This window comes from Prionailurus viverrinus, chromosome C1 (assembly GCF_022837055.1).
Source record: "Prionailurus viverrinus isolate Anna chromosome C1, UM_Priviv_1.0, whole genome shotgun sequence".
Taxonomy (NCBI): Eukaryota; Metazoa; Chordata; class Mammalia; order Carnivora; family Felidae; genus Prionailurus; species Prionailurus viverrinus.
The window spans coordinates 43,356,076-44,483,071 of record NC_062568.1 but is presented as its reverse complement, the minus strand read 5'-3'; the positions used below and the strand labels follow the sequence as shown (position 1 = coordinate 44,483,071).

Here is a 1,126,996-nt window from a genome sequence, read left to right as displayed (position 1 = left end):
CTTTATTTTTAAAGAGCTCTGCATGATTATTCACTCAAGTGCTTCTACATGTACTAAAGAATATAATTATTCAATAGAAAACCAGGGAACATCACACTCTTCCAATATGTACGTGCCCCGGTCCGTGCCACTTGGTGAGAAAGTCTATGTGATTCGTAGAGAAGTTTCACGTGACCATGTGCAAATGATAAAGGGTTATGGCAGTCCAGGAATGAATCCCAGCATCAGAGAGGACAACTGAGTTCTTCCAAAGGGAGAGCAACATTTATGCCATGCTGTACTGAGAAAATGCTAATTCCTATGTCTACTGTAGGAATGTGTTATCCTAAGTGATATTGAGCATAAAGGTATCTTCCCATAACAGAATCATCTGTATTGCATTTTATTTTAAGCAGAGTGGAGAAAAGAGAAGATCTAGGTCATTTACTTTCTTGAGTATTTGTCATAATAATCATTGATGTAAATGTTTTCCTGAAAAATGGTTGTGAGAGATTGCATATGCCATTTCATGATTGACAAATAAGAAAATAAAAATAGTAAGGGAAGCAATTCCATTTCAAATGTTCTGAGATAACATGTTCCAAAAATGGGAACTAAAATTGGAACGGATGATTTTTCCCCAAGCAAAATGTTTGAAACTATCTTTGAAGATAAAATAGATGGGAATATCTACTGGGGAATGCTGACCCAGTTCATTTTTAATCTGTCAGATCAGGATTGTTGTTTCTGCTGTTTAAAATCAAACCGAGTGTTCAGCTTTAAATATGCAGATTTTCTCTCTTCTTTTTGTCATCTCCTATATGCCCCTTGTACTTCTCTTACCTCTTGTTCTTATTCTTTAATTCCTTTTTCCTTTGATCTTTTCCCTCTCAATTTCATTGTGGACACCATTTGTGTATATGTGTGTCTCCCATTTTTCTTTCTCCATGTTAATTATTCCTTTTACTTTTTTTCTTCAATTCTGGTGCTCTCCTACATTTCTTTTTGTTAAATGACTTGGTTAAGCCTTCTTAACTATTTAGTTGTAACAGAATATACTTGATGACTTGCAATCAAGTTATTAGCTATGTGATAGAGATTTCTAGAAAGTTTGATGAAGGAAGTTCTCAGTTAAAACTACTGAAATTCAACTTGACAGATAAATTAATTGGTTCTCATGTACATCAAAGGCTGGAGAAGAAGTGAATGTTAGTTAAGCACACCAAAGCCATTCTGATTATAAATAATGAATTTAATATTCAGTATATTTGATAAGATATTGCTTACATAGTTGGAGCATCTGTTATACATCCAGGACTCAAAATGAATGTATGATGAGACACTTGTTACCTGTTCTGATAACACCAATCCCAGAATCAAGGGAATCAGGCTGATGGACTGAAGATCAACAATGAGCAAAGCAATCAGACAGGTTAAGTTAGGGTGGACTCAATAGTCAGTGGGGCTGTCAGAGGACCACCAGTCATGCTCATATTGTTGGCAGCAGGAATCAGGCCAATGTAACAGCCATACTCTGGAATTAGGTTTGGTCACTGGCTGATGGCTTGTTCATGGGTTCTGGAGCTGAAATCCGAGGCCTATACAGGTGCAAATTATTGTACATTCTATACAATTGGGAGGTTTAAACAATTCCAACACTATCTCTTACCCACCATCTCTAGTCTGCTAGTTACAAGCATTGCTATATTTGTTATTTTAAAGATGAATGATTTGGAATATAGAATAAATCTGAACATGGAAAGAAACTGCAGCCAGGTAACAAAAGGATTCACATTAGATGACAGAAAGGGAACTCATTCACAACTTCGACAACCATCGCTCTCTCTCTCTCTTTCATTAAGTCTAATTATATAGATACAGATATAGATGTATCTCCAAATTCTTTTATGAGTTGAACAGCATATCAAACTGCCCATAGGGCATCTCAACCTGAATATCTGCCAAGTGTTTTGAACTCAAAACTCAAAGTCAAGATCTTTCATTATTGGTCCCACTGAAACCTGGTCTTTGTCTTGTATTTCTAAGCTCTGTGAATGCCATTAAAAGAAGAAGAAAAAGAGAAGAAGAAGAAGAAGAAGAAGGAGAAAAAGAAGAAGAAGCAGCAGCAACAGCAGCAGCAAAACACAATCTTGTTATCTGAATCAGAAGCTAGAGTGTCATGCCCACATCAAATCAATCAATGAACCATTTTGGCTCTATTTCCTTAATTTTCTTTCTAAGTTTTTTTTTTCTGTCTGTTTGTACACTCTATATAGTTTGAGCCCTAGTAGTCCATAAGCTGAATTGCTGACTTGTTGTTATAAATTAATGTCTCTTTGCCCAATTTCCCGTTCCTCCTAGGCATTGTTTCCACTGCTGCCAGGAATACATTTTTAAAATGCAGACCGTTTAAGATGCTCCCTTATTTTAAAACCTGTTATGGAATCTCAATTATTCTCAGAATAAGCATGAAAGCCCTGAAAATGTCTTGGGAAATCTATGGTGAATTAGATGTCAGCCTTTCTACTCAGGACCATCCGGTCCGGCACTCCTCTGGACCATCCATTCTAATTGACTTAGTTACACTCATCTCTGAGTTTGTGTGATCATGTTTTGTTATCCTGAATGCTTTCTTCCTCGTATTTTTCTTTACTTGAATAACTAGTACCGTGTCACACTCCATTTGAGTGTCAGTTTCTTTGGTCCTTCTTTCCCAGATTCCCTTTGACCCCCCCAGATAAGTTAGCTTCTTATTCTCTAGGCTCACATAGCATGCTGTGCACAAATTTTGTTATAAACACTGTGTTGAATATATTATTGTGTTTTTCACACTCACAAGATTGAGTTCCTTGAGTCAATGTAGCATGTGACTCAATAAAATCTCAGTAAAAGTTTGTTGAATGAGGGAATAAAATGAGTTGGAAAAAATGTAATTAAGGCCCATACAGATTGCATTACAGAGTTCCAGAACTGTTATCCATTTTTACTCCAAACTGGTCCTACAACAGTTTAAATGAAAATGTATTTTTTTCCACAAACTAGAACTTCAAGACACCATTTAGCATGAATTAACTTCTTTTTAAAGGAATTACGAATCATTTCAAATAGAATTCCATAATCAATAATCAAAGTATGACTTGAACCTTTTTCCCCACCCCGAGAAGAAGGCGCAAGCTTCACTATATCTATCATCTATCTATCTATCATCATCTATCATCTATTTCTCATATTTATTTTAGTACTTGTCATCAAGCATTAACACATGATGTGTCAGACACTAAATTTGGGGGATAAAGAAACAAAAAGGACCCCTCATGTTACTCAGATGTTCAAGTCTGGAAAAAAAAAGAACAGACACACAAAATCTTATATTTAGCCATCCAGTTTGGTATGTTATTATTAGTCGATCAAAATGGATTGAATTTATATTCACTGATGCCCTTTTTTGCCCACTGTGTGTCAGTCTCCATTTCTCATTCTCGTCCCCCACCAACACACACACACACACACACACACGCTGCTTATTTGCCTACCTAAGCCACTGTCCTTGGGAGTGAAATTTGTTATCGGGGAAGCTTTCCAATAAGCTGTTTATTTTCTCTCACAAATAAAATTAGATAAAGGCTTAAGGCTCACTTATATCATCAGTTGAGGCCCAGGGTTTGCTTTAGAGTTAGTAAAAAGCTGTGCAATTTGTTCTGAGGTGTCAAATATGACTGAAATCTACCCCACCATCTGCCGGCTCTATGGATTGTGTCCCCCTCTCCCACCCAGCATCCTCTGCATTGGTACAGAGGAAAAGGTTTTTTTTTGTTTGTTTTTTCACACAAAGGCAACATTGCTCACTAAGCCAAATGCCTAGAGCAAGATCCTTTTATTTATTCATAGATGCGTCTTGTATACTAGCACCTGTCCTGAGCCTTCAATACTTGAGAACATGAGCTTGGAATCTACTTGAGCCTGGGAGCTCTGGGCAAAAACAAACACACAAACAAACAAACAAACAAACAAAAACTAATAATGTAACAGACTTTTCTCCTTTTTTAATCTCCTAAAATCTTACTTTTAATTGACCTAATTATTTTTATCAATTATATAATTTTGTGGTAATATTTTGAATATGTTGTTTACATATTTTACTAATATTTTCCTTTTTTGGATTCTGGTTTTCATGGCTGCATTTTATTTTTTATAAATTTCTTTCTAACATTTTTATGGAGTATATTTTCTATATCTTTAGTATCTTCACAGCATTTAAAATATATTTTAGATTTTAAAATACAGATCTCATCACATGCCATTGAACTAATCATAATTTCTGTTTAATATTGTTTCCATCTTTGTTGTACTGATTATCTCTAAGACTATTTTAATTCTCTCATTGAATACAAATTGTATTTTATTCTTCAATATGTTTATTGGTAATATAGGGAGAAAGTATAGGTTCTTTGAGAGGTATCTATATTGCGTGAAGGAGTTTTAAAGACAGGACTTATATTTAGCCTTCAGTCTTCTCCAAATAGGTTCTCCTAGTCTCTTCCATATTCAATTTCTATAACCAGCAACTACTCTCAGAACTGAACAGTCATCTAGGAAGTCAGATTCAGTGACCTAGAAGAAAGATTCTAATGTTCATGCATGAAAAAGCACATCCCCCTGCCTCACTGCCTTGGTTCAACAACGTGGACTTCTAACTGGCAAACCCTCTCAATGAATAAGCAAGCTCATTGGATACCCTACTTAGTCCATGATCCACTTTAAAAAAGACTAGCTCTTTGGCTCCTTCCAAGCTCCTGTCTGCACTTCCTGCTGCCTGGTGTTTATAGTGCTCCCAATCGTTTTGCTTTTGTATGGTTTCCTTTTGTATTGCTCCCAATTGATCCAACCTCTTTTCATTGCCTGAACTTGCTACCTAGACACTGTGTCTTATCCACCTAATTGTACTTGTTGAAGCTAACCTCTGTACCTAAGTTGATTATGTCAGCCCTAAATGCTTATTGACTTACATTGCCCATTACCCCCTTTTTAATAAATTCCCGTCATATCTCTTGAACTCACAGAGAGTGAGTTTTAAAAAACCCAACATTTTAGCTGCCTCAGTTTTGCAACCTATATTAAATTTATAACAATCTTTTGAAAACTAAGTTTCAAATTAATGCTTTCAGTTTCAAGTAATCTGCTTACATTTTCAGCATATTTTTTAATCGAAATTATTTTACAAGAGGCTATTACTTTAACTTATGTAAGTTGGTAAGACATTAATCTTCACATTAAAATGGTGAAAGCAAAACTGATTATAGGTTTTATTAAATGGCTTGCATCCCCAGAACAGTTGTACTAAAACAAAAATGATAGAGATATGTTCTACTGATATGAGAAATCTATTTTCTGTCCTGAAATGCAACTGTCCTGACCATGACCTTTATGAAGCCATACTATTTCTTAGGTAGAGTCAAACACAATGTAGTATTTTATATACATTTTAGATATTAGCGGTTTTAACTGCATTTTGTATACCCAAGGATTGCCAATGTACTTGCCTTTCCCCTGTGCTAATATATAATACTACTTTGACATTGTCTTTTTTAATTGCTAAACAAAGATTTATTTGTGAAATTGAGAATCAAAATGTTTCTCCAGTATTCATATAATATAATATTATTTTCTTATGTGGATAATTTTTGCCTAAACGTAACAGCATAGAAAGGACTCTATAGAAATTCATTTGCATATTGATAAATGTAGCGACAGTTGCAGGTAGCTATTAAGGCTCATTATAGTAAAACTGTCAAGTTGTTGGGAGTCCACATCTATGTCAAGAATAGCTTATGCATTTTTATTGGGAAATGGGTTTACTCATAGTAAAGATGTTTTTAAAAACAGCTTCAAATATAGACTTTTAGGTGGAATCAAAAAGTGAATTGTGTCTACATGAAAAATAACAAATTATAATATTTTTATATATAAACTTAAATTAAATTCACCTGTACACTGTGAGCTCAGAGCTTAGTGAGGGAAGTGTTTTTGTTGTGGTTTTAAATCTCCTGAGTAGTTATTTGGAAGCTTAGGAGCAACATGTTTTATGGGACCAGATGCTTTCTCCCTCCTCCCCCCGCCCCGCCCCCCCTCCCCCCACAGGGAACGAGTGCACATTTTACTGCATGCTAGTGACTGCCTGGGACTCCTGGACATGATTCTTGGACGATGCTTCTCTCTCTCCTTACAACTACAGTCAAGAGGTAGAGTGGAGCAAGCCACACTATGCCTGTGTCACACTGCCCCCAAGGACTTCCTAGAATACATACATAACTTTCCGAATTAAAGGTTTGGGACATTCTGAGGGTGTGGAGGGATTATAAAGTTAAAAGCAGGCACTGAATAGAACAGCCCTGGTAATAAACTCAGCTACCCATAGGGAGGTTATTGTTCTAGTAACCAACCAGTCTCACTTGCCCTCAAGTGCGCTGTTTTTCTCTCACCTTCACATCTTTATTCTAAGAGATACTAACTGCCATTCCTGCTTCAGCAAATACATTTTCCAAAATCCAAAGTCCAAATCATTCAGTTAACGTGAGCATCTACGGAGAGAACTGTTCTCAGAAGGTAGCCACTCCTAATTCCACAAGAGTGTAGAGCTCATGGCATTGGTATTCCAAATCCACAAAAAAGTTTTGGATTCTCCAGGCATACTTTGTGCAACACACACATACACACACACACACGCACACACACATCCTCCCAAGTCCTGCCTGTCTGATGGTCACTGTCTGGAATACCTAGATGTTGTCTTCTTAATAGGATGCTACTCTCTGTCTCTCCACAGTCACAATCAGGAGGTATGGAATATATTCTTAGATACATATAGTCTAAGATGGAAAAACATAGTTCCTGTTTGGAGAACTGTATGATGCCTTCCTTTTTCATGTCATCAATAATTCTCATCTCTCCTTAGTTCTTCCATGAAACATATCATGAAACTTTTCCAGTAAATTATTGAATAAATGTTTAGTCAAGGTTGTTTGTCCTCAGTTTTGATCAGCGATGAGAATATGGAATGAAGTATTTATGCCTAATAATAGAATTTCTGGCTATGACTATACTATTCTCTTCTTTGAGATACTCTTTTAATTTAGTACCTTATTTAGGCAAACTTATCTCTTATAATCATTTATATCTAATATGTTCCAGGGACCTTTAGGCTCTGGAGAGATAGAAAAAGAAGTAAGCCTATCAATAATGAGCTTAAAGTCAAAAGAAGGAAATAGATAACTAAATAAGCAATTTTAATAAGATGAGTTGTGGAATACAATAAATATAATAAATAGTATGTTATGAGAGACATTACAATAAAGAAACACGGAGTGAAAGGGAAATTTTGATAGGTAAGGGTGAAAAATAAAGCAGAGACATGATTAGGACTTTATACTTGGGATGATACTCCTTAACAGTTTTTAAACTCTTTTTATCAGAGTAGCAGATTAGAAATATCACCAGGATTACACAAGGAAGAATGAATTGGTATGTATGCATTTGTTAGGGAGTGTTTAGGATACTAGAAGAATAAAGGGAGTTTAAACATGCAGCAAGCAAATAGAAACGATGTTAGTTAGATAAAGTAGAGGTTAGATAATCTAGTGCTATTTAGGAGTTGACTTTAGAGGGGGAGTTTTGGAAGAAAGTGAGAGAAGTTTTAAAATGAAATTTAAACTTCTGTCCTGGGCAATTAGGTTGATGTGGTCATTCACAAAGTATGGAAAGACAGAAGACAGGAAGGGAAGAAAATTCACAAAAGTTGGAAGCATTCTTAGGGGAATGGAAGATGCTATGTTCAATTTTCAGACACATTATATTTGAAGCACCCAGAGTATATCCAGGTAGAGTTGCTTTACAAATACTTTAATATGTAGTTGAAATTCTCTTATCTGAAACTTCAGAACTGGTTTGTTGTCAGTTATTTGATTAAAGTGGGAAAGTACACATTAAGATATACATAAACACTGAGACAGTCTAAACATCATATATTAAGTCACATTATCTCACTGTATGTGAAATTCACCAATATTGTACTACAGGTCCAGGCCTATTTGTTTACCCACTGAAGTTATTGGTCATCTTTTCTTATGAAGTCTATACTTAAAATAAATTAACCACGACTTCCAGACTTGTTTATTTAATGTGCACTATAAACAAATCAAAATATCTTTTAACTCCTTATTTTCTTCAGTCTTACTCTGTTGCCATACTGGTACCATAGTTGACACAATTATTTAGCAACTCACCTTAATTTAGAATTTCTAAAGCATTAAACTTCATTGTTGCAGGAATAAACTCTCCTTGTACTCATATTTCTTTATCTTACATAAACTGGAATTAAATTATGTGGTGATAATAAATGCAACATGCACAAAGAGATTTGAGAACAAAATCTGAATCTTGGCAAGTAAATTATCAACTGCAAAGAAAATATAATGGCATCCCACAGAATAGCCTATTAGCTTCACATTCTGTGTTGGGATTCAGTTTTATAGAAAATATGAAATGAAGGGGTGCCTGGGTGACTGAGTTAAGCATCTGACTTCAGCTCAGGTCATGATCGTGCATGGTTTGTGAAATCTAGCCTTGTGTCGGGCTCTGTGCTGACAGCTCAGAGCCCAGAGCCTGCTTGGGATTCTCTCTCTCTCCCTCTCTCTGCCTTTCCCCCGCTCATATTCTGTCTCTCTCTCTTCCTAAAAAATAAACATTAAAAATTAAAAGGAAAAAAGAAAATATGAAATGAGGAATTTAATCACTCTGAGATAGAAACATGTGTAGGGGAAAAAAACTACTACACAGGTTTAAAGTTAAAAAGAGACATACACTAAAGACATTTACTTAGAAATCATCACCCTGATCATTTTAATTAAAGTGCTAGAAGGTTTAAGATTAGCCCCTGGGAAAATGTGTAAAGGGAGAAGTGGATTCTGGAAATAACAAACAACATTTAAAGCTTGAGAAGAGGAAAAAGAAACTAAGAAAAACACAAAGTGTCCATAGTGCTAGAATATAAACTAGAGAATTATAGTACCATGGAAATAATGTTAGAGAGTTTTAAGTGAAAGAATGAAAGAGTTGTCAATAGCGTTAAATGGTTAAGTAAATAGGAACTGCATTTTTCATTCAATGACCTAAGTCATTTTTGTTTGTCAATTTTGATACAGCAATGTCAAAATAGAATGGTGGATCTAGAGGCCATATTGCATTGAGTGTAAGACAGAAATTTAGCAAGAATATATAAGCAAAACTTTTTAGAATTTCTATGAAAGGACAATAAAAAAAAGATGGAATCATGGTTTAAAGACTATGAAAAATAGTTTTAAATTTTATAATGATGCCCAACTCTACTGTAAATACATGAAAATTTGACTAGGTAGGAAACCAAGTGTTAGTCAATTTATTATGGGTTACTTCTATTTCTCATATACCAAATTAGAAATTTGAATGTATTTGTAGGGCATCTGCTGGGATCAAATTCTATAAAGCAGTTTCATGTTGTGAATTGACATTATCCAGTTAAAGTGATGAGGTGGTGGTTTTCTGGTAAAACAAATATGATTTATTGAATCTTTTAGTATCATCATTTATGGCACAGTTGAATTTGAGCAGTGTGACAAAACATCACTATATAAGAAAATCTGAATAAGACTAACATACTATACCATATGAAAAATGATTGTGGGTACTCATAAGCCCAAAAGCCCAAAAACAATACAGGAAATAGGCATAAGGAAATCAGAGCTTTTTTTTAAAGGTCTCACTTTATATGAGATATCTGTTCTTTTATAATTCACAATGAATATAAATTTCAATGTACTGAATATATTTTACTTAGTATCATACTATGAGGATCAAATATTTCATATTCTTTATCACTTAACATGCTTCTACTAAGATGACATATTAAATTAAAATTATTCAAAATTTATCATTTTCATAAAGTCAATTTTTTAAAATTTTTGACTTTAAATTACATAACCTCAAATATTTAATAATATAATTTTTTTTAATTTTTTTTTCAACGTTTATTTATTTTTGGGACAGAGAGAGACAGAGCATGAATGGGGGAGGGGCAGAGAGAGAAGGAGACACAGAATCTGAAACAGGCTCCAGGCTCTGAGCCATCAGCCCAGAGCCCGACGCGGGGCTCGAACTCACGGACCGCGAGATCGTGACCTGGTTGAAGTTGGACGCTTAACCGACTGCACCACCCAGGCGCCCCTTTAATAATATAATTTTATGTTCCCTTTTATTTTTATTTATTTATTTATTTATTTATTATTTTTTTAATTTTTGGGACAGAGAGAGACAGAGCATGAACGGGGGAGGGGCAGAGAGAGAGGGAGACACAGAATCGGAAACTGGCTCCAGGCTCTGAGCCATCAGCCCAGAGCCTGACGCGGGGCTCGAACTCCCAGACTGCGAGATCGTGACCTGGCTGAAGTCGGACGCTTAACCGACTGCGCCACCCAGGTGCCCCTATTTTTTTTTTGACCAATCAAAATGATAGGATAAACCTCTGTGGAATAATTTCATATATTATTTCTTAGAAAAGAGTAAGACTTTAATTCTTTCCTGTGTCCTTGTTGCTACTTTGCTTTTTTTCTTTAATTAGTAAACTATAACTTAAGACATGTTTATAATTTATAAGGCCATTGTAATGGTTTTGTTTATTAAAAAGGATATTAATTTTAAATAAGTTGGTTTATAAGTGGCATTCAATCCAGCATTTCGAACTTTCTACCTGTCTGTAGAATGGGAGCATCAGGAGTGGATCGTAGGCTTTCTATTCCTTTTCTTATCCACACAGGTACCATAATCAAATAAAGGCAATCTTATATTGAGAGTAGGGGAAGGCTACAAGACTCATTCATTCAGGATTAATTCATTTCAATTAGTTGCTGATGATACAAAGATGACATCAAGAAATCTGTTTCTGTGTCAATCAGCCTGGTGAGTTAGAATTTAGCAAAATATCCAACTAGACACTTCTGGAGATATATATTCCCTTACAAAGCTTGTATTCTTGGACAATTTAGAGTGGCTCATCTCAGTTGCCTCTACTCCCTCTGTATGCAGAAAAACTGGGAACCTCAATATGAGTTTTCTAATATAATAGGTTACATAATCTAACATTTTCTAAAAATCAGCTCTCGTACCCCCAATTGAAGTTTATATATATTGAAAATAAGGTAAAAAGGAAAAAAAGACAATGAGAATATACAACAACAACAAAAAAGAAAATAATATTGGAATATTAAAAATGAATTTAGAGATATTTTCTAGTATATCACTCTTAGGATTAATTAATGTCTATGTTTTAAGTATTAATTGATTTTCTCATTCACCTCTTTTGACTTTCCGTAATTCAATTCCATAATGCAACTAAAGTTACCTGAGCTATATTACAGACTTGTTGAGTCAAAATCTCTAGGGCTGACACCAAATGGATGTGGATTTTCTATAACTAGACTCAGTAACTTCTACCTCGGTGGATGAAACAACTCTTCTATTTTTATTCACTCTATTATTTGAGGAACACTGATTACAAAGTTACTCTTAGATAGACTATGTGACTATGGAATAGAGTGACATCAGTAGCATCTGGGAAGCATTATCCACATAAATATGTCACTGCTAAAATATCTTCATGGGTTATTTTCTTCAACTGTTAACATTTTAACCAGAAGATTCATGAAAATATCTTCAGAGCTGCTCTTTTATTTCAAGAGTAAAGTTCAGAAGACTAAAAGTAGAACAGAATTTCCTAAACTCTGGTGAGGGAGGGAAGGGAGGAAGAGAAAGAGAGAGGGGGGTAGAGATTACCTTCCTCACAACTTATAGTATAATATTTAGAAACACAGTCTTTGGATGGAGATGGCTCCAGCATGGGGCTGTGCCACTTAATATCTATGGAATTTGGACAGCTTAGTTAACCTCTCTGGACCTCTGTTTCTCCTAAGACAGAATGATAATACCTATCTCATAGTGTTTGTCATAAGGATAAAATGCTGGCATATAGTAAGCACTCAACAGTGGCAGCTATCGTTTTTTTTCTTTTTATCTTTCTTGCCTTTCTTGGATAGTTACTGAGAAGCAGAATCTGAGATAAGAATTTTTGTGAAAAGGACTTATTTAAAAAGTGCTTCCAGGAGAAAGCAAGAAGGTAATAGGAAAAACAGAAAAGAAATATAAATCAATAAGTACGTTATTTCCAGAAAGTTCCATCAAGAGTAAATGCAGCCTGATGCCTCGGGAGAACTTGGAAGTGTAAGCTCCACTTCAGTGTTTGTCTTGATTAGAAGTGCAGTGAGTTTTCAATTCAATCACCAATCAATCATTGGCCAAGAGTAGCCCTCAGGAAACACAAACTCAGCCTCTTTCAACTCTCTGCAAGTGTAGGCAGAGTGGCACAAGTATTCCAAGGGAAGTTTTTCTGAAAAGAGTTGCTGGTACAGACCCTTAGACATACAATTACAGAGAAACCAGACAAGTGGCACACATAAGGAGTAAAAGAAATTCCAGTGTCTGCTAGACAAGCTTTATTTTCTATTTTTCTTTCATACTTCCCCTCATTAGGATCATATAACACTCCTTTGTTTTCAAATAGGGCTTATTTGACTTTTCTACTATCCATCTCTAAAAGTTTCCAAAAATTATTTTACCTTAGAGAGCCTAAAAAAATTATTAGATAAAAGATAATTCTCCTCTTGGCCCACACATTTTTACATGCTTTATAAGGGAGGCACTGACTGCTTTTAGTTTTGAATTATTTTCAGCAATGTTTGAATAGTGAACTAACTTGGAAAAGAATGATAGTTTCTCTGGAGAAAAGGGTAATCATGCCTACTGTCTGGTATTAAAAACATACACATCAGGTTCTCTAGACACAGAATTCCTCTTATTCAATGCAACCAACTGTGTGCAGATGTCATCTGGTTCTCTTTCACATTGACTGTTTGAAATTGGGGTTCAGAGTACTTGCATGAAAATGCTGACACTCAGGATCTTTCTGCAAATAATAAGTGTTGTCCTTCATCTCTAAACTTAGAGTGTCTTGTCTTCTACCAGAACCCAAAAAATGGTGGCAGGCTAACTTGTTATCTTTCAAGAAGGTTAAATCTCAAACCCTTCACAGCTTTTGATTGAAAGGGTTCCACATAATATTGTTTATATCATTTATTATTGGTAAAATTTATTCTTATTTTTTTATTTTAGTCATTTTCTCTGATAGACTTGACTCTCTTTATCATGAATAAATTACAATTAAAATAAAGGAAATGCTTAGCCTAAAAATATTAGAAGAAAAATTATTTCTATGTCTTAGAATACATTATTCACAACATAAAAAATATTACAAAAATAATTTTATCTGTTGAATGTAACTTTTTTATTTCATTGTTTTTGTATGTTTATAGATGATAAGCATAATAATTCCAGGGTGTCAAATGTTGAGACCACCGCAAAGGCATTGTCTCAGAGATATAAGTCTCTAGTGTCCAGTACTGTGGAGAGGACACCAGAAATATCAGAACATCTTGTGTACAGATCCCTTTCTATAAACATCACTTTTGAAACTTACTGGGGACCCCTCCTTTGCAAAATTCCAACAAAGACAATTAAAACAGAGATAGGCAGATAGAAAAGGAAAAAGGTGGGACACCTGGGTGGCTCAGTCAGTTAAGTGTCTGACTTCGGCTCAGGTCATGATCTCAAGATTTGTGGGTTTGAGCCCTGTGTCGGGCTCTGTGCTGGCAGCTCAGAGCCTGGAGCCTGTTTCAGATTCTGTGTCTCCCTCTCTGTCCCTCCCCCTATTTTTGCTCTGTCTTTCTCTCTCTCAAAATAATAAATAAACATTAAAAAAATTTAAAAAAAAAGAAAAGGAAATAGCACATAAAAATGATGAAACATATGGCTAAAGCCTTGTAAGAATTTTCTCAACCAATGAACAAAGACGGTTTAAATGTTTGGAAAATTCCCTTATAGGCCATAAACCAATATGTTTTCTGTATTCTTTTGGTGGTATGGTAGACTCTCCTCTTGTCGGGGGTGGTAGGGTATTAACCTGAAAATGGGTCAGAAACATAATTTTTATTTTATAGCTATTATAATAACGAGGGATATAATCTTTAATAAGGGAATCTTCCTGTGATTTAGGGATTTTCCCCCATTATAATTAGGGATCCAAATTAAATGATGCTTCGTGATTTGATGACCATATTTTGTAAGAAATTACATTATTTGTTCTAAATTACACCTTTATCTATCACTGGATCTATGTTCTGGCCCAGGAAACCTTAATAAGAAATTATAATAATTCTTAAATAGCACTCAATTTAAAATAATTGGCTCAAGTCTTTTAAAAGAGAACATATGTCTGGAATAGTAACTAGTATATAATACATATTGCATTCTGGTACCCTCTGGATTCAAAAGATAGGGTATCATAGTTGCTCTATAAACTACTCGCACAAGTAGATTTTAAGTGATTTTCTGTTGATCTTTATAACTTATAAATTTTAAAAATAGAAGTTAACAGTGGTTTTGTTCACCTGAAATATAGAAATATTTTCCAAAATTCTAATTTATTAACCTGAAGCAATTTTTATCCTGATAGTCTGGGCATAAAAATATATTGTGAATGAAGGGGAATAATAGCATTGATCATAGTCTTTAATAAAAGAAATGTTTATCAGAACAATGAGCAATGTAGACTTTACTCCTTTTGACTGCAGTCTCACGACACTCTTAGAAAAGTAGAATGGATTTAATAATCGTGTTATGCCTTTGCCATAAATCTCTGGCACTCCCAACTGAGATATACTGCAGAAATAACATGACTGAAAACCAGGTACAACTGTGTGTCAACAAAAACACTGTTCATTCTCTGGAGGCAAAAATAAATAAGGAGATTACTATAAAGAACATTATAGACATTGTAACTGTACAAATTTGTCAAGGAAGAGACAAATATATACTTATAATTGAGGTAGTTTTAAAACAAATTAGAGTGAAAAGGCTATATTTCACATAATGCCACAATAAAATATAAATTATTATTAGATATTTTTATTCAAGTGGCCACTCTTTATTCATATAACCCCTGATAGATAAAATATTAAATCTTCCTTGTTTTTATCTTATGAAATTGAACTTTTTATTTTTGGCAAATTTCGGTTGACTGAAATCCTCCTTGACAGAGTTAATAAGATACATAAGATGTATACATCTACCGATCCCTTCCTCCTTCCCCTGAACTGCTAACAATCACTGATCTTTTCACTTTCTCTACAGTTTCGCTTTTTCCAGAATGTCATACAGTTGGGATCATACAGTATGTGGCTTTTCATTATTGGCTTCTTCACATAACAATGTGCATTTAAGTTTTATTAGTGTATTTCCATGATTTGATAGCTCATTCTTTTAAACACTCTATTGTATGCCTTTACACAGATATATCATAGTTCATTCACATATTGAAGGGCATATTAGTGATTTCCAATTTTTGGTAATTGTGAATTGTAAACATCCATGTGTAGGTTTTTATGTTGTTTCTGGGTTCTTCTATTTTATTTCTGGGTTCTTTATTCTGTTCTACTGACCTATTTATCTCTTCTTTCAGCAGTACCACATTATCTTCATTACTATAGCTTTATAGTAAATCTTACAGTTGAATGTCGTCAGTATTCCAGCTCTTTTCTTCTTTAAGATTATGCTGGCTATGGGGCGCCTGGGTGGCGCAGTCGGTTGGGCGTCCGACTTCAGCCAGGTCACGATCTCGCGGTCCGTGAGTTCGAGTCCCGCGTCGGGCTCTGGCCTGATGGCTCGGAGCCTGGAGCCTGTTTCCGATTCTGTGTCTCTCTGCCCCTCCCCGTTCATGCTCTGTCTCTCTCTGTCCCAGAAATAAATAAACGTTGAAAAAAAAAATTAAAAAAAAAAAGATTATGCTGGCTATTCTTTCCATACAAATATGGAATCAGTTTCTCAATATTCACAAAATAATTTGCTGAGATTTTGACCGGAATGTGTTGAATCTATAGCTCAAATTGGGAAAATTAACATCTTTTGGGGGGTGGGGAAATTGACATCTTAATAATATTGTGTCTTTCTACTCATGAAAGTGAAATATTTCTCCACTTATTTAGACCATCTTTGATTTATTTCAATTGGGTTTTTATAATTTCCACCTATAAATCCTACATTTATCTACACATACTTCATTTTTTGTTGTCCTAATGTAAGTTGTTTTATAGACTAAACTGTATTCCCCCCCCCCCCCCCACGCCCAGACTCATAGGTTGAAGTCCTAACTCCCCGCATGACTGTATTTGGAGACAGGGCCTTTAAGAAGGTAACTAAGGCTAAATGCGGTTATAAGGATGTGGCCCTAATTCAATAGAACTAATGTCTTATCAAAAGATGAAGAAGTACCAGGACTGTGTACACTCAGAGAAAAGGTCTCGTGAAGACACAATGAGAAAACAGTGTGTGCAAACCACGGAGAGTCTTCTCACCAGAAACAAATCCTACTCGGCACTTTGATTTTGGACTTTCAGCTCCCCAAACTGTGAGAAAATAAAATTCTGTTGTTTAAGTTACTTTGTGGTATTTTGTTATGGTAGCCTGAGCAGTCTGATACAGTGGTGTTTTTAATTTCAGATTTGAATTATTCATTGCTGGCATTTAGAAAAGCAATTGACTTTTGTGTATTAACCTTGCGTACTGTGACCCTGTATGCATAATCACTTAGAGGGGCACCTGAGTAGCTTAGTAGGTTGAGCCGACTCTTGATTTCAGCTCAAGTCATGGTATCATGGTCATGGGATCGAGACCTCCATCTGGCTCTGCAATGAGCATGGAGCCTGCTTGGGATTCTCCCTCTCCATCTCTCTTCCCCTTCCCCTCTTATTCCTGCTCTCTCTCTCTCTCAAAAAAGAAATTAAAATAAATAAGTAAATAAAAATTTAAAAAATCACTTACAATCAGGAATGTTTTGGGGGCCTGGGTGGCTCAGTCGTTTAAGTGTCTGACTTCAGCTCAGATCATGATCTCACAGTTTGTGAGTTTGAGCCCCGCATCAGTGTCTGTGCTGACCACTCAGAGGCTGGAGCCTGCTTTGGGTTCTGTGTATCCCTATCTCTCTCTGCCTGTCCCCTGCTCATGCTCTGTCTCAAAAATAAATAAACATTGAAAAAATAATGTTTTGGTTGATAGTTTAGGATTTTCTACATAGGCAATAATGTCATCTACAAACAAAAAGTTTTATTTCTTCGTTTCCATTCTTCATATCTCAGTATATTATTTTCACATTGTATTAACTAGGACTTCCAGTACAATGTTGAATAAGAGGGGTATCTTTGCCTTTTTTCTGATCTTAGGGGAAAAATATATAAGTTCCTACCTTAAGTATGATACTACCCACAGGTTTTTAATGATTGTCCCATAGTTCTTGGATTTTTTCCTTCTTTTCTTCTTCTTAAACTTTTATCTGTTTGCATTCAGGTTGGAAATTTTCTATTGACGTGTTTCAAGCTCACTGATACTTTCTTTGTCCGTATCCATATCCTTCACTTCTGTTAGTCTTTGGTTTTTAGCATGTCCTTCTGAAACTTGCTTTGAGTTTACATCTCTCTGCTTACATTATGCATCTGTTCATACACGCTGCCTACATTTTGCATTAGCACCTTGAAGATATTAATTGTGGTGATTTTGAATTTCCTACCTAATTATTCTAAAATCTGATTTGTCTGTCAGCCTTGTTCTAATGCTTACTTTGCCTCTTAAGACCATGTTATTGCATGTCTTTTAGCATGTCTTGTATTTTGTTGTCATTGTTGAAAACTGGACATGCTATGTTGGGTAATAGAAACTGAAGTAATTAGGCATCTCATGTGAGGATTTATGTCAACTTGGCCAAGTGCCGGACTGTGTTTAATATTTGCTGTGGTTGTGGGTGCCAAAGGCTTTAGGGTCCTCACTGTCACTTTTTCCCTTTCTTGGCTGTGGATTTCCATAACAAGTTCTTAAACAGAGTCTGTGCCTTACAGCTCAGTTATAATCCACCATTATTTTTCTAGAACCTTGTTGATATGGTGTTAAGAATTTGGGAAGTAGAAACATTCTAAAATCCTAGAGTTAAATCTCAGTTTTTAGTTAGCTTGAATCACTGGGCTGTGGCTCAAAAGCACTTCAAACCTTCCCCCCACCGCCACCTTTTTTTCTCTCTTTACATAAGACAGAATGGATAGAGGGGTAAGGAGTTGTCTAACTGCCCTTCCGCAGGTCACATAATGCTCTGATAATATTGTCTCCCCTGGATGGTAAACTTTCATTATGGAGACAGCTCTGGGCATATTTCAAAATGGTTACTTATATTCTAAGTATATTTCAAAATGGGAACTTTTCTCCTCTGCCTGTACTAAATACTAGGGAGATATTTCTGCAACTCTCAGTGAGTACCTTGTAAGGTTACTAAAGATAAAACCCATGAAAATTTAGGACCACCACTAGGACTGGACCCCAGGAGTCTCTATCTGTCAAGCCAGTGCACATTCAGCCTGCAGAAATTCATCAAAATTACCGGTTAAGTGTTTCTACCAGTTACTGGCTCCAGCCACGTCAGCTCCCCATAAGTTATTCATGTCTGTGCTCATCTTTACTTGCCTGTCTCTCCAAATTTTTGAGGGGCTGTTGTCCTAGGGTCTCAGTTCTCTGGAGGATCTAAAAAAAGGCCAAAATTTTTGGTTTTCTCAATTTTATCTTCTTGTGAAGATGGGGATAATGAATTCCCAACTCTTTATATGATAACAGAGAAGTCTGCGAAAGGATTTTTTAACATCTGTTAAGTATGATTCTGAATAATGAAACTATATTCAATTGTTCATGAAGAAATTCCCTGTAAGGAATGAAAGTCTCTAAGTGAAACACTAGGAAAAAAATCTTAGACCTAAAATTTACTTTCTGTCTTCAGTACCATTTTTCCCTCTGTTTAGAAAATTGTTTTTGTACCAACTAAGAGTTCTTCAGGTACAAATGACAAATAGACGACTCAGTTTAGCTGGAGCCAAAGATTAATATTACTTGTATGAGTGGACGTCCCAAGGCCAAGTTTACATTCAGCTTGACTAGAGTCAGGGGCCCAAAAACCATATTCAGGGTTTTTTTGCTTTTATCCCAGTGAGGTAGGGGTGAAACATGATGTTTGGAACCCCAAAAGGACCACGTGTATATCAACTATCAATTTATTACCTCTCAACTCCAAATCCACTGTTTTCTTTCCTGTTCTGCAATAATGGATCTGGACTCTAACATTTCTCCTTTGTAGAGAGCAAGATGTTAATTTTTGTCAGTATAGGATGATGTAAGTACAGGCTTGGAGAAAAGGTCATCTCCTTCTGGTTCTAATGTACTTCTATTTTTTTATTTTTTTCTCCTCTTACTGTTGCCAGTATTATGTGTTGGTGTGGGACAGCCCAGCTATACATGCAGAGAAACTAGCCTCTCAATAAACTTACAGCTCTGGCTCAGTGACCACCTCAGTGAAGCCATTCCTACACCAATGCCACACATCTGAACTGTGCACTATCCAGCCAGCTCATGATTTCTCGATGCTTCTGTTTCTTTCTTACACCTGCCCTCCAACCTCGGCCTACCTCAGCCTGGATGGCTGTTTTCTCCTTGCCACTCTCACCATAATTTCCTGCCCCCCTTGCTCCCAGAAGTGTATGCTAGATCAGCCCACCTGTACCCTGAAAAGGTGTCTTCTATTTTCCAATTAGTTTCATGCCCACTGGCGTTAGCCCAACTGCACCCTAGAGAAATATTTCTTGCTTGCTTGATGACTGCACACCAGCTCTTACCAGGAGAAACTCAGAGAGCTTTTCTGTCTTCTAGTTAAACTGTGGTTAAAGCCACACTTCTCCAATAAGGTCTGAATCCTAGCCTTGGGAATAATGCCCTTCCAAGTTTGTTTCTTCCTTAAGTACTCTAGGGTATCTCCAGGCTATTCATTAGACCCCTATAGAAGCTCTATAGTTACACTCCCTTTTTGAATTACTTTGTGGTTTATATCTTGACTGTACCCTCATTGATACAATATATCATGTTGACAGAGTTGTTCCCAAAGGACAAGTTCAGGGAAAACATAATGTGATTATTGTGTATTTCACTGATTGAGAAGGCACCATCACATAGATTTATTAGATTATATATAAAGGAATATTATATTATTTATTTCATATATTGTTTTCCCACAAATTGCCATATTTTAACCATAATTCTTGTTTCTTAGTGGTAGGATCAAATGTTTTTAGCACCGTTGCCCTGTGTGGATAGTATGTTTAACATTGTTCCTTTCTACTGTATCCACAAGAAGAAAGAAAGAAAGAAAGAAAGAAAGAAAGAAAGATGCCCACAACATCTGATCAATATTTATTCATAGCTAGGCATAAACATTTATGAAGGGTAAGCATGAGAAGAAATATTGGAAAAACTCTAAATTTTTGAAAGATGGCATGTTGGTATACAAGCCTACATATGACAATTCTTTTGCGAATCATTTATTTCTTACCAATTTCCACAATTTTTTATTTCTTCTGATTAATAATTTTGTTAAATAGTTTTACAAATAAAAAAAATTTATTTATTTTTGAGAGAGACAGAGAGAGAGAGAGAGAGAGAGAGAGAGAGAGGGAGCACAAGCTAGGGAGGGACAGAGAGAGGGAGATACAGAATCCAAAGCAGACTCCAGGTTCTCACTGTCATCACAGGGCCCAACACCGGGTTCGAACCGACCATGGGATCATGACCTGAGCCGAAATCAGTTGCTTAACTGACTGAGCCCCACAAATTACCTTTCTTAATTCCTGGGAGAGTATGCAGACAATTTTTTATGCCGTTGCTAAATTTGCCATTTTTCTCTTTCATTTACACCAACTTTCTATTGTATGTTCAAGAAACATCTCTTGGAATTTCTGATCATCCCATTACTTTTTTATCACTTTAATAATTATATATTCTCTCGTGAGCATTTTATAATAAAAAGTTATTTTTTTCAAATAAATAGGTTTCATATGCCAAAATATTATGAAATATGTAATCGTTAATTATGAATTTAGCAAATACATATAATAACGAATTATAAACAAACATCCCGTAAAAAAATATGAGAAAATTATCTGCCTTGCCCATTCAAAGAAATGTTACTCTCCTTAACATTGAAGGTCTTTCTTCTCCATTCTACTACATTGTGAACTAATAGGTTTTTTGGTTATTAGTCATCTGGTCTTGACAAAAATAATCAAGAATCCAAGTTGTTGTTTCAGGAAATATTAGTAGAAATTGGTTATCATGATGTGTTTGTGTGCATGGGTGTGTGAGAGAGAAAGTGATTCTTTTTGTTTTTAACTTACAGCCACTCTCCTATTCCTATAGAATGTCTACTCCAAAATGTTTTTCACTGTAATCTAAATTCCAATAATTGACTTGCCAAGTGGCATAGGGATGATTTAGAATTTTGGTGGCTATTGTGGGAACCTTTTGGCACCTTAAGTATAATACATCTAACAGAAGCCATAGAAAAAAATTGAGGGGAAGTATTAAGCAATAATAGTTGGCCTTATTATTATTATTATCATTATTTATTATTATTATGCTTAGGCTTGTATGAAATTCAATCCAACATCTCCTCCCTCAGAGAAATTCTGGAAAGGCCAAAGGAAAGAAACAACTAGCCTTGAAATCATCTAAAATGTCTTTCCTCTGCTCCAAATCCTATACCGTACTTTAATCTTACCTCCTATTTATATAGCTTGCCTCCCCTTCCATGCTCTCCTAAATCTATATATGAACCACCCTTTTATTTAAGATTTTCTGCAGAGTGCTACCTAAATTTTAATGATTGGCTTGAAAATATTTTCAAAATATATTTTGAGGTATCCCTGACAGCTGATGTAAAAAAAATCACTGTTCTCTATTTTTATTAATGGACTAAGACCAGAAATAATATATTTAATTAAAAAAAACAAATTGGGATGGGAATTTTCAGTCCTGAACAACCTTTAATTTAAGGACAAATATTTTCAGAGGCTTTAGAAAACTGAAAAGCTAAGAACCAAAGCAAACATGGCTTTTCAGAAAAAAACTGGACTCTGAAATAGAAACAAACCAAAGGATCATAAATACAGAGACATTTATTGGCTAGGAAGGAGCAGAAAGTTTCTAAAACTACAGAGCTGTAGTTCATTACCTTGGTAGTGATTTGCCAGCTGAAGATGGCACATTAGCTAAGGAAAGATCATTGGCTATCCAAAATTATACAAAGCCAATAACAAAAAAAAAAAAAAAAAAAAAAAAAAAAAGAACTGGAGGAATTCCTAGATTATTGTAGACAATGACTGTAGACAGGACTGAAAATTCCCATCCCAATTTGTTTTTTTACATTAAATATATTATTTCTAGTCTTAGTCCATTAGGAAAAATAGAGAACAGTGATTCTTTTACATCAGCTGTCAGACAACGAGTGTTCATTTTTTCTGAAATAGTAAAATCCTTATATCATTCAACTAAATATTTTTTTATGCTCTACCCATTGAATTCTATTATCCAATGAGGACTGAAACCCTCCACATTAGAATAAAACCAGAAAAGAAGTGAATGGAATGGTGATGCTGGGCTTCCCAAAGACAGAATTTTATTACTTTTTTTTTTTAATAGGACAGTTAAAAGACAATTATCCAGCTGTTAACACCTGAATATTTTCCTTCCTTTCTTTTTTTTTTTCTTCCTCTCTGTAAGACATGAATCTTTCTGTCTAATCTACATCTTCTCTTGGCCTTAAATCCAACAGGTAATTTTTCTTACATTTGAAAGAGTTTTGAACAGGGGTATTTGTGGAATTTACTGTGATGAGCCACAGGTTTCTATAGCAAACATCATCATGATATTAGCCAGATCTATCGCTGAGAAAAATGACAGTTGGTTATTCAGAAATGGGGTTTCCTTTATTTAAGAAATAGTAGAATTCCTATATTTTTACTGTATACTTTTTCCTAAATTAAATTGTGTCATTGTGAAGATTTCTAATTTGTTTTAAATGTTTTTGCTAATGCTTCTCTATGTATAGTATAGGAACTATGTAACAATAAAAATGATGGTAATAATAATTAGAATAATGTCTCCAAGCATATAAATTGTAACTCAATTTATACTTACCTAATATAGCTGTAACTTTTCAGATTTATTTTTTGTTAATGTGGCTTTTTTATGAATTAAAAATTAAAAAGGTAAAGATTAGGGGCGCCTGGGTGGCGCAGTCGGTTAAGCGTCCGACTTCAGCCAGGTCACGATCTCGCGGCCCGTGAGTTCGAGCCCCGCGTCGGGCTCTGGGCTGATGGCTCAGAGCCTGGAGCCTGTTTCCGATTCTGTGTCTCCCTCTCTCTCTGCCCCTCCCCCGTTCATGCTCTGTCTCTCTCTGTCCCAAAAATAAATAAACGTTGAAAAAAAAAAAAAAATTTAAAAAAAAAAAAAAAAAAAAAAAAAAAAAAAGGTAAAGATTAAATTTAAAATACATTTTCCACTTAAAATACAAAGTTAAATATGATGGCCAATGATATCAAAACCTACCGCCTTAAAACAAAACAAAACAAAACAAAACAAAACAATACAAAACCTACAACCTTGTCAGGAATTTAAGATTATTTTTTATTGTGCTTCTGTCTATAAAATTATGCCTATACATCTCTGTGTCTGCACACACACATAAATATATACATTGTCTACATAAAAATGCATTTTTTTAATTTAATTTTTAATTTTTGAGAGAGAAAGAGTGAAAGCGGGGGAGAGCAGAGGGAGAGAGAAAAAGAGAGAGAGAGAGAGAGAGAGAGAGACACACACACAGAATCTGAAGGAGGCTCCAGGCTCTGAGATGTCAGCAGAGAGCCTGACACGGGGCTCAAACTCACAAACTGTGAGATCATGACTTGAGTCGAAGTCGGACACTCAACCGACTGACTCACCCAGGCACCCCCCAAAATACATTTTAATTAATAGTAGATTGAACTATAAATGTTTGTTTTTAATTTTATGACAAATATCCTTTCATACTCTGTAGATCAATCTTTTTTTTTAAGTTTATTTATTTATTTTGAGAGAGAGAGAGAAAGCACGAGTGGGGGAACGGCAGAAAGAGAAGGAGAGAATCCGAAGCAGGCTCTGCACTGTGATCTCAGAAACCCATGTGGGGCTCAAACTCATGAACTGTGAGATCATAACCTGAACCAAAGTCAGTCTCTCAACCCACAGAGCCACCCAGGTGTCCCAGTAGATCAATCTTTTTATAACTTATTATATTTTTAAATTTATTGACAAAATTTTCTCCTTTTATCCACTTGTAAATCTTTTATTTTTCTCAGTATGTTTAGTTTTATCCCATTCTCTATCCTAATGTAAATTCAGTTTCTCTCTCTCTCTTCTCTCTCTGTCTTTGTCTCTCTATCCTTTCTATTGGGCATGCTGTCCAAGGAGTAATTTTCAGTGTAATTTCTATTATCTTTCTATAACCAGCTTAGAGGATTGCTATATGTCTTTTTTGACATTTCTTCTATATACTGTAATTTGTTAGTTTTCCTTTTATATTATAGTTTCTTAACCTTTCATTTTTGTTCCTGTTTCCTTTATTTAAAATTTAATGAATTTATTTACATTTTCCTGTTTAATAATAAAAGCATAGCCTTCACAATACCCAGAAGTTGGATTTAATTCACTTTATTTTTCAAACTTTCATTTTGTATTTTTAATTTTGTTTTACTCATTCATCTAAGTATTTTAAACATTGATGTTAGTTTTTTCATATATCTTTAAGTCCAGCTTCACTTTCTTTTTTATTGCATTTTGATCAGCATGTGCTCTGCAATATGACTATTTAGAAATTACTAAATGTAGATTACTAAATGTAGAAATTACTAAATTGTAGACAATGACTGTAGACAGGACTGAAAATTCCCATCCCATAATGTGACAATGCATTATCTTTAAATTATAAGTTAAATATCAAATTCAAGACTTTTCGCACAGATGATCAGTTTCTCAAACTATGATGCACTCAGTGCCAGGCCAGGGCAGGGTAAACAGTGTTGTGAAAGCACAGCACACACAATGTGAAGCTCATAACTCACTTTCTATGTGGGCCAGCTAGAATTTTCCATGTAAGTATTGTCAATATGAGAGACAAGACATGATGTTTTAGAAACATTCAATCACTTTTGCGGGCTTAATATTTTCAGAAATCAGGTGGTATATCTAAAGTTGTGGCTGAAATATTCTCCAGTTGTGGCTGAAATATTAACCTTTTATCTTTTCTTCTCTTTTAAAATATGTGCTTTATCAGAGAAGGACTTACTACTAATACTAATTTTATAGATATAATCTGCCTTATTATTATTATTATTATTTTGGTGGATAAAAAAAGAGGTAACTAAGTTTAAGTTGTTCATCACCGGCTTTCTCAAGCACCCCATTATTGGTTAACCACTTAATGCTGGAGGATGGGAATTCCTGACACCGAGTAGCATCTCATTAGCATGAACAGCTGGAGGCTGAAAGGGAAGGCACCTTAGGGACTAATTACCTGAGAAGATTTAAATAGCAAACATCTACCTGAATCTTTTCCCCAGAAAGCAAAACTCTGTTAACCCATGTATAAAGGCTCTGTATGCCTGAGACTAATATTTATTTGAAATTTAAATGTTATAAAGTCCCTCCGTTGTCATGCTGCTCTGTGACAAAAATCTATCCAGGCCAGTTGCCTCATTCACTCTTATTCTGTGGTGTTATGAGTTTCACCTAGCTGGTGTATTTGACGTGGCTGATCTTGGGGATGTGTGTCAGTGGAGGCCTCAGAGAAGTACAAGCATTTTCTCATCACTGCTGTTGTGAGGCACAAGGAAGCCATTTGATTGTATTTGACTAGAAGATAAACATTTGTCAGCTGTGTTTGAACAAGAGCTCTGATCCCAGGATCCCTGGTTTCCAGAGGCTTTGTGAAGTCCCTGAAATTATAGGCTATATTTTCTGTGTGTGTGCATGTGTGCATTTTTTTTTCAGGAGTAGATTCTTTTGAAACCCTAAAGCATTACTGCCATGTACTCTCCCTTCCTCAAGTATTAAGGACCACTTACCTTGTTCTTATTCTTTCAAATTAAAGAAGAATTACTTGTATTTTCAAAAAGAAAAGAAAAAAAAATAGATGTGATATGTATCCTTAAGGGGAAGGGACAGGCTCATGTGACAGAAAGGAGGAGAGATAAAGCTTATTAGTCACATGAGGGGGGAATTTTTTAAATTTTATTTTTAATATGTATTTTTGAGAGAGCACAAGCAGGGGAGGGACTGAGAGAGAGGGAGACACAGAATCCGAAGCAGGCACCAGGCTCTGAGCTGTCAGCACAGAGCCTGACCTGGGGCTCCAACTCATGAGCCTTTAGATCATGACCTGAGATGAAGTGGGAGGTTCAACCAACAGAGCCACCCAGACTCCCCCTTCCCTCCAGTGGGGGAAATTTTCAGCCACCTATGATAAAATGCTGCTTTCATGATTCTCTCCTTGCCTCAGTGTTTTGTGAATTTGACTATGATATGCCTTGTTGATGGTCGGTTTTTGTTGAATCTAACGAGGGTCCTCTGTGCTTCCTGGATTTTGATGTCTGTCTTTCCCCAGGTTAGGAAAGTTTTCCACTATGATTTGCTCACATAACCCTTCTACCCCTATTTCTCTCCCTTCCTCTTCTGGGACCCCTATGATTCTGATGTTCCTTTTTAATGTGTCACTGATTTCTCTAATTCTTAAATTGTGCTCTTTTGCCTTAATCTCCCCCTTTTTTCTGCTTCATTATTCTCTATAAGTTTGTCCTCTATATCACCTATTCTCTGTTCTGCCTCGTCCATCCTTGCCGCTACTACATCCCTCCATGATTGCAGCTCAATTATAGCATCTTTTATTTCATTCTGGCTTTTTTTTACTTCTTTTATCTCTGCAGAAAGGGATTCTAATCTATTTTTGACTCCAGCTAATATTCTTATTATTGTGATTTTAAATTCTGGTTCAGACATCTTGCTTGTATCTGTGTTGTTTAAATCCCTGGTTGTCATTTCTTCGTGCTCTTTCTTTTGGGGTGAATTCCTTCATTTTGTCATTTTGAAGGGAGAAAAGGAATTAATGAGGTAGAAAAATTGAAATTAAAAAAATTAAAATAAAAAATGTTAAATTAAAAATTAAACACACACACACACACACACACAAATGGAATAGATGATGCTAGATCCTAGGTATGTTTTGGTCTGGGTGTTGAAAGTGGTTTGACAGATTAGACGAAAACAAAGGGAAGGGGGAAAGGAAAAAAAAGGAAATCGCTTGAGAATTTGAAAAAATGAATACACTGAAGTAGACTAAACTGAGATGATGGGGTAAAATTGAATTTTAAAAAATATACACAAAAGTAAATACTGTAGTAGAAAAAAAATTAAAGAAAAATATTTTTAATAAAAATTAAAAATATGATTTTTTTCTTTTTCTCCATTCAAGAAAAAAAGAAATGAAAGAGAAAAAAGATAAGAAAACAAAAAAAGGAAAAAAAGGAAATCGTTTTGAATATTTGAAAAAGTGAATACACTGTAGTAGACTAATATAAAATAATGGGAGTAAAATAGAATTTGACAAAATTTACATAAACCAAAAATATAGTTAAAAATTAAATAAAACTATTTTTAATGGAAATTGAAAGTAAAAATAATTTTTTTCTCTTTCTGCATTTAAGAAAAAGAAATGAAAAAGAGAAAAAAAGAAAAAGGAATTTTTTTGAAAATTTGAAAAGGTGAATACACTGAAGTTGACTAAAATAACATGATGGAAGTAAAATACAATTTGAAAAAAATTACACAAAAGTAAAAATATAGTAATGAAAAGTAAAGAAAATATTTTCAATAAAAATTGAAAATAAAAATGAATTTTTTCTCTTTCTGTATTCAAGAAAAAGAAGTGTAAAAGAGAAAAAGAAAAAAAAGAAAGAAAATTGAATACATGAACCTGTTAACAGATATAAATAGGACTGAAGTTACTTCATTTTCCCCTAGAAGTCAGTCGATGTAGTGCTTTATAGTCCATAAACTAAGGGGGGAGGGGTGAGACTTGTGTTCTTAAAGAGCGAAGTTGGCCCGGTTGGGCGGGGCTCATTGTAACAGCTCCACTCTCCACTAGATGGCGCTGACAGCCTACTGGGGTGTATTCTTGCAGCCCTCCTAGGTGCGCATGTGCAGGAACAGTGAAAATGGCGCCAGCCAGCTCCCCAATCTGTTTTCCTGGGATCAGCAATTGCTCACCTGTCCTCTGTCTTCAGCTTTCTGTCCACTCCCTGCTTTTTCACTCTCCGTGACCAGCCCCAGGCAGTACCTCTGTCCCGAGTTTTGTCTCAGATGTGGCTGTTTTCCCCGACCCGTTACTTCCGAAGGGCTGCGGCTTTGACCCGGTCCACCCCTCTGTGGGAGGGTCTCACCAAACAGTGGCCGAATGAGCAATGGCCGAATGTCGGCTGCACCCAGGAACGCTTCCTGGACCCTGCTGCTGCCAGTGCCCCAAGACTGTGGCCAGGTGCCAGCCTGCCCCAGAAAAAAATCACGAGATAGTGTAGCAGCAGCATTTCAGGGATTATGGAAAATCACAACACACATCTGGCACCAGGCTTCACCCTTAACAACCTTGCTCCAGCACCAGCGAATGTGGCCATTTTCTGGGGTCTGCTGGGACCAGGTGGCTTCAACAGGCTCTACCAAATGTCCTTGCAGCAGTGGAACCGCTTTTTCCCATGTGGCCTGAGAACCTCCCGGACCCCACTCTGTTCCTGGGGATTCGCCCTTCCCACCAGAGCACCACCAGGTAATGAGCTGCGGAGTTGCAGCCTTTGTGTTCCCCTTGTTTACAGTCTTAATGGAATTTAAACCCTCTCCTTTCTCCTTTCTCCCTTTTCAGTTTAGTCTCTGCGCTGTTTCCAATTTTCCACTTTCTCTCCAGCTGCTCTTGGGGAGGGGTGCTGTTCTCGTATTCTCCCCCCTCCCCAGTTTCCATCCTCTCTCTGCCCGCAAAGCGGTTCTCTACCTTCCGTGGCATCTTGCTCCCCAAATTCACCTCTCTGCGCCATGTACCTGCTGAATTCTGTGGTTCAGGTTGTGCAGATTGTTGTGTTAATCCTCCAATCAGTTTTCTAGGTGTGTAGGATGGTTTAGCGTTGGTCTGGCTGTATTTCATGGGTGCAAGACACACAAAAAAACTTTCATGCTTCCGGCATCTTGGCTCTTTCATCACAGTGTAGATTCTAATGGCATATGTTCCCTAGGCTTCCAGTGCAGAAACTTTCAAATAGTAGATGTTTATGTTTGGGGCATTTTCCGGAGAAGTGATAGAGAAGGCAGCAATGTCTTACCTGTGACATTACCTGTTACGTGCACATCCAGTATTGCCTGCTGTCTAACTCATGTAAATGGTATTTGCAAAATAACATCGTGCTGTCTGCAAGGTGTGACTGTGAACAGAGGGCCTTTGTCATTTTAAGGTTGTAAAAATGAACTTATTGGTATGTCTTATATTTTCCACTGTTTGAACAACAAATGTGTGTAGGTATCTATGATTGTAATATTTACCAATTAATCTACATAGTTCATACTTAAGTTATAAAGGGTTTCAGGTGGTGTTAAGTATTATGTACCAACATGGCTGAGACATATTGCCCAAATATTTGGCCAAACACTATTTTGGATAGCTGTGAAAGTGTTTTTTGAATGATATTAATATATACGCAGATGGACTTTGAATAAAGCAGATTATCCTCTGTAGTGTGAGTGGACCTCACCCAATCAGTTGAAGGCCTTAGCAGAACAAAGACTGACCTCTCCTAAGCAAAAGGGAATTCAGTTTGCAGACTCCTGGTCTCGTGACTGTCAGTGTACCCTGAAGATTTTTGACTTGTACCTCCACAATTGTGTGAGCCAATTCTTTAAAATCAATCTCTCTCTAAGTATACACACGTCCTGTTGGTTCTGTTTCTCTGGAGAGCCCGGACTAATACAGTGAGTATATCTTTAAGTCATTCTTGTTCAGACACCATTTAGCTTACCAGCATTTGTATTTCCCAATTTACACAGTGTTAAAGCGTATGGGGATTCTTATATTGTATCAAATGTGAACAGTTATAATTTCAAATTCTTTTATTTTTTTTAAAATTTTTTTTTTTTCAACGTTTATTTATTTTTGGGACAGAGAGAGACAGAGCATGAACGGGGGAGGGGCAGAGAGAGAGGGAGACACAGAATCAGAAACAAGATCCAGGCTCTGAGCCATCAGCCCAGAGCCCGACGCGGGGCTCGAACTCACAGACCGCGAGATCGTGACCTGGCTGAAGTCGGACGCTTAACCGACTGCGCCACCCAGGCGCCCCTCAAATTCTTTTAAATTTGCTGTACATTCACCTAATTAATGGGGTAGTCTGATTGTCTCTAAAAAGTGTCTGAACAGAACTTACTAAATTTGAGAAGATGATGATTAAAAATCAAATATAAAAAAATGGGAATCTTGAGATAAAAAAAACAGCTGTTGGTTGATCTATTACTAGTAGATAGGATTTATGTGGACTTAACAGAAGTGTGATTATTGAACGGCAGCAAAGATTAAAGCTAGTATCAATCCATATGAGGCCTTAGTTATGTGAAAGAAGCTGAGAAAAAGAAAAGAAAATCTAAAAAAAAGAAAAATTGTTAGATTCTAACAAAGTTTAAAAAAATTAAATTATAAAAGTGAAGAATGGCAATTACTGATGACTATTCTTGAGTATAGAAACTGAAAATAGTAAGACAGAAATTGATGCTAAAATTAAGTAGCAATAAAGAATTCTAGATGATTTGAGTAATCTGCTTACTTATTTTATAAAATAGTAAATATTATCTTTTGGAAAAATTTGAATCTTGAATTTTTCTCTCACCTTCCTGTGAATCTCTTTCCTCTTTACCCTGCCTATCCTTTGGAATAAGACATGAGGCTTAGTGCCACCAGAGATAATGCATATAACCTAGTAGCATATCTAGCTAAAGAGTAATCACACTTAATCCAAGATAGAACAGGGAAGAAACAGATCCTTTGGAGTGGAAGAGAGGAAAGAATTAAAAATTAATTTCTACTTTTCTCCTACAGCTCTTTTATCCTGGCATTGAACCTGTAGAATGTGACTCTTGTGAGGAAAAGAAAAAAGAAAAAAAGAAAAAGAAAAGCAAAAGAAGGAAGGATTTTGTTGCAGGTTTAATTTGGGGCACAGAGATTGGATGTGTGTCATGTTCAGACTTTAAAAAGACCTATGGGCTATCAAGAATTGCAGCAGGGTCTAATCAACCTGGGGGACGATGAAGACCCCTGGAAGCCTCATGGAGAGAATATGCCTTGAATTGTACCAGATAAAAAAATGGGGCAATGTAGGTTGTTGTATATAATACAGACACATATATATACACATATAAATATTACATATCTGTGTGTGTATATATATATATATATATATATGTGTGTGTGTGTGTGTGTGCGCACACAGATCTGAGCCATATTCCTTGCCTATTAATCACAAAGACATTTAAAATTTCTGCCCTACCCAGACACTTGTATCGTAAGGACAGTGGTGAAAGAAAAAGTAAACAGACCTGTAAAGTTGTTTTACATTATAGTGCATGGTGATAAATTGCTAGGAATTTTAAAGTTCTCAATCTACCCCTCCTTTCTTGCCCATCCTTGCAAGTCTCTAGGTTTTCAGTGGGACTTCAAAAAAAAAAAAAAGAAGAAATTTAGATTAATTACAGATGACAAAATAATGGTATACAATACTTTGTATAATTTAATTTCTAGTTTATAAAGGTATAGTTCAGTTCTTGGAAAACCTTGCCATACCCTGAGGAACGCAGTCTTTCTTCTTAGTACTTTTTCTAAGAATAGCATCTGCTATGTGTCAGATTCATGCATATGAGAAACATGGAGTCATCTAGGCAAATTTGACTAGTTTACAGCTCAGCGGCCAAATGTATCTCAAAGTCCTGATGATTGAAACTTACTGAAAATATCCCATGCTATATTTTCAAGTTATGTTTTTACTATCTGATAGCCAAGACAGGATAGGTACTGTTGACTTGAGAGAAGAGTGCTAGTTTATTTATTTTTAATGTTTATTTATTTTTGGGAGAGAGAGAAAGAGAGCACGCATGCACATAAGTGGAGGAGGGGCAGAAAGGGGGGGCACAGAGGATCCAAATGGGGCTTTTCACTGACAGCAGAGAGCCCGATGTGGGGCTCGACCTCGCAAATGACAAGATTATGACCTGAAGTTGGGTGCTTAATCGACTGAGCCACCCAGGTGCCCCAAGAGTGCTAGTTTAAATAGAATAATTGGGGAAGGCATCCTTTGGTCAGAGGCCAGCTGAAAGAGGTAATGGAGAAAACTGACTATTGGGAGAAGAATGTTCCAAGCCAGGTACAGGGTGTAAAGGCCCTGAAATAAGAGCATACTTTGTGCATTCAAATAATAACAAAGAGGCTCATTTTTGGAACAGACTGAAATAAATAGAAGAAGTAGGAGATATTGTCATAGAAAATGGAAAGGAAACAGTTTATACAAGACTTTGTGCAGAATTTTAAACACTTTTACTGTTAATAAAACGGGAGTGATTGAGGGTTTGAGCAGAGACGTTATGTGATCTAACTTTTTTCACTTTTTACTCTGAATATTTTCAAATAAGTCTTATATATTTTTATGAGCAACTTTTGAAAGTTTGTGGCTGTCAAAGGTTTAATTCACATAAATTGTCAAATTTAGTGGAATAAAGTCATTTATAATATTCCATTATTATCCATTTAATACCTGTATATCTGTAGTGAGAACCTTGTTTCATTACTCATATTGGTAATTTTATTTTATATCTTTCATTCTTTTTGGGAGCAAGAATTCCTGTCCCCTCAAAGGTCCTTCAGGCTAGACCAAGAATCGAACTGACATGAGACAGATTAACAGGAGAAAATCAAATTGGTACATATAGGGAATCCACATAGACATGGAAACTCCAAAGATAGTCAGGCAAAATGAAGTATATGTGTCATCCTGAACTAAGGAGAAGGGGTTGGGGGTCTGGGACTTCAGAGGAAAAAATGCAATTCACAGGGTGATAAAAGAGCAGATGTTTGGTAATTTGATGTTTGCCCTACCATATACTTGGGTCATTCAGATAAAATTTATCTCTGCAAATAACTCTATTCTGGAAAGACCCCCCCCAAATTTAGATTCTTCTGTGTAGTTAAGGGAGGGTCTCAAGTGCCTTCAGCTCAGCTCAAAATAATCCACATGCCCAAGTGGCACCTTCTGGGGAGGGGTACTATTCTGAACCCCTTCAATTCTCATCAGTGTGTGGTTGAGTGCCCTCCCTAAAGAATGTGGTGAGAAAGAAACCTCAAGATAAGAAAAGGCAACCTGGCTAAGTGCGTAGGTGACAGCTCACGACCCTGTAACATGAGACCACCAGATCAGAATGTACGTCTATACATTACCCCGTATATGGGAGACAAAACAGTAGAAAATATATAAAAGGCTACACCACGTGGTGTTTGGGGCTCAGTTTTTCAGTAAGAACCCAACTGAGCCCGCGCTGGCACGAATAAAGTTGCTTCCTGGAAAGAAAGGCCATTGCATCATGACTCTCTGTGTGAGAATTCTACTACAAGTGTAGCTAGAGGTTTATCAAATGTATCAATCTTTTCAAAGAATGAGCATTTGGTTTTATTGATATATTTGGTTCAGGATTTCATTTACCAATGATCTCATTTTTATTATTTTCTTTCTTTGGATTGTTTTGAGTTTCTCTCTTCTTTCTCTAAATAATTCTTTGGAGTCCTTTCTTCTTTTGTAAGATAAACATTTCGCCCTATAATTTCCCTTCTAAGCACTGTTTTAGTTGCATTCTATAAATATTGGTGGTATGTTTTCATTTTTATTAATTAAAATATTTTCTAATTTTCTTTGTGACTATTCATGGCTTGGTTAGTAAAATATTGTTTAGTTTCCAAATATCTGGAGATTTTCCAGATATCTTTCTATTCTTGATTTGCATTTTAATTTTGGTCAGAGAATACTTTGTATGATTTCCGTTCTTTAAATGTGTTCAGGTTTGTTTTATGTCTTGTGTAGGGTCTTTTTGGTGAATGTTTCATTTGTACCTGAAAGTGTGTTCTGCTGATCTTGAGTAGAATGTTTTGTCATTCAGTTCTTCTATAGCCTTAGCGGTATTCTGTTTCCTACTCTCAACTCATGAGGGACATGTGTTGAAGTCTTTAAGTACATTTTTAAATGTACGTTTTACTATTATTGAGGTATGGTGAGACCAATAGGTCAGGTGATGACTGACATTGAAAAGATAGTTTGTTCCTCACAGCTTCCAAGAGAGGGTATGCCAGGCCACACAGAACTACACAAGGAAACATCAGGGTTGGTCAGGAGGTCGAGGGAGCAAGGGGAAAATATGGACAAGGGTCTTAATTGTGGTTTCTGTGGGGAAAAAAAACAGGTGACATAGTATAAGCAGGTTTAAGAATTAGCTATTTTGAATAATTGCAGTGATCTCTAGGACATAGGAACTGTTGCTAGTTGCTGCTACCTAGCCCAGGTGGGTTATCAGTGGTCCTGACTGTAAGAGCCTGATAAAGAAGGCAGTTGGGGCATATGGGCTCTTGACTGATTAGTTTGCATATGAAAAGTGTGCACAAAGACAAATAATTTACCATCTGTAGGAACTGACTAGCCCTTAGGGCACAGTCTCTTCAGGGTTAACAAGACTTCCAATGTCAAGGCCACCAGAAATATAGAAAGTAAAAAAAGACAATTCAACACCATGGGTACATTTGTCTATTTCTCCTTTTACTCATTTTGATATTAGTTTCATTGCAAAGCTCTGTTATGTGCTTATACATTCAGCATCATTATATCTTCTTGGTGATTTATCATTCTTGTCATATGTAAAGTCCCTCTTTTTTCTCTGGCAATATTCCATGTGCTGAAGTCTACTTTCTCTGATATTAATATAGCTGTTCTACATTTCTTTTGATTAATTTTGGGGAATTACTTAATTGAAATTAATTTTTGATTTTGTATTACGTTTTTCATCTTGTAGCTTTTAACTTATATATGTCTTCATACATAAAGTGTATTTCTTATGGGGAGAATATAGTAGGGCCTTTTATAAAGTCAGCTGAATTGTCACTACTTTTAATTGAGATGTTGAGACAATTTACATTTAAGTGTTGCAATGATTGAATTTAATTTCCCACCCTGTGCTTATTTTCTAGTTGTTTTAATTACTCTTTGCTCCTTATTCCTCTGTTTTTGGACTGGATATATTTTATCATTACATCCATTACTGGCTTTCTGTTGTATCTATTTTTCTAAGTTTTAGAAGTTTCTCTAGATTTGGACTATCTTATTACAGTCTACTTTTAGATAATATATCAGTTCACATATAGTCTACGAATCTTAGTCAACAGACTTTCAATTCTCCTTCCTAGCCTTTGTCTTATTGCATCCCATATTTTAATGTGTTATATACCCCATACCTTGATACTTTTCTTTTTGGTCTTTAATAATAAATCACCTCTTACAGCAATTAAAAGTAAGCAAACTGACTTTTACATTTATCTTTATTTTTTACCAATTCCAGGGCACTTCATTTGTTTTTGTAGATGTGTGTTTCTCTCTGGTATTGTTCCTTGTGCTTGAAAACTTCTTTGAACATTTTTTGAAACCAGGTCTGCCAGAAATAAATTCTAGCAGCTATTATTTATTGGGAAAATCTATTTCACTTTTAGTTATAAACATATTCTCACTGAGTGTAAATGACAGGTTTTGTTTTCTTCCACTGCTTAAAAATATTACAGTATTGTCTTTGAGGTTGCGTTGTTTCTGGCAAGAAATCTTGCATATTTGTTTCTTTGCTCATCTATAGGTAATGTGTCTTTTTCTTTGGCTGCTTTCAAGATTTTTTTCTTATGTTTTGCCTTCATCAATTTAAACATGATGTATCTACTTATGTATGTATTGTATTAATTGTTAATAGTAAAAATATTTTTCTTCTATATCATCATGATTTGTTTACATGATTTTTTTCCCACTGATTGTTCTCAGTGTATTCATTTGAATGATTTCCACTAACCTATCTTTAAGGTCACTGATCATTTACTCAATTGTGCCAACATAACTCTCCATCTCTGGCATTATCACTTTCATTTCTAACATTATATTTGATTTAAAAGTTTTACCTCTCTACCGGGATTCTCCCACGTTCGCACATGTCCATGTTTTCTACTAGATTCCAAGCATATTGATTCTAAGCATATTCATTATTTTAAAATTCACACTGGAGGTAGATAGATAATATATAATATGGGGGCTCCATCAATTAAGCATCCGACTCTTGATCTCAGCTCAGGTCATGATCTTATGGTCTTGAGGTTGAGCCATGCATCAGCTGAGCGTGGGGCCTGCTTGTTATTCTTTCTCTTCCTTTCTCTCTGTCCCTCCACCACTTGCACTCTCTCTCCCTCTCTCTCAAAACAAATGAATAAACATTTAAAAAAGAAAAAAAATCACACTGTTAGTCACAATATCTGGATCATTTCTGAGTTTGATTCTGCCAATTGCTTTGTCTCTTGACCATGAGTTTGTTTCATTTCCTCTTATTTTGTTTGTGTGACTGTGTGTGTTTGAGTCAAATTTTTATTGGATACTAGGATTCATATGTAAAAGAGGAAAGATTGAGGTAAATAGTATTTATAACTGGAAATATGTTCTCCTCTTTCATGCAGTAGCATGGGGATACTGAATCAATCTTGTCAAAATTCAAACTTAAAATTAGTCTACTGGTGCCTTGTACTTAGGTGGGGTCTGGGATTCAGAGAGCAATTCTTTTCTTTTTTTCTTAAGTTTATTTATGTATTTTTGAGAGAGAGAGAGGAAGAGGGCATGAGTAGGGAAGAGGCAGAGAGAGAGAACCCCAGGCAGGCTCTGCACTGTCAGCACAGAGCCTGATGCAGAGCTCAAACTCACTAACTGCAAAATCATGACCTGAGCCAAAACCGAGCGTCAGTTGGCTTAACCAACTGAGCCACCCAGGTACTCCTCAGAGAGCACTTCTTAATGTTTGTGCTACAACCTCACTTTTCAACTATCCATGTGTGCTTGCACAACAGAAGAGCTCATTCTCTCTCTTAAAACATGTAACCTTTCCCCAGGGGTAGATTTCTGATGTTTGCAAATTTGTGTCTCGCTAGGATTCTGCTAGGGCCTGGGGCAGGAGGAAGACTGTTCCAGCCTCAATAGTGGGCCTCCAGTGTGGGATTTTCTCAGCATTTCTGTCATTTTCCCTATGGCAGACAGCCAGAATTCTGCCTTGTGTTTCTCTGGTTCTTGTTGGGGCGACCATTTTTGATATAACATCCCTGCCTTGGGAATTTTTCCTCAGCTTCCTCATGGGTAGAGATCTTTCTTCTATATCCTTCCCTTTGCTCTTGGGGTTTGCTGTCCCTCCCTTTGATGTGAAATGCTTTTCAGAGACAGTCCATTTTCTCTACAGGGGCCTGATCCTTTTCCCTATGCTTGCCACACAGAGGGGTAGCTCTAGGTGTTTTCCAGCCTTGTCCTCTGTTTTCTTATGACTGTACCATAAGGTTCCGAAAGAAAGAGATCGTGGATGGGGGCAAACTCCCTTTGCATCTCATTCTCGTGGGCTCCACACTGTCAAATCAGCTCACAGTTGGCCTTTAGATTTTTATTAATATTTTAGCTCACTTGATCCTCCTTGTTTATATGTTGGCCCTGCCTTTCTTTCTTGTTGCGAAGGTTTAGGCATGCAATTTCTTCTTAGGGGAAGGAGCTGTCCTATTTCAAACTACGTATGTGGCTCCCTGAAAGCTCAGCTTCCTTATGGGTTCAAGAAAATTTACAATTTTTTTTCTGGCTTACCTCTAGTTATTAGAGTAGAAATGATACTTTTTCAGCTAGCTACAAACAAGCAGAAGTGGAATTATCCTCTTATTTTCTTCAGACACATTCACTCAATTAATTCATTAAAATATTCGATAAATACATTCCAACAAACCCAACTGTGGACTCAAAATTAACTGATCAACTACAGAGTTACCCTCAAGAGCAACACATTTAGAAAAGAAATTTTGAGTCTGTGCTGCCTACAACTGATCCTATGTTCCATGGCTGTGTTAAAATTCTTAAAATTGGACTTTCATCATGTAATTAATGGCTTAGAAAGTCACAATTAATTCCTACCAACATCTAACCTACATTTATTTGCCTTATTTTCAACTACCACCCAATTAGTTTTCTTCCTTATGCTTCCACAATTAGAATGTTCTTCCCCATTTTTTTCCCCTTCCAGAGACTTACAGCCTCCAAGGTTTCTTTACCAACTACTTAGTTCTCATCCAATATTGGTGCCTCTCAGCGCTTTTATAACACTAACATTCTGAACCATACAACTTAGCACATAATAATAGAAATATATTTTTCTGTTTCTTTGTTTTTTTTTCTCTGGGTCTTGGCTTCATGGGAGGAAGGGAAGGAAAAGTAACTCCTCATAGTATTTTAATGTCTCCCATGTGGCCTAGCAAGTTCTGGTCTCCTGTATTTTTGTGACAAACTAGAATATTAAGTAAATAAATTTGCAATAAACTCAGGAACAGGTCAAAATATTCTTAAATGCTCTACTTGAATAAATATATGGAATGCACTTAAAACCCTGAGGGACAAATATGTACTTTCTGACAGCTGGATATCAGATTAATATAGTGTGCAAGTTTAAAGTTTCTAAAATGAGGGAAAATGACACAGTAAGATTAATGGTTTTCCTTGCAACTACATTAATTACTTTGGAGCTTGATACAGCAATCATGGTCACACATGTCATTTCAATATATATGTAGAATATAATGTAGGCAGATGTGCTCATTTTGATGATTTTAATCAAAGATCTATTTACGTGACACTTATCTCCATGTTATTTAAATGTTTGGATAATCTAATTACACTCATTTTAATTATCAGTGTGGAAAGGAGAAAGAATGAGATTGCTCTAATTTCTCTCTTTTCTAGAATGATAACTCTTTCCAAAGAGAGGAGTTTGAACATGTCTGTGATGGTGCTAATTCTTTACAAGTCCAGTCAGGGATAGACTTTCTAGAGAAATTATGTGTGTGTGTGTGTGTGTGTGTGTGTGTGTATACACAGAAATTATTTTTGTGTGCCCTGATAGAGAAGACATAGTATGAAACTCTTTCTACACATGTACGTTGGGAAATTTGCAAATAGAACCAATTCCCTGTGCCCTGATAGAGAAGACATAGTGTGAATTTCTGTGCCCTGATAGAGAAGACATAGTGTGAAACTCTTTCTACACATGTATGTTGGGAAATTTGCAAATAGAAACAATTCCTAATATAGCTCTTACCAAATGAGTCAGTAGTTGCAAGAGTAAGCAGTATTTTTTAAGTTATTTTTTTACTTATAAAGAAGTTGAAATGGATTGGTAATGACACAATTTGTGATTTAGAATATTCATCATTATGTCCATTACAGGAAAAGTGAGGGTGGACTGACAAGAGGTCAGAGGGTATAAGCTCTGTATAATTAGATACATTGGGTAAGTTGTCTGCTCTTAGACCCAATACATTACATTGGCTAAGGGTGACTTGATTTGTTAATGTATTATGAGAGATTTTACCGGGTGTTTTTCCTTTCCAAAGCCACTTAAATATTTATTGTCTGAGCAAGTTATAGTTTTCCTCAAGGTCAAAGATGCCTGCCTTTAAGTAAATCATTCTATTAGTCCCTGAGAATTCTTTCCTGTTCTTGTTTGAACATATAACTACATCCTTAAATTTCAGACTCTAATGCCCTTGCTTGTAACTATAAACTCCAATATTGGCTGTTTTTAGCAGATACTCAGAGTAATATTAAATCTCATTTACATATTACAAAATGATTCCCAGTACAAAAATGGGTGGTTGGGGATGATGGGGATGGTGAGCAAAGGGAGAATGAAATTATGTGGGGAAAATCGATCTTGGTACCCTTTGGCAATAAGAAATTATTCATTAGTCAACATAAACCACCTCATTTAAATGTCTCAGATATGCACACTGAGGAAGCAAAAGTCAGACATCTCTAAATCTTTTAACATGCATAAATATTGCATCAAGAGTATTAACAAATACATTTTCTTTGATTGAATATTTTGTATTTTAATTTTATAAACCAATTTCTATTTTATATCAATTATAAGTAATAGCATTTATTAATGATTCCTGGTGAACTAAAATTTTTGCAACAAGGATTTAGAAATGAATTCTCATTGATCAGCCCAATGTTTTCCTTATTTTAAAAGATCCCACCTTTCACCTACCTTTCTCTCTTTCTTCAGTACTTCAGCATTCAAAAGATGATATATACATCACTAAACAAATCAGTCAGGAAAATCAATTGTTCACATTATTTTTCTTGTTTCTACACAAAAGAATATCTTCCATAATGCCTAGTTCTTGTAGACAGTAATCACATCTTTTGACCCCCTTTAGGCTTTTCTAAAGAACTTCATAAAATTGCAATTGTCGTGCCATCTTTATTTTACTCTCATATACTGCCAATTTAAGTTTTTAATACTATAAATTGTATCGGTTATTCCTCTTAAAGTTTTTGCTGTGAAAGGAAACATACAGCATACCAAATCCTAGGATAAAAAAACTTCTAATTTAGAATGAACTCTGAGCCCAACCATGGAAGCAAAAAAGTTATTTATGTTCCTAGATGAAATAATTTATCTTGCTTTGAAAACACACTGATAAATATACACATATCAGATATACATAGAGATAGATTTAAATATAGGGCCGGATAAGATTATAGTTTTACTTCTTAGAATTTAAAAATAGTAATGCTCTACTGTTTTTAATTTCCAAAATGAAATAATAATAATTATAGGCTTTAAAAACATCTTTGTTATGAGTAGTTTTGGGGAGGGAAATTTATATATATGTATAAAATCCTTTCTTAATATACTACAGAATATCTTATATTGGTAATTATCAAAGTGTAGAGGAAGATTTAATGATAGTATATCATTTATTTTTGTGAATTTCTTTACAAAGACTTAAAAAAAATCTTTTTTAAATGTTTGTTTATTTTTGAGAGAGAGAGAGAGCAGGGGAGGGACAGAAAGAGAGAGGGACAGAGGATCTGAGTTAGGCCCTACGCTGATAGCAGAGAGCCTGATGTGGGTCTCAAACTCACGAACTGTGCTGTCATGACTTGAGCCAAAGCTGGACGCATAAACAACCGAGCCACCCAGGCGCCCTCTTATAAAGTCTTTTTATTTTTTTTATTTTTTTTTCAACGTTTATTTATTTTTGGGACAGAGAGAGACAGAGCATGAACGGGGGAGGGGCAGAGAGAGAGGGAGACACAGAATCGGAAACAGGCTCCAGGCTCTGAGCCATCAGCCCAGAGCCTGACGTGGGGCTCGAACTCACGGACCGCAAGATCGTGACCTGGCTGAAGTCGGACGCTCAACCGACTGCGCCACCCAGGCGCCCCATTACAAAGTCTTCTTAAACTAACTTTACCTGAGGTAGAGAAAATGGAACTTCTTTCTTGTCTTTGTCATTATTATTCATCTTGAATATCTTTAAGTAATCTAGCACATCTGGTACAGTAAACACAAAAACTAAAATAGGGATGTATGTCCATTTGTTTTCAGCTGTCCGGGAGCCTATCAGTTTTTGTGTTCAGATATAGTTGTTTGGGTTTTACATGAAAATGCTATTTTATTTGCTTGTTATTTGGTTTAGCTTATATTTTCACCTATAAATCTGCCTATAATAATTATAAATCTGCAACTTCTCAATTGGAAATATACGCTCCCAAATTACATTGTTACACCTCTGCAACAATTTTTCTTCTAACACTCGGTTGAAGGAAAATTAGACAAATACATTTTGCAGTAAAGTTGAATTGGCTTGTAAAAGAGGGTATTTATGAAGTGTATATATAAAGCTAGCATCTATAATACTTTAATGAAAGCATACACATACACCTATATGGTTAACTGATCAATAGGTCAACAGGAACACTTTAAAATTCTTGTCCAACCTCAGCTAACACTAGAGATTTGATAATGTGCTGAAGACATAATGATCTGGATAAATTATATATATTGTTCAGTACAACAGCCTTTAATGTTCTGATAGAATCCTAAATTCCCTCCTAAGGAAGTCTATTTAATGAAATAATGGAAAACTGATTAAAATAATGTTTGCCATTGATAACATTAATATGTGGAAATTAGGGACATCGTAGCCCCCTCCTTTGTTTTACTTTGCAATCCACAGTGGAGTGTGAAAGACTGGTGTGTCTCAGCATGTCTCTCTCCCTCAGCCAGTTGGTGGTGTTGGTGGCAATTCCTGTTAAGCATCTCCCCTTGTGCACATTACCAGATGTGAGTTCATGTGTACCCCACGAGCAGCTGGCACATTTTGTGAATGCTCCAACTTGCATCCAATGACAGGTCTCCACTGAATTCATGAACACATCACACCTCCTGTGATTTTCCATCAAGTTTGACAGCAAACAGCCTTGTCTCTCTCTCCTCCACTGGTTTCCAATCACATTTCCTTGATCTCACAACAGTTGATTCCTGAACTATCAGTCTTGACCCTTTGTGTATAAAGCATCACTGGCCAAGGACAATCCAGTGAACTCATGTGATATCCAGGGGCTGAAACCCTATTTTCTCTAATATGAATCCAATCCTTGGATGGGAATCCTTGGAGGATTCTTCTCTTCTCAATTTCTCCCACAATCCCTAAGTCATTCTTCAGTTTATATTTTAGCCAATATTCCATTTTTTTAAATTTTTTTTTCAACGTTTATTTATTTTTGGGACAGAGAGAGACAGAGCATGAACGGGGGAGGGGCAGAGAGGAGGGAGACACAGAGTCGGAAACAGGCTCCAGGCTCTGAGCCATCAGCCCAGAGCCCGACGCGGGGCTCGAACTCACAGACCGCGAGATCGTGACCTGGCTGAAGTCGGACGCTTAACTGACTGCACCACCCAGGCGCCCCTAGCCAATATTCCATTAATACAATCTCATATGAATAATTATTTTCACTAAAGTTTTCCTGTTTAGATGACTATGTGTGTTTCTGTCCTGTTCTTGGATTCACACTGTATGTAGAAATAGGAATCAAAAAATTGTGCTAAGAAGATGGGCAAATTTGCAGTCTGAATTATATGATGCAGTTATCAACAATTGAGATTCACTAATCTATATCAAACAGATGTGATAGGAAAAAGGGTAAAATAGAAATCATAGCCTTTCTACCTTACAGTGAGGAGAAATCTACCAATGTATTCTTTAGAAAACATTGCTATTTAAGTTCTTCATCTTAGATACAGGGAGAATGAGACCAAGAAAGTCTGTTTCAGTTCCACTCACTATTCAATATCCCTTGGCCTAATCTGACTTTTTAAATCACTTTTCTACTGCTTGGGATTCACAGACTATGGAGGATCTCTGGACTGTTTATATCAGGCATGTGGTTATAAGCACTATATGTCATACCTTGAAAGAATTTTTTAAAGTATAAGAGGTAGGATCTTTTGTCCCCATTATGAATGCTGAGAAAGAGAGAAAGAAAAAAAATGAAAAGTCTTTGTTTCAAGTTAAACATCCTAAAAAGTGTTTCATTGTGTTAAATATGGTGTTTTAAGTAATATATTAATAGTTGTAATGAAACAATCTTAATTTCAAATTTAGAAGATTATATATCAGTAAATGAAAAAAGAAAACAAATCATTTAAAATAATGTCTTGCTCAATAAAAACATTTACTGAAATGTTCAGCTAAAGTTTTAGTTACTGCATGAAAAAGCATTCTCTTTTCCCCTTATGTTCAGTCCTTGGTCACAGCCTCTCCTTCAATATTTTTTCCCTGTCTCTTCTTTTCTTTAGTTGAATCTCATTAACCTCCAAACCCAATTAATGGTGACACTCTGGATAATAGAGAGTTATTATAACTTCTTTGTATGGAATAGACATTTAAATCATCACTTTATATAAAATAATCTGAATATTAAAATTATGTTAAAGATTATATGATCTTTCTAAACTGGAGAATTTTCTTTGTGATTTGTCAGGGTCCTGAGTCTTCACTATGAACATGAAGTACTGATAATAGAGATAAGTGTAAACATTTACCAAAGTGTATTTTACTTATTATTACCTTTTTTTAAGGTTTATTTATTTTGAGAGAGATTGAGACAGTCTGAGTGGGGAAGGAGGAGAGAGAGAGAGGGGGGAAAGGATCCCAATCAGGTTCTGTGCTGTCAGTGCAGAGCCCGACATGGGGCTCAAACTCATGAAACCACAAGATCATGACTTGATCAGAGACCAAGAGTCAGATGCTTAACCAACTGAGCCACCTGAGCACCTCTTATTATTATCTCACCTTTATAACTGTGATCTGTAAGAACAGTACTGGTCTTATATTACTTGTCTTATTGTAATACCTGAAATGTAGTAAATGCTCAATAAGTATCTGAAAATTAATGGTAAACTAAAGAGTGGCAAAGTAGCAATACCTGTTTCACCAAATCACTATATCACTTTTTTCTATGAAATATTATGATATTGTGTTCTAGTAAAATGTTTATGCAGTTATTTGCAAATATTAACAGAAATTCAAGATACATTCCTAATATGATTTCAGCCATCCACCCCTCCTTTTTTCTGTCTTAAAATATAAGTATAGGGTACAATGGAAAAACAAACCACAGAATACTTTATTACTCGTGTTCTTGGTCTTATAATTCAATTCCAGAACTCTATTAACTACTCTGGGCCATTTGAAAAACAAAACAAAACAAAACCACAAAACAAAACGAACAAACACAACTTACTTAATTAGCTAACTGAATCAGTATAAATCTCCTAAAAATAAAAGTATTATAAATTTCATTTTATAGGTTTGTGAGTCCAAATGTGAGACTGGAAACTGTTTAATTCAGTGAAATGAAAGCACATCCATTAGTAAAGAAGCAATGGAATCAGAGAGAGCTAAAGGAAGAATGAGTGAGCAAGGTCGTTTTAATGCCTCCAAATGGATAGCTTAGATGTCAGCCTGAATCTTCACGTGCAGGCAGCCGGCACACACCAGTGGCCTCCTGAATGACACAGAATTTAAAGAGGGGAGTTGACTAGCCTGACCCAAACTCTTTTTATCCTGGGTACATAGAAGGAAGAGACCTAAGAAAGTCAACTTATTCATATATGCTGATTTTGTGACAAATTCAAGATTTCTACTTTTTAAAAAATTGGTTCAACCCATGGGTTTGAGTCAAATTAATCAAGGTTATGGCTTCACTTATTATTTTAAAATGGAGAGGCTTTGCCTTTGATCTTCACTGGCAATGAATTAAAGCAGAGGCAATTATGAGGAGTAGAGAAAGATGAAAGAGAAGAATTGAATGCTGTTTAAAAGCCAATCATGTATTTACTTGATCACATGCTGACTAGATGTCATTAGAACCTGTTATTTGTACTTCAGGATAAACTAGACTTGGTTTTTAGAAAGAAATACTCCTCAAATTGGTAGAAAAGCCTAATTCTAAACTTTTGTTATTGCATTTTTTATCATATGTAAAAATATTACCCTATTTTCATTCATAAGTATTATAATATTTGGATAGCTAATATTTTAATAATACCTCTGTCTTTAAATTTTCTTTTTAAATTTGAAAAAAATAAACTATTTTTCTTTTCACAACATAGCATTTTTGTTGTAGATATGAAAGCAACTATTGCTTTTATTGCGAATCTCAATGTCAATTTATATTTGTTTCTAGATAGCATGAGTCACAACATTTCAGATTTCTTTCATGCTTAAAAGTAATTAATTGTATTGTACAACTACAGTGGTAAGACAATTCCAAATCTTGGTCCAATAATTTGAGTTTCAATGTCATTTTAATTACTATTAACATCATTTTTAGTCATAAGTGAGGGATATCACTACAACCAGCTATGTAAGAGCTTGGAGCTTGAAAAAAAAAAAGAACTTGGAACTTATTCTCCTCAAAGTCTATATTTAATATCAGCTCTACCAATTTCTTATTTTATAATTACCTAGGCTTAATTTTAGAATGTTTTAAATATAGTTTTTCTTATAGTATGTTGCATAGAACTTTATTTTTTTATTCTAGGTGCTTTTTATTTATTAAACTTTTTTTTAATTTTTTCATTTTTAAGAGACAGAGAGATCATGAGCAGGGTAGAGGGACAGAGGGAGGGAGGGAGAGAGAAGAGAGAGAGAGAGAGAGAGAGAGAGAGAGAGAGAAAGATTGAGAATCTTAAGTAGGCTCTACGCTCAACATGAAGCCTGACCTGGGGCTCAATCGCACAACCCTGGGATCATGACTTGAAATGAAATCAAGAGTCAGATGCCCAACCTACTGAGCCACCCAGGCACCCCTGACGCTAGGTGCTTTTTAAAAATGCCTTTGTATTTCCCCTATAGTGTTAGAACTTTTAAAAATCAGTCATGTATAAATAATCAAAAAGTGCTTTTATATTCAATATGGCATATGAAATTCATTTTTAATATATATTTAAACTAATCTGTGTATTTCATTTGAGTTATTATTGATGATATTTACTTTAAAATAATTTGGAATAATAATTTTGTGTCATATGTTTTTTGGGCACTAATTTTTAATCCACAGTTGTTTATATTTGCTGTTTGAATAAAAATTATTTCAGTAAATTTTCTACGCTATTTTTCTACATTTTAGAGTTGTAACTCTAATGGATTTATATAGTTGTTTCCAAGTATTGGTGCTTCAGAAGATTCAGCCTTTTGACGATCATTTTCATATAGCTGTATTAAGTCATAGCTTAGAATTAGATAATCTAAATCATTTTAACTTAACGCTTTTCAAGAAACTCATCATTCACTAAGCATCTCAGTTACTTGTCATCTTGAGAGGATTAAGAAATGTGCTGACTTATTTAAACTGTTTCACAAATTAGATCAAATAAAAGATGATGTGTGAGAGAAAACTTAAAAGAAAAAAATTCCACAAGTGCAACAACAACAAAAACTTTTTTCAAAGAAATAAAACATTTATAGAGTACAGTGAAATGAAACCATATCCAATTTCTTAGTAAGTGTCTAATTACTTGATTTGTGGAAGTTTAATATATATATTTGTTTACTTATTTGTTTTTATGTCCAAACTTAAACCACCCCATACTCTGAACCAGGTACTCAGACAAACTGTATCTGCTACTTGGTCTTATCTCTCTTTAACTTAAAAGAGCTTCAGCTACAGTTACAAGTTTTTGAAAAATTATGGTAAAAACGATCTTCCCTAGCAGATCAGGAATGGTTTGTAAAGAATCTTTTTATTTTTATGAAGTTACTACAAACATGAACCACAGATCAGCAATTTTCTAAAAACCAGATTATAATGAAACACATTAAAACACAAAGACTTCACACAATAGTATTTTTATTATAGGCTATCTTATGCTGCTTCACAATTATTATTACTATGATGTAAATTATTGTTGATGTTCATACCATCACATACAAGGATTATATACATATTCTGGTTTCATATGCTGGGTGTAATGAAAGCATAATTAGTTTGTATAGCAGATATATAATCCCATCTTTAGGTATTAGAATCCCAGACAACCATACACACAAGTAGATATTACCATAAAGACTTTAGACCAGTAGTTCATACTTCATAGAAGTTTTAATTTTTGGTTTTCAATCCACTGAATATATAATATGTGTTTCATGTATCTAAGCACCTGTTAGATCTTTATTTAGCACCAAAAAATTTCACCAATTTAAAAAATGTGAAAACTAGGAAAGACCATCATTTAATTATGATTGGTGTTGCACATTAGAAATAGAATTTCTGGGGCTGGAAAACAAACAATACAGTGCTAGTCATAACTTCTGTATTTTTTTTTAAGGATAATTTTAATTTGGTAGCATCACTTTGCGATGTAATGCTTAAGCTGTAAAATAATCTGACTAATAAGGAATTATTCAAGGCAACTTTTCAGGCACAACTGTCAACTAAGAAAAAACAAAAAGCTATTACTACAAACAAGAGAGGTTAAATTTACATGAGCCAAAACCTAAGCGGTTAGTCAGTAATAGAACAAAAAATAGAGGGAAATGGAAATTAATGTAGTCATATTACAGTGAGAATCACTTAATCAAATATTCACTAGTATATCTGTACTAGTGTTTGATAACCATTATCGCTTCTGATTGCTTGGTGCCCATTTCACCGTGAAAAAAGACATTATTAAGCATGCAGAAGAGATTTCAAAGTTAAAAAAACTAAAAACAAGCCCAAACTACCAGGACTGTGTGGCATTACATGTATTAGCTTAGGTAAAGTAGAAAATTTCTTAGACAATGATAGAAAACTTGAACTTCTGTAGAATCACTAAAAAAATTAAGCCAGTACAAATGTTGCCACAAATAAACCAAATAAAATAGCATTTTCTGTTTGGTTGGTTCCTACAAATATTCAAAGATCGATAATCATAGTATTTCATAGTATATTTTCAGAGAACATAAAATAAGAAATATTCTAAATAATTTAGGAAATGAATGTAACCATAATATTGGAAAAATTTTTAGATAACCATGAACATAGAACCAGGAAAATAAAGTTTTATATGCACAAAAATAAATATATTATGAATATGTTGAATATTGTTTAAAGAATTTAAAGTTGGTTCAACATAAAATAAGTAATTCATAGTTATTGGATCAAAGTTTCCACATTTATTTGATGTAACAAGAAAGTTTAGTGGATGTGCTGAATATATAATCAAAATTAAAAATCCAATTTCTTTACCATATATCTATAACCAATAGTTGGAAATTGATTTAGAAAAATGCCTGTGGAGGATGTTGTGATATATTTACCATATTTCCTCTGCATGAATGAAACACTCCCTGAATAACCACCTGATGGGAGTTCTGCCTGCAGATAGTCTTGCTGTCACCTCCTTTCAGAGATGGCCTCAGCCACAGAAAGATACTTTCACCAAGTTCACACCTGTTCCCAGCCTTCCCACATACAGTGACTCTTAACTTTGATAGGTATGATATCATTGTTTTCTCTCTAATCAATGTTAAGCCTGGTCAGAGGAGGATGGACACTCCTTCCTGAAGGAGATCACTTTTTGTACTCTGCTCACGGGACTTACCTATGCTCCTTGATGGTGTATGGAAGGCTGCAGTGTGATTGATTATCACTGAAAGAGATCACATTCTAGAAATAGAGTAATTATGGCCCAAAGTATTCAAGAGAAAAAATGTTTAGGAGATGTGTTGTTCTGCAGCAATACTATACAATTCTGAATGGTAAATTTGACATGGCCAGAAAAGAAATTTTCATTAACATTTCCCTGCATATTTTTGGTAAGATGTCCATTTGTGGTCATCGCTAAGAAAACTGTAACAACTTTGAAGAGAATAATTAGAAACTAGTATTCATGATGGGGGATGCAGCACCTTGGGTAAGGATATAATCAGCATCAGAATGAAAAAATGCTGAAAGAAACTGAAAAGTCAAGATCTATATTACATTTTCAAAAGTTCTCAATTACCATGATGTTATAAATAATAACTGCATTGGTACCCTTTGTTCATGATGGCACACACACACACATTTAACAATAAAGAATATGAAGAGTTGTTTCCTGGATCTAAACAGTAAAAGATAGTTCCTACATGTTACAAAGAATCTTCACAGGCAAGACAGGACAATAAGCAAATACTTAAATATCTTTATCCATTATTCTAAATCTTCATCAAAAAAACATTCTACTTCACATGGATGCATAAATCTTGTAATACATTCTTGTAAGAATTGTTCAGACAAACAGGAGCCATGCAAAAATATTTTCCTCGGGACACCCTAGAATTGATCCTATATGGTGCTAGGAAATATATTAAAAATAAAAATAATTTCTACTTTACATCCTGTATAAAAATCTATTTTACATCAATTACATACTTTACATTTTTGTAGACAAAAACATGCCTTTATGAACCTGAGACAAGAAAGATTTAAAAAATAATACTAATGTGGTGATGGACCAGTTGAATGAGAATCACCCAGATGCTAATTCAATTGTTTGTATTAATTTTTAAAATTTTTAAAAAAGTCTTTTCTCACCCACCCATGTTCATATGGATATTTGTTTTGAAATGATAATGTAGCTGTTCCTGCCCCTCTAGTTCCTTTTAGAATTTATTCAATGCTGACGCTGCATACATCATTACTTATGGTGCTGCCTCATCTACTATAAGTAATGGTTCCCAATGACTCTCTCAAAATTGTTACTGTGCTTTCTTAATGATCACTGTAAATGTACATTTTGCCTTTCCAAGTAATCAACGGTTGACAGATTATGTTGAATATACACCATTAGTATTTAAGGTAAATGGGACAGATATTGGTGCTCTATCCATATCTACTAATTATTTACTGTGTTTTATTTTATTTTGAATATTGCAGGCCTGCTTGTCTACCTATTGTCAGCACCTGTGCCTCTTTGCATAAGACCTTTGTCTTGTCAAAGAAGAATGCACTACCTATGTGAATTATAAGCCGGATACTGGGGACATAGAAATGCTTCCCCATCAGCCCAACCAATGAGTGGCAGAAGCTGGTGCATAATCTGGCAGATCCATTATTCATTTGGCAGACTTATTCTGAGGTGTTTGTTCCTTACTACCTCCTAAATATTATAACATGATTGACAACTTACTCTGCTGATTTTTTTCCCTTTCTATATCAATTCTATCCAAATTCAAATCTATATACTATTCTCTCAATATTTCTATGATATTTTATTGCATAACTACCAGCACTTACCTTTTTGTCTCAGGCTCTGTTTGGGGGGAAACCATACATAAGATGATATCATTTGTGGTCCTAAGCAAAGCCTTAGGATTGAGTTCTGAAATGTGATCACTTTTCAAGCAGATTAAAAAAAAAGAAAGAAAGAAAGACACTGTTATCAGTAGTAAGGAGATAATGATATTCTCTGGCATGGTGATTTGAAACAGAATGCAGGTAAAAGAGGATATACTTTCTTATCTAGAACCTCTAACATTTGAGAGCTACAAGGGGAAATTAAATTATAAGAAATAAGTTTTTTGTTTTACTTTTTTATTTTTTGGCTAACTGCTATTGATTCCCTGAAAGAAACAACAAACAAACAAATAGGAACTGGTCAGCCATCTACGAATTCAGAGCACACTGTGAAAGTCATAAGCCTTCTGTAGCAGTGAAACTCTGATCTCCTGCAGTCAGAAGGCAGACTGTGCAGAAAACTGACGTATAATTTGGTTGTGAGTATTTGTTGGTCCCCAAATTGGGAGATTCCTGAGTGAAATCTGAAACTACAACTCTCTGCCACTCTGACACCTCCCCATATGTGGAAGACAAGGAGATCTAGGTTGGTAAGTAACCGCTTTAATCAGCAAGGGAACTTATATATGAGGTTTGTCTTGGGTGGCCACAAGATGAATAGAGCTCTGCACCTACCTGCCAGACTCTGAAAAAGTTTTTGTAGAAGCTTTAAATTGAGTTCAGTCATGTATTCAGTCCAGATGGTGTCAACAATACATTGCTCTCTCAAGGCTGTGTCTATAAAACAGCTCCCAGTGTGGGGATGGTGGGCAGAATGCATTCTAAGGACAGGAGAGGATGTGAGGAGCCTCCTATCACTCACGCTCAGCTTGCAGACCAACCAGCAGTCACATTTTCTTGCTGACCTCTTCCAACAAAATTAGCAGGAAAAACTTCATTTATTTAAAAGTAATGACACTGATAGGGAAGGAGTAATACCTGAAATAGGAACACCTCAGTGGATGCACTTGAGAATCTTGAAACCCCCAGATTTACGTGAACCCCCTAGGCTGCTGTAAGTGGCTTTCTTGCTCTTGCTAGAGGATATCAAATTACCTTTGATTGGAAACCATGAAAAAACAACTGAGGCATAGGACTTGTCCTTCTGAACTTCTGACCTCAATTCCCACTGCTATTATTTCTAGAGCAATTATGAGGGCCAAGTCAACCAGAACATGACAGGGACACCATAACCAGGGTCTCAGACCCCTGAGGGATAAAGATATGGGTCACCCTATGAGGCAGGCAACTAAAGCCGGCACCTAACTTAACAATGAGGGATATCTGGAATAGATGGTGGAAGAGGGAAGATGATAAATACCAGTTGCATCCCCAAGACCAAAACGGCAAGGTTACTATAGCTTATATAAACTAAACCTTTTAATGGAGATCTGTTTTTTAAAGAATGTCACTAGCAGTCACCTTGGGAAATCAGTGATAAGATGGAATGAATTTAACATGGGCTATGAATGTATCAGTGACCTGCCTATATCAACCTGACACATCATTTCCATGCACATCAGCTCAAGGTTCAATTGCCTGCAACTGTATCTCTGTATCTTTGGCAGAGAGCATATGAGTCAAGTTTCAACCAGAGAAGCAGAAGTAGAATCTCTCTCTCTCCTCTCTCTCCAAGCATTGGCCATTGGCTTGACTTACATGATTGCAAGAGTGGGCTAAGAACGTCTGAAATCCATAGGGCAGGCAGAATCAGGAAGGGGAAAACTCAGCAGGCTGGAACACATGAACAAGGGTCAAAGTTCTTGCTCACAGAATTTCTTCTCTCTTGCAGGAAGTCTCAGGGCCACATGTAAAGTCTTTCAACAGATTCCATCAGGACCAGCCAGATTATCCAGGATAATCTTTACTTAAAGTCAGTGGAGAGGAACTTTAATTACATCTGCAAAATCCCTTAACAGCAGTACCTAGAATTATGTTTGACTGAATAACTGGGGACTAGAGTCAAGTTGACATATCATAAAAGCCTTAACAGAGGCCTTTCTCTAACAGAAAGAGGACACTCTCCCCACTGGTGGGCCAGGCTGGCAGAGCCAGGGGTTTCACTGGCACCTCCCAAAGAGCCCTCATCCACAGATGAATGAGTGTTGGTGGGATGTAGCACAGCTCTCCAGCCCCTAGGGCAGACTTACTCTAGGCTCTGTATCCTACTCTGGCTCTCAGAGTTTCTGAGTGGGATTTAGTTCCATTTGCCTACAGGTATACTGGTTTGATAATCTACTCTTTTGTGACACTTCCTACTCCCCTACTGGTTTCTCATATGATCATCTTCCAAATAAACTACTTTCCCTGGAAACCTTCCCTCCAGGTTTACTCTGAGGGAAGGCAAACAAAGACAGTAATACATCACATTACTGTTAAAGCAGTCAAGAAAATATTGTTTATTTTAAATTTTCTTACATCATTATATTTAATTATTGCTACCTTTATGAAAAAAGGAATAGTTCATAGATTCAGAGATATCAATTGGAAATTTTTGAAAATATCTATCTCAGGACAATATATATGTTAATGCAAAAATATGCCTTGTTCTTTGTCCTTCCATGATTAAATTAATGATGTGAGTGTACACATGCTGATTTTCTGAGCTTCTATGCTCTGAGGAATATATTTGAGAGGAATATATTTATCAGAGAAAGAATGTTGACGGCTAAGCAGGACTCCTTACTACAAATGCCATATTTACATATTTACATAGCCAAGCCAATTTACAAAGTTCTGTCATATGTATTTGCATATTTTTGCTCTCTGAAATACTGAATTAGGCATGAAAGTAGAGTGAGAAGGATTGCATAGGAATGGGTACTTTGATTTGGCTGGCTAGTAAAAATTGGTTAATTTTCTATTAATAAGTAAGATATTTCTCTAAAAACTTACTAATAACTGATAATTTTCCTGATCTTCCAGTATATAATTTTAATCTGTAATGTGGATGTAATGTCAAGTGTACCTTTACTAAAACATCCTTAAATTGCTAAAGATCTCATTGCATTATAAAAACATTTTTGTTTCCTTAAACTTGAAATCCAGTCTACTTTCTCTGAAAATTATTCTATCCCCCTGCCCCAATCTACTGCCTGTGGTAAAATGTAAGTTATTGCTATGTATTAAATGAGGTTTATAGAAAAATTCAAGACATCTTTTTAGTTTGTTCTCATTATTGTGTGTGCTAAAGTAAAACTAAACCAGTATGACTACAGGTTAGAATATTAAAAAGTGCATGTTCAAGATTATTAAAGTATTTCTGGCAAAATGTAGCAATTTCCATGCATTTACCTTAGTGAATTATGGGTTATTTAATGGATTGTTTCACAGTAAGAAATGAAACTTATTTCTTGGAGCAATTTAATTTATTCAATCGATTAGTATTCTTCATGATATCATATTTAGAAAAAAGTATCTACTATAGTTAAAGATGACAAATCCAGTATTGTAGATAATTTTAAGACTTTTTAAAAGCAACTCTATAGGCTGTGGAACCCCATGCCATGATTCGCATGTTTATATACTTATATTTTCATTAGAACAACATCTGCTTTGTGAAAATAATACCCACGCTTGAAAATAATTCAATAGACACTGTGTCTGAGACTCTTAAGGACAAGTGTGAAATTGTTTTATCTTCATTTTCTGGAGCTCTGGACAGCTGATTGAGACAGTACAGAGAGCATCTGCTGGAGGGTAACTCCTGGGATACTTGTCAAATTGATTGTGTTCAGAAACAACTGAGACACAAAAGGAAGAGAGTTTCTAATCACATTGCATTTAGAATGCTGTTCAAATCAAGAAACTATGTAATTTAGAACTAAATAGCTTTGCTTGACATTTTAGAATTTTTAATTAACAGATTATTCTATTAGCTCATATATTTCTCTCCAGGTGACTGAAATGGATTTCCACCCAGGCTTTGATTCCATATGTCAAGAATTTTTTTGAATAAATAAATAACATATTGATATATTAATTCTGATTCCATAAGCAGACTCTTATACCAATGGCAGAATATAAAAGTCATTCCACTATGCTATGCCTTTTTTTTTAAGTACATTGCCAGTGATTTTGTTTTGTCTATATGATTACACCAATTTTCAGGGGCTAAAAATCATGCATACCTTTTAAGGTAGTTGACTTTTCAAATAATAAGACGAACGATTTAGGCATTATAAAATTCTTGATAAATTCAAACATATTCCATTTTTTCAAGTATATGTACATTTTGTCATCTTATATCATTGTCATTACTTTCTTCCATTGTGAGAACTCTTTCTTCACATAACTGAAAATAGAGGTTCATACACTATCAGAAGAAACCTAACAAGTGCTAAATTGAAACAGAATCTTGTTTTTGCTATTGCTAGATTTGTTGTTGACTAAATGTCTGGAAAGAAAAAGAATTCAATGTAAAAAGATTGTAATAAATTAAAGATGATTAATTAGCAGGTATGATAGGAATCCCTTCAGGAATAAAATAAATGTGAATGCCAAGTATCGCACATTGATGACAGCAAGAAGTACAATTAGCACTTTTGTCCCTCTATTCTTTCTTCACCTGGGACTTTTAATGAGAAGACAAAATGATGCAGAATTTACTACTATGCCATAAAGATTATTTTGATCTGAAGACACCTGAGAATCAACAGATTCTCAGCAGAAAGGCTTTGTCCGAACACTGCCCCAATTGTCTGCCTAAAAGTAGAGCCTTCCAAAAATAAAATTCAACTGCCATAACTCTCCCTTCAAGGAAATTGACTGCTATCACTGGAAACGAGAAGCCAGCACCTAGATGAGAAATCGCAAAAACAAACATGGTCACAAAGCTATCACACTTCCTATAGAAGCTCCTAAAGTTCCATTTGTCTTTACCTAAAAGTCATGATTTTTTTTAAGTGACCTTTCTTCCCCTGTCCTCCTCCTATTAGGATGGTATATAAACTCTAAATTTTAGCCACTTTTATAAGCCACTTCCCTTGTGAACTTCCATGAACCTATGAGAATAAACTTTGTCCTTTCTCCTGTTAATTTGTCTTTTATCAGTTTAATTTACGGACCACAGTGACCAGTCCTAAAGGAGTAGGGAAAAAATGTTTCCTCCCTGACAATAACAATGACAATGAAGTAATCTCCTGTTTCTGTGTCTTTATTTTTCTCTTCACCTTGTTGTCTTTCTAGTCCCCAGTTTAATATGCTTAAAAACTGAGCCTTTTTCCTATTTTTAAAATTTGTTTCTTATACTTTGCTTGCTTCCTCATCATCCTAATATCATTTTGTGACACCTGCTAAGAACTTGTGTTTCATTCACATCACCTGCGGTGGAATGAAGTACTTTGTAAGAGTGTGTTTCCATGGATTTCTGTGGGATCACAGTGGAAGGTAAAGGCAAAGCAATTCACATGTCTCCTTGAGGGCACATTCTCATCTCGACACAGATGTGAATGACTTACAAGTAGTTTATGATTACTTGAATCTGCATCCGTATTTTGTGTGAATATACACGGGGCGACGTATTCACTAAAGGGACCAGAGCTAAACAAGCGATTTCTAAACATTATTAAATATTTCTGAATAAACTCAATATTGAAAATATTATTCTCCATTACTTTAATAATGAACATGTATTTTTGATTATACTTAAGCACTAACACAAGTAAAGTAAGAAATAGACTACATTTGGCTTAATCACTCAGGTTTATCATAAAAATAATGTTTTCGCCAATGGCTAGATAATTCATACTTGCAATTCATCTGCAGTGATCGCTGCCACATCATTGGTGTTACGGCCCAGGATATGGTAACATCTTATATAAAGGACAATTAACTCAAATTTCCCTTGCAAATTCATGCTTCGTTTCTCTGGCTAAAGAAAATATACCAATTGCCAGTATGGTTATAGTTGTTGTACTTATTGCTTAAAGAGATCCTCTCTAGTTAGCATTTTCTGTGCAGCCAGGTATGAAATTAACTGGTGAGGCTATTTGGGGGGAATTTTTTTTCCAGTTGATATAATATGAGTGAAGGGAAAAGAGGACAAAGCAATGATCTTTAGTGTTCCATTTGCAGCATGTCTACAAAACATTTTCTCAGACAAGTCTGTTCAAACTCCTAATTAAAATTGTCTTAGACTGACAATTTTCAGAAATCACCTGAATGATCATAAATAGCCATATTTCACTTTCTTAAGTGCTAGTGTTCATGGTTATAGTATCATCTCAAAGGATTTGTATGCAGAAAGTTCAAATGTTTATTCATATATCCTTACATGTTTAATAAATATAAAATAAAAAATATTATCTTTCTATGAAAATGAGTGGAACAATTAAGATATCTGAGGACATTTCCATTTCATAGAACAGTATATCAACATCTTTTGAAAAGTTGTTACCTCGGGTTGGGAATAGCATAGGGCCGTGGTTCTCACATTTAAATGTTCTCACATTTAAATATGCATACAAGACAAATGTAATGCTTATTAAAATATAGATTCCTGAATCCACTCCTAGACATTCTGATTCAGCAGGACTGGGGTAAAGGCCTAAGAATTAACATTACCAACCAGTTCCCAAGTGATGTTGAGGTTACTAGCATGGCAACAACAATTTGAGAGCTATGGAATAGGGTGGAAAAACTTTTACAGATGATTCTTTTTCTATCAACACGCCCACAGTGGAAGTTAACTTAGATTGATAAAAAGCAATAAGAAATGAGACAAGATTATATGTATCTATGTCTATATAAATTTTTTAAACCCAGTTTGAAATGTTACATCCCAGAAACTTGTGGCCATTCTTAATATGTCCTGAAGCATTTGGAGAAATATGAATATAATTAGCTTTTTGTTATCATTTCTCTCACACGTGCACATATACTAAAGTTTTAGCACTGGTTATAAAAAGATCACTGAATGGCTTCATACTGGTCAAGCTGACGTTGAAATTAAATTTGTGAAGTGAGGGGCGCCTGGATGAATCATTCTGTTAAACATCTGACTCTTGATTTTGGCTTAGGTCTTGGTTTCACAGTTTATGAGTTCGAGCCCTGCGTTGGGCTCTGTGCTGACGGTGTGGAGTCTGCTTAGGATTCTCACTCTCCCTCTCTCTGGAACATCCCCTACTTTCACTCTCTCTCTCTCTCTCAAAATAAATAAATACGCTTTAAAAAATCAATCAAATAATAAATAAATAAATAAATAAATAAATAAATAAATAAATAAAATTGTGAAGTGATGTTATTTGAGGAGACTCTAAAAATAAGGCCATCTGCAAAGGAAAGATGCTTGTGTCTACTTGATGATGGCTTCACCGCAACAAAGATTATACTGATACCTCTTTAATGAAAACAATGAGCTAATTATATATTTTAAAGTGATTATCTAGGAAGAAAACATATTAGTATGTTTAATTAATATTGAATATATAAAACAAAAAAAAGGTAATTTAGATGTGTCTTCCAAATATTTGAATCACAACAAGCACTGAATTTTCTACAACCTGTTAGTAATTAACCACAATTCACTATACCTTTACTTAGCTGAATATTTGTAAATAAAATGAAAAAACAAAAAACAATAGTTGTGATGGCATAAGCATAGGGTAATATTATAAGCTGATTGTCACAGTTTCCTGTTAAAATTCTGGAATCATTAAATGTGAATTCTGATTAGTCACCAAATATGATAAAAAGTATGTTCTCAACATGCTGATGGATGTATTGGATATTCTTTTTCTCCTACAACAATAGGATGTCCTACTTACCTCAAAAAAAAAAAAAAATGACACTTCAGCATAGCCTAATATGGTGGTGATTTACCCATTGATAACTAGACTAATCAGAAAAATAAGCCAGAAGTGGTGAATTTAAATAAGTAATCCAAGTGACAATATTTTTTTTGTATTTTCCCAATTTTATTGAAGCACAACCGATAAAATTGTAATATATTTAAAAGGAGGAATGTGATGATTTCATACATGTATACATTGTGAAAGGATTCCCACAATCAATTAATCCATCACTTCACATAGTTAACTTTTGTGTGTGTGAGAACATTAATATATATGATCTTAGCAAATTTCAATTATACAATATAGTATTACCTACTATAGTCACCATGCTATGTATTAGATCTTCAGAATTTATTAATCTTATAACTGAAACTTTGTATCTTTTTACACTTTCCATTTCCCCCACACCATGCCCCTGACAGCCATGATTTTACTCTCTGTATGAGTTTGACTTTTCTTTTCTTTTCTTTTCTTTTTTTTTTTTTTTTGTTATTCCACATATATGAAATACCATGCAGGATCTGTCTTTCTCTGTTTGGCCCTCCGTATTCATCCATGTTATCACAAATGGCAGGATTTCCTTCTTTTTTAAGGCTGAATAATATTCCACTATATATACCACATTTTCTTTATCTACTGTCAATAGACACTTGGGTTGTTCCCATATCTTGCTATTTATTGTGAAAAATTATGCAACGAACATGGGACTACAGATATCTCTTTGAGGTAGTGATTTTGTTTCCTTGGGGTATATAAACAGAAGTGGGATTGCTTCTACTTCTAATCTCTTCAGGACCCTACAAACTATTTTTCATATGGGTTGTACCCATTTACATTCCTGCCAGCAATGCCCAAAAGTTCCTTTTCTCCACATTCTCTCTCAGTAACATTTTCTCTTGTCTTTTTGATAATAGATATCCTAACAGAAGTAGGTGATATCTATAGTGAATTTTGATAGGGGGTCAAGAGTTATATGCAGATTTTCAACTATGTGGTGAGGGGTTAGCACCCCTAATTCTCATGTTGTTCAAGGATCAACTGTATAGATCTTTCATCTCCTTGGTTAAATTTACTTTTATTTATGCTTATTATAAGTATATTTTTCTCTCTGATGCTATTGTAAGCCGTGTTGTTTTCTTAATTTCTCTTTCTGTATATCATTGTTACTATATAGAAACACAATTAATTTTTGTATATTGATTTCATATCATAAAATTTATTGAATGAATTCATGTATTATAACAGTTTTTTGATGGATTTTCTATGTGTAAGATTGGGCCATCTTCTAACAGAGACATGTTACTTTTTCTTTTCTGATTCAGATGCCTTTTTTTTTTTTCCTAACTAGTTGCTCTGTCTAGGCCTTCCAGTACTACATTGAATTGAAAGGGCAAGAGTGGGCATCCTTGACTTGTCCTGATTTTCCTCATCTTAGAAAACATTTTACCATTTAGTGTGATGTTACTATGGGTTTGTCATATACAGTCTTTGTTGTGGCTGACTTACATTCCACCCGCACCAAATTTGTTAACAGTTCTTGGCATGATAACATGTTGAATATTTTCAAATGCTTTTTTTTATATGAATTGAGGTGATTATATGATTTTTATCATTCTGTTAATGTGATATATCACATTTATTTATTTGTGTAGATTGGACTATCCTTGCATCCCAGATTAAATCCCGCTTGATTATGGTATATTATCTTTTTGATGTGCTAGTGATTCTTTGCTGTTGTTGTAATATTTTGTTGAGAATTTTTACACCTTTGTTAGTCAAGGATCTTGCCCTGTAGTTTTCTTTCTTTCTTTTTTTTTTTTTTTTAGTGTTCTTGTCTGATTTTGGTATCAGGGTAATGTTGGCTTGATAAAATGAGTTTAGAAATGTTCCCCCTCCCCCTACTTTGAGTTTCATGGAAGAATTTGAGAAGTATTGGTATTAATTTTTTTATATGTTTGATAGAATTTACCAGTACATTTATCTGTTCCTGGGCTTTTCTTTATTGAAAGGTTTTTGTCCTGCTTCAAACTCCTTATTCGATATTGGTCTATTCAGATTTTCTATTTGGAAATCATGAAATATCTTTTACAACCCTTCACATTCAGGCTATCTGTGTTCCTAAAGCTAGCTCTTATGGGCAATACAAGAGTTGGGTCTTTTGTTCTTTTAGAAAATTAAAAAAAAATGTAATGTTGATTTTTGAGAGAGAGAGAAACAGAGTGTGAGCAAGGGAGGGGCAGACGGAGAGGGGAACAGGCTCTGTTCCTGGAAGCAGGCTCCAGGCTCTGAGCCATCAGCACAGAGCCTGACGTGGGGCTCGAACCCATGACCTGTGAGATCATGACCTGAGCCAAGGTTGGAAGCCCAACCAACTGAGCCACCCAGGTGCCCCTGTGCTTTTAGAAAATTTTTAATCTGTACAGCCACTCTATGTCTTTTGTTTAGAAAATTTAGTCCATTTATTTTAATAGTAATTATTGGTAAATATGAGCCTGGATGGGAGACCTATGAGAAATGCTCACACATCTTTTCAGAAACAGCTTCTTTGTTTACAATGGTCCTATTGCTGAGCCCTTTTGCCTCTCAGAGCTGGGTGAGTTGGGGAAGTGCCCTTCAGGTATCAGCCTTAAAGTTGTGGTACTAGATGTGTGCTACAAACTCTTGAGTTTGGGATTCCCTCCTGATAGTAAGACACTGTGCTGGGAGGTGTGGCTTATGGCCAACACTGTGTCTCAGTCTTACCTGTTTTGATATGTTACCCGAAGTGTAGAAGTAACTCTATAGTTTCTGGATTACTTTCAGGATTGACTCATGTTTAGCTGTACATACCTGGTACATACATGGGAAGAGGGAAAGTCAGGAACCTACTATCCTGCCATCTTGGTGATATCTCTCAAGGTGACCATATTTTTATAATGCCAAAATATCTCTCATCAAAATATGTGGCTCTTGTTAAAAGACTTCATTATTTTACTTCATTTATTTTGCATTTGATTTATTTTGTTTATATTATTTAGTTAAAAGTCCCAATTTTAGGGATCCACACAGGTTCTAGTTTTTTGTGTTTTGTTTTGTTTTTAAATCTGATTTATCATGCTCTTGTCATTTGACACCCTATGCAACTTTAATATTTTTATGCATATTCATAATCTGTGTTCTGGCATCTAAATCATCTCCCAGATTACATCTTCCTTTTCCCTCAATTGTAAGGCATCATTTTCTTTAGAACCTGGAGATGTCATCAAATTTTTTTAAAATATGGCTTCGGTATCACAGAACATTTAGAGCCAGTTTCAAAATGTTACTCCCGGTGCTGTGCAAATTGCCAAAATATAAATTCATTTTATTTAATAATGAGTCAACTTAGCAGATGGTATTCATGTGTGGGCATCCAAAAGACCATACATGAGCATCAAGTTGGTATGTCTGAGAGTAGAACTTCAGGCCAAGAATGATGAGGCTGTTATCTTTTTTGAATATCTGCACCTCAGTGTCAATGACCTTGTGTAATCAGGAGCAGGAAAGAAGTGACGAAATCCTTCATAATAAGCAGCATAATATGGAAAATCTGCAAGTGATCTCATATTCTTCACCTACATACTTTTTTTAAAAACCTTTTTTAAAAAACATCTTGCTATAAATGGAATTTGTTCATATAAATGATTGTGTTGAAAAATAAATTGAATAACATTTCATATATGTCATATAAAGCTTGTAAGACAATTAAAAAAAATTGAAAATGTTGATTTTGTTGCCTGTGTATTTGTGAATTGTGGGTTTTTTTTTAAAACCCAGCAGAAAGAGCATGTATTGAGTATATGTTTTTATGAAAATACATATGACTTTATTGACCAATTTTAAGCTAGCTTGAAAATGGAGCTTTTCAACTTCTGCTTTTTATAAATGAGAAAATCTGAAGCACACAAATGCAAAGCAAATTTTTCAAAATTTTCTGTGAATTAGAGAAATCTTGAAGCTAATACTTGGTTTAGGATTCCCTAAGTAATATTTTTCCCATTATTACTTGAATAACTAAAAGATCTTTGTCGACCCCTACTTACAAGGTTTCTGCAGATAGCAGCTGGAAAAAACCCATGTCAATATAGGGAATTAAATGCAAGGTATAAATTAAGAGGCACAATTTCTCAATGGATTAAGAGTGATGATCATGGAGCCACAATGGTTTGGGCCATTTCACACCACTGCCACACAGCAGCTCTGTAATTTTCTGCAATTTATTTTGTTTGTATATACTTTCATTTCTTTATTTGTTCAATGGGGACTTTAGAAACAATTGCTTTATGGGAGCATTAAATAAGTATATGCATTGAAGCATATACTGCAGTGCCTGGAACAAAGCTACATTCACTAATAATATCCTTTATTATAATTTGCCAATGGGCTAAGCTTGAAATTATTATCTCCATTTCATAGGTAAGGAAAAAAGGATTGAAGTTAAATAATTTACCCAAGGTCACACAACTAGTAATTGCTGGGGCCATAATTTGAACAGAGAAATAACCATCTTCGAAGATTATGCTATACCATCTGCTCTACAAAGTACAGGATTAGTCCTCCCTCTAGTTCACCTCCAGCTATTTATTTTAATCCAGGGAAACCATCGAGCCCTAACTCACAAATTATTCTAAGCATGTTTGCCTGTTTCGTGTCTCAGATTGTGCCAGATGCACAAGTTCAAGGCCAGAAGGCACACAGAAATGGAGATGAACCTTTCTCATATCATGCTGCTTTTGTTTTCAGTTACATTAAGTCCATTCAGTTCTCTGCTCAAGTCTAGATTAACATGTAGTATAGAATGAAGTTGATAAAATGTAGAAAACTCTATGCAAAAAGCATGTGAGAGTATAAGAGAGTATAATAACCTGTTATAATTTCATAACCACAAAACTAAGATAATCAGGGTTGTTAAAGGTTTTTATCTTTCCTAATAGAAATTTCCATAACTGTTTAGAATATTTCAGAGAAGTATTAAGTCATAACTATTTTTGCCCAAGTAAATGTATAAATAACTTTGTTAATGTTTATATATTTATTTTGAGAGAGAGTGCACACGAGCCAGGGAGGAGAAGAGAGAGAGAGAACACTGTCAGCACAGAGACTGATGCAGGGCTCGAACTCCTATACCGTGAGATCATGACCTGAGCAGAAACCAAGAGTCAGATGCTTAACTGAGTGAGCCACCCAGGCACCCCAACCATAACTTTTATGACACACATTACATAAATCATTTTAAAAACTATAAAATTTTTCTGTAAAGAGATTGCATAGAGAAGAATTTATTGATTAATAAAACTGGATAATCTACAAAACTTTTATTGCAACCTTGTCTGTAGTGACAACTGCCCACCAATAAGAAAATGGATAAAGAAATATATTTATTATAATTATCTGTAATAGTGGACACAAATAACCTAGAGAAAAATATATCCATGTTAACAAATCAGCAGAAAATATTGAATAAAGAAAGCTAGTGATTGTTACACTATACTATTACACTACACTATTGTTACACTATTGTTACAAATAGCAAAAGTACGATGTATTTTATATATGTATGAATACATAAATAACAGATATAATATTATGCTTCAGAATAATACATAACAAATTTTAAAATACTTTCCTTTTCATCACTTTGGGGGAAGAAAGCTAAGTAGACAGAATGTGAAGTAGAAGAAAGTGAAGAAGACAATACCATGGGAAGTAAACTGTATTCATAGTATTGTACTCTTTAATATAAACTAATATGAAGCAAAAGTGACAATGTTAATATTGACTCCATCTTGATACTTTATAATTATATATTATTGTCTTATTTTTTGGTTTGATATACTTTTTTATAAGTTTATAATACTTAAAATAGTAAAAATATTACTTATAATCAGGTAAAATATATCTGCACTCAAATGTTTCAACATTTTCAGTGTTATTTTGGTTCAGTGATTTTTTTAAATGTGCCCTGACAAACTTTACTCATGAATTTTCCCTGATTTTCTGTATCTGAAAAAGGTAAGAGAAATTTTGTGTGAATCCCCTGAAGAAATCCTACATTTTCTTCACGAGCGAGAATTCCTTTTAGTTTGAATTCCCCAGATAATTTCCTCTGCACTTTATTTTGTGTTTCCTCTGTACCAGTCATTTTTATAGCAGCTGTATTCATTACATTGATCCCTGACCATGTTACAGAACAGGTTTTTTTTTTAAAGCAGTTGTGTTGGCATGCAGGCAAACAACAGAAGGGAATTCTCTTGGGCTTTTCTCTCTATTCCCTCACAGTACAAGAAAATAAAAATTTCCCACCTTTTTATAAATAGCTTTATTAGAACCCGGTGGAAGAGGTATTAGATTGTTTCCTTAACTCCAAATGGCAGAATTAGGGCCAATGGTTATAAGTTTTATACAAATACTACTTTGTTCATTATGAGAAATGACTGAGATTGTAACTGGTCTTCATTCCAAGCATTCAAGGCTCTATTATGAACAGATGGAATGACTGCCCCTCCCCCTCCCCCTAACCCCACACATTCACAAAGACCTGCTTCTGGGATGGTGTGCAAGTTACTCCTTCCTTGTGTCAGAGACTGGGCACAGGATTTCCAAGGTACCTCTAAGTATATCGTCTATTTTGCTAACACAAATATTAGACACCAATACAATTGTTCATTTCCAGCAATGTAAGAAAATAATACTAGGGGCGTTTTGTACTAATTAGATTTAATTTTAGAAAAATACACCATCTTTTTGTATTTCTGGAGACTACTTAATTTTTTCAATTTGGTAGATCTAAAAGACAATGTATATAATTACTGCCGGGGGAGCTTGGGGCAAGCTGAAGGCAAAACAGGCTGGCACATCCTGCCCCCAGGTGAAATAAGTGTGATATTCCTCGGACGCTCCTGGCTACCCAAGAACAAAGGAAAGGGGTTTAAGTGCTTGCCTTGGTAATGTGGGAAACTAAGGCAAAAGAAAAATTAAATTCCCTTACTGCCTACAGCCTGCTGACAAGTCCTTGAAACCAGCAGAGTGACCTCACTTTAGGAGCTCAGTTGCCTCGAAGATGACACTTTGCTAGAGGCAAAAGAGAACCTTGGCTTAACATTGTCCCAACGACCAGGATCCTGTCAGTCTACTCCCTTTATCTCAGTTGCCCCAAGATATATGCTGGCAGTCATACTCCAAGCTTATGGCCCCCTGGTATGCATCTAAAGGGTCTCATGACTGAGGTTTTATTAAACAGTGATAAATGGTGTTTCCCTAGCAACAGCTAGCCCCTCAAGGTCCTGGAAACCTTGCTTCCAAAATTCCTTAGAGACATAGGCTATCTCTGACCCCCTCTCAACCTGAGGGTATATAATAACTTACCTATCACAACCCCAGTGCAGCTTTTTCTGCCCATGGGTCCTGTCCCCATGCTTTAATAAAATCACTATTTTGCACCAAAGGTGTCTTCAAGAATTCTTTCTTGGCTCTTGGCTCTGGACCCCACAAAACCCCTATCACCCCAAAACTTCACTGATTACCACCTTGTTTTTCAAGAAAATAATTTTGATGTCTTTTGAGTAATTGACAACCTGTTGCTTAAACTAATTAGTATTTAAATGTTAATTTTTATTAACCAATTTTAAATCAGTTTGTAACAACAGGGAAGAAAAAGGGCAATGTTTTTTTTTTCCTTTTTTGCCTTCTCATATCATTTGACAGTCCATATTATCCTCAATGACCCTAGAATGTGTTTGTTTCCAGTTCACTTTTGTGAATAATGCCTTGTGTCATACTTTTATTTGTCAGGCTTTCATATTATTTTCACAAGTGAGGGATGAATTAATAAATGAGAAATAAACTAGATATTAGGAGCATAGAGACACAGGGCTGATTTCAAGGCCCAGATCTACCATTAGCTAGCTGGAATGTAGACACATTCTTAATGTTCTCTAATCCTCAGTGTCCTTAGCTAAACAGCATGAGTTCTTGTACTTAATTACAGAACTGTTGAGTCAATTAAATATGATTAATACATGGATGGCCACTGAGTAGGCTAGATATAAAGTTTGGGAAATAAAGTTTATGTCACTCAGCCACTGAGTAGGCTAGATATAAAGTTTGGGAAATAAAGTTTATGTCACTCTTTCTTGGCCATCCATATGGGGCCATTAAATAAAGGACATTGAAAATATAGGCTATAAAACAGAGTTTAATATACCAAGAGTGCATAGCACACAGGCAAAAGTAAAGGCAGCAAATGTGCACTCCACCTGTCTGTATCTCATGATCTTAACCTTGAATATGCTCCTACCTGCATATCCTGTCTCTAGATAGATGTAGTCAGTGATGTATACACACAATAGTGCTTCTCTGTGGATTTGGAACATAGATGGAACCATAGAGTCAAGCTGGGACTGAAAGCACCATCTGAGAGAGCAGGATGGTCATCAGATCATGCAACCATGGATCCGTCTGTATATAATGTTTGCTCTCCCTTATATCATTAGAAATTGAGACCTGTTCCACATAGGTTCTTCATTCTTTCATAATCATTTTATTTATAGTCAAGATTTCTCATTAGAAAGAGAAGAATGATTAAGAAGAGTATTTTTTTTGTTTATTTCTATGGTTTTCTTCTTGCATAAAACATGATCTAATATATTTAAAGAGGGATATTGCTTCTTTTTTATACAAACTTCTCACATCTTTGAAAATGCTGCATTCCAGGTTTCTAAATATTTTCAAAATCCTCATGATTTACACTTCTCTTCCCATTAAATATTAAGTAGTAATATTCTATTTATAAAGATTTAATACAAAAACAGCCAAAAAGAGGGGGCTAACAGTATAAACAAAACAAAAATTTATCCTATAGAAACTACTATACCATCTGTTAAATTGATGAATTTTACTACGTATATCAAAACCAAGATTTACCCTTGGGCTAGATCCAGGTGACCCAAAGTCCACATACAATGAGAACCTATAGCCATTATTTTATCAGACACAAATATGGTATTGATCTTTACTAATGGTCATGGATTTAACCTAGGCATCCTACGCCATCCTATCCAAATTCCATTATCTTCTCCAGTTTATCCAAATCTTACCTATATGCTCCCTCATCTAACACAGAATTTAGTAGTGGCCTTATAGGTCACTGATTCTTGGTCATTCAGGATCCTTCAGATTCAAAATTTGCTTTAATACAATTATAGAAATATGTACTCTTGGTGGAGCTGCCCTAAAAAAAATACCTACATAAGAGCTTTTTCTAATATGTCTCTCCCCAAACTTTCCAAGAGGCTTAATTCAGCCACTGTATCTTTAAGGACTACAAATTTCTATATATCTCAGCATCACACTTCCCTGGCTAAACCTTGATACCTTGAATCCTAGTCTTTGCTGTATCCTATGATATTTTTTAAAAATTTTAAATGTTTATTTATTTTTTGACAGAGAAGGAGAGCATGAGTGGGGGAGGGGCAGAGAGACAGGGAGACACAGAATCCAAAGTAGGCTCCAGGCTCTGAGATGTCAGCACAGAACCCAACGTGGGGCTCGAACTCACGAACAATGAGATCATGAGATCATGACCTGAGTTGAAGTCAGACGCTTAACTGGCTTAGCCACCCAGGCACCCCTGCTCTATCCTATGATATTAAGTTCAAATTCAAGCATACTGATGTTTGAGCCTGCAGTCTCATCATCACCAGCCTTGGATTAACACCCCATTGATCTCTGGATCTCCCCTTCTCCTGAATCTCAGGTGCCCTTTCTTTCCATGACTTTGTCACATATTCTCAACTTCACCTCATATGAATACATGTCACCTCATATGAATACATGTCACGTGAATACATATGAATACACCTCACAGAAATACATGTCCATGCCATGAAACAGCTATGTAGAGAGTCATTTTATAGCTACATCAATTATTGCATGTTCAATATTCTTTTCCTTGGATGGTTGCAGAGAAAACATATAGTTTAATTAATGCATGCCGTCAGAAAATAATTTTTCATATAGCTTATTGATACTTGAATACATATTATATGCAAACGTTATTACCTGTTAATTTGCTGAAAGAGAGTAAAAATCTTACTCTTTATTTTGTAGGACTTCATTATGCCATTAACCTCCTACTCTTTCAGGCCACTAGAAAAAATTTCCTTAGTTAATCACTCTTGTAATGCTCTAAAAATTAAAACAGTGATTTGTAATATGCCTCACCAGAAGTATACCAACAGTAAATTATTAACTAATGTTTGTGCTTTGCAAATGTTTGCATATATATGTCCTTGGAATATATAAATATACTGACTTTTACCTAGAGGATTTTTGCCTTCTGAATTGAAAACATTTAGGTAAACTGTATATAATATTTGAGTTTTAAAGTATTTCAGTACCTACTGTATTTTATCTATTATCTATAAATGCAAAAGACAAGAAACAAATTTTAAAAAGCTGATGCACTCAATATTTATCAATTAAAAACAGAAATCTAACTCTTTTAATTATTGTGACAGTTTTAAAAATAACATCTTTTATAATCCATGAAGTGGTTACCATGGTGAGCGATCCATTTACAGATATTATGTTGATATAATTATATATACACTATTTGTGGAAATTTAATTAAATCCTATTTCATTCTATTTCATTAAATGACTTTATTTTTAAGAATTAAATACAAAAATTTATGATGGTCATGATGATAATTTGAGGAATAACAATTAAGATCATGAATGACTTCCTTCAAACATTGAAGTATTCATGTCCTGTTTCACAGCTATGAATCTTACAGTGACGATATACAGAGTGAAAATATCTGTAAATCCTTGAATTAAATATTCTAAGTCCTATCAATGAAGAAAGATTAGACAGTTTAGTGATTTTAGGTTTCAAAAATGGTTTAACTGAAAAATTTTTGATCATTCATTTGAAAAAGTTCAACTCATTGTATCTTTAGAAATAATAAGTAGTTATTACACATTCTGCTTATTCTTGTCCCAATCATTTGTTTTATTACTTTTAGCCAAGAAGATAAAAGGAGAGCTACATTGGGAACTCTGTTATCATAGGAGCATGATTTTGGAAAGGAAAGTGATAAATATGGAGACTAAATTAAATGTAATACAGTTTTTCCAGAGTTTCACACTAATGCAGTTGAATCATACTAGTTTCTGAATTAAAAAAAAAAAATCAGGTTTGACACTAAACAAGTTAGTGGAATACAAAAGGCAAAAATATCTTCTTTTCAATGGCAATTATTTTTAAATGTCTTTCTGGTTTTTTTTCGACCACTCATACATTTTTTAAGTTGTTTTTTAATGTTTATTCATTTTTGAGAGACCACTTTGAGAGACCATTTTTGAGAGCACACGCGGGGGTGGGGCAGAGAGAGAGGGAGACCCAGAATCAGAAGCAGACTCCAGGCTCTGAGCTGTGAGCACAGAGCCCAACGCAGGGCTCGAACTCACGAATAGTGAGATCATGGCCTGAGCCAAAGTCAGACACCTAACTGACTGAGCCACCCAGGCACCCCTACCACTCATGTATTTTTAAGGCAAATGATATGATATTAAACATACTGTTTTTTAAGCACCCTTTTAAAACAATAACAATATAGAATAAAACCAAACATTTTTTTTATGGTAACAGATGTATAGTTATCTGTATTTGGCTGCACTTCAATTGCTTCACAATCCTTTCTTGGTTTTTAGGTTATTTTCCATTTATCTCTATTTTAAATAATGCTATAGTAAAAATTTATCTGCTTCTTTGTATACTTCTGCATTGATGTTCCAAAGATAAATTCCTGGATTTGGAAATGCTGGATGAAAGAGTTTTCAGACTTCTGGATTCAGCCCTGGCATATAAAGATCTTGCAAGTCATCACTCCCAATCTCAGAACAAGAGCAAAGCCTGAGCAAATTGAAAATGGACAACTTTCCCTGGATACCTCAGAGAAACATGGACACAGAGCAGAGCCCCACTCTGAAATCAGGAGATACACGTAAATCTAGAGTCATAGCTGATACATGTTTACCTGTAGCTGAAGCTGCTAAAGCCATAATCTGATAAAAACATTGCATGCTAAGGGTTCCTGGCTGGCTCAGATGGTGGAGCATGTGACTCTTGATCTCAGGGTTGTAAGTTTGAGCCCCATGTTAGATTACTTCTCCAAAGAAGACATCCAGATGGCCAACTGACACATGAAAAAAATGCTCAACACCACTCATCATCAGGGAAATACAAATCAAATAGGTCACTTCACACCTATCAGAATGGCTAACATGGCTAGCCATGTTAATGGCTAACATTAACAAGTCAGGCAACAACAGATGTTGGCGAGGATGTGTAGAAAGAGGATCTCTTTTGCACTGCTGGTGGAAATGCAAACTGGTGCAGCCACTCTGGAAAACAGTATGGAGGTTCCTCAAAAAACTAAAAATAGAACTACTCTGACCCAGCAATTGCACTACTAGGTATATATCCAAGGGATACAAGTATGCTGTGTTGAAGGGACACATGCACCCCAATGTTTATAGCAGCACTATCAACAATATCCAAAGTATGGAAAGAGCCCAAATGTCCATTGATGTATGAATGGATAAAGAAGAAGTGGTATATCTATACAATGGAGTATCACTCGGCAATCAAAAAGAATGAAATCTTGCCATTTGCAACTACATGGATGGAACTACAGGGTATTATGCTAAGTGAAATTAGAGAAAGACAAAAATCATATGACTTCACTCATACGAGGACTTTAAGACACAGAACAGATGAACACAAGGGAAGGGAAGCAAAAATAATATAAAAACAGGGAGTGGGACAAAACATAAGAGCCTCTTAAATATGGAGAACAGAGGGTTACTGGAGGGGTTGTGGAAGGAGAGATGGGCTAAATGGGTAAGGCATTAAGGAATCTACTCCCTAAATCATTGTTGCACTATATGCTAACTAATTTGGATGTAAATTCAAAAAATAAAATTAAAAAAGAAAAAAAAAGATTACCTAAAAAAATAAAATCTTAAAAAAAAATTGCATGTTAGTTATGACAAATTGCTGGAGGCTGAGTGTGGACTGGGAAACAGAGTGAGAAACTCCTGAGGCTGCAATCTTATGGCAGGAGAGGGTAGGAAGGAAATAGGTAATGTGGCACACCTCAATGGGTTTTATATTCAGGAACCACCCCAGATTCTCACTGTAAAGGGTCAAAAGATCCCCTCATAGTTGTGATGCATGATGAAGAAATGTAATTGAAATAGACCCAGAATATTCTCCATAAAGAAGCTAAAAAGAAAAACCGAAAAAAAAAACATTTACCCAGGCATTATCTCACCTGAAAGAAGAACATATTTCTACTCCAGCCCCCTCCAACATATTGTCTCATTTAAGGGGACGGGGAAAAAAAACCAAAAAACATAGCCAAAACAAAACAAACAAACAAACAAACACTGTGAAGTGTCTGTGAAGGTCACTGCTAAGAAACACAATGCATTTTTAAAGTATTGTTTAATCACAAGACTATAGGAGGCTCTCTTCCCCACTCCTTACTCACCCCAAAAAACAGCACACCACACATACACACACACACACACACACACACACACACTGGTGAGAACATGTCATTGGTGATGCCATTGTAATGGTTTAATTGACATTCTCTTTCTGTTTTCCACTGTGTGTCAGTTTTACCCTTCCCAAATCTATCACAAACTTATTCCAATAATTACAGGAAGAATGATTAAGGAATGTAGAGTGTTTTGGACAACTTCATTCCTTCCATTCAAGAAGGAATTATGGTCTCCATCAAGAATAGGTTAATAGCATCAAATTAAATGATGAATGGAAAACTATCATATTAAAATTGTTTTCAGGAAGTGAGTTTTCCACCTTCTCAATGCACAAAAGAGAATATTTTTGCTAAAAATGTATGAAGTTAGGAAATATTTAATAGAGGTTACTCTGTTCCTTATAAATTCTTAGTTTTATCTAGGGTTGTTTTTCCTACTTGATCCTGCTATCGCTTCTATGCACGTATATTTTTCTGATATTTCAGTTATTTTATGTGTGAAATGTTCCAATGCCTGTCATTCTGATGTTAAAATTAGTGTAATCATCAACCTTTATAAAAAATTTCTTTTCCTTGGCATTCTATTCAATAATTTCCAATGACTTCAATGTTTGACTGACAGTAGCTGTGTAGAACCATTTAGTTATGAGTCATAAGAAGCTTAATGTCAGAAATTAGTAAAATTCCAATGGTAGAAATTTGTCTTATAGATATATTTAAAAATATTTTTAGTATTTCACAACCAGAAAACTTACATGCAATTAGTTTTCTAATACTTCATGTCATTGATTAAAATGCATACCAGTGAAGCTTAAATTTTATATTCCAATTAACCAATTAGCATTTATAACTACACTCTTATAACTGGTTATTGGTAACAAGAATATACATCATGTGGCTATGTTACTGTATGGCAAAGTAAAAAAGTGCAACGTAAGAGTTTTAAAGAATTTCTTAATTTTTGTAATAACTTTCATTCAAACTGGACAACTTTCAAGAAATGTTATGAAATATTAAGTCTTCCAGGACCTTGGAATTTATTCACTTAAGCTTGTCATCTAGTATAAAACTCACAGTCACTCATAGACTTTCTCTTTAAACACCTTAATCAATGACAAACTCACTCCTTTACAGGATAGTCTGGCCCATGTATTGACACATTTTGATTTTAGGAAGATTGTTTTAGTTTCTTTTTTTTTTTTATAGTGAGCTTTCCATAGTTTTCTCCTCTTATTTTTTCTTTTCTTCCCCAGGATTAACGTTTTCCTTCCTTCCTTCCATCTTTCTTTTTCCCTCCTTCCTTTCCTTCATCCCACCTTCTCTCCCTTCCTCCCTCCCTCCCACTGTCCCCTCCTCTTCCTCCTTCTCTATCTCCCTTCATTTCTGTCTCCTTCCTTTCATCCTGTCTTCCTTAATTCTATCTTCTTCTGTCTTCCTCCCACAAATTTATGCCAAAATCTTCCTAGGTACTAGGCATCATAATAGGTGCTATGAATATGGTGATTAAAATAGAAACTTTCTTTCTAAAAACTTCAGTCCACTTGAGGAAAGAGACTCATGATAAATATAGTGCCTTTTACAGATTCCATGCTAGCACACCAGGAAGGCATATAACTCAGTTACAGAAAGGAAAACAGGAGAAATAGGCATTGTGTCTCTTCTAAAGCTTGAGGCTTACTCTGGAAGTATGTGGAAAAGAAGAAAAGCTATTTTAGAAACAGGGTGCATCATGTGCAAAGCCATTGAAGAAGGAGCCAAACATACCTCATAGATTTAATTTTAGCAATCAATATTGCATATTTCAGTTTTCAATAGTCATATATGGCTAATAGCTAATGTATTAGAGAGCATACATGTAGAGCACTTCCATCATCAAAGAAAGTCCTCTTCAACAATTTTAGTCTAAAATTTAACATTGTAATCTCTCTGTATTCTCAGTACAGATCAACTTTCCCAACAAGTTCTTGCTGTAGTATCCAAAAATCTTTCCATTTTATTGGGACCTACAATTCATTAATCTTGCTATTATATAATCTCCTACTTCCCTCGTGCTATCATTTTCTTTCTTTTGCAGTTTAAACATTATGGTCAATTATTCTCATATATTGAGTGTGCCCTCAACTTCCTTGTGACCATGTATTGCTTCTTTACTTTACATGCTTGCTCAATGAAACCAGTTTTAATTAACCAACTCTGCCCTTACCTACACTTGACTACATAGCTGACCAAGCTGAAGAAAACCATACAGTCATGCTAACTGTTCACACATTATTCTGTGATCACTAATTTCAGGTGACTTTTTTCATGATGACATACAACCATACTCTATTCCTCTAGTCCATTTACTTCCCCACTGTTTTGGGTAACTCTTACATATGTACTCTGAATTTCCTCAAACCTCTGCTCACATCCTGAGTTATTTCCCTCTGAAAATAAAAGTAATCTGAAAAGAACATTGCATAGCTTCCTTTACTAGGTCTACAAACCCCCCCCCCCGCCCCCACCACAGCCGCATCCATCTAAGTTTTGCTTTCTCTCCCATTATTATGGATGAAGTTTCTGTGCTTAAAACGAGTGCCAAAACTTTCACTTGCTTACTAGAGATCATTCGTTATCATTTACTCGAGGACTTGAGCAAAATTTTTATGATCTCTCTGTTGTCAATCTTTCCTTCTCCTCCAGAGCTTTGATGACTTTATGCAATAAACTCTCATACTTAAAATGAAAATCCACTTGGCTCCAGCTTCTATAATTACTACTCTATTTCTTAATTCTATTTATAGAAAAGACTCTTCAAAAGGTTTTCTGTATTCATACTTTTCAATTTATTTTCTATTTTCGCCTGAACTCACTCCAAATAACCATTCACACTCATGAAGCTGCTGAAATTATTCTTAATGTCATAAACAGTCTCCCTATTGCTAAACCCAATAATCAATTTTCATTACTCTAGTAAACCTCATAACAGCATTTGACACAGTTGATCAGTTTCTTCTTTCTCTCTCTCTTTCTCTCTGCCTTCAGAACAAAGCAATTTTTAATTTTTCTTTCTATTTAATTTTTCCTCAGTCTTCTTTGCTGGTTCTTCATCTTTCAGCTCTGCACTGCTTGGAGAATAAGTCGTCAGACCTCTTCTCTCTTCTCTCCCCACTTTATTTGTGAACTTGTCTGATTTCTTGGCAATGCATAACATTTATATGCTGACAGCTTCCACATTTACATCTCCACCCAAAACAATCCAACTGCCTATTTGATTTCTTCACCTGGATGTCTAATAGACAACTTGAACTCCCTAAAATCTACTCTATTCATTACCTTTTTGTTTTCTTATCCTAAGGCTCACCTCCTCATTTATTGTTTTTCTATCAGACTGGCCAGGTTGCTATTCTTTAAACATTCCCAGCATGTTCTTCTTACCTTCTGGCTGGAACACACTTTATGTATATTTACACTGTCTTGCTCTCCTGTTTGAGTCTAGGCCTCTATTCAGATGCCAATTTCTCAGTGAGAACTCCTCCCTAACATTCCAATATTTTTCCTTAGCATTTATCAAAATGTTATGCATTTTTACTTTTTTAAAAATTTGTTTTAAGTTTATTTATTTATTTTGAGAGAGAGAGAGAAAGCACACATGTGAACAGGGGGAGAAACAGAGAAAGAGGAAAGAGAGAATTCTAAGAAGGCTCCACATGCTGTCAGCACAGAGCCCAATGTGAGGCTCGAGCCCATGAACCGGGAGATCATGAATGACCTGAGCTGAAATAAGGAGTCTGATGCTTAACCAACTGGGCCACCCAGACATCCCCATTTTTACTTTTTAAAAATATTTTTCGTGAAGAAGGAAATGTAAATGTTAAAAGGCATACATACATTTCTCTATTTTGTCATCTGTTTGTGAGAAGAAGGGTATGTATAGATATTCCTGGCTACCAGTGAATGCTGCTGTTTGGTCCTTTCAACAATTTATTTTTTTGTTCTGGGGCTCATGGTTGCTAAGTAGTCTATATATTTTTTGCCTCCTCTCCATCTACACTTAACTTTTTGTTAGCTGGATACTGGATATGATAGCAACCCCTTTAACTATGCGAAGAGTAATACCCTATAAGCCTAGGTGTAAGTATATTAAGATTGAAAAAAGAAAGAGTGTCCAGAAAATAGAAGGAAACCCAAAAGAGTAATGCATCAAGAATTTAAAGAAAAATATTGCTTTAAGGTGAAGGAAGGTGACCAATTTCTTCAAATAAATAATTTTCAGGGGAAATAAAAAAGATAAGAAAAGAGAACTTATAGATTAATAAAGACGTAAGAGATAAATCAACAAATTGAAAATTATGTCCTTTTTTGGATTCTGATTCACAAAAGTTTAAGAATTTATGAGATAATAAAAAAATTTTGTAATTATATATATAAAAGGATTTTTTATGTTTTAGGTATACCTTGAATATATTTACTGATAAAATATTATGTCTGTAATTTGTTTTAAAATAAGACAGTGGAGAAAGATAGCATGTGAAGATATATATGAAACAAGATTGGCCATGAGTTGGAAATTGTTGAAACTGGGTAATAAAGGCATGAAGATTTATTATACTACTATATCTTCGTATATGTTGGAAATTTTCCATAATAAAAGTTGAAAAATACAGAGACAGTGATAAAAGTTCAAGTGAAATATATTTAAGGCACTGAAATGTATGCACTGTATTTCATGTCATTTTGTTGCAGTCATATAACAGAGCAATGGCTGCATTAAAGTTAATAAGATGTGAGTGATAAAGAAAACAAACAGAAATATGGAGTAGATAAATGAGGTGACATGGCACTTTAGAAATGTGCCTTAAATTGCCTTTATTCCTGCAACCAATATCCATGCAGAGTACAAGACGTATGTTCACCATTTGCATGGGGCGGGGTGTATAGTTGCTAAAAAAACAGAAAATAAAGATGTTAACATGTTGACTTTTGAGATGTAGTGTCAGTTGTTAATAAATTATGAGATAGATGGGGAGAGTGGATATCTTATGTTTAGCCAGAAAATGGATTTCATTTTTACCCCTATTACTACTTTCTGGCTGGGGGAAGCAGAACACCATTTTAATAAAAGATAAACAGAGAGTCAATTTGATTTTTTCCACACACCTGCTTTCCAATGTTTAAGATATATTAAAAAAAATAAGGAACTCCATGAGCACCACCATTTTTCAGGTTACAGTTAGAAAGTGTTGTGCACATAGCACATCAAGAGATGTAGGGACTACAGAGAGATATTGGCATGATATACTTAAGCATAAAAGGGCTCCAGTGCCAGGAGAGCAATTGAGAAGATACTTAGTTCTTCATTGACTGAGATCTTCTAGGTCAAAGGTTTTATAGCAGGGTTAGGGTGTAGGGAGAGAATGGTACACACATCTGTGAGATGGCCTAGTCCAGAGGTCTGCATGGGACTCTGACACTCTCCAGATTGCCTCAGAGCCTTTTCTTATTTGGAAGAGAGTGACATGGATTGTGGACTGCAGTGTATAACATGGGCCAAACATTTCCAGACGCTGTGCTGCTGTCTGCACGGGTTCATGACTTTCCTTCCCACCCTTTTCCCTCACTTCTGAATCTAAAACCTGGAACCTGAGGAAGAGAGCAAAAATGGAAAAATTTTACTAGTGACTAATTTATACATCTCAAATTGATTCATTAATCACTGGATTGGACTAAATTTAACTTAAAGCAGTTATCTGTCATTAGACAGACTAGGGACTCAGAGTCAAAAATTAGAAGTCAGCTCTAAAAATAGAGAATAGCCCATTTTCCAAATTTGAATTAGTGAATTAGTAAGCTATACCTTTTTGAGACAACTTGTTTTAATAGGAAACAAGAAGTAAATTGTGATATCCATAAGGTAGGTTGGGATTAAGAGTCTGATAAAGATCAATATATATTTTTTAATTCAGAAGATAATCATGTTTAAAAGCCGATGAGAAAGACCCAGTTGCAAGAGATCTTGAATATTCAAGAGGAATAAGAGTTAGTGTTAATTTAAGTTTTCCGAGAAGCCATTAAAAAAAATCACAGGAAATAGACGTGAAATTATTGTCATTACAGAAGATAGATGGGTTTAATATGGGCAGATTAGTATGTAGTCAATTAGGAGAGTTTCACATGTAGAGAAATTCTTTGATTTTGTGTTCATGCAAATCCATCTTAGGATACTAAAACTATTTTACTAATACATCTTCTGAACCAATTTTGCTGTTAATATTTTCCAGTCTTAAAAAGAAGGTTGAGGGAATGAATAATAGAAATATGATGTAGGGGCACCTGGGTGGCCTAGTCGGTCAAGCCTCTGAATCTTGATTTTGGCTTAGATCATGATCTCATGGTTTGTGGGTTTGAGTCCGCATTGGGCTCTGTCTGTGCTGACAGCACTGAGCCTGCCTGAGATTCTCTCTCTCTCCCTCTCTCTCTGCTCCTATCCCGCTTGTGTTCACGCTCTCTCTCTCTCTCAAAATAAGTAAATGAACATTAAAAAAAGAAACATTATGTAATTCAGTAAAGATATTTTAAGGCATATTTATTTTTCATATTTTATATTGCATCATGCATATGCAATATGTGTATAGTATATGAATTTTAGAAAGTTCTACAAATATAAGAAACAAATATTAATCCATCCTGTTTTTTAATTTGGGTAATGGTTAGAAATATTCGGTTTGCTACTTTATTAAGCTGAGTACTTATGATAAGTGCACATCTTAAAATATGTGTTACATATCAATAAAATGTTTAAACAATCAATACTAACTTCACAGCTCAGAGCAGTCACATATACCATAATTAATATTTGGCATTTATTCTATGAATTTTTTATAGTATAAATAGTAGTCTTTATCAGAGGCTAAATGGACTGAGGCCAAAAGTTACTGATTTTTTCTGTTAATATAAGTTTTATTGGAACACATTTATACCATTCATTTATGTATCATTTTTGGCTACTTTTGCCATACAGCAGCAGAAATGTAATTGTAAAATACACTTTATGTCCCACAAAGCATAAAATATTTACTATCTCACCCTTTACAGAAAACGGTATACATTGCCAACTCCTGGTATACATTCAATTCTTTCTTGTGTTTTTCTTTTTAAATTAATTGGGGTATGCCATGTGTATTTTAATAAATAGATTTAATTTGGTTTCATCATATTTTACCAAATATAGTTTAGTTAATTTCCTAAATTATGGAGTTGTTTTTAATTTTTATATTTTATTTTTTTACTCATGGGATTTTATCTAAATTTCATATTTTCCTAGGAATATATTCTGAGAAGGATAGACATTAAAACAAAGGTCACAACCAAATAAACCTTCTGAGTATATATTAGTAAATTGATTTCCATATATATTCCACCTGTGTGTTTGCCATTAGCAATCATACAAATATTCAGGAACCATTTACATTCTTTTCTGCAATGAGTATTATTATAATAAAAGCCCTCTTATTAAACATGATATGGTTTGTTAGTTAATTTAAAAGTAATTTAAACTAGAAAATCATAGAAATGTAATATTTACATCACATGTAATGTCTATTTTTGCAGAAATTGGAAAATCATGTATTATTCATGAATATTTTAACTTTGGTTCAGGTACTGACCTGGCCTTGATCATAATTTGCTTTGTTTGCTTTCCATAAAAATATCAAAAATATATTATCTACAAGTTTTAATTATATTTCCCCCAATTCGGTTAAAACCTGAATATATGTTTGAAGCAATCCCAGTTTAAGAATAATTTGCATATTTACAATTTTACCGTATACCCTTGACCAAACCTTATTTGAAACCATTAAAAAAATGAATGAGAAAACTTTGAGTCTTTCCAAAACATTCAACTCAGTTTTTATAGAAATAAACTTTCTTATCTCAGTCATAGATAATGGCTTATATAATAATCAATGTATGTAATTTTCATGTGTGTTTCAAATAAAATCTACCGACCACTGATAAGTATAGTGCTTAGTGGAACATTCTAGTGTTAACCATGATTATTCTTTCAGTGGGCATCACTGACTATATTTTACAATTGAGGTAGTAGACTCTATTTTGACTGATCTTTTATGTTGACTAAGTCATTTCTCCAAGACTTTAATGGGTTTTTAATAATACGAATGTGTGTGTATACTTATACTTTGTCATTATGTGTAATGCCAATCAAACTTTAGAATATATTTCCCCTTTAACCTACTCTTTCATTTTGAGATCAGCTAGAATTTTATTTCCAAATTATTACTCTTTTAAAAAAATGTCATCATTTAGTTAGGCTCAAAAACTTTTAGTTTATTTTTTCAACATCATTTCTTGTATCTCAGGTTGTTATTTAAATTCTCTAAAATGTATATTTTAGTCATTATGTTATGGTGAAAATATTATTAAACAGTGTCTTAATACATGAAAACAAATGAATCAGTTTTTTTCAGTAAAACTAATGATACTTTGGGGTTTGTGTATGAGTATAATGTGCTGTACATATATGTGTCTGTTTGCATACATTTAGCTATATTTTAAAATAATACAATGGTATATGCTTAAGGATAATAGTTAAATAACATTAACCCTCATAATACTTGTCAAATATGTTATGTTGAAATCCTTGACTATAGTACCTACTGAAATGTAATAAATTGCTGTTTAAATATATTTTAAAGCTCTTATAACTTCTCTAGATATATTTGAAGGGTTCGGCTTTCACCTAATGCATTAGGATATTATCATATATATTGTAGATTTATCTTAAAAACCTGAGTTATAGTTCCTTGATTATGAAAACATAACCAATGTTGACAAGGACTTAAACTGAATATATACCCACATTTAGTGTTATTTTTAACATGATGTTACATTAAGTCAAATATAGTACTATTGACCTTATTAAAGAATCATGATAGGGGCATCTGGGTGGCTCAGTCACGTGTGACTCTTGATTTTGGCTCAGGTCATGATTTTACAGATCATGAGGTTAGGCTCTGCGCTGACAGCTCAGAGTCTGCTTGGAATTCTCTCTCTCCCTCTCTCTCTCTCTCTCTGTGCCTCTTCCACACACTCTCTCTCAAAATAAATACATAAACTTTTTTTTAAAAAAGGCTCATTTTAAAACGCCTACCTCTGACAAATATTTGAAATGTGTTATTTTCATTTCCTTTTTTTCAGAGAAAATGTGAACCCATATTGAAAAAAAGCAATTTAGGGGCACCTGGGTGGCTCAGTTGGTTAAGCCTCTGACTCTTAAAATTTTTTTAAATGTTTATTTTTGAGAGACAAAGAGCCAGCAGGGGAGGGGCAGAGAGAGGAAGACAGAATCGAAAGCAGTCTCCAGAAGCGACCAAATCTTGATTTCAGCTCAGGTTATGATCATGTTGGGCTCCGTGCTGACAGTGTGAAGGCTGTTTGGGATTCTCCCTCGCCCTCTCTCTCAAAATAAATAAATAAGCTTAAAAGAAAACAATTTAAGGGGCACCTGGGTGGCTCGGTTAAGCCACTGACTTCGGCTCAGGTCATGATCTCGTGATTCAAGAGTTCCAGCCTGTGTCAGGCTCTGTGCTGATAGCTCAGAGCCTGGAGCCTGCTTCAGAGTCTGTGTCTTCCTCTCTCTCTGCCCCTCCCCCGCTCATACTCTGTCTTCTTCTCTCTCTCTCAAAAAAAAAAAAAAAATTAACTAAAACATTAAAAAGAACAATTTAAGTACAGTTTATTTTAAACTCCTCATAACTTTATTGAAAGTTAAGATATAACAGTTTTAAAACTGATGGTTATCAGAGGGGGGTAGGATGGGGGGAATGAATTAAATAGATGATGGGGATTCAGGAGTGCACTTATGATGAGCACCCAGTGCTGTATGGGACTGTTGAATAATTATACTGTACACCTGTAACTATTATTACACTGTATGTTAACTAACTGGAATTTAAATAAAAACTTAAAAAAATATGACCGTCTTAGTTTCAAAATCAAAAGCCCTCTCTTTTTTTGTACATGATTGTAAAGTTAATAACTCAGACAAGATACAATTTTTCCAAACATTATCTTTGTGAGAAAGAAAAAGAGTAAGGGAATATCGGTTCTGAGAATGGCTTTATTAAAAGGTAAATGACACAGGCAATAGAATCTCAATACTACTGCATTGGCAGCAGGATACATGTACCATTAGAAATGACTTACTTTAGAATGTTAGGAGCGTTCCACATACATAATGTGATAGGAGCAAGAGATATGTATGAAGTATGTGTAACTTTTGCTAGCGATGTCTCAGCGTGAACGAGAAATTTTAATCAGTATTTCTTCACTGCTGAAAATATGAATGAGGTCATATCCACAAAAGCACCAGAAACTTATACAAATTTTGACCAAGGCATAATGTGGTATACTAAACTAATTGAATAACACCTAAGAGTACATATAAATAGCCCAGGGATTCTTTTTCCTATCGGAGTTGTGGAACGTATCTAACCATATTCAGAACTACAGGAACTTTGGTTAATTGACTTCTTTACCATTCAATGACAATTTTGTTGGAGAGTTTTCAGAGTCAGAACCATGTTGCAAGCAGACAGCTTTACTTTGATGGTGGCACTTTGCTGGTAGAGATTTCAGATAAATTCTAAATCATGTTCTCAAAATTCACATTGAAACAGGAAGGCACTGATTATCCACTGGTGGTAATCAATCTTTTTGTGTTTTTGACACAATTTTGAATACAAGAATTTGAGTGGCATAAATGAAGAAATTAAAACATTCAAAAGCAACACAAAAGAAGTCATCATTAATTACAGTAAAATTAAGTGTTAAAAGTATAAAAATACTTCCACTGTCTATCAACACATCTAAGTTAATATACTATTATGTGCTTGGCTGTCCATCAACATTTTTATGTCACTGTTTGAATTAAACTATTAAATTGCCTCAATTCCTTAATGCAAAACTGGACCTCACACTGAGAAAGTTTTCCTTTCTTGATTAGGAGAATTTTTAAAAGATTTTAAACAAAGAAAAATAGTTAAAATCTAGTTGCAAATTTCTTCCTCATGGTTGCTTGAGCATTCTTCTGGAAATTAATATAAGTGTCAGTGCAGGTAACAGTACCAGTCTAAATAGGGTGATTTGAAATAAGTGATATATCCATCCAGAAACATGTCCCAACCTTGATTTTCTGAATTTCATTGATTCTTACTATTTTAGAATTATGAGAAAACTGTTACACCAAGTTTCAAAGTTTAGATAGAAAAAAAAACTGACACAGTTTTGAAGTGTCAAATCCAAGATACAGGATTTGATAGTTTTAGTTGAAGGGAGGTTAAAAAAGAATGCTTTGGTTTGAAATAATGCAAGAAAGCATAGAGGACCTATGGGCATCAGGGGAGAGAAGATGGTAAGAATTCATACATAGATACTGTATACAGTTGCCAGTTTAGGATTATGCAACTTGAGCGTACATAGTATATAGAAATTAAATTCTTGGTCTAAACTTGGAATTTCAAATTTGAGAGTCTTTTAAGAGGTCAACTTTAACAGTTATTGACTTTATTTCTTTTAAGTGGAGTATAGTGAAGTATTTCACATTATGAAAACACAGAACCACAATAAAAATCTCAAAATTAAATTTCAAAGCCGCATCATCAAGAGATGATTAATCTTAATATTTGAGTTTATGTTATTTTAAAAATATTTGTTTTTTCAGATGGTAATATATTTTTATGATTTAAGATTATTATGAAACCAGAATGCAGCAAAAAATTCTCTCCCTCTGTCCTTGTCTGTAATACCCATTAACTTTTTTCTGTGTCTTTTTTTCAAAAGGTTTAACCATATATATATAATTTTTCATATTTTGACATATAAATAATGGTATGATATATACACCACCTTTTATTTACTTTTTATCGATTAAAATATAGCTTAAAGATAATTTTTTTTGTAAGTGCATGAGTTTTTTTCCTTAAAAGAAACACTGAGATATGATTGACTTCTCTCCCTTAGTATAATGTCTTCTAGGTTTATTCATGTTATGACAAAAGGCAGAATTTCCCTCTTTTTAAAGGCTGAATGGTGTTCAGTTATATGCAAATACTACATTTTCTTCATTCATTCATTGATGGACAGTTGTGTTGCTTCCATATCTTGGCTATTATGAATCATATTACCATGAACATAGGAATGCAGATATGTCTTTGATACCCTGCTTTTAATTCTTTTGGATATATGTCTAGAAGTCGGGTTGCTTGATCACATGGTTGTCCTATTTTTAACTTTTTGAAGAAATTCCATACTTTTTAAATAGCTGCTGCACCATTACATTCCCACCAACAATGTCCAAATTGTCCTTTTCTCCACATCCTTGCCTATACTTGTAATGTTTTGGATTTTTGGGTTGTTTTTTTGTTTGTTTGTTTGGTAATAGTCATCCTTTTATTTTATTGAGATATAATTGCCATATAACACTGTAAATATAAGGTGTATAATATATAAATTAATACATTTATATATTTCAATATATAATGCCACTGTAGTGTTAGCTAATACTCTTAATGTCACATTATTATCTCTTCTTTTCGTAGTGGAGAGTACTTAAGATCTCATTTCTTAGCAACTTTGAATTTTATAATGCAGTATTGTTGCGTATACTCTGCATGGTGTTCATTAGATATCCAGGACTTACTTATCTGCTAGTTATAAGTCAGTACCCTTAAACAATATCTACCCAAGTTCTTCACCCCCTAGCCACACCATTCTATTTTTGGCTTTTATAAGTTCGACATTTTTAGTTTCCACATGTAAAGGGTATCATATAGTATTTGTTTTTCTCTGTTTGACTTATGTTGATCCATGTTGTCGCAAATGGCAGGATTTCTTTTCTTTCTCAAGTCTGAATAACCAATATATGTATATATACATATATATACGTATATCACATCTTCTTTAACTGTTTGATGAACACCATTTAGGTTGTTTCCATAGCCCAATAGCCATATCAATGAGGTATCATTGCAGTTTTGATTTGTATTTCCCTGATGATTAGTGGTGTTGAGCATTTTTTTTCATGTACCTGTTGGCTATTTGTATGTGTTCTTTAGAGAAATGTCAATTTGGGTCCTTTAACCATTGTTTAGTTGGGTTACTTTTTGGCTACTGAGTTGTAGGATTGCCCTATATAGTTTGGAAATTAACCCCTTATCAGCTTATTGTTTACAAACATTTTCTCCCATTCCATAGGCTACCTTTTGATTCTATTGACTGTTTCTTTTGATGTGCAGAGACTTTTTAGTTTTATGTATTTCCACTTGTTTATTTTTGCTTTTGTTTCTTCTTTTTGGTGCTATATCCAAGAAATCATTGTCAAGACCAATGTCAACAGATGTTCTTCTATGCTTTCTATTAGGAGTGTCATAGTTTTAAGTTTTACACTTAAGTCTTTAATACATTTTAAGTTAGTTTTGTGTATAGTATAAGAAGGAATCCAATTTCATGGTTTTCCATGTGAATATCCAGTTTCCAAACATTTTTGAAAAGCCTATCCTTTCTCTATTGTGTTTTCTTAGTGCCCTTGTCAAAGATCAATTAAATGTATACGTGTAGGTTTATTTCTGGATGTCTATTCATCTTTTTCTATATATTTCTATTCATCTTTTTCTATTTATTTAGCAGTTATGTTCTGAAATTTCATTTCTGTTTGTGACCTTTTATATATAAGATGATAATCTATTAAACATTTTGTATAAAATTTTATTGAAGTAGAATATACGTTCTGTAAAGTAAACTAATCTGAAGTTTATAGCTTGAGGAATGTTCATAAGTTGTATAGAAGCACCCTTATCATTTAGATATCTATTACTAGCACCAATTTTGTACCTCCATTCCCTCATAAACCAAAAGTCACCACTATTCTAACTTCAAATGCCATAGATTAATTTTGCTAAATATTATATAATTTCTACTTAGCAATGTGTTATATGATTATACTGCATTTTATTTAGACATTCTAATGTTGAAGGTCATTCAGTTTCCATTTTTTGGATATAACAAATAAATCTTCTATGAGTGTTTTGTACATGTCTTTTGATGAATACACTTATCTTCTCATTTTAGCCATCTGGCAGGTATATATAGTGTTACCTCAAATTTGTATTTTCATTCTGACTAATGATATTGACCACCTGTTCAGATGCATATTTAGGTATCTTCTTCTTCTGAGCACTTTTTTACATCTATTTGCTGATTTTCCTACTGTGCTGTATTTTGTAAATTGACTTGAAGAATTCTTTTATATATTCTGGAGCAATATCACCCTCTTGCAGATATTTTGCCACAGACATACTAAGCCCTCATGTGAGATGTTAGAGGTGGAGTAAGAGACTAGAGAAGGCCTCAATGGTGGTGCAGATTTGGGAAAACAGAGCAGCCTTCACCGTAGAAAAGTTGTTAAGGCCTGCCTGGATTCCTGTTCCTACTCTTCCAATGTCCGTGTAATCAAAAGTCTTATTTTCTCCTACATTGTCTGGGACATTCCTTTGAGAATAAAGATAAATATCAGTGGAGACCACAGTACCAGTCGAGAGTGAGTGAAGTGATGTATTGAGGATTCCTGGAAGATAAATCTTGGGCCTAGGCCCAATCCCACTCTTGGTTTTCTGATAATTTCATTGTTTTGTTTTGTTTTGTTTTGTTTTGTTTTGTTTTCTTTTGTTTTTATTCTTTAGGGTCAAAACATCAAATGCCATTCTAATATGCAATTTAGAAAGTGAATTGTGAGAAAAATCTTACAAAGTGAATATGAAAGTAAAATAAAACAAAAACCTAGGGATAGGAGACATGAATTAATAGTTTTGATCAACGTCAGATTTAAAAAACAAAGAAAGAAACAAGCGAAGAAAAGTCTTAGCCCCAAATAACATAAGGAATCACAGAGAACTTATCCTGGGAGAGGAGAGTAGAGATGATAATGATGCATACATTGTTACTTTCTGGTCCATTTTTTTCCCCCTGGTGCAGGGAGACTGATTAAAGCCCTAATATATTTTATGTTATACCTCATAAAAGGGAACAATATCTGGGGGGGGGAAGGAGAGGAAAGCCATGAAAAGATCCAGCACATTTCAACCTGATCCTCTTTTGTTAATTGATTTGTCTTCCCAACTCTTCACTTTCTTGGTTGTTCCCTAATGCCTTCAAATAGGAAGGGGGGTTTGCTTCCAAATTGCACTTATTTTTGTTGTTGTGTTATAGTTTATCTGTTATTGTTTTAGTAATTCATCAAGTGTTTTTGTTTGTTTGTTTTTGTTTTTGTTTTTTAAAGTTCTTTATGCAATAAAGTGAATCTGGTACCCACCAACAAATATGGAACTATAATTCCATTGATTATTTTTAATTTATAAGAAGCATTTGATCATAATATTCATATGATGGATAAATGTATTTCCCTTGGTAAATACTCTTTAGCTGTTAATACTCTTTGATGTTCTTTAGCTCACTTTCTTTTTATTGAATCTTGTCATTATGCTTATTCTGGTTCCTTTTATCATTACCTTTTACTGAATTCCTTGGACTTTTCTGAATCAGTTATTTGCTACAGTATCCCAGGTTGGGAAAGGAGTATCACAGAAAATCATGATTGGTTTTACAAAGCAAAGCGTCAATTATCAGCTTTTGCTGATTTTTGCAAATATGGTTTGTCTACGTTCTCGTGTAACCTTGTTTCCTGTAATAATTCAAATCTTATCAAGTCTGTGAAGCACTGGCACAGCCTTATTCATCTCCTTCCAAAAGCAACTGATGCAAAGAAGGTGTGTACCTTTCCAGCCTAGATAATGCAAATTTCATTTAGTAAGTATATTTCATGATGGTTGGCTGTTTTCTGAGATCCACCACTGCATGGTAATTTCATCCAGAAGATTATTCTCTGAGGCTACTTTTTTTCCCACCTCCTGTTGCATGGTTCCTTCTTGATCTTGCATTTTTTGGTAGGATTTGCAGGCTTTTTGCAATCTTAATTAATAGATACATTTAAGTTACATAATTATACCCTGAAACATTTTATAATAGAAAAAGTAATGGTAACATGATATTATGACAAATGAAGAGGAAATGTTAAGGACATTTTCAGAGATTTATTTTTGCAACTAAGAATTTTATCAATCTTAAATAACTGCTTGGAAACTGCTAATTCTAAACTTTAGCTCTTAATGTCCTTTTTTTTTTGGTCAGATATTTGAATTTCCCCTTTTATTTTTATTTTTTAATGTTTATTTTTGAGAGAGAGAGAAAATGTGCAGAGGAGGGGCAGAGAGAGAAGGAGACAGAGAATCTGAAGCACGCTCCACAAAGCCAGACATGGGGCTGGAACCCACACCATGGTTCCTGAGCTGAAGTCAAACGCTCAACAAACTGAGCCACCCAGGCACCCCTGAATTTTCCTTTATAAACCTTAGTATTAATTTTGATATATCTCTTATGAAACTCTTCATATTATTTATCTTTTACTTGTTTGAGTCTGGTTATAGTTTTAATTTGATATGTGCTTTGTCTCACAAAGTATATATTGAACTTCTTTTTTTTTTAAGTTTATTTATTTATTTTGAGAGTGAGAGAGACAGAATGTGGGGGGAGGAGCCGAGAGAGAGGGGGAGAGAGAGAATCCAAGCTGTCAGTGCAGAGTCCCATGCGGGCTCCAACTCACAAACTGTGAGATCATGACCTGACCCCCAATCAAGAGCTGTATGCTTAACTGACTGAACCACCCAGACACCCCTCTTATATTGAACTTGTAAAGAATAAGATTTCTTTTATCGTTTTCCTCTCACACTGGGTTCAGCACACAGCAATGATGTGGAAGTATCTGTGGATCATTAACCAACTAGCCATCTATCTTTATATTAGCAGCTTTTGCTGAAGAGCCTCAAGCTTGCTCAGATTGGCAGCTTGGCTTCTTGGAGAAGACTGCAGATTGTGGTTACTTAAATGGACTCTTGATTTATAACTGCTGCCTGTTGATGTGATTGTTCTAAAGATACAAGTCTGTAAATGCTAATAGCCCTACCATATGACTTCAAAATTTGCCAGTATTCAGTTCTCATTATTTAAGTCCCAAATGGCTTTGCAGGTGAGTCTGGAACTTAGATGAGATAATGTTTAGATAGAATAACATTCTCTGTAGCATAAAACAGCGATTGTCTCTAAATTCAGTACAATGTCACATGGCAAAAAGGTTTTTTTTTAATCCTTTGAGAAAACAGTTTTGTGCCCAATGCTATCACCCATGTCAAACATCAAAACAGTAATTTGTTTTGTTTTTTAGCAAAGTGGAACCCTTTCATATCAACATGGTCGATATAGGTCAGTGCCTATATGTACCAGTAACATAGTTAGACATTTAAATAAATATGACTTACTATAAATACTGTTTGATAATAGTATCAGTGTGTGATATATATGCTTTAGTCTCAACTAAAGATTGATCAGAAAGTAAATTTAGTAGTTCTGTTGATGTTTACTGTTGTAAACCTCTGGTTCTATTATATATGTCACAACTAAGAAAAACTATACTTATTTTAAAGTGTATTACACTTAGGATTTATTGTATATCAAAAGCAATATTACTAAAAAGTAATCTAATTTAGCTTGCTAAATTTTACACTCATAAAATATAAAATCAGAACAAATAACTATAGAGGGTATGATGCAGTTTTTATTTTTAAGGCAATAAACCTATTCATTTGGGTGTCATAGTCAGATTTGGCCAAATGGTATATAAGTCATGGAATAGAATTACATACTATGTTTGAGTTTATTACACTTTTAAGATAAAATATTGCTTTTTTGTTTGGAATGGGAAAACCAACTCTGAATTTTTCACTAAAATACTTCTTTTCATAATCACTCCTTACGGGAATGAAAAAAACTTGCATTAGAACATAATCCAATAAATAGTGGATTAGTGATGACACATCTTAAGAGACTGACAGACATTTGATTTTTTATATCTGAAAATCCTGTCAACATCGACATTTTTGGACTATACACTGTCTCTGGGCTGCAGTCAGGGCCATCTGTCTGAGTGGCAAACTGCCTATTCATAAATTAGTTGGACCATTTCATCAGGGCAAAAATGCCAAGGAATAATAACTACAAAAGAGCCGATTATATATTTCACCACCTGCTGCTTCATGTATAGAAAAACCCACATTCACTACTGCATCGTCACTGATACTGATGTCATCTAATCTTCCTGATGTGGATCCCTGAAAAGAAGCATGATAGAGACATTTTAGATTATCTAAAAAGTTAGAATAATTTACATATCAATCTTGAACTGAAAGCAACAGGAAAGAATAATTTGTGAAGCATACATCCAGATGAACAGTACAGGGAACATTAAAAATAAGGGTATATATGAATATGAATGTAATAACATTAAAGTGATGTTTGTCATTGTTATACAGTGGTGATACCTCTTCATGTGAGACAACTTCAGTAATTATAATAAATATTTTCATAGTGATAAAAGGAAAAGAAATTGTGTGCACATGTGTGTGCATTTCTTCAGGAAAATAGAGAGTTTGGGTTTTCATATCAATAACTTATTAGAAATAAATCACTTCATTTACTTTCATTTAGATTAGAAGTTATATATAAATATAATTTATGTACAATTTACCACTTATTTTGTAATTCTTTGAATGATTTCCTTGATTAATTTACTCAAAAGATGGTATATCATGTATCTTTATAGAAAACAGGAATTAGTTCATCTATTATCACAGTGAGTATGTATACCAATCTTCTTTTAGAACCATTCATTTCCTCTCCCAGGAATACATTTACTGTCACAAAAAATAAATGAAAAAATGTTCTATAAACTAACTGACTACTTTAAACATTTTGGTTCTTATTTTATAACCATCTCATGTTTTGATAGTAAAAATGGTCTAAACTTGGTAACTTCTCTATCGATTTCCATAAACAGAAAGCATATTAGTATTTTTCAAACCATCATAGCATCTAAAAACAAAGAGGATGTACCTAGTGTGATAACACAGATTTAGTAAAGTTGATTGTGAAAGAAGGCTAAGCAGTTTTCGCATATTCCAAAGATTCCTTCACTGTCGATTAAAAATGAAGTTTTTTATATGATGAATAATGGAATAGCATATGAATGCTAATGGAAAGGAGCTGAGAGAGTAGACCCAATTTCTAATATATTATGTGGAATCCTGGCAGTAGGCCATAATGAAAGTGCTCAACTTGTACCATTATGGGAGTTCCAATGTGCCTTCAATATCAATCCAATAGCCCACTATATCACCTTTCTTTTCCATTGGCTAGGATGTACTGTAAAGAAACAAAATATGTTAGCATTGCAGAATCAGCAAAACTTTGTGGGGCTATACCTTTTAAAAAATTAGATCCTTTTCTTACCTTGAATGACTCAGAAGTTTTAATTTAATGAAATCATTAGCCTACGACATAAAGCCAATACTTAGGAGGGAAGTGTATGATTCAATCTTTATACCTCTTCCATCTAATATTTTTATTGTTGGACATAAAATGTTCATTTTTGAATGATCATTTTAAGCTGTAAACTGTTGATACTGAGCTCTACATGCCTAACCTTCAAATATACATTACACATTGGGTTATATCAAAGGGTGGTTTTAATCTTTGAGTTTTTATTATAAAATATGCTCTGTGTACTTAAGGAATTTAAAAGTTTTTTTAATTATTTTTTTAATGTTTATTTATTTTTGATAGAGAGAGAGAAGGAGAGAGAGAAGTTAGGGTGGGGGGGACAGAAAGAGAGGGAAACACAGAATCCGAGGTAGCCTCCAGGCTCCGAACTGTCAGCACAAAGCCCGAGGTGGGGCTTGAACCCACAAACTGTGAGATCATGACCTGAGCAGAAGTCTGATGCTTAACCTTAACCTTGAGCCACCCAGGTGCTCTGATAATTTAAAAGTTTTAAAAGAACATTTAAAGACTTAAAATTTTAATAACCCATAGATAAAATGTATGCATACGTATCACAGAATAAAATGTGAAAATCAATCGGAATGAATAAATCATGTTCTATGGGATTCAGGAAAGGAAAAACAGATATTCCATTGAAGACAGAATAAAAGTTCTTCATGGAAAGATTTTGTATTTGAATTTGACCTTGGATAATTATTTGAACAGGGAACCAGAGCCTGAATAAAATGGAGCATTAAAATGGACAACAGAAAATCCAGCTATGTCTCACCAATAAATTATCAAGAAAAGTCACAAGCAATAGCACTCTGACCCATAGAGAGGGTCACAAGCATAAACAGAAACCCACTCTGGGATAAAGGTGTAAATGGAAGACTTAAGAAAAAGGTGAAGCAGGAACACTAAATTAAAAAAATATATATTTTTTACACCTAACTGTACAAGATAACTCTAAAAGAATTTTATGCCAGTGATGCATTGGAAGTAACTAGAGCAAAACAAAACAAAACAAAATCTTACCTCTGCATTACATTGACTAAATTCCCACAATATCCATCAAGCAGGAAAAAAATGTATACCCTTTTCCAGGAATGAATGCTTTAAGCCTCAATCTCTGCTATTGTACATCCAAAATTTTGTGACCAGCACTCAAACAAAATTTTAAGAAACAGACCAAAAAAAAAAAAAAGTCATCACACTTTCAAGAGACAAAGCAAGCAGTAAAACCAGACTCAAAGATGAATCCAGATGCTGGAATTACAATACAGAAAATTTTAAATAACTAATACATTGTATAATGTATGTAATGTGTGACATATACATTAAATTCTTTAGTAGGAAAAATAGAAAGTATGCATAATGATAGAGAATTTCAGAATGTAACTGAAATAAAAATCAAATAGAAATGCTAAAAATGGAAGCTATGGTAACAAACATGATTTATTTTTGAAAGCTCATGAGTGGATTCACCATAGTTGAGGGGCCTCAGGAAACTTAAAAATAGGTCATTAGAAATTATGCTAAACTACCTAGAGAAACAGAATTATAAGGAAAAAAATAGAAGACAGCATTCAAAATATGTACATGATTGCAATCTCAGAAGAAAAGACAAAGGAAATTAGGAAAAGAATAAATATTTAAAGACATAATGGCTAAAAATCTTCCAAAAAAATTCAGATTTCAGGTCTAAGAATCATAGTGGACTCCAAACAAGATGGATAACACATACACACACGCACACTCCACACCTAGAGATTTCATATTTAAACTACTGCAAATCAAAGATATAGGGAAAATATTGAAGGTGTTCAGACAAAAAGATCCATCACATACAAGGAAGCATGGATAGTAAACAGGCTTGCATTTTGAAACCATACAAACCAGAAGACAATGGAGTGACTTCTTCAAAATATGGAGAAAAAAATAACTCTCAAGCCAGATTTCTACACTGCACAAAAATATCTGGACAAATGAAAGAATAAAAGACTTTTATCCAAGCGAAAACCAAAAGAATTTATTGCTAGCAGATCTATGAGCAGGGGTGGGGGAGAGTAGATTTGATAATAAATTATTTGACTTTGACTAAATGCGAAAAATGCAGTGGGATGTGATGTTGATGCCCAAGGAAGCTGTCTGAATAAGGGTTATAAATTTTGGAGGCTAGACAGTTAGAGGAATGTAAAACCATGCCATCATTCAGAGACTGTTTGGAGATTGAGAAGGGCACTAGAATTATTGTATTGAAGTTGAGTCAAGATATGGAAACACTGGATAGGCATCATCAAAATAGTTTATGTGAGGGTTAACAAAAAATTGCTCTGGAAAGATGGCTAAGTAATCAAGAAAAATAATAGAGAAATACTTCAGCAATTGAATGTGCTTAACTTGATAAATCAGTTAATGCTTTTAAAGTTTATAATATAAATGAAATATCTCTAGAGAGTATGTTTATGATTATATATTTTGAACATTAAGTTAAGTAACCCAATATTAATATATATTAAATACTAAATATGCTTTTAAAAATAAACATATTATATTTTACAATTGTAAATGTTTAATGATCATGTTGTAAAATTTTATGCTACTAAATTTTTCCCACTTTGTGTCTTACACATTTGTATCTTTTCTTATAAAATACAAGTTATAGCAATTAGTACTTATATTAACTGCAAATCAAAGAGCTTTAAGTAGAAAAGCACTTTTCCCTTCAATAAGTTTAAATAGTTCTTCACAAACCCTAATGTACAAAATCTTTTTAAAATACAGATTATGATATTATATCCATGTGGAATCTGAGATAATGCAATTCTAAAATACACAGAGGCAGCATCCTTGCTACTGTCTGCCAATCATAGTTTGCATGGCAAAACAACATCAAAATACGTGGTAAGCAAACTCAAATTTTTACAGCAGTGTGATTAATGAGAAATTACCAAATGTGATTGACAAATGCTTATACATTAAACTTTGGTTTTTCTTGCCACTCTCAGAAACCAGAAATCATCAGGTTAAACACTGAGAGCTAGCATGACAGCTGAAGAAATGCCAATTAGAAGAGAACTGAGGTGCCTCATAAAATAGTCATCCAGCCAAACACCAAACGTACATGTAAGGTCATCCGGCACTAGCCAAAATACAAGCTGCCTACAAAGTAATGAGAGAGCATAGCAGAGGTCATTTAAATAGGTTGAGACAGAAAACTGCACAATCAAACCATGGAATTGTCAGCTATATAAATTGTGGTTTGAATGTATAAGCATTTGTATGGTTTGTTACACAAGAATAGCTGAATAGTAAACTTAAACACCAAAACATCCATGAGTTTTTCCAGAGTGTACAAATAGTGTCATATTAATAATATCAACGTAGATTCTTCCACTTGATTCATCAGCTTGCATATGACCTTAGAGTCTGTTAAAATCTTCCTTGCTTAGTATTTTTGAGTTCATAGAATATTCCTTTTTTCTTCTCCATTTCATTCATGTTCATGGCCTTAGTCTCCATCTTGTGGTTTCTTATGAGGTCATTTGAGTGGGGGCCCCAGTATTGTTGAAATATATAGTGTTCATTGTGTCAATGTCAATATCTCTGCTTGTGTTATCTCCCGAGTCTCCCTGAAACATGCCAAAGTGGTACTGATTTCTCAGGAATCCCAAGTGAGTTTCTCTCCAATATCATACCATTGCCTTCTCTCTTTTTATTTTTTATTTTTTTAATTTTTGTGCTCTGTCATATTTACAAGACTTTTTGTGCTCGATCATATTTACAAGTGGGAAACAAGCCACTACAAGTATTCCATGTATTTTCACATGGAATTGACTTATTGTCTGGTATCACTTGCTTTTAGCCTCAAGAATATTCTTTCCTTCTTCTTAAGTTGGGTCTTAGATTTTATTGATCTGGGATTATATCTATGTCATTTTAATTTTTAAATGTGTATTTATTTTTGAGAGAGAGAGACCGAGTGTGAGCATGGAGGGGCAGAGAGAGAGGGAGACACAGAATCTGAATCAGGCTCCAGGCTCTGAGCTGACAGCACAGAGCCTGACAAGGTGCTCAAAATCATGAACCATGAGATCATAACCTGAGCCGAAGTTGGACACCTAACCGGCTGAGCTACCCAAGTGCCCCATTATCTATTTCATTTCATTTGTGAAGGACTATTTAACATTTTGGTTTACTTAATTGTATCACACATTTCTCAGAAGCTGTGTTATTTATTTATGTTTTTTTCATTTTTCCCTTCTCTGCTTTTCAGGTTGAATGATCACTATCGACTATCTTTGAGTTCATTGATTCTTTCTTCTAACAGCTATTCTGTTAGAATAGCTAAATCTATTATTAAGTCCCCATCATAAATTTTCATTTTGATAGGTGTGCTCTTCAATCTTTTCCTTTTAATAATTTCCATCTATTTATTGATATTCTGTATTTGTTGGATCAGTGCCAACATACCTTCCTTGAGTTTTTTAAGCATGGTGTTCTTTTGTTCTTTGAACATTGTTATAAGAGCTATCTTAAAGTTCTTGCTTACAAAGTACAACATCTGAGGTTCTGTTGAGTGGTTTTTACTTGCATATGGGTCACACTTTCTATTTCTTTTCATATCTTAGAACATTTTGGTAAGAACTGAACATTTTATATATGTAGCAGCTGTGGATACAGATTCAATCCTCCTTTCAGGGACAACTGTGATGTTTTATTTCAAAATACATTCAAAAGTAATCTATTATTTTCTAAATATTAAATAGTATTTTATTAAACATAAGGGTTTTATTTATTTCAAGCCCCCTAAACCAAAAATTGACTTATCTTTCTAAGTGTCCTCAATAATGTTTTGGAAAGATTTAATCATTCAGTGACTTATTATTGAGTGAGTCAATATCAAATGTGAAATAATTGTGAAGTATAAGCACATTTATGAAGATTAGATAAACTACCATCAAATGAATAGTATTATCCCTGTTATATATTTATTTACAACATTTTAAAATTCATTATTTGGAAAATAACCTCAATTTGTTACTTTTATTGCGTATCTTCAGCCACTGCTAAGAAGAGAACAGATGAATCATTTCTATGCCAGAATGAAATTCTTTATATAAATTATAGATGAATACACAAAAAGTCATCGAGTGGGAGAAAACTGATATCTGTACCACTGTGTGATATTTTTTACTCTTCTACAAATTCTCATAAAAAGCTAAGAGTGGAAATATGATTGAGGAATATTTGCTAGGATTATTTTAATATGGTGAGAAATTTTATGACTTTTATGGTATGTTTTTAGAACTCAAGGAATTAGTCAAAGGGAAGTAGAGAACTTACCTACACAGTAAGCATACTCTAATGAAATTTAGTGGAAACTGGGTAATAAAATGTTTAAAACATAAAGTCACTTTGGCAAGATAAATTTGTGGGAGTAAATACACAGATGAATAAAACATACCATTTGTAAGTTTCAGTAAGAGTCTTAGTTCATGCTGTTCTGGTCTCTGTTAGTTATTTGTGTTAGTAATTTTATTTTAGTAAGATGATTTACATAATGGCTTAAAAATCATTAATTTCCTTATAGTTCTGGCCTTATGTAGAAGAATATTATTTGGCTGTCCACCTATATAATGGTTTGCATGATAGAAAATATATTCCCTTCTGCCAACTCTCCTCCCTCCTCACTATCTGCCAGAGAACTTTGATTACAACATAATTTTGAAAAGACCCATGAAAAGTTTCACAAAAATTACTTGATAGTGCCATAAATTACCAACACACATAAATATGTGATTAAAATGGATATTTAGACAATACTAATTATCTAAAACTTTTCTATGTCATTCTCTTTAGTCTTGATGATTGACTTTTGTTGCTCATGATCTTTACTATAATATCTCTAAATTTCTTGAAATGTTTCTCCTATCTTGATCTAATCTGCCTTTAGATCTTTGCAGCTTCTCTATAAGCTGACTCTGGCCTCATGTTTTTATGTCTAATCCATTATGCATCTCTGAAACCAGATTCTCTTTTTCAATTCTCCCTTTAATATTTCTGTTTAGGTATTTCATTGTCATAAGTAGTCTGTGTCCTAGTTTGTGGTATGTAGGTAGCTTCCTTAGGGAAAAAGGCATAAGTTTCCTACAGACTAGAACTAGAGGGCATACAAATGGTCTCATAACCCTATGATAATACCTCTTTTACCATTGGCCCATTTTTAGTTCCAATATATGTATACTTTCTTTTTCATAATGTAAAACTCAAAGAAATAAACTTGTTCTCCACTGATGCTTTTCACTATGTCTTGCACAAAATAAAGGACAATAAATTTAATGTTTATTTATTCTGCATCTATTCTGTTTCCACTCTACTTTGCTTTATTTGCTGAGTTTTCAAAGACTTTTATGTCTTCATTCAGATCACAGCCTAATAAGGAAATGGGTAAGTTCACTCATAAACTCAGTAGAGGGTAGCCCATGCTATGTTAATATGGTATCATGTGCTTTTCATATTCCGTACTGTCTGGAGAAACTCTAGGCTTCTTCTCTCATTCCTCCTACAATTAAAGCTCCTGTGTAGTTCAGGGAGTTAAGAAAATATTTTTAATGCTGATTAAAGAATTTTTTAAATATTTTATATGCAAGTTCTTGATCAGACATGTTATTATCAAATATCTTCCCCCAGATTTTTAATTGTGATTAGGTATAATTTATATATATTTTTTCCTTTTATTTGATCTTTCTTTTGGTATTGAGTATTCACCTTGCCCTAGATTCCTAAAATTTTCTATTTTTCTAGAAGTTTCATGTAAGTACAGATTCCTAGAAAATGGATTAGAACTAAAAATGGACTTACCAAATGACCCAGCAATTGCACTATTGGGCATCAGATAAATAAAGATCTATTTTTACACAAAAAAGTTGTACATGAATATTCATAAAAGCTTGATTTGTAATAACCCCAAACTGTCAATGCCCAAATATCCTTCAATGGGTATGGTTAAACAAACTGTGTGCATCTATAACAAAATACTACTAAGCTATTAAAAAGAATGAACTATATACATACACATAACAACTTCAAAGAATCTTGAGGAAATTATACTGAAGGCATGATTTCACTTGTCTAAAATTTGTGAAATAATTATAAAGAAGGAGAACAAATTAGTTATTGCAGAAGTTAGGGATTAAATGGAGGGTAGGAGGGGCGCCTGGGTGGCGCAGTCGGTTAAGCGTCCGACTTCAGCCAGGTCACGATCTCGCGGTCCGGGAGTTCGAGCCCCGCGTCAGGCTCTGGGCTGATGGCTCAGAGCCTGGAGCCTGTTTCCGATTCTGTGTCTCCCTCTCTCTCTGCCCCTTCCCCGTTCATGCTCTGTCTCTCTCTGTCCCCAAAATAAATAAACGTTGAAAAAAAAAATTTTTTTTAAATGGAGGGTAGGATATGGATATAAAAACCTAGCACAGGGGGTCTTGTGATGATGGTGCAGTTAAGAATCTTGACAGTGGTGGTGGTGAAGTGAAACTGCACTTGTGATAAAATAATAAACTTACATAGAGCTACACACACAAAGATACATGTATACAAATCAGTGCAGATAAAAGTTGTGAAATCTGAATAATCTCTATGGTTTATACCAATGTCAACTTCCCAGTTTTGGTATTACGTTAGAGTTATATCAGATGATAATATGGTGGGGGTGGGGAGGGTGGATGGGATCACCCTGCAGATATTTTTTATAATTTATTGTGAATTTATAATTAAGTCAAAATTTAAAAATACAATAAAAATCCCAATTACCAGATTTTAACTTTTAATAAGGGTGAGAATATGCTCCTACATACTTGTTTTGTAATTTCCCTTTGTACACTTGCTGTGATTAGTCAGCCTTGAATATCAAAAGCATGGTATTGTTGTTCTAGCGGAAACCGCTTTGAATGTTCAGTGTTGTCTAAATATAGCAGTTTTCAGCCTGTGACAAAAAGGGATCTTTAAAAAAATTTTCTCCACTTTTGCTGATTTTCCTTTGTTTCGTCTCCAAACCTACTCTAGCCAATCTAGGCAATGAAAATTTTCCTTGATCTTCCTTCCCCAAATTTATCATATCAAAGTTTATTATATGTACAATTAGCTTATTTGTTCCAAAAACCCACACAGAAAAGTGGGTTGTAATTATTATTGAAACTGCTTTATTTTGCTTAAAGATGCAAATTGAAGCCAGCATCATCTACCGTACTGTATGTTCATGTGAGCAAGCTTTATATGCCAGCTTAAGTGTTGTTTTTTAATAGCTCATGTTCTAATGAAAATCATCCTTAAATTGTAGATGTAAATATTTTTATCATGATGTTTTATTTACCTCTTCTCAAATTGAAATAAACATGATAGTATATATAAATTGTTCATATCAAAACAAAACTTCATATTCCAAGATGAGATGTTTATCCCCCAAATGTAGGGAGAATTCTATATGTAAGGATGCTAAAGACAAGACTAAGAAGTTCAGAACAGGTAAGGTTTTTTCTGCTTACTCTTGCAGAAAAAGCACTGAAGAGAGGGTGAAATTAACATTTTAATTAAAGGATACTTTGGTAGATAATAAACACAAATGTGTGCAAAGACCTTTCTAGATAAAGGAAAGGATCATGAATATAAGTAAAGGAAAACTATAAAATGTGATGTGCTACTGGGCTATGAGACAGAAATTTCCCTCAATAGGACATGTCTAGTAATCATCTAAGTGGGCAAGTCAACTAGTCATTTGGTTATAAAAGTCTAGTGTATATGGGAAGAGGATCTGGAGAACAGATAGGAATTTGGGCATCATCAACAAAGGGATGGTATTTAAAGTGTTGTGACTGGATGATACTACCAAAGATTTGAGAACAGACAGAGAAATGAAGAGACCAAGGACTAAAATCCAGAGAACTCCAAAATTAAGGATTCTCACAAAAGAGAATGAAACAGGTGTGAATAAAAAGGAGAGATCGATGATGTAAGAATGGCACCAAAAATGTATGAAGTCCTGCAGGTCAAGCTTAAACTCCAAGTAATTGTGAAAAATATTTTCAGCCATTCTATCCATATTTTATTGGATTAAAGCCAAGTGTATCTGGTGGAATTATCCATGTGGCCTAGTCTAGTTGGGAAAAATAATGGTACTATTTCCCTTCATTTGGGTTCAAGTCACGACTTGGCCTCCTGAAAGCATTTTAATATTTATTAATAACTAGCTTTAAGTTGATATATTACATACATAGCAATTTATAGAACCTCTCACTAGATCCAAGAGGCAGGATTTGTACCACAGCTCTTTGCTCTGAAACAGTCAGTTTCAAGATCAATGTGTTTTTTTTTCTTCATGTTATTTGTTAGAAGACTAAAAAAATGTTCACATTAGATTCTCAATAACTAAGAGGATTGAGACAAATTAATTCAATAATGAGAATAATCTGCATGCACTCTCCTGTCAGAATGTGTCCTCAAATACTTTATCTTTGAGGGGATTCCTGAAGAAGTGAGGAAAGGTAAAATAAATATTTTTCTTAGAAATTTCTAATGTATATTTGGAAAAGGTCTTAACACTGATAAATGAACTTAAGAACAATGATTTTTATATACCTTGATCTAGTCACAGGAGGAAAGCTTCTAATTGTGAGCATTTTATCCCAAAATAGTGGGAAACTCAAGGTGGCACAATTTCCCCAGTATTATTTTAAGTGATTAACACTTCAGTTAATAAGCTTCTCTTCTACCCTGATATTATAAAATAATTTAATAAAAACATGGAAACACAAGACCAGACATGCTTTTATCTTAATGAAAAAAGATTATAATTTACTGGCAATTGCTTTCTTTACTTAAATTGGATATTGACTACTGAATTGAAAAATATCACACTTTAATGACAACCTAAATAATTCATGCCCAGTAAAGGAAATAAATTCAAACCAAAGACTCTTAAGAAGACTTTTTAATTATTAACAAACAACATAAACAACTATAATCACCTATAGAAAATCTGAATATTAACCCCTCTCGATATTGTTTTTCAAAGGACAAAGAAGGAAGCGGAGGCTGGGGGACAATCGAAATAACTCTTCAAGTTTATCAGAGTTTCACATATTGGCATAAAAGAGCACCAAGGACTTGGAGAATCCATTTTAATATCATCTATCACCAAACAACACAATCCAAACCCTCAGTTCAGGAAAAACATAAGTTGGGTGAGTAGAGGGAAGTTGAATTGCTTGGGATCCTTGCTGTTGAGCTATGCTAAGTGATAGATTTTTATGACCTCTGCTCATTTTTACTGATCTTAAAATTTCAAGAATGTCTATGATTTCAATGTAGACCTTCTATGACATTTCAAACTCCTGACTATGCTCGTAATAACTATTCATTTTTGAGGGTATTGGAACCCCATAACAATGTGGTTTATCAATGGGCCAGAGGATAGTACCCAGGACAAAATTAAAGTGTTTTAAAATAGGAGTATAATTGAGATTAAGGATGTTAATTTGTAGTCTTTGGCTTGAAATTTGAATTATTAAGTACTTAGTTAAGTAAGATGAAATATGTTTGCTATTGTTATTACCGGTATTATTGACAATATCAGAATACTTCCTTCAAATTAAAACACAGAGGAAAACCCAATATATAAAACTGACAGAAGCAGATCTATTCTGTTTAAATTGGTAGATGTAGCTGTGCCTCCCCAGGCCTTACCCCTCACCATATCTCAGGGAAACCATTAAGCATACATGGAATTCAATTTGGAGCCTCTGTATAATGACACTTTATGTGAAAATTGTGTTGTAATAAAAAAAATAAAAATATTTTAGAAAATTAAGACCAGTGCTTGTGTTTGGCTCTCTTGGAAGAAAAATAATGCAAAAAAAATCAGTTACCTGACTATTGAGACAAAGTTTTTACTGGATAAATTGACATAAAAAGGAAAAATTAAGATGAAAAAATAATTGCAAAAACAAAAGAAAGAAAGAAGTTTGGTAATTGAGTAGATCTGTATCTGCATATGCTTCTATGATGGTAAGACTAAGGGCTGGTTATTGAGATTCATGTAGAATAGACATATACATGGACTTCACAGATTCCCAGATCTGATTTTTGTTAGCTATGTGATGGCAGGCAAATTACTACACTTGGTTAGCCTCAGATTCTTCATTTTTAACAATAACATCTTCCTCTTCATATCTTAATTTGTTTGTTTGGCAAATGCTTATTGACCAAATGCTATGGGACAGGCATATTATTTTGGATTTTCCCTTTAAAAAGGCAAATGCATGTCCAGAGCGTCTTTAATATGGAGCTTACAAATTTTAACTAGTATACGATGCCAAGTATTACATGATCACAACTGAGCCAATGGTTCTTCTCTCTCTGTCTCTCTCACTGTGGGATTGTGGGTGGTCGTCTCCCATGCTCAGATGCTTAGTCTCAGGCCATGGGGTTTGGCAGAAATCAGTGATTTTTCAGAACATTGGAAGGTGCCCACAACTGGCACTAGTGTGTTTTTTGTCACTTCCAAGCACCTATGGACAGTCCATTGCTTTTCCATACAAGAGTAAGCTTAGGAATGCTTTGCTTCATTCTAGGTCATTGGATAAAGTTGTACAAAAAGAAAAAGACTCCCTCGAGCCAATATACAGCATTGATTCCATTAGTGATAGTGAAAGTCATCCTACACAATAACCCTCCTCTCTCGTCTCCCTCACACTAACCAAGTTTTTCAAAGGTAAGTGCAAGTTAAGTTGTTTAATTTTCTTTATATTTTGTATTGCCCTTACTATTTTGTATTATATTACAGTATTTTAATCACTTTTATATGAATATTTTTGGGTTGTGGAGTGAATCATCTGAGTTTCCATTATTTCTTATGGGGAAATTCACTTTGATGTACAAGTACTTTGGATTACAAGCACGTTTCTAGAACTAATTATGCTGGCAAACCAAGGTTTTACTGTGTATACTTTTAAAGAGAAAAGGGAAATAGAGGATGCCATCATAGCATACAACAGGATCCTTGTGAGTATTAACATAAAAGATAACATAAGTAAAGTTTATGTTACAATTCCAGGCCCATTCAGAACTGTCAGTGGTTATTGTTCTTGCTTGTGCTTTGGAGATAAATATGACAGGATGTGTCTGAAAATGTCTGAGTGATTCCTAGTTGGATGTAACCACAGATACCAATTCAAATGATCCACAAAGGGAAAGTTCTCAAAGGATAAAACAAGCTCTGATTATTCATATTTATTTTTTTTGTTTGATTATTCATATTTAATTTGAGAATATAATTTCTAAAACTTTATGAAATGAGTGATATAAAACAAGAGAGAAAGTTCTGAGTTTAAGGGGAATATAAATCGCAGTCCTTATATATCAGTAGTAGAAATATTAAAAATAGCTGTAAAAGAATGCTATTGTAGTTCTTTGTTGCAAAGCAATGATTAAAAAGGAGGCAAAGATTTGATAAAGTTCATTTGGTTATATAATGAAGAGTGAAGTTGGTTTCTAGAGTTCACTTAAATTATCAAAATAAGACACTTAATAGAAGTTTTGATTAAGTGCAAAGGATTGTCAGAATCTAAGAATCAGATAACCATTGTTCAGTTTTTCAAATCAGAAACTCAATATTTCTTTTATTATATTTGCTTTCATACTGTGAAGACATGAGAATCTTTTTTTTTTTTTTTGCTTTATTGGGTAATTTGGGCTAGTCATGAAATTATTCCAGTTATATCTTTTCTTAAAAATGAATCTATTAAGGAAATAAAGAATGTATGAGAATAAACTATATTCAAGTAACTTTTTACTATATTGTATATTTTGTCATCTCCATTATTTTTTAGCCTACGTATAATTATTTTTACCAAAGCATATTGAGAAAATAGATACCATTTTCAGACATCTGTAATTAGACAATAGAAAAGGTAATAGTATTTAAACCAATGTAGGTATCACTTAGATTTGGATTCAAAATGAAATACAAGCCTCAAAATCATGTACATTTATAATTTGATTACTTCATACTTCCAGTTCATCATACCTCAAGATATCAAGACCTAAGATCAGGCACAAAATAAATGTGTAATTAAAAATTAACTATATATTTTTTTACTATAGAGAACCAATAAAATAGAAAGTTAGGATGTCTTATATTCTCTAAAGCTAAAATGTCTGCAAATCATTTGAACCAAATGTATATTTCTTGATTGCTTCCTTTCACACATGGGAAGATGACTTACATAGGATCTAGATTCCCTATAGGCAAAAAGTCACCACAGAATGAAGAGTCAATACGCAAAGTGTCTCAAAATTGTTTGTCACACCATTCAAGCCTTCTACATTTTGTCCTCACACAGTTTATTTTTAAACATCTGATCTCTTCCTTTTCAGAGTAGGGGAATCTTCTGTTTAATATGCACTGGGGCACCACATGGTTGCCCATCTGTGTGGGTCAGTTTTGAGTCACTGATCAGGGCTCAAATTGAGTTGAAAGTTAGCCAAATAGCCAGCAACAATGACCTTCAAACCTGTTGTAGCTGGCTGATGGGAAGCTCTAGGGAATTTAATTTTTTTTAGAGCTTATATCTCAGATTCATGTCTGATTTTTAAAATGAATTCATTTCTCTTATTGATCTTTGCTTTTCTGATATTTAAGTTCTGGAACAATTTTTTTTTTATGTTTCCAATAGCAGACTCATTTAATAATGTTTTCTGAAAATAATAACTGGAAAAATCAATAAATCAATAAAATAATTTATATATTTATGCAGTATTTGTAAGAGAAATACTATCTTCTATTTGTTTTCTAAGGTAAAGGAAATTAATCTCTGTCTCTTTCCTGTAATAATAGCTGACATACCCTAATTAATAGATAGGTATTTTTATCATCTAAGATAGACAAAAGCAAATAAAGAAAGTCAAATTATTTAAGTACTAGGATAGATGACCTTTGAAAAATGAATTGAATTTGGCAAAATATGTACATTTTTAAAGTAATCTAAGAGCTAACATTTTCATATCCTTTATTTGCTTTTTAATCTCCCATATTTGAGAAATAGATCTAGGAAATTTCGTAAGGCATAACAAAGCTAAGTGTCTTTTCATGTTCTGTAAAAACCATTTTTATTTTTTATAAAATTGAGAGGAACATTTCCATTTCCTAGATTTTCTGTGTATGCAGCCAGAATAAATTTTATGTTGTCAAATTAAGTACCAGATTATCTCTATAAGAGGAGAGATGATTCTAACACTTCCTTATGTAGATAGTCATCAGAATCATCAATAATCTTCACTTGCCATATCTCATTTTTCTTTTCTCAATTTAAGAAATCTAGGGGGGCGCCTGGGTGGCGCAGTCGGTTAAGCGTCCGACTTCAGGTCACGATCTCGCAGTCTGTGAGTTCGAGCCCCGCGTCAGGCTCTGGGCTGATGGCTCGGAACCTGGAGCCTGTTTCCGATTCTGTGTCTCCCTCTCTCTCTGCCCCTCCCCCGTTCATGCTCTCTCTCTGTCCCAAAAATAAATAAAAAACGTTGAAAAAAAAAAGAAATCTGGGATATGCTACTGACTCTTGTCAAGAGGTTCAGGAACAATAGCAATAAACTCAATAGATTCTCTTATAGGGTAAGATGTTGCTTCATATTTCCTCACCATGTGTTTTTATTCACAACCCAAGTTGAAAGTGTGGCTTCCATTTACAGGACATGATAGAAACATAAAGAATAAGAGTAGGACCCAAATCATGGAATTTTAAAACCTGTGCTTGGTTATGTCATATATAATGCTCACTCACCTTTGGTCAGGTCCAGAATAGGGTAGAAAAGTATATTCCTCTTATAAAGGACATAGAAATGGTTGGGAAAAAAATAGTTGGTATCAAATATAATCACCACAAGCTTCTATCTTGATTTCACATATTGGTTTCTCCTACATAAAACTCAGTATATCACCCATTCATGATAAAATTTCTTAGTAAACTAGGAATAGAGGAGAACATTCTCAACTTTATAAAGACTATCAACAGAGAACCTACAGTTAATATTATACTTAATAGAGAAACTTGAAGCTTTCCCCCTAAGATCAAATATAAGGAAAGGCTTTCCTCTCCAGCACTCCATTTTAACACTGAATTGGAAGTCCTTACTAATGCAATAATAAAAGAAAAGGAATTAAAAGTTATGAAAATTGGAAATAAAGAGAGAAAACTGTCTTTGTTCATATATGGCATGATTATCTACGTAGAAAATTCAAATGAATTAACAAAAAACATCTCCTGGACCTACTAAGCATTCATAGCAAGGTTATAAAATACAAAAATAATATACAAGATCAATTACTTTCCTACATACCAATAATAAATGAATGGGATTTGACATACCAATAAAAATTTAATACCATTCACACTAGCACCCAAGAAAAAGGAAATACTTAGGTGTAAATCTAATGAAATTTGTACAAGAACCATATGGGGAAAACTACAAAGATCTGATAAACAAAGTCAAAGAAAACCTGAAGAAATGGACATATATTTTATATTCATGGAAAGGAAGACTTGATATTATCAAATGTCAGTTATACCCATCTTGATCTATAGATTCAATGTAATCTCAATCAAAATCTAATCTATCCATTCCAAAATTTTATCTAGTATATTATTTTGTGGATAATGACAAACTTATATAAAGATTATATGTAAATGCAAGAGGCCTAGAATAATCAACACAATGTTGGAGAAGAACAGAGTTGGAAGACTGACACTGCCATACTATAAAACTATAGTAATCAAGACAACATAGTATTGGAGACAGAATAGATAAATTGATGAATGGAACAGAATATAATGTCCAGAAATCAACTCCCATAAATTAAATCAATAGAGCTTTGACAAAGGAGCAAAGGAACACAAAGATAGTTTCCTCAACAAATGGTGCTGGAATAACTGGACATCCACATGCAAAAAAAAAGGGGGGGGGAAATCTAACAACAGAACTTACACTCTTCATAAAAATGAACTCAAAATGGATTGTAGAACTAAATGTAAAACTCAAAACTATAAAACTTCTAGAAGATTACAGGAAAAAACCTAGATGACATCAGTATGGAGATGACTTTTTAAACACCCAAAACATGACCCATGTTAAAATAACTGATAAGCTGGGCTTTATTACAATTAAAAAAAAACCTAATGATCTGCAAAAGACAATTTCAAGAGGATGATAAGACAAGCCACAGACTGGGAGAACATATTTGTGAAACGTACATCTGATAAAGGACTGTTATCCAAAATATAAAAAGAGCTGTGTAAAACTCAGCAATAAGAAAACAAAGAATTGATGGAAAAAAGGTCCAAAGACCTTAAGAAATACCTTACCACGGAAGATATATAGATGGAAAATAAGCATATTCAAAGATACTCCACATCATATGTCTTCAGTCAAATGCAGATTAAAACAATAATAAGATACCACTTATTATTACCTGCCAAAATGCAGGACAGTGACAGCACCAAATACTGACAAGGATTTGGAGCAACAGAAACTGTCATGAATTGCTGGTGCAAATGCAAAATGGTACAGACACTATGGAAGATACTTTGGGAGTTTCTTAGAAAACTAAATACACTGTTACCATACTATCCAGCTATTGTGCTCCATGGAATTTACTCAAAGGAGCTGAAAATTTATGTCCACAAAGGAATCTGCATATGTATGTTTATAACATGTTTATTTATAAATTGCTAACACTTGGACACAATCAAGGTATCCTTTAGTAGGTGTTTGGATAAACTGCGGTACACCCAATGAAATATTATTCTCCACTAAAAAGAAATGAACTATCCAGCTATGAGAAGACACACAGGAAGCTTAAATGCATATTACTAAGTGAAAGAAACAATCTGAAAAGTCTACATACTGTATGATTCCAACTATATAACATTCTGGAAAAGACAAAAATATGGAGACAGAAAAAAGTCAGAGCTTATCAGAAGTTAGGGGTGAGGGCAAGAATAGTGGGGGATAGGAGATTTTTAAGGAAGTGAAAATACTCTGTATGATATTATAATTATGGATACATGTCATTATACATTTGTCCAAAACAAGGAAAGTGCAATACCAAGAGTGAACCTCAAGGTAATCTATGGACTTTGGGGAATTATAATGTGTCAACTTATTTTCAAGACTATGCATTTATGGAGGACAGGGAATATATCAGAAATCTTTTTACCTTCATCTCAATTTTGCTGTGAATCTAAAACTGCTCTAAAAAATGAAATCTTCAAAAAAAAAAAACCCACCTTAATATAAAATCCAAATGGAAACTCTTAGATTCTAATTATTGAGTGAATGTTTTGTTGCTTTCTCCAGAAGCAAAGTCTGTTAATAGTTTTGCATGTCTGCTTTTGGAAATTTAAGAATTTTCAACCCTACCTCTGTATATACCCCCACTTACATTTGATTTATTTTAATTTATTTTCATTTCAAAAAAAATTTACCAAGTTATGATCATTCTAAATCTGGGTACAACCCCCCCATCTTCTCTCTCCTGGAAAATTGTCATGACCTCCTACCTGATGTCCTACTTTCTGCTCTTGGTCCTACTGTGTATTCTCGATACACTAGCCATACAGTTATGTCAAAGTTAATTATATCATGACATTCTTCATCTCAAAACTCTTCAGTTATTGCTGCCTATTTAATGTATATTTATATATTAATGTAAAGTACCTACAATTTATAAGTGTCTTATTTAAAGATATAACTTATTCCCTTAATTTTTTAAATAAGCCATTTTATAAGCAGACCAATTTATCAGTATATAAATATTTCCCACATTATTTACTTTTCATTATTTTGGTCACCTTCATTTCACAAATATCTAGTTTTAGACAATAAATTATGCTGTCACCTTATTCTTAACAACTTGTGAAGTTGTAGAAGTCCTATTTTTATTTGGATTCCGATCTTATCTCTTGCTAAACTTCCTTTCTTTTACTCAGTCTGCTCTAGCCACATCCTTTTCCCATCTTCTGCACAGCTAGGCATGTGCATGCTTGCTTCATTGCATATGGACTTATTCTTTCCAGCAGCAGAAAAATCTTTTACTAGATATATCTACGGTCAACCTATTGTTTTTCAAGTATTTGCTCAAATTCCAACTTCTTGATGAAGTCTACCATGGACTCCTATTTAAATTGCAACCAAATGTACCACTACAGTTACCTGTATAAACTTCACAGGTTTTATTTATTTGGTAGCTTGGTAACTTTATTACTAGGTACAACTTGTTTTTGTTTTTACATAGAAAAATGCATAGAGATTTCTTATACCCATAAACAAAGATTTATGGACATTTACCAACGTAATAAATTTATTTACATTTATTTACAATTCTATGTGCATACAATTGTATGAAATGAATTTAAAGTAATTTGGGGCGCCTGTGTGGCTCAGTTAGTTAAGCAGCCCACTTCGGCTCAGGTCATGATCTTACCATTCGTGAGTTTGAGCCCCACATCAGGCCCTGTGCTGACAGCTTGGAGCCTGGAGCCTGGTTCAGATTCTGTGTCTCCCTCTCTCTCGGCCCCTTCCCTTCTCTCACTCTGGCTCTGTCTCTGTCTCTCTCTCTCTCTCAAAAATAAATAAAAATTAAAATAATAATAATTATGCAATATTACATTGATGAAAACTTGATTGTTTTCTACTTTATTTTTAGAAACCAGGATGCAACTAAAATCTTTGCTCATGAATCTTTGTATATTTTTGCATCTGTATAATAGATATTTAGAAGTATAATCACTGACTTAATAAACATATTTTTCATTTTGACAGATGTATTCCAAAAATTCTATACTTGTTCATACTTTGACATTGCAAAGAGGGTACTAATTTCTTTTTACCCATACCAACATTACATATTTTAAATCATTTAAGTTGTTCTATTCTTTATTATTTTTGTGTGAACTACCTGGTCATACTCTTTGTCTTCATCAGGACCATGATAAACCACTGAGTACCCTTGTTGAAGATAGAAAATAAAGTCTTCTTCCAAGTAGATACAACCTCATGCTGTTTGGTGAGTACAATGTAGACTGGCATTCAGTCCCCTTTGCCACTCAGTAAGCACACTTATACAAAATACAACCCAAGCAACCTTATATGATGACTCTTATTTTCTTAAATTTTGATGTAATTTACCTCATGATATGATAGATAGATAGATAGATAATAGATGATAGACAATGCATATTTATATATACATGTAAGTATGTATATATATGTATATATATATGTATACATATGTATATATATGTGTATATATATATATACATATGGCAAATTTTTTTGGTATGTTGCTTTTATTTTCATGTTATAATATTTTTTTTAAAGATTTTATTTGTAAGTAATTTCTACACCTAACATGGGGCTCAAACTCACAATCCCAAGATTAAGAGTTGCATGTTCTACTGACTGAGCCAGCCAGGCACCCCTCATGTTGTAATCTTGTGTATGAAAATTTAATAATCTAAGTCAAAAATGTTTTTTTCTTCTCTTATTTATTCATTAAAATATGGATGGATAAATATGGGTGAACATATATACTTTATAGATATTAATTCTTCATAATATCCATAATGCCATTAAACTATACTTTGTATCTACTAATTTAAGATAACTTCATTATGTATTAATGTACTATATATATAAATCTTTTTTGTGATACTATATTATTATTTTTTGTACTCTACCATTAATATTATCCTGGTTACTTATTATACTTCTATTATCAGATTTAGAGAACTGAAATCTTTAGGATACTCTGTCTTTCCATTCATTAGTATAGTATTTCTAAGCATGTTTTTAGAGTTTTTTTTTTCTTAAATAAACTGTCACCACTTCTTTCATAAAGATTTCACACATATCTTGGTAACCTTTTCACTAGGTGTAGTATTGTTTTTTGCTGTCTATGAACCAAGTATTTATCCACAAGACATGCTATCTCATTATTTCTGATAAATGGCAACTATTCATTTTGTATGTTGATTGTATAGCATGCTATCTTGCTGGGCTCCTATATTAATTCCATTAGCTGATTTTCTTTATCTCTTATATGTTCTGTCAGTCTGAACATCCTGCTTGTTAAAATCACATGTCATATTCAGACTCAACACTGTATTCTCCCTTTGAAGAAGCAAATGAAAGGGTGCCTGGGTAGCTCAGTCAGTTAAGTGTCCGACTCTGGTTTAGGCTCAGGTCATGACCTCACAGTTCATGAGATCAAGCCCCGGGTTGGGCTCTACACTGAGAGTACGGAGCCTTCTCAGGATTCTCTCTCCCCCTGTCTCTCTGCTCCTCCCCTGCTTGCTGTCTCTGTCTCAAAAATAAATAAAACAAGAAGTAAATGAAGAGAATTGTCAAGTAATCATCAGTTTATGAACTAAGAGGCATTTCATATTACCAGCCATCAGAGGAGCCTCCATCATCATACTGAATGTCTAGACCAAGAAATAACCTGCCCTGAGACAAAATGTGGGAGTTAAGGGAAAACGGCAATTTGTTATTATTACTTATGCCTTTGCCTGCTAGCAACAATCTAATAGGCCTTTAATTTGGTGTTTAGAATGTTCAACTGATCAGCTAATAAGGGCTAGAGAAGGAAAAGAATTCTGAAAAATCTACTCTTTCACTGGCTCCTTCTAACTCTGGTGCCAGCTAGAATTCATGTACTGGGAAAATAGCCATGTCATTTCTTGCATTCTAACATAAAATACTATAAATCTATTTAATTGAATAAACATATTCTGAAACAAATACACCCAACTGAAAATGTATCCATCACAAACAGAAACTGAAAACACCTAATACTAATATATCTCTAATTTTCCCATTCTTCTCACTTATTTTTTTACTCCAATTTACTGACAATTCTGTTTCAGATTTTCACTTTATTGTCTCAGATGTCTTAGCTTTCCATTGAGTAAGCTGGTTGTCTCTGAAATATATAAATATAATGTGTTCTATTTGGCATGCTTTCTTGTTCACTTTCCCAGATCTGTCCTTTACCAGAATAATATTCTAAGTTACTGAAGCAAATAAAAAATTATCTTATATTCACTCAAGCAGAAAAATCTTTTCTCTAAAGTTGCCTACCCTTTCCTTCACCTTTTTGTATTTTTAAATTTTTAAATTGATGTATAGTTGACGTAATGTAATAAATATAATTAATATAATATAACATAATATATAATATAAATGATTCAGGTATATAATGTAATGATTCACAATTCAATAATAATATACATTATCAATTACGCACCATGATAAGTAGTTACCACCTATCACCATACAAAGTTATTATATTATTGACTACACTCCCTATGCTGTATGTTTCATCTTTATGACTTATTTTATAAATGGAAGTTTGTACCTATTAATCCTTTTCATCTATTTTGCCTATTTCCTTCTGAAGCCACTGGTTTATTCTCTATATTTAGGAGTTTGTTTCTCTCTTTTTGTTGTTTTTGTTGTTGTTTTATCCTAAGTAAAATAAGTCAGATAAAGACAAATACCTTATGATTTCACTTATATGTGAAATATTTTCTTTAATTCTTCATCTTCTTAACCCAATATCATCATGTGGAATATCTTTTTTCTTTAGAGTTTCAGTTTAAGTTATTTCAGCGCTGTATCCCCACAAGGCATATCCTCTATGGGCTACTTGCATTTAAAGTGTGAAAGCATATATAATGCATTATGCAAAAACACACACACACACACACAATACAAAACTATGATAGCAGAATGGTGATATTATAGGTTTAGGAAAGTCATTTGAGGCATTTATGGTTTATTTTCAATAACAAGAGAAAAAAGAACCTAGTCATTCTCATAATAAACTATTATTCAAAAGTCAATTAATTGTACTATCATGTATTTTGGAATAAAGTAGGCATAATATGATCAAGGAGTAACAACACATTTCACACCCATCTGAAAAACATGTAATGATGAAATTCACGATATTTAGGAACATCAAAAAACACTAAGAGTTCTTTTTTATTAACAGTGTGGTACTGCCTTTTCATATGTGCTCTCCTTTCATAAAACAGTCCCTTCCTTCATGCCTTTCTCGGAGTACACTTCTCAGAACCCTCTATGATCTAAGAATCATCTTTTATACTTTGTTACAGTTTCCTGTAATGCACAACTATAATAATTTTTTAAATTGCACATTTTATTTGTTCATTTCCTTACCCTCTCCTCCTCTCCCAATAAAAAAAAAAGAAAGAAAGAAACAAATACCCTATGGGCAGAGACTCTAATGTTTCTACAGCTGTTAACAAAATGATAGGCACGTATTAGCAATAACTAAAATTTAGTGTACTGAAGAAAGAATTTATTCAGCTTCTTAAGAATGTATATGCTGGGGCGCCTGGGTGGCGCAGTCGGTTAAGCGTCCGACTTCCTGCGAGGTCACGATCTCGCGGTCCAGGAGTTCGAGCCCCGCGTCAGGCTCTGGGCTGATGGCTCAGAGCCTGGAGCCTGTTTCCGATTCTGTGTCTCCCTCTCTCTCTGCCCCTCCCCCGTTCATGCTCTGTCTCTCTCTGTCCCAAAAATAAATAAATGTTAAAAAAAAAAGAATGTATATGCTGCTAAGTTATTGAACATAATGTCATAGATCAGACCCTATTTGTTTGTACTATTCATTGTTACTATGTGTGAGTAGTCCTAAAATGTGAAAGCCATGTTCAGAATTATTTTTATCTTTTTTAGTCTTGACCAAGTACAAACAGTTTTCAAGTTTGAAATAAATGAATATGTCAAGCTCTTACACTCTTTCCTAGACAGGAACATTTTTTCCAATGGCAATTCAACTTCTTAAATCACCACTTCTGTAAATAGACAATTTTGTGAGCATCTAAAAAAGAATTAAAAAAAAAAACAGAATCCTATGAGTAATATGCCCAACAAGACTTCTTTTTATTAATATCTTATGTCACTACAAACTTTTAGATTTTCATTCTAATCCATATTCCTTGGAGTGTAATAAAACACAGACAACAATATAAGAAAGCTGTTCAAGGATTGTATTGTCTCTGTATGTGGGTAGGATAGCAACAATACTGAACTCTGCTCTAATAGATGGACATCAGAGGAAAGAACATCATGAGATTAAAATCCAAAGAGCTAGTGAAAACTGCCAAGACTATTCTTAGGAATGTGCATATTTATAAGATTTATAAAAAAGAAAAACCTATATATATGTGTGTGTATGTATATATATACACATATATATACATACACACGCACACACACATACACACACACACACACATACAGTTATTTAAAAGTTGAATGGATTGGTGTAACAAATAAGACCTGTTGGTAAAAAAAAAAAAATTATCATAATGTAAAAACAATCTAAGTTGTCATGCCACAAATTGAAAACCTATTTGTAATGGATTACCATCTTTCAAATGTACTTTGAAACACACTAAGAATAAGAAAATGTTGATGTCCACTTTATAGATATGATTGTTTGGGGCATAAAAAAACTCCTTGAGTTTTTTTCAGACTAGATGACCATACAATGATTATTTTTTTCTCCTACTGCATAATGAAAGAATTGCTTTGTCCTGTTCAAAATATGTCATCTCTTAGATGTGCAAACATTTTACTTTAATGTTAGTATACATAGTAGTAGCCATTAATACACACACACAGACACACACACACACACACAGACACACACACACAGACACAGACACACACACACACACACACACACACATATCCTTTACCTTTCTGTTGTCAAATGGTCTGGATTATTTTATTATTTTATTTTATTTTATTTTATTTTATTTTATTTTATTTTTAATGGTTTTTTAAAATTTATTTTTGAGAGACAGAGTGTGAGCAGGGGAGGGGCAGAGAGAGAGAGAAAGACACAGAATCTGAAAAGGTTTCAGGCTCTGAGCTGTCAGCACAGAGCCGGATGTGGGTCTGGAACTCATAAGCCCTGAGATCATGACCTGAGCCAAAGTCAGACGCTTAACTGACTGAGCCACCCAGGTGCCCCAAATGGTCTGGATTATTTTATAAACTAAAATATATTTTCCTGGTGGGTAGAAAGCTATTGCTTTGCATATGTAGAGCTAATACAAAGTAAAATTTTCTGAACCCTTTTTTTAGTTAGAAGTGTTTTTTATTGGGGATTAGTTCTATTGACTTTCTCTGTAAACAAACATACCATTTACAAATAAGAGCACTAGCTCTTGTTTTTCCCTAATTTATACTTCATTTCTTTTCTTATTACATTATCTGCAATATCTAATAAAATTTTTACAATTATTGTATATCCTTAATTTTGACTTTAATGGTATGTTTGCACATTGTTAATTTGAATTTCTTTTTCTATCAAATTTATGAAGATTTTTTATTTTTGAAAAATCAGTATATTTTCACTGCCTATATTAGTTCCATATTTAAGTACTCAAACATGTATCAAATGATTAAATAAATCAAGGAAAGTATGTTCATCCGGCAGAAGAAACAAGCAACACTTGGAGATCTTGGAAGGCAGGAGGTTTATTTTACACTGGTGGGCTCAGAGGAGATAAGTATCCAGAGGTCTGAGTCTGGAGCATACGCAGAGGGGACAATTTATAGTCTGTTATTTCCGCATTCCGCATTAGTAATAATTTGGTACCAGCAGCAAGCAGGGTGGGAAGAAAAACCTGGAAGGGGAGTCTTCCGGCAGAACTGGAATTCCCTACCCGTCCTGTTGGCCATTCTATAACAGATTTTTCCCTATTATATGAACTAAATGTTCTTTTTAAACAATGTTCATTTATTTTGAGAGAAAGTGCAAGAGCATGAATGGGGAAGGGGCACATAGAAAGGGAGAGAAAGAATCCCAATCAGGTTCCACACTCAGCTGGGAGCCTGATGCAGGTCTGGATTGCACTACCATGTGATAATGACCTGAGCCAAGATCATGACCTGAGCTGAAATCCAGAGTTAGATGCCTAACGGACTGAGCCACCCACATGCCCCTGCGCTAAATATTCTTAATGACAAATTTATTTAAGAGACATGTTGTCTGTGAAATTCTCTGTATGGAGTTAGTTTATCTAATTTTTTAATCTTAAAGATTTTTATTAATTGATAATTTTATCCATTCTGTTATGATTCATCCAAGTTCTTAATCTTTAAGGAGTCAGCAACACGAATACCAAATCTAAGTGATATAGAGGTGACTTCAAGTATATTTTGTAGTGATGCTCTTTTCTTCTTTTATCATTAATACAAAGTGATTCAGAAACTGACAAATTGTATCACTATGATGTCACTAATAAATTTGGTATTGATTTCCCACAACTTATTATTTTTAATTAATTGTTAATATAATAAAACACAGATAATAAATACAATGCAGTACTATGTTCTGCCTTGTAAATACCTCTTTAAAGACAGCAGCTCTGTCTTCATAAGAAAGTCATCAATCCTCTTCAAAATGACCATAGCAATAATCCTCAAAAGGAACATAGGTCAGGCTGCAGTGCATATAGTAGGCACCATCTGTGCATTATCTTAGTGCCTCCTGGCAATGAATTTTGGGGGAAATGATAAAAGCCAAGAGACACACATGAGTACAGTGACATGGTGACACAGTGACATAGTGCAGTTTTGATCTTACGTATGAAGAAATTAGTTATTTTCTCTAACCCAGTGCAAACAACAGAGGGCATTGAATGCCCCTTTTTGACAGCTTGCTTTCCCCTCAGAGGCAAAAGATAATTGGGCTCATGGAGATGTACATCTGTCCATCCTTTCCATTTTACAAACGAAGTTCATAGTCATTGGGCTTATGTTCATTGAATTGATGTGAAAAAATTGGATTGATGTAAAAGAATATATGCAAATTTACATAGAGAAAAATAAGCTATAATTTGCATTTTTGTCAGCCAGAATCAGTTGGATTTTGTTCACAAATATTTATAAAACCCATTCCCTTTGCCAGGCACTATGCTAAGTACTGCGAATAAGAAAGATTATGTACCTTTGAGTAACAAACATCTAAGTGGAAGTATCAGAAAGAGATAAAGTTTTCAAGACTATGGCAAACTATTACAGGTACGCACAAGGAACTATTAGAGAGGCTAAAGAGCTAAACAACCTAGCCTCAAGGCTGAGGGTTCTTAGAATGTGTACTTGTATACTCTTGAAAGATAGGTAAATGGTAATTAAACAGATGTTAGGAAAAAAGTAATGCCTACATTGTAATGTAAGCATTCCAGGTTGGTGAGATGTGAAATATGGTATAATATTCACATACATAATATGGTATATACCAAGGAACTACATGACTATCCATGTTACTAAACGATAAAGTACAAGTGGGGGATAGTAAAGATGAGAAACAGTGGGTAGGATGGGTTTAGATAAGGCAGAAGATTATAATTTTGGAGAAGTGTTGGCATTTCTGTCAAATATTTAAGCAAGTATGTGTGTCATGGTCAGATTTACATTTCAGTCAGATTCTATGGTGGTAGCATAGTGGAACATTGGTTTTAAGCTGGTCATGCAGGGAGACCAGTTAGGAGAGATTTTTTTTTTCCCTAAAATAAGACAGTATGGAATGGAATGGAATGGAATGCACTTCATTTCATTTTGGGTTCTGCACCCTGTTCTAATGTGTGGAGGTAGGTTTCTTCCACACTATCACCAAGCAAGCAAGTCTCTGGATGTTAGCTGGACATCCTAGAATTCGGTTAAATTCTGACACTATCACCTGGAGATAGCATCAGATTCCTCAGTTGCACAGACAGCTCTCCACTTCAGATGCCAGGCTCAGCCAGGCTTTTGCCTGTGCTTCTGATCAACTGGCTATAAACCAGAGGTTCCCCTAACCCAACCCCCTTCCTTGCATTGGATTCATTTTCTAGAACAGCTCACAGAAATCACTAGGTTACTAGCTTATGACAAAGGATATCAAAGGATACAAATCACCATCCAGATGAAGAGATAAAACATCTCTCTGAATCCCATGAGTTTGGTATTTTATTGAGGCTTTATCACATGGGCTAAACTGATTAAATCTTTGGCTATTGATGATTGACTCAACCTGCAGCCCCTCTCCTTTTCCCTGGGATCGGAGTGTGGTACTGAAAATTCCAAACCTCTATTCCTAGTCAATATGCCCTCAACCTTAGAGGGCTCATTAACACAAAAGTAAACCATTAACTTAACAAAAGACATCTTTATAGCTCTCATCACTTAGAAAATTCCAAGAGTTTTAGTAGCTCTGTGTTATATTTATTATAAACCACAAAATTGTAATCCTAATTTGAGAATGTTTAGCAATAAGATTGGTGACAATTTTTTATTAGATATCTGATGTGAAAAGGGAAAAAATAAAATATTTTTTACTTAAGGACCTCGGGGAATAGCTTTTCTAACCTCACAGATGGGGAACATCCTATATATCTAAGGGTAAGAAAGTTCTGAATAAAAAAGTGTAGAATGTGGAGAGGGTAGGACTTTCAGAATGGCAAAATAAGGAGCTTAGTTAATTATAAGCCTATTTCCCCAAAGCAGTGATAGTGATGAAGTTTTGGAGTGCTGGGGGTTCAGACTCAATGGCCAAGAAAGAATTCTTGAAGACATTTTGGTGCAAAAAGGTGATTTTATTAAAGCATAGGGACAGGACCAGTGGGCAGAAAGAGCTACACTAGGGTTGTGAAGAGTGACTGGCTATACACTATGGAGTTGGGGGAGATCAAAGTTTCTTAAAGGGTTTTCCATATACTAAAGAAGACTCACAGATTACCCTAGGCCTAGCTATTGTCAAACTAAGGTTGTTTTTCACTCTAGCAAAGCATTATCATTAATACCTTAGGGAGTTCTTGGAGATTAGGTTATTGATAAGATTACTTTTTCTTGTAACTTACTAAAATATTTGTAAACTGATGGAGACTCATATCCAGCATGACTATGATCTCCATCAGTTAACCACTGGTTTTCTTTTCCTTTCCTTTGCCTTTGGACAGCAAAGAGTGCCTGAGGAATATCACACATATTCCACCTGGTGTGGGGGTGGGGGGGGGGTAGGAGGAAAGGTGTTGTTAGCTTGTGCTTTGCCCTCAGCTTGCCTAATGCTACCTCATCAATAGGACTGAATAAAGTTGTCAGAATAACCACTTGAAGATTTAGCAAATGGAGAAGCATTATTTATTCAAGAGAACCCACTAAATCTTGGTAAGATTAGGAGTCTATGGCATTTCAGCTAGGGACTGCTTCCCTTCCCCCAACATGTAGGCCAGGCCTTAAAAACCAGCAGCCCTGCCTCACTGCCAGATGGGCTCATTTTATTTGGAGTGGAGTGTGGAAAAATCTATGCCCAGGGCACTGTCAAAAACAATAGAGATCTCAGTGGCAAATAATTAGAGAAGGCTAATATGAGCTAGCTTGAGGTCATAGTACTAGTTGGGGTAAGCATCACAAAGGCAGACCAGCCAGAAATTTAACAGGGAGATCCAGCAGAAGAGACAGCCAGAGGCCTTGCTGAAATCCCACTTATCTCTGGCGGTCTGGAAGATTGTGCACAGGCAGAAGGCTGAGCCTGCTCAGAAAAAAGCAGAAATGCCTCTGGTGAATTATTTCTACCTGGTTGAGTACAGAAAGTAAAAAATAGGGCCGAATTGCAAATTCCCTGAACATAAATAAAAGCAACCATTGAAGAAATAGAGACCATTGATTTTCTCTCAGCCTAACTAAACATTAGATAGACCCCCCTCCTGCCTCTAAGCCCCCAGACGTCTCCCTCACCCTGTCATGAAGATTGGAGAAAGTTTACTCTTATTTCCAGGTAAAGCCAATTAACAAGCACAGATAACCTGTTATCCCACCCACTGTAGCCCTTAAAAAAATATCTCCCATTCACTGTTTCATTGGAATTCAGTTCAGACTGCATTCTGATTTCTCTCATCTATTGTAATAGTCTTCCTTACTGGATTAACTTCATCTGGTGCAGTTTTTGCCTTGATATTGATGGGATTTGGGGGTGATGGTGGGGTTTGGAGCTGATGGCCAAGAAAGAATTCTTGAAGATGTCCTTGGTGCAAAAAGGTAATTTTATTAAAGCATGGGGACAGGACCCACGGGCAAAAAGAGCTGCCCTGGGGTTAGGAAGAGTGACCTATTATTACACCTTCAGGATGCAAGGTGGTTAGGGATAGCTTAAGTCTCTAAGGAGTTTTGGAAGCAAGGTTTTCAGGACCTTGAGGAGCTAGCTATTGTTAGCAAAACATCATTTATTACTGTTCAGTAAAACTCAGTCAGGACTCTTCAGATGTATATCAGGGGGCATACACTCGGAGTATAATTGCCAATATATACTTGGGGTTAAAGATAAAGGATGTTTACAAAGGATTTTTTTTGTGTGTTTAAGAAGACTCACAGGATCCTGGGGGGTCAGGATAATGGTAAGCCAAGATTACCTTTTGCCCCTAGCAAAGTGTCATCATGGAGGCAGCTGATCTCCTAGAGGAAGGTCACTCTGCCTGTTTCAAGGACTTGTCAATGGACTGCAAGCAGTAAGGGAATTTAATTTTTAATTTGCCTTTGTTTCCCACATCACGATAACAAGCACTTAAACCCCCTTACATCTTACTGGGTATGATATTAGGGCTCCAGGAAATGGAGTCTATAGGTTTCTGGAAATTAGGCTATGGATAAGATTGCCTTTTTCTTGTAGTTTACTAAGTTATCTGTAAACTGAAGGAGACTCCTGTCGGTTTAACCATTTGTTTTCTGTCCTTTCCTTTTTCTTAGGCCGTCAGAAATGCCTGAGGAATACCACATGTATCCCACCTGGAGGTGGGGTTTGTGTTAGCTTGTGCTTTGCCTTCAGCTTGGCTTATGCTCCCTCATCAATATCACTATTTTCAGAAATTTACATTCTTATCTATACATTTCCAATAAAATGGCAGGTGGAAAATCTTCCAATTATTTCTGTAAGTCTAGTATGATGTTCTGTCAAATATCTCTTATTTACTCCTCCATATTCATCCTCTATGCCTTAGTGAATGTTCTGTATGAATTATGTCATCTGGTTCCTTGCCTTCTGACTTGTGGTTGATTTCAGCCAACACTTAGTCCCAGAATGCGATTGAAGGGAGGGATCAGAGTAAAACCAAGATATTTCATCTTCTGAATTCATCCTTAGAGTATTCTTGATTAGCTATGTTATTTATAAAAGGGTGATCCTCTTTGGTTTTTGATAACCTCTCTTTCTTTAAATATCTTCAATTCCCAAATGGTAACAACTTGTGGTTCTTATATACATACACTCTGTGGTAGGAGGAGACTGAGGAATGGTCTTATTGTAGCTTTTCAAATATTTAATAAAATATAAGAATACTAAATCTAGAAATATTTTAAAGTTTAACTTTTTCATATATCATCCTATAAATTTATCCTTATAAATGTAGAGATATATGTTTATACATATATATTCATATGTATATATAAATATGTGCACACTTATACACAGATACAATTTATGATATAGAATATATGTTCTTAACATGATTTATAATCTCTTAAGAAATAACCTAAATGTATTTGGGTAAGTGCTTCCTACTTTTTCTCTTTAAAAGTACAAATTTTAAGAAAGGTGCAAAGAACAATATATCACTTGTTAAAATAATTTAAAATTATTGTAAAAAAAATATATTACCAAAAAGTAAGAATCAGCACTTTAATTCACCTACATTTTTAAAATTAATAAATTATAGCTCCCATTCTCCATTAGCCTTCTACTCTTTCTAGGAGAAAGGAAGCAGTTATTGTCCTGCTAGCCTTTTACTTAAATCCAGTGGGATAAAGATCTTTTAATAAGGATTTGAATTCAGAAAAGCTAGGTTAAGCTTGACTCATTTGTAAATCTTTCAAGTATATAATTTGTTTTACATTGCTTGATTAGTGTTTTTGCTAGTCATTATTAATTTGGTTATAATCAAGTAATGATATTGAAAAATTGCTTTATTATTTTTAGTTTGGCTCTTTGAATGCTCTTACCTATGTTGTTCTGTTAACTGCTCAACTTTAAAACTATAGGCAATCTTTGGATTTTCAGAGTCTCGTATTGAAAATATGTAGGTAATAATTACTTTCTTCATCTTGTTTGGTTGTTTGTTTTTTGAGGAGAGAAAGTATGAATGAATAAAAAGCCTTCTTTAATATGCATTATGCATATATTTTTCATTTACATGTTCATGTGGAATGACATAACTTCCTATGAATCTACTATATTAAGATATTTTAAAGATTTTACGGTTAACTATAGCAAAGGGTTTGATGCACTGGGCCACATTTCTTCAGCCCACATGGTGTAGGCACAGTTTGTATGGTAGACTTATTTCTAAGATGGACCACAATAATCGTCTTTCTAATATTCACATGCTTTATGTAATGTCTTCCACCTGAGTATGAGTTGGACCTGGTGATTCACTTTTAAGTATAAAAGAACAAAAGTGATAGGATGTCACTCCTGTGATTAGGCTACCAAAAGCCATTGACTTCCATCATGTTTGTAGACTTTTTACTACGTTCTTGGTTTGAATGATTTGATGAAACAGACTGCCATATTGGAGAAGTTGTCATGGCAAAAAACTAAGAAGCCTGTAGCCAACACTCAGACAGGAACTTTAGTTTAATAACTCACAAGGAATTGAATTCTACCAACAACCATGTGAGTCAGCTGGGAAGTGAATCTTTCTTGGTATAGACCTTGAGATAACTAACACCTTGGCTGACATCTTGATCACAGCCTTCTGAGAGACTCTTGAAGCAGAAGACCCAGGTAAGCTGTGTCACATGAGAAATTGTGAGAAGGTATACCTTATAGTCAGAGCTAGCTAACTTCAAAAATTCTATTGGAAAGGTATACTGATAATAAAAGTTGTCGCAATATTTGTCAACTAAGATGTGGAGAAAAATAAAAGATGTGTAACTATTTGTCCAGGGAAGCAAAATATTTTAAATTCCAAAAAAAGGCCAGAATCTTGGGGTGCCTGGGTGACTCATTTGGTTGAGCATCCAACTCTAGATTTTGGTTCAGGTCATGATCTCACAGTTGTGAAATCAAGCCCTACATCAGGCTCCATGCAGAGTGTGGCCCACTTGTGATTCTCTCTCTTCCTCTCTGCCCCTCCCCCCTCTCTCTCTTTCAAAAATAAATAAATAAATAGATAAACAGATAAATAAGTAAATATTTTCAAAAACAAAACAATAGGCCAGAGTCTTGATCTAGGGGAAAAAATTTAAATACCTTTGTTAGCTGAGATTTTTAAGCATAGAATATGTACTCTAAACTTGTGTTAATTATGGAAAGGCTAACATTTTCATCAATCCCTAAGAAATACTGAAAGTTATCAACTCCAAGTGGTTTTCTCTGAATTACTGTTTATAATAAATAGTTGTAATTCATACTTATATTCTTTTTCATAACTTTAAGATGCTCATAAAATCATCTTTGTAAAGAAGGAAACATAAAGAAATACTCAAAATAAATGTATTCCATCATATAATGAGACAGCCAGTTGTCCAATCAACATCTATTTTACCTGGCTTTTCCCAAGTTTTCTCTGGGAAGATGGTAGCCTACTGTAAATAGCGTGCTTAAGCATTGCCCATAGCTAGTTTTGGTCATGTGACCAAGTTCTGGCCAAAGGCTTATGATTGGAAATTACACCAACACACTTCACAATCTCTAGAAGAAAGCTATTAGATACCTCTTTTTTCCCCTCATGTGCTACATACTATGAAATATCCTAGAACTTATGCTTAAAACACAAAGATGAGTACTACATGCTGAAGATGGTTACCGGGTCATCTCTGAATTTATGACTTCTGGATTTTTTTTTTCTTGAGAGAGAGTGTGTGCTCAAGCAGGTGATGGGTAGAGGGAGAGAGAGAAACAATCTTAACCAAACTCCACCCACCACAGAGCCTGACTACAGACTTGGCCCTACCACCGTGAGATCATGATCTGAATGAAAATCGAGTTGGATACTTAACCAACCGAGCCACCCAGGAACCCCTGTCCTCTGGGTCTTATGCAAGAGAAAAATCTCTATTTCATTTCGGTCATATTTAAGATATCTTTGTTACAATTGTGTTGCCTTCATGTAACAATAAACCTAATATTGGAGGTACTAATACTGGAGGTAAAATCTCTTACAAATTGGACTTTTCGCATTGTGATATAAATATAGAAGTTGGAAGTCTGATGACCCCTGTTACACTATAGCAAATGTGATAAATTTCTTATCTTTAATCGCTTAGAAGGCAGATCATATGCTTGAAAAACCCAAAGATCTAACAAAAGAGATTAGAAAAACTCAGAACATATGTTTATCACAAAAGAGACAAAGAAAAAAGAAGAACCTTAGGAAGGAATTAATCAACTTGAGACTAGAGATAAGATGGAAGACAGCTGTGCTAATAGGGGCATTCTCTGGTTATGATCTGCAGTCAAAATTGACCAGGGGTCCAGTAATTTGGAGATTTGCAGGGTTAGAAAAACCAACTATTTTCAAACTCCAGATATCAAAAGTATGAGTGCCACTTCAAGTCTTTTTCATGATATTCTCATTAAATACATTTTATCTGGAAATTTCCAGTCTATGTTGAAATGTTTAATTTGTGACTCAATGAGTTCCTTAAAGTTAGGAGGAGGCAAATGTCCACGACTCAAACAAAGACAAAACTACAATGACTCCCATTTTACCAATCTAATTTCTGAGAAAGAGAAAGATGTCTGACAGAAACAAGAAATCAGCTTTATTATTTATGAAAAGCAATATTTAGGGAAAATCCCAATTCAGTGGATGGATTTGTTTAACAATATTTCCACCCGAATTAAATAGATTTGACCTTCAGTTGTAGGAAAAATAAGAAAATTAAAGCCCTCATTTTCTCTTCTGCAGCTACTTGTGGAACTGCTATTGGCAATATGAATTTTGGTTTCAAATGATATTACCACGAATCAGGAAATAATAAATTAACTCAAAAGTTTTTTATACTCGAGTCTATTCCATTTCTTGTCCCAAGTTTGGCTCAAGCATATATGTAGAATATAATTCATCATAGGGATTTTGATGAGATTGAATGACATTAGAATACACCAAGTTTTAACAGCACTGTCTCCCATTAAGAAGTTCCTAAGGAAATAATACAAATGAAATAAAAATTTCTTTGAAAGTTAAATTTCAAAATAAAGACCAAGGGAATTAATGTCAAAAGTAATTATCTTATGCATTAATTGCCCATGGCATAACCAAAATTCCTTCTCCTAAATTTCTTATTCTGCTTAGCCTCAACCAGGGGGAAGTCAGACTAATCACTGAGGTAGGTGAGATTCCTAAAACAGGTTAATAGGGTCGTTTCTTTTGTTGTCATTACTTCAGAACCTAAAAACTTAAGTTGATCTCTTATATATGATAAGACTAAAGGGGTTATGTAAGTTAGATTAATAAAATATCGGCTAAGAGGCACCTCGGTGGCTCAGTCAGTTAAAGTGTCTTGATTTTGGCTCAGGTCATGATCTCACAGTTGGTGAGTTCAAGCCCCATGTTAGGCACCATACTGACAGTGTAGAGCCCACTTGGGATTCTTTCTCTCCCTCTCTCTCTTCCCCTCCCCTGCTCAGGCTCTCTCTTTCTGTTTCTCAAAATAAATTTAAAAACTTAAACAAAATCTTTAAAAATAATAAAATACTGGCTGAAAACACAGCCAATTTAGAAAATATGTAAGTCACAGACTATTTTGCACACTTGAATGAGAAATATAGTCCAACAGAAAAACTTTGCTATTGAATTTTATCTGTTACATGCTGGCACTGAAAATTGAAAACTAATTTTTTACATTTATTTATTTTTTGAGAGACATAGAGAGACAGAGCACAAGTTGGGGAGGGGCAGAGAGAGAAGGAGACAGAATCCAAAGCAGGCTCCAGGCTCCAAGCTGTCAGCACAGAGCCCGATGAGGGGCTCAAACTCACAGACTGTGAGATCATGACCTGAGCCGAAGTCAGATGCTTAACTGACTGAACCACCCAGGTGCCCCAAAAACTAATTTTTCCACAGAGCCCCATTTTTTTTTCACATCCATGTATGCTTAGGTAAGAAATGTGCTTATATAATTTTTTTTTTAATTTTTTTTTCAACGTTTATTTATTTTTGGGACAGAGAGAGACAGAGCATGAACGGGGGAGGGGCAGAGAGAGAGGGAGACACAGAATCGGAAACAGGCTCCAGGCTCTGAGCCATCAGCCCAGAGCCGACGCGGGGCTCGAACTCACGGACCGCGAGATCGTGACCTGGCTGAAGTCGGACGCTTAACCGACTGCGCCACCCAGGCGCCCCTATATAATTTAGTATCAACTGCAGCATCCAACATTCTAAAACCCACAAAACTGGTATTCTTGTACCAAAATAGTCATTCAACTTTGCACTAAACTTCTGTAATTTACAGTTACATTTACATTTAATGTGTGTTATCTATAATTTTTTTACATTTATTTATTTTTGATAGAGACAGAGCACTAGTGGGGGTGGGGCAGAGAGAGAAGGAGACACAGAATCTAAAGCAAGCTCCAGGCTTCGAGCTGTCAGCACAGAGTCCGACGTGGGGCTCAAACTCACAAACCCTGAGATCATGACCTGAGCCGAAGTCCGACACTTAACAGACTGAGCCACCCAGGTGCCCCTACTGTGTGTTATCTATAGGCAAGAGAAGTGTAAAGACAAGAGAAGAAACTGAGTTGAGCATTTTAAGTTTTTTCTCTCAAACTCCTCAAACAAGTAAATCATTCTCTTTCCTTGGAGAGTAGTGAAGAAGGTCTAATGTAAAGTCAGGCATGGTTTTCTTAAAAGGTGATGGAACACTAAACCAAGGGGTAAGGATCCCCCACCATAGTCTCATCCCAACATTTGTGCAAAGTGCTAATTTGGACAACATCTATAAAATTATAGTATCGTTCTCAAAATATTTATAATACAGAATGAAGTATAGACATACGGAAATAATTAGAACATAGTCATTTAAGTGCTATAAATAGATGTGTAAAAGACTCTCACAGTAAACTGGAGAGATGGGAAATTAATTCTTCTTCAGTAGGGGAAATGGGAGACAACAGGGTAAGATTTATAGACAATGGTATTTAAACACACAAGACCATAACATGACAAAAGGAAATAGATCATTTTATAAATAAAAAAAATATCTCGGAGGTATTTTGTATTATTCTTCTGATCCTACATAAGCCACTCAAGTTGTAAAATGTTGACTATCTTCAATGATATGTATGAAGTTTGGTGAATCCACTAGGGAAAAAAAGAGTGCTGTTTCTCAGGATTTTTCATAATTCATGAGAAAATAAATATTGCCTTCTCTGTGAAATTATTGGGTTGCAAAATGAAAAAAAAATTCAACAACTATGGCCTACCACATATTAATTAGCACTGTGCCTGACACTAGAACCCTCTGAGCCTCAACATAATTATCTATAAAATAAAGTTAATGCCTCCTATAACTTAGTGTTCTTGCAGAAATTAAATGAAAGGAGATAAAATGCCTATAATACATTATAACACAATTTGATAAATACTAGGGTTTTAATAAATGGTAGCTGTGCTTATATATTTTCTCTTCTTAGTATTAAAAACATGACAGAGTTATACATTTTTATTTGATAATTTTTGAGTGCATGGTATGAAAAAGCTAATATCCCAATTTGTACGAGGGAAACTCATAAAAATATGATTAATCTCAGACCTTGAATTAATTCAAGTTCATGATCCAGTTAATATCTGCTACTGTGGAACTTTTCAATAAATTTTCAGGAAAATCGAACTTAACAAAGAAATATTCTGCTAAGACCCCAATACAGAAATATATGGTCCTAATCCTATGCATTAGTTTGGAACTTTTGATTTCTTGTGAATTATCAGACTGATAGGATCATTTGTCTATGTAAGATGAAGGCAATGAAACGTTCATGTAGTCAAGTGTATATAACAGTAAATACCTGGGGTCTTTTTTGTTTCCTTTCCTAATAAGCAAGACTTATGGAAGTTAAAGGAGGATATGCTGTAATCCACTCAAAAGAGTGGTAAATTAAAAACCAAGAAACAGTTTTGAATTTTTCTGATAATATGAGAATCTGACATCAATTCTACAGTATATAAAGTGATGTTTTGCTCATGAAGAACTCACTTATAATAGCATTATACTGCTACCAAAATGCATACTCTTCATGATTCAATTCAAGGAAAATATATATTTATGGTGAGCAGAATATTCAATATTATAAAGCCATCAAATTTGGGACGCAGGAGTTTACAAATAGTTGCATGATAAATAAATAGCTACAGTAAAAGGCAGATTTTTTTTTCATAGTGTGGTTTCATTAAGTTTTTTTCTCCAAATTTTTAAAGACAGATATTTATTTATTTATTTATTTATTTATTTATTTATTTAATGTTTATTTATTTTTGAGAGAGACAGAGACAGTGTGAGCTGGGGAGGCACAGAGAGGGAGACACAGAATCTGAAGCAGACTCCAGGCTCTGAGCTGTCAGCACAGAGCCTGATGTGGAGCTCAAACTTGTGAACCATGGATGATTAACTGACTGAGCCACCCAGGAGCCCCTAAAGACAGATTTTTAAAAGGCTGAAAATGAGAAGAAAAAAGGAAAGAGATATTCATTGAGAAGTGGAGTGAATATTTGTTTTACATATATAATAGGATAATAATCAGCTTGTAGAAAACTTAAATGATAAAACATATCTCAATATGTGAGTTATAAGTAATTTAAATTATATAAATTAGTAAATTATTGTGGGTATGTGCAAAATAACATTCATATATATGCTGTAGAGATAGATGATAGATATAGATATCTATATATCTATATCTGTATATATCTTTCTATATCATCTATATCTATATATATCACGTTACCCTCATTTTCACATTGCTTTCTCATTCAGAGTGTATACCACAACAACTCTTCAAAAGCCCTATATCCTTCCTCATCTCTATTTGTTAATACAAGATAATCACTTCCTGATTTATTTTTCCTTGAGTCACGCTTGAAGCCTAGGTGTCACTTTATCTGGAATTCCTTTCAGGCAAACATACGCATTTCTTCATGTTATTTCCATGTTAATCTATGACCACGCTGTAATTATCACATCAAAGCATATATAACACTAAATTATAAATGTCTTTTCACCAGTCTACCTTTCACTATAAATGCTTATTTGGAATACTGAATCTATCCATACTGCCTAAATTCTTTCTCTAGCTGAATATTCTTAGGCCTGTTATAAAAAACCTCTAAGGTACTGTATCCTTCATTTATACTTTGCAAGTAATGATATAAAAACCTACCTTTGGAAGTTAGAGTAAGCATTAAATAGGTTAGTACCTGTGACATACTCTGGACAGTATCCAGAATATGATATATAAGTAATTTTATTATTCAATATCATATCGCCAACACCCACGCGCTGGCATTCAGTACATTTAATATGTATTTCTTCAATGACTTAATATATCACTCTTCAGAGACAAAGTTTGAAAAAAATGTATATCAAATATTGAAAATCATTGTGTGTTTATGGTAGAAATTCAAGTAATATTCTATTTTATTTTATATTGAGTTTAGTTCAGTATTTCATTATAGAAGTTTGATACATTTTACATGTATTATTTCACAAGGAAAATTATGCCCATTTAAAATAAATGTATTCATTTAAAATATATTTGAGTTATTGTTGTGAGTTCTATATTATTCCTTTGGTATTCCAAAATTTAAAAATTGAATCTTATAAATAACTTTCAAAAAATATGTGCTGCATGAATGTTTAAATTGTTTGTTTACTTTATAGTCTGGTCAGTGTTTCTGACTTTGTCATTTATTGGCATGACTACAACAGAGGTACCAAACACCTTTGCCTATTCATTTTCTGTGCCATTTAAAAACTATTTTCTGGACTTCATATGCTAATCCATTTATCTCTTAGATAATTTGGTGCCCATATTAATATATGTAAATTTTTGTAGATATGCAATGAAAGATGCTATCAGCTATGGTAAGTTGTCTCAACTTCTCTTATTCTCTTGTTTATGTTTTTTTTTCCTCTTTTCATGTTGCTTTTACCTTCATTTCACCAGGAAGATGAAAATTCAAAATTTTTGTCTCTAATATTAAAAGTTCAAAATTATAAAGTCAAAACTGACAAAACTACAAAAACAAATTCATCTTTCATTAATTGATAAATGACCACAAACCATGAGGGAGCAGAGTGAATATTTGACTAATGCATGTAACAGATTTGAATTTATGTGCATATTTAAAATAATATACTCAACAGAACATTTCGCTCATGCAAAATGCACATCCTTTTCAAAAGCACATGGGATATATACAGCAGTTGGTCTTAGGCTGAATCAGAGCAAATTTCAAAGATTTGAAATTATATAGTTCTCTAACTACTTTGTATATTGTAAAAAATCTATATAAAAGATAACTGGAAAAATCTCGTATGTTGAAAATTAAGGCATGTGCCTCTAAGAAAGGTGAAAAGAGGATAACAAAAATTAGAGACACTTTTTAACTAATGGAAGTGTGAACTAATACTGTTATGGTAATTATTTTGCAATATATGTAAGTATCACCTTAACCTGTTTGCACCTTAAACTTGCACAATGTTATATGTCAGTTATATCTCAGTAGTTTTTAAATATAAAAATAATGAAAATACAACATATCAGAACTTAGGAGCTGTAATTAAATCAGTACTTGAAATGAATTTTATAGTAACATGTATGTATATGTTAGAAAAGAAAAAAAGTCTGAACATTAGTGACACATACAACTATGTCGAAAATGTAAAGACAGAACAAGAAGTTTGATCTAAATAAAGTTGAAAAAAATTATAAACTTTAGGAGTCAAATTATCAAAAGTATTTTTGAAACTTTTATCCAGTGATTTAAAATTTCTACACTAGGTTATTTAAGAGATCAATGAAGTGATACACCTCTGGAAATTGTTCAAAAAAATAAAAAAGGCACAAAAAACCAATATCAGAAATTTAAAATAATTACCATTGTAAAAACTCACAGACATTATGCAAATTATAAAATCATATTGATATAAAAATTAGGGTTATCAAAACAGCATGAAAAGAAAAAGCAATATCTTACACATATACCAAATTTTATCCTTGAGAGGATTAAGTATCTTTTTAAAAATATGAGTAAATAAACACAGCTTATAGACTGTCAGCTTTGTAAGTAACTAAAAAGTACAAAACTTAATTATTGAATATTATTTATTTACTTATTTATTAAAAATAATGTTTAATGTTTATTATTGAGAGAGACAAAGCATGAGCAGGAAAGGGGCAGAGAAAGAGGGAGACATAGAATCTGAAGCAGGCTTCAGGCTCTGAGCTGTCAGCACAGAGCCCGATGTGGGGCTTGAACTCAGGAACTGTGAGATCATGACCAGAGCTGAAGTCCAACACTCAACTGACTAAGCCACCCAGTTGCCCCTGAATATTATCTTCTATTTAAATAAAAATGTTAACCTCTTAATATAGATCAATTTGCAAAGCAAAAAAATGTAACAGCATGAGAGAGTTATTTCCCATCATTACAATAGTATTAAGTTAATCATTTCTTTGACCCCAAACCTCTACTTCTGGCAATTTCTCCAAAGAAAACAATGCAAAATGCTGCCCTCCATGTATGGTCAGATATTCAACCCTTCCTTATAATGACTCAAATAATCCAGCAATAATCCAGAAGTACATGAAAAAGGATGTAATATTAACATGCTTGCCTCTTCTGCAGGACACTGCAGCCTTTGCTGAAACATCTGCAAGGGAAGGATGGGTAGTGAATCCACTGAAAATTCAAAGACTAGGCACTGCTGCAAATTTTGCAAGTCATTTGCTCAGATAAGACACATGCTGTCCCCCAGACGATGATTGGTAATGTACAAGACTACCCAACACTGAAAAATGTGAAAGAGATGCAAGCCTCTTTAGTGATGTTAGGGTTTTGGAGGACTTTTATTCCCCACCTGGCACAATGCTTCTGTCCCTTATGCTGCCTGGTAAAGGAAGGGCATGTGTGGGACTGCAGATCAGGGAGGCAAGTTGCCTTTGCTACATCAAAAACACTACAAATAGTAAACACTACTAGATTAAATCTCTAGGCATCTCCCAAAAAGGGCTACCATTTGAGTTAGACAGGTCTGTGATTCCAGAAGGCATGGGTTGGACACTGTGGTAGAAACAAGAGGAGAAAGTACCCCTAGGATTTGGGTCCCAGCTCTGGAAGTGGGCAGAAATCTGAAATCCTCCCACAGAGCAACAGCTCCTAGATGTGTATACAGGGGTCCCCCAGGCACAGTCTCACAAAGGCACAGTATGTAAGAACATAGACCCACCTCTGCCATGGTTCAAACTCCCACTTTGACTAAGGGACATGCCTATTTCCAGCAGAGGACTTTCTTGTCCACCAGCCCACTGCAGATGGAATATGAATGCTATTAGGCCCTGTAGAATATGCAAATCCCCCAATGCCCTTGCCTCTATTTCTGTGGTGGCCTCCATGGCCTAGAAACAGAAAATGGGAGAAATTCCTGCTGATGCCTGGTATACAGATGGATCTAGTCAAGGAAATTCCATTCACATTCACATGGACTGTGGTTGCCAAGCAGCCCAATACTGACACTGTCTGGATAGAAACAGAAACAAACCACAGCAGCCAGTGGGCAGAATGCAGAGTGGTTTTTCTGGTGATCACTCACCAGTCCTGGCCATTAATCCTTTACATTGACAGTGAGGCTCTTCTAAAGGGATTAACTCTATGGCTTAGAAAATAAGAAGCCAGGGGCAGATCATGAATAGGCCCTTGTGAGATCAGGATATGTGGAAAGATATTTGGGTCCACCTGCAAGAGACTGAGACAGTCCTCACTCTTTTCCACATCCTGGCTCTTAAGGCACTGATGTTCCCTGGCAATCAGGAAGTTGATGCCTTAGATCAGGTATGAGTCCTAGCAACGGACCCTTCAGTAGATAAAGCAGACTGGATGATAGAAACAGTGGACAGTACAGTGCCCAGGGAGGATGGCTTATTGCCAAGGATGCTGGATTATCCTCAAAGTACAGTGATTTGGTTAATGCGGTAACAGCATGTCTTCTGTGTTCTAAACAATATCCGAGGCAACTGCCAAAGGATATCAGGTGGGGCCATCCACCTGATTTCCCAACCAGTAAGGAACTGATTTTACTGCCCCTGTCCCTGCAAGTGTGAGTTCTAAATATGCCTTGGTTTGTGGGAACATAGCATCTGGTTCCTAACAGTACACTATTGCACCCATGGGTGGCTATGCTCAGATTTGGGATGGGTTTATGTGGCTTACTCCAGATTATGAACACTAAGCACCTGAGCACCCCTATGTTGGGAACAGAAAAATGACTAAAAAAAATCAATCTAATTATATCAAGGATATGGTATGGATATCACTGGAACTGTGTAGTCATACTGCCATATTAGTGGATAGCAACTAGTTTGGCATTGACTGGTTGCTTCACCGGGTATTCACTGGGTGGCCCCAAATGGGACCCAGTGTTGTGTGGCATAAACCTTTGCTGTGGCTTCTACCTGGGCGGTTGGGTTGCTGTACCCTGGATTTCCCTGGGCAGAGGGGAAAATCTACTCCATTGGTACAACTGCCAACTTCCTTCCCCTCAAGGCTAGGTGAGCATTTTCTATTGTCTACTGATGCAGTCATTTGGCTGCAGTCTTTGTCAGCTTCAGCTTCGTTGTTCTGGAGGACATTATGACATACATAGAAGCTCTTATTAAGTTTACCTAGCAAACCTTAAATGATAGCCAACAGAGCCTATCCTTACTGAACACTAATGAGAAAAGCTGTCCTCCAAAATGAATAGCTTTGGACCATTATTACCGCTTCACAAAGATGCACTTGTGCCACTAACCAAACAGAATGTTCTGTGTTCATACCTGAAGAGTCTGCTAATGTATGAACTTTAGTAATTCACATGAGGGCACAAGTGAATGCCCTGAGCGATCTGACCCCCCAGCCTAGAGAACTTAATAAATCAATGGTTGGGATCATGTGGCTGTTGATAGAAAAAGTGGTCACTGATCTTGGGAATTGTCTTAACCTGTGTTTTCTCCTGTATGCACCTGTATTGTTACCGTGGCTTCTGCTTCCAATACAGCCAGATTACTGCCAGATGAGCTACCTCCATACTAGTGAAACACTTTCCTGACTACTGAGGTCACATTGAAGAAGAGGAGCATATGAGATTGGATCACAATGGGTGCAATATCAGAGGTTCATAAAAATGTCATGACTCCCAGTTGACTCACGAGTTAGACTCGGGTAGACCCCAACCCTTTCCTGTCCTTGGAATGTTGGTTTCATGTGCCTTCTATGCTCTCAGAAGCTGCTCCAGCCTTGGGACAGAGATGTGGTGTTAAAGCTATCTGGACTGGATATATGACTGATGCCAGTTGAGCCCCCAAATAGAAACTTCTAAGATTCCAAAAGGTGAATGCAGAAATCTACTCATCTCTCTGCCCAAGACAAGCCTCTCCAGTAAGTTCCCTTGCATATTAAACCTGCCAACCAATCTGGACTCATCTGCCTCTTTCTTTGGTCTCTCCCTGCCCTCCATGTATACAGGGGCTGGTTTCAAATTACACCCGGAAAGTTCCTAAGGAGGTTGTGAACCAACAGATGCATACACTAGAACATCATGCAGCCATAGTTAACATGAAGAATCTAATGGCAGAAAGATTCTTATATGTAGAGAAAACAAAGCAAGGTATAAATTATTCATACAGTGTTGCCTTATATACACAAGTATATACCTTTCCACTTCTGTGTTCATCTATTAATTTGTATGTTACATTTCATCCAACAACTATTGTAAAGGAAAACTTTAACACATATACTAGCAGTCTTTATGTGGTAAGACTATAAGTGGTTGTAATTTTATGTTTTCCTCCCTGTACTTTTTCTAATTAGCACATTTTTCTTTTTTTTTTTTTATCAGTAATAGATAAACATCAATGACCAGATGTAGCAAATCTGGGTATATAGACGCCATTAAGTAATATTGTTTCAAATAGACTTCTTTCACTTTGAGTTTGCTAAACATCACACACCATGGATTTAATTTATTGTTTGAAGCTTTAATAAAAAATAGTATTTTGTCAAACACAAAACTTTCAAAGACAACTAGTAATGAACACATGCAATTTGCATCTGCTCTTGTCCTGAAATACTCAGAGGTACCAAGGTTGTTTTTGGGTCAGAGACTTTTAGTAGACTGAATGTAGTGAATTCTAGGTACTAAGGTTGTGGGTGGTCATGAATGCTCAGAGAGGCCAATGCTATCTCTTAGGCAAGCATTAGTAACTCCCATGTAGCAAGAAATTTCACTGGTCAGTGGAAAAATGACTGCCATCAGCCAGTCACCTTAAATACACATTGCACAGTATTTAAAACTGGTGGGGTTTGCTCCACAGTCATTATCCAGCACAGCATCACTGACTGTAAAATTATTATGTAAAAAGTAGAAATAAGGCAGCATAGAAATATCCAGTAATCCAGATATTCTTAAAAATAGGACAGAGCTAAAATGTATTATGCTAAGTGGAATAAGTCAGTCAGAGAAAGACAAATACCATATGGTTTCACTCATATGTAGATTTTAATCAACAAAACAGATAAACATAGGGGAAAGAAAAACAAAAGAGAGGGAGGCAAACCATAAGAGAGACTCTTAACCATATAGAGAACAGAGGGTTACTGGAAGGAGGTGGGCAGGGGGATGGGCTAAATGGGTGATGGGTATTAATTAATGGTGGCACTTGTGATGGGCACTGGGTATGATATGTAAGTGATGAATCACTAAATTCTATTCCTTAAATTAATATTAAAGTGTGTGTTAACTAACTAGAATTTAAATAAAAACTTGAAACATGAAAAAACAAAAACAAAAGATAAAAAAGCAGTACCTTTTCCCAAAGCCCAGTTGACTCTGTTATAGGTTACAGGGTTTTAATAATACTCCTGACAAGATTAACTACAAATTTAGCTTCAGAAACTCAACAGTAAATCAGTTTCTTCTAGCTGCAAAATGTAACTCATTCATAAGACTGAGAACATCAGAGAGAAAATTTAAAGATAAAAAAAATGGAAAACAAAATATTAGAATAATTTTTTTTAATTTTATATTTTAAATTTAATCCAAATTAGCATATAGTGCAACAACGATTTCAGGAGTAGATTCCTTAGAGCCTCTTACCTATTAGGCCCATCCCTCTTCCCACACCCCCTCCAGTAACCCTCTGTTTATTCTCCATATTTGAGTCTCTTATGTTTTGTCACACTCCCTGTTTTTATATTATTTTTGCTTCCATTCCCTTATGTTCATCTGTTCTGTGTCTTAATATTCTCATATGAGTGAAGTCATATGATATTTGTCTTTCTCTAATTTCACTTAGCATAATACCCTCTAGTTCCATCCACGCAGTTGCAAATGGCAAGATTTCATACTTTTTTTTTTTTAATTTTTTTTTCAACGTTTTTTTATTTATTTTTGGGACAGAGACAGAGCATGAACAGGGGAGGGGCAGAGAGAGAGGGAGATACAGAATTGGAAACAGGCTCCAGGCTCCGAGCCATGAGCCCAGAGCCTGACGCGGGGCTCGAACTCACGGACCACGGGATCGTGACCTGGCTGAAGTCGGACGCTTAACCCACTGCGCCACCCAGGCGCCCCAAGATTTCGTACTTTTTGAGTGCCGAGTAATTCTCCATTGTATATAAATACCATATCTTTATCCATTCATCCATCGATGGACATTTGGGCTCTCTCCATACTTTGGCTACTGTTGATAGTGCTGCTATAAACATTGGGACACATGTAAGATCTTTAAAGTTTTTTCTTCTTTTTTAAACTGAGGTTAAGTCTTATTTTATTATAGCCATAAGCTTAAGAATGGGGGCACCTGTGTGACTCAGTCAGTTGAGTGACCAACTCTTGATTTCCACTTAGGTCATGATCCCAGGGTTGTGGGATTGAACACCATGTAGGGCTCTGAGCTGAGCATGGAGCCTGCTCAAGGTTCTCTCTCTCTCTGATCCCCTCCCTTGTTCATGGATGTGCTCTCTCTCAAAATAAAAATAAAAAGTTTAAGAATAAAATAATGTCTGCTGGCAAGGTAATCTTCATTACTTAAGTGCCAAAACAACTGATTTAAAATTATTGAGAGATTTAAAATGTAATTATACCAGATGATCTGTGAAGGCTGATTTTACAAAGCCAGTCCTGATCTTTACTATGGTATGTATCACACATGTATATTAAGTTTACTAACACTTACCATTTCAAAGAGTTTTCTTTTATCATATTAGAATACCAAGAGAAAATTTTAGTGAAAACTACATTAAGTGAAATTTTCAGTGTCAGGAAATTGTAATTCGATTTATCCCAATTTCCTTCTCCCCGGCTCCATGTAAGCCTTCAACAAGCAGCTTCACAACTACGGCAGCCATGGAAAGCAGTGGCCTAGCAGAAACCGGAGGAGACAGACTGAGTTTGGAGTTCCACAAAAGCCTTGTCCCAAGGGACTTAAAAGTTGAATATTATAAACAACTAAAACAATATAAAACTTCCTATAAAGAAAAGCCCAGGCCGGGTAACTATACTAGTAAATTATACCAAACATGTAAAGAAAAATTAACCTAATTTTTTAGAAACTTTTCCAAAAAACAGAAAATACCTCCTAACTCATTCTATGAGGTCAGTATTACCCTGATGCCAAAACTAAGAGCACCTCAATTAGATAATACCATAGGTTAATATTCCTTATGAATGTAGACATAAACATCTTTATCAAAATAACAAATTGAATATAGTACATATAAAAAGGACTATGCACCCTGATGAAGTGCCTTTTATCCCAAGTATATAAAGTTTTTTCGGTAGCTAAAAATAATTCAATTTAATGCAAGATATTAATAGATTAAGTAAAAAAAGAATATAATCGTTTTAATAGATCAGAAAAAACAATACCCCTTCATGATGAGAATACTCCACATACTAGAAATAGAAGGTAACTTTTCAACCTGATAAAAGGCATCTAAAAAAGTGGTGAGTAGATCAACCAAATATGTTATGTACATACAATGGAATATTAGGTGGCAGTAAAAAGGAATGGAATGTTAATACATGGCTACAACATAGGTGAATCTTCAAAACATTGTGCTAAGTTTGGGGTGCCTGGGTGGCTCAGTCGGTTAAGTGTCCAACTCAGCTCAGGTCTTGATCTCGCAGTTCTTGAGTTCATTCCCCATGTGGAGCTCTGTGCTGTCAGCTCAGAGCCTAGAGCCTGCTTTGGGTTCTCTGTTGCCCTCTCTCTCTGCCCCTCCCCCATTCTTGCTCCATCTCTCTTTCTCTCTCAAAAATAAATAAACATTAAAAAAAATTTTCCCCATCCCAATGAGCAGCTTAGTAAACTGACTTATTTTCCTGATTTCTGTTATTTAATTTTTCTATCCCTTCTCCACTAGACAATGAAAGCAGAGACCCTGTTAATTTGTCGATATGTTGCCACAACTGACAGTGTGCATAGACTGATCCTAAATTCTTAATAAATTTGCAGAATTAGGGGGAAATGCTTACAACAAAACTTACATAGTGTCAAAACGTATAAGAACCATATAAAATTTCAGAAAGTCATTTCATTAGCAGCATCGATACACCAATTTGCATTTCAAATGGATCCCAAAAACACACACAAATTAAATAATTTTTTAAAAAAGTAGTTTTGATGTACATAGAATTGTTCTAGGTGAATTAGAAGAAAATAAGAACAAAATAACCGGTCCTTAATAGCTGGGGTTGTATGTGTAAAATGGAATTTCACCAATATGCTATGTGTTTAATTAGTGCCATGTATTTGGAAAAGAAAAGATCCAGTGTGGACAAAAGACGTTAGTGGAATATTTATATAAAGGGGCTTGGGCAGGAATTTGAGGGAGAAAAGTCTTTTAAGAAGACATGGAAACAGGACTATGTACTAGAGGAAGTGAAAAATGTTAAAAGGGAGTGTGCCTGACATGTGCTGGATATGTTGATAGAATAATTCAGCTGAAGCAAAGCTTTTCTATAAAAGAGCAGAAGGTGGAAAGTAACTAGAATCAGGTTGTTAATGCCCTTGAAAAGCAAGTTTACAAGTCCAGACTTCAACTTGTTGAAAATCATTGAAATGATATGGAAAAAAGAATAAAAGTTCTAAAAACAGTTTCAGAATAATTTTGAGGAAAGGGTTATTAAATTTGAGCTGGGTGAAGAATTCTTTCGATTGCAAGTGTCAGAAAACCAGGCTCAAACTGGCTTATGGAGTAAGTGAATTTATCAGGTTATTGCAAATGGAAACTCTAGAAGCAGGGCTGTCTTCAGGCATGTTCAGTAAAGGAATTAACTCCAATTCTCTAATGTTCTATGCCCTATTATGGTGGCTTGACTTTTTAATTGTGTAGCTACATACATGGTTACAATTCTGCCATTAGCATTTGGAGCTATAAGGTTTCTTGTTTATATCTGAATATTGAACTTTACATTAATTGGTCTAACCTTAACCATATCTATGGGCATGAAAATCCCATGTGTTGATTGGCATAGGACTGGGTTATTATCTATATCTAAAACAACATTTTGGCAAAAGGAAGATTTCACTTATTGGCTTCTAGAAATCAAAGTCCCATTTCAAACAACAAAGCTTTACCCAAAAGCAAACCTGTATCCAATTATTAGGAAAGGCCTAGAAATGGTGTATATCTACATCTTCTGTAAGCAGTGGGAAAAGGATAAATTCTGATTTTTTTTCTGTATAGTGTTATTGTGCTGGTGATAACAGTTTAGCAGTTATAGGTTCATACTAAGTTGTTAAAATTCATAAGTATAAATATACTCATATCAATCTGTCAGTTTTGAAACGATATGTTTTTATGATAAAGATGACTAAAAATAAACAAAATTAATCTTAAAAATTTTTTTAACATTATTCTAAATAAAATAAGTCAGTCTCAAATTAGCACATATTGTATGATTTCATTATATGATATTTCCAGAATAGGCAAATCTTTAGAGATAAAAGTATATTAATGGGTGCCAGGCACTAAGGGAGGGGTAATGCTTATTGGGTTTCTTCAGGAAATGAATAAACTATTCTAAAATTAGATAGTGGCAAGAGTTACTTATCTATGTGAGTATCTAAAAGTGATTTTAATGGGGTGAATTGTATAGTATGCAAATTAAATTTAATAAAGCTGTTATTTTTTGAAAAGAGTAAAAAGGAGCAATTAGTACTTCTACATTGAAAAGTAATTGAAGGGGCGCCTGGGTGGCGCAGTCGGTTAAGCGTCCGACTTCAGCCAGGTCACGATCTCGCGGTCCGGGAGTTCGAGCCCCGCGTCGGGCTCTGGGCTGATGGCTCAGAGCCTGGAGCCTGTTTCCAATTCTGTGTCTCCCTCTCTCTCTGCCCCTCCCCCGTTCATGCTCTGTCTCTCTCTGTCCCAAAAATAAATAAACGTTGAAAAAAAAAAATTTAGATACTAGATTAGAATATTTTGGAGTGCAATACAGGAAAGGATTATGTCAAGAAATTTAATATGATGTTATTAAATCCTAAATGTATCACAATGAAAATGTTATATATAATTAATAAAACATCAGTTTTAACTCATAATTTACTTGTGTCTGTAGAAATCCTTCAATTAATTCATCAGAGAATGACAGACTGACCTGACAATTTCCAAATTGTCCACTCTCCACTTCACAGATACTAATTAAGGAGATTTTCTAGGGAATCTTACAACTTTAGCATGTGGTATACTTAACATGGATTTTGTTTGGTTGACTCAAATTTGTATTTTCAAAATTGTTATGAAATTCTGGAAAATTAACATGCCTTTACCTTAACACACAACCTATCTTTCACACTTTTTCAAGTTAAATTTAGATTACAAAATAATGTGTATAATGTATCTAATTAAAAATACAATTTCAAGGGGCGCCTGGGTGGCTCAGTCGGTTAAGCGGCCGACTTCGGCTCAGGTCATGATCTCGCGGTCCGTGAGTTCGAGCCCCACGTCAGGCTCTGTGCTGACAGCTCAGAGCCTGGAGCCTGTTTCCGATTCTGTGTCTCCCCCTCTCTGACCCTCCTCTGTTCATGCTCTGTCTCTCCCTGTCTCAAAAATAAATGTTAAAAAAATTTTAAAAATAAATAAATTAAAAAAATAAAAATACAATTTCAAGACAGGGAGAAGAATCAGTAGATTGAATTTAATGGCACACAGCTAGAAATGCTAATGTTGTAGACTAGTGTAAGAAAAGGAGTACTTGTTCTGGGAGTCAGGTTCCTGGGAGGTCTGGGTTCAAATCCTAGCTCTACAATTTGTTTTCATGATCGAGTCAACATCAAGTCCTCTTACTGTCCTCCAGTCTGTTAAGGGCTACACAGAGGTGTGGGCACAGTGATACACCCAGGACTAGCCCCAGTGGGATGTCAGTACGTCTCCCACCTGAAAGGTCAAAGAGAGGAAACCACAACCAGAACCAGCAAGGACTTTTGGGAGAGGGCCACTGGAGGAAGTCTGGCCTGGAGGGGAAGATTCAGCCCTGCCAAACCAAGGCCTGGAAAGCAAGGCATCAGAATAGGCTCACCGCCCCCTCTCCATCCTCCCTCCACTCTCCTGTCAGCCTTCCCATGGACTGAAACCACAGAGCAAGAGAAGCTGGATGGTAGATGACACAGGGGTCAGCTGGCAGGGCACAGAGCAAGCTGGAGAGAGGAGGGCAGCAGATCTGGAGAGGCAAATGAAGAATCATCAAGTCTGAGGACAGTCGGGCAGATAGCATTGCAAATGTAAAACCAGATCCAGAGACTGGAATATAGCTTCACTTGTCTGGGCCTCACTTTCCTCATCTGTAAAATGAGGGTTGGAACCCAGATAGCATAAGTTCCCTTCTTGAGTTTTCAGAATGTGAGGATGAAGCACTGCCCTTGACCATGTACAAGATGTACCTCATTAAAAGACAGTCACTGCAGGGGTGCCTGGGTGGCTCAGTCGGTTGAGCGTCCAACTCTAGATTTCCAATCAGGTCGTGATCTCACAGTTTGTGAGTTTGAGCCCTGCATTAGGCTGTGTACTAAGAGTGGGGAGCCTGCTCGAGATTCTCTTTCTCCCCCTTCTCTCTGCTCCTACCCTGCTGTTGCTCTCTCTCTCTCTCTCTCAAAATAAATAAACTTAAAAAAACTTTTTGAAGACAAAAAAAAAAAAATGAAGGGGATGAACGTCACAATCACTAAGACTGCTTCCAGGCCTAATTCTTATTTTTCACATTTCTAATTTGGAATTTTTATTGGTATTGTGTTAATACCACTGAACTTGGAGCACATCCATTAAAAACAAGTATGATGTTACATGTAAAACCTCCCAGAGCATCCTTGAATAAGAAATATGATTGCTTTTGAAAATAAATAAAAGTATTACTGCGTCATATCCATTTAAGAAAGAAACCTAAATATTTGTAACCAGACCAATTTAAGATTAAGGGGTAGGACGCATATGAATGCATGGATTTAGTAAACACATTCTAATATTTTTACTTAAAGCATTTTAGCATGCTATTTTAATCATTTTAAAGTTTATATGATTTGTCTAATGCACATATATTGTATTTCTTATTTAGATTTTGTGCAGTTTCTCCATTTTAGCTTTCTTCCATGGCAAAGACTCAAGAATATTTCAGTATACTTTAAAAATTTTTTTTAATGTTTATTCATTTTTAAGAGAGAGAGTGTGAGTGGGGAGGGGCAGAGAGAGAGGGAGACAGAATCTGAATCAGGCTCCAGGTTCTGAGCTGTCTGCACAGAGCCTGATGTGGAGCTCGAGCTCACCAACCTCAAGATCATGACCAGAGCTGAAGTCGGACGCTTAACCGACTGAGCCACTCAGGCACCCCTATATCAGTATATTTTTTATGCAAGTTTATAAGCCATTGCAGCATAGCCAGAGCTCTCAGAGAATATAATCTAGATAGTAAGTGGAAAGACTACTTAAATAAAAAACTATATGTATATTTAATAAAAATTTTCAAGACTTCATATGAATTGTGAATTCAAATTGTTTCAGTATGGCTGTTAACAGAAGAGAATTAGACAATTTACTTCTGCCAAATTAGATGTATAACAGCTTTTTAAATTGAAAATAAAACAGTTTTGGAAGAAAGGGAAGAGCATAAAATGTCCTTGATACTAAATATGGATCATGCAAAATATGAAAAATCTCCAGTGTAAACAATATAATTAGAACAATAAATTTTAATTCTGTATGCAAGTTGTTTAGTTGAGGATGAAACGATTCCCTGATTCACACTTTGCATTTCTATGTCTTTGATATGCTACTGTTCTATACCCCCTGGACAATGTTGCTGTAGCTGTGAAGGGTATTTCTGGCTCTTTACTTTGTTGCATTATTGGTGAAGAAAAATTGCACTTGTCAAACTTTTGTTAAAATAAGTTATAACCAATTTCTGACAATGCAAGTAAGCTCAAAGTATCCATAAAAATAGCTTTTGGAAAAATAGCCAGCAGCAACATAACCCGTGGGATAGTCCTGTTATAACACAATATAAGTCAGATAATAGTGCTTCAGAATTTAATTAAGTCTGAAGGATTAAGTAATGTAAAGAATTGATTTAAAACTGTTTTTATGGTAAAAAGAAAAGGATTAGAAGGAGGCACTAGTCAGCAACCGATTTCCAATGCACCGTAATTAAGAGAGATTTAAAGTAATAATGATGGTAGGGGCAAGTTTGACAATGGTTAGTAAAAATTTAGTTTGTAGTGAAAGTTAGATTGTTAATCTTAATAAACACTTTGATTTTTTCTGATTTCTAAAAACTGTAGTTTTTTTTCTGAAGCTGTGCTTATTTGGCACTCAAAATTATTTGGATGTTAGAATTCCATCTGGACGTTTTTCTACATATGAACATTTTCAACATTCTACAAATGTTTCTATATAACATTTGCAGTAGTTAATAGAAAGCATGAGTCATAACTTTTAGCATCTGTATTCCAAGATAATTGTTAGTATAAATACTACTGAAATACAAAAAAGAAATTCAGCCAAAAGAGAAAATATAAATTTTTTACCCCTTGAATGGGATTTGATTTAAGTTGAGGTATTATTCTTTTGTGTTTATTCAACCAAATGATACATGATGTTTTTCATGTTTACATCTGTTTTTATGCTTTTAATTAATTTGAAAGTATCCACCAAATAACTGTGCATTGTTTGAATATGCCATTTATATTAAGTTCACCCTGTCCTAGAATCTAAATGAATACATTTTCTACCATAATGAATGTCAACATGTAATAGTTCAGAGATACATCTGGTAAAAAGAAAATAAAACATATGTAATATAGGATACTATATTATTTTATAAAATATTAGAATTTTATTTTCTAGTATAATACAAAATATATGAAAATATTATGAATGCATTGTGATTCTTTAATTATTATTTTATAATAGTAGTTTTGTTTTAAACTGGCCATTATATTCATTATGATAGCAAAAAGCTTCTTCAAGGTGACTGAGAAAGATAGTTAGAATTGGAAGTAGATTAATTAAATATGCATTTTACAACATTTTTCCTGAAAATATATCAGTTTCCTGATAATTTTGGCAAATTGAACAGATCTTTTACAATCACACACACAAATAAATAGAACATTCATGATACAGAAGAATTTTGTACACTGTTTATTCTCTGAATAAAATTTTATTGATTTTCTCTTTTTTTGTGTAAATATATAAAAAGTATTTGGTATTTTTAAAAACATGCAATATAGTTTTTTATCTAGGTAGTTAATAAGATCACTTTATTAGAGAGAGAGAGAGAAGGGATAGAGAATATAAGAAAATGGGGAGGGAGCAGAAGAGAGGTAAGAACATATAAAGAGGATTATCTGACATGACCTGTGATTTTTAGTTGTGGGCACAGCCAGGCAACTGAGTCTGCATTGAGGGATGCTGGGTGATATATAATCAAATTCTCACCGTGTCCCATGATGTCATGCTAGTGCTTTCCATTGGGCAACCTACCAAAGCCGAAAGGAAAGGAGCTTTTGATGCAGCCCAAAGAAATCAACATTCCAAGATTCATAGGATGGAGCTTGGATCTGGAGGTGCACATGGAAGATAGAGCACCAACCATAAAGAAAAACTGAATCTCAGGTATTAAAAAAAATGCATCCTGAACTACCTTTATTATGTCAAGTCAGATGTGCCCTATTTTCTATGAAGTGGTGAATGCTAATCATAAAGCAGCATGTTATCTTGAATGTTTTATAAACTTTAAAGACACAGCTTAGTTGAGTACAGATGTTATCACAGTTAATATCAATAATGGAAAGGATAAATTATCCAGATAGTACATTAAGTACTTTTTTATATTTTCTGAGCATAAGCCTACACTTATGAAACATCTTAAGATTTTTTTCTCTACTCTGAATAAATAATGATGGTTAGTATAACAAAGTGTGTTAAGAATAATGCTTATATAGCAAGTAATCTTGTTCAGATGTTAAATAAGCAATACATGAAAAATATAAACATCAGTCTGGTCTATGCATTCGAGTATATTTAATTGAGGATTCAAAGAGCAACTTCTATTTTGTGAAGTTATTGGTTTTTGGTAATAAATAACTAGTGAAGTCAAGACAAATCATGTTTCTTACATTGTCCAATAAGAATAAAATATTCAATTTTATCTTATAAATAACAGAAGTTAATATTTGTGTATTTTGCTCCTAGGGTTTCTTTATGGGAATCTGTGTTTTAAATTAATTTATCCAAAGGAAATTTAAACAAGTGAACACAAAAGACAAGCAAATTCCAGATTTGTTTTCTTTCAGATATATTAATATCTACTAATTTCATAGAAAAACAATCCAAATAAAAAATTGGCAAAAGATCTGAAGAGATCCCACACCAGAGAAGGTATACAGGTGGTAAATAAGCATATAAACATTTGCTCAATATCATTTCTCATTAAAGAATTAAAAATTGGGGCACCAGGTTGTCCCAATCAGTTAAGTATCCAACTCTTGATTTTGGTTCAGGTCATGATCTCACAGCTCATGAATTTGAGCCCTCATTGGGCTCTGTGCTAACAGTGTGGAGCCTGTTTGAGATTCTCTCTCTCTCTCTCTCTCTCTGCTTCTCCCACATGCTTTCTCTCTCTCTCTCTCAAAATAAACTTAAAGAAGAATTACAAATTAAAACAACAATTAGATACCACTAAACACCAATTAGAATCGTTAATATAATAATAAAAAAAGATTGAAAATATCAACTGTCAGCAAGGATATAGGCACAGGAACTCTCATTCTCATTCATTGCTGGTGGGAATGAAGAATGCTTTTAATATATTAGAAGACAGTTTAACAATTGCTTATGAAACTAAACATATTGTTACTGTATAGTCCAGCAATTGCATATGCTTGGTATTTACTCAATCCAGTTCAAAATTTATGTCCACACAAAAATCTGTACATGAATATATATAGAAGCTTTATTGATAATCACCAAAAAATGGAAGCATCCACAATGTCCTTTATTAGGTTAGTGGGTAAACAAACTGGTACATTCATACATCAGAATACTCTTCAGTAGTAATAAAAAACAAGTTATCGAGACATGAAAAGACATGGAGAAATCTTAAATTCATATTGCTAGTGAAAGCAGCCAGTTTGAAAAAGCTACATAGCTTGTGATTCCAATTATATGACATTCTGAAAAAGGGAAAACTTTATAGACAATGAACAAGTCAGTGGTTACCAAGGGTCAGAGATGGGGAACAGTGTTGAAGAGCTGAAGAAAAAGATTTTTTGACTAAGACTACTCTGTTTGATACTCTGTGGATACATACCATTGCATTTATCAAAACATGCTGAAATTTACAGTACAAGCTGTAAAACTTAATATTTGTAAATAAATATATGTATGTATTTACATATATATGTGTGTGTACACACACACACACACATATATATATATATACATATATATATATATTTTTTTTTAGGACGTCAGAGTATCCTAGGATGGAATGTGTGTTGTGGCAAAATAAATGTATTGGAAGTGTATGAAACAAGCTAACGGAATATGGTGAAGGTATAAAGAATTAACCTAAGCAACTTTCAAAATAAGTGGCTGTCAATGCAAAAGGAACTGAACATAAGCACCGCATTCTGACAATGTGTTCCCTTGTCCCATCTTCCCATAGTAGTATGGGATAACAATTCTGAAATCACTGTATCTGTACAATGGAATTGAACTGCTAACTAAATGGGAATAAGTGTTAGCAGACAAGCTTCTCACTGTTGCAATAACAGGTTATGGATAATAAGCAAGGAAACGCTAGAACAATTCGTGTGGAAATGGATTAGAGTGGAATCATCAGTATGAACTTATGCTTAACTTGATATAGATATAGTTGGTTACATTTAAAAATTTATAGACATTTTTATGTGAGGGTAAGTTTACAATTGTATTCTCCTTGGAAAAATGGTTGATTCTAGCCCTAGAACAGGAAGCATGCAAGATGAGCCTGGAAAACTTGTGGTGCCAGAAAATGAGACAGTGTTCATATTAAGTAAATAAATACATACATACATAAAATAAAATGATAGAAGTATCATATCAAAGGGATATCGGAACTCTGAAAATCTCCCCAATGACCAAATGGGGAATGATTTGAACAACAAAATTTGTAAGTAGTATTGGATGATACCTCAATCTATACAATAAATGTCCATGAATCTGTAGTGATATAAATCAATTATAGCATAATAAACAAATAAGTGTGAATAAATAAATCTCCTGTGCAGATATCCAAATACTTTTTTGATATTCTGCCCTTAAGAAGTTAAATTATAACCCCCTACTTCTTAAGCCTGGGCTGCATATATAGACTTTATTCTCAGAAGTACCGAATGAGAAGGAAAAATAAGAAGTATAACTTTATAGTAAAGAAACCTGACAAAGACTATCTCAAGCCAGGTGATTTAGGTTCACATCACAGTGATAAGTCATATTGATAGAATATACACTTAAAAAGGATGTGATAAAATACACTGAACATCTATAGTCTTTCTCCCAAAATACCCTGGTCTAATCATGAGAAAAACATCATAGAAATCCCAATTGAGAGACATTCTATAAAACATCTGGCTAGTAAAACTCAAAACTGTCAAGGTCATCAAAAACAAGGAAAGTCTGAAAAACTCTCCGTATGAAAGAGTCTAGGAGACAAAACTGAATGTTGTGTGGTGATTTGAACTGGATCCTAGAACAGAAAAAATAAATTAGAAAAAAGAGGAAACTATAATAAAGTATGAACTTTAGTTAACAATAATGACTCATTAATTGTGACAAAATATATCATATTTATGTGAGATATTAATAATAGGAAAGCTGAGTGTGGACCATAAGGGAAATGTTTATACTAGCTTTACAAAAATTGTATGCATGTAGAACTGTTCTAAAATTTAAAAAGTTTAAATTTCCATATTATAACTGCTTTTCAAACCTTCTTATGTACTTGAATGTATTATTTATTATTGTGCAATTATTTTTCAATGTCCTTATTTTCTTCAAAAGTCTAGTAATCATTGTTGGTACGATATTATGTGTGGATAACAAATAAAATTGCACAATATGGTGATGGCAGAAAGAATTTCTTAACAACTGCATACGTCTCATTCCATGACCCTGATCCCTCCAACATGGAAAACCAAATGTAGGGTTCTGAATAAAAATGAGCAGGGAATTCTAATTAGCACACATTTCTTTAGAAATCATATGCAGATAGCAAGAAAATGAGTCCTGTAAAAAACTTTCATTCATAAGGAGACAAACTTTATTATTTTACTTATGGACAGAATGCATTTTATGTTTTATTCCATATCAATTTTGAAAAACGGAATTAAGCTTGGTTGTAGTTCCTTTTCACAGCCTTAAAAATTCTACTTCTCACCAACTCTTCTCTTTTTTCCTGTATTTTGTTGGCTTTAATTGGAAATCTGGTTTTAAAGGGTAGGCATAGGCAAGGAGTCTCTTTATCATCTCTTAATGATAAACTTAAAACAGGTTGTTTCTGAGATTCTTGACAACGAGTTTCTTTGGGGCTTTCCTGGCAAGAAGCGTCCTAGCTGGTTTTGATTAGAGTTTTTTTGGCCTAATTTTTTTCAATCAAATATCATCTGTTTGCTGTTTTTCAGAGGCTCCTTAAATGTTTTCCTCTATCAGTAACATACTGACTTATTTTATTTTTTGGTGCTGTCGTGTAAGTTTTTAATTTTCTTTCTCCATTCAAATAGAATTTTTACAAGGAAGTCAGATATACATGAGGGTTCTGCTTGAATTTTAAGGAAAAAATCTCTATGAGAATCACTTGTGAAATTGTTTGAAATATCATTTCCTTCTGTCTGTCATTATATGATCTCTATATAAAATTTCAATAAATTTGATTTAGAATGAGTTCTGCCAATCTGATGTGCTGAAGAACAGATCTGTCTCCAGAACAAATTAGTAGAGCTTGCAACAAAGCAAAACAAAAGAAAAACACATATTTTTATCTTAACTTGAGCATTACAGTTTGAAATTATGTGACTATAAGAATAATGCCATCAATAAACATATATCTATGAAGTGAAAGTATGAAAGTTATGGTGCTGTTTTATTCATTGAGACAGTTCGGTTACTTTTCTCCAGTACATGTTCTCTAGCAAAGCTTGAGCATGAATAAAACCTTTCCATAAAGGTGAGAACCTTTGGGTGGATGGTGTGGAAATGCTCATTAATGACTGATTTCAACCAACCAATCAGTTGGATATATAATTCATCCAATTATATTATATATAAGGTCACAAGACAACCAATTATATATATATAAGAATAAGGTCACAAGACATCCTCCCCTGGGGTGCCTGGGTGTTTCAGTTTTGCATCCAATTCTTGGTTTCAGGTCAGGTCATGATCTCATGGCTTCATGGATTCAAGCCCCACATTGGGCTGTGTGCTGGCAGGGCAAAGCCTGCTTGGTATACTCTCTCTCCCTCTCTAGCTTCCCTTCCCCAACTCGTGCTGTCTCTGTCTCTCTCAAAATAAATAAATAAACTTAAAAAATCCCCCCTTACTATTTGTTAGCCTATTTTATTTGTTTTTGCTATAAAATTCTCAATGGAAAGGTCAAGTTCACTGAGTAATGTACAAAACATACTTTAAAGGTAGAAACATCTTATTGCTCATCCAATATTGCTTTAAATTATTTTTATTGTAGTATTTCTTAATTATGCAGAAATATAAAACTATGATTGATTTACTTAGTATTAGCAAATGAAATAATAAACCAAAAAATCAAAGTAACATAAATATAATATGATTGAGGGTGTTTTGGCTCTGATGACATTTATTTGTACAGTATATAAGACCCTGATATCCACAATGCAGTTCTTTTCAATTTTCTATATCTATACTACTACTACTAGATGATGATTTCATTTTTTTTACTATTTTTATCCAACTCAAAACATTGTGAATCCAAAATGTTTGATTAAGAAAGCATGGCTCCCTTAGCCTTATAAATTTAGAATACATTATTTACATTAAGATTTTCTGCCCTTTTTCCACTTGTATGACCATATATATCTTACCGTGTACCCTAAAGTGGTACTAATAAGACCAATACAACTGTAAATGAAACAGACACTGCTTTGCAGAACTTGATTTAAATTGCTTATACAAATGATTCATAAAATGTTCTTGTGAGTTTTTTGTATAATTATGTAAGATAAAACTACATATTTTACACCCCCCCACACATATATACATATATTGTACATATATACATTATATATATTTCAAATATATGTTTTCCAAATACAACCTGTGAAACTTGAGAAATCTTTCTCATTTCTTCTCAAAGTCTTTGGAGAATTGTAGAATGGATTATTAAAAACACTTTCCCATCACCCTATTCCAGGGTAACTAGGAAAGTGTAGCATTTTCTAGAAGAATTTTTGTATAAAAGAATTTTTATCAGCAGTTATATCTATGGGCATGTAGCAAAAAGAATAATGAAATAATCTACAAAACATACTTGGCGAAGGATGTAGAGGTCACTATGCATAGTCACATATGTTGATAATTGAAATATAGTTCACATTTAAAAAGAAACCATCAGAGTTACTCCTTTTACTTTAAGGATGTCAGGCATTACATTAGAGTTGCCAAAGATCATTCATTCTGTCTTTAGCTGAATGTTATCAATTAAACGTGCCTCACCAGCATAAGATTTTGATTGGTTTGCGTTTCGGATGTGTACTGGGACAGCATTAATTTTATGTCATCCAGAGCTATCTATAGTGATAAAATTAGGGGCAATTTCATTTTCTTAATGAGATTCCTCCTAAGAGAGTTGGACAGAATGAGAGACAAGGTGGGAGATTTAACATGGTTATATTAAAAAAAAAATAATCCTGGGGGAAATGTTATTCCTTCAAAGTTATAAAATTAAAAATAAACAGTATCTCATCTCTGAAACTGGTGCCTCAAATATTGAAGGATGGCACTCCACTCCAATACATGGCACTTATTTTGAGCAAAAGGCATTTGAAAAACAGTAGGTGCAAGAAGAACGTGCTGACCTCTCCTTTTCTTCCTGAAAGCAAGAGATAAAACTCCCATGTGAAGGATTCATTTCCTATTTCAGGGGAGAAGAAACTCTCTTATCAAGAGAGGGGGAGTAGAGACCAAGAGAACTATACAAACAGGCCTCTTTAAAATAACTCTTATCTTCCTTTATTCTCCCCATACATTTTAGTGACTTTCCCACAGTTGCCTGTCTTTGTTCAACCTATGATAACGGTTAAACAGAGCCACTGCTTTGGGTCTTTATTTCTTTATGGAGGGCTCCCGTATACATGTAAAACTCTGTATGTTTTTCTCCTTTTAGTGAGTCTTATGTCAATTTACTTCTCAGGCCCAGTCAGAGACCCTAAGAGGACAGAGGTAGAGTTTTTCCTCCCCTACAATATTAAGACAATTTTAATACAATAAATCAATTACAATCATGGGGTTGATTTTCCTTTCATTAAGTGGGCACTGCGCCTGCACTGAGATGACAGTTACGCATTTTTATTTCACACTAACCAAAATAGTGACTGGTTTAAAACTATTCGTATGTGTTGGCATATTGTATGTACTGCTTACGTCTGTATTATTTGTTAATATTTTATTCTTATTAGTCCAGCTTCATACTCTCAGTGCCTTTTGAAAATTGCAATAAAACACAGTGAGAGCAATAAATCACAGAATACTCAAAAACATAACTGAAGTATTACGCCTATACTATCAAAACACTTATTTATTTGTGACCAAATGGACTTAAGGGATTTTTCATGTTAACTTTTAAAAATAATTCTGTCCATTAAGTTTAATATATAATTACATTAGAGATGATAGATGATTGATAAGTAGTTGGTAGGTGGGTAGATAGATAATAAATAAAACCATAAGTAGTTATATGATTGCAAGTAATGCTGAAGTTTGAAGCCAAAAGGAGTGATTTTTTTTCTAATTCTCCTGAATTTTTCCTACAGTTTCTTTGCAGTGTCGTTTTCCTCTTTTTTAGTCATTATAGAATTGTTCTTAGCTGTTTTATTGTAAACTATTTTTCCTTCTGCTCTAGCTTACTTATTTTTCATAGACGAAATCACCCATCCTGTTGGCTTCAATGATGTGCTCATCAAATTTCTCTCCTGAACTCCCATTGTGACTATCTACAGTCAGTTTAACTGGCATGTTTTGCAGGAACCTCAAAATTTAAATGGAAAACAACTGGAGCTTTTAACTTCTCTTCCATACTTGCTCATCCTTTAGTGTATAATCTCAGTGAGATAATCTACCGCTCAAGCCAGAAACCCGAGTGCTATGCACATAGTTCTCTTCTCTCTCATTGGGCCATCCCACAAATCCAATCTGTCACTAAGCTCCACAGTGTTTACCTTTTAAATCACTTTTTTTTTTTTTTAATTTAAATTCAAGTTAGTTAACATGCAGTGTAGTCGTGGTTTCAGGAGTAGAACCCAGTGATTCATCTCTTAAGTATGACAGTGCTCATCCCTAAAAGTGCCCTCCATAGTGCCCATCACACATTAAACCCACCCCCCACCTACCTCCCCTCCAGCAGCCCTCAGTTTGTTCTCTGTATTTAAGAATCTCTTAGGGTTTGCCTCCCTCTGTGTTTTTATCTTATTTTTCCTTCCGTTTTCCTATGTTCATCTGTTGTGTTTCTTAAATTCCACATATGAGTGAAATCATATGATACTTGCCTTTCTCTGACTGACGTATTCCACTTAGCATAGTACTATTTAGTTTCATCCACATTGTTGCAAATGGCAAGATTTCATTCTTTTTCATTGCCAAGTACTATTAGCATTCCAGTGTGTGTGTGTTTATATATACACACACATATATATACCACATGTTCTTTATTCATCATCCATCAGTCGATGGACATTTCGGCTCTTGTCATGATTTAGCGATTGTTGATAGCGTGGCTATAAACACTGGGGTGCATGTGCCCCTTCAAATCAGCATTTTTTATCCTTTGGATAAATATCTAGTCATACAATTGCTGGGTCATAGGGTAGCTCTGGTTTTTAAATTTTTGAGGAACTTCCATACTGTTTTCCAGTGTGGCTGCACCAGTTTGCATCCCCAGCAGCAAAATTCATCCACCTCTCCCTTATGGTGCCACTGGTGCTACCATTAAGCCACTGGGGAAATTTTTACATTCCAGCAGCTTCTAATTAGTTTATCAGCCTCTAGTCTTTCTTCTCCAGAATCCTTTGTTTGTTTGTTTGGTTGGTTGGTTTTTTTATTGAGAGTGAGGAAAAACATTTTCCAAAATTTTGACCTTGTCAGAGCTTAAAATCCTTCCGTGACATTTACTTAGATTAGTACCTAAAAACTCTTGAACTTAGTTTACAGGTTTACAGGTCCCAATTCTTTTTTTTTCTTTTATTATTTAAATGTTTATTTATTTTTGAGAGAGACAGAGCACGAGTGGGAGAGGGACAGAGAGAGAGGGAGACACAATCCAAAACAGGCTCCAGGCTCTAGGCTGTCAGCACAGACCTCAATGCAGGGCTCCAACTCATGAGCCGTGAGCTTATAACCTGAACCCAAGTCAGAATTTTAAGCAATTGAGCCACCCAGGCACCAACCGCACCCCCCCCCCGCCTTTTTTTAAATTCATAGGTCTCTATTCTTGCTGCCTCTTCTATTGACTACTTTCAACTTCCTCTGAACTTCATACTATAGCCGCATGACAGGATTTTATTATCTCTGATTCCCAGCCTTCATCCATTTATTTCCTGCTCCCACTCCAGATTCCCTTGGCCAACTTCCACATACTCTCCTGCCGTAACCTAATTATCGCTTTATCCAGGAGGAACTTCTAGATCACTAAACTCTAGTTACTGGCCTTCCTATGTCCTTGAAGTCTCAACAACACTATGCTGTGCAAATACTATTCTTGTTTCAGAAATAAGCAGATTGCCTCAGAGCAGGTTAATAACATGCCAAGGCAAAAATAGGTTTTAGGTTTTAAGCCCAGTGTATTAATCTAAAGTCTGCTTACTTCTAATATGTTGGCTCACTAATATAGGTATGTACAAAATAGGATTCATCCAGAGGGCTAAATTATGATTTGTATTTAACTTAATTTTCAAAACTACCAAGGTAAGAAACTCATTGGGTTACTTAAGAAAATAGAGATGATGGTCATTCAGGATTAATTAAGCATTTCTAATGAAAAAATTTTAAATTGACATGTGTTAAAAGGTTCTCCATTCACAAATATATTTAGCTTTATCCCTGGCCATCTGTCTGTCTGTGTGTGTCTATCTGTCTGTCTATCTATTATCTATCTGCCTATCTATTTACCTACCTATCTATCATCTATCATCATCATCATCTACCTCAGCTACTATCCTGGAAAACCATGAAAAAATCCAAATACATCAAATTTTCAAAAACAGCTCTAGACTTAGTACTCTCTACTATGGTAACACATAACATTAAAGTATCAGCAATATATGGGGCACCTGGGTGGTTCAGTCCGTTAAGCATCTGATTTTGGCTCAGGTCATGATCTCATAGTTTGTGAGTTTGAGCCTCGCATTGGAGTCTCTGCTGTCAGCATGGAACCTGCTTTGGATCCTCTGTCCCTTTCTCTCTCTGCCCCTCCCCGACTTGCATGCTCTCTCTCTCAAAAATAAACATAAAATGAAATATTAAAATAAAATAAAATAAAATAAAATAAAGTATCAGCAATATAGACTTACAAATGCTACATATCAGCTAGAGGTTACCCTGAATCAACTGTAGATCTTCTCCTTGTGTCTTATCTAGAAACTAGGAGCTCCTACTTTCCATATTATATTTTTAGCCCTGAATAAAAAGTTGGAGAACTGGTGGAACCATGCAATGACTCTTAAATTATCTGTTAAGATGTGGTTGATGTTATTTTTTCTCTCAGGCATGGATAGATCCAATGTCATCGGGGTGGAACTTCAAGTCATACAATAATGGGTTGAAATATGTTATATTCTTACTGGAGAAGATAATGAAACTTAGGAAAAGTTATTTCTGATAGCTATCTCTGTGATTAAGATTATTCTTAAATTTCTGACTTCCTTCTTGTAAATATTTACCTAATCCCACAAATTTTTGTGCTAATAAATAGCTGAGTAGAGGAAATATTGATGTAAATGTCATAAAGTATGCAGCAGATACTCTGCTATGTATTGAACTTCATTACAACATGGAACTTCAAAGATTATTCTATAAGGGAATTTTATTTCATTTTCCATATGCGTATATTACTTTTATGTATTCAATTTTCATTTTTGTCAGTTTTTTAGTGAGAATTATTTTTTCAAAAATTTTCTGTCCATCATTTCCTTGATGATTTTTATCTTCAGACTCCTCAGAGTCTCCTCTCTCCTTGCTTTTTTCCCCTTATACCCTGGAGGCAAAAGAATTGAAACTTTCTTATATTTCCTACTTTTATGACCTCTTTCCCAAGGAAAGACTTCTTTTCTTCATAGAGGACCCATTTGCTTTTGATTGGATTTTTAATTTATCCCTAATTATTTTAGTTTGAAAGTAGGAAGTACTGATGAAATAAGCCAATTGAATCTACTCCTAGAGTCATCTTTGCTTAAGAATGGAATGAGTTTGTATGGGGGTGGTAGTTCCCCAGTAGAATTGCCGATTTATTTCTAAAGAAGGAGAGCAAATAAAAATTGAGAATTGTAATCAATCATAAATCACTATTTTTCTCTTCGGCAATATCATTTGTTAATATAACATTTGTAATATAACATTACACTTCACTTAAAAAAAAGAATGGGTATGAGAAATAAGATAGAGATAGATGATAGACAAATAGATGATGGATAGACACTTAGACACAGAGATAGATGTTTATTTATCACAGAAATTCGTATAAACAAAGCTAATGATTTAGTGTTTCCTTAACTATATGTATGAAAAATTAAATTAGAGGGAAGGGGAAAAAAATCCAAATTTAATTTTTACTTTTAAAATAATAATTGTGTTCAGTTTTGTTGAAATATGCTTTCAGAAAATCACATATTGGCTTGTATATGTAATTCCAATTAGAAATCAGATTGCATATCACAGATATATTAGATATTGCTTACATTGTCTTTAAGAATCATCAACACTAAGAACACCTACAAGTTGTGAATGTAAGCTTAACATTACTTGTTGTCTGTCCATTATTGTGTTTATAATAATGAATAACGCATAAAATCTCAGAAGACTCAAAACATATATCTAATAAGTAAATAGCTTATGATTCAGTGTTTTAATATTCTCCTCAAGCACATAACATTTATTGGTTTTGTTTGATTTTTTTAAATTCCCTTTTATATATTCTTTTACACAATCTCTCATCTTAAAGTACACTTTTTGAAAACTAATATTACAAACACATATATGTCTTCTGACTGCACATGACTACAGTGGTAAACCTTCATTATAAAAACATTAGCACAATGTCAAAAGATGAATAATTATTTTCCAATGACATTAGCAAGAGTGAAGATGTTTTTTGCATGTGTTCTTCCAATTACTATACGATGCATATTCATCCATTTGCCTAATAAAATATTATTTATTGCCTACCATATGCCAAGCTTGTTTTACCACTGGAGATATGGTAATGTCAAAAGCAGATAATGTCCTTGATGTTTTAGATCTTATATTTTAGTGGGAGGAGACAACAAAATATGTAAACAAAAAGTACACCAACTTACTAACTTCAGAGAGTGAATAAGCAGTATGAAGGAACTTAATGAAATCAAGTGACTTGATGGGTGGAATACTATGGAATGTGGCCAGAGAAGGAATCTCTGAACATAATGTATATGAACCAAAAAAATACAAGGTCATATGAAAGCCCAAATTTACTCAGTGAGTAAATATTTGAAACCACGTAGCTCACAAAAGTTGTTTACATTTTTTCTCTAATTAGTAGTCTTTTTTTTTCAGAAAGTAACAAAATACATTTTTAAATGGTTGTTCTCAAAACCATGTGAAGACCTGACTAATTGCAGAAGTACAGAAGGGACAACAGAGGATGCAGTTAAGTGGCTATTGCAATAAATCTGTGTGACTTAGATCAAGAAAGTGGCAGTAGAAATGAAAAAAAGATGGGTTTGAACTATATTTTGGTAGAACTGAAAGGACTTGTGTTTGCACAGGACATGACGGTTCAGTGAAAAAATGGAATGAAGACATCATAGTTTTTGCTTCAGCCTCTGTGTTGATGGTGGGGCCATTTGTTAAGATAGAAAGAATTCAGGGAAAAACAGTTCTGAGGGAAGGACAATCAAGTTTTAGGTATGATGCATGCTAGTATTAAAAAAAAACAACAACAATGGGGCACCTGGGTGGTTCAGTTAAGTGTCTGACTCTTGATCTTGGCTCAGGCCATGATCTCACAGTTTGTGAGGTCAAGCCCCACACCGGGCTCTCCACAGCGTGGAGCCTACTTGGGATTCTCTCTCTCTCACCCCTCTCTTTCTCTGTGCCTCCTCTGCTTGCATGCACAGTCTTTCTCTCTCTAAAAATAAACAAATAAACATTAAAAAAACAATGGGAAATATTAAGAAAGTAGTTAGAAAAACTATTTTGAAACAGAGTGTAAGGCCTCATCAGACAAATATTTTGAGGACATATTAGTCTAGATGACTCTAAAATCATTAGGGGAAGGCAGGCCTAGAATTATATTCCGGGACACCCATCATTTAGATTTAGTTATTAGGGGGAGGGCACAGCAAAAATATTGAAATAAGTAAAATACTAAAAAAAATAAATAAGAGAAAATACTGTCAGATCAGCATACTATATCAAAAAAGAAATGTACTATAAGAGAGATAAATTTCTAAATGAAAAAAAAAATGATGCTAAGATTAAGAACTACGCCTAAAGAGGGACGGCTAGGAGGCTCAGTTAAGCCTCTGACTCTTGATTTCAGCTCAGGTCATGATCTCACAGATTTGTGGGTTCAAGCCCCATGTCAGGCTCCATGCTGTCAGTGCAGAGCCTGCATGGGATTCTCTCTCTCCCTCTCTCTCCCCACTCCCTCCTGCTCTTCTTCCCCTCTCTCTCAAAATAAATAAATAAACTTAACAAAATAAAAGAATGATGCCAAGAGAAAAAGACAAGATTTTATATCATGGAAACTGTTGAGTCTGATAAAATTGGTGTCATTAGAATGGTTGACAACCAAGTCAATTGAGGCCTGAGGAAATAGCAACAGAAATTTCATCAGCCCTACAAAATATATAATTTGTGTAAAACTATTTTATAAATGGAGAAGCAATAGTTGTACTTGAGGAGGAAGGAAATTATTAAAGATTCAGTCATAAAAATAAAATAATTTCAGGAGCAAAGTTCTTGAGAAAGTAAGGACAGATTTGATACAAAGCATGAGCATGGGTTTGGAATTGTGTGTTTGGCCATTATAGAGGCAGAAAAATTTATCCACTGTAACATTAAAGAAAGATTATACAAGTAGGAAGAGAAGAAGTTTTGTGGATTTGGCATTATGTAACAGAGGGAGTTTCTGCCTGATTGCTTCCATTTCATTAAAAGAGTTAATCTATGTAAAGCTCTTAGAACAGTGTCTGGCCCCAAGTAAGTATAAGTGTTAGCTATTAATATTTGTCGGTGAAGTATGAAGCAAAGTCATCAGCTCAGCATAATGGGGTATGCAGAAAGGTGTAAGAAAAAAACATATGTGAAGTAATCATTGTTAGGAAGCAATACTTCTTTACTCCTGAAGCCCCACCCTGCAACCCCTGCAATGTGTAAAGGATTTTACTATGTGACTGGTCTTTCTGGTACTTCTCTCATTATGCCTTGAAAGAGGTAGAAAACCATATCCTATTGATAAATTTTTAAATAATACACTGGGAATGCATAGTTTGGTTTCATCCTGGTTTCCTTGTGGAAACATCTTTGAAATGAGTGGACTATCTTCTTTGCTCCTCCTTGTCATGACATTAACTTATTTGGGTGGACCTGTCCTGGGCCAATCACAGCCCTACACACACAGCCCTTATTAACAGATCTAATTACTTGTAAACATAAGCAATGTCTTCCAACTTAGCTTTCATCATTAACAAAAGTGACGGCATAGCTTCTATGACTCCCTTGTCTTATTGGTCACTTGACCTAGAACAGAAGCAAGGAATAAAGGAGACATTTCACTGGTTTCCTTGGGGACTACTGCTATCTTCCTAGAGATTACCAGTTGTGTATATTTGGGCAAATTAATTAATATATCTTTAAATCAATTTTCACATCAATTAAATATGGATAATAAGAAACCTGATCTCGTGGGGGTAGTTTTGAACATTTATAATAATGATTAAAAGTATGTTCTTAAATTAGTGCATGTTTTACAATGTGCACTCTGTGTTTCAATGAAAGTCTATTATTAAGAATAATAGTTAACTGAGTGAAACCAAGGTTCAAGGGTAGAAAAATAATAGCATAGGAAATGGGTGGAAAAAGAGGAAGAGAGTATATTTAGAAAGAGGAAGAGAGTACATATTTAGAAAATCTCAACTAGTCCATGGACATCTTTAGACATAACTGGGAGATAATTCCTCAAAGGGTATATCAAAAATCAACAGCTATTCTCTACTTCATTTTGCAAGCTATTTATAGTGAAGGTGACAAGTTAAATGGGGAAGAACTATAAATAGATGTTCAATCCAAGTTGACAACATGATACCATGAAAATGACAAGATTGTCTGCAGGGATCCAAATTGGATTCTATTGTATTATTTGTTAAGCTTCGTGCTAAATATTCATAGATGTAAACATACAGGTTGTTGACTTGCTTGCTAAGGGAGAAAGATATAATTACAATAATGCCTAGCACAACTGTTGAATAGTGAGAAGGTGGCTACCAAAACCACATGAAGTAAAATTGTTTTGTTTTTGAGTTTTGTTTTTTTTTTCTTGCCTTACATCCCATGAAAAGAAACAGAAGGAGTTGAGATGAGAATATGGTATTTTCGGCATGGGGGAAAACATATGTAAATCTACAGAGATAAATGAGAAACATTTAGGAAACAGAATGTAACATATGCAGTAGCGTCAACAGGTAAAAGTTTACAAGCTGGGGATTCATTGTCCACAAAGAAGTTTGAATTTTATTCTTATGATGGAAAGCAGAATAAAGTTTCTAAGGGAAAAAGGGAGTGGTATGGAAAGATTCGTGTTTTGGAAATATACATATATATTGACCTGAAGGAAGCCTGATTGTGGTAAATTGTCTTATTCTGTGCTCTAGTCTCTAGTCACACCTCATTCTGTGCTCATATCCCTAGTCCCCATGTGGTTTTCTGTGATTCCCTATAGATAATGTATACTTCCCTCACCCACTGACTGGCCTGGCCAGGTGACTTGCACCCAGGAACTGTGAGCGAGGTAACAGACTGTCAGTTCCAGGGAAATGCTTTAAGAAGCAGTGGGCATATCTACCATTCACTCACTCATTTCCTTCTGCAATAAGGACAGTATGTCCCAAAGAGGGGCTGCTTCTTCAGCCTGGGGATGAGAATATGAAGATACATGGAGTACAAGCTGTAGTCGTCTACCAGCAATTGTTTACATCTAACATGAGAGAAAAGGAAATGTTATTGCTGGAGGCCACTGAAATTTTGAGTTTTTTTTATTAGCTACATAGTATATTGACAAGATATACTTACTTAATTTTTTACTGCTTATTTATTTTTTTGAGAGAGAGAGAGAGAGAGAGAGGGAGAGAGAACGAATGAGGGAGGGGAGAGACAGAGGGAGACACAGAATTCAAGGCAGGCTCCAGGCTCTGAACTGTCAGCACAGTGTCTGATGCCGGGCTCGAACCCACAAACTGTGAGATCATGACCTGAGCCGAAGTCGGAGGCTTAACCAACGACAGAGCCACCCAGGCTCCCAGACAAGATGTACTTACTTAGAACTGAATCAGTAAGAGTGAAGGAAGAGTGGATTAAAAGGAATGTAAGCAGGATACAAAGTAATGAATGGCCAAGAAAAGTCAAAGATGATTCTTAGTCACCTGGGTGGATAACTAACTACTATTGCAGTGCAGGCAGTGGATTCATTTTACCCTCAAAACAATGCTGGAGTATAAATATTGTATTTTCCCTTTAACAGATGAAAAACTTTATACTCAAAGTCTGTCCAAGGTCAAACCAGAGGTTAGTAGGGAAAACAAAGATGGTAACATCACACCCCATTATTAATGAAGAGGGAGGAATAAGTTTGTGGGTAACAGTGAGTGGTAACGATGTGATTTTCTCAGTTGCAAGAGATAGACCTCACTTTAAACATAATCAATTGGGGGCGCCTGGGTGGCGCAGTCGGTTGAGCGTCCGACTTCAGCCAGGTCACGATCTCGCGGTCTGTGAGTTCGAGCGCCGTGTCAGGCTCTGGGCTGATGGCTCAGAGCCTGGAGCCTGTTTCCGATTCTGTGTCTCCCTCTCTCTCTGCCCCTCCCCCGTTCATGCTCTGTCTCTCTCTGTCCCAAAAAAAATAAATAAATAAACGTTGTAAACATAATCAATTGATCCATTTCTCTGATATTTTCAAGACTTAATCAGACTATGGTCACTGCTAGAACTAATATCTTCAAGTTGCTATTTCTCCTTCTACATATCTTGGATCTGATTTATTTGCATAGCCTAATTCACAAACAGTTCCCAATAATGGATGACAATATGGCTGCCTGTAATTTGGAGATGATGATCACAGAGGAAGAAACCCCAATTAAAATAAACGTATCGAGGAGGATCTTACTGGGTCTCTTTGAGCCAGGTGTCTGTCTTCTGGACTAATTTCCGTGGACTGAGGAATGACTGACTAGGTCTATAGCTTAATGTGTGCAAAATAATGAGATAGATGATCCCTTGAGAACTAGTTAAAATTGTTAAAGGTTATTATGAGGAGTAAGCAGGGGCTATGTGTAATAAAGTATGAAAGATTTGTAGTTTCTTACAAATTTATTTTGAGCCTTACGTGGTATATCCAGTGACAGTGGATATATTGTTGGAACTCAGAAGAAAGAACTTCAGTGAAGCTACTGATTTTTAAATCATTGACAGATAGAGGTCAATTCAAGTCTTAAGACTTTCTGTTCTATTTCTATAATGTTTTCAGTGAATTTTACATTCATTTATTTTTCCAACTTATAGTATCCTTCCTAATTTAAAAATTAATTTCAATGGTACTTGCTTTGGCAGCACATATTCTAAAATTAAATGATTCAGAGATTAGCATAGCCTCTGTGCAAAGATGACACAAAAAAGTAATTTGAATAATCATTTATTAATACATTATAAACTCATATATATGTGCATACACACACACCATGTTTGCCTTGATGGAAGCATATTGTTTAAATTATTCCTTTTTTCACATTTTTATCACATTGCATTTCTTAAAGCATTGATCCATATCTTCAAAATGGAACATCAAGGGTCAGCAACATCATGTATAACCAGAGGTGTGCAGAAAGAATGAAATCATTTCAAGCAATCACGGTTAAATTGGTTGTATCTGGATCTTTGTTCAAATGCTCTTTTAAGCTATTGTGAAAAGAAAACTCAAGAACAACCACCTACTTATGGAATTGAGAGATTTAGTATACATTCTTTTAAAAAAAGATTTAAAAACCTGATGTTTTACATCCAAACAATTTGACATATGTTCTTACTGTAAGGTCTAGTACAGTAAATGTTTTCTTCTTTTGAAACTAAATGGCAAGGAGTTCCTTTTTTATAAGCATATGCTGTTTTAAAGGGAAGTTATGTAGTCTTGAGACATTCAGATACAATCAGAATTAGGGCAAATTAAGCTGATTAAAACAGGTTGGTGAATGGCAAAAAGAAAGAATAGAATTGTTTTAAGGCACTAAATAAAATAAGTGTCCTAGGAAAGACACATTTCAAAAGACAAAATATAGTATATATCAAGTTAGCAATTGCTCTAAATAGTCTGGATTAATGTTAATGAAAAATTCATTTTCCAAGTATGCTGCAAAAAATAAAAATATAAATATTAATTCAAAGTTGATACAAGAATTTTTTCCCCAAAGCCCTTTCAACACAAAACTTCCTGTGCAGTTTAGTAAAGCATAAATGTGCAATGCTGTGGCTTTGATACTGAGGATAAATACCCCTTTATTCCTGCACTTACATATCTCATTAATGCACTTATATATCTAGGTTTTTTTTTCCATCTGTTTTTTTTTTATTTTGGTTTACATTTGCTGATAGTTGTTGCCCTTGACCATTCTGTATATGACCATCAATTTATTTTTAAAAATTTTTTTAACATTTAGTTATTATTGAGGGACAGAGAAAGACAGAGCATGAACATGGGGGTGGGGGCAGGCAGAGAGAGGAGACACAGAATCCGAAACAGGCTCCAGGCTCTGAGCTGTCAGCACAGAGCCTGATGCGGGGCTCGAACTCACCATGAGATCATGACCTGAGCCGAAGTCAGACGCTTAACTGACTGAGCCACCCAAGCGCCCCCTTTTTTTTCATTTTTTATGACCATCAATTTAAAACAACTAAAAAGGGAGACATGACAAAAACAACATGAACAACCATATTCTTCTTTTACATCAAGGCACATATCTATTAATTATATACTATTAGGTAATAAGTACCATAAGCATTAACAAAACCAATATTTTCCACAGAGTAGAAGTTTTAATACTGTTTTCCCTAAGAGTTTGTGTAATATTAGTGTTATAATGGAAGTTTTGCTTTGTTGTTGCATTTGCCTTTTTTTTTTATTGGTGCAAGGGGAGACTGAAGCAAACATATGAGATGATTTCAATATTCACTAGCAAAAAAATTTCAAAAAAATGATTGAATTATAAAACTCAAAAAAATAAAACACTTTGAAAAAAACCACTTTGTAATACGGTATCTGATTGTGGAGAAAAATAGGCAGCTTAGAATGACTTCTTTCCATGCTGAGATGTAAGCAGGTTAACGAATGTTAAATGTAGAAAATAAATATTGAAATATCCTTGTTCAAACTAATATATATCATGTACATCACCCCCAACAATTATTACGATTTGAAGGTTTTTTTTTCCTTTAACTTCTGAATTTCTTTATAATTTTTTGGTGAATTATATGCTGTGATATTTCTATCAGAATTCATATAACTGAGACAATAGCAAAATCTCCTTTTTTGTGAATGTCACTAGCATTACTTTTTAATAGTTATAATTGAAATTCAAACATAATATTATTATTGAGATGATAATTTAAATGTTAAACAAATTTGATGCTGATTATATTATATATCAATGATGTTTTATTATACCACCAAGAGAAGCTGCATTAAATAACACAGGCATTAAAAATTGTTTAGGAAAGAGTAATTACCATTTTGGTGTATTACAATATATTGATAAAGAAATATATCTATCCCTAGGCTCTATTTGACATTGATAAACTCTATTATTTTTCCCTTAAAAAATATATGCAGATAGAGATTAAAAATTAAGTCAGTTATGTCCAATAGTAGGATTTAGATGTACATAGGCTTGATTGCCAAACTGATATATTGGCCCAAGAAAGTTGACATGACTACAAATGTGATATTTTCCAGGAGAGGACTCAGGCCAAGAAATAAGGACTTAGGCCCTATGAGTAAATCAGTAAGTTAGCAACAAAGTCTGCAGAAAGGAGTGTGTAAAAACACTTTAAAATATTTTTAAAAACCCACAAAATTATAAACCCTTATCCACAAAGAACATTATACTGGTACAGCCTAAGAAAAAGAAGAACAAAAAGGAAAGATGTGGTCTCTTATTTCACTGACAGGTAGCATACAAGCTGAATGCCATGATCCCATTGTCCTCTGTGGACAGTGATACAGCTGTAGAGACCGATGGGGGACTTAATTATTTATCAAGAAACAGCAGTGGAGTTTCTATTCCTGAAGGAAGAATGTAATGACAGGGAGGCAGAAGAGAGAGAAAAGAGGACAAGGAATGGAGGAGGCAGGGAGGAGAAAGAGGTGAGAAAGAGTGAGCATAATCCTCTAGAAAAGAATAGCAGTGATATTTAGAAGGAGACTATTGCACCTGTCAAGAGGAACTGTATCCATGGCCAGAGCCACATGCTCAGTGGGAGATAACAGAAGAATGGAAGCCCTCAACAGTGCATTGGAGTTATAAAGGAGAGTTACAGAAATGCTCAGGAGGAAATTCATTTTTTTGTGTGTAAGCAAAGTTCACCTGAACATTCCTAGATTTTATTTTATTTTCCTTATGGCTGAGGTGGGTTGTAGTGGACATTTTAGAGGCTGTATATTTCATATCAACATGTTTGGGCTAAAGACAGAGAACTTCAAGATAACAGGATACTCAACTTGTACACATACTCCAATTGTATGCATAAGAAATAAGTTTTGAGAAGTGTACATCATATTTAATTCCCAAAGATAAACAATATTTATTCTCTATCATTGAATATGGAATTGGGGCCCAATAGAGAAGGAGAATCCCTAAATATAGATTGGCATAACTTAAGAATGTTTGTAAAAGCTCCAAAACGATTGTCTTAAAAAGCAGTTATAATTGATGTTTTGGCTTAACTGATTGCACTAATAGTTTGCCTACAGGCAGCTGTCAGCAAAGACTCAAAATAGCATTTTTTTCTAACAGTACAATGAATGAAGCACATCTATAAAATTATGGTCACAATAGTTTCTTGAACTATTCTGTTTCCATATTTATATATATGACCCCGAGGCCTTACTTACAAAGATTATCATATTTTCAGCACAGAAAGTATATATAAGATTTTCACAAGATACCTTGAAATGGCTCCAAATTGTTTCTGGCAAAAGAAGTGCCCCAAATTATAAATTCTTCTCTCATGTATTTTAAGTTAAAATTACACAAAATACATGTAAAGATAACATATGGTGGGCAAAATGACTTGCTCTCACAACTAAGAGGAGCTGCTTTGCTTCATTTCGAGGCATCAGTAAGATTCTAAGAAACATACAAGCAATATGCCTGTCTTTTTTCCACCTTTGTGTTGCTCATAATGCCTAGCACAGTAACTTACATGAATTTTTCCTTCATCGATTTTTATAGATATGAATATAGATATCAAAAGATCAAACTTTTGTATGTTTTTTGAAACTATAAAAATTCCACAAATTTGAGCTTTACTGGGGAATTTGGGTGTGAATTTGGCTGAGTGCATTTTCAAGAATTCTATAAAGAACTTATGCCATAAGGAAGAATCATGGAATATTATCAAATATAATTCAGGAATCATATTGAAAGAAGGAAAAAAAAATAGAAAAATTGAAATAAGACAAAGGCCAGAAAGTTGTGGCTCATGAATTATATATAGCCAAACTGATTTTTTTTAAAAGGCCAAATGAAAAAATATTGTGAAATGGTAAAGACACAGAGACTTGAACTACTAATGACTATAATGCTACAAGTCTTTATTATATGTTTTAACTTCTCTTCACAAGCCATTCATCTATGATTGGGTTGATAAAGCAACTGCTACAGTGTTAGAGAAAGAAATGATTAAAAACCCTCTGATGGTGGTTTATGTTACAATCAGTAATTCCCAAGGAGCTCCCCATTGAATACTGGAGAATCTAGATCTATTTTTTTTTTATGTAGGATAAAGAAAGGAAATACATAGAGACAAATGTAGAACCCAAGAGAACAGGGATAGCTTATTTCCAGCGTCATAGCAAATCAAACTATGCGAGCCAAGCCATTTTTTTAATTGGAATTATGCCTTTTAATTGGAATCATGTTAAAAAGTGTACTTTGGGGACATTTAATATCTTAACTCTTTAATATGTAGTCTTCTTATTCACAAGCAAAAATGTTCTCATTTTAATGAATACTGTTTATCCCAGCACATACATTTTTATGTACTTTTATTTTATATTTTGGGCCTTATTAGTATATTTAATGTAATTTAAAACATGCTATATGCTTTCCAGTAGCATACCTTGCATATTTGACACTTATATAAAATCATTTTCTTAGCACTCCCTTTCAAGTTTAAAGAAATAAGTAATAGATTTTAGGAGTTGGTTATCTTACAATAATTTCATAAGTTTTTCACATTCAAAGAAAAAAATTTCAAATAAGGACAAAATTTGCAATGTTAAATCCAATGTCTAGGATAGCTCCACAATATGGGGAGACTGAAGCTGAGAAATCAAGAATGATTTTCCAAAAACCTAGTGAAGACTGTATGAATACTTGAAGTACCTATTTAATTGAAAATAGACATCTGTTTTAATAGGCATTTCTTGCCTTAAACCTATGGTACAACTATACATTATTTGTACATAAACTTTTGATTTTATGTACATGAATCTGGTTCTGAATTAACAATCAATTTCACCACTCAGTTTCACCATCTAAAAGTTATGCAGCTGATACTTGAGGAACTGAAGCTGTCATTGGTTTCTTGACCTGAGCAGGAATAATTGAGTTGATAGTCATGAGTTGAAACCAGAGAGGGTCTTTCTAAGTAGATTCATTCTGAAAAATCCTAGGGAAGGAAATACATCAGGCCAGATTTTGTGAAAAAGTATGCATAATCCCTAGTGTAACTCACAGGTTTATCACTGGATGAGGTAATTGTTGAGTTCAGGGGAACGGAGTAGTGTGATTATACCCCAACCAAAGTGGGCACAACAAGGTTGGAATGCCATCTGAGAAGATGGCTAAAATAACTGATAAAGGCTGAGAAGCCTATTTATATCTAACAAAATTAAGCCTCTGGTAAGAAGCAAAACACATCTATGAATCCTCAAGTTACCAGCATTTATTTCAAATGAATGCTTCTGGGAAAATCTGTAGTTATAGGCTATCTTTCAAAATTCTTCAGTCATTTAAAAGTATTTTTAAAAGTTCTCATTTCCCAAAGAATGTATGCTTGTGCCTTGGGATGATGGTGAAATCAAAGGAGAAAGACCACTCATTTTCCTATAATTCTTTTTCTTTTTAATTTTTTTTCAACGTTTATTTATTTTTGGGACAGAGAGAGACAGAGCATGAACGGGGGAGGCGCAGAGAGAGAGGGAGACACAGAATCGGAAACAGGCTCCAGGCTCTGAGCCATCAGCCCAGAGCCTGACGCGGGGCTCGAACTCCTGGACCGCGAGATCGTGACCTGGCTGAAGTCGGACGCTTAACCGACTGCGCCGCCCAGGCGCCCCTCATTTTCCTATAATTCTAATTCCACTCATCAGCTATGATGTAAGCATGATTTAAAACAATTTAACTAGGAAATTATTTAAAATATTTTATACACGTTTAGTTGCTTTCTAACATAAACAAAGAACCAGTTGAAAAGTCTTCAGTATAAATTTTGTTTATGACCACAAAATAAACACAACAGTATATCACCAACAGGCTTTATAAATATAGCAATATCATTTACTCCTCTATTGCAGTCACTAACCGCACTATGTATCATTTGAATCTATCACTTCACAATCAACATTTTGAGTTTTATCCATTAGGTAGTAGTTTATTATTATTATTATTATTATTATAGTATAGAATTCCATTGCATGAATAATCCACATATCGTTCTACTGTTGTTGGACATCTAGGTTCCTTGAAAATTTTGGCTGCAAAAATATGCTGCTTTCAAAGGTTCAATATTTTGTTGTAGGTAGGTAGATAGATACATACATACATACATACATACATACTTTTAGAGACTGAGATTTATGAATATTTTGGATACACACCTAAAAGTGAAATTACTGGGTTTTATGTTATATATATCTTCCTTTTGTAGATGCCACCAAAATGCTCTCCAAAGTGGATATACTAATTTATATTCCACTAACAGGGAATGAGAATTTTAGCTACTTGAAATCTTTGCTAACACTTTGTATTGTTGATTTTTAAAAATTTAACCATTTCTGTGGATATAAAAGATTCATATTGTGATTTTAATTTGCATTTCCATGGTGAATAATAAGTTTGAACATATTTCTTTATTTTTAAACATTTTTACATACTCCTTTGTGATGTGTCTATTAAAGTTTATTTACACATTTTTATATTCTGGTTTGTTTTATTATTGATGTTCAGAAATTCTTAATAAATACTACATGTAAGTTCTTTATAAGTATTTTTTAAGTATCTTCCCCCAATTTATGACTTTATTTTTCACTCTGTAAATAGATTGCAATAATTCCTGATCTTACTGTAGTATAATTGAGCAATCTTTTCCTTTCTTGTGTGTGAATTTTGTGTCTTGCTTGCAAAAAGAAAAATATGTTGCTACCTTAAGGTTATGAAGGCACGTTCCTATTTTTTGCTCCTGGAAGCCTTATTATTTTATTTTTCAAATTCACCATCATGATTCATTTTTAAATTATTTTTGTTTATGCCACAAAATTAAGGATAGTTGTTTCATTGTAGATAGCCAAAACTCCGATAAAACCTTTTTCCCTATTACATTTCACTGTCATTTTTGTAGCAAATTAAGTGTCTATTTATGTTTAGGACTATTTCCATTATGTTTTATTGATCTCCTTGTCTATCTTTTCACTAATATACACAGGTTTACACCACATCACTTTCAGTTAATCTTTATATCTGGTAGCCTAAGTCCTCAACTTTATATTAAAATGCCCCATTGAATATTTCCTCCTTTGCTCGCCTGTATTTTGTACGAACTTTTTAGGTGTCCCTGATAGGCTGGAGCCTCTTCGGCTTCTAGGTCTGTAGAGAAGGGAGTGGCAGCTGCAATAAGCTGGCTCTGGAACCACTAGAACGGTGTGGATTTTTGATGATGCTACACAGGCCAGGGAGCAGGACAAGCCATAACAGACATGGCTGTGAACTGTGGAGTGATACCTAAACAAATCTAGTACACACTCAGAGATGCTGTACCTGATGATGATATCCACATGTCATATCAGAACAAGGTAATTGTACTTCTTCCCCAAGAAGCGAGATGCAAGTCTAATTAATCTTTAAAGATTAGAGCTAGACTGGGTGTTATATATAAGTGATGAATAACTAAATTCTACAAGACACCAATTTTACCATACATGTTAACTAGCTAGAATTTAAATAAATCTTTAAAATAAATTGGCGCTAGTGTTTGAAAGTTCAGTGTAGTCCTCTGTGCTGCAATTCCATTGTGAGATCACACAATGGAATACATGAGTTCCAATCAAATAAATCCTCTTCAAGAAGAACTTTAAAGTTCTTCTTGGGCAAATTCATTGAGTAATTTTTAGCATGGACTGTGTCTTACCTGATATAAACATTTTATGAATTTTGTAAAGTATGATCATGGTACGATCATTTTTTAAAAACATAAATCCCTATGAGTTAGAGATACATTCTGAATGAAGTATTTATGGTTAAATGATATGATTTGGGAATGTTGCTTTGTAATACTCCGGTGAATGACAAACACAAAAAACAAATATATGGTAGAGAGATATATGAAACAATATTGACAAAGATATTGATATTTTGAAGCTAAGCAGTAGGTATCTGGGAATTTATTATGTTATTCTTTTTCCTTTTGTATATTTTTGAAAATTTCCATAGCAGAATAAAAATAAATGAATATGCTATTCCATTTGAAAGAAGAATATTTACATTAATGAACACATAAAAAAATCCTTAGATTGACCCCTTAAATGTAAACATGAAAAAAAGACCTTTTTACATGCATAAAAGTCATTCAATTGAACTGCTGACTTTTCCAGCAATAGGAAAATCTGTTAACATGTGTAGCTGTTAACCAATTACCACCCATTATAAAAGGAAATATAGGGGCGCCTGGGTGGCGCAGTCGGTTAAGCGTCCGACTTCAGCCAGGTCACGATCTCGCGGTCCGTGAGTTCAAGCCCCGAGTCGGGCTCTGGGCTGATGGCTCAGAGCCTGGAGCCTGTTTCCGATCCTGTGTCTCCCTCTCTCTCTGCCCCTCCCCCGTTCATGTTCTGTCTCTCTCTGTCCCAAAAATAAATAAACGTTGAAAAAAAAAAAATTTAAAAAAGGAAATATATTCACTAAAACATCTAAAATATGAAGTTGCTTTTTTGGCATCACTAGGCATTGGCCTTATAGAAGATTATAAACTAATATTATAAAAAGTTTTATTAAAACAAATCTATTTGAAATATTTTTAAATGTTTTCTTTCTGTTGTGTTTTTTTCAAAAATATTTAACTCATACAATGGTATTGTAATTTGAAATATTCAATATATTCTGATGTTGCTATTATAAAAAATTTTTACTTTCAAAATCATTTCTTATCTCTTAGAATTACTTCTCATCAGTTATTTATTTCATGATGAAGTACTCCTCATTATTATTATTATGGTAATGCATCCCTGGCTTAATTTGTCTATGATGAAAACATTCATCCTACCATTTTTTTTGTTTTTTTTTTTTAGTACAGAAGTGATTTTATTTTATTCCATTTGTGATTATGTTAGTGAAAATTTCTTGAGTCTAAAAAAGGAAAACTGCTCCCTTGTAAATAATTTATAATCATAAAAGTTGGGTTTGAGGTGGGATTGGGTACTAATATCATCACTCTGCTCTCCTCACTTCTGAGGTTTAGAAATAAAATATAAACGCAGGGGACAAAATACAAACAGAAACAAATGCTACTTTATTAATGGCTGGGTAGCACCCCGATAGATTTCGATAGAATTCATAGCTCAGTCCAAAATGCATTTCCAGAACCTCCAGTAGCCTTTCACTTGCAATTAGTTTTGCCAACTCTGTAGAACAGGCTGTGACTTGAAGTAACCACTAGTTCTCACACAGAGATGCTAAGAGCGACTGATAGGCTGTCTGAACCTTCCTTGGAGTGGCAAGTCTTGGAAATACCTATCATAGGAGGTACAAAAATCAAGCATATTACATATACCTCGGAAGTAGTTCTAAAGGCTAGAGAGTGAATTTATATCTTTAACACACAGTTAACCCAGCCACTTATTAAAATGTGCAGCTGATGAAATGACTTAGCTCCAAAAATGCTTTATTTGTCCCACTAGTTGATAACTGCACTTGAATCCACCTCTACATTTCTTCCCTCAGGGTAGCTAGATAGGTGGATATTACAGTAGACACTGAACGGGTGCCTGGGTGGCTCAGTCGGTTAAGTGCCTGATGTGGGCTCAGGTCATGATCTCATTGTTTGTGAGCTTGAGCCCCACATAGGACTCTGTGCTGAGGGCTCAGAGCCTAAGCCTGCTTTGAACTCTGTGTCTCCCTCTCTCTCTCTGCCCTTCCCCACTTGCACTCTCGCACTCCCTCTAAAAAATAAATAAACATTAAAGAAAATAAGGTAAGCACTATATATGATAAGCATCTGTCCTTTTTTAAATAAAATTCATAAATTATTGACATTAGTTCAGTCATTTGCTTATTAAAAACAAAAAAAAGCTGGTAACTCCATGTGTAGCTTACCATGGTAACTCCACACTAAAATATACGTGTCTTAAGGATGCATGTATTTTGCTTACCCTTTTGATTCCAGAACCTAACATGGTACTCATCATAGAGTAAGTGATTAATAAAGATTTCTCCAAGGAGTATTAAATAACATACTGCTAATAACATTAATCTCCTCATTACTAATATAGCATAAGCAATGAGTCCAATATATGGATAGATATAGATACAGATCACAATTCTATGAATTATGTATTTTAGTGCCATCTGTAAATTGTGAAATTCAGAGTAAGATCTCAACAATGACCCCTACAGGTGCTTGGGTGGCGTGCTCTGTTGGGTGTCCAACTCTTGATTTCGGCTCAGGTCATGATCTCACGGTTTGTGAGTTCAAGCTCTGCATTGGGCTCTGCACTGACAGTGTGGAGACTGGAAGTCTCTCTCTCTCTGCCCTTCCCCTGCATGTATGCCCACTATCTCTCTCTCTCTCTCTCAAAATAAATAAATAAATAAATAAATAAGCTTTAAACAAAATAAAAGAATGTTTAAAAAATGACCCCTAAATCATAAAATCTTTATTGATTAGGTAAAGGTTGAAACCAAGAACTCCAAATCCTGTGTGTTTTCTCACATTTTTCTGTCATCTTCTAAAACTTTTTTTTCCTTTTCAAGGGAATATATGGGGCTGTATTTATGCCAAAATTAGTAGAAAATTGAGCAAACATATCATGCGTAGTATTTCACAATATTGTTGGTGCTTGATTCCATGTCAAGGTATTGGCTTCTTAACTGTTCAGAAATTTGAAATGTGTGAGTTATCTGGGTCTGCCAAAAGATGCATGTCACCAAACCACCTGGAATCTCTTATAAATAATCAAGTCACCATTAAGCTGTATCAATTTCCTTAGGAACAGACCTATGGCTGACATTGACAAGCTAGGGACAAGCTGCTTCTTCTAAAAATGATGCTATATTCCATTGCTTTCAAAACTTTTTTGGCTCCCTTAGTGGCAAAGCTTTCCAAGACCTACTAGATACTGACAATTCATACTACTGTATCTTTCTAAAATAACACTTCACCTTATCCACCTAGTTCCTTCTATCAGATCACTGTGCTTCTCTTTTATAAATTAGTGTGTTTCCTTATGTTAAAATTGGACATGATTATTTTAAAGTATTTTATTTGTCTTTTCTAAAAAGCTAATAATGGAACAGTTGTTCACTATAGATGGATATGTCCTTATCATTGATGGTATGGCATCCTTTTTCCTATTAACAATAAAGACATTTAAAACTCCTACCTTGGGGCACCTGGCTGGCTCTGTCAGTTAAATGTCTGACTACTGACTTTAGCTCAGATCTCAGGGTTTCAAGTTCAAGCCCCGCATTGGGCTTTAAGCTGGGAGTGAAGCCTACTTAAAAAAAATTAATAAAACTCCTATTTCATAGCTTTCTTTTATTAAATTTTCAGCTCTACCATTACCTCACCTTTTCTTGCTTTTTACTTCATGAAGTTGTTGGATAATTTTAACACTTATGTCATTATTAACTATAAAGTTACTGCCATTATAAATGAAACATAGTTTGTTATTATTACTTTTTGTGTTGACCTTATTTAAATACCACAGTCCAAGTATTTTAACATATATGAGTCTCACAAGTCATATGTAATTCTGTAAAGATGTTTTAGGTATCTTTAGCTATCTATTTAAAATCAAGAGCATCCTAAAGCCTTTGTTCTCGTGATGTGTTTCAGAGGATGCTTTTTGATGACAATATTCATTTTTGGAGGAAAAGGTATTCTGAAGACGTTGCTTGAGAGCATGATGATTGAAGCGTCATAAAATGTGATGACCTTCTGTATCAAATGCTTGAAATGATTTATAAGTCTTCAGATTTGGATGAAAACTGATTTTGCTCCCAATATCATATAGGTGTTCAAACCTACTTTATTATGTGTAGATGTCTTTCTTTAGTGTCAGAGCACCTGCATTGGATACTTCCACATATTTTTAGCACTGACCTAAGGCAGACTAAGACAAAAGATGGCTACGAATCAGAAAACTGTGTTGTACTGTGAATACTTGGAAGGGATGTAGGTTTTCATCTGTGACAGTCACAGTCATCTGTACTTAACTTGTTTGTGTCTTAGATGACCGCAAGGAAAGGAGTGAGACATGAGCCTTGGCAAAAAACAAATTTTGGTGATAAGACCTTCTTACTTGGTTGCCCAGCTTGGGCATTATAATCTTCAATGCAACAGTTAGTCAGAGTCCAACTTGTCTAAGTAGCTCTTTGTAAGAAGGCCAAGAATTTAAAGCCAAATTCAGCAATTCTCAAGAGATGCTTAATTACTCACAGGTGATGTTGCTAGGCAACCACTTCACCTTCTAATTCTGCCGCTTCACCTAAGAGTGGTACTGTTTGTTCTATTGTTACTGAATGTTAAAAGAGATGGAGAAGTGCAGTCTGAAGAATTTATTTAAAACCAAGTGAAAATAGAAAGTTGGGGAAAGAAACTAAAATTCAATTCTGAATTGGAAGCTATGCAAATACAGTTTTCATTTCTTTCTTCCTGATTTGAGATGCATTTTAGGGAACAGAAATTTAAGATGGAATTTCAATAAGAATAGACAGATTATTCGAAGAAAAAGTGTTATACTTGCAGTCATAAATGGTTTAGAGCAGAGGTGCTGGACATCAGGAGTTATATGCCATTGGACAGACCCAGGGGTTCCCACAGTTGTAGGTCCTAGCTATTTCAATAGAGTTGCTAAGGGCAACTCCTAAAGATATTACCTCAAACTTTCTGAAACTGACTTACTGTTCCTACCTGTCTTTAATTTGCAGTTACCAGTTCTTGACCTTAGATTTAGAGTCTTGAAATTTCCCTAAGAATTTGTTATTTCTTGTTTGAACTATGAATAATTTTACCTATGGCCATGGTCCTGATTTTGCCTTATCGGGCACATAAAGATTCAATGCTTTTGTAAGCTGTTTCAGCATGCTTTCCATTTTCTCATGTCTTCAAGAGAGTTACAATTCACATCGATACTGTTCTTTGACATGGCTTGGATGGAAGGGGTAACCCCAAATATTTAACATCAAGTGGTAGGTCCATCTTCATGTTCCACTAGTTAATAAGTGCACTTAAATCCACCTCTAAGGTTTTTTATTCTCCCTTAGGATATCTAGATTGCTGAATATTAAAGTGGACATTGCTTATGATGAGCATCTATTCCTTGTGTTAATAAAACTCATAAATTATCAATATTCGTTCAATCATTTACTTATTCAGTGACCCAACAAAAATTAATTGCCTGCTGAGTGCCAACCACCATCATCATTCCATGCAGAGTTTCTTATCAGCTGAGTCCTAGTTTGCCTTTGGGCAGTATGTGCCTACCCTGGAAGGGAATGCACATCTGCACTACTTGCTGATCTTTAGATTCTTTTATCCTTAACCAAGATATAACATTATTTTCCTGTGCTAACCAATAAAAATGGTATACTACTGTGTAGGCAACTCTCCCCAAACTTCTAATTAATGCCCTTGCCAGATCACCCAATATCCCTTTTTTATTGTAAAATATTCTGTGCTATGTCCATTGTACACTAAAGGTTTATGGCAAGTAGATTTACTAGATGCACACTTACATACATCTACACCTACTCATGGAGATGTATGCTTACCAAAAATTACAATCTATCTTTATTCATGACCTGTTTATACCTATTGCATTTGGTAGTGAAATTACATAATAAGATAAAATGCTCTTAAGAAAATAAAGGCAAAATAAGTGGTTATCTTTTCCTATGGAAAAAATTATGATTTATGATACCATGAATTAAGAAAAATCCAAGAAAGAAACATATAATGTTTTTACGTTTAATTTTGCTTATAACTCAGCATTCCCCATAAACTTTGACCACGGTTCTTAATTTTACCTAGAAACAAATATCCCAAGAACTAGGGACTGTGAAACATAGTTTTAGAAGTACTTAGCTACCAATGCCTTTTGTGTGCATCTATAGGTTTTAGTGGTCTATTTGAGATTCATCCACATCACTGTAGATTACACGCACAAACTGTAAATGAAAATGTGTTACCGAAGTAATGATTTGAAAGGAGCCATACACTATTCAGAACAGTCTTCACAAAATGAAAATCTCAGAACATCCAAGATTTCTTTGAGTGAGTGCACACACTAAGCAAGTATAGCATGGGGGACATATTTTCTTAAAGACTAATTTAAAGTAGATGCTCTTATTCTATTCCTCAGATTTTGGGTTTAATGCCATATGATTTCACTCATATTTGGAATTTAAGAAACAAAGCAAATGAGCAAAGGGGCATACAAAGAGAGAAAAGGCAAACTAAGAAGCAGACTCCTAACAATGGGGGACAAAGTGATGGTTAGCAGAGGGGAGGGAGGTGCTGGGTGAAATAGTTGATGGGATTAAGGAGGACACTTATGGTAGACACCCGTGTTGTTTGGAAGGGTTGAATCACTATATTGCACAAATGAAACTAATATTACACTGTATGTTAACTAATTGGAATTTAAATAGAAACTTAACAACAACAACAACAACACAAAAAATGTATGATAAAAATAGTGGTAAGAATAAAGAAAATACATAAACCTTGTACTGGTACTACAAGGTTTAAATATGGTAAGAATTTATTTTTAAAAGGTGTGAAAATGGTTTTTTTTTCCAATAATTCAAAATGCTGTAGATAGGATTTAGAATATTAGTAGTAAATGTAGATGAGGCTTTACTGTATAAAGCAATAAGAGAAGTATGTGGAGCAGTGTGTTCAGACAGGGATCAACTGTATTCATCAATCTTTTCACCCTTCTCTGCATGCAAATGTAATTAATAAATGTAATGTGCACCAGAATAAAGGCATGCCTTTCACACTATAAATATTACATTATCAGTATTCAACAAAGAGAATATAAATATGCCTACTCTTATGTCAGGCAGATCCAGGTTGATGTAAAGTGCTTGCCAGAATATGCATCCACTTGAGCATAACTACAGCTGCTGTCACATAATTCATATTCTTAATGCAGGACTTGGCACAGGTAGATTTTTCGTTGAAGGAAGAGGGGGGTCAGGGCTTACATTCTAGGCAACAGCTTTTTGATGAATAGTGTAAAATGAACTACCCTTTGCATTATGGTGCATCATTTAAAAGTCCAGATATGGACAGGTACCATCATCAGCACATACCACACTGTAGACGTCTTTTTATTTATTTGGCAACAAGCCCAAATAATAGGAATAATTGATACACACATTTCAGATTCAAGTTAACTTTATGTATCCATATACTGTGGGTTCCTGTGTGTGCATATGTACATGCATATACATCCACGCGTATTTACATGACTGACACCTTTTGCCTCACATTTAAGATTATAGTTTGGGTAGAAATGTTACAAACCTTATTCTTAGTGGTCTTCCCACAGGCTCTCAGCACTGATAAATTTAATGAAATTTAACACAAGAAAAGCAATCTATATTATAAAACCACCTGTGTACAAGAAGCCAGGAAAGGTTGAAGAATCTCAGAGCTTTAGGAACAGAAAAGATGACCTGAATGCAAAGCATTTCTGAAGTCTCAGCAGAATATGTCTATGGATCGAAGCTTTAGTTTTCCAGCAGTACTATAAAAGATTTACTCTATCAGTGTCCTTCTCTTTCCGTTTTCCTAGCAGGTAAAAGATTCTCTCTACTTTTGTATCTTCTCGTTTTTCATAGGTACTAATTATTTTACTCTTAGCTTCTACTTTTTCATAACATCAACTTAAATCGCCACACAATGGTGTCTTCTAAGTTCATGTGTGCTTTCAATTTCAATTTCTGCTAATGTCTGATTAACTTTGTATTTCTCAATTCATCTTCTTGAGAATGAAAAGCTACTATATTCCAGCTATTTTTTCACAATACACAATATCACAATGACTAAATACCCTCATGCAGCTTGGGTCACCTGCCTTCCTGATGTCCAGTCATCTTTAAGAGTGGTATGGGGGGTCCTGAGGCTTGTATGGAAGACGCCGTATGAGGATGAGCAGGTGGGTGGGATCCCAGAGAACCCTTTATGGGTGTCAGGATCCAAGATTAGCTTATGAACTAATTCTGTTTTGCTATAATCATATCCTGAATTAATGGTTCCATTTGTCTATATTTACTAACTAAAATGTGGTAACTTGCATGCAAATGCACTTTGAATGTGCCTCCTATGAAATATAGATGCACAGAAAAAAAGAATGTCAAGTCCCTCTACATATTTTATTATGAGATACTCCCTTGTTGGCACGATAACATTTATGGTTCTTATATTAAATATCTGCTAGATGCAATAGAATATGATGTGTATATATGTATAAAAGAATTAAAAACAAGCAGTATCTGTTTCATACATTTTTGAGTTTGATATATTTGAATATATATTTGAGGGGTTTTTTTGTTTGTTTTAAGTATCCCCTTCCAATCTCTTGGCTCTTATGAGCCCTCCCTAATCTCATCTCCTCTCTTTCACCTAAGAGATGAGCAATATCCTGAGTCTTAATATTTAATATTTTTGGGGGTGCCTGGGTAGCTCAGTTGGTTGAGTGTCCAACTTCGGCTCAGGTCATGATCTTGTGGCCCGTGGGTTTGAGCCCTGTGTCAGGCTCTGTGCTGACAGCTCAGAGACTGGAGCCTGCTTCAGATTCTGTGTCTCCCTCTCTCTGTGCCCCTCCCCCACTCATTCCCTCTCTCTCTCTCTCTCTCTCAAAAATAAAGATTAAAAAAATTAATTTTTTCTACACATTTCTATCATATATGTTTCATATGCAGACATATTATATTATAGAATTTTGTTCTCCATAAATGTTCTTGAACCACACTATGTATATATTTTAATATCTTGCTTTTTGCACTTAACATTATGTGTCTGAGATATATTTACATTATTGCATGTAGTTGTAGTTTACACATTTTCACTGCTGGTACTCCATGAAATGAATAAACCAAAAACTTTATTCTCTTATTATTCTATTGTGTTGTCTTTTTCTCATTGATTTTACAAAGCTCCGTTTGAAATTTTAACTCATCTCACTAATGCCATGTTCATATCATTTTTACTCTTTATTCTCTGTGCTTTATATTGGATAGTTTCTAAGGCATGTTTTCAAATTCATTAATCTTTTTTTTTCAATAACAAATCTGCTCTCAATCTCATGCAGCAAATTTTTCATCCCATACAGTTCAACCTTCACTTTAGATATCTGGTATAGATCTTTTCTATATTATCCATGTCTGCACTTAATTTTTGAACATATGGAATAGAGTTATAATAACTATTTAATGTCTTTCTCTGTGAATTCTAACATCTGTGTCAGTTTGGGAGTGGTTTGAGATTGATTGATATTTATTCTCATTATGGGTCACATTTTCCAGCTTCTTTGCATGCTGCTTATTTTGTTGTTGTTAGATGCCAGACATTACAAATTTTACTTTATTTGGCTCTGGACATTTTTGTATTCCTAGTTAGTTGTTACTTGGAAACATGATGTTACTTTCATCATGTCAAGTAGTACTTTTTCTTTTCTTTTTTTCCTTTTCCTTCTTTTCTTTTTTTTTTCTTTTTGTTTTTTTAGTGGGGCCTAAGCAATGCTCAGTCTAAGACTAATTCTTCCCCATCTAGACAAGAACCATCTGTATACTCTATCTAACTATCCAGGAATTCTGAATCCCTCTGGTTTGTAGGGACAGGAACTATCTATGATCCTGTGTGTTTGGTACTATTGCATCTAATTCTTCTGTGTGGTCTTTCCCCCCCCCCACCCAGCTTCAAGTAGTTTCTTCTCATTTTTGTACTTATAAGTAACTCAGTTGAAAACTCCAAGGGCCTTCAAATGGCTGGTGCTTTTGCGCTGTGCTGTTTTCTCTATTCTGATAATCTGTCCTATGAACTCTACTCATCTTGGTTCTTGTATTCCATCACCTTATCTTGGTAGTTCTCTGAGCTCCATCTGAGTTACCCCCCTCTTATATTTCCCTGGAAATGGCCTCAAAGCTGTATAGTAAAGCAACTGTAGCATTCACATGGCTTTCTTGTTTCTGGTCTCTCAGGATTACTCTCCTTAGTTGCCTGCTATGGTTTGAATTGTGTCACCAGCAAAAGATGTGTAAGTCCCAACCCCTGGTGTCTGTGAATATGACCTTATTTTGGCAATAGTGTCACTGCAAATGATCAAGTTAAGATGAGGTTATTGGAATGGGCCTTAATCCAATATGACTGGTGTCCATATAAAAAGAAGAAATTTAGGCATAAATAAACCTGTACGGAGGGAAGACATGAAGACACAAGAGAGAATGCCATCTTTAAGCCAAGGAATATCTGAGGCTGCAAGAAGCTAGGAGAGAGGCAGGAAACAGATCTTTCCCTCACAGCCCTCTGAAAGAAACTGCCTGATGACACTTTGATCTTGAACTTCTAGCCTCTGGAACTATGAGAAAATAAAATTCTGTTGTTTGTCAGTTTGTGATGATTTGGTACAACAACCTCAGGAAGCTGATACATCGCCTTATATCCAACGTCTTGAAAATCACCCACGCATACTCAAACACACAGTCTTTTTGGTTTCTTTTCAAGCAGGATCATAAATCCAGTCCTCATTAATACATACTGACCAGAAGTGGAGTAATTTGTCCATAAAATTTTAATTTTATTCTCCTTCTGTTTGTCAGTTGTTTTAAACATACTAATCATAATTATTTTAAAGTTCGTGTCTGAATACTCTAATTCCTGAGCCTGTTATTGACTCTTTGCTTTAGGCTTTTTTGTGTATTTGCTGCGCACCTTTTTCTTTTCACTGTTCAAATTTTTTATTTTGTTACTTTTAAAATTAATATCCGGGGCGCCTGGGTGGCGCAGTCGGTTAAGCGTCTGACTTCATCCAGGTCACGATCTTGCGGTCCGTGAGTTCGAGCCCCGTGTCAGGCTCTGGGCTGATGGCTCGGAGCCTGGAGCCTGTTTCCGATTCTGTGTCTCCCTCTCTCTCTGCCCCTCCCCCGTTCATGCTTTGTCTCTCTCTGTCCCAAAAATAAATAAATGTTGAAAAAAAAATTAAAAAATAAAAATAATAAAAATAATAAAAAAATAAAATTAGTATCCACTTACCACTAAAATTACCCATCTTCTCTGTACTGTGTGCTACTGTTACTTTTACATTCATATATTTAATGTATATATTTTTAATTAAAAAGATTTTCGGTTTGTAGAAAAGTTGCAAAGATAGTATAGAGTTTCCATATGCCCTTCCTCCAATTTCTCCTACGGTTAACATCTTACATAACAAGGGTATTTGTCAAACTAATAAATTAATATTGGACTATTATTGCCCACTAAAAATACTAGATAATATTTAGAGAATACTAGCTCTGTTTCATGAATGTCCTTTTGTGTTCCCAGATCCAACTCAAAGTACGGTATTATTTTTAGCATATACATATTTTTAGTAGCTATTCTAAAGTTCGTCTCTGCATATTCCCATATCTGTGTTCATTTCTCAATCAATTTCTGTTGGCTCCTTTTTCTCCTGATGTTAGTTGTAAGGTCCTGTTCCTTCCTAAATCCAATATGTGTTTAAATCATAGCTTTCTGTTGCAGGTGCTACATTATAGAGTCTGGAATATGTTTCTTTTCTTTAAAGAATGTAGTTGAGTTTTCTTCTATAAAACCATGGATTTACTTGCCTCTCAACTTTGATCTATTCCATGCCTGGCTGTAGGCTTCTTTATTCTGGGTCTAGGGTAGACTTACTTTAGAGAATGTTCCTTATTTTAATGCATGGCATTACTGGTCTTTCAGCAGAAGTCCTCTGGTATTCAATGACACCTTTCTTTTTTTTTAATTTTTTTTAATGTTTATTTATTTTTGAGACAGAGAGAGACAGAGCATGAATGGGGGAGGGGCAGAGAGAGAGGGAGACACAGAATCGGAAGCAGGCTCCAGGCTCTGAGCCATCAGCCCAGAGCTTGACGCGGGGCTCGAACTCATGGACCACGAGATCGTGACCTGGCTGAAGTTGGCTGCTCAACCGGCTGAGCCACCCAGGCGCCCCATATATTTTGTCTTTTTAACAGTTATTTTCAAATTGAATTTTTAATTTTTTTTTTCAACGTTTATTTATTTTTGGGACAGAGAGAGACAGAGCATGAACGGGGGAGGGGCAGAGAGAGAGGGAGACACAGAATCGGAAGCAGGCTCCAGGCTCTGAGCCATCAGCCCAGAGCCTGACACAGGGCTCGAACTCACCAGCTGCGAGATCGTTACCTGAGCCGAAGTCGGACGCTCAACAGACTGAGCCATCCAGGCGCCCCTCAATGACACCTTTCTATTCTGGTGATTTGTAACGCTAAATTCTTAGTCTTGTATCCCAGCAGAATCTTTGTTTACATACAGATCTTTTCTTCCAGGCCCTGCAGATTCTTTCAAGCACATGCACAGTTTAGTATTTGATCAAAGGTCCTCCATCTTGCCTATTTCTCAAAGCTTCTTCTCTACTTAGCAACCTGCTGTTTGTTAACTTGCCTCACAAATTAAACTTATTTTACTAGCTGTCATCCCTTTTCCCACACCAGCAAGACCATTTCTTTATATTTGGGCTGAAATACTCTGTGCTGTAGTTTGGAAAATGTCTGTATAAAGAAAGCGTGGATGACTATGGACCTTACTTCATGGGCTTCCCTTTCTTCAGGGACCACAGCTCCACACTGCCAGATGTCTGATTTGTGAAAACTATTGCCTTACATAATTTGTCAACTTTTCAGTTGTTTATAACAGAGGATGATTATAACATCTAACACTTTGTTGTGGCCAAAAAGAGAAATACAATTTATAAATTTAAGATAAAATATTTCTTTGGGGAATTACAATTTTAAAATGCCTCAAAGCTAAAGCAAAATTTCTCATTTCCAATTTTTGTTGTGAATGTGTCTATAACTATATATTTAGTCTTGTAAAATGAGTATATTTTTAGATCCTGAGCTTTTTAACTGCAAAGATTTGTGATTATGACTTATTGAAAGTGTGATAGCTAATTCTCTCTCTCTGTCTTTAATATATCTTGAATTTTATTCGTTAATACATACATTCATCATTTCAAGCATTCAATAAATGTTCTTGGAATACACTGCATAAATTGTATCATGTACCAAGAATTCAATAATAAACCAGATCAATATGTTTTTTCCTTGTCTAGCTTATATTTCATCAAAAAAAGACAGGAATTGAACAGATATTTATGATAATAACTATGAGAGTACATGATATGAGAATATAATTTTAAATGCTGTTTTTAAATTAAAATGTGGTCAATCTTTTATTTTCCCTCATGCTTAGCATGATATTAGATAACATAGTAGTATTTTTATAATCATTTGCCTTGAATAAACTGAATTCATATTTGCCTGTTTGCTTTGCTGCCACAAAGGGCTTGGGTATATTTATGGACACCTGACTTGAAGGCATATATGAGAATTGGGTTTTTTTTAAGGTTTTGGTTTTGATTCATAAGTAATTGTTTCTTTCCCTTTAGAGAGAGAGAGAGAGAGAGAGAGAGAGAGAGAGAGTCCCAAGGAGGCTTCAGGCCCAGCGTGGAGTCCAATGTAGGGCTTGATACTATGACCCTGCCTGGAATAATGACCTGAGCCAACATCGAAGAGTCAGATGCTCAACTGACACAGCCACTCAGGCACCCCTCTTAAGTAATTCTCTTAGCAATAAATATTAATAGCTATTTTCACCTATATTATCAATTGAAATTTCTGTACAGGCAGATGAAATTAGAGGGAATATATTATACTAAGCTTCAAATTTTTCCATCCCAATAATCATAGAAAAGAAGGTAAAATGGAATTCCATTGATTATGCTCACATTTCACATACCTTTATTTTGCTACGCTGCTCCCATATGAGCTTAATCTTCCCCCATCTCAGTCTCATTTCATAGAAAGTAGGCTACAAATGACAGATAAATAGAATAAGAAATCAAGTACTTTCCATTTATCATTGTCATCACATCATCATCATCATCATTGTCTTCATTTTATGGCATCTAGTGTACATTCAGATTTTACCTATTTTCCTTTCCTTTTAAACATTAGCACAGCAGGGACAGTAGAGACTATTAATTGTACAGTATACAGTAGCCTAATTTATTGATGGATTGCTATGTTCCAGGAGAACTATTCTAAAAACTTTCTTTATATGTATTTTATAATTTCATCTTCTGAGCATTCATATGTGTGTAAAGGAACTGAGGTAGAAAGATATCAGTTAATTTGCCAAGGACACAGAGGTAATGAGAAGTGAAACTAGGATGTGAAACCAGGCAGTATGATCCAGGAAATACTTTTATCTACTTGCCTTTTCTGCACTGATTTTTTGGACACATGACCACTCTAACACATAAAAGTGCTTTGATGTTGGTTTACTGTTGTAAACCATATTATAGGCATATTATATAGACCTATTATTGAGGATGTAAGTAGTTAGCTATGAAATGATAGCAGTGATACTGTGTTTAATGCCAGATTATGAAATATTTCTCATTTAAGTAGAAGATGAGAAAATGAATCTGAAGGATACTTTTTTAAAACCACTGTATTCTAGGGGTGCCTGGGTGGCTCAGTCGGTTGAGCCTCCAACTTCAGCTCAGGTCATGATCTTTTGGTTTGTGAGTTCGAGCCCCATGTCCGACTCTGTGCTGACAGCTTGGATCCTGCTTCGGATTCTGTGTCTCCCTCTCTCTTTGCCCCTCCCATGCTCATGCTCTGTCTCTCTCTGTCTCTCAATAATAAATAAACATTAAAACAATTTTTAAAAAACCACTGTATGTCTCATAAATAATTGTTAGTTTTTATTTAAAAAATAAAATAAAAGGTCATTTCAGTTTACTAACCCAGTGTCTAATTCATTACTAGAGGCAAAGGGTTTATGAAGGTAGAAAATACAATGAAATCACACATGTCTAAGAAACAAAACACCTTATGATAAAAATTGTCACCAAATAAAGCTGAATAAACAAGCATAGCTGAATATCTTCCACTCCCACCTTCAATTTTATGAACAACCACCACAGAAAGAACCCACTGGTGACTTTAGTTACTATCAGTTACACCCTATCTTCTAGTTTCCCCAAATAATTAATTTTTAACTTAATATGATATACTTCCTTTTCCCTATTCATTCTACTCCATTCTACTCCATTGTACTCCATTTTAGTAGGAACCTGAAATATGCTGTCTTTTCCAAAAGCTTTCTGAATAATTATTGTACTCATATTTATGATTTTTCAAAAATCTTTCTCAAATCATTAGATAAAACCCTCCACACATATTTAAAATTCTAAAAACAATTAGTATTACTGCACGTTTGTGTATTAGCATCATGTTTATTTGCAAACTCTCTCAAAATTGAAAGCTTTCAAAATTCAATCCACATTAAAAGGCATGAATATGTAAGTTAAACATTTTGTAGTAAAATAAATAAAAACATTTACCTAATTTATATTATAAGATTGGTCCATTCAAGAAAATGTTAAAGAATCCTCACTTTTACTGTTACCTGGATCTCCCTTAACTCTCAGCCAAAATGTTGAAATCATACTTATCCTTTGAAGCTACAAGAATGGTACAAAATTCAATAATCTCTTTTCAAAACTTTCAGTTAAAAGGTATGTTTTCCATCTGTGATGCCACGCCACTATTTTGACTATTTTTTAATAAAAATGATTATATTCTTCTATATAGTTATTTATGCACATAGCTGCTTCTTCTAGGTAGACTATGGTTGATACGAATGTATTTTATGTATAGTGGTATCTATAATTATACTCAGACTCTTAGAAATACTTAACGAAAGGGGCGCCTGGGTGGCGCAGTCGGTTAAGCGTCCGACTTCAGCCAGGTCACGATCTCGGGGTCCGGGAGTTCGAGCCCTGCGTGGGCTCTGGGCTGATGGCTCAGAGCCTGGAGCCTGCTTCCGATTCTGTGTCTCCCTCTCTCTCTGCCCCTCCCCCGTTCATGCTCTGTCTCTCTCTGTCCCAAAAATAAATAAACGTTGAAAAAAAAATTTAAAAAAAAAAGAAATACTTAACGAAAGGCATTGAATATCATTAAGCATTGAGGTAAGATATATATTACAGCTTTGAATTACATACAGATATGATTTCATGGAAACTAGGTCAGAAGGAGTTTATGGAGCTTTTCCATGAAGTCAGTATTCAAAAGAAATCACTCACACTAGGTACAAAGTAGATAACAAAGAACTCTATTTTAAAACATGAAAAAGTAAGGCAAGCAAAACTTCCAAAACATGTATGTAATAAAAGTTTGGGTAAAGGAGAATTAATATGTATATATTCTGCCAAATACACAGATTTATATATGTTTATATATATTTAATATATTTCTATAATATATTCGATATAATTAATATACTTTAATAAGTAATTAAATAATCAATTTAATGTAATTTATAAATCTGATGTGTTTTAAGTGTATTTATTTATTTTGAGAGACAGAGAGAGCCTGCAGGGGAGGGACAGAGAGAGAGGAAGAGACGAAATCCCAAGCAGGCTCCACACTGCCAGCGTGAAGCCCAGCGCAGGATCTATCTCAGAAACCATGAGATCATGACCTGAGCTGAAATCAAGAAATGGATGCTTAACCAACTGAGCCTCCCAGGTGAGCCAGATTTGATACATTTAATATAATTAATAGTTAAATATATATTCTTTAAAACTTTTGGGGCGCCTAGGTGGCTCAGTCGGTTAAGCATCCGACTTCAGCCCGGGTCACGATCTCGCGGTCCGTGAGTTCGAGCCCCGCGTCAGGCTCTGGGCTGATGGCTCAGAGCCTGGAGCCTGCTTCCGATTCCGTGTCTCCCTCTCTCTCTCTTCCCTTCCCCCGTTCATGCTCTGTCTCTCTCTGTCCCAAAAATAAACGTTAAAAAAAAACTTTTTACTTTGTTTATTAGATAATATTGTGATTTCTTTTCCTCTTAAGTTTTCAATATCAAACAGAAAAGGTTAAAACAGACCAAAATAAACATGACTTTTTTTCTTCAGTCATTTTTATTGTTGGTGTATGTTTAATTGATTGATTTTTAACAAATATTGTTGCTCTTAAACATTTCTAATTTTAGCAAAATAACACACTCTATGCTTTTTTTTTTTTTTTCTTTTTGAGAACGAGAGAGTGAGAGTGAGAGAAAGGGGCAGAGGGAGAATTCCAAACAGGTTCCCTGCTCAGCATGGAGCCTCATGTGAGGCTCGATCTCAAGACTCTGAGATCACAACCTGAGGTGAAATCAGGAGTGGAATCCTCAACTGAGTGAGCCACCCTGATGCCCCCACTCCATGCATTTTGTACGTATAAATCACCACAAATTCCTCAATGATTTGTAGTAATATGTTGAAGAAAATACTTTATGTGTATAACAAATTGTTTTTTTTACTTCATTATGTTTAAGTTAATAAGAAAATAAAAATTATTCAAAATCTTAATTTTAAAAAGTTGAAAAATTGTTTAAAATCTGCAATATTCCTGATAAAATTTAATATCTATCTTTTATCCTACAGTACCAGGTAAAGAATCAGAAGTTTTATGTCAACCATTTATTATCTACATTACCACACTGTTCCTTATCTCTTCACCTATAATAATAAAATAAATAGAAATTACAAATATAGAAAGAAATAAAAAGATAAAATTTTCCTAACTTCCTAACTGCCTAATATAGATTTGAAAGAAATGTTGTATCTGAGAGCGATGATTAACCTATAAACAAAATGCACACATAAATTTTAGCTTTTAATTTTTTACTGCATTAAATGAGTGTATATAAAAAGCTACTTTCTATTTGTTGCCTTTGTTCATTGTTACAATTTTTCTTTCACTCTTGTTCTGCTTTTTGTGCTTAATTGGGCATTTATATATTTCCAGTTTGTCTCCTTTCTTAGAATATCCATTATATTTATTACTTAACCCCTTTTAGTGATTGCCTTAGAATATACACTTACAACTAATCTAAGTCCACTTTCAAATAACACTGACCCCCTTCATGAGTAGTGTGATGTACCTTTTAATGACAAAAGACTTCTAATTCTTCTCTCTGGTCCCCTAGAGCATTGCTATCATTCTGTTTCTTTATCAGCACACATAAGTGTACATATATATTTGAATACACTGTTACTATCATCTTGAACAAATTATCTGTTGGGTCAGCCAAGAAAAAGAAAAATAATTTTTCTTTCATTTTCATTTATGTCTTTTCTGATGCTCTTCCTTTATGTAGATTCAAGTTTCTGACCTATAAAAACTTATCTCTCTAAAGAATTTCTTTTAACGCTTCTTACAAGGCAGACTTACTGGTAACAAATTCCTTCAATTCTATTCTCTGAGAAAGTCTTTATTTTCTCTTCACAGATGAAGGATAAATTTACAAGGTTTCAGAATTCTAGGCAGTAGTTTTGTTTTTTTTCCCCTCTCTCAGTACTTTAAAATCTTCATTCCACTCTCTTGCTTGCATGATTTCTAAAGAGAAGTAAAATATAATTCTTATCTTTGCTCATAAGTAGCAGGCATTTTATTCTCCTTAAAGATTTTTTCTTTATCTTTAATTTTCTGAAGTGCAAATATGACATTTCTAGGTGTAATTGTGTGTGTGTGTGTGTGTGTGTGTTCATATGAGTGTGCATGTGTGTGTTTATCTAGTTTGGTGTTCTCTAATTTTCCTGGACCTACGGTTTGGTGTCTGACATTAATTTGGAGGAATTCTTTGGCATTACCATTTTAAATACTGCTTCTGTCCATTTCTCTCTTTTTCCTAGTTTTGATATCTCCATTACACGTATGTTCTACTTTTTGTTGTCCCACAGTTCTTGAATATTCTATTTTGTATTTTCAGTCTTTTTTTTTCTTTCCAGTTTTGGAAGTTTCTATTGTTATAGTCTCAAGTTCAAAGTTTATTTCCTCAGCCACATACAGTTTACTAATGAGCCATCAAGGGCATTCTTCAATCTGTTTCAGTGTTTTTGATCTCTAGTATTTTTTAAATCAGGATTTCTATCTCTCTGCTTGCATTATCTACTTATTCTTGCATGCTGTATACTTTTTTTCCATTAAAACCCTTAACATATTATTCATAGTTTTTTTTTTTAATTCTTGGTCTGATAATTCCAACATCTCTATGATAGTTGACTCTGGTGGTTTGGATACCTCTTCAGTCACTTCAAACTGCGTTTCTTAATTTTTAGTGTTTCCTGTATATTCTTGCTGAAAAGTAGACATTGTGTACTGAGTAAGTGGTAAATAGGCCTTTAGTAATGTAGTGGTAAAGTGTAGGAAGAGGGACACATTCTATTGTAAGGTTAGGTCTTAGTCTTTTGGTGAGCCTGTGCCCCAGGATTTAGTTTCTGGTGAGGACTCTCTTCATGGTTTGTGTATGATCACCTTTCGATGTGTCCTCACATGATCCTTGCATGCTTACAGAGAAAGAGCTCTCTCTCGAATCTTTTTTTATAAGGACACTAATCCTATTCAATTAGGACCTCATCATTATGACTTCCTTTAACCTTACCTCCTTTGAGGACCCCTTTCCAATTGCTGTCATATTGGAGGTTAGAGCTTCATTTCTGAATTTGGGGAGGACACATTCAATCCATAACACAAGGCATCCATGAATCTAAAGGGACACCCATATTGCTGAGCACTTACAAATATCATAGCTTCCTCCTCTTTCAAACATGTTAGTCTGTTCCTCTTGCAAAATTAGCAAACTGTGTATCCCTTTCTACATCTTACAAAGAAGTAGCTACTTTCATAAAAAGTCTTCTGTCCAAAATTAATGGCATATTTCTACCTTAACTTGAAGTCACATAGGTAAATCCTGGGAATTTCAGGCAAAATATTGTCATGGAGGAGAAAATAACGTTTGGCAAGATTTTCTCTAAGCCATACTTGGTAAGAAATAGCTTAATCCTCCTCAGTATGATATATACAATTTACTCTTACTACTATTTTGACTCTGTCTTGGTTTTTATACAACATAATATTTAAATCTTACAGACATATAGGTAAAATACTAATGTTATAATAATGCAATCACAAAAAAGAAAAAATGGCCTGAACAAAATTGAAAAAGCTATAGCCCTCATGAAATTTTAAATATATTCTTTGAGACTATACTTTGTTTTTATTTGTAGTTAAATTTTAAATATGCAGAACTAGTAATGCGCAACATCAAATTTTATAGATTTGTTTTACCCAACTTCACTATGATCTAATTACCAAAGGAGGCGTAACTACTGTAGAAGTATAACAAAGGGAAGGAATTCATAATATAGCAAATTACTTTCAAGACTGTGTAAATCAATCATGATTTTTCATGTACTATTTATTTTTCTCTTTTTTTGTGTGTGAAATGCTAATAAAATATTTTATGTCTGTAAATAAATGTTATTTTTGTATCCCTCTAGGTTTATATTGATCCATGCCAGGGACAAATTAAAATGCTACCATGACCTGACTAAATTTCATTGCATTTGCCTTCGATTTACATAGACTCACATAAGTTCAGCATTCAGTACACAATTCAAAATTACTTAAACCTAATATTTCATAATATATATTTTATTACCCCAAATCAAGAAAAAAAGAATTCTTTCTAGGCAGGCAAAGTGAACAGTAATCTATTTAAAACTTATGACTCATGTCTACTATATCCTTAGCAAATTTATAACATCTGTGCTTTTAGTATTTAGCAAAGTCCTCAGATGATTCCAATGCACCTAAATGTTGTAACCATTGGCATTTGTCTCATTTATTCCTATTCAAAAAATTTGTAGTTTTTTGAAGAAAATTAATCTTAGTAACAGACCATAATAAACTTAGCTTTTAAATAATTAAAATTTAATAGTAAAAATCTTGATGTAGAAACTGTTTATGTGATGGTTTTTCTTTTCCTTTACTTTTAGAAAAAGATTTATTTACACCAGAGCAAAACTGATACATTATTGTGAACTATATTATCAAAGAACAACTTGGCCATCTGGTTTTCTAGCAGATGGTAAATATTTAATAAGGGAATGCCCCATACAGTCTCTAGTTATTAAATATAAGCCATTAAAATTTTTTAATATCCTCCCTGCTTATTCTCAGTGTTAGTGTCTAGGCAGTGTGCTGTGACACAGACAAAAATTTTTAATACTATTATTTCCATGTAAAAATCGGGAAGATATATTCCAGAGTCAGATAATTTCATTAGCTAAACAAGATGTAAAATGCACAGTGACTTGACTGGGGAATTAGATTATTTTTCTTTGTATGTCAAAAACTTGTTCAAATGTGACCCATTAGTTAAAATGAACATGGCTAAATTCCAAATTATTTTTTTTCTCTACTGTCAGCTAATCTGCAACATGCTGACAATGGACTGACCCATTTTTAGAATGCCCTATCCTTGTGAATAATAAATCATTGTGAGATTTTTCTTAAGGAAAAAAAAAGATGTATTTCAGCATTTAAATCTCCAATTAAGATACCATGGTTTATCTTACTTTTAAGTTCCGTTAGGAACGCTATGGTTTATCTTAGTTCCATCCTAATAAAGAATTGATAAATGCTGATGAAACAAGACTTGACCACACTACCAATTGTGCTGGATCACCAGAAATAAGATTTTCCGAAGTGTAAAACATCCATAGCAGAGACAGATTTCCGTCTAGTCTCAAAGATTTAGTATGTATGCGAATTCAACATTATTAAAATATTCTTAACTACCAGGAGCACTGCAGGTGTGATAAACAATGGCCAATAAAAACAATGATAGGGTAACAAATTGGTTATTTCAAGTATATTGGACAAAAATATTAGAGATACATGACAAGATCCAGTTAAGAGTTAGCCTAATGACCAGCTGTGGCATCTTCATGAAACATTGCAAGTGAATGTTTCCTTAGGTAGAAAATAATAGCAAAATGAGATGACGTTTTTATGGCTTATTTCATTGATTCAACAAGTTTTTTTTTATTACCTTTCTATTTGTTGAAATATATTTGACTTACTGTGTAAACTTAAGATGTACAACATGCTGATTTGATACATTTATGTATTATAATATGATTGCCATTGTAGCAATAGCACCCCAATCATTTGAGATCATTATAATTTCTTTATTCAACAAGTATTTTTTAATTGGTTGTGTCTATCAGGAAGAAATATGGTGTTTGTAGTACAAATTTCCCTAGGAAAATGCTGTAAAATTGCTTTATCATAGCCAAAAAATAAGATTATTTTTTGCTGTAGATAGTAATTGGCTTTATGCTAATGTGCCTTGTAACGCTTCTTACCTAGGAAAAGTGTGTTCTTTAAAAAATTTAAGTTTATTTATTTATTTTGAAAGAGAGAAAGAGAGAGAGAGAGAGAGAGCAGGAGAGAGAGAGAATCCCAAACAGGTTCCACTCTGCCAGCCTAGAGGCCAACGCTGGGCTTTATCTTGTGAACTCTGAGGTTGTGACCTGAGCCCAAAACAAGAGTTAGATGCTTAACCTACCGAACCACCCTAGCACCCCTAAAAATATTTTTAATGCTTCTAATTCAGAGTTATAATCCATGGAAACTGTGGAGTTTTTCAGCACAAGACCTTCAGATTTTAATTTTCTTCAATAGGACATATCTGGAACTGTGCCTTAGCTCATATCTTCCATTCTCATCTTGTAACCTGGCAATTCTGGGCATGTATACACCATATCCATTTCCTTTTTAATTTAATAAATAGTGCTTAGGAAAGCATGCACCCAATGAAAGTGTTTACTTTTTATATAACTATAATTTATTTTAAGCAATTATGTTTAATAACATAGAATTAGTATTTTATGACTTTCGTTAGTATTTCAGAAGTGCCATTTCAAATGAATTAAATTCCCCTTTGCAAGTATAGACTTCTTTGACTTACTGTGGGGCTGTGTCCTGACAAACCCATTATAAGTTGAAAATACCGAAAATTGAAAATACGTTCAATACACTTAACTTGCCAAACATCTTAGCTTAGCCTTGCCTACCTTAAAAGTACTCAGAACTTCCAGTTGGATCAAATCCTCTAATAGAAAGCCTATTTTATATTAAAGTATTGAATATACCATAAAATGTATTGAATACCCTACTGAGAGTGAAAAACAGAATGGTTGTAGGGGAACAAAATGGTTGTCAGTGGATTGTTTACACTGGTGATTGTGTAGCTAACTGTGAGCCACGGTGCTGATGGTGCCCAGCATCACTAGAGAGTAAACTATCAACTCACTAGCCAGGGAAAAGATAAAAATTCAAAACTCAAAGTACTCAAAGTACAGTTTCTACTGAATGCATACTGCTTTTGCACCACTGTAAAGTCAAAAAATTGTGTGTTGAACCCTCATAAGTCAGGGACCATCTGTAATGGCATACTCATTTTAAACTCTTATAATGATGGATTGTTTGCATAGCACAGAGTGATCAATTAAACTAATTTTTTAGGTCTTAGGAATTGACATTTAAAACTTAGATTTATCATGTTTTCATAAGTTTTATTTATTGTGAGTAACAAGTAGAGTTCAGAGTCGAAGTACTTTTGAATTGGTGGGAATTTTATAAGAGTAACCCTTTATAGAAGACCATTCTTAGTTTTGCCTATCTCTCCATTAAAAATGAAGTCCCCAGTATCCTAAATTTTCAACATACCATAAGAAGTTAATTCACTATTTTCTTCTTTTAACTTCTCTTTTTTTTGTTATATAAATATGATGGCAAAGTAATATGTGAATAATAAGTAAAATATAACCTACAGGTAACCTGCTTTGAGCAATTCAACATCAACTCTCAAATCCTAGGTCCTCATTACATCAACAAACTGAATTTTATTTAAAAAAAATTTTTTTTCAACGTTTAATTTTTGGGACAGAGAGAGACAGAGCATGAACGGGGGAGGGGAAGAGAGAGAGGGAGACACAGAATCGGAAACAGGCTCCAGGCTCTGAGCCATCAGCCCAGAGCCTGACGTGGGGCTCGAACTCACGGACCGCGAGATCGTGACCTGGCTGAAGTCGGACGCTTAACCGACTGCGCCACCCAGGCGCCCCAACAAACTGAATTTTAAAACTTTCTTGTTCTGTTGGATTTTACTTAAAAAACAACAGCTTGAATTGGCAATTTTTAATATTTCAATAAAATTTAATGTTAACAATAAAATAAAACATTTTAAATATTTACAATAAAATAACTTACAAATAAAAGTGATATAAAGCTGTTGTAATAATTATGATAGTACACCAATATCACTGGGATTGAATATGATTTAGGAATTGCTTGTTGAAAAAACAAAAGGAACATCTTTGGATGCCTGGTATTTGAATTTGTTTCCTAGGACCACTTCTTTCCACCTTTTGTGTGCAGAAACAAACCCTCCAGCCTACTCCAGACTGGTTACTTAGTAACCAGACTAAGTACTCCAGACTGGTTACTTAGGTATGCAGCATCCATAGCTCATCTTCCATATCCATTTTCTTTGTATCCTGAAGAAAAACCTCATCAATTTTAACTTATTTGAGGGACCCCATGTTTGCATTGTTCTCTAACATTTATATATTTAAATTAGATAAAAGTCATGTTTTGTAAATTTACTTAAAAATATTATCTTTATCCAAATGATATTTCTAATAAGAAAGGGTGTTTAAGTTTAAAATATGTCCAAATACGAAACATCTGGAATCTATGCCAAAATTAATGACATTGACCCCAAAGAATATTTATTTGGGCCTAATAGATTTAACCATTTCAAAAGATAATGTAAGAGATTGGTATTTTATATGCTCAAATTCAAGGAGCAGTTGGTATTTTTCTAAGATCTCTAAAAAAGAATGAACAAGACAATTTGCCAGAATATCATGTAAAGTAGCAGTAAGTTTCAGCTTGTTGCAACCCTGTCTTTTTCGAAGCAGCAATGGGCCTTATTTCAGTACATTCGAAGAAGAGCACTGGGAATGACAAAAAAGCAGAAATGGTGTAAGAAATATAAAGCAAGATGTGGGGGAAGTTATCATTTTTCTGTTTTAGTAAAATATAAAAAGGTGATATTCACAGATTCTATATAGTTTGTTAATTGTACTGAGATAACAGAAAACGGAATGAAAATATACTAAAAAGCAAACTTATTGTCTCTTGATCTCTTTGGTTTATTTAATCTTGGAGTGTAAGAGATGGGTTGTCATGTAAATGAGTGTCAGAAAAATGACAAAGCAGCATATTTTTCACAAATACATGTTGGAAGAAGACCAGAGAATTTGTCTGTTTTCACATAATTTTAATGTTCATCTATATGTATCATTTTTAACCTACAGTGCATAAGTTATTATATAGAACAATTGAAAGCTATGGAGTAAACACAGAGGAGATGAATGAAAAGCTGTTAAAAGGGAATGTCTTGAATTACAAGGGGAGAGAAAGGCAAAAAGAAAAAATGGGAAAAGTAAAAAAAAAAAAAGCTTTGTAAGAAAATTCATTTTGCAAAAATTTTACAAACTGAAAGAGAAAGGATTGGAAATTTGATTAAGACTAGAAAGTTTTAGAGGAAAAAAAAAGAGCTCTTAAAAAATAATGTTGTTTAATGGTAAGTGAGGGATATGACATAGAACTAATGAATTAGACCACTGATTTTAGTACGGACTTCATTAAATATGTTTTGCATTGAGTTGTTATTGACAAGCTAGGAAATGAGAACTGATGTAAAGAGCTAATACTACAGCTAATAAAGAAGGGAGAAAATCTTTTCATCTATGAACAGGTAAAAAATGCCATAGAAAGATGCATTCATAGTTTTCCTACAAATTGTTTTAAAATGGTTTATAGTTTCTTAGGAAAAATGTGCTTTTGAGGTTATCCCCTAAAAAGAGCCCAACAAGATTTCCAAAAGCAATTCAAATATTAATATAAGAATTTGAAACATGGTTATAGTGGCTGCAGACTGATTTTCAAGGTGGTTGTCTTCTGTATAGGTGTGTTGGGGCTTTCTCTAATTCATTCATCATGGTAGATATATGGGAGCTTTTTATAAATAATCTTGGATCTGACCAACTATCAGTTCATGAGCTTAATATATAACAACTCGAGATCCATGGTTTTGTTAAATCAGTACATGTGCTCACATAAGAAAGAATAATTCCTAAGGCAACTTACCAAAAATCAGGAAGACAACACATATCCAGTTACTTCATGTAAATGGGTTATTTGATGCTATAAAGAATGTCAGCAAGCACTCAATTACATAAATATTACATTACATTACACACTCACATAAATATTAAAGCTGGTAAACATATGAACCAATATTATATGCAAAAAAATAATAAGTATTGTCATTGATAGATGAAATAGAAACACTTTTAAAATGGGAAAAATGAGGGGTGCCTGGGTGGCTCAGTCGGTTAAGCGTCCGACTTCGGCTCAGGTCATGATCTCAAGGTTCGTGAGTTTGAGTCCTGCATCGGGCTCTGTGCTAACAGCTCAGAGCCTGGAGCTTGTTTCAGATTCTGTGTCTCCTTCTCTCTCTGCCCCTGCTCTGCTCACACTCTGTCTCTGTCTTTCAAAAAAAAGTGAATAAACATTTAAAAAATAAAAAAATAAAATAAAATGGGAAAAATGATAAAAAATAAAAATTTTTACTCTTCATTTTAATATGAGCATGAGAAAGATCTTTTGGTCTATAACAATGATCATATTCATTCACTGACAGGTAAATGTTACACCAAAAAAATACCAGCATAGATTATTATTTTTGATACATAAAATAGATTCCTTTAATGTCCAAGCACAAGCACCATATGCACTAACTATGAATAAATAAATCAAGCTTAATACATACTCTGGAGCAATTTAATTCTACAACAGATACCAAATTAAAGAGGACTGTGGTATCAGAAAGACACAGCTATGACAAATCCTCTGTTGAAGCTTCAGGCTCAGTTCCTCGTTTCAATAACAGGCAAACCTCTTTTTATTGCCCTTTTCTTTATTGCACTTCACAGATATTGAGTTTTTAGAAATTGAAGGTTTGTGGCTACTTTACATTAGAGCAAGTCTTTTCCAACAGCATTTGCTCACTGCATGTCTCTTTGTCACAGTTTGGTAATTCTCACAGTATTTCAAACTTTTTCATTATTCTTATTGTATTGGTTATGGTGATCTGTGATAGTGATTCTGACTCACATAAAGCTCAGATGGTGATTAGTATTTTTTGACAATAAAATAATTTTTAAATTAAGGTATGTACATTTTAGACATGCTATTGCATATTTAATAGATGAGATAATAGTATAAACATACTTTTAAACAATTTTTTAATGTTTATTTATTTATTTGTTTATTATTTATTTATTTATTTATTTATTTATAATGCATATTTGAGCCTCAGATCATCTGGGGATTCTGGAACCTAAAGGTATAATAGTTAGTGCCATAGCAGTGCTCCAGGCAATGGTAAAAGGAAACGGAAATGTTCTCTAATTGGGAAATTTAAAAAAGCAAGCAAGCAAGAAAGAAAGAAAGAGGAAGGAAGGAGGGAAGGAGGGAAGGAAGGAAGGAAGGAAAGAAGGGAGGGAGGAAGAAGGAAAGAAAGGGAAAAACTTTAATCCTAGGCCAGGATTTTCAAGAACAATTCATGTTATGCAGATGAGAAGCACCTTAACAAAAAGGTGTAAAAATGACGTGTAAAAGCAAGGAGTAAAAACAGTGTACCGTATGTAAAAGCAAGCAGAATCAAAAGCTTATAAAGAACAAAATAATACTAGAAAGTAAAATAAAATAGAATCCCACAAAGATTCCAGATCTGAAATTATAAGGCATATATTATAAAAGCAATTTTAATTGTTAAAAAAAATTAAAGATAGGGACTCCTGGATGGCTTAGTTGTATAAGTGTCTGACTTCAGCTCAGGTTATAATCTCTTCATGATTTCAAGCCCTAAATCAGTCTCTCTATTATCAGTGCAGAGCCTGCTTCAGATCCTCTGTCTCCCTCTGTCTCTGCCGCTCCCCTGATAATTCTCTCTCTCTTTCTGTCTTTCAAAAATAAAGACCTACCAATAAAAAAAAATTAAAGATAAACTTTAAGATGTTTTTAGGTATCAGGTGCAATGAAATTTAACCTATCAGATTTGAAAACAAAACACATTTGAAAAAGCAGCAAATAAAATTTTTAAATAATAGAGGAACCTGAGCGGCTCTGGTGGTTAAGCATCCGACTATTCATTTCAGCTCAGGTCATGATCTCATTTTGTCAGTTTGAACCCTGCGTTGGACTCTGTGCTGACAGTGAGAAGCCACTTCGATTCTGTTTTCCTCTTTCTCTGCCCCTCTCCCATTCTCCCTCTCTCATTTCTCAAAAATAAATAAATAAACATTTTTAAAAAACTTTTCTTCTTGTTTTAATTTTGTCATTACTCTGTACCATTTAAAAAATTTTTCTTAAATTATAAGTATAGTACAGGCATACCTCAGAGATGCTGCAGATTCAGTTCCAGACTACTTCAATAAAGTGAATATTGATATAAAGAGAGCCAAATGAATTATTTTGATTTTTTAGTAAATACAAAAGTACGTAGGGGCTCCTGGGTGGTTCAGCTGGTTAAGCTCTGACTTCGGCTCAGGTCATGATCTCATGGTTCATGAGTCTGAGCCCTGTATCTGGCTCTGTGCTGACAGCTCAGACCTGGAACCTGCTTCTGATTCTGTGTCTCCCTCTCTCTCTGCCCCACCCCCAATTGTGCTCTGTCTCTCAGCATGGAGCCCGACATGGGGCTTGATCCCATGAACCAGGAGATCATGACCTGAGCTGAGATCAAGAGTCAGACACTTAACCAACTGAGCCATTCAGCCTCCTTACAATGAAATATTTTTATCTCTATTTCACATCTTAAACCTGAAGTTATTAGAATAATTCTCCCCTGCCATTATTTCTACCTTACTTTAGAAAGCCCATGGGGCACCTGGGTGGCTCAGTCGGTTAAGAGGCCGATTTCAGCTCAGGTCATGATCTCACAGTCCATGAGTTCAAGCCCCGTGTCGGGCTCTGTGCTGACAGCTCAGAGCCTGGAGCCTGTTTCAGATTCTGTGTCTCCCTCTCTCTGACCCTCCCCCGTTCATGCTCCGTCTCTCTGTCTCAAAAATAAATAAACGTTAAAAAAAAAAAGCCCATTTGACTATATTTTCATTTCTATCATTTGTACAGATATCAGTCTTAAATGATCCTAATCACTCTCTAAAGACATCACCTTCCTTATCCATAGCTACTAATTGGTTGCTGAAAGATGTACAGATTTTTTTTTATGCAAAGCCACAATTTACACCATAATTGTCTGATTCTATTTTCCATGATTCTACTATCCAAACTGTATAGATATGACCTGTTTGATTCCTAATTCTATGTCATTTTTGATATTTTTCTCCCATAATTTGATTACATATTTCTATTGATACAGTTACCTATTGTTAGACTGGAAATTTACTTTCTATATGCACCTTGAACTAATGATTCAACTCTCAGTGATTTGACCTTCCTCTGAAGTCATACTTTTTTAATTTAGATTTTAGTTAGTTAACATGCAGTGCAATATTGGTTTCGGGAGAGAAACTCAGATTCATCACTTAAATACAACACTCAATGCTCATCACAAGTGCCCTCCTTAGTAACCATCACCCACCTAGCCCATCTCCCACCCACCTCCCTCACCCTCTGTCAAACCATAGTCTGTTCTTTACCATTAAGAGGCTCTTGTGGTTTGTTTCCCTCTCTTCTCTCCCCCAACCCCCACTTCCCATAGGTTCATCTGTTTTGTTTCTCAAATTCCACATATGAGTGAAATCATATAGTATTTGTCTTTCTCTAATTGACTTAGTTTAGTATAATATATTCTAGCTCCATCCTTGTCATTTCAAATGGCAAGATTTCATTCTTTTTGATGGTGGGGTAATATTCCATTGTATGTATATACCACATATTCTTTATCCATTCATCAGTGGACATTTGACCTCTCTCCATAGTTTGGTTATTGTTGATAATGCTTCAATAAACACGGGGTGCATGTACGCCTTCAAATCTGTATTTTTGTATCCTTTGGGTAAATACCTAAAAGTACAGTTGCTGGATCATAAGGTAGTCCTAGTTTTAGTTTCTTGAAGAACCTCCACACTGTTTTCCAGAGTGGCTGCACCAGTTTCCATTCCCACCAACAGTGCAAGAGGATTCCCCTTTCTGGGTATCCTCACCAACATCTGATGTTTCTTGTGTTGTTAATTTTAACCATTCTGACGAATGTGAGGTAGTATCTTACTGCGGTTTTGATTCGGATTTCCCTGATGTGTGATGTTGAGCATCTTTTCATGTGTCTGTCAGCCATCTGGATGTTTTCTTTGGCAAAGTGTCTATTCATGTCTTCTACCCATTACTTAACTGGGATGTTTGTTTTTTGGGTGTTGAGTTTGACAAATTTTTTATAGATTTTTTTTAGATTTAAATTTTTTATAGATTTTGCATACTAACCCTTTATCAGACATATTGTTTGCAAATACCTTCCCTCATTCTGTAGGCTGCCTTTTAGTTTTGTTGATTGTTTCCTTCATTGTGTGCTTTTTATCTTGATGAAGTACCAATGGTTCATGTTTGCTTTTGTTTCCCTTGCCTTCAGAACATGTCTAGTAAGAAGTTGCTGTGGCTGAGGTCGAAGAGGTTACTGCCTGTGTTCTCCTATAGGATTTTGATGGTTTCCTGTCTCACATTTAGGTCTTTCATCCACTTTGAATTTATTTTTTTTGTGTATGGTACAAGAAAGCAGCCCAGTTTGATTCTTCTGCATGTCACCATCCATTTTTCCCAACACAATTTGTTGAGTAGACTCCCTTTTTCAAACTCAATATTCTTTCCTGCTTTGTTGAAGATGAGTTGACCATATAGCTGTGGGTTCATTTCTGGATTTTCTGTTCTGTTTCATTGATCTATGTGTGTGTTTTTGTTACAGTACCATACAGTCTTGATGACTACAGCTTTATTATATAGCTTAAAATCTAGAATCATGATGTCTCCAGCTTTGTTTTTTCTTTTTTTCGGAACTGCTGTGGCTATTTGGGGTTTTTTGCGGCTTCATAGACATTTTAGGATTGTTTATTCTAGACCTGGTGGTATTTTGATAGGGATTGCATTAAATATGTAGATTGCTTTGGGTAGTATAGACATTTTAACAATGTTTGTTCTTCTAATCCATGAGCATGGAATGTTTTTCATTTCTTTGTGTCCTTTTCAATTTCTTTCATAAGTGTTCTATAGTTTGCAGAGTATAGGTCTTTTACCTTTTTAGCTAAGTTTATTTCTATGTATCTAATTATTTTGGGTGAAATTGTAAATGGGATCATTTCACTGATTTCTTTTCCTGTTGCTTTGTTATTGGTATATAGGAATGCAAAAGATTGGTATATAGAAATGCAACTTTGCTGAATTCATGTATTAGTTCTTGCAATTTTTTGGTGGAGTCTGTCAGGTTTTCTACATAGAGAATTCTATCATCTGCAAATAGTGAAAGTTTGATTCTTCCTTGCCAATGTGGATGCATTTTATTTACTTTTGTTGTCTGATTGCTGAGGCTAACACTTCCAGTATTATGTTAAAGTAATGGTGAGAATGGGCATCCTTGTCTTATTCCTGACCATAGGGGAAAGGTTCTCAGTTTTTCCCCATTGAGGATAATATTCATTGTGGGTCTTTAGTATATGGCCTTTATGATGTTGAGGTATCTCTACTTTGTTGAGGGTTTTTAATCAAGAATGGATGCTATATTTTGTCAAATGATTTTTCTGCATCTATTGACAAGATCATAAGATTCTTAGCCTTTCTTTTATTACTGTGGTTATCACGTTGATTGATTTGCGACTATTGAACCAACCCTGCAGCCCAGGAATAAATCCCACTTGACCATGGTGAATAATTATTTTAATTTACTGTTGAATTCTGTTTGCTAATACCATGTTGAGAATTTTTGCATCTATGTTCATCAGGGATATTGGCCTGTAATTTTCCTTATAAGTCAGGTCTTTGTCTGGTTTTGGAATCAAGGTAATGCTAGCTTCATAGAATGAATTTGGAAGTTCTATTTAAATGTTTTTGGAAAAGTTTGGGAAGAATAGGTAATAAATCTTTAAACATCTGGTAGAACATCCCTGGGAAGCCATATGACCCAGGACTCTAGTTTTTGTATTACTGGTTCAATTTCTTCTCTTGTTATAGGTCTGCTCAAATTTTCTATTTCTTCTTGTTTCAGTTTTGGTAGCTGGTGAGTTTTTAGAAATTTGTCCATTTCTTCCAGATTGCACACTTTGTTGGCATATAATTTTTCATACTATTCTCTTATAATTGTTTGTATTTATGTGGTGTTGGTTATGATGTTTCCTCTTTCATTCATAATTTTATCTCTTTGGGTTCTTTCTCTTTTCTTTTTGATAAGTCTGGCTACAGTTGATTCTTTCAAAGAACCAGCTCTTAGTTTTGTTGATCTGTTCTGCTATTTTCTTGTTTGTTTGTTTGTTTGTTTCTATATCATTTATTTCTGCTCTAATATTCATTATTTCCCTTCTTCTGCTGGCTTTAGGGTTTATTTGTTGTTCCTTTTCTAGCTCCTTTAGGGTAAGGTTAGGTTCTGTATTTGGGAACTTTCTTGCTTCTTGAGATAGGCCTGACTTGCAATAAATACACTTCCCTCTTAGGACTGCCTTTGCTGCATCCAAAGGTTTTGGATTGCCGTGTTTTCATTTTTATTGGCTTCCATCTATTTTTTTAAATTTCTTCTTTAATTTCCTATTTAACCCATTCATTCTTTAGTAGGATGTTTGTTAACCTCCATGTATGAGGGCTTTCCAATTTTTTTTCTTGAGATTGACTTCAAGTTTCATAGCATTGTGATCTGAAAATATGTATGGTATGATCTCAATCTTTCTGTATGTGTTGGGTGATTTGAGACCCAGTATGTTATCTATTCCGGAGAATGTTCCATGTGCTCTTGAAGAGAATGTGTATTCCACTTCTTTAGATGAAACGTTCTTAAAATATCTGTTAAGTCCATCTGGTCCAATGTGTCATTCAAAGCCATTGTTTCCCTGATTTTTTGATGAGGTGATTTGTCCATTGGTGTAAGTGAGGTGTTAAAGTCCCCTACTCTTACTGTGCTGTTATCAGTGAGTTTCTTTATGTTTGTAATTAATTGATTTATATATTTGGGTTCTTCTAAGTTGGGGGCCTAAATATAATTGTTCTCTCTTGTTGATGGATAGACTCCTTAATTATGATATAATGTCTTTCTTCATCTCTTGTTACAGTCTTTGTTTTATTTTTATTTTTTTAAACATCTATTTTGGGAAAGAGAGAGGGAGCACAAACAAAGGTGGGGATGAGAGAGAGAATTCCAAGAAGATTGGCACTGTCAGTGAGGAGCCTGACATGGGGCTCAATCTCATGAACTGTGAGATCCTCACCTGATCCAAAATCAAGAGTCTGACACCCAACCTACTGAGCTACTCAAGGTGCCCTACAGTCTTTGTTTTAAAATCTAGTTTGGTAGTAGTATGGCTACTCCAGCTTTCTTTTGATGTCCATTAGCATGATAGATGGTTCTCCATTACCTCACTTTCAGTCTGCAGGTGTCTTTAGGTCTAAAATGAGTCTCTTGTAGGCAGCATATAGATGGATCTTGCTTTCTTATCCATTCTGACATCCTATGTCTTTTGATTGGAGCATTTAGTCCATTTACATTCAGAGTAATTATTGAAAGATATGAATTTAGTGCCATTGTGTTACCTATGGAGTTGGTGTTTCTGATGATGTTCATTGGTCCTTTCTAGTCTTTGTTTTTTTAGTCATTTTTCCCCCCTCAGAGTTCCCCTTAAAATTCTTGTAGGGCTGGTTTATTGGTCACAAACTCCTTTAGTTTTTGTTTGTCTGGGAAACTCTTTATCTCTCCTTCTATCTTGAATGACAGCCTTGTTGGATAGAGTATTCATGGCTGCAAATTTTCTCCATTCAGCAAGTTGAATATATCCTGACATTTCTCTCTGGCCTGGAAGTTTCTATAAACAGATCTGCTGTGAACCTGATCTGTCTTCCCTTGTAGATTAAGGATTTTTTTTTCCCTTGTTGCTTTCAGGATGCTTTACTTGTCTGTATATTTTGTAAACTTGAATATGATATGTCTTGGAGATGGCCAGCTTTTGGTGAACTTAATGGGAGTTCTCTGTGCTTCTTGGATTTTGATGTCTCTGTCCTTCCCCCGATTAGGGATGTTTTTGGCTATAATTTGCTCACATAAAACTTCTGTCTCTTTTTCTCTCTCTTTATCTTCTGGGACTCCTATGATAAGAATGTTATGTTTTAATAAGTCTCTGAGTTCCCCAAGTCTGCCTTCATTATTGTTTACCTTTGTTTCCTTCTTTTCAGCTTCATTATTTTCCATAATTTTATTTTCTATATCACTCATTCACTCCTCTGCCTTGTCCATCTGCATTTTTAGGCCTCCATTTGGGTTTGCATCTAGTTATAACATTTTTAATTTTCCTCTGACTAGCTTTTATTTCTTTTATATCTGCAGAAAGGGATTTTCTGGTGTCTTCTTTTTTTTTTTTAATTTTTTTTTCAACGTTTATTTATTTTTGGGGGGACAGAGAGAGACAGAGCATGAACGGGGGAGGGGCAGAGAGAGAGGGAGACACAGAATCGGAAACAGGCTCCAGGCTCTAAGCCATCAGCCCAGAGCCTAACGCGGGGCTCGAACTCATGGACCGCGAGATCGTGACCTGGCTGAAGTCGGACGCTTAACCAACTGCGCCACCCAGGCGCCCCTTTTCTGGTGTCTTCTATGATGTTTTTCAAGTCCAATTTGTATCCTTATAATTGTTGTTTTAAATTCTAATTCAGACATCTTATAGCTAGCTGCATTGACTAAATCCTTGGCTCTCATTTCTTCCTGTTCTTACTTTTGAGGTCAATTCTATTAATAGAATTAAATAGAAATTTTAAAAGTTTTAAGAAGTCAATTAAAGGGAGCTAGATTCTAGGTGTGTTTTGGTCTGCTTGTTAAGAGAAGCTTTATAGAAAAAAGAGAAAGGAGAAAAAAAGAGAAAAAAATAAAAAATAAATTTTTAAAAAAATAGGGACACTTGGGTGGCTCAGTTTATTAAGCCTCCAACTCTTGATTTTGACTCAGGTCATGATCTCACGGTTTGTGAGTCTGAGCCCCACATCGGGCTTTGCACTGACAGTGTGGAGTCTGGTTGAAATTCTCTGTCTCTCTCTTTCTCTCTGCCCCTCCCCGTTCACTCTCTCTCTCTCTCTCTCTCAAAATAAGCAAACATAAAATAAAATAAAATAAAATAAAATAAAATAAAAATACTAAAATAAAAAATAAAATAAAATAAAAAATTGCACGTTCTGTATCTTAGAACAAAAGAAAATAAAAACAACAATAAAAACAAAAACGGAAGCAAAAACAACAGCAATGAACAAATGAACAAACAAAAAACCCAGATGAAGCTAGATCCAGTTTCTTCTAGAGCTAAAACTTTGAAGCAGTCTGTAGTTAGTAGACTAAGGTTGTGGAAAGGATTTGTGCTGGTCTTTTGAGGGAGAAGCCTGCTGTTCTGATTCTCAGACCATCTTGCCTTGATGGAGATGTGCTTGGAGGACACAGGGGTTTGTGATTGGTGTAACAGCTCCGTTCTCTACCTGGTGGCTCACTGGGGTCGGTTAGTGATGGTGGGCTAATGGTGAAAAGGGCTTCACCCTCCTGCTCTCCAGTCTCCAGAGTGAGAAGTTTGAGTCCTTACAGATACATGGCCAGTCACCCCTCCTGTGTCCTTCCTTCCATCACTCCCCACCTTTCCCCTGTCTGTGTCCAAGCTGTCTTATCAGGTGACGCCTCTCTCCAGGGTTTTATCTCAGGTGCAGCTGTGTTTCAAAACCCCACACTTCAGAGACCCCCTGGTTTGGGCCCACAGTGATCTTCTGGAGGAGCATCTCGCCATGCTGTGTCCCACGCTGCCTTGTCCCAGGAAACAGTTGAACCACTGTGCTGCAGCAGCAGTGGCTCAGAGTTTATGGTAAATTGCAACATACAGCCTACTTCAGGGTTTGCTGTCCTCAGCCAGCGTCTTTGTTCTTACATGGGTGAACTTGGTAGTTGACAGTACCAGCCAGGTCTTTGTCCCTGCGAGAGGCCATATAATCTTTACCAAATGTACTCCAAGCAGGGGAACTGTTTCTCCCCTTGTGTCCCATGGGATCCCAGACCACCTTGCTTGCTGCTGGGGATCCATACTTCTTCCTCACCAGAGCACCGCCAGACTCTGTGTTCCACTGTTTATAAAAAACTGGCAGTATTGAAACTCTCTCCTTTTTCTCCCACTAGTGGTTTGGGGGAGCAGTTTTCTTCTGCAGTCTCCTGTGCATGTTTTCACTCTTTCTTTCTAACTGCTTTCAGGGGGAGGACTTTCTTGTGCAAACCCAATATGCTGCTCTTGCTCCTCTTCTGTCTTCTTCCTCTCCATGAAAATGGCTCCCTCCCCTCTGTGGCACCATGGCTCTTCTCTCCCCCAATTCACCTCTTCTGTACCAGGTACCCACCACATTCTCTCCCTCACATTATGCAGATTTTTCTCTTAATCCTCAGATCAATTTCCTAAGCATTCAAAATGGTTTGATGTTGCTCTGCTTGAGGGATGAGACAATCTCGGGATCCCCTTACTACTCCTCCATCTCAACTCCTCCTCTGAATTCAATCTTTTACTTAGTATTTAAATATTTAGTAGTTTTGCTTCCAAGTATTTTTTCATTTCCATGTTGTGTAAGCTCATGAAGTAGGAACATGATCTTATCTAACTTTATTCCTCATGATAGCTAAAAAATTTTCACACACATTAGCATGTGCAAATATACAAACACATATACACATGTATTGATTATAATAAGGAAGTTTTTTTGCAGCATGTTTATTTTTTTAACTACTAATGTCCACTATTTTTGAAGAGACACAAACTTTCTACACTTGTGTACTAATGTTGTTTGATCCGCATGGTACATAAAGGATTGCCTCTGTAATCTCACACAGACCAAATCAATCACATTACTATATCTTCAAGATCATAACAGATAAGTTCAATGCAATATATGTCCATCCATGCATAAATAAGTTTTTTGGGGGGTGCCTGGGTGGCTCAGTCAGTTAATTGTCCAACTTCGTCTCAGGTCATGATCTCAAAGTTTTTGGGTTCAAGCCCCACATCGGGCTCTATGCTGACAGCCCAGAGCCTGGAGACTGCTTCAGATTCTTTGTTTCCCTCTCTCTCAGCTCCTCCCCAGCTCATTCTCTGTCTCTCTCTCTCTCTCTTTCTCTCTAAACATTAATATTTTTTAAAAAATAAGTTTTTAATATAGCACTTTAGTCTAATTAATTTATGTGAATATTAATTTAATTACTAGTAAAAACATTTCCTAAATTGAGCCCTGTGGATATTTTAAAACAGTAATATTTTCTTGCTGGAAGAAAATAGTTAACAAATATTGCACAGAATTTCCTCCAGTCTTAGGAACACCTTGATCAAATCACCTTCAAAACACCAATACAGCATATCTAGGCATGTATGATACTAGAGAGAGATGAACACCAGTTGAGGATGATGTACACATCAAACAGTGGTATATAATTGTTGAAATTATTTATCAAGTCCTGAATAACTTGTAGTGGTAAGACACAACTTGGAAAGTGGAAACTAGTTATTCATCCTTGATCTGAAGGGACTATAGAGCTGACATCCTGCCTAAATTGAGGTTGTTTGCTTATGCTCAAATTATCTTCAACTTCATCTTCATGGTCTTCTGGAGTCATCACATCCTAGGTGTACAGGGACTCAGGGATATTTGGTTTTGGTCATGCATATTGTTTTGATGCCCATCCTGTGCCTCACTGAAAGGCTAAATAAATTTGATATTGAGAAAAGCCTATCATGTCTCTTGAAGTTTGATTATTAATCTGAATCTAAAATCGCTACAACTATTTGAGCAGTGTAATCATGGCATTTCATCAGATGTGTGCAACAATTATTGGGTATTAAAGATTTATTATTATTATTATTATTATTATTATATTTTTACTGTAGAAATTCTCAGACTTTAATTGAGGTATACAATGGGGGAAATATAGTATGCCATATTACTCCATGTTATTTGACACAATACACTTCATATAACACATTGTAGGAACTACACATTCAGAAATCTTTCCCTAGGCTATATAAGACCTGAGTATCTTCACTTTGGTAGTTGATTTAATGATTTGTAGATTAATATCTGACAGTTGCCTAAATTGTAGAAGAAAAAATATAATCTCCACATATCCTAAAATAGTTCTCCAAAACAAACAGTTAAAAATTTAAGAAATAGAGAACATGTGCCTATAATACATCATCATAATTATAAAGGAAATTTTTTTAAGTGCAAAATAATTTTAATCATAGTGTGTTATATTGGAGAAACAAGACTCATGGGATATAATCAGATGTCAACCGAATGTTTACTACCTTGTTGAAACCATTCTAGCTCAGGTCCCTTGATTCTCCCTGTCGTTTATTTATTTATTTATTTAAGCTTTTATTTAAATTCCAATTAGTTAACATACATTTTAATTTCTAGACTTTTCATTTTTCCTTTTTCATAGTTTCCATGTCTATTAAAATATCTCATTTGCCAAAACATGTTGCATTAGGCATTTTACCATAGTCATATTAAGATCTTTGTCTGATAAATCTTAACCATTTCAGAGTCTTCTTCTATTGGTATTTTTTATCTCTTGACCACAGTTCTCATTTTTTTTGCTTTTTCACATGTCCCTTAACCTATAATGCCAGATATTTTATACAAAAGAACAATGAAAGATGAAGCAATGTTTTGCTTTGTTTTGTTTTGTTTGTTTTGTTTTGTTTTGTTTTGTTTTGTTACACAAAAGCAGCATGTTCCTTTTGTTTTTGCGCCATTAGAGTAGACCTGAACTTGTCAATATGAACTTTGGCTCATGTGGGTTAGATCTTCGTTACAACTTTATTTTGATTCAGTTGACCACTAGCTGTAAATGTTTTCAGGGAAAAATCAGGATTTTTTTTCCATGGGTAAAAAGGGTAGCTCATCTGCTTTGCCGATTGCTTGAATCTTTGGGAAGTTCCCTTTGCTTTTCAGTCCTACATTAGTTCTCTGTGTAGTAATATACACTATGCATTAGTTTTCTGTGTAGTAATATACACTATAATTTCTAGATTGTCTTGGAAGATTGTTTCTTAGCTTTCTTGCCTACCAAGGCATTTCGTTGGTGAGCTACTAATACAATATTTGAAGGGATTTTGCCTTCCGACTCTGTCTCAATCTCTCTCTCTCTCTCTCTCATCTTCTTCCTCTCCCTCTCCTTTTCCCTCTCCCATTAGTTCATTTAAATAACATTGTGTCCTAAACCTATGGTGAGTTTACAAAAATTACTATGCTTTGAAGTTTACATGGCCTTTTGATGGATTTTCCCCTTTATGTAATGTGTCTTTTATTCTCTGGCAGCTTCAGAATTTACTATTAATTTTCCTTTTCAGCAATTTGACTATGTTATGTGTAAGGGGTACTTTTTTTATTTAGCCATGCTCTGAAATTAATGAGTTATCTGAATCATTGAATTTATGTCCTTTGGAAAAAATCCTGGAACTTGTCTTTCAAATATTTTCTCTGTCTCACTCTTGTTCTTCTTCTGAGAATAAAATTATATCCATGCTAGAATATTTCACACTGTTTCTCAAGATATAAGTAGTTTTCTAAGTTTTTTTTCTCTTTGTATTATGACTTGGATCACTTAGATTGACCTCCCTTCAAATATACTATTTTGTTCTTTTGCTGTTTTCAAGTTTTGGCTAAGCCCATAGATGAATTCATTTTGGTTAGTATATTTTTTCAGTTTTCCTGCTTAAATTTAGTACTTTTTATATCTTTTATTTCTCTGCTGAAATTCCCTTATGTTCTTACATTTCATCCATATTTTCTTCTAGAATTCATAACACTTATCAAAGCTATTTTTAAAAACTTATATGCTATTTCTAAACCCTCTGTAAAGGCTGATCCCTTTGCAGATTTATTTCTATTGACTGGCATATTCTTTTGATTCGTGGTCACAGTTTTAGTTGTTTGTTTTGCTTGTTTGTGTGCCTATTAATTTTTTAAAAATTATATTTCTAAAATTGTGTGGAGTTGGAGAAAAGAATGGACTAAAGATAGTAATATTTGCTGCCAGAGAAATGTGTATGCATTCCCTTTATCTATCTGTATGCTGGAATAGAGTACTGAATTAGTCTAATTATAGTTGAACTGGATGGAGGCTTGTAGAATCAGTTATGGGAATGTTCCTTACAATCAGTTCACCACTAGCTCCAAATACATTGTGGAGAATTAAGACTTTGTGTTCAATTGGCTAGTCTCCCAAGAACACTTAAAGCATTCATAGCCCCTCTGCTAATATTTTTAACTAGTCTATACTTCAGAGCTCAGTAGTCAGGTTTTTGTGTCACTTAGGAGTGTTTTGGCTCTACAGCCCACCATCACTCCCAGGTTTTTCATACCACACTGCTGACCTGACAAGATGTATTCAGTGTTGGCCCCGTGCAGCTTTGGGAGATAAAAATTAAAACTATAGGGACACCTGGTTGGCTCAATCAATTAAGCAACGAACTCTTGATTTCAATTCAGGTCATGATCTCAGGGTCATGAGATTGAGCCCTGTGTCAGGCTCTGCACTGAGCAAGCAGTCTGCTTGGGATTCTCTCTCCCTCTCTCTCTTTCTCTGCTCCTCCCTCACATTGCATCTTGTACACTTTTTCCTTCTCTCTCTCAAAAATATATTTAATAAATAAATAAATAAATAAATAAAACTTCTAAAATGAAACACACAAAAAAATGTAGCAGAACATTTTGAGATCTTGGATAGGCAAAATTCTTTTTTTTTTAATTTTTTTTTCAACATTTATTTATTTTTGGGACAGAGAGAGACAGAGCATGAACGGGGGAGGGGCAGAGAGAGAGGGAGACACAGAATCGGAAACAGGCTCCAGGCTCTGAGCCATCAGCCCAGAGCCTGACGCGGGGCTCGAACTCCCAGACCGCGAGATCGTGACCTGGCTGAAGTCGGACGCTTAACCGACTGCGCCACCCAGGCGCCCCTTGGATAGGCAAAATTCTTAGGTATGACATAAACATTGAAAAATAGGTGTTATAAATTAAACGTAATTGAAATAAAATGCATCTGTTCTTTGAACAACATAGTTAAGACAATAAAAATTAAACTTCAAACTGTAGAAAGATATTCTGCTGTGTGAGTGTTTGATTTGATATATATTTATCAATGTGTAATATTGTATTAGTTATATCAATATATAATCATTTTGATATATATGTTTATCAAAGATGTATCAAAAATATAAACTGAAACACTCAATGATACGAAAAAAATTCAATCAAAACTGGCAAAATATATGAAGTGATATTTCGCAAGAGAGGAGAGTGAATGACCAATTACTGTGTAAAAAGATACTCAGCCTAATTAGCGGTCAGAAAACACAAATTAAAATCCCATAAAATACCATTCCACACTTGACTGGCTGAGGAAAAAAAAAGACAATGCTAAGTTTTGGCTAAGCTGTGGCATGACTAGGACACTCAGACATCACTGTTAGAAATGTAAAATGGTACTACCACTTTGGAAAAATTTTTGAATTTCTTATACAACACAAACATGTGGAAAGGACCTAAATATTCAAGTAATAGTTATTTACCCAAGTAAACTATATCTATACATAGAAAAAATTCCTGTGCTCTAAATATATCTTAAACTTTATTATTCTTGTACACATCGCATTCTACTTTGAAAACATTGCTCCAGTGAACTATTTCTGAAATGTTAATTCTTCATGGGCACTACAAATATCTCTTCCTTCTTAAGTAATCCCAGTTTTAATAAGCTGAAATGTCATCATACTTCCTGTACTCCCATAACACTTGAGATATATCCAATAATATTCCTGTTATTTTACTAAGAATCTCTGAAACCATGGATGGGACTTACCAAGTGGAAGGATGTATGGTTTTGTGGTTAGATGGAGATTTGTGCATTTGAGGTGAGCTGTTCAAATGCCAGTATTTCAAAGCCTTCTTTAGGTACTCAAAGGACATTCCTTCAAATTACTTCATTTTTTTGCTTATCAACTTGAGTTCATCTCTCAGAATGAGAAGTATAAAGTCTACCAGATACTTTCATCCCTACTTTTTTTTGTTATTGTTAACTATAAATGTAAAAATCCCCAGTTACAGCTGTTGCATAAAATTAAACTCCTTTTATCTAACAGAGTGGAAGAGGGGTTAGTTCACTGAAAAATTTAAACCAATTCATGTTATTTTCAGATTCATACATGTTCTTATTTCTCACTCTTAAGTATGAAACTATGGTCAAATCATCATAGCCTTGACTATAACATGCATAGAAAGAAACAAAAACAATAAATTAGCCAATAAAGAAAAAGTAGGGTGAAAAGATTTTTTTAAAAAAACAGATTATCAACTATTTTTGATAACAGAATAAAAATATTTTCAGACATGAAAAGGCAAGAGAAGGGGTGCCTGGTGGCTTAGTCAGTTGGGCATCTGACTTCAGCTCAGGTCATAATCCCACAGTCCACGAGTTGAGCCCCTCATCGGGCTTGCTACTATCAGTGCAGAGACCGATTCGGATCCTCTGTCCCTCTCTCTCTCTGTCCTTATCCCGCTCTCTCTCTCTCAAAAATAAATAAGCATTTCAACTTACAAAAAAAGGGGCAATAGAAAATATGTTTCCCTTGCTTTCTTTGGGAAACCCACACAAATGTACTCTTGCATCAAGATCATCAACATCCGCATAACCACCACCACCACCACCACCAATAACAACAAGAAGAAAAGGGCAGGGGAAGACGACAGAAACCTGGACATTTTAGAGCCATCCTGAGTAAAAATTGGTTATCATCTCTGTAGCATTCTCAAAAAGTGACAGAACTTGGAGGAACAGAAATGTCTAAAAAGAAAAATAGTTATAAAACAGGAAGAGGGTTTAGAAAAATATAAAGCTTTGTGGTTATCAACACATGTAAGTGTGAAAATTAATAATGATGAATGGATGAAGAAATTTTGGTTTATATACACAATGGAATACTACATGGCATTAAGAAAGAATGAAATATGGCCTTTTGTAGCAACATGGATGGAACTGGAGAGTGCTATGCTAAGTGAAATAAGTCATACAGCGAAAGACAGATACCATATGTTTTCACTCTTATGTGGATCCTGAGAAACTTAACAGAAGAACGTGGGGGAGGGGAAGGAAAAAAAAAGAGAAGGAGGGAGCCAAACCATAGGAGACTCTTAAAAACTGAGAACAAACAGAGGATTGATGGGGGGTGAGAGGGAAGGGAGGGTGGGTGATGGGTATTGAGGAGCGCACCTCTTGGGATGAGCACTGGGTGTTGTATGGAAACCAATTTGACAATAAATTTCATATTAAAAAAATAAATTAATTTAAAAATTTTCATATTAAAAAAAGAAAATTAATAATGAGAAATCTGTCCAACATTATGCCTATATATAATACTGTTTCACACACTTAAATCTGTTAAGAGGATAGATCTTGTGCTAAGTATTCTTACCAACAACAAAATAAAATTTAAAAAAATGAATAGGAAACAAAGCAATGTGGAATTTTTACCACTGGAAAATGCTTGGCATGACATTGACTAATACATTCAAAGTCAAAATGGTATAAATTCTGATTATTAACTGAAAATTTGTGGTAAAACTATTGATACAGGATTTCGTGATAGACTTTACTTCTTGTCCTTGACTTGGTAATTGAGACTCAAACTGAGACTAAAACTAAGAACAGAGTGGTTTCAAGTAACAAATGTTTTAGGTCCAGGTGCCACTCTAGGATTTAGTAGGAATAAATTAATCCAAACAAATTTTAATACCAAGAAACATCAACACAGCTGTTCATCTTTGAAAACATAAGGCTCAAGAAAAAGTAGATTCTCAGTCTGGAATTATTCATCAAGGAAAAAGTGCAGCTGTGTTTTGTATCCTCCTCTCCAAGAAGAGGGAGTGGGTTTCTTCTTCCCAAAGCTAAGGAATATGGTGTCAAGATGTTCAATCCTAATTTTCACTAAAGGAAATTAATAGATGACATCTAAATTGAGAAAATATTATGAAGCATAAAATTTAAAAATGGTGAGAGAACCAGTTGCAAAAAGAAATGAAAAGATGTGTTTGCCTGATGTTGGGAGTATAGCACTGAAGGTTAGGACTGGCAGGAGGCAGCTGGTTAGAATACTTGTTTTTCATTTACATCATCAATAATATCTACCTATATGTATGTACTAATTCAACAAAAATATGTATGTGTGTGAGTGCATGTGTGTGTTTAAAAGGTGTGTATTTATGGAAAATATTAAAGAAAGCAAATGAGCCACTGACTAATGAAGCAGTATAATACTTGAGAACAATAATCCTTGAGAACAATTTTCTAAAATAGACTTACATAGAGGAGCTTTAAAAAGTACAACTTCTATTCCCAAGCTTTGTAATTACAGAAAATAGACTTTCTTAATATACCCACATTTTATCTGACTATAGAGGAATGTTTCTGGACACTAAGTTCATAAAACACAGCAATATATAAAATACCACATTCTCTTATTTAAAAAAATTAATAATAAGATGCCTAGGTGGCTCAATCAGTTGAACATCTGACTCTTGATTTTGGCTTAGGTCATGATCCCAGGGTCATGAGATTGAGCCCCACATCGTACTCCACACTGAATGTGGAACCTGCTTAACATTTTCTCTCTCCCTTCCTCCCTTTGCCTATCTCTCTCCCTCTCAAAAGGAAAAACCTATTAAAACATAAAATAAAATAAAAATTAAGAATATGATCATGTACTGTATTTGCAAAAAATAAAAATACATACCTAAATTCAGTATTTATTTTTGAAATAATTTTATGTCTACAAAATTTAAAAACACCGTCAAATGGTTTGAGGAAAAGACCACAGGCAACGTTTTGTGGATATAAGAGACCTACACATTCAATTGTCAACATTAGTCAACCGAGAAAGAGAAAGATGAACATAACATTCCTAAATTGTTGTCTCACCTTCCATCAGTCCAATAATACATGGATGAATCTTTTCCACTACATAAAATTCAGTTTCTGATCGGTACTTTGTCATTTTTTTCATCATTCTAAACAATGCCAATTTAAATTATGTGATGGTGGCAGTGTAAGTACCTGATGTGTCTAAATGATGAAACATTGCCAAAAATGATAAAGCAGTAGAGACTCAGTATCAGTTATGGAAGCCTCTGCAGTTCCTAGGTTACAACAACCTTTTCTTAGCTGAAAAATAGTATCAATTAAGTACAAGACCATTTACAGACCTGAAATCTTCTCATAATAATTTTAAAAATTATTATGTACGGCATAAAAATATAAAAGATGCAATTCTCATTACCAGTTTAAAATATTAGCAGTTTTATTTTATGTTAGGATTTTTATACTCTTGCAAAATGGCATTTATGAATACTTTGAATCTCTAAAAGAAGTGACAATTGCACTGTCTGCAAAAATACTATAAATTACATTAATAGACAAACAAATGTGTTTTATCACTGACTATCTGATGGATATCAAGCAGGAAGCCACCATCTGATGGAGTATATATATATCAAGATCGAATACTTTGGTTTCACGTTTGGCACTGGTAGATACTAGATTTCTATGCTTTGTGCCTACAATGAACAGGATTTGGTTTCAATTATTAGTCCTTAAAGTCACATTTTTAGTTCAGTTTCAATATTTCAAGCTAATACAGAAATACTGAATTTGTCTATTTTATCATGGTAAAATTAGAAATTAACATTTGAAAAAGGAATTGGAGAAATAATTGCTATTTATCTCACGTGGTATTGGGCAAAATAACGTGGCCTGAAAGTAGAACAAAGTATTATTTACATAAATGTATATGGATCTTTTCTTTTAGATACTTGTTATTTAGAGGAATTTGTAATTTATGTAAGCTATTTTCTATATGTATAAGCCTTGAAAATCTCGATCTTAAAGACACATAAAAGTATCTCTTACTATCTTTATATTACACAAATGTCAGTGAAAATACAATAAAAATGCTTTAATGTCGATAGTATTAACATATGGAGAAAATCAATGCTGCATTTTCTGCCAAGATTTAATGTAAAAGAACAAAATCCTGTAAAGTAACCTAAGACACTTGCCAATTTCACGTCTATTCAGAGCCCCTAGCATTCCACTATAGTACATAGATTACCTGGTTTTAAAAACTAAAGCTTTTTGTGCCCAAGTTTCCAGTTATAAAAATGATGCATTTGTTATTTGAAAAGCAATATATGAAAAAATATATAACTGAGGAGTTTCCAGTTTTGGGTAAGATGAGTAAGTGCACCCCCTTCTCTCCCACAGAACACACCTATAAAACCTTGACAGAATGCATGGCCCAGCAGCTTGAGAACTCCAAAATGTAAACAGCAACAGGCAGATTGAAATAAAACACTGAAAATCAGAGTGCCTCCAAACTGGTGATGAGTTTGCCATTTGCACATCCTTTCGTGTCTCCTGGCCTGAGTTTAACTTAGTTGGGAACTTTAGACCCAGTGCTGGGGGGCAACAACAGCAATGGCAAACAAACAAAAAGCAGTCCAGGAAAAGCTGTGCAGTTCTAGCTTGAGAAGTGGGCAAGGGAAGTAGAAAGTTCAGGGAAACAGAGGAAAAAACATTTTTGTTTCTCTTTTCTCTCTTTTGCTCATACCATAGAATCTAGGTAGCACTGCAGAGGTGCTGCGAGTGGTGACAGCATCAGTTGCAGTGCTGGGAGCCTGCAGGAGCCAACAGTCTAAGCAATGGGAACTTTTCTCTCTTCTCTCCGGGGCTATTGATTCAAAGCGTGCGGCCAAAGCCCAGCTGTCTACTCTCTCTATTTCTATATCCTCTCACCTTTTGCTCCTGGATGGCTCAATGGCAAAAGTAGTTGCTTTCTGTCTTTAATAACACAGTGGGAAAGAGAAGCACAAAGGAACAGACAAATGCTGGGGAGATTTGGGAGAGGAAGATTGGAAAATCAACTCCATAAAGTAGTGTAGGATTTATGGGCCCACTTGTGGCTTATGCATATAAGGATCTAACCCTAATTAACATGTAGAAGGCTCTAAGAACTGAGATAACAGGTGAGTCAGCCAGTTAAGCCTCTGACTTCACTCAGGTCATGATCTCCCAGCTCCCTAGTTCCAGTTCTGCATCAGGTTCCCTGCTGACAGCCCGGAGCCTGGAGCCTACTTTGGGTTCTGTGTCTCCCTCTCGCTCTACCCTTCCCCTGTTCACACTCTATCTCTCAAAAATCAATAAACATTAAAAAAAAATAAAAACTAAAGAACTGGGATAACAGATCTCTGCTCACATTTTTCACTAAACCCTGTGTGGCATACATGGAACAGAACTGTCTGTATACCACAATAGACTTGAAAAGTGGACTAATGTTGGAACCACAGCACGGAGAATGCAGGTTAGTCCTTGCAGCTTGAATGTAATCAGGCGAATTTCATACTAAAACATAAATTTTAACATTCCTCTTTGAATTTAAACAAGACCCAATGTCTCAAGATATGAAACTCGAAATCTCCAAATTTAGTCAAAATCATTCCAAAAATTGCTCTAAAGTTAAAATTCCTCAAAATGATCCAAAATTTCTCAGTGTACAATGAACCATGATAATATCAACCAGCTTGTAAAATCATTCAAAAGATGACAGGGAGATGTTGGAAGCAGTTGTAATAAAAATTGTAGTCAAACACTTGAAACAAATGTTAAAATATAGACAGAATATATATAAAATAGAGAAGAAACAAATGGTAACTTCAGAACTGAAAAACCCACTGAACAAACTCAGTACCAGAATTTTACTTACCAAAAATATATTTACTTACCAAAAAATACATCTACTTACCAAAAATACATTAGCATTTTTAGTCAGCCATTTGTTGTGTAATTTCAAAATAAAAATAAGTCACATATTGATCAAAATAAAAATCCATTACTTTTTTGATAAAAAAAAGACTTTTCCTTTTAGCTACCAGAATAATTAAATATATAATTTCAACTCTTTATTTGTTGATCACATGCATTTTTCCTTTTTTACATTATCCCCAAAATAACTAGAACTATGAATAAAATAAAAATGTGATTTCTAATATCTCTTATTCTACGCTAAACAAGTCTATGCCCATTGACCAAATTTGCTTATGTGCATGTACAAAATATTGCAATTCAATCCATTTGTGTCTAAATAAATGGATCATGTTAATGTATAATCTGATGTTATTACAGGAAACTTGAATTTTAATGAACCCTATTTGATTTGGATGAGTCAAGACAGGCATAACACAATTGAGTCAATTAGCAAGAATTTTGCAATCAATGTTGATTAAGAAAATGGGATGATGGTATGTGCATAATTTGGAGGCTTTCCCTGGCTTGAACATTAATATAATGAGATAAACATTGGCATTTTAAAGATATTGCACTGATCTGAAATGAAATGATGCATGTTTTTGATACATGTAAATATTAATCTGTATACTTTTTATTATACATGACTGAGAATCCATGCAAGGTAGATCTAAGAAAGGACAATACACTGTTCTGCTTTCATGTTCCAGTAAGCATAACCATTAAATCTCTTATGGCTAAACATGTAATGAAATAAATCTAGGATATGGCACAAAATTATTGTGATTAGATTTTTGTATGATACAACACTGATGAAAATATATTTTTGTTTTAGAATTTGGTTGGGGTTTTTTAATGTAATTTACACATTATATATGGATGCTGATCTGTCCCTACAGACATATTTTTCTTGTGGAGAAACCAGTGCACTTGATTGCCTTAGGTTTGCAAATAAAATGTGTATACATGTTTTCTATTAGTTCTTTACAGCGTCAGTAGCTTTTCTCTTTAATATATTTAACTTCACAGGTTGTATTGGGATAATTATATTTGTCTTCATTAGTGTTCTTTTAAATTATAATTTAGTTAGTCCATTTTCCTATGTCATTTATATTTTTTGTTAATGATTTTGAGATATTATATGATTTCATATGGCATATATTTGAATGTCGTATGTAAATTTTCTTTGATAACAAAGCCTTCAAAGTTCAATCATGGTGTTAAAATAGAACTCATGCCTTATAAGACAGCTATGGTTTATATTAAATCATATAAAACAAATATTTAATAAATTGAAATATGTCAGGATTATGATACTGAGAAAATGATTTAAAAATTAAGTATGTAAAACAAAATAATAGATCAGAATAATAAGCTATTTTGAGAGGATAATGAAGTTCTATTCCATAAATTTGTATCTGCCAAATATCAAATCGGTTCTTGAATAACTGTTCTTGATCTGATTCCATTTTTATATGTAATTTAGAGTCATCAACCAAAGTAACTGAAAAACCATTAGCATATTCTTTCTACTTATTATTTGAAATCATATTTTCTTTCACAAATATTATGAAATATCATGAACACAATTTTGAATATCATTATGCACATTCTCCATGTTAACTTCCAGAGATATACCAGTATTATGTTTCTTTTGTATAAAACTGAAATATTAATATATTTTCTCAGATTTTTACATAGTGATAATTTTTCTTTTCATTTATTTGTCATCATGTGAAAAGTTATAATTCATCCTGTTACATTTAAATGATTATTTTTGTAAAAAAGTTAATCAAGGAATAAATGTATCTTCAAAAAAACTGGGACTTATTCTTAGAAATTCTCGCTATATTATTGATTTTTTTGTATGAATTTTGTGAAAAACTATGATTTGTTTAAAGACACTGAGAATTTATACAAGACATTTGTTCATCTCTGTGAGAGGCAGTGGGATTATTTTAGGAAAGAGGCAAATATCATTTCTGATGTAGAGCAGAACATAGTATCTATTTGCAACATGCTGAATATTACAAAAAGTGAAGCACAGTGCTATTATGGAAATTTACAACAAGGAAATTTGATATAAGGATGCACTGAAGACCTCCCCCCAAAGTATCTTTTATAGATAGAATGTAGCTAGGTCTTGTTTTCTCATCCTGATAATAAATCTGACAATTTTTACATTTTAACTGATTTAGAGCTTTTTTTTTGAGAGAGAGAGAGTGCTAGTGGGGAAAGGGCAGAGGGAGAGGGAGAGAGAGATTGTCAAGCAGACTCCACATGCAGCACAGAACCTGACCTGGGGCTTGATCTCACAACCCTGAGATCATGACCTGAGCTGAAATCAAGTTGGACGCTTAAGCGACTGAACCACCCAGTGCCCTAGAGCATTTTTATTTATGGTGATTACTGATATGGTTGAATTAAAATTTGTCATTATCTATTTTCAGTTTGTTTCCTTCATTCTTTCTTTCTTTTGTCATTTTTCCTACCTTCCTTGGATTTAACAGAACATGTTTTGTTGTTCTCCTTTATCTCCACAATTATTCATATGTTTTAAACAAAATTTAAGGGTTTCTCTAGTTTTAATATTTTATATATATATATATACACACACATATATATGTTTAAATATAAATATGCATATATATAATGCTTAAATAATATATATAATATATTAATATATATTAATATATTAATATATATTAAATATTATATATTATTAGCAATTATATATAGCAATATATATAGCAATTATATATATAATTAATATATATAATACATATTAATATGTAATATATAATATAATATAATATATTAATATATATTTATAATATATATATTTATATATATTATATATAATATATATTTATATATAAATATGCATATATATATATATATATATATAATGCTTAAATAATCTGTGTTTGGCTTCAAGGACTATTATACCACTTCCCTTGTAGTGTGAAGGCCCTATAACGTAATTTTCAGTTCTTCCCTCTTATACCTTGTCATTTTTTACTTATACATATACTATAAAGACAAAATAATTGTTAATGTTTTTGCTCTAATCATTCAATTATCTTTTGGAGAAACTAAGCACCATGATGATCTCCTCTTCATTCCAAATGTTATTTAGCTCTTTGTTTAAATCTAGTTTCCTGTCGCTTGTATCTTTTTCCTTCTACCTGAAGAACTTCTTTCAACATTTCTTACAAGGTATGTCTGCTGACAATTTCCTCAGTTTATGTTCATCTGAGTAACTTTATATTTCTGTTTGACTTTTAAAGGATATTGTTATAGAATATTCTTCAAGATTCTGGTTGACTTTTTTCTTTTTCAACATTTTAATTATTTTTTCCTTCCTGTTTACTTGCATATGTGGTTTCTGAAGAGAAGTTTGCTGAATCTCTATCGTTGTTTGCTTGTGTTTAAGGAGTCTTTTTCTCTGCTTACTTTCAATATTTTCTCCACTTCTCTGTTTTTCAGCTATTTAAATATGATATATTTGGGGTTTTTTTTTGATATTTATCTGGCATTTTATTCTCCAAGTTTTTTAGATATGTGGTTTCATACCTGGTATCAATTTTGGAATTTTTTTGGCTATTATTTCTCCAAATATTTCTTGTGTCCCATTCTCTCTTCTGTGATAACTGGTTGTATGTATATCACACGATTTGACATTGTATTGTATTTCCCGTATACTGTTTTCTATTTTTCTTTTTCACTTTTTTTCTTTGCATTTCAGTTTGGGCAATGTCCATTAACCTACCTTCAAGTATATTGATTTGTTTTCTTCAACTCTGTCAAGTCTACTGAGGGCCTGATGAAGTCTTCTTCATTTCCATCACTGCGCTTTAATTTCTAGCATTTCTGTTTTCTTATTTATCATTTCCATTTCACTGTTGAATGTCTATTTGGTTGTCTAAATTTTGCATTACAGCTTTTAACATATTTGTCATAGTTATTTAACATTCCCTATCTGATTGTTTCAATACCTCTGTCAATATCTCTGCTTCTGTCCATGATGATTATTTTGTGTCTTCAATATGATTAGTCTTCCTTTTTTACATACCCTCATAAATTTTTGATTCAAAATGGACATGTTGTAAAATATAGATGATACTGAGGTGAATAAGTTTATGCTTGAAAATGAGCACACCTTTCCTTCTGTTAGGTATTTAGTATTAGATTTTACATTCATTTAGTCAGAAAGTTGACTTGGTATGATTTTTTTTATATATATTATAATGGTCACTCTCAATGCATCACAAGATTTAAATTCCTCCAGTGATTCTTGTGTTAGAGTATGGGCTATTTGCAATTTCTGTCCCACTGTTTGTTTAGTTATTTTCACTCTTGACTTTAGATGTTCCTTTTACTTTGTTCCCCGGGGAGAATTTATCTCTTGCAGCTCTCACAATTGTATTCCACTATTACTTTTACTCACTGCTTATTTGACAGACGGTATGGGGGTGCAAGGTGTTCTCTGGTGAGAACTCCAATTTTGATTAGGGACTCTGAAACCAAGTATCAGTGTCATGGCTCACAAGTTTCTGCCTCTCATCTGGAGGTAATGCTGAGTCTATCATGTATTACTATTGTTGATAAAAAAGCAGTGATGTTTATTCTGGTGTGTGTGTGTGTGTGTGTGTGTGTGTGTGTGTGTTATTGTTATTTTATTTACCTGTCTCCCTCCCTCAGCTATACTGCTTTTCTAGATTTTTCATAAGCCTACAAATATTGTTGCCCTTTCCTGGGTTGATTAAGAATTGTATTAATTTGTGGAGGGAAGTGACATGGGTCTAGGCGGTTCTGGCAGTGGCTGCTGTTCCCCTCATGCAGCCAACCCCATGATGGAAGGTATTCTTTGATTCTTCCTGAGAGTGAATAGTTACTGAACTATCTGCCAGAAAAGCCTGTGAAATATTACAGGCTCCCTATCCTATGTCTGTGGTTCCCAGCAAACTTCATACTGTCGCCCCAGTTTATTCTGACCTTTGGTAATTTGGTAAAAATGCCTGGCTCTTCCTACTAAATAATATGGCATCAGTGGCCTCTATTTCAGGTAAGCATATGTATGGACAGTGTTTCTACTTGCAAGTACCTGTCTCTCTCCAGATTTCAAACTAGCTGTTTGAATTATAAGTGATGCATTAAGATATGGATTTTTATTTTGTAGAATTGAATCATTGGAGACTTTATTTTAAAATAGAGAAAAGTACAGCCAGAAAAAAAATATTATTAAACTCTAATACATGAACAAATGATCATTGTAAATATTTAATCTTATTTTCTTCCTCAGCATTTAAAAACTTTTTTTTTAGTGTTTATTTATTTTTGAAACAGAGAGAGACAGAGCATGAGTGGGGGAGGGGCAGAAAGAGAGGGAGATACAGAATCCCAAGCAGGCTCTAGGCTCGGAGCCATCAGCACAGAGCCCTATGCGGGGCTCGAACTCATCAACCTTGAGATCATGACCTAAGCGACATTGGACGCTCAACCGACTGAGCCACCCAGACACCCCTACCTTTTTAAAATATAACAAATTAATTACTAATACATTAGAAGTTTCCTAGACCCAAAAAATAGTTCTATATTTCTGTATTATTTTCAATACTTAAAATTTTATATGTATTTCTATATTATTTTCAATACTTAAAATTTTATATGTAACTTATAGATCAACTAAAGTTTTTTTGTTTTGTTTTGTTTTGATTTGTTTTGCCTTTATGCTTTTGACACCTATCTTGATTGATGTCTAGCATTTGTTGATACTGTGAGCTTTGATATCTAAACCAATTTCTAAAGCTTCTATCCTGGCTCCTTGAGATTTTATACTCAGCATCCACCTGCCGTTTCTCCAACTTGGGCCCATTCTCTGTGTTAAGGATTTTATTTGTTCATTAATTCATCTCAGCTATGGCTTTTAAATTTAAACATAGCATATTTATTAGTTCAATATATTTGGAATGATATGCATGTGGAAGAGAGATTCTATAATCATTCTATCTTACTGCTTGGAATTGGGCACCATTTCAAAATATTTATTGTGGCACTATCTGGGATATTGAGTATAAAATGCATGGTTTTTTAACACTACAGGTGAAAATGTTATCTATGATGATATAAATTGTCTACATATATTATCTTTTGCAAAGAAATCAATTTTGTGCATCTGAAAAATATTCTATTAGGAAAATCTCTAGGGAAAATCAGAGGTGTTCTTAGGAGAAAGTGATGACTCAAACTCTGGAAATGAAAGAAATACAGTTTTCTTATATGTGTACATATGACACATCAAAATGGAATGCTACCTCCTTACTTTGCAATTTAAAAATATGGGGTGCCTGGGTGGCGCAGTCGGTTAAGCGTCCGACTTCAGCCAGGTCACGATCTCGCGATCCGTGAGTTCGAGCCCCGCGTCGGTCTCTGGGCTGATGGCTCAGAGCCTGGAGCCTGCTTCCGATTCTGTGTCTCCCTCTCTCTCTGCCCCTCGCCCGTTCATGCTCTGTCTCTCTCTGTCCCAAAAATAAATAAACGTTGGAAAAAAAATAAAAAAAAAATAAATAAAAATAGTAGAAAGCATTAACCTCTAAATATGGCATATTCAAAAATAAAAAGAATGAGGACTTCAACTAGTATGGTTAAAGATTCAATAATAAAAGTTTTAGTATTTTTATCAAAATATATTAAAAATAAACTGTAAAACATTGACAACATGATATTCACATATTTTAGAAATTGCTATGTAAGACAAAACCATGTTAGTTTTGTAATTCTAGAAATATTTTCTACATTGTCTGATTGATTCATAGTGTAGTAAGGTGATGTAGCTTCATTTTGCACTTGAAGTGAGGTAAACTGATGTATGGGCTTCCGTATTTTTAATCTGAGCTATATATAAACATATTAAATAATTATACTATACATGTATACTTTAATTTTAAATTCAAGGTGTGCATTCCCCATAAAATAACTGTTCATAAGTATAAGAAAGGGAAAGTGTACTGTATATTAACAACTTATACTTTTACTAGCACTAAAAAGAGGACAAATTTTGTTGCAACTCACCTAAGTGTAATTTTATTTCACATTTTTTGACTAACAGGAAGATTGAATAAACCTTCTCTTTCCTTTCTTGCTACCTTTCTAAGAAACTTTACATACTTCCAATTCTTGTGATTATATAGGGAAGTTATTTACTCTTTTGACTATATTCTACAAATACAAATGTTACCTGTGAGTTTGATAACCTAGCTGTATAATAAATTGTAGAGTTATAAAAGTTAAATATCAGTCAGATGTACTAAATAAATATACAATTCTTAATTCTGTTTCTTGCTTTGAAACAGTTCTCAAATATGTCAAGAATGTATTTTAGTAGATATTAATCACAAATTCTACACTACAGCATTGGGAAGGTGCCAAAATATTATGCAATTTGAATAAATATAAACACATAGCTGAAATGAGAGCTAATTTTACAGCTAGTTACCTTTCCTTTATGGTACCTTTTAATATCTCTATATCATTATATCATTGTATCCTTGTTTATTTATATATTTTAAAATAAAATTTGTATATATTTAAGGTGTACAAAATGATGATTTGATATACATATAGTGAAATGATAATTATAGTCAATTAACGTACCTACTGAGTTACCATTTGTGTGTGTGTGATGAATGTACCTGAAATCTATTTTTTAGCATGTTTCTCGTGTTCAATACAGTATTAGTAGTAGTAGTTCCTTTCATAGATTCATATTATCAATTATCCTTAAAACAATAACTAGATAACTGTAATTTTTATAAAGAGAAAGGTAAAAATAAAACAAAAACATGGGTCTGTATTTCAGCACAAATTGTATTATTTCACCATTCTATACACTCTATGGCAATATATTTTCTAAGAATTGCTACTAGATGTTTACTAATTATTAGCATAGAAAATGGCTATAATTTTTCAAGTTGTAATTAGTTATGGTGACTGAATCAGATCAAGCACTGGGCCGTCAGCTGTCTTAGATTATGAATGCAAGACATTACTTGCTCTCTTCCAGTCAAGGCAATTCATTAGTTTTGCTGTTTGAGAGCAGCTGTACCCTTTGAGATGTGATTTATTCAGATTCCCTCACTATTACTGCAGAAGCATGGGGAGATAAGTGATTTGATGAGGCTATGTATTTACTGTCAAATGCCATTATGTTTTAAATGTGCAGTGGCAGTGATAGGAAGTTTGTATTTTAAAAGCAAAGGATTAAGTCAAATGAAGAAAAGCACATAAAATCTAAATGTAAAAAATTGTATCTCCTATACTTCGGCATGCGTTTTTCTTTTTTTTTTCAGTTTTTATTTAAATTCCAAGTATTTAACATATAATATAATATTAGGAGGCATGCATTTCCCAAGAGATGTTATAGAAACCATTAAATTTTCACTTTGCCATTTCTACTTATTAATTGTGAAAAATAGTTACACTATTTAAAATATGAGCATAGAAAACACAATTGTTGAAAATATGAATTGTCAAATCTTCGTCCACTGAAAATAATTATAATTGTCCTATGTTCATTGCCACAACTTAATTTATGCATACATATTTCTCAAAAATAATAAATTAAAGAGGAATTTGACTTGAAATGAATTATGTATCCAGACAACTTGATTTTAAAACACTTTCCTGCAGGTGTGTGCTGTAGAATAAATAAATCAAATGTTTGCTTAAGTGTTTCTTCAACATCCATTTATAAGGTCATTAAACAAAATATTATTGGAAAATTTATACATATGATAGTGGCTAGAAAACTTGAAATAAAGTGTTTTAGTAATTTTTAAAATGTTTTGTCATTGGGGCACCTGGGTGGCTCAGTCAGTTAAGTGTGGACTCCTGATTTTGGCTGAGGTTATGATCTCACAGTTAAATGGGATGGAGCCCTGAATTGGGCTCTGCACTGACAGTGCAGGGCCTGCTTGGAATTGCCTCTCCCTTGCGCTCTGTCCCTCCCCCATTCATGCTCTGTCTTACATAAACATGTAAATTTTATTTATTTATTTATTTATTTATTTATTTATTTATTTATTTACAGAGTGGAGAAGGGGCAGACAGAGGGAGAGATAGAGAATCCCAAACAGGCTCTGCACTGTCAGCGTGGAGCCCAATGAAGGGCTCAAACCCACCATCCGTGAGATCATGACCTGAGCTGAAACTAAGAATCAGATTTTTAACAGACTGAGCCACCCAGGTGCCCCAATACACATTTAAAAAAAGTTTCATCTTTGTAACTTTTTCTTATCAATCTAGATTTCTAAGAATGTGCATATATACACTAGTAAATACAAGTAGAATTTACCTAGTTTGAAGGAGCTTCTGATGCCACATTCTGCTTTGCCTTCTCCCACCCAAGAGGCCCTGCCTAGTCTATTGATTAAGTCTCTATAAACCTTGTGTTTTAAAGCACTGATCTCATGCTGTACATTTCACAGAAGTGGAAAGCTACTTTCAGATTGCAAACATGAGGTATGTGACACAGCTAGGGCTTGAACCCAAGTCTTCTGTGTGCCCAGTCCTAATGGAATTCTACACAGGGTCCTTCATGGAGGAAATGTTCCAAAAACCATATTTCCCAAATCTCTTATTAAGGCATGCAGCCTGAGGGTTTAGTTATGGCTATAACCATACATTATAGCAGAACTATATAGAATATTTACAAAATTATATTTTCCCTATAGTTATTAAGTTTATGAATAAATGGTTTCCCTAGCATAGTTTAGATTCTTTTTTGTTTTTCTAGTAAAATAACCATCTGTAAGTTTCAAATGATCTGGAAATAAGTTATTTATTTCTTCTGAAGGGCAGAAGAAACAGGAAGGAAGAGAGAGAGGGGAAAAAAAGAATTGCTTAGGCTAAGATTAGAGTTTGGTAAACCACAACTATAATCACTGAAATCTAAAAATCTAAAGCAGGGGTCCCTGGGTGGCTCAGAGTATTGAGCTTCTGATTCTTGATTTAAGCTCAGATCATAATCCCAGGGTCATGGGATTAGGCCCTGTCGAATGTGGAGCCTGCTTAAGATTTTCTTTCACCCCACCCCACCCTCTAAAATAAAAACCTAAAGCAAACTTCTACAAACATTAATTATAGATTCTTCTAAGTTCAAGATGCTGAGCTAAGAAATCTGAATACAGCATAGTCCTCAAGGTACAGTTTCTAGAGGAGAAAACATACATAAATATTCACAATCAGTAAATTAGAAACATACAAGTTGATAAGAGATACAGAAAATGATAATTCAGCCTCAGGTTAGAAAATTGGAGTATTTGAACTAGCCCTTAAGAAGGAATAAACACTCAATAAAGAAAATTAGGATGAGGGAACAATGTAATGGTCCAGACAAAGGATACTTTTGCCATTAAAAACCTATCTTTTTAGGGGCACCTGGGTGGCCTAGTCGGTTAAACATCCGACTTCGACTCAGGTCATGATCTCACAGTTCATGGGTTCGAGCCCTGCATCAGGCTCTGTGCTGACAGCTCAGAGCCTGGAAGCCTGCCTTGAATTCTGTGTCTCCCTCTCTCTCTGCTCCTTCCCCACTCACGCTTTCTCTCTCTCTCAAAAATAAATAAACATTTTTAAAAAGCTTATCTTTTTAAAAGTAGTAATCATAATACTAGCTAACATACTATATATGTGGCCTGTGCCAGGTACATACATAACATTAAGTTATTTTTGAAACTCTGTTAACATATTATGTATTGACTAATTCATTACAATTTTATTAACTCATTTAACCTCTAAAGAACCTATGAATTTGGTGTGATTGTTACACCATATTATATGGGAGGAGACTGACCCAAAGCGTAATTAGGTAATTTTTCCAGGATCCACACAGCTAAGCAAATGGTATGGCCTGTATTCACATCTTGTCAATCTTACTTGAGAGCTAGCATTTTTTTTCAGCTTATTTATTTTGAGAGAGACAAAGAAAGCACAACTGAGGAAGAGCAGAGAGAGAGAGGGAGAGAGAGAATCCCAAGCGGGCTCCATGCACAATCAGCATGCAGAGCCTGATGCGGGGCTTGAACTCATGAAACGAAATCAAGTCAGTCGTTTAACTGAGCCACCCAGGTGCCTCTCAGAGCTAACATTTTTAAGAGCAGATTGCTGTGCTTCCTTTAGGGGAATACATAAAACCATTACTGTTACTGAAAATGAATTATCTATACTTCTCATTATTCAGTAGAGTAAAATTTATAACTTAGGTTGAAGATTTTTGAGCCATCATCAACATGCAGCCATTTACAATTAAAAGGCAAGAATTTCAAACAAGCCTTGTGAAAATAATGGAGTAAAGTATGTTATAATTAAATTGCTTCCAGTAGTTATTAACTTAAAATAGACATAAATATAAGGCATATTATGAAAATTTCATGGTAATCACAAAGTAAAAAACCTAGAATACATACACAAATGATAAAGAGAAGAGAATTAAAGCATACCACTATAAAAATCAAGAATTCACAAAATAAAACACCCAGCAGGAAAGAAAGGAACAAGAGAAGTATAAAACAATAAAAAACAATAAAATAACGATACTATGCTCTTACCTACATAGCCAAGGCCTGGGGAGAAGGGCGAACAGAGAAATGTAGGTCAGAGTATGAACTGAGCTATAAGATGAATAAATTCTGAGGATCTAATGTACAGCGTGATGACTGTAGCTAATAACCTGGTATTATATACTTGAAGGTTGTTGAGAGTAAATCTTAAGGGTTTTCACCATGCAAAAAAATAAATACATAAAGAGTTAACTATGTGAGGTGAAGGATGTGTTAATTATCTTGATCTTAATAATCATTTCACAATGTTTATGCATATCAAATCATTACACTGTATGCTTTAAATTTATACAATTATATTTCTCAATTATTCCTCAATAAAACTGTTCTTTTATTCAAAATGCAGTGTTTTACAACTTCTCATAAAATTAAGAGGGTCTTTAACCATCATTTAGATTAAATTAGTCAATTTATTTAAAGTTTTCAGGGACACTAATAGAGAATAAAGCCTCCTTATAAAAAAAATTTTTTTTTGAGCAGATAGCTTAGGGAAAAGTGAACATCCTCTCTATTGAAAGATCTTACAACTATACATAAAGAAAGTAAGCTTGAAAATTAGCAGTAACAACTCATAGAAAGAAACTCAATATCTTTAGTGACAGGCAATCAAATTTCTCCCATCTGTAGACTAGATATTAACACTATGCAAGAATATTAATTATATTTTAATCAGTTTAGGAATCTTGGTAAATGACAGTTAAGTTGGTGATTCTGTTTCTTTCATAATGGCTGTACATTCTAGAAGAAAAAAGATGATAAAATAAAATTTGTCTACTTAACTATGAAAAGAGCATAGGGATGATTCTTAGATTAGCACAAAAATCATAAAAGAAGCTTTGTTAAATTATATATAGAAGATATTTTCTCCTAACTGTACCCAGTATCCTTACCCCTCTTTTCCTGATATATTTTAACAAATGGAGATCTTAATTTCAGTTAAATTCAAGTTCATGTATATTATATATATAATATAACCAGGCACTATATGGTTGTGTATTCATTGATACTTAGATTTATGATTGATCTGGAATAAATTTTTGAGTATAGAGTAAGTTAAAGAGGAGAATACTTATACTTTTTCCAAAATGGATATCCAATCAATGCCGTACATTTTTTTGGAAAATAAATTCTTTATCCCACAATACTGAAGTGGGATTCTGTGATAAATCAAGTGACCAAATATGTATATGTGGTCTCTTATTGGCCATTATTTTGTTTCTAAATCTATTTTTCTATTCTTGTGACAATACCACCCTTTAAAAATTTCTAAAAGTATATAATAAATTTTGATTACTCCTAGTATGTTCTTCTCCAAAGTTTGTAATTGTCTGCATTGAAGTGTTTTGTAGCTTTTTTAATTTATTTTTTAAGTTTTAAGATTTTTCATGTTATTTTAAGCTAATTAAAAATGTACTATATTTATTGCTGCTCTATATAAGTACAATTAAATTTATTTAATAATGATATTGCATCTGGGGCATCTGGGTGGCTTCAGATTCTCTGCCTCCCTTTTGTTAAAAAATAATTTCTAGTATTTAAGACAAATGTCAAATGGAAAACTCATATTTCACTTGAAAATATGATAAAAATCGTAAATATATTTAAGAGTTAAAAATGGAAACTTTAACCTTTGACACAGGAAGATTTATTGGTTAAAAGCACTTGAGTTTGGAGTCAGACAATGGAGATCACTGGCTCTATGTAACTTTGGACAAGTTACCAAACCTTTCTGATCCTTAATTTTCTCATCTATAAAATAGGAATAGTGGCACCTGGTTGGCTCAGTCTGTTAAGCATCTAACTTCAGCTCAGGTCATGATCTCACGGTTCAAGAGTTCAAGCCCTCCATTGGGCTCTGTGCTGACAGCTCACAGCCGGGAGCCTGCTTCAGATTCTGTGTCTCCCTTTCTCTCTGCCCCTCCCCGGCTTGCGTTCTGTCTCTCTCTCTCTCAAAAATAAATAAACATTAAAAAAACTTTTTTAAAGGAATAAAAATGGTAGCCACTTCAGATAATCAAACATAATACAATTTATGAATGATTTAAATCACTTAGCATAGTTTTGGGCAACTATTACTTAGTTAATAAGCCTTAACTATTACTAGGATGAATTTTTATTAATGAAAAAAGTTTAAAAGTGAAATCAACTAACAAATGTATATTATATTACTACTTAAAATATATGGCTCAATTTGATTTAACATACAAAAACTATATAAATGGATCTTTTAATTTTTTTTTCAACGTTTATTTATTTTTGGGACAGAGAGAGACAGAGCATGAATGGGGGAGGGGCAGAGAGAGAGGGAGACACAGAATCGGAAACAGGCTCCAGGCTCTGAGCCATCAGCCCAGAGCCCGACGCCGGGCTCGAACTCCCGGACCGCGAGATCGTGACCTGGCTGAAGTCGGACGCTTAATCGACTGCGCCACCCAGGCGCCCCTAAATGGATCTTTTAGTATAGTAAAATATGAAGCATATTTTTAAGAGATTATATTTCTATATTATGTTCCATCTGAATCTGAACTTCTAGCTTCTCTTTTCTGGGTCTAAAAAATAACAGTTACATGCATTTTCTACAATATATAGATTAGACCAGTTGCCAAAAAGTTGTACATAAATCTAATTTTCTTATCAAAACCATTGAGCCTATTCATTTTCATATTATTTTGTTTACAAATATGTTTTCAGAAATGAGATTTAACTTTATTTTTAAATTATTTTATTTTTAAATGTTTTATTTATTAAACTTTACACCATTTATGTATAAAATTTTAGGATTATGAGGTTAGTTGTCAGCATTTCTGTAAGAAAGCTCTTAGAAATCATTCATGTAAAGCAAAGTCTTTAGATATAAAATTCTTATATACCTTAGTATATATTAAATCTATACCTATATATAAAAACCATCAAATATTTTATGCTACAATTATTATGTACATGCATTAAATCTCAAAGTGGAGGACACACTGTAAATTAGTTACAATGAGTGATGTATGTCATTGTTATATGCCATTTTTACATCACTGTAATAAGACCATTATATGACAATCATTTTACTTTCTTAAAACATACATTATTTTCTTTCTAATTAAATTTGAGAGACAAAATAGAGGTATTGAGGTAAACTAAGAGAAAAATCCTCTTGTTCCTCATAAATTGATAGCATATTTTGAGTGTTTTCTGTGTCCTGTTCTGGGTACTATTTTTAGAGCTCCAAGTGGATTGATGCATTTAATACTTACAACAAGCCTATGAGGTGAGTGATGCAATTATTACAATTATATGGATTAGATGGTACAATATAGGCACAAAGAGTTTAAAGTTATGTACCCTGACCAAGGCCCATGGGTAGCAAGTAAAAAAGTCAGAATTTAACTGTGGTTTTTCATGAAATAATCACATAACTGTCCTTTAGTATTACCTTTATCAAAGAGATAAAGAAGACACATGAGGGCTCCACATGAGAGGAGTGATAATGATCAGGTAAGATATCAGTGTTGAGGAAGTAAGGAGCAGAGATTTACCAATGCTAAAGTCATAAGTTACAAATTGTATTCAACTGAGAATAAGCAGGGAATCCTACAGTGAGAATAGTCAATGAATGTGAATGTTGTATCATTTATGAGCAAATTTTTTAACTTGTACTTGAATCTCTTTTAAATTGCTTTTGTTATATCATGTTCTAGTTTGTATAATTAAGATAATTATTACTATTATGGGTAAATCAATATGGAAATAAAATGTGTCAAAAGCTTTTATGAATACCTGGTACATAGTAAGCCTTCAATAATGTTAGCTAGAAAGATTATTATAATTTCCTAGGTTATCTTAACAGTACGCAACAATATAGTAACAACACTAACCAAAAATGGCATATCTGTGGTACTAGGAATTGGGAAGCCTTGTTCCTCCCAAGTATCGTCTCCTACTGGCTGCTCCATGTAAGCTCAGCCATGGTCAGTGTTGAGACTTTAGATGCTGTAGCAAGATTTTCTACAGACTAAGGGCCAGTGACTTGCATATCTTACCACCACCGCCATGATTATTTTCTCTCTATGAAATTCCATTGTGTTACTCTATCAAAAATGGTGTAGATGTTGCACTGAATCCTTTTGTTCTAAGCTGTGAGCCAAATATTCCCCCAGAAGTTCTCTCTTCTAAGGTAGTCATCATTATCACAATATTTGTCAAGTGTAGGTTAGTTGAGATATCCATAAAAACAACAAAAATATTAGTTGGCTTACTTAAAAAAAAACAGAATAACAAAACTGAATTTAGCGGAAGTATATTAGAAAAAGTATAGAATCGAAAGAAGCCTGGAGAAACAGCCTTTGTAAAAGCGGCAACAGAATATACAACCATTGTTGGGTGCCTGGGTGGCTCAGTCCATTAAGCGTCCAACTCTTGGTTTCAGCTCAGGTCATGACCTCATGGTTCATGGGTTTGAGCCCCACATCAGGCTCTGCACTGACAGTGAAGAGCCTGCTTCGGATTATGTCTCTCTTTCTCTCTCTGCCCCTCCCCTGTTCACTTGCTCGCTCTTCCTCTCAAAATGAATAAATAAAAATTTTTTAAAAAGAGAAAATACAACCATTATCAACCACAGGAATAATTTGTTAGGATGGCCTGCTACCACCTCTGCATGTTCATTGTGCTATTGTGGGGTAATAAACTTCACCTTTGCTCTGAGTTATAGCTGGCATTCCTGCTTTGTTTTTGTTTTTTGCTTTTGTTTTTGTTTTTGTTTTTTAAGTCACTTGTTCTAAATTCAAAGACCAAAGTCCAAACTGGCCAAGACTATTAAAAAATGTCCATGCCTTAACTTGTAAAAAGAAAGGGGAAGGAATGCTATAGTTCACTTCACTTTCAAAGTTGAAAAACAGTCCTTATCTTTCACAAACTTCACATGTATTAAATAAAGTCTCAAAAAAATTTCAATTGCTATTATTATCTTTATTTACAGGTTGGGAAACTGAACCACAGAGAACTTACATAGTTTGGCCAAGATTACCAATTTGGTAAGAAGTAGAGCTAGATTTGATTCCAGAAACCAGGAATCATCGATCACACACACAAACATATGTGTATAGATGTATACATGGAGAGAGAGAGTGAGAGAGAAAGAGATTGAAAGAGCCAAACACAATTATGTTTGTGACATTGTCAGGCTATAAAGTGCTTTTGAAATGAAGTGACAGTTCAGTATTGTCAAAGCCAAAATTGCTTTACAAAATGCCAAAACTAACTCTCTGAAGTAACCACTATGGAAAAGTTGACAGGACATTTCTGCTTGCCCCAGAACCTCAATGTTCAATTGTCGCACCTGAAAAATTTTTAATCAATAACACCAAACCAAAAAAAAATGGCAGCCTGACATCTTTTCAGTTTTACAACACTGAAGTACTTCACAAAATGAATTAGATTAGGGGAAACTGTTGTTATAGGAAATCATTGATGAACAGATTTTATACAAAGATGATTGGTTTGTCTGGCTTTTCTCTCAAGATGATTCATTGGTTGGCTGCACACATCAGGTATTTTAGAGTGGGGTGAAGTGTCATTAAGGGTTTTGTTTTGTTTTGTTTTTTGTTTTTTGTTTTTTGTGAAAGCAGAAATGATGGACACTTGGCAAACAGTTTGAATTTACTTTTGATCTTGCCACTAAAATTGTCTTTGGTACCTAGTTTTAAAAAATGGATGCAGTTGTTTCTTTGGGTATTGTCAATGTGTCGAGAGGTGTCTGGATAGGGTGACTGACCAACATTCAGGTTACATGACAATAGCAAACCCATATCTAATTTGTAATGCCTGTCATTCAAAAAAACTAAAAGAATAAGTTTGCTTAAATCAGGTTGTCTTACTGTTTTAAAGAACAAGGAATCAGCTTGCTAAATAGTATTTTGAAATATGAAAACCACACAGACAAGTACTTAGATGACATAAATCTAAACTATCATGATATATATTTTATAAAATATCTATTTGGTAGAAACATATAAATGTTGATTTTTTAAAAAATTTAAATTATAACTGATTTCCACTAGAGATAATGAGACTTAATATTATATATTTGTGTAAAAGAGGCTATGAATTTCTTCATAAATAAATCTTTGGGGCATCTGGGTGGCTCAGTCAGTTAAGCATCGACTTGCTGCTCAGCTCATGATCTCATGGTTTGTGAGTTCGAGCCCACCATTGGGCTCTGTGCTGACAGCTCGGAGCCTGGTGCCTGCTTCAGGTTCTGTGTCTCTCTCTTTCTCTGCCCCTTCCCTGCTCGTGCTCTGTCTGTCTCTCTCTCTCAAAAAATAAATAAACATTAAAAGAATTTAAAAATTTTATTTTAAGTCAGCAGATGATATTTTCATTGCATAATTAGGGACATAGCGTTATGTGATATTAACTTTTAATCTAATGAGCTGTCCATGACACATGATTTTGCTTAATATTGAATGTAAACTAACACTTTTAAGAAGCTAGAAACCAAAAATTTACTTATATTATCCTTAAATAAATAATTTACTTCATCCTAGATATTTAAATTCTGAATATATTACCGAGGCATTTGTTGTCTTTCTCACAGGGTTGGTTATAGCAGTATTAGACTTTATGTATGTCAAAAGTTGTTATGTGTACTAATTCAATATTTTATTTAAGTACTAACTGAGCGGTGGTGCCCATTAATGTATCAAAATCTAACAAGCTTGTTTACTCCAGATCTATATATTTTATATATAATGGCAAAATAAATAACAAGTAAATTCTATAACCCGGATATTTATGCTTTATACTTTTTCTAAAGGCTATCAGACTTTAAATAAAAATGAAAGTGTTTAAACAAAAGTTTGTCAGCAATTACATAACATCACGATTGAAGGAATAAATAAATGTATAAAAAATTATCCTCACTAGCTGATTTCTAGCTTGAAATCAGGCCATATAATTTCTTTATTAATATTTTATAAATTTAATATAAAAAGTACCTTTTTACCTGTCATAATTTTGAATATATATGGAAATATTTCAAAAAATATTAACAATTGGCTCTACTGGAATAAAAATAAGTCGCTGTGATTAAGCAGAGATAGTCTAGTGTGAAATGTTTTTCACTGATGAAAAAGCTGTTAATATAATTCAGCACAACCATAGTTTAAATAATGCAAAAAAAATACAATACGATCTACCAAACTGACTCCCCTAAAATATTCCGCATCAATTCTTCATTAATTCTTTTTCAGAAACCTAAGTGTATTTATTCAGGGTGTAAAACCTATTTGAATATTCCCCAAATATCAGTTTGCTTAAGACAAAAAGAATTATTTTTTTCTTTGATACGTTCAATTATTTCTTCTTTAATATGTTCAGTGGACCAAGTAGCGCCTCAGCTCCACAAAGACATTGGAAGAATCAGGGAGCTCTTTCCAACCCCAACTGGATTGTCTGCATTCAGATGACATTCAGGAAAGGGGAGAGAGAATGTTAAAAACACATCTGGTTTTAATCACCTTAGCTCTAGGCCAACTGCACTTAAATAACAGGTAGTTACATAGCCCCATCTAAAGCAAAAGGTCTGGGAAATGTAGTCTAGCAGTTCACCAAAGCAAAAAGAATGTGGATATTGAAAAACAGTTTAGCTAATTTCCACTGCACCAGAATTACGGGACATTATTTTAAAATAGTTAGGGGTATGTAAATCATTAGCATATATCTCATATTAGAGACATTCCCAGTAAATAAAAAAAGTTTGCTATCACAGTTGCTATTCAACTTTAAAAAAAAATTAGGAAACTTTTAAGCAATTGAGATAAAAAATAGCAATAAATATATTTATAAAGTTATCATTTATTCATGATACAATTATCTGGAAATATTCAGGAAAACACCAAGAAACTAACAAAAGTAATTTTAAAACAAAGTAAATTAGTCATTTAAAAATACATATTTACAAAGCAATAGTTCTCCTGTATACATAGCCCTTCAAAAATCCAGCTCAAAAGAATTTTAAAAAAGAAAATTTACTCTTTCAATTTAATAAAAATACATAAAATAAGTGGAAAACATATCTTATTTATGGATTGGAAGTTTCATTTGTGTGATAAGGTCAGACAATATTTTGTAAATTTTTACATATAAAAAGCAAAACTTAAGCACAATGAAAACATTTGGTGGGGTGTTAGGGATTTCATATAAATTATAAAATAATCTGGAAAAAAAACTAACTAAATGTGAGACGTGAGACAGAGCGGTCATGATGAAATATTTACTCCACAAATATAAAACTTGTGGAAAAAATGTAATTATACCAAAATATTTATGTCATCTTATAGAATAGAATTTCTCAAAGTTCTAAAAAAGGAAGAAAATACAAACAAAACAAGGAATAGTTGTGACTATTTTTATTTTGCTATTATATATAGAATATACACAAATGTAATATTGTTATTTAAATAAAACCAGAATAGCAAAACATTTGAAATTTTACCAAAATATATTCATATCTATAAGTATATTTGTACATATATGTTTTACAAATCAAAAAGAAAATATGAAGACAATTAAAATTAGATGACAGGTAATTATGACTTTAACCTGTTCGTACATTTGTCATGGAAGGAAATAATTTTCATTTTTGAGCAATCTTAATGCCATCTATTTCTATTGATGACTAAAGTTCTTGTTTTCTTTCTATTCTTACATCAATGATAGTTTATAATATCTGAGAGTGACATTTTAATAGAAAGTATCAAATTTTATTGATTGTGTAATGCTATCATTCTAACTTAGTTTAGAGGTTTAGAATATAAGAATTTTTGCTGTTCAATATTTTTAAATGTATTCAAAAGATACCCTCTACATGTCAAATAATTTTCAAAACCTTTCATGTTGGTCATGAATGTGGCAGGGTTATTTTAAGTTGCTCAAGCTCAGCATTTTCATACTCTCTCTCTCTTTTAGACAACACACGTAATTTGGATTTTAAATACCACAGGGGAAAAAAATTATGAAAACTAGAACGAACTAATATATACAGAAATGCATTGTTAATTTTATCTACAAACAGGCCACTCCATCTGTTCAAACATAATGCTCAAAACCAAGGAATATGTTCCAAACCAAAGAGCATGATATTTGACAGATGGAGAGGTCTGTAAGCCTGTCTGGAGCATGGAATACTATAGAGTTTTTAGCAGGGCCCAATTTTCCACACTAAATGAAATCTAATAGAAATTTCTCCCCAATAAACATCAAAATCAGCAACAATTTTACCAATTGCTATGCACCATAGATCAACTCATCTTAACTATTTTCTTTCTCAAACACAAGAAACCCATATCTACATTCTGAGTTAATTTTTAATTTTCATGGTTGTCCTCCTACATAAATAAGTACAAATGCCAAACATATTTCATATAAAATAAAAGTCACTAATGAGTCAAATGCAAGATGACTTATTCTTTAGCGTAAAAATATCATGAGTCCTATTTTTAGAAAAATTAATCATTTAAGGATTCTATTATAGTATACAAAATTTGGAAAAAGCTATGATAGGACTTTAATCAGTTTCTTCAATTTACAGAAACAAACAAAACAAGAAGCACAGAATATTTGTCTTGCCTAAGAGTATGCAGCTGGTGAGAAGCTAAATAAGATTTCTCTGCTCTTGTCCAGAGTTTTGTTCTAAAATCCAGCATTCTAGTGTGTACTGAAGAACACAGGAGATTGCCTTATCACTACTAAAATTTCAGTTTAATTAAACCAGAAAAGAACTTTGCAAAAATGTCAAAGTCATAGGTATTGCTAGGAACTGGGAACACCATTTCTACTTATATAAATTAAACATAGGCTTATCTAATAGAGCATGAGGGCATACAGTGAGAAATGTGTACATAAAATATATTGAGGGGCGCCTGGGTGGTGCAGTCGGTTAAGCGTCCGACTTCAGCCAGGTCATGATCTCACGGTCCGTGAGTTCGAGCCCCGTGTCAGGCTCTGGGCTGATGGCTCAGAGCCTGGAGCCTGTTTCCGATTCTGTGTCTCCCTCTCTCTCTGCCCCTCCCCCGTTCATCTGTCTCTCTCTGTCCCAAAAATAAATAAACGTTGAAAAAAAAATTAAAAAAAAATATATATTGATACAGTTGACCCTTGAACAACATGGAGGTTAGGGGCACTAACCTGCCACACAGTCGAAGATCCACATATAGATTTTGACTCTCTCAAAACTTAAACACTATTAGTCCACTGTTAACTGGAAGCCTTACCAATCACATAAAGTGTCAATTAACACATATTTTATATATTAAAGACTCCTTTTTAAATTTTTTATTTATTTTTGAGAGAGAGAGAGAGAGAGAGACAGAGTGTGAGTGAGGGAGGGGAAGAGAGAGAGAGGGAGACACAGAATCTGAAACAGGCTCTGGGCACTGAGCTGTCAGCACAGAACCTGACGCAGGGCTCCAACTCATGAGAGCCATGAGATCATAACCTGAGCCAAAGTCAGATGCTTAACTGACTGAGCCATCCAGGTGCCCCTTACATATTAAATGCATTATATATTGTATTTTTAAATTTTTTTTTAACGTTTATTCATTTTTGAGACAGAGAGAGACAGAGCATGAACGGGGGAGGGTCACAGAGAGAGGGAGACACAGAATCCGAAACAGGCTCCAGGCTCTGAGCTGTCAGCACAGAGCCCGACGCGGGGCTCGAACCCACGGACCGTGGGATCATGACCTGAGCCGAAGTCGGATGCTTAACCGACCGAGACACCCAGGCGCCCCTATATTGTATTTTTAAAATAAAGTAAGCTAGGTAAAAAGACATGCTATTAAGAAAATCATAAGGAAGATAAATCATATTTATGGTACTGTACTGTAAAAAATCCATGTATAAATGGATTCAAACCCGTGTTGTTCAGACGTGTGTTGTTTAAGGGTCAGCTGTACATTGATAAGTGTTACATAAGATCTTAATTCCTGAAACTGGAACATATTTCAATATCTGATTTCAACATTTTAAAATTCAGAGCTATTTAAGACTTTGCATCTCAGGAAACTTGGCATCATTTAAGCCAAACTTCTAGCTGTGCTCAGTTCCATACCTGGGTAGGTATGACTTCGCCTGCCCTGTCACCTGTGGTGGTACTTGGAACAGTCAAGACTAATTTATAACAGTCTCAGAAGACATTCAGGTTTAACAGGAATTTTCACAGGGAAACTCTAAAGGGAGTTCACTTTTATCTTCTTCAGAGGTACTATAATTACATATGAACTTGAAAGAGGGCAGAATTTGTCACCCCAAAATATGCCTCTTTGGCATTAGGATTATCTCTAGCTGGTTCTTTTTGTTTAAACTGCAGACACAGGAAAAACTCTGAAAACTCGTAGAAGTTACCCTTCTGTCAGAGAAAACTACATTTGTAATGGAAATTCCCAGTGACAGGGTATCTCTGTCTTTGTACCAGGAAGATGAGGATAGCTAAATCTCTAGAAAGTTATTAATGGAGAAGACATGGACTTCAATCTGCACAATTTTACCTTTGTTTACTCTACTTTGCTTGATAATCTCGCATAATTGGCTCTCCCACGCCCAACATCTTCTTTTGTCTTTAATCTAGAGATGGTATTTAAGGTAGTGATCATTTGGGGGATAGTTTTCCTGGGTATTTTCCACGTATATAGGCGGTATAGAAGTTATTAAACTTCTGTTCGTTTTTCCCCTGTTAATCTGCTTTTATTACAAAGGGGTTTCAGCCAAGAACCTAGAAGGGTAAAAAGAAAATTATTTTTTCTCTCCCGCAAAACTGCTTGTTCTGAAGATATTTCCTTTTCCTCCACCTGAAAGAAATTGAATATTCAAGCAACTTGACCATAAATTTGAAGACTGAAGTACTTATTCTTCATTTGTTGCATATAAAAAGCTTTATAATATTATGCAAAATTCACGTAAAATCAATATTTCATAGACATGCTTGAACTATCCCATCTACTTTTTCTCCAGTCATGAAATAAATTATTCTAGATTCTCACATCAGATATTCCACCACTGAGTGGTTATATTATTATTTTGATAGGCATTTATTTGGCCATGTCATTCCCACATGAAATACTTTGAATATTCTCTCTCTCAAATTTACTTGGTTCTATTAAATGCTACTTTGTGTTAACATGAACTGCCTAATGACATACTCTCAAATTTTGATTCTGAGCTTAATTCCCAATTATATGAATTTTTACTGGAGTTATATCTGTCCATACCAATAAAAATTAATTGAGAGGGTGTTTTCAGTGCCCAAGTAGCTCTTCAGATACATCTTTGAACATCAGAATAAATTCTTCTTATATTTTTAACTCCTGAATGTTAATATGTCACCACATCCTTTATTCCCACATTCTTCTATTTTCCTTATAATTTCTAACCTAGTATACATCTGGTAATTGCTGTTGCCAGGTTGTGTATGTTTATGTTGAATTTCAATTTTACCCATGTGTTAGAGAAAATAAAGCAGACTTAGGAAGAGAGAATAAATTTCCCTGGCCAGGAAAAAAGTTTTATTTTCATCCACACCCCCAGATTGCCCCTTTGCAGATATCTCCTCAATATTTCAGATTTATATATGCAGGTTCCTAGTCAATTCATCCACTTGCAAATCTACCAGTCACCTCAGTCTTAAGGCTAGGTTTAGGTGGAGCAATATATTAGAGTATTTGAAAAATATGAGAAAACAGGAACAATGGAATGTTACTGTTTCTTGAATGTTCCCTTCAAGAACAATGGAATTATGTGGCTATTGCTAAGATCAACAGATGCTCTAATAGAAGGAAAGGAGAGGTTAAGGACAATTAACAGGCCATTGAAAGTCAAGCGTGAAAAGCCAACACAGTGTCACTGGCAATGGAAAAAAAAAAAGAGATTCTCATCTCTTAATTTGGGACATGCTGAGAAGACTAAATTGAGAAAACTCAGCTAAATAATAACACCAATTACAACTGCTATGCCGAATGTCTTAGTCTTACTACCATACGTCTGTTTCATATGAAAGATCTAGAAATATGCTTTTATAAGGAATGGACATGTATTATAGGTATGGGTTTTATTTTCCTGTCTGCAAGGAAGTACTAGCATTACCACATGGCTTATAAAATGTCACAGGATCCAACATAACATTAAGTGAGATCATGGGACCCCTTTTAGAGGACAGGAAGTACAAAAGTGTGCTCATGAGTCTTAGATCCACTGACTGTATGGCATGTTCCACCAACTAGGAGATGCTAGCCAGACAGAAACATTTTACAGTCTGCAGAAGGCACAGCTGGAGCACCAGCGTGGAGACGATAAGTTTAAAAGGATGGTACAGATGAGCCATTAAACTCTATGCTGTGTATGAAGTATATATCTTAAATCAAAGATTTTTAACATGAAACTACATCCCCATGAGTCCTGACTATACTTACCATCACTCCCAGTGAGCTTCCTGGGGGATTTGTGTCTCCCATAACTACATCACTGCATTCCATAGCATTAGAGGCCTGAGTCATCAAAGGTAGAGCACTTCATCCAGCAGACACAGTAAGAACCCTAGTGAGCTACAACCTAAGTATGTTGCTGGAGCATGTTGTATTTCTTGTATCTGGGGACCAAAAGTTTAAAAATAATAATAATAATCACTATCTTGATAGGAATAATTAAACCTATCAGAAGGAACAAGGGTTGCTTTCACAATGGAGGCTAAGAGCAATATGTTTTGAACCCAGGTGATTTGCTTCATTGGCTCTTGGAACTTAACTCCCTTGAGCAATCGTGAGTATAAATGAACAGCTATAGCATCCCTGGCCTTTGCAGACCATGTTGACAGGAGACTCAGTCACTCAGGGATAAGGTTCTAGATAAGGCTAGTAGAGGTGATAGCTGAGGGTGAAGGGAACCCTCAACTATCAAACCCTCAACTAGAACAAATAGTTGACAAGAGAGGTAACAAGTGTCAGGTTATGTCCCCAAGACCAATTGCAGTGGTGGCAGCTACAGTACTTTGCAGTTATCTTCCTTTTCTTAGTGTCCCCCAGAAATAGAGATCCATCCGAATCCTGGAAAGTGCCAAAAGAGCTTCTTTACAAATGTATATAAAGAAGTTGAAATGAAAGAGGCACAGGGCTGGCAGTGAGGGACACAGAGCTCTGACACCCAGACCCGGCTCTAGTAAGGAATTGTCTCTCAAGCTGGGCATACCTTCAGAAGACTGACAGTCAAACACTGGGATTGCCTCAGCTGCAGAGTAACCTCCCCCAAGAACACATTTATCTTAGGGCAACTCAAATCCAATGACTAAAGAAGGTGGGGGGTGGGGGTATAAAAGTCTTGCCATTTTAGCCAAACAGTGAAACTCTGCACCACATTTAGCGCCAGACCTCTTTGTCCAGTCAGCATCTTTTCCCATTGTGCCATCTTGCTTTTTTACCTTCCTTTTTATATTTGTTGATCCCAAGAGCACTCCCGGCAAAACAACCCACACACTAAACTCTGTTTCAGAATCTACTTCTGAGATAATGCAATCAGAAACTCTGTATTAGTCCTAGCAATGAGGTAGATTTGCTGTTATCTATATAACAGGGAGTTAGTAATTATATTCTACTCTATCAGAGAAACAAGGTAGCTCTCGGGTTTCCGGGTTTCTTGATACACTCTTTTTGCATACATATCATTACAACTGATTCATCACACTTTTGCAGGCTATGTCTGTTTTGAGGTCTTAACCTGCCCTGTTTTCAATATTTAACTTGGCTTAGAATTCTGACTGCTTAATTTAGCTCTTTCTAGCCTAACACAGTGCTTGTTTGTTGTTGTTGTTGTCAATACTAAGCCTAAGAAGAGACCAATAGAAATAGGATAATAATATCTACAGGGAATGCTCAACTCCAACCGATAGGGAAAAATCTGTTAGAAGATGGCCGATAGGACTGATAGGGGAATTCCAGTCCCCTTCCGGATTCTTCTTCCCACCCTGCTTGCTGATTGCACCAAATTACTGCTAATGAATGGGTAATGCTGAAGTAACAGACTATAAATTGTCCCCTCTGTTGATGCTCTGGGCACAGACCTCTGGAGAATGATCTCCTCTGAGCCCACTGGTGTAAAATAAACCTCCTGCCTTCCAAGATCTCCGAGTGCCGCTTGGTTCTTCTGCCCAGTGCCAGGCCAGTTTCCACAACACAACAACAGTTTGGGAACCTCTGTAATCTGATTGGGTGCACCCCAAAATAGTTTTGACAGTAATTCAAATAAAGAAAAAAAAACATTCTACAGTAAACATTGAATTTCTACGACAACTAATTTTATGTATCGAAAACTCGGTGTGGATACTTCTTGGTGAGGAGGGAAATATATTGAGATATTTTTAACATTGTAATTTCTGATTCGTATGGGAATGGGTAAAATTCAGACCTCTGTCTACCCTCAGTTTAAAATTAAGAACTCTGTTTAGAATTGCTCAAAATGTAGAGGTATCGTACAACTGTTTTATTAAGAATTCAATTTAATGTGTCCTGAGAATGCCAGTGTTGCTATAGTTACTTTATTTTTTTTTTTAATTTTTGAACAGTATGTGCTTAGTTAGTAATCCAGTATCAGCCTGTTCTATTCTGTTTTAAGTACCTGTTTTAGGATTTGCTTAACTGGATTACTCTGCATAGTGGATTGATTCTAGCCTAAAAGTTTTTGTCTCAAAATTTTATTTTATATTTATTTCCAATTTATGCTTGAAATCCTTATCAATAATGCCTTCTGTATCTATTTTAAAATATCTTATAAAAGTTAAAAAGGAAAATATTTTTGAAAATGCTTTGAAACTATACATTATTTTAAATAAGGTATTAATAATATTTGAATGCTACTAAATAATTATTAGTCAATATTGAAAGTTATATCTTAAATAACTTATCTGTTTTGCACTAAGTTGTACTGAGGCTTTTGAAATATAATTGATTCTGTGCAAACACAAATGTATTTATTAGGGTTCCCAGAGAAAGAGAACCAATAGGATGTATATATTAGTAAATATATATATACATATATATTTATATATGATGTATATATTAATACATATATAAAGACACACACAACCTGTTGGTTCTATCTATTTATCTATCTATGGAGAAATAGGTTTATTTTAAGGAATTGGCTCACATGACCATGGAGGCTGGCAAGTCCAAAATCTGCAGAGGAGGCAAGCAGGCTGGAGATGTAGAAAAGATGATATTGAAGCATGAGTCTAAAGGCAGTCTTCTGGTAGAATGTCCTTTTCCTCAGGGAAGGTCAGTCTTTTCTCAAGGCCTTCAACTGATTGAAGAGGCCCACCCACATATGGAGATTACTCTTTGCTTTACTAACACTGCTCAAAGAATGTTAATCTCATCTAAAAATAACCTTCATGGCTACATCTAGGCAAGTTTGATCAGATATCTGGTTCATATGATTTAAACTATTTGACACATAAAATTAATCAATAATTCATACACATGCATACACAGTATAGGGGGAAAATGTGTCTAGGCTTACATTTTAAATCAGATAGGAATTAGAATTTATTTATAAAATGTCACTTTTAGTAGCAAAAGGCATATTATTCATATTAATTTTACAAAATAAAGGAAACTGATTTGACATTTTTCATATGTTGCACATATGTCAGCCTAGATGTAAATATATATCTAGTAGTAATCTGATCTGATTTTTTGTAGTCTCTTTGATATAATCAGCTACAACTAAAAGAATCTAAATTCCAGGCTTAGTAATAATACACTAAATATTAATATAAGTTATATTGTTTGGAACAAAACTGGTCACTCAAAAACTGCAAATAGAAATAAATATTAAAATTACTTACAGATACTAAAATAAATACTTTCCTGAGATCCTACTCATAGATTCTGATTTTGTAAGTTTGAAGTAGAACCCTGAATATGCATTAATAAGATTATATTACTTTGCATTACCAAATAAGGATCACTGAAACAGAGCATGCGATAGAAGATAAATAAAAATAACTTGCCTTTAGAATTAATAATAATCTGGAAATAAAAACACTCAGCTCATTTGGCAAGTGGATAAATTAGAATTTAAAAGGACATGGATCCTAAACACTACTACTGACTTAGGATAGATAGATAGGGCCTCAGGGCATGTGAAAAGTTATCCAGCCAAACAGGAAGTATACCTGGAAAGTATGGTCAATGAGGCATTAAGTTGGTAGACAAAACAGAAAATCTGTGTTCAACCAAATTAGCAGTTGTTATTTATGAACATATTTGACAAACATAAATTCTATCCATATCATAGGTTATCAAGATGATTTTAAAAGAAAGCATGAGTCTTGAGAGAAGTGCTTCTGAACTTTATAGATCAGGTAGAGTTAGAGTGAAATTTGGGACTGATGAGGGACAATGAGTAGTTTACTTAGCCTACATTTACATGAGAAAAGGGCCCATATAATGATTTTTTCCCTCCCTAATGTCCTATGTGATATTTCTTTGTTGATATTGTTGTTTGGTTGTTGGTTTGTGGAGGTATAATTTACATAAAGTAAATTCACCTTCTCAGGAGTACTGTTCTATGAATTTTGACAAATTGAAACTCATTTCACCATCATTATGATTAAGACATAGACTATTTCTACCACTCCTAAAAGTTCCCTCATAACTTTATAGCCAATTCCCTTACACCAACCAACAGTTTTTGGCGACTGTGGATCTGATTTCTGTCTCTATATTTTCTACAATTATAGTTTCAGTGTCATTTAAATGGAATCCTCTAGTCCATGGTCCTTCCAGGTGATGACTTACTTCACTCGACATAATGTCTCTGTGATTTATTTTTATTGTTGTATATGCATTTGTAGTTCATCTCACTGTCACACGCCATTTTGTGTATGAATGACAATTTTTAAACCATTCATCAGTTGATGAGCATTTTGGTTGTTTCTAACTTATGGTGATTATGAGTAAATCTCGCTATAAATGTTCACATACAGGTGTTGTTTGAACATGTCTTCATTTTCTTCAGTAAATATCTAAGAGTGGGAGTGTTAGGCCACATGGTAAGTCTGTCACTTTAATAGGAAATTGCCTTACCTTTTTCTGAAATGGATGTATCATTTTGTATGCACACCAGGAATATATGAAATTCCCAGTTCCACATTCCTGCTTTTAGTATTATCAAGTCTTCTATTTTAAATAATTCAATAGGTGTAAAGTAGTATCTTATTATGATTTTAATTTACATTTCCTGATTTGTGGCATTTCTTCTCATTGCCTTCACACTATGTTTGAAAGAACAGAAAATTTTAATTTCAATGAAGTGCAATTTATCGATTTTTTTTTACTTTTGTGTCATACATAATAAATTTCTGCCCAACCCAAAGTCATAAAGATTTATTTTCCTAGATATTTTGTAATTTTATGTCTGTGATCTATTTTGAGCTCTTTTTTGTATGTGATGCAGTTAAGGGTAGAGATGCATTATTTTTGCATGTTGTTGCTCTGTTTGCCCAGCTTCATTTACCGAAAAGACTATCTGTTTCTTTTGTTTGGGTTTGGTCTGGTTTGGTTTTGAGTATAGTTACACACAATTCTAATTAGTTTCAGGTGTACACTATAGTGATTCAACATCTCTATACATTATTCTATGCTCATCACAAATGTAGCTACCATCTGTCATCATACAATGTTATTACAATATCATTGACTATAGTTTCTATGGTGTATCTTGTATACCCATGACTTACTCATTTCATAACTGAAAGCCTGTATCCCCCATTCCGTTTCACCCACTTTGCCCATCCCTCCTTCCCTCTTACAACCATCATTTTGTTCTCTGTATGTATAAGTCTAATTCTGCTTTTCATTTGTTTAGTCATTTGTTCTGTTTTATAGATTCCACATATGAGTAAAATCATATGGTACGTGTCTTTCTCAAGACCATCTATTTTTAGTATAATTTCCTTGACAATTTTATTAAGTATCAAATGATCATATCTGCATGGGTCTATTTCTGCATTTTCTATTCTGTTTGATTAATCTCTTTGTTTATATTTTTGGCAGCATTACATTATCATGATCATTAGAGATTTGTAGTCATTCTTACAATCAGATAATGCAAATTTGCTCTTTCTTTTCAAAATTATTTTTTATATTCTATATCTCTTGTTTTCCATATATATTTTAGAATTAGCTTTTTAATTTCTACATTAAAATGTCTGCTGAAGTTTGGTTGAGATTACCTTGTGTCTATAGATAATTTGGGAGAATTGATATTTTGCCTATTTTTATCATTCAATCTATAAGCACATATCTCTCCATAAACTGGTCTTACTTGACTTCTCTCGCCAAAGGTCGTATGATTTTTAATTTAAAAATATTCCACATATTTTGGGGGAATAATCAATAAATATTTCAAGTCATTTGGTATTATTTTAAGTAGTTCTATTTAAAATTCCAATTTCCAATTGTTGATTGCCACTACATAGAAAAACAATTCATTTTTATTTATTGGCCCTGCATCCTGTGACCTCACTCAACACACTTGTTAGGGCTGATGGCTCATTTTGGATTCTGAAATTTTCTACATAGACAAGTAAGCCATCTGCAAACAGAGACATTTTATTTCTTCTTTTCCAAATGAATGCCTTTCAATTGAATTTTTCTCTGATTTTACTGGCAAGAATCTCCAGTACAATTTTAAATAGGAGTGATAAAAATAGACATCCTTGACTTGTTTCTGGTCTTGGGGGGGGGGCATTCAATCTTTGAGCATTTAATATAATATTAACTGTAGTTTTATATGAGACACTCTTTATCAATTTGAGGAAGTTATCCTTTTATTAGCTTGTACAGATATTTTTTATAATATACGGATCCTGAACTTTATCAATTGCATCGCTGCATGTGTCAAAATGAATCTATATTGTTTTTATTATTATTATTGGTTTTAGGTTACATTAATTAAGTTATATTATATTACATTAATTATTGGGAGTTGAACAACTCTCTAATGTCAATTCTACTTTGATAGGATTTATTTGATAGAAAGAGTAAGAGAGAGAGATAGAGGGATGATAATGATGATGACAATACTTTTTCTGTATCCATGAGGGCTTGGAAAGTTTGTTCTGGTTTTAGTATCTGCATAATGCAGACCCCTTGAAATGAATTAGAAAATACTTCCTCCTCTTCTATTTTCTGGAAATACGTGTGTGGAATTAGTGTTATTCATTCTGTTTGGTAGATTTCTCTAGTGAGGCCATCTGGGCCTGGGGCTTAGATTTGTTGGAAAGTTTTTAACTATGAATTCACTGTCTTTAATAGCTACAGGACTATTTAGAGTATCTATTTCTTCTTCTTTTTAAATTTTTAAATGCTTATTTTTGAGAGAGAGAGAGAGAGAGAGAGAGAGAGAGAGACAGAGTGTGAGTGGGTGAAGGGCAGAGAGAGAGGGAGACACAGAATGTGAAGCAGGCTCCAGGCTCTGAGTTTTCAGCACAGAGCCCAATGCAGGGCTCAAACTCTCAAACTGTGAGATCATGACCTGAGCCAAAGTCAGACACTTAACTGACTGAGATACCCAGGCACCCTGAGAGTACCTATATCCTCTTAAGATAGCTTCTTAGTTTTTATCTTTCAAGAAATGTATCAATTTCACATAACATATTAAACTGATTGGCATACAGTTGTTCATAACGTCCCTTTATTATTCTGTTAATGTCTATAAAATCTGTTGTGATTCCCACTCTTCCATTCCTGTGTTGATAAATTGTGCATTCTTTTTTTTTCCTGATCCATATCTGTAGAAGTTTATAAATTTTAATTTTTTTCCAAAATCAAGCTTTTGATTTCATAGATTTTTCTCTGTTGTTTTCTACTTACAATTTTATTTATCTTGCTTATAATTGTTCCTGTCTATGTTATTCTCTTTCTTTGTCTTAAACTTAGCTTAGTTGGCACTCATATTACAGGGTGTGATTGTGTGTGTGTGTGTGTGTGTGTGTGTGTGTGTGTGGCAAATGTTTCATATGATTTCTTTTTTGCTTATTTGGTTTTTTTGTTTGTTTGTTTGGTTTTGTTTCTCTAAGTGTTTGTTTAAATTCCAGTTGGTTAACATACTGTGTAATAATAGTTTCAGATGTAGAATTTGGTGATTCAAGACTTATATACAACATCCAGTGCTCATTACAAGTTCCCTCCTTAATCCCCATTAGCCATTTAACCTGTCACCCACCCACCTCCCCTCTGATAACCATCAGTTTGTTCTCTATTATTAAGAGTCTGTTTCTTGGTTTTTCTCTCTTCCCCCACCCAATGTTAGTTTTCTTTGTTTCTTAAATTCCACATATGAATGAAATCATATGGTATTTGTCTTTCTCTGACTGACTTATTTCGTTTAGCATGATACTCTTTAGCTCCACCCATGTTGTTGCAAATGGCAAGATTTTATTATTTTTATGGGTGAGTAATATTACACTAAACACACACACACACACACACACACCACATCTTCTTTATCCATTCATCAGTCAATGGACATTTGGGCTCTTTCCATAATTAGGTTATTGTAGATAACGCTCCTATAAATATCAGGTTGCATGTAACTATAAGTTGTGATTTTTTTTTTAATTTTAGAAATTAAGCAGAATTTCAGGTTTCAAAGCCTGGATATAGCTTCCAATAGGAATATATGAATTATATTTATGCTAATTATGGGAGCTAGTTTGTTTTTTTCCTAAATATTCTCAGACCAATTACTGCAAATTCACAGAAGGTATGCCAGGGAAGATGAAGTATTTCCACCTATGTATAGGGAACAGGGTGACATGCAATGCATTTTATACAAATAAACAAACACTGATTTATTAACCTAATAATTTTTCTCAAAGTAACTTGGGTAAAGGTATTTTATGTTGTCAAACTGTGTTATCCCCCATATAAAAAGCTAGAATATTTCATTTCCAGGAGTAGAGGTAATTATGTCTTACTCGAGGAAGGTAAAACAGTTAGGACTTAAAGAAACTTAGTCAATAAAAATCTTAGCAAACTCAAATGGTTTGAGAACCCAAGCCTTCATAAATGTGGTTTTGCACCCCACTTAATTCGTAGGTGTGTGCCTTCACTGCATGATGAATCATCGGACTGAACCTAATAAACAGCACACTGTCAGGTACTCAGAGATGGCATTTGAGCCATTTACACTTTGAACCTAATAGCATATGATATTTTCAATAAGTCTATAGAAACATAGTTTTACTCCAGGGCAAAAAAAAAAAAAAAATAGGTGTTTTTTCTATGTGAAATTAATTGGCTCACAGGGGACAGAACTGATGATTTTGCCTTGACTTATATCAAAGAAGCCAGGAGCCAATCTGCCTGCATCATATTTCCAATAAGTGAAATGTAGACTAAAAGATAGTGTCTCACTTTGCAATTGCTAATTGAGAAGAACATGCAAAAGACTGCCTATAAATTCTTTCTCAAGAGGGAAATTTTACATGCAGTGGATTTTAAACTTACAATTGCTATCCATTCAGAAACAAGATTCAAGTATATAAAATAATATATTTAAAAAGAGATCAAATTTGAAATTTCATGTAGGAAATATTGATATACTTGAAATAGATACTTTGAGATAGTTAAAAGAAGAAAAGAAAGACATTTTATTCATTTTTATTGAGATTAAAGACAAGTTATAATAACATATAGCTTGATTTCTAAAATAATATATCAGTTACTCTTTCTGAAAGTCAGTGCAACCAGTGCATTAAGATTTTGCCCTTAAATGTAAAATAAAAATTATGTCTTTATTCTGGAGACATTAAGTAACGACAGCTTGGAAATTGAAACAGATAATTGTTCTGTCCTGAAAATACATATTATATTAATTCCAACCATTACATTTCTCTCACTAAGACAGTAAATATGTATCTCTACTAATTTAGAAAAACTGAACCTTATAATCAGATATTATACTTTTAATGACAAGACTTAGGCTGATTATTGCATTACAGTAGAAAGTGTGAAATAATGTTTGAAGAATTATGTTTAATTTTTAATAGTTAAAAATTAAGAATATAAAAAATGGAAGGTTCAAATAAGTCTACAGCCTTACACTTGATCTTTACTGAATATTATTCTATTTATATTTAGATATGTCTAGACCTAAAACTACCCTTTGTATTTTCCTAATTGTCTACTAATATTAGAATATCATCTTTTTGCATTGCTTGTTATGAATTGTTTTGCTTTTCCTTTAAGAAAAAAAAGACAGTAATTATATAAAATTGTATGTTTTCAATTAAATTTGAATATACATGTGTATACATACACATATATATGCACAAACATAAATAATTATTTCTAAAAAGTTCTTTCTTAAAAACAGGCATACATTAAAAAGATTGGTATTAGTACAAATGCTTCCCTGAACATTTCCGATCTGAGTTCAGTATTTCTCCATCACTATCAAACATGTTTTGTAAATTCCTAATTTTAACATATAATTGAATGTGTATTTGCCAGCTATAGTAGTTAAATTTTTCTTTATTTGATCTATGCTTAATTTACTTCATTAGAGCAATAGAATATTTGGCAAATATATAAAAAAATAAATAAGAAAATATGAATTAACAAATCCCATATCAAAATAACCAATATTATCTCTCAGTTTGTTTTTTATTAACATATATAACTATTATATAAAACAATTCTATCTAAATTTAGCTAAAATAAAGTATATAATCACAAAGCAGGGTCTAGAATGCATCTTGGTGTCAGGTAGATGCAGTAATGAGATTGGAAATAGATCGGGACTCATTTTCTTATTCCTGCTGCTCTCTTCTTTCATCTTATTGCTATTACTTTCCTCTTTTGCTCTTTTTATTGCCCCTATTGCTATCTAGCAGGATATGGCCACTCAGCTATCTTATAATAGATTAACATATAGAAATTAACTAGCTCCGTTACTAAGTTCAGAATTCCAAAGAAAGCAAATCAGATTGGCACAGTCTAGACAAAGTTTCCATGGAGTTTGAATTAATTCTGTCACAGAGTCAGGGGCTAAGTTATGAAATTTGAATCAATTATGTCACAGAGTCAGGGACAGAGGTATGAAATTAGGCAGGTTATTTGTACCTGACAGTCTTCTTTCTGATGGATAAAATGGGAGTCGTAATCATTCCTCATACAATTGTTCAAAGACTATAAATCTCATAAATAAGATTATGCTTGTAAAGAATCTAACAAATGACCCAAAATAGGCATTTTTCAAAGAAGCCATACAAATTGTCAACAGGTACATGAAAAGGATGCTCAAATTCACTAATCATCAGGGAAATGCAAATCAAAAGCTACCCTTTGTATTTTACAATGAGATATCACCTCACACCTGTTAGAATAGCGATCATTAAATAAATAAATAAATAAATACAAGAAATAAATTGTGTTGGTAAGAATTCACAGAAAAGCAAATATTTGTATATTATTGGTGGCAATATAAACTGGTTCAGCCACTAAGGAAAATAATAAAGTGTTCCTCCAACAATTAAAAATAGAAGTACCACATCATCCAGCAACTATACTTCTGGGTATACATTCAAAGGAAATAAAACAGAATACGAAAAAGATATTTGAAATCCTATGTGTGTTGCAGCATTATTCACATAACCAAGATATGGACACAAACTACATGTCTTTCAACAGATGAGTGGATAAAGAAGATTTGATATATGTAATATATACATAGTATTATTCCATCATGAGACAGAGGAAACCCTGTTATTTACAACAACATGGATGGATCCAGATGGCATTATGTTAAGTGAAATAAACCGGGAACATAGAGAAAAACCAAAACAAAACATGATGTCACTTATATGTGGAATCTTTTTTAAAATGTCAAATACGTAGGGGCATCTGGGTGGCTCAGTCTGTTGAGTGTCGAATTTTTTATTTCATATCAGGTCATGATCTTATGGTCATCAGATTGAGCCCCACGATGGGCTCAGCTCGAGACCCAGAGTCTGCTTGGAATTCTCTCTTGCTCCCTCTCTCTTGGCCCCTTCCCCACCCATGTTCTCTCTCAAATAAATAAACTTTAAGACAAAGCCAAATACATAAAAGTGGAGAGTAGAACAATGGTTGTTAGAAGCAGGGAGTCAAGGAAATTAGATGTTAGTCAAAAGGCAAAAAGTTGCAGATATGTAAGATGAATAAATCTAGAGATTTAATGTACAACATGTTAACTAGGATTAGCAATACTGTATTGAATACTTGAAATTTGTTTAAAAAGTAAGTATCAGGTGTTCTCATCACATATAAAAAAAATTATAACTATGTGAGGAGATGCTATGTTAATTGGTTTGACTATAGTAACAATTTTAGTATGTATATGAAATCATCATATGGTACACCTTAAACATATACATTTTTTATTAAAAAGAATTTAATAGAAAGTAGATTAGTGGTAGCCTAAGGCTGGAAGAAATAATGGGGTTTGGGAGTAATTGCTAAAAGGTACAGTGTTTCTTTCTGAAGTAATGTGTTGGTTCTAAAATTATACTGATGTGTGCACAACTCCATGAATATAAACCATTAAATTGTACATTTTAATGCAATTTAAAAAAAAAATTTAATGTCTATTTATTTTTGAGAGAGAGAGAGAGAGAGAGAGAGAGAGAGAGAGAGAAAGAACATGAGCGGGGGAGGGGCAGAGAGAGAGGGAGACTTAGAATCTGAAGCAGGCCCCAGGCTCTGAGCTGTCAGCACAGACCCCAACGTGGGGCTTAAACTCATGAACTGTGAGATCATGACCTGAGCCGAAGTCAGACGCTTAACCGACTGAGCCACCCAGTTGTCCCAAATTGTGCATTTTAAATGGATGAATTGTATGACACATAAGTTAGATGTAAATAAAACTGTTACAAGAAAAAACATCTAGCACAATAATAGTATTATTAATTAATAATAGTATTTCATGGAATAACTTTTATTGTTTCTTAATTATGGTTTCTTCCTTTCTTCTTATGAAATAAACTGTTTTTGCACCCCATCTCCTTAAATTCAGAGGACCATGTGCCTTTATAACTTGCCAGAATGTTCTAGTAGGTTCAATCTCTAACTGACCGGATTCATAAGGCAGATGGTGACACAACTCAGTACTGCCACCTGTGGAACAAAGCACTGAGTGGCAGGTGCAGTAGGATAGGTGCTCAGTGTCTGTGGCCAGTCCTAATCCCTTGAGTCAGAGGGCACAAAGGAATGAACTATCTTTTTTCAGGCTCTCTTTTTCATGATGTGAAACTATAATTTGTTAACTCTGGTTAAGCCTTTCCAAATCCAGCTTTGATTGCTTTAAAAGTACTATCAATTCCAGCATAAGACTTTCTGCCAGTCTTGATTTTTAGCGTTCTGAGTCTTTTGTTTGTGTTTCATTATATTTTCCTCTGTTTTCATTTAGTAAGAAGTCGCAGGAGGAAACATCAAGGATTGCTATCCAAATTCCTTTTCAAAACAAAACATTTGAATCATTTTCAAAGTCACTATTTCTTCATTAGTGAGCTTAAAATAAGCCAATATTAATGATTATTAAAATTTAAAACCCTACCTAAAGATAAAACTCTACTTGAAAATGAATCAGTCAGCATATTTTGAATATAGTTTCAATTTAACTGGGTTTGTGTATCTGTCATCGACTACATAGCCCAAATGCCTTATAGAAAGAAATTTTTATTTAATGATAATTTAAAGAAAAAATGATCATCAATCTTAATGAAAAAAATTAAGTAATGTTTATTTGGGAAAATGTGTTTTTATTCATATTTAATATAGGGATCCAAAAAAAAAACCACAATGATGCATGGCCTAGGCTTATTTTTATTCACACAAAAAAATCCACAAATACCTGATAATTTTTTGTTGTGAGGATGTATTGGATGAAATGGGTCAAAGATGTGGAAGAGGACTAAGTGAGCCCCCCACGAAAGAAGGTATTATCTGATCTGTACACATGTCACATCCAGCAACATTCTGTGTGGCTGCTACTGAGCTTGCATCTGTCAGATCTCAACAGAAAGAACAAAGACTAGATTCTGGTAATTCAAGAACCATCCTTTTACTAGCTAGCAAGAGAAATAAAATTAGGAGGACCTGCTTTCTTCCTGTTATGTGTTACTGATACATATTCTACCTGGCCATATTACATTTTATACAAAATGCTTTCAACATTTCACTCTTATTTTCTTAAACGATCTTATTCTTCTAAACTTCTTCATATTAACTAATATATATTTCAAATATATGTAGAAATGTGCACTTTTATTTATTTAATAACTATGAGTCTTCAGTAAAATTGTTTTTAGTCATTAGAACAAATTTATTATTTGGTAGAGATACAGGGAAGTGCAGTATTGTTCCTCAATAGTGCTTCATGTAAAAGAAGAATAGGCTTTTAAGATATGAATTAAATTTAATATTTGCATATCCATCATACATGAAAAATAAAGCTATTCACTCTGAAAGTGCTATTAGAAGGAATTCAGAAAAATAGATATCTGGGAAATTAAGCTGAAAGAATTTCCTTCAATTCCAAGAAAATAAATGATAATGTGCCACAGGTATTCAAATTCTACATTTTATCTTCTAGTGTCACCTCATCCAACAAGTGAGCCAATAAGTAGTGTAGAAATCTTCTTCCTTTAATACTTTTTTTTTCCTGACAGCTAAAGTAGCATTGATTTATTCCTATATCTTAGATGAACACTTGAAATGTTTATACAATGCATACTTTATTCTAAGATTGAATATAGAAGAGATGTTTTGACATAAATGGAACTAAACCATAAAAAATTTTCACACAGAAAATTAATATACCTTTGAGTTATGGCCCATTGTGCTCTAAAAAGTGACTTGCTCCGATTGAATTACTCCTCTAAATATGAGACACCAAGAAGTTAATGTTTTATTCAGTAAGTATGAACAATTTGCTATGTCAGACACTGAGCCATATACTAGGACTGCAAAAAAAGTTAATAAATAAGAGAGAGATAGACTTTTTTTCCTCGAAGAGCTCAAAGTTAAGTAGAGATAAGATAAAAAAAAAAGCAAGCACAGATAAATTAAGTATAATGGACATGTTGCGGGGGAAAACATGTTACATGACTGTGGGAATAGTATTGGAGGAAGAAAAGATGTACTATCTAAGGATGAGAGTTTCCAGTTTGGTATCCTGGAAGAGGCAAATCTTTATCTACATCATGAACAATGATTATTAGCCAGGTAAAAGTTGAAAATGAGTTTTGAACAATACAAAAGTAAGTGTTTAATATCTACAAGCAACAGAGTCATGTGTTTAATATCTACAAGCAAATTGTGCTAGAGTAAAAACAAAAACAAAAAAAAATGAAGTGGGGAGTGGTAAAAACGGATTTGCTGCATCTTAGAGAAATCTGTGGAAGTCCTTGTATAACCTAGCATGAGGTTCAGAATTCACCTTGTATGTAATAGTAAGAGGGTTTGAAATAAAAAAGTAATGTGGGAATGGTAGCAGAGTCTGCCAATGCCTCATTGCCATGCCCTTAGCCCAAACTGGAGGTCACCTATGGTTTCAGTTAAGTTCCTATACCTAGTAATGGCTTCCTATATCAAGCACCTGCTTCTCTTTGTTGGACACTTGCCCTGGATATAAAACTTAGCCTTCCCAAGGGGCAGATGGAAGTGCCAGGAAGTTAACTCACCATAGAAGTGATCCTCAATGGTGAGTTATGGAAATTTGTGAATGAACTTCCAACTTTCTTAACCCTCAGTAGAGTAATTCTGAGGCATGATACACAATTCTTTTACAGGGCCTTCAAGGGGATTGAACCCCAGTTTCCCAATATGATAACTTGCTTTTTAATTTAAGGAAAGCTTGACTTTCCTCCATCTCCTGTCTCACTTCACTTCATAATGGTACTTCCAAGGATCACTTCTCATGTAAACTACTTGTACTCAAAACCTTGTTCCTGGTCTGCATCTGGTGAAAGTCCAAGACAGTTAGGTTTTTGTGTAAGATAAATCTTTCAAGCAGAGACATAGAAAAAACACATTAGCATCATGGAGCTAGAAACTTAGGAAAGAGTTATTGGGTGTTGTAGTAATTTAAGTAAGAAATGGTGAAGGTTTGAATGAGAGTAGTTGCAGTTGGAATGGATAAGTTAGGATAGGTGTGAGAAATGCATAAGAAAGAAACTCAGCAGGACTTGACAATTAATTGAACGTAGCTACAGAAACTGAATGTGTGTAGTGGAATTAAAAAAAGGAGTCAAGGATGACGTCTTCATTACTAGGTCATAACTAAATGATGACTAAAAAGAGAGAAATTATGATTTCAGTTTTGAATAATTAAGCTATAAGTATAAATTAACTGTTTACAAGAGGAAGTTGTATATGTGAGCCTGAAACCCACCAGTCTAAAATACAGATATTAATGGAGTTCAAGACCTTTATAGTAAATGGGTTTGTCAGGGGACAATTTGTGTTATCCCTTAGGGAGGGAATGAGAAGTCATGTAAAATACATTGTCTAAGTAGTCATAGGAGAAGAATCAAAGAAAATGCAGTGTCATATTTGAAGAAGTAATACTTATATCTAGGATGAGGTGTATAACTGTGATGATGATTGGGTGATATACAGGTAGGCAGTAACTGAAATATATTCTTTATTTTGGCTAATAAATAACTAGAATCTTAACCATGGCAGCTTTAGGACTTGAAAGAGCAATAACACAAGACTATAACAGATTGGGGACTGAACTGTGTCAAAGTGGATAAAACGACTATTTGATGAGTTTTTAAAAATAATTTTAACATAAACACAAACAGGAATATTAGACAATGACTAGCATGTTTGTAGGGCCAAAGAATTTTTTTCTTAATAAAAAGATATTTTCATAAGTTTAGGCTAAAAAAAAGTAAGAGAAAAGAGGGAGATACTGTATAACTAAGGGTAAAATATGGGGTTAATCCCAAGTAAGAATAACTCACTATCTGAGACCAGAGGAATGGTAGTAAGTAAATATTTGAACTTGGGCACAGCAAGTTGAGAAGAGCACCCATGATCACCTTAGTTTTTTAAGTTGTCTATTGAGAATGTTGGAGGCAGGACTTAAAGTAATGATTGTGGATTTGGAATGTTTATCATGTGACTGTTGACCATGAACAGTTACAGTGAAGACCCAGGTGAGATACATAAAGTTGTAAACATCTTTCTAGATAGTTCAGTCATTTTTCTCCAGCTTGCTGAGCTCCATGGAGTAGAGAACTTATTAAATTTCTGTGGATGATTGCTAAACAGACGTTAAGGAAGAACAGGGTTACAAAATGTGCAGACACTTGTCTGCCCTCCCCTCTGATCCCTCTCAGATCCATTTTACCCTCTCTATACATCCCTCCTCTGACTTCTATGTACTTTTGCTTTCAACAGCAGGCACCCATGACTATTTTGGAGGGCTGCCATCAGACTACTAGAACCATATGCTCCATACATATGCAGAATCAGAACTGCCTGGAAGTTTAATTCTGCACCTTACCATGTCCCACCCCCAGGGTCTTGTCTCTGTTGTTCTAATGCTTCCCCCTCAGCTTACATCTATGATCTCTTATGTGGTATCTTACAGATAATCAACAGAGAAGTGGGGTGGGGTGGGGGGCTAGGTTTATTGGATTAATTGGTTAATTCAAAATATTTTTGAGCCAAAAATCTGTTGCTGTTTCATGACATTCCCTCTCAAGCTATTTTGGAAAAAACGGTAGTAAAAGAAATACTCCTGGGACAAAGGTTTGGGTTATGTATCTAGCCATCCACCTATGTGAGAACACATGGTTTGAAGGAAGAGCATACAGGTAGACCCTTGGGTAGTAATGACTATTTTGGTCGGGACATGTATTGAGAGAGATTAGAAGTCCAGAGGTTTGAAAAATAGATATTGGAATGTACCAATAGGAGTAGGCATAAAATGTGAGGATCTCTCCAGCACCCATTCATACACCCAAGACAGCCTCTACCAGATGAGTAGCACTCAGTAACCAGGTGGTAAGGATGATGTGCAGTAGATATCAACTTAACCTCTTCCACTCATCACTCCAGTGGTTGCACATAAATGGAAAAGCCATGGCAACAGATAGAAAGACTGTGCATAGACCAAACTACAGGTATCTTTCTCAATAAAGCTGATCTAGCCACTAGAGGTGCTAAATATCCAATCTGGCAGCAGTGGACGCTAATGACTCTGAGGCCCCTGCATACCATGATCTGTCACAGAAGCCAACCAGCCATTTGATGTGGAGTTGATTCCTTAATACCCATCTCATCCTGGGAAGGACAATAATTCATCTTTATCATTAACATGTATTCTGAGTATGAATTGTCTTTCCTGCTAACAGAACTTGCATCAGCATCACTATTTGAGGGTTCACAGTATGTTTGATTTATTAACATGATATTCAACATGATATTGCCTCAAACTAATGAACTCATTTTATAATAAAGGAAATATAGCAGCAGGTATATAACCATGGGATTCACACCATTTGGGAATGGAAAATAAAAATGGCATAAACCTTGCTCTCAAAACACATGCACATGTAATTACATACATACATGTAATTAATTTCCCTTACTAAATATATATACATTTTACTTCAAATATGCCTTATATGCCATATATTGAGGTTACCATATAGAATGCAAAAACACTCAGTTAGGGGCGCCTGGGTGGCGCAGTCGGTTAAGCGTCCGACTTCAGCCAGGTCACGATCTCGCGGCCCGTGAGTTCGAGCCCCGCGTCAGGCTCTGGGCTGATGGCTCAGAGCCTGGAGCCTGTTTCCGATTCTGTGTCTCCCTCTCTCTCTGCCCCTCCCCCGTTCATGCTCTGTCTCTCTCTGTCCCAAAAATAAATAAATGTTGAAAAAAAAAAAATTAAAAAAAAAAAAACAAAAAAAAAACACTCAGTTAAATTTGAATTTCAGATAAACAGCAAATAATTATTTTAGTGTATGTATACCCCTAATATTGCACAGGGGTACTTATACTTTAAAAAATGCTTTTTATCCGAAACCCAACTTTAATTGCGTATTACGTATTTTATTTTATAATTCTGGCAACCTATGTATTCTATATACTAGGGAGGCAATAGCATATAATATTATTCCAATGATTTATCTGGTCCATAGCAAATGGGGCAGTGAAAATTTAATTAAATATTAAAATCATTAGGGAATGTCTCTATGCTCAGGAAGGCAATATATAGCATATGAATAGTGCAATGAAGTGAAATAGAATGTTTTTTTTAAATGGTATCAGGTGAAAAAATATGGGAGCATGTTTTTTGAAGAACAAAAAGGAAGCCAACTTTATCTCCCATCTCAAAGAATATGGTAGCTAGGGAATTTCTCAACGTCTATAATTCCTGTGAAGGAAGTTTGAAGTTCACTTATTCCTAGATTTTCTTTGAATGGTTTGATATCCTAGGTGACTATTAAGCTAAGGATTGCAGAGACCTCAGAGGAAAAATTTTGGAGGAGGCTAGTGGGGAACTTGAATTAGTTAAATAGTCTCCAAGTAGTATGCACATAAGAATAGGAGTGGGGGGGGTGCTTTTATTGTGGATTGTAACCAATCATGACAGGAATATTAGGCAAGATGTGATAAACAGACTTCAAAACTCCAAACAGAATTCTGCTGGAGTGGCACTGTTTATAATAATGTGAAGTGAAGTCAGAGAGTTACTCTCAGAGATCTGGCAAAACTAGATTTGTTGTTGTTGTTCTGATCTCTTGATGTTATAAATTAGCTCAGGCAGAGAATCACATGACTGTAGGCTTTGTCTGAAAATGCTGAGATTGGTGCATGGATAATTCTCAAGTTTGCAGAGGCTCTATCTGTAAATGCTGCAATCCAGCACTGCATCAGAATACAGCTTCATTAATTTGATGGTAAAATCAGTGTAACATGTACTAATGTGTTTACTGAATTATTTCCAGTACTCACATTGATTAATGAGCCATTAAAAAATATTGTTTTTCTGGTGTAACCTCTTTAACATTCTCCTTCCCTTGTCCTTTCAATATGCAAATGAGTATATTTTGGATACTCACTATAGAAACCATTCCCTGAGTCTACGGTGTCCTGATAATCTAGCATAACGAAAACGGAAAAAATGAGAGAAACTTAGAGAATATATCATAGCCTTTAAATTTCTAGATGAAGAAACGGAAACTCAAAAAATGAATAAATTATCCGGAGTCCAACAAATCCACTGGATATACTGATATCCTAAATGTTACTCACTGAATCCCCAAAATCTGCTTCCTTCTCCACCTTTCCAATTCTGTTCCTCATCCCTTACTTTGAACTAGATAGCAAAGAGATAGTTTATGAACTGCCATTTGCTATTGTGACTTACACTCTCTGCTGCAAGGCTATTGGGTTCAAATTCCAGTCACACTTAATAGATATACAACCTTAGATAAGTTACTTCAATCTTCTAAAAAAAAATGTCACACGAATGAAACATAATAAACCTACACAGATGCCATGAATTCTAAACAATGTGTAGAAGAAATACTAAATCTGATTAAGTCACAGAAAGTTTTACCTTACAAGTAATAATTTAACTGATACTTAAAGCATGGCTTAAAGCAGGAATTAAACTACTTATCTTTCAGTGGTTCACAAGCTAGGCCTGATTTTCACGTTAAAATGGTTGAAAAAACATTATTTCATAATATTTTGTAACATGTAAAAAATTATGATATTCAAATGGCATTGTCCGTAAAAAAGCTTTATTAGAACACAACCAACCATATTCACTTCCATATTGTCTATGGCTACTGTTATGCTATATGACAGAGTTGAGTATTTGTAGCAGAACCTATGGTGCCCAGGTCTAAAATGTTTATTATCTGGGCCTTTACAGAAAAATTTGATGAACCCTAGTTTTAATAAATACTATTCAAAGTGCCAGTCCGCAACAAGTTCAGAAGCTTGTGTCGGTATGTGAGTTAATGTATTACTTTCTATTTAGAAGTCTTCCTATTAAAAAAAAAAAAAGAGGGCCACCTGAATCATGTGTTTAGTCATGTGGTAGATTAAATTTCTGGCTCAAACTCCTAACCTTCTCCTTGACGGAGAGCTAATGGTTTGAGGACCTCTTCATGGAACACAGACATTTGGAGCACCACTGCTGGATGTAAGAGCAGTAGACACACCTTCCAGACAGAAGGCATCCAGCAACTTCACATTATTGGAGGAATGATGATAATTTACCATTTAAGTTTACATGTAAATGATTTGGTGGTGTTCAAAAGGTAAGAATAACTGCAGAATATTGAAAACTTTAGCATATGTAAATGTTGGAAGTTTATAAGAAGCAGGGCCAAATAGAGGAAAGTTTAGTAATTTAATAGGCAACATCATTAATTTGTCTGGATGTAGTGTCCTACAGGGTGCCAGTCAAAAAAAAAGTTAATTTTGGTTTTTTTAATATGAAATTTATTGTCAAATTGGTTTCCATACAACATCCAGTGCTCATCCCAACAGATGCCCTCCTCACTAATCATCACCAACCCTCCCCCCTCCCATCCCCCATCAACCCTCAGTTTGTTCTCAATTTTTAAGAGTCTCTTACGGTTTGGCTCCCTCCCTAACTTTTTTTTTCTCCTTCCCCTCCCCTGTGGATTTCTGTTAAGTTTCTTAGGATCCACATAAGACTGAAAACATACGGTATCTGTCTCTCTCTGTATGACTTATTTCACTTAGCATAACACTCTCCAGTTCCATCCATGTTGCTACAAAAGGCCAGATTTCATTCTTTCTCATTGCCAAGTAGTATCCCATTGTGTATATAAACCAAAATTTCTTTATTCATTCATCATTTGATGCACATTTAGGCTCTTTCCATAATTTGGCTATTGTTGCTACTATAAACATTGGGGTACAAATGCCCCTATGCATCAGTACTCCTGTATCCCTTGGGTAAATTCCTAGAAGTGCTATTGCTGGATCATAGGGTAGGTCTATTTTTAATTTTTTGAGGAACCTCCACACTGTTTTCCAGAGTGGCTGCACCAGTTTGCATTCCCACCAACTGTGCAAGAGAGTTCCCATTTCTCCACATCCTCTCCAGCATCTATAGTATCCTGATTTGTTCACTTTAGCCACTCTGACTGGCGTGAGGTGGTATCTCAGTGTGGTTTTGATTTGTATTTCCCTGATGAGGAGCGATGTTGAGCATCTTTTCATGTGCCTGTTGGCCTTCTGGATGTCTTCTTTAGAGAAGGGTCTATTCATGGTTTTTGCCCATTTCTTCACTGGATTATTTGTTTTTTGGGTGTGGAGTTTGGTGACTTTTTTATAGATTTTGGATACTAGCCCTTTGTCCAATATGTCATTTGCAAATATCTTTTCCCATTCTGTTGGTTGTCTTTTAGTTTTGTTGGTTGTTTCCTTTGCCATGTAGAAACATTTTATCTTCATGAGGTCCCAATAGTTCATTTTTGCTTTTAAGGTCATTTTTGCTGTCTGAGGTCAGAGAGGTTTTTTCCTGCTTTTTCCTCTAGGGTTTTGATGGTTTCTTGTCTCACATTCAGGTCCTTTATCCATTTTGAGTTTATTTTTGCGAATGGTGCAAGAAAGTGGTCTAGTTTCATTCTTCTGCATGTTGCTGTCCAGTTCTCCCAGCACCATTTGTTAAAGAGACTGTCTTTTTTCCATTGGATATTCTTTCCTGCTTTATCAGAGATTAGTTGGCCATACTTTTGTGGGTCCAATTCTGGAGTCTCTATTCTATTCCATTGGTCTATGTGTCTGTTTTTGTGCCAATACCATGCTCTCTTGATGATTACAACTTTGTAGTAGAAGTTAAAGTCTGGGATTGTGATGCCTCGTGCTTTGGTCTTCTTCTTAAAAATTATTTTGGCTATTCGGGGTCTTTTGTGGTTCCACACAAATTTTAGGATTGCTTGTTCTAGCTTCGAGAAGTATGCTGGGCAATTTCAATTGGGATTGCATTGAATATATAGATATCTTTGGGTAGTATTGACATTTGAACAATATTTATTCTTCCAATCCATGAGCACGGAATGTTTTTTCCATTTCTTTGTATTTTCTTCAATTTCCTGCATAAGCTTTCTATAGTTTTCAGCATGCATATCTTTTACATCTTTATCTAGGTGTTTTATGCTTCTTGGTGCAGTTGTGAATGGGATCAGTTTATTTGTCTTTCTGTTGCTTCATTATTAGTGTTTAAGAATGCAACTGATTTCTGTACAGTGATTTTATACCCTGCGACTTTGCTGAATTCATGTATCAGTTCTAGCAGACTTTTTGTGGAGTCTATCAGGTTTTCCATGTATAATATCATGTCTTCTGCAAAAAGTGAAAGCTTAACTTCATCTTTGCCAATTTTGATGCCTTTGATTTCCTTTTGTTGTCTGATTGCTGATGCTAGCACTTCCAACACTATGTTAAACAACAGCGGTGAGAGTGGACCGCCCTGTCATGTTCCTGATCTCAGGGGGAAAGCTCTCAGTTTTTCCCCATTGAGGATGATATTAGGTGTGGGATTTTCATAAATGGCTTTTATGATGTTTAAGTATGTTCCCGGCTTTCTCCAGGGTTTTTATTAAGAAAGGTTGCTGAATTTTGTCAAATGCTTTTTCTGCATCGATTGACAGGATGATATGGTTCTTATCTTTTCTTTTATTAATGTGAGGTATCACGTTGATTGATTTGCGATATTGAACCAGCCTTACAGGCCAGGAATGAACCTCACTTGATCATGGTGAATAATTCTCTTTATAAGCTGTTGAATTCAATTTGCTAGTATCTTATTGAGAATTTTTGCATCCATATTCATCAGGGATATTGGCCTGTAGTTCTCTTTTTTTGCTTGGTCTCTGTCTGGTTTGGGAATCAAAGTAATGCTGGCTTCATAGAATGAGTCTGGAAGTTTTCCTTCCCTTTCTATTTTGGAAAAGCTTGAGAAGGATAGGTATTATCCCTGCTTTAAACGTCTGGTAGAACTCCCCAGGGAAGCCATCTGGTCCTGGACTCTTATTTGTTGGGAGATTTTTGATACCTGATTCAATTTCCTCGCTGGTTATGGGTCTGTCCAATTTTTCTATTTCTTCCTGTTTGAGTTTTGGAAGTGTGTGGGTGTTTAGGAATTTATCCATTTCTTCCAGGTTGTCCAGTTTGTTGGCATATAATTTTTCATAGTATTCCCTGATAACTGTTTGTATGTCTGAGGGATTGGTTGTAATAAATCCATTTGCATTCATGATTTCATCTATTTGGGTCATCTCCCTTGTCGTTTTGAGAAGCCTGGCTAGAGGTTTATCAATTTTGTTTATTTTTTTCAAAAAATCAACTCTTGGCTTCATTGATCTGCTCTACAGTTTTTTTTATATTCTATATTGTTTATTTCTGCTCTGATCTTTATTATTTCTCTTCTTCTGCTGGGGTTAGGCGGTCTTTGCTGTTCTGCTTCTATTTCCTTTAGGTGTGCTGTTAGATTTTGTATTTGGGATTTTTCTTGTTTCTTGAGATAGGCCTGGATTGCAATGTATTTTCTCTAGGACTGACTTTGCTGCATCCCAAAGCATTGGGATTGTTGTATGTTCATTTTCATTTGTTTCCATATATTTTTAAATTTCTTCTCTAATTGCCTGGTTGACCCATTCATTCTTTAGTAGGGTGTTCTTTAACCTCCATGCTTTTGGAGGTTTTCCAGACTCTTTCCTGTGGTTGACTTCAAGTTTCATAGCAATGTGGTCTGAAAGTGTGCATGGTATGATCTCAATTCTTTTATACTTATGAAGGGCTGTTTTGTGACCCAGTATGTGATCTATCTTGGAGAATGTTCCATGTGCACTCGAGAAGAAAGTATATTCTGTTGCTTTGGAATGCAGAGTTCTAAATATATCTGTCAAGTCCATCTGATCCAATGTCTCATTCAGGGCCCTTGTTTCTTTATTGACCGTGTGTCTAGATGATCTATCCATTGTTGTAAGTGGAGTATTAAAGTCCCCTGCAATTACCACATTCTTATCTATAAGGTTGCTTACGCTTGTGATTAATTGTTTTATATATTTGGGGGCTCCCGCATTTGGCAAATAGACATTTATAATTGTTAGCATTTCCTGATGGATAGTCCCTGTAATTATTATATAATGCCGTTCTTCATCTCTTGTTACAGCCTTTAGTTTAAAGTCCAGTTTGTGTGATATAAGTATGGCTACTCCAGCTTTCTTTTTACTTCCAGTAGCATGATAGATAGTTCTCCATCCCCTCACTTTCAATCTGAAGATGTCTTCAGGTCTAAAATGAGTCTCTTGTAGACAGCAAATAGATGGGTCTTGTTTTTTTATCCATTCTGATACCCTATGTCTTTTGGTTGGAGCATTTAGTCCATTTACATTCAGTGTTATTATAGAAAGATATGGGTTTAGAGTCATTGCAATGTCTGTAGGTTTCACGCTTGTAGTGGTGTCTCTGGTACTTTGTGGTCCTTGCAACATTTCACTCACAGAATCCCCCTTAGGATCTCTTGTAGGACTGGTTTAGTGGTGATGAATTCCTTCAGTTTTTGTTTGTTTGGGGAGACTTTTATCTTTCCTTCTGTTCTGAATGACAGACTTACTGGATAAAGGATTCTCGGCTGCATATTTTTTTCTGTTCATCACATTGAAGATTTCCTGCCATTCCTTTCTGCCCTACCAAGTTTCAGTAGATAGGTCTGCCCCTAGTCTTATGGGTCTCCCTTTGTAGGTTAGAACCTGTTTATCCCTAGCTGTTTTCAGAATTCTCTCTTTATCCTTGTATTTTGCCAGTTTCACTATGATATGTTGTGTAGAAGATCGTTTCAAGTTACATCTGAAGGGAGTTCTCTGTGCCTCTTGGATTTCAATGCCTTTTCCCTTCCCCAGATCAGGGAAATTCTCAGCTATGATTTGTGCAAGTACACCTTCAGCCCCTTTCTCTCTCTCTTCCTCTTCTGGAGTTCCTATGATACGGATTGTTCCATTTGATTGCATCACTTAGTTCTCTAATTCTCCCCTCATACTCCTGGATTTTTTTTTTATCTTTTTCCCAGCTTCTGCTTTTTCCATAATTTTATCTTTTAATTCACCTATTCTCTCCTCTGCCTCTTCAATCCGAGCTGTGGTCGCCTCCATTTTATTTTACACATCATTTATAGCATTTTTCAGCTCCTCATGACTATTTTTTAGTCTCTTGATCTCTGTAGCAATAGATTCTCTGCTGTCCTCTATACTTTTTTCAAGCCTAGCGATTAATTTTACGACTATTATTCTAAATTCTTGTTCCGTTGTATTACTTAATTCATTTTTGATAAATTCATTAGCTGTTGCTACTTCCTGGAGTTTCTTTTGAGGAGAATTCTTCCGTTTTGTCATTTTGGGTATTCCCTGGGGGGCTCCAAATTGCAGGGCACTTCCCCTGTACTGTCCAGAGTAGCTTGTGTTGGTGGGTGGGGCCACAGTCAGACCTGATGTCTGCCCCCAGCCCACTGCTGGGGCTACAGTCAGACTGGGTGTACCTTATCTTCCCCTCTCCCAGGGGCAAGACTCACTGTGGAGTGGTATGTCCCCTGTCTGGCCTACTTGCACACTGCCAGGTTTGTGGTGCTGCTTTGATGGGATCTGGCATAATAGCCTAGATGGATCCGCAAGGTGCATAGGGGTGGGAGGGGCCGGTTAGCTCCCTTTGCCATAGGTGATCCCCTGTGGGAGGAGCCCTGCAGCACCAGGAGGGAGGCAGACCCGTCTGGGGGATGGATCCACAGAAGCACAGTGTTGCGTGTTTGCCTGGTGCAAGCAAGTTCAGTGATGGGAACTGGTTCCCTTTGGGATTTCGGCTGGGGATGGGAGAAGGAGATGGCGCTGGCCAGCGCCTTTGTTCCCTGCTGAGCTGAGCTCTGTCTTCCAGGGCTCAACACCTCTCCCTCCCAGTGTCCTCTTGCCCTCCCCGCTCTCCCAGAGCAGAGCTGTTCACTTTTAACATTCTAGATGTTAAGTCATGCTGGCTGTCAGAACTCACACAGTCTGGCGCCTCTGGTTTTGCAAGCCAGACTCGGGGGCTCTGCCTTGCTGGGCAAGCTGGCTGCCCCTCCACCACCCTAGCTCCCTTCCGCCAGTCTGTGTAGCATGCATTGCCTCTCCGCCCTTCCTACCCTCTTCTGTGCGCCTCTTGTCTACGCTTGGCTAAGGAGAGTCTGTTCTGCTAATCTTCTGGTGGTTTTCTGGGTTATTTAGGCAGATATGGGTGGAATCTAAGTGATCAGCAGGACAGGGTGAGCCCAGCGTCCTCCTACGCCACCATCTTCATAAAGCAAAAAATAGTTAATTTTGAAGATAAATTGTTTGAAAGGTGAAAGAACAAACTCTACAGGTTTCAGAACTTGTGTATAGAGCTTTGTATAATCAATTTCTTCAGGGATTTATCTGTGTGACCAGCAGCTTCAGCTTCTTCTAACATGTCTTTTTAAATCATCATCATGAAATTTTGAAACTCAAAGATTGGCTCAGCTTCAATTAGGACACCCAATCATTAATATTTTGAATCTCACAGCCTCAAAATTTATAGCAGCTCTAATATTATGAAAACAATAATCTCACTTTCACTTATTAATGTTACTTGCATTATCTTCTTATTTAGTGACAGAAGAAATAGATACAGAATCAGAAAACATTTGATGTTAACTGGACATATTGGTAAAAATGATTTAGTCAAATTAAAAAGTCATTGTTTCAAGAAATACCATTACTGTCTTTAGGGACCTCTGACTATGAACCCCAAACAGCCACTTAAAATGCCAATTTTTATATACTTCTTTCAGGTTCTCAAATAGTACTTTTTAAAAAACATCTCCATTGGGGCGCCTGGGTGGCGCAGTCGGTTAAGCGTCCGACTTCAGCCAGGTCACGATCTCGCGGTCCGGGAGTTCGAGCCCCGCGTCAGGCTCTGGGCTGATGGCTCAGAGCCTGGAGCCTGTTTCCGATTCTGTGTCTCCCTCTCTCTCTGCCCCTCCCCCATTCATGCTCTGTCTCTCTCTGTCCCAAAAATAAATAAAAAGTTGAAAAAAAAATAAATAAAAAACATCTCCATTAATTGTAATAAGCTCTCAAATTAAATTATAATTTTCCCCTTCAATATGTAAAAGCATTTTCAATGTTGTTATTTTCTTCTACTGTCTTCCTCCTTTATATGAAAAGTACAAAATTAATTAATTTTCCTAATTTTTGTCTTTTTTTTTTTTAGAATACAACTTATATCATTATATCCTTAAAAGCAAAACATTGCCTGAAATGTTTATTTGGCAACAGTAGGTACATTTCATTAGATGATATCCATGGACTTAAACTGCCAATCTGTGTGGAAGACTTGGTTCAAAGGGGTCAGAGGGCATGTGACCCAGAGAAAGCACTGTTGGCCTCAGGGGTACTTTCATCATGTAACTCCTCATAGACAGATACAAAACATGGCTTTGACTGATTTCTTTTTGCACACATTTTGTAAATCGTGCAACCTTTGAAATAATATGTTAAATGATATGTCTGTTGAACATAACACTGAGTGACAGAATTCAGACCCAGAAGAGCTCATACCATGTGACTCCATTGATCTGTGGCTATAGAATAGAAAATAACTAAACATGAAAAATATTTTTTTAAATAAATGATTGCCTCTTGAGTGAATTGATTAGGGAGCTTGAGGTACTTTCTGAGAATGTGAATATATATATTAATGGGGGTGTGGTTAAGTCAATATCTGTATTTGTCAAAACACATCAAATTGTATTCTTAAGATCTGTATATTTCCCTGTATGTAGATTTTACCTTAAAAAAAACCATACTGTAAATCTATATTGAATTCTAGCTAAAAGCTTTGATTTTCACAATGATATAGGGTAACAATTATTAAACTAATATCTAGAAATTCTAGATCTGAACAAATGAATAAGTAAGTGCATTGAGGATGATAAAAGTCCTATTTTGCACTGTTGTAGAAGGCAGCTAGAAATACAGAAAGCACAAAGTCTAGGCTGCAGCATATGATATTGGATCAAAATGGAGTAGAAGCAATGACAGACTATTGGCAGTGAGTTCATTGGAAGTATTATTCTCCATTAAATGAATCAGAGTGTTTTGGGGGAAAGACATTTCAGAGATGAGAAAGGGAGAAAAAATCTTAAATGGGGTATCAAAGTAGGCCTCAATTAAAGGCCAATTTTAAATCAGAAAAGTTAAAGAGGAGACTTCATGATCTAAGAATCTAATACGAATAACATTTGCCAAGGCCAAAGGCAATGGCATTCAGGCAACTCTGTTCCTGGGGACTTTCTCCATATAATATAAAGACCTCTATGGGATCCAGCTCTATTGAGCTAGGAGAGGAGTGTGGGAATTAATTCAGAATACAATTTGTATTTCAGTTAGAGCCCATTATGTAGTGAGTGGGATATTTTAGTATGTCTGTTCAAAGAAAAATGTTCTTTGTTTGGAGATGTATATTTTAATTGAATAAAAATAATACATCAAGGGGTACCCTAGTGGCTCAGTCAATTAAGTGTCTGACTTCAGCTCAGGTCATGATCTCACAGTTTGTGGGTTCAAGCCCTGTTTTGGGCTCTGTGCTGACAGCTCAGAGCCTAGATGCCCTTTGGATGCTGTGCCTCCCTCACTTTCTGCCTCTCCCCCACTCATGCTTGGTCTCTGGCTCACAAAGATAAACACACATTAATTTTTTTTTAAATAACACATCGATATCTATGTAATACTTACAACATGCCAATCACTTCCTTAGTACATTTTATATTAACCAATATTTGATTTTTTACCACAGCCCCATGAATCAGGCACGAGTATTACCCTCAATTTTTTTTATTAATCTCAATTTATAAAGGGGAATCTGAAGCACAGATAATTAGCTTGTTCATAGTCATTCAGTAAATGGTTGGTGTAGGATTACTCTAGTATAGAGTCTGTATTCCACACCAATTTACTCCACTGCTTCTCTGCCTTATGAATTTACTTCACAGTTATTTTTGTTGCTGTTGATGGGCAATTACAAAAAGAGGTTGCTAGACCATGGTCCTCATTTCTACAATTATCTGCTTTTTCTCCACAGATTGTGTACCTTCCCGTTAACTGGAACACCCAACCAGCACTGGCACCAACCAGCTCTGCTGAAATGATGCCTGCCATGAGGGAAAGTGTTGTAAAAGTGTGAGATTACATGGCACAGTTTCTTTGCCTGGCACAAAGCTCTGTGTCTGTACGACTATGAACATCTATTTTTTTGAAAATCAATAAATAGGAAACTCCAAAATGTAAACATATATGAAATATTTTTCTTGTAAAAATGAAACCACTTTCTAAATCATCTTTCTTGCCATCAGTACCTATCACAATGATAAGTAAGATGTCATACATTTTCTTAGTTTATCTTTCTAGTGTTTGCTGTTAGAATTTGTTTTTTAAAATGTGATCTTAAAAAAAAGTGATCTTAAAAATGTATGCTTATTCTAAATATATTTTTTTTATTTTTCCTTTAAAGTTTTAATATATTTTGAATACATATGGTTTATTTTGAGGAGAATGTTCTTTAGATCTTTCCATGAATATAATGTTGCAGCAACATGTCAATGTTAAGAAACTAATTTTTCAGTCTATTTCCCATATGCAGTTTTTTGGGGTGGTTAACTGATCACTTCTCAGCTGTAATTTTGAGCTCCACTGAACTGTTATGGATGTTCCATTTTAAAACTGAACATATGTGAACAGAACTCTTCCTGTTATGCTTGACTGATGCTCCTGATTGTGTTCTAAATTCACAACTATGCCTCTAGTAATGAACTAATAACTTTGATTATTTAGGTAAAGTCAGATCTTCAAGTTCAATCCTGTCTGTTTAATTGAAAAGCAACTAAAAATGCATCTGCCACTAAGAAACGTAGAGGTTTTTTTTCCTTTGATCTAGAGAGATCTCATAATTTAGGCCATATGAAATCATTGGCATTAACCTAAATTGTATTATACCCAGTCCGCATTGAAGTCAACAATTATTTACTGACACAAGAAAACATGAGGGTGTTCTCATGACAGGTGATATAGTTTGAGTCAACTTGATGATGTTTGGGAGTGGTTTTAGTGCAACTGGAGGATATCTTAAAGACAAAATCTTAAGTAAGAAAAATCAACCATTCAGTTTCTATTGTGCTTCCAAAAAAGCAAAAACTTCATATGGAAAAACATCTCATTATGAAAAATTATATAAAAGAAACAATTCTGGCTTTAGCTCAATAACCTATTTTGCCAGATATATTTGGCAATTAATTTCACTTTTTTATCTGGTTCCCACATTTATATATATATATATATATATATACACATATATATATATATATGTATATATATATATATACACACACACACATATATATATTAAATGTATAATATATAATAAATATATAAATATTTATAATGGATACTATATATATATGGATAATAACTTAAACCTAATACTTACATCACAGATTGTGTAAAGTTTAAATAAAACAACATTGTGAAAAATATTCCACAATGTGATGATACATATAAATGTTACTTTTTGCTACTTAATTCTGATAGAAGAATCTTGCTAAGATACATTTAGGGTATTAGCAGATATCAACCCTTAACAGTTCCCTAAGAATGTCTGATCATGAACTATCCCCAAAGTACCTGTATTTTGTTCATGATCCTAATCTCATGATTTTAACTCCCTCACAAGCAGCTTCTGCTTTTTGTAGTCACATGAGAATTTGTATTCTTGTTTTTTGTTAACTGTTCATTGACTGATACTCAGAGAGTAAGCATTTGCCTGAAGTTATATGTGCATCAGTTTTGCTTAAATTTCATTATCAGTCTAATTATTTATATATTTCTACCCAGAAATGAGAATTTGAAATAGTGACTATGAGCTTTTTGAATCTGTTCCTAGCTTCTTTTATGGATATACATTGAAGCATGAATTTACTTAATTCTAACAATGCATATGTAGCCTCCTCATTTGTTTTTAACAATACATAAGAAATCATTTTCACCTAAGAATATGCCTTGCAGGTGAATCAACAGCTTATATAACTCTTATTTTACATATGTGTAATTTATTCCTCCCTCTCATTATTATAATTTGCCATGAGTACTACATTCACCCTGTCTCTTCCATATATAAGATATTCTCTTCATCAAAGTCCCTATGTAAATTCTGTCTCTATGTTTACTATAATTCTTCTTTTTCTTTCTTAGCAAATTTCCCTTGTTAGACTTTTCCCTGTTATTTCTACAGCATATCTCCAAAGTAATATTTTTGTTAGATATAATGGCCTTTAGGGATCCTTTTACAATAGTAGGTCTCTATAGCTTATTCAGATCATTGTCTCAGGGTGCCTGGGCGGCTCAGTTGGTTAAGCATCCAACTTCGGCTCAGGTCATGATCTCATGGTTCATGAGTTTGAGCCCCACGTCAGGCTCTGTGCTAATAGCTCAGAGCCTGGAGCCTGCTTTGAGTTCTGTGTCTCCCTCTCTCTCTCTATCCCTCCTCTGCTCATGCTCTCTCTCTCTCTCTCTCTCTCTATATATATATATATATATATATATCAAAAATGAATAAACATTAAACAAAAAATTTAAATCCTTGTCTCTAATTTCATAGATATAATTTTAAGACCAATTTATCAATGAAATAACTTAATACTGCATTTCAAAATAGGCCACTCTTTAAACCCCTAGTTCCCATCTAAATAAAATGATATGGAACACTCAAATTAGAAACTGAGAGGAGGGTTTATTTACAAAGAGTCATTTGGAAAGATGTAACCACATGATTTAATAGAGCAACCCATGGCAAAAAGAAGCAAAGCTCTTTTCATCCATGGCCTGAAGGTATAAGTGGAGAGAATGATTATCAGAATAAGAGTGACTTTTATAGAATAAACCTCCTTGACAGAATCAGTGAACTTGTGTCAAAGGGCATGGTGAGTCCCTGCTGATCTCACAGGTAAATAACCAGGGGAATAGATTCCTGATCTTATATTCCTCCCTTCCTTTTATTTCTTACCCTTATTTCCCAATGGCCCTACTTAACTGGAAACCGGAAGACACAGGAGATATTTTTGTTACCTGTACAAGCCAGCCTCTTAAACTAGAAAGCAGGGGTAGGAAGGACAAATTAAAGATATCTGTCACAGTCCATTGGTATTCCCTTCACCCAGTTGTCCCAACACAATGACATTCCATCGTCCATCATATAAATGGACATAGAAGGCATATGAGGACATACAAAGACAGTCACTTATATACCTACCTAAAATATTTGCCATCACTGATGTTCTTCATATAATTTATAGAGGGAAAGAGGGAAAGCCGATTTCAAAGAAAGTTAAAGTACTGGTCTTAAGGCTTCAGAGAGTTATCATGGCCATCTTTTTATACTGCCCATTCATTGTTCTCTTCACCTCTGCCAGCGTCTCAGGTGCATGGGGATTTTTGTCCAAGTCTTAAATACTTCAGAATCTGAGTCCTTCAACCAAGTCTGGCTATGACAATTTACTATCCACAAGTACATCTTAAAAATAAAAGTACTCCAATTAATCCTCTTAATTCCAAATAGAGTACACTTTATCATCATTGTAGGGCAGCAACCCAATTTACCACTTGTAATTGAGATTTATCTTTCAAAACAATTTGGTGACCACTTTCCTCTCAAGTCTATTGGTTCAATGCCCTGAGGGACACAAAATGGCCCAGTGACAGATTGTGTTGCCTAGTAGATTCAACTTTGTTTTTTGGACACAGACAATGTATGTACAGCACTACAGAGCTGAATGAGGCATTCTATAAATTTATTAATTATGAAGCTGGCAGAGTATTCTAGCCAGGGAATGCAAATCCATATCTGAAATATATGGCCAACTCTAAGAGGACAGAGGTTTGTACAGTTCATTATAGGAGCAGTATAATAAAATTTATCTGCTACCAGGTAGTTTTCTGACTGATGAGGAAATAGTACCATATTAGTATTTATTGGAAAGAATGGCCAGATTAGCCTTGATCTGGGGAAAAACAGGTAGTTGAATCCATGCTACGCAACATCACTTTCACATGCCTACTTCATATATGTTTTCTGAATAAATACTGGGGTAGCTGTGAAAAGGACTAATCAGTATTTCTATCTAAATATTAAGAATGTTTTTCTTCATGGATGCTGTTTCGCAGACATTGAAGGAAGACATAAAAATCTTCATACTCTGCACATTGTGAAAGGCTCAGCCACATAATTTTGTCACCATTTACTTCCAATTTTGTTCTTCCTAAGCCCTGAGTAGCAAGCTAATCCCTTAGATACTACCACAAGTCATTTTAGAACCATACCCAGTCCCCATGAAGTAGACAAGGAGATGCATTGCCTCCAGACCACGCATAGAAAGTATTTCATTATATCAGTGTTTTGAAGGTCACTCTTAAATGAGGCTATAGTATAAAAGCCATTCATGTTGACAGTCTGTGGCATATCCTACCAATGCAAACATGACTGAACCTTCACTTTTTCCTTTATTAAACAATCACAGCAATTTCACCAAACAGCATTTGTTAGGGATTAAGAGAGAAGCACTAAAAGTGTAAGATCACATTTTATAAAGATTTTGAGCAACTTGACCTAGTCTGGAATAAACTATTTCCCTTTATGATGGAATGATTTTGTGAATGTCCAATATTATGTGTTAATGGTCACATGGTCAAGGTTTCAGTCTCTACCAGGGTCTAGCAGCAATCCCAGAACAACTTTTCAAAGATTTTTCATCAGATAATGGCAAAGATTTATCCAAAATCTTAGTAGTCTCAGTTGAGATTTCCCAGCTCATGGGGCTTCCTTGAGGATCCGTGCATCATCTCTGTCTGCAAGAGCCACTTCTGATTCCATCGGTCTGCTGGGTCATAAAGTCAAAGTTATAGGAAGAACAGCAACAGAGCCAGTGATGCAAGGCCATCTTTTTGCTCTAGATACCACTTGAAACTGGCAGCTCCAGGAGTTACCAATAAAAAGGTTAAAGCATATATGATATATGTTACCTCTGAAATCCAAAGAGGCCGCAGTGTATTTTTTATTCTGCTTTCATGGTGAGTAGTGTAATGTGCAGTATTTTGTCTCTCATTACAAAGGGGATAACTCTGCATGCCCCAAACCAGGCCCTTCAATGTTCACAAGATTTATCTTGCATTCTCTGGCACATATATGTCATATCAAGGAATATAGGGTGCTTCTACTCTCTGGTCAGTAGTATGAGTATAAGGTCAATAGTATAATAGATCAACATGATAGATCTGCACTATCTCAAGATGACAAATGTCTCTGGAGACAATATTAAGACAAAGTACAGAAGAGTTCACATAGCTCTGGACAAGAAAGTAAAAGTATCCCCTTCTTTTTGCCATATTAAAACAAACCGCTTCTGAATTTCCATACCAATTCCTAAGGACTCTTGGTCTCTCCAGGTAGAAACTTTTCCTATGTTGAACTGAATTATTCTTGAAAACAATCTGAAGGAAACAGACTGACAACTGCTGCAGGATTGCAACAGTATCTGCTTTAATTCCTGATGAGCTTGGTTCCAATGACAATGGTATAATGATTTCAGTGGAAGTATTTTGTGGTCTCAGGATCTATTTGTTTTGTTTTGTTTTGTTTTGTTTTTGTGTTTTTTTTGTGTTTTTCTTCAAGTGAGTGCATTTCAAATACACAATTTTGGTTCTATCTAAAGTTCTCCAAAGTGACTGCAGCCATTTTAAATTGTCCTTGGCACAGTCGTGCCCTTCAGATAAATACATGCAGGAAGGATAATACAGAAACAGGTGCCAAGAGGTAACAAATTTACCAGCAGACAACCCATTATAGGATGGCCGAGAGTCAAAAATAAAAGTATCTCTTGTGCATATCTTTGATCCTCAAACTTCAAGTCAAGTTGCTTCTGTCTGCTGACCTGAGAAATCTGCAGAATTCCCTGGCAGGTGGAATTTGTGGAGAGAAAATATCTTTAAAAGCCAGCTTTGCATACATAATAAACAAGACTCAGGAAAGTGTTGATATTGTGTTAATGACACAAGACAAAGTTTGTCCTAAAGAGACAATGTCTAATGAGAGCTTTTACTCTTCAAATTCAGTTGGAAAGACATTTTTCATACCAATAGTGGTCTTGAACAGCCTTTAATAAACCCTGCAGTACCAAAAACCAACCAACCAAACAAACAAACAGGATGGTTATTGGCTAATGATTTGTCAGTCTTTCATCAAGGAAAATGGGTATAAACAGATCAGATAAGCAAAAATTTCTGGGTCCTTCAATCTTGAGGAGGAAACAAAAAGAATCTTGAACAGGTCAGTGAAATACTTGGAGCACAGATTTCGCATTAACTTTCCTTACTAGTATGGGCAAATTTGCCTCTAGTAGGTTTAGAGACAAGGCAAGTACACTATTTCCAAGTTGTAGGTATTAATCTGTGGCAAAAAGAGCCTTAACAAAATCTCAGTAGAAGCTCCAAGATTGTCAAAGCTCAACAACAAGGACCATCAGAAGAAACTTTTACCGGGGTGCTTCAGTGGCTCAGTTTTCAGGTTAAGCATCTGACTTTGGCTTAGGTCATGATCTTGTGGTTTATGGGTTTGAGCCCCACATCTGGCTCTGGTGCCAACTGCTCAGAGCCTGGAGTCTGCTTCAGATTCTGGGATTCTGTGTCTCCCTCTCCTTCTGGTCCTCCTCCACTCCTTCTTTGTCTCTCTTGCTCTCTCAAAAATAAATAAACATTAAAATTTTTTTTAAAAAGAATAAACTTTTACCTAGATGAGAGAAAAAGTTAGATTTATTTATCATACTGAAGTAAAGGAGAAGGAACCTGAAGAGGTCTTTAAGAGCAATGTACTTAGAGGAACAAAAGGAATATTCTTAATTTGCAAATGATATACCGGATAAAGGGTTAGTATCCAAAATATATAGAGAAGTTAACAAAGTCAACACCCAAAAAACAAATAATCCAATTAAAAATGGGCAGAAGACATAAACAGACATTTCTCCAAAGAAGACATCCAGATGGCTAACAGACACATGAAAAGATGCTCAGCATCACTCACCATCAGGGAAATTCAAATAAAACAATGCAATATCACCCCATACCTGTCAGAATGGCTAAAATCAATAACACAAGTAATATATATACACCTCTCTCTCTCTCTCTATATATATATATATATATATATATATATATATATATCTTCTTTATCCATTCATCAATCGATTGACACTTGGGCTATTTACATAATTTGGCTATTGTAAATAATGCTGCTATAAACATATATATATATATGTGTGTGTGTGTGTGTGTGTGAAGTGATATATATATAGCACTTTGTTATATATATAAAATTGATATTATTTAGTCATAAAAATAATGAAATCTTGCCATTTGCAAGGACACTGATGGAGCTAAAGAGTATTATGTTAAGTGAAATAAGTCAGAGAAAGACAAATGCCATGATTTCACTCATATGTAGAATTTAGGAAACAAAACAGAGGAACATATGGAAAGGAAAAAAATAAAAGAGAGGGAAGCAAAGCATAAGAGACTCTTAATGATAGAGAACAAAGTGAAAGTTGATGGAGGGAGATGGATGGGGGAATGGGCTAAATGGGTAGTGGGTATTAAGGTAAACATTTGTTAGGATGAGCATTAGGTGTTATATCTAAGTGATAAATCATTAGATTGTACTCCTGAAACTAATATTAGACTACATGTTAACTAGCTAGAATTTACATAAAATTTTGGGAAAAGAAAACAAATAAAGGGAAAAAAATGGAGAGAGATTAACCAAGTAACAGATTCTTAACTATAGAGAACAAAGTGATGGTTACCAGAGGGGAGCTGGGCAGGAGGATGGGTGAAATAGGTGATGGGGATTAAGGAGTGCAGTTGTTGTGATGACCACTGGGTGCTGCATGGGAAGTGTTGAATTGTATACCCGAAACTAATGTAACAATCTGTTAACTACTGGAATTAAAATAAAAACTTTAAAATAAAAAAGAGGAATCTTCTTAAAAGATTTTGTTTCTACAGAAGGTTTTTGAAGGGAATAAAAAAATGGGAGTCAATTCTAGATTGGTTGCTATTAGGAACTAGGGACAATTTGGAGATTGGCTCTCTCAGTAATATAATATGATTCCTTATGCCTCAGTTATGTCCCCATGATTATCCCATTATGTCAGTGTATCCCCATGTTTGATTACAGCAAACTCCCATAAGGAAACATCATGTTATGTTTCTTTATTCACAAAGTAAATGAGGCTATCACTGAAATGAAATCAATATAATTTTCTATTAGATCTTAAAATACATGGCTTAAAATATAAATAAAAGTTCATATTATTGTCATTTTCTTTGCAAGCTATATTTATGCTGCATCAACATTGGGGCAAACCTTGAGGTAGCAAACCAGCAATAGACAGCAACTTTTGACGTACCCCCAAGCACCTGGGTTGGCTGATGGAGATTTCTGCACTCCATTTTCCCCCTGAAGCCAAAGACCCACCTGAAGGAGACATAGAGGCATGAAATAAGGCCAAGGATATGATACAGTGGGGAAAATATTTATGGGAGAGTCATTCCAAGTTATAAGGAAAGAAAAGAAGTGTGGTTTTTTTTCTGCCAATATAAATGTGGGTTGCTCAGAAAATATGGATATAGATAATCACATATAAATGGCTTCTGTAACACTGTGGAAGAAAGTACATCTACATATTAACATAATATATTCCACTTAAAAGTCATATTATATATGATATAGCAGTGTGTTTTGTTTTTAACACATGGGATTTATGGTGTTAGACCGTTATGGCTTTTTTTAAAAACTCACTTAATATATCACTGTGTCCATATATTTAAATATTTTATTTGAAGTTATTTAGGAATACTCAAAATGTAAAATTGAGAAAATAATCTGGTTAATTATGCCATTACAAGATTCTAATATGCTGCCAATGGTGGTTTGAGAGAACAAATAAAATTACCCACTGCATATGCTCAGCAATAAATTTTGATATTTAAAAGTACGAACAGATTTTAGAGGCACTTTTACTTCAATATACCAACATTAAAACCCAAACACTCACAAAATTGTGTTTTTTTTCCCCTAAACAGGTCCTATCTAGAGAATACTAAAAATCAACCAAAGCCATGAGGTTTCATTTTACTGATCACTAAATCAAAGTCAGACATACAAATTTAAATAATTTGTAAATAAAATATGCATAAAAACTTAGAGTCATGAGCCAAGTTTTAATCTGAAGCAACCTGAAATAGGCAAGATTACATTCTGAAAGTTTCCTGTAAATAAAATGTGGACAAATATATTACTCACAACCCAAGATAATATTTCACTGAAAGTTCTTAATAAGGATTTTCAAGTTATTGAGCATTAGAAGTTGAAGGAATACATGCACAATAAGAAATATTTACTAACAGAAATGTGATAGCATTGAAATGATTATTTTCCTTTTACTACCAAGGTCCAAACATTTTAAATAAATCTTATCTAGATCAAAATAGTTACTTTTTGGGCCGCCTGGGTAGCTGAGTTAGTTGAGCATCAGACTTTGGCTCAGGTCATGATCTCGCTGTGGTTCCGGCCCCACATCAGGCTCTGTGCTGACAGCTCAGAGCCTGGAACCTGCTTCAGATTCTGTGTATCCCTCTCTCTCTGTCCCTCCCCTGCTTGTGCTCTCTCTCTCTCAAAAATAAATAGACATTAAAAAAATTTTAATAAAATAAAATAAAACAATCACTTTCCATACCTTGTTATGTGATATTAAATATATTATGAAATATTAGATGCAGGTATATATAATGAACCATATGTAATCTCTCCTACATAGATCATGTCTGCTCCATGTTACTAGGGTGTTTATGGTCATCCAAAATATATAATGTGTCTGTTCTTAATGGAAAATAACACCTACCTTTATGATGTAACATGTGCCTAAATTACAGTATTTGTAGTTACTGGATATTAGAAATATGTAAATCTTTTTTTATTATGGAACAATTTTGTCATGAAAAATATATAAGCACACATTTGTATAACAATATACATTTCCATATTTACTTGGAGACAAAAATATTTTCACATTCCAAAAATACATAGAAGAGTTTCCCAAATCACCTGTGATTAAGCAGAAACCACAGACAAGAAAGTGAGAAGTAGTAGTCATAGAATATTGAAAGGGCCCATATCTGGCAGATCTCAACAAAGGCAACAGGAACTCAAAAGCAATACATTTGCCTTTTATTTACAACAATGGGATTGGGAACTGAGTTTAGAAGGGCTGACAGCTATAGCTCCCCTGCATCTTGCCTGGTTCAAAGAAGGGGACCTACATTTGCATGAACAAGTAAATCTTTATGTCAGTAGAGAAAAAGAGAATCTTTGAGTTGCAAAAATTAGATGGTCTGGAAAAGTAAGATGCTACTACCTTTACCAACTTGTGTTGGAAATTTCCTGCAAATACCATGCCCTGAAAACTCTAGCTTTTTAAAAAATAAATAAATAGAAAAAACTGCAATGTATTGGTATAGATTTTATAAATAAGTGAAGAAATAAACAGCAGCACCCCACTGATGAAGAAGAAAGTTTTACAAGAAAATTATTGCCACCAAATAGAAAAGAAAGTGTTTAAGCATTTTGTCAAGAATTAAACTATTTTTAAAAATGCCCATGTGTAGGAAAAAACACACGTATAAATCATGAGAATTCAGGAAAAATATGTGAAAACAAAATATGAGAAGCTACGATATAAACACAGGAATCAAGCAAAACACATAAAATTAAAAATAAAAATATGGGTTTCAATGGAGAACTGATTCTGTGGCAAACGTAGTGAGGACTATGGATGTACACAGCAATGAGAAAAGCTAAACTAAAAATTAAACATCAATTAAAAATAGCCCCCCAAATTTTTTTCGGAAAGAGACTTGCAGATTTAGATTGGAGATTTAGAAAGTTGGAAAGAATGTTTATACAATTAAATCAAGAAAAATCCTGAGCAAACTGTAAATTAATGATTGTCTTGACTCCGTTAGAGAGTAAGGTGTCAGGCCAAACAACTAACCTGAAATATGGAGAGAGAGGTGCTTAAAGGGAAAAATGTGGCACAACATTTGATTAACATGGTGGGAGGTGGATGGGGAGATAGAAGGAGACAGAGGAGGCTGACTCATCCATGTTAGCCAATAAGACCACTCACCAGCCAGTTTTAAGCAAGTCCTTCATCAGGACTGAGAATGTCAAGCCACTAGACTGCAGACATAAAGGGATTCACAGCCTTATGCAGGATTTTTCTCCAGGAACCTCACTGGACATCCAGAGAGAGAAAAATTACCCCCCTGAGGGTTGGTGGGGAAGAATGGCAGCCACTTGCCAATGCCATCAACAACTATTTCTCTCATTTCTTCTACTGAACAAAACTTTTGGTTTTGGGAAATGGTAACAGTGAATAGAATGAACTGGTGGAAAATGATTGCAGCTGAGAGGAGGGAATAGCGGTCACTGTAGGAAACCTACTCAAACTTGTCTCCCTTCTCTTTCCCACAAAACAGCCATCTCAATCTGCAGGTGGCAGAGCAATAAAGGCTATATCCTAAGAGAATTAGGGGAAAGCCACAATTAGAGACATCTTTCTTTGAAGGAGGAAGAAAAAAGAAAAGAAAAGAAAAGAAAAGAAAAGAAAAGAAAAGAAAAGAAAAGACAAGGGGAGGGAAAGGGGAAGGGGAAGGGAAAGGAGAAGGGGAAGGGAAAGGGAAGAGAAGGGAAGGGAAAGGAAAGAGAACTTCCTCATGGAGGAGGACTAGGAATACTGTTAGGCCCAGAGCTACATCTACAAGAGAGCAGAAGTACATGGGGAATCCAGACCCCAGGGATCCAGTCCTGGCCTAACACTGAGCCTTAATCAGGGTATCAGTGAATGCTGCTTTCCACCACCCCACATCACAATGCTGATAAACATCAGGTAAAAATAAATGGGAAAGATGCACCAGAGAATGCTGTAAGGCATAGATTCCTTCTGGCAAACTGTGCAAAGAGGCAAAGACAAATGGGAAGACCCGAAGGCAAGTGGGGAGGAGACACTGAGAAACACTCTGGTTAAGTAGCCCACACCATAAACACAAGCTGTCACTAGAGAAATTAGAAGCCTTGGTGTGAAGAAGAAAACCATAATAATAAGAAGCTTCAAACTCGGTCCAAACCTAACAAGATTAACATAAAACCCCACACCAAAGGCCCAGGAGAAGGAAAAGTGTGTTGTCCCCAAACATAAACGTTCTCAAATTAGTTTTTGCTGCACCAAACAATACATTTGGCTTTCAAATGCAACAACAAAAAATAAAGTATACAAAAAGGCAAGAGAAAACACACTTCAAACAAAATATATACCAGAATCAGATCTCCCCACCCCCATATATGAAAAAAGATGATGTAACTATCAGACTTGGAATTTAAAATGACTCTAATTAATATGCTAAAGGCTCTCATAGTAAAGGTAAACAATATGAAGGATCACAAAAGTAATGCTGAGAGATGAAGATCGAAAGAACAAGCGAAATAAAAATTGTATAAATAAAAGATAAATATTATATGATTTCATTCATATGTGGAATTTAAGAAACAAAACAGATGAACATATGGGAAGGGAAGGAAAATCAGATAAAAACAGAGAGGGAGGCAAACTATCAGAGACTGTTACATAGAGAGAACAAACTGAGGGTTGCTGGAGGGGTGTTGGATGGGGAATGGATGAAATGGGTGATGGGCATCAAGGAGGGCACTTGTTGGGATGAGCACTGGGTGTTATGTGTAAGTGATGAATTATTAAATTCTACTCCTGAAACCATTATTACACTATATATTAACTAACTTGGATTTAAATGAAACTAAAAAAAAATTAAAAAGAAAGAAAAATATGGTAACAGAGATCCAAGAATGACTTTGAAGGGCTCATCTGCAGAATCCCAGGGAAGAATCAGTGGATTTGAATATAAGTCAAAAGAAATTACCCAAACTGCATCCCGGAAAGAAAAATAATAAAGAAAACAGAACAGATCATACATGAGCTGAGGTACAACATCAATGGGCTCAATATAGACCGAGATGTAATTGGAATCTCAGAAGGAGAAGAAAGATAAAGTAGAACAGAAGAAATAATTTAATAAATATTTGTTGAGAATTTTCAAAAATTAGTGGTAGGCACCAGATCTCAGATACACGTCAAGCAGGATAAACGCTTCCATTACTCACTTCCCCTTCCACAAAAATATCTGGGCATAAAAGATTCAAACTTCTGAAAACAAAGGGAAAGAAAATATCTTGAAGGCAATCAGAGAATAGGGTTCACTTACAGAGGAACAAAGATGATAATCATAACACGTCTTATCCAAAAACACGCAGGCAAAAAGAATCTCGAAACCGATGAAAGAAGGAACGACAACAACTAAAAACTTTGCCAGCAAGAATTCTATACCAACTAAAAGTGCTTTTAAATGAAAAAGAAGTTAAGAGTTTCTCAGACAGAAAGTGAGGAGATACAATTCTAGCAATGCCAGGCTATACGAAAATGTAAAGGATGTTCTGCAAGCGGAGGAATATGATCTATCTAGTCATGATCTACACAAAAGAATAAAGGTGTTAAGATTAAATAAATAAGATGATGATTTTTCTTGTTTTAATTGGTCTAAAAGAGACCTGAGTGTTTAAAGCAAATTTATAATGTGTTTATAGCCTTATTGAAAATGAAATGCGTGGCTCAAGGAGTGAGGAATTGGTAATTTGCTGCTGTGCACTAAGATATTTAAAAACATATTTGTAATCACTAGAGCAACCACTGTTTTTCAATTTTAAGTCAGTACAGGAGATAAAATAGAATTATTTAAATGTCCAGTTAAACCCAGAGAAAGCAAAGAAAATAAAAGAATAAAAGAATAAGTAATCCATGGAAAATATAAAAAACAGCCAGCAAGGTGATAGATTTCAATCCTACTATATTAATAATCGCCTTAAATATGAATGGCCTAAAAGTACAAGTTAAGAGAAAGAGTCAGATTCAATAAGAAAGCATGACCTCAAATTTTTCATCTACAAGAACCTATTCTAAACATGATGACATAGACCAGTTAAAAGTAAAAGGAGAGACAAAGGCGTAGTTTGCAAACTCTAACCAAAAGAGAGCTGGAGAAGCTATAACTTCTGACAAGATAGGTTTCCGAACAAAAAATACTATCATGGATAAAGAGAGGCCTCGCGTAGTGACTAAAGGGTCAATTTTCCAAGGAGACATAACCATAACAACGATAAATACTTATGTGCCTAAAAAGAGAGCTGCAATATACATGAGACAAAAACTGACAAAGCTAAAAGTAGAAATGGGAAAATTTACAATTTTACGTGGAAATGTAACATGCTTTCCTCAGTAACAGAATTAAAAAAAACAGAGAATCAGTAAGATATAAATAACATGATCTGCACTGTCAACCCGGTTGACCTAATTGATGTTAGAAAACAGTCCACTCAACATCAAAATACAGATTATTCTTATGTGTGTCTAGAACAACCACCAAGATGAGCATGTACTGGTCTATAAAACAAATATTAGCACATTTACAATAATTTAAAATAAAACTATATAAAATAAATAAACTAGAAATCAATAATAGGAAGATAGATTGAAACCAATGCCTAATAATTAAGAAATTCAACAGTATATTAGTATGTAAACCATGAGTCACAGGAAGTTTTAAAGGAAATTATATCCTTTGAGCTAACTGAAATATGCATGTGTGTTTATGTGTGTATATAATATATACATATATAGTGAAGTACAGCTAAAGCAATGCTCAGAGGAAAATTTATAGCAAGAAATGTTTATATAAGAAAACAAAAAATATTGACAATAAGTAACCTGTGCTTTCCCTTAAGAAACTAGAGATGGAAGAGCCAATTAAATCCAAAGTAGAAGGAAGAAAATAATAAAGATCAGAATAAAATCAGTAATATTGAGAATATAAAAAAACAATTCAGAAAACCGAAAGTAGGTTTCAGAGCAAAGGGTATTACCAGTGATATAGAATGACATTTCGTAATAGCAAAGAAATAAATTCCTCAAGAGAATGCAATAATCCCAATATGTTTCCATCTAATAACATAACTTCAAAATAAATGGAGCAAAAGCTGATCTAAACCAAACATGAAAGTAAACAAATCCACAATTACATTCAGAGAGTTTAAGGTGCCTCTCTCAATAATTGATAGGATAAGTAGAAAAAAATCAGTAATGGTATAGAATATCTGAAAGACACAACTAACTTGACCCAAGTGACATATTAGGAAAAGGCAGCAAATAGTAGCAGAACACACACTCATTTCAAATGCACACAAAATATTTCCTAAAGTAGACCATATTCTTGTTCATAAAAATAATCTCTACAAATTTGGTAGGAATCAAATCATACAAATTAATTTCTATTTCTTTAATAACCCTTCATGTGTTTATCATTTTCCTATTTTCTTTGGTAAAATATGTGTTCAAAACCTTTACTAGTTTAAAAAAATATTGGATTTGATTACTTTTTATATATTCTGGATAAAAGACCTTTATCAGATATATACATTTCAAATATATTCTCTTCTCTATGGGTTGTCTTCTACTCTATTCTAGGTTTTCCTTATTCTGTAACAGAACTAACCACAGTGAGCATAATTAAAGGAATGTAGCTGCAAATAATCTACCAATTTGCTTACATGCATGTATTCCCTAAGATCAAGGTATGCACTTTATTATTACTATTGTACAAAGGCAAGTAGTGTGCACAGGCAAGGTAACACAATATTACATAAAAATATCACACTCCCTATCACCTTCAGAACATCAGTCCCATTGGTCTCATTGAAAATCAAACAGACAATTGAACACTTGCTATTTAAGTGGTGTAAAAGGCTTGACATGACTGCCTAAATTGACTAAATGAATGTTTTCACAAATGAGAGGCAGTATAGAAAGATTCCACTGGAAATGTTTTTAATATTTAGGAATGAGAGGGTAACAATGCTGCAGCCACACAACTTTATAACATTCCATCCTCAATTTTTTTTTCATCTCACCTGTTTCATTACTGTTAGAGAAAGAGAGGTACCCATACTACTGAATTTGATTGTATGTATGTATTTCTAGTGGATTATCAAAGTGCATTATAACTTCTCCATGTCATTAAATTTGAATATGGCCATTTTAAAGGTGCCTGGGTGACTCAGTTGGTTGAGGGTCCTACTTTGGCTCAGGTCATGTCTCGCAGTTTGTGAGTTCCAGCCCCTCGTAGGACTCTGTGCTGACGGCTCAGAGCCTGAGGCCTGCTTCACATTCTGTGTCTCCCTCTCTCTATGCTCCTCCCCTGCTCACACCCTCTCTCTCAAGAATAAATAAAGATTAAAAAAAATGAATATGGCCATGTTACTAAGTGGCAGGGTCAGATCTTTAATTATTTTCCTGTCACATCCCCCAGCATCTTCCTAAGATTAGGCTGAAGAGAAAGCCCTAATGAAATAGATGCACCTATTTTCTAAACCAGCAAATGCTGCTGGGGGAGGAAGGGTGTGAGTTAAAACAGGGACAAGGGAAGAGATTATAGTGAGAGGAAAGAGGGCACAAAAAGTAGGTTATAACCAGCTGGGTAATGAAAGGAATTCAGTACCTTATTTCCAATGAGAGTGTCCCAGAGCAAGAAAATAATACTCTTAGCTATTTCTGTCAATCTCTTGCTGGTAGACAGCTGGTGCTGATAGGAGGGAAAAAGGACTCCTGAAGATTTATGGACTGTCTAAAGACTGAATCTGGATAATTTGGAGAAAAGGTTTGACACAGAATCCCCTGATCATTCAACTGACAGGTACCAAGTTAGACCTACCATTTGGTTCAAAATTTCTGGGCTATATTTACTAATTTATTTCTTTTTCTGATAACCTGAGAGATTACCTTTGATTGGCACAGGATGGAAATTGCTGAACATTCAGTCACCTACAGCTTGGGTGACTATGAATCAAGATGACACATTGCTAAGACAGCTGTCTGTTTGTGAAGGGAGATGATTGGTACCACATACCTGAAATATCATTTGATTTGCTCTTTCATCTACACTGAGTATAAATTGGATGGAATACCTTTAAGGAAAGAGACAAGAGAACCTGGTTTGTTTGAGAGCCATGGACACAGGGATGATATGGTTTCTTCATCCCACCAATGCCTGTCCTTTAACACTTGTCAGAAGACTTATGGTACACCCGAATAAGGTCTTGTGTAGGATATCCCCAGTTAATGGTTTCAAGGAGCACACAATATTTTGGCTCCTATTGTATACCTAACTTGTACCTGTGCTGTGAATACCAAATGACATCAAAATATGAGGTAGCTTGAATAGCATTAGCTCTACCAGGCCAGATGTAACTTAGGAATTTTATGAATCAGTTTAAATTAGTTAAACAAATTATTATCAGTTTGAAAAATACTTGCTAACACTTACCGTGTTACTCTCTTGGAGATAATACCCTGAAAACCTGTTGTGCTGTTTTTACAAAGTACACCCTAAGCTTTGAAACAGTGAGTACTATATATGAGCCTCATTTTCCTGTAGCCAGAATACATAGGTCTGGGAATCAAGGTGTGAGAGTGGTCCTTATCACAAATAGACCTAAAGTCCCACTAAAATATTTTTTTACCCCTCTGTCTGAAACTTTAGTCTGGCTGAAAATCATGTTTCCACTGAAAGATGTAATATTCACATTGAATTGAAGGGGGAAATTTACTACTTAGCTATTGGTGGCATCTCATGCCAAAAAAATAGAACAGAAAAAGAAGTTGGTGTAATGGCTATGATGACTGATTCCTAGCACCAAGTGGGAAATTGGCTTTCAGCCTGCCACATAGTGAGGGCAGGAAGTATTAGTCTAGAATAAGAAAATTTCCGGGATATTTTTAGATAGCTAGTCACCATTGTCCTCAGTTTTGTTAGAGACCAGGTAATTATAAAAACGAGGCTGGAAATCTTGCAAAACTGGATATAGAAAATGAAAAAAAGAAAGAAAGAAAGAAAGAAAGAAAGAAAGAAAGAAAGAAAGGTAGAAGGAATCAATTGGCTTGTATTTCCACCCCCAGGATAATGAAGGTTAAAGCAGCGGGGACAGATTGTCAACATTTAACTGTAAATTTTGAGGCATAATTTGTCCATAGAACAGGAGCAATAATTTCAGTATAGGATAGTGTTAAAGGGTTTGGTTTTGGCATTAAACACAGATATCTCATATTTTCTACTATATATGATATTGGACCTGTTTCTTAAATTTTTTCCATGAACTATCTAATCTGTTTCATAGCTTATATGGTTGTTATCAAGATTAAATAGGATAATGCAAGGAGATTATCCCAGTATCCGACAGGTAAATATTTATAAAATAAAAGCTTTTATTCATATTACTACAACATATTATCAGATTAAAAATAATTTGGATATGGAATCTAGAATACTAGACATGGAAAGGGAATGTATAACAATTTTTTTTAAGCAAGGATCACAAATTTCAAAAATTTGATAAATGTATATACTTTTCATCATAAACCAGTTTGGCATGCAAAAATTAAAAATGAAATTATCTCTTTAACTTGAATCCATGAATCTGGAAAATAGTAATTGACTTGCTAGTTGGCATTATTACTTCAAATTAGGGGGATTCTAGGGGCCCTGGGTGGCTCAGTCAGTCAAATGTTTGACTTTGGAGGAGGTCATGATCTCCTGGTTGATGGGTTTGAGCCCCGCATTGGTCTCTGTGCTGTCAGTGCAGAGCCTAGAGCCTGCTTTGGATTTTCTGTTTCTGTCTCTCTCTTCCTCTCCCCTGCTCACACTCTGTCTCTGTCTCTCTTTCTCTCTCTTTCAAGAATGGATAAACATTAAAAATTTGTTTAATTCTAATTAAAGGAATTCTTAGGCAAATTTTATACATGCAGTAATCATAGATATAGTATCTATCAACGACTACTTTTAAATTATCTTTTTGTGGGGCGCCTGGGTGGCTCAGTTGGTTAAGCACCCGACTTTGTCTCAGGGCGTGATCTCACGGTTCGTGGGTTCGAGCACCACGTCAGGCTCTGTGCTGACAGCTCGGAGCCTGGAGCCTGCTTCGGATCCTGTGTCTCCCTCTCTCTGCAACTCCCCCTGTTCACGCTGTCTCTCTCTGTCTCTCAAAAATAAATAAATGTAAAAAAATACATTATCTTTTTGTAAACTTAAAAAATATTATAACTCTGTGTATGTTTGTGTGTGTGTGTGTGTGTGTTTGGATTCTTTATGAAAATGGGATGGAAAACTGCTTTAAAAAAAGTATTTTTAAAGAACATAATCATATAATCCCAAAATGTAAATTAAAAAAGGGGATCCTGTTTCTTTCTTGAGACAGCTTGTGTCACTGACATTTATATTGAACCCCTATGTCCTTCCTCCGTAATCCTATGATTAATCCCTAGCTGGCTGGAATGATTTATCATATTTAGAAACTAATGGAAGAATTAAGGGGAGAAATGTAATTTGAACTGAACAAGGGAAACAGTCCATGATTTAAAAAGGAATTCCAGACTCAGAAAAATGACAAAACCTAATCTCCTACTAGATTAACATTAAAATTAAACAATTAAAATTAATATAAATATAAGGTGGCCATTACAGGCACATGATACATTGCTTTTAGATAAAATAACCTTAAATATGGCACATACTTCACAAAACCTTGCTCAAGCTTAAAACATAAAACTTTAAAAGATCAAGACTCGTCAAAACTCAAGACAGATTTTTGTTTGATTTTTCTTGCCTCGAGGACTGTTTTATCCAGGAAGATATTCAAGCTTTTTGGCATATGAGTATTTGCTAGTATAATTCCTTTAAAAGGAAAATTGACTGCCTCAGCCTCTTCCCCTGGAAACACCTTCAAAATAAGCTGTGAGACCTAGATCTTAATTTAGTCTTTGTAATAGGAACTTTATTGGTGGTGGAGAAAGTCACAGGGTGATTTATTAAAGACCATCGAGTCTCTCTTGTTCTCTTATGAATTCTTTAGCCCTTCTGTTTGGGTTTGAAAGTTTAAGTATAATAGAACTCCTAATCCATGATTTTTGGTATTGGACTTCCTGAAATACACCTCTACTTCTCATTACCAGTTGGGGTATTGATCCTTTGAAGGGCATGTCTACATGACCTCTCCACTTGATTTCAAAAAGCCCAGAGCTGTTGCTCCTCTCTTGAAGTCAGACGAATCTTTGTCTAGGGAGGAGTCACAAGAAACCTTTACTTGCTATGTCTTGAATAAGATTTATCCTGCATTTTTGCTGACACTTCATTGCAGAACAATAGCATACAACATGTGCTTTTGAAAAGTCCTTTTCTCTAGTTTCCAAATGTAGATTTGTGTTGCCCCTACTACACATTGATAAAGTCCAAACTCAATTCTAAGTAGAAGCAATTTTCTGTGATAAAATGAGCAATATATTCCTGTGAAGGTTAATTTTTAAAATATTAATCACAATGTGAATTTTTCTATTGGCTTTTATTAAGAAGAGACCCTCTCACACCCAGCATTTCTTGAAGAAGGAGGCAGAAAGCAAACAGTTAGTTCTCAGTACTAAAGTCAGTCAAATCAAAGAATTCAAACAGTTAAATGTTTAGGATTTTTAAAGATTTCAAATTAGATTATATATTTCTGCAGTCTCCTACAATAAGGCAAGAAATAAATAAATCTTAATCAAACATCGGAGTGATGGGAAAGAAGATAGAGTTGAGCAATATTTAACAGACAGCCAAAACAGAAGGACTTGGTAAGTTTGGATGAATAATATTATGTATAAAAAAGGGGACAAATAAATGACGATGGTGAGGTTTCTAAGTCCTAACCATTAAAGTGATACCATGCATAGAGGTCACCATCATAGCACCAAGAAATGCAGGTTTAAAATAGAAACTATTGAGGAAAATTTACAACCAGGTAATAGTAGAGCACATGCAACCCTGCAAATATTCATTATTCTCCAGCTTAAGAAGGCATGCACCATGACATAAATTTTGTCTTTATTTCTGGAATTTCAAATACTTGGTTTTGGACACCTGAAGTGTTTCTCAAATTTCATTATCCTATCTCCATTACTTCTCACATAGTTTTCTCCTTTTTAATGGAATGTTTTCAATTTTATCTTCCAAAAATTTTATTACTTTAAAGCATTTTTCTGTTGTATATATTTAATTCAAACAACGTCTGTTTTATTCTCTGAGTACTTTTATTCACAGAATATATCTTTTTCATCTTTCTGAGGAAATTGTCTTTGGTCATCCAAGCTTATTTTTCCTGAAGATTTGTGTCAGAATCTGGTTTTTATGAATTTTCCTCAAATATTTGGGGAGTCGTGGCTATACATTCATGTTTAAGAGGGAGGCACTAAATTGAGCAGAAGCTTGGTGTATTTAGGCAAGGCTTATCAAGTAAAGCCTTCAAATCAATAATCTAAAAGCATCTTCAGAGATATAATTCAGGCTGGTTATAATACTCAGATAAAAATCTTCCCATTCCCTGTGAAAAGGATACAAGCCTGGCTGCCAATAAGGGAGGTCCAAAGATGATTCACTGGGGTGCTATCCATGTGCCATAGTGCTGACTGTCCCTCTACTGTAACATAGAGTTTCCATTATCATTCCACCAAGCTCCACTGTGAGGGTGAAAAGCCAAGTTACCTCCCCAAATAATAAATCTCTCTGTTTCTTTCAGTGGTGATGAATCCAACTCTTTTTTCCTTTAGAAATTAATCCTGTCCCATAGTATATGATTGTTCTATATCTGTTATTACTAAATCAGAATGTGCAGCCTCTAAAAAACCTAAATATTGGGTTTTCAACATATCTTATTGTTTTCACTACTGCATTCCTGAAGTTAGATGTTCTGGAGTGTTCCATACAGATACTCTGGAACACCCTCTTCAAAGACCAAATTTTCAGCTTTCTGCTATTGTAAAGGAAGACTCTGAAGATCTATTCATTTTTTGAAAAAAACCCAACAAGTCAACAAATCCTTTTGGTGGACAAGCTAACTCTGCCCCCATGTTTAGAGTTACCCATTTCTGAGGTTTTTATGGTTTCCACAGTGAAAATAAGTTACTTTTGGGTTTCTTATGCTATGACTCAAGTACTCTTTCTCAAATTTGCTAAATCAGTTTTCACTAATCCATACATTTCTCAACATCCAAAATTGTGCTCCTAAAGATCCCTCTTTTATTACTTTTTCCTGAAGCATGTATTATTTATTTAGGTGAACATTTACTGTCAATTTAGTAAATTTTTAGGGGGAAACATGGGCGAATACATATATTTAATTTGACATATTTAATAGGAAGTCAATCTAATTGTTTATTGGATTTTAAACCTCAACTTTTAAAGATATATATATATATATATATATATATATATATATATATATGTCAGCACTATGACAGTGTGACTTGTGCCTATTTTTTCTCCCCTTTGATTTATAATTAATCAGGCATCCATAGATAAAAGAAACAAAAGTGTTTCTGTACAGCATACTGAGACACCTGACAGATCTATCCATCTGTGCACCTCCTGCTAATGGAGGAGACAGAGTGAGGGAGGTGGCAGTAGAGGCTCAGTGCAGAGGTGGTGAGAGCAGAGAAGGCAGTGGCCAGCCAGGCAGTGAGTCAGAATGACTTTTCTGGTAAAGAAGGTGGAGGGTAAAAGCAATGAGGGTCTGCCAAGTCACATGTGCCACAGGTGGAGGGACCAGTTGCTTTCTCTGAAAATAGGCTGCAGAGACTAGAGGGAGGGAAAGGAAAGGGAAGTAGGCAGACAAAGAGAACTGAAGGATGGCGTCTCCTGCTGTCTACCTCAGGAGATGAGAGGACTGCCTAAAGACCTCTGGGATCTTCCCACTTGAGGACCCCCCCCTACCTGGATGTGGACACACTCAAATCTCTAAGTGCTATGTGTACACCTCCTCCTACTCAGCTGCCAATCTTTCCTTCTTATTTATTTATTTTTTTTTAATGCCAACCTTAGTGAGTCTGCTATGTTGAGAGAAACCAAAAACTTGTATTATAACACCACATTCTGGACATGTCCACTTCCGGACTTCAAGCTATATTATAAAGCCATGGTAATAAAAATAGTATGGTCCCAACACAAAAAAATAGACACATTGGTCAGTGGAACAGAATAGAGAGTCTAGAATTAAATCCAAGCATACCTGGTCAAATTATATTTGGCAAGGGAGCCAAGAATACTCAGTTGGGAAATGATAGTTTCTTCAATGAATGGTACTGAGAAAACTGAAGAAACATGCAGAAGAAATGAAATTGGAACACCTAGGTGGCTCAGTTGGTTAGCCTCTGATTCTCGATTTTGGCTTAGTTCATGATCTCATGGGTTGTCAGATCGAGCCCTACTTCAGGCTCCACGCTAACAGCACAGAGACTGCTTGAGCTTCTCTATCTCACCCTCTCTCTCTGCCCCTCCCCCACTCACACTTGTTCTCTCTCTCAAAATAAATAAACTTAAGAAAAAAACAACAATGAAATTGGACTCCTATCTCATGACATTCATAAAAATCAACTCAAAATGAATTAAAGACTTAAAAATAAGACCTGACCCCATAAAATTCCTAGAAGAAAATATATGGAAGATGTTCCTTGGTATTGGTCTTGATAATAATTTTGGGGGTATGTTGCCAAAAGCACAAACATCAAAAACAAACAAACAAACAAAATAAAAAAATGGGACTACATCAAACTCAAAAGTTTCTGCACAGTAAAATAAATAACTAACAAAATGAAAAAACAACCTACAGAATGGGAAAAAATTACAAACCACATATCAGATAAGGAGTTAATATCTAAAATACATAAATAACTCAGTCAACTCAGTAATAAAAAAACAGTTTGATTTAAAAAATAGCAGAAAAACTGAATGAAAATATGCTCAACATCACTAATGATCAGGGAAATGAAAATCAAAACCACAATGAGATATCACCTCATACCTGTTAGAATGGCTATTATCAAGAAGACAAGGAACAAGAGTTGCTAGCAAGAACATGGTAAAAGGGAAACCTTATACACTATTAGTGTGAATGTAAATCGGCCCAACTACTCTGAAAATTCAAAATAGATCTACCATACAATCTAACAACATCACTTCTGATTATATAATCAAAGGAAATGAAAACAAGCTTTGGATGAAATATATGTACTCCCATGTTTATTGCAGCATTATTCACAGTAGCCAAGATTGGAAACAACCCAAATGCCAGTCAAGAGATAAGTAAATAAAACAGATATATACATATACACAATGGAATATTATTCAGCCATGAGAAAGATATTCTTTCGTTTGCAACAACATGGATAAACCTTGAGTATGTTGTGCTAAATAAGATAAGTCAGAGAAAGATAAGTATTATATGACATCACTTAAATGTGAAGTCTAAAGAAGTTAAACCTTTTTAAAGGAAAGAGTAAAATGGTGGTAACCAGGTGATAACGTGAGGGGGATAAGAGAGATGGTGTTTAAGGGTAGAAACTTGTACCAAGTAGTAAATAAGCCATAGAGATCTAATGCACATTATAATGAATATAGACAATAATATTGTAGCATAATTATGTAATGTGATAAACACCAGGACTCATATTACAACATAGGAATATACCAAGGTAATACACACCTTAAATTTGTATATCACATGTCAGGATTTTTTATTTAATAAAAAACATATAATGCCAAAAAATGTTTAGATGGCTATCTGTTCTTTACGGGGGGAAGCCAATAGATCATCTCCCTGGAGACATGATAAATTTCAAAAATTGCAAGTGTGCAGTTAAAAAATCATTAATAGTACATGATACTTGTATGGCATTAGAAGGATTGGTTTCATATTCGATAACATTGTTTTCCATATCAGTAAATTGGGTTTATTCCTAACAAACTTAAATATGTTGTTTTCCATATCAGTAAATTGGGTTTATTTGTAACAAAATTAAATATGTTTAGTGACTTTAAATAAGCTACATTTGAACCATCAAAACAATTTCTTGGCATGGGATCAGAAAAGATACAATTCATTTATGTAAATCAAGTAGTTAAAGCCATCAGTCAATAATATCATGATGTAATCATACATCTCACAATGACATTCTCTTGAATCAATCAATACCTTAAAGTATATTGAAAGCAATTCCCTGAATATATTTCTACAATTAAAGATATCTTCATCAGAGGGGTTAGAAATAATAGAAACACTTTAAGATTTTCCTTCTCCTTAAGATAATTTAAAGAAAATGATCAAAGTTAATTTTTAAATACATATCCACGACAGATTGAAAGTTGCACTAATATTTGATATAAGATTTAAAAACCAAAATTTATAAACCTATAACCAATATTTTTACCAAGATGGAATATTTTCTCTTTTTTTATGACCTTATTTTTTAAAATGTAGAATCACCCTTTTCTTTTTCTTATGGAAACAATCCATGAATATCATGTTGCCATGTAGTTTTGTTCTATGTAATTGAGATTACATTTAAGTTATATATTCAGATAAACTCCATACACACTGCCGTCCTATCAAATAATTGTTGATCAAAGGCATACTAACTGGAATACATTTAGGTAATGTTTAGAGAAGATAGCATTTCTCACATCTATCAATATACAGATAAGTCGTTCACTTAGGGTGATCTTCAAATTCCTAGTATATAAAAATGGGCTAAAAATAAATCATTACACTTAGGTGATTCATATTTATTTGCAAAGATCTTTTCACAAAGTTTTTATAATAGCAATCTAGTTTTATTATTTATTTATTTATTTTCTTAACATTTTTATTTATTTTTGAGAGCTAGAGAGAGACAGAGCATGAGTGGGGGACAGGCAGAGACAGAGGGAGTCACAGAATCCGAAGCAGGTGCCAGGCTCAGAACTGTCAGCACAGAACCCAACGCTGGGGTCAAACTCACAAACCATGAGATCATGCCCACGCTGAAGTCGGACGCTTAACCCACTGAACCACCCAGGCGTCCCTAGCAATCTAATTTTAAATGTATTCAGTATAGATTTCAGAGTGCTTACTAGAAAATGCAGGTACATGAGAAAAATAAAACTAAAAAAGTTATACACAAAAATTTAAGAGTGGTTATTTGTATTATTATTGAAACTCCCTGCTTAAATGGTTGCTATGTAACTAAACTCTCTTAATTCTTATCATATTACCCTTAAGTGTTTTGTCTTTTTTTTTCCTGATATCTTTTTATTCCATTTCTTAAATGTGGGTAATTGGTCAAAGACAATTAAAAATATATATTCATTAGGGACTCCTGGGTGGCTCAGTTGGTTAAGCATCCCACTTTGGCTCAAGTCATGATCTTGTGGTTTGTGAGTTCAAGCCTCACAGCATTGGGTTCTGTGCCAACAGCTTGGAGGCTGGAGCCTGCTTTGTATTCTATGTCTCCCTCTCTCTCTGTCCCTCCCCTGCTCATGCTCTGTCTGTCTCTCTCTCAAAAATAAATAAATAAACATTTTTTAAAAATTTAAAAAATATTCATTATTTCCCAAATTCCACAGGATAAATATTTTTTTCCATCTAACAGAACATAAAATGCTCCTTGTGGTCTTTAATTTTTTAACGTTTATTCATTTTTTTTAAGAGAAAGAAACAAAGTGAGAGCAGGGGAGAAGCAGAGAGAGAGGGAGACACAGAATCTGAAGCAGGCTCCAGGCTCGGAGCTGTCAGCACAGAGCCTGACGCAGGGTGGGGGCTGGAACTCACAAACTTCAAGATCATGACCTGAACCAAAGTCCAAAGTCAGATGCTTAACCAACTGAGCCACCCAGGTGCTCCTGCCTCCTGCGATTTTACCTTTGCTTAGCATTCTAGGCTTATTTCTTTATTAACATTCATCTCCAGCACTTACAACGTTTATTGGGTTCCCTACCCAATTGTTGGGTTTATCAGAGTAGGGTTTTTCACCTTTCTGGCATTGCTCAAATGGTTTCCTTTCCCCAAAATTTTGTTTTCTAGTTTATCCAACTAACTGTACTATGAGGTAACTTTAACACAAAATTTTCTTCTCAAAACCAAGCTTTAGTACCATCTTCAGCAAATCCATATTACCATACCTTTACATGTTAAATCATTGCAAGTGTTTTATGTTTACCTGTTTTTATGTACTTTTGTCCTGTTAGACCAAGCTTGTTGCATCCATTAGCTTTGTCATTAACTGAAAACAACAGAATATCCAACTAAAATTCCTGAATGAAGGAAGATATTTAATTGTTTCTTGTGATATTTCAGGAAGTTGGACATTCAAAGTTGGTTTCAGGGAATTATTCAAATCACCACCACTGATATCATCCCAATCTACTGTTCTTGACAGTTTGGCATTAAATGTGTTGCCTCATGTTTCCAGTATTTACTGCATAAATGTAGAACATAATAAATGAACAACAATTTAGTTTAGCTTTGTAGACGAGCTTCATTGGACCACAAAATTATAGTGCATTTAATTGGCCATAATTTATAGTTAAATTAGTATATTGAAATATTGAATTTAATGTTTGAATTTAGGGTAGTAAAGTCTGAAAATGAGAAAAAAATCTTTTTTTTTATCACATTGTCTATGATGGACTAGTCACATCTAATTTAGGTCATTTTTGTCAATATTGCCTGCTCTATACATTAACTCTTGAAGCTAGAAAAGCTTTCACCAAACTGCACAGTTATATTATGAGTGAACTAAAAAAACAAAACAAAACAAAACAAAACAAAACAAAACACACTGTTTATTTGATAGCTTATCAAAAATAAGAATTTATAATTTAATTTCTAGGGCTTAAATATCCTAAATACCCAACTTATTAATGACTTATCATAAAAATGTATGCACAAACAGGTGTTGATAAACAGAAGTTGTTACCCACTAGAAACATTTTTTTCATGTTTACTAAGTTTTATGGTAAACAATGCAGTATATAATAGTGCTTAATTTTTGTGTTGCTAACAATGCTTTGGAACATGACTAACATATTCAATAGTGAGATGGCCCTGGACTTACTTATTTACACTTGTAATTTACCCATACCACGATGACTAACTCTCTCAATAACTTCAGCCTTGTGAGACCCTCCTCTTCCATTCTCCATATATCTGGATTGCCTTGTGCTCTGGCATTTCAGGCTCTCTTAAAGCTCCATATTGAGGCTGGCTACTATGTGGCACTCTCAGGAGATTAGGAAAAAAAAGAGAGAGAGAAAGGCCAGAATATTTATTCCCATGGTTTCTTTCTCTCTAAACCCTAGTTTTGCAATGGTGCTTTCTTAGTTTAACACTATGGTTTCTGTGGGTCAACCATATTCCCATGGGTACAGCGTCCAACACATACTGCTTTATGGCTGTCTTCCCTGGCTACTTTAGTCCTGGATGTGGAAAAGCCTTTCTAGTATTGCTAGTCCCTAACATGATTCCATAACCATGTCCACTCTTTTGTAATAGCCCATTTATCAATTTATTTTTAATCACATTTCTGAATGCATCATTTCTTTTTCCTGTCGGCATCCTGAGTAATATGTTCTGCTCTACTTTTTAACTTTTCTTGCATGTGTTACCTCCTTAAGTACTATACAGTTTACACATTTAACATGTGTAGTATTTATTGCCTGTTTCTCCCTACCAACATAAATGGCACATGAGCAGGGGAGTATGCCGTGTCCTAGAATAGATCTAGTATATCAACAGATATTTCAAAATATTTGCTGAATAAATCATTTGAAAGTTGCATTCAGAATTCCAATCTGATATACTAAGAACGCATCTTCTTTTATTGCTAACTTGATTGAAAAACCCTGTTAGTGTCAAACTATTGGAGCAGATTTTTTCTTATATCTGAAGCAACATTATCCGTTATTCAGCCTATAGAAGCAGCTCCAGCAGACCAGGGTGAGTTCACTAAGATTACGAAAGAATCCATTAAAGTTGTATTGAAAGGGACAGCAGAGCTTTGGGGCTTCCGGCTGGGGTACTTTCTCACGTTGGTCTCGGTGATACTTTGAAAAGGAAAAGGATTTCCTTCCCTTTTAATTACAACACCCTAGGTCCTTCATGTTTCACATTACAAATACACCTCTAATTTCTATCTCCACTACCAGGTACCCCAGTCACTTTAATAGAAGAACACTGAATTAAATTACCAATTGAATCAGAATTTCACATGGAAAAAAAAAAGTCAATACTTGGGGAAAATACTTTGATTAATTGCTTAACTTAGTAATAGTGCCACTACGTAATGTATTGAAGGTGAAAGAGGGCACGATTGTAAACAGAACTCCACTCAGCAAAGTGAGACATATGATGGAGGTAGTTTGAAGAAACCAAGTTACCAAATGTTAATTGTGTCAAGAGTTCAAAAGAGTAGAGTAGTGGTTATGTAGAATTCAATATTTATGGTCATAATATGGCCAGAGAAGAAACACACATTTGAAAGGAAAGAGAGAGGGAAAGAAAAAAGGTAGCCTAATAATGTGGATTTTTGTTTATAATCTTGATCTGGAATATTTTTTTATAAGTTGATTGCCAAAATCCATTAATAATGAAACTTTATCTTAGCTGACACAATGTTATTTATTTTTCTGACTTAGTTTGAATATTTATGAGTTTCCATGCCTGGACTCTGATTGCAATGTAATAAATAAAATATGTAGTATATGCAACTTGTTATCTCTCTAAATCATGACCCCCCTCAGTGTGAATTCCTAAACACATATGACCCCAGGACTCAGATTTGAGATTGTAGACCTATATTATTACATTATAGCTCCTCCTCTCCATTACTGGTTGTGATGGTAATTAAAAAATTTTTTTTACATTTATTTATTTTTGATAGAGACAGAGCACAAGTGGGGGAGGGGCAGAGAGAGAAGAAGACACAGAATCTGAAGCAGGCTCCAGGCTCTGAGCTGTCAGAACAGAGCCCAAAGTGGGCCTCAAACTCACAAACCTTACAAGATCATGACCTGAGCCAAAGTCGACACTTAACCGACTGAGCCACCCCCGCGCCCCTGTGTGGAGGTGTTTTTTAGAAGTAATTAATATTTAAATCAATAATCAACTGAGTAAAGAGATTACCTTACGTGAAGCACCTGGCTGACTCTGTTGTTGGAGCATGTGACTGTTGATCTCAGGGTCCTGAGTTCAAGCCCTACAGTGGGCATGCAGCTTACTGGAAAAAAAAAAAAAAAAGACATTACCCTCCATATGCGGGTGAGCTTTATCCAATTGGTTGAAGGCCTTAGAAAAAAAAAGAATGAGATCCTCTAGAGATTCTGCCTCCAGATTGCTTTAGACTCAAGGCTGAAACATCAATTCTTTTCTGGATCCATGCTCCCAGCTTGACCTGCAGAATTCAAACTTGCCAGCCCCCACAATTGTGTTGAACCAATTCCTTAAAATCTTTATTTACATATTTATCTATCAATACAGCTATATAATTGATTCTGTTTTCTCTACACTAGCTAATACACTAACTAAAAATATTACTTACAAGTACGCTTCACACCTGGTTTCTTTGTACTTCTCGATTCCCTGTATTGTGCTTCTTGTGTTACATGCTGTGGCCAGGTTGTTGTTTTCTTTCCATCTGCTAAATGTACTGTGCTCAGTCCTACCAACAGGTTTTCCCACAAGCTCCTATCTCTCTGAAGATCATGCTGCATCTTCCTGAATGGTGTTCCTGCTTTATTCAGCATACATATTTTAGCCTAATGAAAACGTTCTCAGTGAGGTGTCCCAATCGTCTATGATTAAGAATGGTTACTCCGTAGGAGGCTTCCATGGATTTTCTTTTTAATAGAATTTATTTATTAGAGCTGTTTTAGGTTCACAGTAAAATTGAGCAGAAGGTGCCCAGATTTCCCATATACCTTCTGGCCCCACACATGGATAGTTTGCCCTATTACTGACATCTCCTACCAGAGTGGTACAATTGTCACAATTGATGAAATTCCATTGACATCATTAGTTCAGAGTTTACAAGAAGGTTCACTCTCGGTGTTATACATTCTGTGGGTTTGGACAAATTTATGACATATACCCACCATTATAGTATCATACAGAATAGTTTCACTGCCCTAAAAATCTTCTCCATTAATTCTTAATATTTCCCTTATCTTTATTTATCACAGTTTGTCATTTGAAGAGGTTCTTACCAATCATGGGAAATTATTACTTGAGTAAGGCTACTTAAAGTAAATTCTTTGGCATAGGTCAAAATTATATTGTAAATATAAAGCAAACAATTAAATTAAATGAGATTAAAACCATTTCTGTAAATGTATATAAATAATACAATATTTCTTCAAATTGAGATTACATACTGAGTAAATGAACAAATAAACAAATGAGTGAGTAAAAATGAGTTAAGTTGATTTTGTGGATAATTTTTCAGACAAAATTATATAATTACAAAATAAATCATCTTTACAGGAGGCTCTCAAAACATGATCATGAAAGGGTCATTTACTTCAAACTATCTGAAGCTTTATCACTTTTTCCAAAGATCACTCTTAACCTTTTCATAAGATAATGATTTTCTTTAGAAGCATATCTACTATCAACATCTTTGTCCATTTTCTCCTTTTCAGTTGATCACTAGTCTACCTCTGCCAGGGTTCTTTTAAATAGTTTTATGGAAAATATTTATAGCTGGAATGACATGGAGCTGTAGCATCTGAGCAGATACTGAACCAGTTCATTTCAGCTGATTTTCAGCCCTGGATTTGCTATGAGAATATTTTCAAAACCACTGTAGTTAACTTTATGAAATGTTTCTTCTGCTGAAAAATAAACTATATCAGTTTGTAATTGATTTGCATTTTTGTTAGTTAACAGGATACTGATTTTTGAAACTCCCTAGAGAGACCAAAAAAGGGTACTGATATTAAAGAAGACCTGTGTTTGAATAGAAACTAGCTTATACTGTGGTCAGTTTATCAGTTAATACTTTTGTGTAATGGTAATTTTTGCTTCCCCCACTTGAACTTATTGGAAATAAATCTTAATAATGAAAATGGGGTTATGGTTGCCTACCACTTAACATCCTCTTTGTCACATTAAAAAGTACTCCCACCCAAAAGTAAGAAAGACAGAGAAGGCATATGAGCCATCCAGAATAAACATCAGGGATATGAATTTATAAAAGTTGGAATAAAATAATTGGCAAACAATGAATAGCATGTTAGAAGACTAGTAACTTGGAAAAAATACATGAAAGTGCTCTGATTTTCAACATATGTATTTGGAAGCTAATTTTATAATCTGAATACTGGGAGGGCTTTTAATTCCGTTAATTTGATTGTGAACATGATTATGCCCAATAAAATATTTATTAACATTTAGATGGTATGTTTCAATCACTGAATATGGTAATGTTTGAAGAATAAAATGGTTTAAATAGAAGAACTAAAGGGAAGACATAAATTATGTTATTCTAAAGCTAGATGTGATTATAACTTTATAAATGTGAAAATACATGAATTAGAAGCTAACACCATTCACCTATTGATTTTTGCATGTAGCCCTCATTATACTTCTTCAAGTGAGAACACTTGTGAGTGCATTGTTCTTCATTCAAAGATCAGTAAGAAGAAAAGAATAATAGTATTAAAAGAAGAGAGTGTGAAAAATACAACCTCGAATATCAAATTTAAGTAATATGTGTACATGTATGTTGACAATTATTCTCAGAAAAATGTAAGTGTACTTTTTAACAAAATTTCATACATAATATATTTTTAATATTAATTACCAATTATGTCTTTTCAGCCTATGTCCTTTCTTACATTCAAACATTTTGACATTCTCAAATTATTCCTCAGGAGGAGTTTGTGACACTCGAAAAAGAAAAATAGGAGCTACTTTCAACTTTTGAGTGTTAAATGGTTACTGTTGAAATCATGATTGGAGTTCATTCCGAGCATGAGCAGTAGGTATAAGCAAATACCTGATGAGTAAAAACAATGCTTCCTTTGCCGCCTATCCTAACTCCCATATTAAATAATACTGGTTCTTTGGTATGTTGGAGTAGGGAAAAGTTTCACAAGAGCTAAAGTGAGTAATTTTAAGGAGGGTTTTAGAAAAGAACTAGTGCTGTGTATACTGCAGACTAAGCTCTAAGGTGGAATGAAATAGTAAAGATTTGGGAATTCTGAATGCACAGAGCTCTTATCCAGGAGGAGTCCAGCAAGTCGGTGTGACTATAGTGTAAAAAGAACAACACTGTATCTAGGAAAATAGTGCCTATGAGGAGAATAACAACTAGAATTGTAGTGTATTAGCTTGCTACTGCTGCTTTACAATTACCACAAACAATGGTCACAAACATAATGGTTTAACATAACACAAATTATTACCCTTTACTTCTGGAAATTAGAAGTCTGAAATGGGTCTCATGGGTCTAAAATCAAGGTGTTGACAAGACTGCCTTGCTCTGTGACAGGCTCTGATGGAGAACCCATTTTTTTTTTTGCCTTTTCCAGCTTCCAGAGGGTACCCTCATTATTTGCCCTGTTGCCCCCTTCCATTGTCAATGCCAGCAATGGTCTGATGAGTCTTTCCCACATTGCATAATTCTGATTCCGAATCTTTGAGACTACATTGGGCCCATCCCAATTTTAATATCAATGCCTTATTTCAGAACTTGTTACAAAAATTTACCTGCCAGTGGGTTTCCTGTATTCAGGCCATTTTATTAATGGGGAATTTATTTATTTTGTTCTAAAAGATTTTTTTTTTGTTTTAGTCTTAGGTCTTTAACGCATCTTGCATTAATTTTTCAGTACATTCTGTTAAGAATCAAGGTTAGTTTTTCTATACATTTAATCAGTTGTTCAGAAAAAAAAATATGGAGTTTTACATTACTGTATGAAATTGGTATGAGGGACCCTTGTCAAAAATCAATTCACTATTTATGCTTAGACCTATTACTGGACTCTCTATTCAGTGTCACTGATCAATCTGTCTTTCCTGCTACCAATTTTATAACGAATTTTGAAGCCATTTGGTGCGAGTCTCCATTTCCCCCCCCTTTTTAAACAAGATTATATTGTTTCTTCTAGGTCCTTTGCATTGCTACATAAAATTTAGAATCATTTTTTTGTACTTCTACAAAAATCTATTACTATTTTGATTGAAATGCTTTTGAATCATATGTAGGGAAAATATTGAATCTCACTTTTGTGTAAAATGTCCTTCTAAAATAAGCCTTATAAATTAGTGTATTGCTTCATAGTTGTAGCCTATTGTTCACATGAACAAACTACTTGTATGTAATGGCTCATTTTTCTTTGATATAAGATTTTCTATTTATGTTGGTTTTTGCAGTGTTTGATTATGAAAGTTCTTTGTATCCATCTTCCTTGGGATTTGCTAGACTTCTGCAGGGTTGTTTTTTTTTTTTTATAGATTTAGAAAATTATCTGCCATTATTTTTTTACATACTTTTCTTCCCCATCATCTGTCTCTTCCTGTGGAGCTCTCATTGCACGATTCCTAGACTACTTGCTATTGTTGTCCTCCAGTCACTGAGGTTCTGTTTAAATCTCCCCACTCTCTGTTCTTCAGTTAGGATACAGTGTGTTGATCTGTCTTTAAGTCACTAAGCCTTTTTTTCTCACGTATCCTATTTTACTCTTAAGCCAGGCAATACAAGGCTTTTTGTTTGTTTCTGCTTTACAGTTTGGTTAAGTTATAACTGATGTATAATGAATTTTTCATATTTTAAAACTATAACTTAATGAGATTTTACATAAGTATAAATTGCATGATCATCACCACAATCAAGATAAACATATCTTTCTTCCATCCAAGTTTCTTCATGCCATTTTGTAATACATCTTTCTCTCCACTCTCATCCCCTGAAACCACTGATCTGCTTTACATCATTATAAATTAGTTTGCATTTTCTGGACTTTTGTACAAATAAAATGGTGCAGTAGGTGTTCTTTACTGTCTTGTTTCTTTTGCTCAACATAATAATTCTGAGAATGATATAAGCTGTTGTATGTATCTTGATTCCTGTTTTATTACTGAGGATTATTGTATCCTCAGCAATAGATACTGAAATAGCAAGATTTGTTTATTCATTCACCTGTTAATGGACATTAAAATTGTTTCTAGTTTGGGGCTATTTCAAATAAAATATCTATGAATATTTGTGTGCAAGTCTCTGTGTATAAATGCATTTTCATTACTCCTGGGTAAATATCTAGAAGTAGAATTGCTGGAAAATCTGTAGGTATATGATTAACTTTTCTTTCTTTTTTACTATTTTTGTAATGTTTATTTATTTTTGAGAGAGAGAGAGAGAGAGAGAGAGAGAGAGAAGAGAAAGACAGAGAGTGAGCACAAGTGGGCAGAGAGACAGAGAGACCCAGAATCTGAAGGAAGACACAGTCTCCAGGCTCCAAGCTGTCAGCATGGAGCCCAATGCGGGGCTCAAACTCATGAACTGAGATCATTACCTGAGTCGAAGCTGGACACTTAACTGACTGAGCCACTCAGGTGTCCCTGTGACTAATTACAAAAAAAAATTGGTTAAACCACTTTCCATAGTGGTGAACCAATGAACTTGTCTATAATGCATGAATATTTCAATTATTTCAAAACCTAGCTGACGCTAAAGCATTATATTTTTTTTTTCTTTTTTTTTTTTTTTTTTTACAACATTTTTTTAATTTATTTTTGGGACAGAGAGAGACAGAGCATGAACGGGGGAGGGGCAGAGAGAGAGGGAGACACAGAATCGGAAACAGGCTCCAGGCTCTGAGCCATCAGCCCAGAGCCCGACGCGGGGCTCGAACTCCCAGACCGTGAGATCGTGACCTGGCTGAAGTAGGACGCTTAACCGACCGAGCCACCCAGGCGCCCCTAAAGCATTATATTTTAATTTTAGCTATTATTCTTTCGTTCTTGCATTTCTATTTGATTTCTTTCTATAATTTCCATTTTTTGCAATGTTTTTCTTTACATTTGAGCATTCTTATAATACTTGTCCTAAGGCATTTATCTGGTATTGTAACATCTGGTTCTTTGTTACTGCTTTTATTGTGTGATTGATATTGTGAACAATTGCAAGGGGTTTGATGTTCTTATTTGATAAGTACTTACATTGCAGGGTTATCTTCTTGACTCCATCAGGCTTAGATTATCTGTCAAGGTTAGAATATTTTTGTCCTCTGTGGTAGACCATGAAACAGCTTAGGAAATACCTCACAAGGTGTGACCTTGTGAGATATACCAACTGAATGACTAAATTGTTCAATGAGGTCTCTCAAATCTGACTAGACCTCAACTCCAACACCTTCCAGCCATAACACCCTATGGCATCTCTGTTCAACTTGTAGCCCCAAAGAAGCCACTCTCTTCTGGACCCCTTGAATTTTGTCCTGTTAATTTTCTTCCTAATCCTTGGTCCACACATGCAAGACCTGCTATGCAGACTTATGGAGTCATGTTGCTTCACAGATGTCTCCTCTCCAGTGTCCTGATGAACCACTTAAACAACTGCAAGTTAGAGCTGAGACTCCACCTTCCTGCTCTGTTGTCCAGAAAGTGCCCACGTTTTGAATGAGGTGAATGTGGATTTTTTTTTCTCAAGGATCACTTTTCTGAGATGCCTGCATATAAATGTCTGAAAAAAGTTGCTTCATATATTTTATCTTGTGCTAAACTTATTTGTGTTAGGAGAACATGTTCAATACCAATTACTTCATTATGACAGACAACAGAAATCCCTCTGCCATTATCTTTCAAAGATTTCTCTGCCAAATATTTCTATTTTCTCTCTGTGGAACTCTTATTACATATTTGTTAGCTGTTTATACTCTACTTCTATGTCCTAAATGGACATCTATATTATACATAATATATGTGTGTATTATATGTATGTATGTAACATGTATTCTATATTAATATATTATATCACATATATACTGCAAATACGTATGTTTACAAATACATAATATATACCCAAATACAGTCACACATATGTATTCATATATATATTTAATATTTTATACACTTATATTGGATTGTGAGTGAATTCATCAAGTCTATTTTCAAATCTTTGATTCTATCTTCATCTGAGTGGAATCTACTACTTAACCCACTTATTAAAAGTAGGTTTCTGCTTTCTTTTATATTTCAATAGCTATATCTTCCATTTCTATAATTTCCATTTGACATGTGTCCAAAGAGGTCATAATTCCTTTTTCTCGCCTTAAAATCCTAATTTTCCTCTCTTGTTTTGGAACTTTTAAAACAATTTCTGGCCCACACATTTCAAATATCTCAAATCTCTTGAGCCCCTGGTTTTAAAGAATGAAGTCTGTGTTTACATATTTTTTGATGATGTCATACAACATCTACTTAGAGAGTTTCAATAAAAGTAGACATAAGATCATCACCCTTACCTTCAAAATTCCTGGTCTGTAGATGCATACTCAGTAATCATCTAACCATAAACAATAATTGTTATAAAAATAGATGAGATTGTCAAGGGATATATTTTATTTTTACTTTCAGGGTTTTTTTTTTTTAATATGAAGCCAAGATGGGGCTAAAATCAGACTCTAAAAATAGCATCATTTAAAGGATAGGCCAAGGAGGAGCCAAGATGGCAGAACAGCATGGAAGCTTTTTGTGTGTCTTGCGTCCATGAAATACAGCCAGACCAACACTAAACCATCCTACACACCTAGAAAACGGATTGGAAGATTAACACAACAATCTGCACAACCTGAACCACAGAATTCAGCAAGTACATGACACGAAGAGCTGAACATGGGGAGTGAGAAGCCGCAGAAGGTAGGGAACTGCTTTGGGGGGCAGAGAGAGGACAGAGACTGGGGAGAGGGGAGAATATGGGAAAAGCACCCCTCCCCAAAAGCAGCTGGAGAGAAAGTGGAAAATTGGAAACAGCCACAGGGACTAAACTAAAAAGGGAGAAAGGAGAGGGCTTAAATTCCATTAAGACTGTAAACAAGGGGAACACAAAGGCTGCAATTCCACAGCTCGATACCTGGTGGTGCTCTGGTGGGAAAGGTGAATCCCCAGGAACAGAGTGGGGTCCGGAAGGTTCTTGGGCCACACAGGGAAAAGCGGTTCCACTGCTGGAAGGACATTTGGTAGAGACTGTTGAAGCCACCTGGTCCCAGCAGACCCTGGAAGGCAGCCACATTCGCTGGTACTGGGGCAAGGTTGTTGAGGGTGAAGCCTGGTGCCAGATGTGGCTTCTGATTTTCCATAATCCCTGAAACGCTGCTGCTACACTGTCTCGCGAACTTTTTCTGGGGCGGGCTGGCACCTGGCTGCAGTCTCAGGGCACCGGCAGCAGCAGGGTCCAGCAAGTGTTCCTGGGTGCAGCCGACATTCAGCCATTGCTCATTCGGCCACTGCTCAGTGAGACCCTCCCGCAGAGGAGCAGAACGGGTCAAAGCCGCAGCCCTTCAAAACAGCCGGGAAAACAGAAGCATCTGAGGCAACACTCGGGAGAGAGGTACTGCCTGGGGCCTGGCCACGGAGAGTGGGAAAGCGGGGAGTGGACGAGAGCTGAAGACGGAGGACCAGTGCTCAATTGCTGATCTGGGAGAACAGACTGGATGGCTGGATGGTGCCATTTTTCACGGCTCCCACGGCGCATGCGCACCTACAAGCTCAGCAACAATCCACCCCAGTAGGCTAGCAGCGCCATCTAGTGGAGAGCAGAGCCATTACACTGAGCCCTGCGCAACTGGGCCAATTTCGCTCTTCAAGAACACAAACCTCACTGCCGGCTTAATTTATGGACTATAAAGAACTACATGGACTGACCTCTAGGGGTAAACGAAGCAATTTCAGTCCTACTTCAATCTGTTAGCAGGTTCATCTATTCAATTTTGTTGTCTCTTTTTCTTTTTTCTCTTTTACAATTCTTTTCTTTTTCTTGAATACAAAAAGAGAAAAAACTCATTTTTATATTCAATTTTTATTAAAAATATGTCTTTAATGTTTATTACTATATTTTGTACTTTTGTGTATTTTTTTTCAAATTCTACTTTACTTCCATCATTTTATTTTAGTCTACTTCCGTTTACTCACCTTTTCAAATTTTCAAACAATTTCCTTTTTTTTTCTTTTTTTCTCTTTTTCATTTCTTTTCTTTTCCTTGAATGCCAAAAGAGAAAAACTTCATTTTTACATTCAATTTCTTTTAAAAATATTTTTATTTAATTTTTATTACTATATTTTTTGTTTTATGTAATTTTTTTCAAATTATACCTTACTCCCATCATTTTATTTCAGTCTACCACATTGTATTCACTTTTTCAAATTCTCAAACGATTTTTTTTGTTTTTTTTTCTTTTTTTATTCTTTTTTCTTGTTTTCTTTTCTTTTCTTTTCTTTTCTTTTTCTTAAATACAGATTTCCTTTTTTTCTCTCCCCCCCTTTTTTAAAAATTTTTTTCTGTATTTTTCTTGTTTGTTTGTTTCTCTAATCTGTCAAACCACTTTCTACACCCAGACCAAAACACACCTAGGATCTAGCATCACCTATTCGATTTGTGTGTGTGTGTGTTGTTAATTTTTAATTTTAGTATTTTTTTAATTTTAAGTTTTTTAATTTCAATTTTTCTACCTCATTAATTCCTTTTCTTCCTTCAAAATGACAAAACGAAGGAATGCACCCCAAAAGAAAGAGCACAAAGAAATGACAGCCAAGGATTTAACCAACACAGACACAAGCAAGATGTCTGAACCAGAATTTAGAATCACGATAATAAGAATACAACTGGAATCTAAAATAGATTAGAATTCCTTTCTGCAGAGATAAAAGAAGTAAAAAATAGCCAGAATGAAATTAAAAATGCTATAACTGAGATGCAATCATGGATGGATGCAGCGGCAGCAAGGATGGACAAGGCAGAACAGAGAATCAGCGATATAGAGGACAAATTTACAGAGAATAATGAAGCAGAAAAAAAGAGGGACTAACGCAAAAGAGCACGATTTAAGAATTAGAGAAATCAGTGACTCATTAAAAAGGAATAACACCAGAATCATAGGGGTCTCAGAAGAGGAAGAGAGAGAAATAGGAGTAGAAGTGTTAAGTGAGCAAATCATAGCAGAAAATTTTCCTAACCTAAGAAAAGACATAGACATCAAAATCCAGGAAGCACAGAGGACCCCTATTAGATTCAACAAAAACCGACCATCAGCAAGGCATATCATAGTCAAATTCACAAAATACTGAGGCAAGGAGAGAATCATGAAAGCAGCAAGGGAAAAAAAGTCCCTAACCTACAAGGGAAGACAGATCAGGTTTGCAGCAGACCTATCCACAGAAACTTGGCAGGCCAGAAAGGAGTGGCAGGATATATTCAGTGTGCTGAATCAGAAAAATATGCAGCCAAGAATTCTTTATCCAACAAGGCTGTCATTCAAAATAGAATGAGAGACAAAAATTTTCCCAGACAAACAAAAATGAAAGGAGTTTGTGACCACAAACCAGGTTTACAAACCAGGGAGTTTGTAAACCAGCCCTGAAAGAAATTTTAAGGGGTACTCTCTGTAGGGAGAAAAGATGAAAAAATATATACATACATACATACATACATACCAGAAGCAACAAAAGATTAGAAAGGACCAGAGAACACCACCAGAAACTCCAACTCACAAGCATCATAATGGCAATAAATTCATATCTTTCAGTACTCACTGTAAACATCAATGGAGTCAATGCTCCAATCAAAAGACACAGGGTAACAGAATGGATAAGAAAACAAGATCCATCTATATGCTGTTTACAAGAGACCCACTTTAGACCTAAAGACACCTTCAGTTTGAAAATCAAGGGATGGAGAACCATCCATCATGCTAATGGTCAACAAAAGAAAGCTGGAGTAGCCATACTTATATCAAACAATCTAGACTTAAAATAAAGACTGTATTGGGGCACCCGGGTGGCTCAGTCAGTTAAGCATCTGACTTTAGCTCAGGTCGTGATATCATGGTTCGTGGGTTCAAGCCCCGCATCAGGCTCTGTGCTGACAGCTCAGAGCCTGGAGCCTGCTTCAGATTCTGTGTCTCCCTTTCTCTCTGCCCCTCCCCCATTCACGCTCTGTCTCCATCTCAAAAATAAACATTAAACAATATTTTTTTAAATAAAGACTATCAAGAGATGTAGAAGGGCATTATATCATAATCAAGGGGTCTAGAGACCAAGAAGACCTAACAATTGTAAACATTTATGTGCCAAATGTGGAGCACCCAAATATATAAATCAATTAATCACAAACATGAAGAAATTCATTGATGGTAATACCATAAAAGTAGGAGACTTCAACATCCCACTCACAACAATGTATAGATCATCTAATCAAAAAATCAACAAGGAAACAATGGCTTTGAATGACACATTGGACCAGATGGACTTAACAGATATATTCAGAACATTTCATCCCAAAGCAGCAGAATATGCATTCTTCTCCAGTGCACATGGAACGTTCTCCAGAATAGACTATATACTGGGACACAAATCAGCCCTAAGTAAGTACAAAAAGATCAAGATCATATCATGCATATTTTCAGACCACAACGCTATGAAACTCAAAATCAACCACAAGAAAAAATTTGGAAAGGTAACAAATACTTGGAGACTGAAGAACATCCTACTAAAGAATGAATGGGCTAACCAAGCAGTTAGAGAGGAAACTAAAAAGTATATGGAAGCCAATGAAAATGATAACACCACAACCCAAAACCTTTGGGATGCAGCAAAGGCGGTCATAAGAGGAAAGTATATAGCAATCTAGGCCTTCCTAAAGAAGGAAGAAAGATCTCAGATACACAACCTAACCTTACTCCTTAAGGAGCTGGAAAAAGAACAGCAAATAAAACCCCAAGCCAGCAGAAGACAGGAAATAATAAAGATTAGAGCAGAAATTAATGCTATTGAAACCAAAAAATCTGTAGAACAGATCAATGAAACCAAATGCTGGTTCTTTGAAGGAATTAACAAAATTGATAAACCACTAGCCAGTTTGACCAAAAAGAAAAAGTAAAGGACCCAAATAAATAAAATCAATAATGAAAGAGGCGAGATCACAACCAACACAGCAGAAATAAAAACAATAGTAAGAGAATATTATGAGCAATTATATGCCAATAAAATGGGTAATCTGGAAGAAATGGACAAATTCCTAGAAACATATACACTACCAAAATTGAAACAGGAAGAAATAAAAATTTGAACAGACCCATAACCAGTAAGGAAATTGAATTAGTATAAAAAATCTGCCAAAAAACAAGAGTCCAGGGCCAGATGGCTTTCCAGGGGAATTCTACCAAACATTTAAGGAAGAGTTAACACCTATTCTCTTGAAACTGTTCCAAAAATAGAAATGGAAGGAAAACTTCCAAACTCTTTGTATGAAGCCAGCATTACCCTGATTCCAAAACCAGACAGAGACCCCACAGAATAGGAGAATGATAGACCCATTTCCCTGATGAACATGGATGCAAAAATCCCCAACCAGATATTAGCCAACTGGCTCCAACAATACATTAAAAAAATTATTCACCACAACCAAGTGAGATTTATACCTGGGAAGCAGGGCTGGTTCAATATCTGCAAAACAATTAACGTGATTCATCACATCAATAAAAGAAAGAACAAGAACCATATGATCCTCTCAATAGACACAGAGAAAGCATTTGACAAAATACAGCATCCTTTCTTGATAAAAACCCTCAAGAAAGTAGGGATAGAAGGATCACACTTCGAGATGATAAAAGCCATATACAAGCGACCCGATGCTAATATCATCCTCAATGGGGAAAACTGAGAGCTTTCCCCCTAAGGTCAGGAACAAGACATGGATGTCCACTCTCCCCCACTGTTATTCAACATAGTATTGGAAGTCTTAGCCTCTACAATCAGACAACACAAAGAAATAAAAGGCATCCAAATCGGCCAGGAGGAGGTCAAACTTTCACTCTTCGCAGATGACATGATACTCTATATCGAAAACCCTAAAGATTCCACCAAAAAACTGCTAGAACTGATTCATGAATTCAAAAAGTTGCAGGATATAAAATCAATGCATAGAAATCTGTTCCATTCCTATAAATCAACAATGAAGCGATAGAAAGAGAAATCAAGGAATTGATCCCATTTAAAGTTGCACCAAAACCCATAAAATACCTAGGAATAAATCTAACCAAAGAGGTGAAAAATCTATACACTGAAAACTATAGAAATCTTATGAAAGAAATTGAAGAAGACACAAAGAAATGGAAAAATATTCCATGCTCTTGGATAGGAAGAACAAATATTGTTAAAATGTTGATACTAACCAAAGCAATCTACATATTCAATGCAATCCCTATGAAAGTAACACCAGCATTCTTCACAGAGCTAGAACAAATAATCCTAAAATTTGTATGGAACCAGAAAAGACCCCGAATAGCCAAAGCAATCTTGAAAAAGAAAACCAAAGCAGGAGGCATCACAATCCCAGAATTCAAGCTATACTACAAAGCTTTAATCATCAGGATAGTATGATACTGGCTCAAGAACAGACACTCAGATCAATGGAATAGAATAGAGAACCCAGAAATTGACCCACAAACGTATGGGCAACTAATCTTTGACAAAGAACGAAAGAATATCCAATGGAATAAAGACAGTCTCTTCAGCAAGTGGTGCTGGGAAAACTGGACAGCGACATGCAGAAGAATGAACCTGGACCACTTTCTTACACCATACACAAAAATAAACTCAAAGTGGATGAAAGACTTCAATGTAAGACAGAAAGCCATCAAAATCCTCGAGGCGAAAGCAGGCAAAAACCTCTTTGACTTGCCTGCAGCAATTTCTTACTCAACACATCTCCAGAGGCAAGGGAAACAAAAGCAAAAATGAACTACTGGGACCTCATCAAAATAAAAAGCTTCTGCACAGCAAAGGAAACAATCAGCAAAACTAAAAGGCAACCGACAGAATGGGAGAAGATATTTGCAAATGACATATCAGATAAAGGGTTAGTATCCAAAATCTACAAAGAACTTATCAAACTCACCCAAAAAACAAATAATCCAGTGAAGAAATGGGCAAAAGACATGAATAGACACTTCTCCAAAGAAGACATCCAGATGGCCAACCGACACATGAAAAAATGCTCAACATCACTCATCATCAGGGAAATACAAATCAAAACCACAAGGAGATACCACCTCACACCTGTCAGAATGGCTAACATTAAGAACTCAGGCAACAACAGATGTTGGTGAGGATGCAGAGAAAGAGGATCTCTTTTGCATTGTTGGTGGGAATGCAAGCTGGTGCAGCCACTCTGGAGAACATTATGGAGGTTCCTGACAAAACTAAAAATAGAACTACCCTACGACCCAGCAAGTGCACTACTAGGCATTTATCCATGGGATACAGGTGTGCTGTTTCGAAGGGACATATGCATCCCCATGTTTATAGCAGCACTATCAACAATGGCCAAAGTATGGAAAGAGCCCAAATGTCCATCAATGGATGAATGGATCAAGAAAATGTGGTATATATACACAATGGAATATTACTCGGCAATCAAAAAGAATGAAATCTTGCCATTTGCAACTACGTGGATGGAACTGGAGGGTATTATGCTAAGTGAAATGAGTTAGTCAGAGAAAGAAAAATCATATGACTTCACTCATATGAGGACTTTAAGAGACAAAATAGATGAACATAAGGGAAGGGAAACAAAAACAATATAAAAACAGGGAAGGGGGCAAAACAAAAGAGATTCATAAATATGGACAACAAACAGGGTTTCTGGAGGGGTTGTGGGAGGGGGGATGGGCTAAATGGGTAAGAGGCATTAAGGAATCTACTCCTGAAATCATTGCTTCACTATATACTAATTTTGATGTATATTTTAAAAAATAAAAAATAAAGTTATATTATATTATAATAAATAAATAAATAAAGGATACGCTGATGATAAGCAGTTTACAAAGAAATTGAACCAAATAATTCAGAAACAAAAATAGATTTCAGTGGGTTGGGGTGTAAAGGATGATAAATTTAGACAATTCATTCAGGAAGTTTGGCTATGAAATATGAAAGATATAGAGTGGTAAAAACACAAAAGTCCTGAAAAATAATCTTTTAAACTTAAGCTTTTTCATATACTTATTTAGTTACAGCCTCCCCAAAATTATATGAAGTAGGTATTTTTATATTCCTTTTACAGCCAAGGAGAAGAGTCATTAAAATATTAGGTGACTTGCTTGAGTTGACAGAGTTGATTTTCTGGAAAAGCCATTTGTAGATCTGTACTCAATTATTTTACAAATATGTATTAATGGTTTAGTAAGTTCCAGAGTGTATGTCTAAGTGCTTTTACAATTGAACATTCCAATACTTATAAAATTGGAACCAATCACTGAAAGGTTAAACAGTTTTGAACTGTGCTAAATTTATTTAAATAAATATGATGTAAATGACAGTGATAGAAAAGTAAAATTTATATAGCAAAATCAGTGGGGAGTAAAATGTTACATTGATTTTTTATTTAGAAATATGTTAAATTCATTTGAAATGAGATATTTAGTCTTAAGCAGAGGCTCTGTGACTATCTTTTAAATATCTGTTGGTTATATCTTTAATACAAGAAAGAGGAAACACTACATTATTTGAAAGACTTCTTCCAACTCACTTATTTGAATGTCATTTCTTTCTTCCTCTCTACTTTCATCTGAAAAAAAATTAGCAACTGTTATATATTAGAAATTATATTACAGGGGCGCCTGGGTGACGCAGTCGGTTAAGCGTCTGACTTCAGCCAGGTCACGATCTCACGGTCCGTGAGTTCGAGCCCCGCGTCGGGCTCTGGGCTGACAGCTCAGAGCCTGGAGCCTGTTTCCGATTCTGTGTCTCCCTCTCTCTCTGGCCCTCCCCCGTTCATGCTCTGTCTCTCTCTGTCCCAAAAATAAATAAATGTTGGAAAAAAAAAGAAATTATATTACATAACATGAATATAAAAATAGTTATTAATGAATAATCCCAGAGGTTATTAAATCTTGAAACTAACAAATATTACCTAATGTATATAGATAAATTTTCAAAATTAGAGACTAATAACTCATGTAATTTACCCCACCATATTCTAGAATATGGTTATTATTTCCATAGGTGTTTAGAAAAGGAAATAATGACAGATTAGCACAAATTCACTACGAAGAAAACACAAATAATGCTGTATATTTAAAATATGTTTCTACTCAACTGATACACTAAGTCAAACCCATGGATTTTCAAAATTGTTTTTAACAGTATCTTTTCAGATAAATTAATGGGGAAATACTTCAGAAAATAGTACAATCCAAACTGGTGAATTTTTGTGGCATGATAAACATACATGGTGTGACAACCTAGGAGAAGTTTCTTCTACTACTTTCAGAAATGTTAAAATTAATGGGGCACTCGGCTGTCTCAGCCGATAGAGCATATGACTCTTGATATCAGGGTCATGAGTTCAAGCCCCACATTGGGTGTGGAGTCTAGTTAAAATCAACATTTTTAAAAATTTTAAAATTAATAACTAAATGTCAATGAAGTTAATAGAGGTAAATGGAAAGTTTTATGCTTAAATTTAAATACACACAACATTATACACATAGATTATTGAATATAGATCTCAGCATTTGTTAACATGAAAAGAGATGATCTGGTTTGAAGTGATGATAAACTTAAGATAAAATTATGTGTCATTATGATAGAAAAGGCATATACTAAAGTGTCATCTAGCCTTCTGTAATGTTCAGCTGTTATATCTTATAAGGAGGGTTATGTTCAGGGAGACAGCCTTGTTTAAAATTGGATATTGATCCATGGGAATGTATCACAATATAAACCAGGAAACAGGAGGACAGAGAATTCATCTGCTGATATATCTGAGGTGGTAAAATAAGAAGACTGTGGAGAAGGTATGAGTTATAATCTCCATGTGAAGGAACAGATAATATGTAGTACCTAGATTATTGATGTAGTTGATACTAATTTGGGATTTTTATTTCTGTTTTTTGTTTTTATTCCTCCATGACTCTTCTCTCACATTTGTACAAATTCAATGTTTCTCATTACTTTAAAAAAAGTATGTAGCAGGGCAGAAAGCACAGGTAGATCTCGCTGTTTCTAGCTTTTTTTTTTTTTTGAAAAATCCTGAATCCGTGAATTACATTAGAGGGTCTATAAAAAAGATAAAAGAGAAGAGCAAAACAGTCTTGGAAAATCGCTTCCTTGTTCAGTGGTTTGAGGGAAATACAGGTGAGAGAGAGAAAAGTTTGTGAGTACTGGGGCAATGAAGACCTGTGCCCCATTGGTTGGCATCATTTCTGGGCAGTGGAGAGATTCCAGAGAAGATCATTTCATGTGCGAGACATTTGACATGGGATGACCCAACCAATGCTGCAGTTCCCATTTCACCAGCAGGCTAGAGAAGCAATTTCTGATTAATTAATAATGGTGTCATTCTTTCACCCTCCCTTGTCCAAACATATACCTTGGCCTGGCATAAGATTCCAGAATCTTGAGATGATGTCAGAGGAAAAGGGTCAACTTAAGAATCATTTAGCTTAAGTGTTTTCATACATTAGGCCAAATGGTGCTCAATGGTAAATATGAAACTACTCCAAGCAAAATTAAGGGTTACTTCTTACACACCTAACTTCAGGGATTGGATCAATAAATGGAAATTAAGAGAAGCATATTTTGCTCACTAAAAGTGTTCTATGACATATAGATTCATTGGATACATTCTCTGTTTTATAGGAATAATCTTTCTTTTTTCTTCCTTCCTCCCTTTCTTCCTTCTTTCCTTTTTTCATTTCTTCTTTCTGTATTCCTTCCTTCCTTCCTCTTTCTTTTTTTCTCTCTCTCTTTCTTTCTCTTTCTTTCTTTCTTTCTTTCTTTCTTTCTTTCTTTCTTTCTCTTTCTTTCTCTTTCTTTTCGATGGAAGGCTAAAAGAGAAATGAATTACCACTTGTTAGGAATGTTGTTTCCTTCATGAAATTGAAATGGTGACATCTGGGGTTCCCTTTATTCCTACTTTCTATGATGTTAATTTTATTATAACTTAATTCTCATTGTATCATTCCCTTCTAATTGTCTCTGAAATTTACAAAAGCCAATCAATCAAACAAATAACAAAAAAGTATTGTTGCTGTTTTCTAATATGTGTGAAACCCAACTGGAAAAGCTTGTGACTTTTCCAAAACATGACTGGACAAATATCCTATAAGTAAATATTATTGTGTTCTATGAAAGAATGAGAATTTAACAACTAGAGGCATTGAAGTATCAGGATAGCATACCTAATTTTATTTAAAAGGGCAACAAATAGTCCATTTCTCTTCCCTGTTTGGATAAATAATTTAAATTTGAAAAATCAGTGGTTTATTGACCATTTTACATGATCTTTTTAGATTGGTTATAACATTTTCAAACATCTCAGATTGGATAAATATTGCAAATAAAGCATAATAAGTATTAATTTTATTTTATTTTTATTTTTTCCCAGCCTTTATTAATTTATTTTATATTAATTTCAGTTTGGTTAACATGAGATATTTTTTATAAAGTGGTTATATATGAGTACATTCTCTAAAGAATCAAGAAGTCCATATTGTCATATTTCTGTATATATATATTGCCATAGAATTAAATATTTTACGTATAGAGGGAAATGCAGTAAAACAAATGTGCATAATTTGCATTGTCTCACTTTTCAAAATTAATTTTTCCAGACTTCCTTTTCATCCATTCATAATCTGAGTTAAGATTCCTGCTTTTAAGGGGCACCTGGTGGCTCAGTCAATTAAGCATACAACTGCAGCTTGGGTCATGATATGATGGTTCATGAGTTCGAGCCCCTCATTGGGCTCTATGCTGACAGCTCAGAACCTGAAGCCCACTTTGGATTCTACACCTTTCTCTCTCTCTCCCTCTCTCTCTCTCTCTTTCTCTCTCTCTCTCTCTGCACCTCCCCTGACACACTCTCTCTCAAAAATAAAAACACTAAAATTTTTGTTATAAAAAGATTCCTGCTTTTATTACTTTGATAAATTACCTTAAATAGACTATCTTTTCAAAGTTGTATAGCACATTACTTGACAGAAAGTACTTGACAGAAAGTACAGAATGGTCTTTTAAAAATTACATTTGCTATTTTGTTAACTACATTATAAAAACATAAATGAAAACATAATGATAAAAATGTCTTCATATACCATTTAGAAGTAATAAATAAAATTTTGTCAGAATTGTATCCCATGTCTTTATTTATAACAAATAAAATATAGAATTAAATCCTAATCCTGAATCATACTTCCCCCCTGTCTTACACAGAGGCAATCGTTTTATGAATGATATATATTATGTTTTGAGTAATTTTTCTTTGAATTTAATTTTGTCTGTGTTTTTAAATATAAATAATATTCTGCAATATTTTTTGTTTGTTTTTCCTGACCTGGGTGTGTACCAAAACAAAACAAAACCACAAAGCTTTCCAAGAACTATGTTTTTTAAATGAATAACAACCAAGTTTATTGTCTTTGGAAACTGTAATAACATAAAAGTGAGACTTTTGAAGTAAACTTACTCTTTCATATCTATTTCCCAGAGTTTAAAAAGAGTATATCATATAACAGGTATGATTGAGTGTAGACCTAGATCAAATTAACACATTTGATTAAAAATCTAATAAAGAGTGCTTCTGTGTAGACTGGTCCTGCTGTTCCCAACAAGATATTGATTCTTATTTCTTGCTTTTATTTATAGTCCACTTGGGGCTGACTACTAAAGCAGTTTATAAAGAAAAAAAAAAACTGAGAAGGGATTTTAAAAGTCTTTTGTAAGAAGGGTAAGTGACAGCTAGCCTGGTCCCAGGAAGAGGGTGGTACATTATGGAATAGACACAATGTTAAGAAAATAATAGAAAATCAGATAATTATGACACTAACCTGGAATGATTGGAGCAGCCAGACACTGAAAAATGAATCAAGAAAGGAAAGGAACAGAAAGGAAATTAAAAGAAAAGAGTGAATAGCAAGTTGTGCCTAGGCCATAACATTAGTCATCTCTTGAATATTGAATGCAATCTCTCTTTTCAGCCATTGTAACATGTTTTTCTAACCCTTTCTATTTTTAATTTGCCATATATTGTAAGGGGATAAAACTGAATTTAATTCTGCCAAGTTTCTCTGCAATTCAGTATCTATGTCAAGTTTCTCTGCAATTCAGTATCTATGGAAATCACAGTAAGTGTTCACCAAATATTCCAGTATCTGTTCTTGATTTCCCACACTGCATTTCAGTGAGGCTGAGCGTGTGGTTAGTTCTGATTAGTGACCTGAAATCTAAAACCTTCCAAAGTGATTCAGGAGAAGTCCACTTGTAGTTCCTCAGCTCCCTTCTCCTGCTACAAATATTAAGGAAGCCATATTTCCAATATGAAAATGTATTGACAACTTCAAAATGGGTGAGCCTATGTCACCTGGATCCCTAAGTGACTATATGTAACAAAACCCCTGCCAACCATAAAAAGGAATTCAACCTTTGATGTTAAGAAGTCAAAATGAGGGTTTATTATTATTATTTTTTGTATTATCTAGCCTACCCTGAATAGTATCACACCTATCCTAATCATACCTTCTCTTTAGCATAATTTCATAAATATTTATCTTTTCATTTATCCTACTCTAATTCCATATCCCACCATTTAAGTTATCCTTCTTTATCAAAGGCCATTGATTACTTCCTAGTTGTCTTCTCTGTTCTTTGAACCACTGATTACCCTTCTAGAAATCGTTTCTTTTTTATATCCGTAATGTTGTAATTTCTAGTTCTTCCTGACACATCAGAAATTTATTGAGTGCTGCAAACACTTTAAAGCCTCTTTGGGACTTCACAGTAAAGTGGGAGAAATAGACATGTATGAAGATATAATTGGTTTTCAACCTGAAATATTACTTTTGGGTTGCCTGGGTGGCTCAGTCAGTTGAATGTCTGAATCTTGATTTTTGCTCAGATCATGATCTCATGGTTTGTGGGTTCAAGCCTCTGTCGGGCTCCATGACGACAGTGAAGAGCCTGCTTGGTATTCTTTCTCCCCCACCCCCACCCCGCTCTCTGCCCCTCTCCTGATCATGCTCACTCTCTCTCTGTCTCTGTCTCTGTCTCAAAATAAATAAACTTAAAAAAAAAAAGAAATATTATTTCCTTTGGGTTATATTACTGTGAAAGAAAAATTGTCAACATTGACTTGAATATGATGGTAACAAACCGACAGATTTACATGTGTGTTCCTCCCCTCAAACTCACAAGCTCATGAAAAAGACTACATTCTAAATTTAGATTTGTTCTACATTTTGTGTACTTTACAAATTATTGTTTTATGTCAAGATGTTAATGACTTGGTTTGGAAAATGATACTGACTTTCATATGTGAGCCTTATTTACAAATTAATAAGGAGTTTATTTTGTAAGCATGGAAATTCTAAGCGCTTCACAATGCAAAAGGGCAGGTAACTACACATAGCATATATCTCTACACAAAGAGATCAGCATTTCACAAAGAGAACAGACTGAGGGAAGGGGCTTAGTTCTTAGATCAGTTTTAAGCATATTTAGTTTATAGTACCAAGTGACTTGCCTGTGAAGTTCAATATGGGTATACTTCCATCTTTGCTCAATGCAATTCCTAGGGATTCTGTATATTAGAAAACATGATTTTGGTCAAGCCCAAAATAACTGAAAAAAATAGAGGTATAACCTGTGATTAATTAGCACACAAGTGGTAATAATGTTTTTTTTTTTTTTCCTGTACAGCACTTACTCTGTATTACTTCTAAATACCTTATGGATGGGTTGTCTGGGGGACTCGGTTAAGCATCCGACTTTGGCTCAGGTCATGATCTTACAGTTTGTGAGTTTGACCCCCTGGCTTTGTGCTGACAGCTCAGAGCCTGGAGCCTGCTTTGGATTCTGTGTCTCCCTCTCTCCCTGTCCCTTCCCTGCTCACACTCTGTCTCTCTCTCTCTCAAAAGTGCATAAACATTGAAAAAAATTTAAATGACTTATGGGTGTTAATTCATTTAAATGAAAGGTTGTGAGAAAATTATCCAGATGTGGTTATTAGGTAAGAAATGAGGTACAACTCTTGCATAATTCAGGGAACACTAACACTTAGGGAAAAGGAAAAAGACTCAATAAAATTGTGACTGAAAAAGAGAAGCCAAAGAGGTTTGGCATAGCGCTTAGGAAAGAGAATATTGTGGGAGAATGTGGTTAACATAATCACTTCATTCCAGGAAGTCAAACAGAATAAGCACTGAAGTTTGTACCTTGTAGTTACTATAAGGAGCTATTGATTGGTGACTTTATAAAGCTGAGTAGGGCAGTAGGAGCTAAAGCCATAGTGTATGAGTTTCAAAAAAAAAAAATATAAAGGAAGGAAGACAGTGAGTTCATAATCTTTCAAGAAAGGTGGCTAAGAAACACCAGGTAGAGATAGGCTTATGCATGTGTTTGGGGAAGAGAAATGGGATGTTGTTTCTTTTTGTACTGAAGATGACTGGTTCTTAGTGATCTTTATAATAGTGTTGGATGTGAAGCAGAAGAGATAGGGCAGAGGAATACATAAGCAAGAGTGAGGCAAATGAGAGAAAGTCTCCTGAAGTCACTTTATATTTTCCTATTTTTTACCCCCTTATATATGCTTATTGAAATTTTTAGTCTTCAGTCTTAACCCTCCCCAGAGAATTCACTGAGCCCAGTGCTTAACAATCACCACTCTGAGGCTGATCCTAAAACCCACATCTCCAACTCTAATCTCTCTACTTTAAGTTTCAAGCCTGGATCTCTTAATTGCCTGCTGGGCATTTCTATTTCAAATGCAACACATCTAAAAGCTTGCTCTTCACTCTTCTGAAAAATCATTTCTGCCTCCTGATTTCTTTCTGTAACTCGTAGCCTGACACCTCTACTTCAACTATTCCCTCTTACTCATTCTCTTGTATTCAAACACTGTGTCTATCTTTAAATAACTGTGCAGTCTTCGATTAATCACTAAACCTCACAGATCTGTTTTCTTATCTGTTTGGATTATGTGACCTTTAAGTTCTTTCCCCAAACTAATTTTGCCTCAATCCAGAAGCTGACATAAATATAAAACTCACTTGAAACATTGCAATAAACAGTGTCTAATTTCACGGGTCTACTTTATAAATGTAAAAAAAAAAAAAGGTAATTAAACTGACAACTGCTCTCTCCCCACGGGAACTTAGAAGGGAATTTTCATTTCCTTTCTCGTTTAGTTCTTATGAATTAGTCATGTATGGTACATATGGATTATTTTTGATATTTGATATTACTAACATACAAATGTAAAGATTTTTGACCAAAAAAAAAAATCACTGATAATTTAACTGTGTTAGGTCAGAGAATACTCAGCAAATCATGCACAGAGAGTTCCCTCAAGGATGCATTTCCTTCTGAATTAATTCATTTGATAATGTATCCTAAAGCAATTAAATAGTGATATGTTGAAAATATGAAGTTAGTGGAGAGTATGACTAAAAATGCCTCAAGGCAATTTTCATGTAATTAAGGAAAGACAATATGTCTCAGTATGTTGATAATGGAGTAAAGGTGTGACCTAGAGTTTCCAATTCATTGTAAAGACCTACTGGTCAACTTATGGTAGACCTAGGACACAAGGCTGAATACTCAGTTGCCATCTGTTCTCATTAAATTATATAAACAAAGTAGTTAACGTGTTTTATGTTATAAGTGGGCACGTTTAACCCATACATATGAGTATACGAACATACACTAACCTAAAATCACCAAACTGGAGGAAAGGCATCGATAATCCTAAATAATAATATAAATATGACTCACAGGTCCTCCATTATGGCATTTAGCTAATGTTTACTATAAGCCAGCTTTAACAGCAATAAGTGATTCTAAATAGGGCTTGAGTCAACTATATGATTTATTTTACTGTTTAGGTCATTTAATATAAAAACTCACTTGTTCGCCTAATCCTTCAATGAACACAAACAGCAGTGTGGTAGGGTCCCCTCCCTAAGGAAAAACAAAACAAAACAAAGAAGCAAGCCTCGAAACAACCTGGCTATACATGCACATGACATCCCTCACGACCTTGTACCATGAGACCACTGAATCAGACTGTATGTTTGTGTGTGCTACCATATATGGGAGACAAATGAATAGAAAATGTGTAAAAAACTAAGCCACATACAAACCCAACTGATCAGTGCCGGTACCAATAAAGTTGCTTCCTGAAAGGAACACCCTCGGTGTCACACCTCTCTGTGTGAGAATCCTGATAGGCAGGGCAGAATCGTATCAATTTCTATATTCTCAAAATGTATTTTATTAAATTATATTGAACTGTGAATTACCAATATCCAACCATTTTTTTTAATTCATAAAAACAGCAAATTTATATACTTTGATCTAATAGCAGATACCTTAAATCCCCATTGGTTAGGGGCATCTGGGTGACTCAGTCAGTGGAGCTTCTGACTTCACCTGAGGTCATAATCTCATGGTTTATGAGTTCGAGCCCCTGAATTGGGCTCTGTGCTGTCAGGGCAGAGCCTGCTTCAGATGCTCTGTCTTCCTTTCTCTCTGCCCCTCCCACATGCTTTCTCTCTCTCAAAAATAAAATAAAAAGTATTAAAAACCACATCCATTGCTTGTGTACTGCATGAAGAGTATGCATAGCTACTGTTGATGACAATGCAGCTTTGTAAGGTCACACTTACCCCTATTTTATTTTATTTTATTTTTTAAATTTTTTTTAACATTTATTTATTTTTGAGACAGAGACAGAGCATGAACAGGGGAGGGGCAGAGAGAGAGGGAGACACAGAATCGGAAGCAGGCTCCAGGCTCTCAGCCATCAGCCCAGAGCCTGACGCGGGGCTTGAACTCACGGACTGCGAGATCGTGACCTGAGCCGAAGTCGGACGCTCAACCCACCGAGCCACCCAGGCGCCCCTACCCCTATTTTAGAAGAGACTTAAAACACCTCCAAAGTTATGTAGCTAATAAATAGCAAACTAAGATTCCCTGATTTGGGTCCAGGGTGCTTTGGATTATATGCCACACTACCTCTCCCCTGGTGCTTGTTATCCCCATCAATTATTGCAAGTTAAAAAAAAGAAGAAGAAGAAGAAGAAGAAGAAGAAGAAGAAGAAAGAAAACTTGCACTTTGAAATAAAATATAACATACATGCTTTTCATGAACTCAGAAGGAATCCTTTATAGAAACTGCAGTCAAAATTATTAGGCTGTATTCATTCTTGCATTCATCCACTCACATATGTACTTATCTAAATGTATACCAGATAGTCTGCTGTCCATAAAAATATTTAGGCAGCATCAGCATATTAGATCCAATAATCAATAATATGTTTTCTGAGTTTCCTTTGAGGGGCAAAACATATACAATGTTACCTTGAAAGCTTCAAAAGTAGAATATTAATTTACATGGCTCTATGCATATTTTGTATTTTTCAACTGATTTAATTAATTAAAAAAGTTTTATTGAATTTTTAATGTGCATTAGACATCTTTTAAGCATTAAAGACACAGTGATAAAATCTATTTCCTTGCCCTCACCCAGTTTTTATTCAGGTGAGAAAAGAAATAAATTATACATGTATGATATCAATAAATAATATATTACAATAAGTGAGGGGTACCTGGGTGCCTCAGTTGGTTAAGCATCTAACTCTTGATCTCAGCTCAGCTCATGCTCCCACGATAGTGGGATTGAGCCCCACATCAGGCTCCTGCCTGGGATTCTCTTTCTCCCTCTGTCTGTGACCCTCTCCCACTTGCACTCACTCTCATTTACTCTCTATCTCTCTTAAGAGTAAATAAATAAACTAAAGAAAAATAAGCGAAGTACTTTTTTACTTATCAACATGCAATATATAATAATTGCACATAATAGTCTTTGTAGACATGCATAATATTTTTATGCTATAGATAGCAATAAAAAGAAATAAAGAGGTAGAAAATATGGTGACTTTCTTCCAAAAGCAAAATCTATTCAGAAATATTCAAATTTCTAGCTAAAACAAGAAAAATGCAAGTTTGTCTCTCATTATAAAAACCATAGACAGATTGCTGTTTCCTTTATTTCAGAGGCTCAGTAAAGTCAAACCCAGAATTCTGAAAGCCTTAGGTTAGTTGAGCTATAAGGAAGGTGGGGAAATTGAATTTTTAGCTTTTAAAAACTGTTAGTAAAATCAAGAAAAGGAGAAGGAACTTGGAATTGGGTATTGTCCTAAATTGTGTTCCACAGAATCAGACCTGGAAGTTTTGTTTGCAAGTGACTTATTGGGACTTTATAAAGATAAAAAATCTTCTGCACAGTGAAGGAAACAATCAACAAAACTAAAAGGCAACTGACAGAATAGGAAAAGATTTTTGCAAACATATCTGATAAAAGGTTAGTCCAAAATCTATAAAGAACTTATCAAAATCACCACCGAAAAAATAAATAATCCAGTTAAGAAATGGGCAGAAGGGGCACCTGGGTGGCTCAGTCAGTTAAATGCCAGAGTTCAGCTCAGGTCATGATCTCACTGTTTGTGGGTTCGAGTCCATGTCAGGCTCTGTGCTGACAGCTCAGAGACTGGAGCCTGCTTGGGTTTCTGTGTCTCCCTCTTTCTCTGCCCTTCCCTGCTCATGCTCTGTCTCTTTCTCTCAAAAATAAATAAACATTAAAACAAAAGAAAAGAAACAGGCAGAAGACATGACGAGACATTTTTCTGAAGAGAACATAAAGACAGCTAACAGACATATGAAAAGATACTGAACATCAGTCATCATCAGGGAAATACAAATGAAAACTACAATAAGATATCACCTCACACCTGTCAGAATGGCTAAAACAACAACACAGGAAACAACAGATGTTGGCAAAGATGCAGAGGAAAGGGTAACCCTCTTACACTGTTGGTGGGAATGCAAACTAGTACAGCTGCTCTGGAAAATAGTAAGGAGGCTCCTCAAAAAATTAAAACTAGAACTACCCTATGATTGAACTGAAATTGCACTACTAGGTATTTACCCAAAGGATACAAAAATACTGATCTGAAATGGTACATGCATCCCAATGTTTATATCAGCAATATCAATGATAGTGAAATTCTGGAAAGACCCCAAATGTCCATCAATCAATCAATGAATCAATTTACATATTAAATATAATTATATATATGTATATACATATATATATAATATTTACATACATACTGGAATATTACTCATCCATCAAAAAGAATGAAATCTTGCCATTTGCAACAATGTGGATGGAGCTAGAGTGAAATAAGTCAGAGAAAGAAAAATACCATATGATTTCACTCATATGTGGAATTTGAGAAACAAAACAGATGATCATAGGGGAAGTAGGAAAAAAGAGAGGGAAGCAAACCGTAGGAGACTCTTAACTATAGAGAACAAACTGAAGGTTGCTGGAGTGGAGGTGGGTGGGGGATGGGCTAAATAGGTGATGGCATTAAGGAGGGTACTTGTTGGGATGAGCACCGGGCGTTATATGTAAGTGATAAATCACTAAATTCTACTCCTGAAACTAATATTACACTATATTCTAATTAACTAGATTTAATAAATAACCTAAATCAGCAACAACAAAAAAGTGATTTATTTACAGGACAATCTAATAGAGATAGCAGAGTGAAACGAAGAAGGGAAGAAAGCCAAGCAAAAGTACAACAACATCAAGTCTGGCACCCCAGTGCATGATTTTAACTCATTCCCACAAGGAAACTTTAGGATCAGTGGCAAGGTCACATTATTCTTCTGTTTGGGACAGGACAGCAGAAATATTTATATTTCCATACCCATAGGTCATTGGTTCAGGGCAGCTTCCTAGAGAGAGTAATTGCACAAGTAATTCCCTTGCTCTATATCTAAGTTCTGACAGTGTAGGGGAAACCATCTGAAAAATAGACACAAGTGCTGGCCATTGGAAATGTAAGTACCTGAAAATGGTACAGACATCCAAGGGGATACTGGCAGAGCACTGACATCATTTACTACAGGTGCTGACTCAGCTAACCGACATTTCGCTACAGGGAGTCAAAATTTGCAAACACAAAAAGTTAAGTAGTAGTAAAAGTAACAATACTAGTGATAACAATGTAGTTAAGAGTCAATACATTAATAAGTCATCTACATGGTAAAAAATTTCTGAGGATCACATTTGTTAGGTCGATTCTGATTTTATTCATTTATATTTGTACCCTGTCAGTTGTTAAATACATGATGTGGAATGTGGAAAAAAATAAGTATAATCATTCTGAGAAACAGTATTTTACCCAGGGCTCTGATAGGATTATATGAGCAGAATAAAAAGAAGATCTTGTTCTGGTTAACAAGTAGGATTGCTGTTTGGTCTTAAGAATGTGAATTGATTATTTTTAAATATGCCCAAATCTTTACATGTCTTTGATTTTATTCATGTTTTAGTGACTTTGGAAAATCCACTTAAGGAATTGGAAAACATATTTTGACTAAAAATTATTACCCTAAATTACATATCCTACCATTTGTTAAACTATAAGGAAAGTAAACTTGAAAATAAATCAGTAAGGAGATTGTAAATAACATATTTTCCCCATAAAAAGCTTAAGTTTTATAAAGCATTTTTTCTACTCTACCTTTAAAGATAATCACCAAAGATGTGTCTGATAAGTGAATGGATTCCATGTAAGAGGAGTGATTCTTATGATGGTAGAAATTAGCTACTTTATATAACCAGTTAATTTGTTCTCACTATTGACTTTTAAAGCCCTTTGAACAATTTTTAGTGTTGTCTTTCATCTTGTTAATCACGTTCACTTCAGATGAGAGAAGCAATCTAAAACAATCTATCCAAGCGGAAAATTGCTGTAGCACTCCTCTGAGCTGTGCTATATAACTCTGTAGACACTGGCTACCATTTTACTCTAAAGGAATATTTGCCAATGAAGATCTACGTCTAAAGCAAAATCCTTTACCTTTTGCATAGTTGCCTTTCATTGTGGACCTAATGTCAAATCACAAAATAAGTGACTGTTAACTCTGTTTTGTAAGTGAAAAGATGTATTATGTTTTTGCATCATTAGAAAATTAATATTGATTTTTGAATGAAACAAATATCCATCAGTCTAAACCCTCATATAGAAATACTAGTGCTTAGTAGATCCTTTGCTTCACTTTTTAAAAACACTGCTCCCATTACCTTCCAAGAAGCATTAAGCAACTTTACAAATAAGAGTGATATTTATATGTGTTTAAGTAAAATTTTATTTAGGAAGTTTTACTAGGTATTAGAGCTGCTTTCCTTTTTTTCTGCTCACCACTCACTAAATATGACACTTTCTCACTAACTTCACATAAATAACTAAACTAAATCCATTTTTTCTGTTATTTCTTTAAAAATTATAATTATGGCAATGTTTATGGAATAGGATCACTTAAAAAGAATATCTCACATAACAAGGTTTGAAGTATTTTATAAACAAATGTGAAAATGCAATTACATTTCCATGATGATTGTCTCCCAACCTTATTTATGTGTGTGCATTAGCAATATTTCACCTTGTGCCTTCCATCAATTGTTGGATATATTCAGAAATTATGACATAATGATTGGTGATTATGAGTTCTAATTTGAGCTCTGTTTGTTTGAAATAATTTAAACTTGGCAATCTAGCAATAACTCCAAACGACTGAATGTTTTATTTTGGTCATTGAAAAATATAATCAAATGTCATTTAAATAATTTCTGAGTATTTTTTTTTCTTTTACTTACCAGTTATCATTGAGATAAATGGTAAAGAGTCTGCTTAATTGCACTTTGAAAACTGTGTTAGAAAGTGGAGACACCTAGCTAGTGTTTCTGGAACATTGCAATAAAACTTACCATAAGCTTATTATGCTCCTACTGTTTTAGGTCCTTTATATTCATTAGGTCATATAATCTTAATAACAACTCAAGTAGTCATGAGAGTTGGCTTCAAACAAGCTGAGATATAGAGAGTTAAGAAGATCATGGCTAAGCGAAATTAGTCAGAGAAAGACAAATATCATATGACTTCACCGATATGTGGAATTTAAGATACAAAACAGATGAACATAAGGGAAAGGAAGCAAAAATAATATAAAAACAGGGAGGGGGACAAAACAAAAAAGACTCTTAAATACAGAGAAAAAACAGGTTTCTGGAGGGGTTGTGGGTAGGGGGATGGGTTAATGGGTAAGAGCATTAAGGAGGACACTTGTTGGGAGGAGCACTGGGTGTTATATGTAGGGGATGAATCACTGGATTTTACTCCTAAAATCATTATTGCACTCTACGCTAACTAACTTGGACATAAATTAAAAAAAATTTAAAAAGGCCATGGCTAGTACTGAATACCTACACAGACCCCGGCATTTAAATTATTTTACATAGTTACTTTTCTGCAGATCCTTCAAGTCTTATGTCTCTAAAGAGAAATAGAAATATATTTTAAAAAGCATGAACATGTTTGCTGGCAAAAAGTAAGGACTGGTCAACTCTGCTTCGGAAACCAGAACACTCCATAGAGGGTGTGGTACGTGAATTAACTTTGAACTGTCCATTGGTATTCAGTAGTAGCAAGTGGGTTGGGTCATTCCATGCAGGTGTAATAATAAGAGAAATTTCACAGAATTGATAGAATTAGACATTTTCAGTGAATTGTGAATAGTTCAGTAGAAAAGGAGCATGCTGTACAATTGGAAATACAAATAAAATAATACAAACAAGGCTGTAATATTCTGAGGAAACTCACACAACCAGAACCATCAATTATTTAGCTCAAATAAATTGCCAATGAGATTTCTCCTGAAAGTAAACAATATCTAAAATATTAATACTGTAGTCAATGCTGCTCTGATCTCTGGAGGGCTTTTTTCAGAGTGTACAAGAACTGATAATTTTCAACTCCAACATAAAATTTCCATGCATCTTACTCAATATAACAGTCAGCAAATGTTCTATGGACCAACAAAACTCAACATAGTTTTCAATGTTCAAAGAAGCATATTAACTTAGTTGAACTCATGATCATAATTTTCAGAACATTAACAATTATAAGATATTTATTAATTTTTATTATTTTCAAAATCATCAAGAACCAGGTACCACAAGTTTAAGTCAAACAGTTGCTAGGCCTCCTGGAAACAATGTATATTGTACTGATAGTGTAATAATATACTATTGCATGATAATGACGCCCAAAAGCGCTCACTTTAGAAAAGTTAAATCACCTAGGCATACTATTTCTGTTACTTATCAAGCTTTCCAGAAAGGCCACATTTTGGCATAATTCTATTGGTAATAACAATTGAACAATACTTAAAAATGTAAGTATTCTATAGTAGCCAAAAATTATCAAAGATTATGATTGTCTAATATTGAACATTATAGAACAAAACACAATTATATTGTTGACATAGGCAATGGAAATACTTTTGACAACATTGTTCCAATATTATTACTAAGCCAAGCATAGTTCTATATGTACTAGAATTTTCATTCATTGAATAAAATATGAATCCAGTGAAATGAAATATAATATTTGCTGTCAGTAAGGCCATATTTAGGCATTTAACTACAACAGTGTGTGTCTTATCAGCCTAACCTCTTCTGTAAGACTATAAAACTATACAAATTATAGAAAGAAACCTTTTTAACACATTGGAAAGCAAGTAGGACATGATTTTGATGCCTGAGAGAAGAACACAATGGAACAGCATCTTTAAAGTGTTGAAAGAAAAGTCTGTCAAATTTTAATTCATTATCAGGTGAAAATATTTGTTAATATTAGGACAAAACAAAGGTGTTAGAAGATAAAGAAGAACTCAGAGAATTTGACTGTTAGTTCTGGACTACACGAAATACAAAAAGATATCCTTCAAACAGAGATAAGATAACACCAAATAGAAACTAAAAACCACTAAAAAGAACAAAAAGTATTCTGGAAATGGTATATATGTAGATAGATAGAAAAGACAATATTCTATTATTTTTTTTTACTTCTTTAAAAGATCATTGAAAGATTAAAGCAAGGATAATCACAATGTATTCAGAGTTTTGTAAATTAAGCAGAAGTATCAGCAGCAAAAGCACAAAAATTTGCTTTCCCAGTCCTGATGCCCTCATTCTAGGTCTCTTTATCTGAGGTCTTGGACAGAGGTCTTTCTCAGGTACATTCACTGAGACTTATTGGGTACGAGAGGAAGAGGAGAAATCATGAAGATACTTTTCCCCACTCTGACTCAGTACCCAGTATTTTCCATGCCTAGCCTTTCCACGACAGCTCCATCCCAAAAATCCATCTAGTAGCTTCCAGAGTACCAGACTTTGTTCAGGCTCCCTCAACAGTGAGAAAATCCACAGGTCTGTGCTGAGCCACGTAGTTCCAGGGGAAGTTCTATAGGGGGACATGTAACAGGGAGAATCAGAGCACTTTTTAGTCTCTTGCTTACAGCATCACAGTAAGTGATTAAAGGCTTAACTCTTTCATTTTTGACTTGCTTTAATCGGCTACTCCAACACCTGGGAGCTCAGCAATTTCTCCCTCAACCCTGGTGAGCTCCTGATACTAGGTGCATAGCAGAAAGGCAAAGATGAAATTTATTAACAGCATCAATACCTGGTGAGGATTTGTAGCAATGTGAATTCTTATATGTTGCTGGTAGATTGCAAGATTGTATCACCAGTTTAGAAAATGGTTTACAAGTTTTTATAATGGTAAACATTTACCTGTGTTACTAGAGAACCAACAGGTTCAGAATTCACATTTGGCTGCTTGAGGCTCAAAAGTCAATACTCTGGGGGCGCCTGGGTGGCTCAGTGGGTGGAGCATCCAATTTCAGCCCAGGCCATGATCTGGTGGTTCACAAGTTTGAGCCCCCATGTTGGATTCTGTGCTGAAAGCTCGGAGCCTGGAGCCTGCTTCAGATTCTGTGCCTCCCTCTCTCTCTGCCTCTCCCCTGCTCACTCTCTGTCTCTCTCAAAAATAAATGAAAACATTAAAAAAATTTGAATACTCCATAAACAAGGGATGGTGGGAAAGGAAAGTACTTTATTTAGGAAGCTGGCAACCTGGGGAGATAGTGGACTAATGTCTCAAAGACTATCTTCCCTGTCCAAGGGAGGCCAAAGACTGCTTCCTGTCCAAAGGTAAAGGCGTGGCAAAAGGAAGGGGCTACATGTGGAAGAACCTGGTGCCCATGCAGTTGGTCATATGCCAGCACGACCCTGAACAGATTTGCTGGCATCTGCTAGCATCTGCGGCAATAGTTTTCAAATGCAGTCAGGCCTTATCTTGTGGAAAAGTTTGGTTCTTCACTCCTCAAAGCCAGTGGTCTGCAAATCTCAAAGAAAGTGAGTTAGTTCTGCTACAGATCAAGGGACTTGAGTCAGCAAGCAAGATGTGCATAAGCTTGAAGCAAGTTAATCCTTCAGACCTGCTGGGGTGTTGTTATAGCTATACTCTGATCTAAAGATTACGTACCTAGGTATTTGCCCAAGAGAACTGAAAACACAATAATAAAAACACTTGTACAAAAAGGTTTGTAGAAGCCTGAAACCAGGCAAAAAAAAAAAAAAAACCTTCAGATTTTTTTATTGCTTGTATAAATAAATTGTGGTATACATGTAATGGAATACTGTTCAGCAATAAAAAGAATAGACTATTAATAATATGCAACTTGGAAAATATTTTTAAAAATTATGCTGAGAAAAATTCAGACACCAAAGAATACATGATATGATATTTAATTGACGTGCAGTTGTGGATCTGGCAAACATCATCTTTGGTGAATGAAATTAGAACATCATTTGCCTATGGTAAGTGAGGTCCAGATTGACAGGAAAGGCACAGAAAAATTCTTTGGGATGATAAAAATATGCTTCATGTTCAGTTCCTGTGAATATATAAGGTCTGTGCAATTTATGTAAATTGAACTTTAATAACAAATAATTCCAGCTGTCAGTCACATCCCTTCACCTATGAAACTTTATAGACCCTGTTTCTAAAAGATTCAAAGTAATATCTAAATATTTTATTTTCATTATAAAGAGGAATAACAATCTCCAAAAATTATATTCTTCCCTATAAACTTCACAACTATTTGGCAATCTATTTAAACTTTTACATATGAGATACATTCTTAAGATAAATTTGTCTTAAAGATAAATTCCTCTGTGGAAATAATTTAGAAAACGAATTGTTCATGTAACTGTCAATTATAAAGGGAAACTACAGTATAAGGACTTTTCATGACCTTGACTGTTTTTAGATTTTTAATTTGCAACTGCTATTTTATAATATTTGGCGTATGTGCACCAAATTTTGTATTTTTTATTGGTAAAATCCTTAGTATTGGCTCTTACTAGTCAGATCCCATTAGACATAACCTGTATGTATCCTAAGCCTGAAGCATCAATGTTAGAAATATAGTCAATTAAGAACTAACTAAAAAGATTCAGAGATGCAAATTTCCTGATGACTGATTTATATTCCATTCAACAAAAACAAAGTAAAAATTTAAAGACAGGACGAAGGTATTTGCTAGCTATTAGGTAACACCAGCATTTTGATTATTCAGGGGGAATTTGTACTGGACTGCAAATTGGTCTTCTTTACTTCTGAAGTATAAACAATCATTCTCACATATAGTATCTACATGTTTAACCCTTGACATCTGCATCTGAGATATGTGTGTGCGTGTGTGTGTGTGTGTGTGTGTCTTTTTTGTGTATGGGATTTGGCACATAAGTTTAGCTAACTAAAAACTGTATTTAATTCCATTTCTATTGCACTAACAGATTGGTTGCAGCTGGCAGCAATCGCTTTTGAAAAGGACTCGAGAACATAGTATTTCAAATATAAATGTACACAAGGGAACAAGGAGTAAATAACTGCCTGACCCCACCCATACAGAAAGACTTTATTGTGAATATCAAAGAGAAATATGCTTTTTCTAAAATTCTCAGCATTACCTCTACTGTTCATTAATTTTTATAGCATCTGTAAATTAATTAATGTTAATACTTGTTTAAAGCTTCATGCCAATAGATAATGTGTATATAACTTCAGTAAAAAATAAACATAATTTTTTTCATTAAAACTAAAATTTCCAACTCCCTTCCCTGGCTTATTTTGCAGAAATTGGCAAGCCAAATCCACAATTTTTCTCCAAATATGAAGAAGCTAGAATAGACAGAATAAGTTTGAAAAAGAAGATAAAAGTTTAAGAATTCACACTAATTTACTTCAAGATTATTCTAAAGCCACTAATCGAGAAAAGGTAATATTAGTAAAAGATAAATAGGTAAATCAGCAGAATAAAATATAAATTTCAGGAATACTCCCAAAAATGGTCAATTGATTTTTTCTAATTAATAAAATTTTTCAAGATTGGCTCAACCTAAGAAAACCAATCAATGTAATACACCACATTAATAGAATGAGAGAAAAAAAACAAATTGATTGTCTCAGTTGATGCAAAAAAGTACTTGACAAAATCCAACACCTCTTCAGGATAAAAACACTAAAACTACACAAACTAGGAGTTATAGGGAACTTTTCAACCTGATAAAAGCATCTTTAAAAACTCATAGATACACTATCAATAGTCTTAAATATATCATAACTGTTGTTTCTAGTCATTGCTCTTAGGGAAAAGGATTATAAATACACAATTTTGATATAAAAATATTCACTATAGAATAAATTATAATAGCCAATAACTAGAAATACCTTTAATACATACCAATTGGAATTTCAGGAAAAATACATTAAAAATGGATTATAATAATCAATACAAATAATTTTCTCCAAAATATACATTATGTTTATAATTCTGAGGTTAAAAAAATCAGTTTATAAAACATTAGGAAAAGAATATTATTCTGTCAAAAGTACATATATATACATAAAACCTGAATATTTACTATGTTCTTTTGAAGAAAACCTTTCTTAAACCAGGGATTAGATGGTGAGTATGTAGTGGGAAAATGAAGGAAAAAGTAGAATAGTTTAGGAAGTCTCTATAAATATGTGTGGATTTACAAAATAATTAGACATCTGTATTTGTGAGCCTTGTAACAACAGAAGGCAGCAAATTTTTAAAAGAAGAATTCATTTATTACATTATAATACAAGTTTTTGGAATGTTAATGACTAATTTAAAATTTATAAACACAAAAGGATAAATTTCACAGTATATGTAAATGTATAGACAGCATTTATTTTTTGAACTAGTGCTATATTACAGAAATTGTGCTTAGAGAAGAAAATAGGACCTGCATCCCAATACATATTTAATATGTTGAAGGAATCAGTACTTTCCATTAATATTTACTCATAATTTGTAAATTTTGAAGATCTCCCAGGGACTCAATTACATATATGTGTATTTAAATATGAGGTTACTTCCCCTTAAAACCAATTTCATCTAATTTCAGATTTATTTTATTATCTTGTTTTATACAAATGACTAATTTCTTCTTACATGAAATAAAAATTACACACAGAAGTCTATGAGTAGGAATTATACACCTATATTCACAGTAAGACTTATTCCCTGAGAATTCCTCAGTAGCTGAGAAAGTTATGTATTTTGAATAATCTGGATCGTGGCTTCCAAAATCTCAGTGACACTTTCCTTCTATTGCTGTTAACTGCTAGTTCTTTTGAAAGTCAAGATAGGTGTGGTCTTAAGTAGGAAACACATTTATTTTAAATCTGCTCTGGCTCTGCCTTTCCAGATTGTTGAGAAAGAGAAAGTCCAGGAATCCAGGCTCTGAGCAAAGATCACCTGCTTTCTGTGCACACACAGGAAGCATGGCGGTGTCATGAGTTCTGGATTGGGGGGCAGAGAGCTTTGTCTTCTACCGGCTGATCACCATACAGATACTTGTAGCAATGTCTACACATTGTCTAATTTCTCAGGATCTTGTTTTCCTGATGTAAAATGAGATAACAGCAAATGATCCATCTCTTTCAAACTTATTTTTGAGTTGACCACAAGAATATAAGCTTTATGTCTAACATACTTCATAAACAGATCAGAGAATGCTGTTTTTGACACCATAGTATATGGCACATGTGATAATGTCACATAAAGAAGTTTATGCACATTGTTATCTTATAATTTCCAAAACAGTATTAAATGAGTTGTGAAGCACTGGTAGAAAGTTTTATAAGTATGAACGAAACAATTTTTAAAAGCAAATGGGGGGCGCCTGGGTGGCGCAGTCGGTTAAGCATCCGACTTCAGCCAGGTCACGATCTCGCAGTCCGTGAGTTCGAGCCCCGCGTCAGGCTCTGGGCTGATGGCTCGGAGCCCGGAGCCTGTTTCCGATTCTGTGTCTCCCTCTCTCTCTGCCCCTCCCCCATTCATGCTCTGTCTCTCTCTGTCCCCAAAATAAATAAAAACGTTAAAAAAAAAAATTAAAAAAAAAAATAAAAGCAAATGAATGCACTGTGACAGGATTGAAAGATAGGTTAACATATGTCAAAACAATGAACCTGAAAAATATAAATTTATTATTTTTAGACAAGAATAAAATTAGATGGACTTAATTAGGATTTTTTTTCTATATTCATCCATGAGAATATAACTTCACTGTAATTTCTTGGGTCTAATTAAAATGGAATATAACCATCCAGAATCCAAAGTAACAGTAATTTGAGCCAATTTTTTAAAGACATTTTTTCACACTATTTGTGACATTTAGAAGTCATGTCTTAGAATTTAAATTTAGAATATTAGCCATACAGGAGAAATAATAGATTAGTAATAGACTTCCAAATCATAAAATGGTGTTTAAAAAATACTGGGTTTTTTATTCAGATTTTTACCTTTCAGTAATAAACTTAGGATTAAAAGGGCAAACATTAGCTTTTACATTTTAGAAAATTTGCTGCTTATTAGTCAAGAGGGGAAATACTGGCATATGTATATTTTCTGTGCATTAAACTGTAACCTTGGGTCTTAATTGTATGTTTTATACTTAAGAACTGTACCATGGAACCTAAGATTTATCCACATAGTCCACATAGTGTTATATTTTCCTTTTCTTGTGTACCTTGATTTTAATTCCTTCTAGTGCCTGCTACATATCTGACCTGGAATAAAGACTTAACTAAATACCAACAGTTTGAACTGTTGACATATTTATTGTTTTTATTTGAAAATTTGAAAATGGATAAGAGAGTTCTCTTTCCAAAACAACATTTTCACTCAAATTTAAAGCCATGAAAAATGTTAAATTTAGACCAGCCCACTAGAGATGCAATGTTGTAAGTCCTATGAAAAATATGAATCTGATATTGCAATGTCACTAAGGAAATAATCTCATAAAAATAGTATCGGATGTGCTCACAAGGTCATTACTCTAAAAAGATGATGTGCCAGAGAACATTTTTAGTAGTTTCACTGTCTAAAGAAAAAAAAAAAAACACAGTCATATTGTGCCAGTAATTATTCAATAATTCAACTAGAAATATCTGTATATATGTATATATACATACATTATACCGTGCATTTTATTTTGTATTCATTATAACTCAGTAAAGCTGTAAAAAATCATTACATGGTATTACTGGAGAACTAACTGACAAAATTAAAAATGACGATGTATTAAAGTTTTAAAAAATTGCTATGTAGTATACACTTTGGAAGACTGTTATCAGGTAAAGATAATTTAAAAAGGAGTTTCAAAGACAGGAATCTTGAGCAAGACCTTGAAGCAAATAAAAGAGAGGATATATCTATGTGTGGGTGGGAAGTACCAAGAATAATGAAAATATTTACTTGTGTTTTTACTTTACTTGAAAAGGGGAAGTGAATCCACATGCTTGCTAGGTGCCATTAGCAGTTTCTAATAGAATGGAGTAGAGGTGGTGTCATAATCTCTGAAGAACCTTGCTGGACTTGGTGTAATGTAACGATTAAGAGCAAGATGTCTGAGGTCTGATGACTTGGTTTTAAATATTTTCCCCAAATTCCACTGCTCTGTGATTTTGGACAAATTATTTAATCTCACTAAGCATCAGGGTTTTTATCTGTAATATGGGAAAAACAGTAATGTCGTTTTGAGATTTTCAGTAAATATTTAATGACATAAAATACATAAACTACACTGACAGCTCAGAGCCCGGACCCTGCTTCAGATTCTGCATCTCCCTCTCTCTCTCTCTCTCTCTCTCGCTCTCTCTCTGACCCTCTCCTGCTCACACTCTGTCTCCCTGTCTCTTTCTCAAAAAGAAATAAACATTAAAAAAAAGTTTAATACATAAACTACTTAGCACTGGATTTGTTGAGAGTAAGGGTTCACATATTCTTTTTTTTTTTTAATTTATTTATTTTGGGAGAAAGAGAGAGCAAGTAGGAGAGGGGCAGGCAGAGAGAGAAAGAGAAAGAGAATCCTGAGCAGGCTGCACACTGTGAGCACAGAGGGCTCACATATTCTTAATGGAAATTAGACACAGTATTAGATTGGGAAAATGTTTACTAGTGGTCCGTGTAGTAACATGAGGAAACTGTATTTTTAAACAGTGCTTCACAACACTTTGTTATGTTAGTAAGTGATAAATGTAGCAGTGGGGAAAAGAAGGTAATTTCTCCATTTAGTAAAGTTCACATTAATAAAGAAGTAAATTTCAGTAGAAACTATAACATCTCTTGTGACATCTCGGAACTGCACGTGTGTTCAGTGATATGATAGCCACTTTCTTATTATGAATTATATCTAGGTCATGTTCATTGAACTCCCTCCATGTATTAACCCAGTCTGATAGAGTGAAAAAGGAATTTCAAACTGTCATGAAAAATAAAAATAATGGAGAAAATCTGAGCATCAAATACATTAGGTTTTGCTTAACGGGTGCCTAAAAAATAAGTTGATATCAACATTGACATGCAAGAAACATTGATATGTGAGAAAGACATTACATCAGACACAGGACTGCTATCTTTAAACAATATTTTGCTTAGAAAAATAAATAAAAGTTAAAATCCTTAAGAGGGAAATATCCAAAGCTTAAACTGATCATTCTTAGAAAAGGTCTACAAATAGTGCAAACAAAACCTATAGCAGATTGAGGTTTCTTAGATAGGAAAGCTTTTCAGATGCGCAGAAGTATCATCTTTAAAGTTAAGTAAGAAGGATAATCATTGCTTTAACTAAATGCATCTTCAAGTGAAATCTAGGCCAAAACAGAGCTATCCTTTTTATCAATTAAAGGGATATAGTTGTTATCATAGTGCTTGTGTTTCTTGTGAGTGTTTTCATGATTCTTCTCAAAAACAGATTGTTGAATATATTTGCTCATTAACAGAAGTCTCAATAAGTCAACTCCACAAAATAAATCCACAGAGAAAAAATAAAATAGTAAATTTGAGTTTGAATTTTTAATGACATGCATATCAAATTTAGGAGATAGTTAGCCATATGCCAAACAATCTGCGGTTTCTTGATATCATTAATAAAGCCACACTCAAATAGCATTATCTCATTGAAATTATGACTTAAGCTGTCTTTTCTTTGCATCATATGCTTCAGTGGCCACCAGGAACCACCTGGATCTATGTTCTATATTCATGGTGAACAGGTTATATGGCATTGGAAGCCCACATACTACATACCACCCTCCCTCTGCCCACCTTACAAATAGACCAGAGACTAAGCTGGTTCTGGCACATTAGTAGCTTCACAGAATATATCTAGGTTACTATGCAGGTGAACATGAGATCTAGAGACTATTCTGACAATGCAAAGCTTGTCTTTAAAGGCTTCTTCATCCAAGTCCTCTCTCATAATCTATTAATGAGACTTAAAAGAGGCTTTGATCAAAATATAGTGGTTGGATCACATCTTTAACAGTATGAAAGTAACTTTTCTTTTTTACATCTGCTAAACTGTCATATACACCTCCCCATGACTTTTACAAGCTTCACTACTATGCATGTATCAGACACTTCATGCTGCAAACATTGCTTCTTTTGCATGAGGCAGAGGTGTTCTGCTAGAAGCCCTAATCAATCATTTCATAAATGTGTCAGCCATGAGGAGGCCTAAGGCCTATGCCACTAAGTTCCAGTTATTCGTAAGGCACTATAGGCTCCAAATTATTTCTTGAGGATGTACACCTTTTATTTGTTTATTTATTTATTTATTTATTTAGAGACAGAGTATGAGCAGGGGAGGGGCAGAGAGCGAGAGGGAGACAGAATTCGAAGCAGGCTCCAGGCTCCGAGCTATCAGCCCAGAGCCCGAGGTGGGATTTGAACTCACAGATCATGAGATCGTGACCTGAACCCAAGTTGGACGCTTCACAGACTGAGCCACCCAGGTGTCAGGAAGATGTACATCTTTTCAATAGTATGGGTATATGTATCTCACCTGAATTAAATGAGTACCATTTATACTCATTGATCTTAGACATTTAGAGACAGGCGTATCAATAGAAGACCTCTTCATAAATGTCTGAGTAACAACTTCCCAGTACCTCTGTGGTGCACCACTATCCCATAGTTCTCTGAAATATCCTCATGCCCTGTATTTTCTTCCTGTAAGTTACTTTCTTCTATTTCAGTTGACAGTTACTTTCTTCTATTTCAGAGTTGACATAATCTATTTCTGTACTTGTTCTTGCTTTGCTGTCAGATATTAAGTGGCCTAAACCACATGACATCTTATTTGTGACTATTACTACACCCACCTTGTGACTATCTTATTTACTTGGACTAACAGTCTTGACACTAACAATTCCATCTGCTTTTATTTATCATCAAGGTCCACCTTTCGAATGTGGTTGCTTTTATTCATATTTTATGAGAATTATAATAGGTTATAATTCATGGGGAATATATATGTATGAAAAACAATGATCTAGCTAGCCTACTCTGGGGTATGATGGAGAGTAGGAAAGGTTAATTAAACACCATATGACATACCAAAAAGAGATAAATGATTTTAGGTTCACACTGCCTCTGAAGGAATGCTCTGTGAGCCACCAACATTGAGCATATCCACGGTCTTAATTACCAATGAATCAAGAGTTCCATTAAGAATGTCATTGGCTGGGGCGCCTGGGTGGTTCAGTGGGTTAAGCGTCGCACTTGGCTCAGGTCATGATCTCGTGAGTTCAAGCCCCTCGTGGGGCTCTGTGCTGACAGCTCAGAGCCTGGAGCCTGTTTCCGATTCTGTGTCTCCCTCTCTCTCTCTCTGACCCTACCCCGTTTATGCTCTGTCTCTCTCTGTCTCAAAAATAAACGTTAAAAAAAAAAAAAAGAATGTCATTGGCTGGGTGGCTCAATCGGTTAAGCATCTGACCCTTGATTTTGGCTCAGGCCATGATCTCATGGTTCATGGGTTTGAACCCCACACCAGGCTCTGCACTGACAGTGCAGAGCCTACATGAGATCCTCTCTCTCCCTCTCTCTCTGCCCCTGCTCTGCTTGTGCTCTCTCTCTCTCTCAAAATAGATAAATAATTAAAAAAAAAGAAGAATGCCAATGACACTTTTCACCAAAAAAGGAGCAAAATAGGTAGCATAAGCTGTCAATTTTTCACTCTGTCCCTTTGGTCTACACCTGAGGTAGTTTGCAGAGACGTCTTACACATGGCAACAACTGTATTCATCTCTGCTCTGGATATTTCTCTGGCTGTCACACGGGGCAAGCTTGAAGTACCTGAAAGTCAATGTGCTGGAATCCGCATAGTCCCAGGACTTGTAGATAATTTCTCCAGCTTTTAGTTGTAGAGCCAGGAGTTGTAGATAAATTCTTCAATTCTCTGCTATTCTGTGGTAATATTCTGTGGCATGTTTTGCACAGTCTTTCAGTGGCTTCTGATATTAAGCCCATTTCCAGTTGTGGAAACTTGCTCATTAACTTATCTTTACTGGATTTACTCGTTTCATTTTCTCACTTCCCTTCTCTCTCAACTGGTTTCAGGGATCTACTCACAAAGAAATTTCTTGTATCCAAATTCTTGTGTTGGTATCTATTTATGGCAAAACCCAATTACAATCAAACATAAGGTGCTCCCAGGATTGATTGTATTTATAGATATGTAGTCCAAGTTTGTTACTTATGCCCTTTATTGATTGATCCCTGCCTTAAGAGGTTAGAAAAGTAGGGATAAATTATTGGTTAATTAAAGGAAGTTATGAGTAAGATAGTAACTGCTATATTCACATTCTTTTTGATATTATGTTTTAAATGCTTTATGTTTTTATGTATTTTTTATGTATGTATGTTTTTATGTATGTATTTTTTATGTATGTATGTTTTTATGTATGTATTTTTTATGTATGTATGTTTTTATGTATGTATTTTTATGTATGTATTATGTATGTATGTTTTTATGTATGTATTATGATATTATGTTTTAAATGTCTTTAGTCTTAGAGAAATATATATGTTAGGCAGACATGATTTTGCCACTCCTTGGTTGTGTAATCTTGAACAAGTTACCTACTCCTTCTAAACTCAGTTTATATTTTGTAAACCTGAAATGAAAATAACTAGCTTATAATTAAATTTTAATTTTTGAGTCCTTTAAATCTCACTGTAGATGCTCAATATAGTTATAATAGTTCCTATTTTCTCTCCTTGGTGTCATCACCATAATTTCTAGTGTCTCCATTCTGTTGTTTCAATGTATGGTTGCTAGATTGTACACAGTTTTCTCAGTGTAGATACTTCATGTTTTGGTAAAAGTGTGTTCTTTTGTTTTTAGGAATAACGTTTTATAGTGCTTTACACTGAAATTGATGAATTCTTTGCACATTCTATTAAAAAAGTAGATTGTGAGGATTAGGTCAGCAAATTTAGATCTGAAGTGTGATTCACATTTAGGTACATATTAGAAAGATGCAAAGCAATATAAAACTTTCTTCATCTTAAGTGGAAACTAATACCCATATAGATATTTAATATTGGGAATAAAAAAGAAGTACTTTAATTATTGTGATAGATGGTATTAAATATAGACATGTTGACCCGTATTATGTACATTTAAAGTCTACAATGTCAGAAGAGGGATATCACTTTTTTTTAGGTTTATTTATTTATTTTGAGAGAGAGAGAGAGAAAGAGAGTGTGAGTGGGGGAGTGGCAGAGAAAGAGGAGAAAGAGAATCCCAAGCAGGCTCCGCGTTGTCAGCACAGAGCCCAACATGGGGCTCCAACGTTGAGAACATGACCTGAACCAAAATCAAGAATCAGACGCTTATCTGACTGAACACCCAGGCGCCCCAAGACATCAGTTTTTAATAAAAGTTAACTCTTGGAAAAGTGTCTAAATGGGATAATACAACTATTTCATATGTTTAATAAAAATTTTAACTTAAATTAAATTTTAGTCTATATACCATAGCATGAGTATGAGTATATAGTGTTTATATGATATGATAACAGTGTGACACAGAATTTTCACAAACACAATATTCTTGGATAGGAAAATAAAAAAACCATTAACAGGTTCCCAGAAGCCTCCCTTGGACCCATACCAGTCTCTTCCCATCCCATATTCCCCAGGGTTAGTCATTGTTCTTAATTCTAACAGTATTAAGCTCTTCTTTGACATTATAAATGAAGAATTTTTCATAAATATTCATTTTTGCCTGTCTTCTTTAACACAAGATTAAGTTTGTGAGGCCTCTCCATATTTTTTGCACGCAGTCACTATTCTCTTTGTGTAGATTTCTTTTTCCATGATCTTTGCATGCTTCACTCATTCTTATTATTCAGGTCTATCATGAAGAAACACAATCTGTTCAGAAGAGATATTTTTAATGTTCTTTCTTCTCCTTCCATTTAAATACTTTACAGCAGTTATCATTGTTGGAAATCACTATATGCTTACTTTTTGTAAATAACTTATTGAGGTATAATTACCATAATGTAAAAGTCACATTTATGGAGTATAATTTTGACATAAGTATATACTTATGAAAATACCAAAACGCCTTCGTGAAAACATCATCTTTGAGAGTTAATAGTGAAGGAGAGGAAACATGTGGGGCCTTTCCAAGATATGAGTAATATTCTGTTTCTTCATCTGAGTGTTGATTGTACAGTTGCCTTTGAGGATTTTCACCGAGGTCTAAACTGATGATTTGTACATTTTTTTCTGAATGTATGTTATATTTCAATCAAAAAAAAAAACAGTTCTGATTTGTATCAAATCCCTTGTGCTTTTCTCTACTTGAGTCTTAATGTCCTTTTGTGTAGTTTTTTCTGTACAAAAATATTTTTCACACATTTATGAATAAAGATTCAAATCTCCCAAGCATCGTAACAGTCTCACATTAGATGTTCAACTAAATCGAGGACTAGCTTTTAATATAAACGGTGATCTGCTGTTAACCTAATTTAAAGCTATATAACCATATGTGAGAGTATCAAGAGTTAAAAGGTTTTTGCCTGATTTATAATCTGAAGATTTCATGTAGTTAAAATTCACATAAAAATAATCTGAATCTCAGGCAGTTTTTCTTTAAAAGACATCTAATTAGATCTCTAAAAAAGAACAAAAATACTGGTTATATTTTCTTTAGAAAATTCCTTATGTCTTGTGAAGAAATAGCTTATGTTTCAGCATCCACTGAGTTCATAAACACCCCTCAATATTTTCACACTCTGTAGTTGTGTTATGTGGGAAAAGCAGTCCCTTTTCACCCTTAACTGTCTTCTAATGTATGTTTACCATATGGCAAGCTGCTGAGTATAACAAAACAGTGATGCTAATGCTCTTTTATTTTATAGAAATCTCATAGCAAATAAATCAATACTAATCTTAAACTGTTTTTTTAAGTAGTAGAGTGTCTCCTGAAAGACTACCCTCTCTAGAAAGATGACCAAAATAACCTGTTGATTAAGTAAAGATAGGTTTATTGGTACTGCAGTAAAGGAGTGAACTATTGACAGTCTTAGGAGTTTCTTGGAACTGGAAGGTCAAGGACAGGATATTTATAAGATATGGGGGGTCCAATTACATGTGGGTGTTTCAGTACGAGTGATTGTATTTAAAATCAGGTCAGATTTGTGGAATAATAATATATCAGTGGGAGACTCAGTGAGAGAGAGTTGTTGAAGTGAGCTTTGATGAGCACATCTGAGCGGGTGGTTATGAGATGAGAGTAGTATTTTGGGAATGCTGATTAAATACTCTACTACTTGAGTGTCCGGATTTTCATGAAGTTTCTGGAACAAACTTATTTGTAATTCTTTCTTCCTGGATAAGGGTTTCTTGGAAGAGTAAAATAATGTTTATGCAGAGTGTTGAACAGTATGGTTATGTTAATGAAGACAGTAAGGATTGTAAAGAAATTTATCCTGAGAAATGGCTTGATCAATTATTATAAATGCTTAAAGTTATCACTAGTAATACAGTTTAGTTCTTCCTAGAAATACCGCATGTCTGCAATGCTGCGAATATATAAAATAGTAACTTAGTCAATAACGTGGAAAACTTGAATAATTTAATAGTTAAAAGCATAAAAGCAGTACTAAGTAAATGTAATGGAAAAGCACAAAACTACTTTACTGAAATGTTTCTTGTAATGATTTTCATCATTTTCTCTTTCCACATTAAAAAAAATTTTTTTTCAACGTTTATTTATTTTTGGGACAGAGAAAGAGCATGAACGGGGGAGGGGCAGAGAGAGAGGGAGACACAGAATTGGAAACAGGCTCCAGGCTCCGAGCCATTAGCCCAGAGCCCGATGCGGGGCTCGAACTCACGGACCGCGAGATCGTGACCTGGCTGAAGTCGGACGCTTAACCGACTGCGCCACCCAGGCGCCCCTCTTTCCACATTTAAAAAATTTTGTGGCATTTATTTTTCTAAATATAGATTTTGTCTTCAGAAAGTCTTTTCCCAAGTTTACTTTTGTCTTTGTATTACTCTAGTTTATCACTTTTAGAGATAACACTTTTTTTCACATTTATTTTACTTACAATAGCAATGCATCTTACAAGTGATGATATTTTAAAACTACTGTCAATTTGATGACACATATAAAAACCTTCTATTTTGAGGGTGCCTGGGTGGCTCAACCAGTTAAATGTCCGACTCCAGATTTTGACTCGTCATGATCTTACGGTTTGTGGGATCGAACCCCATGTTGGGCTCCAAGCTGACAACACAGAGCATGCTTGGGATTGTCCCTCTCCCTCTCTCTTGTCCCCTCCCCCACTCATCCTTTCTCTCTCTCTCTTTCTCTCTCAATAAATAAATAAATAAACTTAAGAAAACAAATACAAATAAAACAAAAATAAAAACTTCTAATTTCAGCATCAGAATTAATAGAGTTAAATGTGTTGAAATTTTGGTATGTAGGTACATTTTAATATTAAATACTCAGTACTTCAATATACAATATTGTAGATAAATTAGGTTATCAATCAATGTTTATGAGATGAATAATTTCAAATGCAAGTTGCTAATTATAGTTCAAATAGCACAAACATATTCACTAAAGTAAAAATTATTTTAAGAAGTTATTTCTTAAAGTATTTTATTTGTTTATTCATTTATTTAATTATTCATTTAAGTAATCTATACCCAACATGAGGCTTAAACTCATGACCCCGAGATTAGGAGTCATGTGTTCTTCCCACCGAGCCAGTAAGGTGTCCCATGTTTTAAGAAGTTATTAATACCAATATTTTTATTCTAAATATATGGTTTCTGAATTGTGAGTTTGAGTTTATTAAGTTGGTCTGTGAATATAGAAAAAAATCTATTATTGGGCCTTATTAGATGGATCATGACCTTAAATTACTTTTCAATTCCCAGATTTGCGGCTTTTCTTAAACACACAATAATTTACATTAAACCTGCATTGATCCACGAAATCAAGTTTGCCTTTACTTGCTATCTTACATGGCTTCTTCCATGTGGCTTCTTCCAAGTATTAAATTTGGATGTTCAGAACCAGGCCTCATTGAAAATGAGACATTTGAATACAATACAAAAGAAAATGAGGATGTTAGCTACAGGGAGAGCTGGGACTCAGGTAGGGCAAAGGCCATGAGAAGGGAGCATGTCTGGAACATACAAGAAATGACATGCAATACAAAAGAATGAAATCTTGCTATTTATGATGACATGGATGGAGCTAAAGAGTATTACGCTAAGCAAAATAAGCTAGAGAAAGGCAAATACCATATGATTTCACTCATAGGTGGAATGGAAGAAACAAAACAGATGAATTTATGGGGAAAAAAGAGAGGGAGGCAAACCATAAGAGACTCTACTATAGAGAACAAACTGAAGGTTGCTGGAGGGGAGGTGGGCAGGGAGATGGAATAGTCAATGGGAATTAAGAAAGGCATTTGCGATGAGCACAGAATGTTGTATGTAAGTTATGAATCACTAAATTCTATGCCTGAAATTAATATTCCACTGCATGCTAACTAGCTGGAATTTAAATAAAAACTTAGGGAAAGAAAAGAAGGAAAGAAATGGCATGTAAGCCAGGGAGTCTGGAGTTGAGTTAGTTCACTAGGGCATTGTACAAAAGAGTGAAGTTACCTGAGTTATATACACAAATAATCATGAAGGCTGCTGAGTGATACTTTGGGGAAAGGGGAGCAGGAGAAACAGAAAGGGTATGAGAAGCTTGACATAATGAAGAAGTCCCCTCCTACTAAAAGAAGAAAGATACTTGGATAGAAGGTGGAAGACAAACAGTTGTGGTACTTTATATGTTTTGACAACAAAGCCAAAATTTCTTCTATGAAACATCCCAAAATTCTATTGACACAGTTATTGTACTTGTTTAATATTGCATTATAAAATATGACCCCTGTCTTATTTTTCCATATGTTTTTGTCGCAATGTTTAACTGTGTTTTACAAGGAAGGACAAGAAATATCTGATGACTTGTTGAATGCCTCTGAATTAGCTATTGGTTTTTGAAGAAAATATAACTATAGAATATCTTTAAAACAACTGAAATACGTACAATGAGAAATAAAATCATTGAGTAGTCCTTGGCACATAAGACTCTACTAAAAAAAATTACGTTTTTCCTATAATCAAGGAATTCAAATTATATTAGATATTTCTACTCACTTTTTCCCCCCCACATACAGGAGGACAATTATACTTTTCTTGAGCTTGACCTCTGTAATATTATGTCTGTAGCTGGTAGTCTCTGTTGGTTAGCAAACATTATATTGCTACCACTACAAATGTGTTTTTACTCTCTGGTCTTTTAAATTTAGTCTGAACGCTGTCAACAGTGCCATGAACATCAATCAATCAACTATCAACAGCAACCAAGTATGGACCAAAAGCTAAAAACTTTGAGATGAGCATGGGAGATCTGGATATGATCTTAATGTGACCTCAACCTATGGACATATCTATATAATATAAAAATGATGAAAATATGCAGTCCTTTTAGAATATTATGGAGTAGTCTAGAAAACTTCTGTCTATATACTGCCAATGGATTAAATGAAACCATCAGGGGCTAAACCTTCCCCTCCACAGAAACAGCTGCATCATTGGTAAGTTGTTGAGAATAAACCTTACAAAAATAGTATAATTTGGAAAAATACTGTAAGCCTAACAATGTATAACATTGTCACCAATTTTGTAGGTTGAATTAACAGCATATTAAAGTAGTAAGCTCCTAATAGTTCCTTGTAACAAATATAATCTATGAATAGTTGAGGATTGTTCCTGAGGAATGGGATGATAGCCCAAGAAGGAATCTGGGAACCATTGATCTTGTGGCTACCCTGGATTTCGGGGGGGGGGGGGGGGAAGGGAAGTAACTCAAATAAAGCATATCCCTCCTCTGTGGTTCTGTATATGCAATTGGCCCTGTGCTCCTCAGGCTCTTGAGTGGCTAAACTGTTAATGTCAATAATATGACCACCAGCACCACTCCCTGGTCCTCCATTTACAATATAAGAAGAGAATTCCAATAGAAATATGACTGACAATATGGGTCACATCAAACCACAATTATCGAAACAATTTATTTTCTAACATAAGGGTTGTTTACTTTTGAATATCACATGAAGTTCTTCCCAAACCAGTTCCTTTTGGAAAACTGTTGTGATTGGAAAGCCATGCATTTATCTCCTTCCTACAATTTGTGTGATCTCAGTTCCAAATTTTCTGTGAATGGAAATTGAAAAACAATATACATGCATACCCACACATCTTACTCTTATACATAACATGTACTAACACACAAAAAGTTTGGCTTCCAGCCTGAAATATGTTCACATGTTTTACTTTACAATTTAGATTATGAATCTAAATAATTTTCACTTTTTCACTTTTTAAAATTTTTCTTTTCTTTTCTTTTCTGAGGGAGAACATGCACAGGGGAGGAGCAGAGTGAAAGGAGGCAGAAAATCACAAGCAGTCTCCATGCTGGGCATGTGGGGCTCTATCTCAAGACCTAGAGATCATGACCTGAGTTAAAATCAAGAGTTGGATGCTCAACTGACTGAGCCACCCAAGCGTCCTGATAATTTACTTTTTGAATTAGTGATCACAATATGAGGTAAAATTAGGACACCCTACTACAAACATCACTTTTGATTGCTTACATCAAGAGTTCTTTTAGGAGAACTTGGACCCTTGTCACTCTATTTACAGCACACTTCATGTTGCAGGATGTACACAGTTGGAGTGAAAAATATTGACCAAAAATCCAATTATAGGGTTTTATTCTTATACAGCTCATCTTGATTCAAACTACTACTTTTCAAAATATCTGCCTTCCTCTTAAAGTTATCACAGTATTGTATTATAAAAGTAAATAAGAAAAAATCTGATTAACTTTCCTTCATGGTTGACAAAATATGTTTTACAACCATAGAACTTCTTTTTAAATGCAAGAAAAGTTATTCCTTTAAACCCCAGTGAACTCGGTGACTCAGCATACAGGAAGAGCTAAGCCAGAGAGAACTAAAATAACTAGAACAGAACAAATATTTAAAAATGCAATTTGACCAAAAAGGCCTAAATGTTTCCCTCAGTTTGACTAAACTTTAAATGGGCTTCTTCCTGACTCTAGACCCCTGACCTAAAGCCTTTACTTAGAGTATTTACTTTAGAAAATGTGTAATTTTAAATTCTTTCTCTGCCCTTTTGAGATGTAAATCTTTTTAAAAGCTTCTTGATGGTTTTATAACCTAAGAATGCCTTTTTCAATGACCCGGGAACCACAACCTTTGAAATGTAATAAAAAGGAAGATCCCTGTATCCTAATTTTATTGGGATTGTAGGAGCTTAATTTCCTCATGCACCTGTTCCAAGTTGTAAAACTACCTATTATCAAAACAATAGGAAGGCGGGTGCCTGGGTAACTCAGTCTGTTAAGCATCAAACTCTTGATCTGGCTCATAAGATTGAGCCCCACATTGGGTTCTGTGCTGGCAGTGTGGACCTGCTTGAGATTCTCTGTCTGCCTCCCTCTCTCTCAAAATAAATAAATAAACTTAAAAAAAAAAAAAGAAACATAGGAGGTTTAGTTTTCCTTAGAGGAAGTCAACTAGCAAATACAGGCATTCTTCTGTCCTCTCACACTATGCTAACTCTTAAAAACTCCCCACTGCTAACTTTCAGCTGAGTTGAGTTCCGATTCAGTTCTGTCTGGTCTTTTTTCTCTACCACAGTAGCCTTGACTGTTTAACTTTACCCAATGTAATTTTTACTTTGACAAATTCAAGAATATTTTCCTGAAATCAAATGAGATAAATTACATATGAAAAGAAAGTAGTACTCCAGGAAAAGCTGACCTAGAGCATACATATTTTAGTATGATTTTGAATTTTAAAGATAACAAATAGTATTTGGGGCAGCCAAGTATAAGGTCGAGCTGTTTCATTAGAAAAATAAAATCAAGCTATAGTAGAACTTATTGACTGCATTGAGGTAGACTTCAGTATTAGTCCAATTCTTCCTCTATCCTTGTATCCAAATTCTTTATCATATTATTTTGCAATTTCTAAAGATAAAACACTTCCTTCAGCACTGAAATTTGGATAAGTCACATTTCTTAATTTCGCCAAAGGAATGTTACTGGTGTGATGTGGCTAAAAGCTTCAAAAGTGTATCTATGATTGCACTTGCTTGCTCATGCACTTGCACCATGAACATGAAAAGGACATGACTTGACTAGCAGCCTGGTCTCTCCTGGGGCATGTAGAATGGAACTGCCCCATCTAAGCCCAACCTAGGTGACCTGAACCAGCCCTTATGTGTGAAAATTATCTCAAACAAAATCATCAGAGCTGCTTGCCTGAGCTCAGAATAAGTCAGTGGACCTCATCAACAAAAGTTTTAAAAAGAATAACTTTGGAGCACCTGTGTGTATCAGTTGGTTAAGCATCCAACTCTTGATTTTGGCTCAGGTCGTGATCTTGTGCTTCATGAGATCAAGCCCCGCATCACGTTCTGTGCTGATAGCATGGAGCTGTTATGCCCAGAATTCATGATTCCCCAAAGACCACTAGGGAGCCGAGTCCGATGCAAAAGCAAAGAGCCTTTATTCGAGCTAGCTCGAGCTCAATCCCCTACCTGCACCGACGCAGCGGTGTGATACCAGGGAAAGAGAGCGAGTTTCAAAAGCACAAAGGTTTTATAGGGGTCTAGGGGCAGCCGATTGGCTGGGGAAGTGGCGTGTTTTGATCAGGAAGCTTGAATGGGTGAGCGGGAGGTCACTCAAAGGGAGGAGGCGTGGTCTAGGTGAAGGACACAGAACAAGATGGAGTCGGCTGGCGTAGGCCCGCCCTTTCAGAGCCTGCTTGGGATTCTCTCTTTCCCTCTCTTTCCATCCCTCCCAGCTCACACTCTCTTTGTCTCTCTCAAAATAAATAAACACTTAAAAACAAAAAAGACAATTAGTGTTTCATGCCACTGAGATTTTGAAGTGATTTTTTGTGAAGCAAAGTTAATGGATTCAACAACATTTGATGACGAAGATTAGTGAAGGAACATTTTCCAACATTGTCATGGGAACAAAGATATTTATATCCAGGCAATAACTATAGACAAATCACTTGAACATGCAATAATATAGGAGATATTGTTAACATGAGCTATTCCAAGGGAAGGCAAGAGGAATATCTCCAACCATTCAAGTGAAACTGTGGAAATTTTAGTAAAAGAAATGGCACCGAATATTTAATATATTTAATTTAAAATTCTTGGTGGGGCACCAGAGTGGCTCAGTCAGTTAAGCATCTGACTTTGGCTCAGGTCATGATCTCACAGTCTGTGAGTTCAAGCCCTGCAGCATGCTCTGTGCTGACAACCCAGAACCTGGAACCTGCTTCAGATTCTGTGTCTCCCTCTCTCTCTGTCCCTCTCCTGCTCACGCTCTCTGTCTCTCAAAAATAAATAAATTTAAAAAAAATACAAATAAAAAATCCTTGGCTCTAAAGCCAAGATAAGGAAGAATGCATACCTCAGACACAATGACAACATAGAAATAATACATTTTTAAAAAGTGGGGAGGAAAACAAGGAAATATGTATGAAAAAATAAGAACGCTTAATGCATGGGGCTCAGTCAGTTAAATATCTGACTCTCGGTTTCAGCTCAGGTCATGATCTCATGGTTTGTGGGATTGAGCCCTGCGTTGGGCTCTGCACTGGCAGCATGGAGCCTGCTTGGGACACTCTCTCTCCCTGTCTCTCTCTCTTAAAATAAATTTTTAAGTGGGGCGCCTGGGTGGCTCAGTCTGTTGAGCGTCCGACTTCAGCTCAGGTCATGATCTCACGGTCCATGAGTTCGAGCCCCGCGTGGGGCTCTGTGTTGACAGCTCAGAGCCTGGAGCCTGCTTCGGATTCTGTGTCTCCCTCTCTCTCTGGCCCTCCCCCGTTCATGCTCTGTCTCTCTCTGTCTCAAAAATAAATTTTAAAAATTAAAAATAAATAAATAAATAAATAAATAAATAAATTTTTAAGAAAGGAAAAAAATAATGCTTAATGCATGTCTCATCTATAATAACTGTGACTCAAGACTGACAAAACAAGTAGAAGAAATCTAAGTGTATTCAAAAATATGAAAGTAAATTTTAACAAAGGTAACAACAGTAAAAAAAATTACGAGTCAAAGCAAATTCTATTGTTCATTTTTTAAAATGTTTACTAACTTATTTTAAGAGAGAGAGGGTGGGAGAGGCAGAGAGAAAGAATCCCAAGCAGGCTCCACACTGTCAGACAGAGCCTGACGCAGGGCTCAAACTCACAAATTGTGATCATAACATGAGCTGAAATCAAAAGTCAGACACTTAACCAGCTGAGCCACCCAGGTGCCCCAAACTTTATTGTTCTTATAACAACAATCTGATACTATAAATAAAAAAAGAAAATAGATATGTTATATAAAACCCTAAGTCTAAAGTCACGTAAGCCATTTCTTTTGCCCTGCCTCATAACTTCCAAGCCTACGTTTTACTCTAGCCATTGCTGGGACAATAGTAGTAGTAGTTTCGATGTGGAAATGTTGGGGTTCAGAGAAAATGGTCAAGAAAGAATTCTTGAGATGACTTCCGTGCCAAAGGTGGTTTTATTAAAGCACAGGGACAGGTCCTTGCTTTAATAAAACAAAGTCTCCAGGACCCTGAGGGGGCTAGCTATGGTTAGGAAAAGGTCATTTGTTACTGTTTAGTAAAACCTCAGTCATGAGACCCTTCAGATGTATATCAGGGGACCATATGCTTGGAGTAAGTTTGCCAACATACATCTTGTGAGATAGAGATAAAGGGAAGTTTCCAAAGGAATTTTATATGTTTAAAGTAAACTCACAGGACCCTGGGGGACTTGGATAATATTAAGCTAAGATTGCCTTTTGCCCTTAGCAAAGTGTCAACATCGAGGCAGCTGAGCTCCCAGAAGAAGGTCACTCTGCCTGCTTCAAGGACTTGTCAGTGGGTTCTAAGTAGCAAGGAAAGTTAATTTTTTCTTTTGCCTTTGTTTCCCACATCAGTTTCATGGAGCTATTACCAGATGGTGCATTTCCTCAGCTTCACAACTTATTTTTGCTTCCTGTTTCTCTGAGATCTATGGTTGTATTGTCATTTTTGTTAAACTAACATTTGTTATAGCCTTCGGGTGTTGGATAGTGCACCAGAAGAGTGCAAGAGAGTGTAATAGAGAAGTTGATTACTCACAGGTCCTGAAGGAGGTACATGGTGTGCCTTGAGGAGCCACACAGAGAATTCAACGTGGGATGCTGGCAGACAGCTAGCAGCAGGACTTGGGGCACATGCCTCCAGTAGGTTTGAATGCTTTGAGGTTCCCAGGGTAAGAGCAGATTGGTAATTCAAACAAAAATGGGTGGTGTTTTGGTAAACTCAGTGGGGTCTTATCCAAGGGGCCCACAAGGGGAAGGAGTTGGGAAGCAAGGTACATTGGGGAAGTCACATCAAATACTTATAACTACTTGTGACTTTGCTAGCTGTTTACGACATGTTATCTAGGGCATGTGGGAGAGGCTAGTGTCAGTTCAAAGTTCTTGAGGCCTCTTGACCACACAAAATAGATGCCAAGGCAGCAATATTATGGAGTAGGTTAGCTAAACTTTCAACATATTGGGACTCCTGACATAGTCACAGGACCGTGTCTCAGAATACCTGGTGGAAGTGTTCAGGAGTTAATGGTTAACACACCATGAATCAGCTCCTTGACCAATAGGCTAAGTGCTACTAGTTCTATGCCAGAAACACCAGTGTAGTTGGTCATCACTTCCCACAGCTGCATGCACCCTTCCCTTCATTTCTTGTTTCTCTCTCTCCAGCCCTACACTTTGCTTATTGGATCATTTCCCAAAACAAAACTGTATAGCAAGCCCTGTCTTTGGTGTCATTTTCTGATGAAAATTAGGTTAAAAGAATCAAAAGATAAGCACTAAGGCAAATTACCAATCTTTCACAATTTTTAAAGATCTATAGTAAAAAATATGAAAATATCAGTGACTGTACAGGAGAAAATTACAGTTACTGTTTATACTACTGTGGTTTGTTATCTACTTTCATCATAATTGAAGGAAATGCTAAATTTAAGTCAAAGTTAATGAAAACCAAAGATATGTTATCCCCATTCCATTTTAAGGACCCTTCTGAATTGCATCAGTGGACCCATAAGTTAGAGACTGATATAATAACTAGTAAAATAACTGATTTTCATAGAAAGCTCACTCATGAGTTGGTATAATCCTATTAAAGAACTAACATTATTCATTACAAAGCAGTTTGTTAAATGTAGGTACATTTTTAAAGGATTCTAGCCAACCTTTTTAATGTCATCAATCATATGTACCAAGTGCAGATATGTATTATCTTAATTATGTGCAATTTTAAAACTTCTATATGGCAGGTTTTGTTGTTTTTTATTTGCAGTGGAGGAAGAAATAAAAAATAAATTCAACTCTTGTTTCAACTGGCTCGACTAATAAATTCAGGAAGCTGGCATGGACACAGGTCAGCAGAAGGATTCCTTGTCCTAATGGGGTATAGTAGGCTATTGAGGTGACATATCCAGTAAGGTATCTCAGGTAATTCACTTAACCATATACACTCTTGGAAACTTATTTGAAAATTGAAAAGGATATAACCCTTTAACAAAATGTTTATCAGAGTGGTTTTATTTATGAAAGATTTTCTATGCAAGTATACAAAAAGCACAGAGGTGGAAGAAAAAGCATGGACACTGTTTTATAGAAATTATTTCATTGGTGAGATGAGAAACCTCTACATGAAGCAAATGGAGGACTGAGATCTATATAACAACTGAACGGGAAAGATGTGAATATATCATCAAATAGCTAGTTACAGTCAAATCTAGACAATGGAAACTCTCTCCACCTTTCCCAAAAGAATTACAGTAGCCTAAAGAATATCCTTGCTGGAGAAAGTTAGATAACATGCCTTCCAATTAAGAAACAGAACAGGAGGGGCGCCTGGGTGGCTCAGTTGGTTAAGCATCCTACTCTTGATTTCAACTCAGGTCATGATTTCACGGTTCATGAGTTCAAGCCCCACATAAAGCTCTGTGCTGATGGTGCAGGAACCTGCTTGGGATTCTCTGTCTCCCTCTCTCTGTCCCTCTCTCTCTTGCTCTCTCACTCTCTCAAAATAAAAAATACACATTAATTAAAAAAAAAGAAACAGAAGAGGAAAAGGGGTCTGATTAATACATGATGAATTATCCCCAGAATCTCTAACCAGCAAAGTTATTCCTTCTCTGAAAAAGACACCATGAATGGAACACTCTCCAAGGAGAAGGAAAATATAGGAGTGGGGAATACCTATGCCATGTATTAGAAGATGAGAATCTTTATGTCACTTTACACTTGTAAAGTGACATAATGAAAGCAAATGAAGCAAAGCATACTGATAACATATCAATTAGCAGATTGAAATAGTAAATGAGACTGAAGGAAAAGACTTGGTAGAATATGAGTATCATAAACCAAGATCAAAGCAAAATCTCAGTTCATGATGGCAATCCAATCATGGGCAGAAGAGGAAGGCAGGAAAGAATGAAACTAAAGAAGCAAATTTACAAAAAAAAAAGAATGAAATCTTGCCATTTGCAAGGATGTGCATGGAGCTAGAGAGTATTATAATAGCTAAGCAAAATAAGTCAGTCAGAGAAAGACAACTACCATATGATTTCACTTATAAGTGAAGAAATAAAACAGATGAATGTGGGGGGAAAAAGAGAGACAAAACATAAAACAAGATTCTCAACTAGAGAGAACAAACAGTGTTGCTGGAGGAGGTGGGGGGATGGACTAGATGGGAGATGGGGGGATTAAAAAGGGCACTTGTGATGAGCACTGGGTATTGTATGTAGGTGATGAATCACTAAATTCTATTCCAGGAACTAACATTACACTATATGTTAACTAACTGGAATTTAAATAAAAATTTTAAAAAGGAAAAAAAAAAGAAAAAGAGGTAAGTTTGATATGCAGAGGACTCACTGCTAGTGTGATGATGAATTCCTAAAACATAACAAAATAAATGTCTTAATGAAATAGTGATCTCATCATAGGCTGAGTTGGTGGGTGATGTTAGCATGCAAGAGAAATTAGAAAACATAGAATCTGAGCAGTGCAGTTGGTGGACTGGAAATTCAGACCCAAGACTACAAATGTCACGAACCCAGACTCTGAGAGTTTAAAACACAAGAGCCAGATGAGATGAACAGCAAAGCTGAGCTGATTCCGAGTCAGAGAAGTATAAAGGCTCCTCTCCAAGAGCTAGAATTTGAGCCAGATTTTTGCGGAGCTGGGTTTTGTGTAAGGATTAAATTGGTCCTTTGTAAGATAGGGGGAGTAGAAGAAAACAAGTGACTCTGACACTAAATAACACTACAGTTATATTTTAAAATCAAAGAACCTCAGGTTTGGAGTGTCTTTAAAGGGCATATTCAAGGCATATTTCTGCATTATGCAGGACTGACTCCAAGTTAAAAGAAGATCATTGTGAATTGAAGTCCAGAGGAAGGCAAGAAATGACTTTTTAAAAATAAAAACCTTCGACTACATTAAAATAGCTTTGGAGTTATTTTTAAATCCTGTCCTAGCCAAAGAATTTCCAACATCAATAAATATAAAGGACTCGGGTTATCATCTAACATTTTTATCAATTGAATATGTTAGATAAATTTCCTTTTGATAAAAAGTAAGACTTTTTTTTAGATTTTCTCCATTCTTCATAGAGTATAACTTACTAATCACTTAAATACCACAACATTCCCATCAACCCATGCCATTTTAAAAAATTAATTACATCAGTTGCTTTCTGTAAGAGGGACATTTCAGGTAAATGTGTGTGTGTGTGTATATATATATATATATATGTATATATATATATGTATACATATATATATATATATATATACACTTGATATGGAGGGAAACTCCATATATATATATATATATATATATGGAAAGTAAAATGAACAAGCTTCAACTATATTTCTATAATTCATATTCTTTAAAGTGGAGGATTATGAAATGAATACCTAATCATATAATATCATTTATGTTCTGTATTCAGAACACTAGAACAAAGACATAATAGCATTACAATGGTTGATTATTATAATTATTTGATATTTCATACAAGTACTATTCAAAAGCAGAGTATAAAGGAAAACTGGAATGGCTTGGGGTAATATATTATTCTTTATGATATAATAAAGAATATATGTGTTCTTTGTCCCTGGTTCTTTATACAGAGAGTTTCAAAATCCCTTGGATTTTCCTAAGTAACAGGAGTGTCTTTAGTTATTCCTAATGAGCCCCTTTAGATTATACTTGAGTTTATGTTAAGAGATGGTTCAAGATGGGTCTTTAAATAGTGTCAAGGGAGAGACTAGCCATGCCAGAAAGACCAACCACTTGATTAGAGGGTTGGAACTTTCAGCCCCATCCCTCAAACTCAGAGGAGGGTAATGGGACTGGAGATTAAGTTCGATCATATGTCAATGATTTCATCAATCATTCCTACTTAATGAAACCCAAATAAAATCTCTGTACACTGAAGCTCATTGGAGGTTCTGGGTTGCTGAACACACTGATGTCCTGGGAGGGTGGGATGCCTGGATTCTACAAGCAGAGAGGACAGAAGCCCTGCCCCACTCTCCTCCCTTGAGACGTGGCCTTATCAATCTCTTCCATTTGGCTGTTCCTGAGGTGTAACCATTATACTAAAATTGTAATAATTAAGTATAGCACTTTCAGTGAGTTCTGAGTTTTCCTAGCAAATTATATAAACTGAAAGGGTGTCATGAGAATTTATAGCCCAATTGGAGAAAAGTGGAAGTAGCCTGAAGAATCCAGTTGTGGCTGGAGTCTGGCATGAGAGCAGTCTTGTTGGAGTCCTCATCCTTTAACTTGTGGGATCACAATCAAATTGAATTGTAGCACATCCACTTGCTGCCAAAGAATTGGTGTCAGGATACATTCATAAATGTTAAATAGTAAGCTAATATCTTATTTTTTACAAACAGATATATCTTTGTAGGCATTCCAGCATTTAGTTTATTATGAAACTAAAATTGCATATGAAGAAATTAACCCTATACTTGGCATATGGTAAGAATACAGCAAATGTTACAATGGAGAGGCATACATCTCTCAGTTATTTGTTCAAATGACTTTAATTTTGTTCTTTAAATTAAGAAAGAAAGAAAGAAAGCTGAATCATATCCATGTTTTTGTTTGCTGACTAGTATTCATAACCATCATATGAGAAAGATTGCTGTTTTATAAATGTGAAAACTAGCTTCAAAACAATCCCCAGTGATCCTTACCTGTTGATATTTACTTTCTTGAATAGTTTCCCTCCATATCAAATCAAGGATTTTTTTTTCATGAAAATATTTTTCTTTAATGGCTTTTCATTTAGCAGCAGGGTCTTGAGAAACAAAATTAGGTAAGTGAAGACTGGGCAGATACTGCCTGCTTGATCTACACATGTGGACATGATATGCCCAGAGCTCCCAGAGGTGCACATGCAGACAAGATACGCAACTAATCACTATGTCCAGAGAGATGTGACCTCAACCGAATGTCAACTTTTTACTGATAACAAAGCAGCGATGTTGAAATATGTTTCCAAGACACCAAATGTAGGCTTGTCTTCATGCTGGTGCATGTGTGCCTGTGTGTGTATGGGTGTTTAACGGGGGAGTGACTTATGAAGCTGGGAGGGCCAACTCTACAGAGACAGGTGTGGGGAGACTCAGAGCCCCAGAAAGACTAGGTGCCGGACAAGAGTGTTCAGAGGCCACATTAAGCTCAGCTCTTAGGACAGGAGGTGCTTTGGGCTCAGGCAGTGGCTGGGGGCTACTGCCCCTGTTGTAGTGGGTTTCCAGGATGGGTTGCTGAAGGCATGGGTCATCCTCAGCTGGGTCCGGGTACCCATCCAAGCCCTCGGAATGAGGTGAAGCTGCTCCTGTCCTGTCCTACAGAGACTTCCGTGACCTATTCACTGGCCAGGTATAGCAGAAGGTGACTTAGAAGCCCAGGAAAGTGGCCAAGGAAGGATGCCCAGCCCCAGGACACAGAAGAACAGCAGCAGCACACTAAAGACCTCTGCAGGTGGCATCCAGCTCCACCACAAAGGTGCACATCCCTAGACTAGCACACAGCAAACTGACCAGGTTCAGCACTGTGCTGACATTCACCTTGCTGTGATGACCCAGGTGGCTGTTCTTGCAAGAAAGAACAGAACTCCACTCACCAGTGGGTGCCAGTAAGTGGTGGGAATGTGAGAGAAGTGATGAAGTATGGTTTATGCAACAGTATAGCTTCTGGCTTGGCCTCTTGGATTACTAATTCTGAGAAATAGCAACTTCTATATCATGAGCACATTGAACACATTTAAGAATCTGTGGAGAAGACCAGGTGGGAAGAACTCAGTCCTCATGCCAGTAATCTGTAGCAACTCAACAACCATATGAGTGAGTCAGTCAACTTGAAGGCAGATTCTCCAGATTCTCATTCAATCTTCAGATGATTCAACCTTTGTCAATACCTTGACTGCAGTCATAAAAAGTCATGGGCAGACCATCCATCTAAGCCAATTACTGTTTGAGGTAATTTATTATAGAACAAATGATAACTAACACAGAGTGTGGTATCAAAAGTAGTAGGCTTCCTCTTTCAAAAAAATTAAAACTGAAACTAGACATGTGGAAGTGGCTTTAGGACCAGTCTGTAGCTAGAATAGAAGCTGGAAAGACATTGAGGGATGTGTTCATCAGAGTTAGAGATCTTTGAGCATAATGCTGGCAGAAGCCTGGTGAAATCAAAGTGTTGACAGAGATACCTGAAGGAAAGCGAGGACAATTTAGTCAAAGGGATTCCTGTGATGTAGAGGCAGTGATACTTTCATTGAAATAACATGAAAAATAGAAAATGTAATTAATGAACTGGGTGATCAAGTTAGGGAGATTTCCAGGCAGCATTAATAGATGTGGCCCAGCGTCTTCTTGCTGCATACATTAAAATTAAAGAAGAATGAAAATCTAAAAGAAAAAGACAGGAGTGCCTGGGTGGCTTAGGTGGTTAAGCCTCCAACTTCAACTCAGGTCATGATCTCACCACTCCTGAGTTCAAGCCCCGCATTAGGCTCTGTGCTGACAGCTTGGAGCCTAGAGGCTGCTTCCAACTCTGTGTCTCCCTCTCTCTCTGCCCCTTTCCTACTCACGCTCTGTTTCTTTCTCTCAAAAATAAATAAACATTAAAAAAATTAAAAGAAACAAAACAAAACAAAAATAAAGATAAAGGAGCTAGAACATGCTTAGTTTGAGAATTTCAAGTTCTCCAGATAGCAAGTAAATCTAATATTGAGAAGTAGTTCTCAAAGATCAAGAGGCAACCGAGTGTGACAGTTTCTAAGTATTGTTGAGTTTTAACCTAAAAAAGAAATAAGAATAAATGAAGGCAAAGTGGTATTTGCAGAAATTCTTCATAGGTCCGAGGAAAGTACGAAGACTTCACATGAAAGAGTATGAAATGGTCTCAACAGGATACATAAGAAAAAAGAATAAAACTAGTATAAGAGGCAGAAACAGTGTTAATGGCTTCCAGGCATTGTTTTACACACATAGCTTTACATCAGGATCACCTAGGGAATTTTAGATACACTGCTTCAGAGGATGTGTTAAAAATCAGATGTATTAGACTCTTTATGGGTAAGGTTTAAACATATTTAAAAATGTCCTCTATAGTGATGATTCTAAAAATTCAAATTTGGGGGCACCTGGGTGGCGCAGTCGGTTAAGCGTCCGACTTCAGCCAGGTCACGATCTTGCGGTCCGTGAGTTTGAGCCCCACATCAGGCTCTGGGCTGATGGCTCAGAGCCTGGAGCCTGTTTCCGATTCTGTGTTTCCCTCTCTCTCTGCCCCTCCCCCGTTCATGCTCTGTCTCTCTCTGTCCCAAAAATAAATAAACGTTGAAAAAAAAAATTAAAAATTCAAATTTGAAAATAACTGTTAAAAAGACAAAATATATGGGGCGCCTGGGTGGCTCAGCCGGTTGAGCAGCCAACTTCGGCTCAGGTCATGATCTCACAGTCCGTGAGTTCAAGCCCTGCGTTGGGATCTGTGCTGACAGCTCAGAGCCTGGAGCCTGTTTCAGATTCTGTGTCTCCCTCTCTCTGACCCTCCCCCGTTCATGCTCTGTCTCTCTCTGTCTCAAAAATAAATAAACATTAAAAAAAATTTAAAAAAAAGACAAAATATATACACTATAAAATCAAGAATTATACTTTTTCAATCATCTATCTAAAATACTGTATGAAGATAATTATTATATAAGTCAAATGTTGGAGAAAAACAACTTTGAACATAAGTTTCCATAATAAATTTTATTTTAAACTGAATATATGCATATTTTTTGGGTGCATAAGACTCAAATACATCATCACTAGGAACATACTCTGAAAAAAAAACCCTAACAATTACTTTAACTGAAGTAAAATCAATCTCTGTATAATTTCCATTATACGGAAAACAAGACCAACAAAGGCTTTATTTAGGTTTTTCTAAATTGACAAAATGCATATTCAAACTTAAGACAAATTTCAGATTGGGTTCTAAAAAGTATTCAACAATGTGTTGCTTTGAACACATTGAGGAAAACAAGCTTAAAAGGAAATAAACACAGAATATGGCAAATATGGAGTAGATACCCCAACCGGGCAATTTCACTTCAGCTCAAATACAATTCAAGACTGAAAATAACCATAAAATATTAAGAGTGAATAGCTAAAAGAATAATTTACTAAGAATATATTGCACTTCTGATATAGTCTTGATACCTATATGTCAAAGTTTGTCAGAAATACAGAAAGAAATATATTATTCTAAAATTACAGTTTTGCATATATCTTGAGAACTGATAGATAAATGTGATTAGAATAATCAAGGTATTAAAGGTTTTATTAGAAAGTAAAGTAATAAAGAACAGTTTCCCTTACAGATAAATACTATATGCCATTGCTGTAGAATATTAACATTGACATTAAAAACAAAAACATTGTAAAAGAAACCAAATCTCAATAAGTGTCACAGAATCATTATAACCAATGATTACAAAGAAATTAAGCTCATAAACAGAAACATAATAGCTTATAAAATATGTCAATGTGCAAATATGTTAGTCATATTTTTAAATATCTCATGGCTTATACAGGAAAACATGACAAATTCTGAAACATTTATTCAAAATATATTAAAAGTAAATTCCAAATTTATGAACTAAATCCAAACTGGCCACTGAAGGATGTTGAGAAAAAGACAGTAAGAGAGAAACAGAAACTGGTTTTAATGTTTTCATCAGAAAAAAATGAAAATAAAGGCAGTAATAGTTCATATAAAAAATTAGAAAAAGATTAAAATAGTAATTCCAAATAAATAAGGTAAATAAAATAATAAAAGAAAAAACAGTAATTTAAAAAAATAAAATGTCTTAATGAATCATTTTTTTCTCTTTAAAATCAAATAAATCTTGGGGCGCCTGGGTAATACAGTTGGTTAAGTGTCTGACTTTGGCTCAGGTCATGATCTCATGATCCATGAGTTCAAGCCCCACATCAGGCTCTGTGCTGACAGCTCAGAGCCTGGAGCCTGCTTCGGGTTCTGTGTTTCCCTCTCTCTCTGCTCCTCCCCCACTCATGCTCTGTCTCTCTCAAAAATAAATAAACATCAAATATTTTTAAAAATATAAAAAAATAAAATAAATAAGTCTTTGGCAAGATTCACAATAAAAAAAGGAAATATTCATGTATCAGAGTTATTTTTTGTTTGTTGGTTTTTTTGTGGTTTGCAAGGATCAGAAATGAACAATGGATGAATTAAATGTAAAAAAAATTTAAACAGTAATAGAAGAGTTGATAGAATTTACTTTGAACTCAACGCTTGGAAATGGATGGTGTAAAGGAGTCTGAGCAGATATGTCCACAGACATAATAAGGATTCTGCTATCAATGTTTAATGTGGATAGCCAGGACTTGTACCATCGGGGCCACAGCTGCCAGTACTGGGCACAGCTGCTGAAGTCCTAATATTTTCAACCCTGCAATCTGGGGGATTAATCCTTTTCTGTCTCTACTTCTCTGCCTTTCTGGTTCCTCATTCAAAACCTGAAGTCAGTGATTTTGATTTGTGAGGCTTCATTTGATCATGTCCTCATGCATGAACGGCAAGCTGAACTGAAAAAAAAGGACCTGGAATTTTCAGTTTCAATAGTAAATGCAGAAGGTTCTGCCTCCACCTTACCAACCTCTTTCCCTCCCTAAATCTATATGTAATCTTCATTACTAACAGAAAGTATGTTTCCCAAAGAAATCAATTCAAAAGCTCCTCAGTTACTGTATCTAGAGACAAATCCTGGATTTTTAGCTAAAATAAAATCTTTTTGCCATTCTGGGATGTTTTCATCTGGGTTATCTGTAAACTGTAGCCATGTGATATTGTGCTTTAGAATTTTCAAGAGGAGGAAAGGTGTCTTTTATTACATTAATGAGTTGACTTTTCAGATTGGAGACTAGTTGCCTGGAGAACTAAACAGGTGATCAGTTCCAAACCTCTAGAGGGGAAAGGGACATTGAACAAATCAATGGAAAATGGCCAATGATTTTTAATCAATCATATCTATGTAATGAAGTCTCACATACACATAAATAAACCCAAAAGAACAGGGTTCAGAGAGCTTCCTGTTGGTGAACATGTGCTAATTTGGACAGAGGTGTACTTGTACAGGGAATGGAAGCTCTGTCCCTTCCCCCCATAACTCCCCCCACGCATGTCTTTTATTTGGCTGTTCCTATGTTACACAATTTTATAATAAACTGGTAATCTAGTAAGTAAAATGTTTCCCTGAGTTCTGAGAACTACTCTAGCAAATTAAATGAACTCAAGGAAGAGGTCATTGAGCCTTCAATCTATAGCTGATTGGTCAGGACCCCAGGTGACAGCCTGGGTAGGTGACTAGCATCTGACGGGCAGGGGACAGTTATGTGGTATTGAGCCCTTAACCTGTGGATTCTGATGTTATCTCTCTGTAGACAGTGTTAAAACTGTAGGACACCCAGCTGGCACTGAGGAATTACTTACTGGGGACTCCCCTCTTTCCACACGCCCCCACCCACTGGAATTGGGTGCAGAATTGATTGCCAAAACTGGCAATTTATATACCATGGACATATTTATATCAAACTGTGTATAAAAGAAAAAGAAAGAAAAATAAAATTTATTTTGAATGTATAAGTATATATTTATTTCACACTTTGGAAGGAAATACAGTAGAGATTACTGTCTTTGTTTTTATATATTTATTAAGAGGCTCTAATAGTTGGTTATGCTAATAATTATCCTCTAATTGTCTTTCAGATATGAGTGTAGTCATAATGCTGCCACACAGCTATACTTGTCCAGATCTGAAGTATGCCAGCATTTTTTACAGAATTCTCTGCAAATCAGGCTTGATTTTTTTTTTCTCCTCTAACAGCTATCCATAGGGGAAACGCCCCATGCAACTATAGATAAAATGCTGAAGTGATAACAGTGTAGCAGATACAAACATGCCAATAGCTCAGCCCCCTGTGTGTGCACCTTACCTAGGCCTGATTCTTTGTGATGATGGAATCTGCTTGTGTGTCCCACCTGGGGCTTGATGATAAGAAAGCCCTACCTTAAAATGGAAACTTGGAATATTAGTCACTAGAGTTCACATAATTATATCTTTTCTGCTTAACTGGAACCAGAAGCAAGAACATTCCTCAAAAGTAGAGCCATAAATTGTCAATCACCCATGAGCAATGATTTAGTCAATCATGTCTATGTAATGAACCTCCAAAGAAAACCAAAAGAATGGGGTTCTGATTGCTTCTGCATTAGTCAACACAGGGCATTGGGGAGACTGATACAATCAGAGAGCATGGAAGCTCTGCACCCCTTCCCACATACCTTGCCCTATGCATCTGTTCCATCTGGCTATTGATTTGTATTTTTTCATGTCCTTTATAATAAACTGGTAATATAATGAGTAAATGGTTTTCCTGAGCTCTGTCAGCTGTCCTAGTAAATTAGTATAACCCAAGGAGGGGGTCATGGGAACCTCTGATTTATAGTCAATCAGTCAGAAACACAGGAAATCAGAACTTGTGATTGGCAACTGAAGAGGTCTTGTTGGACTGAGTCCTTACTCTGTGGAATCTGATGCTACTTCCAGGTAAATAGTGTCTGAATTGACTTGAATTATAGGATAGTTGGCTATTGTTAGAGAACTGTTTGGTGGTGTGGGGAAAAACACACAAACACACTTTGGAATTGGAATCAGAATTGTTATATACTTAACCTAAGGCATGTCTTTCCACAGAAGCTAGTAACCATGCATTCATTATAATTTCTCATATACATTTTTTTCTTTCTCCATAAAAATAACAATAGCAACTGTCATAATAATTGAAACCTTAAGTTAGGGTACAATGTCAATCAATTTTCACCGTGTGAATACATTTGAGGACTCTTTAACTCCTTGATTCATCTCTTCATTTATACATTTGTCCAAACTGGTTTAAGGTAACAGGATATGCACTGTATATAAGAAAATCAATGCTGTAAAGTTAAATATGTATATAGTTTGAAATGACATCTTCTATATTGATATGACAGTATATATGGATTGTGTGTGTGTGTGCATAATTATATAGAAGTAGAATGTAAACCTGGAGGGGTAAATGGCTTATTCTTGATTCCATTGTATCTTGTCTTAAAGAATCTCTGTTATTGGGTCTGACTCCCTCCCGGTGCCTCAGGGCCCCTCCCAAAGAGGATCACGGAAGGATAAGGGATCTACGCCTGCCCCTCCCTCCCCTGTGCACCTTGCCAACCCACCCAAGCTAATACGCCAGATCCCCAGCACCACAAGCCTGGCAGTGTGCAAGTAGCCCAGACGGGCCACACCACCCCACAGTGAATCCCGACCCTAGAAGAGGAGAAGAGAAGGTACACACCAGTCTGACTGTGGCCCCAGCAGTGGGCTGGGGCAGACATCAGGTCTGACTGCGGCCCGCCCACCAACGCAAGTTATTCAAGACAGCATAGGGGAAGTGCCCTGCAGTTCTGCACCACTCCAGGGACTATCCAAAATGACTAAATGGAAGAATTCGCCTCAAAAGAATCTCCAGGAAATAATGACAGCTAACAAACTGATCAAAATGGATTTAAACAATATAACAGAAAGTGAATTTAGAATAATAGTCATAAAATTAATCGCTGGGCTTGAAAACAGTAGAGAGGACAGCAGAGAATCTATTGCTACAGAGATCAAGGGACTAAGGAACCACAGGAAAAAGTCTGGAAAACCTCTAAAAGCATGGAGGTTAAAGAACACCCTACTAAAGAATGAATGGGTCAACCAGGAAATTAGAGAAGAAATTAAAAATATATGGAAATAAATGAAAATGAAAATACAACAATCCCAATGCTTTGGGATGCAGCTAAGGTAGTCCTAGAGGAAAATACATTGCAATCCAGGCCTATCTCAAGAAACAAGAAAAATCCCAAATACAAAATCTAACAGCACACCTAAAGGAAAGAGAAGCAGAACAGCAAAGACAGCCTAAACCCAGCAGAAGAAGAGAAATGATAAAGATCAGAGCAGAAATAAACAATATAGAATCTAAAAAAACTGTACAGCAGATCAACGAAACCAAGAGTTGGTTTCTTGAGAAAATAAACAAAATTGAAAAACCTCTAGCCAGGCTTCTCAAAAAGAAAAGGGAGATGACCCAAATAGGTAAAATCATGAATGAAAATGAAATTATTACAACCAATCCCTCAGAGATACAAGCAATTATCAGGGAATACTATGAAAAATTATATGCCAACAAACTGGACAACCTGGAAGAAATGGACAAATTCCTAAACACCCACACACTTCCAAAACTCAAACAGGAGGAAATAGAAAGCTCGAACAGACCCATAACCAGTGAGGAAATTGAATCAGGTATCAAAAATCTCCCAACAAAGAAGAGTCCAGGACCAGATGGCTTCCCAGGGGAGTTCTACCAGACGTTTAAAGCAGAGATAATACCTCTGCTTCTCAAGCTATTCCAAAAAAATAGAAAGGAAAAGAAAACTTCCAGACTCATTCTATGAAGCCAGCATTACTTTGATTCCTAAACCAGACAGAGACCCAGCAAAAAAAGAGAATTACAGGCCAATATCCCTGATGAATATGGATGCAAAAATTCTCAATAAGATACTAGCAAATCGAATTCAACAGCATATAAAAAGAATTATTCACCATGATCAAGTGGGATTCATTCCTGGGATGCAGGGCTGGTTCAACATTCGCAAATCAATGAACGTGATACATCACATTAGTAAAAGAAAAGAGAACCATATGATCCTGTCAATCGATGCAGAAAAGGCATTTGACAAAATGCAGCATCCTTTCTTAATAAAAACCCTCGAGAGTGTCGGGATAGAAGGAACATACTTAAAGATCATCAAAGCCATTTATGAAAAGCCCACAGCTAACATCATCCTCAATGGGGAAAAACTGAGAGCTTTTTCCCTGAGATCAGGAACACGACAGGGATGTCCACTCTCACCGCTGTTGTTTAACATAGTGTTGGAAGTGCTAGCATCAGCAATCAGACAACAAAAGGAAATCAAAGGCATCAAAATTGGGAAAGATGAAGTCAAGCTTTCACTTTTTGCAGATGACATGATAGTATACATGGAAAATCTGACAGACTCCACCAAAAGTCTGTTAGAACTGATACATGAATTCAACAAAGTTGCAGGATATAAAATCAATGTACAGAAATCAGTTGCATTCTTAAACACTAATAATGAAGCAACAGAAAGACAAATAAAGAAACTGATCCCATTCACAATTGCACCAAGAAGCATAAAATACCTAGGGATAAATCTAACCAAAGATGTAAAAGATCTGTATGCTGAAACCTATACAAAGCATATGAAGGAAATTGAAGAAGATATAAAGAAATGGAAAAAACATTCTGTGCTCATGGATTGGAAGAATAAATACTGTCAAAATGTCAATACTACCCAAAGCTATCTACACGTTCAATGCAATCCCTATCAAAATTGCACCAGCATTCTTCTCGAAGCTAGAACAAGCAATCCTAAAATTCATATGGAACCACAAAAGGCTCCGAATAGCCAAAGGAATTTTGAAGAAGAAGACCAAGGCAGGAGGCATCGCAATCCCAGACTTTAGCCTCTACTACAAAGCTGTCATCATCAAGACAGCATGGTATTGGCACAAAAACAGACACATAGACCAATGGAATAGAATAGAAACCCCAGAACTAGACCCACAAACGTATGGCCAACTAATCTTTGACAAAGCAGGAAAGAACATCCAATGGAACAAAGACAGTCTCTTTAACAAATGGTGCTGGGAGAACTGGACAGCAACATGCAGAAGGTTGAAACTAGACCACTTTCTCACACCATTCACAAAAATAAACTCAAAATGGTTAAAGGACCTGAATATGAGACAGGAAACCATCAAAACCCTAGAGAAGAAAGCAGGAGAAAACCTCTCTGACCTCAGTTGTAGCAATTTCTTACTTGACACATCCCCAAAGGCAAGGGAATTAAAAGCAAAATTGAACTATTGGGACCTCATGAAGATAAAAAGCTTCTGCACAGCAAAGGAAATAACCAACAAAACTAAAAGCAACCAACGGAATGGGAAAAGATATTTGCAAATGACATATCAGACAAAGGGCTAGTATCCAAAATCTATAAAAAACTCATCAAACTCCACACCTGAAAAACAAATAACCCAGTGAAGAAATGGGCAAAAACCATGAATAGACCCTTCTCTAAAGAAGACATCCAGAAGGCCAACAGGCACATGAAAAGATGCTCAACGTCGCTCCTTATCAGGGAAATACAAATCAAAACCACACTCAGATATCACCTCACGCCAGTCAGAGTGGCCAAAATGAACAAATTGGATACTATAGATGCTGGAGAGGATGTGGAGAAACGGGAACCCTCTTGCACTGTTGGTGGGGATGCAAACTGGTGCAGCCACTCTGGAAAACAGTGTGGAGGTTCCTCAAAAAATTAAAAAAAGACCTACCCTATGACCCAGAAGTAGCACTGCTAGGAATTTACCCAAGGGATACAGGAGTAGTGATGCATAGGGGCACTTGTACCCCAATGTTCATAGCAGCACTCTCAACAATAGCCAAATTATGGAAAGAGCTGAAATGTCCATCAACTGATGAATGGATAAACAAATTGTGGTTTATATACACAATGGAGTACTATGTGGCAATGAGAAAGAATGAAATATGGCCCTTTGTAGCAACGTGGATGGAACTGGAGAGTGTTATGTTAAGTGAAATAAGCCATACAGAGAAAGACAGATACCATATGTTTTCACTCTTATGTGGATCCTGAGAAACTTAACAGAAACCCATGGGGGAGGGGAAGGAACAAAAAAAAGAGGTTAGAGTGGGAGAGAGCCAAAGCGTAAGAGACTCTTAAAAACTGAGAACAAACTGAGGGTTGATGCGGGGTGGGAGGGGGGAGGGTGGGTGATGGGCATTGAAGAGGGCACCTTTTGGGATGAGCACTGGGTGTTGCATGGAAACCAATTTGACAATAAATGTCATATATTGAAAAAAAAAGAATCTCTGCTATCAAAACTGATTGGAAATCCAATTAAGATGAAAATCTGATATTCAATGAATTTAATCAATGGCAAAGTCCCATTCATACATGCACATAGATACACATACATATCTCTTGCACATCTCCCATACGAGAGTTTATTGTAATCATTTTGTTGTGGTCAGTTGTGCTTTTAGTAGGACAAATCAATAAGATCTACAAAAACAAAACTTACAAACTGAAAAAGAAAAATGACAACTCTTAACAAACACTTACTAGTAGCCAGGCTCTATGCTAAATACAACATTAATGGTATTGTAAATATAATTGAGACAGTAAATGTGTCATTTATATTTAGGTTAAAGATGAGAAAATTGAAACTTTAAAAAGGTTAAGAAACCTTCCACAGATCATCCATTTAGGAGATGGTGGAACCAGGCTTACAATCCCCCAAAATACCTTCAGAGCCTCCACAACTGGTAGCAATATTATGTTGCCTCCCATAAAACAGCATAGTTGCAGATACTGGGAAAAAACCTAGAATGCCTTTAAGAACAGTGAGCAGTGAGCACTTAACAAAATGAAAAGGAGGCATTTTCAATGCTCTTTCCAATTGAATGAGTGCATACAACGATTTTCACAGTTCATTTGATAATACATCCTAGCTGATTTAATTATCTCCTCCTTGATCATTTTTTTTTCCATCATGTTTTCACTAGAAGAGAATATATTTTATCTTGGATGAATAAACCATTTGTCAATAGGATATACCAAAGACAAAAGGTTTAGTTGATCTAGAAGTAGTGTATTTATTAGGATGTTAACTTTTATCCAAGCTTGTCTTCAGTTAAATACATGAAAATTGGATCTGTAGACACTCTTTGTAATCATTTCATCTGTGAGTTAGTGAATCTATCAAAAACATTTACGCATTCAATATTTAGTGTTCACTGTTATGCATTCACTTAATTGTTTTATTTTACCCAATATGCCATGATCTAATAGAAGAAGCAAAATACATTAGCTTCTATTCTATACAGAAGAATTAGAAATGTTAATATATATTTATAATGTAGTGTGATGAGAGTTATAAAAGAATAAACAGAATGAAATGAATAACTAAATTCACCTGCTGGAGAATAGAATATAGATCAGTTATCTTTTCTCAAATAAATTGGCATCAGTTTTCAGTAAAATGTTATACACCTATCACCTCTCCTACTACCTCTCACTTGGCCAGGAATTCAACTGACAAAAATAAAATATCTGATAAATATGGGAAATGTTCAAGAACTACTGGACAAATATTAAAAGTATATAAAGATTGTATTTGTTATTAATTCTGACTTATTTTCTCTAACTCATTTATGAAGTTTCAGCAAAATGAGATATACTTAATTCTTTGTTCATGAAATCCAGGTAGAAAAGTGGATTGAAAAACAAAGTGCTCATTTTGAGTATTTGGGTGACTTTACTAATATAAGTGTCTTATCCTTTTTGGTGCACAACTTGGAAAAATATATGAATTTTTAAGTCTGACGGGAAAGAGTATTTCAAGTGGTTGGTAATTTTGGTTTCTCTAGAATGAAATAATCAAGACATTGTTTTTTGTTGAAGCTAAATAATGATTTGGTAGAAGCCAAGTAAGCAATTAGAGTAAATTCTCTTTAAACTAATGAAGTTATAGGATAATGGTCTTTTTGTGAAAGAAGTCCCTTGAGTGGTATCTGAAAGCATTTGATTGAAAATATGTACTATGTAATTTATCTATTTATGTTAATTTATTCAACATATATCAAACATAGAGGTTGTTTCTGATTGATTATAATTATTTTTGATTTGTATAGACTCTAGAAGATTTCATAAATAACTTTCTGATTAAACACTATGATATGTATGGAAATAAGCTGCAGTTCAAATTATTAATGCAATTTAAAATATAATAACACTCATAGGAGTATTAATAAATAAAAGCTTATTTGAAGATACATATATATATATTACACTCTTACTTTCCCCGATGTGTATCTTTTTTAAATATGATAATTTAAAGAATAAATCAGGGGGCACCTGGGTGGCACAGTCGGTTAAGCGACCGACTTCAGCCAGGTGACGATCTCGCGGTACGTGAGTTCGAGCCCCGCGTCAGGCTCTGGGCTGATGGCTCAGAGCCTGGAGCCTGTTTCCGATTCTGTGTTTCCCTCTCTCACTGCCCCTCCCCCGTTCATGCTCTGTCTCTCTCTGTCCCCCCAAAAAATAAATAAACGTTGAAAAAAAAATAAAGAATAAATCAGGGCACCTGCGTGACTCAGTTGGTTGAGCATCCAGCTTTGGCTCAGGTCATGATCTCACGGTTGACGAGTTCGAGCCCCACATAGGGCTCTGTGCTGACAGCTCAGAGCCTGGAGCCTGCTTTGTATTCTGTGTCTCTGTCTCTCTGCCCCTCCCCCGCTCATGCTCTGTCTCTCTCTGTCTCAAAAATAAAATAAACATTAAAAAAACTAAAACTTTTAAAAAATAAAGAATAAATCAATATTGGTTTTACTTTATAATTCTGATTGTTAGCAATGATAAAATATTTTTTCCTTTTTATTGGCCATTTGTTGTTCTTTAAAGAATTGTCTTTATATATTTTATAAATTATAAAATTTATTGGGGTAACGGGGGTATTTAATTAATTTACATACCTCCTAGGACATTTTTAATGATACTTTTTTAGTATTTGTTATAATATTCCAATATACTTTAGCATTTTACCACTTTTACCATTTTAACTATCTATATGATGCTTAATCTAGAGATGTTTGTACTTTATTTACATATTGAACCCATCAGATTATAGTTTGGAGTATATTTTAACCCTTAAAAAGGTAATTTCTTATTCTATAGTCTGTTAAATTCTCACTAATAGTATCTCTACTTTCAAAACTTAATTTTTAATTTCATATTAAATACCTAATTGATTATAATACTTTCAGTGTCCAGCATAGTGAGGATACCAACATGAGTGCTTTCAAGCTCTATCTTAAATTTTATTACCTTAAAAATGTTTCCTTTATTTATTACTCTAATCCACTGTCTCTACATTAGCTCTTTTTCATATCATTTCTCATTGTTAACGTGCTAACTGCTCTTTGCTGCTCTGTTTACACATGTGTTCATTTTTTACACTGTCAAGAGTGTCAGCTACTAAGAAAAGTATACCACATCACTTAACTCCTCAGCAAAAATGCAACACCATCATTGGCTCTCCATCAGCTACAGAATCAATATCTGAAGTGCAAAGCTCTTAACGTGGTTTGTAAGGTCCTTCACAATATGACCACTAGATTACTTCCCTGGAGAAAATTATTTATTTTTTGTACTCTTCATAACAATCATGACATATATAATAATACTCTAAAATATGCAATGCCATCTCACGTTTTCTGACATGGTCTTCCCTCTGCCTAAAATGTCTAATTTCCCTGATGTATAGCTTTGTCTTCTGCTTGAAAAAGGCTGCTCATCTTTCAAACCCAATAGCATATCACCCCTTTTGTTAAAACAAATAGCCACTTTTTTTCTAAATCCCTAAATAGTGCCTATTCCCATTTTAAGCTATTTAATATTTATTTGGCACACCATGTTATGTATCCAGCAATTTGTTAAAAGATATGGAAACCTGAAGATAATTATAATATACTGGCAATGGCATATATGAAGAATGCAAATTTCCAAAATCAGTCAGCCTTTATTTTTCTTATAAGGTATTCTTTTCAAAGTGTAAGTGAAACTAAAATATCTCTGGCCTCTATAAGTTGACATTTTTTTTTCTCTTGAATGCAGATACTGGCTAAGTTAACTGATTATATAGGTGAAAAAATGGATTAGTATTAGCCTCTATTTAAAACCTAAGTTTCTCAGAAACAAGGATTGCAATTTCTTACGAAAATTCTGTGCCTCAAGAATGTACTTGGGCCTATGTTCCCATACAATTTCTCTTTATATATTGATAGTCAGGCAACATCCTCATATGCTTGTTTTCCTCATAATGTGTTATTTCCCTGCATATTCTGAAGACACTGCAAATTCAACATACCCAAAACTGCATTCAGTAATTTTAAATCTCCAACTACTTCTCTTCTCTTTTATACTTGACCTCATGGATGACAACATCATTTACTATTAGACACTCAATCTTGAAACCTTGAAAATTAGTTATATTTGACCCATTTTCCCTCCCTCTCACCTTAAACATCACAGTTAATCAACAAATCTTGACATTTTCTCCAGCAGTACCCTCCTAATTGGTTTTCCTGCTTTCAATCCTGCACTGTTACATAACTTTCCTCTGAGTAAACCAGAATTGCTTTTCTAAATGATTTACACTATCAATTCTTGTTAATTCCGCAGTGGTTCTCAGGACCAGGTCTTTCCCACGTGGGTGGTCTCTGTGCCCACCACAACACCTGTCATATGGGAGTAGTTTGCAAGGGGCACTGGAGGTATATTTAGTTATCAGAAAAGTGCAGTTCAGGAGTGTAATTGGATGAGACAAACATTTTATGAAGACAAGAACTAGCATAAACTGTGGGCACCTCTGAAAAATTTTGGCTGTTAAAAAAAAACAAAACTCATTTAGGTAAGCAATCATCTAAAAAGTCTTCTCTCATTGTTATGTTTGGTAAGGATTTGGAATCACTTTCCCAATCAGTTGACAAAGCTACAGTAATTACATATTTTTGATCAAAGAAATGCTTTCTCTCTTTAAGTCTGGAACCACATTAATTTTTGTTTAGTGATGTTACCATCTCTTGCCAAATGTGGCATGACTGAAATACCTACTCTCCACTAAATTTTAGTGGTTTGCTAAAAGGATATAACAGTTTGTATGGAGGATTTTTAAAATATATAACTCAATAATTCTATACTACACAGCTTTTTATTGGAAAGAATATATTCTAAAATGTTGATGGTCTTTCATTTTCTTATATTGTATTTTATTTGTGCCAGTTAGCCATGTTCATAGGCCAATCACAGATAATATTAAGTTAAATTTGAAGTCTCCATGGGAAAAGCATTTTAAAGTGCTATTTGAGGGAATTAATTCAAATAACCTTTGTTTCTCTCTCTAGTTCTTTTATGTTTAAAAATATGATAATAGCTAATGGATGAAAATTGTAGCTTAGCTTATGATCCCAGACACTCATTGTGACCTTCTTCATCTCTCTTTGATCCTTAAGAATGGCAAATCTAGTTAAATTAAGCTCATTTCATTCTTTGACTTGGCCTTTCTTCTTTGATAGTTAGACCTTGTTTATATAGTTAAATATCTTCTTCAATTTGGACTCTTGTATTGCACTTTGATTGTAATTATGAATTCATGCAATTTAAAAATATGCATTATAAGTAAACATTACTTGAAAACTTTTCTCTAGTCTTATGTAAAGATTTTTATTTGCTTTCCCTTCAGATTTAATGGATTATTGTCCAGGAAACCATAAGCTTAGGAAAAAAAAAAGACTAAGCCAAAGTTCAGGGTTTATGATGAACTGTTTTTTTTTTTCTTTTTCTAAACTACACTATTTTGCTATGAAGATGTATCCATATGAAGCAAAGCCACCTTGTCAATGAGAAAATCCTTAATGGGCTGACCTTTGGCTTGCGGAGGGCCAAAACTGCAATTCAACAGGTTACTTTTAATTAGTTAAGATGTCATTTTAAAATAAAAATAGTGAAACAAAGTCATAATTCTGGTAGATGTTTTCTTCAATCAGGATTTGGAAAAGCTGGCAGGAGGCAATGCTGTCAAGCTTTAATGACTTCTTGAGCCTGAGTGACAACACATTTCATTATAAGTAGGTCAAGGTTAGTTTGTCACTCAGTGGCAGCACAAATACATGACACAATCCCTAGAACATATATCAGAATGAAATCAGAAAAGCTAAGGAGAAAGGATTAATGTTATAAATTCATTTCTGTTTCCTGTCAACAATTTATAAAATTGGCAGTAGTGTTATAAACTGAAAACTTATAAAAGCAAAATAATAAGATATTCACAATTTATGTATTTCTATAAATGCTATTTAAATGAATCCTTAAATTGACAAACTCAAATAATGTGCGCATTATTTTTGTTTCACAACTATGGAAAAGATCTTAATAAGTTCACAGGTTATCACTAAATTTGATTATTTTGTCAATGAATATATTTATTAACATTTTATGAAGGAAGAAAACTGTGGAACTTTTACCTGTTGATTAAAAAAAAACAGCTAGTTTGTTTTTATGGGTATAGTGGTTTTCTTGCTATGGTAGTTTTCATGGCAATATTGGATATGCTTTTCTTCCAGAACTCACTACCCACTTTTTTGTCCCTACTGTGTTTCTCTTTGACTGAAGAGCAAGAAGGAAATAATTAAATTTGTCTTTATCTTGCTGTTACTTGAAATTACCCCTCAAGTTCATCCTTGGTCAGTGTTGTTTTCTCCTAAGCAATTTTTTCCAGCAACTACAGGAAAATAATATCAACCAATGAAAATAAACAGTTGTAGAGAAACATATGCATACATAAAAATACACACACACACACACACATACACACACACACATTATATACACCTATATGTAATAGTCCAAGAAAGCCAAAATAGAAATGAAAGTAAATCAACATGGATTCCATTCAGTTTTTTATTTTGGAACTGTAGTGACATTGCTTTATTTCCAGCTTCTTTTTTTTTTTTAAATAAAAATAAATAAATAAATGTAATTTATAGTCTCTGAGGAAAACACAGAGTTATTGACAGAAAAGTAACCCTCCACAATCAAACCATTGTAAATATTTTGTTGTATTTCTTCCTAGTATTTCTCATACACTTTCATTGGAATCTTTGAAAATCCCTTTGGTGTCAGTTCTCCCAAACCTGTGTGGCAACTTTATGGGTAAATTCAGCTTTCAGTAATAATTTATAGAATTGAGTTTGTTTAGCCTTGTGGTGTACTACAGTCCAAACAAAATTTAAAAATGAAGTATTCAAATTGCATTGGTTTTAGATGTGTTCTAATAAATAGTGTATCCCCACTGATTTTATATCCAACTTCAGGACAACACCATCTGTGCTTAAGTTATAGGCATTCAGTGCATTATTTGGTATACTATCAAAGAGATGCTTACCCCAAATAAAATAGGTGTCTCCTAAGAGAATCCTAACTTCTGGCCATTCCTTTGCCAGTAGGAGGTTTACTTTCAATCCTAGCTTCAGGAGCTCAGTGATTCCTAAACTTCCCCATCATAGCTATATCTAATTTATGTTCATATTAAAAAAAATTGTTCCTTTATGCCAACACAGATGAGTGACCTACAGTTGAATGCAACATGCTCTTCTATTGCAAAAAATCTGGCGTAATAACAATAATAAATAATCTGGTTGATACACAATGTTACATTAGTTTCAGGTGTACAACATAATGATTTTTGTGGTAAATGTGTTTCTTTAAAGACAAACTACCATTCATTCTTCTAAGGCACCAATGTACTGTGAGCAGTTGTTAAGTGTTTTGTAAATATTGATTCATTTAATCTTCCTAAAAACACTGTGGTAATTATTATTATATTCATGAAATAAGAATATATACATATGCAATAAAAATGGAAACAATATGTTCTTGTGTTTATTGAACACTTTTCCATCCTTTCTCATTTTGGAATTGACTATCTAATCCCAGGACCACCCAAACATTAATATTGGCTATTAGAGAGAAAGAGAGGGAACCAGAGGAGTTTTTTATTATGCTTAATAGTAAAAAAAATGCAAGGAAAAACACATGGTGACACTGGCTTTTGAGATTTTATCTGAAACTCTTCACCTGATTCTTTGTATAAATTCAAAATACAGTCTTAATTTATCTGATATTCACTGAATAAATTTTTATTTCTTGTTTCATAAAACTGTTCATTTTTGTTTAGGGTATTTTAAAATTTCAAACCATATTTTATCCAGGTTATTAACTACAGAGGTACCAAATAGTGAATTTATATTAATTATCTAGAAAATAATGTAATTGTAACATGTCCCTATAATTTTTAAATATTGTTTCCCAATAATGATTAGTAAAAAGCACAAATAGACTTGATTTGCAGCCCATTCGAATTATTAATCTGTGATTTTCATTTCCTTTAGATAAGAAATGAAGATAGCTTCATTTTACATTTTATGAAAGTACATGATTGTTAAATAGAAAAATCGATTTAAAAAACAGAATTTACACACGATTTAACTCAATATTTTTTTATTTCAATGTGAAAAATAAAACAATGAAATCTCCAAACTAAAAACTGATTTATTGCATAGTAGTTTTGCACTATGCATGTGTATGATCTTTTACTTTTAAAATAATTTAATGACTTTTAAAACTACTTAATATAAGATTTCTATTAAAGTTCTGGAATTGGGCCACCTAGCTGAAGGCAGTGCCAGAGATCAGAATTTTATAGTCACACAAAAGGCATTTAATAGATTTTTAAAACTATTGTTTAAATATTTATTTTGGGAGAGAGAGAGAGAATCTCAAGCAGGCTCCTGCTGTCAGGAGAGAACCCGACATGGGGCTTGATCTCATGAAATGTGAAATAATGACAGGAACTGTGAGATCATGACCATAGCTGAAATCAAGAGTCAGACACTTAACCGACTGAGCCAGCCAGGTGCCCCTTAAGACTATTTTATACAAACTTCTTTTAGACAAGTGAGCATGACTATTCAGTCCTTCCTTTTCCTGCTGATGCTAAAAAGCTGCATCTCCAGACCAGAAGTTTTTAAAGACTTGAAAGTTTTACTATTTTTTTGTTGCTTTATTTTATAGTCTTCAAAAGTCTATTGACTATTAATTTAGGTAGCCTTAATATAATTATATGTTTCCCTTTATCTTTTGGTTAATCCTTATTACATTATATCAGTAAATTTTATTTTAATAATCTTTTCTAAGATAAATTTATAACAAATGAAGAAATATAATTATTAGCCAAGAATGTTTATTTTATGAAACCAATTTTATTTAAACATTAATTAATAAACATTTGATACGTTTGAAAAAACATCTTCATAGAACTTCTTATCTTCTTAAATTTCCACTTAGAAATAATTCACACATGCAAGCTGGCCAGGACACATATGTACACCTACATACATGTATATGCACACATAACAGTTTTCAAACAAAAAATTTACCACAGACTTATTTTTTTATCAGGTCAATCTTTTTTTCCCCTCTCTAATTAGGAGTTTGTTATTCTCTTAGCAGAGTCTTTCTAACCAAATAGTTTCTTTCTAAACTTTGAAACTTTGAATGCAAAGCTTTACCCATCAGTTTATTAAATACTTTAAAAATTACAGGGGCACCTGGGTGGCCCAGTCAGTTAAGCGTCCAACTTTAGCTTAGGTCATGATCTCACGGCTCATGAATTTTTGCCCCGTGTCAGGTTCTGTGCTGACAGCCTGCTTCAGATTCTGTGTCTCCCTCTCTCTCTGCCCTTCACCCACTAGCACTCTAAATAAATAAATAAATAAATAAATAAACATTTAAAAAAATTAAAAATTACAGTTACTATTTACCAAAATAATCGAATAGGAAAAAAAAAAATCTCTTTGCCTGCAAGAGAACACACACACACACACACACACACACACACATTTTAAAAATACAATTATTCATGTCCAAAATAGTAATCTGAGATCAGCACATTCACTCAACATTTAAAAATGTTTATACTTTATATGATTTTTCTTCCCAAAATTGGATTTAAGAATCTATGGATATTCAAAGTGACATGTGGAAGACTCTTGGTTCATTTGTCTCCTTCTTTGTCTTTTTTTTTAAAGTATAATTCAACAGGATTTATTTATAAAGAGATTATTTACAAAAACATGAGCAAGAGGCAAAGTAACTGGAAGGGATGGTACAGGGTGAGTAACACAGGAGGTGTCCAAACAGGAGAGTGATGAAGCCTGGCAAGGCTGACTTTTGCTCTCTCACCATGTAGGAGTCATGTGCTGGCCTGAAGCAAAGAAGCTAAACCTCACTCACTCTTTTCCCACCATTTGATCTCCTATCGGAGCCCTTCATTGACCAAACAGAAGCCAAAGGGCACATCAGCTTCCCCAGCAGAAAGCAGTGTGGAGAAGAACAGGGACTACATCTGGACAATCAAATGGAAGTGATCTGACACACATGGCTTCTTCAGATCATCAATTAAAATGTCCAAGGGGCGTCTGAGTGGCTCAGTCAGTTGAGCGTCCGACTTTGGCTCAGGTCATGATCTCAAGGTTCATGGGTTCTAGCCCCACATCGGGCTCTGTGCTTACAGCTCGGAGCCTGGAGCCTACTTCAGATTCTATGTCTCTCTCTCTCTCTCTCTCTCCCTGTCTCTCTGCCCTCCACCACTCATGCTCTCTCTCAAAAATAAAATAAACATTAAAAAAATTTTTAAATGTCCAATAATGCAGGGCCAGGAATGATATTCTTTGGCACAACACCAAAAACCATTCCAACTACACATTGATCTATTAAGCAGAAAGAGGTATTCAGTATAAGGCATATTATCCAGGGAAATTTCTCTATATTCTTAACACATTGATGCTTCCTTCTGGTACTGTTTTCAAAGATATTTTTACTTGATTTCCTGTACAATGCACTGAGTAAAAATGACATAGTTCTGGTTTCTCTTTCCTGAATCAAATTATGTAGGGTAATAGTAGCTATTATTACCTGAGCTTAGATAATTTACACATTTCAAAGCTAGTAAGGAGCTGTCCAAGTTTGTCTGAGCCCATGCTCCTTAAAACACTTCCTCATACTAGAGAATATGACTATGTTCTGAATATGATATATATATAACATATGTGCTGAATATGTTCTCCTCAGCTTCATGTTTGTTCCATTTTTTGCAAGAGGATAGTGAAATCTTTACCTCATTTTCCTAAAGTGAAACATCCTGCCCCACCTTTTCTAGAACTACTTGCATCTATAACCTCTCCAGAATGCACACAATACACTCATCGAAAATGTAAAACAACAATCTCATTTGAGACAGAATATTTGCAAAACTGATGCCACAATTAACGCTTGTCTCTAACAAAGCAGCAACTCTCCATTAGTGATGAGAGTCTAGAATTTGACATCCATGGGCAAATTGACATTCTTTGGAAGTAAAACCCACTTTATATTTTGCCTTCAAATCAAGTTAACAGTCCTCATAGTTAAAATAACCCAACTGTCATTTCAACCAAGCATAATAAGGTGGAGCAGAATACAACAAAGATAAGCTAGAACAGCATCTTAGTTCTTCTGCTCAATTTGACAATATTGTTATTAGATTTTAATGATATTTTGTGGTCCTGCAATTGATAAGACTTTCTAAGTCATTTCAGGCCAAGCCAGAGAGAGTCTAATATCATTCTAACATTACAGTTAGATGATGTGGCCGTGTGTGTATGTGGGGGGGGGGGGGGGAGTGCGTTAGCCTCTGGTGCTATAGTCTCTTGGTGCGGTGATATGCACAGACAAAAGGTATTCAAGAAACCTATGTTTTCATAACTTTCATATATTGAAAAAAATAAATCCTTGAATTTTGTAGCATATATAGATTCATTCACATAGTTTCAGAATTGATGGGCAACATCTCCAATACCTACACATGCGCGCACGTGCGCACACACACACACACACACACACACACAGATATGCTGTGTTATCTCCAAGAAAAGGAATTTAAGTATATACTCTCATATTGGAAACATGCTAGATAGGTATTGAATTCAGCAAATAAAATGTCTATGAATTGATATACAAAGTCTACCAGACTTTTACTAGAGTTCGGGACACATATGTTCAGTGCATAAATGTCATAAAACAACCACGATGGTTTAGAAAATTCATCAAAATAACTTTCACAGAAATTATTTCTTTTAGACTTGAGAATATAGGGCTATGAAGTTTAATAATGGTTTTATATTGTTAAAAAAACCCACATCTTTCTGAAGCATAATAGCAATAGATATTAACTGCCTTAGGCACTTCAAAACCTTCTTTTCCCACATGCTATTATTATTTTTTATTATCCCATATAGTTCAGTTTATTAAGTAACACTTTTTTAATTACACAAAAATCAAAATTCCTTCCATTCAGACAGCTCTCATCATAAAAACCTGACTATAACACTCAAAGTGGGTTTAGCCTCTGACTGCAAGGAATGACCTACTTATATTTAAACTTAAGGAACTGTCTTCTTTACTAGGTAACCAATCCAAAGACATGATACGCTGTAGCAGTAATGAGGGGTCTCTTTTCCTCAGGGAAATGGATTTTGCTTTCTGATGGCTAATTTTATGTGTCAACTTGGTTAGGCTATAGTGTCTCCCTCTTTTTTTTTTTTTTTTTTTTTTTTTTTTTTTTGTCAAACACCAACCTAGGTATTTCTGTGAAGGTATTTTTTGGATGTGATTAACATTTATATCAGTAGACTTCAGGTAAAACAGATTACCTTCCAAAATGTGGGTGGGGTGAGGGTCTTAAGAGAAAAGACTAAGGTCCCTGGAAGAAGAAGGAATCCCCCAGAGCAGCATTAAATTTACCCTGGGTCTCCAGTCTATCAGCTTCTGTGGGGATTTGGGGCCCTGCCAGCCCACACCATCACATGAGCCAATTCCTTAACATAAATATATATAAATATAAATATATATATAATATATATTATTAGTTATATATAAAAATAAATAAAATTGGTTATTTACATATATACACATATATATATGTATGTATACACATATATATGTGTATATATATATATATATATATATACACACACACATATATATATACACACACACATGATTGGTTCTATTTCTGTGAAGAACCCTAATACAATTTCTATGTTACTACAAAAATATTTGGGTGCTCAGATTCAGAACACAGGGTTGATACTTCTAATGGGACCTTCAAGAAATGTTTTCATGTGGTTGCCTAAATGATAGTTGAGCACATTTTTTTTTTTTTTGGTGCTACCAGGCTACATTCTGGCAAAAAGAAATTATGTAAAGCCCTTTAATTTCTCTGACCCCTAATTTTATCAAGCATAAAATAACTGAATTGAAATTATAGAAAATGAAATAAAGGGCAATGATCAAAATTCCTGTTTTCCCACTAACTGATAAATCAATAAAAATTATTTTACATTGTTTTATATAGAAATTAGTAGATACATAAATAATTTACAAAGATTTACTTATATTAACATAAAAATATAAGATTTTTCTTTTTGTCTGGTAAATATGATATCAGAAAACTTTTTGTAGCAAGGATGTGACAGAATAGCAGGTATTAAGTAGGGCTTAGACATTGAAATATTAAAAGTAAAAACACAGTTAAGGTATATATATGTGTTTCACAAAAACCAGCAGGGATGGAAACAACTAAAATGGACACTACTGATTTTAATGACACATGCATATCTATTTGTTTTTTAGGCACTGTTTTGTATGCCATTTTAGCTAGTAATTAAGTTTTGCTAGAACTATAATACAGAGATTTGACAGTGTCATATTCTTCAATAAGATAAATGGATAAATAAGATCTTCATGATCCTTTAGTTCTCAAGTCAAATGTATTTCAGATTTTGAAAAAAAATATGAAGGCTGGGGTTTGCATTCTCAAAAACTTTTATTCCTCTCTTCTACTTTGATCTTGCTGCTTAAGAGGTGCAGTTGTACAATCATGCAAGGATTCACTGAATCAATGACTGGATTTTTCTTTACAGAGTGGTAACAAACAAATTTTTAAAAAACATTAAAACTAAATCCCCAAATGTTTCTCTGGAGCATTTAATTTCCTCAATTTAATGTTGTGCAGTCATTTATTGAAAGCTGTGAATGACAATGAGAGATGGCTTGTCACAATCAGTTGTCTATTGCATCTGAAATATGAAATAAAATTAACTGAGAAGATTATATATAATGAAATTTTCAGGAAAAGGAAGATAGGTTTTATTAGTCATTTCTCAGTTGAGTTTTTTTGTATTAAGTTCATAGATTCTTGTGATTATGGGAATAAACAAAATTAAAATATAGCAACAAATGGACTTTCTAATTCTTTTCAGCATCATAGTAAGTTAGGCCGCTCTATTTGTACTTATGCTAGTTTTATATTATTTTTTAAACTTTTGATTAATTTTTATTTTGTTAGCTACATTAGGTTTTGAGCTCTTTTCCATATTAGTTCAAATTCTCCATATAATAATAAACTTTATGTTCACATATTTTATATACAATTTTGATAGGCTCAACTCATTTTTGTGTCTGAATATCATATGAATTTTTGTGTTTCAATTCCATCTAAAATCTTATCTGAAAATATGATCATCATTACCTATAAGGCTTCTCTGAATTACTGATAATACAAATAATAGGCTCCATGGTATATTTTTAAAGACAAGCTTTCATACAGGTTGTCATCAACTACTACCCTAGAACTTGTGTGGCTCAATTTTCATGTAGCCCATAAATTCCAAATTTTTCATGGATGGTCTTGATGAAAATTAAATACTATGTTTTTAACATTCCTTGCTCAGCGGGCATTTTGCCACAATAATTTCTTCTCAAAGAAACTATTATTATGTATTATTTTTTTCTTCATAATGTTTCCAAGGATTCCACATTATTATTTTTTATCAAGACCATATGTCCATGGTCATCTATGTGGCTCAGTAAGTTGAACGTCTGACTCTTGATTTCTGCTCAGGTCATGATCCCAGGATTGTGGGATTAAGCCCTGTGTTGGGGTCTGTGCTGGGCATGGAGCCTGCATGGGATTCTCTCTCATTCTCTCTCTCTCTCTCTCTCTCTCTCTCCTCTGCCACTCTCTCCCACTCACACACTCTTTCTCTAAAAAAAAATTAACTTAAAAAAATACCATCTGTCTAGAGTTCATAACATCATTTTTTCATGTCTGTAAATTTTGGAAGTATTTGGCCACTGTCATCTTCAAGCCTTATTCTTTTTTTGTTTTCAAAATTATACCATATTTTAAGTTTCACCCACAATTCTTACAAATAACAATCTTGCTCAAGGAATTAGAATTATTTAAAGAACTCAAGAGCTCCTGTTTCTATGTCCTTTCATATTCACACTCCAGTGAGAAATTACAAAATCAAGTATGCCACTGGAGTAAGAATTTAGAATGAATATTCCTTTTAGCTTGCTTGTGTCATCCTTATAGCCCAGTTTCCTCATCTGTCCCTCACAAATCATCATTCAAAAATTGACAATATTAAAATATTGCATAGGTACAATATCAACACTTAACTTTGGAAACTTGATTTTCATTAATTTTACATGTAAACAAAGATCTCCTAATTTCTTCACACCCGTTAGAGTAATCGACCTCTATTGTTTTACCTGTTTACTTCCAAGTCAAAAGTCTTTTGAGGGCAGAAACAATGACTCATTCACCTCATCATAAACCCAGTAGGGGAAAAAATAGTTGCTTTCACTTTGTTGTCTACTTATATTTTTGACTTTGTCATCCAAAGAAGCTGAATTATTTCTAAGTTAATAGCTTTCCTCTTTAAAAAGAAGTCTAAAATAAGATGTCATAAATTATAAAATTCAAACTCTAAAATTAACATTAAATTACCTGCCAGAACCAGCAGCCTAATAGCTTTATTTTTCTTAAAGTAATTTTTATAGTTGACACCATTTTTGAAAGTCAATGATAGTCTTTTTGTATATACTTTTTATGGTTACTTATTTCTCTTATAATTTTACACATGTATTTTTAAAATTCCAGAGCATTTGAGAATATACACATGGCTATATAAATTGTCCTAATATTTTCTTTCTTTTCTATATTATTGTAATTATTTGCAGTTCACAGGAAGTATGTACTATATTAGAGATTTTAACTGGCTCACTTAAAAGAAAGCAGCAAATTTTAAGTGGTTTAATAATGTTAGCATCTGTGGATATGGTATATTTAACTTTTGTAATTAAACTTCTTTGATATACTTATTCCGTTTATAATAAGAAATTTATTGGCTTAGTTGAATACATGTGATGTTAAAATACTGTGAAGTATTAATCAGTGATATCTACCACCTTTTTATTGATTCTGATATTAAGTGCTTACCACTGTAAGGGTCTTCAGGATTATTAGTGAAGAAATGTATACACAAAAGAAATCAGTGCTTGGCTTTTATTTTATTATTCATTTTTGCGATATACTTTATTAAGAAGGTAAATTAAATTTATAAAGTATTTTGGAAACTTTATAATATATATATGGAAAATTCGTACTAACGCTCATTTATTGGCTATCATTACCACATACCTTTTAGCTTGCTTACATTGTAATATCTATTTTTGTTTAGTAAAAATGTTGTCAAAAATTAATAATACTTTTGTTACATTAAAAAAAAACAAAATATATTTCAAAACAAAAAGTTTAGCGCCAATATATTTAATGAACTTGCGAAGTGCCCACTATTACTTCACTAATTTTGTTCGACTGCATAGAGTCAGAGGCATTCATTGACAAAAGAATACTGAGGCTGTTATGAGGACATAATAGTTTTTTTTTTTTTTTGCATTCTATGGGATTCACATTTTAAAACTTTTAATGTTATTTTTTAAGTGTATTTATTTATTTTGAAAAAGAAAGACAGCATGAGTGGGGAAGGAGCAGAAAATCCCAAGCAGGCTCTGTGCTGCCAGCGCAAAGCCTGATGCGGGGCTTGAATCCACGAAGTCATGAGATCATGACCTGAGCCAAAACCAAGAGTCAGATGTTTAACCAACTGAGCCACCCAGGTGCCCCTTTGGTTCAAAATGTTTTAATGATCTTGAAGCACACAGTTAACAGTTCATTGGGAGAAGGTCTTGTAATTTATCTGTACTGTTCCTGTTTTTTGTAAGTGTTTTGATTGAGAAAATGGGCAGTAAAATAATTAAAATATATTAAAATATTTTTTCTCTAGATAAAATCAAAATTGGAACAACTCTATATTTCAGGTTAAAAGAGAAACATACAAAAAAGCTAACAATGAAAGAAAATCAATGAATCTGACTTACATTAAATTTTAAAGATGTATTTGAAAGCTTTAATACATAGGATAATTTAATTAATTGGAAAAAATCTGTGAGCATTTGAAATACATTTTCTCCAGTAAAAAATGTAATATAATTTATTAAATATTTTTTTAATAATGTCAGTTATATCACTGGTTTATTTCATTCCATTTTATTTCTTTTAAAGAATAAATTTAATAACATGACTGATGTTTATTCTGATGCTTATTCTGTTTATTCTTATGCTTTATTCTGGCATACTATGCCTTCCTCATTCACACATTTGTTTGCTCATTAAAATTTACACTGTGGTTGAAGAGGAAGAAGAAAACATTTTTCTATTCATCATAAGTTAGTAGAAGACAAGTAAATGTAAGAATTCAGTACACAAATTTGGAAGAACAGTATAATCACTTGCATAAGTTGATAATTGCTGATTCCTTGCAGAAGGAGAAAGTAGGAGGAAAATTTGGAAAATTAGGCACCTGTTGGTAGTGAACAAATGTGAAAAAAAAAAGGAAAACCTATTGGAAATTATTTTCTCTTTGGGGAGCCTTAGAATATAGCTTATGTATACCATTTGTCTAAATCAAGTGCTCTAATAGAAACATTTTAGTATTAAACTAATTAAATTAATTTGGATTAAATGATTCCATAGATCCAAAGATAATTTATGTTTAAATGATAATAAACTATATATTATGGCAAGGGCAAGGGCAAGGTAAGTGTTTTAACTGAAATAACTAGATCATTGAAGCATCAGTCAGTTTTACTTGCGTCAGCCAAATAAATGCAATGGTGCTGCCTTTCATTCCGTGTGTGTTGTCCATTCATGTAGCTTTTTATGCATACATGTTTGTATATGTACATACTAACAGATTAAACAAACAATGAATCTCAAACCATCATGAACAAATATTAAATATAACTTAAGAATATTGATAAGAGGGGTGCCTGGGTGGCTCAGTCAGTTGAGCCTCCAACTTCGGCTCAGGTCACGATCTCACAGCTTGTGGGTTTGAGCCCCACATGGGGCTCTGTGCTGACCGCTTACTCAGAGCCTGGAGCCTGCTTCGGATTCTGTGTCTCCTTCTCTCTCTGCCCCTCCCCCACTCACGCTTTGTCTCACTCTGTTTCTCAAAAATAAATAAATGTAAAAAAGAAAATTAAAGAATAAACAAAATTCTGGCAACAAAACAAAACAAAAAACACTTACATTTTCCATTCCCACTCAGCAAGTCTGTGATGGAACTCAGGGATCTGAACTGTAAAACTAATGATCAGTGTTTAGATGGTCATCAAAACACATTTTGAGAAACACTTTTAAACAGTGAAAATGTCCCTGCCTTAGTGTTCATTTTAATTAAATGGTTGACTGAAAGTAGGGACATTTTTATTTTACCAAATGATTTTTATTTATTCTCGCTCTGTGTATTTTTTTTTGATCACCTTGAATACATTCATGCATTTTCTTCCGTGCATTTGTTCAGCATATGGCTATTGAGTGTTTAACCATGTTGAAATAACTGTGCAAAATATTGGGGATAAGATGGAAGATAACATAGATAATATACTTTAGTTATCTAATGTTTCTTTAAACATCCCTCCAAAACTTAGTGTCTTTAAAAAACAACAATTCTATTGTCTTTCACAATTGTGTGGGTTATCTGGATATAGCTGGGTAACTCCTCTGATTTGTGCAGTCTGCTGGAGATGTAGCCATCTGCTCTGTGGCTTCAGTGGGCTGGGGTAATAGTCAGCTAAGGCTGACATAACAAAATATCTTAGACTGGGTGGTTTAAACAATGGAAATTTATTTTCCATCAGTCTTTGAGGCAGGGAGTCTGTGGTCAGTGTTCCAGCATGGTCAGGATCTGGTAAGGACTCTCTTCCTGGATTACAGAGAGCTATTTCTTGCTCTGTCCTTGTAACAGCACTCCAACTGGTCTTAAGGGTTAATTTGTTTCAAGTTTATGCACTCCCTTGTTTGCCAACCTAAGTTCTGCAGCAGAACTAACCTATTTTTCTTGAGATTTGCAGACCAGGGGTCTTGAGGAGTGAAGGACCAGACTTCCCCATAAGATAAGGCCTGACAACATTTGAAAATAGCTGCCTGTTTAGGGTCTGTTTAGGGTCATGATGACATATGACTAACTGTCTGGGCACCAACTTCTCCTGCACATTGCACCCCCCAACTCCATTTCCCATGCCTTCCCCTTTAAAACCCTCCAGCTTTGCCTAGACAGGGAAAATAGTCTTTGGGATGTTAGTCCACCATCTTCCCAGGTTGCCAGCTTTCTGAATAAAGCAAACTTTCCTTTCCCACCATCACTTGTCTCTCGGGTATTGATTTTTGACTGGCCACCAGCCAAACTGGAGTTCATATTAGGTTCTCTATCTGGCAACATCCTCATATGACAAAGAAATAGAAAGAGCCATCTCTCTTCCTTTCCTTACAAGGCCAAGTCTGATAAGATTAGGCCCCCATTCTTATGACCTAATTTAACCTCAATTACCTCTCAAAGACCCTATCATCAGATACAGCCATATTGGGGGTTAAGTTTTCAAATACAAATTTGGTGGGGGACACAATTCAGTTCACAGCAGCAGGTATGTCTAAGATGGCTGATGTACATACCCAACATATTACTGAGTGAGAGTGACTGGGAGCCTGATTATCTGGAACACTGAGATGACTGAGCTTCTCTATTTCTCTATGTAGTCTCAGGACTTTTCCTTAGCCTACAGCATTTCCATGTGGTCTATCCAGCAGAGTAGAAGTTCCTATATATGTTAGGTCAGAGCTCCAAAAGTAAAAAAATAAACCACTATTAGGTCTTCTTAGCTCAAGACTGCAAGTGACACAGCATCCTTTCCACTTCATTTTATATTTTAAACTGATTTACAGGGCCAGTCAAGTTCAGTGTAGGAGAGAAATATACAAGGTCATAAACACCAAGAGGCAAGGTTAATTGGGGCCACAAAAATCACGTTTTTTAAATATATATTTTATACATTTTTAAATATACTGTACATAGTTAAATCAATTATGGCCTATCCTTACTGATTTGAAATAAAAATGGCAGTGTGATGACTAATGTAGGAAGAGTCCTGCTGAGGATAGTTGGATAGGGACAACTCTTAGAGGAAATACTGTTTAAACTAAGACACAAGGATAAAAAGGAACTAATCATATCAAGACCAGGCACGAGATTATTCCAGACAGAGGAATGAGTAAGCACAAGGTTCCTGTGGTGAGAAATAATTATTTGTCCAACACTGTAAGGCCGTGAACATCCAGTAGCAGACAAGAAAGACAAGCTTCTGAACTCATAGAGTTGAAGTCTAATGGTTGTAAGACATTAAACAATTAATTATACAATTAGTGTTTTACTAACATTTACAAGATAATTAAGTGCTATTAAAGCTCATATTTAGTAGTACCTGACTTAGTCTGAGGAATGTAATCAACAAGTGATGAGGTACATCAGCTGCAATTTCAAAAGCCTAAGAGTGCTGGATGAGAGAGTGTTCATGAAGTCCAAAGATTTTAGGCAATTCATTTGGCAACAACATTTTATCTGAAATGATGTGAAGCTATTTATAGCCTTTATCCATCTCAGCTAGTGTGAATATTTACACATATTACTGGAAAATTATCATTTTGAATATGTATATTGACTCAGACTCTGCTGGGAGTGTTACATAAATTAAAATCTAAAAGCTCCTAATTTCAAAAGAAACACATATAACCTTAAGGTTTTCAGATAATGAGATGTAAACTTATATTTGCAGGTTTTCCTAAGGGAACCATTTAATGATACACAAGGGCTGAACCAGGAGGAAAAGTATTACATATAAGAAACAATGAAAGAATGAGTAAAACAATCATGAAGAAGAAGAATAAAGTTGAAGGATTCACTCTTCTCCATTTCAAAATTACAACAAATATACAAGCATCAAGACAATATGGGACTGGCATAAGGTAGAAATATTGATCAAGGGGAGGGAATTGAGAATCCAAAGATGCATCATTTATAGTCAATTGCTTTTTGACAATGATTCCAAGAGAATTTTTTTAAGTTTATTTATTTATGAGAGACAGAGAGAGACAGAGTTTGAGCAGGGGAGGGGCAGAGAGAGAGAGAGAGAGAGAGAGAATCCCAAGCAGGTCTACACTGTTAGTGCTGAGCTGACACGGGGCTTGAACTCAAGAACTGTGAGATCATGACCTGAGCAGAAATCAAGAGTCAGATGCTCAACTGAATGAGGTACCCAGGTGCCCTCCAAGACAATTTAATGAGACTTTTCAACAAATGATGTTGGGACAAATGGAAATTAATATGAAAAGGAATGAAGTTGACCCTCCTTCCTACCATATATGGAAATTAATCTGGAACATAACGTAACATGAAAAAGGTGGAACATAAACCTAAATATAAGGACTAAAGCTATAAAGCTCATAGAAGAAAATATAGGAGTAAATATCTGTGACATCAATTAGGCAAGCCTTCTTAGATATGACACCAATAGCAAAAATAACAAAAGAAAAAAGATAAATTGAACTTAATCAAATTGAAAACTTTTGTGCTTCAAAGCACAAAATGGGAGAGACTATTTGCAAACAGATATGATGGGGGGCTTATATCTAGGATACATAAAGACCTCTTTCAACTCAATAAAAAAAATAAACTGCCTAATTTAAAAAATGGGCAAAGTATCTAAGTATACATTTCTCCATAGAAGATTTATGAATTGCCAATGAGCACAAGAAAAGATGCTCAACATGATTATCCATTAGAGGAATGCAAATCATAACTACAATTAGGAAATAATTTATTCCCATTAGAATGGCTATAATCAAAAAGACTAAATAAAAACAAGATCTGGCAAGGATGTGGAAAAATGGGAAACTCCTTCACTGCTGGTAGGAAAGTAAAATGGTGCAGCCACTTTGGAAAACAGTTTGGCAGCTCTTCAAAAAGTTAAATGTAGAATTATCACGTGACCTGGAAATTTCACTAGTATATGCATAAGGAAAAGAATTGAAAACAGAAACTCAAGCTAGTACAGGTATATGCATATTCACAATAGCACTATTCTCAATAGTCAAAAAGAGGAAAAAACCTAAATGGCAATCAGCAGATGAATAAATTAATGACATTCAGTCATAAAAAGGAATAAAGTATCTGTACATGCTACAACCTAAGTGAACCTTCAAAACATTATGCTAAGTGAAAGAAGTCATGTTGCAAAAGATTACATATTGAGTGATTCCATTTCTGTGAAATGTCCAGAATAGAAAGCCCATTGAGACAAAAAGTAGATTAGTTGTTGCCAAAGGACTGGGGAGATGGGAATGGGAAAGGACTGCTAATGAGTATGGGTATCTTTTTTGGGAGATAACATGTTCTAAAATTAGATACTGGTATGGTTGCATAATCCAGTAAAAATAGTAAAACTACTAAGTTGCACACTTAAAAGGGTGAATTTTATATATAGTATATTAATTGTATCTAAGTAAAGCTTCTTGAAAAGAAAGAAAACAACACAGGGAATGAAATTTAAAACTGTATATGTTGGTAATTCTAAATAAACAAATATTATCTGTAAAAAATTTTATCAATGACTAAATGGGGATATATAAAAGTGGGGAGGAGATTTGTCCCTTTAGCCTATCTATGTAGAGTTTGGAAATGGTCATCCCCATTTTAAAAAAAGAAAAAGCCCAAACAAACTGAAAATTGAAGACTTTTCTCAGGTTAACCAGAGAACTGAGGTCCCAGGAAAAACCACTACTCTAAAATCTGAAGAGACAAGCACATACAGAGACACACAGAAATTTAAGATATGCTTACTTGGAGTCAAAACCACTGAACCCAAAAATTGGCAAGAATACTTAAATGGTAATTTTGACAAATTGCTAGAGATGGAGTGTGGACTAGTGAGAGAAAATAACTCCTGGAAATTTTGAGGAGACTTTTTAGGATTATTCTTCAAGGAATTTCACTAAGTAAGGACTTGAGAAATCATCCCCCAGTCCTGATGGATGGAAGGGAAGAGCAACTATTGTGAAGCAAACCCAGATCCTTCTCCATAACAAAAGCCAACTATCTAGGGAATGGAGTTCCCTAGAGTTCAATTCTGAAACCTATTCCAGCTAGAGGAGAGGAGTTCCTCCCCTCTGTAGGCCCTCAGTCTTTGGAAACAATATTGTCAACAAGGACCAAGACCTCAAGAAAATCAACTGAGAGCAGTGCAGCCAGTGTAAGAATTAGGAGACATGAAGGGAAAAGCTATACTACCAGGGAAGAGCATTGCCCTGGGACACAGGCCCATAAAAAGAGACTTAGAAGATTATAGAAGATCCTCTCTTGCCCACATTCTATCATCATCACATCAACAAGGCTCCAATCTAGAAACGGGGTTACACCTGAAATTGCTGTAAGACAGGCTCTCTGTGAAGCAGTACATTAGAAAGCCCCAAAGCCAAGAAAGAGATAAAACCAAGGACACTAGAGGAATTTGGAGCCTCTGGTACATATGGCTATACCCTATTAACATAAATCATCACATTAAAGGCCTGTTTGCTTCAGTGTCTATTACCCATTACAAATGCTCGACTTTCAATAAAACATTACAGAATGTGCCAAAAGGCAAGAAGAAACATAGTCTGAAGAGACAAAGCAATCATCAGAACCAGACTCTGATCTGACACAGATGTTGGAATTATTATATTGGGGAATTTAAAATAATTCTGATTAGATGTTTAGGACTTTAATGGAAAAAGTAGACAACATAGAGATGGTTGGTGTAAGCGGAGAGGTGGGAGCTTAAAGAATTAATTTATCTAAAAGTTAACTATTTTTTAAAAATAAATAATAGTTACAATGCATTGGGTTACTATATAGTGTTGTAGATAAATGAAGTAAATTTTAAAATGTCCATAAAAAATATCATGAAGGGTAGGAGGGAGAAATTCAGAACAATGTTTTAAAATATCTGCAGAGGAGGCTGGGGGGCTCTGTCAGTTGATTGTCTGACAGCACAGGTTATTGATCTCACGATTCATGAGTTCGAGCCTTGTGTCAGGCTCCAGGCCTGCTTGGGATTCTCTCTCTCCCTCTCTCTCTGCCCTTCACCTGTGCTGGCTCTCTCTCTCTCTTTCTCTCTCTCTTTCAAAATAAACAAATAAACTTTAAAAAAAGAATAAAATAAAATATCTGCACTATATGTGAAGTGACATAATGATATCTGAAGGTGAATTTAGACTATTAAAAATGTATATTGTAAACTCTGGGACAATCTAAAAAAATTTAAAGAAGTATAAATGAAATATATGCTAGGAAAGAAAATCAAAACGAAACATAAAATGTTCAGTTAACCTAGAGAAAGAGAAAAAACAGAGGAGAAAGAAACAGAACAAATGCAGTAAACAGAAAACAGTAATAGATTTTATCCCAAGTATATCAGTAATCATTTTTACTTTGAAATGAGTGAATATATCAATTAATAGACAAAGGTTGTCAGAGTAGATAAAAAATCAAGACTCAGCTATACGTGTCCACAAAAAAACTCATTTTACTTTATTTTTTAATGTTTACTTATTGTTTGAGAGGTAAGACAAATAGAGTGTGAGCAGGGGAAGGGCAGAGAGAGAGGGAGGTACAGAATCTGAAGCAGGCTACATACGGGGTCTGAGCTGTCAGACGAAGAGATCATGACCTGAGCCAAAGTCAGACACTTAACTGACTAAGACACCCAGGTACCCCAAGACACTCATTTTAAATATAAATATTCAACATAAGTTAAAAGTAAAAAGGGGCGCCTGGGTGGCGCAGTCGGTTAAGCGTCCGACTTCAGCCAGGTCACGATCTCGCGGTCCGGGAGTTCGAGCCCCGCGTCAGGCTCTGGGCTGATGGCTCAGAGGCTGGAGCCTGTTTCCGATTCTGTGTCTCCCTCTCTCTCTGCCCCTCTCCCGTTCATGCTCTGTCTCTCTCTGTCCCAAAAATAAATAAACGTTGAAAAAAAATTAAAAAAAAAAAAAAAAAAAGTAAAAAGATGGGAACAGAAAAAACATACTAACACTAATCAAGATAAGGCTGGAGTGGCTATGTTTATTTTAGACAAAGCAGAAAAACTATCAGGACAATTAGCAGAGAGAAAGAGGGCTATTAAACAATCACAAAGAAGTCAATTTTCCAATAAGACATAACAATCCCGTGTATGCACCTAATAGCAGTGTGAAAATACAGGAGGCAAAAACTACTAGACCAGAAAGGAGAAACTCACAAATCTAATACTTGGAGACTTCAGTACTCTGGACAGTACTTATCAAAACTGTCAGGTCATCAAAAATAAGGACCATCTGAGAAAGTGTCACAATCAAAAGTTGACTAAGCAAATGTGATGACTAAATATAATGTGGAACACTGGATGTGATCCTGGAATAGAAAAAAGGCATTAGATAAAAACTAAAGAAGCTGAAATCGAGTGTGGGCTTTAATTAGTAACAATTTAGCAATATTAGTTCATTATTGGAGACAAATGTACTGTACTAATGTAAGATGTTAACAGTAGGAGAAACTGTATGGGAGATCTCTGTACAATTGTCTTAACTTTTCTGTAAATCTAAAACTATACTTTAAAAAAGAAGTTTATTAAGAAATAAACTGTGGACATAAAAATTTAGCGTATCTAAGAGGAAATGGGAAAGATCATCAGAGTTAAAGGTTCAAATATTCTTATATTATTAAGAAGGAAGCTAAAAGTAGAGATGATAATTAAATATATCCTTTGCCTAAGTAAATGCACTATATTCATCTTCATATTGGCCTGCTTTTCTACAAATGGAAGTGACATATTGCCAAAAAAAAAAAAAAAAAGCAATCTCAGCAGTTGTGTTCTGAAGCCACATGTTCCTATTTTCTCCCAGCTATCCCTAGTGATCTGACAGCACAGCCCTTTATTGTTAACCTAAACTTACTTTCTGTATTCGTGGGAAAGCATCATTCCCATTGCTGCTTCTAGTAATAAAGGAGCTGTGGTGAATATTTAGAAATGATATTCGCCTAGAAGCTCCTACCGCAATACCAAAGCTCTCAAACTGCTGGTTTTCCCTAGATCCCTTCTACTCTGGTAACCATCATTTTGTGACGCAGAACACACTTTGAAGTACTTTTACCTTCTGTGGTCATTCTCTTCCATTCCATGCTGGTATAACTTTGTTTCTTCAATCATGTCTCATCTCCTTCCTGTTTCATGGATTCCATACAGTTTCTGTTCCCTTAAGAACCATGCTTATTATTTTTAAGTGCTATTATCTGTCTCTCTCTCTCTCCCTTCCTCTCATGTCCCCACAACTATCTATCTACCTAGATAACTTCCATCTATCTGTTATACTGTTGACAATTTTCCTATGATTTTTGGCATTTGTTGTGGGAGGAAAAGGCTAGGTGTGGGCAGTGTTTGCATGCATCATTTAAAAACAGCAATACTTTCCACACAGTTTCATGTTTGAGTCATTCTCTCCAAGTAGCCCCTCTGGAGCTTCTGCCTATGGGGCATTTAGCTTAAATCAATATTTTTTACAAGATGTTTTACAGCTTAAGTTGCATGAGCTTTAAAAGGAAGATGGGAATTGGCAATTGGGCAATGTTAACATAATAATGAGCATTACTAGTGCTAAGTGACCCTGATCAGATTGCAATTTTGTTTCATGTCTTTTGATCTTGTAACAGTAAATGACCTAATAATGGATTGAAATTGGTCATAAGTGCAAAAGAACCTGATTAAACTATTTACAAAATAGGTAAACAATAGAAGTGATAGACAAATAACATATAAAAATGAGATGTACCATTTAGAAAGGTTTTTAAATGGCATATTTATTTTTCTATATTAGTAATGGTAAAAAGTGTATGTTTTCTTAATAAACTAGCAATAAAATTTGGAGTTAAAATACTGTCTCTTCTAAATTAAGAAATTAGACAAGCAAATTGCCCTTCTCTGGTAAATGTCTATATTTTTCAGAGCTACTAAAATGCTCTGAAATAATCAGTAGGATGATTTATTTCAATCTAGATATATATTTTTCCTTTGCTTTTATTAAACAGTGAATTCATATGGTCTATTCTTTATGAGATTACATTACTAGCTGGGAATGCAAATATTTATTTGTCAAATTCTCTGCTTACTAGGCAATCTCTTACTTTTTTCTTCTATATACTGGAAAACCTCACTATATATAAAAGAGTGTATATGATAGCATAATAAAATGTTGATAAAACTATTTCTTACTTGCCATGATACTTCTTTCCTTAAAATAATTCACAGCCTTTATATGTACCTGTTTTTTTTTTTTTTATAAGATTCTCGTCCAAATCAATCTAAAGTGCCTGGTTACTATGTTATTAATCTCTAGGAGATATACATTTCTCAATGATTAGCAATAGATAAAAACAATATCAATTTTTAATACTCTTCCTTAGTTCGAATATCACTATCATTTCAGTTTTCATACTTGAAGATTATAAAGATAAATGATCAAATAAAAATATAAATATTTATTATTACCTTAAAATACATAAAAATATATAAACCGAGGTGTGAAAATTCACATCAAATCTTATTTTTTTTTATGTAAAATGACCCAGTAATAATAAGCAGATTACTTGAATCAATGAGATAATAAGGTCAAGGGCAAAATTTGATTAGTAGATTAAATTCAGGAGCTATGTTTCTATGTAAAGCCACAGGCAATCATACCAACAAACAGCAATAAATAGTAAAGTCATTGATTATATATGCACATTGTTTTTAATAGCAGTCCATTCTCAGAAAAAAAGGTCTGGCAACATGTCAGTGATGATAGAAAGTGTTGGATATCAATGCAGATGCCTCACCTCCACAACAAAACAAACCCTCGCACGGTGTCCTCTCAAAATTGCAATGGCACACTTACATCTCCACATTTAAACTTTCATCCAATATTCTCTGTTCCTACAATCCTAATTCAAAAGATGAGTCTCTCTTACCTGGACCAACATAATTTACTTCCTAAACTACGCTCTCTTACTTCTATAATGTTTCTTTAAACTTTTTTTCTGAAAAGTCAGTATCTGAAAAACATATTACAACCAAAAATACCTTTTGAATCATGTTGGACTCTTCTTCAGAAGCTTTTAATAATGGCTCTTTGATGAAAGAAGTGGTTCCCCAATCTGGTTACACTTTAAAGCTGCCTGGGGGAAAAACAAAGCAAAACAAAACGGGGCACCTGGGTGGTTCACTAGGTTAAGCTTCCGACTTCGACTTCGGCTCAGGTGATAATCTCACAGTTTGTTAGTTCGCAGTTTGTTAGTTCGAGTACCCTGTCCGGCTATGTGCTGACAGCTCAGAGCCTGGAGCCTGCTTCGGATTCCGTGTCTCCCTCTCTCTCTGTTCATCCCCCACTTGCTCTCTGTCTTTCTCTCTCAAGGAAAATAAACATTAAAAAAAAAAAGCTGCCTGGAAAACAAACAAACAAACAAACAAAACCCAATAATGCCTTAGCCTAATCTCAGAACTTTGGTTTATTTGGTCTGTGGTAGGGTCCATGCAAAGTATTTTGTAAAATCCCCCATGTATCACTTTGATGACGGAACAGGGTTGAAAATGCTGGATTAGAGGTTAAAATTCAAAATCCTTAGAAATATAACGTTCTTTCTAACTATCTTTGCTGTTTAATTGCATATTATATACTATACACACTATCAACTACAATAGGCTGCTGCCAATCCATGAGTCTATTCTAGTCTTTTCTTTAGACTACTTGTTCTCTCCAATTCCTTCTAAAGACTTAAATCCATCTAAAGGACCAGTTTAAGACTCACCATGATGAAACATGATTGAATCACTTTTATCTGCTTCTTTTGAAAATCATTTATTATTAATTTTATATAGTTTTTTTTGTGTTTATATATTTCCTAATTAATTGTAAAATCTATTGTTGCTATCATAACAGCTTGACTTGTTAGGTGAAGTTCTATCAGTACTTTATTTTATGAAATTGAGTGGGCTTAGTACAAACCTATCAGTATTACAGAAATCTGATTAGCCTGGATTTTGTTAATTTCTCTCACACACACATATTGCCTTCTCAATGCATGCATTATATAAGCAACAAATGTAGTATGATTTATTTAATTTTTGCTTTATATTGATTCATCTTTTTACTTAAATATATTAATTTTAAAAGAAATGTAATCTAGCTATAAATATAAAACTAGTATTTCTGACAATAAAATAATCATAATGAGAAATGTTATTTAATTAGATACTGATATCATAGTTTTCTTTTTTTTTTAAGGAAAACATCAAGTTTTATAAAGTTGCTTTTGACCCAATCATTTTTCCTTGACTTAAATCAGTAAAATTAAGGGATTAAACAGGAAGTCATTCTTTCTCTTTAAAATGTGACTTAAAGGGGCGCCTGGGTGGCGCAGTCGGTTAAGCGTCCGACTTCAGCCAGGTCACGATCTTGCGGTCCGTGAGTTCGAGCCCCGCGTCGGGCTCTGGGCTGATGGCTCAGAGCCTGGAGCCTGTTTCCGATTCTGTGTCTCCCTCTCTCTCTGCCCCTCCCCGTTCATGCTCTGTCTCTCTCTGTCCCAAAAATAAATAAACGTTGAAAAAAAAATTTTAAAAAAATGTGACTTATACTTAATGTTATTTTATTTCTTATCAGTGTATTATCTAAAATCATTTGATGTATCACAAGGGTTGTTACATGTTTATAAATATAGCTTAAAAATGTTCAACTGACATTGAGTGACTCAATCACACATGGAATACAAATTTTAGCATGAAGTAATTTCAGATTTGGCTGTATTTTGAATATACATCTTTATATAAAACAACTGCCTCTTAAAAAGGAAAACTCAAGACTCCCTTTAGTAGTGCTGGATTATATGTTCAGTTTCCCACCTATTTCAGTGACTTATGCTTCCAGAGAGGAAAAAAAAAAGACGAAAATTTTAGACATGTGTTAGAGTGAAATATATTTTATATTTGTTAAGTGTTCTCCGGGCACCTATCAACTTAAAGAAAAGCTTTTCAAGGAAGGCATTTGTCTACAATTGTTGGGTAATAGCATTTTATAGGTCTCAGTAAAAATCAACCCAGTTTTTTTTAATGTTTTATTTTTGAGAGAGCACAAGTGGGGGAGCAGCAGAGAGAGACTGACAGAGGAGCTGAAGTGGGCTCTGGGCTGACAATGGTGAGCCCCACATGGGGTATGAACTCATGAACCATGAGATCATGACCTGAGCTAAAGTTGGACACTCAACCCACTGAGCCACCCAGGTGCCCCAAAATCAACCTAGTTTTTACAGTCAGTTAAGCCTCTGACTTTCGATTTAGGCTCAGGTCATGATCTCACAGTTCATGAGTTCTAGCTCAGCATCAGGCTCCTGCTGATGTTGTGGAGCCTACTTGAGATTCTTTCTCTCTCCCTCTCTCTCTGTCCCTCCCTGCTTCTCTCTTTCTCAAAATAAATAAATAAACATAAAAATATTTTAAATATGTATAAGATGTTGGAAAAGGATTGTCAATGCAATAGCTATAACCTCTCACATATAAATATTTTGGTTGTTGATTTGACATTTATTTTTATCAGTGGACTCATTGTGCAAAAAAAAGCTTCTTACTTGGTCTCCTTCATTGGGATAGCTAGCATTTTCTATTGGCTTCTTAGGAAAATAATATCAATATAATCTAGGCATCTAGATATACTATGAAAGCCCAAACTAGCTGAGTCTTTCCACAGAGAAATTCATATCATTATTTTCTGCTTCAAAAAAGTGGAAATTAAAAATTCTTTTCTCAGTGCAAACCTATAAAATCAGTACTTAGTAGATCAAAATAATGCTATGCAAGACAAAAGAGAATGTAAAGAATATTTGGCCATGTGACTTGAATGCAAATTGTTTGAAGTCATTATTATGTGTAAACATTGACTTTGACACTAACACAAGGTGTTTGCATAGATAAAAAGGATTTTAAAAGATATCTAAGAACCATATGTTGGCAATATTTTCTAGCTTTCACTGGATAGTGGAAAGGCATCCAACTCAAGAACCGAAATATTAGTTGACTGAGGCAAGCATATTCCTAAGATAAAAATAACTGTTGCAGGCTATTTTAGCTTCTAGAATTTAGCTCTTAAGATCATTCATTCAATTAAATTTCCTGATATATTTTTAGTGTGCAAACTAAACTGTAGTTAAAACATAGCTCTTAGTTTGTAGGTTATAATATGTCATTTAAAGAAAAATAATGTTTGAGTTCTTATTTTATATTCTGCCATACACTTGCAACTTTAAGGCAATGAGGTGCAATGAGTACTAAGTGGCTTCAAATTTAGCATAACATTTTTCTTCACTAAGTGCTACTTTTTGTCAGTTTGAAAATAATAGTCAAAGTCTTATCCAAGACCATGCTATTCTCTTTCTTTCTCTCTCTCCCTGTCTTTCTCTCTCTTTCTGAGTCCAGGACCCTTGAATATGGCACTATTCTAAAGGCTCTCTGAGTCAATGCTAATGATAATAGTGGGAATTGGATTAATAAATACTACTACTGAGAATAAAAATAAAACAAAAAATTAAATGATTAAAATTCAGCAAATGAAAACAAATTCTTCATGGGAATACTTATTGCAATATTACAGGACCAGATAATTAAAAGAACAAGACTGCACAGGACATACTCATGCAAGGCTTGAGTAAAGATAAAGGGTATGAGACAACAGGAAAAAGAAAGCACAAGTAACAGTAGAAAATCTAAAATTTCCAAACACAGTCCCCCAGGGTCCTTCTTCCATCGCACAGGTTATACTTTGGTTTTGGATTATGAATCACCTAGGAATGTATAATATTTCTCAGATCCAGAGGTGCCCATACTGGAGTTTACTGAGGGGTCTTTTATACTTCACTTGTCACTTGGCTAAAGCCAACCCCTGTATCTGTTAAGTGTGGTAAATTACCAATTTTAATTCCCTAAACAATGGAGACAAATTAGTACCATGTATTCCCAGGAAAGATCTGAATGTCAAACAGCTCAAATTATATATAACTGTGTATGTATAATTGTATATGTATAATTAGATATATGTATATGTATAATATACATATATTATATCTAATAAATTATTAGATAATACAGCCCATTCTTTTCTTGGCCAATGTTCAGTATCAGACTTCTAGGCTTTCCCAGAAATAGGCAATGAGGCTGCCTCTGTCCAGCTATAAGATAACTCTATTCTTTTGAACTCGGAAAACACTGGATGATCTGTACCTGGAACTTAACCTAAGCCTTAGCCTTAGTGTGCAAATTGTTTTGTAGGCCCTAGGATCCCTATCATGATCATGATAAGAGCACCTGAAGAAATCAAAGCTAGCCTTTATGCTGAGGTATAATATAACATAGCCAAGAAGTATTTATCTCAAAATTCAAGGGGCACATAGTATAACTAAACCTATTAAAATGTTGACAGTAAATTATTAATAAATAATACCTACAAACCACTCCAAAATTCCTCAGACCCATGGTTACAAAGCAACACTATTAAACAGTGTGTTCCATGCTTTAACTGAGGGTCAACATTATGGCACTATTTCAGCAACACAGCCCAGGACAATTCCACATTTACAGAAATTAACCTTCCAAGTACATGATCCGTGAGGTAAAGTGCTCAACAAATGCTTATCTTTCCTAGAATTTTATGCAAGTATTTTCATAGAGAATGTAGCCTTTTATGTCCAGCTGTTTCCCTATAGTATAATGTTTTTGAGATTCATCCATATAGTTGCATGTATCAGAAGTTCATTCAGTTGTACTATTGAGTAGTATTCATTTTAAAGATGGAAAAAAAATTATCTATTCATCACTTGATGGACATTTAGCTCATTTCCAGCTTCAGGCTATTATGTATAAACTTTTTGGTAAAAGTGTTTGCCTGGAGAACTTTTCATTTCATTGGGATAAATACTTAAGAGTGAAATTGTTGAGTTGTATGGTAGTTATAAGTATAAAAAATTAATTTTATAAGAAACTGCTAAATTGTTGTTAAAGTGAATGTACCACTTTGCATTCCTACTGGAAATGTATGAAATTTCCAGTTCTGTATCTGCACCAATACTTGGTATTGTCATTCTTTTTATTCTTAGCCATTTTGGTGAGTATGTAGTGCTCATCCTAGTTTAAATAAGAATAAATTTCCAATATAAGATCCTAGAAAGAGAATTTTAGACTTTATTTCATATTAATATGATTTTTAACATTATTTAATAGTAATATTTAATATTTGTATAAATATAATACATGTTTAATATTTGATATATTTAATATTATGACCCTGAGCCTATTAATTATTCCTACAAATGTTCTAGAGTAAAATACACAAAACTACCTGTATTAATTAAGATTCTCGAATTAAGTAATGAAAGTGAAGCTTTAATTTAAATCTTGGGCTTTGAAAGGAAAAATACTAAATTTGATATGTATGTGTTAAAGTTTCCCAGGACCTCCTTTGTGTGTGTCTCTGTGTGTTTGTGCTTGAGTGTGCATGTGTGTGATAGAGAATGTGAGAGAGAATAAATACCTGTATTGTTGCTATTTTAGAAACACTATCAAGAGATACTATGAAAGTCTGAGTAACAGCCAAATAAGAAGAAAATAACTTAAGCTTGAATTACTATTGGTTTGTCAAAAACAAAAGAAAGGATTAAACATAGAACATCAAAACAGTATTAATTCTCTATGATATTTTTGCTCTTTGATTCAATCTTATATTATGATCAGTGGATCTCATCTCCTGTATTTAGTACATTGCAATTTACAAAATTAGTTAAAAATAATTTTGCATTTGATATTTAAAAAACCCTTTCTTTAAATGTTTGAGGTTTTAGGAATCAGTGTTATAAGACTCATTTTAATTAAAAATATTTATTAAGGTATACTTTGGAAAGAGTCTTAATCACTTTGTGAAATAAAGCATGCACATTTCAAAATTAAAGAGTAAAAACAATTTTATTTAGCAATACATTAAAAACCTATTTAAAAAATAAAATTGGCAAGTTTTCCTCCAATAGTTATGTAACACATTCCTTGCTTACTGACCTAAGTCCCTTGCTCTCTAACAGAACTAATTTACTTTTTTTGAGATGTAGACCACTGGCCTTGGGGGATAAAGGACCAGAGCAGTCCCAGTCCACAGAGGTCAGCAATTCTCTTTGAAGCCACCTCAGCTTTCTGATTAGCCCAGCAATTTTTCAGCACAATGTTTTTTTCTTTTTTGAGGTCAATGACTTTCCTGACCTCCCTTTGTGCATCTTTGTCCTTTGCAGAAAGAACAGAGTAAACTTGCATAACCCCATGTTATCAAGGGACCTTCTTATACAACTACCTCCAGAAACCAAGGAACCAGGCCTTCTTGCACAACCCCACAACCCAGGCACCAAGGAACTAGAACTTCTAGCACAATCTCCGAGCTCCGAGAAAACCCTGGAGCTGGCATCATCAAGTCTGCTGGTAATCAAGACATATCACAGACCACTGAACTCCCTTAACTGATTAAACCCCTTTAAAAATCTTTGGGCCAGGCAGAAATCTGGGACTTGGCTTTTGGACAAGAGTCTGCCTTCTCCCCTGAATAATGCTCATATTCCTTTCTAGTTAAAACTAGTCTCTGGAGTATTTGCCTTCCTAATGACAGGCAGCTGCAATTGGGTTTCAGTAACATTTATAAGTTTCATTTACTTAAGTTGAGTGCTTGACCAAAATCATATGAGGTGACAAATTTTTATTCCATATTTATTAATCTGGAGATGTGGACTATTCAGCATCAGGTAACGACTTGGAAAGAAACCTCAGGTTCTTTTAAAAAGTTAAATTATATGTTTAAAAGCCGTTGAGCAGAAATTATACACTTGAAAAAAGTTTACCAGAATCTATATCCTATAATCTAATAAAACCAGTGATATTTGTGAAAATACTACTTAGAGGTAGGTCTATTTACAGAAGCAAAAGTGACACTTAAGAAACTAAAAAATAACTTTTGTTTACAACTGAGAAAATAGATGTCAGAACCTCATGTCTAGGATATTCTGTGTAGAGTATAACCAGTATAAACATGGCTACTGTCGATATAAATGTTGAAATATTACATTCAGTATCACTGTTAGGTAACATTTTTTTAATAGTAATCATGCTTTTTTTGATAATACTTGGATAAAGTATACTTAGAGTATAAACATAAAGAAATCATTTATTTTTTTAAAAAAATGAAGGGCGCCTGGATGGCTCATTCGGTTAAGTGTCTGATTCTGGTTTTGGCTCACGTCATGATCTCATGGTCCCTGCGATTGAGCTCTACACTAACAGTGTAGAGCCTGGTTAGGTTTCTCTCTCTCTTCCCTTCTCTCTGTACTCCTCCCCAACTTGTGCTATCTCTCTCTCAAAAATAAATAAATAAAACAAAAAAAAAATATTTCAGTCATTTTTCTATTCATCTAGGAATTAGCTAGTCATCCATCTGAATAGTCAGCTCTAATTTGCATAAATTTACATTGTGATTTTGGAAAAAGTTCAAAGAGATTTTGAAACATTAAGAATACTTATTATTGGGAAATACTCATGTGGAGAATGCTTTGTGAACATTGAAATCATGGACTGGTCTACTAGGGTACGTGAGCCAGCATACCTAAATAATAGGTTTTAAATAAAAACAGATTTTTTTCCACTATGCAACAACTATGTCAAGTAATGAATTGTTCTTTGCTTCATTTCATCTTATATTTATCATTTTATTTCCTTATGCTAGTCTTTTTGTGTGTATGTGACATTTAGGGTATATTTTATATAACTGATACATTTCATTTCATTTCATCTTCACAGGTCTACAAGGTAAATATCTTTATTATCTCCATTTCAAATATATGGAAGCTAAGGTACAAGAATAAGTAACTAGACCAAAGCAGTACAGTTAGAAAATGGTTGGGTCAGGGTTTAAACACAAGTAGTTGCCACTGGAGTTGATACACTGAAAATAACTATCCTTAAAATAGGTACAAACTATCTTACAAATTACACCCTCAGTGCCAAAGGAAACTACTCCTAAATGAACAAGGGAACAAAGAAAATAGCTTGAAAAAGAAAAAAAATACACATACTTAAAATTTTGGATTTCATTTTATAAATAGAACTTCTTTTAATCTCTCTGTCATAATCTTAATTTTACATTAGAGATTAATAGAAAAACAATGCTTTTCAATGCTCTTACAGTATTTTTTTTCTCTATTTTTTGGCTTGAATATGCCAGATGAGGGAAAAAATAAAACCATTTGCTGTTAATATGGCTTAGGAATCAATGTATATGAGAACACTGCCCAAGACCATCATCTACTTTTTCTAATGGTTCTTAATGCATTCCAGACCCACTTGAAAGAATGACAAGGAGAGTAAGATACTACATTGGTTGTTTAGCTTTGAGTCTACTGTGCCAATCAAGAAATCTGGTAAAATAGAATGAAGCATAACAATAATGGGACGTGTATCTTGCTTTGCACGCTTAAACTTGAATCATAGAATTTTACAACTGTTCAGTGAACCACAGATGGAGGAAACATCATTTGAAAAGAGGAAGCAGAATAATGTCATGACCAGCTATTTTCTGGGAGTGCCTGCAAATATTTCATAGTGTCCTAGAATATGATCAGTTGGATTAAAATAAAATTTTAAATGCCTGGAGGAAAATAAAATGAACCTAACCTAAAAAACAATTATCTCCCAGTCTTACAGCTTGGATGTGAGTTGGGAAGCCAGGCCACCTACAAGTCTGTGTTGGCTTTCATTACCTATGAGTTCAGAGCCTTAGAGGTATCTACAGGTGCAAGACAAGGGTCATCTCACATCTTTTCTGAGCATGCATCTGGTTCTGGGCATGCAGGTTGCACTCCATTTTCTCCTGTGTGTGTGGTAGTCCTTCTGAGTTCATTTACCCCAAGAAAATTATTCCTTAACTTCTCATTTCCTGGGATTTTGGATCTGTCTGCTGCTTGTCCTATATGCTGTCCCTTGCCTTAGACACTGGCAGTGTATGTTTTAATATTTCCACTGATTCCCACCAAGTCACTCCAACTTATAGAGGAGACAACAAAGTTTATCCTCTGAGTGAGATGATCAGACAAGGCAAAGCAAAACTGGTCATCCTCATCAACAACTGTCCAGTATTGAGGAAATCTGAAATAGATTACTATGTCATGTTGGCCAAAACTGGTGTCCAACACTACAGTGGCAATACTGTTGAAAGGGGAACAGCAAGTGGAAAATACATACGCTACACTCTGGCTATCATTGATCTGGGTGATTCTGATATCATTAGAAGCATGTTAGAACAGACTCGTAAACAGCAAATCACGCACATTTTAAAAATATAAAACTGGCCAGGGATTGTTAAAAACAAAAACAAAACCACAAACCTTCAGGGAACCACCAGGCAAGTAAAATGCATGACCACAGTATTCTAAGAACAAGTCCATAGTAAGTCAATGGCACCAACATGCCACAACAGGAATGTGGACTTTGTCCCCCTGGATGCTGTCACTAGACTAAGGAATGGAGATTGATAGACTGGAGGGTGAAAATGCTACAATGCTCTCTTACCAAAACTCACATGACCTCTTCTTCCTTAAGTAGTCCCTTGCTTTGTTGCTGTAAGTAGTTGGCTGATTCCAGAGCACTGAAAAAGTAATTTGGCCAGTCTGCCAGTTTATTTTTATTTCAGTGGAAGGACAGATTTTTGAGCCCTTTATTGGCCATTTTTTTTATGTTAGAGTCTATGGCCTATCTTTATTTCGTATAGCTACCTTATTGCCTTGGATATATAAGGTTTACTTTCCCTCTTTTTTTACTTTTCCCTTTTTTTTTTTGGTACAAAATAGGATCCATTTATCCATTTATAATATAGGCATACCTTATTTTATTGTGCGTCCCAGATATTGATTTTTTACAAATTGAAGGTTTGCAGCAACTCTGTCTCAGGTAAGTAAGTCTATCAGTGACATATTTCCAACAGCATTTCTTCATTTCATGTCTCTGTGTCACATTTTGTCATAATATTTCAAACTTTTAAATTATTATTATATTTGTTATGATGATTGTGATCAATGATCTTTGATGTTATATCATAATTGTTTTAGGGCTCCGCTAATCATGCCCACGTTAGTAAACTTAATTGATAAATGTTGTGTGTGTTCTGACTGCTCCCCCATCTCTCTCCCTCTCCTTTGGCCTTCTTATTCTTTGAGGCACAACAATATTGAAATTAAGCCAATTAACCACCTTAAAAATGGCCTGTTAGTGTTCAAGTAAAGGAAGAGTCACACACCTTTCACCATAAGTCAAAAGCTATAAATGATTACACTTAGTGAGAAAGATATGTCAAGATCCGAGATAGACCAAACGCTAGCACTCTTGTGTCAAACACTTAGCCAAGTTGTAAATGGAGAAGAAAAGTTCTCAAAACAAATTAAAAATGCTACTCCAGTGAACATATTATTGATAAGAAAGCAAAACAGCCTTATTGCTGATATTGAGAAAGTTTTAGTGGCCTGAATAGAGGATCAAACCAGCCACAACATTCTTTTAAGCCAAAGCCTAATCCAGAGCAAGGCCCTAAGTCTTGTAAATTCTATGAAGACTGAGAGAGGTGGGGAAGCTGCAGAAGAAATGTTTGGAGCTAGCAGAGGTTGGTTCATGAGCTTTAGGGAAAGAAGCCGTCTCTGTAACATGAAACTGTAAGGTAAAACAGCAAGTGCTGATGAAGAAGCTGCAGCAAACTCTCCAGAGGATTTAGTTAAAATAGCTGATGAAGGTGGCTACACTACACAGCAGATTTTCAGTGTAGATAAAACAGCTTTATGTTGGAAGAAGATGATATCTAGGACGTTCATAGCTCAAAAGGAGAGGTCAACACATGGCTTTAACTCTTCAAAGGACAGGCTGACTCTTTTGTCAGGGGCTAATGCAGCTGGTGACTTTAAATTGAAGCCAGTGCTCATTTACCATTCCAAAAATCCTAGGGTTTTAAAGAACTACGCTCAATCTACTCTGCCAGTGCTCTATCAATGGAACAACAAAGACTGGATGATGGCACATTTGTTTACAGCATGGTTTATTGAATATTTTAAACTCACCAGTGAGAACTACTGCCCAGAAAAAAGATTACTTTCAAAACATTACTGCTCATTGACAATTCACCTGGTCACCCAAGATGTACAAGATTAATGTTGCCTGCATGCCTGCTAACAACACAACATCTAATCTACAGCCCATGGATCAAGAAGTAATTTTGACTTTCGAGTCTTCTTACTTAAGAAATACATTCATACAGTTATAACTGCCATATACAGTGACTCCTCTAAGGGATCCTGGCAAAGTAAATTGAAACCTTCTAAAAAGAATTCATCATTCTAGATGTCATCAAGAACATTTGTGGTTTATGGGAAGAGGTCAAAATATAAACATTGATAGGAGTTTGGGAGAAGTTGATTCCTACCCTCATGGATGACCTTGAGGAGTTCAAGATTTCAGTGGAGGAAGTAACTATAGATGTGGTAGAAATAGCAAGAGAATTAGAATCAGAAGCAGAGCCTGAAGATATGACTGAACTGCTGCAATGTCAAGATCAGACTTGAATAGATGAGGAATTGTTTCTTATGGATGAGGAAAGAACATGGTTTCTTGAAATGGAATCTATTCCTGGTGAAGATGCTGTGAAGATTGTTGAAATGACAGCAAAATATTTAGAATATTACAGAAACTTAGTTGATAAAGTAGTGGCAGGGTTTAAGAGGATTGATTCCAGTTTGTCAAAAATTTTACTGTGAGTAAAATGCTATTAGGCAGGATCTCATGTTACAGAGAAGTTGTTTGTGAAAGGAGAGTCAACCAATGAGGCAAATTTCATTGTTGTCTTATATTAAGAAATTCCCATAGCCACCCCAACCTTCAGCAATTATCACCCTAATCAGTCAGCATCTGTCAACATCAAGGAAAAACCCTCTACCAGCAAAAACATTATGACTCACTAAAAGCTCATCTGATGGTTAGCATTTGTGCAGCAAAGTATTTTTAAATTAAGATATGTACATTATTGTTAGGTACATAAAGCTGTTGCACACTTAGACTACAGCATAGTGAAAACATTATTTTATATGCACTGGAAAACCAAAAAATTCACTTGATGCTTTATTATAATATTCAGTTTATTTATGTGGTCAAGAACTAAACCTGTAATGTCTCTGAGTTGTGCCCATAGTTGAATGAACAATCAAAATAGAATAATATTATGGGGCGCTTGGGTGGCTCAGTCGGTTGAGCATCCAACTTTGGCTCAGGTCATGATCTCATGGCTTGTGAGTCTAAGCCCCGCATCTGGCTCTGTGCTGACAGTGCAGAGCCTGGAGTCTGCTTTGGATTCTGTGTCCCTCTCTCACTCTGCTCCTCTCCTGCTCATGCTGTCTTTCTCTCTCTCTCAAGAATAAATAAAGTACTAAAAAAGGAAATTTAAAAGAATAGAAGAATATTATACATGGACATAAACCTCTGAAATGGAAACATAATATATATATATATATATATGTATATATATGTATATATATAATCAATATATAATATTGATTATTTTCATTAAGATTCAAAAAGATACTTTTCAAACTTTCATTGACAACACTGTTTGAACTAATCTGTTTAAACAAATTGTTTTTAATATAAACCTTGACATACAATTCAATGAATTACTTTCAATTTGTGTGTAATGTGCTTCTTTAAATTTTTGATTTAATTTCATTTTTGATAAATTATTTTATTTGTTCCTATCATTTAAATCAAAGCTTTGGGGAGAGGTTTGTTTCACTGTCTTTTCCAACTTCTAGTGGTCCACTGGCTCTTAGCCCCTTGTTCAAATTGCTTCAGTTCTGGCTTTTGTTATTTAATCTCCTACGGTCTCTTTTTAAATTATTGACTCCCTCTTATAATGACTTTTTGGATTACATCATTTAGAGCACATCAAGATAATCTAGATAATTTGCCCAACTCAAAATCCTTAACATGGTCACATCTGCAAAGACCCGTTATCTTCTTGTAAACTAATATTCACAGATTCTGGGAATTAGGATAAGGATATCTTTGGTAGCCATTATCAAGCCTACAACAAAAATAATTTTAAAGAGGGGCATCTGGGTGGCTCAGTCGGTTAAGCATCCAGCTCTTGACTTCAGCTCAGGTTATGATCTCACATTCATGAGTTTGAGATTCTCTTTCTCTCTCTTCTCCTCCCCAGCTTGTGCTGTTTCTCTCTCAAAATAAATAATTAAACTTTAAAAACAAAATTTAAAGAAAACAAAACCAAGAAAAGAAGTATCAATAACAATAAAATATATATCTTGCACAATTATAAACTATACTAGAAGTCATGGTGTTAAGATACAAATTAAGTACAAAATTTTTAAATTTAGATTCATTCAACTTCCTATACCAAAATATTTCATGATTACAATGTACATTGATAAACTCTCCAGATGAAAGCAAATGCCTGACTTTCCCTTCTGTGTTTTAATATCATGTGACTACATAATGACAGAATTGTTAGCACAGAAAACCTGAATGGCCCTAATATAGCAAAGTCTGCCAGTTACTTATAGTAAAATAATTTCTAAGTATTCCAGGCTAATTTATGTCAGGAAACCATGTGAAAAGGCCTCAGGCAGATCCATTTAGTGTTCTAATGGTTCTAATGGTTCTAACACAAAGGTGTTCTCTGACTAGAAGCCAAGTTCAATGTTGGTTCATCTGAGCCACTGATTTGTCTGCTGAGATGAAATTATAAAGTTATTATTGTATGTGGAATATTAAATAGGAATATGAATGTCCATGTATAGATGTCAAGGGAAACTAATACAGAGATGAGAAAGTTCCCCAATAACCTCACCATCTTAAATCACCTTTCTGATGTGTGCTGTTGAGGTTTTTCCTCTTCCTCTTTTCTTTATATCTCCCAGGTAGATTGTAGGCTGTATTAGAGCAGGACACTCATCAGTGTTCTTCTGTACTTTATCAGTGCCTGGTTGACACTAGATAATCAATAATTAAGGCTTTTATGTTACTTTTGTTAAATTTTAGTTTGTTTGAGTTGCCACAAACCTGTTCAAGAAAAAACTTATAAAAGCACCTAACAACAGATCATTCAACATGAGGCAAAAAACTGGTAAAACTGCAAAATGAAATGGATAAATCTACTATCATAATTGGAAATGCCAACACCCTTTTTTCCAAAATGGACAGATTCAGCAGGCAGAAAATCAGTAATGATGCAGTTGAACTCAACAACACCATCAATTAACTAGATATAATAGACGTCTACAAACTATTTCATCCAACAACAACAGAATACACATTTTTCTCAATTTCACATGGAAGAATAACCAAGATGGACCACTTTCTTGGCCACAAAACATACCTTAAGAAACATGAAAGAGTACAAATCCTACAATGGCTGATCTCAGACATAATGGAACTAAATGGAAACTCAATTACAAACAGATAACTGTAGAATCCTAAAATATGTGGAGTTTCAAAAATGTACTTTTATTTATTTTTAAGTTTATTTATTTATTTTGAGAGAGAGAGAGTACACACGTGTGTGTGCAAGTGAGGGAGGGGCAGAAAGAGAGGGAGAGAATTCCAAGCAGACTCCTCACTGTCAGCACAGAGCCTGATGTGGGGCTGGATCTCACAAACGGCAACATCATGACCGGTGCTGAAGTCAAGAGTCAGACACTTAACCAACTGAGCCACCCAGGCACCTCTCAAAAACACGCTTTTAAATAACACATGGGGGGGGCGCCTGGGTGGCGCAGTCGGTTAAGCATCCGACTTCAGCTCAGGTCATGATCTTGTGATCCGTGAGTTCCAGCCCCGCGTCGGGTTCTGGGCTGATGGCTCAGAGCCTGGAGCCTGTTTCCGATTCTGTGTCTCCCTCTCTCTCTGCCCCTCCCCCGTTCATGCTCTGTCTCTCTCTGTCCCAAAAATAAATAAACATTGAAAAAAAAATTAAAAAAAAAAAATAAATAACACATGGGGCAAGAAAGAAACCCGAAAAGAACCTTAATAATATTTTGAACTAAGTGAAAATAAAAACACAATGTATCAAAATTTGTGAGATGCAGTGAAACCAGTACTTAGCGGGATATTTATAGTATTGGATGCATATATTACAAAAGATTAAAAACTCTTAATAAATTAGGCATAGAAGGAATATATCTCAAAATAACAAAGGCAATAGATGACAAGCCCACAGCTAATATCATACCTAGTGGTGAAAGATTGAACTCATTTCCAATAAGGTCAGGAACAAGACATAGGTGTCCACTCTCACCACTCCTATTCAACATAGTACTAGAAGTCTTAGCTAAAGCAATCAGGCAAGAAAAAAAAGTATCAGAATTAGAAAGGAAGAAATAAAATTGTCTCTATATACAAATGACATGATTTTATATAAAGAAAATCCTAATGATTCAATAAAAATGTTATAGCTAATAAATCTAGTTAAGTTAGATACAATTTTTTTCATCAAAAGTTTACAAAAATACTAATTCAAAAGGGTACCTGCACTCCAATGTTTATAGAAGGATAAAAAATTAACATGCGAAAGTCAGTAACATTTCTATATACTAACAAATTTTCTGAGAAAAAAAAAGAAATTGTTCCCATTTACAATAGCATCAAAACAATAAAATGTAGGAATAAATTTAAATAAGAAGGCAAAATATCTCTATTCTGAAAAGTACAAGACATTAATGCAAGAAAGCAAACAAATAAATGAAATGTTACCCATGCTCATGGGCTGAAATAAATGCTAATACTATCAAAATGGCTTTAATGCCATCTCTATCAAGATTCCAATAGCAATAATTTATATACGAGCATAATTTAAAGAAGTACAAAAAACCTCTCCTAAAATTTATATGCAACCACAAAAGGTTCCAAATAGCCAAAGAAATCTGAGGGAGAACAAAGCAGGAGGTATCACACTTTCTGATTTCAAGCTATATTGTAAAAGCTATATTCTTCAACACAGTAGGGTACTGGAATAAAAATAAATAACTGGCACAGAATTGACAGCCCACAAATACACTCAAGCAACTTGATATGTAGATATACATACATGTATTTGACAAAGGAATCAATAACACTCAATAGAGAAAAGACAGTCTCTTACGTAAATGGTACTGGAATAACTGGATATTCACATGTAAACAATACAACTGGATCCATATGTTATACTGTTCACAAAAATATTTTCTTTACTTTTATATTTTGGATCTTAACCCCTTATTGGATATATATTTTGCAAATATTTTCTCATTCTGTAGGTTTATTTTTTCACTTTATTGGTGTTTTTTGTTGTTTTTTGTTTTTTGTTTTTTTCTGTGCAGAAGAGAAAAAAGGAGAGGGAGGCAAACCATAAAAGAGACTCTTAACTATAGAGAACAAACTAAAGATTATTGGAGAAGTGGGGGGGGGGAGGGTTGGGCTAAATGGATGATGAGCTTTTTTCAATTTCTTTTAATGTTTCTTTATTTTTGAGAGAGAAAGGGCTCATATGGGGAGGGGCAGAGAGAGAGGGAGACATAGGATCCAAACTAGGCTCCAGGTTCTGAGCTGTCAGCACAGAGCCTGATGTGGGACTCAAACCCATGAAACATAAGATCATTACCTGAGCCAAAGTTGGACACTCAACCAACTGAGCCACCCTGGTGTCCCTAAATGGATGATGAGTATTAAGGAAGTCACTTGTGCTGAGCACTGGGTATTATATGTAAGTGATGAATCACTAAATTGAACTCTTGAAACTAATATTATACTATTGTTAACTATAATTAAATAAAAACTTGAAACATACATACATAAATGCTAAGAAAAACACAACCCAATTAAAAATGAGCAAAGAATCTGAATAGAATTTCTCCAAAGAAAATATACAAAAGAGCAATAGGTACATGAAAAGATGCTCAATATCACTAGTCAATAGAAAATTTCAAATTAAAACCACAATGAGTTATCACTTCATGCCTATTAGTATGGACATCTTCAAAAAGATAAGATATAACAATTGCTGGCATGGATGTTAGAAAAGGGAACCCTACTTGTATACCTTTGGTGGGATTGTAAATCGGGATAGCTACTATGGAAAACAATATAAAGGATTATCAAAAAATTAAACATAGAACTACCATATGATCCAGCAATTACATGTCTGGAAATACAGCCAAAGTAAATGAAAACACTAATTTGAAAAGATATCTGCACCCCCATGTTCATAGTTGCATAGCCAAGACATGGAAACAACCTAAGTGTCCACTGATGAACTAATAGATGAAGAAGTTTACACACACACACACACACACACACACACACACACTGAAATGTCAATCAGCTACAAAAATGAAGAAATCCTCCCATTTGTGACAAGATGGATGGAATTTGAAGCCATTATACTAAGTGAAATAAGTCATACATAGAAAGATAAATCTTGTATGAGCTCCCTTTACTTATGGAATAGAAAAAAAAATCCATAGAAAAAGAGATTAGACTTGCAGTTACCAAAGGCAGAAGGTGAGAGAAAGGGGAATTACAGGAAGGTCGTTAAACAGACACCCAGTTATAAGATAAAACAAACAAACAACTATGAATATAATGTATGGCATGATAACTATAGCTAATACTGCTGTATTATATACCAAAAAATTAAGAAAGTAAATCCTAGGAGTTCTTATCACAAGGAGAGGTTTTTTTTTTCCATTCTTTTCTTTTTTATTATATCTATATGAAAAGATGAATGTTAGCTAAACCTGTTATGGTAATTATTTTACAGAATTTGTAAACCAAACCATCATGCTGTATGCCTTAAACGTATATAGTTATGTGTGTCAATTATTTCTCAATAAAACTGCAAAAAAATAAAAAGACTTCCAGATTGTGACATAGTCCTTGCTTATTGTTGTGTGTGTGTGTGTGTGTGTGTGTGTGTGTGTGTGACCAGCACTGGTATCAAAATACAGACATTTTATCAAATTATTACTAATAGATCTCTAAAAAAATTTTTTTTGGTCAGCAAAGTTCCCATTAAAATTTCTCACTCCTGCCTACTTTTCTTATACCTATATGCTGCCATTTGACATAATTCTGACCAATGTGGCATAACCAGAAATGTACTGATTGAGGATTCTGGAAAGTTATTTCCTTCAAGAAAAGGTCAGATACTAATGCCTTGCAAAGAAAGAAGAGTACTTACCAACACCTTCATTCCACATTAATTTAATTGCCTGATTTTGATCCATTTATTCATATCCATATGACATTTTATCTATTGACACTGAACCCAGAATTTCTACAAAGTTCTATTGGAATAAGTAGCTTCCAAATCATATGTTATTGGCTTTCGCTTCTTGCATGTTTCATCATATATTTTATTTCTCCAAGTAATGAATTCAAGTCTATTTTGCTGCTTATAGCAACCTTCTCCATACCCTGCTCTCTTCTCAATATTAAATCTTCATTCCTCTTAGAACATCCATATTTATACTTTAGTGCAACCTCCAGAACAATGAATGAAAAGTATATGTGTGCCAATTCCAATTATTTGAGATTAGAGTTTACTCTAATAATTCTTATTAATTTTTAACTGTTACATTAGCATTTAGGTTTTTTTTTTAATTTTTTTTTCAACGTTTATTTATTTTTTTGGGACAGAGACAGACAGAGCATGAACGGGGGAGGGGCAGAGAGAGAGGGAGACACAGAATCGGAAACTGGCTCCAGGCTCTGAGCCATCAGCCCAGAGCCTGACGCGGGGCTCGAACTCCAGGACCCCGAGATCGTGACCTGGCTGAAGTCGGACGCTTAACCGACTGCGCCACCCAGGCGCCCCTAGCATTTAGTTTTAACTCAATGAATAAAATGGAAAACTGCTTTTAAGTAATCTTTCATGTAAAAATACTACCTAACATTATAAAAGACAAGATTCCAGTTATATAACCATGAAATCAGAAGTATTAAAGAAAACACAAGAAAAGAAAATGCTAGGCCACTTAGCATGCAGCTCATACTCTAATTCATTTTCAGTGCCATCCCTCATTTCAGTCACAAAGTTTTCAGCAGGCATCCAGAGTTAACAATTAGATGACATTTAAGTAGTTCCTCAAGTATATGCACACACACACACCCATACACACACACACACACACACACACACACACACACACATTTTCTTTTTAAAAGAGAAAGTGAACTTTTAAACAGGGAATATTTAATTGTAACCACTCCACTTCTCATTGATCTCATGACATATCAACATTTGACAATTTTTGGCATTCTATCATAAAAACAAAACAAAACATTGTATTTTATATATTCTAAAATCAAATATTTAGGGAAAATTTAACATTAAAATAAAACATAATTATAGTATTAATGATATCCACATAAATATTCTGAGCTACAGTATATAATTACATATAAATATATATGTATAAAATATATAGAAGATATATATATACACTTTAATTTAGAGAGTGAATTCAAGAAATTGATTATTCAAGAAAAGCAGTACAGGTAGACTTAAATAAAATCTCATCTGCTTAAGGAGTCTATAAGGGTCAGCAAGTTATGTAATTTCCTTTATCTCCTTTTTTCTCACCCATATTTAGGGGAGTTATTCTATTGACTGAAAATGAGAGGAGAAAAATCTATGTATAAAGAAAAGTATTTAGAAAAATTTGGGTATAATTTTAAAGATATTTTCCATCCCTTCTCTTCACCCTTCTATTCTTCCTTAACCTGTTCTGCATCCTGGGAGGCTGACCTGTATGGATGACATAAAATTTCCTTGTTGTTTGGCTTTTAGTAAAGGTTAAGCAATGAGAGGTACCAGATAAAAATTGGAACATCAGAGAAGAAAAGATACTGATGTACTTTTTACACCAGTAAAAGTGTTTCCTCCTTCCCTGTGAGGTTATAAAGGGTTAACTGTATTATTCTACTGAAAGAGTCTGCTTCTCTCCAATAGCCATTCTCTCTATGAGTATGAGTATGAGTGTGAGCAGGAGTATGAGTATCCCATCTCTTTCCTGCCATCACCCTGACAAACATGGATAAGTATAAAAATATGAGTTATACTTACTTAGTAATTCTTCAGTGAATTACACATAAACATGATTATTTTAGCTTTTAATAAACATTATTAACAAGATGTACATCCAGATGTCATTGAGAAATGAAATCTGAATAAAGTTTTGTATTTAATTTGGTATTAAAATGATGAGAGCGCAAACTTGATTTGTTATTTAGTTCAGACCTAATTGCAGAATAGGATATGTACAAATTGCTTCATTTAGCTCATAAAACAACCTTGTCACAGCAGAGGATGCCTGATTGATGACAGTTTTAAAAATATTCTTATAGAGGCAGATATTCTAGTAGTATTTCTGATATTATTAAAATTTTCTATGTGATTTATGTTTTCATCAAGAAGTATAGAATAGTCTAAATAACCCATGACAATGTACCTGGTTTTATGTTAAGAGATTCAAAGATATTTATTTAAATCCTTACAATTCAGAAAAGCAGAATCAATAGACTCATTGATGTTTCCACATTAGTAATCCAGTTGTGAAAGGATTTGCCTAGGAAGAGCTAATAATATACTCTGTTCTAGTGCTTAGCAGAATCTAAGTCTGACATCAGCTTATTTTTACCAATAGTTTTTGCTGCTTTATGCTGCTTACTGTGGATTGGTTCCCTGAAATTTAATCTTTCCACATACCAGAAATTCATAAGCTATTAATTTTGTAAATAGAACCATTTAACTATATTAATGCATATATCTGTGTATTTTCTTCTATACTACACGTACTTTTGTAATTGGTTGAATTTTGCCCCCCCCTAAATGTTTGCTGGTTGCCTAACCCCCAGTACCTCAGAATGTTATCTTATTTGGACATATGGGTCTTTACAGAAATAATCAAGTTAAAATGAAGTCATTAGGGTAAGCCCTAGCCCAATATAACTGGTAAACTTGTTTAAAAAAAAAAACAAAAAACAAGGGTGGCAGGATTTAGACACAGAGATAGACTCACATAGACAGGGGATGAGGTGAAGAGATACAAGGAAAAGACCACCAACTGCAAGCCAAGGAGACAGGCCTGGAACGGACCCTTTTCCCACAGCCCTCAGAAGAAACCAGCCCTGCTGACACCTTGATCATGGACTTCTCCATAGCCTCCATAGCCTTCGGAATTGTGGGAATAAATTTCTATTATTTTAACAACTTAGTTTGTGGTACTTTGTTTCAGCAGTCCTAGGAAATTAATAAACTTCCAAAAGGGGGTCAAATATTTCCAAGGTCATTCTCTGAACTTTCAGGTAGTCAAGGCAAGGAAAAGAAGACAATGGATTTCATCTTTTGTTAAAATAAAGATAAAAATGCTACAGAGTTTTTTTCAGTCACTGTATTCTACCCTGTTCCTCATAGATCATATTAAAAATAAATGAGTTAATAATATATTGACAAAATATTGGGTGAATTGTAAGAATGTTCTTATATAAACACTTTATTAATATCAAAGGTTATTTTTCTGTATATGCTAACAGAAAAATAGTGTGTTGCTATTCCTGCTTGTTCTCATCAATATCACCTTAAAAATCCAGAACACATTCTAAATGAATTTTTTAAGACATTAAAGAGTTAACACAGAACTAAAGACTTCAGAAACAAAAACCTTATGTATAGGCAAACCTAAGCCTGGCTTGAGACATTTGCTAAATGTTAAGTGGCACAGGCAGAGTCTAACAAACAACTCAAACAGACAGAGGCAGAGGTCAGTATTTGGAAGACTAAAAAGTGAACTCCAGGGTCTACAAAAGAGAAGAGACCTTGGTAAACATTCCAAACTTGAAACTGGAATTCCAGAAGGGCTACATCCTAGACTGAGGTAAAGAAACAATCCATGGGAAACATTAAATCTTAAGTCAACACAATCCCAGACTAAATGCAAGTGACCTATCCTTATCTACTGCTCACCATAAAGTTAGAATTCATCCTCACTAAATGTGTTTTTAAAACAAAGCACCATACCCCAACAGCTTTCCAACTGAATTCAACCAAAATTTGAAAGACCAGATAATGTCATGCCATGTATTTTTTTCAGAGCACAGTAAATTTAGAAAATATTTCAAAATTTTAAAGTAGAAAATATATTAATAACTAAAATGATTAAAATACATAAAGTTAGAAAATGAAAAAAATCAACAATTGTAAAGGTATGTAAAAAATCTATATGAGGAAAACACTATGAAGTATACTAAAAGTCAGGGCACCTGGGTGGCTCAGTCAGTTAAGCATCCGACTTCAGCCTAGTTTATGATCTCATGGCTCCTGAGTTTGTGCCTCACGTGTGGCACTGTACTGACAGCTCAGAGCCTGGAGCCTGCTTCAGATTCTGTGTCCCTCTCTCACTCTGTCCCTCCCCACTCTCTCTCTCTCTCTCTCTCTCTCTTGCAAGAATGAATAAACAGGAGAGAAGAAAGAAAGAAAAGAAGAAAAGAAAGAAAGAAAGAAAGAAAGAAAGAAAGGTATACTAAAAGTCAACTGGAACAAAATAGAAAGAGAATTCTTATTTTTGGGTAAAATATCTGAACATTATTCAGGTCAACTTTTTCTAACTTTCTTAGTTGATATTTATCAATTTTACATGATCCTAGTAAAAATAAATATCAGGTTTTGTTTGTTCATTTGTATGAATTCAATGGAGCTAATCATGTCAATACTAAAGTTCATAATGAAAAATGAATATGCAAAATGAGCTATGAAATAACTGAAGGAGAAAGGTGATGAAAATGGATACTTCTTTAACGGGTACTAAAACATATATAAGCATAATTAAACCATAATTAAATGTGGTTCTACCTCCAAAATAGGTAAATAGAGCAATGCATAGCATAAAAAGCCAATAGGTAGACCTAAGTCCATAGGGGTTTCTAATATGTGACCACACTGGCATCTCAAATCACTAGGAAGTATAATAGCTTTTTTTTAAAAATAAAAGTGAAGGGATAACTGTATAGCCTTAAAAAAAAAGTGGATCCCTGTCATCACATGCAAGAATGAATTGCAACCAGATTGGAGATCTAAATGTAAAAAGTGAAAACATACAAATACTTGATGATAGCATAGGTATGTTTCTCCACATTATCATAAACAAAATCAACAGGTGAAAACTGAAAAAAAACTGCATTATAAATCATAGGTAAAAAGAAAAAATCCTTAATTTATAAGCACCTTTTAAAACTGGGAAACATGACACCAAAATCTGACAGAAAAAAGTCTCATAAAAAATATAAAAATTGCCTATAACATATAAAAAGGTTTTCATTTTCACTTAATATGAGAGAATAAAAGAAATGCAAAATAAAACTAGACAAAGATACAATATCTCAATCATCAGTTTGGCAAATTTAAAAAGCTTGACAATATATTTTTTTCACAAGGTTATCATAAAACAAACACTCTCATATATTGATATTGGGAATATGAGATTATAGAACCCCTACGGAGAATCATTAGTCAATAACTTTAAAAATTACATATGATGGAGCACCTGTGTGACTCAGTCGTTTGAGTGACTGACTCTTGATTTTGCCTGGGGTCATGATCCCAGGGTCATTGGATCAAGCCCTGCATAGGGCTCTGTGCTGGCTGTGGAGCCTGCTTAAGATTCTCTCTCTCTCTCTCTCTCTCTCTCTCTCTCTCTCTCTCCCTTTCTCTGTCCCTCTCCCCTGCTCACATGCGTGTGCTCTCTCTTGCTTCCTCTTAAATTAAAAAAATATATATATATGTGACTTTACCTTTTGACCCAGAAAATCTACTTTCTAAGAATGTACCCTGAAGGTACTTTTTCAACAATGTGAAAATACATCTGCTCTGGATTATTCACTTCAGCATTATTTATGGTCAAAGCAGTTTGGAAATTATTTAAATACTTTTGCAAAGGTTAGATAAACTATGGTCCATCCACACAATTGTGTACTAAGTAGCTATACTTTAAAAAATGGCTACATATGTAGTAATTAATTGGATATTTTGTAAGTAACAAAAGAGTGTCAATACTATGTTGTATCTTGTGTAAGAAGAAGAGTATAAGAAAATATGCAGGTATGTGTTAATTTTTGTAAAATAAAACCTTAGGAAGGACAAATGAGAAACTATGAAATTTGCTATCTAAAGAGGCAGGTAGGAAAGGGAAAATGATAGAGCAGGTAGGGAATGACAATTCTGAGTTGTCCCCTTGAATTGCAAGTCTTGCTAGGTCCAGGAAACAGCAACCTTCCTCAGGTCCTTCTTGGTCCATTAGGTCCAGGCATGTACTAATTATTATTAGCCCCAGTGACTTCATTTTTCTTGCTTGCATTTTTGCAAATAGTACCTTCATTAAATTTTCCTCAATCACCCCTTTGAGTAGGCCATCTGTTTAGTGGTAAAAACAAAATTGATATAAATGTATCATCAGCAAAAACAATTGATTAATGGATCACTCCTATATTTTTCCATCTTTGAAGGTCTGTATTTGTGGTCTTTCCACCATTCAATTTGCAGATTTGGTGGTATACTGAAGCCGATACCTAACTTCTTCCTCAACTTTAGGATATTCAATTAGTATATTGTTACCTTGATTAGGTTTTTTGTCCTGTGTTTTTGTCACTGGGTTAATGATATGTCAATGACATTATATTCTGCACATAGAGTTTGTTTTTTTTTAATTTAAAAGTTAGTAACTTAAAAATGCTAGAATACACAGAAAACATATGCATGGGTAAGAAATATTGTTAGGAACATTAAGAGCTCTGTAGTATCTAAATATATTATTGTTTTCTGATGAAACATCTTCAATTTATTTGTATCTATGCATTTGTATGGACTGTCTAATTTCCATACACAACCAATATAGTGTAAATTACTGCATTAATTAGAAAACAGTATTCAAATCTATTTGGATGCAAACCAATGTGGTAAAAAATATAAAATATCTTAACACATCCCCATTCATATCCTAATTTTTAACACACAAGTGGTATGATTATATATACAATATATATATATAGATTATATTACAATATCAGATTTTATAACAGATACCACCTTGAATCTGATTTTAAAATATGATTAAAAAACAGGTAGCATAACTTCAATTTTAGTCTCTCCAAAAGAATGGCAGGTTTCTAGTTTGTTCCGGAGGAGTTTGGCACCTCGGTAGGATAATATTATTAAAGCAGTCTTTGCAAACTGCCAGTACCCTCTAGTGTACATTATCAATAAAACCCTCAAATAAAATGAACAATATTGCCTTTCTCTTTAATGATTACCGTTTCTCCACACTCTCTTGGTTTGTTTTAATATTTCCAAGCATTCAATCAAGCAACGATTACCTGGGTGAAATGATGAAGTATGCTGATTATAAATAATTCTTAGCCACGGTGCAATCCATAGGAATTTATTCCTTGGTATAGAGCTGTAATTTCTATTCATTTTCATGTCAGTCAAAAAATTGTATTGATGGAAGAATTAGACTTCAAAGTGGTTCTTATTCTAAAATTCTGTCATGGTTATTGATTTAACTGACATTTAAACTATCATAGCATGTCACAAACATACACAAATCCTTACGTATCTTTGTCAAAGTGAATGAAAACGCAGGTACAGGGGCGCCTGGGTGGCGCAGTCGGTTAAGCGTCCGACTTCAGCCAGGTCACGATCTCGCGGTCCGTGAGTTGGAGTCCCGCGTCCGGCTCTGTGCTGACAGCTCAGAGCCTGGAGCCTGTTTCAGATTCTGTGTCTCCCTCTCTCTGACCCTCCCCCGTTCATCTCTGTCTCTCTCTGTCTCAAAAATAAATAAACGTTAAAAAAAAAAAAATTAAAAAAAAAAAAAAGAAAACGCAGGTACAGAAAGAAAAAAACTTAAAAAGTGTGGTGGGAATGTTACATTAAGTTGGTCGGTTTCAGGAATCATTTGAATTAACCAGAATTCCTATTATTTCTGGCATAAAGCCTGGAAGCCTAATTGTGCACATTGGGACATCCTCAATACCACCTAGACCCTACAGCTATTACATAATGAAATATTTTTCTACTTCAATATTAAGCCATTGCTCTTTTGAGTTAACACTGGCTCTCCCATATATATTAGCACAAGGAAAATCAAATATACTATAGTCGCACATTTGGGACCAGAAAATAGACAGACACAAAACAACAAGAAACTTCACTATCTTAATTTATTGTGAGAGTCAAAGAGCATTGGTCTTGAGATACTATTTTGGAAAACAAAATCCCAACAGTGTCAAAGTAGTTTACCAGTTAATATGCTAAGCTATTTGTACTTTACTGTAACAATTACATTTTGTGGTTATTATGTGGAGTAATATTTCAAAAGCAAATTGGTTGTCAGAGGAAATTAAGCATTCCTAAGAATACATATTTATCACCTGAAGGAAATGGATATTTATTTCTTGCATATAAACATATATACATATAATGGAGTGTTTTCATATGAGAAAGCCTATACCTACTTTTCATTTTTAGGTAAAAATGCATTTTTAAGTATTTTTTAAATGTTTTTTTTTATATTTGAGAGAGAGACAGAGACAGAGACAGAGAAAGAGACAGAGCATGGGCAGAGGAGGGACAGAGAGACAAAGAATCTGAAGCAGCCTCCAGGCTCTAAACCGTAAGCTGTCAACACAGAGCCCAATGGGGGGCTTGGACTTACCAGCAGTGAGATCGTGACCTTAGCCAAAGTTGGACACTTAACCAACTGAGCCACCCAGGTGCCTTGGTAAAGATGCATTAAAAAAAATTTTTTTTATGTTTATTTATTTTTGACAGAGAGAGACAGAGACAGAGACAGAGCATGAGTGGGGAGGGGGCATAGAGAGACGGAGATATAGAATCCAAAGCAGGCTCCAGACTCCAAGCTGTCAGAACAGAGCCCACTGAAGGGCTCGAACCCACAGATTGCGAGATCATGACCTGAGCCAAAGTCAGACACTCAACTGAGTAAGCCACCCAGATGCCCCTAAAAATGCATTTTTAAAAGAAAACCCATGTAAGTTAGAAGCCACTGAAGGCTCTGAGAATATAGAGTGGAGGAAAATAAGGAAATACTTTAATCATAAAACTACATTGGTGCAGATTCTGGCATATTTTTTAAACAGGATAAAAGCTAAATAAAATATTAAGATTGTATTATGGTTCTTAGTTAAGTAACTTTCAAATATAGCATGAAAATTTGGGGAAAATAAAATATTAAAAATTTTTAAAATGTTTATTTATTCATTCATTTATTATTTATTTATTTATTTATTTATTTATTTATAGGGAGTGGGGGAGGGGCATAAAGTGAGGGAGAGAGAGAATCTCAAGCAGACTCTACACAGTCAGCACAGAGTCCGATGCGGGGCTCAGTCTCACAAATGTGAGTCATGATCTGAGCCAAAATCAAGAGTCCAACACTCAACTAACTGAGTCACCTAGACACCCCAACAGAATATTAAATTTTAACAGCTGTTAGAAGATAAAACTGAAGTAAACACACTCATACACACACACATACAACTCAAGCTCTTAATCAATACTAGCTAGATAGGTGTAATGACTGACCAAGAATCAGAGAGACAACTGAAAAATAGAAAATCTTTAAATAGTTTTCTCTGTTTTCATGTCCCAGTGGCTCCTGTGAAGATGATGGGGAAAAATAAATTAAATTCATCTTTATGATTATATACATTTTTAGAGCTTACTAAACAAGTTAGAAAATTATTATATTCAGAATAGTCATATAATTATGTAATGAATGGATATTTTCATTTCAGTTTGCTTCTTTATATGATCTCTTTGAAATATTCTTAAAAATACATATCTCTCTAAAATTATTTTAAAGAAATAATATTATGCAGAATATTAAACATATAAAAGTGGATGCATAAGGATAAGTGTTTATTTCTGTCTGAAGTAATCAGTGATTTCCACATTTTTTAATGATCACAGAACCCTGTAAAATGATTTATTTGATGGTTTGAGAAAATTTTAATTGCTACCTCATGATGAAGAAATAGATCCAAGCAAGTTTTTTGGAAAAGAAAACAAAGTAATACCTTCAAGTAGTTAAATCTCAATATTGGGGAAGATATTTGAATTAATAACTTTTGTTGTTGTTTTTTTTTAATTTTTTTTTCAACGTTTATTTATTTTTGGGACAGAGAGAGACAGAGCATGAACGGGGGAGGGGCAGAGAGAGAGGGAAACACAGAATCGGAAACAGGCTCTGAGCCATCAGCCCAGAGCCTGATGCGGGGCTGGAACTCACGGACCGCGAGATCGTGACCTGGCTGAAGTCGGACGCTTAACCGACTGCGCCACCCAGGCGCCCCAATAACTTTTGTTTTTATGAACTTAAAATTATTCTTTTAAATATAAACTTTTTTTTAAGTTTTTTTTTTCAACGTTTTTTATTTATTTTTGGGACAGAGAGAGACAGAGCGTGAACGGGGGAGGGGCAGAGAGAGAGGGAGACACAGAATCGGAAACAGGAAACAGGCTCCAGGCTCCGAGCCATCAGCCCAGAGCCTGACGCGGGGCTCGAACTCACGGACCGCGAGATCGTGACCTGGCTAAAGTCGGACGCTTAACCGACTGCGCCACCCAGGCGCCCCTTAAAATTATTCTTTTAATTTTTGTTTTGATTTTACTATTTTTTGACTTAATTACTTTTAGGAAATGATTTAGGGCAGGATTTTTCTTTACAAACATTTTCTCAAAAAAATCCCCAAAATTCTAATTTCAATTTATAAAGGAATATATGAAGCTTAATTTTACTTATGTTGATTTGAACCCTATAAAGTTGTTAATGTTCAACATTTTTTACTCTAAAAAATAGCAATATTATATTGCATAATTTGACAGTATATTGTGTAAACATATAAAATGACTATGAAACTGTTTGGTCTATCTAGTGTTCTGATAATATATTTATCAACTAAATAAAAATCATAGTTATTTACTCTAGGAATTCTATATTTATTGCTAAAATAATCGTGTAGGGGGAAAATCATTCTTAGACCTTGTCTGATGGACCATAAGATTGCATGGACTCCTGTGGCTGCTTCAGCAGAGATCAGAACCTTTGCACCTTTCTTGACACAGGTCTTTACAACCACAACTTAGTCTGAACTGAATTGGCCTTTGGGAGTCAAGGAGAGAAGCCATATTTGGCTGGGAGAGTTCTTTCTTCCCAGTGTCAAGGAAGATGACAATTCAAGAGTAAAAAGATGATTTTCAAAGAAGTTAAGATATGTATTATTTACAGATATGTCCTTTATCTTCTATCTTTTTACAGTTCTTTTAAAATGGCTTGTAAAATCCTAGATCAAGTCTAAATGTATGTATTCAGTAAGGAAATATTTGTTCTTATTATTTTAAATTACACTTAACTGCTAAACATTCAAAATGATTGCAGATATGTTTTATCCTAAGAAAAGTTTATGAGAACTGTCAGAACCCTATGTGTTGCTTTTGACATATTTTAAATATTGTATAATTTATTTCTTCAAAGACATAGAAAGAATCAGCATTCTAGACAACACAGAAAAAACAGAATGAAAATGTAAGGTGAAGATTGTTAATATTGCTAAAATAAATAAAATGTGTTAAAAATAAAATTTGAGGGGCACCTGGGTAGCTCGGTTGGTTAAACATCCGACTTTGTTTCCAGTCATGATCTCACAGTTTGTGGGTTCAAGCCCTGCATGGGGCTCTGAGCTGACAGCTTAGAGCCTGGAGCCTGCTTTGGATTCTGTGTCTTCTCTCTCTGCCCCTCTGCTTCTCATGCTCTGTCTCTCTCAAAAATAAATAAGCATTAAAAAAATAGCAAAAACTAAGTTTAAAAAAATAAAATAAAATTTGGATGAATATATCTTAAAATCTGAACATAAAAGAATAGAAATACTATACATTTATATTTATAATACCAAAAGATATTAAAAATATTATTCATAGATTAAAATTTTTGCAATGATTATCATATTACTACTAATAAAAATATTGACTCCATGAATTACAAAACAAAAAATCAGATTATTTGCGTTTATTTGTATACGAAAATATTTCATCTCATAATTTCTTTTAAATATTTAATTCTTTACCTAACAAAGATCTGCATAACACCTAACCACAAATTAAAAATATTGGCAGACCAGTTCATGTAGGGTTTTCAATCAGCATGTGTAATACATTTTGTTATTTTCATTGATTTACTGATAATATTTTCAAATTTTATACATGTGACTACAGAAGTTAAAAATTTACTTATAGCAATATACACTTTAAGCCAGGGTAAATGATAAAAGATAAGCTATTCAAAACATTAGCAACATATAAAATAAGAAGTTAAGACAGCTTTAGGCAAAGAAAAAAAACCCTGTAAACAACTATTTTAGAGAAATATTTCATAGATACACAAAAGATATAAATAGCAGTATTTGTTGATTTCTTCTATAATGGCAAAAAGAGAAGGAAATAATATATAAAATATAATTTTATTGATATTATGCAGTATTATGCAGCCATTATAATGAATAGAGTAACTCAATGTGTGCTATTGTGAAAGAATATTTAATAATTAACGTCTCATGAAAAGAGCCTATAGCAAATAGTAGACATTTGTCCAATAGGTGTCCATTGCATCTATGTTATGTTCTAGATACTGCTCTAGAGTCCAGTGCTCCATTTATTTTGGAACAGAAACAAACAGAAAATCAAAATGCATGTTTTTAAATCTATTTATGCTCATATGTTTTACACAGACTGAAAATAATCTGGAAGGATACAAAGGGAAATTGCTTTTTTTTTAATGTTGATTTTTGAGAGGTGGGGAAGGAGCAGAGAGAGAGGGAGACAGAGGACTTGAGGCAGGCTCTGTGCTGACAGCTCAGAGTCTGATTCAGGGCTCAAACCCATGAACTGTGAGATCATGATCTGAGTTGAAGTGAGACGCTTAACTGACTGAGCCAACCAGGGCCCCAAGAGAAATTACCTTTGAGAAACACAGCGAGTGTGATTATAGTGAGAGATAGCAAATGAAATTGTATACTTATATTTTTTTACTTTTTTTAACTTTCAATTTTAAGATTTTCAGGGTTCAGTTACCATGTTTTAGTAAATAATAACAGCATCCCGACACCATAGTTCAATTTTAGTTATCTTGCTATGTTAAGTGTGAGTAGTAGCATAAAGTTCACTGCTAGCTCTTCAGTCCACAAATCATTATGTAAATAACGAATGCACATCATGATCAGGGACCAGTCACATCACTTCTTTCAAAGTCTGTTAATGGTTGGAGCCTGTGCATCTATTACAATCAGATAGCAAAGGCTGTAGTTGTTCTGACTCTTTCCCTCACAGTGAGAAACCCATGTGGCATTTACAGAAGTGGATAACAGAATGGGGCAACAGGCTAGCAAAAATTAAAATGCAACAAAGAAATGAAAAGTGATAATACTGAAAAAAAGGAAATCTGAATTGAATGGAAATGTAAGTATAGGGAAGAAGCATTAAGATGGTGGAGGAGTAGGAGGACACCATGCTTGCCTCATACCCTCGAACACAGCTAGATAATTATCAAATCATTCTTACCACCCAGGAAATTGATCAAAGGATTGAGAGAATCAGCTGCACAATTGGAGGGAGAAAAGAGGCCACGTTGGGGAAGGTAGGAGGTGTCGTGATGTAGCTTGGGACAAACAAATCATGGGTTCTGGGGAGGGGGGAATCCCTGATCATGGAGAGGGGAGAGAGAGAGAGAGAGAGAGGGGGAGAGATAAAGCAGCATGCAGGAGTTTGCCCAAGAAGAACACTTCCTTGAAACCATTGACTGGGAAAATAAGAAGGGCTGATCATTGCAAGTTTTTGCAAACAATGGAGCTGAAAGTTTGAAGTTCTGTAGATTGTTCACTCTTCCATGAGGACTTCCAGAACAGCATCAGGGATGAACTTACCTCTCCAGGGAAGAGGGTAGGACTATACCATTTTTCATCCCTCCCATCGGCAGCAGCACAGTGCACACAGTGGAGGCTTGTATCACTTACACTAAAACTTTCCCCTCTGGGCTCTGCAGGTGTCTTTTTTTTAATTATTAATTTTAAAAAAAATTATTTATTTTTGAGAGAGAGAGAGAGAGAGAGACAGAGCATGAGTAGGGGAGGGGTAGAGAGAAAGGGAGACACAGAATCCAAGATAGGCTATAGGCTCTGGGCTGTCAACATAGAGCCTGATGGGGGGTTCAAACTTGTGGTATGGACCACAAGATCATGACCTGAGCCAGAGTCAGACACTTAACCAACTGAGCCACCCAGGCACCCCCTCTTTTTTTTATAAGCCTCATGTTCTGCATGGGGCCCAATGACCCTGAAATCAAGACCTCATCTGAAATCAAGAGTCAGACGGTCAACCAACTTAACTACCCTGGTGTCCCAAGAGGTGTCTCTTTTAATATAACAAGTGTGATAGAAAGCTAGAGCAGCAGCACCTCCCCCAGAAGATCAGCATAAACCCCTCCACATGCACCAGGTCTACTGATCATAGAGTGCTGCAAGGCTTCAGCTCTAGTGGAAAAAGAACTGGGCACAGGCTTTCCTAACACAAAAAAGACAGAGACCTCAAAAAAATGCCAAGACAGAAGAATTCATCCCAAAAGAAATAACAAGAAGAAGTCACAGCATAAAAATAGATATAAGTAATACACCTGAACCAGAATATAAAACAGCAATGATAAGGATACTACCTGGGCTTGAAGAGAGCATAGAAGAAACCAGAAACCTTTACCACACATATAAAAGAACTAGAAACTAGTCAACACAAAATAAAAAATGCTATACCCGAGATACAAAACTGACTGGATCTAATGATCACAAGGATGGAAGATGCAGAGGAGTGAATAAGTGATATAGAAAACAAAATTGTGGGAAACAATGAAGGTGAAAAGAAGAGGGAAAGAAAAATATTGGATTATAAATGTAGACTTAGAGAAATCAGCAATTCCATAAAACATAAAACATTTGTATCATAGGAATTCTTTGAAGAAGAGAGGGAAAAGGAGGCAGAAGATTTTTTGAGCAAATTACAGTTGAAAAATTCTGTAATCTGGGTAAAGAAACAGACATCCAAATTCAGGAGGCACAGAGAACTCCATTCAAAATCAACAAAAGCTAGCCAACACCAAGACATGTTGTAATAAAATTTGGAAAATGCAGAAAGAAGGAAAGAATCCTAAAAGTATCAAGGGAAAAGAAATCCCTAACCTACAAGGAAAAATAAATCAGGCTAGCCATATCTCTTCACAGATACCTGGCATGACATATTGGGAAAAATATGCAGCCAAGAATACTTTATCCAGCAAGGCTATTATTTAGAATAGAAGGAGAGATACAGAGTTTCCCACACAAACAAAAACTAAAAGAATTTGTGACTACTAAATCAGATCTGTAAGAAATATTAAAGGGGACACTTTGAAGGGGAAAGAAAGACCAAAAGTGCCAACAATCAGAAAGGAACAGAGAAAATCTCCAGAAACAACTATACAGGTAATACAATAACATTAAATTTATATCTATCAATAATCACTCTGAATATAAATAGACTACATGCCCCAATCAAAAGACATAGGTATCAGAATGGATTTAAAAAACAAAAATGAAAACAAAAACCCAAAAAACAAAAAACACGCAATTATATGTTGCCAACAAGAGACTCATTTTAAAAAATTTAATGTTTAGTTATTTTTTTAACATTTATTGATTGTTGAGAGTGACAGAAAGAGCATGAGTGGGGGAGGGGCAGAGAGAGAGTGGGAGACACAGAATCAGACGCAGGCTCCAAGTCTGAGCTGTCACAGAGCCTGATGCGGGGCTTGAACTCACAGACCACGAGATTATGACCTGAGCTGAAGTCAGATGCTTAACCAACTGAGCCACCCAGGTGCCCCAACGTTTAATTATTTTGAGTGACAGAGAGAGACAGGGCATGAGCAGGGGAGGGGCAGAGAGAGAGGGAGATACAGAATCTGAAGCAGGCTCCAGGGTCTGAGCTGTCAGCACAGAGCCTGATTCGAGACTTGAACTCACAGACCGTGAGATCATGACCTGAGCAAAAGTTGGACACTTAACTGACTGTGCCACCTAGGTGCCCCAAGAGACTCATTTTAGACCTAAAGACAGCTGTAGATTGAAAGTGAGGGGATGTATAACCATTTATCATGCTAATGGATGTTAAAAGAAAGCTGGAGTGTCATACTTATATCAGACAAACTAGATTTTAAACCAAAGACTGTAATAAGAAATGAAGATGGGCACTATATCATAATAAAGGGGCCTATCTAATAAGAAAATCTAACAATTGTAAATATTTATGCCCCCAACATGAAAGAACCAAATATATAAATCAATTAATAAGAAATATAAAGAAACTCATTGATAATAATACAATAATACTAGGGCACTTTAATACTCCACTTACAACAATGGACAGATCACCTAACCAGAAAATCAATAAGAAAACAATGGCTTTGAATGACACACTGGACCAGATGGACTTAACAGATATACTCAGAATATTTTATCCTACAGCAGCAAAATACACATGATTTCAAGTGCACATAGGAAATTCTCTAGAATAGATCACATACTGGGACACAAACTAGGCCTAAAAAGGTACAAAAAGAATGCGATCATATCATGCATATTTTCAGACCACAATGCTATGAAACATGAAGTGAACCAAAAATAAAATTTGGAAAGACCACCAATACATGGAGGTTAAAGAATATCCTACTAAAGAATCAATGGGTTAACTAGGAAATTAAAGAAGAAATAGAAAAATACATGAAAGCAAATAAAAATAAAAAATTACAGTCCAGAACCTTTGGGATGCAGCAAAAGTGGACATAAGAGGGAAGTATATTGCAATACATGCCTTCCTAATGAAGGAAAAAAAGTCTCAAATACACAACCTAAGCTTACACCCAAAGGAGCTAGAAATGGAAAGGCAAATGAAGGCTCAAACCAGCATAAGACAAGAAATAATAAAGATTACAGCAGAAATACATGATATAGAAACAAACAAACAAACAAACAAAACAGTAGAACAGATCAATGAAACTTGGAGCTGGTTCTTTGGAAGAATTAAGAAAATTGATAACCCCCTAGCCAGACTTACCAAAAAGAAAAGAGAGGAGAGATCACAACAATGCAGAAATACTAATAATTATAAGATAATATTATGAAAAATTATATGCCAACAAATTGGGCTAACTGGAAGAAATGGATAAATTTCTAGAAATATAAAAACTAACAACACTGAAATGCGAAGAAACAGAAAATTTGAACAGACCTGTAGCCAGCAATGAGATTGAATCAGTAATAATAAAAAAATCTCCCAACAAACAAAAAGTCTAGGGCCAGACAGCTTCACAGAGATATTCTACCAGATACTTTTTTTTCTTTTTGTAAGTTCAGCATGGAGGCTAAATTGGGGCTTGAACACAGGATACCGAGATCTGGACCTGAGCTGAGATCAAGAGTCACATGCTTAACTGACTGAGCCACCCAGACACCCTTCTACCAGACATTTAAAGAAGAGTTATTACCTATTCTTCTCAAACTGTTTCAAAAAATAGAAATGGAAGGAAAACCCAAACTCATTCTATGAAGCCAGCATTACTTTTATTCTAAAACCAGAGTAAGACCCCACTAAAAAGAGAATCCAGTATCCCTAGAAACCAATATCCCTGATGAACACGGATGCAAAAATCCTCAAGAAGGTATTAGGAAATTTAATCCAACAACAACAGAATTATTCACCTCAATCAAGTGGGATTTATTCCTGGGCTCCAGAGATAGTTCAGTATTCACAAATCTATCAACATGATACACTACATTAATCAAAGAAAGGATAAGAGCCATATGATTCTCTTAACAGCTGCAGAAAAAGCATTTGACAAAATGCAGCATCCATTCTTGATAAAAATTCTCAACAAAGTAGGTATATATGGAACATACCTCAACATCATAAAGGCCATATATGAAAGAGCCACAGCTAATATCATACTCAACAGTAAAAAACAGAGATTTTCCTCTATGGTCAGGAACATGACAGAGATGCCCATCTCATCATTGCTATTTAATTTGTAAGTCCTAAACTGTACTGTAAGTCCTAACCTCAGTAGTAAGACAACAAAAAGAAATAAAAGGAATCCAAAGGAAGAAGTCAAACTTTCACTATTCACAGATGATATGATACTCTATGTAGAAAACCTGAAAGTCTCCACCAAACAACTGTTACACACAAATTCAGCAGAGTTGCAGGATATAAAGTCAGTGTACATAAATCTCTTGCATTTCTATACACCAATAATGAAGCAGCAGAAAGGGAAATCAAGGAATCAATCCCATTTACAACTGCACCAAAAACCATAAGATAACTAGGGATAAACTTAATCAAAAGATGAAATATCTGTACTCTGAAAACAACAGAACACTTATGAAAGAGATTAAAAATGACACAAATGGAAAAAATTCCATGCTCATGGATTAGAAGACCAAATATTATTAAAATGTCGATACTATTGAAAGCAATCTACACATTTAATGCAATCCTTATCAAAATAGCACCAGAATTATTCACTGAGCTAGAACAAACAATCTTAAAATTTGTATGGAACCAGAAAAGACCCTGAATAGCCAAAGGAATCTTTAAAAAGAAAAACAAAGCTGGAGGCATCACCATTCCAGACTTCAGGCTATATTATAAAGCAGTAGTCATCAAGACAGAATGGTCCTGGCAAACAAACAAGCATCAAACGAAAAACAAAACAAAACAAAAACCCAGACACAGAGATTGATGGAACATAATAGAAAATCCAGAGATGGACTCACAACTACATGGTCAACTAATCTTCAACAAAGCAGGAAAGACTATACAATGGAAAAAAGACAGTCTCTTCAACAAATGGTGTTGGGAACACTGAACAGCAACATGCAGAATACAATTGGAACACCTTCTACCACCACACACAAAAATAAATTCAAAATGAATGAAAGACTTTAATGTGAGACAAGAAACCTCAAAGAGGCAACAACCTCTTTGACATAGGCCATAGCAACTTCTTTCTAGATACATTTCTGGAGGCAAGGGAAACAAAAACAACAATGAACTATTGGGACCTCATGAATGTAAAAAGCGTCTTCATAGCAGAGGAAACAGTCAACAGAACTAAAAGACAATCTATGGAATGGGAGAAGATATTTTCAAATGACATATCTGATAAAGGCTTAGTATCCAAAATCTATAAAGAACTTATCAAACTCAATACCCAGTAAACAAATAACCCAGTTAAGAAATGGGCAGAAGACATGAACAGACAACTTTTCAAAGAAGACATCCAGAGGGTCAACAGACACATGAAAAGATGCTCAACGTCACCCATCATCAGAGCAATACAAATCAAAACCACCATGAGATACCACCTCGCAACAGTCAGAATGGCTAGAATTAACAACATAGGAAACAACAGATGTTGGGGAGAATGTGGAGAAAGAGGACCGTTCTTACACTGTTGGTGGGAATGCAAACTGGGAATGCATACTGTGGAAAACAGTATGGAACTCTTCAAAAAAGTTTAAACTAGAACTACCCTAGGACCCAGCAAATGACTACTAGGTATTCACCCAAATGTTACAAAAATACTAATTTGAAGGAGCACATACACCCTGATGTTTATAGCAACATTAGCAACAATAGTGAAATTAGGGAAAGAGACCAAATGCCCATTGACTGATGAGTGGATAAAGAAGAAGTGGTGTATATGTATACTATGGAATATTACTGATCTATCAGAAAGAATGAAATCTTGCCATTTGCAACAACATGGATGGAGCTGGAGTGAATTATGCAAAGTGAAATAAGTCAGTCAGAGAGATACCATATGATTTCACTCATGTGTGGAGTTTAAGAAACAAAACAGATGAACATAGGGGAAGGGGAGAAAAAGAGAGGGATGAAAACCAAAAGAGATCCCTTTTTATTTATTTTTATTTTTGAGAGAGAGAGAGTGTGTATGAGTGGTGGAGGGGGCAGAAGAAGAGAGAAATTTCAAGCAGGCTCCACACTCAATGTAGAGCCCAAATTCAGGGCTCAATCTCATGACCCTGAGACCATGACGCTGAGCCAAAATCAAGAGTCAGACATTCAACAGACTGAGCTACCCAGTTACCCCAACAGACTCTTATCTACATAGAATAAACCGAGGGTTGATAGTGGGGAGGTGGGCAGGGGATGGGCTAAATGGTTGATGGGTATCAGGAGGGCATCTGTTGCATTGAACACTAGTGTTACATGTAAGGGATGAATCACTGAATTCTACTCCTGAAATCAACATTGCACTATATGTTAATTAATTAGGATTTAAACAAAAATTGAAAACAAAAGAAATGGAAATATAGAAGAAATATGGAGATATTAATGCTGCTACCATTAATGAATACAAATGCAGCCAGATGATCTTGGTAAAGGGAAATTTAGAGATATAATGAGGAAAATCGTTACAATGAAAAAGATAAAGATGTCCCTGCACAAGTAACACCAGCAAAAACCTTCACATTAAAGCAACCCTTGAAAATATTTTACAATATTGAAAGAGCAATTTGGTTCTTGCTTTATTTTTGTATGACCTATGAGTCAAGAATTTTTTTATATACTTTTAAAGAATGGCAAAAAGAAGAGAGAGGAGGAGAATGCTTGTAGTCTGAAAATTCTAAAATATTTACTATCTCGACCTTTACAGAAAAAGTTTTCAGGCCCCTGCTTCAGAATATTGGACATCAATAGTAATGCAATAGGAAAAAGACTAGTTAATACGATTTGAGGATCATGTTGCTAAACAACTTGGATGGTAATATAAATAATTTGCATACTACTTAAGCAGCAAGGGACTATTGAATAACTTTTTGAAGGAAAATGTATGGAAGAAATGCATGACAGGTATGATAGGTCTGCTAGGTTTGCATGCTTATTATATCCACTCAGAACTCAAATATGTATGCCTACATTGTCCTTGCCATTCTTTTTCTTTAATTTTTTTAATTTATTTATTTTTTCAATTTTTTTAATATATGAAATTCATTGTCAAATTGGTTTCCATACAACATCCAGTGCTCATCGCAAAAGATGCCCTCTTCAATACCCATTACTCCCCTTCCCCTCCCTCACACCCCCCATCAGCCCTCAGTTTGTTCTCAGTTTTTAAGAGTCTCTTGTGTTATGTTATGCTCTCCCACTCTAACCTCTCTTTATTTTTTTCCTTCACTTCCCCCAAGGGTTCTTGTTAAGTTTCTCAGGATACACATAAGAGTGAAAACATATGGTATCTGTCTTTCTCTGTATGGCTTATTTCACTTAGCATAACACTCTCCAGTTCCATCCACGTTGCTACAAAGGGCCATATTTCATTCTTTCTCATTGCCACATAGTACTCCATTGTGTATATAAACCACAATTTCTTTATCCATTCATCAGTTGATGGACATTTAGGCTCTTTCCATAATTTGGCTATTGTTGAGAGTGCTGCTATGAACATTGGGGCACAAGTGCCCCTATGCATCACTACTCCTGTATCCCTTGGGTAAATTCCTAGCAGTGCTACTGCTGGGTCATAGGGTAGGTCTTTTTTTAATTTTTTGAGGAACCTCCACACTGATTTCCAGAGTGGCAGCACCAGTTAGCATTCCCACCAACAGTGCAAGAGGGTTCCCGTTTCTCCACATCCTCGCCAGCATCTATAGTCTCCTGATTTGTTCATTTTGGCCACTCTGACTGGCGTGAGGTGATATCTGAGTGTGGTTTTGATTTGTATTGGCCTGATGAGGAGAGACGTTGAGCATCTTTTCATGTGCCTGTTGGCCATCCGGAGGTCTTCTTTAGAGAAGTGTCTATTCATGTTTTCTGCCCATTTCTTCACTGGATTATTTGTTTTTCCGGTGTGGAGTTTGGTGAGCTCTTTATAGATTTTTGGATATTAGCCCTTTGTCCGATATGTCATTTGCAAATATCTTTTCCCATTCCTTTGGTTGCCTTTTAGTTTTGTTGATTGTTTCCTTTGCTGTGCAGAAGCTTTTTATCTTCATGAGGTCCCAGTAGTTCACTTTTGCTTTTAATTTCCTTGCCTTTGGGGATGTGTCAAGTAAGAAATTGCTACGGCTGAGGTCAGAGAGGTCTTTTGCTGCTTTCTCCTCTAGGGTTTTGATGGTTTCCTGTCTCACACTCAGGTCCTTTATCTATTTTGAGTTTATCTTTGTGAATGGTGTGAGAAAGTGGTCTAGTTTCAACCTTCTGGATGTTGCTGTCCAGTTCTCCCAGCACCATTTGTTAAAGAGACTGTCTTTTTTCCATTGGATGTTCATTCCTGCTTTGTCAAAGATTAGTTGGCCATACGTTTGTGGGTCCAGTTCTGGGGTTTCTATTCTATTCCATTGGTCTTTGTGTCTGTTTTTGTGCCAATACCATGCTGTCTTGATGATTACAGCTTTGTAGTAGAGGCTAAAGTCTGGGATTGTGATGCCTCCTACCTTGGTCTTCTTCAAAATTACTTTGGCTATTCAGGGCCTTTTGTGGTTCCATATGAATTTTAGGATTGCTTGTTCTAGCTTTGAGAAGACTGCTGGTGCAATTTTGATTGGGATTGCATTGAATGTGTAGATAGCTTTGGGTAGTATTGCCATTTTGATCATATTTATTCTTCCAACCCATGAGCATGGAATGTTTTCCCATTTCTTTATATCTTCTTTAATTTCCTTCATAAGCTTTCTACAGTTTTCAGCATACCGATCTTTTACATCTTAGGTTAGATTTATCCCTAGGTATTTTATGCTTCTTGGTGCAATTGTGAATGGGATCAGTTTCTTTATTTGTCTTTCTGTTGCTTCATTGTTAGTGTATAAGAATGCAACTGATTTCTGTACATTGATTTTGTATCCTGCAACTTTGCTGAATTCATGTATCAGTTCTAGCAGACTTTTGGTGGAGTCTATCAGACTTTCCATGTATAATATCATGTCATCTGCAAAAAGTGAAAGCTTAACTTCATCTTTGCCACTTTTGATGCCTTTGATTTCCTTTTGTTGTCTGATTGCTGATGCTAGAACTTCCAACACTATGTTAAACAACGCTGTGAGAGTGGACATCCCTGTCGTGATCCTGATTTCAAGGAAAAAGTTCTCAGGTTTTCCCCTTTGAGGATGATGTTAGCTGTGGGCTTTTGATAAATGGCTTTTATGATGTTTAAGTATGTTCCTTCAATCCTGACTTTCTCGAGGGTTTTTATTAAGAAAGGTTGCTGAATTTTGTCAAATGCTTTTTCTGCATCAATTGACAGGATCATATGGTTCTTATCTTTTCTTTTATTAATGTGATGTATCACGTTGATTGATTTGCGAATGTTGAACCAGCCCTGCAGCCCAGGAATGAATTCCACTTGATGGAAGAATGGTGTAGAATTCTTTTTATATGCTGTTGAATTCGATTTGCTAGTATCTTACTGAGAATTTTTGCATCCATATTCATCAGGGATATTGGCCTGTAGTTCTCTTTTTTTGCTGGGTCTCTGTCTGGTTTAGGAATCAAAGTAATGCTGGCATCATAGAATGAGTCTGGAAGTTTTCCTTCCCTTTCTATTTTTTGGAACAGTTTGAGAAGGATAGGTATTATCTCTGCTTTAAATGTCTGGTAGAATTCACCTGGGAAGCCATCTGGTCCTGGACTCTTATTTGTTGGGAGATTTTTGATATCTGATTCAATTTCTTCACTGGTTATGGGTCTGTTCAAGTTTTCTATTTCTACCTGTTTGAGTTTTGGAAGTGTGTGGGTGTTTAGGAATTTGTCCATTTCTTCCAGGTTGTCCAGTTTGTTGGCATATAATTTTTTATAGTATTCCCTGATAATTGCTTGTATTTCTGAGCGATTGGTTGTAATAATTCCATTTTCATTCATGATTTTACCTATTTGGGTCATCTCCCTTTTATTTTTGAGAAGCCTGGCTAGAGGTTTATCAACTTTATTTTTTTAAAAAAACCAACTCTTAGTTTCATTGATCTGCTCTACAGTTTTTTTAGATTCTAATTGTTTATTTCTGCTCTGATCTTTATTATTTCTCTTCTTCTGCTGGATTTAGGCTGTCTTTGCTGTTCTGCTTCTCTTTCCTTTAGGTGTGCTGTTAGATTTTGTATTTAGGAGTTTTCTTGTTTCTTGAGATAGGCCTGGATTGCAATGTAATTTCCTCTCAGAACTGCCTTTGCTGCATCCCAAAGCGTTTGGATTGTTGTATTTTCATTTTCGTTTGTTTCCATATATTTTTTAATTTCTTCTCTAATTTCCTGGTTGACCCACTCATTCGTTAGTAGGGTGTTCTTTAACCTCCATGCTTTTGGAGGTTTTCCAGACTTTTTCCTGTGGTTGATTTCAAGCTTCATAGCATTGTGGTCTGAAAGTATGCATGGTATAATTTCAATTCTTGTAAACTTATGAAGGGCTGTTTTGTGACCCAGTATGTGATCTATCTTGGAGAAGGTTCCATGTGCATTCGAGAAGAAAGTATATTTTGTTGCTTTGGGATGCAGAGTTCTAAATATATCTGTCAAGTCCATCTGATCCAATGTATCATTCAGGGCTCTTCTTTCTTTATTGACTGTGTGTCTAGATGATCTATCCATTGCTGTGAGTGGGATGTTAAAGTCCCCTGCAATTACCACATTCTTATCAATAAGGTTGCTTATGTTTGTGAGTAATTGTTTTATATATTTGGGGGCTCCCGTATTTGGCGCACAGACATTTATAATTGTTAGCTCTTCCTGATGGACAGACCCTGTAATTTTTATGTAATGCCCTTCTTCATCTCTTGTTACAGCCTTTAATTTAAAGTCTAGTTTGTCTGATATAAGTATAGCTACTCCAGCTCTCTTTTGACTTCTAGTAGGATGATAAATCCTTACTTTCAATCTGAACGTGTCCTCAGGTCTAAAATGAGTCTCTTGTAGACAGCAAATAGATGGGTCTTGTTTTTTTTTATCCATTCTGATACCCTATGTCTTTTGGTTGGCACATTTAGTCCATTTACATTCAGTGTTATTATAGAAAGATATGAGTTTAGAAACATTGTGATGTGTGTAGGTTTCATGCTTGTAGCGATGTCTCTGGTACTTTGTCTCACAGGATCCCCCTTAGGATCTCTTGTAGGGCTGGTTTAGTGGTGACGAATTCCTTCAGTTTTTGTTTGTTTGGGAAGACCATTATCTCTCCTTCTATTCTAAATGACAGATTTGCTGGATAAAGGATTCTCGGCTGCATATTTTTTCTGTTCATCACATTGAAGATCTCCTGCCATTCCTTTCTGGCCTGCCAAGTTTCAGTAGAGAGATCCGTCACGAGTCTTATCGGTCTCCCTTCATATGTTAGAGCACGTTTATTCCTAGTTGCTTTCAGAATTTTCTCTTTATCCTTGTACTTTGCCAGTTTCACTATGATATGTCATGCAGAAGATCGATTCAAGTTACGTCTGAAGGGAGTTCTCTGTGCCTCTTGGATTTCAATGCCTTTTTCCTTCCCCAGATCCAAGAAGTTCTCAGCTATTATTTCTTCTAGTACACCTTCAGCACCTTTCCCTCTCTCTTCCTCCTCTGGAATACCAATTATGCATAGATTATTTCTCTTTAGTGCATCACTTAGTTCTCTAATTTTCCCTTCATACTCCTGGATTTTTTTTATCTCTCTTTTTCTCAGCTTCTTCTTTTTCCATAATTTGATCTTCTAGTTCACCTATTCTCTCCTCTGCCTCTCCAATCCGAGCTGTGGTTGTCTCCATTTAATTTTGCAGCTCATTTATAGCATTTTTTAGCTCCTCCTGGCTGTTCCTTAGTCCCTTGATCTCTGTAGCAACAGATTCTCTGTTGTCCACTATACTGTTTTCAAGCCCAGCAATTAATTTTATGACTATTATTCGAAATTCACTTTCTGTTATATTGTTTAAATCCTTTTTGATCAGTTCGTTAGCTCTCGTTATTTCCTGGACATTTTTCTGAGAGGAATTCTTCCATTTCGTCATTTTGGATAGTCCCTGGAGTGGTGCAGAACTGCAGGGCACTTCCTCTGTGCTGTCTTGAATAACTTACATTGGTGGGCAGGGCTGCAGTCAGACCTGATGTCTGTCCCCAGCCCACTGTTGGGGTCACAGTCAGACTAGTGTGTACCTTCTCTTCCCTTCTCCTAAGTGGGATTCACTGTGGGGTGGCGTGGTCCCTCTGGGCTACTTGCACACTGCCAGGCTTGTGGTGCTGGGGATCTAGTATATTAGCTGGGGTGGATCGCAGGTGCACAGGGGCGGGAGGGGCAGGCTCAGCTTGCTTTTCCTTTGGTGATCTGCTTCGGGAGGGGCCCTGCTGCACCGTTGAGGGAGTCAGACCTGCCGCCGGAGAGATGGATCCACAGAAGCCCAGCATTGGGTGTTTGCGGGGTGCAAGCAAGTTCCCTGGCAGGAACTGGTTCCCTTTGGGATTTTGGCTGGGGGATGGGCGCGGGAGATGGCGCTGGTGAGCACCTTTGTTCCCCGCCAAGTTGCGCTCTGTCATCCGGGGCTCAACAACTCTCCCTCCCCTTGTCCTCCAGTCCTCCCGCTCTCCCAGCAGAGCTGTTAGCTTATAACCTGCCAGATGTTAAGACCCACTTGCTGTGGAACACACTCTGTCCAGCCCCTCCACTTTTGCAAGCCAGACTCGGGGGCTCTGCTTTGCTGGTAGTCTGTCCCTCTTCCCCGGCTCCCTCCCGCCAGTCCGTGTAGTGAGCACAGCCTCTCCGCCCTTCCTACCCTCTTCCATGGGCCTCTCCTCTATGCTTGGCTCTGGAGAATCTGTTCTGCTAGTCTTCTGGTGGTTTTCTGGGTTATTTAGACAGGTGTGGGTGGAATCTAAGTGATCAGCAGACACGGTGAGCCCAGTGCCCTCCTACACTGCCATCTCCCTCCCTCCTGTCCTTGACATTCTTAATGTTCCATGTGGTGGTCAGAAACATTAATCAAAAGTTGGGTTTCTCATATCTTTCTGCCTAAATCTAGGTATCTGTCTCAATTTAAAAATCCTTGATTTTATAGGTGAGCATATTGCTGAGGTGATATATTATTTTTAAGGATATGAACACTATATTAGGCAGAGGCATTGCCAAAGGTTCAGACACATAAAATCTGGGCTGGGAAATTGACACATCTCTAGGAGTATTCATAACCTCCAAAGATAACCAAGACAAAAATCTTAAGTGGACTACTGAATGACCCACACAGAAATGCATTATGTTCATAATATTTTATACGATTACTTTATTTTAAAAACAACTAGATTATATAAATTTTAAAGAAAGCCCTGAAGCTTAGCTGTCAGAACTAATATTGTAGATTTGGGGATATAGATTTTCAACATTCAGCCACTCATTGTAAGAGAAAATACAAAGTATTATAGGCACATTCTAAGTCATTAGCATCAGCATGTCAGTCTTAAGATAACTCACATGTTTTTTAAATGGATCTTCTCATGCTGTTATATTTAACCTGCTTCTATAAAAGTTAAAGAACTTAAAATTAAGAAGACTGTCTGATGTAGACAATAGAAAAATTTAAATCTTGTCCTAAGGGGTACAGTTTAAACACCGACCAACCACTGGTCTGCTTAATCTTGAGTATTACTCCCTTTTCATAAAACTAAATATGTAGAGTTTCATGTTTTTGAAGTGCCAAAATTCAACTTTTCTGAGACAAATAAATAAATGTTTGATTTGTTAATATTCCCTCATAAGCCTTTGGACAATATGACTGAGATTGTAACTCAAAATTTTAAACCAGCAAAAGATGAGAGGATGGAAAGGAAGGTTTTTGCAGGAGGCCAGACATTGGAGAGACAGAAGCCTAAGCAGCAATTATCTCAGACATATAAGGACCTAAGCTATTGTGATAACTTTGAAGATGAAGGGAGGATGTGAACATAAAAACAACAGTAACCATTCTGCCAGACATAGTTGGGATATTAAATAAATAGAGCTTTTAACCAACTGATGTGGTGCACACACACATGTGTATACACACACACACACACACACACACACGTGCATCTATATACACACCCAGAGAAGAAATATTTCTAAAAATCCAAATAATTGATATGATATTTTTGGTAAGAATATGGAATTATGTAGATAATGCCACATTATAAAAATTATGTTTCATGTCTAAGAGCATTATATAACTCACACTTAAAAAATTTTTTTTTGCAATTCTTTGAACTGAATTTGTTTACCTTGGAAACTTATTAGAGAGTATTTCCTTCCTTTTAATAGTCTAATCTTACATTATTAGACAGAATGTAGTAATACCTTTTAAGGATAAATATGACAGCAGTTTTTTATGCTTGTGATATTGCACCTGCACCAGCTATTTTTAAAAACTAGAAGTACTCCAATAATAAAAAGGTCACTTTTCAACCTTAAAGAGAATGGAAACGGAGGGCAAAATAGTATGGGTTCAAAAAGCAAATACCAGAGGACAATCAGTAAAATAACTGTTAAACTAAACAGAAAATAACTCATCTGGGATTTTTTATCCAACAAAAATTGACACAGACAGATATACTCTCAATAATGATCCTGTCATTCAAGGTTCAGATCAAAGCTGAGAACTAGAACTTTTTAGCTTGGTAGAAATTTTAAGATTCAATAGAGGCTCAGGTCTGACCTCTGACCTAAACTGGAATTTCAGGAGGTGTCCTGCCAAAGTCATGCAAAAGGATGAGAGCATTTTGAAATAAGTAAAAAGCATTTCTGAAAGGTGAGGCAAAACAAAAGAAAACATGCAATAGGCAGAAATGAAAGTCTGAGTCAAACTGTAAAGGGAGGGAAAAGACATAAAAAGATAAAAACATATGAGAATCTGGAGAGAAACAGTTTTAGTTGGGGAAAAAAATAATATCCTGTGATTAGAGCTAACAATATCTCCAAAATAAAATGGAATAAAAATCGTGAAAGGGAAGCTAGCTGTCCCCTCTCCTGGATTCATATATATGCTGCGTATGAAAAGATACATGCCATATACAGTACAGCCTGTTATATACTAGGAACCAGATGGCTATTTCTGTGATGGAATTAGTGTTACCCAGAAATGAATAGTTCATTTGAAATCAAATGGCCTCACTTCAGGCATCTCTTATATCCCATTTCAGCTAAGCAGCAAGTGACAAAGATCCCGACCAAAATATTTAATCAAATAAAGTGTTCTTGAATCATGTAATGAAAATTTCATGTAATGAAAGTAATGAAAATGAAAACTGCAGCTGATGCAGATGCCCAGACAATGTGGCTACTTGCATCTTGGCTCACAAAGTCTCTCAGAAAAATGCTTGCAAGAGTTCCATCCCTTATTTGCTCTCAAGTTCATATAGAATGGGTGAAAACATCTGACTCTGTTCCAGAAGCCCAAGACAAATCTCATAATTCTTAATTGAATCCAGTGGGAAATAGGCCCTGTATGGAATGTGGTACACAGATGGGCTTAGGCTTAGTCAAAAGCTTTTCTCCTGGGCCAAGATCTCTCAAATGAGATGCATTGACTTGGAGTTGAGTAGCCAAAGAGAAGTTCTCCAAATTAAACATACAGGTCTTTTCCCCATGAAATAGATTTTGTGTCAGAGAGGCAGACATCAAAAGGCCAAGGCTATATAGCTCACTAGTAAGTCTGGGAATGGGAAATTAATATCAACAGTAATTTTGCATCTCAACTTGGCTTTATCTCTAGTTATTAGACTTTACCTTGAGAAAAGTGTTGTATGACAGTTAATTACTAGAGCTAAACTCAAATACTACATCCCCCACTACATCCCCCACTTTCCAATGATTTGACTTTTAGCAAGTTATTAAATCAAGGTTCCCCTTCTGTAAAATGTTCCTATTCAGTGGGGTTTTGTGATAAATAAATGAAAAAAAATGTATAAAAGTGCCTCACACCGAAATTAGCTCATAGTTAGTATTTTATCAATAGGAGACTACATGTAGAAGGGATAATTTAAAGATAATAGCAAACCTTGGTAAGAGGTGAAAAAAAAGTATCAGTAGTTTTAAAAATCATATAAAATAAAAGCCTCAGATATGAAATTCTATTTCTAAATGTCATCACAGGATTAAAATAAAAAAAAAACACTAATGTCATGTTCATGTAAAAACAAACTAGTAGGGAGACAAATTTCTCAATAAAAACTTGGGTAACAAAAGAGTAAATTATTTTTTCTGTGTTTATTCTTAGCCCTACACTCTCATTCCATTCAATAGATGCAAATAAACTAGATTCTAGCCATTTCATGATTAACTCATCATTTCTGTGTTTCCTTGGTTATTTTGTGATTTTCTGAATCAAGTCAGGATTTAAACTTTATCTACTGAAGATTCAGTTCCTTCACCCTCAATTTCAGGAATGCCATCTATGTCCACTGGGAAAGATTGTTTGCACATGCCACATGGGCATCCAATGCTCACTTGTAATTTCTTTCACTGTGGTGCATGATTCCCATGGGTCTTCACTTGGCCTCAATCCCTAACAGTTGAGATACCAGCCCAGCTATTGCATCTTCTCAATGCATCTGCAAATCTTGAGGCCTTCCTGCAAGAAGTTCAAGGACCTTTTTGGTCCAACACCTTGAGTATTTAAAAACTTCCTTGGAATACTGGAAACCTTTGCAGATCTCTTCATACAACTCAGTGGTACCCAGGACTGTCAGTCTTCTCAGATTCCTCTTTTCCCATACACCCTGGTATCCACTGCTGCTCCATTGCTTTAGCGGCACCCTGGTTGTCAGTTTCTCCACCAGAAGTATAGTCTGTACTAAGTAATTTTAGTGAGTGGTTGGATTCTGACCCATTTCAAGAATCTTCCTACTACATTTAGGGTATTCTGAGAACAATGTCCAATGAAAACAAAAAACAGAGACAGATTTTATTCAAGCGCTTTTTGGCTTTTATGCTTTCTAGACTTATCCACACCTTTTCCCTGTCAATATTTTCCTAATTATACTATTACGTGATATAATTTAGTTCATTTAGCTCATGTGAACTCTGATTAAGTTGAGATAAACTGTTACAACTTCTTCAGGCAAGAGTATGTGGGGTACAAAACATATATTTTGGAATTTTGATTCTTTCTTGAATAACTTCAGTAAATATTTTTAGAGTCATCCCTCTGTCCTAAACCTTCAGAAATACTATAAAAATATAAGAAAGTAATACGATAATCTTGGAACCACAATTTAAAGCACAATGTGTGTGTGTGCGTGTGTGTGTGTGTCTGTATCAAACTCAAGTGGGAGAGAGATGCTACATTTTAAGATAAGATACTTATCACATGTAACAGATGTCCCAAATCTAACTAGCCTAATAGAATTCAGACCATTATGAAAAAAAGCTGCATCCTCCTGTTTATTGGAACTTAAACCACTTTAAATTTCTTCTAAATCATGTGGCTGTTCACCAGGGATTTACATCCTATCACCCACCAATTTTCTCTTTTCCTTCTCCAGTACACTTTGGTTAACTCTGGATGCATTAGAGCCTCAAAATTCAATGTTTGGTTTATGGACTAGCAGCATCTGTAATGTGTAGAAACATTTTTCAAATGCAGAATCTCAGTCCAACCTCTGATGTACTGAATTAGTATCTTCATTTTTAATAAGATCTTCAGGTGATTCATATGCATGTTAAAGTTTGCAAATAAATGGAATAGATGACTAAAGTGAAATCTATGTAGAAAAAAGATTAATATAATGTCACCAGGGCCAGTGCATGCCACTAGCAACACATGGGTTGGCTCCTATGCATGTGCATACCAAAGCTGCAGTATCAGTGTCAATAGTGCTGATGTGCGCTCGCTCCTAGGACATTGCCCTGTCCTCCCTAGAGCAATCATAGCACCAACTCCTATCACACAGCAGACACTCATTGCATCAACGGCATTGATGCTCTGTATTAAAGTCATGTTTGGGTTTGCTTGGTCTTGATCTCTTACTACTCTACTCTAGAACTGACAACCATGAGTCCAAAATGGCTAGTTAGAGCACAATCTGAGTGACAGAAATTGTATTTTATTTAGAATTATTTCTCTTCTCAAATATTGGACAATTTTGTCTAATCAAACTTAAATGTCCTCTATTCCACAGATGATTTATTTCTGTAGACATGAATAAAAACAAATTTTTATCCTACTGATGTACCCAGTCATACCTAAATTGAGACAATTTACTCAAACTCTAAGACTCTTAAATATCTTAAATATCTGAACCTTTTTGAAATAGGACTGAAGATATCAGGAGTCACTAAATTGGTTGTTTACTTTTTATTTCGTTTTAAGGAGAGAGGTTATTTTGACAGATTGGTGGAGCATTTTAAGTTTCAGAATGATAGTGCACAGTTTTCTACAATTTGAGTTAATGGTTTTTAAGAAAGTAATCTGCCACTGTTATAAAAGGTAAATTTAAACACAAATCTTAAAACTTATATTGGCAATTATACAAAAATAATAACTATTATATATCTGATGGCAAAAAGAAGCTTATTATATACTTTGTCTTTCAGGAAAAGAAGTTGAATAAGAATACATATTTAAGTTTTGAAAAGAATGATGTGCCTTATAATGACAGATAATGTGCTCAACAGTGACAGAAGTTTTGAATAAGAGGAAGTGATATAAATTAGAAGAGGAATATTGGTCAGTTTTTATAAAGTGGTTTTAGTGTCATTATAGGAAAATTGCTTTGAGTGCAAAGGAACTTTGCATGATTACTGTAGTGCTAGCCTTCTAAAGCCTTGGTTTATGAAAGCTTGTTTCTTCTCCATTGTCTCAGCCTGTTCAGATCTCCTCTTTGTTGACACACTGCCATAGCAACAATTAAGCATAGTTATTAAAATTTGTCCAAATTCTATACCAGCATATCTGGTATGGGAATATGATTTTGTAGGATTTTTAATAATTGAAGAGACATCAACTTTCTCGGGCTCTTGAGATAGTCTGGCTCAATTTCAAATGAAAAGTTACTTTCTGTCCATCTAGATTCCCTAGTATTTCCATGTGTTTGGCAGGCTCTTTAGACACAAAATTAAAAAATGAAATAAAAATAAAACATAAACTGCAAATTTGTAATATAATAGAAATGAACAGAATACTTTCTAATATTATCTTTGGCTCCACAATGGATATGTAAGCCTGTGCTGAATGAGTGCATCTTAAAGAAAGGTGGTTAAGGAGGTTACTTTGATGGTCTTGAAAACATTTCTTACTTCATGCAAATAGGAAAATTGAAATTCTAGGCATAAATTTATGAACAACTACACTTCTGTATTCTTCCACTAAGATTTGAGGGGGAGAAAAGACTCAGTGAATTAAACATTATACAACATCATTACTCCTCTATATACAAAACCTTGTCATTTAGATCTTGGAAGCATACCCCTTGCCACAAACATCATTCTTCCACCTCCCACCCTGTTCAGCTCATGTTGTGCATTTTAGAATCAGCTCTATGAACAGAAAGAAGAAAAGGTTACTTTTATTGAGAAAACATTGAGGTATAGTTTCTTTCTGATTCTTCGTCTCTTTTTATTTTTTTTCAAAGCAGGCAGTTTAGTTAAAAACTAGGATCACAGGCAAATTTAAAGTTTTAATTGGAGGAAAAGGAAGAAGAAAGAAAGAAAGAAAGAAAGAAAGAAAGAAAGAAAGACAGACATGAAGGGTGGAAGAAAGAAAGAAGAAAGAAAGAAAGAGAGAAAGAAAGGAAGAAAGAAGGAAAGAAAGAAAAACATTCTAGGTCTATATCAAGATGTCATAGAATTCAAATACACTCTTCTCCTGTGTTCATTCCTAATAAGAAATAATCTTCAATTATTAAGGACAAATATTAAGATTCCATGTATAGTCATAAATATGCAAAGGAATTAAATAAATCTAGCCTTATTTATGAAGGCTTCCATGATTTGGTAATTGATGAAGTATCAGCAAGATATTAAGGGTTATTTCAGAAACTTCAAGTCATGGTGAGGAAATACTGTTCTATTAGGAAATATTTGCTCTAATGGTGTGCACATCACGTGGAAAAAGCAGAAAGTGGATCTGCTTTTACTTTTTTGACAGTACAGCGTCTTTTCCATTGTATTTGAGGAATTATTTAAGAGATATTTCACCAAGCTGTGAGAAGTAAGCTATATTATCTCCCTGTTGAAAAGATGAGGGATAGTGAAATCGGAAGGTTAAATGGTTTGCTCACTATCTCATGCTAAGTTATTGGCAAAGGAAATATAGAAGAATAGCCTCTGGACTTTAAATCTGTTGCTTAGCTACTGATCCACAATAGCTCCCAATTGACGAACTACAGAGTAGAGAATTTGAAGATTCAAAAAAGATCATGCCTCCACTGAAATGAAAAGTGGAAAATCCTATCCTCAGATTGTTCTATACACAAACTCTTTGATCATGCTTATTAAATAGATTCTTGTATTTGTATATTCAGTTTATTTTTAAATTTTAATATTCTTATAGATAAATTCCTAGTTAATATTGTGTTGTAAATATTAATTAGAAAATAACTACTTTAGCTCATCTCAAATAACCTCTTTAAAATATATGTAGGTAGAGGAAATTTCTTAAAGTAGTCTCCATTATTTAACCTCAGTTGTAATAAGGAAAGCCATTGCAACTGTTACACAATACATGTTGCTAAGCACCCCACTCCACTATAAAGTAAAACTGAAGTAGAATCAATACTATTTTAACAATTCAAATCATTTAAGTATATGTTGATTTAAAATATACAACTCGTGTAAACTTTGGTTTTGATCATAACAGTTTGGCCAGAAAAATGTCTTGATTTCTAGTGTCCTACTACCAAAAAATAAAGATGGTTTTAACTGATTCATGGATATTTGCTTTTTTTATTTCATTGTCCACATACTAAAAGAAAATAAATGTGTCTGTCCCTACCTATCTTGTACTGATAACAGTTGGTGGCAGAGGGAAGAGCAGAGATCTCTTTCTTTTAATGTGTATATCTTGCTTATTCTGATATTTTGATCTCCACTATGACTTCTGCTGACCCCTATTCAGTTTTCCTGTGGAAATGCACAAACCTTTTGAGTTATGATATGGACAATAAAAGAACGATTGCTTGGCTCTAAGTCTGAGTTACACAGGGCACCAGAGAAGGGAGCTATACTCTTCTGAGATCTGGTTTCTTTTAGTCAGAGACAGCGCCCAGCAGAACATGTAAGATAACATGAGTATGCAACACTAAGATTTATTACTGACACTGAATTGAGTATAATCATGACTGAAGAAATCGTCAGTGCTTAACAGACTTCTGGATCTTGCAGACTCCAAGTAATATTTTTATACCTAAATCAAATGCTCTCCCCCATGATCTAAATCTTATTCTACATTAAAGAAAAACCTCCCAGTTTCCTTCCCATACTATTTCTAGGACCCAAATTGGCCATATGTGTACTTCATCTGCAAGTATGTTTCTCAGTATAATGTCAGTAGTGAGATATGAAAAGCCACATTTGTCTCCTTAAAAAGAATTTCCACTTTGGTCAAACTCCTCTTGAGTTTCTCCCATCTCACAGTGCTAAGTACAAATATGTAAATATTCTATAATTTCTCCTTTTTTATTTATCTCAATTTTTACTTATGTTTTTATTTATGTCATATATATATAACATGTGTCACACTCTTAAGATAAATATATATATATCTTATATGTCATATATATGTATATCTTAATATGTATATATATAAATATATATATATCTCATATGTCATATATAGGGCATATATGTCTTATATGTCATATATATATTTGACATAAAAAAAAACATAAATAAATCAGAAAGCCTGGGTGGCTCAGTCAGTTAAGCATCTGACCTCGGCTCAGGTCATGGGTGAATTTGAGCCCCCTGTAGCGCTCTGTGCTGACAGTGTGGAGCGTGGAGCCTGCTTTGGATTCTGTGTCTCCCTCTCTCTCTGTCCTTCCCCCACTTATGCTCTCTCTCTCTCAAAAATAAACATTAAAAATTAAAAACAAACAAACATAAATATATATATGACACTCATTTTTCCTTATTGCCCTATCAGTATACCCCAGGAGAATAAACAAACCAACTAGAAATAAGAGCCTAATATTACACTCATATACAAAGCAACCATAAGGAGAAAATTTTATGGTAAGCTTTTTCTTTTCGTATAGTTGACACACAAGTTACATTAGTTTCAGGTGTACAAATAAGTGATTTGACAAGTTTATACATTATGCTATGTTTACCACAAGTAGAGCTACCATCTGTCCTATTTCATTGCTATTGTAACATAATTGACTTTATTCCTTATGTTCTGCTTCTTATTCCCGTGATTTACTCATTTCATAGCTGGAGGCCTCTATCTTCCTTTTCTCTTCATCCATTTTGCCCAACCCCACACCAACCTCCCCTCTGACAACCATCAATTTGCTCTCTGTATTTATAGTTGTAATTCTGCTTGCTTATTTATTCATTTTTTAGATTCCATTTATGAGTGTAACCAAGTGGTATTTGTCTTTCTCAACCTGACCTATTTCACTTAGTATAATACCATCCAAATACGTTCTTATTGTCTCAAAAAGCATGATCTCATCCTTTTTAAAAAATGTTTATTTTTGAGAGACAAAGGGAGAGGGAGAGAGGCAGACAGAGAGGGAGACAGAGGATCCATAGCAGGCTCCACATTGTCAGCACAGAACTCCTTTTGGGGCTCAAACCCACAAACTGTGGGATCATGACATGAGTCGAAGTCAAACACTAAACGGACTGAGCCACCCAGGCACCCCTGATCTCATCCTTTTTTATGGTTGTGCAATATTTACCTATCCATCCATCTATATAGATACACTTACATTGCTCCCATAATTTGTCTATTGTAAATAGTGCTGCAATAAATAGAGATGCATATATCTTTTGAGTTAGTTTTTTCATTTTCCCTGGGTAAATACCCAGTAGTGGAATTATTGGATCATATTGTATTTCTTTTTTTTAAATTTTTTTGAGGAACTCCATACTGTTTTCCACAGTGGTTGTACCAATTTACATTCCCATCGACAATGCATGAAGGTTTCTATTTCTCCACATCCTCGCCAACATTTGTTATTACTTGTCATGATTTTAGCCATTCTAACAGGTGTGAGGTGATATTGTGGTCTTGATTTTCAGTTCCCTGATGGTTAGTGATGTTGAGCATCTTTCTGTGTGCCTTATGCACATGTGTATGTCTTTGGAAAAATGTCTATTCAGGTCCCCTGCCCATTTTTTAATCATATTAGTTTTTTCTTGGTGTTGATTTGTGTAAGTTATTTATATATTTTTGATATCAACTCCTTATCCAATATGCCATTTGCAAATATCTTCTCCTATTCAGTAGGTTGTCTTTTCATTTTCTTCATGGTTTTCCTCTATCATGCAGAAGATTTTTATTCTGATGTAGTCCCAATAGTTTATTTTTGCTTTTGTTTCCCTCACCTTAGGAATCCTATCTAGAAAAATACTGTTATGGCTGCCTGTGCTCTCTTCTAGGGTTTTTATCATTTCAGGTTTCATGTTTAGGTCTTTAATATATTTTGGGTTTATTTTGGTGTATGGTGTTTGAAAGTAGTCCAGTCTCATTCTTTTACATGTAGCTGTCCATGTTTCCTGGCATCATTTATTGAAAAGATCGTCTTTTCCACAATGTATATTCTTGCCTCCTTTGTCATAGATTAACTGGCCATATAAATGTGGGTTTATTTTGGGGATTCTATTCTGTTCCATTGATCTATGTGTCTATTGTTTATGCCAGAACCATACTGTTTTGGTTACTGTGGGTTTATAGTATATTTTGAAATCTGGAATTGTGATACTTCCAGCTCTGTTCTTTTTCAGGATTGCTTTGGCTATTCAGGGTCTTATGTTGTTCCATGAAATTTTTAGTATTTTTTTTGTTCTAGTTTTGTGAAAAATGCTGTCAATATTTTGATAAGGATTACACTGAATCTGTAGATAGCTTTGGGTAATATGGACATTTTGACAGTATTAATTCTTCCAATCCTTGAGCATGGAACATCTTTCCCTTTGTGTCATCTTCAATTTATTTTATCAGTGTTTTATAGTAATCAGAGTACAAGGTATTTCACCTCTTTGGTAGGTTTATTTCTGGGTATTTTATGCTTTTGGGTGTAATTGCAAATGGTGTTGTTTTTTTAATCTCTCTGCAACTTTATCGTTAAGTATATAGAAACACTGATTTCTGAGTATTAATTTCATACCTTGCCTCTTTATTGAATTCATTTATTACTCCTAATAGTTTCTGGTGATGTCTTTAGGATTTTCTATGTACAGTATCACTTTGTCTGCAAATAGTGACAGTTTAACATCTTCTTTACCAATATGGATACCTCTTATTTCTTTCCCTTGTCTGAGTGCTATGGCTAGGATTTCCAGTACTATGTTGAACAAAAGTGGCAAGAGTGGACACTCTTTACAATGAAAGAAAGATCCCAGGTTTTCATCATTGAAGATGATGCTAGCTGTGGGTTTTTCATATTTTTTGTACTATGTTGAGGCATGCTCCCTCTAACTCCATTTTGCTGAAAGTTTTTATCATGAATGGATGTTGAATCTTGTCAAATGTTTTTTTCTGCTTCTATTGAGATGATCACATGATTTGTATTCTTTGTTTGTTGATGTGGGGTATGACATTTATTATTTGTAAATATTGAAACCAACCTTCTATCCAAGGAATAAATCCCAACTGATGGTAGTGAATCATCTTTTTATTGTATTGTTGTATGTGATTTGTTAATATTTTGTTGAGGATTTTTGCATCTATGTTCATCAGGGATATTGGCCTGAAGTTTCCCTTTTTTGGGGGTCTCTTTGTCTGGTTCTAGTATCAGGGTAATGCTGACCTCATAGAATGAATTTGTAAGCTTTCCCTCCTGTCCTATTTCTTGGAATAGTTTGAGGAGAATAGATATTAACTCTTTAAATTTTTTAAGGTTTATTAACTTTTGAGAGACAGAGAGAGACAGAGCATGAGTGGGGGAGGGGCAGAGAGAGAGGGAGACAGAATTTGAAGCAGGTTCCAGGCTCTGAGCTGTCAGCACAGAACCCAACGTGGGGCTCAAACTCACAATGCAAGATCATGACCTGAGCCAAAGTCGGACACCCAACTGACTGAGCCACCCAGGTGTCCATATATTAACTCTTCTTTAAATGTCTGATAGAATTAATTTGTGAATCCATCTCGTTCTGAACTTTCATTTTTGATAGTTTATTTTTTTATTACTACAAATGCAGATTTGTTGCTTGTAATCATCTTGTTTAGATTTTCTATTTCTTTCTGGTTCAGTTTTGGAAGATTATATGTTTCTAGGAATTTATTCATTTGTTCTAGGTTGTCCAGTTTGTTGGCATATAACTATTCCCATTATTCTCTTACAATCCTTTGTATTTCTGTGGTGTTAGTCATTACTTCTCTCTCATTACTAAGTTTATTTATTTGGGCCCTTTCTCTTCTTTTTCCTGATGAATATGGCTAAGGAAATGTCAAGTTTGTTTAACTTTTCAAAGAACCAGGACTTAATTTCATTTTTTTCCTTTTTTTTTCTTTTTAATCTCAACATCATTTATTTCAGTTCATACCTTTATTATTTCCATTCTTCTAATCATCTCAGGCTTTTTTTGCTCTTTTTAAATTCCTTTATGCATAAGGTTAGATTGTTCATTTGACTTTTTCTTGTTTGGTGAGTTAGGCCTATATTGCTATATACTGCCCTCTTCGAATTGCTTTCACTGTGTCCCAGAGATTTTGGACGACTGTCTTTTCATTTTCATTTGTCTCTATGTATTTCTTTATTTCTTTTTTGATTACTTCATTGACCCATTGGTTGTTTAGTTTCATGGTATTTAGTTTCCATATGTTTTTATTTTTTCCAGTTTTTTCCTTGTGATTTCTCATTTCATATCATTGTGGTATGATTTCAATCTTGTTAAATTTATTGAGGCTTGTTTTAAAGTGTAATATGTGATCTATTCTGCAGAATATTTCATGTGCACTTAAAAAAATGTATACTGGGGCGCCTGGGTGGCTCAGTCGGTTGGGCAGCCGACTTCAGCTCACGTCATGATCTCGTGGTCTGTGAGTTCGAGCCCCACGTCCGGCTCTGTGCTGACAGCTCAGAGCCTGGAGCCTGTTTCAGATTCTGTGTCTCCCTCTCTCTGACCCTCCCCTGTTCATGCTCTGTCTCTCTTTGTCTCAAAAATAAAACGTTAAAAAAAATTTTAAAAAAATGTAAACTGAGGCCCCTGGGTGGCTCAGTTGATTAAGCATCCAACTTTAGCTCAGGTCATAACCTTACAGCTTGTGAATTTGAGCCCCACATCGGGCTCTGTGCTGACAGCTCAGAGCCTGGAGTCTATTTGGGATTCTGTGTCTCCCTCTCTCTCTTCCCCTCCCCCGCTCAATCTCTCTCTCTCAAAAATAAATAAACATTAAAAAAGTGTAATATCTCAGCATACTAGAGCATAAAAATTTAAAATCAAGGAAAAGAATGTGTATCTTTTGTTTGGGGATGGAATCTTCTGTATATATCTGTTACGTCCATCTAGTCCCATGTATCATTCAAAGACATCTTTTCCTAATTGATTTTCTTTATAGATGATTTATCCATGTAAGTGGAGTGTTGAAGGCCCCAACTATTATTGTATTACCATGAATTTCTCTCTTTATGCTCATTAATATTTGCTTTATGTACTTAAGTGCTCCAGTGTTGGATGCATAGATATTTACAATTGTTATTTCCTATTGTTGGATTGATTTCTTCATCGTTATGTAATGCCCTTCTTTGTCTCTTGTTAGAGTTATTTATTTTATTTATTTATTTTAGAGAGAGACAGAAAAGAGAGAGAGTGCACATACAAGTGTGAGAGAGGGGTAAAGGGAGAGAGAGAAAGAATCTTAAACAGGCTCCTCATCAGCATGGAGTTCAATGCAGGGTTTGAGCCCATGACCCTGCGCTGAAATCAAAAGTTGGACACTCAGCTGATGAGGAGCCCCAGCCTCTGTGTTTTAAGGTCTATTTTGTCTGATATAAGTATTGCTATCCCAGCTTTTTTTTTTTCACTTTCATTTGTATGGTGAATGTTTTCCCATCCCTACACTCTCAGTTTGTGTGCATCTTTAGATCTGAAGTGAATCTCTTGTAGGCAGCAGATAGACTGGTCTTTTTTTTTTTAATCTGTTATGCTTTCTATGCCATTTAATTGGAGCACTTGGTTGCATTTAAAGCAATTATTAATAGTTATATATTTATTGCCCTTTTTTAAAGTTTTTTTCTGGTTGTTTTTGTAGTTCTTTGTCTCTTTTCCTCTTGCTCTGCTCTTAGTGATCAGCATGATCAGCAAATATCTATAGTGGGTTGTGGTTTTTTTTTTGGCTTTCTTTCTTTGTAATTGTTTGTGTGTTTGTATTACACGTTTTGGGTTTGTGATTACCATGGTATATAACATCCTAAGTAAACAGGAGTCCATATTTTTTGATGGCCATATAAATTCAAACAGAAGAAGAAGAAGAAGAAGAAGAAAAAGGAATATTTCTTTTTCTTTTTCCCTTCTCTTCCCATTTTATTCCCTTCTTCACATTTTATGTATATGTTGTCATATTTTATATTTTTTAAAATTTACATTTTTCTATGTCTGATTATGGCCATTTCTTTTTGACTTGAAGAGGTCCCTTTAACATTTCTTGTAAGGCTGGTTTAGTAGTGATAAACTCCTTTATCTTTTGTTTGGGAAACTCTTTAACTTGCCTTCAAATCTGAATGGTAACTTTGCTGGGTAGAGCATTCTTAGTTGTAGGGTTTTTTTTTTTTTTTTTTCCTTTCAGCACTTTGAATATATCATGCCACTCCCTTCTGGATTACAAAATTTCTGTTTAAAAATCAGCTGACAGTCTTATAGTTTTTCCTTTTTAGATAACTTTTTGCTTCTCTTTTGCTACTTTTAAGATTCTCTCTTTATCTTTAACCTTTGACATTTTAGTTATTATGTGCCCTAGTGTGGACCTCCTGGGTTCATCTTACTTGAAACTCTCTGTGCTTCTTGGACTTGGATGCCTATTTCCCTCCCTAGGTTAAGGAATTTCAGTTATTATTTCTTCAAATAAGTGTCCTACACATTTTTCTCTCTTCTACTTCCAGAACCTCTATAATACAAATGTTTGTTCAAGAGAGCTCTTCATCTAGCCTCATTTTTAAAAATTCTACTCTTTTTCCTTTTCAGATTTTTTTCCATTTGTCTGTCTTCCAGGTCATTGTTACATTATTCTGCATCCTTTAATCTGTTGATTCCCTCTAGCGTGCTTTTTATTTCAGCTATTGTATTCTTCAACTTTGATTAGTTCTTTTTTAATATTTTCTATCTCTTTATTGAAGGTCTCACTGAGTTCTTCCAATCTTTTCTGTATCTAGTGAGTATCTTTATCAGGTATATTGCTTATCAGGTATAAGCTAGTGAGTATCTTTATCAGGCATATTGTTTATCTCTGTTTTATTTAGTTTGTTTTCTAAAGTTTTTTTCTTGCTCTTTATTTTGGAGTATATTCCTCTGTCTCTCTGTTTTGCTTAATGTTCAGTGTTTGTTTTTCTGGATTAGGTGAAATGGATACTTCTCCTAAAGTTTAAGGAGTGATCTTGTATATGGCATTCCTTATGCAGACTGTGTGTACTTGGTGTCTTTTGCTGGCTGGAGCTGGGGCTATATGTGTTAGTTACTTTTTTAAACTGTGGCATGTCTCCATCTCTTTTGCTGTTCTGTTGCCATTCTCTCAATCTTTGGGTTTTCAGTAGTTATTCAGTCAGCCCACAATTCTTCTTCAATTAATAGGTATAATTTGGTGTGTTGCAATAAGGATGTAGTTCAGAGTCTTTCTACATCGTCATGTTGACCCAGAACCTACGACAAGCATCTTGCATTTTGGGTACAGGAATTTAAGATTAAAGATAGTAGTGACTGGTGCCATTTCTATAATTTCTTATTTTACTACAACAAATTGTACTTTTTGTAAGTTTTAAAATTAAATGTGAATTGTTTCATTCAATGGAAACATAAATATGGTTTAGAATTATAACTTAAGGTAGCTACAAAAGCCATTCTATAATAAAGTAGACAAACATATCCATTTTAAAGTAACATAATGTTAATGTTTTTGTAAAATAATATGCTACTGAATTTTTTAATTTGAGTATAGTTGAGAGATAATGTTACATTAGTTCCAGGTGTACAATATAGTGATTCAACAACTTTATAGGTTATGCTATTTTAAGAATGCACTAAAAAAAGATTTGGTAGAATAATGACATTACATTTTTAATGTTTGGCAAAATAACACATTGCAAATTAACACACTAATAACTTGTAAGAATATGCTCAAAGTTCTAACAATACAGAATGACATAATTATGAAACTAGATTTATTTATGCAATCTCTGTGCACATTTACACTTTTTAACTTTCTTATAACTGGATGAAAACAGACTATTTTTATTTAAGCACTTAAATTTTTTTGTTTAATTAAAGCATAGTTGATCTATGCTGTTATATTAGTTTCAATTGCACAAAATAGTGATTTCACAATTATATATATTACTCAATGCTCACCATGGTAAGCTAAGTAACTATCAACATGTTTTTTCACATTTATTCAAATAGCATAAATATTTTAAAGAATGGGATAGTCAAGGCGGTTTGCCGAAATTATGATGGCACATGTAGGCTGCTAAAAACTCATTAAAACATGTCACCAGCTTGATGTTTTGTCAATCAAAAGGTGAAATAGAGAAAGGGAAAATTAAATATGTATGTATCACTTTTTAATGAAATCATTATATTCACTTGCACCAACAATGACAGAAAAATTCTCTTTATGTACCTCTATATCCTGTACTGTTTATTAAAACTAGAGTTGTTAGGTCTTTGTATAAAATGGAGACACTGTTCTATTTCATTTGGTTAGTTTTAATTCTGAGGAACTGACAGATGTCAATTTCTCTCCATTAACTATTTTTCTTTCATTTAACCTAGTCTTCTGTGTCCCAGAGCTTAGTCATTCTCTAATGCACTATAACTCCTGAAAATGAAATGGCCTAAAGACAAAGAGAAACAGTTTACTTCTTATAGAAGTTGAATTCTTGGTGTGCAGAATTAGATTCTAGAGAGATGAAAACAGTATAATTTATAAACTATACTATAAATGCAACTTATTAAAACTTGCATCTTTATGGGGCGCCTGGGTGGCGCAGTCGGTTAAGCGTCCGACTTCAGCCAGGTCACAATCTCGCAGTCCGTGAGTTCAAACCCCGCGTCAGGCTCTGGGCTGATGGCTCAGAGCCTGGAGCCTGTTTCCGATTCTGTGTCTCCCTCTCTCTCTGCCCCTCCCCCGTTCATGCTCTGTCTCTCTCTGTCCCAAAAATAAATTAAAAAAAACGTTGATAAAAAAATTGTTTAAAAAACTTGCATCTTTAATAGTCCACAAAATGTTCATAAAAATTATGAGTGTATGTGAAAATCATTTGTTCATAGACTTGGACTATTTCTAAAACTGGCATTAAAAAGAAAAGTTGAGGGGCACCTGGGTGGCTCAGTTGGTTGAGCAGCCAACCTCGGCTCAGATCATGATCTCGTAGTTTGTGGGTTCGAGCCCCTCATCGGGCTCTGTGCTGACAGATTGGAGCCTGGAGCCTGCTTCAGATTCTGTGTCACCTTCTCTCTCTGCCCCTCCCCACTCCTGCTCTGTCAGTCTCTCTCAAAATTAAATAAACATTAAAAAAAAGAAGAAAAAAAAGTTGAAACAATACCGATTGGGCTTAATTATCTTAATATATAAAATCACCAGTCATAGTATTTATTTTTTTCAAAAACTACCAATTTGTAAATGGAGCAGGAAGATGGTGGTGGAGTAGGAGGACCTTAGACTCTCCTTGTCCTGTGAACACAACTATATAACTATCAAATCATCTTAAATGCCCCAGGAGTAAACCTGAAGATGGACATAACAAATTTCACAACTAAAGAGAGAGAAGAAGCCACATCAAAGAAGATAGAAAATGTGGAGACTTGGTTTATGGGAGAAAACAGACCATGACTGTTGTGGAGGGGAGGGAGCTGTGTTCATGGAGAAGGGCAAAAGAGAGAAGAGCACACAGGGGAATACACAAGGAGAACATTTCCCTCAAAGCCATTGGCTTAGAAAAAGAAAGGGGCTGAATTTCATGAGTTTTGGCAACCAGAAGGGCTTAAAGCCTGGAGTTTTAAATGTCAGAAGGCTTGGCTGGTATAGAGCCTGGAGGGAACTGCATTGCTCCTGGAGAGAAGGCAGGCAAACAACCTGGGGGCAGACAGACATCTGAACAGTGCCTGGGACACACAGAGGGAGATTTTTCTCTCTTTCCAGAGTGAGTTCCTGAGAGGCAGAGTTCACAGAAACAACTCTCTGGGAACAAAGGAGCTAGTTGGCACCATTTCCCTCCCCTACTCCTCAGCATAAACACAGAGACACCTATGGGAAGCAGTGCAGCCCTGACACTGGCTACCTAACTTGCTTACAGCAAGACCCACCCCCTGTGCTCTGGCGAGACTGCCCTTCTCAATGAAGCTTGCTTCAGTCGTAGCATGGTGGGCCTCTTCCCCAAAGGACCAGCACAAACCCCTGCTCACAATGCACAAAAAGTGCTGTAGGGCCTCAGTTCTGGTGAAAGTGATGTCAGGTCTCATTTCACATGTAGACCAGAACATACCTAGTTAAAACACACCACATTCAGGCTAAGGAGGAAACATTGCCTACTGCAGGCAGGGAGGGCCTCTGCAGATGACTCGCCTGAAGGATAGAGCAGCCAGGACACAACAGCAGAGCACATGCAGTGCACACTGGAGACACTTCCTGCAGCGCCATGCCCTGGGAGGTACATGACCCATTTTTCATAAGGCCATTACTTTCAGGACCAGGGGACATAACTGGCTTTTCTAACACAGAGAAGAAGGCAAAGACTCAGACAAAATGCAAAGACAGAGGTTATCCGAAATGAAATAACAAGATAATTGGGGCACCTGGGTGGCTTAGTTGGTTAAGCATTTGACTTCGGCTCAGGTCATGATCTCATGGTTCATGAGTTCAAGCCGCACATCAGGCTCTGTGCTGACAGCTCAGAGCCTAAAGCCTGCTTCAGATTCTGTTTCTGACTCTCTCTCTCTGCCACTCCCTAACTCATATTCTGTGTCTCTATCTCTCAAAAATAAATAAACATTAAATTTTTTTTAATTAAAAAAAGAGAAACAAGATAAGGCCACAGGCAGAGATCTAAGCAAAAACAGATATAATTAACATGCCTGGTGGGGAATTTAAAGCAATAATCATAAGGTTACTCACTGGGCTTGAGAAAAGAAGAGATGACATCAGTGAGCCCCTTTCCACAGAGATAAAAGAGTTAAAAAAATCAGAGATGGAAGATGAGAAAACAAGATTGGAAGCTGACATGATGCAATGAACAGCAGGCTGGAAGACGCAGAGGAATGAATTACTGATCCAGAGGACAAAATAATGGAAAATAATGAAGCTGAACAAAAGAGAGACAGAAGAATTATACAACACAAGAATAGATTTAGGGAACTTGGTGATGCATCAAATGTAAAAACATTGGTATCATAGAAATCTCAGAAGAAGAAGAGAGAGGAAAGGGGGAAGAAAATTTACTTTAAGAAATAATAGCTGAACACTTATAGACATGCAGATCCAGGAGTCACAGGGAACTCCCATCAAAATCAAAAAAAGCTGGCCAACAAGACATACTGTAATTAAATTTGAAAAATATAGTGATAAAGAAAAAATCTTAAAAGCAGCAAGACAAAAGAAGTCTTTAAATTACAAGGGAATATCTATAAGGCTATCTGGATATTTCTCAATAGAAACTTGGTAAGCCAGAAAGGAGTGGCATGATATATTCAAAGTGCTGAACAGGAAAAATCTGTAGTCAGAATGCTCAATCCAGAAAGGCTATCATTCAGAAAATAAGGAGAGATAAAGAGTTTTCCAGACAAACAAAACCTAAAGGAGTACTTGACAAACCAGGTCTGTATCAATATTAAAGGAGACTCGTTGAGTGCAAAGAAGAGACCAAAAGTGACAAAGACAAAAGATCAGAGAAAATTTCCAGAAATAACAAAAAAAACAAGTAATAAGATCCAATGAATATATATCTAGAAATAATTACTTTGAATGTAAATGGACTAAACACTCCAATCAAAAGTCATAGGGTGTCAGGATGGTTAAAAAAACAAGACCCATATATACTGCCTACAAGAGATTCATTTTACACATAAAGGCACTTGAAGATTGAAAGTGAGTGGGTGGAGAAACATTTATCACACAAAGGGATATCAGAAGAAAGCCAGAATAGCAATACTTATACTGGGCAAACTAGACTTTAAAACAGAGATTGTAATGGGCAAACTAGACTTTAAAACAGAGATTGTAATGAGAGACAAAGAAGATCTAACAACTGAAATATTTATGCCCTCAATACTGAAATACCCAAATATATAACACAGTTAATAACAAAATAAAGGCACTCATTGACAATGATACAATAATAGTAGAGTACTTTGACACCCCACTTACATAAATGGAAAGATAATCTATACAGAAAATCAACAAGGAAATAATAGCTTTGAATGACACACTGGAGTTAACAGGCATAGTCAGAACATGCCATCCTAAAGCAGCAGAATACACATTCTATTCAAGTGCACATGGGACATTATCCCCAAAGATCACATATTAGTCCCCAAATCAGGCCTAAACAAATACAAAAACAGTGAAGTCATACCATGCACCTTTTCTGACCACACTGCTATTAATCTAGAAGTCTAACACAAGAAAAAATCTGGAAATCCCACAAATAAATGGAGGTTAAACAGCATGCTACTGAATAATGAATGAATAAACCAGGAAATAAAATAAGAAATTAAGAAAAAATACATGGAAACAAATGAAAATGAAAACAAAATGGTCCAAAAGCTTTAGGATGCAGAAAAAGTGTTCCTAGAGGGAAGTATATAGCAATCCAGATCTACCCCAAGAAGTAAGAAAAATCTCAAATAAACAACATAATCGTACAGCTAAAGGAACTAGAAAAAGAACAAATGAAGCCTAAAGCCAGCATAAGGAAGGAAATAATAAAGATTAGCATAGAATTAATGACCTAGAAACTACAAAAAAAAAAAAAAAGTCAATGAGACCAGGAGCTAATTCTATGAAAAGATTAAATAAATTGATAACCCTCCAGCCAGATTTATCAAAAGATAAGAAAGGACCCAAATAAATAAAATCACTAAAATCACATATGAGAAAGGAGAAATAACATCCAACACCACAGAAATACAAACAATTGTAAAAGAATATTATGAAAAACTGTATGCCAACAAATTGGACAACTTAGAAGTAATGAATAAATTACTAGAAACATAACCTACCAAAACTAAAACAGAAAAAAATAGAAAACTTGAAGAGACCAATAACCAGGAAAGAAATTGCATCAGTAATTTTAAAATCTCCAAACAAAAGTCAAGAACGAGACTACGTCACAGGCGAATTCTACCAAATACTTAAAGAACACTTAACACTGGGGAACCAGGGTGGCTCAGTGGGTTAAATGATCAACTTCAGCTCAGGTCATTATCTCACGATTCATGAGTTTGAGCTCCGTGTGGCACTCTGTGCTAACAGCTCAGAGACTGGAGCCCTCTTTGGATTTTATGTCTCCCTCTCTCTCTCTGCCCCTCCTCATTTTCATGTTCTCTCTCTGTCTCTGCCTCTCTCTGTCTCTGTCTCAAAAATAAATAAACACTAAGGAAGAGTTAATACCTATTTTTCTCAAACTCTTCCAAAAAATACAAAAGGAAAGAAAACTTCCAAATTAATTCTGTGAGGCCAGCATTACCCTAATACCAAAACCAGATAAAGACACCACAAAAAAAAGGGAACTACAGGCCAATGTTCTTGATGAACATTGATGTAAAAATTCTCAATAAAATAGTAGCAAGCTGAATCCAACAACACATTAAAAATATCATTCACCACAATCAAGTGGGATTTATTCTTGGGTAGCAAGTGTGGCTCAATATTTGAAAATCAACAAAATAAAGGATAAGAACCATTTAAATAGATGCAGAGAAAGCATTTGACAAAGTATGATATCAGTTCATGATAAAATAAACTCTCAACAAAGTAGTTTTAGAGGAAATATACCTCAACATAATAAAGGCCATATACAAAATACCCACAGCTAACATCATCTTAGTGGGGAAAAGCTGAGAGCTTTCCTCTATGGTCCAGGAAAGTCAGAGATGTCCACTCTCATCACTATTATTCAACATATTACTGGAAGTCCTGGCCACAGGAATCAGACAACTAAAAGAAATAAAAGGCATCCAAATTGGCAAGGAAGAAGTAACGCTTTCACTGTTTGCAGATGAAATGATACTATATATAGAAAAGATGTAAGACATCACTAAAAAACTGATAGAACTGATAAACAAGTTCAGTACAGTCACAGGATACAAAATCAACATACAGAAATCTGTTGCAGCCAAACGAAAAATTAAGGAATTGATCCCATTTACAATTGCACCAGAAAAATAAGCTACTTAGGAATAAACCTAACCAAAGAGATGAAGGATCTGTACACTAAAAACTATAAAACACTGGTGAAAGAAATTGGAAGAAGATACAAAGAAATGGAAGGACAGTCCATGCTCATGAATTCCAAGAACAAATGTTGTTAAAATGTCTATACAGCTCAAAGCAATCTATACATTTAATACAATCCCTATGAAAATACCAACAGCATTTTTCACTGAGCTGGAGCAAACCTAAAATTTGTATAGAACTCCAAAAACCCCTGAATAGCCAAAGAAACCTTGAAAAAGAAAAACAAAGCTGAAGGCATCACAATTCCAGACTTCAAGCTATATTATAATGCTATAGTCATCAAGACAGCATGGTACTCTCAAAGAGAGAGAGAGAGAGAGAGTGAGAGAGAGAGAATAGAAAACCCAGACATGGACCCACAGCTATATGGTCAATTAATCTCCAACAAAGCAGGAAACAATATCCAATGGAAAAAGAAGTCTCTCCAATAAGTGGTATTGGGAAAACTGGACAGCAACATGCAGAAGAATGAAACTGGAGCACTTTCTTCCACCACACACAAAAATAAATTCAAATGATGCAAGACCCAAATGTGAGACAAGGAAACCATCAAAATCCTAGAAGAGAACATAGGCAGCAACCTCTGTGACATAGGCTATAGCAACTTCTTACTAGCCACATCTCTGGAGGCAAGTGAAAAAAAGCAAACATGAACTTGGGACTTCATCCAGATAAAAAGTTTCTGCATATTGATGTAAACAGTTAACAGAACTAAAAGACAACCTATGGAATGGAAGAAGATATTTGCAAATGACATACAGGATAAAGGTTTAGTATCCAAAATCTATAAAGAACTTATGAAACCCAACACCAAATAAACAAAGAACCCAGTTAAGAAATGGGCAGAAGACATGAACAGACACTTTTCCAGAGAAGACACCTGGATGGCCAAAAGACAAATGAAAAGATGCCCAACATCACTCATCATCACAGAAATACAAACCAAGACCACCATGGGATACCACCTCATCTTACCTGTCAGAATGGCTAAAATCAACAGCACAGGAGATAACAGATGTTCAGGAGAATGTGGAGAAAGGGGAACCCTCTTACACTGTTGGTGGGAATGAAAACTGGTGCGACCACTCTGGAAAACAGTATGGAGGTTCCTCAGAAAGTTAAAACTAGAACTACCCTATTAGCCAGCAATTGCACTAGTAGGTATTTTTCCAAATGATACAAAAATACTGATTTGAAGGGGCACATGCACCCTGATGTTTATAGCAACATTATCAACAATAGCAAAATTAGGGAGAGAGCTCACATGTCCATTCACTGATGAATGGATAAAGAAGAAGTGGGGTGTGTGTGTGTGTGTGTGTGCATACACACACACACACACATAGTCTCAAATTCTCAAATACTATGGAATATTACTCAGCTATTAAAAAGAATGAAATCTTGTTGCCATTTGCAACAACATGAATGGAGCTAGAGTGTATTATGCTAAGCAGAATAAATGAGTCAGAGAAAGACAAATACCATATGATTTCACTCCTATGTTGAATTTAAGAAACAAAGAGGAACATAGGGGAAGGGGAGCAAAAGAGAGGGAAGCAAACCATAGGAGACTCTTTTTTATTTTTTAATTTTTTAGAGAGAGAGAGAGCATGAGTCGGGGAGAAGGGCAGATGGAGAGAGAAAGAGATTGAATCTCAAGCAAGCTCCATGCTCAGTGTAGAGCCCAATGTGGGGCTCATTCCCATGACCCTGGGTTCATGACCTGAGTCAAAACTGAGAGTTGGATGCTCAACTAACTAAACCACCCAGGTCCACAAAGAGACTCTTAACTATAGAGAACAAACTAGGTTGATGAAGTGGACATGGGTGGGGAATGGGCTAAATGAATGATGGGTATTGTGTTGAACACAACAGGATATTTTCAATTAAAGGGTTGTAGTTGTAAAGCTTTTAATTTATGGTTAATTCAAGGTTTTTGAAATAAAAAGTTAACTATTATGGAAGGGGGGCTCCCCCAAATAACATTTTCAATGGGAAATCTATGTTAGTTTTAATTAGTCAACCAACTTGGTAATTGATAATATTTTATTATAATGTACAGACAAATATTTATCACCTATATAAACCTGATTAATGTAATAAGACTGTTGGAGATACAGAAACATGAGAAAAATATCCTCACATTAGTTTGCAGAATGACTAGAGAAATATAACTGGCACAAATTCATTAAAAGTACAGTTGAGTGTCTACTAAATGCTAAGCTCTTTGCTAATTATATGATACCATTAGAGAATGATTTACTTGAATTAATATGATACTTGTTCAAAAATGTACTATCAACTTATAACAACTTGTATGAGAACAAGACCAATGGAGCATGGAAACTAGAGCTTCCTGGAGAAAGATTATTAGATTAGAAAAGAGCCTACCAGTAGGTGTGTGTGTGTGTGTGTGTGTGCGCGCGCATGCGTATGTGTCTATACACAAAGAATGGGCTTATGCAACTGTGGAGGCTGGCTAGGCAAATGTGAAATCCATAGGTCAGGAAGAGAACATTATGACTATGACCCCATAGGTACAAGCTAAATAGAGTCTCTGAATACAGAAAAGGTCTAAGTCATCTTCAGTAGAGCTCACCTGCTTAGATCAGGCTCACACAGGATAAAATCCTGATTAGGGAGTTTAATCACATTTGTAGAATTCTCCATAGTTGCACCTAAATTACTGTTTGGTTGAATGAGTGGGACCCTAGTGGAGTCTAGCCACACTAACATGCCATAGAGCTGTCACAGTATTATAGGTTTCCTTTGTCAGTTTAGGAATTTGGGGACTATTCCACAAAAATGTAGTTATTCTAAATTTTTTTAATGTTTATTTTTGAAAGGGAAAGAGTATGAGTGGCGGAAGGGCAGAGAGAGAGAGGGAGACACAGAATCCGAGGGAGGATGCAGGCTCCAAGCTGTCAGCATAGAGCCCCATGTGGGGCTCGAACACACAAACTACCAGATCATGACCTGAGCCAATGTCAGACACTTAACCGACTGAGCCATCCAGGTGCCCCCAATGTAGTTATTCTAAAGTAGAATGGGCATCTCAGAAAATGTGCTAGTTATTTTAAAGTTTCACTGGCAATCTTAAATGGTAGTCTTTATTAAATACTTAATATATGTTAGGCAATTTCTAAAGTATTTTACATATATCCATTATTTAAAACAAAAACAACTTTATGAGGTAATATTATTAATGTTTCCATTTGAAGAAATCAAGACTCAGAAAGGTTAAGTAAATTGTCTAAGTATCATAACCATGTTTTATAATAAATATCCTGTATAGTGACACATAGATGGGTAGACATGCAAAGAGAAAAAGATCTAGTCAAATAGCTTTAAGGCAGTGACATAAACAGAATTAAATAGAGGCATGAATATGAGAAAAATTACATTTGGATAAATATAATGGTCAAATGAGGGAAATTCATCAAAATCCACTTCAAAATAGAGAAATTGTGAAACTATGTAAACTGTGTTAGTATCAATATAAGTCAGAGATTTTCTAAGGAAGACTGTTAGGGATTGATGAAAGTTGACAGTTGAGACTTGAATCTTTCTAAAAAATAAATAATAAAAAGGCAACAAGGAGTATTGCTAATTGTTTACAATTTAAGAACAAAGGAGTGATGCAGAAAGACAAGTAAACAAGAGAAAGAAGGTAGGGAATTAGTAAGAAAAAATGCATAGTATAATGAATGAGGGATGATTAATCATGTTAAATAAATTTGAGAGTTTGAGTAGGATTTTCTTTGAATTTAGCTAGGAGAAAACCAGTTGTGATATTTAAGAGGAAGAACTCAACAGTGTAGGTTAGAATGCTAGCTACAGAAAACAAAGGGGCTGAAGATGAGAATATTAGATGAATTAATTATTCATATGGGGATTATTGCTGTAAGAACAGAGATATGACTGAGCTACATTCAGGGGACTAGCGGGTCAATTGTTCTGTCTGGAGTTAATTTAAAGACAGAAGAAGAAGGGGTTGATAAAGAGTATGTGTGATAAAAAGGTGTATAAGAGCAAACAACATATAATAGTAAACATATTCATGGATTATGTCTCCAGCATTTTTTTAAAGTAGGCTCCAAACCCAACATGGTGCTTGAATTTATGACCCCAAGATTAAGAGTTGCGCCCTCTATCCACTGATCCAGTCAGGCACTCCTTGGATTGTATCTCTAAACACTAGTCTGATATCAGACCCATATCAAGGTCTTAAGTATTAATTAATTCAGATATCATCAGATTTAATCTGGTACACTGAAATTTCACAATAAACTAAGAATGAAGAACATCTATGAAAATGATTTTGTGATACAACAGAGGAATTTAAAGAAAGGATTTAAAGAAAAGAAGTCATTTGGAGAAAGTCCCAGGGAAAATTTTAAAATTGCCAGTGTTTAAATTGCTTGAAGTTGGAGAAAGGATACAACCGTTTTTTATGACTGCAGATACAAAGGAAATGGATTTTCTAAATATGTACCTAATATGACTCTACTCTCTTCAAAGAGTTGAGTCATTAGAGTTTGCATACCAGTACTGAAATGGAGGGTTTGTGCTGTTAAAAATCATACTGAATGACTTTCTTTTTTTAATCAACTGCTAACTTTCAGCTTTGACCGCATTGCCATACCTTTTTATTTTCTTTCAGACCCTTGCAGTTCAGGTCCAATTATTCTTTAATAACAAAAGGACTGCAAAATAAATAATATATATTTTATGCACACTAAAGTCCTCAGACATTTAAATGCCTATAACTCGAATTTGCATTAAAAAATAATGTTCACATGGAAATAGGTTAGTTCATGATGGAAAAACCTCAAAAATGCATTTTTCAGAGACAGACCTATTATTTCCAGGACAGTACCTTACTATCTTCTCTAGCCTTGTATTCAGTGATATTTCTTTTGATTTAGTAACAAGTTATTTGTTAGACAGCTATATCTTTTAATCCAAATTACCTTAACATAGAATCCTTCTACATCAACAGACATCACTGAACATAAACCTACATCAAAGACAAAAATGGTGAAAATAGTATATAAAATAAAATAAGAAACAGGTAGTTGTAATATGATGAGACCATGTCAAGTTGTGGGACATCATGTATGATAGTGAGAGATGGAAAAAAATGATACAAGTAGTTTATTGGTGAGTAACATCTATAAATTTTAATATTGATTTGTCATTTGTTTTTGCAAAATGATGAAGTCATAGAAGATACTGTATTCAAAGACAAATCAGTGTTATTAGTTGCCACTGAAAATATCAATTCTTACAAGCTGGATTACTTACATTACTTAAATAGTAGAATGCTAATTAATCTTTTTTTCTTTAATGTGCTTTAGTCACTAAAGTGCTAATGTAATAATCTAGTGTTCAGATCTATCCTCCTGAAACTTAACTATGAATCATTTCACAGGCTGTGCATGTAGACAACTTTTTAAGAAACAAAAACAGCAAATGCATGAATGCATTTAGGATATTGAAAGCAACTTATGTGCAATGTAGCACACAACCCTATGAGCTAGAAGAGTGAGTTCTCAGCCTAAGTGTTTAGGAAGCAGAGATCTGGTGCTACCTTACGAATCGAATCACATAGAATTCCATCTATACATGTACAACTGCACCTGCCAACTGTTTTTATCTTATTGGAACTGAGGTCTACTGGCATGACAGAAATTGTCCTCTGGGCTTTCCTTTCTATGTTGTTAATAATCACTTGTACTTAGCTTTCTGTTCTTCTGCATTTCTTGTATTCCTCTGCAAAGTTACGTTAATTATTCCTATGCTATCAAAGGTAAAGATGTATCTGAATACTATCTGAAAACAAATCTTGCTTTTCTAGATTCATTATCACCAGAGTCTAATTGAAGAATAGAAAAGAATACAGCCAAAGTCCATCTCAGTGTAAATGGCTACCGGTAACTAAATTTTGTATTGGAGTAAAACTTTAGAGGCATCAATCATGTACCAATGTTATAAAAAAAGAGTGACAGCCATCCAATCCAGTCCTAACTGGATATTACTGTGGAGTTAATCTCACTTATTGATAATGTTCCCTCCTCTGGTTGCAGTTTATTTTTAATTCCTCATTAACCTCTCTATATACTCCAGTGTACTGTAGAAAAATCATATTTCCCAGGCTACATTGCATAATTTGATCTGAAACAAACCCATACCTGTCACACCAGGAAATAAATGACACTCCCAAACCTCAAACAACCAATACAGATTTAAAAAGTCTGCTCTATTAGAAATGTGCTTTCTCTCTCACCCTCACAAGAGCAATACCATGTAAACCCCATCTTTACTGCTTCCCTTTTATGTAGTCATCACATACATGTTTGTATACTGGCAGTCTTATCTAATATACTGTTTATAAAATTTGATTTTGGCTTTAATACTATGGAAAACTGATATCATAAGGGAAATCTTTTTTTGTGAGAATTAATTATGGAATCTCTCTTATTATGTCATTTCACTCACTTAGAAAATACAAGTAGGGGCGCCTGCGTGGCACAGTCGGTTAAGCGTCCGACTTCAGCCAGGTCACGATCTCGCGGTCTGTGAGTTCGAGCCCAGCGTCAGGCTCTGGGCTGATGGCTCAGAGCCTGGAGCCTGTTTCCGATTCTATGTCTCCCTCTCTCTCTGCCCCTCCCCCATTCATGCTCTGTCTCTCTCTGTCCCAAAAATAAATAAACGTTGAAAAAAAAATTAAAAAAAAAAAAAGAAAATACAAGTAAAAGCATGAAACCCACAGTGTCTTTGTATTAAAATCCTCTGAATAAGCTCTCTTGCCTTTTATGTATGTTAACCCTTCACTGACCGGCCAGTTTATAAATTGCATAATACTTCTATATTTTAATTTTTCTTTGTTATTACTTGTTGATTATAGGGGAAACAAGAAGCACAGAAAAGAGTATGTTAATAAAATTTAAAGCACTTAGTTTTGCTATTATAAGAAGAGTTGACATTAATATTTTAACACAAAAATTGGGATTTTCTAAGTGGATGCAACAATAGAAAAATTTTAACATAAAATGTTCTATATTCATAGAATATTATGCTATATAGAAATTAGCAATAATATAATTCACATTTATTGACACTGAAATTTATTAAAATTAAAACTATAGGTATGTTACAGAAAAAGTTTATATGTGCATGTATGTGTATTTTTAAATAGCAATTTACCAAAATATTGGTTTAAGGGATAATTTCCCTTATATCTTTTATATATTTTCTAAATTTCTAATATGAGTATCAGTTATTAGTGTAAAAGCAAAGCACAAAATTGAATTGACTAAAATATTTGTTAGTCTTTTGTAATGTGTATTGATTTTTGGCTTTTTTATTTAAAAAAAAATAATGTTTATTCATGTTTGAGAGACAGAGACAGAGCACCAGCGGGGGAAGGAGAGAGAGAGAGGGAGATCCAGAATCTGAAGCAAGCTCCAGGCTCTCAGCTGTCAGCACAGAGCCCCATGTGGGGCCTGAGCCCACAAGCCCTGAGCCGAAGTCGGAGGCCCAACCAACTGAGCCACCCAGGTGCCCCTGGCTTTTATCATTAACAATCTTAATATTTTGTCACAATTGATGTGACATTTATGACAGTGTGTATTTATTATATAGATTTATAATATAAATGTATTTTAGGATGCATAGCCATTTCTCAGGACTTCAAAATGCACATCCTGTTTCACTGCTGTCGAAACAAATACTAAGCAAGCTTTGGGCCACGGTAGAGACACTCATAGAAGGGAATGAGGCCCAAAACCAGCTGCATGGCTGTGACAATATATTATCCTCAAAATATGCTCACAGGCAATATTTATATGAGATCATACAAAGAGACAATGCTGCAGAGTGGGGAAAAGATATAAAAAATGATACCAATAGAAAGCGATAAGGCTGATATGGAGAGGAAGAAAAAGATAGTCATTTAGGAGATTTCAATATACGGAAATATTATCATCAAATTTTGGCATTTTGGAAGTCTATTTGTAAATGAACTAATCTTGCAAATAAAACCTGATACAAAGAACCAGACTCCACTTTTTGAATGGGATGTTTCATAAGAGTGAAACAAATATCAGAACCCTAACTAGAGGAATGCTCAGATGCAGAGATAGGATGGGTGTTAGAAAAGTGATTTGAAGTGTATTACAGAAGCAAGTGAAGTAAAGCCAGAGCAGAAGCAACTGCAGCAAAGTAAGTACAATATAATTCTTATATAGAGAAAGAAAAAAGTAAAAGAGTAATATCTGTTAATGTATTTTCCCAAAATATTAATGTATTTTGGGAAATATAGGTTAAAATTTATGCCTTATAATAGTCTGTTACAATAATGAAAAATTAAAATCTGAGGCTTCATTTCTAAAATTTGAAAAAATTTAACATAAACTAAAATTGATCACAAAGAAGAGCAAAGTTGAAGTAACACAGTGCTATTATTGTTAAATTCAAATTTACTGTTTAATAGCAGGAATACATAGTCCCACAGGGCTTGGAGAAACAAATTTAACCCAAATTACTGCTTAAATCATTCTAAATTGTTATGCATTTTCTTTTTAAATGAACATGTACAGCTGAGTAAATTTGTGCTTATTGTATAATTGGGAGTTTCCCAAATAACCTTCTGTGTAAAGTATAATGTTTACTAAAGAACAATTAATATTATTGTGCTAATTTGGTAGTTGTGCATATAGTAAAGCCTGTCTTCACTTTGCATAGTGTCTACACAGAAAAATAACTGTACACGTTGAAACTGTGCAAAGTGATTTTAATAATCAATGGGAAAATGTATCATTATTCTGTGCCAAAACGTTAAAGACTCAGTGTTGTTTTTAATGTATAGGGCAGTGAAAAATAGTAAAAATATTATTTAACTGTAATTTAGAACATTGAAATTAAAATATCGCATTTCCTAGTAAAAATACTTGCCGCCTTCTTATGTAAGTTATGATATAAAACAAGCAACTTTTCCATAGATTAAAGAATTATCATCTTGCATTCTGATTTTTTTAAGTTTATTTACTTATTTTGAGAGAGACAGCACGTGCTAGCAGAGGACAGGCTGAGAGAGAGGGGGAGAGAATTCCAATTAGGCAGAGGGAGAGGCAGAATCTCAAGCATGTTCCATGATGTCAGTACAGAGCCCAGCACAGGGCTTCATCTCACAAACTGTGAGATCATTACCTGAGCCAAGATCAAGAGTTGGACACTTAACCGACTGAGCCATTCAGGCACCCCCAGAATTTTAAACTATACTTTCTCCAGCTAGAGTGAATTATGTTGTTAAAACCTTACTTAAGAAATTGTTTATTTAATTTTTTCAAGGACCCTATTAAATTTATAATTGGCATGCTTATTATTGGATTGATTATTGCTTCAATGCTGTATCTATGTATTCTTTTTTTTTCTTAATTTTTTTCAACGTTTATTTATTTTTGGGACAGAGAGAGACAGAGCATGAACGGGGGAGGGGCAGAGAGAGAGGGAGACACAGAATCGGAAACTGGCTCCAGGCTCTGAGCCATCAGCCCAGAGCCTGACGCGGGGCTCGAACTCCCGGACCGCGAGATCGTGACCTGGCTGAAGTCGGACGCTTAACCGACTGTGCCACCCAGGCGCCCCTGTATTCTTTTTTACTTATACATTTTTCATATATATAACAAGTCTTTCCTATATTCTGAGAGGGAAAAAAAAATCTCAATTTAAAATGTCCAGTGTTCAAATGATCTTCCTTTTCTTTCCCTAGAAAAAGGTTTTTTAAAAATACAGTTTATTTATTTATTTTGAGAGAAAGAGAGAGAGAGAGAGAGAGCAGAGGAGGGGCAGAGAAAGGGAGAGACAGAATCCCAAGCAGGCTCTGCATTGTCAGCAAGTAGCCTGATGTGGCACTTGAACTCAGGAACGTGAGATCATGACCTGAGTTGAGATCAAGAGTCAGATGCTCAGTAGACAAACCTGTCCAGGTGCTCCCTTTCCCTAGAAAACTCTATAAATTGGCTCTCCTTCTTCCCCCAATAAGTTTATTTTCTCCTTGAGCAGAGGCTACCTGATGTCTCCTCATACTGCACAACTCTAAAACCTGGTTCATTCCTCACCCTATTCATGCCCTTACATTAAGATTTCTATCCTTGAATCTTAAACACTGAACAAATCTAAATATCACTTTCTCTGTCCCATAATTAAACCACTGCACATTTTGGATAATATCATCCAGATGGTTATAGTGACACTCCATGAAATTCACTGTTAGAAACCTCATCTGGTGACTAAACAATGCCCAGAAATCTTTTACTATTATCCCACTTAAGCATTTTACAATTTTCATAATGATCATTTAAAAATATTTTCCCTCTCTGAAAACTTTTACAAAACCCCAACACTCCCAAAGGTTTTTCACAAATGACTTTGCCTTTTAGTTCACAGAGAAAATGTGTCATCATATGTTCATGAAAATAACTTTCTGACATCAAATCGGAAAAAAATGGTATCTGCAATATGTGTATGTTTTATACACAGTTTATTCTTTCCTCTGTTTATAAGGACAATTCTATCACATCCTAAGTGCTGATCTTGTAGCCACATGCTCTATCTTAGCCTTTATTTCTTTTTCAAGGAAATTTCATTATCAGTTATCCTCCTTCTCTTTTATATCTTCAACTCCTCCCTCTCATATTACCTTTTAAGTACAGTCAAGTTTATTTCATATATCAAGACATTTTGTCCTACTCATCTTCCCCATTACCTACCTCCTTTTCCTCCTCCTCACAGCCCAATGCCATGCATGAGTTGTTTATACACATTCCTTATATTTCCCCATCTCCCCATTAATCCTTACACTACTGTAATCTGGGACTTGCCTGAATTAACTAATCAATACAAAGGACAAACAAATTACCTAATCTTATAAACCAATACCACATTTTTTGAAACCAATACCACATTTGGAACTGTTGACAACTACCTCTTCAAAGCATGAAATTGTCTTAAAATCTTTCATCATCACAGGTATTAAAGACATCTCCTCAGAAATAATATACGGAAAACAAATACAAAAATAATTAACAAATGCACACACATACACAGATTCAAAACTTGAGCAAACTAAGTAAAATAAATTCAAAGAAAACTACATTTAGCTACATCTTAGTCAAATTCCTGATTCTAAAAACAAACAAAATTCTTAAGAGTGTCCAGAGTAAAAAAACAAAAGACATATTTCTTTAAAAGTCTAGGAAATATTAAAGCTGGGAGCCGAGTTTTTAATTTTTTCAAAAAAGGATGATGAAAGTCAGAAGTCAACAGAATGACAAACTTTACCATGATGTAAGAAACAAACAGCAAACAAAAACAACTTTCAATCTAGAATTTATACACAGAAAAAATATCTGTCAAAAGCTAAGAGAAAATATATACATTTTCAGTCAATGAAAATGTAAGGGAGTGTGTCACCAAGGAGTCTTGCACTAAAAGAAACCCTAAAGGAAATTGTTGACGGAGAGGAAAAATATTCCTATTTCAAAACATAAGAATTAATGAAAGAATTACAAAAATACCTTAAAGGGAAAATATATGTGAAAGTACATGAACATTGACTGTAAGAATAATGAATTTTATGATCTTTTGGAGTTTAAAACATGTAAAACAAAATTGCATGCTAGCAATACTGAAAAAGAAGGAAGTTACTAATACTAATGATTTGTTAGAATCATTAAGACAAGGGCTCCTATTACAAACATAGAAATAATAGTAAAATCATGTATGATTAATAGTTATTATGAGAAAAGGAAAAAATATTAATACCTCAAATAAAGGAAAAGAGAAACATAACACCAGTGGGTCATATAAAACTCAAATAATTAGATGGCTGATTTAAAGTCATACATATTAATAATTATACTACATGTTAATGAATAAAATACTCAAAGTAAAATTATAGTATTTTGATTATGCTTAAAAAACAAACACAACCATTATTAGGAATGAAGAGGAATATTTCACAATGTAAGTATATAATCTACAGCAATGTATTATTCTCTTAAATCCTAAATCCAAACAATCTAGCTGTAAAATCTATAAATATTATAAAATATAAAATTATACAAATACACAAATCCATGATAACACATTCAGATAGGGCATTCAGCAAGACAGAAATAAAATCCCGCAGATATAAAAATATCAGTAAAAATAGAATCAAAACACACACACACACAGACACACACACACACACACACACACACACACACACAAACACAGGGGCGCCTGGATTGCTCAGTCAGTTCAGTGTCTGAGTCTTGATTTCAGCTCAGGTCATGATCCCAGTGTTGTGGGATGAAACCCAAGTTGGGCTTCACACTGAGCTTGGAGTCTACTTAAGATTCTCTCTCTCCTTCTGCCCATCTCAACCACTTGCTCCCTCTCTCTTTCTAAAATAAAATTTAAAAAATTAAAAAATCATAAATTCAGCCTAATTGATGTATATTGAATCCTGGACTTCAAAGAAGCCCAATGCATCCACTTTTTCAAATGCACTTAAATCATTTACCAAGATAGTTTGAGTCAGGGAGAAATCCCTTGTATAGGCATTCCTAGGAAAATATTGTGGATTCAATTCAGGACCACCATATTAAAGCAAATATCACAAAATAAAATAGATATTTTGGTTTCCCAGTGCATATAAAATTTATGTTTATAATATACTATATATATACATATATATACATATATATAGTATACTATATAGACTAGATAGACTATTAAGTGTGTAATAGCAATATGTCCACAAAAACAATTTACATACCTTAATTAAAAATACTTTATTGCTGAAAAATACTAACCATCATATGACCTTCCAGAGAGTTGTAATCACGGATCACAGACCACCATAACAAATACTATAAAGATAAAGTTAGAAATATTATTAGAATTACCAAAATGTGACTGAGACATGATGTGAGCAAATGCTGTAGGAAAAATAGTGCTGATAGGCTTGTTGAACACAAGACTGCCACAGTTTTTCAATTTGTAAAAAACATAATATTTGCGAAGCGCAATAAAGTAAAGCATAATAAAATGAGGTATGTCTATATTTCAAAAAGTTCAAATTATTCAGAATATACTTTGAAAAACAATGGAATTAGTCTACAGATCAACAAGAAAATCACCAACCTATTATTTGAGGATTACAATTCTAAATAATCCAAAATTGAAAGAAAAATTATCCAAAATGTGCAATAGAATATATTTTGACCCAGAAAGTAATAAAATATCCCCAGGTATAAAAAGCAAATACATCTGTGTTTAGGAGGAAATGTTTAGATGTAAATACATATATTAGAAAGAACAAGAAGTGTATATAAGTAATTTGTCCTCCCACTTAGAGAAACTAACATGAGAAAAAAAATCAAACTTAAAGATAATAGAGCAGAAATAATATAGATAACTGCAGAATTTAATACAACAGAAAACAAATGGAATAGAGAACAACAACAAAGTCAGATCTGGCTCTGCAACTGTGTATAAAACTAATAAACCTGTATCAAAATTAATCAATGAAAAGGAAAAAGCATGTATTTCTCGTTAGAAAATGAAAAAAGATATAAAGCTAGAAGATACAAAATCGTCATTATTAGCATATGACAAGATTACATAAAAATTCCAGAGACTTACAATCTATTCAATTAAATTATCATGGCAAGGCCTTAGAGGGAATATCTGTACACAGAACTCAATTGTATTTTGTACATTAGTTAAAAACAGGAAATAAACTTAAAAATCATATCAATTTCAATACCATCAATAAATTATAAAATTCCCATGAACAAACCTAAAAAGTTCTACTGAACTACTTCTACTTCCTACTGAAAACTACTTAAAAGTATTGAAATATTAAAAATTTAAATAAATTTAATATAAATATAGCAACTCTCCCCAAATTAAACTGTATATTTATGGTAATACCAATCAAAATCCTGGCATTATTCTTCAAAAATTAAAAGCCAATTTTGAAATTCAAATTCATAGGATTAGGCAGCTAGGTCAATGTTGGAGACAAGTAACAAAGTTGGAGGAACTATAGTCCTTGATCAGAAGCTATTCTATCTATCATCATTAGGATGATGTGTTACTTTTGGAAGGAAAATCAAATAAACCAATAGAGCAGAATGAAAGTCTGGAAAGAGACCCTCATACATACTGTCTCCTATGTTATAATAGAGGTGACATGCAATACAGTAAGGAAAAGAGTATATTCAATAAAAATTTCTTTGCAGCTCTTCCTGTTGAGGGTTTTATCTATTTCTCTATCCCTGAATCAGGTGGGCCTTATGACTTGCCTTACCAATAGAATGTGATAGACCTAGATCTCAATAGGCCTTGTATTCTCCCCCAGGTAGAAGCGCTCCGATGGTGGGAGCATTTGGAGACAACTATGCAAGAAAGCCAGTCAGGCTTGCTGTTGGATACAAAGCTAAGTGGAGAACCAGCACAACTACCACATATGTTAGGGAGGCCACCCGGGACCTTCCCACCAGCTGAATGATGCGGCATGAATAAGATCAGCTGAAAGCAGCCAAAAAGCTGCCCATAAAACCCACAGAAATAATAAAACCCATGAGAAATAATAAATGATTGTTATATTATACATAACTGTTGCAGTAACTTGTAATGCAGCAATAGATACTTGATGCAATTAGTAATAAGGGAAATGCAAGTAAAAATACACCAAAAGCAGAATGTTTAAAATTTAAGAAAAGATGGAACATATATAATAAATGTTGGCTGGCAGGAGTGTAAAAAATTACAATCACATTGTAAATGTCTTTGGCAGCATCTATTAAAGCTATCCATATGCATACACTGTGACCATCCATTCTGTTCTTAGGTATACACGTATCAGAAATGCATATATATGTTCACAAATATATATGTACTATAATAATATTCATATACCTCCCATAATTCTCAAAAATTGGAAATTACCCATCAGTGATAGAATAAATAACTGATGTATTACACAACAGAGTACAGTAATAAAAATGAAAGAGCTATAAGTGCATTAAACAGAACAAATGAATCAATATAATGTTAGTTAGTCACCAAAGAGTATATATTACATGTTACTATTCATCAGAAGTAGAAAACCAAAATTAATGCACACTGTTAGAAGTCAGAATAGTGGTTAACTTTGGGGTGGGGTGAATAAGAAATGGGTACAAAAAGGGATTCTAGGTTACAAGGCATTTTGTTTCTAGATACGATTACTTTCTTAAATTTTAAACAGCCTAATAAGTGTATGGTTTTAATTGACATTTTCATAATGACTATTTCAGTATTCAATCTGTATGAACTTGCCATAAGTCTCTTTAGGTCTACAAAGCCCATGCCCATTTTTAGTGGGTTATTTGATTTCTTATTATTGGTATTTAAAATGTCATTAAATATTCTGGATATATATGTCCTTTATCAGATAAAAGTTCTTCATTAAGTATTATTTTCCAACCATTTCCTTGATAGTGTCTTTCAAAGAGAAATTTTTGGGCACCTGCCTGGCTCAGTTGGTGGAGCATGTTACTCTTGATCTCAAGGTTGTGAGTTTGAGCCCCAAGTTGGGTGTAGAGATTGCTTTAAGAAAATTCAATCTTGGGGCGCCTGGGTGGCGCAGTTGGTTGGGCGTCCGACTTCAGCCAGGTCACGATCTCGCGGTCCGTGAGTTCGAGCCCCGCGTCAGGCTCTGGGCTGATGGCTCAGAGCCTGGAGCCTGTTTCCGATTCTGTGTCTCCCTCTCTCTCTGCCCCTCCCCCGTTCATGCTCTGTCTCTCTCTGTCCCAAAAATAAATAAACATTGAAAAAAAAAAAAAAGAAAATTCAATCTTAAAAAATAAAAATTAAAAAACAAAGAGAAGTTCTTAAGCCAGATTGCCACCTGTTTTCAGAAATAAGGCTTTGTTGGAGCACCTGGGTGGCTTAGTCCATTAAGCACCTGACTCTTGCTTTCAGCTCAAGTCATGTTCTCACTGTGAGTTCTAGCCCCACATGCGGCTCTGTGTTGACCATGCAGAACCTTCTTGGGATTCTTTCTCTCTCTGCCGCTCCCTGCTCCTGCTTTCTCCCTCATTCTCTCTCTCTCTATCAAAGTAAATTAATTAATTTTAAAAAAAAGAAAGAAAGAAAGAAACAGGCTTTGTTTTACTAGAACAAAGCCACATTCATGTTACATATTATCTATAGTTATCTTTTTGCTACATTGACAGAATTAAGCAGTTAAGGAGTTGCAATAGAGACCATATGCCTAAAATACTATCTGGCCTGTTAGAAATGAAAGTTTACAGGGCGCCTGCGTGGTTCAGCCAGATAAGCGGCTGACTTTGGCTCAGGTCATGATCTCGAGGTTCAGGAGATTGAGCCCTGTGTTGGGCTCTGTGCTGACAGCTCAGAGCCTAGAGCCTGCTTCGGATTCTGTGTCTCCCTCTCTCTCTGCCCCTCCCCTCACTCATGCTCTGTCTCTCTCTCTGTCAAAAATAAACATTAAAAATTTTTTTAAAAAAAGAAATAAAAGTTTTCAACTTCCTACCAAAATATACAGTTCATTAATATTGCTTTACACAGTTGTCTCTTAGATTAATTAAAAATTAAAAAAAGTTGATTTATTTCACTTATACCATTTTGAAATATTTTTATTATAATGTAAACATTCAAGATTTTTTATTAATATCATATCTCTTTTACCTGAAGAACTTCTTTAACACTGTGAATTAGGTCTGCTGGCAGTGTATTAATTTGTTTTTTTATTTTTAAAAATATTTTTATTTATTTTTGAGAGAGAGACAGAGCATGAGCTCGGGAGGGGCAGAGAGAGAGGGAGACACAGAATCTGAAGCAGGCTCCAAGCTCCGAGCTATCAAAACAGAACCTGACATGGGGCTGGAACTTGTTTGTGATGGTGAGATCAAGACCTGGGCTGAAGTTGGAGGCTCAACCGACTGAGCCACCTGGGTGCCCCTAGTTTGTTTTTGAATCTTTAATTCTCATCTACTTTTGAGGATGATTTCTATTGTCACTGATATCTCAGTTGACATTATTTTTCTTTCAGCCATTGAAAACTATAATCACTTTGTTCTTCTATTGTTTCTGAGAGAAAATCTACTTTAATTCTTATCCTTCATGTTTGGTAGATAATGTGTCATTTTCTTCTGGCTGAAGATTTTGTTTATGTCTTTGGTTTTAGCAATTTTTTTCTTAAATATTCTTTTATACTACATACTTTGATATGTGATATTTCTAATATTTAATTTTTGTTTAAAATTCAATTATTATTAATTACTGGACTCATAAGTCTTAAAACTGGAGAGTTTTAAAATTTCAAAATGAGTGAATATTTTATTTTTATTATCAATATCTAAATTAATATTGTATGGGATATATAACATCAATTATTTAAAATTTATTATAAAATTTCAAAATGCATAGTGGGAAATAAATGATATTATATTTCTGATGTGGAGGGCATAATTTCTTAAACTAGATCCAGAAGTACCATCTCTAAAAATTTTTGTTAATTTTGGATATATAAAAATTAAGATTTCTGTTTACCACACTAAAAAGGACAAAATATGGTGGGAAATCAACTAAAAGGGTGATGGGTATTAAGGAGGGCACTTGTGATGAATACTGGGTGTTGTATGTAAGCAATGAAGTGCTAAATTCTACACCCGAAACCAATTTTACCATCTTTATTAACTAAACAGAGTTTAGTTATTTATTTTCACTTTTTAATGTTTATTTTTGAGAAAGGGAGCATGAGCGGGAGAGAGGTAGAGAGGGAGACACAGAATCTGAAGCAGGCTCCAGACTCTGAGCTGTCAGCACAGAGCCTGATGCTGGGCTTGAACCCACGAACTGTGAGATCATGACCTGGGCCGAAGTTGGACACTTAACTGCCTGAACCACCGAGGTGCCCTGAACTAAGTAGAATTTAAATAAAAACTTAAAAAAAAAAAAGAAAAGACAAAATATGACCTGAGTGAATATATTTATAACCCATAAGAAAGGGAATAAGGTCAAAAAGAGTACACACACACACACACACACACACACACACAATGTTCTATATCAATGAACAAACAACCTAACAGAAATATGGATAAATTCAAACCACAATTAAACCAAATTTACAAACATTTGATTAAAGCACACTAGAGTTCTGATGATACCAAATGTTGCAGTATATGTCTATTAGCAGTTTTCCTTATAAATCACTGGTTGGATGGAAATTGGCAAAACCAAGTTTGAAAAATAAGTTGGAATTATTTTTTAATGCTGATAATCTCTCTCTCCTCTCTGCACCCCCACACTCCCACCATTTGTCTTCCTGTATGGAGAGGAGCACTGGGATCAGGAATTGCATCTCATTAAATTGGCAGTATTGCCAGTTTTGGTCACAGATATTTATAATAGTATTAAATGTAATGTGCAATGAACTAGAATTCTCTTTAATCCATTTCTACTATTTTTCTGTTCCATACATTGCACCATGGAGAAACTGCTAATGTTTTAAACTCTGTTTTAACAAAAAGAGAATGGGTTTTAAGCTCAAACCCTTGGAAGACATCAATATCTAAGAACTTAATAATAATATTCCACTATGTATTTTTATTTATTTAAAAAACATTTTTAATGTTTATTTATTTTTGAGAGAGAGAGAGAGAGAGAGAGAGAGAGGGAGCTTGAGTGGGGAGGAGCAGAGAGAGAGGGAGACATAATCTGAGACAGGCTCCAGGCTCTGAGCTGTCCCCACAGAGCCTGATGCAGGGCCCGAACTCACAAACTGCAAGATCATTACCGGAGCCAAAATCAGACGCTTAACCAGCTGATCCACCCAGGCGGCCCCACTGTGTATTTTTAAAGTTAACTTTTATGATGAATGGATAAAGAAATTGTGGTTTATATACACAATGGAGTACTACGTGGCAATGAGAAAAAATGAAATATGGCCTTTTGTAGCAACGTGGATGGAACTGGAGAGTGTGATGCTAAGTGAAATAAGCCATACAGAGAAAGACAGATACCATATGGTTTCACTCTTATGTGGATCCTGAGAAACTTAACAGGAACCCATGGGGGAGGGGAAGGAAAAAAAAAAAAGAAGTTAGAGTGGGAGACAGCCAAAGCATAAGAGACTGTTAAAAACTGAGAACAAACTGAGGGTTGATGGGGGGTGGGAGGGAGGGGAGGGTGAGTGATGGGTATTGAGGAGGGCACCTTTTGGGATGAGCACTGGGTGTTGTATAGAAACCAATTTGACAATAAATTTCATATATATAAAAATAAATAAATAAATAAAAATAAAGTTAACTTTTATATGGTAAGTGATATTTGTTTTTTACTATAATTAAATTGTTACCTTTTAAACAAAAAATAGTATACAATAGTAAGTTGATGCAAAGAAAATAAATTAAAGCCAAGGTGATATGAAGTTTGAAAGGTTGTGAAAGTACTAGGCATATAACTGATATTTGGTAACAAAGAAATTAAGCATATACTTAAAGCAGATTCCTTAACAAAACATTGATAGTACTATAGGTATCAGATTCAAAGAAAATAATAGAGTACTTTACTAACCACAATGGTAGAAAAAAAATTTTAATGAGAAAATTTAGGTAAAATATTCATTAACTTTACCTAAATATTGAGATCGGTAATATACATTTCTGTGTCATTCTACCTGTAAGCCATATTTATTCTCTTATAAAGGTATATCCATTTCATATTATCTTCTTAACTACATGCCTTAATACTAATTTTTATTAACTGCATTGGTAATTTATTTTATAATAATTTTGTTGTGGGCTTTATAACTAGAAACATACCAGTTGCAATTGTTCAGTATTAATAAGACAACCTGAATTTCAGACTCATAATTGTTGCAATTTTCTTGATATAACTCTTTAATTTGACAAGGGGGTCTGTAGTCCAATCTCACAAACCACGTTTTTCACTATCTTTCCCATTAGTGAAATTCAGACTTTTAGTCTTTAGAGATACTCCTGATATATATGGAGTTCAGCCTGAATTAAAGGCTCCTCTGTTACAGTGAGATTTATATAACATGAGTTATACCTTAATATTAAAAATCAATCATTGGAAACCCCACACAAGTAAATTTGTATGTCCAATGACAGAGGGCTTTGACATCTATTACTAGCAGAATTAGAAACATTTGGGAATTGTATTTGGGATCGTTTGTTTGAACAGAAAGTCAATACTGCTGGTGGAGAGTTAAGGAGCAAGAGTAAATTAATGCATTATATAGATACATCCTTAATAAAATCTGGAATGTATTTGCTTCTCTCCCTTTTGCTTACCATTTTGATTTTTGGGAGCCCTGCATGATTAGAGACACAAGAGATGGTGAGGAAGAGAATTTATTATTTTATTTATAGTACTTGAATACTGTGAGAATTACATATAAGTCCTACTCACCATCCTTACAGAATCCATTAATATCACACATATTCATATTCTATGAATTAATCTATTTGAGCAGAATAAATAATATTTATTTATTAAATATTAGTTTAGAGATTCAAATACAAGATACATCAAATACAGCATGTATCAAACACATTATTTCATTAAGCAACAATAATGGAAAAATCATTCCAAACTGGTATACATATACATTTAAAGTGGATCAAAACAAGTATGTTCTATGTGTAATTCAGGTAGACTAGTCAGTAATCAGTATAGTTCTAAATGATACCCTTGCAATCCCTTCTCATTTCAAATTTTCTCACTAAGTTCCAGTTATCTGAGTATCTTGAACATAGTACACAATTTCTCATTTCATAAACTTCGTGTATTTTATTTTATTTTATTATTTTATTTAAGTTTTACATAGAGAGTGTAAGAGGGGCAGAGTGAGACAGAGAGTGAGAGAGAGAATCTCAAGTAGGCTCAGCACAAAGCCCAATGTGGGGCTTGGTCCCACTACCCTGGGATCATGACCTGAGCCGAAATCAACAGTCTGATGCTCAACAAACTGAGCCACCCAGGCGCCCCATGTATTTCATTTTAAAAGTGAAACAAAAAGTTCCTCAAATCTTTGATTGTCTGGATCAGTCTCATCTAAAATAGTCTTCAACTTCTATTGTCTCTTATAGCATTATGACATCAGATTTATTTTTGTTTTCTTTAGTAGTAACCTCTAATAATTGTTTTTAGTTGTTTGTTATACTTTGTTGTTGTTTTTTTTTTCTAATCCTCAACCACAATATATGGTTCATGAGAGCAGGAACTTCCTGTCATGTTCTCTCTTCTGTAACCATGTCAGAGAAACAACCAGCACAGAGTATCTTCTGGGTTATATTTGTTGAATGAATGTTAACATAACTTTTGATAGCGTTTATATTTCTTGTCACATTAAATCTCACAAGCTCTCATTTGATTTTCAGAGAAAATAATTTAACTTGCTCTCATATTGAATTTTGTTTCAGTCTATGGCCTTGAAAATTTTTCATATTTACAATTCTACTCTTATTATCCTTTCTTCTCTATTACAGTTTGAACATTGTTTCTTAGGTCAAAAATTGCCATTCTCAAATCCTGGGAATTTTAAGAAACTGGCTTTATTTATGTTTTTGAATGATAATAGGTTATTTCTTGTCGTTAAAATTGTCTGACATATTAACACATTAAACCAAACATATTCTATCCACAAATTAAACTTTAAAAACTTTTAAATATCTTACCCTTTGTCTAAAATGTAGTAATAATACAAAGAGTGATATAATTTTGCACCATGTCTAGTTATTATTTACCATACTATTAAAGTGTTTTACTTCTGTTCATTAGCTTTTCACTATTAGAAACTATGTTTCATAATCTACTGTTGTCTTCTTGAAGAACTGAGTGATTGAGGTTGAAATTTGAAACATGTGGGTTCTTATCATAATGTGTAATATGAAGGTTTTTTAAAAAATCCGTATTAGGCCAGATTTCTGGCATAACAAAAGCATGTGATATCTTTCATATTTTCACTCATAAATTAAATCTAACTAAATACATGTTTTATATATAAAATCTAATATACTGATGCTTAATTGACTGAGCCACCCAGGTGCCCTAAAATCTAATATACTGAAAAAAAACAAGATATGTGCTATTTATATAAATGATTACACATCAAAGTCTTGAAAGCCTAAATATTGCAATAGTTTCAGTATGATTCATTAAGGCATTGAGCAACTTGTTTGGAATATTTTTGAAAAACAATTAGATTTCCCTGTCAGAATTATATTATTAATAAAATACTGTCTTTAATGAAGAATCAGTTTAGCAAAAAGTATTAACTTTAGTAGTGGAATGACTCCCCTGTTTAACTATTAGAAAATTCCAATAATAATTCTGAGAAATTTATTCTTTCTGTAAGATACACTTCAATAGAAATAAGCTCTAAATAATTTTCATTCAAATAATTGCTTATTTTAACTCAAGACACAGTACTGAACATTCTTTTCTTATTTCACATATATGTCAAGGAGTCAATAACAAAGAGATAGCTGGGAAATCACAAGGTACTTTGAGATTAAACAACATACTACTAAATAACACATAAGTCCAACAAAAAAGTCTCATGAGATATTAATAAATACATTGAATAAATTAAACTGAAAATACAACCTATAAAGATTTGTGGCATGAAATTTTGTAAAAAGTACTTATAGGGAATTTTGTACCACTGATGCATATTATAAAAGCAGATATCTAAAATTAAAAAAAATATAAGCCTCCAGGTTACCCAAATAGACAAGAAGGAAGGAAGGAAGGAAGGAAGGAAGGAAGAAAGGAAGGAGGAAAGAAAGAAAGAAAGAAAGAAAGAAAGAAAGAAAGATTAAATCCAAGCAAGCAAAAGAAAACTAATGATTTGGATTAGATTAGAAATCACAATCCAAATTGATCCAAGTCAATCCAAAGCTTGTTCTTTGGAAATATGAATATTATTGATAAATTTCTAGATAGGCTAACAAAGAAAAAAAGGAGAAAGAACAAATTACTAATATCAGAAATGAAAGAGGGATCATCAGTAGTGATCTTCAGGACATTAAAAGGATTATAAAGGACTATTATGAAAATTCTATACCCAAGAAATTGATAACTTAGATGAAATAGGCCACTTCCTTGCAAGACACAGTCTAGCAATACTCACACAAAGGAAAATAGATAATCAGAATAAAAATCTATTTTAAAAATTAAATAATCAACAATTTTCCAAAACAGAAAGCACCCAGTCCAGATGGGTTTACCAATTAATTTTACTAAATATTTAAGGAAGAAATGATACCAATTCTCTACAATCTCTAGCAGAGAATAAAAGCAGTACCCAATTCATTCTATGATATTGAAGACTAAAACAGGTAAACATATTATAAGAAAGAAAAACTACAGACCACTATCTTTCATGAACATAAATGCAAAAATCCTCAACAAAATATTATCAAGTAGAACATAACACTGTATAAAAATAACTATGCACCGTATTCAAGTGGGATTCATGCTAGGTATATAATGCTGAATCAATATTCAAAAATCAATAAATATAATTCATTACATCAACAGGGTAAAGGAGAAAAGTCATATAATCATATCATTAGATATAAAGAAAGCATTTTACAAAACCCAATATCCATTCATTATAATAATAAAAATAACTAAACAAGTTAGAAATCGAGGGAATGTCCACAACTTGATACAGAACATCTAAGAAAAATCTATACCTGCCATCCTACTTAACGGTGAGAAACTTAAAGCTTTCTCCCTAAGAATGGGATCAAGGCCAGGATGTCCCTTTCACAACTCCTATTGAACATCATATCAGAAGTCTAGGTAATGTAATAAATAAATAAAAGTAAATAAAATATATACTGATTGAGAAGGAAGAAATAAAACTGCCTTTGTTTGCAACTAGCATGAGTATGTAGCAAATTCCAAGGAATTAGAATAATTTCTGGAACTAAGAGTGAGTTGCAAGATTGCAGGACACAAGGTTAACATAAAAAAGTTAATTGTTTTCTTATGTAGCAGCAATAAACAATTGGAATTTTAAATTAATACCATATATATTAAAACCTCCAAAATTAAATACTTAGGAATAAATCTAATAAGCTATATACTAAAATTGTATGAGGAAAACTAGAAACCTCTGATGAAAGAAATCAAGGAAGAACTAAATCAATGCAGGGATACACCATATTTGTGGATAGAGACTCAATATGTAAAGATGTCAGTTCTTTGCAACTTGTTAGATTCAATGCAACCCTAATCAAAATTGCAGCAAGTTGCTTTCTGGCTATTGAATAACTGATTTGTAAGATTACATGAAAGGCAAAAGACTCAAAATAGCCAAAATAAAATTAAAAAAAACAAAGTTGTAGAACTGACACTACTGAACTTTGAGATTTACTATAGTAGTCAAGACAGTGGGGTGTTGGCAAAAGAAAAAAAAATAGACAAATAAATCATTGCAACAGAAACAAAGTGCCCAGAAATAGACCCACACAATATCACCAGCTGACTTTGACAAAGGAGCAAAGGCATTTCTATGGAGAAAAAATATTCTTTTCAAACAAATGGTAATAGGATGCCTGGATATCTGGACAGCCAAAAAAAAAAAAAAAAAAAAAAAAAAAAAAAAAGAATCCAGACCCAGAATTTACACCTTTTATAAAATTAAATCAATTTTAATATACCTATTATAGTATTGCTAAATGTAAAATACAAAACTATAAAATTTATGGAAGATAACATAGGAGAAAATCTAGGTGACCTCGGGTTTGGTGATGACTTCTCTTTTGTCAAAATAGATTTTATTTTTGGAAAAATTTTAGGTTCATAGTAAAACTGGGTATAGAGAGTTCTCATATACTCCCTGGTTCCATACATGTAGTCTCCACCACTATCAGTATCTTGTGTCAGACTGGTACATTTATTACAATCAATGAACCTGCAATGACACACCATTATCACTCAATGTCCATAGTTTCCATTAGTTCTCACTCTTGGTGTTGTACATTCTATGGATTTAGACAAATGTGTAATAACTTGTTTCATTGCCCTAAAAATCCTCTGTACTCTGTCTATATGTCCCTCCCTCTACCCTAACCCCATGCAACCACTGATCTTTTTGCTATGTCTATAGTTCTGCTTTTTCCAAAATGCTATAAAGTTGGAATCATATGGTATGTAGTTTTTTAAGACTGACTTCTTTCACTTAGTAATACATATTAAAGGTCCCTCCATGTCTTTTCATGACTTGTCAGCTCATTTCATTTTAGCACTAACATTCTATTTTATGGCTGTACTGCAGTCTATTTATACATTTACCTATTGATGAATATCTCCCCCCCCCCCACATTTTTGAAGTTATAAATAAGGCTGATGTAAACCTTTGTGTGCAGATTTTTGGAAGGCAGCTCTGCTCACAACTATGCCACCAACACTATGTGAAGGTTTTGGCTGAACATGTTTTCGGCTCATCTTAAAAATCAAGGGGTGTGATTGCTGGATCAATAGTAAAACAATGTTTAAGCTGCCAAACTATGTTCCAAAGTGACTGCACTATTTTGGATTCCCATACTCAATAAATGAGAGTTCCTTTTCCTCCATGTTTTCACCAGCATTTGCTATTGTCCTTATTTGGGATTTTTACCAGTCTAATAGGTGTGTAATAGTATTTCATTGCTGTTTTAATGAAATTTCCTAATGGTGGTGATGATTTCTTTAGATATAACAAAGCATGATCCATGAAAGAAAAACCTGAAAAGTAGGACTTCATTAAAATTCAAAACTTCTGCTCTGTCAAAGTCACTGTTAAGAGAGTAAAAAATAAAGAAAAAGAAAGAAAGAAAGAAAGAAAGAAAGAAAGAAAGAAAGAAAGAAAGAGAAAGAAAGAGAAAGAAAGAAAGAAAAAGAAAGAAAGAAAGAAAGAAAGAAAAAGAAAAAACAAGTCACAGACTAGAAGAAATATTTACAAACTATACATCAAATACAGGATTCGCATCCAAAATATCCAAAGAACTCTTAAAACTAAATAATAATATAAAACACTCACTGATAATATAAAAAATTAAAAAGTGAGCAAGAGATTTGGACATCTCACCAAAGAAAATATATATGCTAAATATGCATTTTCAGCAAAAATATATGGGTTAAATATTCATATGAAGAGATGCGCAACATTATATGTATAGGGCTAATATCTGAAAATACCAAATTCGGGCAAAGTCTGGAGCCACAGGAATTCTCACTCTGCTGGTAGAATGCAAAATACAACAGCCAGTTTGGCAGATGTCTGTCAGTTTCTTTTTTTTCTTTTCTTTTCTTTTTTTTTTTTTTAGCAATTTATTGTCAAATTGGTTTCCATACAACACCCAGTACTCATCCCAACAGGGGCCCTCCTCAATACCCATCACCCATTTTCCCCTCCCTCCCACCCCCCATCAACCCTCAGTTTATTCTCAGTTTCCAAGAGTCTCCTATGGTTTGGTTCCTTTTCTCTCTAACTTTTTTTTTTTTCCCTTCCCCTCCCCCATTGTCTTCTGTTAAGTTTCTCAGGATCCACATGAGAGTGAAAACATATGGTATCTGTCTTTCTGTGTATGACTTATTTCACTTAGCATAACACTCTCCAGTTCCATCCACATTGCTACAAAAGGCCATATTTCATTCTTTCTCATTGCCAAGTAGTACTCCATTGTATATATAAACATAGTCTTATATGATCCGGAAGTCGCATTCTTCCTAGGTGTTTACCTAAATGATTTGAAAACTATGTTCATACAAAATGTGTAGGTTGTTTATACCTCATCAATGAAAAAAATTTATGTTATAGGCTTGAGGCAGAATTACTTTATAGCTGGAAAAACTTTATTTTCACTATCAAGGCCTTCGATTGATTGATTGAGACCCACACACATTATGTAGGATAATCTGCTTTACTCTAAGTCAAATGATTGTACATATTAATCCCATCTACAGAATACATTCACAGTAACACCTAGACTTTGTTTTATCAAACAACTAGGCATCAGAGACTAAAATCTGTCACATGAAATTACCATCACAACAGGTGAGGAATGTACAGGAACTCCCTGTAGTATTTGGAATTTTTCTAAGTGTAAATCATTCCTGAATATAAAGTATTTTTTTAAAAAAAGAATAAATGTAACATGTATCTCAGTATAATAAAAGCAACATTAAAATGGTTAATATTGATTATTTGAATACTAAAAATTAATACATGGAATAATTATTTTGGGTATTTTTTAGGTAATTTAATTTGTTTCTTAGCCATCTCTCTCTGATATGAAGTTACAGCTTTTTTTGTTGTTGGAAGGATCCACTTTTAAAAATATATTCTTTTATTTTTATTCTTTTTACAAAATTGCTTGTGATTCTTAAAAAGTATATTTAATAATTAATTAATTTGAACTTGTGGGCATCGACAGTTGACCCTTTTCTGTTAACCATACTGTCATGTTTTAATCTTTAAGAGTACTATTACATGCAAACTTTTTAAGCCCCCTTTACTCCCATTTGTTGAGATAGAAATATCCATGGGGACATGATATAAATTTCTGTTTCTATGGCTTTAGCTCCACTTTCCAAAGATTGCTGTCCTATTTCCCTCTTCACTTTCAATCATCTTTCACTTTCGTCCCCTACCCTTCACCACCCCCAAAAAAGCAACGAATAAAAGAAGATTAAATTCAGCAAATATACTGATATTTTATTTTTCTAACCCTCCAAATATACTTAAAAAAATCTCTTACTCTTGGGTCATATCTTTCTTTCCTATCCTCACCTCCAATAGACACCTCCAATAGATCAATTACAGAGAGAGAAGCTAACTGAATGGCCTGTGTGTGGACACTGCTAAGTTCCTATCTCAAATACTAAGAATAGTGAACAGAGATTTGTTTTCCACCTTACAGTTCACAGTTTCCAAAGACTTTGCAAAAAATAATAAACTCGCGAATTAAATGTGTCATCTCCAAATTAGAATGGGTGGTGAATTCTAGCAGTAGCATGTTTTGGTTTTGGTTTTGTTTTTTTGGTTTTTTTGTTTGTTTGTTTTGTTTTTGTTTTTTACCTTCAAATGGAACAATAAGACAAAATATACACATAGAATAAGTTGATTATATTTTAGTCTTGGTCTGTTGATCTGCATTGAGCATCCCTATCTTTACACACATTATTATTTTAAATAAAATAGACTACCATTTTAAATCAGATTTAAAGTTATTATAATGTTAATTGAATAATTAACAATGAGACTGAAATTCTTAAAATTCATATAAATTAACTTATTAGAGAGATAATATTTTTTAGAGATTTAAAGACTTTTCCCAACATTTTTGTGTCAAAAATTGAAATGAATGAGTTTTAGAATAATTACCAGCTATTTCAGAATATACAAAGCACAATCACATTTTACATTTCAGAATAAGTTCAATGTGAAGAGACAACTGAAACCAGACAATGGAAGAAACCTCGGTGAATGAATATAAAGGTTGCAGTTTACATCTTCATAATAACACTTATTTCTTTGTTATATGCTGCTAATTACTGGGACTTTCATTAAGTACATATAATGTGAAAGATACTACTAGCTGCTGAAATTAATTTATTCTAGAATAAAAATGTATTTTTAAACAAACACCTATGGCTAATTTTAATAAGGAAAAGGACTTTATATTCACCCCCTTAGGGAAGATGACAGGAAAGCAACTACAGAGGGGTATACTATGGAAATTTATGCAAATCTATTGAGTATGTGAAGAGCATGCTATTAATTTTAGGCAATGAAAAGACAGGTAAAAGTTACAATTCTCAATGATTTGTGCATTGGGAATTGTACACCTTCCTGATTACATTAATTGAGGACTAGATGAGGTAGCAATTGTGCAGATGTCACTATGAATGCTGCACAGATATGCATAGCTGTCAGCAGCAGGTATGCCACTACTGTGTTTAATTTCTATATTATATGCATGTGACAGTTTCAGTAATGAGACACTAGTGTGAGGTGGACAAACAACAAAATGTACTCTTGTCCTAAAAAACTTAAATGGGTTCTAAAACACCTAGAAGAAGCCCATAAAAAACAATTCGACATCTGCAACATGGGATTATCGTACAGTAAGAATTTACCAGATTAGAAAAGCAAAAGATTAAATCTCATGTTAAAAAAAAAACAACAATTTTATGCTGAAGCCAGTGGTTGGTATTTTAAAGTCATATTGTACTTACATTTGAGATAATTTCTTATTTTGATATGAACAATTGGTAACAAGTTAACTTGGAATATTTATGACAACAGAGAATTTTGAAAGAAATTCTAATTTAAAAACTAGTAGTATGGATCATCTCCTTTCAAGAGCTTAAAAATCATTCAATAACAAAAATTTCCTTTGTGCTCCTGTTATTTCCTGCTATCTCTTAGGAGGTCATTGGAGAAAAGTTACTTTTTAGGGTTACAATTTGGTTATGTTTTTAAACTTTAGATTGGATATAATTCCTGAGTGGTTATTTAAATACTAATTTCCAGTGGTCATAACAAAAGTGAACATTGAAATGCCAGCATTTTGTTACCAAGAAGTATAATTAAAAGACAAAGAAAATTTGGCAACAGAGCTGTGAAACATTTATGATTCTGTTACAAAATTATTATTATTTGAACTTACATCTTTTGTCAAGTTTTAAGGATAATATGAAAATTCTATTACTATGTAATGAAAATGAGAATCAAGCAACTTTCTTGCATGAAAAATATAGCATTATGGCATTTTTATTCATTTAACATATACCTTAAAATATTTTTTCAAAGATTACAGTAGACTTCTATTGATCATTTTGTATCATCTTTTCCAACTTTCTATTGTCCATGATGTAACACATTTATAAAATACTTTTCGGGGGGAGAAGGATGGTTAGTGATGTCATCAGTGGCTCTGTATGAAAAGGAAATTCCCTGATGATTACCACAAATCTCAAGTTTACTATTTGTTGTTTAAATCAATTAATTTTTTAAAAAATCACTGTTGCTAAGAATAAACATATATCAACCAGAACACATAGTTCTGTGAAAATCCACCATAAGAACTGTGACTAGCATTATAGAAAAATTGGATTGATTATTTTGAATGTCATAAAATTTTTCATATAATGACAACAAATACTTACTAATTTTCTACTCTTTTAAACAAAAGTGAAACACAAATATTACACATCATTGTTTTGTCTGATTCGGCCAGTCATGCTATTTGAATGTGACAGGTAGATGATTATATAGAAGGACAGATAGATGTTAGATTAGATAGATAAACAGATTTCAATCAACAAATATATTTTATAAAAATAATGCATTCAATTAAGAGTTTATTCCAGGATATTAATCAGAGGTCAAATATACTGTCTCATAATTTTTATAGGCAATATTAATACTTTTAAAAAATTTAATGTTTTTATTTTATTTTTGAGAAAGAGAGAGACAGCGTGCGAGTAGGAGAGGGGCAGAGAGAGAGGGAGACAACAGAATCTGAAGCAGGCTCCGGGCTCTGAGCTGTCAGCACAGAGCCTGATGCGGGGCTCAAACTCAGGAACTGCGAGATCATGACCTGAGCTGAAGTCAGATGCTCAAACGACTGAGCCTCCCAGGTGCCCCAAGTTTACATTATTACGCATATATGTTGTTAGCTTACATTATTGTAAATGTAAGATATCTTACCGATATGTTAAAAAGAGATCTATCTTAAAAGCTTAGATTTTAATACTTATGGAGATTGCATATTGGAGCACAATATTCTATGTGTCTTAATTTACTGTGTTTTGAAGAGGAAATAGTTGCAATACAATTTTTTCCCAATTCATAGACACTTGGCCAACTTCTTTAGGAAACATTTTAAGGTGTTCTTAAAAGATAGCACAGTATTTAAAACCATCATCTCAAAAGAAATAAAATTTGTGAATTCATAAGTGTGTAAAACATAATGATGAGTCATGGAGTGGTCCTAAATCAAGATTCTCTTGTTTGTTTGTTTGTTTTTTCTGTCTTTTTAAAAAATTGTTTTGCTTTGTTTTATAGAAACTTTAATACTGTCTAAAAAAGGATGATAAATCAGAGTTAAAAATCCAAAAATATGGGGTCTAGAGGAAGTCTTTTCATGAAAAAGGAACATCTGGTGGCTTATAAAATCTGAACTAAGTATTCTAGCATTTTTTTATAAAACTGAAAGCAAAAAATTAAAAAGAAAATAAACCTCTCTTAACATCAGGATCACATACATAGGCTGTCAGGAGATCTCACAAATTGAAATTTACTAATCACAACTCAGATTTTTGTCATTCTGGCTTGCACGCTCAGAAGCCTGGCATTGTAAGACCTGTCAGATAGACTCACATAACTAAAATTTAGGAGCTCTCTTAATTAATGGGCATGTATTTATTCATTTTCTATTATACATAACACATCTACCAGAATATTCGTCTCACTATAGTCATTGCAATTGCTTCCTTTAGCTAGATGAAGCTAATTCCTATTCCTAAAGTTTTATGTGGTCATGGCATAAAAGTAAAACAAGCTAAGTAGATCAATATATGTTCGGTGGTATACACAGAAATATACACCTCTTTGCTTTAGAATATCATAAAAGCATACTTTGAAGACTATTGGCCAAGACATCACTTCCCTTGGTCAGGGCTTGGGTGTATATTGTTATAGTTTCTGTGGATGAGGATACTTTTGAAGTTATCTTTTATATCTGACTGGAACACTGTTTCTATAGCTATGGAAATATATTCAATCAGGCTACCATTAAATCTAGTAAGCTGTGCTTTTAAGGTGGCTTTCCAGGTCTCCATACTCACAACTTTTGGAAAGTTCTCATTGCAACATTCAAATACTGACAATACTCACACATTTCCTATATGCAGAAGTACCATAAAATTTCTTGAAGTTAGAAGTCCAATTTTCATTAATCTAATTATGTGCAAGCCAAGGTAATAGGCATACTGGAACATTTAATGCAGAATTTCTGCATCAAATATAAATTTTCAGGCTGAAAAATTCTTGAAAACTGTTTATAAAGCTGAATATTAAGTCTGTACTCCATTCAGTTCCATTATTTTGGATGTAGAAAAACTGCATTTCAACAAGATAGTTTTATCTATTTGCAGTTCAGCAATACTACTTATCTTTTGGTTAGTGTCCTCTAGTATATATTCATAAGTAATATGTGTAATCCCAGGATTATATTGGATTTAAACTAACACAATCTACAAACTACCTCTCTCTCTCTCTCTCTCTCTCTCTCTCTCTCTCTCTCTTTCCCTCCCTCCATCTCTCTGGTATTTACCTCAGCAAATAATTCAAGGCAACTTAATTTATAACCCTGAAGAACATCTCTGCTTCCTCTTCTGCTATTCTAACAGTTATTTTCTGCTTCAGGATCTTTTTTTAAATCCCCAATCCCCCACAACAGGAGTCTGTTCTTTCTCACCCACTTTTTTCACTGTCATTTATCACCATAAAATTAGAACCACCAACAAGTAAAGATTCAATTCCCTGAAATCACTTTCTCCAATCTGTTCACTTCTGTGAGATAAAGTTAACCAGGAGGCAGTTGGTTCTCAAGAGTTACAGAAAATTATAAATATTTAAAACTGCTCTGTCAAATTGCTTTGAGTAATTAGAGTAATCTTTTTTTTTTTTGGTTGTTCTCCCAGAATTGAAAAATCCTAATTCTACAGGTAAATATTTACTTCTGGAGAAAAAGAATATGCTTTTCTAAATCCAAACAGTTCTATAAAATTTTATTTGCAAAGAAAACTTTTGACTTAAGAGACATCTCAAAGTATGACCATATAGTAAGGCATTCGATTTTGGATACTGCTGTCCAAAATTGTACAAAGATTACAAAAAATTAAAATAATTTCCAGCATACTAAAATTTGCATCTATGACACTAAATGATTTTATACTCTTTCGTCACTATATTTGTTAAAATAATAGTTCTAACTTAATGTTAACAGTAAAAGTGTTAATTTAACATTTTAAACTATAAACCCAGACTAATGTTGCTAAGTTTTAAAACATATAGAGTATGGGTGGCTCAGTCAGTTGAGCGTTTGACTTCAGTTCAGGTCATGATCTCACTGTTTGTGAGTTCGAGCCCCATGTCGGGCTCCGGCTCTGTGCTGACAGCTCAGAGCCTGGAGCCTGATTTGGATTCTGTGTCTCCCTCTCTCTCTGCCCCTGCCCTGCTCACTCTCTCTCTCTCAAAAATAAACATTTAAAAATTTTAAAAAATAAATTAAAAAAACATGTAAAGTAGGCACTGAAATCTATTCAGTCATCATATGTTATGAAAAGCAGAGTAATATTTGGTATCAAAATAAAATACAGAAAAAAAATCACACTTAGTTTGTAGAAAAAATTAATAAGACCAAAGAAAGCTATATAAAATGGATGAATAGTAAATTTTTATTAAGCATGAATTTTGTCTTATTGTGAGTTAAATTGTATGATTCAAAAAAAATAAAACATGGACTTAAATTTTTTTTAATCTAATACTGAGCTAGCATACCAATTTTTTTTAAATGTTTATTTATTTATTTTGAGAGAGAGAAAGAAAACGCGTGTATGAGTGGGAGAGGAGCAGAGAGAGAGGGACAGAGAGACACCCATGCAGTCTCCACACTGTCAGCGTAGAGCCCGATGTGGGGCTCAAACCCACAAACCATAAGATCATGACCTACGCTGAAAACAAGAGCCAGATGCCTAACCGACTGAGACACCCAGGCAACACCCCAATTTTTGAAATTGAGAATGATGTATGGTCACCACAACAAATCTAATTACCACCTGTCACCATACAGAGTTGCTACAATATTACTGACAATATTCCCTGTGCTGTATATTACATTCTTCTGTTTTATTTATTTTATAATTGGAAGATTGCACTTCTTAATTCCCTTTACCTATGTTGTCCATCCTCCCACTCCTTATCCTCTGTTAACCACAGTTTGTTCCATCTATGAGTCTGTTTCTGTTTTGTTTGGTTTGTTCATTTGTTTTGTTTTTTAGATTCTACATATAAGTAGAACTCCGCATATGGTATTTGTCTCTGATTTATTTCACTTAGAATAATACCCTTTAGGGGCGCCTGGGTGGCGCAGTCGGTTAAGCGTCCGACTTCAGCCAGGTCACGATCTCGCGGTCCGGGAGTTCGAGCCCCGCGTCAGGCTCTGGGCTGATGGCTCAGAGCCTGGAGCCTGCTTCCGATTCTGTGTCTCCCTCTCTCTCTGCCCCTCCCCCGTTCATGCTCTGTCTCTCTCTGTCCCCAAAATAAATAAACGTTGAAAAAAAAAATTAAAAAAAAAAAAAAAAAGAATAATACCCTTTAGGTCCACCCATGTGGTGGCAAATGGCCAGATTTCATTCTTTTTTTATGGATGATAATTGGCTTTTATAAGGCATTATATATTATATAAGACATTATGTAATACATAACGCCTTATAAAAGCCAATTATCAGTTTCTATCACATTTGATTTATCCATTCATCTGTATATGGACATTTAGGTTGTTTCCATATCTTTGCCATTATAAAAAATGCTACAATGAATATAGGAGTATATATTCTTTTTGAATTACTGTTTTATTTTCTTCAGATAAACACATACAAGTGGAATCTCTGGATTGTATGGTAGTTCTATTTTTAACTTTTTGAGGAACCTCCATACTGTTTTCCATATTGACTGCACCAGTTCACGTTCCCATCAACAGCGTATGAGGATTCCTTTTAGCTAGGCTGTTTGGTTTTTTAATATTGGGTTGTATGAATTTTTTATATATTGTGGATGTTAACCCTTTATTGGATATAACATTTGGAAATATCTTCTCCCATTCAGTACTTTGATTTTTCATTTTGTTAATGACTTCCTTCACAGTGCGAAAGCTTTTTACTTTGATGCAGGAAAAAGCACAAAAATTTTTGCTTTCTTTAATCTTTGCCTGAAGAGACAGATGTAAAAAAATACTGCTAAGACTGATATCAAAGAACTTGCTTCCTATCTTTTCTTCCAGGAATTTTATTGTTTCAAGTCTTTTTTAGGTCTTTAGTCTGTTTTGAGTTTATTTTTTTATATGGTGTAAGAAGGTAGTACAATTTCACTCTTGCAAATAGTTGTCCAGTTTTCCCAACACCATTTATTGACAAGAGTATACTTTCTCCATTGTATATTCTTGTCTCTATTGTTATAGATTGAGTACGTAAGTGTGGGTTTATTTAGTGGGTCTCAATTCTGTTCATTGACCTATTTTTCTGTTACTGTGTCAGTACCATAATATTTTGATTACTCTAACTTTGTAGTAGAGTTTGATATCTGGGAACATGATACCTCTAGCTTTGTTCTTCTCCCTCTAGACCTCTCTGATTATTCAGGGTCATTTGTGAAAAGTACTATTTGTATTTTTTTTCTAATTGAAGTATAGTGGACATAAAATGTTATATTAGTTTCATCTATATGACATAGTAATTCAACAGGTCTATACTTTATGCTCACCACAATAAATGCAGTTACCACTTGTCACCATGTAATGTTACTACAATATTACTGAGTATATGCTGTACTTTTTATGCTGGTGATACCATTGGTATTTTGATAGGGATTGCACTGAATTTGTAGATGGTTTGGGTAGTATGGACATCTTAACAGTATTAATTCTTCCAATCTATTAGCATGAAATATCCTTCCATTAATTTGTGTCATCTTCAATTTTTTATTTTATCAATGTCTAATAGTCCTCAGAGTATAGGTCTTTCACCTCCTTGGTTAAATTTATTCCTAGGTTTTTTTTTTCTTTTTGATACAAGTAAATGGGATTGTTTTCTTAATTTCTCTTTCTGCTACTTTGTTAACAGTGTATGGAAATTCAACAGATCTCTGTATATGAATTGTGTATCCTGAAACTTTACTGAAATCATTTATTCTTTCTGGTGAAGGCTTTAGGGTTTCCTATTTATGTGAGCATCTTTGTCTTGTTTCTGATTTTAGAGGAAAGCTTTCAGGTTTTCACAACTGCATATGATGTTGTGGTTTCTTTTTCATGTATAGCCTTTATTATCTATACTCACTTTGTTGACAGTTTTTATCACAAATGGATGTTGAATTTTGTCAAAGGTTTTTGTCGAAGTGTTTTTCTGCATCTGGTGAGAAGGCATGATTTTTATCCTTCATTTCTTTGATGTGGCATATTGCACTGATTGATTTATGGGTATGGATCCATTCTTGCACCCCTGGAATAAATCCCATTTGATGATGGTGTATGATCCTTTTAATGTAGTGTTGCATTCATTTTGTTAATATTTTGTTTAAGATTTTTGCATCTATGATCATCAGTATTATTGCCTGTAATTTTCTTTCTTTCTTTCCTTCTTTCTTTCTTTCTTTCTTTCTCTGTCTCTCTCCCTTTTCTTTCTCTTTCTTTCTTTCTTTCTTTCTTTCTTTTTCTTCCTTTCTCTGTCTCTCTCTGTCTCTCTCCCTTTTCTTTCTTTCTTTCTTTTCTTTCTTTTTTTCTTTCTTCTTTCTTTCTTTCTTTCTTTCTTTCTTTCTTTCTTTCTTCTGTCTTGTTTGGTTTTGGTATCAGGGTAATAATGCTGGCATCATAGAATGAGTTGGGACATATTCTTTCTTTAATTTTTTGGAACATTTTGAGAAGGATAGGTATTAACTATCCTTTATATGTTTGGTAGAATTCACCTGTGAAGCCATCTGGTCCTGGACCTATGTTTGTTGGGAGTTTTTTGGTTATTGATTCAATTTTGTTGGTGGTAATTAGTCTGTTCAAATTTTCTATCTCTTGTGACTCAGTTTTGGGAGGTTATATGTTTCTAGGAATTTATCCATTTCTTCTAGGTTGTCTAGTTTGTTGGCATATAGTTTTTTATAATATTCTCTTATAATCCTTTGTATTTCTCTGGTGTTGTTATTTCTTTTCTTCCTTTCCTGATTTTGTTCATTTGAGCTCTCTTTTTATTTTTATTTTTCCTTTTGATGAGTCTGATTCAATTTTATTACTAGTATTCAGTCTGTTCAGATTTTCTATTTCTTCCTAATTCAGTCTTGGAATATGTACATTCCTAGGAATTTTCCCTTTTTTTTTTTTTTTTTTTTTTGGATCCTCCAAAAAACGACGGGCCCTCCCTCTTTCTTTTTATCTTGGTAAGTCTAGCTAATGGTTTATCAATTTTATTTATCTTTCCAAAGAACCAGATCTTAGTTCCATTGATCTTTTCTATTTTTTTGTTTGTTTCATTTATTCCCACTCTGATCTTTATTATTTCCTTCCTTCTATTAACCTTGGGCTTTGTTCATTTATTTCTAGTTTCTTTAGTTATAAGGTGAGAGTGTTTGATTTTTTTCTTATTTCTTGAGGTGGGTCTCTATTGCTATAAACTTCCCTTTTACAAATGTTTTTGCTGTGTCTTGTAGATTTTGGAATGTTGAGTTTTCATTTTCATTTGTCTCAGGGTGTTTTTGATTAACTCTGATTTCTTCATTGACTCATTCATTTTTTTTTCATTTTGTTCCCAGTTTTCTTCTTGTAATTGATTTGTAGCTTCATACTATTGTGGTTGCAAAAGATACTTACATAATTTCAATATTATTAAATTTATTGAGACTTCTTTTATGGCCAAACATGTGACCTGCTTTGGAGAATGTTCCATGTGTACCTGAGAAGAATATGCACCCTCCTGCTATTTTGGGATGGAATGTTCTATACGTATCTATTAAGTTCACTTGGTACAGCATGCCATTTAAGGTCAATATTTCCTTGTTCATTTTCTGTCTGAATGATCTATCCATTGATGTAGGTAAAGTTTATAATTCTTAAAAGAATTAGAACAAAGAACAGTATATAAGAGCTACATGATGCTATATAGACTAGTTTTGAAATATGTAGTTTTGTTGTGCTTTTTTCATATTTGGATTGGGACATGGTAATAAAGTCACCATTTCACTGCAATATCTAGTTTTTTATGTGATTTTGACATCCATACATGTGATGAGGTTTAGGGAAGACTACTCCTGAATGTGCCACTTAGGCATTTTGATTATTTGAGCCAAGGCAATCAAGTCTTAACAGAAGAGCTTTGACCTCCCATTCAATTTGCTTAAAAGAATTTAGATAGGGGATCTGTATCAAGAAGAGAATTATTACCAAAGATAACTCATTATATCAGAAAAACCTTATCTGCATGATATGGCAAACATTTGTTTATCAAACATTTGTTCTTCCTAGTTTTCTGTCAATTGTGTTCCCTCCCTTTGAAGCCACAGATCCCTACCCCTTCCTCCTTAGGTCACTATGTCATATAACCCTCAATGGCCTGACTGTATTTGGCCCTCTCATGTCATATGTATGACATTAACTCTGTTTTTTTCTCCTGTTAATCTGTCTTATGTCAACTTAATTATGAGGCCAGACAAAGAAACTAAAAGAAAAGAAGGGGAAAATTTTCCTCCTGTACACATAATAACTGGTTATTTTATGATATACTGGAATCTCCAAATAGAAAACACATAAAACTATATGCCATCTAGTTATATTTGCTAGAATGTTTTTAATCAACACATTGATATGAATCATTTCTATTAAGTGATTTTAAAGTGCTAATTATTTATCACCAAGTGTCCTTTTGTAAGTTTGTAAATGATTATTTCACTCTTTATCCCCTTAACATAGCATAATTGTATATCTTTTATATTTTGGACATATGGGTGGGCAAAACTATATTTTAACAAGGCAGAAGAACAGCACTCCACCTTATCATCCATAAGAGATCATACATTCTTTATGTAACAGTTTTCTCCCAGATTATACTTCCAAATGTACTTTATCTAGTCTTCAAGTGACTCCCATGGACCCCACTATTGGGTCAATGTCAATTCCCTGCATATCATTTTGAAATGGTGAATATACATAATACTTATCTATAGGGCCAGTATAAAGGATCACATTTCAATAGCTGCTATGCAGATAGAATAAGAAATTTAGAATATCAAATAGCTTAGGTTTCTATTATCTTAGGAGTTATAAGTAGCAAGAGTCATAAGTTTATTTGAAGTTTAAGGTTACACACATGTCGGAGATAAGAAAAACAAGATGAAAGAGATTTAGAAAGGAGCATGGAAGATGATTCTTTATGTTCATTCTTTTATGTTGATTTTTTTTTTTTTAATTTTTTTTTTCAACATTTATTTATTTTTGGGACAGAGAGAGACAGAGCATGAACGGGGGAGGGGCAGAGAGAGAGGGAGACACAGAATCGGAAACAGGCTCCAGACTCTGAGCCATCAGCCCAAAGCCCGACGCGGGGCTCGAACTCACGGACCGCGAGATCGTGACCTGGCTGAAGTCGGACGCTTAACCGACTGCGCCACCCAGGCGCCCCTCTTTTATGTTGATTTTGAGAAATCTTTGGGACTCCAAATGTGGAGGTCTACTACTAGGCCACTGGGTATACAGATCTGGTAATTGGAGATGAGAAGTTCGTAGGTGGCACTTCAAACAAACGGTTGGATTAAGTTAAATAAAATACCTATTTAGAATGAAAATAACACAAGTCCAACAGGATGGTGTAAAAACCAACATGGACTGGAAGAAGATAATTATGAGAAATGAGAAGCAATCAGAAAGAAAAGTAAAAGAGAAGGAAGTTCAAGGAAAAAATGACTAATAATAACAAATACCAAAGAGGGGTAATATGAGAAGCAAAATGAAAAGTTATATTCAATTCATTCTTTGTTGTAGTTGACTGTTCAGAGTAGTTCTGGTGAAACTGAGGGTAAAAACTGAACAGCAGTGAGATGAGGGATAAATGGGGAAGAGATGACTAATTGGATTAGTAAGCATAGACCTTTACTTTCAAGGAGCTCAAGATGTTAAGAATGGCAGAGACAATAGGACAATGGCTAGTAAATAACTTGAGGTTAAGAACTTTAAAAAAGTAATGAAGAAAATGTCAAAATGCATTAAATTTGTAAAGGAAAATTTGAAGATAAAAAAAAAGGACAGTTGAGTGATGGAGTCAAAGGCACCGTGAAGATAGTTTTTACTAAGGGTAGGGACAACTTATCACTGTCCTAGGAAAAAAGAAAACAATGCTATTTTAAGGGATGGAGGATAGGATTAAGACATTTCTTCCTGCATATTTTCTAATACTCAGCACCTCAGAATGCTACCTTATTTGAGATAGGGTCTTTACAGACGAAATCAAGTTAAAATGAGCTCTTTCGAGTAGTCATAATCCAACATGGCTGGTGTCCTTATAAAAAGGGCACATCAGGACACACAAACATACACATAGGGGGAAGATGGCGAGCTATAAGCCCAGGAGAGAGTCCTAGAACAAATCCTTCTCTCAGTTCTCAGAAGGGACCAAACCTGCCAGTATCTTGATTTTAGACTTCTGGCCTCCAGAACTGACAGACAATAATTTTCTGCCATTTAAGCCACCTGTACTTTGTTGCAGAATTCCCAGCTAACTAATACAGAGGGTTAGCAATACATAGAAAAGAAAAAGAAATTAAAAGATTCTGTTTTAATAATTTATGAAGATGCCCAATGCATTTTCTATCTGCCTGCTCTCAAAATGCTAATATTTGTTCTGAGGTGTATGGGCAATTCCTCCAAGTTTTTCATTTTATTTATTTTATGAATATACAACATAATGAATATGCTTTCACTTGAGTTTATATAATGTCAGGAGAGCTCAATATGACGTACTCTGAACTAGATGGAAAAGAATATGGGTAATAGTCCTGGTTCTACCATTCAATGTCTAAACAATTATAACAAATAACAAATAAATAAAATTATTTTTTCTCACATACAAGTTGGATATAATTGTACCTGCCCCTCCACTTTATCTGACTGTCATCACAATAATGCAAAAATGCTATATTGGTCAAAAGTCTGTAGATTAAAAAGTTGTAATAAATATTGATAACATGTTAAAGTATTTGGCAAATATAAAACTGAGAAAAATATAACCTGATATATTCAAAATGTAGACTACTAGTGATGTCTGCAATTTAAAGTGCTATCTAAAAGGGATAAGTTTTAAATGGCAAATTTTAGTTTTATTTTCATATTAATTCCATTTAAATGGCTGTAAATGGAAAAAAGAAAGTCATTTAAATTCTGTACACGCTTAAAGCAGGGAGCATCTGTCAGTGTAATAGACCCTTTAGCCTCCTGCTGGGCAAGCCCAGCTAGTAGACATTTTAAAATTGACTGAGTTTGAGAAGAAGCAATTTTTCATACAAAAGCTGGCAGTTAAGGAGGAAAATGTTTTTATCCTAATTGGATTGGATTTGGCCACTGGGATCTTTTCTATTCACCACAATAAATTTAGAAACCTTTTGTAAATGTATACCACTCAGGATTTTCCTAGTTACCTGATAAGTTGCCCAAATCAGCTATTGATGCTGAGTCGGCTCTTTGCTTCTCTAACAGTTCCCTGTTCTCCTTCCCTTGTGGATTCTTGAAGAATATAAGGAGGGATCTGGGTTTATTTAGCAGCTGGTTGTCTCCTGCTAATGGCTAACGAATGGGCACCCCTTGAAGATACTATTTGCTTTGCTTCTCTCTTAACTCATCCTGCTTATTTGAAGGTGTGTTTTGTTCCTAGAAGCTGTCAGGAAAATAACACATATGCTCAAAGAGTTACAATTAACATCCATTATAATGTTATGCCAATTGCTTATTCTTATTTTACATTTTTTAAAGCAACTGGAATAATGTGTTGCAAACACTGATTGTGTTTTAGCCCGCAAACATTATAGTCTGATTAAATTACTACTAGCACATAAATTGGCACTCATTTTTAAGCCTGCAATGAAAATGATACTTGTATATATATTTGGTTTTGTAGTTATTACTTGATTTCCCCTTAAAGTGCAAACATATTTATGCGCACACAATTACATACACAAACACATGATTATTTCCATTGGTTTAATTTTCTAATTAAAATAATTAGTGTAGAATACATTTGAATGCACTTAATGTTGATTTCTCATTTGTTGCTGATTATATTTAAAATTTTCAATTTCTTATATAAACTCAAAATTAATGTTATCTGAAAAATCCATAGACTAGTATATTTCTATGTAATTTTCCATTGGTATTTTTCTATTAATTTGGTTTGAAAACCAGCACTTGAATCAGGCAAAAATTGCTGTGTATACCAAAAAGAGAATTAAAAAATTGGAAGTCAGACCTCTTGACTAAATAAAAAGCAGTTACACTAGTTTTGCTATTCAGAAACAGTACCCCCATTTTCTCACAGCCCCCTGAAGCTATATATGCAGAATTCTAGAGACAGAGGGAGAGGAAACTTTCAGAATTTTCCAATGAGTAGGGTACCACCAAAACAAAACAAAGAAAAAAAAATTCCTAAAAAACATTGGGGAAACGGACACAAAGGAAATAGTAATATATCATTCTTGAGTTAGATATCAGCCTACTTAGGAAGCAGAATTACTGACCAGCCATATGCCTATTTGATGGAGGAAATGGAGAGAAAGGAGAGAAGGCAGGGTGAGAGAAAGGGCCTCAATGGATTGGAGTCCATTGCCAACATCTGCTTTGTCAAGACGATGTGTTTCCTGTGAGTCAAGTAGGCAGAGTGGCTAGTAGCAAGGCATCAGCAGCCTTGCTGATACTGTGGATGGCTATATGATTTATTGTGTTACATAGACGGTTTTGAGAGCAAAATATGTCCCTACTAATAATTATTCAGACAAAAGGCATACGCTGGGAGACCATTAAGCAAACTACTATGTATGGTTCTCTGACTGCTAGCATGACCTGACCCGTGTTCATAATTGCCCATTTTGTCCCTTCGGCTTACTCTTGACCAAACTTTTAGTCAGGCCTCTGTCCTCCCTATAGGCCCCTGAACTCTGCTTACCCTCAAGCCTGAGCAAGCACTGCAAAGCTGAATTTGCCAACTTATCGGCTATCCTGAGAACTGGCTGAGAGAGCCAGATGCTATTTCTGTCACTTCTGCTCATCATTTCCCCTTATTTGCCCAGCTTCCCCTCCCTTATTTATTTCTTACTGTTTCCCCTTAAAGGAAATACCTTTTCTGTTTGATTTTGAGATACTTCCTATATCCAAAGGATTCTCCCTATCGGAATAGTCTTTCCAATTAAACTCTTTTTTATCTGAACCTTGATTTTTTTTTATCTGACATACCCAACAACTGCCTCCGGAACACCTGCATCCCTTACAGTGGAGTGAAGCCCCTTTAGGGCACTCGGAAGAACACACTTCCTTGCTCTCCTAAGGAACACTAGCAGAAAGATGGTAGCATAAATGGATGGGGGGTGACATTCCAAACCCAGCTATGTGAAAAATACCTTTAACAAAGTTGATCGACTTGTTGGAAGGAAAGGAGAAGTAAAAGTCCAGTCCACGCTGCTCAGCTCCCCAGTACTAGTACTTATTCTCAAAGTCTGGCCTCTGTTCGGCAAGATGGTAAGGAAAATGAAGTAAGGGAAAATAAAGGCTAGAATTAATAAGAAAATGGACTTTTAAATTGAACCAAGTTGAACTGGACTTTATAAATATTCAAAGTGATAATAAGAGCTATTGGTCTGCCCAAAATACTCCTAAGAGATTTGAAATGGAAATTCAACACAGTATGGTTAACTGTAGTATTTAGAAATCATTAAAATTATTTTTTTGTTTATAGTCCACTAAGTTAAGACTATTTGGTAGTTATATTTACTTGCTATATTAACTAGAATGCTTCCAGCACAAAGGAGAAGAAGGCCTGAGTGGCTTAGACCAAGAATGATAGTTATCTGATGTAACAAGAAATTTGCAGGAAGATAGTTGCAAAGTTGGGTCAGAGGCTCAATGTTATTATCAAGGATAGACTTCTTTCCTTCTTTTTGCTCTGCCATCTATAGCATGGTGTCCATATCTTCACTCATGATCTTAGTAAGGCTACAAAACCTACAAATGATGCTCTTGCATAACAACATACAAAAGAATTAAACAGGAGGGACAGCTCAGTTGGTGAGAATGTACTTCTTTGGTCTCTATCTTCATCTGGGAGAAAACTTTTTACCAGAAGTCCCCCTATCTGACTGAATTTTTACTTCTCATTGCCCCAAAGATCATGACTAATGAAAAAGCAATTTTGTATGGGGTGCCTGGGTGGCTCAGTCGGTTAAGCCTCCAACTCTAAAAAAAAATTTTTTGGGGGGCGCCTGGGTGGCGCAGTCGGTTAAGCGTCCGACTTCAGCCAGGTCACGATCTCACGGTCCGTGAGTTCGAGCCCCGCATCGGGCTCTGGGCTGATGGCTCAGAGCCTGGAGCCTGTTTCCGATTCTGTGTCTCCCTCTCTCTCTGCCCCTCCCCCGTTCATGCTCTGTCTCTCTCTGTCCCAAAAATAAAAAATAAACGTTGAAAAAATAAATAAATAAAAAAAATAAAAAATAAAAAAAAAAATTTTTTTAATGTTTATTTATCTTTGAGACAGAGACAGACAGACCATGAACGGGGGAGGGTCAGAGAGAGAGGGAGACACAGAATCAGAAGCAGGTCCCAGGCTCTGAGCTGTCAGCACAGAGCCTGACGCGGGGCTCGAACTCACGAACCATGAGATCATGACCTGAGCCGAAGTCGGAGGCTCAACCAACTGAGCCACCCAGGCGCCCCAAGCCTCCAACTCTTAATATCAGTTCAGGTCGTGATCTCATGGTTCATGGGTTTGAGCCCCTGCACTGACAGTGCAGAGCCTACTTGGGGTTCTCTCTCTCTCTTTCTCTCTCTGTCCCTCCCCCTCTCAAAATAAATAAGTAAACTTTAAAAAAAAAAAAAGAAGCAATTTTTAGCTTCTGATTTTGGAGGCAGTTTTGCCAGCCTGGAAAAGGCAGCTGGTAGTATTATTCAGTACTAATAAGCTAATAACTAATAAGATAATAGTGTTTGTCCTACAAACTTTTCAGTTTTGACAAAATCAGTATAACCTATTCAGGAATGAAGTGGCATCAATTTTTAGGAGACTTCACATGAAACAAACTGCGTATATCTATAGTTATTATTTTATTTATTTTTTTTTTATTTATTTTTTTTTAAATTTTTTTTTTCAACGTTTATTTATTTTTGGGACAGAGAGAGACAGAGCATGAACGGGGGAGGGGCAGAGAGAGAGGGAGACACAGAATCGGAAACAGGCTCCAGGCTCTGAGCCATCAGCCCAGAGCCTGACGCGGGGCTCGAACTCACGGACCGTGAGATCGTGACCTGGCTGAAGTCAGACGCTTAACCGACTGCGCCACCCCGGCGCCCCTATAGTTATTATTTTAAATAAAGAAATTATTTTATCTGAATAAAGTATCTTTAATGATGATTCATTATACTTTTCTTTAAAATCTTGGTCTACTGGTATTATACATTACTACTACCCATCTACCTAAAGTTTCTTCAATGATAGTAATTGCATCATTCAGTCATTCAATCTAAAAATCATCGTGGACTCTTCTGTATAGTCTTTACAGCCCATCAGAAGCTTATGCAAAATTTATGTTCCAACTAGTTCTATAATATCTATACCTTCTCCACATAGCACCTATTGTTATCTCGATTTGGGATCTTAGTTTCTTTCACCAGAATGATAGCAAACAGTGCTCACTATGTGCTTCTGCCTTAGGGCAGGTATCTTCCTTTCTACACTTCTTGCAGTCACAATTTAGGTTTATCTGAAGTCATATGTAAGTCATTCATTCAGGGGCACCTGGGTGGCTCAGTCAGTTAAGCGCTGACTTCAGCTCAGGTCATGATCTCTCAGTTCATGAGTTTGAGCCCTGTGTGTGGCTGTGTGCTGACAGCTCAAGGGCCTGGAGCCTGCTTTGGATTCTGTCTCCCTTTCTCTCTGCCCCTCCTCCACTCACTCTCAGTCTCCCCCTCTCTCTCAAAAATAAAATAAACTTGGGGCGCCTGGGTGGCACAGTCAGTTAAGCGTCTGATTTCAGCCAGGTCACGATCTCGCGGTCCGTGAGTTCGAGCCCCGCGTCAGGCTCTGGGCTGATGGCTCAGAGCCTGGAGCCTGTTTCCGATTCTGTGTCTCCCTCTCTCTCTGCCCCTCCCCCGTTCATGCTCTGTCTCTCTCTGTCCCAAAAATAAACGTTGAAAAAAAAATTTTTTTAAATAAAAAAATAAAAAAATAAAATAAACTTAAAAAAAATATATATATATAATATATTTATATATAATATATATATAAGCGCCATTCATTCCTAACCCCCAAACTTTGAAGTGTCTAAATTGACCATTATACAAAACCCAACCGCCTTGTCACGGCAACCCCTCAATCACAATTCCAGCAATTTTGGTTCTTGACTCACTGTATGACATACTATCTTGTAAGTTTGCTGTGCCTTTAATCATTTTGTCTAATACTTTTTGTCACTTGAAATGAATGCATTCCACTATTGTCTTCACACACTTGATTTTTTCCCACAAGTTTGTCTAATCCTTAGACTGGATTAACTGACCTTTACATATTTCTATCATCGAATTTTATTTTAAATATATGTTAATGAACTTTTTGCTCCTGTATGGCTATAGGCCTATTAGAGTAGCCATATTGCTTTTATTCAATAAAGCGTCAACACATAGCTTAAGAAATACTATCCCATATTCTTGAATGAATGACCAAAATTTTGTGGACCTGCTTTCACATTTGCAGCTAGTTTTACTGTAGAGATAATTCATTTAATCAAAACCATTTGCAGTTGATAGCTACAAAATGGTTTAAAATCATATATTTTCCTTTGCTTCCTTCTCCCCTTTTTAATAATATAAGAAAGCTTCTGTGATATCACACTTTAATGTCATTGTCAGTCTTTTTCAAAGTCACCTGTTTTGAATCAGTTTCCTCTACTCTGACCTTTAGATTGGAGTGCTCCAGAGCCTGCACTCCCTTGGACTTTCTTATCTATCAAACACCGTACCTGTGTAATCTCAACCTGTCCACTGAGGTTACATAATTATATTCCACATGAGTGTATGTGTGATTGATTCACTGATATTTAAACCTTGTCCTGAATGCTATTTTAAGTTCCAAATTTTTTTCCTATTGATACCTCCAGTTTGATTTCTAATAAACATCAAACAACGCATGCAAAATATTGTTGGTTCTCCTACACTAAGAAGTGTTCTTCAGTCAGTGGGCCCCAACTGAGTAAAAAAAGCACCAATATCCATTGACTCAAACTAAAAATATAATTTTTAGCCTTGATTCTTCTATTTTTATCACATTCCACATTAAGTAAACCACTACATGATTTCTACTCTATCTTCACAGTCTATTTTAACTATTCACTTCAATTTGTTTTTATCTCAACTCTGTCATGCTAAACTTGTTACCTTATCTCTTTTCTGAACTGATACAACAGCTCATCTCATTGATTCCAATTTTACTTCTACTTTTCAAATCTATTCTATATATAATAGTAGGATGATTCTCTTTTAAACTATAAATCAAATCACCTAATTTCCTCACCTAGAATCTTTTAATAGCTTTTAAACAGAACCTTTGAATAGCATATTTCATGCATATTTAGTAACATTGAATCTCTTTATAATAGCTTTTATGACCTACATTATTATTCCTACTGCCTACATATTTGACCTCATCTCCTGATACCTTTGTTCTATATACTAAGCAACTTGGCTTTCTTTGGGTTCCTCAAACTAGTCAAGTCAGATCCTTCCTCAGGACCTCTGTTTGGAATTCTCTATCCAGCTAAAATATCACCTCACCAGCTAGAAATCACCCCTTTGATTATCACGATTTATCTCTCTCAAGCTATTTCCACATTACATATTTTTGCTTTCACCTCTCTTATCTGTCTGAAATTGTCTTCTTAAATATTATTATTTCTGATTATTCCTGCTTTTTAAAAAATATATGTTTATTTTTGAGAGAGAGAGAGACAGTGTGAGCAGGGGAGGGGCAGAGAGAGAGGGAGACCCTGAATCTGAAGCAGGCTCCAGGCTCTGAACTCTCAGCACAGAGCCTGACGCAGGGCTCCAACTCACAAACCATATGATCATGACCTGACCTTAAATTGGATACTTAACCAACTGAGCCACCCAGACGCCCCTGATTCTTCCTACTTTTATGTAAGTTTCCTAACAATTAGAATACTGTATGGCATAGTCACCACTGAATGCCAATGTCTAGGAATGCCTTTTCCTTTTCCACATTAAACAGGTAACACTTTATAGTAGAATAACCACTGAAAATGGAATTATGCATATAAAAACACTGAGTATATTTACCCTCTAATATTTAGACTGTGAGTGATGTTAAAAAAATATTCTTACTGCTTTTCCAGATTAATTAACTTATCTGTAAACTAGTGTAAAATTCTTGTTTACTTGAAATGATTCCTGTGAAAATTGAATAAGGTCTTTATGAAAGAAAGCAATCTACAAATTTTAAAGCATTGCACAAATGCATGTGTTTTATAGTTACTTCCTTCTTGGATATATCTGCTGAACCTACAAAACCAGAAAACAGAGATCCACAATTCACATAAGAATTTGATCTTTTCTAAACAGACTGAACTCACTTAGAAGTTTGGTCTTCCAGACTCTTAGTGACAATTTTCCAGAAGTTGTACAACAGTAAATGATGTATGTGCTGCATTTTAAGACTGATTTCTAATAATCTATTTTATTATAATGAAGATGACTATTATTATTTGACCAGGAGGATTATTTACATGAATAAACTTTAAAAAACAGTGTCTTTAAATGTTGGCAACCATTTACATAGTTACACACAGGTAGGTATTTGTACAATTACTTTATGGGCTGAGAAAAAGTGGCAGAATATTAGAAATCAATGGCCTTTGAAGGTAACTGGAAAGTGAAAATAAAGTGATTTTAAAATTAGAATATAAATCAATGTGAACATGAGTCAACTGACAGAAATTGAATTTTTAGAATGCATCTGTTCCAGAAACTGTGCTGCTGTTGTGGATATTTGGCTAATGATCTAGAGTACTGAAAGAAATGTCGTAGCCAAAATCAGGGTAGAAAATTTTAGTTCTGCCCACAAAACTTATGGTGTGTGTGTATGTGTATGTGTGCTTACCTAATCAGTTGTGAGCAAAGGGAATGATGATTTCATAAGAGGATAAAAGGAAAGAGGAGGTATAGATATAACAGTTCTTTTACTGATTAAAGTTTATTTTTCAACATATATTTTGTTTGGTATTTAGCCATTCAGAGACTTTAACCAAAACCTTATATACTGGGAGTTTTAAGGTTAAACTGAAAGTAAAAATTATTCATAGAAATAATCTCTGTTCTCTCTGATTTTATAATCTGTTGGAAGGGAGGGTAAGAATACAAAAAATAATCAAACATGTGATAAACAATGATAGGTGCTATAATAGGATAGTTTTAGGTATAAAAGAATACTTTAATTAAACCATTCTGAGGCCTGACATGTTTTTATCACAGAAAAGAGCATCTGCATTGTTTTTAGAACCTACCAGAAGGCTAGGAGGAGAGGGGTGAAGGTAGTGAAAGTTAAGTGGTAAGAGATGAGGCTGTGTAGTAATCAGTGGCCAGATCCAGGAGAACTTTGAGATCCATGGTTAAGGGATCTGGACCTTATCTTAAGGCCATGGGAATGATGGAAGATTTTTAAGCGCATGTATGTGCGCTCGCCAGAATGTGGTTAGCAGTAATCTAATCTAAGCAAGGAATAATCATTGTTTGGAGTAGGGTTTAGAAGTTGTTCCTGGAGATAAGTGAATGATCAAAAAGGTATGAATGAGGTAAGCTTTGGAGAATGGTTGGATATTAAGTGTGAAGGAGAGATCGGAGGTAAACCCCAAGATCCTAACTTTAGTTATCGTAAACACAAGAAAAAATTCAGATTTCAGGGAAAAGAAGAGAGTCAATTTCAACATCATTAATTTGTGTAATATTCTGAAAGTAATCTCCGTGGGACGATTTTTTAATTAATTTATTTTTTTTTCAACGTTTATTTATTTTTGGGACAGAGAGAGACAGAGCATGAACGGGGGAAGGGCAGAGAGAGAGGGAGACACAGAATCGGAAACAGGCTCCAGGCTCTGAGCCATCAGCCCAGAGCCTGACGTGGGGCTCGAACTCACGGACCGCGAGATCGTGACCTGGCTGAAGTCGGACGCTTAACCGACTGCTCCACCCAGGCGCCCCTGGACGATTTTTTAAAATAATTTAAAACCATTTGTATTTGGTGGGATACAACCGGACAGTCTCAAAAGTTCATAGAATCTACCACAGTGTGTTAGGTTCTGAACTCCACCTAATTGTCTAAAGTGCTCAACAGTCTATGAGCCAATTTACTAGCAAAGAAAATTAAAAAAATTAAAAATTGCTATTGATAGTCTGGTCAGAGATAATAGAGTATTAATTTGCTGAAAATATTCCAAGAAGCAAAATTTAACAAATATTTCTCTAATACAGAATATGAAGAGGAAAGGGGGCAGTTCGAACAGTCTGTTGTTATGCTTTGAGAATAACTTAGTCAAATAGGAATCAAAACAAGGGGTTAGGAAGCTTCTGCTCTAATTCCAGCTCTATCTTTCATTGGTAGATGTTGCAGACAAGTTATTTATCCTCCCTGTCTTTCATTTTCTTTATTTTCAGCTAGTTTCTAGGCTGAGCCCTTAGACATACAAAAGAAAAAATATATAACTATGGATATAGATATTTAGAAAGCCATTGAAATATTTATCAGAGTCTCTAGAAGAAACGACAGGAAACAGGAATAATTTCATAAGAATCTTCACCACCTGGTCACTGCAGTATCATTTTCAAGTCTAGTACCTACTTCTCAAATCCCTTTCCCTTTTTTAATAAACTGCCTCTCAATTCTATCAAGTCCATAGTTTTACACAATTCAATCTCGAATCACCTAACTTCTCTTCCGTGACACCTTTTTATTTTTTATTTTTTCAATCATATGCCATCTTTCATAATGTAAATCTTTCCAGTTAATTTAGTTATTTTATTGACCCTTTTTTTATGTCCCAGATCTATATAAAAAGCCCATAAAGGTTGAGGTAGAAACAACAACAACAACAACAACACCCCTGAATTCTCCTATAATATATAATCTATGTCTGCATTAGAGGGTAGGGGCGCTGTGGGAGTGAGGAGGTTAGGGAGGAAACAAGGACTGGTGGTCATGATCGGGTGGGGATGGACAGAAGTCCTAAATCTAAGTTTCTATAGTAGCTAATGAACTTTAAGGATACCTACAAGTCTTCCACTTTAAACAATATTTCCTGTGACTATGCTGAAGAATATGTATCTATGGGCAGTATTAACTGAGTTCTATATTCTGTCCAAGCATAGATAATTGATTTTACATACCAACATATTCTTTATCTCACTTGTAGGTTCATTTTGTTCATTGTGTCCGATTTCTTTAAAGACTGTCATATTTATCTAAATACTCTGGATTTCTTCCAATTACCAATGTATTTAATGAGTATTTTGTGGCTGCTCAAAATATTAAATCTATGAGATTTTTTTTTAAGTCTGGAAATAACAAAAGAGATATGCATACACACTGATGTTCAAAACAGTAAAAATCTAGTGTAAGTAAAGCTAAACCTTTATTTTTTTGTGTGTGAGAGATTTGTATATGACTCATTGTTTAGTGTTTCTTTAGAACACATTGCTAAAGCAAAAGCTAAAAATATCCTAATTATGTGTCCCCAAAAGGAAGACATATCTAAGTTTAAAACAATAGGCGATAATTTGAAGCCATGGTTGAATAAATAAAAATTAAATATTAAGCTTGGGTATAATAATAGAATGTTCTTTTGTGACTACATCTTAATATAAACTATGTATAATATTTGGCAAGAGATGCATAAAATATGACTTTATGTAAACTTTTTCATCTTTACAAATTATAAGTCCTATTCTGGGGAATCTTCCAGCACAAATGACCTAAAGGACAGATAAACTAACCATAGTCAAAGTCACTCTGTGTAAATACTTTTCAGTTAGTCTTTCCCTAAAAAAGTCCTCTGAGGCTTACTGTCTTCACAGGCAGTGAAAATTTTGCCTGCTCATCTGTTTTGTCTGCCTGCAGTACTAACCTCATGCCAAAACTGTATTGCTTCATAAATTAATGAATGCAAGTTCTTGTACAAAGTTCTCAAAACTATAATTGCACACACTGGGGAATATTATCACGAAATGTTTTATATTGTTTGCTTTTCAAACACAACCTGAATGTTGTTGAATATACTTCTGAAAATAGCTAGATCTAATATTAAGCTTTATTTATTGTGTTACTGTTTATTTCATCAGTGGAACAAAATAGCTGTGTCTCCTTACCATTCATTAGAGGAATTGTGAATCGTCTCTTGATATATCTGTATTATAAATTCATAGATCATACATAGATTAATAGATAAAATAACACCTACTATCTTTTGCATTTTAACAATATGGGAATGAAAAGAAAACATATCATGTGCATTTACATAATTTATATCAACATATTAGATACATTTGATATAATTCTCATTTCTAGAACTGAGCAAGGTATTATTAGGATACAAATTGAGATTACTCTGAAAAATCACACAATGATGCTAAACTCCTTAGTATGAACACATCCTTAGTAGAAATCAAGAGCTACCCATAAATGCAGAACCCACTTTCTTTCTCTTTTTCCAGCTTTATTGAGATATGATTGACACATAACATTGTGTAAGTTTAAGGTGTACAATGTGTTCATTTGATACATTTATAAATACAAAATTATTAAAATATTTAAGATCTACTGTTATAGCAACATTCAACCATATAATACAATATTATTAGCTATAATCATCTTGTTAATCACACTGCACCAAATTAGTTAATCTTCTAGCTCAAAGTTTGTACCCTTTGACCAATATCTCCCCATTTCCCCCATCCACTCTTAAACTCCTAATAACCACCCTACTCTTTCTTTGAGTTTGGCTTTTTTAGATTCTACATATAAGTGATATCATGTAATATTTGTTTTTCTCTGCCTGACTTATTTCACTTAGCATAATGCCCTCAAGGTAGAACCCACTGACTTTCAGTCCACTATTCAAGATCATATAATAGCTTTTCATTCAGCTCAGGTTAAAAATGTCTTAGCTGTATCATTTACCAGATCAAAGAAATTTATTTTCTAAAAGAAAAAAAAAAAGACAACCCTGTTATCTGTTCCTCTTCCTTGGTCATACAAGATATTCTTAAGTTTACAACTGGACAATTATAATTATTTTACAAGTAGTCTTCTGACTATAGTTTGCTATCACCTTTAGTGCTGCCAACTCATGACAACTAAGTGAACACCGTCTTGTCTCTTTCTCATCCTCCTTTTTCTTTTTGGAGTTTTCATTAGTTAGAAGACAGGACTATTCACTCTGTGTTTGATATCCCTGACATTTTCTGTACTTCATTTCTTTATCTTTTTGTGCTGCATTCTATTAAGTTTTTTGTAACATCTACTTTCAGTTCACCAATTCTCAACTGAATGTGTTATTAACTCCAGAATTAGTAATATCTATTGTTAGTTTTCCTATTGTGGATATATATTTTGTTATAGTTAGGCTATTTATTTAATTTAATTTAATTTAATTTTTATTTATTTATTTTTTTGTTTTGAGAGACACTGACAGCACAAGTAGGGGAGGGCAGGGGAAGAGAGAAAGAGAATCTTAAGCAGGCTCCATGCCCAGCGCAAAGCCAGACACAGGTCTTGATCTCACAACCGTGAGATCATGACCTAAGTCAAAATCAAGAGTCAGATGCTTAACCAACTGAGCCACCTTGACATCCCTATTTATTTTACGTAGTATATTTTATATATTATGTAGAGAGATTATATTTATTTTTTATGATTTTTAAGGATTATTTATATATTTGAGAGAGAGAGAGAGAGCACAGCAGGAGAAGGGTAGAGAGTGGAAGAGACAGCTTCCCAAGCAGGCTCTGCAATGGTAGTGCAAAGCCCCATGTGAGGATTGAACTCACAAACCGTGAGATCATGACTGGAGCCAAGATAAAGAGTTGATATTTAACCAACCGAGCCATCCAGGCACCCCAAGAGAGATTATATTTAAATGGATTATATAGTTACGTATCTACTTAGCTATTTTTCAGGATTCTTGGTTAAGTCATTATATCCGTGTAATTCTTATTAACTAGATAATCATCTTTCATGCTTATTCTTTATTATTAAAACTACTGAATCCATTATTATTTTCTGTATCTGAAAATTCGATCCAATAAAATACTTGTAGCGCTATAGTTAAGGATGTTTCTGATGTTTCTTGTTCATATGCTCACTTTCTTGCATTGCCTTTAATTCTGTACTCAGAGATGCTCATTTCCTTGAAAAAAAAATGTTTGAAGTTCTTTTAAGTCAATCATAATGTTTATGATGTTTATCATGATTTTTCTTCAGAATTCATTTTGTTCACCTCTGCCAGAAACTTGAGGAATCTACTGGCCTTTGTCAACTTTATAACAAAATTCATAGTTTGAGATTTTAGGGGGAGGAAGGTCACACAAGGTATTTGAACTTAGGATGCAATTCTGTGTTAAGGCTGACTTCTGTATAAAAAAAATTCTCTGGGATGAGTTAATTTCTTCTTTCCTCTACTCAATGATAAGGTAACTTGTTGCCTTCTTCTGGGAGGAAAGTGGCTATTTCTTTTCTCCTTTTTCTTGAGAGTGCTGTTGATTGTGTTCTCCATTTAATGAATTGTGTGCACGTACCTAACTTCTCCAAGGTGGCTTTAGCTTGCTTACAGTTTCCTTTCTTCCTTATAAGCATCCATGAAACTATAGACCAAGTGCAAGACAGTAAACAAATACCCTTAGAGCAAAATAAATTCCTATTGCTGAGTGTATTTATTATTAGCTTTTCTTTGTTTCTAACTTCATGTAGATTTTGGCCTTATAATTCCTTAAAATTCTGTCCTGTCCTTGGTGCTTTCAAAATAGTTGTTTCCTTTATATTCAAGATTTAATCCATCCATCAATCAAACAATTAATTTGAAAGAGATTGCCAAGATGTGTGGCTGGTTTTATAACTAACAACTGAAGTCTGCATGAATTAAAGAAAAAAAATCTTTGTTAATTCTATATAAAGGAAAAGGTAGTGGTTACACTTTAGGTCACAGAAAGCAAATCACCCCAACAGCAATGCATGATGCAAAACATGAGACAATAGTCCCTTAATAACATTTGTGTATTTTTAGTTTTCTTGAAAATAAAAACATACTAAATTTTAAGTTTGTGTCTTTAAATATAAAAATGTTTTAGATATTAATACATTTAACTCTATGATTATTTTATTATAATCACTAAAGACAGCAAATCTAACTCTATTTTTCTCTTTATTTTTATATAATTTTAAATTATTTTCTTAATATATCAGATGAGGGAATAGGGAAGTCACATAAACAACATTTTTGTACCTTTTCCTTTTTTTAGGTAAGTAACACTACCTGGTAAGAAATATAAATTCCTTTATTTCTTCAGAGTCCCAAGATTATTTAATTTTTTTAAAATCTCCTCTTTTTACATGTTTGAAACAGGAAAACAGTTAAATGGCAATTATTTTGTTAACAGTTAATAAATAAAAATAATTTAATTAATGTACTGTAATGAGAGTGTTGCTATTATAGAAATAGTAATACTGACAAACATGTATAAGAGAAAATAAATGATTCAGTTTAATAGATAAATGAATTAACTTAGAAAATATATAAGCTCTCATATTTTAATTTCTATTATAATGTTATCATGAATATAAAGTATTGCTGGATAATGTTGGAGATGGTTCAAGGGAATGTTTTCTTTAATAGTGTAGAATAATGAATGGTAAAGATGTTATTACTTAAACTGTTTAAGTTAATTAATAATATGTGTATGCTTTTACTATTTTTTTCTTTAAAAAATAAACATACTGACTTTTAATTTTTGTGCTTTTATTTTATATTATTATTTTAAGATTTTTCTTCCTAAGTAATCTTTACACTCATTGTTAGATTTGAACTTACAACCCTGAGGTCAAGAGCTTCTTGCCCACCGACTGTGACAGCCAGGCACCATAAGTTTTGTGCTTTTAAGTACCAAAATGCTTATTTTTGATTTTAATAAATAACTCTGTTTATTTTGTTGTAATCTCTAAAGACAGGTTTCAGTAATCTCTGAAAATGACCCAGAAAGTTCACTGTAGGTTGCCTGGACCATTTCATTTGAACTCAGGTTTTCACCTACATCAAATCCTCCAGGTGCTGGGTACCTGATGTTTTTCAAACAACTACTATAAACAGCTGGTATCTAAACCCATACTGTCTGGTACCCAAGTAAGCCACTTCTCTCCCCACTGGTTCTCATAAATGCCTTTTGTGAATACATGAGTACCCTATAGAGGAGTGAGGGAGAGAACTCAGAATCTGCCACTAGAACACATGTCCTCTTGTTGCGTGCCCCCAGCTCATTCCCTGCGGGATGCCAGAAGGATTGAATATTGTCTTTGCACAAGGTATCAGTGCTTATACCACTACGTTCACCTTGTGACTTATTTACCTATTTTATATATTTATCCCTCATTTTGTGTCATGTTCTAGGTACTGCCTTCACCATATCATAATTTATTAAAATAGTAAAAGAAAGATCAATTAAAGAATTATTAAATATTTATATCAGAGAGGGGCTATTTTGTTCTCCCTAATCTTGTCTCTCACCTCTTTTGATAAAACATCTACATAATTAAAGGCAACTATTTTGTAAAAAGATAAATTCTGTCTAGGCACCACTTATTTTTTTTCACAAATTGCCAAAAATTCTATTATTTTTTTTGCTTTTCTGATTTCTTCTGATCAACAAATTGTTTCGATATTATAGATACAATTTAAGTTATCATAAATGTGTCAGGTAGTATGTTCTGTGTTTTACATAGTAAATATGATTGAATATATTAAAAAGAAGTTTAAATTGCTCCAAAACAAGAAACAATTCTCTAGAAGAATTCTCCAATCTTCTTTTCCCTCAGATATATACAGATACAGTCATTGCTATTTCCCAAACTGTTAATCATAAGCTACAGTTTCATTCATTGCAACAGCAACACACATATTTCACTGTTTTAAAGAGCTATTATTATCGAGAATTGAAGCACTACATCTTTACTGAAAGATTTAATACATGTATAAAAGCTATAGAATAATTTTTTATATGGCATGCTATTGTAACCTATCCAACTTTTTTTTTAACAGTTGACATAACTTTAAGGTGAATTGCTAGTGGTTAAGAATCCGAGAGTACATATTAATTAGGCAGGCTTATACCATTTGTAGCTATTTGAGGTGTGCATTATCCCTCCACCCCCACAGGAACCATTATTGCTTTAAAGGCTGGAGCCTACACAAGGCAGCCAAGAGTGTGACAGAGACAGCAGGGGCCCACTCTGAAACTGCTGAGTCCATCTGTCATAGCAAGGATTTTAGCATTTACTTTAAAATCAAATTTCCATTCCAAAATTTGATTTCTCCAACCACTAAGTCTTGCAACACTATGTATTTTTACTCTGTTGCTATTTCTGGAGCAACTAGTCATGACTAGTTCTGCATTAAAACTTGAAGACATGTGTACGTATAAAATCTGTGGGTACGTTAAACTCCATTTTATTGAAAAAGATTGGAGAATATGATATTTTAGGGAATTAAATAAATATATAATTTTCACATACAGTACAAGTGATATTAATAAGATATCTTTTCCCCCCAAATTTATAAATTTATATAGGCAATTTTCAATGTTCAGAGAAAAGGTCAGCTACAGATTTTACAATGCTTAAAATAATCCTAATAACAATAACACTGTTTATATTTAAATAGCAGTTGATAGTTTTCAAGTGATCAGAAAATAAAATTTAACTAACAATATTTCTGAATTATTGGGTGAATAATAGCATATGAATAGTGTAGTAATGTACATACACACACACATATATAGTGCATATATATATGCACTATATATGTGTGTGTGTATGTGTACAAACTTACACCAAAGTGGACTAGAAATGTGTACTATAGCTGTATCTTTATGTACATATTTGTCCCTATATACATATTTGCTCATATATGCATAAGTCCCTACATACTTACATACTTTTGTGACACAATATTACAAAATCTGTAGTGCTCACTGTGTATCAGCCACTGTGCTCTTAGCTACGTAAATGATTGCAACTGATGATTTTTCCTACCTCATATATTCACTACCCTTTAACTCATTCCAAAAATAGGATATGGGATAAAGAACTTAAAATGCTTGTTTGAATGAAATGGTAGTTGATACAGGATTGAGAACATCAAACAGGTAATGGAATTATATATTCAATCAATGCCTCTTAGTTGAAGATAGTTGTTTTCTAGAATTTTTTCCCACCTTATCTCTCGGCAATGTATTATTTCTACTAAGAATGAAATGAAAAGTGATGCAATCATTTGATAGAATGTTTGTTCACTCTGACAGGTAAATAGTCTATGAAGAGAAAATTAATGTTGATTTCATCAAAAAAAAACTGTTTGTTGAAAATCAATCAGCTTTCCTACACAGCTAAGAAAATAGTCACTGCTTTTCAAGCCATCAAATGCTTTCTGTAAATGTCTAAAACTACAAGATAATTAAAATGTCAACTAGCACTTTTATTAATCATATTTGTGTATTTAAGAAGAGAAATAAATCATAGCATATTTTAATTTCTAGATTTACATACTCGTGTTCAAAATCAAGAGTGAGCAAGTCCTCTCAGTTGCCTCTTTAAGTCCTTATACACCTCTCTTCCCTGACACCCCCAGGTAGGCAGCTTTGTTCAGTCAGCAAGAAACTGGTTAAAATCAGAATTTGCTTTATTTTATTAAAACATAGGCAAAATTATAATTCTCAAACTATAACGATCCTGATTCGAAACTTTAGTTTTTTTACTTGATGGAACTATAAAATGCTGACAGGCCTATGAAAAGTTGCCTATCTCTTCATTAGCACATCTTTTCCCATGCAATCAGAGTTCCTTACTTCTGATATATGTTACATACTGTATCTCAGGGTACACAAGTCTGGCCTAGACATAGAGATCTGTTTTTAATTATTTCTACATTGAGGTATAGTTAACATAAAATGAAATGCACCAGGGTTCTTTTCAGTGAAGTCTGACAATTATTAAACCTGTGTAACTACGCTACCCTTGTATTTGCATAAAATCCTAAATACTATGGTCAGTGTGGCCCTATAGAATATGCCTAATGGAGCAAAATTCCTGAAAATTCTGATAAAATATAAGCTGTAATTCATATTCTTGATAATTATTTTGTATGATAGCATCAATTAATTCATGCTCCATATATTTTTGGAAATCCTACTATATGCTAGATAAACATTAAAAAAAGCTGAATGTGAAACAAAAATCTTGAGGATTTCAGTAATGGTGGCAGATATGCTCACACTTTATAATTTTCTTTTTTTTTTTTAATGTTAATTTTTGAGAGAGACAGAGCATGGGCAGAGCAGGGGCAGAGAGAGAGGAGACACAGAATATGAAGTGGGTTCCAGGATCTGAACTGTCAGCACAGAACCTGATGTGGGGCTTGAGTCCATGAACCACATGATCATGCCCTGAGCTGAAGTCAGATGCTTAACTGACTGAGACACCCAGGTGTCCCATAATTATCTTTTTTATTTATTACAAGAACATTTAGAAGGAAGACCTTGGGCATAATGGCTAATGAGAGAAGTTGATGTTTTATTCATTCTTGGATTGATCAGAGTTTTGCTTGATGAAGTTTCTTGAAAGTCCCATTTTTCCCAGGTTTCAATGAATTTGCATATATTTCTACCCTTGACTTGTTCAAGTGATTTGGTATGCTATGGTTTTCTATATATAATATTATGTCATCTGCAAATAGTGAGTTTTATATCTTCCTTTCTTCAACATATTTTGTTTTTAAACACTGCTGAGTTCAACAGGCTAATGATTATAGTAAAATTATATCCATAAGAAGATTCGTTTATAATTTTCTTTCTTTATGTTTTCCTTGTGGAGAAAGTCTTATAATCAAGTTCATAAAAGCTTTGTAATATAATGGTATTTTTATTTATTTTTTTCTACTGTTTGAAATAGTTTTAAATACAGTGATTATCCATTCTGTGAAAATATGATAAAACTTAGGTTAGGACTAGTGACTTTTATTATCTATTTATTGCTAATTCATTTGCATGAAAATGCTCAAAATGTTCACAAAGAATTTTTAAAATCTGTACTGGTTTTCAGTATTTTTTACAATATTATTTTGTTTTTCTCTCCTTTTAAAATTATCAGTCTCTCTAATGTTTATTAATTTTATTAGACTTTTCAATGAATAAGCTCTTGGTTTTATTGACTTCCTTTTCAATTAGTGTCTTTACTTATCTTTATTTATTTCCTTCAATATATTCAGATTTACCTGGTTATTTTTCCTAGATTCTTGTGTTAAAAAATTCAATTCACTCATTTATATTTTGGACCTCAAGCACATAGAACTTCGTTTTTGGTTCATGACACATTCGTATCAATATGTAAAATATTGTAAAATCATGAGATTCCATTTTAAATCTAGTTACTAAAGGTAGGGGAAGACCCTCATGTTACTAATTGTTATTAAAATGTAGAAAAAAACCCTCAAGGGGTTTTTTTGAGGATGCAAATTTGGTGTGTATATATTAAAGAACAATCTTAAAACATAAAATTTGAGAAAAAAAGTATATATTATAATAATACCAATTTCAGTACTGAATATAAATTTTTGAGAAGTCCCACAAATAAATGAACAACAAGATATGTATAAGAATATTTACATGAACATTGTTTTTTCAAAAGAACAAAACAACAGATACCATTAGAGTCTTAAATTTTTTTATTCAAGTCTACTAATTGGTAATTATTATTATTTTTTTTTTTTTGCCTCTTAACTGCAATGAAATTATAGGTGAATTCTCCAATTGTAATTCTTTCAAAGCTGTACTTTATTCCACATGATGCATTTTAAATTTCAGTGGCCATTTTTTCCTATGTCTTATAAATGACTTCTTTTAGTTCTTCAAATCTTTCCTACATATCAGTTTTAAAATACTTAATCAGCAATCCCAATTCTGGGTATATATCCAAAGGAAATGAAATCAGGACCTCATAAAGATATCTGCACTCCAACGTCCATTGCAGCATTATTCACAGTAGCCAAGATATGGAAACAAACTATGTGGCTGTCAATGGATGAACAGATAAAGATGTGGTATGGATGAATGTATGTATGTATATTATTTAGTCATGAGAAAGAAAGGAATACTGCCATCTGCAACAATACGGTTGAATCTTGAAGGCATTATGCTAAAAGAAAGAAACTAGAGAAAGGCAAATACTATATGATATCACTTAGAGGTGGTAATTGAAAGAGTCAAAGTCATAGACATGGAAAGTAGAATGGTGGTTACCAGGGGAGGGAGGGATGGGGAAATGGAGAGACATTGGTCAAAGGGTACAGACTTCAGTTATTAGATGAATAAGTTTGGGCAATCTAGTGTATAGCATGGTGATTATAGTTAGCAATACTGTATTATATACATAGAAGTTGCTGAAAGGGTAGATCTTAAATGTTCTCACCACATAAAAGAAATAGTAATTAATTGAGGTGATGGAGGTGTTAGCTAACACTAAGAGATAGTAATCATTTTGCAATACATAAGTATCAACTCAACACATTGTATACTTAAACTTATATAACAATTATGCTATAGTAAAAATTAAAAAATAAGATAAAATCTTTTCAGATGTTATGTAAAGTGTATTACCTATAAGATTAGTTACTGTTCTAATTGTTGATTTTACTGGCTCAAGTATTTTATCATTAGATACATTCCTACATCTTATGGATTCAGTTTTCTTATTCTCAGTCAAAAGTTTTTCTCTTCTTCCTCTCCTTCCTCTCATTCACTCTTTATTTTTTGTTTTATTATTGCTTCCACATGACCTTTTGGATTTCAGATCCAAAATCGTCTTTATAGGGGCTCCTGGGTGGCTCATCTGTTAAGCATCCAACTTCGGCTCAGGTCATGATCTTATGGTTCGTGGGCTCGTGACCTGCATTGGGTTCTGTGCTGACAGCTTGGAGCCTGGACCCTGTTTCAGAGTCTCTCTCTCTCTCTCTCTCTCTCTCTCTCTCTCTCTGTCTCTACCCCAATCATGGTATGTCTCTTTCTCTCTGAAAAATAAATAAACATTAAAAAAAAAATTTAAAATTGTCTTCATAACAGTTAAAAATTATGTTTCCCATGAGTGGTTAAGGGCATAAAGAAACAATGAGGGAGAGAGTAAGAGGAGGTGGTTTTGTTTAATTTCTAGTAAAGACGGTTGATTTTCTCCCCACCTTCTGAAGTCAACAATTTTGAATTAAAATGAAATCTCAGGGGACATCAATAACAGTAAAAGGTAAAACCAACAACAAAAAAATTAGACTCTTTAATGAGTAGGAGAACTCATCTATGCCCCCATATCCTCAATAAAACTTGCTTAGGTTTTCTGTATAAAATAAACATTTGTAGTTCTCTTTACTACCCCCCTACCAAGAGTCCTTACTTATGACCATAAATGCCTATTCCTACACAAAGTCTAGCTAGATTATTGCATCAAATTTTGTTTAATATTTTATGTTTATTTTATTTCAAGTCCAAAGGTTTTTAAGAAGTTATGGTTTTTAAGTCTAGAGAGGTCAATTCAGTCATTACTTTTTATATGTGAGCTGAAGTGGCATGCACCATTTCTGGTATTTCCACTAAGTGTTCCATGAATGGTTCTCCACGCTCTTTTCATTTCTTTTTTCAACATTTATTTATTTTTGGGACAGAGAGAGACAGAGCATGAACGGGGGAGGGGCAGAGAGAGAGGGAGACACAGAATCGGAAACAGGCTCCAGGCTCTGAGCCATCAGCCCAGAGCCGGACGCGGGGCTCGAACTCCCGGACCGCGAGATCGTGACCTGGCTGAAGTCGGACGCTTAACCGACTGCGCCACCCAGGCGCCCCTCTTTTCATTTCTATGAGTATGACAGTATGATATAGATAAGAACAGTCACCCTGAAAGCCAGCTGTAAATGATGGAAAAGAAAAATGTAGGAACTTGGAAACTTAAATGAAAGTTTTGAGATATGTGTTAACTCAGAACAACTATTTAATCCTTTATATAGGAAAGAATTTTTATATTTCATCAGTATTATTATTATTTACTTTTTTGATGCAATTTTTTTTTTTTTATTAAAGCATGGCAACAGGACCCTTGAGCAGAAAGAGTTGTACTGGGATTGTGAGGAGTGATTGATTATACACTTTTAAGTAGGGGAGGGTAGAGATAAAGGAAATTTCCAAAGGATTTTCATATGTTAAAGAAGGCTTATAGGATCCTGCAGGTCTGGCTATTGTCAAGCTATGGTTGCCTTTGCCTCTAGCTAAGCATTAGCATTAAGACCCTTGTGAGTTCCTTCCCTTCCTATATACCATTCTTCTTTATCCATCAGTCAGAGAGGGAATAAAACCATAAGAGAGTCTTCAATACAGAAAACAAACTGAGGGTTACTGGAGGGGAAGGGGGGTGGGTTAAATGGCTGATGGGCATTAAGGAGGGCACTTTTTAGGATGAGCACTGGGTATCATACCTAAGAGATGAATCACTGGGTTCTATTCCTGAAGCCAAGACTATGCTGTATGTTAACTAACTTGAATTTAAATAAAAATAAAAGACATTTGTGAGTTCCTTGAGGAATATCATACTCTACTTGACTCAGTTATTTATCAACAGGGGTTGCAAATTGTAAGGAAATTTAATTTTATTTACATTTCTTTTGCTTTGTTCTCCTCATCATTTCCCCTCTGAACAGTTTTGACCTTTAAATCTTTACGGTTGCCTGGTGTGAAAGGTCTTATCTTTTGTAACTTCTTGCTGAATAGGACCATAGAAATGTGCTTACCCATGGGTCAACATTATACATTTTGGATTTTTAAATTAACTAAAAAATCGTAGTGAAAGGATAAATAATAAAATGGTAGTTACTACAGAAAAAGTGATGAAATTGAGAGCACTGAAAGAGCTAAAAACAGAAAAATTTTATTGAATAAAGTGATACATGTGAGTGGAGTATAGAATTATTCTTAAATCTTATTTGAGTAATATGTACAGTATCAAGGGACAAAGTATACTTGTAAGGACTTATATGGCCATCGTTACTCTTGTAGGATTAAATGATGAGTTAATTTTCTAACAAATAAGTTTAGAAATCTAGGTATGTAATTTGACAAATTAATATGAATCTTGGGGCTAAAGAATTACATTTTGGATCCATAAATATAATATAAATGTTTCTATAACCATAAGTCTGGGAAAATCAAATAGTCTGTAGAGAAAGTTCTTGACCATTAAACTTCACAAAAATAAAAAGTGCAATTGAAGAACAGAGTAAGAGAATTAGAATGGATAAAGATGAAATTAGAATCAACTGAGATAATATTCTCAACAAATTGTACATAAATAAAAAGAATAGAATGGAAGACAATTGTATACAAGGACCCTTTGTGTCCATAAACACAGATTATGGTGAAAATTATATAGGTTAGATTTATACGTGAGATTTCCCATGTTTTTCTTAATTTCAATTTCAACTCCTTTTGTATTTCTAATAATCTTGACTTAACACATTTGTAAAATATGGTGAGAAGGAACGTGAAGAAATCTCCCTCTACTTCTTTTTTAAAAAATGCTTTCTGTCTCAATAAGTGTGTATTTTTTTCTTTTTCTTTTCTTTTCTTTTCTTTTCTTTTCTTTTCTTTTTTTCTTTTCTTTTCTTTTCTTTTTTCTTTTCCTTTCCTTTCCTTTCCTTTCCTTTCTTTCCTTTTCTTTCCTTTCCTTTCCTTCCCTTTCCTTCCCTTTCCTTCCCTTTCCTTCCCTTTCCTTTTCTTTTCTTTTCTTTTCTTTTCTTTTCTTTTCTTTTCTTTTCTTTTCAGAGATAGAGAGTGTGAAAAGTGGAGGGGCAAAAGAAGAGGAAGAGAGAGAGAATCTTAAGCAGGCTCTCTATGCAGGACTTAATTCCACCACCCTGAGATCATGACCTGAGCCAAAATCAAGAGTCAGATCCTCAAATGACTCAGCCACCCAGGAGCCCCATCTCTCTCTACTTGTAATCTCTCCTTCCATTTTGTCCTCCATATTTCCATGACAGGAAGTATTTTTAACTTTTAATTTTATTAAGAATGAAATTATTAATTAATGCGGTCATTCCTTTTCTCAAAAACATTCACTAGCTCCTATACTGTGCAGACTTAAATGCAACTCTTTTACCTCTTTTATTTACTTATTTGGTCTATTCAGCCATTACAATCACTCATTCTCTGCAGTGCAATGACAAACTGTGAAATCAGCTTTGAGTCTGCTAGAGAGTGAAGGCTGAGGTAGTTGTTTAGTACTGATGATGTCCCCACATTTTCCTATCCGTTCAAACATGAAGGTGTTGCTTTGATAAACCAGCAGAGGTTCATGTTGGTAGAGAAAACCCAAGGAGGAATTTTGTAAAGTATTTCAGTGATATATAAATTACCCAGAATTTAAAGAGCAAGTCAAAGCAAGAAATTAGCTTCCTTCTCCACTCTAGCAGGAAGGTGTTACCTACAGCACAATGATATGGAAAACAGGTCAGGAAAATTTCACAGATATGTGCTGCACCAGCCTCTGCCTTGTATAGCAATGTAGGGTCTGTGCATTCTGTATCCTTGCTATAATTACCTGAAACTGTATTCATTCCCTTTTAATTTTTAAAGCTTATTTATTTCTTTTGAGAGAGAGAGAGGGAGAGGGAGAGAGAGAGCATGAGTGGGGTAAGGGCAGAAAGAGGGAGAGAGAGTTCCAAGCAGTTTCCATGCCAATAGCGTAGAGCCCCACACAAGGCTATATCAAAAGTTGGTCGCTTAGCTGACTGAGCCACCCAGATGCCCCTAACCTGAAACTTTATAACTGGTATGTGTTGCAAGGAGGGTGGGGAGAGGGTTAGAGGGTATTTTAATTTCCTTTTTAATGTTTATTTATTAATTGAGAGAGAGTGTGTATATGTGCCCGAGCAGAGGAGGGCAGACAGAGAGACAGAGAATCCTAGGCATGCTCTGCAATATCAGTGCAGAGCCCGATGGGGGGCTCAGTCCCATGAACCACAAGATCATGACCTGAGCCAAAATCAAGAGATGGAGGCTTAGCCTACTGAGATACCCCCGGTGCCCCTGGAGGGTCTCTTAAATCTACAAATGTCTTAAGACATTCTTATCCTTTTATGATTTATGCATTATTTCTCATGCTCATAATTTCTCCCTGAAATTGTTTTACAACCTCAAGTCTGAGAGATATTTTCCTCTCCATAAATATATTGTTAACCAATTTCTCCACATGAATACATACATGTATACATATAAATCAGATGCATGTACATGTACATACACATTCTTGGTGCACTCCACCTGACGTCTGAAGACTCATCTGCTCCTTACCCTTACTTCGCATTGTACCTTGAAAATTACTATTTTAGTGGTGGCTGCGTGGCTCTGTCGGTTAAGCATCTGACTTCAGTCAGGTCATGATCTCACGGTTTGTAAGTTCGAGCCCCACGTCCGGCTCTGTGCTGACAGCTCAGAGCCTGGAGCCTGCTTCAGATTCTGTGTCTCCCTCTCTCTCTGCCCCTGCCCTGCTTGCACTTTGTATCTGTCTTTCAAAAATAAATAAACACTAAAATTATTTTTAAATGTTAAAAAAGAATAAAATAAAATAACATAACATAAAATAAATGCCTATTTTATACTATTGGTGATAATAGTAATAAGCAATAACAGTTATTGGCACTAAATCCTAGTTTGTACTACCAGTATAAGAAGAAAGTACATAGTTAATGACTGCTATTAATTACATCAAAATAATTTGGATTGAAGATGAAATTACCTACAGGTATGTATATAGAAAGAAAAGAAAGAACTGAAAAACTTGGAGGATCAGACATGTTGTCACAAAAACAAATGAGGAAATAATGACAGAAATCTTTACATATTAGTTTCTGACACTTGAGACATTTGCTATATGAAGTAGACAACTAGTTTTTTGTTGTTGTCGTTTTTTTCCTAAGAGTAATTCTTTACTGGGTATACACGCTTAACACGTAAGTTCCCAAATTTTTTTAGAATCTTTAAAAATTCCCATTCCCTTAACTTTTGTTGTCCCTGTGCTGATTTTTGTAGATGCTCACATATTATTACTTATGTAGATGCTCACATATTATTACTTATTATTATATTATTACTTAAATAGCACAAAATTTAAAATTAATAGCATTGCGTGCTTTCAACCTTAAGATCATAATAACAAGTCTTTTTATATTTATTTATTTATTGAGAGGGAGAGAAAGCAGGGGAGGGACAGAGAGAGGGAGAGAGAGAATCTTAAGCAGGCTCCACGCTAAGCATGGAGACCAATGTGGGGCTCAATCCCACAATCCTGAGATCATGACCTGAGCTGGAATCAAGAGTTAAATGCTTAACTGACTGATCTACCTAGGCACCCTAATAAGCAGTCTTTTTAAAAAACTCTTGTTTAAAATATTTTCCTTTATGATAGTTATTCTAATCATGTTTTACTGTTTTCTTCCATGTTCTCTTCTCCACTTAGTGCCAAGACTCCTTCACTGACATAAATTCAAGCCAACAGATGACCCTTTCCACTTGGGCAGATACATACAGGCCATACATGTGGTCTCCCTTGGATTCAACTGTGTCTACCTTTCACAACTCATATATATATATATATATATATATATATATATATATATAAGCTTATATATATATGTATAAAGAGAGAGGAAAATATCATATATTTTATATATACATATATATGTTTATATGTGTGTGTATATATATACAGACACACACATACATAAAGAGAGGAAAATATCATATATATATGTATCTCTCTCTCTCTCTCTCTCTCTCTCTATATATATATATATAGCCTCAACTGACCAATGTTGATCCATAGGTAGAGACATCTCTACACCCCTATTCAGCAGGAAAAAGTTGACAGAAAATGAAACCTTCCACCCTCAGCCACCTTAAAGATTTAAGGGTCCAAATTGTTCAGGGAGAGAATGATGTGGGAAACAAAGGCAAAGGAAAAAGAAAAAATACCCTACTACTTACAGGCCATTGATAAGTCCTTAAAACAAGCAAAGTGACATTCCTCTAGGAATTCAGCTGCCTTGATTACCACACTTTGCTAAGGGCAAAAGGTAATCTTAGCCTGAACCCCCAGGATCCTCTAAGTCTACTTTAACATATAAACATTCCTTTGGAAACTTTCTTTATCTCTACACTGCAAGATACTACTTAGCAATCATCTGCCAAGTATCTGGCCCACTGGTATATATCTGAAGGGTCTCATGACTGACTTTTTATTAAGCAATAATAAATTACCTTTTCCTAACAACAGTTAGCTCTTTCACGATCCTGGAAACCTTATTTCCAAAATACCTTGGAGGCTTGTGCTGTCCCTAACCCCTGCCCAACTTGAAAGTATATAACCAGTCTCTCATCACAATGCCAGTGCAGCTCTTTCTGCCTATGGGTCCTTTCCTGTGCTTTAATAAAACCACCTTTTGCACCAAAGACATGTCAATAATTCTTTCTTGGCCATCAGCTCCAAACCCCGACACTTCAAACCACATCAAAAATCATCTTTTTAAATACCTATATATGGCAATTATTTTCATTGTTCTATATGTTAGTAAATTTACTAATGCTTTATGAATTATAAAATGTGATAATTATTAAAATGTGGGTTGTTTGATGAGATAGTATATAAAGCGTAATGTGTATTTATGTATATGTAAATCTATATATGCTCATATATTGTTATTTTAAAAAGGACTCTGCAGATAAAATATACTTGTTGATACTCAAAAGGCTAACTCTAATTTGGAGCAAGATACGATGTACCTTGCAGGAAAATACCTTGCAAATAACACCTGAGGTATGACTCCCTTGACAGAATGATGTTAATTGTTGTCATTAATAATTTCCCTAAATATACAGGGTCTCCAATCTCCTTGTCATATTCTATTTCATAATCTCTAAAGCTAAGCCTTACTCATGTTCATATTTAGAAGGTAAGTTTTGCAGAATGTTGAACGAAAATATCTCCCTTCAAAATATGTTCTTTTCTAGAAACATTTATGCTTTTAACTAGCCTCAGTGCTCTTGGCTGGCACCCCCGCTGATTTTGCTGACAGCAGAGAAACTACTGGTGCTCTGGAGTCATCCTAGTCATCTTTTACACTTGGAAAATATGGCACTCTGCTCTAATTTTATTCTTGATGTGGAAAATGGTGTCTGTTAATGCCTACAATAGAACAGTGGTGTTTTGTTAGTAAAGGGCATTTCCTTTTTAGCATTTCCGTATTGAGAATAAAATATTGTAAGCAACTATATTTCACAAATTTACTACAACATACAATCTAGTTCAGCCCTTAACATCTACATATACACACATGTATATAGAGTATATAATAAACATATACAAATATAATATTCATAATTACATTTCTACTATTATATTTCTATTTATCATCAATCTGAATACTTCTTTTATTTTTTATTTTAAAAAAATTGTAATGTTAATTTATTTTTGAGAGAGAGAGAGACAGAGTGTGAATGGGGGAGGGACAGAATCCAAAGCAGGCTCCAGACTCCTGATGTGGGGCTCGAACTTACAAACCATGAGATCATGACCTGAGCTGAAGTCAGACGCCTAACCAACTGAGCCATCCAGGTGCCCCTGAATACTTCTTTTAAGGACTCAACAAATGCCCATATTTTATGGCCTTTCTCATAAATCAGCATTTTTTTTTATTTGTATCACTTCTTTCCAACAAGTTTGATTCTTTAGTGTTTTTTTTAATGTTTATTTATTTATTTTTGAGAGAGAGAGAGAGAGAGAGAGAGAGAGAGCAGGACAGGAAGATAGAGAGGGAAAGAGAAAGAGAATCCCAAGCAGGCTCCATGTTCTCACTTCAAGAGCCCAACATGAGGCTTGAACTCAAGAACCATGAGATCATGACCTGAGCTGAAATCAAGAGTTGTTTGCTTAACTGACTGAGTCACCCAGGTTCTTCAGTTCCCTGGTTCTTCAGGGAAATCTGAAATCTGGCTGAGAAATCTGGCTTGCTTTGCTCTCAGATATTTGTTTCCACATTTGTTCTACTTCATATTCTTAGCTATTTTACAACATACAATGTTATCCATGTTTTATATGAAATCATGGGAAAAAATGCTAAGGTGCTACACTTACTATCAGTGTGGTCTTCCTTAGTATACGAATTTAAATACACTTAGTAACAGAGAAATAAACTATATATCTATAAGTTAATTTGTCTTCATAAGGGATGACTCTGAAAAATGCTTCTTAAAAAAATATGGGGTAATATGAGAGTAATTACCATATCTAAAAACAAATAAAGAGAGGTGCTTGGGTCACTCAGTTGGTTAAGCATCAGATTCTTGATTTTGGCTCAGGTCATGATTTTGTGGATCAACCCCTGTATCCGTCTCTGCACTGTCAGCACAGAGCCTGCTTGGGATTCTCTCTCTCCCTTTCTCTCTCTGCCCCTCCCCCCTCAAAATAAATAAACATTAAAAAGAATAAAAACAAATATAAAAGACACACATAATCTATCAAAGTAGTTTCATAAAGCCTAAACTTCATGCAAAATTTTCAAGTTAGCAAAGAAGATAATTCAAGTGATTGTTGGGGAGGAAATAACACAAAGAATGGAGAAATTGAGTTGATACCACTGTAATCTTTCCCTACTTAATATTTCCATGTAATATGTTCTTTGAGGACTCTTCCAGGGAACTATGTCTTTAAACTCCAAACCAACTATTTTTGCCATCTCTACAATGCATATGAAATTACAAGATCCCATAAATACTTCAATATTTTCATATGGATATGCTTTTATCCATGTTCCTCATTTACTCAATACGTAAGATCTTACTAATTTTGTGATCTTCAACATATTAATATAATAGTGTTTAGTTTTTACATGTGTATTTTGATGTATAAAAATAGTTAAAATACACATGTAAAAATAAATCCTGTGAATTAAGGTAACTTTCTCATTGTTTTTCATTTATATGCAGTTTAATACATAAATATTATGTTCACCTATTTCTTCAAGTAATAATAAATCTTAATTTGTTCAGTTAATATAGTATTGAGTTGAACATTTTCCATTCTTGACATCCATAATTTATTTAATAAACTACTTTCAGATATGAGTTTTCAGTTCAAAGGGTCTATCTAGTTCTATACAGGATTGCTGTGGAAAGTTTTATGACCATATCCTGATAAAATTCATGAACTTACATCCAAGAGAACAAATTAAATCTAAACTAAAATAAATAGCCTTTCAGTTCCAATATCTTCAATTTTGGAAATCAGAAGACAATGGAATAGCAGCTGTACATTAAAAGATGAAAGGACTGAGGAAGAATCCTGTATTCCTCTTAGTAAGTGGCATTATCACTCATACGGTTTTCAAGTTCTAAACCTAGGAATTATTGTTGAATTATCTTTTCCTTCATTATCCATACCTAAACTACTTGTTCACTTAACAATGTTTATAAACTGATGTATTTTCACTTTTATGGAGCCTAGGTATTTGTATGTGCAAATTTCAGTGACCCTATGACCAAAATTTTAACTCATTCCCTATACATAGTTACCATTTCTCTTAATTCAGAATTGTCTGTTTGGATAACTGCAATAGACTACTAAGTGCCTTTCCTTTTACATTCTTACTGTACTATACAAATTTCTCCAGACTACTTCTAGATTATGACACTCAACTGTTCAAAGTAGATTGATAACTTTTGATTTTACTTAAAATATAATCCAAACTCCTTATTTTGCTCTTCAATACCCTTTGTAGTCTCTGTCTCTTACCTTCTCAAGCATATTTTCTATCTACCACTCTCAAATATGGTCACTGACTTGAAACTTCACAGGTCTCTCTGTTTCTAAAATATTACAATTTTTTCTGCTTGAGGCCTTTCCACTGTTACTTCCTTCTGCATGGTATGCAGAAGGTATGTTTCTCATACTTATCTTTTTTAAAACATGTAACGTTAAACTTTATTTTTTAATTATGTTTATTAAATGTCACTTTACCTCTATATACTACTATGTACACTAAAATATAAGTCCTATAAGAAAAAAAAATTTCTTATTCCATAATGTATAGCTGGGACCTAGGAAAATGTCTGACAGAACTGTTAGAAGAACATGATTTTCAGCTTTGGAATGGATATTAAATTGTATCTATTTAGAAGCTGCGAATCACAAGGATACTTTCAAGAGTAGCTTGAACTGTACTATTTTCTTTTCAATCTGAACTGAACAAGGATTCTAAAAAGAATCTAACCTCATAAATTTCATAGTAGTAGGTACTTTTTAACCACATGAGTCTCATTAGCTGATATCCTTTTTCACCTAATGGCTCATTGTCTCTGAACTTTTTTGTAATTTCCTCTCTCTTGAGGTCACTACAAGGCTTCAAGCTAAGATATTAAGCTAATCCCAACCCAAACTCCACGATTTCATGTGGAAGTATCCAACCAAGTAATAAAATATTGAAGTAGAAAGAAACAAGCTTGAACTTACTGTTAGATGGTCTTTTTATTCTAACTCAGAGAAGCATGTTTTTTATGAGTTAAAGAATGTCAAAGTTACCACCTACATATCAAAGTTGATGACTTTTATTCTCAACTAAAATTATTTGTCATTCATTAGAGATGACTTAATTTAAGAAACACACCCAGTAAAACCATGTATGATTCTAAGTTAGTAAACTGTGTGGTATTGTCATGTTGCTAATGTATAAAACATTAAAATCGAATGTTTCACCAATGTTACAAAGAAAATGAATACACTTCAATAAGTGAATAGATGAAAGAGAAGAGACCTAATACAGAAAGGTTCAGAAAAATGAGCATACAATCAGATAAAATATTTTGTGAACCCTTACTACTAAATGAATATTAGAAGATCACTTTTTGTTTCTCATTGATAGGCAAATTTATCAGGTAGACAGTTCAAATTATAATCAGTTCTGTGTAACTGTGGAAAAATAATCTCTGAAATATATACAAATACATACAGGATAATCAAAAGTAGAAATCCATTATTTTTCTTCCTCTTAATTTCACCAATGCCATTTATTTTAGATTAAAGTATAACCTGGATAGAATCTGATTTACATTAAAATAATTCAAACCTATCGAGAAAAGAAGTTCAGAAATGATGTAGCACTTATAACATGTGTGTGCATGGCAGTGGGTATGCAAGCATATGATTCCTTTACCATACTATAAAAAAAATTAAAGCAGGAGTAATTTAAAATAAAATAATACTACATTAGAAGAAACAGAATTTTGCTTCTAATAAGAACATAACAGTGAATGTGTCCAGAGTGATTCAAATGTATTATATTGTAATTCAATTTCTACGTCAGGGTTTCTGATGAACAATTTTTAGTAATGACCCCCAACAGCAGCAACAAAAAAGAGTTGTCCTCCTTTTTTAATATATGAGTTTCATTCTCAGATATTATAGTACATATTAAAAGTTTTCACAAATCATTTGTGTTTATTTGTAAGATGAAGTCAGGTTTTAGACCCAGATCACTAGGATAAAGTATTTCATGTATGTGACTGGCAGCAAGGCATTTAAAAGATTTAAGATTTATTGGACACTAAGGACTAATCTTCATTATTTTCTCAGATTATCTGACTATTTGTAGGATGTCTGATATGTATGACCCTCCTGATAAGTGTCCCAATCCAATAATGACAACCAAAACAAGCACCGGGAAACTGCAGCCCTGGACAGGAGGTGGCAAACTATGGCCTTATGTACCAAACTGGACCTACAGTCTGTTCTGTATGGCCTGTGAGCTAAAAATAGCTCTTATGTTTGTGACGAGTTTAAAGAAAACAAAACAAACAAACAAACAAAACCAAAGACTATGTAGCAGAGATATTTGCTCTCTGGACCTCATAGAAAATGCTACTGTGAGCCCCTGCGCTTTTTCCATGATGGCACATATTTTATTCACCTTGTTCACCACTATAACAGGACTACAAATACTCCCAAAACATACGGGACTTGTAATAACTATTTTCATAAAGGAGGGGAGAGACTGTGATTAGAGTCAAGTGACTCTAAAATATTAACTCTGAAAGGAATGTACAGATCCTACTAAAGATGGCAAAGACGATCAGCACAGTCATATCAATTCATCCAAGGAATTCAGAACTGAGATGCCATAATCTGTTTTATCTGTGACTTCGGTTACATTTTCTAGTTCAATATATGCATATGTATATTTATAAAAAAATTTATGTGCTACCGTACACAAAATGTTACATCCTGTGTTTTCTTACAAGAATTTTCCTATGTCATTACATTATTTTTAGGAATATATACTTCTTTAAATTTTTTTTAAATGTTTATTTTTAAGAGAGAGAGAGAGAGAGAGAGAAAGAGTGAGAGAAAGAGACACAGCAAGCGGGGAAGGGAAGAAAGAGGGAGACACAGAATCTGAAGCAGGCTCCAGGCTCTGAGCTGTCAGCACAGAGCCCAGTGCGGGACTTGAACTCATGAATCAGGAGATCATGATCTGAGCTGAAGTCGGACGCTTAACTGACTGAGCCATCCAGGCACCCCAATAATATACATTTTTAACCATCAAATAATGGTTTGATTTCACCCTATTTTTCTTCTATTTTTATTTTTTACTATAAAAATATTATAATAAGCATCTTTCCACTTGACACATTGTCAAATTTCCATTTACTAAGATTTGCTCTCTAACATTTTACTACTGGTTTAAAGGATTAAAACAGTTTTAATCATCTTGTTACATTATGTCAAGTTGCTTCCATAGTATATTGCATCTGTTTACACTATAACTAGCTGTACACTAATGTGTCTATTATGAAAACTCAATCCACTCATTTGAGTGCCTTCATGTAAAACAAATTAATATGCCCTTTAGACATGGCATCACTCTCAAAGCAAAATGTTTATAATTTTGCTAATTTTATGACAGTGACAAATAAGTAAATTTTGCCCATAAATATAAATCATTTGTTGCAAGTTTCCAAGATCTTTCTTTTTTGGTTTTGCCTGCTTTAATCTATCTTTATATATCTTGCAAAGAATCTGATTTTCTTTTTAACATTATCTTTCTCTATTACTGCACCCACCAAAAAAAAAAAATTACTTTGCCCTCTATACTAAAATCCCCCTCAGGTTGTCATACACACTTTCACTTAATATTATTGTACTTACTGGATGCCCCTTATACACAATCACGCAAGACTGTGAGGCAGGGCTTTGCAATTTTATGTGGTGAATTTCCGTCCTGAGAGGATAAGAATAAAGGTATTTTGCAAACATATTAATCAGACTCAGAATATGATTCTGTCAGTATTTCAGTATATATACATAGATATATATAGTCAACAAATCAAGATATAAGATGCATTAAAATAGACTGAGAAAGATATAAAGGTTACATAAAATCTGAACTTAACTGATAACACTTATAATATTGAATAACATGAAATTAGAAACACTATAGAAGGAACCATTGCCAGACAAAATTTATTAATTCATTTTCCCTTAGTGCAGTTCTGAAAGAATTGCATTATGTTGATTAATGGGTGGTTATACCTAGTTGAGTATGGTTCACTGAATTACATGAAAATGTAACATTTTTCATAGATTGGCCTTAATAGTCATAATACTATATTTAATGAGTATTGGTGTTGGCATTACACTTTTAGGGTAGAAATTTCTGTGATACTGTGAATGTAATTCCTGTTGGAATTAGTGATGATTAAAATTTGAAATAAAAAATGATGGGCACCTGGGTGGCTTAGTCCATTTAGTGTCCAATTCATTTTGGCTCAGGTCATGATATCACAGTTCATGAGACTGAGCCCTGCACTGGGCTCTGTGCTGACAGTGTGGAGACTGCTTGGGATTCTCTCTCCCCGTCTTTCTGTCCCTTCCCTGCTTGTGCTGTCTCTCTCTCTCTCTCTCTCTCTCTCTCTCAGAATAAATAAATAAACTTTTTAAAAAACAAGGTAAAGTTTATCCCACTTCTAATCCACTTTGCTGTAATAAGAAACAGAAAGTTGATGAAATTTGTCATATCTTACATATTATAAGGATATCAGGGGAAGCCTGGGGGCTCAGTTGGTTAAGTGTCTAATTTTGGCTCAGGTCATGATCTCACGGTTTGTGAGTCTGAGCCCCATGTCGGGCTCTGTGTTGACAGTTGAGAGCCTGGCTCCTGCTTCAGATTCTGTGTCCCCCTCTATCTCTGCCCCTCCCCTGCTCACACTCTGTCTCTGTCTCTCTCTCAAAAATAAACATTAAAAAGATTAAAAAAAAAAAAGGATAACATGTACACAGAAGCTGCACAAAAGGTGCCATTACATCTAAATTTCTTGGGTGATCTCTGCTCAAACAAATTCCCAGACTAGGTATTATGTAATTATTATTTAACCAATACATTTTTTCTCTTACTTTATTTTTTATCGCATATGTAAGGATGCATATGTAATTAGGCATGTATTCATTTCATTTTGCCTTTCCCAGTTAAATCTGTGATACTTTGAGATACAATCTAATGAAAAAATCATGTGGGCAAATAGAAAGCAGATTCACATTGAAATATTCATTTCTTTGAAATTGGTGAACTCTTTACTGATGTCAATATAACATAGCTCTACTAATGTCACCTTTATTGAACATATTTTGTCCTCTAATAATTGGTATTTTTCATCAACAAGATGTACCCTAGTCAATAAGTATTCAAAATTTTATTTAAAGGTAATGTGTAAGAAAGATACATTAATTGTGGTGTGTGTGGGGGGGGTATGTATGTATGTATGTATGTATGTATTTGACAACCAAGGGCAAACCCTTTTTATGTTTCTATGGATGTGGTGTGTCTTTTGATAAGATGAGTGTATTTTTGTTTCATTTTTCATTTGAGTACAGTTGACACACAATGTTACATATACAGTCACTTAATCCACAAGTGGACTAAGGAGTGCACGTGTTGTGAAGAGCACCCAGGGTTGTATGAAAGTATTGAATTACTATATTGTACACCAGAATCTAATATTATACTGTATGTTAACCGACTGGAATTAAAATAAAAACTTTAAAAACAAGAAAACATTGACACTAAAAAAAAGACAAGTGTATTTTAAACAAAGCTCCAACTATAACTTGCTTGTTTTCATGTTACTGAGCTCCACTATGATACAACTCAGTGCAGTAATTTTATAGATGGCCCTTAACAACTCCTACACATTGAGTGTAATGAAAAGTGTGCAGTGAGTTTTTCTGGTGGGTTTATAATAACTCCATTGTCTGGAAGAGGGAAATACAAAAACTTGACTTTCTAAAATTATGAATTTATTTGAACATTACAATTGAGTGTTCTGAAGCAACAATATACTTAGTACAAAAGTTTTTTGAAATTCGTTTTTCCCAGTGAATGCAAAAGCATCCATTTAATTCTTTCAACAATGTAGTAAGTCTTTGATGCCTACCAAACAAATACAGTATTGATTATGTCATTTACTCAAATAGCTAATCTTTAATGGTGTTGTTCCATCTAGAAATAACCTTTATCAAAGACTGTTTGCTTGAAGCAAACTTTCCTAAACTCTTGTTCTTTCAAAATATGTTCATACATCATTCTTTGTTTTCACTTTACTGATAAATGTTGCATGTTAAATTCCATTTTCCTAAGACTACACTATTATGATTTAAGTTCCCACAAAATAAATTGAACGCTTTTCTTTGTAGTGAAGTTTATTGACTTGATATGGATTTAAATAAGACTGAAATATATTCCTAATTTAATATTTAATGCCAAAGCCCTCTCAATCCAGCCTAAATTTTAGCATCATTTCATAAAAAATAATCTATTATTCATATTAAATTTTTTAGTATTAACATAGTATTATTAATAACATTTAATTATATTAGTATCATTATCACTATTATTAATAGTAATGTTGACATTGAGTTTATCTTTCTCTTTTTTTTAATTTTTAATGTTTGTTCATTTTGAACAGAGGGAGACACAGAAGCTGAAGCAGTTTCCAGGCTGTGAGCTCTCAGGACAGAGCCCAACACAGGGCTCAAACCCATGAACTATGAGATCATGACCTGAACCGAAGTCGGATGCTTAACCGACTGAGCCGCCCAGGTACCCCAACATTGAGTTTATCTTTAACAGGGTAATTTCCATAACAAAAACTTTAAATGATTATTTGAAAAAAGGAAAAAAATCATATATAATATATTATTGATATTTAATGGTAGCTCAGAAATAATTTAATTTTCTATGAATTTTTAAGAATGTCAGGAGAACTTTGCATAATCTTGAAAATCAAAATGTTCAACTATAAGTAAGTATATTTTCATAACTCAAATTAATAATAGCATGCAGAGGGGCGCCTGGGTGGCGCAGTCGGTTAAGCGTCCGACTTCAGCCAGGTCACGATCTCGCGGTCCGTGAGTTCGAGCCCCACGTCGGGCTCTGGGCTGATGGCTCAGAGCCTGGAGCCTGTTTCCGATTCTGTGTCTCCCTCTCTCTCTGCCCCTCCCCCGTTCATGCTCTGTCTCTCTCTGTCCCAAAAATAAATAAAAGTTGAAAAAAAATTAAAAAAAAAAAAAAAAAAAAATAATAGCATGCAGGTATAAAAAAAAAGCTGTTATTAGATATTTCACAAAAGAAAAATTGCCAAGGGTTTCAATATATTTGAAAAATTTTATAAGTAGATTTTTTCTCACCATTTCATTATTTAATTCTATGGTTACCTTTGCCATTTTCTGAATTATGGTAAATGAAATCAAGAACTTAGTATTCAGCTCCAGCAATTCTGGACAATTACATAAAAATATCTTAAAAATATCATATCTTTCTCTGATACAACAGAATTACACTGCAATTGATTTTAGTCGTGTCTCAATGAAATGCAAACTGAAATTCTCTTTGTCACTAATATTATTTAAAAAAAATAAAATATAGTTGACTTTTGAACTACAGTTGACTCCTGAACAACATGGGAGTTAAAAGCATCAATACCCACCCCCCACATAGTGTAAAAAAACTCCTGTGTAACACTGACTCTCCTCAAAATTAACTATTAATAGTGGACTGTTGATCAGAAACTTTATCAAAAACATAAACAATTAACATATGTTCTGTATGTTATATGTATTATATATTACATTTTTACAATAAAGTAAGCTAAAGAAAAGAAAATATTAAGAAAATCATAAGAGAAAAAACATGCTGTGCTGTATTTATTGAAAAATAAACCCATGTATATGTAAACCTATACAGTTCAAACTCATATTGTTCAAGGATCAACTTGAGTTTAAAATAAACAATAAACATTTTGTGACTAAAAGTATAATAAACAACTTTCATATTGCATGCATTTGTTCATACTTAGATTTCTATTCAGTAAAAATAAATACACAGTGTATGAGTAACTCACATAGCTGACATTAATTTTTATTCCTTCTGGATTTATTTTGAATATGATTTGTCAATTGATTAGCATCCTATATGTCATCGGATTGAGTTCAATCTCATTTCTAGTAATAATACTAGAAAGTGCTGTCTAGTTTTAAATTAGGTGTGAGAAGCAGGGTAAAGGAGAACAAGGAAATAAAAATTTATTTTTTATTTACCCACTCATATTTTAGATGTATACTTTTAGTAATTTAATTTCTACATCCTTACTTGTTTATTTTCAGTGAATTATCTAATCATCAGTTTAGGCTCCCCTTATCTTCTTCCTCTGTGGAGCAGGATCATGCCACCCCCCATTTTGGAAGGCAAAGAGAAAAGAAAGTCTGCTTAATTTTTCTTTCTTTGACATTTAGGAATCTTTAAGTTTTCACAAAAATATATGACCTTTCATCATAAAAACCTAAGTAATTACGTATTTCATTTGTATACTGATATGATATCAAATTATCATTCACAGTTATTACTTAGGAAAACAACGCTATTTTATTATGAATATCAGAACTCAGAAGTGTATTTGCAATTTATATATGAAGTTGAAATTATCTTAACAAGAAAAAAATTTTTAAGTTTTAGTCTAAAGAAAAGCAACAGAGAAATTAGCAACCATTTAGATTTAAATTGATAACTTTGGGATATCTACAGTAGATAGGGCCAACAGAATGGAAAAGGGTGATGGTCCTTGCATACCTGACTGGAAATTCCTAACAAAAAATTCATCACTAATGTGATTGTGAAAATGAAACTTATTTCAATTCATGCAAATGTGTATATCTCTATCTATCTATCTATCTATCTATTATCTTTTCTATTTTGTAGTAGCATGGCAAGCATACAATTTTGGCACAAGATTAAAGAGCCATTAAAATGAGTGTTTTTCCTGAAAAAAAAAAAGGAAAACAGAAAAACTGCATAGGATTATACTGAAATAGGATATTGACAACCTATATATATAAAATAAAAGACATAGTCAACATGTTCCAATGTAAGTCTGATAATAGTACAAATACATACATATATATTTAACCCTACTTAAATTTGTTTCATATTTTTAAATATATTCAATTCACATATAATTCAGTATATATATAACTTTTGATTCTGTGTAGTCTTTGTCAGAAGGAATTACTACATATTATGGAGCCATTTTAAGTTATAATTAATTTATAAATAAATAATAAGTAGAATCATGGGGAAAAAGGGACAATAAAGACAGCTACTTTTGTCTTATGATTCTTCCAAAGGAAATGATTTGGGGCTTTCTTGACCTTCTGCAGAGCAATTGTTTTCCAGTAATGCAAATATTGAAATACTTAATTAACATGTGATTTGATGGCTAGAAACTGAAATAAATATTTAAATTATGAGACTACATTATTTTGATGATAAAAGAATTCATTTGACAACCATTTGACTTCCAAAGGCTATTATTTTGGGAAGCATATCATTCATTTGATAACCGGCGATCACACTTAACAAGAGTAGGGCTCTAGTATAAAGAACTGTCAACTTGCTTACAATAATATGCACTTAAATAAGTGGGACAGTTTTACTGAACAGAATATAAGATGAATAAGCTGAGGCACCTGGGTGGCTCAGTCTGTTAAGCCTCCGACTTCAACTCAGGTCATGATCTCACAGTTCATGAGTTTGAGCCCTGCATTGTCTCTCTGCTGACCGTTCGGAGCCTGAAGCCTGTTTCAGATTCTGTGTCTCCCTCTCTCTCTGCCCTCCCCCACTCACACTCTGTCTCTCTCTCTCAAAAATAAATAAACATTAAAAAAAAATTTTTAAACAAATAAGTAAATCACTGAGTGCTTTTAATGAAAATTTAACAACAATAACAACAACAAAATATGACAAATCACTTGCCCCACATTCTCACCTGACCCAGATACAAACCGGTGAACAGGCCTACATTTTCTCTCACAGATTGCTAAGGACAAATAGCTTCTTTCTTTTCCCTCCTGCCTGTGTCAACTAATAAAACAAACCAACAATAACTACAACAAAGAAGAAGACATATTGTAAATAACCCAAACCTGGCAGTGCAATTCCACCACATTTATGTTTTACAAAACTGTTTCCATAATGTTTAAATCTGAAAAAGTCAGTTAAGAGTTACTTTGTTCTCCTGGTGCTAAAGGTAAGCCGTGCTCTGAAGCAGGAGTAAAAGGAGAGTATATATAGTTCCTTTTCAATGTTATATTTGTCACTGACAGAAGTGAGATTGCTGGGATTGATTGATAGAGAGACAAAAACCACTTCCTTCATGACATGAATTTTTAGCCACATTTTGAAGTATTTGAGAAGTACTTTCATGAAGGATATGATTAATGTGAGCCAGGGCAAAGTGTTTGTACAGTATTACCCAAGTGTGCCATATATTTTCACATCTTCATATTTTTGTGAATGGTGTTTCTGTTGAAGCTGAACTTCCTCTTATTTACCTGACAAAAAACAAAAAGTCCATTTTCAAGGATCAAGTTAGATTTGAATGAGATAATATTGTGATGTATTAGCCATCATGCTTCTTTCCCTATACACTTACAATTACTGCCATTTAGTCTGATAGACTGGAGTTGCTGATTGACTTGAGGAGTTGTCAGAATGAAACCAGGTCAAACTCTGTAGAACCAGTTTTACAGTAAGAAATAGATTTGAAAACAAGTTTCTGAGACTGTTTTTCTCCTTTCCCAAAGGACATACTAACACTTGACTGGAAGAGAGCTACAAAGGCTAAAGAGGGAGCAGTAGAGTGAGATACTGGTTTGAACATTGTACCTATTCATCCACCACCACTAGAGCTAGCGTGAGGAAGGGGGACTGGAGTTGAAACCCTCAGCTAATCTGAAGGATCTGAGAATAGGTGCCACTGGTGTTCTGTGTCCCATCTGGAACTCCAACTGGCAGAGGCCTAACATATAGCTTCGAACTCCCAGCATGAGCAGGGCAGAGATACAAAGAGAAGCTTCATGGAAGGGTAAGTCAGCTCTACTATTTTCTGCAAACCCGAAGAATTAGTAACAATAGATGAAAGAACTTATATGTAAGAGAACAGGAAGGCGAAAAGACTTTCACCAATCTAAATAACTGGATGTAATAGCAGATGCACAATGGGCACAAAGGGAATAAGATATCTCAACAGATGCCTTCTTGGAGGGAGAGTAGTTACCATAGACTATACAAGATAATGTAAACCTTATTGGAGGTCATACACTGACTTTTGCTGGGATTTTTGCTTATTCATCACATCTTGGCTTAAACTAGCACTTATGACTTAAAACTAGTATCTCCAGCATTAGTCCAAACCCAAAAAATGAGAGTGTTTATAAACTTTAAAATAATTCAAGAAGTACTGAAGTAACTTAGCTTATTCAAAAATTATCAATCTAATATATCCAGTACTTGGAATACTAGATGGTATATTGGGGCTTTGGAAAGACTTAGGTACAATTATTTAAAAAATATTTTTATATGTATTATATATGGCCAATTACATCACACTCATTATATATGTCATCTCAAAATGAAGCCTTGCATGTTCCTCTTCTTAGTCAAGTTGATTTCTCCTCCTGCTAAATTATAGAACGTTGTTCACATTTGTTTTACAGCACTCACAAAGACTTTTACATATTAGAGAGTCATTTATGTATATGTTAGTATCCCAGTAAAATGGTAAATTTTCATGTATACAGAAAACGCCTCTTCAAATATGGATCTCTCAGTTCCTAACAGAGGATTTACTATCTAATTAATGCACGATAAATGTGAATTTAACTGTATTTAACCTAACTGAACTACATTGAAATCATGGAGGAAGATGTTCTAAGTACAGTGAATACTAAACATATTTGTGAAGACTAAGTGTTGAAACTGATTTTGGGGTCCAAAGCATAGAAGACATTTATAATACTAGGTGGAAATAGGAATTTATCACAAAAGAGATATTGAGGCACAGAGAAAAAAAATATTGAGCCACAAATGAGATTTGTTGCTTCCTGAGACTGTGAGAATAGTAGCTCTATGATCATGAACAAGAGAAAAATATGTTTTACCCTTTTGAAGTGGTAGTAATATTTATCTTGTAAATCTAACAGAATTACTACTGTAAAAATATATACAAACATATTTCCTATAATATAAAGGACATTATAGTATATAGTGCTATTGTTGCATTTATTAATATAACAAATAATTAGGAATAGTTACAATGATTTATAAAGAAAAATATGTTTGTTAAGTAAACATTATATGCAAGGCACTGTTCTAGGTGATAAAGACTTACAAGAGGAAGAAACAGACAAATATCTTTCCCTCATAATTTTTATTTAATAAATTATGTAAATAGTATTCTTACCAGTTTTTGAGGAGACAGAAAAAATTTCTAATTTAGCTTTACAACAGTTTAATTTTATACATCTATGTGGGGCATTCCAAAGAGATATTGTTGTAATAATGAATGGTCAGAAAGGGAGTTTATCATTAATTATTTTTAAATATCTTCTTTTTGAAAAGAAGACTTCTCTGTAGGCTAACTCACTTTGAAGTTTCTCAATTCTGAGTTATTAAACATTCTATTTAATCTTTCTCTAAATAACAATTCATATCCTTTGTTTAAGAAGGAATCAATCCTAACTTAGGCAAACATTGTCTGCACAGTGCTATTTGATCATGCATAAGTGGCATGCAAAAGAATATATATATTGAATATACAGAGGAACATATATTTGTGGAAAGTAATTTGTGGAAAAGTAAAAAGTCATGTAAGCAAGTCATGGTAAAGAAAAAAATAAAATAATAAAGTACTTAGTGAGTGCTGAATTGCAAATACAACTGAAGAACAATTTTTTTTTAAAGTTTTATTTATTTTTGAGACAGGGAGAGACAGAGCATGAACAGGGGAAGGTCAGAGAGAGGGAGACACAGAATCTGAAACAGGCTCCAGGCTCTGAGCTGTCAGCACAGAGCCCGATGTGGGGCTCGAACTCACAGACCGCGAGATCATGACCTGAGCTGAAGTCGACCGCTTAACCAACTGAGCCACCCAGGTGCTCCTGAAGAACAATTTAAGGCAGTCAAATATTACAAGACAATTCATCAAAGTGAATTACTTACTGAGTGATCATTATAAAACAATTTTCAATACTTATATTAAATATTCTAAATATTTTTATATGTAGATGAAACTCAATATTTGATTAATAGGGGAATAAAGGGAAAACTGAAGAATTTTAAGTTAGCTTGTATGCCATTAACCTAGGGTTGCATTTTAATAAGATTGTATATAAACAACAAAAAGTAAAACAGTAAGCTGATCTATTCATTCATCCCCAAAACATATGGCCAAATCAACTAGGCACTAATGATAAAAGGAGAAAACATTTGCTTTTTGGTTTCAAGGACCCACAAGTCGATTTCAATAACCGTGGTAGAAATAAATATCTTGTTCTCTGTCTTCAGATATCCACAAAGTGTATGTATGTATGTACTGATTAATTGTAAAGTGGTTTTATCTCCCCAACTGTACCATTAAGAAGCAAGGGTCAAAAGAAAACGTAAGTTCTGTCGCCAAGTAGATAAGGCTTTTTTATCAGAGGTCCTTTCATCCTTCTACATTTTGATAACTTCCACACAAATCTATGGGGACCCTCCAGTAATATTTAAAATTACTCTGAGAAAAGTTAAGTCTATGTAAACCACTGTTATGTCTCGAGATGACTAAATTAACTATGGTGCTCTATTTTCCTCTCCTTCAAAATAAGAAAGTGAACAGGCTAGAAGGACAAAAGGCCTAAATTCTACTTTCTAGCCTGATCCTGCACCCATAAATGGATGTTTGTTATGAGAGTGTGGATAACAAGAAATCGATCATTGGCACACTGGAAATTAAGAATCAAGATGAATCTTGATATATCTAAATTTACTCTGTCTGCACTTGGACTTTTTAATTATAACATTTCTACCACATTACATTGGCCTAAGAAACGGGTATTCTAACTTTGAGAGGTAAAGTTTAGAGTATATAGCAAGATAACTGAAGTGCATATTACATTTGGTCCATTAATTCCATATATAAGATCTGAGTCTAAAGAAATAGTCTGAGGGGAACTTGGGTGGCTCAGTTAAACTACCGTCTTTTGATTTTGGCTCAGGGCATGATCTCACAGTGTGTGGGATCGAGCCCTGCATCGGCACTGCTTGGGCTTCTCTGTCTCCCTCTCTCTCTCTGCCCCTTCCCTACTTGTGTGTGCACTTTCTCTCTCTCTCAAATAAATGAACTTAAAAAAATAAAGAAACAGTCTAAAAGGTAAAAATTAATATATGTACAAGAATGTTTATTATAGCATTATTTATCACAATGAAGAATTGGAAACTTCAAAAAGTGGAAAATCAAATAAATTATGGTATATCACAAGATTAATAGCAATAAACTGAGATATAAAGAATAGATGAGGCATAGGAAACTCCTCATTGTACCACATTTAACAGAACTAGATATAAAAGGACAAAACTCCATCATCACATATTGAAAATGTCGTTTATAGGAGAATAGCATATGACCTTCATGTTATATCTGAACCCCAGATGAGATATGTTTGGATGCCAGATTTTGAATAAACGTTTTCCCAACACTTAGATAGTAAAATATATTACATAAAAATCTGATGATCATGTATATCTTAAGGAAAATAAAATTTCCTATAAATAATTTGTTCATGGGACATGACAAAAAGATATCCACATATCTAACCCTTAATAACATTTTTAATTTGTTTCTAAATAAAAAAACATTAAAATTTTACTAGTTTTAGTTTCAAAATTTATATTCTTAACCTCAAATCAAGATATGCAAGCAATTTCCACAGACAGGGAGAAAAGCATTACTATTTGAAAAATGAAAACAAGCTTATGAAAGTAATGAGCATTTTGAAATTAAATAGTTTGTACAGAAAAGTCAATGTAACAAAGATTTACCCTATTATCCAAAAGAAGAGAAGATGGTTGTCAGTAGAGGAGGGTTGTGAGAGACTGATACTTTGGCAGGGTATTCTTCTTCCTACAGCATTTTCTTCAGTAATATTTCAAAACTTTGGAGACCCATCCTCATCTTTCACTAAAATTATACTTTAGAAAAGTATGGCACAGAAAACTACCCTTTGAATAAAGAAAAGTCTGAGATAAATGTGCTTTGAGCCACACGGAAAAAATAGATGTGCTAAAAAACAGACCCTCAGGTCATAAAAGATGGATTTGTACAGGTTGGATATGTCCACAAAGCAACAAGTTGCACCATTCAGATTTGTTCCCTAAGCTACATTCTGGCTAGACAATATTGTTAAGTGAAGTGGTGAGGGGATCTTTACCTAAAACTGTAATGTCAAATTTTACGTATTTATTTAGTGATTTTACATCAAATATATTATACAGAGAAAAGTAGTCATCATCTGGAGGCGGCATCATTTCCTGTGAGCTCTCATAATGCCAAGTTACAACAAAGCAACCTCTGGGTGAGGTAAATCTGTACTTGGAGAACAGCAGATTGTTTGGCCTGCAGACCACCTAAGAAGTTAGAAAAAAATCAGATTTTCAGGGTATTTCTTAGAATCCCTTTCATCTTGGAGTTCCAAAAGCATGGACACATTTATTTTAGAAAGTTGGCCATACCATGCACAAGGTAACGTGTAGGCATATTTAGAGGTAATTTTCTACTAAATCGTTCATATCTGCTATTAAAGGTAAAGCTCCCCATTAGGCAGCTCCATACTCTGTCCACATTCTGCTGTCAGGCTCAGCTGATCAAATCCATAGACAAAAAAGATAAAGGGAATTTTAAAAATAAGTTTTAACACAATTTATTTATTTTAATATAAAATACAATGTGAAAGTAGTTTCTAAGAGTACCGTAAACATGTATGAATGAGAGAATAATGTCACGATTTTTGAGAAATTCTTCCTAAAAAATAATTTTCTAAATATTTACACCAAATTGTAGACTTCAGTATCTGTCATAAATATTAACATTTTCTGAAAAAAGAAAATCATTAAGAAATCATTATGACTATCATAAAGAACCATTTTAGAAAGATAATCCTTAACGTTTTTGAAATATAACCCATTAAATCTCACTTGTATTAGAGAGAAGCTGCAACATTTCAATCAAATTTTTTTAAGTTTATTTATTTATTTTGAGAGACACAGAGTGCAAACAGGAGAGGGAGGGGCAGAGAGAGGGGGACAGAGGATCCAAAGTGGGCTCTGTGCTGACAGCAGAGAGCCTGATGCAGGGCTCCAACTCATGAACTGTGAGATCATGACCTGAGTCAAAGTTGGACACTTAACTGACTGAGCCCTCAATCAAATTTTTTTAATTGGTAAAACAAAATCCACGCTATAGGTATAGTCTAAAGGATGTAGCCTGGATTTTAATTGTATCCAAACTCATGCATTTAAACATAGTATATGATTAAGTAAAAAATACAATCTAAAAAATGAAGAAAAACATACATAGCATAATTAAAAATGAGTAGCTGAAAATTTTATATTAGCTTTCAAGACATTGCCAAATAACACATTTTGGTAAGAAATTGTTATTATAAGACAACCCTCAAGGAGAAGAAAATATCTGGTTAGAACACTTGGCAAGTATTTTAAAAAGCACACCAACATATTTACATCAAAATACTCCATAGAGGAAAAAAATACTCTGAATGTAAGATTTATTGGAGTTGCTATTGAGTTCTCCCAAAACACAAATTCAAAAATGTACATAAATTCCTTCAGAACAGCTGATTTCTTTCTTTTTTTTTTCAGGTAAAATGTTGGTAAAATAACATTTGACATAGCTCCCAAGTAAAATAAAACTATTGTCTCACTGATCAGGGAATATAATGTAATCTGTCCAAATAAATACAAATCAATATGAATCAGTATTGAAGGAATTTAAAAATTAGTTCAATATTTATTGAGCATATCTTCAAAATACATTTAATGCACTTTATCTTAAGAAAACTAGTAACATATTAAGAAAGATAAAATCCATATAAAAACAGCTAAAGTGAAAACATAGCACCAAAAATAATTAGCTAAAAGGAAGACTTCATGGTGCCAATTCTTGGATCAGATCAAAGATCGACCTAAGATATCTCTCTGCTAGAACTCTGCTTTTTCTAGTTTGTTATTGTTTAAATGGTGATTAATGTGTGTGCTAAAAATATGCTAACAGATACAAACAAAATTTACAGTTTCCTCCACACAGAGAGGCAAATGAAGTATGGAAAGGCCTCAAACTGGAAAGTTTAAGAATGAGAAAAGTACAATCAAAAGTTCAGATTCAAACTAAAAACTACCTTGCAAATATATTTCCTGGAAAGATGAAACCTGACTGATCTCTTCCTCATGAATCCTTTCAAATGACTCTTTTCACTTGAAGCACACAAGTCCTGGGATCAAGTGGGTAATTAGGCATAAGTGGAAGCTTTGTGCCTATTGGATACTAACACAATAGAGATCTCCTCATGTAGTAGAATATATAGAAGAAAAACAAGCACTGTGGTATGAAGAACAGTTTGTAAAGAAAACAGTGGCTAATTTATTTACAAATACAATTAGAGTGCCAGTCATTTGTTAGGCAGGGAATGATGGCAACTGTCAGTGTAATAGAAAATACAGAGGAACTTCCATATCAGAAGGTAGAAATAATAGATTGAACGGCAACTTGTTTACACATGGAAAAATAATGGGAAAAAAATAAAAGGAAAAGGGCAACATAAATCAGAACTAAAGTAAATTAGAAAAACTAATACCATATGGAATTTGTAAGGCTAAATGAGACTACTAAAAGAGATTAAATGCAAGAAAGGAAATTTTTAGGTTAAGAAAACAGATATATGCATTTTTAATAAGATCACAATGCAAACAAAAGAGTTGAAAATAAAACTTGGACAAAGATATGCATGACAAATGAAAACAAAAATGGTAAGTTAATATCACATGTCTTAGAGCAAGGATAAATGTACTAAGATACTAAGTGTACCAAGTAACATTATGTAATGACTAACTGGTACTTAATATAGAACATGGGAACTGTTAGAAATAAAGAATTTAAGTGGAAGATGACAATACACCTCCTAAATTGACATTATCTTTATGTCCATTGAACATATATATAAAAGTTGAGCTCGTACTACTACTACATTTTAATAAATGATATTTAGATAGAGATAAAGATGGGGCACCTGGGTGGCTTAGTCAGTTAAGTGTCCGACTTTGGCTCAGGTCACGATGGCACAGTTTGTGAGTTGGAGCCCCACGTCAGGCTCCGTGCTGACAGCTCAGAACCTGGAGTCTGCTTCAGATTCTGTGTCTCCCTCTCCCTCTGCCCCTCCTCTGCTCATGCACTGTCTCTCTCTCTCTTTTTCTTTCTCTCTCTCTCTCTTAAAATAAACATTAAAAAACAATTATTTAGAAATAAAGATGATAGAAAAAGAATGAAATCATAGAGATGTAAATAGAAATTAAGATGTAAGTCTATATTGTTTAAGGTTTAACATAAATACAACATATATACATTTCATATTTAATAAATAATTCAATTATTTTTTCAATCAATATGCACACATGTAAAACTCCCCAGATCAGCTGTAGAACATTACCAATATCTCAGAAGGCTCTTTTGTGTCCCTTTCCAGTAAATAAAATAATCTATTTTGACTTCCATCCCTGTGAATTTTGCATTTTGTAAAACAGAATTTCAGCATATATTAAGAATCCTGCTGTATGGAATCAAGTATATCTGGATTCTTTGATTCAACATATCATCTATGAGGATCCATATTCTTGAGTATTTCAGAAGATTATTTTTTATTGTTGTGACTTATTTCGCCATGTTTATATGCCACAATTTACTCATTCCTGCTAATGGGTTTTAGTTTCCAGTTTTTAGCAACTATGAATAAAGTCACAGTGAACATGCATTACATAATTATGTGCATGCAGTTTTCCTGAATATATACCATAGAAATAGGGTTCCTGAATCCTAGAAAAAGGTATTAAATTTAGTAGATTCTGACAAAAGAGTTTTCCAGAATAGCTGTAAAAATTTGTCTATCATCAGCATGTATTGGAGTTCTAGATGTTCAATACCTTTGACATCACTTAGCATTCTTAATCTTAGTAATTTTATCTCTATTTGTGTGATTTACTGTTATTCTGTTGTAGTCGAAATTTGTGCTTACCTGAAAATAATTAAGTTGAACACTCTTTACTTTTCTAACACATCTTTCATTAGCTAATAGACCATTTGGATACTGTATTTCGTGAATGCCTCTTTAATTTTTTTGTTCAATTTTTAGTTAGGTTTTTTCTTCTTTTTTAATTTTTTTAATGTTTGTTTTTGAGAGAAAGAGAAAGAGACAGTGCTTGAGAAGGGGAGGGGCAGAGAGAGACGGAGACACAGAAGCCAAAGCAGGCTCCCGGCTCCCGGATGTCAGCACAGAGTTCTGACATGGGGTTCAAATCCATGGACCGTTGAGATCATGACCTAAGCCAAAGTCAGATGCTTAAGGACTGAGCCAACCAGGCACCTCATCTTCTTTTTGATTTCTAGATTCATTTTGTGGGTTTTTAAAAATATTATTTGTATACTTAAAGGTTTTATGTCCTTTGTCAGATATAGTAAATAAGCAAGCTGTACTTGAAGATAATTCATTTAGTGGATTAGATGTAGGTCAAGTTGATAAATACTGTTATTCAATTTCCTATATTTTCTGATTTTAGGTTTTATGTTTATGTTGCTTCCATCACTTAATGAGACTTTTATATTAAAATTTCCAAACATGATAATAATTTATCTATGTCTCCTTTTCTGTGTGTGTTTTATATATTTTGAAAATTATGCATTTGTTTATCTCATCATTGTGAAATGTGTACCTTAATATCCAGTAATACTTCTTGTATTAAATTCTACTTTATTATATTATTATATTAATTACATTATTATACATTATCACTTTCAGCTCGTGACTTTATTTTTAAAGTGTATCTTCTCAAATAGCATATAGTTGGGTTTCGGTGTCTTGTGTATTGTCCCTACTTGGCAGTCATTATCGTTTGATTAATAAGATCATCCCATATTATTTACTGATGTAATCAGTAATGACCAATATAGATGTGTTTAAAACTACAATTTCACTATGTATTGTTCCAACTGCTGGTTGCTATTGTTTTTCCATTATTCTCTCTTTTACAGGAATCATATTTTTAAAAATTCAATTTGGAGACTTCTCATATCCAGTTCCACATGTAGAGCTTGAAGTCACCATAGGGGAAACTAATTAAGCAGAGTCTAATTTGCTGGAGTATTATCAGATCTTAACTGATGTGGGGAATGGAAATACCCAGAGATCTCTCCATCCTTCCATGTAGGAGAAGGAAAATAACTAAATACAGCCCTGTGCAGTTACCCTGTCCTACCTAAAGGGAGAGGGGGAGGGCACTGAGAAACACTTGTGAAGTTCAGAGTCCAGAGCACAGGCTTACTAAAAGCCTTAAGACCTGACTTAATCTTAGGACTACAGAACACTTTCACTCCCTCCATGTCTCGCCAGCACATTACTAAAGCCCTATTTACACCAACTTTGTTTACTCAACACATGATATCCAAACATCTAGAAAAATTACTAGGCAAAAACACAATTTAAAGAGACAGAACAATCATCAGACCACACATGGCAGAGATGTTGGAATTATCAAATTGGGAACTTAAAACAAGTATGATTAATATGCTAAGGGCTCTTTGAATAAACTAGCACACAAGAACTTATGGGCAATGAAAGCAGAGAGATTGAAATCCTAAGAAAGAATAAAAAAGAAATCCTAAAGATTAAAAAAAATGAAACCAAAATGAAGAATCCCTTTGATGGATTTATTTGTGGGCTGGACATGGCTGAAGAGTGAATCTCTGAGCTACAGCATATATCAGTAGAATTCTCAAAAACCAAAAATCAAAGAAAGCAGAAACAAGGAAAGTAGCTGAATAAAATATCCAAGGACGGTGGGACAACTACAAAAGGTGAAACATATATCAAATGGGAATACCAGATGAATAAAAAGAAAAGCAGGAACAGAAGAAACATTTGAAACAATAATTGTTGAGAATTTCCCCCAAATTAATGTAAGACACCAAAGCATAGATTCAGGAACCTCAGAGAACATGACGCAGAATAAATACAAAAGACCAAAAAAGAAAAATAGAAGAGCAAAGATAATAGTTACATCTAACTTTTCAGAAATAACATACGCAAGAAGAAAGTGGAGGTAAATGTTGAGAGAAAAAAAACAACAACCTAGAATTTTGTACCCTGCAAAATTATCTTACAAAAGTAAAGGAAAAATACTTTCTCAACAAACAAAAATTGAAGTCATCTGTTGCAAGGAGAACTTTCTTACAAATAATGTTTAAAAAGTTCTTCAGAGATAAGGAAAATAATATAGATCAAAAACTCAGATCTACATAAGGGAAAAGCAAGAAAGAAGGAATGAGTAAAGGCAAAATAAAAATTTTTAATTAAACAGATAATAGTCTCTTCAAAATAATGATAGCAACCATGTATTACATTATTATGCTTAGGTATATATCATATATATATTTGTATGGCTTAGGCATGCTTGCATATGAGTTAAATGAATGACAGCATGATACAGGGATGGGAGGAAGGAATTAGAATTATTTTCTTATAATATACTCATACTACCTGTGAAGGGATATAGTGTTCTTTGAAAGTAGACTTGGATTACTTAAAAGTGTGTATTGCGGGGCGCCTGGGTGGCGCAGTCGGTTAAGCGTCCGACTTCAGCCAGGTCACGATCTCGCGGTCCGGGAGTTCGAGCCCCGCATCAGGCTCTGGGCTGATGGCTCAGAGCCTGGAGCCTGTTTCCGATTCTGTGTCTCCCTCTCTCTCTGCCCCTTCCCCATTCATGCTCTGTCTCTCTCTGTCCCAAAAATAAATAAACGTTGAAAAAAAAATTTAAAAAAAAAAAAGTGTGTATTGCAAAATCAAGGTCAACAATTATAAGAATTAAAAACAAGAAGTATAATGGATATAGTAACATAAGAGAAAACATGGAATTCTATTAAATGCTCAATTAAAACCACAAAAGGCAGAAAATAGGTGGAAGACCAAAACAAAGGAATGAAGAACAAAGAGCAACAAATAGAAAACAGTAAAAAGTATGCTAGATACTAATTCATCTCTATCAATAATCACTTTGAAGGTCAATGGCCTAAGTGCACCAATGAGATTGTCAGGGTGAATTTAAAAATATGGGCTAGGTATATGTTGTCTGCAAAAAATACACTTTCAATATAAAGATACATATAGTTTAAATGTAAATAAATGGAAGAAACTATACCTTGCTAATAGTGGTCAAAAAAAAAAATAAGAAAGAAGGAAGGAAGGAAGGAAACAGGAAACTTATACTTCAAACAGAGCAGACTTTTAAAGTCAGGAAAATTATCAGGGATAAAGAAAAGCATTACCAAATAGTAAAAGGGTCAATTTTCCAAGAAGACATAAGAACTCAATGTGTATGCACCTAACAACAGAGGGTCAAACTACATAAGGCAAAAAATGATAGAACTGTAAGGACAAATAGATGAATCCAGTATCAAAACAGGAGACTTCATCACCAGTATCTCTGAAATAGACAGATGTATCAGGCCAAAAATACCATCAATCAACTGGATATAATTGACACTTACAAAATGTTTCATCCAACAACAGTAGAATGAACATTTTTCTCAAGCTTACCTGGAATAATCAGAAAGACAGACCACAATTCGGGCCATAAAATACAATTTAGCATTTTGAAGTATAGAAATCATACAATAATCTACTAGAAATGGTAAGAATTAGAGCAGAAATCAATGAAATTAAAAATAGGAAATCAATGAGAAAATAAATGAAAATAAAAGCTACTTCTTTAAAAACATCAATAAAAGAAATAAATCAATATCCAGACTAAGAAAAAAGAGGAAACATATTACTAATATAAGAAATGAAAGAAGGGACATCACCAAGTCCAAATGATATTAAAAGGATAATAAGAGGAGCATTTGGGTGGCTCAGTTGGTTAATCATCCAATTCTTCATCTCAGCTCAGGTCATGATCTCACGTTTTGTGAATTGGAGCCCCACGTACAGCTCTGCACTGTCAGCAGACAGTGATTGGGATTCTGTCTCTCCATTGCTCTGCCCTTTCTCTCTCTCTCTCTCTCTCTCTCTCTCTCTCTCTTTCTCTCTCTCTCTCTCTCTCTCTCTCTCTCTCTCCCCCTAAAAATAAATAAATAAAACTTTTTGAAAAGGATAATAAAGAAATAAACAACTATATGCCCAACATCTGATAACTTAGATGAAGTGGGCAAATTCCTTCAAATAATGGTTTTCCCAAACTCAAACAAGAAGAAATAGGTAATCTGAATAGGCCTGTATCTATTAAAGAATTTTAATCAATAATCACTAACCTTCCAAAACAGAAAGTGCCAGGTCCAGATGGGTTCACTGGTGGATTCTACCAAACATTTAAAGAAGAAATTATACCAATACTCTACAATCTCTTTTAGAGGTGAGAAGCAGAGACAATACTTTCTAACTCACTCTATGAGGCCAGCATTACCCAAAACTAGGAAAAACAATACGAGAAAAGAACACTACAGACCAATATCTTTCATAAACGTGGATGCAAAACCTCTCAACAAAATAATAGTAAATTGAATCAAAAAAGGAAATAATTATGTATCATGACCAAGTGGGATTTATCCCAGGTATGCAAAATCAATTAATGTATTCCATCACATCAACAGACTATAAAAGAAAAAATATATAATCATATTGATAAATGCAGAAAAAGCTTCTGACTGTATCTAATATCGATTCATGTAAAAACTCTCAGTAAATTAGGAATGAGGAGGAACATTTTCTAGAATAGAGGATTAAAACTGCAAAAACACTACAACAAACATTATACTTAGAAGTGAGAAACTCAAAGCTTTCCTTCTATGATCAGAAATAAACCAAGATGTCCTTTCTCACCACTCCTTGTTAACATTGTGCTGGAATTCTCTGCTAATCTATCATGTCAGATATACAGAATAAAAAGGATTTTTATTTTACCTACTGTAAAGTGACAGTAATCAAGACAGTGTGGTGAAAGAATAGACAAGTAGATCAATGGAACAGAAGAGAGAGCCAAGAAATAGACCCCCCGAAATTCAGCCAACTGATCTTTGAAGGAAGCAAAAGCAATACAATGGAGCAAAGGTGACAAATATGCTGAAATGATATCCACATGCAAAAAATGAATCTAAACACAGACTTTATACACTTCACAAAAAATAACTCAAAAATGAATAATAGCTCTGAATGTAAAATACAAAAGTATACAACTCCTACGAGATAACTTTGTAGAAAACCTCAATGACCTTGTGTGTGGTGACACCATTTTAGATACAACACTAAAGACATAATCCATGAAAAAAATAATTGATAAGCTTGACTTCATAAAATTAAAATTTTCTGCTTTGTGAAAGACAATGTCAAGAGAACTGAAAAGTAAGCCATAGACTGGAAGAAATATTTGCAAAAGACACAGCTGATAAAAAACTGTTACTGAAAATACACACACACACACACACACACAAACTTAAAACTCAACAATGACAGTGGGTGTTCTATGTAAGTGATGAATTCCTAAATTCTACTCTTGAAACTAATAATACATTATATGTTAACCAACTGGAATTTAAATAAAAACCTTGAAGCAATAATCAAAAAACCCTCAACAATAAGAAAACAATTCAATTACAAAATGGACCAAATACCTTAAAAAGACAAATCACCAAAGAATATATGCAGATGGAAAATAGGCACATGAAAAGATGTTCCACATCATATGTCATCAGGAAAATACAAATTAAAACAATGATATACCACTGTGGACCTATTAGAATGGCCAAAATCCAGAACACAACAAAACAATTGCTGGTGAGGATGTGGATCAACAGGAACTCTCATTCATTGCTGATGGGAATAAAAAATTGTACATTCACTTTGGAAGACAGTTTTGCAGTTTCTTATAAAGCAAACTCTACCATATGATCCAGCAATCAGTCTCCGTAGTATTTATCCCGAGGAGTTGAAAACTAATACACATATAAAAGCCTGCACATGGAGTGCTATGGTCTGAATGTTTGTGTCCCACCAAAATTTCATATGTTGAAATCCTACTCCCTAAAGGGGATGGTGGTAATAGGTGGGGCCTTTGGAGGTGATTAGGTAACGACGGGAAAGCCCTCATAAATCAGATTTGTACTGTTATAAAGGAGATCCCACTAGCTGCTTCTGCCATTTGAAAAATAAAGTATGTAACCTAGAAGAGGGTCTCACCTAACCATGCTTACTCCTGATCTCAGGCGTCCAGAATCCAGAACCGTGAGCAATAAATTTCTGCTATTTACAAGTGACCCAATCTGTGGTATTTTGTTATAGCAGGCCAAACAGATTTATATATGGATGTTTATAGAAGCTTTTTTTTCACAATTGCCAAAATTGTGAAGCAACTAAGGTATCCTTCAGTAGGTGAACAGATAAAAAAAACTCTGGTACATCCAAACAATGGAATATTATTCAGTGTTAAAAGAAAAAAGAAGGGTGGCTGGGTGGCTCAGTCTGTTGAGCAACTGACTTTTGATTTTGGCTCAGGTCATGATCTCACAGTTTGTGGTATGGAGCCCTGCATCAGACTCTGCAGTGACAACATGGAGTCCGCTTGGAATTCTCTCTCTCCTTCTCTCTCTGCTCTCCCCCACTTGCTCTCTCTCTCTCTCTCTCTCTCTCTCTCTCTAAAAATAAACAAATAAACTTAAAAGAAGAAAGAAAAAAGAATTTTTGAACCATAAAAAGACATGGTGGAAACTTGAAGGCATATTACTAAGTGACAGAAGCCAAACTGAAAAGGCAAGATGCTATATTATTCTAAGTATATGTTATTCTAGAAAAAGACAAAACTATAGAGACAATAAAAAGAAAAGTGGTTGCCTGAGGTGAGAGATGGGGAGAGATGAATAGGTAAAACACAGGATTCTCAGGGCAGTAAAAATACTCTATATGATATGATGGATATATCATCACACCTTTGTCCAAATCCATAAAATGCACAACACTGAGTGAATACTAAGGTAAACTATGGACTTTACGTGATTACAATGTGTTAATGTTCTTCCTTGGTAAAAAATGTACCATTCTGGTGGGTGGGATATTGATATGGGGGGTATGCATGCATGCTAGAAAGGGATATATAGGAAATCTCTGTACATCCCTCTCAATTTTGTTGTAAACCTAAAACTGCTCTACAAATATAAAATCATTAAAAATTCAAAGTTGATGATAACTAATAAATTTTAAAGATAACAATAAGTAGCTGTGATTTACCATACAATGAAGCATTTTCAACACTACAAACTGTTTTTTGTATTATCATTTTCACATATTTCAACTCTATATGTTATAAACTTCAAGACATTTTATTATTGTTTCTTTAAATAGTTAATAGTCTTTATATATACCTATATATAATAATAACTTTTCTATGATTTTTGTTCTTTTCCAAATATCCAGGCTTCCATCCTGAATCACTTTTTCGTTCTCATCTTGAAAAACTACATTAATGTGCCTTCACTTTACCTGTCTGGTAATAAAGTCTCTAAACATTTTATTTTTCTGAAATCACATTTTGCCTTCATATCTTTAGGATACTTTATAATAAAATTAAAATTTTGGTTGGTTTCTTTTCATTTTCTTTTCTTTCCCTATTAAAATGTATATCAACACTTTAAAGCTGTCATGTCATTATCTTCTGGCTTTTATAGTTTCTTTTAAAAATCTGTCAGTCTTATTGTTCGTTTACTGGAGGCAATGTTTCTTTAATCCAGGGATGCCTTTAAGAGTGTTTTCTGCCAGTTTGATTATGATTTTTTTTTTACTGTAGTTCTTCCTCCCTTTGCATAATCTTATTTGGAGATATATACATTGGAACATTGGAATATTACTCAGCAATTAAAAGGAATGAGTTACTAATACAGACATATGTAAATCATGGATTAGTTTTTTAATTGAAATTTTGAATGAAAGAAACATTATACAAAAATATAATTCTAATGATTTTATTTAAGTGAAGTTCCAGAACAGCTTAAACTAGCCCTTGGTAGAAAACACCACTCTAATGGGTGAGTCAATAATCAACAGAAAATGGGCTTAGTAGAATTTTCTTAGGTGATGGAATGTTCTCCTGTTTGTTATGGTTTTGAGTTACACTTATATGCATTTGTCAAAGTGCATTAAAATTGGTGCATTTCATTCTATAGAAAATGTATCCCATCAAAAATATATAAACAATGTTGAATTCTAATTTAAATGATATATGTGATAACATGTTTAGGAGTAAATTATACTGATATCTATAACTTACTTTAAAATTAATAAACTGGAATAAAGGGATTGATGAATGGGTGCATTTATCGATAAATGAAGATAATGTAATATATCATAACTGATAGAGTTAATAACTAGTCATATTTGTCACCAAGATTCTAAAAATAATTATTTCTTCATATCACCCTTAAATTTAAATTCATTATATTCTAAAAGAACTATATTGTCACCAATATTCAGTGTATTCATCAAGCTGCAATAAGAAATATTTTGAAATAGTTTTGTTTCTTCTATGAGATAGCCTTCCATATAATTACCAAGTACACACTTAATATTTCAAATAATGGTACTGCTAAAAAGTGATACTTGAATTACTTTGCCACTGATTCACCATATATTTTCAAATAAATAGATTGATGCAATCTTACACTATAGTCTCAAAATTGTACATTGTAATTCTTTCAATTGTAATTCTTTAGTCTTAGCAACTCAAAATGCCGTTTATAAGAAGTCAAAACAAATCACACTAATTTTTAAATATGAAATATCAAGCATGTACTTGTATAAGCATCTTAATGATTAAACATTAAATAATAATGATAACATTTTTAACAATTTCAATTCTGCCCATGCAAGGAAGGAGTACAACCTGTCTTTAAATACCACAAAAGTCTAAAGGGAAAATTAAAATAATAAACTTGGAAAAACATAGTGTGTATAGATAGTTTTCATATTTCATATGAAATATTTCATATTTCCTGATTTCAGCTCAGGCCATGATCTTACAATTCATGGGATTGAGTCCCACACTGGGCTCTGCACTGACAGTGTGGAGTCTGCTTGGAATTATCTCTCTCTCTCTCCCTCTCTCTGTCTGCCCCTCCTCTGTGTATGCTCTCTCTCTCTCTCAAAATAGATAAACCATAAATAAATAAATAAATAAATAAATAAATAAATAAATAAATAAAATCTCCTGCCATTCCCACAGTATACTTCCATGAGACCAGTTTTTCTAGAGTGAGTTTTAGTTGTGCATTGAGGGGAAAGATGATAGGTTTGATAGTGGTTCTCCATGTTAATTATCACTACGCATGCTTTCAATGAACACAATGTATATTGATATTTAAATATTTTTAATGCAGCAAAGGGAAGGGCTTCTTCCTTCTTAACCTAACTATATCTCTATGTTGTTAAAGAAATAAGGAATACTAGTATGACACTATTTTTTTTTTTACTTGAACAAATGTAAATATAAAGTGCCGTTAACTGAGATGACACCATGGCAGAAAGAGCAGGTTTTCTCAGGTTAGAGATCAGAAGCTCAGTTTAGGCTATGCCAAGATTGTGGTCTCTAATACATACAGATATGACCATGTTGATCAGGCAGTAAACAGGAATTCAGAGAAGTACAGGTAGGAGACGCAAATTTGGGTGTTGTCATCTTATGAGAGTAATTGAAAAGCATGAAGATGGAAAAGTTTCCTAAGAGAGTGTATACAGTCAGGGAAACAAAGAAAAAGAAAAAAAGAAAAAGGCAGGGATTCATGTCTTAAGAGATCTGGGATATAAGGATGAACCAGCAAATGAGACTGAGGGCTGAATGATTTTGTGAGATATTAGGGCAACCAGGGAAGTATAGTGTCTTGCAAACCAAGGGAAGCAAGTGCTTTGAAGAAGAGGGAGTGACTTATTGTGACAAACGCTGATGATGATTTAAATTTTATTTTTTAATTTTTAATGTTTATTTATTTTGAGAGAGAGAGAGAGAGCAAGTGGGGGAGGGACAGAGAGAGAGAGAGAGAGAGAGAGAGAGAGAGAGAAACTCCAAGCAGACTCCTCGCTGTCAACACAGAGCCTGATGTGGGGCTCAAACTCACGAACTGTGAGATCATGACCTGAGCTGAAACCAAGAGTTGGACGCTTAATGGACTGAGCCACTCGGCTGCCCCGATGATGATTTAAATGAAAAAAAAAAAATCTAACAGTTAAACAAAAGTAAGTCATTGACGATGCGGGCAAAAGCACTTTAAATAAAACAGTCAAAGCAAAAGACAAAAATTTTGACTGAGTTTTACGGAGAATGGGATGAGAAAATTGAAGACTAGCTGATTGCTCTTTTAAAATTCTTGTCTATATACAGAAGTGATAGCGGTGTTATTTGCAGAGAGTGAACAAGATCTAGGGGAAAGAATAAATACTTATATATGCTTAATTATTATTTTCTTTGTAAAACATTTCAATTCTACAGTAGATACATTAAAAATATTTCATCTGAGTAATTAAATTTTTAACATATACATTTTCTAGCCTAATATCTATTCTGCTTAGCTGGTGCTGAAAAAATAGTCCCAGGATAAAATTAGAATAATTTAAAATGACTACAATAAAAGAACACCAGATCTGCCCACATTTAATGATAAGACATTTTTTAACAGAGACTACAAGCATAGCATATGTATAATTAGACCAAAAAATGCTGACTCCATTAGGAACAAGAATTTCTTCCTCTTAATGAAAATGTATTTGTTGTATATAATAATCATCATATCTACTAGTAGCTGCATATTTGTATTCTGAGGCCAAATATGCTTTGTCAAAAGATTTTTTAGTCAAAATATATGTCTATATGGTACATGAGTGTATAAATTTTCTAAAAAGCTCTATAACATACAACCAAATAATAATGTAATGCACATCGTCTCACACAAATCAACAAAATATTAAAACTTTCATCATTGTATGTATGCATAGAAACTACTATACTATTTTTCTGAAGCAAGTTTGTTCTAGGCAGGTCTATATTCATTAAGTGTTTATCATGCTCTAAAACATAAATCACAATTTTGGAAATTGGAAGGTCACATCTGTACTAAGTAAAGTGGTGGCATTTACAAACTCCCCTTCCATTTACATTTGATCTACTTCTCTTTAGGAGCTTTTAAGTGTCTTTAGACTTAATGAGTTCTTACTGGGCTAGTTGCCGGATGATAAAAGAAAACTAAGGATCTCTATTCTTTCAAAAAGTTTTTTCAGCTGAAAAAAATAGTTATAAGTATAAAATATTTTTGAAATTTGAAAAAAAATTCAAAATTGTCAGAGAGGATAAAAATTTTATTGAATGTCTCAAAACCATTTATTAGTATTTATGAAAATCTTTTATTTTTTAACTTGGCCTTTTTTTTTAGTTTTTTTTTAACTTTATTTATTTACTTTGAGAGCCAACAAGGACAAGAGGAAGAGGAGCAGAGAGGACAGACAGAATCCCAAGCAGGCTCTGCACTATCAGCACACAGCCAGAAGCAGACCAACCGTGAGGTCATGAACTAAGTCGAGATCAAGAGTCAGACGCTTAATCAACTGTGCCACCCAGGCAACCCAGTATTTATGAAAATCTTAAGAGGACTGCATGGCTACCTCTTACTACAGTGACTAGGGATGACAGTCTATGTAGCTGTAATTGTCATATAAAATGGGTATGCTATCTAGCTCTATTTGTCTTTGCACTGCACTATACAACACTAAAGAGAGAAAAAAACACCTTTTGAAAATGCGTCTAAAACTTTGGTTTCAGAATTATGGTTCCAAATATAATTTAAATTTGTAATAAATTTCTGTGAATTTTTATTTCTTGAGGTACTTATAAAGGATTGAAAATAATACATATGGTCACTTTCCTCCTATAGTCTACTTTTCCTCCTATAGTTTTCCCAAATTAATAGATGGCACCACTATTTACTGTTACTCAGGTCAAAAACCTAGAAGATGTTTTTGATTCACCCCACTGTCAACTTCCTTTGGCAAGCCACATCACTTCTCACCTGGATTATAGCGGAAATTTTCCTGGCTGGGGTCTATTCCATTCTTGATACCTGCAAACTATTCTGTACACACTAATCAGAGTGATAACATAAGACTGTAGATCTCACTATTCCAAACTGCTGTTCACCTACAAAATTCCAATCTGCTTATGACCTACAGGGCCCTACACTATGTGGACTCCTTCCACATCCCTAACCACTAATCCAACTGCTGTAAGCTATTAGCCTCCTCCCATTAGTCCATGAACTAAACTAATTCCACCTTCAGGGCTTTTCATTTTCTGTTCCTACTCCCTGAAGCACACTGTCCTCATACTTTCCATTTGTAAACAAGGTCATAGTACGATGTCAGCACTCCAGAGACTTCCTCCCAACCAAAAGTTATTTCTCGACCACATTCAAACATGACTCTATATATCAGAATTCCCTTGTATGTTTTTTGCTTGTCTTTGAAAACAGGGCTTGGCACATCATAGGCACAGAATATGTATTTTATAAACCAGGAAATATGGTATGCTAGTGAATGTAACTCTTAATTTATGAATTGCCTAATTAGTATAAAATGGGGAAAGGAAAGGAGAATGCTAAAGAGGAAAAGGCATAGAATCTCCTAACAAAGAATGGAATTCAAATCTCTCTCTCCCATTTATTCACTGTATGGACAAAATATAAAACACTACTGGACATTTTATATTAAAAAATAGCTTCCTAAAAGTAGTATTTAATAAATGAAATAAAACTTTATATGTGTGGCACTACTTAAAGCTTAATAAATATTAACTTATCTTCTTCCATGTACATATCTTCTTGAGATATTTATATTGTCTTCTTGAGACATCAATATTTTTTTCCTGCAGAGAAAATTATTAGGTTCCAAGTACATTCAGGAGAAATAAATACATACTTAACTGTATTAAAGAAGGATAAAGAATTGAAAAGTTCTGTCTAAAAATGTCAGTAGACAGTTTTGGATATTAATCCCACAATACAAATAGGTACAATTTAGAAGCCTTCAAAACACTTCAGTCCCTTGTATTTTTCTCAAATATAAATCATAAAAGACATTTATTACTATTTGTGTGTTCACAGATTAAGAACAATTTAATGCACATGTTTTATAAGAGTTATGAAAGAATAAATTTTCTCATTATCTTAAGTGTAGACCAGACAACTTTTGAACATCCCCAATTGTTTCCAGATGTGTATATATATATATATATATATACACACACACACACACACATCACAACAGTTCTAGGGTTGTTGTTTTTTTAACTTACAGAGAGAAATCTGATCTGTATCAGCAGACTTTGAATCTTCTTTCTCAGAGGGCATATCCTTTGTGTTCTGTATTGAACAATTAATGTCATTATAGGCTAGAGAATTAATAGCTCTCATTAAAAACATCTGGAGAATTTCAGCACCACCATAACTGTTGGCTTCTTGTTCTATCCAAGTGGAAATCAAGGTTATATTCTTTATTCTTCTTTCAAAATTCCTTAAACAAGTTTATGATAATCCGATGGAAAACTATTGTGCCAAATGAAGATTCTAATTCTAATTCACAGTCGTATAACACACTAGATTATTAATAAAGTTTAATGGATAATAAAAATTATCTTGACATGTCAATTAGTATGAGAAAACCAATACTATTTTTATTTGCAGCAGTTAGGATGACAGAATGGTATATCCTTCTTACTGCCATTATTGCTAAGGAGATCAAGAGAAGGTAACTGATTTTCACTAACTACAGCTGATACAAAACCACATAGCATTAGAACTGTTACCCTGTATACAGAATCACATAGTGGTGATCAAATTCAGCAACACAAAAGAGATAATACCTAAATTATAGGTCATATAAATTGATTTTCAGTTCTTGTATTTTTATTTAAAAACCCTATCACAGGGGCACCTGGGTGGCTCAGTCAGTTAAGTGTCTGACTTCGGCTCAGGTCATAATCTCATAGTTTGTGAGTTCTAGTCCCACGTCAGGGTCTGTGATGACAACCTGGAATTCTGTATCTCCCTCTCTCTCTGCCCCTCCCCTGCTCACACTCTGTCTCTGTCTTTCAAAAAATAAATAAATGTTAAAAAATTAAAAAAAAAAACCCTATCACAGATGCCTGTGTGGCTCTGTCGGTTAAGCGTCTGGCTTTGATTCAGGTCATAATCTCTTGGTTCATGGGTTTGAGCCCTGTGTCGAGCCTGGGGCCTGCTTCAGATTCTGTCTCTGTCTTTGTCTCTCACTCTCTCTCTGCCTCTCCCCCACTTGCGTTCTGTTTCTCTCTGTCTCTCAAAAATAAATAAAACACTTTTTAAAAATTAAAAAAAAAAAAACCTCTATCATAAAAAACAAAGCATGTGAAGGGACACTTAGGTAATATCTATTTAATGCAATACCAGCTAATTTATTCATATTTTGGTTAATGCTAAAAGTGGAGAAAAATGAACTTCATGTAGATAAAAATATTTGATATATTTTAATAAGTCATAGGACAAAGTGGAAATCTGAAGGAGGCAAATAAAAATGTATACAATGTGAAAGTAGTAGAGGTATAGTTCTGTCAAACTAGTAATCTGAGGATTACAAACTATTAGCAGATGTCGTTAGATCTTTCTTATATTGTGGCAAAATCCCACTGTTTTCTTTAATTTTTTATTTCTTGTTTTCTACTAAAATCTCTAAGTTTTTGATCAGTTCTCATCTATTTCGTGCAGTTTATTTATCCCCAGCTTAAAATTTAGAGTACTTTTTCCAGAAAGTACTCTATTTTATGATACTTTGCACCTGAAGCAATCTTTCATTATCCCAAGGATAAACATAATCTTTGTAAATTACTGTAAGTTAAAAATTATTTTCAAGCATTAACATGTATTGAACTATTTCCATGTGCCACATGTCAAGTATTTGTTTTTATAACAACTCTTGCCTCTGGCCATGATTACATATATTACTGGATGAAAGAAGGGTTCATTAACACACGTATATATTTGGTATTTCATTAAACATATTGGTTGGCTAACAACAAAATAAGCCTAAGGAAAAATAACTGTTTCCTAAAATAGCTTACTATAGATTAAGGAAGATAGAATTTACATATGTAAAGGCATTAGACAAGTAGGAAAAGGTGGCATTATCAGTTTTGCTTATCAGTTTACCATGGAATACTTCAATGTGAGTTGGCATTTTGAAGAAAGCCTTTATAAATAATAATGTGCATCCTGCTAATGTGTTTTCCCAAAGACCATACCTTTCTTTTTAAAAGAACATCTATTTTAGGAGCCCCTAGGGGGCTCAGTAGGTTAAGCCTTGGACTTTGGCTCAGGTCAAGATCTCATAGCTCCTGAGTTTGAGCCCTGCCTCGGGTTCTGCACTGACAGCATGCAGCCTGCTTCAGAATCTCTGTCTCCCTCTCTCTCTGCCCCTCCCTCTCTCTTTCTCTCTCAAAAATAAATAAATAAACATTTAAAAATAACTAAATGAAAAGAACATCTATTTTCATAAGTGGTATTCAAGCAACAAACCTAAGCTGTCAGTTTTAACGAGTTGGCACCTTCACTTCTTTGTTAAATTTATAATTAAGATTAGTTTCTTTCCTTAAAGTAATTCCATCATGAAGGTGATACTGTGTAGAAATATTATTCTTTTTTTTTTTTTTTTAATTTTTTTCCTCAACGTTTTTTATTTATTTTTGGGGCAGAGAGAAACAGAGCATGAACGGGGGAGGGGCAGAGAGAGAGGGAGACACAGCATCGGAAACAGGCTCCAGGCTCCGAGCCATCAGCCCAGAGCCTGACGCGGGGCTCGAACTCCCGGACCGCGAGATCGTGACCTGGCTGAAGTCGGACGCTTAACCGACTGCGCCACCCAGGCGCCCCTAGAAATATTATTCTTGACATATATGTTTGTAGGAATTTTCTCTCTGGACTATCAAATATAATATGCTATGTGTCAAACGGCAGTATAAAATGGTGGTAACCAAATTGGGGTTCTAGTGTGTATGTGGGTGAGGGCAAACAGCTCGAATTGATTCCCAGCTGTGTAATGTAATAACTGTATGATTTCAATCATGATATCGTAATTGTCCTTCAGGGTTCTCTTCTTTAATTTAGGAGCAACAGCATAACCTCTTCCCTCATGATATTGTTGTGGAATTAAATAAATAAATAGAAGTAAAAAAATAGGAAGTACCCAGAGGTATGTGGAATGTTTGCCATCAGCACTGTAAATTTAGAGGCATTGACTCCAAGCAGTAGAAAGTTTTTTTCCTAGATTATACACATCAAAACACATTATATTGTTCCAAGGGAAACGAATACCACTTTCTCTTATAAAGCAGGATTTTACATGATAAATACAGAAATATAATCCATCAATTCAGCCATGTTAACCCCATACACTTAAGAATATTTCCCCAAATATGCCCTGCCAAATGCTAGTTTTTACTTTTATTTATTTATATTTTTTAGAGAGAAAGTGCAAGTAGGGGAGAGGGGCAGATGAAGAGAGAACCTCAAGCAGGCTCCATGCTCAGCACAGACCCCACATGGGGCTTGATTCTCTGACCCTGGGATCATGACTTGAGCTAAAAACAAGAGCTGAATGCTCAAACAACTGAGCCACCCAGGCACCCTCTCCCCACCCAAATGCTAGTTTCTAAAAATGTTCTGGAAAAAGGGTTTTTTACTCAAATAAACTGTGAAAATATTGCATATGCACCACTGCATTCTTCCAATGGGAAGAATAGTCATATACACTGTATACGTATATAGAATACATTCTGAGTAAAAACTATAGTCGGCAAAATTTAAATCCAGTCAGTCACAAAATTATATCACTATAGCACTCATTCATATGTGTACATGTGTGTGAGAGGGTCCTTTATAAATATACTATAGAATTAGTGTTCTGTGGAACACAGTTTGGGAAATTTTGTTCCAAGTCCACAGATGTCTTTTTACATAAGATCAAAAAGTAACTATGAGATATTGATAGATAAGGAAAAAAATCTCAATGTGGTGAGTTTTATAAGTATTCAAAACTTTACTTATTAAAACTCTCCAAACATCTTAGGTCTGCAAAAATTTCCTAGAAACCTAACCTCTTAAATACTAGCTTTATTATTAGATTGCTGGTGATTGCTGCTTCCCTTCAGGCTAAGAACAACCTTCTAATGATTTTACTTCTTTGGAACCTATGAAATGCAGACATATATAAAATATATGAAACTTTAAAGTTATAAAAGTTAACAAGTTTTGTGAAACTTCAAATTGCAGAAGTTCAAGGAGCATAACTATTAATACAAAACATGTTCCTCACTTTTAAACTGTCATTTCTAAAATTATTAAAAGCATAACCAACCAAAACCAGTTTTTTCCTAGTCAGTGTGCTCATAATCAGTGGGTGTTTTTAATTGTAGCTTTCTTATTCTGTTAATTTGGCTGAAAAGAAACATACTTAATTCATCTTTAATCTTTAATTCTAATTTCTAATTTGCCTGTACATGTAAAATCAAGTTAATAAGTTTGTAAACAGCAGTTCTGGCTGAGTGTGATAGGAACACCAATTTGAGGAACAGATGATTTGTACATTGAGTTGCCCTTATAAAATCAGCACTCCCGTTTGCTTTGAGTTAGCAAACATTCTGCACTGCATGCAGTCCAAAATAGCTTGAATAAGCAGGGTAGAATATCCAGAACCAGAATAGAGGTCAAGAATTTCAGCCTGCTTCACAAAGATAATATGATAACAAAAGTCAAAGACTAATAACATGTTCACTAATTAACTTTAAATTCAACATACATATTGACATACAATAGATTCAATATTGTTTTTTTCTACAAGCATTTATGTTTGTTTTATTCTCTCTAAATTTTAAAATCACTTCCTCTAAGATCATACAAATGCATTATCTCAGAATTATCTTTCATTTTATTAAAATGAGTTGAAAAAATCAAGTTAAGATATAATACTACTCTAATTTAATTGGCACTCTGAATTTTTAGTTTTTCATAGGAATGAAATGGATATATAAGAACAGTTTAAAAGAAATTTTTCTCCATTTAGTTTTATACTTGCCATGTTTATCAGATATTTCAAGCTGGTGTCTTTACTATGAAATGTCCATGTATGGTAAGGTAGACGAAAGAAAATAATGGCTACAACTTTATTTTCTGATGGACATTGTGATAACATAGTCATAATATCTAGGTTTGAAGGATGTCTGGAATTCACTATTTCTTCTTGAGACTCAAACTTCTCAGAGTAAACAGGCATATCTCCAGGTTGCATCTCCAGGTTCTCTGCAGAGAGCCCACACACACTGGGGGTCCTTCAGCTACATTTATTTTGATCTCAGTAACTCTCTATTAGATTAACTGTTTACTTTTTCATAATTTCCCAACTCTCTAATGTTAAGAATACAGATTCATTTGGTCTCATTCTCTATTCAGGTGGGCCGAACAGCAAAACTACACAAAACAAAACCTATACTGGTTTTCTCTCCCATGCACGACTTACAACTTCACATTCAGGACAACCACAGGCTGAAGAACTGAGGCTAAGATGTTAAAAAAACGATAATATTTTAGTTGTTAGCTACAATTTTATTATTTATTTTATTTTATTTTATTTTATTTTATTTTATTTATATTTTTCCCCCTTTGGGTGATATCTAGAATAGAAACACATATGTAAAACCAACCAAAGATTAAAATAAGTAAATTATGGATCTTTGTGAGCCTTAGTCTACTTTCTACTTTGAATCTTCCCCAAAGTAAAGCCTGAGTAGATTTAGTGCGAGTAGCACTTTGGTGTAGGGAGGTGATTCCAGGAAACATTCACATGGGAGTGGCACTGCAAGACTGGTAAGGGAAGTATATGGTATATGATTTTGCCAAAACCTAATTAATCCTGTTAGCCTTTCAATTTCCTGGTTGAGCCAGTTATTAATTTTTCTCTATGTTTTTATTATTCTTTTGAATGCACTCTCATTTGAATTCTCTGGGCCCGGGTATCATACACCCAATGCACAGAAACTGGGCAAGCAGGTTAGTGGCTGTATTTCCTTGGCATGGTTTTATTAAGGCACCCACAAATGAAGAGCTTCCATCCCTGCCACCCGAGGATGACATCTGTCATCATTAGTGTCAATAGCTTTAAATTGGGTTCTCTCTTTGGGTATCAATAAGCTAGTCTAGGATTTTCTACTAATAGTACAGCCACTTGAAAAGCAGTCTCCCACTTGTAAGTAGGGAAGGGTATGAGAAAGTAGCTCATATCAAACTAGGTTTGTCACAGCTTCCCTTTAACTCCATGCATCAGACTAGCTATCATACCATTTGGAAGCATCTGTTCATGGAAATTTGCAGCCACTTAGTTTTTGGTGGTCTTATTACTCCATTTTTTTCATGTAGTACCTGAAATTAGCAATGTACCTTCCTGATCATTGAGTTGACATATACATGACTAGGCAGACAAGGCTTCTGCTACTATTTCTCTGTGAAATACTCAAGTTCTTTAACACAATAGCCTTAGGATTCAGTAGTCACTTGATCTTGGCCTACAAGCATAGAATTTCCTGTAATCATAGATCTTATTTATCTTAATTTGTGAGTAAATAGGGCATATCTCCAGTTAGCATAGAAGAAAAAGTAGACCTTCCAGTAACAGGAGAAAAAAAAAGAGTTTGACAGTATTTCTCCTTCTCTTTTAAGGGTGTCATTATCATCACTGCTGCTAGCAAAGCCAGGCAATAGAATTTTAATCTGTTGACTTAACCCACAGGATCAGATAGTTAAACATACTCATCAATATCAAGTTTTACTAAATAGTGTGAAAGATAAAAGCTACCACCGGCTTAGATAAGGGAAAGAGAAGCCTAGTATGTCAGAAATTGTTCCTCAGGTCTTTCTCATGCCAACCTTGCCCTTCCATCCCAGAAAAGATGAGGTCTCTAAATAGAGTTCAAGGGATCATCTCATATAGCAGCAGCACTTAAATTATGAAAGATGTTCATTTTATACTACATGGACTTGTAAGGCCCCGACATTCTGCAGAAATTCATGTCTTATAGATCTTTAGTTCTATTAGATATAATACCTGGCCAAGGATTATTCTCAGGGTATTTTAGAGATAAGTTATCTTCCTCTTAGCAAATAGCAGTAGCCTATTTACCCAGATCATTTCTTTTCTTTTTGGGGGGTATCCCCTGTAAAGGAGAGTGAATGTACCTTGCAAGTCAGCTCTTTTAACTCCCTTCTATGACCTCTTTGTCCTTCTGGCCATTATTCCCCATTATTCCACTTAGTTTTTTTTTCATGGGTCTATACCTGTTTTCTCTAAATTCCATTGGTGACCCTTGTCCTTCATAATTTCTCTTCTTTTTTCTTGCTAAATATGCCTTAGCCAAAGGTTTGTGGGTCCAGGAGACAGTATAATTAATTCAAAGAACCAATATGAGCTAACACAAAACACAGACTGTCAAACTCACACAAATTACAGATACTACTCAGTATCAAGCATTCATAATAATTGCAGACACAAGTGATCAAAAGGTATGGGTAAAGCAAGAAGAAGCCTGGGATTTTCCAAATGGTCCCCCAGGCATTTGTTTCCTGCATTGGACAATATTGGACATACATGTGCTTAATAGATCTCTGAAAATTCAGTAGGTTACTATTTCACACAGCTGGGAACACATAAGTTATGAAAGTTCTCCATGTAATATGTAAGTCACATACATAGCCTAGGTGAAATTCTAAGACTCACACTTCATACTTCATAGATTGTAGGTGTGTTTGCCATAAGAAGTCTTAAAGTATTACAGACAGCGTATTTGTATCCTCCCCAAATTCATGTTGAAGTCCTATTCCCCAATGGGATGGTGAAAGAAGGTGGGTCCTTTAGGAGGTAATTAGATTTAGATCAGAAATTTAGAGCCCCATGACGGGATTTATGTCTCAGAAAGAGACTAGAGCTTCCTCTCTCTCTCTCCCATGTGAGAATACTGTAAGAAGGTGGCCAAATGTAAACCAAGAAGAGAGTTCTCACTAAGAACCTAACTGTGCTGTCCTCTGGTCTTGGAATTACAGCCTTGAAAACTGTTAGAAACAAATATTTGTAGTGTAGGGCATTCAGTGATTGATAATTTGTTATAGAAGCCCAACTAAGATACTAAGAATAGTCTGTTCAAAGCATATCATTGATAAGGATTCTTCTAGTAAAAAAAGCATTAGTTAATTAATCTAAGAGTTCAAATTATTAAGTTTTTAATGAAGTTTTATAAAGTTTTAATACAATTAGACTAGATTACCTACCTTTCTTCCACTTATGAAATTTCCTCAGTAAGTAGATTATGAAAATATCAGTTAATTTCCTTTGAATTTAAATGTTTTTCAATAGATATAACTAACCCTTATGTGCCTTTTATTTTTTTAAGTTCATTTATTTATTTTGAGAGAGAGAGAAAGAGAATCCCAAGCAGCCTCCACTCTCTGAGTGCAGTGTGATGTGGGGCTTAATCTCACAAACCATGAGATCATGGCCAGAGCTAAAATCAAGAGGTGGATGCTTAACCCACTGACCCACCCAGGCGCCCCTCTTATGTGCCTTTTAATAATTCCACAGCCAATTCACAAACTAAGAGTAAAAGATACACGCTTTCATTGTTTCCTTGTGACAAAGTAACTGTTTATCATATACTTACGTTACTTTCCTAATAACAAAAATAAAAACAAATGATGTGAAAATTTTATGTCTAAGCCAAATTCAATGCTCTGTGTACTTTTTCAGTCATTTACATTCAAGCTCAGAGAGGCAAAACTTTTGAGTTACCTGATACACATATTCCCAACTTATGTTGCCGAAGATAATCATTCTGCTTTCTTGTTTTCAGCTCTCACCCTGTAAATAAATGTTCTTTTCACAGTTTATTTAGTGCCTTTTTTTTCATTTTTGTGGTTTATTTGCTGGTGATTTTGTAATTTAATATGCCCCCAAGCATAGTGCTGCTGTGCTTGCTGCCCAGTGTTTCTAACCAGAAGATGTGATGTACCTTATGGAGAAAATATATGTGATATAAATAAGCTTTGTTCAGGCATGAGTTACAGTGTTGTTGGCTGTAGATTCAATGTTAATGAATCAGCAATATGGTACATACAGTAAAAGGAAGAAGAAATTTGTCAATCTGTACATGAGGCCACTCCTGAAAGTGTTAAGGTAACATCTATAATTTGTGATAAAACTATAGAAAAGTTGGTAAAATGACTACATTTGTGGATTCATGAGATGACTAACTCAAAAAAGCATAGCAGTGAGGCCAAAAGCCAAGGAAATTTATAGTCTCAGATATTCGGATTTAGTAGAACCAAAAAGGAAATAAGAATCTTTATATTTGGCTAGCAGAAGAGATAATTTAGATTCAGGCAGTCCACTCTGAGAAACAGTAGAAAACAACAGAAATGTAGCTATTTTCAATTTAAAGACTTTTTTTGTTGCTTTTAAAAATAAAACTTTTTAAAACTATTAGGGCAACTTCATGAAGAATCAGTATTTTAAATACAACACTGGGGACCCCAATCTAGTTGGTCATAGGAAGATATCGATTTCTCTTCTCTAAATCTCTTAGTCTTTTATACAAGAAGAAAAAAGTGTGGTTGGATATGGACTAATCGATTGCTCCTATCATGTTTGAATAGTCCTGAAAAACTGATTAATATTTAGTCGTGTTCCTCTAAATTGGTACCTTTTTTGAAAAACTTTAAAGTTATCCACCCATTCATTTATATTGTTTTTGCTTTTCTTTTTTTTTTTTTAGTATAATTGACACATAATATTACATTAGTTTCAGGTGTACAATTTAGTGATTTGATAAGTTTATACATTATGCTATGTTCACCACAAGTTTAACTACCATCTGTCCCATTACATCGCTATTACAATATCATTGACTGCATTCCATCTGCTCTGCTTTTTATTCCTGTGAATCACTCATTCCGTAACTGCAGGCCTGTATCTCCCTCTCCTCTTCACCCATTTTGCTCAACACCACCATGCCCCTGGTTCCACACTCTCCTGGCAACCATTAGTTTGCTCCTTGTATTTATAATCCTATAAATCAGTATTGTTTTATATTGGTAGGAACCTGACCAAAAGTTGATTTTCAAGGCTATATATTATTTTCTTTCTACAAAATATGAAGGAAATTTTAAACTTTATATATATATATATATATATATATAAAAGATTTTAAATACTTCAAAAATTATTGGTATTCTTATATTTTTAGTTTTATTTATTTTGAGATGGGGTGAGGCGCAGAGAGAGAGAGAGAGAGAGAGAGAGTGTCCCAAGCAGGCTCTGTGCTGCCACCCTGTCAGTGCCAAGCCTGATGTGGAGCTCAATCTCATGAACCAGGAGATCATGACCTGAACCGAAATCAAGAGTTGGATGCTTCACTTCATGAACTGGGAGATCATGATTTGAGGTGAAATCAAGATTGGACACTTAACAGACTGAGCTACCCAGGTGCCTCTGGTATTCTTATTTGAGTTGTGTTTACATGTAACTAAAGTTTGAACTATGGTTGTAACAGTTGTATGAGATTAAAATGGTTTCATACATTAACATAGTTTTATAAAATGCTAATGTCAAAATAATATATAAAAATGCTATTGTTTTTTAAAACAAATGTTCTAAATGTTTTCATTGTTAGTCAAATTTTTATGGATGATGTAAGCTTAGTTCATTAATATAATCAATTTGAATATGCAGATTATTGTATATCTTTTTTGTCTAATATAAACACTTAATGGGCATTGTTATTTAATTTTGTAATACATATATAATGATTCTAGTGATAAAACAAAATTGTGACTGCTTTGCTATATGTATTTATATTATAGCATTTTGATTTATTATCTAGGGGAGGGAGTATTTTAGTATTTTTTTTAAACATGTGTTTTGACTACAACATGCTCACACTTGCTGATTACATTTCTGCAAGGGCTTTCTACCATCTGTACTCTATAGTTGCTGAAAATGTTAAACCCAAAGGGGAATAAACGACAATAATCATTAGCATGAAGCAACAATAAAGAATCTAAACTTGCAAGCTCAGAATTTGCCTACAGTTTATGATTAATGAAGGCAAATACATACTGAAAGCTGATTATGTGTTTCATTTTATGTGATGCCTAAGGGGCTACAGCTTAAGAGAAACAGTATTGGAATTGCTCAATTCTTAGTACAGGTTCAATTTGTTTTCCCACTTGCATTGATTTTTGGATAGTATTTAGCAAACTGAATCAGCAATAATAACTCTTGGGCTACAGTAAATTTTAAACAATTTGAATATATTTATCTCCCAGTCCCCAAAGTTAGCATTGTTTCATCTAGTAAAACTATGACACCTTGATTCTTAGATTAATAAATACTCTTAAAAACAAATAAACATGTATCCCCATGTAATTCTTGAGTCTTTATAAGCTGTAATGCAATTCCTGAGTTTTCTCGTTTCTTTTTTTTTTTCTTACAAGCTATAATCTCTTTTTTTTCTATTTCCTTTGGGTTTTATTTATTAAAGTAATTACAAAATTTGTCTTACATAAATATCTCAAGATTTCCCTGACAGTGGTTCTGTCTTCTCACCTGATGATCCTTGATTTACTCATCAAGAAATATAAGTAGCTTTGGGGAGCCTGGGTGGCTCAGTTGGTTAAGCGTCCAAATTCAGCTCAAGTCATGATTTCATGGTTTGTGAGTTCAAGCCCTACATCAGACTCTCTGCTGTCAGTGCAGAGCCTGCTTTGGATTCTCTTTCCCCCGCTCTCTGCCTTTTTCCTGCTCATGAGTGTTCTCTCTCTCAAAAATAAATAAACATTAAAAATATATATATAAGTAGCTTTATTTTTTTCAATTGTATAAATTTAACAGTGGAATCATGCCTGGATTGGAATTGTTACTTGTTCATTTTATTTCATCCTATCTAAAACAAACCTAAACTTTTGCTTATATTTAATATTCATATGTTAGTTTCTGTTGTTAATTTACATTCTTTACCTATATTGTTGTAAAATTCATATTTATATTTGATCCTATTTTTATGCTTATAAACTTATAAAAGTCCCTACTCTAACTCATAATTAAATGTTTCCTTTAATAGTTTTCTTTAATAGTTTAAAGGACCCAAAATTTTAAATTTATATTTAACTTGAGAAAATATTAAAATTTGGAGAATTTGTATGAAAGATATGTAAGAATTCCTTGTACTATCCTTTATTTTATTTCTCTTTAAGTTATTTCAAAGTACGTAAGTGTATGTACAAACCAGTTTCAGGAGTTGAGCATTTCAAGCAATTAAAATGGAGGAAAACCATTTCAATAGATGTCAGAGAACTGGGAAATCAAGCACTGAATATGTTACCCACATGGATTCTGAAGACATGGAAGTGATGAAACATATTTAACAGTGATAAAGACAGAAAACCAGGTCCAATGTCTTTAATGAATGTGGGGAGATGAGTCAGAGTAGATAAAATAGAATGTGTCCAAGATTATTAGAAAGATATACATTGTTTAAAAAATGGAGATTCATGGTTTGGAAGTGACAAAAAAATATATTTCCCCCTCGGGGCGCCTGGGTGGCGCAGTCGGTTGAGCGTCCGACTTCAGCCAGGTCACGATCTCGCGGTCCGTGAGTTCGAGCCCCGCGTCAGGCTCTGGGCTGATGGCTCGGAGCCTGAAGCCTGTTTCCGATTCTGTGTCTCTTCTCTCTCTGCCCCTCCCCCGTTCATGCTCTGTCTCTCTCTGTCCCAAAAATAAATAAACGTTGAAAAAAAATTAAAAAAAAAAAAATATATATATATATATATATTTCCCCCTCTTCCTAACTGTGAGTCAGTTTTCAATTCAGGTAAGTGATAGAACACTCAGTAAAATAAAATTGTATTGGAAATAATTTAGCAAACTCCTGACAAGTATCTTTTAACTGCTTGTTGTACAATCCAAGACAGGATCATAAAATCAACTTACTGGGTAATAGGCAGCATATATTTATGTAGTAGAATAGGACTGATGTGCTTAGGATAAATATTGTTCATTATTTTTTTTCCAATTATATTAGTATTTAAACCAATCGAGATGTAAAATGTAATTTGTAATGTGGGCTTAAACATGTTTGAAATGCTAACTGCTCCCAGAAAACTTCTTTTGATCTAGAGGATTTAATGAAAGGAACTTGAGGGGCTATATATCATTTAAGTGAATATATTAGTGCATAGGAAGGGAAGTATGTGGATGATAGTTCAAAAGAGGACAGGGACTTAGATGACCTATTTTTAAGTGCACTGTACAAAAAAAAATCGACATGTAGAAGTTAGCTAACCTTAAGGTTCTATTTAAGTTTTATATAAAGTTTATTTAGTGCCAGTTTATGTGGATTCATCTGGGATTTAGTAATTTAATATCCTCTTATGTAGATGTGTACACGGATGTTGCCATATTTGTCTACCAATAGTGCCATCTGGAAATAATGTAAGTGTTTCCAAAAAACTCAACAATGTGTATGGTGACAGGCTCAGTAAATCACAAATGTAAATTTATCACATTATTCTATTTCCTGAATTTGCTGTTTCCATGCTGTCATACCTGGCCCACTGGCTAAAGAACATGATTAATATAATGATTCAAAAGGACCATTTAAGGGTTTGAGAGACCTTGCAGTTACTTTATATAAAAGTTCCTTAGACTCATGAGGGATGCTTAAATTATACTTATAAACTCCCAAAAGGGATGATTTGTATTTTAATTGTAGTCATTAATACACTATATTTCTACTGGGAAAACCAAATATATATAAAATGGCAGAGTATGAAAAGCATAATTAGAAGAAAATTAATATCCCTGCATTAGTATGTCATATAATCTTGTATAAGACTATTTGGAGGTTGTTTTGTCAATGACATCAAGATATTCTTTAGGAACTTTGGACCACGTTATTTCAGGATCTTATATATATTTGAGATCATTTAATTTTTTTTTTCAACGTTTTTTATTTATTTTTGGGACAGAGAGAGACAGAGCATGAACGGGGGAGGGGCAGAGAGAGAGGGAGGCACAGAATCGGAAATAGGCTCTAGGCTCTGAGCCATCAGCCCAGAGCCTGACGCTGGGCTCGAACTCCCGGACCGCGAGATCGTGACCTGGCTGAAGTCGGACGCTTAACCGACTGCGCCACCCAGGTGCCCCTATTTGAGATCATTTAAAGTTATGACTGACTCATTCAAATTGTTTTATATATTTATGGTAATTAAGTCAGTATCATATATTGAAGTATCAAGTTGAAACACAATACAGTTTGAATCAGGATTTATGCTAAAAGAATATATGACATTAGAAGAATGATGATCATTTAAGGCAATGTTACCAAATGGAAACATCAGATCCTCAGAAAGAAATAAAAAGCAGTGAAAATCATAAATATGTAGATTAATATATATATATATTTTAAATTTTTTAATGTTTATTTAGTTTTTTTGAGAGACAGAGACAGAGCATGAGTGGGGGAGGGGCAGAGAGAGAGACACACACACAAAATCGGAAACAGGCTCCAGGCTCTGAGCTGTCAGCACAGAGCCCCACGCGGGGCTCGAACTCATGAACCATGAGACCATGAGCTGAGCTGAAGTCGGATGCCCAACCGACTGAGCCACCCAGGTGCCCCAGATAAATATATTTATTTAACCACCTTTCTTTCTCTTTCTATATTTGTTTACAGGATGTATGACTTTTTAATGAAATAATTTTAAGATTGGATTGTGGTATCTAGAGTGTGTGTGTGTATATATAAAATAACTATAGCAAGAAGTGCAGGCAACCAGTAGTGCAAGTTTTTTTATTTTACATAAAGTGGTAACATTTTAACTCTAACGACACCTTGAAAATTTAAAAATATGTCATTTAATCTGTGGATAAATGACAAATACTGCAGTGGCATAGCTAAAATACCAAAGAGAAATTAAAATTAAATTCTAAAACAACATATTCACTTAACAGAATAGAAAGCAAGAAAGAAAGAAAAAAAAGAAGAAAAACAAAGAAAAACAGAAACCAAATAGCCCCTACATACCACTTGTTCCTTCACTCTTCCCCTGCCGATATCTCTATTTCAGTAACTTTGGAATATCCACATTTCATTTTCTAAAATGCAATTCTACAAATACAGAATAGTCAAATTTGAAGGTATAGTAGCTAGATAGCTCCTAAATTAAAAGTTCTATATTAATTACCTCCCAATGAGCTATGTATCAAAATATTCTCTCCAACAGAGGCGCTCCCTTCCCTTACCTAAACTCTTCTTAGGGTTTCCAGACTCCATCAATATTTATAAATGCTGGCATCACTTAACCTCACTTCCCATTCAGCTTTTCTTGTTTGTTTCAGGTGGAATCCTGAAAGATCCTTTCTGCCCCATTCTCACCCAGAAACTTAGAGCAGTGTCTCTCAAATGTCTTTGACAAAGGACCCACTCTATTTACTTTCAAATTTCTATCAGTTGCCAAGACTGATACTTTTCAAAAGTACCTGACAACTTTCCTTTTAAGAAATCTTTTTGTTTTAAATTAATATTTAATCATTTATATGTAAATGCTGCTTCAAGTTTTATGATTGCTCAGTGCATCTTTGTAAATTACAGACTACAGTATATACACTTCAGCATTCACATATGGCTTTACAACAAAATTCAATATATCATAATACTATCCTAGCATTATCATAATTCTTCCTACTAAAACTAGAACTAATTCTTTTGGCCTTTATTTCTTCAACATCATTTCCATTGTCATAATTTGACTAACGCTACTGCCACATTCAAAAAGGTGTATATTTTATCAACAAATAATTCTAATGAAACTTCTTTCACTTTCAGTGAATTGGAATTAAAAACAAATAATATGAATGTTACATGCTCAATTTAGCTAATAATCTTAAATTCTATATGAAAAAAACATATCGATTAAAATTAAAAACCTGTAAAGTATTAAAATATACTGAAATAAATGTTTAATATTAAGTGTTTTTTATGTAATTGCTAACAAACCTTAAAATACCATATATTATAACACTGTTGTACTAATGACTAGAATGCAGCTTGCATCATACGCATCACACCCTATGAATTTATCCACACTTGAACTAATCTATATTCTGTTCAGCAAGATGTCTCCAGTAATTGTGTACTGAGATGCAGTGGTAACAATGCACAGACTGGAAACATGTAAATCTGCACCATATTTTATCTAGCACTACCCTAAAGAATTAATCACAGAGTCAACCACAATATTCAACAAAATAAAAATATCCCTGCTGTCAGTTTCTTCCAGTTTCCAGAGTTCTCAAACTCTCCATAGTGAGCTTTGTCAATACTTTGTCTAAACTGAGCTTTTTGTCATCAAAAAACAGTATATAAAAGCAAAATTATCTGTCTCATAGCATTACTTAAAATTAGCAGAAGCTGTATGAAAAATAAAAGGAACTCTTTGTAACTTTTTCACTAATTCTAAATATTATTTCAAAATAAAACATTTAAAAATTATTGTCCAAAAAATTAAGTTCCAAGAATAATAACTTACTACATACAAGCAGAGTACATAAAACCCCGTAAGAATGCTCCATTTGTTCTTAGTTTATAACCACCTTAGATGACATGAGATAATTGATAAGAATCAAATTATTAATTTGGTTATAATATCCTTCTGAGTGTTATCCTTAAAAACATCTGATCTCTGTCCTCTTCCCAAGATTTTTCTAGTTGAATTTTCTCTAGCTATTAGAGACTTTCTATTAGACAAACACATTTTTGTTGTTACCTAATGGTAAATTACACATAAAAAATTTTCCCTGTGGAAATTCATTGTCAGCTAATGAAAAGCCAAAGTTGAATGTTTGACTGATGTTCATTTTTAACCATGATTCAGAGTAGTTCATCAAAACCAAGGTAGTTAGAGTATCTATGGTTGAGAATAACCAGAAGCCTTGCTTACTTGGCTGTAAATCACAGCAAATCAATATATCCTTTCTACCACTTACACTGTCTCTGCAAATTTCTTATTATATATAAAGGAATACAATAATATATTACAAAATCGAGTGACTTCAAGTTAGCATTAGTAATATACCACACGACACTGCACAGAAGCTAAATCCCAAGTTACAATTTTTACTATCTCTTGGATTTGTTAATTTATTTGGGCATTTGTAGGTTGATAGCTACACATTTGAATGGACAACTTTAGTTTTTCTTACAGGACAAGTACGAAGTGTACACATTCTCAAGTAATCACTTGTAAATAAAATGTATTGATCTAATTAGTGAGGACTGTGGTTTTTTTTTTTTTTTTTGCATGCTCTATAACTGCCAATAAATTGAAGTAAAAAACTGGCTACTCTATAAATGTTAAATAATGCTGAGCCTAGAAAATTTTTGAAAAAATTAGAGAAAGGAGCTGTCTAATATGATACATAGCATATATATTTTCTTTCCATTATAATTTTCATTTTTTTCTCTACATTAATACTGAGCCCAAGACTTCCAGGTGTTTATGATATGAATATATTTATGTCAGCCTATACACTTTTATACAATACAAAATAGCAATAAGAAATACAATGTGTCTTATAAAATCTTGCAAACTTCTATTACAATATATCCTTAGCTATTTAGCTCCATAGGACATGCTATTGATGTTATGGTCCTTCATGAATACTCCTGTTTGAAATTTATTTTGCTATTCATTATAAAATGAATCCTGGAGAACAAATATTAAAGATGGTATTATAAATTCTGTGTTCTCAGAAATCCCTTCTGTGAGGAGAGATGGGGAAGATGATGGCAGGGTAGGAGGACCCTAGACTCCCCTTCTTCCTCAACTATAACTAGATAACTATCAAATCATCCTAAATATCCCAGAAATTGAGCTGATGACAGGCAGAATGAATTCCACCATGAAAGGTAGAGAAAGGGTCACATCAAAGAAGGTAGGAAGTCCAGAGACATCGTTTGGGACAGAAACAGATCATTGCAGCTTGTGTGGGAAGGGAGCCACAGTTGTGGAGAAGGGTGAGGGACAGACTAGCATACAGGGGCATACACAGGAAAAACAAATATCCATAGTAATTAGCTTCGAAAGTGAGTGGGGATGAATTTCATGAGTTCTTGCAACCAGCAGGGCTTAAAGTCTGTAGTTTTTAAGGTCAGCATGCTTGGCTCTGGGAGAGCTCAGAGGATACTGGGGTTGGCCTTGGAGAGAAGGAAAGGCAAACATCCCACTGACATATAGCGTGGAAACAGTGATCTGAAGAGCACCTGGGACACACACTGGGGAGGTTATTCACTCATCTTAGAGAGGGTTTCAGAGACAGTATTCACAGATACACCACTCAGGGAATAAAGGAATTTACTGGCACCATTTCCTGTCCCACAACTCAGCATAAGCATAGGGCCACTGCAAGAACCAGCAAAACTCAGACACTATCTAATTTTTTCACCCAACCCCCCTCCAAATGGAAAATTGCCTCCCCCCAGTCACACTTGTCTCAGTCCAGCACAGTGGGACCTCTTCCCCAAAAGGCAGGCCAAAATCCCTGCTCATACCATGTCTCCCAACATAGGAGTTTTGGGGAGCTTCAGTTTGGCAGTGGAGATGACAGGTCTCATTTCACAAGCAGGCCAGAGCGCTTAGTTAAAAAAATACCACATTCAGGCCAGGAACCAAAAACTTCCCACTACAGGCAAAGACAGCCTCTGCAGATGACTACTCAGAGGGATAAAGAAGACAGGACAAAATGGCAAAACATAAGCAGCACACGCTGGAGACACCCCCAGAAGTGCCAGGCCCTAAGGAACAGGGGACACCACACGGCAGGGCACTACAGTGCCTCTTCTTCATATGGCCATTAAAATCAAGAACAGGAGACACAGCTGACCTTAATAAAACACAAAAATAGGCACAGACTTAGACAAAATGAGAAGACAGAGAAATTCATCCCAAATGAAAGAAGAGAACAAGGCCACAGCCAGAGATCTAAGTGAAACAAATATTAGCAACATGCCTAAAGAGAATTTAAAGTAATGATTATAAGGATACTTACTGACTTAAGAAAAGAGTGGAAGACATGAGTGAGACCATAAACACAGAAATAAGGAAAAACATAGTAGAAATAAAGGGTTCAATAAACAAAATGAAAAACTTGCTTCATGAAATGTACAGCAGGCTGGAATATACAGAGGAATGAATTAGTGACCTAGAAGACAGAGTAATGGGAAATAACTAAGTTGAACCAAAGACAGAAAAAAGAATTATGGAAAATGAGAATAGATTTAGGGAATTCAGTGACTCCATTAAACATAATACCATTGATATTATAGAAGAAGGAGAAAAAGAAAGAAGAAGAAGAAGAAGAAGAAGGAGGAGGAGGAGGAAGAGGAGGGAAAAAGGGGGGAAGAAAACTTATTTGAAGAAATAATAGCTGAAAACTTCCTTAACCTGGGGAAGGAAACAGATATCAAGATCCAGGATGCACAGAGAACTCCTATCAAAATCAACAAAAGGTAATCCACACCAAGGCATATCATAATTAAATTGGCAAAATATAGTGATAAGAAAAAAATATTAAAATCAGCAAGACAAAAGAGGACAGTACTTACATGAGAAGACCCATAAGGTTAGCAGGGATTTTTTAGTAGAAACTTTCCAATTCAGAAGGAAGTGGTGTGATATATTCAAGGTGCTGAATGGGAAAACTCTGTAGCAAAGAATACTCTATTCAGAGAAGCTATCATTCAGAATAGAAGGAGAGATAAAGAGTTTCCCAGTCAAACAAAAACAAAGGAGTTTATGACCAGTAAACCAGCCCTGTAAGAAATACTAAAGGGGAATCTTTGAATGGAAAGGAAAGAAAAAAAAATGATATTATGAAGATAGAAACAAAACAATCAGTAAAAATTAATATTTCTGTAAAAAATCAGTCAAGGAACTCACAATATAAAAGTATGTAAAATATAAAAAACAGGGGGAGAAGAGGAGAAAAGAATGGGTTCAAATCTAAATAACCATCAACTTAATATAGATTTTTATATGCAGAAGAGGTTATATGCAAACCTAATAGTAACCACAATCAAAAACCACAGATAAATATGTAAATAATAAAGAGAAAGAATACATATATTTCGCTAAAGAAAATCAGCAAACCATGAACAAAGAGACAAGAAAGGATCAGAGAAAATCTTCCAAAACAACCACAAATAATAAAATGACAATCAATACACATTTATCAATAACTATTTGAGTGTAAATGGACTAAATGCTCTAATAAAAAGGCATAGGGTGTCAGAATGGATAAAAAAACTAGACCCATCTATATGCTGCCTACAAGAGACTCATTTGAGACTTAAATACAACTGCAGATGGAGAGTGAGAGGATGGAGAAATATTTATCATGTAACTGGATGTTGAAAGAAAGTCTGGGTAGCAATACTTATGTCACACAAAATAGACTTTAAAAAGGACTTTAACAAGTGACAAAGAAGGATAATATATAATAATAAAGTGTAAAATACAAGAAGATATAACAATTGTAAATATTTATGCATCCAACATGAAGGAACACAAACACATAAAACAGTTAATAGCAAACATAAAAGACTAACTAATAATAACACAATAATAGTAAGTGACTTTAACACCCATGTTACATCAATGGATAAATCATCTAAACAGAAAATAAACAAGGAAACAATGGCTTTTTTTTTTAATTTTTTTTCAACATTTATTTATTTTTGGGACAGAGAGAGACAGAGCATGAACGGGGGAGGGGCAGAGAGAGAGGGAGACACAGATTTGGAAACAGGCTCCAGGCTCTGAGCCATCAGCCCAGAGCCTGATGCGGGGCTCAAACTCACGGACCGCGAGATCGTGACCTGGCGGAAGTTGGACGCTTAACCGACTGCGCCACCCAGGCGCCCCAAGGAAACAATGGCTTTAAATGACACACTGGACCAGATGGACTTAACAGTTTTATACAGAACATTCCATAGTAAAACAGCAGAATACACATTCTTTTTCAGGTGTGCATGGGACATTTTTCAGAATACATTGCATATTAGGCCAAAAAACAGCCCTCAACAAATTTAGGAAGATCAAAGTCATACCATTCATCTTTTCTGACCACTAGTTTCCATGAAACTAGAAATGAAACACAAGAAAAATCTGGAAAGACCAGAAATACATGGAGTTTATATAACATGATACTAAAAAAATGAATGGGTAAACCAGAAATAAAAGAAGAAATGAAAAGATACATGGAAACAAATGAAAATGAAAACATAATGGTCCAAAAGCTCCTTGGGTTGTAGCAAAAGCAGTTCTAAGAGGGAAGCAATATAGCAATACAGGCTTACCTCAAGAAGCAAGAAAAATCTCAAATAAGCAACCTAACTTCACATCTACAGGAACTAAAAAAGGAACAAACAAAACCTAAAATCAACAGAAGGAAGGAAATAACAAAGATTAGAGCAGAAATATATGATATAGAATCTTGAGAAGCAATAACACAGATCAATAAACCCAGGAGCTGGTTCTTTGAAAAGAAATCAATAAAATTGATAAGCCTCTAGCCACACTTATCAAAAAAGACAGAAAGGACCCAAATAAATAAATCACAAATGGGAGAGGAGAAATAACAACAAACACCACAGAAATACAAAAAAGTATAAAAGAATATTATGAAACACTATCCAATAAATTGGACAACCTGGAAAAAATGGATAAATTCCCAGAAACATATAAACTACAAAATCTTAAACCTAAAGGAATAGAAAACTTGAGTAAACCAATAATCAGCAAAGAAATTGAATCAGTAGTCAAAACACTCCCAATAAATAAAAGTCCAGGACCAGATGGCTTTACAAGCAAACTATACCAAACATTTAAAATAGAGTTAATATCTATTCTTCTCAAGCTACTCAAAAAAAAAAAAAAAAAAAAAAAGGAAAGGAAAGGAAGGAAAACTTCCAAATTCATTCTGTGATGCTAGTATTACCCTGATACCAAAACCACAAAGATACAGCAAATAAAAAGAGCTACAGATCAATATCCATAATAAACATACATGAAAAAATCCTCAACAAAATACAAGCAAGCCAAATCCAACACTATATTAAAAGAATCATTCATCACAGTCAAGCGAGAGTTATTTCTGGGATGCAAGGGTGGTTCAAAACAGTCAATGTGATACATCACATCAGTAAAAGAAAGGGTAAGAAATATATGATCATTTCAACAGATGCAGAAAAAGCATTCAACAAACTATGACATCCATTCATGATAAAAACCCTCAACTAATTAGGTTTAGAGAGAACATATTTCAACATAATAAAGTCCAACTATGAAAAACCCACAACTCATATCCTTAATGGGGAAAAACTGAGAGGTTTTTACATTAGGTTAGGAACAAGACAAAGATGTCCATTCTCACCTATTCAACATAGTACTGGAAAAGAAATAAAAGGCATCTGAATTCACAAAGAAGTAAAATTTTCACTATTTGCAGATGACATGATACTCCATATAGAAAATCTGAAAGACTCCACCACAAAACTGGTAGAAATGATAAACGAATTCAGTAAAGTCACAGGATACAAAATCAATGTACAGAAATCTGTTGCATTTCAATACACCAATAATGAAGCAGCAAAAGGAGAAATTAAGAAAACAATCCCATTTACAACTGCACCCAAAACAACCGGATACAAAAGACCTGTAGACTGAAAATTGTAAAACACTGATGAAAGAAACTGAAGATGACACAATGAAACAGAAAGAAATTCCATGCTCATGTATGGGAAGAACAAATATTGTTAGCATGTCTATACTACCCAAAGCAATATACCCATGTAATGCAATCCTTATCAAAATACCAACAGCATTTTTTCACTGGAACTAGAACAAATAAACTATAACAACTAAAACAAAAATTTTGTATGGAACCACGAAAGACTCCAAATAGCCAAAGGATACCTGAAAAAGCAAAGCAAAGCTTAAGGAATCACAATTCCTAACTTCCAGGTATATTACAAAGCTATAGTGATCAAAACAGTATGGTATTGATGAAGTTCAACTATCTTTTTTTTTCTTTTATGGATTGTGCCTTTTGTGTGAAGTCTAAGAACTCCTTGTCTAGCTTTAGAACCTGAAGATTATCTCCTATGTGGTTTTTTTTTGCTATAAGTTATATATTTTAAATTTAAGCCCATAAAGCTCGTAATCCATCTTCGGTTCATTTGGGGTATAACAGATCTTCTATGTAAATCTCAGATAGAATCAGAGAGAAAAACTGTGACAATATCTTTTACATATATAAATATTTATATCTATAAAATGAAGTCTAAAGCATACAATGACTTGTAAAGAGTTGAAAAATCTATTTTTTGTTTATATGATATGAAATTAATCATTAAAAATACCCAAAGTATGGTCAACTCTTTAAATGTATTTAGCCTTAAATATGTTTTTTGTAAAGTCCTCCCAGATTATTAATGATGCTAAGAAAGTAATGAGTCATGATATTCTATTTGCACATACATTCTGTGTTTGACTACTTTTAATACAAAAGATGGTATATAATATGGACATATTACAGTGTAACTAATAGTGTTACTCTCATTGAAAAAAAATATTGAGGATAAAAGAGGTCTTCTTGCAATGGTATATTGTTATCTATGTTAAGAACTGAATCACTGACTTTGGTATTTTGCTCAGAGATATTGAGAACTTAAAAGAGCATCCCTCCCAACTTTAAAATTAAAACAATACAATACAAAACAAATGAAAGAAAGAAAGAAGAAAGAAAGAAAGAAAGAAAGGGAAAGAAAGAAAGGGACAGAAGAAAATAGCAAGTTCACAAAATTTTCTGAATTGATTGGCAACCAACCAACCAAAAATCTGAGAGAGAGATGTCTACAGAAAGATGTAAGAGGTACTCAACTGCAGGTAAAAATATTTCAGGTAGTTTGGTGAAGTGGTGAGGGTTAATTGAATGTGCACTAGTGAGAAAAGATGAAATTCCTAGAAACTGAACATGTAAGAGGATTCTACATTGTTTTACAGGCTTTTGCTCCACAAGTCCTACTAGGTACTCACAAAAACATCATGAGCATTCTGATAAAGTCTCACCTGTGGTGCAGAACTGAAGAAGGGAAAAAGCAACTGCTTTGGGAATTACACAAAATTCCACCATAACATGCCCTGTTTCCCCTATGGAGCAAAAGCTTTTATCTGTAGGAGGAAAGGTGATAAACAACCTTGTTCTTGAGGCACTTAAGAACACCTTTTGTAGCTGGGAGAAGTAAGGCTATCAAATTTAGCAAATATAAGATTCCCAGTTAAATTTCGATTTCATATTAAAAAATAATATTTAGGTAGGTATCTACCATGTAATATTTGTTATTTAAATCAAATTAACCACCATTTATCTAATATTCAAATTTAACTGACCTTCTATAGGTTTTCAGACAATCCTAGGAATGAGGGTACAGTTAAAAAAGACAACACTCTATCTACCACTAAAGAAGAAACAGGACTACCTGCTGAGCTCAGAACTAGGTGAGAGAACACAGGAAGATTGAGAAGGGCAGCCCCTGAGACCCGAGGACACAGAAAATGCCTAAGGCTGATACTTGACCAGGAAAGACTCTGGAACTGTCATAGCTTGGGAGCAAAATAATGAGAAGCAAAAGCTAATATATGTGAGTTCCTGGACTGGATTCTCAAATGTAAAAAATACACTAGTGGAAAAACTAGTGAAATTCAAATAAAATCTGAAATTTAGTTAATTGCACCAATGTTAATTTCTTCATTTTGGTAATGTACTACTATTATATAACAATAGGATATACAGAATGGTAGCAACAGTTAAACCAGTCTAAATCATTTCAAATAGAAAGTGAAAAAATAATATTACTTTTGTATTATCACAAAATATCAAAAAGATGAAACTAATACAGGATATGGAGAATACAAGCAATTTATTAATATGTAATCATAAAATTACCCTAAATATATTTTATCATATCAGTATATTTTATTTCTTCATATATATAATAACAGTATTTCAATTTGTAATTAGTTAACTTAAATGCTTCAATTTTTTATACATTTATTTTCTTTAGGTTTATTTATATTGAGAGAGAGGGGAAAAAACGAGTGAGAGAAGGGCAGAGAAAGAGGGAGAGAGAGAATCCCAAGCAGGCTCTGTGCTGTCAACACAGAGCCCAATGAGGGGTTCAATCTCATGAACCATGGGATCATAATGTGAGTAGAAATTAGGAGTCAGATGGTTAACTAACTGAGCCACCAGGTGCCTCAATTTTTGTTACATTTAATTCATTATTAGGAGGAAATTATTCTCAATCAGATGTGTATTAACTCCAAATCAGTTAATTTCTCTGTCATGTGTTTTCAATAAAGTTCAAGAATAGGTTAAATAATACCATCTTTCATAATCTTAAAATTTAGTCTCATATTTTTTTCACTCCTGTTCTGAAATATTCAGATTACTATGTAATTTTTTGATGTTTTCCATGAGCATTTATGTAATTAATAAAGTAAAATCAAGCTAAAACATCCAGAACTCAACTTTCATAATATTGATTTCAGATGATTTATTGTGTAATCTCCTAAATAAGTTTTTCAGATGTATCCTCATAGTAAAGTTAGGTTATCCATATTGGTAAAAAATATTGCATAAAGAATTCTATGTTCTTTACATTGCACTTTATCAGGTTGCAGATAATTTTATTTTGTCCCCTTCAGATGTAGTTCATTTTCAATTGATTACTTGATATAAAGTTACTTTCCTCCCATATACAATTAATAAGAATTTTAGAAATAGGATCTCTGAAAGTATATAAATAACCTGTCCCTCATCATATTTTTTAAAAATATAATTTATTGTCAAGTTAGCTAACAGACAGTGTTTACAGTATGCTCATGACTTCAGGAGTAGATTGCCATGATTCATCACTTATATACAACAACCAGTGCTCATCCCAACAAGGCCCACCTCAATGCCCATCACCAATTTTCCCTTCAGCCCCACCCCCCCATCAACCCTCAGTTTGTTGTCTGTTTTTAAGAGTCTCTTGTAAGTTGCCTCCCTCTCTGTTTGAAACTATTTTTCCCCTTCCCTTCGTCTGTGGTCTTTTGTTCAGTTTCTCAATTTCCACATATGAGTGAAAACATATATCTGTCTTTGATTGACTTATTTCACTTAGGATAATACCCTCCAGTTCCATCCACGTTGTTGCAAATGGCAAGATTTCATTCTTTCTCATTGCCAAGTAGTATTCCATTGTATGTATGAACCACATTCTTCTTTTTTTTTTTTCAACGTTTATTTATTTTTGGGACAGAGAGAGACAGAGCATGAATGGGGAGGGGCAGAGAGAGAGGGAGACACAGAATCAGAAACAGGCTCCAGGCTCCGAGCCATCAGCCCAGAGCCTGACACGGGGCTCGAACTCACAGACCATGAGATCGTGACCTGGCTGAAGTCGGACGCTTAACCGACTGCGCCACCCAGGCGCCCCGAACCACATTCTTCTTTATCCTTTCATCAGCTGGTGGACATTTGGGCTCTTTTCATAATTTGGCTATAGTTGAAAGGGCTGCTACAAACATTGGGTTACATGTGTCCCTATGAATCAGCACTCCATATCCTTTGGATACATTTCTGGTAGTGTTATTGCTGGGTCATAGAGTAATTCCATTTTTTATTTCTGGAGGAACCTCCACACTGTCTTCCAGAGTGACCACCAGTTTGCATTTCCACCAACAGTGAAAGAGGGTTCCCATTTCTCCACATTCTCACCAACATCTGTTGTTTCCTGAGTTGTTAATTTTAGCCACACTGACTGGTGTGAGGTGGTATCTCAATGTGGTTTTGATTTGTATTTCTCTGATGATGAGTGATGTTGAACATCTTTCATGCGTCTGTTGACCATCTGGAGTTCTTCTTTGGCAAAGTGTCTATTCATGTCTTCTTCCCATTTCTTTGCTGGATTTTTTTTTTGGGTGTTCAATTTGGTAAGTTCTTTATAGATTTTGGATACTAGTCTGTTATCCAATATGTCATTTGAAAATATCTTCTCCCATTCTGCTGGTTGCCTTTTAGTTTTGTTGATTGTTTTCTTTGCATTGCAGAAGCTTTTTATCTTGATGAGGTCCCAATAGTTCATTTTTACTTTTATTTCCCTTTCCTTCAGAGACGTGTTGAGTAGAAATGCAACCTATTCCTGTACATTGATTTTGTATCCTGCAACTTTGCTGAATTCATGGATCAGTTTAGCAGCTTTCTGGTGGAGTCTTTCAGGTTTTCCTTGTAGAGTTTCATGTCATCTGTGAAAAGTGAAAGTTTGACTTTTTCTTTGCCAATTCGGATGCCTTTATTTCATTTTGTTGTCTGATTGCTGAGGCTAGCACTTCAACACTATGTTAGACAACAGTGGTGAGACTGGACATCCCTGTCATGTTCCTGACCTCAGGGGGAAAGCTCTCAGTTTTTCCCCATTGGGAATGATATTAGTGGTGGGCTTTTCATATATGGCTTTTATGATGTTAAGTTATGTTCCTTTCATCCCAACTTTCTTTAGGGTTTTTATTGAGAAAGGATGCTGGATTTTTTCAAATGCTTTTTCTGAATCTATTTTCAGGATCATATGGGTTTTATCCTTTCTTCTATTAATGTGATGTATCACACTGATTTGCAGATATCGAACCAGCACTGCAGCCCAGGAATGAATCCCACTTGATCATGGTGAATAATTCTTTTAATATATTGTTGAATTCTCTGGTTGAGAATGTTTGCATCCATGTTCATCAGGGATATAGGGATATTGGTCTGTATTTTCCTTTTTAGTGGGTCTCTATCTGGTTTGGGGATCAAGGTAATGCTGGCTTCACAGAATGTGTCCAGAAGCTTTCCTTCCATTTCTGTTGTTTGAAACAGCTTGGTAAGGATAGGTATTACCCTGCTTTAAATGTCTGGTAGAATTTCTCTGGGAATCCATCTGGCCCAGGACTCTTATTTGTTGGGAGATTTTTATAACTGATTCCATTTCTTTGCTGGTTACTGGTCTGTTAAAATTTTCTATTTCTTCCCGTTTGAGTTTTGGTAGTGTGTGGGTGTCTAGAAACTTGTCCATTTATTCCAGGTTGTCCAGTTTGTTGGTATATAATTTTTCATAGTATTCTTTAATAATTGTTTGTATTTTTGTGGTGTTGGTTGTGATCTCTCCTTATTCACTCATGATTTTATCTTTGGGTCCTCTCTCTTTTCTTTTTGAGAAGTCTGGCTAGAGGTTTATCAATTTTGTTTATTTTTTCAAACAACCAGCTCTTAGATTCATTGATCTGTTCTATTGCTTTTTTGTGTTTTGGATTCTATATTGTTTATTTCTGCTCTAATCTTTGTTATTTCTCTTGTTCTGCAGGCTTTGGGATTTCTTTGCTGTTCTGCTTCTAGTTCCTTTAGGTGTGGGGTTAGGTTTTGTATTTGAGATTTTTCTTGTTTCTTGAGATAGACCTGGATTACAATATATTTTCCTCTTAGGACTGCCTTTGCTACATACCAAAGGATTTAGACTGTCATATATTTATTTTTATTTGCTTCCATATATTTTTTTAATTTCTTCTTTAACTGTCGGGTTGACCCATTCATTCTTTAGTAGGATGTTCTTTAACGTACATGCATTTGGAGGCTTTCCAAATTTTTTGTTGTAGTTGATTTCAAGTTTCATAGTATTTTGATCTAAAAATATTCATGGTATGATCTCCACTCTTTTATATTTATTGAGGGCTGTTTTGTAACCCAATATGTGATGAATCTTGTAGAATGTCCCGTGTATACTTGAGAAGAATATGTATTCTGCTGCTCTGGGATGAAAAGTTCTGAATATATCTGTCAAGTCCATCTGGTCCAGTGTATCATTCAAGGCCATTGTTTATTGATTTTTTTGCCTAGATGATCTGTCCACTGATGTAAGAGAAGTATTAAAGTCCTCTGAAATTAACGTATTCTTATCAATAAGATTGCTTATGTTCATGATTAATTGACTTATCTATTTGGGTTCTTTATGTTGGGGGCATAAACATTTAGAATTGTTAGCTCTTCTTGATGGATAGACCCCATAATTATGATACGATGCCCTTCTTCATCTTTTGTTATAGTTTTAGTTTAAAATCTAGTTTGTCTGATGTAAGTATGGCTACTCCATCTTTCTTTTGACTTCCAGTATCATGATAGGTCATTCTCTATCTCCTCACTTTCAATCTGAAAGGTGTCCTCAGGTCTAAAATGAGTCTCTTATAGACAGCATAAAGAGGGATCTTGTGTTTTTTATACATTCTGATACCCTATGTCTTTTGATTGGAGCATTTAGTTCATTTACTTTCAGAGTTATTATTGAAAGATATGGATTTAGTGTCATTGTGTTATCTGTAGGTTTCATGCTTGTGGTGATGTCTCTGGTCCTTGGTAGTCTTTTCAGCATTCCACTTACAGAGTCTCACTTAGGATCTCTTACAGGGCTGGTTTAGTGGTAATGAGCTCCTTCAGTTTTTGGGTTTTTTTGTTTGTTTGTTTGTTTGTTTGTTTTTGTTTGTTTGTTTGTTTTGTCTGGGAGCCTTTATCTCTCCTTCATTCTGAATATTAGCTTTCCTGGATAAAGGATTCTTGGCGGTGTATTTTTCCTATTCAGCACATTGACTACTTCCTGCCACTCCCTTCTGGCCTGCCAAATTTCAGTGGACAGGTATGCTACTACCCTTATGTGTTTACCCTTTGGTTAAGGCCCATTTGTCCCTAGTTGCTTTCAGAATTCTCTCTTTATCTTTGTTTATTTTGTTGTTTTCACTATGAGGTGCTATGGAGATTCCTACTTTTGTTAAATCTCAAGGGAATTCTCTGTCCCTCCTGGATTTGGATGTCTGCTTCCTTCCCCAAATTAGGAAAGTTCTCAGCTATTATTTGTTCAAATAAACCTTCTGCCCTTTTCTCTCTTTTCCTTCTCCTTCTCCTTCTCCTTCTTCTGGAACTCCTATGATATAAATATTATTACATTTTATTGAATCACTTAGATCTCTATTTCTCTCCTTGTGGTCTAGTATTTTCTTATCTCTCTTTTTCTCATCTTCATCATTCTCCATAATTTTAGCTTCTATTTCATTTATTCTCCCCTCTGCTTCCTCCACCCTTGCAGGCACTGCATCTAGGTTATTTTGTACCTCATTTACAACATTTCTTAAATCGTTGTGACTATTTCTTAGTTCCTTGACCTCTGTAGCAATAGATTCTCTGCTGTTTACTATGCTTTTTTCAAGCCCAGCTATTAATCTTATGGCTGTTATTCTAAATTCTTTCTCAGATATATTATTTATGTCTGTTTTGAGTAATTCTCTAGGTTTCATTTATTCCCAGAATTTTTTTGAGGAGAATTCTTCCATCTCATTATTTTGGCTAGTTTTCTGTCCTTTATGTGTTTTAATAGATTGTTATGTGTCCTGCACCTGCAATCACTACTATATTAAAAATGGGTCATACACTGTCTAGGGCCTGGCCCTTCAGTAGGTGTTTTTGGAGTGTGTTGCATGCTGTCTATTGTTGTGACTCTGGCTGCTTTATCTCCCTACTCATGGTGGTTTTCTGGGCCTTCCACCAGGTGTGCTTTGATTTGTGCATTGAAATAACCCTAGAAATTTTTTTTAAAGGTGGAGGATGGAAGAAGCCTTATTCCATCCAAAAAGAGAAATGACAGGGGTTGGAAAAAAGAAAAGAAAAAAAATGACTAGGCAGAGAATCAGGGAAACTATATGGCTTAATCCAGACAGAGAGAGAGAGAGAGGAAAATAAAGAAGGGGATACAGAAGAGGTGCAAAAAGAATAGATTAAAAAAGTCTGCTTAAACAAACCAATAACCAGAATATCCAGAATAGAGAAGGGAAGAAATAAGAGGAAGAAAGGAAGCAGGAAAAAAAATACACACACATACACACACACAATAAGAATTGACCAAGAATCAAATCAGAAAGTGCAAAACCACTGGACACATATATGATGGTGCCTTGGAACCAGGGGTTGTGCTGGTCTGAAGGAGGAGCTGTCTGTTTCAGTCACTGTCAATATTCCTGTTACCAGTTACCCAGGCACAGAGGGGCGTGGTTTGGTGTAGGCAGTTCCACCTGTCCTGTTCCCTGAAGCCCCACCTTGTTGGTAATGGGGAGAAAAATGGTGACACTCCAGTCTCTCCTCCCTGGACCGGGTGTCCCAAACCACTCTGTTCAGGCCATCTTCACAGTGCCAAGTGGGCCCAAGTGCAAGTGGGTTGGTTTGTCCCACTCCCCAGTCTCTCACACTTCTTTGGCACTTGGCTGGGATTCAAACCCTGATGTCTTAAAAGATCCCACTCCTTGAACCCTGGATCTAGGGAAGTACCACTCCACCCAGCTGACAAAGGGCCTCTGGATGCTGGGAGCCTGCAGGGTTTTTTGAACTTGGAGTGGCTATATACCTTCTTCCCACTGAACTCAAGGGAAGGGACTTCTCTCTCCAACTGTGCCTCTGAGCTCACTACCCATCCACCTGAAGAACACGTACAGAGGGCAGCCCCAGTCCAGAGAAAGTCTCTCAACCTTGGATCAGTTTGAAATTGGTTCTTACTCTGTTTTTTCCATTCCCAAGTCCATGGTTTTTCTCTTGTCTAAATACAATCCTATACTTCCACAGCCTCTCTTTCTCTTCCTTTTGTCTCTCCACAGAAGGGGATCCCTCCCTTCTGTGCCTTTGCCTCCTGTTTTATCTCTCCCAATTTGCAATCACGCACCTCTGGCCTGCGAAGTTGTCCCCATGGGTCTCTGGTGATGTTTTTGTCACTCTGTAGCCCGGATTCTGGGAATTCCAAGTCTTCTGGCCTCAATGCTACTGTGTTTGAGGGACGAGGGAACTCAGGTCCCCCTACTTCCCTGCCATTGACTCCTCCTTCATCAAATTTTTAATTTATATCTTTAGGTATTTATTTGTTTTCCTTTCACCTTGGACTCATGGTTTCCTATTTTATTAAATAAATTTTAATCCCTCACTATCACTGAAAGCACAGTAAGGAAGTGTTGTTATGCCTCTCAACATTCTGTAGGTTGATTATATTCTGTTCAACATAGCTCAAGGGTTTGCCAATGCATTAAGATTAGAAAAGTAGTGAATTGGGATAACATTTCTGCATTACCCTTCATTCTATATTATCCTGCAATACTTTTTACAAGTATTCTTGTTTGCTTCTCTCCCCAAAATTATCCACTTTATACTTGTTTCTTGAATCCCATGAGATTGCCAGAATTTCCACTGGCTTTTCTGTGACTTAAGCAACAGCTCTATTCTGAAGCCCTCTCCTTGGATTTAGCAAGACTTGGCAAATACTTTCAGGGAAGAAACTACTATTGAATATCTACTCACTTCTCTGCAGTTTCCTTCTCTCTATAATTTACATCCTTAGATAATTTGCCTCAGTAATTATATGCTGAATTAAAGCAAATGCTTGACATTTTATCCATATTTTCTATATGTTCTCAGCAAGAACATTGTTCTGCTGCAATCCATATCATAATAGACCAAGAATATTTTTGTCTAATAAAGCTTTTGATAAATTATATTCTCTGGCAAAAAGTTTGGGATTTCAAATTCTGTGTTGTAAATATATATATATATTCTTTATCTAATACCTAATAAAAAAAGGTAAGTTAGTTCATGCATATGACTACTTTATAAATTAACGGAACAAGGAAGGATGATCAAATGTGGAACTAAGTTTCCTTAGTAAATTGTGTGGTGTTTAACCTCCAGACACAGAAACGGGTATTTATTTCAGACTCTGAAATTTTGTTCTATAATCTCTTAAATCTTTATCCTTTAAAAACAGGTGTGCTGAACTGGATGTTGAAGAAATAAAATACAACTAACAATAATAGTTCCGTTATTGGGGCGCCTGGGTGGCGCAGTCGGTTAAGCGTCCGACTTCAGCCAGGTCACGATCTCGCGGTCCGGGAGTTAGAGCCCCGCGTCAGGCTCTGGGCTGATGGCTCAGAGCCTGGAGCCAGTTTCCGATTCTGTGTCTCCCTCTCTCTCTGCCCCTCCCCCGTTCATGCTCTGTCTCTCTCTGTCCCAAAAATAAATTAACGTTGAAAAAAAAAATTTTAATAGTTCCATTATTTAACTCTGCTCAACCCTCTGATCACATGAATTCAATGATTGGTACAAATGGAAATGAAAGTTCAAGAGTTATTTCCAGAGGTAAATTAACAAAACCATTTATTATATAGATGATAGTAACCAGGGATTAGCTATAAAATATCTCATGATATTAACATTATGAGTTATGAGTGTTATGAGTAAAATAAAAAATTTATTACCATTACCTTCTTTTACCATTACCTACATTTATTTATGATGTAATTTTTCTATGTATCTTTATATAACTTGAAATTAAGAAAGGGTTTATAGGGTGGAATTCTCCCGACCTTCACGAAAAATCTGCTGTCAGGACTACTGTCCAGAACCCAAGAAAGTATAACTACTGAATTGATATATCATATATGGATATTGAGATATAACTGTATTTGTGTTGCTTGGGGATAGCTAGAGAAGTTGGAGTTCTGTGTGAAACCCATCTCAAAATTTCCAAGTCTAGTTCAACCGGCTCCATTAACCGGCATATATTTGAAGAATTAATATAAATTTTATTTCATAAATTTTTATTTAGGAAATATTTCACTTGATTAAAGGAATAAATCCTAAATTATATTAAAATCTCTTACAAGGAGTGCCTGGGTAGCTCAGTCAGTAAAGCATCTGACTTTGGCTCAGGTCATAATCTCGCAGTCCATGGGTTTGAGCCCCGCATCAGGCTCTGTGCTGACAGCTCAGAGCCTGGAGCCTGTTTCAGATTCTGTGTCTCCCTCTCTCTCTCCCTCTCCCTTCCCCTGCTTGCACTTTGTCTCTGTCCCTCTCAAAAAATAAACAAACATTAAAAAATTTATTTAATTAAAAAATGTTTAAGAACAATTGTCCATAAAGGCAGATAAATATGTGATTCTCACTTACTCTTTTATTATTTCACCTCAGGTTTATTGAAATATAATTGACATACATATTTTTATCCTCATTTATTTTTAGAAAAAGAGCAATAGTATTAGTCAAATTGGAATAACTTGAAAATACTTAATGTGAAAATTAAAACCATACAAGGTTTTAAAAAGCTTTTTTATAGAACTAGTGGCCTCATGTAACCTCACACTCAGACTTGATTTGGGTTCTCAAACTATGAGCTGTACAGGCCTTAGGCCTTGGACTGTTGCCCTGCTAAGGCAGGGAAGCTAAATTCACAGCCCAATTTACTACTGAATATAGTACACAGTACTGACAATCTAGTAAGCCTGACCAGAGAATTCAAGCAACCATGGAGCCCATTCTACAGGATCACTCAGGTAAGGAATCAAGCCAGCAGGCTATCCAACTGTTCTCAGCAGTGGCACAGTACCGCATCCCAGTCCTCAGAGCTCAAACAGTTACTTCTCCTGAAAGTAGGCTAAAAAGCAAGCCCCATCCATGGAAAAACATTACACACACATACACCCAAAAACCCAAAGATTAAGATGACTGGTGAAGAACTGTCTCTGACGAAACAAACATGTAAAGTCTGAAAGAGGAGCCCTATTAATCAAATGTCCAGACATCAATGTAAGGAATCAAAGATCACAAAAAAACCTGCTAATGACTAACTTTTAAAGAAATGGGGAACTATAAACAGTCAAAGAATGTAGAAAAATACACTTAAGGAAGTTTAGTGAACTGTAAGAAAACACAAACAACTAAATGCAATTAGGAAACCGATGTATGAACAAAATGAGAAGTTCACAAAGAAATAGCAATAATCAAAACAAAACAAAACAAAACAAAAACAAACAGAAATATTGCATTTGAAAAATACAATAACTGAACTGTACTGAGTTATCCATAATTAGAGTTTCAAAAGTAGACTCAACCTTGCAGAAGTGTCAATAACCTGGAGGATAAGACATTGGAAATTACCTAGTCAGAGGAGCAAAAAGTAAAAAATAAAAAGGGGTAAAGAAAGCTTACAGGAATTATAGGACATAATAAAAAGAAACAATATTCAAAATTATGGGAATTCCAGAAAATGAAGAGATGGAAAGGGATGGAAAGTATGTATAAAGCAATAACAGCTAAAACCTTCCCAAACCTGGGAAGACAAACAGACATCCAGATGCAAGAAGCCCAAAGATTCCAAACAGGCTCAACCCAAACTGGGTTACACTGAGACACATAATAATTAAATTGTCAAAAGTCAAAAAAAAAAAAAAGAAAGAATTTTAAGACCAAAAAAAGAGAGAAGTTCCATACAAAGGAACCCTCATAAGACTATAAACAAATTTCTCAACAGAAACTTTTCAGGTCAGGAGAGAAAGGGATTCAAAGTATTGAAAGAAAATAATTCTCAACAAAGATATTCTATAATTGGTGAAACTCCTTCAGAAACAAAGAAGGAATAAAGACTTTTCATAAAAAAACAAAAGCTGATGGAGTTCATTACTGCCAGTCCTGCCTTATAAGAAAATCTAAAGGGAGTTCTTTGAGTAGAACTAAAATATGGTAATTGACATAATAAGAACACCAAAATATAGTTTAAATCTCAATAGTACTGGTAAGTATAAAATCACAGTTCAATTTTGCAATATGGTAATAGTGGTACATAATTCACTTACAACTCTAGTTCATAAATTTAAAAAAAGAACATAGCAAAAATAACCATAAATATAGAATCTGTTATTAGTTACACAATATAAAAAACATGTAAATTGTGAATTATTCATAATTAAATAGAGTTTCAATAGTAGAGAGGGGCAGAAAAGTGAAAGTGTAGATTATACAACATCTATTGAAGTTAAGTAGTTATCAACTTAAAATAGGATATTTTATTTAAGACTCATGGTGAGCAAAGGGAAAATCCCATAATAGCTACACAAAGGAACATGATAAAAAGTCAAAGCATACTTACACCAGAAGACATTAAAACACACAAAAAAAGACAACAGAATAAACAAAGAAAAATAGATCTATAAAACAAAGAAAAAACAACACATGGCAGTAAGTCCTTATCAATAATTACCTTAAATGTAAATGGATTAAACTTTCCAACTAAAAAAAACATGAAATGACTTAATGGACACACAAAACAAAAGAAAAATAAACAAAACCACACTATAACGCCTATAAGAGATTCACTTAGCGTTAAATAAAAACATACATAGACAAAGTGAAATAATGGAAAAAGACATTTCAAGCAAATGGGGTAGTCAAAACAAAGAAGAAAAAGAGCAGGGGAAGTTATAACAGACAAAATAGGCTTTAAAAGTGGTAAAAAGTAAAAAGAAGGTCATTATATGGTTATAAAGGGATCAATAAATCAAGAAGATAATAACAATTGTGAATATTCATGCAACCAGCATTGGAGCTCCTAAATATACAAAGCAAAACCAAAAGAGCTTGTAAGTAGAAATAGACAGTAATGCAATAATAGTTGGAAACTTTAATATCCTACCCTCAGCAATGGATAGATCATCCAGATAGAGAATCAATCAGAAAATAGTGGATTTGAACAACACTATAGACCAAATGAATCTAACAGACACATACACAACAAAGGCAGAATACACATTCTTCTCAAGTGCACATGAAACATTTTCTAGGGTAGACCATATGTTAGGCCACAAAACAATTATTAGTAAATTTAAAAAGACTGAAATTGTAATAAGTATCTTCTCTGTTCATAATGGCATAAAAGTAGAAATCAATAACAAGAAGAAACCAGAAAATTCACACACATGTGGAAATTAAACAGTACTCTCTTGAACAATCAATGGATCAAAGAAGAAATTAAAGGGAAAATTAAAAAGTTCCTTGACAAGTAAAATGGAAACACAACATACCAGAACCTATGGGATGCAACAAACACAAGACGTAACTTCATAGCAATAAACATCTACATTAAAAAGCAAGGAATATCCCAAATAAACAACCAAATAATACACTGAGCCCAGAGTTAGCAGAAGAAAGGAAATAAATAAAAATTAAAGCAAAAATAAATGACATAGGGAAGAGAAAACCAACAGAAAAGATTAACCAAACTAAGAGTTGGTTCTGAAGATAAACAACATTGACAAACCTTAGCTAGATTAAACAAGGAAAAAAAAAGAGAAAGGACCTAGATCAGCAAAATTATCAGTGAAAAAGTAGACATGACAACTGCTGCCACAGAAACTCAAAGGACCATGTGGCTACTATCAACAACTATATGCCAACAAACTGGAAGGCCTAGAAGAAATTGAAAAATTCTTAGAAACCTACAACTTACCAGACTGAATAAGGAAGAAATAGAAAATCTGAACAAAACAATTACTAGTAAAGAGATTGAATCAGTAATCGAAAATCCAACCAGAGAAAAGCCCACGACTAGATACTTTACTGGTGAATTTACCAAATATTTCAGACAAATTAACACCAATCCTCAAACTCTTCCAAAAAACTGAAGAGTAAAAAATTGAAGGTGAAGGAACACTTCCAAACTTATTTTACAAAACCAGCATTACCCTGATACCAAAACCAGAAAAGAATGCTACTAGAAAATAAAAGCGCAGGCTAATATCCTTGATAAATATAGATACAAAAATTTTCAATAAAATACAGCAAGTCAAAGTCGGCAGCATATTAAAAGGATCATTTGCCATCATCAAATATGATTAATCTTCAGAATGCAAAAATGCTTCAACATATGTGAATCAATCAATATGATAGATCACATTAATGGAATGAAAGAAAACAATCATAGACAAAGAAAAACGCATTTGACAAAATTCAACAATTAGCCATGATAAAAACTCTTAACAAATTAGACATAGAAGGAACATATTTCAACATAAGGCCATATATGACAAACCTTCAGTTAGCTTTACAGTCAGTGGTGAAGGAATGAAAGCTTTTTCTTTAAAAAGAGGAACAAGACAAGGGTTTCCATTCTCACCTACTCCTACTCAGTATAATGCTGGAAGTCCTAGCTAGAAAAATGAGGCAAGAAAAAGAAACAAAAAGTATCAGAATTGGAAAGAAAGAAGTAAAATTTTCTCTATTTGCAGATGACAGGATTTTATAGAGAGAAAATCCTAAAGACTCAATTTAAAACTGTTATGTCTAATCAATGAATTCAGTAAAGTTGAAGAATACAAAATCAGCATTCAAAAATTAGTGCCATTCTATATACTAACAATGAAATTTGTGAAAAATAAATAAATTGATCCTATTTTCAATAGCATCAAAAACAATAAAATGTTTAGGAGTAAATCTAAGGACACAAAAGATGTCTATGTTGAAAACTGCAACACACTGGTAAAAGAAATTGAAGAAGACACAAATAAATGGAAAGGTATCTTGTATACATGGATCAGAAGAATTGTATTTTTAAAATGTCAATACCACTGAAAGCCATGTATGGAGTCAACTCAATCCCTATTAAGATTGCAATGGTATGTTTTAGACAAGTAGAAAAAAAAAAAAACACTCCTAAAATTGATATGAACCACAAAAGGATAAAAATCCTAAGAAAGATAAACAAAGCAGGAGGTATCATACTTCTTGCTTTCAAGCAATAGTATAAAGTTATAGTCATCAAAATATTATGGTAATGGCATAAAAAAAAGACAAACAGACCAACTGAACAGAATTGAGAGAGAAGAAGTAAACCCAAGCAATAACGCCAACTAATATTTGACAAGGGAGCCAATACTTAGTGGAGAAGACAGTCTCGTAAGAAATATTTTTTCTATTATTCTTTGTTCTTTCTTTTTTTGTTGTATGTATATGAGAAGATTGATGTTAACTAAACCCATTGTGGTAATTTTCACAGCATATATAAATCAAACCCTCATGCTCTATGCCTTAAACTTATATAGTGAAGTATGTCAATTTTTTCTCAATAAAACTAGGAAAGAAGAAATGAAAGGAAAACAAGAAATTATCAGATTAATGACAATTAAAATAAATTTTTAATAGCAAATACACCCTAAAACATAGCTAAATAAAATCCTCTAAGCATGAAGGAAATGATAGAAGAGATGGCAAGCAAAAATAAGTGAAAATACGATAGGCTTGTCTTTTCCTCTTGAGTTTCCTAAATTATGCCAAGTGGTTAAAACAAAAATTGTAACATTGTCTAATGTGGCCCTACATGTATATAAAAGAAGTATTTAATACAATTGTATTATAAACAGGGCAGGATAAAGGAACACAGAAAGTTAATTTTCTATGCTCAAATTACAGTAGACTATAATAAAAAAAGCAGAACGGACATTTTTTTCAAGTGCCCACAGAAAATATACCAAAAGTAGATGACATTTTAAGCCATAAAACAAACCTCAACAAACTTCAAAAAAGTTAATAAATGGAAATAATACAAAGTATGTTACCCAACCACAGTCAAATCAAACTGGAAATCAATAACAGAAATATAACAAAAAATTTCTACAAAAACACAGAAATTAATCACTACACTTTCAAATAATCAATGGTTTAAAAAAGTCTCAAGGAAATCAAAACATATATTGAGCTGAATGAAAGAAAAAATACAACATATTAAAGTCTGTGGGACACAGGTAAAGTAGGGCCAAGAGGGAAGCTCACAGCAATAAATGCACACATTAGAATGAGGATAAACTCTAAATCTATAATCTAACTTCCCAATTCAAGAGCCTAAAAAAAGTAGAGCAAAATAAATTCCAATCAAGCAAAGGGAAGGCGATAATAAATATAGGAAGTGATAAAATTGAAAATAGAAAAATAATACAGAAAATCAATGCAACAAAGAGTTTGAATGTTTGTTCTTTGAAAAGACCAATAAAATTGATAAACCTCTAACAAACAGACAAGAAAAAAAAGACAAAACAACAAATACCAAAATCAGGAATGAAGCAGGAAGTATCACTACAGATCCTGCAAACATCAAAGGAAAATAAATGAATACTACAACTAATTCCAGAACCATAAATTCGACAATTTAGAGAAAATGCCAATGCTTCAAAATGTACACCTAACACAACCTACCCAATATGAAATAAACAACTTTAGTAGCCCCATAATTATTAAGGAAATGGATTCATAATTTAAAACTTTCAAAAAAGATCCCAGGCCTTGATAATTTCACTGGAGAATTTTATGAAACATTTAAAGGAGAATTAACATTGATTCTATACAGTTTATTTCAAAAAACCAGAAGAAGACAGAAATAGAGGGAGTGTATTCTCAATTTCATTTTTTGAAATTGGTGTCATACTGATGCCAATACCAGACAAAACCAATTCAAAAAAAGTACACTAAAGTGCAATATCCTTTATGAATACAGAAAGAAGAAATCTTTAAATTGTTAGCAAATAGTTCTGCAATATGTGAAAAGAATTATATTCATGACCAGCTGGGACTTATTTCAGAGATGTAAGGTAAGTTCAATTAAAAAAAAAAATCAATGCAAGACATCACACATAGGCCAAAGAAGAAAAATCACATGATCATATCATGTGGTACAGAAATAGAATTTGAACAATTTGAGCACCCATTTATAGACAAAAACTCTCAGGAAACTAGGAACACAGGAGAACTTGCTTAACTTATTAAAGAATATACACATAAAACTCATAGCTAACATTATGCTTAATGATGAAACACTAAATGCTTTCAAAAATATCCACTCTCACCACTCCTACTTGGAGTACTGGAAATTTTAGTGCAATAATGTAAGAAAAAGAAATAAAAGGCATACAGATCAGAAAATAAAACTGCTCTTATTTTCAGAAAACATGACTATGTAGCAAATCCCAAGAAAAAAAAACCAGTATATTAGCAAAGAACATATGGGTAAAAAAATTAGCAATACAATATCATTTATAACTCAAAAGAATGAAATATTTGAGTGCTAATCTAGCAAGCCATGTACAGAACTTTTATGCTAAAACAACACAATGCTAATGAAAAAAACTCCAGTAACACATACATAGACACACTGTGTTCATGGGTTGGAAGACCTAACATAATAATGTGTCCATTCTCCCCAAATTGATTGATAGGTATAACTCAGTTCTTATCAAAATTTCAACAGGAATTTTTTGTAGATATGACAAGATTGTTCTCAAATTTATATGAGAAGACAGAGGTTCTGGAATAGTAATTTTTAAAAAAAATATATAAAATAAAGTGACAAGAATGGCTACCTGATTTTTAACTCATTATTTAGGTACAATAATCAAAACTATGATATTGATGGAGGCATAGACATATAGATAAACTAACAAAATTGGGAACAAATAAGTCAATTGGATTTTTTTACAAAGATGCAAGACAATACAATGGAGGAAAGATAGGTTTTTCAATAAATCGTGCTGGAGCATTTGTATACCCATAGGCAAAATAACATACCCAAATCTCACGCTTTATGCAAAAAAGAACTAAAAATGTAACACAGACTTAGTTGTAAAATGTAAAACTACAAAAAAAATCTTTTGGAATTAGGGACAAGTAAGTGTTTCTAAATTTAACACCAAAAGCACAATTTATAATAGGAACACTAAACTTCATCAAAATTAAAAACATTCTCTGTGACAGTCTGTTAGAGAATAAATAGAGAAGCTGTAGAGTGGGAGAAAATATTTGCAATCAACATATTCCTCAAGGGACTAGTTTTGCATATATGAAGAATTCTCAAAGACTTAGAATAAAAAAAAGAAAACAACTCAATTAGAAAATGGCAGAAGATACAAACAGACATTTCTCTGAAGATCTACAGATGGCAAATGATCACATGAGGAGACATTCAACATCATTAGTTATTACGATAATGCAATATCACTCTAAGCCTATCAGAATGGTGAAATAAAAATCAGTGACAACATCAAATTCTGATAAAGATGTGGAGAAAATGGATCACTCATATATTGGTGTTGGGAATATAAAACGACATGGCTGCTCTGGAAAAGACATTGGTAGTTTCTTGTAAAATTAAACTTGTTACCATCATATGACCCATGAATTGCACTCCTGAGCATTTATCCAGAAAAATGAAAATTTATGTTAACACATAAACTTCCACACGAATGTCTTAGAAGTTTTATTGGTAATATCCAAAGGTACACTGAACTGTTAAGTGAGACTAAAGCACAATGAGATTTCCAGAAACAATAGATAAAGCCATTATATGGGGTGACACATAATGAAGTATTTTCTTAAAGTGCTGGAATCTAAATATTATTGAAATGATAGCTTACAGATTATAGGGTAACTTAAACTTATAGGTTAGCCACATTAAACTAAAAAGGTAAAAAAAGAAGAAAGGTTTTTATTTGTGTTTACTATAATAGAATAGTATAAATATCAAATGTTTGGACAACAGAAAATAGCTACTTGTTTCCATTTTTTACAGTCATCTTGAAGTTATGATACTTTACATATAGCTTTAGCTATGGAGTATTTAAGTTTTAATATCTATCAGAAAGCCAATTTTACTCATTTTGCATAATGTGTAAATGGAAAAGTATAAAGTCATGTATAATTTTTATTTAATTTTATTGAAAAATATATGTCAAATAATTTCAATGTGCTACTTTCTGTTTTTGATGAGTATGAGACAGAAATAATTTGTATAAACTTTACACATAAAATTTCGTGTTGCTGCAAACAAATTTGAAAAGCAAGCATATGATATATCAGATGGTAAGAACTATAAAAAAAAGTTAAGTGCATTATTAAATTATTAATATTATTATATCATTTAAAGAAGATAGTAACAGAGCTGTATTTCATAAAGGGAAGTCAACAAAATTATTTAAGGGCGCCTGGGTGGCTCAGTCGGTTAAGCGTCTGACTTCAGCTCAGGTCATGATCTCATAGTTTGTGAGTTCGAGCCCCGCATCGGGCTCTGTGCTGACAGCTTAGAGCCTGGAGCCTGCTTCAAATTTTATGTCTCCCTCTCTCTCTGCTCCTCCCCTGCTCATGCTGTCTGTCTCTCCTTCAAAAATAAATAAAAACATTAAAAAAATTTTTTTAAAAAGTATTTAAACAGTGTTCTCAAGAAAGGGGAAGAATAAACCATGCAGAGAGAACTACTGAAGACCTCTCCAGTTAGGCAAGTAAACATTCCCCAGTAGTGAGCAAGCCTGGCATGTTTAAGGCATTACAAAAAGGCCATTGAGTTTGGGTAAATGAAAGGAGAAAGCGATAGGCAATGAAGTTCAAGAGTTGAGTAAGACTTGGGGAATTTATAGTAGTAAACTGGGAGGCCATTAAAGATAATGAGCAGAGAAATGACACACTCTAAATTATGTTTGTAAGGATAAACTATAAAAAGGTAAAGAAACCAGTACTGACGTTATTGCAATAATCCACTTAAGAAGTAATCATGGTTTAGGACAGAGTGCTAAAAGTGAACATGGAGAAAAATGACATTCTGGATATATTCTGAAGAGAGAGATAACAGAATTAGCTAAATAATTAGGTATGGAGTGTAAGAAATAGAGAAAAGTAGAAAATGTCTTCAAGATTTTTCCCATCAACTGAAAAGAGTCACATTGCCATTTTTTGAGGTGGAGAGTCTATAAGAAGAAAAAACTCCAAAATATGATTTTTAAAAATGTCATACTTAAATATTTTTAATAATTTAAGAGATGTTGAGTATATCCTTGACTATAGGAGTCTGAGGTCTAGGAACAAAGTTTGACTAAAGATACACCAATTGTGTAAGAAGCATATGCTTAAATTCACAGTATGAAAATAATTCTTTTCAAAATTTAAGCTTTATTTGAGTTCACAATTAAAAAAAAGAATAGTAAAGGGGCACCTAAGTGGCTCAGTCAGTTAAACATCAGACTCTTGATTTTGGTTCAGGTCATGATATCGCAGTTCATGAGTTCGAGTCCCACATCAGGCTCTGCACTGTCAGTGTGTAGCCTGCTTGGGATTCTCTCTCTCTCCCTTTATCTCTGCCCCTCCCCACTCTCTCTCTCAAAATAAATAGATAAACTTAAAAAAAAGAATAGTAATTATTATGAAGATAAAATTTTTTATTTAGGTCAGAAAAAATAAAACCGGTTTTTAAAAACTGAGATATAATTGACACAGAACATATTAGTTTCAGGTATCAGTTCTTACTAGAATATAAGAACTTTGGTATTTTTATTTTGTTAAGTAGTAGCTGTAAAAAGTATTTTGTTCCATTTCTAGAAGTAAGGAGACATAATATTAATTAAACTACCAACAACTTAAAAAACTTATATAAACAATGTTAAAGATTTTAAAGTCTCACTAATGTTAGTTCCTATGTTTTCTATACATTTAATAATAGTTACAATCTGATTATTTCATTTTGCCCAAGGGAAATCTATGCAAGTTAGGAAAATCTATAGACTTCAAAGCACACTATCATAACATGTAATAAAATAATCACTTTCATTGTCACCTATCTTATAAAAGATTACCCAAGCTGTTACACATTTTAAAATGTCTTTTGTGGTGCCTGGGTGGCTCAGTCAGCTGAGCGTCCAACTTTGGCTCAGGTCATGATCTCACAGTTCGTGAGTTTGAGCTCCACATCAGGATCCCCTGTCTCCCTCTGTCTCTTCTCCTATCAGACTCACATGCATGTGCACACACTCTGTCTCTCAAAAATAAACAGGCATTTAAAAATGCAATGAAATAAAACAGAATGTCTTTAATGTTTCTCTTATGTTGTCTATAGTCAGGAAAAATTATATTTGTCCCTTCAAGAAAAAAATTGCAATTGAGCAGTTTCTTTTTGTTTTAAGTTTATTTATTTATTTTGAGAGAGACAGAGACAGTGTGAATGGGGGAGAGGAAGAGAGAGAGGGAGAGAGAGAGAGAATCCCAAGCAGGCTCGACAGTGCAGAGCCTGATGTGGGGCTCGAACTCATGAATCGTGATATCATGACTTGAGCTGAAAACATGAGTCAGCCGATTAACTGAGTCACCCAGGCGCCCCTTAAGCAGTTCCTCTTGAAAGAAAAATTCCTTTTTCCACTGCTCTGTAGAGTGGCATTATTGTCAAGTAAGAATATAAACCACTAAACTGCAAAGGATGAAAATGGAATTCTTTTCATAGGAGAATTTAAGCAATCTTAAATGAATCCTTGGTGCAGGTCCTGATTTAAAGTGATTTCATAATATCAAGACTTCCTTTAGAAGTCTATAGAAATGCTGGATAGAACTGTTTTCCAAAAGTTTTTTTTTTAATCAGTGTAGTCAATAGACAAATATTTTGTGCACCCACTATATACTCAACATCACACTATGTATTTGTCTTGTAAATACACATAAGACATACTTATTAAGTAGCATACAAAAAAATTATGGGAGAAAGTCCAGTCTAGATTTTCATGAAGGTAGTTTATTTGAGACAGCCCTCAAGAATCAGATTCATAGAGGAGTGAGTAATGCAGAGTTAGAGGGGAATGTAGAGGGGAAAATTGCACTCTAACATAGTTGTGACAGAGCTTCAGCTCCCACTAAGGCTCTAAAGCAGCGATGGCCCTTCAGAGGTATCACAAATTGGAGTAGGCCTTGTGTTCCTACATCTACCAGTCCTTAAAAGAAGGCTACTCCCAAGAAGGAGGCATGGTTTTGAGTGAGGCAGCACAATTGGCAGAAGGCTGTTCCCAGAGTGGAACAGAACTGTGAGCAATCAGCTACATAGAAATCTCTGTGGAGAATGTGTACTTTGTTTCTCAAGTGGGAGACCTGGGCTCTTGGAGCTGCAGGTGCTACTCACCATCTTCATCCTCCACTACCATCTGAAATTCCTCTTATGATTGGGGGAATAACCAGATCTTCCCCTCAAAAAAAAATCTGACTTGGTGGTCACAATCCCTTCCCAGACTTTGGGGCTGCTGTACTTGCCCATTTCCTATCAAAATTGTTTATGAGGGAATACACTATGTCACAGTGAATCACCTGGGTGCCAAACATAATCTTACTTTTCCCTACTGTGTTATTACAGTTCTATTTATTCTGGATGACAAGGAGTATGGTTAAAGAGAGCCACACCTGCTTTCAACCCTAAGTTCTAGGGCTTATGGATTCTACCAACTGGGAAATACCACTAGATATTGATTTAGGGAAAAAATATTGCATCTTAGAGAATGGAAGCTATACTCTCAGGATATTTTTTCCAAGCTGATACTGCATCTCCACCTGTAAAAGGCTATCTTATCACTTTATAATACCGGAAGACTAAGGTGGTGTACTATGTAACAGGACCAGACAATTTCATGGTCATATGACTACTGTTATACTACCTTAGTTAATGCAATGTTATGTAGGATTCTATGTTGGTTAATTAAGTGCTCTGCAAGCTCTTAGATACGCTGCCTAAGGTCCTATGAGTAAGAAAGGCAGACCTATACCCTAAATATGTGTTATTTTAAGTTAAAAAGAATCATTACTCCTTCTGGGGAGAATGGAGTTCCATTAGAATCAACTTCCCACCAAGTGGCTCTTTTGTCTCCTCAAAGGACAATGCCATACTAAGGGCTCATTATTGACTTAATGGAGCATGTAGAAGTGGCGGTAACTATATTGGCTTTGGTGAATATTGCTTATGCTACTGGGTCCATGCATAGCCTTCAAATCTGCTACTATGGCCCACTATATTCATGACCCCTAGTGCCAGCAGTGGGGCTTACCAAGCCAGAGGTTGGCTGATATTACTTGGCCAAGAACTTATCCACATGGCTTCTTAACATCTCTTTCATTATGGATGCTCTTTGTTATGTAATGCTAAACAAAGATTTTCATACATTGATCATTCCAATAAACCTAACTACATGTCTCTTTCTCAGACTACCTTGTCCCCAATCTTCCAATCTTTATCCTTCCAGGCCCCTGATCAACCAAAACAAGTAATTTGCTACTGTTAATTTATTTTTATCTGGTGAGCTGTCAAAATTTCTGCCTATTGAGAGGATTTTCCTTCACTGATATCTATTAGGATTACCTTTAGTGAGTCTGTAGTGTAATGGCATTCCATATTGAGCCATCACTGAGATAATGGATGGATCAATCCATGAACCAAGCTAAATTACATTACTCTATCTCCAGCTCATTATAATAGACCTTCCATGTGTCCATAAGTGTGAGTTGAGTGAGAAACACTTTTTTCCCATTTTTATACTAAAAATATTCATAACATGAATTTTACTATCTTAACTATTTTTAACAATGGTAGATGACACAGGCCTAGGCAAACTGCTCAAGTAATTTACTTGTGCTCTTTGTTTGGGCTTATACTTAATTACAAATGTACCATCTTCAAACAGTGATGAATTTTTGTGGCCCTCATACCTCTCAATCAGAACTGAGTATATTATATTATATTATATTATATATTATATTATATGGTATTATTATATACTATAATATATCATATTATATATATATGTATATATATATATATATATATATATTCCATCTTAGAATAGGAAACTCTTTCTATTTGTTAACTTGATATTCCATGATCCAACAGCATGCTAGGAGCTGTTTTCTGAGTGGTCTATATTCTCTCCTGTAGATAGCATGACTTTATTCCAGGAATTAAAAACATCTATTATGATTCTTCTACTGATATTTGCCATAAACTTCATGTAGCATATTTTCTCACCACAGATATTTCTAATATTACAAAATTTTCACAATACCTTACAAGCATCATATACCATGATTAAGTGGAACTTATTCCAGAGATGCAAGGATTGTTCACCACCCATAAACCAATCAATGTGATATATCGCATTAACAAAATGAAGGACAAAAATTATGACCATCTCAATGAATGCAGCAAAAACACATGACAAAATTCAACATTGATTTATGATAAAAAGAAAACACTCTCCACAAAGGGAATATGGAAGGAATGTATCTCAATGTAATAAGGGCCATATGACAAACCCATAGCTAACATCATACTCAACAGAAATCTTTTCCTCTAGGATCACGAATGAGATAAGGATCCCTACTCTCAACAGTTTTATTCAACATAGTTTTAAAAATCATAGCCAAACTAATTAGACAAAGAAGGAAAGAAAGAAAGAAAGAAAGAAAGAAAGAAAGAAAGAAAGAAAGAAAGAAAAAACTGAAAGCCATTCAAATCATAAAGGAAAAGATAAAATCATCACTATTTGCAGAGGACATAGTATTATATATAGAAAACCCTAAAGACTCCATGAAAAAAACTGTTAAACAAATGAACAAATTCAGTAAAGCTTCATAATAAAGAATCAATATACAAAAATACATTGTGTTTCTACATATTAATAATAAAGTAGCAGAAAGATAAATAAGAATGCAATCCCAATTTGCAAGTGCATCAAAAAGAATAAAATAAAATAAGATAATGTAACCAAGAAGGTGAAAGACCTGTACACTGCTATTAACAACTCTTAAGACATTATTGAAAGAAACTGAAGAAAACACTAATAAATGGATTTCTGTGCTAATAGATTGAAAAAATTAATATTATTAAAATACTCATAATACCCAAAGCAATCTATAGATCCAATACAATCTCTGTCAAAATTCCGATGGCATTTTCTGCAGAAATAGAAAAAAAACCTAAAATTTTTATGGAACCACAAAAAATCTGAAAAGTCAAAGCATCTTGAAAAAGAACAAAGCTGGGGTGCCCGGGTGGCTCAATCAGTTAAGCGTCCAACATCAGCTCAGGTCATGATCTCACAGGTTTAAGGCGTGCATCTGAGCCCAGCTCAGAGCCTGGAGCTTGCTTTCGATTCTGTGTCTCCCTCTCTCTCCATCCCTCCCTGCTTGTGCTCTGTCTCGCAAAAATAAATTAAAAATTTGAAAAAAAAAGACAAAGACAAAGAACAAAGCTGAAGTCATCATGGTCCCTGATTTCAAACGATATTGCCAACCATGGTAGTCATAACAATATGGTATTGTTGTACAGAAACACAGATCAATGGAACACAATAAAGAGCCCCAAAATAAGCTCATGTATATATATGGTCAACTAATTTGTGGCAAAGGAGCCAAGAATATACAATGGGAAAAAAGTCTCTTCAATAAATGGGAAAGTTGGGAAAATTTGACAGCCACATGCAAAAGAATAAAACTGGGTCCTTACACCATATACAAAAAGGACTCAAAATGGATTAAAGACTTAAATGTAAAATCCGACACCATAAAACTCCTAGAAGGAAACATAGGCAATAAGCTTCTTTTTTAAATATAATTTATTGACAAATTGGCTAACATACCGTGTGTAAAGTGTACTCCTGGTTTTTTGGGTAGATTCCCGTGGTTCATCGCTTTTATACAACACCCAGTGCTCATCCCAAGTGCCCTCCCTCAATGCCCATCACCCATTTTCCCCTCTTCCCCACCCTCCATCCACTCTCAGTTTTTTCTCTGTATTTAAGAGTCTCTTGTGGTTTTCCTCCCTCCCTCTCTGTAACTATTTCTTTTCCCCTTCCCTTCCCCCATGGTCTTCCGTTAAGTTTCTTATAAGCTTCTTGACATCTGTCTTAGCAGCATTTTTTTAGATTGGTCTCTTCAGATCTTACTATAAGACTATAGAATGGAAAACTATTCTTATAAATATTCCTTGCAGCAGCACAAATGCACTGATTCGCCTGTGCTAGAGTTTTCCACATTTAAATAGTATTGCCAGTGTAAGAATATTATATATTATCCTTTAGTATAATCACTGAGTAGTGCTACAATTGGTGGCATTTCTGTCAAAATGTTGCAAATCATGCCCAAAAATATATAAATAAACAAAATAAAATAAATAATACATTCCCCAGGCACTAAAGAGTAAGCTGAAAGAGTAAAGTGTGTTTTCAGTGTATTATGACAGACCACAGCAGGATTCTTCACAGGAAATGCTACAAAGCATATTTCAATTGAAGCAATGAATTTTAATAGGAATTCCATTTTACACATGAATGTATACTGTGTGATAATCTAAAATCTATTTATTCAACTGCTGGATCTCAGGATTAGAACGAAGGTGACAAGAGCATAGAGAATTATGTTCCTACAGAGTAAGAAAAATCCTATTAACCTTTAGTGACCTATTTTTCCTGCGCTTTTAGTTTAAAACTCTGATACAACCTACCGGTTATTTTGTTTTACTTTATGGGCTAGACTTATAATGTACAAAAGGAAATTTATGTATTTTATTAATAATAGTCATTTAAGTTTAGAGAGTTAGTCTAAGGCCAGAGTGGGTGTTTAGAGACTAATTTTGAAGTCGCTCAGGGGAACCCAAGGAATAATATATGCAAAACATGAAAGTGTGGGATGCCATCATAATGCACAGTGTGTACATCTAGAAGTTAAATTTCAGTGCTACAGTACTCCCTGTACTGTTCAATACTGTATTGGTTCATCTATCTGCACAGCTCTCATATTACAGCCACAACAAAGCCTTTCACGACTGACTAATGAGCTATATTATTAGTTTAATTATTGTCTCACCATTTAGAGACTAAACTTATTGGAAAGGAAATGGTGATTACTACAACTGGCAACTCCCTTGGCTCAGACTTTATTCAGGACACTACCTCATGGACTTATTACTTTGCTACTTTACATACAAGAAGGGCTTAAACATTTCATTAGTGAACTTCCTGTTACACACAATAACACTTATATGTTTATTTTGTTAATGTCAAATGATGAGTTGATAAATCTTCTTCCACTTAATTATTTATTTATCTGCATTTTATCATGTTAAAATTAAAAAAAAACAATAATACTCATTATGTTCCGTGCAATGTACTAAATGTTTGATATGTGTAAATTTATATAAGACATACTTTAAGAAGTGCATTGATAGGAAAGGTAGAAGACTTAGAATTTAATAGCACAATAGCATAATAGCAGAACAAGCTTCAAGTCCAAAAGACATGAAATTTGAAAAATATTTATCCTGAATATAGCAGCCAGGATAGGATTAGGAATGTGATTTGGACCAAGAGAATGAATGTTTCTAACACATAGTAGGAAAGATGAAGGCTAGTTCGGGTTTTATATAGATTAAGTTTTTGATACTTCCAGAATATCCAGGGAATCACTTTATTCAGGGAATCACTTCAATTAGAAAGCTGACAATCTACGTCTGGATCTTAGAGATTAGAAATTACCAGCAAGTGATACTAGCAGAAGAGGTAGGAAGAAGGAATATTGAGAATAAAAATATGTAGAGATAAAATTTAGTCTTTGGAAGACCCTTCAACAAACATGAGGAAAAAATTAACTGATAGAAAAAAAATCAATAAATCAGAAAAAAAAGGGGAAAATCTGGAGACTGAAGTATCACTGGGTGGATATTAGCAATTCAAATGTGGATTGCACTGTCAAATGTTGAAGCAAAGTAAAATGCAGCAGGGCTTTGGCAATTAGAAGGGCAGGGGTAACTGATCAAAGAATGAAGTCAAAAAGTAAGTGATTAAGAGGTGGTTACATAATGGCAACTTCTATTTAACATGCTTGACACCTTATTGTTTCATAACCTCCTAACACCAAACAATGGTGATGATTCTTGAAATTAATTCCAATCCAAGAAAAAACCAAGAGACTCTAGATAAAATTGATCATGTTGAAACAATAACTTAAACATATGGACAAGTGTTGCTCTAAGAACATTAGACATATTATTCATGCTTCTCAATAGCATAATTATTACCACTTTCAGGTAAGTAAACTAAGGAAGAGGTATTAAGTCAATAGCTTAATATCATAAAGAAAGTAATACACAGAGAAGCCAAGAAAGTCAGACTATCTGACTCCAGAATCTGTTAGTTTAAGCACTAAATTTTTTTTTCTTGTTGCTATTGTTAGTTTTCATTTCTTTTCCTGATTTTATTGTTGGCTAGTTCATAAAATTTATTGTCAACAAAATAAATGATGAAAAATCGAGTGGAAAAAAACCTAAATTTAAGGGATTCTTAATTGCAATCTGGGTTACAGAAATCAATATACTGTAGCTTGTTCACTTTTTTAAGAAAATGCCTTCCCTTTCTTAAGAATTTTAACTCTCTTGCAATACATTTGTTTATTATTTCTTGTAATTTTTATTTTCTATTTCCAAATATCTTGCAAATATATTACTGATAGAGTTAAAATCACCTGTCCTATACACTCACTTTTTCAGGTGACAGTTAATTGACTATTACTCTATGAAATATTTTATATTATGTAGAATATGTGTGTATATGTGTGTATTATATTTAATGACACATAGCATACATATTTAGCCTATTTTCTGCACTCTTACGTAACTAAGACAATTTGATAATGGTTGTTTATACAGTTAACCAGATTTTGAAAAAAGAAAGACAAATGCTAGTTAAATTTGTCCGAGAGCTATTAACAAAAGCTATTTAGAGCAGAGAAAAAAAAATTTTAAGTAGGAGCAGGGAATATACAACCTTATTATATAATGTGGAGGGAGAAGAAAATAAATTCCATATAAATTCTAAAATAAATTTAAAAATCCCCTAATACTAAGTTACATTTATTTTTAAGTTAGATTAGATTAAACCTTCATTTACTACTAAATGCCTTTGACTAATTAGAAGTTGAAAATTCCATATAAAAGAACAAAATTATAGTTTCAATTTATCAATTTGTCATCATCATAAATTAATGCTAAATGTATATGAAAATAATGTAATTGAATATAACTGACCTTGCTTATGAAACATTATTCTGGGAAGATCTATCATATCTTACAATAAAACACTGGCAGGCTACATGGCATTTATTAAATTTGGCTTTTTCTAATAGAAGGCATGCCAAAATTTGAACTTAATGAACATTGATTGCTGATGCCAATCATTGTTCTCTGACAGCCCAGATATACATATTTATTTTAATGATTTGGGGCTATATGGCAGCCAGAATAAAACAAGCAATGTCACTGGAGTCAAAGCTGTATCAAATCATGAAAAAAAAAGCTTATATGCTAATTTATAGGTAAAGGAAATATATAGTTATTTGGAAATGTTTTATTAATATTACCTTATATCAGATATAATGGAAAATACAAGAATAAGAAAATAGGAAGCAAATCATTGATAAAGTCATTGATAATTATAAACTGTGGAAACCTACAGTTGGCACTTCTTGGCTTCCTTTTGATGTTCTAGCACAGGACAAGTATGCACACATTGACAATTCATTCCATTAGTACCTTTCATCTTTTCCCAAAATACAGGCAATAATCACAGAATGTTATCTCCATTGTCCTAATTATCATAAACATTTTTTCATCGTAATACCTTTCTTTACTTTTATTACCATCGGAATACTCTTTCTTGTATAAAAAATTAGGCCATCACTTTTTTCTATATTTTCTTCATAACCTTTCCCTTACTGAGTACAGATTATTCTCCTTGAGGCCAATATCATTACAATCCTGAGGAGTGAAGCCTGCACTTTCTCTCATACATCTTTTTAACTCAGGAGAAAAAGGTCAGGGCTCACTTGAGAACTCTTGAGTTTCAAGGCATTCTACTGTTTACAGATTCCACCTTGCTTCATATCAAACATGAAGATTCGTATGGATCCCATATTAAATTAAATACTTTCTGTAAATTTAAACATGATTATAATTTTTCTTTTAAAATTATTTGTTATAATTTACTCATTTAAGAACAGTTAGAGCTTTCTATGGCAATTATCTAGCATGTTCAGGAATTCTTACAAAATTTGAAATTATAGTCTTCAAATGGTTTTTCAGATATTGTAGTTAGCCTCTTAGCTACTATTTTCTACTGTGTTTCTTGGGGTTTCTCCTGTGCTTAGGCAGCTTAGGAGTCAGACAATAAGTTGAGGGGAATATTATGGAAACTGTGTGACTGAGTTTTCAGAATTCCCACCACTTTTCAGCCCAAACTCTAACCTGGACAACCTCGATCCAAAAATACTGCCATCTAATGCTGAACTCCTTCAGTAAACTTGGAAGTATGTAAAATTGCCCTCAGCAAAGAATGCAAAATGAATGTGGTCTCTCCTCATATTTTTCTGCTTTAGGGTATTGTAATCTCTTAAATCCTGCCTACGTTCATGCTCTTTCAATGCTTTTAAACAACATTTTGTTAAAATTCTGTACAACATTTATAATTCCTACAGAAGGAGAGTTACCCTAATTAAGCTACTTCATCATAAACAAGTCTGGAAGTCATATTTAAGGGATGTGAGTGTGTATGTGTGTGTGTGTGTGTGTGTGTGTATGTGTTTTTATACTTAGGAAACTTTCATCTTTCCTTTACATGACCAGAGTTTTAAGATGTACTCTTACTATATTATGTAATGTGTAAATCCCTCAGTAACCTCTATGGACAGCTTTTACTGCTGTCTTACTTTCCTTATATTTTGTCATGTTTTACCACCATCATGGAACAGCCCATGTCATATATTTTCTCTTTCATATATCTGTCTACTGATTTTAGAGAGCATGTCTTATTAACTCATGTATCCTCAACAACTCACTCAGTTCCCAGTATATGGTAGATGATCAAAAATGGTCTTGAGTAAATAAATAAAATAATACGTCTGCAAATTCATATTTGTTACAATCATCAAAATCTTGCAATATTCGAGACAAATTTCTTTATCCAATCTACAAGATAATTTAGTAGTTTTGATCTTATGTTAAAACCAATCAAAAAGACATAAAGAAGAGTGATGCTGTTTAAAAATCTATTGGAAATAAATTTAGTATCCACAATATTTCAAGGGATTTTAACCTGTAAATTAGGTTTATGTCATGTATTTCAAAATATTTCTTATAGCTTAATATATTTTAAAAAAATTACCTTAGGAAAAAATAACCTTAGGATACCATTCACTAAATATTTTAAGAATATAATAATATATGAAGTAATCATAAAAAAAGAAAAATGAATGAGTATTTTTATAATGCATATACTTTCTATGCTATTTTGAGCACCAATAGTAATATCTGATAGATATTTTTAGCATAACTATTTTTGACAGATAAGTCAAATAAAAAAATTATTAAAGTGTCCTGGCATTTAAATGAATAACAGCATTCGGTTTTTGTAGAGTATTTGAGAATTCAAGTGCATTTCGTTAGAGAAAATAAATCGATCATAATAAAAAAATGAATCTGAACATATATAATTTACCGAACCTAAAGAGAAAGTGGATTATGAAAAAGACTACTTAGTGAAATTATAGGAATAAAAAAGATACTTAAGAAAACAAGAAGAATGAATAAAATTTTCCCAGAAAAAGGAGTAAATGATATTATATTATAGAGAGAGGAAAAGCATATAAAAGGGCAGAAAGTCATACTACATATAAGTACACAGAATTTAGAGTGAAGAAAATAAAGGCTGATAGTGGAGATAACATATTTGTCATTCTAAAGAAGTTTGAATTTTACACTGTTATGTAGGGGAAGTTACTAAAGTATCAAACTGGATGATGACATGATCTGATACACATTTAGAAAGTAGTACTTTGACAAAAAGAAGAAGATGGCATTAAGAGCAAAAAAATAAAAATAATTAAGATCTTCTTCCAATAAGTAGTAGCAGTAAGGATGGAAAGGAGTAGGTGGAAATAATATGACTTGGTTCATTGCCAATATAGGGGTGGAAGAAGAGAAAGGATTGAGAAAGTAATGACAATTGTCCTGACTTGGGTAACTGAGTGCATGATGTACATGCACTAAAAAAGTAAAGCATTTATGGATATAATTTTAAAGTATAATCATTAGAGTTTGATTCATTACTTATCACTAGAGACTAACCATGCTGACACCTTGGTTGAATGTTCCAGCCTCCAGAGCTGTGAGAAATAAATTTCTGTTGCCTAAGCCACTCAGCCTAAGCTAGAGTGTCTTATGCTAAATGAAATAAGTCAGAAAAAGACAAATACCATATGATTTCACTCATATGTGGAAGTTAAGAAACAAAATAGATGAACATAGGAGAAGGAAAAAAAAAGAAGGAAGCAAATCATAAGAGACTCAACTATAGAGAACAAACTGAGGGTTGATGGAGGGAAGGGGGTGGGGAATGAGTTAAATGGGTGATGGGTATTAAAGAGGGCTCTTGTGTTGAGCAATGGTTATATGTAAGTGATGAATTACTAAATTCTATTCCTGAAACCAGTATTACACTATATATTAACTAATTTGAATTTAAATAAAAATTTGGGAAAAAAAGATGCATAAAATATATTGTTTAGTTGATGGTTGAGCAACACTGCCAAAGGGAGAATTAATATATTGGAATTTAAGTGGGAGCATGTAGCCCTTAATGCAGGACATGAAATAATACAATGGATGCAGGAAGGCAAGAAGAAAACAAAGGAAAGAAAGATAGCTCAAAAGCCATGAAGAATAAAATAAGTCCAGCATTTATCTAATAGAAACTATAAGAAGAGAAAATAGGAGATTTAGGAAAAAGTGTGAGGCAAAGCCCAGTGTTCAGAGAATTAATATTTACAATGATGACAAAATTTAGGGAGACATGACTCTTCAGGTAGAGAGAACTTCAACATTCTGAAACAGTGTAGATAGAAATATTTCTGTACTTATTCACATTATAGTACAACTGTAGAACATAAATGCACATAGAAAATATAAACAGAAGGAAAAACATATTACTTCAAAATGTAAGATACAATTACATTGTAATTGTAAGCTTCCTGACAGTTATAATACATGATAGAGGCAATCAGTCCACTTAATGTCTGCACCTACATAAACTCAAATTGAAAATTGAAGGTGAAATAGAGATATTTTCAAATATATAAATCCTAGAAATTTAACCTGAAAGAAGTTTGAAATATTAAATTTGAAAACAAAAAATGTGAACACTGACAAGAAGGAGTGATTAAAATATTAGCCAAACTGTCATTAAATCTAAATACACAGTGATTGTAAACACTATCGGTAATAATTAAAAATAATGAAGGGTTGTTTGAAATAAGAATATTGGAACCAAATTGCAGATCACACTAACAGAATATTTTGGGGGAGCAGGAAGAAAATAATTAAAGTTTTCAATTGGGTTAAATCAGCTGAGGAGAAGATAGGGGTATTAGTGTATTGATTATGGGCTTTGGTAATCTGAGTCCACAAATTACAATTAAGAGATGATTACTAAATCAATAAAAATAAGGGGTAAAACTCCAAGAACCGAAAGACTAAAGAAAAGAGATCGATCCTGGAGAAGGAAAGAAAGAAGATTTAAATTTTTTTTTAAATGTATGATCTATGAAAAACAAAACAAAAAATAAAATTATATAAATGAGTCCAGAAATATATGTAATCATAATAGATACAAGCTGAATGAACAGCAGCTATAACTGTCATATAAATAAAACTGTAGAAAAAAAAGAACAGGAGCAGTGGCAGCAACCAACAAAAGGAAGTCTAGATATATGCTGTTTACATGAGGCACATTTACCACAAAATAACACACAAAGTTTGATAAAAGAAAATTCAGGAAAATGAAACTAAAATGTAGCTTACATGTTAGTATATCTACGAACTAAATTTAAATATAGAGTAAAAACTTTTATAAAGGTAATGTTACACACTGAATATTAATAGTTAATATAGCTACCCTGTTAGAATTTATAATGATCCTGAATTTGTAACCTCCTAATTGCATAAGAATATATAACTAATAAGTATTTTATTTTATTTGTTTTATTTTATTTTAAAGTAGGCTTCATGCCTAGTGTGGAGCCCAATGTGGAGCCCAATGCAGGGCTTGAACTCACAACCCTGAGATCAAGACTTGAGCTGACATCAAGAGTCAGATGCTTAACCAACTGAGCCACCCAAATTCTGCGTTAATAACAAATTTTAAATAAAATATAACAAATTCATCTCATAAAGATACTGTGACATACAATATGAAAAGTTTTTATGTAAAAATAAAATTATAAAGCAATCTAATAAGTGCAAAAGTGCCAAATGAAACATTAGCAATTTGAATAATCAACATTACAAAAAAGTGTGATAACCAGGGAATTAAAATAAGGTTCAAGACAGTAGCTTTAGAAATTTAATTTATGACCTTAAGAAATAATATAAGAAAAAAAGTTTTACTACATCTCTCCACACATACAAACAATTTTTGATTAAACTGACACCTTCACATAAGAAATGGATAATGAAATGTATTTAAATACCATAACTAACACTGATAAAGCTTGTGTAACTAAGAATTCATTTAATCTTAGAAACATATCTAGGGGCACATGCTTTGTTCATTATAGGATGATAAATTGGTTAGAGGATAACATCATTATTGGTTTCATTCAACCATGTACATGAAAAAGTACTTATTCCTGGCATTTTGGGATATAATTTTACTAATAAAAAAAGTATGACATGTACTCTATAATTTAACAATGTCTTTTTAAAATTTAGTTTGTGAGCTTGTTTGTATAGGTATAGAGCATAACAGAGATGTTTAACCAAAATGTAAGGTATAGCACTTGAATATATTCTATTTTTATTTATACTATTGATATAACAATGTAATGTAAAAGGCATTTGCTGAATCACAAAGAAGGAAGTAGATTTCAAATGCTATGTTTTAGAAATTGTACAAAGTAAGCAGAAAAAAATGGCAGTTTGTATTCTATTTAAAATTATTTAATCTTAGACAAGATAGGTTTTTATTATTTTCTGAGAAATCTTCAGCTTGCAGAAATTTATTGTTTCTCTCAAATTGACAGGCCTATCTATCATGGCTGAATAATATCAATGTGAAATGTCAATTTGAATGTTTATTTTCAAGTGTAAAACTCAAATCTGAGTTTTATTTATTTGTTTATTTATTTTTAAAATTTACTTCCAAGTTAGCATATTGAGCAATAATGTTTTTGGGAGTAGAATCCAGTGATTCATTCCCTACATATAACACCCAGTGCTTATCCCAACAAGTGTTCTTCTTAATGCCCCTCCCTCCTTTGGCCCTTCCCCCCGCCACCCAACATCCCACCAGCAACCTTAAGTTTGTTCTCTGTATTTAAGAGTCTCTTATGTTTTGTTCTCCTCCATGTTTTAACACTATTTTTCTTTTCCTTTGCTTATGTTCATCTGTTTTGTTTCTTAACTTCCACATATGAGTGAAGTTATATGGTATCTGTCTTTTTCTGACTGACTTATTTCGTTTAGCATAATACACTCTAGCTCCATCCATGTCGTTGCAAATGGCAAGATTTCATTCTTTTTGACTGCCGAGTAATATTCCATTATACATATATATAAACACACATACACATTATATATACATTTTCTTTATCCATTCATCAGTTGATGAACATGGGCTCTCTCCATACTTTGGCTATTGTCGATAGCACTGCTATAAACATGGGGGTGCATGTGGCCCTTCAAAAAAGCCCATCTGTATTCTTTGGTTAAATACCTAGTAGTCAACTGCTGGGTTGTAGGATAGTTCTATTTTTAATTTTTTGAGGAACCTCCATACTATTTTCCAGACTGGCTGCACCAGTTTGCATTCCCACCAGCAATCCAAAATAGTGCCTCTTTCTCCATATCCTCGCCAAAATCGGTTGTTCCTGAATTGTTAATTTTAGCCACTCTGACAGGTGTGAGGTGTTATCTCATTGTGGTTTTGATTTATATTTCCCTAATGATTTGTGATGTTGAGCATCTTTTCATTTGTCTGTTAGCCATCTATATGTCTTCTTTGGAAAAGTGTCTATTCATGTCTTTTGCCCATTTCTTCACTGGATTATTTGGTTTTTCAATGTTGAGTTTGATACATTCTTTATAGATTTTGGATAGTAACCCCTCATCAGATATGTCATTTGTAAATATCTTCTCCCATTCAGTTGGTTGCTTTTTTAGTTTTGCTGATTGTTTCCTTCATGGTGCAGAAGCTTTTTATATTGATGATGTCCCAATATTCATCTTGCTTTTTATTTCCCTTGCCTCCAGTGATTTGCCTAGTAAGAAGGTGCTGCAGCCAAGGTCAAAGAGGTTGTGGCCTGTTTCTCTTGTAGGATTTTGATGGTCTCTTGTATCACTTTTAGGTCTTTCATCCATTTGGATTTTATTTTTGTGTATCTTGTAGGAAAGTGGTCCAGTTTCATTCTTTTGAATGTTACTATCCACTTTTCCCTACACATGTGTTGAAGAGACTGTCTTTTTTCCCACTGGATATTCTTCCCTGCTTCGTCAAAGTTACTTGAGTATATAGTCATGGGTCCATTTCTGGGTTTTCTTTTCTGTTCCATTGATCCATTGTATGTTTTTGTGCCAGTACCATACTTTCTTGATGATTACAGCTTTGCAATGTAGCTTGAAGTCTGGAATTGTGATATCTCCATGTTTGCTTTTCTTTTTCAAGACTGCTTTGGCTATTTGGGGTTTCTGTGGTTCTATAAAAATTTCAGAATTGTTTGCTCTAGTTCTGTGAAAAATGATATTAGTATTTTGATAGGGATTACATTAAATGTGTAGATTTCTTTGGGTATTATAGACATTTTAACAATATTTGTTCTTCCAGTTCATGAGCATGGAATGTTTTTCCATTTTTTTGTGTCATTTTCAATTTCTTTCATTAGTGTTCTATAGTTTTTAGAGTACAGTCCTTTTATGTCTCTGGTTAGGTTTATTCCTAGAAATATTATTGTTTTGGTGCAATTGTAAATGGGATCGATTCCTTGATTTCTCTTTCTGCTGCTTTATTATCAGTGTATAGAAATGCAACATATTTCTGTACATTGATTTTGTATCCTGCAACATTACTGAATTCAAGTTATCAGTTCTAGCAATATTTTTGTGGAGTCTTTTGGTGTTTTTACATGGAGTATCATGCCATATGCAAATATTGAAAGTTTGACTTCCTCTTTGCCAATTTATATGCCTTTCATTTCTTTTTGTTTTCTGCTTGTTGAGGCTAGGACTTCAAATACTATGTTAAATAACAATGGTGAGAGTGAACATCCCTGTCTTGTTCCTGACGGCAGAAGTAAAATTCTCAGTTTTTCCTCATTGAGGATATTAGCTGTGGGTCTTTCATATTTGGCCTTCATGATATTGAGGAATGTTCCACTGTTCCTACCTTCTTGAGGCTTTTTATTAAGAATGGATGGTGTACTTTGTCAAATGCTCTTTCTGCATCTATTGAGAGGATCATACAGTTCTCATCTTTTTTTATTTTTATTAACGTGCTGTATGACATTGATTAACTTATGAATATTGGACCAGCTTTGCAGCCTGGGAATAAATTCCACTTGATCATGGTAAGTAATTCTTTTAATCTACTGTTGGATTCGATTTGCTACTATCTTGTTGAGAATTTCTGCATCCATGTTCATCAGGAATATTTGCCTATATTTCTCTTTTTTAAGGAGTTTTTATCTGGTATTGAAATCAAGGCGATGCTGCCCTCAGAGAATGAGTTTGAAGTTTTCCTTCCATTTCTAATGTCTGCAACAATTTGAGAAAAATAGGTATTAATTATTTTTTAAATGTTTGTTAGAATTCCCTGGGAAACCATCTGGCCCTAGGCTTTTGTTTCTTAGGAGTGTTTTGATTACTGATTCAATTTCTTTTTCTGTTATCAGTCTATTCAAGTTTTCTAGTTCTCCCTGTTTTAGTTTGTGTAGTTTATATGTTTCTAGGAATTTATCCACTTCTTCCAGATTGCCCAATTTGTTGGCATATATTTTTTCATAATATTCTCTTATAATTGCTTGTATTTCTGTGGTGTTGGTTGTGAAAACTCATCTCTCATTCATGATTTCATTTATTTGGGTCATTTCTCTTTTTTTTAAATGAGTCTGGCTAAAAGTTTATCAATTTTATTAATTCTTTCAAAGAACCTGCTCCCAGTTTCATTGATCTGTTCCATTGTTTTTTGTTTGTTTTTTGTTTCTATATTATTTATTTCTGCTCCAGTCTTTATTGTTTCCCTTCTTCTGATGTCTTTAGGGTCCATTCATTGTTCTTTTTATAGTTTCATTAGGTATACAGTTAGGCTGTGTATTTGAGATCTTTCTTGTTTGTTGAAGGAAGCCTGTATTGCTATATACTTACCTGTTACAACTACTTTTGCTTCGTGACAAAGGTTTTCGACCATTGAGATTTCATTTTCATTTGTTTCCGTGTATTTTGTTATTTTTCTACAATTTCCTGTTTGGCCCATTCATTGTCTAGTAGGATGTTCTTTAACCTCCATTTATTTGTGTCTTTCCAAATTTTTCTTATGGTTGACTTCAAGTTTCATAGGGTTGTAGTCAGAAAATACGACCTCAGTCTTTTTTACCTGTTGCGGCCTGTTTTGTGACCTAGTATGTGATCTATTTTAGAGAATATCCCACATGAACTTGAAAAGAATGTATAGCCCACTGCTTTAGGATGGGGTGTTCTCAATATATCTGTTAAGTCCATCTGGTCCCATGTGTCATTCAAAGCCATCGTTTCTTTGTTGATTTTCTGCTTAGATGATCTTTGCATTGATGTAACATGGGTGTTAAAGTCCGTTCTATTTTTGTAATATTTTCAAGTACTTTATGTCTGTTTTTAATATTTTTATATATATTTGGATGTTTCCAGTTGGGGGCATAAATATTTACAATTGCTAGATCTTCTTCTTGGACCCCTTTATAATGATATTCTTCATCTCTTGTTACAGTCTTTGGTTTAAAATATAGTTTGTCTGATATTTTTTCAGGATTGCTTTGGCTATTCAGGGTCTTTTCTGGTTCCATACAAATTTTAGAGTTGTTCTAGTTCTGTGAAGAATGCTGGTGTTATTTTGATAGCTATTGCATTAAACACGTAGATTGCTTTGGGTAGTAGTGACATTTTAACCATATTTGTTCTTCCAATCCATGATCATAGAATATTTTTCCATTTCTTTGTGTCTTCTTCAATTTTTTTGTAAGATTTCAATAATTTTCAGCATAAATATGTTTTATCTCTTTGGTTAGGTTTATTCCTAGATATTTTGTTTTTCAGTGCAATTGTAAATCGGATTGATTCCTCGATTTCTCTTTCCACTGCTTCATTATTGTTGTATAGAAATGCAACCCATTTTTGTACCGTGATTTTATATACTGGGACTTTGCTGAATTCAAGTATCTAGCAGTTCTTTAATGAAGTTTATAAGTATTGCTACTCCAGCTTTCTTTTGACATACATTTACATAGTAAATATTTCCCTATCCTCTCAGTTTCAATCTGCAGGTGTCTTTAGGTCGAAATGAATCTCTTGTAGGCAGCATATAGATGGGTCTTGTTTGTTGTTTTTTATACTGACACCAAGGTCTTTTGATTGGAACATTTAATCCTTTTTCATTCAGAGTAGTTATTGATAGATATGAATTTAGTGCTATTTCATTACTTGTTTTGCCATAGTTTCAGGAGATTTTCTCTGTTCCTTTCTAGTCTTTGTCACTTTTGATCTTTCTATCCCACTAAAAGAGTCCCCATTAATATTTCTTGCAAGGCTGGTTTAGTGGTAAAAGACTCCTTTAGTTTTACTTTGGGAAACTCTTTATGTCTCCTTTTATTCTGAATGATAGCCTTGCTGCATATAGTATTCTTGGCTGCATATTATTCCCATTCAGCATGTTAAAGATATTGTGCCACTCCTTTCTGGCCTTCCAGGTTTCTGTGGAGAGATTTGCTGCTTACCTTATTATCTTTTATTGTAAGTTAGGGACTTCTTTTGTCTTGCTGCTTTCAGGGTTTTTTTTAAATCTCTAATTTGCAAATTTATGATTGGTATTGGCCTGCTTCTGTTGATGAGAGATACTTATGAGTCCTGGATTTGGATATCTGTTCTCTTGCCCAGATTAGGGACATTTTCAGCTATAACTTGCTCAATTAAACCTTCTGCCCCCTCTTCCCTCTCCTTTTCTTCTGGGAATCCTATGATACAAACTGTTATTATGCTTTATGGAGTTGGTGAGTTCTCTAAGTCTACACTCATGATCTAATTTTCCCTGTTCTTTTCACTTCATTATTTTCCATAATTTTATCTCATTCATTCCATTGCTTCTTCCATCCTTGTGGCTATTATATCCAATTGGTTTCATATATCAGTTATTGTATTTTTCACTTCAGTCTGACGAGTTTTTAGGTATTTTATCTACAGGGTAAGGTTATTCTTGATGTCTTCTATGCTTTTCTCATGCCCCACCAATATCCTTATGACTGTTGCCTTACATTATGGATCAGGCATATTACTTACATCTCTTTAGATTAGATCCCTGGCCATGACCTTTTCTTGTTCTTTCCTTTGGGATGAATTCTTCCATCTTGGTATTTTGCTTTGGTCTCTATCTTCTTCTGTTAGGAAAGTCTATTAAGTTTTATACTCCTGAGACTAATAGCTTCATAATATGGAGGTCATATACTGTCCAGGGCCTGGCACTTCAGGAAGTGTCACTGGTGTGTACTGTGTGCATTCTGCTGCTGTGTTTTGGTTTCTCTTTCCTTCAGGTCAGTCTTCTGCAAAGTTTCTTCTTACTTGCAGTGAGAAGTGTTTGGACTTTGGCCATAGTGTGGTGAGTTTTAACTAGATGTATTCTGGTCTGCTTGTTAAAAGAGATCTGATGTTATTTCCACTAGAGCTGAAGTTTTGCAGAACTCTATGTTCAGTAGACTCAGTACATACAGGGAGTTTGTGCTGGTGTTCTGAGGGAGGAGCCTGCTATTCTGGATCTAAGGCATACTTTCCTGAGAAAATCAGCACCTACAGAGCCCGGGGGCTGGCGCTTAGTATAAGCAGTTTAGGCCACCACTGTTGGTCCTGTGCTACTTCTGAAGTTAGTTTATGCTGAGAGGAGAGAGAAATGATTGCAGCTCCCTCCCATGTTTTCAGAGAGGGGAGTTAGCAGCCACCACTGTCTGAGAAGCCCTTCCAGAAGAGTGAACAATTTACCCTCACGTGTCCCAGGTATCCCTCAGAACTCTGCCTTCACCCTGTCTGGGCCTGGGCTGTCTGTGTCCCTGACAGTACAGTGCACCTTGGGTTCTATTCCAAGTGGGCAAGCTGAATTTTAAAATTCCAAACTTTAGGCACACTCTGGAGTACCATTGTGGGGATCCACATTGTGGGGGGGGGGGGGAGGTCATGCCTTGCTACACTGGGACTGATGCAGTTTTGTCCCAGAAGTGTAGTCACACCAAAGCACAAGGGTGTAGAGTTTGGAGTAAAGCACAAGGAAGAGAGGTGTCCAGGTTAGCTGCCCTCAGCAAGTGTCTCTGAGCCTATGCTGAGGGACTGGGGAGAGAAATGTTCCCTACTGGTACTTTTGTCTCCAGAAAGGCAATGCTGCTTGTCCCAGATGGGCTTAAAGAAGAGGAAGCAATTGTTCCTCCTAGTGCATACCAGGGGATCCTCAGATCACACAATCTGTCTCCAGGCTATCTGCCCTCCTTCTCTACAACAGCACTGCAATTTCCTCAGGGCTCCACACCAGCCATGCCATTGACCTCTAAAACTCCACTCTGTGAACCGCACTAGTTGTAAAAACACAAAAATCAGCCCCTCTTCTTTCCCCAGTCAATAGCTTTAGGGAAGTATTTTCCTTATGCGACACCCTGTTGGCTCCCCCTGTCTCTGTGTCCTGGGTTCTCTCTTCTCCTCATCATCCATGATATGTTTCTCCTCCAAACCATGTCTCTGCACCTTGTACATGCTATGATGTGGCCTTTCTCTCCCTCTATTAGTGTAGTTTGTTCTGTCAGTCCTCAGAATAATGTTTTGGGTATTCAGAATGATTTGATAAGTTATCTAGCAGTGCGCAGGGACGAGGTAAGCTTAGGATGTCCCTACTACCTTATCATGCTAGGTCCTCCAAAAGACAAGACTTATGCCTTGTTGCTTGCAGAACACATAAGACTAAGGATCATGACAGATAGTTTTTATTACTCTTGGAACAACAAGAATGAACAGCAGCATTTTTCCATGAATTCTCCTAGTCCTTCAAGCCAGTAAGACAATACAGAGGGGACTTAACACATGCTAAGCATGCAACATCACAGCTGATGAACAATGAACTTGGGGAATTCAAGGAAAACTCATCCTACACTAACCTGAATGAATTGTAAGTAATAAGGGAATTGATCTAAAAACCTGACTTGCTCATGACAAGGATACTCAAGAAAGGGAGAGCTAGATACAAGATCATAAAGAAAAGTTTTAGCTCAATCACTACTTAGTGAAATGTTGTTTGCCATTATTTTTATCCTCACATACTAAGCAACAAAAGCTTAGCAATGGAACACTTTTTCCCCTTGGAAGAAATAAAAGGTGAAATAATAAATAGTTAAGGCTTTTGACAATACATACAGTCTGCAACTACTTGACTCTGTTGTAACATGAAAGCAATTACAGAGAAAAACATATGTTTGGCTAGATTTGGTCTGTATGCCACAGTGTGCTGGCCCTTGCCCCAGACTCAAGGTTTGAGGGTTACTCTCAAAATATTTGAATGACTTGCTCTGGGAAACCCAAAGACTGAAAGTAATGCCATTGGTAAGCTAAAGGGAAAAAAAATCTGTATATGAGCATCTAGGAATCCCACAGTTTAAATGTCACAATTCTCAGCAATCTATCAAGAAATCAAGTTATTTTGTCAACAGCACACATTTATACATAGAACTACAAACATTTTATGGTATAATTTTATCTGTATAGGAATAGATTCATATAGACAAAGATCACTAGAAATTTGAGAAAACCTACAACATAGAAGATAAAAGATGTGGTAAAAGGAAAAAAAAAAGCAAAAGACATTAAGGAAAGAGATGTATTGGTAATAGAAAAAAGATTTTAAATTAATTAATTATATGGCATTTTAAAGAAGATATTGCAACAATAAAAAACCAAAATTCTATGAAAATGAGCTATAAATAGAATAAATAAATTTAAATATTACTAATGATTGATTACATGAAAAATCAATTGAAGTCAGGAATTAAAATCCAAAAATAATCTCCTAGAGTAAACAAAAAAGACAGATACTATTAAAGAAAATTAAAAAGTAGAAAATCTGTTTGAAAAGAGAATAAATAAATGAGAGTAAAGCAAAATTTTAAATGGACAATATGGGAAAATTTTTTAACAGCTGGAGAAATAAACACATATAGGGGACTCTCTGAATAACATGTAAATTTTTAAAAATATATTTTCATCTTTGAATTCTATTCTCAGATAAATTACCAAGCAAGTGTGACAATGAGATAATGTCTCTGAGATTCAGAAAGTTAGCACCCATATAGCCTTTACTAGAAAATTATTTTGAAATATGCTATAGAAAACAGTAAAGTAAACCAGCAATTAGAATTAGGGAATTGAACCCAGCAAAAATTCTGACCTACTTTCACAGGTTCAACAGAACAGCATGCTGAGATAGGTATAACCATATGTGAGAGCATAATTAAGGGACTAAAATCTTTAAGAAATATGATGATTTAATAGAAAAGTTAAGACTATATAGACTTTGAAAAAATCTTTATAATAGAATAAAAACAAAATGGAATTTTGAAAATAAATTCCCCATAGATAATTAACTGCTATCATTTACAAATTCATTGTGTAATGTAATATATTTGGTAATAATTACATAAAAGTCACATATTGGTTGTCAACACTGTGTCACAATATATGCAAATTATGGAATACTTAATATTTATGATACAAAATGGATACCATAGATGAGCTTGTCCCATTAAATTTTAGCATGACAAAAAATACTATGAAAATTCCATGACAACTTTAGAATATGACTACTGCTTGCATTATGTATGTGTGCTAGATGTCTGTTAAGGCTCCCTTGACAGAGCAACATAATGTCTCTTTGGCATATTCTGCTATGTTGCAAAATGCTTCTGGCATTCATAATCAAAGACCCCACTACCTACATATTTCCTTTGATTAAGAAACAAACAAAATCTACTTGACGAAGCATTCCAGCAATATAGTAGCTGAAGTTTAAAATACTTGTAAATCTTTTCAAATATTTCTTACACTTATCCTATTAATAAAACATAGTTTTCACCTCTAGATAAGCATACATTTATATTCAAACTATAGAATAATTCCTAAATCCATTTATCTCATTACCTTAGTTTTTCAGTCTATGTTTTGTTATCTATATACCAATAGTTGATTTGCCATAAACAGGAAAGTAATTGCAAAAATAGTTTTTCTTGGCATTTCTTCATCCAAGCATACCAAGAGCAGCACACATGTTTTTTCATTAACTCACAGCACAAATGGCTGACAGTTTGGGAAGCTGTACAGCACTTCTTCCTAAATTTCATTATTTGATCTGGTTTGACATAGGAAAGGTTATTATAGTAGTGGGCTGACAAACTGACAGACCCTGCTTCAGCTGTTACAATTTTTTAATCAACATCTTAGTTAAAATTCATCTGGTATCTCTCAACTATGTACCACAGGGGGGCATACATTCATTACAGCTAATTGAGAAATCAGTATGATGATTCAGAGAAATATTGGAAGTGATGCTCCTAATGGTGACAATTTATGATTTGATCCAGATTAAGAAAAATCTGTGTCATTGTTTTCTATCATGTAATATGTGTATGTTGCAAAAAGTATTTGGTTATGTGCCATAGTGTTTCTACTGTCTTTGTTATATTTAATTTTATTCTCCTATTTTATCACTTTAAATACATTATTGCTGTAATTTCATATTGAAATACCAAAATAATGAAACTTACCAAAGAAAACCCAGGTGAGATGGTTAGGTATTAGGAATGAAAATTAAATAACTCTATGCTATCCCATCAATTCTCTACATGAAAATAAACAAGATGAGGCAGTGAAGATGTCTACATTTAAACCTCAGACATACAACATCTAAGAAAACACTGGCCAAGCCACTAAAAGGTAAATAAAAACATAAAAAGTGCATTATTCTCATCTTTGAGTTACTCACAAACTAACCAGTGACTCCATAATTGCATTAACTTTACTACTCATTCTAGGCACTTGTTGGGTTTTCCCAGTTCCCAATTGTTCTTTAAAACCAGTGACTTCTGACCAGTTTGAATCATAGATGATTTTAGAATAGATACTCAATAATATAATGAATGCATGGTACAACTATTTACATCAGACATTTTCTGTCTTGCAAGAATTAATGAAATTATTGTGAACAGCAGTTTTGAACTGTCTACCAAAAGTAATATCACTCTACCATAACTACTTAAAGTTCAACATAAAAAGTTAAAGCAGAGTAAATGAAACTGATGTTTTTATATAGATTTGGCTTATTTTAATACATTGTCAGCATATTTTTATTGTACATAATTATCACACCCCTCACTTTCATTTCAAGTCCAACAAAAACAGATGTATTATTAGTAAGGATCAAATTGTTCATACATAATCATTCCAAATGTAACCCTTTAGGAAGGTAAAATATTCTCAACCCAGTATTAGAATAGCTACACACATTGTAAAGACATTTCATTATATATAATTCTAGAAAAGATTGACATGTCATTCTCAAGTCTGCCTGAGCTTTTATTTCCTGTGGAGATTTTCTCACATCTTTATGTGTACACAGACTCTCTTGGCCAAGAATGTGCGGATGGACTGGGCCAGCTCTAATCTCTCTTGTGTGTATGCACAGCTTCTGGTCAACCCAGGATATGGGAATAACTTATCAATTTTTCTATGGCTGTCCACTCTTGGAACTTTCTTCTAAATTCCCATTCATCCAATGGTCTGTTGCATGAGCCAAATAGAACCACAGCCTCAGGCTAGTGGAGTCTGTAGTCCTCCTCTTCACTTGACACTAAGATCAAGAATTTGACAATACTCCACATCAAGTGACGCCCTTCCAGCAGCAACAGCAAAACAGCTAAAAATGGATTCACAGCCTGCCCCACCCTCGTCCAACAGTTAATGCTGACAGAGACAGTTGGGGGCAGAAGCTGCTGTACTTATTGGAATGTCAGAAGATAACCTACATTTCATCAGAGACATGATGGCCAGCAAACTAGTTTGGAAATCATGCAACATACAGTTTTCATTTTAAGTTATATAGACCCATAAACATATTTCTATTATATTCAAAGACATAATGGGTATAAAACTTATATAAATATGAGTTTATCCTTCATAAAAGTAACAAAAACTAATTGGCAATTCATTTACAATATGATTTTATCACAAGACTCCTGCAAGCTATAGTTTCTTCTTCTGTAAAATAGGTACAGTACAAGTTCATGGATAGCATTAACAGCTGTGACATTGAAGGCATGACAGTATTTATGTAAAGCATTGCAATGTCAAGCTACAAACTATAATGTCTCCTTAGCTTCTTCTCCTAACTTTTAATCAATCATTTTCAATCTTCTCTTAGGTTTCAAAGTTGTCCATCATGTCAATAAAATTTCAATAAAGCCCCTAATTAATTGTAACTACAGTAGATTACTCCCAAAATTCTATACACTATACTCTTACCTTACTTTTCTACATTGTTATTTAAATAAACTATGATATCGCAGAAAAAAATCTCAACAATAAATAGACTTTCCATTATGGTCTACTCCATTGTGGTCATTTCCCCATATTTATTTTATTTAAAACAATATTTTCTAATTATGTATAGAATACATTTTCATAACAGAAAATTTAGAAACTCCAGAAAAGAAAAATTAAAAATAACAAGCATCAAAAATCATATATCAAAATAGCAATTATGAACATTAAATATTTTCTTTCAAAAAGCTTGCTTTGAAAATGTATTTTAAAAGATATTATACTTTATTCTGATATTTTAATTGTTATCTAGTAAATTAAACTTTTTCCCTTTTCTCTAAAAACTCTTTGCTATTCCTTTATTTTGAAATACTTTTAGGATTCCTCATCTGTTGTTTTTCAAATACCACATTTTTTGTTTGTTTAGAATAATCAAAAAGTATACTTAACTAATATATAAAGGTACCAATATAAGAGTGAAGTGACTTCAAAGGGAACTCTAGAGAGGAAAATATAAAGATTGAGGGAAAGAAGAGTTGAGTAATATTCCTAATTTGCATTCCATAAAACCACAGATTTGAGATTGTAATTTTCTATACTGGACATAAGCCAGAAATTATTTACATTTCTAGTAGACAAAATTAGTTTGCTTTCACACAAAAACCACTTGTATAACTAACAGTTCTATACAAGATAATATCTGCCCTTACAGCATTGTAAACTGCATTAATCAGTAGTAGAATGTAAGTCAAGATACTCACATATGTAGAAAATCAGATAGTCCCAGATAAGCCTGCTAGACACACCCAGTAGACCCTGATGGAATACCCATGAAAAATTCTTCATGTTTAATACCAATTCTTGGGCAGTTTTTTCCTAACAGTAATTCTTGTGATCACAAATAATCTCCAAAATTTACTTCCAATCACACACACACACACACACACACACACACACACACACACAAAACTGGTCCTATTGTCATTACCCTGTTTTTTTTATTTATTTTATTTTAATAAGTACAGCAAGAGGTGTTAATACACATAGGCATATCTTGTTTTATTGGCTTTTCTTTATTGTGTTTCACAAATACCCTGTTGTTTTTTTTACAAATTGAAGGTTTGTGGGAAACTCTGCCTTAAGCAATTCTGTTGGTGACATTTTTCAAACAGCATTTTCTCACTCTATATCTCTCTGTAGCATTTTGGTAATCTTACAATACTTGAAACTATTTCATTATTATTATATTTATTATGGTGATCTGTGATCAGTGATCTAAACATTACTACTGTAATTGTTCAGGGGCACCAAGAATTGCACCCAAATAAGATGGCAAACTTTTTTGATAAATGTTGTGTGTATTCTGACTATTCCAATGACCAGCTGTTCCCCACTCTTTCTCCATGTTCAGGCCCCTCTATTTCCCAAGACATGACAATACTGAAATTAGGCCAACCCTACAATGCCTCAAAGTGTTCCAGTGAAAGGGAGAGTCCTATGACTCCAACTTTAAATCAAAAAATAGAAATGAGGAGCAGCTGGGTGGTTCAGTCAGTTAAGCATCCATCTCAGCTCAGGTCTTGATCTTAGGGTCATGAGTTCAAGCTCAAGGTCATGTTAGGCTCCACATCCAGAGCCTACTTAACAAACACGCACACACACACACACACACACACACACACACAACTAGAAATGATTAAGTTTCATGAGGAAGACATTTTGAAAGCCAAGACAGGACAAAAGCTAGACCTCTTGCAATAAATAGTTAGTCAAGTTGTGAATGCAAATGATAAATTCTTGAAAGAAATTACAAGTGCTACCCCTATGAACACATGAATGATAAGAAAGAGAAGCAGCTTTATTGATGATATGGAGAAAATTTGAGTGGTCTGGATAGAAAATCAAACCACCCACAACATCCCTGAAACCAAAGCCTAATCCAGAGCAAGACTTGAACTCTCTTAATTGAATAAAGGCTGAGAGAGGTGAGGAAACTGAAGAAGAAATATTTGAAGCTGGTAGAAGTTAGTTCATGATGTTTAAGAAGCTATCTCCATAACATAAAAGAGCAAGATTAAGCAGCAAATGTTGATGTAGAAGCTGAAGCAAGTTCTCCAGAAGACTTAGCTATGATCATTATAAAGGTAGCTACATTAAACAACATATTTCAATGTAGACAAAACAGCCTTATACTGGAAGAAGATGCCACTTAATACTTTAATAAATAAATACACAGGAGAAGTCAATGCCTTGCTTCAAAGTTTTAAAGGATAAGCTGAATTTCTTGTGTTACGGTGATGCACCTGGTGATTTTAAGTTGAAGCCAATGTTTGTGTACCATTCCAAAATTCTTAGGGCTCTTTAGAATTATGCTAAATCTACTCTGCCTGTACTGTATAAATGGAACACCAAGGCATGGATAATGGCACATCTGTTTACAGCATGGTTTACTATTTTTTTATTTTAGTTCCAGGTAGTTAAGACACAGTGTTGTATTAGTTTCAGATGTACAATATAGTGATTCAACAATTCTATACATTATTCAGTGCCCATCATGACAAGTGTACTCCTACTCTCCTTCACATATTTCACCTATCCTCCCACTCACCTTCCCTTTGGTAACCATCCAGTTTTCTAGTTTAGCAAATATTTTAAGCCCACTGTTGAGATCTTCTAAGATAAAAAGGTCCTTTCTAAACACTATTGCTCATTGTCAATATACCTAGTCACTCAAAATCTCTGATGAAGATATTCAAAGAAATTAACGTTGTTTTCATGCCTGCTAACACAACATCTATTTTTTTTGGTATGAAATTTATTGTCAGGTGGGTTTCCATACAACACCCAGTGCTCATCCCAAAAGGTGCCCTCCTCAATACCCATCACCCACCCTTCCCTCCCTCCCACCCCCCATCAACCCTCAGTTTGTTCTCAGTTTTTAACAGTCTCTTATGTTTTGGCTCCCTCCCTCTCTAACTTCTTTTGTTTCTTTTCCTTCCCCTCCCCCATGGGTTTCTGTTCAGTTCCTCAGGATCCACATAAGAGTGAAACCTATGGTATCTGTCTTTCTCAGTATGACTTATTTCACTCAGCATAAGACTCTCCAGTTCCATCCACGTTGCTACAAAGGGCCATATTTCATTCTTTCTCATTGCCATATAGTATTCCATTGTGTATATAAACCACAATTTCTTTATCCATTCATCAGTTGATGGACATTTAGTCTCTTTCCATAATTTGGCTATTGTTGAAAGTGCTGCTATAAACATTGGGTTACAAGTGCCCCTATGCTTCAGTACTCCTGTATCCCTTGGTATATTCCTAGCAGTGCTACTGGTGGGTCATAGGGTAGGTCTATTTTTAATTTTTTGAGGAACCTCCACACTGTTTTCCAGAGTGGCTGCACCAGTTTGCATTCCCACCAACAGTGCAAGACGGTTCCCGTTTCTCCACATCCTTACCAGTATCTATAGTCTCCTGATTTGTTCATTTTAGCCACTCTGACTGGTGTGAGGTGGTATCTGAGTGTGGTTTTGATTTGTATTTCCCTGATGAGGAGTGACGTTGAGCATCTTTTCATGTGCCTGTTGGCCATCTGGATGTCTTCTTTAGAGAAGTGTCTATTCATGTTTTCTGCCCATTTGTTCACTGGATTATTTGTTTTTCGGGTGTGGAGTTTGGTGAGATCTTTACAGATTTTGGATACTAGCCCTTTGTCCGATGTGCATTTGCAAATATCTTTTCCCATTCCATTGGTTGCCTTTTAGTTTTGTTGATTGTTTCCTTTGCAGTGCAGAAGCTTTTTATCTTCATGAGGTCCCAATAGTTCATTTTTGCTTTTAATTCCCTTGCCTTTGGAGATGTGTCAAGTAAGAAATTGCTGCGGCTAAGGTCAGGGAGGTTTTTTTCCTGCTTTCTCCTCTAGGGTTTTGATAGTTTCCTGTCTCACATTCAGGTCCTTTATCCATTTTGAGTTTGTTTTTGTGAATGGTGTAAGAAATTGGCTTCCCAGGGAAATTCTACCAGACATTTAACAGAGATAATACCTATCCTTCTCAAGCTATTCCAAAAAATAGAAAGGGAAGGAGAACTTCCAGACTCATTCTATGAAGCCAGCATTACTTTGATTCCTAAACCAGACAGAGACCCAGTAAAAAAAGAGAACTACAGGCCAATATCCCTGATTAATATGGATGCAAAAATTCTCAATAAGATACTAGCAAATCGAATTCAACAGCATATAAAAAGAATTATACACCATGATCAAGTGGGATTCATTCCTGGGATGCAGGGCTGGTTCAACATTCGCAAGTCAATCAATGTGATACATCATATTAATAAAAGAAAATATAAGAACCATATGATCCTGTCAATCAATGCAGAAAAAGCATTTGACAAAATTCAGCATCCTTTTTTAATAAAAACCCTTGAGAAAGTCAGGATGGAAGGAACATACTTAAACATCATAAAGCCATTTATGAAAAGCCCACAGCTAACATCATCTTCAATGGGGAAAAACTGAGAGCTTTTCCCCTGAGATCAGGAACACGACAAGGATGCCCACTCTCACCACTGTTTAACATAGTGTTGGAAGTTCTAGCATCAGCAATCAGACAACAAAAGGAAATCAAAGGTCATCAAAATTGGCAAAGATGAAATTAAGCTTTCCCTTTTTGCAGAAGACATGATATACATGGAAAACCCGGTAGACTCCACCAAAAGTCTTCTAGAACTGATACATGAATTCAGCAAAGTCGCAGGATACAAAATCAATATACAGAAATCAGTTGCATTCTTATCCACTAACAATGAAGCAACAGAAAGACAAATAAATAAACTGATCCCATTCACAACTGCACCAAGAAGCATAAAATACCTAGGAAGAAACCTAACCAAAGATGTAAAAGATCTGTATGTTGAAAACTATAGAAAGCTTATGAAGGAAATTGAAGAAGATATAAAGAAATGGAAAATCATTCCATGCTCATGGATTGGAAGAATAAATATTGTTAAAATGTCAATAAGACCCAAAGCTATCTACACATTCAATGCAATCCCAATCAAAATTGCACCAGCATTCTTCTCAAAGCTAGAACAATCAATCCTCAAATTTGTATGGAACTACAAAAGGCCCTGAATAGCCAAAGTAATTTTGAAGAAGAAGACCAAAGCAGGAGGCATCACAATCCCAGACTTTAGCCTCTACTACAAAGCTGTAATCATCAAGACAGCATGGTATTGGCACAAAAACAGACACATAGACCAATGGAATAGAATAGAAACCCCAGAACTGGACCCACAAACGTATGGCCAACTAATCTTTGAAAAAGCAGGAAAGAATATCCAATGGACAAAAGACAGTCTCTTTAACAAATGGTGCTGGGAGAACTGGAAGCAACATGCAGAAGGATGAAACTAGAACACTTTCTTACACAACATCCATTCTACAGCTCATAGATCAGTAAGTCATTTCAACTCTCAAGTCTTATTATTTAAGAAATATAAGGCTATAGCCACCATACAGAGTGATTCCTCTGATGGATCTGAGAAAAGTAAATTAAAAACTTCTGGAAAGGACTCACCATTTTAGATGCCATTAAGAACATTTGTGATTCATAAGAAGAAGTCAAAATATTAATATTACAAGAGATTGGGAGAAGTTGATTCTAGCCCTTTGGATAACTTTGAGGAATTCAAAACTTCAGTGAAGGAGGTAACTACAGATACAGTGGGGATGGCAAGAAAGCTAGAATTAGAAGTGGAGTCCAAAGATGTTACTGAATTGCTGTAATATTAAGATCAAACTTTAACAGATGAAGTGTTACTTCTTATGGGTGAGCAAAGAAAATAGGTTCTTGAAATGGATTCTATTCCTGGATGAAGATGAAACAGATGTTGAAATGACAACAAAGGTTTTAGAGTATTACATAAACTTAGTTGATAATAAAGTGGTAAGCTAGGAGAGAATTGACTCCAATTTGAAAGTTCTTCTGTAGGTACAGGGCTATCATACAGCATCTCATGCTATAGAGAAATTATTTGTGAAGAGTCAATTGATGAGGTAAACTTTATCACTGTCTTAAATGTATAGTCACCCCAACCTTCAGCAACCATCAAAATCAAGGCAAGACCCTCCACCAACAAAAAAAATTAGAGCCTGCTGAAAGCTCAGATGTCTTTTTTAGCAATAAAGTATATTTTAATGAAGGTAAATACATGGTTATTTTAGATATAATGCTATTTCACACTAAATAGACTATAGTATGATATAGACATAATGTTTTATGCACTAGGAAACCAAAAAAATTCACTTGCCTTGCTTTACTATGATAACTGTTTTATTGTGGTGGTCTAGAACCAAACCCACAAATCTTTGAAGTATGCCAGTATATGCCTTCTTGTCATCCTGGAGTTGAATTACTAATTAATGTCAAAGAATTAACTTTGCTTCAGAGCTTTTATTAAATATATTAAAATTTTATTTTATATAACCTGTCTCAGGCCAGAGATGGTTTTTTTATTATTATTACTATCATTCTTATTTGCTCTATTTTTTTGGAAATAAAGAAATTAAAACTAAGAAATTTATCTTCAAATTTCTTCTACACTATTTATAAATAAAGCTGAATTCTTCTCTCTTTGAAGTCTCACAAAATTTCTTAGACTCCTGTCTTGGCAGGAAGTGATTATCCATACTACATAAAATATTTAGGCCATCTAAACCAATGAACAGACTACAGAAATTTGCTTGCCAGGCTCAGTGAGAATTGGTTCACATATGAAGTATAATCTGTATTCCTTAATGGTAGGCTTGTCATACTTATCAAATAACATTTATTCTCACCACCAACAAAAAACTCACTTTAGATTTAAAAGCACATATAAGCTGAAAGTAAAGGTGTAGAAAAAGACACCATGGGCTATAGAAACAAGCAAAAGAGACTATGGTGGCTATGCTTACCTGAGACAAAATATACTTTAAGTCAAAAACTGTCACTAGAGAAAAAAGAACATTATATAATGTTAAATGGATCTATTCAACATAAAAAAATAAAACAATCATACATATATATGCATCCAACATTAGAGCATTTAAATATGTAAAGTAAACATGGACAGAACTGAAGAAAGAAAGATAAATGCACTAATAGGAGGGAACTTCAATACCTCATTTTCAAAAGAGGTTAGATCATCCAGACAGAAAACAAACTAAGAAACAAGGAATTTGAACAACACTATAAACAAAATGGATCTAATAATAGAACATTCCATTTAATGGAAGAAGAATATACATTCTAATCAAGTGTACATGGAACATTCCCCATGCTAGTTCACAGATTAAGACACAAAACAAGCCTTAACAAACTTAAGAAGACTGAAATCATACCAACTATCTTTTCTGACCACAATGAAATGAAACTAGAGACTAACGGCAGAAGAAAAAGAAAATTCACAAATATGCAGAGATTAAAATGAACTTTTGAACAATCAATATATCAAAGAAGAAATCAAAAGACAAATTAGAAAATATATCCAGAAAAATAAAATGAAAATACAACATACCAAAATCTGTTTATGGTAATAAATACCTATACATAAAAAAAAAAAGAAATGTCCCAAATAGTCTAGTTTTATACCTCAAGAAACTACTAAAACAAGGAAAAACTAAGTCAAAAGTTATCAGAGGAAAGGAAATAATAAAAACTACAGAAGAAAGATATAAAATATAGAATAGCAAGCCAATAGAAAAATCAATAGTTTTTTGAAAGGATAAAATTGATAAACCTTTAGCTAGATTAACAAAGAAAAAAAGTGGCAAGATTGAAATAAATAAAACCATAAATAAAACAGGAAACATTACAACTGATGCCACAGAAATATAAACAGTCATGAGGTTACTATGAACAATTATTCACCAATAAACAGGATAAATTTCCAGAAATTTACCATTTATCTTCACTGAATCATGAAGAAAGACAAAGTCTGACCAGACCTATAGGTAAGGAGACTGAAACAACAATAAAAAACCTCCCAACAAAGAAAAGACTGGGACCAGATGTCTTCACTGGTGAATTACAGCAAATGTTTAAATTAGAAATAATGCGAATCCTTATCAAACTCTTCCAAAAACCTAAAGAGCAGAGAACAACTCCAAATTCATTTTATAAAGCCAGCATCATTCTAATAGGATATAAAAATACACACCTGAAAATAGATAGACACCTAAAAATCCTTGATAAAATACTAACAAACTAAATTCAACAGCACATTAAAAGGATCATACACCATGACCAATTGGGATGAATGGAAGTTTCAAGACATATATCACTCAATGAGGTACATGATATTGACAGAAAAAAAGTTAAAAATAGCAATATTATCTTAATATATGTAGAAAAAACATTTGACAAAATTTAACACTCTTTCATGATAAAAATACTCAAGAAGATAAATACAGAAATAAATTACCTCAACATAATGACCATATATGAAAATCCCACAGCTAACATCATACACAACAATGAAAACTGAAAGCTTTTATTTAAAGATCAAGAATAATGTAAGGGTGTCCACTCATGCAACTTCTATTCATCATAGTACTAGAGGCCCTAGCCAGAGCCATTAGGCAAGAAATAGAAATAAAGAACATCTAAATCAAATAGATTTTAGTAAAATTACCTCCTTTTGTAGCTGATATCATGTCATGTGTAGAAAACCCTAAAGATCCCACCAAAAGAAAACAACCACTTTCAAAAATTGTTAGACTAATAAATAAATTCTGGGAAGTGGCAGAATACAAAATCAACATACATGGCACAAAAACAGACACATAGACCAATGGAATAGAATAGAAACCCCAGAACTAGACCCACAAACGTATGGCCAACTCATCTCTGACAAAGCAGGAAAGAACATCCAATGGAAAAAAGACAGCCTCTTTAACAAATGGTGCTGGGAGAACTGGACAGCAACATGCAGAAGGTTGAAACTAGACCACTTTCTCACACCATTCACAAAAATAAACTCAAAATGGATAAAGGACCTAATTGTGAGACAGGAAACTATCAAAACCTTAGAGGAGAAAGCAGGAAAAGACCTCTCTGACCTCAGCCGTAGCAATCTCTTACTCGACACATCCCCAAAGGCAAGGGAATTAAAAGCAAAAGTGAATTACTGGGACCTTATGAAGATAAAAAGCTTCTGCACAGCAAAGGAAACAACCAACAAAACTAAAAGGCAACCAACGGAATGGGAAAAGATATTCGCAAATGATATATCGGACAAAGGGCTAGTATCCAAAATCTATAAAGAGCTCACCAAACTCCACACCCGAAAAACAAATAACCCAGTGAAGAAATGGGCAGAAAACATGAATAGACACTTCTCTAAAGAAGACATCCGGATGGCCAACAGGCACATGAAAAGATGTTCAGCGTCGCTCCTTATCAGGGAAATACAAATCAAAACCACACTCAGGTATCACCTCACGCCAGTCAGAGTGGCCAAAATGAACAAATCAGGAGACTATAGATGCTGGAGAGGATGTGGAGAAACGGGAACCCTCTTGCACTGTTGGTGGGAATGCAAATTGGTGCAGCCGCTCTGGAAAGCAGTGTGGAGGTTCCTCAGAAAATTAAAAATAGACCTACCCTATGACCCAGCAATAGCACTGCTAGGAATTTATCCAAGAGATACAGGAGTACTGATGCATAGGGCCACTTGTACCCCAATGTTCATAGCAGCACTCTCAACAATAGCCAAATTTTGGAAAGAGCCTAAATGTCCATCAACTGATGAATGGATACAGAAATTGTGGTTTATATACACAATGGAGTACTATGTGGCAATGAGAAAGAATGAAATATGGCCTTTTGTAGCAACGTGGATGGAACTGGAGAGTGTGATGCTAAGTGAAATAAGCCATACAGAGAAAGACAGATACCATATGGTTTCACTCTTATGTGGATCCTGAGAAACTTAACAGGAACCCATGGGGGAGGGGAAGGAAAAAAAAAAAGAGGTTAGAATGGGAGAGAGCCAAAGCATAAGAGACTGTTAAAAACTGAGAACAAACTGAGGGTTGATGGGGGGTGGGAGGGAGGAGAGGGTGGGTGATGGGTATTGAGGAGGGCACCTTTTGGGATGAGCACTGGGTGTTGTATGGAAACCAATTTGTCAATAAATTTCATAAAAAAAAAATAAAATAAATAAAATAAAATAAAATAAAAACAAAATCAACATACAAAAATCAATTGCATTTCTATACACTAACTGTGTACCCTCTGGAAAAAAATAAGAAAAAAATCCCTTAAGGTAGCATCAAAAAATAACTAACTAAATAAATAAAACACATAGTAATAAACTTAACTAAGGAGGTACAAGACTTGCACACTGAAAACTACAAACCACCGATGAAAGAAATTAAAGGAGACACAAATGGATGCAAATGGAAAGACATCTGTGTTTATAGATCACAAGACTTACTATTCTTTTTATTTTTAACGTTTATTTACTTTTGAGACAGAGACAGAGACACAAAAAGAGAGCATGAGCAAGGGATGGGCACAGAGGGAGACACAGAATCTGAAGCAGGCTCCAGGCACCAATCTGTCAGCACAGAGCCCACGCAGGACTCAAACTCATGAATGGCGAGATCATGACCTAAGCTGAAGTCAGATGCTTAACCAACTGAGCCACCCAGGCACCCCAAGAGTTATTATTCTTAAAGTGTCTACACCACTCAAAGTGATCCTACAGATTCAATGCATTTTCTACCAAAACCTGATGGCTTCATTTTTACAGAAATAGAAAGAAAATCTAAAATTCATATGGAAACACACATACAAAAAACAAGTAATTTCACAAAGCAGTAGTATTAAAAAATTAAGGTACTGGTATAAATACAGACATAGAGCAATGAAACAGAATAAAGTACCCAGAAATAAGTCTTTACCTATAAAGTTAAATGATCTTCAACACGGATGCCAAGAATGCACAATGGGGAAAAGACAGTCATTTCAACAAATGTTGGGAAACTGGATGCCCATATGCAAAAGAATGAATTTGGACCCATATTTTACACTCTACAGAAAAATCAGCTGAAAATGCATTAAAGACTTAAACATAAGACCTAGACTGTAAAGTCCTAGAAGAAAACATAGGGGAAATCTTCAAGCATTGGACTTAGATGATTGCATGGATATGACACCAAAGCACAACCAACAGAAATAAAAATAGGCAGGGTTACATCAAACTAAAGACTTTGGCACAGAAAAGGAAACAATCAACAGAGTGAAAAGGAAACCTATGAAATAGCCCAAAATATTTTCAAACCATATATCTAAGGATTAATACCCCAAATCTATGAAATGGCTGGAATTATTTGCAAACCACATGTCTAACAAGGGATTAATACCCTTCCCCCCAAAAATATGTGCAAGGAACTCCTACAACTCAACAGCAAAACAATTAATAACCCAGCTGAGAAAGGTATGCATGATATAAATACACATTTCTCCAGGAAAACATAAAAATATCTAATGAATATATAATAAGATGCTGCCACGTATCAATGGGGAGATGCAAATCAAAACCACAGTGAGTTATCATGTCACACCTATTAGTATGCCCATTACCAAAATGTTAAAAACCATATAAATAAAAACAAAGAAAAAAGAAAATAACAAGTGTTTGGAGGTGGAGAAACTGGGACTCTCACGTTCTGCTAGTGGGAATGTAAAATGATGTAGCCACTCTGAAAAACAATACGGAGGTTCATTTAAAAAAATAAAAATAGAACTACATCATGATTCAGCAATCTTACTTCTGGGTATTTATCCAGAAGCACTGAAATCAGTACTTGGAGAAGGATTACTGCTCCCATCTTTATTGCAGCTCTATTAACAATAGTTGATGTGGAAACAACCTTTATGTTTATCAACACACAAGTAAAATAAATGTGGCATATACAAATAATGGACTATTATTCCACATTAAAAAAAGAAGTGAATCTTGGCAATATTCAAAAACATGAATGAACCTGGAAGACATTATTCTAAATGAAATAAGCCATAGGAGAACAAATACTGCCTGATTCCACTTACATGAGGTATCTAAAATAATCAAATTCATAGAATTAGAGAGAAGAATGGTAGTTACCAGGGGCTGAGAGTGTAGAAGGAAATGGGAAATTGCTAATCAATGGGCATAAGATTTGGATTATAGAAAATGAATGAATTCCAGAGATCTACTATACAAATTGTACCTATAATTTCAATAGTGCATTGTACATTTAAAAATTTGCTAAAAGACTAGATCTCACTTTAAGTGTTCTTACTACAATGAAATATTAAAAAAAAAAATTCTGTATGTAGACTGATCCTAAAGAGAAAGAGAGAACATATATTATCCAAATAAGAAGTGGAAAATTTGTCCTCACTATAAACTATACAGGTGAGGAAAGTGAGGGAAAAAAAAGCAATGCTATATCATTACAGATTATACAAATAATTAAAAAGAAAAAATATGTGTATAAACTTTCTTCTGACATACTTGACAAGTTAGATAAAAATGAGCAAATGACTTGAAAGAAAAATGTCTATAAAAAAAAAGAAAAATGTCATCAAAGAATGCAAGGTATTTTGACACTCAGATATAAATAAAAAATTAACTATATTATTAGTATAAAGGAGAAAATATATATTATCATTGCCAATTGATGAAGAAAAATTAATTGACAAAATTATACACCACTCATGACAAAAGCTTTTAGCAAACTAGAAACATAAGAGAACTTTCTCAATTTGATAATCTGTAAAAATCTATATCTGATAGTATAAGTAATGGTGAAATATCAATAGCCTTCCCTACTCTACACCCAGGTAATTTTGTTCCTAGGTGAGGAGTCTGGCTTCTGGTTAAAAATCTATTTGCAATTTTTCAGGTGTGACTATAGGGATTTTCCTATAGGGAAAAGCTACCCTCCTCACCCTCTTTGGTTTTAGCCTTGTTTATACCATTACAGTAAGTGATGAAAGCTTTAACTCTTTCATTTTTGGTTTCTGCTATAATCAGCTACTCAGACACCTCGCAGTTTATCTCTCTCCCAGCTCAACTGAGTTGCTGACATCAGATATTTAGCCAGAATAAATTAAACCAAATGTCCACACAGATGCTTTTAAGCAATGCCCAAATAGCCCAAACTATAAGCCATCCAAATGTACATCAACTGGCAAATGGATAAATAAATTGTGGTATATCTATATATTAAAATACTATTCAGCAATGGAAAGGACTACAGAAACATACAGCTACAAGGATGAATCTAAAAAACACCATGCTGACTGTAAGAAGCCAGACACAGAAAGTTATATACTATACAGTTTAATTTCACAATTTAAGAAAAGGCTAAGTAAACTATAGTAGGAGAAAATATATTAGTGGTTTCCTGGGAATCTGGTTTGATGCAAGGATTTGACTATAAAGGAGCATGACATTGGGGTTTCCTAAGTTTGCAGTTTCTCAGCTATCATGCATTATCTACTAGATGTGCTGCATTCACCTGGATATCTGCACACTACCTTTGTGGGACTTCGGTAGCAAACAGACACAACAGAAACATGAATTTTGTGCTGATTGCTGTGCTATGAACAATAAAGTCATTTTTCCTTGGCCTAATCATCTCTTGTTTTCTTCCATGAAGACATGACAAAGTTGTGCTTACAAGTAAGATATAATCCCAGACTCTTCAGTTCTTTACATATCATTGTTACATATCATAAAGAATACTATCAATTGTACAGATACTTTTAATTGTAAATAAATCAGTGAAATAAAACACTGAGTTTATAAGAAAATAAAAGATATAAATAGAATTACAAAAGAAACTTTCAATCAATCCAAGAGAATTCAGAGAAATAGGACAAAGGGAACAAAGGAAAAAGAAAGATAAGTAGGAAACAGCCAAATAATAGACTTCAATTTAACCATATAAATAATCACATTAAATTTAAATAGTCTCTATATCTCAATTAAAAGGATAGGTATTGTCAAATTGGACAAAACAGCAAGCTCCAATGACATACTGTCTAAAAGAACTGTATTTTACATATAAAGACACAAATAGGCTAAAAGTGAGATAACAAAATGTATTCCATAAAACTCTTACCAAAAGCAAACTGAAGTGGCTATGTTAATAACAGGAAAAAAATAAGTTCTACATCAAAAATATTTAAATAAGACTAAGGAAGGGCATTTCATAGTGATAAAGTGGTCAATTGATCAAAATATTATAACAATCATAAGTAATTATGCAATAAGTAATTATACGTAATAACAGCTTTGAAATACATGAAGCATAATCTGATAGTACTCAAAGAGAAAGAGACAAATCCATTTTATAATTATAGACTTTAATGCCTTTCTCCCAATGATTGGTAGAACAAGTATAAGGAAAACCAGTAAGTAATGAATACAGATGTTGAATCTCTATGGCATACACCTGAAATGAATGCAATATTGTGTGTCATGTATACTCAACTAAAAAAAATTAAAAAGAAGTTGTGGTATATATATGTATATATAAACACACATACATACACACAATAGAATATTAGTCATAAAAAAGGAGATCTTACCATTTGTGACAACATGGATAGACCTAGAGGGTATTACACTAAGTGAAATAAATAAGAAAGAGAAAGCAAATAACATAATTTTACTTACATGTGGAATCTAAAACACAAAACAAACAAACAAAAGCAGAAACAGACCCTTAAATACAGAGAACAAACTGGTGGTTGTCAGAGGTGAAGGGGTGAGGAATGGGCAAAACATTTGAAGGGGAGTGGGAGATACAAGCATCCAAGTATGGGATGAATAAATAAGTCACAAGAATAAAAGGTACGGCATAGGAAGTACAGTCAATGGAATTGTAATAGTATTGTATAGTGATGGACGGTAGTTACACTTGTGGTGAGCATAGCATAACATATAAACTTGCGGAATCACAATGTTGTACACCTGAAACTAACGTAACATTGCAAGTCAACTATACTTCACTTTAAAAAAAATCAGTAAATATATAGACTTGGGTAACACTAGCAAAAATCTGCCTTGTTGTTGTGATAATTCTATTTTAACCATGAATATCTTGATATAACTCACTAATGATACCCAAATTCTCTGGGGACAGAGGATTCTCCACTATGAAAAGTTAATATTTTCACCTTAATTGTTCAGTATTTTTAGGGAGATATTTTTGGAAAACAGAGGTATCCTGTTCTTTGTAATACTTTCACCCACTACTTTTATTATTCATTAATGATTTTTTCCTGAACCCATTATTACTCTTGGTATATGCCATGGTGATTTTTTATTTCCTTCATTCATATGAATTTGTTTTATCTTATACTATTAATTGGAATCTAATTTTAAAATTTGCCTATCTCCCCCATTCATTTTTAATTCAATTATTTACATTATTTACTTAGATCATTACATGGATATTTATATTATTATATGGGTTCTAACCCAATATTATCATTCTTATATCTATCTATCATCTATCTATCTATCATCTATCTATTCATTCATTCAAACTGTTCCAGATTTGGCCATTGGGAGCCTTCAACTTCAACATGGTAACACTGTAATTTTCAAATATCTACAGTATAAAACTGATATTCTGATATTGAAAGTCCAAGAGTTGTTTTTATTTAAGTACATTTGTTATAAAAAAATTTTGAATTTTACAAGGGGAAATTTCAATTTAACCTTTAAAACAAAACCTATCTTTAAACTTTTAAAATAAAGCTCCATAAAACATACATTTATTTATTTATTTATTTATTTATTTATTTATTTATTTACTTACTTACTTACTTACTTCACAAAATAACTGCATCTTGTAGAAGCAGATACTCTTAATTGTGAACTGGTAGTCTTTTAATCCACATTATGTAACAGCCTGAGAGCAGTTACCTTGCTAATCTTTGGATACAATCATTTCTAAATAATAAAAATTCAATATAAAATTGCAGTTTAAATTCATGAGAAGAATAAATTTATCAATAGCAAATAAATGTTAAAATGTATAAGCTTTTCAAAGATTCTCTAGATCCTCATTGAAATTGCGTATCTGTAATTTGTTTCAACAAGATTATTTGATTTCTTTTCTCATGTATGTTTGTGCCTGAGTGAGTTTTAATATTACTTATGCACAGTTTTAGTGTCTTTTAACTTTTATTAAAGAAGTTTAATCAAGTGCAATAAAAATCCCTGATTGAAGATCTTTCTTTTTCTTTCTTTATTAAAAGTAAAAGGCTGCCAAGAGTCTGGATGAGAACTATGGGATTCCATATCCAACAGGAAATCTATTTTTTAATAAAAAGAGACTCTTGATAAACTCTATGCTTGAAGCAAATTTCAAAAGCATTTACTATAGCCACAGAGCCTTTTAATTCCTTAACACCCACACATAAATCTTAATAACTTCCTTTTTGACTACAGGTTTTAGCCACTTCTCTGAAAAGGAAATGGGTTTAATATCTACATTGTAAACTTAGTAAAAAAATATATTTGAATATGTCAGGTAGAATTGAAAACTTTCTAGTTAATAAAATATTAATCTCATCAAATATTTGAATACTTCTAATTCTTTAAACGTCATTTCTTCCTATTTCCCATGTAGCCAAAGGCAATTTGATAAAGAAAACTCTGTGGAAATCAAAAAGAAATGTTTGGATAAAATTAATAATTCTGAAAAACATCTTCTGTGTTTAATTGTTAATAATGCTAAGATAATTATGTATGCCCTAAATATAAATATAGAGCTGTTGGTAATAAAGGCAACCAACCAATTATAAATCACCATAAAGAATAAAAAAAAGTCTTTGTGATTAAAGCCTTCTCATAAGGTACATATTAGGGTTTTTACTAGGGAAAGAACAAAGATCACAACAGTGTCTAACCTGCTATCATACAAAAACTATTTTGTAGAATTTATTACTCCAATCATTTTAATATACTTTAAAGGAAATCTTTCCTGTTTCTACAGTTTGGTCATTTAATAAATGGTCTGTTCAGATGACATACTGTAAATATACTTCTATACAACATTGGTTTTTTGATAGTTTATTTGCATATCAGGTGTCATAAGCATGGATAAAGTAGCTACTGATATTTGAAGTCATTATAAATAAAATTAAAATTTAGAAGCTCTTAATATTGATTCCATTTTACTATAATATTTAACATTTTACTCATTAGTCAAAGAATATTTGCATTTGTTGACATGCAAAAAATAATTTTCTACCTCTTTCAAATTTTTAAAAAAGACTTGATTTCTGGTTAAAGTAGATACAAAAATGATATTCATATTCACTGCCCTCTCCAAAAATTATGAATACCACATAAAACATTAAAATTAGAATAATTAATTCCACATTCCAAAGAAAAAGGATATTGTCCTATATTAATTATCTTTTACTACATAATCAATTAGTCCAAAGTTTAGCAGCTTAAAACAACAAACATTGATTATCTCATAGTTTCTATGGCCAGGAATCCAGACAGAATAGCTGGGTCCACTTCTTTAGAATCTCTCACAAGACTGCAAAGATATAGGCTACCAGGGATATGGCTATGTCAAGGTCAACAAGGGCAAGATCATTTTCCAAGCTCACACAGAGATAGTTGGCTGAATTCAATTTCTCATAGGCTGTGGAACTCAGGCCTCAGTACTTGATGACCCACTGGCTGGAGGCCTTCCTTGATTCCCTGCCTCTCTAATAGATTTATGCAACATGACACCTAGCTTCATCAGAGTGACCAAATGAGGGAATAAGAAAGAATGCCAGCAAGAAAGTGCTAACAGCATGAAAATCACTTTATTTTATAAAGTAATTATGGAAGTAATCCCATAACTTTTGTAATTTCCTATTTGTTAAAAGAAAGTTATCAGACCCAGCATACACTCAAGAGGAAGGAATTACATAAGAACTGGGGAATCTGGATGTGGAAATCATTGGAAGCTATGTCACATGCTGCCTAGCACAAGCCCCATTCCTAAACACAAATGCTTTACCCCTGTACAGAAACAATTGAGGATACTGAGGATCACAGTCTTTGAATGCCTGTGTGTGTGTGCGTGTGTGTGTGTGTGCGCACGCATACAACTTTACATGGATCACTTGAATCTTTAGCAGAATATAAATATACATATGTAAAATGAAATTTCACAATATCAAGAAATGATTTGGGAGTGTTAAGATGAGTAATCCTCAGAGTTTATACAAGGTTAAAAGACACTGAAGTTCCAACTAACCAGATTCAAGGGTCTGTTTGAAACCCAGAACATTCAGTGAGATTCCAGAAGGGTCAAATCTTAATAAAATTACATGAGCCCTAGAATAAAGGAAACGTTTAATATCCTCAGAAAAACAAAAAGCTTAAAAAGCCTCAGAAGGTCAATTTTATTAATTATTAGCTAATTAGCTTCCAAAACAAAGTCCAACAATCGTTAAGGGAATATATATAACATGGCACTTGAAAATATAAAATATATATCTATCATCTTATTAGAAATAATTATACATGCAAATAAGCAGAGAAATATGGCACATCATCAATAGATTCAATAAAATGAATCCTCCAATCACAAAAAAAGTTGGGAAAAGATTACAAAAGGACTTTAATACATTTATTTTAAACATATCTGTGTATTTAAAGGAAATTATTAATTCAATGAGAAAAATTGAATAAAAATGAAGTCAATAATAATTATCAATGTAAAAAATAAGATAGATAAAGTGAAGGAAAATAACTTGTTTTACTTAACTGCAAATTAGAAACTATATCACTGAATTTTAGTCCTAGCAAACAAAAACACAAAGAAAAATTCCAGAGCCCATTGACCTATGCTATTACAAGTAACTTATCATATATATAATTGGAATCAGAAACTGTGGAAGGGAAGAAGAGAAAAATATTTAAAGGAATAATAACCAAAGTTTTTTTCAAATTTGTGAAGCATAATAAAGCCACAGATCCAAGGAGCACAATCAATAATGAGCACACAAATAAATTCACACAAAATCTATATTAATCAAATTACTAAAGCACAGTGATAAAGTAATAATTGTGCATATGTGAATATTGACATTTGCTTCTTTTTTTATTGTGGCCAAAAATATGTGACATGAAACCTATCTTCTAAAAAATTTCCACGTGACTAATTCAGTATTGTTAACTATGTTAAAGCACAATGTTGTACAGCAAATCTCTAGAATTTTTTCAATCTGGCATGACTTAAACATTATACCCATTGAATGGTAACTCCCCATTTTCCCCACCATTCTACTTTCTGGTTTGATGAGTTTGACGAATTTAGGTGTCTCCTATAAGGGAATCATGCAGTATTTGTCCTTCTGTGGTTGGCTAATTTCATTTAGCATAGTGTCCTCTAGATCATCCATGATTTTGTCTTCTCAGGGGCTCCTGGGTGGCTTAGTCAGTTAGGTATCCAACTCTTGGTTTTGGCTCAGGTCATGATCTCATGGTTTGTGGATTCAAGCCCCGTGACAGGTTCCACAGCTGGCAACAAGGAGCCTGCATGAGATTTTTCTCTCTCCCTCTCACTCTGCCCCTCCCCCTCTGGCCCTCTATCGCCTTCTCTCAAAATAAATAAACATAAAAAATTTTTCTTCTTTTTAAAGACTAAATAGTATTTCATTGTATGTATACACACACCACATATGCTTTATCCATATCATCTGCCAGTAGACATTGGGTGTGTTGCCAACTCGAGTACCGTGAATAACACTGCAGTTAACATAGGAGTACACATATCTGCTGAAAATCCTAATTTATTTGGAAAAATTACTCAGAAACGAGATTGCTGAATCATATGACAGCTCAAATTTTAATTTGGGGGGAACCCTATATGGTTTTTCATAGTGGCTATATCATTTTACATTCCCATAAATTGTATACAAGTGTTCCAATTTCTCCAAATTCTCTGTCATTTATTTTGTTTTTTATATGGGCTATACTAACAGGTATGAGGTGATATTACATTAGGGATTTGATTTGCATTTCCTTGATGATTAGTGATGTTGAATATCTTTTCATATACCTATTAGCCTTTCATGTGTCATCTTTGGACAAGTGTCTATTCCAGTCCTTTGTTGATTTAATCAACCCATTTGCTTTTTTTTGTTGTTTTGTTTTTTTGTTTTTTGGTTTTTTTTTTTTTTGTTATTGAGTTGCAGTGCCTTATATATTTTGGATATTAATCTTATATAAAATATGTGGTTTGTAAATTTTTTTTTCCCATTCTGAGGTCGCATTTGCACTCTGGTTATTTCCTTTGTTATACAGATTAGTATGATGTAATCCCACCAGCCCATCTTTTATTCTGTTCCTGTGCTTTTGATTTTATATCCAAGAAATCAATGCCAAGACCAATGACATTAGTTTTGTTCCTATGTTTTCTCCTAGGAATTTTACAGATTCAGATCTTATGTTTAAGTCTTTAATGCATTTCAAGGATTGTGTGTGTGTGTGTGTGTGTGTGTGTGTGTGTGTGTGTGTATGTGGTGTAAAATGAGGGCCCGATGTCATTCTTTTGAATGTGGATCTCCAGTTTTCCTAATGTCATTTGTTGAAGAGACTATCCATTCCTCATGGGATATTCTTGGCAATTTTGTTGAAAATCAGTTGACCATATATGTGTGGATTTATCTCTGGGATCTCTATTCTTTTCTATTGGTCTATCTATCTGTCTTTATGGTAGGCCATACTGTTTTAGTTGTTGTGGGCTTGTAATACGTTTTGAAATCAGGAAGCATGAGACCTCCAATTTGTTCTCTTTCTCAAGATTGTTTTGGCTCTTGGGGTCTTTTGTGGCTACATATGAATTGTAGAAGTATCTTTTATATTTTTGTAAAAGATTCCATTGTGATTTTGATGGGTATTGCATTGAATCTGTAGATCTGTTTGGACATTTTAAGAATATTAGGTCTTCTAGTCCATGAACATAGGTGTTTCAATATATTTGTATTTTAGCAATGTTTTTTAGTTTACAGTGTATAAATCTTTCACCTCTTTGGTTAAATTACTTCCTAAGTATTTTATTCTGTTTGATGTTACTGTGAATTGATTTTTTTTCTAATTCTCTTTTTGTATTCTTCATTGTTAGTACATAAAAACAAAACTGAATTTTGTATGTTGGTATCATATCCTGTCACTTTATTGAATTCATTTCTTAATTCTAACAAGGTTTTTTGGGTGCATTCTTTAGGGTTTTCTTTACAGAAGATCACATCATCTTCAAACAATAAAAACTTTACTTATTTTCCAATTTGGATGCTTTGTATTTCTTTGCCTTGCTTCATTGCTCTGACTGGAATGTGTAGTACTATGTTGAATAGAAGTGGCAAAAATGCATACTTTAGCCTTGTTTCTAATCTTAGAGGAAAATCTAGATTTTTACTGTTGAGTGTGAGATTAGATGTGGGTTTTCATATATAGCCTTTATTACATTGAGGTAATTCTATTCCTACTTTGTTAAGTATTTTTATCATGAAAGGATAATTAATCTTAAATGTTTTTTCTGCATCTATTAAGATGATACTGTATTCTTTCAATGTTTATTTAGTTTTGAGAGACAGAGAGACAGAGAGACAGAGTGTGAGCAGGGGAGGGGCAGAGAGAGAGGGAGATACAGAATCTGAAGCAGGCTCCAGGCTCTGGGCTGTCAGTGCAGAGCCTGACATGGGGCTAGGAGCCACAAACCGTGAGATCATGACCTGAGCCAAAGTCAGACGCTTAACCGACTGAGCCACCAGGGGCCCAAATGACATTGTAATTTTTAACCTTAGTTCTCTTAATATGGCATAACACACTGATTGATTTGCATATGTTGAACCATCTTTTCATCCCATGGATAAAATCCAGTAGATATGATCCTCTTAATGTAATACTGGATTTGTTTGTTGGTATTTTGTTGAGAATTTTTGCATCTATATGCACCAAAAATATTGTGTTTTAATTAGTTAATAAAGCAGCATGATCATTAGAAAATCAACTACTTGGTATAGTAATAAAAGCCTTATACTATAAAATCTGACCAAAGTGGGTTTGAACATCATCTCTACTTGCCATACATTAAATCTATGCTCCCCTAAACTTTCTTTAAATCACCGTATTTGTCTATCAGTGGACTTAACAGTATTCTTCAAAAGTAAGTTTGAAACATTGCAAGGAAGAAAGTTTGAAAAAGCATCAGTCTAGTACATGGAAAATTATAAAAGTTCAATAGGATGGAAAGAAGGAAAGAAAAGAAACGAGAGATGAAGAAAAATAAAGAAAACCAAAAGAGGAAGAAAAAAAGGAAAGAGAAATAGACAAAGGAAAAGAGAAAGAAAGAGAGATATAAAGAAAGCTAACTATTCAACTTCCTGGTCCCAGTTTCCATGTATATTAAAAAAAAGGATCATAATCCTTATTTTGCCATCTTGTTTTACAAACAATAAGAATACTATTAATAACATCTCACATTGTAAGAGTGTTTTGCTATAGAAAAACAAGTATGCAGCAGATATCAAAAGATCTTTACTTTATTACTGTCCATCTATGTCACTGGACCTCAAGCAGAAATATGTGTTCAAAATGTGTAAGAGTTTTCAAATTATATCCCAAACTCATCTAATACACCAAAATGAAAGGGTGTTAAACATAGTTTCAAAAAGTTTCCACAAAAGTTCTGTTATATTTTCCTGTTCAACTCTCCTAAATATCTGAAAAACCAAATAAATTAGACATTATAATCACACATGCATTTGTGAAATTGATGAAAACACTATCCATGTCAGTAATATTTCTTTTATAAAAATATATAATTTAAAGCTAGAATTATAACTTTTCTAGGTTTTATATTTTTGGAAGCAGAAAGAGGAGAGAGAAGGAATATTTTTGGTGGAGTGAAATTCTTGATACCTGCCTCTTAAATTTTTCAAAAGTCGAGAGTAATATATTCCAAAAGTAAACCAAAATAATATTTAGTAATTATATATAAGAACCTCAGATATATTTTATAATTACTTCATAAATGTAGTATTTCCAGGCAGATATCTTTAAAAATAAGATATCATGCATTTATTTCAGCAATGGCAATGATAAATCTTCTTTATGTATTTGTGACCCCATAATCAGCAGGAAATGGCCATTTATAAATATTATATACTGATAAATAAAAAGCTTAATATGCACATATAATTCAATCTGTGTACGTGCTTGCAACCTTGGAGCAAAATTTTATTAGTTTATACTAATACAAAAACTAAAGGAAATAATTATGAAAGTGATAATATGATACTGCCATCTTATGGCTAAATCTTCATAAGAAAAGAAGGTTGATTAATTGTTTTACAAGTTCAGTTGTCAAATTTAAAAATCTGCTTTTTGCTTTTAGACAATTGTCCTGTTTTACTTTATTTATAGAGTACTCTTGAGCCACGTATTTGACACTAAATAAGATGTAAACATTATTTTCTAATAAAAAAAAACCCAAAATGTTGTATTTGAGTTAAAAAGATACTAAGCATGTGTAGTTCTGTATGTTTTCATTACTCACTTAATACTTATAGTTCTCAACATCTTGTATCTTAATTTTAAAAATCTGAATCTTTGATATATTTTTATATTAAACAATTACATCAGGTTCTTATTTTTAAGGACTATGTTCAAAGGTAGATTCAGAGGTGGTAAGTTGTTTTTAGCAAACAATTGTATTTATTCTCATACCTTCATATTTCAAGATTCAGCTAGACAAATTTCAGATATTTGTAGATGGAAGAGTAAAAAGAGGATTTCCACAAACCCAGAATTAGGCAAAGCAGTTTACATAGTATGGAGAAGGTATGTTAATTGGCTCTGTGACGAATGACCTAGTGAAGTATATATATTTATCACCCAACAAGTGATAGTTCAATAAAGCAAATAATACTGATGAGGTCAGGCCAAGCCAGTCAAAATGAGCAAATCATGTAACTTGAAATATATGAACAATATTCAGAGTTTGAAAATTTTAAGTAATCACCAGAAATTTTGGAGCCCAGACCTAACAACTATTTTTTTAAGTTTATTTATTTATACTGAGACAGATAAGCAGACAGAGTACATGCTAGCATGAGTTGGGGAAGGGCAGAGAGAGAGGAAGAGAGAGAATCCCAAGCAAGCTCACCACTGTCAGTGCAGAACCTGATGCAGGGCTTTATCTCAAGAACCATAAGATATGACCTGGACTAAAGGCACCCCTCTAACAGCTCTTTTTGCAAACCCTTTCATCTAATCAGCAGTTATAAGATAGACTTCCTTTCATATTTCCCAACAAAACAACAAAACTTTAACTGATAGTCCAATTCATTCTCATGATTTAGTTCTTAATGTTGGTGTTTCATTTTTTTAATAGCTGTAGTGAGATATAATTCACATACCATAAAATCCATCTACTTAAAGCGTAAACTTTAGGGTTTCAGTATTTTTACTGAGTTAGGCACACATCATTGCAATCTAACTTTAGAACATTTTCATCATCTCCAAAGAAACAGCAGATTGAGTAGTAATCATTCTTCATTCCCTCCCTCCCTACACCACAGGCCTTAGGAAACCAGTAATTACTTCCCATTTCTATAGATTTGCTCATTCTGGATATTTTGTATAAATGGCATCACACAATACATAGATTTTTGTGACTGGCTTCTTTCACTTAGCATAATGTTTTCATGGTTCACCCTTGTGGCACGAATTACTACCTCATCTCTTTTTACGGTCAAGTATTATTCCACTGTATGGATGTATCACATGTTACTTACCCATTCAAAGTTCGATGAACATTTGGAATGTTTCCATCTTTTTTTTTTTTTTTGCTATTACAAATAATGCTGTTATAAACTTCACTTAAAAGCTTCTGGGTGGGCATAGGTTTTCATTTGTATACATGTAACAATAATATTTCTGGTTCATGTGGTAATCTTACATTTAACATTTTAGGGAAATGCCAAATTATTTTTGAAAGCAGCTGTAACATTTTAAATCCCCACCAGCAATAGATGAGGGTTTCAAATTCTCCATATTCTCATCAATACTCATTAATTTTTGTGGTTTTGGTTATAGCACTTCATTGTGGATACAAAGTGGTCTCTAATTGTAGTTTTGATTTGCAAAACTAATGACTAATGATACTTTATTTTCATGTGCTTATTGATCATTTGTATTGCTTTTCTAAAGAAATTTGTTAATTCAAATAATTTAACTATGATCAACGATATTTTGCATGATTTTTTTTCTAAATTTATTGAAATTTGTTTTGTGGTCTATGTACGGTCTATCCTGGAGAGTGTTCCACGTGCATTTGTAAAGAACATATATTCTACTTTGTGGATGAAATGCTGTATACATGTCTAGTGAACTTTTACAGTTGTGCAATTTTTATGTTTACCTACTGATCTTCTGTCTAGATATTCTATATTATATTGATATTGTGATACTGAAAACTTCAACTATTATTGTAGAACTATGTGTTCTTCTTTGCAGTTCTGTGCATAATTGCTTCATATATTTTGGGACTCTGTTATTTGGTGGATATATGTTTATAATTCTATCTTCTTGATGAATTTACCCTTCTATCAATATGCAATGTTAGGCTTGGACTCTTGGAACTGTTTTTACTTAAAATCCATAGTCTCACAGTATATCCACTCCTGATCTTTTTGTCACGATTTTCATGGAATATCTCTTCCATCTTTTCTTTTTAACTTATTTGTGCCTTGAATATGAAGTTAGCCTCTTGGAGATAGGATGTAGTTGGATAGTTTTTTTAAATCCATTCTGTCAATCTCTATCTTTTGGTCTGACAACTTAATCTATTTACATGTAATTGATCTAAATATTTTTACATTTATTTGCTATAAAGAAAGAATTTCTGTCATTTTGATATTTGTTTTCTACATGTCTTTCAGCTTTTTTCCTTCCTTTTCTCCATTACTGTCTTCTATATAAAAAGTTTTTGTGATACACTATTTAGTTTCCCTCTAGTTTCACTTGGTGTCATTTTCAGGCATTTTCTTAGTAAATAATACAGAGATTAGAATTAACATCCTAAATTTATTACAACCTAGTATTAATTTATAGCTACTTAGCTTCAACAGCATACAAAATTCTCCTATGCAGTTCAATTTCCCCCTTACTTTGTTAGAGTCACAAAATCCATCCTAATGTCTTAGGTGACATTGACATAGATTTATAATTATTGTTTTATTCATTTGCCTTTTAAATAATGTAGGAAATAAAAATAGGGGTTACAAATAAAAAACACAACAGTAGCTTTTATATTTACCTATATACTTACTTTCATTTGGTTTCTTCACTTCTTTGTATTGTTTTGAGTTACTAGCTAGTGTCCTTCCATTTCAGCCTGTAAGACTGATTAGCGTTTCTTGCAGAGCAGGTCTATTAGTACTGAATTCTCTCAGCTTTTGTTTATCGAGGGAATGCCTTAATTTCTTTTTCATTTCTAAAGGACAGTTTTGTAAAATGTAGAATTCTAGGTCAACAATATTTTCTTCTACTACTACTTAAAAAACATCATTCATGGGGTGCCTGGGTGGGGCAACTGTATCTTGATTTCAGCTCAGGTCATGATCTCATAGTTCATGAGATCGAGCCTCACATCAGGCTCTGTGCTGAGAGTGCAAGAACTGCTTGAGATTCTCTCTTTCCCTCTCTCTCTGACCCTACCCTACTCTCTTGCACTCTCTTTCTCTCTCTCAAAATAAATAAACCTAAAAAAAAAAAGTCATTCACTCCCTTCTGGTTGCCATGGTTTATAACAAGTTATCTGCTATTACTCCTATACCCTATACGTAAGGAGTCACTTTTCTCTTGCTGCTTTCCAAGATTTAGTCTTTCAAAAATTTGATTTTAATGTGTCTTTGTGTGTATTTCTTTGTGTTTATTTTTCTCTGATTTGTTGAGTTTCTTGATTGTGCACATGTCTTTTATAAAATTTGAAAAGTTTCAGTCATTATATCTTCAAATATTCTTTCTGTACCATTCTAATTTTGTTTTACATCTGGGATTCCCTTTATGTATATGTTGGCATGCTTAATGATAATCTACAGGTCTCTTAGGCTCTGTTTAGTTTTCTCCATTTTTTAAATTTTTTTTGCTCCTCAGAAAGAATAACTTAAATTGACCTATCCTAAATTTCATTGATCCTATCTTCTGCATGCTTACATCTGATACTGAGATGCTTTAGTGAATCTTTCATTTCAATTATTGTCATCTTAAGTCTTGAATTAGTTTGTTCTTTTTTTATAATTTCCACCTCTTTGTTGACATTCTCATTTTGTTGATACATCACTCTCCTTATTTCCTTTTGTTCTTATCCATGGTTTCCTTTAGCACTTTGAATACATTTAATACAGTCAATATGAATTATTATTTTTTTGAATTTTTCAATGTTTATTTATTTTTGAGAGAGATAGAGAATGAGCACAAGTGAGGGAGGGGCAAAGAGAAGGAGACAGGGGATATGAAGCAAGTTCTGTGCTATGAGTACAGAGCCCGATGCAGGGCTTGAACTCACCAATCAGAAGATCATGACCTGAGACAAAATCAAGAATTGGCCAATTAACTGACTGAGCCACTAGGGTGCCCCTAAATTCTTTATTTAATAAATTCAATGTTTGTGTTTCCTCAAGGACAATTTTTCTTAATATATTTTTTGTAAATAGGCTATACGTTGTTGGTTTTTTTAAACATGCTTTGTAATATTTTGTTAAAAAGAAGTAGATTTTTTGAATATTGTTATGTAGTAACTCTGAAAATCAGATTCTTCCTCTTCCTCAGAGAATTCATTCATTTCTCTAGCTGTTGTTTACTGACTCTTCAAAACTAATTTCATTCTCTCTCTATAATCTACATTCTATGACTGAGACCACACAGTGAATTGTTATTTCAGCTATTGTATTTTTCAGTTCTGTTATTTCCATTTCTTTTTTACTATATAATTTCTATTTCTTTTGTGAGAATTTCTTTGTTTTTTTTTAATTATTTAACATTTATTTATTTATTTTTGACAGAAAGAGAGACAGAATGCAAGTGGGGAAGGGGAAGAGAGACACAGAATCTGATGCAGGCTCCAGGCTCTGAGCTGTCAGTACACAGCCTGACATGCGACTCAAACCCACAAACCAGGGAATCATCACCTGAGCTGAAGTTGGACATTTAACCAACTGAACCACCCAGGTGCCCCAAGATATTTCTATGTTTTAATTTACTTCAAGAAAATCCATAATTGCTTATTGAAGCATTTTTAAGATAGTTGCTTTAAAATACTTGTAAGAATTCCAACATCTGACTCATATAAGTGTTGGCATCTATCGATTGTCTTCTGTCATTCATGCTGTCATTTTCCTGGTTCTTGGTGTAATGAGTGATCTTCAATTATATGCTGAATATTTTACACATTATATTATGAGACTCTGATTCTCACTTAATCTTTTTTAGTGGGACATCCTTGTGGTGAGTTGTAACACAGGTGCCTGCTGGGTGTATATATTCAACTTCCCTTCAGGCCTTACCGACTTTACCTCAACAAAAGTGGGCAACTGATCCACACTGCTTCATAGCAGATGGGTAAGGTGAGGTTCAGCTCTCCTTGGGCCAGGCTGATATCTTCCTGGTGAAAGGGGACACTGACTCATACCATTTCATTGCCTCTTAGGAGGGGTAAAATATCACCATTAACAAGGAAGGTGGAAGTGGAAGGCTCACTCACATTACTTTGTTGCTGCAGGTTGGACGCAGAAACTCTTGTGTCCCAGCTAACACCAGGAGAGAATTTGGGAGAAATAGAATGCCAACTAGACCTTACTCCCTCCACATCTTTCTGTTTCATTGATTCTGGTTGGTTGTGGAAACTCAGTTACCCACTGGATCCCAGTGATACCAAGAGGACTAGAGCATTGACCATCTCACCTCGAAGAACTTTGTTCTGCTTCATTGATGCCAAATAGGTGTGAAGAATAGCTTGCCGCTTGACTCACTGACACTACCTCCAGGGTTGATTACTCCACCTGCACCTCCAATAAACATTACCTTTATAGCAGCAATATATCTAAATGTCTGGCACATCATGTTAATCTCCCTTTGTAATAGTCCAAAGGCATTCTACTACTCTTTGAATAAAATCCAGTCTTATTACTGCTTCATGAGACTTTTTCATTTGTTCCCCACTAATCTCTGCTTTATCTTTGGCTGCTTCCTTATTTCCTGCTTTTGGTTCAGTTATTCTGAGCAATTAGGGAGTCCTATGCTCCTGAGTGATTTTATGTAGCCTTGGGTATGAACTGGCTATTTTCAATGTGTGTGTGTATATATATGTATATGTGTATACATATATATATGTACATATATGCATATGTATATATACACTATTTGTGGCCGATACTAATATTTATGTTCTGTTAGAAAAATATTTCCATGGCATTATCCTGAATTGGTCATCTTAATTAATAAACACACACAAAAGAAACCAGTAGCTTAAATTTCAAATTAGACAATCTATCACATCTTGGGAGATCTCTAAAATTCAAACATGACATTTTTATAAGTAAACAGATAAATAAATGAATCAAATAAATTGTATCCATAATTACCTGTATTACATAGAAAATTCTTTCAAAGAAAGAGTCAGTACTATACATACACAAGGGGGCAGTGAGAATACCTCCCCTGGTACTGTTATACACATTATATGCTAAACACAAATACAGATAAAACCAAATGTAAAACATGCCACACAGGTATATCTGGTTGTCTACATATATTACCATCATGGCAAGTGAAAGTTCCCTTTACTGTCAAATTCGTTCCAGGTATTAAAAGTTGTTAGTGTCTCCAGTAGTCCTCACTGATCTAAAATTGGATGGCTTTTTAAATCTGTGCCACTCTTTGCTTGTGGGGTAATATACTAGTATTAATATAAAATTTCTACAAACAGAAGCTCATGTGTCATCTGATTAATAAATACTCTACCATTTACAAGGTCACATTATAGTGGAAATGAATGTAATTATGTAGATGTATAATATGATAATTTAACTTTTGGTCAAAGAGGACAAATTTAGAACAGCTGGATTTTCTGTTTTAAATTTCCCATCAGTCAATTACAATACATTGATTTGAAAACAGATGGCATTGCAGTCACGCAGAATTCTCCAGCACTGGGTGTTAACATTCAGGAATTTCATCAATGTAGAGTGCCACCCATAAAGTAAATCTTGTATTATATTTACCACTGTGCTATTACATAATGAGGTAGTTGTTATCTTTTATTAAAATTAGCTTGATTCTCTTTTGTTGACTGATAAGGCATTATATTTGTAAACCATTTTTTATCCTAAGTGTCACATTCCCTGAAGATAAGGAATAGTCAAGTTTTCAGTGGCTTTTGTTTTGTTTGTGTTTATTTTTGTTTTTGTTTTTTTCTGCCATATGGCAATTAAATGGTCAGATTATTTGGATAAGCACTGAAACATCTGTTCTCAGTATTGTTCTGCTTTCAACTATTTAGCTTGTTAGTAAATAGAGAAAAGCTCTCTTATCTATGAGGTATCTCTCATAGTCAAGATAAGGTTACATTTTGTAGGAATAAGCAAAAAGAGTTAGTTGCACACATATTAAAAATGTATAGATTCATTTTACAAAATTTTCATATCAAACTCTAGATGGTCTTTGAAATACACTTCTTTATACAAAATGACCATTGATCTTTTTATTGCCTATGGAATGTTAATGCTAAAGTATAACATATTATATTCATTGTAAGCAAATTAATTCTAAAAATGATACACATATGTACTACAACAAAGCCACAGGAAGCAGAATTATACTGATTCTACCACTTAAAAATCAAGTTTAATGTAAGAAAACAAGCACAAATTGAGATAAATGATTAAGCAAGGAATATTGGCAAAACACTTATAAGACAGTTCAAGATATAACTCTCCATATCACAGAGGCATAGGTACAAATAAAACAGAAAAAAATTGAAATTACTGGAGAATTATGATTCCATCAAAATAGATTATTTCTTCTAAACCCTCCACTGTACAACTAAAACATCCTGGTCACAAATAAGCATAGGAATACTATGATAGGTAGAAAGAAGGAAGTCAACCTACAGACTTCAGGACATGATGAATAACACAATGGTGAGTTCTTTGGGTTTCCTTATTGTCTCCCATGTATCCTGATAAAAAATTACAGCACCCACAACATAACATTGATGATAATACAGGAGAAAACCTACAAAGATTGTTTTTCAAATGGAACACAAAGAGGATTAGTCATAAAGGAAAAATAATATTTCTGATCACCAAAAAATAGTACTGGGGTGATACAGAAAACTACAAACTTTGACAAGATATTTATAGATCATACAAAGTACATATGACTTGTACCTGGAATATATATCACATTACTATTTTCAAAAGAAATTGCATAACCAGTAAATAAATTGAGTCAGTAATCAAAAATCTTTCAACAAACAAGAGTCCAGGGGGCTTCCTAGGGGAATTCTACCAAACACTTAAAGAGGAGTTAAGACCTATTGTTTTGAACCTATTCCAATAAAATGAAATGGAAGGAAAACTTCCAAACTTATTCTATGAAGCCAGCATTACCTTGATTCCAAAACCAGACAAAAAACCCACTAAAAAGATAAAATCCCCTGATGAATATGGATGTAAATATTCTCAACAAGATACTAGCAAATTGAATCCAACAATACATTAAAAGAATTATTCACCACAATCAAGTGGGATTTATTCCTGGGATACAGGGGTGGTTCAAGATCTACAAATCAATCAATGTGATCCATCACATTAATAAAACAAAGGATAAGAACCACATGATCCTCTCAATAGATGCAGAAAAAGCACTTGACAAAATATATCATTGTTTGTGAAAAAAAAACAAAAAGCTCAAGAAAGTAGGGATACAAGGAACATACTTCAACATCATGAAGGCTGTATACAAAAGACCCACAGTTAATATCATCCTCAAAGGGGAAAAACTGAGAGCTTTCCCCCTAAGGTCAGGAACAAAACAGGGATGTCCACTCTCACCACTGTTGTTCAACATAGTACTGTAAGCTCTAGCCTCAGCAATCAGACAACAATAAGACAATAAAAGGCATCCAAATCAGCAAAGAAGAAGTCAAACTTCTACTCTTCACAGATGACATGACATTTCACATGGAAAAGCCACAAGACGCCACTAAAAAATTACTAGACCTGATACATGAATTCAGCAAAGTAGCAGGACATAAAATCAATGTACAGAAATTGATTGCATTTCTATACACCCATATCAAAGCAGCAGAAAGAGAAATCAAGGAATCAATCCCATTTACAACTGCACCAAAAACCATAAAATACCTAGGAATAAACCTAACCAAAGAGGTAAAAGATCTGTACGCTGAAAACTATAGAAAGCTTATGAAAGAAATTGAAGAAACAAAGAAATGGAAAAACATTTCATACTTATGGATTGGAAGTACAAATATTGTTAAAATGTCTATACTAACCAGAGCAATCTACACATTTAATGCCATGGCTATCAAAATAACATCAGCATTCTTCACAGACCTAGAAGAAACAATTCCAAGTTTTTTTGTGGAACCACAAAAGACCCCAAAGAGCCAAAGCTGGAGGTATCACAATTCCAGACTTCAAGCTGTATGATTTGGATGGATACTGATGACAGACTTTGCTATAGCTAAAAACGAGAACTTTATTTTGGGTTCAACACCTGGTAGAAGTATACTCTAACATCATGAATATTTTCCTTCCTAAAGCAATTGCAACTGAATATCTGTAGCTTTCAATTAGTAATATAATTTCAATAAGAGAAAATTGATGTTATAGATAGATTGATGTTATAGAACTAAAAGTAGCAATTGCCTAAAAGCTCTCACTGAAAGTTTTTTATAAAGGATCCCATATATAATTAAATTTCACAGTAAAAAGAAAAGCCTTTTAAATGCTTTTATTAGTGTAGTAACCATACATTTTTAAAAGGAATAGAATATGAAGCTTTGTAGCAACATTTCTGTTTTTATCCTACTCAACAGCATTGTCAAATTATAGTTAATGACCCATTTTGAATCCCTCAAATTGTAGAGTTAACGATATGAGTTAATGTGTTCCATTACCTTTTTAACATTCCTTAAGTAGTTGTTCTAAGTTTTTTAAAGAAAAATATGTTTCAGTCACATCAAAAGTGATGTTCAACTTTTTGAGATATGAAGGATTGCTTTTCTAATTTTATTTCTTTTGCAATAGATTTTAACATATTGATAAAGCAACATCTATAAACATATCATCTGATGTAAGTCAGGTAAAGTTTATGTTTAAGAAAAATCAAAATATCACATTTTGGAAATAGGAAATAGTTTAGGAAGTGATGTTATATTTATATTCACCTCAATTATCCACTCTATTTAAGTAAGTATTAAGTTTATACTAATACAACAGTTTTCTATTCCCATAGTGCTTCCTATTTCATATGAGGTCTTTCTGTATTTTCCTATAATTATCTGCAACTTGACAGAATCATGTATTCACAGGCATTGATTCATATTTGAAGGAAATACCTTAGAGGATAGAAGTTTGCTTTATGGACTTTAGCTAATAGGAAGCTCTTCATGGATGCTTCTTCCTGGAAGTGTATTGGCAGCTGCTTGGATATAGAAATTCCAAAACTTACAATACATTACCCTCATGTGTATACAGGATAAGAAAAGGGAAGAATTGATTAATAAAAGTTAGGTAACACTGAATATTGTCATCATGACATATACAAACATATATAACTATAACAGCTATACAATAAGCAAAGTTATTTCTAATTATTTAGGGTTATAGGGTATGATGTTCTTTCTTCCTTTATTCAATACATGCTACAGTCTTAGAAAATTTTGGTGAGGTAATGGATGTGTTCATTAACTTGACCGTGATAATTATTTCACAATGTATATGTATATTAAATCATCATATTGCACACCTTTAAAAAACACATCTAAAGGCACCCAGGTGGTTCAGTTAGTTGAGCGGCTGACTTCTGCTCAGGTCATGATCACACTGCTCGTGGGTTCAAGCCCCGCATCAGGCTCTGTGCTGACAGCTCGGAGCCTGGAGCCTGCTTTGGATTCTGTGTCACCCTCTCTCTCTGACCCTCCCCCGTTCATGCTCTGTCTCTCTCTGTCTCAAAAATAAATAAACATTAAAAAATATATACATAAATAAATGTTTACTATCTACAATTATCAAGGTATTTATCTGGAGTGATATTTATCTGAGGTGATTTAAAAAATTGAAAAAAATTTCAAAGTCTGTGAGTATTTTATTTTTATTTTTTAAATGTTTATGTATTTATTTTTGAGAGACAGATCGAGCGGGGGAGGGGCAGAGAGAAAGGGAGAGAGAGAATCCCAAGCAGGCTCCACATGGTCAGCCCAGAGCCCCACGTGGCGCTTAAACTCATGAACTATGAGATCATGACCTGAGCCAAAATCACGAGTCAGTTGCTTAGCTGACTAAGCCACCCAGGCACTCTGCAGGTAAAGTTTTAAATGATGATATGATGCAATTATTGTTTTGTTTCCTTTTCTTCTGTGAATTTAAACTGTCAAATGTCTTTTGTTTCAACTGAGTAAAAAACTTTTCTGAACTGTTTAGAGACTGATATATAAAACATAATTGTGGTTATCGCAAAGGAGTGGATTGAAGAAATCTAAATATTACTTTGCCATAAACATAAGAAATGCTAGATAAAGCCTAGCAAATGTATTCTAAGTTATAATCTGATCCTGCCATAAAGAAAAGGAAATTTCCAGTTTCTAGATATAATGTCAAAACTGAACCCTAGTGAGGAAAGTAGATGAGTTGAGGCTGCTCTGTGTGAGGTCTCAGGCCATGGGAGCACATATTCAAGAGGGTTACATCTCCATAAACCCAGGAGATTAGACTTATGCCCATGTTAGGAAATAAGATAGCTACTGATAAACCAGGAAATCTCAACTAGTCTGTAAACCTGAAAAAATAAAACTGGAAAGAGAAATGCAGAAACTATTATAAGCTTCTCTGTATCTACATAACCTGTGGGAAAAAAACAAACAAAACAGAAGTTTCTGGGTTCACCCCAGACATGCTCTGATCATCCCTAAGTCGTGAAATTAACATAAAAATTGGTCATTGAAAAGAAAGGTCATTGGTTTTTTAACTAGTAATATGTCTGATGAAAGTAAACCAAAACCCACTGTGAAGATACACTCCAAGTCTCAATTCAGACCACCACAGGCTTCTCCCAAATAAAGTCACCTCACAGGCAAAAATTACAAACACGTACAATAACAAGACCATATAAGCAAAAGGCATCAGAAACAATTAACAGTGTAATTTTACTCTTGAGTATTATTATTCTTATATTCATTGGTGAACAATCTGCTAGGAACAATAAAATAAATATTTCAAATAAAGACACATGAAGTAAAAGGCTTGAAATAAATGACAAATAAGAAAAAGACATCTGTGAAAGTGAACAGAGAATAAAAATGTAAAAATTTTAAATGAAAACACAAAAATATATTAAACAGAAGATATAAAAGTAATTACTGAATTAGAAGACATCTCAGATTACTTTCCAGAATAAAAAGAGATAAAAAGATCGAAGATGTGAAAGAGAAGTTAAAAGAAACAGAGGAATGGATACCCACACAACACACACACACACACACACACACACACACACACACACACGATAGGATTTCCTAAAAAATACAGTTATAATGAAGGAAACACAAATTGACAGAGATAAAATATACTAGAAATTAACACAAGACAAGATTTTAAATACAAAGAAGCATAACAGGCTTCAAGAGGGAAAAGGAATAAACATGCACAACTGAACATATCTTAGTAAAATTTTGTAATACTAAAATTAAGAGACCTTAAAAAAATCATAGGCAGAAAATAGAATTAGGTCTATAGCAAACATGGCCAACATGAAACCAACTGAATACCTTTATGTAAGACAAAATAATGTAAGACAAAAATAAAGATGTTTTCTATCAAAATGTGTCTATCACCAACTTTACAATAAAAAATACCTGTAATTAAAGAAATAGAGAATTAGGTATAGAACAAAGTGGAAGACAAGAATCATATAAAATAAAAAAAGAAGTGGCTAAAGAAATGTCTAAAGCATGGGATATATAACACAAAAATAATTAAAAATTAAAAAATGTAAAAGTAAAGCAGAATGAAAATATTGAGCAGTAATAACATATAAGAAGTGAGGATGATTACTAGTGTTTTCAAATTCTGACATCATTTAGAAAGAGGGTATATCTCCTGATTATTTTTATAAGTTAAAATTAAATACATACAAGAACATTTTTAGAACAGGCTCTAAAAGAAGTAAAACAAAAATTTATAATTTCAGATCATTAGAAGAGAAAAAAGATCTATCCAAAAGAAAACAAAAATTAGAATTACAAAAGTAAATAAAAAGCATTCTGGAGCATTTCTGATAGCAAAACCATGATATATGTATTCCTCAAATTCCCCAAAAGAGGTGGGGGGAGGGTGTCAAAGTCCATAAGGAGAGCAAAAGTAACACTTATCAACAGCATCATCATTAAAACTTGTTGGCAAGCTCCAGAATACATTGGGAGTAGCTAATGTGCTGCTACCGCCTCAAGACAGGTGCGGGACCATCAAGTGTTTAGTATACTAACCAATAGCACACAGTTTTAGGAACAGAACCTGGAGAGCAACAACAACAAAAAAACCATCAAAGGAATAGCACTAAGCTTTGTGATAATCTCAGCAAGCAAATCTGAGATCAGCAAAAAGCCAAGAAGACTAAATATTAACTTAAATGTTGCATTATTCAATGTTATGCCCTTTATTTTTGCTTATATCTTTAATAGATATATAATCATAGAGCATGTACAATTATGTATCCTATTTTCTCACTTAGCTTTCTTCTAAAATTTTTTCATATTGTGGGGCAACGGTGTGGCTCATTTGCTTAAGCGACCAACTTTGGCTCAGGTCATGATCTCACGGTTCATGTGTTCGAGCCCCGCATCGGGCTCTGCGCTAAGAGCTCAAAGACCAGAGCCTGCTTCAGCTTCTGTGTCTCCCTCTCTCTCTGCCCCTACCCTGCTTATGCTCTCTCTCAAAAATAAACATTAAAAAAAATTAAAATTTTTTCATATTGTTGCATAATCTGAATGATTATTTTAACAATTAGTTGTTCATTGTTTGTTTTCTTTTTACCAAAATACACATATATATTACTTCAGTGATTCTGTATACTTTCTTTCTGTTTAGATACAAGAGGAGCCCCATTTATTTTGATGATAAAAGACGGCATAATTAAGTATCGATACAATGGTTACTGAAGCATTCTCATTAAATTATGCTCGTGTGTGAACAGACAAATGCCATATGATTTTAGTCATATGTGGAATTTAAGAAAAATTTTTAAAAAGCAAAGAAAAAAAGAGAGAGAGAGAGAAACACAAACCAAGAAACAGATTCCTAGCTATAGAGAACAAACTGATGGTTACCAGAGGGTCGGTGGCTAGATGGATGGATAAAATAGGCAATAGGAATTAAGGAGGGCACTTGATAAATAGTAGTTAATGTATGGAATTACTGAATCACTATATTATAACCTGAAACTAATAGTAATACTGTATGTTAACCACACTGGAATTAAAATAAAACTTTTAAAAAATAATAAAAAAATATGCTCATGTCGGAATTGTTAATACACATGTGCTGGGAAATTCTCTTGCCAAATGGAGAAAATGAAAATGTACAAGAGGTACTCACTATGATGAACTAAGGTATGAGAAAGAAAGAGAGAGAGAGATGACCAGGATCTATTACAACAAAAACTTATAGTCTAGTCAGAGAAGCAAGCATAGCAATTATTGTAATACAGGTAAAAAGTATGTCAACCAGTATTCATACTCAACAGTAGTACTTGAAGGAACCTCATAAAGCTGTGTATTTCTTAAATAAGGAAATAAATAAGTAGGAGAGGGCAATGGATTAGTGTGAGATGAGGCTGAAGAATTAGACCAGAGAAGGACATGCTCAGGATCTGCTAAAATCTTGCCATTTATTCTGTAGGAGATAAAAGTATGCAAATTATGTTAATTAAAAGAGAGCAAGATTACCTTTCCTTAGTCTCATTCTTTTCATAGTTGGTATTGCTATACTGATATATAATAGTATAATAAAATATGTATATAATTTATAAAAATACAAATGTAAGTACCAGAGAACTTAATATATTTTTACTAACATGGTAAATTTACTAACACCGTAAAGGTTTGAGTCACATTGTTTTAGAGGAAGAATTTGAGAAATGGAGATGTGAGGTAGAAGGCTGTTAAGAGGTTAGAGTAATATTCTGGAGGTGATTTCAGGCTAAGGAAAGACTTTTTTTGAGTCATCTTGCCAGGCTTTGGACTCCATAATTTGTCCCGGATGGCCCCAACTATGGTATAACTCATGATACTTGGTGATTTGGCATCACCTATAGTACCTCTGCATTCACAGATTAAACACTGACATAGCTGCTTGTGAATTTAGGTTATTTTGGCAATGCTTTCTGCATTCTGCTGTCTCCAAGTCTGTCAGCCCACACACAGCTACTTACATCACTCCTTTCTTTGTGCCCTATGGCCAAAAGAAATTTGAAGGACTATGTTCTTTCTTCCCAAAAAGTCAATGATGTGCCACACAGTTGAAGACAATAAGCCGGAAAAGGCTCTCTCCATCTTCTTAGATGTAAAGAAACTATCTGGAGCCTTTTATGGACTTCCAAGTTTTTGGCCTGAGAGGGAGAAGGGTGGTGTTAGCTGAGGGAAAATTTCATTCTGTCAGGGATATACAGAGAAGCAATTGTCAACGGGCAGACTTAAAAAAAAAAAAAAAAACCAAAAAACAAAAAAATCATATGGTGCCCACTTACAGGGACTTACAATGTCTTAATCAAGTTGTATTATAATTTCAACTTCATAAAAGCCTGTGACCTGTGGCAGTTGTGTCACTGCAGCAACCATGAGCAAACAACAGATGACCTTTCAGCCCTTCCACAAACCTACAGTGAAAAATGAAAGCATTCACTCTAATGTGATACACAAAGATAATGTTCAACTGTATAATCCAACAAAATCAGGATCTATCACAAATGTCTCCATCATTTGAGGATTAAACTTGTCACAGATATTTCAGTAGGTCACAGGGTCCAGAATATATTTATAATAGAACCTATTCTTTTATTTTTCAATTTTACTTCCTAATAGTGTTTTTTTTGAGGATGTCAAGAAGTAATTTAGATTTTAACCGTGAGGTCAAAAGGATCAAGAGATTTTTTTGTTTTTGTTTTCTGAGTTGCAGAGAGTTCACTGACATTTGTATGTTTTAAAATAGAACTCATCTTGCAATATACTTTTCCATGAAATAATAATACTTTTCCAATAATAATAATAATAATAATAATAATAATAATTTGCAGTAAATCAAAGTGCAGTTAGGAAGAGTAGGTTTATTTTGTTAGCGAAGTAAACTTATAGTCTTGAGAAAATATTTCAAAGGCCACCAAATTTCAAAATTATCTCCTGCCTTAATAGTATGTTCAAACTTGATTTTATAATCAAGTTCTTCTTAAAAAATAAATGGAAGTGGAATGAGAATAATAATTTTTTGTAAATTACACTTTAAAAATGTCCTTTATGTTACATGCTAAGACAGAAATAACATTAGGGAAAACTTTAGAAACAGTAGTTTATAATTTCTCATCTCTTTTGGACTTTATACAAAATCAACAATATAAAAACTAAGAATTAGCGAGGGAGCAAGCCATTTGTTGATTTAACAAGTATTTATTGAATGATATTGTGCAATAGGCTCTGTTCTCCGGTGCTAAAAGACAATGCAAACACAACAGATGGAGCGATGACCTCATTTGTTTATAGCAAACAATGTAGCAGGATTCTCACACATGGCGAGTCCTGACATGGAAGCTTTTCTTCCCAAGAAGCAACTTTATTCCTGCCGGCACTGCTCAGTTGGGTGAGAACAGAGCCCTGATTGCCATATAGTTTTTCATATATTTTTTACTTCTTTGTCTCCCATATATGGTAGCACACACAAACATGCAGTCTGATTAAGTGGTCTCACGTTACAAGGTCATGAGGGATGTTGTCACGTATGTGCACAGCCAGGTTACCTTGAGGCTTTTTGTTTTGTTTTGTTTTGTTTCTTTCCTTAGGGAGGGGACCCTACCACAACAATAAACACATCTATAGATAAAAAAATAAAATCATCAGAGAATGATATTTTAAACTTTCAATTTATAGCTAATACGAATCAAGTGCCTACAATGTTCAGGTTGATGTCATAGGGGCTTTTAACTATATGTACAATAATAATACAGAGTCTGATTATTTCAGATGGACAGATGAAGAAAACAAGGTATAGTCACGATGCTAGTCAGTGGTTGAGTCAGGTTTAAAACCTTCTCTTGTTTCGGGGCATCCGGGTGGCTTAATCGATTGGTCTTCTGACTTCAGCTCAGGTCATGATCTCACGGTTTGTGGATTTGAGCCCCATGTCAGGCTTTGTGCTGACATCTCAGAGCCTGGATCCTGCTTCAAATTCTGTGCCTCTCTCTACTGCTCCCTTACTCACAGTCTGTCTGTTTCTCTCTCTCTCAAAAATAAATAAACATTAAAAAAATTTTTTAAAAAACCCTTCTCTTGATTCTCTAAAGCCTATGTGTGCTCTTTCAGTGTTTCTCATGCCTCTACTCTCCAAAATTAGCAATTTTCTTAATAAAGATTAGTTGCCGAGTAGATGAAGTAGTTATTTCTAGAGTTGTTTTCAGGTTGAGGCCTTTGACAGTGACTTCTAAAAAACAATAAAAAAGTAGTTAGCATTTTTCAGTAGCTAAGGAGATGAAGGGTAAGAGATGTTTTCTTGAAAAATTCCCTAAATCTCCAGAAATGAAACATCTTTCTCACTATGGTCTTTTGCTACTGCTAAAGATTGTTCATACCTGGATGGCAGAAAAAGAATGGGCTTAAAAAAAAAAAAAAGGTGTTCCAACAGACCGTTATTTGTGCCAACACAGAAGTCATGCAGGTAATCCTCTGTGACCAAAATGCATCACACTGTAGACCAGAGGTGAATCACCACCAGAGTGATCCCTGGTAAAAACTAAAACTACTCTACCCCAGCCCAGAGTTGTAAGGGATGTTGATGTAAGGGCTACATAAAGGCTAAGTTCACCAATGAATAATCCAACTAATCACTATAAACAAGTAGGTCAAAACATAAACAACCAACCTACCCTGATTACAAGTGCTATCACTTTTTACCTCCTTCATTTTATAGAACGCAGACTTAGAAAATATAATCAGAAAAAAAAATGGTTAAATGGTTAAAAGAAAGATATAATAGATTTCACTTCGCTCACACTCCATTTGTGGATTTTTAAAAATAGGCTTGACTCCAGACTGATATTCAGAATGTCTAGATCTTATGGAAATTGAAGACAATATGCACGTGAGAAGAACTTAATTTGATTAAATTTGTTTTTTTTTTCTTTCAAACAGAAATAAAACATACTTTTCCATGCTGTTTTACTTGATTTTCCTAGTCCAGGAATAATTGTATAACAGAAACAAGAGGAAAGCAATGCTTTAATTTCACATATCTGTTTATTGTAGACTTTAACTGTGTTACAAGACCTTTCAAATCTCAAATAGAGTGAAACAAATAAAACATTGGTGCTGGATTCATTAGCATTTAATGAATAACAAATTAGCTTGCCTGGGCTAGTAATCTGAATTAGTCTTCCTCCTGAGTTTTTCATTTATGTTATCTTCTTTCATGCAAATTAAGGAACTACACAAACACAATTAGACGTGGCAGCTATCTCTGTAGCAAGTAACAGGAAATGGGCTTTACAAAATGAATTACAGATATATTTCCTCTTCTACCAGCAACAATCAGACACTACAATGGAGGCAAATTTTTGACTTCTTTTCACCATCTCCTATCAGAGGGTTAGGGTGATACAAAGTAAATGTTTTTAAGAAAATAAATTAAGTTGTATTCCCCATTCTATTTTTCCTCATCAACAGCTGATTTCGTGAAGTCTTGGGGGAGAGGCACGTTAGAGCATTTCTGCTGAACCCAAGGTTTCACTCTTCCTAGAATCCACTACTGTCACCAGGCACAGGCAGTGAGCGTAACGGCACCGTTCCCACTTGCCCACTTGATTTGGCTTTATGCCCTCGGCAGCAGAAGTTGGGTTGTTTAAACAAAAATAAAATTTGATTCCAGTTCTTCAGCAATACTCTTTCCAGACATAAATAAAAAGTGACTGTCTCATGGCACAACTGGCTCCAGGTAAAACTGTAGAGTAAGCAAAATGTGTCTACAGTTGCTGTAATATTGTTCCACTTCTGCAAAAACATGCCAGGCATTAAATTTACCTTAGTTGAACATTAACTCATTTTATGCATGCTAAATAATTTAATCTTCCCATAACCCTGTGAATTAAAATGAGCTAAATTTTAATTCAGAGAAGCTAAGAAAGTGGCAACAAATGACGGGGACAGTGCTTAAACACAAGTCTGAATAGCTCCGAAATTAGTGCTCTTCCGTCTTTACTCACGTTGCTTGCCAGAAAACTAGGTTTTTAACGATTTCTTGAACATGGTAATTTGGACTGAAGGCTCACCTCATGGGGTCCCATTCTTTAATTAGGTCAATACTATTGGGTCTACTTCTTGTTTTCTCCTTTAAGCCCAGCATGCCTATGACAGCCAACATTAAGCCCTTCATTGCTGTAGTTGCTCATTTTTAAGTACACTTCTACATGGTAGAAGTGGGTTATTATTTTAGTATCAAAGGGCATGGCTTCTGTGCTAAAATAGTTTGCAGATAGATGATGCATTTCTGGACAGTGTGATTAGCGCTAAGGCAAAGGTATGCAGGGAGGGCTGTGAAAAAGAATCTAATGTGCTTTCCCACAAGTTTCTGCAAATTCCTAAGGGAAAAACATTTGCACGGTGATCTCTCATTCCAATGCTGTGAGTAACTCCATCTCTTTGTTCAGCACCTCACAAGTGTTATTTTTATTCAGTGACAAAAATGTGGAACTCAGCTCTTTTCTTTATATTACTATACACCAAATTAAACTAAACTAAATTAAAATAAAACAAAATTGCCAATCTAATTCCGTATGTGAAGTTGTAACTGGGTAAAGAGAGGAGAAAGAGAAGAGTAAAATGAATATTATTCAAATATTACACAGCTTTGTGCATAAGGGTTCTTCAACCATTCTTCTATGTTGTCCTTAGTATATCCCACTCTCTTCTCTCAATCTCTTCTTTCTTCTTTTTTCCCACCACCCCTAGAATTCCTTGTTAGTTCTGTCAGTTAGAAAGCTAACAATCTTGTGTGTGCATGTCTATATTATGCACTCAGATTTTTTTTTATTTTTTTAATCTTTATTTTTGAGGGGGGGAAGGGGCAGAGAGAGAGGGAGACACAGAATCTGAAGCAGGCTCCAGGCTCTGAGCTGTCAGCACAGAGCCCAACGTGGGGCTTGAACTCACGAACTGCAAGATCATGACCTGAGCCGAAGTCAGACGCTGAACAGACTGAGCCACCCAGGCACCCTAATGCACTCAGCTTTTATATCTAGTGAGTATCAAGTGTATTTTCCTCCACACAAGTTCTTTCTACCTAACAGAAGCTTTGATGATAGTTCCTGAAGTTATGTAGTAGGTAAAGTCTCACAAAGGAGAGTATGAAAAACAGAGGACCAAGAGCAAATTTATAGAAGCTATTCATGTAAGCAGAATAAGATAGAAATAAACTTATAAATAATGAGAAGGAATTTCCGGTGGGGTAGGTTTCTTAGAACCACAGGAGAGAAAAGCATAAGTAAATACTGTTAAATGCCAGAATGAGTAAACACTGTTAAATGCCAGAGACGAAGGACAAGAGAGAAAACAGGCCACTGCCTCTGGCAATGTGGCAATTTTTGCTGACTTCAGCAAGAAGAGTTTCAACATTATCTGAAGTTTTTCATTAAAAATAAATAAATAGGGGTTGCGGCAAGATGGCGGCTTAGGAGGACGCTGGGCTCACCGCACGTCCTGCTGATCACTTAGATTCCATCTACACCTGCCTAAATAACCCAGAAAACCGCCAGAGGATTAGCAGAACAGAGTCGCCAGAGCCAAACGCAGACGAGAGGCCCACGGAAGAGGGTAGGAAAGGCGGCGAAGCGGTGCGCGCTCCACGGACTGGCGGGAGGGAGCCGGGGCGGAGGGGCGGCTCGCCGGCCAAGCAGAGCCCCCGAGTCGGGCTTGCAAAAGCGGAGGGGCCGGGCGGACAGTGTTCCGACAGCAAGCGAGACTTAGCGTCTGGGAGGTCAGAAATTAACAGCTCTGCTCGGAAAGCGGGAAGGCTGGAGGACAAAGGGAGGGAGAGCTGCTGAGCCCCCTGACAACAGAGCTCAGTTTGGTGGGGAACAAAGGCGCTCGCCAGCGCCATCTCCCCCGCCCATCCCCCAGCCGAAATCCCAAAGGGAACCGGTTCCTGCCAGGGAACTTGCTCGCTCCGCGCAAACACCCAACTCTGCGCTTCTGCGGAGCCAAACCTCCGGCAGCGGATCTGACTCCCTCCCGCTGCCACAGGGCCCCTCCTGAAGTGGATCACCTAAGGAGAAGCGATCTAAGCCTGCCCCTCCTGCCCCCGAGCACCTTGCCTACCCACCCCAGCTAATACGCCAGATCCCCAACATCACAAGCCTGGCAGGGTGCAAGTAGCCCAGACGAGCCACACCACCCCACAGTGAATCCCGCCCCTAGGAGAGGGGAAGAGAAGGCACACACCAGTCTGACTGTGGCCCCAGCGGTGGACTGGGGGCAGACATCAGGTCTGACTGCGGCCCCGCCCACCAACTCCAGGTATACACCACAGCACAGGGGAAGTGCCCTGCAGGTCCTCACCACGCCAGGGACTATCCAAAATGACCAAGCGGAAGAACTCCCCTCAGAAGAATCTCCAGGAAATAACAACAGCTAATGAGCTGATCAAAAAGGATTTAAATAATATAACAGAAAGTGAATTTAGAATAATAGTCATAAAATTAATCGCTGGGCTTGAAAACAGTATACAGGACAGCAGAGAATCTCTTGCTACAGAGATCAAGGGACTAAGGAACAGTCACGAGGAGCTGAAAAACGCTTTAAACGAAATGCATAACAAAATGGAAACCACCACAGCTCGGCTTGAAGAGGCAGAGGAGAGAATAGGTGAACTAGAAGATAAAGTTATGGAAAAAGAGGAAGCTGAGAAAAAGAGAGATAAAAAAATCCAGGAGTATGAGGGGAAAATTAGAGAATTAAGTGATACACTAAAAAGAAATAATATACGCATAATTGGTATCCCAGAGGAGGAAGAGAGAGGGAAAGGTGCTGAAGGGGTACTTGAAGAAATCATAGCTGAGAACTTCCCTGAACTGGGGAAGGAAAAAGGCATTGAAATCCAAGAGGCACAGAGAACTCCCTTCAGACGTAACTTGAATCGATCTTCTGCACGACATATCATAGTGAAACTGGCAAAATACAAGGATAAAGAGAAAATTCTGAAAGCAGCAAGGGGTAAACGTGCCCTCACATATAAAGGGAGACCTATAAGACTCGTGACTGATCTCTCTTTTGAAACTTGGCAGGCCAGAAAGAATTGGCAAGAGATTTTCAGGGTGCTAGACAGAAAAAATATGCAGCCAAGAATCCTTTATCCAGCAAGTCTGTCATTTAGAATAGAAGGAGAGATAAAGGTCTTCCCAAACAAACAAAAACTGAAGGAATTTGTCACCACTAAACCAGCCCTACAAGAGATCCTAAGGGGGACCCTGTGAGACAAAGTCCCAGAGACATCACTATAAGCATAAAACATACAGACATCACAATGACTCTAAACCCGTATCTTTCTATAATAACACTGAATGTAAATGGATTAAATGCGCCAACCAAAAGACATAGGGTATCAGAATGGATAAAAAAACAAGACCCATCTATTTGCTGTCTACAAGAGACTCATTTTAGACCTGAGGACACCTTTAGATTGAGAGTGAGGGGATGGAGAACTATTTATCATGCGACTGGAAGCCAAAAGAAAGCTGGAGTAGCCATACTTATATCAGACAAACTAGACTTTAAATTAAAGGCTGTAACAAGAGATGAAGAAGGACATTATATAATAGTTACAGGGTCTATCCATCAGGAAGAGCTAACAATTATCAATGTCTATGCACCGAATACCGGAGCCCCCAAATATATAAAACAATTACTCATAAACATAAGCAACCTTATTGATAAGAATGTGGTAATTGCAGGGGACTTTAATACACCGCTTACAGAAATGGATAGATCAACTAGACACACGGTCAATAAAGAAACAAGGGCCCTGAATGAGACATTGGATGAGATGGACTTGACAGATATATTTAGAACTCTGCATCCCAAAGCAACAGAATATACTTTCTTCTCGAGTGCACATGGAACATTCTCCAAGATAGATCATATACTGGGTCACAAAACAGCCCTTCATAAGTTTACAAGAATTGAAATTATACCATGCTTACTTTCAGACCACAATGCCATGAAGCTTGAAATCAACCACAGGAAAAAGTCTGGAAAACCTCCAAAAGCATGGAGGTTAAAGAACACCCTACTAACGAATGAGTGGGTCAACCAGGCAATTAGAGAAGAAATTAAAAAATATATGGAAACAAACGAAAATGAAAATACAACAATCCAAACGCTTTGGGACGCAGCAAAGGCAGTCCTGAGAGGAAAATACATTGCAATCCAGGCCTATCTCAAGAAACAAGAAAAATCCCAAATACAAAATCTAACAGCACACCTAAAGGAACTAGAAGCAGAACAGCAAAGGCAGCCTAAGCCCAGCAGAAGAAGAGAAATAATAAAGATCAGAGCAGAAATGAACAATATAGAAACTAAAAAAACTGTAGAGCAGATCAACGAAACCAAGAGTTGGTTTTTTGAAAAAATAAACAAAATTGACAAACCTCTAGCCAGGCTTCTCAAAAAGAAAAGGGAGATGACCCAAATAGATAAAATCATGAATGAAAATGGAATTATTACAACCAATCCCTCAGAGATACAAACAATTATCAGGGAATACTATGAAAACTTATATGCCAACAAATTGGACAACCTGGAAGAAATGGACGAATTCCTGAACACCCACACGCTTCCAAAACTCAATCAGGAGGAAATAGAAAGCTTGAACAGACCCATAACCAGCGAAGAAATTGAATCGGTTATCAAAAATCTCCCAACAAATAAGAGTCCAGGACCAGATGGCTTCCCAGGGGAGTTCTACCAGACGTTTAAAGCAGAGATAATACCTATCCTTCTCAAGCTATTCCAAGAAATAGAAAGGGAAGGAAAACTTCCAGACTCATTCTATGAAGCCAGTATTACTTTGATTCCTAAACCAGACAGAGACCCAGTAAAAAAAGAGAACTACAGGCCAATATCCCTGATGAATATGGATGCAAAAATTCTCAATAAGATACTAGCAAATCGAATTCAACGGCATATAAAAAGAATTATTCACCATGATCAAGTGGGATTCATTCCTGGGATGCAGGGCTGGTTCAACATTCGCAAATCAATCAACGTGATACATCACATTAACAAAAAAAGAGAGAAGAACCATATGATCCTGTCAATCGATGCAGAAAAGGCCTTCGACAAAATCCAGCACCCTTTCTTAATAAAAACCCTTGAGAAAGTCGGGATAGAAGGAACATACTTAAAGATCATAAAAGCCATTTATGAAAAGCCCACAGCTAACATCATCCTCAACGGGGAAAAACTGAAAGCTTTTTCCCTGAGATCAGGAACACGACAAGGATGCCCACTCTCACCGCTGCTGTTTAACATAGTGCTGGAAGTTCTAGCATCAGCAATCAGACAACAAAAGGAAATCAAAGGCATCCAAATTGGCAAAGATGAAGTCAAGCTTTCGCTTTTTGCAGATGACATGATATTATACATGGAAAATCCGATAGACTCCACCAAAAGTCTGCTAGAACTGATACAGGAATTCAGCAAAGTTGCAGGATACAAAATCAATGTACAGAAATCAGTTGCATTCTTATACACTAACAATGAAGCAACAGAAAGACAAATAAAGAAACTGATCCCATTCACAATTGCACCAAGAAGCATAAAATACCTAGGAATAAATCTAACCAAAGATGTAAAGGATCTGTATGCTGAAAACTATAGAAAGCTTCTGAAGGAAATTGAAGAAGATTTAAAGAAATGGAAAGACATTCCCTGCTCATGGATTGGAAAAATAAATATTGTCAAAATGTCAATACTACCCAAAGCTATCTACACATTCAATGCAATCCCAATCAAAATTGCACCAGCATTCTTCTCGAAACTAGAACAAGCAATCCTAAAATTCATATGGAACCACAAAAGGCCCCGAATAGCCAAAGGAATTTTGAAGAAGAAGACCAAAGCAGGAGGCATCACAATCCCAGACTTTAGCCTCTACTACAAAGCTGTCATCATCAAGACAGCATGGTATTGGCACCAAAACAGACACATAGACCAATGGAATAGAATAGAAACCCCAGAACTAGACCCACAAACGTATGGCCAACTCATCTTTGACAAAGCAGGAAAGAACATCCAATGGAAAAAAGACAGCCTCTTTAACAAATGGTGCTGGGAGAACTGGACAGCAACATGCAGAAGGTTGAAACTAGACCACTTTCTCACACCATTCACAAAAATAAACTCAAAATGGATAAAGGACCTAAATGTGAGACAGGAAACCATCAAAACCTTAGAGGAGAAAGCAGGAAAAGACCTCTCTGACCTCAGCCGTAGCAATCTCTTACTCGACACATCCCCAAAGGCAAGGGAATTAAAAGCAAAAGTGAATTACTGGGACCTTATGAAGATAAAAAGCTTCTGCACAGCAAAGGAAACAACCAACAAAACTAAAAGGCAACCAACGGAATGGGAAAAGATATTTGCAAATGACATATCGGACAAAGGGCTAGTATCCAAAATCTATAAAGAGCTCACCAAACTCCACACCCGAAAAACAAATAACCCAGTGAAGAAATGGGCAGAAAACATGAATAGACACTTCTCTAAAGAAGACATCCGGATGGCCAACAGACACATGAAAAGATGTTCAGCGTCGCTCCTTATCAGGGAAATACAAATCAAAACCACACTCAGGTATCACCTCACGCCAGTCAGAGTGGCCAAAATGAACAAATCAGGAGACTATAGATGCTGGAGAGGATGTGGAGAAACGGGAACCCTCTTGCACTGTTGGTGGGAATGCAAATTGGTGCAGCTGCTCTGGAAAGCAGTGTGGAGGTTCCTCAGAAAATTAAAAATAGACCTACCCTATGACCCAGCAATAGCACTGCTAGGAATTTATCCAAGGGATACAGGAGCACTGATGCATAGGGCCACTTGTACCCCAATGTTCATAGCAGCACTCTCAACAATAGCCAAATTATGGAAAGAGCCTAAATGTCCATCAACTGATGAATGGATAAAGAAATTGTGGTTTATATACACAATGGAATATTACATGGCAATGAGAAAAAATGAAATATGGCCTTTTGTAGCAACGTGGATGGAACTGGAGAGTGTGATGCTAAGTGAAATAAGCCATACAGAGAAAGACAGATACCATATGGTCTCACTCTTATGTGGATCCTGAGAAACTTAACAGGAACCCATGGGGGAGGGGAAGGAAAAAAAAAAAAAAGAGGTTAGAATGGGAGAGAGCCAAAGCATAAGAGACTGTTAAAAACTGAGAACAAACTGAGGGTTGATGGGGGGTGGGAGGGAGGAGAGGGTGGGTGATGGGTATTGAGGAGGGCACCTTTTGGGATGAGCACTGGGTGTTGTATGGAAACCAATTTGTCAATAAATTTCAGGAAAAAGAAAAAAAATAAAAAAAAAAAAAAATAAAAAAAAAAAAAAAAAAAAAAAAAAATAAAAATAAATAAATAAATAAATAAATAAATAAATAAGAAAAAAAAAAGCTTGGATAAATGTTTTAACATGAAAGGGAGCACCTGGGTGGCTATTGCATCAGACTTCGGCTCAGGTCATGATCTCATGGTCTGTGAGTTTGAGCTCCATGTAAGGCTCTGTGCTGACAGCTCCGAGCCTGGAGCCTGCTTAGAGTTCATTAAAAAAAAAAAAAAAATTAAATGTTTTAACTTAAAAGTATCTTAACTTAGCATATTACTATTTTTTTATTTTTTTAAATGTTTATTTTTGAGAGAGAGACAGAGACAGAGTACAAACCGAGAAGGGACAGAGAGAGGAGACACAGAATCTGAAGGAGGCTCCAGGTTCTGAGCTGTCAACAAAGAGCCAACACAGGGCTTGAACTCACAACTGCCTGGTGGCTCAGTCAGTTAAGTGACCGACTTTGGCTTAGGTCATGATCTCATGGTTCGTGAGTTCGAGCCCTGCATCAGGCACTATGCTGAGAGCCTGGAGCCTAGACCCTAATTCGGATTCTGTGTCTCCCTCTCTCTCTCTCTGCACCTCCCCAGCTCATGCTTGCACTCTGTCTCTGTCAAAAATAAATAAGCTTAAAAAAAAAATCCAAGCCATAATCAGACACTTAACCAACTGAGCCACCAGGCACCCCAACAATGTCACTATTTTTAAAAGAGCTCCAGGTAGATCTATAGTTTTCTCAAGTTACATACCAGATAAGTGCACATACAATAACTCCCTTCATCTGAAATGAAAGAAATAATTTTTATTCCAGTATACAATTACAATTGCTATATTTTATGATAAAAATCTTACCTATAATTAAAGCAGGAAAAAACATAGAAAAATCCTAATCATAAATATAAATGAAAATAGGGAGCATTTATATGTGTTAAGAGGTAAGTTAGTAATATTCTTCACAATATAAACATGACATTCTTGTTTATCATACTTCATATTCTTTTTTTAAGTTTTATTTATTAATTTTGAGAGAAAGAAACAGAGACAGAGCACACAAGTAGGGGAGGGACAGAGAGACAGGGAGAGAGAGAGACTCCCAAGCAGGCTCTACACTGCCAGCACAGAGTCCCATGCAGGGCTCAAACCCACAAACCAAGAGATCATGACCTGAGCAGAAGTCAAGAACCAGATGCATAACCTACTGAGCCACTGAGGTGTCCTTACTCTACTCAAGCATATTTCTTAAGCATAATTATAAATGACCAAGGCATGCAAGTATCAGAGGCTTTGATAAAACAACTAGTTATGTATGCAAGTGTATATATATGTGTGTGTGTGTGTGTGTGTGTGTGTGTGTGTGTGTGTGTGTGTGTTTGTATACCTTTGAAGGTCAGGGAGAATGAGTACATCCAGAGGAGAGACTTTAGCCCTTCCCCAAAGTGTCTGAGACCTCTTTGCTTCTCCCCAGGAGGACTTACTCCTTTCTCATCCTAGTCCTGTAGGACTAGGATCTCCTACCCTGTTGTCTGGTCTCGCACAGGACCAGAGGAAAAAGCAGCCTACAGGGATTCTCCAGAAAGCACATCCTCCAGACTTGACCTATATATTGATTGGCACAAAGATCTGCTTGGACCAAGAGAAGAGAATTACTGAAATAGGGATGGCAGCAATCGGAGGAAAGGCACATTTATGTTGCCAGTCTCTTGAATATCCATACCTTTTTAAGGGGCACCTGGGTGGCTCAGGCAGTTAAGCATCCGACTTTGGCTCAGGTCATGATCTCGCAGTTCAGGCTCTGTGCTGACAGCTCAGAGCCTGGAGCCTGCTTCAGATTCTGTGTCTCCCTCTCTCTATGCCCCTCCCCAGCTTGCACTCTGTCTCTGTTTCTCTCTCAAAAATAGACATTAAACAAAAGGAAAAACTGTATGTCAAATAATGTGTTGACATCCTCTCAACATCATATGTTGAAATTCTAACCCACAATGTGATAATTTTGGGGGGGGAGGGTGACTTTGAGAGGTAATTAGATCATGAGTTTAGAGCCCTTACAAGAAGAGACACGAGATAATTTCTCTCTCCATCATGTGAGAATATGAAAAGATGGCCGTCGGTAAACCAGAAAAGGAGACTTCATCAAGAATCCAAACATACTGTCAGTCTGGTCAACTTCCAGCCTCCAGAACTGTGAGAAATCAATGTTTGTTGCTTAAGCCGCCAATATGGGGTATTCTATCACAGTATACCTAACTAAGATATTCAGTATTATGAAAAACAAAAACAAAAAACACTACTGTTCAATGTTTTACTTGTTATTCTTGTGTTTAAACAAATACACATCAAGTGGCTGCTAACTTAACTTGACTAACTTTAGTCAGGCTTCTCTCCTTTTCCCAGACCCCTGAACTTTGTTCCATCCTTCAGCATAAGCACTGAGAGGAACTATGCCCTATTAAAGTCATCTTCTGAAAATCACCTAACCATAAAGAAAACATTTTCTATTCATTTATTGGATCAAGCCTTCTGTTCACCCCACAAATCCACACCTAGTTCTTTTGAATCTTGTTTTGCTTCTCTTTATGAGGGAAGGAATCCCTCTCTTTCTTCACTCTGAGACACAGATCTTATGGTCAGAGCATGATCCCTTTACCATAGTCTTTTTTAATAAAATCTTTCCTTATTTAAATCTGGGCTTGTTTTTATTATGTTAGAATAGTTTCCATATCAGATTGACTTTGAATAAAGTTAGGAGAAACATTGTTCAGAACATAACAAGTGGTTGTGTTGAAGAAAGCTTTCATTACTACCCTGAAATCTTTAATTAAAAGAGATGAGGAATTTCAGAGTGTAAACTAACTTAGCTGAGTATCTGCAATGAAACAGAAAATGTATACTTTCAAATACTTTATCACCTTCACATTTCCTATTAACTCAACGCAGGTTTAACTTGTTTTCTGAAAGAAGAAATGAGGCTCATGGATACAGGAATGATTTGTTTGACCAAGGTCACAACTAGCAGCAATATGAACAACTGCCATTTGAATGCAAGTCTCATGACGCCAAACCAAATGTTGTTGATTCACAACAGCTGCAACAAAATGTGTACACTATTTACTTATAAAAGGGAAAAAAAAGCTTCTTTGCATAATATTGAAAGTTGAACACTTTCAAAGTCATCTTGGGGTCTACAGACTTTAAGAATTTAGTTATTAAACAAGCAAACAAGCAAACAAAAACAGTAAGGACAATGAAGGAAGTCTTTTCATGTTCATATAAAAGATTGAAGTTACTTATGGATATTTTGCAGCTTTTCCATTTTTTGGTGGTATTCAAGAGCATTGAAAATCCTATTTTAAACGTGTGTGGTATTTTGGATGTTTGCCATGTAATTATTCTTCCCTTACTTGTGAAGAATTGGGTTTTATATACTGTCACTATTTGAAGAAGCCTATGAAAATATTTCAAATGATTTGAAAATCAGCGAAGGTTATATTTTATTACTCAAAATTATTTGGGGTAGAAATGAAGGATTTAAGAAAGCCTTTTTGTGTTATAATTGTCTCTTGGTATTAAGATTTTTTTTCTCTATTTGATAAAAGAAGCAATAAATTATTTGGGTATAGCAAAAGGAGAGAGTCATCATTTATTTTAATAAGACTCTAAATAGGTATTCTTATATTTCAAGGTCATGGATGCTATAGCCCATTGAAGCAATTTCTCCAGCCTGAGTGGACTAGAAGTTAATAAACCCATCTACAATATAGGTTTTGGACTCTGAATCTGGTGCAGTTGCAAGTCCAGTTCAGATAAAAAAAAAAGATATCCTAGTTCAAGAAGACCACTTGACAAGTGGAAAGTTCTGAAGGAATCTTTCCTTCCTTCCTTCCTTCCTTCCTTCCTTCCTTCCTTCTTTCCTTCCTTCCTCCCCTCCCTCCCTCCCCCCTCCTTCCCTCCCTCTTTCCTTCTTTCCTTCTTTCCTTTCTTCTTTCCCTCCCTCTTTCCTTCTTTCCTTCCTTCTTCCTTTCTTCTTTCCCTCCCTCTTTCCTTCTTTCCTTCCTTCTTCCTTTCTTCCTTCCCTCCCTCCCTTCCTTCCTTCCACTATTTTAGTTCTATGCACATTCTTTTTTAAAAACAATGTTTAGGGGCGTCTGGGTGGCGCAGTCGGTTAAGCGTCCGACTTCAGCCAGGTCACGATCTCGCGGTCCGTGAGTTCAAGCCCCGCGTCAGGCTCTGGGCTGATGGCTCAGAGCCTGGAGCCTGTTTCCGATTCTGTGTCTCCCTCTCTCTCTGCCCCTCCCCTGTTCATGCTCTGTCTCTCTCTGTCCCAAAAATAAATAAACGTTGAAAAAATAAATAAATAAAAACAATGTTTATTTATTTACTTTTGAGACAGAGAGAGTACGAGTGGGGACAGGGCAGAGAGAGGGAGACACAGAATCCAAAGCAGAGTTGTAGCTGTCAGTACAGAGCCTGATGCGGGGCCTGAACCCATGAACTGTGAAATCATGACCTGAGCTGAAGCTGGATGCTTAACTGACTGTGCCACTCAGGCACCCCAGTTACATGCACATTCTATTTAGAATTTGTTTTTACTTATAGAAGTTTTATTTGGGGGAAATATGATTTGGAAAGTTTCACATGCCAAGGCCCAAGTATTTCCATTACCTGACCATATAATAAAGTGATTCTGTGATAACTTTAAGTAGGATAACTATTCCCTCTTACAGACTGTGCTTCGCTTAAGAAGACCCCGTTGTTTTTATATTTCCACCTACTTACTATTACATTATTCTTAATCATGTTATTATTGTTATTATTGTTATTATTATTCTATTTCAACACTAGTGTTTATTATTGTTATTATTATTATTGTTGTTGTTATTGTTATTATTGTTGTTATTGTTATTATTATTCTATTATTATTGTTATTATTATTCTTTATTGTTGTTATTGTTATTGTTATTATTATTGTTATTATTGTTATTATTATTCTATTTCAACACTAGTGTTTGCTCTGAATCATGTTAGGAAAGTATCCTTCCAACTCCTTGGCAATTCTTTATGTCAAGGAACAACCAAAACCCATTCATTCATTCATTCATTCAAGAAATATGCATTAAACATTTACTATGTAATATGAACTGTTCTATTCAAAAGCAATTCAATAGTGGCGAAAAAAGACACAGTGCCTAGTCTCTTTATGTTTACATTCTATTATGGGAAAAAGATAAGAAATTAATAAACAAGCATGTAGTATACTATAAAGTTGTAATATATACTATGTTGATAAAATGAACAGGAAACAGAAATAGAGAGTTCAAGGGGCAGTGAAGGGATAGAAAATACTTTAGCTAGGGTAATTATGGAAAGCTTCAATGCAAAGATATTTGTACACAGACTTGAAGTGAGACAGATGGATGAAAAGTATTCCAGAGAGAGGAAATAGAAAGTGTAAGAGTTCTGAGGTGGAAATATCCTTGCACTAATTAATGAATAATAGGGCAAGTTGGCAAATATTAAAACAATGGAAAAAATAATGGCTGTTTAAGTTGGCAAAGTAGGCTTTGCTTTGAATTATAATGATGTTCAGAATATCATCAGAGGAAAAAAAATGAACAGGTGCTAAAAGTTCATGAGATCTATAATCAAGGATGTTCCATGAAATGAGTTAGGCATGGATTTTGTCTTTGTTTTGTTTACAATTTCAAAGACTTGACTGTGACAAATATATAGCTATAAATACAAAAGCGGGCCATATTTTACCAAGTAAAAAGGAGAACTTGAAAATTTCACAATCGAAATCTGTTTGCTATCAGAAAAGCAGAAATACAAATGGCAAGAACCAAGAAAACAAAGCCTGATTCTTGACAACCCTGAGCAAGAGATGAATGAAAATATTCCAAAAGATAGAAATGAGTCAGAATATCCCTTTACTTTATAATCGTAACAGTAATGAATGTGTACATATGCCCCTATGTATTTTGTTATTTTTTGTTTACACTATTATGTATGTTATTATATCTAAAGTAATAAATGATTATTTTCATATAATCTGGAAAAACACAGAAAGTCATATCTTGGCACGTAAATGATATTTCCAAGAATCTTTCCATCTAACCTTTAGGAATAAAACTTCCTAAGCTTTAGCTAAGTCCATGACACCCACCTAGGATTATATTTCACAGGACTCCTTCTCACAAATTCATTCCGTTATGCGATTTAGTTATTAACAATGGAATATGAACAAAAACAATGTATACAATGTCTGAGTATTTCCCATAAAGTGATTACATGGGTGTTCCTTTTTGTTCACCTTTACAAAACTGCAATATAAGACAGTGCTCCAATAAGGTGGACAAATAAAGTAGATGTAACCTGGGTATTTGGGTGACTATGTAGAACAGTATAGCCCATCAGTATGTCTGCACATAGTTTCTCAATATCCCCAAACTATTAAGCAAGAGAAAAATAAGGGACTAACTTGTTTAGTACTAGCTTATTAGTTTGGCATTTTGGTATAGCAACTTAGCCTGTACTTTTACCAATACAGAGGTGTTATATTTAATGATGAACCAAAACAAGGCCAAATTACCAGCCCCAATTAGACACACTTCCAATATTTCTTTCTTTTAAGCTCACTGGGCGAGAAATTCCAAAATGAGTATACAATGTATCAAGATGAAGATATATTTTTTTTAAAAAGGAGAATAAAACAATCATATATGATATTTGCCCCAATTGAGCCAAACCATTTGTAATATTTTAACTCATACAAAACATTCAAAATATTTTTTAATATACATACTCACAGAAAGCAATGTCTCAGTTAAATGTTAGGACCATAGCAACCCCAACATGTCAAGAGAATTCTAGTCATGAAAGCGATAAAGAAGCAAAAACAACAATCTTTATACTTTTTTCAGATATTCACCTCAAATGGACTAATTGAGAAGTAATAGAAAAGCTAAGGAAAAAGCACTTGATATAATCATTAAAACCAAAAATTTCTGAGGGAATAAATCAAGAGGCCTATACATAAGTGTTTATACATTACTTCCAGTGGTAAATATCCTACCTATATCAGAATAACCCAAAGCCATGTTACTTTTACCTCTAGGTAAGAAAACAAGTATAGATAACACTTTGGCCCCTGACTTTTGTCTTCCCAAATTTGTATCCAGCATGTGACAGAAAATAGTCTAAGGAACACCCAGATGTGATGAGTTGTGCCTTCTTTGATATGAACTGATTTTCTTTACTCCTGAAGATTCTGTTATATTTCCTTCTGCCCCTGCTTAAGATCTTTCCACTGTAAATCAAAGACACACCCCTCTTCCAAACCCCTTTTTTCTCAGAAATATTTTCTTTCTTCAGCCAACCATTCACCCTAACTTCTATCCATAATGAAATACCATGTAAGCGGGATAATGCTCAGATCAGGAAGAGTATTAATATGTTTTCATTTTTATTACTTAAAGTTTTAAGTTTAAAGGAACTAGAGAACTACAAAGGCATCCAGGTCTTGAAGGGCCAAGATTTTAAAAAGGGAATTTTCCAGGATAAGCCCAATTTTCTGTGTACTACTTTTCTCTTCTGAAATTTTTTGCCAGCAACTGCACCAAGTATACATATATGTAACGTTCCCTGGGTAGAAGAATAGGCTGAGAAGACAGGTGAATGGTAAGGTAATCAGGACATAGGAGATCAAAACCTCAAAAAGAAAGGAGGTCTGATCTCAGAGAGAATGGAGGTGAACAGAAAACACTAAGTAAGGCATACAGCAGCTTTCCTCTTGCAGCTTTTGCTGAATTCTTAAGCAGGGCAAGAAGCTATCAAGTCAAGAAAAAGCCACTGAAATGCAGAACAGTTTTTGGCATTCTTATAATACTGGGGAGAAAAACTGTAGTTTAGGGTTCACCAAGAAAGAAGGGCACTGCTTGCAGCTGATAAGCTTGGAGGCCCATGCCATAGGAATTATTGTTAGCAAAAGACAAACTGAGCTTTCCAAAAGTGTAATCCCACCAGGTCTCTGATTAGTCTAGAATTTGTGATCATCTTCTGCATTCTAGCTCTTTAAGGTAAGGTAGGGTAAATGCTCTCTGAAAGAAAATCAAGTAAGCTGTGACCTCTATTATTTGACACAGACAACATCAAAAAATGTTTTTAAATATTATCACTTATTACATCAACAAAAGGATACTATGGACAATTTTATGGGAACACAAAAATTACTTGAATGAACAAAATCCTAGAAAAACATAAATGAAAAAATGAACACAGAAGAAATATGAAATCTAAAGTTTATTTTCATCATGAACCTATAAATTAAAGCCTTACCACAAAGGAAGTATCATTTCTAGATGGTTAAAGGCAAAGCTTCCAGGGGCGCCTGGGTGGCGCAGTCGGTTAAGCGTCCGACTTCAGCCAGGTCACGATCTCGCGGCCCATGAGTTCGAGCCCCGCGTCGGGCTCTGGGCTGATGGCTCAGAGCCTGGAGCCTGTTTCCGATTCTGTGTCTCCCTCTCTCTCTGCCCCTCCCCCGTTCATGCTCTGTCTCTCTCTGTCCCAAAAAAAATAAAATAAATGTTGAAAAAAAATTAAAAAAAAAAAAGGCAAAGCTTCCAAAATATTTAATTAAAAATAAAAGAGCACCAATACTCCAAAAACTTGCCCAGAAAACAAAAAAATCATTGAACATTTATCATTTAGTTTTATACATATAACAAGTTTTATTCCAAATATTGACAAGAATATCCCAGGAAAAGAAAAGTACTACCTAATCTTATTCATGATCATAAATGTAAAACTCTCTAATATAATTTTATCAAACAAAATCCAGTCATGTTTAAAAAGAATAATACATGAAAACAAAGTTAATTTATTTGAGGATTATAAAATAATTCAATTGGGAAATTAATAAGAAAAACAATAAAGGGAAAAATTTTATCATGTCAATACATGCAAAAAATAGTCAATAAAATTCAGCAATTCATTTATGTTGAAACTTTCAGCAAACTAGGAATAAAAGAGAACTCATCTATGAATGGCAGGCAAACAAACCAAGCACAGACTGCATGATCTGAGGATTGCATAAGTGGTATGGGGAGATAATGTTTGTTCTTTTTGGAGCACATCTCTGAGGGGTGGCATTGCCTCCGTGGGCACAAAAGAACCTATGGATTCCATTTTCCTCCCCTGCCCCTCAACATAAGCTCAGAGACATCTGCTAAAGGCACCTAACCAGGACACTGGCTATTTAGCCTGCTTGCTCCAATTCTCAAGCCCCTGTGCTCTGGTGCAGCTATGTTTCTGGGTCAAAACTGCATCAGTCCCAGCATGGTGAGACTTTGCCAGAGGACTAGTGCAGATCCTGGTCACACCATGTCCCTGCAGTTTGGAATTTTAAAAGTCAGCAGGCCTGGCTATGGTAGAGCCTAAGGTGTGTTGCATTGCTCCAGGCAGGTAAGTGACCCAGAGACAGACAGTATGAAATCAGCAATCTGAAAAATGCCTTTGATGCATGAAGGAAAATCATTTGCTCCTCTGAAAGTGCTTGCCTGAGAGCAGCAAGCATATACTCCCCTCTTCAGAGACAAAGGAGCTGGCACCATTTCCCTTCCCCACCCCTCAGCATATACCAACTTCATTAAACAGCACCACACCAATACTGCTGCCTAACTTACTTATACCAACTCCTATCCCTCTGCATTCTGCTGGTACTGCTTTTCTCAGGCAAGTGTGCCTAAGGACCAGCACAGCAGGCCCCTCCTCCTGAAGACAAGCACAAACACCCTGCACACACGTCTACTAACCATAGAGTTCTGCAAAGCTTCAGCTATACTGAAAACAGCATCAGCTCTCTTTTAACAAGCAGGCCACAGAACATCTAGTTAAAACTCGCCACACTCTGGTGAAGGTCCAAATATTCCCCAGGCAGGCAAGGAGAAACTCTGCAGAAGATTGACTGAAGGATAGAGCAGCCAAAACATAGCAGCAGAGTGCACACAGCAGGCCTTAGACAGTATATGACCTCTTCTTCACAAAATTATTACTCTCAGAAATGGAAAACATAAACAGGCTTTCCTAGCACAGAGAAGATAGAGACCTCAATAAAATGTCAAAATGGAGGCATTCATCCACAAAAGAAGAAAAAGTAAAGATCACAGCCAGGGATCTAGTTGAAATAGATATAAGTAACACGTCTGATCCATAATTTAAGACAACACTCATAAGGATACTAGCTGGGCTTGAGAAAAGTATAGAAGACATCAGGGAGACAAAAGACCTAAAAATTAGTCAGGCCAAAATGAAAAATGCAATAACAGAGATTAGAAAGCAACTGGCTGTAATGACCAAAAGGACGGAAGAAGCAGAGGAATGAGTAAGTAATACAGAAGATAGAATTATGGAAAAAATACAGCTGAACAAAAGAGGGAAAGCAAAGTCTTTATTCACAATAGTAGACTTAGGGAACTAAGTAAGTCCATAAACTTTAATAACATTGGTTTCATATGAGTTCCAGAACAAGAAGAGAGGGAAAAGGGAAGAAGGTTTATTTCAGCAAATTATAGCTGGAAACTTCCCAAATATGAGGAAGGAAACAGACATCTAAATCCAGGAGGCACAGAGAACTCCCATCGATATCAACAAAAGCAGGCCAATACGAAGACATATTGTAAGTAAACTTGCAAGATATAGTGATAAAGAAAAGTAATCCTAAAAGCTGCAATACAAAAGAAGTCCCTAACTTAAAAGGGAAGACCAATAAGATTTATCAGCAGATCTCTCCATAAAAACTTGGCAGGCAAGAAGACAGTGGAATGATATATTCAACGTGCTGAAAGGAAAACATATGCAGTCAAGAATATTCTATCCAGCAAAGATATTATCCATAATAGAAGGAGTGATCAAGAGTTTCCCAGATAAAAAGTAACAGATTTCATGACCACTAAATGAGCCCTGCAAGAAATATAAAGGGGATTATTTGAGTACAGAGACTAAAAGTGACAAAGACTAGAAAGGAAGAGAAAGTCTCCAGAAACAATGACAAAACAATAACACTATTGTTTTGTCATTAAAATAACACTAAATATATATCTATTAATAATTACTCCAATCAAAATGCATAGGGTTTGAAAGGTAAGAAAGGATAAAAAAGCAAGACCCATCTATATGCTGCTTCTAAGAGACTCATTTTAGACCTAAAGACAGCTGTAGATTGAAATTGAGGGGACAGAGAAACGTTTTCATGAAAATAGACTCAAAAGAAAGCTGGAGTAGCAATATTTATATCAGAAAAACTAGATTTTAAACCAGCCAGTAACAAGAAATGAAGAAAGGCTCTATGTCATAATAAAGGGGACTAACCAACAAGATCTAACAATTGTAAATATTTATGCCCCCAATATGAAACACCCAAATATATAAAACAATAACAAATATAATGGGACTGGTTGATAATAATACAATAATAGTACAGAAATTTTGACACCCATTTACATCAATACACAGATCATCTAAGCAGAAAATCAACAGGGAAACAATGGCTTTGAATGACACACTGGACCCTATGGGCTTAATAGATATATTCAGAATACTTCATCTTAAAGCAGCTGAATACACATTCTTTTCAATTACACATGGCACATTCTCCAGAACAGATCACATACTAAGTCACAAATCAGGGCAAATACAAAAAGATTGACTCCATACCATGCACCTTTGTTAAACACAATGTTATAAAACTTGAAGTCAGCCACAAGAAAAAGTATGGAAAGACTAAATATACAGAGGTTAAAGAACATGCTATTAAACAATGAATGGGTCAAACAGGAAATTAAAATACATGGAAAAAAATGAAAATGAAAATACTACAGTCCATAAACTTTGGCATATAGCAAAAGTGGTCATAAGAGGGAATTATATAGCAATACTAGCCTACATCAAGAAGCATGAAAAATCTCAAGTGTACAACCTAACCCTAAAGAAGCTAGAAAATGAATAACAAATAAAACCTAAAGCCAGCAAAAGAAGGGAAATAAGAAAGATTAGAGCGGACATAAATGATGAAGAAAACAAACAAACAGAAAAACAAGAAACAGACAGTAGAACAGATCAATGAAACCAGGACCAGGTTCTTTGAAAAAAATAATAAAATTGATAAACCCCTAGCCTAACTTTTCTAAGAGAAAACAGAAAGGACTCAAATAAATAAAATCATAAATGAGAGAGGACAGATGACAAACAACACCAAGGAAATGCAAACAATTAAAAGAGAATATTTTGAAAATGATATGGTAAAAAATTGTGTAATCTGGAAGAAATGGATAAATTCCTAGAAATATATAACCTACCAAAACTGAAACAGGAAGAAATAGAAAATTTGAACAAACCTGTACCCAGCAAATAAATTGAATCAGTAATCAAAACTCTCCCAACGAACAAAAGTCCAGAGCCAGATGGCTTACCCAGGGAATTCCACCAAATATTTAAAGAAGAGTTAAATACCTATCCTCTTCAAACTATTCCAAAAAATAAAAAAGTAAGGAAAACTTCCAAATTCATTTTATGAGGCTAGCACTACCCTGATTCCAAAACCAGACAAAGACTCCACTAAAAACGCAAAGTACAGGCCAATACACTTGATGAACATGGCTGCAAAAATTTTCAACAAGATACTAGCAAATCAAATCCAACAGTATATTAAAAGAATCATTCTCCACAATCAAGTGGGATTTATTCCTGGGTTGCAAGGTTTTTCAATACTTGCAAATTAATCAACATGATATACCACATTAAAAAAGAGAAAGGATGAGAACCATATGATTCTCTCAATAGATGCAAAAAAGACATTTGACAAAGTACAACGTCCATTCATGATAAAAACCTTCAACAAAGTAGGTATAGAGGGTATATACCTCAACATCGTAAAGGCCATATATGAAAAACCCACAGTTAATACAATCCTCAATGGGCAATAACTGAGAGCTGTTCATCTATGGTCAGGAACAAGACAGAGATTTCCACTTGCACTACTGTTATTTAACATAGCACTGGAAATCCTAGCTTCAGAAATAAAACAACAAAAAGAAATAAAAGACATCCAAAAAAGCAAGGAAGAAGTAAAACTTTCACTATTTGCAGATGACATGATACTATCTGTAGAAAACTCAAAAGACTCCACCAAAAAATTGCTAGAACTGATACATGACTGATACATGAACTAGATGCTAGAAATGATACATGAACAAGCTTTCAGTAACGTTGCAGGATACAAAATCACTGTACATAAATCTGTTGCATTTCTATAAAATAATGAAGCAGCAGAAAGAGAAATCAAGGAATCTATCCCATTTACAACTACACCAAAAATCATTAGTTATCTAGAAATAAACCTAACCAAAGAGGTAAAAGATCTGTACCTGAAAACTACAGAACATTGATGAAAGAAATTGAAGATGATACAAAGAAATGGAAAGACATTCCATGCTCATGGATTGGAAGAACAAATATTGTTTAAATGTCTACAGTACCTAAAGCAATCTATACAACTAATGGGATTCTTATCAAAATACTAACAGAGCTAGAACAAACTTCTTCACAGAGCTAGAACTAACAATCCTAAAATTTGTACAGAACCACAAAAGACCTCAAATAACCAATGCAATCTTGGGGAAAAAAAGCAAAGCTGGAGGTATCACAATTCCAAACTTCAGGTTATGTTACAAAGCTGCAGTCATTAAGAAAGTATGGTACTGAAACAAAAACAGACACACAGAGCCATGAAACAGAATAGAAAATCCACAGAACAGAAAATGGACCCACAACTATGTGGTCAACTAAACTTTGACAAAGAAGGGAAGAATATCCAATGGAAGAAACAGAGTCTCTTCAGCAAATGGCGGTGGGAAAACTGGACACTGACATGCAAAAGAATGAAATGGGACCACTTTATTATATCATATACACAAATAAATTCAAAATGGATGACAGACCTAAATGTGAGACAGGAAACCATAGAAATCCTAGAGGAGAACACAAGCAGTAACGTCTTTGACACAGACCAGAGCAACTTCTTACTACATATGTCTCTTGAGACAAGGGAAACAAAAGCAAAACTGAACTATTGGTATTTCAACAAAATAAAAAGCTTCTGCACAGCGAAAGAAACAATCAACAAAACTAAAAGGCAACCGACAGAATGGAATAAGATATTTGCAAATGACATAGCTGATAAAGGTTAGTATCCAAAATCTCTAAGAACTTATCAAACTCAACACCCAAAAAACAATCTAGTTAAGAAATGGGCAAAAGACATGAATAAACATTTTTCCAAAGAAGACATCCAGATGGCTAACAGATACATGAAAAGATGCTCAAAATCACTCATCATCAGGGAAATTAAACTCAAAACTACAATGAGGTATCACCTCACTCTTGCCAGAATGGCGAAAATTAACAACACAGGAAACAATTGTTAGCAAGGATGTGGAGAAAGGGGAACTTTTTACACTGTTGGTGGGAATGTAAGCTGGTGTGGTCACTCTGGAGAACAGTATGGAGGTTCCTCAAAAAGTTAAAAATAGAACTACCCTAAGACCCAGCAATTACACTACTAGATATTTACCCAAAGGACATAAAAATACTGATTCAAAAAGATACATGCACATCTGTGTTTATACCAGCACTATCAACAATAGCAAAATTATGGAAAGAGTTCAAATGTCCATCGATTGATGAATGGATAAGGAACTATGAGATTGTGTGTGTGTGTGTGTGTGTGTGTGTGTGTGTGTGTGTATATATATATATATATATATATATATATATATATATATGCAATGGAATATTACGCAGCCCCCCCCAAAAAAAATGAAATCTTGCCATTTGCAATGATGTGGATTGAGCTAGAGTTAGAATGTATTATGTTAAATGAAATAAATCAAAGACAAATACTATATAATTATACTCATATGTGAAATTTAAGAAACAAAACAGATCAACATAGGAAAAACAAAAAACAAAGGCAAAACAGACTCTTAAGTACAGAGAACACACTGAGGATTATTGGAGGGGAGGTGGACGGGGAGATGGGTTTAATGGGTGATGGGGATTAAAGAGTGCACTTGTTGTGATAAGTGTTCAGTGTTGTATGTAAGTGATAAATCACTAAATTCTACACCTGAAACTAATACCACACTGTATGTTAACTAACTGGAATTTAAATAAAAACTTGAAAAAAAAAAAAAAAGAAAATGCAGCATGCATAAAAGTAATACACATATTAAAGTTCATGTATTCTTTAAAATTATAAAATTATAAATACATTCACAATTTCTTAAGAATTCCCTCAAATCAATATGAAACATAAAAATGGAAAAGTAGATTAGAAGACTCGAACAAGCAATTCACATTAAAAAATCTAATGAATAATAAACATAAGAAATATGTCAATATCATTACTTACAAAGAAAATTCAATTCAAACTGCAGTGAAATATTCTGACACAATAACCAGAGAGCTAAAGTTTAAAAAGGAAAATAAGCTGATAATAAACATATTAGCACAAATACAGAGGTACACTGTGTATTACATTATGCATAATGAATAGAATTATAATTTCGTAGAACTCTTTTGGATAAAAATAAAATTGATCATATGTTTAGCTCTCCATTCAAAAATTTCACTCCTCATCAATTAACTAAGGGAAACACTCACATATATGTGCACTAAAAGACATGTATGTAAGATGTTCACAATATTCCTAATAGTGGATAACTAAGAAGAATCCATATATTAGGAGTAAAACGGAAAAACTATATAATCGTACAATAGTATAAATTAAAATATTAAGCAAAATAATACAGATAATACAAAAGCAATATGATTCCAATTATATAAATAGGCATAATGGTCTTTGCCTTAGATATCAGATGAGATTATTTGGGGTGGGGTTAAACATTGAACTTTTAGAGGAGGACTTTTGGGAAGCTCTGGTATGGAGGGGTTTGGTTGATTTCAATTAGTGTTCTGTGCTGAGTTACTTAGAGGAAATTCATGAGGTTGCTAACTTTTGATATGTACACTTTTTTGAATATTTATTATATGTCAGGAAAAATTTACACTTGCTCTTAGCCAAAAAGGCAGAGAAGCAATAAGAAAAATTTATAAACAAAACACTGTGTTAAAAAAAAGACATGTGAGGGGCGCCTGGGTGCCTCAGTTTGTCAGTGTCCGACTTCTGATTTCGGCTCAGGTCATGTTCTCCCGGTTTGTGAGTTCCAGCCCCGCATAGGGCTCTGTGCTGATAGCTCGGAGCCTGGAGCCTGCTTTGGATTCTGTGTCTCCCTCTCTCTCTAACCCTTCCCTGCTCATACTGTCTCTCTGTCTCCCAAAAATAAATATTCATTGAAAAAAAAATTAAAAAAAAGAAGACGTGATATGTTTATATTGTTGTATAATATTTCAAAAGAAGGTCCTCATATGTCCAGGACATATTTTATTTTCATCCCCTTGAAAACTCAGTTAAAATTCTGCCTTCATAGTAAGAATCCTTGCCTCTCCCCCATCCCCACTCTTTTTCTTTCTTTCTTTCTCTCTTTTTCTTTTCTTAAAACGTGGCCTACTTTTCCTGCACTAATTTAATGTTTATATAATTACAGATAAAATCAGTCTTTTATAGGCATAATTAGTCACTTTCATATCATGTATCTTCTAATTAAGTTATATATTCAGAAGAAAAATACCAACTCAAATGCCAAAAATCACTTTAGCATCATACACATGAACTTTAAAATTAAGTGCATAGGAGATGTTTACCTATATCAAATGTTTTTGGCCTTTATTCTTCACCTCTTATTATAACATCAATTTTCTATGCAAATAAATGAGGAGAAATTGGAGAAAAAGCCTTTAGTTGTTGTCATAATCATCATTATCCTGTCCTTATTAAGTAAGTTTATTCCTGAAGCAAATTCAAATAACGTTAGTAACTGTGTGGATTATTCTACAGTGATGACAGGAACTAGCACTTGATTAAATACTTTAACGAGATGGTTTTATCTTAGTTCTTTTCATCTTCCTAAATGCCAGTTTTTTCTGAAATTGCAACATTGTTTTGCTTTTTGACAAACTCATATTATTGTGAGATAATTAAAATAATGCTTTCAAATATTTATTAAATGAAAAGTATTATTACAGAGTAGTCATGTTTTATAGATTGAGATTCTGACTTTAAATTTTCCTGGAAGTTTTGTTTGAAGGAATAAATTGAACTACAATTTTAGTTTTCTGACCTATATCTTTGTCTATAAACATGCCAATTTGATGTAGGCCTTTTTCCTACAGATTTTTACATAGCATCTCAAACAGGAAAGCACCATTTTCTAAGTATCTGCCACTCATTAGCTGTGTTTGACATGGCTCTGATAAAGTCTGGAGCATGGTGGTTTACCACTATACTTGAAGTCCTAGGGTTTATTTTTTATATTGAAATAATCATACCTTAGATGTTAATAAATGAATACTACAGAAAGAGTGCTGTGTGGGTTGAACGTCTGTACATGGAACAATTATATCCCTGATTATATTTCCTGAAACCCTGGGAGACAAATACCTACTATTCCTTGATTCTGTGATGGGGTAACTGTTTCCTTTAGAGTTTATGAATCAAAGACATTCTGGATTTAACAGACTTTGAACGCAGTAGTGGTCAGGGGTAAAGTGCTGAACTGAAAACATGGTGACTACAAGATAAAGACCTATCATCATTGTTTCCATTTTCTTTGTTTAGAGAGAGAGGGAGAGTGTGCAAGTAGAGGGAGAGAGAGAGAGAGAGAGAGAGAGAGAGAGAAAGAAAGAGAGAGAGAGAGAGAAAGAGAGAGAGAGAGAGAGAGAGAGAGAGAGAGAGAGAGAGAGAGAGAGAGAGAATCACAAGCAGACTCCATGCTCAGCACAGAGCTCTATGTGGGACTCGATCCCATGACCCTGGGATCTTAACCTGAGCCAAAATCAAGACTTGGATGCTCAACTGATTGAGCCATCCAGGTGCCCCTCCCTTTTCCTTTTTAATCCAAATGCTGGAGATACACTTAACTACCCCCATTAGGAGCTTGCAGGATTTCCCTCTAAAGAAATTACCAATTGGCCTAAGAGAAAGGGATTATATTTGTTGCCATTGGGCTTCTCTATCAAATAGCTTTATCCCCGACTTAATGACTCTGCAATAAAAACTACCAATTGATTAGAACTGACCTTAAGTCCCTCATTCTAAAATATAAATGGACAGTCAAAAACCAAACATTTGAACGAAGCCTCAACTTGGGAAAAAAAGAGAGAAAGAAAGAAAAGAAAAACTCTTAAATCAATCAAATAAAAAAGAAAAATAGTGAAAGTCAGATGAAAAACACTAAGCATAAAACAAGAAAATTTAAATAAACTTTTAATAACCTCAGAGTTATGAAAAAATATGGAATCTTTGCAATATAAAAGGATATAGTAAAATATATATTTAGTGAAGCTGTTAGAAAAAGATATAGCATAAAGAAAACAGAAGAGAGATAAAGCTAAAAAAATCTTTCAGAAACTAGAACCAAAATGTAAAAAAGACTTAAAAAAAAAGAAAAATAAAAGAAAAACAAAAGCAAGAAAAGCAGATCTAGAAAATTCAGAAAAAATGCAAGATTTGATAATCAAAACTTTCCCATACAAAAATATGATAAAATAATTCTGACTCTCATGAGCTAATAAAACTATTTTTTAAAGTAACATTAAATGCTTTTTTAAAAACCCTAGTATGCATTTTAACTGTTCACAGATTCCCAGATACTTTGTAATGACCTAACAGCACACATTTGCCTTTCATGTCCTTCCCAACAGCCTCAAATATAGTGACAAATGAGGCAAATACAATTGCCCTTTAGTACTACCAAGAAAACTGGTTGTGAAACATAACAGTTTTTTTTTTTTCTAAATGGTACTTATTAACTTTTTACTAAATGTCTGTGCAGGCATTTTTAAATGTTGTAAGATGAATAAGCACACACCCTTATCTCACAATTGTAGCATAGGGAAGGGTGGATAAGACACATACACACATAAAAACTATCCCCCTACATTCTAATGATCATCAATTTAACTCCTAATCTTTCTGGACGCAAGAAACTGTAATTTTTTCCTTGATACTACAGTATACCTCAAGGAAACATGAAAATGTGATGACAAAATCATTTTAATATCAACTGTAGACTTTCACCTGTTAAAGACCAGGCATTGCCACAAAACCTATGTCTTATTCTACAGTCTGGCATCCTTAAGCAGTGTGTTATACAGGAAAAATCTTATAAACTGCTGACCACTAAAAATACAGCCCTATTAAAAATAATTTTTGGACAATTTTTAAATTTAATTTCAATTTTTTATTAGATTATCAATACATGTACCTAGTTTAAAAGAATAAAATATTGCTTCAAGGCTTATACTGGAAACAGCATTTTCCTAATTCACTAATGCCATCTCCCTGGAAGAAAAGGCTCTCAACATTTTTATCTATCTGGTTATTATTTCTAAATAATAATACTTTACTGCTATTTCTTGATTGTTATTTTTAAAATATATCTACTGGTTCCCTATTACAGAAAATATTTAGCTTATATGAAATACCAACTTTTCCTTCACACGTGTATAAATATGTTTCACTGCCCTCCTTCCTGTCAATACAGTTATACCAAAATATTTGAGAAAATAAGTATCTAATTTTTACATGAGTATAATAATATAAGTATTATTTATAGATAAATATCAGGGTCATTTGCAGTGACATATATTTTTATTTTTTCTCTGGAATTTGTTTTCTTCAATTCTTAAAAGATTTTCTTGTTTTATTCCCCACTTATCATTAATTTCTCCTTAAATTCTCCAACAGATTCCCTAAATGCCTATCAATATATTCCAATAATATTAGCCAAACATTCACTTTTCCTTAGAGATATCTTCTGTAGAACATTCTAAAACTCTACTCCAACCAATATTAATTGTCAACTAGACCAGCAGCAAAGGTTTCATCTTGGAACTAGGCATCACCACTGAGTTCCTTGCCCTTCTCCTCTGTGTTGGATTTCTCATTTTTTTTATCAGCCCTTTTCCTTTCTGAGATTATTTCTATCTTTTAATAGAGTATGCCCTCTATAAGTAATAATTGGTTTAGTTAGGTTGTAATGATAATAACAATATTAAAAAAACCTCAGTGGCTTTATATACATGTTTACTTCTTTCATGTCCTTCCTACTATGGGTCACCAAAACAGCAATGACTTAGTGATTTGGGCTGCCTTATTCTAGTGGTCCTGCCATTTCCAAACGAGGCTTCCCTTGTCACAGTGGACAGAAAAAGAAAAGTAGGAAAAAAAAAGGTTCAATTCAATGCATCTTTACTGAGCTCCCATGGTGTGTGTATTGGGGGGGAGGGCGTTGCATGAATTCTGGATCTGTAATTTACATAAGTAGGAAAGTATTAATTAACTAGCCTCATAAAAATAAAAAAAAATTACAACCTCCCTATGTATTTCAAGTAAATTGTTTAATGTAAGTGAGATTCAGCTTGATATTACCACAAGTATTAACAGAAGAAAAAAAGGATAAACATTTCCTTTTCTACCAAAAAAAAAAAAAAAAAAAAAATTTGGTGCCAGGATAAGCTAGCCTGTTGGTCTAACAATAGCTGATCAAAACCAATAGAGAATCTGGAAGTAAAAAGTGTGCTTAGAAGCACTGTTCCCTAAGGGCTCATTCATCTGAGGACAGCAAAATATTGAAAAAATTAATTGGCCCAAAATTAATACTGAAAAGTTGAGAAGTCAGACACAGCTTGGGAAAAAAATTATGAGAACAGATGACCCTAGATGCACCTGGATTAATAATTCTGGAGTTTCCCTGGAAGTGTAATAGCACTGTGGGAAAAGTCCAGAGAAACAAAAAGGTGGAAGTCCACAGAAAAAGTCCAGAAATTCACCATCTGCTCTTCAAATCATAAACCACAAGGTGGCACATGTCAGTTCTACACACACTCATTGGCCAAAACAAATAACATATTTTGATGAAAAATTACATTGTGAAAAATAAAAAATGTGAAAATAATTTTTTACATTTAAAAAGTGTCTTTAATATCTAAATCAGTAAAAGACAGCTGGATTCTTTATCTGCTCTACATTCAACCTTTTGCAAATATGTGTTTTCATTTAAAATAGATGGGGATGCATAGGGGGTTCAGTCAGTTAAGCATCTGACTTTGGCTCAGATCATGATCTCATGTTCATGTGTTCAAGCCTCACGTTGGGCTCTGTGCTGACAACCTGGAGCCTGGAGCCTGCTTTGGAGTCTATGTCTCCTTCTCTCTCTGCCCCTCCCCACTCCCGTTCTCTCTTTCTCTCTCTCTCTCTCTCTTTCTCTCTCTCTCTCTCTCTCTCTCTCTCTTTCTCTCTCTCTCAAAAAACAAAACAAAACATTAAAATAGATGAAGAAAATCCAGAATCAAGCAGATATGTGCTAGGATCAAAAAGGAGTATTTCAATAGTCTTTTCAAATTATGTAGATATTTTTCTTTGATACTGCTCCAAAACTCAAGTGATGATTTCTTCAAAGATCTTCACAATGCAAAATCTGAAACCATATCAATGCTACGTTAAAATGTATTGGTCTATCTTGTAATTTGAATGGATTTTTTTACCCATGATTTTGTAGCATCATGCATTGGTCATTTGGAAAATATAGATTCAATAAATAATCAAGATCTTCTAATTGTTAATATAATTGCATTATAAAATATCAAAAAATTGCATTCATTAATGTCACTACTGTTCTTATCAGAAAAGTTCCCTTGTGTATTAGGAAATTATTGAAGTCATGATGGTGCAGATAAGTTTTCCAAAGTTCTAACTGTAGCTAAATCTTATATTTTACCACTAGCAAAATATCTTCACTGCTTTCCTCAAAGTGCTAGGTTCACTCCATTCACTTTTGAGATCTAAATAACCATAGTTCGCCTAGTCAAAATGCTGTTCCATGAAACCGATTAGTTCAGCTCACAGTTCAAATTCTTTTCTTGGAGACAACTACCACATTACTACATGAAGCATTATGCTTCATTCACATTTCCCATTTTATCATATATTCTAAGGAGAAGAATCTTATTCTAGGGTCACAATTTTATTAATTCTTTTACTGCTTTCTCAAGAACATTCTTAAGTGAAACTGATACTTTAAAATTTGTTATGTTGTGATGGTGATTAATAACAAATAATTACTGACAATTGGAATGTACCAAACTTTCACCTAACTGAATTTATCATCAACCTAGTTAGTTGTTCAATTTACAAGCATATTGGAGCCATCTTGCAGTACTGTACCTGAGATAAAAGTATATTGAACTATATTCATAAACTTGTGTAAATTTGCTAATCTACTCCTGATGCTAATATTTGATAGTTCAAAATTACTTGCTTCCTAGTTTTCACTGGAAAGCAAGAATTATTAAGTTAACATTTATAATCAATATTTAAAAATAAACTACTAAAAATAATAAAGGTAAAAAAATGACTTGTGAAAAGTAGGTAAGGAAAATAGAATGAGTTTTTTGGATTAAAAAAAAAGTGTAAAGGACATGGGTTTTGTTTTGTTTGTTTCTGTTAAGAGAAAAAAAGTAATTTTGTCCTAAAATAAAATGACTGTTTCAGAACAAGAAAGGAGTAAGATAGGACAAAACTCAAATGGACATAGGAAGCTGCAGAAGGATTATGAAAAAGGAATCTTGAGAAGGGATTTTTACGTACGGTCGAGCTGACTAAAATTGGAATGGATTTAAAGTATTAAAAATTAATCTTAGCATCAAAAGTATATACTGATGCAAAGTTAGAATTTGGATTTCTTTTGTTCTTAATAAGAAATTATAAACAAAGTTTCCTCACTTTTGTGAAGGCAAAAATTCTGTTTTGTCTTTATTAGGTCTTTGATTATTTAAGAGAACTGAGTCCTTGGGAAACCTGGGTGGCTCTGTCAGTTGAGCTTCCAACTTCAGCTCAGGTCATGATCTCACAGTTTGTGAGTTCTAGCCCTACATTAGGCTCTCTGCTGTCAGCACAGAGTCCACTTGAGATCATCTGTCCCCTTCTCTCTGTGCCCCTTCCCTGCTCTAGCTCTCAGGCTGTCAGTGAGAAGTCTGCTTTGAATCTTCTGCTCCCGTCTCTCTGCCGCTTTCCCACTTCCTCTTTTTCTCTCACAAATAAATAAACATTAAAAAAAAAAAAGAGGGGCGCCTGGGTGGCGCAGTCGGTTAAGCGTCCGACTTCAGCCAGGTCACGATCTCGAGGTCCGTGAATTCGAGCCCCGCGTCGGGCTCTGGGCTGATGGCTCGGAGCCTGGAGCCCACTTCAGATTCTGTGTCTCCCTCTCTCTCTGCCCCTCCCCCATTCATGCTCTGTCTCTCTCTCTGTCCCAAAAATAAATAAACGTTGAAAAAAATATATAAAAAAAAACATTTAAAAAAAAAAAAGAAAAAAAAAGAAGAGAAAAATGAGTCCTCTCTATTAAAGACCTAGTTTTTTACAACTACATAACATTTTATAATGGCCAAATTGCATGGGAAAGGTCAAATAAAAAGGAGTGTTTAACTTGCCTCTATAAGGAATATATATCATTAAAATAAGTAATTCAGAAATTATATGAAATTCCTAAAAATCTGATCTGTCATGGTATAATGCTATCAGTCATAATTCCAGTTATTATCTTAAAATATTTGAATATCACAAAAATAACCAAATTTACTTGTCAATTGCATAATTTTTTGGTATGTATGTGAACTCTCACCAGATCTTTAAATTTGGAAATTTTTAAGTCTTTTCTCATTTATAGAGTTACTGTTTTACCCTGATGCTTGCCTGCAAAAGTGTTTTACCTTCAAAGATATTCATCGAAAAGACCCTGACAAATATTCTAAAATGAAGTTTTGGAATAACTTTGAGATCTTAACACTTAACTGGGTAAGAATTTCTGAATCTTTGGGGCGCCTGGGTGGCACAGTCGGTTAAGCGTCCGACTTCAGCCAGGTCACGATCTCGCGGTCTGTGAGTTCGAGCCCCGCGTCAGGCTCTGGGCTGATGGCTCAGGGCCTGGAGCCTATTTCCTATTCTGTGTCTCCCTCTCTCTCTGCCCCTCCCCCGTTCATGCTCTGTCTCTCTCTCTGTCCCAGAAATAAATAAACGTTGAAAAAAAAATTAAAAAAAAAAGAATTTCTGAATCTTTAATAAAAAACTGATTCATAAAGCTGCTAATCCAAAGTCAAGCAAACAAGAATTTAATGCATAGACTGAATGAACTGACAAAGATGATTTTAATTTTTATGACTTCATTTCAGGCATTGCTAACTTTGTAATATTTCATTTTCCAAATTTAAAGGACCCACTTTTCTTCTCTCTTTTAAGCTATCTACAATTTAAGCAACTTGGGAAAATGTATCTTTTTAACAAAGTTTAGAGGATTTATCTTTTACTCCCTACCTGATCCCTCCAAAGCTCCGAAACTATTCTTATTTTTTATGACTATATATATAATATATGTTAAATATACTATATATATATTATGGCTATATATATACATATATTTTTATAAATTCAATAAAAACCTAATCTTCTTGTAACAGAAGACAATTGAACAAGTTCTTGGCTGGGCTTCCTAGTCTGGAGAGGCTTTTGAAAGTCCATACTGGGATTCCTTATGAAAAGTTCTAGTAAAGCAGTGTTAAAAGAACCTATATAATCAATCACCATTCTTGCTGTATTTATGTAAATAATCAAGCCATATTTATTGAAACTAGATTTATTTGCAAACAAACTAGTCTTACTATGATTATCTTTTATAGAAATGGAGATTATTATATAGAGAAAATTTCTGTTTCAGTAATAGACCTCTGTTGACACCAGATTATAGTGCCATTAATGTATTTTAGGTTTTGTTCTTTACCTATAAACTGGACTGGATCCTGAATACTTTTGGTTTTTTTCCAATATTTGGCTAGAACTCTCCAAACTAACATTTCCAATTTTCTCCCATGCTTTTAATTTCAAATCACCATGAAATTAAAACAGCCCTTTTCCCAAAGTCATGCAAGCTAAAGTTGAACAACTTACTATAAACATCAGAGAAATCACCACAGTAGCTCGTACGTGAACAATCTTCATGCCTATTGCTATATGGTCATTCAGAAAGATCACCAGAGACATTTAAACTGTAAACCAGGAAAATCTGTCAGATTTCATTGCTTGCCCTCACTTCATCTGAAGATGCTCAGAATTCAACATCCAGAAAACTTCTCAACTGGCTGTTCCCCAAACTAAGAAACTGAATTTATAATTTGCTTAAAATATTAATTGTTATTATTTTATTTCCATAGAAACACCTCTTGTTAAATCATTTCATTGTTCACATCACATAGAGGCTCAATTTAGGTGGAAGTTCACCGGAAACATTGCTTCCTAGAATAAAACATCCTCATATTCCTCCTGTTCTAAGTAATCATGAGAATGTGTTTGCTAAAATATCATGTTGTGCCTATGTAAATAACTTAAAAAATTATAACCCATTTGAGTTGTTTAATGGGTTAAATCTTGGCTCCTGGGAATTTCTGCTCTGGGGAATTTTTCAATCCTTGGCTATTATTCTCCTTTTAGTTACCATATTAACCTCTCTAGTGTGTTGTAGACTATCAAGGATTTTAATCTTTTTTAATGTTTATGTATTTTTGAGAGAGAGAGAGAGAGAGAGAGAGAGAGAGAGAGAGATAGTGTGAGCAGGGGAGGGGGCAGAGAGAGGGAGACACAGAATCCAAGGCAGTCTCCTTGCTCTGAGCTGTCAGCACAGAGCCAGACATGGGGCTCGAACTCACAAAATGTGAAATCATGACCTGAGTAGAAGTCGGATGCTTAACCAACTGAGCCACCCCAGTGCCCCTACTATCAAGGGTTTTAAATGCCTATTGGTAGCCACTCACATGCTAAATGGTCTCCATCACAATCAGCCAAATGGGTAAAATAAACAATAACCACATACATGATGAAGGTAGTGACTACATGGCCTGCTAGCCTGATGTCTCAACTGGATGAAAATACTGAATGTGTGATTCTCCAGCCTGACTACATCAACACAGGTAACTGAGAATAACACTATACTGATTAGTCATACTTTCAGCCTACTGAAAGAATTACCAAAAGGGAAAATTGTTAAAATCAAGAGCAAATGGGAGATCAGCCCTGAAAATATCCTGACTAAGCAAAACCAATTTAGTCATACAAACAAAGTTCCAGTTGGCTTATTTTGCTAGGCCAATTTCACCTCAGTCATTTATTGCTTGTGTCTCTAAAAATTAGAAGCAAAACTTAAACTGTTTCTCAAGGTTGGAATGAGGTAACCACTGACCAGTTCCTTATCATTTAAGAACATTCTAATATGTAACCAGTCACTATAGAGAACAAAACATCACTGCTTTCTCACTATATATGCTACTTTATAACAATATACCCCTGAGCCTTGTTCCATGTTGTGGTTTAATTGCAAACTGTCTTTTTGGTGTGTGCTCAATAAACTTTTACTGATTATTACTTCAGTGATCCATTGGTTTTACTTTTGTTTATGAACACACACACACAATACATATATATTACATATGTATATATATATTCTATATATACATATATAAAGTTTATTAAATAAGCTCTAGAAATGTGAATCCATTGGATCGTTATAATAAAACCAAATTTTATTAGTGTTCATCTTACATCTCTCTCCTTCCCCCATAAAGGATATAAAAGCAAAGATATTCTTCCTTTAGTAGCTTTTGATGTCATATTTTCCTTTTTTTTAATGTTTATTTATTTTTGAGAAAAAGAGAGAGAGCATGAATGAAGGAGGGGCAGAGAGAAAGGGAGACACAGAAGCTTAAGCAGCCGCCAGGCTCTGTCTGAGCTGTCAGCCCAGAGCCCCACACGAGCTCAAACTCACAAGCGATGAGATCATGACCTAAGCTGAAGTCAGACACAGACAGTCAGTCACCCAGGTGCCCTGTGTCATATTTTCCTTTTAGTAATATTGAATGTCTATTCAACTATTCCTTATTTCTCTGTAGAGTTTTTCAGTTCTACTAACATGATTTACTTGTACATGATTTATTTTTTCTAAGTGTGAACAGATAGGACATATTTTATTGCAACTTCTTAACATTGACTTATATTAATTGAATTTTTAAATTACCTGATTAAGGGAAATTGTTCAGCAGAAACAATATTTTTATTGCATTCTTTCTAAAAACTGAAATGATAGAAAATTAAAATGTGTTTTCATTCCTTTTTATTTTGGATTATTTCCTCTTAAAAATCATAAGAGTATTATTCACATAGTTAATTTTGTTTTCTGATATAAAACTCAAATATGCAACTGGAATGTTTATATAACGTGTTTTTCCATCTGGGCCATTAGAATTTACTCTGAACCTGAAATGTATTTCTAACCTTCTTTTCTCTGGCATGATATTTTAAACATGAATAACTTAGGTGTAAAAATGGAAAAATAATAGGAACTTTGGGTAAGGAAACAGAAGGCATTAGGGCAAAGAGGAGTTTTAAAATCATACAGGACAATTTTGAACAAGATGCTAAAGTGGATAAGCACTAAGAAAACTGTAATGTTTGAATAGAGGGGCAAAATGGTAATAACTATAGGGAAAAACTATATTAATAAGTTATTGCCAGCTCTTTGCAATGCACAAATGAAAAGGCTGAATATGCAAAATCTAGGACGGCACAAAGTAAAATGTGTTAATAGTACCCAAACTATAATGGGGACAGTGCTGATACTGACAGATTTGTAATATTCCTATTGCAAAAACAATCATCTGACCTCATGACTTTGAAATGCCATCTATAATGCTTCGTTTCAGACCTCTTACCCAAATTCTAATTTCTTATGGCCGACTAGTCTACCTCCTCATCTGGATGCCTAATAGACATATCAAATTCAATAGATCCAACAAACTCCTCTCTCCATTTTTGTGATAAAAATTATTGGCAATTCCATTTTTTTTTCAACAGCTCTGGCCGGATACTTTGATGACATCCTTACACTTCTTCTCTTATACCTTATATCAGATTAATCAGGAAATCCATCCACGGACTTTAAATGAACATACACTCAAAATCTTGCTTCTTCTTCCCACCTTCACAACTATCATCTTGCTCAGCCACCCACACTTCTCACTAGAAATACAAAAATAGTATCTTAATGTTCTTCCTGGTACTTTGCTTTCCCCTACCACATTCTGTGTTTAAGAGAATCATTTTTAAAATATGCCACATTAGTTCATGTTTTCACCTTTGAAAGAAGCCAAGAACTTTGTGATGTTTTCTATGATATCATTCCCTCCTCAGTTCCATAATACATCACACTCTCACATTCTCTATGTCATCCACACTGCCTCTGAGTATATCAGGTAGACTGCTGCATTTGCAGCTTTACTTTAGCTTCTTCCTCTGCCTGCAATACTCCAGTCCCAGATATATGCAAAGATAGTAAAAATAATATCCCTTACTTTTTCAGGTAGTTTCTTAGCTGTCACCTTCTCAATAAGTTCTATTCTATCATATTTAACGCTATATTCTGAAATATGGCGCACGATCATTAACCTTCTTCCCTGCTCCTTTTTATTTTCTTTCACAGCACTTATCACCTTACAATGTCCTAGATTGTTTATTATCTTTATTGTTACCTGCCTCTCCTTATTGAAGTATAAGCTTCAGAAAGGCAAGAATTTTTATTTGATTATTAATGGGTCCCAAGAGACTAAAAGACTGTCTGGTACTTTGTGTACTCAAAAAAATTTGCTTTAAAAAGTTCAGAAATATATGGTTTATAATTATAACAACACATGCTTAGATAGTAAGGATTAAACTCAGCATTACCCTGATACCAAAACCAGATAAAGATACTACAAAACAAAGAAAGAAAGAAAAGAAAAGAACAGGTCAAATATCTCTGATGAACATACATGCAAAAGTCCTTAACAAAATATTAGCAAAAAAAAATCCAAAACTATATTTAAAAAATTATTCACCACAGGGGCGCCTGGGTGGCGCAGTCGGTTAAGCGTCCGACTTCAGCCAGGTCACGATCTCGCGGTCTGTGAGTTCGAGCCCCGCGTCAGGCTCTAGGCTGATGGCTCAGAGCCTAGAGCCTGTTTCCGATTCTGTGTCTCCCTCTCTCTCTGCCCCTCCCCCGTTCATGCTCTGTCTCTCTCTGTCCCAAAAATAAATAAATGTTGAAAAAAAAAATTAAAAAAAAAATTATTCACCACAACCAAGCGGCATTCATTCCAGAGATGCAAGGGTGGCTCAATATTCACAAATTAATCAGTGTGGTACATCACATTCACAAGAGAAAAGATAAAAAACATATGATCATCTCAATAGATGCAGAAAAATCATTTGACAAAGCATAACATCCATTCATGGTAAGCCTTAAAAAAGTAGGTTTAGAGGGAACATACCTTAACATAACAAAGGCCATATATGAAAACCCACAGGTAACATCACACTCAATGGTGAAAAACTGAAAACTTTTTCCCTAAGGTCAGGATGTTCATTCTCACCACCATAAAATACCTAGGAATAAATTTAACCAAGGAGGTGAAAGACCTGTACTCTGAAAACTATAAAACACTAATGAAATAAATTGAAAATGACACAAAGAAATGGAAAGATGTTCCATTCATGAATTGGGAGAACAAATATTGTTAAAGTGTCCTTATTACCCAAAGTAATCTACAGATTTAATGTAATCCTTATCAAAATACCAAGAACATATTTCACAGAACTAGGACAAATAATCCTAAAATTTGTATGGAAGCAGTAAGCCTCTGAATAGCCAAAGTAATCTTGAAGAAGAAAACCAAAGCCTGAGGCATCACAACCCCAGATTTTAATATATACTACAAAATTGTAGTAACCCAAACAGTATGGTTTGGCAGAATAGAGAGCCCAGAAATAAATCCATGCTTACATGGTCAATTAATCTATGACAAAGGAGGCAAGCATATACAATGGGGAAAAGACAGTGTCTTCAACAAATGGTGTTGAGAAAACTAGACAGGTACATGCAAAAGAATGAAACTGGACCACTTTCTTAGACCATACAGAAAATAAACCCAAAATGGATTAAAGACTTTAAATGTGAGACCTGAAACCATAAAATTCCTAGAAGAGAACACAGTCTGTAGCTTCTTTGACATTGGCCATAGAAACATTCTTCTAGAAATATTTCCTCAGGAAAAGGAAACAAAAAATTAAACTACTGGGACTACACCACCAAAATGAAAAACTTTGCAAAGCAAAGGAAGCCATCAACAAAACAACAAGACAACTTACTGGATAGGAGAAGATATTTGCAAATGATAAGGTTTTAATAGTCAAAACTTATAAAGAATTTATATAACTCACACCAAATAATCTGATTGAAAATAAGTAGATAACCTGAATAGACATTTTTCCAAAGAAATACATATGGCCGACAGACACATGAAAAGATGTTTAACATCACTAATCATCAGAGATATGCAAATTAAAAGCACAATGAGTTACCACTTTACACTTGTCAGGATAGCACTCTTGTAAAAGTAACTTATAGGGGCGTCTGAGTGGCTCAGTTGGTTGAGTGTCCAACTCTTGATTTCAGCTCACCATTGATGAGATGGAGGCCCATGTTGGGCTCTGTGCTGACAGTGCAGAGCCTGCCTGGGATTCTCTCTCTCCCTCTCTCTCTGCCCCTCCCCCCTCAAAATAAATAAATAAACATTTAAAAAAATAACTTGTAATTTTAAAAGTTTTTTATAAGACAAGTTTTTTGGTCATGGGAATATTAAATTTAAGAATATCTCCACACAAAACCAGAAATCAAAAAACATTTTTTGGAGTCTGTTTCTACATAAAAGAAAACATAAAATGCCAACTCACTTCTAAGATCTTCTGTTGACATTTTGCAAAAAAGTTACATAACGATGGACTGCAAAGCATAGATACATGTGAAACCAAAATTTGCTATGTTCACACTTACTTCTAGTTCTGGGTATGTGTCTTTACACACTGTTCCAATCTACAGGAATCTCTCAATCCCATCCAAGAAATAACTAGGTGAAAGCTTTGGTGATTCCTTTATTCATTTTAGGCTTCTAACCTTTTGTAATGTGAAACTTATTCAATAGGTCCGACCAAATTTTTATTATAGATACAATTTGCCTTTTGGAATTGAATAATATTATAGTAGTTGGAGACCTGGTTAAATAATACAAAGCTGTCCACATACAGGTAAAGACATTTGTCCATGTGCAGATAAAAAATATTCGGTTTGAATAATTGCTCTCCTATCTTTCCTACCTCGTTAAAACAAACAAACAAACAAACAAACAAAAAACAAAAACCTAAGGTAGTAAATAGTCTTTAGTATCGGTGGTATAATGAATACAGTAGACTACCCACAAATAGACTATATCTATAGTTTAGTAATGTTAGCAAAAAATTATCAAACAAGAAAATCATTAAGTAAAATAGTGTGACTAACAGAGTTACAATAAAATTACTGATTTCCATAAATACTCACATAATTTCTCATAGTGGTGGCTCAAAATTGTGTTCAGTGGACAAACTACATAATTATCACCTCAAATGCTTATTGAATGCAAGTTCCTTTGGCCCTACCTGAAACTTACAACATCAGAATTTGGGGAGTGAGTGAATATCACCTCAGAATATGAATTTTTCCCCTTCTTTTCCAGATAATTGTTTGGAAGCTAGTATTTAATGTAATTTTTTATTTACTTGAGAATAATGACACAAAAGCTAAATGTAGCTCCCCCCTCTACTTCTGTAATGAACTCTTTTCACTATATGACACCATTTCTTTGAAATTCATTTATTACAGGGAGGAGCTAAGATGATACAGTAGGAGGACTCTAGGACCCTCATCTCTTCCGCATAGCTAGATAAAAATCAAATAATTATGAATACCCAAGAAATCAATATGAGGAATGACAGAACTGCATAACCAGAGGGAGAGAAAAGACCACATCAAAGAAGGTAGGAGGTGCAGAGATATGGTTTGGGGGAGAAAAGAATCATGGGTGTTGTGGATGGGAGGGAGCACTGGTCCTGGAGAGAGAGAGAGAGAGAGACAGAGAGAGAGAAGAGCCCAGAGGGGATTGCACAAGGAAAACACTCCCCCAAAGCCATTGACTGGAAAAAAAGGAGAGCAGCTGATTTTGTTGAGTTTTTACAAACAGTGGGTTCAAAGACTAGAGTTTTATAGGTCTGCGGGCATGACCGGTGTGGAGCCCTGAGGTTTCTGCAGTGCTCCTGTGGAGGAGGGCAGATAGCCCAGGACATACAGTGAATCTGAGGATCCCCTGGGATGCACTGAGAGAGATGGCTGCCCCTACTTGGAGTGCATATGGAAAACGGGGCATTGCCTCTCCAAGGACAAAAGAGAAAGCAGGTGACATTTCCCTTCCCCACCCCTCAGCATGGGCACAGAGACACTTGTTAGGGTGGCTAAACTGGACACTGGCTCTTTGTTATGCTTTATCCCAAACTCCATGCCCCTGCACTTTGGTGCAACTGCCCTTCTGGGACAAACCTACACCGGTCCCAATGTGGTGAGACCTTCCCCCAGAGGACCAGTGTGGGTCCGTGCTATGCCAGTTCCCTAAAGTTTGGAGTTTTGAAACTCAGCTGGCCTGCCTAGGGTAGATCCCAAGGTTCACTGTGCTGCTGGGTGGGCCCTGACACAGACATGGTGAAGGCAATAATATGAGGGACCCCTAGGTCCTATGAGGGGAAATTGTTTGCTCTTCTGGAGGGCTTCCTAGACAGTGGAGGAAACTAAATCCCCTCTCCCAAGACGAGGGAGCTGGCTGGCACCACTTCCCTCCCCTACTTCTCAGCATAAACTAACTTCAGTAAATACCACAACACCAACACTGGCCACCTAAAACGTTTATACCAAGCCTCACCACATTGCACTCTGCAGGTGCTGCTTTTCTTGGGCAAGTGTGCCTACGAACCAGTGCACCAAGCCCCTTCCCCACAAGACCAGCACACACCACCCCCAGAGGCACCACATCAATTGACCATAGAGATCTGCAAAGCTTTATCTCTAGTGGAAATAGCATCACCTCTCTTTTAACAAGCAGACCAGAGCACACCTAGTTAAAACCTGCCACTCTCTGGCCAAGGTCCAAACACTCCCCACTGCAGGCAAGAAGAAACTCTGCAGAGGACTGACTTGAGTAAAAGACTGCCCAAAACACACCCACAAGCATTCACACAGCATACACCAGGAACACTTCCTGAAGCACCAAGCCTTGGACAGTATGTGACCTCTTCTTTATAAAGCCATTACCCTCAGGGGCAGGAAATATAACAGGTTTCCTAAAACACAAAAGAAGACAGAGACCAACACAAAGAAACATAGAGGAATTCATCCCAAAAGAAAGAACAAGAAAAGATCGCACTCAGGGATCTACCTGAAACAGGTATAAGTAATAGGCCTGATCCAGAATGTAAAGCAACAATCATAAGGACACTAGCTCAACTTGAGAAAAGCAAAGGAGACACCAGGGATAGCCTTACCATAGAAATAAAAGACCTATAAACCAGTCAGGCCAAAATGAAAAATACAATAATAGAGATGGAAAAGCAAATGGTGTAATGACCATTCCTTCCAAGAATGGAAGGAAGCAGTGGAATGAGTAAGTGATATAGAAGATATAATTATGGAACATAACGGAGCTGAAAAAAAGGGGGAAAGAAAAATATCGGATCACAAATGTAGACTTAAGGAACTCAGCAACTTCATAAAGCATAATAACATTTGTATCATAGGAGTCCCAGAAGAAGAGAGGGAAAAGGGAGCAGAAGGTTTATTTGAGCAAATTATAGATGAAAACTTCCCTAATCTGGGGAAGGAAACAGACATCCAAATCCAGAAGGCACAGAGAACTCCCACTGAAATCAACAAAAGCAGGCCAACACAAAGACCTGCAGTTAAATTTGCAAAATATAGAGATAAGAAAAAAATCCTAAAAGCAGCAAGACAAAAGAAGCCCCTAACTTACAAGGGACGACCAATAAGGTTGGTAGCAAATCTCTCCACAGAAACTTGGCAGGCCAGAAGAGAGTGACAAAACAAATGAGAAAAGGGGGAAAAGAAAAGAAAAAAGAAAGAAAGAGAGAAGCAAACCAAGAAACACTCTTAACTACAGTGAAAAAGCCGATGGTTTCCAGAGAGGAGGTAGCAGGGGAGAGGATATCGGTTAAATAGGTGATGGGTTAAGGAAAGCACTTGTGATGAGCTCTGGATGTTGTATATAAATGATGAATCACGGAATTCTACACCTGAAACTAATACTACAGTGTATGTTAACTAATTGGAATTTAAATACAAACTTTCAAAATATGAATTTTCTAAAACGATAGGGAATTGCTCAATGGTTACCTCATATCAATCTTGAGAAACGGTTTAAGTTTTGCTTGTGATTTCTGCAGACACAAGAAAGAAGTGACCTAGGTCAAGTTAGCCTTGCAAAATAAGCCAAATGAAGCTTTGTTTGTATGACTAAACTGGCTTTGTCTGCTCAGGGAATTTTCAAGGCAGGTCTCATTTGTTTTTTATTTCAACAGATGTATTGAAGTCCTAACTCCCAGTATCTGATACTTATGGATGCGACGTTATTTGGAAATAGGGTCATTATAGTCGTGATCAAATTAACATAAAGTCATTAGGGTGAGTCCTTAATTCAGTGTGACTTGTGTACTCATAAAAGAGAAATTTGGATATAAACACACACACAGGAGAGGAACACCAGTGAAGAAACAGAGAGAACATCATGTTCCCTGGAGGCAGAGATTGAAGGGCTACCTACACCTGCAAGCCAGGGAACACCAAGGACCATCAATAAACACCTAGCAGCTAGGAAGAGGCATGGAAGTATTCTTCCCTATAGGTTTCGGAGAGCATGGGCCTGCTAACACTTCAAGTTCAGACTTCTAGCCTTCAGAACTATGACACAATACACGTGTGTCGTTTCAAGCTTACTCAGTTTGTGGTACTGTTATGGTAGTGCTAGGAAATTAATACCGTTAAGTTTGTGGTCATCTGTTACACAGCAATAAAAACAAATACACCAGACTTTCTGAAGCAATCTGATGTCAGTTTAATTCTTCTTTCATTATTCTTCTGAGATTTTTAAGAACATATTTTTTGATATTTTTAATTTCAAATATTTCTTTAATTTTTACCTCAGTCATGTTCGACAATGACAGTTTCCAAGTAAAGAACTATAGCTTGCTTTAGTTCTTGACAATTCTTGCTCATTATTTATGCAAAATAGTCTAGATCACTTTCATTTTTTTAACTTTCATTTTACTTCTATCCCTTCAATATCATATATTTGATGTCATGAATTTGTATTTTTAAATATATATATATATATTATATATGTGTGTTATATGTGTATATGTATGTATACAATTATATTATGATGATATTAATAGTAAAGCACCCATGTTTCTCACACCCAGTTTAGGACTTAGAACATTAATGTTAGCTTTAGAATTTCCTGCGTGCCCCTCCATAACCATTTTTTTGACAGAATATTCAATGTTGATTATTTGAGAGGAGGCCAACTACGATAAGTGTGTTATCTTGTCAGGAACCAAAAGTCCCGTACTTAATTTCATGGATTAATTTACGCAGTGTATTTCCTCATTCAAAATTAAAATCCCTAATTAACTCTTGGTTACTTCAGATTCTAATTACCAAGGCTTCCCTATAGGGTTGGAATGTTTGGCTGGTTGGAATAAAAAATTAAAAAGTGCAGGTAAATTCTCTTTTTTTTTTCTAATCTGCTTAAAATCTGTTTCTGTAATAGTCTAAGATTATCTTAAGTGCTTCAATTTCCCTTGTTGGCTCAAATGATCAACTCTGTATCCTCTTTTAATAAAATATTCTCCTTGTTTTGATTGGCAACGGTTGCAAGTTGTTGGCAAGGGCTGAATTCAAACAATTTAAGCAATAGATGAGTTTTATTTACCCGCTATGGGAGGTTTAAAAATTATGCTTGAATACCTTAAGTGGACATGAAACACAATTCATGACAAATTTTGTCCCCTCAATGCCCACTGTCATCATTTGCATTACTTGTCTTGTCCACAAATATAACATACAGTATGGATTAAATAGCAAATCTTAGAATGTCAGTTTAGGATCCACAAAGGAGGGGATAGGAAACAACCAAACTGTCCCAGGACTTTACACTGCATTTGAAACTTAATAATTTATATCATTTTCACTCTTTTTCTTTTTTTTTCAAGATTTGTTTTATTATTATTATTTTTTTTTTAGCAAGCAAGAGAGCATGACTGGGGAAGAGGGACGGAAGGAGAGAATGAGAAAGAAAATCTTAAGCAGGCTCCACACTCAGTGCGGAGCCCTACTTGAGGCATGATCCCACCACCCTGGGATCATGACCTAAGCCAAAATCAAAAGTCGGATGCTCAACCAATTGAGCCACCCAGGTGCCCCCCATTCTCATTCTTATTAAGAATTAGGAGGAATATGAAGTAATGAGTAAACAAAACTTACATGACTCCTTTAAAACCCAATTTCAGTGCTAACTTAAACTCTCTCTTCCACCCCTCTATATTTTGCACCTAATGTGGATTTAGTACTGCTAATACTGTTTCCAATTTTCTCTGTTTGGGATGTACACATCAATTTATATAAACAGAATTACATAAATATTTTATATATATAAATTATATATATATATATATATATATATATATATATAAACTTTTTTTAAAAAAGATTCATCTATGGTCCTCTAATCTATAATTATGTCCATCTAATCATCTAATCTACAGTTTCTATTTGGGGCATAGAATTCCATCTTGTACTTATATATCTTTTACCTATCCTCCCACCTAGTAACAGACACTGACAATATCTCCCATCACCCTGGCACCACAGATAACATGTTAATAAACATTGTAATTACGTCCCCTTTTTAAACTGTGTGAGAAGTTTGGTGGAGTGGAGGGGAGAAGGTATACAATATACCTAGGACCATAATTATCATTATAACTAATTAGACTGAGTGATGCCAGACTGTTCTCCAGAATGACCGTATCATTCTACATTCCCACAGATGAAGCATCAGTTTCAATATTTCCACATCCCAGAATACTTGGTTACCTTCTGTATAAATGCTCTTGTCCTCCTGCACCTGGCTTTCTGAATGAAATGTCTGTGTGTCTATAGGGTATAATTGGACAAAAGGTACAGTTATAATTATCATAATGGGGCATAAAGGTTCTGTGGCTGTATAGAGAAGTAACAACTTGGAAATGGGGAGTGGATAATGGAGTCCCTGGGAGGAATGGTGGTGGAGGAAGCATTAATGATCATTTGTATTTTAACACTGCCCCTGAAGCCTTCTTCATGAAGGGAAATACTGTGGTATAGCTCTCCCAAACTGCACTCCCAAACTGTTGTACGCATAAATTTAACTAACTGCTAGGTCTGCAATCCGCCTTTAGATAATTCTATGACTCGCTTGCAATTTCTTTAATCTTGCTAAGAAAACTATCAAAAAATGCAAGGGATATCTCCAGTTTCTGCATCTCTTGGGTAGACCATTTTCAGAGAGACCATATCTTTCACACCTCCATTCTCAGTTATCCCACTGGTGTGGGAAGGAAGCAACCTAGCTGGTGGCATGGACAAACAGGATATTAGATTAACTGTCCTCAGCAAACCAAAAACAATAATTAGACTCAATTATTTAAACTAAACTAGGGACCCTAAGCTTACCAGTCCTCTCTACCAAGGCCATATTAGAGGCACTTTACAATCGGGCTCCCTGTCTGATATAGGCCCCATTGGTTGGAGGAAGGCAATAAATGTAAACACCATTTTCTTTCATGAAGTACATATGCACTTCCAGAACTGGACATCTTAAGTGGAAGCCACACATAAACTGGCTCATCTTCTGAAAACAGTGACTTTCACCTCACGGTTGTTCATAAGCAATTTACAAGTAGATTATGTAGCTCTCAGGTGACAGATTTCTCCAAAATACAGCTGTCATGTACATGCATGCTGCAGGCCATTTTCCCTGCAATAAGAGTCATTCAATTAGGAAACGAGGCACAAAATTTGTCCCTGACTTTAGCTGAAGTGATCAATGACTCCATCTTGAGGTTAGTTTCAACTCCTTATATAGGGTAGTGAGAGATTATAGTACTGTCCAGACTTCCTCTTTGTGGACCAAGATGGAGCTTATACAATGAATAATACATATTGCTCTAACTGGGTTAATGCATTACGCCAAGTGAAAAGGCCAATACAGAAGCTTAAAATGATAATCATCCAACTCTCTAAGTTAGATCCTTCCAGTTTATATGATTTGTTAAAGAAGTTGAGGCTGACTCCTGGTGGTGAGGTTGAAATCAATATTCCAGGTTGACTCATCCTGCTGATTCAAGTTCTTTTGAAGTGGCCTTGATTATATACTATGTGAAACAAATGGAACAGATGTGGCCCCAGTCCTTGTTAGTCAGATTAATCAGAGTGGATGAGAGAGTCACATAACATGGAAGATTCACCAGAGACCAAGACAATGTAGTAATGAGAAGTGGGTATTGTTGACAGACATTTTTCTAGGGGTCTCTTGCATTTCTGCCTATCTTGTGAGCAGAGACACTGATGATTTTGTTCAAACTGCCTTTTCAAGGATGTTTGTATAGCAAACAACTTTGAAAGATGGCAATAGTATCTCCCATTGGAATAAAGAACAGATTTGCTTTATTGTCCACTCTAATGAAGATAATGTATTCCTCCAGGAAAAAGGTGGGGCAGGTTCTTGCAGAACCTCATAATGAATTTGGTTTTCCTAAATTCAAGGTTACTCGGTTGTAATGTAAACCCACTGTGCATTCACTTGTGTCTTTTTCCACTTCACTTGGGAGATTGGGCACCAAAGCAATCAAATACAAAAATACAAAATCTAATATGAAATTCATATTACCTGTTGTGAGTGATAAATCCTTGTCTCTGATCAGGAGTCTTAAGCTATCTTCTAGCACCCATTAACCCAAGGTGTTAATTTACAACTAGCGTAAAACCTCAAACCTCTCACAGCTCATGACATTACCTTACATTTAACATACGTCCACGAAGAAATATTGCTCTTACACTTACTCTTTCTCCCCTACAGAATTTAATTAATTTTTTTAAATGTTTATTTTTGAGAGAGAGAGAGAGAGAACAAGTGAGCAGGGGAGGGACAGACAGCAAGGGAGAGAGAATCCCAAGCAGGCTCCATGCTGTCAGTGCAGAGCCCGATGCAGGGCTCAAACTCATCAGCCATGAGATCATGACCTGAGTTGAAACAGAGAGTTGGACCCTTAACCAGCTGAGCCACTCAGGCTCCCCGTATTTAATTAAGTTTTAAAAATTTAACTCATGCTGCCAAACTCACAGACATGCATTATATCTTATAATATCTACCAATACCAAAGGATGCAACTCCTTCCATCAACATGGCTTTGTTCCATTGAAAAGATATATTCATGTCGCCCATTACAAAAGTAAAGGAAAATAAACCCTTGTGTGTGTATGTTTTACAAACAGAGTTATCTTTTCAACCATTATTAAATTTGATTTATTTTGATCTACATTATGAATTTTAACTTACCATATATTTTAGAAATAATTTGTAAAAGCTACTGAAGGAATTTTGTAGGAATGCTAGAAAAAATATAATTGTGGAGTCAGAATTAAAAAGTTTTACATTCTACAGCTTGTCCCTGGATACATAACACACTCAGCATCATTTCAAAAATTATATATTTTTTCTAATCAATACATAGTCATACCTGAGAAGGAAGTATCCCTTTTCTGCACTCGTTTACACATATTTACTCAATGAATATTAAATTAACACAGCATGGCTAATTTATAACTGTGCCAACAAATGGCCTATTCAAAGAATGATGATGGGCCACTTTTGGGGGAAAAAAATCTTGTTATCCTTATGCTCCTCTTTATGTTATTTTAGGAATAGTCTGAAATTACGCTGTATAATATAGTTGTCATATCACTTTGCCCGGCAGATACTTCAGTAGACTGAAAGGAAGCAAACTAGCTTTCTTAAACAAAACAATGTACCTTAAATTAAAAATTATTTTCTAAATATAGTTAACTCATGAACTATATATGTAAGCACCCAAACCTCAGCATATGCATTTGAAATAACTTTAAACTGTCCCAAAATATGATGATGTCAAGAAAATCAGGGTCACCTTTTTCTATCACTCCAAGTCTATGGTTAGCAAGCAATTATGTTTAAGTATGACAACTCTACATATAGTCATTCGGTAAATCTTCCACATTTATTTTTCTTTTCAATCTAGTTTATTTTGCCATACAAAAAGTATAGACCAACCAAAATAGAAAAAAAAATTATTTTATGCTATAAATGGAGGAAATTATTTAAGATCGCCAGTATCCCTTCCTACTTACTAAAGAAATACGATAATTGTTGGTTTCTTCTAAGCCAATAACTAATGAGATTCTAGGATATTCAGATCAATTAAAATATATTTGAGAGTATATGCTCATGTTTACTAGATACTATGATTTGACAAATGATAAACTGCTGTAATCCTTTCCAGAAAAAGAGAAAATACATACATATAAAATTATGTCTTATAAAATGATTCACCACCCTTTTATAAGACAAAAATATTTAGTGAGGAAAGAGCAAGAGAGATCAACTCTGAAAGACAGGATAGTGTACATAGCTTTAAGCCTCAAATAAAAGAATTTCATTCATATAAAATGGTATACAATATACTAGTCTTTACATTCATAGTTTACATTCATAGGTAGCGTCTATTACTATGAAAAATGACTATAAACAAACAATGCAATTATATTGAACTTAGAATTACAAAACAGTTCATTAAACATATATCATGCAAGAATTAGGAAATTGTCTTTATGATTTATTTTGTTCAACTATGTTCATATTACATTTGAGAAAGAAAAGGGAAAATCAGTATGAGAAAAATGTAGTTAAAAAATAGTAACACATTAAATCCTATTAAGACTCCATTCTGAATTTAAAAAAAAAACTGCGCTTCATGACAAACATCAAATGTTTTAAGAATGATGGATAGATACAAAGGTAGCTGTATTTCTAGTGTATTAAAAACAATTGAAAACAAAGACAAAGGGAATATTTTCTGACTCTAAGAATATCTGCACTGGTAACCATGGATTCAATTACAACTTGATTTTTTCTGTTGCTTGTGCTCATGTCCAAACTAATGTTAATCTTGTGAGAAGCAATTTCAAATGCTGAGTATGACTGTGAATTAATACTACATTTAGACACCCATGACTTCTTTTTATATTCTGTACAATACTTGTCAGACCAACAGTAAACACATAGCCATAATTACTGCTTTCATCCAATCATGGGACTAGTTGCCTTATTTTCAGTAAAATAACCTCAGGTATCTTAACCTTTACACTATACCTTTGTGCATTCTTTTGTTGTCGTTTCAAAGGCCCACCATCATTCAACAATTGCACAATTTTTTTGTTTGTTTTTTGCTTTTGTTTTTTATTGTATCTCCATCTGGCACATACAACAAACCAAATGCTGAAAATGTGGTCAGATGGGATTTCTCAGGTTTATTTGAACACTCCAGGTCTTTTGTGCTCTTATTTGAAAACATTATATTTTAAATACATAATATGTGATACATCCTCAAAATATAAAACTATATTAAATGAAAAAGAAATAGATCTAAAGGGGAAAAAGTAAAAATAAACTAATAGTTTCCCAAATACAAAGCCACATGGAGATTGCTTTAACTGAGGATGTATATATAATAAAGATAAGTTGAAAAGAATAAATAGAGAAGCACCAGGATACCTGTACAATTCCTATGTGACAAGCAGCTCTATAAAGAATACATGTTTGAATTCTCATAGTGCAGACTGAACAGTTGAAGGCCTTAGAAGAAGACAATATGAGTATAGTACCTACATTTTAAGAAATAAAGTATACTAGTACCTAGATCTATTTAATTGAAAGGTAATACCAAGGAAAGGGAAAATATTTTAGCATAATTACTTCATTTTTTTGGAAAAAAGATACACATCTAGTAATAATAACAATAATAATTAATGGAAAAAAGCATCATGTTACATAAGGTTCATAAGGGCAAATTACATTTTGCCTAAAAGCAAAAAGACATTAAATAAAGCAGAAAATACTCAATTTGTATCTGAGAAAAAAATAAACAGAAAAAACAAGTGCCAGAAATAAAAAGAACATATAAACTCAGACAAATAGATGCAAGAAGATGCTCTAGTACCGAATCAGATTTAGATTCTGGAAAGGGTAGGATCTTGAAAGATCCTGGAAAGGGTGGATTCTTAATACCTGTGTAGTTAACCTTTCTGTCTCCATGAGGCAGAAACTGAATTGCCATGCCAGATTTCAAAATATATTTCAAAGCCATTGTTCTGGGATACATTTTCTTCCATATAAATGACTTTTTATATCTGTGAATAAGTGGTGTTGATGAGAAAAGGATAAAAACATTTCTAAAGAGATACAATCAATTCCTTTTGATGGGATAATAGCTCAAGGCCTCAGTGATGACATCAGAGACCTATCTTAGTCTATAGGAATTTACATATTTATCAAGATTCCAAGCTGATTCTTAGGCACTCTAGAATTTAAGTACCACTAACTTTGGGCTAAGGTCCAATAACGATAAAAGTATTATATTCCAGATAGGTTAGCTCAAACTGATTTTAAAGGAAAGAGAATTTATTGCATTTGATTCACAATCAGCTCTCACATTATTTTATATGTAATGCTAATATAAGATTACATAGAATACCCATGGTCTAAACAGAGGCAGAAGAACAGTTTTCTTTTATGCAAATACCTAAAAAGAAATTATTCCAATAAGCCAATTTTATTTCGTAAGTTTTAAATTAATATTTTAATGACAACAAGTAGCTCAATCAGTGTCATTTTAAAAACATGACAGTTTCTAGAAGTTATTGAACTAAAATATTCTTCATAATCAAAGCCAGATTTCTTTTGTGCTGTTATTTCTGCAGACAATGGAAAAAATGATTTCATTGTATTTGTGGATTCTTTCCTTTCTCCTAAAACTACTTAGTTAATGAGGCAAAGACATCATTATTTACGGAAAAGTTTTGATTATCAATGCTTAAACAATAAATCAATTCAAGATGATTATGTGGATTCTGAATCTGAGAGATTCTGAATCTGCTGGCTTGTTAATTTATAACAAATACTTATTAAATGCCTTCTATGCACAAGTAATTGAATAATTCAAATACTCTGCTTCATTGAATTTACCTTCCACTATGAGATAATCATAATAGGTTGAAGTCAATTTGGGGCTGAAAATTCACTGTTTTATCCTCCCCTGTATTAAGGGAGAAAATGAATATTGAAAATTGGATTGTTTGGGAGTACACGAGTTTGTTTATCTTCTGAAGGGAATTTGAATTTTGGTCATAAATGCTTAGAGCACATCTGGCATATAGGATAAGGAAAATGATAAGTCATTAGACAAACTGCAAAGGGTCACAATGGAGCATGTGCCCATGCATGAATATGAGGATTGCACCCGTGGGGAAGTGCGAGGCATGTTTGGCCTGCTGCTTTAATTTGTCCTACATGATTTGTTAAGCAAACAAAAGAATATGGGAAGCTTGCTTGTCTGAATGTGCCAAGGCTGCAATCAAGCACTTCACCCATTCTTTCCAGCCCACCACCCCTGTGAGAGCTGCAGATGCAGAGAGCTGGCTGCTGGACCAAGGTAAATATGGCACAGTAACCAGAAAGAATTATGAACTACAAAAATGTAAACTACAGATGCCATGCTGGAAGAATACACAGAGATGGAGAAGACTAAAACAAAAACAAAGCAAAACAAAACAGGCATAACATATTCATAGAAGCCAAATATTAGAACTCACTCTCTTAGATATCTAGATAAATAAAATTTACATATTTGAATACATTACAAGTAATACAAATATTGCTGCGAACTGTATGATAAAAATATAGAAACTGAAACATGAGGAAACTGAATCTATAGAGGAGAAAAACTGCCACCTATGATGCAAAATGGTTTTCTAAGTTACACCATAAATTTGAAGCAAGACTAAAATTACAACCCGAGACTCATAATTTCTAGTGTAATCCTCTTTCCCCTGAAGCCTGCTGCCTATGTCCCATCATCATAACATGTTCTCTGTATCACCAATATCACTAGCATTATAATGCTGTTCAACAAGCTATTTGATTATTTTCTCAAATATTACTGCTTAATAAATTCAAACTATTACTTGATGTTCCAATATTATGTGAAATGAACATGTACAACTTTTGTTAAATTTCTCATTTCATTAAACAAATTATAATAGTAGTTATAAAATATTTTAAGTACCATATGTTATCATCTTTTCTATGACAATATTCCTTCTATTATTTAACCCTTTTGTTGATTTGGTTCTATTTCAGTTTCTTAAAAACTAGATATGCAGTACTCTTTATCCTTTTAGAAAATTTTAGTTACATTTTTAAAATTCTCTTACATTCTTTTCATTGCCTCTATCTATTTTGGAATCTGTGACTCAGTTTTTATATTCTGATCTTTCTCTTCCTCCTGCTGGCTATCTTCAAATATCTGTTAATCCTCAATTGGTTTTTAATATTTACAATGAAGGACTATGTTGGTTAGTAATGCTATTGGCATTTTATTCTTTTGCAGTAGTAGAAGATTGCAGACAAATTACAGTGATAGAAAGTTGCAACTTTCTTTGCATTATGTGAGGAATAAATCCAAGTTCTGAAAAATGGACAAGTTCTAAGTAGATGTAGCCTTCTACTTAATGTATGTTATTAGGAAGATGTGTAAGACCCTTCAAATCACTATAGTAAGAATAAAAATAGTCTTCTAGGGTTTGCTTACTTAATATTTATTTCAAAAACAAGTGGCATGAAATCCTTTTCTTTTTTCTCCCCTTTGACTAATTTGGAGATTGAAAATTGTCTTACCCTCTATCTGCTCTCTAATTCTCATACTAGTTCCCTTCTGTGGAATGACTATTTAGGAAGTATTTCTTGGTTTTAACTAAGGGCAAATGTTACAGCCATTTGCTCCTTGTACACAGAACATATACATTTTCAAAGATAGTTCTTTATTCATTACAATGATTTCTTCTCCAACAGCTCATCACTGCATTCAGATTGTCTACTGCATTTTCTTCTATGCAAAATCAAAGTTACACATTCTTTCCAGAGGCCTCAATCAATAATCATTCACTCTGTTTCCTCCAGAAATCTGTCAATGTTTCTCTTCCGTTGATGGCACTATTTCTTAATTTGAAATGGATTTATTATATTGTTATTAGTACTTTGTATTTATCAACTCTCACTTCAGTTAGATTCTATGAAGGAGAAAGGGTAAATCATGTACTCTGCCATCTTGAATCAGATGCTCATTTGTTTTTTATGTCAATTTTTCATTGTTTGTTTTGGTCATCCATTTTTTAATTCATAAAATCTGTATCAATTTTTTTTAGTTTCTGTCTTTGTAACTTTTATTAGAAAAATTTTGCCCCCTCTAAGAATACATCGTATTTTATTATTAATTATAATTATCTCAAGGTATTATTTTTTCTCTTCTATAAGATGATGAGAAATGCAATGAGCAAAAAAAATAAAATAAACAATAATTATTGGCACCAACATACAATTTACCTGGCTCCATTTGTAGGAAGAATTAGGGAGCCTTCTGAAGGGTAGTGTATAGTGAAGAAAGAATATGACCAAGATGATATGGACTTGGGTTTTAAGTAGATTATACTGTAATGAAAATGCAATTAAAGCATTTATAGGAACATTGCAGCCCTATAAGTTTCCCAATTGGCAGAGTTATAATTAATGTGAATAAACTAAATATTAAGAATCTACATATTTACAACCTCCATCTAGGTATTGCTTCCAGGCAGAAACTTCAAAGTTAGGAAATGACGGTGCCCATTCCCTGGCTTTACCTGTCACCTGGCTTGGGCTATTACCATCTTGCTGATTTGTTTGATCTTCTTTTTCCAAGTTTTTACAAAAATAGATCAAATAAATCCAAAGAAAAGTCACTATATTGACCATACAGGATTTTTGCCTGAAATTTTGAATTCTGTTAAACTCTCTGTGAAAATATAATGAATATGTTCAATTTGAAATATTTATGAGATGATTCTCTCTTTGTCCAACACTGTGAAATCTTTCTAAATTTCCTTTTGGACAGTCTTCTTTTAAAAGCAAATGTTCAGTTTAATTTAATTTATGCGTGACACATTAAAAATTGCATGTTATAGTTTTTTTTTTCAATTACAACTATTATTTAAAGCAGTTTACAGTTCACAACAAAACTGAGGGGAATGTAGAGAGATGTCCCATATACCTCTTGCCCCCACATGTCGTTTTTTAGACTAAGAATTTCTGTGTCTCCCTCTCCACCACCCTATCCACTTTTAGGAGACCTCACTCAATTACATGCATAGTAAGTGGTATAATTAGACTTGCTTTTGAAATCTTGCTTCAGTCTTTCTGATTTTAGGTTCTTTTACTTTTTGTTTTAATGTGTTTCATTTTTTCAAAATGTAGATTGTTTTTAAGCTTTACTAAATTTAAAAAGAAAACCTTTTCTATTATTGAAGCCTATTTGAAACTAAATTCTGCTATCAGCAATATCATAAATGAAACAAAATCTATTGCCAATCCCACAAATAATCTCCAGCTGCTTCCTAGACTTTGATGATATACACTAGAAAGTTCATTGCTGATGAATAATAGTAAAATATCTTAGTTTAAATTATGCATTTTCTTTATCAAATATAATAGCTTCTTTTGTTTGCTATTTATAGTCAACAATTCAATAATTACAGACATTTAGAACTGCATATTCTCTTTAAATGTTGTCAAAGTACATCATCATTCATTTATAATTCTTTTATTTTCCCTTCCCTCATCTACTCCTAACATACACTTTGCCTGAAGTACTTTTCTTCCTCAGTTATCTTATTCATAAATCCACCTACTAATTAGTTGTGCAAGCCAGAAATATGGAAGTTATTTTTGATGCCTTCCTCTTCCTAACTTCAACATTAACTAATAAATCAGTGAGCCCTCTGTATCTGCAAATCTATCTATTTCTCTTCTTTACTTTGCCAGAGTTTAAGTTCATACCACCATGTTTTCTTATTTTCTGAGCTTCTGAGGGTTATTTTTTGCATTACTCCTGCTTATGTAATTTCACACACTGCAGCTATAGACATTTTTTTTCCTTTCTGGATTATCTTAACCCATAATTAAAATCGATTAGCCATAAGAGAAAGTATTTTCCTAAGTAAATAACATTACAGACTTAACCATAAAGTGGGTTTATCATGTTTGTATTTATGAGTTTTATTATATGTCTTTTTAGTCCTACACAATTGTAACATTTAAATATGAGTACATTTTGCTAGTAATTATTTTTATTAAAGTTGAGGGATCATGTACAATAGAATCAAGCATTAATATGTGAGATATGTGCTCAACTATGCATTTACTACACATATTTTCAAAACTGTCAGGTAGAATTCATTTCATTCCTTAAAAATTTGTGAATATTTATTTTTTAATATATCATGATACATTGAAACTGTCATTAAAATTTTGTGATATTTCAGAATCAGTTCCATGGTAATATTACATTCAGGGATAATTTAGACATAAAGATAAATATGATAAATTTTTAGACAATTTTGCATAATAACTTTTCTCATAATTTACAACAAGATAACATTCTGGGAACTAAACTATCCAGAATAATGATAAGATGGGAAGTAAAAATAAAAGAAAATTATTAACTATGCATATCTCTCTAACTTTAAAAGATTACTATAGATTATTACAGATGTTATATATTATGATGAATTCTTACGATATGTTGGCATCAGGGTACAATTCTACATTTAAATTTGCAGGAATAGGGGCACTTGGGTGGCTCAGTTGGTTAAGCTTCCCACTTCGGCTCAGGTCATGATCTCGCGGTTCATGAGTTCGAGCCCCATGTCAGGCTCTGTGCTGACAGCTCAGAGCCTGGAGCCTACTTTGGATTCTGTGTCTCCCTCTCTCTGCTCCGTCCGTGCTCACACTCTGTCTCTCTCTTCCTCTCTCTCAAAAGTAAATAAACATTAAAAATTAAAAAAAAATTGCAGGAATAAAAAATGTTCTAACATATAGCCATTCCCTATTTAATAATGAGTTGTATTAATTTCCAATTGTTTCGTCACATAACTTGTCAAATTATAATACTAGAAATGAACATTGATATTGCAAATTTTTACAGTATTTGTACATTTTAGCAAGACTAATAATCTTATAATGCTTTAATAAACTGAACTTGAAAATCTATTTTGAAGGTACACCTACAATGCAAGGATCAATAAGGAAAAAGCACATTTTTTAACTTCTGGAATGCTATTTTAGTCCTATAAGTTCAGTGTCCTTTACCTCAAGTAATGTAACTAGTGAAACAGATTTGAGAACTTAGCTTATTAATAAAAGAAAATACACAAAAATCAGTTTTTTTTTCCTAAGTGAATCTCTACAAGAATCTAGTTCAACCACAACAAAAATTTACCCAGAATGAAGTACCACAGAGAAGGAAATTAGAAGGAAAATTCCAGAGGTCAACTGCTTTTTGAGAAGGAAGAAAAGCAATTTAATTGAGAAAAAACAGTCTTTACAACAAATGGAGCTTGAATCCCTGAACATTCATATGCAAAAAACAATAAAATAAACAAACAAAAACTAAAAAGAAAAACATGAATCTAAACTGTAAAATTAACTCAAATGGATCATAGATATAAATTTAAAATGCAAAGCTACAAAACCCCTAGAAGATAAGAGAACATAGAGCTAACAGTGGGTTTGGTGGTGACTTCTTAGGTACAACACGAACTATGAACCATGAAAGACAAAAAATGATCTGTTGAAATTTAATAAAATTAAACAATTCTCCACTGCAAAAGACTGTTAAGAGAATGAAAAACCCGGCCACAGACTGGAGGAAAATATTCATAAAACATATACCTGATAAAAGAGTGGTATCCAAAATATACAAAGAACTCAATCACATAGAAACAGGAAAAAAAAAAACCTCATCAATAAGAATAAAAATAACTCAATTAAAAATGAACAAAAGAAAAAAAATGAACAATAGAGGGGCACCTGGGTGGCTCAGTTAGTTAAGCATCTGAGTCTTGAATTCAGCTCAGGTCATGATCTCATGGTTCATGAGTTCAAGCCTGACATTGGGCTCTGTCAGTGCAGAGACTCCTTGGGATTCTGTCTCCCTCTCTCCCTGCACCACCCCCCTTGCTTTTTATCTCTCTCTCAAAATAAATAAAAATAAACTTTAAAAAAATTTTTTTAAATGAACAAAAGATTTGAACAGACATGTCACCCAAAAAGATAAGTAGATGGTAAATATACATATGAATAGATGTTCAACATCAAGTATCATTAGGAATTGCAAATTTAAAAAGTTAAATCCCACTGCACACATATTAAAATGACTAAATTCCAAAACAATGACAACATCAAATCTCGGTGAGGATGTATAACAACCGAAACTTCCATGCATTGCTATTAAAAATGCAAGATTCGGGGCGCCTGGGTGGCGCAGTCGGTTAAGCATCCGACTTCAGCCAGGTCACGATCTCGCGGTCCGTGAGTTCGAGCCCCGCATCGGGCTCTGGGATGATGGCTCAGAGCCTGGAGCCTGTTTCCAGTTCTGTGTCTCCCTCTCTCTCTGCCCCTCCCCCGTTCATGCTCTGTCTCTCTCTGTCCCAAAAATAAATAAAAAACGTTGAAAAAAAAATTTAAAAAAAAATGCAAGATTGTATAGCCACTTTGAAAGATACTTTGGCAGGTTTTTTTTTTCCTTACAGAATCAAACACACTCTTAACCATATGATCCAGCAGTTGTGTTGCTTGGTATTTACCCAAATAAAGGGAAAATTTGTCTTCACAAAAGCCAGCACACAAATGTTTATAGTAACTTTATTCAAGACTGCCAAAACATGGAAGCAACCAAGATGATCTCCAATGTGTGAATGAATAAACAAACTGTAGTATATTCAGAAAGTGTAATATTACTCAGCACTAAAAAGAAATGAGCTATTGAGCATGAAAAGACATGGAGAAATCTTAAATGGATAATGCTAAAAAAGTAAGCCAATCTGAAAAGGCTACATACATTTCCAACCATATGACATCTGAAAAAGGCAAAATTATCAATATAATAAAAAATACTAGTGGTTTTCAGGGATTTATAGGAAGGGAAAAAAGAGAAGTAAAGAGGAAGGGAAGAAGGGAGGGAGGGATAAAAAGGTGAATCGGGATTTTTAGGGTATCAAATTTCTTTCTGTATGAGGCTGTAATTGTGGATACATGTTATTTATATGTTAAAAATGATAGAAAGTATTATATAGAGTGAACCATAATGTAAGGTATATATTTCACTTAATAATAAGGTATCAATATGGGCTCATCTATTTTAACAAATGTACCACAATAATGCAAGATGTTAATAATAAGGGCAATGGAGGGAGAATGTACTTGGGAACTCTGTACTTTCTGCTCAATTTTTCTGCTTTGTATACCTAAATTTTTCCAAATTGATTAATTAAGTGATTGATTTTAAAAAAAAAAAACTTTTAATTAAAAAACATGGGCAGGAGAATTGAACAGACATTTCTCCAAAGAAGATAAACCAAAGGCCAATAAGCATATGAAAAATACACATTATCATTAGTCACTAGGGAAACTTCAAAACCACAATGATATACCACTTCATACCCACTAAGATAGTGACTATGAAAATCCAGAAACGAAAGACAAATATTGGCAATAATATGGAGAAACTGAAGGTCTCATACAATGCTGGTGGAGATATGGTATAGCCTCTGTGTAAAACACTTCAACAATTCCTTACCAAGTTAAACAGCATACCCACACAACCCAGCAATAATGCTCCTTAGTATATATCAAAAAGAATAGAAAACACATTTTCACATAATAGCTTAAACCAATGTTCATAGCAGCATTATTCTTCATAGACAATAAGGGAGAAAAACTAACATGACCATTAACTGACAAATGATAAACAAATGAGGTATACCCAATGGACTATTATACAGCCACAAAAAGGAATGAAGTACAGATACATGCTACCATGTGGAGGAACCTTGCAAACATTATCCTAATGAAGGAAGACACACACCAAAGGTCTAATATTGTATGATGCTATTTATAAATATCCTGAATAGGCAAATCTGTAAAGATAGCATGAGGCTTAGTGGTTCCTTAGATTTAGGAAAGATGAGAGATAAATAATTAATAAATAAACAAATAAATAAATAAATAAATAAATAAATAAATTCCTTTTTGAGGTGATGAAACAGTTTTATGATGGACTGAGTTGATAAGCATCATATCTGTGAGTATACTATAAATCAGTGAATTGTTCACTTTGAATGGGTAAACTGTATGTTATGTGAATTATCTCAATAAAGCTGTTAAAAATATGAGGAAAATTACCATACATGTAAAGAATTAGCATAGTTAGAATAATAAACAGGAGAGAAATTAGTCAATAAAAAATGAGGCAAGATGGAGTTAAAAGTAAAGACATTAAAACAGTTATTATAAATGTATTTCAGGAATTAAAGGAAAATATTAAAATAGAAAAGTAAAAGATAAGAGAAAATTAAATGATTATTCTGTAGCTGAAAAATATATGAATTACAATATATGACACTTTCACTTTGTAGACCTAGATTATATACTCCAAAATAAATGATCTTAAAGAAATGACTTAGGGTGCCTGAGTGACTGGCTCAGTAGGTTAAGCATCTGACTTTGGCTCAGGTCATGATCTCAAAGGTTCACGAGTTTGAGCCCTGCATGGGGCTCTGTGCTGACAGCTCAGAGCCTGAAACCTACTTCAGATTCTGTGTCGCCCTCTCTCTCTGCCCCTCCCCTGCTCATGCTCTGTCTCTCTCTCTCTCAAAAATAAGTAAACATTAAATTTTTTAAAAATGACTTAAAGAAATAGCAAGCTAAAGCATAGAGAAAAAAGATTGAAAAAAAAACAGTTCTTTGGTGATATGTGGGACAATATCAGTCTATCATATTTATTAATAAACATAAAAATGCCTAAAGACTCTGAAACAAAGAAAGCCAGGAGAAAATGGAATGACATATTTATCATACAAAAGTAAATTTTTTGTAGTATTTTTTTCATGTTTGTTTATTTTTGAGAGAGCGAGAGGGAGAGAGAGGGACAGAGCACTAGCAGGGGAGGGGCAGAGAGAGGGAGACACAGAATCTGAAACAGGCTCCAGGCTCTGAACTCTCAGCACAGAGTCTGACGCGGGGCTCAAACCCACGAACCGTGAGATCATGACCTGAGCCCAAGTCTGGTGCTTAACTGACTGAGCCACACAGGTGACACAAAAGTAAAACAGTTTTTAAATAAATTTCTCAATCTGGAATTTTGTATTGAGGGAAAATATCCTTCAGAAAGTTAAGGCAAAATAATCTTTCACATAAAAAAAGTTGACAGAATTCATGGCCACCAAACGTAAACACACCTTAATAGTGTGTGCTCCAGGAAGAAAGAAATGCCATTGTGTTGAAACTTGGATCTACTCAAAGGAATTATCACAAAGTATTGTGGATAAATGCAAAAGATATTTTTTGGTTTATAATTTAATTAAAAGGTAATTGACAGTTATAGGAAAATTAACAATCATTGTGGGTTTTATAACACATGTAGAAAAAACATGACAATAGAAAAAAGAGCAGGAAGAGGGAAACAGAAATCTACTCTTATAAGATTCTTATACTATGTGCTATACAAAGTAGTTGAATAGTATTTGTGGGTAGACTGAAAGAATAAAGATGCAAATTGTATTCTTTAGTGCAGTGACTAAAAATAAATCAAAGAGACCCAAATAGGAATCCATAGAGGAGATAGCACGGAACACTAAAATATTAAAATTAGATAGATAGATAGATAGATAGATAGAGCAAATAGAAAATTGGAGTAAGACAGTGAATCCCAGATATTATATGTCCCAGGACAGTTTCTTCCTTGAGTTTTAGTATCACTTCTTTCAAGATACACTGAGTCGTCTCAGTTTCCAAAACTGTTGACAAATGTTTTTGGTCTATATTAGCTAACATCTCCACTCCACCCCACTTCTCAAAAAGTCAGGATTCAGCTCAGGTAGCTCTAAAGGGAATTTCCTTCTTGATGAAATAGGCCTTTATGTGAACAGTTAAAGTTAACAAAAGGCCTTTATGTTAACTCTCAACTATCTGACTCTTATGTACAGCTTACCTAAATTCTACATATGCCCATCCAATGCTCAGATGCTCTTTATTAACTTTTTTAGTTTGCATTTCCATCTAGTAAGTATTTTTGCCATAATTCCCTAGATGTAAGAGGTAAATTTGAAGGTTATTTCTGAGGTGCTATGTTAAAACTACTTTCCATTTAAACATATCACATGTTTTTGTTTGTTTTTGTGTTGATATCTTTGAATCCTATCACTGCTTTCCTGAATTTCTGGAATCCAGACTTTATATTCCTCTTCTTTGTTTGAGAATTTATTCCTGGATATTTGATCATCCTTTCTGTATCAATTTAACAACTGGATTTAGCTACATAAAAGAGAGACCCGCCTACAGAAGCTTTGGCAAATAATACTGTTTTTCTCATGCAACTGAAGTCTGGAGTAGGCAATCCCGAGTTCATCTAGCTGCCAAATAAATAAATAAATAAATAAATAAATAAATAAAGCTTCCTTCTACTTTCGGTATTGAATCTCTGTGACTTTTTTCCTCATGGTCCAAGAAGGCTACTCTGACTTCTGTTTATGTTTCAGACAGAAAGAAAAGAACAGGATGAAGCCGAAACTTTTCCTACAAACTCACATCTACCGATTTTACTTCTTTTTGCCCAAGAACTATACCACAGTAGCTACAAGACAGTCTGAGAAGGTAAGCATATTTAAATGGATATATTGCCTCTTTGGACAAAAGTATGGGTGCTAAAGAAGAGGAACACTGGAAATCAGGGAAGCAACCAGTATACTCTAAAGGTTATGTTAATAACTTCCTTCTGGGTTCCTCAGTATAATCATAGTAATAAAATCTCTTTTTATCTATATCAATGGCTTATGCTTTCCCAGGCAAACAAAACAATGACTCCCACACAGATCTTATTCTGTCAAAATCTCTGATGGTCCACTAAATGCACCTGCCTTCCATCTCAGGACATGTACATACTCAATAGTCCTATTGCACTCTCATGAAACCTCACGTTGATGTGAAATCAGAATCCAGAAAATTCAATTTCCCTGATTCTTTTTCCTCCAGACGATCACATTTTGTCCATTTCATAATCCTTTCTCACAGATCTGAACTATAAAATCCTTGATCTATATCAAGAATTTATTTGATCTTTCAGTATACTGTACCAAGAGAATTTTAAAAATGCCCTCTTGCCTTTTGCATAGATATTGCTAATATTTTAAAGTCCTGCTGAGAAAAATTTGATATATGTCAACAAACTATTCAAAATGTGTAATATTTGACTATTATTTAATTTGTCATTTATCATTCTCCATCAGTCTGACACTAACCTTTCATTTTTCTTTTGGGACCTGACCTAAAATAAACTTTTGAATAAAATATTCACAGGTTTTCTTCTTACAATTTTATTATCAATTGGCTATTTCTGACTCTTTATTTTAACTAGCTTACCCACAACTCATTTTATCTTTTCCTTCATGCATTTCCTTCATGCATTTCTATATTCCTCTTGAATACTGGAGTATGGACAGAGTTCAATATTTGCTTCAGTTTTTTTTGTTTTTTTTATATAATATTCACATAAAATAAAATGCATATATCTTTTTTGTGAGTTTGTTTTTTAATTTTTTTATTTTTTTAATTTAATTTGTTTTTTTTAATTTACATTCAAGTTAGTTATCATATAGTGCAACAATGATTTCAGGATTCCTTAATGCCCCTTACTCATTTATCCCATCCCCCCTCCCACAACCCCTCCAGTAACCCTCTGTTCTCCAGATTTAAGAGTCTCTTATGTTTTGTCCCCCTCCCTATTTTTATATTATTTTTGCTTCCCTTCCTTCGTGTTCATCTGTTCTGTGTGTTAAAGTCCTCATATGAGTGAAGTCATGATATTTGTCTTTTTCTGACTAATTTCGCTTAGCATAGTACCCTCTAGCTCCATCCACATAGTTGAAAATGGCAAGATTTCATCATTTTTGATTGCTGAGTAATACTCCATTGTGTATGTGTGTATACATATACATATATATATGCATTCCCACCAACAGTGCAAAAGAGATCCTCTCTCTCCACATCCTTGCCAATATCTGTTTTTGCCTAAGTTGCCTAAGTTGTGGTTTTAATTTCTACTTCCCTCATGATGAGTGATGTGAGCATTTTTTCATGTGTCTGTTCGAAATCTGGATGTCTTCTTTGGAAAAGTGTCTATTCATGTATTTTGCCCATTTCCTTACTGGATTATTTGTTTTTTGGGTGTTGAGTTGGATAAGGTCTTTATAGATTTTGGATACTGACCCTTTAACTGATATGTCATTTGCAAATATCTTCTCCCATTCCATCAGTTGCCTTTTAGTTTTGCTGATTGTTTCCTTTGCTGTGTAGAAGTTTTGTTGTTTTTTTTTTTTTTGATGAGGTCCCAATAGTTCATTTTGCTTTTGTTTCCCTTACCTCCAGAGACGTGTTGAGTAAGAAGTTGCTGCAGCTGAGGTCAAAGAGGTTTTTGCCTACTTTCTCCTCGAGAATTTTGATGGCTTCCTGTCTTACCTTTAGTTCTTTCATCCATTTTGGGTTTATTTTTGTGTATGGTATAAGAAAGTGGTCCAGGTTCATTTTTCTGCATGTTGCTATCCAGTTTTCCCAGCACCGCTTGCTGAAGAGACTTTTTATTCCATGGGATGTTCTTTCCTGCTTTGTCAAAGACTAGCTGGCCATACGTTTGTGGGTCCCTTTCTGGGTTCTCTATTCTATTCCGTTGGTCTGAGTGTCTGTTTTTGTTTCAGTACCATACTGTCTTAATGATTACAGCTTTGTAGTACAGCTTGAAATCCAGGATTGTGATGTCTTCTGCTTTGGTTTTCAAGATTGCTTTGGTTATTTGCGGTCTTTTCTTGTTCCATACAAATTTTAGTATTATTTGTTCTAGCTCTGTGAAGAATGCTGGTGTTATTTTGATAGGTATTACATTGAATATGTAGACTGCTTTGGATAGTATTGACATTTTAACAATATTTTTTCTTCCTATCCAGGAGCATGGAATACTTTTTGTGTCTTCTTCAATGTCTTTCATAAGCTGTCTATAGTTTTAAGTGTATAGATTTTTCAACTCTTTGGTTAGATTTATTAGAAGGATCATACCTCGAGATCATAAAAGCCATATATGAAAGACCTAATGCTAACATCATCCTCAGTGGGGAAAAACTGAGAGCTTTCTCCCTAAGGTCAGGAACAAGACAAGGATGTCCGTTCTCACCACTGTTATTCAACATAGTATCAGAAGTCTTAGCCTCAGCAATCAGACAACACAAAGTAATAAAAGGAATCCAAATTGGCCAGGAGGTGGTCAAACTTTCAGGCTTTGCAGATGACATGACACTCTATATGGAAAACCCAAAAGATTGCACCAAGAAACTGCTAGAACTGATCCATGAATTCAGCAAAGTGGCAGGATGTAAAATCAATGCACAGAAATTGGTTGCATTCCTATACACCAATAATGAAGCAACAGAAATCAAGGAATTGATCACATTTACAATTGCACCCAAAACCATAAAATGCATGAAACTTAAGTGCATTGGCTGAGTTTTGATAACCGAATATTTCCATGTAACCCAAATCCTTATCAAGGTAGAGAACATTATCATGACCTCAGAAATTTCCTTTATTTCCCTTCCCACTCGGGTCTTACCCATACTCTTTCAAATGTTAGAATTGCTCTGATTTTCCCCCATAAGCATTAGTTTTACTTGTTCTACAAACTCATATAAATGGAATCATTCAATAGAGATTTTTTAGAGAAAGCTTATTTCACTGAACAGAACATTCTTGAGATTTGCCCTGCTGTTGTATACATCATTAGTTTGTTCCTTCTCGTTGCTGACTAGCATTCCATTGTGTGAATAACCCATATTTGTTTAGCAATTCTCCTATTGTAGACATCTGGGATGTTTCCATGGTTTTGACTACTATGAAATAGAGCTGTCATTAACAATGACAATGATGCACATCTAAATTGTGAAAATAAGTTTCATTTCTTTTGAATAAATATCCAGGTGGGGACTGCTAGGTCGAAGAGTAGTTTGTTTTTACTTAAAAAAAAAAAAAAAAGAAGAAAAGAAAGAAAGAAAAGAAAAGCTTCCACATTGTCTTCCAAAGTTGTTATCATTTTACATTCAACCAACTATATATTGGTTGGTTATTCCAATCAATGATCAGATAGGTTTGGTTATTTCACATTTTTGCTGACATCTGATGTTGGCAGTCATTTTAACTGTAGACATTCTGGTGGATGTGTGGTAGATCTCACTGGAAATTACATTTATGACTAATCATGTTGATTTGTGCTGTTTGAGTCTGCTACAGGTAGGTATGCATGATTTCAGAGTCAGCCAGAGATTTTATCGGAATTTATACAAATATGGAGCTCCCATCTCTGTATTTTCACATCTAATATTTCCACTGGATTTTCTTTCATTTTTCTATTTTCTGCTAATACTTCCTATATTTTCTCTCATTATAAGTATATTTTCCTTTACTTCAATGAACATAGTCAAAATAATTATTTTAAAATCTTGGTCTGACAATGGCAGCATCCGAGTTAATTAGCATTTACCATTTGTTGATAGTTTTTTTCTTTGATACTAGATCATATTTTCCTGACTATTGAAGAATTTGAGTTTGTCCTAAGCATTATGAATAGTACATTGGGTACATTCTAGATTCTGTTATGTTGCTTCAAAGCTTGTTTGATTTAAATTGCTGACTCATGCCTGCAGTGAATGGCAACTTAGATTTCTGTTCAGTTTGTTAATCTTTGATTGCAAGCTGCTTTCAGTTTGACCTTCATGTACCTTGTTCAGGGATCATTCAGTGACATGGACTGAAAATGATCAGGAGTTTTCTCCTGGCTTTCTTCTTTCTGGAGACTCCTTTCCCACTTTCCAGCAGCTCTGGTTTCCCGGGGCTCCTTCATTTGGTTCCTCCAGCTTGAAAGATTTCACATTTCTCTATTAAATTTTGGAATCTGGTGCTTCCGCTTCTGTAACTATAGTGGAAATTATTCCAGTTTCTTTAATTCTTCTAAGTTCTGTCCCCCACTCCCTAGAACCCACTAAAAAAAAAAGTATCAATTTTTTAAGCTATAGATTTCTAAGGTAGTATTTTGTTTTCCCCCAAAGTTACTAATAATTTATCTGTGGGAGGACTAGTGCTCATTCCTCCAAGCCAAACAAATCCTGGCTTACTATGTAGAAATTACTTTTAGTATCAGAAGAACACCCTGACATTTAAAGTGTCACATCACAAATATCAGCTAATTACTAAAGGGACTAAGCTATCTAAAAGTATTTTTGTGGACCTTTTTATTTTTCTTAATTTTTTATTGGTTTTTGAGAGAGAGAGAGAGAGAGAGAGAGAGATGGAGCACAGGTAGGTGAGGGAAAGAGAGAGAGGGAGATAGAATCCAAAGCAGAATCCAGACTCTGAGCTGTCAGCACAGAGACTGATTCCAGGCTCAAATTCACCCACAGCGAGGTCATGATCTGGGCTGAGTCAACTGCTTAACCAACTGAGCCACCCAGGCATTCCATGGACCTTTTTCTTTCATTTAAACTATATTACTGAACCAGAATCAAATGAAATCATGTGTTTGAAATAAGCAGCCATTCTATCCATTCAATTACTTCAGTAGTACCTTTCATTTCTATGATGGTTATAAATATTTAGACAAGTATGACATAAAAAAAAAGGATATATGATGCAGGTAAAGGAACTGGAAAAAATGAATATTAATGTATGTCTATATTCTACTAAGTACTTTGTTAGAGAAAGGAACCCTAAATTTCTGGTCTTGTCTAAGCTTAACCCAGCTACTAAATTTTTCCACATGGCTCTGATAGCAAAACTTCAGATTTTAACTATGCAAATTTGACTTAAGCAGTGCAAGTACAAAAAAATGAGGAACACCTGGGTGGCTCAGTCAGTTAAGTGTCCAACTCATTTAAAAATTTTTTTTAACATTTATTTATTTTTCAGAGACAGAGCATGAGTGGGATAGGGGCAGAGAGAGAGGGAGACACAGAACCTGAAGCAGGCTCCAGGCTCTGAGCTGTCAACACAGAGCCCGATGTGGGGCTCGAATTCATGAACCATGAGATCATCACCTGAGCAGAAGTCAGATACTTAACCAACTCAGCCACCCAGGCATCCCCTTGAGCATCCAGGTCAGGTCATGATCTAACAGTTCATTGGATGGAGCCCCGTTTTGGGCTCCATGCTGACAGCGCAGATCCTGCTTGGGATTCTCTCTCTCCCTATCTCTCTGCCTCTCCCCATCTTGTGCATTCTCTCTCTCTCGCTCTCTCAAAAAAATTTAAAAAATGGAATCTCTTTACTATATAATTGTCAAGTTTAAAAGTTGTCATAGTAATTTAGTATGTTTTAATAGAAGTAAGTTCGAACTTTATGTTATAATTCTGGAGACAGAATGGAAGAAAAAATGGGTTGATAAAATAAGTAAACATATAGAATAATGTCTACATGTAAAATTAAAAAATTAGAAAGATAGCATTTTCTTCATTTGTGCATAATATGGCACCAAGAATAAATATGCCTTAAATTTTACTCAGGTTAATATTTGATGAATCTTTGTCTAACATGCTGATTAAAATCAATTTCAAGTGTCAATTTCTCTTTCTTTTCATTTTCATATCAAATGGATTTTATATCTTATGAATTAGTAAAAGGACATCTACTCCAGATTTTAGAAATAATGTACTGAAATATTATTTAACTTAAATAATACATGAATCTTAGACTCCCTGTGATTATTTTATAAGTGTACCACTTTTGTTGTATATTTTTCAATAAACTGAACTTAAAAATGCAATTAGTCTTTTGAGTTACCCCATTAGTATTTTAATACATTAAAAATCACACCATAGTTAATAACAGACTGAAAAAAAAGTCTTTCTGTTTAGTGAAATCCAATTATTCTTTGTGCTTCAGTCTACTTTCATAAAGTCTTTCCCATATCCTCACTTCTGATGACATCATGACACATCATTCACTTGGAATTAATCATGTGTCATCTTGTGACCTCACTTTCATTTGTGGCATTATTTCTATTTTTCACAGTTATGTCCTATTTCCCTAAATGAACTTAATCTCAGGGAGATTACATTGTACTTCAAACCATTTCTATATAAAGACACACAAAATTACATGCATAATCTATTGATTATATATAAAAATGAAAGATATTGGAAGAGAAATTGAAATCTATCATGAAAACATGAAATGTCTACTCTTTTTTGAGCTTGATAGAAGATTTAACAGGAATCTTACATTTCTGAAGATACAGCTAGCAAGATCATTCTATAATTCCTGCAACTGAATTTAACTAAATATATATATATTTTATTCTGTCATTCTAAAATTTTATTGTGTATACAGTTTAGGTTGTTAGGGTTTTGTTTTTTTTAAATAAACTTGACATGTTACATTTTGTAAATTTAAGGTATACAGCATGTTACTTTAACACATTTATACATTATATGATTGCCATTGAAGCAGTATTTATCACATTACATCACTATAGTACAATGTTATTGTCTATACCCATACTGTGCATTAGATCTCTATGGTTTGTACCCTTAAACAACATCAATTCTATTCCCTCACACTCCATCCCTTAGTAACCACCATCCTACTCTGTATTTTTTTTTCAAGTTTGACTTTTTTAGATTCCACATATAAATGATACCATACAGTACTTGTCTTTATATGCCTCACTTATTTTACTTAGCATAATGTGCTCAACATCTATCCATATCACCACAGATTATAGGATTTCCTTGTTTATCTATGGTTGAATAATATTCCATTGTATATGTGCATGTGTGTATGTATAGCACACCTTCTTGATCCATGTATCCATCAATGAACATTTAGGTTAAGCTTAATTTGTTCCTCTTTTTCTAGCTCTTTGAGGTATAAAGTTAGGTTATTTTGTTTGATATCTTTCTAATTTCTCAATATGTGCAAAAATTACTATAAAATTCCTTCTCAGGACTGTTTTTGCTGCATGCCAGAAAATTTGATAATCAGTTGTATTTTCATTTTCATTTTTCAAGATAATTTTTTATTTCCACTTTGATTTCTTCTCTGATCCATTAATTGTTTAGAAGTATGCTGTTGAGTTTCCACAGATTTGAAGATATATTCACTTTCCTCTTATTGATTTCTAATTTCATGCCACTTTGGTCAGAGAAAATAGCTAGTATGATTTCAATTTTCTTAAATTTGCCAAAATTAGTTTTGTAGCCTAATATATATGAAGATCTATCCTGGAGTACATTCCATGTGCACTGGAGAAGAATGTGTATTTTGTTGTTGTACAAAATGTTCTATATATGTCTTCTAAGTCCATTTGTTCTCAAATGTTGTTCAGTTCCAAGATTTACTTGTTAATTTTCTGTCTGGACAATCTATTCACTGCTGATAGTGGTACTGGGATTCCCTATTATTAATATATTGTATATTTATCAGTTAAGATCTGTTAGACTTAACAGGAACCCATGGGGGAGGGGAAGGAAAAAAAAAAAAAAGAGGTTAGAAAGGGAGAGAGCCAAAGCATAAGAGACTGTTAAAAACTGAGAACAAACTGAGGGTTGATGGGGGGTGGGAGGGAGGAGAGGGTGGGTGATGGGTATTGAGGAGGGCACCTTTTGGGATGAGCACTGGGTGTTGTATGGAAACCAATTTGTCAATAAATTTCAGAAAAAAAAAAAAAAAAAAAAAAAAAAAGATCTGTTAGTATTTGCTTAGTATATATCAGTGCTTGGATGGTGGGAAGTGTATATACAGTTGGCCCTTGAACAACATAGGTTCGAACTATGTGGGTCCACTTATATATGGATTTTTTAAAATAAATATAATACAGTAATGTCAATGAATTTTCTCTTCCTTGTGATTTTCTTAATAACGTTTTATTTTTTGTAGTTTATTGTAGGAATATAGTATATAAAATATATAACACACAAAACATGTTAATCAATATTTTATGTTATTTTTAAGGCTTCTGGTCAACAATAGGCTATTTATAGTTAAGTTTTAGGGAAGTCAAAAGATGTACACAGATTTCCTACTACATGGGGGGGGGGTTGGTTCCCCTAACCCCCACACTGTTTAAGGGTCAGCTGTATTTATGACTGTTATATCTTGATGTTTTGACCCTTTTATCATTATATAATGACCTTTTTGTCTCTTGTTAACATTTTTGGCTTGAAGTCTATTTTGTCTGACATATATATATATATGTCATATGGTGATTTTCTGTGATGATTTTCTCAGTTTTCCCTTTTTGTATATTTTGGGTTTTTTTCTAGATTTTTGTTTTGTGGTTACCATGAGTTTTGTATAAAATGCCTCATGGATAAAATAGTATTTTTTCTGATGATCACAATTTGTCTTTATTTGCCTCTACAGGTTCCATCATTTTCCTTCTATCCTTTTATATTTTTGTTGTCACAAATGTATCCTTTTAATTCTGTGAGTTTGTTACCAATTGTAGGAGCTATGCTTGTTTTTAATGCTTTTCTCCTTTTAACATTTATGCTATAATTAAATGTTTAATACCCTATTCCAAATTAGAGCTACACTTTTCTATTTCTGTTTAATTATCAACTTACTCAAAGTTGTGTGTACTTTTGTCATTTTGTTTCAGGTAGAAGAGCTCCTTTCAACATTTTTTGTCAGGCAGATCTACTGGTGGTAAACTCCCTCAGCTTTTGTTTGTCTGGGAAAGACTTTATTTCATACCTAACAGATAATTTTGTTGGATAGAATATTCTTGGCTGGAATTTTTATCTTTCAATACTTTGAATATGTCATTCCACTCTCTCTTAGCCTATAGAGTTTCTGCTGAGAAATCTGCTGGTTTAATGGGGGTTCCTTTGTAGGTTACTTTCTATTTTTCCCTGGCTGTCTTTCAAATTCTTTTTTTTTTTAATCATTGACTTTTAACAGCTTAATTATAATGTGTCTTGAAGAGGGTCTTTTTGTACTAAGATAGTAAAGTGACCTATCAGCTTCATGGACTTGCATGGTTAATTCTTTCCCCAGGTTTGGGAAGTTCTCAGCTATTAGTTCTTTGAATAATCTTTCTGCCTCCTTCTCCTTCTTCTGGTATACCCATTATTTCTATGGTGGCATTCCTAATGGAATCTGATACTTCTTGTAAGGTCGTTTCACTTATTTTAAATCTTAGTTTGCTCTCCTCTTCTACCTGAGTCATTTCCAGACTCTTATCTTCCAAATCACTTATTTGTTCCGCATCTGATCTGCTCTAGTTCCAATGCTTTCTACTGCATTCTTCATTTCATCTCTTGAGTTCTTCAGCTCCAAAATTTGTTTGATTTTTTTTAAAAATTTTCATCTCTTTGGTAAAGTACTCTTTCACTTGGTTAATTTTGTTCTTGAGTTCATTGAATTGTCTTCCTGAGTTTTCCTGTAGCTCACTGAATTTCTTCATAACATCTATTTGAATTCTGTCAGATCCCAATCTTCTGTGACTTTGAATCTGGTTGCTGGAGAATTGTCATTTTCTTTTTGCAATAATGCATTATTGGATTTTTCATGGTACTTGATGAGATGTGCCTCTGTCAATGATTTCTTATTTAAGTAAAGTTTTATTTACTTTGATTTTAATAGTTCTACAGGTTCAGAATTAGAGGCCTTGCTTTTATATTCCAGCAGGTGACACTCTAGCACAAGTTTTTGGCTTCTCTTACCTGAGTTGATATTGTGGCTATATTTGGGAGTGTGCACTTTCCGTTCTCCACTTCCTCTGCAAGAAGGGCCACTGGCACCAAGGTCACTGATTGTGCTCCTGAGGTCGTCAGTGCTTGTCAACGTTAGGGTAGCCAGAGTTGCGGGCATTGCTTCTCCTGCCAGGGTTATAGTCTCTACTGTTGCTCCTGGAACTACTGGGCTCACAGGCACCAGCGCTTCTACTGCTTCCCTAGCTCCACTAGATCCATGATGTCTAATCCACTCACCTTCAGATATACAGATATATGGATCTTTCTGGAATCTTGGTGTGCTATGCACACCTTTATTAGAAACCTTTGTTAGATTATGGGTATCCTACTGGTTGTAAATCTGAAGGGGAGAGACAAAGGGAATGACCTATGCAGCCATGATGCTGATGTCCCTGCCAAAATATCTATTCTAATAATGGTTTAAAAAAAAATATATATATATATATATATACATAATATGTTTAAAGAACAACTAAATCTACATACCTATTATTCATAATCTGTCTCCTCAATCAAGTATCAAAATTTCAAGACTAGTATAATAAATCATTGAAACATTTTTGTATTTAAAGGACTCATGTTCAAAATATGTGGAAACTAATTTTTAAGTGACTTTGATTATTTCTTTTGTTATTTAGTTACCTGCATAAATTTAACATTGAAAAAGAAATTTAGAGATCTCATGGCTGGGCATCTCAGAAAATTTCTCTTTAAAAAACAAAGTAAATCAAAACATAATGATTTAGATATAAAGTTCTATCTGCTACCAGCCTGAGTATTGCAAAAACATTTGTTCTCTAAAAGTATCAGGAACCATTCTAAGAAAAATGGCTTATTCTTTTGATATTAAATGAAAACCTTTTTTTTTAAATTTTTTTTTCAACGTTTATTATTTTGGGGACAGAGAGAGAGACAGAGCATGAACGGGGGAGGGGCAGATAGAGAGGGAGACACAGAATCAGAAACAGGCTCCAGGCTCTGAGCCATCAGCCCAGAGCCTGACGCAGGGCTCGAACTCACGGACCATGAGATCGTGACCTGGCTTAAGTTGGACGCTTAACCGACTGCGCCACCCAGGCGCCCCAATGAAAACCTTTTTTAATCATATAACAATTACCCTGCTTAAATCAGGTTCCTACATGGGTTCTTTAAGAAAGTGTCATTGATAAATATAAATGGAGTGTTCTAAATAGGATTTTGCATGGCCATAGTCACTAAGTATTTGCAAGTATTTATATATTGTACAGGTTAAAGCAGCAGTTTTTCTTAGAGAACATGAAATTTCTTTGATCTAACTTTGATCAAACTTCTTAGAAGTGTAAAATGTACTTCAAATAATCAATTTTTTATGAAAATATCTACTATATATCTATATATATATATTTTCTTTATATATATATTTTTTCTTTTCTCGTATATATATATATATATATATATACATATATATTATGTAAGACAAGATTTGCCCTCATATTTAGCACATTTATAACTATGCCATATGTAGAATCAAACATAATTGCATAACATATATGGAGAGCTGTACTCTTAAGCCCATGGAAGAATCTTGTTGCTAGTACATAAAAAATAGCACATTAAATTCTGAATTATATAGTACTAAATATATATTACTTGCTTATGTTAAGTTGATAGATGTTCATTAAAACTTAAATATTATAAAATAGAAATGTTTTTATACTATAAAAACTTTCACAGACATTAAGTTTTAATGAAAAGATTATTGGAATTACTCTTCACTGAAGCTCATATCTTCTCTTCCTCCCATATTTCCATTCTCAATAATTTGTTTAAGCCACAAATTTTGATGTCGTCTTGACTTTCTTTCCTTGTCTACCCTTATACTAATCAAATAAATCACTAACATTCTTTATTCTACTTTCTTAATATTTCTAGAATCTATACTTTTTCTCCATTATGAACACAATAGTCAACTAAGCCCAGGATCTCTAGCTTGGTTTACTTCAACAGCTTATGAACTTAGTTACCTATCTCTTGTAAATGAACTCTTATAATTCACTCTCTGTACTGCATTCCTTCACTCATTCATTGAACTAATATTTATTTAACCACCTACTATGGAACAATGCATTGTTCTATGTGTGACTAACCTTTCTAAAACTCAGAATTAATCATATTATCTTCCTTAAAACTCTTCAATGAATTCACTTACTTCTATGAAATCTAATTATTGTGAATTCCTTGTATATCCTCATTTCTTTGCTTTCTGTAAATACTGGTCTATTGCAAATGCTTAGATGTCTTCTCTGGCTAAGATCTTCCTTTCCCCCAGTGCTTTGTTAAGACTCTTATATAGCCCCATGTAGTATTCATGAAGAGCACTCATCATTTAGTAAGTGCCTCACTAAAATGTCTCATCTCTTAAAAAATACGCTCCTTGATAATAGAGAATGTGCCTTAGTATTCATTATATGTAGACTATTCAGCAAGATCAGAATCTCAATAAGTAATTACTGACTAAACAAAGTCCTGCTCATATGATAAGTTTACTTTTCCACCAATTATGTCAAACATTTTAATCTTAAATACAATATTAAAAGTATATACTGAAATGCTTATTAGGCAAATTTCCAGTCTCTCTCTCTCTTTTTTGTTTCCCCCTAGAGTCTGGACCACTCAGGAAGGATAATAAACCAAGCGGTATACAAACCTCACAAGAAAAGTAAAGAAAAATTCTTGTGACTGGCAGAATCCTCACTATTTGGGTATGACCTAAGAAGTCATATATATTGTGGTAACATGTTATGAGAGCTCACACTTCAACACTCCTATCAATAGTGGCTTTATAGCAGAGAAACCTGAAAATACCACCTTTGCCCAGTTACCTAAGTTAAGAGCACAAGTAGTAGGATAAACTAACTTCATCATCTCCTGATAAGATGTACTGGGAAGAATGCAGTGCAGTATCTGTGGTAGTCCAGTCAAATATGCTTAACCTGAATCTAATCCCAAGAAAATATTATACAAAAACAAAATGAGGAAAATTCTTCAAAATAACAGGTATCAGCCGAAAATTGTATCAAGAACTCAAAAGAGAAGTAAAGACTAAGGAACTCTTCCATATTGAGGGAGTTGAAGTAGACATGACTTCTTTAACACATGATCCCAGATCCTGGGATCCTGGATTAGAACTTATTTGTTTGTTTATTTTACAATAATTGGTATCATTGGACAGTTGATGAAATTTGAATGAGATATTTGGATTAGAAGGCAGTGTTAGTGTTAAATTTCTGATTTTGATCAATGTACTACATTTATACAGAGAATGCCCTTCCCTTTCAGTAATTATATGCTGAAATGTTTACAAATAATAGAACATCATGCTTTCAAATTGCTATCAATTGATTGAGAAAAATCTAATGGGAGTGTATGTCTGGGAACTTGTAGGTCTGTGCAGAAAGAGAGAAAGAGAGAACAAATGTAGTAAATGAGTAATACTAGAAATAACTGAGGAATCTGGAGGGGCATCTGGATGGCTCAGTCGGTTAAGTGGCTGACTTTGGCTCAGGTCATGATCTCAAGTTCCATGAGTTCAAGCCCCGCATAGGGCTCTGTGCTGACAGCTCAGAGCTTGGAGCCTCTCTTGGATTCTGTGTCTCCTTCTCTCTCTGCCCCTCCTCTGCTCACACTCTGTCTCTCTCATTCTTAAAAATAAATCAACATAAAAAAATTGGGGAATCTGGAATTTCTTGTAGGATTAATATTATTTCAAAATTTAAAAAAGTATAAATAACATCAGAGAAATGAAAAAAGAACTTAACAAGTGGAGAGCTATAGTCCATTAATATCCTTAAATGGAAAGCTGTTCCTGGAGTGGAAGACTCAATGCAATAATGTATCTATTTTCTTGAACTTGATCTATAGTTTCAATGCAATTCCAATAAAAATTATAGTACATTTTATTTTTGTAGATATTTACAAGCTAATTATAAAATTTATATGTAAATGCAAAGGGCTAATATATCTAAGATTGTTTTGAAGAAGAAAAACATATCTAGAGGTTATACCATGCCACATAAATCTACAGTAATTGAGAGAGTGTGGTAAAGGTGCAAGGATAGGCAAATAGCTCAATGAAACAGATAAGCAACACATTGATGCCTATTTCATCACCTGATTTATGCCAAAGTGCCTCCGCACAAAAAAGAGAAAAGGTGGTTTTTTCAATAAATGGCATTGGGTCAGTTGGAATCTATATAAAAAATGAGTGTTTAACCCCACCATACACAAATATAAATTCTAGGTAGATTATAGACATAAATTTGAAAGTTAAAATAAAGCTTTTAGAAGCTAACATAGGAAAATATCTTCAAGACTCTAGGATAGGCAATAATCTCTGAATAAATATATAAGAAGCAAAATATTAAAGGAAAGAAGGATAAATTAGATGTCAAAAACTAAGAGACTTTATCAAAAGACACCAGCAGAAAGTTAAAATCAGGCTACAGGTGACAGAAGATATTTGCAATACATGGAAACAAGAAATAACATATTCAGTTACATGGAGAACTGCTACAAATCAATAATTAAAGAGGTGCTTGAGTGGCTCAGTCAGTTAAGCGTCCGACTTTTGATTTCAGCTCAGGTCATAATCTCATGGTTCATGGTATCAAACCCCGTGTTGGGCTCTGCACTGGGTCTGGAGCCTACCTAGTATTCTCTCTCCTTCTCCCTTTGTCCCTCCCATGCTCACTCGCTCTCTCGCTCTCTCTCTCAAAAACAAAATAATAATAATAATAATAATAATAATTAAAAAGGCAGTTATCTCAGCAAGAAGTCAAAAAACCTGAACACTTCACAAAAGAGGATACACAAATGGCCAATAGCATATGAAGAAAGGTACAACATCATTAATCATCAGAGAAATGAAAATTAGATACCCCTTCACCATCTACCAGAGGGCGAAAGTAAAATAACAACAACAGATTAGGCCAATTTTGGGTGAGGATGTGGGGAAGTAGAACTTTTTATGCTACTGGTAGGAGTGCAAGTTAGAAATCCACCTTGGAAAATAGTTTGCAGTATTTACTAAAGCTGAAAATATTCACACTATTGCTCATCTATTCCATACCGGAAATATGTGTATCAAAGAGCATGCACAAGAATTTTTATGGCATTATTATTTGTAATATCTCTAAACTGGAAAGAATTCAAATGCCCATCAATAATGAAATGGAAAAACATAGTTTGCTATATACATACAGTGAAATATCATTCAATGAATGGCTCCTATATGCAACAACAGGGATGATTCGCACAGACATAATAAGGAATAAAATCAGCCAAGCACAAATGATTCATACTGTTACATTCCATTTATGTAATATGCAAAACGTTTAAATTTCATCAATAGTGACTGATATCAGAATATTTTGCTTGGAGACATCATTGATAGTCTTCTGGTGTACTGATAACGTTCCACATCTTGATCCAGGTGACAGTTACACAGGTGAGTTCATTTTGTAAAACTCAAAGACATATGCCTAATATTTGTGTATTTTACTGAGTATGCATTTGTGCATTTATAGAGTATGCTTCAATAGAAAACACTAAATGAATGATAAGAAATCAAGCCCTAGCTCATGCACAGTTTGGTCAGCCTCACTGCAATTGGTAGCTCAGCAAAGATTAATAGCACTAAACCACCATAAATATTCTATTTATTTTATTAAGTTAAAGAAGCTGTTATAATACTTTTGAAAACAAGTATCAAATACAAATTGATGGCACTATGTGATGCTCAACATTTAACTAAAAAAAAGTTTTTTCTAATTTTATACCTAATAGTTTTAAGATTGCATTCTTCATACCTTCAAAGATTACCTTCAAAGAAAGATTGCAACTTGGACTGACTTTTCTACCCAAGATAGAAACACAAATATAGAAGAAAACGCTGGGAAGGAATTATTAACATAGTGTCATATTAAAGTTCTGATCACTTATTATTTGACTATTTATATTTCACTTTATTTTAAGCACATACAGCACCCTCTGTTGTAGAAATAAGAAGGCAAAATGCTTATTTGATCAAATATAAAGAAAACATTACTGTGCTAGATTATCTCTTGGGTACTTGTCTCTATCATACATTTCAGTAAGGATAAGAATTACTACTTCTGGAATCTTCCCTGTGTGGCTCTAGGTTAAAATTTGCTAATGAAAGTAATCTGTGTGAGATATGGAAGGCAGAAGTGAAGCAAAAGCCATTATTTTCAGAGATCAGTCATGGTGCTTTAATCAGAGCAACTCTGCAGATGACTTTACAGGCTCACACTGTCCACTGTGGCAGATTTTGCAGAACTCTCCATGAACTCCCTCTTCATGTCCCCATCTTTTGGCTAAATATATCTCATTATTGGACTTCCCTTTGAATACTAGTTTTTCTTCCTGCTCCAGTGTGTTAGGCTGAAGTTGTTAGTTATTGTTCCACTGATCTGGAGCATTCCAGATGTTCATACTAGCTCTTCCTGCTTTTGTGTCAGCTCTAATTCTTTTTATTAAACCCCTCACTCCCATAAAATTTTAATGACTCAGTTTTGCCTACTGAGAAGTCACTTTGATATTTCACATATTGAAGTTTTCTAACTTTACTGCCACATTCATGTATTTTTTAATTAAAAAAAAGAACAAGATAACTTATTGACAGATTATTTAAGTGCTTCAAAATAACTTAAAAAGATAAAACTCACAAAAATAAGTACAATGTATGAATGTTAGCAGGGAAAGAATATTTTCTATACTGTATATGCCAACTTTAGATTTCATTAGTATCCACACTTAATAATGTAACAATCTTCCTACTTCTAAAAGTGAGTGGCTTCCTTTATTGATCTAAATGTCTTTGCAAACTTCACCACGTAGTTAACAAACTTGAATTATTTGCCACAAGAATGATTATTTTTTTAATTCTTGCACTTTATCAAGGCTATAGGAATATTTTCAATAGTTTGGGTTTTGAAATACATTCCACGAAGCATAATAGCTATAGATATTAAGATACTACAATGTTAGCATTTGTCATGTTAGAACAATGTCAGTTAACAAAGGTCAAAAAGTATCCTTATTTATGATTAGCTTCAAATAAAGTAGGAATTTAAGTGTACTATCTAAGTATCTTTTGACAACCAGGTATTCAGAGGTAAAGAGTTTCCTCCTTAGTAATAATACAGTCTCCAAATAAATGATGAAAATTACTGTCTTTCAAGTAATTTCTGATAAAATTTGATAAAACTCATAGAAAATTGCATTATTTGAGTTAAAAAATAATGAAGAAAGTGCAAGTTGCTCAAAAAAAAAACTGAATAGCATTTGAATCTTAGGGCCACATGTAGGCATTATATATTCAAATTCTCACAATATTATTGTTTCCATAGAAGGAAGAGGAAAAAAAACTATATAGAGGAGAAGAGGAGGAAAATAACATTTATTGAGGGCTATCTATAAACCTTTGCAGAGCTCCTTTTCATATGCTATTTCGTCTTCTTAATATCACAATTATTTAAAATAGACACTAGTATTATTATTATTTCCATTTTATAAATTAAAGAACTGAGATTCATAGTTCATTAAGGGTGGGTAGAGTAAAGATGAATTTAGGACTGCCTTGTATAAGTCTGTTAGGATTTTTTTTTATTAGTGTGACATAGTAAATTATTTTTATGTGCACACTAATACAGCAGAACACTGGAGTGAGGGGCACCTAGGTGGCTCAGTCAGGCATGTGACTCTTGATTTAGGCTCAGGTCATGATCTCATGGTTGGTGGGATCAAGACTGGAGTCAGCAGCTTGGGATTCTCTCTCTCCTTCTGTCTCTGTTCCTCACCTACTTGCTCATGCACCTTCTCAAAATAAATAAATAAACTTAAAAAAAAAAAAGAGCCCTGAGGTGAGGTAGGAATTATTATCTAATTCTGTAAACTTGAGTAAGTTACTAACCCTGAGATGACACAAAGGATTCCATTTTAAAATCAGACTTACATGATTCAGAGATCTCATCCAGGATAAAGCTTTCCTAATAATTTCAAGAATACAATCAATTAAGAAGCACAGAAAATCAAGGGAGGGGTCTTGAATCCTGTTTGTATTCACCCTCTGGTCCTTTATTTGTAAACTATATACATTATATAATGTATTTTTTTCAATTTTTTAATGTTTATCTATTTTTGAGATAAAAACATAGCACGAGTGGGGGAAGGGCAGAGAGCAAGAGGGAGACAGAATCTGAAGACGGCTCCAGGCTCTGAGTTGCTAGTACACAGCGGGAGGCAAGGCTTGAACTCAAGCCCCAGGATTTCATGATCTGAGCTGAACTTGGATGCTTATCCAACTGAGCCACCCTGGTGCCCCTATGTTATGTATTTTTATGTATTATATATAAGTATATAAAATATATATAACATACTATGCCTATATACATCATATATATGATTCTATATCTAATTTATAAATATCATACTGATATATGGTATATATCTACACCAAATAGAATACATATTAAATATATATGTAGGTGTATATATATATTTATCAGAGTAATAGATGACATAATTAAATAAGATGTGCAGGTCATCCTACATCAGTTAGCATTTAGGGTCTGGTAATCTTCATTTTACTCCTAGAAAGTTACATACTTTGTGACATTTTTCAAGGATCCATAACACATAAATCCATAGATACTACATATGTTTACCATATACAATCTAAACCAGGGACATCCTGCTTAGAGCATTCCATACATAGGAACTCTTTTCTAAGTGAATACTATCAACTTAATTTTCAGGAAGCCAGTTGTTAGCATGCTTCAAATAAGCTTTTATGAAATCACCTGTCCTATTCTCTCCCAGAAGCACCCTCCACCTCTACCCTGCTATGGGAAAGAAATAAATAGCAGGTTTGCTGCTTTTGTAAGGATCCGATGAGTTAATTCATGTAAATCCATGCTGGTAAAATACTAATAATGCCAACAGCAATTATTATCATTATTGGCTACACTATATTACACGGAGTTTACAAATGGTTTAAAATAATTTAATAAGAGCTAAGATGTACTTAGTTTTGTGAAATGCAAAACTGTTGGTATCCTCTTGCACTCATTTTGGTCTAATGACTTAGTGGAAAATATCTTTTTAGCAAGCATATTTTAACAAAAAAGCTACAAACCACAAATTACCATCTAGGTTTTCCACAACAATGAATCAATAAAAGGAAGAAATAAGGAAAAAGAATGAGTGGGAAAGGTAAGAGACAGGAAGGAGAGAGAATGAAAGAATGAAAAAAATCAGTAATACGAAAGGTTTAGATAATTCAATTTGTGGTAACATGTTATGCTATGGTAACACACAAAATTTTGTCAGTAATTTGACACTTTCTTCTAAATGATTAATTCAAAGGTACATCACTAATAGTTCACTTTTATTTAATAAAATAAATAATATAAAACATACTTCCTTCATATTTCAATTATATTGTTTAATATTACCAACTTAGAGAAATTATAAAAATTATTTTCACTATTGTTATAATTATAATACCAATAATCCTATAAAGATATATTTACAAGTCTATATTTTGTTGCAAAGCAAATATATTTTATTACAACACTAAACCATTTGTGAGATGGAATTATATTTAAAGAAAGTTTTTAAATTGCACACTCTTGATAAAACATGGTGAAATCATCTAAACATTAAAAGCTAATTTAAGTAAATCAATTGCTTTATTCTCCTACTACTAAACAAAAAAAGAAAAAAATCTAGGGAAATAAGTTTAATAAGCTATTACCCAACATCCTAAAATCTTCCATTGTAAGGATTGTTTTGCAAGACATAATTGCTTCCACATAATTAAGTACCTACACAAATAATGGTTTCAATGATTACCAAGGTTACCCAAGGCAAACACAATAAATTTAAAATGAGAACTAATCTAAAATGTGTTTCCAATATTCAGATCCATCAGAGACTAATAAGATCATATTTGAAATGAAGTAGCTATGTAAATGAGGGCACACAGAATATTCAATCCTTAAATGACAAACTTTCTCTGAATTTCCTCCTCTTTCTCACTTAAAGAAAAAATTTTATTTTCTGTATTTTCAAGATCTTAGCAAGAAACAATGGCTCTGATGGCCTCTTAAATTTGGACAGAATTTTGAATGGACATTATTACCTTTTAATTTCCGTTCCCTGGGCCAGAATGAAAATGTTAAAACATATGCTTATTAGTCTGTAATTCAAAATGATTTTACCATTCTATTTGTGTAAAGATATCTAAAAAAATTAGAAGCAATATTTACAAGGCAGCTAAGGTCTTTAACAAGGTTAACCAAAAGAGACAAAATCCTCTAAAGAATCTTAGTAAATAGCATAAACTAGTTTGATTGATTAGAATGTATATACAATTATGTTAATAGGTAAAAATGGGTTAATCTATTAAATTTTTAAAAATAAGGTTTCAAATTATCCCACAAAAAACACCAACTGTTTTCTGTATGTAAGAGATATAGCTAAAACAAAGTAATTCAAAAGTAGGTAGGCAATATTATAACAAACATGCAAACACTAATGATATAACAGGAGTAAGCTGCTAACATCAGACAAGGTAGAATTCAGACAGAAAGCCTCAAATAAAAGAGCAAAGAATTGGGAGAATTTTTTTTCTACAGAATGTCTTCTAAGAATGTCTTCTAAGGTCATTTGTATTCCCACCTTCATTAGTTTTTGGAATTGCTAAAAATAAAACCCTTCTCAGACTGTTCACTAATTAGGTGAAAAAAGTAACCATCCAAACAAACCAAAAAAAGCCCCAGACCTGATAAGCTGCTTCCTGAAATAACCCTTCAATGTTGATATAAAGGGCCAGCTGGCAGAAGATGATAAGGAAGTAGTAATATTTTTAATTGGCACTTATTCTGAATACTTATAATACCAACTACACGAACAGGTGAAAATTATTCCATGTTAACAAAAAACAAGTTTCTCTTAATTCACTATCAGAAGGATTCAAAAGTAAAGAAATTACATAGCCACAATTAGAGGTACTTTATTTAAATGAATATTCTTTAAACAATTTGAAAAGAACAACCACATTTCTATGGTGATTGAACTTACTATAACAAATGTGTTTACTGGGAAAAAAAAATAAACTTAACTTGATGCCGGTTTCAGTCTAATGAGTAGGACAGACCCCAAATTACATGCTGGGACAGCATGAAGCATAATATTCTCTTTAGCTGTATGATTTGGTGGTCAATTGACAGAAGACTTGAGTGATAACTTAAAGCTCCCACTAATCTAATTTGTAATTTTGGAAGACTTCACTTTACTGATCCCTTGTATCCTTACTTGTAAAATAAAAGTATCCACTTAAAAGATAACTAATAACCTTTTCTATTCTAATATTCTGAAGGGTTTTCACTTTTTCGAATCTTTTATTGAGGGGTTCCTGAGTGGCTCAATCAGTTAAGCAGATCTCACAGTTCACTGGATGGAGCTCTGCATCCAGCTCCGTGCTTACAGTGCAGAGTCTGCTTGAGATTCTCTCGTTCCCTCTCTCTGCCCCACCCCTGCTCATTCCCTGTCTCTCTCTCTCTCTCAAAGTAAATAAATTAAAAAAAAAGAATCTTTTTTTTGAAATATAGATGCTCATAATCCATTATCTTGTGTTACTTCAAAACACTCCTTCCTTAAATTCACAAGATATACATTATATACCGTACATATTTATATAAGCAAAATATGTAAGTTATATATCTATAATTAAAACAAATTTTCATAAAGTGATACTCTTGTTAAACCTGAAACCCACTATTTTCTATTCTTTTCTCTTTTGTTGTAACTTTAAAAATATTGCCTTGATCTACTGAGTTAATTTCACAAGATACTAATAGTTTTTGTTCTTCCATTTAACAAAATAGCTACATTTATGCACATCAATAAACCCTGTAATTTATTTAATCTGCATATACTGATAGCTTTTGTAAGGATTAATATATGAATGCTGAACAAACATGATTAAAATATTCCAATTCAGTCAAGGAAAGTATGCAAGAGTTATTACTACAGTTTAATAATGTACCTAGTCTTTAATAAATGGATGAGATAAAGAATGGTAAGCCATTACATGGTGCTTTTACTATTCTATACATCATGTTCTTAACATTATGTAGGAAAACAGTAATTTAGGAGTTAAAAATGTGGGATTCTATCTAAAAGGAGACAGTGTCAGTTAGAAGGATCAGTTCTCAGAGATGAATAAAAGAAGAAAAGAAAAGAAGAGAAAAGAAAAGAAAAGAAAAGAAAAGAAAAGAAAAGAAAAGAAAAGAAAAGAAAAGCTATTCTGAAGCACACATTGGCACTATTTAAGCAGTGACTGGGGGTGGGGGGGAGAATTGATTCACTTATTTTCTGAAGTGTTATTTACTGAATATCTACTATTGAGTTTTTTCTACTTAATAATAATTATTGGGTACTGCTCTAGTTATTGAAGAGTACATTGAAGAAGACAGGTAAAATTTTTCCTTAAAGAATTTTCATTTTATTGTGATTAGACATACCCATGTCTTCACATGGTCTTCCCTCTATGCCTATCTGTGTCCTAATCTCTTCTTCCCATAAAAATACCAGTCATATTAGATTAAGATGCATCTTAGTGACCTCACTTTAACTTAATTACATGTATAAAGACCCTCTCTCCAAATACAGGTACTGACAGTTAGGATTTCCACATATGAATTTTAGATGGACACAATTCAACCCATAACAAAGCCCAAGGTTTTTAATGCTAGTTTATCATGTAAGCACCTGCTGCCTAGTACATATCAAATTTGCAGACTCCCAGACAGAAGGCATATGTCCAGCATAAACCATATTGATTTTATAAGCAGTTTAGGCACAGTGAACCAGTTATCACTTCATGAATGGCTCAACTTCCAAGTTCGCCAACTCCAATCAAGAGAGAACTTTTCAAGTAGGCTTTTCTAAAAAATACCAGTCTCAGGCCAACTGCATTAACTCTTTTGTGCATAGTCAGGCTGACAAATTCAGGTTTTTTGTTTTAAATTTGTGATACATTTTAGGCCAAAAGTATACATATGTTTATTACAATTACTAAATTTTGCATTGATTTAAAAAAAATACAAAAATTATCTTTTGCAAGTTAGTCCATACTAAGCAACTTGGTCACTACTTTCATTTTACTTACCCTCCAAACTTACATAATTTTAAAAATAACAGAAAAGTAGTGATTTTGCTTGAAGTTAGCAAAGATTTCAAAATACAAAATCAAAAATAAAGAGGGGAAAGAATCTCCACTGTCTTTAAAACAAGCAAACAAAATTAGAAAAACTAATTTTAGCCATTACTTGAAACCACAGCCTATGAGAAAGATTTATCCAACATAGAAAGAAGATATTAACAGCAGGCACATACCTTATCCAATCTCCATTTGTGGGAGGATAAACCACAGATAAATCACAAAGCAGTGTAATTTCTTTGAAGGAAACATGGCAATATCTGTAAGAAAAATAAATGAAATCAACATACTCTTTAATCCAGAAATCTATGTAAAAGGATGATTATAGAATTTTTGTAACAAAAAAATCTAAAAATTCATAAATAGAAGACTGGTTAAGTAAATAATAGTAATGACAGCATTAAACACCACTTAAGTGTAGTTAAAAACTAAATTAAATCAGTGTACTCATATTGAATAATCTTCAAGACATACTGGTCAGTAAAAAATGGAACATGTGAAACATGCTTTATAACATAGATTTGCATATGTTAAGGAGGAAGACTTTCCTCTGTCCTTCAAGGTTCTTCTAGCTTGACTAAATCAAATTGATATGAGACAGATTAACAGGAGAAAATCAAATTTCATAGCATATGTACTAGAAATCCACACAGACATGGAAATTCCAAAGTGAGGCAACATGATGTTTTTGTGAACTATCATTAGCAGGAAGGTAAAAGGAGATGTTTGGAAACCACAGGTTGCTCTACTATTCAGATCAGTTTCTTAGGTAAAGAGGAATCTCTGCTAATAGCTCTCTTCCTGGTACAAACAGACCAGGGGAGGGAAAGAGATTTTTCCCTCAGATGAGGGGAGGGAAAGAGATTTTTCTGAATCTGCTGTGCTTAGATTGCTTTTAACTCAAAATAATGTTCATGCCAAAGTGGCCCATGAGGCAGGGGGGATGCTCTTGGCCCCTACACATATGTATAATGACATACAGACTACTATTGTTTGCTTTTGGGTTGAGAGTCTTAAGATCTTGGAATAAGGGTAAATTATTTTACTTTATATTGTTTCAATGTTTACCCACACATGTTATTACTTTACCACTACAAAATTCTGCCTCCTCTGCCTCTGAGGGACACCAAAATGATTAAATAAATTATTGGAAGGCTGAAATTTGAGGACTATCATAGGAATCAATATCTCTTGGAACTTAAGATAACATAAAGGGTCATATTGATAATTCAGACTAACATCACTCAAAGATTTGACTCTGTATCAAGTTTTAAGTCTCAATTAGATACTAATAATTACAAGGATATATGTCATCATGAGTCACAGGTAAAACAAAGAAGTCTATGACCCCTAGTCTAGTTCCCCAAGTCCTATTATACCACATTGGATACACATGTTAATAGATGAGATTTCTATGAGGTTTGCATTTACTTACTTCACTTTCATATAATAATCCATTCAGGTTATAAGACATTTATATTTTACACTGAGAGGGTTACATTGATTATGTAACATTTCCCAACCAGCCATTATCTATAACTCCATATATTCCAGTTTGTTTATCATAAACAAATCTAGACAATTAGGCACATCTTGCTAAAAGCATTCCATAATAAAAAAGTCTATTTTACTAGCAAAAACCTTTGTTGTTGCTGCTGTGCCAATAGGATTGTCATCAGTATGTTTAGAAGGGGATTAATTCAGCTTCCTTGCCTTTTTTTCTTTCCCTGGAGCACCCCCAATACAAGAAGAGACTGTATTGCAGACCTGCAACTTAACTTCTTTCTTTCCGGATGACAAGACACTTTGAACATATTGATCAAATATATTTACATTATAACGAGAAGACAGGTGGTTAATTCTTAAAAGCCAAGAAAGAAATTAGAATGTAATTCAAAATGTAGTGAGTTTATATTCTTCTTAAGAACAAAAAATGACTAAAATGGATAAAAATAAAAATAGACTTTGATAAATAGATGAATAGTATCAGTGAATTATTGAAGTATGTAAAGTAGTTTTGAGATTATATCTTTAATATCTGAGACAGAATTGAGGAGAGAAATCAGTACATCAATCCTGCCCCTCATGTCTTATTTAGGCTTGGTCCAGATCATAATGGTACACAGTACAGATAATAAACTATATCATGTGGTAATTTTATTGTTGGTTTTCTATTATTCCCCCTAATTTTATACTGATGAAGTCTAATGTGAGAAGTACATAATGCATAGTTCATCAAGATTTAAGGGTAGGGGGATCTGGAGAAAGGTGGTCAAAATGTGACAAGTTCCAGTTATAAGATAAACAAGTGTCAGGGATATAATGTACAACATGATGATTATAGTTAACACTGTGTATAATATATAAGAAAGTTGTTATGTAAGTAAATCCTAATAGTTCTCATCACAAGGAATTTTTGTTCTTTGTTTTCTTTTTTTTTTTTTAATTATACCTATATGAGACAGTAGATGCTAACTAAACTCACTGTGGTAAAAATTTCACAATATATGTAAATCAAACCATCATGCTGCATGCCTTAAACTTTTATTGTGATGTATATCAATTATATCTCAACAAACCTGAGGAAAAATATTTTTGATGTAAGATATAATTTTATTTAAAAAATGATGAGGATAAAGAATAATTGTTTGCTGATTAAGAATCCCTTGGAATAGAGCCAATTTCAGAGCTTTAAGATGACACGCAAATTCATTTTTCCAAGCCCAAATTTCCTGTTTGCAAAGTGGAGATTGTAATAACTGTCTTACAATGTTAATGAAAGGGTTTCATAATACACACCTTGCTAACTACCTAACACAGTGAATGGTACATCATAAACATTAGTTATCTGTTGTTATGTAAAACGCTGTCCCAAAATTTAATGGCTTAAAACAACAGACATTTAGTATCTCTCAGTTCTTATACCACAGGAATCTGGGCACAGCTTAGCTGTGTGCATCTAGTTCAAGGTCTCTCACAAGGCTACAATCAAGCTGTTGGCCAGAGCTGATATTTAAAAAAACAAACAAACAAACAAAAACTGTAGCTACTTGACAAATACGGCAAAATTACTCATTTTACTGGGTAAAATTTTCCAATAATTTCAAAAATATTTTCTCCCCAAGCATCAAATGTAGACAACATAATCATTCTCATTAATAACAATGATTAGGACTGTGAGGGCAACATATTCCAACAATTAAAATGAAAAGAAAAAATCTTAATAACCAGAAAGTCCATTCCCTCAAATATCTCTATGATTTTAAGCTAGAATACATAGTACAGTGTCTAGTACTATACCTAGCTGGGCAGATTGCCCACCATTTAAATTTATCATGTCTTTCATTCACCATGATCAAATGAGATTTATCCCTGGGATGCATGGATGATTCAACATATGCAAATCAATCTGTGTGACACATCACATCGATAAAATGAAAGAAAAAAAAAACAAATGATTACCTCAATGGATGCATAAAAAGTATTCAACAAAATTCAATACTCATTCATGATAAAAACTCAACAAATTAGGCATGAAAGGAATATATCTGATATAATAAAGGTCTTCTATGACAAGACCACAGCTAACATTATGCTGAATGGTGAAAGGATGAAGGCTTTTCTTCTAAGATCAGGAAAAAGACAAGAGTGCCCCCTTTCACCACTCCTATTCTACATGGTACTGGAAGTCCTAGCTAAAGCAATCAGGCAAGAAAAGGTATCAGAATAAAGAAAGGAGCAAAAATGTCTCTATTTGCAGATGACATAATTTTATACATAGAAAATCCCAAAGACCAAAAAACAGTTATGTCTAATCAATGAGTTCAATAAAGTTGCAGTATACAAAATTAATACACAAAAATTAGCATTTCTATATACCAACAATTAATTTTCTGAAAAAGAAATAAATAATCCCATTTATGGTAGCATCAAAAACAGTAAAATAACTTGGAGTAAATTCAACTAAAGAATAAAAGATCTCTACACTGAAAACTATAAGACATTGATAAAATAATAGAAGACATAAATAAGTAAAAAGGTATCCCATGTTCGTTGATTGGAAGAATTAGTTATTAAAATATCAATACTACTAAAAGCCATCTGTAGGTTCAATGCAAGCCTTAACAAGATTCAAATGGCATTTTTTTTAAAGAATCAGGGGAAAAAACACTTTTAAAATTTATAAGAAACCACAAAAGACTCCAAATATCCAAAGAAATCCTAAGAAAGAAGAATGAAGCAGGAGGTATCACACTTCCTAGTTTCAAGCTATACTATAAAACTAAAGTCATCATAATAGTATGGTACTGGTATAAAACAGATAAATAGACCAACAGAACAGAACTGATAGCCCAGAAATAAACCCAAGTATATAAGGTTAACTAATATTTGACAGGGAAGACAAGAATACTCAATGGAGAAAAGACAAGTCTCTTCAATAAATGATGCTGGAATAATTGGATACTCACATGTAAATGAATAAAACTAAACCCACTCACAAAAATTAACTCAAATGGATTAAAGATGTAAATGCAAGACCTGAAACCATGAAACTCCTAGGAAGAAGACAAAGGAACCAAGTTCCTTGACATGGATCATAGTAATGATTTTTTGGATATGACACCTGAAGAATAAGCAACAAAATAAAAAATAAAACAGGACTACAACAAACTAAAAAGCTTCTACATAGTATAAGTAACTATTAACAACTTAGAAAATGGGAAAAAAAATTTGCAAACAATATATCTGTTAAGGGGTTAATATCCAAAACAAAGAACTCCTACAACTCAATAACCAAAAAAAACAAAAAACAAAAAACAAAAATTCCAATTCAAAAATGGGAAAAGAACCTGAATAGACATTTCTCCAAAGAAGATATATAAAAAGCCAAAATGTACATGAAAAGATGCTCAATATCACTAGTCATTAGGGAAATACAAATTAAAACCACAGTGAGATATTAAATCACACCTGCTAAAATGGCCATTAACAAAAAGACCAGGAATAACAAATACTAGTGTGGATATGGAGAAAAGGGAACTCTGTGCACTGATAGTGGAATTTTAAATTAGCACAGCCACTATGGAAAAATAGTATAGGAGATCCTCAAATAACCAAAAATAGAACTACCATATGATCCAGCAATTCTTCTGAAAATACATGCAAAGGTAACAAAAAACACTAACTCAAAATCATGGTTCCACCCTCATATGTACTGCAGTATTATTTACAATAGCCAAGATGTGGAAACAACCTAAATATCCATCAATGGGCCAATGGATGAATGGCTATTTCACACACACACACACAATGGAACATTATTTAGCCAGAAAAAAGGAAACCCTACCATTTGTGACAACATAAATGAACCTTGAAGGCATTATGCTTAGTGAAATAAGTCAGACAGAGAAAGACAAATACTGCATGAGGTGGAATCTAAAACAAACAAACAAACAAAAAAAAACAAAGAAATGAAAAACAATACCACCTCCCCCCAAACTCGTAGAAAGAGATCAGCCTTATGGTGACCAGAGGTGGGGGTAAGGGGAGGGGGAATTATAGGAAGGTATCAAGGTATATTTCCAGTTTTAAGATAAATAAATAGTAAGGATGTAACATACAGCATGATGACTATAGCTAACATTGCCATATAACACATAGCTAAAATGATATAGAAAAATTATTAAGAGAATAAATCCTAAGAGTTCTCATCACAAGGAGAAAAATTTTTCCCCTTTATTCTTTCATTCTTTGTTTCCTTTTTATTGTATTTACATGAGAAGATGGATGCTAGCTGAGCTTACTGTGGTAATCACTTCATAATATATGTGAATCAAACCATCATGCAGTATGTCTTAAAGCTTATACAGTACTATGTCAATTATCTCTCAATGAAACTGGGGGAAACTTTTAATTAATTAATTAATTAATTAATCATTTCCCTATTAATGCTACTCAAAGTGATGCTTATAATAAAATTATCACCTATTGAGCATCTCTATAGACCATGCATTTTGCTGTTTTTATCAATTTAACTCATATAATGGCCCTATAAAATAAGAGTTAGCACTATACAAATTTTGGAGCTGAGGAAACTAAAGCCAAGAGTTGAAATAAATAGGATTTAAATCCCAAGTCTACACTATTAATACTGTACTTCGTATTCCTGTTGCCGTTTACTATCATGGAATTTTCCCTACCTGTGACTGGCTACCTTAAATTTTATGTTATTCTCAATTGAAAGCTTAAACTGGACATAATGTTTGAACATTACTTTTTATTTAATATTTCACTATGATTCATTTGTGTTATCATCTAAAATATATATATTGATAATATAAGAACAATTTTCCCAATTGATATTTAATTTGGTACCCTTCTTTCTGCATGGTCTGCACCACTTAACAAATCAGGAATATGTATTTAATATCAGCTTTTCATCATCAAGATAAACATAATATTAAAAAATAATAATTCAAGTGTAAAGTATTTAAATGGGTAGGATACTGGCAAAGAGATATACTTTATAATATGAAAAGATACTGTGTAGTCCTTACCAGACTCTGGTGTGTGTGTGTGTGTGTGTGTGTGTGTGTGTGTGCACTATTTAGCAATTACTAAAACGTAATCAAGAAATGAGCAGCCTGAATGCCTAGCACAGTGCTGGGCACTGCTGACCCAGGGGATCCAAGCAATGTAACTCTCATCAAAAGCACCTAGAATCTTACTAAGGGCCTAAGACCCACAGAGAGTCATCAAGTAATGAGAGATAAGGGCTAGGCAATAAAAAATCAGGTGCTAATTTGTTCTGCTGTAGAGGTAGTATTATACTAGTGATAGGGACAAAATTTCTCTTACCACATTTTTTAATATAATTTCCATTTTCTCTTTTGTAAAGATGATAATTATTTGAAAAAAAAAATCTAAAGCACCAGCAAATAAGTTATTTTACAGAAATATAGAAAAGCAGTTAACACTTGATAGATTATATATATTCAGAAGATGGTTTACTTCAATATTTGAGTCAGTTCTGTTGGCAATAGGAGGCATGTTTAATCAGAGGCAGTAACTAATCAAAAGTTAAGTAAGCTTTTACCTACCAAAAACAGACCACTTTAGAAAGTATATGAGGGTGATACTCATTTATTCTTTTTGCCTACATTTACCAAATCAGTTATGGGAGGTTAGATAATACCATTCTATCTCTATAGGTTTTGGAATCATTTAGAAAGTTATATACATCAGGATGATTCTGATATCTATAATTTTGTAATTTCTAGACAAATTCTTATTTTGAGTCCTCTGTCAAATCAATTTTCCCAATAAAGCCTTTTTTGACATGTCAATATATCATATTTTCTCCATTAGCAGGAGAAACTTTCTGTACTTGGTTGAATGGCAACACCCTAAAATTTAGTCCACTCAGAACCTCAGACTATGAAATTATTTAGAAATAGAGAATTTGCTGATGCAGTCTGGTTAAGATGAGGTCATACTGCATTAATGTGGGCTCTGATCCAAGGATTAGTATCCTTAGAAAGTATTATACTAGTGAAGATTTGAAAAGCACACTAATGTTTACCCCTTCTTGATGCTGAAACCCCAAGACTTCCATGTAAAAAGCTTGATCTAACCACCTGGAATATGAAAAGAACATCTGTACAGAGTGGTTCAACATTCCCAACCACTCCAGCCATCCTAGCTGAGGCCCTGGACATGTGAGTGAAGCCAACTAGATTATTCAGCTCTGTGTGGGCCAGCACAGAAGACCCCGAAGTTCATGAAACTTCAAACACATGCTCCTCTGTCATCTCTAAGAAGACAACAAATTCTTCTTCAAGCATAATTATCATGGGCTTTCTCTTCTCTATTCTTACTTTCTAACTGCTTTCCATATAAAAAGAACTTAACCTGTTGGACGGGTTTTTTGGGGAATTAATTTACTTTTCTGATTTAAAGGTTCTTCTCTAAAATTCAAGATTATCTACTCTTGTCAGCTTCACCATAACAATCATCCCTCCAACTCTGTTCTTTTTAAAGTAGGTGAGATGAGGAAGAAACCAAAGTTATTACAATGTTGCCTCAAATCCATTCTTTCCCCTTTATTCTTGTAGATTCCTTATTTCAGGACTTCAGTGTTTCTTGCCTATGTAACTACGCATAGTGAAATCTCTCAGGCCTTCTAACCCCAGAAATCCATCCCCCATATTGTCGCCAGAATAATCTTCTAAATTGAGAATTTGCTTAAAACGCTTTGATGGGGGGGGGGGGGGGGCCTGGGTGGCTCAGTCTGTTAAGCATCCGACTTCAGCTCAAGTCACGATCTCATGGTCCGTGAGTTCGAGCCCCGCGTCGGGCTCTGTGCTGACAGCTCAGAGCCTGGAGCCTGCTTCGGATTCTGTGTCTCCCTCTCTCTCTGCTCCTCCCCCGTTCATGCTCTGTCTCTCTCTGTCTCAAAAATAAATAAACATTTAAAAAAAAAACGCTTTGATGGGTTCTCATTCATGTATGCTTAAGTCAAGACAACAAAAATATACTGGGGGCTCACTAAATGCTTGCTAGGCACTATACTAAGTGTTGTGCATAAATAAGTGTGTGAATAAACCAATAGCTGCTTTCAAGGAGTTTCCATTCCCTTAAAGGGAGACTGACAGGTAAAGAGATATTTTTGATGTAATATGAAAAATGCTAAAATGGAGGAAAGCACAGAGGAAGCAAATTTGGCCAAAGCTTAGAATGTCAGAAAAACTTCGTAGAGATGATGACACTTAAGCAGTCCTGTGACTGTGAATTCCAAGACCTGTGAATATGTGTTTCATGGCAATGAGGAATTAAGATTGCTAATGGAAATAGGGCTGCTAATCAGCTGACCTTAAAATAAAGAAATTATTGTAGATCATCTAGATGAGCCTAATATAATTAACAGATTTTTAATTATAGAGAGGGAGGCAGAGGTCTGAATCAGAGAGACAATTGAAGATGCTACGTGCTGGATTTGAAGTGGGAGAAAGGGAAAGCTTCTAGAAACCATAAAGAGGTAGGTCGTAGATTGTGTCCAACAGCCTCCAGAAGAATGCAGCCTTGCCAACACCTTGTTTTCAGCAGAATGAGATTCATTTCACGCTGCTGACCTCAATTATTGTAAGATAATACCTTTGTATTGTTTTAAGCCACAAAGATTGTGGTAATTTGTTACAGCAGCAAGAGAAAACTACCACAGGGCCAAGTCACAGAGGCTGTTATATGCTTTGTTAAGTCTTAGGGCAATTGGAGATTTACTACAGGGGAGAGAGATGGCATCAGATAGCACTTTGATAAAAGATGGATTGCTGGGGTAACGGTGGCAGAGAGATAAGGTTGTGGCGATCACACAGACAAAAGAATGATGAGTGGCTTAACTGAGGGAGTAGTGTACAGGTGGATAGGACAGGTCCAATTAATTTCAGTGATAAAATCATTAGGACTACGAGAACAACTGAATGTGGGGAATATGGGGAAAGTTAAGTATCTAGTACCATTTCTCAGTTTCTGGCTTGGGTAGATACTGATATTGTCACTGAGATGGGAAATGCAGGAAAAATAGGGCATTGGCTTTGTCCTGTTTTGGTAAAGGGAGGGGTTGAGATTTGAGTACGTGGAATTTGAGATGATTGCGAGACATCTATGTGGAGAGGGGCAGTGGACTGTATCTTAAAATCAGAGTTCAAGTTTAGGAGTACTTTGCATATGAGTGCCCATAAAACAAATAGAACAGATGTAAAACTAGTGTATTGATTAAGAAACTGCCTCTGGGGCCATTATTAAATAGTAATTATAATTCTTCTTTAACCTTTGCGGAAAAAAGAGGCAACTATTGGGAAGGCTGTTAGAAAGATTAAATGTGGCAAGTGTTTAGCACAGTACCTAGAGTTAGTACGTTAGTAAATAGTAGGTATTATTACTAAATAGCCCAGAAATAAGAAAGAACAACAATGGGTTAAAGAATATTAAAGGTCTAAATCCACATTGCTGACAAATCAGATACAGTCTGGGCCTTCAAAGTACTTCTAGTCTAGTTAGCTCCTTGAAGGAAGGGGCCAAATTTCACTCACCGCCATATCCCCAGTGCTCCACTCAATGATGGGCCCAAGGAGTCAGGTATTTTATAAATTCTGGCTGGGTGGTTGACGGGAGGAGAAAGAGGGATCATGGAGAAAGCAAGGGAGTCAGAAAGAAGGAGGGAGTAGGAGAGTGAGGGAAGAGAGCTAGAAAGAAAGGAGACTAGAGGGAGGACAGGAGAAAGGCAGTGAGCCTCAAAGGGAGTCAAAGGATCTTATGTGAACCTGGAGTGGGAACCTGGGGATGGAGTGCGATCACAGTGTCTGTAAGGAGGCACATATAGAAAACCAGGCCTCTGTCCCTACAGTGGGCTGTACAATCACTCCTGGATTTTGTGTTTTGCCCTGTTACTCCACTTCCCCTGCCCCACCCCCACCCCCACTAACTCCCCCCTCTCCCAACCCGGGCCAAACCATAGCTTCTTGGAGGCCAGGAGAAATTAGACAGCTTTCAAAGTTTGGATTTTTGTTTGGTATGACTGAGGGGTACTGGTTTGAGAGAGAAATGGTACACTGACTGCGACTCTCAGACCAGGCCCCTGGGACCGACTTCCCGGAGCCTGGGACGCTCACGCCGCAAGCACCTCGGGGAGGGCTCCACCCTTCCGGCGCTTCCAAGTTGGGAGCCTCGAACGCCACGAGGGTGGGGCCTCGCGGACGCGGGGTACTGACCATTCTGGAGATCCAGTGGCGACGGAGGGACGACGACGGGGAAAGGGGTGCGAAGGAAGGACACAGGAGAGGGCGGCTGAGGGTAGAAGGGCCCGGGGCTGGCGATGGAGCTGTACCTCAGCGCCTGTTCTAAGGCTGCCAACGTCGCTGCCACCAAGACGGCCACCAGTGGCCTAGCCTCGGAGAGCCAGCAATGCGGAGACGTGAGTAGCAGCTAGCCCGGCGTCGTGGTCCTTCACCGGGGCTTCCGGCCCTGTGGGGCGGGGGCAGGGATAGCCACCGATCCGTCTCGCGATTCCTAACCGCCCGCTTCTGGCGCCCTCGTGCGGCGCAGCCGGTGGTGGTGGCTCGGGTTGCGGTGGCCACACCTGGCTGTGGCAATGGGGGCGAAGAGCGGGCGGTGTCCGGGGAGCGGGAGGTCTACAGGGCTGTCTGGTAGGGCGGGACCCTTCGACCTTGACCGTAGGAGTTCATTTGGTTGGAGTAGGAGTACATTGGCCTATTACCTAAAAGGAAAGACCAAACTCTCCCAATTGCATCTGACAGGGCGTGCACAAAACCCACTTTCCAGGGGTCGGAGCGGGTCAACTACTGGATCTGCCTCTTGGGGTCAAGTTGCCTATGATCCCAGGAAGCAATACTTTATACTATACTACGAAGTTAGGTGAAAAGGTAAAGTAATTTTTAATTGTCTTACATTGGTTTTCTTTGCCCTTTTCTACTTGCTGTTAGATACAGGAACCACATCATACAAAGTCCATTAAGGGAATCTGCATTGATATACAGACGAAAAAGATAACCAACCCCATATCTAACCTAAGATACTGCTTAGGATGCCTATCAGGCAACTTCATCTGTATAGTTTGAAAAGAATCGTGGGCTAGAAAGATTCTTAGCTCTGTCTTAATTTATAATTTATGGAACCATATTAACATGTCTTTATACTATCACTTTACATCTACTTATTTAGTGAGGTTTTATTGCAAACATATTTGGTTGAGAGGGGGAAGGTTATCAGGGATAGCTGGATATTTGATTGTGTTATGATTTTAACCAATAATAACTTGGACAAAACTCTAATTACAGAACACTTTTCTACTATTTTATTTTGAGTTGCATTCTATTTCATATACTAAGTGAGAAAGAAATGAAGTTGAAATGAGTTAACATGTTCAGTATTTAACTAATGACTGCATGATTTGCCCCAACTTCCTCATCCAGTTTTTTCCTCCAATCCAAAGCCTCAGCTTTTTACAGTTGGGGTCTTTTATACCTACTCACACATACTACATTAGTATTTCTGTGCCTTTGTTCCTTTGTTCTGTGCCTTGTCTGCCAAACCTGGCATATTCTTTCTTCTTCTGCCCAATCTATGAATTTGAACCATCTTTCAAGATTCTTTCTGAAGTATGATAGCCCCCAATTAGCTTATATTTCCTTAAAATTTGCATTGCTATTGGTTTATATAGTTTCACTCAACAGTATGATTTTATGTGTATAATTTAAATCATGCTGGGGTATAGTATGCTTCTCTCAAACTCTTTCATATTTTTAGTCCTCCATACTTCTACCCTCAAACCTCCCCAGCCTTTGACCCAGTAACTAATGCTGAAGAAAGTTCAGTGCATTCTTTTTCAGTGGTTCTTTGATCAATATTGAAAAAAAAATTATGAGAAAGAATTCTGAGTGACCCCGTGCCCTTCTTCTATCTATGATGTCATGAGAAATAAGCCTCCCCCCCCCAAAAAAAAGGGGGGGGGAACCTGGGTGGCTCAGTTGGTTAAGTGTCCAACTCTTGGTTTCTGCTCAGGTCATGATCTCGCAAGTGGTGAGTTCAAGCCCTGCATCTGGCTTTGTGCTGACAGCAAGAGCTTGTTTGGGATTCTCTCTCTCCTTCTCTTTCTGCCCCTCCCACTTCATGATTCTCTCTCTCTCTCTCTCTCTCTCTCTCTCTCTCTCACTCTCTCTCTCTCTCTCTCTCTTTCAAAATAATTTTAAAAAAATGAATAAGGTCCCTTGGTATTTGATACTTGCCTGATAAACAGCTTTAACCTTACTGATCCTAATAAACATGATTTCTTAAAGTAAGTTTTGTTTGGGGGTATCTGGCTGGTTCAATTGTTAAACGTCCAGCTTTGGCTCAGGTCATGATCTCACAGGTTCATGGATTTGACCCCCACCTTAGGTTCTGTGCTGACAATGTGGACCCTGCTTGGGATTCTTTCTCTCCCTCTCTCTCTGGCCCTCCTTGCTCATGCTTTCTCTCTCCCTCTCTCAAAATAAATGAACTTAAAAAAAAGTATGTTTTTTTCTGGAAAATATCTAATTTTTCTTTTTAAAAACAAATTTGTTCTATTAGAACTAACTATGCCACCTCGCACTATTAGACTTAGTCACATCCAAACAAACTAGCTTTCCTAAAACATGCTTGAAACCTCTAATATCCCTTCTGAAGGCTAAGTGTAAACTTAGCCCTGTCTATTGTTTGCTTATTCAAATAATTGTTTGCCAAATTACCATTTCTGTCAAATAGTAATTCACTTGTCAATTACTTTTTTTAAATGTGTCCTCTCTATTCTTTATTATATTCATTTCCCCCAAACTATCTTCATTTAATCATAATTAGGCACCAGACTGTTTCCCTGGAGAATGACTTTGTGAGATCCTTCCTTTTCTTTCAGTACAATCTCCTCCATAAAGTGGTGCTTTATGTTTATACTTTTAGTTTGTATGTGTGTGTGTGTGTGTGTGTTTAAGGGAAACTAATCACTTTAATGGACAACAGAATGGTTACGTTGGCTCCAATGAATGGATATGTCTAAAAGATGTTCTTTGTTTACAGGTCAGTAGCCCAAGTTTGGTCTTGAGAAATATACTGTCATCACCGTTAATGTTCAACATCTCTTAGATGTTAACATCTTTAAAAAAAGATGTCAGTATCTTATAAAAATATAATCGGTCCACTCCTTGACTCATGATTGTTGATTGTTCCCCTTACAGGAAAGATATGGTCTTTATATCTGGTCTCACTGAATTCAAAACATTGTCCAATGGGATTCTTTTCTTTGCCTCCTCAGAGAAGCATTGGCAACTGGGGAATTGTGCTTTATAATTTAGGGCCTTGGAAGAAATTGAAGCCTGGTGTCAAACAAGAGGTCAAAAACTTATCAAGGAGGCTTTTAAATGGAAAAGGAAAGCTAGCATCCTATCAGGTTCCCGCAGCCTGCCCCTTTGCCCACATATGAAACATCCTCCCGCCTACCTTAAGGGAGTTCTTTATAGGGTCCCACCCGGCCAGGCTCGGTAGTGTTTGGAATCTGACTGAGGTGGCTACTGCCAGACTGAACACAGAGGTCACAAATTGATACCTGCAGGCAGATCTGGGTTGGTGCACAGTGTGTGGGGTCTTATCAGTTGAACTGAAGGCCCCCAAGCAGCACAGGCGCTCTCAGGGTCCCACATCTTACGCACATTCCAGTTGCCTTTCACTTGAGACAGCTCCTGCTTTGACTGTACTTTAGACTAGAACTTCCATTTTTCTGGGCAAGAAAACTTAAAGGAAAGCAGAAAGAAAGAATGCAAAGGCAATATTAGGACTACTTCCACACCCACTTATATCCTCCACTTTTTCCCTTTGAGAAATTCCCCCATTATCCCACCCTGCCATTGAAAAATGGACTAAGAACTCACACACAAAACAATCCACCTCACTTTGGTAATGTAATTTATAAATGAAAAGTAGATAATTCATCTGTTTTCTGTAAAGTAACAGAGAAACATGACTGTTAGCTGATATTTTCCTTCTTTTATATGCTAATGATTATTGTATAATGTGGTATTTGGTCTTTACACATATGAAGAAACTTCAGTCTTATCAAGATCTATTTTTTGACATTTATTTTTTTATTTTTGAGAAAGAAAGAGAGAAAGGTAGCAAGTATGAGTCATTGGCGGGGGGGGGGGGGGGCAGAGAGAGAGGAGGGAGATAGAGAATCTGAAGCAGGCTGTGCACTGTTAGCACAGAGCCCAATGCGGGGCTTGAACTCACAGACCATGAGATCATGACCTGAGCCTAAGTCAGACACTTAATGACTGAGCCACCCAGGTACCACATTATCAATATCTTTTATAATTGGTTTTTCAATATGTTGAAATTTGTAAGACCTTGATTTTTTTCCTAACTGTAGCATTCAGGTATCGTTGGGTTTCTTGCCTTAGATAAGACCCCCCAATACAAAATAACTCTTTAATCTATTATCTTTAAAATCTGATTTTTACTTCTACTATTTTTGTTAAAGCTGTTTCTGGAGAGCATTATGCTAAGTGAAATAAGTCATACAGAGAAGGACAGATTCCATATGTTTTCACTCCTATGTGGATCCCGAGAAACTTAACAGAAGACCATTGGGGAGGGGAAGAAAAAAAATGGTTAGAGAGGGAGGGAGCCAAAACATAAGAGACTCCTAAAAACTGAGGACAAACTGAGGGTTTATGGGGGGTTGGGGGGAAGGGTGGGTGGGTGATGGGTATTGAGGAGGGCACCTGTTGGGATGAGCACTGGGTGTTGTATGGAAACCAATTTGACAATAAATTTCATAATAAAAAATAAAAATTAAAAGCAAAAAAGCTGTTTCCATGAATCTTCATAAAAGACTTCTATTTTCTTCATTTTCAGTTTATTGATATATAATCATAATATTATCCCTTTATACTTTAAATGAAAAGAGTACATTGACCTGGAAGAGGGAGGAGGAAAAGAAAGTTTTAGCTTTCTTTATACATTAAAACAAATTTTATCCTATTCCCTTTCTTTCCTTTCCCTTCTTTCTTCTCTGGCTCAGGGCCAAGGACTGATGGAGATCAGAGAAGGAATTAATTGAATGAGAGTAGGTTTTTAGAATAGGATCATGTGGAGAAAAGAGGGAGAGATAATAAATTTATGTTGCCTAATCCAAGTCTTTTCTGTTGCTGATTTTACTCCACACCAGATTCTTCATGCATGCTTTATTTTCAATGAACAGTGTAGTCATTTCGATAGGTTAACATTTAAAAGTGAATTTCATTAGTTTTACCTTTATAATATTTTTAAATCTGTGTTTGCAGCTTTTTCGACCTTCTTACGGTTTTAACCTGACTGATCCTTACTGTCGACTTTTGGAAAACCAATATAAAAGTCTCCATGATCCACATTTAAGAGCATACTATAAGCGCAAAGATATCCTGAGAAGATTAAAGAAGGGTGGCTATATCACCAGCAATAATAAAGTGGGTTGAAGATTAATTCTTTTTAATCATTGCAAATTTCTAAGACTTGATAAGGCTTGCTTCTGTACCTTACGGTGGGGGGGGGGGGAAGATCTGTATCACCTTTAATTTGGTCAGAAGAAATACTTAATGGGAAATTTCATAAATTACTCAGTATTTGGGTCAAAGGAAATCAGACAATCGCTTTTTTCTAAATGAAACTACTTCTTCCCTCACGTTTTTTCTTTATAACATCAAAAGATGATTACCAAATAATTTGGGGAGGTACAGGTAATTTTCCCAATTGTATCATAGTCCTCTTTCTCTGCTTCTAATGTCACTATATGCTTGTCAAGGATTATGTCCCATACACTTTTTAAAAACTTGAGACAAAATAGGAACCTAGCAAAATCAGTCTGATGGAATATTGATGGACTACTGATGGAATATTGATGGAATATTCTTACTGGGGCTGAACATTTTTATTACATTGGTCTTTTAATAACTCCAGTTGTGGGTACTAAATCCTCTATCATGGCATAATGCATATTAATAAAGTAATGATTTGGAAAAGATATTTCCTCTGGGTTAAAAATTATAGAGAGATCCTGCTTGCAAAATTGTTAGCATTTTATTACTCTTAACACCAAAATATTATCAAATGGTATTCCATTACTGTTTTTTCCTCTAGAAAGTAATTGTTAATGATTTTTAAATATTTGTATTCATATATTTTTGTTGTTATTATTTTGTTTTGTTTTTTAGATTGTATGTACCTTGAGGGAATTGAATAAGTACAGGCAATATCTTACCAGTTTAAAATTAGACTTTGAAAGAAACTATATGAGAGATCAAGTAAGTTAAATACTTAATATGGTTTCTTTACCTAGGGTTTGGAAGAAAGCTTTCTTTGTATGCAAAATATTTTCTTTTAATATTTTTACCTTTAATTTTGACAAACTACTTTTTCCAAATAAAATTTAGAAGAGGAATAAATAATATTTTGTTACCAACACAGTTGCTGTATTGAGCTAAAAAAAAAAAAAGGGACCAAGTCATCTATTAATATGCCTGTGGTAGCTTACATAATTTAGCAATAATTTAGCAACTCAGACATGTCACTTCTACCTGAGCAAGGACCAATAGGAAGAGTCTATTGGGCTAGCAAGATTCTTCATCCGTAACCCCCAAAACAGTGGGAATAACAGGAGAGGAAGTATATGATAGTTATAATGTCCTACAGATGACTCAAAAAACACGTACATTGTGTATGTGTACCCACACACATGCAGCTGTGTTCATTCAATAAAAAATATTATTAAAGGTGAAGTGGAATGCCTTGATGTAGAATAAGTGGGTATAGATAGTGACTTCCTTTCAATTTTTGACTCAAAGTTTGTGTGAGAGTGTGTGCGCACATGCACATGTGCATGAGTGAACTCGGGTTTTAGGCTCGAGTGAGTTGGATAAAAATGAGAAATGTATGTGTATGTGTACTTTCCCAAATTTATGTTCAAAGGTTAAGAGTTGTAAAAGAATGATAATGACTTCCCTATACTATTAAATGTTCTATATTTTCCCCAATTTCTCTCCTATGCCTAGAGCTTCTCTTCCCCTTCTTTCTTATTTTCACTTAACTTTTTCAGAATAGGTAGAAAAATATGATGAAATATTTATAATTTATTTTCAGAGGAAGACATCTTTATTTTGGGTCAGTTGTCCATGTCTATAATAGGTTCAAATGCAATTAAACAGAAGTAGCTATTCACAAAGTACTAAGCACTAAATAAAAAGGCATATCGTAGGACAGTTTTATTTCTGGAGAATGCAAAAAGATTTTATATACATATACATGTATATCTATATTCACATTTATGTACATATATGTCTATGTGTGTATATATTACATACTTTTTTCAATAGGAAATGCTTGCAAAGCAAGTAAATAAACTACAGGAAAACAATCAAATACCTAGACGTTCTGATGTTGCACGGTTCCAAAATTGGTTGTTACAGGAAGACACCCAATCTATTAAGGACCAGGAACAATTAATAAGGAACAGGTAAGATTGAAGTTAATGCATATTTTATGTATATATTGTAGACCCAAATATGGAAGAAGATACTAGAAAGAATTGAAAGTAGGAATTTTTTTAGATAACAAGACACTATTTAACTCCACTACTGTCCCCACTATGGAGAGGAAAGGAGACCAAGAGGTACAGGAATTGGGAAATTATGGTGGCAAAGGTATGAAGAGGAATTTCTACCAGAGAAGACAGGGTTTCTGGGAATCCAAAAGGTAATCCAAGCTGATAACTGAAGAACAAATCAGATCCAAAATCTTTCCTATTGTAGGAGATGAGGGAAATTATCTTTAGCACATGCTTCCTTTTTTTCAATGTTTGTTTACTTATTTTGAGAGAGCGTGAGCAGAGTAGGGGCAAAGAGAGAGGGGGAGAGAGAGGGAGAGATTCCGTCGCTCTGCTGTCAGCGTAGAGCCCAAGTGGGGCTCGATCTCAGGAACCATGAGATCATGCTGGCTTGAAGGTCTATGAACAGAGCTGATAGAAAGTCAATAAAATTCTTGTAGTTTAAGAAACAAAAACCAAGCCAGAGGGTGGTTTGGGAATATCAAAGCAGATGAAGCCATCATAAGGGAAACAGCCAATACACCTTTACTTGTATTTGCACTTTTACTTAGATATTTGGATATGATAAGTAGGGAATTAGAACTTGAGCGTACAGCAGAAGAGCAACACCTGCTCCGAATGGATAGAGAAGAAAGACGACAGCGAGAACACACAAGAAGAAAACTTAGTCTTCGTAGAAAAATTGAAGAGGTGAGATAACAAATTTAAAATATTGAGAGAAAAACTGTATACAACTGTTTCATTTGTAACTAGTTGTCCATCATAGTTCCTGAAGTCATTTCAGGTCTGAATCATATATCCCCATTAATCTTTCTTCACAGCTATAATATACAAGTTGTTACATAAAATAATGAGGCTGATAGCGCAAACTATGTATATGAACCAATACCTGCTCTTAAAGAGATGATTGTGAAAGTTACTAGACACTATTTAATTCCCCTACAGTCTTCATTGTTGGCGGGGGGGGGGGGGGATTTTTAATTCAGCTTTAGTAAAAAATAACCATCTTGCATTGTTAATAGGACTGCAGTAAGGAAAGCCCATCCTAAACCCAATGTATGACTTTCATTATGCTTGACCTGATGTCTGTCGGGCCCCTGACATGTTCTAATTTGCTTGGCGGTGGTGGGCAAAATACAAAGGTTTATTGTGAGCATGTACTGAGTATGTAACTCTGTGCTCCCTAGGAATGGAAGACAAAAGAGATGCTACTTCTGATGAGGATTGGAGAAGATGTTAAAAGAGAAACTAGGATAGAGGAACAACGGCGTTGCAGCAGAGAAGAGAGTGACAGGAAGGTGGGGTGAGCTTTAAAACCTCTAACTGGGACTGTTTGAGGAGAAGCTTTTGCTAGTTTTGGTATTTGAAAGTACACTTTGCGAGATAACAATGGACCAGTTACCCCAAATGATATGCATTATACAAAACTGAAAGCTACGGATATATTTTGGCTATATTATATTCTGACTATAATCAAAAAAGTGCTGCCTTATTATTTGATACAACCGCTTTTGACTTTATCTCACGACGTAAACTAGTAATTGTTCTAGGAAAAAAATGATAAACTGATTTTTCTTACTCTCAGAATTTCTTGGAAAAAGTTCTCAATATTTCCCTACCAGCTAATTTTTTTAGAGTAACTATTTTTTATTTTAAATGATACATAATATTTTATGATTTAGAATGTAAACCAGTGTAAAGAGAAAGAAATTATTTGTAATCCTAGCACCACCTATTGTATGGTACATGCACACATTGTGTGATATTTCTATGAAAATTTACTACAATAAATAAATTCATGTTATTACACCTTACAGGGTGTTTTGTAGATTGCTTTCTCATTTAATAAAAGAACATTGACAACTCTCCATGTGGATTAATGCTTGTCTAAAATTACAAGTAATTTCAAAGCTTATTGTTTCTTTTTTTAATTTTTTTTTCAACGTTTATTTATTTTTGGGACAGAGAGAGACAGAGCATGAACGGGGGAGGGGCAGAGAGAGAGGGAGACACAGAATCGGAAACAGGCTCCAGGCTCTGAGCCATCAGCCCAGAGCCTGACGCGGGGCTCGAACTCACAGACCGTGAGATCGTGACCTGGCTGAAGTCGGACGCTTAACCGACTGCGCCACCCAGGCGCCCCTAAAGCTTATTGGTTTTTATTTTTATTTATTTATTTTTAAGAGAGAGAGAGAAAGCAGGGGAAGGGCAGAGGGAGAGAAAGAGAGAGAGAGAATCTTGAGAGAGAGAGAGAGAGAGAAAGAGAGAGAGATAGAGAGAATCTTCAGCAGGCTCCACACTCAGGGCACAGCCCAGCACAGGGCTTGATCCCACAACCCTGGGATTATGACCTGAGCCAAAATCAAGAGTTGGACACTTAATCAACTGAGCCACCCAGGCGCCCCTCGGTAGCTTATGGTTGACAAACTAGATGTAGTATAAGATATACATAATTTGGTTATATTGATATATACTGCTATGTAATATTTTTTATTAATGTAAATTTAAATATGTATGATAATCTTTTATTCTACTTTGGTACATATACCTTTTAGTATTTTCAAGGTTCATATGGTGAGCTCAGCTTATCCCACTTTGTTGTAATTATTATTTTCTAATAATCACTTTTTTGGAATGGGAATTCTCTCCAAACTGACCTTTTTGTTTGCTTCCAGACATTTCTGAAAGTATCTGGTTTGTAGAGCAACAGAATGTCCCAGGTCTCCCCTTTTTGCCTCATGCCAATTACTATTCAAGGAGTCCTGACCAATTTTCGTGGCAACCAGTGCAATGGGACAAGTTCTGACACTGGAAGTGCTTTTAGACACTACCGCTGATGGTAGACATGGTGACAACACAGGAAGCTTGAGCCATGTTCATAGCAGAGAGATATCCCAATTATTGATATTTCCAATGAGTTATTCTAAATTGTTTCTCTTGAATTGTGTTTTAATAGAAGTTTTCAATTCATTGGTGTATCCTTCTTAATATTTTAATATTTTTTTCAGATTGACACTATTTTACATTGACATACATTTTACTCCAATGTATGTGCTTAAATTACAATTATGGAAATCTTTAAAAGATTTGCCTTTGTATCTTTGTCAAAAATCAGTTGTATAGTGTATTTTTGTATTCTTCTCTACTCTTCTTCTATTCTTTTCTACTCTAATACTGTCTATTGCACTGCTTTGATTACTGTACCTTTTATAGTTTTTTAAATCAGTAGTGCTAACCTTTTAAGTTTGTTCTACCATTTTAAAGTTGTTTTGGCTAATCTAAATCCTTCACATTTCTGTATAAATTTTGGAATCCGCTTTTAAGTTTCTACCAAGAAATCTTACTGAGATTTAGATTAGCATTATGTTGATTCTATCGGTCAGTTTGAGCACAGTTGATCTCTTGATAATATTGAGTCTTCCAACTTGCGGACCAAATATTTCTCTCCAATTATTTAGGTTTCCTTAATTTTTGCAGTTTTCAGGTCTTACACATCTTTTGATAGATTCATCCCTAGGTATTTCATAATTTTTATGCAATTATACTTGGTATTTTTAATTTTAAATTATGATGATTTGGTGTTAGTATCTAGAAAAGCAAATTTTTTAGTCTGCATTGACAAAATCATTCTAGTAATTTATTTCTAGATGCCAATTGACATTCTACATAAATGATTACGTTGCCTATGAATAAAGGTAGTTTTATTTATTTTCTTTGGGTGCTTTTTAATTTTCTTGCCTGATTGCACTGACTTATAACCCCTGTTATAACCTAGACTAGAAAAAGTGATAATGGACATTATTATCAAATATTTCTTTTGTCCCTTCTGTCCTCTGTACAGGCATATTAATTAGGTTGCTTGATGTTCCACACCTCACATATACTCTTTTCATTTTGTAACTTTTTTTCTCTCAATCTTTCCTTTTGGATGGTTTCTTTTCCTTAATGCACTTTAATTAATCTCTTCTGCAATGTCTATTCTGCTATTAATGCATATCTTATATTACTCATCTCATACATTTTAAAAAATGATTTTGGTCCTTTTTATATCTTCCATGTCTTTTCCTTACCTTGTAAATATATGGAATACAGTTATGCTTTAATATTATTACCTTTAATTCTACCATTTGTATCATTTACGGGTCAATTTTAATTGATTGATTGACTTATTTTATGGATCATATTTCCCTGCTTCTTTATATGCTTGGTGCTTTTTGATTAGATGTTAGATATGAATTTTACTTTTTGGATGCTGAATATTTTCATATCCTTCTAAATATCCTTTAACTTTTTTCTTGAATGTAGATAATTTCTTTGGAAACAGTTTGCTTTAAGTCTTGCTTTTTAAGATTTGTTAGATGGGACCAGAGCCATGTTTAATCTCACACTAGTTATTCCTCACTACTGAACCAAGACCCATTTTAGTACTCTACCCAATGCCCTATGACTTAAGACGTTTTTCTGGAGTGGATGGTGAAAATAGGCATGATAGACAGGTACCAAGCACTTTTCTCTCTAATCCTTTAGGATGGCCTTTGTTTGTTTCCTCGCATACCTGTACTGATCCATTCTCTTGCTAAATACTCTAGGGAACCCGTGGAGGATCTCTAGGGTTCTTTCTCTGTGCAGTTATTTTCTTTCTGGTACGTCGAGGGTCAATATTAGCCCAGAAGCTTAAGACAGGAGTGACTGTTGATTTCCAACATATACTTTCACATTTTAAATGTTTGTTTTGCATTTTTAAACAGAAAGCTGACATTAATTTTATATATCTTAATATTTTAGAAACAAGCCCTTCTAGAGAAAAAAATGGCTTATCATTTACAAAAAATGCAAGAAAATGGCTTTAAAAGAGAAGAGATGAGAAACAACACATTTCATTACAGAGGACAAGATGGAACATATAGTGAATGTGAGAATATTAAAAAGCTGATGGAGCTATGTAGAAAATGCTTATCTATGTATTTACGTAAAAATCCTTTCATAAAACTCTGATTGCTTACAATTGCTATCTGCTTTGTGTTAGGCACAGTTCTAGGCGTTTTTCTATTACGGTTCAAGTGGAAAAATAGACATATATGTAAAAATTAAAACAAAGTAAAATAATCTTATCAAGTGGTCTAGTAAGCAAGCTTGCCTATACTGTAGTTCTGACTTCCCTATACTAAAAATAATGTATTTTTTGCTACTGAAACTTTAAAAACTTGCATGTAAGATAATTGCTATTTTATAACCAACATGGTATTCTACTATTTTCCCAGCCATAATGAATAGACAGTACCAGAAGAAGGTGGGGGGGTGGGCAGGCAGGAGGTCGGGGAATAAAGAAGGGAGGAAGTGGAGAAGAAGGGAGCGTAAGGAAGAAAAGACAAAAGAAGGAAATGAAGAGTTTAAAGGAGGGATATCCAGTCATGACTTTGCTATGCCCAATCTCTACCAGCTTTCTTTAAGCTCATAAAATACATTAAGTTTGTTAAATTAAATTAATGATGTTAACTACAATTTCATAGCCAGAATGCAAAAATATGGATTTGCTTTAATTATCCTATGTGGTATCAGGAAAGAACAAGATCATCCTCTGTCCTATCAATCCTCTTTCTAGATGAAAGCCTCCTTGTGTCACTCCAGTAGATTACTAACTAGTTTTTATTGCCTCTTTTTTCAAACCTACTTCAAATCTATTTTTCAAACTGCTACTAATTACACTTTAAATCTGTTCTGAGGCTTTCTTCTGCTCCCAAAACATAAAGATCTCCATCACCTCTTAAATGAAGCTCAGACTTTTGAGGCAACCATTCATCACTACCTAGAGCCCAACTCAAACCTAAATTTTAAGCTTTATTTCATACCACCTCCTTGAAGAAGGCAGCTATGATCTAGGGGTGATGTACTTAGGCTCTAGAGCTAAACTGCTAAAGTCCATAATCTTTACCAAACTGCTTTACCATAATAATCTATCCATTCAAATAGCTTGGACAAATTACTTAACCTCTTTGAGCTACAGTTCATGATCTAAAAACAAAAATAGTACTCCTAAATTCTCACAAAGATCTCAAAAGTCTATAGTAACTACTCAATTTATTTCATTGTCCAATCAAATGAGACTACTGACCATTCCTAACACACAAGGTCCTTTTCTTATTTCTGTACCTCTCTGTCCAATTTTCTTAGCCTGGAGTGATGTGCTCAGTGTCCATCTATCCCAATCCACAATTCTTTAAGCCCCACTGTAAGTGACATTCCACAAAGTCTTTCTTTTTTTTTAAAAACGTTTATTTAATTTTGAGACAGAGAGAGACAGAGCATGAACAGGGGAGGGCCAGAGAGAGAGGGAGACACAGAATCTGAAACAGGCTCCAGGCTATGAGCTGTCAGCACAGAGCCCGACGCGGGGCTCGAACTCACGGACCGCGAGATCATGACCTGAGTCGAAGTCGGATGCTTAACAGACTGAGCCACCCAGGCGCCCCCCACAAAGTCTTTCGTAACAGCCCTAATTGGAAGATCCTTCTTCTTTGAATCCCTTATAGTACTTTGTATTATTTTCAATACACTTATTACATACTTCCCACTGTCTTAATCACCCATAATATCATATCTCCCACTTTTGTTTTCACAGAGCAGATAGTACTGTATTTATGTATGTATGCATGTGTGTGTGTTTGTTTATAAAATATATATTTGCTAAATGGACTAATTCAATTTATTCAGCTCATCAAAACAATGAAAACAATCTCATGCTTCAGAAAAGAAATCACTTTAGTAACTATATACATTCCTACAAACTCAACTGTTAACTTTCTAAATAGGAAGAGAGTTCCAAGTAGACATTTTAAACATTTGTTACCTCAAATTCCCTTTTGAAGAAGATGTAAAGGGGGTGCTTGAGTGGCTCAGTTGGTTAAGCATCTGGCTCTTGATTTGGGCTCAGGTCATTATCTGACTATTGTGAGCTCAAGCCCTAGATTGGACTCTGTGCTGAGCAGGGAGCCTGCTTAAGAGTCTCTCTCTCCATCTCCCTCTCCATGTGCCCCTCCTCACCCTCATGTGCATTCTCTCTCTCTCTCTTTCTCTCTGTCTGTCTCTCTCTCTCTCTCTCTCAAAAAAATAAAGATAAAATACATTAATAAGGTATAAATGAATCCAATTTATATTATCAAGGTGACACGAATATCTATCTTACAAAACAATTATACTTCCAAATAATATTGTCATCTTCCACCAAGTAGACAACTTCCAGAGGGACAGAGAATGAAAGAGGAAGGGAATATTAGGTGAAATTTGCTCCAGTGGGCAGACAGATCACTCTCACATTTACATCTCTAATGAAAACCCATTGAGTACCCATTATGTGAGGAGACTTTGCCCTCCTTACGTGGTTAAAAAGAAGAACTATAATTACCTCTATCACAAAGGAGTAATATATATACAGTTGCCTGTGCCAGGCTGGGAGGCACATCCAAGAATGCAATAGTAACTGTGGCCCAGTGGGTTTCTAGCCAGTAGCTACATTGGTATGCATCCCAGCAGATAGGAAATGACATGTTACAGTTTGTCTGGGTGTAGCTTTTCTCTCTACCAGAAGAAAATTCTGTCCCTTCAAGTATATCTTTTAACTTGAAGTGATAATATTTCAAGAATTATTACCTTCCCATTTCACATCTTTCCATCTTCTCCAATACCTCCCTATAATCCCACATACAAATTAGCATAAGGCTCACCTCCCTTGGGCTTGATAAAATAGTCTATCTTGGGTAATTCTGTCATCACTCTTACTAAAAATAAATGTTTTATTACATTTTTTAAGCTTATTCTCCAAAGAAGAAAAAGAAGTCTTTTGATAATATGAACTTAGTTTACCAAGTTGGTGACCAGAGACCAAATAAAGGAGTATATGGTAATTTAATATTTTGATAAGAAATACTGTAGTAATTTGAGGAAAGACTGAGTTTGGATAGAATCTTTTGCTTAAATGCTTTAAATGCTTAAATCTTCTGTTTTGTGTTGTCAAATGACTGATTTAGAATGATGCTTACCAATAATGACACAACCTCTATTGCTTTCAGAATTTGATCTCTAGTTACTGATTTAGTGTTCTAAACTTAATATTATGTCATAATTTTAGAAAAATAAAATGAAAAATCTATTGCTGTTAAACAGTATATGATGCCTAAAAAAAAACCAAACTAATTTTTATAATGTTCATAATGATTTTAGAAAACTCTGAAGTCAGTCAGAAATTAACTCCAAAACTACTCTGAACCCTATTGAATTTTACTTTATTATGTATCCCATACTGTTACTTCATGTTGTCTATTAGGGCTCACTGGATTAGACCAGGAACACAAACGGCAGCATAAAACTTCTCCAAATAATACACTGTCAAAGTGTGAGGCTGTTAAAAATTGAACAATATGAATCTCCTCCCGCTACCAAATTTTCAGGAAAAAATTAAAGCAAAAAAGTTAAATTACTTTGGCATTATTAATTCAAATTTAAAGAAGAAAAGTCCACAATCTTTCCTCCCTGAGTATGTAATTTGATTAGTCTCATCAAGACTCTGAAACCTGGGGAGCGACAGTGTTGTCTTAGCAGAGGATGTCTTCCACTTTCAGGACCACTGAGGTAGATTTAACTCTTAAGCTTCATGGGTCCTATTTTTAAAGCTCAAAGACTTTTTTACTTTTTTTTTTTTTTTTTTTTTTTTTTTTTTTTTTTTAATTTTTTTTAAAAAAATTTTTTTTTTTTTTTTTCAACGTTTATTTATTTTTGGGACAGAGAGAGACAGAGCATGAACGGGGGAGGGGCAGAGAGAGAGGGAGACACAGAATCAGAAACAGGCTCCAGGCTCCGAGCCATCAGCCCAGAGCCCGACGCGGGGCTCGAACTCACGGACCGCGAGATCGTGACCTGGCTGAAGTCGGACGCTTAACCGACTGCGCCACCCAGGCGCCCCTCAAAGACTTTTTTAAAGACACCAATAGTTATTACAAGGCACACAATTATGACAACACCAGCCCCACCTCTACAAAATGTGTACATTCATCAGTTGAAGGAGATTTGGGTTGTTTCCAGGTTTGGGTGATTATGAATAGAAAAATCAGAAGTATTTGTAGTCAGCTTTTTATGTAAACAAGGGATTGTTGAGTCATAGTAAATGTATGTTTAAGTGAACAAAGTACTGTCCCAACTTCTTCCAGAGTGCCTGTAATATTTTTCATTCCCATCACTAATGCACGAGAGATCCATTTGCTATGCATTCTTGCAACCATTGTATTATCAGCAATTTTTTATTTTAGTCATTCTAATAGATATAGTGTTAGCTCATTGTGATTTTCATTTGCATTTCCCTGATGGTTAATGATGATGAATATCTTTTCATATGCTATCTGCCGCTTGTAAATCCTGCTTAGTAAAGTATCTGTTGAAGCTTTTTGCTCATTTTTAATTGGGTAATTTTCTTACTGTTAAGTTTCAGAAGTTATTTATATACTCTGAATACAAATCTTTTTCAGATATGTGATTTGCAAATATTTTCTCTCAGTCTGTGACTTGCCTTTTAATTTCTGTTCCATTGATCAATGTATGTGTCTATCTCTTTGCCAGTACTGCACTGTTAATTAGCATAGCTTTTTACAGTCTTGAAATCAGGTAGTATAATTCTACCAATTAATTTTTTCCCTCAAAATTTTAGGACTATTTTAATTTGCTTACCTTTTGCACATAAATTTTTTGATCAGCTTGTCTGCAAAAATTAGGCTGAGATATTTTAGTGAAGTACATTAAATCAATCTACAGATCACTTTAAGGAGAAAAGAAACCTTCTACAAATCTTGGTCTCCCAATCCAAAAACATAGTATCTTTTCTGTTTAGGTTATACTTTATTTCTGTCATAAGTGTTTTTATAGTTTTCAGCATAGAGATCTTATATATGTTGTGTTATATTCATACATAAGTACTTCATTGTTTTGGTACTATTATACATGATGCTTTTAAATTTTGTTTTCCTGTTGTCCATGACTATACTTTTTTTTTTTTCAACGTTTATTTTTGGGACAGAGAGAGACAGAGCATGAATGGGGTAGGGGCAGAGAGAGAGGGAGACACAGAATCGGAAACAGGCTCCAGGCTCTGAGCCATCAGCCCAGAGCCGGACGCGGGGCTCGAACTCACGGACCGCGAGATCGTGACCTGGCTGAAGTCGGACGCTTAACTGACTGTGCCACCCAGGCGCCCCGACTATACTTTTTACTATACCTCTTTTTACATATTTTTTAGTGGTTGTCCTAGACAACACTGTACTTATCTTTTCACAATTCCACTTCACCCTTTAAGTGGAATGTACATCTTTCCACTATCTATGACTTCTTATCCCCCAACCCTTTGTTATAGTTGCCCTATGTATTACATCTACATACATCAAACATCCATTCAGACAACGTAACATGTTTTATTTTAAATAACTAAATAGAAGAAGACTAACATATTATATTTACCCAGATAGCTACCATTTTGAATGCTCTTTAATTTTTGATATTCCAGTTTTCTTTTCCAGTATCATTTTTTTCAGTCTATAGAACTTCTCTTAGTATTTCTTTCAGAACAGATTTTCTGGCACTGAATCATCTTATTTCCCTTCTTCTAAAAATGTCTTTATTTTACCTTCATTCCTGAATGACAGTGTTTTCATTCGATATAGAATTGTAAGTTGACATTTTTTTCCGGAACTTGAAAACTGTTTTTCCGTTTCATTGTGTTTCTGTAGTTCTGATGAGATATTGTCTATATTTGAATAGTGATCCTCTATGACATTTTTCTCTGGTTGTTAAAATTCTGGGGGGTGGGAAATAGCTTTTAGCAACTTAATTATGATATATCTTGGTGTGGATTTTTATTTTTTTGCCTGCTTTAATCTTCACTGAATTTCCTTAAACTTAAGTTTATATCTTTTGCCAAATTTCATTTAAGCAGACTTCCTTATCTCACAGAAAGAACTACTATCCAAATCTAGTAATTATCATAACCATTATTTTTTAAATATATTTTTAAAATATATTTACTACATGGGTGTATATCCTTAAACTACATATATACATATAGATAGAAATAAATACCATTAAAAATATTTTAATGTAACTGATATGCTGTTGTATCCAGTTGTATGTGATGTGCTTTTTACACTCAGCATTATGTTTCAGAAGTTTTATCTCTGTGCTGCCTGACATTTTATTTCATTACTGATATATCCCATTGTGTGAATATACCACAATATACATATATTTCTCTTGATGGAAATTATATACATAATATTTATATTGTATTTTTATATGTTATATATATTTGTATTATATGTTACTGATACTATATTTATATATTATATATTATATTTATATAAATGTTTATATAAATATAAAATCTCATGGTACTCATTGAAGAGATTCTCTAGGGGTTATATGCCTAGATATGGGATTTCTGCATCATGTTTCCTTTTCTGAGAAATCATATTTTCAAATCTCTTGTCCATTTTCCTAAGGGGTTTTCTTTCTCCTGTGGATGTGAAAGATTTTTAAGCCATACTAGATAATTGTGTTAATATATATATATACATATATATATATGTATATATATGTATATATATATACACACATTATAATAAATATCCTCTTCCAATTGTGATTTGTTTCTATCCTTTCTTTTTATCTTTTGATGTACAGTTCTTAATTCAATATGGCTGATGTTAATCTTTTGTCTTATTTGTAGCAAATATTTCCAGTTTGTTAATGGCTTTTTTAGCTGTTCTTTTTTTTTTTAAGTTTATTTATTTATTTGGAGAGTGGGGAGCAGAGAGAAGAAGAGAAAGAATCCCAAGCAGTTTCTGTGCTGTCAGCATGGAGCCTGATGCAGGGTTTGATCTCAGGAAGCATGAGATCATGACCTGAGGCCAAAGTCAAGAGTCACACATTCAATTGACTGAGCCACCCACGCACAACAGTTTTTCTTATTAAACATTTCAAACATAAATAAAAACCAGCAGAACCCATATGGTGCCTCCATCTGACTTGTTTCACTTAGCATAATACCTTTTCTATCTATAAAATCATGTCATTCACAAATAGTGACAATTTTACTCTACTTTTCCAATTTGGATGACTTTTGTTTCTTTTTTTTTTTTTTTTTTTTTTTTTTTTTTTTGGCTTAATTGGAGTCCCAGAAGGTCCCTTAAGCTACCCATCAGTCTCTTAATCTATATTTTAAAATTCTTTTCCAGGTGCCTGGGTGGCTCAGTCGGTTAAGCATCCATCTTTGGCTCAGGTCATGATCTCATGGTTCGCGGGTTTGAGCCCTGCATCAGGCTCTGTGCTGATAGCTCAGAGCCTGGAACCTGCTTCAGATTCTCTGTTTCCCTCTCTCTCTGTCCCTCTCCTGCTCATGCTCTGTCTCTCTCCCTCTCAAAAATAAATAAACATCATATATATATAAATTCTTTATCTCTTTTTGGGTGAGTTCCACTGCACTCAATTCCAGATCACTAGCCCTTTCTTTGGTTCCACCCATTCTGCTGTTGAACCCCTATAGTATCTTTTTCAGTTCAGTTATTGTATTCTTTAGCTCTATGACTTGTGTTTCACACTGTCTTATATTTTCTCTTTGTTGATCTTTCTGTGTTCATCCATTCATCTCTCAAGATCTGTGAGCATCTTTATGATGATTACTTTGAACTCTTTATCAGGCAAATTACTTATCACTTTTTCATTAAAGTTTTCTTTGGGAGTTTTTCTTGTTCTTTCATTTGGAACACATTCCCCTGTTTCCTCATTTTCCTTGTTTTTTTTTTTTTTGTTTGTTTTTTGTTTTTTATGTATTAGGCAAAACAGCTATCTCTCCCAGTCTTAAGGGAGTGATCAAAAGAAGACTGGGTGTGTGTTTCACTTGTCTGTGCAGCATCCTGCCAAGAATTGGCTCTCCGATTGTTTCAGTCCCATGGGGTCCAAAACACAAGGACCCCTGGCCACTAGAGCCAGACAATCAAAGGGTATCCTTTTGTGAACTGTGTGTACCTGCTGGCTTTGATAGGGCCACGGGGGGGGGGGGGGGAGGAGGGTTAGGGCAGGCAAGCCCACCCACTGGCTTCAGTGGGGCAGGGCCACAGGAGTTTGCAGGGGTAAGGCAAGCAGAATCAGCAGGGTAGAGAGAGTGCAAAAATGGCACCTGGCAGTGCCAACACTTGCCAAGATAGGAGACTATAAAAATGGGAACGATCAGCACCTCCTTCCCTGGAGAGAGTTGGAACAAACTTCTACCCTTCCAGAAGATGCTTTAAGAATAGCCAGTGGATCTTCTTCCTGTATGGTCTACATGCTTTTCAGCCTGCTGTACTTGTGCTGGGTCTTAGGGTAAGTAGTCTGTGTACGAACCTTTTAGGAACAGAATCTTATTTCCTAATGCCCTTTGAGTCTCCTGGATGTAAGCTATGTTGATGTTTTGTTTTGTTTTGTGTTTTTTTAAGTAAGCTCCATGACCAGTGCAGGACCCAACATGGGGCTTGAAATCACAACCTTGAGATTAAGACACAAGCTGAGATCAAGAATCAGACATTTAACTGACTGAGCCACGCATGCTCCCCCATATTGATTTTTAAAGCCAGATGTTTGGAGGCTCATCTCTCCAGTGCAGGTCCCAAGGGCTAGGGAGCTCAAACTGCTTGCTTCTCAGGGATATGCTCCATATTTGTGAATCCCTCTCACAGGTCGGTTGTCATACTGCAGGTGGGGTTTTTGGCTAGACCACACCTCTGCATGGTGTATCTCATTCCCACGCAGATGTGGCCTTTTTATCTTTTTGTTGTGGAGGAACTGCTCAGCTAGCATTCAGGGCCTTTTCAGAGAAAGTTGTCGTTTATGTAGCTGGAGATTGGTGGGTCTACGGAAGGAGGTGAGGTCAGGGTCTTCTTATGCTGCCATCTTGCAGGTTCAATTTCTCTAGCAAGACTGATTCATAGATGGTGGCATGCCTTTCCATCAAGAGGCATATAATATCTCATTTCCTTTCTCTTTGTACTGTTAGCAGCCATTTATGTTCAAGGCCTAGATCTATGAATTAATTAAGGGTTTCAAGTTGGGATAACTTAATTCTATCATTCCTTCTTCTTAGGTTAATTGGAAAAGTTGTATTAAAAGAAATTTCCTCTTGGGGCGCCTGGGTGGCTCAGTCAGTTGAGCGGCCGACTTCGGCTCAGGTCATGATCTCACGGTCCGTGAGTTCGAGCCCCGCATTGGGCTCTGTGCTGACAGCTCAGAGCCTGGAGCCTGTTTCGGATTCTGTGCCTCCCTCTCTCTGAGCCTCCCCCATTCATGCTCTGTCTCTCTCTGTCTCAAAAATAAATAAACGATAAAAAAAATTAAAAAAAGAAATTTCCTCTTAACTACTATTGGTTACAGTGTGGTATAGGATACTTCGGAAAAGCAGATTGAAGCTTAACATTTTACAATCATTTATCAGTTTTCAAAGTAGTAAATTGTTTCAGTAGCATCCTTCAACAGTGAGCAATTAGGTTTGTTTTTTTCATTGTGAATTTACAGATTTAAATAAATTTAATGTACTTCAATAAAATTATGTTAATGTGTTTATTAATGCTAAAAGGGTGATAGTTCCTGCCAGTGGGATCTCCCGTTAGTATAACTCTTGAGTCCTTTGTGACATAACCCTAATGATTTTTTATAGCTTCCTTGCTATCTGGGAAGACAGGATTATTCAAGCTTATTTTGTACACATTTAATTGCTTCAACATCATTGAGTTTCACTGGCATCTTTTAAATGATAAAGTGAACATATATAGATGATAGACAGATAGATGATAGATAGATAGATAGATAGATAGACAGATAGACCTATTTCTGGACAGTCCTGTTTTATTTATCTATTCTTTCATGAATACAGTGTTCTCTTAATTACTATAGCTTTATAATAAGTCTTCAAATTTGGTAGTTTGAGTTCTCTAATATTTGTGGTTCTTCTAGATTGACTGTCTTGTGGTAGGGCCTTTACTTCTCCATATAAATTTCAGAAACAGCTTTCCAGTTTCTACAACACAGTCTGTTGGGATTTTATTTGGGCTCACCTTTCATTTCTTTTTCTTCCTGGCTAGCACCTCCAGGATAGTATTGAAAAAAATGGTGATTGTGTACATATTAATCTTGTTCCAAAATTTAAGGGAACATGATCAATATAGAGTGTCAGCTCTAGAGATTTGAAGATAGCTTTTATCACAGGAAGGACATATCCTCATATTGCTAGTTTGATCATGAGGTTTGATCATGAATGGCTATTAAACTTTATCATTTTTTCCCTGCATCTTTGAGATAATCATCTAAATTTTCTCCTTATTTCTTTTAAAGTTGTGAATAACTTTGACTTATTTTTAATGTTATATGTTAAACCAGTCCCACATTCTTGGGATTAACGTTACTCATTCATCATGCATTATCTTTATCATATATTGTTAGATTCAATATATTTCATTTATAATTTTTGCAACTTTGTTCATGTGGGATGGTGACTGAGGTTTTCTTTTCTTGTAATGTCTTTTAATGAATTTGGTATTAGAGTGATTTTGGTCTCAAAATATGAGTTGTGAGAGTAGAAGTATTCCTCTTTAATTTTCTGGAAGAGTTTGTGTATAATTAGTGTAATTTCTTCTTTAGATATTTGGTATAGTTCAGAAATGAAGTCAATTGAGCCTGGAGTTTTCTTTGTGTACATGTTTTTAACTACATATTCGATTTCTTTAATAGATATGTAGTTCTTCATATCATCTATTCATGAATGAGATTAGTTTGTGTTTTTCAAGAAATTTGTCCTTTGTATATAAATTTTTAAACCTACTACCATACACTTATCATAATATTCCTTTATTATTATTTTTTAGTATTATCTATATAGACTTTTGTTGTGCTATTATCTCTAATTTTCCTGATGCTACAAATTTGTGCTTTTTCTTGGTAATCTGGCTTATCACTTTTATTGAACTTTTCAAAGAATTAGCTGTTTCATTATTTTCTTCCTTTTTTTTTGATTTCTTTGATATTCACTTCAATCTTTACTATTTTCTTTCTTCTGCTTACTAAATATTGACAAGGAGCTGGAAGAATTGAAACTCTGATACACTGCTGAATGGCTTGTAAAATGGTATGGCAACTTTGGAAAACAGTGTGTTGTTTTGTAAAAGTTAAACATATACCCACTGTATGATCCAGTCGTTCCACTAATAGATATTTACCCCATAGAAATGAAAACAAAGTGACTTGTACACGAATTCTCATAAAAGTTCATTTGTGAGAGGCCAAAATGGAAACAACACAAATAACAGGTAAATGAATAAAAATTGTGGCGTATCCATATAATGAAGCACTTCTCAGAAATAAAAAGGAACAAATTATTAAAATATGTGAAACCATTATACTGAGTAAAAGAAGCTAGGCAAAAAAAGAGTACATATTATATGATTCCATCCATATAAAAGTCTAGAAAATTCAAGCTAATCTTGTGTGAGAAGTATAGAGTGGTGTTGTCAGGATGGGAGGAGAAAGACGGATTACAAAGGTGGATGAAAAAACTTTTAAAAGAGTATTAGAAAAGTTATTTGATTGCAGTGATAGTTGTAGACATATTTTAAAGTTGAAATATTTTCAATTTAAATGAGTATAGTTTATTATACTTCAATTACACTTCAATAGATTGTTAAAATAAAACAACTATGGTTTTTCTCTCTATTTATTTACTTTTAGGGCCTGCAGCAAATGCCATTTATCAATCTCTAAGTAATACAAAGAATGTCATCAAAAAATCAGCAACTTTAGTTGGCCAGTCAGATGTACAAGTTAATAGTACTGAACAAAAGGTATAAAATTATGTCTCAAACTTTTGTATGATGATTACTTATCTAGTTAATTTTTCACTTCTATGATCTCTTTCACTAGCATGATACCAATTGGTTAGGGATATTAGTGTCTATTCATGAGGCCAGATTTCTTTCCTTGGGCATATTGAGTCACTATGTAATTTAACAGTTGTAACTAATCCAAACATTTAGCAATTACAATGATAATAATAGCTAAAACGTATTCACTGTTGGCCAAGCCCTGTGCTAAACCAGAAGGAAGCGAAAATGAGGAAATTTGGGACACATAAGATATAAAGATGAATAAAACATAATCAATTCTCTTGAGGACTCATTGCCTAATAGGACAGACAGACTCAAAAATGTTATCACAAGAAAATGATGTTCTCAAAATCAAAGAGAACTGTGTTTAATTAAGCTGTAGGCTGGATTGGAATAGGTTACATTGTATTTCCCTGAAATAGACTGAATGACTCTAAGCTTTGTAAAACCAACCATTGAATGGGTTACTATGCCTTTAAAGAAAATATGGAATACTAGAAAGGGAACAATTTTGTACACTGCTACATATTAAACTCAATTTTAAACTAGTTAAATTTGAGATCCCTATAGAAAGTATTCCAGGAGGTTGTTAATATATATTTTCCTGAGACAATTTTCATGTGAGATTAGGGGATAAAAGAGAGAGAAACTATATTAATTTGGTTGATTGATAGTGACAAAATTTCTTTTATAAGTGCAGTTACTAATGAATGTTTTTCTCTTTAATGTACCATGTAGAAAGATGGAGTAACTAGAAAATCAAATACTTCTGATGATAGAGGTGAGAAAATGAAAAACAGTCATACTTGTTATATTGTTAATTTCATAATCATGACTATATATATATATATACAATTTCATAATCATGACTATATATATATAACATATATATACACACTATATATATATATATATATATATATATATACAGTTTTTCAATTTGTTTTGCTGATTATAACAATCATGATTATTTTGGATAATAAAAAATGGTAAAAAAATTGTTTATGAATATAGATATAATTAGCTCACATGTCAGTGCTTGCTTGATGAGTATGGCTTTTGAACTTTGCTAAGTATGGAAAAGTTAGGGTCCCTGCTGTGGCTGTTTATAGTGATGGAGTACATTATTCACATATGCGACTCAGTAAGTTACAGTACAGAGAACTGTCTCTGGAAGGGCCCCACACTCCACTGCCATCAATTATCCATAAACAATACATTGTATTTCTCATTTCCCCTTCAGTAGACTATACAATAGCTAAATTTCCCCATACCTTGTTAGATTTCTGGAAGGCACTAAAAATACTCATATGCATATCCTACATATACATAAAGAAAATATTAGGCACCTCCATTCAGTAGCCAATGATCACTTCAAATTCTATAGAGTATCAAACTCATCATCTTCCTGATCCTTCTTCTGTTTCACCTAGGCACAAAATGTTAATTATTCTTTGACTCTTCTTTATTGTATTTTGCATCCCAAGGTTGCTACTTTCTTTCTAATCTACCCCCTTAATTTCTTTTGCCCTTTCCTCTCTTTTCATTCCCACAGCTTCTACCTTGTTTTTTTCATCCTTGGCTATTTCAGTACCTTCCCCCATTCTCCTCCTCCTCTTTTTAATCCCCATAAATATTGCTGTGAAAGCAATCTTCCTAAAACACAGCTCCGGTTATTCCCTTATCCAAGTAGATGAGTGGTTTTTGATTGCAGACTGAATGAAAAGAAAGCAGTTAATTCTGGCAGTGGTCTGTGTTTAATTATAGGGACTAAGCTAGCATAATATTAAATTAATTAGGATCAGAGGTTAAGGGTTTCAGACTTGTCTCTAAAGGCAATAATGAACCATTTGAAATTTGTAGCCAGTGAACACTAAAAACAGGTCATGTAATTCCTGGAGATACTTCTTTACTTCAAATAAACCCCTGATTGTGGTAATTCAATGATTGTTGCAGCTCAGCAGAGGGAACACTGGATCAAATCTATTCATCAGCATTCACCCTTGTTCCATAAATATGATCTTCTCATATGTAAAATTAATCTCTTCTTTCTCTAGGAGCTGTAAACATCTCAACTCAAAATTCAATTATTTCAGCTCAAACTTCACCCACAAGAAATTGTCCAAGATCTTCACAGTCTTACTTGGATCCTCCAAAAAATAAGGTATATAATATTTCTTTTTGCCCCAAAGGCAAGCAGAATTAATGAAGTACATTCTTATGATCAGCATGAGTATAAAAATTTTCATTCATGAAGTGGCCATACAAAACAGCTTCATTCCCTGAAATTAGTCATACCATAACAAAATTTTAACATCCCTAGGATAATCTTCCTAAATATAGGCTACAACATTGTAGTTCACAGTGCATACCTGCAGCCTTCAGAGGAAGTATTAATTTGGCTTTCTTTGGTTGGGCTTCTACTAATACGGATGGACTGTTCAGAGGTAGTCATATTCTCTCTCCCCTTTGTTTTTGACTAGCCATCAGTTACCTGCTTTTGGAAAGTTACCATCATAAATTCAAGGTGTGTCTTCTGATATACATTACATTTTTTTTTCCTCTGTGAGTTACCAACTTGTTTTAGGAGTCAAAACCACATTCCATTACCAGCACAGTGTTAACTGGTTCACCTGTACTGAAGAGTTAACTTGGTTTGAAAATGGAAATTAACTGTTTTTCCCAAATGAATTTGTACTTGAATAGGGTAGGAAGTGGCATCATTTTCTGTTTCTTATAATGCACAGAAACTACATAAACTACACATAACTTCTAAGATGTATGTTTACCATAAAATGCTTTTCTATAGTGCAGTTTTGTTACAAACATTTTACAGTTCAGCATTTTACTATGTCAATATCCACTTTAAGTATGCTAAGAGTCAAAAAAGAAATTTCTTAACAACTTTGACATTTAAAATTCTCAGATTGCCTAACAGATTCCAAAGGCCATGCCTTTTACTAAAAACAAACAAACAAAAACTCCTGTAAAAACAATCTAAAGTTTATTACTGACCTTTTTTGGTTAATGTGCATATTATTAAATTTGCCATCCATATTGATCTCAAATGAGTACCAAATGTCCACAAATTCCTAATTTATTATGAGGAAAAGCCTGACTGTTTTATTATGCTAAGTATTACACTCTGTTTCCAACATGTTATACGTAGCCTACCACTGTCATAAAATATATTTTTTGTGGCCTATGTTCAGCTCTCAGATCTGGTGGGCAAAAAAAGAAGCCTGCTTCCCTTGATTTACCTCCTTGAGCAGATTGAGTTCTTGAGCAAGTCTAGAGAACCACATCCCTCTGTAATCAGAGAACCTGTTATCTGCTTTCCACCTCTAAAATTTTTATTGTAGCTTTGTCAAAAAAGCACAATGAGGTGCCTGGGTGGCTCAGTTGGTTAGTCATCTGACTTCAGATCAGGTCATGATCCCGTATTTGTGAGTTCAAGCCCCGTGTTTGGCTCTGTGCTGACAGCTTGGACCTGGAGACTGCTTCAGATTCTGTGTCTCCCTCTCTCTGCCCCTCCCCAACTTGCACTCTGTCTTCTCTCTCAAAAAAAAAAAAAAAAAAAAAAAAAAAAACTTAAAACATTTTTTTAAAAAGCACACCTATTCTTTTATCCCACTGAGTTGATTAACATATTTACCAATCAGTGTATCCCAAAGATAGTTCATTTTAGGATGCTAGTGAATATCACTGTCAGAAAAGAGTTAAAGCAGGCTTGAGACTTGTGTCTTTAGAAGGGCCTGTTTGCAAGGTTACCCCTTTGGCTAGCATTGGGAAGTTGACTTTTCCCAAGTCCTGAAGTAATATGGAACTTTCCGTAGCTGAATGGATGGTGCACTGTACTGCAAATAGTGTGATTTTTGCTGAACATCTGATTTCCTTTTAAGAGGCTGGAATTTTGATATGCACTAAGGCACAGCGTGTCCTCATGACCAGCCTTCAATAAAAACCTTTGAGTGCTGAGTTTCTAATGGATTTCCCGTGGTAAAAACATTGTACATGTTACTGAATTTTTTTTTAATTGCTGGAGAAAAGAGCATGCACAGAGAAGGGAGCGAGCATAAGAGAAACTGCGCATGGAGTTTTCAAGACTCGGCCTGCGCCTTTTCCCCTTTCTTTATCCTATAGTGTATTCTTTTACTATAATAAATCTTAGACGTGAGTACAACTATATTCTGAATCCCATGAGCCTTAGAAAATCACCAAATGTGTGGGCAGTCTTGTGTATCTCCCATGACTATGAACTATGAACTTTTAAATTATGTAAATATCACAAAATGTGTGCAGTTCTTAAAAACTGACATTTAAGGGAAATTCTCAGAATATTAAATTTCTGTATTTTAAATATATAAATAATAGTTGATGTTCAAATCATGGAGGGGGAAATCTTTTGAGGATGTTTGTTTTGTTGTTTGGATTATATAGAAGGAGATAAATGCTGAATGGAATGAACGATCAAACAAGAGATCAAGCTACTTCTGTGAATCAGGTAAACATCAGTAACAGCTACTGAGTAAGTTATGAGATCTATTAATTCATTCTTTTAACTAACATTTATTGAAGTCCTGCTTCATGCCTGGTATGGTGCTACATATTCCTGGAATGTTTGGTACAAATTACTGGAAAAATATTTAACCTCGCCCTGGCTCTCTTAGTAAGAAAAACGATTTTTAAACTACAGATTCAATTAAATCTTAAACTATTCATATTTTCTGTCTCTTTTATCCATCTAAATTTTCAAACTTCTTGGCAGAAAGTTACCATATGTCCTATCCATATGGATTAGATTATTGAAAGGCAGTGTAGCATAATGGGTAGGAACATATAATCTGACCCAAATATTTAAGTTGAATCCACACTCCAACACTTAAAATTTATGTTTGGGCAAGTTACTTAACTTCTCTGTTCTTTGTTTTTTCCAACTATAACATGAGAATGTTACCTAACACAAGTTACCTAACACAAGTTCGCTGACCACCGCTGGAAAGATCAATAATCAAGAGAGGAGTTTTGACTGGAAAGGAATTTGAGCTTTATTCAGGAGGCTGGCAACCTGGAGAGAGATGTACTCTTGTCCAAGGTTTTTGCTTAGTCAAAAGATTTTTAAAGGGGTTTAATCAGTTAAGGTAAATGCAGTGGTCTGTGACATTTCTGGATTACCTTGCACACTCGATGGCACCCATTATCTCAGAGCTTGGAGGTTGTTCAAGCTCTAGTTCCTTAGTGCCCAGGATGAGGGCTGTGCAAGAAGGGCCAGTTCCTTGGTATCCAGGGGTTGTGCAAGATTACTCTGTTCTTTCTGCATAGGAGGGGAAGTTCTACTGATGTGCAAAGGGAGGACAATAAAGTTATTTGTGTGACCTTGCAAAAGAAAAATATTTTGCTAAAAGATTGCTGGGACAATCAAAAAGCTAAAGTGGCTTCAAACAGACTTCTGGCCTCTGTGGCCTGGGAACGTTCAGGTCCTTCATTTCCCCCATGGCCAGTGGTCTGCAAATCTCAAAGAAAGTAAATTAGTTCTGCTACAGATCGAGGGTCAGGAAGCAAGGAGTGTGTTAACTTGAAGCAAGTTAACCCTTAGGACTGGCTGTAGTATTGTTACAAGAACAGGAATTGTACATCATTCATACAATTCCTATGGCAATTCAATAAGTTAATATTTGTAAAAGTGCTTAGAACAGTGTGTGGCACTTCATTTGTGATATGTAAGATTTTGAAATGTACTGCAAAACTTTATATGCAATATTTTCATTTTTTTTCTAATTCATATCTATATTCTAATTGTCTTATTTTGTATTTGTGAATTCGTCTTAAAATTTTAAGTATATTGGATTTCTAGGTTCCCTTTTGTTATTTATTTCCAATTTAATTGCTTTGCAGACTGAGATCATGGCCTTATTGTACCAGCTTTTTCTTTCATTTTTTTTTTTTTTGTTTATTTATTTTTTTTTGAGAGAGAGAGAGAGACAGAGCATGAACAGGGGAGGGGCAGAGAGAGAGGGAGACACAGAAGCTGAAGCAGGCTCCAGGCTCTGAGCTGTCAGCACAGAGCCCGACGCGGGGCTCGAACTCATGGACCGTGAGATCGTGACCTGAGCTGAAGTCAGCTGCTTAACCGACCAAGCCACCCAGGCTCCCCTGTACCAGCTTTTTCAAATATCTGCAGGATTTCTTTACTGGCTTAGCACACGTGATTAGTTTTTAAGAGTTGTATATGGTTGAAAACAATAAATATCAATTTGGTAGTACCATGTTCTAAATATTTCCATTCAATCAAGATGTTTAATTGTGTAGTTCAAAAAATCTATATACTTACTTTTATTTACTCTGTTCTAAAAATCATTGGAATTGGACATCTGTGTGGTTCAGTAGGTTAAGTGTCCAACCCTTGATCTAGGTTAGTTATTAGGCACATCAAGGACTATCCTGATGAATTGAGGGTTTTTTTTTTAAGCTTTTATTTAAATTCCAGTTAGTTAACATACAGTGTAATATTAGTTTCAGGTGTAGAATTGATTTTTTTTTTATTGTGTATGGTTTTTACCAGAAGTGATGCTTTTTGTCTCAAATTTAGTAGGTCTGATACTAATATAGCAACATTAGCTTTCAGTCTTAGTATATTTTATGGATAGATGTGGCTTTTGTAAACACTCTATCCCTGCATCTTGTTTCATTTTTATTGAGTCTTAGAATTTGACTTTTAACTGAATGTAAGCCACTTACATTTTGTTAATTACAACTTTGGAAGATTTTTACTGCCATATTGGTGTTTTGCTTTGTTCTGCTTTTTGATATTTTCTTTTAATTTCTCCTTTCTTGCTTTCTTTCAGAGTATTAAATTTGCTCTGATATTCTCTTTTAATTTATTAAACTTATTTTTTAATCCAGTTTTCCCTCTACAGTTTTAGGAATTGTATGCTGTGTATATTCCTTTTGACAATTACCTTTGAATTTTAACAAGTATACTTAAAGTAAAAGTCAAAGTTAGAATAATTTACTTCTAAATCACTATCTCACATTTAACCAGTTATTTAGTTTTGATTTTTATTACCATCTAAATTAAAATTCTGTTTTTATACATCCAGGTTTTGTTTATATTTTTCCATGTTTACCAATATTTTTTTGTTGTTGTTCACCATTCCTTTTTGCATTTTGTCCTTTACAGAATCACCTTCATTCTTCCTAAAGTAAATCCATTCTTCAGAAATGTCATTAGTGAATGTATTTTGGGATTAAATCCTCAGATTTTATTTGATAAAACTCTCCTTATTTTACCCATGTTCTGGGATATAATTATGGCTGGATATACAAGTTATTAAGAACAGTTATTTTTCTCTTAGCACTTTGAAGATACTGTTTTACTTAAATGTTCTACTTTTTCTGTACTTAATAATTCTTGTGTAAATGATTCTTCCCCTCCCCTCCATACACACCTCAGTCTGCTTTTAAGGTCTTGCCTTTGTTTTTCATTAGTATCACCATAGTGAACAGGTCTGGACAAGTTTCAGCTATTTTTCTCTCCTATATTGCTTCTCTCCACTTTATTATTTTCTTCTAAAACTCCAGGTATATATATGTTAGATATCTTCATTTTCTTCTACATCCTTTAACAACTATCATATTTTCCATCTCTCTGGTGCTGCATTCTGGTTAATTTCTTCCAATTTGTCCTCCAAATCACCAATTCTTTCTTCAGTTTATCTAATTTACTATTTTATCAATTCCATGCACTTTGAAATTTTTCTGGTTAAACATTACATATGTATATATATATATATATATATATATATATATATACATTACATATATATATATATATATATATATATATGAGTAGATATTTTTCAAATTTGACTTGACTTTTTTGATAGGTTCTTGTCCCATTCCTGTATTTTCCAATTCCATCTTTATATATTTTAACAGATAAAATTCACTTTTTAAATATTCTATATCTAGTAATTCAAATATTTTAAAACATTGATGTCTATGCCTAATGCTATTTTTTTCTGCACTCATGGTGTTTCTTCATATTTGTCTGTGTGTGTAGTGTGTGTGTGTGTGTGTGTGTGTGTGTGTGTGTGTACAGGGCATTATTATATATGTGAGCTCATTTTTTAAATTTATTATTATGTTTTAAATGTTTATTTATTTTGAGAGATAGCAAGCATGAGCAGAGGAGGGGCAGAGAGAAAGAGAGAGAATCCCAGGCAGGGCTGAAACTCAGGAACTGTGAGATCATGACCTGAGCTGAAATCAAGAATCAGCTGTTAACCAATTGACCCACGCAGGTGCTCCATGAGTTCACTTTTAAATTTTATTATTTATTTTTGAGGAAGACAGAGAGAGTGCATGCAGGGAAGGGGCAGAGGGAAAGAAGGAATCTCAAGCAGGCTCAGCATTGTCCACACAGAGCCGGACATGGGGCTCAAACTCATGAAACTGTGAAATCACAACCTGAGCCGAAATCGAGTCAGACGCTTAACCGACTGAGCCACCCAGGTGTCCCTATCTGTGAGCTCATATCTGGCAGAAATGTATCATTGGGAATTCCATATTTGGATAGTATATATTGCTCTATAGAATCAAATTAGACACATTAAATATGTATACTTCTTTGATCACCAGTTATGGTTCAATAAAGCAGTTAAAATTTTACCGTATGCTTCTGGTAGGCATCTGGGAGAGATATCAATACAGGTTTATTTTAAATTTTATGGAATATACAGTATATTTGAACCTCAAAGTTATGTAAGAATTAATCATCACAGATTATCTCTTAAGAGATATTTTTGGGGCACCCGAGTGGCTCAGTAGGTTAAGTGACTGACTTCGGCTCAGGTCATAATCTCACAGTTTATGGGGTCGAGCCCCGCGTCATGCTATGTGCTGACAGCTGGGAGCCTGGAGTCAGCTTCAGATTCTGTGTCTCCCTCTCTCTGCCCCTCCCCTGCTTGCTCGCTCTCTCTCTCTCTCTCTCTCTCTCTCTCTTGCTCTCTCTCTCTCTCTCTCCCTCTCTCAAAAATAAAATAAACATTAAAAATTTTTTTTAAAAAGAGAGATTTTTTTTCCTCTTCCTTTATCCAAGGCTGAAGCCAAGACATAATTTATTTGTGCTGCTACCTCTGTGGCATGAGTTTACGTTTAAAGACATCTCTTCTACCAAGGGTATAGCTCTTTGGGATCCAGTACATTTTTAGAGGCTCTTAGTTTTGATTCTCCACCTTGTTTGCAGGTATTGCCGAGTCTCATAAGGAAGGCATCAGCTTTAACACTTGCTTACCCTTCTAGATTTGTGCTACCCCAAATTTTTTGTTTGATTGTTTTTAAGAGGTTGGTTTCAATGTTTTATATAGAATTTTAGGCAATTTTTTTAAATGTCTAACTCCCACATATTAATGGAAACCACAGAAAAGGTTTTTTTGTTTGTTTGTTTTCTATTTTGTTTTTAAAATCGTACTGTCTTCACACTTAATTTCCCAGTTACTCACTCTTAATTCCAGTTACTTCTCCAAACCTAGCATACACAAAAACATACCCACAAAAACAAACCCCAAAAAGGTTCATGAGATTTAAATAAGACTTTTTCATGCACATGATTAGTACCTATTAATTACTCATTTATTAGAAGAAACAAGAGTTACCATTTAAGCTTGACTTTGAACTGGTTCTAATTACTGATAATAGTTTCTGAAATCAGGGCATCCTTTTTGTCTACATCTTTTATTCATTTGGTTTTTTTGCATATACCAATCCAGCATTCCTCTAGAGATGTACTGCACAGACTTCCTATATCACTTACATATGAAGTATTTACTAAAACCCAGTAATAGAATCATGCTGGATTATGTACAAAGCAAGTTAGCTAATATTCAAGCAGGAGGAGATTAATGGCAGATAAACCAATGAATAAATGGTGAGGAGCATATTAATCAAATAATGCATTCAACAAATAAATGTTACTGTATACTGTGTGTTAAGTGCTGAGGATATAGTGGTAAATTTATGTCATAGTCAGGAAGACAGAAGAGTAAACATTTAATTATGACATAACATAATGAGTTTTATAATAGAAACATGTGTAGAATGCTTTAGGAGCACTGAAGAAAGATATTTATTTATTTACTTAGGCAAGGGTTTCTAGTGGAATTAACACAAACTGAATGAAGCCTAAAAGACGAGAAGTTAAAAGAAGGCGTAGGGTGCTTGAGACAAAGGAAATGGCAAAAACAAAGGCCCAGAGGCATGGAAAACATGTTACTCAGTAAACTATGTTATTCTGTGTCTCTGGACTATAGAACATACATGAATATATAGAGGCTAACCAGAGTAGACACTACAGAGGTAAGTAAGAACATCAGATTGTATGGTATATTTTATGTCTTACTAAGGATTTTGGACTTCATTGTGGAGAGTGTCTGAAGCCTTTTAAACAAAACAGTCCGAGAGGATATTAATTTCCACTTTACAAGTTTCTGGGGAAGAATACAAACTAATTACAATTTTCTTTTTCTAATAATTAGGACCTCAGGTTCATGCCAGATCCAAGGGTACTTTCCCTTGTCGTATTTTCACAAATACGTAAGTATCTAAGAAAATTAGTGTATAATTATAAATTAATACTTTAATAATCACATGAGTGCTATTCAAAAGCAAATGATTACATGTAACCTTCTAGTAGTTCTACTGAAAACTTCTGTCTTTTGCAAACTCTCAGCACTAAGCGTAAACTGTAAAGCAGACAAAGCCAATGTTCTTCCTCTTCCTTTTCTGTTTCCTTATCCCCAGTGTGGTTCTACACTTCCACTATATTCAGAGCCTTCGTGCACCTTTCAAGTATATCCTACATTAACTCCCCTACTACAGGAGATTTCCAGGATCTAAACCTGTTTCTTTGCTTTTATTCCCTTTGAAGCATTTACCATTTCTTGGCTTTTTGAGATTGTTGGCTTCCTAAGGATGGTAAATTAGTTTATTCCCAAGTATTAGCTTCATCAGTTATTCTTCTCCTAAAGGGTATTTGCAGTATAATCCCAAATAATAACCACTAACATTGGAAATTGCAAGTCTCTGGAGAAGAAATTTTGGGGGCCTGGGGGATTTCTGTTCCTCAAACTCTGGTGGTCACCTATTCTGTTAGTGGTTATGTATGATCTTCTCAACTTTAGAAGAAAAACTATTATTTTAGGCCCGTATCATCACCTTTTTAAAAAAGTAGTATGCCAAAAAATGTCTAGCATATACTTTAGAAACCAAATCACTGGGGCGCCTGGGTGGCGCAGTCGGTTGAGCGTCCGACTTCAGCCAGGTCACGATCTCACGGTCTGTGAGTTCGAGCCCCGCGTCGTGCTCTGGGCTGATGGCTCGGAGCCTGGAGCCTGTTTCCTATTCTGTGTCTCCCTCTCTCTCTGCCCCTCCCCCGTTCATGCTCTGTCTCTCTCTGTCCCAAAAATAAATAAACGTTGAAAAAAAAAAAAAAGAAACCAAATCACTATGAAAATGGTTGGGTAAAGTTAAGTGATGTATGGCAATAGAGGGTGTCAAAATATTCAGATCAAGCTTCCTTGGAGGAAGGATCTTGATTTTAGGACCGATGTCAGTCTGACTGACTTACTGAGACTTCATAGGATATGTAGCACTGTAATAGATGCAGGAGGAAGAAAACTGACTAGTTCAGTTTAAAGCAATAGTATGGAGTGGAGGAATGATGATCATGTTTATATAATGACCATTTTTATTTTATTGAATAAATAAATTTTTATTTATTGAAAATATAAATACCTCCTCATTAAAAAGTTTGCAGGAGTTTCATAAATCTTAATTTTTGCCTTCTTATTTTCCCCACCCAAGATTACAGAACTACAGAATCATTTGAATCTTTCATAGTAAATATTTCAGCTACTCTTTCATTAAAAATCTTAGCTTGGCGAAGATGACTAACTCAGTGCATGGCCTGGAGCTTCTTTACCAGTTCCTCCCAAATTGACAGGAATACTTACGGCTGCATTACCCAGCCTAACCTCAGGTCAGAATACAAATAAAACACAACTAAAGATACTTTCTGGTCTGACTATGCCCATCCATCATACACATATCACATTCCTCTTGTTCTTTTTTTTTTTTTAATTTTTTTAAATGTTTATTTATGTTTGAGAGGTGGGGTGGAGCAGAAAGAGAGGGAGACACAGAATCCGAAGCAGGCTTCAGGCTCTGAGCTGTGAGCACAGAGCCTGATGCAGTGCTTGAAACCATGAACCATGAGATCATGACCTGAGCCAAAGTCAGATGCCTAATTGACTGAGTCACCCAGGTGTTCCATACATTCCTCTTGTTCTGATTTAACTCCAGATTTTGTAAGACTTTACTATGGAACCATTATATCTGATCTACTGTCCACCTCCTCTCCCCTCCCTTTCTTCTATTGTTTAGTTCTAGTTTTTTCTAATGTCAATACAAAAGGCACAGAAAATTTTTATAAAATAGACATGGAAATTCAGGACCAAGAGAACGAAGACAAAGCAAAAATGTTTACCCCACGATAGCGGGGGGTGGGGGGCGGTAAACAGAGTTGCAATAATTGTGTACTGCACTTTGATAATGAGTAAGTTTTGCATTATTGGAATGGAAGATGTAAGGGGTAACAGAGTGAAGAAAGCAATAAGTCTGCAGTTGTGCGGACTGTGGTCAGGAATTTGTAGTTTATTTAATGGGTGGCACTCTGATGGTTTGGAGGGGGAAGTAATGGTCACATTAGTATGCATGATAGATAACTCTGACAGAATTATATAAGAAAAATTGAAGGCAAGAAACCAGGAACCAGTTCTCAAAGTCCATTAGTGGCATGCACTAATTTTGTAGTGGACAGTAGGCCTAGATCCAAAAGACTTTAAATGGGAATTTATTTATCAGACATTTATTGAGAAGCTTCTATGTTCAAAACATAATGCTAAATGTTAGGCAGATACCACAATGAAGAAAACCATGCCCCTGTGTTTGGCAGGTGTTGCTTTTCAAGGATATCTTGGAGCTGGAGAAAGGGGATAGAAATAGGGCAAGTTAAAATAGCACAGAGCTCACTGTTTTTATCTAGATCAACCATTTTTCTTGAATAAACATTTTCTGGCATGCTGAAAGCCTTTGGTTAATTTTCAGAGTTCAGAAAACTGAAAAAAAAAGACAATTAATTACTATGAAATTGTAATTTTTTGCCAGTTTTTCATTACTTTTATAGAGGAGTAGATTTTAAAGCTTCTTACTCTGCCTTTTTCACCAATGTCATCCTTTATCTGGTTATTAAAATTGTTTGAAGTGTTCTTCATAAAACTTCATGTTATTTGGTTAATTTTATTCTTAGGTCTTTGCTGTTTGTTTGGATCCATATACATGCCTTTGGGACAGAAAGCCTGTTGGAGACAGTTATTAGTTAATAGGTTGGACTCCTTGAGTTCTATTTGGTCTCTACAGTATAATGTGAAGGGAACAGAAAAATGAATCTGGGAGAGCTAACTTGCAAAATATCTAAAAGAAGAAAACTATGCTTAGGTTGACCTGAGAAATCAGATCCTGAAGAAATAAAGAAGGCCAAAAGACATGTCACTGACATCAGCTTTCATTCTCCACGTTCCATACTGCAAAAAAGGTTTTAGTCTAAGTATGGTTTTTACCAAGCCCAATTTCTGAGCTGAAACCAATGAAGGTGTTCTTTGGGGTGGTTTTTTTTTGGTGTTTTTTTTTGGGGGGGTGAGGATGGGAGGGTTGGTTTGAATTTGGTTTTTGTTTTTTCTGCCAAGATTTAGGATGTAATTCCCATTCTTGCTGTCTCTCATTGAATTTCAGACTTCAGGAAAAATTGAATTTTATAATGGATAGTACAGGCCTTCAAAACTGGAAAGGGGATGTCAATTTTCTTTTAAGAAAGTAGGAAGAGGGCCTATGTTGAAATATATGAGAATATCATATACCTGAATATAAGCAAGGAGCCCATGTTGAAATTTATGAAAGTATCATATGGTCTTAGAGCTTGTTTTATTAATGACTTGTTTTTCCTCTAATTTTAATTATTGTTATTTTACTTGTTATAATTCAGAAACTGTGTTTTCTATTTCATTAGTGTGTGATGATAAATAATTCTAACTAGAAAACATGATAGAATATTTTCATATATAGAAAAGGTCTACATCTAAGTTGGTATTCCATGGCTAGAAACTAATTATTTTAACACGTAGTTATTGAATAATCATTCACATATTCCCTTCCTGCTGTTTGATGAGAGCATAGAGTTGTCAGAAAGGTCTTCTCAAATACCTTGCCACCTTATGGTGCCTTTTAGTGAACAGAAAGGACAAGTCCCCTTCTCTCTCCAATTCTGTGTCTTCCTCCAGAGAGCCACAAAGCAGGCATGGCAAAGGAGGGTCAGAAGTAGAATTTTTAGATAGATGTATTTTTTATGCATCAGCTACAATTCTATACCTTCAAGCAATAAAGTATGTGGGCCAGTATCAAAGGAGCAGGATAAATTGGAGAGAGGGGGAGGAGGTGACAAAAAATAAAGCTTATTCTTCCTTTTGAATTTCTATAGAAAAACTCTCAGATATAAAGATAAGAAGCAGGTGATTAATGATTAGAAATTTTGGAAAAAGTTATATCAATTCTTGACCCTAGACAATAACTAAATGCTCAACCTTTCTTGACTTTACAGAGAACAGAGCTTCTTACAAAATTGCTGGCAAGAAAAAGTATGTATCATTGATGAACAGCATATTAATCATACTTTCTAATGTGTCATAATAGAAAAAAAACTGTGAATAAAATAATGAGGAATCACCTATTGATATTAATGTCTTCCTCTGCCTTTCTTTAAAGTTTACTTTCAGTTAATTCTTAAATTTTTCAGTGATCTAAAGTTCTTATCAAAAGATAATGTTGGCCCTTCAGAGAGAAGTTTCATGGGTATAGAAGTGTGTGGAATGACATTAAAGGACGTAGCCATCATGACAGCAACAAATACCACAAACCTATTTTATCATGGGAAACCATTAGGTGACATGGCTTTGCAGACTTGGCTGGTAAGCTGGGATGCCTGGGTCTAGCTCTAGACATTTTAGTAAGAAGTGGCCTGGTCACCATAGAATGTCACATAAAAAGGTACCTTGTCACCTATGAGTTGAGACTTGGAATAGGCAGATAATATGGTCCAATTTACAAAGCCCTAGTCTGGAACTAGTCAGACCACTCAGGAAATAGAAAGGGGTTGGAGAACAACACATACTCTGACATACCTTTTCCCATGGACACTTGCTCAAGTCATAGAGTGTGTAGCAAATATAAAAGCTTTGATTCAAGGGAATATTTCTTAGTTTAACATTAAAATGGAAAGCAAATGAAAACTAGGTTTTAATTCCTATACTTCACTACTTAGAAAACTTTTGGAATATCTCTCTTTCATATATAAAATTTAGAAACTCTTTCTCACACCTAGCCTAAGAATAATAATGTAGATTTTTAAAAAGTTATTCCTGGTAATAAAGTTTGAATACAAAAGTAGTGTATATAGAATGTCTTAGTTTATTATGTATTGCAGTGGATTATAACAATTACTTTTTCTGTTAAAATTTATATTTTATTTTAAAAATGTTTGATTTAGGATGTCATTATATAAAACAAGTATTATACAATATATTCCTTCATCCAAAATATGTTTTCAAATCACTAGCCATTGTACAATAAGTGAAAAAATATATTGGAATACTCATGAATTAGAATAAGATAGAATTGCTCTCCCTAGGGTGCCTCTAAATACTCTCCCAATATATCAGGAGAGAGTATGTTGTATAGATGTTAAATTTTCTTTGAATGTTGCCCTGAAATATGAATACTTCCATGCTAACTTAAGGTAATATGTTGGGTATCAGCAGCCTCTTTACAGGAATCATACTAGCCTTCCAGACTTTGAGGTCAATTACTTATGTTTATAGCCTTTATGTCTTAAGAGTAATAACAATTTAAAAGCAGATTACTCATTTATTATAGGCAAAAGAATTTTTGCAAGCTCAAATTTATTTTCAGGAAATAAGTCGTGGTTGATAGAATTCTACACATGCATTCTATTTCTGCTTTTGGTCCAGTGTAATCTGTGACACCACCATTAACTACTAAGAAAATGGTTATCCAAATCTGGTCCTTGGGTTTATATTTCTGGCTCAAAATGAGGAATTCAATTTCTCTACCCTTTTCCTCTCCTGACTCTTTCAGACCCCAGTCTAGTGGAGCCCTTTTTTTTTCTATCTAATTTGTTCTTTCATTGCATCATCTTTTCTCAGCCTTCCTACCTAAAATAGTTTGCATTGATACTCTCATTCAATGCGAAGTGATTCAGTCTCCATAAGCATTTCCCTTTGTTGCTATCAAATAATTCTTAACGTTAGCTGCAGTCATTTCCATATATATATAAATCACAGATTCACCTCTGCAGCAGAGAATGGGAAGGAGAGATGACTTATTTTCATCCTTACATCTTAGCTAGACAGACAGATGCCTCTGAAAGCACCCAAATGTTTTGACCACATCTGTTTTGAGAAATACTTTGTTGTAAATAATCTGGTATATTAGTAAATAATATTTCTGGGTTGTAGACACTGTTTCTTCTTGCCAACGCTTGCAGAAGCATTGTTATGTAGCTAGACAGCAGTTTGGTGAGATTTTTTTTCTATTTCATCAAAAAGTCATTTACCTCAGCAATGAATGCTGGGAAAAAACAATAAAAAACTTCTGAGGGAATGTGAATCAAATGAAAACCTACAAAAAATACTTTACTACAGTACAGAATAAGTCGATTTGAAATTAATCTGAGATTCTAAATAAATTCATTATGTTCTCTTTATGATAGTATCCAGCTATGCACTGTTCTATATAAAAAATTAAATGTTACCCTCTGTCCCAGAATGGAATAAGTTATTAAATTATTTTCTCTTCATTCTTCTTGCCTCATTTCCAGGTAACTTCTGCAGAACTGAATAGTATAATTCAGAATGTAATGACCTGGGTTGTAGCTACAGTGACCAGTATATTATACCCAGCCATCACGAAATACGAAGAAAGGTTCCGGAATAAAGCATACCCAGGGTCTTCTGACTCCATCCTCTCTTCAGAGAGTTCAAGTTTCTGTAGCACATGCAGTGGAGAGCTTACATACAGAAGCTACGCATCTGCTACTACTAAAACATTTCAGCAAGAGCCCTGTGCCTTTGAGGTTGACGTCTCAATAAGGCAACCAACCACACCTTTAAAACCACCTTCTGCTCACATCAAAAGAACATCTGTGGGAGAAACATGCCACGTGAAAGGGCCAGCTATAACATCAGAACTCAAATATGATAAAACCAGTATGGTATATGCAAATCCTAAGCTCAGAACTTGTAAATCGGATAGCCACCTTTTAACATCATTTGAAACAGGCACAAAAAAATCTAAGGATGCTACTACTGAAACAGACGGCTTAGAGAGTCTACTTGTTCCTGATCAAAAAGCAAAAGCCATGGATGGAATGAAGAATTTGAAGAATGTTTTTGTTAACTTTAAATGCCACTTAAAAGGGGAAACTGAATTGATTTTGGAAAGCATTTTTCAAGAAATAATGTCTGATTTAACACAGGCCATTCCCTCTATTTCTTCTGTTACTGCTGAAGTTTTTGTGGACCAAAGTGAACCTGAAAAGGGAGACTTGCTTTACAATGTTGATATCTGCTCAACAGCCTCAGAGATAGTGGAGAATATGCTCGAGAAGCTACAGTCTGCAGTTGAGAAAAAATGTGTTGAGATATTTTCACAAGAAGATCTGTCAGTTGACATTAAGCCGGGCTTAATACCCAGTAGAGAATACCTCAGTCCATCAAATGGAAAACCTTTAAAAGCTTCACTGCCTTCTAATGTGGAACCCATGTGTGACATTGCAGAGGATATGGTACATGCCATTTTAGAAAAGCTGATGACTCTTGCATCTTGTAAGCGAAATGAACTGCCTCATCTTGAAGATGCAGTTGAACTTTCTGATCAGCAACCTGTGACAGACCCAACATACATGTCCCTCAAAAGAGCCGACAAAAAGAAATGTAGTCCTGAACCTGATGCTGCTAATTTAATTGTTAAAGATGACATAAAAAGTTTAATGTCAAATATTTTTTCCCAGTCCTCTTTGGTTGGCTATATAGAGGAAGCAATCAGCACTATACTAGGATACATACAATCTGAACTCAATGACGAGAGACTTATTGCATCTGAAGAAACAGTAATATTCCTTCAGCTTCTTGATGATATTTTCACTCAACTGCATCAGGAGCCAGGAAAAGGAGATGTTAAACAATGTAGACACTCTAGACTAAGAAGTCCTTCTGACGCTGAAGGAAAGTACAGACTTACTGGCACTAGATTATCAAATGGTCCTATGTCTAGAAGACCATTTCCACCTGTTAATGTTCCTGGCATGGTCCTTTATTCTGAAGATGATAATGAAGAAATAGACAGAATTGTGAAAAATGTGCTTGATTCATCTTTTAAAGATGAAAAGCCAAAATCTCGGGAAGAAATTCCTGAGAATTGGTTTAAAAAAGGAAACACTTGCTTTGAATACAAAAGGAATAGCAAGCCACTTAAAGGAGCTACTTCTCGAAGAAACAAAGTTGCATTTTGCAATGAGGGATTAAAGACTGGGCTACCATCTTTTAATAATAAAGAAATTGTAAAGGAAAAACCCTGTCTGAATAGAGACAGTTTGATTTTCAGCCAAGATGAAAAGCATCACATACAAAAGGCTTCGGAAAACATAGTTAAAGGTATTTTAACAGAAATGCTCAAGGACCTATCTTCTGATCACTTAGACAGTAAAAGTGGCAAAGCAGCTTCTTCTGTTCTTGTTTCAAAAAAATCTCAAGGACTGTCACATCAAGAATGGATGGACAAGATGTTCTCCATGTCAGAAATTGGTGCAGTGGCTCAAGAAATAACAGACGCTGTGTTAAATATACTCCATAAGGCCTTAAGCTGCATTCCAAATACCACTGAAGGTTCCATTTCATCATCAGTTCAAACTTCTCTAGATAGTTCTGATACTCCTCACATGGTCAAAGAAGCACCAAATAAAAAGCCATTAAAAATATGGCTTGACAGTGAAAAGAAAGTGAAATATTTATCTTCATTCAGTGTAGATACTGTGAGGCCTTCTCTGTTAAAATCTGAAAAAAGTGAACCTCAACCCATAGATGACATTGCCGATAAGATCATTAATACAATTGTTAAAAAGCTGAAGTTATTCATTTGTCAGAAATTGCAGATGGTCTTCAAACCTTCAGTTGTGAGGCAATCTTCATTACAATCTCAACTTAGTACTTACACAACTAAAGTGGTAAACATTGTTTTGCGTGCTATCCAGAATGAACTAGAACTCAGTAACAGAACCCTAAATCATAGGGAAATAGACCCTGCCAAATTGCTTACAGGTAAAGGATTTTTTGCTGACACTGATAAATTAGAATCTCTTGTCTCAAATCTCAATGATGACCTTATGGAATCTCCGTTATTAACTTGTATTTGTGAAATGTTATCTAGTGGACATTCAGATCAAAGCAATATTTCACTCCCTTCAGACCAGCCAAAGCCTGCAACTTCCTATGGATCTGACGATGTTGATGAACAAGACATTTTGCCAAGTGGGCAGGATAAAAAATCTTTTCACAAATGTTTGGCTACTCCCTGTGCTCTCCATAGTGTTGTAAATGCAAAAGATCTCAAAGGCAATGCCAGATTGCGAGTGTTAGACAGTATTGGAGAAATACTATATGAAATGTTATGTAAGCTCATAGGAGCCCATCCTCACCATCAGCCACCTTGTGGTAGTAAACAAGGCAGAGAAGAGAATGAAAATCCTCAAATGGCTCCTGCATTGAAGTCTAATATTCAGATCATTTCCAAAACAATTTTGGAATACATCCTTGCAAAATTATGCAGTTTTGATACGGATACCAGTTTTGTAAGTTCTGGATTTAAAGCTGTCTCAGAGTCTCAATCTCTTGATATCGACAGCCTATCATTTGCTTCAATTATTAAGGAAATGGCCAAATGCACTGACATGATCTCCAGCATAGTTTCCAGGATGATTCAGGAGGGTAATAAAGAGGTGACAAAAAGCACAACAAAAACCATGGCTTCGGTGACTTCCAAAACAGGAAAAACAAAAGAAATGCATCCAAATGAACTGAAAAATGTAGCTTCAGATATTCTTAATATGGTTTTTGCTAAACTGGAAAGGTTTGCTAATGGAAATTTAGAAACTCTGGGTTGTGTTAATGATGGAAATGAAAAAAGCAATAAGATCGACTTGGAATGTGAAAGTCCCAGTATTTTCACAGACACACATGAAGAACTATTGCAGTCTGCTTTATACATGAATGCAAAAAAGATATCAAGTACTATTTTGAAAGCTATTCAAACAGAATTAAATATGAACTCATTAGATTTAAAGACAAGTGTAAATACCCTACCACCTGAGAAACAAGTGCTTAAGAATATAGTCAATTTAATTTTAGATGCAGTGTCCTCAGATATGTTTAGTGAAACTGAATCTGAAGAGGGAGTCACTAAAACTTATCAATACAGGCCAACCTATGGAAATTTTCTTCCTGGAGGTGCTGAATCAGATTCATTTCCTGAAGATGCCTCACATACAGAGAAAGAATTCACTGTGGAGAGAACATTATTAAGAGAAGAAACTAAATCAGATTCTCTTAAACAGTGGGTTCTAGAGAGAGCCTTAAGCAAAATTGAAGTGAAACTCAAAGAACCACAGAAATCTCCAGTCGTTCCCATTATAAGAAACATTTTGAATGAAATTTTCCACAGTGCGTTGGTCAATCAGTTAAACGTGCTTTCTCTATCCCACTCTCATTTAAGTGGCATCCCTCACAACACTGATGAGCCAATTCCTCAAACATCTGTTCAATTTATAGATAAAATAGATAAAATGATGGGTCCTTTAGTGTCTGAAGCAGATGTAATCATAGTGGCAGATGATGTTGTTAGAACTGTATTTCATAAGCTTTATGCAGCTGCCATGCCAGAGAGAAACACAGGTGAAAATAGGTATAAAACCATCACCTTTAGAGCAAATGTTTCTTTACATGAACACACCAATGGAGGGAAGTCTTCTGTTACTGTGCTAGACAAGAACCCTTGTACTCCTAAGTCCAGATTCAGTGTTGACAAACAGGCTAAAGTAAATGTAGTTGAAGATATTGTACAGGCAATATTAACAAATTTAGAAACTTTTGCTACTTCCAAAGTAAAATCTCTCTTTTGTCCCAAAATCAACTTCACAGTGCCAGTGGCTTTGGATAAAAATGCATTAAGCAAAGCATTATCAGTCAAAGATTTGTATTCTGAAGACCAATTTTCCCCTTGCTCAGTGGATCGTATTACCTCAGAAAAGACCAACTCAGTGTGCCAACTCTCCTTAAATAAATTAAATACATATGCAACAGAAGTGGCTAAAAAAATTTTACAAGGAATCAAACATGGGTTAGATAAAGAAAGGGGAAGAAGTCCTTTCTTAACACATAACATTGTGGTTTCTGAAAATATTGCAAGTCAAATTGTTAACACGGTGTTAGATATTGTGTCATGTAAAGGAAAATGTGACGAAAACAATTCTGAGGAAGAGACTAATTCCGATCAACAAGAAGGTATTATTGAAAAGCTGTTTAATAAGACTGAATATAGAAAAGTACTTCAGTTTCAAATACAAGATACCATTGAAGGTATCTTATGTGATATTTGTGAAAAAACACTGTATCAGAATAATCTACCTTGTGCCACATCCACTCGGAAATGTAGCATAGCTAGAAAACATTCTGGAGCAAACTCTGAGATATTCACTGAGGATGCAAATAAGATTATCCCAAAACTTTCAGTGCCTAAATCAGATGTCATTTTGATATCTAATGATATAGTGGATATTGTTCTTCATAATCTCAGTTCTATTGTCATGCTTAGCATAAATGCAAAGAATCTTACTTCTGCAAAATTGCCCCTGACTGTTTGTGACATATCTTCAAAAGTAGAGTGTCAACAGCCTCCTCTTATGGGGTCAAAAAGTGAAAGACAAACAGAGCATTGGCCATCCTCAAGAAATCTGGAATCAGCTTATGCTGATGATTGTCAGATAACAATAGAGAAAGAAGACAATAAATCTGCTCCTGACCCATGTGAGGAAAATGCCAACTTCATTACTAAAATTATTTTCAATAGGTTAGAAGCTTTTGCCACAGAAAGAATAGATTCACTAATTATTCTTGCTTTCCAGCCTAAAGAAGAGTCATTTGATAGCCTGGAACTGGAAAATTGTAAACAAGATGATAGCATCTTTCATGAATCAAGCCAAGTGGAATCAAATGTCCTGAAAATATCCACTAAAACTATCCTCAGCCAAGAACTCACAGATTCCACTTTTGCAAGGTACAGAGAAAACCTTGAGTCCCCAGTTCATCTATCACAAGCTACTCTTAAGGAATATGCTGATATCATTGCCAGTGCCACTTTGAAACTTATTAAAAATGACTTAGACTTAGAAATCCAAAAGATGTATCCATATCCAAACAACATTTTATTCCAAGAAAACATCATTGTGAGTGGAATTGTGAACAGTATCTTAGAGAGTTTATATGATAAAAGATCTGCAAAGGAAATTAGTGTTTACTCAAAAGACAATCCTCAATTATTTTCACAACTAACTGTATCAAATGAAATATTGCTAGGACAAAGAGAGCAAGAGAAAAATAAACTATCTCAGTTTTCAAAATATCCTTTAGAACAAAACCAAATGGCATTGGAAAAAGAAAGCCAGAATATTTTTTTGGAAGAAATATTTATGAGAAATGGAAAATCAAAACAAAAAGAAAAGGCTGCACTGCTCAGTGCAGTGGAAGAAGTGTTAACTACAGTTCATCAAAGAATAATGGAAATCATAGGCCATTTGCAGCCATTTAATGAAATCCCCCACTTTGTATCTAATTCTAAAATTAAAACGTCAGACATAACACAAAAAAACTTTCAATCACAGATTAACAGCGTAACAAATAACATAGTCGAAAGTGTTTTGGGGAAAATGTACTCTATAGTTACATCATTAAATGAAAGTAACAAAAAAGAAGCATCTGACAACAATGATACCTTGTCTAAGAAAGCAGCATGCATCAAAGAAACTAAACAAGTAGGAAAAGGATGTAATCCCACCAGATGTGTGATACCGCAGGTTTATCCTTATGCAGGCAGTCAAAATGTCTCTCTATTAGAAAATAATTTTTTTCAATATTCACCATTGCAAGTGGGGAAAGATTTAGTCCAAATAGTTCTTAATAAGATCATAAATTTTGCCTCAGCTCATCTAGAAGAGACCTTGTCCCCTGAAAGTTGTTCTGATGAGTTGCAACCTCTAAAGCTACACAGTTCTAAAGTGGGCTCTAAGGGCAGCCCTAAACCAGATTTTAAAACAAGTTTAAAAGCAAAATCAAAAGTTACTCCTTTGCCTAAATTTAAAACAAAATCACACCTAGGACCTAGTGGTTCTAAGGTCAAGATCAAGACCAAGTTAGGTCCTAGAGAGAAGACTCCAAAAGGCAATCAGTCCAAGGCTACCACTGGGCTGCCACACACCCAATCAACAGGTGATGCCCAAAACTTACTGGAAATGAAACTGCCCACTTCAGAACTAAAAATGTATGCCAAAGATATAGTAAGTAATATCCTGGAAACAATTGTGAAAGAATTTGAAAAGATGAAGCAAACTAGAGCAATGATAAATGTTAAAGCTTTACCATTCGATCAAATCACGGCAGCAAATAAAATAGTTAACACAGTTTTGCAAGGATTATATGCTACAAGTAACCGCAATGTGGCTTCTCCAATCAAATGCTCACATGTGGATGATCTCAGACTTACACAGGGGAATTCAGATGCAGAGTATATTGCCAAACAACAAGCATGTTTTTACTTGGAAAATGTTTCTTCACAGCTAGAACAGATTTTTCCTAAAGAAGGTGTATTTAAAAAACTGTTTGACAAATGGCAAGCAGAATCAAATGATATGGAAAATGAAAAGTATACACTAATGACAATAGCTGAAAATGTGCTGACTGAAATCCCAATAAAAACAAAAGAATTAGAACATTCTCTTTCACTTTTAAATTTGCCACATCTTAAGGATTATGAAAGCAGGTTCTATAATCATTTTAAAGGAACCTCTACTAGAGTTGAAGACACCAAAGCACAAATTAATATGTTTGGAAGGGAAATTATTGAAATGCTGTTTGAAAAATTACAGCTCTGTTTTTTGTCCCAGGTGCCCTCTCCAGGTAGGCAAGAAACTCTAGCAAGTAGAAAAGAACATATTAGTACTAAAAGTAAATATGATTTGCCAATCAAGGACATCCTCGGCAGTGTACCAATATCTAACACGAAGACAATAAACCAAATTTCTCTGGGATCTAGCAACCAAATTGTTAGAGAAATTATAGAAAGGGTTTTAAACATTTTAGAGTCATTTGTAGATTTGCAGTTTAAGTATATCTCTAAATATGAGTTTTCGGAAATAGTGAAAATGCCTATAGAAAACTTTTTCCCTATCCAACAGAGGCTATTAAGCAAAAACATGCTGCCAAAATTACAACCATTGAAAAAGTTTTCTGATGAACCCAATTCAAATACTATTATTTCCAAGGAAAACATACAGAATACCCTTCTACAGGTTCACTCATTCCATTCAGAATTATTTACATATGCTGTTAATATTGTCAGTGACATGCTTGGTATAATTAAGAACAAGCTAGATAAAGAAATAAGCCAAGTGGAACCATCTTTAGTTAGTACATTGAAAGAGACTGTTATAGCAAGTGAGATCATTGGCACACTAATGGACCAGTGCACTCATATCAATAACCTTCCAAAGGAAAGTTTGTTCCAAGGAAAAGAAAATACCTATATTGTTAATCAAGTTGAATTGGCAACCGATATGAAAATGTCCATGTCAAAGTTAAAGGAAGTTACTTTGGGAAATAATCCTTCACAAATCAGTGTACCTAGTTTTGTGTGTTATCCAGAGGAAAATACAAAAAAAAGGCATAACCCTTCATCGAACTTACCCTCATATGCCAGACCCTCTGTAGAAGGTACAATTAAAAGCTCAGAGCCAATGGAAATGCTCAATTCAGAAAATATAACATCATGCTCTAGAAACCCAGTACAAGACTACAGCCCGAGGGAATCGAACTTTGGCTTTTTTGACCAAACCATGAAAGGAATCAGCTCTCTCCCTGAAGGAAGTGTCTTACAAAAACTGTTTAATAAAGCAAATGAATCCACAGAAGCAGCATTAAAACAAGTCATGTCATTCATAGAAATAGGAAAAGGTGAAAATCCGAGAGTATTTCATTATGAAACTCTAAAACCAGTTGAGCCAAACCAAATTCACACAACTGTATCTCCACTCAAAATATGTTTAGCTGCAGAAAATATTGTCAGTACTGTGCTATCAAGCTATGGTTTTCCAAGTCAACCACGCATTAATGAAAACATGGAAACAATGAAACCATTTTTCATATCAAAGCAAAACTCTGTGTCTATAATATCCGGACAAAAGAATGAGGAAAAAAGTCTGCTTAGAATGTGTGATAAAAAAAACAGCCGTATACCTGAAGAAGAAAATAAAAAACCTAAAGCCAGTAGAGGAGATTTTTCTTTATTGCAAAAATGGGAAAGTAAGAGATACCCAAAGATAAAGACCCTGAAGGAAGTTAAAGTCATCACTTTTGCTGATCACGAGCTGGGTCCAAATGAAATTCATTTGGTAGCAAGACATATCACCACATCTGTGGTCACATATTTCAAGAACTTTGAAACTAGAGGTAAGCAAGAAACAACCTACTTTAAAAGTTGGTATAATTCAGAAAAAAATAGATATGTATAAAAGCTCTTCTATCCAAGAAGCTGCATTTATTGCTTTTCTAAAAACAGCCTTGGAGGTGGAGTATTTAATTACTTCTTAATATATCAGGATACAAAAAAAAAAAAAAAAAAAAGAAAGAAAGAAAAAAAGTTTAACATACACCTGGCTTGAATCTGAACAAGTAAGTCTATTGCTGTTTTCCATATATGCAGATGAGAAAAAAATGGGATTATTTTAAAGGAGGGGATTTGGGTTGATTATGAGATACAAGTTCCAAAGCGTTTTTAAAGTTTTTTTTTTTTTTTTTTTTGCATGACTTCTTTATACCCATACCAAATACACAGTTAATTGATTGAAGGTTAGCAATTTCTCTTTCCAAGGTGTACAGTTGAATTCTTTGCCATTATTAGTCATTATTTATAAGGACAGAGGTATTACCAATCTTGTTTTGTTTGTATTCCACTATTCTTACAATCCTTAAAGTCTAAACATATGTTCACAAAGTTATTTTCACTTCTTTTCTAAGAGGTTAAATCATATGTAATAGCCATTTTTGCATCTCAAAACCTATTGATTATTGGAAATTTCATAAAATTTAATATAATAATACTAAAATGTCCCTGAACTGGATCAATAATTGCAAATATTAGTTGCTGTAATATCAGTTCATATACATCACTTGCCAATCATTTTAATAGGAGAACACATACTACCAGTCCTACCCACCTGCATAGGGAGATCATTTCTCATCCTTAAAACTGAAATTCTTTTTTTTTAATTTTTTTAAAACATTTTTTACTTATTTTTGAGGGACAGAGAGAGAGTGCAAACAGGGGAGGGGCAGAGAAAAAGGGAGACACAGAATCCAAAGCAGGCTCCAGGTTCTGAGCTGTCAGCACTGAGCCCAACGTGGGGCTCAAACCCATGAACCATAAGATCATGACCTGAGCCAAAGTCGGTCACTTAACTGACAAAGCCACCCAGGTGCCCCAAAACTGGCATTCTTTCAAGATGGATAGTTGTGTGTCTGCAATTTCAAGCTCATAAACAGACTTTCTCCAAACATAGCCTAACTAAATTTAGAGACTAATAAAGGGGGGAAAAAAAGAGAAGATTCATGAATTCATCCCATTGGTATTTGTCCCTTTCTATCAAATCTATTCTCTATTTCCAGACATGTCCAAGGCCTTCCAGTGATTTTACTCCTGCTCCTTCTTCTCCTTAGAATACTCTTTTTCCTCATTCCCTTCATCTCAATATGACCAAATCCTGTCTAGCAGTCAAGGCCAGGCTTAAAGCTTCCATCTCCACAGAGTGTTGCCTGACTTTACATGCAGATATATAATAGATGATTACATTTGGAGGATATTTTGAGGAAATAATAGTGTGTTTTTCTGGCTGCCACTTCCAAGAAGCTGGCCATCCTAAGTAGGTATATGATTTTCAATAAATACTCTGTTGAATAGAAAAAAGAGTAGAGTTATGACAAACTATAATCGAGGGGTTACAGTTCTGCTGACATTGCAACCTATCCCCAGCCTTCCTAGCACATTTTCATTTCAATCAAGTCATTATTGCATCACATCCTAAAAGTAATGAATAGCCTAACATTAAATGTTTTCACTAAAAAAATTTAATTACATGAGCTCTCTAGAGATCACTGGAGACATGATAGATTATAACATTAAACTTGGAAATCATTTCTCTGTATGATTTGCAGCTTCTTAGAGCCCCTACCCATTTAAGCAAGACAGATATCAGCACTTGACTTGGAGACTTGAATTCTTTAGGATTATTTTCTCAATTTTTTGGCTAAAATTAAGATTCTACAGGTGAGGGAAAAAAAAGATTCTACATGTGGGAAATAAGTATCTGAAAAAATCCAATATCTTTCTTGATTATGTTTTTCATTTTCTTTAGTGAGATATTCCATAGGTGAAATTTATATGTAAATAATTTCCAATATATTGAATTTTATATATTTCTCTTCATGTGTGCTAAAAATGATCAGGTTTTTTTTTTCAGCTTCCAGTGAGGAGAAATCTATTATTTCTACATTATCAAGGAAAAAATGTGAATCACAACAGCCTCTAAGAAGCATATACAATGATTCTTCACTTAATCAATTTTGTGAACATCTTACTGAGTCTGTCATTTGCCATTTAACTTCAAGCATTTCTGGTAACACCAAAGATAGTAGAGAAAAAGAGAAAGCATTGGAAAGCCAAAATGCAACATTTAACAAGATTATTTCAATTGATTCTCAAATGTTTGAGAGTAGGTCAATTTCTATTGGAGAACTTGCTTTAAGTATTTCCGAAATCATTACCGAAATCCTCTTTAACAGTAACATTATAGAGGTTGACATTGCACAACAAATGTGTCCTTTAAAAACAAAGTACATTTACTGCCCAGGAGTAGCTGCTGATGACTTTGATAATCTCTTTCAGGATCTTTTAACAGGAGTAATTCATGTAATGTCCAGAGAAACAGGAAAAAACCATCATCTTGAAAGCAATGGAAGAAAAAAATCATTTTCCGTGCTTAGAAAAAATAGTGTGCCCATTTGCAATGAAACAAGTACCATGGAAAGACAGAAAGGGTCCAGAAATTGTGAAGCATCTACTTACCAAATAGATCATCTCCTTCAAAAAAATAAATTAAATTATCTGGCATGTAAGTTAGACAATCTGGTTGGTAGTCTAAAAACTCGTGAATCCAAAGAAGTAGTCAATAAAGTTTTTAATATTGTTTTAGATTTATTTTCACCAGATGAATATCCAGGTGAGGCCATGAATTCTAATAAAAAAGCAGGAACATTTTTCTCATCCTCAAATGAGCAGCAAACTAATAGCGTACTTGGAAATAACTTTGGCCTCACCCCCAAATCAGTTTTTCTTCTCAATGTCGTGTGTGAGAAACTTATCAGAACACTTTTGGAAAAATGCACAAGCACTGTTTTTCTTGATAATAGCCCTCTTTCTGATGAAATATCAGCAGAAGAATGTAAACTTTTAAAAATACGGCAAAGTGTAGAAGACAAAGAATTTGATTATTGTAAGGGAGCAATGGACTGTGAACAATTTCAAGGAGATTATATGTCAGACTATTTGGAAAATCTGGCAGAAATGGATCAAGATTTATTATCATCAGACTCTGTGCTTACTATTATTTCCCACAGCTTGGTTAAATCATTGATGGACAAACTATGTCACAGTACACAACTCCCCCAAAGCCCACCTTTTGCAAACAAGCATTTGAGGCACACAGGAAGAGAAATACAGTCTACTTTCATAAATGCACAAAGGCCAGAATTAACAGAATTAGGACAAGGTAAAGCCTTTTTAGGATTCATGAATTATGATGGTAATGCTTTGACAGGATCCCTGAATAATCTCAGAGGGTTTAGCCCCCAAAAGCAATCACCATTTGGCAAGAAATGTTCAGTAAATTCCACTTCTGTGTCCCCTCTCAAAAGACAGGGAACAAAGGATATGGATTCAATACCCATCCATAATAAGCTATATCCAGGAGATATAAATATCGGTGTGTATTCAGCCACATTTTTGGAGGAGATAATTTCAGAACTGTTTTTTAATCTCTCTACTTCACTGTGGGGAAAAAATGAAAACATCACCGAGGGCCGGCTCAATGAGATGAATACATTATTTGTCAATTGTGTAGTAAATAAGTTTAATAACGCACAAATCACTGTCTTACGGGATGTTGAAGAAAGGCTGTGTTTTCCACCAATCCATAAAGAAACGATTAGTAGAATTGTTGACTCAGTTTATTATGATGTTTTACAGCAATATAAATTGAAAGTGACTTGTGATGATAATCTGGCATGTGACAATACCTCAATAGCAGAACAAATAACTAATAACATATTGTTAGAGATTTTAGACTACCAACTCCCATCTTGCTTCAGAGAAAAGCTCATACCAAATTCATATTACCCTCTCCAAGCTGAAATTATATTGCAGAAACTTCAAAATAACTTGAGAAAATTTACTTCCCAGTTCAGGTCTTCAACAGGCTACAGCACCATGTTGTCACATTCATTTTTAGAAGACATCATCAGAAGACTTTTATCTCAACTGATTCCTTCACCCAACAAGACCTCCCCTTTGGGAAACAAATATTTCATGAGTTCAGATTTCAATGAAATGTCTACCTGTATAATAAATAAGGTTATGTCAGCCATTTCAAAACATAAAATTTGGTTCACTACATATGATAATCAGTATCTATGTAGCGGAAAAAACCTCCAGAAGATGGTGGATACCGTTTATCACAATATTATGCAAGTGTCTGATTCTCTTGTTTCAATACAGAAAAGTATAGCCAGCCGAAGCCCAATTATGATTGACCGAATAGCCAGTTTTATTATCCAAGAGATTATTGAAAATCATCTTCAGCCATTTTTGTGTGGAGAAGGTTTACCTCGTCCAAAGACTCCATCGGATGCCGTATCAAATATGGTTAAACAGGTTCTCAATGAAGTTATAGAGTCACAGAGACCCCACACGCCATCACCCTCAGGTATTTATCCTGATACATTTGTAGGGGCAATTGTTGACAGACTTTTATCAAAGATTTTCAGTCCAAAGCATAACACTAAAATTGAACTAGAAAATATGACCCAAAAAATAGTAAACTCAATAAATAACCATTTTAACAAAGCTAAAATTCACATTCTATATGATGGCAAAGAACAGTCTTACACCTCTGCAGATACAGATATTGTGGATAAACTTGTCACTTCGATTTATAGAAATGTTTTAAAACAGCATGGGCTAGACCCTGAGGTTGATAAAGAGTCTGAAGACAGTGATATTTTTGTGGAAAATATTACAAAGTTAATTGTAGCAGCTATTTCAGATTACCTTCTTCATCCTCTATTTTCTGGGGATGTGTCATCATATTCCTCTTCTATTTCAATGGCTGAGAATATTGTTCAGGACACTCTTGGTAACATCAGTAAATCTACCAAGACAAGTCAGAATTTATCTCCATATAACACCTTGCTGCCATACACGTTTTTGGAAGACATGGTAAGAGTACTATTATCTAGAATCTTTCCTCCTGCATCTAGCATTGTTCCCGATAGAGAAAGCCCAAAAGACAGATTAAGAATGAATTTCAACGAAATTGCTTCAGAGATAATCAGTGATATTAGGATGAAAATTTCCCAACATGAAATTCGGTTTTCAAAAAATGAAGAAGAAACCAAGTTTGTTTATTCCGAAGATGATGTTCAGCATCTCGTGGACTCAGTATTCAAAAATATTTTGCAAAACTCTGAGTCTCAAGAATTAGTTGAGCAAAATATCACAAGCAGTAATGATGTTCTTATTGATAGAATAGCAGGTTTTATCATTAAACATATCTGTCAACAACATCTTCAGCCATTTGTGGATGGAAAGTTATTACCTTCTTCATCATATAAATATTTTGATGATGAGAGAAAACAGTGGTTTTGTGCCAGTGTTTATTCCTCAACTTTCTTGGAAGATGTAGTCTCTGGGGTTTTAAGCAAAATATTCCACAGGGTGTTAGGCATTGTACAAATGACATCAGTAAGGGATTCAGAAGATGAACTGTTTGATAAAGCTGAAAAACTCATCCATTTGATAGCAGAGGAATTCTCAAAAGTTGAAGTTAGCATTCTAGAGAATGCTGAGGAACAACTGTGTTTGCCTCCAGTGGAGAGAGATGCAGTCAAGAACATTATTGATATGGCATACAGCAAACTTCTTCAAGAATATGAAATGGAAATAATGTCTCCTAAAGATTTTCTAAATGACACAAAAACATTGGCTGCAAGGATAACTAAAATCATCCTTGCTGAAACTTTTGATTTCCAAATTCATCCACACCTCATAGGAAAGATTCCTTTTAAGTCACACTCCAAACTCAATACTAATGTTTTAATAAAAAGACTTCAGTGTAACATTACCAAATCAAAATTTCAAAGGCAGGCATCAACAATATATACTACCATGTTATCACATACTCATTTGGAAAAAATTGTCACTCAGCTTATATCTCAGATGACTCCATTGGCCTCCATGACAGAACACCCAGATACTTCTCAATCAGACTTAAATAATACAGTCACAAAACTGATAAATGAAATTATGTCAATAATTTCAAAACATGCAATATGTATTATTAAACATGGGAATGAAAAACAAAGTATGATTTCAGAAAAAGATATCCAGTCTATGGTTGATTCCATTTATGCTGATCTTTCATGTTCAAATCTATACCAATCCCTTACAAGAGATAAAAAAGGTATAAGTAATATAGCTGTTTCAAAAATAGCAAGTTTTATAATAAAAGAAATCTTTAACCACCATCTTCAGTCATTTTTATCTGAAGATAAAACTCTTATTTCAGCTGCAGTTGATCAAACATATAAAAAGAAAGCAATAGATCCTAAAAAGAGAGAGTTATCTTTCATTGTGAACTCGGCTGTGTTTTGGGAGGAGGTAATTTCTGAGCTTTTATGTAAACTCCTTTATGCATTCTCACACAATTTCTTGGCTGCTGAAAACCCAGATACAGTAAAAGCCAAAATTGCTGGTATTGTTACAACATTAGTAAATTCGATTGTTCTGGAGTTTACCACATCAGAGATTTTAGTTGCAGATAACTTTGATGATGACATGTGTTTTTCAGAAGGATATAAAGAAATTGTTAAAAACACAGTCAACCTAATTTATGAAAAAATTTTAGATGATTATAAATCTCTGATGCAAGTATACAGGGCTGTACAAAGTGACACTATTTGTTTTGGGAGAAAAATATATCATTTGCTATTGGAGGAAATTTATGAATATCAGGTGCAGTCATTAGTTTCAGGAGAATTAGTGTCTTCCTCCTATTCTTCCCCTCAAGCTGATAATATCATCAGAAATGTGCTCAATGTCATCACAAAGGATAGCCATACCTTGCCATCATGTATTACTGTGTTGCCTCGTTCTCTTTTGGAAGATATGATTTACAAGCTGCTAGTGCATATCTTCCCTTCAACTGACACTGAAAGTGAACTAAAAGAGGAAGAAGTTACATCTGATTGTGAGTTTGTAGATGCAACTTCAAAACTGACAGATGAAATTATCAAAGAAATTTCTGAACATGAGATTCGCCTTGCCACAGCAGAGGAGAATGCAGAAAGTATGCAATTAGAAGTGATTGAGAGTTTGGTTGACTCTATATGTAATAATATTTTGAAGAAATCTGAATTTCAAGCTGAAGTACAGAAAGGTACAGACAAAAAAGGAGGCTCGTTCCTCAGTAAAATAGCTGGATTCATCATGAAAGAAATCGTGGATCATCATCTGCATCCATTTTTACATGGTGAAGAACCATCTTCCAGTGACTTCTCTGATTATGAGCATGTGTCTGTACTTAGTAAACCTGATAAAGAAAAGACACAGCCTGCTCTTTATTCAGCTACATTTTTGGAAGATGTAATCGTTGAGCTTGTTCATAAATTTTATTCTCTTCCAAGTATTACTAAAGATTCTAAGAAAAAAGAAATGGTAGAGCCAGACCTTGTGGGCTTAGCTATAAAATTTGCAAACTCTCTGATAGGAGAATTTAGGAAAAGTGAAATTAAAGTTCTACCAAATGCTGAAGAAACGCTTTCTTTTCCACCAATTCATAAAGAAACAGTTGACAAAATATCCAATTTTGTGTATGATCAGTTCATAGGAAAGTATGGATCTAGTGATATTCAGAAGGTTGATAAAAGTAACATTGTCATAGAAATGATTGCCACTTTAGCTCAGAAGGCAATCTCTGCTTTTAAGATTCAACCACTTTTTTCAGGAGACTGGTCTTCCACCTTCTTTTCATTTCTAAATCCAGATAACATCACCCAAAGGGTTCAGCATTTACCGCAGCAAACCTCTACACAGATAAACAAATGCTTAAAAGGGAATGAACTTGCTTTACCAAAACATTCATATAAACACAGTTTTGCAACCATAAACGAGAAAAATGTGCTGGACACTTTGGAAATAGACAGAGGTACAATAAGTAGAAAGACAAGACTCAAAACTGAAGAGACCTCAATGAAAAAAGGTGACATCCAAGATCCAATAGTTCCCTCTGCAACTAGAATTATGAAAAGCAACATAGTTAACCTGTTATCAGGGTCAGCTGAAAGTGTGGCAAACAAAAAGAAAGAGACAGAAAATAAAATGGAAACTTCCATTAAAAAACATGAGAATTTATCAAGAGTTACTTTTCCAACCACCAGTGTGAAAAGTAAAGTTATGCAGGAGCCAGATTTAAAGATAACTCTAAAAAACAATCACATTGAGAAGAAAAACATACCAGTTTCAAAATATAAGAAGAGACAATATAATAATATAAACGTACAATTTCCTACTGATGATACAGAATATAAGGAGGAAGTACTTGGACCAAAATTTGAAATAAACATTGAAAAGAAGATTGACTATACAAGAGGAAATACACTTAAAAAAGAAGACAAGCCCTTTCAGTTATCTTTGACATCTGAAGCAAGAAGTACAGAGACTACAGCAGAGAATTTTTTGAAAACAGTTACCCAAAAGCCAAATAATGAGGATGGAAAAGACTCTCCGTCTCAAACAGATATAAGTGAGAAACAATACTCAGATTATGAGTATGTTCAAAATGTCACTGAAAACATTTATGACAATATCTTAGAAATATGTAATTCTCCAGAATCAGCAAATTATTCAAAACCCTGCAGTCTCCCAAATGATACAACAACATTGCTTGCAATTCAAGAAGTTGGTGAAGATTTTACACAGTCTGTTTCAATAAAGGATTCATCCCTCTCAATTAACAAAAATCTCCCTGTCAAAGAGAAAGAGAGAAATAAAGAAAGAGAGAGAGAGGAAGAAAGAGAGAAAGAGAAAGAGAGAGAGAGAGGGAAAAAAACAGAAAAAGTGAAAAGTAAGGAGATTAAAAATGAACCCAGTAAATCAGACAGTCCTCACTACCAACCAAAAACTAAACCCGGAATTGCTCCTGCTAAATTTTTAGAAGATGTTATCACTGAAATGGTTAACAAATTGATCTTTTCTTCCTCATCAGAAACACAAACATGTGATAGACGTCAAAATGTAAGAGATGATGAAAATCAATCTGAACTTTATGACACAGCTGTGAAACTTATGCACTCACTGTTAAAGGAATTTTCAGATGCTCAAATTAAGGTATTTAGGCCACATAAGGGAAATCAGTTTTTTCCACCTGTAGATAAAGTGTCATCAGTTCCTAAAGCACTTCTTTGGCATAAAGAATCAACTACAGATGAAACACCATTCAACATTAAGAAAATAACTGTGGATAGAATGCCACATATGCATAAAGTGACTAGAAAACCCTCATCAAATAAGATATCTTCAGATAAAATACAAGCAATTGATAAAACATTGGTTGACAAAGTTGTTCATTCTTCTGTATGCAATATTTTGAAGGAATATGGATCTCAGGATTCCATTTGTAAAAATATAAAGAGTAACGGGGGAAATTTAGCAAGAAGACTAGCCAGTACAGTGATAAATGAAATTTTTCAACATCAACTTGATTTCATATTTTGTGATGAAGTTCCAGCTTCAGCATGTTTGCCTCTGGAATCTAAAGATGTTAAAAACATCCAAAAGGTGGCACAAACAGCCAGCAAAGAATGTCAAACATTATCACCATATACCATCCTGCTGCCTCACAAATTTTTGGAAAATGTGATTTTTGCTCTTTTATCCAAAATTTTCTTAACAGAATCCAACACGGAAGTAGAAACATCTGAGTACAGTTGGTTCACAGAATTGGACTTCCTTCAAATGAATTTATTAAATACAGTTACAACAGCAATCTCCAATGATAAAGATATGACTATACAATATGTGGAATGCTTGCATCCTAATGATGATGAAATTATTCAATTAGTGATGCATTCTATTTATAATAACCTCTTATCACAGTTTGGATCACAAGAGATTATACAAAACTGTGTAGCCAGTGGATGCAGAATCCTTTCAGAAACCATAGTTGACTTAGTTATGCGAGAAGTGGCTGGCAATCAATTGCAAAACTATTTTTCTGGAGAGCTAACTCCACATCAGTGTGCAGAAGTTGACAATGTTGTTGAAAATATTCTTAAAGATGTTATCCAAACTGCTGATGCTCCCCAGCCTCAACCATCACATGTTCATACACTGTCTTATAACATGATAGAAGAAATTGCTGTAAAATTTTTATCAAAGCTTTTATCTGTGTTTCCAAAAGTGGATAAGGAAAGAACCAAATCTCTAGAAACTGACATGCAAAAAATAAGCTCAAAAATAATAAATTCAATACAAGAATTTATCTCCAAAAGTAAGATTAAACTTGCACCGCCAGCCAAGGAATTGCCTACTGTACCTTTAGCCAACAATGAAACTATTGAAAAGGTAGTTAATTCTGTTTACACCAGTGTTTTAAAGCACTCTGGCTCACACACTTCTATATTTAAGGATTTAATGGGTAAAAGCAATGTCCTCTCTGATGTAATAGGTTTTTTAATGGTGAAGGAAATTTCCAACTCTGAATTTCAACCTCAAGTAGAGGACAAAGCATCAAGTTCAGAATTAGTTCTGGAAGCTGTCAAAATTATGGAAAAAGTGGTCAAAATTGTTGATGAATTTAAGTCCCAGGAAAAGTCTTCATCCAAAAAAGAGTCTATGTTAGATGCCAGGTTGTTAGAGGAAGCACTGGCCTTGTTCTTGGCTAAAATAGTAAGGTTGCCAAGTGCCTCAAGCAAAGATGCAAAAAATTTATCAAAGCCTGAGTTAAATAAAATTGCATCTCAACTGACAAAATCAGTGACAGCTGAAATTTCCCAAAGTAACATTAATCTTGTTGCTGCTGATCCTGAAGGACACTTTTTAAATCCAGAAAGCATAGAAATGATTTCTCAGGTTATTGATTCTGTATACAGTAAAGTACTGCAACAATCTGGAACCCATAAAGAACTCTATGATGATATAAAAGGTACAAACACTGTTTTCTCTAAAAACGTGGCTGGTTTAATTATTAATGGAGTTTCACAGTTTCCATTAGATACAGTTAGCACAAAGAATTCAAATGCTAATCTCTCTGGAAATCTAGATGTTAATAAAATTATTCAAAAGGCACAAGAGCATGTGGCTATTGATACACTCCCTGAGTTAGAGGAAGAAGAGCCAGATCAAGATTCAAATGAAGAGAATTTTCCAATTAAAATAGTTCCACACGTTGGGAGTAAAGCAATCAAAATAGATCCAGCAATTATCTCAGAACACTTAGCAGTACTTTCTGTAAAAACCCAACCTCTTGAGAAACTCAAGATGGAGTGTTTGAGAAAAACTGGACATAGCATAACAGAACTGAGAAAAGCATCAATAAGCGGGAGAAGCTACTCCTTACCAGACACATCTAATGTAGAAAATATACAGAGAGAAAGACGTATCTCATTGAATCAGGTGGGACGACTGGATGTAAAACCCTTCGAGGTAAGTGCAAAAGCAATAGCAAAACCATAAGTGAATAGTGATTGTCCTGTGATTTCCTTCCTCCAACAGGTATATGGGAATGCACTTTTTGTTGTTATTCCATGCCCAACAGGAAAACTGGTTGCACAGGTTCATTCCTTTAGTCACATGATTTACAGAGACTTGCCATGTCAGTTCAGTGGATCACTCTAAAAGTCTCAGGCTAGTTTTCCCAAGGAAATCAGTTTAAACTGGCATTTTTAAAGAACAGAAATACAGGGAAATGCCCTTAACAGTAAAATAAGGATGACTGAAATTATAATCTTCATTTGCAGATTCAGAGGAAACACAGTCTCCTATAGTTCCTGTTATTTTTTGTGGATATCTACATTCTTTATTGTGGATAGCTAAAGCAGTTTTTAAAGGCCAGTTAAAGAATATCAGGATATATGAGGTTTCAAAAACTATCTAAAATAGTTTTAATTTCTCAAACTTACGACTCTATAACAGTGGTACTCTTTTAGCAACGTTCACTAACAAACATTACGTTACAAATGCTAGATTATACTTGTTTGTTATCATTTTATTTTAATTAGCCTTCCTCCATTTTTTCTATATCCTCTATAAGTGCCCAGTTTCCTCTTCTGTCCATATTTGAGACCCAGTTGCCCTAATGCTGCCATTTTGGTAAACTGGACCTAGTTCTGCCCTAAATTAGCTACACACTAGGGCATCAAACATATTATTTGATTATGTGATTAAATATATTATTTGATTAAAGTCCTAAGGACTTTAAAATGTCAAAATGATGTCCTTGTTACATGGAAACTATAGCACTGAGGACAAAGGAATTGTCTGGCCTATAGAGTTACACTGATCTACACGTTTTGATTTTTGTCAATCCTCTTAAATTGATGGTGTTCACTCATCAGAAGACTGGGTATGCTTAGGGATATAATCTGTGGCCTGGAAAATGAGCAAAGTTTGATAGAACCCTTCTCCCTGGAGCATAAACTTGAGGTGAATGTTTTGCCAGTACTATCTTGTAAGGCACTGAATTCCATCTTAGGGTTGGTAAGTATGTTAATTAGTGCTTTATATTTTCATACTCAAATACTGAGATCACCATGGGCTGAGGCACTAATTTAATCTCCTTTGCCCTACATTTTCTGGACCAGATGACAGTTCCTTCCAGCTCTAAGATTTACTCTTCCATATGTGTTCTCATCACTGTATTAGCATATTGCTTAGCAGTCTTCATTTATATATAAGTAATCCCTTGGGGTAAGATTTGTATGAACAGACTGTAAACTAACATTATTCAAAATCTGTTTTTTTTTATTTTTATTTTTATTTTTTTTTTTTAATTCTTTTTTTTTTTCAACGTTTATTTATTTTTGGGACAGAGAGAGACAGAGCATGAACGGGGGAGGGGCAGAGAGAGAGGGAGACACAGAATCGGAAACAGGCTCCAGGCTCTGAGCCATCAGCCCAGAGCCTGACGCGGGGCTCGAACTCACGTACCGCGAGATCGTGACCTGGCTGAAGTCGGACGCTTAACCGACTGCGCCACCCAGGCGCCCCTCAAAATCTGTTTTTAATTATCTGTAGAATTGTCTGTCACAAATCTTACTCTTAGTTAATGCCTCTCTTTACTTAAGTCATTTATAGACCACACACAGTGGGAAAGAGAATATTTAAGCCAAAAAAAATTACCCCTGTCCTTTTAAGGGGAAGAAAAGCCATCCTAAAAAAAAATTTTTTTAAAGCAGATACATAGAACTTTATCAAGACATATTAATTGCACGAATCTGGGTTCCAATACTATATATCTTTAGCATAGGGACAGAAAAGAGACAAAAGAACAATAGATTAGTTCAAAGAATCTAAACATTTGTTGGCTCCATGTCAGTACTTTGTTTTCTGTTTTGAGTACTATAAATTCCCAACACACTAGGAATATACATATCAAACTATATATAATAACAAATTCCAAAGCCATATGGAATTATTTTTGATTTCTAAACCACTAGTTCCCTCTATTAACACAGAAAATCAAAATTGATTGTGTTTTATCTTCTTAAAAAGCTGTTTCTATATTTTGTTTCCACAGAAGATATTTTTTAGGGCATCATCTGAAAAACTGGATCACAGTGTTACAAAGGGATGTTGAAGTCTAAGATTACTAACTCAGTTTGGAGGTTCTGTGGCATCATCAAAGGCTACAGAAATTAGAGAAATTCTGTTATTTAATTATCATTGTCTTTGATCTGTCCTTAAACATTGAAAATGGAAAGTTTTCCATTGACTTGACTTAGGAGGGTGAGAAAAACATTAAGAGTTATGTTGTGAAGATTCTTTTGGAAAATATAACCAAGATCAGGAGTGGAAGAACAGGGATTGAGGAGTCAAAGACCTTCACAAGTTTGGTTGTTCATCGTTTTAAAAAGCCAATATCAGACAATACCGTGCTTTTTTATTACAAATATGTACATTTAGATTCTCTATGACTGCCTATGTAGAATTTTAGAAAAGTGGATTATAGTGTCTACTTCTGTCCCCAAACTTTCAAAGTCAATGAAAAAACAAAAAGTAAATTATGATGCAATAAAATATAAAATCTAAGCTAAATAAATAAATAAATAGAAGGAAAGAAAGAAAAAGAAAAAGACTAGAAGGAAACCTATGTTAGACCTTCCTCTATACTTGGGAGTAAATTCTGGCAGATTAATATGATCTCTGGAATATTAAAAAAATGCTAGATACTGACAAATATTTTTTATAACTTTCATTTTTTTCTTCTTTATACAAGTAGTGGCATTGAAAGATAATACTACTTAAATTGAAACTATAAATCATATTAAAATAGCTATATTACAATAGAACCACAGAAAGAGTGAATGAAGCATTGGTTTTTAATATTCATTGTACCTTCAATTCCAGGCTGTTTGCAGAAATTCATTTCAGAATATAAGAAAGCCTGATATCACCAAGGTAGAGCTTTTAAAGGATGTTCAGACTAAAAAAGATCTTATCATTCGGTTAGTAGCTCATGATATTGATCAAGAAGATTCAGAAAGTATCATAGAAGAGGGACTAATGTCTGAAGATGAAGTTGTTTTAAGAGAGGTTGTAAAAGAAGAATACTTCAGAGAGCAATTTGAAGACCAAGTGAAAGAAGCCATGAAGCCAGTAGAAAGCAAAGTTGTTTCTCCCAAGCCAACACTAAGCACAAACACCCTGAAAAATTTTTTTTCTTTAAGAAAATGTTGTCAGTCCACATCCAGTGCAAATATTGAAAGTACTGAAGGAACCTCAAATCATATAATAGAACTTAAGGGGAGAAAAGTTAAAAGAACCATTGCTGAGTTTGACATGGCCACGTGCTCAACAGCCGTGACTGAAACAGACTCTTGGAAGAAAAAGCCGCAGAGTAAGGTGAATGAGAAACATAACTGTCAGTGACCAGATATCTATGCAAAGAATAGAGATCTTCAGATATTCTGTCCATGAATGTATCTTAATTAGGCAGTAAAGAATACTTACATGGTTCCAGTCTCTTCCCAAGCCTGGTATTAATTACAGTATAACAGAATTATTAACAGATGAAACCATGAAACTCAACTGAGGGAAAGCAGATAATTGAAAGAGACCTAGATTAGTTAGAAGCCCAAGGAGAACAGAAAATGGAAACCACTGAAAAGAAATGCAAGCTACTTATTTAAATATATCATTTAATCGATTCCAGTCCTTTTTGTTATTTTGGCTGGTAAATAACAGCCAAAATTGAACATTTTGTGTAAGAAGACTTACACAAGTAGGATAGGACTAGATTGGGTCAACATAGGAGGAAGTGAAAAAAAGATCCATACAAATTCAAATTGTCTGGGTTTGATTCCTGACTCTCCTTTAATAGCTATGTTTCCTTTGGGCAAGCTACATAGCCAACTTTTTTCTTAAAAGTTACTTAGCCAACATGCCCAAAATGAACAGGCTAATCAAAATATTTTAAGTATCATCCTTGTAATCAGCCCATAAACTCCACCATTATTGTGGGGCATAGCTCTTGTCCCTGGAATCATAACTCTGAAATGACAGCCTCAACTTCAGTGATCATAGGGGGTTGGCCATGTCCAATAATTAGTACCAAACTTTGTATGATTTGGGATTTCCTGGTGAGACAACTCTATTGATTATCCAATTAACATGATTCATGTGTAAATACAGAAGCTGAGATGAGCCAGAGAAAAAGAAAGAAATACAACTGTGTTCAATTCAGAAGCTTAACAAGTAAATTATCTTCACACAAATTTTTATCTATTTGTTGGGAAGCTATGTGTGATTTCATGACCAGATGCAGTCTGCAGAATAGTTTTCTTGAGCCTCATATTCAGAAATGCTGGCTTTATAGGTAGCCAAAGGAATGTTATAGCATATAGCATAATTGTATATAGCAAATGTATAGCAAATTGTATATAGCAAAATTCAAAATGGATTATATGAACAATAATCTCAATATTCTCTTTTTTTGAGATTTTAAGAAAAATCACAATAATGATATTCTCGTAAAAAATATGGTCATGAAATCACACATGACTTCCCAACAAATAGATCAGAGTACATGTTAAGATAATTAATCTGAAAAGCATCTGAATTGAACAGAGTTAGGTCTCTTTTCTTTTCCTTTTTGAAGTCGGTAAGGTATGATTTAAAATATTTGTAAAGTGCAGAAATGGAAAACTATATTCTTCAAACAATCTGAAATTTAAAATCTATTCAAACTCCCATATTATAATAGATCATCCTCACTAAGTCATTCCCCAAAAAATACATATTGGAAAGAGATCTTTTAATGAGAATCATGGGGTTCATCCATCTTTTAAGTGATTTTTAGATATTTTTTTCATTGTGTGTAGACTAGAGTTTAAAATATGCCAATAAGGTGAGAAAGTACATGTCAATCTCTATGTGACAAATGGTTTTCACTTTTCCAGAAAGAAGAAAGGAATCTTACTACTGAACCAACACATCACTTCATACACAGAATTATGAGTTCATCTTCATATAACCTAGAAGATCTGATTTCATCTTCCAGGTATGTGAAATTTAAGCAATATAAAAACAGAAGTTTGAGATGAAAGTATTACTTATTGGAAGAATGAGGCCCCTGGTAAAACTATGGTTGGGCAGTATTCAGCCTTAGACTTTCCTTCATTCCTTCATATTCTTCCCACCTATACCCTCCCACTGTGAAGACTTCCTGAGGCATTCCCCCTTCTACCTGATCCCTAATTTATAGTTACCTGGTTTGTACATTTTTTTTCTTGTATAGCAGTATTTTGGATCAAGAATTTGCATATATATATATATATATATATATATATATATATATATATTTTTTTTTTTACCCTGGGAGACAGGCAGAACAGTATCTGCACTATCAGCCCAAAGGGTTCCTGTTCAACTCTCTTCATGAATTAAATGTTCCAGTGTATATAACTGCCTGTAGGAATGATTCAAAGATGAAAGGGAGCAGTGTAAGGTAGACGGTTCACAGATGAACTCTAAAAAACAATGGAGTTTGATGTCGTCCTCTAAGGATAGAAAGCATTTACATGAAAAGACAATTCAGGTTTGGACGACTATAGAGGCAAAGTCTGGAGTATGTGGCAATTATAGAGGACAGAGAAAAGTATACTGTAGATTTGAAATCTAATAACTGTATCTAAAAGAGCTCAAATTTCTTCAACATTGTTCTTAAGTTTATAAGACTATAGGAGATGCAATAGGTATAAGAAGAAAAACTTGCCTGGTTATAGTTCTTTCCACATACCATAAAGGAACTGTTTACTTTCAACAGTGACACTATTTTTGTGACATCTATTCCTGGCCCATCATTGCCTCTTTTTCCTGCATAATGGTTGTTTTAAAATACACTAGTAATGCAGGCACCTCTCTACTGTTTATTTTAATGATGAAGACAGAAGGCACAGATAACATCAAATAAATGTAAATTTAGAGCAAGATGGCAGACCAAGAAACTGCAGTCCCTTATTTCCTCAGGAAGACAAACAAACAAACAAACAAAAAAAAAAACAACTACATACTGATAAAACAACTTTATACGAGCTCTGACAAGCAGTCAAATATCTGCAGCAACCAAGTGAATGTCTCATCAAGGAAAAGGCATATTCAAACCAGTAGGAAATTCCACAGATTTTTCTTTGCCTTTGCCCAATCCTCTCTGCAATGTGACAAGACACAGTTGGGAAGAAATGGCTCAATTCTCAGTTCCCTCCCTTGGGTTGGAAAGAGCAGACTGGAACTTGTTTGCATTGTTCTGGCCTACCTGTCGGGTGCCTGAGGGAATGTTTCTGTCTCACCTAAATAGACTGAGACAGTGGCACAGTTTGGATCCATGCCTGAAATCACAGAAGGCAGCTGATGGGTGCCACAGTGCATGAAAATCACAGGGGACTGCAGATGCACCTGAGAGTAAGAGCTTACAGGCAGGGGGATGTAATGAATATTAAAGGCCCTGAGAAGAAGCATGATGGGAAGCATTCCTGGAAAATAAAATGTTTAAAAGCATATCAGACAGAGGGAGTCTTTGAAGTTCAGCTGAGAAGATGGCAGATTAGGAGGAACCTAAGCGCATCTTGTCCCATGGATGCAACTAGATAACACCCATGCCAGCCATAATTAAACCAGGAAGACTGGTACAAGAAACTCCATAACTTAAAGGCAAGGAAGAGGCCTCATCAATAAGGTAGAAAGGGTAAAAACATGGTATGTGAACAAAACAGACCATGGGCTTCTGTGATAGGGAGGGAACTGGTGGCACCTAGAAGGGCAGAATACAGACTTTCACACAGGGAAGCCAACAAATGAGGAGAATGAATGTCTGTAATATTTGCCTTTGAGACTAAGAGGAGTCAAATTTCATGAGTTCTTAAAACTAGCAGGACTTAAAGTCTGGAATTTTAAAAATCAGCAGGCTTGGCTATGATAGAGCTCAGAAGGTGTTAGGAAGTGGCATCCTTGCCCTAAAAGAGACAGCATGACAAACAGCCCATGCAGATACAGCATAGAACCAGCATTTTGAAAAATTCAGGGGGCAGACAGGGGAGAGAATGATCTGCTCTTGTCAGAGCACAGCCCAGAGACACAAGGATCTTGGGTAGGCCCCTTCAGGAACAAAGAAGCTAGCAGATGCCATTTCCCTCCCCTTCCCCCCAGCATAAACAAGGGCCACCTTCAGGAAACAACACAGCAGTTCTTACCTAACTTGCTTGCACCAAGCACCCCCCCCCATACTTCAGCAGATCCACCCTTCCCAGTCATGCTAACCTCAGTCTCAGCACTACAGGCCCCTTCCCCAGAAGACCAGCACAAACCCTATAAATACCACATTATTTGACCTCTCAAATTTTGCAGGACCTCAGTTCCAGCAGTAACAGGGGCAGGTCTCATTTTGCAAGCAGACCATTGCACATCTTGCTGCCCACAATAGGCAAAGACAGCCTCTGCAAACAATTGGACTGAAGGAAAAAGAGGCCAAGACTCAATAGCAGAGCACACGCAATACACATAAGACATACTCCCTGAAATGCCAGGCCCTGGGGAACAAGGATACTGCACTGCAGGGCACTACAGGACATCTTCTCCATAAGGCTATGATTATTAAAGAGCAAGGAGTGGCTAACTTTTCTAACACATAGAAACAGACCTAGTCACATGTGACAAATTAATGACCTGGAAGACAGAGTAATGGAAATCAAGCTGTCAAAAAGAGAAGAAAGAAAATTACACAAACTGAGAATTATCTCAGGGAACTCAAGTCACTGATTACTTGATACTTAAGAAAGTATCAAGTATAATAACATCTGCATTATAGAGATCTCAGAAGAAGAAAACAATAAGGGGGCAGAAAATTTATTTGAAGAAATATAACTGAAAACTTCCAAAATTTGGGGAAAGAAACATATATCCAGATCCAAGAGTCACAGAGATTCCCCCACAATTCAACCCAAGGAGGTCCATACCAAGACAGAGCAATTAAAATGGCAAAAATTGTGATAAAAACATTTTAAAGCAGCAAAAGAAAAGAAGACAGTTATATAAAAGGGGGAACTTCATAATGTTATCAGTGAATTTTTCAGCAGAAACTTTGCAGGCCAGAAGGAAGTGGCATGATATATTCAAAATGCTGATAGGGAAACATCTGCAACCAAGAACACTCTATCCAGCAAGGCTATCATTCAGAATAGAAGGAGGAATGAAGAGTTTCTCACACAAACAAAAACTAAAGGAACTCGTGACCACTAACCCAACCTTACAAGAAATATTAAAAAGGACACCTGGAGTGGAAAGGAAGACAATAAGTGAGACTAGGAAAAGTAAAAAACACAAAAGAAGTAAAAATAAATATTTCTGTAAAAATCAGTCAAGGGATTCAAAAATAAAAGGATATGAAATGATACCATATATCTAAAACATGGGAGGGAAAGGAGTAAAAATTAGATTTAAACATAAGCCACCATCAACTTAATATAGACTGCTCTATACATAAGATGTCCTATACAAACCTAATGGTAACCATAAATCAAAAACCAGTAATACATATGTAAAGAAAAAAGAGAAGCGTATCCAAGTGTATCACTGAAGAAAGCCAACAAACCATAAAAGAAAGCAAAAGAAGAAAGTATCAGAGAAAATATATAGAAACAACCACAAAACAAATAAAAAAGTGGCAATAAATAAGTATCAATAATTACTCTGAATGTAAATGGACTAAATGCTCCAATCAAAACATATAGGGTGTTAGGATGAATTTAAAAATAAGACCCATCTATATGCTGCCTACAAGACACTTCAAAAAAAGACATCAGTAGACTGAAAGTGAGGGGATGGAGAAACACCTGTCATGCAAATGGATACCAAAAGAAACCTGGGGTAGCAATACTTATAGTTGACAAAGTAGACTTTAAAACAAAGACAACAAGAGACAAAGACATTATAAAATAAGAAAGGCAACAATCCAACAAGAGGATATAACAATTGTAAATATTTATACGCCCAACATGAAAACACTCAAATACATAAAACAGTTAATAACAAACATAAAAGAGATAACTGATAGTAAGACAATAATAGTAAGGGATTTTAACACCCCACTTACATCAGTGGACAGAGCATCCAAACCAAAAAGCAGTGAGGAAACAATAGCTTTGAATAACACACTGGACCAGATGGATTTAACAGACATATTCAGAACATTCCATCCTAAAACAGCAAAATAATACACATTCCTTTCAAGTATACACAGAGCATTTTCCAGAATATATCACACATTAGGCCACAAAACAAGTGTCAACAAATTAAAAAAAATCAAAGTCATACCATGCATCTTTTCTGACCACAACACTATGAAACACTATGAAACACAAGAAAAAAATCTAGAAAGACCACAAATATGGAAGTTAAATAATATGCTATTAAACAATGAATGGGTGAACCAAGAAATCAAAGAAGAAATTACAAATTACATGGAAACAAATGAAAATGAAGACAAAATGGTCCAAAAATTTGGGATGCAGCAAAAGTAGTTCTAACAGGGAAGTTGGTCACAACACAGACCTCCCTTAAGAAACAAGGAAAATCTCAAATAAACAACCTAACCTTAATAGAAGGAAGGAAATAATAAAGTTTAGAGCCAAAATAAATGATATAGAAACAAAGAAAGAAATAAAGAAGGAAAGAAAGAGAGAGAAAGAGAGAGAGAAGAAAGAAAGAAAAAGAAAGAAAGAAAGAAGTAGGAAGAGAGAAGATGGCAGAAAGAAAGAAGTAGGAGGACACTGGGCTCACCGTGTCCTGCTGATCACTTAGATTCCACCCACATCTACCTAAATAACCTAGAAAACTGCCAGAAGACTAGCAGAACGGACTCTCCAGAGCCAAATGTAGACAAGAGGCCCAGGGAAGAGGCTAGGAAGGGCGGAGGTGGTATGCGCTACACGGACTGGTGGGAGGGAGCTGGGGTGGGGGTGGGGGTGGATGGGCAGCCCGCCAGGCAAGGCAGAGCCCCCAAGTCTGACTTGCAAAGTGGAAGGGCCGGACGGAGTGAGTTCTGACAGCCAGCGGGACTTAACATCTGGAATGTTATAAGTCAACAGCTCTGTTCAGAGAGCGGGAGAGTGAAAGGACACCAGGAGGGAGAGGTGTTGAGCCCTGGAAGACAGAGCTCAGCTCCGCAGGGAACAAAGGCGCTGGCCAGCGCCATCTCCCTTGCCCATCTCCCTCACCCATCCCCCAGGCAAAATCCTAAAGGGAACCAGTTCCCATCACCAAACTTGCTTGCACTTCACAAACACCCAGCGCTGTACTTCTGTGGATCTATCCCTCTGACTGGTCGGCCCCCCTCCCTGGTGCTGCGGGGCCTCTCCCGCAGGAGACCACCGATGGCAAAGCGAGCTAAACCTACCCCTCCCGCCCCTGTGCACCTTGCGGATCCATTCCGGCTAATACGCCAGACCCCATGAAAGCAGCACCACAAGCCTGGCAGTGTGCAAGTAGCCCAGACAGGGGACACAGCACTCCACAGTAAGTCCTGCCCCTGGGAGAGGGAAAGATAAGGTACACCAGTCTGACTGTGTCCCCAGCGCTGGGCTGGGGACAGACATCAGGTCTGACTGCGGCCCCGCCTACCAAGGCAAGTTACTCCAGAGAGCACAGAGGAAGTGCCCTGCAGTTCCACGCCACCCCAGGGACTATCCAAAATGACAAAATGGAAGAATTCTCTTCAAAAGAAACGGCTAGAAGTAGCAACAGCTAATGAATTGATAAAAAACAATTTAAGCAGTATAACAGAACAAGAATTTAGAATGATAGTCATAAAATTAATGGCTGGGCTTGAAAAAAGTATAGAGGATAGCAGAGAATCTATTGCTACAGAGATCAAGGGACTAAGAAATAGTCCTGAGGAGTTAAAAAATGTTATAAATGAAGTGCAAAATAAAATGGAGGTGACCACAGCTCGGATTGAAGAGGCAGAGGAGAGAATAGGTGAATTAGGAGATAAAATTATGGGAAAAGAAGGGGCTGAAAAAAAGATAAAAAAATCCAGGAGTATGAGGGGAGAATTGGAGAACTAAGTGATGCAGTGAAACGGAACAATATCTGTATAATAGGAATTCCAGAAGAGGAAGAGAGAGAAAGGGGCTGAAGATGTACTTGAACAAATCATCGCTGAGAACTTCCCTGATCTGGGGAAGGAAAAAGGCATTGAAATCCAAGAGCCACAGAGAACTCCCTTCAGATGTAACTTGAATTGATTTTCTTCTCGACATATCATAGTGAAACTGGCAAAATACAAAGATAAAGAGAAAATTCTGAAAGCAGCTAGGAATAAACATGCTCTAACCTATAAAGGGAGACCGATAAGACTAGTGGCAGACCTATCTACTAAAACTTGGCAGGCCAGAAAGGAATGGCAGGAAATCTTCAACGTGATGAACAGAAAAAAATATGTAGCCGAGAATCCTTTATCCAGCAAGTCTGTCATTCAGAATAGAAGGAGAGATAAAAGTTTTCCAAAACAAACAAAAACTGAAAGAATTCATCACCACTAAACCAGCCCTACAAAAGATCCTAAGCTGGATTTTGTGAGTGAAATGTTACAAGGACCACAAAGTACCAGAGACATCACTACAAGCATGAAACCTACAGACATCACAATGACTCTAAACCCATATCTTTCAATATAACACTGAATGTAAATGAACTAAATGCGCCAACCAAAAGACATAGGGTATCAGAATGGATAAAAAAACAAGACCCATCTATTTGCTGTCTACAAGAGACTCATTTTAGACCTGAGGACACCTTCAGATTGAGAGTGAGGGGATGGAGAACTATTTATCATGCGACTGGAAGCCAAAAGAAAGCTGGAGTAGCCATACTTATATCAGACAAACTAGACTTTAAACTGAAGGCTGTAACAAGAGATGAAGAAGGGCATTATATAATAATCACAGGGTCTATCCATCAGGAAGAGTTAACAATTATAAATGTCTATGCACTGAATACAGGAGCCCCCAGATATGTAAAACAATCACAAATGTAAGCAATCTTATTGATAAGAATGTGGTAATTAAAGGGGACATTAATACTCCACTTACAACAATGGACAGATCATTTAGACACAGGTTCAATAAAGAAACAAGGCCCCTGAACGATACAATGGATCAGATGGACTTAACAGATATATTTAAAACTCTGCATCCCAAAGCAACAAAATATACTTTCTTCTCAAGTGCATATGGAACATTCTCCAAGACAGATCACATATTGGGTCACAAAACAGCCCTTCATAAGTATAAAAGAATTGAGATCATACAATGCATACTTTCAGACCACAATTCTATGAAGCTTGAAATCAACCACAGGAAAAAGTCTGGAAAACCTCCAAAAGCATGGAGGGTAAACAACACCCTACTAAAGAATGAATGGGTCAACCAGGCAATTAGAGAAGAAATGAAAAAATATACAGAAACAAATGAAAATGAATATACAGCAATCCAAATGCTTTGGGTTGCAGCAAAGGCAGTCCTGAGAGGAAAATACATTGCAATCCAGGCCTATCTCAAGAAACAAAAAAAATCCCAAATACAAAATCTAACAGCACACTTAAAGGAAATAGAAGCAGAACAGCAAAGATACCCTAAACCCAGCAGAAGAAGAAAGATAATAAAGATCAGAGCAGAAATAAACAATATAGAATCTAAAGAAACTGTAGAGCAGATCAATGAAACCAAGAGTTGATTTTTTGAAAAAATAAACAAAATTGATAAACCTCTAGCCAGGCTTCTCAAAAAGAAAAGAGAGATGACCCAAATAGATAAAATCATGAATGAAAATGGAATTATTACAACCAATCCCTCAGAAATACAAGCAATAATCAGGGAATACTATGAACAATTATATGCCAACAAACTGGACAACCTGGAAGAAATGGACAAATTCCTAAGCAACCACACACTTCCAGAACTCAAACAGGAAGAAATAGAAAACAAACAGACCCATAACCAGGGAAGAAATTGAATCATATATCAAAAACCTCCCAACAAATGAGTCCAGGACCAGATGGCTTCCCAGGGGAATTCTACAAGATATTTAAAGCAGAGATAATACCTATCCTTCTCAAGCTGTTCCAAAAAATAGAAAGGGAAGGAAAACTTCCAGACTCATTCTATGAAGCCAGTATTACTTTGATTCCTAAACCAGACAGAGACCCAGTAAAAGAAGAGAACTACAGACCAATACCCCTGATGAATATGGATGCAAAAATTCTCAATAAGATACTAGCAAATCGAATTCAACAGCATATAAAAAGAATTCTACACCATGATCAAGTGGGATTCATTCCTGGGATGCAGAGCTGGTTCAACATTCGCAAATCAATCAACGTGATACATCACATTAATAAAAGAAAAGATAAGAACCATATCATCCTGTCAATCGATGCAGAAAAAGCATTTGACAAAATTCAGCATCTTTTCTTAATAAAATCCCTCGAGAAAGTCGGGATAGAAGGAACATACTTAAACATCATAAAAGCCATTTATGAAAAGGCCACAGCCAATATCATCCTCAATGGGGAAAAACTGAGAGCTTTTTCCCTGAGATTAGGATCACGACAGGGATGTCCACTCTCACCACTGCTGTTTAACATAGTGTTGGAAGTTCTAGCATCAGCAATCAGACAACAAAAGGAAATCAAAGGCATCAAAATTGGCAAAGATGAAGTTAAGCTTTCACTTTTTACAGATGACATGATATTATACATGGAAAACCTGATAGACTCCACCAAAAGTCTGCTAGACTGATACATGAATTCAGCAAAGTTGCAGGATACAAAATCAATGTACAGAAATCAGTTGCATTCTTATACACTAATAATGAAGCAACAGAAAGACAAATAAAGAAACTGATCCCATTCACAATTGCACCAAGAAGCATAAAATACCTAGGGATAAACCTAACCAAAGATGTGAAAGATCTGTATGCTGAAAACTATACAAAGTTTATGAAGGAAATTGAAGAAGATAAAAAGAAATGGAAAAACATTCTGTGCTCATGGATTGGAAGAATAAGTATTGTTAAAATGTCAATACTACCCAAAGCAATCTACACATTCAATGCAATCCAATCAAAATTGCACCAGCATTCTTCTCGAAACTAGAACAAGCAATCCTAAAATTTATATGGAACCACAAAAGAACCCAAGTAGCGAAAGTAATTTTGAAGAAGACCAAAGCAGAAGGCATCACAATCCCAGACTTTAACCTCTACTACAAAGCTGTAATCATCAAGACAGCAGGTATTGGCACAAAAATAGACACATAGACCAATGGAATAGCATAGAAACCCCAGAACTAGACCCACAAACGTATGGCCAACTAATCTTTGACAAAGCAGGAAAGAATATCCAACGGACAAAAGACAGTCTCTTTAAAAAATGGTGCTAGGAGAACTGGACAGCAACATGCAGAAGGATGAAACTAGATCACTTTCTTACACCATTCAATAAACTCAATGGAGTTTGCATTCAATAAACTCAAAATGGATAAAGGACCTGAATGTGAGACAAGAAACCATCAAAACCCTAGAGGAGAAAGCAGGAGAAAACCTCTGTGACCTCAGCCGCAGCAATTTCTTACTTGACACATCTCCAAAGGCAAGGGAATTAAAAGCAAAAATGAACTATTGGGACCTCATGAAGATAAAAAGCTTCTACACTGCAAAGGAAACAATCAACAAAACTAAAAGGCAACCAATGGAATGGAAAAAGATATTTGCAAATGACATATCGAACAAAGGGCTAGTATCCAAAATCTATAACGAGCACACCAAACTCCACACCCAAAAAACAAATAATCCAGTGAAGAAATGGGCAGAAAACATGAATAGACACTTCTCTAAAGAAGACATCCAGATGGCCAACAGGCACATGAAAAGATGCTCAACATCTCTCCTTATCAGGCAAATACAAATCAAAACCACACTGAGATATCACCTCATGCCTGTCAGAGTGGCTAAAGTGAACAAATCAGGAGCACTATAGATGCTGGCGAGGATGTGAAGAAATCGGAACCGTCTTGCACTGTTGCTGGGAATGCAAACTGGTGCAGCCACTCTGGAAAACAGTGTGGAGGTTCCTCAAAAAATTAGAAATAGATCTACCCTATGACCCAGGAATAGCACTGCTAGGAATTTACCCAAGGGATACAGGAGTGCTGATGCATCAGGGCACTTGTACCCCAATGTTTATAGCAGCACTTTCAATAATAGCCAAATTATGGAAAGAGCCTAAATGTCCATCAACTGATGAATGGATAAAGAAATTGTGGTTTATATACACAATGGAGTACTATGTGGCAATGAGAAAGAATGAAATATGGCCCTTTGTAGCAACATGGATGGAACTGGAGAGTGTGATGCTAAGTGAAATAAGCCATACAGAGAAAGACAGATACCATATATGTTTTCACTCTTATGTGGATCCTGAGAAACTTAACAGAAGACCATGGGGGAGGGGAAGGGAAAAAAAAGAGGTTAGAGAGGGAGCGAGCCAAAGCATAAGAGACTCTTAAAAACTGAGAACAAACAGAGGGTTGATGGGGGGTGTGAGGGAGGGGAGGGTGGGTGATGGGTATTGAGGAGGGCACCTGTTGGAATGAGCACTGGGTGTTGTATGGAAACCAATTTGAGTATAAATTTCATATTTTAAAAAAAAGAAAGAAAGAAAAAAGAGTAGTCCAATGAAACCAGGAGCTTGTTCTTTGTAAAGATCAACAGGAGTGCCTTGATGGCTCAGTTGGTTAAGCATCTGACTTCAGCTCAGGTCATGATATTGTGGTCCATGATTTCAAGTCACACATTAGTCTGTGCTGACAGCTCAGAGCTTGGAGCCTGCTTTAGGTTCTGTCTCCCTCTCTCACTGCCCCTCTCCGACTCACACTCTGTCTCTCTCTTTCAAAAATAAATATATATTTTTTAAAAAAGAAAAGATCATAACCTCTAGGAAGATTCATTTAAAAAATGATATCCCAAAGAAACAAAATTAATAATGAAAGAGGAAAAATAACAACCAACACTACAGAAATACAAACAATTTTAACAGAATATTATGAAAACCTAAATGCCAAAAACTTGGACAACTTAGAAGAAATGGATAAATTCCTAGAAACATATAGCCTACCAAAACTAAAGCAGGAAGAAATAGAAAATTTGAACAGACCAATCACTAGCAATGAAACTGAATCAGTAATAATAAAATAAAAAAAAACCTCCCCCAAAACAAAAACCCAGGACCAGGTAGCTTCACAGGCAAATTCTACAAACATTTAAGAAGCATTAATACACATTCTTGTTAAACTATTCCAAAAAATACAAGAGGAAGGTAAACATCCAAATTCATTCCATGAGGCCAGCATCAGCCTGATACTAAAACCAGATAAAGACACCATAATGAAAGGAACTACAGGCTAATATCTCTCATGAATAGTGATGTAAAATCACCAAGAAAATACAAGCAAAACAAATCCAACAATAATGTAAAAAATCATATACCACAATCAAGTGGAATTTATTCCTAGGACGCAAGGCTGGTTTAATGTGCACAAAGCCATCAACATGATACATCACATCAGTAAGAGAAAGGATAAGAACCATATGATCACTTCAATCAATACAGAAAAAGCATTTGACAAAGTACAATACACATTCATGATAAGAACTCTGCATAGTAGGTCTAGATGGAACATATCTCAACATAATAAAGGCCTTATATGAAAAACCCACAGCCAACATCATACTCAATGGTGCAAAACTGGGTGTTTCCCCCTGAGGTCAGGAATAAGACAAACATATCCACTCTTTCACTTTTATTCAACAAATTACTGGAACTCCTAGCCATAGCAATTAGACAACAAAAAGATATAAGGAGTCCAAATTGGTAAGGAAGAAGTAAAACTGTCACTATTTGCAGATGGCATGATCCTATAAATAGAAAACCATCAAAACTCCACCAAGAAAAGACTAGAACTGATAAATGAATTCAGTAAAGTTGCAGGATACAAAATCAATGTGAAGAAATACGTTGCATTCCTATACACTAATAATGAAGCAGCAGAAAATGAAATTAAGAAAACAATCCCATTTACAACTGCACCAAAAACAATAATATATCTTGGAATAAACTTAACCAAAGAAGTTAAAGACCTATACTCTGAAAACTATAAAACACTGATGAAAGAAATTTAAGGTAATGCAAAGAAGTGGAAAAGAATTCCATACTCATGGGTTAAAAGAACAAATGTTGTTAGAATGTCTGGGCTACCCAAAACAATCTACAAATTTAATTCAATCCCTATCAAAACACCACCATCATTTTTCACAGAGCTAAAACAAACCATCCTAAAATTTGTACAGAGCCACAAAAGACTTCAAATTGCCAAAGCAATACTGAAAAAGAAAAACAAACTGAAGATATCACAATTCCAGATTTCAAGTTATGTTGCAAAGTGGTAGTAATTAAAACAGTATGTTACTGACATAAAAATGCACACATAGATCAACAGAATAGAGCAGAAAACCCAGAAATAAACCTGCAATTATATGATTAATCTTTGACAAAGTAAAAATGAATATCCAATGGGAAAAAAGTCTGTTCAACAAATAGTGTTGGGAAAATTGGACCGCAACATGCAAAAAAAAGAAACTGAACAACTTTCTGTCACCATACACAAAAATAAGCCCAAAATGGATTAAAGACCTAAATGTGAGACCTGAAACCATAAAAATCCTTGAAGAGAGGACAGGCAGTAATCTCTCTGACATTGGCGATAGCAACCTTTTTCTAGATATGTCTTCTGAGGCAAGGGAAATAAAAGCAAAAATAAATATTGTGTCTACATCAAAATAAAACATTTTTGCACAGCAAAAGAAACAACCAAAAAAACGAAATGGAAACCTATTGAATGGGAGAAGATATTTGCAAATGCCATGTCAGATAATGGATCAGTATCCAAAATATATAAAGAACTTATAAAACTCAACACCCAAAAACAAATAAATAAGCAAATTAAAAATGGGCAGAAAACATGAACACTTATTTCTCCAAAGAAGACATACCGAAGGCCAACAGTCACATGAAAAGCTCAACATTACTTATCATCAGGGAAATGCAAATAAAAACCTCAATGAGATATCACCTTACACCTGCCAGAATGGCTATCATCAAAAACACAAGAAACAAGTGTTGGTGAGGATGTGGATAAAAAGGAACCCTCTTGCACTGTTGGTGGGAATGCAAATTGGTACAGCCATTGTAGAAAACTGTATGGAGGTTACTCAAAAAATTAAAAATAGAACTACCCTACAATCCAGGAACTGAACTACTGGGTATTTACCCAAAAAATACAGAAACACTAACTCAAAGGAAACATGCACCCCTATGTTTATTGCAGTATTGTTTACAGTAGCCAAACTGTGGAAGCAGCCCAAGTATCCACTGATAGATGAGTGGATAAAAAAAAGGTGGTGTGTGTGTGTGTACACACACACACACACACACACATATATATATACACACACACACACATATACACACATATATATACACATATACACACACACGTGTGTGTATATTTATATATATACACATATATATGTATATATACACACACGTGTGTGTGTATATTTATATATATACACATATATGTATATATACACACATATATATTATTCAGCCATAAAAAATAATGGAATCTTGCCATTTGCAATAAAATGAACAGGGGTGCCTGGCTGGCTCAACTGTTAGAGCATACAACTCTTGATCTCAGGTTTGTGAGTTTGAGCCCCATTTGGGTCTAGAGCTTATTAAAAAAAAAGACACATACAATAACATTAACAGAACTAGAAAGTACGATGCTGAACAAAATAAGCCAGTCAGAGAAAGACAAATACCATATTATCTCGCTCACCTCTGTAATTTAAGGAGCAAAACCAATAAGCAAATGGGGAAAAAAGAGAGAGAGAGAGAGACAAACCAAGAAATACCCTTAACTATAGAGAACAAACCAATGGTTACCAAAAGGGGATAATATGGGATGAGGATTAAAGAGTACATTTATCATGATGAAACAAAATAAAATAAAATTATTTTTCAAAATAAGCAAAAATAAACCAAAACCAAAAACAAAACCAGATCAGACAAATTGAAAAAAGAAAGCATATACATAGGACCAAAAGGATATATGCTGAGAAAAGATATAAAATCTTAAGGTTCTGCCTCAGATTGTTCTCAAGGTTGAGTCCTGTTAATTAGTAAAGGGCTTCCACACCAATCTCTAAAAACTGGGAGAGGTAGTTGTTTCTTCAAATGCCTAAATTTCAACATAAGTTCACTATACATACAAAGAAACATGGAAAGAGGTCCCATTTAAAGAAACTAAACAAATGTCCAGAAAATGTCCATGAAGAAGCACACAATTGGACATATACAACAGACTTTAAAATAACTATCTTAAATATGTTCAAAAGTTATAGGAAAACACAAAGAACTAAAGAAAATTGGGAAGTATATGAGCAATATGAGAATAAAAAAAACCCAAAAATATAACTTCTAAAAAATAACCAAAGAGAAGTTCTGGAGCTGAAAAGTATAACTGAATTTAAATTTCACTAGATGGGTTTAAGAGCGGACTCAGACAGAAGAGAACATGAACACAAGTCATTTGAAATTGTGGAATCTGGGGAGCAAAAAAAGATAGACTAAAGTGAATAGAACTTGAGGAACCTATGGGATACCATCAAACATATCAATATATGTATCACGGGATTTCCAGAAGAAGGAGAGAAAAGGGCAGGGTGATTATTTGAGGAAATGATCTTTAAAACCTCCCCATATTTGCAAAATGTCATGAGTATACAAATACAATAAGCTTAATGAACTCCAAGTAGCATAGATATACAGAGACGAAACCAAGACATATTGAAAACAAAGTGCCAAGAGCCAAAGATAAAAAGGGAATCCTGAAAGCATCAAGAGAGAAATGACTTGTCATTGTCTATAAGAAATCCCCACAGAACACTCGGGGAAATTTTCAGAAGAAAGCTTGCAAGTCAAAAGGCAGTGAATGATATATTTAAAGGCCTGAAAGAAAGAAAAATATCAAATGAAAACTCTATAACTAGCAAAAATACTCTTCATAAATTAAAGAGAAATAAAGACATTATAAGATAAAAAAGACAAAAACAAGAATTTTATTACCACCAGACATGGTACAGAAGAAATCCTAAAAGAAGTCCTTCAAGTTGAAAGTAAGAGATGCTAAACAGTGACTCAAAGCCATATAAAAATATAAAATTCTCTAGCAAAGGTAAATACATGGACATATATGTAAAAACCAGTATTATCATTTTGCTTAATAACTCCACTCTTTGTTTTCTACAAGATTTAAAAGATAAATACAAAAATAAGTATAAACCTCTGCAGATGGGTACAAAAGATGTAAAGACATTACTGGGGACATCAAAAACATGAAGGAAAGGGGGTTAATCTAAAAGGAGTAGAGTTTTGTATGCAATTGAAGTTAAACTGGTGTCAATTTGTCATCATTTTAGGATTCTGTATGTAATCCCTATGCTAACAACAAAGAAGATATCTATAGACTATTCCTGAAATAAAATGCAAAGGGAACCAACTGTGTATCTGCAAAATATCAACTACTACAAAGGAAGGCAGCAGTGAAGGAAATGAGGGATAACAAAGCTATAAGACATACAGAAAAAAACTAACCAAATGACAAAAGTAGTGCTTCTCTATCAGTAATTTAGTATAAATGGACTAAATGCTTAAAAAAAACCACAGATTAATAGAAGAACTTCAAAAAGAATATCCAACTACAGATAGTCTCCAACTTATGATGGTGCAACTTATGATTTTTTGACTTGCTGATAGTGCAAAAGTAATACCCATTCCGTAAAAACTTGTACTTTGAATTTTGAATTTTGAGCTCTTCTCAGGCTAGCAATACACTGTACAATACTCTCTTGTGATACTGGGAAGAAGCAGTGAGCCACAACTCCCAGTCACCCACACAATCATGAGAGTAAACAACCAATATATGAACAGCTATTCCGTACACATATAATCATTCTGTTTTTCACTCTCAGTTAAGTACTCAATAAATTACAAGAAATATTTAACACTCTATTATAAAATATGCATTGTGTTAGACGATTTTGCCCAACTGTATGCTAATGTTTTTTCAGCATGTTTAAGGTAGACTAGGCTAATCTATGATGTTCAGTAGTTTAGGTATATTAAGTGCATTTTTTATTTATGATATTTTCAACTTATAATGGGTTTTTCAGGACTAACCCCTTCATAAGTCAAAGAAGATCTGTATATATTGTTTATAAGAGACTCACTTTAGAAATAAAGATACACACAGGTGGGAAAAGATACCCCAAGCAAAGACAAACCGAATGAGTGCAAGGTTAGCTATACCAATATCAAACAAAATGGACTTTAAGTGAAAAACAAGAGACAACATTATTATAATGATAAAAGGGTTCATTCAATAAGAAGACATAACTAATATAAACATATACGAAACAAACTTGAGAGTTCCAAAATAGATGAAGCAAACACTGACAAATTTGAAGAGAGAGACAACAGTAATAGAGGACTTTAATAGACTACTTTCAATAGTGGACAGAACATCCAGATGGAATATATGGAGGACTAAAACAACACTATAGATCCGTTGGAACTAACAGACCTATACAGAACACTCCACCCAACAACAGCAGAATGCATATTTTTCTTAAGTGTACATGGAACATTATCCAGCATAGAACATAGGCCGGGTGATCAGGATACCACATATAGATCACAAAACAAGTGTTCATAAATTGTAAAATATTAAAATTATACACTGTATCCTTTCAATCACAATGGAATGAATTTAGAATTTAGTAGCAACAGGAGAACTGGAAAATTTATTTTTGAGACAGAGAGACACAGAGTGTGACTCGGGGAGGGGCAGAGAGAGAGGGGAAACACAGAATCCAAAGCAGGCTCCAGGCTCTGAGCTGTCAGCACAGAGCCGGATGCGGGGCTGGAACTCACAAACTGTGAGATCATGACCTGAGTGGAAGTTGGATGCGTAACTGATTGAGCCACCCAGGTCCCCAAAACAATACACTCTTAAACAACCAATGGGTCAAAGAAGAAATCACTCAGGAAATTAGAAAATACTTGAGACAAATGAAAATGAAAACAATATACTAAAACTTATGGGATAGAGTGAAAGTAGTTCTAAGAGGGAAATTTATAGGTGTAAATTCATTAATAAAGATCTTATAACAATAACTTACCTTTATATCTTAAATAAAAGAAGAAAAACAAGGTAAAGTCAAAACTAGGATAAGGAAGAAAATAATACAAAGCAGAGATAAGCAAAATACAAAATAGAAGAACAATAGAGAAAATCAGTGAAACCTAGAGTTAGTTCCTCAAAACCACCAACAAAATTGACAAAATTATTGCAAGATGGCCTCTGGAAAAAAATAGAAGACTCAAAAACCTAAAACTATTAATGAAAAAAGGGACATTACACTTTATTTTACAGAAATAAAAAGGATTTTAAGCGGGTATTATGAACAATTATACACCAACAAATTGGATAACTGAGAGGAAATTGATAAATTCCCAGGAATACATGACCACTGAAACTGAATCATGAAAAAAAAAAAATAGAAAATCTGAACAGACTAGTAAGGAGATTGAATCAGTAATCAAAAACCTAACAGAGAAAATCTCAGGGCCAGATGGTTTCACTAGTGAATGGTGAATTCTAGCGAACATTTAAGGGGGAATTAACATCAATCCTCCTTAAACTCTTGTCAAAAAATTGGATAGAAGGGACTATTTCCAAACTCATGAGGCTAGCATTACTTCGATACCAAAACCTAGAAAAAGGCACTACAAGAAAACTACAGATTAACATCCCTGCTGAATATTGATGCAAAAATCTTTAGCAAAATCCTGGCAAACAGAATGCAATAGCACATTAAAACATTTTACACCAGGACTCAAGTGAGATTTATCCCAGAAATACAAGGGAGGTTCAACATATAGAAATCAGCCCATTTAATACAACATAGAACAAGATGAAGAACACACATCTCTGATCTAAATTAATGCAGAAAAAAACATTTAACAAAAGTCAATACTTTTTCATGATAACACTCAACAAACTCGGAATAGAAGGAAATTACTTCAAAGTAATGATAGCCATATGTGGAAAACCTAGAACTAATATTTTACTTAGGGTGGAAGCCTGAAGGAGTTTCCTCTACGATTGGAAACAAAATTGCCCAGTCTTACCACTTCTATTCAACATACTCGAAGTCCTAGTCAGAGCACTTAAAAAGACATAAAAGGCATCTAAATTGGAAGATAAGACGCACAATGATCTCTGTTCACAGATAACATTATCTTATATGTAGAAAACCCTAAAGAGTCCATACAAAAAGAAACAAAAATTTTAGAGTAAATGAATTCAGGGCCACTGGGTGGCTCAGTCAGTTAAGTGTCTGACTTTGGCTCAGATCATGATCTCACAGTTCGTGGGTCCGAGGCCCATGTCCAGCTCTGTGCTGAAAGCTCAGAGCTTGGAGCCTGCTTCAGATTCTTTCACACACTTGTTTTCTCTCTCTCTCTCTCTCTCTCACTTTCTCAAAAATATTTAAAATTAAAAAAAAAAAAACGAGTAAATGAATTCATCAAAGTTGGATACAAAATCAACATAGAAAAATCAATCACATTTTTTTTTTCCAATGTTTATTCATTTTTGAGAGACAGAGAGAGACAGAGCATGAGCTGGGAAGGGGCAGAGAGAGGGAGACACAGAATCTGAAGCAGGCTCCAGGCTCCAAGCTGTCAGCACAGAGCCCAACGTGGGGCTCAAACTTACGAACTGCGAGATCATGACCTGAGCTGAAGTCGGACGCTCAACCGACTGAACCACCCAGGCGCCCCTCAATCACATTTCTATGTACTGACAATGAACAATCCCAAAGGAAAAGTAAAAACTATAAGTGAACATTCCTGAAGGAAAAGGAAGGAGACAAAAATTAATGGAAAGATTATGCTAAGTGAAATAAGTCAGACTGAGAAAGACAACGTATTATTTTTACTCATAAGTAGAATCTAATAAAAATATGAATAAACAAAAAGCAGAATTAGACCTATAAATTCAAGACAGAGAACAAACTGATGCTTGTCAAAAGGGAGGGGGTAAAGATGACTGGGAGCTACAGACTTTGACTTATGGAATGAATAAATCACAGGAATAAAAGGCACAGCATAAGGAATATAATCATTGATATTTTAATAGCATTGTGGGGGCAGATGGTAACTACAATAGCCGTAAACATAGCATAATGTATAAACTTATGGGCTGTACACCTGAAACTAATGTAACATTCTGTGTCAGTTATACTCAAATTAAAAAAAATAATTTAATAATTCATGGATTGGAAGATTCACTATTGTTAAGATGTCAATATTACACAGTATTCTACAGATCAGCATTTTATAAGAATTGCATTTGATGGCATTTTTTGTAGATACAGAAAAGATTCATTCCAAAATATTTTTATATAAAAAATTCTTACTAAATTTTATATAGGGACTCCTAATAACCAAAACAATCTTGAAAAGTAAGAACAAAGTTGGACTTACTGATTTAAGAACTTACTGCAAAGACATGGTAATGAAAACAGTATGGTACTGACATAAAAACAGACATAAAAAGCAATGAAATAAAATAAAAAGCATACAAACAAATCTTTCATTTATGACCAAATGATTTTTGATAAGCATGCCAAGGCCACTTAATGGGAAAAGAACATTCTTAAAATGGTGTTGAGAAAACTAACCACACACACAAAAATGAAGTTAGAACCTTCCCTTACACCATATGTGAAAATTAACTCAAAATGAATAAAAGACCTAAGTAAAACTATAGACCTCTTATAAGAAAATGGGGGGGGGGGGAAGAGGAAGCTTCATGGCATTGGATTTGGCAATAATTTCTTGGATATGACACTAAAAACACAAGAAATAACAACAGTGACAAAAATTAGATATACTGGACTTCACCAAAATTACAATTTTTTGTGCTTCAAAGGACAGAGTGAAAAGTCAACTCATAGAATAGGAGAAAATACTTGCAAATCATATATCTAATTAAGGGTTGCCACCCAGAATATATAGAGAACTCCTGTAATTCAATAATAAAAAAATCAAACAACCTGATTAAAAATTGGGCAAAGGATTTGAATAGATATTTCTTCAAAAAATATACACATGGGCAATAAGTACATGAAACGACGCTCAACATCACTAATCATTAGGGAAATGCAAATAAAAATCACAATAAAATGCTATTTGACACTCATTAGGATAACTATTGTCAGGATATATACCCAAAAGAATTGAAAACAGTGACTCAGATAGTGGTACTCTCATATTCATAAGCAGCATTATTAATAATAGCCAAATCATGGAAGCAACCCAAGAGTCACCGATAAATGAATGGCTAGGCAAAATGTGGTATATGCATTCAGTAGAATGTAAGTAAGGCTTAAAAATGAAATTCTGACACATGCTACACACATATGAACCTTGAAGGCATTATGCTAAGTGACATGTCAGTCACAAAAGGGCTGATATTGCATAATTCCACTTATATGAGATACCTCAGGTAGTCAAATCATAGAGGCAGAAAGTAAAACAGCAGTTCCTGAGAATAGAGAGAGAGGATAATGCACTATTAAATATTTAATGGGTAGAAGAGTGTCAGTTTGGGGGAAGATGAAAATGTTCTGGAGAATAGATGGTGGCAATGGTTGCACAACAATGTGAATGGACTTAAGCACAGAACTGTACGCTTAAAAATGGTTATGGTGGAAAATTTTATGTTATGTGTATTTAACCAAAATTTTAAAAGTGGAAAAAAAGTTAATTTAGAAATCATTTTCATTTATTTGGAAATTAGGTGATAAATTACTCTAGGTTTACGTCCATATGAAGAATAACTGACAGGTTGTTCTTTTGCTTAACCAGTAATTTCTTCATTCATTAAATGCACAGAAAATGAAATGTTCTTTTTCTTTTGTTTTAGTGAGACTGAAGATTTTTCCTCAGATACAAGTGCCAAAATATTAGAAGGTTGGATTTATTATTTTTCTTAAATTAGAAAGCATTCAAAAGAAGACTGCTTTACTGCTTTGATAAACTTTTTACTAATTACTTATTGTTTGTTTACTGCCTTGTTTACTGCTTTGATGATTTTTTTAGTTACTAAACCTGAGATTGATATTTTTTTCCTGCAAATTTATCTATTTTGGAGGAAAATAATTCATTACTACATCACTCAGGTGTTAAAATGAGCCAACTAGTTTGCCTTTTCTGAATTACTGTTAAGATTTTATTAATGATTTTGATCAAGAAAATGGTGTGATATTATGAATTCAGTTACCATGTTCCTGTGAAAAATATTCATAAAATAAGGTTGCACCATACAATAGTTTTTACTTCAGTTGGAACCCATTATACTAGCATTTAACGATTTCTTACCCTTCCTTTGTACTTAGTCCTACCATAATGAAAAGAAAGGGGAGGGGCCTTTTAGAGCTAAATGTATTTGCTCACATTAATATCTGACTAGTATGGACTTCACTTGAAAAAAATAAATCTCTATTTTTATTTTACTCTAAGGAGTGATACCTACTCCTTCGAACATTTGTGAGAACTTTTTGGTGAAACCTCAGAGGATCAATGTGGTTCTAAGAGTGATCATAGGTACAAGAGGCAGAGTGTCATGTTTAACACAAAGCGGCCTTAAAATTCAAACCACAGTGGGGTGCCTGGATGGCTCAGTTGTTTAGCATCTGATACTTGGTTTCAGTGTAGCTCATGACCTCACAGTTCGTGAGATCAAGTGTATCTCAGGCTCTACGCTGATAGCGGGAAACCTGCTTGGGATTCTGATTCCTCTCTATGTCTCTGCCCCTCCTCTGCTTGTGTTCTCTCTCCTTGTCTCAAAATAAATAAACTTAAACAAACAAACAAAAAACCTCAAACCACAGGTTTACCCTGGCTATTCCAAACACACAACACCTCTCAAGGAGTTACTTTAAAAACCTAGTTTCTTATCTTCGAAGTGAAATTATTTTAATTAAGATGATTCATACAATAGCAATAAATATGCCAGAATTCCATGAACATACCATAATCAGAAGATATCACAATAATCACTAATCACACCTGTATTATGGAATCATAGGCTGCTAGAGAAACCATTCAATACAACCTCCATCATGTTTACATGAGGAAACTCAAGCTCAGGGTGAGGAAGCAATTTTGCCAAGGTTACTTTGAATCAAAGTCAGAGTCAATTCTGGATCCTAAATCTCCTCACCATAAATGTATTGTGGGTGTTTTTTCCCATTTTTTTTTGCAATGATCATGCTTAATTCTTATATCCTTCTGCAATATTTTAGCTGCCCAATTCAAACTTTTATTTATTCATTCATTCAAATATTTACTAAGCATCTCCTTTGTGCTCTAGGATCCTATATGTGAACAAAACTGACAAAGTCCTTAATCTCATAGAATTTATACTTGAGTGGGCATCAAAGGGTAAGGACATGAACAAGATGATTCCAGATATTTATAAGTATTTCCCATCTCATCTGGGACAAAAGCGAAAGAAATTACAATGGCTTGTAAAATCTTACATCATCTGGATATCACTCCACCCCCTTTTACTTCTCTAACTTCCTCCTCTGTTTCTCTTTTCAGCTCTCTGCCCCAGCCTCATTGACCTTAAACATTCCAGGCATTCAGGCCTTTGCGCTTTCTGATCCTTGTGTCATGCTCTTCCCCCTACATCTCCCTTGCTCAGCCCTCACCTTGAGGTCTTTGCTCAAGTTTCACCTTCTCAGTGAGATCTTCTTTTACCATACTCTGAAATTGTACCCTCATTCTCACCATGGCACTAACTCTTCCACTTCTTGGCTGATTTTTCTCACTGGCACTTATAACTTTCTGATACACTGTTAGTTGTTGTTTTTTTGTCACTATCTCCTTCTAGAATGTAAGTTCCCACAGTATTCCCAAGAACCTAAAATAGGCTTATAGTAGGAGGACCATTTAGTAAAATAAGAGAGATGATGGGAATAACTAATGAGAGGCACAAGAATTTTGTTTTGGTTATGTTGAGATTGATTTACCCATTAGATGTTCAAGTTGAGGTGTCACATAAGAAACAGGATTTTTAAGATGGAGTTTAACAGAGAGGTCAGAGCCAGAAATTTATATTCTTTGTTTCATATAGGTATACAGTAAAATAAGTTAACTCTGAACATCTGAGATCCTCAACTATCAGGAATTTTTCTTTGACTTTTCATCAAAACAAACTCCTAGTATATCCTGGGAAGTTGACAACCATTTAGCCTAGAAAATTAAAACCTATGTTTGGAATGATAGGCCTAGAAGTAAACCCAATACCCTCAGTCATTTAAAAGCAAAAGTCAGCTCAATTATGTGCAATATAGAGCCAGGTACTTTTAGAAAGATGATCAAACAACAATAAATTTTTACCAGTATTGTCAGATAAGTGCCATAATCAATCCCTGTCATATTTGAGTTATTTGAAGTTTCACTGCTACTCCCCCCTGCAAAACCTACATTTGTCCAAAGGATAACTCAGAGAATGACCACTTGTTTTGGCCCTTGATGATGACATGTTTATAAAATGCAAAATTCTTATATATATCTCATTGAGCCCTGTTGTCAGACAGGCAGGGAAGAATCTCAATCACATTCTACATAATTAGGAAACAGTCAAATAAGTTAGATTCAATTTGCCAATGTTCTTCACTCTAAGAAGTAACGCTAAAACTCAAACTCAGATTTTCGGCCTCCCTAGTGGTTGGTTTTTGTGAAACTTTTCTAATAATTTCTCTCTCTTTGTTTTTAATGTTTGTTTATTTTTGAGAGAGACAGAGAGACAGAGCACGAGCTGGGGAGGAGCAGAGAGAGGGGAGACACAGACCCAAAGCAGGCTCCAGGCTCTGATTTGTCAGCACAAAGCCCGACATGGGGCTTGAACTCACAAACTGTGAGATCATGACCTGAGTCAAAGTCAGACTTTTAACCGACTGAGCCACCCAGGAGCCCCAAAACTTTTCTCTTAATTTGTAACTCCCTTAGTTTAAATTTGCTTTCAGGCATACTAACTTGCCCTGGAATTTAGGCAACTTTTGATTCTGTAGCAACTTCTCCAGATTTCCTCTTGGTATTGCCTCAAAATTCTCCGGGTTCTCACTCAAAGTATTTCATAAGACCAGCACCTTCTCCTTTGTTCCAATAATCTGCTTTTAATTAGCTATGTAGAATCAAAGAGTGTTAGAGCTGGAAGGCCCCTAGGAATCATTTATAAGGTAATCTCTTATTTTACATGTAAACAAATAAACCTGCAGAGATTGAGTACTTATGGATAAACATGTGGCTACTAAGTAACAGAGTTGGCCTTTCCTACTAAATCATATTTCATCTTATAATTCCTAAAGGAAAGTCTAGGACATGCCCCAGAACTCTAGAGATCTTACCTATTTCAGTTGTGTTCCCAATGTCTGTACAGTGAGAGTGATAATAATTTCTTCTACCTAACTAAATTCTAGAACTTTCTGATGAAAAATAATAAGACCAGGTTTGTCTCAATACTATTCATGCCTAAAAAAAGAAAAGAAATAATATTTTTTCCTTTTCTTTTTCCCCTTCCCAACAGGAAATTCTCAGGAGCAAAAGCCAGAGAATTCAAACAATGTGAAGGTAAATATTTTTCAATAAACTCTAATTAGCATACATGGAGTCCAGTTGAATATAGCCCAGTTTTCAAGGCCACATCAGGGCTTGGGGTGGTACAGTTTGTGGAACATCAGGAAACCTACCCCTGTTCAGTATTTCTTCCTGCTCAGATCTTTCCCTCTGGCTAAGAACTATCCATGGAACTGAAGAAATCCCTTAATCAAAATTTTCACTTTACAGGTAAGTTATTCCTTGCTTACGTGCACAGAGTAACCCACTATTCCTCCCTAGAACCTAAATGGACTTCCACTCTTTAACTGTGTTACTACTGACTCTGGAGAAAACCGTACAGGGAGTCACTTGGCCCTAAGTCACTTGGTCTAAGGCAGGTAGACCCAAGTGAGGAACTTGGTGGAGGCAGGGAGGGAATAGAAGCTTTCAAAAATGGAGGAGACTGGCTTGCAGGAAATGAGCGCTGACTCCATCTATTTTTCTGTATTCCTAAGGACTGATTGTTTAAAGGCAGCTTTCCAAGAGGTTCAGCTACTCTCCACTATGAACTCAGGAAAAATTTTCCTCCTAGTTCTTTTTAAAAGTTTCCAATGAGAGCCAAAGCTACAGATCTTCTTTTGCTTTTATCACTTTGTTTCTTGGCTCAATTTAACCCCACTTCTGAATTTCCCCTACACCATGCACATGAATCCATCACTTACCCAGTCCCTTATCATCAGAGTCATCTTCTTCATACTAATGCCAAACCCTGAAGGTGCTGGGAAGTTTCTTATTCAACCTAATCCTCATTTATGAATATAAACATCTATCTGACAACCTCAGGCTTACTTAGGCCATTATTTTCCAAGTAAAATTATATGGAAATAACAGGGAGACAGAATCTGTAGACTGATGACCTCATGACAGACTATTCCTTGTGTCAGGCTAAATTCCTTGCTAATCTGGGCCCTTTTTTGGCTTTTTGCCTTTCCCATAACTTGCAGCTTTTTCCATGGTAAAACTATAGTTGAAGTTGTTATACCCAATCCAATTCAAAGTAAGGTGGACTAAGCACATTCTATCTCATCTCTATCTCTGATTACAACTAAAAACTCTGGACAACAACTGAGGATTCTGGAAAATAAATAATAGCAGGAGTTTGAGGGGACAAATAAAAACTCAAAGAATCACCAATTTCATTATGAGTTTCCTGGTTTTGTACCCCCTTATCTCCTACTTTAGACGTAGAGCAATTCAAATCCTGGAATTGCATAGAGAGAATGGGCAGAATAAATCCCCAGGAGAAATCATTGCTCTCTCACCAGAATTAAGATATTCCTGTGGACTGGGAAGTAGAAGAATCTCACTTCTTTCCCACTTTTCCCATTTCTTGGCTCTGCCTCAAGGCAAGTTTCAGACACGAAGCTATATGGCAATGGCTGCAGAGGCTTGAGGCACTTAAAACTGTGAGAGAAAAATCCTTCCCTCTGACCAGAAGAATTAGGACAAGGTCTCCAGTAACCTGAAGAAGATTAAAAGGAAATCTGCTTTTTTTTCTCTGCTTCTTTTTGCCACTTTACTCTAGACATAAATGTAATCATGGGATGTGTGAGACAGCACACAGAATGGGTAGCCACAGCATTCTAGCCATAGAACCAGAAAGGAGACTATTTAGAGTTAGGGACATGGAAAAAAAAAAGTCACAGAATATCATCAGAAAGGATCCCCTACAAATCTGTATGTCTCTCCTGTGTTGTTCATGTATGGAACTGGCCTGAGTTTACATAAACAAAAGGCTTTGAGAACTTGAACTATAGCTTTAATAGTGGTGCACACACAGGGATGCTACGTATATATACTGCCAAGGCTTTGGAAACTGAATTTACATTGGAAACAGCTATAGAAGGGTAGGATGTGTGGTCTAAATCTAAGTGGGTTAATTACCTACTTAAGCAAACAGATAAAAAACTAAACCATCTCCAGAGTACTCTAACAGTTCTTAGAAACTCATAAGTTGTTTAAAATGCTCAAGATAGAATTCAAAATTACTTAACATACAAAAAATAAGACAATGTCTACAACTTTTAAGGGAGAAGACAAGAGATACCAAGTCTGATGCAACTAAAATTTTGGAATTTTCAGACAAAAACTTAAAGTGGTGGTTATAACGGTGTTCCATGAAGAAATGACAATCTCTTATGAATAAATCTTATGAAAAGATAGATGTTCCTAAAATAACAAGTATATTTACTCATCTCAGACACTTGGTAGCATCTCCCTGCCAGCGTTTAGATTAGGGATTCTGAAGTCAGTCTCACACATGTGGGCATTTTTTAAGAGATATCAATATCTGTCCCACCCTGAGAGATTTCAATTCAATTGGAGGTGTGGGACCTTGGGATTCATATTAAGAAAAAAGAATTTCCACAGGATGCCTGGATAGCTCATTCGGTTAAGCGTCCAACTTCAGCTTGGGTTATGATCTCGTGGTTCATGAGTTCGAGATCCATGTCAGACTCTGCTCTGACAAATACAGATTCTGTGTCTCCCTCTCTCTTTGCCCCTCTCCCACTTGTACTCTCTTTCAAAAATAAATAAAACATTTAAAAATTTTTTTAAAAAATTTCCACATGTAACTATTGTGCTGCCAATACTGAGAATTAGTGTTTTAGATAGTCTTGGTTCCATTTTATTCCTCAGGTATATATTTGTTTTGAAATATATTAATAGATAAGCTACCTCAAGTCCTCTTTGAAGAACTATGATAAAACTCCTATCATACCTGGTGGTTTTTTACATAATCTATATGTAACATATTTTATGTTTCTTCATGAATTTAGGCCTTTTTAAAAAATTTCTCATCATTGATTTCCTTATTTAATAGCTAGTTTTATAAAATATATACAAGGTAGCCCAATTACCTATCCCAGTCTATTTTATGCCTTTCTGAGAAAATTGCTGCTTCTCTGTTCAAAGAGGTGATATGGGCCTACAGAGTAAAGCTAGTATCTGAGCCATGTTCCATGCCCAACTAGGTCCAGATAGCCTGCTTATTGCTCCAGACTCCAAAATACCTAAGATTTCCATAACAGGAAACTGGAGTTACATAGTGAACAGCCATTTTACCCCTTAACATTATCTCTCATAACATAAAAAGAATTTATAATTTGTTACTTATATCAATACCCCCAAAAGAGGGAGGGAGCAGACAGAGCTGGCTTTTTTTGTGACTTAAGATGGCTGAGCTTTGATCATCATTGAATGGTATCCAAGGCCCACATTCATGACAAGGGTCAGCCCTAGGTGCCAAATTGGCAAAAATTATGATCCTGTCTCAGTGGATAATTCTTTGAGACTTCAGAGCACAGACATTATTGACGTAAGGTGCTACAATGGTTGTACTACATCTTTTGGGGATTTCTAGGTATCTTAGTGTGTACTATCCAATAAAAGATTAAATAAGTACTTTACTTTGTCTTGGCAGTTTATCACCATCTTTGAAGGAAACAAGAATATTGTTGGCAGTGTACATTCCTCAAGAGAAGTCATTTCAGGTACAAAATATACTATGCTTTAGCATTCATCCTGGAATGAGTGGCTCCTTCCTTGAAGTATTGATGCCTATTATCAATATGAGGTTGAAATAATATTCTTAATATGTGTATGTTTGTGTGTATAACAATTTGCAGTTTATTATGGGGTACTTTTATTTTAACTTCAAATCATAGTTACAAATAATATAACTAACATTTATTAGCAATTAAGTATCCCCTTTTTATTAAAGAGGGAAGGGCGAGTCACCGAAGAAGAAAGTAAGAGTATATTATTCAAGGTCACCCTGCAGCTAATAAGCTGCAGAACTGGGATTCAAACACAGATCTGCCCAACTTCAAAACCTAAGCTTGTTCAATATAACCAGAATTCATACACTTAAATGCCCACAGAAGCCATACAGGTAATGTTATAAACAAGAGCAGTAGGTTGAGCAAGGGTCTGTGGTGCACTGGAGATGGCATGTTCCATCTAAAGGAGGGAGCTGCTACTCAGCAATCACTGACACACTGGCTTGTTGCCAGGTCTTCCAATTGAAGTCTTTGCATTCTTCAAAAGAAGTTAGAGGTGAAAATTCCTGACTTTTAAAGTTTAACACATAATTCAAAGTTCTTCTGAAATGTTTTGTGGACCAAACAAAACTTGTCTATATCCCCTACACCATACTATTCTGCCTCTGTGAATCATAAAGCCCTAGTTTAAAAAAGAGAAAATGGAGGGAATAACTATCTGAGGTTACACAGTCAACAAATACAAAGCTTTTAGGGCTCAAAAACAGATCTTCTGACTTTGATCCTCCACTCTTTCTTCCCTCCATAATGTGGTTTCATATTGTTGCCATTGCATCCCAGAATAAGCCCCATATTGGGTAATAACCAAAGATAGTCTATAGTTTTGCTACAGAAAGAACTACTAACAAGATAAACGCAGGGTTCGTGACTTTCTCATGTAGGTTATTAAGCTAAGATACCAGGCACCCTCCGGTCTTGAACAATATACAGTCATCTAATAAAGCATGCGGATTTGAGGCAGTGTCCCAAGTGTGTTTCCTGGAACTGCTCTGCATTAGAACCACCCAGGGTACTTTTTTCACAATGTAGATTCCTGGACCCTCTCTAGCCTAAGTTAGCATCTCTGAGTAATGGCGCCCAGAGATCTGAATTTTTAACAGGACCACAAGTTTCAAGAACAGAAATTATTTTATACCTCCAATGACAATTTCAGAAGTCTTGCAACAATGCCTCAATCATGTCAGTAAAATTTTATCTTACTTTTTCAGAAAGTACATCTTTCTCTTTCATCTATGCTTTTGTGTCTTATCTGCTGCAAATTTTGTGGATTTTTTTTTCCTTTTAAATTCTTAGGTCATTTTAAAAAATAATAGTAGAGTAAAAACCCTGAATATACTTTTTTGTTCTTTATTTTTAGTTAAATTTACCGTTGGCTATCTTAACTTTAACTATAGAAGATTATCTTGCTAGAAAAGACAAATCTAGGTAACTACAAGATGTATAGTCATGAACTTTGGCACATGATGGAATTAAGAAAATGGGGGTGCCTAGGTGGCTCAGTCGGTTAAGGATCTGACTTTGGCTCAGGTCGTGATCTCATGGTTCCTGAGGTTGAGACCTGCACTGGCCCCTGTGCTGACAGCTCAGAACCTGGAGCCTGCTTTGGATTCTGTGTCTCCTGCTGCCTCTGTCCCTTCCTCACTCACACTCTGTCTTTCTGTCTGTCTCTTAAAAATTAATAAACATTAAACATTATTTTTTTAATTTAAAAAAAGAAAATTTGGTCATGTGTGTTTTCATGTCTTATCAAAAAGTTTCAAAAAAGTACATAAATGTTCATTTCTATCTTTACATATTTATAAGTAAAATTATAATTTTGTGATAATTAAAATATGAAGAATGTATAAAATGTGAAAAATGAATGTAGAAAAATATAGAAAAATGAATCTAAATGAAAATTCTTTTATTATCTATACAGTCTTATCTCACATGATAAAAAAAAATCACTTGAAGTTAACCAATTGAAAATTCACCCAAAGTAGGTGAGAAATTATGACAATTTTAATGCACTTGTGCTTTCACTTGAGTACTCTGAAATAGATACCCTCGTTGTGTAAAGTTGAAAGTTACTTTAAGTTTAGCTCATCAGGCTTTTTCCAATAGTGTTCTGATAGAAAAAGAAAGACATTCTTTGTACAACTAACTGGAGAAGTATCAAAGTGCGGTAGGTCCATGAGAGTCAAAAAGCTGGCCCCCTCCCCCAGGGGCGCCTGGGTGGCGCCTGGGTGGCGCAGTCGGTTAAGGGTCGGACTTCAGCCAGGTCAGGATCTGGCGGTCGGTGGATTCGAGCCCCGCGTCAGGCTCTGGGCTGATGGCTCAGAGCCTGGAGCCTGTTTCTGATTCTGTGTCTCCCTCTCTCTCTGCCCCTCCCCCGTTCATGCTCTGTCTCTCTCTGCCCCAAAAATAAATAAACGTTGAAAAAAAAATTAAAAAAAAAAAAGCTGGCCCCCATTCCCAGAGCATCCATTTTCTACCCATATGACCTTAGGCAAGGTATTTGACCTTGCCAAGATTCAGTGTCCAAAAATGGAGTTATCACTCTTCCTATTTCCCTTACAAGAGTGTTAGAAGGATCAAATTAGAAGAGCCTTTGTGAGGGGCACCTGGATGGCTCAGCTGGTTAAGCATCTGACTCTTGACTTCAGCTCAGGTCATGATCTCATGGTTTGGGGTTCAAGCACCATGTCAAGCTCTGCACGATAAGTGCAGAGCCTGCTTGGGATTCTCTCTGTCTCCCTCTGGCTCTGCCACTCCCCTGCTCTCTCTGTCTCTCAAAATAAATAAATAAACTTAAAAAAAAGAACCTTTGCAAATGTTTTTAAATCCCATAAAGTATTTTATAAACATCACTTTCTTAATTCTAAATCATCAATTCTATAGTATAACTGTCTCAATTAGAATGCCTAATAAATATTCATATTACTTTTTTGCTTTTTCCACAGAAACTCCCAAGCCTAGTATTTCCAAACAAGGATCTAAAATGTTGGCAAAGGTATCTTCAGCTCTCTCAAAGGTGTTTTCTCGAAGTAACACCAATATTTCCAAATCTTCTTCACCACCTGACCAAGATGAGCCCTGAAGCTTTTATACCTGATAGAACTATGCTTACTTCCCTTAGAAAATAAAGTGATTTTTAAAGCATAACATATTGTCCTAGAAGATGATTTTTATAATACTGAGCAGAATTTTAAGATCAAAGCAAGTACAATAGAAATTTGGATAAGAGAAAGGTTTGATGAATGCTTTTGATAAACATTTGGCATGAAAAGAGGCACAGTGTTAGTATTACCTGTGTGCCATAAATATGAAGCGACCAAAAGTGTACCTGGAAATGACCTTGGAGGTTTCCTGTTAAATTTTTAGAGGGTATTTTCACCAAAATAGTTAGCAAATTGAGATAACACTCAAGTGAATTCTGTAACACAGATATGAAACTGAATGGTTCACTATTAAAGGTGTATTTGTATGTTCAAATAAAAATATACCAGATATAAGAAATCAGCTTTTCCCACCTGCAGATAAAGTATCATCAGTTTATAAAATACCTCCCAAACAAAAATATCTAACTATGAATAAAGCACCATGTAGAAGTAATTAATTAGTTACCAGCAATTTAATTACTAGTAAAATACATAGTATTTTATCTATGTATGCATAAAATAACTTTTACAACTTTAAAAAAACTTTTCAGAAAAAACAAAGGGATTTTGTGGGTCAAATACTATCAATAGGTAAATTTGTTGGTCAGCAAAGCATTAAATCCTTTATATTAATATTTTCTCATGAATATAAATAAAGGCTCTATTTGTAGGAACATAAAAATGACAATTTAACAAGAGGAATAGCTAGTAGAGTGATAAAATAAATTTTTCAAAATCATTTAACTTGCTACTTTGTAGCATATTTGCCACTAGATTCTAAGGATCTTGTTTAAAAGATCCAAAACAGCAAAGAGTGTCAGTGATCATCACTATCTAACCTAATGCCGATTCATGAATTTTTAGAAAATGTGACATCTTCTCTTTTATCTAAAATTTTCTTGACAGTAGCCAGCACTAAAGTAGAAACATCTGAGAAAATTTTATTTTATAAAACTGAATTTCCTTTAATAAAGTTAGGTTATGACATTGAGCTCTGGAGAAAAAGATGTGATTATATAGTAGAATTTTTACATTCTAATCACAATGTAGTTACTCAATTGGTAATTTAATCTATTTATACTAATCTCATGAATTATTTGATCTCAAAGATACACAAAATAATGTAACTTACAGATGCAGTCATTTTCAAAAATGATAGTTAATAAGAAATGACTGGCAGTCCAGTTCAAAATTGTTCTCAGAAGAATTCTACCAATGGGCTTATATTGACAAGTATTAAGTTGAAAGTATTCTTACAGATGTCACCAAAACCACTAGTGTTCAATGTCACATGCTTTTAATAAAAACTGCCTTTTAACATATGATTGTTTACAAAGCTTTTATCCATCATTTCAAAAGTTGATAAGGAAATAAGCAAATCTTTCATAGGTGAAATTCACTCTGATTTCAAGACACTCTGATTCACATAGTCCTGTAGTTAAATATTAACTATGTAAGGATAATGTACTCAGGGACACCTAAGTGGGTCAGTGGGTTGAGCAAACAACTCTTGATTTGGGCTCACATCATGAACTCACAGTCCTGAGATCCAACCCCACCTGTGGCTCCATGCTAGGTATAGAGTCTGCTTAAGATTCTCTCCCCCTCTTCCTCTGCCCTCCCCACCTCTTCACATGCTTTCTGCCTATCTCTCAAAAACAAAACAAAACAAAACAAAACAAAACAAAACAAAACAAAACAAAACAAAAAAACAACAATAACACAGAATAGTGTACTCATATGAAGTTTTTTTAATGGTAAAGGAAACTTTCAGTTTTCCCCACCTCAAGTAGAAGAAAAAGCATCAAGTTCAGGATTTGTTGTTAAAGCTGTCAGAATTATGGAAAAAGTGGTTAAAATTATGGTTAAATTGAAGTCCCAAGTAAAACCTTCAACCTGAAAAGGTTCTGTGTCAAAAGTCATGTGTTAAATGAAACTTTGGGCATATTTGGCTAACGTAGTGAAAAAGATGCTAAAAGGATCAAAGATTAATTTAAAAAAAAAAGCCTATTACTTGATAGGGGCACATGGGTGGTTCAGTCAGTTAAGTGTCCAACTTCAGCTCAGGTCATGAGTTTGAGCCCCTAGTCAGGCTCTGTGCTGACAGCTCAGAGCCTGGAGTCTACTTCACACTCTGTGTCTCCCTCTCTCTCTCTGCTCCTCACTCACTCATGCTCGCTCTCTCTCTCTCTCTCTCTCTCTCAAAAATAAACAAACAAGAAAATTTTAAAAAAGCATATTACCTAATAAATTTTTGGTAGCTGAAATTTCTAGAAGTACCTATCTTTGAGCTGTTGATCCTAAAGAAGGCCTTTTAAATCCATAAGGCATTGGAATAATTTATTAGGTTGTTGATTCTGTTTATGTTGTACAAAAACACAATTTGGCAAACTTTTTATGTAAAGGGCTAGATACTAAACACCATAGGTTTGCAGAGCATATGATCTTTATCAAAGCTATTCCATTGTGCCTTTGTAGCACAAAAGCAGCCTTAGAAAATGTATAAACAAATAATGTAGCTGTCTGGGATCCAATGAAAATTTACTTATGAAGAATGAAATTTGAACTTTAATTTTCACATCACAAAATACCATTCTTCTGATTTTTTTCAGTGAGGGGTGGTGGGGGGATAAGCTAAATAGGTAATGTGTATTAAGGAGGGCACTTGTGTTGAGCACTGGGTGTTAAAAGTAAGTGATGAATCACTAAATTCTACTACTGAAACCAATCCTACACAATATGTTAACTTGAATTTAAGTAAAATCTTGGAGGAAAAAAATTGTAAAACCATTCTTAGCATTTAAGCTGGTCAAAAAAAGATGGCAGTCTAGATTTATGGCATTGGTGGTAGTTTGCTTACTCATTTCCATTAAAAATTTGGGATCCATAAATTAGTTGAGTATGATAAGAAGGATGCAGAATATTTCTAAAAGCAATGGACTTGACTAGTGAAGTACTTTATAAACAATCAGTGATTACAAAATATCAGTACATAAATTTCAAACATTTATCTCTTTAGTGATTTGGTTATTTGAATATATTGCCAAGAAGGCACATGAGCATTCAAAATCGACCTTGGGTTAAAAAAGTTTAATTTGTAGCTGAATTTCTAGCAAAAATTATTTCTTACCTTGGGAATAGCCAATCAAAATGGATCCAGACATAATTTCAGAATAGTTGGTAGTCATATTTGTAAAACATTCATCATCAATCTCCATTGCAACAGAAGGGGGTAAGCAGCTCCAAGTTCTCAGCCCCCACAGAAAGATTGACAAAAGGTAAGTTGAAAATGGTAACAAAGATCTGTGGTGTTTTCACTTGCCCTTGCTCCAACACCCCCGCATGCCCCCAGCACATGAGCAATCTTGAAAAAGAAACCTGCAACCTTATTTAAGTCCTTTGACTCTTAGCTCTATAGGGAGCACAGCAAACCTTATTAGAAAATTATTGTGTATGTTTGTCCATTCCAAACCATCTGGGAGATGCCTGAATGAGGGATTCAAGGAGCATGTCTCTGTTTCACCTGATAGAAAACAGACCAGGAAAACAGTGGGCATTACTCAAAACAAGTGCAAGCCAAACTCACAACTCAGATTCCCAGGGAAAGAGTATGATGGAAACATGAAATAGATGCCAAAGGCCCTGGAACAAAAGTTAAGGAGATTCATTAAGAAGTTAGGACATTCGTTTTTGGGCGGCAAGATGGCGGCTTAGGAGGACGCTGGGCTCACCGCACGTCCTGCTGATCACTTAGATTCCATCTACACCTGCCTAAATAACCCAGAAAACCGCCAGAGGATTAGCAGAACAGAGTCGCCGGAGCCAAACACAGACGAGAGGCCCACGGAAGAGGGTAGGAAGGGCGGTGAGGCGGTGCGCGCTCCACGGACTGGCGGGAGGGCGCCGGGGCAGAGGGGCGGCTCGCCGGCCAAACAGAGCCCCCGAGTCGGGCTTGCAAAAGCGGAGGGGCCGGGCGGACTGTGTTCCGACAGCAAGCGCGACTTAGCGTCTGGGAGGTCATAAGTTAACAGCTCTGCTCGGAAATCGGGAAGGCTGGAGGACAAAGGGAGGGAGAGCTGCTGAGCCCCCTGACAACAGAGCTCAGTTTGGTGGGGAACAAAGGCGCTCGCCAGCGCCATCTCCCCCGCCCATCCCCCAGCCGAAATCCCAAAGGGAACCGGTTCCTGCCAGGGAACTTGCTCGCTCTGCGCAAACACCCAGCTCTGCGCTTCTGCGGAGCCAAACCTCCGGCAGCGGATCTGACTCCCTCCCGCTGCCACAGGGCACCTCCTGAAGTGGATCACCTAAGGAGAAGCGATCTAAGCCTGCCCCTCCTGCCCCCGAGCACCTTGCCTACCCACCCCAGCTAATACGCCAGATCCCCAGCATCACAAGCCTGGCAGGGTGCAAGTAGCCCAGATGAGTCACACCACCCCACAGTGAATCCCGCCCCTAGGAGAGGGGAAGAGAAGGCACACACCAGTCTGACTGTGGCCCCAGCGGTGGGCTGGGGGCAGACATCAGGTCTGACTATGGCCCCGCCCACCAACTCCAGTTATACACAACAGCACAGGGGAAGTGCCCTGCAGGTCCTCACCACGCCAGGGACTATCCAAAATGACCAAGCGGAAGAACTCCCCTCAGAAGAATCTCCAGGAAATAACAACAGCTAATGAGCTGATCAAAAAGGATTTAAATAATATAACAGAAAGTGAATTTAGAATAATAGTCATAAAATTAATCGCTGGGCTTGAAAACAGTATACAGGACAGCAGAGAATCTCTTGCTACAGAGATCAAGGGACTAAGGAACAGTCACGAGGAGCTGAAAAACGCTTTAAACGAAATGCATAACAAAATGGAAACCACCACAGCTCGGCTTGAAGAGGCAGAGGAGAGAATAGGTGAACTAGAAGATAAAGTTATGGAAAAAGAGGAAGCTGAGAAAAAGAGAGATAAAAAAATCCAGGAGTATGAGGGGAAAATTAGAGAACTAAGTGATACACTAAAAAGAAATAATATACGCATAATTGGTATCCCAGAGGAGGAAGAGAGAGGGAAAGGTGCTGAAGGGGTACTTGAAGAAATAATAGCTGAGAACTTCCCTGAACTGGGGAAGGAAAAAGACATTGAAATCCAAGAGGCACAAAGAACTCCCTTCAGACGTAACTTGAATCGATCTTCTGCACGACATATCATAGTGAAACTGGCAAAATACAAGGATAAAGAGAAAATTCTGAAAGCAGCAAGGGGTAAACGTGCCCTCACATATAAAGGGAGACCTATAAGACTCGTGACTGATCTCTCTTTTGAAACTTGGCAGGCCAGAAAGAATTGGCACGAGATTTTCAGGGTGCTAGACAGAAAAAATATGCAGCCAAGAATCCTTTATCCAGCAAGTCTGTCATTTAGAATAGAAGGAGAGATAAAGGTCTTCCCAAACAAACAAAAACTGAAGGAATTTGTCACCACTAAACCAGCCCTACAAGAGATCCTAAGGGGGACCCTGTGAGACAAAGTCCCAGAGACATCACTATAAGCATAAAACATACAGACATCACAATGACTCTAAACCCGTATCTTTCTATAATAACACTGAATGTAAATGGATTAAATGCACCAACCAAAAGACATAGGGTATCAGAATGGATAAAAAAACAAGACCCATCTATTTGCTGTCTACAAGAGACTCATTTTAGACCTGAGGACACCTTTAGATTGAGAGTGAGGGGATGGAGAACTGTTTATCATGCGACTGGAAGCCAAAAGAAAGCTGGAGTAGCCATACTTATATCAGACAAACTAGACTTTAAATTAAAGGCTGTAACAAGAGATGAAGAAGGACATTATATAATAGTTACAGGGTCTATCCATCAGGAAGAGCTAACAATTATAAATGTCTATGCACCGAATACCGGAGCCCCCAAATATATAAAACAATTACTCATAAACATAAGCAACCTTATTGATAAGAATGTGGTAATTGCAGGGGACTTTAATACACCACTTACAGAAATGGATAGATCATCTAGACACACGGTCAATAAAGAAACAAGGGCCCTGAATGAGACATTGGATCAGATGGACTTGACAGATATATTTAGAACTCTGCATCCCAAAGCAACAGAATATACTTTCTTCTCGAGTGCACATGGAACATTCTCCAAGATAGATCATATACTGGGTCACAAAACAGCCCTTCATAAGTTTACAAGAATTGAAATTATACCATGCTTACTTTCAGACCACAATGCTATGAAGCTTGAAATCAACCACAGAAAAAAGTCTGGAAAACCTCCAAAAGCATGGAGGTTAAAGAACACCCTACTAACGAATGAGTGGGTCAACCAGGCAATTAGAGAAGAAATTAAAAAATATATGGAAACAAACGAAAATGAAAATACAACAATCCAAACGCTTTGGGACGCAGCAAAGGCAGTCCTGAGAGGAAAATACATTGCAATCCAGGCCTATCTCAAGAAACAAGAAAAATCCCAAATACAAAATCTAACAGCACACCTAAAGGAACTAGAAGCAGAACAGCAAAGGCAGCCTAAGCCCAGCAGAAGAAGAGAAATAATAAAGATCAGAGCAGAAATAAACAATATAGAAACTAAAAAAACTGTAGAGCAGATCAACGAAACCAAGAGTTGGTTTTTTGAAAAAATAAACAAAATTGACAAACCTCTAGCCAGGCTTCTCAAAAAGAAAAGGGAGATGACCCAAATAGATAAAATCATGAATGAAAATGGAATGATTAGAACCAATCCCTCAGAGATACAAACAATTATCAGGGAATACTATGAAAAATTATATGCCAACAAATTGGACAACCTGGAAGAAATGGACAAATTCCTGAACACCCACACTCTTCCAAAACTCAATCAGGAGGAAATAGAAAGCTTGAACAGACCCATAACCAGCGAAGAAATTGAATCGGTTATCAAAAATCTCCCAACAAATAAGAGTCCAGGACCAGATGGCTTCCCAGGGGAGTTCTACCAGACGTTTAAAGCAGAGATAATACCTATCCTTCTCAAGCTATTCCAAGAAATAGAAAGGGAAGGAAAACTTCCAGACTCATTCTATGAAGCCAGTATTACTTTGATTCCTAAACCAGACAGAGACCCAGTAAAAAAAGAGAACTACAGGCCAATATCCCTGATGAATATGGATGCAAAAATTCTCAATAAGATACTAGCAAATCGAATTCAACGGCATATAAAAAGAATTATTCACCATGATCAAGTGGGATTCATTCCTGGGATGCAGGGCTGGTTCAACATTCGCAAATCAATCAACGTGATACATCACATTAACAAAAAAAGAGAGAAGAACCATATGATCCTGTCAATCGATGCAGAAAAGGCCTTCGACAAAATCCAGCACCCTTTCTTAATAAAAACCCTTGAGAAAGTCGGGATAGAAGGAACATACTTAAAGATCATAAAAGCCATTTATGAAAAGCCCACAGCTAACATCATCCTCAACGGGGAAAAACTGAAAGCTTTTTCCCTGAGATCAGGAACACGACAAGGATGCCCACTCTCACCGCTGCTGTTTAACACAGTGCTGGAAGTTCTAGCATCAGCAATCAGACAACAAAAGGAAATCAAAGGCATCAAAATTGGCAAAGATGAAGTCAAGCTTTCGCTTTTTGCAGATGACATGATATTATACATGGAAAATCCGATAGACTCCACCAAAAGTCTGCTAGAACTGATACAGGAATTCAGCAAAGTTGCAGGATTCAAAATCAATGTACAGAAATCAGTTGCATTCTTATACACTAACAATGAAGCAACAGAAAGACAAATAAAGAAACTGATCCCATTCACAATTGCACCAAGAAGCATAAAATACCTAGGAATAAATCTAACCAAAGATGTAAAGGATCTGTATGCTGAAAATTATAGAAAGCTTATGAAGGAAATTGAAGAAGATTTAAAGAAATGGAAAGACATTCCCTGCTCATGGATTGGAAAAATAAATATTGTCAAAATGTCAATACTACCCAAAGCTATCTACACATTCAATGCAATCCCAATCAAAATTGCACCAGCATTCTTCTCGAAACTAGAACAAGCAATCCTAAAATTCATATGGAACCACAAAAGGCCCCGAATAGCCAAAGGAATTTTGAAGAAGAAGACCAAAGCAGGAGGCATCACAATCCCAGACTTTAGCCTCTACTACAAAGCTGTCATCATCAAGACAGCATGGTATTGGCACCAAAACAGACACATAGACCAATGGAATAGAATAGAAACCCCAGAACTAGACCCACAAACGTATGGCCAACTCATCTCTGACAAAGCAGGAAAGAACATCCAATGGAAAAAAGACAGCCTCTTTAACAAATGGTGCTGGGAGAACTGGACAGCAACATGCAGAAGGTTGAAACTAGACCACTTTCTCACACCATTCACAAAAATAAACTCAAAATGGATAAAGGACCTAAATGTGAGACAGGAAACCATCAAAACCTTAGAGGAGAAAGCAGGAAAAGACCTCTCTGACCTCAGCCGTAGCAATCTCTTACTCGACACATCCCCAAAGGCAAGGGAATTAAAAGCAAAAGTGAATTACTGGGACCTTATGAAGATAAAAAGCTTCTGCACAGCAAAGGAAACAACCAACAAAACTAAAAGGCAACCAACGGAATGGGAAAAGATATTCGCAAATGACATATCGGACAAAGGGCTAGTATCCAAAATCTATAAAGAGCTCACCAAACTCCACACCCGAAAAACAAATAACCCAGTGAAGAAATGGGCAGAAAACATGAATAGACACTTCTCTAAAGAAGACATCCGGATGGCCAACAGGCACATGAAAAGATGTTCAGCGTCGCTCCTTATCAGGGAAATACAAATCAAAACCACACTCAGGTATCACCTCACGCCAGTCAGAGTGGCCAAAATGAACAAATCAGGAGACTATAGATGCTGGAGAGGATGTGGAGAAACGGGAACCCTCTTGCACTGTTGGTGGGAATGCAAATTGGTGCAGCCGCTCTGGAAAGCAGTGTGGAGGTTCCTCAGAAAATTAAAAATAGACCTACCCTATGACCCAGCAATAGCACTGCTAGGAATTTATCCAAGGGATACAGGAGCACTGATGCATAGGGCCACTTGTACCCCAATGTTCATAGCAGCACTCTCAACAATAGCCAAATTATGGAAAGAGCCTAAATGTCCATCAACTGATGAATGGATAAAGAAATTGTGGTTTATATACACAATGGAATATTACGTGGCAATGAGAAAAAATGAAATATGGCCTTTTGTAGCAACGTGGATGGAACTGGAGAGTGTGATGCTAAGTGAAATAAGCCATACAGAGAAAGACAGATACCATATGGTTTCACTCTTATGTGGATCCTGAGATACTTAACAGGAACCCATGGGGGAGGGGAAGGAAAAAAAAAAAAAAGAGGTTAGAATGGGAGAGAGCCAAAGCACAAGAGACTGTTAAAAACTGAGAACAAACTGAGGGTTGATGGGGGGTGGGAGGGAGGAGAGGGTGGGTGATGGGTATTAAGGAGGGCACCTTTTGGGATGAGCACTGGGTGTTGTATGGAAACCAATTTGTCAATAAATTTCAGAAAAAAAAAAAAAAAAGAAAAATGTTTTAAAAGAAAAAAAAAAAAAAAGAAGTTAGGACATTCAAAAACTCCCATGTGAGGAAATTTAGAAAGCCGTGCACATGCCCAGAGCAAAATTCATGTGCAGAAAACAATGTGAAAGACACTAAGCTTTCACCTCAGGCTAATCCTTAGGCTTAATGTAAGCCTAGCTAAGTACTGAAATAGTGCCTTTGCACAGAACTATTCTGCACAAAGGGATGAATTATTTTGTTTCCGTGTCTGCTTGTTTGTTTTGTTTGTGTATGTGAGGGTCAGGGGTGTGAGTGCAGGGTTGTGTTTTAGCTCCTGGTGCTCAAGGGAATCTCTGCCAAAATTAGTTTAACACAAAGAACAGAGACATCAGTGGTCAGAGAAGACAACACAGCCTTTAAAAAATAGTTTGAGAAAGTCACTACACAAATGGACTAGTACAACCTTCAACACTGGAGAAACAATAAGTTCTGGCAAAGAGGGAAATCTGATTTCCATATGTCGTAATACTCATATGCCCAGTTTTCAACAAAATAACTCATGGAATACAAAGAAACAGGAAAGTATGGCCTATTGAGAGGAAGAAAATGTTAAGAAATCATCCTTGAGGGAGTGCCTCGGTGGTTCAGTGGGTGAACCATCCAACTTCAGCTCAGGTCATGTTCTCACAGTTCATGGGTTCGAACCCCTCATTAGGCTCTGTGCTGACCACTCAAAGCCGGGAGCCTGCTTTGGATTCTGTCTCCCTCTCTCTCTCTGTCCCTCCCCACACCCTCAAAGATAAATAAACATTAAAAAAAGAAAAGGAAATCATCCCTGAAGGAAATACAGGCTTTGGATTAATTATACAAAGACTAGAGAACAATTACATTAAATATGGTCAAAAAGCTAAAGAAAAACATAAAGACTGAAGGAAATCAGAAAAACAATGTATAAACTAAATGAAAATATCCATAAAGAAGTAGAAATTATTAAAAGAAAAAGCCACTGTGGAAAATTTTGACATTTCCTCAAAATATTTATTATATATTTATAATATAATATAATAATAAACATATTTATTTATTCAGTCTTAAATAAAACTCTGACACATGCTACAACATGAATGAACCTTGAAAACATCATGCTAAGTGAAATAAACCAAACACAAAGGGTAAATGTTGTATAATTATGCTTATCTGAGGTACATAGAAAAGGAAAATTCATAGAGAAAGAAGAAATTTTAAGAACTAGAGACAGTGTTAAATGGGAAGTTATTGTTTAATGGGTGCAGTTTCTGTTTTGGGGGATGAACAAATTCTGGAAATGCATAGAAGTGATGATTGTACAACATTTGTAAATGTACTTAATGCCACTGAATTAAATGGTTAAAAATGGTAATTTTTACTAAAATGGTTATTTTTACCATAATTTCTAAAATAATGTTTTTAAAAAGAACCACACAAATTCTGGAGGTGAAGCATACAGCAACAAAAAATTTGCAAGAGGGGTTCAACAGCAGAGTTAAGCAAGGAGAAGAAATAATCAGTGAACTTGAAGCTAGGACAATTGAAATTATTTAGTTTGAGTATCAGGAAAAAAAAATAGAATGAGGAAAAGTAGATAGAGCCTAAAGGACCTATATGAGATGCCATGAAGTATATGCATTATGTACATCCCAGAAAGAAGAAAGAAAAGGGGACAGAAAGAATATTTGAAGTACATTTTCATATATACCACAATTTTTTCTTTTACTTTGTCCTAACGTTGCCAATTTTATACACCAGTTTTAACTCAGGAGTTTAGCTGGTCAATAGTTTTATCTCATATTGTATTTTTGAGAACACCTAGATTTCATGACCAAATTCGGTGTGCAATTTTCCTCTGCAGCATGGTCAGAAATGCATATAGAAATAGAAGGGAATTTTAAAGCATTGTTTTATTAATTTATATCAAACTCTTCTTTGTCTAATACCTGACTTGCATTTTTCCCAAAAAAGAAAGGAGACCAATTACTGAACCAACATATTACTTCATAAATAGAATTGTGAATTCACCCTCAGATATTCAAGAGGATCTGATTTCAGATCTAAGATGTCAATTAAAAGTAGTTTATATCCCTATAAGCAAAGTGAGATCCCACAAAAGTCCATGGAAAGGAATATTAGAAAACTTAGAGAAAGACAAAGAGACTAATGTTTTATCTAAGTGCTTGAGTATTATCTGAGTAAATTTGCAAAGGTTGTGGCTGGGAATTTTGGCTATGGCTTTGAGGACTTTAATAAATCCTCTTGCTTATAAAACAAATATAAAACTAGACAAAATTATTGAAACAAACCATATCAAGAATCTGGAAATAGACCACGGGCAAACAAAAAATTGGGAAGGGATTATTCATAACAACCTGACAGAATTTCAGGTAAGAACAGAAAGAGATCTATTTTTGCATGAGGCTGCTCCCTATCTTCTCTTTTTAACTTGGTCAGCTACGACAGTTTTCTCCAGGCATAGATGACCACCATAATGAGAAGCTTTGCTTCTAGAGAGGGCACATGATTTGGAGTAGAAGGTAAAAACCTGAGGTGATTTTTTCATTAATGTTAGTAAATTAAGTAGAAAAGAAAGAAAAAAAACGCAACCATGCTAGGGCTGATTTGTAGTCATGGTTGGTGTACAGGGTTCTGTATCCAGAATCCTGGGTATTGGGGAGCTTACAAGGGTGAAATAAGCTATCCACACATTCCTGGCTAACAAAGTAAATGCATGCATTGGAGACACTTGAGAATCCCTGTGATCTTGGATACCTGAGATACCTCAGATACTAAAGATGTGAAAGCCCAGGAAGACTAGAAGAATGGCTGCATTTTTATTGTTGTTGTTTATTTGTTTTAAGTCTATTTATTTATTCTGAGAGAGTGCGAGAGAGAGAGAGAGAGAGAGAGAGAATCCCAAGCAGGCTCCATGCTGTCAGTACAGAGCCCAATGTGGGACTAGATCTCATGATTATGAGATCATGACCTGAGCCCAAATCAAGAGCCAGAAGCTTAACTGATTGAACCACCCAGACATCTCTGATTGGCTGTATTTCGAATGTACTCTAACATACGCAGATAATTCAGCTGAGGTTTAGAACCTTCACATATCCTCTTCCCCAGTCATTGACTAATACTTAGCTTTGCAGCCCTAGAAGTGACCATTAAGACACCAGGCTAAAAAATAAATAACAAGAATAAAATATATAACGACAAATATATCCATATATATTAATTTTTTAATGTTTTTTATTTTTGAGACAGAGACAGACAGAGTGTGAGTGGGGGAGGGGCAGAAAGAGAGAGGGAGACAGAATCCAAAGCAGGCTCTAGGCTCTGAGCTGTCAGCACAGAGCCAGACACAGGGCTCGAAACCACCAACCATAAGATCATGACCTGAGCCGAAGTTGGACACTTAACCGACTAGGCCACGTAGATGTCCCACTGTTATTACTCTGAATTATTATCAACTACCAATCTTATTTAACAGTTTCATTTTACAGATGAGAAAAGACAGATCCAGAAAAGTTAATGGGCTTATCCAAGGCCATAGATTGTAAAATTTAAAGCTAGGTTTACAACTATTTAATCTAAATAACAATTACTTTGCTATACAACATGTTGGTGGACATTATTTGAATTTACTATTCCCTCAATTTTTTCTAAAATTAATGAATTAAGACTTCTATCATTCATGGATAGTTTTTGTTCAGGTCAAATACCCTAATTGTTGTAACTTAGATTAATGCCCCAGTGTTTCTTCACAGGCCACAAAGAGTCACTCCACTACTGAGTTTTGTGCAGATGTTCCATACCCTATAAAAATATTAGAAGGCAAAAATCTCACCCCCACCCCCCGTATACCCAGAAACCTTTCTTGTACTACACTGACAAAACAGTTTCCAGGTAATAATTTGAGAAATTCACAGGATTCACCTTGTTTGTTTTTCTTTTCTCAATGGATCATCGGACTTACCCTGTATTTTGTACAATGTCTGAAAACAATATTGCGTATATTTTTGTCTGCTTTTAGATTTTGTTTTTGCATAAAGAGAGGGTAAATCCAGACCACTACTCAGTCATGGATGGAAAGAGAACTTATTGTTTCATTTTTACTCTCTTTTTTAAAAAAATAATTTTTTGGCAAATCATTAGGTAATTTTAGTTGGAAACTTTCTACCAGGTTCTGGTCAATTTGTGTGCTAAAATATTTTATACACTAGAGTTTTATAAGTTCAGCTCATGATCAACTCCTTGTTGAATTACCTCTGAGCACATTAAGTTCCCTCTGAGCTTGAACCACCAAGTCTAAATATACCTGACCTTAGAAAACAACTAAGACTGTATGACTTTAGTTTTTATTGACTCAGAAGTATGCTTTAGATAAATCATTTTTGATGTTCTAAACTACATCATCATATCATTCAGGAACAATTATATTTTGTGTTTTCAAGTTTTCCATTGCTAATATTTGCCAGGTTCTATATAAATAAATGTATTTAATAAAATTTTACATCTGATCATCATTTGTAGATGATTACACAGAAGATTTAATTTTCTTTAAAAGTTTGAAATATGGGTGTTTTTTGGGTCTTGACTGGAAATAGGAGTTTCAAAATAATACTACAACACACTTAGAATAATTGATCATTATCAATATCTTTTGGTTTAAATTTTGTATTCATTTTCTGAAAATTACCGATTTATAACTTGCTGACAGCCTATTTTAAACACTGAATAAACTATTTTACTCTCTAATGTATTTCTCTTACGATTTATTTTTTATTGTAATATAAGGAAGAGGAAAGCAGCTGCATTCTCCAGCTGTGACAAAGTGTTTCAATAAATGAGGCAAGCAACATCAGTAATAAATAAAGCAATTTACTTCTTTACAAAAATGACTATCTCTGTTTAACATCAAAGCTGTAGCTAGTAGCGTGGCCTAGCAGCTGGTATGGCTAAAGTGAATATTCACTGGGAAATTAGGTTGCCATTATATCAGCTATATTATACTGACAAGGGCATATAAGATGTCTATGGAAAATGTTTAAAAGCTTTCCTTTTGAATGCAGTACCAAGAAACTGTCTCATTTCACTTAAGTCACTGATATTGGTTGAGTGACAGAATGCAGTCTATTGCTGCTACCACAAAGCAATTAACTTCCTTTTCCCCCTACAGGCAGAGAGTCCAGAGTGCTCTTTAATGATGAGTAGGAAGAATTATGCTAAATCTGTAAGATTGATGAAAAAAATTATTTTGCTTACCCAGAGGTTGCTATGTTTCTAGAATAGCTGGAGTTTGTAGAACTAGATAGAGCATGTTCCAATATGCAACTCTCAGGCAATTCATCATTACACACACACACACACACACACACACACACACACACACACACTTCCCCTAGTAGCTAGTCATCAACTATCACAAATTAGACTACATAACAAAATTAAAATTTCCCAAAGTATATTCAGAACTAATTGTATTTTCTAGTATCCACTAAATCTATGAGGATCTATAGCTAAACTGAGTTTTCTTTTTTTTTAATTTTTTTTAATATTTATTTATGTTTGAGAGAGGGAGACAGAGTACCAGCAGGAGAGGGGCAGGGAGAGAAAGAGAGAGAGAGAGAGAAGGAGACACAGAATACGAAGCAGGATCTAGTCTCTGAGCTGTCAGCACAGAGCCCAATGTGGGGCTCGAACCCACAAACTGCGAGATCATGACCTGAGCTGAAGTTGGATGCTTATCCAACTGAGCCACCCAAGTGCCCCATAAATTCAGTTTTCTAATGCTCACTGGAAAAACTACACAACTACTCAACAGCTGTTTATCACCTCTCAACCTGGATTCCTATTCTCATACTAATATTTGGGTACAAGAAACCAAGGCATCATCTATTCATGGATCCAGGTTTGTGTCTCAAGTGTATGTATATCAAGGATCAAGGACTAGTATTATTCATTGAAATATTTATAGCTTATATTTGTATATCACCTTGCAGTTTACCTTATATTTTTGTAAATTTAATAACAATGTAAGAGATATATGAAAGGAGTTATTGCCCCACTTGAGATGAGACCACTCATTTCATAAAGGTAAATAACACCATAATGCTACATATCTATCAGTTTGCAATGTGTTTGCTAGACTGTGAAAAGGGAACATTCCACAAAATAACTGTCAAAATAAAACATCATCACATTAAAATATGAAGTTTGGGAAAGGAATTAATGATAGGATGAAAAAGAAAAAAAGAGAATGCTTAAATAGAGAATTAAAAAAGAGAAGATTACAAAGGAACTTCTGATGAACTTGTGTTTTCATCAATATTTCCTCTTCTATTTTTTATAATATGGCCTAAAATCTATTTCTGTACAGAAAAACCCAGTTATTATAAATATTATTTGTTGAGAAATCCTGCATTCTGAGTGTGCTGACATTCTTATCAACTAGCTTAAGTTGCTCAATGTTCACCAGGTATATACTGATCAGAATTTTTACATACCCAAGGGTGTGACACTGAGAACATAAGAGAATGTCTCCATAGCTTCCAAATGGTACAATAGATGATTATAGCAAACTGCTAGGTAACTTAAAAAGCTGCTTCTTGATTTTCTATGTTCCACAAGATGGTTGGTGAGGTCAAAACTATTTTCTGAAGAAGAAGGAGGAGGAGGAGGCAACGACAATGACAAATTTGCCTTTTTCATGCTCACACTCTTATATGTATTACAGACTATTACAGTGTGATAGTAAAGCAGCTTAAATAAGACCTCTTCTATTAAACCAAATACAAAAAAGATTTTTTAAATGATAAAACATTACTCTTCTTGCTTTGTTTTAGATATTTCTATAGGTCTATAAATATATAGAATATTTTATAAATATTTCATAAAATATATATGCTTTATTTGTTGTGTTACATATTATATAGGATAGCTATTTCAAATAAATATTATAAAAATTCTCCGTTTAAATTTCTAATATGGTAAAAATAAATAGAACTTACCACATTAAGGTTCTTAATAATTTTTAAGACCTTAAAAAGTTCCTGAGAATAATTTTTGAGAGCCACCACCCTAAATTAAGTAGTAAATGTGTTACACCAGGTACATAGCTAATATATTCATTTTTTGCAAATGGGAACAGAGCTCTGTTTCTGCTACATACAACTTACTAAGTTTTTTTCTGGTCTAATAATTGAAAGTTTTAGGAAAAATATTTTCTACTGAATATTGCAAATGCTGATACATTATCATTAAGCAGAGGAAAATAAAAATTCATATTAATGATATGAATCAAAAACTTGTCATTTAATTTGATAGAATATCATTACTGGCAAAGAACTTTCCTTTTCAGAGTCAAGACAATTAATTAATTATTATATTAGTGAGTGTCTACAAAACATCTATATCAGAAGTAGCATATTTTGAAGTAGAGGGAAAACATGTAGATACTCTTCTGGCAATGGTTAAGATGGATTATGGCAAATGATGCCAATAATAGCGGTCTCTCCTTTGGTGTTTACAATGAACAAATCTAAAAGGCTCCTGACAGCAAATTTTGAGAGCTATTCAAAGGTAGGTGGGTATGAAAGAATTTTTTGAATGAAAATAGCTCTGCTCCCTTATAACACAAAACATTTAAGGTAATCAGAAGTTAGAAACAATCTATACTATGAGAATGAAAAAGTTAAAACAAGTAATTTGAACATACACTAGGGGGTGTAGATTGGTATATCTTAGACTACCTGAATAATTACTTAGTCCTCTCTTTTACAATTTCTAGCATATGTATATATGAGGCATTTTCACTTAAACATTCTGTGTCTTGTGAGCAAAACTGGAATACAAAGTTAAAACGGATAAGTCTAGACCCTTGGTATGAAAAGTATATATATATTTTTTGCTAAGTTTTGTTGGATCATATATTTAAAAAAAAGTTATGGAAACAAAACTCTTAATTTATGTGAGACTGGGAAGACCTGAAATAAACTAAGGGGTTCTATAAATGTACTGTGTCTCCTGAAACTCTCATATAAAATTATATTTGGTCATTTGCCATGACCTTTGGAGAGGTCCATTTAATTATGAAATTTAACTGCGTATTTGGTTTGTTTTGTTCTCCCAAGGGAATCTAAAGAGATTAGCTTGATTCGAGTTATATTAGTTCTGCCTACACTGGTTTAAAAGTTAACCTTAGATTCTATCCTGGTTTACTTTGTTTTAGCACCAATTTTTGCCATATTTAACTGTGTTGATCTTATTGGAAGAGAATTACATATTACATAATTTTCATTTATGGATTATACTAATAGAACTAAATATGTCATCTCTACCTAAAGTTACATTTTTTTGTCTACTTTACTAACCTAACCACTCACTTGTGCTTCAACAATTGAATAGACATCCTAATACATTGAAATCAACTGCATACTACTGCAGTTCTACTAGTTGGATATTATTACTAGGCTGCTATAACAAAGTACCACATACTGGGTAATTTAAACTCAGTTTTGGAGGCTGGAAGTCTGAGATCAAGGTGTCAGCAGGATTCTTCTTTCTGAGGCTTCTCTCCTGAGCTTATTGGTAGCCATCTTCCCCCTATGTCTTCACATGGCCTTCTCTTTGCACGTTTCTGTCCTAAAATACTCTTTTTATAAGAACACAATTCATTTTGGATTAGGGACCGTTCCAATGACCTCATTTAACCTTAAATACCTCTTTAAAGTTTAAATGTACATTCTGAGTTACTGGGGGTTAGGACTTCAACATATGAATTGTGTACAGACACAGATTATAGCACTAGTATAGTACAGGCAAGAGGCAAAGAAAAGGAGTGAAGGTTGACCATGTTCCATGAAATTGTCCATGGTGAGGATCAGTCAGGTGATGTGCAGCGTGGTGAAGGGAATCATTTCCAGGTTGAGGATCCTGAAAACAAAAGCCTCCAGCCTCTTATATACCCAGGAGGCCAAGAGGAACAGGTAGGGGATGTGCTAGGAGTGAAAAAGTGCTGAATCAGAGTGGTGGAAAGTTTCTTAATGAGACGGTTTCAGCTGAGGCACATTTTAGGTGCACCTTTTAGTCACCTATATAGTCACCTATAGTCTCTGAATGGAGGCACCCAGGCTAGGTATGCCGATATGCATGTAAGCATGACTGGCCCAGGAGTGAGGGGCTGTGTCCTTGACTGCCATTCCCTCCATACTTAAACTCTCAAAACTGGGTCCTCATGAATATAATATATAAATAAATAAAGTTTATATTTTTAATATAATATTAGAAATGTATACTCTAGAAACAATGAAAACAAATTGAAATTGTCAGTGAATAAAGGAACTGTAGAAACAAGTTAAGACTACCCAAATGAGAATGAGCAAAGGCTATTTATTCAGAGCTTGCTATAACAAGGGAGTCAGCCATCAACACTTTTGTTTGGCAGAGATTCAAAGGCAGGCAGATGAATGGGAAAGCTTTATATGGAAAAAAGGAAAGGTTTCAAGTATCCTCTGATTGGAAGCTGTTGCCATGGAGAAGCTGTGAGTGGGCTAAGTAAAAGCAGGGCATTCAATATGATTGGTTATGGGAGCATATTTGGTTTTCTCCAGTTGGTCCTAAGTTGGAAGCAGGGGCAAATTTTAGGGAAGCTGTCAGTTATTGATCAAGTCCTGACTGTTTGGGGCCAATGGCTACTGAGGCTGTTGTTCAGCTTCCTGGACTGACTGCAGTAGGTTGAGAGTCAGAACTCTACTTTTATATATGGTCTGGCTATCGTCCATTTGTATATTCAGTCTCTCAGTGAGAAAGCAGTAAAACATTAGGACAGAATTTTATGACCAAATTATACTGTCAGTTTCTGAACAAAGCCCAAGTAATATATATTCTTTTGCACTTTTTTTCCTGGAAACTAGAGTTTATATGTGGAATTGAAAGTAACACTAACATGTCATATATAATTAGAGTTAAAATTACATTGTAAAGTAGGAAAAGTGTTCACAAAGCACAAAATTAAGTGCAATAAGCATGAACATACTATAAAACATTGAGGAGGAAAAATAAAACTTAAGGTTCCCGAGAGGGCAGGAATGCAATGCAAATCACAAATAAGGCTAGAATATGAGATCAGCAGATTAGACATCCTAAAGGCAAATTGTAATTTTTTTTTAATTCACCACGTTTTCCCAGAAAAAGATAGCATGTTAGAGAAGGCATATATTCCAAGGTGTTGGTAAAGTTAGTGATTGGAAAACAAACAAAAGCTTAAGCTCTCAGCAAGGGTAAAAATAAACATCAATTAAATTTGCTGTCTTTATTTAAGAGAATGAAAAATCCCAAAACCCCAAAGAAGAGAAAGTACTGTTTTATTTTAAACACTGAAAGATATTTCTCATGGTTTGATAGTTTGATATGATGATTAACAATGTAGTTTCTGTAGGGTGCCTGGGTGGCTCAGTCAGTTGAGCATCTGGCTTCAGCTCAGGACATGATCTCATGGTTCATGGGTTCCAGCCCTAAGTCAGGCTCTGTGCTGACAGCTCAGAGCCTGGATCCTGCTTCGGATTCTGTGTCTCCTTTGCTCACTGCCCCTCCCCCACTCACACTCTATATCTCTCTCTCAAAATAAATAATAAAAACAATTAAAAAAAATTTTTTAAACACAGTGTAGTCACTGAAATCAGACCGCCTAAGGTCAAATCCTATCTCTACCACTGATAAACTGACCATTTCTCTGTATAACATGGGATTCCTGTCAGGATAATGTGTCATATATTTAAACCACTTAACATAATACCTGGCATCTAGGTTAATATCTCTTCAAAGTTAGCTCTACGTATATTGTTCGCATAAGAAATAAGCATTGAGTGTCTAATATTTTCCAGTCACTGTTTTAAATACTGGGTTATAGTAGTAAATCAAATAGACACAGTTCCTGGTTTTGTAGTTGTCTTCTGGAGCAATATAAATGTTGTAAAGAGATTAGGGCAAAGTAGCAGCTAGAGTGATAATACAGAAAGCAGTGTTCTATATAGAATAGGCCAGGAAGAACTCTTCAACAAAGAGAACTTTGAGAAGAGACCTGACAGAAGAGAGGGAAAAGCCACTCAAAAAGGTACAAGAGGGTATTTGATAGAAGGAGCTTTGGAGTGTCAAGTACATCTCAATTCATTCTTAATATGTTCCAAGAAAAACAAGGCCATGTTGGTGGAATGGAAACCTCTGGGTCTGTTGAGCCAAGCAATAACTTGATTTAATTTTTTTTCCTAATGTTTATTTATTTTTGAGAGAGAGAGAGAGAGAGAGAGAGAGAGAGAGAGAGAGAGCGGGGGAGGGGCAGAGAGAGAGGGAGATACAGGCTCCAGGCTCTGAGCTGTCAGCATAGACCCCAATGCAAGGCTTGAACCCACAAGTCATGAGATCATGACCTGAGGCGAATTCAGATGCTTAAATGACTGAGCCACCCTGGCACTCCAGCGATGACCTGATTTTATTTCCCAAGGATTATGCCGGCTGCTCTTAGTAGTATGGACTATATACGAGGGCAAAGACAAGAAAGATCATCTTTGTCAATGTCTCCACCTCCCTCCTCCCATCTCTCTCCCTCCCTCTTTTCTACCCTTCCTCTCCCTCTCTCCCTTATGTTTACTGCTTAATTAATTTTCATTTTGTTAAGTAAATTTCCCTCAACATCTAACAATGTCTGCAACTTGATTTTATCAATTCTTTTAGACAGTCCAAACTATATCTGAAAACTGAGTCTTTCTTTTAACCATTTGAAGTATCTACTTACAAATTTAGCCATCTTCCTAATATTTCAAAAGCTTATTTATATCTAATAAACTAGACTCAGTTTTTAAAAAATCCACTTAAGTGTTTCAAACAAACATATAAAGCACAATGATTTTAAAACTTGTCACTACACTCGATAAATGCAATTTAAACCACAGTGTTAATGTTACAGATTTTTATAAAAAATATGAACACAAACACTTGCATGCACACACATCCATAAATATGGATAAATAGGAACACCGAGGACAGCATTAAAAATAAATATATTAATTCATCAAACAGTGATTCACTCAGGAACACCTACTTTCTATCATTCTCCCATCCATTCACTCTTAAATCACATTCAAACCATTCATACATGCCCATATGAAGATCCATACATCCAAAAGCACACATAGACTTATATTTACTTACATACATATAAATATAACTGGAATTAAAACACAATATTATAAATATTATTGGAATAATATCAACTCTAAAATAATCATGTATGTTAATATATTCTAATACTTCAAATATAAATGTGATATAATAATATCAAAATACTCCTAACATTTGAATTGCTTCAATTCAGTGTTACAATACACTCACATGAAGAATTCTTGTGGAATTGGCAACTCTATAGTATATCTATTTTTTTTCATTTAAAATACATAATTTCTTGAAGATTTGCTCCAAATCTCTGAAGAGTCATTTTAATACAGTAAATGTCATAAAGAATAGAATATTTTTGTATAGTTTACTTTGTATATTTTGTATGTTTCCTTAGATATCATCACTTATTTCAGCCATTTATGATTATTTTAGGCTTTGTAGTTTTTGATGTGGCCATCAGAATTTTTGCTGCAACTTTTGAACAAACTCTATTACTAATAGAGTTGGAAACAACTAGCTGAAAATAGCCATTATGAAATAGCATCTGAGTTGTATATTCAGCAGTAATGGAATTTGCAAAATGAAGCAAAATAAAACAAAACAAAACAAAAACTAACTTATTCTGTTAAGAAGGTTGGATTTTAAAATAGAACAGATAATTTTATGTAGTAAATGGTTGATTCATTTCTCAAAATGCAAAACTCCTACTAATTAGCTTCTGAATAAAAAGATACTTTTTTGTTGTTCTGGATATATATAAAGTTTTAATCCTTTAAAACATATAGGTTTTAGAAATTAATCTGAACAGTGTATTTAAATATATTTTATTAATGTTGAGTATGTTATAATTCATAAATGAGCTTATTTTTGGTTTCAGTGTGAAGTTCACAATGAGATCAACCATTGGCTTGAACCTAGTTTATGTCTGCAACCAAGAAAGTAAATATTTTGCATAATTGAATCATAAATTCTACCCATTATACCTGGACTTTACATCTATATCCTTCAGAAGAGCTCTAACATCCTTAATTGCACCCTGTATTATTTTTGTGAAATAGCTTTGTTTTATAGATTTATTGCACAATTATTTCAGAACAATATGAGGACACAGAGAAAATCACATTCATTTTTATAAGCATGTTTTTCTTTCCATTATGTTTTATGGCTGTGTAAGGAACTATAGTTGTGTATTTTATATTTTATTTGAATACTGGATACCACATTATTTTAACTGAAATTTTAAAAAACTTACAGTAGTCCATAATAAAGAAACTTTATTTCAACCTATTTTGGTAGATATGGAGATGCACCACCAGATCTCCCATCAGGAAGGTAGAGCCTAACAGAGGTGAAGGTCAGCAGCCAGCTTCCAGCTTCCAACTTGTAACTTCTTCAGAGCCTGCCTCAGCTGCAGAGAGCTGGCTTCCCCCAACTCTAGGCCCTTCCCAGGACAACCTCTATCCAATGACTGAAAGAGATGAGAGAGCAAAGGCCTGATCCTTTGGGCCCAGCAAGGTAGACAATACTCTCCTGAGAGAGCTCCCTTCCAGGGTGACCAAGGATTTTTTTGAGCCTGCAATTTAGTGTGGGTAATTTACCCAAAGCCCATATCAGCAGCAGCAGCACCTGTGACCTTTTTAAAAATTCAAATTCTTGGTTGATCTCAGAACTACTGATCAGATATTCTGGGAGTGAATATCAGCAATTTCTCGGTGCTTTGGATGGGTGCTGAACTTTGAGAACGACCACTCTCCTTAATCCTTCTTTCTCTCCCTTCCCATTACAAACATTAATCTCTAATAAATATCTTACAGCCCAATTCTTTCTCAGCATCTGCTTATTGGGAACCTGAGCTATGGCAACTTTGTTGTATTGGTACCTGCATGAATCAAGGCTATTACTATAAACCTGAAAATAAATATGCATGACATTTTTAGGCACTCATAGAACTTTATATGTGTTCAGACCCTCAGTAACCTGACACCATTGCAACATTCTGTTAGGGAGCATTTACTTACCTTTAGTCTCCTACTTTTAATCCTCTCCCTCTATACTCCCTTCAGGGGTTCTGGGGTTGGAAATCTGCAAACTACATTTAACCAATTGCCTTATCAGCTAAATTAATCTCTCCTCGGGGTAGTCACTGGTGGAAGCTTAGAGGGCTCCAAGTGAGAACAGCTTCCAGCTCCTTGGTCTTGTTGACCTCTCTCTGGTTAGGCCAGTTAAGTTCAGAATTCAGCTTCTTTTGGCACACTCAGTGGCCATGTACCACTCCCTGTAGAGTATGAATAATAGCCCAGCAACATGCATCAGGAGCTAGAGTTTCAAAAACTCCAGGTTGCATCCACCTCCCTCTGTCCTCTGAGCACCATCAAACCACAGCCCCTTGGATGTCCCTGCCACCAGGTTCAGGTAATACCACCTCTTTCCTTTAGGTTGAAAGGGTGGTGGGAGCTTTATACACCTTTGATTCTCTGAGTTCCTTTAGCATCCCTTTTATCCTCTTTTACACTTTTAGACTTTACCCATGAAAACAGCAGCCTGTATTAAATATGCGATTTGTGTTGTTTTGTTCTGTTCTGTTTTGTCTTGCTGGATCCTGACTTATACAGAATGTTTCCTCTGACCTGGAGGAGCAGTGGTCCAAATTCTCATATATCAAGAATTTTTAGTGTATAAAGGTGGAGATACATGTGAAAAATGTGGTAGGATGAGGGCACAAGCCAAGTCTCATGAGAATTCCTTTACTGGAAAGTTAATTGAAAAAAAAAATTAACAAAATCACATTTTAGGTACAGTAGTAGTTTTTTTCATGGTGCATACATATATAAAATAAAAGCTAGAAAGTACAAAAAAAGGCAACTTCACCCACATCTAATTTGAATCTGATAAATTTTAACTTAAAAGGTCTACTGAAGAAATTTTCAACCAGTTAAAGGTTTGTGGTTTCCCCTTTAAGATAAGAAGTACAGTAAGCCTTGTATTGTGAGTAATTTGTTCTGCAAGTGTTCTGTGAGATGAGCAAACATTTCTAATAAATTTTAACTTGATAACGAGTGATATCTTGCAATACGAGTAGTACATGATGCTGGACATCACATGATCACAACTGAGCCAATGGTTCTTCTCTTTCTGTCTGTCTGTCTGTCTGTCTCTCTCTCTCTCTCTCTCTCTCTCTCTCTCTCTCTCTCTGTCGCTGTGGGATTGTGGGTGATGGTCTCCCATGCCCAGATGCTCAGTCTCAAGTTGTGAGGTTTGGCAGAACATTGGAAGGTGCCCACAACTGGCACTAGTGTACTTTTTGTCACTTCCAAGCACTTATGGGCAGTCCTTTGTTTTTCCATATAAGAGTAAGCTTAGGAATGCTTTGCTTCGCTCTAGGTCAGGCTGCTGCAGATATGGACCCTTTCCTCTGCTGCCTTATTGCCAGTTACATTAAATATAGTATATGACAAGAGTTTATTAATACTGTACTATAGTCAACATCCCAACATCTGTGCAAGAATATACAATGGCCCCCATGCAGAAAGCTTCCATTGAGCCCACAGAAAGCAGTGATTCTATTAGTGGTAGTGAAAGTCATCCTACACAATAACTCTCCTCTCTCTTGTCTCCTTCACACCAGGCACAAAGGTTTTGAAAGGTAAGTGCAGGTTAATTTGTTTATTTTTCTTTATATTTTGTATTTCTTTATTATTTTGTATTATATGACAGTATTGTAATCATTTTTATATGAATATTTTTGGGTTGTGGAATGAATCATATGAGTTTCCATTATTTCTCATGGGGAAATTTGCTTCGATATACAAGTGATTTGGATTACAAGCATGTTTCCAGAATGAATTATGCTCCTAAACCAAGTTTTACTGTATGTTTTATGAAAATCTTGACATTGAAGGAAAAATTTTGCTCAATATTATGGACAAATGCAAATCACTAATGATATGTATTTATACAAAACTATTATAGCACACAGCCTTGAAGATGCTCTTCACTCCATCACCCTACAACCCCCAACCCCAGAGACCCAGGCCTGTTGGAATTCAAGCCTTTGTGTAATACCCTACCCTTAAATTTGGGCTGACCTTACTGACTCATTTCTAGTGAAAAGAATATAGCAAAAATGAGGTGATGTCACTTCTGATATTGGGTCATCAAAAGACTGTAGCCTTAGTATTTAGCATTCTCTCTCACTTTGTCTTAGACTATCTGTTCAGATGAAAACCAGCTGGCATGCTATGAGGCAGCCCAGTGGAGAGGTCCCTATCACTACACCTGAAAGCCAATATGAGGCATACCAAGAATCATGAGAGTAAGCTTGCCAGTGAATCCTACCTGATTTGAAATATGAGGTGACTGCAATCCCAGCTAACACCTTGACTGCTGCAGTCTCCTAAGTCTCTTGAGCTTAGGCATAAATACCCAGCAAATCTGACCTTGTACCCACAAAGACTGTGAAATAATAAGTGTTTGCTGTTTCCAACCACTAAGTTTTGGAGTAATTTATTAGGCAGCAATAAATTACTAATAAAGATTTTGGGGCCTGAATGGAAGACTGCCATCACAAAGACCTAATGTGTGGAAATGACTTTGAAATTAAGCAATGGACCTTGAGGAGAGTGTTAGTGAAAACTTAAAGTGTCTTGAACACATTATTTGTGGGATTTTGAACTTTGAGTGTGCTGAGGGTGAGGACCTGTAGAAAAGTGAAGAAAATCTCTTTGAAAAAGGAATAAGAGGAATCCTTGTTATTTAGTGACTTAACTAATGTGCTTAACTGAGTTATTTCCCTAAAGAGATGTCTAAGAAAACTGTTGAAGATGAGGACTGGTTTTATTTGTGTTGGTAATAGTGAAATGTAAAAGAAAAGAGCTAAATGCAAAGAAAGACAAAAAAAAAAAAAAAAAGCCAGGACTTGATAGTTTAAAAAGTCTTCAGCCTCTCCAGAAAGTACATATGCCAAAATCAAGCAAGTACCAAATGAAAGAAGGCTGTTGTACCTTCAGAATTCTACTTGCATGAAGCAGGGAACTACATCTACTTAGCTGCAAAAAAAAAAAAAAAAAAAAAAAAAAGTGCTAACTTTTATGCAAAAAGAAATGGCTCCCAGAGTGAAACCAAGAACCCAGAGCACAGACATGAGTGCCAAGGAGAAATTTTTTTTTTCCTGGGCATTGGGATATAATCAGGAGCTTCCAACATGTGGACAGATTTTAGAATTCTTCAGGACAAGTGACCACTCTGTACCTCTCATTTCCCCCTTTACAACCAGAATGTCTATAGCAATTATCTTAATGCTTATTTCAGCACTAATGCTAGTTAGGTATATTGAGAGCAGATAACATGTCTTTTTGACTTCCTGGTTGTGCAAATTGAGAAGAACTATAACCAGGGAGCTGTACTAAGGAGACACAGCTGCAGGGCTTCATCCATGCACGGACCTGATTTAGATGATGAGATTCCTGCCTTTGAGCTAATTCTGTAATGAAATAAAGAGTTCTTTAAGAAGAAAGATATATATCAGAGAATAAAATCATTTTGAAATGGGAGTCTCAAAAACTATCCAAACTTCATTACTTTTTAAAAATCATTAGTAGATAAAGTAAATTTTTATAACACTCTGAAATTAAACAAAAAGTTAATTTGTAATCCAAAGTCAGAAAAAATAATGACAAATTGAGTGTCCACTAGTATTTTTAAACATAATTTCTTTTAAAGTTTGAAAAATAAATCATTTTTATTTTAAACCTGAAAATTATCAGTTCTAGACTTCTCATATATTAGAAGTGGCAATTTATAGATGTTTTGGGGTTCTTTGTGTTTTCTTTTTATTTGAGAGTACAAGGCAGGGGAGTGGGACAAAGGGAGGGAGAGAGAAACAGGGAGGGAGAATCATAAGCAGGCTCCACATTCAGCATAGAGCCTGACGTGGGGCTCGACCCTGGGATCATGACCTCAGGTAAAATTAAGAGTCGGATGCTCAACTGAATGACCCACCCATGTGCCCCTGAGAGGTGGCAAATTAATTCAGAATAGAATTAATGGCAAATATAAATAAAGATTGTGTGAAGCAATTTTAAAGAGACTTCACTTAGAGATTATTATGTGTATATTATAAATATCCTAGCATTTTATTTAGAAGTAAAATGGAAATGAAAGATATTTAGAAAACTAAAAAAGGTATTTATTCCTCCTTAAAAGTATATGTTTGTATGGTATGTTACTATAAATATATTTTTTAAAATAAGGGAACAATAAAATTTCCTAAAAATTCCTCAAGCCAATTTCCTCAAATGAGTTATGAAGTTTTCCTTAAACTAAACTTATAAATAGGGGTCTACTAGATCTAAAGGTGCCATCATAATGCTCTCTGTTTAAACAATAAACTGTCTACCAACCAACAAACAATAAAACCCATCTTTGGAGGACATTGGGTATTTTGCATGCAAGGAGGATGTGAATCACTGGAGACCAGAGGGTATACTTTAATTAGCGTCTCTATGATGGTCCCCTAACATTTTCACATCTCTTGTTATTAACAGTCTTGTGTGATATCCCAACTTTGTGTATGTGCTGAACTTACTTCTAATGAATAGAATATAAAAGAATCTACAGGATAGCATTCTGAGATTACATTACAAAAAGGTTTTTGTCTGGAGCACTCACCTACCATTTATGCAGGCAGCCAGGTAGAGAGAGGTCCCTGTGACTGAGACTGCAGGTGGATCTGAGGTTTTCAAGCAGCCATCTGAGTGAATTTGAAAGCTAATCCACTCCCACCTGAGCCTTAACCTGATTGCAGCCTTTGTCTACACTTTGGTTGTAGTCTTATGAGAGACTCGGTCATAGAAGAATCTAGCTAACTCCTCCAGGATTCTTGGCTTACAGACACTGTGAGGACATAAACATTTCTATTGAGGGAGATGCTAAGTCTTGGGATAATTCAGTGCACAGCATTTGATAAGTCATAAGTCAAGCCACAGATGGAAGAAAATATTTTCAAAACTCAATAACAACAAGAACATAATCTCTTCCTCATTTTTATTAGATTATGTTTTTGTTATTATTGAGTCACAATGTCTTTATGTATCTGAGTACAAGTCTTTTATCTGATATGTGCTTTGAAAATATTTTCTTCCATTCTGTGGTTTGCTTTTGTATTTGCTTATGGTGACTACTGAAGAGCAACATAGTTTTAATTTTGATCAAGTCCCATTTATCAGATTTTTTAAATTTTATGGCTCATAATTTTTGTGTCTAGTCTAACAATCTCACTCAAGGCCACAAAATATTTTTCCTTTGTTTTATTCTAGAAGCTTCCCAATCGTAGTTTTTACTTTCATGTCAATAATCAATTCTGAGTTAAGTATTGTAAATGGTATAAACTAAGTTTTCAAGTTCATTTTTTTCCCATGTGGGTCTTCAACTTTCCCATCACTATTTAAAAAAATTTTTTTAATGTTTATTTATTTTTGAGAGAGAGACAGAGTGCAAGTGAGGGAGGGGCAGAGAGAGAGGGAGACACAGAATCCGAAGCAGGCTCCAGGCTCTGAGCTGTCAGCACAGAGCCCAATGGAGGAAGAGGCAGGGCTCGAATCCAAAAACATGAGATCATGAACCTCAGACACTTAACAAATGAGCCACCTGGCTCAGGGCAGGTGCCCTGCCCATGACTATTTTTTTAAGACTGTTATTCCACACTGAATTGTTTTTGCCACCTTTACCAATATAAAATTGACCATATCCATTTGGTTAATTTCTGAATTCTCTATTCTGTGTCACCAATGTATATATATGTATATGTATATGTACATGTATATGTATGTATTTATATTTCAGTATTTTACCACATATTTAGTATAACATCACACTATCTTAATTATTATAGCTTTATGGTAAATCTTGAAATCAGGCAGTTTAAGTCCTTTAACTTTGCTTTTCTCTTTCTAAACTGTTTTTGGCTTTCCTAGGTTCTTCACGTTTTCTTATCAATTTTAGAATCAGCTTGCCAATTTCTGAGAAAAAAACCCAGTGGGGTTTTGATAGAATCTACTGCTTGCTGGATTCTACATATGGTTGTTTGCTAAATATTAGTAGCATACACAAGTAAACAGCTTCCTTTCAAAACTGCTTACCATAGGAAACTATGAATTATTAATTAGACGCTAATATGTAAAAACATCTTGGCCAATTGTCTTGTAATTAATTAATAATTTTCTTTATTAAAGTACATGAATCCAGCAATAATTCTTTAATGTAAGAAATAAAATATTGTCTAATTCCCTTTCTGTATCTAAATTTACAACATTAAAATGTCTTCCTCACTCAATTACAGGTGAAAATTAAAATGTTGGTGCAAATTAATAGGACTTGCTATAATAAGCATAGTGTAGACCCTTCTTAATGTTCTTAATACTCATTAACGTGACATCAACACATTTTATTTATATATTATTAGTTTTCATTAGAAATATAATTAGCACTCTTACTCTTTTCAGATATACCACTTAATTAGTTTGATGATAAAATTCTCAAGAGAGCAATATATAGTTCTGCATGGCTAAAAACAAAGTTTCCCTTAACAGTTTGTCTCAAAAGTAACTGACTTAAAAGTGCATAGACATGTTTAAACTCTGTTTAAATAATAGGATATGAATTTAACAATACAAGTCCAAAAATGTTTAGGTTTAAGTAACATGTTTATATACAGTCACAACATCCTGTCCACATTTATCCTGTGACCACATTTTGGTCCACATTTATAAAATATAGCCTTGATATAGAGGCATCACTGGACATTTACACCTTTATTGGTTGGAATGGCAACCGGAAATCATGGAATCTTGGTGAAATATATTTAAGTAATCTGCCTTCTGGGGAGTGAGGCTCTTAAATATTTCAACCTGGCATTGTTTCCACTGAGTGGGCTGAAAAGGGTAGGCAAGGGTGCCCAGGGAACTCCAAGGGATCAGTGTTTACAGGTATGTTGGGTTATCTGTTACTCAGTTTCTGTGGATAGTCAGTATGGGATAGCCAATTGGCTAATCATATTTCACAGTTAGTATTTAGGTAGATCCATATGTCTGAAACTTTGACTACTTCTTACTACATCTACTACTACCTTTATCACCACCATTTCTCATCTCGATCTTTATAACAGATTCCCAACTGGTCTTTCCTTGCTTTTCTTCTATTTTCTATTCAAAAGCCAGAGGGATCCTTTTAAATAATAATACAGATCATCTCATTCTATTGTTCAAAACCACTCAGTGGCTCTCCATTTCACTCAAAGCAAAAGCCAAAGTTTTTACAATAATCTTTTTGAAGATCTGTGATTCTCAGTAAAGTTAGGTCTTTACTTCTTTCCAGATAGTATTAAAGGCCATAAGAATGAGCCAACACAATTCTACAGTGTCACATTTTTCTTCTTAGTTCTCTAAACTTCTAAACCTTGGAGGCATATGATTACGCCATCCACCAACACACACATATATCAGTTGTGTAACTATCAAATAAGAGTTTGATATCAAATAAAGATTGCCAAATTCCCACCTGTTAGTGGAGTAATGTTCACATCCATCTAATGACACTGAACATTTCATGCTTTAAACCAGTCAGATGTAATATTCTACTTCCAAGTATCAGACTATTAGGATTTTTTTTGTAAACTCTATACCTAATGTGGGGTTCAAACTTACAACCCCAAGATCAAGAGTCGCATGATCTACCGACTGAGCCAGCCAGGCACACCTTAGGATGCTTTTGACTGTGAATGATATTTATACACTCCAAAGGAGTCTAATAAAATAAAATATAGTGTCTATCTTGAAGGAGAATTTGAAGAGGGGAACTGAATTCAGGCCTCTCTTTTCCTATTGACTTGGCATTGCTTCCTACTGTGTGGGTTTCTTTTCAGGAGCCCCACAGATGGTCCACCACCATCCAAGCAGATAGGAGGACAACCAGAGGCCCCAGTGTCACTTCCTCATAGTTTTTCAGGTTTAGAGGGGTATTTTTGTTGTTGTTTCTTAGAAATCAATGTTTGAAAGTATACTCCAATGGTGCTCTTTAGATTATATTTTGACAATTTTTGACAAACACTGGTAAAGAAGGAAAGAGAAACCATATTTGCCCTGTTCTTGGTCATTGTTCCTCTAAAACCTGGAAGTCAGATTGTTGCAGTGCCTCACTAGGGTGACTAATGGGTAACAAAGACTGATTTCTCAAAGGAAAAGATACTACATATTCCACCTAGATGTGACTGAGAAGAGGAAAGTTCTCTGATTTATTTGCTGTTACATACAGTGTCTGGACTATAGTGATAAGAAATGGAAGCTAGTTACATTTGCCACCTTGCAAAGACCGCATCTCTAACTATAACAGGATCTTTCTATCCTGAGTAAGAATGCAACATTTTCATAGAAGAAATTAGCAACAGCTCAGTATTGAATTTTTGCTCTTAAAAAATTTTATAAGTGATTTATATTAATGAATAGTAAGGAGCTACTGTGGTACTTCTAATAATATAATATGATTTTTAAAAATTGTTTTGAGAGAGAGAGAGAGAGAGTAAGTGGTGGAGAGAGGAAGAGGGAGAGAGAAAGAGAATCTTAAGCAGGCTTTATACTGAGCACGGAGACCAACACGAGGCTCCATCCCACAACCCTGGGATCATGACCCGAGCCAAAATCAAGAGTCGGAAGCTCAACTGACCAAGCCACACAGGCACTCCATCCCCATGATTTTAAAACCATATATGGGTAAGGCCTCAAAAGGTTAAATTCTATAATACAAACTGAAACAAACTGCTATAGCTATTAACAGAAAGAAGAAAGTTTGTTGGATCTAGGAACTTATAAACCGATGGTATTTTTCAATATAAAAAACAACCAGTTATAACACAATAGCAAAAACAAAAACAAATATATATATACATATATATATATATATGAATTCATGTAACAAAATATATATCTAAGAATTTTGTGAATAATTTTAAAACTCTATTAAAGAACATAAAAGTGGGGTACCTGGGTAACTCAGTTGGTTACCATCTCTTTATGCCTTCCCCCTCTCATGCTTTCTCTCTCTCTCTCTCTCTCTCAAAACTAAATAAACATTTGTAAAAAATTTACACAGGGGGGCGCCTGGGTGGCTCAGTCCGTTAAGTGGCCGGCTTCGGCTCAGGTCATGATCTCGCTGTCCCTGAGTTCAACCCCACGTGGGGCTCTGTGCTGACAGCTCAGAGCCTGGAGCCTGTTTCAGATTCCGTGTCTCCCTCTCTCTCTGACCCTCCCCTGTTCATGCTCTGTCTCTCCCTGTCTCAAAAATAAATAAAAGGTTAAAAAAAATTTTTTTTAATTTACCTAGGAAAATAAATGCCAATATTGAGTGAAAACAATTAAAGAGAACACATATATGAGAAGCCAAGGAAAATGCACCCTAACAGATATTAAACAATCTGATGCCATTGCAATTAAAATACAAGTAAAAAACAATAAAATATGAGTAAAGTAAAAAAAAAAAACAAAAGAATAGGGATTGTGGGTATAAGTTATTTAAACAAGATGCTTGTACATAACTTGAATGACAGTTTGAAATTATTGTAGGATTAGGGAGAATTTTGTATTAAAATAAATATAATGCTGCTTTAAAATATGTAAAGCACAAATTTTAAAGGGGAAAAGCACCCTGGAATAAAATCTCTAAGAATTAAAAAAAAAAAGTGAGTAACTGGTAAAAGACATACAAGAGTCCAGAAATCATTATGATTTATATGCAGGTATCATCACAAACAAATTTGAAAGTAACAGAATTTTCAATAAATTATTTTGGGAAATTTGACTCACTTCATAAAAAAATAATTTTATCATTATTACTAATTCATATCGTATATGAAAATATATGTTCCCAGGTGGATTAAATATCCAGATATAACAAGCAAAATTGTAAAGCTCAGGAATACAAAGTTAAGTATGCATTTTATAGAGTGAGAAGGATTTCTAACACAGGATAAAAAAACATAAACTCTAAAGTATATTTTTGATGAAGTTAACTACAAAATATAATAAGAAATTCATGTTCATCTATCTACTACAACTTTAATCCAAACAATTTCTATATCCAATATAAATTCATCAATAATTATTAAGTAATTAATAAGTTAAAACAAAAAATGCTAAACCCAAAAGTGCTATTGGAAATACAAAAAGTAAATAAGATAAAAATCTGTTGTTAAGATGGTGACATGTGCATTAGTAATAACTATAATTCCAAGTAGAATTTGACAATTTTTTAAAAATAACTTCAATTACTAATCATTTTTCCCACATTATATCTTTTAAAGAATAATTTGCGATAAATATGTTATCTTCTATTTCAGATAATTCAGCATGAAAGATATGTTCAACAATTTTATATGAATTCTTATTTATAATAATACCAATCAGTCAAAGCTACTAATACATTTGCAAAGCTGCTTCAAAGTATCTATTGATTTCTACTTAACTTTAAGCTAACCTAAAACTTTAAATATTGTGTTAAAAGTATGTAGGCTTTCTGTCCCCCACCATGATTGTATTATGAAAATTTCTCTGTAAGCCATATACCATATGGACCACACCAAAGAAAATTCATTTAGTATACTACAAAAGGCTGTACGCCTCTTTAATTAGGACTTTAATGCCAACAAATTAAATCACATTAACCACTGCATCCCAAGTTAGCCATAAAATTATCAACTACAATGCTTAGATTTAATTAAACATTTTATAATCCTTTTTAACCCGGCAAAGATGTAAACCCTTTTCCCATGTCTAACTATAAGAATGATAAATAGCTAATACATTATAATTGGGTTTATAGCTTTTATATCCAGAAAAACTAGGTATTTTTTCTTTTTAAAGTTTATTTATTTATTTTGAGAAAAAGAGAAAGCAAGCAGGGGAGGGGCAGAGAGAGAGGGAAAGAGACAGAAACCCAAGCAGGCTCTGCACTGTCAGCAGCAGAGTCCGAAGTAGGGCTCAAACTCACGAAACCATGAAATCATGACCTGATTTGGCCATGTAACCAACTGAGCCACCCAGGCGCCCCAAACTAGGTATTTTTAATATGCATTTTAGCTTATCTGGAATCGCCTAAAAGTGACATCAAGATACAACAAGGTAACATTGTGGTATTCATGCTGTTATGTGCTCTATGTTGAATGGTCAACGTTTGCCAAAAACACACAACATAATGCATTCCATATTGTAAATGTTCAGTAAATATCCACTTATTTATATTGTCCTTTTTTTAAGACAAAGATAACATACTCATTTATGGAATACTGTTATAATCTCCTAACTAGCTTTTCACCACCAGCTTCTCTCCTTTGAATTATTCCTCTACAGTGCTGCTTGCTTATTCTTTCAAAAGCACCCTCAAATGATTTCTCTCTTCAAGAGTCATCAATTCTCCACTGCCTGTAAGAAAAATGTCTATATTCATTACCCTACTTAATGTCTTTTATAATCTTGCACAAATAGCTTTTCAACTATATTTCCCACTAATACGGGAAATATGCATGTAAAGATCAAGTGTCCACTTGTAATTTACTCAGATCAAGCACCTAGTATGTGTCAGGTACCACTTGAGTCACCTTTGTTCATCTAGTGTAAATCACATAACATCCTCTGGTTATTCTAATTATTAAAAGTCTATGTCTCTTTCATGTCCCAGACAGACCCCATCTATACAATGAAATCTTTCTGGACTCAGTCATCTCTATTTGAGCCAAAAGTCTGTATTCTGTACCGTCAGAAATGCTGACATAACATACTTCTTTGTGTTGTATTTATATTTTCTCATATTGTTATTTTATGTTTTGATATTTGTTGGTTTTACTATAATCCATGTGCATATGTCTTGCAGGAAAAATCATCAGTCCCTTCAGTGCAGAGACAAAAGATGGAATATAAAAAAGAACATTTTCCTGCTTTCAAGTGCTTTTAAGTCCCAAATAGACAGCAGATGACCACTCAGATATTTTCCTTTGCTCATCAGGCATACCATATATTAACACACACACACACACACACCACACACACACACACACACACACACACACACACACAGCTGTCACACTAACTTCAAGAAAGTACTTCTCCATAATTTACTTACATTTTCCTCTTTCACTCACTCTACAACTATCTTTAACTACTTTCCTATCTTTTGTTCTTTTTTCAAAACTCTTAATATCCTTCTTCTTCTTCACTCTCTGTTGGTGATCTTGGTTTCTATTTCACTGATTAAAACAAACAAGGAAATACGATTCCCAATTTTTTGTCCTCTGTTCTACCTGAATCTGTTCCTGTATGTTCTGTCTTCCCTCCTGTTACTATGGTTAACCTGTTCTAGGTCCTAAGGTCCAACACTCTACTTGTGCCCTGAATCTAAGGTGATTATACATTCTTAATTTGCCTAGGATAGTTTTGGCTTACAGTTGAATTTCTCATATAATTACCACTGGTATGACTATATACAAAAAGTTCAATAAAAGAAAATTTCCTTGTCAGTATTTTTAGGTTATTATTTTTTTTCATGGTTATAACTGAAAATTATTCCATTGTATAGAGGAGGAAAGTATTAAGAAATGATCTGTTCTTCGTGTCAAGTACTTTAGGTATGCTGACATCTCCATGTAGACAAATCCAATGATCAATTTCTTCCCTCAACCTATCAGCAAAGTTGACAAAGTTGATCACATCCTCCTCCTTGAACATTCTTTCCCTCAGGACATCCTTCCCTTAGTGTTTCTGCCCCTCATCAACCACCACTCTTTAGTCTCTTTTCCTCATACCCCTCCTCCTCTCTGACCTCTAACTGTTGGGGTGCTCACATCAGACTTTATCTTATCTATGTCAACATTTATTCCCAATCTCATCCAGAATCAAAGTTCTTAATAAAGCATAATTTCAAAAATGTTAAAATTATTCTTTGAATTAGTTATTAAAATAGACAAATTATTAGCCGGACTGATCAGAGTAAAAAAGAGGATAGAAACAAATTGTAAAGAAGCGATATAAGGACTAGTAGAGAGGATATAACTACAAATGCTATAGAAATTAAAGGATAATAATAAAATACTATGGGAAAGTTATGCCCATAAATCTTATAAATGAAATGAACAAATTACTGGAAAAATAGGAACGATCAAGGGTGTGGGGAAGCGTGCAGTATTTGGTACCTGCCGCAAGCAGCTCCTGCTATCCTGCATCACTGCACAGAGTTCTCCGTTCTTTCTTAGGAGCCCCTAGGACTCCTGAGGAAGAGTTTGCAAGTTTCTCCTGTGTCTGGAGCTCTAGTCATCCTAAACTGATACAGTAATTCACACACAGCACTTAGAAATTTGTTAAAATCATAACTGATTTATTTCTCATCTATCTTTATGGCATTTAGCTCTGACATGCTCTAATAAAGTTGAAACAGTTCCTGTGACCTGTTTCTCCTTTGAGTGGTTTGTCAGTCTTTGAAACCTGGGTTATTTGGTTGCCTTACAACATCAGGTCTCTGGCACAGTATGCCTCTTAAGGCACAGTATAATTTTTTTTTTTTACATAGTCTGGTGTTATCCCATTGTTAGAAAGGCAATGATGTTGGTTTACTTTGTTCTTTTTTTTTCTGAATTTAGTGTTTTTTGTTGTTGTTGTTTCATTCTTTTTCCTTGCAGCTTTATTGAGATTTATTTACCAAAAAAACTGCACATATTTAATGCACACAATTTGATAATTTTGGACATATTTGAACACCCGTGAAACCATCAGCAAAACCAAAGTATTAAACATATTCATCAACTCCCCAAATATTCTTGTGTCCCTTTGCTTTGTGTGTGTGTATGTGTGTGGTAAAAACACTTAACATGAGATTCTCCCCTCCTAACAAAATTTTAAGTGCACAGTGCCATATTTTTAACTATGACCACTATACTGTATAGAAGATTCTCCAAAACTTACTCATCTTGTATAAATCTAACTTCCTACCCATTGAACAACTTCTCATTTTCCCCAATCCTAAGGCCCTGACAACAACCATTTTTACTGTCTGCTTCATTGATTTTTCTTTCTGTGACTGACTTATTTCATTTAGCATGTCTCCATGTCTATCTATGTTGTTACAAATGGCAAGATTTCCTTTTTTTTTAAGGCTGAATATTATTATATGTATATACCAAATTTTCTTTATCCATTTGTCTGTCAATGGACATTTGAATTGTTTTCATATCCTGACTATTGTGAATAATTGCTGTAATGATCATGAAAGTACAAGTATCTTTATGAGATCCTGATTTTAATTCTTTTGAATACATACCCAGGAGTAGAATTGCTGCACTGTATGGTAGTTCTATTTTTAATTTTTGGAGTAATCTCCATACTATTTTCCATAGTGGCTGCATCAGTCTGCATTCCCACGGACAATGTACAAGGGTTTCTTTTTTTCCACATCCTCACTAACACTTGTGTTTTTATCTTAATAGCCATCCTAACAGATATGAGATAATACCTTATTTTAGTTTAAATTTGCATTTCCCTGATTAATGATGTTGAGCACTTTTTCATATACCTTTTGGCCATTTGTATGTCTTAGGGAAATTTCTGTTCAAGTAATTTTCTCATTTTTTAATCAAGTCTTTTTTGCCACTGCGTTCTAGGAATTTCTTGTATATTTTGAATATTAATTTTCTATCAGATGTGGTTTGCAAATATTTTCTCCCATTCTGTATGTTCACCTTTCACTATGTTGGTTTTTTCCCTTGCTGGCTAGAAGATTTTCGGTTTGATATAGTCCCACTTGTCTATTCCTGTTTTTATTGCTTGTGATTTTGGTGTCATGTGACATAAAATCTTGCCAAGACTGATGTCATAAAGCTTTCACCTATGCTTTCTTCTAGGAATTTTACAGTGTCAGGTCTCATGTGTTAAGTCTTTAATCTATTTTGAGTTAACTTTTGTGGATGGTGTAAGATAGGGGTCCCATATTTTACTTTTCCATGTTGATAACATGTTTTCCCAACACAATTTGTTGAAGAAACCACCCTTTTCCCACTGGGTATTTTTGGCACTCTTGTTGAAGTTCAGTTGCCCATATAATGTGTAGATTTATTTCTGGGTTCTCTACTCTGTTCCATTGGTCTATATGTCTGCCTTTATGTCAGTACCATATTTTTTTAAATTACTGTAGTTTTGTAATATAAATTTAAAATCAGGAAGTGTGATGCCTCAAGCCCTGCTCTTCTCTCCCAAGATTGCTTGGCTACTCAGTCTTCTGTGGTTTCAAATGCATTTTAAGATTCATATTTCTGTTTCTGTAAGAAATGTCATTGGGATTTTGATCAAAATATTATTGACTCTGTAGACTCTTTTGAGTACTATGGACTAACAATATTCTAATAGTTTTCCAATCCATGAATATGGGCCATCTCCTATTTATTTGTGTATCCTTCAATTTCTTTCATCAATGTTTCTACTTATTAGAGCACAAGTCTTTTACCTTTCTGGTAAGTCTATTCATAAATATTTAGTCTTTTGGACGTTATTGTAAATTAGATTTTTTCTTAGATATTGGCTGTTCTTGTTAATGTAAACAATTTACGAGTAAAAACAATAGCAATATAAATCTGGTAGTATCTATATATTTCACCTTCTTGCATAAAACCTTTCAAAATATAAACTCCTCAACATATGTGCTGTCCATACTCTGGCTATCACTCTATTATTTGCCTTAGGACCTCAGTACATGCTATTTCCTCTACCTAAAATTCCTTCCTTACATTTACAGAAGGCAAATCTTTTTTATTCTATATACCTCAGCTTAATTCTAATTACTTCAAGATGTTTTCCCTGGACATCCCATAAATATGATGACCTCACAACCATTTCTGCTATTTACTTTCAAAGTAGTCTCCACTGTTTCCTGAGAGGAGCTATATAGTTTTCCTTCTTCCTGAAGAACTTTTAACAAATCTGTTGATGATGGATTTCCTCAGTTTTTGTTTAAGAAAGCTTTTTTTCATCTCCCTTTCCAAAGAATAATTTCACTGGATATAGAATCCTAGTTGAGTGTTTTTTTTTCTTTCGACACTTTAAATATTTCACTATACTCTTTTCTTGTTTGTATGATTTCTGATGAGAAGTCTACTATAATTATTATCCTTATTCTGCTATACATAAAGAGCTTGGTTTCCTCTCTGGCTCCTTTCAAGATTTTATCTTTGTCTTTGTTTTTCTGAACTTTGAATATGCTATGCCTATGTGTAGAATTTTGAATATTTATCCTGCTTGCTTTACCTGAGCTTCCTGTATCTCTGATTTGGTGTCTTGTCATAAATTTGGAAAATTCTTAGCCATGATAACTTCAAATATATCCTCTCTTCTACTATCTCTTTCTTCTCCTTCTGTTATTCCAACTTCATGGATGTTTTATACCTTTTGTAATTGTCCCATAGTTGTTGGAGGTTCTGTTTTTTGTTTCTTTACTTGTTTTATTCTTTTTTTTCCTCTGCATTTCAATTTGGGAAATTTCTATTGACTTCTTGTTAAGTTCACTGATTCTTTCCATAGCCATGTTAAGTCTATTGATGAGCCCATTGGAGGCATTCTTCATTATGGTAACAGTGTTTCTGAGTTTTAGCATTTCCTTTTGACTCTTCCTTACAGAAAATTCTGCTAACCTCTCTGCTAACAATAGCCATTGGTCTTTAATGTTCTCTACTTTTGTCATTAGAGCCCTTAACATATTAGTGACATTTATTTCAAATTCCCTGTCTGATAATTCCAACATCTTTGTCATATTTGTACCCAGTTCTTAGGTTAGCTTTGTCTCTCAATTCTTGTCCATTACATGCCTAATATATATATTTTTTTGTTCAAGTCAAACGTGATGTGGTAGCCAACAGGAACTGAAGTAAATAGGCTTTTAGTGTGAGGTTTTGTCAGGCTTTGTTTAATGTTTTGTATAGCTGCAACTTCCTCTAATGGCCTTGTTTTTCTCTCTTGTTTCTGTTGGCTTTGGACTTCCTTAAATTTTTTTTTTTAATTCAAAAAAAAATTTTTTAATGTTTATTTATTTTTGAGAGACAGAGTACAAGCAGGGGAGGGGCAGGGAGAAAGACACAGAACCTGAACCCGTTTCCAGACTCTGAGCTATTAGCATAGAACTCTATGCGGGGCTGACCTCACAAACTGTGAGATCATGACCTGAACCCAAGTTCAACACTTAACCATCTGAGCCACCCAGGTGCCCCTGGGCGTCCTTAAGTGTTTCTCAGAGAGTCCATCTTGCAGCTCTTTCAGCTGTGATCCAGAATTATTATAGTGGAGCCCTGTTGCTGTGGTGGTAAGGTGTGGAAGAGGGGAAGCATTCTATGAACTTGTCGATAAATGTATCATTTAGTGGGCCTTTGACCTGATCAGTGACCCTCCCAAGTGTTTCTTCTCCTCTATCCCCTGTTAGTGAAAGAAGGCTTCAGGGGGCTGAGTGAGAGATATGTCCTGTGGAATAAAGCTCTCTTAAGATTATCCCCTAGAGAGTAGGCCTTTGTTATGGAAATTGCTCTGGCTCATTCTCTATTATTAATCTTCCCCTATTTCTGTGTGAAGCATGAGGGGCTCTTTCCAGGCTTTTCACTGGACATAGTAGAGTTCCTGAACATAAAAACCCACAGGATACAGGATACTCCTAAGACAGCAACACCCAGTAGTCTCTCTCTCTCAAAATAATACATGCGCAACCTCTAGCAATTTGTAGAAACTGTCACTTAAGTGTTACTACCAGTTTATGTCTCCAGCAGTGTCTGTGGATTTGCCCATCTCTTCCATTTTATGTTTTTTAATTTTTTTAATGTTTATTTATTTTTGGAAGACAGAGAGACAGAGTGGGAGAGAGACAGAGAGAGAGGGACACACAGAATCTGAAGCAGGCTCTGACCCATCAGCACAGAGCCAGACGTGGGGCTCGAACCCACGAACTGTGGGATCATGACCTGGGCTGAAGTCGGATGCTCAATTGACTGAGCCACCCAGGCGCCCCCCATCTCCTCTATTTTAGACTGGCAATTTGCTGGATCTCAGTTCTCTGATAGGCCTTCAAAAAGTCATTGGTTTTCAGTTTGTTCAGCTTGTTTCTTTTTATAAGGACATAAGTGACTATTGCCAATTACATATCAGAACTGAAACTGAAAGTCCTTATATATTTATTTGTATATTTATTATTTCTTTATTCTTCCCTCCAAAATTTATAAATTACTTAAGGAAAATGATTATGTGTCTTCATTTTTGTGAACCCAGTCTCTAGCACAGATTCTGGCATATGATAGCTCCCCAATTAATTTCTTTGAATTACTGAAAATTTAATATTGCATATAAGAGAACCATTTCACAATAATATACCAGAGTATATTTTCCAATGCTAATTTCCACCTTGTGGGGAAAAAAATTAAATGGGCATTTGGTGAAAATTACACTTTTTGATTATTAAAAAACATTTCTTCCAATGGGGAAAAATTTTCATATAAATGCTGCCACAGTGATCATGCCTTTTATATGTGTATATAAGCAACAGTCTTATAGTTAGAAGTTATTAACTACAACAATAAACTTTAGAGAAAAGACACCTTTTAAAAATATCAAAATTTTAACCCAATTAATAGTCAAAGAATTTTAAAATTGTAAATCTTCTCCTTCAAAAACCACAATGAGCAGTCATTACAGAGATAAACACCTCATGTTTCCTGATCTTTTCTCATAGAACCTAAATGAAATAATCATAAAGGCTTTGCTATAACGTAAATGGTAAATGGTTTTAAAATGAGCCAGAAAGGGAAGCTACCGGATTTTCCATAAGAATCAAGGTTTTTTTTCTAAAACAAACTGTTGGATCTTTTCTAAATTTAAAAATATGTATAATTCTACTTCATAGAACTATTATCCACTTTTAAGAGATAATAAACCCCAGTGATGGAATCAAATTTAAAAGCTTAAATCCTAAATGCAAAGCTGATGTTCACTTCTGTTTATGGATTTACATACATGGATTTTCTACTATCATTAAGCCAATTCTCTGAGGATAGTGAAATAAAACTCTACCCATGATTGGGGCCTTATAATAAGCACTACAGTTCCTCATTTTGCTTTCAATGTCAAAAAAAATCAATTAAAAATACTAGTAGTGTTTATTTTTATGTTACAAATATGAAGTATTGTAAAACTTGAAATAAAGAATCAATTATGTAAAAAAAAAACCCTTATAATAAAGTTAAATGTACCTTGATCATTTTGGAACAGAGCATTGTGATATTTTATAAGTCATCCCAGTATAGTCTATAGCCACTGCTTAACTTTTAATTTGACTGAAGAGTGATACAGGCAAAAATGCCACATGGGGCCAACATTACTTAGTGGATATTGTGAATGTTATCCAAATAATCCCAATCATGTTGCTGAACCCAGTAAGGGTACCACTGTTTATAGCAGCACTTCTCAGAGTAAAGCCCTAAACTAGCAGCATCAGCATTACCTTGGAACTTATTAGAAATGTAAATTCTCTGGCTCTACCAAAAGCTACTGAATCAGAAACTCTGATATGTATTTTACCAAGCCATCCAGATATCTCTGAGAAACACTAAAGTTGGAGAACCCCTATTCTGGACATCTGGTTTACGCTTTAGCTGACTTTTCACACCACCAAAGGTGAGGACTCTTGATCCTCAGAGCCAGCAATGGCAGGCCAAGACCTTCTGCTTTGAATCTTCCCTCTTTTTTCTGTCTCTGACCACAGCCTGAAAGATTTTTCTACCCTTGAGGATTCATGTGATTGGATTGACCCTATTTAGTAACCCAAGACATACTCCACATCTCAAGATCTTTAATCTTCATCACATCTATAAGTCTCTTTTGCCACGTAAGATAATATATTTACAAGATATGAAAATTATGACATGAACATCTTTGGGGGTGAACAGCATTATTCTGCTTACCAAAGCTCTGAACTCTATAAGACTGGTACCAGCCAGTTTTCCCAAGAGGGCTTTATAAGCATTGACTCCTTAATGTAAAATTTAGGCATACCTAAAACTTCCAATTATGCCCTGGTACAAGGAGTACAGACTTACTGAATTTTATGCAAATAATTATAATGCCATAAAAATAAGAGTTTTCAATTCTAGAGAAGTCAGGCAGAGGAAAATAACATATATACAAAGTTTCATTTCCATTTACAAAATCTTAGTCTATTAAATTGTGAATTATAGACAGCTTAAGAGAAAAAAGTTTTCTTATGTATTTAATAAACATAAAATTAAAACACCAATAATTGCAAGTAAAAATCAGTCATCCCTCATCAGCTCATACCTTCTCACATAATTTGTTATTGTTCTGCTCTATCTTGAGCTTAGAAGCCTCATGAACCCATCTGCTTTTCAACTAGAATATGGAATTCCTGAGTCAGTTCACTGGTTTAAGTTTCAAATTTATTTGAATGATACCATCAGAAGCCGGTCCCCAAAAATAATTGGCATAGTCCAGTTACTGGACTCCTATTTCATGGAGCCCTGTGACAGCCCTTCTTTTTTTAAGATGAAGTGCTATAGCCTGTAGCTGATGGCAAGTGTGTAAAACAAACAAAAAAAAACTATTGTTAGATGACAAAAGACCTGAAATTGCTATGTTTGCAATTAACTTATTACTTATTACTGTTCATTTCCAAAAGGGAAAGACCTGATGAGAGTTCATATGAAGAATACTACAACTGACAATAACATCTGGCATGCAAAATGAGATAAAATCAATCCAAAAGCATTTGAAAGAAAACATCTATAAATACAATCACTTCTATTTAAAGAGCATGGATATTACATTAATCCATAAAATGGAAGAACATAATCATCACAAAGAAAAAATCATTAGTCATAATTTATAATAATCCTGAGATATAATATACTATGAATATAATAAGCATATAGTTAGAATATACCAAGAATGCATGAAGAATGTCAGTAAACAAAATCAGTAAGTCTGGGATAGAGCATAAATAATGTATATTAATAAAGCTCAATACATAACTGACATGAATCTCCAACTGTGAACCACTGGCCTACAAAATGCAAAATCCACATTAAAGGAATAAAGTAGCAATCAAGTTGACATTAAAAAACATAACTGAAATTATGGCTGATAATAATACTACACTGTTAATGTCTGATATCAGGCATTGCAGCCACCAGAAGTCTGATAGAAACATATCATGGATAGCTAGACATTTAAAAAAATGTTTTTTAATTCCAGGAGAGTTAACGTACAGGGTTATATTAGATTTAGGTATAGAATATAGTGATTCAACAAGTCTATGTATTGTTCAGTGTTCATCATGATAAATGAACTCTTAATTTCTTTCACAAATTTCACCCATCCTCCCACCCACTTTACATTGAATAACCATCAGTTTGTTCTCTATATTTAAGAGTCTGTTTCTTGGTTTCTCTCTTTCTTTGTCATTTGTTTTATTTCTTAAATTCCACATATGAGCAAAATCATATGGTATTTGTCTTTCTCTGACTGACTTATTTCACTTAGGATTATATCCTCTAGATCCATCCATGTTGTTGCAAATTGCAAGATTTCATTCTCTTTATGGATAGTATTTCATTATATACATGTACCACATCTTCTTTATCCATTCATCTATCAATGGACACTTGGGTTGCTTCCATAATTTAGCCATTGTAAATAATGCTGAAATAAACATAGGGGTGTATGTATCTTCTTGAATTAGTGTTTTCATATTCCTTGGGTAAATACCCAGTAGTGAATTTACTGGATCATATGGTAATTCTAATTTTACTTTTTGAGGAACCTCTATACTGTTTCCCACATTGGCTATACCAGTTTGCATTCCCACCAGAAGTGCAAGAGGCCTCCTTTTTCTCCACATCCTTGCCAACATTTATTTCCTGTGCTTTTGATTTTAGCCATTCTGACAGGTGTGTGGTGATATTTCATTGAGGTTTAGATTTGCATTTCCCGGATAATGAATGATGTTGAGCATCTCTTCATATGTCTGTTGAGTAACTCTATGCCTTGTTTGGAGAAACGTCTGTTCGTGTCTTGTGCCCATTTTTTAATTGGACTATTTGCTTTTTGGGTGTTGAGTTGTATCATTTTTTACATATTTTGTTTACTGACCCTTTCTCAGACATACCATTTGGAAATATCTTCTCCCATTCAGTAGGTTGTCTTTTTGGCTTGCTGATTGTTTGTTTCTTTGCTGTGAAGAAGCTTTTTATTTTTACATAGTCCCAATAGGTTTTTTGTTTGTTTGTTTCCCTTGCCCTAGGAGACTTATCTACAGCAATGTAAGGGTAATTATTGCCTTTTTCTAGTATTTTTATGGGTTCAAGTCTCACATTTAGGTCTTTAATCCATTTTGGGTTGGTTTTGTGTATGCTCTAACAATTTTTTTTCTGCTAACAACAAAGTGGTTCAGTTTCATCCTTTTTAATATAGTTGCCCAGTTTTCTTAGTATCATTTGTTGAAGAGAATGTCTTTATCTTATTGCATATTCTTGCCTCCTTTGTTGAAGATTAACTGGCCATGTAATCACAGGTTCATTTCAGGGTCTCCATTCTGTTCTATTAATCTGTGTTTGTTTTCTGTGCCAGTACCATATTGTTTTGATTTACTAAAGCTTTGTAGTATATTTGATATCTGGGATTATGATGGCTCCAGTTTTGTTCTTTTTGTCAAGATTTCTTTGGCTATTCAGGTTTTTTGGGGGTTCCATACAAATTTTAGTATTATGTGTTCTAGTTCTGTGGAAAATCTGGTGGTATTTTGATAGAGATTGCATTAAATTTGTAGATTGCTTTGGGTACTATGGACATTTTAACAATATTGGTTGTTCCAGTCTATGAGCATGGACTATCTTTCTATTTGTATTGTCTTCAATTTCTTTCATCAGTGTTTTATAGTTTTCAAAATCACCTCTTTAGTTAGGCTTATTCCTAGTTATTTTATCATTTTTGGTGCAATCATATATGGGATTATTAGCCTAACTTCTCTTTCTGCTACTTAAATATTAGTGTATATAAATGCCATGGATTTCTGTATATTGATTTTGTATCCTGTGACTTTACAGAATTCATATATCAATTCTAGCATTTTTTTGGTGGAGTCCAAAGTGTTTTTCATACACGTATTATCATGTCATCTGAAAATAGTGAAATTCTTACTTCTTTATTACCAATTTTGATGCCTGTTGTTTCTTTTTCTTGTGTATTGGCTATGCATAGAACTTCCAGTACTATGTTGAATAAAAGTGGTGAGAGTGGACACCTTTGTCTTATTTGTAATCTAAGGGGGAAAGCTCTCAGTTTTTTATCATTGAATATGATGATAGCTGTGAATGTTTTATGTATGGCCTTCATTATGTTGAGGTATGTTCCCTCTAAACCTACATTGTTGAGGGTTTTTATCATAAATGGATGTTGGACTTTGTCAAATGCTTTTTCTGCATATATTGAAATGATCATATGGTTTTTATTCATTCTTTTATTGGTGCGATGTATTATGTTTGTTGATTTGCAAATATTGAACTATGCTTACAATCCAGGAATAAATCCCAGTTGATCATGGTGAATACTTTTTTTGTGTATTGTTGGATTCAGCTTACTTGTATTTTGTTGAGAATTTTTGCATCTATGTTCATCAGAAATATTGGCCTGTAGTTCTCTCTTTCTCTCTCTCTTTCTCCTTTTTTTTTCTTTTTCTGTAGTGTCTTTGTCTGGTTTTAGTATCAGAGTGATACATACAATGATTTTGTTAGCTTTCCTTCTTCTATTTTTTGAAATAATTTGAGAAGAATAAGTATTAACCTTTCTTTAAATGTTTGGTAGAATTCACCTGTGAAGCTGTCTCATCCTGGACTTTGCTTTGTTGGAAGTTTTTTGATTACTGATTAAATTTTGCTGCTAGTAATCAGTCTGTTCAATTTTTCTATTTCTTGCTGATTCAGTTTTGGGAGGTTATATGTTTCTACAAATCTATCCATTTATTCTGGGTAATCCAATTTGTTGGCATATAATTATTCATAACATTCTCTTAGAGTCATTTGTATTTCTGTGGTGTCAGCTGTTGTTTCTCCTCTGTCATTTCTGATTTTATTATTTGCATTCTCTCTCTCCCTCTGTCTCTGTCTGTCTCTCTGTCTCTCTGTCTCTGTCTCTCTCTCTCTTTCTCTGATGGGTCTGCTAAAGGTTTATACATTTTGTTGATCTTTTTAAAGAACCAGCTCCTGGTTTCATTTATCTGTTTTATTGTGGGTTTTTTTTTTGTTTTATGTTTGTTTCTAGTTCACTTATTTGTGCTCTAATCTTTATTATTTCCTTCCTTCTTCTGGTTTTAGGTTTTGTGTGTTCTTCTTTTTCTAGCTTCTTTAGATTTTAGATACATGATTAGGTTATTTGAGATTTTTCTTGCTTCTTGAGGTAGAATTGTATTGCTATAAATTTCCCTCTTAGAATAGTTTTTGCTGCATCACAAAGATTTTGGACCATTGTGTTTTCATGTTCATTTGTCTCCACATGTATTTTGATTTCCTCTTTGATTTCTCGCTTGATCCGTTCATTGTTTAATAGTATGTTATTTGACTTCCATGTATTGGTGGTCTTTCCAGATTTTTTCTTGTGGTTGATTTCTGGTTGCATAGTGTTGTGGCCAGGAAAAAAATGTGTGATATGACTTTAATCTTTTTTAGTTTGTTGGGGCTTGTTTTGTGGCCTAATAAGATCATCCATTCTGGAGAATATTACATATGCACTTGAAAAGAATGTGTAGTCTGCTGTTTTAAGATGAAATGTTCTGAATATATCTGTTAGATCCTTCTGGTCCATCATGTCATTTAAAGCCATTGATTCCTTGGTGATTTTCTGTTTGGATGATCTGTCCAAATGCTGTGTTGTTAAAGTCCCCTATTATTATTGTATTACTATTGATCATTTCCTTTATGATTGTTATAGCTGCTTTATGTATTTAGATGCTTTCAATGTTGGGTGCATTAATATTTATAATTATTATAAATCTTCTAGCTGGACTGTTCCCTTTATGATTGATTATATAGTATCCTTCTTAATCTCTTACAACACCCTTTGTTTTAAAGTCTATTTTGTGTGATATAAGTATTGCTACCCTGGCTTTCTTTTCACTTCCATTAATTTTTTGTTCCATCCCTTCACTTGCAATCTGCATGTGTCCTTAGGTCTGAAGTGAGTCTCTTGTAAATTGTATATAGATGAGCCTTGTTTCTTTATCCATTGCATTACCCTATGTCTTTTGATTAGAGCATTTAGTCCCTTTACATTCAAAGCAATCATTGATAAATATGTAATCATTGCCATTTTGTTACTTGTTTTATGGTTGTGTTTGTAGTTCTTCTGTGTACTTTTCTTCTCTTGGTCTCTTCTCTCAATTTACTGGCTTTCTTTAGTGATATAATTGAATTCTGTTCTCTTATTTTTTGCATTTATATTACCAACTTTTGATTTATGGTTATCATTAGGTTTATATATAAAATCTTATGCTTATAGCAGTCTATATTAAGTTTATGGTCACTTAAGTTTGAATCCATTCTTTACTACTCTCCCTGCACATTTTAGGCATATGGTGCCATACTTTCTTTCCTTTTCTTTTGTAAATCCCTTGACTGACTTTTATAGATATACTTATTTTGACTGCTTTTGCACTTCCTATTTTTCTTACTCCTACTTATGATCTTTCCTTTCCACTTAAAGAGTCCCATTTAATATTTCTTGTAGGGTTGGCTTAGTGGTCATGAATTCCTCTAATTTTTGTTTTCTGTAAAATGCTTTATATCTCATTCTAGTCTGAATGATAGCCTTGCTGGATACAGTATTCCTGGCTGTAGGTTTTTTTTCTTTCACATTTTGAATATATCATGCCACGCCCTTCTGGCCTGCAAAGTTTCTGCTGAAAAATCAGCTGATAGTCTTATTGGGTTTCCCTTGTATGTAACTGTATTCCTTTCTCTTGTTGCTCTTAAATTTTCTTTTTATCACTACTTTCTGCCATTTTGATTACTATCCATCTTGATGTGGACCTCCTTAGGTTGATTTTGTTGGGGGCTCTCTGTGCTTCCTAGATCTGGATTTTTATTTTCTTAACCAGATTCAGGAAGCTTTCACCTATTATTTCTTCAAATAAATTTTTTGCTCCATTTTCTTTCTCTTCCCCTTCCCTATAATGCAGATGTTACTATGCTTGATGTTGCCACTGAGTTCCGTTAGTCTATTTTCACTTTTTATTTACTTTTTCTCTCTCCTGTTCAGCATGATTGCTTTCCATTACTCTGTCCTCCAGGTCACTGATCTGTTCTGTTTTCCCTAGTCTACTATTTGTCCTGATAGTGTATTTTTAATTTTAGTGAGTGAGTTCTTCATCTCTGACTCACTCTTTTTTTTTTTTTTTTTACATTTCCTCTTTGTTGAAGATCTCACTGAACTCTTCCTTTCTTTTCTCAAGTCCAGTGAGGATCTTTATGACCATTACTTTCAATTCCCTACCAGACATATTACTTGTTTCATTTAGCTCTCTTGCTGTGATTTTGTCCTGTTCTTTCATTTGGGACACATTCTTCTGTCTTCTCATTTTGTCTAACTCTTTGTGTCTGTTTCTATGTGTTAAGAAATCAGCTATGTCTCCTACTGTTAAAAGTGTGGGTTTATGAACAAGACATACTGTAGTGTCCTGCAGTACAATATGCCCTATTCACTAGAGCCTGGTGTTTCAAGGGCATCTGCTATGTGTATTGCATGTGCCCTACTGCTGTGGCTGAGATGCATTTGTCTTTGGTCCAGTCATCTACAATGGTTCTTTTTGCCTGTTGTGGGCAGGGTTTGGTCACTTTGTTGTTAATGGGCCAGTATGAGGCTGACTTGGGATTCAGTTGAGTCCAAGTAGACATTTGCCAGAGATGCAATAGCTGAACTGCAGGGCACTTTCTTTGTGTTGTCCCCTGGGAAGCTTTTGTTGATGGGTGAGGCTTGCAGTCAGACCCATGTCTGCCCCCAGCCCACTGATGAAGCCTCAGTTGGACTGGTGTATGTGTGGTTATCTCCCCCCCACACACAGGGAAAGAGTCACTTTGGAATGATACTGGCCCCTGTTGGGGATGTCTGCACACTGCCACACATGAGGCACTGCTTTGGATGGGCCCTGGCCAAGGGTATATTTGAGGGGGTAGGTCCTCACAAGAACATGGGCTTGGGGCACATGGTGGAGGAAGGTCCACACCAGTCTGTTGCAGAAGGGTACCTGTACCCACCTGGGAAAACTGCTAAGGTTGCTGGGTTGGAGGGAGTAGATTCACAGAAGCCCGTGGGGCAGGAGGTGCTTTTAGCAAGCTAGGTGGAGAGTGTTAGCCATGTGTTGGTTCCCATAGGTGTCTATGTATCTGGGCTAGGAGTGGGGGAAGGAAATGGCACGTAGCAGCTCTTTGGTTCTTGGATAAATCTCCCAAAGTTCTCAGCCCCTCCAGCACATACTCTGAGATTAGTAAATAAATCTCCTTTTCATATATTCCAGACAATTTTCAAACTGATGCTTCTAAGCTGTATCTCAGTAGGGCTGTTTGTTGTGGTGTCTCTTTAGGGGCAGGGACTCTGCCCTCCTAGCTTTCCCAGAGTCTAGGCTACTGATTTTTAAAGTTTCTAAGCATTGGGGCACCTGGATGGTTCAATCAGTTAAGCATCTGACTTTATCTCAGGTCATGATCTCATGGTTCGTGATTTTGAGTCCTGTGTCGGGCTCTGTGTGAATAGATCAGAGCCATGAGCCTACTTCAGATTCTGTATATCTATCTCTCTCTCTCTCTCTTCCCTCCCCCACTCATGCTCTTCTCTCTTGCTCTCTCAAAAATAAATAAATAAATAAATAAATAAATAAATAAACATTAAAAAAATTCAAAGCATTAAGACTCACTGATTGTTAGACCCCTTTCATTTTCAAAGCCAAATGGTACAGGGATTCGTTTGTTCTGTGCAGGCTCTTCTTGCCTGGGGTGCCTGGTGTGGATATCTGTTCCTCTTTTCCTCTCTGTGCCTGCTGAATACCTCCCTCCCACAAATAGTCCTGCAGGTCTGTTTGGTTCCCAATGGCATCTCCACATTTCCTATCCTCTCGAATGTGGCCTTTCCCTTACATTTAGCTATGGAGAGTATATTCTTCTAGTCTTCAGGTAATTTTCTAGGTTATTTATACTAATGTGAGTGCTATCTAATTGTATCTGTGGGACAAGGTGGTTTAGGATCCTCCTACTCTGCCATCTTCCCTGGAGGTCAGGCATTGACAAATCTTTAGGAATTTCCCATATAGCATACAAATTCTGAAATATTTATATTAATAATATTTTACTCATATATATTTAATGTAGGAAAATGATAACTATCTCTTCTGATTTGACCCTTATCATGTAATTAATCAATAGTCACATATAAAATAATCTTATTTATTTTTAGCACCTCTCTTTTTATAAAGTGTAAGAACAGATCTTTGTGATTTGCCAAAGTCTCTTTGGGACATCTCAAAGGCAGTTTTTAGTGCAAAATATATCTGAAATTTTTATATTATTTTACACTTAGGATTATTTTGTTTCAGAAAGGCAAATATGAAAAGTTGTCAGGAGACTTGAAAACTTAAGAATTGGTATATTGTTAAAGACATCTGTAATACTTAATAAGAAACACATGTAGATCAGTTCCATTCCAATGTTAATCTGATTGCTGTTCCATTTTATATTATAAATTAAGTTAATCTACTAGGTTATATATTTCCAAATAGTACACATCTTATTAGCATGAATTATCAGTCCCTAGTTCAGACTAGACTATCAAAAACATTGAATTTCTTGATCTCCATGTTTCCATCAGACCCACAAGTCTGAGTCCCAAACTCCAGGAGTATGGGGTCATATTTCTGGACTATGTTGCCGATAAGCTATGAAAAATAACAGAAATTTTACACATTTTACACATTAAAAATATTTGCTCTACAAGTTTTCATTCATAAAATTCTATGCGATACTACAGAGATGTCATATTCCCTTTTCATTGAAATAGGAAATAGGAAGCAAATATTTAGCATTTCCTACCTCAAAGTAAGAAACTTTGCTTCTCTACTAGACTAACAAGTCCCTATGCTGGTCTAAGAAAAAAGAGGAGGAGATAACTTACTTTAAACTTGGTAGAGAGAAAAACTAGAATGAAAAAAAATGAGCTTAATAATACCATAATTTATTTGTACTTTAAAAGAAATAGGCTTTCCACAAAAACATTAAATTATTTTTTTCTTTTTTTAAAAAAATAGACCATAATGCTGAAATAATAGCCAAACTAAGAGTAAATGGAGGCACTTATCAGTTTTTATGGATAGCTGTTTACTGCCTGACATTTAAAATATCAGGTTTTGAATTTCTGTTTCACAATGCACAGAGACTGTGTAGCAGAGTTTATATTGTTCAAATTGAAGCATCTGTGCAGCTTTATCATCATCTGACAGCACCACAACAATCAATAGATTGACTTAGAGTTCTGTGAAGATAATTCACCAATCAGTGAATTAGAGAACCAATCAGTTTTCCTCCTTCGTGTTTAACTTGTATTTTCAGTGATAGCTTCCATGAATACCCTATTTAAAATTACAGCACACACTCCCCACCTTCAGGATTTGCTCCTTGCTTTTCTCCATAAGACATGTGAGAATTGAAAACATTTATAATACACCCATGCAGGTTACTATCTATATTAATATGACTTTAGTTTTCCACTATCATAACCAACACATCCAAGTGGACATAAAGTGATTAAGTCTTTTGAGCTTTTTTGTTGTGTTTTCCAGGAAATTCTTGCCCAGGAAAAGTTACAAATAACTTTATTATTCATTTCAGAAACTTCCTGAAAGACCTATGTCATTGAACATCAGATTGTTAACTTTTCAACTAATAATTCCAAATGTTTTTTTCTCTCCTAGATTCTTCTAAACCCTTTCTTCAAAACCCCACTTTGTTGTATCCACAAGGCCAAAACTATTATATCATAATCTTTGCCCAATTCTCTTCAAACTATAATACTGAGAATATCATAAGTTTCACAACTCTGTCTTCTTATCTTCAAGATGCTAAGACTTTATCTAGGTAGTGCACTTATTCCAATGGTATTTTGAGTAGGCAAGTGTTTAACATCTGTAATAATGAATATATTAATATTTGTTCATGGTCCATATTCCCATGTAGAAAATTAGAAATTGTCTAAACTAAAATCCCAAAGAGAAATTTGAAAGCCTAAGAATTAAAGATATTTGAGACATAAGGTATGATGCTGGAGGAAATAAGACCATAAGCCTAGGTAACCACATGTTAGACACTTGAGATGTGTTATATCTTGAGATTTGCTTTCTTTTTGCATTCTGACACATATTGATTATAAAAATTATTTTAAATCAAAATGAAACAAAACAACAAAAGCTCAAAAGCCATAAGCACTTTGTGTCCACTTAAAGGTAAATGATGAAATGAGCTAGGAACCATAAATTCTATCTCTATGTGCAACTGACCCACATAGAGAAAGAAAGACTAGTCAGAAAATGCATCATTTGGAGCATCATCAATAATTAGTCTGGGAGAAAAATGTGAGGATTATTCAAGTGAAAGACCAGGCTCATAAACTGTGTTTTCGCTCACACTTTGTCTTTAGCACTGTATCCCTAATACTCCACATAAATTGCACCACTTTGTATAGGTAATGGTTGGAGTTAATGGAAGACCATATGCATGCCACCTCCTTACTTTCCATAGTTAAGGATTCAGAAACATTGAAGAAGGGTTCAGAGCAACACAAGATGGGATTCCTCCATAATGGATACAAGGCTGCTGGTCCTGTTGCCTAAGCATAACACAGTCCAGCCAGATTTCAGAAAAGTCAGTGATTACAGGAATTAGGTCTTTTATAAATTAAGTTTCCATCCCAAGAAGGGGGCGGTTGGGAAAAACACACAAGTTTATTGCTTTCACTTAGAGAATATGAATCTCATTTTAGGGAAGCCACTCTTTAATCTAGGAAAAAAATACAGAGTTCAGTTATTCTGACAACCATGGCTGCTTCTCCTTATCTAATGTCTCAAAAAGCACTGCCTTCATGAATATATACAAGGTACATACCAGCTTGAAATTAAACAGACTTAGGTTGAATTGCATGGATATCATGCAATAAGAGCAGGAGAGCAAGCTGTGTGGGGAGTGGGAGTTTTAAGCTAGGAAAATTTCAGTGTTAGACAAATAGGAGATGAAAATTCAGCACTCCCAAGAAACAATGATGGGCTTGGGAAAGCTACTAAAGAGGCATTAAAGATTCTTATTTTTTTACCAAAAAAAAAAAAAAAGATGGAATTATATATTTAAGGAGTAAAACAAAAACTTGTAAAGGCATTTGTCTGAATCATTTTACTATCATTTCTAAAGGATGTATACAGGTCTAAGAAAACTACATAATCAAAATTTTAGGATTGTTAATTAAGTCCTTTATTTTAGAGATGAAGAACAGAAATTCAGAGTTTAAGGGACATGCTCAAGGTTATATAGACAGAAACAAACCCAACCAGAAATGTAACCGTAATTCTCTTATCCCTGAGAAAATTACCTTTTCCATCTATGATATCACACCATTTCAATCAATTAAATTGTGTTCCAATTATTCATTATGTAATCAGTAAATACTTTAAAGGAACTACCCGCCACTAGGTACATACAATGGTGATCAAAATAGATATGTCTCCTTCATGACCCTCACAGTTTGCTATTATAAGAAAGCAATAATGGTAGAGTGTACATATCAAAGTCACTTTAAAGACCTTTAAATCGGTATCACAGACAATGTTTATGTTTTACACTTAAAGAGAATGGAGAAGGCATTGCTAGCTAGGAGGGTAATGTAAGCAAAGAAAAGAACACTTGAGTGAAAAAGGAGCAACCTTGCATTATTTCATGCTTTAAAAATGTTTTGGGGCACCTGGATGGCTCAATCGGTTGGGTGTTTGACTTCGGCTCAGGCTGTGATCTCATGAGTTTGGCCCCACATGGGGCTCTATGCTGACAGCTCAGAGCCTGGAGCCTGCTTTGGATCCTGCGTCTCCCTCTCTCTCTGCCCCTCCTGCTCACACGCTGTCTCTCTCTCTCTCTCTCTCTCTCTCTCTCTCTCTCTCTCTCTCTCTAATATAAATAAACATTAAAGATTTTTAATAAATAAATAATAAATAAAAATGTTTTATGTACCATATAATTAAATTTTTTAAAATCTCTATAGTTTAGTTTTAATTTTTCATATTTTATACATAAGATAGTGTAGATTTAGGAAGTCAGTTGATATGTTCAGGGTCATGAAAGCTAAAAAGTGCCCAAACTTGGACCAGACCATAGGTTTTCTGATTTCTAATCTAGTGCTTTTCTACTATAATGCCATATAAATTATAGCACAGATGTCATTTCCTGAAACAATCACAGTTGATGTTGTACCTGATTTTGTGTAACAAAAACTGGATCTGGTAATAGACATACAAATTCATTATCTTAATAACCTAATCATTCAGATCTGAGTTTTCTGTTTTCAAAATGTATGCTAAATTACTTTAGAAAAATGATTTATTTGCTTTTTCCCCAAATTTCCAAAATATGTTATAATTTTACCTCTTTAAATTGGATGTTTATTGCAAATAACTATTTGAAAATCTCAGTATATTCAGATTATTTTGCCAAAAGCTAAATAAAATTTTCTCATATCTTCCTATTAAATAAGTACTTATTTCTAGTATAACATAAGAAATATATGAAGATCAGAAATGAATTATAGAATGTAAAAAAGATATTTAACCTTTATTACATAATCCTATACTATTTACTTTTCAATCCCTGTATTTAGGTTATTGTGAAAGAAACATATAGAGTTAATAAAAATAAATTTATAATTAGTCAATGATGACTCACAAATGCTACTGCTATGACATAAATAGTAAAATTAACCTATTTTCCTTTTTTTCACATTTCTTCTTAAGTATTCTACTTCTAAGTATTCATATTCCCATTTATAGAACTATCCATAAATACTGGTGCTTGAAAGTGAAAAGAAGTTTATTGCTTTCCTCTACTGAAAAATGTATCATATAAAATATTATACAGGAAGAAGAAAGAGAAAGAGGAAGGAAGTAAGGTAGAAAGGAAGGAAGGAAGGAAGAAGAGAGGAGGGGAGGGGAGGAAAAGGGAGGGGAGGGAAGGGAGGAAGACATTTAGTTAAATTTCCCAAAACCTTGATTGTGAATTTGGTTTATAGCCTTTACAGATGTAATTATTTGATACCATGTTAAGTGCTCAGAATGTTAAATTATGAAAGCAGTAAAAATATGAGAGGGTTGTTAGTATATACTTAACATTTTAGAATTCTGTCAATTTAAAATTCTTACATAGAGATATATGTATAGAACTAATATATAAAGCAAAAACAAAATAGTTTTAATTTCTAACTAATGGAGTACTAATTCAAGCATAAACTAACTTTTTCACTGCTATATATTTATAACATACTTTTAGAGCTCACAGTTTAGAATTTTTATAGAGTACTTTTTATCATATGAATAGCCTTATTAGTAGATAAGCTTTTACAGACCTATTTTCTAGATGATGAACTGAAAGTCTGAGTAGTACGTGATTTTCTTAAGGCCATTTACTAGTAAATGGTAAAGCCTAGATCCAACCATATGTTCTGAATTCAAAGGCTCTGCACTTTCTATTACTAAATAACATGCCTTGAAATGAGTTTTCATTATGTAATGGTCAATCAAGGCACACATGCTCATTAACCGTTAGCTATAGACATAGAGGTCAAAGCAGCTTAATGACCATTGAATTATCTCTTTTTTCATCCCTGCTATGAGAAGAAATTTGAACATGTTTGACAAATTTCAAAGACACCGAGTTCTGCTTGAGAAATCAAGCATATTATTTACTAGAGAAAGTGTTCTGTCCTTAGCTGTAAAATTTTGCTTCTCATCTCTTAGAATTCACCTAAGTCTGGTGAGAAGAATAAGCACTCATCATTTTTTTCTAATTCCCAATCCTCTATTTTCTGCAAAGAGAAAAATCCAAAGTGGAACATCCCCCTTAAGTGAACCCCAGATTACAATAAGACATTGTGTGCCTTAGATACCTAATGAAGTTCACTTAGCCCCACGTTTTTTCACAAAGTTTTCCTTCTGACTATGTGATTAGGCTACCTTTTCACAAATAATATCCCACTCCTTGCAGAATAATTTGCCTACCATGTGTCCCAAACCCTGAGACCACTCTTGAAATATTTACTTTGTCTCCCATGGCTAAAAATGGACTTAAGAGGGACTTACAATATTTTCACCTCAAAAAATCAAATATAAGCTTGTTACCGATGCCCTCATTTTCTCCTCCACATACATCCACTGCGCCATAAATTTTCCTGCAATCTACATCACATTGCAACCCAAACTGTAATATCTCCATCCTTCTGTGAGCATTCTCAGAGAATCTAAACCTCTGAGAATTGCTGATGTTTATTAGAGAAAGCTTAAACAGTAATAGGAGTCAATTCGAATTACCTCTTCAAAGCCATTTCTTGACACCTGCCACAATTATAAGGAAAGCATTTCCAAGTTTAGACACCCATTTATCTTTATAGCCAGCAACTCAATAGAAGGCTTGAAAATTCTTCAAGATTATGGAGCCATGTAGGCACTGGAATTGGTTTATAGATGCCTATTTCTCCTTATTTGTTAATTAAACTCTTTTTATTCAATATATACAATGTGCTAAAGTAAGGTATTTCGAATAATGCTGAGCAAAATAAGACAGAGCTCATGTATTCATGAATTTTGGAGTCTACTACAGTTGCCAGACAAACAATTACACTAATAAGAAAACTTTAAACATGATAACTGCCAGAAAATGATGGTGTTAGGAAGATTAACTCATAAAACAGGAGAACCTCTGGGAGATTTTTCCTTAAGGATATAATTTTGAGATGAGGTTTGAAGAATAAGTGTAACAAAAGGGTGAAGATGCTTTGGGCAGAGAAAACAATGTGGACAAAAGTCCTCTGGCAAGAAATTATGACACATTCAAAGGAATGAAAAAACTCTGCATGACTGGCACAGATAGGAAGAACATGATGGATGTTATGATAAGCTTTCGATATTCCTTTTTAGTTCTGTGTCTCTGTTATCTATTGCATATGCCTTTTGTGGATTTTCTTTCTTCTTTTTAAATATTTATTTATTTAAATGCTATTTTCATCCTTTTGTTCTTTTTTTTCTCCAAACTATGGTAAATGAAAGCCATCATCAGATAATAAGCAAATTTATTAGACTTCCAAAAACTGTAACAAGAAGTAAAAATCATATATGAAACAAACCACCCTTTCACCTGTTTTATTTTGTTTTGTATTAAATAGTTGAATATTTTAAGTTATTACATTCCTTATTCAAAATCACAATGATTGTTAAAATATGATTAGAATCTACTTTGTAGTAATTTTCATACTCTGTGATTCCTATCTATTCATTTAGTAAAGATTAAATGGATACAGAGCCAAAAATAGTTAGATAATCATATTTTGATATATAGAGAGAGAGTGAGAGAGAGTGTTAATAAATGAATAACTGCCAAATAGAAAATATTTTGAAACCAATTAGTGAAAAATGTCAGAACCAGACATATAAATACATGTAGTTGTCATGCAGAGTATTTTATTGCTAGGAAAAGTTGGATGGCTCTAAAGCATCCAAACAACAAAATCTTGTAGGAAACATAAGTTCTAAGAGTACAGGCCTGTTGCAGCTGAGATGTGAAACATCCCTATAGGTTTCTCATTAGAGATTGCATAGTAACCAGGAAGGGATAAATTAGCAAGGATAACTAATTCTTAATTTTCCAAGACTTAGCTATATAAATAAAAACAAAGAAACAATGAAAATATTCAAACTTGAACCTAGTACATACCAAGAGGAAATCCTCAAATTCTAATGCTAACACAACTCAAGAAAACTTTGGAGACATCAAGAAGCAGCAGCAAGAGTGACAGGGTAGAATGGAAAAAGACAAAGTCATTGAATAGCAGATAGCCAAAATCAGAAGGAGAAGTGAGCTTTTATTTTCTGTGCATTTGCAGAGGGTGTAAGCACATCTCTGTAGAGAGAAAGTGTAGACATAACCCAGTGAGACAAAGGTGGTAACTTCATAAAGTATAAGGAATGAACACCTAAAAGAGAAAGATATAGCTCATGAGGCAGGGGCTAGAAATTTTGGTGACAGCAGCCAGTGAAGATTTTTAGAATAAAATTGAGTTCATGACGTCAAAAGCAGCTTGCCTACCTACAGGCACCATTTTTAAAGAGGATCGTTGCCCTCACAAAGTTTTAGGAAGGGAGAATGGGACTACTTTCTTGCATTCTCCCCTCTTGCAAAAAGCTGGTATAGGAAAACTGAACTTGGAAGCAGGTAAGACTAAGTAAACTGTTAAGTAAGTAACTCCAAAGTCCACTCACACCATTCTTGTTCAACATAGTACTGGAAGTCCTAGCCCCAGCAATCAGACAACAAAAAGAAATAAAAGGCATCCAAATCAGCAAGGAAGAAGTCAAACTTTCACACTTCAGATGCATGATACTATGTGTAAAAAACTCGAAAGACTCCACCAAAAAAAATTTCTAGAACTGATACATGAATTCAGCAAGGGCACAGGATATAAAAACAATGTACAGAAATCTGTTGCATTTCTATACACCAATAATGGAGCAGCAGAAAGAGAAATCAAGGAATCTATCCCATTTACAATTGCACCAAAAACCATAAGATACCTAGGAATAAACCTAACCAAAGAGGTAAAAGATTTGTATTCTGAAATCTATAGAACACTTACGAAAGAAATTGAAGATAACACAAAGAAATGGAAAAACATTCCATGCTGACAGATTGGAAGAAAATATAGTTTTAAAATGTCTATACTTCGGGGCGCCTGGGTGGCGTAGTCGGTTAAGCGTCCGACTTCAGCCAGGTCACGATCTCGCGGTCCGGGAGTTCGAGCCCCGCGTCAGGCTCTGGGCTGATGGCTCAGAGCCTGGAGCCTGTTTCTGATTCTGTGTCTCCCTCTCTCTCTGCCCCTCCCCCATTCATGCTCTGTCTCTCTCTGTCCGAAAAATAAATAAACGTTGAAAAAAAAAATTAAAAAAAAAAATAAAATAAAATGTCTATACTTCCCAAAGAAGTCTACACATTCAATGCAATCCCTATCAAAATAACACCAGTATTTTTCACAAAGCTAGAACAAACAATCCTAAAATTTGTATGGAACCAGAAAAGACCCTGATTAGCCAAAGTAATGTTGAAAAAGCAAAGCAAAGCAGGAAGCATCACAATTCCAGACTTCAAGCTGTATTATGAGGCTGTAATCATTAAAACAGTATGATGCTGGCACAAAACAGACACTCAGATCAATGGAACAGAATAGAGAAACTATTTGCTTAAAAAAATAAACATTTGCAGAAATAAAGACAAATTTTTAAGGAACACAGGAGATTACAGACCTGGTAAATAGCAATGTAGGGGAACTTGAAGATTAGAAATAAGCAAATAGTGAGCAAACTGAAACGGAAATCAACATTAAAAGCTACTGATAAGAAATTAATAGATGAGCAGTGAAAAGATAGACAAAACCTGAATAGTTGAAGTTCCTAAAGAAAAATATCAAAATAATTTTAAAGAACAAATGTCTAGTAAAGAAATTCAGTAAACATTTTCTGAAATAATAAGTTAAAATCTGATGAAAAAAGGCACACCTTGTGTCAGAAAATTAACCAAGAATGTTGATCAAGACAAGTCTTAAAGAATATGTGTATTTAAAAATTTTGGGGGGCGCCTGGGTGGCTCATTCAGTTAAGCGTCCAACCTCAGCTCAGGTCATGAACTTACAGTCTGTGGGTTTGAGCCCCACCTCGGGCTCTGCACTGACAGCTCAGAGCCTGGAGCTTGCTTCAGATTCTGTGTCTCCCTGTCTCTCTCTCTGTCCTGCCCCACTCATGCTCTGTCTCTCTGTCTCTCAAAAATAAATAAAGATTTAAAAAATTAAAAAATAAGTGAATAAATAAATATTTTTGGTTAATAGACCAAAATATCAACTCATATATATTTTACAAAAAAGGAATATGGCTAACATTAAATTTCTCTCCATCAACATTCAGAATACATGAAGATGAGGGTGTGCACAGTTGGGATGGAGATGAGAAGTTTATATGTGAAACAATAGCCAGGGGATTGACTGCATAGAAAAATTCTTGCATTAAACAAATATTAAAATTAGGAAAACAGCCATGATTTAATAGGAAAATAGATGTAGCTAAAGAGAGAATTAATGAACAAAGAAGCCACATAAAAGTATACTAACTGAACCACAGAGTGAAAATTGAGAAATACTAAAAAAAGGTATAAGAAATACACAGGATATGGTAGAAAAGTATAACATGAAGTATAAATAATGCTACAAGGAAAAGGAGAGAATGGGGCAGAAGGAATATTTGAAGTATTCATGGTTATGAATTTTTTTTTGAATGTTTTATTTTATTTTTGGGACAGAGAGAGACAGAGCATGAACGGGGGAGGGGCAGAGAGAGAGGGAGACACAGAATCGGAAACAGGCTCCAGACTCTGAGCCATCAGCCCAGAGCCCGACGTGGGGCTCGAACTCACGGACCTGGAGATCGTGACCTGGCTGAAGCCGGACGCTTAACCCACTGCGCCACCCAGGTGCCCCATGGTTATGAATTTTTAATACTAATAAAAGACTTCAATCTATATATTCTATAAGAACAAAAACTGGAAACATGGAACAGGAAAGACAAGATGAAAATCAAACTTAGGTCATCATAGTAAAATCACTGGGAAAAAAAGAGATGACCATTTCTGCTATAATGAGATATGTGTTCCTAGAGATAGCTGTGCTTATGCAAAATGACATAATAAAATCCACAAAGGTAATGGGTAACTGGTAATAGGCACAATATTAAAAAAACATTTTGTTGAGTGACAAAGTTTTTCTAATTAAACCAGCATTTGAGTTTTACATATCTTGAATGGTTAAGAAATACATAAATTCTACAATATGTATGGCACTTTGCTTTGAAAAATGCCCAAAGTTTACTAGTGAGGGGGAGTGTGGGAAGCATTGCAGCTGATACATAATCTTAGGGAGGTTTTAAAAAGTGAAGTATCAGTCCTGTCAATAAACTACATTATAGTTATTTGGAGTATAAAGCACAGGCATATTGCTCAGAAGAATGCCTGGCATTTTGTGTTTACTAGTTGTCATTAGTCTCAGGCAATACAAATTAAAAACCACAGTGAGATAGGACTTCACACCCACTAATATGGCTGAAATGAAAAGGACTGACTATAGCTAGCGCTGGCAAGAATGTAGAACAACTATATTTCTCACATATCTCAGGTGAGAGTGTAAAATGGTACAACTACTTTGGAAAACTGTTATGCAATTAAACATATACTTTGACCCAGTGATTTCATACTATGCAATTACTATGGTCATACTATGACCCAGTGATTGAAACTAATAGGCATATACCAAAGAGTGGAGAATGTATGTTATCACAAAACTATTTGTAAATGAATATTCATAGCAGTTTTATTCACAATATCTAAAAACTGGAAACACCACAAATGCCCATTGACAGAGGAATGAATATAAAAATTTGGATATATTGTTACATTGTCTTTTTACTCAGTAATATATAGTATAAACTACTGATTCATGCAACATAGAAGAATCAAAATAAACATTATCCTGGGTGAATTTTTTAAAAAAACAAAACAAAATATTGTTAAATGCACGAAGCCAGATGAAAAATATTTTATGATTCAATTTATATGTAGTTCCAGAATAGAAAAAAGAAAACCCAAAGTGATGGTGATAAAAATCACTTGTCAAATATACAATCCAGTTTGTTGATTTTCTTGCATGTTAATTATACTTCAATAATAAACAGGAACATAAATAACTATGCATGTATATCATGGAACAAAACAGGCTGTTTGGCTATTATATCACTTTTTAATATATTCTGATACTTTTTGATAATACTGAATGCCCAATATACGGAAAGAAAGAAATGCAATAAAAACTATTAAATGTTCAAACTATGTTTTGTGTAGTCCTAAAGTAGCATGTAAACTAACCAATTTTTCAACACAAAATTCAAGTTCTCAGTCAATAAATTTAAAACTGAGGGAAACAGGGAGGATAAAACTCCTTTTGTCAAAGAAAAGATGTATAATTCAATTTTTTAGGGAAATATATAAATAATAAAAAGATAGAAAACCTCCTTCTTTCTTGATAACTGAATATATTGGCTTACTATCTCACGGAGATCAAAAGAAACCAAAATATCAGTCACTGCATTTGCTTGGTGTTTTCAGAGTCAGCTTCACAAAGGCAACCTATTGTTTTATATATCAAGATCTAATCATGCAGTTCAGTGGCCTGCAACTGTGCCTTCACTGCGTGAGAGTGAATTTTGCCCATAATGATAACTAAAGGCTAAATTGGAGCTCAATTCAATCCGTCATCTGTTTAATTTTTTTTTCACTAACCATGACATAAAAATTAGTAGACAGATAATGTCAAACTCTTCTGTTGTAGATTACTAGGCTACGTTTTTCAATTTTATTCAGTAGTTTCAAAAACATGTTTACAAGCCAGTAATCCCCCTTCAACCTAATGTAACATTGTTTCTGATGTTTCGTTATATTCACATTTTAAGGAGGAAGATAGAAATCAATTAAAATTTAAGTTGGAAAACCCTAACTTGCCTCCCAGAGGAGTGTGCACTAGGAGAGATGTCTGTAGGTCCCTGTTGCTCATCAATTGTGTTCCACAATTTGAGACTCTCTTGCGCTACTGTAATTTGTTGCCGCCACTCATTTATGATTGTATTTAATGTTACAAGGATACTTCACATAATTATATGTGTAAAGTATATACATAATCCACAAGGGCAAGGATGCTCAGTGGATCCTTCAGGTTTTTCTGGATGCCAGATTGAGAAATCTTTCTGGAGCAGGGCTCCTATTTGTCTTTACATACTATACACACTAGTGTTTTGTCAGGTTCCAGATTTCTCAATATACCATGATCTAAAGTAGACTTTACTCAAGTTTTATGAAATTGGAAGGATTTATTAATAACAACAAAATTTAAGAACAAATATCGAGAATAATAAATGATGCAGATTGTGGTTCTAATATCCATTTCTAAAACATTAAACAACAGCAAAAAGCTCTCATACTTTTAAGGAAGTAGCTCTCTACTTTTAAGGAACTAGAGAGAGTTTCAATAATAAAACCAGAGAAGCAGGAATACTTTCCTCCCCTGCTGCACTAAATATAATAAAGTTTTTTGTTCTTTCTAAAGTTGAAAAAGCTTCCAGTCATTTCTCCATATAAGCAGAAAGAGAAGATCACCTTGGAACACATCTTTGTTCTTTAGACACCTTTGGGAAGCTCTTAGTTTACCCAAATTTAGATAAAACAAAAATGTTGTGTAAAAAAAAATCAACATAGCATAGCTGTACTCTTTCTTGTTATTAACTTCCAGAGATCTGAAGGGGAAAGACCTATTAACATAAGAAGCCAAGAGACCTTGGTCATGAGAATGAGCAAGGAAGCAAAAAATATTCAATTTCCTTTTCCCTAAGGTTCAAAGTTCTGGAAATCTGTCAGATGAATCTTGGTATCCTTGATCAAGGGATCATTTACTATAATCATTATCTGACTGACCATGAGAAAAGGGAGAGTTAGAATTGATGAGTGAACCTAACAAAAGGTCAAAAAGACCCTCAAACAGATGATGTAATCCGGGAAAGATATGTGGACCTTGAAGCTCAGAGTTGGAGATTATAATGGTCCAGGCAGGGATTTCTGTTACCTACTGTTGGTTCTCTAATTGAACACTGATGCATAGAGTTTGACACTGCCAATAATTCCAGAGGAAAAGACTCTTCAGGATGAGGTCTCTGAATTGATTCTAGGATTATGGAATGAGCTCTGTAATCTGACTAGATATAAAAACACTAATGACTCTGCTTCCAGTGGTAAAGGAAGCACAGCTGGTCCATTATGTTCCAAGACAAAACAATTACTCAATTATCATGTTAAGGTGCTTGTAATCAAATGTCTACAAAAAGGCAAGGTTTAGGGAGGAGCCAAGATAGCAGAACAGCATTGAAGTCTTTTTTGTGTCTTGCATCCATGAAATACAGCCAGATCAATACTAAACCATCCTGCACACCTAGAAAAGTGATTTGACAATTAACACAACAATCTGCACAACCTGAACCACAGAACTCAGCAGGTATGTGGCATGGGGAAGTGATCTGGGGGAGAGAGAAGCCATCAAGGGCAGGGAGCTGTTTTTGCTTGCAGAGAGGATGGAGATAGTTGGGGGGAGAATATGGGAAAAGCACCCCCCAAAAGCAGCTGGAGAGAAAGTAGAAAAGTGGAAACAGCCACAGGGACTGAACTAAAAAGGGAGAAAGGAGAAAGGAGAAAGGAGAGGGTTTAAATTCCATTAAGGGGAGTGCAGAGTCTGAAACTCTGCAGCTCAATACCTGGTGATACACTGGTGAGAAGGGAAGCAGAGTGAAGTCAGCCAGTAGCAGAGTGAAATCTGGGGGTTTTCACGCCACATGGGGAGAGGCATTTCCCCTGCTGGGAGAACATTTGGTAGAGGCTGTGCGCCACCCCCCCCCATAGGCTAAGCCCAGTGGACCCCAAGAACAACCACATTCGCTGGTGCTGGAACAAGGTCATTAAGGGTGAAGCCTGGTGCCAGATGTGTTTTGTGATTTACCATAATCCCTGAAATGCTGTTGCTACATGATCATGTGAACTTTTTCTGGGGTGGGCTGGGACCCAGCCACAGTCTCTGGGCATCAGCAGCAGCATGGTCCTGTGAACGTTCTTGGTTGTGGCCAGCACCCAGCCATTGCTTGGTGAGACCCTCCCACAGAGGTGCAGAACGGGTCAAAGCCCCAGTCCCTTAGAAGTAAGGGGTAGGGTAAAACAGCCACATCTGATATAAAACTCAGGAGGGAGGTGCCACCTGGCAACCTGATGGCTTGGTCACAGACAGTATAAAAGCAGAGAGTGGACAGAAGCCAGAGACAAAGTAGGGTGCACAACTGCTGATCAGGGAGAACAGAATTCCAATACTAGAGACTATGTAGTTGGGTGATGCCATTTTCACCCCTCCTGCACATGCACATACACACCTAAAAGCCCCACAACAATCCATCCCAGTAAGCTAAGTGGTGCCATCTGGTGGAGAATGGAGCCATTACCCTAAGCCCCAACTGACAGGCCAACCCCACTCTTCAGGAACAACACAAGGCTCTTTGCCTGCTTAGTTTACAGACTATAAAATGCTTCATAGTTTGACTTCTAGGGGAAAACTATGTAATTTCAATAATATTTCAGTCTGTTCGCTGGTCCATCTATTCAATTTTCTTTTTATTTTTTCTTTTCTTTTTCTTGAAAACATAAAGAGAAAAAATTATTTTTAATCTCAATTTTTCTTAAAAATATTTTTCTTTAATTTTTTCTACTATATTTTTTACTTTTTGGTAAATTTTTCAAATTCTATTTAACTTCCATCATTTCATTTTATTCTATTTCATTGTATTCATTTTTTCAAATTTTCAAACGATTTCCTTTTTTTTTTCCTTTTTCCTTTTTTTTTTCTAATCTATCAAGCCCCTTTCAACACCCAGACCAAAACACACCTAGGATCCAGCATCATTTATTTGATTTTTGTCAGTGTGTGTGTTGTTTTTGATTTTTTAATTTTAATTTTTGTTTCAATTTTAATTTTTTTACCTCATTGATTCCTTTTCTTCCTTCAAAATGATGAAACAAAGGAATTCACCCCAAAAGAAAGAGCAAGAAGAAATGACAGCCAGGGACTTAAACAACGCAGATACATGCAAAATGTATGAACCAGAATTTAGAATCACAATAATAAGAACACTAGCTGGGGTCAAAAATAGATTAGAATCACTGTCTGCAGAGATAAAAGAAGTAAAGTCTAGTAAAGATGAAATAAAACATGCTATAACTGAGCTGCAATCTCAAATGGATGCCACGGCGGGAAGGATTGATGAGGCAGAGCAGCAAATCAGCAATATACAGAACAAACTTATGGAGACTAATGAAGGAGAAAAAAAGAGGGAGACTAAGGCAAAATAGTACAATTTAAGAATTAGAGAAATCAGTGACTCATTAAAAAGGAACAACATCAGAATCATAGGGGTCCCAGAAGATGAAGAGAGAGAAAAGGGGGTAGAAGGGTTATGTGAGCAAATAATAGAGGAAACTTTCCTAACCTGGGGAAAGGCACAGACATCAAACTCCAGGAATCACAGAGGACTCCCATGAGATTCAACAAAAACTGACCATCAACAAGGCATATCATAGACAAATTCACAAAATACTCAGGCAAGGAAAGAATCATGAAAGCAGCAAGAGAAAAAAGTCCCTAACCTACAAGGGAAGACAGATCAGGTTGGCAGTTAACCTATCCACAGAAACTTAGGCCAGAAAGGAGTGGTAGGATATATTCAATATGCAGAATTAGAAAAATATGCAGCCAAGAATTCTTTATCCAGAAAGGCTGTCAGTGAGAATAGGAGAGATTAAAAGTTTCCTAGACAAACAAAAATTAAAGGAGTTTGTGACCATAAACCACCCCTGAAAGAAATTTTAAGGAGAACTCTCTGAGGAAAGAAAAGATAAAAACAAAAACAAAATCAAAAAACTAAAACCTAAAAACTAAAAACTAAAAAACAAACAAACAACAACAACAACAAAAATACCAAAAGAGCAAATTTTAGAAAGGACCAGAGAACACCACCAGAAACTCCAAATCTACAAGCAACATAACGGCAATATATTCATATCTTTCAGTACTCACTCTAAATGTCAATGGACTAAATATTCCAATGAAAAGACATAGGGTAATAGAATGGATAAGAAAACAAGATCCATCTATATGCTCTTTACAAGAGACCCACTTTAGATCTAAAGACACCTTCAAATTGAAAGTAAGGGTATGGAGAACCATCTATCATGCTACTGGGCAACAAAAGAAAGCCAGAGTAGCCATACTTATATTAGACAATCTAGACTTTAAAATAAAGACTGTAACAAGAGATGAAGAAGGGCATTATATCATAATTAAGGGGTATTAATTATGATTAATTAATTATGATTAAGAAGACCCCCGAATAGCCAAAGCACTCTTGAAAAAGAAAACCAAAGCAGGAGGCATCACAATCCCAGACTTCAAGCTGTATTACAAAGCTGTAATCATCAGTATGATGATTACATCATCATCAGTATGATTACAGTATGGTACTGGCACAAAAACAGACCCTTAGATCAATGGAACAGAATAGAGAACGCAGAAATGGACCCACACACATATGGCCAACTAGTCTTTGACAAAGCAGGAAAGAATATCCAATAAAATAAAGACAGTCTCTTCAGCAAATGGTGCTGGGAAAACTGGACAGTGATGTGCAGAAAAATGAACCTGGACCACTTTCTTATGCCATACACAAAAATAAACTCAAAATGGATGAAAGACCTAAAGGTAAGATAGGAAGCATTCAAAATCCTTGAGGAGAAAGCAGGCAGAAACCTGTTTGACCTTGGCCACAGTAACTTTAACATGTCTCCAGAGGCATTTTGCTCCAAAAGCAAAAATGAACTATTGGGACCTCATCAAAATAAAAAGCTTCTGCACAGCGAAAGAAATAGCCAGCAAAACTAAAAGGCAACCTGCAGAATGGGAGAAGATATTTGCAAATGACATATCAGATAAAGGGTTAGTACCCAAAATCTATATAAAACTTATCCAACTCAGCACCCAGAAAACAAACAATCCATTGAAGAAATGGGCAAAAGACATGAATTGACACTTCTCCAAAGAAGACATCCAGATTTAGAACAGACACATAAAAAAATGCCCAATATCACTCATCATCAGGGAAATACAAATCAAAACCACAATGAGATACCACCTCACACCTGCCAGAATGACTAACATTAACAACTTAGGCAACAACAGATGCTGGAGAGGATGTGGAAAGACAGGATCTCTTTTGCACTGCTGGTGAGAATGCAAACTGGCGCAGCCACTCTGGAAAACACTATGGAAGTTCCTCAAAAAGCTAAAAATGGAACTACCCTATGACCCAGCAATTGCACTACTAGGTGTTTATCCAAGGGATACAGGTATGATGTTTTGACGGGACACATGCACCCCAATGTTTATAGCAGCACTATCCACAATAACCAAGGTATGAAAAAAGCCCAAATTTCCATCAATGAGATGAATGGATAAAGAAGATGTGGTATATATATATGTATATATATACACACACACACACACACACACACACAGTATTACTCGACAATCAAAAAGAATGAAATCTTGCCATTTGCAACTACATGGATGGAACTGAAGGGTATTATGCTAAGTGAAATTAGAGAAAGACAAATGTCGGATGACTTCACTCATATGAGGACTTTAAGACACAGAACAGATGAACAAAAGGTAAGGGAAGCAAAAATAATGTAAAAACAGGGAGGGGGACAAAACATAAGAGACTCTTAAATATGGAGAACAAACAGAGTGTTACTGGAGAGGTTGTGGGAGAGGGGATGGGCTAAATGGATAAGGGGCATTAAGGAATATACTCCTGAATCATTGTTACACTATATGCTAACTAACTTGGATGTAAATTTAAAAAATAAAATAAAAATAAAAAATAAAATAAAAGGATAAATTAAACAATCAAAAGAAGGCAAGGATGTGGGTAATTATGCATTTTCTCACACAGAATATTTGAGTAAAAATAAACAGGAGAATGCAGATGGTTAGTTGCTTGCTTCTACCTGTGCTGGAGAGTTTAAGGAGAGAAATGATGAACTCGGAGCATTAAATTCCTAGTTCATAGCCTTCAATAAGGGATGTGAAAGCTTCTATGACTTCCTTGAAAGAAAGTTTTAATCCTGTCACGACAGGGACAATATTTCTGAAATCCAAAATCTAACTCAGTATTTCTATAAACCAAAACAAGTAAATTAAACTCTTAAACTTATTCTTTTTTTTAAGTAGGACACTGATTTGGAAGCAAGGAGCTTCTAACAATTAGAATGGGATTAGAGGACAGAGTCCAATGAGATAGGAAACCTGATGGAGGCTGAGAGAACTGCTGAGCCGTGAACACATGCTACATTTCCTGAAAAAGGAGACACAACTCAAAAGAGCCCTGAAGGTGGAGCTCAGAGCCATGCAGAATTACTCTCAATCCTTGAGACCTTTCAAGCAATTTCTAACACTATTCTGCATGGAAATTCTAGGGACTGGTGATTCACCTGAACCTCATTTTTCCTCATTTTGAACAGTGATGTCTACAGTGGTTATTCTATATCCGACCCAGCATTTTATGTTAGGTGTGTGGGGAACAGATAGCTCATGGGTTCAATTTTACAGATCAAAAAGAACTGTTCTCAAAGAGCTGTGCTAAAACATACTACACTTAAGGAGACTCATCTATACCTGGACTTGAGTTAAAGGACAAGATTAAGAACTTTGAGATGATGCTATAATGGGATAAGACTTTGAGTGGTCTTGAGAGGTATAGAGTGTATTCTGTATATGAGAAGGATATGAATTATTGAGGGTAGCATCTGCCATGGCCCCCAAACATCCCCACCTCCAAGTGTCCAGTCCTCTGTATAGACTCTCCTTGTGTATGGGCTGTGACTTATTTCTAATAAATAATATATAAGTGACAATATATCACTTCTGAGATTAGATCATGAACATCTGAAGCTCATTCTTCCTGATTCCCTTCTAGATCATTCATTCTTCACTGTATTGGGAGGTGACCAATGGAAAGGCCCACATGGAGAGGCCAGTGGTCAGGGATGAATTGATGCCCTTTATCCAACAGCCCACAAGGAAATGAGGTCTGACAAAAAATTGCAAGTGACTTTGAAAGGAGAATCTAGTCTAGATTAGTCCAATCTAATCTTTAGATTAGAATGCAAGCCCACTTCACAGTTTGACTTCAAAGTCATGAGAAACCTTGAGCCAGAATCACCTATCTAAGCTGGTCCTGAATCACGACCCACAGGAATTATGAGATAATCAGTGAAGTAATACAGTATTTCTAAAATGAATAAACAGGATTAGAAAAGTTTATAGGCCATGGTTCTGATAGCAGTATTTCAGGTTTTTTACAAGGCAACTAGAAAGTAAACCTAGGAGCCTTTTTAAGAAAAGGGTATTTTTTCTGGTCTGCTTTCCATTATATATGTTGTTCATTCTTCACTGATTCTCTTTTGTGAATCTAACATTCTTTTATTTGTCTATATCATCAGTATGAGAATTCCACTTACTTGTTTTAATGCCTTGTTACTGAGTTCTTAGCCTTTGTATGTTTAAAACTGCAAGTACATCTTAAGCACTGAATCTTTATCAGTTGTTTTTCAGTGCTGAGTCTATTTCTCACATGTTCTACAAAATGCCAGCTCTCTGCTTTACCTGTTAACCTTGGGAATGACTGTTATCTGTTTTCTTGGCCCTGCAAGTCCTTCTATAACTAATCAGCCTGCCTTGAATTCATATTTTTCTTAGTCAGCCATGTCATCTCTGCATGCTGGGGCAAATGTGAGCTTTTATTCTTACTCTCATTATAAGTAGCAGTAAAAGGAAAGGTAAATATGCTCATAATCTGATATATACAATAGCTCTTTTATTAAAAATTTATATAAAGGTGAGCATATCTCCAGGTTATAGTCCAATCTATGAGTGGTGTTCCAGCATAATTGTTAGCACTTCCTTTTACTCTTGGAAGCATCCAGATATGGTAATTTTTGAAAACTGTGTTTATAATCCAAACTATCCAATCTAGAGAGGCTCTTTTAAATTGTGATAAGGATTGCTATTCTGTCACCAGAATACTATAATCAAAATCCTAATGCCACTTTTTTTCAGCTTTTTGCTCTTAGGCAAATTATTTACCTGCTCTTCATCTCCAAAACAGAAAAAAAAAAGAACTTGTAGTTTTGTTATGAGTATTGAATAAGTTAATACATGTAAAATCCTAAAACAACTAAATGTAATACAGTAATCATTCATTAAACATGAGTCCTGTCCTGGTTAATTTTCTGTGTTAACTTGACTGAACCATAAGGTGCTCAGATACCGGTCAACTATTATTCAAAGTGTTTCTGTAAGGATGTATTTACATAAGATTAACATCAAAATTGGTAAACTGAGTAAAGCAGATTATCCTCCTTAATGTGGGTGGGTGGCATCCAATCAGTTGAAGGCCTGAAGAGAATAAATAAACTGACCCTGTCCTGAGTAAGAAAGAATTTCTCCTGCCTGACCACATACAAACTGGGACATTGGCTTTTTCTTGCCTTTGGACTTGAAATGACAGACCAGTACTTCTTGAGCCTTAAGGCTGCAGGCCTTTAGTCTAGAACCACACCATCAGCTCTCCTAGGATTTCAGTTTGCGGTTTAGCCTGTAAATCTTGAGATTTGTTGGCCTCCATAACTGCATGAGCCAATGTCTTAAAATAAACAAAGAAACAAACATCCCATTGGTTCAGTTTCTCTGGCAAACCCTGATAACAAGTATTAAGTAAACCATGACACCATTATTTAATAACTATTTATGTATGCTAGAGAAATAAGATGATACCTTCTTCAACTTTTCCACCTGTAGCTTTTTTTTAAAGGATGATTTAACACTGATATTGAGCAAATCAGTTTATAAAGAGTTTTGTAGGGATTGTGATTAAATTAGCTTAGAATTAAAAAGACTTGAATACTATCATTTAGACACTGGATTCTCAGAGTTCTTTTTATTAAAATTTTGATTTTTTAGTTCATTTATTTGAGAAGGAGACAGAGAGTGAGAGAGGGAGAGTGCAAGCAGGGGAGGGGCAGAGAGAAAAGATGAAAGGTTCCTGCTGTCAGCACAGAGCCCCAAATGGGTTCCATCTCACAACCCATGAGCTCATGCATGACTTGAGCCAAAATCATGAGTCAGATGCTTAATCGAATGAGCCACTCAGGCACCTCTGAGTTCTCAGAGTTTTGATATCATGTTGAAGATGATGATGATGACTATGTTTATGGAATTCAAAACTACCACAGTTATCATTTACCTTAATACACAACTACCAAGGTTTGAATGCAGCTATGAGGAGGACCATACTGAAAAACTTCACAGAAAAAAATGTGTTCCTTATCAACAAAATGCAAATTATTCAAATCAAGATAATAATGAAGTACAATTTAACCTATCAAAAGAGCAAAGCATTTCATTTTATTTTCAGATAATAATAACTGATTTTGAATAGTATCCTATGAAATGGGTAGTTTCTTAGGTTTAAAGCAATTATAACTTTCCAACTAATTTAACCTTAAAGACCTTATCTAGAAAAATAAGCACATGTGCATACCAAAAAACAAATAAAAAATAGTCTTTTTTTAAAGGGTGATTATTAAAAGCAGTGATTATTAAAATTCTATCACATTTCTTTAATAGATATTATGCAAATATTAAGATTAGGTTCATGAAAATTTTCTAATGGCATACCAAATAAATGACAAAAACTCAAGATGCAATATGATAGCAATGAATTTTTTTTAATTACAGAAGTAGGAAAGAAAGCATAATGTTAATTTTTTAAAATGTTTATTTAGTTTTGAAAGAGAGACAGAGTGCAAGCAGGGGAGGGGCAGAGAGAGCGGGAGGTACAGAATCCAAAGCAGGCTCCAGGCTCTGAGCTGTCAGCACAGAGCCCGATGCGGGGCCTGAACTCATGAACCACGAAATCGTGATCTGAGCTGAAGTCAGACGCTTAACCAACTGAGACACCCTGGTGTCCCAAGCATAATGTTGATTTTATTTCTAGGAAAGAAGATGGTATCCTTTAAATTTCTAAGATGATGACCTTTAAATTTTTAAATCTATTTTCCCTAATAAGCAAGAGTACTTTAATTATATGAGGAAGAGGAAAAACAGCAAATATTACGAGCAAAATAAACAAAAATTTGGTCTTCTCACTTGTTCTATGTTTTCTGCTCAGCATGACCATAAGAAACTTACAGTCCAATTGAATAAATAAATAAAATGTTTCCTGTCACTTTGAATGCCAATTTTGCAGACAACATAAGCCTTTCACCTTCAGGAACAAAGTAGAAAATTATATCCCCTGGATAGCAGCATCCATAACATGAACACTGGAAGAATACGACTGACTAAATGTATTAAAGTCCTAAATTATTATAAGTGCATTATTTCTTAATGTCCATAGTAATTACACTATTTCACTGAACTTTAATATTCTTGGTTGGTTTTTTGAATATAAATTAGAAGTAAAAATTCCAACAATTTCAATCTAGTATATTGTTCTAAGTGAAAGTCTCTAGTAAAATCACCCATAAAGCATAACCATTATTAATAGTTCATGTTTTTTTCTTCTAAATGTCTTTCTAGAAATCTTTTTGTCTGACTGTATCTTTATCAGTTTCTATTACTAGATTATGCCATAAGAACTATAAAATGACTCATTCCTTAAAAATATATGTACATTATCTATCCACCTAAGTCTGTCTAAAATTTTGCTAACATAGTCAGTGGCAATGGACTTTGTAATCATAAGCTCTGCATTCATATCACTTGGCTATATCACTTGGACCAATATTATATAAATCTCTCAAAAGCCCAATTTCCTAATGTATAAAATACAGATGATGCTGTCTAACTCATAAGATTCTGATAAAAATTTAATGAAATAATGCATGTAAAGCTGTCAGCACAATCAATGCCTAAGAGATAAATATTAAATATGTTTGGTTGTTTTTAGGTTGTTGGTATTGTTTATTATTATTATGTTTTATTTTACAACAAATTATATTCTTACATGCATGAAACATTTTCTTCTATCCATTTTGTGCAATTTTTTTCTTATGACAAAATATGTATTAAAAATATATAATGGATAAATATACCCATGCAAATATTGCTTGAGGATTAATTCTCATAAGTGAAATTATAAATGTAAATTTTCTCATCTTAAATATTTTTAAATAGTGTCAGCAAATTTACAATCCATACAAAAATATACTAAAATTATGGCAATACTTCTTTTTACACATACTCATAAACAAGAAATATTTTCTTTTTTTGAGATTTAATAGGTTAATTCTTTTTTATTAAGTTTTTTTAATTTTAATTCCAATATATTTAACATGCATTGTTATATTGGTTTCAGGTATACAATATAGTGATTCAACAATTCTATACACTGTTCACTGCTTATTACAGTAAGTGTACTCTTTAATCCCCATTTTCTATTTCACCCATTCCCCCCATCCCCTTCCCCTCCCTTAACCATCAGTTGTTCTCTATAGTTAAGAATCTGTTTCTTGGTTTGTCTCTCTCCTTTTTTCTTTTTTTCATTTGTTCATTTGTTTTGTTTCTTGAATACCAATATGATTAAAATCATATGGTACTTATCTTTCTCTGACAGGCTTTCTTCCCTTAGCATTATACTATCTAGCTCCATCCGTGTTGTTGCAAATGCAAGATTTCATTATTTTTATGTCTGAATAGTATTCCACACCACCTCTTCTTTATCCATTCATCTATCAATGAACACTTGAGCTGCTTCCATAATTTGGCTACTGTTAATAATGTTGTAATAATCATAGGGGTTCATGTATTCCTTTGAATTAGTTTTTTTTTTTAATTTTAGGGGTAAATACCCAGCAGTGTGATTATTGTATCGTTGCGTAGTTCCATTTTTAATGTTTTGAGACACATCCATACTGTTTTCCCCTATGCCTACAATAATTTGCACTCCCACCAACAGTGCATAAGCGTTCCTATTTCTCCAATTCCTCTCCAACACTTGTTTTTTCTTGTGTTTTCTGTTTGTTTTTAATTTTTCCAAGAAAAGAAGTGAAGATTATTTTCTCTTCTTTTGGTTTTCCAGGTCTTTAATTAAGCATTTCAATTGAGCCCCACTACATCTATGTGTTAATGTATGTATATTAGAGATTTAAATTTGACAGCGTATAACAGAGAACTTGCAGTACAGTTAAATAAACAAATGAGGAATTCAGAGATTAATTTCTTTTCCATCACAAATCAGGAAATAAAGAGCTTTATGCAGCAAGTTCTCCTTTCAGATAGAAAGATAAAAGCATGAGTGGCATATGAGGAAAGTGAAGCTATCTCCAAATGGCAAACATGTCTGCTTATACTTGATTGGCAATATGGTTAACTGGAAGGGAGCCTGAGAAATACATCCAGGTGGGTTCATCACCACTTGGTTTCAGACTTCTAGTCTCTAGAACTGTGAGCAGTACATTTCTGCTCTTTATAAGCTATTTTGCTATAACAGCCCAGACATACAAAGACAAATATTGGTACCTGGAAGTGGTGGTTATGCTATAACAAATACCTAAAAATGTGTAAGCAGCTTTGGAACTGGATCATGGGCAAAAGCTAGCAGAGTTTTGAGGTGCATGCTAGAGAAAAACCTATATTGCTGTGAATGGACCATTAAAAGTGATTCAGATGAACACCCAGAAGAAGAGGAGACATGTAGAAAAGGTTCAATTTTCTTAGAAAATATGTAGGTGGTTGCAAACAGAATGTTAGCAGAAATAGAGACAGTAAAGGCCATTTTGATGAAGTCTCCAATGGAAATGAGGAGCATGTTATTGGAAGCTGTAGGAAAGGTGATCCTTATTATAAAGTGGAAAGAAACTGACTGAATTGTGTTCATATTTTAGTGTTTCATGGAAGGCAGAACTTGTGAGCAGTGAAATTGGGATTGTTGGCTGGTTATTTCTAAGCAAAGTGTTGAAAGTGAAGGTTGACTGACTTCTCTTGAATGCTTGCAGTAAAATGTGAGAACTGAAATGACTTAAAGAGGTTTTGTTAATCAAAATGGAAGCAATAATTTAAAGTTTGGAAAATTCTTATCCTACCCATTTTGTAGAAATTAGAAAGAATGTTCTTTTTTAAAAAATATCTTAATGTTTACTTATTTATTTTGAGAAAGAAAGAGAGAGCACATGAGCAGGGAAGGGGTAGACAAAGGGAGAGAGAATCCTAAACAGGCTCCTCATTGTCCGTGTAGAACCCAATGCAGGGCTCAAACTCATGAATCCTAGAACCATGACCTGAGCTGAAACCAAGAGTTGGAGGCTCAACTGGCTGAGCCACTCAGGAGACCTGGGATGAATGTTCTAAAGAGAATACTAAGGATATGGCCAAACAAGCCTTTGATGAGGAGATTAATATCTGTGTGAATCATGGATTTAATCAGCCACTTCAACAGAAAAACAATGAATGTGAACTGAAGGGGAAGGAGATAAGCAGGAACAAGGAGGGCTATGGGACTTTTAGATTTTACAGAACAGGACCACTGAGTTATTCAGATGCAAATATGTGATATTGTTCAAGACAAGAAAAAAAGGACTTCCAAAGGTGATTCAGGATTCATCAGAGATGCCTCCTCAGTTTCAATAGGACAGATGACCCACAGCCAAAGTTTTGGGGCCAGGGCCACCCAAAGACAGGGGATAGGGACCCCAGCCCAGCAGAACCATACGGGTGGGTCCACCCCCACAATCTCAGATCAGGAGAGACACTGGCCTGTGATTTCAGACCAGGAGTGAAGCTAAGGAAGCTGGAATGCCCTAATGTGTCCAGAAGGCAGAACCCCCTCCCCAGTAGGTCCAGAAGGTAGGACCTCCTCCCTAGAGGGCAAAACTTCAAGTTAAAAATCATCCTCAAGCTTTAAGTTTTAATGTTGTCTGTCTTGTTGGAGTTTGGACTTCCTTGGGATCTATCTCCCCTTCCCTCTCTCCTATTATGTTCTGTCATATGACTGCCCTACAGTTGTATTTTGAAAGCACATAACTTGCTTGATTTCACAGGTTTATACCTGGAGGGGAATTTGCCTCAGAATGAATCATACCTTGAGTCTCAACCATATCTGATTTAGGTACTATTTAGATAAGATGTTGGACTTTAGATTTTTTTAAGGTGATGCTGGAACAAGTTAAGACTTTGGGGGCAGCTGGGATGGAATGAATGCATTTTCATTTGAAAAGAACATGGATTTTGAGGAGCCAGAGGAAGAATGTTACCGTCTGAATGTTTGTGCCCTTTCCAAAATTCATACTGTGAAATTGGGCCTTGGGAGGTGATTAGGTCATGAGAGTGCAGCTTTCATGAATGGAAGTAGTGCTCTTAGAAAAAAGATCCCACAGAGATCCCGTGCCTCTTCCATCCTGTGAGGATACAACGAGAAATCTGCATGCTGAAGAGGGGCCTTTCCCAACCACGCTGGCACCCTGATGTCACACTTCCAGCTTCCAGAACTGTGAGCAATAAATTTTTACTGTTTATAAGCTACCTAGTCTGTGGTATTTTATTACAGCAGCCCTAAAAGACTAAACAAATCCTTAAACAAAACTGAGTTTTTGTTACTAAGGGAAAAGGAGAGAATTGAAATTAGATAGGTCATTAATCTCTGTCACATTAGACTTTTATAGTTCTTCTTTTTTTTTTCCTAAATCACCTCTTTATTTTTTGTCCATTTTTCTGTTCAGCTGCTCTATTTTTCTTTTTCCTGTTGAGATTATTATATAGTTTGATACAGTGGTGTGCTGGTAAATATTTAAAAATTAGCTCTCTTAATACAATGAAAAGGCCTAGTATAAATACTCTCATTACAACCAATTTCAAGCTATCAAAACAATACCATTAAATGTGAAGTTGGAAAGAGATTAGGAGCAACACACCATTATATAGTATTTCTACCTAAAAATACAATAAACATAAATTCAAAAGCATAGATATTAGTAATATGTAGCAAACCAATTAGAAAGTTATGAGTTCCAGTTGTTATTACCGTTGTTTTAAAAATGATTTACTAGGGGCGCCTGGGTGGCGCAGTCGGTTAAGCGTCCGACTTCAGCCAGGTCACGATCTCACAGTCTGTGAGTTCGAGCCCCGCGTCGGGCTCTGGGCTGATGGCTCAGAGCCTGGAGCCTGTTTCCGATTCTGTGTCTCCCTCTCTCTCTGCCCCTCGCCCATTCATGCTCTGTCTCTCTCTGTCCCAAAAATAAATAAACGTTGAAAAAAAAAATGATTTACTTAACTGCATATTTACGTAATTTTTTGATGATAGCTGTATTTAATAACTTAGTAATTAATCACAATATTAAATTTGACAATTGACTCTTACAAACTATAAGCTAGCCCCAGCACATCAGTAGTTTGTAATGTGTCTGTGTCTGTGTCTGTGTGTGGGTGTGTATAGACTAGAACAGTCTTATTACTTACAGTTTGTGTTCACATACTGACCATTTGTATTTACAGGTTTTTAAAATTTTGACAAGCACTGATAGATGAATGTTAAGATCTTTTCACTACTATTATATAATTCTGGAATCTTCACATGATATTATTAAATGGGATTTTATTTTGCCTCATGAATGATATTTACATTTTTAAAGTTCTTTTAAAGCAGTTTAAGTTCATAGCAAAATCTCAGAAAACATGTAAATATTTGGGTACTACCTGAATTCAATATTCCACATCTGATTGTCTGACAATATGTGGGATACAGGCAGAAAACCCTTCCCAACATGGCAATTATAACATAAAGTGGCTTATGTGCTCAAATGGGCCCAATCTGAAAATAAATTTATATATAAAAATGAGTCAACATATAACTTTGAAAGTTGCGAACCCACAGAATAAGCATCACTTTTTCTGATAACACAAATAAACACAAAATCTTTCCATAAAAGTCGCTGCGCCTGAGCAGAAAATGATGTGGGAGTTTTTACATTTATTTTATGTGGTTGAAAAAAAGTACTTGTATATTTGTATCACTCAGTGTATTTTATTCATAGGTAAAATTCTGGGTGTTTTGGCTATTCCTTAGATGAATGGGGGTAAATTACATTAGATTATAATTTAAATTAGAACAGTAGACATTCACTAGCTTCATTAAAAGGGTGAGCACTGAGAAACTTAATTAAAGAAAATTCATTTAATGTTTTCATTAGATGCAATATTTCCTTCTATATCAAGTGTGTCATCAACTTTACTGAGGATGTATGGATGTATCATATTAAGCAATTATTTACAATAATGAAATAACTACATGTAAGACCTGTCAAAGTCTATATTTTACTGCTTAAATGTGTCTGTCTCTAGGGTATAGCTTTTCTTGGCTTAAATACACCATTATTTAACTACAATTAAACAGCTACTACTAGAAGTATACCAAGGTTTTTATAAAGAATTAATTCACTGATGAAGAAGTAATATTTATCAATATAAGGTTTTAATAGTTTGAGATCATGAAGAGATGTTTGTTCTTATTTTTGTTTTTTGGTAATAAAATTATATGGATGAAAAGACAATCTCCATGTCATTTTGGCACAAATGTGTAATCTTTGAATTTTTATAAAATCTTTCATGGATACAGGCAGAAAATAATTTTGTTTCTGTTTCTGATAAGAAATAGAAATGATGGCAAGTTCTTGTTATTTAAACTTTTGTGTTATCTAATAGATTGTATCAATAAAACTTGACCACCCTTAGCCTACATAGAAATTTTACTCTTCAATCAAAGAAAACAAGCTAAAAATTATTTTTGTTTCTTCAGCTGAATCGAACCTTTCAATGTTTGTTATGTAGAATTCTAAGAGAATATTGGGCAAAGAAAGTGTTACACTTCCCATTACCAGCTATAATAAAATAACTTCTCTGAATTAAAAAAGATATGTATTTTATTTATAGATGATTCCATTGAATGATGATAATAAATGAGATTTCAATTAAATACATATTTCCTATATCAAAACAAATAAATTGTGAAAAATACATTTATTTTATTAAAAAATGCTGGAAATCTATAAATCCACTAATTAAGTTAATAATGTTGGCTTGTCTTAATAAAGAAAATAACATTTGAAGGTACCTGTTTTCTACAATTTTATTTTATTTTATTTTTTGTTTCTTTTATACAATTTTTAAATGGCATTCAGTGAGCAGTCTAAAGTGCATACGCTCAAAATAGTCTTCCAAATATCTAAGTGATATACCAAAGAAAACTCAAGGAAATATCAAAACACTTAAATGATATACTGAACAAATGAAAGTGAAAATAAAGTATGTCAGTACTTAAGAGAAGTAAGTAAGCAGTGTTGAAGTGAAATTTATCATACTAAATGCTTACATTAGAAAAAAGAATAAATCTCAAGTCGATAATATAAGCTCTCACCTTAAAAACCTAAAAAAAAAAAACAAAAAAAAGGAAAAAGTAAAAAACCCAAAGCAAGAAAAAGAAAGAAAATAAGTACAGCAGATATCAATAAAATTTGAAACAGAAAAACAGTACATCAAATTAATTTTTTAATTTTTAAAAATTGAGCTAGTTCTTTGAAATATAAATAAAATTGATAAGCCTGTATAAAAACATGAAAAGTAAATAGAAATAAGACACACATTACTAATATTAAGAAGAAAAAAGGGATATACCACAGACTTTGTAGACATCAAAAGGATAATAAAGGAATATTATAAAAAATTTTACATACACTAATTTGACAAATTAGATGAAATAAACCAATTCTTCAAAAAGTATAAATTATCACAACTCATTCAATTTAAAAATAGAAATATCTATTAGCTTATAATTGCCAAGTATATTTAAATTATTATTTTAAATCCCTCAATAAAGAAATTCCTAGCACCAGATGGTTTAATTGGAGAATTCTACCAAATGTTTAATGAAGAATTATTAATAATTCTACCCAATTTCATCTAAAAATAGAAAAGGAGGGAACACTTTCCAATCATCTTATATAGCCAGTATTACACAGATACTGAACCCAAAAAATTTTAGTACAAAAATATAAATGCAATATAGAATATAAATGCAAAAATTCTTCACAAAATTCTATCAAATAGAATTCAGCCACATATAAAAAGAATTATATACAATGAACAGAGTATTTCAGGGCTATCACTGGTTCAATAATTAAAAATCAATGTAATCCATCATATTAACAAACTAAAATGGAAGTCACATGATCATATTCATTGACATGTGGTTCAATAAGAAAAAGCTTCTGACATGGTTCAATACCCATTCATAATAAAAATGCCCATAACCTAGAATTAAGAGAATTTATTCAACTTGAAAAGAGCATCTCCAAAATTCTAAAGCTCACATTACATTTAATGGTAAAAGATTGAATGCCTTATCTCTAAGATCAGAAATCATGTCAAGATGTCCACTCTCACCACTACTGTACAACATAGTACTGAAGTTTCTAGCCAGCATAATAAGTCAATAAAAGGAGATGAAAGGCATATAGACTGGAAAGAAAGAAAGAAAACTGCTTCAATTTGCAGATGATACGACAGTTTACATAGAAAATCCCAAGGAATCTACAAAAAAAAAAAATTCCTAGAACTAATAGGAGAGTTCAGTGAGGTACAAAACAAACAAAACACACAAAAAAATTACAATTCTGTATATTAGCAATGAATACATGGGAACTGGAATTAAAAATACAATAAAATTTATGATCACTCATAAAAAATGAAATATTAGGGTGTTAATCTAATGAAACAAGTACAATGATTGAGTGCTGAAAATAACAACTCTGGAAAGAAAACAAAGAAACTTTAAATAAAGAAATATTCAGGGATTGGAAGTCTCTACATAGTAAAGATGTCAATTTTCCCCATATTGACGTGTATATGATATAGAAAGTCAAAGGAATCAAAATAGCTAAAACAATTCTGATAAAGTAGGAAAAACAACTCTGATTTCAATTTTTATTATTGCCACTGTAATCAAGACTGCAAGGTATTGGCATAGAGATAGATACGCACATCGATGGAATAGAATAGAGAACCCAAAAATAACTCCACAGGAAGAAAAAAAAAACAAGTCTTACACTCTGTACAAAAATCAACTCAAAATAAATCATAGATTTATTTTTTTAAGTTTATTTATCTTGAGACAAAGAGTGTGAGCAGAGGAGGGGCAGAGAGGGAGGGAGAAAGAGAATCCCAAGCAGGCTCTACACTGTGAGCACAGAGCCTGACACAGGCTCAGACTCACAAGCTGTGAGATCATGAACTGAGCCCAAATCAACAGTCTGATGCTTAACCAACTGAGCTACCCAAGCACCCCTAAATCATAGATTTAAATGTAAAACATGAAACTAAAAAAAAAACTTGTACAAGAGAAAATCTCTGAAACCAGGACTTGGTGAAAAGGTTTTAAAATTACACCAAAGCACAACTCTTATAAAAAATTTGATAAATTGGACTTCATCAATATTCAAACTTTTGTTCCACAGAAGACCTTCTTAATAGAATAAAAAGAAATCTATACATATACATAAAATATTTGCAAAACCATATATATTTTTAAAAGGACTCATATACAAATATATAAAGAATTCTTAAAATCAGCTGTAAAAAAAATATAATTCAAAAATGGGCATAGGATGTGGAGAGACATTCACAGAACATATATGGACGACAAATAAGCACATGAAAAGATGTTCAACATTGCTAGCCATTGAGACCAAAGTGACATCTCTATACACTTACTAGAATAGCCAAAATAAAAAGTTACCATTTTTAAATCATAAAAATAGTAACCTATTTTAATTAAATGATTCAGTTAAATAATATTATGAAAATAGTGTTACCCAGTACTGGCAAGGATGGAAAGAATCTGATCTCTCATACATTGCTGGTGGAAATATAAAATGGTACAACCATTTCAAAAAACAAGTTTTGCAGTTTCTTAAAACAACAACAAAAAAACAAAACAAAACAACAACAACAACAAAAAAAAACCACATACACTTACCATACAACCCAGCAATTGTACTTCTGAGAATTTATACCAAAAAAGTGAAACTTGACCATCTTTCTTCTTAGTGGCCTTTTTTAAAATTAATTGTGGACCCAAATTGGAAACACCCACATTGTCCCTTAACAAATGAATGGTTAAAACACTGCAGTACATCCATACCACGAAATACTATTCATCAATATAAAGGAACAAACTACTGATACACACAAAACCTTGGATGAATCTCAAGGCTATCATGCTGAGAGAAAAAAAAGAAGTCACTCTCAAAAAGTGACATAAGATGTGATTTCATTTATATAACACTCCTGAAATGCCAATATTATTGATTTAGAAAACAGATTAGAGGTTTACAAGCGTTAGTAGGGAATATAAGTGTGGGGTGAGGGGGTGATTATAGCATGAGAGAGAACTTTGGAGTGATCGAGTAGTTCTATATCTTGACTGTAGTGGTGGTTATAAAAATCTACCCCTGTGATAAAATTACATACACACCAATGTCATTGTACCAGTGTCAAATTCCTGGGTTTGATATTATTTTACCATAATTATATGAGATACAACCATTGGGAGAAATGGGTTAAAGGGTACATGGGTCCTTTCTGTCCTATCTTTGTAACTTCCTTTGACTCTATAATAATGTCAAAATAAAAAGACTTTTCTTTTTTTTTTTTTTTAATTTTTTTTTTTCAACGTTTATTTATTTTTGGGACAGAGAGAGACAGAGCATGAATGGGCGAGGGGCAGAGAGAGAGGGAGACACAGAATCGGAAGCAGGCTCCAGGCTCTGAGCCATCAGCCCAGAGCCCGACGTGGGGCTCGAACTCACGGACCGCGAGATCGTGACCTGGCTGAAGTCGGACGCTTAACCGACGGTGCCACCCAGGCGCCCCTAAAAAGACTTTTCAAAACAAAATGGCAACATAATGTATATATTTCTTTGCACCTGGAAAAAAAATTTGTCTTAGAAATTATACCATGCTACTTCTTTATCATAGCTGTTTATTAGATCATTTTTTTTTAATTTCTGAATTTTTTGGTATTTAGATTTTTTTCTGAGTTTTGTTATAATTAACATTGTTGCAATGAATATAAATAGTATAGGTGTCAGCAAGTGCTTATCACAGAACATTCATAATAACTGGTTACAGTGGTAATCTAAAAGACTGGGCATATAATTTGATGGATCAGTCCCATTAAAGCACTGGAAATAAAAGCTTTTTTTTCAAGTTTATTTATTTTTGAGAGAGAGACACAGAACGTGAGTAGGGGAGGGGCAGAGAGAGAGAGGGAGACACAGAATCTGAAACAGGCTCCAGACTCTGAGCTGTCAGCACAAAGCCTGACCTGGGGCTCGAACCCACAAACCATGAGATCATGAGCTGAGTCAAAGTCGGATGCCCAACCAACTGAGCCACGCAGGCACCCATGGCAGTAAAAGTTTTATATGTTGTATTTATCTATAAATTTCTAAGAGTAAAATTATTGGATAAATCTATTTTCATGAAGCAAAACTTATTAGTTTTAATACTTAGTAGAAATTGTATCTCATCATTAATTTTTATTTTTATACAATTTCCTGGGAATCTTTATTTATTCTAATGTGAATTTAGAATTAGTTCTGCAAACTAAAAATTCACAATGATACATTATTGGAAAGCCACTAAAATTACAGATTAAAACAGGAAAAGAGAGTGCCTTTCCAATATTGAGTCATCTCAGGACACCCTGTGAGTGTAATTCTTCAGGTCATCTTAATTATTCCTTAATTTTTCATATATATATAAAGCATTTCTTGTTAAATATTTCCATTTTGAGGCTTTTGTAAGCTGTATGTGTTCTTCTAGTACGTTTTCTAACTGAGCTAAAATTTTTAAATAAGAAAATCATTTGTGTATTAACTTTTAAAACACCCGTTTACAGAATATGGTTCCATCTACCATGCTTATAACCATCTTTATTTCCCTCCTGAGCACCCAGTGAACACCTCCCAGCCATAACACATGCATGTACACACACACACACACACACACACACACACACACACACAGAATTATGTACACACTCCAATGTGGAGTTAGGTGTATCTTTGTGATTAAATTATGACAAACAAATGTGGGCAGAAGATATGTGATACATTTTCAGGCCTTACCCATGAAAACTGTGGGCATAGCCTATACATTGTCTCTCTGCCAACCAGATGTGAGAATCTAACAGAGTCCAAAAGGATAGGTTGGCCATTCAGTCATCATGCAGAAAGGAAAGGACTGATCAGTTGCTAAATGACAGCATTGAACATGAAAAGAAATAACAGCCATGGGGCTTTTCTCACCGCATGTGTGCAACTGTTTCAGTATCCTTCAACTGCTATGAACTTTGAAAATGCATTTTTATGACTATCAACAATTTAAAATTTACCAATGTATTTTTCACAAAAGAGTCCAAATAACCAAAGAAATTTTGAAAAAGAAGAAAAAAACTGGTGGTGTCATAATCCCAGAATTCAAAATATACTGCAAAGTTGTAGTAATCAAAACAGTATGGTACTGGCACAAAAATAGACACATTGATCAATAGAACAGAATAGAGAGCCCAGAAAACAAAAACACAATATATGGTCAATTAATCTTCAACAAAGGAGGCAAGAATATATAATGGGGAAAAGACAGTCTCTTCAAAAAATGATGCTGGGAAAACCGGACAACTACAAGCAAAAGAATGACACTGGACCAGTTTCTTATACCATACACAAAAGTAAGTCAAAATGAATTAAATATCTAAATGTGAGACCTGAAACCATAAAATTTTCAGAAGAGAGCATAGGCAGTAATTTCTCTGACATCAATCATAGCGACATTTTTCTAGATATGTCTTCTAAAGCAAGGGAAGCAAAAGCAAAAATAAACTATTGTGGCTATATCAAAATAAAAATCTTCTGCACAGCAAAGGAAACACTCAACAAAGCAAAAAGACAACTTACTGAATGGGAGAAGATATTTACAAATGATATATCTGATAAAAGGTTAGTATATCCAAAAAGTATGAAGAACTTACATAGCACAACATCAGAAAAACAAATAATCCAATTAAAAAATAGGCACAAGACATGAACAGACATTTCTACAAAGAAGAAATACAGGTGGCCACACAAAAGGTGCTTGATATCACTTATCATAAGAGAAATACAAATTAAAACCTCAATGAAACATCTATCACCTTACACCTGTCAAAATAGCTAAAATCAAAAACACAAGCGTTGACAAGCATGTGGAGAAAAAGGAACACTCTTGCACTGTAGGTGGTAATGCAAACTGGTGCAGTCAATGTAGAAAATAGTATGGAAGTCCTTCAAAAAATTAAAAATAGAATTACCATATGATCCAGTAATTCTACTACTGGAAGAATATGAAAATACTAATTCAAAAAGGTACACACACCCCTATATTTATTACAGCATTATTTACAATAGTCAAATTATGGAAGTAATCCAAGTAGCCATTGATTGATAAATGGGTAAAGATGTGGTATATATATACAATGGAATATTATTCAGCCATAAAAAAGAATGAAATCTTGCCATTTGCAACAACACGGATGGATCTAGAGGGTATAACACTAAGTAAAATAAGGCTGTCAGAAAGACAGGTACCATATGATTTCACACATATGTGGAATTTAAGAAACAAAACAAATGAACAGATAAAAAAAGAGACAAATCAAAAAATATACTCTTAGCTACAGAGAACAGACTAGTGGTTACCAGAGTGGAGGTAGGTGGGGGGATGGGTAAAATAGGTAAAGGGGATCAAGAATACACTTATGATGAGCACTGAGTAATGTACAGAATTCTTGAATCATTACATTGTGCATCTGAAACTAATGTAACACTGTATGTTAATTATACTGAATTAAAATGAATAAAATAAAGAAAAAGCATGTTAAAAATTTACCAATGGATTTTTTAATACAGAAGAAATTGTTGATTTTTAAAATAAAATTATATAGTATCAGAGATATCCAAAATTAGATTTTTTATTTCATAAGACAAAAAAAGGTCGATAATATTATTAAGTTAGTCACTATGAAGTTTATCTTTTAGAAATAATTCTGCCCTTTATTGAAATGTAAGAAATAAAAATCCTTTAACTTCAAAAACTACTCAATCTAGATTAAAATTTTAAAATAAATGCTTTTATACATTTCAAATTTCATTTCAATAATATATGCATTCTATCTTATTTCCTTGAAGGGATAGACACAGATATAGCAGCATGGAGATAGGTTAATAGGTAGATGATACATACATGATAGATGATGATGATGATAGATAGATGATAGATATATATAATTATAAGGAAAGATACAAATATATGGCGGATATTATATATATATTATATATAATATTTCATACAATTTTATATATATATATATATATATATATATATATATATATATATAGTTTTAACCTTTCCTAGATGTTATTAAGTATTTGGAAATTTTTTATGATTGCCCCAAGACTGTGTTTATCCAGAAAAAAAGATGCTATGCCAGATAAAGTGGTTTATTGAAGGATCCCTAAGGATATAGAAATAAGGGTATAAGCACATAGAAATAAGAGTATAAGGGTATAGAAATAAGAAAACTTTATCAAGTCCAAGTTAAATCAGAGTTTCATACATTTCCTTCTCATAATGCATATTTCTCTTTTTCTCATTTTTCTTATGGTATTTATTCTTGCTTTATAATGTCTGAGGTGCTTTCATTATATTGCTTTTTTTAAGTCTTTTGGTAAACAAGCACCTGAGAGTACCTCATATTGCTTTTCTTTGTGTAATGGATGAGCTTAAATTAGCCTGGAGGTTATTGGATAATGGTGTTTGAAATACTCTGTAAAACTCATCAACTCACATAGGTCAACTCTGTCAGTAACTCTTAAAATGCTTATTTCTCATTCCCATTGGTTTTCTAGTTCAATTCTCCTCTAACATTTACATTATTTTTAATTTAATATCTCTATTCTAGAGAATAACTTACATCCTTCCACCACATTACTTCAATTTTTTTTTGAATGGGCTTCTTTTTTTTTTTTAATTTTTTTTTTAACGTTTATTTATTTTTGAGACAGAGAGAGACAGAGCATGAACGGGGGAGGGTCAGAGAGAGAGGGAGACACAGAATCTGAAACAGGCTCCAGGCTCTGAGCGGTCAGCACAGAGCCCGACGCGGGGCTCGAACTCATGGAGTGTGAGATCTTGACCTGAGCCGAAGTCGGCGGCTTAACCAACTGAGCTACCCAGGCACCCCTGAATGGGCTTCTTAAATCTAGTTATTTACTATTTATTTTCTTTCCCTAATGTTACAGTGTTCAATGTCAAAAACTATTATTCTTTTAAATTTATCACCATCCCAGAATAGTTTCATGTAGATTATATCTTTCTTTACTTAGCCTTTCCTTTGAACACATTCTTTTCAATTTTAATTTTTTTTCAACGTTTATTTATTTTTGGGGGGACAGAGAGAGACAGAGCATGAACGGGGGAGGGGCAGAGAGAGAGGGAGACACAGAATCGGAAGCAGGCTCCAGGTTCTGAGCCATCAGCCCAGAGCCTGACGCGGGGCTCGAACTCACGGACTGGGAGATCGTGACCTGGCTGAAGTCGGATGCTTAACCGACTGTGCCACCCAGGCGCCCCTCTTTTCAATTCTAATAACATGTTAATTATTAAAACGTGTTACACTTCTTTGGCTCCTACCATTCATTCCTTTTCTTGCTAACAATTAAAAGACTATTAATTTTTATATATTCAACAATAACTTTTTTTAACATTTACAAAACACTGAAAACAAGTCATATAGTCAATGTAGACAATGTCAAATAACGTTTTATTTTCTTTTTTTATGCTAAATTTATACTTCTTTGTTTTTCAAGTGATTTAAAGATAGTTCCAATTGGGCCATAAATATTTGGAATATTTTATTTATGCACTACTTTTAAGTCCTTTTTTGGAGTGAATGTAGGTGTTTCATATTAGTGTGTGTGAAAGAGACAGAGAGAGAGACAGACAGAGAGAGAGGGAATCTCTGTATGTGTCTCAGCCTGTGCTAATAGTTTTTTCTTTAGTTGTTTTCTAGTTTTATCATGTTATAATCACAGAATAGTCACTGTAGTGTCTATAATTTATTAGAATTGCAGAGGTTTTCTAACCTAAGGTAATTTTTTAAATGTCACTCCTACATGTGTTCCAAGAAAAAATAAAAACCAGTTGCAGATATTATTGAAATATATTGGAATACAACTGAGCACAGCAAAAGAAAATTCTTACTTTTAAGTATTTACATTTCTAAAAAGGAAAAATAGCATAATTACTCAATTTGAATAATTATAAAAATAAAAAAAATGAACATAAGAGTATTTGATGAAAGGAATTAATGAAGAAAAATGTAAAATTTAATAAATTGGAAGACACAAAGAATTATAAAAATAATCCATAAAACCAAGTGTTAGTTGTTTATAGCAAAAGCAGATCTCAGAACAGATAAACTACTATGTCACTTAATCAAGAGAAAAAGACAAAAAGCACAAATATGCAAAATAATAAGGAGCACACATTTTAATTTATATGAGGAAAAAAGCAATCTTAAACTTCTCCATTCCTGAATTCAGAATGAAGATGAGATGGCAATCTACTGAAAAGAAACTTATTATATTCAGCAACTCCCAGAATTTCAAATAACCATAGTCTATCTTAAAAACTGAGCATGTCATATAACTCAAACATTTTCTGCATTGTTTATTTGTATTCAGGGTCCAAGGCAAGTCATAAAATTGAGATCAGAGAGACAGCATTGGGAATTATAACAAAGTATGGATAACAGAATGCTAAACTAAAAAGCACTGATTTTCCAGAATGTTTCAGAGTCATGGGACTCAACCAAGCCATATCAAGGAAACAACGAAATGAATCATGGGCAGCATCAACCTTCTCACACTGATTTGCCTTTAATTAGAAAGGCTTTGTTCTGGAAGCTCTTTGGTGTCCTGAACTTGTCATTCCCAGAATACTTAGTTTCATGAATAAATAGAATACATCACTTTAAGACTGAGGACAGGGTTTAAACTGACCTTAACATGTTCTCCATCCACCTCCTAGTTCAGGAGTGAACAATCAGGATTCTGTTGGTGCTTCTGTGAATAACATTACTGTAAATACTGTGACACAAGATCTCCAAAACCAATTGCTCAAGCCATCTTATAGTCCAAATCATCTAAACAAACCTAATTTATCACTAAGCTGCCCATTTCTCTTCACTGTCAGTGGAGAGATTCAGAATTCTGAGTCCCTCCCATGAAGCTAAAACTGCGTCTGCAAACACCTGCAACTAAAAATAATAAAAACAAAGGTAACAAGAAAACACTGAGAAATGATTAATAAATATCTAAGGGAAGGTCTAGAGTAGTAGTACATGGAGAGCACTGTGGCAATGCAGCCGAAACCAGAACCTGACCTTCTGCCCTATTTCTCTCATTGTCGCCATGGAGTGTTATCATTAGATTTGGTAGGCAGAGGAAAGAGACATAGATTAGAGATTCATTTCAAATTCCACCCTCTAGTCCTCACAGAACTACACACATGCACACACAAACACAAACAAAATAAATGCATACATGTCACTCCTTGTTGAATTATCAGGTCTAAAAGATGGCAATCATGAAAAACAATTTATAAGGAAATATAAATCATGTATGTCACACATAAACAGACATATTTTAATTTTTTATATTATTTTTAAAATGCTTATTTATTTTTCAGAGGAGAGGAAGAGTGGGAGGGAGGAGCAGAGAGAGAAAGAGAGAATCTCAAGCAGGCTCCACATTGTCAGCAAAGACTAATGCGGGGCCCGAATTCAAGAACTGTGAGATTGTGACCTCAGCTGAAATCCAGAGCTGGAGTCTTAACCAACTGAACCACCCAGGTGCCTCTTTTATTTTTATTTTTATTTTTATTTTTTATTTTATTGATGGCACAGAACTAGAAAATTAGACAGAGTAATTATTTGAAAAAAAATGTAAAGTTGGTCTATTTTAATAACACTCAAAGAAAATAATGTTATTTAGAGACTGTTTATTCTCAGAACTAAACATCTCATTACTGAAATATACATTGATTCTTTGAGGAAAAAATAGAAAAACTACAAATTATGTCTACTTAAGAGTCTATTTATAGAAGATCTTAAAACTGGGGTGAGTTACTGGTATAATTTATTTTCAAACTACTGATTCAACCACATTTAATTTGAGCTAAACTCTATATCAAAGTTGAGATAAGAATTTGTGTTGCAACTTCTAAGTATAATTATTTACTTTTAATTTTTAATCTACTATGTTTTTAGTTTTGTCTAAAAACAATTGGCCCTTAAAAATAGCCTCTAATATATTCAAGTCTGCAAATGTTAGTTGGAGGATATTATTAAGTCTCAGTTTTTGAATAATACATGAAACACTATATTTTTACAGAATTAATAATAGAAAAATGAATTTTGGATAGCTTTCCTCTGTATCTCACTAATCATTGTAACAATTGCAGTTAATTGTTACTGTCCATCTCTCATTTTCACTTCCCTTTATATGGTGATTATAGAAGTAGAGTCTGAGTTAATTCCCTCAACCTATAAATGAAACCTGTCACTCATGCTCACATTTTATTGGTCAAAGGAAATCACATGGTCACATCTAATATCAAGAGAGCAGGGTGATATAATTCTAACCCAAGTAGCAAAGTAGAGAAAAACCAGACATTGATAAACTGGTAATGTGCACTATTGTTCTCCCTTCTGGTGATCCAATATGACTTCACTTTCCTACCCTTACACATTATTCATTGTACACCTATGCAAAGAATATAATCCTAAAACTATTCCAATAATGCAATTATGTGCAGAGTACAGAACCCCTTGGTGAAGGATGATAGTCTCTACCTCAGCCAAATGTGTCAATTTTTGATTAATCATCTTATGAACTATAGAGACAAGTTATCAGGGCGCCTGTGTAGCTCAATGGTTGAGCATCTGATTTCAGTGCAAGTCATGATCTTGCACTTCACGAGCTCAAGCACCACCTCGGGCTCTGTGCTGACAGCTCAGAGCCTGGAGCCTGCTTCAGATTCTGTGTCTCCCTCTCTCTGCCCCTCCCCTGTTCTCTCTCTCTCTCTCTCTCTCTCTCTCTCTCTCTCTCTCTCTCTCAAAAATGAATAAACATTTAAAAAAATTTATAAAGACAAGTTATCCATGCACAGTCAATAATCAATTGTTCAATGCAGTCATATTAATCACAATAAACATTCCCACTCAGATAAGGAGAGATAGGTGACACATGTCAGGAAATGACTGTGTTGGATAATTTTATGTGGCAACTTGACAGGACCATGGGGTACCCAGAAATTTGGTCAAACATCATCTTGGGGCACCTGGGTGGCTCAGTTGGTTAAGCATCTGACTTCAGCTCAGGTCATGATCTGCATGGGGCTCTGTGCTGAGAGCTCAGAGCCTGGAACCTGCCTCAGATTCTGTGTCTCCCTCTCTCTCTGCCCTTCCCCCACTTGCTCTCTCTCTCTCTCTCTCTCTCTCTCTCTCTCTCTCAAAAATAGACATGAAAATTTTTTAAAAAAAAAGAAAAAAACATCATCTTAAGTGTGCTGTATGGAAGTTTCTAGATGAGATTAACATTTGAATATGTGGACTAAGTAAAAGCCAATTGCCCTCCATAATGTGGGCAGGCCCCAATTAGTTGAAAGCCTGAAGAGATTAAAAGGCTGAACATCCAGCATGTGAGGAGAAATTTCTGCCAGCCTGACTGTCTTGAGCTGGGACATAGATTTTATTCCTGCCTTTGTAAAACATTGGCTTTTCCTGGGTATTGAGCCTGTAGGCCTTCAGAACAGAACTATACCACTGTCACTCCTGGGTTCCCAGCTTATTAACTGTAGATCATGAGACTTCTCAGCCTCCATAATCATGTTAGCACATTCCTATTTCTATATAAAGATGAGTTTTCAGAGAAACCCAAAGACAATAGGGAAGACCAAAAAAAAAAAAAAAAAGACACTGGAAAAATATGAAACCTCTGGCAACTACAGGTACAGTTACCTTTAAACACAGTACAATCCCCAGAAATATTAACATAAAATTTCATACTGAAGTCCTTTTATCTTAGTTCTAAGTATCAAATGTATCATATCTGGCTTTCAACAAAAAATTGTGAGGCATGAATAAAGCAAGAGAAATCACAATCTAAAGAGACAAAATAAGAATTAGAACCAAATTCAGATATGATACATGCTTTATAACTGTCAGACAAAATTTAAAATAACTATGATTAATATGTTATTGATGCTAACAGAAAATAGTATAAACATAAAAGATTACATAAATTACCCAAAGTAGAGAGAGATGAAAGTTCTAAGGATGTATAAAAATGGTAGAAATGTAAAATATTGTAACAGAATTAAATAATTCCTTTGATGAACTCAACAATAGACTGGACATGGCTAAGAAAAGAATCCATGGACTTGAAGATATGTCAATATAAACTTCCCAAATTAAAATGCAATAAGGAAAAAAAGATTGAAGAAGAAGGCAATTACAAAAAACGTAACACTATAGCAATACCAGAAGGAGAAGAAAAAGAAAATATTACAGAGAAATATTTAAAGTAATAATAACCAAGAATTTTCCCAAACTAATGACAGACACCAAACCAAAGATTCTGGAAACCCAGAGAACACCAAGTAGAATAAATTTGGGGAAAATATATACATACAGATAAGACTATTATGTTCAAACTGCAGAAAAGCAAACACAAGGAAAAAACTTTGAGAGAAGCCAGAGGAGAAAACACCTTACTTACAAAAGAACAAGAATAAAAACTAGATCATACTTGTCTTTGGAAACCATGCAAGAAAGAAGAAAGTGAAGGGAAATACTTAAAGTGTTGAAAGAAAAAAAAAATCAACCTAGAATTCTGATCAAATTAAATTCTCTTTGAAAGTGAAGGAGAAATAGTTTTTCAAACAAACAAAAAACTAAAGGTATTTGTTACTAGTAGACCTTCACTGTAAAACACATTAAAGGAGGTTTTTCAGAGAGAAATAATATTGTGACAATACCAAATCTTGCAACTTGATCCTTAGATTCAATACATCTGCAATAAAAATTCAAACATGTTACTTTGTGGAAATCAACAAAATGATTCTGAAGTTTACATAGAAAGGCAAAAGATCCACAATGTCCAACACAATGTTGAAGAAAAAGAATAGTCAGAAGACAGTCACTACACAACTTTAAGACTTAGTATACAGCTACAATAATCAAAGCACTGCAGTAATGGTAAAAGAGTAAACAAATAGATCAATGGGATAGAGTAGATAACCCAGAAAATTACCTACACAAAAATAGTCAACTGATCTTTGAAAAAGGAACAAAGGCAATAGCAATAGAAAAGGGATAGTTTTTTCAACAAATGGTGCTATAACTGGATATTCACGTGCAACAGATGAATCTAGACAATGACCTTACACCTTTCACAAAATTTGACTCAAAATGGGTCACAGACCTCTGTGTAAAGCAAAAAACTATAGAAGATCCAGAAGGTAACATAGGAGAAAATCAATGTGACTGTGGGTTTGGCAAAAAGGTTTTATATACAACAGCAAAAGCATGATCCATGAAAGAAATTATATATTGGATTTCATTAAAATTTAAACATCTTTCTGGGGTACCTGGGTGGCTCAGTTGGTTAAGCATCCAACTTCGTCTCAGGTCATGATCTCACGGGCCGTGGGTTTGACTCCTGCGTTAGACTCTGTGCTGACAGCTCAGAGCCTGGAGCCTGCTTTGGATTCTATGTCTCCCTTTCTCTCTGCCCCTCCCTCACTTGCACTCTGTCTCTCTCTCTCAAAAATAAATAAACATTAAAAATTAAAAAAAATTAAACATCTCTCTGTAAAGAGACACTTTTGAGAAAAGGGAAAAAAACCCTACAGATTGAGAGGAAATATTAACAAAACAAATATCTGGTAAAGGACATTTTTCAAGAATACAAAGACTACTCAAAATTCAACAGTTAAAAATGTAATCCAATTAAAAAGTGGGAAAAATTTAGAACAGACACCTCACCTGAAGAGATACATATCGCAAATAAGCATATGAAAAGAAGCTCTACATCATATGTCATTAAGGAGTTCTGAATTCAAACAAAACTGAGATACCACTGCACATTTATTAGAATGGCTAAAGTCCAAAATGTTCACAACACCAAATGCTGCTGAGGTTGTAGAGCAAAAAGAACTCTCCTGCCTGGCTAGTGGAAATGAAAAATGGTATAGCCACCTTGAAAGACACTTTAGCAATTTCTTACAGATACCAAATGTAATCTTGCCATGTGATCCTGTAAGCATGCTCCTTGCTATTTACCCAAAATGAGTTGAAAACATCTCCAGACAAAAACCTACATACAGTTATTTGTAGCAGGTTTATTCATAATTGCCAAAACATGGAAGCAACCAAAATGTTCTTCAATAGATGAACAGATAAACGGACTGTTATAACCTATTCAATAGAATAATAAGAAATAAGTTATCAGGCCACAAGACATGGGGAAGCCTTAAATGAATATTGCTAAGTAAAAGAAGTCACTCTGAAGAGACTACATACTGTATATTCCAACTATGTGAGAATCTGGAAAAGACAAAATTATGGAGAAAGTAAATTGATCAGTAATTTACAGACATTGGGGTAGGTGGGAGAGAAAAAAAATGGAATTACATAAAATGCTTAATCAAAATCAGAAAAGACAGAAAAAGAGGAAAAGGAATAAAAGAAACAAAGAACTGCGATGGATAGAAAAGTTACAAATATTGTAGATATTAATACAACTCTATCCATAATCACCTTAAATGTTAATGGTCTAAATACGCCAGTAAAAAGACAGAAATTGTCAGGGTGACAATAGACCTAAAGACCCAGACAAAAAGACATAACTGTGTGTTATCTGTAGAAACCTACTTTATTATCATGTTTATTTTTGGAGAAAGAGACAGAGAGTGTGTGTACATGGGGGGAGGAAATAGAGGGGCAGAGAGAGGGAAAGGTCAGAGAGAAAAGGGTAGGGGCAGGGCGGAAAAGAGAATCCAAGGTGGGCTTTGTGTGACAGCAGAGAGACCAGCATGGGGCGTGAACTCACAAACCATAAGATCATGATCTGAGCTGAAGTCGAACACTTAACCAACTGAGCCACCCAGGCACCCCTATAGAATTGTACTTTAAATATAAGGACTCTGATAAATTAAAAGTAAAGGGATAGGGAAAGAGATATCATGCTAATAATAATCAAAATAAAGCTGAAATAGCTCTTTTTATTTTAGGCAAAATAGACTTCAGAACAAGGAACAGTATCAGGAATAGAGGCATTTCATAATGATAAAGAGGTCAATTCTCCATAAAGACATAACAATCCTTAATGTGTGTGTATCTAACAACAGAGTGTCAAAGTACATGAAACAAAAACCAATAGAATTGCAAGGAGAAATAGACAATTCACCACTATATTTGGACCTCAACAACCCTCTTTCAATAATTGATAAATCAAGCAAGCAGAAAATCAGTAGGGATACAGATGATCTGAATAGAACTATAAATCAACTTGATCTCATTCATATTTATAGAATACTCTATTAAACAATACACATCTTTCTCAAACTCACATGGAGCATTTACCAAAATATGTCATATTATAGGCAACAAAATACTCCTTTAGCAGTTTAAAAGATAACAATTGTGCAAAGTGTATTCTCAGACCACAATGAAAATGAATTAGAAGTCAAGAACTATCAATAACAGAAAGAAATATGGAAAAGTCCCCAAATATTTGAACATTAAAGAACACATTTATAAACTACATGTTGATCAGTGAAGAAGTGTCGTAAATTTAATTTTTTAACTAAATTTAAATGAATATATAATTTATAAAAATTGGTGGAAAGCATTGTAAGCAGTGTTCAGAGGGAAATGTACAGAATTAAGTTCATTAGAAAAGAAGATCTAAAATCTATAATCTTAAGTTTCTACTTAAAGACTTAGAGAAAAAAGAGCAATTTAAGCCTACAGCAAACAAATATAAGGAAATAATATGTTTAACCAGTAATCAATAAAATTAAAAACATAAGAACAATATACATAATAAAAAAGACCAATGTTTGTTCTTTGATAATATGAATTAAATTGATAAACCTCTAGCCAGGCTAGCCAAAAAAAAAAAAAAAAAAAAAAAAAAAAAGAAAGGATACAATTACCAAGATCAAAATAAGTGAAAGAGGGGCTATCACTAATGATCTCCTGGACCTAAAAGGGTAAGACAGGGACATTATGGCTGATTCTAAGACTGGGAAAAAAATATGCAAGATGAACCTGGAACATCTTGTAGTGTTGGAAATAAGGAAATATTAAAAAAAATTGATGGGGGGATATGTCACAGGGACACAGGAACAAATTTAAAACTCTTCCAATGGCCAAAATGAGAACAATTTGAGCAAGAAAATAAAGAATTATTGGTTTATAATTCCAAGTATATACTAAATATCCATGGTTCCATAATGATATGCATAAATACTAAATTAATAAACAAATGGGGGATAAGAGATAAATCTTCTATGTAAAAGAATTTTAAATAATTTATGCAGGTACTCCCTCTTCAAGGAGGCTGAGCATAACTTCCCACTCAAAGCATGAGCTGTGAATAGTGACTTCTTTCCCAAGACCACAGTATGAAAAGTGAGTGGAAAAATGAATAACTCAACACTAACTCAACCACGTAATGAAGATCGACATCAACAGTAATTATTCTTTTTGATAATATGTACTCTTGATATCATATGATGAAAACAGTGTTTCACTTCTATGGTATTCTTCTCCAAAACCTAAAATCCTGATCTAATCATCTGAAAAACATCAGATAAATCCTAATAAAGGAAACCTATGGAAACTGCCAACACCATCAAAAACAAAGAATGTCTTGTCTCTCTGAAATTATTGTTGTACTATATGCTAATTTGGATGTAAATTAAAAAAAATAAAATTAAAGAAAAAAGAATGTCTGAGAAAATGTAATAAAGAAGAGAATCCTAAGGAGACATGACAATTGAATGTAAGGTGAAATCCTTGATGGAATCCTGGAACAGATAAAGGACATTAGGTAAAAACTAAGGACATGTGAATTAAGTATGGACTTTAGTTAATACTAATGTATCAATATTGGTTCACTAACTATAACTAATGCACCATACTAATGTAAAGAATGTTAATAATCAGGAAACAGTATGAGTATATAGGGATTCTGTACTGTTTTCAATTTTTCTTTAAATCTAAAACTGTTCCAAAACAAAATATCTATTTGAAATGAAAAACAAAACAAAAAATCAGTGTATAGGGGCACAGACTGGAATGCAAAGAAATACAAAAAAATGAGAAATTTATCTTAAAAATAACTCCAGGTGTGACTATTTCCACATGTAGATCAATGTTTGCATATGACAAACGTTGTCTTTCCAACTCTTCAGGTCTTCATATTTTGCTTTTCCAGAAAGAAAAATATATATTCTTATATCACAGTCAATTCCTGAGCTGACCTCCTGCTCATAATACTAGGGTAAAGACAACCAACAGTTATCAATCTGCCCTATTAACTTCATCTTTTCTGATCTCTTCCCCTATAGCAGGTTTGGTTCTCAACCAAGGGCAATTTTGCTCTCTGGAGTGTATTTAACAATGCCTGGAGACATTTTGGCTTTCACATCTGGAAGAGTGCTACTAGCATCTAGTGGGTAGAGGCCAGGTTTTCTGCTAAACATCCTGTGATGCAAATGACAACCCCTGACAAAAGAGAATTATATATCCCCAAAATGTCAACAGTACTGAGATAGAGAAACCCTGCCCCTGATTTACAAGTCTGCCTCCCAAGTTACTTCAGATCAAAGTTTTACCAAATATTTGCCATTATATATCATAGATCATCAATTTTCCAGCCTTCATTTCACTAAATAAACAAATGTCACATTTTAGGGTTTTGTTAGTGCAGCACCCTTACTTTGGGACCAAATTCAGCATCAGTCTGGATGTACTAGATTATGATGAAAGAGTAAAGACCCATAAAATTATTTTTCTAAAGTTTTATTTTTTATCAAATCACACGTCCATTTGTATGGGTTAGAGACTCTTCACTACTAGGGCAAAGTTAATAAAGTTCTGTTGTGAAGGACTCCACTACTTACAGTAGCAGGAAGAACAAGGAAAGCAGAAAATCACCATCTATAAAATACTGCAGCTCAAATTCACCTTCCCTCACAGGTTTTTGGTAAGAACTAGCCCTGTGGTACCCACACAACTGTTAGAGAGGCCACTGTACTGTGTGTCTGGAAGTAGATAATAATCAAATAGGATTATACATACACCATTTTACATGGTTTTTATCAGGATCAACTAAATATTCTGTTATGTTTTATGAATGTAATATGATGTTTATATGCTTTTAAATAATGCCATATACTTTTCAGATCATTACTTTTGTGTCATGATATTTGGTGAAATAGACTAGCATCACCTCAAGAGCTACTCCCCAGTTTGCAGTGTTTATAATGCTTCCACTTTTTGTTGGCTTACATGATGCCTGGCTCTGTCACATCAGCCAGGTTATCCTGCAGTGACAATATCCTAATGTCAGTAAGTAAGTGCAACAAAAGTGTATTTCTTCTCCTACTACATTATCAACATTTTTAGGCCATGAGCTATGCTCTACATCTCTGTCCCTCCAGGACTCAGGCTGACTGAGTAAAATCCATCCAGAATATCTGAAATATTGCTGGTTGCCATTTAAATGAGAGAGAGAGACAGGGAGAGAAAGAAAGTGTGTGATAGAACTCTGGAGGACAAATAAAATCTCAAAACAAGAAATAATGCACATCATTTCTGTTCACAACTAATTGGCCAGATCTAATCATTTGATTCTATGCAAACAAAGGAGACTGAAAAACACAGTATTACCATGCCACCTAGAGAAGGAAAGCTATAAATATTTGGTGAACAGAAATCATAACTACCAAAATACTGAGACTTTGATGATCACCAACATTTTTTCTAGCATACTCTTCAATTCGACATGGAAATAAATATTTGAAATCACTGATAGAATTTAAGGTAAACAAGAGGAAAGTAGGGTATATTTGTTATCCATGGTTGCATAATAAATCAACCCAGAAGTTACCAGCTTAAAACAACAAAAATATAGTATCTCATTCTAAGCATCAAGAATATGGGCATGACTTAACTGTGTGTTTCTGAAGCAGAGTCTTCAATGAAGTTGTATTCAAGCTGTCTGATGAACATACAATTAGGGCTGGAAAATATAATTAGAGCTGGAGGATCTAATCCAAGAACATTCATGTAGCTGATGACAGGAGACTCATCTCTCCCATAGGCTTTGCATAAGGCTGCTCTCCCTAGGGCTGATCATGACTCAGCTTCTCCCAGAAATAGTGACACCAAAGAAAGAGAACAAAAGTTTACCAAAGACGGATTCTATACTATCTTGCATACATATATCTTAGAAATGACATATCATCACTTCTTTATAATTCTATTGATTACACAGACCAACCATTGTAAAGTGTGGGTGAGAGAGGAAGATTATAAAGGCATGAATTCCAGAAGGGGGAAATCATGAGGGAGCCATCTCAAAGGCTTTCTTCTATGGTCTATCCTCTGGTTTTCAACAATTCACATTCCTTCCATATGCAAAATACATAAACACCTTCTCAAGACTCCTAAATATCTCAACCCAAGACCCATAAAAATCAGCTCATGATCTAGAATCTCATCTTCCAAATCCTGTCTAAGTGTGAAGAGAAAGCTGTTTCACACATTTAATGTACCATGTTGAGACAGGCAGAGAATAAATACTATGTACATTCCTTCTCAAAGAAGGAAAATAATTGGCACACAATGGTTATTAGCACAGACCGATACTGAAATTCATCCAAGCAAATACTGTAAGTTACTTGATTAAAACTCAGTCCTACTCCTGTCTGGAAATGAATTTTCACATCTCCTGGCTCTGCCCACAAGGTTCTTGCTTCCACATTCCAATCACCCTTTCCATTACATAAAAGATAGCATGTGTTTTCATCTGAGTTTTTATCAACCTGTTTCTTGTTTATAAAGGTTCAGGGGTCCAAAAGTCTCTTTTCATTTTACATTTCCCTTTCAATCCAAGCTACCAGTGTTTCAATCCTTTCAAGCCAAGCTAGCAGTATTTCTGCTAATACAATTCATTAAAAATATCATTGGTCTCCTGTGAATGTTACTGTAATTAACTCCACTAGACAAAAGCTAAGCACACAAATCTATTTTTGATAAGCCCCTCTCTTCTTTGGGCTTTTGTTGAGATGACTAAGGAACAACAACCTTGAGCTTAAGAAGCACCATTTTGTGATTGAGAGAATCCTAGGAATACCCTTAGTCATTTATAGTGTCTTTTGTGTAAGCTAGATCTCAAAAAATGATTTTACAATCATACCTTAAACTTTGTCTTTAGACTATGCTTTCCTAAGAGTTCCCTGGATCTGCTCTTTACTTGGAAACCATTCCTTAATTTCAGCTTTCTTTGCCATCCGAAAAAGCTATAATCTTCAAAATCAGCAAGTCCCAGCTTTTTTAAATTTAATGGATCCTCCCATTAGCTTATCTTTCTCCTTTTGCATTTACTATAATCATCAAGAAAAAAAAGCAGGGGATACTTTCAACCTTGTAGTTATAAATTTCCTTAGCTATATCGCCCAGTTAATTTGGGCACATTGTCTAATTTGCACATTACTACAGGCAACAATTTTGATAAACTTTCTGCCACTACATAACAAGGATCCCCTTTCTCGCTATTTCCAGTCATATTTTTCTCACTTTAAGATCTCACCAGCAGGCTCCCCAGAATTCAAAGTTGTATAAACAACATATCCAAGGCAAAGTCCAAAATTCCATAAATAGTGTGTTCAAAACATTTAATCATTTAACTTACAGTATTCTCAAAATCCGTATAGCTTTTCCCAATTCCACTCACTGCCTGATTCCAAATGACTCCCACATATTAGGTTTTTGTTAAATTAATACTCAAAATTACCTTCAGACTTAGTAGATTAAAATACCAAATATATATTGCCTTATATGGTGCCTGAGATGCAGAATTGAGAGCATGCTCCCTGGGTTACTCTGGCTCAGTGTCTCTTACAAGGTTGTAGTCAAGCTGTTAGCTATGGAATTGCTCTCTAAAAACATGACCAGTCTTAAAGGATCCATTCCAAGTTCACTCACGTTTTTGTTGGCAAGGAGCTGCAGTTCTTCACTGTATGGGTCATTCCATAAGGCTGTCCATGAACTGGCTTCCTCCTGAACAACTGTAAAAAGAGAGAGAAAGAATAAAGTAACAATATTTTTATAATCTAATCTTAAAGTGACATACCACTACCTTTTTGCATTCTGTTGGCCACACAACAGAACTCGGATACAATTAGGCAGGGACTACCACAAGTAAATGTAATGACACAAGTTGGAATCATTGGGGGCCATCTTTGGAGGCTACCTCAGCAAGATATGTGAGTTCCCATGAATACAGAATAGATTTTGTTGTAAGAAGAAATAGTTAACTTTTATTATTTTTTTCTTTCAATATAAAGCAGAGTCATTAGTTGAGAATGAATAAAGAAAGATAGTCACTAGGGTTATGGGAAGGCATGAATGCATGTGAGAGACTCTTGGAAAATGGGAACAAAATAAAGTAAGACTATCTAGTAGGATTGCCTCTACCACTTATTTCTTAGCAATAAATTTAAAGTGCTACCAGTAAGCATAATGTGTTTTTCTGTAATCATATTCTGTTGCATGTTGGTAGTCTCAGGGTAAATGAACTGTTGAGTTTAAACAAAATGGGATTTTGCAACAAAAGTGCAATGAACAAAAAGGATTTTTTTTTTTAACTTGCAGGAAGCCAAAAGTGTTTGACAGGACACTATTAAATACCATCAAAGGATATTTGTGATGTGTAAATATTAGGGAGTAGCAAAAAGTGAGCTACTTGAAAGAAAAAATTTGTCATCTTCAGAAATGTATTAAAACTTTTTCAAATAAATAATTGCTGATATGTGAGTTATTAAGAGGTATTTATTAATATGTTCTGAGGAATTGTTTTGAGAAATTGTTTTCTTAATTAAGAAAAAATAAATAAGTTTAAATAAAAATTTATTTTAAAAGATATGACAAAAAAGGGATGAGGTTCCAAAATGATTGTCACACAAAATTGGTTAATGTATACTTTATGCTTTACACTAAGCACAACTGTCTTTATATTCTACTGTCATAGAACTGATGGATCAGAAACAATACAGACTTCATTATTTCCTTTTAATCTACTGTTTATGAATATACCACAAATTCAAAAAGTTTACCTTACTTAATTTCCCTTAAGTCTATTTTTGACATTAACAAATGCATGTGTATTGAGAATAAAATATTATTACTAAAGTTATCAATTTTTGTGTAATGAAATTATATCCCATCACTTAGTAAATTAAGTAGTCTAACCAAGCTTGAGAAGATCTCAGAGAAAAAATAGCTTTTTATATTACCATATTTCATGTATGAATGAGGAAGAGACTATCACTTATCTTCATACTAAAGGAAATTATCTTGTCTTGATTGACTTCATGCAGGATAAATAATTTTAACAAATACCTTAAATTTTAAAAGTGATTTGGTAGAAAAATAATCATGTTTAATCATACATTTTTAGAGATGATTTTTTTATAAGCAATTCAGGTCAGAATAGCATATTTTTAATCTCTCATTTGTTAAATATTTCAGCAGCAAAAGAAATATACTACTTGATAGCTATTTGGATGAAAAACTGAGTGCTAAATACTAGGTCATTCTCTTTTCTTCTAAAAAACCAACATTTTTTAAATTACAGAAACTTACAGTAATGAAGAAAGAAGTTATATTAGTAAAATTATCTATTTTTAATATTCTATTTTCTGCTTTATAAATCTTTTCTATTTCAAAAATAAGAGAAATATAATGATTCTTTTAGATTCTTCTATTTATGAAATAAATTGAATGTAGAGCATATTAGTTATATAACTGTTACAACTGGAGGGAAGGTTCTAGTTAAGCCAGCTCTTTATTCAGATTTATTTTTGTGTGGATATTGGAGAACTTATGATCAACTGATCCATTTCCTGATTTTCTACTTCTTTAATGTCAGCATTTAATATTATAAATTTTTCTTTAAATATCTCTCTGTTTATCACAAGAAGTATTTTTATTATCATTCAGTACTAAATATTTATAATTTTCATCATGATTAATTATTTGGCACATGTGTTATAAAGTGTGGATTTACCTTTCCAAACCTAAGGGGATTTTCTGTTCTATTTTTATTATTTAATTGTAGTTTAATGGCATTGTGGCCAGAAAATTGGTCTCAAATTTTTGATAATTTTTTAGGTCATACATAGTCAATTTTTAAATGGTACATGTTTTTTAGAAAGAATATGTACTCTCCAGTTCTAGGATAAGGTGATAGGGATAGACAGATGCTATATATATAGATACACAGAGATACACATAGATCCATAGATGGTTGGTCGATGTAGATACGGATGCAGATACAATTATAGAGAAATAGAAATAAATATGTGCATAACATGCATACACTGGATAATTTCAAAGCATTCTTAATATTTTCTTATTGATTTTGAGACTGAATGTGTTAATATATCTCTTCTCAGAAGTCAGTTTCTTCTTATATTATAAAGTACACACAATTTTATGATTTTTATGTATTCCTAGGAAGTTGGATCTTTCAAAAACATTGGATTTTTTAAAAAATTTGTAGCGGTATGTATTTTTTTCAAAAAGTCTATAAGTGTACAAGCTTCATTTTGGTTAGTTTTTTCCTTGTATTTTTTTTCTCATGCCCTCCATTTTCAACTTTCCTCTGTCCATATTACACTCCAGGCATGATTTTGTTAAATTGAGCAAAATCACATCTTTTTCCTCATCCAACTTGGCAATTTTTATCATCTATTTGGAGGGTTAGTCCATTTACATTAAGTGTTGATAGATACATTTGAATTCATTTCTAACTATGTATTTTATGTTTTTTATTTAATCTTTGTACATTGTTTGTGGTTCTTTGTCCAGTCTACTTTGTACATATTTTTTTCCTCTCCTGACTTTTTTTGCATTACAGAATTCTTTTTTTCTCGGAATCCATGTTCTCCTTCCTTGCTTTAGGTGAGATTCTCTTACATAACCTCTTATTCTCATCCTTGTCCCTTAGAGAATGGCTCATTAAAATCAAGGCTTTGTTTCCTGGTTCCTGAGCAAGTGGCTCATTAAAACCAAGGGGCTATGACCATCAAAAATAAACATGAAGAGTATTGATACCAAGTCTAGAGAATTTTTTATTTAGGATCATCCGATTATCTTGTGTAGTTAATACCATTAAATTACCTGACTTGGGCAGCAAGAGGAAATACAACCCAGGCTCCACAAAATAAACATGTATCTCTGGAGAAAACATAATTCCTTATAATTCTACTCAAAGACCACATTTGTTTTTTGCAACTCATTCACCTAGATTATTTGCAGTGTGCATACAGTCTCCATAAGGGCTAGCTTATGTTTTGTGCTTCTGCTCCTGAATTAATGCTTCCTTGTTGAATCGTTTATTATCCTATCAAGAAAAGAGAAACCTCTCTAGATATTTCAAGCAAGAGAGATATATTGCAGGGAATTGGATATGGGACTAGAGCAGAAAAAGGGAAAAGAAGAAAAATGCTTGAGGAAATGGAGAGCAAAAAGGAAAAAAAAAAGAGATCTAGAAGCTGCTTCCTCCTTCAGGCTGGAAGTAATGAGCCTGACAGTGTCACTGAAATGCCAGAAGTGATGCCTCTGCTCCTGCTGCATTTAAAACTGGACTGCTGCCAATTCAGAAGCCCTCAGTCTCATTGATGCTATTGAATTACCCCTAATCCTGAGGGACCATGGATCTTATTTTCAGTCACCTGCTGCTGCTACTGCTGGCAATCACCGATAGAAGCAGAATATAAATAGCTTCTGCCTTCTTTCTGTCTTTCAATCTTTTATCTGTACTTTCTCACTGGCAAAAACCAACAGGAAGTCAGGTAATAAGCAGCTCTGGAAAGTATAATTTTCAGGGTTCTCACTCCAATGAAGAAGAGAGTGTAGATGTGCCAATGTGGAAAGGTGAGTCAACAAACACTAGATGTTACACTCTACCCCTTTCACAACTCAGCATCCACACATGTTTCTCTATTTTCTATAGACTGTGTTCCCACAAAACTCATACACTAAAACTTAATCTCAAATTTGTTAGTACTTGGAGGTGGGACATTTGACAGGTGATTAGGTCATGAGGATGGAACCCACATGAATGGAATGGTTTCTTATAAAAGAAACCTCAGAGAGCTCCCTGGCCCTTTCCACCATGTGAAGACACAGCAGTAAGGGGGTCTCCACCAGACTCCAAAACTTCCTGTGCCTTGATTTTGGACTTCCCAGCCTCCAGACCTATAAGAAATAAATTTCTGTTGTTTATAGGCCACCTAATCTTGTGTATTCTATAATCACAGCTGAAATCAAATAAGACATCATTCATATTTAAGTTTCTATCTAACAACAGTAAGAATAGAATTATTTTTCTACCCAACAAGGTGCAACTATAGATCATACAAATGAAGATACGTTCATCCTTTCCCCACAAAAAGGAAACAAATTCTCATTAGTTATTGTATTCAACTCTGGATGGTATTAATTCCTTTTTTGGCCCACTTGGATATTCTAGAATTTAAGATTGAATTTTAAATTTTTCTACCAACAATGCACTTTATATAAAATGTCAGCAAAATAGAAAAAGAATTAATATAGCCAAATATGCAAATAATAAGCAAATGCATAAATCCTTGTTTTATAATTTGTTGTGAGATCATACTTGATATTTATAATTTCCATGAGATGTTACAGGTTTGTTTGTTAACCTGAATAAGTATCTCATGTGATTAAGGATCTTTACTGATAGAGTGTCCCAATCCTCATTAAGTCAGTAATGGTCTTATCTTGTCTTATTCTTCTGTAACTTTTTAAAAAGTTACTTTAACTTTTTATTGAAGCAAAATATATACACATAAAAGTACTTATGTATGAAGTGTTCAAGTCAAATTATTTTTCACAAGTTGAGCATACTTGTGTCATCAACACCTAGATAAAAATCAACACGAGCAGCGGTCTGAAAGTTCCACTCATGCTCCCTTCTATTCACTATCTCCCCACCATTTCTACACGCATCTTCTTGAATTCAAACGCCACAGACTACTTTATCCTGCTTTAAAACTTTACATAAATGTAGCTGATTCAATATAGCTGTATTATTCAGGAGCCTCTAGAGAAACCAATAATAGATAGATAGCTGATAGATAGGTAGATAATAGATGAGATAGATCAATAGATAGCAAGAAAGAAAGAAAGAATAGTGAATTGGCCCACATGATTATTGAGACTGAGAAATCCCACAATCTGCCATCTTCAAGCTGGAGACCCAGGAAAGCCAGTAGTGTAATTCAGTCTGAGAGCCATGGGAGCCAGTAACATAGCCAGTTTGGGTCTAAAAGCCTGACAGCCAGAAGCACTGAGAGCAAAAGATCAACATCCCACCTAAAGCAATCATGAAGGAAGGAGTCAATTCTTCCTTCCTCCACTTTTTGTTCTATTCCGGTTTTCAGTGGATTGGATGACACCTGCTCACATAGACACAGACGCACCTAGAAATAATGTTTAATCTGGGCATCCCCTGGCCAGACAAATTAACAAAAACTTAATCCTCACAGCATTCTTTTGTGCCTGCCATCTTTTCTTCAACATTAGATTTCTAAGATTTATTGATATGATTCATGCAGTTCTCGATTATTTATTTTTTTCCATTCTATGGTAATGCACATTTGGGTGGTTTCTAACTTTTAGCTATTAAAATAATGCTTATGTATACATTCTAGTATACTGCTTTTGATAAACATATGTATGCTTTTCAGTTGAGTATGTATAAGTAGGGGAATCGCTGGATCCTAGTAAATGTATTTAAGTTTTAGTGGATATTGACAAACCATTTAATTTTCCACAAACTTTTACTAGTGAGCATGCAGTCACTAAGTGACACATGAGAGAAGCCTTTCCTGCTTGCCTTATGTAGCAGAAACCTAACTCTTCCTTCAGTACTTTTAGGAATCACTCCAGCTTATTCAATCACTCCCTGAGTGACTCCGAGATATACAATAGTTAAATATTTTAATGCCTCCTAGGTTTTTTACTTGTTTTGTCCTTGCCCATTGTATATGTCTTTAAATATCACATATCTGTTAACTCTTAGTTATTGGAAAATAACTAAGGATGTTAGTGGAGAAAAGTGTTCCAAAAGTGGCAAAAGCTGCTGCTTCAGACCCCTAGAAATCTGATTCCTAGGAGAGAAGGGATCTTCCTACGACCCTATGAAAACAACTATATAAGAAATTAAGAGGAAATTTTACTTCTGGAATGGCAATGTGAAAGTCTCAATGGACACATTACCTTGCAAAATAAGCATAACTGGTGGAAAATATTTTTTTAAGATGAAGTTTCTGGAAATTATCGTAAGGGCATACAACAAATAACAAATATTTATTTAAGAATATTTTTAGAATTCAGGGGCACTTGGGTGCACTTGAGTGGCTCAGTCAGTTAAGTGTCAGACTTTGGCTCAACTCATGATCTCATGGCTTGTGAGTTTGAGCACCACATCGGGCTCTGTGCTGACAGCTCAGAGCCTGGAGCTGTCAGAATGTGTGTCTCCCTCTCTCTTCCCCTTCCCTGCTCATGCTCTGTCTCTCTCTGTCTCTCAAAAATAAATAAACATTAAAATTTTTTTTAAAAAATAATTCAGGGGCACTTGGTTGGCTCAGTCAGTTAAGCAACCAAACGACTCCTGATTTCATCTCAGGTCATGATCTCACGGTTCGTGAGTTTGAGCCCCACATCAGGCTCCATGCTAACAGTGCAGAGCCTGCTTGGGATTCCCTCTCTCTCTCTGTTTCTCTCTCTCTCTCTCTCTCTCTCCCTCTCTCTCTCTGCCTCTCTCATTCTCTCTATCTCAGAAATAAATAAATAAAACTTTACAAAAAAGGAAAAGGATTTTTTTTTAGAATTAAGTAAGAATAATGAAGTCTATGATATCTGAACCATGACCCACTTCCTCCATTCCCTCCCAGTTTGGCATGATGGAAGCTCCATTTACGATGACTACAGGCAAGAATACAGGATACTTATCCCTCCAGTTCCCAGTTATGGACTACAGTATCTTTCTTAGAGGATCAAGCTGCCAGGATTTCTCCACTCTGTCACCTATTAGTTGCAGAAACTAAATCCCAGGTGAGCGTGGCCAAGATGTCAAAGGCTCTCTTCTTCTACCCAGTCCCCACTCATAGGATGGAGGATTAACCGTAGGTGTGACATGGTAGGAAAACTGGACCCCAATCTACCTTCACCCTCCTCACTCATAAGGTGGAGTTTCCATGCCGGGAGACACAAGCTGAAAAGAACAGAGGCTAACCCTTTGCCCAGCATTCTCCTCTAAAAACAGGGGCATAACCCAGAGAAAAGTAGGCCACTGTCCCACCCCCACACCCGGAGCCGTGGCTCAGAGATCTGGCCACAGGACAGGCAGATATTAAGAAGAGGATTCTGTGAAGTTCTCCCCAAAGGAATTGACTTCATCTGAAACTGTGATGAATCTCAAAGGTAATGGTGCTATTTAAAAAATTAAAGTTTCTGGGGCACCTGGGTGGCTCAGTCAGCTAAGCATCTGATTTCAGCTCAGGTCATGATCTGGCAGTCTGTGAGTTCAAGCCCTGCATCAGGCTCTGTGCTGACAGCTCAGAGCCTGGAGCCTGCTTCAGATTCTGTGTCTCTCTCTTTCTCTGCTCCTCCCCTGCTCATTCTCTGTCTCAAAAATAAATAAAAACATTTTTTAAAAATTAAAAAATAAATAAATTAAATTAAATTAAAAATTAAAGTTTTGGTAGTAAATTACTAAGAGGAGGCTAGTGACTTCACAAGAGTAACAAGTTAAACCCTAGTTTATCAGAGAAAACCAAGTATACAGACCAGAAGAGCTTTCCTGGGATCAGAGCAAACCTCAAACACTGGCCTCCAAAACAACCTCTTATAGAGTGGACTGAATTTAATAATATCAGATTATGGAACAACTTACATTCCAGGGCATTATCAAAATCAACAGAGTAATTGGTGGATCCAACAGTAGGGGAAAATTAGGAAGGAAGAGAGTCAACGAACGCCCCACCAAAAACAACCATCTCAGAGTAAATGTATGTATGCCCACAACTGTACCTCTGAGGAATAACATCATGGGCTCCACACTACAGCAGAAATAAATGTCACTAAAATCTTCTAGCCAATCACTAAAGAAATAAACAAGCAAACAACAAGCCGCAAAAAAGAGGGGAGGGGAATCGATATCCAGAGCTGCTCCAATATGTTATCTAAGATGTCCAGTTTTCGACAAAACAAATTACAACACATGCAAATAAATTGTAATGTGTGACTCAGAAAAGCACCAAAACAATCTTGAAAAACAAAGAATAAAGTTGACGATTCATACTTTCCATTTTCAAAACTTACTATAAAGTTATAGTAAGCAATACTGTGTGATACTGCATTAGAATAGACATACAGGTTGATGGAACTGAAATGAGAGACTAGGTATAAAAACTCTCATATTTATAGTCAACTGATTTCAAGAAGGATGCCAAGACCATTCAGTGGGTAAAGAACATGCTTTTCAACAAATGGATCCGTGACAATTGCCCATCCACTTGCAAAAGAATGAAGATGTTCCCCTATCTCACTCCATATACAAAAGTTAAAATGGATCAGAGACCTAAATGTAAGTGCTAAAAATACAAAACTCATAGAAGAAAACATAACAATAAATTTCATGACTTTGAATCCAGTAATGATATGACAATCTTAGATATGACCCAAAAAAAGAAGTTACCACAATATATGCAAATAGGGTTTTATTAAAATTTTAAAGTTTTGCACTTTAAAGCATACTGTCAAGAAAGTATGTAGATAGCCCACTGGATGGGAGAAAATATTTGCTCTACTGAAACTAAAAATAAAATAAAATAAAATAAAATAAAATAAAATAAAATAAAATAAAAAGTTACTTTATAAAATGAAAAGAAAATTAAGAAAGTAAAAAGTATAAAAAGCCTCTGAGAGGTAATATTTTTTTTTCACAGAAGTACAACATAGGTTAATTTGAAATCTGTACATATAAATGACAAGGTTTCTATTATGCTTCAGTAGAGAGAAACAGAAAATGTAAAAAAAAAAATGCAGAAGGTTTTGATGAAAATGAGTTTCCTTAAAATAAAGCCTTGTAATTTTAACTAATCTTATTGTGACATTTTGATTTCATGGGAAATTTTTTGGAGCCACAGGAACCCAAGATACATATCAAAGTGATAAAAAGCTTGGCTTTAGTGTCTCAGCATGCCAAGAAAATTGGAAGCATGTCAAAGTTAAGGACACTGGAGGATGTCCAATGAGGGAAATAAAGCAAAATGTTCTCCATTGTTTAAAACAAATAAAAGGGACATCATATCCTTGCAGTTAGAAATGTTCCGTTTTTTAAAAAGCGGTATTAGTGCACAATATCTTGAAACAGTCAAAACTACAAATTATATCCTGTGAAAATACTGCTTAAAATGGCAATTTGGATATATAATGGGGTATTAATATGCTCTGCGTAGGAATATTGCTAAACTGCAGATTTTATGTTATATATAGACACCTTTATGACTGTTGTATCAAGGAAAAAATTCTGAAAAAATAACATGCTTAAATTCCCTGCTTGTAACTCCTCCATTGAAACCTAGGGTTGATTTGGTAATAAATCATAGGTTCTCATATGTAACCTTTGTTTTATTAATCCTCACAGTTTATAGAAAGTGGTCACAGAATCAGTTCACTTTTCTGCCTGCAATGTATCCGCTTTGTGGAATTTCCAGTGATCGTTATCTTTTTATTCTGGTCTCTTGATTCATAAATTAATTATTCATAAATTAATTAATAAATAAAGCCATTTACTAAAGGAATAAAATTGCAAATCTAAAGGAGAGTAGATTCAGTACTGAAAAGGAAATAAAAAGGGTAAGAAACTAAAGTATTGTTTGAATATGAAAAACTAAGATTTCACATCTACAAATTTAATAATGCCACATCGTGACTCTGTAATACATTCCAGAAATTATAGAGCTACTTGGAATATCATACGGCCCCCTATAAACTCTAGTTCCAGAAGCTGGACCAAGGTGGCCAACTCACACACAGTGAAATAGGCATAAGACTCACTTGGCCCTTTTTCTCTGTATTAAATGATATATTTTTACATGTGGTAAAGTTTTCTGTTTCATTACAGTTTCATGATACCAAGAATGACAATTGAATTCAGCAATATTTATCATATGCTCATGCCTTTTCCCATATGTAGTTCTGTGGTTTATTTCCAATGTCACCTCACTAGAGAAGTTATTCCATCATATACTTGGATAAATCATTTCATTTTATTCAGTGTTTTGGGATGGTATTTATTGACTTACCCTAACCAAAATAATTTAAAGTGTTTCTTGGATACCAAGGAGAAAAATGTCTATACAAAGGAGATTTTCTGTAGTTATATTCCCAATGCTTTATTTTAAACTTAAATCTCAAAAACACCATGTAGTCATAAAGAATTATTTCAGTTTATGATAGTTTTTTAAAATAAAAACTATAGGGGTGCCTGGGTGACTCAATCAGTTAAGCTTCTGACTTGACTTGGCTCATGCATGATCTCACAGTTCATGTGTTCGAGCCCCTTGTCAGGCTGTGCACTGACAATACGGAGCCTTCTTGGAACTCTACCCCTCCCCCGTTCACAATCTCTCTCTCTCTCTCTCTCTCTCTCTCTCTCTCTCTCTCTCTCTCTCTTTCTCTCTTTCTCAATAATCAACATTTTAAAAAAATAAAATAGAGGATATACATCATTAATTTTTATAGTATTCATAAAAAGTACATTTTCATGTATTTTATTTCTGTTGTCTGTGATCTTATTTAGTTGATAATGCATTCATGAATTCGCTAAATATCATGAGCCTGTGTAAGTTCATATTCTGATGCCTCTAATGTAGCTGCTATTGCTTTGAATATGAAAGGAACAAGGTGAGTGGACTGCTTGAACCATTTACTATGATAGAACTCTAGATAGTCCTACCAAATAAATAGTAGAAAATAAAACATAATCATAAGTCAAACCTATTTTTACAGGAATTACCATATCGTACCATATTAAACTACATTAATTTAATGGTGTGAATCACCCAACTACAGGGAAAGGTGCTCATTTCCACATGTATTAGATGGAACCTTTCATAGAAAGGCCCTTGCAGGCACGTACACACACACACACACACACACACACACACACACACACACACAACACCACCATCCCTATCTGCTCTAACAGTAAAATAAAATAGGATAAGATTACTGTATTCCTACAAAGAGAAACCAGCCTTTCAAAACCCAAAATCGTCCGTTCTCAACATTTGGTTTCACTACTTCTTCAGTCAATCTATAATTGAACATGATTTTCTGAACAGCATCAAGAATTGAACAGAATATTTTAAGCATCTTGTAAACCAGGGACCATATCTATCCTGTTTAATTTTGTATACCCAGCCCAGTGGGACACCTGTTATGAGCTTGTAAATGTTTGTCTTTTAAACAAATTATCCAGTGATCCTGAACCCTAGCCACACCTTTACAGTGGACCTTGTAGATTTGTCTGCTCAGCTCCCTCACCTCATCTTGATGGGAGCAGTAACAACTGTACAATCTGGCCCCAGGTTAAGATTGGGAACCTGACTCACTCACCAAATGAACCCTTCCTTTGAGGAACTTATTTTTGGAACTAGGAGATTCAAGAATAAATCTACATTCTTGAAAGGAGAAAAAGTAAACTGAGAAGCTACAAAACAGCAGATGTATGCCGTGAGAATAGAAATGAATGAAGCCGATGTGCAGAGACAAAAAGGTATCAGAAAGCAGACTGTAAGAGAAGCCCCCTGTGGGGCACCCATTCATACTCCCAGGCCCTGGCTCTGGCCCATTCCAGGGTCCTAGCCAAATTCTTGCTTGGTTCTGTGAGAGATGTCTGTATCCTTAAGTTTTCCTTTTACGAGATAACTCAAAAGGAGTGTTTTTTTAAATATATATATAACCTAAAGAATCTTAATTAATTCAGTCCCACTATCATCTGTGAAAAGTTTTCAAAATAAAAATAACAGGACCCTCCCCAGGAGATTCAGAATCAGCTTGAGACTCAGTGGGAATGGGTGGGAATGCTGGCCTCATTCACTTTATTTTTAAAAGCTTCACATATCATTTTGATGCTGACCCAGGATTGAAAACAATTGAACTATACTATGCATTGTAGGAAAATATAAAGAGAAAGAGGAAAGTACTATTGGGATTTTGGATTTCACTAATTATATTGGACATATATAGCTAAATAATACTTAAGCATGCTTTCAAAAAATGTATCAAATGTCTGAAGTGTGTGTAAAAGTAATGAATGAATAGGGAGAGAAATAGGACACTGGAATTAGAGCCAACTCTTTCTTTTGTGCGTTTATCTCAATGTCAAAGGCACCTGTCAGCACTATACATTAGAAAACTTTAACCCCTTGATAATACAAAAGTGATGATCATTTATGTTAAAATGACATAATTTGATTTTAAATGAAAGATTCAAAATGTTCAAATCATGCAAATAAATTGTAAATTAGGAGTAGCTTCTTGAAACATTAAGACCATAAAACTGAAGTTTTTATTTGATTTATTGCCAGATAAACCCATCCTATGTAAATTCTGTATATCTGCTCCAAGCCATCTTCTCTGAATTACATGCTATTCATCATCCTGACATTACTAAAATAGCATAAACTTCTATTAATAAAGATAATGCATTTTAAGTGTCATTGCTGATATTCACTTTATATATTTCCATGTACATTGGAAGAGGGTCTGAAAAAATGGTAAATAATGTAAATAACATATTGACCAACATACAGTTTGATCCCAGAGAAAAAATGTAAACGTACAAAAATTTTCTCCATTAACATGACTTATTTATTTTTAATAACAACTCTCTTGTTATGAAGAAGTGTACACAGAGATGTTATTCATAAGCCAAGAACCAAAGAGTGCTCTTAACTCCTAGGCCACCCTTTCCACTTTATGCCTCTATTTAAGCATTAATTTCTATTTTGTAGAGTAAAAACCTGCATATTTATTCTGGTTGGTAAGAAAAAGAGACATTCTTGCTTTCCCTTAATTGCACCTTTTAACACTGAATATCAATAGCATCTGTCATGAGTCAAAAAATTTTCCCTTTCAAGCAGATTTTATCACTGTTTGTAAATTTCAATCAATCTATAAAACCCATATGTACAATTAATTAACTCGTACTAGTTTTGGTGCCAGAAAGTACCTTTTCTAGATGAAAGTTACTATCTTCCAGGGTCTATTTCTCAACCTTACAGGCACAGAAATGTGATGTTCATTTGCTGAGTATTTTTTTACAAGTTTATCAATCATATGCATCATAATTTTTCTGAACTGCTTACTCAATTTTGCCCTATTTTTGTTGCAGTAGTCAGCATTTTGTTACTGATTTATAATAATTTTGTATTATAAATACTTACCATATGCATTGACAATTTTTTCCCAGTTTTTCATTTTTCCTTGATTTGGTATTTGCGTTTTAGTTGTTTGAAGTTTTAAATATTTTTGTGATCCAAACTATTAAGGTTTTTTTGTTATTGATTTATATAGCCTCATAACTAATCAGAATATTTATCATAGATAACAAAGAAATAAATATTTATCCAAAAAATAAAAAGCAGGACTAAAGTTAGCTATGTCGGTGCATGTTTGCTCAGTCATCTTTCCGGCTTCTTGGCAGCACATCTGTGGTCGAGCATTCCTTTCTTGAAAATTTTTCTTTGTTTTGCATGATAATAGAGTCTACTGGTTTTCCTCTTTCCCCTCTTGCCCCTACTTTTCTATCTTCTTTACAAGCCCATCCTACTTTATCTGAACAACAAATAGTGTTATTCCTTAAGATTTGGTATCTGACATCCTTCTATACTCCCAACATTGGATGCCTTAACCATATTAATGAGCTTAATTGCTGTCTATGGCCCATTGATTTACTCACATCTTTATATCTCCAACATGAATCACTCATCTGAGTCCCCTATCTATTCAACGTCTACTTGACACATCTAACTCAAAGGTGCCTGAAATTCAGCATGTACAAAACTGAGTTCCTGGGGCGCCTGGGTGGCGCAGTCAGTTAAGCGTCCGACTTCAGCCAGGTCACGATCTCACGGTCCCCCAGAGACCAGCGTTCGAGCCCAGCGTCAGGCTCTGGGCTGATGGCTCAGAGCCTGGAGCCTGTTTCCGATTCTGTGTCTCCCTCTCTCTCTGCCCCTCCCCCGTTCATGCTCTGTCTCTCTCTGTCCCAAAAATAAATAAATGTTGGAAAAAAAAAAACTGAGTTCCTTCTTCTCTTCCCTCTCTCCAACGTTGATCCTCTCAGTATTAACTAACTCAGTGAATGCTGTCAAAATACACATGAAATTCAGAACTTTAGAAGCCATCTTTGACATCCCACTGCATTATGCATCCGAATGCATTATGAAATGGAGGTATACTTATACATTCTGGATTCACCTATTTCTCTTTGTTTTGTAAGGTATCATCAGCAATTACCCGGATCATGGCAATAACTGAAATCAGGAGTCAGTAAGTTTTTCTGTAAAAGGCCATATAATAAATATTTCAGTCTTTTTGAGCTTTGTATCTTCTGTTGCAACTACTAACTCTGAGATTATAGTGATAATAGCAGCCATAGACAGTACAACAGTACACAAATGAATGAGCACAAATGCGTTCCAATGAAACTTTATTTATGGACACTAGAATTTGAACTTCATATAATTTTCATGTGACATAAAATTTTATTCTTCTTTTGATGTTTTAAAACATTTATGGGGCGCCTGGGTGGCGCAGTCGGTTAAGTGTCCGACTTCAGCCAGGTCACGATCTTGCGGCCCATGAGTTCGAGCCCCGCGTCAGGCTCTGGGCTGATGGCTCAGAGCCTGGAGCCTGTTTCCGATTCTGTGTCTCCCTCTCTCTCTGCCCCTCCCCCGTTCATGCTCTGTCTCTCTCTGTCCCAAAAATAAATAAATGTTGAAAAAAAAATTTTTTTAAACATTTAAGAAGGCAAAAATAATGTTTAACTCATGGGTTGTAAAAAATTATATATATTATATATATATATGTATATATATATATATATAGAGAGAGAGAGAGAGAGAGAGAGAGAGTTATTCCTTAAGATTTGGTATCAGGATGCTTTCTGACATCATTCTATACTCTCACCCTTGGATATATATACATACATATATATATATATATATATATATATATATATATATACACACACACACACACACATATATATGTATATACACACACACATATATATATATATATACATATACATATATATATATATAGTAAGTTGGATTTGATCCACAGATCCTTCATTTGCTAATTCCTTTCTATATGGTCCTCCCTCTTCTACTTGCATATCTTTTAAATTTATTTGTAACACTGCAGACAGAAGAGTCTTGTCTGAATTCAAATCTGATTATGTCAACTTCTGCTCAGTGAATTTCCTCTGCTCTTAAGGAAAATATGAAACTTTCTGACATTGTTTCAAGGTTCTATAGGGTCATAGTCCCACCTTTCTCTGTTCTCATCTTACAGAATCTTGATGAACACTTCATCTCAAAGTCAATACATTTCTCTCACTAATAATTCTTGACCAGTACTTTTTATCAATATAGGATAAAGACTGATTCTTAATTTTTCTAGCGTGCATCACATACAAGACATGATAACCAAGTATACATAAGAAAAAGCTCTCTTACAAACTGTTTATGGAAAATGAATTTCACATCTTTACCCTCTTGAGACAGTTTACAAACAAAATGTATATTTTCTGGTTGTCAGATACTATGTGATAATTGTGTAGTGTCAAATAATTATAATCTTTAAGACAGCTTCTGACTCTATTTCATGTATTTCAGAAGATCATGCTAAATACCTAAAAATCATAACAGTACTTTTTTGAGAGAGAGAGAGACAGAGAGAGAAAGAGGGAGAGAGAAAAAGAATGCACATATGCAAATGCACATGAGCACATGTGAGCAGGGGAGGGGCAGGTGGGGATAGAGTGAGAATCCTAAACAGGCTTCACATGCAGTGCAGAGTCCAATGCAGGACTAATCCCACAACTCTGGGATCATGACCTGAGCCAAAATCAAGAGTTTGCCACTCAAGTGACTAAGCCACTCCATCATCCCATAACTGAGTTTGGCCTTGTAGTGGAATTTACACAGATGCACTCGTGATATGCAACAAAACAAAAGGGCTTATTACTCCAATTAAATGTTGCTTTCTACATGGATAATCTGTACTGAATGCCTTTTTCAAATCCATTTATTTAAATGAGTTTTGACAAGCTATTAAATAATATCCGTAAGCCAGTAAGCCAGAAATATTAGATTGATATTACATCTGACACTTGACTCTGGTGCACCCTGTACAATTTAATCAAAAGAAACTCACCTTGCTTCTATACCTATGCTGACATTCAGTAGTGCCAATTAAATGGGTTACCTATGCTAAAACTTATTAATATAATCAACACATTCAATGGTAAAGATATCAGCAGTTTTATAAAAATGAGTCGCTACAGAGTACTAATAATAATAATAATAATAATGATATCTGGACTTCTCATATTGAGTCACAATTCATTGTTCAAATTACAAAAAATTGAACCAACTGTGGAAGTTATAAACTGTAGTTTGTTACAATGGCCATCCAGTAGGCTAAAAAAACATGAGAGTTGGACAACTTACGAGTGAGTTACCATTACCTAACATGATTTAAAGAAATATTTTAGAGCTGAAGGAACTCATTTTTTGACTTCAGAAAAGTCACTTAACCTCCTTAGTCTAAGATATGTCTCATGTAATGAGCTAATAGTAGCAACCTCATCATATATATTAAATAATGGTGTGTGAAACATTATTACACACATGTAAGGTATTACAAAGTTCACTTTCCCATGGTGCATTTGCCTAGAAGATCAGTCAACCATTTATTGTTGAATTGTTCTAAGACATAATGAAGTATCTGATACAAGCTGAACAATAAATACCACTTTCAAAGTAGGGATGTTCTGACTATCCTATTTTCAACTTCCAAAGAATATACCTAGTACCCACACTTACAATCTACTCTGCTCTTGTTAGTCAATAGCATTTATCACAGTCTAGCATACAAAAAAAAATTTCTATATATATTTCCTTTCCTTTTTCCTCAACTATACTCTAATTACAATGAGTGATGAATGTCAAAACATTTTCCTATACTGCTCACGGTGAAGAACAATGTTTGTCATACAGTATGCACTTTGAAACAATTTGTTGAATAAATGAATTAGTGAACTCTATACACTTTGACTCTCTAATGCCTTCATTATGCTACATAGTCCTAAAGATTTACTTTAAAGCCCCCAAAACAAACCTCTCACTCCAGTTGCATACGGTTCCACTGATCCAAAAGACATTCCTCTAAGGCCAGTTTATTTCTCTATATTTGCCCATCTATTTTATATTTAATTTTAGCAATGTTAGTGATTCAGTTATTATAAATCATTTCAATCGACTTTCCAAGAAAGCAAATAGGTGTTTCATCTAATCCTCTGGGAACGTTTTTGTGAATCAGTGATTGATTTTTTTTCTCTTAGTATTCTGTTCTATCAGGGAAACAGGTTGGCATAGTGACTGCTGAGTTTAAAAGCACAGATCATCCAGTAAAAATCACTTATCCTAAATTATACGATAAAAGACATGCTGGATTAATTATGACCACTTTTATTCTAAAGCGTATAATGACTTTACCATTCATTTTTCTTCTCTCATTCTTAGAAACATATGTATTTTGATTACTTTGAAATGACCATTTAAGAGATGGCTATTTTAGAAGATTTAAGAATACAAATTGGCATAGAAGAGTCCCTAGAACAAAAGCTTTAGGCTATAATTCACTTTTGTGGGAGGTATTCAGCACTAATTACAACATTAAAGAAACACTCATTCAGGGAATGTCTAAGTCTCTAGGTATATGACAGATTGACCATAGGATATGATAGTTCAGGAGTGTAAATAAATGCAAAAGGTTCACTAGGTTCAGAATATACACTAAACCACAAGTCAGTGCCAAGGCTAAAAAATAACTCAGATTATAGCAAAATTCTCAAACTTCCAAAGGTCTTCATTATTCCTGAAAGTAGGCCCAAATATCTTTAAAAAAGACATATGTGCCCTCTGAATTACTGTTCAGCTAGGAAAAAATATTTAAGTAAAATGATTGATACTTTTTTAACTTTAAAAGACAAGTAATAAGAAAAAAAACGAAGAAAACCAACAATTGAGGCATTTAATCCATTCTTGCACTAGAAATTCATTCAGGTGCTAAAATAAGAAAACTTTAAATAAATATCTCAGAATTTGACCTAGTATTTATTTTTAAATTATTGGATCAATAAGTAGGCCTGAGTATTAATAGAACAAAAAAACAAAATAAGATATTCTGCCTTACCCCACCACTTGCCTGTGTCTTGAGCACTCCCTATAATAAAGCTAAAAACCATATTCACACCATATATATATATATATATATATATATATACACACACACACATATCACATATATATATATCTCACCATATATAAATATATGGTTGCTTATATACCATATACATTTATTAATGTGAATGTATCTATTGCGATGGTTTGGACAGCAAGTAGACAGAATTCTAATGGGGCTGGCTAACAATGAGGAAGATATAATACTCTGCATAACAAAATATAACAAGATTGCAAAACAAAATATACCAACTCAAGTTTTGTTATTTCAATATTTCAAGTGCCAATGTTCTTTCTATGGTTTCCCTCAGCCATGCCCTCAGTGTTTTCTCTGCTAGTTTCCCTAATGGCCACAGAACAACTTCCATGGGCCCAAGTGTCCCATGCAAACAGGACAATATGTAGAGAATAAGACATATCTATTCTTATGTTTCTTACTAAGAGTAAGGAAATAATTCTTAGAAGCCAATCTGCACATGCCAGCTCACATCTTACTATCCAGAAAAGTGTCATATGCCTGTTCAAAAGAGCATTTTTAGCAAAGGGAATGGGGGTAGGCTAATTGGTTACATGAAGTGCAGGGCCTTCAAAAGGCATGGATTAGCTGAACAAAATGAGGGTTTGTGTGAAAAGAACAGGGGATGAAGAAAGTCCACCAAATATTATGTGAGTATTCAGCAATGTCTATAACATTGATCATATATTTTGATTTATAAGTAAATATTTACTGAAAGCCCACCATATTTCAGGCACTGTGTATTAGGCATCGGAAATAAAACCAAGAACAGGAAAAGCGAGATCTCTACCCTCACGGCATCGGCTTGTTAATGAAAAAGAAAATGTCAGTATGATGACTTAATAAAATAGAATATAGTGAACATTATTAGATAAAAGTAGGTTAATAAGATATATTTTAAAGAGATGACTGTATTTTCTGATGAACAGAATGTGGATGGTGAGAACAAAGTAGAAATCTGGGTGGATGATTGCATTTACTGAGATAGTGAAACATGTGAGGACCACTTATGTAGTGGAAGCATGAGGGTTTCAAGAGTTCTGTTTTGGCCATGTTGTTCTAGGTAGACACAACACATCCAAGTGAAAATATTGGACGAAAGAACTTGGTGCTCCCGGAGAATCTTTAGTATAATATCACATATCCCATTAAATTATCTCCTGGGGGGCTCAGTCAGTTAAGCATCGGATTCTTGATTTTGGCTTCGGTTATCATCTCATGGTTTCTGAGATCAAGCCCTGTGTATGGCTCTGCACTGTCCGCGCTGAACTGGCCTGGGATTCTCTCTCTCTTTCTCTCTCTCTGCCCCTCCCCCCACTCATGCACTCACTCTCTCTCTCTCTCTCTTTCTCAAAATAAATAAACAAACATTTTAAAAAATGATCTCTCATTCTCTGGATATTTACTGTTATGTTTTTTAAAAATAGAGTTTAGGGGCGCCTGGGTGGCGCAGTCGGTTAAGCGTCCGACTTCAGCCAGGTCACGATCTCGCGGTCCGTGAGTTCGAGCCCCACGTCAGGCTCTGGGCTGATGGCTCGGAGCCTGGAACCTGTTTCCGACTCTGTGTCTCCCTCTCTCTCTGCCCCTCCCCGGTTCATGCTCTGTCTCTCTCTGTCCCAAAAATAAATAAAAAACGTTGAAAAAAATTAAAAAAAAAAATAGAGTTTATAGTGGGAATGAAAAATGATGCAACCACTTTGAAAGACATTCTGGCAGTTTCTTACAAAGCTAAACATACTCTTAACCATACAATTCAGTAATTATGCTCCTTAGTATTTACTAAAAGGAGTTGAAAACACATCCACACAAACGCCTGCACGTGGACATTTATAGAAGATTTATTTATAACTGCATGAAGTCAGAGGCAACCAAGATGTCTTTCTATAGGTGAATGGATAAACTGTGGTACATTCAGACAATGGAATACCATTTAACACTAAAAAGAAATGAGCTACTTAGCGGTGAAAAGCCATAGAGGAAATCTAAATACAAGTAAAAGAGGCCAATATGAAAAGCCTACATACCGTATGATTTCAACTATATGTCATTCTGGAAAAGGCAAAACTATGGAGAAAGTAAAAATATCACTGATTTCCATGACTATGGGAGCAGAGTGGGGAGAATGAATAGGTGCTACACAGAAGATTTGGGGGCAATGACACTATTTTGTATAATACAATAATAGTGGATGCATATCATCATACGTTTGCCAAAACCCATAGAATACGCAACAGCAAGAGCAAACCCTAATGTAAACTATGGACTATGGGTGATAATGAAGTGTCAATGTAGATTCATTGGTTGTAACAAGTATACCACTCGAGCATGGCAGGTTGGTGGGGGGAGGTTGTACATGTGTGGAGCCAGGAGGTATATGGAAACTGAGTAAATTATATTCAATATGTGAACCTAAACTTGTTCTAAAAGAAAAATATACTTTAAAAAAAAAAAGCAAATTGCAGAAAGATGTTTTTAAAATAGACTTTACAGGCAGAGACGTAGTAATTTGAAATTGTGAAGATGAAATTCTATCATCTAATACATCATTGACGTAAGCCAAAACCATCCCTTAAAATTGATTATAGGAAGTAAAAATATGAAATACTGGTTAAAAATGTTATTTTCCAAATTGAGTTATCAATAGATGTGCTCTCCTGTTTAAAAATTGCAGACATCATAAGTTTATCAGCCCTGCTTCCAATAGATTTGCTCTTTCTTTTTCTGTTTCCTAAGAGCCCTGGGGTCTTTACATAAATTGCTTTTGCAAAATTTGCAAAGCTAATTCCTTTTTTATTGACAGTCTATGAACCTGTTATTGAAACCTGCACAGTTTCTGAAGAGGTTATGCCCTTTTCCTTGCAACAATGCATAACACTTAATTATTTTACCATATAAGATTTCTCTTACAAAGAGATAATTTAATGAACAATAATATATCAATGTACCAAATAACTCAGGATTTAAAAATTAAATAAGAAAAGTAACTAAGAACTTAATTCCAAGAAGTTGAATACAAGTGATATATTCAGTTAGTGAGGCATTTATCTGACACCTTGGTGGACAGGGCACTGTCCTACATGTCTTTTGATGATATATAATGATAATAAGGCATAAGCAGTATAAAGACCGTATGTATAAAAAAGAAGCAACATTTAGGAAATGTATACATAATACAATACTCTTACAATGCTCATAATACAATGTTCATCTGGATAATACAATGCTTATATGGATTACTGTGATATATAAAGCCAATTCTAATTCTTAGTCAACTTAACCTTAATGACTGTCATCAATGCCAATTATTCAGGCAACTAGGTCAAATGACTTTTTTTTTTTTTTTGAGAGAGAGAGAGAGAGAGAGAGAGAGAGAGAGAGGGCACAGTGAGCGACAGGCACAGAGAGAGAGAGAGAGGCAGGGCTTACCCCCAAGTGGAGGTCATGGTTTTTTTTCTACCTGAGGCAGGGCTTGTTTTCACCTGAAGCAAGGCTTGTGCTCACCCAAAGTGGGTCTTGAGCTCACTCAAAGCAAGGCACGAGCTCACCTGATGCAGGGCTTGATCTCATCCTATGTGGGACTCAAACTCACAAACCATAAGATCATGACCTGAGCCGAAATCAGATGCTTAACGACTGAGCCACCCACGTGCCCCTAGGTCAAATGACTTCTTAAGGTCCTTCCATGTCTATGGAATCTATTATTTAATACTTTATTTGGATTTACCATTATAGCTTCTTCATTCTTAGGAGATTAAAATTAATATATTTCACACAGATGTAAACATGGTCTCCTTTTTCAGTAATAAGAGCTTAGTTCAATAAACATTTCCTTAAAAAAAATCTGCTAACTGCTGCTTCAAGTTATAGAGGAGTAATAACCAAGACAAAACCTCCTCTGTAAAAACCTGGAAATTTGGAAAATTATTTTAAAACTATTTTTGAAGACTACAAAAGAGGCATTTCAGAACTATGATTTCTGGGGAGTACCTGACTGGCTCAGTTAGGCATCTGACTTCAGCTCAGGTCATGATCTCACAGCTGCTGAGTTCGAGCCCCATGTTGGGCTCTGTGCTGACAGCTCAGAGCCTGGAGCTTGCTTCAGATTCTGTGTCTTCCTATCTCTCTGCTCCTCCCCCACTCATGCTCTGTCTCTTTCTCTCTTTCTCTCTCTCTCTCTCTCTCTCTCTCTCTCTCTCTCTCTCTCTCTCAAAAATAAATAAACATTAGAGCTGTGATTTCTGAGACAAGGGAAGTAAATGAGATGAACCACAAAATTATCGTGGCTTTCTACCCAGAGGCAATTTCCAAACCACAAAAACATGGAGGGGAAACCCAAACAAGGCCTGGTGGCCTGGTTGAGTTAATGAAATAGAGACTGCAGTTTGACATACTTATGAAGGTCTAACAGGATCAAGGTTTCATAGTAAGTTTCAACTATTCTTAGAGTGAGCCTACTCCATACTTACACTAGCCTATCTAAAGAAGTGGCTTTGAAGAGATTAGAATAATCTACAATAATTTAAATGCCTGGCCAAGCAAAGAAAAATACTTTTTAAAAAAGACGACAAAATCCTTGCACTGAACAAGGTAATTCACAAAGTTCAACATACAGTATAAAATTTCTCTGCATGTCCAAATGCACAACTGTGTAACTTCTTACCTGAAAAAAATTCAGCCAATAGAAACAGACTGGGAATTACAGAGATGATTACCCTAGCAGACAAGGGCATTCAAAACAGCTATTTTAAATACATTACATTTGCTGAAAAAGGCAGAAAAATAAATATGATAAGGAAAAAAAAAACAAACAAAAAAATGGAAATTCTAAAGATGAAAAATATATTATCTGAAATGAAATTGCCTCTGCATGAGATTAACAGCAATTTAAACACTGCAAAGGAAAAGATCATTGACCTTGAGGATATAACAATGATGAATAGAGGGAAAAAGCATCTGATATTTTTATGCTTTTCATTTCTTGTATTTCTTGTATAAAGGACATACCATACAGAGAGGAATGAAAGTAAGAATTAACACAGACTTCTAATTAGAAACCATGCAAGTCAGAAAATCATGAAATTATATCATTATATGCAGAAATTTAAAAAAATCTGTCAACATAGAATTTTATATCCAGGTAAAAAATTACCTTCAAAAAAAAATAAAGAGTAAAATAAAAACTTGCAGAAAAACAAAAGCTGAGAGAATTCTTTGTCAGCAGAGTAAACACTGCAAGAAATGTTAATAAAAAATCTTTGGAAGAAAGAAAATGATTGCATATAGAAACCAGAATTTTATGCAAAGAAATGAAATACATGGTAAATACAAAAGATTGTCTTTTTCATTTTTTAAAAAAAATTTTAACATTTATTCATTTTTTGATAGAGAGAGACAGAGAGAGGGAGACACAGAACCCTAAGCAGGCTCCAGGCTCTGAACTGACAGCACAGAGCCTGACGTGGGGCTTGAACTCACGGACCGTGAGATCATGACCTGAGCTGAAGTCGGATACCCAACCGACTGAGCCACCCAGGTGCCCCTGTCTTTTTCATTTTTAATTTCTTCAAAGGAAAATTGTGTCTACATCAAATATTTTTTAATGCATTGGAGTTTATAATACATGAGTAGAATGTGTTACAAAAACAGCACCAATTATAATGAAGAATAAAATGGAGAAATACAGTCTAAGAATCTTACATTCATGAAGTAGTAGAAGCTTTTTGAAGATATGTCAAAGTTGTATGTAATAAACCTTACAGCAACCACTAAGGACATAAAACAAGGAGATATATAGTCACAAAGCCCAAAATGAAGATGGCATGGTAGGCACAAAATTGCTCCATTAATCCAAAAGAAATCATAAAAACAGAAATACAGAATATATAATACAAATAGGAAGCAACATAACAGTAAATATAAATATTTACTCAAAATATAGATAATATGTTATGCAGAAATGCTCTAAATACTCAAGCGACATGAATTTGTTGGGTTGATTTTAAAAAGCAAGATCCAACCATATTATGTCTATAACAAATTTACTCTAAGTATTAAAACACAAATATATTAAAAGTATAAGGATGGAAAAAGACATATCATGCCAAAACTCATCCAAAAAAAGTGTACATAGTAATACAAGACAAATTAAGTTTTAGAACAGGGAATATTACCAGGGATAAAAATGGGCTTTTCATAATGATGAAAGGGTCATTTCAACAAGAAGACAAAACAATCCATGCATGAATGCAATAAAAGAACCTCAAAATACATAAAGCAAAAACCAAACAGAGCTGAAAAGAGAAACAGCCAAATCTGTAATTACTGTAATCTGAATGGAGGAAAGTAAAACTTAACTTTATGTATGTTTGAATTTTTATTAAAACAATTGACATAGGTGCTACCAACATGTTACCAGTCATTCATTTACTCATAATATTATATTCCAGAGAATTTTATAGGTAATAGACATAAAAACAAGTGAAATATAATCTTTGTTTTCAGGGAATTTACCATGTAATGAAGCAGCTTATAGCACAGTAAAACCTTGGACTGCAAGTAACTTATTCTGTGAGGAGCAAATATTTCTAATAAATTTTAGAAGATGAGCAAATATTTCTAATAAATTTTAACTTGACAAATGAACGATGTCTTTTAATACAAGTAGTACATAACGCCAAATATCACGTGATAACAGCTGAGCCACTGTCTCTCTCTCTCTCTCTCTCTCTCTCTCTCTCTCTCTCTCTCTCTCTTTCTCTGTCTCTCTCTCTCTCATTGCAGGATTGTGGGAGATCGTCTCCCAAGCTTGGATCCCCAGTCTCAGGCCGAGGTGTTTGGCAGAAATCAGTGATTTTTCAGAACATTGGAAGGTGCCCACAACTGGCACTAATGTATTTTTTTGTCACTTCAAATCACCTATGAATAGTCCTTTACTTTTCCATATAAGAGTAAGCTTAAGAATGCTTTGCTTCATCCTAGGGAAGCCTGCCTGCAGATATAAATCCTTTCCTCTGCTGCCTTATTGCCAGTTACATTAAATACAATATATGACAAGAGTTTATTAATACTGTACTGTAGTCAACATCCATGCAAGTGTATACAATGGCCCTAATGCAGAAAAAGGTTGAAAAGAAAGGCAGCAACAAGGAGATAATTACTGCAGAAGTTAAGAAGGAAATCATCAAGTATGAACGAGGTATGCGAGTGGCCGAAATTGCAATATTTTATAAGAAGTCCACATCTACATTTTGTCTGCAGAGGAAGAAGAGAAAAACGCAAAGGAATCCCTCACTTAATTAGAGATATGTGTAAAATGTGGGAAACAATGCAAAATTTTGTAGAAAAGCACCACCCCAATAAGGCTGTTGCAGTGCAAGTGATGAATCTGTTTAATGACAATGCAATGTCACATTTCCATGAAATCCTCAAAAGGAGACAAAAGCAAGTGTCATTGGATAGGTTACTGGTTAAACTTGCACAAAAAGAAAAAGATTCCATTGAGCCAATAGATAGCAGTGATTTCGTTATTTTTAGTGAAAGTCGTACTACATAATAACCCTCCTCTCTTGTCTCCCTCAGCACCAGCCACGAAGGTTTTCAGAAGGGTAGGTTAATTTGTTTATTTTTCTTAATATTTAGTATTTTATTATTTTACATTTATTACAGTATTGCAATCATTTTTGTGGGTTGTGGAACGAATCATCTGAGTTTTCATTATTTCTTATGGAGAAATTCACTTTTATACACAAGTGCTTTGATTACAAGCCTGTTTCCAGAACGAATTTTGCTCTCAAACCAAGGTTTAACTATTTAGGTAGATCCAAGACAAAACCAAATGGTAAGTTTATTGAAGTTACCTTTTCTCCTATGTTTCATTACAAAAATTTCAAATACAGAAAAGCAAAAAAAAAAAACCTAAATATCTACAAAATGAAATTTAAAATATCATATTCCAATATTTCTTAAATTTTCTAGCTATTCTTTTCATGCATTTGAAAGTAAATTCCAGACACCAAAATATCTCTAAATAATTTAACATGTATCTCCTATAACTAAGGATGTCATATTAAAACACTCTATCAAAAAAATACTTATTTAACCCCCAACATCTGCTAAATTCAGTCCATTCTCTAATTCTCCAATTTTCCCCCAAGTTTCTTTATGCTTATATTCATAAAACAGGATCAAATCAACTTTCAAGCATTGTATTTGTCATTATATCTTGGTCTTTTTTTTTTAATTTGATAAAGTCCCTGTACTGCACACAGACATAGATACATATACCTTTTTTCAGAAGGTTATCTTTTTGAAAAATGTGTCAAATGAAAAACAATTTAGTAACAAGTTAGATTCCTTTATTCAAGGGAAAACAATCGATGGATTTGGAGGAGTGCAGTGCCTTACAAACAATGGAGGAAACTTCCTGAGAGATTTTGGGCAAAAGAAAGCTTTATAGGGCTTAGAAGCAGCAATACCCACACAGGACATAATTGGCTGGGAAGTGGGGGATTTCTTTGTAAGGCTAGCAGGCCCTACTTTCTAGGGTAAGGTAAACTAGCTAAAGCTGAGTTGGAGGATTGTCATTGGTGTATGTTCAGTTTTTTAACAGTGAGGTGTTTCTCTTAAGGGCAAACTAACAGGTTTCAAACTGTGACAGCTGGGCCACTGGGGTGAACTCCATTTTGTGGGTCTCAATATCTGAATTACCTTTATTAAGTGTAAATCATTATTTTTCTGTTTGCTAAGACTGTTGATTGCTGTATTCTTCTATTTTTTATATTCTATGAAGTTTTTGTATAAAATCTTGCTTTTGCTTTGATTCAGGACCAATTTTTTTTGTATGACTATTATATTGGTGATGCAACATACTTCATATTGAGAGAATCTGGAGGCACAGTGTCAATCACAAGATGCTATCAATGACGCAAGATTTGATTACTTGGTTAAGGTGGTGACCATAAAATTTCTCCACTATGCAAATACATCCTGAAGTTACTTTTCAATCCCCTATTTTTTTAGTTTTCCCTATGACTTACATTGCCCCTCCAAAAATACTCAGTGAGTGACTCAATGATCTCTTTTTTCTTTTCTACAATATGTAACCTTATTCTTAGGAAGGGTTCTCTTATCACTCATAAAAGATTTGTGATGGACTTGTTCAATTATGGCTTATCTTTAAAGGTAAATGGGGAGAGGGAGCCAAGATGATGGAACAGCATGGAAGTTTTTCTTGTGTCTAGCATCCATGAAATACAGCCACATCACCACTAAATCATCCTGCACACCTAGAAAACTGATTGGAGGATTAACACAACAATCTGCACAACCTGAACCACAGAATTCAGCAGGTACACAGTGCGGAGAGATGAACTTGGGGAGAGAGAAGCCACAGAGGTCAGGGAGGTGCTTTCGCATGCAGAGAGAGGACAGAGATGGTGGGGAGAATATGGGAAAAGCACCCCTCTCCAAAAGCAGGTGGAGAGAAAGTGGAAAATTGGAAACAGCCACAGGGACTAAACTAAAAAGAGAGAAAGGAGAAAGGAGAAGGTTTAAACTCCATTAAGACTGTAAACAGGGGGAACACAGAGTCTGCAACTCCCCAGCTGGATACCTGGCAGTGTTCTGGTGGCAAGGGCGAATCCCCAGGAGCAGAGTGGGGTCTGGGAGGTTCTTGGGCCATATGGGGAAAAGCAGTTCCACTGCTAGAAGGACATTTGCTAGAGGCTGTGAGGCAACCTGGGCCCAGCAGACTCCAGAGAATGGCCACATTCACTGGTGCTAGAACAAGGTCGTTAAGGGTGAAGCCTGGTGTCAGATGTGTGTTGTGATTTTCCATAATCCCTGAAAAGTTACTGCTACATTATCTTATGAACTTTTTCTGGGGCAGGCTGGCACCTGGCTGCAGTCTCTGGGCATCTGCAGCAGCACAATCCCTTAAACTTTCCTGGGTGCTGCTGGCATTTGGCCATTGCTTGATGAGACCCTCCACAGAGGGCAGAATGGGTCAAAGCTGCAGTCCCTCAAAAGTAAGGGGCCAGGGAAAACACCCACATCTGAGACAAAACGTGGGAGACAGGTACTACCTGGGGCTCTGTCAAGGACATTGTAAAAGCAGGGAATGGACAAAAGCTAAAGACAAAGGACGGGTGCGCGATTGCTGATCGGGGAAAACAGTTCCGATACTACAGACTGGGTAGCTAGGGGACCCATTTTCACTGCTTCCGTGCATGCCTATCCCCACTTACAAGCGCCACAGCAATCCACCCCAGTATGCTAGCAGCGCCATCTAGTGGAGAATGGAGCCATTACACTAAGCCCCACCCAACTGGGCCAACCTCACTCTTCAACAGAAGTCTCATCAACTGCTTATAGACTATAAAGCGCCTCATAGTCTGACTTCTAGGGGAAAACAAAGTAATTTCAGTCATATTTCAGTATGTTTAGTAGGTCCATCTATTCATTTTTCTTTGTTTCTTTTTTCTTTTTTTCTCTTTTTCATTTCCTTTCTTTTTCTTGAATACAGAAAGAAAAAAATTGTTTTATTTTCAATTTTTATTAAAAATATTTTTCTTTAAATTTTTCACTATATTTTTTACTTTTGTGAAAAATTTTCCAAATTCTATTTTATTTCCATCATTTTATTTTAGTCTACTTCAGTATATTCATTTTTTCAAATTTTCAAATGATTTCCTTTTTTTTTCTTTTTTCTCTTTTTTGTTTCTTTTCTTTTTCTTGAATACAGCAAGAGAAAAAATTCATTTTTATATTTAATGTTATTAAAATATTTTTATTGGGGCACCTGGGTGGCTTGGTCGGTTAAGCATCCGACTTCGGCTCAGGTCATGATCTCACGGTCTGTGAGTTCGAGCCCCGCGTCGGGCTCTGTGCTGACAGCTCAGAGTCTGGAGCCTGTTTCAGATTCTGTGTCTCCCTCTCTCTCTGCCCCTCCCCTGTTCATGCTCTGTCTCTCTCTGTCTCAAAAATAAATAAACGTTAAAAAAATTTTTTTTTTTAATTTTTTTTTAAAAAAATATTTTTATATAATTTTTTCTAGTGTATATTTTACTTTTGTGAAAATTTTCTCAAATTCTAGTTTACATCCATTATTTCATTTTAGTCTACTTCAGTGTATTAACTTTTTCAAATTTTCAAATGATTTCCTTTTTTTTTCTTCTTTCCCTTTTTTCTCTAATCTATAAAGCCACTTTCAACACCCAAACCAAAACACACCTAGGATCTAGCATCAATTATTCAATTTTGTGTGTGTGTCTATTCTTAATTTGTTAATTTTTAACTTTTTTTATTTTAATTTTTTTTTATTTTAAATTTTCTACCTCATTAATTCCTTTTCTCCCTTCAAAATGATGAAACAAAGGAATTCACCCCAAAAGAAAGATCAGGAAGAAACGACACCGGGGACTTAACCAACACAAATACAAGCAAGAAGTCTGAACTAGAATTTAAGATAATAAGAATACTAGCAGGAGTCTAAAATAGGTTAGAATCCCTTTCTGAGGAGATAAAAGAGTAAAAACTAGTCAGGATGAAATAAAAAATGCTATAACTGAGCTGTAATAATGAATGGATGCCGTGGCAGCAAGGATAGATGAGGCAGAACAGAGAATCAGCAATATAGAGGACAAACTTATGGAGAATACAAAGCACAAAAAAAAAGAGGGAGATTAAGGCAAAAGAGCATGGTTTAATATTTGGAGAAATCAGTGACTCATTAAAAAGGAACAACATCAGAACTATAGGGGTCCCAGAAGAGGAAGAGAAAGAGATACGGGTAAAAGGGTTATGTGAGCAAATCATAGCAGAAAACTTTCCTAACCTGGGGAAAGACACAGACACCAAAATCCAGGAAATAAAGAGAACTCCCAAGAGATTTAACAAAAACCAACCATCAACAGGGCATAGCATAGTCAAATTCACAAAATACTCAGGCAAGGAGAGAATCGTGAAAGCAAAAAGGGAAAAATAGTCCCTAATCTACAAGGGAAGACAGATCAGGTTTGCAGCAGACCTATCCACAGAAACTTGGCAGGCCAGAAAGGAGTGGCAGCATATATTCAATGTGCTGAATCAGAAAAATATGCAGCCAAGAATTCTTTATCCAGCAAGGCTGTCATTCAAAATAGAAGGAGAGATAAAAAGCTTCCCAGGCAAACAAAAATTAAAGGAGTTTGTGACCACTAAATCAACCTTGCAATAAATTTTAAGGGGGACTCTCTCAGGGGAGAAAAAATGAAAATATAAATAAATGAATAAAGGCCAAAAGCAACAAAGATTAGAAAGGACCAGAGAACACCACCAGAAATTCCAACTCTACAAGCAACATATTGGTAATAAATTCATATCTTTCAGTACATACTCTAAACATCAATGGACTCGATGCTCCAATTAAAAGACGTAGGGTAACAGAATGGATAAGAAAACAAGATCCATCTATATGCTATTTACAAGAGACCCACTTTAGACCTAAAGACACCTTCAGATTGAAAGTAAGGGGATGGAGAACTATCTATCATGCTACTGGGCAACAAAAGAAAGCCAGAGTAGCCATACTTATATCAGACAATCTAGACCTTAAAATAAGGACTGTATCAACGGATGAAGAATGGAATTACATCATAATTAAGGTGTCTATCCACCGAGAAGACCTAACAATTGTAAACATTTATGCTCCAAATGTGGTGCACCCAAATATGTAAATCAATTAATCACAAACATAAAGAAACTCATTGATGATACCAATATAGTAGGGAATTTAAACACCTCACTTACAACAATGGACAGATCATCTAAACAGAAAATCTACAAGTAAACATTGGCTTTGAATGACACACTGGATCAGATGGACTTAACAGATATATTCAGAACATTTCTTCCTAAAGCAGTGGAATATACATTCTTCTCCAGTACACATGGAATGTTCTCCAGAATATATTACATACTGGGACACAAATCAGCCCTCAACAAGTACAAAAAGATGGAGATCATACCGTGCATATTTTCAGACCACAATGCTATGAAACTCAAAATCAACCACAAGAAATAATTTGGAAAGATAACAAATACTTGGAGACTGAAGAACATCCCACTAAAGAATGAATGGGATAACCAAGAAGTTAAAGAGGAAATTAAAAAGCATATGGAAGCCAATGAAAATGATAACACCACAACCCAAAACCCCTGGGACGCAGCAAAGGCCGTCATAAGAGGAAAGTATATAGCAATCCAGGCCTTCCTAAAGAAGGAACAAATGTCTCAGATACACAACCTAACCTTATACCTTAAAGAGCTGGAAAAAGAACAGCAAATAAAACCCAAAACCAGCAGAAGACAGGAAATAATAAAGATTAGAGCAGAAATTAATGCTATTGAAACCAAAAAAATAGTAGAACAGATCAATGAAACCAAAAGCTGGTTATTTGAAAGAATTTTTAAAAATTGATAAACCACTAGGCAGTTTGATCAAAAAGAAAAAGGAAAGGACCCAAATAAGTAAAATCAAGAATGAAAGAGGAGAGATCACAGGTAACACAGCAGAAATAAAAACAATAATAAGAGAATATTATGAGCAATTATATACCAATAAAATGGGTAATCTGGAAGAAATGGACACATTCCTAAAAACATATACACTACCAAAACTGAAACAGGAAGAAATAGAAAATTTGAACAGACCTATAACCAGTATGAAATCAAATTAGTAATCAAAAATCTACCAAAAAACAAGAGTCCAGGGCCAGATGGCTTTCCAGGGAAATTCTACCAAACATTTAAGGAAGAGTTAACATCTATTCTCTTGAAGCTGTTCCAAAAAATAGAAATGGAAGGAAAACTTCCAAACTCATTCTATGAAGCCAGCATTACCTTGATCCCAAAACCAGACAGAGACCCCACTAAAAAGGAGAACTATAGACCAATTTCCCTGATGAACATGGATGCAAAATCCTCAGCAAGATATTAGCCAACCGGCTCCAAAAATATATTTAAAAAATTATTCACCACGACCAAGTTGTATTTATACCTGGGATGCGGGGCTGGTTCAATATCTGCAAAACAATTAACGTGATTCATCACATCAATAAAAGAAACGACAAGATCCATATGATCCTCTCAATAGATGCAGAGAAAGTATTTGACAAAATACAGCATCCTTTCTTGATAAAAAAAAACCCTCAAGAAAGTAGGGATAGAAGGATTATACCTCAAGATCATAAAAGCCATATATGAATGACCCAACTCTAATATCATCTTCAAAGGAGAAAAACTGAGAGCTTTCCCCCTGAGGTCAGGAACAAGGCAAGGATGTCCACTTTCACCACTGTTATACAACATAGTATTAGAAGTCTTAGCCTCAGCAATCAGACAACACAAATAAATAAAAGGCATCCAAATTGTCCAGGAGGAGGTCAAACTTTCACTCTTCACAGATGACATGATACTCTATGTCAAAAACCCAAAAGATTCCACCAAAAAACTGCTAGAATTGATTCAAGAATTCAGCAAAGTTGCAGGATATAAAATCAATGCACAGAAATCAGTTGCATTCCTATACACCAACAATGAAGCAACAGAAAGAGAAATCAAGGAATCAATCCATTTACAATTGCACCAAAAACCATAAAATACCTAGGAATAAGTCTAACCAAAGAGGTGGAAAATCTATACACTGAAAACTATAGAAAGCTTATGAAAGAAATTGAAGAAGACACAAAAAAATGGAAAAAGATTCCATGCTCCTGGATAGGAAGAACAAATATTGTTAAAATGTCGATACTACCCAAAGAAATCTACATTTTCAATGCAATTCCTATCAAAATAACATCAGCATTCTTCACATAGCTAGAACAAATAATCCTAAAATTTGTATGGAACCAGAAAAGACCCCAAATAGCCAAAGCAATCTTGAAAAAGAAAACCAAAGCAGGAGGCATCAGAATCCCAGACGTCAAGCTATACTACAAAGCTGTAATCATCAAGACAGTATGGTACTGGCACAAGAACAGACACTCAGATCAATGGAACAGAATAGAGAACCCAGAAATGGACCCACAAACGTATGGCCAACTAATCTTTGACAAAGCAGGAAAGCATATCCAATGGAATAAAAACAGTCTCTGCAAGCAGTGCTGGGAAAACTGGACAGAGACATGCAGAAGAGTGAACCTGGATCACTGTCTTACACCATACACAAAAATAAACTCAAAATGTATGAAAGGCCTAAAGGTAAGACAGGAAGCCATCAAAATCCTAGAGAAGAAACCAGGCAAAAACCTCTTTGATCTTGGCCGCAGCAAATTTTTACTCAACACGTCTCCAGAGGCAAGGGAAACAAAAGCAAAAATGAATTACTGGGACCTCATCAAAATAAAAAGCTTCTCTGGGGCGCCTGGGTGGCGCAGTTGGTTAAGCGTCCGGCTTCAGCCAGGCCACGATCTCGCGGTCCGGGAGTTCGAGCCCCGCGTCAGGCTCTGGGCTGATGGCTCAGAGCCTGGAGCCTGTTTCCGATTCTGTGTCTCCCTCTCTCTCTGCCCCTCCCCCGTTCATGCTCTGTCTCTCTCTGTCCCAAAAATAAATAAACGTTGAAAAAAAAAATTTTTTTAAATAAATAAATAAAAAGCTTCTCCACAGCAGACAATCAACAAAATTAAAAGGCAACAGACAGAATGGGAGAAGATATCTGTAAACAACATATCAGATAAAGGGCTAGTATCCAAAATCTATAAAGTACTTACCAAACTCAATGCCCAAAAACAAATAATCCAGTAAAGAAATGGGAAAAAGACATGAATTGACATTTCTCCAAAGAAGACATCCAGATGGCCAACTGACACATGAAAAAAAATGCTCAACATCACTCATCATGAGGGAAATAGAAATCAAAAACACAATGAGATATGTCCTCACACCAGTCAGAATGGCTAACATTAACAACTCAGGCATGTTGGCAAGGATGCGGAGAAAGAGGATCTCCTTTGCATTATTGGCGGGAATGTAAGCTGGTGCAGCCACTCTGGAAAACAGTATGGAAGTTCCTCAAAAAACTAAAAATAGAACTACCCTACGACCCAGCAATTGCACTAGATATTTATCCAAGGGATACAGGTGTGCTGTTTCGAAGGGACACATGCACCCCATGTTTATAGCAGCACTATCAACAACAGCCAAAGTATGGAAAGAGCCCAAATGTCCATCGATGGATGAATGGATAAAGAAGATGTGGTATACACAATGGAGTATTACTTGACAATCAAAAAGAATCTTGCCATTTGCAACTACGTGGATGGAACTAGAGGGTATTATGCTAAGTGAAATTAGTCAGAGAAAGACAAATATCAGATGACTTCACTCATATGAGGACTTTAAGAGACAAAACAGATGAACATAAAGGAAGGGAAACAAAAATAATATAAAAACAGGGAGGGGGACAAAACAGAAGAGACTCTAAAATATGGAGAACAAACAGAGGGTTACTGGGGGGGGGGGGAGGGAGGATGGGCTAAATGGATAAGGGGCATTAAGGAATCTACTCCTGAAATCATTGTTGCACTATATGCTAACTAATTTGGACATAGATTTAAAAAAAAAAACAAAAACAGTTAAAAGTAGAACTACCCTATTATCCAGCAATTGCCCTGGTAGGTATTTACCCAAAGGATACAAAAATACTGATTCAAAGGGGCACATGAACCCTGATGTTTATAGCAGCATTATCAACAAGAGCCAATTTATGGAAAGAGCCCAAATGTCTACTGACTTATAAATAAAGAAGTGATATATATATATATATATATCTATCTATATATATATATATACACATATCTCCACAATTGAAAATTAGCATAAAAACCAAATTAAATCTTGCTGTTTGCAATGACATGGATTGAGGTTAGCTAATGCTAACCAGAGTAAGTCAGTCAGAGAAAGACAAATGATTTTCATGATTTCACGCATGTGTGGAATTTAAGAAACAAAGCAGATGAACATGGGGATGCGGAAAGAGAAGGGCAAATCATAAAACAGACTCTTACCTATAGAGAAGAAACTGAAGTTTGCATGAAGGAAGGTGGGTGGGGGGATTGGTTAAATAGGTGATAGGGATTAAGGAGCGCACTTGCGGTAATGAGCACTAGGTAATATATAGAATTGTCAAACTCTATATTGTACACCTGAAATTAATATTACATTGTATGTTAACTATACTGGAATTAAAATTTAAATAAATAAATAAATAAATAAATAAATAAATAAATAAATAAATAAATAAATAAATAAAGGTAAATGGAAACCAGAGCCTCTTACCAAAGCCAATTTAAGATCATCAAGCTAACGGGAGAGCTGAGAAGACAGCTTTGTAAGTTCCCTCATGTATAAACCACAGTTTTCCCAATTAAACATTAACTTGATGCTGCTTTTGGTAATTGTTGCCACTTTTATGGAAATAAGTAAATGCTCAATCTGTGATTATTTAAGGATTTTTATGTTTATGTTGTATAAGTAATCATATATAACTAAATTCCCCAGGTATCATTTACTAAGACCACAAAACTATGTTCATGCCTATAGTGAAAGAGTTTGATTGCTTTTTAATCACTATTTTCTGAAACAGAAACCATCTGCCCCCACAGAGGTTTCTTGACTTCCCCAAAACTGTCTCATATGTGCTTAGGGATAATGCTGCACTTTTCAGTTTCTCACATCCCAGGTACTGCATAATGTCTGTTACTGAAAGTCACTGGAAGGAAGCACTCTGCTATAATAACGACTCCTACCCTCTGTGAAGGGATAAACTGCCTGCCTGCCACGGGTACTCAAAGCCCTAACACTGTCAGGTCCCCATAGGGTACCAGTGCTTTCTGCACAACAAACCATGCTGTGATGCCCGAACAAACAAGGAAAATGCTCCACTCCCAAACTCTGTGTGGCCTGGTATCTGAAGTCACACTGTTCATGCTTCAAAGTATATTCAAGCTTCTATCTAATTTTATCCTCCCCATTAGCAGGAAAATAAATTCTACTGTTCTGTGTTTCGGTTCTCTCCTGTCCCTCTAGGTAGGTGCCCATCCATCCAATGTTTTCAATTTAAGATGATCAAAACTGCTCCTGTCAACAGACTAGGATGTTCCCAATCTCATGATCACTTTCAGTTCATCATGCTGTTTGGAGGTAGCTTGATCTGGATTTAAATACAAGTTACACCACTCATTTACTATGACCTTGGATAAGTGCTTTAACTTTTTTTAGTTTTAATTCCTTAACTCAAGAAAAATGGAAATATCATTACATGTCACATAGGTGAGGCTTTTTCTGTGAAGCTTAATTAAAATAATGCACATAAATCACTTAGCCTACAGGTACATGAAATGCAGCACTAAATATTACTAATTATTTATTCTGACACTGAAATCACTCCCACCCATAAAATTTCCTCCAGTTATTGGGTGACCTATCCAAAACAATTTCATATGTCTTCAGGTACAATTATATGTTTTTATTTTTGTTTTTCACATTCTAGATACCACATAATATCTAATTCTAAGCAAATTAGGCTTCAGCTAGAACTGAGGAGAGAGTTCAATTTCTTACAAGCCAATCACTCAGTGATATGTTATTTCCAGCACCATTTAGGAAGAAAGACCTATGCAATTGAGCATAATATTATAGATATACTTTTGTGGCTTCCAGCAAGTCTCCAAGTTGTCAATCATGGTCTGGTACATCAGCAAGACGGCCCTCCAGAGACATTACACAAGGCAAATCTTTTAATATTTTATCAGCTGCTGTTGATAGGAGGCACTTCAGCTTAGTGAGTCTTTTTATTACTTCCTTTCATTTATTCTGGAGAAGCTTTTATCTCTGTTTATTGATTGCTATCTTTAAAGTTTTTATTTAACACCGGTAAACAGAGATATGATTAATAAATTTGATTAAATTTTTCAGTAGAAAATTACTTGAAACGTGCTTTCACAAGTCTAATTGATCTTCTCATAGATATTTTTATATGTACTTGTATCTGTTCTTTTGTCATGCTAGGTCTCTGAAGACTGATACTCAGGTAAGGAAAAAAAGTAGAATTGTAACTAAAGGGAAGTGCCACAAAACTCTTGGAAGATTCATTTTAAGCTGTTTTCAGCAGAGCAATACACAAGGGGCCACATGCCAAGGATCAATCATAACCCTCAAGAAGGAAAAAAATAACAACTACAAATATATACACAGAATATTTATTCTCAAAACTGACTGAAATGTGCTTGTGCCTCTTCCTCCTAGTATGGCACCCCAAATAACATCCAACTGTCACAAGAGAAATTTGCTAAGCAGGCGGAAAACATTATTCAAAAGCCTATTTTAGCTTACTCACAGTCAGAAACTTGCTGATCTCAATCCTTCCCATTTTAGCAGCTGCAAAAGCAACAAAGTGAGAAACAGCAGAGCTAACAAAAGTTCATTAGACTCAATGTACACCCTCATGAAACTCATTATGGAGATGTCATTGCTGAGGATATCTTGGCATGTTTCAAAAGACTGCTGGGTTAGCAGGCTTTACCACAGTGCTCTCTGGAGCCCCATTAATCTTACGCTGACCAGTGGTGTTTCTTAGACTAGGTGGCACGGAGCTGAAGAATCTGCTTTTTTATTGTTATTATTGTTTGCTTAAGTAAGAATAACCAGGCAATTTTGCCAAGTATATGAAATTGGGAAACTCTGGGTGGCTCTTGATCACAAGATGATTGCTCACAGAACCTAAGAGAAGGGAAAAGAAAATGAGGTAAAGGTCAGCTCTGCTTTAAGCCTTTGGGAAGAAGAAACCTTCCTAAGTTGACTTTTCCACCCCTCTTCTCAAGATGAGGGTAGTAATATCTAAAAGGTCAGGGTGCTGGTATGACCCTAGAGGGAAAGAGTCCGAGGAAATCATTTGATTTGCTTCCAGATTCCACTGAAGCCAATGAGACAAAAAGAGACGTCAAGCTGATGAGTTTTCTAATCCAGCTAACTAGGGTAAAATAATGCATTTATCTAGGAATATTTTTTGTACCTCTACCCCTTGGAAACTTTTTGAATCAGAAGCTGTCAAGTAGAGCCAGGGATTAGGGTTGCCCTAAATCTCACTCATATCAGGAGGTATTAGCATACAGGAAATGGTGGTGTGTGACTGGCAATGTAGATAGAGATTATCTTAGTCTAAAACACTAGTTCTCAACCTATCAACCCTGGCTGCACATTAGAAGCAGCTGGAAATGTTTTTAAGAACCATGATACCCAGCCCACACTCCAGGCCAATTAAATCAGAATCTCTCAAAGGTGGACTTAAACATTAGCTTTTTTAAAGATTCCCCCAATTAGATAAAATGAGCAATCAAGGTTGAGATTGCTCAAATATATAACTGTCCCTTCAGGCAGTATTAACCTATTTTTAGTCCTTGAATCAGTTTATAAATTCATGCACTTAAATAGACATAAATTCCTTAGTGTTGTGAACTATTTATCACTGTATGGTTAAAAATAATTTGCACAGGGGAACCTGGGTGGCCCAGTTGGTTGAGCATCTGACTTCATCTCAGGTCATGATCTCGCAGTTCATGAGTTCAAGCCGCATATCGGGCTCACTGCTGTCAGCTGTCAGTGCAGAGCCTGCTTTGGATCCTCTCCCCCACTCTCTTTGTCCCTCTTTCACTTGTTCTCTCCCCCCAAAAACAAATAACTAGAAAAATAATAATGATAACTTGCACACATTTGTATGTGCTATACTTACACATGCACATATTCATATGGCCCATTTACTCTTAGTCCACTGGGAAATTTGAGTAGGCTTAGATTCGTTAAACTTTCAAAATAAAAATAAACTAAATCTCTTGCATTTATATTTTTTTAAAGTCACCTCCATCTCTTTTAAGCAAGTGATTAAATCTTTCAGGATTGCCTTCACCACCAATCCCCTCCCCCATGGTAATACCTAGGGATCTATGCAAGGAGATGTTTATAGTTCCTCTTGGCTATTGATAAAGGACCTCACATCTGGAATTCTCCACCAGCAGTTTCAGAAATCTCTAAGGGTGGTTGTTAGGTAGCTTTAGTCCTGGCTGTCTGACCTTAGTGTCTTTTATACTGTAAATGGCTTTATCTGATTTTAGTGGGTACTTGTGACCATTGCTGAAGTCTACAACCTAGACCATAAAGTTCAGACCCTACATCCATATCACATATTCCCCATCTTATGGCTCCTGACTTCTTCCCTCATTCCATGTTTTTCTCAACTCTTAAATCTTCCCATGATTCAGGAAATCTCAGCTGCATTCTATAAGTCCTCTCTGTAAGACTCCAAACCACTTTCTGAGACCTCTTAGACTTTCTGAGAAGCCACTTAGAAATGGTCATTAAGTGCCTTGCTAAACTCATAAATTCACTAAGAGACTCAAGAGTTTTCTCAGAAATTGGTTAGTTTATTTCATCAGCAATATTTCCATGAGATCCAAGTGAGAAAGAGTCAGGTAAATGAAGATTTGGAGAAAGTGCATTCTAGAGAGCAAATCCAAATGCCTGAGTTGGGAAAAAGTTGGCATGTTATAGGACAAGAATGATAGGAAAGATCCTAGTAAATCAGAAGGGAAAAGTGATAGAAGATGGCAGGACAGAAATAAGCTAGAGCCAGACCATTGAGGGAGCACGGTAGACAAAGCAAGAAGTTTGCATTTCACTGTAAATACAAGAGAAAACCAAGAGGATTTTATTGAGAGATGACATGCCCTGATGTAATTTTTTAAAATATAATTCTACTTCTTGGGGCACCTGGGTGGCTCAGCCGGTTAAGCATCTGACTTCAGCTCAGGTCACGATCTCGCGGTCCATGAGTTTGAGCCCTGTGTTGGGCTCTAGGCTGATGGCTCAGAGCCTGGAGCCTGCTTCGGATTCTATGTCTCCCTCTCTCTCTGCCCCTCCCCCATTCATGCTCTGTCTCTCTCTGTCTCAAAAATAAATAAACGTTTAAAAAAAATTTTAATAAAATATAATTCTACTTCTTTTAGAAGAATATAGATTATGGAAGATTTGATTATAGGTTATAGAAGCAAGAATAGAAGTAGAAAAATATGCCACCATAATTGTCTGTGTGAGATAGGAGTATGGCTTGGACAAAGGTGGCAACAATTCAGATTAATGGAAATCCACAAATAAAGGAAACATCTTGAAGAAAAGTTGGATTTGCTAATATATGCATTTGTACGGATAAGGAAAAGATATCCTATATTCTGGCTTGCACAACAGTAGTGGTGTTATTTATTGAGGAAGAAGAATGGGAAAAGAAGAATCAAAAGTTCTCATTTATACACTTTATATTTGAATGCATGAGATCCAAGTGTAGATGTCAAATAAGTAGTTATGTGTATCAGCTTTGAACTCAGAAGATATTGATTTGAGAGTTACTGACCTGGAGAAGATCCTTAACACCATGAGACTGATTGTCATCATGTAGGCAACAAGGAATAAGCAAGCTCTAAGGAACTTGAACATTTAGAGAGCAGGCTAGAAAAGAAATTTGAATAAAACAAAGATAGAGGAAATCCAGGGAGGTGTGTATAGTCCATCTGAGGAAAATAAAAGTAGGCTGTCACAAGGGTGAGGGGAAGCCACTAGGGTGCACAGTAGAATTCGAGAGAGCAAGTTGTGTGAGAATGTCTCTGTGCAGAAATGGAGGTGGCCCCACCTTGGCTTCTGGTGCATGAGCAGTCAATGGAGCATCCTTGCAGAGGGGTGATTTGGAACCACATTTGTGCCTGAGCAGGATAAGGCAGGCATCCCTGCAGGGGTGGAGGCAGTGTTGGCTACAAGAGATTGGTTCCATATAGAAGGATTGACCAAATAAGTACAGATATTAAAGCTAGTGGGAGTCAGGTTTCTCACTCTCAGAGAAAGGCATATAGAAAGAAAGAAAAGGATGAATCCTGAGTGTTGCAATAGAATTGAAGGTATTGATGTTAATTCATGTATTTTAATATATATACAGAGCAAGAGAGATGAAGACAAAGAAATAAAGATACACATGTGTGTGTACTAATAAATATATAATTGAGTAGATATAAATGTATATATGCACACATACACATATACATATACATATTCCTTAGCTCTGTCTACTGAGCACTCCTGGTAACAGTGGCCTCCAGCAGAAATAAGTGAACTGTATTAATAAGTGCTGCCAGGTCTTGGTTTCTAAACATCATTCTTCACTAAAAGAAATTGAAGATCTTTTAAGAAATAGCTGACTGGGTTAGGGAAAGAAGAAAACGGGCCTGGAAAATCTTATTGTGCAAGAAAGAAATAAAGTACATAAAATGATTCAGACATGTCAAAAGGATACAGAAGCCAGATTGAAGGGTCTCTCTTTGCTAAATGTGGGACAATTTGGATATCAAAGTAAGTAAATTTACTAAACAAATAAATGGATGAATCAAAAATATAGAAAAAATATATATAGTAAAAAATGAAATGTTTACACAGTCTCAAGCATGTCTCCACAAAATTCTTATTCATCACAAAACTAAAATAAAAAAATTTACAGTGGAGTGGTCTGGTAGACATGACTTAAATACATAATCAAAATTAGCATTATGAATAATAAGACAAAATCATGTACCCCGTTAGGCTCATTTCTGTGATATTCCTTCTCAATTTACATAACTGAAGCTCATCAATAAGAAACATCAGACAAACCCAAATTCAGGGATAGTCTACAAAATAACAGACTATCTTCTACTGTCAAAGTTGTGAAAGTCAAGGAAACTGACACGGCCAGAACTTTCTAGGCTATTGATCCAGTATGAGATAATAAATTTTATACACTCTACAAAATGGTGTGGACCAGAAAATGATTCCTACAGTCAAAGCATATAAGCAACTTTAGTATTTTAACATAATGCCCATCTTTTCGTGTTTGTAAATTAGAACATCTAGTTCATAATCAAGGTTTTTTAAATTAACAAGTCACATGACCACAACATAGCAATTATCAAAGCTAAATTGAAGAAACAATTTTTAGAAACACAGGAAATGTTTATTTTTCTTCTTTTATTATATACTGTGAAGGTAGAATATTTTAACTATTTTTACTACTACTAATAACAATACAGATATTGTTTTCACATAGCCTAGAGTAACCTAAACTTAAAAAACAATAAAATATTTAATTTCATTAATATCTAAACCACAGGTATATAATTATCTTTGAATCTGTGACCATAGCTTATTTAATTTTTGAAGGAATATTTCCATCAAAATTGATTTTTTTTACTCAGTTACAATTAGTGGCTTGAACTTCCCTCAACTGAAAAGTAAGACAGTAGCTGCTAATGACATCAGTGCCTTGAATTTGTTCCTTGGCAGTCATTTGAATTATTTCCATATAGTTCAGGGACTAATGTTTCACCAAAAAAAAAAAACAAATGGGATTTTTAGCCTTTGTCAGGTCTGTTATATTGTCCTTATATTACATGATTAAAAAGTAAGAATGGTTTTCAAAATGACAAATGATATCAGGGCATGACCAATTATTTGTCATCACACAAGATAAGCTGGGAGTATTCAATGTCTTCACTTGGGCTCTACTGGACCATATATAACCTCTTTGGGTTGTCTTATAGAGCACCTAAAAGCATTTCAGCCCTCTGGTTCAGGCAACCTATATGTCAAGCAGAAAAAATAAAACCACCGTTCTCAGGTTTGTGTTTCCCTGGAGGAAGAAAACAGTTTGATGCAATTTGTCAAAAGCCAGAGTGGTACTTTAATGGACAATTTACTTTAAATGGCTGTAGTTATTGCAGAACAAAGGCCCATAGCTCGAGATAAAAAATCCTTTCCAATTGGTTTTACTCAGATAGATTTAATTTCCTAAGATTAACTAAGGATATCTAACCTTTCATACTCCTCATCTATCTAAAAGCAATAAAAGTAATAGTAAAAACTTCTGAGTTTCTGGGGTTTCTTCATCTTTAATATGTGAAATGCAATCAATTCCCTAACTCTTGCATTTGAGAGACATTTGAGATAAGAAATGAATCAACAAAAATGATAACAACAACAACAACAACAATGAAAAACAAACTTCCAAAACTCGAAAGAGTTTATACTTCTTGGGGAGAAGTTTTTTAAAATTTTATTAATAAATTTATATAAGAGTATATATATATGTATATATATATACACATTATATATATAATTACCAAATGTAATTATAATCCATTATAATGTAATTACCAATAAAAAAACAAATTGAAAATTTTGACATATAAAATTTAAGAATATTTCTATTTTATCTTATGAGCAAATTTGTAAACTACTATAATGTGTTTCATCATGGTCATGACAGGGAATTTAATAAATATCGACTTAAATATGTATTTTGCTTCTTTATATTTTCCTGTCACTGTCTATGCCACATTAAGATTTGCAATATTTGAGATTTTACTGAAACAGTACCATTATGATTCTGATTATGTTTATCTCCTGTTCCACACTCCTTGGTTCAAAGATTAATCCCAAACAGCAGAGGGCAAGAAGCTCTGAATGTGGTGAAGTGTGTTTGCCTGAAGCTGACCAGAGTCACATACCCTGTTTCCACAGTGTGAACTGATGTTGGAACAGTGGCCAGCTGCCCCACAGAGAGTGAGAACAAGAAATGGTTCAACACAAGGGTCTGACAGAACAATCTGAAGTTTCTATTTTTCTATGCATGTCTGTCCATGCATAATTAACCTTTCCTGAAAGCTCTCACAAGAAGAAAACTCCAGGAGACACAAATGAGCACTAGTGTGCTCAACCCCAGTCCCCATTAATTCGCTGTTGCCTGTAAGGACCTACTGAGAACGTGAGATTAAGTAGATTTAATAGGCTAATGTTATAGTTCACATCAATACAGTATATGTTATTTTCAAGTAAAATGAATGTACACTTTAATACCTACATATAAAATGATAACTGGGGTGCCTGGGTGTCTCAGTCAGTTAAGTGTCTGACTTCGGATCAGGTCATGATCTCACAGTTTGTGGGTTCAAGCACTGCATCAGGCTCTATGCTGACAGCTAAGATCCTGGAGCCTGCTTCGGACTCTGTGTCTCCCTCTCTCTCTGCCCCTCCCCTGCTCATGCTCTCTTTCAAAAATAAACATTAAAAACTTTTAATTAATTAATTAATTAATTAATTAAAATAAAATGATAATCAGGGGCACCTGGGTGGCTAAGTCAGTTAAGCATCTGACTCTTGATTTTGGCTCAGGTCATGATCTCACAGTTTGTGGGTTCCAGCCCCACGTCAGGCTCTGTACTGACAGCTTGGAGCCTGGAGCCTGCTTCCGATTCTGTGTCTCCCTCTCTCTCTACCCCTCCCCTGCTTGTGCTCTATCTCTGTCTCAAAAATAAATAAACATCAAAAAAAATTTAAGTAGAAAGTATATAATAGACTTCAATAATCACATATTGCTTCCCTCATTTTCTGTAAAACCAAATGTGAAAACGTTTGTACCAGAATCCTTGTTAAGTTATAATTATTGATAAGTGTTATTTCAATGTATTTACTTTTTCCTGACATTATTCTTCAGATATAAAGGAATAATGAATTTTTAACAAAGGCCCTCTTTTATGTTCTAAGTCAGTTTCACATGACTCACATGACTTCACATGATTCTATGGGTATGAAGTGAAAAACATCAGATTGATCCTGGCCTCTGATTCCATGATTCCACTCACCCTCTGAAGGTAAGACATTGTGATTCTCATGCTCTGTGGTTGTTACTTAATGCGTGAACATGTTTATATATCTGACTCCGCATCACAGTCTGTATAAAAACTGAAGATGTACTAGGACGCCTTGGTGGCTCAGTCAGTAAGTGTCCAACTCTTGATTTTGGCTCAGGTCATGATCTTATAGCTCATGAGTTTGAGCCCTGCGTCAGGGCCCTGCTTGTACATGCATGCGCGCTCTCTCGCTCTCTCTCTCTCTCTCTCTCTCTCTCAAAATAAATAAATAAAACCTAAAAAAAAAAACCTGAAGATGTATTTAGAAGAGAGGCCTCACTTCATTTTGGTGGGGTCCCACAGCGAGGACCATATGAAACCAGAAGTGAAGACATTGAGTTTCTATAAAAAGATGATGATGTTGAAGTAAAATGTCCCACGTGTTGAAATGCTGTCTTCACCTGACCCTAAAAGGATCATAAATGACCACAATGGTGACTTTAAATGTAACATCACTCAGTCAGTGCACCGAACTTAATCCTATGAGAAATGTACAGGTTGAACAGTAGAGCCAGCAGGGTAAAAAGTGTTTACCTGTATTCTTTCATATCACATCATTACAAAATGCCTAACAATGTCTGGGTCAACTCATGCAGACATCTTCTACTGCAGCTCTTTCTACTTCTCTTTTTTCCAGTGTTATTGAGGTATGATTGACAAATAAAAATTGTATATATTTAAAGAGTACAACGTGATGGTTTGATACAGGTTTACATTGTAAGATGATTATGACAACCCAGTTATTTCATACATCCATCACTTTACATAGTTACTTTTTGTTTTTTTTGGTGTGGTGAGAAAGAACACTTAAGATCTACTCTTTTAGCAAATTTCCAGGTTACAATACAGTATTATACCTTCTCAAAACTCTGCTAAGGGCAGCATCTTGGCCCTAAAGAAATTTAGTGAGCTAGCCCTCATTTGACTTTGTTTTCAGTTACTCCTTTCAAATGCAGCTTCTAGACTCAAGATCAAAATAAATTTACAAGGTCGTAAATTTACTTATGTTCTATCTAATTACCAGAGTGATACAATATGCTTTTCAAACAGCAATTTTGACCATGCCCATTAGACCCACTACACGTACATACATTTCTGGAGGAGGAAATTAAACTAAGTCTATGAGTGTGGACGATTAGTTCATTTGGCAAAACTATTTTACAACACAGCTATTATGCAGATGCTTTCAATTTGTGACCTCCTATTGTTTATTCAGCCACGGACTTCTCTTATGGTATATAGTCACCAACACTTAGCAAATTAGCATTCATTGCTAAGTTCCAGGCACTATGCTGTTCTGGGAACACGGCAATGAGTAAAAGAAGACATCGTGAGGCTTACAATATATTGAAGGAAATACAAGATTAAAAAGACCGTAATACCCAAAACAAATGGTTTTGAGACTATACATTCAGAGTGCTCTGCAAAGATATGTAGGAAAGAGCAGGAAGATGTATTATGTAGCGTCTATGTCCTATCACCTTGCTACTCTAAGTACACACACACACACACCATGGACCAATAGCTTTGGCATCACCAGTAAACTTTTAGAAATTCAGAATCCCAGTCCCTATACCAGACCTTCTGACCCAGAAACTGGACTTTGTAATATCTCCAAGTGATTCATATGCACATTAAAAGGGTTTGAGAAACACTGGTCTAAAAGCAACTGAAATCCACAAGAAAAAAAAAAGCAGTATGTAAAAGAAATCAAATGTATTAAATTCAAAATAGCATTTGGCAATTCCTGGATTATCATTTCTAAATAAGAAAACCTTAGGGGAGCCTGGGAGGCTCAGTCAGTTAACCATCCGACTCTTGGTTTCAGTTCAGGTCATAATCTCACAGGTCATGGGTCCGAACACCACACAGGGCTCAGCACAAGGCCTGCTTGGGAATTCTCTCTCCTCTCTCTCCCTCTCCCCCACTCATACCAGGAACTTTCCATATACTCATATCCCTATAATCTCATTTAACCTTCAGTTCAGATGAGGAAAGTAATGTTCCTCAATAGGTAGTAAATTCAATAGGTAATACTTGGTTTCAAAACCAGGTCTGCTGAACTTCATAATTTAGACTGACAATATTGTTTCCAACATTCCTAATTTTCATACAGCATGAGAAATAAGTTTATTCTGGTATACAAGTTTATTATTTCTGCCTATTTTATTTATATACAGGTTAAAATGTTACTTAATAGAAAGTAATTTTTAGAAAAATCTCAACACTCAGATTCACCAAACTCATATTTCAGAAAGTATTTAATATTAACTTATTTATGTAGTTAACTTTATGTTCTATATCTCACAATGATTAAATTTTTAAATATTTATTATTTCAGATATTCTGAGCTTAGAATAGTGCATTTTATTTTCAATTGCGTATCAGATAATTGATTAGGTATCTCAAAGCAAGTTTTAAAAATAGAAAAAAAAATCAGAAAATTATCCTGCTAATTCAGCTGCATTTTGTCATTCTTTAGATGGTGTTTATCCCCAAATATAAAGGCATATTAAAATCACATGTAACGCAATCTAGGATGGGACACAATCTAGGATGTAACGCAATCTAGGATGGGACACAAGCATTCATTCCTTTTAACTGGTATATTTTTTGAAATCACTTTAATTTATGACCACCTGAACAACAACACATTTTCCAAGTAGGATGTCTCTAAATCATTTTCATTGACATTGATTAAATCAAGAACAGCAGCCACAAAACCTCTACAAATTATCTGAAACCCTGTTTTAGTCCTGCTTTCCAGCCAAATAAATGACAAAGTGAGATTCCTAGTCAAGAGCACTACAATATTGTAAGAAACGAAATTGCTGTTAAAACTGAAGCTAAAAGGCCTTTAAACAGAAAAATTGGGGTCAGGCCCTTTAGCATGTACCAGATATATCCAGAATCAATTTAATATGTTCTGTGGTCTGAGTGTAAAAAACAATTGATATCTGATCAATGATCGTGTTGAGTGCACCAGGGTTTTCGGGCATTCACAACAGCAAATCGATATATAATAAAGTTTTCGACTTACCAGGCATAATAAATGGCAACAAACATAATGAAAACCATATGGTAGTAGTTAAAGAATTTGAGCAGAACATGAAATTCATAATAAAGGAATCAAATGGTACATTTAATGTCAGTGCTAACTCTATTTCTCCGCAGATAATGGCTATAAATTTGTGTGGCACGATTGAGTGACTCATTTAATTCTATCAAATGATTTTCTGTGTAGTAACAGGGCATTTTTCTTTACAGCTTAATTTTTTGGAATTGTCATATTATCTGTGATGCGCAGGACGTGTCAGAACTTACAAGATTAAAAACCATCATTAACAGTGGCACCGCATCTAGGTCATAGGTATCCTTCACATATATGAGCAACTCAGACTTGGAAAAAGTATATCCGAGCTTTGTGAAGTAACTTGCATGCCTATTTGAAATTTGAAATACATTGTGTTACACCAAATGCTACCATGTTTTTAAGCATGAAATTTATTTTACAGATCTTTAGGTCATAAAAGTAATATATAGAGAAAATTGGGGAGAAAAAAATAATACCTAAGGAGAAAAGGGAACCATTCTTAAAATGTTCAACCAGCACTGTTACAGTATTTCTCCCCTTTTCAATACATTAAGTATCTTTTTTCTAAAGCAATATCTTCACTTGGAGGAAAATAGTCAAATGTACAGTAAAGCTTTAAGTAAATAAATATAACCACTTTTCCATTTCTTTTTTTTCCATTTCCTCTATCAGATTTCTTCTTAAAAAATAACAACTTATAAGTTTCCTCATAAATCTTTTTTTCCCACCAGCTCAAGATTTGTGTTAGTTATAATTTATCGCTGTCATCATGGCCACATTTATAACATTAAGTAATTTATTTAAACCTGCTCCACCAGCTTTAAGCTAGATACATTGGAGGATCTAGAAAACTTGAGTACCTACTTTTTTTTTTACTTCATCCTTCAGTTTTCTGTCGGTTTTAATATTAATTTTGGTTCTGTAACTCTAAGATTTCTATAGTTGTGTCTATAGAAAAGCTCCACAATTTTAAAGCTGATAAAATAGCCATTATAATACTCTGCTAATTATGTACTACAGAAGCAAACATTGTGACTGGGAAATTCAGTTGTGTTTCACTTACCCCTAAGCTCTTCCTACTCAAAGGCAAGTGCTTCAGGCATCAAGGTCCAGTGAATTCACTTTGAATCACTGTTAACTCTATTTCTTTCATATTGTACTTAGCTATTCTTCATTGTTGTATCTATGTTCTGCTCTTTTTGACTGTGAACAGAATTATAGATCCAAATTCAGTTTCCCTGAAACATTACATTTTCCAGTCCAGTGTTGTTGATACATAATCTGAAGTCATTCTCAGATTCATTTATTTGGTTCTGGGTTTTTTTTTTTCTGCATAAGCTTAAATCACTTTAGATCTAGAGTTCTGAAATCTCATGAGATATATGAAGTCTTTTATAATATGAAGTCTTTTATATGAAGTCTTTTATAATCATGTTTTGACAGACAATAGATCTTTCAACACTAAGTATTTGAGTATTTGTTCATTTCCTTTTCTGAATTACCTTGTGTTCATTTTTAAACTCCAAAATGTTTATTTAAAATAAAGTCTTCATTATATATGTCTGTCTTCTCAGGAATGTGACCATAGCACCCTGCATGGACTTTTATTACTGAATTTATTTTATTTTTTTCAAAATTATCTGTTAGGTCTCCCCACTTGACTATGAACTCTGTTGAAAAAGGAATGGATGCCTTATTCATTTTTGTATTCTCAAATAACCTGAAGTAGAATAGGTAATCAATAATCATTTGTTGAACTAAACTGAAGTTAACATATGTTATAAAAGTTAAAGTTTGAAAGAGAATAAATTGAACTATCACTTAAAGATGATGCCTACTATTTACATTAAGGGACATATTTTTCCTTAGGTAGCACAATAGATATTCTTTTAACTGATCTCTACAAACTCCTTAAATTCCCAAGTGACAACTGATCACAGTGACACCCCGCACTCTTCCGGCTGGCACAGCTATTCTCTGGGGCTCCAAGGCACATTTAGTGCCTTCAGTTGAAAATGCTTTCATAAAGTTGCTGGTATAGGTATGGTTGGTTCTATAAGATTTCAATGTATTGCCTATAGGAAATAGGCACAATTTTAGAGATCGTGACGAGATCTATTCTCTTAACTGGTCATTATTTAGTTTGATTAAGGCCATTCACTGAGAGGTCTTTGTGATTAACTCAGGTTTTGCTGAATAAATGGATGGTAAGTTGAAACTTTCTCTATTCTACCATCTGGCAGTGTCAAAGAATGAGTAGGGAAAAGCAGAAATGAATCTTTGCATACCATACATCCAGAAAGAGAAAGGAGACTACTGTAGGGTTTTCACTTATATTTTGGAAGTATCTTTCAAGTAGTTTGTGGAATGATAACTGTCAGAAAATAAATCACGAAGCTGGGAGACAGAGGGCTATGTTTAAAAGCCCATCAAAAGATGGTGATAACAATGGGTATAAAGTTTAAGTTAAATAAAAGTGAATAAACTCTAGAGGTCTGCTGCACAACATTAAATGTATGTTATATGTCAACAATAATATATGATACACTTCAATATTTGCTAAGAGGGTAGATCTCACGTTAAGTATTCTTTACCGTAATAAAATAAAATTTTAAAAGGTACAGGTATGGAGGTGGGGATGGCATGTTAAAGGTTACAGAAAGAGAAGCATCTGTGATATCTACTGGATTTCTACCAACCTACTTTTAATCAGTTTACCTCTGGGCAAGGTATCTGATAGTAGGGCTGTTCACAGAATAAGAGAAGTAGTTTAGGGATAAGTACATGTTCATATAACTCTATCACATGATATCCTAAAACTAGAATTAAGAGAGATAAGAAGTATTAAAAATCTTTCTGTCTTTGGGAAATCTGTGACATGGGCATTATATTCTTAACATGTTTTCCAGAAACAAACAAAAAAAAATCATTTTGAGAAGCCAAGGAAACCGATTCTCTCCATTTAATTTTGACCCAGAGGAAGAAATGCTTAATTAAGAAGATAGATGGGAAGTTGCATTCAGAAAATGTGATCAAATGATCTGAAAGCATTCATAATCACCACAGTTAAAACCAACAACCTGATCAAAACAAAGACAAAAACATCAAAACAAAAACAAACAGAGCACATTCTTTGGAAAGTATAGAGCTACTTCTTTCCCTATCATCCCCAAGCTAATTCCTATTCATGATTTTGATCCCTAAACCCTAAGACTGTTTTGTGCCCACTCCAAATGCATCCACAATACTTTACACCTACCATCATTACACTACTTATCAGCTCAATGTTTTCTATCTCCTCCAGAGATACTGTAAGCATCTTATTCACAATTATGCAATCAGCAGCCACTCAGGTCACCTAGTAGGCATTCAATACATATTTGTTGATTTAATCAACAAAGGTAGGAATGATTCCATGGCCTTTGTTTCTGAAAAGGACGGTTACTAATAATAGATTAGATGTTTTTAAAAAACAAAATTCCACCACTAAAATATTGAGTGATTCTGATAAGGCTATCTGATTCGCAGATTAATAAAGAATAAAGATTAATAGGGGTGCCTGGGTCTCTCAGTCAGTTAAGTGTCCAACTTTGGCTCAGGTCATGATGTCACAGTTTGTGAGCTCAAGCCCCACATTGGGCTCTGTGCTGACAACTCAGAGCCTTGAGCCTGCTTCAGAATCTGTGTCTCCTTCTTTCTCTGTTCCTCCCCCATTCACCTTCTGTCTCTGTTTGTCTCTCAAAAAATGAAAATTTAAAAAAAAAAAAAAAAAAAAAAAAAAAATATATATATATATATATATATATGGATTAACAAAGAAAAAGGAGAAAATATACACAACCAAGAATTATTATAGGCTATTGGCAAGGAATGACTAAGAACAGTGCAAGAAAATCTAAAATCCATAAAGAATTTAAATTTGTCAAGATTGCTAAGAACAATAAAAAGTCTCTTTTGTCAGGTGCAATAGAAAAAAAAAAAATAGAAAGGCATTGTGGTAGGTTCTGTGGAGATATCCACATAAACAGTGCAATCTCTAATCTCAAGATTGTAATCTATTGGGAAGAATGTTCCCTTTAGGGGAAGAATATACGATATAAAAAATTATATCTGTGAAATCATTCTATGGACAATCTATTCCACAGAAATACAAAGAAGAGAAGTATTATTTGCAGCTGAAAGAGCTGAGAAAAGTTCTAAGAGGTGAGCTAAGTGATGGGGGAATGAGTGATTTAACAAATAAATACTTAAACAAAAGGAGACAATCTGCCTTCCATCAAAGCATTGGAAAAGAAGGAAAACACATTTCAATCTATTTTTCTCATGTATACTTTTCTTAATTTGGGCAAAAAGGGGAAACAAAGAGGAGATTGAACACAAATTAACTAAGGATAAAAATCTTTTCCCTTTGAAACCCTGCTTCATACGTTAAACCCTGCTCCATAAAATGCTTCCAGGGAATATTTTCATATAGGTCCAGTTTAAAGGTGAAAAAATTAACAGTTTGAAATTAATAAAAGCATTCTCAACTCTAAACAATTAGATGAAGGAGACAAACTAAGAATACATGATGAAGTAAATGACCTATCCTCAGTAGGACTAGCAGGGCTCACTGTAGCACTCTGCCTCTGAGATTTGGGGCATTTTTTGCCCTTGGATACATGGACACACTTTTACTCCAAAGATGAGATCCTTTGACGCTCTGTCAGGTTTGCCAGGGCTTTTATTTTCCCTCAACTTCAAAGGAGAAGTTTATTCTTAGCAATGAATGCCTCTATTTTCATTGTCTTTCAAGAGCCAATGCAAGGTCAAGATGCAAGTCAATGGTGTAATATAATTTCAGCTTGCTTTGTATAGAAAGTATAAAATATTTTTAAAATAGTATTCATATTTTTTAGAATATATGATATCTATGTTCAATTCCAGAAGGGAGAAAAACACCTAAAACATAGTGCCGCTCCTATATTTTTAGACATTCCCATCATTAAAATAATGATGAAATTTTAAAAATGCACATGCTTTACCTAAAATTAAATTTCTTCCATAAACCAAAATGCGCCAATTAAATGGTTTTTCTCTTATCTTTTGCAAAATCAAGAGGTTAACACAGGGAAATGAAAGTGAAGATTTCAATTCTCAGGTACAATTTATATTAAAAAACAGAATAATACATGTATTTTTAAATGATTTTAAGAATTATTATAATACATAATACTAATAGGATATTAATGAGATCATGTGGCCATTTCCTTAATTTTATTATAGTTTAATTGCAAAGAGCACTATGGCAATATGAATAAAACATGCTAACAACAAAAAACAAAAAACAGAAGGAAATGTCCCTTTCTTTATCCAGGCCTCTGCACCTGGAGTCTTCTGTCACTGGAATGTTTTTTCTTTTTTCATCTTCCTTCTTCTGACCACTGCAGGACAGCTTCTTCTCATCTTTTCTCTTTAATGTTAATTCCTTTTTTTTTAAGTTTATTTATTTATTATTTGAGAGAGCAAGAGAGTGTGCATGCATGCATGCACAAGTGGGGTAGGGACAGAGAGAGAGGGAGAGATTCCAAGCAGGCTCCATGCTGTCAGCTGGGAGCCTAATGCAGGGCATGACCTGAGCCAAAAATCTGGAGTTGGACAACAAACTAATGGAGCCACTCTGGTGCCTCTAATGTTAAATTCTAAAGAATCTTCCTGATTACCCTATATCCCATCCTCTACTATATCCTACCTTAAGACTTTTTAGCAAATAACACAAATTAAAATTATTTTGCTTTTTGAGGGGGGGAGAGAGAGAGAGAGAGAGAGAGAGAGAGAGAGAGAGAAAGGGAGGAAGGAAGAAAGAAAGGAAGAGAGAAAGGAAGGAAAGGCATCCAAATCAGAGAAGTAAAACTGACTCTGTCAATGATCTGATGTTATACATAGAAAATACTAAGGACTGCAAACAAACAAACAAACAAAACCCAAAAACAAAAATCTGCCAGAATAAATGAATTCAGTAACCTGCAAAGTACAAAATCAATATCCAAAAAGCGGTTTTATTTCTGTATTTCTGTACACTAATAACAAACTATCAGAAAGAAAAATCAGAAAGCAATCCCATTGATAACAGTAACAAAAACAATAAAACACATAGGAAAAAATTTAACCAAGGAGGTAAAAGATCTGCCCACTGAAAACAATAAGACATTGATGAAAGAAATTGAAGAAGACATAAATAAATGGAAAGATAGTTTGTGCTCATGAATTGAAAGAATTAATATTTTTAAATGTCCATACTACTCAAATTGATAAATAGATTAACACAATCTCTATCAGAATTTCATTGGCATGCATATGATGGTGGTAAATCTGTTACCAAATTGGTGATTTTAGGGAGTTTACAATCTTAAAGTGTTCCCCATGTTTGCAGACACATGATAAGAATAGCAATGTTCAAATACAATATCCAAAATTTACCCTAGTGATATTCTATGTTCATAATACTACTGTATATTTATGCCAACTAAAAAAAGAAATATAGTAAAGTAAGTCACATCATACAAAACAATTACATTAACAGTCAAAAAAGTAAGTCTACAAATTAAGCTGAAATGAGTCATAGGTAATAAAGTAGAAGTCATGGACATAAATCTCCAAGAGAGCTAAGCAGTACAACAGCAATGGTCTTTTTCTTCTGACTTAAAAAAAATCAAGCCCTGTGTCTTTACCAGCAATAATCCCCGAGTATTAGCTGGCACCTGGACACTGTGACAGTACACAGCAGTGTCTGAGAGGAAAGGCCATAATGTCAAATGATCTGGATATGAAAACTGAATCTTCCACCAATTGCAGATCCAAACTCTCCATGCCTCAATTTCCTTGTCTGCTAAAATGGGGATTGTCATAATAGCTCCTTTATTTCCTTATGAAGATTCAATGAATTAATTTCAATTCAATTCAATTCAATGTACAGTGTGAAAAAGCAATATCGTGCATATAGTTCATCCTCCAAAGAGTAGACAATATTTTTATCAGAAAAGATTAAAAACAGAGGCAGGCAGGCAGGAGGTATGCGGAAAGGGGTAGTAACAACCATTTTATCATGGAAACAGAAAAGAGCCCCAACACAAAGACTCAATTAAATTCACTCTTCATTGAACTGCTGGCATGTATAGAAAAATGTGGAAGAGAAAATGTATAAAATATGACATTCCTCAGGGAATACAAAGATAAAGCATTTACATAACCACCCAGCCTACATGGAATAATTGTAAGAGATGTATAAACAAGAGTTGATGCAGTAACTTGATTACTCTCATTAGTAAACCTTTGTAAGGAAAGACACATTTGAGGTAGAATTTGAAGGATAAATAGGATGCTCACAAGTAGATGAGAGGGAGAGAAGTCTGGGAAATACAATGACAGGGACACAAATCTGTAGGGAAGATATGTATTTTATGTCAATAGTAAATAATTCAGACTAGTGGTGTCATATGAAATATGGTAATATTAGAAATGGCAAATGAGCTCCCCAAATAATATAAGGAGATTCAATGAGTTTGTCAATAATTCTATAACTATATAAAATAGTAAGTAAACAAGGAACCCATTTTTAAATAGTAGCATATTTGCTCATAATCAAGTAAAAATACTTACTATCCAACACTCTTTTTTTTTCTGATTTGCAGAAAAAAATAATAATCATTATTATAATAAAATTACAAAATTAATAGATAGTTCTCTAAGTAGAATCCATTATGTTTATATGTATTTATATTTAGCAAAGCAGCAAAATTAAAGGACAAAAATAAGTTGTAGGACTCAAGATGTAATACAAAGATAACATCTTCTTAGACTCATTGGTTTCTGTCATTTACTGACAAAGGGAAAGAAAGTAAAGAAACAAAAGGTAAATATTAGGTGTAATGAATGAAAATAAATAGGACAATTGTTCATTTTTTAAAGAACTTCCCCCTTTCCTTTATAAATGCATGCTGGAGATAAAACAGAAAGCTGCTATTTCTGGCAATAGGGTGTAACTGTTAAGACAAATCTACATATCTTTAGGTTTTCCTTGCATGGCAGTTATTGTTAATTTTCTTGTTAATTCTCTGACTTTGAAGGTTTCATCATTTCAAATAAGAAAAAAACTTATAAGACCGTAAGCAAAAAGGATATGAAAAAGAGTGTAAGAGAAGATGTACAAATTTCTTTCATCCTTAAAGAAAGCCTTCATCCTCTCTCGGTGTCTACTTAGGTTTAAGAGATACCACAAGAAGATAATTATTGAGTTTTATGAGAATTCCTGTTTTCCATGTGTTTGCTATAACATCTTCATTTTGCACATGTCTAAAATGCCACACTTTGTATTATGTACTTCTACTAAAAGTGATAAAAAGGAAATGGTAGTCTTTATTTAGGTCTACACTTCAGATCTCCAAGTGTTCCTGGTAAACCCAGCCCCTCTGTACTGGCCCTGCCTGACACCCTCCTCACCAAGACTTATGGCAGTCCCCTGAATGACCCAGCAGGGATACCACCTAATTCTCTCTTTAAAATAAGTAGGAGTCCCACAGAGCCCTATCTATAAGGGAAGACCTACCCCTCCAGAGTTGCCTACTCTAATGTCACCCTTCCGTTGTCTGTGGCTTCACTCCAACAGGATCACCATTCCTCCACATCAAAACACTTTGAGCCTCACCTCTGACAACTGCCTGAAAAATCAGTTCCAAGACAAAAGATACAATTGGAATTGGCCTTCCCTTAGATGATCAGCAAGGCTAATCCTGATCTTTTTTTTACTTTAGATACTACCAGAAGTACAAATCTCTCCTACCTATGTGTACATCAGGCTTTGTTTGACACAACTGATTATGTCTTTCTTGAAACATCTTTTCTTTTGTTTTTGCAGACATCACCCTCTCCAGACCCTCTTACCTCACTAATTACCCTTATTCTTCGTAGCTAGCTCCTCCTGTTTCCATATCTTTAGACTTGGAATGGCTCATTCCTTAGTTCTTGACATTCTCCTTTACTCTCTCTAAGCACTCACTAAGTTATCTCATTTAGTTTCACAATTTTATGGACCATATCACCTATCTACTGATGAATATCAAAGTTACATGTACTGAACTTTTAGTGTAAGACACATGTAGCTAACTCTCTAGACAGCATCACCACTTGGATACCCAAGAGTAGAACCAGGCTTAACACACACACACACACACACACACACACACACACACACACACACAGGTCCTGCATCTATCTCAGCAAAAGACACCACCATTCTTTCAGTTGTCTAAGGCAATAAGCAACGTAATTTTCTATTTCTCTCCCACTCTCACACCTCATATCTTATTCATGATCAGATCAGGTCAGCTCAATCCAACCAAAGCTCACCACATCCACAACTACAACCCTAATTCAAGCCATCAACATCTCTTGCAAGAACCACTGAACCAGTGTCCAAATAGTCCTATCTAGTTTTACTCTCCCTTCAACCCTTTCTGTCTGTCCCTGTCGATCCTTACAATCACATATCTATTGTTTGTTGCTCCCTTCACTCAGGTTTGAAAAGTGAACGAACTTTATTTTTTTAAATTTTTTTTTAACGTTTATTTATTTTTGAGACAGAGAGAGACAGAGCATGAACGGGGGAGGGACAGAGAGAGAAGGAGACACAGAATCTGAAACAGGCTCCAGGCTCTGAGCAGTCAGCACAGAGCCTGACGCGGGGCTCGAACTCACAGACCACGAGATCATGACCTAAGCCGAAGTCGGACGCTTAACCGACGGAGCCACCCAGGTGCCCCTGAACAAACTTTTTAAAAATTTTGTGGAGAGTGCATAGTATCAGGAAGGAAACAAATCTTGCTTAATTTCACCACCTGATAGCTACCGTTCCTTTCCCTTCCTTCACTAAAAAAAAAAAAAAAAAAGTGTCAAATGAAAAATTAACTATCTAGATAATGGTTTATTTCTCAAGTATCATCATTGCCCTCTTAGTTATGAAATATAATGCCCCTTTCTCAGTTTTCATTCTCCTTGTTCTCCCTATACTACTATTTTAAATGTGTTTCTTTTTCAATTTTATTCTTTTTCTTTCTCTTCTCTCCCATATCAAGAATCATCATGAAGGCTCTCAATCTACTTCACTGATTATTTTTCTTTATGTTTATTTACTTTTTAGAGAGAGAGAGACAGAAAGAGAGGGACAGAGTACGAGTGGGTGAGGGGGAGAGAGAGAGTGAGACATAGACTCAAAAGTTGGCTCCAGGCTCTGAGCTGTCAGCACAGAGCCTGACATGGGGCTTGAACTTGGGAACTGCAAGATCATGACCTGAGCTGAAGTTGGAGACTTAACCAACTGAGCTCCCCAGGTGCCCTTGATCATTTCTTTCTTCACTGAATCTTTCTTTTCTCAAAAAGAAAAAAAAAGGTATTAAAAATCTACTCTACTTCCTTATCACGTTAGACTTAATTCAAACCTATGAAATCAACTGTCCCCATTTTTTAGGTGATTAGGCCTGGAATTTGGGAATTATCTCAGGTTTAGGAATATGCACCTCTTCCCAATTTTCCATCTATCAATCTATTAGCATCATTTTTATGTAGCCATATTTTTTTCAAATATATGTTAACCAAAAAGTATGTAAATCATTTTCCACAGCCAGACACCTATTCTAATCCTTCTACTTCTGCTTTCTATCTCTGAACTGTTGCTGTTAACTCAGGCTCCAGTTGTCTTTAATGATTACCTTTCTCTAATGTCCCATATCCAATCAGTGACTTTTCCATTTCAATGCCTCTTACAGCTTCCCATTTCTCTCCATTGATGCTCAGGCCCTTATCGCTTCTCACCTGGATTACTTCACTAGAATTATAATTGGTCTCTAGGTTTCAGACCCTTCTCCTCACTCTCCATCTTGCTTCCTATTGATAGATTAATCTTCCTAAAAGACCTACACATTTTCCATCATGTCATTTCGCTGTTCAAAAATCTTCAGTGAGTGAGAACACAGAAAAATGAAAATAGATCACTTGCTTCGGAGAAGGATTCAGGAACAAGTTATTTTTTTCTTTTCTTTTTAAATTCTACATTATTTTTATATTGTTGCTTTGTATGGTTAGCATAATAAAGTTAATTACCTAGAATGTAAAATTCAAGTGACCTCTAAAATATGTTTCCAACATCCTTTTTGCACTTATTAAACTGGTCCATAAAATAAAACTTCTGCTGTCTCTATACTCCCTCCATTTTCAAGCTATGAAAGTTACAGCTTTGAATTATTTTAAAATTAAATTCCACTACTGTATAAGTTTCTTGATTATATTAGCTGGAAATAATTCCCTTTTATACAAAACAAACCTAATTTCTTATAAGATCCAATCATTTAACTCTCAGAATGTAAGCTTCTTATTGGTATTTATGTTCTCATTTTTGTTTTTCTTTTCTCCTCATATTGAAAGTAAAACATATCCTTAAGAACAAGAACTGTTCCTTTCCTTTGAAATGGAGGCCATAGTAACTTGAAAACACACAGTAACTTGAAAATATTTAATAAATATTTATTATTTCATTAGGTAAATGACCAAATGTTTCAAAGGCAACAAGGTATTTTCTCATGAAGTTACTTTGCTTTTCTTTTAAAGTTAAAACCAGAAGCACAGAAGTGTTGCCTTTGGAAACTCTTCCCCAAAATCCAGCATTATACCAACTGTTGGATCTACTACGAAGAGATTGAGTATAAATGTGACCTATCCACTACAGTGACTTATTTATTCAGTATAAATGAGATGCTTTTCTCTCATCCAACTAAATTTGAAGGTGCCACTCAACACGCACCTCTCTAGCTTTACCTGAGGATGCAAGGATTGCAGCAACACTGTGTTCCTTTGTTTGGCTTTGTCTTCTTGTGCATCACTCAGATACCAACACTCACTTGAATTGCTATCATTCTGGAGCGTGGATGGGAGAGATTCACTGGAGCCATCATTAATGCTTTTTTAATGAAATATTAAATTGCTGTGGCACTGAAAGTATGGAGTGTGACAGCTTAACAGTAGCCTAAGGGGGGAAAAACTTGTAAACACATAAATAATTAGGACATCATTTCTCTTTTCCCTTCTTTTCCAATGAGACAACTAAGCTGGATCAAAGAAAGCAAATGAATATATCTAGTTCCTTGGACAGATTAACTGATATTTTTACTACACATTTAATCCATGTTTCACTGCAGTAAGCAATTCAGGCGAAGATCTGATTACTCTATTTATCATTTGATACTCTTTACAAAAGCTGAAAATTACACTCATTCTAAATCTTATGCTAGCTGGCAGTAAACATAGCTCAGAGCTGGCCAAGGGCTGCTTATAAGATGCTGGTAAATTATCAGAGGGTGGAGGATAACTCTTCTGGCCTCTGCTTTCCACCCCCATTGATGGCAAAAAAGAAAGGTGGCAGTTCAACCACCATCTCAGACACCAGTTGCTGCTTCCATTAGTTTTCACCTGAGAAAAATCATAACTGGAACAATTACTTACTGAATAGACTTCCTATGTTCAAGGCACATACTAAAGCTGGGGAAGTAGAGGCTTCAGCCCGGGGGTCACCTAGCCATAATAACTACAGCGACCACTGAATTCTTTAAAAAAAGAGTTGGATCCAATTATGTAAGAAAGTATTTTCTTTATGGTTTTTAACTTGAACACAATGAATAACGAATTTATAAAATACAGAAAATTTCTATTTAATTCTCTCTGTTCATGCTGACCTTGCAGCAGATTACAAAATCCTAAGGGAAAGGTTCTTTTCAACTCTATTTCCTACCACTGCAGCTCTTAAGTACATAAAAGAAACTCAATACATTTTTAAATGCTACCATTACATTTTGATTCCAAATAAAATGTTACTGCCAGTCACAGACACTTGTGGTGTTATTTGTTGGATGAACAAATGACATCTATATCTTAGAGCAGTCATATTACTTCTCTATATTGTCAATCTCCATTTGTTACCTTCATCCAAATATATCTATAACCACGATTATTTCTTTTCACACTGCATAAAAGAGATGTCTGGGTTTGTGGCATCAATTGACACTAGAGAGTTTGGGGATGATGACTAGCTGGTTTTGTTTCTGTTTCCTAGTGCTCTTATTTGCTTCAATTGAAACTCTCCCTCAAGATGTCCTTCAAAAGTGCCATCTTCCACTCCCTCACGGTTTTTGCTATTGACATCTGTCTATATTAACAGATGGTGCTTTAAACTGATTTTATTCAATGACTGGAACACATATTCTTCTGGGACCTGGACTCTGATCTTAATAAGGTAGGGCTTTTTTTAAACACTGAAGAAATGGCCCTACAGTGATAGGCTTAAGTCCTATTATCCTCTGAGAAGACTGATATGTTACCAGTGCTTTGACAAACTTCAATTAGATTTACAAATGGATCCGTGATTGTGACTGTTGATTTTTATGTTTGTTTAATTTCCTATTTGTTTCAAAAAAATACATTCTATGAAACTGAAGTAAAGATAGTAACAAAAACATACATCCATTTCCCATTGGATTGCTGAATGTGGGCCTCTAATTTATTATTGATCTTCTTACTATCCAATGCAAAAAAGGAAATGAGATTTGTAGGGTTTATAAGAAAAAGAATATCTTAGGAGAAGCAAGATATCCTGTACAGAATATTTCTCCCATGGTTTCTTATAAATGGATCCTTATATGAGGCAACACATAATGGTTGAACCCTACAAATACAAATTATGTACCCATACACTTCCCAGAGCTCATGCAGTCTCAAAGTAAATTTCAGTTACCTTATTTGTATTGGCATGTTTGGCTTTGTATTCTCTCCTCCATCAATTCTGGTCCTGTTTGGCAAGGTGCTGTCAGTTCTCAGTTTCAGTCCAAATTAGGACAAGGTCTCTTACTGTTATTTCATGGCCACATTACCAGCACCAAATCACTAACTGGCACACAGTCAGCTCATTAACATTTGTTGAATAAGCAAATGAAATCTGTAACTTGGAATAATCATAAATAACTTCTTTATATAGTAATCTCCATTTGTTACCTTTATCCAAATATATCTAAATCCCAGGATTATTTCTTCCAGAAGTCTTTGATTCTTTCCAATTTTCACATAACTAGAAATAGTAATATCTTCCAGATTGCTATTATAAAAATGAAATTATTTGGGGGTCCCTGTGTGGCTCAGTTGGTTAAGTATCTGACTTTTGATTATGGCTCAGGTCATGATCTCACAGTTCATGAATTTGAGGCCCACATTTCTATGCTGACAGCAAGGAGCCTGCTTGAGATTCTCTTTCTCCCTTTCTCTCCGCCCCTCCCCTGCTTGCACTCTCTTTATCTCTCTCTCTCTCAAAATGAATAAATAAACTTTTTTTTAATGAAATTATTTTTAGCATTTTATCTTATTTTTCAACATGCTGCCAAATACAGACTCTTGTATTGTCAGACTTTAGGCCTCAGGGTTCTAGGAACAACAACAAAAATGCATAGGTGAATAAGTCAAAGAAATTCAAATCTGTATAATCTGAAAAGATAATATGTAACATCTATGCTATGTTCATAACAACTTATTACAAAACACATTAAAACAACTTTAAATCAATAACTATAATGCAAACTCTGGACAAGTAGATGAAACTTATTAACAATTTTAATCCTGCTGAGTATATCAGTAAGAATTCAGCAATCCAAATGTTGCTCTCTATTTATGTATCTTCTGAAATTTACAGATTAAAATTTTTCAGATGCCAAAATTACCTTCATTTTTAATCCTGAATCTAATCAATTAGAAGTTGCAATGACCTAATTTGCTCTTTTATCACAAAAGCTATAAGATTCCACTCGGCTCAATCAGGGTTTTCCCACCCAAACTGTAGAGGAAAAATAACTTTAAATTTCATGTGCAAAGACAGAATTGGGGCTGTCATTTATACTCCATATTCATCCGCAATGTTCTTTCACCCTTTTAACAACCCGATTTCAAACTATAATCACTTTAGATCTATACTGCAGCAAAAATCTTCCATCTAAATTTTACCCTTACTTATCCTTCTCTCTCTCCTACTTCAATTGATTAAACTCAGATCAATCCCAGCTGAGGAATATCAATTATTAAGAGCTGATGGGTTGGGAATTTACCAGAGTGACTCTCACTGGACACAGTATTACTCTTACAGTGACCCCATCCAAACATTCTTTAGTGTTCCTGTCTCAAAAAATTCATTTCTGATGAAGGCTAAAGAGAAATAATTCTCATATTCCAGGTCTAGACTTCCTATCTGGATAGCTTTATTGAACTTATTTAATTTGTTCAAAAAAAAAAAAAAAAAAGAACCCTGGTTGCCAGCTGGCAGCCATAAATTTCAAATAACAGTTCAGAGAGCTACAATTTAATCTATTTTGTGATTCATCATTCAACTGTCCTTACTCATCATATTGCGTTTTATAAAATTCTGTGTATGCTTCCTAGACATGTATTAGAGCAATTATAAATGAATTAAACATTATTAATCCAAGACTGTAACTGGCCACTATCTGATGCTGCTTAGTGACTTAATTATGTTACACAGACTAAATTGTCTCAAATGAACCTTCACAAAGGTCCTTAATAAAATAAAACAGTGATTTTATTTTGTGTTATCTACCTTCGGCCAGAAGGTTCTCTAGGGGCTTCTGCAGTTTTCTTTTCTTTCCTATTAGCTAGAAAGCACAATCTAGTAAGCCTGTGAACCTTGCAGGAGCTTACACTGAAAATATTTCTCACTCTTTGACAAGCACTATGGTAAGATTTGGGGGTTGCTGTGTAAGCAGCAAGATTTAGTGGTTTTCTCTTAAGGGAGCTGGTTACTAAAGTGACTTAGAATGCCTTAGGAAAGAAAGAGAGGAAGAACTTTCACACTGATAGTATGTGGAGGGGATAACTTTGTATAAAATTTTGAGCAGAGCAGATATTTGAAATAGAGAGGAAATTTCCAAAGCAGAATTTAAAATGTCAGCAGATTCATACAGGAACTGCCTCAGACAGCAGGCTGTAAAAGGCATTAAATTTTAAAATAAGGGGTTACATTGTTCCTTCAGTTTGCTTTGTGCAATACCAGAAGTTCACGAGTCAGGGTAGGCAATTCGTCTATTATTTTTAAGACGGAGCATATTAGCCGTGACTTCACTCAGAAGGAGGCCCCTCACCCATGAGAGGTGCAGTGAGAGGTTGAATGTGCACAAAGTATTTCTCGTTCCCACAGCAGTTTTGACAGGCGGGTCAAATACGTGAGAAAGGATAATGGCATAATAAAGTTACTACACTTCTGAGCAGGATGTGCAATGTAGCAGTCAAAGAGTGGGTCTTTGTGGGAAAGTAGCAGACAAAAGTGGTTCTCTATAGGAAAGAACAGCCTGGGACAGTGAAAGCTTTCTAGACTAGTTGTTGCTATTCTTAGTCTTCTCTCAGTATGAAATCCATGCTCAGCAGAGCCAGGCTATTGTATAGAATTATTTCTTTCTCCTTCCCCTGCACATTCCCAAAAGGAAAACACCCACATGCACACCAACAATACAGAATGCTTGTATTTAGAAACTCATCCGTTTCCAACACTCCTCACTTACAGGGCACCACATCACATTGGGATTTTCCAGATGTTTTATAGTCCTTTTGTTTCTGAGCACCATCCCCTTGTGTGGAGCACAATGACGCCTGCTGCAAAAACTATAAATAAGAATAAGAATTCCATTTATTGTCATTGAAATTTTCTATCCCTGCAATGCATACCTTTCCTTCTAGCAAGTAGCTATCTATCAAGAACAGATATCTAAGTTCTATCCTGAGCTTTACACATTTTAATTGGTCAACACTGACAAACACAAAGAGCATATTAAATCTAAAAGCATTTAAAAATTAGCCAAATACATAGCTTTGGTGAAAGCACCACATTTTGTATGTTTTACTTAGAGAAAGGGAAAAAAAACATAAATATGGTTTATTCCACACAGGTGAAGTAGGTAGACAGGAATGAGGAAATAAAGAGCTTCTTTCCAGCCAACCAAGAAAAGCATTCAGTTCACTAAATTTTAAAACGTATTAGTGCTCAGAGATAATTGCTATTAACTGGAACTCATAACTAGGTCCTGGGGGAAATATAAGAAAGAAAACTAAAGTTAAGACAGTATAAGGAAAAGTGAGTTTTCAAAAAATATATTGTCAGAAAGCAACAAGAAGTACTTTTGTTTCCAAATTTGAACTTTCCAGGAACGCCTGGGTGTCTCAGTCAATAAGCATCCAACTTTGACTCAGGTCATGATCTCACAGTTGGTGGGTTCAAGCCCCGCGTTGGGCTCTGTGCTGTCAGCTCAGAGCCTGGAGCCTGCTTCAGATTCTACGTCTCCCTCTCTCTGTGCCTCTCCTCCACTCATGCTCTGTCTCTCTCTGTCTCTCAAAAATAAATAAACATTAAAATAAATAAATAAACAAACAAACAAATAAATAAATGTGAACTCTCCAGGAATTGTCCCTGATGCAGACATTTTGAGCACCCCAATGTAAGATACAATGGGCCTTGAAAAACTCTCACCACCTCAAAAACTAGAACCAACAATCAATTTACAATAATCTGAAGGGAATTTACAAGATATGATAAATTATCCTAGGGATCAATCATTCTATTTGTCAAAAACTGAGCAAAGTTGCTGGGCAGAATCAATGTTAGAAGTATATTTTCTTGTGTACCCCCGATATTTCCCAAGCAGAGAAATGCAAAATCTGTAAATAAAATTGGTCATCTCTTGTATTTCTTTCAAGCAACTTGAGAATTGGTCACCCACTTCTTCTATAATTACTTTTGTCTTCTGTGACATCTACTATATCCATTCTGAGGTAGATTCTCCCAGAAAAGCAGTAGGAAAGTATACAGAGGAGGGGATGAATGTAGTACAGACCATCCTGTGAAAGTGCAGATAACAAATATAAAACTTTTCAATGGAATGACACAGGAATGGGAGCTAGAAAGCTCAGTGCCATCAGTGCGTTTTAGAGATTAGAGTTTTTCGTGTAACTTTCCTCATGTAAGTGTCATCAAACCAGTCAAAAGAAACAGATTTGATAGCACATGAATCTAATATAACTGTAACAGATGAACATGTTCTTAGGTTGGACTAACAACAATGCACATTAACATGTGTTCCTGATATTTTTCTACCAACGAAGTGGACTTAATTCTTCCCAAGTGAACTGAAAACAAGATTAAGTATTCTGACTTTTGGCACACTTTTGGTCTACAGAGCTCTTTCTTCCTTTACAATAAAATAACAGAAAATAACAATATCATAAAAATAATAATAAAACTCAACCGATTAAACACTGAAAGATAAAGTGAATTTTAGTCCTTTCAAAATTATGTTTGTGATCATCAACATTTGTGGGTTTGTGATGAAAAAATAAAGCAAGTTGTCAGGCTTTGTGTGGGAAATTCCTCACTTAGAATATCATTGATTGTTCTTCCATTGGAAAAAAGAAAGCATTACAAACAAGTAGATGTTAGAAAGTGAGCATGCTTAGACCTAAAATGTTTCATGAAGGAAAGATATCTTTTATTTTTTTAATTTTTTTATTATTTTTTTTAATATATGAAATTTATTGTCAGATTGGTTTCCATACAACACCCAGTGCTCATCCCAAAAGATGCCCTCTTCAATGCCCATCACCTACCGTCCCCTCACTCCCACCCCCATCAACCCTCAGTTTGTTCTCAGTTTTTAAGAGTCTCTTACGCTTTGGCTCTCTCCCACTCTAACCTCTTTTTTTCTCCTTCCCCTCCCCCATGGGTTTCTGTTAAGTTTCTCAGGATCCACATAAGAGTGAAAACATATGGTATCTGTCTTTCTCTGTATGGCTTATTTCACTTAGCATCACACTTTCCAATTCCATCCACGTTGCTACAAAGGGCCATATGTCATTCGGAAAGATATCTTTGTATATGTCGACATCAACCAGGCAGGAGATTCTGGTTTATTAAATCTCTCTTCCTAAAGAAGACTTTTTTAAAACTTAAGACAATTTTGAGTACTATCCCACCACTCTAATAGAATCTTAAGAAAAAAAAATAGTAAACCAAAGAAAGTTAGACTCTCTTCCTCTACTACCCATACCCTGGCACTCCCCAACACACACACACACACACACACACACACACTCTTTTTTACTTTTTATTAAATAACTGTACCCCCATAGACATTTATTTTTCTTTTTAAAGTTTTTAAATATTTAATCTCACTGATTCATAAAGATAAATGGGGAGAATTTTAAAAAGCCGACTGAAATTAGCCCAGACACCACGTTCCTGTTGTAAGTCGTGTGTGTTACAAATAAATTCTTTAGTCTATTCTTTGAATTTTTAACTTGTTAGACTATTTGACAACATAAATATTATATTTTCACATATTCAAATCTGATGATCTTTCCCGTCAAGATTTTACCTTTATTGTTAAGCTTAAATTATTCTTGCTCAATCAATGACAAATATTAGACAATGTGGATAAATTAAAAAAAATAAGTACTAGAAACCCTTGGAAAATGTTATATATCCAATGTATTTTACTGATAATTGCTAAATGCAGAGAAAATCCAGCATTTTATCTGTCTTTTCTATAACCCTCTCTCTCAAAGTAGCCAAATTGCTGCTATGGGAAATTTTTTTTCATGAAAGGTTTATGGAATTAGAATATTATCTTTTTTGCTACCCTTAATTGAGTAATGGATCAAGGCAATGATGATCAATAGGTGGTAACAACAAGAAGAAAATATATTTTGTACTCCCACTAGAAGCACACCATGCTACCTATGAAGTAGTATTGATCAAAAAAACCAAGAACCTGAATCTGATCCAGCTTCTATCTTCAACTAAGAATTTATAGTAAATAACAGGTAAGAGAATATGTTAAATGAAAACTATACAAGAAAAAAATGACCCAATTTCCTCAACAATGAAAGTATAAGAAAAATAAGAGATATAGTAAAGGAGATCAATGAGGTATATTAACCAAGTACTTTAAATGGATTTTATTTATCCCGGATTTAAACAAATCCACTATTAAAAGTATTAGATAGCTGAGTAAATATGAACACTGGATATTTAATGACATTGATAATTACATGAGGTTCATTACAGTAAATTCCTTCTACATTTATGTTTGAAATTTTTCACAATAAAATAAAGAAAAACAAACTAGCTCCTGTGCTAGAGAAACTGTTAGAAACAGAAAGATGCACTTTTAAGTGAAAACATTTTGATTTGTTTACTAAAGCTAGTAAAGTACAAACCAAAAAACAGAAAACTGTATCAGCACCAAATTACTGATATGCATTTTCTTACCTCCCACTAACAAGACTCTTCACCAATAATATAACTGCTTCCAAGAGCATTCTTGGGCAGAGAACACACAGTTCAAAGGTCTTGAGGCAGGAATAAGGCTGCCTCATTAGAGAATAGCAAGAATACTGTTATGTCCAGAGGAGATTGTACAAGAAGGAAAGTGATAGGAAATGAGGTCTGAGAAGGGGCACAGACTAGAACTTGAAGGTGTCCTTGGACATGAACAGAGTTTTTATCTCTAAGTATAATGGAAAACCATAGGACGGTTCTGAGCATGTAAGTGACATGATTTTATTTAAGAGTGCATGGGCTATTACATGGAGTACTGATCAGAAGGGAGCAGAAAGAGTGGATGAGGAGAAAAAAGTGTCAAGTTTTCTTCATTAATCCAGGCTAGAACTAATGATGACTTGGTTTAGTGGTAGTTACAGATGTAGGTAGTAAAGTTTGGATTCAGGCTATATTTTGAGGAAAGTGCCACCCAAGATGACAAATTGATCTGGAATGTGAGAGTAAGAGAAGAGTCAAGAATGCGTTTAAAGTTTTTATCCTGAACAAATGAATGAAAGGTAATGCCATTTAATGAGTTTTTGGAGTCAGTGAGGAGATTATGTGTACAAGAAGATCCAATATCTCTTAGAAAACTAACAGAAAAAACAATCAAGCAGATGGATACACAAGTCTGGACCTTTAGTGAGAAAGCCTGGAATAGAGATAGAGATCTGAAAATCATGGAAGGTATTATATTACATTTAAGAGTTTGAAAACTTGATGAGTTGTGGGAGACAGGAAGAATTTTAAGCAGGGAGGAGATATGCCAACAATTCTAATTACGGCAATCATGCCTCCTAGACCCTTGGTTTCTGGGGTGTGGGATATAAGGATCCAAAGCATCCATATCCTCCTGATATAATTAGTTAATACAAATAGGTTTTTGAAATAATAAATTAAAAAGACTTAAATCAATAGAGTAATACATTATGTTTATCAATAAGAAGGATAAATATTATCAAGATGATAGTTTCCCAGAAATTACGTGTAAACTGAATGCAACTCTCATAAAAATTCCAACAGTAATATTCATACAAATCAACAATGTTGACATAAAAGTCATACACAAGAGTAAAAGACCCATACAGTTCTAAATGATATGTAGGGGGCACTCACTCCACCAGATATCAACAATTGTTATAAGGGTGCCTGGGTGGCTTAGTCCATTGAGTGTCCAACTGTTGATTTTGGCTCAGGTCATGATCTCATAGTTTGTGGGGCAAGCCCCGCATCAGGCTCTGCACTGACAATGAAGGGCCTACTTGGAATTCACTCACCCTCCCCTCTTGGAATTCACTCACCCTCCCCCTCTGCCCCTCCCCCACTTGCGCACAAGCGGCTCTCTTTAAATAAATAAATCTTTAAAAAGAGAATTGCTATAAAATTATGCCAATCAAAAGACTGGATATTGGTGCAAAGAGGGATAAATATATCTAGAAGCATAACAGAGAGTTTAGATATGAGGCATGTCAGACCAATAAATAAAATATAGGCTATTTGATAAATTTTTCCAAACAAGTGGCTAGGTCTATTAGCTAATAATTGCATGGTAGGGATTACATAATAGGCAGTGTTATAGATATTTCACATCTATTATTTTATTTAATCTCTTCAATGATTTATGAGGTAAAGACTATCATTAATTAATTATTATCCATTAATTATTATCCATTTCATTGATAATGAAACAATGGCACAGAAAGGTTACATAACTTGGACAAATCACACTGCTAATAAGTGACAGAGTTAATATATGATATGGTAAAAAATAACGTTAAATCCCTACCTCACACAAAAAGAAAATTAAATTTATTTGGATTAAAGATTCAAAAATGAAGAACATTACCACATATTTTAGAAAGAAATTGATTATAAAGGAAAAGAAGGATACATTGACGACATTTAATATAAAAGTTTCTATATACCAAAACCAATATAAATGCACCGAAAATACCATTAACAAGGTAAAAAGGCAACCAAACAGGGAAAAGATATTTATAATCAAGGCTGATCTTCAGCCAGTATGCACTGGGAAAGTCAGAGCTGTGTCTAAAGTAACTCAGCACGAATTATGATTAATAGCACCTCCTCTGAGGTCCCTTAAGACTGTTTATCCTGGCCTTCTATGCTCCTTTTGGAGCTCCCAGGCTTCTGCAAATCTAGAAGAGAGCCTTATGTTACTCTTATCAAACCGGTATTTATTATTTTGATTATCACCTTTGCTTTTAACTCGTGAAACCAATAAAGGGAGGGAAAATTATAAAGAACTATAGCTCTGATATGACTTCAAAAAGAAAAAAAATATACTGGTAGGAAGTCAATGTCAAATCATTAACATAGTGGGTACATGGTTGTTTACTATGTTCATTTTTATACATTTAAAATATTTTAATTAAAAATAAAGATTTGACAATAATGAGAATTACACATTATATATCAAAAATAGTAAATGTTTCTATTTTTTGAAACTAGAGAGTTTTTATGATAAAAACCCTCAACAAAGTAGGGATAGAGGGAACATGCCTCAATATAACAATGGCCATATATGAAAAACACAGAGCGAACATCATACTCAATACGGAAAAACTGACCGTTTTCCACCTAAGGTCAGGAACGAGGCAAGGATGTCCACACTCATCACCTTTATTCACCTTTAGTCCTAGCCACAGCAATCAGACAACAAAAAGAAATAAAAGGCATCCAAATTAGTAAGGAAGAAGTAAAACTTTCACTATTTGCAGATGATATGATACTATATACAAAAAAACCTGAAAGATTCCACCAAAAAAACCACTAGAGCTGACAAATGAATTCAGTAAAGTCATAGGATACAAAAATCAATGTGCAGAAATCTGTTGCAGTTCTATTATACACTAATAATGATGCAGAAAGAAAAATTAAGAAAACAATCCCATTTACAATTATAATAATAAGATATTTTATGTAAGGATTACAATGATGAAGTTACACATTGAAAATTTTAAGCTACAGGAGCTCTGGGTGGCTCAGCTGGTTAAGTGTCTGGCTTTGGCTCAGGTCATGATCTCACGGTTTGTGAGTTTAAGCCCCTGCATCGGGCTCTGTGCTGACAGCTTGGAGCCTGGAGCCTGCTTCAGATTCTGTGTCTCCCTCTCTCTACCCCTTCCCCGCTCCCACTCTGTCTGTCTGTCTCTCTCTATCAAAAATAAATAAGCATTTAAAAATATTTTTAAAAAAATTTTAAGCTACAAAAATAATTTTCATTTGGCCCCTCTCTTGTGTTTTTCAATGAAAATATGTCACAGATATTTTTCATTTTAAATTACCCTGGCACTTTTAAGTTTTAACTGTTTCATTTAATGTTAGAAACGAACAACTGGCTTTGGGCATCATGTGTTAAATGGCTAGAAATTTGACAGTTATATATAGATGTTAAAGAATGATGCCTTCATTATGAGTAATTCCTCTTATGGAACCTCGCTTTTGAAGTCTGAACTGGTTTCTACAATTTAAGTGTGCATGACTCCTGTGAGGTTTTATCACTAACTTTGGTAAATGCTATTTTGGTAACAAAGCTTTTAACTCCTCTAAAATCAATAGTCACATTCAACTGGAGCAGAATTTGGGGGTGGGGGGTGGGTGGGGGGTTCTTTAATTTTTTTTTAATAACAGTGGCTTTAATACTCAGCATTCAATTTTGTCACTTATGCACGGCTTCCAACTTCACCTGACATAAAAAGAAAGCCAAGATGTTAAAATCAGAATGCTCAGGACTTTGAAGACATAAGCAGTCTCCTTCTTTCTAGACAAAAAGGGATCTTGACATAATAGTCTGACATTGTGTACTGCCTGCTGATCTACAAGTTAGCCATATGTGAGGCACCAATTGGCTGAAAGAACCTAAGGATACATACTGACTGATATATCCTGAGATATTTGTTACCAATTACAGCACTTTTTAAAAACTTGTGATTCTGGAGGATGTTATTATTTCCTATATAAATAGGACATTTAAAAGTGACAATTTAAGCACTGAAAATAAAGAGTTGCAGTATAAATGTAAGTCAACTCTCATTTACATGTTCCAACGAAGAAATTAAGGAATGCATTCACAGATGTTTTAAATTAGCATAACATTTAAATATAAATCATATTTAACTAGGAAGTTTATGAGTTATCTTTATATTAAATATCTGTGTTTATTAAATAGACACCCATATCCGCTATGAAGGCTAATGTAAGCGTGATTTTATATTCTGAAAGCACACTATCAACTGACGAGTAAGGTAGTCCATATACAATCTTTTCCTTGATAAGAGGCTGGCAACTTGTATCCAAAAATTGCTACAGGGGCACCTGAGTGGCTCAGTTGGTTAAGTGTTCAACTCCTGATCTCAGCTCTGGTCATGATCTCAAGTTTTGCGAGATCAAGTCCCATGTCAGGCTCTGCAGTGACAGCATGGAGTCTACTTGGGATTCTCTCTCCCCCTGTCTCTGCCCCTCCCCTGTTCACACACTCTCTCAATCTCTCTCTCTCAAAATAAATAAATAAACATTTAAATTTTTTTTAAAACAAGAAAATTTGCTACAAAGGCAACCTAATATTACCCTTAAGTGTGGAATTGATTACTCCAAATGTAGGTACATGGAAATAAGGATGCAACCTATTTTAAATGGTAGCTTATTTACCATATATATAGTAAATGCATATTTACTATATATAGAGGTGGGCATGCCAGAATATATTCATACATATCACCAGAAAAAAAAACAATAGCTGACTATGTTCCTTTTGAAGCTCCAGAAGATGTTTCAATAAAACAATAAAAAAAAAAAATCAGTTAGTGAGGGTGGTACAGGCACAGGGGAGAAGCTCACTGTGGCTGCCCATTGCAGACTGTGATTGACAGCAGGGACGACTGGGATGGAACCGAGCTACTTAATATGACTGGTAATGACAGGATGCTGGAATAGCAGCGGGCTTTGGGAGGCAGATAATCATCAGAGACAAGTGAACATAATTACCGTAAAGGAAGCAAATTCAGAATGGTAATCTGTGAGCTACACTCACGTGTATCCTTGGCCATGGCCAATAGACAATGGCATTCCTAGGGGTCCCTGAATATGTCATAGATAGGGTTACTGTTACTTTATAGGGGACATAAATGAGAAGGTCTGGATCTGAGGATACTAACTGGGATGGGCTTTGTTGTTTCCACAACCAATGTTAATTCTAAGTAGGCATTAACAGCCACTGCAACCTGGAAGAAATGGTAATAGGGAGTTTAGACACTGATTATGTTAACCCAACCAAGGAAGTAAATCTAGAAGAGCAGAAGTGCTTCCCAAGAGCAAAAGGAATTTACATCAGGTGATGGTGAAAGAAGAAAACAAGTATCTGAGGCAGCATCAGCACCAACTACTGCAGGCTAACTAGTTTTTCCCCACTAGTCCTCCAGTTTTAAGGTTGGTTGGTTTGTTTAAATAAGGTATAACCATATATTACCGTGAAGAAATAATCACAAGCTGTAATGAACTTAATGTAAGATGTGGGTAGATCTAAGTGGTATAAGGAGTAAATTGGAAGGGACATTCTCAGGGCTTTACTCAACTTGGGAACCGAACATAGTTGGTATACTGTTGACAAATTCCAGCTTAGTGTCCATATCTCTGTGATGAAAGCTTATTTATGAAAGTGTGAGAGGCTGCTTTGCCCATTTGCAAAGGCTGGATATGCCAGGGAATTAACCGCCACTGAAAATAGCTCTCAGCAGATGACTCTTGGCGATCAGTTATAAATTTTCTAATCATCCTCACCACTCAGGTAGGATAATTCTTTTTAAAAAAAAAAGCTTTAGGGGCGCCTGGGTGGCGCAGTCGGTTAAGCGTCCGACTTCAGCCAGGTCACGATCTCGCAGCCCGTGAGTTCGAGCCCCGCGTCAGGCTCTGGGCTGATGGCTCAGAGCCTGGAGCCTGTTTCCGATTCTGTGTCTCCCTCTCTCTCTGCCCCTCCCCCGTTCATGCTCTGTCTCTCTCTGTCCCAAAAATAAATAAATGTTGAAAAAAAAAATTTAAAAAAAAAAAAAAAAGCTTTATTGAGATATAATTCTTATACCTATTTAATATAGGGTGATATAATTTATCTATTTAAGCGTACAATTTAAAAGGTTTATTTCAGTGATTTTTTTATTATATTCTCAGATATATACAACCATTATGTCAATCTATTTGAGATACTTTCATCACCTCAAAAAGAAACATTACACTGGTTAGCCATCATACACCTATGTTCCATCCCCAGCTTAGTCCTAAGAAACCACTGATTTGCTTTCTGTCTGTATAGATTTGCCAATTCCAGACACGTTGTGTAAATAGAATGATATAACATGTGGGCTTCGTGATTGGCTTCGTGTTTAACACAATGTTTCCAAAGTTCCTCCATGTGACAGTGTGGATCAGTGTTTCATTCCTTTTTATGGGTGAATAATATTTGTCTGTCTACCATTTTACTTTATGTCTTAATGTGACTCATGTCTTTTTGTTCCTCTATTCCTCCTTTATTGCTTTATTTTGCATTAAGTAAATAATTTCTGGTGTAGCATTTAAATTTTTAATGATATTTTCACTACTTTTTTTTTTAGTTATTTCCTTAGTGGTTGCTCCATGCCTTTCACTATACAAGTTAATTTATCAGAATCAGCTTCCAATGTGTGCTAATATAATTCTAGTAAATTATAGAAATGTTACTCCTACATAGCTCTATTCCCTTTTTCCCCTTTTGTGGTATTATTGTTACACATATTACATCTATAAATAATACAAAACCAACCATAGAAAGTTATTAATTTATATAACTCTATGTCTTTTAAAGAAGCTGAGGGAAAAGAGAATGAGCATGTATTCATGGCTTTCATTACATTAACTTTCTTACAATTTCTTCAATTGTTCTTGGGGGTTGAAGTTCTCCTCAGGCAACTTCTCTTCATTACTGCATTGAAGTCTGATTTAATATGATTGTCTCATTCATTCTTGCAATACGTTAATGCACTCAATCAGATTAACCGTTTCTCCTCCTTTAGGTGAACTTGTAGCTTTGCGCTTGATTCTTCAGCATCAATTTTAAAGTTTAACTCCAAGGGCTAGTTTACTTATAATTTTTATATGCAGCTTCTCACTGTAGATGCTAAGTACTCACTAAAGACATGATTAAAAATAAAAAACACAAGATGTTGGAGAGGTTTGAAAAAGGAAGAGTATATTCAGTTAGGTGTGGATCAAAAAAAGACTCCATAAAGGAGATAGATTTGTGTTTCAAAATGGACCTTGAATTATGGACAAAGGAAGAAAGTTAAAGGGGCATTTTTATAAAAAGATGAGTAAAACACAAAATATGTTTTAAAAATTATAAAAATTTAACAATACAGATGCCATAAAATTTAAAGAGAAAAGTCTGAGATAGTTTGAACACATTATGGACAGTCTTAAAGGGGGATATACTTAATTTGACAGACAATGAAGGATTACAAGAAAAGATAATCATCTAGGAATTTGTCTATTTTGAGCTTGCTTTGACAAATATATATAGTTCTGTCTCCATTCTTCGTGATGCCTAGGATGTCACTGTGGCTGCCAACTGCCAAGTTAAGCATGGAGACTTTCATTATAGTCATCTTGGAATCTGTGTCCTGTTTTTATTCCATAATGCCCAAAAACTAATTATGATACTGAAGAGTATGTTTCCAGATACTATCATCTTTCCTGTATTCTTTCCACATAATGCTTATTCAGTCCTGAAAGCATGCCTACCTACTTTCTGTAAAGCGCTTTTCTTCCTTTTGCTATTCAGCTTCCAGTTTGGAACTCTGGTATTATCTTTCTGCTTGGATGAGAATCTTTGTGTAGCTGCTTTAAAAAACATGCTGATACCAAATGGAGATACTCCATTCTCAAACTTCGTTATCAGAGATATTACCAGTAAATTTGACTTGAAATACAGGATGCAGGTGTCCACAAATGTAACTGCCCAAGTTATGATAAAAATTTTGTATTTAATTTACCACTGCCTCTGCACAAGAAATTCATTTATGCAGTTTTTATATACAGTTGGCCCTTAAACAACACTGGAGTTAGGGATGTTGAATCCCCATGCAGTTTAAATCCACATATAACTTTTGACTCCTCCCAAAATTTAACTATTAATAGCCTACTGTTGACCAGAAGCCTTATCAATAACATACATAATTATCACATATTTTGTATGTTATGTGTATTATATACTACATTCTTATAATAAATTAACCCAGAGAAAAGAAAATTACATTAAGAAAATCATAAGGAAAAGAAAATACATTTACAGTACTGTACTGTATTTATTGAAAAAAATAATCTTCTTATAGGCAGACCCATGCAGTTCAAATCTGCCTTAAGGGCCAATTGTAGTTCATCCTCGCAATACTTTGGCAAAATATATAGGCCCATATATGCAGTCCTTACCATGTACTATAATTTTGGGTATAAAGTCTGGGATATATATCCATGTGAAATTGTAGAAAACACTAACTTAGTCTTCTTAACATTTATCATGGCTTATAATCCATGATACAAGTACATAAAATTTCAGACTCAGAAGCTTTACTGAATATTGAGAATAACACTACTGATATACAACAAAACACTACTGATACACAAACAAAGCAGTTTGTTGCAATTATCCCCCCCAAAATTCTCTCAGCAATGTAACTGCTCTCATCTCTTTTCTCTTTCTTCTCTGCCTAAAACAGTCTTAATTCTATCTCCACCTAATAACCCATGCTTCTCATTTATGACTCAATTATCCTGCTGCATCTTTATGATATATAAAAATTAGTCTTTTCTGGCAGCACAAATAAAACATCTAAGAGGGGTGCTTGGGTGGTTTAGTTGGTTAAGTGTTTGACTTCGGCTCAGGTCATGATCTCACGGCTCATGAGTTTGAGCTCCTCATCAGGCTCTCCACTGTCAGCACAGAGCCCACTTTGGATCCTCCGTCCCCCCATCTCTCTGCCCCTCCCCTGCTCGCACTCTCTCTCTCTCTCAAAAAATAAAATAAATACTAAAAAAAAAAAATTCAAGAAGGATAGGTTCCAGGATAGTAGGAAAGGTTATAAACTCTTCAATAATTTTTAGTTTATTACCTTTCCTACTTACCAAGCCCTCTTTTTTCTCAGATCCTCTAAATGGAAGTGAAGTAATGAATGAGTGCTTGACACAGAGAACTGGCAATAACCTTTTGGTTCACTGACCCTATACCGAGAAAGAATTGTTAGAATGAAATATCTGTCCTATTTTATGGTTTTAAAGTCTGTTCTTTCATGTAGAGGTCTAAGGAAATAGCATTGCAACATCTTCATTTAATTTTGTTTTAGTAGAGAGCTAAGAAAAGCATAACAGTGACATGTCATTTAATTACTTTCTGATTTGATGTGCAATTTTAATTAACTGGGTGTTGTTTCCTTACTGTAAGATATAATGGTTCGTATTATCCCTTTAGTTCTTCCATTACTCTGAAGAGGAGATGGGAGAGTACAGAAGTTTTTAATACCAAAGTTTACAAGCTGATGAAAATTTAAGTTTAGCATACATTTTGTGCTATTCAGGTAAGACACACACTAGCTGAGGAATGTTTAGGCATCCGATACATTTATAAACTTTCTCAGAGATTTTCTATCTTGAAAATAATGCTGTTTCTTGAGGAAGCCACTGAAAGACTATTTTAGAAATAGTTTTATGGTTATTTTTAAAAAGCTATCAGTACTTACACTTTACTAAAATATTTCTCAATTTAAATACGCAGATGCTCTCTGACTCAATATCAAAATTAAAATCAGTGCTGTTTATACCAAGATTATCAAGTAGCTAAACTTTTATATTTGCCCAATAACATTCATTAGTACTTTCTTCTCACCCAGCCAAGTGCCTGGTGACTTCACCTCACATCACTTAGCAAACCAGTCTTCAGAATTTAGCCCTGCAGCCCATCACCACCTGGGTTTTGTTAGTCTTTTTTCTACTCTAGATCATTCAAGAATATCTCAGCAGAAGTAAATGAATGTATATATGGTCAATTAATCCATGACAATAGAGGCAAGAATATACAATGAGGAAAATGCAGTCTTCAAAAAATGGTATTGAGAAAACTAGACATCTACATGCAAAAGAATGAAACTGGACCACATTCTTACACTATACACAAAAATAAGCTCAAAATGGATTAAAGACCTAAGAGAGACCTGAAACCATAAAACTCGTAAAAGAAAACATAGGCAGTAATCTCACGGTCTTATCAACATATTTATGTATATGTCTCCTCAGGCAAGGGAAACCAAACAAAAACTACATCAAAATAAAAAGCTTTTAAACAGCAAAGGAAATCATCAACTAACAAAAGGGCAACCTTGTGAATGGAAGAAGATAATGAGATATTAACACGATATATAAAAAACTGATACAACACAACACCAAAAAAAAATTTTTTTTTAAATACGCAGAGGACCTGAATAGCCATTTTTCCAAAGGCATACAAATAGCCAACAGACAGTTGAAAAAATGCTCAGCTTCACTAATCATCAGGGAAATGCAAATTAATCATCTCTTACCTGTCAGAATGGCTAAAATCAAAAAGACAAAAAATAACAAGTGTGGGTGAGGACATGGAGAAAAGGAAACTCTTCTGCACTGTTGGTAGAAATGTACACTGTTTCAGCCGTTGTGGAAAACAGTATGGAGGTTTCTCAAAAAATTAAAAATAGAAATACTGTATGTTCCAGTAATTCCACTAGTGGGTATTTACCCAAATAAAATGAAACACTAATTCAAAAAGACATCTGCACCATGATGTTTACTACAGCATTATTTAGAAGTCAAAATATAGGAGTAACTATATTTTGGGCAGGATGTCTGCCCATCGATAGATGAATGGATAAAGAAAATGCGGTATGTATATGTATGTATATATACATACATATTATACACACACACACACACACACACACACACACACAATGAAATATTATTCAGCCATAAAAAATGAGATCTTGCCATTTGTAACAACATGAATAGACCTAACAGGTATTATGCTAAATGAAATAAGTCAAAGACAAACATCATATGATTTCATTTATATGTGGAACCTAAGAAACAAAACAAAAAGAACAAACAAAAAGCAAAAGATTCTTAGATAGAGGGAACAAAGTGGTGACTGCCAGAGGAGAGGTGGTGGAGTGGGGGAGGAATGGGTGAAATAAAGGGAATTAAGAGATACAAACATCCAGTTATAAAATAAATAAGGGGTGCCTGGGTGGCTCAGTCGGTTGAGCGTCCAACTTCAGCTCAGGTCATGATCTCATCGTCTGTGAGTTCAAGCCCCGCGTTGGGCTCTGTGCTGACCGCTCAGAGCCTGGAGCCTGTTTCAGATTCTGTGTCTCCCTCCCTCTCTGCCCCTCCCCTGCTCATGCGCGTGCGCGCGCAGGCTCTCTCTCTCTCTCTCTGTTAAAAATAAATAAACATTAAAAAAAATTTTAAAAAACAAATAAAGTCAAATAAAATAAATAAGCCATGGAGATTAAAAGTACAGCATGGAGGGCTCCTGGGTGGTTCAGTCGGTTGAGTGTCTGACTTTGGCTCAGGTCATGGTCTCACGGTTTGAGTTTGATCCCCATGTAGAGCTCTGTGCTGACAGCCCGAAACCTGGAACTTGCTGAGAATTCTGTGTCTCCCTCTCTCTCTGCCCCTCCCCTGCTCACACTCTGTCTGTCTGTCTGTCTCTCTCTCTCTCTCTCTGAAAAATAAATAAACATTAAAAAAAATACAGCAGTCTTTGAGAATAAACTGAGGGTTGATGGGCGGTGGGGGGGAAGGGAAAGTGGGTGATGGGCATTGAGGAGGGCACCTGTTGGGTTGAGCTTTGGCATTGTATCGAAACCAGTTTGACAATAAATTTCATGTTAAAAAAAGAAAGAAAAGAAAAATAAATAAGTAAATAAAAATGCTAAAAAATACAGCATGGGGAATATAGTAAATATTATAATAACATTGTATGGTGACAGATAATGACTACACTTATCATGGTGAGCACAGACTAATGTATAGAATTGCTGAATATGCTTTACATCTGAAACTAATATAACACTGCATGTCAATTATATTCAAGAACAAAATAAAGGAGCCCCTCTCTTTTAATAGGGGAGCTGTGGCCCAATTTTCTAGGGTTTAAGCTGTTTTTGCTTATTCCCAGTAAGATACTAATGCATTTTTCTCTCCAAAATAATTTGTTATGAAGTTCATGCTCCAAAGAAAAATGAAGAAAATTTGATTCACATTCATCCTCATTTTATGGGGTACATTTCCTTTGCCACAAATCCATAGACTTAATTAAATAATTATTCTAAACTAGGAGTTAAACTTTTTCTGTAACTATAGAAACTATAAAGAGCCAGTTAGTAAATATTTTTTACATTGTAGGCCACATGGTTTCCATCATAATTACTCAACTCGACCACTACTTAACTCTGTCATTGAAGCACAAAAACAGCCATAGACAATCCATAAGTAAATTAATGTGACTATATAACAATAAATCTTGAGTTAAAAAAAATGGTGGTGACAAAATTTGACCCATGGACCATAGTCTGCTAATCCCTTTCCTAAATGAAATTAACATACAAGAGGCCTGACTGACATAGGGGGAAAGGCATGGTTATTGAAATCAGATCAACATGTGTTCATATCCTGGCTCTGGGGGCGCATGGATGGCTCAGTCAGTTAAGTGTCTGACTTCAGCCCGGGTCATGATCTCATGGTTTGTGGGTTCAAGCCCTGCTTTGGGCTCTGTGCTGACAGCTCAGAGCCTGGAGCCTGCTTCAGATTCTGTGTCTTCCTCTCTCTCTCTGCCCCTCCTCTCCTCATGCTTTGTCTCTCTCTGCCTCTCAAAAATACATAAATGTTGAAAAAAAATTTTTTTTAAACCTGGTTCTGGAAATTTATACAATTTGGGCTTGGTAATAATACCTCTTGGAGTTTGTTTTATCATCAGTTAAAAGGATATTATATTTCCCACCTTGCTCAGATAGGTAGAGTTAAAGGAATATAACTTTCTTACTATACTCTAGTCAGTGGCCTAATTTGAGAATGACAAGAGGGAGAAGACCCTTTCCCTGAGCAAATTCTTACCAAGTAACACACTTTGTGATACTTTTAAATGCAATACTCTGAGATGCAAAGGTGTTGGAAGGGCAAATCTTAGTCAAGATAGCAGGGAATTCATGCTATTCTCCACTGTAAAAACAAAATAATGATAGGTAAAATATAAAAACATAAAATTTAAATGTCATAACTGGCTCAAATACAAAACAAATATTTTTGAAATCCAGAAACAAGATAATACTTAGCTGGCTAGTGGGACGAAAGCAGCCTGTCTCCTACACTGAAGATCCAAAGATAGTCAATGTCTCAAGTTTGGCTCTGGTGTAGTAATGCACATTGATATTTACTCCAGGAAAGACATGGACTGGAGTCAGGTCATGACCTGATGCCAAGAGGTGGGAAGGTTTATAATTGAACCAGCATACTCTATAATGAAGGCTAATCCAAACTTTCCAGTCTGCTGAATAAACTATGACACAGGGAAATCTAAAGGCAAAAAAGACAAAAAGACAAAACTAAACCACATGACCAGGAGCAGGTCTAAAAACACTGCCTACTCTTAAAGATATGAGGTCTAGCTCTTAACCAGTTACCACAGTGTTAGATTGAAGCAACCACAGAGGTGCTTCTGCACTGTTGGTGCAAAGCCTGCTTGGGATTCTGTCTCTCTTCTCTCTCTTCCTCTCCCTGGCTGTGTGTGATCTCTCTCTCTCTCTCTCTCTCTCTCTCTCTCTTTCTTTCTCAAAATAAATAAATAAAGTTAAAAAAATAAAAAATTAATAAAAATAAAATATGTACAGGACAATCAAAGAAAGAATCTAAAAGTGAAAATCGAATTGAAAAAAATCACTCAAAATACAGCATAGAGAGACAAAGGCATAAGTGTCATAAAAGTAATTAAGAAACAAGTGGATATCTAATAGTTGTTACAGAAAAAAAGGAATGATGGACAAAGTTGATAATTTTTCACAAATGTGCATATGATTAGCAATAAAAAAAATAGAATATTCTCAGTATCAAGAAGAATAAGAAAATAAGCCAATACAAATACATAGCTAATCGCATTGTACTAAAACTGCAGATCTAGGATGTAGAACAAAATTTATAAACTACTAAAGAGAAACAACAACAACAACAACAACAACAACAGATCATTCTTAAAAAAAAAAATTGGCCCCAGGGCACCTGGGTGGCTCAGTCAGTTGAGCATCTGACTTCCGCTCAGGTCATGATCTCACAGCTCATGAGTCCGAGCCCCACATCAGGCTCTGTGCTGACAGCTAGGAGCCTGGAGCCTGCTTTGGATTCTGTGCCTCCCTCTCTCTCTGCCCCAACCCACTCACATTCTGTCTCTGTCTCTCTCAAAAATAAATAAACACTAAAAAAATTTTTTTTTAAAATTGGCCCCAAGTATGATAGAAACTCTTTCATCTATTATTAGAAGCCATAAATCTATAAAGTACTATCTTCAAATTGCCAAGAGAAAAATATGTCAGTGAAAAATTTTATACCCAGGCAACATATCACTTAAAAACAAGAGCAAAATAATAACACCAACAGACTTTCATGAAAAAGTGATTAAACATGAGATTCTGCTGTAAGGTAAGATACCTTAGAAAATATACTGGGGGAGCCTAGGTAGTTCAGTCAGTTGAGCATCCTACTCTTGATTTTAACTCAGATCGTGATCCCAGGATTGTGGGATTGAGCCCTGTGCTGAGCTGTGCACTCAGTGTAGGAAAAAAAAATTAAAGAAAAAGAAAATATGCTGGAATAAACTTTTTAAATCCAAAAGCAACAAAAACTTACTTAAAGTCCTTGTTTAGTATCACCTACTCCATTGAGGCCTAACTTGATAAACATCATATTGAAACTAGGGGTTATTTCTGGAGATGAAGAGAAAGTTATTGGAAAAGGTTTACAGGGGGATTCAGCTGTGTCTATATTACTCATTTCTTCTTTTTTTTTTAAGACAAAAAAGCAAGAAAAAAATTTAAAAACCAAACAAGAGGCCATCAATGAAAACTTTATTAGGTTCTGACAGAGCTGGATGGTAAATACAGGGTGGTTTATTATTCTCTTTACTGTATTGTAAGCTTTTGAAAATACCTTACTCTACAAAAAAAAATTTAATGATGATAGAAGAAAGTAAAAGCGAAAGTTGGTATTTTCCACATATTACTGAAATATTAGTGGTCAACATATGAGATCTAGAAAGAAGGTTACCATGGTGGTAAACATTTTATGCTCTAACTCCTGTCAAACAATAATACATACCTAACTGAACCCTCTACCAAGACCAATCCCTATCTACTCCCTGTAACATTAGAATCTGTCCAGAATACAGACATGAGTTCTCAAACTTTGATTTTGCCTAGTGATTTCCTTAGAGTCAAGACGAATTAAGACTGCCATCCACCACACATCAAGGAACTGAGAATGACACAGTGACAATCTCTATGTCTTTCTACGGTTCCAGTACACACTCCTTTTAGTCTTTGGCATGGGAAAACCTTGAGTATACTCATAGGAAAAATGATCATTTAAACAGTGACATTAGGATGGAAGATTGGGGGCATGGTGAAGAAAATAGCTTAAGAGGTAAATCAGGGTCATTTGATGGAGATCTTTGAATTCAGTCTTGAGGATTTTAGACTTGTAAATTTTATTTGAACAAATTAAACTTACTATATGCATGCATAACATCATTAAATAGCAAGACTGAGATTATTACAATCTTGATAGAATATATAATAGCAATTCTAGAAGTGTATTCGAGAGCTATGAAAAGAATGAGAAAAATAAAGTAGTATCTAACTGGTGAAATTAGTAAGTGTTTTACTAGTCAGTTTTCTACCATCCTTAAATAATAACCCAGGATATTGATTATTATACTATTCATCCTTGAGTTCAACCATGAATTGAATGTAACTGAGTGTTTGCAACAGAGAACCTGAGATTTAAAAGAGACTGATTTAATAAAACTCAATAAAGTTTATTTTATAAGTACACAGAATACATAAAGATACTAAAACTAGTGTAAATCACTGTACTCTAAGTCAAGGCACTGAATATATTTACATAAATATGTTGACGTTTTAATGCATACTGCTTTGTGACACAATTTGGGAGGTGAATTAAGGGAAGAATATTATTGTAGGACATGATGGCAGACTCAATGACAGGAGTTCATTAGTTGTAATCTCTTCTGAGGCACACAAAAGTATATTTCTCTACTTCCTTCACAGTAAGATTGAGCCAGGGACTTAGTTATGGCCAATAAGATGACAGTAGAAGTAAAGCAGGCTACCTCCAGTTCTGGTGACTAAAAACCTCCTGAACAATCTTACAATGTTTTCCTATCCTACTATGGTGGCTGTGGAGGCTATGTGTTCCAGATGATCTGTCTGCAGAATAGAGAAAGGCCAGTGTCCTTCTTTGTTAGACTTTGCAGGAGTAAGAAATAAATCTTTTTTTTTTTATGCAGGCATTAAGGTTTGGACTTTTTTTTAATTTTTTTAATGTTTATTTATTTTGAGAGAGAGTGTGAACACGGGAAGGGCAGAGAGAGGGAGACACAGAACTCAAAGCAGGCTCCAGGCTCCAAGCTGTCAGCACAGAGCCCGATGCAGGGCTCAAATTCATGAACCCAAAGATCATGACCTGAGCCGAAGTCAGATGCTTAACCAACCGAGGGACCCAGGCACCCCTGGACTTTTATTTGAACGCAGCATAAGCAAGCCTATTCCTCATAATTCAGAGAATTTCTCAAAATGCCTTAGAAGGCTTTCAACACCCTCTCAAACCTCTACTGCAACACTGATACTTCAGCCTCAGTTGTGAGCAATTCACAAATTCCTAGGCTTCTTCATGTATGATGGCTTCCATTTAATTCCTTAGGTACAAAGTAGTTGTGCAAGAAGCTATTTTGGCCCTTGAGAATTTAAAACCTTCCAAAAAAATGGCCAGGTTTAAAGACTAATTCTTGTCGGTTGAAAAAATAAATGCTTTATGATGGAAGTCTGAAGAGAGCTAGCCAAGGAACTTTCCAAATTGCAACTGAAGTCATAGCTTATAACAGCAGCTCATAGCTGCTAAGTGGATTTGCATCTCAGTGCCCACCTAAAGCATTTTACTTATACTTTACTAAGGACATAAAAGTCAAAGATGAACATTTGTATATTGTTTGTAAAAATCGTTTGCTCATTTTTATCACAAAGTTGACACTGTCCAAAAACCACGGAATAATGTCAAATTAGCTGGGTTTGATTTCTACCATAAGAAGTCATATGACCTTTACCATATAGAATTCATAGTGCATATGGGCCAGGGATATTGTCATATTAATCATTTTGAAGGTATGTCTAAAATATGATTTTAAAACTATACAATTATTAGAAGCAATTCTCAAGAACTATATACTTTTTTTTTCCCCAGCCACAACCAAATGCTGAAAAGGAGTCATATGCTATTTAAATACCTACTAGAGTAACCAGGGGTAGCTTCAAATAAGCTTCTTTGCTGATTGAAAGATTACTTTAGCTAAGGGATGTGGTATATTATATATGCTAGATAATTTTGTTGTATATAATAATGGGCTTGGGTTCTTTTACTTCCTGCAGTAGATCACCAGAAACATGTAGCATAGGATAAGCTCAGAGTTGTTCATTTTGACCTTGTTTCTCATCTTCTTAATATTACCTGACTTAGCTAATTCATAGGGAAGGCTCTGAAATAATAAAAATTATATTAATAGCGTAGCACAGTGACATTTGGGTGGCTCAGTTGGTAAACCGTCCAACTTCGGCTCAGGTCATGATCTCATGGTTTGTGGGTCTGAGGTCCACGTCGGGATCTGTGCTGACAGCTCGGATCCTGGCGCCTGCTTCAGATTCTGTGTCTCCCTGTCTCTCTGCTCCTCCCCCGCTTGCGCTCAGTCTTTCTCTCTCTTGAAAATAAAGAAACATTAAAAAAAAAAAAATAGAGTAGCACATCTGTATTCAATCATCTCTTTGTCCATAATTTTCTATGCAAATTTAGAAAAGTCACCTATTCTATCTATTCAGTTACCTCAGAGATAAAATGGTTTGTTTCAAATCTAATATTTTCCAACTATAGATATTGAGCAACTATTTTCTATTTTTGTTAGGAGTAAAAAAAAAAGGCTTAATCATCGAGATGAAACAATTAATGTTAACTTTACTGGAAAATAGTGTTTGTGAATTAAGAAGTAGACTGTAAAAGAATCTGTGAAATCTTATTTTCTGGATTGTTTTTATTATTTTTATTTATTCATTTATTAAGAGAGAGAGTTCAGCATGGAGCCCAACACAGTACTCAATCCCACAGCCCTGGGATCATGACCTGAGTTGAAATAAACAGTCGGATGTTCAACTGACTGAGCCACCCAAGCACTCCATCACTTCTTGGATTAATTTAAAATTTTTTTAATGTTTATTTATTTTTGAGAGACAGAGAGAAAGAGTGCAAGCAGAGGAGGGGCAGAGAGAGAGAGAGAGAGAGAGAGAGAGAGAGAGAGAATCTGAAGCAGGCTCCAGGCTCCCAGCTGTCAGCACAGAGCCAGATGTGGGACTTGAACCCATGAAGCCAGGATCATGACTGGGGCCTAAGTCGGATGTTTGACGGAGCCACCCAGGCACCCCCTTGATTATTTTTAAAGAATCAGAAACTCCTATCTCTAGAATTGCTTAGGTGTGATTTTCCTAAAGATAAGAGAATATTCAAGGCATTTCTGATTTCATAATTCTGACAAGCAATTTGGGTTTTTTCTTTCTATTTTATGAACTTTGTAGTTCTGAATTCTAAAATCAACTGAATCCCATTAGTACCAAACTGGATGCTTTGGGTTTATCTTCAGTTTTTTACACCAATAGTCCTATAATGTGACCAGGAAATTCCCCTCCCCCGTGGTTCATGATCTCACAGTTCATGGGTTCAAGCCCTGCATGGGGATCTGTGCTGTCAGCTCCGAGCCTGGAGCCTGCTTAGGATTCTGTGTCTCCCTTTCTCTCTGCCCTTCCCCTGCTCCCACTCTGTGTGTGTCTCTCTCTCTCAAAAATAAACAAACATGAAAAAAAATTTTTAACAAGAAACACAGTTGACTGCTTTATCATTCATTGTATTTTCCTCCTTCAAAATTCACTACCATGACCTTATCAATACTTTGTCTCAATTTTAATACTACGACCATCATATATTGTAAATATTTACTGAATTAATATATGATTGAGTGAATGGGAAATTTTTTGATCATTTTCTATTATAACATATCTGTTGGTAGTGATATATGCCAATATAAATATCTGATATTCTTAGCTACCCTGAATTTTTTGAGATTGTTAAAAAAACAGAAGTTCATCTTTTAATACTGGTATGATCTAAAGTTTTGATGGTATGCCTTTCTTAAGTATTACAGTCATCATACAGTTTTTTGTATCTTTACATAAAAATATTCAAATTTAGAATAATAAAACTATAATCCTTACAAATAAACAAACAAAAAGGAATCCTGCATGAAAACATCAAATAGCAAATCCTCCCCATCATTAGTCACCTCACAGTTTCAATATTATTTAACAACATGTCTTACCTCATAAGGAGTGCTATCCCCAGGCAAGAAATCAGTTTTGTGATTCATAACAAGGAACCCTGCAGTTTTGTTCAGTGGTTATTCAGAGATTTGAAAGTGTACTACATAACTTTGTGACAGTGTAATATATGATTCACAGTGGAAAACACAATACAGAAAGATTTCAGGAAACTTAATTGACTAGAACTGCAGGTGACTTACTACAATGTTTATTACAGTCCCCCAAAAGGCATTGTTTTCAGCTGCCTGAATATTCACAGTGCAGTAATGTGACTGCTGCAAGGTGTATGTTGCATGCCAAATGATCTGAAGCACTGCTTGAAGAATACCGAGGCAAAAATCAAGATCTGTCCTGCCTCCCTCAACTGTCTGGAACAGTTAACATCGCAACAGGGGCAAGAATGGTATGAGAGAATGTGGTGGGGAATGGAAGGCACTCAGTGTTCTCTAGTTTATCTATACCTTCTGCTTTTTCCAGCAGCAGAGAAAGAACTGAACAGGCATTCTGTTGGCCAGAAGGAAAGGAATCCTTATGCATTTGAGAGTTCCAAAACAACTTACCAAGAAATTTAAAATATTTCAATCTCATCAAAATGGCAACTGTTGTTTGTTTGTTTACCCTAAATCACAATCTGAAAGCAAAACGTGGAATAAAAATATGATCCCAGCCAGGAATAGAAATGGGGATTCAAGAAAATAAAAATGTAAGATCAACAGTGGAAAAGGTAAATATGTAAGATGAATAGTGGAGGCGTGCCTGGGTGGCTCAGTTGGTTAAGCATCCAACTTTGACTCAGGTCATGATCTCACGGTTCCTGGGTTGGAGCCTCACACAGGGCTCTGTGCTGACAGCTCAGAGCCTGAGGCCCACTGCAGATTCTGTCTCCATCTGTCTCTCTCTGCCCCTCCCCTGCTTGCTCTCTTGCTCTCTCTCAAATATAAATAAACATTAAAAATAAAACCTTTTTTAAATAGTGGAAAAGGTATAGTAAATTGTTCATACTCTCATCTGTGGGCTTTTGTTACTGGATTATTTTGCCATTTTAATGGTAAATGATTTAATGATTGCAAAAATTAAAACCGGTGGATCTATGACCTCACAAACTGAGGTACTTTCCTATTACTATGAATTGTCACAGGAAAAACTTCCCTGATCATTTGGAATTCTAAGGCAAGCCCCAGTTTATCTGCTGCTATAAGGCATTTAGAAAGTTTTCTGGTACAATTAAGTATGAACTGCTTCATAAACTTTACTGCATGCATGATCATATCTTTTTTATTTCATCAGATTAAGCTGAAAGCAGATTGATTCTTCATATGCCAGATGAGCAGAAATTTTAGTATTGTCTATTTAAATATTTTAACTCTCTATAAATTACCTTAATATCTGGAATAGTTCACTCTATCCAAGATTGAGCAGTTTGGATAGGGACTTCTCTATGACTTCAACCTTGCCGCCTGCTTCCCTAACAAACACTGCTGTCTTGTGCCCTGGGAGCTGGAAATACAGTGGAATACTTGGAAATACAGTGATGTCTCTCACACCATCCCAGACTCACATATATAATGTAATCCCTAAGGTACTTGGCCAGGGTCTCTATATTTCTCACAACATTCCTGGTACTCAGGGGGATACTGAAAAGGTGACTTGAGGATTTCATGCTCTAAAGCACTACACTTAATTGCCACTACACAACATGATGGAATAATCTCCATCTCTCACCCTGATCTTGTGCCGTAATTTTAAAGTAAGACCACACTGAACACTAGGAGTAGCGTGGTGTTGCCTCCAGGTGGAATGGAAAGTGTGACTTGAGAAGACCCCGGGCAAATAAACCTGTTTCACTCATCTATTTTATGTACAGAGCTTTTGAATATTATTTCTATATATGGTGTTCTACATCCTTTTTTAAAGTTTGAAACATGTTCTGATATACACAGGTAAAAGTGTTGAGTGAATTATGCTGATACCAGCAACATCGACAATTTTGGTATAAATTGCACTTTCACTAAGTGTCATTACAATATTTACTTAATTGCAATCCTAAATAAATTATCAGTTGTTCTAGGAATTTTTTAAATAGAGTTTATATTAACAAAGAGAATTCTATAGTTACCAAATTGTTTTTTATCTAAGTTTTAAATAAGCTGAGGACATACTACTGCAATTATTTTAAAAAGAAATATTTGAATTGACCTGATTACTGAAAAGGGTAGAATACTCATTTGTTTGTTATTAATGAAATAGTTCTCTTGGAATACAAACAATGGTACAGTTAAGCAAATAACCATCAAATAAAAGTTTCTAAAAAGTCTCAAGTATTCAGAGAAATATTTCATTAAGAATTGTGCTGTAGAGAAGAACAGGTGGCAATAATTGTATTTCCCATCTGCAGATTGTAAAATCATCTACAGGTTGGCTTTCACAAGTATTATAGCCAATATGTGGAAACCTATCCATTTGCAAATTATACCAGATGGACCCTGACCAAATTCAGAGAGCCACGTAGGACCAATGTTCTTTCTGATGTTTTTTTAAAGTTTAAAGCAGATGACCATGCCATTTGCAGAGCAAAATAGAAACCAGGAATGTGAGCAGAATTTATTTAGTGACTTGAGGGGGACCAGTTAATGACATCAGTTCTCCTTTAAACTCCAGATCCTAGTAATTGAAATCCTCTGCAGATGTGGCCCATTCAGAGGTGAAAATAAGATTGGTAATTACCTATTTTTTAACAGAGTCCAGTATTTCAACTTCTTCCCAGGATACAGAGTAAGAAATGTCCAGAGAGGCGTAAGTATTATCACTCTCACATTGTGACTTGGATTGTTTTCCAATATTATCGCCTGCTATGTAGAACTGTGCTGTGTAGCAGTCTGATAATTTTTATTTTGTTTGTGAGTTTTTAATGCCTTAAAGTTGCCTCAAAGTTAAAGGACTTTTATGCCCATCAGAAAAAGCAGATCAACACTGTGTGGAGGTAACGTTTTATTAGTGTTGTCTTCCAGCATCAATATAGTGCAGCTGAGTATTTGCTTTTTGTAATCATAAAACATCCAATATTGTAGCCTTTGTCTAATCTCCCCATTGTCACACACTGAAGAAATATCAGAAGGAAAAGAAAGAAAGGAAAGGGGAAAGGAGGAGAAAGATTAGAAGGCAGAAAGGAGAAATAGGCAGTTCATAAAAAAAATTTTTTTAATAGAATTGGCTCTAAAATACATTAATAGAGGGGAAAACAGTTTTGTTATTCATGAGAAAGATATATTAACACAAGAATGTTCAGGTTATGTACAAAATAAATTTACCTATGAGAAAATACAACAATAAAAATATCTTCAAATATCAGAATTCATTCTTTTATTTTTAAGTTAATTTTTGAGAGGGAGAGGGAGGGACCGAGAGAGAGGGAGAGAGAGAATCCCAAGCAGGCGCTCACTGTCAGTGCAGAGCCAAACACAGGGCTGGATCCACAAACCATGAGATCATGACCTGAGTGGAAACCAAGAGTCGGACACTTAACCCACTGAGCCACCCACGTGCCCTAAGACTTAGTGTCCTTTGAAAAATTATCCTTTCTGTACCCAGAACTTTAAGATTCCCTTGTCATGAGGAATCTCCTTTTAATGAATTGAGACTGGCTTCTCTTTGGAGAAAATAAATAAATAAGGCAGCAGGTGCTCCTTCCAAATTCCAAAAGCAATAACTCAACCTAGTTGTTCATTCATTTTAAGGGAATATTTCTTGATAAAATAAAATATTTACTTATCAAATAATCTGTTCTAAATTTATTGAAATTATTCTAATTCCTGTGACATATGACAGTATGGAAATAACCATTAAATATTACACATAGTTTATGAATGAATAAAACAAATTAAATATTGATTCAGTACAATGTGAATTTTGTGGAATTATACCTTTCACTCGATTGGAATCAGAGTTAAGTTTTAAAAAGTTCTATAATCTAATGTAAAAACTGAAGAACTCATAATAATAAATTATTCATGTGGTGAATCACATATTTTATAGTTGTATTAAAGAATAAGGGAAGTATAATAAACCACACATATATTTAAGGTTCAATTCAAAAAGTTTTGACTTATCCATATATCTGTGAAACCATACTGTAAATAAAAGTAATGAATTCGTTAATCTGCCCCAGAACTTTAAACCCTCCTCCCTCCTCAGGCACCTATACATCTGCTGTCCCTATAGGTTAGTTTGTATTTCCCAAAATTTTATATAAACATAAATATATTTATGTCCCATTTTTTTCCTCTGCTTTGTTTCATAGAGCATAATTATTTTGAGATTCATCCTTGCTGCTTAAATCAGTACTTCTCTTTATTATTGAGTAGTATTTCATCACATGGATATACCACAATTTATCTATTCATTTGTTAATAGATATTTAGGTTGCTTCAGTATGAGGCCACTAAAAATAAAGCGTCTATGAATAATGGTGTATTCATCTTTGTATAGACGTATGTTTCATTTTTCTTTAGTATACAATTAGGAGGGATGACTAGGATATACATTAGGCATATCCTTAACTGTTTAAGAAACTATAAACCATTTTCCAAAGTGATTGTAATATTTTATATTCCTTTCAGCAGTGTAAGAAAGTTCCAGGTGCTTTCTATCCTCACCAACACTTGGCATGGTCCCAACTTTTAATTTTGGCGATTCCCCTAATGATGTAGTGGTGACTCACTGTGGTTTTAATTTGCATTTTCTAATGACTAAAGATCTGGAAAATTTTTATGTACTTATTTACATCCATACATATTCTTTGCTAAAGTATCTGTTCAAATTTTTGCCCATTATTAATTGGGTTGTGTGTATTGTTTTTATTGAATTTACAAGTTCTTTATATATTTTAGAAAGAAAACTTTAATCAGATATATGTTTACAAACATTTTCTTCCAGTCAATGACTTGTCTTTTCTTTTTTGTAATGGCAATGATTGAACGAGCATTTTTTTTAACTTGGATGAAATTCAAATTAGGAATTTTTCTATTGTACTTTGTACCTTTTGGGACCTACTTAAGAAATCTTTGTCAAATTCAGGGTCACTAAATTTTCTTTCTTTTAAAAGGTTTATTTCTTGTATTTAGATCTATTATTCATATTGAGTTAATTTTTGGATGTAGTGTGAAGTAAGGGTTGGGCTTTTGTTTGTGTTGCTATGACTGATCTAACATCATTTGCTATAAATTTTTCTCCTACTCAACTGGATGTGACAACCTTTGCCAAAAAACCAATTGATAATGTATGTGTGGTCTATATGTCTATTTTTATATCAATATAAACCTGTTATGACAAACACAAATTTTTAATAACCATTGAAATCAGATGGCATAACTGTTAACTTTGGTCTTCTTTTTCAAAATTATTTTAGCTACTTTATTATCTTTGCATTTCCATGTAACTTTTAGAATCTGCTTCTCAATTTTTGCAGTGAAGACTGCTGGAACTTTAAATAGAATTTCTAAAAACTTTAAAACAATTTAGGGTGAATTGATATCCTCATAATATTGAATTTACCAATACATTAATATACTTCTGTATTTACTTAGGTCTTCTTTAATATCTTTTAACAATGTTCTTTAGTTTTTTTAAATTTTTTTGACTCAGTAAATATTTTCTTTTTTTCTTTTTTTTTTACATTAAATATAATTTATTGTCAAATTGGTTTCCATACAACATCTAGTTCTCACCCCAACAGGCGCCCTCCTCAATGACCATCACCCACTTCCCCCTCTCCCCCACCCCTCATCAACCCTCAGTTTGTTCTCAGTATTTAAGAGTCCCTTATGGTTTGCCTCCTTCCCTCTCTGTAACTTTTTTTCCCCCCTTCCCCTCCGCTCTGGTCTTCTGTTGAGTTTCTCAAGATCCACATGTCAGTGAAAACATATGTATCTGTCTTTCTCTGCCTGACTTACTTCACTTAGCATAACACTCTCCAGTTCCATCCACGTTGCTACAAAGGGCCAGATTTCATTCTTTCTCATTGCCAAGTAGTATTCCATTGTATATATAAACCACATCTTCTTTATCCATTCGTCAGTTGATGGACATTTAGGCTCTTTCCATAATTTGGATATTGTTGAAAGTGCTGCTATAAACATTGAGGTACAAGTGCCCCTATGGATCAGCACTCCTGTATCCCTTGGGTAAATTCCTAGCAGTGCTATTGCTGGGTCATAGGGTAGATCTATTTTTAATTTTTTGAGGAACCTCCACACTGTTTTCCAGAGTGGCTGCACCAGTTTGCATTCCCACCAACAGTGCAAGAGAGTTCCCATTTCTCCACATCCTCTCCAGCATCTATAGTATCCTGATTTGTTCATTTTAGCCACTCTGACTGGCGTGAGGTGGTATCTGAGTGTGGTTTTGATTTGTATTTCCCTGATGAGGAGTGATGTTGAGCATCTTTTCATGTGCCTGTTGGCCATCTGGAGGTCTTCTTTAGAGAAGTGTCTATTCATGTTTTCTGCCCATTTCTTTACTGGATTATTTGTTTTTCAGGTGTGGAGTTTGGTGAGTTCTGTATAGATTTTGGATACTAGCCCTTTGTCTGATATGTCATTTGCAAATTTCTTTTCCCATTCAGTCGGTTGCCTTTTAGTTTTGTTGATTGTTTCCTTTGCAATGCAGAAGCTTTTTATCTTCATGAGATCCCAATAGTTCATTTTTGCTTTTAATTCCCTTCTTTTGGAGATGTGTTGAGTTAAGAAATTGCTGTGGCTAAGGTCAGAGAGGTTTTTTTCCTGCTTTCTCCTCTAGGGTTTGATGGTTTCCTGTCTCACATTCAGGTTCTTTATCCATTTTGAGTTTATTTTTGTGAATGGTGTAAGAAAGTGATCTCATTTCATTCTTCTGCATGTTGCTGTCCAGTTCTCCCAGCACCATTTGTTAAAGAGATTGTCTTCTTTCCATTGGATATTCTTTCCTGCTTTGTCAAAGATTAGTTGGCCATACATTTGTGGGTCCAATTCTGGAGTCTCTATTCTATTCCATTGGTCTATGTGTCTGTTTTTGTGCCAATACCATGCTGTCTTGATGATTACAGCTTTGTAGTAGAGGCTAAAGTCTGGGATTGTGATGCCTCCTGCTTTGGTTTTCTTCTTCAATATTACTTTGGCTATTCAGGGTCTTTTGTGTTTCCATACAAATTTTAGGATTGCTTGTTCTAGCTTTGAAAAGAATGCTGGTGCAATTTTGACTGGGATTGCATTGAATGTGTAGATTTATTTGGGTAGTATTGACATTTTAGCAATATTTATTCTTCCAATCCATGAGCATGGAATATTTTTCCATTTCTTTGTATCTTCTTCAATTTCCTTCATAAGCTTTCTATAGTTTTCAGCATACAGATCTTTTACATCTTTGGTTAGGTTTACTCCTAGGTATTTTACGATTCTTGGTGCAATTGTGAATGGGATCGGTTTCTTTATTTATCTTTTTGTTGCTTCATAATTGGTGTATAAAAATGCAGCTGTTTTATGTACATTTATTTTGTATCCTGCAACTTTGCTGCATTCATGTATCACTTCTAGCAGACTCTGGTGGAGTCTATCGGGTTTTCCATGTAGAGCATCATGTCATCTGCAACATGTGAAAGCTTGACTTCATCTTTGCCAATTTTGATGCCTTTGATTTCCTTTTGTTGTCTGATTGCTGATGCTAGAACTCCCAACACTATGTTAAACAACAGTGGTGAGAGTGGACATCCCTGCCTTGTTCCTGATCTCAGGGGGAAAGCTCTCAGTTTTTCCCCATTTAGGATGATATTGGCTGTGGGCTTTTCATAAATGGCTTTTATGTTTAACAATATTCCTTCTATCCCGACTTTCTTGAGGGCTTTTACTAAGAAAGGATGCTGAATTTTGTCAAATGTTTTTTCTGCATCTATTGACAGGATGATATGTTTATCTTTTCTTTTATTAATGTGATGTATCATGTTGATTGATTTGTGAATGTTGAACTAGCCCTGTAGCCCAGGAATGAAACCCCTTTGATCATGGTGAATAATTCTTTTTATATCCTGTTGAATTCAATTTGCTAGTATCTTTTTGAGAATTTTTGCATACATATTCACCAGGGATATTGGCCTATTGTTCTCTTTTTTTTCTGGGTCTCTGTCTTGTCTGGGAAACAAAATAATACTGGCTTCATAGAATGAGTCTGGAAGTTTTCCTTCCCTTTCTATTTTTTGGAACAGCTTGAGAAGGACAGGTACTATTTCTACTTTAAATGTCTGGTAGAATTCCCCTGGGAATCCATCTGGTCCTGGACTCTTATTTGTTGTGAAATTTTTGATAACTGATTCAATTTCTTTAATAGTTATGGGCCTGTTGAATTTGTATTTCTTCCTGTTTGAGTTTTAGAAGTGTGTGCATGTTTAAGAACTTGTCCATTTCTTCCAGGTTGTCCAGTTTGTTGGCATATAGTTTTTTATAGTATTCCCTAATAATTGCTTGTATTTCTGAGGGATTGGTTGTAATAATTCCATTTTCATTCATGATTTTATCTATTTTTGTCCTCTCTCTTTTCTTTTTGAGAAGCCTGGCTAGAGGTGTATCAGTTTTGTTTATTTTTTCAAAAAACCAACTCTTGGTTTCATTGATCTGCTCTACTGTTTTTTTAGATCCTATATTGTTTATTTCTGCTCTGATCTTTATTATATCTCTTCTTCTGCTGGGTTTGGGGTATGTTTGCTGTTCTGTTTTCTGTTCCTTTAGGTGTGCTGTTAGATTTTGTATTGGGGATTTTTCTTATTTCTTAGATAGGTCTGGATTACAATGCATTTTCCTCTCAGGATTGCCTTCAAGGCATCCCAAAGCATTTGGATTGTTGTATTTTCATTTGTTTCTGTATATGTTTTCATTTCTTCTCTAATTGCCTGGTTGACCCATTCATGCTCTTTAACTTCCATGCTTTTGGAGGTTTTCCAGACTTTTTCCTGTGGTTGGTTTCAAGTTTCATAGCATTGTGGTCTGAAAGTGTGCATGGTATGATCTCAATTCTTTTATACTTATTGAGGGCTGTTTTGTGACCCAACATGTGATCTATCTTGGAGAATGTTCCATGTGCACTTGAGAAGAAAGTATATTCTATTGCTTTGGGATGCAGAGTTCTAAATATATCTGTTAAAGTCCATCTGATCCAATGTATCACTCAGGGGCCTTGTTTCTCTGAATGATTCTCTGTCTAGTGATCACTTATTCTCTGTCTAGTGATCTATCCATTGTTGTAAGTGGAGTATTAAAGTCCCCTACAATTACCGCATTCTTATTAATAAAGTTATTATGTTTGTGATTAATTATTTCATATATTTGGGTGCCACTGAATTTGGTGCATAGACATTTATAATTGTTAGCTCTTCCTGATGGATAGACCTTGTAATTATTACATAATGCCCTTCTTCATCTCTTGTTACAGCCCTTAGTTTAAAGTCTAGTTTGTGTGATATAAGTATGGATACTCCAGCTTTCTTTTGACTTCCAGTAGCATGATAGATAGTTCTCCGTCCCCTCACTTTAAATATGAAGGTGTCCTCAGGTCTAAAATGAGTCTCTTGTAGACAGCATATAGATGGGTCTTGCTTTTTTATCCATTCTGATACCCTATGTCTTTTGATTGGAGCATTTAGTCCATTTACATTCAGTGTTATTATAGAAAGATATGGGATTAGAGTCATTGTGATCTGTAGGTTTCATGCTTGTAGTGATGTCTCTGGTACTTTGTGGTCCTTGCAACATTTCACTCACAGAATCCCCCTTAGGATCTCTTGTAGGGCTGGTTTAGTGGTGATGAATTCCTTCAGTTTTTGTTTGTTTGGGGAAACCTTTATCTCTCCTTCTATTCTGAATGACAGATTTGCTGGATAAAGGATTGTTGGCTGCATATTTTTTCTGTTCATCACATTGAAGATTTCTTGCCATTCCTTCCTGGCCTGCCAAGTTTCAGTATGTAGGTCTGCTACTACCCTTATGTGCCTACCTTTGTATGTTAAGGCCCACTTATCCCGAGCTGATTTCAGAATTCTCTGTTTACCCTTGTATTTTGCCAGTTTCACTATGATATGTCATGTAGAAGATCTATTCAAGTTACGTCTGAAGGTAGTTCTCTGTGCCTCTTGGATTTCAATGCCTGTTTCCTTCCCCAAATCAGGGAAGTTCTCAGCTATGATTTGTTCAAGTACACCTTTAGCCCCTTTCTCTTTCTCTTCTTCTTCTGGAATTTCTGTGAAATGGATATTGTTCCATTTGATTGCATCACTTAGTTCTCTAATTCTTTCCTCGTACTCCTGGATTTTTTTTTATCTCTCTTTTTCTCAGCTTCCTCTTTTTCCATAATTTATCTTCTAATTCACCTACTGTCTCCTCTGCCTCTTCAATCCATGCTGTGGCAGCCTCCATTCTATTTTGCGCCTCATTTATACTATTTTTTAATTCATCATGACTATTTTCTAGTCCCTTGATCTCTGTAACAATAGATTCTCTGCTGTCCTCTATGCTGTTTTCAAGCCCAGCAATTAATTTATGACTATTATTTTAAATTCTTGTTCCATTATATTGCTTAAATCAGTTTTGATCAACTCGTTAGCTGTCACTACTTCCTGGAATTTCTTTTGAGGAGAATTCTTCCGTTTCATCATTTTGGCTAGTTTTCTGTCCCTTATGCATTTAAAAAAATTTTTTTAAGTTTATTATTCATTTTTGAGAGACAGAAAAAGACAGAGCATGAGTGAGGGAGGGGCAGAGAGAGAGGGAGACACAGAATCTGAAGCAGGCTCCAGGCTCTGCTCTGTCAGCACAGAGCCCAACGCGGGGCTCGAACTCATGAACTGCAAAATCATGACCTCAGCCAGTGTCGGATGCTCAACCAACTGAGCCAGCCAGGCGCCTCATGTCCCTTATGCATTTTAAAAGCTTTTTGTGTGCTCTGCACCTGCAAACACTGCTATATTCAAGAAGAGTCATACACTGTCCAGGGCCTGTCCCTTCAGGAGGCATTTTTCCAGAGATTGTCACTTGCTCTCTGTTGTGATTTTGGTTATTTTATTACCCTACTGGTAGTTATATTGTGGAACTTCCACTGGGTGTGCTTTGATTTGTTCCTTGGAGTAGCCCTGTGTGGCAGGGCAAATTTTCTTTACCAAATATTTCCTTGTCCCATCTTCCTGTTATCTGCCTTCTTATCTTTTGAAGCTCCCAGACCCCCTCTCCCTTTCCTTAGCTCAGGATGTTATATAAGGCTTAATTGCTTGCTGTCTTTTTGGAATCTCATATCTTTGTGGGGCTCCTGTAGGTTCTAACTATCTGAAGCTGATAAAAAGCTTTAGTTTTCATATAGTTTTCAAACTTTTCTCTATTTGTTGCTTTTGTATATAGTATTTCTTTTAATTTCTATTTCCAATTTTTCAATGCTAGTATACAGACATACAATAGACTTCTTGGTTTTATACAGCTTTATTGAGGTATAATTGATATTTTTAAAACTGCACAGCTTTGGGACTCCTGGGTGGCTCAGTCAGCTAAGCATCTGACTTAGGTTCAGGTCATGATCTTGTGGTTCAAGAGTTCCTGCCCAGCATCAAGCTTTGTGCTGACAGCTCAGAGCCTGGATCCTGCATCTGATTCTGTGTCTCCCTCTCTCTCTGTTCCTCCCCGCCTCACACTCCGTCTGGCGCTCTCTCTCTCTCTCTCTCTCTCTCTCAAAAATAAAGAATAAAAAAAATGTTTTAACTGCACAGGTTTAATGTATATAATTTGAGGAATTTGGATATATGCATGACACTGTGATACCATCACCAGACTTAAGGTAATAAACATATCTACCACTTCTAAAAGTTTTCTTTTGTTCCTTTGGGATTTTTTTTTTTGGTGGGGGTGGGTATAGTTTTGCTCTGGGAGCAAGAGCACTTAACATGAGATTATTCTCTTACAATTTTAAGTGCACTATACTGTATTGTTAATTATAGGCCCTATGTTGTACAGAAGATTTCTAGAACTTCTTCATTTTGTATAACTACCTGAAACAAAAACTCCCCATTTCCCCCTTCTCCAGTCCCTTGGCTACCACTTTCTATTTTCTGCTTCTATAATTTGACCATTTTAGTATCTCATATAAACGAATCATGCAGTATTTGTACTATTTCCTTAAACTTTTAGAAGAATTAACCATTGAGACACCTAGGCCTGGAATTTTTTTGCTTGAGGCTTTTTAACTACATATGTATCTTCTTTAATTGATATGCGGTTTTTCAAGCTATCTATTTCTTCTTAAGATTTGATAGTTTCTATCCTTCAAAAAATTTGTCCGTTTTATACAAAATGTCAAATTTACTTTCACAAATAATAAAAAATATAATAAAATTTACTTTCATAAGATAATTCTTATGTCCTCATTTCCATTTTCATAAAATTATAGAATCTGCATTGACGTCTTCTCTCTCATTGATGTTTTTTTTTCTCATTAGTTGTAACAGTCATTTATCATATTCATTAATCTTCCCAAAGACACAAATTTTTGTTTCTTCAATTTTTCCTGTTGTTTTTGTTTCCTATTCATTGATATCTGATCTTCATTGTTTCCTCTCTTATGATTACTTTAGAGTCTATTTTTTTTTTCTTTATCTCATTTCTTAAGATGGAAGTTTATATTATTGTCTTGAGATCTTCCTTTGATTTTAAGTATTTAGTGCTATAAACTCCTATATAAGCAGTCTTTAGCTGCATTGCACAGATTGATTTCTCATTCAGTTTAAAATGGTTTAAAATTTCTGTTGTTTCTTCTCTGCCCATGGTTTTTCAAATTTATGTATTTAATTTCCAAATTTTATAGTTTCTATGTATCTTTTTATTACTGATTTCTAATTTAATTTTACTATGTTCAAATAATGTACTTTTTATGATTTGAATAATTTAATATTTGTGGGGACATGCGTGATAGCCCACAATACTGTGTCTATCTTAGTATTTTTTCCTTACATATTCTACTGTTGGGGAACAGAATATTTATGAATATTAACTAATTAATAGGATATACTGTACACTGCTAATATTTATAAGTTCCTTCTCCAGAGAGTCTGAAATAAGTATTGTTAGGGTTAAAGGTTCCCCATAGCTTCATTGGGCTTATGAACCATAGGTTTGCGCTGGGTTCATTCTTGACTAATCCATAGTAGTGCCTGAGTATTTTCTTTCCCTTTGACCCTGAAGATGAGGATAGTTTTTGGCAACAGAGGCAAAGGCAACAGCAAAGTCATTTTATATGGTCCTAGTAAGCCATCATCTTTTGAGAGTGTGGAACTGAGAACTCCACATGATGACTGCTCTTCCTTCACATGAGCAAAGAACCAATGGGCCTATATATTGCAGAGGGTGAGTCTTTTCTTGAGCACTCTATAGAACAAGAGTGAGCCAACATGGTCTTGGTAAGGTTTTGTTGTGTTTTTTTTAAGTCATTATTATATTTTCAATGGCATATATTTTTCTTTGAACAGCTATAATTTATTTAGTCTTCAAATGTTTATGATTTTTTCTCCTATTTCTTTCCAGAGTACAAAATATCTGTTTAATTTTTTCCAGTTTCTGTCCATTTTTCTTCTTAGTTTTTAAATGTTGACTCAAGGTTAAATTCTGGTTGCTTTTATATCCCCAAATGCTTGTTTGAACATATTTAATTCAACTTAGTATTTTGTGTCACAGGATCTTTTTGCTTTAGAGAGGTTTGTTGGGGAAGAAGGAATGTTTATCAGCTTAAATATTTTGATTCTCATCAATTTTTTTTGTAGCCTTGTGTGGAGGTGCATGGACACAGCTTCTGTCTCTCTGTTTGATAAACATGATTGGTGGCTTCGAGTAGCTCACAAGACTCTTATTTCAAGAGAAACCTCTCTTCACTTCCTTTATTAGATGGCCTTTTGAAGAGTGTATGTGTGTTCCTTTCAAATTTATTTTGTTTACTTTTGCATCCTAGAAAGTTAAATTTTTCCCCAGATTTCTCTCCCTTTAAATTCAGTCTCCATTTCACTTTTATACCTTCCTGTCTCCAAAATTACCTCCTCACTTCTCATTTATACTTTTTTCTCTAGCTTTATTGCTATACAATTGACATATAAATTTGTGTGAGTTTCCAACATGTTGATTTGATATGTTGCAACATTGCAGAATGAAGACAACAAGTAGTGCTTGCTAACAACTCCATCACGTATCACAATTATTATTTCTTTTATTGGGAGAACATTGAAGATATACCCTTTTACCAAGTTGCAAGTATATAATACAGTATTGTTAACTATAATTATCACACTGTACATTAGATCCCCATAAATTATTCATCTTTTAACTGGAAGTCTGTACCCTTTGACCAACACCTCCCCAATTCCTCCAATCCCCAAATCCAGGCAACCACCATCTACTGTCAGTTTCTAGGAGTTTGGCTTTTTTGGATTCCACATATAAATGATATCACACAGTATTTGTCTTTCTGTGACTTATGTCACTTTGCTCTCAAAGTCCATCCATGTTGTTGCAAATAGCAGAATTTTCTTGGTTCACATAGCTGAATACTATTCCAGTGTGTGTGTGTGTGACATCTTCTTTATCCATTTATCCATAGACACTTAGGTTGTTTCCATATTTTTACTATTGTGAATAATGCTACAGGGAATATGGGAATGTAGATATCTCCTTGAGATCCTGATTCCAATTCCTTTGGATATATTCCCAGAAGAGGACTGCCAGATCATTTCCTTCATTGTTTGGTGATCCATGAGCTTCTTAAACTCAAGATATCTCAATCTCTCCCCAGATTTAGGAAGTTGTCAGCCATTATTTCTTTAAATAAGTTTCTGTCCCCTTCTCCCTCTCTTCTTCTTGAACTTCAATAATTAGCATTTTTTTTCTTTTGTGGGTATTCCATAGTTCACACAGGCTTTCCTTACTCTTTCATTCTTTTATTTTCTGTTCTCCTGACTACAGATTACCACCAGCATTCTGTGAGTACTCAAGAAATCAGCTATTGCTTTTTGGAATGAAATTGAACCCTCCAAGTTTAGCTTTTAAATCCTTATCAAACAATGAGTTCAGTGTTTTTGCTTGAGATATTAAGAAGTGGTCTTTTCCATCTACCCATAATATTTGGTAAATCATAAAGTTTGAGTAACAGTCAGAAGTCTCTTAAATAAACACCAACTTCAAATCTCAATAATTATATAGGCAAATGTGTATGCAAAGCTCATTTCTACAGTCCATACTGATATATCTTTTCCTAATCCAATCACTAAAGTAAAGATCATTTCCTAATTCTTTCTAATATTTTGTTAATACATTCTCCATGCATGAATGATTACCCCTACAGCTTCACCACCACTAAATAATTCTCAAAAATCCAAAGGTCTCAAGTGTCAATTGACTACCAGCTCAAATCCAGATTTCATTCTATAGATTATCTTAGATGTCTCCAAAGCCCTGAAAACTCAGCATATCCAAAACTAAAATCATGTTTTCCATTAAACTTGAAATTCTTTCTGAAACCTCATTTCTTTTTAATTTTATGTCAGCCCCACCCATCACTAGACATAAAATTTTATTTAGGGTCATCATTTTTCCTCATTTATCCCAGTCTATCAGTTGCTAAGCAGTAAAGATTTTACTTCTTTAATGTCTCTCATGAACATTCCTTCTTTTATATTCCCACTTCCATGGCCTTTGGTCAGACTCCAATTATTCTTTACCTGTTATAATTTTTATTTCTAATGAGTCTTTTCTCTCCCATGCTTTATTTCTGCCAAACCAAAGTTTCTAGAGTTATTTCCTACAAATACTGCTCAGATCAAAATATTTTCTTACTCAGATCTTCAGTGGTTCTTCAAAGTAAACTTTTTAGCAGACTTTCAAGACACCTCATAATTTAAGTGCAATTTTTTATTTTCTCATAATTTGCTCTTTACACAGACACCCTGCACATAATTTATCTTTTAGCTGAATCAGGCTACCATTCTCTAAACTAGTTCTTTAATATTTCTTCAATTTCTCATATAATTATCTCCGTTGAAATATTATGAGTTTGTATTACCACTTTTTACAATTATTAAAAACTATTCTTAAGACCTAATTCAATGACCCATTAATTCTCCCCTATGCAAAAGTTATCTCTCATTTGTGTCCTATAACAATTTTTTTTTGTTGAGGTATAATTGACATACAAATTTATATCAGTTTCCAGTGAACAACATAAAGATTCTATATCTGTGTATACTGCAAAATGATCACCACAGTAATTCTAGTTAACATCTCTCACAATACAGAGTTACTCAAAGTTTTTTCTTGTGATGGGAACTTTTAAGATCTATTCTTTTAGCAACTTTCATATATGCAATACAGTATTATTAACTATACTCACCATGCTTTACATTATATCCTCATGACTTTTTTTATAACAGAAAATCTGTACTTTTTGTCTCCCTTCATCCATTTTGCCCATCCCCCACTCCCAAGTCTGACAACCACCAAGCTGTTTTCTATATCTGTGAGCTTTGCTTTATTGGTTTGTTTAAGATTTCACACATAAGTGAGATCATAGGGTTTTTGTCTTTCTCTGTCTGACTTAACTTAGCATAATGTCCCCAACATCCATCCATGTTCTCACAAATGGCAAAATTTCATTCTTTTTTATGGCTGAAAAATATTCTATTGTATATACATACCATATTTTATTTATCCATCTGTCAATGGACACTTAGGTTGTTTCCATTTCTTGGCTACTGTAAATAATCCTGCAATGAACATGGGCATGCAGATATCTTTTCAAGTTGGTGTTTTTGTTTTCCAAAGCAACTATTTTTTATTTTGTACTAAGTTTTTATTTATGTATGCCTTATATAAATGAAAGGCACAAAGTAATATTACAATATGACAAGATTTTGTTTTAAATGGACCTCTCTGGGGGTGTCTGGATGGCTCGGGCGGTCAAGCGTCCAATTTCAGCTCGGGTCATGATCTTACAGTTTGCGAGTTTGAACCCCATGTCAGGATCTGTGCTGACAGCTCAGAGCCTGAAGCCTGCTTTGGATTCTGTCTCCCTCTCTCTCTGCCCTTCCCTGCTCGCTCTCTCTCTGTCTCTCTCCTTTCTCTCAAAAATAAATAAAAACATTAAAAAAAATTTAAACAAAAATAAATGGACTTCTCTTTCCACTCAAATCTGAACCAATTAAAAGAGTCAAAGTAATCAGCATATGGAAATTAAAATGTCAAATTTATTATCAATCAGCCAAGGTTGGAGGAAATGAGCCATATATTTGGCCAAGTGAACTCTCTGATACTGATCTCCACGATTAGACAAATATCCATCTAGTTATATATGTATAGTAGGAAGGAGGCCATGATCCTGTAAATCTCATTGCATTAAGGGACAAAACAGATTATATGCTGTCTGCTGAAAGCTAGCTAACAAGGAGGAAGAAACGAGGAAAGGGGCTTGGCTTAAGTTATTTAAGATAGGAGTGACTGGGTAGCACAGTCGGTTAAGCATCCAACTCTTGATATCAGCTCAGGTCATGATCTCATAGTGTGTGAATTCAAGCCCCACATCAGATTCTGCACTGATGACACAGAACCTGCTTACGATTCTCTCTCTCCTTATCTCTGCCCCTCCCCAGCTTATGTGCGCGCTGTCTCTCTCTCAAAATAAAATTTAAAAACAAAACTTTACAAAATTTTTAAATGATTTAAGATAATTTATCTTAAGTTGTTAATTAAATGGGTGTTCATCCTCCCCTGCAGAGGAATGAGTCAGGTGTGGGGGAGATGATAGAAGGTTTATCCAAGTGGAGCTCCCTTTACATGAAAGGAAGAGGCAGTGGTGGAGAAACTCATTCTCCATCTAACAAACAGGAACTCTTTTTATTTTTTTAATGTGTATGATAATTCAAAAGCATAAGTAAATATAAAAATTCTTATTCCATGTTAAAGGTCAGTCAGACACCAGTGAAACAATCTAAGGTAGAAAAAGGAGTTGACTTTTTTAAATTCATAATATCTATCATACTGAAATCATCTTTTCAATCAATAACCTTGTATTAAATATGTCCTTGTTAAAAGTGTCTAAGCTTTTAAATTCCATGATCTATTCCTTTAAAAAGGAAAAGGGAAACTATTTGCCTTTCACAAAAAAGTAAATTGGAAACTATCAGTGCTTGAGATGTTAAAAGAACAGAACATTTGAATGTGAATTTAAGGTGTTCCCACAAGTTATAAATCAATTATAAAACTTTATAAGCAATAATAAAACTGACTAGAATACTAGAATCAGGTTTGATTTGCCCTGAGTGGAGAAGTCATTGAGGGACTGGGATTTTATGACTACCATTATCTTTCTTTTGCAAGTATTCATTCAAGATAATAACGGTAAAGAGAAAAGCTCAAGAGCCCTGCTATTCAAAATGGTCCTCTGAGAGCACCATTGGCCTCTAAGGAGCTCATCAGAAATGCAGTTTCAGGCCCCACTCCACCTAACTAAGTTAGAATCTACATTTCACTAAGTTCCTAGGTGATTTGTTTGTACATTAAAGTCTGAAAAGCACAAAAAGTCCTGCTTACCAGAGATGATGTCCTGTGAATGTTTTTTTTCACAAAGTAGGAGCCTGGGGCTTCCTGATATATTTTCTCACAAAACTATCAATTCTCTAAGGGAACAAAATCTGTAGTTCAGGGTGAACAGAACTAAACACCAATGTCTAAGAGCATGAATCATAAAGCAAAAAAATCCCATGCTTTTTGGGATCCGGACTGTTATCTTCTGTATCTTGCTCCAAGTCCACCTAGGTTTTATGTTCTAAAAGTAAGGAGACCAGGCCTTATTTATATTTTATTCCTTCACCAGGTTGGTATTCAGTAAGTATTTATTGAACGTCTGTCAGAAGGAAGAACAAACCCCTATAGTGAATAAAAAGTTGCACTAGAGGATCTCTAATAGTCTTTCTAAATATAAGACTTTATGACTCAATGAATATTATCTGTATTTATAACTTTATGTACATTAAACAATGTTATATTCATATTTATATGATGGAAATAAGTGAGAAATATCAACATCTCTTCTCTAGTCTGTAACTTGGCATTACCACTTTTATTGGTAGTAGCTACCTGAATTGTTGAGCATGTGATCAAATATAAATGAACCAGCCTCCTAAAGTACATATCTAACCAATTAAAATCCCTTTCCCTGATTAGAGCCCGGTGAAACCCCTAGTCTACCTTGCCTCCCAGTGTTCAGGGTTCACACATTGGACGAGGTGTTAAAATCCTCCATATTCTTCTTCCATAGTCTTCTCCAGGCAGTGGAGAACTGACCAATTTTCTAGGAGTGTCAGTGAAGACAAACAACTAGTTTACTAACATTTAGGCTTTGTCATAACCATTTTCTACCTTACAGAAGTACTGAATTTTGTTATTTGAGATATACTGGAAACTAAAGATCCCAAGGCTCCAACATTCTTAAACTAAAACTTCAAAAGCAAATATCTACAGGAAGTTACCTAGTTATGTAGCGAGATTCTTCCCAGTTTCTATCTTTGCTGTGATTTTAGGTGGACTACCAAATTTGTTTTTTTATCAGCATCTCAAAATTCCTCTGATAACTTCTCTACAGAATGACATAAGAAAAGTAGATATGCAATTATAAATAAAAAACTGGAGAGATAACCCAAGAAACAGATGCTTAACTGTAGAGAACAAAACTGATGGTTACCAGAGGGGGTGGGTGGGGGATGGGTAGATTGGGTAATGGGGATTAAGGAGTACACTTGTGATGAGCACCTGGTGTTGTATGTAAGAGTTGAATCACTAAATTATACATCTGAAATTAGTATTTCACTGTATGTTAACTAACTAGAATTTAAATTAAAACTTTTTAAAAAAATTGATGCTAAATATACTTGTACTGGAACTAACAAGTTAGCATTTTTCCTGCCATCAGGGAGTAATACAAGGCTAGGAAGATAAGGTAACTTTTAACATTAGTAGAGCAGAAAGAAACTTGAAAGTGAAGTGGTTGGGCTTTAAAATATTCTGGTTCAGCAGATAGAACACTCACTTTATATAAGGATCTCATTTTATGATCCATAAAGATATTTACATCTAAATTTTATTTGGTCTATGAACCATCTCTTAAAACGTTTCTGTATAGTAATGATGAAATATTTAGTACTCCAATTATCTTTTTATTATAAATGCCTAGGCATTAATTAGCCAGTAAATTGCTAAAGATTGATTTGCATTGTTTTTATTTCAGTAAGTAAAGCAGGAAGATATTTTTACCTATTTTTATATCTACATTGTAATCCTTAATCTCTCAATTATATAAACTATTTTTCATTTTTAAAATGTTAAATTTGACAATAAATTACTTTTCATGAGACTGGATTTTCATTTGAAAAATATTTAAGTATTTTGTTCTGTTTTTTATTTTAAAAATACACCACAAAAAGAATCAGGAGGCAGAAACAAAAGTACAAAAGGAAGAAAAAAAAAACACAAGGAAGATTTTACTTTATCTCTTGAATTCTAGATAAGTCTCAGGAATTCAAGCATAAGGACATGGATGGATTACAGAGAAACAGAATCCCCATCACAGTGGTGCTCAGGGAATTGAGGGTGGGGAGAAAGTTGTTCTTTGCAAGCACTTTGCAATTTGTTAGTTCTTTTGAGATATATAGGCTTTCTGTCAGACTTTTATAAGCTTTTCCTTATGCATAAAAATTTGGCAAAAAGTTTCTGTGTGTGTGGGTGTACATGTAAGTTTCAAGAAGTGTTAGAAGCAAAAAAAAACTACAAATATGAAAATGACAAATTTCAGCATGAATCAGCATCATGAAAAATAAATCAACTAATTTTGTCAGTCTATTAGTTTCAATTATTTGGACCTGAGGTCAGAGATAAGGCAGACTAATAGAGCAGGTGTTCAGGCAAGATCCCAGGAACAATTGCTGAAGGAATCTGACAGACACATGAACTCACTCAGTATTTGGTATGAAAACAACAAAGAAGACATCTCATTTGACAAAGCAAATCACATGCAAAGAAGATATTAATAAAATCAAGATACTTGTTTTACTAAAATGCTGAATTTTGAAAATATAATATGGAAATATAGCACAGAAAATCATTAATGGAATAAATCATAATTTGAGCACCTTACTAAATATTAATTGATATGGGAAAATATCTATTTGAACAATAATGAAAAATTTATTTAATGTCACAGAACTTCCTCCTTTCTAACACTGCAGGGACAGAAAAATAGGTAATAGATTAATAATACATGGCCTTGTCCATCAAGAACTCATAGGTTAATGCAGGAGAGAGACACATTAGTAGATAAAGGACAACAGAATGGAATCACTCATCTGGAAACATGAGTGCTGAGGAATGATCTAGTGCTGGCTTGTGGTGGGTGGAATAGTCTTGGGACATCAGGAAAGACATTGAAGGAAAAAGCTCTCCCAGCTTTTATAGCATTCGCACCCTTAGTTATCAACCACTTAGACAAAGAACAGAGGACTCGTCTTTAAAGAAATGGAGAAAATCATCTGAGGAACTCTAATGATTCTGTTGTAAATACTAGCACCTCAAAGTAAAGCTCTTCTCATCCTAGCATTTGAGGCCCCACATCTGAAGGCCAAATCTGATTGTCCTAATGCCTCACTCAAGTCATAAACATAGAGTTCACAGTCAAATTCCCAACTCATGGAACAAAACCTATGTGAAACCTATATATATACATACTTATATGTGTAAATACAATCTACACTATTTAAACACACACACATTACAGAATAAATCCCTGGCTTCTTTCTTTTTTAAAATATGAATACACAAGGAGGAGTCATTGGTATGTGAGGAAAACCAAGAGCATACAAGACAAAGACCAAGATAAACAAAATTAAATACTAATTCTAGGGTAGGAAAGAGAAAGGAAGAGATAAGGAAATGTATAATTAATATTCTCAGAGAAGATTGAGAAAATACTATTTCCACAACTCAGGAATGGGATACTAAGAAGAGAAAACAATCATATAAAAGAAAGAATCTGAAGAGAGTTAAAGTATAGTACCTAAAATGTAAAATGTCAGAAGGAGGCTGGAAGAAAACCAAGGAAATCTCTCAGAACATACATCAAAAATACAAAGAGACAATATATGAGGAAAATTACATAGAATATTAATTTATGGAGTTCAATATTCATTTATAAGAATTCCAAAAAGCTAGAATGGATAGAAGAAAATACAGAAATAATTAGAGGATTATTTCTCAGCACTAAGGAAAAATAAGGTCTCAAATTAAAATGCACTATAAAAAAATAAGTCTTAATACTTGTCCAGGAAATTTTAGATCATATTAAACATGAAGAAAATATCTTAATAATCCCTACAAAAAGAATAAGAATCAGCCTACAACTAGTATCTCATTAAGAAAACTGGATGTTAAGAAAAAAATGGAGACATAAGCTTGAAAATACAGAGGAAACAAACTTCAGTGTTTAGTCAATACATCCATCAAGAGTGAAGGCATTTTCAGATGTACAAAGGCTCAATAAATTATTTTTCATACACCTTTTCTTAGAAGTTCCTTAGGAAGTGTGGATATTATAGCAACATTGAAGGTTAGATTAAGGATCAACAGAGATAAACCAGGGACTCAGACCAGCTGCAAGTTTTTCATTCTGTGCAAAGGAAACATAATTTACCAGAAGTGTCCACACAAAAAGGATGTGAATCTCTGTGTAGCTTTCTCCTACACTCTGTATCCCCATGGGCCACTGTTCTTTTACACTACGATTTCATTTCCATTCCAGACCTTAACCTAACCACCCATGTACTTCTATTCAAGAAAGTCTTTAGAAAAACTAAGATTTCTTAGATTTTGAACCAAACTTAATATTAGAAAGGTTTTTTTTTCCTCAGAGGAAAGCAGAGTCAGTACCCAGGTGTCCCTGAAAAGTATTGCTGCCTATTACTTTCCAGAGTCTCAGAAAACCTGTCTTCTCACCATGTCACAACCAAACAAAATGAAGCAAAAACAGTTAAAAGGCCAAAGACATAAACCATGGAAAGCAGTGGGTCCCTAAAGGAAAGCCATGAAGGGGAAGTCCTGGGGTAACACCTGTGCTGGGGCCTGGGAGGCATGGATCCAGTTTTGAACAGGAAAACACATGACTCTGAGAAGGAAAGTTCTGGGGAAAAAGGAATTCTGTGCACATTTATAGATTTTTTTGTTCCCCTTCACTTTTTTGGTCTTCACTTTTTTATTTGTCCAGTTCAAGGTAGGTTGGTAAAATTGGAGGAAATAATTTGGATCCCCCATTAAGAGAATAAGAGTTTGGCATTTTAATGTTCTTATTATTATTTTGCTTTGTTCTTCAGAATTAGGCATTATTACCATTTTTGTTGTTTCAGTCAGTGTCTCAACAGTGAAACGATTGCATACTCTAATGAGATAACTCAAGAATTCTTGAGTTTACTAAAAAGAGGCTATCAAACTATGACAGGACATTGGGAACCACAGGGACAGCAGGGACCTGGGGCTAGCAGCAGCTTCCCTCAGCCTCAGGAGATGAGAGAAGAAGTTATTAAAACCTGAAAGAACAGAAATTCATGCAGAACAGCTGGCCTGGAAAGGAACAACAATCTTTGTTTAGGGTATGTGCTCAACCCTGGGGAGGGAGTCAGGGCAGTAAATGCCCAGACCTCACTCTTCATCTACCCTATTTCCTGCTGGAATTATCATGCCCAAACCCAACTGGAAGCCAGAGAGCAGGGAAATCTCTGGGTGACAGAGACAGTCTCCCCAGGAAACAGCTGGTTAGGGATGGAAATAAAGGGAAATAAATATATTTGCCCCCCATATGTCATCCTGAATTTCTTTATCTTTCCAGAAGAAGCAATATCCTGTGCTCCTCTTGTCCTAAAATGTTGCATCCTTTCATAATTGTACATAGGATTTTAGCAGCTAAGTTTTAATGTGATCCACTGACTCTGGACAAGAAGAAAAGCTCAAGAGACATCTTTGGTGCCACCACAAACAGCTGAAACTCAAATCTCTCACTGTTTATGGATGGTAGTTCAAGGTGCTGAAGAGTATAGGAAGACACTCCTTGGAGTGCAAACACTTCTGAATTTGGGACACAACTCAGAGGTAAACTTTACCTTACAAATAGCCATGGCTCTCCTGCTAATGGAAGGGTAAGGAAACAGGGAGAGAAACATGAAATGTTGCAATTAGTGACAAGGCAGGAATTTGGAATTCAAGGGTCTCTGGTTATTATTTCTGTCCTTTTGTTTATATGATTTGGCCAAAATGAGCTAGGGAAAAGACATCCATAACCAAGTCCCCCCACTTTTTTGCAAACATAATCATAACACCACTGGCTCCAAAGTATATGAGAACAAAGCTAGGCTCCATATTTTGTGTTGTCACAGGTGCACAGGACTCACTGGAGCCGAATCTGGGTGCTAGTCACAAGTTCATTCTGAAATTGCTCTGAAAATACCAATAGCTGTATTTGCTATTGTTTTTCTTACTTTCTTATCCTTAACTGATAAATTATGCAAAATGGATGCAAAGGTAATCATTTATGATTTTCGCATATTTAAATTTTAAGCAAGATGGTTATCAGTGCCTGATAGCATCATATTACACACACAAACCTGAACTTCATTAGGTGAAATAGGTTTGTGCCCAGGGATTCTTGTTGCTTTTGTTCTGTCTGACTGTTCACTACCTGCCCTTTGCAATGGAGTAAACTACTCATTAATTTTGTATATTTGGTTTGTGACATTTTCCATTCCCAGAATCTTTGTGATGAATTACACGACACAGTGGAAACAACTATAGAACAAAACAAAAACACACCACATGTGGTCTGCTAACCAGGATCCTGTCAAGCAAAATTGGATGCTGCGTTCCCATGGTTTCCTTTCAGTAGTAAAAGGGAAAATGCATGCTCAGAAGCACCATTTCTGTAAATTGCTAAAAAATCTTCATATTAGTGTAGCCTAGAAAATATTTTGATGACAAAAAAAGCTTCAAGGAAACAGAGTTACACATTTTTCCCCCTCTAACACAAAAGAAAAATGCTCTTTATAAGAACATGGGGTAGAAATGATAACAACAGGTCCATTTTTCTCATTCAGTAATAAATCCCGCTTAGGGAGAAGATATTTTAGCAAGTGCTTTATCCTACCTTGCTAAAGGAGATTTTAAAACATGACATATCATGTAGAGTGAGTAGAGAGAGATAGAGTGCATAAGAGAAAAGAACAGGACCTGTACTGAAATCAGTACATAATGGCTGACATTAGCCATATCCAGGAGCTCCCAACAAGAAGGGATGTTGCCTAGGACAAAATAGGAAGACTAAAGCGTACAAATCTAATTGTGTCTAATAAAATTTGAAAAACAGGGGAGCATGGGTGGCTCAGTTGGTTAAGCATTTGAATCTTGGTTTCGGCTCAGGTTATGATCTCGAGGTTTTTGAGTTCAAGCCCCAAGTCGGGTTCCATGCTAATAGTGCAGGGCCTGATGGAATTCTCTCTCTCTCTCTCCCTCTATGTCTGCCCCTCCCCTCCTGTGATCTCTCTTTCTCTCTCTCTCTCAAAATAAATAAATAAACTTTAAAAAATTGAAAAACAGTATTAACTTAATCAACAGAAGGAAGATATCTAGAAGAAAGGGGAAACAAAGTCACTTGTGACTTATAGGTTTCTACATAAGGCCTTAGGGGATCCAGGAAGTATTTTGCTAGGGTTTATCCAGGGTTCTCCAGCAGTGACAACCTATATCTGGAGGTCTCTATTTAGAGAAACCTCAATCATATAGCTTTGCCACAGCCTGCAGAATGTATTCCAGAGCTATTTTCTGATAATCCCTTCTGCTCTCCCTGTTCCCATATTCAGGAAAGGAAGCGTTCTGATAGGTGACAAAGGACAAAAATATCTCCATTTATAAATAAAACAAATTGGAATTTCAAGATCCATGACAGTTACTCCCAACCAGTAGATGAACTTTGGGAGTACTCACAAAACTAATTTTCTGGGCCCCCAAACTGGAGAGCAGACCCTGAGGCATTGTTCCTTCAACTGGACCCTATGAGTAGCCAGCTTTATATCTTCTCTCACATTGTTGTCAATTCTTTTTAACTCTCTCACGACATTCACCTCAGACTTTTTGTTTCTTAAAAAATGCTATATTCTTATTATATTTTTTAATGTTTATTTATTTTTGAGAGAGAGAGACAGAGACAGAGGACAAGCAGGGGGAGGGCAGAGAGAGGAGGAGACAGAAGATCTGAAGCAGGCTCCTCGCTGACAGTGGAGAGCCCAATGCAGGGCTCAAACACATAAACCATGAGACCATGACCTGAGCCAAAGTTGGATGCTTAACCAATCAAGCCACCCAGGCACCCCGATTACTTTTATTATTTTAAAAAGAATACAATTCAGTGGTAAAAAATGGAAAAACACAAAAGAAGACTTTTAAATGATCCAGTACCTCACTGTTAACATTATAGTAATGTTATCTTTCCGGTCTTTAAAAATTTTATTTAAATTCTTATATTTATATTGTAAGATACTCTTACAGAAAAACACCTGCATAAAACCTATCCTCCGAGTACCACTCCCAGATCTGGTACAACCGTCTTCCTCTACTGTAACTGAAATCACAATCCTGACTTTAGTTTCATCCTCCCTGCCTTCCAAATTATTACCAATTTTCAGCAAAAGTTGGTATTGTGAATTTTTGCCAATCGAATGGGTGTTTAATAAATATTCATGTGCCTTTTATATTCCAGTTCCATAATGTTGAGGTTAGACAACCGTGAGATTAGTCCACACAAAACTGTGTGTCAACTCACTCTGATACCAACTGAGAGTTCGGGGGTTTGGAAAACCACCTCAGGTTTGATAATTCTCCAGAAGGACTCACAGAACTCACTGAAAGCTGTTATATTCGTGATTATGCTTTATTTCAGAAAAAGGATACAGATTAAAATCAGGAAGGGGAATATACATGCATGCATACACACATACATATATACATAGGCAGGGAAAAAAGAACATAGGACAGAATCCAGGAAAAAGTACCAAATACAGAGCTCCTGTTGTCCTCTCCATGAAGTCAGGATCATGTCTCTGCCCTGGGACTGATATACAGCAAGAAGCATGGGATATTGCCAACCAAGGAAGCTCCCCCAAGCCTTGGTGTCCAGACTCTTTACAGGTGCTCTACCACATAGGAACAGTTAAATTCCCCCTGGCTGATCTCAGACTCCTCTCCTCCAGAGGTCAAGCTTCAGAATCCAAAGCCCTGTCTTAAATCATATTGTTATCATCTGGCTTGGCCTGTGGTCTTTCCTCTAAATCACACTGGTTTAGCCAGCTCTCATCCCAAATCACATTGTGACACCATCCAGCACGATGAACCAGGCAAACAAAGACACTCCTATCAGGCCTGACCTTCCTGGAGTCAAGAGATTAACTCTCAGAAACTGAGGTCAAAAGCCAGTCTTCTCTAGGAAAAGGTTAAATTGTGTACTACACACCTTATTCTGACTAAAGCTGAGTGTCTTTTCATTTATTGACCATCTGATTTTCTGTCTCTGTGTAGTATTGAAGTTTCCCACACAGTTTTCAATTTAGGTCTTTTTTTTTTATTGAATTTTAGGAGTCTTTATACATAGTGAATACTGTTCCATAATTAAATACATATGGCAAAAAGATCTCTGGCTGCCATGCCTTTTTCATTCTCTTTATGATACATTTTTAATAATGGAAGTTCTGAATATTAATTAATGATGTTGAATTTATCATTTTTTAATTTAAGTTTTCATTATGTGTGTGAATTAAATCTTTCCCTACCACAAAGGTCATGACAATATTCCCTCTGTTATCTTCTAAAATTTTCAGTTTTGCTTTTCACATTTAGATTAATAATACCCCTGCAACTGATTTTTTCTGTATAATGTGAACTTTAGATCCAAATTTACTCCTATAGATAACTCAATGCACTAGAAGCACGTATATTAAAAGTCTATCTGTCTTCCTCTGTTACAGAGTTATTACCAGACAACTTTCTGGTTATGTATGTGTCTCTTTCCAAGTTTTCTATTCTGCCCACTGGTTTATTTGTCTATTCTTGTGCCAATATCATAGCATTTTAACTAAAACTATAGCTTTATAAATGAATCTGGATGTCTTCTAAGGCAAATCCTACCACATTGTTCTAATGTAAAAATGTCCCTTTGCACTTTTATTTAAACTTTAGAATCAGCTTACCAAATACCACACCCCCACCCAAAAAATAGTCAACATTTTGATTAGGCTTTTAATGATTTTCTGGCTCAAGTGAAGTAAAATGGATATCTTTACAACATTATGTCTTCCTGTCTATGGATAATATTATCACAATCCAGTTACAATTTTATTTTCACTTTTTGTAGATAACCTGTATTAGATTTTAAGTTTTCTTCTATGTTCCCTCCTTTTAACCTCAAAGATATTGTTATATTACTTTATAGAGTTAATGTTCTTTAGATTTATCCAGATTTATCACTTTGTTGTTCATACTTTTGAAAACTCATAATTTATATCAAATATCACTTAACTTCTGTCTGATATATATAAGCTTTAGAATTTTGATTTTTGACAGTTTGTTGGGAACAAACTGTTTTTGTATTTCTGTAAATGTCTATTTTGCTCTCATTCTTGAAAGCTATTTTTTCTTAGTCTATAATTACAGGTTGGCAGATATTTTCACTTAGCACATAAAGGATTTTTAAAAATACTTTATTTTTGTGAAAAATGAAAAGCACAAAGATGAAACTTTTTACATGCCCCAATTCAAACTTCCCAGAGATCATCAATGTTAACATTTTTCAGAATATCTATCTGATCTTTTTCAGGCATATACATGGAATTCATTTACAAAAGTTCAATACTAGATTTTGAAACCAGATTTTTTTAAATTTAATAATATACTTTCACTATTCTTTGCATAGTGTAACTCTTAAGAGTCTAGGTTTTAGAGTTAGCCATCCTAAGTTCAAATTCTGACTCAACTACATACTAATTGTTTAACCTTGGGCACATTACTTAGCCTCTGTGCCTAAGTTTCTTCATACGTAATCTAGCTGAACTTTCTGTTGTCTAGTTCCACAAATCAAAGACTATCTAATCCTAGCCAAGCTAAAACTACTTCTGCATATTATATTACTGCTCCTCTACTGCAAATGCAACTCAAACACAAATATTAAAATAAATCTTAAAAGCTGACTACCTTATTTCCCTTCCCAAATCTCTCTAATTTGTCCCATTCTTTGGTTTAGTGCTAAGCTTTAGTTCATGGGCCTAACCATCTTCATAAACCTTACAAGTGCTCATCATTAATGTCAACCCTCTTCTCCCCTCTTGACACACAGATTAATAGGGATTCTGATAGGGCCTTGAAGAACATGTCTAATAATTTTGTTTCTATGTGACAGTTGACCAATATTTAAAGAGACCTCTTGGATTATGCCTCAATCTTCGCTAAGTGTTGTCTGGCTAAATTGCTCTAGTTTCTTCATTTATTTCTCAAGAGAAGTGATTCCTCATTATTTTGCACACCATTGTTACCTTATGACCATTTTATTTCATCTACATCCCTTTTAAAGTGTAGCACTAAGCACTGACTGATATACTCTATTTATAAACTGTGGCTCTGGGGGAGAAAGACATAAGAAAGTATTTATTAGAAGACTAGCCCAAAATATATAAAAGTAAAATAAACTATAGCAATAAATTTTTATTGTGAGCAAAAATTCAAGTGTTGTAGGAAAAAGGAAGAAAACAAAATTTAAGAAAACTCTATATATCTTTATAAACAAGGGACAAAAATCAAATATAAAGGGAGTAATCAGATATTAATTAGGTCAGCCATGGGGATAGCCATTATTGGGATGGAGAGAGTAATATATATGTTATGATGCTCCAGAGAGCCCAACACTGTCCAATGAGTAAAATTTAAAAGGAAGGCTATTGTAGCTTAGTATTTAGAACAAACAATATTAACTGATGCTTTCCATCAGTAGAAAGAGCTGTCTCCACGGAAATAAAATAACTATTAGTTTTATTTGGAAGTCTTCCATGATCTTTCAATAAGAATAAGGTACTCAAAAAAAAAGAATAAGGTACTCATCTTCTCTATATTCCCCCTGAGACTTTATTCACACCTTGATTATTTTATTGTCTTCCTGTGATATATTGCATAAAATCTGTTCATCCAGAGAGAGAGAACTGAGATCTTTTAAATCTTGGTATCATCCCTGGTGTCTAACACATTGTGTGACACAATCAGGCCCTCTTGACTCTTTGTTTAATGAATGAATGAATAAATTCTTTAGAAAATACTCATGTATTTGAAAGAAGGTGTCAAGCAAATTATCTGTTTTTTTTATAACTCCAAGAAGCCAGACATCCATATGGGAAAGGTTGCTGGCAGTTATTTTTTTCAGACACTGCACAAGAATGTGGAAGTATCAGTAAAAAGCTATACCTGAAAAACAATTTAAGGGAGTGAAGAAAAAAGATGCCATGGCCAGTATGTTTGATATAGAAGGATTTATCAGGATTACATATTTATATGTAAAAGAAATACATTTGGGATACAAAAATCATGAAATACGCCTTTCTCTCATGGGTAAAAAATTATATAAGGGAACATCATGATTTGAGTATATTTAAATATAGTTAATATCTTCTATTTTCTCAATTATAAATTGTATATATATAATTCTGTCAACATATATATTAAATTTTATAATATAATAGAAATAGATTTGCTTGAGAAAAATTTACATGCACAGTATGAATACATACTTAAGCAAATTGGAAGAACTATAATTTCAAACCCACTGCACACATATGTGTACATTTATTTTTTGGAAGCAAATCCTCTTCTTACAGAAAATGAGCTAAGCATTTCTAGCCAGAGACTCATGGATTGGTTTTTAATACAATAACATGACTAAAGAATCCTTCAAGGCCTGGCCCCTGTCTACCTTTTGGACCTCCTCTTCTACCACATTGCTCTCATCTCACTACACCCTATGCATGCTGGAGCCATCTTTTCATTCCTCAACCATGCCAGGCCTACGTCTCTCTCTGTTGCTTTTGATTGGGAAGGTTGCAGCCTACATCTTTGCCTAGCTATGCTCTGTTGACAGATAATTCTCCATGGGTTTCTTACAGTTCTACATGTTTGTGACTACCTTTTCAATAATAATTATAAAGTGTCTCCCTCCAGGGCAAAGAACAGATTTATTTACTATGCTAGTACTACACTAAAGATAATGTCTTTCCCCTGGGGCAAAATTTGAGCAGGCTTGCTTGCAGCCCATTATAAAACACTCAAGTGTTCTATCCATTTTGTATTGCTCCAGGAGGACTCAGGGGTCAAAGAAGACTGGCCCAAACATGCAACATACGCTGCTTCTGGTATGAGGATTAAAGTCTTTTGTCTCTGACCCAAGAATTTCATGTCTTCCACTAGCATCCAGAAAACTATGTCAAACTAAAGTATAAGCTGGAAAATAGGATTAAATTTCAGACTATTCACAGTTCTTGACAACTCCTTCATATTCACATCTCAATTCAAAAGTTACCGCTTCCATGAGGGATTTTCTTATCATCCGTTTTAAATTAGCCACACACGAAGTTTATTTGTATTCCTACAAATATTTGTTCCCTTTACACATCTTATTTTTCTGTGGTTAAAATCACTATCAGAAATGATACTTCGTTTTTATATTAGTTGTTGTGTCTAACCCAACTAGATTGTAAGCTCAACTAGAGTGACAACATTTTCTGTCATCTTTACCATGGTAAATTCACCATATTTTCTTCACCAGAAAACTGGCACCTAACAGGTACCTAACCCATATAAATTAACTAAAAGAATCAATGACTTCCTAGCATCATGATTAATCTTCCTTAGAGTTTTCAAATGTCTTTGTTTCTTTTTTCTTTTTAAGTAATTTTGTACTTTTTTACTGTATTTGAACAGTCATTTTGTATTTGTTCTGTCTTTAGCTCCAGTGCTCCAGCTACACATCACTAAAAGCTTACTTTCTACTTCTCTCTCAATCTTGTAAACTTAGAAGTTGCTTTTTTCTGTGTCCTTTATCTTTCAAGTTGCTTACAGCCCAAAGACTTTAGACTACCAGTCTAGATACTTAGTACACACTCATCATGCTCACAGGCTAGCATTTCCCTTTTTATCATGTTGGGCTTAGTTCTCATCACTTGTTACTTGCTTTTCTGATACCCAATGAGAGTTCCCTTTCTGCATGACCTGCCATAAAATTAAGACTTCAGGAAACCCCACAAAAACTACCCTAAAAATCAAGGTACCTGATGTTTATGAAAGGGATTTCCAACTCATTACAGTTAATCCATGTGTTTGACATTAGTTGAGCACTTTCATGAATAAGGTACATTACACCAGACCATTAGAAAACAGCAAATGAAGACAATCCTAGCTTCAGGATGAAGTAGTCAAGAAGAAAAATGACTAAGCAGTCTGGTATACATACTGATAGAGTGAAAACAAGGCAGAGAGGATCCCAGAGAGAGTAATTTAGGTTAAATTTGAGTGTAACTGAATGAAGGACTACTTGGAGTGTGGGATCAGAGCTTGCTCATGATCGCACCCTTTGCACTTTGCAAATGATGAATTAAGCTATGCTTCTCCCCCAGAAAACTATTATTTGAGAGGAAAAAGATTGGTTTAGTTTCAGAATGTTGCTAAAAATTCCTGAAGACAAAAGTATTTTGACACATTTTGGTGTTTATACATCAAACTCTCTTTTTCATCTCAGGAATTTGCAAGAGTTCACATTTTCTTTTGACTATGTATCACTCCTATAAATGCATTAAACTATAGTAACTGTTAACTTACTGAATTGTGTCCCCCCCAAATTCATATGTTGAAGACTTAATCCCAATGACTATATTTGAAGATAGGGACATTAAACAGGCAATTAAGGCTAAATGAGGTCATAAGGGTGTGGCCCTAACCCAATTGGAATAGTGTCCTTATTAGAAGAGGAAGAGACACCAAGGATATGCATACAAAGAGAAAAGACAATGTGAGGGCACAGCAAGAAAGCAGCTGTCTGCAAGCCAAAGTGAGAGAGAGAGAGAGAAAGAGAAAAGAGAGAGACTTCAGGAGAAGCCAATCCTATCACCATCTTGGTCTTGGATTTCTAGCTCCAGAATAGTGAGAAAATAAATTTCTGATGCTTAGGTCATCAAGTCTGGGGTATTTTGTCATGGCAGCTGTAGTACACTAAAACAGTAACCCATAAGATGAATAAGCTGCTTTTTAAAAATGATACGCCTTTGGTGTATATTTATATCAAGGGTTGAAAATGGATTTTCATGGATATGCAATTTAGTTCAACAATTGTTAAGCACTTGGTTCCAGGAATTCTGTTAGAAGTTAAAAAAGCTGTTAATTTGGGGCACCTGGATAGCTCAGTCGGTTAAACGGCTGACTTCAGTTCATGATTTCGCAGTCTGTGAGTTCTAGCCCCACATCGGGCTCTGTGCTGACAGCTCAGAGCCTGGAGCCTGCTTCGGATTCTGTGTCTCCCTCTCTCTATGTTCCTTCCCTGCTCGCACTCTGTCTCTCTCTCAAAAATAAAGATTAAAAAAAATTTTTTTAAAGCTGTTAATTTAAAAATAATTTATAGTTTACAATACAGAATTTCTGTAACTGTTTTCTCATAAATAACTGTGAAGAATGATAATCTTCGTATTAAAAATATTTTAATTAAGTTAGAGAGTAGTTAAGAATGTAGCAAGATGGAAACACCAGACCCAAACCTTGGCCCTCTGGTAAAAAACAACCAAGCAAACATGAATTCTTACCACCATTGTACAGTTCCTCTACCTCATGCCAGTTCAGGACTCTGTTTCCCAAGCAGAGAACTAGCTGCTTCATCAAGTTCAAGACTCTAAACCAAATGTCCATAAAAATCAAGGACATAATATAAATGCATGAAAAAGTCTAGGTGTAACATAATGGGACGTGATGTGATCTCTGGTTGACCTGGAGGCGCCACTCTCAGTCAGAATGCCTTCTTTACAAACTGGGTTCTGAAAACTGTGCCTGCCAACAAACCATAACCTCAGGGTAAATTCAGGCCTCCAGATGACAATTAGTGCCTCTTTCAATATGAGTGAACTGAAAGACCATTTTGCATTTCCACTTTATAAGGACAGAGTTAAACTTTTTAAAATTTATTCTATTCTGTATACTAGGCAAATAAAACATGTATTTTATTTATTTGTTTCTGTGATTTTATTTATTGTTTTGCTCAGTACACTCTTGACTTCTCTGCCTGTGAGAAATCACAAGGTTTTCAGATAGCTAATCTAAAATCTGGAAAGAAACCTAGATTTATTGCCATGCACCTTAGTCTTCTCCTGTAATAAACTATTATTTCCTTCTACAAACACCATGACAGGTATTTTGGAGAAAAAGTTCAACTGTACTCAATTTCAAAAAATCGTCTTATCTAATTATTATTTGCTGTCCACTGTCTTTGACCCACCTCTATTTCCCCTCAACTTATTTGAGGTCATCAGTGCTTTTATCATTGCTTTACATTTGTACTTATATTTACATTTTCTTTATGAAATATTGTTAAAAATGAAGAGCAATCAGAGAAATAAGTTCACTAATGAAAATTTAATGGATTTTTAACTCCAACCCCAATTCAACTATTTAAAATATATAATGACATGAGCACAGATACTGTTAATCAATATACTATAAGTAATGCATAAAAAAATAAAATAATAAAATAAAATACATCATGAATTTGTTCAAAATGTAAGTCAAACTAGGTGAATTCTGAAATAATTTCAATCGTTCATTTAGTCAAAAAAGATTTTAGTGCCTCGTGCCAATATTTTAGTGCACTAAGCCTGAGGAATAAAGGTAAAACAAATATGACTCTTGCCCTTATTTATCAACTATTACATAACAGGTGGTAAATACTAGAGATGTACTAGAAACAGAAGAGCATCTGAAGTATAATAAGAGGTCAAAGAAAACTTACTAGAAGTGACATATGAGCTGAGCTCTGAAGAATGAACAGACATTAGATAGTCAATAAGGAAAAGATATTCCAGGTAGAGAAAATAGCAGCTTAGAAGGGAAAAAGAAATGTAAAATGGCATTGCACATTCAGGGATCCCTTAGAACTCAGTATGGCTGGAGGAAAACATAAACAACAATGAATAACCAAAGGTAATGTTACAGATGAGCAGAGGAATCATATCATGAGAGATCATGTTTGAACTTTATCTTAGGAGCAGTGGCATTCTCTTGGAGGTTTTAAATCATGCTGTGATTCATCAGATTTTAGAAGCTTCTCTGTGAAGTAGGGTGGAAGGCAGGTTAGACTCAGTTCCAACAGAGCAAAGAGATGCCAGCTACCAAGCTGAGTAATAGGTTGGACTTTGATGCATGTACAGATCCAACATGAAATCCTGGGTTTATCACTTACTTAGCAAATTTACTTGTGTGACCTTGGACAAAGTACATTACCTCTTGGAGGCTCAGCTCTTTTCATTTGGAAAATGGGAACAATAACTGTACCTAGGCCATGAGGTCATTGTGAAACTTAAACAATACATGTAAAGCTTTCCAAATATACTTATTATTCAATAACTATCATTGTTATTATGAGAGCTTATTAATAATACTCTAGGTGATAATTATGTGAACAGTAAGAGTAGTGGCAATGGGAATAGAGAGAGAATGTAGAATCAAAAAGGCTTGGTGACCTTGGATTTAGGATGTGTTCTGACTTGGGCAGTTGATGAATCTCCACAGCATTCATCAAGACAGGGAATGCAAAGGGATGAGCAAGTTTAGGAGATAATAAGTTCAGTTTAGGATATGAGAAATTTGAGATATGTATGGGATGATCATATGTAGATATTCAGAAAGTAGCTGAGTAAAGGCCAGGTGTTCTGGACTGGAGACAAACATGGAAATCAGCACCATGTAACAAGTCACTGGAAACATGGGTGTTCCAAATGAGGCCACACAAAAAGAGTACATAGATTCAAAGGAGCATATAGTACCAGGAGCAGAGACCATGAGACTACAGACACTTAGAAGGATGATTTTCTTTAAAGATACCAAGAATATGAAAAAGGAATAATGAGAAAAGTATTATTAAAAAGAAAAAAGTTATACAAAAGCTGAAGGTGAAGAGAGTTTCAATAAATTAGCAGTAAAACTTGTCAACTGTCACAGAATGATCCAGTAAGATAAGGATGAATGCAAATCCACTGCCTTTGGCAGTGTGGAGGTCATTGATGATCTCCTTGGTAGAGAATGAACTGCTTTACAATCTCCATTCTCACATTTGTTCCCCTATAAATTGAAAATTAAAAGTCCTATTGTAAAGGTATTTTTAAGGATTAGAATTTAAAATTATATAAATCTGAAGTCTTGAGAGCTAGTTAATATACAAATAAAAGAAATAAGTGAATGTTTATATTATTTAACAGTATTGTTTTTTTTTTACTTTTAATTCACAACCACCTTCCCAAAACCGTTATAAATATGTCCCTGTATTTTTTTAGGTGCAATTAAGCTTTAGCTTAGAGGTAGCTCTTGTAAAATCTGGAATGAGAGAAGTTTATGTAGTTCCTAAATCAAGACCACTGGTAATAATAATCATTTAAATGCACTAATTTGAGCACACAAAAAAACCTTAAAACAGTACCATATTCTAAGCACAGTCTGTGAAGAATTGTGGAAAATGGACTATTGATGACTTTATTTGTGGAACTGGAAAATCTTGTCACCATATCACCAAGGAAACACGTGTAGATTGATTTCCACTATCCCACTATTCAGCATGTACAAAGAGGATACACAGAAAATAAGATAAAAATAAGATTTTTAAGCTTTTCTCTAAACTCTACACATTTGTGTACACCTCTTCTAAATACTTCTCATGACTAAATAGGAATATATAAAGCACTTCAGCCACACACCAAAGTATAATGTTGATATTCAGAAAAAGTACTTGTTTGAATGTTTGAGTTGGAGCTAAATTATTGTTCTTTTCATGGAACAAATAGTAACTATAGTTATTCTGACATCAGTATTTATCAGACCTCTTTTCAAAAAAGAACAAGTAAGCCTTCACTTTAAGAAAAATAACAGTATTTGTGATCAATAATAATTTAAAAAAAAAGATTTCAAGCAAAAGTTGGATTCTCAATAATCTGATAAGATTATTAAGGATATTAGAAAAGTCAAGTTTTGGATATTTTATAATGAATAGATCAACATTTGGAAGACCCACATTATTTAGTGTACCCATGTTTTGCAAGTGATCAATAAATTATGCTACAAAATCATGCATGGGTAAAAGATTGATTCTAAGTGTAAGTTAAATCAATGTTTTTTTAATAAAATAGAGTACAAAACATTTATTAGTATAGTTTCAGATTTCACATTGCAACTGACATTTAAGAAATTTTATTGTCAAAGTTTGGTATAATATCCAAAGTAATATTGATAATTATCTGATACTACTATGCAAATACTCCACTCTTTTTTTTTAAGTTTATTTATTTGTTTTGAGACTGTGTGTGTGTGTGTGTGTGTGTGTGAGAGAGAGAGAGAGAGAGAGAGAGAGAGAGAGAGAGAGAGAGAGCAGAGGGGGGGGGAAGAAAGAGAGAGAGAGAAAGAGATAATCCCAAGCAGACTCCATGCTGTCAGCATAGAGCCTGACCTGGGGCTCGAATTCATAAACCATGAGATCATGATGTGAGCCAAAACTAAGAATCCGATGCTTAACCAACTGAACCACCCAGGCACACCAATACTGCACTCTTATGCAACTATATACCTGTGTGAAGCCAGACTTTGTTCCGATACTTCAACTAAATTGACATACAGCAGTGTATTGAATGTAGAATGAGATTAAAAAAATCTAGCTGTCTTTTGTTAAGGCACATATTAAAGAAATGTATAGAAATATAAAACAATGCTACTCTCAGTGCTTTTTGTTTGTTCTGGAAAACATAGTTTTCATAAAGAATGCTAAGATGCAATTTCTCTTAAAATAAGTTAATAAATAAATGTTTTCAAAGCCCCCCCATTTAAATATTTAATATAGTAAGTACATATTTAATAAACAGAACCCACATAAATAAAACATTTTTGGAGTCTTGAATGAATTTTTAGAATGTAAAGGAATTGTAAGACCAGAGTTGAGAACACTGCTATAAATAAATTTAAGAGGCAGGTTATACCTTGAAAAACAGATACCTGCAATATCTAAAACTGACAAAAATTTACTGTGGGAACAAAGAATGCCTACAAATTGGCATTAGAATTGGAAAAAATAGGTCAAATATCTAAACCAGAAACTCACAGAAGGAGGAACTCAAAAAGTTCCTCAAAAAGCAGAATATGAAGATACTCACTAGGCATCAAAAACATAAATTAAAATGACAAGAGGTAACACATTATACCCATCAAATGTGCAAAAATCAGTGGGATCTTATGCTCATTTGAACACTTTTTTTTTAAAGATGGGTAGTGGAACATATTAAAGTTTAGCATTTTTATTCACTACAGTTCCCAGGTATATAGCGAAACCTTCACACAGATCCATTAAAGTGAGAAGTCAAACAGTGATTCCCACTTTCATGCTAACACTGCAAGGGCATTGGTTAAAATTCCACTTTCACATGCCTGATACACCACATACAAAATGTCTCCTCCTGGGCAAGTCCCCTCTATTTCTTCAGTTGTAAAACAGAAATAATCATGGTTTCTATTTCAGGGGCATGTGTTAAGATTAAGCAAGATAATTTGTATTAAGTACTTAGTTCAGGGCATGGCACACTATCACTAGTGTGCCAAAGTATCACTAGGAAATCCCAGTGAATATTCTAACTCCAGAAAAATAAACAAAATGTAAATATTTAAAAGTAAGAAACAAGATAGTCATTATTTGTATTTGAAACAGAAATGAAAATCCACTGAAGTGAATAAGAAATTAAGACTCCTAAATACATATTCAACACACAAAAATGAAAGCTGCCTTATGTTTTATGAATACACAATTAGAAAGACCATGGGAAAACCATCTCCTGGCCAACATAAACCAGAACTAAAGAATATATAGGAAACCTAATTAGAATTATGCAAGATCGACATAAAGAAGTCTATAAAGCTTTACAAAAGAGGGAAAAAAAAGAAAGCCCTAATAAACAAAGCAATATATTTATTGAATGGAAAAATTGTATATTGTGAAACTGTAAGTTTACTCTTACTTTAAAAATTCAATTTAATTGAATCAAAATTTTGCTCCCTTTTAGGTGAACACAAGATCACCTGACATAAAAATATATGTACTTCTATTCTTCTAAAAATTAGTCAACTAGATTCCAAAATTTATGAAAAGGAAATTCACAAATCTTGCTAAGGAAATGTTGAAAAAGAATATTATGTGAATTTTTAAAAATATGCTCTAAATATAAACAATCTTAAACAGTGTCAGATTTGTAAAGACCTTTATAAAATCATGAATGTACCAATATAGGAAGTTCAGAAACTACACTATATATATTGTGGAGTTTAGTATAATAAAAAAAAATTGTTTTGTTTTTAATCTTTATACAGAGGACAGAGTATCAGTTTAGGTTTGGCTATAAGTGATAAACCCAAAACAACAGTGGCTTTAATAAGATAAAAGCTAATTTTTCTTACACATAAAAGGATTTGGAAGCAGGCAGTCAGAAACTTACACGGGATCTTCATCAAATCAAGAGGGATTCTGGCTTTCCTATCTTGCTGCTCTGCTGTGCTCAGCATACACTTCTCACTCATGGCCCAGAATGGATGAAGAAGGATGTAACTCTACTTTAAGTAAATATCTAAAAAGGTAAATACAAAATTTCTTCTTAATATTCACCAGCATTTTACTCAAAAGACTGGGAAAAATGCAGTCTTACACTAAGCAGCTAAATGTTCAACTAAAAATGAAGCTTCTACTACTAAAGAAGAAAAGTGAGGACATTAGAGAACAACTTGAAATGTCTGTCATAGATAGCTCTTCATTATAAGGTGTTAAGTCAACTGTCTCTCTATAGATAAAAATAAAATTAAAATTCCAGCATTAATCATTCTGAGGGCTTAAAGAACTAAATGTAACACAATATTATAAAAGTGATAGTTGGCTTCCACTTCTGGCAAGATGAAGTCAATATACATTTGATCCATATTGTTTGCCAATTCTGTATTTATGAATTGACCTAGTGTCTCAAATTTATTTGTAACCCCAAATCAATACTCATGGCACTTTTCCGGTCATTTGCAGACATGTGCTGAGTAGCCAAACATTTGAGTTGCCCTTTGTACACATTCCCAGCTGAAATCAAACAAGATGATTCCCTGATCTAGCTCTCATATTATAAACAAATGTCCTTCTCACAGTATATTTAATGACATGAATTTGGTAATTTCACTATTTAAAATAGCCCTCAAGTGTAGTACTAAAGTGCTGTCTATTGTTCCTATGTTCAAGAAAGCTATGACATACTTCACAGAGCAAACACATGTGTTAGACAAGCTCAGTTCAGGCATGAGTTACGGTGATGTTGGCTCTGAGCTGAATGAACCAATATATATTAAATAAGGTGACTTTAAACATAAAACAAGGTCATGTGTTGTTAAGTTGATGAAAATATTGAGACCAAAGGCTCATAGAACCCTAACCCTATATTTCCTGTAGGAGCAATCATTCAGTATTTGCTAATTCTGTGTTCACAGTGACTTCATAGAACATAATAACTGTGAATAACAAGATTCAGCTGTAATTTTTCCTGTTCTTCCCAAAATAAACAGTTCTCTACCCTGGATATACTGTATAAACAAACATAACATGTTGAAAAGGGGAAAGAAGAAGACACATTGGCTAAGGAACTCAGGACCCAAAGAAAGATGTTGCAATTACTTTGTCTTCTTTTTTGCTTTTATTTCAGACTAGGAGCTGGTGAGGAACCTGAAAATGCCAACAGGCATAGACCAAAGGAGCCTCAAGAAAAGCCTACTCTCTCTAAATGAAGGACAAGGAAAGGGACAGCCTCGCAAGACAGAAAATTTTTATCCAATAACCACTGTATTCTAGCCAAACATCAGAGAAAAAGCCGTGACCCCCATGCCCACCCACACCAGGAAAGGTTGAGTGAAGAGTCAGACTTCTACGCTCATTAGGCCATAAGGAGGAAACTGGGGTAGTGTCACAGAAGGGCCATTAGGGAGCTGAGAGGAGCCCTCCCCTCATGGTGTCAATGGGGACCACACGGAAAGCCTAGACATCTGCCCACACCCAGTTTATTTTTTTATTTATTTATTTGTTTAATTTTCCATTTCTTTTTTTTTTATATATGAAATTTATTGTCAAATTGGTTTCCAAACAACACCCAGTGCTCATCCCAAAAGGTGCCCTCCTCAATACCCATCACCCACCCTCTCCTCCCTCCCACCCCCCATCAACCCTCAGTTTGTTCTCAGTTTTTAACAGTCTCTTATGCTTTGGCTCTCTCCCACTCTAACCTCTTTTTTTTTTTTCCTTCCCCTCCCCCATGGGTTCTTGTTAAGTTTCTCAGGATCCACATAAGAGTGAACACATATGGTATCTGTCTTTCTCTGTATGGCTTATTTCACTTAGCATCACACTCTCCAGTTCCATCCACGTTGCTACAAAGGGCCATATTTCATTTTTTCTCATTGCCACGTAGTACTCCATTGTGTATATAAACCACAATTTCTTTATCCATTCATCAGTTGATGGACATTTAGGCTCTTTCCATAATTTGGCTATTGTTGAGAGTGCTGCTATGAACATTGTTGAGAGTGTTGCTATGAACAAGTGCCCCTATGCAACAGTACTCCTGTATCCCTTGGATAAATTCCTAGCAGTGCTATTGCTGGGTCATAGGGTAGTTCTATTTTTAATTTTCTGAGGAACCTCCACACTGCTTTCCAGAGTGGCTGCACCAGTTTGCATTGCCACCAACAGTGCAAGAGGGTTCCCGTTTCTCCACATCCTCGCCAGCATCTATAGTCTCCTGATTTGTTCATTTTGGCCACTCTGACTGGCGTGAGGTGATACCTGAGTGTGGTTTTGATTTGTATTTCCCTGATAAGGAGCGACACTGAACATCTTTTCATGTGCCTGTTGGCCATCCGGATGTCTTCTTTAGAGAAGTGTCTATTCATGTTTTCTGCCCATTTCTTCACTGGGTTATTTGTTTTTCAGGTGTGGAGTTTGGTGAGCTCTTTATAGATTTTGGATACTAGCCCTTTGTCCGATATGTCATTTGCAAATATCTTTTCCCATTCCGTTGGTTGCCTTTTAGTTTTGTTGGTTGTTTCTTTTGCTGTGCAGAAGCTTTTTATCTTCATAAGGTCCCAGTAATTCACTTTTGCTTTTAATTCCCTTGCCTTTGGGGATGTGTCGAGTAAGAGATTGCTACGGCTGAGGTCAGAGAGGTCTTTTCCTGCTTTCTCCTCTAAGGTTTTGATGGTTTCCTGTCTCACATTTAGGTCCTTTATCCATTTTGAGTTTATTTTTGTGAATGGTGTGAGAAAGTGGTCTAGTTTCAACCTTCTGCATGTTGCTGTCCAGTTCTCCCAGCACCATTTGTTAAAGAGACTGTCTTTTTTCCATTGGATGTTCTTTCCTGCTTTGTCAAAGATGAGTTGGCCATACGTGCAGTTCTGGGGTTTCTATTCTATTCCATTGGTCTATGTGTCTGTTTTTGTGCCAATACCATGCTGTCTTGATGATGACAGCTTTGTAGTAGAGGCTAAAGTCTGGGATTGGGATGCCTCCTGCTTTGGTCTTCTTCAAAATTACATTGGCTATTCGGGGCCTTTTGTGGTTCCATATGAATTTTAGGATGGCTTGTTCTAGTTTCGAGAAGAATGCTGGTGCAATTTTGATTGGGATTACATTGAATGTGTAGATAGCTTTGGGTAGTATTGACATTTTGACAATAGTTATTCTTCCAATCCATGAGCAGGGAATGTCTATCCATTTCTTTAAATCTTCTTCAATTACCTTCATAAGCTTTCTATAGTTTTCAGCATACAGATCTTTTACATCTTTGGTTAGATTTATTCCTAGGTATTTTATGCTTCTTGGTGCAATTGTGAATGGGATCAGTTTCTTTATTTTTCTTTCTGTTGCTTCATTGTTAGTGTATAAGAATGCAACTGATTTCTGTACATTGATTTTGTATCCTGCAACTTTGCTGAATTCATGTATCAGTTCTAGCAGACTATTAGTGGAGTCTATCGGATTTTCCATGTATATTATCATGTCATCTGCAAAAAGCGAAAGCTTGCCTTCATCTTTGCCAATTTTGATGCCTTTGATTTCCTCTTGTTGTCTGATTGCTGATGCTAGAACTTCCAGCACTATGTTAAACAACAGCGGTGAGAGTGGACATCCCTGTCGTGTTCCTGATCTCAGGGGAAAAGCTCTCAGTTTTTCCCGTTGAGGATGATGTTAGCTGTGGGCTTTTCATAAATGGCTTTTATGATCTTTAAGTATGTTCCTTCTATCCCGACTTTCTCAAGGGTTTTTATTAAGAAAGGGTGCTGGATTTTGTCAAAGGCCTTTTCTGCATCGATTGACAGGATCATATGGTTCTTCTCTTTTTTTTTGTTAATGTGATGTATCACGTTGATTGATTTGCTAAAGTTGAACCAGCCCTGCATCCCAGGAATGAATCCCACTTGATCATGGTGAATAATTCTTTTTACATGCCGTTGAATTCGATTTGCTAGTATCTTATGGAGAATTTTTGCATCCATATTCATCAGGGATATTGGCCTGTAGTTCTCTTTTTTTACTGGGTCTCTGATTCTCTGGTTTAGGAATCAAAGTAATACTGGCTTCATAGAATCAGTCTGGAAGTTTTCCTTCCCTTTCTATTTCTTGGAATAGCTTGAGAAGGATAGGTATTATCTCGCTTTAAACGTCTGGTAGAACTCCCCTGGGAAGCCATCTGGTCCTGGACTCTTATTTGTTGGGAGATTTTTGATAACCGATTCAATTTCTTCGCTGGTTATGGGTCTGTTCAAGCTTTCTATTTCCTCCTGATTGAGTTTTGGAAGAGTGTGGGTGTTTAGGAATTTGTCCATTTCTTCCAGGTTGTCCAATTTGTTGGCATATAATTTTTCATAGTATTCCCTGATAATTGTTTGTATCTCTGAGGGATTGGTTGTAATCATTCCATTTTCATTCATGATTTTATCTATTTGGGTCATCTCCCTTTTCTTTTTGAGAAGCCTGGCTAGAGGTTTGTCGATTTTGTTTATTTTTTCAAAAAACCAACTCTTGGTTTCGTTGATCTGCTCTACAGCTTTTTTTAGATTCTATATTGTTTATTTCTGCTCTGATCTTTATTATTTCTCTTCTTCTGCTGGGTTTAGGCTGCCTTTTCTATTATGGTTCTACTTCCTTTAGGTGTGCTGTTAGATTTTGTATTTGGGATTTTTCTTGTTTCTTGAGATAGGCCTGGATGGCAATGTATTTTCCTCTCAGGACTGCTTTCGCTGCGTCCCAAAGCGTTTGGATTGTTGTATTTTCATTTTCGTTTGTTTCCATATATTTTTTAATTTCTTCTCTAATTGCCTGGTTGACCCACTCATTCGTTAGTAGGGTGTTCTTTAACCTCCATGCTTTTGGAGGTTTTCCAGACTTTTTCCTGTGGTTGATTTCAAGCTTCATAGCATTGTGGTCTGAAAGTATGCATGGTATAATTTCAATTCTGGTAAACTTATGAAGGGCTGTTTTGTGACCCAGTATATGATCTATCTTGGAGAATGTTCCATGTGCACTCAAGAAGAAAGTATATTCTGTTGCTTTGGGATGCAGAGTTCTAAATAGATCTGTCAAGTCCATCTGATCCAATGTCTCATTCAGGGCCCTTGTTTCTTTATTGACCGTGTGTCTAGATGATCTATCCATTTCTGTAAGTGGGGTGTTAAAGTCCCCTGCAATTACCACATTCTTATCAATAAGGTTGCTTATGTTTATGAGTAATTGTTTTATATATTTGGGGGCTCCGGTATTCGGCGCATAGACATTTATAATTGTTAGCTCTTCCTGGTGGATAGACCCTGTAACTATTATATAATGTCCTTCTTCAGCTCTTGTTACAGCCTTTAATTTAAAGTCTAGTTTGTCTGATATAAGTATGGCTACTCCAGCTTTCTTTTGGCTTCCAGTAGCATGATAAATAGTTCTCCATCCCCTCACTCTCAATCTGAAGGTGTCCTCAGGTCTAAAATGAGTCTCTTGTAGACAGCAAATAGATGGGTCTTGTTTTTTTATCCATTCTGATACCCTATGTCCTTTGGTTGGTGCATTTAATCCATTTACATTCAGTGTTATTATAGAAAGATACGGGTTTAGAGTCATTGTGATGTCTGTATGTTTTATGCTTGTAGTGATGTCTCTGGGACTTTGTCTCACAGGGTCCCCCTTAGGATCTCTTGTAGGGCTGGTTTAGTGGTGACAAATTCCTTCAGTTTTTGTTTGTTTGGGAAGACCTTTATCTCTCCTTCTATTCTAAATGACAGACTTGCTGGATAAAGGATTCTTGGCTGCATATTTTTTCTGTCTAGCACACTGAAAATCTCGTGCCAATTCTTTCTGGCCTGCCAAGTTTCAAAAGAGAGATCAGTCACGAGTCTTATAGGTCTCCCTTTATATGTGAGGGCACGTTTACTCCTTGCTGCTTTCAGAATTTTTTCTTTATCCTTGTATTTTGCCAGTTTCACTATGATATGTCGTGCAGAAGATCAATTCAAGTTACGTCTGAAGGGAGTTCTCTGTGCCTCTTGGATTTCAATGCCTTTTTCCTTCCCCAGTTCAGGGAAGTTCTCAGCTATGATTTCTTCAAGTACCCCTTCAGCACCTTTCCCTCTCTCTTCCTCCTCTGGGATACCAATTATGCGTATATTATTTCTTTTTAGTGTATCACTTAGTTCTCTAATTTTCCCCTCATACTCCTGGATTTTTTTATCACTCTTTTTCTCAGCTTCCTCTTTTTCCATAACTTTATCTTCTAGTTCACCTATTCTCTCCTCTGCTTCTTCAATCCGAGCCGTGGTGGTTTCCATTTTGTTATGCATTTCGTTTTAAGCGTTTTTCAGCTCCTCGTGAGTGTTCCTTAGTCCCTTGATCTCTGTAGCAAGAGATTCTCTGCTGTCCTGTATACTGTTTTCAAGCCCAGCGATTAATTTTATGACTATTATTCTAAATTCACTTTCTGTTATATTATTTAAATCCTTTTTGATCAGCTCATTAGCTGTTGTTATTTCCTGGAGATTCTTCTGAGGGGAATTCTTCCGCTTGGTCATTTTGGATATTCCCTGGCATGGTGAGGACCTGCAGGGCACTTCTCCTGTGCTGTGGTGTGTAACTGGAGTTGGTGGGGGGAGCCGCAGTCCGACCTGATGTCTGCCCCCAGCCCACCGCTGGGGCCACAGTCAGACTGGTGTGTGCCTTCTCTTCCCCTCTCCTAGGGGCGGGATTCACTGTGGGGTAGCCTGTCTGGGCTACTTGCACACTGCCAGGCTTGTGATGCTGGGGATCTGGCATATTAGCTGGGGTGGGTAGGCAAGGTGCACAGGGGCAGGAGGGGCAGGCTTAGCTCGCTTCTCCTTAGGTGATCCACTTCAGGAGGGGTCCTGTGGCAGCGGGAGGGAGTCAGATCCGCTGCTGGAGGTTTGGCTCCGCAGAAGCGCAGAGTTGGGTGTTTGCGCGGAGCAAGCAAGTTCCCTGGCAGGAACTGGTTCTCTTTGGGATTTTGGTTGGGGGATGGGCGGGGGAGATGGCGCTGGCGAGCACCTTTGTTCCCCACCAAACTGAGCTCTGTCGTCCGGGGGCTCAGCAGCTCTCCCTCCCTTTGTCCTCCAGCCTTCCCGCTTTCCGAGCAGAGCTGTTAACTTATGACCTCCCAGACACTAAGTCGCACTTGCTGTCGGAACACAGTCCGTCAGGCCCCTCCGCTTTTGCAAGCCAGGCTCGGGGGCTCTGCTTGGCTGGCAAGCTGCCCCTCCGCCCCGGTTCCCTCCCGCCAGTCCGTGGAGCACGCACCGCCTCACCGCCCTTCCTACCCTCTTCCGTGGGCCTCTCGTCTGCGCTTGGGTCCGGCGACTCCGTTCTGCTAATCCTCTGGCGGTTTTCTGGGTTATTTAGGCAGGTGTAGGTGGAATCTAAGTGATCAGCAGGACGCGCAGTGAGCCCAGTGAACTCCTACGCCGCCAACTTCCCAGCATTCCCACACCCAGTTTAATAAGATGTCCCTCTCCCTCCATGCTAGGGGTGTATCACAGAAGATGTATTGGAGAGTCAGGACTTCCACCATCACTCAGTGATAATGAGGCCACTTTATTCTCCCCAACCACCACAATTCTGGTGTCATTGTAGGCTAGGTGGGGAATAGTAAGGTAACAAGACACTGGTTTTTTTAGACATGGTAGTATCAGTGGAAGTCTATTAGGAAGTCTAAATTTCTACTGCCACCCAACTATAAGGAGGAGCATCACCCCTGCATCCCAGGCATCAACTGAGGTGATGTGAGAAATGTGGATTTCTACC

General features: G+C 34.8%; 1 protein-coding gene, 2 long non-coding RNA genes and 1 other non-coding gene across 5 annotated transcripts; 3 read left to right on the top strand and 1 right to left on the bottom strand.

The window, feature by feature from the left end:
* Nucleotides 1-102,086: 102,086 nt before the first annotated feature.
* On the top strand, nucleotides 102,087-122,049 carry LOC125173221 (uncharacterized). Its single transcript, XR_007154970.1, has 4 exons — nucleotides 102,087-102,250; nucleotides 103,640-103,779; nucleotides 111,042-111,123; nucleotides 121,884-122,049. It is a non-coding gene; the product is annotated as an uncharacterized LOC125173221 (long non-coding RNA).
* A 42,120-nt stretch (nucleotides 122,050-164,169) lies between these two features.
* Nucleotides 164,170-164,272, top strand: LOC125174229 (U6 spliceosomal RNA). The gene has a single exon (XR_007155350.1). It is a non-coding gene; the product is annotated as a U6 spliceosomal RNA (small nuclear RNA).
* A 322,265-nt stretch (nucleotides 164,273-486,537) lies between these two features.
* On the bottom strand, nucleotides 486,538-1,119,224 carry LOC125172777 (uncharacterized). The gene is made up of 4 exons (XR_007154830.1): nucleotides 1,119,120-1,119,224; nucleotides 990,446-990,528; nucleotides 776,880-776,963; nucleotides 486,538-486,594 (listed from the first exon to the last, which is right to left on the bottom strand). It is a non-coding gene; the product is annotated as an uncharacterized LOC125172777 (long non-coding RNA).
* On the top strand, nucleotides 787,479-886,004 carry FSIP2 (fibrous sheath interacting protein 2). Of its 2 annotated transcripts, XM_047871279.1 has the most exons (23): nucleotides 787,479-787,675; nucleotides 788,019-788,144; nucleotides 792,576-792,737; nucleotides 793,482-793,571; nucleotides 794,640-794,779; nucleotides 795,421-795,559; nucleotides 796,057-796,167; nucleotides 799,655-799,781; nucleotides 802,677-802,766; nucleotides 811,655-811,767; nucleotides 812,548-812,590; nucleotides 813,867-813,973; nucleotides 816,250-816,313; nucleotides 822,345-822,402; nucleotides 826,520-826,556; nucleotides 828,815-837,764; nucleotides 839,831-849,345; nucleotides 852,268-852,762; nucleotides 854,319-854,419; nucleotides 875,589-875,635; nucleotides 879,261-879,304; nucleotides 882,756-882,825; nucleotides 885,837-886,004. In XM_047871279.1, the coding sequence occupies exons 1-23, from the start codon at nucleotides 787,577-787,579 to the stop codon at nucleotides 885,971-885,973; spliced, it is 20,865 nt and encodes a 6,954-aa protein (XP_047727235.1). In that variant the 5' UTR covers nucleotides 787,479-787,576; the 3' UTR covers nucleotides 885,974-886,004. The 2 variants fall into 2 exon arrangements, with proteins under 2 accessions (XP_047727235.1, XP_047727236.1); XM_047871280.1 differs by lacking the exon at nucleotides 793,482-793,571.
* Nucleotides 1,119,225-1,126,996: the final 7,772 nt, after the last annotated feature.

Bases quoted from the DNA above. Each gene is read 5' to 3' on its own strand.
- FSIP2 (XM_047871279.1), top strand. From the start codon at position 787,577: ATGGAGCTGTACCTCAGCGCCTGTTCTAAGGCTGCCAACGTCGCTGCC. The intron at 812,591-813,866 runs GTGAGAAAATGA...TTCTTTCTCTAG, and splicing joins AAATACTTCTGATGATAGAG to GAGCTGTAAACATCTCAACT. The intron at 813,974-816,249 runs GTATATAATATT...TGGATTATATAG, and splicing joins TGGATCCTCCAAAAAATAAG to AAGGAGATAAATGCTGAATG.